Below are 1131876 nucleotides of genomic sequence, written 5' to 3'. Positions count from 1 at the left end.
AAGCTGCCTTGGTGTGGGCAGTTTTGAGGAGGGAGGCAGGAGACCAAGTGATGGTGCCGGGGTTTTACCCCAGCTGGCAGCTCAGCACGATGTGATGAGACCAAGTGATGGGTTTATCCAGAGAAGGGGAGTCTCCTATGAGCCCTGCCCCAGCCATCCTCCTCTTTCAGGACTGCTGCCAAGGTCTCACACAGCCCATCCTTGGCAAGTGGCCTTGATGACAATCCTTGCTAAAAGAAGGTGATCATGAACAGGTGATACTTGTTTGAAAGGGTTTTGCCCCCAAATGGTTATGTTAAAGAGGAAGATGACCATCAGCTGGATTAAATAGTGACCAGAGAATTACAAAAGGGACTTGTAAATGAAGGAGTCAGCATGAAAGGAATCATCAATGCTCCCAGCATGAGGGAGAGACCTTGGAGGGGCCATGGTGAGTCAAAACCTGTTGGACACTGCTGAAAGCAGACCTGTCAGCATCCCAACCTCTATCTGGGCCTGGTCAAGAATCCTCCCTGTCAGATGCCATGAGCAGCCTGCTTCCAGCTCCTGGGCTGACAGCATGAGGGGCACCAGGCTGGGGCAGAGCGAGAGCCTTGGAGAGGCTGGAAGGCACCTCTGGAGATGATCTAGTCCAAACTCTGCTCAAGCGAGGTCAGTGACAGGACTGTGTCCAGTTGGGTTTTGGACGTGTCCAAGGATGGAGACTCCACCACTGCTCTGGGCAGCCTGTGACAACATTTGACCACCCTCAGTTTTAGGGAAAAAGAACAATTTAAAGGTTTTTCTTATGTTCAGGTGGGATTTCCTGTACTTGAGTTCATGCCTATCGGCTCTTGTCCTGTCACTGAGCACCACTGGGAAGAACCTGGCTCCATCTTCTCCACGCCCCTTCTGTTAGGTCTTTATACACATTGATAAGATCCCCCTGAGCCTTCTCTTCTCCAGGCTGAAGAGTCCCAGGTCAAACAGCCTCTCTCCCCTCAACTGGAAGAGGCTCCAGTCCCTTCAGCACCTTCATGGACCTTCACTGGACTTTCTCCAGTATGTCCATGTCTCTTTTGTGCTGGGGAGCCCAGATGGGACCCAACACCCGAATGTGTCCCACCAGAGCTGGGTTGAGAGGAAGGATCCCCTCCCTCCACTTCCTCCCGGGAGGCTAGTGGCCATCTTTGCCCTGAGGACACCTTGATGGCTGACAGCCACCTTGGCCAACCAGGGAGGCAGACCTGGGGTGTGCAGGTGTGAGTTTGTGGGGTGCTTTCCCCCTGGCACCTGCACAAGTGGGCGACAGCCAGCAGCAGGGGTACAGCTGAGGCCAGAACACCCCCAAATCCAAAGGTGGGGTGTGCAGGCAGGGAACCTGCCCTCCGGGAAGGGTGGGAGTGCTGGCAGCCCACCCATCCCTGGTGGTGGTGGGGTTGGGTGATTAGGACTTCTTGGGACTGGTTAGAGAAGGGTGTTGGGAATTTCTTATTTAGTTAACATTTTGGGTTGATACTGTGCTTTATCTCTTGTCTTCCTGATACTGAGCCCGTGTGCTCAGGTCATTGCTTTCTGATTAATTAGATGTCGTTAAACAGATATAAATAAACCTGCAATCCTGATTCGCTTCAATGATGTGAAGGGAAAAGTTTATTTCCCCGTGGTGGCTGGCAGCAGTGCCGGTGCCCTGGGAGCCTTTCTGGGGCAGCGTGGAACCAGCATCGCCTTGCCATGCCGGAGAGGGCCTGATCTGCCCCGTCTGCCAGCGACTGGCGGTGGGTTTTTCGAGGACAAAGACCTTTTCTGTCACCATCGCATGTCTCTTATCAGCCATGTCCAAGAGTGGTGGCCAGCAGCAGGGCATCGCTGGGGCTTGATACATCCCCAGGGGCAGCGTGATGCAACACCCTGCAATCAGAACTTGCAGGCGCAAGTTCCCCATGAGACAGTGGGGTTGGGGCCGGCTGGCCAGACAGCAGCTCATGGAGTGGAGCCTGGGCAGCCTAGGGGATTGCAAGTGGCCCAAATGCCGTCAGCATGACCTCTCAGCTGTCTGGTGTCACAGACCTTTCCTAGGAACTTCTTGCATCTCTTATCAGTCATGTTCAACAGCGGTGGTGAGCACTTCCCTGAATGTCCCACTACAATACTTCCCTGGGGCACCACCAGCCTCTCCAGCTGTCCAGCACACAGCCCAAGCCAAAAGCCATTGATGGAGGTGACCACAGGCCTTCCTTGCTGTGACCACCATCTTCTCCAGGTGGCATAAGTCCCATCCCTGAGATCCAGCCAGGTAGACCACCAGAGGGACATCACCTCCTCTGTGGTCCTCACCTCACTGGGAGCTGACATTCCTCTGTTCTTCATGGCTCAAGGGAGGCAGAGGATCTCCAAAGGAGGGTTGGAGACCCCATGTCCATCTTCCAGCTCCAATTCTCCCCTAGCCTATGCCATCACACCCCATCTTGAGATATCATTGCAATGGGGACAGCTTAGGTGTCTCCCAGTACCCCCTCATATTTCCCTGTTTCTGGATAAGACAGAAGGCTGCAGCATTGCCAGGGATGGGGAGTGACACAAGGGCAGATCTGCTCTGAACTCCTCACACTGGTTTTTGGGAACATGGTGCTCAGCAGCTGCTTTCATAGATGCCATGGCTGTCCTTCCCAGAATTTGAGAGATTTGAGGACTGTTGTCCAAGACACAGGATGAGTGCTGGGTCCTGTCTGCCCAAAACTGGGCTGAACACCATGGGACCCCCCCACACCTCCACTGGGCAGCAGCTGGTTGTCAGCCCTATGAGGACATGCAAGTGACATCACCCAGAGCAGTGCAGAGCGGGGTTGGTGCTGAGCCCCTGGGGAGTGCAATGAGCGTCTCTGTGGCTGCAGACCTGGCATTTGGGAAAGCCTCACCCTGACTCCATCCTCCTGGGGAGCGCATCCTTAGCCACAGCTCAGGAAGGGGGAAAATACCACCAACACGTGTCCCCGAGTGTCCCCATGTCATCCCCAGCACCTCCTGCTGTCACATCCCCCATGTCTCTGCTTCCCCTGACATCTCCAGTACTGTCCTTGTCCTTGCCCAAACCCAGCCAGACCCCTTTCAGGTGTGGGACAGTGCTGGATCTGGCCACCAGCTCCCCCTCCAGAGCCCCTGTCCCCCCATGTTCTGGGTACTTGGCCACAGGTGGCCAGGGACCGTGTCCCCAGGGCCTGCAAACAGGGAGGACAAGCTGAAGCCAATGTGGTCTTGACAGCCAGGCCTGAACAAGCAAGAGGAGATGGCAGTCACCATCATAACCCAAACCTGGACACGGGGCTGGGGTCCTGGGGGTGATTGCTTTCTAGAGGGGCTGAGACCTGCAGCTCCGCTGCTCCTCAGGGATGATCCTCAGGTTCAGCCATGCTTGGAGCAGCTCTGGGGCAGAAACCCTGATGGGCAGGAGAAAGGTGTGGGGAGCTGTGGGGCGCAGGGCAGCACCAGAAGTGCGGAGATACCCCTGGGGAGACCTTGGAAGAGAACCCTGAACCTGGTGACTGTGTTGTGCCTGGGCTGATGTCTGTCTCCCTCCCTGCTCCCTCCCTTCTGGGTGCACGGTAGCAGGGCTCAGGAAGAAAACCCTTACGATGAGGATTGTTATGGTGAGGCACTGGCACAGGTTACCCAGAGCAATTGTGGATGCCCCATCACTGGAAGTGTTCAAGATCAGGTTGGACGGAGCTTCCACTGATCTAGTGGAAGATGTCCCAGCACACAGCAGGGGATTGGACTGGATGGTCTCTGAAGGTCCTTTCCAACCCATACCACCCCGTGACTCTGTAATTCTCTGTCCCTTCAAATCCCCCATCGTTGCATGGGACGGTCCCCTCCCAGCAGAGCCGGTGTCCCTCTGCCCCACGCCGGGGCACTCCCCAAGGGCTCCAGCCAGGGGAAGCACCACACCGACAGCGGTTTGAAGGGCTCATTTTATTAGCAAAGAGTGGGGAAAACACCCCTCGGAGTCCAGGTTCCAGCTGGAAAAGGGCTCGGCAGTCGCAGGGGACCGTCGGAGGTCGGGGCCACCGTGCGCCGCTGCCGCCTTTGTGCTGCTCTTTGAAAATAAAGAGGAGGGCACGAGCCGTGCGGCTCTTTGATGGACCTCCCAGCACGACCAGATGCTTCTTCCTATGAGGATAAGGCACCATCTGGTTCTCCGGTGGTCACGACCATCACCGGCGTGTGGTCCCAGCGCTGGGAGATGAGCTGCCGCCGTGCGGGGAGGGTGAGGGGGCTGGGGCAGAGCCCGTGATGGTCAGCGATGGGGATGTCCTCTCCTTCGTGCCACCAGCACTCATCCTGCAACGACAGCTGTCCTTAACCCCGAAGGCCGTCCCAGGGAGAGACCTGGCCCACCAGCCCCGGCTCCGTAGACCCTGAACCCCTGGGGTCTCTGCCCAGAGGGACGGGATGAGTCCCCTCCTGCAGCATGGAGGTGGAGATCTGCAGCAGTTGAGGGGACACCCCCCATTTCAAGGCGCTTCCCAGGAGCTCCCCACCCCTGCAGTGCGGGGGACCTCCCGGGGACATCGGCCACCCCTTGTCCTGGTGCCCCTGTGCTCCGTGTCCCCCCCAGCTCTTACCTGGCAGCCGGGGCAGGGTCACCAGCTGGGCTGCCCCTCGCTGGGGCTGATCTGCTCCAGGATCTGGCTGTACCTCCGGGTGAGCGCGTTGGTGTCCCTGGTGAGGTGGGTGAGGACCTGCTGCAAGCCGGCCAGGTGGTGGGACAGGCGCTCCTCCAGCTGGGTGTCCATGGTGTCGTCGTCATCCGAGGATGTGTCGGCATCAGCGCCCGTCGGGCTCTGGTCAGTGACAGAGGCCAGGCCTTTCTCCACCACGGGCTTGATGGCCTTGAGGAGCTGGTAGCGCTCGTAGAGGTCCGTGTGGCCGCCCGCGGCCGGGGCTGCCCCCTCCTGCTGCGGGAAGACCCCTCGGAGCAGGCTGGGGAACATCACCTCCTGCTCCATCTTCTGGGTGGCCGAGAAGTACTGCTCCATGGCCCCGCTCCCACGGCTCGGACAGCGCTGGGCTGGGCTGGGCTCTTCTCAGGGGGCTGCCTGCTCCCCATCCCTGCCCAGGGCTTTTTATGCCGTGCCGGGGCACGTCCCTCCTCTGCTCTCCTCTGCTGTCGTCTCCTGCAGCCCCGGGCCGGGACGAGTGGCCATGGGGCCGGGCTTGGCTCCAGCCCAGCTGGGGCTCGGCCACGCCGTGTCCCTGGCTCTGTGCAATCTGTCCTGGCCCAGACTCCTGTGGCCTTCGCCCAAGCTGGCCGGGGGTCCTGCTGCGTCCCCACGCCGGGAGCGGGGCGGCGAGGAGGTGCTGGGGCTTCTGTCAACTTGTCCCATGCCCACCATCCCCACCGCTCCCAGGGCCCCAGGAGAGTGCGTCCAGCACCTGCCTGTAGGTGCGGGCAGGCTGCAGGCAGCACCGTGGGAAAGCTGCCTTGGTGTGGGCAGTTTTGAGGAGGGAGGCAGGAGACCAAGTGATGGTGCCGGGGTTTTACCCCAGCTGGCAGCTCAGCACCATGCACCGGGAGCGGGGCGGCGAGGAGGGGAGGGAGGTGCCCGGGGCCTCTGCCGCCGTGTCCCATGTCCCCCGACACCACCGCTTCTGGGGCACGGGGAGAGCGGGGCCAGCTCTTGCCCCCTGGTGCGGGCAGGTTGCAGGCAGCAGTGCTGCTGGGGGGGCCGTCACCTCTCCCCCTCCTTGCTGCCATGCGCTCGGGACGTGAACCCTCCAGGGACGTTGAGCAACCCCTTTCTGCAGAGGTATGGGAAATCCCGCTGGGGATGCGCTGCAACCTGGGGTCACACATGGGGGCCTGGGGACACAGGAGCCAGCTGGTGCCCAGCCACAGGGGCCCCCAGAAAGATCCCCTTCCCCCAGCCGGGGCGGGGTGGGACAGGGACGTGGATGGTGTGAGGACCTGACGCCATGAGGTGAAACTCCTGCAGCCACTACACGGAGCCATCGCTGCCCACGGGGGAGTGCGGATGGGTCCATCCCCCACTGTATCCTGGGGCAGAGGCCACGGCTGGGCAACGGCCAACACTGCCCGTCCCCGCGTGTCCCTGCGGCGTGTGGCAATCGGGGAAGATTGTTCTATTTGAGGAAAGGCCACGGGGTCTCTCATCCCTTTTGCAAGCCTCGGTGGTGGCAGCTTTCCCACCACCCCCACATGTCCCAGCCAGGTGCCCACGCTGCTGCCCGCCCTCTCCTCCCCAGACCTGTCCCCTCCACCCCTCTTGTCCCTTCCCGGCTGCTCTGGCGTCTCTGGGTGTTCTGCTGTGGCACCCAGCGCTGCGCCGAGGTGTGCGGGTGCTGCTGGCCCTGTGCAGATGCCAGCCGGGAGCTTGGACACATTGTGGGTCTGGGGCACTGCGGAGCTTCTGGGAGGTGCAGGGACATTGCAGGGCTCCAGGGGCGGGGGGACACAGGGGACACTCTGCCCCCCTGCCCCCTTGTTTCAGCTTTGGCATCATCCTCCCGTGCTGACCCAGCGCTCAGGGCAGAGGGTCGGGGGGGTTAGGGCGGCTCTGCAACCTCAAGTCGCTCCCCAGATCCCCGTCCTTGGGACGTGAATCATTCCCAAACCCTCCCTGTCCCTCCAGGGACCCCATCAGCCAAAGACAGGTCCCCCACATCCTGGAGCCTGGCACAGCCACCATGGGACTGTGGCACTGCTGGGGCTGGGCTGAGCTGAATTGGGACACCCAGCCCTGGGAGGGGACCCGGGGGAGGCTGCTCAGGGACGCTGGGGCCCCTGGGAGGTGCAAGGAGATCCTCGGGTCTCTGCAGCCACGAACCCCGCGTTTGGGCAAGGCTCCCCCCGACCCGCCATCCTCCTGGGGAGCCCATCCCCAGGCCTGGCTCAGAGGGGGGAAAATGCCACCACACACATGCCCCCAAGTGTCCCCACGTTGTCCCCAGCTCCTTCCACCAAGAGGCAGCGGGACCAAGGTGTTACAGCCCCGGGGCGCTGAGCACAGCCCAGCCCCTGGCTGTCCCTGGCCCAGCTGCCCTGGGGACAGGTGGAGATGCTGGCTCAGAGATGTCCCCATGAGCTGAGAACATGCCTGGGGGGGGGAAGTCATGGCATTGAGCCCCCTCCCATGGGCTGGCTGAGGTGACACCTGCCCAGGTGTCCTCAGGGGGAAGGACATCTCCCAGCACAAGTTGACAGTTGTCATTAGTGGCTGCAGACCAGCATGTCCTCCATGAACCTCATGGTGAAGCTCCAACCTCAGGGTGAATGCAGCCCACCATGCCCACCCTGGGGGGGACACTAGGATGTCCACGTACCTCCAGGAAGCTCCAAGGTGGCCCAGATGCCCCAAGAGCACAGGGCCAGCAGCACCTGACCACCTTGATGCAGCACAGGGCCACACAGCAGGACACCCAGAAATGCTGGGGATGCCTGGGAAGGGACAAGAGGGGTTGTGGAGACAGGTGTGTTGGGTTTGCATGGCAAGGTTTGGGGGGGGGGGGGGGAGGGTTACAGGGGTGGCTTTTGTGAGAAGCTGCTAGAAGCTTCCCCTGTGTCTGATAGAGCCAATGCCAGCCGGCTCCAAGACGGACCCACCACTGGCCAAGGCCAAGCCAATCAGCGCCTCTGTGATAACATATTTAAGAAAGAGAAAAACAGTTAGAGAGCGCTTTTGCAGCCAGAGAGAGGAGTGAGAAGATGTAAGAACATCTGCAGACACCAAGGTCAGTGCAGAAGGAGGGGGAGGAGGTGCTCCAGGCGCCGGAGCAAGATTCCCCTGCAGCCCGTGGTGAAGACCACGGTGAAGCAGGCTGTCCCCCTGCAGCCCATGGAGGGAGGATGAGGGGGTGTAGCGATTCCACCTGCAGCCCGTGGAGGACCCCACGCTGGAGCAGGTGGAGGCACCTGAAGGAGGCTGTGACCTGTGGGAAGCCCGCGCTGGAGCAGTTGGTGAAGAACTGTAGCCTGTGAGAGGGACCCCACGCTGGAGCAGGGGAACGATGAGAGGAGTCCTCCCCCTGAGGATGAAGAAGCGGCAGAAACACCGTGTGATGAACTGACCGTAACCCCCACTCCCCGTCCCCCTGTGCCGCTGAGGGGGGTGGAGGTTGAAGCCGGGAGTGAAGTTGGGCCCGGGAAATGGGAGGGGTGGGGGGAGGTGTTTTAAGATTTGATTTTATTTCTCATTCCTCAATTCTGTTTTGCTTAGTAATAAATAAGATGGATTTCCTCTCTCAGTTCGGTCTGTTTTGCTCGCGATGATAATTAGTGAGTGGTCTCTCCCTGTCCTTATCTCGACCCATAAGCTTTTCGTTGTACTTTTTCTCCCCTGTTTAGTGAACGAGGACAGTGATAGAGCGGCTCTGGTGGGCACCTGGCCCCCAGCCAGGGTCAACCCACCAGAACAGGTCGGAGGGCAGAGGGCGGGCAGCGGCGTGGGCACCTGGCTGAGACACGTGGGGAGGTGGGAGAGCTGCCACCTCCAAGGGTTGCAAAAGGGACAAGGGACCTTACGACCTTTCCCCAAATAGAACAATCTTCCCCGATTGCCACACACCACAGGGACACGCGAGGACAGACAGTTTTGGCCGTTACCTCAGCCGTGGCCTCTGCCCCACCACGGGGACAACGGGAGGTGGGGTGGTGGCCCCGTCCAGACTGCCCCATGAGAAGCCACGGCTCTGTGCCACAGCAGTTTCCCATTGTGGCATTTTGTCCCATCCCTGTCCCCATCGCGTGTCCCCAGGACCCCACGTGGGACTCCGTGCGGCACAGATTCCTCAGGGAGATTTTCCACGCTGGCGGCTGCAACCACCCCTGCACCAGCAGATGTGGATGGGAATTGCTCAACGTCCCTGGAGGGTCCACGTCCCGAGCGCATGGCAGCAAGGAGGGGGAGAGGTGACGGCCCCCCCAGCAGCACTGCTGCCTGCAACCTGCCCGCACCAGGGGGCAAGAGCTGGCCCCGCTCTCCCCGTGCCCCAGAAGCGGTGGTGTCGGGGGACATGGGACACAGCAGCAGAGGCCCCAGGCACCTCCCTCCCCTCCTCGCCGCCCCGCTCCCGGTGCACGGTGCTGAGCTGCCAGCTGGGGTAAAACCCCGGCACCATCACTTGGTCTCCTGCCTCCCTCCTCAAAACTGCCCACACCAAGGCAGCTTTCCCACGGTGCTGCCTGCAGCCTGCCCGCACCTACAGGCAGGTGCTGGACGCACTCTCCTGGGGCCCTGGGAGCGGTGGGGATGGTGGGCATGGGACAAGTTGACAGAAGCCCCAGCACCTCCTCGCCGCCCCGCTCCCGGCGTGGGGACGCAGCAGGACCCCCGGCCAGCTTGGGCGAAGGCCACAGGAGTCTGGGCCAGGACAGATTGCACAGAGCCAGGGACACGGCGTGGCCGAGCCCCAGCTGGGCTGGAGCCAAGCCCGGCCCCATGGCCACTCGTCCCGGCCCGGGGCTGCAGGAGACGACAGCAGAGGAGAGCAGAGGAGGGACGTGCCCCGGCACGGCATAAAAAGCCCTGGGCAGGGACGGGGAGCAGGCAGCCCCCCGAGAAGAGCCCAGCCCAGCCCAGCGCTGTCCGAGCCGTGGGAGCGGGGCCATGGAGCAGTACTTCTCGGCCACCCAGAAGATGGAGCAGGAGGTGATGTTCCCCAGCCTGCTCCGAGGGGTCTTCCCGCAGCAGGAGGGGGCGGCCCCGGCCGCGGGCGGCCACACGGACCTCTACGAGCGCTACCAGCTCCTCAAGGCCATCAAGCCCGTGGTGGAGAAAGGCCTGGCCTCTGTCACCGACCAGAGCCCGACGGGCGCTGATGCCGACACATCCTCGGATGACGACGACACCATGGACGCCCAGCTGGAGGAGCGCCTGTCCCACCACCTGGCCGGCTTGCAGCAGGTCCTCACCCACCTCACCAGGGACACCAACGCGCTCACCCGGAGGTACAGCCAGATCCTGGAGCAGATCAGCCCCAGCGAGGGGCAGCCCAGCTGGTGACCCTGCCCCGGCTGCCAGGTAAGAGCTGGGGGGACACGGAGCACAGGGGCACCAGGACAAGGGGTGGCTGATGTCCCTGGGAGGTGCCCCGCACTGCAGGGGTGGGGAGCTCCTGGGAAGCGCCTTGAAATGGGGGGTGTCCCCTCAACTGCTGCAGATCTCCACCTCCATGCTGCAGGAGGGGACTCATCCCGTCCCTCTGGGCAGAGACCCCGGGGGTTCAGGGTCTATGGAGCCGGGGCTGGTGGGCCAGGTCTCTCCCTGGGACGGCCTTCGGGGTTAAGGACAGCTGTCGTTGCAGGATGAGTGCTGGTGGCACGAAGGAGAGGACGTCCCCATCGCTGACCATCACGGGCTCTGCCCCAGCCCCCTCGCCCTCCCCGCACGGCGGCAGCTCATCTCCCAGCGCTGGGACCGCACGCCGGTGATGGTCGCGACCACCGGAGAACCAGATGGTGCCTTATCCTCATAGGAAGAAGCATCTGGTCGTGCTGGGAGGTCCATCAAAGAGCCGCACGGCTCGTGCCCTCCTCTTTATTTTCAAAGAGCGGCACAAAGGCGGCAGCGGCGCATGGTGGCCCCGACCTCCGACGGTCCCCTGCGACTGCCGAGCCCTTTTCCAGCTGGAACCTGGACTCCGAGGGGCGTTTTCCCCACTCTTTGCTAATAAAATGAGCCCTTCAAACCGCTGTCGGTGTGGTGTTTCCCCTGGCTCGAGTCCTCAGGGAGTGCCCCGGCGTGGGGCAGAGGGACACCGGCTCTGCTGGGAGGGGACCGTCCCATGCAACGATGGGGGATTTGAAGGGACAGAGAATCACAGAGTCACGGGGTGGTTTGGGTTGGAAAGGACCTTCAGAGACCATCCTATAATTGGTAATAATATGAACAATTCACAACTGAAGTAGCCTCAACTGGAAGCACTTTGAGCTCGAGAGGTGCCTAGCACTCTGCACTGAAATTCAGAAGAGCTCCAGATCCTCAGCGTGTCTGGAACACGTTTGGGTTTAGTGTACGGATTCAGGAGCCAACAACCAAGTGAGAAAGCAGAAAGGTTGGATCCTGATCCTCAACAAAGAAAAAGCAACATGAGAATGCAAAATAGGTAAAGGAATTAATTAGGGAGAGCAGCTATTTTCACTAGCGGGACAGAATTCATTTCACAGCAAGACTTTGTCTCCAGGGGCTGGTGCAGAGCATGGTCAGAGTTAGGAGAAACGCCAAGGGGAAACAAAAAGGAGGAATTTACAAACTGCTTTCCGGTTTTTTACCAGATACATACTGCATGAACAATCTTCCATTTTCACAATTAAAGTAACTGAAAAAGGGGGGAATCAAAGTTATTATCCTATTACAAATATGAGTCATCTACATATCAATAAACCATAATGTAATAGAAGAACAACTAATTAAACACTAAGTATTTAATCATAGCTTTTATTAGATGAAAGCGAGTAATGGTTCCTTTTCCAAGCCATGGACGGTTAAACGGTTACAGCCAGCCTGACGAAGTTCTCGGTGCTGAATTAGTTCAGGGACATGTTGTCGCTGGAGAAAACCTCAGCGAATTGGGTGGAAATCCTCCAAAAGCTCTCCTATTCTCTTCTTTTCTGCAAAAGGCAAGGGGAAGAGTTGTGAAAACCTAACTGGCATTTGAGATCGATTCTGAAGATTTTTCAGGTTAAGTCTTAAGGTTCCTGACATTTCTATTTAGTCTCTTTTTACCTGCTCTGCTTATTTTCTGAATATTCATCACACCAGTTTTAAATTGACACACACTGCAATTCTATAAGAGTAAGCAGTAAAATCTTGATTTTACAAGAATAAACCCTGTGATTTCTAATTTTCAATAATCTTCTTTCTCCTTCGCTGGCGCAAGTTTGTTCTGTTCTTAATATTGTTTGGCTCTGCAATTTTTATATTAAAATAAGCTTTTAGGAGGAAAAGTTGGTCACCAAGGCAGCTGATCAGCTCAATAAAAAAAAATATCTATTTGCATACCATAAAATCCTTAATAATGTTGCAATTTAGATTGTTAATAAGCAGGGAAGAGTTAGCAGTCAGTATGAATTGCTAGCAAAGAACAGATTCTGCAAGCAGCCCAGCAACATCTTTCCGTAGATTAGCACTTATTAACATTATGGCAGGCTGAGGTCTTTCTTAAAATACCAAATTATTATACCTGCTGTCTTAAAGTCTTCTGGGTGCTGCCTGACGTACTCAAACAACTCTCTGTCCACTTTGGCATGCATATACTCCGTACGTTTAGCAAGGTAATAGCCAACAAACCATCCCACGGTAGTGAACAGGATCTGGCGGTGAACACCTGCAGCAGGAAGAGAAATATCCCCCGTCTCAGCCCGTCTCCCAGCCCCAGGCGGGGGGCCCCCTGCTTTCCCCAGCCCCCCCCAGACACTTCATCCCCCCCACAGGCCCCACTTCACCCTAGGTCCCTACAGCACCCTCACCTGCAGACCTCCTGTGGCCCCTGCCAGCCCCCAGGGCACCCCTTTTTTCCTCAGAGCTCCTTCCCACCCCCCCCATATCCCTCAGAGTCACCCCAAATCCCCCCACCCCCAAATGATGCCCCTTTTCCCCCCCAACAGCCAACAGACCCCTCACCTCAGGGCTCCCTCCCCTTCACTCCTACGACCCTCACAGTCACTCCAAATCCCATGCAACAGCCCTTTTCCCCCTCTAACTCCCCCAGCCCCTCACTTCAGGGCTCCCTCCTCTTCCCTTACCCCTATATTCCTCAAGATCACCCCAAATCCCACATATGCCCTTCCCCAGCCCCCCTAATCCCCTCTAACCCCCCGTAGCCCCTCACCCCAGGGCTGTCTCCCCTTTCTCCTGCTCCTATATCCCTCATAGTCATGCCAAATCCCACATACCCCCTTCCCCAGCCCCTCTAATACTCTCTAATCCCTCCCCAGCCCCTCACCTCAGGGCCCTCTCCTCTTCCCCTACCCCTATATCCCTCAGAGTCACCCCAAGTCCCACATACACTCTTCCCTAGCCCCCTAATCCCCTCTAACCCCCTGGCCCCTCACCTCTGGGCCTCCTTCACTCCCACCCCAATATTCCGCAAGATCACCCCAAATCCCACGTCCCCCCTTCCCCAGCCCCCCTAGTCCCCTCTAACACCCCAGCCTCTCATCCCAGGGCTGTCTCCCCTTTCTCCTGCCCCTACATCCCACAGAGTCACCCCAAATCCCACATAACCCCTTCCCCAGCCTCTCACCTCAGGGCCCCCTCCTCTTCCCCTGCTCCTATATCCCTCAGAGTCACCCCAAATCCCACATAACCCCTTCCCCAGCCTCTCACCTCAGGGCCCCCTCCTCTTCCCCTGCTCCTATATCCCTCAGAGTCACCCCAAATCTCACATACCCTCTTCCCCAGCCCCCCTAGTCCCCTCTAACCCCCCTAGCCTCTCACCCCAGGGCTGTCTCCCCTTCCTCCTGCTCCTACATCCCACAGAGTCACCCCAAATCCCACATACCCCCTTTCCCAGCCTCTCATCTCAGGGCCCCAGCCTCTCACCTGAGGGCCCCCTCCTCTTCCCCTGCTCCTATATCTCTCAGAGTCACCCCAAATCCCACATACCCCCTTCCCCAGCCCCCCTAATTCCCTCTAACCCCCCAGCCCCTCATCTCAGGGCCCCCTCCCCTTCACTCCCACCCCAATATTCCTCAAGATCACCCCAAATCCCACATACCCCGAGCCCCTCACCTCAGGGTCCGCCCCCCAACCCCCCTCCCGCCGCACCGGCTCGGATGATGGGCCGGTGGTTGAAGCCGTTATCCAGCAGCGCCGCGATCCATCCGGCCAGACCCAGCCAGACCGAACCCTTGTTGACGAAGGGAGGCGGCGGCAGCGACCGCGACTCGTCCGGGAGAAACACCATGGCGGCCGCCCCGCCGAAGGTGACCGGGCGGAGCGGTGCGGCAGCGCGCTCCCTCCGTCGCCCCCGCCGCCGCGCACTCGGGTTCCGCCGGACCACTGTTCCCCTTTCCTGTTTTAATTATTTAACAAAACAAACCAAAAAACCAAAACCCAACCCCAAAATCCCAAACCCCCAGCCCACAAACTGACACCAGCACCCTGAAATCGGGCGGCTTTACCGGGGATCGGGTGGAGGTTCCTGCAGTGCTGAGCCCCCTGGGTGAAGCAGGTCAGCCTCAATGCCTGCGCAGCACCGGGGAGGCCAGTCTGTAATTAAATTAGGGTTTTAATTAAACCCTAAAATCAAAACCAATTCCTTTTCAGAGGTCTTCCTCCAAACAGATTAAAGACTAAGACCTAAAACGTTGTTAGTTTTTCTTAATATAAAAATCACACTACACCAGTTGCAACAATACCTTTAAAAAACCGCATTTGAACACAAGTCCTAAAGGATTCCCAGCTTCTTCCCTAAAAGATTATTATTTAGCTTTTCTCTGCACAGAAGGAGGTTGGCTTGGCACCACTCCTTAGCAGGAGATGCCAAAGTTGAGGCAGAAATCCTTGGAAGCTTTCAGCTTGACTTGCAAAGGTGCTGCTGGAGAAGAACACGGAGAGAGGTTTTTTTTCGGGCTGTTACCACTCCCCTCTGCAGGATGGGACCTATAAACAGGGAAACACTAAACACGAACATTGTGGATTCCTGACCCTGCCCAGAGCTTTGAGGATTAGACTGAAGATAGAATATTGAGAGCAGCCCTTAGGAGGAGGAGGACTTGGGGGTGTTGGTGGAAAAGAAGCTCAACATGAGCCGGCAGTATGTGCTTGCAGCCCAGAAAGCCAACCGTGTCCTGGGCTGCATCACCAGCAGCGTGACCAGCAGGTCGAGGGAGGGGATTCTGCCCCTCTACTCCGCTCTGGTGAGACCGCCCTGCAGTGCTGCGTCCAGCTCTGGAGATGCCTGGGACAGGAGGGACATGGAGCTGTTGGAGCGAGTCCAGAGGAGGCCACGGAGATGATGCGAGGGCTGGAGCACCTCTGCTATGGAGACAGGCTGAGAGAGTTGGGCTTGTTCAGCCTGGAGAAGAGAAGGCTGCGGGGAGACCTTAGAGCCCCTTCCAGTACCTGAAGGGGCCTACAGGAAAGCTGGAGAGGGACTGGTGACAAGGGCAGGGAGTGACAGGCCAAGGGGAATGGCCTGAAGCTGCGGGAGGGGAGATGGAGATGAGATGGGAGGCAGAAATCCTTCCCTGTGAGGGTGCTGAGGCCCTGGCCCAGGTTGCCCCGAGAAGCTGTGGCTGCCCCTGGCTCCCTGGCAGTGTTGAAGGCCAGGTTGGATGGGGCTTTGGGCAAGCTGGGCTAGTGGAGGGTGTCCCTGCCCATGGCAGGGGGTTGGAACTAGATGGGCTTTGAGGTCCCTTCCAACCCAAACCAGTCTGGGATTCTATGAATACAAGTGGAAGCAGTACCAAGGCACTGCCAGCAGTCACAACAGCTGAAAATGATATGGTAAAATAGTTAAGGGAGTAGAAAAAATAAAAACTATGAGAAAGTAAGGGAAAACCAGAATGAAAACATCTGAAAATGAGCTCACCAGCTCTGAAAAGTTTAAACATACAAGGTATTTGGTTACACAACTACTCTACTATTCACCCACTGTCCTAAAAAGCACCAAAAAACTTAACATAAAGAACATAACCACCTCATGGGCCGTCCCATACGTTCTTCAACTACCACAGAAGAAACTTCAAGAACCACTGGGGGAAAAAAAAATAATAAAATCCATCCCCTCTCTCCTCCCCTAGTTTCATGTCTCATCACTGGGCTCCAACACAGACCCCAATTTCTAGAGCAAAATCTTTTAGGGACAGTTACATAGGGTGATGAAGGGCATCAGGCTGTAGGTAACTGTTGTTGATAAGGGTATGTGATTCTACAGAGGTGGAACACAATATTCCTCTTCCTCAACTTACTAGAGGAACTCTGGACACTTGGTCTTTTGTCACAGTTGCAGAGTTTTACATTAATAACAAATAAATACAATTACCCAGCCACATTATCAGATGTTTAATGGTGTTATAACAATTCCTCCTTTCAGAAGCGTGCCTCAATTTGGTAATCTGCTCTACAAAACTAAGTATTAGAAGAATATTAAAACCTCTTTGCAAAGACTCTATGAAATAAGATCAAAGGTACATGGACATATTAAGCAACTAATTTCAAGCTTGATATTTGGGTGTTCAAGAGTCTGATAAAAGCACCTCATGACAAATTTCCAGCTAGACACCTCCAGCTAGACATCCTTACTTGTGCGGTGTCCCTCAAAATCAGGGCTTAGACATGAATAAAAACCCACATAAATGCTCAAACAAAAAAATATCAAGGTTTTAATTCACATACTCCACTCTCCTACACAGCAATGATCCCTTGTAATTGCCACAGTGATTTTTATTGAAGTACAAACAGTAATGGGAAAGCCGGGTAGGTTTTCCTCGGGACAGGAGTCTGCACCTCGTTAAACTTCAGTTTATCCATGGCAAGTGGCATCTCACCACATCCCACGTTATTGTGATGAGCACTTCTGATCAGAGGTATCCTCGCTGGGCAGTACAGAAGTGTTGGAAGAAAAACTCCCCTCGTGGCGATGGTACACGTACATTGTGTTTTATCGAGAGTTGTATGTCCTTGTGACAGCTTCACAGTGCCCAATAATCCCCTCAAACCTGGAACTGGTCCCAACGTCGACGGCTTTACTCAGCCTTTTGTCTAACAGAAATTCGTTCGGTCAAGACAGAGATGTAGAATTTCAGCCATGCGTATGTGACGCCCAGTGCACAGTATACAGAGGTCAGCAACAGAGGGACAAAAGGAAAGTGCTGTTTCCAGGGGGTCAGAGGAAATATAATTTCACAGAAGATTTCCAAAGGCACTAGTTGGACGAGGTAGATTGTTTCAAGCCAGTTAAGGAGAGGCCTCTCTCTCCTGTCAGAGGAATTAAAAAAAGATAGTGTTAAAATACATGATGTTAACTAAAATAACTATTTTGTTTTTCAGCTATCTCTGGTGACCAGTGCAAAGAATATCCCCAATTAGTTCACAATAACGCTTTAAATAACAATTGAGAGAGTTTCAGTAGGAAAACCATGTAACAGTACAGCTAATTTCCTTATCACGTGGCTTTCACATCAAGTTCCATGATGCCCTGGAATTTAGGTAGAAATCTCAGCAGCTGCTCCGCTTCACCTCACATCATTCCAATGAAGAACAGAGACCTTCATACACACATTTGTTCCACATGTAAAGACTGGAAATGTCAGGTTTATCTTAACCTCTGCCCCCTTCTCCCAAGCCTCTGTAGGACATATGAGCCAATCTCTGAGTGGTAGGGTTTTGACTGTAGGTAGTTTTCAGGGGAATTCATGTTCTTCTGGAAGAAATTTGTTTTGGCAAGTTCGGAACAACAAACTTGCAAGAGCTCCATCTCTAGACAGAAAACTAAGCTCCTACAGAGGTTTTTATTAGAGCTCTTGAGACAGAATGATTGAATTCTGGAATACTAAGTGGGGAACAAGCAGTCTGATTGAAAAAGGATCACCTACAAAAAGCAGGTGATTGAACAAGTGAATACAGGTTTATAGCATTTCTGACATCCATCATTACAGCTTGGCTTTGCCATGAAAAGTTTGGGAAACAGGGAAGTGGAGACTACAGGGGTTATAAGGATAAGCGCTATCTTTGGTCAAGTGGGTTAGAGATCATCAGCCTGTAAAAATACACAGGGTGATTTGGGCAATTTATGTTCTGAGAACCAAATGTTACAATCTCTAGCACTCACTGTACTAGTGCTCCAATAGTGAGTTAAACCCTCGCAGGCTACAGCATTGCAACTTTGTGCTTTAACAGCGCAACAACAGGTGGGGATTTACAGCCTGCTGGGACTAACTGGCTAGTTGTCACAATTCAAACTAACAAGGATGTGCTATAATAATCCTAACTTAAGCCTTGCATTCTGAGAAGAAAACAGAGGGAGCAACATCTTTGGACTAGTAACACTTGAATTCGATGCTTCAGCATCAGTTTTCTGTGCTGTTTGCCCCTTACGGGAACTCTGCTCCCAGTGACAGAAGAAAGTTGTGTTCACGGCTTTGGGAACAAATTTCTTTAATTACCTGAATAGAGATTTCAACGAAGAGAAGCTATAAACAGTAAACAGCAGCATAAGCAGTATTTTAATTGGAAGTTCTGCAACACAAGGAACATAACGTACTTTTAAAATTATTATAAAAACCTTTTGCCATATAAATTACAGTATCTTTAAATCCTACTAGTCACACTTGCATTGTCCAACTTAATTATTTTCTCCAAACAGAACTCCTAAATGTTTTACTGCTTTAGGACACCTAAAAATAAGCATAGATATTTACTAAAGCAAATGCCAAGCATTTGCAATGCACTTACTTCAATTATTGATAAACACACTGAACACACTAATTATAATTACAATATAACAGCACTGCAAATAAGATTTTCCTATTAAAAAAATTAATCAGAAGTTACTGAGCTGGGAAGCTTCCAACATAAGTATGACAGCTAAATCAATGTTTTCTAGTTCTAGGTTCTGTGGTATATAAAAATTAAGTAATAGAGAAGGCAGAAGTTTCTCATTTTTCAAGGCAGCAGCTTCACTACTGCAAATTAGCAGCAGCGAGTCATGTCTGGATTTGAACTCTCCCAGAAGGACATCAATCAATACGGAGTTATAGTGTTGTCACAGCTATGATGGCCTAGGGTTTAAGTGAGTTTCCCATCTCTATTTCAATTTAAAGCCTATGGCTCTTCCACAGCTTTTTAAATCAATGTTTCTCTTCACTAGTTGGCAAGTTTGCATTTATGGAAACAGGCTGACATACAGCCCCTTGCAACTTTCAACTTATTACATAAAATAATCCAAAACCATTACCTGCACATCATCTCTGGAAAAAAACCCCAAAGCAGTAGGATGAAAGCACAGAAAAAAGGGAAACACTTTACCTGCTGGTGTGAACAACAACGGAAAAAGTGAGAAGTGCCCAGTGGTTGTCAGAATCAAGTAAATGCCAGCATCCTTCGCTCTCTGAACAGACAACAAGCTAAAAATGACAAGAATTTGTTACACTTTTGTCTTTTAGCAAAGAAACTGAATTTCAGTGAAACACTACACAATTCACAAGAGACTGAAGAACAGGTCAAATAGTTTCACAGTACTCCAGTCCCTCCAAGCACTTGACCTGTGATGAAGTCTCCTGCTTCCAAACCACACAGCCTCAGAGATAATAATGCAGGAGAAAAAAAAACAGCCAGGAAACCTTCCCCCAGAAAGCCACACCCCCACTGAACACACATATCAGAAAGGCCTGAAGTTTTCTCCAGTCTTTCTCCTTTGCCAGTTGGCTGCCAACATTGTCATCCCTACTTTTTCTCCTTCCTTTCGTTTTTTCCGGTATCAATTCCCTCCCTCCCACAATTCTCCCTTCAAGAGGTTAAACATCACCAGATCTCTGAACAGGACAATACAGTTTGTAGCAATACTGGTCAGGCAGCTTATGAACTATAACCTGACTTCTAAACAGGCATTAAGCCCTTTTGGTAGAAACTGCGTACTGTTCTTGTCAAGCACGGTGCAGAAAGCCTCTTTCCTCAGCTGGCTCCTGAACAATCTACCCAGCATTTTAAGTGCAAACCACAGGACTCATCAAGGCTTGAACTGCCCAGGAGCTAAAAGACTACAATATTTTTTACATTTGTCCCTGCCACAGTAGATCTCTAAACTTAGCTATTCAGAGTGAAAAAGAACTTAATCAACTATGTGTGCTTGCCAAACTTGAGTATGACATCAGTGTCAAGTGCTTCAAGCCAGGCAAGGCAATTAATTTTTGTCTTCAAAACACAAAGCCACAAGACGTGCAACAAACAGGTCTAGGACTTTTTGGGTGCAATGAAAGTACTGCACAAATGCAGAAACAACAGCGGTGAGGAACAAAAGACCCTGAGAAAGCAGTCTGCTTTTGTCCACCATGTCACATGTATGAAACGTTTTATCAAGCTCGCTCCCAAGGTGTCACTAAGAAAAGAAGGCTTTGTGGGGAAGCTAACTGAATTATTTTAAGAGCCACAGGTCCACATGCAGCCTAAAGTCAGAACCCTGTTCTTTCATAAGCATGGTTTGTTTTTTTCTTGGGGATTGTTTTGTTTGTTTGGTTTTTTTTGGTTTTTTTTTTTGCATTATTCTAACAGCAATCAAGCATCTGAATCAAAATACAGAGATTTTCTGTATACCATGCATCTTAGCACAACTCAGTATTCAAAGAGACACAAAGGAGTGTATGTAGTGGGAAGGTCTGTCTGTCAGACTCCTAAACTGATTGCTTAATCATCTCAACACCCCACACTTCCGTTCTTCTGATCATCTGTAAATTGCTACAAAGCTTTGCTGTGCCCCACAGAGCTGATATGGGAATCAGCTACTACCAATAAAGGTCTACCTAAAGCTTCTGTCAATGCAAACTACTGTAAGTTATAAGCCAGTGTTAGTATGTCATCGAAGATTGTTTAACACCACACCAGTTTCCTATACATGCCATACTAACATCAGCACATTCTATTGCTAAGGCAGCCATATTTTATTGTGCCTGAAATAAATTTATTTGAAGTGCACTAAAACTTTACAGCTTAAGGCATTCTATAAACATGTTCATTTTCTGAAATAGACTAAAACCAAAGTGAAACTCTTTGAGGATTCCTCAACAAGTAGCTGCAGGTTCAGTTTGGCCAACCACTACGTACAAAAGTCACTTACCTTAAAGGCAGAATAGCGAGGAGTATCGCTTTTTCATGCACGTGCCAGCCAAACATGAAGGAGCTCAACGCACAAAGAACAAGGCACTGAAGAAAGCCTCTGGGCCCTTGAGGTTTAAACCAAAGACAGAAAACAGAGGGCTAGAAACAACAGGCAGAAACAGGACTTCAGTGAAAAGTCTGGCAATCCTGAACGCAAGCCATTGTCCAAAGAGATCTTTTCAATCTTAATCAACATTGGTTGTGCCTGTGTGGCACAAGCAGCACATTGCACTGGAGGAACCGTATCTATCTGGATGTACGAGTAGAGCGTTAAGAACTTCATCAATGTAAGAGGAGGGGAAAAGCAGACTGAAAGACTACAGCCAACTCCCTCTTATTCATGTTGCAAGAATTATCTTTGATTCCACGCCACTAAACTCATTTTATCAAAGTTACTACATAAAGGTATTGAAACAAGAAGATTTCCAGTTAAAGCCTAGTTGCTTGTTGGAGAGAAAAAGACTCTGTATCCAGATAATTACTTTCTGAACCTTCAATTATTTGCTTGTCACGTAAAGAATACTATGCTTACCTGTAGCTCATGCTGTTAGGAACACCATAAGCTGCCCAAACAGTCTATCAGTATCTCTACTCACACCTAGTTCAACTACCTTTTATCACAAAAGGTTACTTCCAGCTCAGCATGCAGAGTGGTTTTGATTCAAGACTGCTTTTAATCCCTTAACTGTTCTAGAGCTGACACAGGCCATGATTTTAGCCACACTTAAAGTAATATTGTGTATCAATTAAGATATTAATTCCACATTTATCCTAATAATTGTTTTAATAAGTTTTATTTTTGTTCTTAAAGAAAACTTATTTGTTGCCCAGGAATTAAAATGCATGTGAAGTGCATGCTAGTCAAATAAAATCTACAGGGGACAAAACAGATCAAGTTTCCAAAAAATATTACTTGTTCTTACCAATATAGATATGAAAGTACAGATTAATGTTGCCAGAGGAGTCACAGAAGGAAGAACAGTATGCTGAAATTCTTGAACCAGCCCTCCTGTCATTGAGGCTTTAGGAATTTTTGTGGGATCAAGAAAATTACACTTTAAACCTAAAAACAAAACATAAAAAAGGACAAACTGATAAGTGTTAATGAAGAAAATTAAGTAGCTGAAGTCAGTACATGGCCAAGTCTTTTCTTTTTTAAAGGATAGCAGAGAGGAATGATTGATTTGTGACCTACTACTGGAAACTTATCACGCACTGGATTATGTAGAGGATCAGGTGATTTAAGGCAATCTGAAAATATAATTTACTACCTGCATTTCAAATGGGGAAGGAAGACTAAAATTCAGAGAGTTCTGGCTGCATTTAGGCACCATATAGTAAGAATAGCATACCGTACCAAAAATTGTTAGTGCTTTATCCATGGCATTGTACAAAGCCCAGAAGTTGGGGGCCCAATAAGCATGGCAGAGACCTCGCTTGAAAGGAAAAAGCCGTGAAATGACTTGAGGCAGCTGTCCCTACAGAAAGCAAAAAAGAAGAAAGAAATGGTCTTTTTAGATGAGACATTGTTTATATTTTTATAACAGAATTTTCTAACTGTTCAGAGAATAACAGATGAAAAAGGGGTTATTACCAATACTATGAAAGGGCCCAGTGAAAGAGCAGAAACAAGACAGACAATCAATCCCAGAAGAGTTACATGAAGCAAGCTGAAACTTCTCCACTTCAGGGATCCATCTAGAAGAAGCAAACAGATTACCAAAACAGTTACTGTGTCAAGTGGAGAGGGAGACAAAACATTTCACACCAATAGTAAATTGCTAGCACCTATCCAAAAGAAACATATAACCTTCTATGTCAATACATGCAGTTGCTTCCTTCAACAGTTAGTTTGCATTTATTTTTCCACATTGCAGCTCCTCCATTACACAAACTTTCAGTATTTTCTCTTTTGAGAAGCATCTTCTCTGTTAATGTGAGGAATATCAAACATGTTTAAGAGCTAAAAAGTGGAAACTCAAAGAAGGACTTGGAAATAGTTTCTGATGCTATCTAATCGTTTCATATCCACGATAATTCTTATGGCTCCAAACTGCCATCTGCAGTTCCCTCTTTTTTTTTTCCTTAATAAAGAACACCCTAGGAACATGAATTTTACATACATAAATTTCAAAGATCTTCAAAGATTTTACAATCTCTGCTACACCCAAGCAGAATTTTCATTTGACTTGCAGCCATTTCATCCCAGTGGTATCTGCTTGTCTTGAGCCTTCCCCAGGCCTCACCAATTAACACAATCCCACAAAAGCGAGTGAGGAAAAACCCATCTTACCTGCATTATTTGCAGTAAAACAGTAGGATCGTAATAAATAAATGCCATATGCTGGGGCCACGTATATGTAGATGTGTTTGAAATGCAGAAGAACAGCAAAAAGAAGAGCACCTTCCAAGTATCTTTTCTAGATAGAAAAACAAAACTTAAGCTTTTCTACTTGTTCTTCCTCTGCACTAACTTTTCATAGTCCTGTTGTGCTCCTAAAGTGACAGGACATTTATCATAGGCATAAAAACAAATGAGTATTTACTTCATGTTACAAACGCAGTGTTATGCACAACCGGTATGGAGAAGGAAACTACACTGTCACACAATACTTGGGAAAACTGTGATCGGTCTCACCTCCTCACAGCTTCAGAAGTATGTTTTCTAAGGACTGGTAACTTAGAGGACGACAAAATGGCAGGAAACCATGCCACGTGACTCAACTGTAACACGGAATTTAGCTTTCTCACAGGAACTGCAATGCTGCAGCATCTGCAAGCAATTACGATGAGTTTTCAGTACAACTCTTCCCCCTCCATAAATAACTGGACATCCAGCGTAGTACACCTCAATTTCCAACCACATTCAATCACTTCATTTGGCTGCTTATACTGAAAGTAAATAATGCACCTAAAGTACCTATGGCCACAACAGGAAAGAGCCACTCAAGTTTACCTGACATAGTCGGGCAACAGAAAGAAGCATCAGCCCAAACAGAAAGCCATTGTACTGAAAGTGAATATCTGAACTTGAGTCAAGAAAGGAATAAAGCAAGCTTTCTTTACCACTATCAGTTTTCTGGGGAAGACTCAAACTTATAAACAATAAATTCAAATTAAAACGGAACTTAAAAGCAAGTAACATTAAATTCAATCCACAAAGATGTGAAGTCATTACTTAACCATATCTGTAAGCACAGACACAAAATGTAGTACTAGTACATTATCTTGATGAAACAAAGCATAACAACCTGACCACATACCTACCATGCAACTTATATAAATCAAAACAAATAAAAGGTTAACTCTCCACTTTTTGAATTTTTAAATATTAGTTTCTGCCTCGCATTAGTTAATGGATGGAGATGGCAGCCCTCACTTATCACCTGTACGCAGGCAACTGAGACAAGGACTGGGACAGACAAAACTAGTCCTTCCTATAAAAGAAGGACTCTTTTTCCCCTTCTGTTCCCTCCTCAGCTAGATCAATGCACGTTATGTCAAGACTGACTCACAATAACTGGACTTTCCAGAGGTGTTTTTATATCCTCTTTGAAAAAAAAACCCACCCTTGTAACATTAACCAATTGAATCCAGTTTGAACGTAAAGCACTTGTAAGATTTTGCTTGCCGTGGGACAAACTTAGAACCACACTCAGAGAAAAGAGGCTCTCTGCTAATATGGCTGGAGGCAGGCAGAAGACGAGCAGTCAGCACGAACAGGCATGCTGCTGCCAGACTGATCCTCCTGCAGTTCTGGCAAATCAGACCAAAAACTGAACAATTTCCATTTTGCCAAATAACAATTCTAACGAAAACATGAAGTTATTCAACTAACCCCAGAAACACAAACAGTAGTGTCACCTACTGTGCTAGTAATAATAGCATTTATGGGTTTGTACCACATACTGTAACAGATTAAAACAACCCACAAACAACTTGCAACGGTTTGAAAGGATACGATCCACAATTAACAACCCAAAATTCCACAAGAGCAAAACAGCAAGAATAAATGTTGGTTTTTCCAGGACATCCTTTGCAGCTCGTTTCCCATTTACACATCTACAGCATCTGAACAAGAGCAGAAGAAACAGAAGTCTTAACTGAAACAGCCAACAAAAACAGTGCTGCTTTTGAGAGTTGAGAAGTGCACTTAACCTGAAGAAAACTATTTTATTAGGATGGAAGGCAATGATAAAATTCTTGCTAAATTCATCAAGAGCAGACAGTGTCATGAATACAGTTTAGTAAAAAAAAAAAAGATTTTAAATTTCAATAGCTGTAATACATTCCACACGCTAAAGCTTATGTTAAGTAACTTAGTCTCAGGTTCGAGTCTCACATTCAGTAACAACTATAAAGTTGTCATAACCTGTGTGCTATCAACTTCTGATGAATGAACAATGTATTGCTACATCTGGAGACAACATATCAAGTTGTATTTAAGGTCCTCTGTTAGACATTAACCTCTTCCTGGCTCCCCCTCAATATTATGAGCTATTTCTCTTGGTTAAAAATATCTTATTACTTGTCAGTGTGAAGCCATATGGCCCATATTATTTCTGAAGGTAAGGTTAGATCAGATTAGCATGTGCAGCAATAGCATGTCCCAGAACAACAAAAAGTTATCTTGTGTTTAGCAGCGTGTTCCAAATTTCTCCTTGAATAGGTTAAAGCAACTTTGATATTTCTATGCATTTACAGGCTTATTTGTACAAATAAATATTTGTTGTTACTGTAGAAAAAGTCCATGTATTAAAGACTACCCACTGTCCCTAAAATTAGAACATTAAGACTTACTCACGAACTGCATATATGAAAAGGATATCTGTAAAGATGACAGAAAATCTTTGGAAGATGATGGTCGCGCGACTGGTGTAATTCAGATTTTCAATAACTAACATTTTGGGGTCAAAGTACTTGGCAACGTGTGAAAGAGCATATTCAAACCAAGCAAAAAACGGTGGATAATCCAGGGTCCATTCTGAAGTTGCCTGAAATGAGTTGACAAAATGAGATTAAATAATTTAACACAATCCATGCTGTTTCCAGCCCTTCAGATACAGTTCATCACAGCTGGTGTATTTTATCTTGGTAGCCTCTATTTAACAGAAACTACTTCACAATAAAGCAGCCAGATGTATGGTGCTGAACATGATTTGAGCTGTTCTTCCATAGTACTGGTAGAGGGATGGGACATCTCCTGATTAGTAGAAAAAGATTAAACAACATTTTGTGAATCTGCACCTAACCAATGTATAACTGTCTGCTCTTGATATATCAACTTACAGTAATAGGGCCAATATTAAAAAAACCTCAATAAAATAGCTCACAGTGAATATGTCTACATGAGACAAACTGCCAGCACAATCAGCCTTGTTACAGTCTCAAAATTATTTTTATTCATTAGTCAACAAGTCCCAACTCTAATAAAACCTTATCAAGATCAAATAGTATTATTTGATCTTTTCCCACAAAGACAGTTACTATGCCCTGACCAATGATTAACTCCTTGGCTGTGGAAACAGGAGAGAAGGAGGAATAGAGCAGGTTGGGATGGGGTATATTTGTCAGCATGCACCTTCCCAAATACCTACGTTATGCTGCCCAAAGGCATCCTATGCTTTGGCACTGGGATCACACTGACATCACAGACATTTGTTTTACAGTTTTGGATCAGCCTGTCAAAGTTCTGACCCGCACAAATCATTTACTCCTGGATATACAGTTCCCAAAAGCTTCTGTGGAGGAGTATTAAAGACTATGATATTTATCCCAAAACTCCAGGAGATACTGTAAGACAGATTAAAACCCAACTGTGCAGGCTGAGTCTATCATCAACTTAAATGTGATTCATCCAGATTAAAATCGATGTATGCTAGTAGCGCACCAGCAGAGGCTCAAAACTTTAATACAGTGATTGATTTCATAATGTATATACCCATTCATATGATTCATTCTTTATCATGATAACTGTATATCATTAATGACAAGAGCAAAGAGAACAGCAATTTAAGACTACCATGCAACTTGTTCCTGTTACATGGCCTTTCTAATAACCCTTAATTGTCTTTTCCACTTTGCCTTCATACGTACTAGCAGCTTCCCCAAACAATTCTCATTTTTTAACTAAACGCTACGCAGGGCCAACAAATTGTGATTGGTATGTTTTTGAACCACTACTATACAGCTGCCAGCCATCAGTATCCGGGACATGTACTTTCAGCAAATAAAAGCCTTTCTCCTCTAACATTCACACAGGCTGGCATACCCAATATGCCTAGAATTTATAAGCAGCTAAAAAAACCAACCCCAAACATGTACTTACTTCATAGTACCACTGAGAGAGGGGCAAGTTGTGAGTGATGGCAAGCCAGTTCCGATGTACTTCAAAATCTGTGGAATAACTACAGAAGGTTTATATGAAGAGTCAGAGACATGCACTTATAGGAGAAACATTTCCACAGGTAGATAAAAAGGAAGTCTACGTTGATCAGCTCCAGGGTAAGACTTTAATCAAATAACTCAAACAGCAACAAAGAGGCGGCAAGAACTTTGTGCCAAGGACATATACAGGTGACTATAGGGCCAAGAACTATTTATAGCTTGGCCTTTTCTGACAATTAATGCCAAAATTCCTGGTTCTTACGGGCTTTTTAACAGCAATTTGAGGTGGTTTTTTTTTTTTTGAGGGGGAAAAAGCTACAGTGTCTTTTAAGAGATAAAAAGCGTTAATGGTTCAACACATTTAAAGGCCTTCCCGACCAGCAGCCAGCCGGAATAGGCTGTAAGCGCCTTCAGACACAAAAGCAGAGCTATTTCACACGGAGGACGAAGAGGCAGCGCCATCCGGCACCACCCCGCTCCCCACGAACCCCCGAAGGAAACAAGGACCTTCAGGACATCAGGGCCCCCTCAGGAACCGCGGCACCACGCCGGCCCTTGCCCGCCTCCCCATCCCTGGCCGCCCTGAGGGGCGGTGGAAGCCAACCACCGGCCCGGGAGGCTGACAGGCCGTACCGCCCGCTCCCAGCCCCAGGGAAGCTCCTTACTACGCGGGGATGAGGAGGCACTTGAGGAAGGAGACGCCGAGCGCCAGAGCGCGGAACCAGCTCCGGCCGCCCGCCGCCATGACACGCCCGGCGCTGACAGACTGACCGCGCATGCGCTGTTACAGCGGCCGCAGCCCGCCAGCACGATTTAAAGAGCACGGTCCCGCCCACGGCGGCGGGTGCGCATGCGCTGCGCTGCCCACACTGTGGGGCCACCGCCTCGGGCGCAGCACTGCGCATGCGCGGGATGGGGTTGGTGTGGGCGGGTGTTCTGCGGGGGGGGCTTTGGGGTTGGGGTTCGGGAGCGGGTTGGTGTGGGGTCAGGGTGATGTGGGGTTGGGTGGTGTGGGACCAGGGCTGGGTGATGTGGGGTTGGGTGGTGGTAGGTCCTGGGTGACGTGGGGTTGGGTGGTGGTAGGTCCTGGGTGATGTGGGGTTGGGTGGTGGCGGGCCTGGGTGACGGGTTGGGTGGTGAGAGGTCCTGGGTGACATGGGGTTGGGTGGTGGTGGGCCTGAGTGACGTGGGGTTGGGTGGTGGTAGGTCCTGGGTGACGTGGGGTTGGGTGGTGGTGGGCCTGAGTGACGTGGGGTTGGGTGGTGGTGGGCCTGGGTGACGTGGGGTTGGGTGGTGGTAGGTCCTGGGTTATGTGGGGTTGGCTGGTGTGGGACCAGCAGTGGGGTTAGGTGGCTGTGGAACCAGGTATGGAGGTGGGTTATGTTGGGCCTGGGTGATGTGGGGTTGGATTGGTGCTGTGGGGCTGTACTTGCAGCAGCCTGGGTTTGGGCTGCTCCTGGTGGCCAGCATCTTGGTGAGGAGGGGACAGGCTGTGGTGCCAGTTCCATGTTCATCATGACTGGTCTCACACTGGGTTGGCATCACCTGAGTGCAGCCCCAGCTCCATCCCTTCATGCTCCTATTTACTAGAGATGAGAAATGCTGTTCCTACAGGGCTCAACATAGGCCATTGCTTTTTCCAGAAGACTCCCCTGTCCCTGGGATATGGTTCAAGAGATGGTGGGCTCTGTCTTACCCTGGATCTGGGTGATCTTTTAGGATCTGTCTCCGGATGCTCCTTTGCATCCCTTCTGCGATACCAGGCAGGGTGCGAGGGAGCCCACCACACCACTATTGCCATCAGCATGGGCTTAACCCTGTTGATTTGGGACAAATAGTGTCCCACCACATGCCTGGAAACAGTGTTTGTAGGTGAGTTAATGTTCAGTGAAAAGCATGGGGGAATTTATGGCACCTCCCATGCTGACAGCTGCCTGCCATCGGGCAGAAATGACTTCAAAATATACCACGGTAGCTCTGCTCCAGGGAGGTGCCATCTCCAACCAGTGTCACTGGGGTCTGAGTTGGCTTCCAGGTATAAAGTGTTCTTTCAGAGGAACAAGCTCAATTTTTTAATACCTGGAAGAAATTGCCAGCCTGGAGGGTGGATGCGTGCAAGGCTGATGCCTTTTTGTTTCCTTACAGCAAACCTTCATCCATCTAGGTACGGTACCTTGTAGGGGCTTCATGAAATCATGTAAGTTAAAATTATTTTTTCTGGTACAGCAGCAATATGTTATGGTTTATTCAAAGTTGGGGACTAGAGACAGGTTCAACGGCGGTAAAGCATTAGGGTTTAGAAGGGTTTTCATTGGAGAAATTAATCCTCTGTTTAGAAATGTTTGAAACAGAAATGTGCTAATGCATTTAAAATGGTTTTGATTATTTAAAAAGGGTTATTCATCCAAGTTTTCTACAACTGCACTTATTTTTGGGGAGCTCCCTACAATTCTCAGCCACGGAGATGTCTAGGTAAGCATTGCAATGATATGCTGTGTAAAATCCTTGGAGAGAGGAACAGCTACAGATTCAGCAAGCATTGTTGCACACTCTTTCCTCAAGAAATGTATGTTGGGCAGAGCATCTCCTGCTTCATTCAGTGGTGGGTTGACCTTGGCTGGACACCAGGTGCCCACCAAGCCTCCTCAGCAGGATGGGGGGGAGGGGGGAGAAAATAAGATGGAAAAAAAGGTAGTGGGCAAGATAAAAGCAGTTTAATAAAGCAAAAGCACAGGCTGTGTGCAAAAGCAAAGGCAAAACAAAATATTTATTCTCTACTTCCCATCAGCAGATGATGTCTGTCCACTTCCCAGGAAGCAGGGCTTCAGTACGTGTAGCAGTTGCTCCGGAAGACAAACGTTGTAAATAATGAATGTCCTCACTTCTCCTCCTTTCTCTCAGCTTTTATGGCTGAGCAGATGCCATACGGTATGGAATATCCCTTTAGTCAGTCTGGGTCAGCTGTCCTGGCTGTGTCCCCTCCCAAGATCTTGTCCACCCCCAGCTCCTGGTGAGGGGGAACGTTGGAGAGACAGCCTTGCTGTCCGCCAGCACTGCTCAGCAGTAGCCAAAACACCGGTGTGTTACCAAGACCTTGGCAGCCACCAATACACAGCACAGCACTGGGAGATCTACTATGGGGAATATTAATTCCATCTCAGCCAGTCCCAATGCAATTTTATTTACCATTTTCTAATATATATATTAGTAACAGTTCACAAAAATTGGGCCGGGGCAACTGCATGAGGTCAAGAAGGTTCAGTGCCGGGTCCTGCACTTGGGTCACACCAACCCCAGGCACTGCTACAGGCTTGGGGCAGCGTGGCTGGAAAGCTGCCCAAAGGAAAAGGACCTGGGGGTGTTGGTCGACACCTGGCTGAATATGAGCCAGCAGTGTGCCCAGGTGGCCAAGAAGGCCAACAGCATCCTGGCTTGGATCAGCAATAGTGTGGCCAGCAGGACCAGGGCAGTGACCATCCCCCTGTACTGGGCACTGGTGAGGCTGAGGGAACTGGGTTTGTTGAGCCTGGAGAAAAGGAGGCTGAGGGGAGACCTGATGGCTCCCTGAAAGGAGGTTGTAGCCAGGTGGGGGTCAGTCTCTTCTCCCAAGTAACAAGCCATAGGACAAGAGGAAATGGCCTCAAGTTGCACCAGGGGAGGTTTAGATTGGATATTAGGAAATATTTCTTCACTGCAAGGGTTGTCAGGCACTGGGACAGGCTGCCCAGGGAAGTGGTTGAGTCCCCGTCCCTGGAGGGATTTAAAAGACGCGTAGATGTGGCGCTTAGTGGTTTAGCAGTGGACTTGGCAGTATTAGGTTAATGGTTGGACTTGATGATAAAGGTCCTTTCCAACCTAAATAATTCTATGAGTCTATGAGTTACAGGCAGAGAAATGTAGCCAGATTTTTAAATGCAATAGCCCTACTGGCTATGAAAGTGGTAAGAACTAAAAAAAAAAATCTTTTCACACTTTCCAAGTAGTATTCATTCAAAAGCATGGCTTTTAGTGAATTGGGGACCAAATTCTGATCAACGGGAAAATCCTACAGTTAGGAGTGGGAGCAGGAAAATAAGGAGGGGGATGGCAAGAGGAGGAAGAGAAATGGAATTATTCCATAGAGCCCTCCTCTGTAGCTTTTTTTATTTTTCCTGAATTCATAGGGAAACCATCCCTCGTGTTATTCCCAAGTGAATCTGAGAGCATGAGCTACATATTTATGCCCGATCCAGCCCTTCTCGCACAGCCTATCTGCATGACTGCCTGTACTAATTCACACACAAGACTTTTACTAGGAGGGCCACATGTTAGCACTGCTTGTACCCTGCATGTTTGTGTCCATCAGTGTCGGGATACGGGAGTCATTACAGAACGGCAGTTAAATATTTCAAAATACATTGAAATTCTGAGCAGTGACACCAAATTCAAAGGGATGGGGTGAAAATGAAACTCCCCAAAGGATCATTTTCATAACTTCTCCATTTATCTGTGAAGTATCAGAAGATCCTAGATTTATTTTCCACAGCTGAAGGCAGTATTTATTACTCCCGTCAACCTTAAATACGGACCCCACCAGCCCTTCCTAGAGCCGTAATAATCTGATGGATTGCAGGTATTTACTGCCAGTGAACTCGAGCAGCAATTTATCCTCAGCAACCCAGTTAAAGTACGGGAACTACAGCAGTGCATATGTTTGATGATTTAAAGCACAGGCAAATTGAAGCAAGTTACTAGCATAACTCTTAGTATGACCAATATTTAAGTTGCATAATAGATTAAAACTGGAAAGGACCAGTGAGTCATTCTAATTGCAGCCTCCTTCCGTAGCAAAATCTTTGTCTCCATTGTTATCTTGCTGTTGTTTTTTTTTCCTGAACACATAAAGATTCTTTATTCTCTCCCTTCTAAATCCTGGATTTCTTGTTAACGTGAATTCTTTCAGGTCTAACTTTTTACACCTATTTCTTTTATTTTTCTATCATCTCCTGCAGCAGCAAACACTCTTCCCACCAACTCCTACCGACCCTTAACAGCTGCACGAACCAAAGATGTCTTGGTTTTTCTGTATGGTTTCAATCCCTTCATTATAACTAGACATTGTTAGATATTTAAGAGCTATCAAGCCCAAAATCACAGAGAAATGCATGAGTGATTTTTTTCTGGACTCCACTAAGATGCTTCATAATTATCTTTTTGTCATATAAGAAATCCCACTGTGCTATGCATATGCCCATATCTGAAAATGCCATTAGACTACAGCTAAAAACTTGTTTATCATCTGCCCTAACTCTGGTATTTTTCTGCTCTAACAATATTGATCGCTCTGTTCAATGGCTCTCTCAACATTTAGGCCATTTTTTTTAAAAAAAGTGCAGGATTTAGCCTCATTTTGTACCCAAAGGTGTTGAGGGAGGCAGGCATATGGCAGAATCGAAACAGGAGTTACGCACCGAGATGTGGAAGAAAAGACCCTTCAAACTTTAAAGGAAAAAAACCCTCCCTAGATCCTTTCCTTGTTCTCAGGCCCTTAGAGGGGAAAAAAAAAAAAGTTTGTGAATATTACACTCAAGAGTGAAATAATTTTTAGATGTTACTGCTAATAAATGCCAAGTGCTTTTCATGACTAGCGATGGGGTTGCGCTGTACTTAATATGGCTTCGTGCACGTTCACTTTAATTTAGGAAAACTCTTGAGAAGAAGAATTATTAGTGCTGTTGACTGGTAAACAAAAGTAAGTTACACCTCTAGGGCTCAGAAAAAGAAGGTGAACAAAAGCCAGCTATCTAGATAAAAAAGGAACAAACGTTTTGGAGAGAGAACATTCCTATAAACAGTCATTATAACGTAACTCACAGACTGCAAAATTAAGGAGCAGCTATAAATTTAGCTTAATGTGTAGTCTGAAATAGCAACTGCGTTTGTATACCATATGTTTGCAATCGCAAGTGATTCACTTACTGCTTATTTCACAGGCTCGATTAGCATGCAGAACTACTGTGGCATTATAAATAGTATCTCGTGCTTAAAGATGTTTATTCTGCTTAGCAATTTAGAGGTATCTCAAGTTTTCCTCTTCCTCCCAATGCCTGTCTTCACTCATGTCTTTATACTTCCTGGAAATTTTGCATCTTTCTGCATATAGAAGAGAGGTATTTTGCATCTTTCTGTGTATTAATAAATGACAGAGATTTGTGGCCAGCTGTACCTCGGCCTGATTTAGTCACACGAGCACAGATAAACGCGTATTCGAGTCGTCCATCTTTTGCCTAACAGGCTGATAGGTTAAAGCACTCCAGGAGAAGCCCTGGGTTCAGTTCTCTCCTCAGTCTGTGGGGACCCAAACCCATATTTCCATGTCAGCAGAATTACCCTAGTTACTGTCTAGGCCAGGTTGGGGCACTCCTCATTTCTTGTTCAGACTTTTAAGAAACTGCATTACTGCTTTTAGTGTGGGTGCTGCTACAGTCTGAAGAAAAGAAAAAGAAAAAGAAAAGAGAAAAGAGAAAAGAAAGAAAAGAAAAGAAAAGAGAAAAGAAAGAAAAGAAAAGAAAAGAGAAAAGTGAAAAGAAAAGAAAAGAAAAAAGAAAAGAAAAGAAAAAAGAAAAGAAAAGAAAAGAAAAGAAAAGAAAAGAAAAGAAAAGAAAAGAAAAGAAAAGAAAAGAAAAGAAAAGAAAAGAAAAGAAAAGAAAAGAAAAGAAAAGAAAAGAAAAGAAAAGAAAAGAAAAGAAAAGAGAAAAGGAAAAGAAAAAAAAAGAAAAGGGGGTGGAGGCAAAGGGGAAGAGTAAATGCTCTAGATTAAGCTATGCATAGTGCTTTTATGGACTCCTCTTATTTGCCTTTCACCAGAAAACGCAGTAATGATTCAACTCTCCCAGGGAATATTTTTATTTTGCTTAAATAGAATGGAACAATACTGATCCAGAGCTCTAAAGGGTGTAGATCAGACTTGTCCTTTCTAAATGAGATTTAAGCCCACTGCTTTTACCTTTGGGTAAACTCAAGCTGACAGGAAACAAATTACTACAGATAAGTATTATTTTAGTCCCGACATACAAGAACCCCTGTTACAGATCATTGAAAATCTACTCTCAAGGGCGTGGGCTAGAAAGAAATACTGCCAACAGCCCCCGAAAGCTCTGTTTGCATAAATTCAGCAAAGACATATGGGTTTCAAGGCATAGATTTGATGAAAGAGGGTTCATGTATGGAATTTTACAGATCACAATCATATTACCTGCATAGATCATCACTGGGAATGTCCAACTGAGTGGCAAACTCATGTCAGAAATAAGATTCACGCAGGAGTTGCTTTCCTTTCTCAGTGGCATGCAGCAACCCCTGGAACAGATTACTCCTGCTTTATAATTCAGGACAGGGATGGGCAAAAAAAAAAAAAGTTCTTCCTAATGCAACTAAAACTAGAACAACATGGTGACTCAGGTTGGAATTTAGCCACAAAATCCTGTTTACAGTCCTCAAAATTCACAAAACTTGCCAGGTTTGATGGCTCTGAAGGCTTCAAGCCCAGTCAGTGCTTCCCAACAACATGGTCCCACGTATATCACGCTGGTTTAGCACCCAGTCAGACAGGGGCAGTGGTTTATAACAGGCTGCCAATAGCTTCAAAACGCGCATTTTTACCGTCAGTATGCTGATTTGTGTTGTTCGTGCAATTACAGCTTGGGACAGTAGAAATACATTTATCTCACTGTATTTTACAACAGTAACAAAACGCTTTTTTATGCTTGTTTTACAGGTCAGCTTAATGACGACAGACTAGTTACTTGCGGAAACAAGAACACGAGCAATGCTGAGCTTTGCCGCCCCGTGCTGAGAGCTTTTGGAACCACTAAAATTCTACATGCAAAACTTGGTTATTGCATTTTCCCTTCTATCTCATTAGAGATAACAGGAAACGTTCTAGAGGGTCTCTCATGCACACGTAGCAATCTGGTTAGGGAAAGACAGTTAAGATACTTTTCAATATAATTAGCTGAGAATGAACCACCTTGAATGCGGCACAAATGATGTTCAGAGCTAACGTGCAGCTGGTGGATTATGATCTTCATTATGGCACAGACCGGGGGTACAGGAAAAAGCTTGACCGTTGTCATCGCCTCTGGTTTCCCACTGCCTTGCCTCTGACAACCTGATGCTAAAGTCCAGCGAGCGGGTAAAATGCTAGCTTAGTGACCTGACCATTTCACAATGATCTAAAAAAAAAAAAAGGCTCGATGTATTGGGATAAGAAAAATGAGCTGCTTTTTTTGTAATGAAAAATACTAGGTGTAACCTGATGAGAAAGTTGTCTTTTTAGATGGAATCTATCCTACCCAGAGAGCATCCCATGCACTTCAGGCACTGCTGCAGGGTGACGTGCCCAAAAGAAGGCCGTGTCCAGGCAGAAGAGGCTCAAATGTTTAGAAGATATTTGGGGGCCTCCCCAAATCTGTCTCCATTTCAGAAAGTTTCAGCAGCATCCTCCAGACAAATAAAACGTTGCAAGAGAAAGAAAAGGACTAGTTGTCTTGGATGCCTTTGGAATGTAGAAGTAAAGGTTTAAAAGCATGCAAAGCAAAGTTCCCCTACCAGCCACAGTCTTCTCAGTTCATAAGAACACCATTCTCTCTGCTATGGCTTCCTTGGTCGTTCCCCATGCCAGTCACATCAGTCAAACACGGCTTTCCTGAAAGCAGAACAGAGCAGGGGCTTCCTCACAGCGTTCAGAAAAAAATAAGTCAGCTTCAGATGGTGACAGAAATCCTTTGTTGAACCCAAACAGACAGGATCCCTTACTCATTTGCAGTTTGCACCATCCTTTACAGCTATACTTAGTGCGTGCATGCGGGGAGGCTGCTTCTCTCTGGATCCAACCAAGCTTCTTGGATGCTCTGCATGGGTGATACAGAAAGACATGGAAAATGTGTCCCCAGGGCTGTCTGCTGCACTGCAGCTCTGCGGCATCCTTCACCGCATCTGATCTCCAGATACCTTCCAAACCTTGATCGCTGAACCCTCACATCCCCTTGTGACATAGGTTAAGGATCACTCCCATTTTCCAGCCGGAAAACGTAGGAAGGACAGAAGTTAAGTGATTTTTCCCCACAATTGTACAGCAGGTCAGAGGTGGAGGCAGAGACAGAACCAATCCTTAATTCAGGCGCTAGATAATATTCCTTCCATCTAGAATATGGACATATTCTGAAAGGTCGTATTGGTAAATACATTAAAGGAAAATCATCTCCCCGTTAGTGACTCTTAATCCAGATAAGCATGATTCTGAATTAGGCTGTAAGTGTGTTTTAAAGGGAAACACTTAAGCTGTGTTACCTCCATGCTGGCACCAGAATACACACCCATTCCTACTTGTACCGGATTAGGCGAATAATCTTATTATTCATGAAATCTGAAGTATGTGGATGAGAAGAATCTATGCAGAAACCATCACTCATGGCTATTTTTAGCACTTCTTCCACAAACACCTGGAAACTATTGATTTGCTTATTATCTGGCACCACCCAGAGTCTCTTTAAGTTCTGCCTGGTGTACTCCTCTTCGGGAAGGCCTTCCACACTTGCGACCCAATCCAAGGTCAAATGGTTGGGGTCCTGCAGGTAGCTGGATATTGAAGAGAGGTTTCCGTTGAAGCAATAGTAAAGTTTGGAACCGAGAAGCTTCAGAAACAGACATGATGTGGAGAAGATATGAGCACTGAACACCTCCATGTTGGAGGAAGACAGGCTATAGATCTGGGGTGCTTCTCGGACGGTGAAGTGAACAGTCTGGGTCTTCTGATCGAGGGTGATGTTGAGCATGGCATTCTTCTCCGCTTTAGAAAGCTCCACCTCCTTCTCCTGCAAGGCCTCAATCAGTGGCTGAATTTGATAAAAATCTACCTCACGTCGAAGTAAGCCCATTTCCTGAAAGTCTTCAGGGAGGTCCAAGTGAGAAGTTCGTAAGAAGTTCAGGATATAGCGGAAGATTTTGCCGTCTCTGTCGATAAAGCAGTTGCCTTGGCTGTCCTTCTTGGTTGGGATCTTCCCACTAAACATGGCCCCCAGCATGGAGTCTGGAAAGCTAGTCAGGGTGGACAGAGAGGTGGTATAGAGTTTTCCTCCAACATTAAGCGTGATGGGTTCTGACATGATGGAAAAGTCAGGATGCTGGGACTAATTCTAAAAAAAAAAATAAAATAAAAAAATCCAAAAGCACACATTTAGCTACATTTACCTTTTTAAAAGGTTAAACTACAGAGATAAAGAGTCCTAAATACCTAAGGGTTACTACATGGCAAGAATTTCTCATAGAAATTAGAAATGGGGAATGACTTTTGGAGGTTCTATCTTGAGAACAAATGTAAGGATCTTTTTTTCTCCCGACAGACTTGAACAGGACTTTGTTTAGTTCAGTTTAGTGCCAGAAATCACGAGTCCTCCAAAACTTTACAATCATGCTAAAAGTGAAATCTCTCCCACGGAAGCCTACAGCGGAACGACTGCTAACTTCAAAGCAAGAGTTGTGTCCTGGGCTCACCTGATCCCATCTCCCTCATGAACACAGAATTTAGAGGGGAAAAAAAGGACAGGACAAGAACTGGACACATCCCAACATCTTCCACGACATCTGAAGATATAATTAAAGCAACAAAGCTGTTGCAGCAGAATCCCCTGACACACATTTGAGTTCCTAGCAGGGAGCCAGCGAGCAGTGCTGCTGTAAGCATGCGACAGTCTGCGGTTCCATTCATTAAAAAAAAAATGCCAAGCTTTCTCCTTCCAACGTGCTTTACCTTAGAAAACATTTCCTAATTAATTGGGGGCATATCCCGGTTGACATAATTTCCACGCAGCTCCTCTGCAATCAGCTGAGATGAATGGAAGATGTCATTTTATGGTGCAGTTAAGCATCACTGCCTCTGGAAGGGACATACCTCCCTTCGCCTTCCACCATACCTTCCTCCTCCCTTATGCCAGCTCTGGCACTCATCTGACCCTACAGTGAGCCAGTTTAGGGAGAAAAACCATCATTTTCTATTCAGGATATGGTTCTGCTACATCTTGGAACCAGATGAATGCCAGTGCTGGTGCAAGGGAAGAGGAAGGAACCACGTAGCCCTTTCCATTGCAGATCAGCTCAGCTGCCTTGGAAAAGTGGGCTCTCATTCCTGCTAGCTGAGGACCTGCAGATCTGTTTTTCCTTGTTTGCTGAATCCAAATCAATCAACACTTCATTCCCAGTTTTATTGGTGACTTAATCAGCAGGAAACCCATCAGTGTTTGCTTGCAGAGGTAGGAGGTAGCTCTTGCTGTAGTAACTATGGTCATTCAACAGAAAGCTGCCAAACAACTCAAAATTAAACTGCAGTGCAGGCATTTTCCTAACTAGTCACGGAATAATCATAGACACGACAACACTATTATCAGCTCCAGAGTCACAGAAAAATAGAGATAGGAAGAACGTCATCTTGTGCTGGAATATCAATTATTTTATGGCTGCTAAAACTCAAATAATAGTGTTAATATCACCCTAAAACACATCTGCCTCTAGATAGCAGGCACATTTTGTTATGAAAAACTTGCCCAACCTAGGGCAGCTAATGAACACGTCAAAGGAGAATCAGTATTTCATTTCTAGTTTAAGAATAACATTCCACTCTGCTCTTTAGCCTGCTGTAGCCCTTAGCACAGTGTGTATCTCACTGCACCATAATTAATGGAAAGAAACAGATCTCTAAATCCACTGAGCGCTTTGCCTGTGTATCCCTTAGTCCCACATATCCAACAAAATTGGCAAATAAAGGCGCACGCATAGACCAACACAACACCCCATCCACGCTCATGGCCAAAGACCATCCTTGTGACTAACCTCAGCCAAATATTCCCGAGAAAAAAAAATTTGTTCAGTGTTAAACTCCCCTTAGTCTCAGTGTACTTCCCACTCTTGAAGACTTCTCCCCAATTTAGAGTCAAGAGTTTAAACTGGTCATATAGATGCCTCAAGTGGTCTAATTCTGTAGTACAAGTGGCTGCAATGTATTTTTTCTACTAAGAGCTTTCAATATGTCTGTAAAAGCATTGCTACAAGCACAATCTGGCATTCACAAAACCAGCCTAAAATGGATTTTACTTTTTTTCAAGTTTCGTCAAACAGAAGCGTTCCCTACATGTCCCTGCAAATAACACAGCCTGTAGAAGCAGGACTGACAGTGACCCGAAAGACCATGTTCCTTGCTTCCCATCTCTGCTACCACTTAAGCTGCTTTAGACTAAACAACCCAAATATTTCTGTTCTTTCTTCATAGGTCATGTTTTCAGATTTTTAAGCCAAAACCTGCTTATCTACACCACAGAAGTAGGCTTCTCATGCTCTCTGCCACCCTTAGCCAGATGCAGAGTGAGACATTTCCCTTGATGTGTATGTGATAGGCTTCACTTGGCAGAGCCTGTTGTCAAGAGTCACGATGTAAAGACCACTGGACGGTCCAAATGTTCAATGACAAGATACAGATTTTCGTTTCAAACTCAATATTCACCCTAGGTTTAGTCTGATCCAGACTCGCTGGCTATATACCTTGAATGAGAGGCAGACATCTCGGTCCAATCTGAACAGATAACATCATTAAAAAAAAGTATCTTGTAGTTTGTTTCTTTATCAGCAGTCTCAAAAGGGAGGCTGCCAACAAAATACGGCAGTAACGTGAGCTCTTCGAAGCTGAAGACCATGTCTATGCTGCCAGCAACAGCATCAGAAATTTGATTGAGCTTTAGCTCTGGTGTTGGAAGAGTTGTGGGTGTAGTAGCACAGAGCTCGGCAGACACGGCGTTACCCACTTCCCATGTGGGCTCTGCTCCCCTCCCACCCCTGGACGCTGCTCAGACACGTGCCCTGACCAGGCTATTCTGCTTATCGCTATTCTGCAGTCTACAGACCCATACAGGCTGGATTTCAGTCTCCCAGGACATCAGCTTGCTTTTATTTTGGACCTCCCCACTCCCCCCCCACTGGATTAAATTTCAAACATTTAATGATGCAAACATCTGGCCCACAGATAAGGCTGCAGGGTAACAGTTGCACAGCTGTCATTTATAAAGTGGAATCAACATACGACAAGTTAATCATCTGGTATTGCCTAATTCATCCCAGTGCTTGCAGATTTATATCTTCATAGTGTGATGATGAATCTCATAGTCTGGCAACCTCAGAAGACCCAAAACCACAGCGCAAATGAGCACACACATGTCTACTGGATTCATCATCAACCTGGACTTAAGGCATTGACCAACCAACGTACTTCACAGTAGCTGGGGAAACCAAGTCAATCTTCGCTGCTTTTTTCTTATAAACTTGTTTATGAAAAAAAATTTTCATAAACTCATGAAAATGAAAATTAATTGGGTTGTCAGTTTTCTCTCTTTGCTCATCCAACCAGCATTTGCGGTCCCTACCCCAGTTTATCAGGTCTGGCTACTTTGCTAATGCAATATAAAGGTTCTCCAAGAATGCAGCATGGAAATCACTTCTGCTTGGTGGCATTTCCACAAAGAGAAGGTACCAAGAGAGCATCTGATCTTGGACATGGGTGGCTATAACCTGCAGTCACCAGGGACAGGTACGAATTGGGTTACGGTTCTTGGAAGCAGAGAATTACAGTAAAACCTTTTGTGTAGCTGCTCCCCAAGTTGTACTTAAAATTCACTCAAATTAGATCAGGTAGAGGTCTAATTTGAGAGTTGAAGATGCAAATTTGGTGGAAGAGCATAGGATTTATTTTGTGCTTTTAGCGTGACTTGTATTTAAATACATCTTTCTTTTTTAAAACAGATGTACTTAACGTAATGGGGGGAAGAAAAAAATCTATGGTTGATTTAAAGTCATAATCTTTTCAGGTGATGTAAGTTGAGAGAAACCAGTAGTGGTGAACTTTTCTAAAAAATCAAACTCCTGAACAGAAGTTGCTACCTGAGCATTTCAACCGACCAGGGCTTGTAAATTTAACTTGGGTTTTACTCACTGGAGCATCCTCAACAGATGCACAGAGAACATGTCAGTAACGACCTTCTACCCCCTGAGTTTAGTTCAGCAAATAATTGGTTCGAACCTGGGAGAGTGGTGAGGGTTGACAGAGCAGGAAGGTATGAAAGAGCGTGCGAAACGACAAAATCTACCTGTTTTCCCTTATCAATGCCTTCACGTATTTAGAACCATCAGCTCAGTTCCTTCATTATCATAACGCTTCCTTTGCTGAATCAGTTTGAATGTAGAACAGCTTTGGATATGCTTATTTCCCCTCTTATGTATTCATCACATTTGAGAGCATTTTAATTAGCTAATAAATAAAATCCTGTATACATAATTTAACTGAGTGCCTGTTTTGCCCAACTTGGCAAAAAACCACAAGTGTACAAGTAATCCTCCAAAAAAAAAAAAAAAGCATCGGTCACGATTTGCCATAAGTAAAATGTGAAGAAATGGCACGAATATTACAACGTATTTAACCACTCTGAAAAATGGGTACAGCTGTAGTCTATCCTTTTTAGCCCAAAAATGCAGTTTAATGGGAAGTCTAAAGTTATAAATATGTTTATATGGTTTTCAAAGAGACATGGATCTTTTCTTGATATATATGTGTGTGTGTATATATATATATACTCACACATACAGACAATTTCTAACAGGATTTTTGTGGTTACTTATTCAGATAAAAAAATGATAACTAAGATCATTCCAGTTAAAAATAATCTACCCTCAACCAGCAAGCTTATGAAACACCAAAGAGAGATGGTATGCCTGGTCCTGCTTAACAGCCTCCTTGAAGATCTGAAGAAAACTCTCTCTGCATTAACCAAGTAAAGCTAATACTAGTTTTGCTGTAACAATAAATATCTGTAGGGCACAGAAAAGTTACTAAACAGATCAGAAAACAAACCAAGAAGTTTGTATTTGGGAAAATGTGTTGCAATGCCTTGATTTCCCTGACAAGTAAACTCGAATACAAGTATTTCTTGGGAAAATGCTGCTTGGGAAAAGCAGCAGGAATCGACTGCAAACACAAATTTCACTCTACAAATGTCAAGGAAGGAAAACCAATCAAGAGTGATATGTAATTTGGTAGGAGTGGATCACAATGAGTTGTTAAAACAGGATTTCCAAAGTCCATCCCACAGGCTGCTTACAGCCTCTGAAGCCTTTACGTGTGGAGCTAAAGGCATTAGAAGTTGTAGCATCCCCTGGAAAATGAGTTAATGGATGCTGTGACAGCAACAGGGTCTTTTGCTGCCAGATGTAACGTTACGTGGCCATTACACAGTCGTTGCCCTTGGTTTTAATTTTATACATAAGATGTTGCACTGCTGGTTAATTGTTATAGTGTAGCCTTCAATAGCTCACCCGTAAAACATCCCTCCACGACCAAAACTTTGCAAACCTGTATTTAAGACGGTGAAATATGTGCAGCTTCGTTAAGAAATAGTTGAGGAGTAACAACGAACTGCAAAGTACACACACAGCAAAAAAAAACCCACCAAAAAACCCCCCAGAAATTAATTATTTATGCCGGCATGATGAAGGATGCCTAAGTGGCAATAACATTAAAGCAAGCCAGGGACCATTTCTGCCAAGCATCAGGAAGAGCAGCCATACTAAAAACCTCTCTGGCTTTTTGAGTATTGCCCAAGAGAGCTGGTGAAAGCGGCATCAGCTGGATAAATGTTATGAGAGACAGATCAGGTAATGCGTTATAGGAAGTAATTCTGCATCAGGAGGGACAGGATTGATTTCAGCTAAAAAGGAGGTATGAAAAAAATAAAATATATCTGGGCACCTGTATGGCAGCCGGAGACTTTAAATGGTGGTTCGGAGGCTGGGGCTCCAGTCTGCTTCATTAGAGTGCATTAATGGCAAACACATAATGAGGCAAAGATACTTCTTTCTGCATAATGCTCGTTCTGCTTTGGGGTTTGCCCCAGATTCCCCACGCTCAGCACCTATCACTTTGCTCCATCGCATCTTAACTAAAACCTGCCTTTTGGTTTGAGGTAAAAATTCCAGTTTCCAAGAAATACCCGAGTCCTGAGAAAAAAAAAAAACAAACAAAAAACCTTCATGAAGTTGCGAACTCCAGATTTGGGCACAGCCAGCCCTGCGGCGCTTGCTGCGACTGTACCCGCAGACCAGCGTCACGCCTCGTCCCTTCGCAGGGGGACGATTCCGCAGAAGAAATCCAGACCCTCAGCTACGAGTTTGTACCCTGCCCAGAGAAGGCAGTTTGAAGCCTAGAAGTCACCCTGTGACAGGAAAGAGGGAAAAAAAAAAAACAAACAACAAAAAACCAACAAAGGGAGGCAGAAACAAAATAAATAGTATTTAGGGGATAACAGACTCCGTTGCCCACCTACGTAGCCAGCAGAGCCAGTAGGCATCAAGTGAGAGCTGGGTTTAAGGAGGATTTGGGACAAAATGCGTCGCGAGGACGGATTCACCCTCCCTTCACGTACCCCTGATGCACATTTATTTATCTCAGCTCATCTTCAACTACAGAAGGTTAAACATTTGCAATGTGGTTTCTACACCCTATATGCTTATTTATAGTTTATCTTAGAGAGGAAAACTCTTGTCTTCCCATCGCTGCAGGACGGACATCGATCCCACCTAATATTGGACCCTCGGATAATCTCAGCCCCTCCGATAATTACAAGTGCAGCACTTTACTTAGAGGCTTGAAATTCAGTCGGCTGAAGCGGAGCGTGGCACGTCTGCCAGGAGCAATATATCCCGAAATGCAGCACCGGGAGCAGTGGGGGGGGGGGGTGGAAGCAGCTGCTTTTTGTTTCGGGACTGCTGTGAGCCACTGGAAATTTCCAGCTGGCATCTGGGAAAAGGCCGCTCACCCCCCGAGGCTGGCACGGAGGACACGGGTGACGAGCTCCGGGAAGGGACTCAAACTCCCAGCGGGCGCGAGGCAGGAAACGACGGCTCACCCTTTCCTTCTCGCTGTAAGAGAGAATCATCGGTATCGGTCTGCTGGCGGCTGCGACACCCGGCGATAGACACGCCGACTATCCACCTTCGGAGAGCAGCTGCTCAGCCACCACTTACTTATATTTAATTTTTAAACCGTGCTTTGTTAAACACAGAAACTCTCCTCTGCCGACAAGACACGCGAACGATGGGAGAGCGTAAAGGGGAGTTTCCTAACGTCCCTGGTTTGCGGTGGGTGCGATGCTGTGTGTCCATCCCTTCCCAGACCTGCACCTTGATGCTCTAGAGCATCTCCTGGGCTGCTTGCTTAGGGCTGCAGGTGAATGCAAAAGGCTGGGTGTGAGGCTCTCTGCAGAGAATTTAAGCGATAAAGAGACAGGGGGGCTAGGGAGATGGGGACAGGGAAATAGAGCTGGTGCCCAGTTAGTAAGAGGAAGGAGCGATATAAAACAAAAATCAGGTTCCTCTTGAGAGAAGAGGAATGAAAGCAGCGGTGCGCAGTGGGGAGGAGGAAAATGAAATGAAGGTTAACGGCTACTGAAGGAGAACGGCAGAAGACAAGATGGAGGGGGAGAGGGAGCGCAGAGCCAGAGATGCGGCTGCAGTGAGGTTTGGAGAATAAAGGCCAAAGTGCTGCGGTGCTCAGCGCTCTCCCGGTGTGATCTCCGATACCTTGTGGCTCAGGGGCCGCTGTGTGGGTCACACAGATTGCCAGGAGGGCACTGCCACTGGCTGCCAGGAGGGAGCCTGTTTGGGGTCTCATAGCAGAAGCATCACTTTTCCCTCCAAGCAGCTGATGTAACCCTTTTACAGTCCCATATACCAATTTAATGCCAGCCCTGGCAAAGGTTTTCACTGATTTCTAATGTCCTGTCCCAGCATCCACATGGGTATCACTTGGCACCCTTGGAGTATCTTCCAGATACTCTTATTTCTTTCCTGGGCCGCTTCATCTGCACACGTGGCAGACCACCACCTGCGTACTGCTTGATGCACGCACGGGGTGGGTTCAGCAATCCAGCATCCCGCCCCACCTCCCACTGACACCATCACTTCCAGAGCACCCCTGCAATTAAGAGGGCTGCTAATTGCCAGCATGGATGCAGCTGCACGCTAGCAAAAAGCACTCAGAAATAACACTAACGAGGTAGGTGCCGTACAGAATTAGACCCTCCACAGGGTATGGCTCATGCACATCGCCCAGCCAGGCCCATGTCACCATCCAGGGTTGGCTGCAGCTTGGCTGGACCCAGAGCCAGCCCCGGGTCTGGGCATACAAGGCTTGGATTTGCTAAATCACTGTAAATCCTTTAATTTTGGAGATGTTGGGGGGGGGGGGGGAGGGGGGGGAAGAGAAACGCAAAGCTTGCAGAGTTGTTAACCGCTTGTTAACGGTTGAACTTGATGATCTTAAAGGTCTCTTCCAACCTAAACGATTGTGTGATTCTGTGAGCGGCGCTGAGCCCTACCCTGTTAAGAGGAACCACAGGTATGGCTCCTCCCTATACAGCCAGGCGTTCACTCTTTTAAGTGAGCTTAAAATACTAAAAACCAACCCCAAATCCCCCCAGAGTGGGGGATCACCAGTCCTTCCCACATCCCAAAGAGTTTCCCCGGCCGTGCTCCCCGCTCCTCCCTCTCCCCCCGTGCCTCAGTTTCCCCATCTCAGGGGTGTGCAGTGGGGTGACCCCGACCCTTCCCACTCCCCCCAGCCCGGTCGATCCCCGCCCCCCATCCCATCCCATCCCATCCCATCCCATCCCATCCCCGCCGCGGTACCCACCTGCGCCCCCTCCAGCCGCCGAGCCCCGTCGCTCGCCGGGCGCCGCGGAAGGCGGAGGCGGCGGGAGGAGGAAGCGGAGGGGGGGGGGCGGTGTGGCTCGGCCCGGCCCGGCCGCGCTGGGATTTGTAGTTCGCCGCCTCCCTCGGCCCTGCCCCGGTGCTGCCCGCAGGACTGCGGCTCGCTGCCGGTCACGCCGCAACCTTACGGGCACGGCCCGGCCACGGAGGGAGGTAACGCGGGGCGGGTGGGGAAGGGGGGGGTGAGAGGGGTCTTGGAGGGGCAGTCAGGGGGTTGGGGTGATCGGAGGGAGGGGTGCGGGGGGGAAGGGGTGCTTGGAAGGGGTGTAGGAGGGGTGGTCGGGGAAGGGGTGCCAGCAGGGATGCTCAGGGAAGGGGACGCTGGAGAGGTGGTCTGGGGTCGGGATGCAGGAGGGATGCTCGGGGGGAGGGATGCAGGAGGGATGCTCGGGGGGAGGGATGCAGGAGGGGTGTTTGGGGGTCGGGGTGCAGGAGGGGTGGTCGGGGATCAGGGTGCTGGAGGGGTGGTCTGGGGTCGGGATGCAGGAGGGATGCTCAGGGGAAGGGATGCAGGAGGGGTGTTCGGGGAAGGGATGCAGGAAGGGTGCTCGGAAAGGGATGCAGGAGATTGTTCAGGGGTCGAGCTGCTCAGCGGAAGGGATGCTCAGGGGAAAGGGTTGCAGGAGGGGTGTTTGGGATTTGGGATGCTCAGAGGGAGGGATGCTTGGGGGTCGGGATGCAGAAGGGAAGTTTGGGGAAAGGGGTGCGGGAGGGATGCTCAAAGGGAGCGATGCTTGAGGGAAGGGGTACAGGAGAGGTGTTTGGGGGTTGGGCTGCTCAGATGGAGGGATACTCAGGGGGAGAGATGCTTGGGATCAGGAGGCTTGGGGGTCACGATGCAGTTGGGATCATCAGGGTCACAATGCAGGAGGGATGTTCAGGGGTTGGGGTGCAGGAAGGAGCTGGGAGTAAGGGGTGCTTAGGGGTTGGCATGCAGTCGGGATTCTCAGGAACTGGGATGCTCAGAGGGAGGATGCTCCAAGGAAGGGGTGCAGGAGAGATGCTTAGGAGGGAGACTCAGAGGGGTGCTCGGGGGTTGGGATGTAGTAGAGGGCTTGGAGGGAGGTATGCAGGAGAGATGGTTGGAGTAAGGGCTGCTCTGGGGATTGGGATGCAGGAAGGATGCTCAAGGGAGAGATGTTTGGAGGGCGGGGTTCAGGAGAGAGGCACAGGATTTGGGATTCGTGGAGGGATGCTCCGAGAGAGGGATGCTCTGTGGTCAGGATGCAGGAGGGAACTCTGGAAGAGGGATGCTCAAGGATTTGGATGTTTGGGGTCAAGCTACAGGATGCTTGGAGGGAGGGATACAGGAGCAACCTTGGCAAGTGTGTGTGTTCCTCCGGTGCCTGCAGGGCTTTGCAAACCTGTTTGCAAGGCAGCATCTTGCTATGAGGAACTGGCCAAGATGGGTTCAGGTTTTCCTCAAGAAAGCTGACCCAGCGAGAGAAGCCCAGGGAAGATCTCATCCCACAGGGAGCCAAAAGACCCTAAAAAGTGAGGGTCAAATTCAGAGCAGTCCAGATCCAAACCCTTTCAGGTTAAATCTGCCCTGTCTTGGACTTCATAAGTCTTAAAAGATAAAAGCAGACATTGGAATATTTGCCACTTCTAACTAAGCTATACCCTGCTGTATTTGTGTCATGGGACTCCCGGCAAAGAAATTTCAACTGTGTGCCCTACCTCAGCCTGAAGGGGTGTAGCAAGGGGGGGGGGGGTTTGTGAAAAAAACATTTGAGATGTCTGTATCTCCAAGCAGTGAGGCAGTGTCTGATGAATCCCAGCCAGCGCTGGCAGTGTCAGCCCTCAGTCCCGTATGCTTTGGTGAACAGGAGGTGGTTTTTCCTTGGGTTATATCCAGGGGTTTAATTTCTATACACAGACAAAAGCAGGCAGAAATCTGAAGAAAGAAGAGTGATGTTAATGCTATAAATACCTCCAAGAAAACAACTAGCTTTCCGGAGTAGGTATATTTACAGTCTCCAGTGATGATAATAGAAAGGACGTTGGTCTGAAGGTCAGTGCAGGATCTGGGCACTCCTGGTATCAAGCCCATGGAAGTAGAGTAGCACAGCCCTGGCTGAGAGCTCCGGCTAAGGAGGAAAGCAGAAGGCTTTTGGGGGAAGAAAAGGAAGATATGTTCATCTGGGCAATGTGAGGAGGAGTGACTATCCCGGGAAATACTTACCTAGTGCTGGCAGGACAACGCTGTTGGGAATCCAATGCCAAATATATTCAGAAAATTAAAAAGCAACTGGGGTGGGTTATTTTTGTCTGTGGTTGGTGCTGGGCTCAGCCGTAGAGCCAGTGGTTTGTCACTGCTGGTCTAGTGGTTGGAACAAGCCCTGCTTTATGTGCCTCTCTCTGCTGCTGGTTTTCAAGGCAACAGGAGACAGGAATTTAATTTCTTATGCCTTGCCTTCTGCATCCATACCAGGATGGCTGATCATATGCTAGTGATGGTTTTGAGATACTTTTATAGGAAAAGATACAGGTACGTATTAGAGATGCATGTATGTAGCTGTTGAGTGGAAGGGAGGAATGGAGCCGGGAGGAGGAGTCTGTCCGGAGATAGAGAGGATGAAATGTTAGGGCCTTGGGCTTTATTTGGGATTATTGCGCTCATCGCTTTGACATCCAGCCAAAGCCTTTTTTTATTTGATGACTGAGTGCCTAACAGCAAGAAACGCAGAGCAAGAGAAGAGACTGGGAGAGTTGTGTGCACCAAAATGATCAAAGAAGCAGCACCGGGGAAATAAAAGAGCAGGACAGCTAAGATAGCTGGCCCAGCACTGCTGTGCGGTGTTATGACCATGGGAGGTCACCTGGAGATGGCTGATGGAATTGTATGGTGTGGTCAAACGTATTTGTAACATTTTAGAGGAAAAAGGAATGATGAAATACACGGTGCTGCAGAAGAAAGGAAAAGGGTCCACGGTGGTCTGTGGATTTAAAACATGAACAGATTTTAGTAAAGATGGGGACTACTATATGGTAAATTTAGGCTGATTGCAAATAGATGTCTTTTGGTTAGTTACTTTTTAGGGACCCCTTAGAAAAGTGTGTGGCCACAGGAGAAAAACTCGCTGTTCCCAAGGTGGAGCTCCTGACGTACAGCGAAGCCATACAAAATGCCAGCAGTCTAGTTGGGTGACGATGCTCAAATAAATCTTTACTCTCTGGAGAGGACAGAAAGCTGCCGAGCAGGGTGGAAGGTCCTGTAGAGCGTGGGAACAACCTCCTGCTCCAAATCTGCTACTGCCTGTGACTGAAGGGGAATCTCCGTCGGTGCTGTACTCATGGGCGGTTCTGGTTCAGTGCAGCAGAGGACAGGAAAGCACGAAGAGCCTTGCCAGCCAAAAGTAATTAGCTCTAGTGAGTAGGAGACACACAACACAAGTGCAATCTGTCGCTGGAAAGCAGTTTGGGACAGGAAGCGAAGAATATCTGATCTCCTTGAAAAGAGAAGGTGAACGTAAAAAAGCAGATTATAATTACGTGCAAAAAATTTGGCCAGGCATCTGTGCTGGCAATTTTTCCCTGTTATGACTGCAGATGGGTAGAGTCTTATTTCTGTTTCTAAAGGGGTATTTAACTGGATTTTTCTGCAGTTATTAGCTCTGAGTTTCTGCCCAGATCTGAGAAAAATGAACCCGATGCTCTGCTCTACCATGGGACTTCACTGGGTACAACTCGGATAGCAGCTGAAGCGAGCAAAGTAAGGTGGAGCATCGCCGTTAATGTATCTGCAGGTCTGGAGAGGTTTGGCTGCTGCGTCTGCCACAACCTAGTGCATCTCCTTGAGCAAGTGGTTTGATCTGGATGTGCCTCAGTATTTTACATTGCTACAACAGCGTGAATGCTATCTGCCGTGTCGCTTGAGTGAGATGTATATTCCCCTTCCTATAGATATATAGATATATAGAGTTTGTAGAGCAGCGGGCTCTATTTCAGTTGAAGCCTCCAGGCGTTGTTACAGTGCAAGTGATATACAAGGGAGGCTGAGGCTTTAGAGAATAATGAGTAGCTGGATGTGAAATAATTAAGAAAGAAGTAAAGAGAGAAGGAGCAGTTGTGACATTGAGAGGACTCGAGATGGATAGAAACCACAGCATTAAGTCACTCTGAGTGCTTGACGTATACACAGAAGATCACTGAATTGGACTCACATCACTTACCTTAATTAAGGTTATTTAGTCAGAAAAAACTAGATGCCAGCTAAATGAAGAGTATAACCAGATGCGAAATTATCACAGGGAGGTGCAGTAGCATGGATGAGGGCCCAGCAGTGGCCTTTGTTTAATGATTTCCATCTCTGTAGGGAAAATGCAGTTTTTTCCTAGTTATTTAGAGGGCTTTTTAGCCTTTTAGAAAAATAGTCATAGGGAAGTTATGACTGTCTGTGACTGCCCGATACCTGCTGGTCAGGCTGTATCTGTTGGGTGTGGTAGTGATGAGTTGCAGATTTCCCCTCCTTGGCTGAATGAACAGGCAGGTACTTTGAACCAAAAAAATCCCCTTTGCCTGTGAATTAAGGGGACATTTGTTCCTGGGAAAAAAAAAAAAATCATTAGGACACAATTACTTTGATGTTCCTAGAAAACAGACCTAGAAGACTTAGAGAGGTGTGTGATAACAGAGGCTGCTCCTTTTAAGAAGTTGTATACCAAGTCATGGCAAACCTTGTAGAAATTTTAGAGAATACGGTATTTTTTGTGTAGTATTTTGTGCTCTAGCAAGGCGTTGTGTGTGCTCACTTCTATCCTGCAGCAGCTCAGCATGCTGCAGCATTGAGCCCTAATTGCCTAGCTGCCTGGAGGATGCAGCAAGAATAACAGTAATGTCTTGGCTGACATAAAAGAAGCCTTTTCAGCAGGAGTTAAGGACAATAAAAGGTGAGTCTTGTTTCTGTACTCCCAGACCTCTAGAGAATTCAGGGAAGTAGATCATGATTTCTTCTTCTTTGTAAGTAAGATGCAAATCACTTTATTTATCAGTCTGTGTTTGGATGGTGGGATTTTTTTTTTTTTTTCTCTTTTAGTGGTATCTATCAAACTATATATGATGCCATTGTAGGAAATGTGCTGAATTTATTACCAAGATTTCCTAAAGGTAAGGTACATCTCAGATCTATGTTTTCAGAGCTTTGTAAGATCTGGGGTGTGGGAACTGATACTGCATTCTGTAAAAAATACTAAGGAGCCTTTACTGGCAATCTGCTGCTGGCAGGGACAGGGGAATGAATTGATTTAGAGGTAATTGGATAGACTTCAATTGAAATTAATCCTAATTAAAGAAAAAACCACGGGCAGAAGAGAAATATAAGGACACCTCTGAACAGTGCAGATTATGAAGATTAGACCCAAGATGGACCCAAGCAAAGCCCAAGGTGACTTTTCGTCTTGAGGTTGGTTTTTGGGTTTGGTTTGTTTTTTGTTTTTTTTCTTTTCTTTTTTCTTTTTTCTTTTTCCCCATTTACTCAGTTTGGAGAGTGAAGCTAAGCTGGTCGATGCTGCTCTTTGCTTAAATTCCTTGTTCCTCTCTGGTTTCTAGAGCATGATTGGGTATATGTCCTTGCAGGGACACATCTCATAGTAAGCAACACCTGTTGCAAATGTTGGTGAAATATTTTATTTTATTTGTACCTTTAGATGGAATTCAAGTCTGGAGTCAAGGCTGCTGTCATTTGCAGTCTTTACAGCAGTCTCGATGGGTGGACTGCTAATTGGGTAGGAAACTGGCTAGAACTATCCTGGGACCTTTCCTTTTTACTATTTTTATTAACAACATGGAATGGGAGATGAAACTCACCTCATCAAGTTTGTGAGTGACACAAAACTTGGGGAAATAGAATAATAGAATCCCAGACTGGTTTGGGTTGGAAGGGACCTCAAAGCCCATCCAGTCCCAGCCCCCTGCCATGGGCAGGGACACCCTCCACTAGCCCAGGTTGCCCAAAGCCCCATCCAACCTGGCCTTCAACACTGCCAGGGAGCCAGGGGCTTTGGCCAGGAGCCACAGCTTCTCGGGGCAACCTGTGCCAGGGCCTCAGCACCCTCATCAGAAAAAATTTCTTCTCAAATCTCATGTCCATCTCCCCTCCTTCAGCTTCAGGCCATTCCCCTTGGTCCTATCACTCCCTGCCCTTGTCACCAGTCCCCCTCCAGCTTTCCTGTAGGCCCCTTCAGTTACTGGAAGGGGCTCTAAGGTCTCCCCGCAGCCTTCTCTTCTCCAGGCTGAACAAGCCCAACTCTCTCAGCCTGTCTCCATAGCAGAGGTGCTCCAGCCCTCGCATCATCTTTGTGGTCTCCTCTGGACTCGCTCCAACAGCTCCATGTCCTTATGTTGGGGGAATAAATATAAATAAAAAGAGTCAATATGCTTGAGGGCAGAGCTGCCATACAGGAGGACCATGCAGGCTGGGGCTGACAAGAGCCTCATGGAATTCAGCAAGGACAAACGCAAAGTCCTGTACCTGGAATGGACTCACCTGGGATGGACCAACCCCTTGCATTGGTGAAGGCTGGGACCTGACTGATAGCAGCATCCCAGTGCCTACAAGAAGGTTATCCAGGAGATGGAGCCAGGCTCTTCATAGCAGTGCATGGCAGGAGAATGAGAAAAAAACCCAGACAAATTGAAACAAGAGTTTCCAACTGGAAATAAGGAAAAACTTTCCACTATGAGCTAATTAAGCACTGGGGCAGGTTGCCCAGGATGGTTGTATGATCTCTGCCCTGGGATGTTTTCAAGACCTGAGCGGACAAAGCCCTGAGCAGCTTGGTTTGATTTCAGCTTTGTGCAGGGGTTGGACTAGAGACCTCCCAAGGTCCCTTCCCTTCTGATCCTGTGATTTTACTCGTGTTGCTCCTGCCAATTTTTCACCGGGGGAGCAGAACAGTTTTGCCATTTCATGGGATTTCTTTTTTACTGCAAAACTCATATTGTGTACTTTTTCTTTTATGTGAGCTACATAACAGATGGGAACCTCAAAGCAGCTCTTCAGATTAATAATTAACACTTTGACCTTCTACAGCATCCTCATGTGCTCCAGGAACTCGGTTCTCTTTACAAGCAGGAATCAGCCAATCCTCCCAAATTTTCTGTGAGTTGTTATTGCCAGTGAAGAAGACAAAGTGCAGAAAGGTTGTCCCACTTCAGGAGCACTCATTGTAGAAGCCTGATTATCTGAATATTTAGTCTCTTTATTTCAGTATTAAACAGAGGAGAGCCAGGGACCAGATCTCCAAGGTGGCATTTGACTGCCCAGCAATGAAACTGTCCTTCCCTCCTGCAGTTCTCTGGATTATTTATGACACACTTCCAATTCCTGCAACAAATGAGACACTGGTGTTACAGACACCAGTCTCCTTCACTGCAAACCCTGATTCATTCTCCAGGCAGGTCCTGGGGGAAAAAAACCTTAATATGAGATCCTTTAAATAATATCTCTCTGAACACCTCTGGAGCTGTGCTGGGTTTGAATTAGTCGTCATCATTCCTAACCTTTGACATGTGAATGATCTTTTAGTGCAGAATGCTCTTTTAGTGTAGTTTTAAGACTGTAATTTTTATTATTATATATTACAAAGCAACTTGATTGTTGTTTTAATGTAGCTCTAAGATTGCGATATATACTATAAATGTCTCCTTCTGAGGAGCTTGCTGGCTAGCATCCTCCATCCTGGCTTTGTCTGGCCCATGGCCAGGGAGCAGCTGGGTGTACCCTGATACACAACAGAAACACGGGTGTTTTTGTCCCCTCCTGCTGACACCGGAGTAGTTAGAGAGGTGTAGAGAGAGTGTGCTATCTAACGCCCAACCTTTCTCTGTAAAGTCCTTCATTGGTGAGGAGAGCATGGACCCTGCGTCACAATGTCAACTTAGGTGGTTCTTCCTGCACGTCTTTGAGGTCCTAATGTCAATATGTGACATTGTGATATTTCCTAATGAGGAAGATGGTTTGACTTTACAGTCCTTGGATCCTCTCCATTGGGATTTGTATGTCTATTGACTATGGAAAGAGCTTGTTTCAGCCTTGTCCTTGCCGCACTATGTCAGACCAGACCTAGCCGCACTCCAGGCAGCAAGGCTGGGGTTACCCATCCTCATGTCCACTTCTGTGCTCAGCCTGAGAAGTAACTAACAACTGAGCTGTAATTTTTCTCAAAATTCAGCTGTAAGCAAACTCTTTACATTGAAATTTTGGGTGAAGTTTGGCAATGCTAAAGTGGCTAGAAGCCCAGTCATACAGGGGACAACAGTGGGCAACCATCACCCCCAAGAAGGGCAGTGAGGCCACCCAGCACTGCATACACTGGTGGGCTGTGGACCACAGTGATTTACGGGGTTAGATCTTAAAGGTCTGTAGCCGTTTTTTGACCATTCTGCCTGTGTGGTCTTTCCACACCACTGTGCCAGGATCAGTATGGATTGCTCCAGGGTAGTAACCACGTAATGGTTATACAAAACCAGTGAGCATTGTATGTCCTCCTGTCTCATCCAGGTCGCTTCTCTGTCTTACAGATGTCTGGGGTGTCAGGGCTCAGACTGTGAAGCTGCAGAGAGGAGGTGAAGGGTGTACCAGCTTGACAACTGAGCAACAGCTAGGAAAAATGCTTCTCCTGATTTCTGGTCTGTCTGCAAGTCCAGTCTGCTCTCCAGGTTGGCTTTTCATAGAATCATAGAATGGTTTGGGTTGGAAGGGACCTTAAAGATCATCTTGTTCCAACCCCCTGCCATGGGCAGGGACACCCTCCACTAGACCATGTTGCCCAAAGCCCCATCCAACCTGGCCTTCAACACTGCCAGGGAGCCAGGGGCAGCCACAGCTTCTTGGGGCAACCTGTGCCAGGGCCTCAGCACCCTCACAGGGAAGGATTTCTGCCTCACATCTCATCTCCATCTCCCCTCCTGCAGCTTCAGGCCATTCCCCTTGGCCTGTCACTCCCTGCCCTTGTCACCAGTCCCTCTCCAGCTTTCCTGGAGCCCCTGGAGGGACTGGAAGGGGCTCTAAGGTCTCCCTGCAGCCTTCTCTTCTCCAGGCTGAACAACCCCAGCCTGTCTCCATAGCAGAGGTGCTCCAGCCCTCGTATCATCTCCGTGGCCTCATCTGGACTCGCTCCAACAGCTCCATGTCCTTCTTGTCCTGGGGACCCCAGAGCTGGACGCAGTACTGCAGGTGGGGTCTCACGAGAGCGGAGTAGAGGGGCAGGATCCCCTCCCTCGACCTGCTGGTCACACTGCTGGTGATATAGCCCAGGACATGGTTGGCTTTCTGGGCTGCAAGCGCACACTGCCGGCTCATGTTGAGCTTTTCTTCAACCAACACCCCCAAGTCCTTCTCTTCAGGGCTGCTCTCCATCCATTCTCTGCCCAGCCTGGAGTTGTGCTTGGGATTGTCCTGACCCCTGTGCAGGACCTTGCCCTTGGCCTTGTTGAACTTCATGAGGTTCACACGTCTCACCTCTCAAGCCTCTCCAGGACCCTCTGGATGGCATCCCTTCCCTCCAGTGTGTCCACTGCACCACACAGCTTGGTGTCATCGGCAAACTTGCTGAGGGTGCGCTCCCCACTGTCCATGTTGCCAACAAAGATGTTAAACAACACCGGTCCCAGTACTGACCCCTGGGGAGGGACCTGAGCGGAGACCCACTCATCAGTGTTCTCCATTTAGCGATTGAACCGTTGACCGCAGCTCTTTGAGTGCAACCATCCAGCCAATTCCTTATCCACTGAGTGGTCCATCCATCAAATCCATGTCTCCCCAATTTAGACACAAGGATGTCGTGTGGGAGTGTCAAATGCTTTGCACAGGTCCAGGTAGATGACATCAGTTGCACTTTCCTTATCCACCAACGCTGTAGCCTTTGCTGTCACTGTGGTACTTTCTGTTTGAGGTGAAAAGATGTCATTTGTGGGCTTTTATTCTCTCCTCTTACCTTTTCCTCCTCTGTAACTGGTTTAATGCAGGCTGGTACCTCAAGAGTCCTGCTTATGTCTTCTGTCCTGTGGAAACAATGCAATGAGGAGCATTAGCTCTGCCGTAGCTTGTTTCAGGGAAGGTAGCAGTGGTGCTTGATGGGGAAAAATAAATCCAGCACAATCAGATGACTGTGTGAGTCAACAGGTAGGGGATAGAAAAGCCAAGGTGGTGCCTGAAGAGCCATTTCAGCATAGGCTGCTGTCATCGCTGGATGGGGAAATGGCCATGCATATATGTATTTATTTTTTCTTTCATCCTGTGAGCTTGTGGAGGAAGCAATGATGGCAAGAGATGATAATGTTTGGTTGGTTGATTGGTTGAGTTGGAAGGCTTCCTAGTCAAGTGAGCCAGAGCTTGAGGTTTGCATCTGGCATGTTTTTTTCTTTCCTCACCAGCAAGTGACTGTCTACCAGGAGAGAAGATTCTCTCCAGCTTAGATATAGGTTTACTCCAGGGACAGGGTATCCTTGGATGGCATCCTCTGAAGTCCCTTCTGGATGTCATCTGTGAAAACCATAACTGGGGTACATGTCATCTGTGCATATATTTTTCTTTAATATAACACTACCTACTTGAAAAGCTTCAAATGCTTTGCAAATGCTAACGAAGGAAGTTTCAACCAACCCTGCTAGGAATTGCTGCGTGTTGTCCTCAGTTCATGGATTAGGGAACTGAGGAATTGAAAGGCGGTGATTATTCTTCTGGTCAGATGCACATGAACGTAGATGGATCTGTCCTGCCTTGATCCCTCATTTAGGTAATGAAGATGATACGTACACCTTCCTTCTCCCTCCCCCATGGATCGTTTCAGGCTATAGGCAGGAAGAAATGTTCTCCAAACGTGTATTTGTGCAGCACATCACACGGGGGGGACCTGCTGTGGGTGAGCCTTTATGTAGTCCCTGTGATATGTTTTAAGAAATCCTGGCTGTCTGATTTTATCACTCTGTAATGGGGTTTCTTTGCAGCAGTGTATCCAACACCTGGTTATAAGGGTGTTGGGAAATCCTTAGGGGTTTTTTTAAGCACTCTCTCCTCTAATGCTTCATAGCTGGTGAATTCAGGCCATGACAAATGGGAAACTTTGCCTGACTCTGCAGTTTCTCTCCTCTCTCGCTTTGGTCCTGCATACAAATGCGGCAGGTTCCTGGGGAGCAGCCAAGACTGCACCACTCAGCCGGGGCGGCTGGCAGCATGGGGTAAAAGTCAAACTTATACCCCTGCTATTGCACAGAGAGGCTGCAATCCCAGCTCTGCTTCTCAGGGCTTTTCTCTCTTTCCCTGAATGTGAAGACAATCATCAGGAGCTTCACTGCCTCTGGAGGACAGCTGAGCCAGCAGACTCCAGTGGAAGATCTCAGCTCCACACTCTGTCCCCTAATTCCCCGCTCAGCCCCTCTGTGGGTCTGTGGCAGGCTGTCTCCAGTGAGGACTGGATTTTGTGAAACATGGGGCACCATCTTGAGCTGCTGAACCCCTCAAGGAGAGGGAGCTCATCCATTCCTAGGGTCAAGTGTAAGGTAGTAGTCAGTTGTTTACAAGACAAAAGTCCTCAAGTGTGTGATTAGTTTGAAGAAGTTCTTTATTTATATGTATTCAGTCAGTTTTGGGGCTTTAGTCTGAGTTGAACATCACCAGAGCAGAAACTTTTCTCCATCATTTAGAATACCACCATGAAAAGGGCAAAAGAATTATCATCTTCATAGTGGTCCCAAACAGCTCTCAAGCTCTTCTTTGGCCTCCCTTGCCAACCTGTACTTGAAAGCTCAGCCGACCCCACTTGAACTAATCTGCTGCTCTGTTCCTCTCTTTCAGCAGCTGGGAGCAGAGATGGATAAGATACTGGAAGCCGTGGTGATGTCCTCATACCCCAACAATGTGAAGCAAGGGCTTGTGAGGCGCGTCATTGAAGCAGCAAAGCAGCCCATGGACAGTGAGCAATGCTGGTCCATGCTGGAGCTGTCTACCAAGCTTTACCTCCTGGGGGACACCAAGTATAAAAGAGAGATTGGGAAAGAAGTTTTGGAGGTCTATGGCCACTACCACCCGGAGGAATTTGAGGAGTTCTTCAATGTCCGCTTCCTGCTGAGTCTCCTCCAGGAAGGTTATGGACCTCTGGGGAAGAGAAGCCATTACGTACTCGATTATATCCAGTTAGGACTGCAGTTCATCTTGGAAAGCCCATCAGCAAACAGCATTTTCGGCTTATTGAGGATTGAGGTGCTCCGGAAAGTCTGCGAGAGGCCCAGCCCCAAGCAGTGTGCGAAGATCAGCAAACTCTTAATCCAGCATCCTCAGTGCATTCCCGTGGGCAAACATCAGGTCTTGTTTTGTCAGCAGCTGATCCGGTGCATCAGGCAGTTCCAGTGTGTCTCTGAGGGGGAGGAGGACATCATGGATTTTTTGGAGCAGGTAAACAAAGTGAGTGGTCTGCTGCAGAGGATCTGGAGGACTCAGACCTCAGTCATCCTGCCCTCTTTGAAGGAGCTGTTCACTATCATTTCTTCAACAGGTAAAAAAAAAAAAACAAAAACAACAAATAAACAAAAAATGGGTGGGAATGTAAATGTTTGCTTTGATAAAGAACAAAAGTTTGATGACTTGTGTGGTTCTCATCTGGTCCAGAAATGCAGCCATAGCTGAAATATAATAAGCAAGCATCCCTAAAAGTTACCCAGGGCTTTAGGCTAGGAAAACAATATCCCCTGAAACTACACAGGAGTTGTTAACTGGGTTGAAAAACTTGCAGGACAAGTTTGTGTGTTCAGCGCTTTTCAGCATCAGCTGAGCTTAATGGAAAGCACCTTATCTGCAGCTGGTTAGAGTGGGACTTGAAAGCTTTTAGAAATGTCGTTCTCTTATGGCTGACTTGATGGGACCCCACAGCCTGCTCCTTATCAGAAACTAGGGGCAAAGCTAAGGAGTTACTCCTAACTGATCTAGAGGTATGAAGCCCTACTATCTCTCTGGAAGGTGGTTGTTTCTTAAGGTGCGACAGAAGATATTTATCCAACTTCTGGGGCATTCAGGTTGTTGTAGAAGGGTCTCAGAAGATTTTTGGAGGTACCAGTGCCGTGAAAGGTTGGACTGCCTGCAGGCAGGTGAGATCCTGCTCCAGCTATTCCTAAACCCACAAGGAGATAGGTTTTTCAGGGCCCTCTGTATGAAAGCCTCATCCTTTGGAAGGTACTCCAGGCAGGCAAACCTGCAGTTGCATCCCCTTGCAATTATTTGCAGTAATTAGTATATAGAGAACACACAGAGGGAATGTGAGACCTAGGATTGGCCCAAGGATGTTCTTGTTCCTGTCATCCCTGCCTCCCTTTGGGCTGTGTATGACTTCATGCAACAGCCCATCCGCTATGACCTAACCTCGTTATGTGCTACACTGGGATTTGAGGAATTGTTCTCCTAGCACAGATAAGTGCAGACTCCACATTGCTCGTTTACACCAGGTGCATATCCTCTCCATTTTCGTAAGCAGAAATGATTTGGCTTTTAGAGACGAGAAATGACCTCATGTACCTGGTTTTCCCGGCAACTAACATCTTCATTGCTGGTGGTCATCCATGTCTTGCAGAGGAGCAGGAAGCACCATCCAACGCCTTGGCCAGTGTGGTCCAGTTTGTCCCTCTGGAGCTCATGGATGGCGTCATAAGAAACTTAACCAACGATGACAGCATCACTGATGTGCAAATGATGACGGCCATCGGCAGGTAGGAGAAGCTTTATTAGTGAATGTCATTCTCAGTTCAGAGAAAAACCAGCCCCAAAGCTACACTCAGTTCTTTTGTGTGGTTTTATCCCAACCAGTTTGGCTGGTGCTGTCTAGTGAGGAGGGTGGCGGAAAAAGGGAATTTCTGGATCCTTCCTTCCAGTCCTGAGGGCCTAGAGAACTAGAATGAAGACATTTATGATTATTATTATTATTATTAATAATATTATTTTTTTTCTTAGAAATAAGTAGTATTAAGGGATGCCCAACATAAGTTGAAGATTTTTGATTTTTTGCCAGAAGCTGCTGAGGACCTTCTCTTCACAAAACTCTGCTTTATGGAATTTCATGTTATCCCCATCTCCCTTCTTGGACCGGGAGGTATGACCAACTGCTGCAGTGATCCCACCTTGATCTTTGTCAGATGAATGTGATGCTGCTGGTCTGGATCTTGGTCCTGTACAATGTTTATCCCTGCAGGCAGAGTCAATGGAGACATCAAGGCATGATGAAGAGTAGTGGGTGAAATACTACCTGACATGCTAGACCTGGTCTTTGCAGAGCCAGTATCCTCTTTGGCACCACCAGATCTTCCTTGCACACTTGTGTCCAAGTCCTAGAGCTCCTCTATGCTCCAGTGCCTTGCTCCAGACTTGCTTAGGAGTATCTTCAACCCATGCTTGCCTTAGAAATTTCCATTTAAATGTGTGATGTTCACATGCAGGGAGCTGCTGTGACTTGATCTCGCTGGAAACGTCTCTTTTGCTCTACTTATTGCAGGATTTGTGCTCCCCAACGATAAGGTTACATGACAGAAACACATCATTCCTGATGGGAACTTTATGCATGCAGAAAGGGGTTGCTTCTTTTTAATGTGCTGGAGAAGGTCATGGTTTTTCCAGAGTCCAGAGCAACCCAAGACAAAAGATTAAGTTATCAGTTCAGTTCTTAACCCTCTTCTCCATCTTTTTCTCCTTCTGGGAACCTGCTGCTGCGAGCTCCAGGCAATAAATCCTCTAAGAGCGCCAGTGTCTAAATATAGAGGTTGCAAAATCAATTGCCTCATTCTTTAAAACATTCTTTGTCACGCAGAAGGATGAGTAAATGATTACTCAGAATTAGCCAAACATTAAGCAGAGCCTGCAAAATGTAATTAAGACCACTTAGGAGAAATGCGGAAGTTTTGGCGGCATGTTTACAGCAGAAGAGTGCCCCAGAAAACTGCGTGACCGTTGGCCTTTCGATGAGAGTGTGCTCCATGCCTAGAAAATGAAAGAAAAATGTGCGAGTTGAAAGGATCTTTCAGCTTAGGATCCCTGACAAACTGGTCCCATACAGAAGTCTCCTCCTCCAAAGTACAGGTTTGGGAATTAGTAGCAGGGGAATAAACTGGATGTGGGGTGGAGCTTCTGATGAAACATTTAAAGAACAAAAACTAAAAAAAGCAAGCCTGGCACCTGCTGATATAAGTGTACACCACAATCTCTTTTAGAGAGTTTCTTCTAGAGTTTGTCTCTTTTCAGATAAACTCTATTACTGTGCATCCATGACTTCAGAAGTACTCACTGACTTGTTTTTTTTTTTACTTTTTATTTTTCCTGGGGGTGTATCTGTTTCAAAGAGCCCAAGTCCAGGTGAAGAAGGCATCTGCTGTCACATAGCAAGGCAGGCACTTGCTACCCCTGGAAATGAAGATCTGAGCTTTTAAAAGTTTGGCATACCAAATCAATGGCTCCTTTGGAAAATTAGGGCACTGGCTTCCAAAATTTTGTGGCTCTTGCAATGTGGAAAGTGCAATGTGAATTTGAAATGTAATTTCTTCATACTGTAGCAACATAGGCAGCAGGTAAGACTCTGACCTAGCCACTAGTGCTGGTAAAAAAAAAAAAAAAAAAAGCTTAAAGAGGACAAGGTTATTTTATGCCTGTGCAAAAGAAGATAGGGTGAAGAGGGACCTTTGGATCTCTGGATCCATCTCCCTGCTTTATAAGTGTTGACATTACAGACCCCTTTCATGAATGTTCAACTATGCTTCTCAAAGCAGGAAGGGCTTTTGCTCCCACTGCTCTTCTTTCATAGCTGTTCCACCACTGGGTTGCTTTAATGGTTCAAATCTCTCTTCTAATAACCAACCTATATATATTTCTGGCCATCTTGTACTTAATTTGACCTTATGCCAATATAAATAGCTGAAATAGCTCTTTTCCCTCCCTGCTGTTTATTCCTTCAACATATGCAGAGAGAGCAGCCCCTTCCCATCTCTGCTTTCCTGCAGCTATGCTAAACAAGCCAGATCAATTTAAGCTTTTCTCACTGGAAAGGTTCTTCATTTCCCTGACCACCTTAACAAGCTTCTTCAACACCTGCTCCCACTTCAGTTCATTGATCTTGGAGAGGGATGGTGAGGTTTGTGCACCACATTCCAGGTGTGGTTCATCATGGCCTTAGATAGCAGCTTGGGAGGTCATTATTTTGTCATAGAAAACACCTTTTCCTCTGCACCACAGCATGGTCCTGGTCTTTTCCATGGCTACTCTTACACTGGGAACTTGCAGTCACCTGGTTTCTGGTTGATTGTCCTCAAGCAGGCAAGTTACCATCATGTAGCATCCATTTCTTGTGCCTTGCATGCATTTTGAATCAATAAATTTCCTTCCCATTCTACATCTCTAATCCTCAAGGTCTTCCTCATGATATCTTGATCCTCCTCTTGTGTTGATGATGCCTCTCAGCTTTGCATCATCACAAATTTCACCACCATGTTCAGGATGTTTGTGCTAATGTCATTAGATCCCAAAGAACATTGCTTGTAACCTCCTTTCAGATAGGCAGTCAGATATGATCTACTTCTGTCCTTTGACTAGAAATTTATATATCCTGACAAACCTGACTTTGGCACCTATTGTAACCCCTTGTGGCACGCTATGCCTTCTTCCCAGTCATCCCCTCATTGCCTGTCTTCATTATAGGAACTATCTTCCTATTCTTAACACATAAAGCACCATGCCAAAGTTAATAGAGTCATTAAAACTCACCAGAGTTGAATTTTACATGATGGAAATCATCAACTTGAAGTTCATGAGATGATCTTCGTGTTTCGCTTTCGTATCAGTGCTTGTTCTTGTTTCCATCCTCAAATCTTTTATCTGCCTCTTCTTTGTCACTCTGATTAATTCCTTCATCTTGCTGAAAATGGAGTGAGAGGATGTGTTTAGTTTGGAAGTCACATCTAGAGGCCATATCATATCTTTAATCACCATCACATCGTCTGTATACAGTGATTGCATGGCTTTCCTTATCTCCTCTGATACAAGTGTCTGCAGAAGCTTTTCTGGTATTTGCTTAATTATTCAACTTGCCTTCACTTTTGGTATTTCTCAACATCCCAACATATCCTGCTCTTCAAGATTTCTTTACTGGCTAGTCTTTTATTTTTCCAGTTCCCTGTAGACTTCACTTATTCCTGCTCTTTGCCTTGTGGTGGTTAGTTATCTGTGTTTCCTTCATATATTTTGCATAAGATATGGACTGATAAGCAAAAGGGACTGATTGGGTAAGATAGCTGGACTGAGGTGGGAGACTGATGATGGGATATCTTCAAATCAAATGATTTGAAATGGTTAGCAAAGTTTTACCCTTGGAGATCCCAAGCCTTAGTTACTATTTTTGTTTAACATTAAATTTAAACAGAAACAACCTGTCATCACTCAGTCTGAGGTTTTTAGTTATGACTGACTTCTGTAAAGTACTTATTACTTGCAAAAACCTGACAACATGTTGGTTGAGTGAATATAGAAGAAATCTGTTAGCTATGACATTCAAAAATATCTAGCTTCTGTTAGGATTACCAGTATTTATTTTTTCATGTGTTTTTGGAAACGAGTGTTTCCGACACAGGGAGTTTAAAGATCTGAATCTGAGTGTTTTTTTCTTACCAGTACCAATGCAGAGATCATACCAGTATCACTTGTTCTCTAATGGCAACGATGCAGAGACCTCATGCAGATACAGATATCTATCACAACCCCTTTAGATCTGCTTTGCGATTCTTTAAAAACAGATGTTGTCCTTCTATGGCCTTCTCTGGAAGTTGTGTTAGAAAATCCACAAAGCAGAGCTATGGTATACAGATGACCATATTGATGTGCAAGTGCTCGAGCCACACCGCCGAAGTGGCAGAAGGCAAAGGCGGGGACTGGGAGAATGAAAAACCACCCACTGTAGGAGAAGGTCAGGTTTGAGACCATCAAAGGAACCTGAAGGTGTATGAGTCCATGGGACCTGATGAGATGCATCCACGAGTCCTGAGGGAACTGGTGGATGAAGTTACTAAGTCACTCTCCATCATATCTGAGAAGTCATGGCAGTCCGTTGAAATTCCCACTGACTGGAAAATGAGAAACATAACCCCCATTTTTAAGAAGGGAAAAGAGGAAGACCTGGGGAACTACAGGCCGGTCAGTCTCACCTCTGTGCCTGGCAAGGTCATGGCGCAGATCCTCCTGGAAACAATGCTCAGGCACATGGAAAATAAGGAGGTGATTGGTGACAGCCAACATGGCTTAACTAAGGGCAGATCGTGCCTGACAAATTTGGTGGCCTTCTACAATGGGGTTGCAGCATTGGTGGATAAGGGATGAGTGACTGACATCTACCTGGAGTTGTGCAAAGCATTTGACACTGTTCCGCACGACATCCTTGTCTCTAAATTGGAGAGACATGGATTTGATGGATGGACCACTCAGTAGATAAGGAATTGGCTGCATGGTTGCACTCAAAGAGTTGTAGTCAATGGCTCAATGTCTAAGTAGAGACCAGTGACGAGTGGTGTTCCTCAGGGGTCAGTACTGGGACCGGCACTGTTTAGCACCTTTGTCGGTGACATGGACAGTGGGATCGAGTGCACCCTCAGCAAGTTTGCTGACGACACCAAGCTGTGTGGTGTGGTTGACACACTGGAGGGAAGGGATGCCATCCAGAGGGTCCTGGAGAGGCTTGAGAGGTGGGCTTGTACAAAATGCAGCAAAGCAAGTGCAAGGTCCTGCACAGGGGTCAGGACAATCCCAAGCACAACTCCAGGCTGGGCAGAGAATGGATGGAGAGCAGCCCTGAGGAGAAGGACTTGGGGGTGTTGGTTGAAGAAAAGCTCAACATGAGCCAGCAGTGTGCGCTTGCAGCCCAGAAAGCCAACCGTGTCCTGGGCTGCATCAAAAGAGGTATGACCAGCAGGTTGAGGGAGGGGATTCTGCCCCTCTACTCCACTCTTGTGAGACCCCACCTGTAGTACTGCGTCCAGCTCTGGGGTCCCCAGGACAAGAAGGACATGGAGCTGTTGGAGCGAGTCCAGATGAGGCCACGGAGATGATGCGAGGGCTGGAGCACCTCTGCTACGGAGACAGGCTGAGAGAGTTGGGGTGGTTCAGCCTGGAGAAGAGAAGGCTCCGGGGAGACCTTAGAGCCTCTTCCAGTCCCTCCAGGGGCTCCAGGAAAGCTGGAGAGGGACTGGTGACAAGGGCAGGGAGTGACAGGCCAAGGGGGAATGGCCTGAAGCTGCAGGAGGGGAGATGGAGATGAGATGTGAGGCAGAAATTCTTCCCTGTGAGGGTGCTGAGGCCCTGGCACAGGGTGCCCCGAGAAGCTGTGGCTGCCCCTGGCTCCCTGGCAGTGTTGAAGGCCAGGTTGGATGGGGCTTTGGGCAAGCTGGGCTAGTGGAGGGTGTCCCCACCCATGGCGGGGCATTAGAACTAGATGATCTTTAAGGTCCCTTCCAACCTAAACCATTCTGTGATTCTGTGTTAAAAACTTGAACTCAATTAGTGGAAGAAATTAGTTGAAGAAATCCTCGCTTTCTTCTATGGACTTGGGTCAGGTTCTTTGATGAGCCACAAAGTGCTGATGACATTGGGCTAATTACAATTCAGGTTCTCTTGTGCTTTGAGAAACATGTGAAATGCCTTATGTGGGACTCATCTCTTATTTGATCATCCCACTGACTGGACATGAATTTGGAACAGGTGTAACTCAGAGTGGAGCTTGGTTTTCATGATATGTGCATTAATTTTACTTTAAGGGTTTGTATTTCATTTCAGGATGATTGACTGGGTGTCCTGGCCCCTGGGGAAGAACATAGACAAGTGGATCATTGCTCTGCTGAAGGGTTTGGCTGCGGTGAAAAAGTTCAGCATCTTGATTGAAGTTACTCTTTCAAAAATTGAAAAGGTCAGTGGGCTCTTTTAAAGACGAATGTGAAAAACAGACTTCTTGCACCTGAGATATCTTCTTACTTCTCAACCGAATGAGGATGAGATGTGACCTGAGATGTACAGAAAAGAGAAAAGGGGCTTTGAAGGTACTGTTGTGCCCCCCTGCACTCTCTGTGAATGCAGTGTTCCTGTGTGTGGGGTGGTGAGCTGATGCCTTTTTTTGTGACCAGGAATGATATTCTCCAGAAAAACCAGCAGTTCTTTAGGTCTTGGTTTGCAAAGGATGTCATAAAGGTTATGAAATAAAACAGGTCAAGGTTTTTCAAGCCAACCAAACAGTTTTATTCCCAAACTGCGGAGCTCTTGTACAACCTGCCTTTGAGAATGTGACACCTCTCCTTCAAGTGTGCCTGGATCAGTGCTGGTTGGCATTGGCAAAATACATAACCAGTGAGCATGTTCACAGTCCTCACAGTCACAGGTCAGTTTTTAAGCCTGTACCCTGGCCTTAGTTCATTTACTAGCACAGATAAAGTCCCCACTGCCGTTGCTATCACCTGTTTTGGCAGTGAGTACTTGCTGCTCTCTGAAAAACGTGTGACCAAGCACTGAAATTGGTTGCCTCTACAAAACCATTTTCTGTGCTGTGGTCCTGCTGTTCCCTCCTTCATAAACTGGGGATAACACCTGGCTGAACCTTCAGTGGAAGTCACCATAGGAATTATCAATATTATAATTATCAGTATTGGAACATTATATTATTGGAACTATAGGCTGGGCGAGGAATGGATTGAAAGCAGACCTGAGGAGAAGGACTTGGGGGTATTGAGTGATGAGAAGCTCAACATGAGCCGGCAGTGTGCGCTTGCAGCCCAGAAAGCCAACTGTGTCCTGGGCTGCATCAAAAGAGGCATGACCAGCAGGTCGAGGGAGGGGATTCTGCCCCTCTACTCTGCTCTGGTGAGACCCCCCTGCAGTGCTGCATCCAGCTCTGGGGGCCCCAGTACAGGAGAGACATGGAGCTGTTGGAGCGAGTCCAGAGGAGGCCATGGAGATGATCCAAGGGCTGGAGCACCTCTGCTATGAGGACAAGCTGAGAGAGTTGGGGTTGTTCAGCCTGGAGAAAAGGCGGCTCTGGGGAGATCTAATTAGATCTCTGGGGAGATCTAATTCTACTACCAGTACCTGAAGGGGCCTACAGGAAAGATGGTGAGGGACTGTTTATCAGGGAGTGTAGTGACAGGCCAAGGGGGAATGGGTTTAAGCTGAAGGAGGGTCAATTTAGATTAGATGTTAGAAAGAAATCCTTCCCTGTGAGGGTGCTGAGGCCCTGGCACAGGTTGCCCCAAGAAGCTGTGGCTGCCCCTGGCTCCCTGGCAGTGTTGAAGGCCAGGTTGGATGGGGCTTTGGGCAACGTGGTCTAGTGGAGGGTGTCCCTGCCCATGGCAGGGGGATTGGAACAGGATAATCTTTAAGGTCCCTTCCAACTCAAACCATTCTATGATTATTAATAGCTGCATTTGTCCCTGTGAGCAGTGGGAGAGTAGCCAAGCATCTTGGGCTTTTCTTTATCTTTCATTGTTAATGCATAGGAAAGGGACACAGCCCTTAAAATAACATGTGATCCCTGGAAACTCTCAGAAATATGATCTGAAAGGGGTAGAGGGCATTGTCAACTTATACAATTTTCTGTAAAGTAGGATAAATATAATTACTTAGCCTTTGAAAAAGGCCTTTGTTTTGTATCTCTTTGCCTGAACTTTAGTGATAAAGTTCCAAATATCACAATAAAACAGAAGAGGCACATTTTAGAAAATGTAGCATTCCTCTGTGCATGCATGGCCTCGTCCATCAGGAGGTATGGGATGCAGTGGTGTTTAGCCAAGAGCTCTGCACCTCATTGTGCCAGGCATTGCACAAGTCTGAAAGTGTGAGTATAACCCACACGGTATTTTTAGGATGCCCTGAGGCCATGTTCTGGACAGGAGATGACTCCAGAGACTTGGCTGTAGGCTGCTTGCTTTGACATCCAGCATGGAGTAGGACAGACCAGCAATCATGGTAGAAGCTCAGTGCCTCTCTTCCCTGCCGGCCCCTTCTCCTGCGTGTCGCGGTGCCACCCTGCCTTCTCATTTGCTTTTTTTCTCCCCCACCAGGTCTTCTCCAAATTGCTGTATCCTATTGTGAGAGAGGGGGCTTTGTCTGTCCTGCAGTACATGCTGCTGAGCTTTCAGCACTCCCACGAGGCATTTCACTTGGTAAGGCTGTGTCTGGCACTCAGATGAGGGCATCGCCCCAAGTATAACTGTGCCATGGGGCAACATGGGTGGGAGGCAGCCTAAGGTGCTGAGATATTGGGGAATACTTCCCTCATCTGCTTTATTCCTCCGAGTGATGTAAGCTCAACCCTGTCCATCCACTTGCAGCCTGTCCTGGCAGGTGCTCACCCTCTCCTGCAGCCCAAACAGCTTTTTGGGCACCATGAAGCCAGTACTGAGATGTGGAGGCAAGTCCTGAGCCTAAATGTGCTTGGTTGCCATGGACAGAGCAACCACCCAATGTTAGAGAATGAGGTGTCAAGGAGAGTGAGGCACCGAGGAGAGTGAGGCTTTGCTTTCTCCTCTGATATTTTCTCCCATTTTTCTTGAGGCTTATCAGCTGGATAGCTTATCTCCATGGATAAATCAGTATAAAGCTGGTTGGGGCTTGGCCATTCCATTTGAAATGTTTGCAATGTGTGTATACTCCACTTTTTTTCTGCTGTGCTCTACCAGGTGGAGGAGTGGACTCCATGGGCAAGTGGATCCCCATGGTCCTCTCTCAACATCAAAGCCCACCAGCTCAGGAGGCAGTTAATGCAAATATATTGGATGGCCTGTCAAGCCACACTGAGGGTCTCAGCAGCAGTGGCTGTAGTGCTCTTGCAGTTGTTTTACCCTGGTGTTTGCCAGCCCTGCAAGTGGAAGAGGAGGTTCCCTTCTTCCCTGCTCCAGCTCTTGGACCACTTGCTTCTCGTAGCCACTCTCCCTTGTGCTGAGCCATTTGTAGGGTCATGTGCTGAACTGCGTTGTAAAAGGACCCCAAGTGAAATCTATCCTAGCAGAAAATCATGATGGTCAGTATTGCCCAGCTTGGTCTCGGTCTTCGTCAACCACAAAACTACACTATTGCATTTGCCTGGAGAAGGAAAGGGAAGAAGGTGGAGGGATGGCCCAGGGCAGGAAGATGTACAGGGCTACGCTGACCCTTTCTGGCTGAGGATGTACTTTCAGGGTCTTGTTTAGAAGATACGGTCCCATATTTGTTCCAACCCTTTCAGCTGAGATGTGGTAGATGTTGCCACTCTGGCTTTGGGATGTCTTAGGTGAAGCCTTTGCATTGGGAGTGTCTTGGAGGGCTAAGGCAGTGGAGGACAGGGAATATATTCTTCAACAGCCCTTGCTGTTCCCTAAGCAGGTGCCTGACTGTCCGTTGGACTCAATGGGCCTCACCCCACATGTGACTTCAAACTGTCACCATCATGTGGCACCCATTACCATTTCATGAAGTGATGGGTCATCTTTCAGAACATTCCACAGCATCAGTGCAACAAGACTTGAAGACTGGATCAGAACGCTTCCACTTCATGAATTCTCTGCTGTTAAAAGCAAAAGACACTTTTAGCAGCATTTGAATCTCCTCTTTTCATTTCCACAGTGATATTTTTGTATTTTATTTTGCTGTTGACACTATAGCACGGCTCTGCTTCTCGCTGGCGTTGCCCCTGGAATGCTGTAACTAAAAAGCAAGGCTGAAGCAAAGGCATGCTTGCAGTGATTGAACTGATAAAAGAAGTAACGGAAAATTACTCCTATTAATACTTGATTTTATACTTTTTCATTAAAGCCCTTACATTTGGCTTTTCACCTAAAGTTCACAGAATAAACAGATAAGGCTGGAAAAAAGCAAAGCTAGCCAGCATTTCCAACTGATGTTTTTTCATTCCTCAGCTGGAGACACTTTAAATGAGTCTGAATTTCTTGAGAAACTCTTCGGTTTCTAAAAATAGGATCATTCCAACAGATTGTTTTCAGTTGGGCGTCCAAATTTTGAAACACTCCAAAAGCTGTTGGTTGCTCTTGGCTTGAAGTTTCCATCTGCAGCCCAGCAAGCACAAATTTCCTCTCCTATTTTTAAGAAACAGGGCACAAACCTGTCTTGCTTCTTATCTTTTTGTGTTTGCCCTGGCAGTTCGGAAGAGTTTTGAGAATTGTTGCCATCATAGCTTGGCAAAATTATTGATGTATAAAACAGTGCTGGGATTCATTTGCTTCCCCAACAAAACTTTCCTGTTGGAAAGGAAATAGTTAAAATTTCCAACATTTTGAGGAGAAAGAGAGGGAAAGAAGAGAGGAAGATGAAGGGAGGAAGGGGGGATCAGGCAATGCCCGGACTGGGGGTCCTGAGACTTTACTCCAGGATTGTTCTGGGGTAAAAATCATGTGAAAAATAAATATGAAAAAGGTTGCGTAAGTGCCTAGGGTCACTGTAGCACATCTGCAGGGTTGGAAATAGGTTATTAATTCTCTGTGCAGCTGCGGGGTCAGCAGAGGGTGCCCGTGAGCAATGTATCATTTGTGTTTGTGTCTGCATGTTCATTTTTAAATTTTCTAGATGAAAGCAAAATAACAAATGTGCTGTTTACGTGCCTGTTGCTACCCATACCAATTCCAGTTTAGTTTATACAGTGTAAAATAAAATATAGCACACCAGACAGCAGTTCTTGTAGGCTAATTAATCTATCTTGTAGGTTTGAATCCCTGCACTTGGCAGTCAGCATATAAGGCTCCTTTCCACTGTGGGTGTGTGTTTTAGTAGAGATTGATCTGCAGAAAGAATGGAAATTGCAGCACAGCAAAGCAGCAGCACAAACCTGCTGGCATCATGCAACATGAAACCCTCTAAGGTCTATAGCATTTGCACTACCGAAGTCAACAGAGGAGTTGCTGTTGAGTTCATAGGGTAAAGGATTAAGTCCCGAATGGGACTGAAGTCAACTCCTGTTGACTGTCCTTTCTGCCTGGGGGTGAATTTCATTCCCCTGCATGTGTCTTAAAGCTCTGTGAATAATTTGGAGCCATTTTTGATGTGATGAACTTCCATTTTCCAGCTGCTCCCTCACATCCCCAGGCTGGTGGTCTCTCTGAAGAAGGAGGACTCCAACTCTGCCACCAGCTCCCTGGAGCAGCTGGCTGAGCTCATCCACTGCATGTTCTTCCGCTTCTCAGGATTTCCAGATCTCTACGAACCAGTCCTAGAAGCGATTAAAGTAAGACACGCACCCCTCAGCTATTTTTTCTGGTTTGCATGCAGAAATAGCATCTCAGTTTGCAGCTGTGTGCAGAGGGACTTTCCTACTGGTAGGGATGTCCTAACTTCAACATCTCAAGTTGTGGTAGAAGAAAAGGTTAGAAATTCTGAGTTTGAGCCCCATGTAGGCAAGTTGAGGGAAGAGACTTCCCTTATGGTGAGTCTGCAGAAGTCCTGATCGTAACTGTGGGTTTTAGCTATAGCTTTAGTCTTGAATGCCTCTAAAGCAGTAATACTAGCAGCTAAACAGTTCCTTGCATGGATGCATGTTCATGTGAAGAGCAGGGGAAATGAGTTGTGCTGTAAACACCTCTAGCTGAGGAGTGTTGCTATTGCCCATTACTAATTATTCACATGGAAAGATAACAATTTATAACACAGATCTCTCTTTCCAAGGCTTTTCCTATTCCAAATGAAGACCGGATTAAATATCTCTTGGGACAAAATGCTTGGACCTCCCAGAAGAACGAGCTGGCCTGCTTCTACCCACGGCTAGCATCTAAATCGGAGACGGGAAAGATTGGGTTAATAAATTTGGGAAACACCTGCTACATGAACAGCATTATACAGTCTCTTTTCATGGCTTCAGAGTGAGTTTTTGCTCCCTTGCTACCACTCAAGACTGCTCCAGGGTTGCTCATCACGCAGGCACTGCGTGTCCTGCACTGATTTTCTGTCTTACGGTTTGCATCTCCACTTTTCTTTTGCAGCTTTCGGCATTCAGTGTTGAATTTAACCGAGGGCAACTCCCAGCCCCTGATGACAAAGCTCCAGTGGCTCTTTGCGTTTTTGGAGCACAGTCAGGTAATTATTTCATGTTCTAGTTATTTGTTTGGACTGTCGGCTGCGGAAAGGCTCGTCTCCTAGTTACTTCCTGCCGACTCCAACGTGCTGATAAGGAGCTGTGGATCTTGGTGGATTTTTATAACAAGATGAATTTTGTTTATATGAAAGAGGCTAATTTTGGGGGTGGAGGAGGCAAGCTCCTATCACCCATGAAAGCGAACTGTGTTCGCACCAGGCTGCCTGTCTTCAGCCTGAGATCCTCCTGGGCTGAAATGATGTAATAACTAATAGTTTTGACAATGAAATCCATTTGGTGATAGTTTACATATGTGGCCAGCTGAGAAGCCTGTTGGTGTAAAGCAGAGATTTTTGTTTCTTGCTATGCAGCAAGGAAGAAGACTGGAGCAGCTTGCTTGTCCCCCTGCTTCACAGCAAAGCACAGGCAATTGATGAAGATGATTGCCTTACAAGTGGTTTTATTAAAAAAAACCACCATCACACACAAAAATCCTGCCTTTAGAGTCCAAATTCTCTGTATTTGAGGGAAAGTAAAAAACCGCAAACAAAACACAACACCCTTAAACAAATTAATTACAAATGCTTTCTTGACAAACCTGAAATTTAACATCCGCAAATGCTGGAGATACAGCCAGGTCATATCTAGCTCCTCTCTTGAAAATATATCTTCCTGTCCCTAGAAAGACATGAATCTGAAAGTCCAGTGAATTTCCCCTCGCTGCAAAACCAGTCATCTGGGCTTCTCTCTTTTCTAAGCCTTGACTGACAGAGCTGGCTTGTTGCATTGTGGTATTATGTCATTACAGATGGCTTTTTGGGGAAAAATATACACAACCTGTTGAATTTAATATTTGGTCATAGAGGGGCCCAGTTTTTGATGGAAGGTTAGGGTGTCTGTGATCTGTGATGAGCAAATACAGAAGCATATTTGCTACTTGTGTAGTTTATGGTTAATAGTTTCCTGCTAATTTCCTAACAGCCTTCTAGTTATTTTTCTTCTTTGGGCTGTTCTTAAAGTCGCTTCTTTGCCAAACACGAGTCTTTTTCCATATTAATTAGACAGCAGCTTCCTAACGGCAGTGATTACATTATCTGGTAATGCAGATTACCTGCCTGCAGTGATCAGAATGGCAGGTGGAAGTTTAGTGGATTTTTTGCTTTGTCTTTTTTTTTATGAAAGGATTTGGTGAGAGAGATCCTGATCAATTTAAATGAAGCATCAAATTAAATTCAGGCTGAATTAAGTAGAAGTCTCTGGGTCAGGCCAATAAACCATTTGAAAATGGAAGGAAGAAATAAACATGTGGATATTTTATAGAAGTATATGTAAAAGAATGGCTGAAATTCATCCTTATGGTCCTGGCTTGCAGCAAACCAAGAAAGTCTTCCTGTGCACTGGGATTAGCCCTTGTAGGGGAAAAAAAAGGGGACCTTATCAGGCACACAAGTGCACCCCACTCCCAGTGAAGCAGACAGAAAGACCCTCCTCTTCCCTCTCCATCCCCCTACGTGAAATGAGAACCAGATCCCCTGGGTTAAAAGCACTTCTTCTTCTGTGTTGCTGCCAGCGACCTGCCATCTCACCCGAGAGCTTCCTCTCTGCCTCCTGGCCGCCCTGGTTCACCCCCGGTGCTCAGCAGGACTGCTCGGAGTATCTCAAGTACTTGCTGGACCGGTATGTGGCAAGCGCTGCGATTTCGGAGCCTGGTGACAACGGCACCCCTAGACCTGATGCAATGTTTAACACTGACCCATGTGCAAACTGGGCAAGCAGCTGAGACATCGAAGAGTTGTGAGAGTGGAGGATTGGGGTGAAAGATGGTGAGACTGGTCTGGAGCTCCTTGATAAAACCCTGTTTGGGCTGGCTTAGGGGTAAGGTCAGAACTTAATTCAGCTTGAAAATTTCTGCCTTTGCTCTGAAGGTGAAGGGAATTGCAGCAAGTTCAGAGACTTGCCTTGACAAGCCACTCGGCCTCCTCTGTAAGATTGATTTTGCCTTTCTCTTACCTAGAAATCCCAAATCTCTGGTGTCCCAGCGATCCCCCTAGAAGCGGGGGGTCAATGGCACATGGAGACCTCAGGTTTTCAAATCCTGCCCAAATCCTCCCCACCTTCCTCCCATAGCACCAGACCCCTGAGCACAGGTGGGTTAACCTGGATTAACCCCTTTGAGTGAAGAAGAGAAACCCTACTTTAGAAACTACCTCTTGGTATCTTATTGGTGCATAATGCAGCTTTTTTTTCCCTGCCAAAGATTACACGAAGAAGAAAAAACTGGAAAAAGGATCTACCAGAAACTCAAGGAATCCAGCTTGATGTCTCAAGTGGTGGAGCATCATTACTTAAACAAGACATTGATTGAGAAGATGTTTGGGGGTAAAATGATGACAAAGATCCGCTGCTTGAAGTGTCTGAATGTCTCATCCCGAGAAGAAGCCTTCACAGACCTGTCTCTGGCTTTTCCTCCACCAGAGAGGCACATGCGTGGGAGCACATCTGTTTTACCTGTAGAAGAAATCGGCCCACAGTTTATTGAGCCTCCTGAAAACCCAAGCCAGTTTACGGGGTCTCCCTGGATCCGGAGGAAGGCCCCCGTGGCTGGAGACCCTGCAGCCCTGCCGATGCCTGTCGAAACGCTGAGTTTCCAGGAGCTGGGAGAAGCGGCAAATCCCTTAAGTGGCAATGCTGTTGGCGTGGATGCAACCAAAGACCCTCTCTCGGCTTTTGGGGAACAGGCTTGTGCTCCCAAGGACTCCAGATCCGTCCCAGATTTAATCAACTATTTTCTGTCCCCAGAGAGACTGACAGCAGAGAACAAATACCACTGTGAGAAGTGTGCGTCCTTGCAGGACGCCGAGAAAGTAGCAGAGCTGACGGAGGGTCCACACTACCTCATCCTCACGCTGCTGCGGTTCTCCTTCGACCCACGGACTATGAAGAGGAAGAAGATCTTGGACAATGTCTCCATCCCTGTGGTTCTCAAACTGCCCATCCTTGTTGCCCCAAAGGAAACCGAGGAGGTTTGCCAGCATGGGAAGGACAGGCCTGCCCCAGGAGGTGGCTTCATGTCTGTCGTGTATGACCTCTGCAGTGTGGTGGTGCATTCAGGCATCTCCTCCGAGAGCGGCCACTACTACTGCTACTCCAGGGAGTGCACCGACACTGTCCCCCACGGGCAGACCCAGGACGGGGCACCAAAACCAGCCTCTGACAAGCAGTTGGACTTTGAAATCCAGTGGTACCTCTTCAACGACACTAGGGTTTCCTTCTCCTCCTTCGAATCAGTCAGCAACGTTACCTCTTTCTTCCCCAAGGACACTGCCTACGTCCTCTTCTACAGGCAGCGGCCAGGCAGGCAAAGCTGCCCACTGCACGAGGCTCTGGCCGAGGCTGGCTGCCTGCATGGTGAACCCTCCCTCCATAAAGACTTGATGGAAGCCATTTCCAAAGATAACATCCTCTACTTGCAGGTAACTCCCACTGCCATCCACAACAGGGTGCGATCCTGCAGCTGCCCAGCTTGTGGGCCACATTCCAACCATCTGGGCATCAGCCGGGTCACGTCCTGTGGATAAATCAATGCATGCAGATACCTGCCTGCTCCCTGAAGCCAAATCCCTTTTTCTTCTTAGCATCCACATATGAACAAATTGCAGTTTCCCAGTGAAATTGGGTGTTGAGGTTGGTGCAAGACATCCCATGGCTGTGCTTGGGGTTGACTTGCTGTTGCCCAATCCAGGCAGCTCTGCCTGAAATTTTCTCATAAGTAACTGGGAAGGATGGGCGAGCTGGGAATACAAACTAGAGCAGATTTCATTCAATTGGTAAAATTCAAAGCTTTCCAAACAGCAGTGCCCCATAGGACGTGGGCAGTGCCAGGGGGGAATTGAGTGGTCCCTCCTCTCCCAGACATGGCTCTGGAAAGACTGGTTTTTGATGGCTGGAGAGACGCAATGCTTTGCTGAATCCCTCCTGCCGAGCTCTAGAGATGAGCATGTGGCCTGGTCACCCTGGTTTAATTTGGAGGATGTTCCCAGGGGTGACCAAACAGGTTCCCAGCTTCTGAGGGAAAGTAGGAGCATCCCCCCACCTGGTTCATTTAGCCACAAATATCCTTGTGTTATTTCTCCCCCTTCCTTCTCCTAGGAGCAGGAAAAAGAAGCGAGGAACAGAGCTGCCTACATTTCTGCCTTGCCGAAATCTCCGCTGTGGTGGAGAGACTTTGACAGGGACAAGGACGATGACAGCTCATCGGGGGGCTGCAGCCCAGCAGCGGGCGGGGGCGGATCCGGCACCTTTCATGGACTGGTCTTCTAGCCACCAAGGTTAAAGCAGACAATCAATGTCCACAGGGCCAACCTGAAGCCAAACGCTCCTCTTCCTCACTCTGATGACAGCGAACATCTTGGAGGAGGATTTGGGGAAAATTTCGATGGAAATGGACTCAGGGGGTGATTTGGAGGCATCCGGAAGGTCCCACCGCTTCCTATGCACTTGGTCTTCACGCCTTAATGTAACTAAGCTAACGCAGAGATGAGCAGCTGCCGACAGCTCGGAGAAGTGCCCTTTTGCTTCAGTGTAGCCGTGTCTTGCCTGCTGTGAGCCGTGCCACCAGCCTGGGGAGGGGACAGGGATGGGGATGAGAATGGACTCAGTGTGGTCCCAGGAATGGACATATCCTGTCTGCAGCCCTTTCTGTGGCACCGAGTTGATTTGGGGGGGACCTCTGGTTGGTTGTGGGCTTTTTTTAATGTGGTTTTGAGAACTCACCTTGACACACTTCTAAAGGTAGAAAAAGGCTGAAAGGGCTGAAAAAAGCCAAGCAGCCAATGTGGCAATGCTGATCTGGTGGGGCAATGAGCCTGCAAACCTACTTTGGTCACAGCAAGCAGTGGCAGGTGTACCAGAGGGGTTTTATGCAGCATTGCAAAACACCCAAAAGACACTGAGGGACACAAACCCCTCCAGCCAAGAGGACTGACCTGGCCCAGTTGGGTTTTTTTTGGTCTCCAGTAAAGCCCCATTGTGTGACCAGTGACCTCGGGACACTGCTAGTGTTCACAGCAGGCTCAGACACACAGCCGTTGTCCAGATGTGTCTTTAGGACTCAGCTTCTTTCTGCTGCTGTCATCTCATGGCTTTCTGGGCTGGGTCTGCCCTTTAAAATTCGGGCTTTCCTTTGGGATACCTTGAACTGAGCAGCACTAGCTATTATTTAAAATGCTGATTTGCAAGGAAAGCAACCCAACCAGATATATTATATCAACCCAGTATAAACATGTACTATGTAAACCAATGCATTATATAAATCGGTAGTGGGACAGGGGCTGATTTTGGTGGCAGGAGGCCATCTCAATCCCTGGGCAGCCTGTCTACAGGACCACGTGTCCTTCCTGTGTCCCTTCCCAGCTGTTGTCCCTGCCTGCTCCTCCCTTGTGCCTGTAGTAGAGATTTCTCTAGCTGAAGTGGCAGAGACTTGTGCCTTAGGTCCTGGGTGCAGGGCCTAATCCTGACCGTGGGATGTTGGGGTGGGAATATTGTGTTGCTGTGGAAGACAAGGCAAAGCACACACATTGCTACAGGTAATGCGAGCAGAAAGTCTGCTATTAGAGGACACTTGGGATCAAATCTCTGGCATATACTATCGTATTCTTTTATTGCCTTTCCTATATATTAATAAAGGAAATTAATTAATTCAACATAGAGGCTTAGTGTCTTAATGCAATACTCATAGCTATTGGGCTGATGGGTCAAAAAAGAGATGGCGAAGATGATGGGAGATGAGCATCCAACCTCATCGATGTGGGACAACCTTGCAGAGTCATAGCTTGTAAGAGGCGAGCAGGCAGAGGTGAGATGGGGACCCCCAGCCCAGAGCTGGGTGCCCTCCAAATGCAGGTCGCAATCCTGTTAGTGGGGTTTTGTAGATGAGCAGAGGAGTGTGTTCATTGTGTTTTAGTCTGCTAGACTTAAAGTGATGCTAAGAGGAAATAAATATGGACCTGAAGCTGAAGTTATGAAAAAAAAAAAGGTATTATTAATAGACTTTTATGGACCTCCTGTCCAAAGAGGGTGCCGAAAGCTTTCAGATGGCTGTCGTGCCAGCTCCCTACTTTGTGTCACCTGTAGGTATTTTCTGGGCCACGTGCTGGGACGTGCTTTTGCAGGAGACTGTCTCTGCCTTGATGAGATCCTAATCTGAGTAATCAAGGCAGATAGTCAACCCAACATGGAAAATGGAGAGCCTGTATCATAGCTACGCTCTTCCCTGAATACATCTTGTTTTTTCCCCAAGATTTTCTGAGATGAGCAGAGGCAAACTGCACACAGTGCTCAGCACGGATGGCAACCTAGATAGTTTCAGCAGTGTAACGAGGTGATCTGATTGGGTGCCTGTTCATTTCCTGTCATTCTTAGCCTTGGGCTTCCCTTTTGGACTCAGCCGTGAGCCTCTTTTCACAGTATTATCTACAGTTCCTCTACGATCGTCTCCCCAAAATAATTACTATACGTATGTGTAGAGTATAAATATGTATTTTTTATATATATATAATATCCACACACATGTAGACAACGATCTGATAAATGTAAAATATGAGTAATATGCTATTTAACATATACTAAAGTTTGCATTGGTATACTTTATTAATACTATATATAATTATTATTGTGAATACTATTAATATACCATATGTTATAAAATTATAACTATACTATTCTATTAGTAGTATACTATAAGTATACTATATGATGAGTATTAGTAATACACTATTAATATTATAGAATCATAGAACCATAGGATGGTTTGGGTTGGAAGGGACCTCAAAGCCCATCTAGTTCCAACCCCTTGCCATGGGCAGGGACACCCTCCACTAGCCCAGGCTGCCCAAAGCCCCATCCAACCTGGCCTTCAACACTGCCAGGGAGCCAGGGGCAGCCACAGCTTCTCGGGGCACCCTGTGCCAGGGCCTCAGCACCCTCACAGGGAAGAATTTCTGCCTCCCATCTCATCTCCATCTCCCCTCCCGCAGCTTCAGGCCATTCCTCTTGTCCTGTCACTCCCTGCCCTTGTCACCAGTCCCTCTCCAGCTTTCCTGGAGCCCCTGTAGGGACTGGAAGGGGCTCTAAGGTCTCCCTGCAGCCTTCTTTTCTCCAGGCTGAACAAGCCCAACTCTCTTAGCCTGTCTCCATAGCAGAGGTGCTCCAGCCCTCAGATCATCTCTGTGGACTCCTCTGGACTTGCTCCAACAGCTCCATGTCCTTCTTGTGCTGGGGATCCCAGAGCTGGACGCAGTACTGCAGGTGGGGTCTCATGAGAGTGGAGTAGAGGGGCAGAATCCCCTCCCTTGACCTGCTGGTCATGCTTCTGTTAGTAATAACTGTAATATTTGTATATGGTATACTGGTAAAGTATAGGCTGTATTATATACAGTGCTATGGCCCATAGTTTGACACATACCTCTGGCTGAGGAGAGCCCGCAGCAGAGTCCTCAGCTCCATGTTCAGGATCCCAGATGTGCTGCAGATGTGAGGTGATGCTACTCTTGTCTAAAAAAGGGGGTTACAAGGGTTGTGCTGTAGGGAGATGTCTTTCCCCAGGTGTCTTCTTTTTTTAAAGTAAGTATAAGTGTCTTGAAGGGGGGGTTTGAATTTTTAAATCTGGGGAAAAATATTTATTCTTGTGCTTAGGTTTTATGAGCTGGGGCTCACAGGTGCCGAGCTGCTGATGGGTAAGAAGGCAGCAGTTGTCCTCACCCTGCACACACCAAAGTGTATCCCTAGAGCAGATATATAGTATGAAATTCACTTTAGCAGCTGAAAAACACATGATTTGGGTTCTGGTATCAGGAAAACCCCTATCTGCATCCTAAAGGCCATCATTGCACAGACAGGAAACCTGAAGCTGTAGGAGATTCTTGGTGACAGGCTGGGAAGATGTTCTGAAAGCTTTAAAGGTGCTGCATAATTCAACTTGAGCCAGTCATTAATTCCTCCTTTCTCTCCCCACTCCAAATCCATGCTGGGAGCCACCAGTGAGAGATGTCTTTTTATTATCATTCTTTTATTTTCCCGTTGCTTTCCCGCTGCATATACAGTACTTAAAAATGAGATCACCTTCACATCAGGCATGTACCATGTTTATTAACAGCAAAAAATGTATTATCTAGGCTTCACTCAAGACCAATTTACAGGATAAATAATTGTTTCAAATTACTTAAAAAAACAAACAACAAAACCCCAAAGAATAAATTAATAACTTAAGTGATTAGCTGTCCACAGTGATTTGAAAACTTAATAACCATTCAAACAGTGACACCACAAGAAGACACATACTGTACAGTTTGCCACAGATTACTCTTGTCCTTCCTCCTACAAATGGAAAAAAAAATTAAAAATACTCCTCTTTAAGAACAGTCATAGGCTTTAAAACACACAAAACATCCCTGCGAATCGGCTGCCGACACGACGGCTTCAAAGCCGGGGCTCCGACCCCCTCTCGCAGCAGGTTAAGAAACAAATGGAGAAAACTACCCTAATTTGGCTGGATCCATTCCCACACAACAATGCCCAAAGTCAATGGGGACCTGTTGACTTCGCCAAGGGCTGGGTTGAGTGGGACGTAACTACTCTATAGGTTTGGTCCTAACCCTACGGAATTCATCGGCGGGCTCCTTGTGGAGCCCAGGGTCCTGCTCCCTTCCCCTCTCCGCGATGGTGCTTCAGCCACCATGTCCAAAGGGCTCTCAAACAAAATGTGGTATTTTCAGGGTCAATGTGGCAGCAGAATGCTGAAACTGTGCAAATGGCTTTTACCCCACTCCCCTCTCTCAGCAGAAAATCCTGCTAAGTTTTTTTCCACCTTGGTAATTAAGGATGAGTGGTTTTTAATGAATTTTGCAGAGCGGGATGTGCAGTGTCATGTGTGATGCTAGGCATGACAACAGGGTAACACTACATGCTGACCAGCCATTGCATGCAGACTCAAAACAGCTCTTTGCATTATTAGATGTCAATTAATTACACTTCACGCGGCATCTGTGAGGTGGGGAAATAAGTACTAAAAATCTTCGTTTTACAAGCCAGAGAAAAAGCGGGATACAGAGTTCAAATGAACCCACTCATCCCACCTGAAGATACAGTGTGGTGCCACCCAAAGAATGACAATAAAAATGATGGTTTCTTGCCTCCTCATCTTGGGGAAAAATTATCCCATATAGTCAACCCGCTGGCCTACAAATGAACCTGTTAACACGTTAGCAATGGGCTGCATGAAAAATGAAGAGCCTGCTGATTGCAAGCAAGGCCATTGAGAAGATCTTTTAGCTCAAGAGATGGAGCCATGTGGCCCAGCTTCTGCTCCAGATGTTGCTGGCTGGTGTTAAAATTTGGACACCATGTGCCAGGACCAGCTAGCCATGGGTTGGCAGGGTGGGGAGACCTATTTGGTGACACCTTGCTACATAACAACTTTTCTCAAGAGCAGCCAGTGAAGGAGCAACCTGATTAACAGTATAACTCTAGGAGTTGCAAACAAGGAGATAAAATTGTGACTACAAGGATGAGACACCAAGGACAAGCTGATGGAGGGATGAATTGCTCCAGGCCAGGGAGAAATCATGACCAAAAGGTGCATGTCTTTACCTGCAAGAACTTCATTAACAGTTGCAAGATCATTGTGTTCATTTGGATAGGTTGGTGCTTTCTGGGCAGAGAAGAGCGACATGCAGACTCACCAGAGGCCCTAAATTTGGTTATTTGCCCTTGTGATTTGATGCTGGACTGGTCTCTCTGATTTTCTTGATGGCTCTTTGATGGCCGTGTGTGTCCTCTGGCTGGGGTTGGGGTTAGGCTCAGCTCTTTCCCCTTCCTGTTACAAGTAGGACTTCTCCATAGGCACAGCCCCACTGCACCCATCTCATCCAGACAACATCCTTCCAATGGAACACACAGTGCAGGTGAGCATCAACTTTTGCATGGAATAGTAACATCACCAGGTGGGAAAACATCAACACAATGCAAGCATGACTTGAGAAAACCATCCTCTTATTTGTCTTCTAGGCCAGGAAGATCAGACAGGACGTGGGAGGTATTTAAACATCTTCCTACCAAAGTCCACCACTACATAAGACCTGGGCATGGCTCTACCATTCCCAAGGAGCCATGGTTAATGGGTGGCCAAAGGGAGCCAAGTCTTCTCGGTATGCTCAAGGGACAGAGATGCCAGGGTGTAGGGGCTGGCGTGGGGCTGCAGAGAGCTCTGGGTTGATGTCTACCCTAACAAATTTACAGGTTCAAGTTGTCCCGCTGTTGCTTGGACACGTCCTGAATGACTTGGTCTGGGCCAGCCAGCCCTCTCCCAGGTGCAAGGGATAGCCCCAGTGTGGATTAGGTCCCCTCTCTGGGGGTATGGCCTTAGGGGTTGATCTTTGCCTTGCCACTTGGCTTCATGGCCAGAGAAGAGGCCCTGGCCCTGCTGTAGGGCTCTAGGCAATACCTTTGGCCCCTTCCCTCACATGGAGGAGTCTCTGCTCAGCTCTAGCAGCACAGGGTCTCAGGGTAAACTGGGGGGGAAGAGATGTCTCTAGTCCCACCCCCTGCTCCGAGCAGGGTCAGCTATGGGGTTGATCCAGCCTGGTCTTGAAAAGCTCCAAGGATGGAGGTGGCACCTCATGGGACAACCCTGTGAAACCGTGGCACTGCTGCTACAGAGCAAGATCTCTCCCAGCATGTCCGGGTCCACACCCCATTTCTGGTAGCGCTTCTCCTGCCCAGCTCAGACCTGGGTGCATAGACCAGGACTCCCTGAAAGTCAGAATGTTGAGGCATCATGTTGTCGGACAGGATGACCCCCTTGAGAGGGAAGTGCCCTGGGTAAGTCTCTAGAGCAGTGGGAGCTCCCATCCCACCAGTGCATGGCTTTTACTGAGCAAAACCCCGTTCCACAACCCACAAATCTTCTCTATATATTTGACTTGGGACTCATACCAAAGGAGCACATAGTGAGGACCAAGACTCAAATCTTGCTGGCAAACTCCCCTGCCTTCTCTCCTCCCAACCTCATATTCCCCCATATACAATCCTTGTCAGTGGCTGGTGGTCTTGGGTCCAAGTCCATCCCAGTTAGCCCCTAGTCAACCCAAGCCTTAGCTACCTTTTGGTTCTGGCTCTGGATTTGGCCCTATCTGCCAGACACTCGGCTTTGCCACAGCACAATCCACACTTGTGTATTTTCTTTCTCTGACTTGAGACTAAGTCTAAGCCTGGCTTAGTCATTTTAAAGCTTGGGGAGAGCTTTGAGCCATGGCCCTGGTACTTCATAAAACTAAATATTCAGGTCATGATGTTTGTCCCACAGACAACCCTTCTCCATGAGCACACACACACACACGCAAGCACATCCCTTTTGTTAAATGGGACCGTAGCGCTGAAGAGCAGGCTCTGACGTGAAGACTCAAACCATTTTAATTGCAATTAAAATGAATCATTTGCAACTTTCTCAGCTTCTTAAAATACCTATTTCTAACAAAAGAGTCAGTCATACTTGAGCATCCAAGTATAGAGTGGATGTGATAAACTCAATGCCTTCAGGACAAAGTTCTTGGCAGTCCGTGTAATTAAACCAGCTGCTTTTCAATATGGTTTAAGACTAAATACTGCACAAACATTAATCATCAGGGACTGCTGTAATCAGCTCGGCAACCGTCAGGAATGACTATTTCCACTGCAGCCATTGATTACTTAACGGCTTTTGGGAGGGGTTGATATAGTCATGTCTATACGGCAATGCATAGAGTCTATGGACTGCTACGGAGTTTGGAGGGGCCATTTGCTTGGTGCTTAGCAGGGAACAAAATGAAGGAATATATCTGTTTCTGGGAAAACATAGGCAAAGCAGAGAGGGACCAGCAACCAGCAGCTGAAAAATAGCTACTTTTGGGCTGTTTTGGTCCTTGGTCTGCCAAATGCAAAGGGCTAGTTACTGGGGATGATCATGAAAGCAGTACCATGAAGGGCTTTTGTAATCTTAATTAATGCTTTGGGTTAAATGTGGGAGTGGGCATCGGATGCACCTAGTCCCAGTGCAGAAGTACAGGGCACCGACTCACCAGAACGCATCCCCACCCATTGCATTGTCTCTCAGGCCACTGCACCATCATAAATGACTACTGCTGTTGCCTCCCCCTCGCCTGCCCACTTTCAGGGTACTTTTGGGACTTGCTGAGCTCCCCGTCTGCCGGGTGGAGAAAAAGACTCAATCTGAGCATGGGCTATCACTTGATTTGTCCAAGCTTTTGGTCCAGTTCAAGATTTTTTTGGCCTGGAGCTGGGCTCAGTTTCACCTCGAGAATGGTCGCACTGTTTTACTGAGAGAGGCTCAAAGCAGCAAAAAGGGCTATTCCCAAAATTGCTGCTGCAATCCATCCCAGAGGTGGCTGCATTTTACTGTGAGAGGAGGCGAACAGCACAGTTTTGGCAGGGAAACACAGCCAGCATGCCCCATAACCCTTCTCCCCCATCCTCATCTTCCTTTGTGTCTGCCTAGCAGTTTAGAGGATGAAATAGGAAAAAAATCAGCTTCCCGCTTGAGTCACATTTGCTTTTCAGTGTGGATGGGGAGCTCACTCCCAGCTGGGTGAACACATACGTCAGTGGGCTCTGGATCAGGCCCAATGTTTAGTCTCCCCTGAGACGCAGTGATGAAAGGGGCTATAGAAATATGAAGCACTGTACTCTGGTCTTCATTTCATTATCTCATCATGCAAGTGTGCAAGCCTCCAATGAGAGGCAAAGGCCCTTGCAGGCTGTAACACGCTCCCCAACCTTCAGAAAGCATCTGGCTGTGCTAAATCTTCCCCTTTGGGTCTTTTTTGTTTTCTCCTAGATGATTATTATTTTTACCATGAACATTAGGATATTTGTTTCATTATTCCTGTAAAAGGCCAACACTTCAATGTCTTAAAAGGTTTGTCAGCACTTTTCCATTAATATCCTTGCCTTTCATGGCATGCAAGAAGAAAATATAAACTGGTGTTGGAAATTCAAGACTTATTTTACCCACACGCAGCCCTTAAGGGACTACTATCCCATCCTTGTGTGGGTGATGTCTGGCCCTTTCCAAACTCAGGCCAAGCTTAAACAAATGTGTTAACTCCTAAGCATCAATAACCAATACAACTTGGTGGTGGTGGCGGAACGTAGAGCCCGTGGCATTGGGAGGGGATCAGCTTGCAGAAAGAATAGCTCCAGCTATTTAATAAATATTATTACCTAATCTTTCTAACGTCTCCTTTATTTGGCTCTCGGTTTGTGGTCGGTCTGTTTATCTGTGTCAGCGCTTGCTGTCTGGCAATCAGGCTGCTCCATGGCAATCATTAGTCCTTTCTGTTTTCATGAGATCATGAATTATTATCTCTGCAATAAACTGTCTCTTCCTTCTCGGCTCTCTGCGCCTGGCAGCTGCCTAGGGAGCGATCCCAAAGCCTGGATGTGTCAAGGACGCTGGCGAGGGACAACAGCAGATTCCCATCCATAATTAGAACCTAGGGTTGTTAATGTCAACAAGCCCCATTTCTGTGTTGAAGACACATTGCTGAACATGGGGAGAAAATATCTAGTCCAGCCCTTTGCACCCACCACAAACCAACCGTAACGCTACATTAAAGCTAATATTGAAACACCTTGCCCTGACACTCCTGACCAGCCTCTTCCTAAGCCTAAAGCCTCACCATCAACCAACATTTCAATTACTCTTCTCCTTTCCTCCAGGATACACCCCACCAGACCTCCTCACCCAAGACCAACCTCTGCAGTACAACATCCACCTTCTCCCGGTCCTTGCAACAGCCTCCCACTCCCTCCTTGTCACTCATCCTCATGACAGTCCAGATATACAGTCTCCAGAGCCTCCCTGCGCTCCTCATACTCAACCACAGAGCTTCTCATGACAGCCACAGATGTAGGACTCTCACTCTATGGGCTTCTTTTGGTGCCACAAAGGGCAAATTTTGGTTCTTAAGGCCAGGTTCATACGCAATTTGTTTCAGATAGGCAGCGGGTCAGGGCTTAAATTCTGCCATTCAAAGCCAATCTCCCCAGCCCATTGACTTTGAGAGATGCTGGAGAGCATCAACAGCAGAAGACAGCCCAACAGACTTGGCTGTTTCACGCATGCATGCATGTGTGTGAGCATGTGCTGGCATATATGTGTGTGGCATACAGATGGGGCAAGTCCTGGGCTTCTAAGTCAGCTCAATGGGACAGTCTGGATGCTCTTCAAGCTCATGAAGGTTCACAACCACAACCAAAAACATAGGGACTATCCCACCAGGAGGAGAATAGCCCTCAGAGGTTTTGAACATATTATTTACAAGAGATGGGACAATGGAAATGATTTCAAAAGGAATTGTCCTTGTTCAGTCTTGGGGTTGGGAGAAGGCAGAGGAGGGCGACCATAAGGAGTGGGGAATCAGAGCTGGGGAATGATGTCCTGTGAGAGATGCTACAAACCTGCATGGCACAGTTTGGGGGTATGGTATGGAAGAAGACGGGGAGAGATGATGCAGTGTTAGCACATACAAGGTGGCTTTAATAGCTGTAAGCAAAAGATGTGTAGGGTGAAACCTGGTATTGCTAAGTCAACGTTCCTGGATAGTGCATCCAGCAGCTAAAGCACAAACCTAGCCACCAAACACAGTTGGTCTTTATCACTGGCAAACAGTTTCTGCCAAGTCTTCCCCTGAAATTGAGTTTCTTTTTGTCTTAAAAGAAAAAAAAATAATGAAGACCCCCTCCCCTCCCCAGACAAGTCTTAGAAATCCAGCCCAAGTGGAGCTGGAAGCCCAGCAGGGCCCCAGCTGGGGAAAACCACCAGAACATTTGCCTGTTTCGCTGCCCACTCTGGGCGCTACTGCTTCGTGCTCTTGGCGGGCTCCGAGGACTGCCGCACATCAGTCCACTCCTGCATGGTGCTCTGCAGTGCCTGCGTCTTCTCCTTGTCCACTTGCACGTAATCAACCTTCTCATCTGAGGCGACTGATGAAGTGGAGGGCTGTGGGGAGGAGAAACACGGCCACCGCCTGGTCACTCATCAGCTCCCTGCTCTCCCCTCTCTCTCCTTCCCGCAGCAGCACCCTTGGTGCTGTAAGTCCACCAGCACCTCCCCTGCTTTCCTGCAGACTCCATAGCTCATCAGCCTCCCTCTAACCTCCCAAAAGGTCTTGGATGAAAGATTTCAGTCTGTTCTGCATCTTGCTTGCATGAGACTGCAGTGCAATGGGAGAGTAGAAACAGCACCTGGGTCTCTACCTTCTCACCAACTCTGGGACCTGTATGTTTGGTTGCAATTGTGGTATCTAACTGCTGATATTGCAAATTCAGCATTGCATCTTGCTCACTTTCTTGTAACTCAAGAACTGTTATAGATACACATAAAAATCCCAGCTCCATCCCTCTTAGCTGTGCTGATTCTACACACCTATGGCACTAGATTATTTTCATCCCCAAAACAACAGACATGTTTGCAGGTTCACCCAGGAGACCTGTTGAGGAAGAAGGAGATACTTTTTTCCATAGTTTCTTGAGTCCTGGGATGTCGTTTGCCTCTACAAGCATTTCAGAGGACCCCACAGCTGCTTGCAACTGAAGCCAGATGATGTTTTTTAATGGTCTAAAATCACCTTTCCAGGTTGGGATATAATTTAAATTGGTAATACCTGCAGAAATATTTCTGGGCAAAAAGAAACAATCAAGAGGCAGCTGCCAATTAATAAAAAGATCTAACCACTGGGATGCTTTGCCTAGGAAACAAGGCGGTGTTTGAGAAAGTCAAGGCCAATTCACAGGTGGTTCCCACAAAGGTTTATACAACGCCTTGTCCTTCACTGCCCCCTTGCTCAGGTGCTGCTTTGCTTGAGCCAGTCTCTTCTTCCCTGTCCCAGTTTGCTCAGGGTGGCACCCAGAAGGACCTGCCTTTGGTCACTCCCCAGCCCGCTCTGTCACCTCTGGGTGTCCTCTTCATCTTGGTATGTGGCCTTGCTGGGGGTGTGTGTGAAATCTTCATCATATGAGACTTTTAAGCCTCATCTGTCACTTCAGGAGACATGGTTTCCTTTGGATGTGGGGATGCCCTGAGGACCTCCCTTGCTCTATTTTCCTATGATTCACTTTAAGATGGTGCTTGTTTCCCCATGTATGAACCTAGAGAAAAGTCACCAACATCTGCATCTTTAGGAGCTTCCCCTTCCACATTTCCATTTGGCAGAGGCATCCCATTCCTGATGCATCTTCTCCCCACGTTTCTCTCTCACCGGGCAACGGCTTGATCAGCTTAACATAATTTAGCTTTTAGACATCAGCTTCACTTTTTGAAAGTAGTTTGTACTTTTCCTGCCCAAATAGCACCCTTTAAAAGCACCTGACTGGCAGGAGAGAGGTGCCCAGCATTTCTCAGGTGGAAAACCCAAGTCTGGTTTTGGAGGACCTATTGTCCTGAAGGATGGAAAAAAGAAAATACTGCTACTTCTTGGGATACCTCCTGACAGCTTTTGAATATGCAATCTCCAGCTGAATTTCTGGTCTCATCAGCACCCCTGAACCCCTGCACATCCATGTTTCTGGTGACACTTCCAGCAAGGCTGCAGACATGCAACAGAGACCGAATCTGACCTAGAATAAACGTAGCAGTGGATCTGCAGGAAAAATCCCATCTCTGAGGTTACCATGCCACTTACCAATCCTGCCCAGGGCTTTGGATGTGCTGTTGCCAATGTGCATAAAAACCCTTAAAAATATGCATCACTTTTAATCAGAAGTTTATAAAATCCCCCATACCTTTCTGTGTGGCCCTGGAGAGCTTGGCTGGAAGTCCAGGGCCAGATAATCCACACTCCCTGAACTCTTTTTAGGCGCTGGGCTGTTGGTGCCACTAGGAACAGGAGAAGCAGAAATGGGGTTTTGCTAATGCAGGGAAGAGACAGGAGAGATAATGAGGGTTAAAATGGGAAGAAGGAAAAAAAGAAGGAATTAACAAAAATCTGGTGACAAAATGCCTCAGCAGCACTTTTAAAAGAGGTCTCAGCCTGGGTATGCGGTCACCTGCCTCTCTGGGACCAGAGTGTGCAGAACCGCTGGGGCACTATATGTATCGTATATTGTTCTAACACATATTTCAAGTGCACCCTGTTGATTTTATGTATCGGAGCAGTTCTGCTGCCTTTGTGCTGATTTTATTCACAAGCCTGACATCAGACTTAAGCTTCAGCATTTCCCAGGAACCACACCTCAGCGAGGCCAGGCCGGCTATGGGATCTTCACTAATCACAACCATGTTACACAGTGCACAGATTTCCTCTACCCCCTTAGTTACACAGCCTCAAAAATATGCTTCAAGTCAGCAGCTTTGCAAAGAGAGACAAAACCCCCTCCCCATAAGCAGTGCCGCTCCCTGCTGCTCCCCTGATAGACCCTGCCCTCCACACAAACATGATGTCAGCAGCTATTAGGGGGAAAAAAAAAACCCTGAAAAAAATCAACTTAAATTAGGAAAATAGACTGTGACAGTCCATAGACATTTTTATCCCCTCTTAATTCCTGGCAAAGTAGGTGATATATGTTCCTGCTCTCATATATAGTGAAAACCCCAATGGGACGTGTCATTTTAGGAACGAAAGCCACAGTTTCATGCGTGTAGGGATGTACGTAAGGATGTACACCACACGGTGCTATCTGAGCACTTCCACGTCATGAGCTGGGAATGTGTTTGCAGAGCCGGGGAACATATGCATCCTGCCAGAACCATATATCTTAGCTGTGGAGCCCTTACCATCGCCACATAGTTCTCCTCACTGTCTCCCGAGTCAGTGCTGGTGATGCTCTGGGAGGAGACAGGACGACAGTATTGCAAAGAGCCGGCAGTGAAGGTCTGGCTGTAAGGGCAAGGGTCAATGTGTTAATGATGGGTGCAGGTGCAGCTTGTCCATTGCCAAGGAAGGATGGGAGAGGACAGTACCTGATGCCTCCAAACATCACCACGCTCAGATCTGGGGACTGGGCATGAAAAAGAGCTGGTGGCATTGAGCTTCTCCTAACCTTACTTTCCCACGGGTCAGAAATCACTGGGTTTGACCTAGGATTTTTTAATAACACCTTGCTTGCTATGTACCCATAACTCTCCTGGTATCAGCTACATAAATCAGGCTCCATGAACTCTTTTATCTCACAGGAAATATTTAATTCTGGAGGATGCAGGGCTAGCCTCCATGGAGCTTCTCACCTCCAACCTCACCGCAGCTCCAGGATTTGTTTACTGTGCGGGGCCCTATCCGAATTTCTTGGTGGAAAACAAAACCTCCGAGGCATCATCTTGCTTTCAATTGGCCAAATCTAATTATATAGAATAACATAATGCAATCAGCATCTGGCATTAAAGCTCCTGTCTTAAAAAGCTATTTGTTGCCTTGCAGTAAAGGCAGGGTCATATGATTAGCTGATAAGGGAAAAATCCATTAGCTTCTCCGGGGTCAGACGTCTTGTCAATCAAACCCCGCTCGCTGTTTCCTGGTGCAGTGATTTCAGCACACAGCGCTCATGCCCTGCAGTCAGTCTCCACACAATCCAATTTATTAGAGGAGTCATAGCAGCCAAGCTTTGCTCCTGCCTTTCATTGGACAACATCAGACCACGAATTAGCAGCAGAACTAGAACTGTGCGAATCCTGTTATTTTTGGCTGGCAGACTTTGCTCTGAAGTGCTTTGGTTTCATTTTGCAGACTTCCTTCAGGCTAGGCTTTGCTTTCAAGGCAATCAAAACACAGCTCGGTCAGAGTCTGCGAGTGTCACCCTGCGTTTTGAGACTACAGTGGGGTTTTGGGGGAAGAGCTGGATGTGAAATTGTGCCCCGCACCCCCACTGCAGCTGAGTCAGGGTGGCTCAGCAGGCTCACGAGTCGTGGTGGACCACAGGTCCTGTGTCAGAGCCACAGCTCCCCGGGAAGTGTCAGATCCCAGAAATAGGAAATGTTTCCAAGGGATCCTAATTAGCTGCTCGGCCTCATGCTGGGCTTTCATGTGAAATCCTAACCTAAACAAATTTATCAGCCTGCCACCGGCTGTGATGTGGGGAGTACAACTCTGGCTCTTACCACTCTTGATGGAGCTCATGAGGGATCCAAGAAAGGAGCCACTCTACTTTGACAGCATCTGACCCAGGTCCTAAATCTGGCCTTGATGTGACCAAGGAAATCCCTGAGCCCCGAATTGCCATGGTGTGACAGGATGTTTTAGAAAAGAATTACTCTATAAATGCCCCTCTTCCCAGACAGCTCCCGCTGGCCCCTGATGGGGATAGAGTGTTGGGCAAGGTGGACTTTCAGCCCAGTGCAGATGTTTGCATGGCATGACCCAGGTCTGCAGCTTCTCTTTCTAAAATTGACAAAGAACACAATGAGGGCTGAAGGGATCATCCAGGTTTTGGGGAAATTCAACCCGGCATCCAAAGTCTGGGCTCACTTCTAGTTTGATTCAAGATGGCCCATGAGAAACATGCCCCTTCAACAAAAGATGGTAGGCCAGAAAATGGTGAGTGGAGGCAGAAGGGCAACGAACATCCCCCTTAAACTCAGCCAGAGATGTTTAATCCATGGCAGAGGTGACAGTGTGGCTACATGTGGACACCACCAAGAAGGAGACCAGAGATCTGCTGTCGGAACAAAGGAGGAATTCATACTCCAACCATTACTCACATTGGCCTGGACCAGGACTTTGTGACTGGCGATTTGAAGGGAAGCTCATCGATGACAGCGTTGTTCCTCAGGTCCAGTGGCGATGGCTTTGCTGGGAAGGAGGAAAAGCCTTTATTCAGAGGCAGCATGTTCCTACAATTCAGCGTCCGTGACCAGCATGAGAGGGTTCCCAACAAATTGTTTGCTTCCCATCCTGCTAATCAGTCCTCCAGACCGCCTCGCTGATGACAAATACCCCCAACCAAAATCCCTGCACTCATTTATGCCAGAACTGGGGGAAAACAGTGAATTTCTCCCTCTGACCCACAGCCCCAAAGTGGACAGGTGGCCCCAAAAGGGTAATGTGCCTCCTAGGGAATAGACATCTGCTAAAAATGCCCAAACCCCAGAGTATAGTAAACATATTCATTAAGGAGTTGTGATAACTCATTAGATGGGTACAAGACCAGGCTCTGCCAGCCCTGAGTTGCCTCTGGCCAGAGCATTTCCCCATAGGACATGGGAAAATACATCTGCAGGGTAACATGAAAGCTCTTCACATCATCAGTGGTTCATTAGGTGGAAGACTGCTGCACTCCAGCCCCAGCCCTCACCTAGCATGTTGATGGGGTTAGGTCCTGACACCCTAATGATGGGAGCCCTCCTTGGCATCTCCTTGGTGACCTGTTGGGCAATTGTTCGGGGAGGGATTTGGAGGATGTAGGCAAAGCCCTGAGGGAAGAGCTGTCTAGATCCAGCCAGTAGCAAATAGGAGAAATTTGGGTCATCTGAATACAACACAGAGATTTTGGGGTGGAGCATGGGGAGGACTGCAGGCAAAGGGGGTGAGAGCCTGCCTGTGACATGCATCTCCTACAAAGGCCAGGAAGGGTTTGAGATAGGCTGTTCAAGCACCACAAAAGCTGCATTTGCACCATAGCCCTCCTGAAAGAGGAAGGGGATGGGGAAAATCTGAAGGTCTAAATGTGCTGGAGGTAGCAAATCACACCCCACATAGGATTCTACTGAGTGTGCACAAGATGACAGATGTCCAAAGTATTACAAGAACAGAAAGGATCCCGGAAAGATTTGCCCACAAACAACTGTTCTTACCTTTCCGGTCGGGTTTGAGGTTGCGGTTGACTGGTGGGGGTTGGATTTCACTCAACCGTCTGTGGCACTGCCCCATGGCTCCTCCTTTATGCACAGGGAGGGTGGCCGAGGACAACCCCACCAGGTCAAAGTGATGCGGCCCAGGGCTCATGGGGATGTAGAGATTTTGGGCATTGTCATTGGCTTTCTCAGTGTGGATCAGGGGGGAGGAACCAGGGTTCATGGGGACGTAGTTGTCCTCGGAGTCAGTGCTGTGGGAGCGGGCCACTGCTGCCTTGGCTTGCTGGGGGACAAGCAGAAGGATGTTCTGTGAGCACCAGGCACTGCTCCACCCCATCCCATTATAAACCCCTTCATCTCATCATCACTAAACACACATCTGAGGTAGGACCAGCTCTAAAATCTCAGCACAGAGGGAAGGGATGGTCTGTCCCCTCCTTGGCCATCATTTTGTACTGAGAGGGTCTACCTTCATTGTTTCCAAGACATTGCAACATCCCGAGTTCAGGGAAAGGTCTTAATCGCCCAGGCTTGAGCTTCTTCTCATGATCAGACTGAGCTGCAGAAGCATGCTTAACCTGGAAAGTCATTTTTCCCTGGGCTCTGGCCATGACCAAAATGCAATATGAAAGTCTGCTTTAATGTCATTTCCAGCTCAGGAAGTCTTAGAAAGTGCACAAAAGAGGCTCTTCTGGCAACATGTCAAAATTCAGCTCAGCAACATCCCAGGGTTTCAGAAAGAAGCCAGACTCCTGGGTATTTTTTGGGGGGTGAAAACTCCAGGCAGATACACTCTGTGGAAGCACCCAAAGCAAAGCTCTGCATGTAGTGCTGGGTCAGGTGGCTGTCCCTCCATCTCTACCCTGCAGACCACCATGTTTTTAACTGAAATCAGTAATAAAACCCTTCTTGACTTAGCTCTGCAGGACAGGGCTGTGAGGTCCCTCTGAATCTATAAGGTGCAAACAGTACCTATATTGTGGCGGCTGATACCGAGGCCAACTCACCAGGTAGGAGTTGTACCCATCGTTCATCGACTCGACTGACTGCACAGCGCTGCTGCCCCCGTGCTGGGGGTATTCATATGTCTCGCAAGAAGAAGCTGCAACACAACCACAAATGCACAACATGTGTCAGCACAACTGCTAATAGAGGCCCCTGAAAACAAAATTCAGGTACTGAGAGGGTGGTATCTATTCTTGATGATTAAGACACTGGTGGGAAGACATGGTTTGTAGCCCATCACAGACTCCCTGCTATGCTCCCTCCCAATTAGTATCTCTCTGATGCATCAATGCAACTGCACATGCTACATGGACCTAACCTGGTTCTGTCAAAGTGCTGCAAAATCCCAGGAGTAAAGACGTCAGATAAGGTAGATCATGGTGACAAAACTGGGTTAAGGCAGAGCTCCGTTACAGCTTGCTCAGCAGATGTAAAGGCTGGCAGCCTCCAGTAAGAGGAGGATGGGGTGAGGATGGCGTGCTAAGCTCTTAGACTGGTCTGTCTACTGCTGAGCATGGGTTTGATCTCAGTCTAAATGTTGGTATTTAGGTAGAAGGAGATGGAAGAGGCATTTCAGGGAGCTGTTGGTATCATTTACTGTATGTTTTCTCTCCTACCACCTCTTCTAAGTTACTTTGCAACTATCTCATCCTAGGCACAAAGTTTGGAAAGGGCACATTCACCTGCGGCTCATCCATGGCCAATGGGAAGGGCGGCTCTGCTGCACTGGGGATGTTGGGTCTTGGAGATGTGCAAAATTACGCCCCTGTCTGGCGAGCAAAACCAAAGCAGCTCCAGGCTGAAGTACATTCTGATAAACCTTGTTTTGAATTGAGTCAAAGCAAGCTAAAAATGGCTGAAATCACCAAAATCTGGTGAAGGGTTGTGATGGGAAAGCAGGTTTGGCATTTTGGTTCAAGGTACAACACAGCCAAGAGCCAGCTGAGCAGCTCTGGTGGGCAGAGCCCTGGGGATGCATCTCCACACCTGTTGCATACAAAAACCAGGGCCAGATCCTGACCAGGGAGAGCTTCTTTGTGTTCAACCCCCGGTTGATGCCAACAGACACCCCAGCCCTACTGCAACCCAGTGGGACTGACCTGTTCAAGGCTGCTAGACAGGACAAAGCCACCCCCAAGCCCCCATGCCCAAATTCACCTCGGTGCAGCCTGCTGTTCTCCATCGCTGGCAGCGTGTTTCTCCGGGGAATGGTGGCTGCCATGGGGGTCAGCCCTAAGGTTTCATTGGGCTGGGGCTGCTGGGGCGGGCTGCCCCACCGTGGCTCTGTTTGCCCGGGTTTCGGGGGCCGCGGGGGTGGCGCGGCATGCGAGTCGCTGGCGGCCACCGCCAGAGCGTTGTGGTTCTTGTCCAGTGTAAATGTCCTGGGGATCTGGTAGATGGAGAGTGGGGTGGCAGGGATGTCATAGGAGTCCGTGGAGAGCTCCCCAAACTCCTTACATAGGGTGTTGTTGGGAGTCTTATAGGTGTAGACTTCCTCATTATCTGTTTCGGAGCTGGTGAGGCTCGACTTGGGGTGAGTGTAGGAACCAAAGGTGCGTGGGAGGTCGTACGCACTGTCCCTGAACTCTGAGTTGTGCCGGCTGGGTTTCGGCAAGCTATAAAAGCCGTGGAGCTGCCCACCAACCCCGTTCACGCAGTGCCCATTGCCCTGCGAGAGCTTCTGGACTGCTGTGTCACTCCGCATGAAGAAAGCAGACCTCGTGGCTTGGGAGAAGCTGGCGCTCCTGCAGAAGAAGGGGAGAAAGGGACTGAGATGGAGGAGAGCAGGTCCTGGGGTGCACTGAGCTCTGCTTCTCCCGTTTGTCACCTTCCCGACTCATATTGCCCAACCCCAGGGCAATGGGAACATCTCAGACCCCTCCAAACATACCCACAACCCATTTTATCCTGAAACACCTTCAAAATGCCATTGTCACGGGTGGGAGGTACGTGTACCCAACTCCACGATAGGGCTATGGGCAAGAACGAGCCTTTTATCTAGACATAAATTGCTCCAAAATTTTTGCACCAGCTGACAGCAACCCAAGACGTGGCTGCAAAGAGCCACCCCATCAGTATTGCCATCACGTGTTGGCCACCCACCCACAGTGCCGGAGTGAGGTTTACTCTCACCTCTGCGTCGCAAATGTGTTTGAGAGGAACCGCAAAAATTCCTGATGGGGATTATTTCAAAGCCTCCAGCCATGCCACCACCCTGCCCTCTTACAGGCCAAGCCCTGGGGAGGTGAGGACAGTCCCCAGCTGGGATTTGGGGTTTGCAGCCCTGATCTGCAGGGGAGGAGGAATGAACCTCAGGGATGAATTTAGAATTATAAAAGCCATCAAGTCCCCCAGGGTGAGCAGGGCAGCGTGGTCACTAGATCTGTGCCTTGCTAATGATTCCTTGATTTGTATTGCGATCATGCCCAGGGACACTACACAGGATGAAGGGTGAGCACTGGGGAGACGTCAGTCCTCTAACGACTGCTCATTAACCACGGATCCTCTGCTGATTCCCTTCAAGGTGTTTCATCTCCTGTTTTATCACTCCTACTGCTTCCTCTTTTAACACTCCAACATTGCAGAAGATGATGAGGTCCATGGGCTTGGCTTTCTGCACCCATAACCTTAGCAGATGATGTTTTCTTGAGTCAGGGGATGCTTGAATTGGCCACTTGGGACTTTTCTCTCTCCCATCCTCAACCCCTACCACCACGAAGCAGCTCCCCATCCCGCAAGGCTTGGGGAAATGCGAGCATTGCTGCAGAAGCACTGGGACATGAGGGCAAGATGTGGCAGAGCCAAGCACGGGTAATAACAAGACCTTCCCCTGAGCTGGCTGAAGCAGCATGGAAGAAGAAAATACAACAAAGGTCATTTAAAAAAGGGTTACTCTGCCATGAAGAGCTAATGCATATGCACCAGGAGAGGGTGAGCGGTAGCCAGCCAGCCAACCTTGGGCTGGGTCTTTTTGCTCACAGAGGCATAACCATGTATGTGGGTCAGGCTTTTGAGGACCACATCAGAGCCAGAAAGGGCTCAGCCAGCCCCATTTAAACACCTCCCCGTGGAAGAGAGTCCAGCCCTGTATCAATCACCGTACTGGGAAAAAGTGAAATGGTTATGGGAGGGATTTCCAGTTGCAGCAAATCACTGGGGAAGTGCCAGCCCTCTGGGAAAAGCTGGAAGATGCTGATTTACACCTCTCTGGTGGGGTTGATCCTCTGCAGGGACAACAGGGACTGTGTTTCATGGAGCCAGCACGAGATGGCGCTCAGCAATAGGGCTTATTTGGGGAAAAAACAAGTGATGCTGTGATATGACAAATGAATCCTTGCTGCCTCTGGAACTCTGTCTGCCCGTGAGACATTTGGGCTCTGGCAGGGTCCTTTCGGCCAAGGACTTGAAACATCTCATGGGTTAATTATTCAACATCGCCTGCCAATTAGCTACTATTACCCTCATTTTATGGATGAGTAAAGTAAGAGCTCTGGAGCTGAAAGGGGAGGGATTCCCAGCAGTCCTGCAGCCTGGCCCCGTGCACTGGGCATTGATCGGGGTGATTATTTCTGGCCCAGTTGCAGAAGCTGCCGCTGGACAGATTGTTTCTGCCCACCAAAGCATCAGCGCTTGCTCCCTCCTCCTCAGTGTCCCAGCCGTGCTTGGGCTCTTGGAGGGTGGCTTTTAGGTATCCTCACAGCTGGAGTGTCAGAGGGCCTTTTTTTAAACACCGTTCCATTAAGTCCATCTGAAGTTAATTTTTCTGAGCCCTTTTTCTGTTGTTGTTTTTCGGGTAGGGAAAGGCAGCTGCAGCAGGAAAGCCCAGCGGAGGCTGCAGCCTGGGTCTGCTCTCACCTCACGCCAGCTGGGCTCCGACCACCTCTCCCTCCCTCCCTCCTTGCCGCTCTCAGGAGCCAAAACTCCTCACGCCAGAAAAACTCCTCGCTATTTAAGGCAACTGGCTGGGTCTGGAGGCAGAGAGCTGCTGCTCACTCAGAAATACCACACTGTGCACCATGGGCTGCTGTGAAGCCCAGAGAGCTACAGTAGGGATGAACAGCAGAGTGGGGCAAAACCTCCCCATCCCACTGGTTCTGATTTTTCTGGTTAAAGGCAGGAATTAGGGCCCCGTCTGCAGGATCACAGAGTGGTTGAAGTTGGAAGGGACCTCTGGAGGTCATCTGGTCCAATGCCCTGTGCTCAAGCAGGGACGTCCAGTTGCCCAGGACCATGCCCAGAGAGCTTTTGAATATCTCCAAGGATGGAGACTCCACAACCTCTCTGGACAACCTGTGCCCAATGTTCAGTCTCCCTCACAGTAAAAAAGTGTTTCCTGATGTTCAGAGGGACCCTCCTGTATTTCAGTTTGTGCCTGTTGTCTCTGGTCCTGGCATTGAGCACCACTGACAAGAGCCTGGATCCATCTTCTTTGCACCCACCCTTCAGGTATTTATATACATTGAGATCCCCTGGAGCTTTCTCTTCCCCAGGATGAACAGTCCCAGATCTCTCTTTCCCCTTAGGAGAGATTGCGGTTGTTCCTGCCCAGATGCAGGACTTTATACTTCTTGTTGAATTTCATGAGGTTCCTGCTGGCCCATTTCTCCAGTCTGTTGAGGTCCCTCTGGTGTATCAGCATGACCCTCTGCTTTATCACCCACTCCTCCCAGCTCGGTGTCATCAGCAAACTGTCTAAGGCTATACTCTGCCCCATCACCCAGATCATTAATGAAGACGTTAAACAGGACTGGACCCAATATTGACCCATGGGGTACACTGCTAGTGACTGGCCTCCAACTAGACTTTGTGCCACTGATCACCACCCTCTGAGCCCAGGCATTCAGCCAGGTTTTAATCCAACCCAGAAAGCCAGGAAAGCCAGGAGCTCAGGAGGTTGTCACTCTGACCTCCTCCTCCCAGCCATGATGAGAAAAGACCATCACTCAGGGCTTTCTCCAGCTGAGTTTAGCAGACCTGCAAGGATGGAGGTGGGTTGAGGCACTCACCCTCAACTGTCCCCAAGTTTTGCTCACGGGCGGGCTACAATACCTTGTGTTTTCTGACTTTCTGCTCATACACTGGTGGAGGAAAAGGTAGTCCTGGGGGGCACTTGCAGACAGGGTGCTCTGGAGGTGGCTGGAGGGTGAGTCGAAGGTGAACAGGGTGGGCTGGCTGGAGTGGGACGGCGCTGAGGACTTGCGCTCTCGCAGCAGGTGGTGGCTGGCACCGCTAAGCTCTGCTGGGGAGGACCGCGGCGCGTGGTTCATGGAGGCAATGGTCCTCAGGGTGTCTGTGAAGGGAAAAAACACATCGGTGAGTGACCAGACGCAGCAATCCCACACCCTGTGTTCCTGGGATTTTCTTTACATAAATGCTCTGGCATTTATGGAGGATGGTGTGGTTTGCTCATGGCTCAGAATGATGCCCTCAGCAGCAGACTCCTCTACCTGGAGCATATGCAACTATAGGTATCATGTAGGGAAATAAATATTTTATCATATTTTATAACTTTATCATATTTTATCATTTTATCATATTTTATCATTTTATCATATTTTATCACAAGCTTAGTGGCTTGCAGGGATGTCTGGGGGATGTCAGCCCCATTCATGGGAAGTTCAGTGGGTTGTTAAAACCTGGTTAAAAAGCAAAAAAAAGAGAAGAGCTTTCACACCGCAGTTTCTGCTTCTGTCTTTTCTTAGAGACCTTTTGTAGGTGGCTTGAGAGATGTGATTTAAATCATCGCTGCCACCCCTTTACAGTGGGGTAAACTGGAGTGGAAATGTGGATGGACGTAATGACAGCAGAGATGAAAATTATTCCCACTTTCCCTGATTCTCTATTAATTCTGTGAACTCAAAAGAGTTTCTGCTGTTTTCTGCTAGTAAAATGGGATGCAGACCCAAGGTGTGACTCCCTTTCCCCCCACTCCCCCATTGGTCAGGCAGAAATAAACTTTAAAATATTAAATTAGTTTCAACCAGAGATCAGGTACAACCTAGCTACTCCAGCCCTCTGATAAATGTGCTCCAAGAATTTGAAGCAGGAATGAATTTTTACAGCCAAGCTTTAAATTCCTATTAAAAAAAACCCTAAAACCCTAGAAAACCAGCAAGCTGCAGAATATTTGGGGAAAGCTGATCCATCTCTGGATGCAGAAGACCATGTAGAAGACCATGCATGATCTCCCTGCCATGCATGCACTACTGGCGTGTGAAAACCACTCATCATGGTTCACTGAAGTCACCCTTTATAATAGCTGTGATTTACATTTATTTGGTGCTGATGCGAAATGCAGAAAACCCCCAAACCCTAACAAAAAGGACATATTTCCCTGGGTAAATCCACTCATTCTTTGCTCATCACTGATTTAGGGTTTGCTCCCAGGTTCCCCCCAACATGATGTCCATTTGCTCCTCAAATTCGACCTTAGACGCCAATAAGGGAATTTGCTCTGACACGGGGATGAGGGGGATTTTACAGATTTCCAATCTCTTTTTTCCATTCCTTCCCTCAGATCCCAGATTCTATCAGAAATTTTGGTCTAGACCTTCTTACGCCACAGAGAAATGAGTTCTCTGTGAAATGGTTGTCATGGCTTGGACAATGAGGTGCTCCACGTGGAGTAATTTTTCACCGACTTCTGAATCATGTCAAGATACAAAATCAATCTGTCTGCTGCTCGTTCACTGCCGCTACATTTTTTTTCCTGGCATTACTGCAAACTTCACCCGATGCAGAAAAAGTACATTAATAAAAGCCAAAGAGCGTGTCTCGACTCTCTTGTTTGGTTTGTGCTAAACACAGTAAGGATCAATATTTAACATTGACATTAATGGTGGGGGATGAAAGCTTAAAACTCTGATTCCTGTCTCCCTTGCATGGGCATTAAAGATCCCTCAGTGCTTTTCATGGGAGTAAATGGCTGTCTTGGTGTCCCTGGACAAAACAGTGCCCTGACCCTCATTCTTATTAAATATTTATCCCAGAGCAGTGCAGACAGATCCCCATTGGAAAAGGAGTATTTAGAGCTCTGTGAACCCTAAATCTTACTCCCAAATCAAGTGCTTTGAGGTCAATCAGCATGGTAGAGCCCATATCCATGTTGCTATTAAAAACAGGGGGGCTGCACCCAAAGTGCCTCTCAGAAACAGCCCCCTGGTCTTGCTGCCTCCCAAATCATGGCCAGGAATTGCCCATGACATTGGGCTTTGGCCAAGAATCTTCCAAGGATGGTGTGAAGATGGCATGTTAGTGTTCTGTCCCCATCCCAGCCTGAAGGTCACCCCCAAGGACAACTGTGAGCTGCGCTGGGTTGGGGTTCCTCTGGCCTGAGCAGTCCTCCAACACTATTTCTGCAGGCTCTGCGATTGCCATTGCATGGAAAAGCTGTGGCAGGCCAAAATACACCCAGGAGTTAGAAATTACACCGGTTTATTTGTGCCAATACAGCCTAAGGGGAGAGCTGGGGCTGCATGGAAGAGATGGTCCCCAGCATCACATTGAGGCACAGCAAATTCAAATCACAACACGTTGAGGAGCCCAGTAAATCCTGCACTTCCAGGATACCCTAATCTTTTTCCCAGAATCAGTCTGATTTTGGGAAAACAGACAGCGCAGTGCAAAAGACGCACTCATTAAAAGCAGGATAAATTACTCCGTGGCTACTCTGACCACATAAAAGAAAACAGGGGATGAAGGGGAGCAGGCGGCAACGCCTGGTAAAAAGCACACCGCTTCCCTGGGGGAAGCCGCACTATTGACGTCCACATTGATTTTCAAAATGAATTCCCAGCTCGCTTCCCACAGCGACCCGGCCACCGAGAGCATTAGTGGGAGCCAATTCAGAACTCACGTACTCCATTAGGTCTGTGAGATGAACTCCGTAATAGCAGGTGAGAGATGGATTGTTTCACAGGGCTGGGAGGGTATTGCAAGGGCTGGGAAGATAAATCCTGCGGCTGCAGAAGGGGACAGCCAAGATTGCTCTGTATTTTTTATGTTGTAAGGTTTTTTTGCACTAGAAAGAAGGGCAGATTACACGCCCAGGTCACACGCTGATGATGGGTTCTGCTGGGGGGAGGGGTTGACACAGAAGAGGAGGCAAGAAAGGAAATTGAGGCAGGAAAATAGTATTTGATTATTAGTACATGCTAAAGGGAAAAGTCAAGACATTTGTGCTCTCACGTTGGCCTGAAATAGAGAGAGATCCCCATGAGGGTAAGGCACCCAGAGTGAATTACAAGCCACAGGTCCCAAAGCCATTTCAACTTGCCATGCTGCAGTGCCCAGCTCCCAAGTGATGAGGAACAACACTCCCTTCCTGTATCCACTTAGTGAATAACCTCCAGCGGGTCCCATCCGGACGCCTCCAGGCATTGGTCCCACCAGCATCAGGACCAAAGATGCTCAACTCAATCCTGCCATGAGCCAAAAAGAATGATGCTTCGCCATCCCTCATGGCCATCCACCTTGGGGCCATGGATAAACCCGTTGCCCTCCTTTATTTAACAGTGTAGATGTAGCCTTCAAATCCCTTGGCTTTATGTTGAGATCTTGAGTTTATGTTGAGGGAATGTATCAAATACAGCCAAGGAGGGATAAGATCCCATTCCAGTTCCTATTGCCATTCCCAGGGGAGCAGAATTAAGGTTATGTAGTAGGGCCATGTGGGAAGTGTCATCTTAACCCCACGTTTCCTGGCCGGTTCTCCTCCGAGTTCGGGGAATTGGGCTCTCACGGTCTGGAAAAGGCAGCGTTGGACGCCCACAACTTAAAATTCGATGTCAGCAGCATGGCTTGCATGCATACATCTCGCTGGGCTCGTGCTACAGCTGTTGCGCCGGTCCCTGTGAAAAAGCAAGTCAGAGGCTTGGTGGGGACGAGCGAGCACAGCCCTGCAAAACCCCATGGTGCCATGTGGGCTTCGGTTGGCCAAAGGCTCGGTGCTCACTCGCCCAGATTAAGATGTGCCTTTTTCGCCATGTGTTGCAGCAAAGGGGGAAAAAACCCTCCTTCAGACTCCATCCCCAAAGCAAAAATACGCGGCTGTGAGCATGGACAGCAATGGGATGGACTAGGCTGGGAGCCAGGAATTTTTTATGAATGTTTTCAATCCCTCAAAGCAGTATTTCCCTCCTTGCTGACAGCTCTGAATTCCCTTGCTCAGAGTGCTCGACTATTGCTGTGTGCACATAGCTTCACACAATGTTCCTGGGCTTATCTGAGTGAAATAATTACTCAGACTCCTTTGGAAATTGTTGCTCAGAACGACCTTTTTCACCGGAGCCGAGATGTCAGCTTTCTCCTCCTGAAGGCAGAGGCTGGGACTACAGCTCCCTGTATCCCATGGACTTGAAATGATGCTCCTGGGAATGTGGTAATTTTGGGGTGTAGCTAAATTCCTGCCTCCCGTCGATGGTCACAGCAAAGGTGCTAGGTTTGCTTGGCATCCCTGAGCGGCACGGAATTCCCTGTCATGCCCACATCATGCTGGCAAGGGTAAGCTGGTCCAAGGGGCCTCACAGATAACGGCTCCTCAGATCTGCCCTGGCAAATACAGCCATGAAATGCCTCGGACCGCACCGCTGACTTCATGCCAGTTAAAAATTATGGCCGATGAGATTTTATTTTCAGGAGGGAATAGTAGGAATTTACTAGAAATAATCCTTAGGCAGGCACAGGGCAGAGCATACTCCTGTGCTGTTGTCTTCCCCACTCTTTGGAGCAGCTCCATCATTTATTAGCAAAAAAAAGGGGGAACTTTATTCCATGGGAATGTGCCTGGACCTCCGCTTTCACTGCCAGCTGACTCCTTGAGCACAAATACATACAAAAAAGTATTAAAAAAAGACAAACAACCCTACCAAAACAAGCCCTTCGCGTGCTTCTCCTGGCAGGGAGAGAACAAACAACGTGTCCGATGGATGAGTCACCATGTCACCGTGCTGCCAGGAGGCCCTGGGATGCCACAAGGATGAGCATGGCACCCGAGGAAGGTTTATTTACCGAGCTTTCCCTATCGCCTCCGAGTTGGATGGCATTTGGAAAAGCTGTTGTCAGTCTGAGGACACCTTGGCAGGTTGCCTGCTAAAGGTTTCCTCAGACAGGTAAGTTGGAAAGGGCATCTGATTTGGGTAATTTCCCCTCTCCCATTTCCATCAGGGTGGGGAGCTGCATGCAGGGACACAGGTACCCTAATATTTGGCATTGCCTGAATTTTGGGTGCCAAGCAGGGGGAGTGGATGTCCCCACAAGTGAGGATGGGGCAAGGTAAGACTCGCCACATCTGCATCTTCCACTGCAGAGGAGCCAAAGGGTGGGGACAAAAGTGACATTGGGCTTTTGAGCTTTTCCTTTCCAATTTCGGCTGCTTATTTCCATTTGCTCTGAGAAACCAGGCAGGATAGACTGGCCAAGGGAAAGGGGAAGCATCACCACTTTATGGGCAGGGATCTGCTGCGTAGAGGAGCTGGGGGCATGGTTTTTCTTACCCAGTTTCAGCCATCTAAATGATACTCAGCCTAAGCTGGTCTCCTTAGGTTTTCTTTACTGACAACAGTGAACCCCCTCAGTTATTCAAGCATCCAACACAGGATGGGGAGAATTACCCAAGTCAGAGTTGATGGGAGAGACAGTGAGACAAAGATGAATGGCAATAAATAGCATCATCTCAGCCCATTAGTGTCAGTGCTCTGCTTGATTTTGTATGAAACAACTAAAAAATAGTGGTAATGTAGGAGCGTTTGCCTCAGAGAAGCATGGGAACCAGGGGAAAATATCACAGTGCTGGAGAGCATGTGAGTGAGAAGAGAGGGAAAGGAGCCAAGGCAGATCATCCTGACCTCAAAGCATTATATATCTCAGTTATTTTAACAGCAATCAATTCTTTGAAGGACGAAGGGGCAGAAGGGAGAAAGACTGCAACAGAAACAGCGGAGCGATGCTTCTCCCTGGAGCTCACAGGTTTGCTGCTGCGAGATGAGGCTGTGCCTAAAATCCCATCCCTGTCCTGGGAAACACCCCTTGGCGGCAGTGATCCCACTCTGTATCACATCAGCATGCCCCGCACACAGCGGCTACCCTTTAAAGAGCAAATCTGCCGCTCGGTTGTGGAGCTCAACCTTTCGTGTCAATATTTGGAGGTCTAACATTTGGCCAGATGGGGCTGCCTGGTGTGCACCTATTTACTTTTGTTATAAAGGCTTCAGTGCTGGAGATAAAAGCAGATGAACGTGGATGCTCGCAGCCCTGGTTTATGCGCAACCTTGAGCATCCCACTTGGGACACCCATATCTGAGAGCCCTGGAGTGGGACAACAACCTACAGCCGGGGACAAAGGACAATTCCAGGGTGGCAGCATGGGCTGGGACAGACTTCATTTGCTCTGCAGAACTAACCTCGTCTCCAGCCCTCTGCTTCATGAATCATCATCTCTGACATTGCAAAACCAATCTGTTGAGGGATTAAATGATTAAAAATAAAAAAAAAAAAGAGAGAGAAAAAAAGGCTGGAACAGAGTGAAAGGGCAAAGGCAAGGCAATGTGCAGAATTATCTGCTCTCTGTCTGTGGGTGGCACATGCAATTCCCATGGATGCCGGGGGCATCCTTAGCAAATCTGGCTGGAGGTATGAGGAGTCCTCGGAGCCCAGCTGCAGGACAGGGCTGAAGCTGTTGAAAGCTAAGAGCTATCAAAAGAGATGTCATGTTTATACAAGAAAAGGTTTTTTTCCCTTTCCAAAGGCAGCCTCATGATGGGTGATCATCAAACCAGCTTGCTCACTGTGTGAAATGAAGCTCCAGCATCCTGTTTTGGGGGATGGCATTGGTTATTATTATTGCTCATTATTATTGGTTATTATTATTAGTGATTTTAGCTTTTCCTAAATGAGCTTTCCCTTGGGCATCACACCAACGCAGTCTCATCCAGTAGCATGGTCCAACATGCCACCAATGGGCAGGGTGAAAGCCCTGAAGCTGATGCGCCATCAACTTTGCATCCCCTAGCCCGGGAAAAACTTGCTTTTAGGGTCTGAACAAATTTCTTCTTGACTTCCTTATCATTCACTGTGAGCAGGATGAGAACACCTTTCCTTGCTTCAGCAAACATGGGTGCATGCTTCACTTAGCAGGGATGGAGAAGGAGAAAGGGTGAATCCCAGCCACGACTCGCTTTAAATTTTATAGCCTTTTTTATGGCGACAGGAGCGTAGGTCTTTAATGATCCAGGAGAGCAGAGGAAAAATTTCGCTAGGAGGAAATGTAAACCTATTTTACTTATGCATGATTTAGTACCATTTCTATTCAAGGGAGTGCACAAGAGGCCCAAATATTTGCACTTTGTATTATAGAAGAACTGCCATTCCTGGCTTTTTACAGAAGTAATTTATTTTGATCTCTCCTTACCTTGGGGGAGAAACATTATAACTCCTGGTTTGCCGGGGAGTCAATAAAAAAGCAGTGCTGTAAGGGTCTGCTTCGCCATCACTCAGCAAGGCAGTGATGGGGAAAGAAGAGGATCCCCAAATTTCTCCTCTCAGAGTCCCCTTCTTCCACGGTCCATTTGTCCCCATGCGTGGAACCAAACTGCAGGAGTTGATCCTGTTTTTCTCTCCTTTAGCTGGGATTAATGCAATTTTTTGCTTCCCAAGTGATATTTAAGCTGATGTGTTAAAAGGAAAGATGAGTGGGAGTAAGGGGGGGAGATGGGGAGAGGGGTTTGCAGTAGAGTCTTGAATTTCTTGCGTGGCTTCTAGTGAGCTTGGCATAGTCAGATGGGGCAATATCAGCCGCATCGACTGCAAAAGCCAAAAAAGGAGACAAAAGAAGTCATTAACCCTCATGGCTGCAATACCTCGTCCCTGAACTGGTGAGCAAAGTGGCCCAGGTCAGTGTGAGCAAGGGTCCGTTCATCCCCAGAAAACATGCCCTTAGGGATGGATACTCAAAAAAATAAAATAGTTTGGCTTGGGTTTTTTATTGTGCTGGAAGTTCAGCTCTTTTTCCATCTCTGCAGCCTTTACTCTCAAAACAAGCCTCTTTGCAAAGGTTTACCATGTAATTTTTTTTTTTCATTTAGGGGTATGAGCATACCCTATCCACATACTAGAATCATCTAAAGAAGCCTTGAAGGCAAAATCATTCCTAAGATGTTGAGGGCAAAATGCAAGAAGAAAAATCTCTGCAAGCGGTGGGAGGATTGTGCCTTCCACCACCACTCTCTAGCTGGGCTCTGCCGCACCAGTGCTCCAGCAAAAATGCAAACAGCTCAAAAAACCATCCTGGATCTCTCTACCCATCATTAAAAATCTGAGTCCTGCCCATTAGGCAGTCTATTAACAGTGCTCAGTAGAAGCAGAGAAAGACAAGGTCCCTTCCAGGGAGCTATTCTCATTTTTATGAGGTTAAAAATGACTGTGACCCCCAAAGCTTTATGCATTCAGAAATCATGAGTTCACCTGCAATAAAGGTCTTCAGTATCAGCTAAAACCTGGAGGTTTTCTTCTTTCTCTTCTTTTAAGATGCAATGATGGCAAAAAGGAGTTGGAATTTATTCCCTACACATCACCATAATCAAATAATATGCTAATGCTATTAGCATGAGACCTTGCATCGCAAATGACTTAGAATCATATTCTCTTTCAAAATACGAGAGTTTCATTTAAATTGGTCTCCACAGCAACCGGAAATGAACTGGAATAATGTCGGATGAAAATCTTCATGGTTGGGCATGGTGAATGAGGAATGAGTAGGGATTGAGGGGAGAGCCATGAACTTGGCTTGAGCCCACCATGGTTGGTGGGCTTGTGCCAGTCATCTTCCACACAATCAGATATCAGCTGTGATAATGAATGCAAGAACAAAATAAACCTGCATGTCCAGGAGGACCTCAAAACATCCTGATGGAAAAGGGGTGAGTAGACATGAGGTTCATGTGGAGGTGAAGCCTGAGGAGGCTTTCTTGGTCCTCCTCCCCACAGACACCTTCTAAGTGGCCCCAGGGGAGATGCATAGGACAACTGGTTTTGTTCACGCTAAATCAGTTCCCATCTGTTAAGCTCAAACCTGGCTATTTGCAAATGGCCTGAGGGAACATCGCTCCTGAACATGGGCCAGACTCCCATATCTTAAGATTGTACAAGCACAGACCAGAAAGAAGGTGTATGCTGTTGGCTTCCCTCCGTTTAAACAGGAGATGCTGCTCCTTCCTTCATCTGCTCTGCTCACAAGCTCACCACGATGACCACTGTCTCCCATGTGGATCTAGGATGGGAAAGACCTGCAGCTTCCTCTGGCTGGTGCCTCCACCAGCTGATCACACGGTTTCGTCCCATTGAAAAAACTCCCCAAACCCATTTGAAAATGAACTGAGCTTTGCAATGTCATGACTGGAAAGCTACTGGTTAGAAACTAGCTCTAATTTCCCATGAAAATGTTTTCCCAGCTGCTCCACTTGTCTTCCCTGCACTTGTTTCGCTCTGCGGTCACTGTTACGTCAGCAGGCATGTTGCGATCCTCATCCTGTTTGGGGCTTCTCGGCGTTCTCCTAATAAAACGAGTATTAGCAATGTGGCCCACAAAAATGTTTTTGAAAGCAATGTCAGAAAGTGGGAGGCGTCTCGCTTGAGAACGGCTGAGAGTTCAGGCAATGAAAAGAAAACAGCCCCGACCAGTCTCTCAGTTCTGTTTGTAATTATCTGGGCTCCGGTGGGTGTTAAAACATCTGTACTGGTTTGGCAGGGACTGGGGAGTGCAGCTTGTGCCAAAGGCGAGAACTGGTGTGGGTTGAAAGCAGCACAGCAATACGTTAGTGTGCTATTTGTGCTCAGAAACACGAGACTGGCAGCCTCTCCCGCAAACGCTTTTGGGTTAGGGTCAGCCCCAGCCCTGTCCCTGTCCCCATGTTCTCCCCATCCACCATGGCTTGTACCCCTCCAGGACCATCCCAAGGAAGAGCTGAAGGTGGTTAAAGGAGATGCAGGGTTGGCTGGAGTGCTAAAGCCTGCTGGTTTAACACCCCGCTGGACTTTGGTCACCATCAGTTCAGCTCCACGTTACGCTCTTGCATTTCTTATCTCTGTGCATGACGGTTTCCACCCGGACACCCTCCATCTCCCCGTCATGTCTGGCCGTAGAGAAGTAAATCTCTCCCCACTGGATATTTCTGCACTGAGCAGCGGGGCAAGCTCCCAGCATGGTTGTTGCTGTTTGAACTTTGTACACTAAAGCACAGGCTGGTTTTGTGGTTATTTTTAACACAGAGCAGCAGCAGAGCTGGGTTTAGTGGGGCAACGGAGCGTAATGTAGAGCTTGGTCCTCAGGAGACTCAGGCAAGGCAGATTTACCACAATCTCCTTGAGGATAATATTTTTGGATTTTGGCATTCCTCATCCCCTGACTCAGGAACAAAACATCCTCTGGCATCTGAGGAACAGAGCAAACCCTGTCTCCCCTGATGCTCTCTCATGGGTTGGGAACCATCCCATGGGCTTATTCAACAGCTCCTCACCCTCCTCTTCCTCACTCCAACAGGGCTCACAAAGTGCAATGAGTCCATCCTTAAAACTCAGAAGAGCCAGATTACACTACCACGCTTGTGGCTGTGTCCATCCTTGCACGCACCACAGATGGTACCAGCATCCAGACCAAAATCCGCGTCTTCTTGCCCGGCACATTGCCCGTGCTTTGCGCTTGGCTTAGAGCCAGCTGAAAATGTTCTGACATCTTCCAGCTGGAAAATGCCATTTAATCAAAATAGGAGCTTGCCAAGGTATCACTTGCAGCCAGAAATTACAGGAAAGCTTTAGAGGATAAAAGTGAATTTTAAGTAAAAGAGGAGAAGGTCAAGGTGTTTCAGTTTGTTCTCATCAGAGTGGATTGCTTTTTGGGGGTCGATTGCCCTGCTTTGACTAAAGATTATCATCATGAATTTTTTTAGATGTGAAAGTGCAATTCTGAGTGAAAATCTTGATTTTTTTTCTGAAATTCATTCAAATTCAGAATGAAAAGGTGTGAATCAAAATTGACGCTGAAGGCAGATGAAAATGGATTCCAGTGAGAGCAAAAACGAACACGCTGAATTTTTACCACCTCTGAAATGGAGTTTCTGATGGGCTTGTCACCCACTCTGCTTGCTGCAAGGGCAGCGTTCCCCCAGCATCAGCTTGCTCAGACTCCATACGTGCCACTTCTGAGAACTCTTCCTTCCTCACAGGAACGGAATTTTATTTATTTTTTTTTTAAATTACCTGAATGACTCATGTCCAAACTTGGTGCATTTGGCTGCTGAAACAGATCTGGATGAGATCCAACACTTGGTGCCCTTCTCATCACTGTCCCAGAGTCCTTCACCCACGGGATGAAAAGTGATTTGTAACAAATACGCAGTGCATTGAATCCATTTCTCTCCGCAGATGCTGGGATGAATAAGCCATGATATAATGGATTTTGGCTATGACCACAGGAATGCAGGAATTACCAGGACCAGACTGGACCAGAAACCAGCCTACTCCAGCTTTCCATCTCCAAATGCTTCGGAGACAGCTGAGAACTTCACAGGGATCACTCATGCAGCAACGTACCCGCAGGGAAAACTGATTTGTGCCTCGCTTCATCATTTATAAACCTTATTAAAGCAAATATTTTAACTTATCTAATACAACTGAGGGCATTCTTGCACTTATGGCAGTATTAAATCTTTAAGCCACTTTATCTGTAAAACGAACCCACTCTGTGTCATACGGGTCTGTGAACACCGGGTTGGTGTTCCCTTCAGACTGCATCAGGAGACCCCAGACAGTAGTGTGTGTTCTCATTACTGAGATACATGTCAGTGGATATTTTACTGCAAGAAGCACTGTTTGTCCAGGGCTAGGGCATCATGGATTTATCTGCGTAAAAGTGTTAGTGGCAGGCAGAGGACAGGATGGTTCTTCCAGCAATGTGCCAAAGAAATTAAAAGCATTTGCAAGTCTACTCTTGAGTTCTTAAAGGTAACGGAAGTGGTGGAAGTGAGTTTCTGGAGGATCACAGAAAAGCCAGCAGGATCTCAGTCCCTCAGAAGGAGTTATGTTGATGCCAAAGAACAGATATAACGGTATTCAAAACCTGTAATAAAGCTGTAAAAGTGTGAATGAGCTTCAAGTGAGAAACACAAATCCACCTCTTTTTTTAGACTCATGGAATGAAGTTTGGGGATGAGGAAAAGCCATGGGAGTCAAGAAACTGGGATTGAGATACTTTTAAAAAAAATTAATGTAAAGACTGAAGAGACACCACAGTGCTCTCCAGGAAAGACAAAATCTTCTGTTCTATCAGGAATTTTTTTCAGACAAATCTCAAGAAAGGAAGGCAGCATTTTCACCTGGAAGATCATGCGTTGACCAGGTTTTTGACCCTAATACTAATCATCAAAGCAACCATCAACTAGCAAAAAGACTCATCACAGAATTTATGGATTTCAAGTGGGTATTTGAAAGACTTCGTCATGACTCATTTGAGAGCAATGTGAACTGTTATGGCAGGCCAGCAAAAATAATTACCATCATAAAGGCTTTATATCAAGGTTGAGCCTGTGCAAAGTATATGCAGGCTCGAGGGAATGGTTTACACAGATAGCAATGTCAACCAAGGTGGTGCTTGGCAGGGCAGGTGATCTGCTGTGAGATCAAGGTGAGGATGGAGCCACGGGCAGCGCAATAGCCATTCGCTACACTTTTACACGTGATGAAGTATTTGCAATGTCCGAGTGCCCATAAGCCTGCCCAACAGTTCAAAAAGAGGATTCGTTGTCAGTTATGAATAAAAAAATAGCAAATGCAATGAGTCACTCAACTCCAGCTTACTTTCAAAAGCAACAGCATACAAGAACAGGGGCAGTTTATATATTTGGCAGTAAAATGATGGAAGGCAATCATACCAAAAATTGGCAAGGAGCAGCTGTGTTGGCCAGGATGGGATTTGGTCATGTGGAGCTGAAAGAACACATGATGAAATTTTTGAGGTGAAATGTTATTTTCCATCCTAATAAACAGATATAAAGGGTGGCAATCAATCAAAGGTGCAAACGAGTCAGACACATTCCTCGGCATGTGACAACGACCCAGTAACTATGAAAGGAAGCTGAGTCTCCAGTAAGGGCTGAAATGGGCCAGAGCTTTACCACCTGCCATGGAGGGGCTGGAGGACTATGAAGGACATCACATAGAGCAAAAAGGATAGGAAAACATGAGTCTGGACTTACCCAGAAACAAGGGGTATCAGACAATACGCTGTGATATGGACTTAAACGAGGCAATGTCTCATGTCATGGTCTGCCCTCTCACCTTCCTGATGACAGTGAGAGGGAACAACTCCAATTTTACCTGCTGGGATTGCTGAGGTATCTCAGCTCCTCACCATACTCTCTGAAGCCTGGTATTTCCCTGCAAGTGTTAGTTCACAAAAATCACAGAATCACAGAATTTTTGGGTTGGAAAGGACCTCTGGAGATGGTCTAGTCTAACCCCCTTCTCAAAGCAGGTTCCTCTTCTACAGCAGCTCAGGATTGTGTCCAGTTGGGTTTTGAGTATCTCCACGGATAGAGACTCAGGTTGGTTTTTTTTTTTTCACACTTAACTATAAGCATTTGTTTCATCCTCTGTGACTTAAAGTGATTGTAAGCATAGTGTATTGGGTTTGTGTGGCAAGGTTTTGGCAGCCAGCAGGCTACAAGGGGTGGCTTCTATGACAAGCTGCTAGAAACTTCTCCCATGTCTGACAGAGCCAATGCCAGCCAGCTCCAAGACAGACCCGCCGCTGGCCAAGACCGAGCTCATCAGTGACGGTCGTAGCACCTCTGGGATAACAGAATTAAGAAGGGAGAATAGTTGCTGTGCAACAGCAATTGCAGCTAGAGACAGGAGTGAGAAGATGTGAGAGGAACAACTCTGCAGACACCAAGGTCAGTGCAGAAGGAGGGGCAGGAGGTGCTCCAGGTGCTAGAGCAGAGATTTCCCTGCAGCCTGTGGTGAAGACCATGGTAAGGCAGGCTGTCACTCTGCAACCCATGGAGGTCCATGGTGGAGCAGATATCCACCTGCAGCCCGTGGACGACCCCACATCAGAGCAGACGGATGCCCTTGAAGGAGGCTGTGACCCGTGGGAAGCCCATGCTGGAGCAAGCTCCTGGCAGGACCTGTGGCCCCCTGGAGAGAGAAGCCCACACCGGAGCAGGTTTGCTGGCAGGACTTGTGACCCCGTGGGGGACCTACGCTGGAGCAGTCTGGTCCTGAAGGTCTGCACCCCGTGGAAGAGACCCACGCTGGAGCCGTTCGTGAAGGACTGTTGCCCGTGGGAAGGACTCACGTTGGAGAAGTTCGTGAAGGACTGTCTCCTGTGAGAGGGACCCCACGCTGGAGCAGGGGCAGAGTGTGAGGAGTCCTCCCCCTGAGGAGGAAGGAGCAGCAGAGACACCGTGTGATGAACTGACCACAACCCCCATTCCCCGTCCCCCTGTGCTGCTGGAGGGGAGGAGGGAGAGAAATGGGGAGTGAAGTTGAGCCCGGGAAGGAGGGAGGGGTGGGCGGAAGGTGTTTTTTAAGATTTGGTTTTATTTCTCATTGTCCCACTCTGATTTGATTGGCAATAAATTAAATCAATTTCCCCAAGTCAAGTCAATTTTGCCCATGACACTAATTGGTGAGTGATCTCTCCCTGTCCTTATCTTGACTCGTGAGCCTTTCGTTATTTTTTCTCCCCTGCCCAGCTGAGGAGGGCAGTGATGGAGCAGCTTTGGGGGCCATCTGCCTCCAGCCAGGGTCAACCCACCACACATGGACCAACAGTTAAGCTGCTACCTGGATGCCTTGTGGAAACTGTAACTCCCTCCTAGGTCTGAGTCCCAGAGAGAGAAGAAGTGGACTGGAGCAAGGGGGGGACAGAAGACATAAACAGGAGAGACGAGAAGGCTCCAGGAAGACCTTAGAGCCCCTTCCAGTCCCTAAAGGTGCTACAGGAAAGCTGGAGCGGGACTGTTGACAAGGGCAGGGAGTGACAGGCCAAGGGGAATGGCCTGAAGCTGAAGGAGGGGAGATGGAAATGAGATGTAAGGCAGAAATTCTTCCCTGTGAGGGTGCTGAGGCCCTGGCCCAGGTTGCCCCGAGAAGCTGTGGCTGCCCCTGGCTCCCTGGCAGTGTTGAAGGCCAGGTTGGATGGGGCTTTGGACAAGCTGGGCTAGTGGAGGGTGTCCCTGCCCATGGCAGGGGGTTGGAACTAGATGGGCTTTGAGGTCCCTTCCAACCCAAACCATTCTATGATTCTATGATTCTATGAAATGACATCTCTTTTCCTGGGCAGTCTCATTTTTCATCAAGTTTTTCAGGACCTGTGGCCAAGTGTCCCTTTTAAGACCATTCCAGCTTGGAGGGAGCATGTACCATGACCAAGCTGCCTCTGGCAGTGAATGGCTACAGGCAGAAGATGCACCAACATATCAGTGCTGTGCCTCGATGATGAATCTCTTCAAGCAGAGGCTGCCTTTATGCTCAGTACTTGTGCAGCACCTAGCATAGCAAAAGACTGGTTTCTTGGTTACCTCTACACCCTGAGGGACCCTGAGAGATGTTCTCAGCCTTCCCAGAAGGAGCCGTGATGTGGCAAGGGCACACGTGGACATGGGCATCTCTGGATCAGATGTAACCCCACAGTCCAAGTAATAATTTGCCAACATTACAGCTCTGACATTGTGCCACATTAAATAATGCAGAAGTATGTTTGAGAAGCAGGCAGTAATTATAACTGAAGCATAGAAACCATCTAGGGAAGAACTGTTATCTTTACAGATAAAATCAGTAATAAATGCTACTGCATTCATAAATAAAAATCAGTCTGGAAACAAACCCTGAGTGGTGTCATGGAAAGTTCACAGCAATCGACAGCTTCACGGCTCCTTCCTGCTCCGTGTGCCTTCACTCAGAGGCTTTAAAGGCTTTAGAAAGTTTTCCCTTCACTCAGGCTTGGTTTTAATTGGAAATATAAAGCAATACAAACCAGTAAACAAACAGGCACTGAGATCCGGGAAATCAGAGTCTAAATCTGTCCTGGCTTTTATCAGGTTTTACAAAGCAGCGCTCAAGGCTTATAAGCCATGGCACCTATCAAAGGTTTGGAGGGAACAATGTGAAATATATGGAAGGAAGAAAAGGGGAAATATGTTGGCTTGGGGGGGAGGAAAGAATCATGCTGTGAGAAACTGCCTGAAATTATCTGCTGCAAAGGTTGCTGTGATTTTCTCCCTTGTCCTCCAACTTGCTCGCACACATGTTTTGGGGTCCCACGTCCATCGTGTTTCCCAGCCCAGCCCCTCTGTGTTGGGCATCGCATGCAGATCCACATCCCGTCCTGATGCCCAAGCAGCTTTGCAGACATGGGGTACAGCTCCATGAACCCCAACACAGCATGGCTGGGGCACAGGGGCTAAAACAGTCCCAGAGCCCCTCTGGGAAATATAAATGCAGGCAGATCTGACTGCAAGTTTCCTCCCAGCTGGCCGACACTCAAAATGCCTCCCTCCCTCCCTTGGTTTTGCTCAGACAGTGCCGCTTCGCCGGTCGCTTTGCTCCAAGTCCATCAGCTGCTTTTGTTTCCAAAGGCTTTGCATGGTTTTGCTTTTTGATGTGATGCTGATACCGTCTGCTGCACTCATTTTTCCACGGTCAGTAAGTCATCCTAAAAATTCCTCAGTGCCCATTAAACTAATGGGGCTGACCTGACGCACACAGGGCTCGTAGTGATAAAAGCCAATTATAAAAAGAATTATTTTAAATGGGTTTCTGATTCTGGGTACCTGGCCCAGGAGACAGCCCTGGGCAGGGCTGAGAGGTATGAATGCAGCTTGCCAATCTCTGCTGGGAAACCTGTGCTGGAAAGGTTGGGCAATGCTTTTTGCTCTAAAACCCCCCTAAACCTCTTGAACTCATTTCTTCCTTCCCTCCCAGCTCAAATCCCAGGCTCGGCTCAGCAAACCCAATGGGACTTTGGCCAGGAAAGCACAGGATTTTCCCCAAAGGCCTCAGTCCTCCAGCTTCATATTTATCTTCAGAAGAGGCTGGTCAGATACCCTTGTCCTACACGCCTGCTGGGAAACCGTCACGAAGAACTGGAGTATTTGACTGTTGGTCTTTTTTGAAAGCTGAGCATGAATTTTCTTTTTTTTTTTCTGGTTGATGGTTTTATTATTTGCTCCAAGATAAGAACATTCTTTGCCTATAAATCTGGTGCATCCTCTGCCAGTTCCCATCAATGCTGGGTATGGTTAAAGGGGGCTCAACTAACACGTATCTCTCAGGGGTGTCTCTGGGATAGCAGAGTTATGGGTTTGCAAACACAGGGATGACGTATCTTCTGGATTTTTCCAGCCTCAACTCTGTAAAATATCCACACACACAATAAAACATATAAAATCCTAAAAATTCCTAAATTCCCAAACATCAGAATCTGAAGAAAATGTTGATCCAGCATTGCAAACCTCAGATGTTCAATTGCATCAGACCCCCTGAAGCCAGAAGGTTGGTTTTCTAAAGATGTAGATACCTTAAAGACCTTTTATCTTGCTTTCTGGTTTCTAAAGCCCTCTGTATCTCTGCTTCAGTCTTTTTCTTGGCACCTAGATGGGCTAGAAATCTGCTTTTGGTATTGACAATGACCATCACAGCAGTGCAACGTTGACCATGATCCTGTAGTGCTTCTGGTAACACAACTTGATGAAGAGCTGAGTATAGCAAGAAGAATAAACTATGGAAGAATACTAGGGGTTGATCCTCATCTGGTGTAAATGAATTGATGACAAATGACATGATTTGAAGATCTGAATATCTCAAAGGTCTTGACAGCAATCCTGAGATGGTTGGGATTCATCGCACAAGAGTTTTAGGAGTCTACACAGCGGATGTGTCCACCTGAGCTCATCAGTCCTGGTTCCCAGAAGAGCCAAGGGAAAGAAATGGGCATTTTCTCAGTGCAAACGATTCTCCTCATTTTAGACATTTTTGTCCATCTTCTTCCCAAAGTAGACAGATTATAACCACCAGCACCTATCTTGCTCTCAACAGCAACGGTTCCCTCACCAAAATGCCAGGAGAATCGCAGCAAGGAGACTCTGACCAGAAGGTAGAGATCAGCACTATTTCTCCCTGTTTCTGTCTTCTAGGAAGCAAATTCTGGGTCTTAGTGGCTCTGTGCTCTTCAGCAGACTCATTAGCACCTGAACTAGCTCATCTCCAAAGGGAAAGAGGGAAAAAAGGAGGGGAAAAAAAGGCAGCAGGCACTTAAGTGCTCTCAAGCTGCTCCTTTGTGCCAAGACCACTCCATCTCCAGTATTGTTTACACTGAAATAAAAGCTGAACAGTGTCAGATCTTAAAATAACTTGCTGTTTGTGGAGCAGGAAAACCAGGGTCAGGGAAGTCTGGAACAAATTTAAAGAGGCAGGATGACTAAGGGATGAACTGGGACTCAGGCAAGGATGCATTCGCATGCACCTGAAGTTCAACTGTGAGCCTAGTACAAAGTGAGTTGAGGTACTGGGTCTTCCCCATCCATTCTAGTGATGCTAGGTCAAGCCTGGGGCTGAGATGCGACATCTGCATTTGTCCTCCCAGAGCAAATCTGCAGCCATTGTTGTTTCTCTTGTTAGGAAAACTCGGCACATGGTAGAGAAGGATGGGTGGGACAGATCCAAATGCCCTTGAGGTATGCAACCAGTGGGTCAGATATGATGTATGGCATTTTAAAAGAAGGACCTCCATGACACTGAGTGCAAAAAGTATTGATGGGAACACTGAGAAAAAGGCTAAATCTATATGGATGGTAGGATGTTGGGTTAGAGGAAAGGGCTTAAGGCTCAGGGACCCCACATTGCTGTCCCCAGCGCAGGCCACTTCCAAGTTTCAAATGCGGCAGGGGACATTAGATCTTTGGTTAGGTGAATGAGACATGGGAAGGTGGGATACATGGAGAGAACCCAACCAGATCTGCCATATCCTCCCCATGGGTCAAGCTTAACTCAACGGTAATCTTGCTCATCACTTGTTGTAAAGTGTCATACTGTCTGCCAGGGGACAGACGGCCTCCAAGTGAGCTGATATCCAAGTATGACCCATATCAGCCCTTAAAGCTGAAGTCAAGACCAATCGACTTGTGTCGACAGAAGCTGAAGAGTCAAGTCCTGGCCCAGCTTGAGGGCACAAGGCTCCACACGGGACTGCCTGCTTGGCTGCCCTTAGGTGGCAGTGCTGCCTGCAGACACTGAAATAAAGTACATTGGGGCCTGGGTTCTTCCAGGGACACGAGGAAACCCCCACATCTCCCTCCTTGACCCTATTGCTCAGCCCCCAGCACACTCCCCGGCATGGTGCAGAGCTTGCAACTCCTCCAGAGCGCGAGCAGGGAAGGAAGGAGGCGTGTGCCGGGCACAATAGCAAGGAAGTACCTGGCCTTGCAGTGGTCATTAGTGTTTCCCCTCTGCTTTGGTTCTGCCTGGCCATGGGAGAGACCACAGCAGTGGGAAAGCGGGGGCTGCCCCAGGGCCATCACCTTGCCTGGGCTCCCCAGTGCCACACTCCTGCATGCAGGGATGGTGAACACCGGTCATTCGGGGGTGTTTAGGGGAGATGGGTGGTGTATGACATGCAAACCTATGTTTTTACTCTAGTCTCGCTACCTGCTGCCTCTGCTGAGCTTTTGGGCAGCTCCTGTCCTTTGAGCAAGTCTTCAAGGGGTAGCTTTGTGCTGTCTTTTCTCCAGCCCACCTTGAGCTCCCTTTGCTCAGCAAGCACCCATGCAAACCTGGCTGCAAGGAATCGATGGCATGAGAGGCATCACTGGCCTGATGCTAGGACCAACACATTTTTGGGAGAGAAGCAAGGAAGGAGCAAGAGAAGCCATACGGGCTGATAGCACAGACGTGCAGGCAGCCCATGCAAGGAGGCAGCTGGTTGGCAAGCAACCAGCCAGCAATTCATATGGGACCTCCAGTGAAAGCAAGTCAAGTAGGTACCAAAGCAATAAATTTGCTTTCATGGGCTGGAAGGGGACAACCAGTGGAGGGTCTGAGGCAGCATCAAGCCAAAGAGACCCTCAGTGGAGACCATGCATGTAGGGTATAGGAGCTCTCATCCATGTGAGCAGAAAGTGACTTGTGTCCGGAGGCTGATCCCACAAACTCTGTTGGAGTGAGCATGGCTGAGTTGAAGGAGGAGGGAGAGACACTCAGGTCTCCATTAAACATTAATGCTTGGCCCTGACTTGTGTGTGATGAGACAGTAAAAGCTTTGGGATTCCTGGGGATCAATCCTAGCTGTGATGCAAAATGACAGTGCTGAGTCTTGGAGATGGAGTAAGGAGTGAGCCAGAGCCCAGGACTGCCCTGGTGCAGCCCCCTGGCAGAAAGCAGAGAAATAAATACAAGAAATAAAGTCCCAGATGAAAAAAAAAAAAAAAAAGAAGACAACATGCCTAGGCTGGGTGGGAGAGGCCACTGCTGCCAGACACAACCCATTGGGGCAGAAGCCCAGCGCCATCCCTTTCCCACGCCCTGCTCACCCTCTCCGAGCGACAGGAGCCTTCAGCTCAGAGCAAGGACATTAACTCACCCACAAATATTCCCTTCCCTGCTTCCATGGCTGGATTAAACTTCTAGCACGGGGGCATTAACATGGTGCATGAATAAGCTCTTAAACTCCCCTGAGTGTTTGCTCAGCACTCACGAATCCAAGCCCCCGAGAGAGTCCCTGCCCCACAGAGGAGGCAGAAAAGGAGCTGCGGGGAGGTTAATAAAGTTGATAAAGGTATTGACCCCTCTGAAATAACTAACTTGGGCACAGGACCCCTGCAAGAACATGCTCACTGCAAGGACACACATTGGTTTATGAGAAATTAAATTATATGCTGCTGTAGCTGCACCTCTTTCATATCGGGAATGGGACAAAGCGAGGTTTTGGCTGAAGCATCAGCTCCAGAAAGGGTTAATGGCACATGAGATATGTTTAGTGGGATTTGGTATTTTTTTTAACTCCAACAAACAAAGCATATGAGAAAATCCAGTTCACAGCTGAGCCCTGGCTGCCTGCCCACTAGGGCAGGGAAAATGCAGATGGTTTGAAATACCCACGTGCCTGCGTTGCTCCCGCAGCCTGTGGCTCAGGGTCCCCAGCAGGTCTCCCCACATTGTATTCAAGCTGGCCAAGGTGGCAGCAGTGCAAATTGCAATGTAAAAACAGTGTTTGGGTGCAGTCTCGAGCAAATCTTCTTTGCTTGAGCCCTGCCGGCTTCCCTGGACTTGTGGAGGAGCTGGGATCCTGTGAGACTCTGCTTGTTCAAAAATAGTAATTAGCTCTCAAAGTAAATAGGTGTTAACAGAAACAAAAAGCTTCGCCGCAGTCTGGGTAAACACCTTAGAGTCAATTTAATTTCCCTTCTCCTGGTAGATGTAATCGCACTGCTCTGCAATTATTTTCAGGTTGGGGCGGGGAATGAAGCCACCGTGGTGGCTTTGTGGAGCAGCTACTCCTCAGCGGCGCCAGGCCAGCCGGAGGTACCCACCACTTCACTGACATTTAGGTCCCTGGGGCTAAAAAGAGCTTCCTTTTGACGAACCAGATGTGTAACACAGCCAGCAATCAGCTAAACCAGCAGCTAAACCACATCATGGCATTAAACTGCCCTAAACTCCAGCCTATTTCTTAATCCTTAGAGTCCCCCAGTCTAGACAGCACATGAAGGACTAATGTGAAAACCACGCAACAGAAAATTTACACTCTCCTGTCAAGCTGCAAACAGAAATAAGCATCAAAGGGTACAAATTCATTCGGCCTTTTAATTTTTTTGCCTTTTGGGAGTGCGGGCTGCACCCAAGCACAATCCTGCGCTGGTGCAGAGGGTTTGCAGTCAGTTTGCATCACTGCATGCGGCTACGTTCAGGTTGCCACTAAATCACAAATGAGAACCCGTGTTTTCCCTACTGTCATGAGATGCTGGTGAAAGAGGCTTTTACCCAAACTGCCCCAAAAGCTACGGGTTTTTTCCTCCACCACTGGTAGGTTAAAAGCAAACTTGTGACCAGTGGCTGGGACTCAGCTAATGTGGCGTATCCCTTAAAGCAGGATGTAACTCAGCATGTGATGGCAGCTATAGTAAACACCTTTGCTGGTTGTGGATCACTTCCCTGGCTGGGATGCGAATGTAACCCAGTTGGGAACAGCCCAGCTTTGGGGCTGGACCCAGCAAGGCTTTCAGGACAGCATAAAGCAGTCACGCACCCAGGAACAGGAACAACCAGAAAAATGTGCACAGTGGCTTCTCTGGCAGTTTCTGATCTCGTTCTGCCATGCTGTTTGTCTGCTGGGAGAGGGAGGTTTAGTTAATTAATTGCTACAATTAGCATGGAGCTATTCCTGCCCATGACGGTTACCTCTTCCTCCCCTTTTTGGTGCATTCAATTACTGAATCATTCATTCTCCAAGGCAGAGGCTACAACAAGGCACAGAGAAGCTTAAGGATGAAGGGGTGAAGACTAAGAAAGAAATGCCAGAGGTCTCAAGCTCTATTTCTACCCAGGAATTGAGTTATTCTCATGAGAACTCCTCATCCTCTCCCACCCATCAATGGCTTCATGTTGGCTTCAAGGACAACATCAAGTTGGGTGGGAGTGTTGATCTGCTTGAGGGTAGGAAAGCTCTACAGATGGATCTGGACAGGCTGCATCGATGGGCCAAGGCCAGTTGTATGAGGTTCAACAAGGCTCAGTGCCGGGTCCTGCACTTGGGTCACAACAACTCCAGGCACCGCTACAGGCTTGGGGCAGCGTGGCTGGAAAGCTGCCCAGTGGAAAAGGACCTGGAGGTGATGGTCGACACCCGGCTGAGTATGAGCCAGCAGTGTGCCCAGGTGGCCAAGAAGAGCACAAGTCTGATGAGGAGCAACTGAGGGAACTGGGGTTGTTGAGCCTGGAGAAAAGGAAGCTGAGGGGAGAACTGATCGCTCTCTACAACTCCCTGAAAGGAGGGTGTAGCCAGGTGGGGGTCGGTCTCTTCTCCCAAGTTACAAGTGATAGGACAAGAGGAAATGGCCTCAAGTTGCACCAGGGGAGGTTTAGATTGGATTTTCGGAAAAATTTCTTCACCAATTGTCAATCATTGGAACAGGCTGCCCAGGGAAGTGGTGGAGTCCCCACCAGGAGGTATTTAAAAGACATGTAGATGTGGCGCTTAGGGACATGGTTTAGTGGTGGCCTTGGCAGTGCTGAGTTAACGGTTGGACTTGGTGATCTTAAGGGTCTTTTCCAACCTAAATGATTCTATGATTCTATAAGGAGGTGATGAAGAAGAAGGAGCACAGCAGTTATAAATATTGCTAAGACTTTTATTTCTCCCTCCAGCTGACCCATCAGGAAGGATGGGTGATGGGCTTATGTATGCTAAACCAGACAAGACTCCCAATACCCATCACGCTGCAATGATCCTGCAAACTCTCCGCCCAGCCTCGGGCCGTGGGTCCTTCAAACATTGTCTACTTTGGGAAATTGATGATTTATTCGCCATTACTAAGCAGGGATGGTGAAAGAAAGGTGAGCGTGGGGTCACCACTTCGGCGAGCACCAAAGTGAAGCACCAACCCTGAATAATTCATGTTCCCTCTTTACTGCAGCATCTGGACACATCTGCTACATTTGCCGTTGCAGGCTTTTTCTCGGCTGACTCAGAAAAATCACACTTTGGCAGCTGGGTACTGTTTCAAGTGGGTACTTTCCCTACAGCATTAACAAGCTGTGATTTTGTTACAAATAGGGATTTTTTTTTTCCTCTTTTGCTGATGTCACTCTGTGATCCTGAGGGGAACAGTGGCTGGATCTCTGCAGCCTGATGAGCCCTATGTGCCCTTTGGGACAGATGTGCTTGCAAGTGGGAGATTGTTTTTCCTTTTGCTGCCCAGATTTATATTTCACTGAAGTCCAGTATTGATCCCACTGCTGTTGGGCTGGAAGCTCATTTTACTAAATGGGAAGAAAAACAGTTGCCCCAGCTGAACGCATGCAAAATGGAAAATCCTGCAACAAAACAGCTCTTAAAAAAGAGCCTGAATGATTTTGCTGAACCTCGAGGACTGCACTGCTGACATTGGAACGGGATGTAATTTATTTAGCCTGACCTTTCCTTGCAAGACCATGCTGGCGGCAATATCAAGGATCCTTTCTACCACTTGCACACCCATTGCCAAGGTGACGTCCCGTTTCATGCGTCAGTCAGTGAAGATCGCATCCGCGCTGCTCTGATGCTTTGTTTGCTGTCCTGCCTGACAAGCTCTTGGCAGGGTTTCAGCTCCTGTGGATGGCAGCTGCTCCGCGAGGGACCAAACCAGATTCAAGCTGAACTTTATTATGAGGAGTTTCATGCAGACAGAGCACGGGATTGGGGTCTCCTGCATGAGACTAGACCATGGATGAGATAAAGCAAAGATGCCCAGAGGTGCTACCGGGTGTAATGGGACCAGCAGGCAACTGCAGGACTGCGCTCCATGCTCATACCCCATACCATCTCGCTCAGGATTTATGTGAGCCCTCATGGTGCTGGAGAAGCGGAGGCAGCTCACCAGTGCTCACTGCAGAGGCTTGCCAAATGCAACCAAGTTTGGACGGTGGAACACGACTGGTGGAACAGGTCCTGCTACTGTGCAAACCACCCAGTGTTTCCCTCTCCCCTCCCAGAGCTTTCCCAGTGGGTCCCAGAAGACAGAGATGCAGGTGGGGAGGACGCATCTGTCCTTCATATGAGAGCCTGTCAGCACTGGGGTCAATCACAGTGGAAAGTGACATGGTCCTAGTAAAGCTTCTCTCCCACCACACCAAGGGATTGTAATCTCTGAACGAGGGGGATTTTCACTGCTGGTTCCCATGGTTCTCAAAGGGAGTTTGGTGATGGATGAGGACAAAGGTTGCAGCTAAAATAATCCCCAGACCCCATCAACTTCTTATAAGAGACTCAAAGGTCTACAGTTATGGGGGAAAAATGAATTAGGTGGCTCACAGAGGCAAAGCCTGCTCTGCTTCGGATGTCAAAGGTAGGAAGCCTTGTGGAGGTTTCCTACGTGTTCATCCATTTCCCACTCAAGCCCTCCCAGCCTTGTGGCGGGCTGTACCCCCTCCCACAGGTCTGATGATCTGAAAAAGGAGCTGGGCCCCTTTGGGAGGACAGGACAGGAGATGCTCTTGGCCACGGACACAGCTCTCACGGTACCTGTGTTTTCCTCAGACTGGTTGAAGCCACAGATCTGGCAGATGCTGCGAACCCACTTGTTCATGTCGTCCTCTGTCTCAGCCACCAGGTAGAAGGTCCTGTCGCTGGTCTTGATGTCAAAGATGTAGCTGTCTTGCAGCTCCTTCTTGTTGAAGGTCAGCCCCGCATCCACTTGTTCACAGAAATTGAGGTTGATCACACGCAAAGGTTTCTTGGAGTGGTCATTTTTGTAGTATTCCAGGACATCGGGGTCGCCACTCATCCGACCGCTGCGCAGGATGAACCAGCGTTTCTTCCATGCCTGAAACCAAGAAGAGAGGAAGCATGATCTCCAAGTCATGAGGGCCTAGAAACCACTGCCAGGCACAGGGTGACACAGATGAACACGACACCTCTCTGCCCCAGGACACTCTGGGATGCTGCTCAGGACATGGCTCCAAGAGGTGAACAGACTCACCTCAATTCATCAGTTCAATACTCAAATACCACTGGTTATCTGAGAGAATTAAATACTGAAATATCATTCTAGCTTAAGATGACCTCAAGAAGGGCTAGTCTTGAGGCTAAGAGCAACCTTGCTCCTACCCTACAGTCCAGCTGCAATCCCAGGACCCAAATACCCTTATCTCCTTGATGTGAGATAATCTGCAGGGCAGCATTACCAGCAACCGCAGTGTTGAAATGCCTTCCAGCAGCTCAGAGGAGCTCAGGTGCTTTGGACACAGCACCCTGTGTATCTTGCCCTTCAGAGAAACCCCGGAGAGCATCACAGCGCGTGTCTGCAGGTACCAACCACGCCAATCCCATCTCTGTTTAAATGCCAGGATAGAAAGGCTAATAAAACCAATGGGGAACTGGTTTGGTTTTTTAAATATCAGCAATAATGCCAGGAAGACCCATGGAGAATCCAAGCTTCATTTGTTTTTCAACATCTTTTGCTCCCTGGTACATAGGAAACACCTTAGCAAAGGAAACGATTCTTCTGAGCAATGATGATGGCAGCCCCTGGCCAAACCACCTGGGGAATAGACTCAGAGGGTTGCAGTGTTTGAAGAAAACTGGCAAAATAAATGTCAGCCATCAGCCCTGGTGCTGGGAGTGGCGCCCCTCTGCTCTCCCCATGCCAAATGCCATTGAGAGCCCACAGGAAGCGGAATAGCCACAACAATAATGTGCAAAATGCTACAACTTACATTACACAGACAATCATGCAGATGTAGCTCCTCATCCCATGGGTTGGAGGGGTTTTTTTTGGGGATGGGCTCTGCATGAGCATCCTGATGCCTGCAGGACGGACACCACCCCCCTTTGAGCAACTGTTCCCCATCACAGAGCTATGCTGCCTTGCAGAGGGCTCAGGTCCCACGGCATATGGAAGGAAAGGACTACGTCTAAGCATAGTCCTTAAAACATTTGAGTTTGTTCAGGCTCCCTCTGAAGGTGGTGAAGGTTCAAGAGGTGCACAAGCAACATGGCTTAGATATAGCCCACGTGGATGAGTGGAGTGATGTGGGTATTGCTGGCACTCCTGCATTACCTGACACAGACCTCAGTTTGCACCAAAGGACACCAAGGGAAGGGATGCAATCCCCACCATTCTGCCCCAGCTGTGGACATATGTTTTATGAGGTTTACGTTATTTATTTTTTAAAAAAATCACCAGATTTTGGGTTCATGTGATTATGAGAGGCTGGGCCATGAGGAAGCACATGACATCCCTAAGAAGGAAGAACCAACAGCCACAAACATCTTTAGTAACCCAAGAGAGGCAGCAAGGCGAAGGGTGTGCTGGGATCTCCATGATGCCCACCGGAAGGTGACTACAGCCCTGTGAGGCTTTGCATATTGGCAATGGGCATGTCCTGGATCTCAGCTACCTAATTGCACCAGGGTCTCAAAATTTTGGAGAATTTGGTGGCTGAAATAAGGGTAAGAAACCCTTGTGATGGTTTCTCTGAATGGTCCGATTTGCACCGTACTTCTCAAAGGCTTAAAAATAGCTTTTGTTTGTGTCTTTGAGATTTGTAACCAAATTAGTTTTGCACTAAGTCTCAAATGGGCTCCCGGTGCCAGGAAAGCAACTTTAGTGCAATCTTCCAAATGCAGTGGAGCAGCAAATTGCTTAGTAAGAGGACGTGCGAGGCTGGCAGATTTGGGTTTCATCCAGGAGACGCTCACCCACTTCTCATCAAAACGACCACTCTTAGATGAAAAAAACTGCACACAGTGGAGCTGCATCCGTCAGGGATGAAAAAAACAATTTCACCAGGCAGAAGCAATAATTTGCTAGTCCATCTTCTCAAAATGGATCACCTAAATCACTGAGAAACAAACTCATTAACATTTTTTCTAGCTCTATGCGGAAAATGTCCCATTGACTTTCTATTAACACCGAGCCATTTCTTTGCAGCCACTTGGCAGGACAAAGACATAGGCACACATCAACGAGGGGGGTCTGAAAGAAGATCAAGTTGTGCAACCACATGAACCACCACCTGAATGAAGACACATCCAACACTACTTCTTGCTACTTGGCTGGTTGCTTTCCAACTGTTCGGAGTCAAGCCTTGCAGCATCCCTTCATGGATGAGAAGTTGGATTAAAAAAACCACAAGGTACAGAAACTAGAGTCCAAAATTTAGAGCTTTCATGAAAAAAATAGGAGGAAATGCTGCAAGCAAGGCCAAGAATGCTACCACAGGTTCCTTTTTTATTGCCAATGCAAGAGCCACAACTTCTCCAATTCTCTTTAGTCTGTCTGGTAGCAATGGAAAGCCCCACACAGTCAACATTTGGCAGAGAAAACAGTGTAACACATGCAGTCTGGTGGTATTGGGTAAGTCCTAACATCAGCTGGTTGCAAAAGAGCTGCTCTTGTCAGGACAAAATTTCTTGGGAAGCTTCAGGAGCTGGAGTTTCACTTGAGGGTGGGACCCTTGGACAGAGCAACAGCTCCACCATCCTGGGACGGCCACCCTGTCCATCCCTGCCTGGTGCCCTCATGATGATAAAGAGTCACCAGTGTTTTTCTAAAACAGCTTCTGACCCAGAAAAACAGGTCACAACAGCAGCTGCTGGAATTGCCTGTCCTGGACAGGTGGCTGCAGGCAGCACAGCTGGATGCATCTCCCACTGCATGTACCCAGAGCAGGACCAGCCATTTCTGCCTCATAAGATCAGCTTCTGAGCTAGAGGAATAAGGATTGGCCATTAGAAGAGATGGAAGGAAATAACAAAAAAATAGCCAGGGACCTTCTTATTTTTGTGGAGATTTTCCACGTTTCTTTGAATTTTTGAGCACTGAGCTCAGAAAGCATATTTTAGTTCTTCCCCATGGATTTGCTGTGTCTCCATTAGGAAAAGGGCTCAGCTTGTGTTTGTCAGGCTAGGGCTGTGCTTGGAGCATCTCATGGCGCTAATGGAGCTTGCTTCAACATATGCGGCAAAGGATACGCAGCCTGCAGCATGTGGTCCCTCCTCTTGGGACATCTATTTCCCCATTCAAAGCTATCAATACCATCCAAATCTTCCATGTTCAGGCTTCCCTAGAATATCACCTTCCTGCAAGAGGGTGATTTAAGGGTCTACTGACCACCAGCTGCAATAGCATTAGGATGCATAGGACCCATATGTGCATGGCAATTGAAGCCCAAGCCAAACCAGAGGAAGATGCGACTCCACATGAACCTCCACACTCTGCTGCCATGTTTCCAAGACCTTCTCCTCCCACCATGGGGCTGTGATGGACCCTTTGAAGCCCCTGTTGTTGCCAGCCCACTCCTGCCAAAACACTGTGCCTCACAGCCACGTGGTGTGAGCCCAGGGCTGTGTTTGTTTAACAGCTTTACAATGTAGAGAGACCAACAGCTTAACAGCCATAAAATGGTGCCTTTGCAGCAAAAATTTCCAGCTGTGTGGTCTTTTGCCTGCATCAGGTTGCTTTGCAGTTAAATTACAGCTGCTAAAGCCCCCTAATATAATTGAAAAATATTTTGACGCTTGGTAAGTACTTCTTTTAAAAACATCATGCTGCCAGTGCAAAGTAAATCCTCCCAGATGCCAAGATCTGTGACTGCTGCTTGATTGCTTTCCATCTCAACAGTGCCGTGGCAAGCTAAAGTTTACAAAACTGACCCCTTTCCAACTGGATGCTACCTCAAATTGGTTGTTTATGGGTTGGAGAGTTAGGTTGGCAGAGACCAGGTGGTGCTGCTGAGTTCACAGGCTGAGTGCACTTAGCAGGGATGCTCTGGGGGCTCATGTTGCGGTTGGGACCCTTTCTGTACCCTCTTTTGGGTGAGGAACCGGGAGAACCCAACTGGAAAGGTGACTGCTTTTGAGCAACTGAGATACTGTCATGGGACATCTTCTGACCACACCATGAGTGAGATCTCTCATGTCCCCTGTGGCTGTCCTGATGGTGAAATACTGTGGCAGAGCTGGTGGCATCAGTGCAGAGGGCTCCGACTGACCCTTGTTGGAAAATCTGGGGACTCCAAGCGCATAATAACCTAAGTTCAATTTAGGGTTGGCCAAATAGAAGCTTTATTAACTATGATCTTAACAAGAGGACATTCAGACAGCATCTCCCCCTCTGCTCCTCAGTTGTCTGCCAAGTGATCGCAGACCCCCAGCCTATATACTGTTTCAGAAAATTAGAAAGAGTTGAGGAAAATAGTAAATTCAATGTTAGCAAAGCCCGGTATCCATGCCCAGGAGGGACCTTGCTAACTGCCACAATCCTGAGAAGGAATCTAACAGTAAATAACATGACAATACAGAGAGATGGCTCTTGGTGGAGCCTATAGGAGTGGCCCACCCAGTATTATCTTAGCTCAGAAGTAGGGATTTGGAAACAGTCAGAGACTGTTAGCTTTTAGTCAAAAGGAATGTTCTTTTAATTAGGATAAACCTTTGAGCCAGACCTCTCAAATTGTAAATAATAATTCTACTACCACACCGTTATAGCTTATATAGGGATAGGTGAAGAGCAGAGAAGGGAAGGGAAGAGAGGAAGAGTGGAAGAGAAATAAATGTTTCCCAGGAAACCTGTCTGCCTTGCTCCTTCTCCTGCTGTCAGCTTTGTCCCCAGGAGCACAGCACACCACCAGTGTGAAATAAACCTTCCAAAATCTGATCTGATACAAATCTCAGGATCTAATCTGAGCTGGCAGGTGAGATGAGTGACCTAGCCATGACATCAGGCAAATTTCTCACACCAGGATGAAGTCAGGGACAGAGAGATTTGAGCAGGAAACCCCACAGAGGGGCAAGTGGGCACTTGTGTCCTGCATTTGCCCTGCTTCAGGTGCAGGACAGCTCCTGCCATTGCTCCCGTGGCCACCAGCTGCTGGCGGGGATGCCACCATGCCCATGAAAGCCCCTGGTCCCAGCCCCATGTGCCCCCAGTTTTAACTCTGCAGTGCAGAGTGGTCTCACATCCCATCAAGCACGTATCACACTCCAGGAGTGTGCAAGAAGGACCATGATGTCTGCAAAGGTCTCACTGCTCTTCCTACCCACCATGTCACCTTGCGGTCCCCTCCCCGCTGCCACCACTTTTGGCAACCTGGTAAGATCATTCCTGGGGGAGGGGGATACAGACGATGGGGCTGTCCTGGGAGGACGTGCTGCTCCCATCATGGAATCATAGAATCATAGAATCATGGTATAGTTTGGGTTGAAAAGGACCTTTAAAAGTCATCTAATCCAACCCCCCTGCAGTAAGCAGGGATATCTTCAACTAGATCAGGTTGCTCAGAGCCCCGTCCAACCTGACCTTCAATGTTTCCAGGGATGAGGCATCTACAACTTCTCTGGGCAACCTGTGCCAGTGTTTCACCACCCTCAGCATAAAAAATATCTTCCTCATACCTAGTTCTTATAGCACCTTTACTGTTGTGTCATTTCGGGTGGCTTGGTGTTACTGTTTTTGCAATGCACAACAATGGTGCCAATTGTAGCCTTCGGACCGTGTTATCCCACATCCCTGCAGCTCTGCACAAGGGGCACAGTTCCCTACTGCAGCCAGTGCTACCAGCACTGGGGAGTGAAGCCCCATGCAGGAGGATTATAGAATAACCTATTGGTGACCTGTATAATAATGTTGTCTTTCTCTGTGTCCCTGGAGGCTTTTTATCTCATCTGATGGACAGGAGGATGCTGGTTGTATTATTCATGCAAGAAAGCCTCTCCTCTCCCTGTCTTAGCACTAATTCAAAGGAAGTGCAGCTTGGAAGAAGATTTGCAAGGAGTGAGAAAACCCCCCCGTGTCTGCTCAGGTAAGGGTTCTGGTAGCTGATCACCCCCACAAAGTGCCTTGACAGCCCTGCCATGGCTGTCCAACCCTGACATCCCTGAGCCCAAGAGCAAAGAGGAGTGCCCTGAGCCCCCTCCCGCACTCCCAGGTCCCCCCATGGCTCTCCAAGCACCTTCTCCTTGCCCACTGCCTGCTCTCAGCACCTTTTTGACATGATGCTGACAACAGACAGGTCCCAACCCCACTCCTCTCACCCTTCAACGGGATGGAGAGACTGATTCCCACTAATCATGCGCTTGCCATGGCCGAGTTCATGGTGAGTTCATTAGCAGCATCACTTTGGGGGAGGGTGGCTTGATTGGCAGCATTAATAATGCTGCACTGCAGCGGTGAGACCCTGCAGGGCACAGGAAACCTTGCTGGGGTACGAGACGGCTCTTCCTTGGTGTGCAAGGGGAGGGAAGCAAGGGCAATGCAAAAAAAATACAACCCAGTGCATATCTCAGGCTGTCAAACTGATTTTCCCTCCTGGGATTTTTTTTTCCCGCTGTTGGAGTTGTAATTAAGGCTTCAGAGCACACGCTGAATCTCTACGTGTGAAATCCACCCAAGGGCGGTGCGGCCGGCATGAGACTTCCCACACTGAGCATCTCTCACAGCTGGCTGAGATGGGGTTTTAAGGAGGTGAGGCTCAAACACAGATTAAAACCTATTTGCAAGATCATTTAAAACTCCATAAGCTTCAAAACCAGCTCCTGCCATCAGAGATGTTTGCTACTGGGGAAGGAAGGGGTTGGGATGGCTCGGAGCTAAAGGTTTGCTGGTGTGAGCTGGAGGACCCGCTCCCCGGCACCACACTCTGAGAATGCAACGGGCAACAAAGCAGTGACACAATGTGAAAAACATTTCTCTCTGTATTTATTTTACGTGAGTTCTCTGGTTGGAAAGATTTCAGTAGTTCAGTGCTGCATGGTCAATCTTAGGAAAATAAAGATGTCTCTCCAGGATGTGAGAGTGCTGACCACGTTTCTGCTGGGATGCTGGAGTGCCTGATTAAGGATGGGATGGAAAAACAAAATACCAAGTAGTGATGCTGTGACTATCTGAGAAAGAAGGACACAGGGCAAACCCTGGGGAGGGCCAAGAGATATAGAGAGGATGGATCCAAACTCTACTGGGAGATGCATGGGGACAGCATGAGAGACAATTGGAAGGTCCCATTAGATGTAAGGAAAAGGCTTCACAGTGGTAGGACAAAAAAACACAGATGGAGTGATGTCCATCTTTGGAGATATTCAAAACCTGCCTGGACAAGACCAGGAACAATGCAATTTACCTCCAGAGTCAGTCCTAAATTCAAGCTGGCCCTACTTTGAGCAGGAGGTTTGTCCAGAGACCTCCAAAGGTCCCTTCTAACCTCAGTTATCTCCGAATCTAAATTACTTTTCCAAAATTAGATCCAGCTCCCAACTGTTGTACAGACACCTGATGAGACTGTTCAGACCCTGAGCCCCAACATGGGACCAGGGCAACCACCCACCACACACCCATCCTCAGCATTTTGCATGAGAAAGGGCAGCATCGGCATTTTTTAACTCTCATTGAGTAAAGCAACCTTTTCGGGGTTTGAAGGACTGAGCTGGAGCCCAGGTCCTGCCCCTGGGCTGGCCGCAAATGATCCACATGCGGGGCCTCCACCGCGTCCCTGCCGCTGTGCCATGGATTTTGTTATCTGGAAGTATTTCCTGCTATTCAGCCCTGTTCTCTATTCCACTCTGTTATTCCTAGCCGAAACCTCTCCCCTGACCCGCTGTGGCACACCCTTTGTGGGGGCACCGGAGTGGCACCCGAAGGAGGTGCAGGCAGGTGGGTGTCCCTGCGTGGGGACAAGCAGAGCTGGTGGCTCCCCATGGATCTGCAGGACACCCGGCGAAGGGGTGAGATGACACCGCCATTGCCTCTGTCCCAAGACCCCATTGTCCAGCCCAAGAAAAACAGCACGGCAAAAGGGACCACGTCCTACAAAAGCAACGCTGCAGGCAGTACCCCCGGGGCCCCGAAGCGATTGCAGCGAGTCTCCAGCCGACTGTTTAGTCTGGGTCTGATCCAGAAGCCAGGGCCACTGAAGGAATTTTTCATCCTCAGCCTCGAGGTGATTTGTTTTTTACCCAAAGGGTCCCGGCCCCTTCATCTGCCCTGGCCACATCCTGACTCGATGATGGAGCAAAGTGGCGGGAGGACTGCACTGCCATATCACCTCACTGGGCACAAGCATGTGGCTCTGCCACACGAGCGATGAACTCAGCACAAAGCTGCATCGTCCTCGTGCCCCACCACCACCATTGCCAGCACAGCGCCGCGGGGGCTGGCTTGCACCTCGCTGCCTCTTCAAAGGCTGACAAAGACAAGGGGCTGCGACAACCAAACAGGATGCCCCAGCAGCTTATTATGTGATATTATATATATCATATATATTATGATACTATAGTTATATATATTTTACATGATGCACATCAAGACTAGTGCTTCTCAAGTCTGTTCGCAAAACCCCGCCACCACCATTGACTATACTCAACCCTACGGAGGTGGGCAAGAGCCGATCAACCCGCTGGGGTAAGTCAGCCCGCGCCACGTGAACACACCAACAGTGAGAGTGGAGTTTACATTGCTTTTTGAACTTTGGGTTTCTGGAAGAAAAAGAAAACTGCTCGGAGATTTTTTTCTTCCCTCCTGAGACTTTGGTATCAGGCTCTGATAAGCGCTTTCCCGGCCATTACACAAGCAGGGCTGGACATGGGAACGCGGCATGAACAAATGACTCTGAGCACAGCATTTTGATAACTGAGTTTTTCTAGCTTTCTGGCCTCTGCAAGGGCAAAATAAATCCCACAGCACTGTCAGCGATTTCCCTTCCCTCAGCCCTAGCTTTGGACTACCCCAAATTGCTGCCCTAAGAATAGGGATCTGCCCCCCCAAACCACACACTGTGCTGGCAGGCACCATAGATCATGCTCCAGACTTTCTCAGTGAATGTATGCCAGTCTCTGCTCACACAAAACTCATTTCAGGGATGCTTCACCCCATGAGCCCAGTGTTGGGCTTCACAGGGAAAAAAAAACATTGCTGCCCATCTCCCCTCTGACTTCTCCTGGAGGTTGTGGCTGCTCTCCCACCCTGTGTCACCTCTCTCCAGCCCTCTGCAACATCTAGGAAGATGCTCAGGAGAGGACAAATTTTGCTTTCACCAGGTTTGGGCTTGGCTGTGAGATATTTTCCAGGCAGGGCATTGCATTTTGTTGTTTGGGTTTTTTTTTTGTTTTGTTTTTTTTGGTCTCATATCCATGAACATCCATGAGCATCCATAAGCCCCAGAGGGAGATGGGGAAGGGGCTGCTATAAGAAACAGGTTTACCAGCCAGTGAACCCTTTCCAAACTCTGAATGCTGCTTGTGTTTCAAAGCAAAGCTGATTTAAAACAATGCTTTTCAACCAAGAAAAGAATCTGAAAAAGCCAATTTGAAGCTTAGTTTCAATCATTTGGAGATAGACACTTTTGTCAGCTCTGGGAGTGAATCCCGTAATTAAACTGCTCTGCCCTCAATCTCTCAGGTGAAGGTGGATGGAAATATGGATGGACATAGAGGTGGACAATAGGATGATCAAAAGTCTGGAATGGCTTCTCTGCAAGGTACTATTAAGTCAGACAGGACTCCTCAGTCTGGAAAAGAGTCAGGATAGGAGAGATGCTGAGGAAACCATCAACGGCAGGGAGGTGGTGGAGATGACCTGCTCACTCTTGCCTAATACAAGAATGGTGAGGCATTACAGGAAGGTAACAGGAGCCAGGCTCAGGGCACACAAAAAGAGACTTTCCTTTGGGCAACACAGAAAGAACCCATGGGACTCCTTGCTGAATGATGTTCTGGCGCCTTCAAGTTCAGCTGGCCCTAAGTGGAAACTGAACAAGATCGTGGAAACAAAATCCCCCAAAGGTTACTGAGTGCCATCATGTGTAGCAATGGAAGTCTGCACTGAAAACTGTTGACAACAGGGAAAATATTAGGAGGAGGAGGGAGTCTTCCCTAAATGCCTGCTTACTGACCACTGTGCAGCCTTCAATACTAGATGGACTTGGGTTTGATCCTCTACGGATGTTCAAATGTGCCAGGCTTGCAAGGAGCAAGGAAGGCAGCAGTGTCTACATCGACCCTCATGGCAGAGCCCGACCATCACAGCTTCACATGCTGCCCTGGCTTTGCTCTGGGAAACACGGGTGTGGTTGGTACTTTGGCAAGACAGAGAGGCAGGAGGCTTTGAGGCCAAACACAATAAATGTGGGCAAAAGAGAGAAATGGAGTCAAAAGCTTCTACGAGAAAGACGGCTCGATGGAGATCAGTACCAATGACATTCATTTACCCGTGGGCTGGTTTCTCGTGGCTTAGTTGATTTTGAGACCTGGGGTTCATTCCTGCAGCTTAAAAGGGCACCTTAACGAGTGGATTCCCTGGTGCTTCGTAATGCGAAAGCCTTTCCTCAGTTAAAAGAGGATTTCTCTCCTCTTCCAACTCACCCTTTTAAATGAAACTCATAGAGATCTAATTATCTCATCCTGCTGTCAGGCCCCTCTGAAACCTGCTGAGGGATTTACCGGTTTCCAGGAGACACTCACAGAAGGCACATGCACATCCAGACACTCCCTGAGGCTCTCCATCAACCCTGCCAAGCTCACAGCCCTGACCACTGCTCTCCTGGGAGGCACCATGCTCAGGTAGTTTGGCTGACGATCTGGAGGGCAGTGGAGGATAACTCAGGGTGTACATGGGGACAACCCCAGATCTGCACAACACAAGGGTCTGAATCTCACTTGTTGCACAGCTGGGTTGAGGGTGGCCAGCTAAAATACACAGATTTCTGGTTTGAAGCCTGCCACAGTGAGGTACATCTCTCCAGATGTCCCAGTGACAGCAGTTGGTTGGGGTTTGTGTTGAGTCCTCACAACACTTCCAGTCCCACAACCCTGTGCCTACAGAAGGAATTTTTCTCCAGGATCCTCCCTTATCTGTGTGAATCACAGATTCAGGCAGTCCAGGTCTTCTGAGGTCCCTTCCAACCTGACTTAGTCAATGATCCTATGATCATAAACTGATTTCTTCTATATCACAGTCTCTTAATTGAATAGATTTATGCCCATATAGACCCCAGTAACTGCTCATTTGTTCTTATATTTAGCCACCATCTCCAGAAAGAAAAAGCAAGGAGGGGGTTGTTTCCAATCTGTCACTTTGTGGCTTTGGCTCCTTGCAAAGGGCTTTTGTGTTGCCCTTCTCCACTAGACTGGAGCATCCTTAGCACCTCTGTGGGGAGAAAATATCACAATCATCTGTGTACTCCAACCTCTCAGTTCTTCCAAAAAACTAACCAGCTGCCAGCCTAAGCATTTGCTGTGCTAAACACCATTTCTGCAATACTTTCATGTTCCCTTTCTTTCTCTTTGGCATTGACATTAGTAGCCAGCTACTCTAACATGTTTTGCCATTGCTGTATATAAGGAAAAATAAATGCACCTCCTACCCCTTAATTTAGACATCAAAGGTCACTGTAGCTGTTTCTGCCGCAGCCTCAACTCATGTCAGGAACTGCTCGTGCAGTTTCTTTCTACTAAACACAGGAACCCTTGCATTTGGTGATTCACTGCCCCTTTCCATAGGAACAACCTTAATTTCTTCTCCTTTGATGTACAATTTTGCATTGGGCTGTCTTCTAACCTATTTTTTTTTCAAATGGGCTCTGCTTGTCAAGTGATCCAGACTGCCCCGTCTGATGAATTTGTCTTCAACATTTACCGTTTCATTACCCTTTGTGCTACTGGCAGCTTCTCCCCACAGGAGCCATTGGATCAGCTTCACTTAGAGAAATTCTGAGACCTAGTATTAATTCCTGAAAAATGGCATGAAGAAAAGCCGCATTTGAGGGTGACATCCTTCTGGGATGTGGCAGGTTTTAATTCACTTGTTATGTGCTCAGGGCTGTATGGCCTGTCCTCACTACCCTATAGCTGACCTGCCATTAACAGAGCTGTGGGCTCCACCATTTGGCCCAGGATCGATGCTGGGCATCGACCTTGTGCTGCCTAGAGAGTCTCTTCTGAATGTTTCTTCTACCTTCTGGAAAGGAAGTAACTCCCTTATTCAGGATTAACCTAATCCATTTCCCCCCATATCTGGAAAGCTGTTTTCTTATTTGCCCATGCTTCGGTGGAAAGGTGAGAAGACTGCTGCTTCCAGGACCTCCACGAGCTTCCCTGCAGAAACTTTGCATACTGCACTGCTCATCTCTTCCTCGAATGCCATATTTTCAAATCTCTCCATGGTCCCTCTTCAGTGATGAGACCCCTTCCAAAAATCAAGGGCAAGTGCCATTGAGAGTTTTGGTTGGGGCAGAAGGCTTTAGGAAAGGCAGTCTCCAGACACCATCCACACAGAATTTGGAAGAGAGCAAGGAAAGTCCTGGGCTTCCTCACAGGAACAAAGAGACTTTCTCCAGAAGGTAGCACCTCAAAGGCAGATGGCTAGGGTCTGATGAATGCTGCGAGAATGTACAACTATGCATTGGCAGAGTCTATCATGGCCTTCAGGAACAGCAGTGAAAACAATGCTGAGGCACTTTATTAACCACGTGTCTGCCCCAGCCTTTGCTTTCTGCCAGCAAGCAAAGCCTGGGGAAGATATTCCTGAGCACAAATAGTCTGTTTGGCTTTGGGAACTCAAGTGCATAATAAGTCGCTTGATAAACAACAGTATGGTTTAGCCAACATAGATGAGAAGGTCAAACAGATGAGAAGATGGCCTATTCAAAGATAACCAACTGCTAATGTCACTATTGTCTTCTGAAAATTTGAGCCTATAGAAGCCCTTGCAATACTATATTTGGGATGCTACAGGGTTTCTGGTCATTCCTATTTCCTGCCTGACCAACACCACAGTGAGAAGATCAAATATTCTGACTCTGACCTGAAGAATGCTCACAAATGTGGCTGAACAGGGCAAAAAAATAACCTGGGGTCATGGTAACAGATTGCTTTGTTTAAAGACTTCTTTGAAATCAAGGAAGCCAAAGGGGAATAAATCAGCTGAGGTGCTGAAAACCACTTTACAACAGCCGAGAAGCTACCAAATCAACAGGACTGTTTCATGTGACCTCTGGATTAGCCTTTTCTCCTTAATTTTAAATTATTCCATTAAAAGTCACTGCAGCCAGACACAACTGAGGCAGTCTACTGTTACCCCTGACTGATCACAAAAGCCTTATCTTTTTGGAAACCCAGCTAGAAGCCCAGCATGAAGCCCATGCACTTCAGGCTTCAGAGGAGGGGGCAGGAGGGTGGGTACTAATTCCACACCACCACCACCCCACCGCAGCTCCTCTGTCTGCTTGTGAATGTGTGTTGAAAAGCCATTAACACTTGTATCAGTGTGTTGAAACAGGAGTAGCTCTATTTTGGCCCGATGGCATGGATATGCTCATCAGTGGAGGACGATGCCCACCACCTCTCCCTCCACTGGAATTCCAACGGCCACCGACCCAGCTGCTGACCCTGTCAATAGCTGGAAAGCCTTTCCAAAAGTGGCGCATCTCTCTCCTTTCATGTATTATTAAAATTCTCACTGGTTAATTTATTAGGGTACTTTGCGCTGGGAAAAATGACCTCTTTGTTGACCCACTTAAACATGCTCCACTCCAACACAAAACAGTCAGAAGGGCTATGGGGAGAGCCGGGGAAGTTATGTGCAGACTGATCTCCTTTGTCTCAGCGAGACAGCTCCAGGATGGAAGTGCCGGGACTCCCTGGCACGAGAGCAAAGGGCTAGACACAAGCCTTCACAAACCAAACCACAAAGGAAACATTCAGCCCATACGCCACATGGACACAGCCAGAGAAACAAGACTCCCTGGTCCTCCTTCCTACGCAGCGCTCATCCTCCCCTCAACCTGGGGGTTTGGGGAAGAAATCTTGAGTCCTCCCCAATGTTGGCTCCTCTAAAAGTGCAAATGGAAAACGTGACGATGGGTGGTGGACAAACCCATCCACACATGCTGGGAATCACAGTGCTCATGAGACAGTAAAGGGGCATCCTGGACGTCTTCCAGCTGAAGGCGTCCGGACCTGCACCCAGACTGTCCTATTCTCTGTTCCTGAGTTTCTCCGGCAAGGGAATCACCAGATTTGCTCCACAGCAGTCCCTGATTCAAACTAACACGTGTGGGGTGTGGAGGAGCAGGGCACTGCAGAGCAAAACTGGATAAGCCAAACTGACAGCGTAAACACCACTCGGCTCCAAAAGTAGCCCTGTAAGTGAAATGAGCAGGATTAACTGTCATTAGGTCTTGTTTTTCCATTAGTGTCATAAAGATAAAGCCACTCTCCTCCCATAAAAGCAGCCTGCAAAGTGCTCAGACTCTACAGGACTCTCAGACTATTACAGAGGACACAAAAGCTCCATTTGCTTCACCACTGAGAAAGCGCTGGGAAAGTGCTGTGAGGACAAAAGGACGCTGCAAGGTGCCTTCAAACTTCGGGGGGTTGGGAGCTCCATCCAGTGTCCTGTTCATTGTCCCGACTATCGCACCAGGTTCATGCTGGTGAGTGTTTTAAAGCCCAAATGCTTTGTTGGGGCTCTTTCTCATGTGATGCTCTTTATCTCAAGCAAATAGGCTGCCAATTAACTTTGATACTAAGAGGGTATGTAAATAAAGGTTCATGAGGACACCTAAACAGTGTGCCACATTTCACCCCTTAGGAGAAGACCTGGAGGGAGACCTTGGAGACAGACATGAAACACATTAATCGCTGCTTATTCTTAGCTGCGTAAAGCTCACATATCCAGGGTGTTAGCTGAGACAGGATACACAGAACGGGACTAAACAGAATAAACTGCAGCAGAAAGCAAGATGGGAGGCAGGAGTTTGTGAGATGTGATGCTGCAGCTGCCATTAATCTGTCAAAAACCCTTGGAGAAAGGGGTTTTACCCTGTTGTGCCGCAGCTATCTAAGCACCAAATCAAGCCCCAATCTCAGATTGATGTTACAAAAAAAAAATAAATGACTGAGCTGCTATCTGCAAAAATACTTTGGGGGTGGAAAGTGTAGTTATATGATGGGTGGGGAGTAATTTTTCTGCCTGCAACATTTCTGCAAACTGAGAGGTAGAAAACAGCGCGTGGGAACCTGAACCTGCAGCAAAGAGGGGTGGAAAGAGCAGTAACTGATGAGTTTTATTGCAGCATGTGTTAATCATCCCTCTAGAAGAGGGACTGGGATGGGGGTGGAGGACTTGGCAGCTGGGGGAAATGTATTTGTAATGCTAACTCACATCTGGGATCAATCCTGGAATGGGAACACAGTGCCTGGCCCAGGCAGGCCAGAAGGAAATGTTCTTTGTGGCCAACCTGCATGAAGAACCCAATCCGCTGAGCTAAGCGTGGCCTTCGGAGGTGCCCCTCAAACGACCTGGGGTTGTGGACTACTGCAGATGCTTTCCAAAGGGAGCAGAGCGTTTCTGCAAGTGATTTGTTCAGAGGCTGTGAAGACTGCCCTGTACAGGCTGCCAGGGAAGAACTGGTCCAGCTCTCATTGGGAGCCCTTGTCCCCAAACCCTTTGGTGGGGCAGGCTGAGCTTGGTGGCCTGGTGGCTCAGGCGGGTGCACAGTGAAGTTGAAAGATGTTTTCCCCTCCGCTTTGGGATGCTGCACCTCCATCACAGCATTTCTTCATTCAGATTTTCCTGCTTATCTGACCCCACTTGCATGTCTCTCCCACCAGTATAACCCTCTGTATTTCAGTCCAGTTATCCATGGCTCACAGCAGCAAGCAGGAGACCAAGGTGTGGGCACAAGCATGCTGACGTGCCGCGATCAGGGATTGCACCTACAGGCACCCTGGTAAGAGAGTCACTGTATTCCTGCACAGGACCTCATTTGCAAACTTCTTTGGAGGCAGTTCATCTTTAGAAATCAACATTACCAAAATATGGGACCTCTCTGGCCATGCTGGAGGATGCATGAGTACGTGGCTTTCCCTCACTGACTTGCACAGGCTGTTGGGTTTGGGAAAGACGGGGAGTCTGTGCTGGGTTAAAATACCCTAGATTACTTGGCTGGGTGTTTCCAAGGGTATATATATATATACACTGTGCTAGGCAAGAGTTCGAGGGAAGCCATTCATTAGTACATTATCTCCTGATGTACAAGGGATCCTGAGCTTTGCTTTTGCTGTGAGCTTCCTAAACGGTGCATCCCTGCACTCCAAGTCCAGCCTGCTGCTGCACCACCATGCTACTGCAGCCTGCTGCAGGTGGTCTGTGTTGGCTCTATGGGTGCCCTTTGTGAGCTCAAGTGGTTTCTGCAGCTGAGTAAATAGGAACGAAGCCTGTTGTGGATTCCTGCCCTGTCTGCATGTGGCCTCCTCACCCTCCCACCAGCGAGGATGAGCAATGAGGACCCTGCTGTGTTCTCCACCCTGAGCAAACACTGGAGAATCGCTCTCTTTCCCAGGAAGAGTGGGCTCCATGTGTAGCCCAGGCACTCCTCAAGACTGCTCTTAGTGTCCTGGGATGCAGAAGAAAGAAGAAGTCCTACGCCAAGTCAAGGATGTCTCCTTGCTTCAGCCGGTAAGATCAAGTGAGAGATTATAGCAGCAGGGGCATGGAAAAATGAAGGTTGGGGAGTTGGCAGCAGGACCAGGCTGGGCTTCAAAAGCTGTAACATTATGTCTAGAGGTAGGGCTTATTAGTGGTTTTTTTCTACTGGGGAAAGCACCCCACACACAGAGATGAGTTGGGAGAGAAGATCTGAAGATCCCTTTCGGTGCTGCAGAGGAGTTTGAGCCTGGCAAAGCTCAATTCCCCTATTCACTAACGACAAGACAGGAGGGATGAGCCCCGGGAAGGGCCATCAGACAGGCACCCACTGACCTGCACGGAGAGTGGTCTAGATTAGCCGATCCCTGGGTTCAGCCAAGGAGTCACCTCCAGTCTGCACTTACTCAAACAAGGCAAAGAGGCATCTGGACCCCATGAAACCCAGCACCCCTTCTGGCTTCATATGCCACAGGCACCTGGATTTTTCTATCCATTTTTTGGTTTTCTGCAAAGACAGTGCCTCCTGTATCACCATCAGGGCCAGGTGCCACGATCCCAGGAAAATATCAGTAAACGGGGAAATTCAGAGAAGAACAAAGCAAAATATTATTACGGAGTCAGAGAGACTGACTTTCTGAGCTAATGTGTTTAGCTTGGCTTAACGGCAGCTTAGCAGGGGCTTGGCAACTCAACTGTCTGCAAATATTTGAAGGTGTAAACACCAAGGACAAGAGGGAAATCATCAAGGGGGTTTTACAGAGTAGAATGAGCAGGAATGAGGTGAAGGCACTAACCCACCATGATTGCTAACTGAGGCTTAGGTCTCTCCAGGTACAATTTGTTCAAGCTCCCCCATTTTATAGCTGCTCTGTAGGTCTCCACAGCATCTGTTGTGTCATGATGGGACTCAGAGAAGCACACACCACACTTATGTCGGGTTTCATCTCTGTGGATACCAACAAGAAGGTTTCTAGATACTGGTGCAATTTTAAGCTCAGCAGGGCATGGGCAAGTGGTATCTAACACCACACAGCACGGCTCCCAGTAGGTCTTGAGGCTGCTCAATGAGCACATTTCCCCACTTACACTCTGTTTTTTTTCTTCTATCACCGCCAGTTTCAAGTCTAAAGCATAGGGATGGGTGATGATTTTTAGCTGAAACCTTAGAAGGACAGAGGTGGCAAGAAATATTTTGCTAATCCGTATCAATTCTGCAAAATTATTTACTTGGAGAAAACATCCTTTTAAAGCCCCCTCCAAGCCCCAGAAACGATTAATTTTAGTGTTTCATAACTATGTTTAGATTTTTCAGTTCAAAGTAACACTTACTTTCAAATTGGAAGGGTTAAAACAATAGCTCCAAATCAAAATATTTAATTCACAGTCAAGGGAAATATTTCATAGAATCATAGCATCCCAGACTGGTTTGGGTTGGAAGGGACCACAAAGCCCATCCAGTTCCAACCCCCTGCCATGGGCAGGGACACCCTCCACTAGCCCAGGTTGCCCAAAGCCCCATCCAACCTGGCCTTCAACACTGCCAGGGAGCCAGGGGCAGCCACAGCTTCTCGGGGCAACCTGTGCCAGGGCCTCAGCACCCTCACAGGGAAGAATTTCTTTCTAATATCTAATCTAAATCCACCCTCTTTTAGTTTAAACCCACTACCCCTTGTCCTATCACTGCACTCCCTCATAAACAGCCCCTCTCCAGCTTTCCTGTAGGCCCCTTCAGGTACTGGAAGGGGCTCTAAGGTCTCCCTGCAGCCTTCTCTTCTCTGGGCTGAACAACCTCAACTCTCTCAGCCTGTCTCCACAGCAGAGGTGCTCCAGCCCTCAGATCATCTCTGTGGCCTCCTCTGGACTCCCTCCAACAGCTCCATGTCTCTCCTGTACTGGGTACTCCAGAGCTGGACGCAGCACTGCAGGGGGGTCTCACCAGAGTGGAGTAGAGGGGCAGAATCCCCTCCCTCGACCTGCTGGTCACGCTGCTTTTGATGCAGCCCAGGACACGGTTGGCTTTCTGGGCTGCAAGCGCGCACTGCCGGCTTATGCTGAGCTTCTTTTCCACCAACAACCCCAAGTCCTTCTCCTCAGGGCTGCTCTCCATCCATTTTCTGCCCACCCTGAAGCTGTGCTTGGGCTTGTCCTGATCCATGTGCAGGACCTTGCACATTTATTCGTCTTTCAAGCAAAGTTCTCCTCCAGCTTTGTGGAACTGCCAGAGAAACCCCCTAATACAAGCCATCATGTCTTATGGGGTGAATCCAAACTGTTTTGAGTCCCTGCAGTGACATCGCTAAACCCCATATGAGAAAGATATATTCCAGTAGGCACCAAAAAATTGCTTACGGAAGGGAAGATTCAAATTTAGAGTGGCTGCCTGTCTATAAATAGTCGCAGAACTAAAATACATTCCACTTTGGCTGGAAATGCCTTTGGCCTTGTAGTCATAAACACTCCTGCCTTTTATAGTAGAACCAAATATTTGGTTTCTATAGTTATAACAGTGAGTACCCAGTGGTCTTTATTTTTAATCTGCACAGTGTTTGCATGAAAAGCAGGGCAGCGGTTTGTGGGGACCTCGGTGGAGTCTGGACCACAGGTGCATCATTAAAAATAAACCTGTGAACAGCACAAAAAGCTCTCCCCAAAGCATCCAAACGCACCGAGGTTTGCTTGTAAACAGCATTTGGCTTTTAGATGCTGCACTAAGTGTGCTGAGAGTGAAAAAGGCCAAGGAACCGGTGATTGCTAATATAATAATGAAGCTCTGTCCTACTAATCTGATGTTCTCAAAGCACTTCGCAAGCATTAATCATCCTCCCAGCGGGATGGGTTGGGGATCATCGTTCCAAGCACGTTACACGGCACAGGGTGGCTGGGAGAGAGCCATGCATGGCCCAAAAGATCGAGGATGTCCAAGGAGGTGGGGGTCTGCACTGCTTTATATGTGTGTGTGTGTATATATATTTATAAAAAGTCGTGGCCACTTCCCAGAAACTTGCCTTCAAAGGGACCTGTTTATCTCTGACAGTTATACACATGAAAGACCTATTATTCAGTGCTTAATAAATCAAACACCCGTCCGCCAGCATTATTGATGGAAGGAAAAGGAAATTAAAGGTGACCTGCTTGGCTTGGAGATCATAGGATGTTTCCCCATCCATTTAGAATAACTCAAGGTGGTTAAATCCTGCCTGTAAGAACTAAACAGGTTTCAGTTATTTTCATGTCCCATCTTAGACAGGATCTCCAGGTGGGAGACTGAGTTTCCCAAGAGATGCCTGGAGGTGATGGTGCAGACCCAATGTCTGTGTCCTCCCAAGCAGCGAGCCTGCAAACCCAACCCTGTGCGTGGGCAGTGCTTTTCCTGGAAAACACCTAAATTCAGCTTCTTAGCAAAGCCCCAGCTATTTCACTTAACAGATCTGAATTTACTGTCATGCTGGACATGCCAAGAGGATGACAGGGCAGGAAAGGTGAAAGGTAAATCAGCTTGATCTCAGTTTTGGCAGGGCTGGACTCACACTGGCCAGACAAGGACCTGTTCCCCCTGCTTGTGCTCAGGATCAAGGGACATCCTAATGCCACATCCTTCATCGTCTTCTGGTAGGAAAAGCAACTCACGCTTGCTGATGTATGCATGGCACACTCCTGTGCCGGTTCCTGATGGGCTGATGGATGTCAACGTGACAGCCAGTTGTGTGAAGCTGTGTCCACCTGGGACAAATCCGCATTTCAGCTGCTCTACACAGCTACAGAGAGACAAGGGAAAGCTGCATCAGGCAAAAAGTACCTGGAAATCACAGGGATTTATTATGAGAGGGAGAAACTTTTGAATTGCCCCAAAGGGGCACGTTTCTGCATGATTTATGCAGTCTTGACCTCTTGCTCTCTTGGGGCAAAAGAGTCTTGAATTATCACAGGTCAGGGCTGTCTGCACAGTGCTGGATGTGAGGAATGTATAATTACAGGGGAAAAGGGCTGGTACAAGAACCAGCTTGTGGTGGGGGGGCTGAAGACATCTGAGCGGATCTGCTTGTGGCAGGAGAGGAGCCACCGTTCCCTCCCTTAAATTCATCCAGAAACAAACATAGGTGTTCCAGGTGAGATTAAAACCCTTTTCCGCAGCTGCTTCTTACTCACACAGTGCTCAGGGAAGAATTCAACCAGCCCTTTTTGCTCAGCAAAGGGAGTTTAGGCATCCCCACTGCCCTGCACTGTCCTTAGCTCTTGCTTCAAGGCAGAACTGCTGGAAGAACCTTATTGCTCTGCTGTGAGCAAGCTGCCCATTGGCCAGAGTGGGACATCTCCAAAGGAGATGTGTCAACGGTCCATGGACCTGTTGGATGCCTGGAGCCAGGCTTTCAACTCTCAGCAGTTGCTTCTGCCTTAATTTGACAAAATTAAGGTGCCACACATCTCACCCCACACATCTCAGCTCTCCTAGAAGGCAGTAGTAGCACCAGGTTCACCAGGGTCCTGTCATGCAGCCTGAAGCACTTGTGCTCCCCGAGTCGCTGCGGGGATGTGACCCCCTCCATGATGGCACAGAGCTTTAAAACCCTCTGAGTGCTGGGCATTTGCCTCAGGAGCTAATGAGGTTCCGACATGTTGCTCGTTAGTGTGTTACTACCTGCAAACAGCGTGTCTTTAGCTCCTGGCATCCCTCCCTCCTCTCTTCTGTGGCATTAAAACGCCTTGCACTTGCTGCCTCACTGATTTCCAAACCTGTGGTTGCTCCGCAATATCGATATATTTACCAGCAACCATCTCGCAGCTGCATAGAATGGCCCTACAGTAAATTGCTCCCATGATTTAATTACCCCCTTGGATTCCCGATGCATTTGCAAGTAGCGGTGGGGAAGCCCAACTTCACTGGTCTGCATCAACCCGGCGCTGCCTTTTCGAAGCCGAACCCCTTGCCCCATCCCCAGCAGGGACAACCTCAGCTTGCGTTGCCTGTAAAACCTGGTGTGTTCTGGGGTGCTTAGGGGTGTAAGATGTCTGTGTGCTTAGTCCAGTGCTAGTCCAGTCTAGGAACCCACGTTCGTGGCTTTAGGAACAATTCTTACACAGCAGTGGAAGATTTTCTCATCTGTAGGCTCAAAGAGTGGTTCTAGGATGGGACACCAATACCATTAGGGACTACAAAGCAAGACATATGCCCAGTGTTTGCTACAGGCAACGAACCCCATTGCAAACCCACTTCTTGCAAATACTGCCCCTTTTACCCCCTTCCACCTCTCGCAGCACCACTTTGGTTGTACAAAGCCATCCTCTCCAACCCCACACATCTCAGCACCCCTGTGTGCTCCCCAAGGGGGGTTCCTACAGCAGCTGGGAAGCTCCTCCAGGGAGCCCTGAAGTTTATTTGGGCAAGAATGTGAAAATACTGATGATTACAATCATTACTTCATTACATGGCACCATGCAGAGCATCCGGGAACCGTCCAAGGTTATACAAGAAGAGCATATAAGAACCGCACCCCAGGAAGGATTTGTTTGTATTTCCTATGCACAGCCTTGCAGGATGAATAAAATGTCCTTTACTTGCAACTTTGTTGATCAAGGTTGGATGAAAAGCTTGTCCAGGATGCCACACATGAGCAAGAATCTATGGGTATTTTCAGAATAAGACTCTTCTACTTGGGCTTAGCTCAGGTCGGGTCCAGCAATCTACTCCTTGCATGTCCAGGTCTCTCACATGTTCAACTGCTTTATGCAATTCAGAAAAAAACAAGGAATTTTTTTTTTTTTTTTTTCATTTTTCAAGACAGGAATCATTTAACTAAAGCAGTTGAAAGTGAAGCTAGGAGGATGCAACTGCTTTCAGGGAGCTCTGGGTCCTGGGATAGGAAGCTGGACAGCAGTTCCTTCATGGGAGGGTCCCAGCAGCAGGGAGCACCAGGGAGAAGATGTAGTCTTTATGTGGAACAAGGTGTGATTTCAACAGCTGAACCTGCTCCAGACTGTCCCAAGTCACCACTTGCAACAGAAATACAGATTTAGGGCTGGATTCTCTTCTCATACACTCAGGCTAACATCCAAATAACCTCCACTGGTTTTAAGCTCTCTGGATTTACGTCTCCCTCAAAGAGAGGTTGCAGAGACCAACATGGCCATCAAAAGCTGCAGCCCCCTGGCACTCTTCCAGATGCTGCAACAATTTCCCTGTCACTTGTCTTGGCCATAAGTGCCGCTATGAGAAAGCTGTGGCTCAACAGCAGCAATATCTCCCATATGCCAACTGGGTGATGCCCCCTGGTTTTCAAGAGGAAGATCTGAAAACCTGCTCAGATCTGGGAGGTTTTGGCTTGGGGATGCTGAACAGCCAACGCTCAGCATGTCTTCCCAAGGACCACCTGGGATCTGCTAGCCTGGGTCATGGCCAAAGGTCCCCCAGCCTCTACCTTGTCCCTGAAGTGTGGCCAGTATTGTATGTCCCAGGGAAAAGTGGACGAATCCCCAAAACAGTGAAGTTGCTTGGTTTTAGGAAAAGCATCTCCCTAAATCTAGACAGCGGAGGACATGTTCAGCACACAGGGCTTAACAACCCCTTGACTGCAGCTGCGGCTGACGCAGGGATGCAGATCAGATAACAACGCTCCCAAAGCTTTTTGTCTGTATTTTAACATCATTAAAAAGTGGATAATCTCCTCCTCCATAAAAGCATCAACTCCCTCCGGGAGCATCTTTGGCTGCCGTGTTGAGCCACAGCAATCCCGAGACTGGCTCTGTTCTGAACCAGGAGATGGCAATGAAAAGTGGCATTTTAGAAACTCAACCTGGGGTCCGCAGGGATGGGGCTGAGCTGCACCAATGGACCTGTGCCCCTAAAAAGCTGTTGGTACTTTATTTAACATGTGGTGACCCCTCCGGTGCCAGTGCCATGCAATCCCAATGGGAAGGACTAACAAGTTATTTTCTTCTCTTCTTGTTTTTCTCCTTCGTTGTGAGTGTTTTGGAAACTTAACAGCAAAATTTGTACTATTACTGTTCTTTTATTTTGCAAGAAATGCCCACTGCAGCAGCCGAAGCTGGGAATCATCTTTAGCTCTTTGCCTGGTGTTATTTTGCCTTTTGTGTTTTTTTTTTCTGCCAGCTCTCTGAGGACATGAAGAACATGGTTATAAGAAGCACTCTTTCAGATGAGCATCGGGCATGGCAGGGAGAGACGGTGAAAGGAGCTCACCTCTTGCCTTCTGCACCCAGATGTCACCTTGATCCCCTTTCCATCACTGGATAGCAGCAGGAGTAAGACGAGCAGGTAGCCAGACGCTGCCACATACTCCCACCTGTCCATGCAAAGTATCAACATCCTCAAAATCCCAATTATCACACTGTTTCACCTAACGGTTGCATTACCCGAGGCACTGCCCTATTGCTAACCCACCTTCACAGCATCAACTCCTGTGAAGTCACATTTTGCTCTCAGATATGCGACACCCTCACACTCTGCGAGACATCCCATGTCACTTTCTTTATTTCTAACCTCTTGCCCGGCACGTGCGAGCGACCCAGGATTTCTCCCAGCCCTTCCCTTCTGCAAACACCTCCCTCCCTCCCCATCACCTCTGATGATAGACCCCCAGATATTTTTGGCGCGGGGAGGAAAAAAAGCTGGGGTAAAGGAGGGGAGAGGAAAAGTCAGTTCTGCTTTGGATCAATGCATCGCCATTGAACAAGAAGGAGAGGGCTGCACTGATGTGCCGTTGGGAGCTGGCTGATCCATCCCCCCGTCAAACCTGAGTGTCGCCATGGAGGACCTGTCTAGTGAGGCCAGGCAGCTCTCAGTTATTTTTAGGAAGAGCTTCCCTCCTCTGTTGTCCCTTTTGTGCAGCAGGAAATCTTTTCTTGGACATTTTATATTAAAAAAAAAAAGAGTACAAAACAACCAAAAAACCACCTTGTTTCCTGGAGTCTTCCTCTCTGCCTCGCTTCTCTCTTCCTTTTTTCCTTGTTTTTGGGGATTTTTTTAGGGCATGACACTCAGCAGCTTTCACTTCACCTCCAGCTCCTCTCCCTGCACATCGGCATGGACATCTGTTGCATTCACAGCTGCTGCATGGGAGGAATCCCAATGCCCTGATCTCCTGTCAGCACCTGGAGAACATCCCCAAGAAGCATCTTCATGCAGGTCCTACCCCAAATGCCACTCAACACATGAAGCCATCCCGTTGACTTTGGCCAACAGTGGAGCTGGCCCCTCAGGGCACAGCCAGAGCACACGTGGGCTCTTCTTCCACGTCCATATGCTCCATCCGGAAACATCAATTCTCTTTCTATAGGAAGGCAGGTTATCCTGGGGCAGAGGAAATGTTTCCTCTTCCCGGCAGGATGTTTACAGTGATCCCAGAGCGAGGTATGTATAGAAACCTCCCGACGCCGCTGTACCTCTGTGGAGATTTCAGCAAATATCTCCCAGCAAACAGCCTGAATCAATGTTTGTTAGTGCCCTCGGAGCAGGCTAGAGCCATCCCCAGGAAAACAGCTGAAGACAAACATAAAAAAAACCCATCCTACCCTTGCCAAAATTAGGCAGAAGGTCCTCTACTGGCCACAGTGATTGAAAAAGTCAGGGGAGATCCCTACTGAGGGATCTCCACACCTGGGACATGCTCAATCGAAGGAGATGGTGCCCAGGACTGGCCAGGAAGAAGTTTTTATTCACCCATTCCACTGAATTTCCCTCTTGACTACAGGAAAGCAAAGCTTCCCTGTAAAATATATATATTTTTTTAAAGTGGAATTTTTCTGACCCCCAAAAAAGATTTATCAAAAAATTCCCACCTCAGTCTGTTAAAACAATTGAGATCTCAGCCGTTCATCTATTTTAAAGCGTAAGTCCTGATGTGCAGCTCCCTAGGGTTCAAGACAAGCCTCTCTTCTACGCTCTGGGCAAGGTACCTGACTTCAAAGTTTGCAGACAAAACTTTTAAGAAAATCAGTGCCTTAGCAGCCGGAAACTTCCCTCAGCTGCACAAAGAAGTTTCAAGAGCTCTTTGACAAGTGCTTTGATTCCTCTTCTTGTACAACATACTGAAGATTTACTGGAGGGCTCTGGAGTACAATATTTGAAATAGATAAAATAAACCCCAAAGAAATTCAGTGCTCAGGAAGGAGTTTTTCCCGTGTGGCTGCAGTTTAGGGATTTGGAAACTTCAACCCCAAATGTTGTATGAGGTCATTAGATGAATCAGAGCTTCATCCTTTCGGTCATCAAATCACAGCCTCCACCACTGCTTGCACGAATTGATGAAGTGGTGGCTGAGCAACAAGCTCTTTTGGATGCTGAAAAAAACCCACCTTTTAATTGCTCTACATGGTTGTAATTATTTCATTTCCCCCTATTTCCCTCTCAACATGAATCCAGTCCCTGTGAGATCCAGCACGGTGCAGCTCTGCCACTCTTTCTGACTTGTAATCTTTAGGGAAGAAAACCAAGGAGTCAGAGGGGTAGGATGGGGAAACACGAGCTGTCCATACACTTCAACAAGTTTTGATACTTCAGGAAAAAGGAAGTAAACTAGATATTTTAGAAATTTTCTGCAACACAAATAAAAATAAATGGGTTTGGAAAACGTCTGGTTTTTTTCCTCTTTTTTTTTTTTTTTTTTTTGGAGCAAATCATTCCAGTGTCCTGTTACTCTGCTGTGGGACATGTCTGTAGTGGTTCATAGCTGGTTTTACCACTAATGATGGGTCAGTCTGTCGAGGTTTATTTTAATTTTACGACCTTTACGAGAAACTCTTGTGTAGCAATGATTAAAATAGCAGCCGTCTCCTGTTTGTGCCGCGGTGAAACCGTCTGACACAGACACAGACACACCACCAAGATGAAAAACACTGCCCTTCCTAATTTATCACATAAACATCAACATTTGCATCAACCTAAGCAGGTGTTGCACTCACCCAGTGCTCCTGGATCTCCCAAAAAGCCCTGCCCATCATTGCAGGAGATCCAGCAAGTGTATTTTCCCATAGGGATTTGCAGAGGGCAGGGATGGGGAGGATGCCTTCGTTCCTACCAGGTGGCCAGAAGCCTCCAAGACATGATGTGCTTATTAACCGTATCTCCAATTTCTGCTGTACCCATCCTCAGGGCTGATCCTCGCATGCCCTCGTTGTCAGGGTGGGAATTCAGACCCACCAAACATCAGCCAACCCATTCGTCCCGCATGAATATTGTACCAGTCCCATGTGAAGATGGAGCGCAGCACACACAAATACAAGTGAATGGTGGGGCTGTGGGAAGGGATGGAGACTTGCTTTGCTAGCCAGAATTTTCAAAACCCTATAATAATAATAATTTTCAGGGACCTGATATTCAGAAAGGACCAACCACCTCCATAAGGAAAACCAGGGACCTCCTAGCACCAGTTTGGGACCTGCTGCTCCTTCCAGCCGTTGGTAGCTATAAGCTATAGTTGCTCGACTTGCATTTCTTCCCTTTTTTTTGGGAAACATTCACGTGAATGAAGTTCTGTTTATGGAAAATTACATCACTAGTTTGAAGGAGACTTCCTGCTTTTCTTTGTCTAATTATCTCATGACTGCTGTCTCTCTGCAACACACTTGCATTGATATTTTGGTTTTTGCTATGTTGGTGGGATCAGCAGTCAAGGGGATGTGCAGGCACGGGTCTGAGGGCATGAGGACAACGTTGCCTTCTTGGCTAAACTTTTCCCTTCTCATTGCTTCCCCTCCAGCCTACTGTTTTTGCCAAAAAGCACAAAATTAAGGGGGCAGGTTGATGGGGACATTTTAAAGAACTCAGCCCAGGTCCTACCCCAAATGCCACCCAATGCAGGAAGCCACCTCGTTAACTCTCAGGTTCTGAGAACTTCCAGAAAAATGTGGAAAATTCACATTCCTCTTAGCAAATCGAGCAACCGGCTCCTCTTGGAGCTAAAATCCCAGATTTCAAGTCCTCCCAGCTTCACACACACAACCATTGGCTCCATCATGGAGATGCCCAGGTACCTGGCTCTGAAGGCAGATGAGCTGCTGAACCAGAGGGCTTAAAAAGGTAATTGGGGACAGATTTCAACCTCAGAAAGGCTTCTGATGCTTACACAGTACTAATGATAAGATAATTCAGAAATATTTCAAACCTGACAACATAACGTACTAGCTCCGGCTGCAATTTAGTGCGTGTTATCAGGTTTTTCATTGCTTTTCCCGTGCTGTGATGGATTCCAAGCTTGCAGTTATTACAGCCATTACATGCTTGATTTTAATGGGGGGTGCTTGCAGCTGTCACAACGGGCTGAAAATATATTCTTTATGTCAAACTGCACAGGAGACATTTCCTCCTTGAGTCACTGACAGGTCACCTCCCCAAGCCAATTAGCTAATTGTCTCATATCACTCCCTGAAGAGCAAGAGAAATGAGTGACTTGCGAATGAACTCTGCCCATAGAAAACGCTTGTTCTCTCTCTCCCTCTCTAATTTATTTTTTTTTAAACCTTAATTTAATCTGTCGGCCATTCCAACAAACGAGGCAGTGTGCCTGCCCATTCCTTGCATGATGACTCTCTGCCAGGCTGTTTTATTATTTTTTTTTAAATAAAGGGGAATAAAATTAATAGTGTTTCTTTCCTAGTATATCTAGACAACTTGCTGCAGCAAAGGGGGTCATCACCAACCATTAGCTCATGCCTGGGTCCTACTCTCACATCTGCCATCAGCTTTTCCCGGCTTCAACCCGACCCTGGAGAGCTGGCGAGGCTCTTGCTTAATGTAAGGACACGCTTGTGCCGGCTTTGGCTTCCATCAGCTGGGATAGAAAGCATTACTTTACTCGGCAGAACAGCTCCTCAAGCAAGGCCCCTCTTGGCCGTTGGCTTCGTGAGCATACCAAGCTGTTGCTCTTATTTCTATGTCTCTTAGCTCTGCAAAAGCAATGCAAGGAGGCAAAAAATAAAGAAAAAGAAGATAAATTGCTCCTCTCTGCATGTCAACCAAATTGTGTGTTGTATTGCACGGAGGACAGAGGGGAGATGTGGCTTCATGTACAGCAGCATGGAGAGAGGAGACCTGTTTTCCTGGCATAGATGGGGATGTGAGAGGACCAGGAGATACGTGCTGGCCTCAGCACACCCATTATAGGGTCAGCCATGGGGGAAAATCCTGAATGGTAAACCCCTGTGTGTTGCTGAGTTCCACAAAGAAGCCCTGTGCCTGCCCAGGGACACCTGCCCTGCTGATAGGTGTTACTACAGCATGAATATCACGGCTGAAATGCTCCAATAAAACTGACATATCATTCGCAGCTATCACTATGTCACCTCACCCTTCTGCAACCCCCTCTGACCCCACTCGCCTCTGCAGTAAAAGACCCCTAAATCACCCTTGACCAAGCTGATGATAGTCCTCTATGGAGACATGACTGGCTTGGTGAGAGCAATGGGTGCTTCTTATCAGGATGTCAGTAATGCTTTCTTTCAAAATATCTCTTATAAGGTCCTCACAGACAAACTGGAGAAGTATAGGCTGGATAACTAGACAGTGAGGTGGGTCTCATTGGGGCTTGACTGGCTGGAAAGCAGCTTTACCCACCAGACTGAGGGATCCTGGTGGAGACCAAGTTGACCATGAGCCAGTAATGTGTCCTCACAGCAAAGAAAGTCACCAGATTCCTGGGCTGTGTTAGGCTGAGCATTGGCAGCAGGTTGAGGGAGGAGATCCTTCCCCTCTGCTCAGCCCTGATGGGACACTTCCAGGTGCTGGGTCCAGGACTGGGTTCCCCAGTGTGAGAGAGACATGGACATACTGGAGTGAGTCCAGCAAAGGGCCACAAAGATGAGTAAGGGATTGGAGCATCTGACATGAGGAAAGGCTGAAACAGCTGGGACCGTTCAGCCTGGAGAAAAGAAGGCTCAGGGAGAGCATATCTGTCGGCATAAATACCTGATGGGGGGAATTAAAGAAGACCAAGCCAGATTCTTCTCAGTGGTGCCCAATAACAGGATAAGAGGCAATGGGCACAAATTAAAAATACAGGAAATTCCATTTAAACATAAGAATAAACTTTTTTTTTAAACTGTGAGGATGGTCAAACACTGGCACAGGCTGCCCAAAGAGGTTGTGGAGTCTCCATCCCTGGAGATAGATACTCAAAATCCTAAGCAATCTGCACTTGGTGACCCTGCTTTAGGAAAGGGGGTTGAACTAGGTGATTGTCAGAGGTCTCTTCCATCCTCACTGATTCTGGGGTCCAGCAGATGATCTCCACCATGTCATTTCCTACATCTCCCTTCCAAGCTTCTTGTCCTTTCCCTACAGTCACGTCTCAAAAGACAACACCCTCCCACTCTCCAACCTCCCAACTCAACAGAGGAGTTGAGACCCTCGATGGAGGAGGAGCTGAATGAAAACAGCAGGTCAGGAGTGAGCATGTCCCATGTGAAAGCCGGGTACCCTGAAGGTACAATTTCAGCCTGATGCTTTGGCTCATGCTTCTCCGTAATAATAACCTGGGAAAATCATGATTCACCTGAAGCATTGCCTTACGGGGATGTGAAAAGGATAAACACAGTAAAGATCTTGATTTATTGAGGTACAGCTCTAATGGAGGTGGTAGGAATATATCTCAGATAGACAGAGATGGTTAGGACAGGAATGTGACCTGCTAATTCCTTTTTCAGGCTAGGCATTGATGGATTTGAAATAAACCCAATAGTCACCACAGCATAAACACCCTATAAAATGACATTTGTTGACTTTCATGGGTTTTTTGAAGGGGTAGGAGGGAAGATGAAATAAACTGACAGCAGACAGCAACATGTCCTAAGGTCAGGAGGAAAATTAAAGCAGTGAGAAGAAAAAATGCAAAGGCCAGTCCTCACGATCCCAGAAACACTCCTAACAGCTACAGATTTTAATCCTTATTTGAGCTCCCCCCAGATGGGCTGAACTTGGCTTCCTGCAGCACCCCGACCCTGTTGGCAGCAACCCAGCTAGCCGACGCTCGGTGGATGCTCATTAAACTGGCATCCGGAGGGTTAAGCACATCAGAAGAACCTGCCTTGACACATTACTATCCACAGTCTCTTTTTTCCTTTGGAAAATGCTAAGTCACTCTTTAGCAAGAGGCCAGGCGAGAGGTTGCTTAGGAACTAAATTACTTCTCATTCTTAGACAGTGATGCTAGCTGGCACCCAGGGAGCCGTGGAAGCATTCAGAGAGGGGTTGGAGCGCTGGGAAAGCTGTAAATGATGGGCTGTGGGGTCATCCCAAAGACTAACATCAACAGCAATCACTGCTCCCTGCTCCTCTAGACAACCACCCTGGGGTCTTGCAGGAAACTCTTGGGTTTGCTCAAAAAAAGCAACCTTAAAAGGCAAGGGAAGTCTAAATTGGAAAGGTTTTGATAATATGACAAGAGGTAATGCACGAGCTTGTGTACAGTGTCAGGGTTTCTGCTGGCACTGTGTCCAACGGGAGGAAGGAAAGACGTTTCAGGATGAGCGACCTTTTGTCCAGAATTTCAAAACACTTTAGAGACCCAGATGACACGCAGTACACAAGGCTGTCAGCTGTATCTTCAGGTCACTCACAAGAGCTTCCTTCTTTAGGTAAAAAACACCTCTGGAAAAGATTTTCCTCTAAATGCTTTTAGGAAAATTTAAAAGCCTTTTAGAGATCAGAATCACCCTGGAGGGAAGAGCTGCTATGGCATCTTCTCAAAGAGAAGTTGTGCCGATGAGGCTGCCCGGTCCTCACGCCATCTGCCCGAGGGAAGCTATTTCCAGGGAACCACATGAAGAAAGACTGATGAGTCAACACTTCGGACCTGATGAAGCAATGAAAGCTGCAGGAAGAAGCCGAATCGTCAGATTTCCACTGTGTGAGCTCTTGGAGAAAGGACTGGTTTGACTGAGCCACGCAGGAAAATTTCAGAAGTGGCAAGGTAGAGATACGAGAAGTGAAAGTCCCTTTCTCCTCTGCTGAGATAGTGCAGCAGCTCACGTTGACAGCTCTACTCAAGATTTTACACCATTAGCACTCGACTTAACACATGCCTAACTTGCAGGCTTTGTAAGAGAGGAAATCCCCCATTTCACCCAGCAGTTCTCTGGGATGTGCAGTCTCTGGAGGCATGGAGCAGGAGATGAGGCTGAGCCGAGGGACGAGCGGTTGATAACGACTTTGTCGGCAGGGAGCTGCCAGAGATAAACTCTTGTTCCTGCATAATGAGTGTAAGGGAGTTGGATGCCCATCTTCTGCTGGATTTTCCACCCATCTTCAGAGATCCATTTGAAAAGTCAGTCTAAACCCATTATACTCCAAGATGACATCTTGCAGACACTGAGATTGGACTGAACCATGTCCTGCTAGATCTTCATGCTCATGTCCAAGTCGGTCCCTTTTACCCCAGATCAGCTTTGTACTCTAACAGATGGAGTTTCCCCAAAACCACTTAAAAAACCAACCAACCAAAACAAAAAAGTCCCAAGGACAGAGTCAGACATCTAACGACACTTTTTGAGAAGCATCTTCAGAAATGGTATGTCTTGGCACCTTTAAAAGTGTGAGAGAAGATGAAAACAAAAAGAAAATCACACTACAAAACCAAATAATTAGTTTTCAAAAGATTTGGCACCCTTGCCCATGTATCCCTGAGCTCAGCAGATCAGGGCAGAGGTCTACCATCTGGAGGGGATAAATTGGAAGCTCCTCATTGCAGGGACCACATTAGCACTTTACATGGGTGCAGAGTCTATCACAAGAAGGTCAGGGCACCCAACTGGGTCCTTTCACATGTTGATCCTGTATGGGTTCATGGAGTATCATGGCTGTGTTCAGGATCCAGTGGAGTTTGGGATTAAACATGTTATGTCCTGTAGGCATCCTCTCCCATCCTGCAGAACTCACGTAGGATGAGAAGCACATGCTGAAGCAAAATTATTCCCTAATGGACAAAACCACTGCTCACCAACCCAAATGAGAAAGAGATGGGGTTGGTAAACTGGTCCTCTCTCCAGGACCTGAATTCCTGTGGGCCATGGATTCACATGGAACCATCATCTTTTACACCAGGGTAATCCAATGACCTTAGGTCAATCCCACAGTAGACACAAGAGAAACTGCAAAGTCCCCGGGACAACCAACCAGAGCTACTCGAAACCAGCTCATGGGATGTCCCATCCCAGGCACGGCTCATGCACGTAAAAGGCCACTGCTCTCCTCACCTACAAGTGGGCATCACAGCAGTCTCATGTACAGAGCTGCTCTGACGGTGATTTGACGTGTATGCCTGTAGCATGATCAAGTCAAGATGAGCCAGTTCACTATTAAATCCTCATTTAGTGTCCTTGTATCAGCTCCAGGCCAGAAAACAAAATAACTGTCTGGAGAAAGAGTCCAAGGAGAATTCAGCTGGCTACAGCAGGTGCTTGAAACTCAGTGGAATAAGCCAGCTTGCAACCCCTCATCTCTCTCTTTATCTGGGTCATGGTTTTTTTGGCCAAGGCAGCACAGATGTCAAGGACTAGCAGATGCAGCAGTGGTTCTGCATCACTACCTCTCCACCTTCCAGAGCAATACCCTCAGGCTTACTTCACTCAGGTTCATTGCACTGGCTGGAGATGCAAGCTGGAGCCCTCCAGACTCCTGGGCGGTGTGAATTTAACTTCACAAGGTGGTCTGATCAGCAAACAGTCTTCATGTTATAAGGAAAAGGATAAAGCCAAAAAGGAACTCTGTTAACCCTCTGCCCCATGCCAGATGCACCCGTATTATTCCGGTTTTCTCTCCAAAACTGCTAAAATCCTGTGGTTCCCTCTTTTTCTAACACTCCTCCTTCCTAGCAGCTCTGTCTCAGCATGCTCAGGGTTTTCATCTAATATATTTTTACATCCCCATCTTGCTACCAGCCAAGCTTCACAGCTCCTCCTTGGGATGCACCATCAGAGGGTAGACAAATCCACGTGCACCGCTCCTCATCCACATCTCCGCGAGGTTAGAGTGGATTTATTTCTCACCCTGCTGCCCCCGCACAAACCCAAGGAAGGGATTAGCACGGATTTGATTTGGACTTCAGCACCTGCAACCAGCTTCACCGAACGATGCTGCACCATCATTTTCCCTTCGAGAAAAACTCTGCTGACCCCAGCTCACAGCAAAGGGTGGAAACCATCTGCCCAGACTTCCAAACTGTTCCCCAAACAACCCCCTTTCGCCTGCCAAAGGCAGCTTACATCTGCGGGGCCGCGTTCCCTGTGCTGACAGCCGGCGTACCAACCCTGCTCCCCCCAAAGGGCATGGGAAAAGGCAGCAGGGATGGCGCACAAAAATGTGCGGATGGGAATGTGGTGGGGGAAGGAGTGGGAGAGTTTGACCTGAGATTTGTTTGCTCAGCATCTCATCTCTGGATGAAGCAATGTTTCACTTGTGGAGGGCAGGAGAGAGAGGAGATTGGGAGGAACAGCTTGCGTGCAAGAATAAATTGGGGATAGAGGGAGGGGGGCAGCTCTTTGCTCCCCAGTTTTAAAGTCCAGACGCCAACTTCTCTTGCATCTTGTCCCTTTTTTCCCCACAGTGACCAGGTCATGGGGCAAGAAAAGAAGACTCAGTGTGACACTCCAGCCCATTTCCTCATGCAGGAACTTCTGGGGCTCATGGGAAGAGGATGGGTGGTCACCCTGGGGACAATGGTAGCTTAAGGTAGGGGGTTTAGATGAAGCTTTTAAAGGCTTCCTTAGACTCTGTCATCCTCATCCTCATTCATCCAAAGAAGTAGTATGAAAAAGAGAAAAAACAGTCTAGGAGAACTTGCATCAGGCAGAAAAGATTTCCCTTCCTTTTATTTACACAGCCCTGCGTCCATCTGAAAGGCATCACCCTCACCCTCCTCACATGATTCCCAAGCTCTCAGATACGCTTTAAAAAAAAAAAAAAAGAGAAGAAAAAAAAAAAGAAAAAACCCAAACCACCACTCAGCAAGCAATATACTACAAGGACACATGTTTTTGTGCTCACTTGAGCTAAACCTCCTCCACAATTTTTCCTTCAGCCAAATGTTTCTGAGTAGGAGCGCTGGAAAAATAAACTCCCCCGGCGCAGCGGGACGCGGGCGGGCGGCCGGGCTGAGCCGAGCCCCGGGGGCTTACGGCTGCGGTCGAACCCCCGGGAGCCCCTTCCCAGTCCCCTCCGCAGCACAGGCTGTTGGCTGGGGGATGTTTACTGGGAACAAGTGCCTATTGTCCCCTGTCAAGACTGAGCATCTCAGTGGGGTAAAAATACAATAAAATGGGACTTCAGCCTTCCTTTTTGCCCCCTTGGCTTCAATTTTACCTTCCAAGTCTGCATAAAGACCCAGCTTTGGTCCTTCTGCCTGCATTGCTTTTAAAACTAGATAAGTAGCTCTGAAACGACGCCTCAAGAAAATTATTATTATTATTATCTCCAGAACAGGTCTCTCCTATTATTATTATTCCCTTTTTTGCCTTGCAGCACCGCTCCAGCCCACCGCAGGCTGGGGACATTTTGGGTGGCGCAATGGGGAAGGAGCAACGCGTGTTGCAGGATTGAAGGTGCCTTGAAAGCCGGCAGGTTTGCTGGAATAAAGACCTGGGTAGCACCTGGTTTCCAGGGCACAGCTGAAGTAGTTCAAAGCAAGCGTGTGCCAACGATTGCAAGGTCCAAACTGCCTTTTAGGAAGAAATCACGGTCAGCGCTGTCGGGGCATGCCTGCAGCTGATGCCCATCTGGTTTCTTTGGTGCCTCTGATTCCCCATGTGAGATAAATACACTGATTTCTCCAAGGCAACGGCTTCTGTGATCCCTGCATGACATTTGTTGCACATATGCCAATTAATACTAATAAATATGCTAGGACTATTGCTGAAAGGATACACAGAGCGATAAAAAACAAACAGCACTTAGGAAGGACAAGGAGAATAAAAGATGGTAAAGGAAAGCAGTAGCATGGAGTTAATGATCTGAGATCAAACTGGAGGAACTAATGGCTCCTTTTTCACGATGTAGTTCGTTAGTCTATGAATATTGAAAACCTTGTTCAGAAATCCTCCGGCAGGGAGACCCATGGCAAGTCTAACAAGTGAAGAAAAAAATTAGCAGCTGCTTCCCCTGGGGAAACAGGGACACTGTTAGAGGCTGGCTCATAAAACAGCCATGAGGATGAGAAAAATCCTATTATTTTCAATATCCTGCTGCAGGATGAAAGCCAGCCCTGAGCGGGCATGAAACCCTGGCATCCCTGGGGCAAAAGCCCCCAAAGGCCAAATTCCACCCAGGGTCAGCAGCATCCGCCCCATCCTCATCCCCCCACTCCCTCCCCAAGCGCCTGCGGAGGGCGACAGTCAAGGGCTCTGCAACGCATATCAATCACGGAGCCATTTCAAGCCAGACGAGGACCCCGAGCGCATATCGATCAATTTTATTTCCAGCAGACAAGGCCTTCCCCGATGTTAAAAATAAACCCATAAAGGCTAATTCAGCGTATCGCAACAAGTCGGATGAATCCATCCAAGCGGTCTGGTGCTGCCTGGTGTTTTATCCTCTACATTTCTCGGTCATGAATTTGGACAGGACACGCAGTTAAAGACTGGCTGCCACATGCAGCTTGTCCCCCTGACCCTGCTCCAAAGTATCTGCACTTGCGATCTGTCCTTCTTACAGCTGGTTCCTTTTATTTTTACGGCCTCTGCCATTAAACAAGACCAATTAATGCAACAGGAATATGACGTTCACCTCAATGTTGTTTAATGCTGGGTACCAGCAAATCTTAATGCGCATGGGAGGAAGAGAGATCTTTGGGAGCATCCTTGGGCAGATGCTGCCCCAAGCATGTCCTAAGCAATCCCTGGGAGCAGGCACGAACTCCAGTTCATTTGGGGGAGGATATTAAAAAGCTCATTTTGCCTTAGAGCAAGCATTACTCTGGCATCAATACTCATCTGTTGATGATATTCCTCCAGCGCTGGAGGGAAGCGCAGTGATTTCTATGCAAAATGGAAAGACGGAGCGACATGAAGGCTGGTCTCTGGGAAAGCTGATGCAGAAACCAGATTCACCGGACAGAAACATGCCCCTGCTGCTTGGCTGGAAGCAATCAGAGTCACAGGGTCTCTGAAGGGATCTCTGCTTTCCTGGGAAGGCCAACATTTAAAGAATCAAAAAGCAGACACAGCAGGTCTGAGCTCCTGGGGACTTTCTGAGGTTTTTTTGGGTAGTTTTGGCTATGTAAATGATTTTCTGTTGCAATCCCTTTCAGTTACAGACCCAAATTCTGATCCTGGTAGCAAAGAACAAAGATTTCATACACGTTGAGCAAATGACCGCGACTGTGGGTTGCATTTGTACAGGACCATGGGTGTAGGAGAGGTGTTCAGAAGCACCTTCACTTGTTCAAAGGATCCTTCACAGGTCACAGGAACCAAAGATTTGGTCCTGAAACTTTACTGAACTGCAGGCTGAACAGACCCAAAACGAATCAGCCTCATCTCTACTCCTGGCTTGTTGCTGGATTTACCCTCCCAGCTTAGGAATGCAGTTGAAATTCGGTTCAGTTTAATAAGTATAAGCCTGACAGAGATCCACAATCTGCCCCCCACATCTTCCTCACCCCTGGGCCAAGAAGATGACTTGGAGCACCTGCTCCTCATGGTGCAAGGGCTGGTGGCTCCGGTGAGGTCACCGCAAGCCCCATCCTCCCACAGCTGGATGATCACAGGATTCTCCTGTCGATTTAAAAAATGCTTTTTGGATGCAAACCACCATAAAACATCAGCACCGTGGACTCAGAGTGCAGTTTCTCACACCACTGCACGCTTCGTGGGCTGGTACGGTACAGCTGAAAGTATTTTAAAAAAAGCAACTAAGCATCTTTGAAGTCTTACAGTGGGATTTATGTCAGTCAGGAACTGAATACAGGTTTCCAAAAAGGTATAGTTTGATTTATTTCAAGGAGAATAAAGGAGCTTTTAGAGAAGGACACGTAGATTACGGAGAGCAGCACACTATGGACAGAACTGAACCACAATCTCGAGTATTGCTCTGGCATTGACATTCATTAGTTGATGATATTTGTCTAGCACTGGAGGGAAGCGCAGTGATTTCTATGCAAAATGGAACGACGGAGCAATGTGAAGGCTGGTCCAGCCACCTTCAGCTTAGAAGCAAACTCACGCTTGCATGCAACAGGCAATAAACTCAGTCTGCTAAGAAAAGCAGAGACAGGCTGGGTAAACTGAAAATGCCACCAGCAAACTCAAGCCCTGAGTCCCTTCCTCCTGGTTTTCCTTAAGCAAGCCAAAAAAAGACAACTGATATTTAAAACTTCACTTGCTTCAGCACTCTAGGATCTGGCTTTTTATTACAAAACAGTACAAAAGGACAAGAAAAAATAAAGCCTTCCGTTTTATTTAATAAGAGCCCCCAAACCACTCAAATGACTTGCAAGTGCTGAGATAACTGTCCTGATTTCAGAGAGGACGGGTGTGGGTGGCACCTCCCGGCACGGAGGGGACGTTTGTGTTGGCAGCTGAGGCAGAAAGCCTCCACACAACCTAGGGAAAAGGGAAAAAAAAAAAAAAAAAAAGAAAAAGAAAAAAGAAAGAAAAAACCCACCCAGCAAATAAACAAAAGCATTCCTAATAAACTGGAAATGTCATACTACATCAGGGATCACAAGATTGAGCCCAGAAAGGTCCAAGTGGCAAGAACACGCTGTTAAAAACAGATGGGAAAAACAAGCCGGGAAAGGTTGAGGCTGTGTTTCTGAACTTCTGTTCCCGACACGGGTTTTAGAGCTGGTGCTGGTGTGGCTGGGGAGACAGCGGGGTGAAATACCAGCCGCCCGCATCGTCCCAGTAATCCCTGTGGAAACCTTAAAGCCAGAGGATGGAGGAAAGAGTTTCACACTAAAATCCCTAATCAACCACTCTGGAAATGTAGATTTTTTCCAGCTTCCCAAGCCCAGGCTCGCCACATGTTGACTCAGGTTAATAATACTGCTTTTTGGTATCTTGGCCTTGGTTTTGAGGAGTCCTGCTTGGAACGGGGCGGGGGGGGGGGGGGGTGTTGCTTCTCGCGGCGTGGCTGTTTGTCGAGGTAGAGGTTCAGGGTGGGTTTCTGGGATGCTCAGTACCATGGGGATGGCCACGTTAGCCTTTCTGTGCTCATTCCTACTCATCTTAAGCTGGACTTGCAGAGCTGGCTCTACTCAGTGCCATAAAACCAAGTTCTCAGCGAGAAAAATACAAGTCACATGCTGGGAAAAGTGGGTTCCTGCTGACAACCCCCTAAATGTCAGGAATTACAGGAAAAGGAGAAAGGAAGTCTTAAATTAAAATGGAAAGATGAGGGTACCAAAACATGCAGCCTGCAGAGAGCTGTGGAGAGGAAATCTCCGAGCCTGACGCCTCCAGGCTCAGCCCATCGTCCCGAAGGCGAGTGGAGATAAAGCTTGTGATGACAAACTCCTAAGATACACCAGATGGTATCAGCTATTCCTTGAGACTGTCAGAGACCTTCCAACATAACAAAATAATGTTTGTTGTGGTTTTTTTTTTTTTGTTTTTTTTTTTTTTTTTTTTTTTTTATGCAATGCCTTCCCCCACTTCTGAGCACATGAAGACAGAGCTGGAGCCAACAGAGCTCTGGATGGAAGGAGCCCTGTTTGGGGTCCACACTTTCTAGGAGCTCAGACGCATTCAAGCCAAATCTATTTTGTAGAGAAAGAGGGTCTAGCCTGGAAGATCTCAAAAACTTTTTTTAGCTCCTAAACCTGGAAGATCTCAAAAATATTTGTAAATATTGGGGTTTGGCTCAGGTGCCTTTCTACGCAAGAGCAGTGTGGGGGGGAACACTTTCTGAAGCTCAAACCAAATGCTCTTCTGAAATTTAACAAGTTCAACTGATTTCCTCTATTATTTTGCATTCCTTCATGCTCTAGGTTCCAGGAGATGCCTAAATATCCAAGCGCAAAGGCTGTCAGCACAGCTTTTCCAGCCCAGCAGGAAGTAGGAGTTATCTCCAGGGAGAGCCTATTTTTGGAGACCTATCCAATTCCAAACTAAGCCTGCAAACTTTTTGTTGTTATTATTCAGATTGAGACGGCAGAGTAGGAGAGACAAGGCATTCCCACAGCAGATCCCATCGCTTCTCACACTGCCTGCGTCTCAGTGGTGGAAGACAGGTCTTTGTATGGATGCAGGAGGTGGCTGGAAATCCATGGCTAAGGTCCTGGGGGTTTCTGAGGTCCCGAGCCGATAGGTGGGCACCTTGACACCTGGATGCAGTTGTGTTTAAATGGCAAAAATTAGTTCCTAATTCTGCACAATTTATCTTGCATGAGGCCAAGATGGATAGAGAAGACTATTTTCTCCTTTACCCAAAATATTCCAAGTGAAAAACATCTATATGACAAAGAATTGCATTACAATAGCTTTGCACATCACCTGACACACCTGTAGTATCAGCAGCCAAGAGTAGGACACCCCAGAGCCCCACTGCTAAACAACTGGATTACACTAAATTAATTCCATCATCCAGTGTTGTTTTTTTCTTTTACAACTCCTATTTTATACGTTAAAAAACATTTAATAGCCATCCCTCAGCTTATTCCTTAAGATTAATAAGTCAAAACATAAACACTGGGGAGTAGGCAATAAAAAAAAATAAAATACTAAAACCCCCTTGGTTGAATTTAATATCTATTAGAATCCTTAGTCATGATGGAAATGTATTTATAACCACAAACCTCCACTAAATTACCTTAACAGCCACTAGCTGTTGCACTGATGGCCAAAACAGCACAGTAAATTACTGGCTCACCGTACAAAATTATTCACATGGCTATTATACCATGTTTTAGTCCCAGCCTCTCAAAAGCAGAGCAAGATTTACTCATTACCCATCTGAGTTCACCTACCAGCACACACGTGTGCACCGCCACGTGTTTACTCCCAAAATGGAGTAAATCCACTGATTTTTGCAATGTTGCACAAACCCACTGCCAAGCCCACAACGAACGCAGCGTCGGCAACAACCGCTCGCCTTTTCCCCCTCCTTTCCCACGTCTGAATGACTTTCCGCTCATCAGATTTTCCTGTCTGGCAGCTCGACTGAGTTTTTAAACAGGCTGAATTCACTCCTAACCTCACCCGATGGACTTCAAGGCAAGGCACACGCGAGGTGAACTTGGCTCAGAAAAGGGACTTTCTCGACACAAGACTGCAGGGACAGAGCACGGGATGCAGCTTAGAAATGGGTAAGATGAAGACGATGAGACCGAAGGATGTTGGTGTCTGGCTCCCTAGCTCTGTGACTTGTTGGAGACCCTGAAAGATTCACTTAATCCCTGTACGCTTTAATTTCCTATTTATAAAGCAGGGACAGTGAAGACTCAAGAGTCCAGCAAGCAAACTGGCAGCACAAGGGTGGAAAAGTTGGAAATCCATCAAGTGTTCAACCCCTTGCACCAACTCTTTCCTCTGTTGGGATGTGCAAGGCTAAAATAACTTGTGTTTGCAACCCAGCTTGGTGCTGCAATGCCAAGACCCTGTAATATTCAGGGTAGGTGGATAAATATAAGCAAGAGAGTCGAAAGTCCAAAGACCAAAGCTTGGGGGAAAGAAAACGATCCCAAGCCCAGCCCACAACACTTGGCTTTGGGTACAAAAGGACAAAGGTGGGAAAATGGGAAAAGCAGATATGATAATATCCAGGAATATACACCGACCAAGAATGGAGGTCTGTGGTACAATTTGAAGAGCACTGCAGCTGTGTTTCTGATCATGTTTTGGTGTCTTGTTTTCTAGCAAATCGATATTGTATATTTTTTGAAAATATACACAATTAGTCAAAACTATCCCATGCTTTGAAGGAAACAAATCCAAGGTTTTGATCAGGCCCCTCCACACTGAAAAAAAGAAGCTTAAACATTGCCTAAATTACAGCTGATTCAGCAGTAATGCACGCAGCAGAGGGGAGCATGTAAACCCCAAACACGACATTCTGGCTTCTCACCTTCCTCCACAACCAGAGCCACGGCTGGATAGTGGGAGGCTTCAGGTACAAAGAAATGCAAAGAATAGGCTTTAAAAGCTCTTCTTCTTCATTACAAATGCAAATCTTGAAGCTTCTCATCCCCAAGTGGTACTCAACAACTCGATCCTATCTGAAATGATGAGCACATCAGAGCAGCAGGTCCAAGCTTCACCCCACTTAGCCTTAATGACAGCATTTAACAGCACTGAGTGGGTCACGGCAGACTCTTCTAAGAAGCAGGATGGACAGAGAAACATCACGAAAGAATATTTTCATCAAACACCCTAGCTAACTAAAAACTCATACAAAAAGCCTCATGCACATCCTACCTGTGGCACGAGACAGAATTTGCTTTACGTCCCTTTCTCAGTTCCAACCCAGACCAATGCGTGAGGTCCAGGTTCCATCTGCCCCAAGGCAAATACTCATTTTTAGTCCCACTGTGAACATCTAACACACACTTCTGAGCAGATTTTGTGAAGCACTGTCCACGACACCGTGGATGTCACCATAAGATGTCTTGCCTTCTGCTGCACGTGAAGCACCTTCAGTATTAAAAAAACCCCTGCAGACAACCTTCTTCTCTACACATAACTCTGTCTTCAAACCTCGCTCCTTGGTACACCTCCCTGTGACAGCACATGATACATCAGCCTGTCTGCACGCCAGCTGGCTGTACTGATTTGATGCTAAAAAAGAGCATATTGATTGATTCCCAGTCGAAGCCTCAGCCAGCATGTTTTGCAAGTGTTTGAGACAATGGCCTGATCCTTTCAAGCCCTCTCTTGGGTTGACTTTGACTGCAGTGCAAGGCAGGAGCTCCAAAGGCAGCTCTGGGAGCAACTCCATGGGTGTGGTGCTGGATCTAGCTAGTCTCGGACCAAAGCACACCCCATTGCAGGTGGAAACTCTCCAGAAAGGGAGTTGGAGGGAGCCCTACCACTAAGGAAAGACCTGTCCTCAACTGTTTGACTGATTTTAAACTCAAAACACCAATTTTGTTCCTTTCCAGTGTTTTCCTCATAGTATCATCTTCTACCGTTGCCGATATTCACATTACTCATGTCTCATCTCCTTCAAAAGGTGCAAATTCAGACTCGGTAGGAGGAGGCATGTTTCTCCCCCGTCGCACATCTATAGCGGAGGCAGAACTTGCTGAAGGATGCAGAAACAAAACAATCTTACAAGCTCTAACATCTGTGACGAGCTCCCCTTCTACCTTTGATGCTCAGGGATCAGAAATGTTTGATAGCTTCTCCTGAGTGCAAATCTCACCTCTCCAAGAGCGGGTTCAGGTGGGACACCCCTCTCTTTGGTGATGTGCCAAACACTTTGGGCCACTTCCTGGGAGAAGGACCTTGGGCTGCACCCCATGAGAAGTCCCACAAGCCAAGCTAAAATGCTGACTCTCCTCTGCACAGACAGCAGCGCTGTGAGCTTTTATCAGGGCACTTTCTCATTCACTTTCTTTGGAAGGTGGCCGTCCCTCGCTGTTTCGGAGGCCTGTCGTGTAAAGCTTTCCCAGGCTCCTAATCACTCTCGTCACCCTTCTCTAAAGACTCTGGTGTCAGGGGTCCACCCACACACACATTGCTGCAGGATAAAGTCCTGATGGCTGGCAGGAAAACTCCCTGCTCCCTGTCCTGCCTCACTCCGTGCACGCAAAGGGCTCAGAGAGGGACCCATATGGTCAGGGCTGGGTCCAAACCTCAATCCCTAATTTCTAGCCTTCTACAGGGACCAACCTGTGTTATTTCTCAGCATCTCCTTCTGCTCAGCACAGTCAGAAGGACCCCACACACTCCTTGTCATTCCCAACATCCCATTTATTCTGCCTTGCTTCTTTTTTTTTTTTTTCTTTCATTTATTTTATTTATTCCCCTCCCTCAAAGGCTTTGAGCCCACCGCAATCACAGACCGCTCGCTGTCCGCACGGCTGCCACTATGGATAGTATAAAGCCAGGCTGGAGGTAGCAGCGGGGCTCAGCCGCCAGCTCCGCTCCCCTCTCTCCTGCCACCCCGTCCCTGCGCCCTGACCCCTGAAACAATGAGCCCTTCTATTCCCCGTCGCCCCGCTGGAAACTCCGGTCTGACATTATGTGCGGTGGACAGTGGGCGAGGGAGGCAGGGAAGGCGAGAGGGAGGGAGAACACAAGCCTTCAAGTCATCGATTCTTCTTGGGTGAAAGCAAATGAGGTTTTCCTGGGAGCTTCCTATCTGGAGGGAGTTATTTAGGAACAACAGAGACCCAGAATCAAAGGAGCTGTGTGCGGTGGTGGATGGCATGGAAGCAGAGCAGCTGTTTTCTGCTGTCAAGAAGCCAGAAAGGGCATTTATTGTGTTTGCCCCTTCCTGTGCTGGATGGCTCTCAAGCACAGCACCTGCGTAGAAGCAGCGTGAGAAGGAAGGAGATCTGGAGGTGCCGAGGTGGTCTCTCTAGGGGTGGTGAGCAGGACTTTGTGAGGGAGAGGCAACTAAGGTACTGAAACCCTGAGCTAAATTACATATTTAATCTTCCCTTTTCCCTGTTTCAAGACAAGAGCATCCAGGGAGCAGTCAAAAACCATATATCCCCCCTAGAAATAAAAACCAAAAACCCCAAAAGATGCTTAAATAAGTATGTGGATGAAGATCTGCAGAACAGATTAGTAGCAATGACTAATAACCCCATTTAACATGATTACTGACATTACTATGAGATAAAAAAGTGCAGACAAACATCAGTATCGCCCAGTTCAACAGCAGCACATACTGCCAGACCTACAATGTACGCGTGACACAGCTCTTTGGAGCTGAAAATTTAGAAAACGCCTCAAAGTCCCCAGAAAAGGGAAAGGAAAGTTTACTAATCAGTTTTGGAAATGAGATATAATCCCTGTTTGGGTATTACGTTAAGTGGCCAAGGAGTTTGTTTAGCAAGTCAACTTGAATCTTTTTGGCAGCCACACAAAAGTCCGCGGGGACGGTCAAGAAGGTCAGCGAGGAACCTGAACGGGCCAGGCAGCAGCTCCGATCATCAGCAAAACTTAATCGCTGAAAATCTACAACATTCAAAAGACCACAAATCTTTGACTCAAAATGTTATTTCCATCTTACCATATGGATGCAGGAGCTGGAACTCCACCAAAGAGATGTCTAAATGCCTTCCAAAGCAAACGTCTTTGGAAAATACCAGGTTTAAATGGAATAAGATGCATAACAACTACTAAGATGCTATTAGGACAGGCGACACGATGGAAATATTTTGGATGTGTCCAAAAGGTATTGGGAAGTAAAAGAAATAATAAATAATAATAAAAAACCCAACCAGAAGATATTTCTGTCAATAGATTCCAGGAAAAAGAGAGACCGAACACACAGGATTTAAAAATTCAGAGGCCATGTGAAGAAGAGTCCAGAGTAGGCAGAGACGGAAAAGCTTTCCAAGCAACGGAAAGGAAGAAGCAATCAGAACACTTAATACAGAAATGTCTAAGAGCTGTTCTCAACTTGTCCTGCCTCAAAGCCAGATTTAAACTATAAATAAAAATGTCCCATTTCTGGCCCAAGAGTGAACCTCCTGTCCTGAACAGGCATCATTTTGGGGTGAGAATATTCACATTTGGATGGAGAAGTTCATTTCTAGGTATTAGTGTAATGCAGACAACCAGACTGATGCAAGATTTCCCAGATCCCAACCTTCTCCAGGAAAACTGCGCAACAGCTCAGGGAAAAAAGAAAAAAGAAAAAAGAAAAAAAAAAAAAAAAAAGGAACCAAATACAAAAAGACAAATCCAGAGCTGAAATCGCCCCCCCAGGTTGCTGGCATCAAATTATTCCAGATTCATTGGAGAAACAGGCACCGCTGGCTATCTCACTCAGGAAGAAACACATGCTTCCAGCACTCATATTTTCCTCCCATTCTTTAAAGGCACAGCTTGCAAGCTAAAGATGACTGTGAGCTTTTTTTGGACTGAAGATTATTTTTATTTATTTATTATAAATTTATTATAAATTTTTAAAGAATTTTTTTTAAAAAAATATTTAAACAGGGCACATATTTAAATTGCTGTATGGCTAGATACGATTGATGACATATGTACGACTGCACTGTGCAGGTTTGCATGCTGACCTCGAGGAATTCCTCTCTCTACATTTTAAAACCAGGTCTGTGCAGGCATATCCTGGGTGCAAGCGTGTTTGTCTGGAGGCATGCACGGGGCCTGGATCACTTCTGGAGGTCTCAGGTCTGTCGTCTTTGATTTCACATGCTGAATATTTGCCTTTTCTGTTGCCAGTCACAAATAAGAAAGAAAAGGGATGCTCTATGCTGACCGCATCTATGGAGCCTCCTGCGTTCACTGCCAATTTGCTGCTGGTTTAACCTGTGATAACCACAAAGCTGGCTTCACTTGGCAGCAAAGTGTTCAGATGCTGATCCAATTTCTCCAGATTTAGACTGAAAAAGCCTAAGGAAAAGCAAACCCACCCATTCCTCTGCGAGAGAGAGACCTGGACCGCTTTGCACCAGCGTTTCCAGGCCAGCAACTCTGAAAGCTTTTGCCTAAAAGCATCCAACCATGGTGGGATGTTAACACAGTGGTGTGCAAGAGTGTAAACAAATCATTTCTAACAGCGATGACTTCTCAGCTGGGATGAGAGACTGGAAAAGGTAAACAAAACCCCAACCCAGCCCTTCCCGGCTCTGCTCCTCGCGAGCCCGCAGCGCTGCGTGCCTGGGAAGGACCAGAGATAAGGCACAGAGATCATCTGATGTGCAAGTGCAAATAGGGATTTTTTTTCTTTCTTTCTCAAGCTATTTTTATGATTTGAACAGAATTACAGGAGCCATTGCTAGACTGTGGAGACACCAATGAAACTTTGGAGGGTACGTCTGCTCCTAGCTTATTCAGCCGCACGAGGAGCGCTGCTGTAGATGCTGCTCGGTGACCCATAGCAGAGATCCAAGGTGCTCCAGGAGACTTTCTGCATGCTTTCAATGCATTTCATGCATTTCTCAGCAGCTTTGGGAACCTCTCTGGAGCCAGGTGCCCCAGCTGGTGGCATGGGCCAGGCTCCCAACAGCCCCGGTAGCAGGGCCAGGCTTCCCGCTCGCAGCTCCAGATGAGGAAATCACAACAGCCTGTGTTTACACGACGTCTCTCGGCCAAACGATATGCCTAGGTGTGCCGCAATTAAAATTCCATAGAATTACCCAGCCAAAGGACGGTGTGGGATAATAAACATTTGCATATTGTTGATCCTGGGTTTAACCATTTTTTTTTCCCCAAATCCTTGGCAGGATGGGACCATCCCATGGAGAAGGGCGGAGAGGTGAAGGAGAGGCCACGCAGAATGGCAGAGACAGCAGTTCAGAAACCTCTTTTAGGTCTGTTGCTGCTCTCTGCACACCCTGGAGTAAATCAAAGTCTCTCTTCCTCTTTTCTCCCATCTCCCAAGATAGGGATAAATACACTTCGTCAGCACTATCAGATGCTGTAAGATCCACCTAAGCATTACGATAGGGAAGCGAGACTTTAAAAACTTGAAAGGAGTACTGAAAGGAAGAGCGGTTTATATTAAAAGCAGTAATTTCCAAATCTTTTGGATCAACTCCTCTCAGAGAGCCCCCAGATGACCTTGGCACTCCCGCCGTCTAAATCCCCGCTGGAAGTACTACGTACTCCTGTGGACCAGTTGCAATCCCTTTCTGTGGCTTCACACATTCCCAGCAGCCCGTGAGCAGCTCGGAAACCCCTGGCTCAGGTAGAAGCAATAAAGCCAAGTTGAGTTCCCGGCTGCGGGAACGACCCCGAACACAAATGCAGCCAAACCACTGACTTGCTCCGTGCCTCGGTTTCCCCATCCGACCAGACCCTTCAGGGCAGATGTGGTCTCACCAAACATTCAGCGCATCGAGCCCCAATCCCATTTGCCTCAGCTGCTACTGTAATTCAAATAAATAATATTTGCTCTGCCTTTGAGTCATTACTATAAATTATGTGCTTTGGTCTTGTAAACACTATTACATCACCTCTTGATTCTAACACTCACCAAAAGAAAAAGAGAGGAAAAAAAAAAAAAAAAGGGTTTCAGTATCACTTCTGCTCTCTTCCAAAGAGAAATGAAGCCAGCTTCCTGTTACACTTTCCTTAAGTATTGTTTGTCTGTCTTAAGTTCAACCTGTGCTTTGCCACCATCAATCTTGTACATCCACTGTGGACTTTGCCAGGACCACCAGCCAGCTCTGAAGTCATGACAGACAGCTGAAGATTCACTCAAGCTGTCTTAGCAAAGCCAAAGCACCAGGAAAATATACCGGTTTCACTCCCCACGCAACACGCGGACTCCTTTACCTCTGCAGGCACGTCCACCTCGGCCAACGCAGTGCCTGGGGAAGACGTGCGGGTTAGCCCTCACCAAACCAGTTTGAGTTTCAGCAGCTGAAGAGCTGCCCTAGCACAGCTCTTCCCCCAGGTTGCTCACGTTGGCAGAAAACAAAACAGGGACTATCCATGTGCACGGGGAGCTGGGCTAAAGCAGCTGTGTTGCACCCTAGATTGGTGGCTCCACGTTGCACTATGCCACAGAGGTATTGAATGTTGGGTTGAAGGCATCTCGGGAGGTCTCCAGTCCAGCCTTATATTTGAGGTGTGACTAGATCAGGTCAGCTGGGATTTTCTCCAGCCAAGTCTTAAAGACCTCCCAAGACTGAGACCCTGCAGCCTCCGTGGGAACCTGTTCCTCTATACCACAATGTTCCTAGTGGAGAAGCTTTCCCAACACCCAACCTGAACCTCCAAAGCTGGGCTGCGGTTGTTGCCCCTTATTTTGTCACCTCCCACAACCAAGAGGAGTTTGACTTCATCATCCCCATAACCACCCTTCAAGTAGCTCCAAGTTATTACATCAAGAGTATCATGATGACAATATACCATCTGATCGCCCCCGGAAAATGTCACTGTGGGCAAAGAAACGCAGCCCCACACCCAAACAAAATGACTTCCAGAGAAGGTTGCAGGGAAGAGGCTGTGTATTTTGACTCATCAGCAATGATGCAGCAGAGAAACAAGTTACGGAGCCTGACCTTTGTGCAGCATTGCACAAGAGAGGTGGTGCTGCAGGAGCGCTGGCGGGCACTGCCCTTGCAAGTGAAATGCACCCCCTGACCTGCAAAACCTTCTCTGGTGGAGCAAATGTTCATCCCTCCTCTGAATCATGGGGCAGATGACAACAGCTAAAACGTCTGATGGTCTTTTTAAATCAAGCCTGGAGATTACATGGGAGGAGCAGGGTGCAGCAAGGCAGCTTGACAGCTGGAATAAGATGCAAAGTCATGATGTTCAGTGCTGTCAAAACTTTCTACAAAGAACTTGTTTGCACTGGGTCAGAGAACCTCCCTGAGCCCCATCAGCAGATCCAGGTGACACAATTTGTGCCGTAAAGCTTCTTTGCTATCCCTCCCTGAGTTCAGGCTCAAAAATCCCTAAATTCACCTAAACCAGCACTGGAAGGGACTTCTGGAGAATTTGTCAAATTTATTCCACTGCCTCAGAACAGGATCAGCTGTCCTGAAACGCTTGCTGTTTGGCCAACCTGCCCATCGAAACTTCCACCGACGGAGACTCCAAGCCCATCCCAAACCAGCTGTTCCACCGCTCCACTCCTCTGGCCATCAGAAGTTAGGAAGTTTTTCCTAACACTTGTTTCCCTTGTTGCAGTTTGAGCTCATTACTTCTTGGCCTCCCACCACCGGCCATGGAGAACAGCTTACTCCCTTCCCCTTCGCAGCTACCTTTGACATACTCAAGGACTGTTATTTCTCCTCTCAGCCCTCTCGTCCCTAGACTAAACAACCTCATTTCCTTCAGTCTTTCCATGTTTTCTAGGTTTCTGCTCAATTTTTGGTGCTTTTCTCTGAGTCTCTGCAACCGTTTCCTATTTTTCAGCAGAGGGGAGCATCCTGAATCAGGCACGGCACAGCTGATCATGAGAGCTACCCATTAAAACTCCTTAGGAAAAAAAAAAAAGGAAAAAAAAAAAAAGAGAGATAATTTTGCTTAATACCCATTTGTTTGCGTTTTGCTGCAGAGTTAAAGGGACGTCCTTTCTTCTCCCCCTGCTCTAAAATTTCATCCCGATTAGCACCATGCCAAACCTCACCTGGTACCTCCATCATTTGAGCAGCCTAAGACTGCTCTGCTCGGTGGTCCTGCTTCAGTCCACATCCTACATCCTCATTTAATGAGGACATCCTTACTGTGCATCTTCAAATGAGATATTAAGGATCTACTTCAGGGGCCAAAAGAAGCTTTTCATCAGGGAGTTACCCCTAGAAATAGGGCTGCGATCAGTAAATCAGCCTGTTATACCCCTCTTAACCTCTTCTGCTCACCCCACTGGAGCGGAGCAGGTCTTCCGATGACCTTGATAAAAATGACCATTGATGCACAAAGCCAAACTCTCCCCCCAGTTACACCAGTGGGGAGAAAAAAAAAAAAAAAAAAGCACTAAGGGATCATAAAACCAGTGCAAGAGGAGAAGCTTTTGTTTTAGTCAGAATTGTAGACATACATCTCAGCCAGACAGAAAATACTCCCGACTTCACGGTACATAAATGAACAGGCAAAGCGCGCTGATTTAATGATAGGAAGCTAAGAGCTCCTCTACAACGACAGCAGTTATTTTTTACATTGCTTTTCCGCCAGAGAGCCCACCCCCGAGCCCCGTTGTGCCAGGCAGCGGACAGACACAAAACACCACTCCAAACCCACGTCTAACTCGGGAGACAACAGACAGGCACGTCCAGCGAGAGAGCACCAGGAGACAGTGAGTCAGTACAGACCGGCACAACACGCGCTGGTCTCGGCTCATCGGTCACACAACTAAAGCCAAGGGGTTTGTTTAGGGATTGGGGTTTTTATTTTTTTTTTTTTTTAATTCTTTTTTTTCATGGGTGTTTTAAGGAGGAGCCAGGAGGAGAATTAAAGGAAAGCTCTCTGCTTTGTGGCTGCGTACAAGGAGACCCTTCAATGCGTGAAAGTCAGAAGGGGAGAAGGTGGGGACAGACTTTTTAATAGAGCCTGTAGCAATAGGACAAGGAGTAATGGTTTTAAACTAAAAGAGGGGAGGAGTAGACGAGATGTGAGGCAGAAATTCTTCCCTGTGAGGGTGCTGAGGCCCTGGCACAGGTTGCCCCGAGAAGCTGTGGCTGCCCCTGGCTCCCTGGCAGTGTTGAAGGCCAGGTTGGATGGGGCTTTGGGCAACCTGGGCTAGTGGAGGGTGTCCCTGCCCATGGCAGGGGGTTGGAACTGGATGGGCTTTGAGGTCCCTTCCAACCCAAACCAGTCTGGGATTCTATGAATGTACTAAAGTGTTTGTCTGAAAGAAAAAAAAAAAAAAAAAAATCAAGCAAGTGGATGATGGAGCTTGTTGTCCCAGGCAGAACAGGGGTGGAAGGTCATATTTTGGTATCTCTGTTACTTTTGACCTTCAATTGTTTTGTTACCTTTTATTATCAATACTACAGTAGCATCTGTTGGGCTCATCCGAGATCATGGCCAAACTGCCTAGGGTCTACATGAACCCCTGTCCCCAGTTACAAGGCAGAGAAGAGGCACAATTCGTCTCAACCTTGAAGCAGTCAACGTTTAATCAGATGAAGAGAAACTCCCGACCCCAGTATTTCCCAGACCATTGTGCAAAGAGATCCTGCATAAAATATCCCACAATTTCCCGTAAGTGAAACTCAGCAGGCACTGCTGTAAATGCAGATTAACACTGCGTGGATCACGGGTGGAGAAGAGTCCCCCCTTCCCCAACAACTGCGGATGGACGTTAGGAAGAAAATTTACCACCTTCCCCTTTTGCAAGGATCTTCTCGAAAAGTAAAACCAAAAGAAAACCAGGCTTATAAAAGCACAGCCCTTCAAGGACAATATCAGCAACACACCCATGTGCAATGTACATTTGAAATGCGCTTGTCAAAGAAAAAATAAATCTATCATCTACCCTGTGTCAATACAGCCAGAGCAGGAACTTCAAACCCAATTAGCAGCATCCTGCAGCCTGAGATTCCTCCTTTGAGGTCTCAAAGCAGAATATAAACTGACGAAATAAGGAAAGTGGCAAAGCCGGCGACTCAGTGTCTTCCCTCTGAGTCCATACAAAAGCCAGCGTAACAGCGCGGTGGCTGAAAACCCACTTTTTGTGCATGAAAACCAAAAGTCCAGCCGTGTGGGTTTGTTGCAGATGAAGGCAGGTTTTAGAGGAGCAAAGCCATCAGCCTCGGGCTCTACCACATCTACCTGCACTGAACCACTATTGAAGAGAACAACTCGATCAACACACCAACACGCTGCAGCTATATAATTATTCTTATATTAATCATAATGCATTAAAAAGCAAGGAGACGGGGGCACCACCGAGCGAAACACAGTCCAAGCTAAGGCCAACATTTTCAAATCCAGCCACCGATGCAGGAAGCCAGCGCAACCGGCATGACTGGAAGGGAAGTCCTACTGACCACAGCTCCAGGACTGCTCCGGCACAGAGATCCCCTCGAGTGACATCTGCCAAGCATCGCTTCCTGCCCCGCGGAGGCTGCGTGGGACGGCCGGGCACATCTCAGCACGGCTGCGTTTCCTCTTGGGGGAATGAGGATGTTTTGAAAACATAGGTGGCTTGCAAAGCACTTTGGGATGTATCTGGATGAAAAGCACTCTTATGCACATCGATAATTAGTGCTAACCGCCGGCGTGTCACACCCTCATGTAGAGCATTTAGCAGATTTATTCAGCTCTTGCTGGAATGCCAGAGCACAAGCTGGATATTCAGAAGGCGATGTGAGCGCCCTTTCATGGGGCAGATGCTGGGGAGCTAATGATGTTTGATGAGTTAAGGCCACTGGTGACTCAGGATCAGCAATTAGTTGATTTCTGCGGGAGGAAGGTGCTTTGCTCCATTAAGCTAAAAGCATCCTCCACAGTTCAGCATGCACAAAGTCATTCTGTCCATCTCCCACAAAGCCTGCCTACATACAGTAGGGCTTTGATATTTTCCACGTAAACACCTGGTTTTACCTTTGTCTCGGTACATTTGGGGGGACAGGGAGCGAAAGAACCAGATTCTCTTGCAGCTCCATCCCACAGCCAACCTGATCCTCCCTCGAAGAGGATCAGGCACACAAGGAAAAGATTGCTAAGAGCGACCGGGCACGCAGTCTAATGCAAAGGGATGTGGCACCAATGATGTTTACGAGGCTGCACCCATTTTGGACAAGGCTAGTAACACCGGATCACAAATCAGATATACCCCTCTGGCCCTGCCCCAGCCTGTGATACGGGGCTACAGACATCCACCTCCCTCGCAAGGGTAGGCAGCTACGCTTCCATCAGTCAATAACAGGCACTGGGGAGGCACCAGCTGCACTTGTTCCGTCTGCCGTTCCCAAAACGCACGCAGGCAAAAACCACGGGACTAAAGGACGATTTGGCTGGTGCCCCCCCCCCCCCCCGGGAAGGGAAAGCATCCAGCTCTCTCCCGGAGGCTGCGTCCCAGCCAACTGAAACCTGGTAGACGTCGGTCACCGGAGTCAGGGAGTGGGACCCCGGCTTCATCCCGGGGAGCGATGTGCCGAGTCATAGGATGGCAGCTCGATGTAGCCGTGTTTTCTGAGCTCTAACGCTCACGGAGCACGGCGAGACCATCAAGCGGAGGGCGCAGAGAACAGTTATTTCTTTCAATAAGTGGGGAATGCGACAGAACCGGCATTTGGACCCTCTTTTTACAACTTCTTTGAAGTGTTTGATCTCGGCCGCTAATGACACAAAAGGCTATCGAAGCGCTACTGGTGCTATCTTCAAAGGGTTTGACCGTTAAATGATTAATAGGAACCGTGCGCGGGGAGGGGGAAAGCGACCGTTATGGGGGTGCTGGGGGGGGGGGATCCAAGCTCTATTAGTACCTTTACTCTTTGGGACAAAGGTATTTCCCAACCTCCCCTTAAAACACACGACTTCAAAGGAGGGGGTGTGACAGTCGCAGGTCCCGGGTGAACCCGGCCACCGCGGGGCGCAGCGAGAACTGCCCCAGCCCCGGCTGCCCGGTCCAGCCGTGGCCATCACCCCGCTGGTACCGCACGGCCGGGGACGAGCCGGTGGATGGGGGGGGTGTGGGTGGTGGTGGTGGGGTGTCGGAGATGCTCCTACCTCCCCCTTCCCCAAGAAGCGGGGAGCCACGACCACCCACCCCCCGCCCGGGTGAGGGGCACCCCCCGCCCTGCAGAACCTCCGCGGCGCCGGGCGAGGCGGCGGCAGGTGCACCCGGGCGGGCGGCGGCTACCGGAGGGAGGGACGGAGGGGGGAAACCCGGTTTCCCCGGAGTTGGGGTAGAGATGAGATGGGGTGAGTTGCGACTTACGTATCTCCGTAACTTCTTCTCCGGCGGTGACTTTCGGAGCCAGCCCGAGCAAACCACCTCCCCGCCGCTCATCGCGGCAACCCGGGAGCGCCGCCGGGCGCTGCCTCCCCCGGCGTTCAGCGCCGGCAGCGCCGGCCCATGGAGGGCGGTGGGTGGGGGGATGGATGGATGGATGGATGGGTGGATGTGTGGATAGATGGATGGATGGATGGATAGATTGGGGCGGGGGGGGGGGGGGGGGGGGGGGCGGCGAGCGCCTCCCCCCGCCACCGCCGCTCGGCTGCGAGCGGGGAAGCAGGAAACTGGCTCCTTCCCCGGCTCACCACGCCTCCCGCCCGGCCCGGCGCCCCGCCAGCCTGCTTTAAAGATACAAACCCCGCGGGGAAAAGGGGCTGCCCGGCCTCCCCACCGCCCGGGAGGGGTTGCCTCTCATTCCCGCCCCCCACGCACTCATATAGGAGCTATATAGAAACTTTATACATACCGCAGCAGGTGATCTCCTGCAGCTGCATTAATCGAAGACACCCCCCCCCCCCCAAAAAAAAAAACAAAAACAACCCACCCTTCCACTGTAAGGTTAATCACCCCAGCCCCCCAGGACCCTTCCCCTTTCTTGATGGAAAAGGTCCTTCTCACCCCAGAAAGGAGAGGCTGGCTTTCGCCCCGCTGCGCTCAGGGGCTTGTGCGTGAGATGAAGGTGCCATAGGAAAACAAAGAGGGTGAGCAAGGAACAGCCACAGACCAGCGATAGCAAAAACCCTCCTGGAGGACAAAAAAAAATAAATTTGAGGGGAATCAATAAAAGCTTCGTATTTTACTATTGATTTTTAAATAATGGAGCGGTGCCCACTGAAAGGGGATTTGACTGCCACTGGAGTCTCATGCAGACAAGCCGGGTCTCGTATTACAGCGTATTATACCCTGGCTGAGATTAACTATCACCCTCCAGATCTAGCAACACTGTTCATTTAAAAGTCTGATCCTCTCCCCAGCTCAGGCAGCAATAAAACTTCCTTCCACAGCCCTACGAGTGGGCTAATGTTCTGACTCTCCTTTCGTTGCGGCCTTAAAAGCAAAAACCCGGGCACGGCACCCAAAAAAGCCGTGTTCTCCTTGCTCACGACACACTCACGCTGCCCGCTTATTAGGAAGACGGAACTGGGTGCTGTTTGCTGGGGATGGATTTGTAAGACCTGTCTCTATACGGCAGCTCTGCCCCAAACCTGCTCGGGCACATTCAGTCATCCCTGCCTCAACTTCCCTGCCTGTCCAACCTCCGTAGGCAGGGACGGTCCCTCCTTATGTGTTTGTGCCGAAGCTGGTGCAATAACAACTCCACACCGGCTGGATGCTCTACTGGATGCCAAACAACAACAATCTTTATATAAAGCCGCTCGCGCGGGGATCTTGCATCACTTTAGAGCACTAATTACAACTCGCGGTGCCGCTGGGAGGTAGGCACGACACCTCTTTTCGAGATGGGGACAGCACAGTTACGCCATATGTTGTTTATCATCTTTGTGAATACATAAAGGAGGGGAATAACCCCTTAAAGAACAAGTATGTCATTTGTTAGGAAAGCATTTTTTTGACAGCTTTGTTTTTCTTTTTCTGCCAGTGAAACGCAAAGGCTAAAAAAGAATAATTTTCTACCTTTCCACTGCCCAAAGGAAGGGTTTGATCCTATTCGAGTGCTGGGCAATCTCTGCGCAGACACCAGCTACGGTCAGATCAGCTCGCCCGTCTCTGCCAGCGCAGCGTGCGTGATGGAGCTGAGAGCAGGGGAGGACAGAGAGGCCCGTTCTGCGCTGGCATCAGCCAGCATTGCCTTATTCAGTGCACTGGAGCTGTATCAATTTACACTGCAGGGGAGCGAGAGTCTCGCCTGCAAACTCTCCCGGGTTAGAGGCACCTTGCGCGTTCGTAGGGAAAACTGCTTCCTGGTGACCTGCGCTTGAGAGATCTTCCCAAAACCCAGAGCAATTTCAGGGAGGCCGGTGACCTACTGAGGATTTAGAAAGACCTAATCGAGAGCAGTCAATCATGATTAACAAGCGGGTATCGTGCAAAGCCATTCCACAGTGAATGTTCATGATTCACAGGTTAGGAATCCACTCATACTGACACCGATGCAAAGTGGCATCAGTTTGAAAACCAGTTGCAGAGAACCCTGTCCGCATTTTTATGTTAACAACTTTCACCACGCGGAGTTGAAACACTTCATTTGGGCAATGGATGTTTAAAGAAATGCTCCATAATTGTTATCGTGTGAATTGGAATGAATTATTCTACATATTCTGTGTCAGCCTTTGGTTTATTACCCTGCTCCCTTGCTGTACTATCCTTTCTCTCCACTCATCCCCTATTTTGGATCACATTTACTGACTTGATTATATCACAAGATACATCTGAACAACGTCCAAACCATGAAGTACCCCTGTGAGTTCTTTTTTTCACCCCTTTGACGATGCCTATTGCAAAAGCCTGACACATGTACCGCAGATTGCTGGGTCTTATGGCTGGGAAATGGGTTGCATTTTCTGTATTCTTAAGTGCATTGCCATCTCCAACGTGAAATACAACCTCTGCGCAGAAAAATGCTTGAAACAAAGATGCTCCATATGAACGTGCCTCCCTAATTCCACCGTGGCTGTAATCAAGAGTGGGAACAGCAAGTTAATTCTGGCATCGGGCTGCCAGATTACATATGATCCAATGCATGTAACGTTACAATGCCTTATAATGCTGGCCCCGCTTAAAGCATTTGGCCGGGAATACAGATATTACTCCCAATGCCTCTTGGAGTTAAAGACGATGTATGTCATGAACACGGCTCTGATTTGGCAGTGCTTGCACGTTTCTAACAGTTTTACCAACTTCAAGCTGTTCCTCCAACCGGCGACGGAGACTGAACTCAGGCTGGCCCCAACTGACTGCGTAAATCTCCGGAGTCTGAGCTAACAGCCAGCAGCCTTGGTGGAAAACTGTGAAAACCACATCCCCGTGTTGGAAAAACGCAATGAGGGAGTTATACAAAGCCATCAAGAATCCGTCTCTGCCAGCAGGAGCAACTGAAGGGGGAACAGCAGAATTAGCAGGCATAGCAAGGGAGAAATTAAGAGATGCCATGTAAGAAATCATATTCCTTGCATAAGGGTAGGGCAGAAAGAAAAACATTTTTCCAAGAAAAAGCCTTTGTGACGCATGTTTAATGTGCCAGGGTGCATGAAAAAGTTACATTTTCTCCTGTAGAAACCTCTAGGCTTTTAATCATAACCTTCAGTGTGTTTCCTTGTTCTTGGCTGAAACCGAAATCTATGAAGAATCAGAACTTCTAAGAAAGCAACCACATTGTCCACCACTTCTCCTGCCTGCTCCAGATTTATTTAAATGAGCTGTGCCATCTACTGGCAGATGGGAAAGCTGCAGGCAGAGCAATTCTCCTCGCTCCGGGTCAGTGGGGTATCCAGGGATGGATGGAGACACAGGGCATTTCCTGGGGATTAGGGACCAGCTGGCTGAAATGCTTTGGGCTACTTACCCCAGCCAGGCACTAATCCCTTGGAAATGCCCTATACTGAGGTTAAGATAAACCGAAACATGCTGGGGGGGGGGATGGGGAGGGGAGGAAAGGCTTTAAAAATCTGCTGTGCTGCTTGGTGCTACATCCCTGCTTTTCAATTCTGAGCGAATGCTCGGTCTCCTGAGATCCAGCTCCACAACAATACGACCTGACTTTATCTTCACGAAACAGTTCCTGCAGCAGAGCTAGATGGAAACAGCTTCTTTTTTTTTGTATTTCATCAAGAATTTTCAAGGTTAAAAAAAATAATCATCTCTTTCAAGAACTCAAGTCTTTTCAAGCTTTCTACGCTCTGTGAAAGAGCACAGCAAGCCCCCCAGCACAACCACAATCGAAGCCAAACCACAAGACGGTCCTTTCCTTCGCGTGATAGACAGCAGCTCCAGCAGCACCGGCTGCTTTCCATGGGCGAGGGGGAATAGTAGCACGGGATGTTTTGATCAGCTAATGAGACAGTTTGGTCACCTTCAGTACAGTGTTCCGGCAAAGACGGGGCATCGGAGCTCTGATGCCTGAATAGAGACTCAAAAAAGAGAGAAGGGAAGAGATGTATCGCGGGTTGGCAGTGTTCAAGGCAAACACGCTCCCTTGGACTTGATGGTCCAGTTGCTAGTGGTGGCGATGGGAAAACAACAGATTAAACCTGTTCTGTTCCCTCTTTGTTGGAGATCCTAGCAAAAACCAGCACATCCCATCAAGAACGGATGGAGACCACCGGGCAGCACAGGGAGGGGGCTGGGGTGCTGAGCTGGACGGTGTCTGTGGATGCAGCCAGAGGACACTTGAGTCCTTGCACTTGAAGATTTTCCTATTTGGGAACCACAGCCCAAGCTGAAGCCCAGTCCTCCTCCCTCAGTAAACTCGACAGTTAGAAATAATTCTGCCCGGAGCTGAGCTGGGACAGAATGCTACTGAAGTATTTCTCAGTTTTGGGCCCAGATAGTACTTCTTCGTGCCTGGTCCTTCCTTCTAGGAGGGATGAGTTCCTCATGCAAATCCTCCTGCCTGGATGCAGATACATTGTTGGCAGCTACGTTTACCCTTTGTTTTCCCCCACTTATACTGTTTCCACCATGGAAGAGAAGGAAACTGGGAGTTTTTCTATTTTTTTTTTCTCACCTTCTCAAGACAGAAAACCATTGTAGCATTGCTTGGTGGAAAGAGCACCAGGCAGCGCTCCAGACATGGACACTATTCTCATTTAAACATAAAGGCCACTTCATCCTTGGATTGGGGTTTTTTTTTTTTTTTTTCCCTGATGAGACCAGAAGCTCTGCATGGAAAGGACTCCCTCTACGGACACTATTTGGCACAATGGGGCTTTGACCGCAGCTGGGCCCAAGGCAAGCAACCATAAAACAAATGATAATAAAACAAGCAGGGAGAAATCTTTGCCCGGCTCCCCTGCCTGTTCACCCGACCCTGGTACACTCGCACATCCTTAGGCGTTACTTCAAGAGCAGATGGTGCTCTGTGGTAAAGCAAACGAGCAATTATCCTCCTGACACCCCGCAAGGCCTCCCCGCATGCGATCGCAAGAAGTTACTTCACCCCAAGCTAAGAGCTGTTGTCTGGCTTTTCAGCATAATTGGATGTAATCAAGTTTAATTTCGTTGGTGCAGTAACTCTGAAGACTTTTGTAACTGGATTACTGCCGGCTCAACGGTCATGTGCCATTATATGTGCTGGTCAAAACAGAAGCCAGAATAAAAACAGATGCTTTCCCTCTACTCCTCCTTCCAACACCACCCCTTCAGGATATGAGCTTGGCCTGTACAGTCAATATAATGAACTAAAAATTCTATTAGAAGAAGGAAGTCATCGCTGCCATATTACGTTCAGGCCTCTCCTAGAAAGTGTAAATTATCTAGATTATGTATCTCTACGTTTGTTTACAAGCGTAGACCACGCACAGCTTAGAGCTAAAGCTACCGGAGCACAGACTTATGATGCACATGAGCTTTGAGACATATAAATCTTATTATCCTTGCTGAGCAAGTAGGGAAGCCGAGACCACAAGCAGGAGTGAATGGCTGGTGAGGAAGGAGTTCCTCAGGTCCCATTTTCTGCTGTACATCACCAGCTGAGAACAAGGCATATACAAAATGCTGTGTTTATTGCAGACTTACAGCTCTGCTTCAGGTAATCTATAGGTGAGAGAACGGCACCTGGTAAACGTTAACAAAGCCAGCAGCATAAAGACCTTATTTTCAGCCCCTCCCCGCTCCTACCAGTATTAAGTCACGAAAGCCTGTTCCCATCATACTTTAGGTCAAAGTCTGAGAATTCAAGACGCTGTGGTCTTTTTGAATGCCCGCAAAATGCTGAGAGTTAAGACATGGCATATCCTCCTGCCAGATGCTGAGGTCAAGCAAAGAGAGACTGAAACACACCACTTTTTTAACAGTGAAAATAATCATTGGAGTAATACGTGGAGGTGATACGCTCTTGTGCTTTCAAAGCATTTCAGGCCATTTGGAGGCACAGGAAGGGTATTATATTCCCGATTGAACTGTTGACTGTGTTTTAGACAGACGCCTTCTAAAATTCAGCTCCATTTTGAATAGCAGAACAACCGTAAAAAGACCAAAATGCGAAGAGACTTCCCCAAGATCAGCGGCAAAGGATGCTCTCCAGCTCCCGGTCCTGAACGCTACAGAGCAGCCACCCTCGCAGCTGAATGCTGTTAAGCCGTAGATGCAGGCATATGCATCTCTGGTTTTGGCCAGATGGCTATTTTGAGCTTCTAATGATCTGGGAAATGAACACTTCATAATGTTCTATCTCAGAGGGTTTAGCACAAACTTTCTTCCTTTTTTCCGTACCAGCACTGTTCCAGATGGTACTAGATCTCAATCAGGGACTGGAGTAATACGGTGGTAGAAACTCTGTGGTTTAGCATGTACTCCAAGGAGACAGCAATGCAATCCTGCCCTACAAGTCATCTCTCAAGTTCGTTAACAAATAGGCTCATTAAATTTGTTAAATACCTGAACCCTATACTTCCTAAATCACCATAAATGCTAATAATTTATTAATGCCATTAGTAATAATGGAGTTTGAAAGACTGTTTGAAGTCACTGTATAAACCAGGCCCTTGGATTTGATTTCCATGGTTATTTTGGTTTTGCAGGTGACAAAGTTCAGGTGTGGAGGGTGATATGGAAAAGCACCACCCAGGCATGTTTACAGAGAGGCACCGAAAGCGCACCCTTCCCAGCACTTCAGCTGCTGCGCACAGCCACTTCTATGATGCCGTGCACACGCTGTTGGGCAAGCCTGACCGCACATGACGATTTATTTATACTAAACAACTGCAGAGGTCATTTCAAGAGCTTCATGGAGATGCCATCATGTGACTCCAACCTGCCAGAACAAGGCCTCATTGGTTACAGCAATGCCAGAATCTCTGCAGTAGGTAAGTGCTTGCAGCTGGATCTGCTGGAGCTGCAAACTGGCTACTGGCTGAGCACTAATTTTTCCATAACTTCATGCAGAAATGGGAGAAATCTGTTCTCTGTCAGCAGGGGAGCCTGGAAGTCTAACCCTGATCCTAACTCTTGCTTCCCTCCATAGCCTCTGGTAAGTCCCTTCATCTGTCCCTGACTTTTCTGCACTCACCTGGGGCATTGGGTTTCTCAAAGCTGTGTGACCAGCCCTGGCAGAGAGGTCAGCAAGCCCCTTGAAGTTATCTAGGGTGGGTGTCTACCTGTCTCCTGCTTGGACGGACAGCCCGTGGCCATGCATTCATCAACAGAGCAGCAGCAAAGCGAAGGGACAAGCGGAAAACCTGAGACCCGTGTCTCAGAAAAATATGGATCACAAGCCTGCTTCACACAACTTAATCATAGAACTGAGCACTTAGAGCACAGGGCCTTCAAAGGGCGACAAAGACAGCACTGAATTACTGCTCAGAAATGATTTTGGAAGTAAAGACACCATAGAAGTATTATTGCAAAGCCACTGTGTCCATGAAATATAACTAGTATCCCCTGTGGCTGGAAATCTAGCATCTCCTGGAAGTCACGGCAGATAATACAGAATAGTCCAATATAGAAACTTAGGTGTTTACATGATTTATCAAGGCCATCTCCCAGACCACACTAAGATTTTTTTTCTGAGCAATTTGCATATTTTTTTGCCAGCAACCTGTAGTCGGTGACTCCTGAAAATTTAGACCTCCATTTTTACAGCATATACAAGTATCAGTGCATTAACCAGCTGAAGACTGTAAGATATACAGCTACTGGTGAAGAGCAAAAAAGCAAGATCAAGCTTTGCAAAGAAAATTAAAAAAAGGTACTCCTCGAATTATTCAGAAAAAATCAATTGTCAGAGTAATAAAAATAAACAGCAGGACTGCTATCTCTGAAAGGCCTTGGGACATACAGGGATAGATAAAAATCACTGAAGCACAGTCTAGGATCTTAGAAATGCCAAAAATGTGTTTGAAACCGGATCAGTTGCAAACATCCTGCCTTGCTACTGGTGAGGCAGCACACCCAAAGGCAAACAGAGAGAAGTCCTGTGGGGATGGCACTGAGCAAGAATTCGGTTCATTCGGGTCAGTTCCATGGTTCTACCACACATCTTCCATAACCTTGGGCAAGCAGCTTAATTGCTCCGTGCCTCAGTTTCCCACAGTAAAATAATGTCCGCAATAAGAGCAACAAGGATTCTGAAGTCATTTCATCCACGTTTCACCCATAATCGAGCCTACAATTTCTGATGGAGCTAGCATATGTCTCTTAAATGGCCACACAGTCTTGCCCCTCTCCTGCCCTTTATTTGAAAGCTCTCCCTTTACAGCATCTTTGCTGAACACCTTGTGCAGCAGACACCAAGACACAGGACAGATAATAATACATTTCACAGCAGCAATAAAACAACAGGAGCCATAATTTCTTTGAACTCTGGGTCAAACTTGTTGTTAGCCAAGTCTGTAAGAACTCGTATAGTAAATTACATACGTCTCTTTACCAGCAGGATCATAAAATAAAACTTTACAATCCTTCCGAAGGTCACGACTCTGCAACAAACAGTAAGACAAAACAATAAATTCACCCCCGAGACCTCCATTTTTGTGGCTTCGGCAGCTTTGGTTAGATCTGAGGAAATTAGGACTTTGACAATCTTTACACAAAGTCTTTCTTATTTCTCCTTTGGACCCATCTCCCAATTCTCCCTAAGTGTAAGGCAGAGGCTAAAACAACAGTAGTAATGACTGTTATTGGTTTCAGCAGCAGCAAAACCACATTTATCTCTATACGCACATTTAATGGAAACAATGACCAAAGTGTTTCTTGGCAAATTAGTCCCCTTTTACCCCCCGAAGAAAAACACATCTATAAGCTACTTCCAAAACAATCAATATTAGTCCAGCAAGCAAAACTGTACGTTACATTTCCCATCAAAGTCTTGGCATTCCCTCAAACAAGTGATGCTTTATAAATGACAACTACTACCAAATAAACCGGAAAGACGACTGCTGAGCTGGGCACCTTGCTGCTTTTTGCCCAGGTCTGGGGGCCTGAGTGCAGGTAAATCAGCTAAAATCCCTGCGCTGGTCTGCTGACTTTTAAACATTTGGCCCAGCAACGTATCTTTTCATCTGTGCTCGTACAGAAGCTAGTACAACAGCCCCATATAGACACTGCCATGGTATCGCAACATAAATCGTAAGGGGGAGAACGGCAATCTCTACTACTAGCTTCAGAGCATGCATTTGCTCTCCTGTGGATTTAAAACCGAAAAGACTGAGACATGGTGTTAGTTCTGCAGGTATTATTATTTTTTAAATTAAAAATAAGAGTACTTGAGGATACGTTGATCCTGCACAGAAAAATCTTAAGCAAACGGATTATCTGATATTCTTGAAGTGAAAACAAAGGTTTTCCTCTAAACACTCTTCTGAGAGGCTGGCATTTGACTATGCAAAGTTTATAGTATTGCTCTTTTATTCCCAGCAGTGTTGCTCTCCCTAATGTTGCAAAGCCACAGACGCAGTAATCAATGACACCGATTCTTTCCTCTGAAGCTCCAAGCGAGGACAAACTTGAAGCAGCGCTAGCTGCCGAGGAACTGAAACGTCAAGAAATACTTACCGAAAGGATGCTAGCAGAGACCGTGCTGGTCACCTGGGCTTGAGAGCTGCCTGCTTACCGCATTGAAAACACCCCAATGTAAGCTACTGCACTGCTGTTCAGGCTAAGAGAGGATGCCTGTGTGCAAAGAGTAACAGCTTTTTATTAGAAGAAGTGTCAGAGGTTTTGTCTGGCTTCGGCCACTGCCAGAGCGCAGACTCTAAGCAAAGGTGTAGCAAGAAAAACTGCTTAAATCTAAGAAATTCTCGGTGCGTTTCCCTGCCTGTCCAAGAGGAATGACCTTCCCTGTCCTCCTGATTAACTTCCGTTTCATTCTGGGAGAGGAGATTTGAAGGAAATACATGACATTCCACATGGAAATCCCAGGGAAAACATGTCGCATTCCTTGGCAATACCAGCCCATGTTATATATACATAGCACGAGGTGAACAATGCCAGCCTGGAGGGAAAGAACGGCTCCCACCCTGGCTGGGTACCCATAAATCAAGCTTCTCGCAAGAACACCAACCTCGTATTAACCCTAAGCAGTATCATCGTGCACCTCAGCCTCAGCCTCTACCTTCTCCTCTCCCACTGCTAGGAAAAACAACGCATCTTGAAGGCTGTTTCCAAGACCAGACAACCCTCTCTTCTTCCTTCTGAGCCTGAACGTTCATCTGGTTAGTTCTGTTGGGAACAACCCCGCTCTCCTCCTGCTTACTCTGCCAGATTACTGGGGGTAGTTTTTTGGATGAGCTTTGAGACCCAAGAGGAATGCCCGCTTAGATCAACCCTGCCCAACCTACCGAGTACCTTTGAATGAAATAGAAATACTTGTAGAAGGCTGGGGAGACTGCTCCTCTTGGACACCTAGTTGGAAATGCATGAAGAACCACTCATGGTACATCCTTGCTACAACTTTCTTACCACATACCATCATATACTTACCCATCTACAAATCAAAAGTTCAACCTTTTCCTTCTGTCCTGCAACAACCTCTTACCAAGGCAAAGAATGAAGGGTGGATCATACCAGTCCTTGGTTCTTGTAAGCTGTCACCTCCTATAAGGCCCTGACAACCACAGCCTGTTTGAAACAGTCCTGCTATCCTTCCCTGTAACTTGTGACTCATGCCACATCATCCTATGACTTTTTGGCACCTTCCATTGTCTTCTTCTCTACACCTTGTTTTTCACCTGTTGCTGTTTGGCCCCACCCTGCCCATCAGATCTGACATCTCACAGCGTAATCAACAACCTCCCGGTGACAACAGCCTGCTGATGCCAAAACCAACACAGAGCTGCTGCAGGGATGAGAGCAGAGTGGACGGGAGATGGGTTTGCCATCCACCCACTTTGTTTTCAGCAGATGGACTTCCAGTTCAAGCACTCTCATTTACAGCAACTGTGACAGAACCAGTGACTAAGGATCTCAGTAAGGACACCTGCTGATCACAAGTTATTTAGGAACATGGTATGGATGGGGCTGTTTGGCAGCTGTACTCTTTCCACATCTTTTTGCTGAGAGAAGTAATTTCATGACATAAAGGCCAGCAATAACATTTAAGACAATGCATTAAAAGGAGAGACAGTCCAAATGCAAGCAGGTACTTTGGTGTTTGATATAGGAACTTCTCAGTGGTTTCAAAAGGAAAGCAGGTGCGTGAACCGTTTCGTGAAACCAGACGTACCAACTCAGGCTGTACTGGGAAACGCAAACTAGCACGCGCACAGTTAACACCTGCCTAATCAACCGAATCAAGGCGATGTGAAAAAAATCTTGATATGCAGGGGATGTCTCAGTGCATGCAACAAACACCCCAAAACAATGACCTTGTGGTGATGATGTTTGCACGATCACAACACGTAAAAGCCACAGCCGTGGACTGAACTGAAACACGGCAGGTGCCACATGACATAAATATGTATTTTTAGATACTGCAGGTGCAATATTATACAGCCCTACCAGAGAGAACTGTGACAGCAATATTACCAGCGCAATGCTACTTGATTACTATTTTTCAATCCCTTTCATTTACTTGGAAAAGAAGTCTTCAGGGCTGTTCTGCAGCCACTTCACGTTGTATGTGCCAATTTACACAGGGTTCGTTAGCAAGAAGGCTGTTACCTTGCTTTTTTTCTTTATATATACTGTTTATACTACAGCTGTCTGGGGCTACAGAGTAGTAGGCACTACGCAAATAACCATTTGCCGGATTGTGATAATTTGGAAAGAAAGAAGGATGCTGGAAACCCTCAGTTCAAGTCCCAAATAAACCACTGCTTTCCAATTGCCTTGGGCAAGTCACTTGATCTTCCCGTAATCCCGTCTTGAAAACAGAAATTAATATTTCTTTACCTGGCAGGGAAGCTGAGAGCATAAACCCATTAAAGACTGCAAGGAGTTCAGATCCTATAGAGATAAGCAATTACTTAATACACATGCAATGCTTGGAAGCATATGTTGGTTGTTTCAAAATATAGACAAAACTGCTTGGTCCAATGAGCACATGAGATACTTTCTCAATAACAACAAAAAAAGCAAAGCAGCAGCAGAAAAACACCAATAAACTGCAAGTTGGCTCTGGAGAGATGAACAAACTCTCATCTAACTGAATATTTATTTCTGCTATGAATATGTGCTCTCTTGGAGACAGAAAAAAGTTATCTCCTGCAGAAGTTGTGCAACTAATTTGGGTATACAGAAAAGGAAACATCTACCAAAGACAGGACTGCAGGAAACAGTATGATGCCAAGTGCTACGGTTTTATAACAGAAGAAACCATATGGAGTTACAAAACAACCTAGAGTACATCTTTATTGATGATTCACAAAATCAAACATCATTCACCTAATTCACTCCAGCAGTTCCAATGTGACATTTTTCCTTGTTAGGTTTGGCTGATTTTTCCAAGGTAAACAATATTTGCTTTTAACTTGGGGTGGGGAGAATCATGCTTTACAGTAGCCATTTCGTAAGAGCCAGTGCATCACAGCCATGACAATACTTCACAATTTTATAATACTCCATCTTCAAAGCACTGTGCAGGCATTTAATTAAAGCCTATTAAAGCCTCACAGCAGTCCTGGCTCCAGGCCATTCTAGGTCACACTTCCTTATTAATATTTCACATAAAACGCCCACTACCTCCCAACAACGCTTATTCAGTACTTCCATGGCTTGTACCAGTCTCGTGAGAATCTTAACCCTTTAGTTAAGTGGGATTTATTAATACTCCTGAAGCACACTGAAGACATGAACTGCTATCAAATTAACTGCAAGTGTGCTTCCATACTCTCACCAGAACATATATTATTTTCAATAAGCCAGTATTAAATTTACCAAGAGTTTCACTGATAGAAAAATTATCTTGATTTCCTACTAAGACACACATAGTCATATCCTAATATGTTATATACATATAGTCATACCAGCAGTTTTCTACATGAGTCAACTGCTGAACTACAGGAGACAGGAGTGAGAAAACCTGGGGAAAGGAATAACATCTTTGATATTGTCAACTCCCAAGATGCACTGCAGGTAGCGTTCAAACCCCATTCCGAAGCCTCCATGAGGAACTGAGCCGAATTTTCGGAGGTCTAGATACCTGTAATTTAAACAGACAGTTACATTTGCAGCACGGTTATGCTGATGTAATTAAGAGAGCTTTTTATCTAGGGTTTTGCTTTCCATCTTAATTACTTCCCTTTGATCCTAAGCACTATGGGTTTCTGCCAACACAGCCGGCGTTGGTCAGGGGTGTGAAGAGGTGCGGCTCCCTGACAGGCAGAACTGTATTAGCAGAAACCCCAAGTGCAAACCCGTTTAAACCAGCGTAGCAATGGTTTGCCAATACACTAGAGCCCGTTTTGTTTAGGAGCAAGAACTCATTTGGGTACGAAGAACAGCTTGAACATCATAGCTCTGCTGATATTGAAAGCATCTTTGTAAATTTTAGTATCTAAAATATTCGTAGCAGAGGTACAAACCCAGGTTCCTACAGAAACACAAAACATTTCCGCTGCTGGAGATGGAGTTGCCTGCTTGGGTTTGTTTAGTCCTTGCCATGCTGGTACTGAAATCCGCCCTACAATAAATTCTTTCATTTTCTGTTTTCTTTTCAATAGTCGAAGTAATTTCATTTCCAGTAATTTCTTCAGAAGCCTAAATAGGTCTTGCTGTCTGCTGAATATTCCTTTTATTTTTCCTTTTAAGGTAATTATGATGGCTTTTTGTTACTTCTTCCCCAATCACTCTTATAGACTGATTCATTTATTTCCACAGTATGTCAGCAAAAAATCTTGGACATATCTTCTCCAAAAATGAGATCTGGAACAGGAAATTTCATTTTGGAGAACAGCACCTGTTGTGCACAGAAAACTCAGAAAATGTTTGGAAGCAGATATTCCAAATATATGGGTGTCAACAAGATTATGCTGGTTCTTTAGATTTCTCCATTTCCCAGCTGGACTGTGGCTGATGTGATACACAGGAACTATATTTGCAGCTATAAATTGTCACCTACAGTTTTATTTTAATAGGAGTGAAAAACATCTCAGTGGTTCTATTGATTTATGGGGCCACTTCTGCGCTTGCTAAGGCCACAAAGTTATTCTTTATAGGAATGCACTAGTAAGGGATTGAGTGACTCCAGATGTATGACATGCTTCTAATATTTGTGTATGAATATTTTATCATTCCAGTTTAAAAAAAAATAATAATCAAGTACACTTAAATATAAATACATATATGTTTTTCTACTTAGGCAGTAGAGTGGAGGGGGAAAAGCACCGTGAAAAAAAAATTACGATTGGATTGATTGTAATAAATGGCTTCCCAAATTTTAACTACCGTTAATGAACTGCAAGGAAAAAGTGTATTTCATAGTGTGTGTATATACATATTTATATAAATTGATATATATATTTATATGCAAAATGTACATTATATATATTTAAGTGTACTTGCTTGGACAGAATTTTGTTGGCTTGAAGACTACATTTTAACAGAGTGAAGCCAAAGTAACACCACTGATCTCCTCTTAAAATTTGGGAAGCCATTTATTACACTCAATCCAGTCTTGAGGGTTTTTTTCCCCTCCATTCCACTGCCCAAGTAGTAAAACCAGAAGCAGAACTTCATAGAGTCATATAACTTCTTACCTCCTCCTACTAGCACTGACACACGACGCGCAGTTATGCCTATACTGCATGTTGAACAGCAGGCTCAAGAGTGGGACGTATGTTTTCTGATCTCTGGGACCCACGTGCTTTCTATCTGTGCTGCTGGGTTTTTGCTTGGCTTGCTACGGCTCAGTTGTATCTACCTCACACCTTGTGACAAAGATCATGCTTAGGATATGAACATGTAGGCTGTGCAACAGCACGGTGGTCTTCATCTCTACCCACCTCATACAGACTGCATTTAGAAGAACTTGAGTTTCACTGGGAACTGCCCCCGGGGAGCTCCACTTTGCAGCTTTTCAAGGGTTTGCAAGGAAGATGATGGGCAGATCTGACGACTTGTAAAATAGGAAAGACCTCTTAAATATGAGGGATATTGGTGCTGGCCGTGGCAGATCAACCTGTACCAGCTCAAAAGTTCTGAGCAGAACTGGCAAACCAGCTGGTGACAACTGTAGCCGTAACTAGTAATATAAATAACAGCACAAATATTTCTGCTGACGTTTATGAGCATATCTCAGCCTGTGCAAAGACAGTTGAGACTAAGCCTAGCATCTTTTCTCCCCTTTTGCTGGCAACAGAGTTTATAAAGTCATTGTAAGGAGATAAAATAACTCAGCTTCTTCCAGATGAACAATAATAATAAATTCTATGGTTGCCTATCCAGGGCTTTCATCTGTAGATCTCAAAGCACTCTGAGAAGTCATTTTGGCAAAGGGAGCGAAACAAAACCCATTAAAGTTAATGGAAAAAGTCCGTTGAATTAAACGTGCTGAGGATCAAGCCTGTGAATCCTTTCTGATGACTGTGCTTAGAAGAAGCAAAGGAATTGAGAAATTTTCCATTCTTCCCAGATGAAAGAAAAAGTAACTGCCTGCAGATGAAGGGAAAATTCCCTTTAGACTGGAAAATGCTCCCTGAGGTCTTCCTACATTCAATAGTCTCCAGACACTGGATGTTTCTCACCTCAAAAACAGTCATGAAGTAGTCTAGCTATTTCTCCTAGTAGCTCATATTTAAGAGGAGAGCTGAGCCCTCCATTGGCAACTGGGAGAATGTGCAACATTGTTCCACGGGGGAAATAAGTTTCTGCGACCCCAGCTAGCCCTGGAGTTCATGTTCTGGACCTGGAGGATTGGTAGTTCTGCAGAGATTTGAATCTAACTAAAGTATGTGCTGCAACAACGTCCCCCGGCAATGAATTCCAGGAGCTTGTTATGTGCCAAGTTAGAAGAGCATTTCCTTTCATCCTTTTAAAAATCTATACCCTTTTATCATCATCACGAGCTCCTGTGTTGCACGGCAAGGCACTATGAAGATCAGTGCTCTCTCAGCGACCATTCATAAGCAGAATGTATTCTTTTCGGTCTCCTTTCAAAACAAATATAATCTTGATCTTTTATGTAACCCTCTTGCTATACTGAAGCCTCTGCAGCTAGTTTGAAAAAAGTAAGGCTGAAAGAACAAAGATATTGTAGCCCATGAAGTTGAATACTCTACTGAAAAAAAGGAAAAAAAAAAAGGAGGATAATGAAAAACTACTAGTGAAATGACATTTGAAAGGCCATTTTGTTGAATGTTTCAGGAAATAAACATGCAAAGCATCGCCAGGTTCTGATGCTGGGTAAAACACTGTCTTTGGTTTAAGACAGCTTCTGCTCTGCTACAGCTTTTTGGGAATCCACAAAAAAAGCATTCAGGGACGTCAATCTAAACCACTCCCATTGGCACGAGTGGGGTCTGGGCATGTTTTGGCTGGCATTAGCACTGACTTTCTGCCTGCTTCCGTACGGCCCAGGACAGCGCTCTTGTTTCTCCCCAAAGCAGTAGTAATAATAGGACCGGATGCCTGTGAAGGAGAGTGATGTGCTACCCGTTTTCGCTGGGCCCTGAAGAAGGTTAAAGGATGATACGAATGCCGTCACTGGCCCTGGATTGCAAGTGGGCTCACCAGTGCTGCTGTTCCTTAAGTCCAACTCCTCCTTTCTACCTCGCCACACAAGGACCCAACAGAACACTCTGGCATTCCAGCTTCAAAGAAAATGAGAAATTAAAGAGCCCAACACAGCTCAATCTTCTCCATCTAGAGCAGGAGCAAGGCCAAGATAACACAGCAGTATCCATTCTAAGATAGCAGGTAACACTTGCTCTGCCACTGTGTACTTTCACCAGCATTACACCAGAAGATCAGAAAGGTTCCTGGACTGTAGAGGGTTCAATATGAGGCCATCTTCTCCACTGATGCCATGACGATAATCAGAGTGAGGAAATGGGTGCCTTACATGGAGAAAGACTGTCTGAAATGCTGCTCAAGCTGATGGTAGTGGGGACACATTGTTCATTACAAAGTACCTGCTCTGTTATTGCTCGTGCTGAGCTGGCACCTGGAGGCTACAAACGGGATCAGGACCCCTGTTTACAAGGCCATATACTCAATACTCCCTGGTCACAGAGAAAGCAAATGAATTCTCAGAGTAAATTCTCATCGCCCAACTTTCCCACCTCACTTCCACAGACCTCTCTCAGTCTAGCCAAGATCAGCATCTACAGCACTGAGCTCCTTTCTATCTACAGTTCAAAGGAAGGAGTGTGAAAATAAGATAAAACAACTCTGCAAAATCAAGCCAAATAATTTTGCAACTCATATTCTTTACGGAAAGAAACCTGCACAGCAGCAAAGATGTAGTGAACTGAAGAAGATTTAGAGGACTTTGACCACGTCCCTTTATCTATGTTTTTAAAAAGCTTTCTAAAAGGTAGGAATGGGCAGAAGCGTAACGGTATTCCAGATCATCAGTTGGCTCTTTGCCCAGTGATTCTCCCACAAACAAGGCACTCCTGAAGCTGTCCTAGAAGTAGTCGGCCCCCACAATGTCCTCATGCTTAGTGGGAGAGGAAAACAGGTAGAAACAGAGATACGGCAATATATAAGAGATTTCAGAAGGGATCACATCTCATTGAGTTGCCCATTCTAAAGTCAGAAAATATTACATTTACAAAAGAATGACTCAAATGTTCTTCAAGGAGTTTGTGAGCCAGCTTTGAAGACTAAATTCAATCACTAAATTGGAAGGGATTAATTTCAGTCTCTCCTGCCACCTCCACTGAAAGATGGATGCTGGCAAACCATCTACCTGTTTTCTGGCAGATTCTGGACTATAGTCCAGAAGCGTCCAGGATTACTCCTATTCTGCACTTTCCCAGGACACCAGACCCTGCTACAGCAGGGGGTAACAACAGTTTTAATCTTTGCTGGGAAGTTACATCATTTGCGATGGAGTGGAGGGAACAGAGGGGGAATGAGTCTCTAAAATGAGATTACAGGAGGAAAGAATTTCCAGAATGTGATTGCTACATTTCACGTGAAAATGCAAATAGCTGACACGCAATGTCTTAATCTTCTCTCTTAAGGGAAGCATGAGGCAGGGCTGAGCTATCTTAGTAGTGATGAAAGGCTCTGCCACCAAACAACAGACTACCTCAGGCTGTATCTCAGCATGTAGCCACACAGCTGATCATCCTTGGTCGGGATAATCCTTCCCTCAGATGAAGTGATACGGTGTATTGTGGTCCATAAATACAAACAACAAAGGAAGACATTTCATTCACCCTGTTTGCAAATGGATGATGTAAGGGTCTGCCATGCACTGGGCTGTTCCTAAGTGATCTCATACTGAGGGAAGAGGAGAGTGAAGAATCCCTACACTTATTTTGCTTTTTTTCAAGGCAGCCTCCCTAATGATCATTCCAAACACTGCAGAGTATTTGAAGATACTCTTCTAAATTTAAAATTCTCTGTGCTATCACCTCTCAGTAGCTGTGACAAAGTACCTACCAAGAAACATTTGTCAAGACTAACATTAAGATCCTTCTGTCGTTTTAATAGGCTAAACCGTTAATTCAAAGGTTGTTCTGTCTCCTTAGCAGGACAGTTTTAATTGCTTCAACTGCTTTGTTAGGGAAGATTTTTCGACCCAATTGCCCTGTCAATTACAAAGGGAGTTATTCATAGAGCTGTTAAAGGTCACAAATTGCTTGTGGTTCTGTAACCTGTTTATCTCGTGTGATGGCGGACAGAATCTACTCAATATGGAACACAGCTTAATGATTTAATACCAAAAATCATTGATGGATTGTAAATTAATCTACTTCATGCAATCCTGAAAGGAATGACCTGTGCTGTGAGTGGAAAAATTGGGAAGATAAACTAAGTAGCATTAGATTAAACTTTGTTTAAATGAACTGGCTGTTCCATTTAGACTGGCAGTGACAGCAGGGCAACTGGGCCAAGAAATGTCCCCTCAAGAACAGGATCAAAAAAACAAAATAGTTGTTTAGAGTCTCAAAAGAACAAACAGAGCTTGCAGATCAAGATAGTGTCTTACCATTGATAGGCATCTGTGAGTCCTAGTCTGTGGAACAAAAAGAAAACCCCGTGTAAGTAAAGGAACAGAGGAGATCTGCACAAGCAGCACTTGCCTGGAAAAGAATGCTACAAGAAAAGGGAAGGTCTGATGACTAAACTCAGTCCAAAAACGAAAGGCAGGAAATTAAGGGAAGACATGATCAGTGCTGTCAGTTCTGGTAACTGGGAGACAATCTTGAACAGATTCCCAACATGCTTCTTAAAATGCAAAGTTTGTTTTGTCACCATCCCAGCTTCATGCAAAGACTTGTGCACATTCTTAACTATAAGCATATAGGTAAACTCTACTTGTGAATGTTCAGAGAGTACAGGCCCGAATATTAGATTTACAATAACATGCAGCCAACCTCATTTATGAGTGAGGCAAAAATCTCTTCATACATGTGGCTATGTGGCTCCCCTTCTGCAGTGCACAAACCCACAGAACTCCTGTCGCTTTACTAATGTGTGTCAACTTCTGTAAAACTACTAAATAAAATACGTCTTTTTCTAATTGCCACCAGAGCACCCTCTTCCCTTTTCAAGCCCTGGCAGAATCAGAGTGAAGTTGTTGGTTTTTTTCCCTCATTTCTCTGAACATGAACAGAAAACTCCGTAGGCGAAGAGAGACCACTTCTCTCATCTTCAGTGCATTGCAGCTATCCCTGATTGAGACTTGGAGAGCTACTGTATGAAGCGTGTATAAGGAGACAAGAATCTCCTTCTTTCTCTCTCCTAGTTGTGCTGGGTCTGCAGGAAGTAGAATTTAAAACCCTTAACAAAGTATTTGGGCTCAGCAGATCAGATCCTGAGTACTCAAAATTAAGGAAAACGTAAGACAGGTGTTTTGCTTCCAGGTCATCTTCAATGCAGAGCTGTACTTTAAGGTCACTGAAGACACACCCCATTTGTAGCTTGAAACACTTCCTATGGCTTTCCTGACAAACAAGAAAGTCTGGCATCAACCTCCACAAGGACCACTCCTGCTTCCCCACGCCTTGAGGGCTGTGGACTCCAGATCTTACCGGCAAAAATTTCACGTGAAAAAGTGCAGCTGGCAACATTGTACTTTGTTTCAGCTAAAGCATGCCTGCTTAGGGAAGAGTTCACAGGGAGAGTGACAGAAAGCACAGGGAATAATATCATCCTGCACCACAAATTAAGAACCAATGCTCTGGTGATTTTAAATTGCCCTGTGCCTTTTGGATTCATTATGCTGAAATGGATTGTGCTCTTCTCCACTGACTAGATATATCTCTGTGAGCATGTGGCTGATTTAAGCAACAAATTCATTCCCAATGTGAAAATGATGTTACTCTGGGATTAATCCTCCTACAAAATTGCTTTGCACAAGTGTACGACTGGCACAAATGGACTCATCTGAGTTATGAAAAGTTCTTTTGAACAATCAGACAGGATACAGGGAGTAATTGTCTGTGGAGAATTACCCCATCTATAAAGTCGATTATTGTTAACTAAACGGCAACTTTGATATTCTGACATTGAATTGAGCCTAAAATCACTCAAAATCACACAATCCAGAATGAAGTTGCAGGAAAAGAGCCCATATGACTCAGTACAGGTCCCAGGCACTTCCAATGAGGCTTCCCACCAAACTGTTAGCAAAGAACTGCATTCTCTTAAACGATGCCACTGAGGCCAGCTCCATCACAGCTAGCAAAGCTTCTGACCAAAACTGCAGTTCCTCAGTTATATGTGATGACAAATATATCTAAGTTCTGTCTACGTGACAACTTCCACCTTCGCAATCCACTCTCAGCCACAAAAGCTGTGAAGAAAAGGCTTGAGGATGAAGTGCCTCACACCAGACTCAGACAGTCTCAGCAGAGCCGAGGCATTCTGCTGCCCTGGCTTCCTAGTATAAAACAAACTCTCCTTCTGCGATGAGCTAAAACAGAGAGGCACTTTGCATACCTACAGCAGAAGCACAAGACCTTCTTCACCAGTTCACCTACTGGGATAAATAGATATCTCAAAGACAACTAATAGGGATTTTTAAAATAGCATTAGTTGCCCTTCTCTGTCTTGCCAACCACTGAGAGCTGCTGAACCACTCTTGGTCAGGCTAGTCTCCTGGCACCTGTGGGTTTTCCATACCTCTGTAAGCGTGACTCAAGGAAGGGCAGTCGCTCCTCTCTCAAGCTGCCTCCACACAATTCTCCTATTCCTGGTACGAGGAGATCAACAGCTGCAACCTTAAAAGAAAGAAATCTAACATAACTCATGCCATGTAGCCATACGGTCTACAGCAGTAGAGTTGATACTGGATAGCTGTTTGTAAAAAGCTGCTGTTATTGAGTCCAGGATGCTTAGGTAAGTATTTGCAAATGCTTGAAAAGTTGCTTGTTGACAGGAGAAGGCTGGGAGGGAACTTTACAATGATAAACACCAGTAAGTCTAAAGAAAACCTAAGCAAGTGCAGTGATGTTCCAGACTGAGGACATCTACAGCAGGTGGTGTGAACTGTATCACACCAGGTTACTCTGGTGACAACCTGTGCATGTCGGTAAGGCTGTGCAGGGTATGAAGAACCCAACAGTAGCTCACAAGGAGGCAAAGACACACGGGCAAGTTTCCCAAAGCCTTGATTCCCTTAGAGTTTAAGCTGCTCTGATGCTTGTAACTTGTGTTTACCCCGCCTGCCCCCATTCCTTGAGTCAGCTCTAGTGGATCAATGGCACTGATGTGCCAAGTGTTAGGATCCCAGTGGTGTCACCTATGCTGTTAGGTGTGGGCTGGTTTTCTTCTGTTTTGTTTTGTAGAGTTACTTCTCTTATCCCACAGCTGAACTGTTGCTAGATTTAAAGCCAGTGAAGTGACAGTGACACACAGTGGGGCAGTCACTCTTTTTAGTGCAAGCAATGTTTCAGGTTGTTTCACTTTAAGTGGGAAATCACACGTTCAAAGCATGAGACTTGTGGAGGAAGAGTTTACGTCTTGTGCCTATCTGCTATTCGTGGATTATATGAATAGTAGATTTGGATGACAAGAGAATCATGGACTGCTTGGAGCCATGCAATCCTAGATATTTCACCTAGTACTACAGAAGTCTATCAGAAAAAGCAATAAACTATGGCAAACCTGTCTTAAGAGATTTAAGCAAAAACTTAATGCCATCCAACTCCTGAATCTTCCTCCTCCTGTCGTTCCTTCTTTAAGGATTTCTTCTACAACAGGAAAAGACTGGATAGGATCACCAGATCATCATGTCTTATCCTGGACTTCTTGAGTGGGAAGCCCAGCAGAAGACTATCCTTATCTATCTATCTATCAGCAGACTAAGACACAAGCTTAGCCAAAAAGGAGGTGGAATTGCGACCCATGGACTCACTGTGTGTTGAGGTCCATCTTCATTGTCCCGCATGTAGAAAGGTTTGAGGTCGTATGGGTAGTTAATCACAAACACGGGAACTTCACCACAGTGCTTCACCAGGTACTTTTCATGTTCTGTTTGGAGGTCGCAGCCCCACTGTAAAGACAGCAAAAGGGACCTGGGATCCTGCTTTGGTGCATCTTGCCTGTGGCAAGAGACATGGCAAAATCCTGGTGTAGGAGAGATGTGCAGCTTTGAATAACATGAAACCAAGGACAGCATCTCCTCACACAAGCCACTCTGAAAATTTGCTAAGCAGACAGAGAGTTTCATGAGTTTTAAGGCAGAGCAAAGCAATAAAAATAACATGGTTTGACTTCCATAGAACAGGGCCAGATCATCCCTGCATCAAGCCCAAGCATCTGGTATCAAATCAGAAAAAAACCCAAACAAACAAACAAACAAAATCCCCCAAACCACACTCCACATAGCTTAAGGGAAACAGGCACCTATCCAAAATCAGCTTAGTCAACTCAGCAACCCAGTCTTATTTCTGTATTACCTTTGGTATACAGAAAAAAGCTTTGCTAGGCTGACCACTCTCTTCCCTGCTGTGTTCTGTTACATGCTACGTTAATTCTCACTTAAGAAAACCCAGCATCCTATCAACCAATTCTTTGTTATCAGAAACCCTGGACATTTGCAATTCCCCTCACTCCTCCTTTCTTCCAGTGATGTTATAATTTCTCTTGCTTTTGACTAGCCCACTATAGGATGTGCAAAGAATATCGGGGGAGTGGAAGGGGAAGAGGGGAACAGATATTCTGGAGACTCTCCTCATCTGAAAATATCCTGAGTTTGCTGTCTCAGCTCAAGGTAGTACAGATACAGGATTTGAGGTTCTACACCCACTTGTACACAGAGACAAGACAGCTACCCAACCAGCTACAAAGGAGGCTTCAGCCAGAGGGTTATTTTCCTCAAAGCATCAGAATGAGATAAAGATTAATCAGTATATACATGAGATGAGCACCACCGCATATGCTCTCCCTACTGGTGTGTGTGTTTGAAATTGGGCGAAATATGATTTTTAGAAAACCATAATCTAATAGTGTTAGAAAGACTAGCATGTGATTCTTTTGCCCAGTTAACGTCTATGCTTTGGAAAGACAAGGGACTCCCTTTACCTACGTCTAGATTACACGTATTCTGACAGGGTTTTGGCTTATTAGTCCTTGTCAAACTCTTGGTGCTATCCTATCATTCCTTTATGTGAGAACTATTGCAGCAACTCTTCTTACATGATTGCTACTAAAACCAACACATTCAGCACTACATGCATACAGGAAAGAGAAGCGCCTTTGCTAAAACCTTGGTCCTTCAACAGCAGAACCCATCACCTCCCTCCCTGCAAATGTTACATGTTCTTCTGCTACAGATCCAACTCCTTATATTGATCCCATTTCAACCCCAAAGGGCAAAAGTTATGCCTGGGTTACAACCCAGCAAACACCCCAAGTACTCTTGTGGTATCAGAAAGAGAGAAAGGAGATCTACACAGTTCAGGCTGGCTGTGCCTAGTAACTACCTACCTCTGGCTTGAAAGTGAAAGTTTGAGAAGCTTGCTTCAAAATTTCCACTGCTTCATTGTAGGAAATTCTGCAAGAGGAAAAAAAAAAAAAGTCTTTAAGATAACTATGAAAGGAATAACAAGAAAGTTTTCTGGCTAAGTGTCGCACTGGAAAATTAAGGAAGCATTTCCCCAACACCATGCCAACTTGTGCTATGATGTCAGACTTCCCAGCAATGTTTCTTTGGACAGAAACCAAAAACCATTTTATACGGCAAGAACCCTATGCTTTCCTGTGCTTCAGCTACATGCAGGGCAGGAAGTGTAAAGCTCTCAGCACACTTCTGCATTACTACAATGTTGCATTTCAGTCTGAAGTGAGCTCTGCAGAGAACTGCTTCAAAATGTGCGGATTTTTTTTTTTTTTTAAGAAAACAATGTGCCCTCATTGGCATAGCTCCAACAACATGGCTCAACTGTTTAGGACAGTGTCAGTCAAAAATAACAGCCCAGAGTGCAAAGGGCTTGTAGCTCAAACATTTTCATTTTACTTTGCAAAAACTATGAGATTTATTTGCAGCAGTGTTTCCCTACTCCTGACAGATCTGAGAGCAGATTCTCCACCAACTTCCACCAGTACAATAGAGTAGCATCATGGCAGAGCAAACAGAACAAGCGCAGTGAAAGATACTGCAGACTTGATAACTGGAAGTCAAGACTCAATGGAAGATACTTTTGCTGACAGGTTTTCTGCATACCAAGCAAATGTGGACAGAGAGAAGAAAGAATAACCTGATCACAACAATTTCATCTCTCTGTATCATTGGCTAAATCCAATTATAAACCAAATTCCCTAAAGAGCGTGAGCTCTTTACACCCAGCTACAAGGTTTCACTAATACAGGGAAGGCTTCTGGAGGAAATACCTCAAGAAGGAACATACTGCTCCATGCGTTTGGGTTATGCGAGGCCATGGTCCAAATGAGGTATATCACTGGCACAGGTTCAATGCATGGAACTGATGTGTGTAAGCCAGGAATGCTCCGGATCTGCCAGCAGAGAGAGACAGAGCGGGAGAGAGAGATGGGCTGACTCACTCTCTTTTTCCTTAGACCACAGGAGAAGCTGAGTACAACTCTGTCCTCTCAGGAATATCAGATCCAAAGAGAAGAGGACTGAAACGGGGAGAGAATGACTTCACTGAGGTCTCCCGCGGTGCTTACGCAGGCACAAGGCACCGGGAGGATCTATCCTGATCCTGTTGCCCAAGCGTGGCTGTAGCTGCTTTACAGGAAAACCAGTGCTGGGCTGAGCAGCCCTACAATGTTCTGTGGGATGAAGACAAGAGTAGGGAAGGGGAGGTATTTTTGGGGAAACCGAAACCCTTCAGTTGTTTAGCACACAGAGAACTGTGAAAAGGAGTTGCGCAAGTAATCGGGAAAAGAAAACCAATTGGGATTTGTAAATATCAAAAGAATAGTTTCATCAAAAGGGAGCCCTTAGAGTGGAAGAGTGAAGGAAGGCAGAGCACCAAAGCCAAAACCAAGCAAGACAGTGAGCAAACCACTGCACAGGTACATGCTGGAAGGAGGATACCCTTACAGAAAGAGGATCTTGTTCAGGGAAGCTAAAGCCAAAGGCCAGCAGATTCAGATGCCACTCTCACACAGAGATGAAAGGGCAACTGGTGAATAGTACAAAGGGAACTGCAATTCATGCCCTTTTGCAGGCATTATGCTAACCCAGAAGACACTGAGTTGGGAAGAAAAAAGAACATATACAAAATAGGAACTCTTTCCCCAAAAGTCCCCTTCCAGATCATTTTGAAATCAAAATACTTACGTCACAAATTTGTTCTTCAGCATTTGTTCCAACCTGTCCTTGGTCAAAACAAGAAAAAATAAAAATGTAAAGCTACTCTTAAGGGTTCAGGGTCCCAGAGAAAACTCAGAGAAGCTACTTCCCTCTCAGTTTTAATTTGTAGGTCTGCATTGTGATCTAGATATGGGTCAAAATCCACTCCTGGCCATTCAGTGCTAAAAGGGTACCCAACTATTGGAGCTGATGATTCAGAGGCTGCCAGATGATGTGACAGCTACAATTCTACCATACTTGCTACCAGCTACAGAAAGTTGTGTCTCCCCTCTCTGTTGGCCTGAACAATCACTCAAGCTCAGGCTTATTTTTAGTTTGTTAACACATGCCAAATTAAAAAAATTAAGCATCCCTATAGTCAAGAGCCCCCAAAATGCGTAACGGGATTGCAGCTCTTTCCTGTCACATTCATTACCTTCTGGGTAGGAGCTATATATTTATGAAAAAGCTCGACATCACGAGGACATTTGGAGAGAACAGTGCTTGCCGTTGTCTTGAAGAGATCTTCCATAACCTAAAAGAGAAAACAGGAGAGCATGAAAAATTAACACTGCTTAGATGTCCCAGACTATAAATAAAACACGGTACACATCAGCCAAAGGAGCTTCAGTCCTTCTGCATGGTCAGACTGCATAAGAGGGTACCAGCTCGCTAATGCTCCTAATTAGCAGGCCTGCTCAGTAGCTGGAGAGGACTGGAACCTGTATTTCTGCTGTGGGTTTAGGGCTTCAGCGTCTGCTGATCGCCTCAGTATCAGTCAGGTATCTCCAGTGAAAAAAGCACAGCTAAAATATTCGAGCAGCAGCCCTGGTCAGCCACAGACACACACGTTACAACCACTTGTAGTGACTGGTCTCAGATTAATTATTAGTGAGGCGTCTGTCCCGTAATGAGCAATTGTGGTTTTCTGCTTTGTTGTTAGAAGAGGCAGAACTAAAGGAGAGGAGAATAAACGTGTGCTGTGTAGAGACAGTCCATCAAACAGATCCCAGCTACAGAGACTCTGCACAGTAAGAGCAAAGCAAAGAGAACAGGTACAGAGATGAACAGTTAAGAACTAAAGCGGAGGACACATCAATTAAGGGATGTTTGAGAAACTAAAAAAAGATGTGGTTTTATTTCCGTAAACTAATGTGGATTAACTAAATGACATTATCATCCCATTTGGATATACTTATCCAGTAAAATGGGCTTCACCCATGAAGAAATCAAAATGCCATTTTGGTTCTAAACAAAAAAAGCCCCCACGTGGAATGCCACTGCATTTTGATCAACCTGTTTTAAGAGTAATTTTCTCTTTTGGTTAAGCAAAGCAGACCATCCAAGATGCTTGCTGTTGTGCAGATTAAGAGTTCCCATGACTCCTCGTAGACTCACGCCTACACAAAGCAGGTAGTTGATATCTGTGCAGTACTGATGATTTTCCAGTCCTGGAAAATGCCTTTTTTTTTTTTTTTTCTGCAACCATAACAACTGCTTCATTAATTGCAGAGTTGAGAGAAGTGAAGTATCCACTGATGATATCTAGGTGAGCACCAGTCCCTAGACACCGCAAAGCCCAGGGGAGACTAACTGTGAAAAGATGAACCTGATGTTCAGTCAGCAGTTCTGAGGAAGAAGCAAGTCTCTGCCTTTCAAGGAACCAGATCTCACAGTGTAAGAGGAACAAAAGGCAAAGAAAAGAAGAAGCTGGGCTACTGACATAGCCAAGATGAGATTTCAGGCACATTGTTAAACTCTCATGTTTACAAGAACATCCTTCATCACCCGTCCCAAACTGCTGAAACACTGCTCTGTGCTGATAAACCACCTCTGCATCTCACCAGCCTCCAGAAGCTGGTAAATCAGCCCATTTTGACTCCTCCGGAGCCAAACTCAGCCTCCAGACTCCTGCATCAATCTGGGCCCTCTTTTTAAAAAGGGAAGATCCAAATAAAGGAACAGCATTATCATATGCAGATGAACAGTTTTACCCCTACTGGTACTCAAACACAGAGGAAATGAAAAGCTAGCATTCCTGCTACTCAGTGGCAAATAACCAGTCAGCTTTGAACTTTCTTCAAAGTAGCTAGAAAAAGGCTTATGCAAATGAAATTAGAAAACTTCTTGGCAATTCATCTGGTTTCACCAGGCAGAGACGAAGGGATTTTACATTAAGCTTCCTCTTTCTAGAAAATGAAAGTATCATCTGTTTTCAGAAAAGCATGTTGTTTAATTAGCACTTTTTTCCCTCACTGTGCGATAAAGTAACAATTAGGTTCCCACAGCATTCAACACAAGCAGCTTCCTCTTGTGGAAAAAAAGATGTGGGTGGTATGGGAAAAACAATCTGAGAAATATTTCCAGGTTTGAGACTGAGGTTTTACCCTGGCAAAAAAGACAGACACATGGGTCATGCATTGGCCTCCCCACTGCTCTTACCCTTACTTATGCCAAATGGGTACTAGGCACAAGAAGTGGATGGAAAAAGGAAAAGGGGGAAAAAAAAAAAAAAAGCTCTTGAATTGAGAAGTTATGGCTTTAAGCAGATAATATAATGAAGGACTGCAAAGTAGGCTGTATGAAAAACGAGTGGAGAAGCATAACAACTGGTTTGAGGGAACACGTGAGCTGGAGATACAGGCGAAGTGATTGGTTTGAACGTATCCTGAAAGAAACATGTCCGATAGGAGATTTATACAGGGAAAAAGCCATGAGAATCACAGCAAGTAGCTCATCTCAGAGGTAGGACTCCTGGTGTCCAAAACCACGTTAATTTGGTTGCTTCATAATGGAAATGCAGAAATTGTGCTGGTAGGAGGGCAGTTGAAGAGGACAGAGGCAAAAGTTTTCCTTTCTCCCTCATCCCTCCCAGCCTTTATCTCTTGATTTTCACCTTTCAAAGAAGTTCAGCGATATCAGTCCTGGCCGTCCCCAGTGCTCCTGTGGAACCGAATGGTTAACTCGCCGCTTTTGATTAGGAGCAGCTCTCAACTTATTGTCTAATTTTAACTTGGATGTTCTGATACTGCAACTTATCCTCTTCCCAAATGAAATTATGACCAGAGTTGAAACAGAGCAAATCATCAACAAAACAGTGGTAAATGTCAGCAGCAGCAATTGAAGGTGCTGCACGCTACAAGAAGGGTTCAAATCATCACCTTTATTATGTAAGACACACCCAGAAAAATTGTAAGAACTGCCAGTAGGATTTCTGTTTATGCATTTACCTGGGGCATGCATATGGATGCAGTGTAGATCACAGGCTATTTACATATGAAATATTCATCAAGTGGACCATTATTTCTTGCCTTCATGCTTGCTCACACACACTGTATGTGTATGCACATATGCACACATACATGGGGGAGATCCACATCTGAACTTGGTCACGAAGTCTCCTCTCTCAGCTATATAACCAAGAGCTCAGGACCCACTCTGGAGAGATGCTGTTGTTATAAAAGGAAGGAGACTCTTGTCTGTCAGATCACTGCTTCACTGACTATCAAAGCTGAAAAATAAATGCTGATGGAAGTTAGGAAATTTAAAGAACCTCAGCTATGGCAGCTGGGTGCTGCTTCACAGAAGGAACTTATAGCCCTGCAGATAGCCCAATGTCCCTACAGAGCTCTGGGGGCATGGCACTTGGAACAAACCTTTCCCATGTGACTACCAGTGTTTGTTTCCTTGAGGCTGCAGTCAGGTTTGTCCAACGGTCTTAGCCTTGGCACCAAAGACAGAAAGTACTCGGAGTGCAAACTATTCTGGAAATCAAACCGCACCCACGTTTCAGTTCTAAGGTTCCTGAAACTGGCAGCCAACATCAGTGCTACTGTTGATTTCATTTCATGCCAGAATTCCCTTCTGTAAAACAGAGGTAATAATGCTCCATGTCACTGGGCTGTAATGACAGCAAATTAATTTTGATGAAGTACATAACCAGTGGAAGACAATACTTCTGCCCTCAGGACAGAGCTCAAATACTGTGTGTTAAATTGTATTCTCCATCTTAAAGAGATGGATTCTCCATCTCTTAAAGAGACAGCAGTGCTAGGATGCGATCTTGTTAAGGATGACTAACACTATGCATGAACTCCCAAAAATGCCCCCGGGAAAACTTCCTTCTGACTCTTCCTACCTTTACAGACTAAATAATGGTTTTTTTAGCATTGTTTTGTATGTGTGTTTGATGAAATTCAGTAATGACTGCATCACACGGCCTCTTTGAGACCCCATTAGTGTCATGAGTGAGGTAGGATCCTTTAAATCCACTGCACTGCCCAGACTGTGGAACGAAAAATAGAAGGTAATGTCCTACAAATATGGCTACATGACAGACATCTCAGAGGACAGATGAGACTGGAGACCTAGGACCTCCAATTCAGGGACTGTTGAGTCAATGGCCCTAGTGAGTCCAGACACTTCCATACAAATTGGTCCCCTTCCACTGTCTTACCCGACCTTCTTCTAACTCCCTTCTCATCCAGTTTGGAGGAAGAGTGCCTTGGGGAAACTTGACTCAACTTCTTGACTAGACTCCTCTGGCCACAGAGGCCTCTCCTTTGAAACATTTACAGACACCTTGTGCACTAAAGTGGTAATACTATCACCCAGCCACACAGTATAGAGTGCACTGACTACGTGGGACTTTCAACAGAAAGTATTGTGAGAGTTTAAGCTTCTTTGTAGCACTAAAACAGGTTTTGGAACAGAAAAGAAATTTAGATTGCATGATTAAGACACATGAGACTTCACAGGAACTGTGCTAATTTAGGAATAACTGACCGTTCCTCTGTGCAATTACAGTGGGGAAAAAGGCTGTTGCTCTAAAGGCTCTGCTCCTGAATACATGTAACTGTTATTAAACCTTATTTTTCCTTTTCTTTTGTGAGGAAAGCTATGTTTCTTTTGGAGCTTTGGCTGAGAGAAACATCTCAAGCCTCATCAATGAATGGTAAACGTGCACATCTTTGTAGCAAGGCTCTTCTTTAATGGTGTATAAGCAAATACTTCAAGATGTCCCTGAAGATGCCGCACACTCCCAGCACACTAACTGGCTGAAGTTAGAGGTATTCAGTCCAAATGTTGAATACCGATTTTAAAAATAAATTTTAAACAATCCAGCTCTTTATGTGAGGACAAAGTTCAGATGCGCTAACCCTGGCCAAGAGCCCCCAAGGCTTTCAACTGGGCGTTTTGCACCAAACAAAGAACTTGCAGATGACGACAAACAGACAAATTGCCCAACGGGCAGATACATAACAGAACACTGAATTTAGGTCAGTTATGCGGGGAAAAAGAAACTTAACTTACTTAACTTAGGTTTTAGAGCAGCTGTCAGTTTTTGGTTTGTTTTTTTTTTTTTGTTGGGTTTTTTTTTTTTTTAAAGAGAGATTGCCCAAGGATTTAAAAATAAACAAAACGGGAACTCCACTTCTGCAAAAGACAACATCACAAAAGCAAGCATGTTGCAATGTAGACTGCTATGAGGAATGCAAAACGATAGCTGCTAGGAGACTTTCTGTTAGAGGGAAAGATGCTTGTCAAAGACTAGGGACAGAGGGAAGAAGTGAAAGAGCAGAGTGCAAGCTGAGACTTCATAAGACGTTTAGCAACAACAAAAGCCAAGTCAAGGGTGGAAGTTCCTCCAGTTCCTCCTTTCCCTACAAATAAAAGCCCTACGCATTCCAAAATAGTTCTCAAATCTAATTCTTTGAACTGGCTGTGTATACTTCGAAAGCCAAGAAATTAGGATTCTCAGCACAAGAGCACAGATACATTTGTGCTGCGTTCAAGGGCTTGAACACCCGAAGACCCTGCTTATTATACTAGATAAAAGCAGTGAAGATTTCCACCAGCTCCTGATACCTAAACAGGGGTCTCAGAAATAAGGTGTAAACATATACACATGCTATACTCTTAAGAATACACACAAAGTTGTTCTGGAGAAAAAGAGAGACAAAAGAAAGAGTAGGGTGCTATTAATGACGGAGCACAGAGATTCCCAATGGATCAGTCCACACAGCCCAGTGTCATCCAGACATCCAAGACGCAGAAGCAGCGCACACAAGAGACAGAGTATGTCAGCTCTGCTGTCAGGCCATGCTGACTCAGCAGACTGTATGTGATCCAGGCTGAAGAAACCATCACCTGGATGTTATTTTATACATCTGTGGCCAGTGCCTCAGGTCTTTTTCTTTTTAAGGCTATTTCTCCAATAGCTTTTCAAGTTCCTTATCAGATATATGAGAGTGCATGTGGATGTTTACTCACAAGTCCTACTGGGCATAAGCTGGTTTATGCTGAGACTAGTAAAACGCATTAGCATCCATCATGCAGTTAAACTGCAACCAAGAGGTCAAACCTGAAAAATCAAAAGCTAGCTGACTAAGGATTTCCATCTTCTGCTAAAGCCACAGTGAATAGTGTATGCCAGGAACTGTTGTTTCTACTTGAGATTTCAATGCAGGTTTCAAGGAGCTCTTTACAGACACACCAAGGGACACACTGCATAAATACTGCTCAGATTCACTGGAAAGATGCTGAAGGTTTTGAAGGGGAGACTGCCACTTCCATTAGTGCCAGTCAAGCACATGTACACATTTCCTGGCAATACAGCAACCGTGCAGCCTCCCATTCAGATGTGGGCTGAGTTCATCTGCCCTTCCAAATCCCCTCTGTGGCCTCATCTCTGCTGAGCAAACCCTGATCCTTGGGAAGTCCCTGTGCTCTTACCAGGCTCACACAGGGCGAGAGGAGCTGCAACCTCCGTTGAGGGCAGGGAGCACAGCTCATGGAGGAGGAAGTTTTGGTACTAGTCCTGCATAAACACTTGGAGTGCCCACCTGCATGATGTCTTGGAGGCTTTCGGTGAAGGACAGCTCAGCCTCTACCATATAGAACTCTGCCAGGTGCCGGCGACTCTGCGAGTTTTCTGCTCGAAAGGTCGGGCCGAAGGTGAACACATGGGTAAAAGCCCTGCAAGGCAGCAAGAAACAGGTAGGTCAGGCCCACCACACCAGCGAGTCTATAATATTGAAAGTTCCGTCCACGAGCTCACTTTTCTCCCAGGATCTAGGGGCACTCATGTTTCCATTTCATCTTAACCAGTTTAATGGCACTGTTAGGTATGTTGCCATTACATTGCTTCAGCTGGGCTTTAAGAGGAGTTATTCACACCTCTCCATGCCTCAGCGAAGTTGCACAAACCCTATTCAGCTTTCACTAAACACTACTCACACTCAGGACACTTTTTTGAAGCTGTGTGGGACTAAAAAATGACATGCTGCAGAACTAGATCACTGGAGAAGCACCCGGACATCGCACCAGTCAGCCTCCCCTCATCCACATCCCTTCACGTTTGTTTGGCTGCAGGGTCTGACCTTTATGGGTGCTGTGACACTGCAGAGCCCAACAGAGCAGAGAGGGTCTTGCTGCTGGAGTTGCTGGGCCAGCATTAGCACTGTGAGGTGGCAGGATGGATGTATGGTGTACGGCTTGCAGTCCCCCTCTAGTGGCAAGATCAAAGGTTATTGCTGATAGAGCCTTCAAACTAGACTGGGCTCCTTCCACACAGCTAAAAATGGTTCAGCTCAAAGGGATCCCTACTGCAGAGAACGCATCTGGGATATCATTTTATGCTGAAGCAACCAATGCATTGCCTATTATGAAGCTACTTCGCCAGCAACCTTCTGGGGAGTCTATTTAAATACATCCTCTCTTACTCTGCCGTCATGTCATGCTGTGTTACACAGGATACAAAAGTCTTCTTGATTCTCCACTTCCTTTGTAAGAATCCTTCCTATCAAACAGCAACACACCTTTAGAAGTTTTATTTTTACTGTGGGGAAGCTGCATTCTAAGCAATACCTTTCACACTATGGGCTATAAGCACTTGGGCTCCTGGACATCCTCAAGCCACTGAGAGCTTCCAGAACAGATGCCATGATAGCTGTGTTTCCTCCCGTACTGCATGGGAAGCAAACCATGATTGAGGAGAGAGTGAGCTACTTCAGAAAAGTCATGGACTCGGCAGCTGCTATCTCTGGTACATCTTTAAGTTGACATTATTTTTAGCTCTAGACAGTGTGTAGGAGAAAAAGAACAGCATCGGTAGAGATTAACCACAGTTTAACACTCATGAAAGGATGCGTGCTAATTGCTGGCGTTGGCATTTGACTTGCATATTGCTCTGTAAGCTTTCAACTTAAAGAGGATGTTCGCTGAAGTTTCTGTACAGGCTAATTTTGTGAAACTGAAGTTTAAATAAACAAGGCTACAAAAAGCAGTGTTTTTCCTTTGCCCCTTATTGAGGCATCTGCACTGCAAATAAAGGAACACACACATTCTGCTTCACTCATCTGTTCCCTCACACCACATGACGGTTAAAGGTTATGAGCTAAAGAAACAGCACTTTCTTTTTCCTTGAGTTCCTAGTAGTAAACACACCAGAAGAAAGTTCCAGGTCAAGATTCTGAATACGTAGCCTGCCTATAGGTTTCTTATCCCCACCGGCTCTGCTTTCCCTGTTCCAACAATACACTTTCTGGCTCTACTTTGCTCCTGTAACTGCACTCTCTCATATGTGACCACACCATCTATGATGTTAACCAGATTTTGCAGCAAACATCGTTCCTGAAGCATCATTTTCAGCATGTCTCTTTTTCCCTCTGTTGCCCTTCTTGCTTGCTGAGCTATTACTGTAAATTTCTGCCGTCACTTGATATTCCTCCTTCAAACTGCCCTTTGCTATAGTGTCTATAAAACCTCAGCAATGTTTAGATAAGTGATGTACCAAGACTGTTACTCACTGCACAGGTCAGTATTATCTCATCGGTTATTTGTGCTCCCTCATCTGTAGCCATCTGTTGTCTTGGGTTATAGAGAAATGCGTGTTCTTCCTCACAAGACCTTTTTGGGTTTTTTTCCCATGTTCCTACAGCACCTGGTACAACAAGGTCTTGGATCCAAAGCTTAAGAGCCTCAACTGCTATAGCAATACAAACAACAAATATGAAACAATGAGTCACTCGGCCAAAATTGTTCAATGTTTAAGGCAGAACTGGTCAAAAACTGTTGCTGGCCAGGCTACAGAGGTTGGCCTGCAGTGGGAAACAGGAGATGCAGGTTCTTGTGCTATCTGTGCCCATGTTTCAGGCTTTTGCTAAAATATCAGAGAAAGAATTTTCCCTAAATAAATCAGTTTAGTCACAAATTCAGATTGTGACTGGGCCAGGACTGGACACAAGACAAAAATATTTTGAAAAGCTTGCAACTGCTGAAGTACCCACCCAGGACTGCTGGGTTTTGATGTACAGGTCTCTAATTTCTCCCTGCATGAATTCTTCAAAAAGTAACACTTGAAACTAAAGTGTGATAACCAGGTGGCTAGCAGGAGATCCTGTCCCACAGAGCAGCAGTCTGGCTTCAGTGAGACACACATTTCTCAGCTGCTGTCCAGGCATGGGCACCGACCGACACTTCACTCAGCGTGGCAGATGACAGTCTCCAGCAACGCAGGCTACTATGAGCACTTTGAACTGTACTTATTTTCCTCTGAATAGCAGCCCAAGCATGATGACTAGATACTTATCTTCCAAGGGGCTCGCTGGCTGCAAGATACCTAATATAATAATAATAACAATAATAATAAATCCTTATTGCTCCAAGATGTCAACTGTGGTCAAACACTTCACAGACATAGATTGATTCTGTGATGGCAAGAATAAAGGCTCCCTGTGCCTGCGATGGAGCTTTTGGGTAGGACAAGTGCAGAACAACTCCCACAGGAACCGATTTCAGTCTTTTCTCAGCTCTAGGCATCCTGACGGGACCAATCTTCTCTAACTAGTACATCGAGCACCACCTACATTTACAAAATGAACCACTAGCACTGCAACTTCATAGACTAAGGGCTTTGTGATAGCCTGTAGAGAACACAACATCACTCGTGTAGGACTCAATTTGCCTGCCTGCCCCTTGGAGGAAAATAAATAAATACCAAACCCAAAATAAATCCACATCTGCAGGGAGGGGAGGAATCATTCATTTCTCAGGCTAATTGTAAAAGGAAAAGATAGATACAAATAACTGTGAGAATTTCACCACGATCCTGGGACCCTGGCAAAGGGAAACTAGCCAGATGTCATGCTGGCAATGTGATCAAAGGAGCGCAGTAAATGCAAGTCATCTGGTAATGGCAATGCAGCACTGACCAGAGGCCTGGACTAACAGAGAAACACAGCTAAAAATACATATAGTCACTGTTATCAACTCCAAGTGCAAACAATTATTTTTCATCCAGGCATTCTGATACTCTTTACTGTGCTCCACCATTCAAGACATTAAGCAAACGCACGCTACACGAATCCGACCTTTATTTGTACTTCATCTGCTATTAAAAAAACGTATCTGTGATTTGATACACTGCTATATCACACTGAGTGTGTATAAATATATTAGAAAAGAGGGATGGGAGCTGACTCTGCTCCAATTTCACCGTACCGAGGGCAAAACCAGTCATTTTGTTCTGTGTGCATTCAGCACCTAGCACAATGGAGTCTCAGTCCAGGACTGTGACTCCTATGATCTACGATGCAAATAATCAATCATTTAACATTCCCAGACCTCTGCAAGACTTCCAGCATTTAAAAATAACTTGAAAATTCTGGCTAAGTCTCCAAAAGTGCCTAGGTCAGCTGGGGTTGTGGGCACTCAAGTCTTTAAAAAAAAAAAATCAGTAGTGCTAATTCCTCATCTCCAACAAAAGCACACACACAGGAGGGGGGGTGGGGAAAGCAAGCCCAATAATCTGTCGAGCCCTTTTCCTTAGCCATTACAGGCAGAGCAGTAATGTCTGTAACACTGTCCTTGTACGTGCTACCAAAGAACACAACAGAGGCTTTGAAACGAGTCCCTTTGCAGTCAGCTTCGCCCAGATCAGAGCTCTGGACAGCAAACCCGAGCGCATTTATGCAGTTCACAGGCGCTGCCGGGGTCGACACCAGAAGAAGGCACAGAGCTGCTTAATTAATTGCTCCCTTTCTGGGACTGTATTTTGCTCTGCCCAGTTCTCTGGGAAAATTTGAGAGCTTAATGTGGAGGCCAAGAGAATACCCACAGCGTTCCTCCGACACACTGAAACGCTGCAAAAGCCAGAGCCCCATCCTGCAAAACACTGAGCTTGCTTGCCCCAGACCAGCGAAGGGTTTAACCACCTTTTTAGGCACAGGCTCACAAAAGTCCCTGTGGAAGCAGACAGTAGCACTTGGATGTGTTGCTGGAGCACAGGTGTCATCTGCACAGACAATCGCTTGGTGGAGGCTCATTCTTACACAGGCTGCATTTGTGATCTCCAAGCTATGAACACCCAGGAAGGGAAAAACTTTCCCCTTTTCACCCTTATTTTACACACTACTAAATCCCTCTTCAGAAGCAGCTACCTCTTCCCCCTTGGAGAGCTTTACGCCACGCAGAATGAAAGCTCATTTCATTTGAACTCGTTGACAATTCATTATTGAGGCAGTGATAGAAACCAAGAGAGAAGTATAAAGTATCTGTGCCCAAAGCTGCTTAAAATCATCCCTTTAATTAAACTCACACAATGTTTGTAGGTCTGAGCATCTCTGCCTTACTGGCAATTTTTACACTGCAATCCAAATATAATTAATTGTGCCGATGGTTCCCAAGCCAGGAATGGATTGTGCTCCTTTTCTGAGCCAGGACTCCATGCTGCTACCAGGGTAATAAAGACTTATTTGTGCTGTCGAACCAAGGGGATATAACTCTGAGCAAGGCTATTAATCAAGAACATGCAATCCCTGCACAGTCAGCTTACAGCCTATGCCAAGGTCACACCACATGGCAGTGACACAGCTGGAGGCAGAAGCTGGTTGTTGTGAGACTCAGGGCTAAGCACTAAACCACATAGCCCCTCATTGGTAGGGTGCCCTTGTTCTCACCCCAAAATACTACAGGTGACTGCATAAACACAAATACAGTGATTGCTCTGACAAGATCTGCAGTGAAGAGTTGAGCTGAAAGGTGATTTGTGCCAAATCTTAGCTTTGGCCATGCTAAATGAACACAGCATGTGACCCTTCAACACAGTATGTTCCCCTGCGCCATCAGCCACCAACACACCCACACCCTCCCCATACAAACTAAAATCTAGATTGCAAGAAAATCTAATAATGATAGCTTCTAACCCAAGGACAAAACAACACATGATGTCAGCAGAGGAGGAAAGGAGAGCAAGGTGACCCTAAAGACCAAAAGCTTAACTTTGTCACCCACATTGTCCTTTCCCTTAGGAAGGGAAGAAATTAATAAATCGAGCCATCCAATTTAATTCCACTCTGTTCCAGCATGACTATATTCATTTTGAGCATGGAGGACCTGCCTGCTCCATCAAAATAAGCAGATGACTTTGCTCGGCTGCCAGAAGACACCAGTTGGCTGCAGTGCTTGACCTAAGAGTGACTGGGATTGTTCAGTGATGCCAAAATTTGTACGCTGAAAGATGTTCTGGCCCGACTCAAGAAACCACATGCGTGTAGACAACCATTCAATCATACCGATCCAATGCCTTCAGGGTCTAGTTTTTAAAGGAGATGGAAACCCAGGGCTTCTAATGATGCTAGTGAGGTATGGGTGCACAGCAGTTTGGGGAAGAGGAAGAATGTTTTACATCTTTGAGTTGTGTAAACTGTGTTAAAATGAAACCTCAGAGTTGGACAGAAATACCTAGTTTTTAACCTCAATGTAAAAATAATATTCCCATTAGTATTGTTTGGGGGTTTGGATTTTGCACAATGAAAATGCACGTGTTTCTGCTGAAAAGGCAGTGGGGGGGACTGAATTTTTTCCAGAAAAAAAGCAGAAAAAGGGGTTTTAAAAGATTCTTCATAGAAAGTGCCACTTCTGTCTGCCCTCCGAGGAAGTACAGATGAAAAAAGTTGCACCTTGACAAGGGCTTTTATAGCAGTGCATGATGCTTAGGCCTGGGCAGTGAAGCTGGTGTGCTGAGTGCTAAGGTTTCAATTCATGCTGCGATGCGATGGGACTGTACTTCCTTTTGTAAGCAGCCAAAAATAAATACATAAATTAAAAAAAAAAATGCTGTCTAAGTTCCCAGACAGGGACTGGGAAATGCCAAACCTCCCTCCCCCAGCCAGTCAGACTGAAGCAATGCAGTAGTTTCCCTCTCTGCAACCTCCAAAGGGCAGAGTCCTACCATGCCCGCAGGGTCGCGGGCGCAGCAGCACCCTCCTGCCAGGCCCCGGGACCAGCTCTCCCCCTGCCACATCCTCTGCTCTGGCTTCAGCAGCAAGAAAAGGAGAAGATGGGACAAGGATCCTCCCCAGGTCATCCACCTCCCCTTGAAAACGATCCAGGCACACTTGAGTAATTAACAATGTGACCCATATACCCTAATTATCTGGCAAAGCAACCTGCATTTTGTTTATTAAACTTCACAGCACACCTAGGCACCGTATTGTTAGTTTACGGATGGCAGGAGAGTAGGGGGAAAAAAAATTGAGACACAAAGGGAAAAGAGTTACTCAGAGCCATACAATGTCTTCTGCTCCAGGCTCAAAGATCTCATCAGCGTGGGTCCTCCACCCTTTTACGTGACACTGTTGTTCTTTATTCTTAGTGGAGTCTTGTTTTGTCCTAGTTTTGTTATTGCTATTTCTAATTAAAGTCAATAAAATGACTGATTAGCAATGATAACTCAAGCTGGGCTGATGAAAGCCATCAGAGTAGTCAAGCATTTATTCAAATAATCATTTTCCCTGCTCTAAGAGAGATCCTCGACAAAGGAGTGACATAAAATGTTTCAAAGACTTAAATAAAAGAGGGAGCAAAGATCTCTTTCAAAACTTGATCATCCCAGCGACTGCTACTCTAAGCCATAGAAATACATTACCAACATGGGGGCGGGGGAACAATTGTGTTAAATCTTTTTCCTTTCAGAGTAAAAACCCCACATGTTCTCCAGAAACTCCATTTTAATAGCTATGAAGAGGATTTTTTTTTTCTTTTTTCAGATGGACACTGGTTGTATGAACTCCACAAATATGAATCACAGTAAGAAACTGCATCAGTGGGTGCCTTACTGCACAAAGGGAGTCATGGTTCAGGCCACGTTTCAAAGTCTGGGTGCAGCTATTTAAAATCTCCAAGGCCTCAAATTCTACAGTAACTAAAGAAAGTAAATAATTGTACTAAAAAAAAAAATATTACTAAAAGTTCTATTAAATGCAACACTATGATATGTATCTATATCTGTATTCTACTTCAGAGCAATGACAGCAAACCCTTGAAGAAATTCAGGGCACACACTGATGGATTTGTGCATGTATTTTAAGGAAAGCTGTGGGAGCAAACAGGAATGGAGCCGCCTGCCTTAACATCTCATACTGGAGCCAATGCTTAGAGCATGGAGCCTTCCCGAGAAGCAGGAGCTGTAGCCTGAACACAGGGCATGTTCACACTCTCGTAAGCAATCAAGTTTGCCATGGCGTCGTAAGCCGCTGACGGTCAGCTGAGCTGCACTGACAGATTGCCCAAAGGCTCCTTGCTTGCCTCGGTCGTAAAGTAGAACAAGTTCACAGAAACCACCATGAATGTGGCTACTATGGCATGGGGAACACGCGGGCAGAGGATTATAACAGCCCCTTGTAACTCACAAAGCCACAGTTTCTTAACCCCCCACAGCTCTCACGGTCTTCTCTGGGCACACGCATGAAGCTGAGCTGCAAGGTCTTACGCAAATCTGGATGCTGGGATCTGACGCGGATCCTACGGCACCTACTACTGCTTCACACAGGCATGACCGTGTTCAGAGAAGGAAAAAGGGTCATGCAGTGTTTTCAAGACAGAAACAGAATGGGTTATCTTAGCTTACTTGTAAAAGGAGTAACCAAGAATTTCAGCTGATGACACCTTTCACCAGGTAAGTGTAAAACCTGTTCTGTTGCTGTCTGCACCCAGGGACACGGCTGACCTGCAGCTACTCTCAACATGCTCATCATGCTTCTTGCAACGCAATTACCTGCTTCCCCTCCCAAAATAGTGGAGAGGGAGAAAGGACCAACAGCATATCCATGCAGACCGTACAGCTCCAATCAGCCAAGCGACCCTAGGCTCACTGCTGTGCTTACAAAGTTCATGCATTCGGCCTCCCAGTAATACAAAGTCATTAACAATCACTGCAGCAGTCATGAACCAGACTGAAGCATGTGGTAATTGATTAAAAACAGACATGTCAGGGTTGCTTTTTATAGCGCCAATTAAGTGTCAACCTAATTAATGGAAGTTAGCGTGCTAATTATAAGAGTCTGCGTTGTGATTCAGACTCATACAAATGTTGTGCAAGAAATGTCAGAGATTTTTTTCAGGCATCCAAGATAAATAATTACACTTATTTTTGTTAATTCTAAGCAACAGGAATGTTATACAACTGGACATCATTCCTGCAGCTGCATTCAAAAGTATTTAAAATTGTACAATGTGGAGCAAATATTTGCTCAAAGACAATGCAATCTGTTTCACCATTAGCAAGTCATTTTGGAATCAAATTTTAAGGCTGCATTTGCCAGACTGCTGAAAACGAAGCCTTTTTTATGGTAGGTGGCCTCAAACACATCTCTCATCAGCTCAGCAGTGTTTTCTTGAATACCAACCCGAAATGACAGCTGTATCTCTGCATCTCTTCAATGCTTTGAAAAGCAATGATGTACGGGCATTTTAAAAGTGAAAACAGTGTGATTTCAGTATCTTCTGAAACCAGCAGGAAATTCACTGCATTCAGCTCTGTACAAACTGAGGCAGACCCAGCTAAAATGGTCTGGACGACTGAGATTTTTTTAGAGATTCTCTGCAACCAGAAAAACAGTTGCAGGATTACGGAGAATATCTGGAATAGGCAGGACAGTAGCAAAATCCGTGATGATTTAAGAAATCAAGGGGACGTACTTGAGAAGAGGGGAGTGGGATTAATTATGTTTCAGCTAAACCATGTTTAATAGACATGAACAGGCAGATGTCAGTATGAAAGGCTGAGATTTTAAGTTAGGCAGAAAAAACAGGTCCTGGGGAGAGACGTTGAACTGAAAGTGAACTAGAGACAGAATTCACCAAGATGGTCTTGTGGATTAGATTGGTAGAGCGGCAAATGAGAATGAAGCCAAGAATAAACTTAGAAGGATAGAATAATTCAGGCTGGAAGGGACCTCAGGAGGTTGCTGGTCTGGTCTTCTGCTCAAAGCAGGGTCAGGAGAAGGCCAGACTAGGCTGCTCAAGGCTTTATCTAGCTAGGTCTTGAAAACCTTTAGGGATGAAGAATGCACGGTCTCTCTCAGCAATCTTTTCCAATGCTCAACTGATCTCTTAGTGATTTTTTCCCCACTATATCCAGTCAGAACTTCTCTTGTTTCAACTTATCTCCATAGTCTTTACTCCTCTGGTCATTCACCATTGCAGAGTGGGTTTGTCTTCTTGACAACCTCCTTGCAGGTCCTAGCAGGTTGCTATAGGTTGCCCTGGAGCCTTTTACCCATTTGCAGGGAACGTGAGATGAATAAGAGAGAAGAAACCTACTGAAGGCCTGATAAAAGAAACAGAGCTAGGGAGAGCAAGGAACGAGGAGAGAACTTATTCTGCAATTTAAGGAGGGGATAGCACTCAGAGCTTTTAGGAAAAGCAGTTTTATTTAAGCTCATTATGCAAAAGGCAGAACAGACAGTGCCTGGGATGAAACGTGGTGCAAGGAAAATCAATGCAAAACAATGATGTATTAGCAAGAGGGGCTGAAAAGACAGGAGCAGGTAGAGCTTGTGGGAAATGCAGTGGGTGAAAGGAGAGAGAAAACCAAAGTAAATAGAGCCAGTGAGCTGTACTTCTTGGCAAAAGCTGTTTTTGCCTGTCTCCAGTATGCCTCTGAATCATCTTCAGCTGTCACAGACCCTCCAGCCTAGTTCAAGTCCCCAAAGGGGCCTTTATCTTCACTGGAGGATCACGGGGTGAGGAAATACCACCAGGACTTCACAGCAAACCAATGACATTTAAAACTAGTTATCGGGACACACAGTCCTACAAACTTCTACCACATACATTGGTTACTGACTCATCTGAGATGGAGAAGACTAAAGGGAAGAGCTGTATTACTGGACAAAGACTTTTCTGGAGACATTAAAGAGCCTATAGATTTATAGCAGCTGACAATGATTCAGCCACCCTGAGCAGTCAACCTAGATGCCATCACTGCAAAGATGAACTACAACGAAGTGAGAGGTTGTGCCAACTAGGCCATTTGTGTCATACTGAGAGACAAGGTGAACTTTTCTGACCTTGCATTCAATAACAAGCATACGCAGCACAGCAGACAGTCAATAAACGCAGGAACACCTCTCTTCCCGCTTTTCCTCAAAAAAAAAGGTTAAAACCTCACAAATTATAACTGGTTCGCTGTTCTCTCCTCTAACCAGAAATAGCCGCAAGCAGCCCTGCTGTAAAGTGGAGCCTTGAGCCCTAGACAACACGCAGGCATGAATACTCAGATGAAACCCTGCGGGCTGCAGATGAACCCTCTCAGCAAGGACAGTAGAAGACTTGGTTCCAGACACATCTGGTAAGTCTTCTCCATACCTCCCCTGCCCAGACTTTTTGAGCCACAGCTTGGAAGTTGCTCGTGAGCTCTGTAAAGCTAAAAGCTGACTCCAAGCAGACATGACTGCCTAGCTGACTTTCTGTTCTGTACTACATAAACCCCATGCACAATTTCCTCCCTGCCTCTTAGTCCTACCATGTGCCACCCCTGGTTTCCAATGGACTTCTGTAGGATCCGTCTCTGCACTCCCACATCAAGTCACAACAGGATATGGGCCAAGACTCGATGGGGAAGGATCTCCAGGCATTTCTACCTTGGTTTCCTCCCACAAATTCTCAGGGACCAGTTGTTCCTGAAAGCCTTAAGACTGCAGCAAGTCAACACTTTATTTAAGCTAAAGAGAATTTCTGAAGAATAGTTCCTTTTCTGGGCATGAAAAATTTAGTCTGGCTAAAACAAAGGGTAAATTTCACAGGATCAAATCCAAAACACATAAATCTTTACTGTTTTGGCTGCATTGTTTATTGGGAAGACTAGAACATCTCCATTTTGGGGAGAGAAGGACTCCCAACTTTTACTACTCTGAGAGCATCATCACAACACATTCGTTTGCCAAGCAGCTCCAGTTACTATTATGCACTTCAGTTCTTTGATCAGGTAGGAGTCCCATTCACAGAGTAAGACTCAACTTGATAACCACAAATAAAACTTTCCGAGTATCTAAAGGGTTTCACAGTATCTAGAGGGTGAATACTATGATGCATCACTACGGTGCTTCTGCATCTAAAAGAGTTTAACCTATTCTTGAAGACTGAAGGGATTCAGTACCACTTGAGCTGCAGGCCTCAAAAATTCAGTGTGCTTAAATAAAACAAAAATAAAAGGAGCAGGTTGACAGAACAGCTATGCCCCATTATGAATAAACCCAGCTTATCTAAATTTAGATGGCGCTGGACTTATTTAAAATGCCTGTAAGAACAACCTGCTACTGTAAAATAGGAACATGAAGCTGTAATGTAATGTACTGCATGCTGAAGAGAACTGATTTTTTTTTTTTTACCCATCCTTAGAGAGCAAGGTGCACCTGGGTGGTATCAATGGAAAAAATATTTAGCAGACAGGTCTCACATCTGTCCAGTTTAGCCTTCTGCTCAATCCCACAGCAGGCTGTGTACTATTTAAAGGGAACACACTGATGTAAGAGAGCGAGATTGTATTTCAAGTTAATCGTTACAATCCATACTTTTTCTTTGGACTTATTTGATTTGTGGAATTACGTATTTCAATAAAGGTCACAACGCATGACAGTCAATTAAGTCTAACGTACAAATGCATGTCATGACATCTTCTTTCAGGGATGCAAAAACTCCAACACCCCTACAGTTAAACAAACCTCTTCCTCATTAACTTTCCCCAGCTAATGTCTGGGATGACGCATCAGCCTTTGGCTGCCAAGTGACCTGTGCTTCTGTCACAGCAGCCAGTGCACCACATGAGAAACATCCTGTCCATCGAGAACCTTTAGCTTGAGTATTTCAGCAGACCACAGCCATCTAGGTGGTCTGAGACACTCACAGAGAACAAGCCAGGCAGGAAACAGCTTTCTGAAGAAATTTATACCTTTTGATTTGTATGTAAAACATGCCCTTTGAACAATTCCACTGCAGCTATTTACCAGCAGCCAGTTAAACTGTGCAACAGCGATTAAATAAAAACAGCTAAACATTTATTATTTGGTTCACAACACTGGATATGAGGCATGGACACCAAACATTAAGACTATTAGAAATCCTCATTAGCACCTCCACATGAAAAGGCAGATCTTCCAAGTTCACATTTTCTAACGCAAGGGTTTTATCCCTCTCGTCTTCAGCAGATTTGCACTGGACAGTAATCAATCACTTTAAAAGTGATCTTAAAGTCACTGTAAGTGCATGATGAACCCCCTTGGGAAACAACTGCAGTGCTACCCGCCTGACACCTGGTCTCTGACAGGCTTTATCAGCCCTTCAGCTGGTGCGCGGTGACTTGGCTGAAGTACCACGACTGAGGAGAACTCACGCTGCAAGCGCTCAGAAAACTATGCCTTCAAATACGGGATTGTGCTGATTTGACTCCATCTGTTTAATGTACTAATTTAGTTAATTTATTGGGAAAATTCAGTGTAGATGAGGACCAAAACTCCTAATCAAAGGGAACTGTCTCTCTAGCAGACTGACACTTTCACCCCCCACAGTCTCAGTGAAATATTAACATTAAAAGCTTAAGGATAGTTTTTTTAAATCAAAGACAGTATTAACTATTTGACTTTGGCAACTAGAATGAACAAAACATCAAGTGTGAAAGTCATGAAACAGGAGTAATGAGAACTGGCAGAAGAAATAAACACAACAGGAAGATTGAAGAAGACAGAAAAAGGAAGCTTGGAAAAAAAGGAGAAAAGAGGAAGGGAATGTGATAGCTAAAATGAAAAAGATTTTCTTGCTGAGACATGCCAGCTGTGAACACGACACTGAAGGTGCTACAATTATTAGCAACAATCCTGCAGTGATTCCCATAAAGATTATGTCTCCATCCAACGTTCCCAATTCATGGCAAGGAGACGCCTAGTATTTAAAACTAGGTCATGGACCAGAACTAAAAAGCAGTCTTATTTTCGTCTGCCTAGGCTGGCCTCTCACACTATCATCCAGCTACTGCTGCTCAATTTGTTTCTGGCACACATGTGGCAGGTATCTAATGGATACCAATGGGGCAAAATCACCAACCGAGAAGATCAAGCCAAAACCAACTCATTTTGCTCACCCCGCCATCACTTCCAAATGGAGCTGGCCAGAAACTGTCAGGAAGGCAGGCACACTGAAGAAATGGGTCTTTTCCGCAGATTCCCTTGCCTCATTTGATGTCTGTAAGTCAAAAAAAAAAAAAAAAAAAAAGAGCAAGAAGTCAGACTATCAGTGTTTAAATAAAAAGCACAGCTTCTAGCTTATTTTCCCTTTTTTTGTCTTAGGAAATTCTATGAGATTCAACCCAAATGCTGCTGAGATGGAATCTAACAGCATGGTAAGTCATAATACAGCACTCCCCATCTTTTCTTCAGACTGCTGATGGGCTCTAAAACCTATTCAAGCAAAACAGACTAAAAAAAACACCCCACAAGATAAAGCATTCTTGGGGACTTCTCTTTCTAGAGGTCCAATGCAAATAATGTGTCTGTGTAGTGCAAAGCCATACTTTAAGTGGGAAACATCACAGCTCCCACCTCCACTTTCAGTAGCTTATGAGGTTATGGGTTGTAGGCATCACAACAATTTGCAGAACAAGTTTGTGGACTGTGACACCAGCAAAGCTTGGACATGTCAGCATGGAGGAAGGATATGCAGTTCTTTCATACATCTCTCAAACTAAAGGGATTGTAAATTGGATCCCCAGCAATTAGTTCTATGAGTTTGGCTGAGCGGGAAGTAACTTCTTAAGATGAGACAGCTTCAGAGAGTTTAATGCTTTGTCCAAAACTATGCAGGCAGCACAGAGTTTGTACAAAGCTAAAAGAATATGTGGCTCTTCACTTCTCACTTCTTGCCTTTGTATGTGGGTATGTCAGGAGCTCTAAATTTTACTCAAAGAACTGTGTAACTTATATGTTTAAATATCCATGAGCTGAATGAAGAATAACACTGTAGAAAGGAAGAAGGTAATAAAAAGTAAAATAAAATCTAAAATAAAATGTCATGAAGGACATTTTCACCATTTTACAAGTGCATTGGGTTTGCACAGCAAGGTTTTGGTAGCGGGGAGGCTACAGGGATAGCTTTGCGAGAAGCTGCTAGAAGCTCCCCCCATGTCTGATAGAGCCAATGCCAGCCGGCGCCAAGACAGACCTGCTGCAGGCCAAGGCCAAGCCCACCAGTGACTGTGGTAGCACCTCTGGGGTAACAGAGTTAAGAAGGAAAAAACAACTCTAGCAGAAGCTTTTGCAGACAGAGAGAGGAGTGAGAAAATGTGAGAAACTCTGCAGACACCAAGGTCAGTGCAGAAGGAGGGGGAGGAGGTGCTCCAGGCGCCGGAGCAAGATTCCCCTGCAGCCCGTGGCGAAGACCATGGTGAAGCAGGCTGTCCCCCTGCAGCCCATGGAGGGAGGATGAGGGGGTGTAGAGATTCCACCTGCAGCCCGTGGAGGACCCCACGCCGGAGCAGGTGGAGACACCTGAAGGAGGCTGTGACCCTGTGGGAAGCCCGCGCTGGAGCAGGCTCCTGGCAGGACCTGTGGCCCCGTGGAGAGAGGAGCCCACGCCAGAGCAGGTTTGCTGACAGGACTTGTGACCCCGTGGGGGACCCACGCTAGAGCAGTCTGGTCCTGAAGGTCTGCTTGCCATGGAAGAGACCGACGCTGGAGCAGTTTGTGAAGGACTGTAGCCTGTGAGAAGGGCTCACGTTGGAGAGGTTCATGGAGGACTGTCTCCCATGGGAGGGCCCCCAGGCTGGAGCAGGGGCAGAGTGTGAGGAGTCCTCCCCCTGAGGAGGAAGGAGCAGCAGAGACACCGTGTGATGAACTGACCACAACCCCCATTCCCCATCCCCCTGTGCCGCTGGGGGCAAGGAGGGAGAGAAATGGGGAGTGAAGCTGAGCACGGGAAGGAGGGAGGGGGTGGGGGGAGATGTTTTAAGATTTGGTTTATATTTCTCATTGCTGTACTCTGTTTTGCTTGGTAATAAATTAGATGAATTTTTTCTAAGTTGAGTCTGTTTTGCCCATGACAGTAATTGTTGAATGATCTCTCCCTGTCCTCATCTCAACCCACAAGCCTTTTGTTACACTTTTTCTCCCCTGTCTAGTTAAGGAGGGCGAATGATAGAGCAACCTTGGTGGGCACCTGGTGTCCACCCACAGTCAATCCACCACAACAAGCAAGTCTGAGAACAAGAGTGGTAGAAATGCCGATTTTCTAGAGTAGCCTCTGATTTTTGGCTTCCCAGTAAAGTAACACGTATATAGCTAAGGGCTTGTCTACCTAGGAGTTTGGGAGCATGTGGAGAAGTAACACCCTGTGTTTCTGGGAAATGCAGACATACAAAATGAAAAGCCCTCTGGAACATTTGTTGAGGAACATTTTGCCCAGCAACATATAAAAGAAAGATGCTGGCCTATCAACCCTGTCTCCAAATATAAGTATTGATTTTTCACTCTTTCCTACCAAGATGAACAGTGAGGGAGAGAAAGGAAGAATCTCTGTCGTTTGGAAGTTTGAAGCTTCATGCAGCATTGCCTTCAAAATTCAATTTCAAGTCTGATGAGAAAATGGAGGAGTATTTTCCATGTCAGATGCACTGACTTTTAGCAAAGACTTAAAACCAGTGCTATTTCCTTTTCGTGCGCAAATGAGTTTGTTTCCATTGCAAAAAGACCAACAGTAATCAGAAGAAAAAAAAGGAATGCAATATCCTCTTAAGACTTGTTATTCAGTCTTCAAAAAAGCAGAACTGAAACAACATGGAGTTGGAAACATCACAGCTTACACATTATATAGGCACTGAAAAAACAAACTGTTTCATTTCAGCTTTTGCATATTTTTACAGGTCACCAGATATTTCAAGCACAAAAAACTATGAGTAACGGAAAATTTAGCAAGTTCAGCGTTTCATTATGAAAAACGGTCTTTAAAAAAGTCCCATTAAAGTGATGGCATATTTTTGGGTTTTTAATTTACAGGCACAAAAGAAAAGTTAGAAGACCTCTGCGTCAAGCACTTTTAAAGTCATTTCAGCATAAGGACTGTGCTTCACCACTTCCCCGGCAGACACCAAGGAGCCCTCGCGGCAAAGTCGGTCACCAACCTCCTGGGCTGCATCAGGCAGAGCACCGCCAGCAGGTTGAGGGAGGGGATCCCTCCCCTCTGCACAGCACTGCTGACTTACCAAGATCTCTGGGTGAAGTGCTCCATTCCCCAGTACAAGAGAGACATGGACATACTGGGGAGTCCAGCAAAGGGCCACAAAGATGATTAATGGACTGCAACATCTTTCATATGAGGAAAGGCTGAAAGAGCTGGGACTGTTCAGTGTGGAGAAGGCTCAGGGGGGGATCTTATCCTTGTGTATAAATACCTGATGGAAGGGAATGAAGAAGGAAGCAGACACATCTCAGTTCTGCTCATTGAGAGGAGAAGAGACAATGGGCACAGATTTTAAAAGACACATGCAATTTCATCTGAAAACAAGAATAAACTTTTTATTTACTGTGAGGTTGGTCAAACACTAGAACAGGTTGCCCAGAGAGGTTGTGGAGTCTCCATCTGGGGAGATATTCAAAACTGTGCAGGACAGAGTCCTGGGCAACTTGCTGTAGCTGACCCTGTTTGAGCGTGGTGAGTTGGATCAGATGATCTCTAGAGGTCACAATTCTGTGACTTTTAAAAAAACATGAAGATAAATGAGATGTTTGTTTCAGCATTTTCTGTATTTCAATGTCATCCCTAAGCTTTGGAACAGTCAAAGGTTCAGAAGAAATACACAAAGAAACTTCTAAGCTATTCTGAGGTCTGGCTGATCTACACTGACTTCCAAATGCATACTTCCTTCTGAGGTAAGGTTGAAATACCCACTTTTCAAAGCGTAGTTCCTAAGAGTTATGCTAAGTGTTGCTAGCTCAGCTAAGTATGCCACTGCCCCCAGCCACGCTACCCCCCAACTTGCTTTGTCACAGGGAGGTTGCTTGGCTCAGGCTTGTTTGCCAGTCTTTGATATCCTACAACCTGCCATTTTTCTCAATGAGTTGGAAGGTGTTGCTTTTGTTCTCAAAAAGCTCTGCTGCTTATCACAACGATAAAACAGAGACTGCCAAAGACCTCAGATCACAAGGTAGTTTTATCTCTTCACAGCATCACACTAAAGAAAAGAGCAAGCTTGCCTTGCTCCACTGAGATCAATGGAAATATGACAATTTGTGGCTGTAACCCCAGGACTGCTTCCTTTGCTTCATGGGTTTTGCAGTTCTAAAAAAAAAAAAAAAATCAAACACCACCACTCAAGGATGCAGAAGCAGGCCCCTATTGTTTTCTTCAAATAAACCCAGAGTATTTGCTCAAAAACAATAAGGATATTAATAAACATACAAACATCCACATACCACAGCCCCAGGGCCATGGCCAGAATGCTAAAGAGAAGAGCCACGTACCACTCCAGTTTCTCCTATTGCAAGTTTAGTTCAGCTACATTCCTTGTTCCACCAGTGAAAAAAATCCCACCTAATCCTGTAGGATGCAACTTCTAAACAACGAGAAAGAGACAGACGGGAAGCAGGAAAAGAATAGAAGAAATCAGCCATGAAATCTCAACATGTCCCCCCAAATCCACAAACAGGATACAGCTGTCTCCAGGAGCTGGGGTTTGGTTTATTTATAATGACTTTGTGTCATTTTTCATTCTCCAAATCAGATGTAATCTCAGAGAGGCAAAGGGAAAATAGACACAACAGTAAGTGACTGCAGGAAGAGTGTGAGAAAGTCTACAGCTCAACTGGAGTTACAAAAACCTGCAGCCAGTTTGAGAGGCCACTGAGAGATCCCAAAATGCATATCTGCATTGTGAGCAGCTCCTGGATGGCTTCCAACAGAGGGTGAAGAGTGAACGTAGCAATATTTAGATAAAATTTTACTCCTCCATCATCTGATCGCCTCGCCTTTCCACAGCTGCCCACTTCTCCCTCATTTTGAGACACAAAGCTTGATGAACGGGTGTTGTGAGTTATGAAAGTCAATCCACTTGCTATGCAGGGAAAATTAAACGCCTCCCTTTTCCTTCAGAAAAGGGTATCTTCAGCAAGGAGGTATCTTGTAATTAGCAACTTCACATTTCACACGTACAAATATCGACTAACTCACTAGAGGTGGTTCCTCCACTTTACACGTTCAAGCACAGGATCAGGCCAATGTTTTCAAGTGCCCCAGATTTATGCTCAGCCTTTTAGATCAAGCTTGCTTCTTTATTATAAACAACAACAGTCACTGGTAGAAGACAAATAATAAATAGTAGGTGATGCTATCCTGTCACTGCTGACACCAAGTGAGAGTGTTTTTCATGTCCATGACTGGCAAAACGAAGCGACAACATTGTGGTGCTTTTATTTCAATTAGATGGATTTTGCTTCCACTTCCCCATCCCAAAATACCTACTTGATAAAAGATTAGGGGGGAATAATATGTTTGCTTTCAAGTTCTCTCCATTCCCTGGTCAAAAACTACCCAAATTACAATGGGGAAAGAGAGAGGGGGAATCTGTATAAAACATCTTGCTGTCTCAGAGTAAATGTTCTATAAACATACTAGGAATTGACATCAACATCAAAGGCTTTTTATTCTCATTCTAAATACAAGAACAACTGGATTTAGTACTTGTTTTGTTCTCCATCTCCTCAAATGTCTAATGATTTAATTTAAAATTATTCCCTTTGATGTCAGTCTTGTATTAAGTTTTACCTGAGGCAATTAGCTTCAGGAGAGTATAAACCGTTTGATTCTGTCTTTCACTCTATGCAAGGCAAATGCATGAAGGCATCAGAGACAACTTGAAAATCTCATAGACATCACTGCTGTAGCCCTAGCCCAGGCCCACAAGACCATGCTGCACCGCATCTTTAATCCGGACCTATCCTCTGAGATGTCCTATTATAAACACAATTGGGTTTTCCTTTTTAGACAACCACTGCAAAATTCCTAACTTCCAAGAAGTCCTCCTTGCAATTCCAGTCCTAATTCTGATCAGCTGGACTCACATGGGGCAATAGCAGCTGGTTCTGCTGAGACAAACATCTCATAAATATGGACTGGAATTACAGGCGGAGATGAATCAGGTGGAAACAAGCAGAAACTGGGAGAGCCAGAAAAGGCAAGAGCAAGCCCTCCCTCAGCTCAGTTCCAGCTTACCCCAATCCCTTAAGTCCCAGTCTGCCAGAGACTGGCTGCCTCCCAGACCATGAGCATCTCTAAAGCGGAAACACCTGACAGACACTAATATCGTTGCGTTTAACTGTGATTCTCTCCAGCAGACCCCAGCCTGCCTTGGTGCTAGCAATGCTATTTTCACAGCAGTACTGAAGGAACGGCAGGACTAAGTTTCTGCATCTTCAGCAGCAGGCACATATTCCTGGCTCCATGGTAGACACAGCCACACACTTGCGCCCTTCAGGGATCTGGAAACTTTTACATTCACTCCTGTGAGCAGGTGGCAAAAAACCAAACGCCATACCATCTCTGATCTCTGGATATGTTTTAGGTAAGAAAAACATCTGGATGGTTCTTAGGGTTTACAGTGAAGTAAGTATCCTTTCAAACAACAAAATAGTCTGATCCAGACCCTGGGTTCAGTCAAACACCACCCAAATGCAATGAGGTAGGGGTGTGTGTGGGAAGAGATAAGCCTGGTACAGAACAAGTATTACCTCCACTGGAGCCATCAGATAGAGCGTAGCACTCCTTACATGTCCTGTCCCCAGGAAGGAGTAAGGCCACAGGCAATACAAAACACATGTGAGATCTACTTTAAAGAGCTGCAAATGCCAATACAGCTGTTGTGCTTTGTACCTCACTGCATGCTGAGTTCTTTTAAAAGGCTGTGGCTAGGCAGCAGGGAAAGGGGTTGTCCAGGGCCTCATCATACCAGCTGGAGTGTCCTGGGTCAGAAAGACCCTTCCAGAGCATAGAGGAGGCTACACCTTGCTCGCAGCAGCTGAGGACAGTCAAATAAGGAAACTTTCCAGGGAACAAAGTGAAAAAGACAGAGCAAGAGACCCAGAAAGCAGGCAGCCTTCAACACTGTAGACAGAGTGTGAGGCTACTGAAAATAGCAGGGAACAGACATGCAACCGGGTCACAAAAACAAAAGAAAGGCAGATTTCCTAGGAAGCAGCCCCAGAAGGGGACTGGGTAAAGTTTCTTGCCACATAGAAAGCTGCTAAGAACTTTAGACTTCAGAAGAAAAAAAAAAAAAAAAAGGAAAAAAAGCAAGGAAAGGATCTGCCCAGATGAGCTAAGACTGCTGGTACAGAAGTCTAAATTAAAATAAACGATTACAGAAGATTAAATTAAAATAAAAAGGGATTTCTCACCCTGCTGATCTGTGTTCCTCCTATTTCAAGAATTACCTCGTCCTGCTTTGCATTCTACTAAAACCCAGCTTTCAATATCCAAAACTCTTTTGGCGTTTTCAGTAAGTTTACTTTAAAGAAGGCGGCACAAGCAAGAGGCTTCCCCCCTCACAGGGCTCCACTAAAGGCAGACACCATCAAAGGTACAGAAATCCACACATTGGTGTTGCTCATGTTCCCCATGAGGGTTAGGTTCTGCCTGGCTGTTATCACACTTCTGGCAGTTTCCCCTCAAACTTCTCCTCAAATCTACACTTTTCAGGTGTAGAAAGTCTCATGTGCAAAGGATTTCTCTGGAGTTCTTACCACCTTGTGATTTATTTTTTAAAATCTCCTCTGCTTACTGCCCTCTTTTCATTGTTACAGTACTTAACTTTAAAAGTATTTACCTGAATTGATTTGCCCAGCAGAAAGGAAAGAGATTCCTCCTCATCCCAAGTCCTAGCATGAGAACATCCCAACCAAAGCTATGTACTGACTAATCAGTACTCCCAAAACCAAACAAAGATAATGAGGAAGCTGAACATATAAACAAACAGAAATCCTACCGTGTTAAGAGGTCTAGGAATCAAAGATCATGTCTTCAAAAAAGCTTTTTTTCCCCCCATCTCTTCAAGTCTCATGTAAAAATAGATTCCTACTCTCTTCACTTTCCACTGTTCCACAGAACGCACAGGCCCGAGCAGCCACCAGACATTAGTCAGAGGATTAAAATTGTGCCAGTCGGGAGAAGACAGCTATTAAAAGGCAATGGTTCACAGTGGGTGCAAAAGCAGCCTCTACTTGGGTCCTAAAGGGTACTCAACCAAAGTTTTCAACTTATTCTAACCACAGCAGGACAGCTAAACTGGTGAGATTATCAGTCTTACACACAGCTCAAGGGAGCTAAAGAAAAAAAAGGCATAAAAATCGACCTGTAAGCAGCAGGCCTATTGTAACTACTACAAATTCAGGAGCAATAGGACACCAATTTATGTTCTGGTACAATTGGAGGATAGGTCTTAAAACTTTAAATACAGATTTAAACTTTTTTTTTTTTTTTAAATTGAAGAAACTAATTTACAGGTTGCTTTTGCTGATTACCATCACCACAATTCTTGTCTACTGCTCAAATATAAGAGGAACAGGAATTTATTTACTCCCTCAGCCTGTGCAAGTAGTGAATTAAAGGCCATTTTAAAAGTGACTGAATACAGCAGATGGAGAACATGTTCATGCATGGTTTGATTAAAAGCATATAGAGATTCTGGGTTTGCTGCAAATACCACACCCTTATTTTTATGTCTGATACCCTTATGTCACTCTTAGGTCTGACAGCCTCACATGCATGAGGCAAGGAAGACTTAATCTTCCCCAGATTTCTAATGTCAAGAGTGTCACTGCTCCGGTGGAGTGGTCACAGTGGGATAGCCTGGTCTTAGATTTCTGCTACCCAAGACCAATTCTGCACAGAGCATTACAGAAACAAAACCAAGTCCTAAATTAGGCCAGACAATGAAGCAGTGCTCAAAGAAGAAACAGGAAATCAGGGAGAACTTCCCATTTCCCAGCAGCAAGTGGGTTTCTGAAGCCCTTTCTTTGTGGCACAGGCCATTTAATGGGATCCAACTAAGCACTTACTCTACACCCTTCAAGCACAGCTGTCACTACATTTCTCCAAGACAGGTATTATTTACACCTTAGCAATTACACCAGACAGAGAGCAAGCGAGAGATTTGCCTTGAACTATGCATTTAGTTAAGATCCAGTTTATACAAGTTTCAGACTCACAGTTTAGCACCTCAATCAACATTTGCATCAGTGCTTCTGTTACTACCAGCCACCTACGCTGTAGTCCTGCATCCTTTACAGCTTTCAAGTGGATACAATTTGTACCAAAGACGTAATACACTGTACAGCTGCAAACTGTATAATGTTCTCGTCATTAAGTGTCACTTGTTTTCACATCTTAATTTGCATGCAACAGCCTGGAACGAACCTTTGGTAGCATTAAAGGATCTCAATTAAACAGGAACAATTTAGTTTAGCTAATCAACTCTATTGTCCCAGCAAGCAAAAAGCTGAGCCACATGTACTGGTCTGCAAGGGAATCACTAGTAGCACAGGTTAGACCTCGAGATCCTGAAGAACCAGTACACGGGAGGCTTTTTGTCATGAGGCTGTGCAGAGAGTGGGAGACGCAATCCTGCAGCAAGCAACTGCTACCTCAACAATTTTTATTTTGCTTACAGATGATTCACCAGCAAGGCTGGAGCCAATAAGCATAAGTGGCAATGGATGTAATTGTTTGAGACAGAAGAGTGAATTACAAATATAGAAGTATAAAAGGCGGATGGAATTTCTCATGATTCATGGATGTGGGGTTAGGAAGCATGAGAAATCTGTGGGGAAGATCTTAGTGGACATAGCTGTATTTAAGTTTCATAGGAGGTTTTGACCCAAGAGGTGAAGTACTTGAATAATGATAGATTGTGGCAGTAATTTGGTGATGGATGGGGAGACTTGGCAATATCGGGGGAGAATTCTGATATACAACAGGAACAGCTTGTAGGGAGGAATATATACACTGGTGAAAAGGCGTTTTAGGTGTTGCTGACTTTCTTTTAAAGAGTTATCTCACGGTGAATTATATTCTTCACTTCAAAGCTAAGAAATATTTGCATGTAGTAAGCTGTCCTGAATGTCCTATCCCTTGTCTAGGGCTCTTATCATCACATCTGTTTACCAAAATGTTCCACCTCCCTCTGTTATTCTTTGTAAACTCTTCCACAGCACCAGGGATAGAAAAACCTCATCAGTACAGAAGATGCTGATTAACGCACAAAACAGCAATAAAGAAAAAAAAAAAAAAAAAAGAGTAATGCATCTGTTTAACTCTGCCTAGATTATTAATGCAAAGGACTGCTATATTAAAAAAATAATCACAGAAGTACATAAAGGAAGAGTTTTGTAAAAGACAAACATTTCTTCTAACCTTCAATGACTCCAGAATTGCTCTGCAAGCAAAAAATCAAAACCAAACTTTATCCACCTCTGCTTACCTCAATTCGAAAGAGTTCCCCAGCACCTTCACAGTCATTTGATGTAATTATGGGGGTATGAATATGCACGTAGCCATTATCCTGGAACAAACAAGAACACTAACAGTTAATTAGCTAAAGATACCAAACGTCAACTTCAAGAATGACATCAACCAGCACGCATCATAACTCAGCTATTAGCCCCCAACCAGGACAGAGGATGTAATCTTTTAGGCAACTCTGCCTTACACGGACAGGGGACTAACTAAATGCTAGCATGATTTACAAATCAATGTTTACTACTTGGTTCATGAAGAAATGAGATTTATTCCATTATTATGGGTTTTTGCAACCGCCCATCTCCATATCATTCCCCTTTCTTCTCACCTCCTCCAATACTTTTATATTTTTGGGCAGTTTCAAGCAAATTCACCCATAGAGCCTCAACGCTTCAGTTTCTTCCAGCTTTTTGGAAGTTGGTGGTTGGGCAACAGGACATTCTCTGAGTGTTCTCTCTACTAAGAGAGAGGATTAAGCATGTTAGATGACAGAAATCACACACTGCATGAGAGAGAGGCCCTAAAAACACCCAACCATTATAAAAATGTCAGTCCATCTCACATCATCCGAGATATCGGACTCAAATTGATTTTTTTAAGACAGAGTACACCCTGGCTTGGTCATGTTCTAGGTACCTGGAGAATTAATTACTCATTCATATAATAGTTCACAGATCCAGCAGAGACCTCTGAAACCAGGAAGGCTGTATGAAGAAAGAGCTCCTATTCTCTGGGTTTCTCTGTAGTGCAGCCATAGGCTTTTAAACCAGCTGCAGACCAATTTTCAGTGGACGGGTACATCAAGCAGACCGCAGACAATCACATACAGCATGTTAGAGGCAAACCCAGGAACAGAACTCTACTAACCGTCAGGTTCCTAACTTAGTCTCACTAGAGATCACTGGTGGAGCACAGAGATCACACTCATGCGTGTCAAGGCAAAGAAGAACCCGGAACTAGCTAACTTCAGCTGTGAACAACGGATTTGTTTTCTCTTGCATCACTGTAATGTCTAGTACAAAGGGAACCTCTTTAAAATCAGGGCGTGCCAGCGTTACCATGATACAAGTAATGATGTAACATAATCCACTGCCTATTTACACAAAACAGAAATTAAAAAAAAAAGATGAAAAAGCAAATGTTTCTAAAAACTTAATTTCACAGCTTTTACCAGAATAAAACAAATCAACCATTCACATGACAGGTCCTGGTCCTTATCACCAGCTAGTTAAAAGGCTAAGACGATAGGAGCAGTATTTACTGCCCATCCTGAGAATCAAACTAAAATTAATTTGGATCAAAGAGCTCACATGGACATGCTGTGCATTTTGCGGAAGTACTCTGACATGACCAAGAGGGAGCAAAGTCCCTGCGGTCAGCTTTAGGCTACCTTGGTTACAGGTGCAAAGACCTCGGCTTGCCGAGTGCCTGGCAGGAGCTCCTTGCTGAGATCCAGCTACTATCCAGGAAGAAGTTCTGGAGCCAGAAACACTTGATTTGCCCAGGGAGGGCAGTTTTAACCTACCAATACAAAATGCAGGTCTCTGTCACAATCTCATGCGTACTTGGGAGACCTGCTGGTCATGCGGTCTCCAAACCCTACAGGAGATTTTGGAAAATTGCCTAAACTACAGCAACTACTACCACTGTATGAAGAAAGAAGCACATTTCACACAGAAGACCCCTTACATGCTTTCAAAAGGAATGTGAATCGCACAGGTCTGAAAGATGAGAATCCCATAAAACCCTCTGGCATAGTTCCCCTTATAAAAGATCCTAAAATACTTCAAGTCACATTACTGGCTCTGACAAACCTGGAAGTTAGTCAGTTAGTGTGCAAAGTGGAAGTTGCCATTCACATTGCAACTATTTTACTGTGCCTAGGAACAATGTTCCTATCCCACATGGACCACAATACTCAGGAGAAGATTTCAAGATGACATTTCAGCCTTCAATATCCAAACCAAATGCATTTGATATTAATCATTCACCGCTGGAAATGAATAGGCTGGAAAAAGAAGTTTTTAAAGTTACAGAGAGTCTAGATAACTTCAAGTGTGTATTAAAAAAAACTCACTTATTTTCTTTTACCATTAAGCTTTTTACAGCTTTGCACAGTAAAAACACTCTGATTATACTTTCTAGTTATTGTATGTTCTGACACTGTCAAGCTGGAAATTGCAACATTCTTGGGTTGATGTAGGTGGCAATTTAAAAAGACTGCTTTCCTTCCACCAAAAATGGAGCAAACCACAGACATTCCTGGTGAGAGTCGTGACATAAGCATTCACAAATACCAGGTCTGGGACCAAATCCTCGTTATCCATTTAAAAATAACTTCAGTGTTTTTGCTAAATTAATGATACTTTATATTTTTTAATGCTGCTCAGCTCTTGAATATTTTAAACAGGAAGATGTGTCAGAGTCTGAGCTGGAGCTAATTTGGAGAAGTAAAGCCTTTGTCAGGATAAGATGCTTTTTTGTATCTCGGCTGGCTTCCTCGTGCATGTTTGAAATCACAAATTCTTGCAGGCAATGCCATCTAGTGGCACGACACAAGCAAAGCTGGTTCCCAACAGAGCTGAGTTCTGCCTTGCAAACTGGCACAATGCTGACACCACCAGCAGCTTTAACTGACATGGTATTTCTATTAGGCTCAAAAAAAACATAATCTTCTAAATACCATGCAATTCCATACAGATAACTCTTGGAGCAAGCAAGCCTTCTTTGCCGCTGCAGGCTACCAATACCAGTGTACTCAGGACCAGCAATTCAATCTCAACAATTCTGACCTGTTCTTTGGGCCATGCTCATTACTACACATTAATTTTCTAACCAGAATGCTCTGAATAATTCTACTCAGTCAGTTTATTTCAATGAACAGCTTTAGAAGAAAGGGCTCAGGTGCGCTAAAGGACTTGCTACCTCGTCTACTCACGCAAAGAATCGCACGGTCTCTTATCTGGAATCAGAGTTAATTCACTGAAGCTCTGAGTCAGTTTGTTGGTAGCCTTCCTGCACCACAGATTTTTCCGTGTGGGAGGAGGCTTCTGTCCAAAGACCGTAAGGTCACTGCTGAGGATGGGTTAAACAAGTCCGTATTATCTTGTGTTCCACAGACCACACGCACTCGCAGGCAATTATATTGCAACTGAGTGAAAGGAATAAAATAACTAACAGGAAATGCGTGGAAAGACACTAACAAGACCACAGATGTGCTAACCTGATCACAAGCAACAGTCTGGCCAAGGCCTTGGTCAGGCCCAGGACCGGAAAAAAAAACCCCACAGTGTCCAAAATCCATACCCTGAAGTCAGGACATCACACTCCCTCCCTTCCAACACACTCCTGCAAAGCCAAACTGGGGGAGCTGACGATACTAAACTGGGAGGAGCGGCCGACACACCAGAAGGCTGTGCTGCCATTCAGCGAGATCTTGACAGACTAGAGAACTGGGCAGAGGGGAACCATATGAAATTCAGTAAGGGGAAATGCAGGGTCCTGCACCCAGGAAGAACAACCCCAAGCACCAGTACAGGTCAGGGGTTGACCTGCTGGGAAGCAGCACTGCAGAGAAGGACCTGGGAGTCCTGGTGGACAAGCAGCTCTCCATGACCAGCAGTGTGCCCTCGTGGCCAAGAAGGCCAATGGTGTCCTGGGGGACATGAAGAAGAGTGTGGCCAGCAGGTCGAGGGAGGTTCTCCTCCCCCTCTGCTCTGCCCTGGTGAGGACACATCTGGAATATTGTGTCCAGTTCTGGGCTCCCCAGTTCAAGACAGACAGGGAACTACTGGGGAGAGTCCAGCGGAGGGCTGCAAGGATGATGAGAGGCCTGGAGCATCTTTGGTATGAAGAAAGGCTGAGAGAGCTGGGGCTGGTTAGCCTGGGGAAGACTGAGAGGGGATCTGATCAACATTTATCAATATCTAAAGGGTGGATGTCTACAGGACGGGGCCAGACTCTTCTCTATGGTGCCCAGTGACAGGACAAGGGGCAACGGGCACAAACTGGAGCACAGGAAGTTTCATCTGAACATGAGAAAAAAACTTCTTCTGAGGGTGACTGAGGTTGTGGAGTCTCCTTCTCTGGAGACATTCAACGCCCATCTGGATGCGGTCCTGTGCGACCTGCTCTAGGTGATCCTGCTTTAGTAGGGGGGTTGGACTTAGATGATCTCCAGAGGTCCCTTCCAACCCCTACCAATCTGTGAATCTGCAAGTGTTTTACACGTAAAGCTTGGTACAGAAGGGACTACCTGGAAGAAGGAGTGGATGGCTGCAGTGGCTTCACTGCGGATTCTCAAGAGGGAGCCAAGTGCGTTGTTTCTGCATCGCAGGTGAGGGAACTGTCGGACATACTCCAGCGGGTGCCTCTCCTTTGTTTTCAGGGGAAACAACTGAAAACAAGGAAAGAAAAATAAGAGGATAAGAACTTGGGAGTCAATGTAGTTTTATTGCTACTCATGGAATATTATCTCTGCCTACTATAACTCAATCATCATCACAGAGCAGAGAAGAACTAGATGATTTTGCCAATGTTGTCTAGTTATTTTGTGGATTTTATAATGCTTAAGGCACAGGAAGAGCCATGAACACAAGAGAAGGTGGTGGCACCCCAAAATGCTCCACCTTTTGGAAACAGAGCCCCCTTGAAAGGCAGCTGTTCACCTCACTGCTGCAAGAGCAAGCCAGTTCCAAACGTGCTTCTGGCAGAGATGGTTTCCACCTGCACAATCTGGAGCATTTTGCCAGCCCCACTGCTTCACCAAATTGTATCCCAGCCAGATTTGCCAGGTAAATCACCTGGCACGGGTAACTGCTTCAGGGTGGGACAAATGCACACTCTTAGCTGCCAGCATGTGCACCAGTTTCCACATAAAAACAGCTCTGCACCTGAAGACAGCTTTCATGGTGATCCCATGTTTCTCCTTTGACATACACCATAGACACTGATGAAAAAATCAAAGCCTGCAGGAGCAATCAGACTTAAAATACAGTTTGAAGCATGCTTTGCTGGATACTTGGGACCTTTTGAAATTAATTCCCAAAGTGGTCCTACCACGTGGACTCCTGCTGCAGTGACATACCCAAGTATCACAAGGTCCCACCACACGGATGGTTTTGGCTTTCAGCTCCACGTTTTGCATCCTGTGAGGACTTTTGACCAGTTTTCCTTGCACTTCCACTGCGCTTCCAAAAGTCAGGTCTCTGAGTAACCAAGAAAAAACAACAACTAACTAGGTGCTGATACAAAGTCAACTACATTCAGAAGACAGATTCCTGTTAATTTAGCTGGATTACTTGAGATCACAAGGGCTTAACTGATGACATGAAAAGTTATTAAATGCATAGGTGGGAATGTGAATATATTCACAAAGCTATAGAATAATTTATGACAAGGTAGGAGTGTTGGACAAATGAGGGGAAAAGAGACAGACTTTTTATTAGAAAGGGCTGTTGGTGGGGATGAGCCAGGCTTATAGAAAAAAATGTAACTAATTAAAAAAAAAAAAAATCAAGTTATGCGCAGAAGGTTCCAGGATCATCCTGAACCCCCCAAACCTAGCCCAAAGAACAATCAAGAGTGACAAACAAAATAATGAAGCTATAAACCAAGTGCATTATTTTATTATCTCATTATAACAGAACAGGCATGCCTATCTAGGGGGTATGCCTAACAAGCCAGCCCTCAAGTTGTTATGCGAATAGCAACAGAGCTCTGCAAAAACCTGGGGGACAGTTATCCCTGGCTACGTTGTGTGATTTCCAAGCAAGTCCAACAAGCAAGTCCAGAATGCCTAGGTTCCTACAGCTGTTAAGAAAACATGGTCCAAATTTACCTCGCAAGACAAGCGGCTGAAGCACAAGGCCTCAGCTAAGTGGAGACAGTGTAGTCAGACATTCTCCATCCTAAAAACCACATCCAGAGACCTCAGACTGCAGCAGTGCCTTTCCTGGGGTCAGGTGCCAGCTGCTGGAGGCTCAACCAGTGAGTCACCGGGACAAGAAAGGAGGCCTGAACACACGGATTATTTCTCCAGGTATTTCAAATTGACCAACCTATTTTCCAGGCTGGGATCAGCAACCACCTGGAGGTTTTCCAGAGAACTCCCATCATTTATATGCAGGAACAAAACTTCCTTCTGGGATCGGACAGAGCGGACCCAGCCCTAGAGGGAAACAAAAAAGAAATTTGTTATTTGTTGGCATAGACTCTGTGTAGTCCTGCTCTTCTTCCAGTTGAGCTGAACATGCTACTTCAGGCCTATTTCAACTTCTTATTGAAATCAAAGGAAATATTTCACAGAATCATAGAATCTTTAGGTGCAACAAAAATAAGAAGTAATTTTAAAAAAAAAAGAAAAGAAAGAAGTTGGCATCAATTTTTCTGTTGACTTCAAATCAAAAGAGGAACAAATCCTTAGGCAGACACATCAACTCTCCTCCTGAGTACAGCAGGGATAACTAAAAATCTACCTGCGTCTCTGGGGAGCTGAAAATACAGAAAGCAGCAAAGTGCTCTGAAGATGAAAAGCATTTTAGCAAAGTACATATGATTAGTGATGTCCCTTCAAAATACTTCTTACCGCAACAGGAGAGACCAGTAATGCCCAGTTCTTTATGATAACACGCTCAAGACTGTTTTGATAATTTTTAGTACCAATTTTTGTTGCTGCATCACCTGTAGGAAGGTTCCAACTGAAATTTGTTCACTAGTTGTTTACATGCCCTAAGCCATTGGACTGCTACAACAATGATGTTGCAGCCAACAGAATTAGGTGAAAAATTACATATTCATGCAAAACAAAAATCAAAATTAATGCCCTGACAGTTTTGGATGTTTGTCATTATAAGCAGTCAAAATCAACGTTGATTTCTTGATTCTCAAAATCAAGATTGCTACACTGTCCCCACAGAAAAAAAAAATATTCAGAAAAAGTACAGAGAATCATAGAATGGTTTGGGTCAGAAGGGACCTCAAAGATCATCTAGTTCCAATTGCCAAATCTAGAAGCATTCTCATCCAGTTTGACTAAAAGAATTAAAACAGTAGCACAGCAGTTCTTTGTAACAGCAAAACAGTAGAACTGTCCATGTACATGTCAGGCTAGTGTCTTAATTTGAGTTTTTCAATAGGAAACAACATTTCCCTTAAAAAGAAATAAAAATTTAAGTCAGTACCAAGGCACCAAGTAATAGCATGCAAAATACAACTCCCTTAGGTGCTCCCTCGCCCACAAGAGTTGAGAAAAACCTGCCCTGAAAAGTAAAACTATCCACTGGGGAGCTTCCACCTCATCTCACAATACTACTGTAGAGAACAACCGAAAACAGTGCTGATTAAACAACCAAATTGCCTCTTTTCCAATCAGTTCTGTCTGTTGCTTAACTGTAAGTGCCCAAGTAGTTTTGACGACTTCAAACTGTGCTTTAGGGATTTTATACCAGGCAAGCCAATGCGAATCCATCTACTTCTGTTGCTTAGACTGAACAAAGTTCAATACAGTACCAAAAGTAAAGCAATCTTAAAATTATGACATGACTACTGACACAAACAAGGCATTAGACAGGCTGGTGTAATGGGGGGAGGACAACTGCATACAAGAACCATGGAAGATTTTAAAGCCATAAACCTAATGATTAACAGAACTTCAGCTTTTGCTCCAGCCTCACAATTTCAGACAGGCGTTTACCTAAATCACCTCTGCAGGGTGGTCCACCTAAGGCAAAAACTAATGCAAGAAACAAGAGTCTAAAACTAAAATCTGATCATTTGGGCATCCTCATACTCTTATGGCTAAAGCAACAGGTGTTTAAAAGGTATTTCAAACAATAACATGCCTAAAGCTGTTGTGCTTATCCTCTGTATTACAGTAAATTCCCAGAACATGTCACATACATTATACTTGCTGCATGATGTTTAATACGTATAACAGCACGTTTTTCTTAGTTTCCTTCCTTGTAATTAAAGAAACGCACAAAAGCCCTGAACAAAGAAACATTCTCAAGAGCTTTTTTTTTCCACCTCATCAGGCTGTTCTGGGATCTGTTAAATATGCAGATGAGTCTTACATCCTGCAACAGGAAATAAGAGAATATCCACAGGCTTGTACTGGAGCAATAGAGGCTGTGGCAGCAATGTTTTGACCACTTCACACCTTGCAGGAAGCACTGTGTAGCGAGGATCCCAACTCGGACCACACTGCATATTGCAGTAACTAAACCTGGCCATAATAAGGTTGGTTTTAAGCCAGACCAGTTCCCCAATCCAGTTTAATACAAAAAATATTTTTGCCAGCAAAGGGGAAGAGCAACAAAGCAGCAAGGACCTGGGGTGAAAAAAAAAGGCAGTATTGCCAATTTTAGCATCAGTTTATTACAGCTTGTATTATTCATCAAACTACAGCTGAAAAGCACCTATACTGGAGAATATTCTTCCTACCATATTGGGTTTCATTTATGCATGTGCAGGAATACGAGCGTGCTACAAACTGTTTTTTCGGTCAGTAGAATCCCAGACTGGTTTGGGTTGGAAGGGACCTCAAAGCCCATCTAGTTCCAAGCCCCCTTCCATGGGCAGGGACACCCTCCACTAGCCCAGCTTGCCCAAAGCCCCATCCATCCTGGCCTTCAACACTGCCAGGGAGCCAGGGGCAGCCACAGCTTCTCGGGGCAACCTGTGCCAGGGCCTCAGCACCCTCACAGGGAAGAATTTCTTCCTTATAAACCTAAATCTACTCTCTTTCAGTTTAGTTTCAAACTGTTACCAAGTACTCCAGTCCTTTACAGATTCAACCAGAAATACTGACAACTGCACATTTCTAGCCAAGGGCCTTAAACTAAAACAGGGACTACGCATCTGCAACCACTGCTCTGTCAGCTGGGAAAACCAGAAAACAGGGACACACAACCACGTGCATTGCTGAAAGGGAAAGAGCTCCATTGCTAAAAAGTCCGTTTATCTCAGTCTACCTTGGTTCAGAAGAGGGGCTGCACATGAACATCAATGAAACTCTTATCGCTGGCTCTACCCGACACTGCTATAAACCTAGATACAGAACAAGACCTAAAGTAAACCATTAAAACACCAGCATAGAGGCAACGGTTCCCTCTTCCAAACCAAACAGGTGATAAAACCACAACTGGACAGAGCATGTTTCAGTATAGCCCATCACTGTAACAGCCTTTCCTTGCAACTGCCCTGAGTAATTTCAAAGCTTCATATCTGATCCAGCAACGGCAAACTGAACACACACAGCACGAACTGCTCTACAGACTGTAAAGGAAATCTGTAAGTTTAGTAAAACACGCTGCGGAGGCTCTAGCTTTTCCCCCCGAAGCACAGGCAGTGAAACCGGCGTGGGGCACGACACCCCCGGCTCCCCCCCTGCCGCGAAGGCTCTGGGCCGGGTCATTACCAAGCACACCCCGATCTCCCGGTCACACACCTGCACTTTAACCTCGTCAGCCGGCTCCCGGGCTCCCAGCGCCTCACGGACCCGCAGCCGCACCGCTCGCTGCGCCTGAGGCAGGGAAGAGCAGCGGCGGAGGACCTGCCACCCGCCCCAGGCTCCCAGCATGGCGGAGGCCTACCGGGCCCGCTGCCTCCGGCCGCCCGGCCTCAGCCCGCCGCGACCGACCCGCTCCCACACGGCTCCCGTGAGGCGCTGCGCCTCCCGCCGCCTCACGTGACCGCCTTATCCAATGGCCGTTGGGCGCCGCCTCAGCGAGCCAATCGAAACGGAAGAGCGGCGAGACCGAAGGATCGCCTTGTCTGCCGCGTCGGCGCAAGGGCCTCTGGGAAATGTAGTTCATGGTGTGGGGTGCGGAGGGAGGCGGTGGCGGGGTGGGGTTATGGCGCCAAGCCCGGCACGGGGGGATGGGGTCCTCATGTGGGGAGACGAGGGGTCCCATGGCGGGGGTAAGGGATCCTGCTGCTTTCTGCTGCCTCCTCTGACTCAGGAGCCCCAGCTGGTCTCCCACTGCCTCCATTGCACAAGGGGGCTGGGGACGGGCCTGGCCGAAGCCTGTGGGGAGGAAACCAATGTCATCCAGGCCGGGCTGCAGCCCTGCTCCTCACCCAGCCCTGCGAGCGCTTATGGGAGCAGGCTGAAGGGAGAGGCCAGCCTTCTCAGTGGCAGCATGGTGGGACAGCATGCTGTGGACTTCAGGGACCACCTGCCACTCTCCTGTCCTCCTGGGTCCCTCTCTGGAGGGGTGAGCCCCATGTCGGCCCATGCTTTTCCTAATCAGGGACACAGGACTCTCTTCTGCTCTGCAAGCCCTGCTGGGGGACAAGGCCCTTCTCCTGTCCCTTTTTCTGCACCCTGATCCTCTGCCTCGTCCAGCTCCTCTGAGTGGTGGGTGAAAAGCAGCTGTCAAGAAGGCGAGTGTCTCCAGCCCTGCAGAGAAGGACTTGGGGATGCTGGTAGGCAAAAAATTGGACATGACCCAGCAATGTGCACTGGCAGCCCGGAAAGCCAACCGTGTCCTGGGCTGCATCAAAAGCAGCGTGACTGGCAGGTCGAGGGAGGGGATTCTGCCCCTCTACTCCGCTCTCGTGAGACGACCCCCCCCCCCCCGCAGTACTGCATCCAGCTCTGGAGACCCCAGGACAAGAAGGACATGGAGCTGTTGGAGAGAGTCCAGAGGAGGCCACAGAGATGATCCAAGGGCTGGAGCACCTCTGCTATGGAGACAGGCTGAGAGAGTTGGGCTTGTTCAGCCTGGAGAAGAGAAGGCTGCGGGGAGACCTTAGAGCAGCATTTCAATACCTAAAGGGGGCTTATAAGAAAGACAGAGAGGGAGTTTTTACTACGGGCCTGTTGTGACAGGACGAGGAGTAATGGTTTAAAACTGTAAGAAGGTAGATTTAGATTGAACATAAGGAAAAAAAAATTTATGATGAGGGTGGTGAGGCCCTGGCACAGGTTGCCCCAAGAAGCTGTGGCTGCCCCTGGCTCCCTGGCGGTGTTGAAGGCCAGGTTGGATGGGGCTTTGGGCAACCTGGGCTAGTGGAAGGTGTCCCTGCCCATGACGGGGGTGTTGGAACTAGATGGGCTTGAAGGTTCCTTCCAACCCAAACCAGTGTGGGATTCTATGAAAAAGGGGTAAACTCAGCATCACTTCCCCATGCAGCCCAGACTTTGCCGCTCTGTTCTGCACTTTGGCTGCGCATCCCTCTCCTGCACAGCCACACTGCAGGAGGGCAGCGGCTGAACATAATCTGCTGTGCTTGTCGTCAGAGGTTGTGCCATTGCTGTGCATCGATCTTTGGAGTATGGTGGGTGAAATGAGACAGCAACAGTGTGATGCCCCAGGGCCAGGAGGTGCTGGGAGGCAGCTTTGGCAGTGACACTGCTTGTAGGGAGACAAATCCCTGCCTCGCTGCAAAGTCTCAGGTAAGAAAAGAATTGCTGGCCAGAGACCTCATTTAAAAGAATCAAACTGGGCTCATGGGAAAGAGAAGAGGAAAGCTTTGTAGATGTCTGGTTTCAGCTTTCACCCACGGTGCTTTTTATCTGTGCATGAAAAGCTTCTTGTCCTCAAAGTCCCCATGCTGCTTGCCAAGGCCTTCCTTCACCTCTGCCTTTGCTCGCAGTAAGCCGATGTCCCCACCCGCGGCTCTCAGTCTAGACCTGAGCTCCGAGCTGCTTTGAAAGGCCGTCCCGAGGAATTAGAGCTGCAGAGCAGGGGCACGGGCATAGCAGGGTAAATGAGAAAGACACTCAGAGGAAGAACAGGACACTGCAGGGAAGGGTGCAGGGAGGGTAGGTGAGAACTAGGCTAGAAGTGCGTCCTCAGCCAACGAAGACAACTTGTCCAACATCTGTCCTCCGTGCCACTGCAAGGAATCTGGCAGACTGCCTGGATGCGTGCGGGTTGCTGCCTCAGTGCTGGATGGAAACACACAGACACACGTGTCTTGGTGCTCCTGAGTGAGCAAAATTAGTTGTGTTTTAATGCCAATCGCCATCCCCTCCTGTAAGGGCCAGCATTGAACTTTGATGTATGTTGGTACAGTGTTGTGCTGTGGTTCCTTACAGAATCACAGCACAGGGAGGAGCTGGTACTGTGTGCAAGCCAGATAATTAATTTGGGGAATAATTAGGGAGTAACACCAATGACAATGTCTAAATACACCAGGATAAGCGTAAGGTCCTTCCCCTCAGACCCATCTGCCCCAGGGCCAGCTGTGTGTCTTCTGAGGGAAAGGGGAAACACAGGAAAGTCTGGCCTTAAATTTCTAGGGCTGGAATCAAACTTTTCCCAACCAGCTGAATATCCTTCCTTCCAAAGACCAAATGGTATCACTGGAGAGGGCAGGAATTTGGTCCATCAGTCCCCAAAAGAAAATGAGGATGAAGCACTAGCAGAGTACGAAGCTGATGGTCTCCCGGGTGCCTTTGCTGCCCTCAGAACTCAGCTGTACACCTGCTGCTGCTCCATACACCCTGATTTGTTCCATACTCCCTTTTGCTGGGTTCTTCACCTGGGGCCGGCGCTGGCAGGACTTACGTTGCTGTGAGCCGTTCTGGGCTCCTGGACTGCAGACAGCATTCATGTGCTGACGGGCATAGTTTCCAGCCATTTTTCGCAAGAGGGCAGGGGGGCAGACAGGGGTTACGGTGTTCCCAGAGCTCTCCAACAAACATCGATTTGTTCCCAACAGAGCTGACCATCCTTTTGTCACTGCTGGGTGCTGTCCTCACTAGCCAGCAGTTTGGCAATGTCAATACCATGAACCGTAGCCCCAGTGATGACCCCAGGTCTCAGGTTGTTTTAATAGGTTCATATGGGTCCATACAGTGCTGGAGTTAAGTCATAGCTCTGTTCCCTCTCTGGTACATGAACTGGGTGTTTTGGAGCCGGTGTGGGTGTCTGCGAAGGACGCAGTGGTGTCTGAATGTATATTTTGTTTCTTTCCCTGCAGAGCAGAGCTTTTCTAAAAGCTCTCCAGAGGGCACTGGTGGTGTTTGTGGATCGGATTAGTAACATAAGTCTGGGCTGGGAGGCAGGAAGCTGGTTGTCAGAGTGTCTGCCGGGAGGTAGGTTTAGAGTTTGGTGACAAATAATGATTCTCCTGTACTTGCAGCTGGGCATGGGAGCTGTGAAGAAAGCATGGAGCAGTGGTGGGAAAGAGCTTCCAAACAGGTAGTGTGAGTTTTTGGGTGGGAGTGGAGAATCAGCCTTATGCTCTGAAATGCCTCCTCTGTAGATGTTTCATCCTGGTGCTTTAGCTTCAAACTGTCTCCACATGGAGCTTCCTCACCCATGCCCTCTACACCTTTCTGTTCCTTCACTTCGTCCTTTCTAGTGGGTGGAGGAAGAAGACCTCCACACAGTTCTGCTTTTGAAGTGAACCTGTCCTTGTTCCCTTCTGATTTTGAAGCTTTTAGCCTCAGATCCTCCAGATCTGGCCAGGGAGTGGGACTCCTAAGAAAGGCAAGGAACAGGGTGTGAGTGGTACGAAGCAAGAAATCAAATCTTGCCTCCTGTGAGATGACTCTTCTCTGTCTGGTGTCTGATGACACAAACCGGGTCTGTCCACATAGATTGGAATTGGAGATACTGTTACAGAAAAACTCTCCCCTCGGGGCTGGGCACGTGGAAATCTTTTCCTTCTCTCTTTCTGAGTGCCCTGAAGATGTATTTCCCAGCAGTGGCATCTCTTTCTGATTTCAAGGGCTCTTTCAGTGAGGGCTTTTATCAGCAGTGGTTTCCACTGTTCATGGAGCTCTGATCTGGAGTCCTGAGCATCCCCAGAAAGTCCAGCATCCTTTTGACTACGTTGCCAGGAGATCAACTTGTACCTTCTACTTGAAACTCAACATAGTGCCTTCTGGGCAGATAAAGGACTATGCATGCAGGGCATAAGCATGTTCTCCCAAGAGGAAGAAGAATAAGGCAGATAAATCCTTGTTAACCTCTGGATAATATGCAGTTCTTCAATCTGACAGACTCCCCAAAGTTAGGAAGTCTTCTCATTGTATCGGTTGATGCCCTTTGGTGTCCTTAAAGGTCCTAGTTTGAAAATTAGACGCACAAGATGATAGACAACATCCTGCTGTGTAGGATGTTGAATGGGGGCACTGTGATTAGAAAATGCTGGCCTTTTTTTCAGTGATAACCTGAAATGAAATGCATTTGTCTTTATTCTAAAGTAAAGAATTTGTATTTCTTTGTTTCACAGCAGTAATTTTCCAGTGAAATGAGATACAACATTCCTTCCAATAAAGTAAGTTGTTTTTGCTAAGCAAACCACTAGTTTTGATATTTTATTCTTTCCGTCTCAACTTCCAGGTTTTTTTTCTGAACCTTTTGCTGAAAACAAAACCCAAGCAGATGCAAAAAATGCTTCTTACCCTGTCCTTCAATTTTTTTCTTTATGTTTCCCAGCAGATGAAGAAAAGAGGAGACCCTGTCCTTCTGTCAGAGGGTAACACATGATTTGGCCTGGCTGACTTCAGCTTTCAGGACATGGCCAGCTTTGCCGAGGTTGGCAGACGAGTACACACAATGCTCAGAGATGGTATATGCTTGCTGTGCTGGGGCTAGGCTGTATTCGCAGTCCTCTCTGAGAGCACGCCTGCATCCCAGGAAGGAGCCAGCCCAGAGATAACACCCCAAGGATGGAGCCTCAGGAGTTGCACAGCAGTATCTGAGCTGCTTTGTTGACTGTTCTGCTCTGATAGTGCTCGTTTGTGCTGTCTACTGATGAAACCCTTATTCTGCCTTCCTCCGGAAAAGATTCTAGTGAAAGACAGAAATTGAACCCTTTCCTGCCTGGTTACCAGTGATGTTGACCAATACTGGTACTGAGTAGACCTGTAGCAAGGGCCAGCCCAATCCCCTCAGTGTTCAGGAACTTCCTCAGGTTCCTCCACTCAGAGTGTTGCTGAGAAGTTCCTAGTTTTACCTGAGATGTGGTTGTTAGCTCTCTCTTAAAACTTTTTTTCCCCCCCCATCTGAGTAACAATGACCTCTCTGAGGATTCCTGAGTTCAAAACCTCCTGGTTTGTGGCTCTTGCCATGATGATAGGGATGAGAAGCAACATGGCTCTTCATGCAGGCCGTCCAGGTGAGCAGAGATCCTGGATACTCAGGGACAAGGGAAAGCAGCAGCAAAATGTCCATCCTGACTTTGTCCCATGTGTCTCTTCCCAGAGCATTTCCTGCTGCAGCGAAAACAGGAGCGTCACTACATGAATGGCACTCAGCAGGTGGAGTACCTGGCCAGGTTCATCTGGGAGATCTGTTCTTATGACAGAGAGGTGGGTTTCTACGTGGCCTGCACAGGGCTGGGATGGGCAATTGCTGAGTATTGGAACAGGCTGCAGTGACTTAGCTACCTGTGGGCTTCAGGGGAGAAATACTGCAGCTATAACTGGAGGAGGACTCGGAGTGTGATGGACAGGAGAAGTGAGTCTTTGGAGGGGAGGAGGAGAGTGGCATGGTGAAACTTGGCTTCCCCAGCCTGGGACCACATTTACCCGCCCACCCCATCATCTCCCTGTTTGGCAGCCACTGGATATCAGAGGAGCTTAGTGGATGGTGGGAGACAGGTCTGAGTTCAGTGGGGCAGGAGGAGGAAGAGTGTCATGGACTGGAGCAGTTAGCATCTTTATTATGAGTCTGAGACTGAAGGAAATGACTTGCAGGAACCCTGCAGAAAAGCATGGGACAGGACTCCCAAGCCTAACAAATGCACCTCTCCTCCTGGCAATTCCTGGAGCAATGGACCCACCTGAGAGGTGGGAGAAGATGTGAAATGCTCCTACTAGATGTTTCTGGTAGCAGCAGAATTCTTCTTCTGTGATGGTCCTTCACTGAGGGAAGAAGGAGGATTAAAAGTGAATTCAAAGGAGGATGGGCCAGCACTCTCCTTGTTCTGCAACAAGGTTTTATCCTTCTGAAATGAAGAGCAAGCGGTTCAAAAATAGGAAGGAGGAGATGGACAAAGTTGTGTACAAGAACCTCCTCCTAAATGGAGATTAGTCCTTCCAGATCCTGGTCACTTTGGAAGTCATGCCTAAGCAAGGGGATATCTGTGCTTCCCAGAGGGAGCATGTCAGTGCCCATCACCACGGCCTGGGGTAAGTGACTGGAAATGGGGAGATCATAAAGTCTTGAGGAGAGTCGCTTCTAGCTCTATGGGGACAGCAGGAAACTAGAACAGATATTTTGGGGGAAAGCAATGTCTAGTCTGGGCATTTACTCTCTGGACTGCTCTTCCAACAGAAACGTGCTCTGGATGTGCTGTGAGCAAGGAAGTGACTGGAACCCTGCGCTTTGTGCTGGGCTTAGGCTTCATTGTGGTGGGACTCGTCATCTATCAGAAGAAAAAGAAAGGTGAATTATTCATAAGCTAAGTAGAAACTCGCTTTTAATGTGGCTGCAGAGAGATGTTTTAAAGCCTGTAAAGCTTCACTAGAATTTAGATTTACCATGATAATTTCCTTGGGTTCCCAGCATTCAAGTGGGTTTTATATGGTCTAATCCAATATCCGCAGAAGCCAGTGATAGCTTTTAATTTATTTTAACTGATGTTAGATTGGGCTTTCAGTGATGAGAAGCCATTTTAGAACTATCATCAGCTGCTGAAAGGTCAGCCCAGTCCTCTGAGATATAGTCCTAGGCTATGGTTATGGTTTCTTATGAGTATCAAATTAGCTACTTCATTCCCAAATGTCTCCACATTGCTTTGTTGCAGACATATTTTGTAGGCTCTAGAAGCAAATACATTCATACTTATTTATAGAAGGATTAAATACCTTTCTTCTGAAACTGCGCAGGGGAAAAAGGAGAGAACATTATCTTCCAGAAAGCTGTATTCTTGTTCTCAAAATGTTGGTTTGCTGAGTAACAGCATCTTATCCCAGCCTTTGCTTTTTCCTTTCTAATAATTTAAGATTATTAGAATCACAAACAAGTACTGGATAAGTCATTGTTGTGTGATACCTTTCATAGTGCAACGAGGACTATCCCTCAGCTTAATCCTATACTGTTATTTTTCCTAAGCAAACTCCCTTAAGCAACCCACATCCAGTGTAGCCCTTTGCTCCCATTAATTCTCAGCCTATGGGTTTAGGTCACCAGCATCAGGAGGACCTGAATTCCCTGCCCACCATCACAGCTGTTATTTACTAGGGAGGAGAAAGCTTGGTGCTGAAAATGCTGAAATTCCCTTCCTTAGACCCAAACAGTTTCCCGGTGAACTATTAGGAGAACGGCATACAGATTTGACTCTATAGGAATCAATCTTCCAGCGTGCCCAGAGCCTGAGCTCGTTGCACCTGTGTTGTTCAGGGCCCCATGTTATCCAAGTTATAAATGCTTTGGGTAGGTCTCCAAGGTCATCTCAGGAACTGGATTCCCCACCACAAATAAATCCTCTACCAGCACAGCCTCTGTCAGGGCTGCCATGGGCTCTCTGAAGCTTAGCTGACCCCGTGGATCTTAGCAGCTCTGTGTGGTGGGTTAGCATGGGACTACTGTGCACTTGGAGATGACAGGGAGCTGGACCAGGCTGGCAGCTGCTCCAGGACTTCAGAGCAGAGATGCATCAACAGACTATGAGGATGAATGTAGAAACCACAGGAAAGTTATTCGGGGGGGTGAATGTGGGAGACTCTGCAAGCAGGAGCCTGGAAGAGTTTTTCCCTGTCCCTCGATCTAGCTGGCACAGTGACTGGCAATGCTCCAAAGTTCCTCCACCCATTTCTTTCTGCTCTTTTTCCCCACAGGGCTGCCACGCCTGTCTGCTGCAGCCACAGGGGAAGGCCACACAGAAAGGGACACGCTGCTGGGTGCCTTAAATCCACAGCAAACCTCTGTGAATCTGTTTCTGTCTCTCTGAGTTAAGAGGAGCTGTATCTCCCTGCTCTCCTCAACACCATTCCCTTTCCTCCTGGTGTTGCCCACATTAGCAGGGTGCTGCCTCTTCTCTCAGAAGAACTATGAATTTCCAAATTGTCAGACTTGGAAATTCAAGAGCAATTTCGGGGACTGGTGTTGGGGCATCGAGGCTTGGGCGGACTCTGCTCCTGCATGAAGCTGCAGGAGGAAAGCTAGAGCTCCCCTGCCCTGCACACACCTGGGGAGAGAAGAGGGGAATAAATAATAGTGTTTCTAAGGAATGTTTTGTACTTTGAGCGATTTATCTAAGGGTCTGAAAGGATTTAATAACTGAGAGCTAATTAAATGTACTAATTAACCCGGTGTTTAATCTCAGCTCTTTGCTAGCTTTCTGTGCTGCTGAAGCAGAGATGTAGACCCATATATCATGACATCCAGCTACTTTGCTTAATTGTGATTCCTCTGCACATGGTGCAGGCACTCAGCCGCTAAGGTGATGAGAGGAACACGAAAGCCCACGTACAGGAGAAAATTAGAGGGGCGAAGCCAGCCCTGTGTGACTAACAACCTGTGAGATTATTTCTGTGAAGAGGATATTGACAGTCTAATTTGTTTCCCCTCCCCATTATCACTGGTTCGTTCTCATTAGCGCCACTGTTTTGCTAAGGGGGATGGGAACAATCTGCTTCTGGGCGCATGGTGACAAAATGGCCATGTTATTCCTTGGTCCCATCCCATGGAGGTCAACGGTGGAGCATATATCCACCTGCAGCCTGTGCAGAAGACCATGGTGGGGCAGGCTGTCCCCCTGCAGACCATGGAGGAAGATGGTGGAGCAGATATCCACCTGTAGCCTGTGGAGGACCCCATGCCAGAGCAGGTGGGTGCCTGAAAGAGGCTGTGACCCTGTTGGAAGCCCACGGTGGAGCAGGGTCCTGGCAGAACCTATGGCCCCATGGAGAGAGGAGCCCATGCTGGAACAGGTTTGCTGGCAGGACTTGTGACCCCGTGGGGGACCCACGCTGGAGCAGTCTGCTCCTGAAGGACTGCAGCCCATGGGAAGGACTCACGTTGGAGAAGTTCATGGAGGACTGTCTCCCATGGGAGGGCCCCCAGGCTGGAGCAGGGGCAGAGTGTGAGGAGTCCTCCCCCTGAGGAGGAAGGAGCAGCAGAGACACCGTGTGATGAACTGACCACAACCCCCATTCCCCGTCCCCCTGAGCTGCTGTGGGGGGAGGAGGGAGAGAAATGGGGAGTGAAGTTGAGCCCGGGAAGGAGGGAGGGGTGAGGGGAGGTGTTTTAAGATTTGGTTTTATTTCTCATTATCCCACTCTGATTTGATTGGCAATAAATTAAATTAATTTTCCCCAAGTTGACTCTGTTTTGCCCATGATGGTAATTGATGAGTAATCTCTCCCTATCCTTATCTCGACCCCCGAGCCTTTCATTATATTTTTTTTCTCCCTTGCCCAGCTGAGGAGGGCAGTGATGGAGCAGCTTTGGGGGGCACCTTACTCCAGCCAGGGTTAACCCACCACATAACCAGAGCCAGCTCAATCCAGCAGTAAATCAGGAGCAATGTGGCTTTCCTGCTTCCATGACTAAATAATTCCTCCTGGCTCTGGAGCTGTGGGAGACCCTGGAGCAGGTTGGTGGGTTGGTGGATCACGGTGGGCCCAGGAGAAGGTGTGCTCCTCTGGAGAAACAGCGGACTCACAAGATCCAAAATCCTGGCACATCACAAAGCCATCGTCCTGGGACAGAGTCCTTGTGAGTGCAGTATTTAGTCTGAAATCTTGTCATTGCTTCTTCTCACAGCTGGCATGGAACCAGTGCCTGGACAGCTACCAAGAACCACAGACTACCCAACCTGGAGCAGAATAATTGCCCAACAGCAATTATTTAAGTCAGCGGCTTCAGTTTGCTCCCGGCAGTAACTGCATCTACACACTGTTCATTTATTGCTACTAATATAAAAATGGGATGGAGGTGAGCTTCTCTTGGGCCCATGACCTCACCTTGGGGTCACAAGTCCTTCTATAGGAGTTACTGATTTAAATGTGGTTGGAAATGAGTCTGTGTGAGCATGCGGTCATTAAATTAGTTGGGAAACAGGCTGCAGTGAGGGGATGCTGCAGTCACATTCATTGGAAATCTCCGAGGAAAGCCAGGCACGGATTTCTCCAGGATATCTTAGGAGAATGAATCAGACCTGCCAGGATGTGGGGAGAGGGGGGAGATGACCCACCGGGGGCTTTTTTTCCAAACTGAACGAGCAAATGATTTTACGAAACCGGCAATCCCCCAGTGCTTCCTTGTGCAGCCCTATGCAGCCAGTGGAGGAAATTGGTAACTGTACCCAGCAAGCCTGTTTTTAATTAACAAATAATTATCTACAAATTGCTGTAATTATTGCCTTGGATTCCAGAGGACGGGGACGTTAACGCGAAATGAGCACGGTTTCCTTGCAAGTGAAATATTTTCCCCTGCCTTATCTCCAGCACCCTGCTGCTGTGAGGTTTGGGGACTCGGCAGCGCTTTCCTTTTGAGAAAGTGATAAAACAGCTCAGGCCGCCTGGAAGGGGAAGCGTGGTGAGAAAGGCACCGAAGGGACGGCAGGTTCTTGTGTTTATCGGGTTGTCTGCCCTCATGCTGGAGTAGTTTGGGGGATGTCAATTAAGACATAAACCCCGGCACTGAATGCCAGGAGGAGGGTGCTTGTATGGCAGTGAGCTGGTGGAGCAAACCGAGCATCCCTGTCTGTGATCTTTCAGTGAGGAGGGTATAAAACCAGGTTTGGGAAAAGGGGATTAGTGTTCATTCTGATGAAATGGAAGAACATGGAGCTGCCCTGAGCCTTCAGTACTGGTAGATGCTGGTCTGGAGAGGGTGCAGCACCAGCCATGACCTTCTGGACCATGTTTAGGAGGAATGGTGGTGCACACAGAGCCCTTCTACCACTTTTACTTCATGCTCTGCTGCCAAACCTCATGGTGGATATCCAGAACAACCACCTTTTCTGCTTACAAAGAGTCTCCCCCATGCTAGCCTAAGTGCTAACACACAGGGTTGGCTGTTGTCCTGAAGGGTTTATACCCTGTCAACAGGTCTAACAGGGGAAAATCCACCCCAGTTTGCAGGGAAGGCACCGAAAGACTGTGACATGTCCCGGGCTGGATGGACAACCTGCTGAAGAGTTCCTGAGCACAAACTTCAGCCTTGCTCGGCATGTTTAATCTCCGAATCCTGCCACCTCCCAAGAAATGATGCCTTTTTTTCTGTCACTCCTAAGCGATTCCCCTAAACGATGCCGCTCGCTGCCAGGGTTTCCATGACAGCCTCCGCTTCAAGCAACCAGGGCGCTTTTTATTATTCATCCATGGCATATTTACCTGAGGTGAGCTGGCTGCGCCATGCACCGCTGTGAAATGTTGCCCTTTATTTACTGCGTGCTACGTCTTTCCACTTCTCCGTGCAGACATCAACCATTTTGGGTTGGGGGGCTCTGCAGCCCCTTCCAAGTTGATGTGGGGTGCGTTGCTGACTCTCGCAGCATCCCTTCTACTGTAAGAAGACCCCTTCTCGGTGAAGAGATGTTGTGGCTACTTGCTGCGGAGGAGCATAAAGGACGAGGCAAACTGAGACCTTGGCCCTGCCCTCATCCTCAGCTTGCCTTTACCGGCAGGACAACATAAGAGCCCTTAATCCTGCTCAGAAATAGCCCACTTGTCCTGGAAATATAGAGGTGGCAGCTAATTTTCTGCTACTGTCTGGGGCAGCAGGAGAAATTTATTTGGATGCATGAACCTGTGTCACGGCTGATACCCAACATGGTCTCCAGCATTGGCCAGTCTCAAGGAGCTTCATGCTCTTCAGACCCCCTGAGGTTTAAGCTCCCAGCATGAACTCATCCTTTCAGAGCTTGTGTCGGGACCTCGGCAGGTGGAGGAAGGTGTTCTCAACTGTTTTGGGGCTTGTTGCAAGCTTCACTTGCTGATTGTGCGAGCGAAAAATTACCCACTGTGAAAGCCGAGTCTTTGCCCTTAGTGTGGTGCCCTAGATCTTGTTGAGCATCCGTAACGCTCCTGCCTTATTTCAAGGCATGTCTGAGCCTCAAATATGTGACTAGCAGGAAAACAAAGAAAATTAGACCATGCTTCAGCATTAGGATCAAGAAGTTGCTTTTTTTTTTTTTTTTTTTTTTTTTTTTAATACCTACCCCTCTCCCACACACTGTGGCCTTTAAATAGATGGTTTCTAATGAATGGAAAGAGTTCATCGACAAGGAAGCTGTCATGAGAAATGATTTATTGTGCTTAATATTTTATTTTCAAGACTTAAAAGGAAATCTCAGAAATATCCTTTGGCAGGCCTGTGAACCTAATGAAGTGATTCACAGACATACAGAAGGAAGTGAGGGCCAGCAGAGCAGGACAGCATTGGTAGTGTTTCGTACCTGCTTTTGCAGCACGGCTGAAGAATACTGTGGAGGAAAGGCAAACAAAGGCAAAATTCAGATTCAGTTGCTTCATCCCTGCTGACGAGGAAAACTAAGCCTTTCTAACCACTGTGCACCCATAGCACTTAAAAAGTGGGGAGAGGAAACCAGCTCTTTGTTGGTGAAGTTTCTTTGAAATTGGACTATCATGTTGGTCTTTTATGCCACCAAGCTTTAATGTCTTTGGAGATGTCCCATGGGAAACCAGTATCCTGTTGTGCTACTGGGCTACACTGGTGAAAGAACTTGCTCTAAATCACACAAAAGGTCAAGGTCACACATGGGATTTGAACTCCAACCTTCTGATGTCTCGTTCTGTGCACGCACCGTCAGCTGTTGTTTTTCTCCTGCCTCATTTCACTCCAGATGATAGTTTCTGCTGCCTTCAGCCTCTCCCAGCTGCCAGCGATGCTGTTTGCTGCCTCCAGCATGTCCCCATAGGGAACATGTCCCCATAGAGGACATTTTCCTGAAAGGCTGGAGGAGCTCCTTGCTCTGTGTGAAGGAAGAAGCTGCCTCATGGTCACCTGCCCTACGGGATGGCCAGTTTGAGTTTTTCCTCTGCAAAATCAGCAAAAATGAGGGTAGGGATAACAAGGTTTCAGGAGAAATTGTGACCTATTCTCCAGGTGAGTGTCACCTTCCAGTTAAGTAGCCATCTCACTTAACTCTAGAGGGCTGCTATGCAGATGTCTACGTCTGAGCTGTTACTCACACTCCCTTTGTAGCTGATGGAGACAAATAAGCTCCTCTAGGGGGCAAGATGCCCCATCCTGAAGTAGACATCTAAAATAGCCTAGGTGCATGCTCACAGGAGTGCCTGTGATGGCAATCTCAGATGGAGCAGCCTCCACAGTTAGGAGAGATGTACCCATTTGAGATATGTTGGCCGTAGGCAACGCTCGAGGACTTAGAGCAATCCTGCAATGCAAGGGGGAATATCTTAAAAACCATCTCAACTGGATCTGCATGTACAGGTGAGACCTCACTGCTGCTAGTGAGCTCCAGGTGTTCAAAATATACTGTTTTCTGCTTCCCCATCACAACCTGTGCTGACATTTCTTTCATCCCAATATGTACCTTTTTTTCCCCGCTACTTCTACCCTTCTGTCACTAGATGACAGCAGAGGTCTCATAACATCACACCAAGGAAGGCTATGAACCCAGGGTGGGTACTGCTTCTGTACCAGGCAGTTCATGGCTGGGACAGCCTGCCGGGTGCCCCAAATCATCCTGACGACTTTTAACAACTCTTTATCTACTTATTTGTCTGGCAGATTATGTACAAATACAATATTTAAGTCAAAATTTCCACCTTTTCTGTCGAGCTACTTGTGTGCATTTTGCTGCTTCATCACCTCCATCGTCCCCATCCTGTTTTTAAGAATTTCTGTCACACCTACTCAATGCATTTTGTTTTAAACTAGGTTTGTGCTCTCCAAAGATGGACGCTATCCACTCATTTAATTCAACAGGAGCGCTCGCAGATACGGGCAACTGGAACACCCTCCAGCCCTGTACAACCTGCTCCTGTACAACACCTGCAGACACAGAGCTGAGCTCCCAAGGAATAGGTGGCTCCTGGGGGGAGGATTTCTGTGATAATTGGGAATTGGCACCTAAATATGAGCATAAATACTTTAGACAGGATGGATGGATGGATGGATAGATTTTAGTGTGTGTAGTAATTACTTCTTCTCGATGGAATATAGGCCAGATAATTGAGAGAGTTAGATAAGGAGTGGGATGGGGGATTTTTTAAAAAGAATTACTTAGTTATAAATGATTCTGTTATCAGGAATACCTTTACCAGGTGCAGATACAAGGAAGAAAAGGCTAGGGGTTTTGACACGAGTCAATCAAATAGGTGATTTCTGTACCTGGGATGCTTTGAGGGGGTCTGATTCAGGCCGTGGTGTAGCAGAGAGCTCTGCGTGAGCGCGTGGACCTTGTCTGATGATTAACTGAGCCAGGTCTCCAATCTGTACAAAGGTATTCTGTGGGGAGGATATGATCTATGCTCTTAGGAGAGGCCAGGACACTTTAGGAGACATTCTGTGTGATTTATTCGTTGTTTCATAGGAGATTCTGGGACAATATTTCACAAGGAGGATTTTCATTACAAAATTCTCAAACCTAAATCCCCAACAGCAATCTTCAGTGTCTGCAACTCTTGGGCATGGTCCAGGATTTTGTCCTTGTCAAAACCAGTGCAGAGGAGATACTGAGACCGTTTGATACTTTCAGATATTGTGAAACTAGAAAATGTATTTCAAGCTTCTTGTCAGTGACTAGAAGAACCTTCCACATTGTTTTCTATAGAGATTGTGGTTGTTGCCTTTGTTTTCCCTGCAGTATAATTTTTACTGTCAAAACCAGTGATAACCTACGGATGCTGGTAGCCCTTCATGATCAGTCCTTGGCCCTCTACTCCTATTGGCTTGAACCGTGCAGGATGACAGCCCTAAAAACCTGTTGTGGTGCATTATGATGGAAAACTAAAACAGTCAGCATTTTCATTTCTGATCACTCGGTCTCCAGCCCACAGCTGGATGAAGGACAGAAGATGATACTGCTTGGATGATATTGTTTAGATGGAGGTTTCTAGGGAATGATGCCTCCCAGTTCATTGTAGCCATCTAAATATTAGGCAGTCAAACTAAGCTGCCAATATAGGATGCCCATATGACCAAACAGCCAGGTAGATAACTTCCCAAAATAGTTCTGCTCATCCCAAGCTGAATATCTAAAACAGGAGTTAGGAGGTGTCAAGAGAAGCTTGTGTCTCTCAGTTGGCCATGAAGGGAAAGCTTAGATGAGTTACTTAGACTGCTGACACTCGGGTGAGATGAATCCCATCCCTGGGAAAGAAGATCTCTCAGATCATTTAAGCCCTAAATCGGAATGCAGTCAGTGGTTGCAGAGCCCCTGGTTCTGCCCAGACCCCCGGAGAGCAGGAGCTGCTCCTAGCAAGCACTGAGTGATCGGGCAGACCCTCTGGCTTCCCTCAGTTTTACAAGCCGGGTTAAGCCATTGCAGGCTTTTTTTTTGCTGGAGACCGGCCATGCTGAAAGGGACTTGGGGGTCTTGGTTGACAGCAAGTTGAACATGAGTCAACAGTGTGCCCAGGCTGCCAGGAAGGCCAACCGTATCCTAGGGTGCATCAAGCACAGCATTGCTAGCTGGTCTAGGGAAGGGATTGTCCCACTCTGTGCTGGTGCGGCCTCACCTCGAGTACTGCATGCAGTTTTGGGCGCCACAGTACAAAAAGGACATAAAACTATTGGGGAGTGTCCAAAGGAGAACAACAAAGATGGTGAAGGGTCTAGAGGGGAAGACGTATGAGGAGAGACTGAAGTCCCTTGGTTTGTTCAGCCTAGAGAAGAGGAGACTGAGGGGAGACCTCATTGCGGCCTACAGCTTCCTCACGAGGGGGAGCGAAGGGGCAGGCGCTGATCTCCTCCCTCTGGTGACCAGTGACAGAACCCGAGGGAGCGGCATGAAGCTGCGATGGGGGAGGTTTAGTTTGGATATCAGGACAAGGTTCTTCACTGAGAGGGTGGTCGGGCATTGGAACAGGCTCCCCAGGGAGGTGGTCACAGCACCGAGCTTGACTGAGTTCAAGAAGTGTCTGGCTAACACTCTCAGTCATATGCTCTGATTCGGCTCGTCCTGTGTGAGGCCAGGAGTTGGACTTGATGATCCTTATGGGTCCCTTCCAACTCAGGGTATTCTATGATTCTATGATTTGCTGTGTGTCCTGAGCCCGCCCAGTGTGTGTCCACCTGAATCCCATGGAATAGGTCAGGGTAGGGTAGGATGGGCTAGGGTACGGGAGGAGAGGAGAGGGGATGGTATAGACAAACTGAGAAAGATATTGAAGCTCCTGGAGCTATAGGTAGGCAGAATGTTCATAATCACGCAGATACCTCATTCACGCTGAAGCCACTGATTAGGCTTTTTCTTTGATGCCACATGCTTCATCATCAGGTTTGGGAGCTGCCCTGTTGTGCTGGTTTTGGCTGGGACAGAGTTAATTTTCTTCACAGTAGCTAGTACGGGGCTGTGTTTTGGGTTTGTGCTGAAAACAGTGCTGATAACGCTGGGATGTTTTCATTTCTGCTGAGCAGTGCTTACACGGAGCCAAGGTCTTTTCTGCTCCTCGCACCACCCCACCAGTGAGTGGGCTGGGGGTGCACAGGGAGTTGGAGGAGACACAGACCGGACAGCTGACCCCAGTGACCAAAGGGATATTCCATACCATATGATGTCATGCTCAGCATATAAAGCTGGGGGAAGAAGAAGGAAGGGGAGGACGTTCAGAGTGATGGCGTTTGTCTTCCCAAGTCACCGTTACGCGTGATGGAGCCCTGTTTTCCTGGAGATGGCTGAACACCTGCCTGTGATGGGAAGTGGAGAATGAATTCCTAGTTTTGCTTCAATTGCACGTGTGGCTTTCGCTTTACCTGTTAAACTGTCTTTATCTCAGCCCATGAGTTTTCTCACTTTTACCCTTTCGATTCTCTCCCCTGTCCCACAGGGGGGAGTCACCAAGTGGCTGCGTGGTGTTTGGTTGCCAGCTGGGGTTAAACCACGACACCTGTCCCTAGGACACATGGCTCAGGTGTGGCTGATGGATCACAGGGAGAGCCTGGCTGTGTTTGAGAGCTGGCCCATCACCAGCAGAGGACCTCAAACATTGCTTGACATGTCCCAGAGCATGAAGCAGTTCCTATGTGAACCAGGTAGGATCTGTCCATCTGTTTCACGTCTTGTTTTAGAAACTACGGATCAAGGTAAAATCCAGCCTGGAGGTGAGAAGTATCTAGGCCACCCTGGCCATGTCCACAGCTGGCAGAGTGGTGAAGGGAGGGGAGAAGGGTGATGCTTGCTGAATCAGAGCTGAAACCAGACCTTTTGAGACACTGGTACAGCCTAAATGTTATAGATCAGCTACTGCTGACCTAAAATATTCACCTTGACGTTCAAAGGATGACTTGTAAGCCTTGTTACTGCAGTTTTGGGACTAAAAGTGGTCCTGAGAAGTCCCCACAGGCTGAGTCTCAGGCGAAACAGCCTGCAGTTAGGCAGCTACGTGTCTGTGGTACCAATCAAGCTTTTAAATCTGGAAGCATCTGCCCCAGCAGTGATTTGATTTTATGCAATGTGTCTCATGCTACCGTATTGCTAAGCATGTCACTAAATCCTTGCACATCAAAGGAACAAAGTAAATCAAGCAAAACTGCATAAGCCACATTACAATTCAGTTTTGGCAAAAGGTGCTTAGACAACCCTGGAGGCTCCGATCCTCTAGCTAGCAGCAAAACTCACATAAGCCCAGAAGCAGTGCAGTTTTTCCTGTACCACCAGGCAAAAGGCCTGCAGGTAAGGTTGAATTAGGAACTGGCCTGGAGTCAGGTGGTCCAGAGATCTGTTCCTGAGTCTGGTCATAATTGTCCATGTGGATTGAAACATTATACTCAACCTTTTTGTGCTCCCATTTCCCGGTCCATAATTTACCCCTCCCCATCTTCTATGGAGGAGATGAGGATTAATTAGATAAGGCTGTTTAGTGGAGACTAAAAAGTTATGTAATTGTTAAAGGGTCAGGTTTACCCTTTGCTAGGGCAGCTCACTTGAGTTCCTGGGAATCAGTATTGCAGGGCAGAGTTTGACCATATTACTGTTAATATTCACTATTTGTACTCCTGATCATACGGGGACTGATGCCTTTTGCTACTTTGCAGGTGTTGGTAGGAGAAGGAAATGGTACGCCAGAAACCCAGCAGCTATCTCATTCCCTGGGGCCGAGTTCCAACAGCAGAGCTGTCATTCATTGGCACACACTGAGATACAAGTTCTGGGACAGGTCTGATGGGTCACAAGTGTGGACGGACTGTGAAGGCTGGGTAGAGGCCACCATGGGCCATAGTGGAGAGGTTACTGTGGTGACTGTGGTGGAGAAGATGCAGTGCAGAAGGTGGTGTGACTGAATGATGGGGTGAACATCTCACCACCCCCTTCACTGATGTCGGAGGAAGCCCAGGGGGCTGGATTAGACTAGGTGCCCACTTCTAGATGGTTTGCATTAATCAATGAAGGTCTAAGCCTCATTGCATTACATGAGTGGAAGCACTTAATGCAGTGCAGAGGCCACAGAGTACCTGGGACATCTGAAAGGGGGCAGATAGGTCTGACACTGAATCTATGGGACACTTGTGTGCTCTTGGATGAGCAACTGGAGGCCAGGTAGGACACATCTCAAATGCACTGAATACCTATGCATGTCAATATACCCCATGGAGACTGGGGAGCAATTCAGCCTGTACGGAAGCAAACACCTACATCTGCACGGCTCAGTTGCTCTCCTGACTCCATGAGCCCTGTCTAGCCCTTCACTTACTTCAGCAGGAACTCATACATGCGGCTAATGTAGACACCTGCATGTAGACACGTATGTGCGGAGCTGAAACCAACCTTTGGGTTCCTTCTAATTCAGAACCTCCAGCAGCAATGCTGAGATCCTCCATGGAAGAAAGGGGAGATTGACTCTGGAGGGTGATCATACTTCCCTTAGCAAAAGGAGGTAGGAGTGGGGTTCTCAGGGGGTTTGTTCATGCCCCCATATAGGTTCCCATTTGGGGCTTTCCAGGTCAGGAGGGTTAGGGAATGCCCAGTCCCTCTTGCCCAGAGCCCTCCATATTGTATTTCCCTAGATTTCTTCTCTTCCTGCCTGAAGTCTTCTCCATCCCAAATCTAACAGAAACTCAAGCCCTCTATTCCAGATATCCCAAGACCTTTTGTTCCATACAAACTCTCTACTCTTCTTTTTGCCATAACACACTGATAACCATGTCTGTCCCACAATAAATGGACTACAGTCATCAATGTCATTTAACATGGGTAAAATCAAACCCAGTTACAATGACTTTTGGTCACTCCTGGACGAGAATACGTTGACATTTACAGACCACCATCGCCATACAGAACATTACACAAGAAACAAATGCAACGCGTCTCCCAGGGATCTTTTTCTCTAGAGAATCCAGATGCTTTCCAGGCGCCTGGTAACAGTACAAAATAGTCTGCTATTAAAATTCAAAAGCAAGTAAAATAGCCCTTCCCTGCAGGCTTTCTTTCTATGAGGCATTTCTGATGAGAATCCAGAGTCTCTGCAGAGGTCTGGCATACGAAATCCAAATTATATAGCTAGCATTCCTCTCTTTAGAACTGGCCGTGTGAAGCACAAAATCCCTTTGCAATTCCCTCTGGTGATGAGAGGCAGCTCCTTATGTTCAGACCGCTCCTCTCAGCATGCCTTGGGCTGAAGGCCTGCAAGGCTTGTAGCCCGGGAGCTATCTCCCCTTCCCGTGGTCCTCCCAGCTCAGGAGAGAACCCATCTCCTACGTTCTTCAGGAGACGGTGGAGGGTCCACAGGCAGAACCACCCTCTTGCTTTCTCCAGACCCCTGGGACCGCATCCGTCTTTCTATCTCCATCTCTGGAGCCTTCCCGCTGACATCTGAAAGGGCATGTCTACAACTACACATTTTGGGCTATTTTGTCGTGGGGATAGGTTAAAAATGAGTCATGGTCATTTTCATGAATTACTCACACAGCAGAGTTTTTCCACGCAGTGAGCCATTATGAACCCATGGGGGGGGAAGATAATTATGACTGGTGTAAAGCTGTGCCTAATTTCCCACTCTGTAAAGGGGAGACAATAAGCCCCTTTTCTCATGGAGGTGTGTGACGATTTAATCACAAGGGGAGCTCTGTATTTATAGATTTTAAAGACACCACTATGATTACATAGTCCCACCTTCTGCATAACAAAGCACAAAGAACATCAGCCATTAATGTCTGTGTCAGGTTCAGAATTTTTGCTTGAGTTTGTAGCACATCTCTTAGAAAGATATTCATGTGATTAATCTGAATATATGTGTGTCAAGTTATGAACCCCATTTTCTATGTTGACTTACACACAGCATTGTAATTTCCATTTATAAATTCAGCTTGGGAGTAAAATATCCATTTTGTGTTATCTGTTGATTTTATGCTTACACCGTGTTCACTGCGAGGTCAGACTAATGTCACCTAGTCAGTGCCTTGATCAAAGAACGAGTCTGCCACATCCCTGGGAGATCATCACAGAGAAATGGTGGGTATAACCATGTATGGCCCTGGCACCAGCTGAACGATATGGGAGAAGATGTTCTTCCTTGGGCTGTGAATGACGTCAGGGACTATTACTCTTTGCAATTGGATGGGTCTATGGGTTTAGCCCATCTGATTCATCATTTGCTTTACCTTATGTACCAAATTAAAAAGGACAAAGGTTTTACTTTGTGTTGTTCCCAAGAAAGTGAAGATAATCTTTATGTGATGACCTCATGAATGAGGTAATACTGACTGGGATCTCTTTGTAGGTATGTATAGGGATGGGCCAAAAGCAAATTTATAGGAAAGGTATGCCCATGCGGCTGTGAGTCCAGTTTAACAGACAGTAAGAATATACTAGGTGAAAGAACTGTCTCTTGAATTAAAACGGTTTGCATATGATGAAAACTTTGTTATTGTGAGAAATCAGTTTAACCTCCTTTCAAAGGAGTTTCAGTTTTGTTGCTTGACGATGTGACAGGTGTTGTCCCCCAACACAGGATTTTGCTCTTGCAAAAGCTCTGCCTAGCAAGAACTACTGTAGCCTAAAGTTATTTTTCTTATTCTGTTGGATGTGAGATCACCTTCATAAATTTGAGGACTTTTTGCTCCCCTACTCTATGTGGGAGGAAGGGATGTGCTTCCTGATGGGACACATGGAGAAAATGAACCTGTGACTAGGTGTGAGAGCATGTAGGGCTCTGAAAATAAGTTTATCCTTTGTCACATGCAAGAAAGCTAATCTGAAGACACAAACACTGGTTGACCTCTGAAATGCCGATGAGGTCTGGCTCAGGGGGACACATCCTACAAAGCCTTCAGTTATTTTGTGAAGATTATAGATCTCTAGTGCTTTCTAAAAGTGACATGTCACAATCAAAAAAAAATCCCATGCCAAGTGTGGGGTTGTTTTTCTTTCGCTTACTGATTGTTGTGTCCTCTAAGGAGTAAAAGTAGGAGCAAATAGACTCAGTGGGGTGGGAGTCAGGGGGAAGGTGTGGAGGCTGAATGCAGAGTGTTACCCCTGGAGGAAAGGCTGAGATGAAAGGGCTGTGCTTGACCACCTGCCCTGGGGACGCAGATCCAGGAGGACCAACTCGAATCCAGACCAAAGGTGTCACGAGGGGATTCATGATCATTTTTGCAGCATTTCATTTTTGCATGTACTTTTGGTGACCTTCCTCAAGTCACCGACACACACCAACTCATGATTTAAAGACTCCAAGTTATGGAGAAGCTGTCATATTCCTAGGTAGGTCATTTTCCAGGAAACACCTAGGAATATCACTCCATATTTCCATCTGAACTTTCTTTCTGGCTTGACTTCAGCGTCTAACCACCAGATGTCATTGCTCCTTTGTCCCAGGCACAAAAGCTGACTTTAGTGTAGTCAAACAGGAGCACTCTGCTAACACTAATCACAAAATGCACACTCAGTAGCTGTTCGTGGTCCCCAGCTATTTTCCACTGGTTGTCAATTAGAGGACAATATTACCTGCAGGACATCCCAAGCCTGATAACAGCAAGGTCTACACCTGGAAGAAAAAGGACCTACTCCTTAGAGGACCAGCATGTGGTAATAAGTGTAGTGATAAAACCAGTAAGGCTACTGAAGCAAAAAGCAAAGATGGGTTTATGAGACAGCTGGACATTTTTATGGAGAAAAAATGGAATTAAGGGACATGGTGACAAATCAGGGAGGTGGGGCTGAGGCCCACAAAACCCAGAGAGGCAGAGGAGATGGGAAATAGCTTTTTCTTGTTCAGTAGTTTCCTACGTCCCTTTTAATGCCCAGGAGAAAATGTTCCTCATGGGAAAGTGTTTTACACAACTTCATGGAGGAGCCTGAGGTGGCTGCAGCTTCAGCTTGTAGATGTGGGTGTGGATGCTGCTAGAAATGCCTTGGTCTGCTGTCCTGTCTCTTGGCCAAGAGCGCAGCACCAGTACTGTGCCTCTAGGCTGTGGGATGGTCACTTGGCAATCAAAAAGTCATCTTTCTGCTTTTTCCTTCACTCATTATCATCCTTAAGTGACCCAGGCTTCCTTCCTCAACTCCAGCCCCTTCACGTACCTTAATGTCTTCTTGTCAACACACGGCATCAATTTGAAAGAAATGTTGAAAATCAAGAGCGATGCTTTTAGCTTTTTGTAAGGATCTAGAACGTTTGACCTATTTTTCTCCCACTCGGTTACTTCTCTCTTTTTAATAAATCAAATAAAACTATAAGAGCACTGCATTTCATCTTGTCTGGACTGTTATATTTCATCTCCTGAGTGGGTGGAGGTAGGTGTGTGTGGAGGGGAATGGCTCAGAAACCTGAAAGCATGAGAGATGACTCTCTTAAGCTCTTCTGATTTCATGGAAAGTTGCCAGATAGGACTTTAATTAGGGCCTATCAAAACCAATCAGGAAAAGAAAAAGGTTTGTCAAGTTGTTAGCTGCCGCTAAGATTTTTAGAGTTTGTAGGTTTCTTTTTTTGCGTTGTGCACAAATTTATTCATCCTAACGATTTTACAGCCATACTCCCTTGCTTACAGCGCATCTCCCTGCATGAGAAACCTCTTCTATCATCTGTGCCGCTTGCTCAATTGGTAATTTTCCTGCTGGGATGGGCAGGAGCAGTCAGGCGTTGCCAGGGTGGAGATTAGATTTTCACTTTGCACTTTTTTTCTGGTGCTAAGAACATTTTACTCGTGTGCTGATAATGCCATTATTTCTGTTTCATCTGCGAAGCAAGTTTGGAAGTCAACAGTCCTCGGTATTCACTTAGCGACGTAAAACACAAGCATCATAAATAATCGTATTATAAAGCCTGTTAGGGAAAAAAAGGAGAAACCAATACAATTTTAAAAGGAAAGTTAGAACTTTTTCTTTACCAAATTTTAGTGGAAAAGGTTTTTTTCCTCCATTTTTAATTCCACAATGTGGTTCACATTATCTGTGGAATTCTTTGCACTGTTTGTTGGGTTTTTAGAGATTTCAGTCAGTAGGGAGTGATTCAAAGTTTGAAAGTTAGGATCATCTTGAAGTGCTTTGCTGGATCAGGGCTTTAATTATTAAGACACTGGTCACACCAGCCCTGACATCCGGGAATATTTCTTATTAAAAAAACACTATTTAAAATAAAATTGTTAACTTTCGTGTCTAATACTGCTGCCGAAGGAAAACATATGACAACTGGAGGCTGTAAAAACAAAGTAGGATCACTGAACACATCTGGAAATACTTTAATTACTGCACGTTCAACTTTGAACTACTTGGTTCCTATGTAAACATAAGACTAGTAATTAAAGTACAAGATTTAGCTCATGTGGATTGCCATCTTTTAACTACTGATTTGGAGAAGGGATGGGAAAGAGAAGGGATAATTTTATATTTGTAGATTTTAAGGCCAAAAGGACCGTTAAATGTGACCAGATGCATAGCAGACTGGTGAATTCCATCCTGTTACTCCTCCTTTGAGCACCCAAACTGGTGTTGACTAAAGCATATTTTCCTGAAAGACACTTAATCTTGGTAGGAGAGCATCAAGTAATGACGTTGCACCATGGAGAGTGGAGGGAACACTTATTTAATGAGTTTTAAGAAAGTATAAAGATAATTAAAAGCTTTTTAAGCCCTTTTTTAAAACAGTCTAAGGATGTATGACATTTTAATTTGATTTGCAATAAACCAGTTACAAAGAGCCATGGTTTTATCTGTAATTAATTATATATTTAATTTAAGATGTGTTAATAAAAAAATAATGGAGGTCTAAAGGATATATGATCAAAAATCAGTTGACTTGGTAAATTATTCTGAGGAATTGCTTCAAATAAGTTTGAATTTGCTGACTGTGCTGTGAAACCTTGCACAGTTGGCTCAAGATGATAAATTAACTGCGCTGTTAAAGTAAAACGTCTTTAAATATCTTTTTGTAACATTAAGGGAACTGCACAAAGATATGAGTATTTTTTTGCCCAGTATTAGGGAGCGCCCCATCTGCTGGCCACCATTTGGGGTCAACAACTCCTTTCTGTCTGCTGGTGGCTGGTCAGTCTGTGTGAAGGCAGCCCCAGACCTCTCCATGTTGCACGCTTCAGCTTTGAGCAGACCACTGCTGGGCTGCGTGAAACCAGTGTCAAACTGCAGATGATGTTACTACACAGCATTGCCTAGCTCATCTTGAGCTACCTGCATGTTTTGGCTCTTCTGGATTTGCTTCTGTACTCAAAGGATATCTCTGTGCTGTGCTGGTGGAAGCTACATGAGATGCCTTCAACTGGTTCGCCAGGAAACTCATGATCTAGCTTGGGAGAGGAGAGCTCTGTGAGTATTTAAGACTGGGCCAATCCCTCCTCTAAATGTTTCCTCTTTGCTTGCTTTGGAATTTGCCCAAGTAGCTAATTATGACCAAATGTCTGATTTTTTTTGATGGTGAAATCATCACATGAAAACATATTCCTTATTGCTGACATTACCTAAACGGATATGCCCTATGTGTGTACCAAAGCACAGCCAGTACATCTGTGGCTAAAACCAAGGCAAACTCAGGGTGGGCAAAGCCAAATGGGCATTCTAGGCATGAAAGCAGCAAGACTTTTATGAGTCAGATTGTCCTAGGAAAGCCAGGACTGAACAAGCCAAGGAGCCTGGACTGATGTCCCAGCACTGTACTGTATTCCCAGTAGAGATGGAAAAACCTGTAAAACACCTGACTTCTGCAGTTTCTCCTCTTTTTCTGCCTTTTTTTCCCTTCTGGAGTCTAATGTAGAAAACATGAAAATTTGGGGAAATGCAGAAAAAAACACTATATGTGAAATATAATCTTCAGAATAAAACCTGGAAATTTTTAGAGTAACTATTATGATATTACTGCTACTGCACTTCTACCTTTTACTAATAAATATTCCCAATGATGTCAATGTATATCAAAATGTATAATATTAATAGTAATGATTTCCACAGATTTTAGACTTTACTACTGGTACTTCACAGTGCTTTGTTAACTACATTATACTGAATATATATAACTATGCCATTTTCCCCAAGCTTTCCTCCTGAATGATGAAGATTTTCTTCTCCATTTGCATGACAATATGAGAGGATGTAACCTTTCTTTTTTTGCAAGTCAACAATATTGATGCTTTTTATTTTCAAGTTTGTAATTTCCCTACCTATTTTATCAGTATTTATAAAGATAAAACACATAGAAGCATTTTAGTATGCAGCACTATTGTATGTGTGGGGTATATTAGTCATTATTGGGAAGTAAAGAATGGAATTGAAGAACTCCATTGATATATAATGTGATATATAATGATAAAGGGTATATTGTTTATTACAAAAGAAATATTAAAGATTGGTTTCGATAAGGTAAGTATCACTGCAGATTTATTTATTTGAATTTCCAAGGGAATGTTTAAAAAATAAATGAATTGATATTTGGAATTTAAATTTTGGCTCAAATTTCCTGCTGCAATCATGAGCTAAAAAAACTGAACAGTGATTTGTCACAAGGTGATGGAAAGTATCAGGAGCTAAGTGTAGGTTACAGCAAGGAGAAGAAGGGGCATTAGAGAAAGGACTAAAGTACAAGCAGCAGTGAGCTGCGAAAGAAGCAAACAGGGAAGGTGGGAGGTGGGATAGAAGGGGCTTGGTGCCCATTTCTTCAGACACTTTTTGCAGAAGACACAAACAACAGGAGGCATTTGGTGACATTGATGGGTAGATCTCCCTCTGCAGCTGCTGAGACTTTACCTTTCAGAGCATAATCTCACTCTACAGGATTTCTCAAAGTAAAAACACGGAACTGCTCAGGAGTACCAGCCTCTCCCCCGTGATCCCAGTGATGGCAGATCAAGCTGAACATCGGTGTTACCAGGAAAGGGTTTTCATATTGCAAACTGGAGCAGGCTCTCCAGAAAAGCCTCCCTCCAAGATCCATCCATTGGCTGGAGAACAGAGAAGTTTTTGCAGCTCCTCTTGTACTGTGTCTTGAGGAGGTATTGCACGGTACGATATCGTTGCAAAAATGAGACTGTAAAGTGATGCACTCAGAAAAAACAATCCTAATTGTACGTATACAGTGATAGGCTCTGAGCCGACTGTCACCTCTCAGGGCTGAAATGGTAATAAAAATTTCTAGAGAAAGCACCACCTCAATGCACAAGAGTTGTCAAAAAAAAACCCAACAACAAATTGAATCTTCGGAACTGTTAGGAAAACAATACAGATCAAACCAGAAGATATCATCGTGCTGTTGTGCAAAATCCTCTGAAATACCGTGTGCATTTCTGCTTCCCTTGTCTCAAAACCTATTTAATAGAAGTGGAAAAGGCAGAGAGAAGAGCAGCGAGGATAATGAAAGATATGGCATGGTTTCTGTATGAACAACTGTGAAGGAGACAGGAGTCTATAAAATCATGAGTGGCAAGGCGAAGCTAGATAGCGAGTAGCTAATTGTGGTTTCCAATGCAAGAATTGTTACATTGGAATAATGGGAATATTTCATCATTTAAAATGAAATTACAAGGAGCCAGGTTCCCAACACATACAAGGATTTACTTCTTCCCGCAGCAAAAAGGTGAAGTGCTGAAGTGCTCGCTGCAAAACATTGGTGGTGCAAGAAGTTTGGAGTTAAAAAGGTATGGTCCAGCTAGACCTTCGGTCTGCCCTGATAAGGTGTTTCTTATGCTAAGGCTGGAATTTGGTGAAAAGTTCTTATGTATTTGTACTTACTGGACTGGAATGTCACTGTGTACGTGTGTCTGGTACTGGGGCTTCAGATGACAAATTTTATGTATTAATTCACAGGTGAAAGGTTGTGGCAAAACCCTGACTGTGGATACTGTATATCCACAGCACCAAAGGGACCGACTGATATCTCTCAGATAATACGGAGGCTGCAGTGTCAAAGTCACTTCTAGAAATTGAAGTAGAGAATAAACTAAGAAAATAACTATTGATAGTAGATATATTCCTGAGAGTATTTGATGTGGCTGTACTTGAAATTGATACAGGGAACAGTATAATACATGCACATTTCATCAAAAAGAATTATCCAATTTCAAAACCAACATGGAATAAATTTACAGAAGCTGCAGCAGCAGGTGAGACGTCGCTGGAAGCCATCAGGGTTGTGATTGTGCACTGGCCAGGGAATTACACACCTAACTGGTATTTACAATTCCATCAGAAGCGTGGTGGCAATTCATGGCAAACTGTCTGAAGATAACCACATTGGTTTCAGAGGTTCTGTATTCTTTGAAATGCTTCAGAAAAATACCGGAAAGCTAAGTGGATATACCTAGAAAAGTCTAAAAAGAATAGAATGGAATGGAATGGAATGGAATGGAATGGAATGGAATGGAATGGAATGGAATGGAATGGAATAAACCAGACCAGACCAGACCAGACCAGACCAATTTCAGCTGGAAGAGACCTACAATGATCATCTAGTCCAACTGCCTGACCAATTCAGGGCTGACCAACTTAAAACCTGTTGTTAAAGGCATCGTCCAAATCCCTGTTAAACACTGACAGGCTTGGGGCATCGACCACCTCTCTAGGAAGCCTGTTCCAGTGTTTGACCACCCTCTCAGTAAAGAAATGCTTCCTCACGTCCAGTCTGAACCTCCCCTGGCGCAGCTTTGAACCGTTCCCACATGTCCTGTCACTGGATCCCAGGGAGAAGAGCTCAGCACCTCCCTCCCCACGTCCCCTCCTCAGGAAGCTGTAGGGAGCAATGAGGTCACCCCTCAGCCTCCTTTGCTCCAAACTAGACAACCCCAAAGTCCTTAGCCGCTCCACACAGGACATGCCTTCCAGCCCTGTCACCAGCTTTGTTGCCCTCCTCCAGACACATTCAAGGACCTTCACATCCTTCTTAAACTGAGGGCCCCAGAACTGCACACAGTACTCCAGGTGAGGCCACACCAAGGCTGAACACAGCGGGATAATCACCACTTTGACCATCTGGTCATACTGCGTTTGATGCCCCCAGGATGTGGTTTGCCCTCTTGGCTGCCAGGACACACTGCTGACTCGTACTGAGCCTGCTGTCGACCAGCACCCCCAGGTCCCTTTCTGCAGGGATGCTCTCCAGCCACTCCTCTCCCAATTTCTACTTGTACCTGGTGTTACTCCTTCCTAGGTGCAGAATCTGGCATTTGGACTTGTTAAATTTCATCCCATTAATCACAGCCCAATGCTCCAATCTATCTAGATCCCTCTGCAAAGCCTCCTGTCTCTCACAAGAATCAACAGCACCCTAAAATGAACTATTCAGACCCAAAAATGCAAAGTGGATGTAGAGAAAATCATGAAATCTGCTGAAAACTGCAGTGCAGACAAGAACTTGTGCTAATAAATCAGGACTTGTGGAAGTCATGGTCCACATGTGCATGATACAACAGTGGCTATTTCTTAGTTTTAGCTTATTCACTCTCTCCTAGGATTACTTTAATGGAAAATACAAAACCAAACTCATCATCACTCATGTTAGTCTGATATTTGCCAGACATAGGATCCCGGTAATAATTACAAATGATAACAACCTGCTGGTTCAGTGGACAAGACTTCAAACAATTCGCAGTTGCTCATGGATTTGAGTTCCAATCTGACCAAAACCATGCATGAAACCTGGTGGAGGACATCTGTAAAGGTAGATGTCTACACTGCAGACCCCAAAATCAGGTGAGAAGAACCCAGGCATTCAAGACACTGCAGTTGATGTACACATTGGTACTGCAGAGGCTCAGATGGTTGCAGAGGATTAGGAAGATACAAACTCCTGAGGAAGATTTGTGGAAGAATCAGAGTGCACTTGCAATCTATTCTGAGTAAGAGGAATAGGGTTATGAAACCTGCAGAAATAGCCCTAAAACTAAAGAAAAAAATGAGAACGTTGCAGAGCTGTAAAGGAATGAGCAGAGGGACAGAGATGGATGGGCCTCTTAGAAGAGCAGCCAGCACACACAGTGCTTCTGGGAGCTCCTGAGAGACTTACTGAGTGCTGTTAAAACAGTTAAAGTGGAGCTGAATGTGTTTTTTTTTTTTTCTAAGTGCTGTAATACAAATTGCAATGTGAGCTAATTTGCTGCTGGAAAACAGGGAGTTGTGTTATGAGGATATTGACTATTTCCAGAACAAGAAACAAGGTGATTCTGGCCCAAAAAACAGCCAGGAGGCTTTGGAGTTAGGTAAATTTTTAACTGTAACTTGACATTTCTACTGCAAGTTTGGCATCAGGCTGCCTTCCTGATGGGACCTTTAATCAATACCTCAGTTCTTCCTCCATCAACACTGCTGTCCAAAACTTTCCCTTGGAGCATCCCAGGCTGGTGACAGAGCAGGACATGGCATCCTGTCTTCTGGCTGCAAGTCAGAAGGTTGCCCAGAGTTACCCAAGTCACAGGTTGCCCAGAGAAGCTGTGGCTGCCCCTGGCTCCCTGGCAGTGTTGAAGGCCAGGTTGGATGGGGCTTTGGGCAACCTGGGCTAGTGGAGGGTGTCCCTGCCCATGGCAGGGGGTTGGAACTAGATGATCTTTGAGGTCTCTTCCAACCCAAACCATTCTATGATTCTATGATTCATGTAACCCAACTTCAGGTGTCTGGAGTAGATGTGTTACTAGTTTTTTTTAGCTTGCCTTTACAATCAGAGGACAGAACTATGCTGCTCTGGTGGTGTGCCCTTGCACATCTTGCTGCCATGGCTTGATGCTGAGCTGCATGGTGACAAGATTTCCCAAGGATTTGTGCTGAACCCAGTCATAACATGGGGGAAGGAGCACTGGTATAGACAAGATCAGACCCACAAGGCACAAAATGAAATAAGGTAATATTTTTTTAACTGTGCAAAGTCCTCTTCAGTCCAGCTGGGTGAGCTCAGCCTATCTGAGATTTGCCATTTGTGGATCTTCACTTATCTACAGCCATAGGTGGTAAGATGCTCAGATGTCATTCACCTCTTTGTTATTCACCTCTTGGCAATGGGCTCTTCAACTGCAAAAACACACATATCACTCAGGGAAGAAGCCCAGGTATCCTCATCTATTGGCCTTCCTACCCCAAATTACTGTTGGGCAGTTTAGCACACTCTGTGCGCCATTGTATATGCATTGATTATCTGGCTTTAGCGCCATCATTATTCAGTCCATCAATGTGCAAATGTGACTTTGGGAAATAAATATCCATAAATCATTTTGCTAAAACTTCCAACTAAAAAAAGAGCAGATGATGCTACTAACTGAACTGTACAACTGATTGGAAGTAAGGGCTTCTGAAATATCTTCTTGATTGAGAATATATGTCTCATTAATTTTTTTAAACAGAACAGCATGAGCTGAGCACAAAAAGATAATAGAGCCCCTAGCAGTATCCTTGGCCCTGCCCTTAGAACAAGAGCTGCAGTGCTTGGACCTGATTAAACAAGTCACTTAGGTGGAGGCATCATTTTCTGGAGGTGCTTAAAATACCACAGGCTATGTTCACTGAAGGGCATTACTGCCCTGCAGGCAACTGGATGCACAGTGGAGATCCTCTGCCTGTCCTGCTCGGTTGCTTCTCTTTCTGCAGGTGGCCATGTTCTTTACAAACTTCTTTTTGCTATTTAACCTCCCTTAACACCCCAAATCTGTCCCTGGCCTAAAGCTCCCCATTATTAGAGGTCGTGAGCATGAGCAGAGGTTGAGTGATGATGTGGACCTTGTATATCTGGCTTGTGCTGTTTTGCTCCTCACTGAGCAGGGCTAGAGGAGTAGAGGATCCCTACCTCCACCATGCAGTGGTTGGGGCACCTCTCCAGAAAGAGAGACGCACATCTGCTTCCTCTTCCCATGGGTGTTGCATTTGGATTCATGGTTGTCATTGTCCATTGTCCCAGGGTTAGTGATCTCATCACCTCTCACTGAGGTTGTCCCATGAGATGTGAGGGTATCGTATCATCTGGCCTGAGCGAAAATGTGGATCATTCTGCAGCTCTGCACTGAGGGAGCTCCTGGCAAGAGAAGAAATCCAGAGCCTGGGGTCTGCTTCAGCAAACATTTCTCTTTTGCGTATTGTTGTCTTTACAGCAGAGACCATAACCAAGTCATTCCTCTCAAGGTGATTCTGGATTCTTGCGAACTCCTGGCTTTCTGTGTTTCAGCTGATGCAGTCATTCTTCACCAGGTGAAATCAGGACAAGTAAAATTAGCTCCAGCTGCAAAACATGCAAAAAACAGGTGTCTAGAAAAGCCATTGAGGCACTCGGATTTGGACTGAGGCAGAGCAGAAGCTGTGTTAACCACAGCATGGATGAACATTCCTACTGCTGTGTCAAGGCCACGGCATCCTCCCAGACTGTAAATACAAGCGGGGCTTGGTGACTGTCCTGGGAGTGTTTAATTCCTTGGTGTAGGTAAAGCCTTGGAGGTGTTTGGTACTTCCATGCTCCCTTCTCATCCGCCTACAAGCCAGGAGCATTTCTGAACCACTTGGTCATCTCGTGAATACGTAGCACTCTCCTTTGGCTGTAACCTCCAGTGGAGACACTGCCAATAGCTCACAGGAGTCTTGGCAAACCAGTAGACTTGCCTTTCATTTCCATTTGCACCAGTGAGTCATGTTATCTTTGGCTGGTTAGATCACTTTGACGTTACTCCATTTCCTCAGGTCCTTGAACTCTATAGTCCAAGTGTGGTATATACATGAAATTATTATCTTCTGTGGTTCCTTGTTCTTAACATGAACTCAGACAAAAACACTTTACAAATTAGTAGAGAGCAAACAAAACCAGATTAAAAGAAAAGCTGAAGCTTTTCCTCTCTTATTTTTTTGAAGTGTGGTTTAGCAAAATCAATTCTAATCTCTTTTTAAAAAATGATGCCAATAGCAAAGTCCTTCTGAATTTAATGAATATTTCCCAAATATTACAGGGAAACTCCTGCTATTTCCACTTGAATAGGGAATTTGGCAGAAGGTTTTTGTGAAAATAAATGAAATATTCTGATTATAAACAGTAATGGATAAAATAAGGATCTTTCAAAACAGACTGAAAACGGACTGCTCTGCAGTGCAGCCAAGAGGCTAATGTTTGATGAAGGTTGCCTGCAGTGCAAGTCTGTTGGGCTATCATTTCTTAAATCATAGTGGTTTGCTCGATTTTCTTTTGAGGGAAGAGAAGGGAATGCGTAAAATTAATGTCAGCAGACCCCTAGTCTCTACCAGCAGAATGGGTTGTAAAGTGCATCTTTGCCATTCTCCATCTTCCCTCTGGAAATGGAGGATATTCTTCTCCTTTTATTGGGTTGCTGGAAAGCCAGTTTATTTTGCAGTTCATCACCAGATTTTTTTTTCTCCCTTTCCTTTTATTTTTATCGTCCTGTGATGTCACGTTGCAAAACCGTAACATTGTCTTTTCCAGTCACTGTGGGGAAAATCTAAGCGACCCATGGGTATTCGTACACATAGACATGTTTGCTATTCTGCAGGGCTCTGCTTGTTACCACCATAAAGCATTTGACCCAACACTCTTTCTTTCTTAAAATGTCCTCTTACAGTATTTCAGTCCCAAACGCGGCTCTGAATTTGCTGATGGCATGAATAACAGTTACAGATTGGGCCACACTTCCAGTTCATCGTCCCTTTGTGAGCCCTTAAAGAACCCAGGAGCGACTGGACAGAGTGATGTGCCCAGTAGATAAATTTAAGTGTGATGGAGGACCTGTGTTCAGTCCTACTGCAGCACAGGGCAATGAGCTTGAATAGAAAGGAAGAAAGAGGACACCAGACAGAAATGCTTGGATCAAATCATGCAGGTGATGAGGATTTGCACCCATGGAGGGTCTGACCCGTTGTGTGCCCAGCTTAACTCAAGCAGAGGAGTATGTGGCTCTGCATCAGAGTCAAGACCTCATCTGGGGTCCGTGGGGGTTTCTCCGTTGATTTCAGTGGATTTTAGATCATCATGGGATTAAAATTGCATCCTCTCCACTTCTGATGGAGCTCACTTGTAGCCTCCTAACATGATCCTTGGGGAAGATGTCTTCCCTCTCCTTTCATTTTCACTCATGCCCTTTCCAGCTTTCTGCCTTACTCCTCTTCCCCAGGCTGGGGATGTCAGCGTGCAGGGGAAGGGAACCTCAGGACGCTTCAGCCTGCCATAAATTCACCAGATTCAGAAAGAATGTTCATGGACATTTGTCACTCAAGCCACAATCAGTGAACCAATCAAAAAAAACCCCAAACAACCAAAACCCTGCAGATGTCTCACGTTTTATTGTTTTGTCACCAGTTGTGAAGCCACTTACGCTTTGGAAATTCTCTTAAAAAATTCCAAATGCAATGAAAAAAGGCAAAAGAAAAAAAGGGGGGGGGGGGCTGTGACTTTTGGGGGATGTTCTTCTCCTCTGTACCTCCTGTTTTCTTGAGATCTTTGTTCCCCTCTCTATCTTGAGGGGAGATCTCAACCCCAGCTCAATGACATCAGAAAGACCCTGACGCTGGAGGAAAGCCACACTCAGGAAAGAGTCATAAAGGCAAGGAGAGGGACTGAAAATTGGTCGTCTTACAGTTCATCCCCTCCCTTGTAAAAGCCTCATTTCTACTGATTTCATTATTTTTTAAATCTTGTGGTTTACTGGGTGTACAGGTATTGCAGGACAGGGTCTGATGAGGACCTGCAGACTCCACCTGATGTTGTCCTCGACCTTCTGTGAGACGTCCTGCTGCACGCCCCATCCTCCTCCTCCTCGCCCAAGCTGGTTAGACAGTAATACGCAGCACAACAGGGTTTGAAAGGCCACTGTAATAACAACAACAACATAATTGCCTTTGTTTGTCATAAATTTCCTTTTAGCTAGTTTTATTAAGACTCTTGGGCTTAGGTGCTGATAAATTAACATAAATTGCCATCTTATTAATTGTTCCCGCTCTAATCTTCCTTGTGATGAGAAAGATTGGGGTGAAAATTCTCAACAGAAGTTGCGTTTTGGCAGGTTGTTTTATTATTATTATTGTGTGGTTGTGGGTTTTGTTTTGTTTTTTTTCTTCTGTCTAATTGTAATTAACTAACAGTTGAGAAAGTCAGCCTTGCTGTGTCACCTGCAATTGCTAGGGGTCCAAGCTGCAGCTGTAATTTAGAGTGCTGGAATAATCACATAATTACTCTGCAGTGATTACGGGAGACTTGCATGGTCAGTGGATAAGAGAGATTAAATGGCAGTGGGAAAAAAGATGCAGACATATGTTGCTAGTTAAGTTAACCGCTTTATATTAATCCTGGCCCACACAGGGAAAGTGCCATACTTCTGCCAGAGGACTGGATGCACAAAATCCTTGCCCAAACTGCGGGGAGCATAAAGCCCTGGTGCCCCGGTTCCAGCGAGTGGGAAGATTATTTTTAAAAGAGGAAAATAGGAAATAGGAAGATTAAGTCCTGGAGGTAATCTGCTTTTCTTTGCTCGGGCATTGCTAAGGTAGCCTTGTTCGCATTTTCCTTGGGGTGGTGATCCAAACCTAGCTGGCTGCAGGAGGGGTTGAGTCACACCTGTCTGGAGCAAGGGCTGGTGCAGCATTTGTCCCAACAGGGCTTCAAGGTGCCCCTAGGAGACAAGTAGTCTCATGACCAAATCCTGTTGCTCTTCTTTGTTGTAATAAGATATTTTAAATCAGTTCTGAATGCTTGACAAGGCAGGTTGGAAGGACTTGAGTCATGTGGGATTTTCCCAAATTGTTCCCCGTGCAAAGGAAGAAACATGATTTTATGGCTGTTACTGATTCTCTGCTAAAAGAAAGCCTGAAAATTGCAGTCGTTCATGTTAACAAGAGTGGTAGGAATGTAAAGGGATACTGCAGTCCTCCTTTTCATATGAGAAACTGTTAGGGGCACGTCTGTTCCCACCCAGCTGGGCAAACAGGACCAGCAAAGCAAGGAGTGGTGTGGGCTCACCATTCCCCTTTACTTGCCCCGGAGCTCACCCACAGGTCTGATCCTGCACAGAATATGTCTGAGCTGAATGAATCCGTGGCAAGTTTAGGTTCAAGGTGGTCTTGGGCTTCAGAAGGGGTTTATGGGCACAACCTTGGAGCAGTATTCTCCAGGCACCCTTGGGTGCTGCAGGGTGACATTAGAATAGAATAGAATAGAATAGAATAGAATAGAATAGAATAGAATAGAATAGAATAGAATAGAATAGAATAGAATAATTCAGTTGGAAGGGACCGACAATGATCATCTAGTCCAACTGCCTGACCAATTCAGGGCTGACCAAAAGTTAAAGCATGTTATTAAGGGCATTGTCCAAATGCCTCTTAAACACTGACAGCCTTGGGGCACCACTCTAGGAAGCCTGAAGACATGAGGCATCCCCTCCCTGCTCCCAGCCCTGTCCTGGCTCATCGGCTCGTGAGAGCCTTTTCAGGAGGGTAAATCGACTTGTGGAAGGGTCCATCTGGAGCTGCTATCAAGGATGACCTGGGGAAGCTGATTTGGGTGACCGCTGTGCACAAGGACAGGGCTGGGCTGAGAGTGGGACATTCCAGCCGCTGCACAGAGGTGACCGCTGGAGATGTTGGCAAAGACCGCATTTCCCCGGGGGGTGTCTTGCTTTATTTCCCTAAAAGTGTAGGGCAAAAAAACTTCCAATGAGATACAAAACCTGCTTTAAAACGTTGCTGCTTGGGCTCCCTTGATGGGGAAGGGGGGGTTGTCTGAAATCTGCTGCCCAAACACTGCTGTTTTATCAGTTGCACAGGTACAGTGTACACGAGGTTAATGAAGACAGGATAGGAGGGGATTAGTAGTGCATTGCAAACAAGTTTGTGCTAAGTGGCTTAGGGTTCATCCCGTCCCACTTTTAAATACTGATTTCTGCTGTTTTCACCTTCCAAAACACATAAACTGTTGATTTTGATTAGTAAATTAATTTATACAGATAAGCTTTAGCCATCTGCTAACAAGCAAGATGTGCTCCACGACCTCGTCCTTTGACATTCAGAACTGAACTGGTGTGGTTTTGGTGCAGGGTGTCCACGCTGACGTGCATCCAAACCACCAAACACAGCCCCAACCCTCAGCACCCCATCTGTGGCATGAGAATGTGTAGCACGTTCTGCCCGCCCCCCCCCCCCCCAATCTGTCCCAAGTCCTATAACTCGTTCTCGTAAGCCTTGGCAACCCACGTAGGACTACTATGCAGAAAAGGATGAAGAGAACTGAAGAGCCTCTTAGTTCCCATCGCCTTGTGTCTCTTTCTGGAGATCCTCTGCAACCATTTAGGTCTGGAGTAACTAATAATAGAAGAATAACTATATATAACTATTCTAGAAGAATAGAAGAAGTAACTAATAACAGAAATCAATTAATGCTGTGCTGGCAGTTTATATGGGGGAAACAACATTTCTTCAGGCTGAGTCTGGTTCTTGTCTATGGCTTTGAGTGAGTTTCTTACTACTGTTTTCAATGAGAAAGGGCAGTTGCATCACCTCTAATACTCAATGGGAAGCTTGAAAATATTCTTAAACTTCGTATCACCCTTCTGCATGCCCTGGGCCCTGCTTGATTTGATTATCCAAATCCACCAGAACTCTCAGCCACACAGTGGATTCAGAAGCAATTTAAGAGCTCATTACCTCTAATTTGTTTTTAATTCTTGTCTGTGAAACCCAGAGAGCTGCTAGCAGTCTCAGAGTGATTATGGGGGTCTGCTCCTAGTAAGTAAAACTCCTTGGAAGGAGGCAGAAACTTATTTGCAGGATGTGGGGGCATTTCATGCTACTGCTTCCAGGTTGACATCTTGCAGCATCCCATTCAGGTTGTGGCTGTGCAAGGCAGACTGGCAGCAGCCAACAGCCTACAAGTGAGCACGTCAGACATTTCCCCACTTTATTAGGACATTTGGGGCCTATGAGCTTTTCTTTCCTTTGTAGCAAGGGATCTGGTTGCTTTTGACTTCCTAACAGAAGCTTTCAGTACCTTCATTTAGCCTGTCCTCCATCTGTAGCACACGGTAGGACTAAATGCTTTGCTCTAATTAAAGTCATCCAATTTAATATAGGTGATGTGTGGGAAGGAGATGCGCCTGCGACATATGGGAGGGGAACCTAGCTGACCAAATGTTCCTCTTATGGTCTTGAGTTTGGATATCCTCCACTCCCAAGGTGAAGGGAAGATCTTAACCCTTTAACGCCTGTCGTGTGCAGAGCAGGGGGGCTCTGCTCCTGCACTAAACTGATATGCTCACTAAACTTTATGCTCCTAAAACAGATCAGCATCCAGGTTGTCCCCCTGCCAAGGGTAACCCACCTTGCCCACTGCACAAGACCATGGTCCCATCCCTCTGAGCAACGGCTGCACCCAACCTCCTCCTATGGCACAGAGATGTTCTGACCCACATAGATGGAACCAAGGTGCCCAGAGGACACCACGAGCTATGTAGTCATGGCAGGAATGGGCATCACCTCTCATCTCTTCCCTCTCATACAGCATTGCTCACCCAGCAAAACCTGCCGTACTCTCAATATCCGCCTCTGCGGTGCCATCGGGAAACTGGTGGAAGGGACAAAGCAGATGTCACTGAAAATGGGCTGGTGGAGCTGTAATGGGGGTAAATGCCATCACAATAAATGAGCAGCAGCTGCAATATATGAGGAAACGTGTAGCTTGCCTGATGACATGCAGCATGCCCTGGTTCCCCGCATCACTTCACGTGCTAACGGGCACGTCGACCCTCTCCGCTGCCCACCTGCACGTTTAAACTCCAAACCCACTTCTTAGAAAACCTCTCCACTCTCCGTAAAAGCTGGAGATGGATGCGACAATTCACCTTCCCTGCGAGGTGATTGTTTCTGGGGGTAAAATATCAAATCCAACCCAATCTCTGGTGGATGTCCTGGCATCGGGGCTGCCCACCCCAGGAGGTGGCAGCCTCGCACAGCGCAGGGCTCCCAGGTGCTCGGCATCTCCCACCCAGCTATTCAGAAAGAGTGTAAAATATTTATCTGCAGATATATTTGGATCTGATTTTTTTTTCCCCTCTTTGTATCTGAACGATCTCTTTCTAGCCTTGCCGGCACAGCAGTTTTCTAGAAAAATGAGACCTTGCAATCTTATCTACTTTCTGACTTAAAGCCTGCAGGGTTGTGGGGTTTTTTGTTGTTTCACAGTGGGAAAAAAAAAAAAAGAAAATAAATTACTGCTAAATGCTTTAAAGCTAATCTGAGGTTCCTGGTAAATAGAAATCATTAAAATCCAGCATGTTTTACAACAGAAAAGGTGAAGTGAATTTGCAGAGTGCGTATTTTCCCTTCCCTGTTCTCATATTAAGGCTTGCTCATAATATTGAACGAGCCTTTTGGCCAGAGACATGCTGAGCCTTGCCCCTGTTGATCAACAGGGATTAAAAAAGACGCCTGGGACTGCTCACGCCGAGGTAATGAAACAGGAATCTGAGGGCTCCAGAGAGCAATTTGGGAAGTTTCCTTTCTTATTGCTAACGCCGGGGCAGGCTTTTCCCCAAATTTAGTATTCTGTCTGGTAGAATATAAAATAATGAGACTCCTGCTGCTTCCCAGGGGAGACTCTTGAATTGCCTTAGAGATATCACTGTCAGCCTGAGGTCTTTTCCTGTCTAAATCTGACCCCAAAAAGGGGCGAAGAAGAAAGCAGAGGGAACATGTGCCTGTTTTGATGCTTTCTGGTGGGCAAAAATGACTTTCATTGTTCCTGTATTGTGTGGGGGGGGAGGGAGTTGTTTGTAGGTTCGTTTTGCGTAAGAAACACCAAGACTATGGAGTTCAGTATTGAAAACCTCTCTCTTGGAAAGAGAGAAGAGAATTTCCCCTTGGAAAATGAGAGAAGAGGAACAGGGGATTGCTCACAGCCTGCTCTGAAGGCCTCTGAAATCGATGGGGAAGGGATGCTAGAGGCTGGAAAAGCGCAGGGTGTTTCACAGTTGTGCATCGAAGGGAACAAAAGCTGGCATGATAAAAAAAAAAGAGAGCAGCTGCTGGAGCACTTAGGGGAGGCGAGGCTGGCTGCGAGATGCTGGGGTTTGTGACAGGGTGGCTGTAGGGCATGAGGAATGCAAACGCCAAGGAGGTGCTAGTAAAAGTCCCACGGACATGTTCCTTGCAAGTCAGGAGGAGGAAAACCAAAGCGCCCCGTGCAGACGGCTGGAAAAAGCTGCTCAGAAGGAAAGCGGGTGCTGGTAGGCTCTGGCTAGGATTTTCCAGGATAAGTTATTGCTGCTAGCTGGGGAGAGGAGACAACTGAGCATAAAGAGCAGAAGTCAATAAGGAGAGATCCAACGCTGTATCAGCTTGCTTGCCTCCAAAGCTGCCCTGATGCTGAACATGGACCTGTTGTGTCTCCAGCATTGCACCTTGGGCTTGTACCACTGGCTGCAATCACCGACGGTCCCCCAGGAAAGCCCTTATTTCACACATTTATGGCACATGGGGGGCCGTTCTGCAGAGCAGAGTTCTTCCTGGCTGCAGCTGGGCTTGCAGACAAGGTGGGAAGGGCAGATGTGCCTCCACGGTGGCCTTTTCATGGGGCCCTGTGCACAAATTAACTCTGCCACACAACCACCGACCCCCCAGCCATGAAGAAGAAATGTGAGAGGTTTAGCAACCATCTCTGTTGACAAGTTAAGCAAAATAGGGAGCTGGACAAATCACAGAATCAAAGAATGGGTTGGGTTGGAAAGGACCTTTAAAGGTCATCTAGTCCAACCTCCCTGCAATGAGGAGGGACATCTGCAATTATACCAGGTTGCTCAGAGCCCCGTCCAGCCTGACCTTGGAGAGATGGGCATCTACCACCTCTCTAGGCAACCTGTGCCAGTGTTTCACCATTCTCAGCATAAAAAATTTCTTCCTTAAAATAATGGCCCAACTTGTTGCATGAATTGCTGCTGGTCCTTTGGGTGGTGGTGCCTGGATATTGCTCACTTTTCACCATGGATGGACCTGGATGTTCAGTCACTTGCAGCTGCAGCTGTAGGAAATGCCACCCAAACTTGGCTGCTTTTGGGAAGCTGGTGCCTGAGATTTGGGGTAGGAGAAAGTGTGCTGGGGGCACTGGTCAGCTGTGGGACACCAGAATTAAGTGGTGGCTTCAAAGTAGGTTAGGAGGTTGGATGACAGCAGCCCCAGGGATGATGGGAAAAGTTAAGAACAGAGTTTGCAAACAGTGCTGGGGACTCAGTGAAGGAAAATCTGAGGATAAAGCCCCAGTGAGAGCAGCTTCCTGGTCTCTGTATCCCTCTGGATAAAGGTCACCCTGGTGGACTTTCATCTCATGGGGATGCTCTTAGGAGCAAAACCTGCTACGCGGCTTGTGGAGGATGTGCCTGCTTTCTGCTGGGTATCCATCTTTGTTAGGGCCGGCACAGAGCTGGCACATCTCTCTCATCACCCTGGACCTTTTCTGAGCTGCTCTTTCGTTCACTGAAGCACAAAAAACAGGTCTTATGTGAGGGGCAGGGCAGCTGGGGCCACCATCTGAAAATAAAAGGCCCCAGGGATAAAGGAAAGCTTGTGCAGCCCTGTTTCACACAAAGGGGAATAAACATATGGAACAGGTTAACAAGTGAGGTGGCTGAAGCCGCGCTATAAATAAGACTATAAATAAGTTCAAGAGGCATGTCGACAGGCTGCTGGGGAAAAAAAAAAGCCAGTGGGGAGGAAGGGATTGAAGATTTTAGGATGGTGGTGGAGGAACCTAAAAGGCAAGCTTATGATAAAGGGAAGAGAAGATGGAGAAGCAATCTGGTCTCTTCTTGTTCCAGCTGTGCTGTGAGTCAGAGTAGAGCTGTTTCTGACCGACGTGCCTGAACCCGCAGTGATGGTCCATTCAGCATAAGGCAGGTTTTTCTCATAAAATTGGAGGGTGTTGAAGAGAGTTGTCAGCGTGGTGTAAGAAATTGGGTGTTATATGCCAATGTTTAGGTTTTAGAGCTGCTCTGAGGGGTGGATGTGTGGGTTTGGAGGATTGTATGATCAGAAATACCTCTGCAGGGTGGGGAGGTCTCCTGCATGACATCTTGCTGAGAGGGGAGAGGATGAGGGTACACGGGTAAGGACCTCGGCTCTGGGGATCGCCTTGGTGAGGAGCAGTGGCAAAGCACAGAGAGGCCTCCATAAAACCCTCCTCTGCAATGAAGCGTGAAGAAGTCAGGTCAGGATGGAGCAAGGTCTCGTGTTGGGAGAGGAGCTGCACTGTGATGGTGCCTGGGAGCTGGTGGAGACAAGGAGGCGCAACACTGGTGTGAGAAAGATGAGAGCCGACTCCTGCCTCAACCCCCAATAACATCCATTTCTCTCTCTGTTCACAGGGATACATGGTCAACAAACTTGGGGAGAAGGAAGTGGTGAATTCAAGTAAATCACTTGGGTGTAACAGATGTTTTTTGGTTGCCTTGGCCAACTAGGTCTTAAGAAACTGAAGTGTGATCAAAGTCCACCAAAGCTACCAGAATCCAAGATTTCAAGTAATCTTTTTTTGCTGTATAACAGACTAATCACTCTGCACTGGAAAATCCTAGCACTTAAATCAAACAGGAGATGCATCCTGAGCTTTGAAAAGGAAGATGTTTCTAAAATCCTCACATGGAAAAGCATCCCCTGGCCAAATGGAGAAAACATCCCATGCTGTGATACTTGCTGATCCAGCCAATTCGATTTTATCAGCTATAGCAGCCACTATTTTGACTGCCATGGTGGGAAATGAGCTGGGAATCTCCAAAGTGAGAAGCCGAGGTTTGTTAAACCATCATTTTAAGTCATGTTAGTGGTGGGTCGCACTTACAGGGAATGCACCCGACAGGATTTAGGGAGTTTCTCATGCTTGTTCTGACAACAAACTGTGTCTGCTCTGACTGCCTGGAGCCTGTCATCTTTCACAACAGAAAGGAGACATTAGATCCCCTGCATTGCTTGCTTTGAAAATGAAGCTCTCTTGCTAGCCAAGTGAACACTATAGAGATCTGTCTATCTTGCAAAGGTGACAGTGCGTCTTTTATTCAGCTGGGTTGGGACTTCTTTACCCATCTTGGCCTTAACAGGCTTTTCTGAGATTTTACAGATTCACAGACTGGTGGGGGTTGGAAGGGACCTCTGGAGATCATCTAAGTCCAACCCCCTGCCAGAGCAGAATCACCTAGAGCAGGTTGCACAGGACTGCGTCCAGGCGGGTTTGGAATCTCTCCAGAGAAAGAGACTCCACAACCTCTGTGGACAGCCTGTCCCAGTGCTCGGTCACCCTCAGAGTGAAGAAGTTTTTCCTCATGTTCAGATGGAACTTCCTGTGTTCCAGTTTGTGCCCGTTGCCCCTTGTCCTGTCACTGGGCACCATAGAGAAGAGTCTGGCCCCATCCTCTAGACATCCACCCTTTAGATATTGATAAATGTTGATCAGATCCCCTCTCAGTCTTCTCTTCTCCAGGCTAAACAGCCCCAGCTCTCTCAGCCTCTCCTCACACCAGAGATGCTCCAGGCCCCTCATCATCCTTGCAGCCCTCCGCTGGACTCTCCCCAGTAGTTCCCTGTCTGTCTGGAACTGGGGAGCCCAGAACTGGACACAATATTCCAGTTGTGGCCTCACCAGGGCAGAGCAGAGGGGGAGGAGAACCTCCCTCGACCTGCTGGCCACTCCCTTCTTCATGCGCCCCAGGACACCATTGGCCTTCTTGGCCACGAGGGCACACTGCTGGTCATGGAGAGCTTGTTGTCTACCAGGACTCCCAGCAGGTCACACTGCTCAAACTGTAGCTACTGGCATTGGCAATAGCATCCCAAAACTGGGCTTTCTTTTACCTGAGTTACAGTTTGAGCAGCATGACCTAAAGGGCAACATGTCTCTGGTGACACTTGCTCATGAAAATTGAGACATTGAAGGAACGTTTATGGCAATGACGCTGGTGCCTGTGGATACTGAGATGCCTGGGCATGTAGGTGTGGTTCTTGTGAGTAGCTGTATTTTGTGACTTCTGAAATTCCAGCTCAACTGAAATGCAGGCATGTAAGTCCCTTTGCATGTGTGGGTCTTGGTGCAAATGTTTCAGTTCAGAGTTTTCCTTGTACATATCCCGAAAGTAACCTAATGTGATGTTAGCCTGTAGACATCACAGTCCAGTGAAAGCATCATCGGATGGTTCCTCAGAGTTAATTCATCCATTCATTATTAATGTGTGCCTGGAATTTCAATTTACTCTCATTAAAATGTGATTGATGCTAAAGATGCAGCAGATTACAGTCACACCGCACTGGCTCTTTCCTTGCACTCAGCAGAACAAGCCAAGCGCTGCTTCATGGGCAAAACCAGGCCTTTTGCTTTGCTTCCCGTGCAAAAGTGGGAGTTTGCTGGTCTCTCTATAGTAACTGCTTTTCTTTTGCCTCTTTCAAAACAAAAGTTGGTGCTACACCATTGCCATGCCATAAATTGATAAAAATGCAGGGAAATGCAGAGAAAACATATGAAATGTCACTACTGGGCTTGCAGTTTTAATGCAGGCACAGTAAAGAGATGCTCAAGCAGGTGACACTGATGCCCCGACGCCTGAAGCTGGCGATGAGGACTTTGCCGCCGTTAAATGGAGCAGTCTCGCCATGCCGTGCGGTCACTACCACCCTCCTCCTCCTCCAAATGCGGGTGGTGATTTCCCGCGTAGCCTGGCCAGGCTCCAAGCTATGCTCTGAGCCAAACCCTGGCCTGTAGTTATACGGGAGTTAAGGCCTCATTAGTTTCTTATTCCCATGTCAGCAGGCTGTTAGCAGGCTCTGAATTGGCCGACCGGTTTCTGGAGGCGAGCCAGCCGGCAGCAGCACGGGGCTCGGTGCCCCGCAGCAGACCCTGGTGCTGTTGGAGAGATGCGTTTCACACGCATCCCATGATACCGGTCCCAGCTCTTCTTCTCCCAGGGGATCCCTCTGGAGTTAAGTTGTGTAGTGAATGGTCCCAGGAGCTCCATGCTAGACTCCACTGTTGATCCAGGCTCCTGAGGAGATGTTTCTCCACCAGCTACTTCGTCTGTCCTCTGCCCTCCAAATTCCCAGGTGTTCTCATGCAGAAGAAGCTGTTCTTGATTGCTTTGTTCCCTGGAGAGCTATCTATAATCCTGTGTGTTGTGTTGGATGGTGCTTTCCTCTGTGAAGCAAACATCTAAAGAGTTGGCTACCCTTTCATCTCTCAAGCCAAATTTTCAATGCTAAGTCGGAGTCAGCAGGGTCTAACCTGGTCTTCAGATCTTCTTCTGGGCGGCTTCAGCCTCAGACTACAAAAACCCACTCTTTTCATTTGGCACTAGACGCAAAATCCACTGGCAAGGGTTTTTCTTCCCTTACATGCGAATGGGGAAAGCACCGTTGCAAATCATGCTTAAAATTCAAGCTGGCAGGAAAGCTCTGAAATGCCTTTGAAAGGCTGAGCAAAACATTTACGTAAGGCTGTGCAGCCCATCCCTGGAGAAAGGAGAGCTGCTGGTGTCCCAACATGGTTGGGTTTTTTCACCTGTTCCCTCTTGATCTCATTCATGCCTTTTTTTCCTTCTTCTTTTTTTTTTTTTTCTGTGCTTAGATCTCGTTGGTAATATGGTCCATATGTTTAATACCCTTCCACTGAAAGCGACACCAGTGTTCACATCTCACGCTTCTACTTTGCAATGTTTACCCAGCGTGCAGCAGTTTGCTAGGAGGAATTTCAAGCCTTTTCATAATTTCCAAAGGTGACCATTAGATCACTGCCTCCCAACTGCCTCTTGCAGTGAAAATAAACTCCCATTTCCTTTACGGTCCCTCACACCAATACCCAGGAATTTCTGAATGCTTCGTGTCATTCTCCAAAGCTCTGTCCCTCCAGAGTAATTGCAGAGTGTCTGAGACAAGGTCACGGATCACATCTATAGTTTTCTAGGTGGGATGTAGCCATTCCTTTGCAAAGCACAACCTCTCGTTGCCCCTGATTTACACGCTATTTCCCTTGCAGCTAGATACCATCTCTATTGCTTACTTTTCTACAGCATTACAGGTGGGGAAGGTTTTCTGCCCTGGGAAATGAACTGGTTTGGATGCCACATGAAGAACATGGGTGTCTCATTCCTTTACTGCCCTCTTTCTCTGTTGTCTTTCTCTTTCCCTGTGCATAAGCAGGAAACATGATTGCTCAGCATTATCTGGTCCTCTGTGTACTTCTTGTGTGGCGAGGTGGTGATGGGTTTGTTAGGGATGGGCAATTACAGATTCAGAAATGGAGGGGCATTTTACAGGCTGAATTTGGTGTCGTCGAGGACCATTTCCTGAATTGCACCAAGTCACTTTGCCAATTCAGGCTCAGGATGGCAAGCTTTAACACACATAAATTTTACTGTGTCCCACTTATTTTTAAGAGATGGACTTTGCAATGGTGTGAGCTTACAAGGGTGTTTCTAGGTGTCTCAAGGCACTCAGTGCCACTTTCTGAAAAGCTACGAACTCAGCAGAGATTACATCAAGCTTACCTCCAGGAAAATAAAAAATACAGACTGTAGGAGCTAAGTAGTTAAACAGGAAGACAGAATCCAAAGAGCGTGTTTATGAAGAGGTTTTGCAAATCCCAGTTAGAAAAGCCCAGAAATATTTTGGGGTAGGTGAAACACAGACTTGATAGGAAGAAAATATCCCACATACTGTGGAGGAACTATTCCTACGCAGAAGACTTGAGCAGAGAGGATCAAGTACAGCGTTTCTTTCAGAGTCAGAAGAAATTGCTGCTGAAAGCGAAGGTATCAACAGCCTGTCTGAGTAGCCCTTCGGATTGCTGTTCATTCGTGCTAATAACTTCGAACAAAGAGAATGCAACAGATATTTCACCAGCAAGTGGCACTTCTTGCAGACCTGTGCTGTCAGGCAGGAAGCTCAATATAGATTTGAGATGTTTGGGATCTGAAACTTGAGTAATACAGAAGACCTAATGGCCTTCCTGTCAGATTCTCTAAATTACAAAATTCAAATCTTCTCACTACTGACTGTGGCTTCAGGTATGGCAAAATTTCATTAACTGTTTCTTTAGGCTTTTTTTCATGAGTTATCACAGCCTGAGATGGGAGCATTATCCCAATGCCTTCATTTTGAAGAGTTGACACTTCTTTCTTTAACAAAAGAAGAGGATGCAAAGCTGGGAACATGATGAGCCCTGTGTTTAGGGGACAATTTCTGTCCTGATTCAGGAGGCATTTAGTGGTCGCATTGTGGTCTCAAATTTTTTACAGGTGGATAGTAAATGTACGGTTTTCTGTTTCCGTGTTGAGTGTAGGAGCTCTGAAATCAGGATAAACTGCTTTCAATTTTTTGAAAAGATGGGTTTTTTAATGTGTGATAATGAACTTTTGCCTCATACAAAGGGAGGCCACACGACCAAAAATTTGTGATGGATTTCCTTCTCCTCAAGTTATGACAGTCCGTGAACAAAACTTGCATTGGGTATAGCACAATACTGAAAAATGACATGCAATGGCATTGACTAGTTTGCTATTTCAATAGCAATTCTGGTTTAGGCCCTTAGAAGGTCTCCACCTTTTCTCTCATGTCCATGCTGTCCAACAGTAACGTTTCTCTACCACTTCCATGGTAAGGAAATTTCTACTACTACATGTTAAGGAAACCTCTACTACTTGGAGAGGGACTGTTTATCAGGGAGTGTTGTGATAGGACAGGGGGTAATGGGTTTATACTAAAAGAGGGTAGATTTAGATTAGACATTAGGAAGAAATTCTTCCATGTGAGGGTGGTGAGGCCCTGGCACAAGTTGCCCCGAGAAGCTGTGGCTGCCCCTGGCTCCCTGGCAGTGTTGAAGGCCAGGTTGGATGGGGCTTTGGGCAAGCTGGTCTAGTGGAGGGTGTCCCTGCCCATGGCAGGGGGGTTGGAACTAGATCATTCTAGTTTAAGATCCCTTCCAACCCAAACCATTCTATGATTCTATGATTCTGTACTAAAGTAGAGCCTAACTCTTTGGGCAATGAGATAGTGAGGAATCCCACTTAGCATTTATTTCACACTGTACCACTCTTGAGCATTTGTTTAAGCCATTGTGCAAAAGGGAACTTGCCTAACTTGAAGAAAGTGTCTAGAGAAAGGCCAGGTTTTGTGTTTCAGGTGGATTCTGCAGTTGATTTAAGAATATTTACTGACCTCAAGAAAATGGAGCTCTTTTGCATTGCAATGACTCTGAGAGCCAAGCAGCAGAGGAAGTGGGGAGATGTGGCTAGTGCTGTCATGAAGGAACCACAGCACAGCCACCAGATTCAGGTTAAGCCCCTAGGTCACCTATTTACTGGAACGGATTTCCTCAAGAGTTGGATCTTCTCTAAATTACACAAATAGATATTTTCTGAGCTTGCAGGGAAGGAAACAAAACCTTCACTTCCCAAAGGAGTCTGGAAAGATCCCATTTTCCAAAGGTACTAGTAGAAGCTCTGGATGATCAGCCCTGCACCTGGTTTTATGTTCAAGGAATATTTTATATACCTCATGGACATTTTATATTCATGGAGTGTGAGTTTTCTGTGATATGGCTCTAGATGACTATTGATTTTGTAGTGCTCTTCAGAAAGTTGTATTTTTCCTGCACTTTGGAGGGGAAAAGTCCCAGGTTAAAGTTGCTACAAGAAACTTCAGCTGTGCTGCTCATGAGGATATGAACTTGCATAGGTTATGACCATGCTTTATCTCCTGGATTAAAGCCTTCTTCCTTGGCATGTGAGATGGCTGCAAAGGAGAAACACAGAAGCATGTGTGAATGCACACTCACAGTCAACTTGTTTTGTTGCTGTCTCACCACAGTTCATTCTGCCTTCACACACAAGGCTGTGTCTGTGTGTAGAAAAAAATCATCTGGCACGGGAAGGAAAATCTAACCCAGCATAAAGACTTAAATGCTTCCTTGGAGCATGCCAGCTCCAAGCAAGCTGGCAAGACTGCCCTCTAATTTTGGACTTTGGCATGCAAAGAGACATCTCATTCCCGGCAAGTGAAGAAGCTCTCCTTAGGTCTAGGTGTTAGTGGCACGGGAATGAGTACATTGGATTTCTGTTTCCATTTGCCTGGGGACGTGGATGCAAATCTGAAACAACACCTGCTGACTGTCAAATCTGAGTGAACTTGCTGGGGGTGGGAAAAAGTGGGGGAGAAGAAATCTCCTGCTGCGTTTGCCCATATTTTACCTTTGGCACTCATCTATTTGGTAAAATCATCAGCTGTCTGGGAGTCTGCCTGTTGCTTAGCAGCAGAACAGCTCTCCTGATGCTCTGGAGGACGCTATCTAGGGACATCTCAGAGGAAAGGATGAGGCCATTATTGCTCTCAAACAGTGTATGTTTTTTTCTTTATCCGTGAATTATAGCAGCAAGTAATTTACAGAGAAAATACCTTGTTCCTCAGTAATTCAGTTTAAGAATGTATAGAAAAAGTCTTGATGTCTTATTTAGAGTATTGTGTTATTCACAAAATTTATCTGGGTCTTCTTGCTGCCAATGCTATCATGGGCAAATGTTTGCACATTGAATAAGACTTATGTATCATTCTGGTTTGTTGATAGCCTCATGGATCAATAGCTGTCAGTGGATTATAGATAATCTGTGCCTTGCATTATTGCTTGTGTGGGGGTGTGTGTGTTCAGAAATTCAGATAACACACTAAATATGTAGGCTTGTGGGTATTTGTTTTATTCTGCATTGACATCCAGCTAAGCCAGAGGTACCACTTTATGGTTTTCTGTGCAGCACTGGATGATGGGCTATGAGGATGGCACAGAAGAAACAGTACAGAGGTACGTGCTGGCTCTCCGCACAGTGCTCCAAAGTCACCTACACCATCATCCTATTCCTGAGCACCCCAGAACAGACATGTGTGCTTAGCTAATCATAAGTCACTTTCGGTCTTTTCATAGTCCTGGTTGTCCAAGCCCCATTTTGGAAGGTATAGAGGCTTTCAGCCAGGACAGATGGATCCAGCAGTGCAGCAGCTGAAATAGCTGATCTTGAGCAGATGATGTACGGGTGAATAGTTCAGAGAAGTCCCAGCATGGGGCTAGACAGGAACAGAAATTCAGCCTCTGCACAAGTGGCCAAGTCCTTACGAACAGCACTGAAATCACGTCCTGTGTGCTCTACTCTACTCTACCACCCCGTCTTGGAAAACATTATCCATCTTCATCCTGTTGTCCAGTCCAGTGCAGTCGCTGCACCATCTGCATGCAAATTCCTGTTGGCTGATCTCAACGTAAGAGATGCTCTTCCATAAGGTCCTGTGCCTGGTGGCAGGACATGCAGAGAGCCACCACAGCTCTGAGCACACCACCTCTGACTCCTGTTGGGGCTGAGCATCACAGTGGCCCATGGTGTCTTCTTGCCGCTCGACTTCCTCCTGCTGCAGTTCAGTGCCAGAAGAATTAGAAAACCCAGTGACTTCGCAACAGGCCTTCAACCCTGTCACACAGCTTGGCTGGGGAGGTTGTTAACCATATTTCCTTCAGGGACCAAAGGCTGCAGAGAGTCCTGGCCCAGGCCCAGCCCCTCCTCTGTGCTGCACACCCATTGCAAGCAGCCAAAATCTTCCTCTCAGGTTCCCTCCTGTCTCCTCTGCCTGTTTCCTATCTACTCTCTGCGTGTGATGTTCCTCACTTGGAGCAGACCTTCACGAGCTGCCTCCCTGCGATCCCACCACTAGTCCAGGAGCAAGTGCCAGCCCTGTTTTCCAACTCACATTGGTGCCAAAGTACCTCCTGTTGCCTTTTCTTGGAAGAAGGGCCCACAACCTTCTTTCTTCCACTTGACTTTTTGAATGCGTGCCCCAAACTCATATTTTTTTTTGGCTCTAGTGGGCAGCACACACCTTCATGTTGGCCTCAGCATGGCAGGGCAGACGGTACATGAATTTAGAGCTGGCACACAGCACCAGGGGTGGATGGACGTTGGCTTTCTTACCCAGTTACTCTGGGATGTGTTGGCATCTGTTCAAGCAATTTCTTGCTCAACCTGGAAATTCCTCTCTATTGCTGTAAAGGTAATGGGTAATGTTATGCAGCACCGAGGATAAATCCAAGGCCCAAATGATTCCGGTGTCGTGAAGATGTATTTTGAACTTCTGGTGTTAGATTTGACTGATGGCACCCGTTGGAATCGAGCATGTTGCTATACACCAAAGCTCACCTCTTCCAGCTGGCACGGGGAGATCTGGCTGTGTTGCATCTGCTTTGCACCTCATCAGCAGCGAGGATGATGCTGGAACCAATTTAGGTGGTGATGTGGTAGACAGTGCGTGCGGCAGAGCAGGATGTTGGGAGTGGCTCCGCATCTGTCTCCCATCACGGGGTCTGGCTGGGATTTTTTTTGGCCGGCTGTGAGAAAAGCAAGCTTAGCAAGTAAGGAGCACGTGCGCCCGTAGTGCACAGTCGCACCTGGGTTTGCAAGCAGGGAGGGAACAGCATTTAATGAGCGAGGTTATGGCGTGGAGTTGGGTGTTGCAAGACTTGAGCTCTTCTGCTGGGTCTGTGTCGCTCACTTGTGAGGTTTGGATTTGCCGCTTCAGCCCAGCAGAGCCTTAAGCTCTTTCTCTGGTTGTTAAAGTGCACGGAACGATCTAATGGGGCGTGGTGCAGCTTAGCATTTGGAAAGAAGTGCAAGGCTAGTTTATTGGTGAAAGGAGCCTTAGAAAAGCCAAACCATAATTATAACCCTAATTCATAGAGTAATTGAGGTGGGAAAACACCTCTGGAAGTCACCTGTCCACCCCTTGACACTCAAAGCAGGGTAATGCTTGCTAGTTGTACTGCTAGCTTGCAGCACTTTCTTTACTGGTTGTGCATGGTTAAGTGAATGTTGAATTTTTTAATACTGTTTCCTTGCAAAATTCTTTCCATTGCTTGTCTGGTCTGCATATCTTCTAAATTTGAGAGAGCTGTTTGGGTTGAATTGTGCCAAACTGCAGAGTGAAGCCTTTCCTCTGTGCACCCTCTGCTCCATGGACAAATGCCTGGAAAACAGTCTGATTCAGAGCAGATTTCATGTCTGTGGACCCTCAGAGAGGGACACAGTTTATATCTGGGGCTCTGATGCATGCACAGAGGTGGCTGAGCCACACAAGAGCCAGCTCCTAAGCCGGAGCAGATGCCACCCATTTGGCTTTGCCATGAAACCTTGTGCTACCAACAGCCCTTGGTTGGGCAGATGGACCCTGAGACGTTCTGTTGTCCTGGCAGGCAGGCAGGCAGAGGTGAGCAGCTGGAAGAAGTAACACCAACACCATAAGTGTGCCCACCACAACCAGGCCTCCAACGCAACTCCAGCCTGATCTCGCAATGAGACCCGTTGAGGAGCACCCTTGATTTGAGAGGGACCTCTTGGACAGCGTAGGCTGAGAGGGTTGGGGCAGGTCTTTGCCCTCTTCTTCAGATCTGCATTCCCATGGCTTTTGAAACTTTTCTCCAGCCCACACCCTTCTTAAAAGCCCTCAGCCATTCCTTCAGCCCCAGTCTAAATACTAATGCAACCTTTTTTGGTAGTTATTCGTCTCCTACCCAGCGCCTCATCAACAGGGCATAGAGCTTATGTCTGCTTCACGTGGGCAGGCACCCTTTTTTCTTGCAATCTATGAAAGGCTAACAGAAGAGAACTGGTTGCTATCTGTGCTGTTGCTTAATCCTCAGTCTCCAATTCCCGCTATCAGCACTATCAGCAAGACTTTTCTCTCTGCCACCATGTTGCAGAACAGCAGATAACGTAATCCTAAATCCCAGGTACGATTTTGACCCTTCTGCTGTACCAAGCTTATTTTTGAAAGCAAAGTCTCTTGCATCAGATGAATCACAGCTGGTAATATTCTCCTTCAGCCTATATTTCCTTAGTATCAAACCAAACCCCATGTGCTTTCTGCTGTCTTATTTTCTGAAACTATTTTCAGTTTTCATTTGAAAACATCTTTTAATGTGGCCATGCATGTAAGACTTTCTGGTAAGAGGAATAAAAAAAATTCCATGATGCATCTTTCCCTCTTAAAGGTCTTTGATTTATGACTACAAAGAATTATTCTTGCGGCCCATAAAGTAATTTTTCCAGCATGTTGGTTACACACAGGGTAAGATTAGTTCCAAATCCAGATAGCTGTGGATTTATCAAGCCATCTAAAATGTACATACACACACACACACACACACACATGCTTAAAAAAGATTTGGTAGGCCAATTTTTTCTGTTACATAGAGTAAATTCAATCAAATTCATTAAGTTGCCTTGGCTTGCTACCAACAGAATTGAGACTGGGATATGGCCCAGGGGCTGCATCTGCATAGGTATTACCATGATCACCTGTGCTTGTCTTAGACCAGATTTTTTCTCCGTGCGCCAATTACCAAACAATAGTAATATTATATGGTTTCTTTTATATTAACATATATGGTTTATTTTATATTAACATACTTTCACAACCATAATGTCTGCTTTACTTACTTACAAACAATAATGTCTTATAGGAATATACTTTCATCCTTAACTGCATTAGAGTAAAAGCACATGATTGATGATGGCATTTTTTGGAGAAGCCCAAGTGGTTTTGGTTTAAGGTGTATGGAACTCCCATGGACGCTCATGGCATGTCATTTCAGGGAAAGACTGTGGCTGAACTTTGTGGGTTAATGCATTAAGTAGAAAGGGTATGAGGAGGTCTTTTTCCAGGGAAGGAGCAGCTGAGCTGGGTTTTCATGCAAGCAGTTGTGACCCTGCCATCTCCAGTCATGTAGGCTGGCTTGAAAATCACAAACATTATTGGCTTGTGTGTGCATGTGGGTGTAAAACCCTTTCGCCACATCCTTAGAGTATGTTTAATTCTCCCCTAAAATTAGGAAATTCTCTTTTTTTCCCCCAACATCTCCAAGCTGTGATGCTCACTTGACAGTGTGACTCCAGAGGCAGGAGCTGGAGGAAAATCCCCACGCATCACAGGCTTGGAATTAGGGATCCCGCAGCCACGCTGTCACCTCTGAACCTACCTGGTCCCAGGCTGCTGCTCCTTAAACAGCTCACATCGCCTGTGCTTGTGCCATCCTGTGGGTTGCAAGGAGCTCAGCAGATCCTGGCTGTCGTGGTTAACCCTGGAAGAACCAATGGCACCTTCAGTTCAGGACCTGACCCATGTGGTATCTGTTGCACCTAAAAAAACAAAGGAAAAACCTCCTGAGCAGCCAAGACCTTTCCTAAATTATCCTGCATTGCCGTGCTGAAGGGTTTGACCTGCAAATTAGACAGTAATTTAGAGAAAAACTTGGCCCTTTATTCCTTAATGTGGTCACATGCTGCTCACGGGGTGTTGTGTCCTGTGCACGCCGTGGTGCCTGATGGCACCTCCTGCTCCTGCAGCTGCCCAGCATCAGCAGCTACTGGAAACCTTTTCTGAGCCCTGAGCCAGCTCCATAAAATGGAAACAAGATTTGGCTGCTTTAGAAAAGCCACCCAAAATGGCTTCTGCACCCCTAGTATCTCCCCTTTTTAATGAGAAATGATTATTTACACGGTTTGAAGGCATCTTTTGAGTCAAGTCAAATAAAGCACCAGAAGTAACAATAGCCAGGATTTTCCAAAGTTGTTTTGGGTATTTCTAGTTTTGAGTACCTGAATTGCTATCTCCTCATGGGGCAAAATCCTATGCTGGTCTTATCAGGTTGCTCACACAAAGACCTCTAAAATTTTCCAGTGACTGGAAGATCTTGCTGCCTGCTTCTCTTTGTAAAAAGAATTTGTTGGCAAATGCATAACACATGATTGTAACACCACCCCCCCACCTCCCCCATCTTCTGTTTGGGGTCTTTTATGGTGGAATTAAAACAAGCCACACACAACATTGTCTCTTTGGGACTTCATATTTAAACATTATTATATTCCCCTGTGGACAGCAGGAGAGGAAGAGGCAGCAACAACTGATGGCAGAGGAATTTAAGCAGCTGGAACAGGGTAAAATCCAAGAAAACAGTGAAGCTCTGGTAGATTTGCTCCCCGCCCTGGAGTCTGAATAGTTTTTCCATCCCACAAAAACACTCATGGAACGGAGGTGCTTTTCTCTTCTCCCTGTTTAACTGTAACAAGGAGCATGCTGTGAATAAAAGGTGCTTCCAAGACCATCTGGAAATATTTCCCACTCCAAGCAGAGATTGGTGACTCTCACTGTGAATGCTTTGCAGCATCCAAAAAAAAAAAAAAAAGAGAGAGAAACGTGGGGGAAAAGAAACTCAGCTTGAACATTTTCATGGGTGGGGTAGCAGCAGGTGAAGAAAACAAAGGCTGGATGTTGGGGAGCAGTGGGTGCCCCGAGTGATGCTGGTGTATTCTGGTGTGAATGCAAGGCCACGGACTTGGTGGTGGGTCATATAGGGTTTGTTTCCAGCTGTCCTGGTGCCTTTTGCAATGGGAACAACCTGGTTAAGAGCTATGCTTGGTCTATCAAACCTCTGGCAATGGGGGATGATTCCCACTGGGGTGGCAGGTTGGCAGTGGAGGGAACCCCCCAAGATTTTAGTTACTAATTGAATCCATTTTGCTGGGGTCCCATTTCTGTGATGCTCATTTTTTGGTGACACCTGACCATGGCCAGTTCCCGAAGTGGACAACACGCTGCTGAAACGATGGCGAGAATCACTTTGGCATGTCTGACAGATGGAGTCATCCCCTTCTATACCCAAACCATCTCTGCCACGGCCAAGTGCCCCTTAAAACTGGCGATGCAGTGAGATCCTGGGACTGTGCTGCTTCTCCCAGGGAGTTCAGGAGGGGCTCTATCTCTCACCTGACCCCCTCTTATTTTGAGAGGTGGAAAGTTTTGTAGTCAGTGTGTGAAATTGCAAGAACTTGGTGTTCAGTTGCCATGCATGTATTTGCTGTATGACCTTGGTCCAGTTACTCAATCTCTCAGTGTTTCAGTTTTCTATGGGAATATTAAGGCTCCTTACCTTGAGGACATGCTCCTTATTGTCTGTGAGGGACTAGGGGATCATGGGAGAGGTGGATGCGATCTGACTTGGCACCTATGTGTGCTATAAACAGCTCTCAGCAAGATGCTTCTCCCTTTCCTTTCTGCAAGCATTTACCTCGCTAGTGAAGCTTGCTGTTCAGCCAGTCCTGCTTGCAATATTTTTTTAAGAGCTGGTAAATATGGCCATCTAATGATGCCCCTTTAACAGAACAAGATTGCCTTCAGAAGATGCATAACCTGACCGCAGGCTCATCCGTGGGTCACAAATCTTGTCCATGAGGGCACGGTTAATTCACCCCAGCTGCTAGAGGTGCTCCAATCTCATTTTGTGCTCCAATCCTTTCACTCGCTGCCCCTCTAACCAGGTGTGTTGGGTATATTACTCTTTCCTGGACAATGTCAACTGAAGATCAGAGATTTTTTTTTTTTTTTTTTTTATGACTTGTTTCATGAAAGCCTGAGATTTTCTGAGAGGAAGACAGAATAGCTTCTGTAACCTAACAGAGGCTGTTCACTTTTGCCGGCTTCCCAGTGTCAAACTCCCAGCAAGAGCCTCGGAGAGTGATATGTGGAGAATAGATAAAAGACATAATATGGCAGAGAAGAAAATCTGAAAGTTTTCTCATGCGTGTGTCTGTCTGTTGAGATGTATTTATTATCAGTTCCATATAATTTTATATTTTCCAACGTATTTCAGATATATGGTATGATATAAAAATATGGACTCTCACGACAGTGTTATAAATGATTGGAAATTACCAGCTGGGAAGTTTGTCATCTGCAATATATAACACAATGGAAGCATGTTGTATTAAAAAAAATCTATATTTCAAAAATAAAATAATAAAAAAGAAACCCTTGTCAGAAGCAATCTGTTTTCCAGGAATATTCTGGATGTAAAGTGGAGATTTATAAACCCTGCAGTGTGTGCACAGAAAATGGATGAAAACATGAGCTGCTGGTTGGCGTTAAACTGCAGCGACATTCCTGCAACTCTCTGCATCCAAGCCACGTGTACAACATGCACCGCTTCCAACTGGGGATCTAGCAGTGCTGCCTTCCTCCTTTCCAAAACTTCAGAAGACTGCACTTCCCTGGTGGGGTTTACGTGGGTACGGGACAGATGTTTGCTAGTCAGCAATTGGCCTTGCTAAGCTTTGGACATGATTCTGGACCTATTTTTTTGCTCTTTCTTTTTTTTTTCCCCAAAGACTAGGAAATGAATGGACTGAATTCAGATGAGGATGGGAAGAACTGCTGTTCATCACGAAAGAAGCAGACGTTTGCATTTATGTGAAGGTAACTAGATTTTTGACTAACATATATTTCAACACAATTGTGCATCCATGGGAATACAGCTCATGTTTTTCTGCCAGATAACCAGACATCTGTCAATTGAAATAAAACTGAGTGCCTTTGACTTAATAAATAGCAGGCAGTTGCTGCTAGGATTTGCCACCCAGAGAAGCTGTGGCAAATGCTATGAAATTGGCTATTGGTAACCGTCAATTTATGTGACAATAGCAATAGTAAAGCTAACCAAACTGGCTCACCGAAAGATAAAAAAAATCCCCCGATTTACAACTCATGTTTGGAAACAGGCGGTATCTACAGTTCTCATGTTAGCTAACACACAGAGGGATGTGGAATGAGCATATAAAGGGCCAGAAGTGATGAAAAACATACTTCACATTGCATTTCTGTGAAAAATCACCTATGGGAGCATGGTGGTGGGAGAAACGGGCCCACTGACCGGTAAAGACTTACATGAGTAGCAGCCAGGGGCTTGACTGGGGCAGGGATATAAACCTGCTTGTCTTGGCCTGAGCAGGTCAGTGCTGGTGAATCCCATTCACAAAAAAAGGAATACCTAATAATTTAATTCAATGCGTAGCCTGATGTAGGAGTCCTGCCATTTCATGGCATCCTTGAAATATCCATTTTTTCTAGTCTCTTAACCATCTGCTAGTCATTAATATCCCCTTGGAAAGCCAGGAATTTCTTTTCCCCTCCAAAGATGCATAAGTTTCCATGCTTCCTTGACTCTTCACAGAGCATCCAAAAAAATCTCTCCCAGCTACTTGCTAAAAACTATTTTTAGGGAATAGATTTACTGCTGAAGAATAATTCAAGTTTTTCCTTCCATGCAGACATCTTCTGTGAGGCTGCGGCACCAGTCTGTTCACTTGGGTGGGATAAGTGCCCATGGCCAAGGTTCACCTCCAGGAGATGTCATTGAGGGTGAGACTCATGGCAACCAACAACAACCACCATCTGAGCTCAACTTCACCTCCCTTTATAGCCAGAGAAGAGAAACAGTCACTTCTAGAGTGTGAGGCATCTGCCCTAATGTAGCCATCTGTCTTATGATGAGACAGATCATCGGCTGATTGCTCTTGATTGACTATAACGGGAGAGTAGCACAATTAGTTCAACGGATGGTGATACTTCAGGAGCCTAACGGTGGACAGGATGGACACGTCCTTTGATCACTTCTGCTGGAGAACAAACTACGTCTACTATATGTGACAGGTCTGAAAAGGATCAGCACGAGCTTTGACTTCAAGTGTGCATGAAACTTAATCTACGCTCCTGGATGGCTGGTGGCACAGTGACCTCAAGGCTGGAAGAAAATCCTGATGCAAAATAAATACCTGAAAATGGACAGAGAGATACTTATGGAGCTGAGAGTGGATTCATTCAGTCCTTTTCAAGTATACTAAAAAGAAGCAAAAACACTAATGGCCTCTTCAATGGTTGGAGAGATGTTGTCGTTAATGGACTTCTATCCTCACTGTCCACTCTCTGTCTAAAATTTGTTTGGTGTCATTGGCCAAACTCAGAGAATATTGGTCGGGCTAATCCTGAGCTAATGGGCAATATGGGCACTCCTCTAGGGATTTCAGGTGGCAGAGCTGTAAAATATTTATTGAGATAAGGACTGATACTGTTTCAAAATAGTCCAAAGCAACACATCAAAACCAATTTTTGAAATGCCAGGACTATGTTCCCTGCATACTGGTCTATTTTCTGCCCTTCCCCCACTCCCCCAGTTTTTTTTTACAGAAATAGCCCTGGGGAAAAAAAAAAAAGGGAAAAAAACCCACAACCCACTAAAGTCAAAGGCAGGAGGATTTGATGGATCTATGTAAATGCAGCATTTGTTCTATTTCAGCTCCTCTTTTTTTTTTTTTTTTTTTATGGAGGTGGAAAATTTTGTTCTTGCAATTTATAATCTTGCAATATTACCTTTGCACAAAACTGGGGAAGGTGGGGAATGCATTTCTGGTAATATCTAGCTGCTTTTATTAGATCATAGGCTGATTTCCAATCTTAGCAGCCTTATTTACACTACATTATCATTTCATTTATGGGCCTCTTGGAGCTCTCAATCACTTTGGGGAGCTCTCTAAATTTGCCTTTCATCACGTATTAATGAAGTGTTAATAGCTCACCCGAGCCATTTTTGAGCAAATACCACGTGATGTGTTTGTTTTGTGCAAACAGCCCATGTGCTTTGCTAATATATGACCAGTGGGGACAAGGCATATGCCACCTTACTGCTAATTTCTTCTTCCATTGCTTGCTTTGCTTGCACATGATGTCCTGGCCCTTCGGGGGCCAGCAAGGACCTCTCTGCAGCAAACTGGACTCCTGAAGTTCTGTGCACCATGTCTGGTGGTGGAGGGCAGGAAAATCAGGCAGAGTGATTGAAAATTGGGCAATTTCTGGAGGCTGGTCCAAGGCAGGAGATCTGCTAGATTTGCACACGTCTGGCAGCTGGCTTGCTGGGTCCAGAAATGGGGTAGAACGTTGCCTGGAGGAGCAAGGGTGGTAGATGACCTCTTGCTGCCCAAGTCAGTAGGGCTGGAGGTCTGACTCTGTGGCACGCTCTTCAGCGTGTTCAGGGATTTGGGGATTTTTATTCACCTGTTACAGCTTGTCCTCTGGCAGTTAATTCTGTCAGTGTGTTTGCTTCTGCTTATTGATTTCTGGTGTGTTTGTCCATCCAGACTGAGAGCAAAATTTCCTGGATTTTTTTTTTTCTAAATGATCCCAGTGAATGAATTGAGCTGGGTAAAAAAGGGAGATTTGCATTCATGGGAAATTTCATTCACCTTTGCTAATTTTTTTTTTTCTTTTTTTTTTTTTTTCACAACAAGCTAGTTCCAAATGCAGGGGGAGAAATCCACCCCTTTTTTGCCAATTCTAACTATGAGGGAGTGTTTCATCACCTTTTTTTCCCCATTAGTCAGGAAACATATATTTTCCAACCTCCCTTACACATTCCTTCTTGTGAGGTCCCCAGTTCAGGTGGGTTTCCTGAAAAGGAGCAAGAAGGTGAGGAAGTGTCGTGGTTTTGCCCCAGCCGGCAGCTCAGCCCCACACAGCCGCTCGCTCACTCCCCCTTTGGAGGGATGAGGGAGAGAATCAGAAGGGTAAAAGTGAGAAAACTCATGGGCTGAGATAAAGACAGTTTAACAGGTAAAGCCAAAGACATGTGCGCAAGCAAAGCAAGACAAGGAATTCATTCCCCACTTCCCATCACAGGCAGGTGTTCAGCCATCTCCAGGAAAACAGGGCTCCATCACATGTAACGGTGACTTGGGAAGACAAACGCCATCACTCTGAACGTCCTCCCCTGCCTTCTTCTTCCCCCAGCTTTATATGCTGAGCACGACGTCACATGGTATGGAATATCCCTTTGGTCACTGGGGTCAGCTGTCCCGGCTGTGTCCCCTCCCAACTCCTTGTGCACCCCCAGCCCACTCACTGGTGGGGTGGGGTGAGGAGCAGAAAAGACCTTGGCTCCGTGTAAGCACTGCTCAGCAGGAACGAAAACATCCCTGTGTCATCAACACTGTTTTCAGCACAAACTCAAAACACAGCCCCGTACTAGCTACTGTGAAGAAAATTAACTCTGTCCCAGCCAAAACCAGCACAGGAAGGAATAAGAAATTACGCAAAATGTGTTGCATTTTCTTACCTTTCCTCTTTTTTTGTCTTCAGCTGCTGCCTGACGCCTTCTGCCCTGACATGGCAGAGCTTTGGATTAGTGTTCCTGCAATACGCAGAAGAGTAAAATCTGAAAGGCCAGGGGATCTGCTCCTGGGCAACACACTAACCAAGTAAGCTGTTGCAGAATCAGGCTGTTGCACTCATGCAAGTGATGGGAAAAGGCGCGGTGATGTATCTTAAAAACACTTTCAGGAAGAGCTTATCGACAGGTTGTTAATAAATGCTCTGAGCAAATTTCAGACATCAGTGCCGTGTGAGAGAGAGGGTGATAAGGCTTCTGCAGAAGATTTTATTGTCCCTAAAACAACCCTCCCTGAGCAATCCCCAGCATCCCCTGGCTGCCAAGGCAGTGGGACAGGGCAGCAGGCAGCTGTAGTGGGGATAATGGAGCCTCTTGTTCTGCATAATGGACCCTGATCACTGTGAAGGACTTGGAGAGAAAATGTCTTCCTGATGAGAAGACCTCGTTACTAATTCAGCGTTCCCATTAGCATGGAATGACTTTTGCAGCCCCGTGCAAAGGACAGGGATGTGTTTCCCGCAGCCTTTGCAGCCCTGCCTGGACCACTCTGTGTTGCAAGATCCATCGTGGAGCTCAGCTGAAGGGATGTTGTAGCGTTTAAACATATTCAGAAGAACGTATTCGAGAAGCACGGTGCCTCCTTTTTTTAATGTACCTCCCATGAATTCTCTAGGATATGTGACAGGATGCGACCCTCTTACAGCTGACCTTTTAATAACAATAAAGTCACTCAGTGCTGCACTTTATTTTGATTTATCGTTGCACAACATAAAGGGATTATATATCAAAGGAGGCACTAAAATGATAAGACTAATAAGAAGAGACCAAAGGAAGATGGGGAATAGTCCTGGAAGAAGTTTCATTGGTATTTTTAGTCAAAAGAGATAGGAAGCCATGGCTTATCTTAAATGGCCCTGGGAAGGATTTTTTTTTCCCCTTCCCGACAGCTGAAAATGCAGAGATCATGTCAAAATAAACTCATATTTTGAAAAAAATGTACAGGCTATGTAGAATCTATCTCCAATAATTGGAGCACTGGACATTTTGTGCAGGCTTCAGCTATGTTATTGTTTGCATTTAAATTATTTTCAGAAAGGAGATTTATCCAGAGCCTTCATACATTTTGATTTTATTTCTTTTTTATTATCAGGGCACTTTGATCCATTGGCATAGCAAATACCAAAAGTCAGACTGAGAAACACTTAAAGATTTTCTTTTAAAAGAAGAAGTTATGAAAGGTGCAATCATTGCTTCAGAGCTGATATTTTATGCCCCTTCCAAGCACTGGGACTAACTGTTGAGGGTGGTGTTTTCATGCCCCCACAAGTGAATTCTATAGAATTTGCTGCTGGGGAGAGATTCCCAGATGAGGTGGAGCAATTCCCATTGTCTTTGGTGTTACAACAGGGTCTGAGGATCCCAGTTGTGGCTGGATGCTGCACAGTGGTACATGGTCTTTTCAGTGGATCTTGCCATGGAGCACAACTCACCAGTGCTGGTGTGGGTAGATGTCCATCTCTTAGCTTCAACACATCCACTGTTGAATCTTTGGGCATGGTATGGAGAGGCTACAGAGCGCCAAGGGAGTGATGCTAGAAGAAAACATCAAGGTAAACCCTTCAGTTTGGACTGAACTGAAGCCTGCTGGTGTTCAACGCTTGTTCTGCGCTCTCAAAGCACGTGCCATTGCGTACAGAGAGTGCAGACACCGAGCCAGACGTGGCAATCAGAAATACCCCAGCAAGTCCCCCAGCTTCAGTGTGTGTGGGGTGAACCAAGGCCAGGAGCAGAGCTGGTCCTAATGGTGGACCCACAAGAGCCAGTGTACTCTGCCAGCCTCCTTTTGCAGGCAAGAGGCTGAAGCAGACAGATAGCAACCATGGTGTTTGGACCAAGAATATGCTTGTCAAAGTGATGTGCATGGCAAGCAAAATGATATGTGAATTTGAGTTATGTTTGAATAGATTCAGTAAAAGATCCCAGGAAATCTTTGGAAATTTCAAAACATGACTTTTTGTCTCCTTTATGGATTGCTGAAAGTGAATGTTTTGCATTTTTAAGTGATATTTAAAGAAATCCTCATTCCATAACAGCCTTTTCATTACGGAGATTGACATATAGTAAGAGAAGAAAATTTTTTAAAACACACCCCAATAATTTTGTACAAAACTAAAGGTTCGGAGTGAGCTTTTTGTCATTTTTCAGCCAAGAAACAGTCCAAATTCAGCCTTCCAGTTCTTCCTGACCTCCTTTCTCCTCTACTTTTTTTCAGCAGAGCAACAACTGCATCAGGAAAGGTCTGCTATGAGGAGGCTAAAATTCAGCTCATCAACAGGAGGTCATCTAGTCCAGCCTCTTTCTTCTACTATAAGCCTTAGAAATTACCAAACATTAACATTCCACCAGTTAAGGGATTTGGATGGCAGCTTGCACAGTAGCCATCTAAAAGCAACACTGGCAAATCAGCCTTTCCGAGGGTATTTGGAACACAGCTGTTATGGTTGTGCTGGTTGTGACTGTAAGACCACGTAGCCTGACCAGTTCCCTAATGCCACAGCTGGACTCCAGTCCGCTGTGTGCCCAGAAAGATGTGAATTCACTGGAGACTGTGAAAAGAAGCAAAACAAGCAGGAACGAGGTCTGAAAACACAAGGAAGAAAGTCTTGTAAGGAATGAAAAGAAATAAATATTTCTAAATAAGGGGGTGGCATGCTATTTCGTGGGCTCCTGTCTTTGAGAAATCCACATATACGTGCAAAATGAGTGTTAATGGGGCACTGGAAGATCACTGGGATGAGGGGGAGGAGGTAGACAAAGCCAGAGCTGGAGAAAAGACCCAGGTAAGAGCAAGTGAGATAAAAGCATCTGAGCAAGTAATAGTGGAGCTCTGATGCTCGTTGCAGTCCCAGCTGAAATGAGTACTTCAGTCCATTCCTGAATAAGGACCTTTATGAAAGATGTTTTTGGCTTTGCAGATTTATACTGTTGGCTAGTTTAGGAGCTGAGCTCCTCACTGCATGTTTCTTACTATGATGCTGGGGAGCATTTAACTTCTTATTCCAGGTGGGGGAAATAAATGATGAAGAGGAAGTGGCTGAGTTCAAAAGGTTGGGTTGGGTTTTCTCCACCAAGTTTAGCTGACTTCGTCTTACCATAGAGCCAGGTCATACACTTATCTGAGGTGCCTGCCCAAGTAGGATGGTGAGATGGCCAGAAGATGCAACCAGCCACCATCCCACCAAAGACCTCAATCACTTGTTCTCTGTTGGTTGTAGAGGAGTGTGTGGGAGTGGGCTCTACCTCTACACATTTCATCTGGAAGTTTAAATTAAGGAGGATGAATTTGGCCATTTCTAAGTAATTTTATGTTGCAAAATGTAAAACCAGGACTGCTTTTCATGCCTTCCCAAGGATTTTCATTGAGGAGTCTGCTTTACCCTGCTTGATCATAGAAAATATTAAAAACATCCTTGGACCTGGATCACTCTCTTGCACAGGTTCATGGCCAGAGCCAGAGCTTGTGCCAGCACAGATGGTGGTGTTAAACATCTGAGGGGAATAAATAAAAAAAAGACAAGAAGAAAAGTGCATTTCAAGAGTCATCAGCCCTCCAACTTTGAAATGCCAGGGCATGTTTGCTGCAGTCGTTTCTCAAGGTCCCCACAGAATTGCTGAGAGGAAGAAAGCCGTGTTTAGAAAAGCTGCCAGATGACGAGACCTGGGGATGTAGGGCACCGAGCAATCACACGGTGCTTTGCTTGCTCAAAGTGCCCCTGCAGGGAGGGGAGCGGGGATGTGTGTGTGTCTTTGCGAGCCTGGTGGGAGAGCAGGAAGGGATGGAACAGTCTCCGAACTGATAATAAATACCTGAAAATCCATCTTGTGGCTGTTCCTCTTAAACTACCCATGGTTTTTTGTGTATATATATATATACACACACACACATATACTTCTATGTGAATATACAACTCCTTTCCAGTTGTGGGCTCTGAGCAGCCCACCAAGCTCATGCAGCTTGGCATGCCTGTGTGCTGTGCAGGCGTGAAGCCCTGAGCTTCCCAAAGCCATGGGCATGCAGGTGACCTTCCTTGGCGCTGTCTTACCAAATGCTGGAGGTGGCTTTTCCTGGTGTGACTTCCAGAGGTATGTGAGCACTGGGGGGCAGCTTGAGGGTGTGGAAGAGAGGCAGCATGATGCCGGTGTGCAGTATCCTCTTGCCCAAACTCTTTGTCCCAAAGCAGCTGGCACAAGCAAGGACTTACGCTATGAACAGAAGACCCTAGTGCAGAACATGTCCAGAATGACAGAAAATATACTCTCAAGGGATCTAGCCTCTTACAGCTGCTATTTTAGGCCCCTAGACCAAAACCCAGACTTTACTGAAATCCACCAGCTAACATTAAAATCTAGGGTTTGTAGCTACACAGATGAAAAAAATCCTTCTGTATCTTGGTGCCACCCAACTGCTAGGCCCTGAAGGTCTCAGAGGCAAGTTGGTGAGATCCTCAGGGTAGGTGAACCCTTGGGCCACCCTTGAGACCTGCTCCTTGACTGTTGTCAAGGTTTGGTGTACTTTGTTTCTGCCCCAGGAATGCTTGTCCTGGGCAGTATAAATACAGAAGCTTTTTAGGTACAGAAATAGGTAACTCCTGACTGACCCTTACTGATGTCTTTGCTCCAGTGCATTCTGCCATGAGCTGGTTCATGGCTACATGCTGATGTAGACTGCCATGTGCTGGGTTTGGACATATAGTAAGGAAGTACCCGAAGGGGCTTACAGGAAAGACGGTGAGGGACTGTTTATCAAGGAGTGTAGTGACAGGACAAGGGGGAATGGGTTTAAGCTGAAGGAGGGTCGATTTAGATTAGACGTTAGAAAGAAATTCTTCCCTGTGACGTAGTGAGGCCCTGGCACAGGTTGCCCTGAGAAGCTGTGGCTGCCCCTGGCTCCCTGGCAGTGTTGAAGGCCAGGTTGGATGGGGCTTTGGGCAACGTGGTCTAGTGGAGGGTGTCCCTGCCCATGGCAGGGGAGTTGGAACTAGATGATCTTTGAGGTCCCTTCCAACCCAAGCCATTCTGTGATTCTGTGAAGTCAGTCAAGCATCTTCTGAAGTTTCTGAAAATCAGATTATTGCTGCTGCTGAACCTTTTGCTCCCATTTATAAACAAACTCCATCCTACAGGGAAGGTTACACACAGGAAACCAAAACCAGCCAGCTCTTCCCCAAAGACTAGAGGCAATTCAATTCTGAACCCTGGGTTTCAGTCCCGCGCTGGTGTGAAGAGGAGCCTGGGATCACCTCCAGTGATGAGAGACCTGGCCAGCCCAATGTCGGGCAGCAGTGCCGTTCCCAAATGCTCTTTGATCCTTGCAGCCTGAAATCAGCCCCTTTGAAATGCTACTTCATTATGGAGGTGTGGGAGCAGCTCTAATTAAAAATGGCATGACTCAGATAGCAAAGTAATGAGATACAATAAGAAGAAAACTCAGCCCAGATGAAGTCATGCCAGCGAGCGAGTGGCACAGGGCCTCTGAGTCATGGCTTTTTCATTATTTATCCCCCAACTGTGTGATCTCAGGCCAAACATTTAACCTCAGTGCCTTGCTTGTCCTGCTGGTAAAATGGAGGTAATATTTTCTGTAGCTTGAAGGAGAGTTCTAATAGGAAACACAGCACAGGTATGAAGCGCAGCTATTGCAAACGACTGTAAAGTCCTTATTTCTTTATATGCTTCATTTGCAAATCAGTTTTAGTCCATTTTTTCCTTAAAATCTGGGACCACAGATTACATGAAGGAAGATTTGTAGAAGCGATTTCATGAACGCCTTTCTGGCTGCATCGTGGAGTGTATTTGCACAATCTTCTACCAGCCTGTGACCTGCCGTGGCTTATTAACCCGCTGCCTTGATTATCTCCATACCGCTGATGAGCAGTCCTGCTTGTTAAGGATGCTTTTCTGCCAGGCTTGTCACACTCCGGCTTCAAGTTTAGGCCTTGAGGGTTTTGGAGCTCAGATTGATGGTGGATGATGAGGTCTGGTTATGTAAAACTCCTGGAGGACATGAGTGTATCCTGGATGGAAGATAACAGCATAACGATGAGCTAATGGAGCCCTCTCATCTCCTGCTCTTGGAGGCAGAAATCAAAGCCATCACACGGTCCCGCTGGCTTGCAGCATCTCACTTGCGGGACTGGCTTTGCTGAACAAGTTCACTCTAATGATCTGGCCGCTGACTTCCCCTGCCCAAGAAACCCCGGGGAAAGAAAATGTTTTCTGAACTTGAGGTTATAAGACTCCACTCCCTGACTCCAGAGGTGGACTCGGAGCTGCTCAAGCAGCCTGAGTAACGTGGCAGGCCGAAGTCCAAACTCAGAGCTGTGTTTTGGCTGTGGTTCTGTTTTATTTAATTCAGAGAGTGGGAGATGAGCTGGTTTTAAGCCCGAGCATGCTGGGTGGTTAACTGTAAGGACACAGTGCTTGCCCAGTTCCTGTATTCCTCCCCATCCTTCACTGTGTAAACCCTGACAAGGATGTCTTGACAGGGCTTAGGAAGGCTCACGTTTTTACAAACACCACGCTGGAAGTATTAGGGCTCGTAGTGGTCTGGTGGTTGGAGCAGTTTTCCATGCAGAACCCAAGAAATGCTTTTAAAACATCCAAAATCATAATAATTCACACAATTCTCTTGCCAGGATTGTCACCATTTCAGTAGACTGCATTTAATGGAGCTTCTCTCATCCTGGAAATTTCTCTACAAACCATCACCATGTAAAAACAACTGGTCCAAACCAGAACTGTCATGTTTTGACACAGACTGAGCTCAGTTGCTTCAAAGGGACACACTAACAACCAGATAATTTTTTTAAAGCTGGTCACTCTTTGCAAAAGAGTCTCTGTCCCTGATCTCAGCAGCAGCTCAACTTTTCTCTGTTTTGAACCTACCTCTTTCTGGAGGAGAGCTGAAGGCATTGGGAGCATTAGATTGCAACTCTGGACTTTCCCCAGCCTGCAGGTGCAGGGAATGGGTAGAGGGATGGGAGGGTGTTGCAGCTGGTGTTTACGTACCTATCCTGTTGCGTCACATCACTGCATGAACACATACACCATCTCAAGACACATATCAACCAAGCTAAAAAGTCTTAGAATTATAGAATCATAGAATGGTTTGGGTTGGAAGGGACCTTAAAGATCATCTAGTTCCAACCCCCCTGCCATGAGCAGGGACACCCTCCACTAGCCCAGGTTGCCCAAAGCCCCATCCAACCTGGCCTTCAACACTTCCAGGGAGCCAGGGGCAGCCACAGCTTCTCAGGGCAACCTGTGCCAGGGCCTCACTACGTCACAGGGAAGAATTTTTTTCTAACGTCTAATCTAAATCGACCCTCCTTCAGCTTAAACCCATTCCCCCCTGTCCTGTCACTACACTCCCTGATAAACAGTCCCTCACCATCTTTCCTGTAGCCCCTTCAGGTACTGGAAGGCTGCAACTAGATCTCCCCAGAGCCTTCTTTTCTCCAGCCTGATCAAGCCCGACTCTCTCAGCCTGTCTCCATAGCAGAGGTGCTCCAGCCCTCGCATCATCTCCGTGGCCTCCTCTGGACTCACTCCAACAGCTTGATGTCTTTCTTATACTGGGGCCACCAATCTTGGGGGACCATATTTCACCTGGGCTATGTAATTGTGCCACTCCAGGCAGTGGCCCTGGTTTTGGCCCTGGGAAGGGCTACCAGTCTCACCAGCACCAAGCTGGAGCACTTGTACCCACAGGGATGACCCACCTGAAGGGACATTACTTGTGTTCTCTGTGGTCCATTTCTCCCATCCAAATATAATCACCATAGTTTGTTTTCGGTGCTTTCCAACTATATACGAGATGTCATCCGTGGTTGAGGCTTTAGTTGCTTTCTATGAGGAATGCACAACAGGACAAATTTTTCTGTGCTCCTAACTTCAAAGCAAGGAGAGTCTCCTTGCAGTCTCCTGCAAGATAAGCCAGAGGCCTTTGGCGCTGACTCCTGTTAAAACGACAGTGTGATAAGTTTACTCTGGCCTATTGAACTGGCATGGCAGGGAGGCTCTCCTGAAAGCACTTGATTTACTACTCATAATATTTTGATTAAAACATTGGTCTTATCTGGCACGACCACACGAGGCAGAGCCAAACCTGGTTCACCAACAACTTAAATGTTGCTGTTTCCTTGGCTACCCTCGGTGATTAATCCTTGGTCCAATGCATTTCAATATAGTTATCAATGATTTAAAGCAGTATCTTTCCCGATGATAAACCGCAGATGGCATGACGAGCGATGGACGACGGGTACAGGTGAGGGCAGGTCACAGTCACAGGGTCATCTGAATCCTCTGGCTAAGCACAGCTCAAGAAAATGCATGCGAATAACAGCCCGATGCAAACTAATGCATCTGCCTTGGAGCAAAGGCTGCAAATCAGACCCACAGGAAACCAGAGGCTCAGGGGCAGACTTCAAAGTCACCGTGTAATTGTCTCAATAGGCACTTTCTACGGCAAGAAAGAAGGGATCAAGGCCTGCCTTGGAGATAAAAATCCCCCACAAGCATGGCAGTGAGACCCTGCTGTTCTGCACAAGGTAAGTGAAACCCTCATGCTGAAAGAAAGGTGGCCAAACATGCCAGAGGATGGAAAAATTAAAAATATTCAGCAGACTTTATGCCATGAGGTTGAAGGAGTTTATCCTGCTTGGGGTAGCAAAGGTACAGCAAAGAGGGGACTTGGTTAGTGTCAGGGGGACATTTGCTTTGCAGGATGGCTGGAGAAACTGCACCAGGTCTGGTGGCTGAAAACTGAACTTGAGACACTTGGCCCTGAAAAAAAACACATGTTGCTGGTGGAGAGGATAACATCCCCAAAATGGGTGGAAACCTTAGGGAAAACTGTGGGATGCCGGACTTGTCCAGGCTTGTTGGTGCCGAATACAGGGCCATTATGACCCAGCAGAAGGGGCCCTGGGGGAGTCCAGCTTGGGCGAGAGCAGGGATTGAGCAACTTGCTTATCTTGCACTGATAAGCACTGGACCTGAACAGGGGCAGGAGATGAGCAATTTGTTCATCTTAAGATGCAGCGCCTGATGGGTCTGCTCCTTAATCAACTAAGTGACACTTGGGATGAGGGGGAGCCTTCACAGCTTGATGTTTCTTTGGTAAAACTAAACAGACCACCCCTCCTCTGCACTGAACGCCTTTGTTCTCCGCCACTTCCCCCCCCCTGCCCCGATCAACTGCACAACAAGCCTTGTTAAGGGCCAATCGACACATAATACCTGACTTAGTCCCACCTCGCCAAAAGTATAAATCTGGCATTTAGAATCCTCCTTTTCTGAGGACGAGAACTCCAACTATCCAGATGGGTCGACGGGCCTGGACCTCTCTCCTCCCCAAGCAGGGACGCCTCTTTGGTAAGACTTGCGCCTCCAATTATGTCGGATGTTACCCCGGGAAAACTATCATTAACAAAAGCGCTGAACTATTAACTTGAGCTCAAAATTGTCGCAGTTAGTGCATTTATCAATGGCAATTCCGAACTTTTATATCTGTTGCTCCAATAAATTATTTTTTTTTTCAACTTTGTGAACCTGTTTCAGCGAAAGTCCTTAGTGGGGCTCTGACAGGCAAACGTTGACTCTGATAAGTGGCTACACACATAACCCTTTAGACATAAACCGTTGACCAAGTCTGGGACTAAGACTGGACCTAGCTGCACCTAGGCTCCTCTCTGAGAAGGAGTTTAGAAAGCAAGGGGGTCCTTTCTGAACCTCGTGACTCAACGGGAGGGCCTCCCCCAGCCACATATCAGACTTGTACCCTTTCACGCGACAAAACCTCACACACACTAACATCCACCAGCAGCTGGACTCCTCTCACCTAACTCAAGACGCACACAGAAAGGTCTGAACTGGTCCCTCTGGCTCTGCTTAGGGCCAAAGGAGAAAGAGGGGTGCCAATTACTCGCCCTATTACAGACATCCACCTCCAGAGGAGGGGAATTACACCCAGCAATGCTTGACTCTACTTTTTGCCCTAAAAGACCCAATTTCACCTGGTTTTGGAGAGGAGAGCCATGCCCAGGCAATAAATCCAAATGGCCATGGAGGGACTCCCTGCTCTTCCTCCAGTGACTCCCACCTGGCCCTGTGCTCCACTTTCTCATTAGGTTGTCCCCAAGGACCATGCAAGAATATTTTACTCAATACACATAGAGGGTCAGATGCACACGTCTCCACTGGACATACCACAAAATCTATTGATATCTTGCTTTTAAAACGGTTTTTTTTTGGGGGGGGGTTGATAACTTGATTTTTCTTGTGCACAATGTGGTTTACCCCATTTGCTTACCTTTCTGCCAGGATGGGGACTTCCTGGTGCTTCAGGGATGCTCCGAATCCCTGGCATTGCCTGCTGGATCGGCAAAGCCCCAGGGGCACCTGCGATCCTGCACCCCGTGCACAGGTGGGGGATGCTCCCGAAGGTGGGTAGCGGGGAGACAATTTGGTCAACTCCTGCACCAGGTCATGGAATCGTAGAATCATAGAATGGTTTGGGTTGGAAGGCACCTCAAAGATCCTCTAAAAAAGGTCCATCCCCCATGTAAGGACCAAACAGCTGAAGTGAAGAAAGTCAACATTTTCACAGAAAAAAAAGTGCGCTATTTAAACACAAAATATTCTTTTATTTGTCACCGAAGGCTACACACGGTCACTTCTGTCTGTTTGCTTTTTTTTTTCTAGAAGGTATCTACATCTGCACTTATTTACAGCCTGGTTGTATTTACACAGTCCAGAATACAGTATTAGAAACACAAAGTGTCGAGAAAAAAAATTTCTCAAAAAATTAGTTCCAGACTTCAGGAAAATTATTACACAGGGTAATGACAAGAGTCTCCAGTGCTGGGCTTACAGATGCAGCTTTGATACAAAGTCCTCTTCTCGGCTGGAGCTGCATTAGAAGTCCTCACACAAAATAAACATATGTTTTTTTAATAGAAAAGTGAGATTATTTGATTGGTTCTTTCAACAACATCCGTAAACTGTCCAAAAATTTTAATTTTCTTTTTTGGAAAGTTGTATTGTTTGCTTGAACAGTTTCCAGCTCTGAGGAAAAAAAAATAATATATATATATGTATATATATTTTTAGTTAATTTTCACTTGTGGTTTTCTATGCTCCCCTGCCCAGAAAGCATTGACCTCTGGGACGGGAGTTAACAGTTGAGCCATGTAATACTTTGTCAGGAACATGAAGTTTTACGGTAGTTAAAGGAAAGCAGGCAAGAGACACAAAAGGTTTCCCTCGGGTGGGCTGGGTTGTTTTCGGTTCGGGTAGCAGAGGGTGGAAAAGCACGGCGGGGAATGGCCCCCGGGACACGCAACGGCCCTTCATCCAGGAGCGAGACGGGGCTCCTGGACAGGGCGCTACATGTCCCCGCAGTGTCTGTTTAAAGTTTGCTCTACAGTCACAAGTAATTTTGTTTAAATACACCCTAGAGATGAAAAAAAAAAAACCCTCACAAAAAAGCTGGGTGTTTTTTTTTTTTTATTACAAAACTCATGAAAATTCTTCAGCATAACTGGGGGATACCTAACTATAAATACCTAACTATTTAGTGATCATAATAAAAAGATTGATTATAATAAAATGAGATGCTGAATAACTTGCTGTCCTGCGGAGGACTGTAACAACAAAAATGCCCCAGGCCACACTCGCCGTGGGATGGAGGATGCTGCCGGCCAAACGGGAGCCAGATTTTATCCCACCAAACCCCAGCCCCGGCACGGAGGTGCGGCATCTGTATTTCCCAGGTTCGGCAGTGACACCAGAGCGAGGAGACAAAGCAAATAAGATTTAACCAGCAAAGCAATCTTTTTAGCTCTGTTATTAATGTGATAGGCTCTTACTTCTCCTCCCCATTTAAAAAGTGGCCATAGGACTAACCGAGATCCCTGGCCCTGGTTTCAATTACGTGGAGATTGAATCAAAACAGACTGCTGTGCCGTAAATACGAGGGGGGCCCTCTCTGTAAATCGTAAAATTGAATTCTAAAATTTCATGTTAAGAGCCTTGTCTTTGCATAATGGATTGCACTGCCATCTATCACAGTGACACTTACAAGTCACAGCTGAAAAAGTACTTTATTAGAATTTTTTTTTAAACAATTTTGATTTATTCTGGTTATGCTGCCTGTATAATAGACTGAGTAGAATCTCACGCCGATCCCTACACTCAATAAAGCATCTACAGATATATTACAGAAATCCCTCACTGTTTCTAAGTTACAGCCAAATTGTGTCTCAGGGACTGCTCCCAATCATCTGTGTCTTTTAAACCCAAATCAAGCACTGGGGCTCTTAACGACCTTTGTCTCATCGGCTCTCGCCTGGCGTTGTTTAGAGCTGTTGGCCCATTTTCATCGTGGCTCTGATCAATAGCTGTGATGACAAAGATATGATGAGCTGCGTGATTCCCTCCGGTCACCGCTGCTTAATGATTTTTCCAAGTTCCAATCTTCAGTTGAAAGGGAAAAAAATAAAATAAAATAAAGAGCTCAGAGGAAACAAACATTGCAGCATTTCTCGCGATGCCAAATTAGTCTTGCTCCTCTCCCCTCCGGCTGAGCATGCAGGATGTTCCTCAGCTGCAGAGCCCTCATGGCACTGACTCATGTCTGGATGCCACAGCTAGTTGGTCCCATCACTGTTGTTCCTTCAAACGGAGAATGTTTTGGTACCAGCAACTGAGGGCTTGAGCTGTTGGTCCTTACCCATCGCTCACACTGGGAGCTGTAGCCCCTGCTCCAGACTGTTGGACTTTTTCCTCCAAGCTGTGAGCCTTGACCACGATCCTTCCCATCACCCTTTGGACTGGAGACAAGCCCAGAAGTTCAAAGTAATTTAAGCTATGCCTTTGCATTTTGAAGGGAAACTCCTTGAGGTGGAGGAGCGAGTCCTCTTTTTGGGAGTGAAGACAATACTGACTTCTCAAAGTCAAGCCATAAAAGCACATGAGGCTACAGTGACATTTTCCCTTGGAGACGGTCTGGCACACAGCTGACCTTTGAAAGACCACCTAGAGCAATGGGACATCAAGGGTAGTGCCATGGGATTTGCACCCAGGACCTCCCAGTCTTACAGAAGCAAGGATCTGCTACCCCGCTGCCCACAAACGAAGCAAGAAGGGTCAGGCAGCCACGGCCGGGCCCCATGGGGACGCAAATGGGGCAACGCAAAGGCTGGCTATGGGGCCATCAGTCGAGTGGACGTGCTTGTGGATAGCAGAGTGCAGTTCCTTGAGGAGGGCACAGCTCTTCGTGTTCACAGCCCCTTCCTGCAACTTCCACGGGAACGCACCTAAAATCCTGTTGAAAAAGCATTTTTCACTAACGAAGGGAAAAATGTAGGGCTTCAGGACTGAAAATGTTTGTTTCTAGTTTTGCCATCTAGGTAAAGTGGAAAGGGTGAAGATTTCACAGAGGCCGAGGATTCAGGAACACAGTAGCTGTCTTTGGACAGGTTTGTCCTCCACACTAGACAGCCATCCCTTTTCATTTTTTTTGGTTAAAGGCTTTGATAAAGAGAAGAGCAACACACACATATATATACTATTACATATATATTTTTTTTCCCTTTTTTGACTTAATGTCCATAGTTCCCACGCCAGGTGCAGGTCCAGGAGAAGACCCCTAAGGACCCAGCAGGCAGACAGGCACAGTCACATCCCACCGCTGCTTGAGGATGCTGAGAAATGCAACACGAGCTGCCTTTGCCATGGCGCAGAGAGGGATGGCTCCCAGGTCTAGGCATGCTGTACATGTGCGGCAGGACCGTAAGACTCTTGAAAAATGGGTGAACTCCTCAAAGTCATTAGCTCGTGTAATAACCTGAAGAGTCTGTGTAAGGCTGTCGAGGTGCCATCTCAGGCTGGCAGGGTTCCAGTAGGAATATTTCACACTCACATTCCTTTCCTTGGCTGCGTGGAAAGGTGGCCCATTTGCTCTTGCACTACTCCTCTTAGCATTGTAACACATGGACAAGGATGGATTTAGAAGCATCGCTTCTCCTCGAAGCTGCTTGGACGGGAGCAGTGTAAATGGGATGTACATCGAGCCCTCTCTGCACTGCAAATCTTCACCGGGGATTTATGCTTTTCGACCCAGCTTCCCATAGGTCTTTTTTGCATGCTGTTTTAGACACTCAAAGCCATGAAAGACATCAAAGCCATCAAAGGTTGAGGTTCTGGGAGGGATTTGTCCCTGGTGTGACTCAGGGAGGGGGAAGCGTGGAGCTGGGTAGCCCTGGGAAGAGGGTGCTGCCTCCTTCGAGTAGGTGGCAACTGCTGGTTTGGCTAACACTGCCCCTAATCCCCACCAGCACATCCTCAGGGCAACCGAGGCTTGCCAAGAGTTTGATACCAGGAACACAGGCGGTAATGCCATGGCCTTTTAACCATCCCTGGCAGGCAGCAGCTGCTCCCTTGCCAAAGCCTAGAGCTGGCCCCGGCCAACGCATCTCCTCCCAGCCGGCGCTGACGGAGCCCGATACCCTTTCTAGCCCAGCTGCCTGCGATTCGCTCCTGCCAAAGTAATAGAGGTTGTGAGCTGCAAGGGGTGGTTCAGAGTGCAGCACCGGGACACAGCACCAGCATCGTCACCCTTCCTGCAAGTAGGAGGGACCACCAGAAAATCAGGACTCTGCCGGTGAGCCGCCCCAATGTGGGTCAGGCCCGGGGTTCTGCAGTTGCCAGAACTCCGGCCACGCAGCCAACGGTATCAGGGATTGGGGATTGGAGGAGGAACAGTCTGTTGGGGGAATTTCCGTCCCATCACCTTCCTCCTGGCAAGCACCCGGGAACAGACAGGCAAGGCAGACGGAGCTGGCAGCTGGCATCTACGGGGAAACCGTGATAGCACTGGGGCTGCCAACGTTTTGCTGCTCGAGGAGTGCGTGCCCAACATACACCCCTGCTTTATCTTGGGGGCTGGAGCCTGCAGAGGAGTATCGGGCTGTGTTGGAGGATGTCAGTGGTGGTGGCACGAGTGCAGGACTGGCTCTGGGAACACAGGTACATTGTAGGGCTCCAAGTAAGGAAATAGCCTTGGCATGGATTTGCACATCTCGGGTTATCTCTCTGCAGAACCAGGAAGCAAAAATCAAAGTGGATGGAAAAAAAAAGAAAAAGGAAATCAGGACTGAGATGTTCTCAGAGAGACATGGTGAGAGCTCTTAGAGTCAGGACACGTGCAGGTGTCAGCGTGATAGAGACGTCTGTTTGGGACCAAGGTTGGCCATCTCCAGCCGGAGCTCCAGCTGGGGTAACATCTCTGCCTGCAGGAATGGCCCTGGCTACCACAGGGCTGTTTCAGGCAGGGAAGAGGATGCTAAGCTCATCTCCTTGGTCCGTTGATTTTCAAGGACTCTTGCAAATACCAGAGCACAGAGGTTATGTGAATACAGATTACATTAGCATGCCGAGTAACTTTGTCAGCAGTTTCTTATTAAAACACTCGGTCCCCTCTGTAGTGGGCATTTCCATACAACCTCCCCCTTCTTCACCGCTAACAGTCAACTGGGCTCTCTGTTTAATTCGAGCTCGTGTAAGAAACAGTGAGAGGGTTGATTCCAATATTCCCCTTCTTGTCCCACAACGCACAAGCTGTTGCTACTTATTAAACATTTTAAAATCCCTGCTGCCAAAGTCCCCGGGAGACATTTATCTGCCATAGTCATAAACGACTTGCCAGCATGCTACTCAAAACTGCATTTCCCAGCCAATAAATACAAGCTCCAGAATCAGGAAAAGCAGGGTTTGGCTTGCTCTAATTTTCAGTGGTATGTCACTGGGATACTATAACTACTTTTAAATTCAAATCAGCTTCCTAATAATTAACTGGTTTTATCAGATACAGCACAGTGGACTGTTAAACACGTAGCCTCGTGTACTGAAACACTATACATTTAATGAAGTTATGCCATTAGCAAATGTACAACATGGGTGCATTAAGTCCACCTATAGAACAGCTCTACATATGAGAGAGAGGATTTATTTTAGCTTTTCTCAATAGAGCAGGAGTCCCTTTCTTGGCTTTTGCTAGGTTTTTTAAACTAAAACCAGGATTTGCGCACACACAAAAAAAACCCAAAAAGTATCTACTCTCATAATGAAAAAAAGACTGTTTTTTTTTTCTTTTTTTATTCCAGTTCAGGAAGGAAGAGAATCATCTTGCAAGTTAATATAATCAGCTCCTTTGCCTCTATAATCTACTTCTGCTCAGCAGGAGCCCCCAAAAAAACCACTTTATGTCCCAAGTGAAACATGAAAACTACTTGTAAGGTCTCTTTTGAGGCACATGATTCGGACGGTCGCTTTCGGAGTATCGGAATCAGCGTCGTCTTCCATCTCCTTTCTTCCCGGGAAGAGCTCTCTGGCACGCCGCAGACTCCCCATTTCGGGTGGAAGGCTATCTGTCCCTGCCCCAAATCAGAAAGGGTTAGGATGACACAAGTTAGCACAGACACCCATTTCGCATTTCACACCTAATGATGACGTACGTTGACGACTCCCCACTTCAAATTCCTCACAAAGGGGGGTGGGGGTGGGGGGGGAAGAGGACAAGAGACAGTAAATTTCACTGTGATCACACTACGGCAAAATATACCTTCTGTTCATTGCAAAAAACGCGTGAAGGCCAAATTAAAGAGGGGAAAAAAAAAAAGTATGTTGCATGAGTTACAGTGCAACCGTATTATTCCTTCTCTTTCTGTTTTCCTCCCCCCCTCCTTGTTCAGTTTAGAAAAAAGGATTGAGTACAACACAGTCAGGTAAGTGGCCACAAAAGAGTAGCTGTCTTTGGCAAGAAGTCACCGCATCGACCCTCTCTGTCACCTTCTGCCCATTTCGCTCTGTCTCATGAAGTGGATGTTGTTGGCGCTGTCTGAGAGTTCGGGGTACTGCTCCACTGAGATCACAAAATAGCCGTCGTAGCCCTGTACCCGGCCCGTGTTTAGCACTTGTTGCTTCTCCCCTTCTGTCCATGAGCGAATACCCTCCTCCCCATCCCGCAGTCTCTGCTGTTCCCGGGACCAAGCTTGGGCGACAGCTCGCTGTCGGGCCAGCTCCAGGACACGGGCCTTCTCCTCGTCCAAGGTGGTCCCGTAGCGAGTGTTTAGACACAGCGCACCATACTGGAGCTGGATGTCCGTGTAACGTCTAGTCCTTCCACTTAGCACTGTGTTGATCTGGGACACCGTCACGTTCACGCCGTTCTCCAGGGTCCTCCGTCCTCCGCTGAGGCCCAAGATGGACAGGTCACCCTCCGACGGCCCTTGCTTAATGAAATAGTGCGTGTCCACCCCATCAATGGTGAAATGCAAGTTCTCCAGGTAATGGGCATTGTTCAGGATGGCCGCGATCCTCCGTCCATCCTCGTTGGCCACACTGATAATGTCGGTGGCCACACGCCCGTCCTTCATGGCGAACTTGACGCCTTTGCCGAAGATAGAGCCTCCCGAAGCAAAATTCTTGTTCTTCTTGACCTGCCGGCACCCGGCGATGCTGGAGCTGTAGATCCGTTCAAAGCGCTCAAGGGTGACAAAGGCCTTCAGCTGCTTCTGTACTTCACACTGGACCCCCAGAATTGACTGAGCAGGGAGAGAAAGAAGAGAAAGATGTGTTAGAAAGAGAAGCCTGATGAGCCAAAGGCATTCACGTTCAAAAAACATGTAGACATGGCACTTCAGGACATGGTTTAGTAGACGTGGTGGTGTTGGGTTGACAGTTGGACTTGATGATCTCAGAGGTCCTTTCCAACCTTAAAGATTCTATGATTCTATGATTCTATTATTATTAGCATGCTGGAGACCAGCAGAACATCCCGGAAACATCTAATGAGGAGCTCTTTTTTTTCCCCCTTATCAGCTTTTTTCAGATTTTTAATTCTTTTTAATGGAAGAGATGTGTTGTCAGGTTATTCCCCCTAATGCTCATTGTTTCAATAAACTGAACTGTATTTAATCTCACAGACTGAAGGATGTAGAGGTAGAAAAGGATTTTTTGCCTCAGCAGTGTGAGGGTCTAGTTTGGACATGCAATTGTTTCGTGCTTCAGTGTTCTTCATCTGCACATAACAAATCATTCATCTTGTGGCCATGATGTTTTATAAAATGTTTTCAGATGTTCTGTGAAAAAGCGTGGAAGTATTTGTAAAAGTTCCCTCTATTTTAACTTCACTTTGTAACTCCTTGTGCTACCTTCAAAAGCCCTGCATCACAGGTATGACCCTCAAAGTGGCCATAACCCCTCTATATCCCGTATCAACCTGGCCAAAGCAGGTTGTTCAAAACTCAAGGAAGGCCCTAAATCCTGCTCCTATTTCCTGCAAACTCTCTACAATGTGCCAGGCTCCCTGAGCTAAGGCCACCCACACCTGATGCTCAAGTTTTGGCTTATACTGAAGCAAAACTGCTGAGAGACAACAACGCGGATCATTTACAATCAGGTACAATACAAAGTCACTTTTGCTGTTAGCATATAATGGAGCAAGCACGCAGCGAGTCAGCAGCTCATCATTACTGCAAAATGTCTTTGGAAATGCTCTCATCAATTCATGGCAGCACAGGCTTCTTACAGACCCCTGTTCACGAACAATTATTTGCTCAAATTTCACAAAAGCAAGAGGATGCTATGACAAAACTCTCCTGGCACTGCCAACGGCTGCATTCAATAATGTAATAACATCCAGGATTAAAAATAGGCTACAAAGAAGTTTGCTGCACTCCAATTATTTTGAGGAAATTTAACATCCATGAAGGATATTGCCTTAAACTGTCCACAAGTTAAAGGCTCACATCCTTCCTTGGGTGGGAGAAGACAATTCAGATGATGCAGGCATTTCAGGGTGGACCTCTCAACTCTGACATGTAACATAGCAAGGGAAAGAAAAGAAATGCTCATTTTCATGGTGGCCATTTCCAGGGAAGGGTCTCAAAGCATGAAAGGAATAAAATAAAGGATTTAGCATTGCAACTCACTCAGAGGTTATGAGCGGTTTTGATCTATAAAGGAGAAAACTAGAAGGGAACAGAAGTATGCAAGTTAAAGAGAATGTTTTGGGTTGCAAAGCATTAAAATACCCAGGACTGACTCTTATCAAAGTGCCAAGCAGGCTGGTGTTTCTCCTCCTTTTCCCCTTTTGATGAACAGCATAGTAGTTGGAGCAGGAACCAGTCACCTATGAAAGAGGAGCTCTCCCCATACTGCCTGTGGTTCTCCCCATACTGTCTGTGGGGGATCTTGCACACAGCCTGGAGAGTGATATAATTAACAGATCGATAGGGAGCCAAACCCAGCTCCCCTGCAAACTGCACAAGTGCTCTAATTATGCAAAAGATGGATGTAATTAATGTAAATGTCACTGATGATGGACATGGAGCAATTAGGTTTCTAGGCTCCATGAAACACTTACTGTTCTAAATAAGTGTATACTGCACAGCCTTGGTTAGCTATTTCCTCTTCAAAGAGGTTTAAATGGGGAGGTGTTCTTCTCAGGTACATCTCATATGGATTGACTCTAAGTGGTCCCACTACCCAATGCCACATTGCTCTCCCAACTCGCCTCAGTAACTTTTGCAAGTGATGGGAAAAGGCATTTCTCATTACTCACGCTGAATCACCGTTTGGTCTGAGCTCCTTCCCTCAAGGATGTAAATCAGGTCTTCTGCACTATATTGCTATGAGCTGTGGTCATTTATATATCACCATCTATATATACATCACCGTGTTTACCAGCAGTTGAGTGATAAGGAGTCCCTGGAATTACTCACACCATCTACTGATTATCACCTTGGGGAAGGGAGCCCTGGCAGGTCAGACAGCACTGGGCATGGGAGAATTATTCCTATCAGAAATATCCCCCACTCCCCTTCTATTTTGTCTTCATGACCTTATTCTTGATGAGCTGCAGGAACTGTAGCGCCTTTTCTATTCTAAGCAAATTATTAGGTATAGATCCCCTGTGAGTGCCTCCAAATTAGGTTGCGCCAACAAACCAGTGGATTTGGGCACCACTTCCTTGTCTTTTCTTCTGATTCCAAATGAAAAGTGTGTTTGCAATGAGCTCTGAAAACCTGCTGATGCTGCGAGGTAGACACTGATGTGACAATCTACTGTGCTTTGGACAAGCAGGACATATGGTTCATAACCATATGTTTATACTGTTAAATATAAAATAGTATAATTTCGTTCAATTTTAAAAGTAAATACTGCTAAAGAGAATGAGACATTGTATTGCATGTCTTATGATTCACACTGGATATTTTTTATTTTAACTCCTGGTTTGATTTTGGACTTGCTCCTCCAACTGCTTTCTCCAAGACATGTTTCCTAACTCTCCAGGTCATTTCTACCCAGCCTCAGGGCCAGGAATTGGTCTTGGACTTCTTTTACTTAGCGGTAGAGACATACTCTAAAATGGGGTCAGGGACCCTTGGGAGGACAACAGTTGTACAACAAAGTTGAAGGGTGGATGGTGTCCTTGGGTTTGTCATTAATTTGGGAAGGATTGTAGCCTGGTTGGCACATGCTGTGATACAACAGGTATCACATTCAACAGCTGGGCCATGATCTACCTTCCTCAAGCTCCATAGCTTGTCTGGGGACATTCTGGCCTGAGGTAATTTTCAATTTTCCATGTTATGGTCAAATTCTCCATAGCTTTGAATTTCAGATGAGTACCTGCCCATTATAAAAGGAAACCCTGATTTATTTTTTTTTTTTACAATTTATGACCCAATAATAGAATACCAGATCTTTCCTTGATCTAGTTACATACTGCCATTGTGATATTATATGAAGTCATACAATTTCCACAGCTCCATTGTTCATCTGGATGCCATTCAGAAAGAAAATAAGCAGCACCCACCCCACTACTGGCAGGACTTGGAGGTTTAAAGGATTACACATGATCTAACAGCAATGGCACTGTCACTTCCTGCCTAAGGACACCCACATAGGATACCAGGCCAACTGGCTTGTTGGTGTCCTCTTGGTTGCCATTCAGGACATCTCCTCCTCTACACTGGGAAAGCATGTTTTGTGTTGCATGTGCAACTGTAGGACTATTACTGGCACTACTCCTGGTGGTTAAACCAGAGGTTAAATGGCTGACCAAAGACACATGACTGGGAGTGTCTTGACCTCCAGTCATGTGCCCGCTTAGAGGTGGGAAGTTTGTGAAGTTGAGGGCTGGAACCACCTTCATTGACAAAACCCCCTGTCAATCTGTGGCTGTCCCAGCCTTCTGTGCAGCCACTTCTCATGCATACTGTAGTCAGTGTTAACTTCAAGACTGTTTTGGTTGCCCGTACACTATTACATGGATGTCTAGTGTGATCTGAGACTCCCAAGGGTGCCTGCAGTATCTGCCCGGGACTGTGAGAAACAGAAGCATCTCTGGGAAATCTTTGCCCTTCTGGAGTAGCACCTGGAGGCCACTGTGGCAATTGAGGTCCCTTGATTGACAAATGAATTGAGACCCTACTTTGCACAGTCAGTGGAGCACAGAGTGTGCTTCATCTTGGTCTAAAGTTAATGCATAGCGGGTGGTCAGCTCTTTAAGTGAGCTCCACTGCCTGTACGAACCAGATGTTGACAGACTACAGTGGGTGCACACACCTAGCACACACGGAAACATCTACATCTACATGTCTTACTCTTGAATTCAATCCTAGCCCCTAGCAGCTGGTTATCTGAACTGTCCTTAGGGCTCCACTGATGAATCATTCACATGGGTAATGTCAAACATAATTTTTAGCACTACAGGGAGCCCTGCTGGGCCACCAAGTGCTGTTCCAGAAGAGTGTAGGTAATCCATGCTGCAGGCATGAGGAAGTCCAGGAAACTCTAGAGTATCTCAAATGGCACCAGCAACCGAGTTCATTTTAGATCTCTACTGGCTATAGTGGAAGCTTGAATACCAAGTTCACAGGCAGAGACCTAGATTTAGGTGTCTGAATCAAGAACAAAATCACATCCAAAGGGTTTTCCACTGGGGACTGGTTACAGGGCTCTCCCCATCTTTTGTCACATAGGGAAGTAGGAGATCAGACACATGCAATGCTGTAATGCTGAACATCGTTATCACTTAACCATTATAATAATAACTAAACCCATCTTTGTTATCTTGAAAATGAGCCCTGGATGACTTTGAAATGACTTTTTGAGTGCATTTCTTTGATAAAAGAGTGTATTTGGGAACAGCACTTTTTAAAAAGAAAAGCAAATGCATCCAACAAGAAAAAACTCCAACAAATTCAGGCAAACCAGAGTACACTAGCTTGTATGCTCTGCTCTGAATATAAAGGGGGTGGAGGCAAACAGATTATATGTAGTTCAAAGAGGCGGTGTATCCCTGACTTTGAAATTACCATTTCTGTTTCATCTTAGAACTCATTTTAATCAACTGGCAAGGAAGAGAAACAGAAAATTTCCATCCAAGGCTGCAGTGGCATGTGGTATTCTCTAAAAAATGCTACAACAGTAAACCAGGGTATCTACAAAACCAATTGTATGGCAGAAAGAAGGGAATTCATAGTTATTTTATTTCAATATTTGTTGCTAGATGTGAGTGACAAATATGCTGGGTTTGTTTTTCCTCACAGTCTTTTTTAATCAGATGTCCTTAGGTGACATTTCACTTTATCTAGTAACAACCCATTGGAGAGAAGAGAACGACCTTCATCATTTGTTCGCTGCTGCACAGAGCTCAAGAGAACGGTACATTACACAGATCTCTGAATAGCCTCTTGCATTTTGCCGGCACCTCTTGAGGATTCAAAATACCATAGCCAGATACTATCATCTGTTGTTTTTAAATACCGCCTTCCAGTGTGAGACTGAAAGCTTTAATTTCCCATCAAGGATCCAAGATGTGAAATACGTGAACATGTTTCCAAGTTTTTCTATATCCTTGTGCCATTATACACAGCTAGGTGTTTCTCTCACCACCATATGGCTTACAACACAGAAAGCCACTTCTTCCAAAAGGCTTGGAAGTTATGATTTCTCTGAAATATTCATTAATTCCTTCCTATTTACCCCCCTAGCTCTCTGTTAACAAAACCATTCTTCAGAAGTGAGTCTTTTCCCTCCATTCCATCTGGCCATCACCTGAAGATGAGCCCCCATTCGGATGTCCCCCACCAACTCCCAGATGGTGGAGGAGCAGGAGGAGCCCATCAACCACAACAGCCTATTAGGTCCCTACCCATCAGCACAGCTGCACCGCACGCTGGCTGGCTGAGAGGCAATGTCCCTGCTCGGCAACGTGTCAACCACGAATGCAAGTGGCACAACGGAGGTGAGCGATTGGCCAGCAAGGCCAGTGTTGTAGATGCTGATTGGTTAGCAATGAGCAAAACACAAGTGGTAACTCTTGGGCATAGAGGACAGGTCTCCTCCACTCTGCCAGTGTACACAGCTGCAGGGGGATAACGAGGTTGAGCTCATCAAGCAGATTTCCATCTGTGGGGAAATAAGAGGATTTGCCTCCTTCTCTTGCTCATCTGTTTTCATAAAGCTTCAGGAGATTAACGTCTTTGAGACTTCAACTCCTTTCCTCGCATCAGATCCAGTGAAAACTGGCCACTACTTTTGCAAAACATAACTAGGGGCTGATGGACAGACGTGAAGACAGCATGATGGCCCAAGCCCAGGACAAAGCACCCGCAACGTGAGGATGCCCTCCCTGAATGATGAACACTGGCAGAGCCGATCCCTCAAACAGATTGTCCTTGGGAGAAGCTCTGCCAGAAAGCACAGCCCTACAGCTCACTCCCTGGCTGAGCACCCCTTGCCTCCAAAACGCTGCCTCATAAGGGATGCCAAAAGCTGCTCCTCCAGCACAGCAGAAACGGGCACTGCAGAAAACAGGACCTTTCCTGGAGGCACCGTGCTCGTGGGATGGAGAGAAGGGTAGTTAATAACATGATGCAGTTAATGATATAAGCACCGACTCCAAAACACCCTTCCCTGCAAATAGAGTTGTTCTGGCTCCAGCAATTACCTGACAGTTCAACAAGACAAAAGGGAAGGAAAAAAAAAAAAATTAAAAAAAGAAGAGAAATTGGATTCAGGTGCAGCAAGCTCCACAATATGCCAGAGGTCACCCAGAGTCCCCTGGTGGCCAATAACACTGAACTTGTTCAACAAACAATTTAGTGACAGCCTCACAGTCGCAGGGAGGAAGAGGGGGAGAAAGTGCTGCACAACGGAGTATTGGATTGTAAATGTCACTGCAGAGCTGCAGGGGGTTAGTGCAAGGTTTATGACATGATGGCTGTTTCTGAGCTGGTGGATGCTCAAAGTCAGAATTATCTCTCCCATCTTCCAGTGCTGCAAGGCAAGTACCAACAATGTTTTGGAAGGAGATGCTAGGGCCCTCTGGTTATGCACTCTGAAGAGATACAAAGCAGCCATTTATGTGGAGTTAGCTGCTTTGCTGTTGTGCTCCTGTTATTCATTCCTCTCTGATAAAAGAACTGACTCAATCTGCTGGGCCACAGCTTTGATCAGCAAAGCCAGTGGAGTAACTCAAATTTACTTTGGTCTAGCACAAGGAGGTGTGTGACCCAGAGAAACCAGGGATCGGAAAACATGGAGATGAGAAAGCTGTGGTACATCGTTCAGTGAATATCCCTGGATTGCAAGCAGGATAGGCATTGTCCAGTGCCTTGTCCAGGCTACTTTTAAATGACAAAAGATCTGGAGCTTCCTCCGTATGCTCTGGAAGACCATTTCACAGTTTGAGCAATCTTGCTATCTGAAAATATTTCCTGTACTTCCACTTAACTTTGTTTATTTTTGTCATTTGCTACATGAAACTTCCAAAAAGCTTCTATTTTCTTCCATGTGCTTTATCAAATACAGAGACAACCAGCAGGAAGGAGAGCTGGATTGTGTCTGGGAGCGTGTATGTGTGGCTGGACGGGTTCGGAGCGAACAGAACTACATGTGAAACATCAGTGTTGGATGCACGGATAGGCTTAGGAGAAAAAGGATCACGTGTTCAGGTATCATATGTGAATGAATTTATTTTATGCAAATCTATGCCTACAATATGCTGGATGTGACAGAAAGGAAGGGAATCCTGCTCTGTAGCATTTGAGAGCCACTCGCTATCACAGCGTGATCCTGCAACTGTAGACTAAAATACAAATGCTCATGTTTTGTTGCTGTCATAACACAGGGGAAGAATACGAAACAACCTGCGATGGTTAAATTCCTCTTTCAACACTTGAGTGTAAAGTGACTCATGTGGAAGCACGGTGGCTGCATAAACCCCCCTTTCACCAAGCAGATCCCTGCACAGTCCTCACTGCAGCTTCTTGCTTTAAAAACCTGAAGAGGACACGGAGATTTTTCTTCTTATCTTTTCTTCTTATTGCTCATTCAAGCAGATTCACCTAAAATGGGTGGATGGAAGGGAGGGCTCCTTGGTTTTACTTCCAGTTCAGCTGCCCGTATGAGCAAATGTCAGTCTTCATCTCAAGCTGTCACTCAAGTTACTTGGCTATTCAATAAGCCTAATAATAATGAACTAATGAAATAATAATAATAACACCACTAAAAATAATAACTTCTGTTGCAATTCTGAGACAGTTGTTATCTACTGCACAAAACAATTTAGAGACAATCTTTTGTGCGATCTCTGAATGAGCCTCCCCTGTTCGCCTTCTCCTGTATAGCTTTGCCTGGGGAGACTGTGTCACATCGGAGAGGAGGAAAAATCCTGAGGCTATTTCTCCATACAGAAATCATCTCTATTAGCATCTTATTGTTTAATCCAAGGAAGAGCGAAACAAAAAAGGAGTCTTTGAGCTCCAAAACACAACCGAGTAACTGTAGCGTAATGGTTTTCAAGCATCAACTCAGCCATGGTAGCAAAAGGCGTAGTTCTTTTGGTCCCTCTCTGTTATAGTGATATGTCTTAACGTAAATCTCTTGTCGAAGTTGAAGCTGGTACATTTTACCTTGTTTTCACCATAGCTATGAGGCTGTGTACGAAGGATGGGCTGACACATGACTGTTTTATTAATCCACAGTATCTTGTTCATACCTCTGAGTGATACCTTTTGTGGCTGGGGAAACGTGACACTGTATTGTACCTCCTGGTTTAATATGTGTACAGGACCTCAAGAGTCTGCTGCAGGACAGTGAGATTTCAGTGAATTTATAGATAAAGAGGCTAGGAGAGCAGCTGGGATCAATTCCACTTCCTGCTGTTATCATTTTATTAGCAGAAACGTTAAGAGCATATCCTGATTGCTAAACACATTGGTGCCTCGCCGCTCTCGCAATGCTCAAATACACAGCAATAGCAAGCAGGAATTCAGACTAAAGAGGATTCGGACTAAACAGATGAAAGCAACCTCAGAATAAAATCAGGCTAGGAGATGAAAGAGTATCCTGAGAGGTAAATGAGTTTTTCAAGGTCATACAACCGATAAGCAGTAGGGCTGGGAGTAACCCAGGGCTCTTGGATCCTGACCCAGTGTGCTAGCCTTTAACAGCGCTGCCTCCATCTTTCAGCTGAATAATTCCCCACAGGAAGAGAGGGGGAAATGATTGGGCTGTAAAAGCTTTTTTCTTGCCAATTTCATCATTGAATTTTGTGCTGGCATCTACCAAAATGGCTTGTGATGCAAGCCTGTTTTTAAAAGCAGGACACAGTGACTTGGGATTAAACCCAGCCAGGTAAAATGAAAGTTAACTCTCAGCTAAAACTTCTTTCTGGTGAGACCTGCTGCAGTGCAGAACAGTTTCCTAGGGAAGTACTGGGATTTGTTGTTTAAGACATTTTAAACCAGACTTAATAAGTTTCTAGAAAAAAAAATCTGTAAAAAATGATTCTGTATAAAGATTTACTTTTTTTCCACTTCCAAGAATCCTTGGTGCAAAGGCCTTGAACTTAGCCTGCAATATGTTGTAACATGGCCTCCTGAGGGAGAAAGAAACAGTAACACACCACTTCATCGAGCAACCACCAGAAAACATCAGAGGAAAAAGCACCATGGAAGTAAGGAACTTAAGATGTGATTATTCAGTCAGATTTCATTACTGTAATGGGGACTGGCTCACTCTTAATCTCCCAGAGTATCTGGGAAAACAGGCTGATCAAAGGGTTTTTAATAAAGACTGCAACTGGATCATATGCTGAGAAGGTTGTGAGATACAGTATGGAGTTTCATGGATCACCTTGCTATTGTCCCATTCTTGGGTTTTCATCTGTGTGTGGATTAGCTCATAGGACGGCTCCATTGCATCCATGTCTGGCTTGGGGTAGCCGGGGATGACGTTGTGTAGCTGGAACCCAAAAGTGAGCAGCCAACTGTTGACATCTGGAACGGAAGAAAAGCATAAATCAGATTTCTCAAGCAGGGTTGCTCAGGAGAATGGCACAGAGGAAGACCCTATGGTGCCTGGCACCGTAGCAGTCTGGCCAAAATTATGAGCGTCTACTTCATGTGAAGAGCGCAAATCTTAATGGTCCTTGAAAGAACCGTGTGCCAAAGCTGGGCTTTCCACCTCCAACCACAGTCCAGTTCTGCACTTTCCCAGCTCTGAAACAGAAGCTTTGGCAGTGACCAAATGGCTCAAACCAAAGCCAACTCAATGTCTGGCCTTTGTCAGCTGGCACCAGGTACTGCTCTCAGGTAACACAGGAGAAGCACAGGAAAAACAATACACTAATGGAGGCTGAGATGCTCCAGCTGAACAGGAGGTGTTGTCCAGTCCTACAGTCAGCTCTGAACACCTCAGCCACAGTACTTCTCTTCTTGAGGACTCTCAAAGGGCCTGCGGGTTGACGACTAAATTTAGAGCTATGTGAGCCAGAATACCAGGATATCCAGGACGAACAGCACAGTTATTTGGCAGGTGCTCATGGAAGAGGCTCTGGACATATCCTCTGATTTTTCCATGGCATGTCCACCTCAGTCCTCAGTGTCTTGGCATTTTTCACAAGAAGGTGTAGCTTGAGTATTAAACCAGTGCAAAATCATACATCATCTATTGTCCTACGCAAAAGGGGGACCACTGGCACTTAAGGGGACATGATGGAAACCCCAGCCATTTGGGATATCATTCCTGCATTCACTTGACAGTACAGACTGGAAAGTCTTCCCTGATTTTGACTGCACAGCTATTAGGAATAACAGCTGAATGTTAATCTGCTGGAGGAAATAATGATGAGGCTGGCTAACTCCTAGATCTGCTTGGGATCAGCATCACTTTCCCCCTTAACTTCAGAGCATTTGATGTTCTCACCTTGTTTGCCTTCACTGAACTCTAAAGAAGGACACACCTGCTACAATCCTCAAGCAATATGGTGTGTACTTGGCACACAAGCAGCAATTGCAAGAAAAAGAAAGGTATGAAGGTAAAGTTTAACTAATATCAGCTCCCAGGGGTCTTAACTGTTTTGCACGTAACCGGGATTGTGTTGGTGATTGCTCTGCTTCAAGCCGGCCGTGCAAGGGGCTTGATTTTCATTTTGCTAAACTCAATAAACGTTGTTGAAGCAATCTGAAGAAGAGATCAATTTAAATAATCAAATATGCATCTTTGAATATTTTTTCTCTATTCCCCATGAGACTAAATGAGTGTTTTGAAGAGCTGGTTGGAAAAGAAATTATGGATGCAAGAGGCAAAGAAGGCACTTCCAGATGACTGGAGAGCCAGGAGCCAAACAAACACACTATCTGTTGCTTGTTTTCTTACAGGCCAAAATGTTGAGATTGGGCAGATGTCCAAAAAGCCCTTGCGACAATCCATGTGGAAGGGGGAGGATTTCTGTAATAAAAACACTTCTGTTCACTCAATGTACAGATTGTTTTTGGAGTGTCTTTGAAACAGAGAAGTTGGGGGGAGGGAAAGAAATTAAAAGGCTCATTCGATTATTTTTTCACTTAGTGCTAAGCCAGCCTGCTTCCAAATCCTTCTCATGTGAAATGAAGACCTTTGATGTACATATTGTGGTCCAGGTGGTCAGGAGAACAAAGTAAAACAGCGAAGGTCGGCATTGGTGCAGGAACCATTTTCCAAGCACTTCACAAATGTTAAAAAGGATACAGAGAAGGGATGCTGAACATCAGAAAAATATGTAACATGCCTGGAAAGATTCAAGACAGGCTTTTTTAGCTACTTCTCAGAAAACTGACTTTCAAAACATTTGCAAACAGGAGCTTGTTCTTTTTGGGAAGAGGTGTTGGAATACCCAGAACAAAAAAAAAAAAAAAAGCCAAAACCAAAAAAACCCAACCCACAAAAAAACCATGGGAGGAAGGTGTGGAGCTGAGAAAACAGAGGGGAAAATATTAATTTGCCAAGAGGCAGTGACAACTTTTTTGACAGAAAAGTACATTTCACATCACACAGGTTTTTTTCAGCTACAGTAACCCTGCCAACACATTTCACAGTAAATTCATTTGAGGGCAAAGAAAAAGAGTGCTTAATGCAGACACATGTAATGGAAATGTCAGTTCAATCCATCAGGATTGCTGAAGCTGGCAGCAAAGCTCTGCGACATGAAGTGCACAATCGCTAAAATATTCATGTTTAACAATGGGCCTCTCAAAACGTAAATACCTGCTTCTCCTGCTCTCCCCTCTGCGTGCCTCCAATTTGTACCCACAAGCTCAGAAACCTCATCGTTGGAGACCAAAGCGTGTCGTTCGCCCGTGTCCTGGGTGCTGAGCTCCCCTAAGGACAGCGGGTCCCAGGCTGGGGATGGAGGGACAGAGAGTGGTTCCCTGTGCCCAAATCTGGGCAGATTTGGTTGTGATGACAAGGACACTTTCATCGCTGGTCCTGTCCACGAGGTGCCGGAAAGCTTCAGCAGAAAGAAATGCCAGAGCAGCAGCCTAGCATCACGGCACTCATCCCATTACATGACCTGTTTCTTCCACACACTGGGAGAGGAGAAACTTAAATAAATGTACTTGGGCTTTGTATTCTTGAAAGAATAAATATAGAACTTTTATGACCATGGAAAAAGTTATTTGGGGCATATAAAATATTGAAGTATCAGATTTGGACATCTTGATGTTATCATCAGGGCTGGGTGGGAAGCTGTTCACCTGTTCCAAGACAGGGTTGGAAATTTTGTCCTGTGTTGACTTGAGCAGTAAAATAAAAATCTGTTGATATGTCACAAAGCAACTGTTCAAAAACTAGATCAGTTCAAGAAAACAATTTCAAGTGAAGATCTTTCATTTTGGTTTTGACTCCTTAATTTTTCTTTTCCAGTTTTCAATCATTAGTTTACACTTAACTTGGACCAGTTGTAAACCAAAAAAGAATTTTTCTTGTAGGCTATTTTGGATTTGCCATTTAGACAATTTTGAGAGCTGTTTACAACATTTCTGCTGAGAAATCTCTCAAGCTCAACCCTCTCCCATAAACAAATTCAGTTTTGACAAATGAGCATTTTCTGATAGGAAAAGTTATCTCAAAATATTCCCTGCCAGCCTTAATTATCAGAATGAGGCCAACACACAGGATCTTAGCCTGGATCTTTTGGCATATTTTACTTCCCTCATGGCATCATCTTCTCAGCTCTGGAGAAAACAGCTTTTCATTAAAAAAAATACAATCTAATCCTTCTCATTATTGCAGAAGAACCTGAAAGCGTGCATCCTAATGGCTAGAAAAACAAGCAGAATAGAACAATGCAAGATTTTTATTGTATAACTGTTTTTTGCTATTAAGCCAATCTCGTAACTTAGGGGGAGGCAAATATTGTTGCATATGGGAAAGTTGTGATAGACTGAGCAACACCATTTAAAAATTAATTGTATCTCCTTAAGAAATGTGTACATTTGATTTGTGATTGTGTCACCTGGTTTTCCAATGGGAAGTATATAGAGAAAAGAGTCCCAGCAAAACAGTCCCCTCAAACATTACTACCAGTGTTGCACAAAATATGAATAAAGGAAGGACATTTAACCTGCAGAATGATTTTCTGTATATAAAACATACACAGAGCTTATGTTATTGCCATTTTACAAAGTCCCAGGAGAGGCAGTTCAGAGGTTATGTCAAGCTGTGGGGCAGGTGTGCCCTAAAATCTGGCCTTTAAGTCTAATGCACCTGCTTTTATCGACTTTTAGTAGAATCTGTTAATTCTGTGGGGCAGATGATTAACTTTGAACTACATGGTTACTGTGGTGTGCTCTGAAATGTCTGACTGTAATAAAAGGTTTAAGTTGCTGTTGCCATTCTGCTAGAACAAATCTGCATGTCATTTGTTTAGTTGCAAATAAATCTCTAGGCAAAACTGTGTAAACAGAGCTGCCCCTCTACAAAAAGAAAGGTTATCGGGACATTAATTAGTAGCTAAACTTGGGATATCTGAGGGAACGAAAAACTGGAAGCAAAATAAAGAGAATAAAACACCAAGGAAAAGAAAAGGAAACAGGTCTGGGAATCACAATCTCCATCTATGCTAATGAATTAAACATGCCCTGCACATAGAGGTCAACAGGCAAAGAAAAGCTTGTGTCCATTATATTAAACACTGGAGAACCTCATGGTGACCAGGATATTGAGAGAGAAGAAACCTATTCACTAATAGCAAGTTTGTGAATATGTTAATTCATAGAAATGTCTTACCTGTCATGTAACATTTGATATCCTGAGAGTTGCTAATGGGATTGTTGTTTTTGAACATATATAGGTTGAAAGGCATTATGTTATTGCTACTCAGATGTTTCCACATATCATGGTCTGGACTTGTCCACCGACCCGCTAGCACGTCATAGTCTCTCCGTCCCATGTGGATAAGCTTTGTGAGGGGGTCATACAGTCCTCCGTGGTAGCCGATGATGATCTGGAAGTTGGGATTGGTGTCCATATAGATCTCTCCATATGCTGTGTATAGTATCTGCTTAATCATTAAGCCAGTCCCACTGAAGACAGCCAAAGGAGTGCCAATGTTATCGCAGGCTATGTAGAATTCATCACCGCTGCTGAGCTCCATTGCAAAGAGGTGGCCTTGGAGGTCATAGTAGAGGGAGGTGATCTCGGAGCTCGAGTGGTTGTATAAATGGGTGACCTTGGTTGGGTTGGTCAGGTCTGCATAGAAGAACTGCAAGTGATGGCCGTGGCTGGTTTTGCTAGAGACTCTCCTTCCAAGGCCATCATAGCGGTATTTCACACTCCACCCGCTAGCTTTATTGTAGGCTTTGATGAGCAGGCCAGCTGAATTGTACTCAAAAATATCATTGCCTCTTTGCTTCAGGAAGCCATCTTCATCCATTTTGTACTGCACATCCCCCAGTCTAGTAATCCTATCCCTGAGGTCATACCTGAGCGGTGTAAGGCGGGCACTGTTCCCCGGACTCAACAAATGGAGGTTTCCATTTAGGTCGTAGCTGTAACGCCAGAGTGGTTTGTCATTGATTGACACTGTCTGCAACTGGCCATCAGCGTCATACTCATATGAGTACCTAGTTGTGTTTGCATAAGGGCCAACCTTCAGCTCTTTCTTAACCACTCTTCCCATGTTGTCATACTGCACAGTCATCCAGTACATTAGCGACCGGAATATCTCATACTGGACCTCCTTCATCCTGCCATAGGCATCAAAATGTTTAGTGTGGGTCATGACAGCAGTGGTGATAATCTGGTTGATATCGTAGTAAATGACTCCAAATTTACCAAATTGCTCAGTTTTGCCTGACACATCATCGTACCGGTAGAGATCAATGGGTAGAGGTGTCTCATTGATGACTGCTTGCATGCTGGTCACCCGAAAGCTGTTGTCATAATTATAGTCAAAGCGTGCATTCACCATGCCTTCCTCAGTGAAGCGGAAAATCTGTCGATCAATGAGGGGTCCTATCTGTCTGTATCTGATCGTACATGTGAACCCTTCATTCTGCAAATTTATTGTCTTCAGCATGCCAGCGGTTTCATCATAGGTGAAACTGATCTTTGTGGTGTCATAGAGCATTTCGGCTAACTTGGACAACTTTCCATACTTGTAGATGACACGTCTCCCTGTCCCCAAGTACAAAGTATGGAGGAGCTGCTCATCCTCTGTGAAATCCTGAATTACCGAGGCATTGCCTTCTGGTGGCCGGTAGATGTTCCTGTAGTAACCAATGGAACGAATGGTTTCTAAAGTCTGACGGGCAACGTTGGGCATGGTCACCGATGACAACCGGTCATTCTTATCAAACTCAAAGATGTACTGTCTCTGGCTGTGAAGGAGCAGCACCATGGACTGGATAGGAAGGAGAAAAGTATAGATTATATTTCCGGTTTTCAGGCAAAATCATACTCAACTCTCACAAAACCTGCAAGATTCTCCAATCCAAAGAGCAGGGCAAGTGAGATAAATCTCTGGAACCACAGGGTTAAATGGTGAGAGGTATGCAGCTACATCGAGTATCCCCAAGTAGGAGTAGGTCAGATGAAGAAGCAGTTAGTGCATTGAGGAAGGTCTAAGTTCAGAATGCTCAGTTGTTCCAATCAATACTCTAGCTAGCTGCCTTTACCCAAATTCCCTGTGCCAATAGCTTTTACAGACTAAATAAATAAAATTGGTAGACCGACTTAAACAATGCTTGAAAAAGTAGTCCCTGACACCACCCTGGTTTTGGCTGGAACAGAGTTAATTTTCTTTCTAGTAGGTGTATAGTGCTGTACTTTTCATTTTAGTATGAGAATAATATTGATAACACACTGATGTTTTATAGTTGTGGCTAGGTAGTTGTAGTGTTCACACTAAGTCAAGGACTTTTCAGCTTCTCATGCCCTGCCAGGTGCACAAGAAGCTGGGAGAGCCCAGCCAGGACAGCTGGCCCAGACTGGCCAAAGGAATATTCCATACCATATAACGTCTTGCTCTGTATGTAACTGGGGAGGCTAGCCAGGATCACTGCTCAGAAACGGACTGAGCATTGGGTTGTTTTTCACAGGTGGTGAGCAATTGCATTTGTGTATCGCTTGGTGGTATTATTATTATTATTATTATTATTATTATTATCATCCTTCTTCTCCTCCTCCTCCTCCTTTGTTATCCTGTTAAATTTTCTGGGGAAATAGAGGTGAGTGAGTGGCTGTGTGGTGCTCAGTTACTGGCTGGGGTTAAACCATGACAGACACCTTCCAATGGCCAATTAATTCACTGTGTCTCTGTATTTTCCATTAGTCTCTTACTGCAAACTTCTGCCTGCACGCTTATTTGTTCTGAGATTTTTTTTGCATATAACAAACAACTCACCCTGATTGTATATTACAAAGAGCAAGTCAATAACTTTTGCTTTTTAAAAGCTATGTTACTGTAGTTTCCTTAAATTGTTGTAGGGATAGGGTCTGTGCAAAACTCAGGAATAAAAAAATTCCACCCCCAGGTATGCAGCATATGGATCTATAGGACACTGGGCAGTGTAATGATGAGTGGTAATACCGAGAAGAATTTAAGTTCCATGCCAACCTACAGAGTGCAGACTACAGAAAACACTGCAAAGTGTGCTACAACAGTTTGGCTGGATTCATGCCTCGCACTTTTTAATTACATGTAGCTCCTACGAAGCAGGAATGGGCCACTTGAAGAAGGCACGATGTCAGACTGTATGGGTTTTCACATGGAAAATCCTAGTGGAAATTCCTACTGTTCACTCCTCTCTGACTTTACTTGAAGATATTTTATATAGCAGCTAGCTCAGCATAGGAATACTGTGCTTAAAAAATCAAATGTCAAAGCTTCACACAATCAAGACATGCTCTCAGTGTGACTGGGAAGACACTTCTTAGGCTATTTTCAACTGCTCTTTGGTGATCTGGCACCAAAGTTACTATATGCACCTTAGTGTAGGCAGAAGAGGAGTCCTGGACCATAAGGACCATTTATCAGCTGATGTGAAGGAGCATGGCTGTACTGAAGTCAAAGGAGTAAATCCCATTTGCACCAAATGCACCATCTCTGAGTGATTAGAGGATTCTTACCTTCTCCAAGTAAGTGTAGCTCCATGATTTGCCATCGGCAAAGATCCTGGATGTAATTCTGCCAGACTGGTCATACTCCATCCTTTCTGACATCGTGCCCCTCTGAATCCCTGCAATGTGTCCACCTGGAGAATAGGTGACGTTGACCCCGTTCAGTCTGCTGCTGGGCGACCAGAGACTGGGTCTCCCTGCCTGGTCATAGAGGATGCGGAGCGTGAACTTGCGGTGGTCATCATAGATTTTCTCTGTCCTTGTCACACGATCAAAGTCGAGGGACAGCAGGTTTCTGTTGTGAACCTAAAGGAAAGAGATGGAGAATTAGGAAGTTAAAAACCGTTTAAATTACAAAGACTAGCCTTGTTTCACCAAACACTTCTTTAGAGCACACCGGAGAGTACCCAGCTGTTCATTGCCTCTGGATAAGAGGCAATTTTCAAAGCAAAGAGTTGTCCTAACGTTGCTTCTTTTGGCTTCACTGAGGAGAGAGGCAGAAAAACAGGGTACCTCTGAAGCACCACCGTGAAGGAACATTGCTCATATTCCAAACCTAGGCTTAGGACTACTACAGCAGATGTGATTATAGACCTACAGAAGATGTAATGACAACTTGTTGAAAGGAATATGTGCAATGTACTCTACTTATCAAACCTAGGATATATAGCCTTTTGCTTTCATGCACATCAAAAAATAATACTTGTAGAAAAAAGACAGATGTTGTGTCAACATATTGGAAAATAGAGTTTTTCTCTGAGTTATATACTGCAGGCACTGGAGGTTAAGCCTTTCCCCTGAGATGAAATATGGAGGCCTTGACCACTGTAGATGTTACAAAGAGCAAGAACTTTTCTGTGAGAGCTGGAGTTTTAGCTTCATTGTCCTGGGGTTATTCAGTGTTGCATAATTACACTCCTGTTACCTCCACTGCCTCAGCATTTCCAAAGATCAAAGGTATCTACATCAAAGGTAGGAGCAGGAATTCATTTTGATTCAGGGATTGTAGTGCACAGCAATACAAAAAAGGAGCTGATAATACAACTCATGTTTAGCCGCGTGTGCGAGGAGACTTACAAAGCCACATCATCACAGTAGCAAAGTACTCAGCAAGGATGAAAAACCCACACTCCCAGCATGAGCTTGCTGGTGACAGCTCTTTCTCTGTCTCACAAGTTCTGACCCTCTTTCAGCTGGTGAACCCATCTTTTCTAGAAAGATGCAGATTCTTCTCGGATGAATTTCAAACTCCAAGCAGCTGGATTGGTTTTCAGTTCCCTTGGCAGCCCTTCAGCTGCAGTCAATAAACCAGGGTTTGCAGGTTGCTGCAATGTCTTCAGATTGCAAGTTAAACATCTTGCCTTATCCTGCTCTGGGTAAAGTGGACACTCCTGACCTGAGTACTGTTCTCAGCCCTGGTCCAACTTTGATCTTGGTCATTACTTTAGGGTGCATGACTGAATTCCTGCTATATTTTGAGGGATGTGGGATTATAGAAGGGGGTCCTCAGCCCTGGAGGGATGGGAGAGGGAAAGGCAGGACCCCTGCCGTGCTTTTGTGCTGCGTGGGCAGATGTCTGCACTGGAACCTGGAGAATGGGGACTCTGCAAAGTCAGAATTCAAAAGAAGGCATTTCAAAAGAAAGCTGGGGGTTGGAAGCGGCAAAGGCACAGCTGAGAAAATGTGGAAGCGAGCTGAGGGTGCATGTGGCCAGCTGAGAGAGAAGGAATCAGTGCCATGATGTAAGTGTGAAGATGATGTAAGAGGATGCAAGTGCAAAAATTATTTTCAACTTACGAATAACAATGCTAAAAGACAGGAATGACTCGAGGAAAGAAATGGCTTGGAAGGGTAGATAATGCTCCAATTAAGTGTGTGTAAAATAGAATGGAAATGGGCAATGGGAGAAAGAGGGAATCAGCCAACAGCCCACTGTAACAGGCAAGCTGGGAAATAATTAAAAAGGTATCAAAACTCTAAGTACAGATGCACACATGTAACTAACAGAGCAATTTGATATCTCATAGGTACTTGGTGCTATAAATAGAGAAACAGAAGTGGCAATTGCTTTAAAAAAAACAAAACCAAAGTAGGAAGGAATAGAATCTCTGCCTTCCATCTATTCACAGAACAGCTCCAGCCTGGCAGCTGCAGCTTCTTCTGCTACTGGTCTCTGCCAAGAGAGCTGGAAAGAGCTCTTCCAGGGCTGGGACAGTAATCCAGGCTGAAAGTGGCCTCCCTGATCCGTACGCCAGCAGCAGTGCCATTCACTGTGCTGGAAGGACCAAATAACAGGTCCCAGGATAGCTCTTAAGTTCAGCCTAAATCTCTGCATCCCATTACCTATGCCCTAAGTCATTCCACCCTCCCCGCGCTCTGGCAAGCCATTTCTGCATGACTAGTTGGAACCAGTCTCCCTTTTCATGATTTTTTATTTGTTTTATGATTTGTTTTCTGCTGCTCTCTCGGTGTAATCTCTCTTCTCTCCGAGAAGTGCTGCAGTGCCAACAGCTACCCCGCAAGGTGATGGGGAAAGTGAACCCTGCCCTGCCAGATAGCCTCTGAACAGGGGCTAAATCTTTTTTTCATCCTTGTTCAAGGGCATGCCTTGAATAGAAGTGAATTTTCTGCAGAAGCACTGACAGGGCTGCAGGCTTCAGTCCAATAACTGTGTTTTATGGTGAGCAGCTAAATAAGGTGCCATCCTACATCCCGGTGTCCTTATCCTGGAATGGGGTCTGAAAAGCTCCTGCAAAAGGTTTTGCCCCTCAGAGTGTTTGAAAAGGCTTGTGATCAGCACAGGACTGAGACAGGGTAAATTTAAATCCACAGTTCACAGTGTATTTGACCTCCCCTCTATATGCGAGAGACTAAATTTAGCCCCAAACTCACGTTCCACAGCAAGTTCCCTTAGCTTGCTCTGGAAAAGCAAGAACATAAACGCACCACCATCTCTGATTTCTCCAATGCTTCCTATAGAGCTCCTTTAGCTTAAATTGTAATTAAACAACATTCAGTAATCTGCCTGTGCACAAAAAGGGAAAATTTCTCATTAAAACACTCTGGCAACCTTCAGCAGAGGAAGGCAAACTATACTTCTGCAATGAAAACTCCAGGAGCCAACAATATCCATGTGATAAACGGCTGCCTAAAAAGCCATTTCCCCAGTGGATTGCTGAAACCGTTGGGGTGGCCATATCCAGACCTCAACACCTTGCAGAAATGGTGGAGATGATGCTGGACTGTCCTCGTTGGTCAACACACCAGGAGTGGTTAGGAGCATATCCCAGGAGACCTCTTCGGTCACACTGGTTCTGGGGACTGTCTGGGACACCAAGTCTTGATGCCACCATTAACCTGCTGCCAAGGTCTTGGGAAAAACAAAGTGAATTACAACGGGAGTTTCCATGTTTAAATAAATAAAAGAGCTAAGCCAGCAGCTCTGTCTCTTTTGGCTGTCTATTTGCTCCACTGTCAGAGATTATTTTACATCGTTCATTATTGAAAAACTCAAGTTTGTTTTAAAAAAAAAGGAAGGAGTTCTGTTCCTTGGAGCAGAGTTTACCTAACGCTCTCACTGCAGATGGAGTCTGTGTTGCTGTTGGCCAGTGATGGGTTGAATTTGTAGGCAGCCAATTTGCAGAGATATCTCACTGCTGGGTGGTTGGATAAGAGCATCACAACTTGCCATGGAGCGTGTGGGACAGGAGAAGGGAAAGTGGCTGCTTTAATATATTTGTGCAGCTTTACCGCTGCCTGGCCAAGCGCAGAGCGAGGTCAGCGTTGATGGGACTGGGAAAAGGCATCAGGGCTGGCCCCTTTCCCCTCACCCATGCAGAAGTTCCTGCCCCCTGCCTTATCCCTGCAACAGAAACACATGCATTGTATTATTTCCTACGGAGGCGCAAGGAGGTAGCTGTGAAACTGGCCTCATCATGCTGGGAGCTGGTCGAGCTCATGGCAACAGGTCGTCAGTCCCCCAGGAACACCCTGCAACCATGGGAGGAAGGGCCACAACTCATAAAACGCGGATCCATGTGATGGCAGCAGAAAGGATGCTAGTTTCAGGGGAACTCCCTCTTTTACAGTGGTCAGATCCTGTTCTCCTCATCTCAAAGGCTTCATGGAGTGATGCTGTAGCCTCTCTGGGCATGCTCTTTCTCCATGGAGCACCATGTCTTTGCTGCTGTCTCATGTGAGCGGTGGGGTGAGGGGAGAAGGAAGTAGTAATTTACTCATGGCAGAAAATGATAACATTTCCCCAAATGAACAAAAAAATGTTGAACTTCCCTAAGCTTCTCCCTTGCCAGGGAAAGCAGCAATTACTGGTACAAGGGAAGCGAGGAACATGACACACGGAATATGTTAAATGCCGGGCAATCCCCAGGGAGGCAATTAGCACCTTGCAGGTTTATGTCTTAGGGGTGCAGATGCTGCCATGCAGGTACAAACAGGCAGCTTAAAACTTCTTGTACACCCTTCGTTACTTTGAATCCCTAAGTAGAGCCACAACTGAGTCCTTCAACCGTGTAAGATGCTCTTCTGCTTCACTAGAAGGGCCCCGATAGGCTCAAAATGGGAATAAATGCTGACAGATTTATGGGGACACAAGTAACCAGCCTGAAAATTCATTTTGCAAGTGTTTTTCCAAATGGAGTACAATATAAAACAAAGATACATTCTGCATTTGAATCTGCTGTGAAAATTTTGGAAGATAAAACTGACACGGGCAGCTGAGCTGCGGCTAAATGAGTGGAAACTGCTTTGAACACCAAATAGCTGTGACACAGCTGCAGATTTCAGAAGGCGCTCTCCTTTCAGACAAAAAGACCTGTCTGATAATTTTGTTGGTTATTAAAATAAAATAAACCCCCCCAAGACAAACCAAACAAGAGGGGTGATGCCAACTGATCTGTGGATATACAGCAGTTCCCACTGAAGGAGGAGCTTCAGCTTTCACTACTGTTTGCAGTTTTTTTCCTGATAACAGAATACGAGGCTATCGACGCCAGGGGAAAAGAGCAGAGGCTGGGTTGCGGAGGGTGAAGAGCAATACTTGACAAGCGTGAGTGAGGAGAGACGGGAGAAATCACCCCAGGGTGGCAGAGGTCACGCTGCGGGGAATAGGGAGAGGTGAAGAGCAAGGACTGGGAAACACTTATTCTGAAACCAGAGCATTAATACGTGCTGTAAAACTGAAGTGCAAATAAATAGCTGCAATCCTTTTGCTGTGGTGGCACTACACAGCACTAAGCATTTTTCTCAGAGGGTCTGAATTTGCCAGGTGCTGAGCAGCTTCCCAGGAACCGCTCATCAGCCCGTGACTCTGAGACTAGCAAGGTACAGGGTGATTGCGCAGGACTTGCTATTACAAGTTACCAGCCTCGCCAGCAGTTAGCGGAGGAATTACAGGCTTATTGGGCAAGATCTTTAAACAGCCCTGACAAGTCTGCGGTGCATTGTGCGGAACAGTGTTTTCAAAACACATCAGTCCCGAGCACAGAAAGGACAGCGCGCTCCTGGAGGAGAGAGTACCATCAGGCTGGAGCTGTTAATAACACTTCACTTTGGGGAAAAACGGCAATTGCAATGCAATGCCCCGTGAGCCCAGCTCTTCGACAGGTTTGACAGATTAGCGAGTTTCAGGAATCTAGAGATTTTCCTGAGGCTAACCAGTGAATGAGAATCATAGAATCTCAGACTGGTTTGGGTTGGAAGGGACCTCAAAGCCCATCTAGTCCCAACCCCCTGCCATGGGCAGGGACACCCTCCACTAGCCCAGCTTGCCCAAAGCCCCATCCAACCTGGCCTTCAACACTGCCAGGGAGCCAGGGGCAGCCACAGCTTCTCGGGGCAACCTGTGCCAAGGCCTCAGCACCCTCACAGGGAAGGATTTCTGCCTCACATCTCATCTCCATCTCCCCTCCTGCAGCTTCAGGCCATTCCCCTTGGCCTGTCACTCCCTGCCCTTGTCACCAGCCCCTCTCCAGCTTTCCTGGAGCCCCTGGAGGGACTGGAAGGGGCTCTAAGGTCTCCCCGGAGCCTTCTCTTCTCCAGGCTGAACAACCCCAACTCTCTCAGCCTGTCTCATGCTTACAAAGCTTTCAGTGCTCAGGTCTATTACTGCCAGCAGCACAGGTAGAAAATACCTATACTAATTGGTGCAGTATTTTATAGTTATGATCATCCCCTGCTTTTTTAAACAGCCTGACACGATGGTTAAACCTGCAGTGTCTGATGGGAAGTCACACGTTCCCAGTGATGCAGAGGACATGTAGGCAAATCAGCCTGTGATGGCCAAGAGAATGTCAGCACGTAAGGAGACGCAAGGATATATTCAAGTCATAAAGGTCGTGTCAGTGAGGATGAACAGCTAGTTCTCTGTCCTGCAGCCTCATCCCTACTGCAGACGACACAAATCAGTCCTGTCCCTTTCTGTCATGAGATTGGGGCCTGATGAGATGGGAAGTGGCGTCCAAACCTGCTCACACTTCTCACTTACCCTCAGCCGACGTCCAAAGACGGTGACCTGCCCTCTTGCTTGCTCCTTCCTCTGCCTCCACTCCACGAGATTGAGGCCGTTGTCAATGGGCAAGGTGACATTCCTCTTCCCCACTGTGGGGTTGACGGTGCCAGCCAGCAGATGCGGCTCGGTTTGCAGGGCCACCTCCATGCCGTTAGCGAGCATCAGTCTGAGAGAGCCATCAGCACCAATGTAGTAGCTGTTTCGGACTTGGTCTGAAAAGAGAAAAGAGATCTTTTCAAAAGGCTGACCATACAGCTCCAGCTTTTCACTTTCTCCCTCACCTGGGCTTCATCAGCATTTCTGATGGTTGTAACAGTGAGCAAAACATCGGTTTCATCAGTGAAAGTAAAGATGGACCATCTCTTTATCATTCCAATGAGGTTCTGCACCTCAAACTCTTGCAGAAAAGTCTTACACAGGTTAAAAAATGCACCAGTAGATGAGCCGTGTAATACCCTAGCAAAGGATGCAGGTTCAAACCTTTTCCTCTAGGGTAAAACAGTGGGTGGTGAGCTTTTTGTTTTAAATCACAGGCCGGCTGAAAACTTTCCATGCTTTTATATCCTAAAGATCCCAATTTCACCACAATATATGAAAAAGTGGGGCCACCTACTTTCCTCAGCTTATTCACCATCTCACAAGTGACAGGAAATTGCACAGCAAGTTAATGCTAACCAGTTCCCCCAACAACAGCCAAACCCTTTCACTTGGGAACGCTTTCAGGAGGCAACCAAAGTCCTCATGTTTGGAGAGAAAGCAGAGGCACTAAGCTCCCACACATCTCCGTACATCTGGCCTCTACTAGCTCCTGAAAGTTCAGCAGATTTTGAGGCCAGGATTTGGGAGTTCAGGAGTGGAAGAGAAGAACAATATCCCCTTCCACATCCTTCAGGAATAGGCAGGCTGAAACCCATCCTTTGAATCTCCAGCTGGCATTGCTCTCTGCAGAGAGGAGCTCATGAAGGGTATGAAAGCATGAGATTTGCTCAGTGCAGAATGGCTTTAAAAGCACATTATACAAAGACTGCCTTATCTGAAGCTTCTCAAAAGCTGGAAAATATTACAATTTCTGTCTCCCAGGCTGCCATAAATACCTAATTGTGAATAAAAACACCCATTAAAAATTCATGTCAATTGTTTTTCCGTTCTGAGGCAAGTTGGGTTTTGTTCACTAGTTGCTCTGCCATAGCTCAGCAGGAAACGAGGTCACAGCAAAATTATCATCTCTCGTCTGGATGAAATAGATCAGCGAAGAGCATGGCTTGGTATAATTAGGAAAGAAACCTGACACTAGTTGGTCTTTTTTATTGCGAGTCTGATCCTGCTCCTGTTGTAGCCAGCTGGAGTCTTGCCACACTGATCTCAGCAGGACCACAACTCAACTTACTGTACACAGTAGTGGTGGTGTGAAACTGCTGCGGCACTGGATTTTGTCATTATAAACATACAGCAGTGATCCACAGTGTAGATCCAAGTGTTTTAGCTCTACCACTGAGTACTTAAGTTGATGGTCTTTTGACATAGACTCCAGCAGGATCAAACCCAGTCCACACCTGATTCTGCAAATGGAGAGAAGGGGGACAGTCAGCTCTTTGTCATACTTTTGTTCTTAGATGCTTGATTTGGTGACAAAGTGGTAGGAGATGCGCTTTAAATCAAATCAGTGAAAAATCTCTGCACAGCTAATACATTCCTCCCTCCTTCATCCTTCACCAGGAAGCAGGGAAAAGCTTGAAGATCTCTGAAATTCATTGGTGTATTGGGTTTGTGTGACAAAGTTTTGGTAGTGGGGAGGCTACAGGAGTAGCTTCTGTGAGAAGCTGCTAGAAGCTTCCCCTGTGTCTATAGAGCCAATGCCAGCCGGTTCTAAGACGGACCCGCCGCTGGCCAAGGCCAAGGCCAAGCCCATCAGTGATGGTGGTAGCACCTCTGGGATAACAGAGTTAAGAAGGGGAAAAAAACCACCAAGAGCAACTGTAGAGACAAGTGAGATGTGAGAGGAACAGCTCTGCAGACAGCCAGGTCAGTGCAGAAGGAGGGGCAGGAGGTGCTCCAGGCACCAGAGCAGAGATTCCCCTGCAGTCCATGGAGGATGATGGTGGAGGAGATACCCACCTGCAGCCCATGGAGGACCCCACGTCAAAGCAGGTGGATGCCCAAAGGCATGAAATCCAGGGGCCATTGGATGCTGTATTTTATGCTGCTTCGGCTCTAGGGGCACTAGTGCCCTATTTTGGCTTTGAACAAATGCTCACTTTGTCATTAATCCAGAGGACAAAATCCCACAGAGGTCCTGAGGTGCCTGTTAGCTGCAGAGGCTCCTAAACCCATCCTACAGGAATCTGCAACCTTCTGAAAATGCCTTCTCAGACCTCACCTGTTCACAGAGTGACCCACGTTTCTTGAAAGGTTCACCAAGGATTTGTGAAAGCTGGCCAGAGCTGTGAGTCTAGAGGGAAAATGCGCGAGCGCCTCTCGTGCGAAGGGGATCTGCAATTTGCATTTTTCCCTGCAGAACAACGGAACGAGCAAGACAGTCATAGACCTTGAGAACTGCTCCAGCTCCATCCGCTGGAGAGGCATTTGGAAAGCAAATTACATTTCATCTGTGCTCAATACATCCCCGGGCAACTCCAGGGGCCCTTGTTTCAGTTTCTATGACGCTGCCATGAACAAACAGCTACCTCAGTTTGGGAACTCACAGTCCCTAACGCCTGTGGGAAAGCCACCCTCAGCAGATAGCAGGCCACCTCTGCTGCAATGTTATCCAGATCTCTATTTCAAGATAAGGGTGTGTCTTCAAATCCAAACAGTTTCCATAATTTTATACTTCTGGAGATGGTTAAGCTGTTTGTAATACTGCATGTCCTAATGGCAAGAGTGCCCGTGTGCTGGAGGGCAGTACAATGAGATAAACGACCGTGGCACCATTATGTAACTGTGCCTTCAGCTCTGGGTGTATAAATCACATCACAGTCAATTATCTCACTAAAGGACCCCCAACAGCGGGTTCTATTGCTTAATTAGGCTCTTGAGGTGAAGCCAACCTCATGTCTGTGCAGTTGCCAGACGTCTTAATGCGAGTGGATGGGATGGGGCGGGGTAGGTTGGGTCTTTACTTGCACGCTGAAGTAAAGCATAAGAAAGTCATTGTGTTCCCCAGAGGAACTGTGAGTATGGCTGGAAGGGGCTGGCACCCTCTCAGCCACGCTCCCCAGAGGCAGGAAGGGCAGTGTTCAGGCATAGCAGGCACTTTCTTTATAGGGAGGGGGAGCGAAATGTGTGTCCCAGAGATACGAGAACAAATGTGACTCTGGAACATGATCTCACTTGGAGCACTTTGTTCCTCACAAGGGGAGATGACTTTTGACACCCCATTGCCATCAGGCACAGACTAAGAGTGAACGAGAGCTGGGAAGTGGAGAAAGCAAAGAGTCTGAAAGTCCCTTCCCTTTCTGCAAGCCCCTGGGAGCAGGAGTGATGGCTCACCGTGACCCTAAGGAGGCTTCAGCCTTCAGAACTTGGAGATCCAGGTTGGCATGGTTTGTGCAATACAGCTTCTGCCCCTATCAGTATGTCAGCACAGTGCTCCCCTGCTATTTATTCCTCTTTTCTTTCCCACTTCATCACCTTTTCCTTCACCTCATCAATCCTCCACTTCCACACCATACCATCACCAGCAGAACTATGCTCATTTCCAACAGCCTCAAACCAGTTCCACCAGTCCCACCCTGGCCGACCACCTCCCCGTCCTCTTTTGTGCCTCTCCACACCAGTCCTTTAGCTCAAACGCAGCCCTTTTGGGGACAGGGATGGTCATTTTTGTGGATGCTGCCTTGTGAATGTTTGAACAGCCAGTGAACAAAGAATCAGGGAGATCTCCAGCAACCAGCTGGAAGCCTGTTCCAGGAGAGTAACTGTTAAGTTAGAAGCCATTAAGAGAACGAAGCAAAGGGGTCAGCTGGAAGCGCAGCTAGATTTATGCAACCTTTTTTTGTTGTAACAATAATAGTAATGATGATGGAGGACTGGACTGCACGAGGGCTGCACAGCAAGGGGACTGGCTGAGAATGAAGCAGAAAACAGCTGCGGAGCAACCATGGCGCTGGGGAATGTGGCTAAGTAGGTGTAAGTGTGCGTCTGTACCAGCATGTGGGGAGCTCTGCGGTGCTGAGGATGCAGCTGATTTTTGGTGCTGGGATTATCAAGACGATGCCTGTTTCCTGATGGATAATCCATTGTATGCAGCTCGGCCGGGGAGAAGGACAGTGGCCCAACTCACCTTGGAGCAGAGTGTAGAAGGCTCCCGATGCCGACAAATTGGTTGTTATCGTAACATCATCCTTGCTGGAGGTTTCCACCTGGACATGCACGGAGCTGTCGGTGTCACTGCGGAAGCTGCTCACTTGGCCAGTAGGGAAGGTCACGTTGGTCAGGCGCCCAAAGCTGTCGTACCTGAAAGGAAGTGAAGTCAACAGCTTCAGCAGAGGAGTGGGATGCAGGAATCATCCTATAAAGCAGAGACCAAGTCTTGAAGTCTTCACCTAGATTTTTCCCAGAGAAAAATGCATTGTCAATTTGTCAGACTGTCCTGACTTTTTTGGCTTCATGAGAAGAAAATCACAGCTTTTAGCTGAAGAAAATCAAGTAAAGAACAGAAAATAACTAAATAAGTATTAGCCTGTATTTTAACAACATTTTTCCAATACTTACCACCTGCTCTATGCTCCTTGTTTACAACAGAGTAACTTTATTTCCCATTCACTGTGCTGTGACTTATGGAAAAACACCGGCCCATGCATCCTGTCCAGCAGAACTAGGAGCTACTAAAAGCCACCAACTGTTTTGTCTGGTTGTGTCCTGAGCTCTTTGGCAATTACTTTCTTCTTCTTCTTTTTTTTTTTTTTTTTTTTTTTTTTTTTTTTATCTCTATCTTATTTTAAAAGCTCATGTTAAGGTAGCAGTAAGGACTTGCCAGATTGGCTACATCAGGCAGAGAACTGTCCTTTGTGAACATGGTGTAGAGCCCAGAGCACAGCTGAGACCCCTGCGTCTACCTTTTACTGTTCCTAGGACCATCTGGAAGGGCTGATTTAAAAGTGTAAAAAAGCAGTTCGGTTTTCACCCCTACTGAGTCCTTGGCTTTTCCAATGAGGGAGTCAACATAAGCACCATCTGGGAAGGTTTCTGTGATGTGGACACCTGCCTAACCAGGACCCAGATGAAATAAGCTACATACACACAGGTCCCACAGCAGTTAACAAGCTGGGGGGTTATTTTTCAATAAAAAGGAGAAGCAGACACCTGTGCCTAGAGGCCTCCTGAGTCGACGGAGCGAACACACCAACCTGCCTCCCATTTGTGGCACTGCAAAAAGGGTGCCCCTGGGTCACAGGCTGAGCTGAGAGCAGGGGGTTGGTGAGGGAGCTTTGCGGTGAGGCTATCGTAGACTCAAATGGAGAGCAGCAGGAAGCTCTACTGGCTTACCTCTGGAGAGGTGTTGGACCTTCTGTTGAGATGGACCTTCAGAGAAAGGGATACTTAACTAGTGAGGGAGAAACAGTAGAAAAATTCCAGCAAAAGCAATCACTGATAAAGATTTGATTTTTTTCAAGTCCTGCCCACATGTCATTTAAGAATGATTTATATGATATAAAAGAAGGTCATATCAAGAAAACATATCACATGAGGATGCAAAGTGAATGGTGGGTGAGCAGAGAGGACTCGTTCTCCTGCAGTACCCACTAGTGAGCCTTTGATGGAACACAGTGTCCAGTGAAGGACATCATTCCTCAGAATGATAAAACAATGAAAATGATACATTAAGGATAACGAGCTTAGAAAACATGACCTAAGAGGCAAAGCCAAAAGAAATTAGTTGATTTAGAAGAGAGGAAACAAGGAAATGGGCAGATGCCACCCTGAAAACAGATTATAATTAATTGTTTGTCATGTCTACTGAGGATGTGACAAAAAGTAATCAGCTTGAATGGTAACAAGGAAGATTCAGGTCAAAAGCTGGAGAACATTTCCCAGGCCCATGGTTGCTCCAAGTGGAGGAACACATGGAGCACTGGAAACCCCATTGCCCAACGCTTTTAAGAATAGGTGAGAAAAATGTGTTAGAGACGGTCTGGATGCAGTTGATCAGACCTTGGAGAGAGCAGATGGTTGAGGAGCTCTTGATCCTCCTCTTCGAGATTACTCTGAGCTGGAGAATAAGACAACAGACCCCATCTAATATATATAAAAAATACAAACTAAACAAAAAGAAAAGAAAACAGAGGAGAGGAGAGGAGAGGAGAGGAGAGGAGAGGAGAGGAGAGAAGAGAAGAGAAGAGAAGAGAAGAGAAGAGAAGAGAAGAGAAGAGAAGAGAAGAGAAGAGAAGAGAAGAGAAGAGAAGAGAAGAGAAGAGAAGAGAAAACAAGAGAAGGTAAAAGTACTCTTGAACTGCAACCCATGAGAGACCAAGGAGCAGCCATTGGACTGGCTCTGCACTATACAGAAAAAGAAATTTGTCTCCTCTTCCATTCTCTTTTGTCTGGTTTGTACACAGTGCTGGTACTTTTGACAATATGCTGGCAGTGACTTAGCATGAGGAAGGGCTGGCTGAAAAGGTGATTTTTGCCCAAGTTTAACATTTAGTGTATAGTGACTAAGTGGGTGAGCTCATTGCAAGTCTCTCCAGCCCTTGGGTCTGGAGACACCACGTGAGGCTTTTCTTGCCCACTGGGCAGAGGGGGAGGTAGGAAGGCAGAAGAAAGCATTTGGCCCTCCACAGTGTCAGCCTATCAGTCATGAGATTATCCATGCATGGAGGACGAAGCAGCCTTGCCCTTTCCCTCCAAGATCTTGGTGATCAATCAGCCACTTGTGAAATGGAAAAGAAGGAAGAAAAAAAAAAAAAAAAGAAAAAAGAAAGGGTTGAATTCAGGACTGCATTGCAGGACTTTGGCAGAGACCAGTTAAAGCTTTTCCACGAGGCTAGCAACGCACAGCTTGGATCTAAACTGAATCTCCTTGCAAGAGCCAGAACTAAAGTGCTCTCAGTTCCAAACGCTTTGCTCCATGTTTGTGGCTGTGCTGTTTGCGCTGAGACAGTATGCATCTGCACATCTCCTAAAACAGTATGTGGGTCTTAAACTGAAAATGTCACAGGCAATACCTTTACTCCATCTGCTAAGACAGGACTCAAGCGACATGATTTAGTCTCTACCCTGAGCAGAGAAAACCTTGTTATCACTAAAGGTGTTTTGTGTAACATTGCAAGTTCTTTCTACCTCGACATTAATAGCCCTATAGATAAAACAGCCTGAACCATAAGGGTAGACTCAGATCATAGAATCATAGAATCACATAATGGTTTGGGTTGGAAGGGACCTCAAAGCCCATCTAGTTCCAACCCCCTGCCATGGGCAGGGACACCCTCCACTAGCCCAGCTTGCCCAAAGCCCCATCCAACCTGGCCTTCAACACTGCCAGGGAGCCAGGGGCAGCCACAGCTTCTCGGGGCAACCTGTGCCAGGGCCTCACCACCCTCACAGGGAAGGATTTCTGCCTCACATCTCATCTAAATCTATCCTCTTTTACTTTAAAGCCATTCCCCCTTGTCCTGTCACTCCATGCCCTTGTAAACAGTCCCTCTCCAAATGCTTCGAAATTTAAGGAAGATGGATCTGAATTTAACACCTCTGACTTGGTGGTATTAGCAACTGCAGGAGATTTATTTATATTGATCTATTTAAATGTTTTAAAATGAGCTGCTCCTGAAATTGAGCCTGATTCGCCTCCTAAAAATAATAGCACAAATCTAGGTGTGCTGCACTAAAGCTAAAGGGTGAGTTTGGTGTAATACAGGCATGAGTGTGAAAGGAAGCAGGTCCATGGATTAGGGAGAGAAGGAGAGTAAAAGCCAGGATGGGGGCAGAGAGCTTGTTCATGTGACGGACGTGGCTGCTATTTCCTTTAAGTGCTGAGTCTTATGGTTTATCCTAATTCAACGACACTCGGCACCACGGTGAAAGTAAGCACAAAAACTATATTCTATGCAAGCTCTACTTACATGCTCAAACAAAGCCTCAAAAACCGGCAGATGCTGTTTAACAGCCCCAAGCAGGAGCAGACACCCAGCTCCTTAAACTCTATTCCTGGACATCCAGGTCCAAGCATCCTCACAAATGGTCCTCCAGCTCTCTGCTAGGCAAATATGCAATATTTGCAAAAGTGCAAATGCGCAAATATGCCAGTAACCTCTGCCTGTGCAAAATGGGTTAGAACAGGATGAAAAAAGAGCATGAAAGAGTATGATGGTGCCTAGATCTCTATGCACGCATTTTTCTTTTTAAGTCAAAATGAGTAAGTACAATACGCATAATTTACACGGTTACATTTTTACACCTATAGAAAACTCACACTACAGGGGAGAACCTCACCGAGAGCAATGACTTCCTTTTGGGACTTTGGGTCCTGAGAAGCAAGGCTCGTTTTGGGACAGAACAGTCTGGAATGATGTGCTGGAATTGGTTTAAGATGTCTGCACGTGTACATTAGACTTTTGGCACCTCCTTAGTCACCCCATTAGCCTCCGTCAGAAGTAACCTGGACCATCTGTGTTTTCTACATTTGCAAGAGCTGCTGCACCTCTGCCCAGGAGCGAGGCAGGGACCTTCCAAGCACTCGCTTTGGGGGTGACAGCTCACCTATTTGCAGCTGCAAGGAGGTTATGTCTTACAAAGGGAGAAATGCGAGAAGGTTCTACAATTCGACTGTTCCCATTTTTATTATTATTTTTAATTGGTGGCAGATGAAGTGTAAAACGCTCACGTCCAGACAAAAATGCCTTTTAGCACTGTGGTGACAATGCGAAAGGAGGGGCTGGAGGCTAGTTAGCATGGACACACACACAGCACTTTCCTCTTGGCAAGCTGTTCCTTTTCTCTTTTCTGTTTTGCTCAGGACTGGAGCATTTTCCCCTTTTTCCCTTGCTTTAGATCACACAGCACATACCTGATATCATCTATCACATACCCACAGGCTCCCAGGGCACATTACCTTGACGGCTTTAATATCCCAAATAGATAACGCGCTTAAAAAAAATTAAATGAGTTAAATGAGTCAGGTCCTTCTACCTCTGCTTTCAGCCCTATAAAGGCACCTATAGGGCACATCCTCAGCTTGGAGAGTAAGGCCGAGCGACTGGCTCTTGTGTAGCTGCAGGTGTGCCCTGGTATTTGCAGTAAGATAAATCTCTCCTAGTCACCTCATTTTGCAGCTAAGCTGTCTCGGCTTGTTTCCACAGTCTTGGGATTTAGGGGTGGGCCAGTTTTCATCACAGCCTAAGACTTCTCTGTTCTCCAAATGCTCCGAAAACACAAGAATTAAGGAAATACTGAAACACGGGAGCGCACACAGCAGCCACTCCGAGCGATGAATCCATCACCTGCTAACACAGCTGCTGCCTCCCGTTCAAACCTGCTGCAAAGACTCAGCGCTTACAATTACAGTGACAATTATTAGGCCAGCAAAGGAAGCCGTTGCCATCCGTTCCCAATTGGAAACGTATTTAGCTAAGGTTCAATGCACAGAATTAAAATGGTATTTGGTGCTTATGAGGCCTAATTGTTAGCTTGTAAACATTCAGAGCTTTCATTTATCACATTACTATTGTGTAGAGACCTAGGCCTTGGGAATTAAAGAGAGCATCCTAAGTACCGTCTATTCAGAAATCAATTCCTTGCCTGAGTCTCTGGGTTTCCTCATTTTAGCTTTTTCACATTTCATCAGCCTTTTAAAACTACTAAAAGTCAAATAGATTGGAAAAAAAATCACTATAATAATATTGCATTTAGTGCCAAAGTGTCCTAATGTACTTTGCAAACTATATTTTGCGTGCGATTATACAGACATGCACCCGCCGCCTCTGAACAAGCTCGCCTCTTCACAATTTTTCAAACAACATTAAACACAACATTAAAAATAAATCTGTAACAGACAAACCGATACTACTCAAATATGTATGAAGGCAAGTCCTCTCCCTAATGACACCAGGCCAGGTTGCAGCCACTCTCTGCAGAATTTTCTGACTGCCCAAACGAGAAGAGGAGGATTTCTCTCTCTCTAGCTTTTATGATACTCATAATTCCCTTGGTTCTCAACTAAACTCTGACACCAGGCATTCATTTCAGGCCAGGCCGATGGCTCAAAACATGACCTCACAACTTAGTGAGAGTACTGGAGAAGTACTATTTTATCATGGCACTTACTGGAGTTTCACTGTAACTTCTTCAGAGGAACAATGATGAAAAAGCTAATTATTTTATCATGAAGAAATTGTGGAGCAAAGAAATCTTGCTAAAACAGGAGGGAGAGCAAAAGCCAGAGGTGTTTCTCATACTCCAGTCTGCTGCAGGAGCAGAAAGAGACCCTTACTTGAACTACTCTAACCAAGGACGCCACCAAATCCCATAAAACTCAGTGTATGACTTGAGATATCATCAGGCAATAAAGGGATGTTATTAATGCAGTAAGCTAGCTTTTCTCTGAGTCAAGAGGTGGCTGCTCCTCTAAAGGTAATAAGTGTTATTTATCTTTGTTTTTGACTAAGAGAGAAAAAAATTGCAAAGCCTTTATGCCAACCACAAGGCAGAGTGAGTCTGCATCTCACCGTGGGGTAGATGCTGACCACGATGCCCAGTTCTGGTACCCCAGTCGTCCACACCAGGGCATCAAACACTGCCCCAGAGCTGGGGTGGGACCTCTGCTGAATCCTGGGGGTCATTGGGAAGCCATTCAAGGTCCTCCTGCATGCTCAGTCCAGCTGGCTCCTGCCTTCCACCCATTGCAGTGTGTGAGGTTTGGCAGAGTTTGGTTCTCTACGAAACAGCATCCTACGTTACGGGTCAACGCTCCCCTTACTGCCCATCTGAAGATCTGGCTCCATGAGACCCTTCGCCCTCCAGGCAGCCATGAGCGACTTCTTGGTCAGTCCATGAAAAGATTTTGAATTTCTGGGCTTGGCTGCAGTGATGTGTAAGTATTTAATTCTTTATGGGAGGAGGTGACCTTCGAAACTAATTGGGCACACAAAGGACCTAAGTGAAAGAGCCTCATCTGGGCTAAATAATGCATAGAAGGTTTGACTTTGGCTCAGAGGGAAATTGAATTAATGTACAGTGATACCATCTCAATGAGCTAATCAAGATAATTGCCGTATTCTTGATTTAAACAAATACATTAATAAGAATTTCCGGATTCGGAAGTAGACAAACAGCAACTGTTAAAAAACTTTGTAAAGGCTGGTAGCAATTTTTTTCAGGTCAAGTGAAAAAACAGCAATAACAAAGCAGCAAGTAGTCACACAGCATCCTTTGTCTTTGACTTGAGGAGCTGAACAATGAGAAGCCCTTCCCCTGGCAGTTTCCAGATCAACTTCCTTTGCTGCTGATTATCACTGCCACAGGTTCAACGGGAAGGCAAGTCTTTAATCCAGTTGCTGGACAAGCTGAGCTGCATTGCATTAATTGACAGCGAATGTCAAGCCCTCTGCAGAGGCAGAGAAGGTCTATATAATGCTAAAACCCTCAAAGAAGCCCTAGATAGGCCTTTGGGGACAGGCTAATTACTGCAGGGAGCTAGTTTCACTCTCAAAAGAAAGAGAAACTACACACCATTATATACTGAACCTTACTCAGCGCTAAACCCAATAAAGCAGGATTGTTACAGCAGGCTTTGGTGTAGGATGTGTGAACGGAAGAGCTGTAAGTGCTGTGAGCAAGTCTGCCGCCACCTGAGGACAGCCCCTGTCTCCTTCCGCCACAGAAATGAAGGGACGATCTACCAGCCCAGCCTGAAGCCTTGCCGGACCTGGTGGCCTTGGAGGACCTCCTGATGTGCCCAGGAGCTAGACCTGCATCAACGTATCCCATCTCCTTCTCTCCTCTCCAGAGTCACACCAACGTGCCCATATGTCACAGCTCTTTGCAGCCTTGTGATAAAGGCTGAGAAATGCCCTGGTAAGAGCAAGAACTGAAGGACAACCAGAGATGTTGGACATCAACACACGTAGTGTTGCCACTCTTGCAACACCATTACTCTTTCATGTTGGGTGTCTGGTTTATGGTCCTCTGTAGACAGTCAGGTAAAGGTAAATGTTATAAGGCTGTTCTTCATGGGCCCACTGGTGCAGTGTAAACTTGCCAGTTGGATTTACGTTTACTCTTAACTTTTTAAACACTGGTGTCCAGCCTGCCCTAGCTCATAAACAACTATTATGTGCTGTGAGAAACATGAAGCTTTTCCTCAGAGTCAGATTTGATGTCTTTATTTCCTTAGTCATGAGCAAAACAGGAATATGAGCTTCACCTTTTCCCTCAGCCAGAACTGAAAACTGCTCGGAGCACCTTCTAGTCGCTTGTGATTGCACAATTTCTCTAAATCGCATAAGCTTCCTCAGTGTAAATTTCCTGATGTTCTGATACAGAAACCAATAACCTGAAGGAATTGAATGCTGATTTGGTTTGCACCATCCTCTTTGGCTTACTGGGTATCAAAGAACTTAGATTTCATCCTGCCATGCCTGCACTTATCCCTGAAGTTTGTGTTTGACTCATGCAAATCTTCTGTCTGGTGAGAATATATCTTAAGAAAGTTATCCAGAGTCGTGATCTAACATACCAAGAGATGGAGAATATACTGCTTCTCAGGGTTGGTTGCTCTACTGGTTAGGCAATCTCAGCCTTAAAAAATCACACCTTCCTGTCAACTCGAATGTCTCTAGGTTTGCTTTCCAGCCCCTTACCCTTCTCAATCCTTTTTCTGCTAGATTAAGAGTCTCTTTGTAGGTCATAGTTTTGTGCTGACATGCTATGATCTAGACACTTCCCAGTCTTCTTCATGTTAAGATAAATAGATCAAATCTTCTTAGTTCTCCAGCATAAAGCACTGTCTCCCCACGAATGCATTTTTGTAATGTTTTTCTGTACAGCCTTCAATTTTCACTGTCCTTCATAAACTGCAGGCATCAGAACTGACAGTATTAGTCTCATCAATGCTGTACAGGGATAAAATCAGCTTACTACTACCCACTACAAATAGAGTGGGATGAGTAAATGTATTCATTTTGTTTGTCCATCCAAGTGACAAGTTAGACAGATTTGCCATGGAATTATGCTGAGGATCACATGGAATGACTTTGCTCACTACAACCTCTGAGAGTCAATGCTCAGCCTAGTTCTTTAGATGTGGCCTGTTATATGTGTACCCTGGCATTTGGCTGTGTAAGAATGCATTTTGTTTAAACAAAACCTACTTTATCAAGCAATCTAAGTATCTCACCTTTATTTACTGATCTTCTAATATTATTCAAATTTTATATTTTTTTCCTAGATAATGCATGCAAAACCTGGGTAGAATTAATTCTTGCCAACTCAACTGAAACAACCCCATTGGATGATTCTCCATTGTCGATTACCTTTCAAGTGCTATCACAGAGCAAGTTCTTGAGCTATTTGATATGTACTTTTCACAGCCTGGAAGAAGATCAGATGATCTGCTTTCCAAGTCCCTCATGGACAGTTTAGGATAGAATCGGGTAGGGTAGGGTAGGGTAGGGTAGAGTAGAGTAGGATAGGATAGGATAGGACAGGACAGGACAGGTTGAAGAGTGACAGTCTCCGATTCAAGCAAGGAAGATTTAGACTGAGCATATAAAAAGCTTTCTAACAATAAGATAGGTAAATACATTGTGATCACCAGCAATATTTATAACTTAGATGACTTTGATAAGATCCATTTGACTAGACATGTGCAATGTAAACATCTGTACTTGAACTTATCATTCTGGACTACCTCTACAGAGAGAAACTTTCAGAATACAATTCATCTCTTCTCACCCTAAAGCAGATACCGGACATAACTCATAACTCATAACTCACCTTGAAAGTGCCTGTTTCTCTCCATTGCCTATAAAGGGAGGCTGAGGTAACTAATTCAGGTATAGACTTTTACCCTGTAGTTCTATAAAGTTGCATCAGAATCTGTCAGGAACAGTTAAATAGAGATAACTGATCACAGGTTTGGATGAGGTATCTCTGAAGACACATTCCCAATTCTATTTTCAGTGATGCTGTGCTATCATATAGTGCTGACTTGCTCTAGTCAAGATTTCCATAGTCTAACCACTGGAGAATACTGTCTTCCATTTAGCTCTAAAAAGCTTTCTTATGACTCTTCTGAAGTGCATAAAAGGACCAGAATGATGACTTTCACAAATGCTCTGTTTTGTTGGATAGCAAGAAATAATGGATCACTGTTATAAATATATCCACAGAGTAAGTTGGATTTTAGCTTCTGTCTCATTTTATCTCCTTTATATTTTCAGTCACACTTTTAAATAAAAGAATATGTTTGAGGTATAAATCTGACCATTATTAGCTGTAATGTTTAGTTTGCTTCACTGTCCATGGCTACATCTGTTTTCAAGCACAGGAACTATTGGGTTCTTTGCAAAAAGAAAATATCTCCTTGATTTAGCACAATGGTCCTGACAATATAGCGGGCTTCCACTCCTATAGCGAAAAACACCCTATCTTTCCTCCCTAAAGCCTCCCTCAAGCAAATTCAATGTAAGAGATGGAAGGGTATTAACTTTGATTCACTGAGGAATATTGCTGTAGTAATTGCAAGCAGAACATGGATGGAATGCAAATAACCTTTCAAAAGATTCATCACAGAGTTTCTATCAGCTCTTTTCGAGGCAGGAGCAGTAATAGTGAGTATGAAGCAAAGAAATTTGAAACTGGGCCTGGAACACTTTAAAGAAAGAACCAAAGCATGTCTAACACATGAATATGTGGGTTTAGCCAGCTTTCCTTCTCTGAGACCTTTTTTTTTTTTTTCCCCAGTTTTTTTCTTTGTAATCTCGGGAACTGTCTATTCTAGCCAAATTGGACTCTTACAATGGGTCTATTATTATGGTAGCTGAATACTTCCATGTAACCATTCAAACCATATGGGAAATTATGCACTAAAAGGAGCATTTCAGAGAGGCTAGACTTGAAAATAAAAAATAAAACTAAGGAAGAGGGAGGGGAAAGGATTCTCAACAGCAAGATGAATTTGCAGACCATCCTTCTAGATGCCCTTCATTCAGTTATCTGTCTTTTTCCTATTTGATAGCAGAAGCGTGTTGTCTTCATGGTGTTTATAAGCAGGGAATTGCCAACAGTAATAAAAAAAAAAGCACAAATCTTCAAGCCACTGCCATCTCTGGGTTTTTCAATGCATTCTGTCTGCTCAGAAAAAGACTTTGGGGCAGGGATGGTCTTGAACAGTTCTGAGACTATTTTTAAAGCTTAGTGAGGCCAATTGCAACAATAGAAACTGAGCAGTCCATTAATTACAGAATCGTTTTCTGAGCAAGCTGTCATTAGTCATTGCCAGTTGTCCTTCCACATCAGCCATTTCAGACAAGCTCTAAAAAGACTTTGCAGCATAGGAAGTAGGTGAAAAGCTGCGAAAAGGAGGATCTGATGGAACATTCACACTTCCAAGGCTTTCAAAGCCAAGCAAAATTCTCTAACATGCAGCCTAAATCCCCAGTCCTGGCTATAGTTAAGGAGAACCAGGTGTCCAAATTGCTTAGCTGGTTTAGAAAAACTCAGCAGAAACTCTGTCTGACTGTTGACTTGGTAGAGGGAGCTTATTCACTTCTAGTATAAGTGTTTGTGTGAGAGCTAATATTATCTATCCTGGCCATTTTATTTGGATAATAATTCTGTCCAGGGAATTAAATTCTATCAACCTTGCATGGTTCAGAGAATACAGAATGAAGCCAGCAGCACAATATTCATAATATACTTACTCATAAAACGTTGTCCAACCATTTTCATTGCTTTTGGTGGCAAGGAGACCGGAGTTGCCGTGGTACGTCATCATGGCCACTTCATGCCCTTGTGTTGTTACACTCTTGAGTGCACTGTTGGTACCAATTGTCACCCAGTAGACTTGGCCATCGGGCACTACCAGCCAGAGGGGCATGCCCGTGGAATCTCTTCGGATATTCACTAAGTTGCCATTATTGTCAGTGATCAGGGTTATATCTCCATCTCCGGAATAAGTAAAATTGTAAAGATAATCTCCAGTGGTAAGACTCTGAGTATAAAGGTGCTTACCACTGGTGTCAAACAAGTAGAGTTCCTGGTCTATGGGTGAGGATAACTCATATAAGTTTTGTGTGTTGAGGAATGGTTTGTTTTTCCGAATAAAGCGGATTCGGATATTTCCAAGATCAGCGACATACAGCTCCCCATCTGCACACACTGCAAGGGAGGACGGTGCGTTGAGTTTGGCATCCTTGGCATAGCCATCATCCCCTGAGAAGCAGTCACAGTTAGCATCGTTCTTGCAGTCACAGCTGCTTGGTGCACCGGCAACGAGAGAAATCTCTCCATTGGTGGTGACCTGCCTGATGCGGTTGATCTTTTTCTCATCGGTCTCAGCAATATACAGGACCCCGTTATGTGAGACGGCCAGGGCGGTAGCAGACTCCAGGGTGGCGTGGATTGCCACCTTGCTAAGGAGAAAGTGATCCATGCCCGGCACCTGGCAATGCATGGGCCTCCCTGCCACGATGCGCACTTGGTGGTTCTCAGATATCTGTAACACAACGTTATTGTCGAGCACATACAGCGAATTATCCATCGGATTGACCGCCAGGTCCGTGGGCCATTCTAGACGAACCTTAATGGTAAAACAACACAAGGAAATTATTATAGCAAGACCTTTTTTCACTGCATGATTGCTACAGATCAACTGCAATGAGGATGTTTCAACATGGATTAAAGGGAGAAAGGGTAAAAGAAACACAACTAATTATTACCACCTGGTATGGTGGTCATAGAGGACACAACCCTGGTGTGAGCGAGGGGGCTTAGCTCCCTGTCACACGGAGTAGACACACGTGGACACCCACACTTGGCGTTGCAGCAGTGGTGGAAGCAGGGCGATGGGCAGAGGGATCCCTGAGATCCTCAGTTCTTGCTCTGCACCATGGCTTCTCTCTGCCTCCCCACCTTTATGTGAGGTCTCAGGGGCTCTGGGAAGGGCCATCGGCACCCAGAGAACGCAGGACTAAACAAGAAGATCCAAAGATTCAAGTGGGATTTCATCTCTCCAAACCATCCCATGCTCTTTGAATTGATAGAGCCTAGGCCTGATGGTAGCAGAGACCCGGGACTGGGAATTTTGTTGTGTGAAGCACTGTGAAATCAGCCAAACAAAACAACGATCCTTGTACTAAAGGATTTTCCAGACAAGTTGCCCAGCTCCTCTGGGTAAATGACAAGGAGGGATAGACTCAAAACTGGCAGCTGTGTCAGCATGTGTGTGTGTCTAAGTTATAACCACCTATTTTCTGCTTGATGCTGCAAAAATGCAAAACAGCAATTCACAAGAAATTCAGGCAATTTCAATTCATGGAATAAAATACTTGTGTCCACAGCAGTTTTCACAATTTATTTTTTTTAGCATAATGGAAGAATGGGTTCAAGTAATAGTGGCACATCACAGTTCTACGCTGATAATCTGTGTACACAAATAAACTGAAAAAGTGACTGGTAACACCTCAAGTGAGTGATCACTAGAAGATCTCCATTTCTAGCTCTACTTCTGCAATACACTGCCTTTTCAAACGAGTCTCTCTTAGTTACCAAACCAAAGAAACCTTTACCACAGAATTCAGAGTAATTTAATATTTTTTATAAAGAACTGTAAGGTGTGCATTTCTTTTTAAATTTTATTTCAGGTTTATATATTAAAAAAGAAAGGTCAATGTTGTGCTGATAGGAACTAACCAACGCTTAAATGCTTTCCAAAGCATTTAAAACCAAGAACAAGAAGAAACCAGGTAAGAGGAACACAGGAAATTCATATTTTTAAAGCCTGTAGTTGAACATGTCTGCCACAGCCATGCTTTACTTCTGATGCTTCTATTCATGTTTAAATCCCTTTTCAACTTTTTTTTTTTTTTTTTCCTAAGAGCATCAGATGCAAGGTATTTAGTTCATTGTGCTTTCTAATGGCTGGGCTTGTGAAGCTCATTTTCATGGCTAAGCAGTGCGCTGAGCTCTGCCTAGTCTGATTCTCTCTCTGGAAAATTGCCTTCCTTTTCTCAGCTCCTGGCCTATTTTAACCCTTCCTGTAGTAAAACATTATAGCCTGTGGTTTTCTCTTTAATAATGCATGCCTCCATCCCTTCCAGTGGTCTTTAAGCTCCACAGCCTTGAGTTAGCATCATGAACGGAGTTTATTCTGAACTGACAAGGGAATTTTCAATTTCTTAAAAACCATTCCTTGTCAACATTGGCAGCTAAATATTTCATGTCCTCATGTCCCAGGGAGCCTCAGGGACCTGACAGAAAAGACCCTTCTCACCACTGTAAATGATGAAAAGCTACTTCCCAAGCTGGGTTTTCTTTGCCTGGTTTGGGTTGGGTTTATTTTTAAATTAAACTTGTCTTCAGTGCGTCTGTCCAGAACAGGACCGGTTAATCTGTCCATCACAGTACAAGTTAATCTAAGAATGGCGCCTGTCATTTTATGAAAGGAAAGACAGAGTCTTCAGCTGATGCATTTCAGCTCATCTCAGAAGTGTTTAAATATGATGTATTATACCTATATACCTATAAGCTTATACCTATAAGCCACATAAACTGTGACAAAATAATTTTTAAGGCCTGAATCCACAATGGTCTTGTGGTAACTGCCCCTGAAATTCAGATAAAGAAAAAAATGATGGCTGTAAGATGAGAAACATACTACAATATGGCCTTTAACCAGCAAAATTTGCTTCTATAGAAGGCATGAGAGCTTTTAAACTCGTAATTTCAGCTTGTTCACAAATTGCGGACAGTGGGAACCAGTTGCAAAGGAGCAAGAATAATCTTTTCAAATTAGAGGGAAAAACAAGAAGAACAAATTCCATATGGGAGCATGGAAATTATCTAGGTAGTTACAAAAAGGAAACCCTGTTGACATCTATTGTGGCTGAATAACAGTACTTAGCCCTCCAGCTATGATCTATATTTTCATAGGAGAGGGCGACATTCCTGTAGCCAGGCAAACAACAAGTGGCGCAGGGGTTTCAAAGGACACTGTCTCTAAACTGGCACAATTCGACAGGTTGGCCAGTGCGCCATGAAATCGAGTGCTGGGCTGTAACAGATGTCTCTTCTGCGCCACCCAGAAGTAAAGCAATCATCAAACTGAGATTTCTTTTTTTCTCTTTTTTTTTTTCTTTTTTTTTTCTTTTTTTTCTCTCCACCTTTAAGCAGCAGGACTTAAAAGCCCAGCATGATGGTAGCTGCAACCAATTTGCAATCTGATGCAATTCAAGATTCTTGTTTTCCTGCTGTTGCTAATTTTGGCACCACAGCCTCCAATCAGTATTTCCTAGATGTTAATTTGATTCAGGTCTAAAATTGTGCTGGGCCAAATTAGGATGGGGGGGGGAAGCAAACAAAAAAACCCCTATGGCTATCTAAGTTGTTATAACAGAGCATGGCATATAGCCTTACTAAAATGAGTACTGCTGCCTGGTCTTTTTAGTTTAAAGCAACTGGTTTCTTGAGAATTGTGCCTAATGAAACCTGCCTTCCCAGGAATCTGTGTCTCCCAGCTGATCTGGAGCTCTGAAAGAAGTCTCTTCTGTGGCTGGGACAGAAACAGTGTGGCCAGCAGGACCAGGGCAGTGACCGTCCCCCTGTACTGGGCACTGGTGAGGCTGAGGGAACTGGGGTTGTTGAGCCTGGAGAAAAGGAGGCTGAGGGGAGACCTGATGGCTCCCTGAAAGGAGGTTGTAGCCAGGTGGGGGTCGGTCTCTGCTCCCAAGCAAGAAGCGATAGGACAAGAGGAAAGGGCCTCAAGTTGCGCCAGGGGAGGTTTAGATTGGATATTAGGAAATATTTCTTCACTGCAAGGGTTGTCAGGCACTGGGACAGGCTGCCCAGGGAAGTGGTTGAGTTGCCATCCCTGGAGGGATTTAAAAGACATGTAGATGTGGTGCTTAGGGACATGGTTGAATAGTGGACTTGGCAGTGCTAGGTTAATGGCTGAACTTGATGATCTTAAAGGTCTTTTCCAACCAAAATGATTCTATCTTTAAAAACTCTCTCCCCAGAGATCTCTGAGTTAGGTCAGTTCGGTCTTTTCTTCAGTCTTTATTTTTGACCCAGTCATTTTCATACCATAAAATATGTAGAGAAGTAATTCTCCTTGAGCCCTTACTTCTTTGTCAAACCTGAGGAGGCACACAGACATGCAGATAGGGTGAAGTCATAGGCTTCTATTCTGTAGAAATCCAACCAAAACATTGTCTTACCTGAGAAATGTCCATGACAGAGTCACAGCTGAGCGGTCGAGCAGATGTTAAGTCATTGGAACCCAACACAGTTGAAATGATCCCATTTTGGTCAATCCGCCTGATCATAGTGCCATCCACAAAGTAAATCAGCCCAAACTTGTCCACAGTGATGCCTGGGGAGGAAAAAAAGGAAGAGAGTCAGAAGTAACAGCAACCTGACAGTTACGAGATGGATAGAAGACGGTGTCTGGTCTGACGCTCGTGAAAGAGTAAGACCGCTGGTTTGATTGGGAGCAATGTATTTATGGCATCCAAAAGGGATGAGATGAGAGTGGACACGCGAGATCCCTGGTTATGAGGAGCTTTGAACTGGCACCATTCCACGGAAGGCACTTCCAACTGGCACATGATGCAATTTAGAAATCCCTGCTCACTTCTGGAAAAGGGCATGGCATTCTGTGAACCGCTGAAAGGAAAAGGTTTTCTAATAACTACGTGTCTTGCATGCTCAGAAACATGGTGTTCTTGCTCATGGTATGAATATTAAGCCATGTGCATGAAAATGTTACTTTGGTGAATCTTTCAGAAATGGTGATGAAAAAGGCTGTGAAAGATCCATCAGGTCAATCAAATTCCAGATGGATAAAAGTGCAAGGGTTTTTCCTAGGAGAATCCTACTAATCTATAGTAATCTACTAATCTATAGTATTTCATCTGTTTCTAAACTCTGCTTGGTGATTCACTTCATTGTCCAAACCTCCTTCGTAGATGTACTCCTGTCAGTGGATTTGAGGTTTGCTGACAAGTTACAGACTGCCGATTCTCCTTTCCGCACCTGCAGATACGGGCCATTTCACTTCCCCCGAAGCATCATTTCTCAAGTATTTGTTATGTTAGCACAACCTCCTTTAATCCTCTTTATCCCAGGCTAGCTATACTCTGCATCTTCCATCAGAGGTTTTCATAGTGCTTTACACTTAATTATTAGACCTCATAGCAGTCTGCGAGTGTGATCATCCTAATTTTACATATCGGCAAAATAACAGATAAAGCAATTTTCACAAGGTCACAGAGAAAGTCCGTGACTAAGGGAGGAATAAGAAGTTAAGGGCCCCATTCACCTCTCTTTTATGTTAGTATAAATTAAAAATAACTCCACAGATACTAATAGAATCATCCATCTCATCTACCCTACGGTGGCAGAATGCTACTCAGCATAATATTTGAGTGTCTTAAAGACACTAAAAGAATGTAAAGGAACAGTAAAAGAATGTAGAAACCTGTAACACCCTTATCTATGCAAGTGAAAATTCTGTTTGGAATATATGAATACATGAATATTAGGATCTGCCTGTTTGGTTTCTTTCGCTAGCAGGGTAGCAATCACTTGGCAAAAAGCAGACATCTGCATTGTGCATCCAAGCAAGTATCTGGAGCTTTTCCAATCAGTGGAGAGAAATACCTACTTCTGGGGTGCAATTCACGGCACCCTGAAGCAGATATCTGTACGAGATTACATGAATCCTGCTAGAAACACGTTTTCCTCCCCATTGACTATAAAAGGAGACTACAGCAAATATCTCCAAAGGAAACATTTACACTGTAGACAGATTAAATTAGTGAGATGAATCCTCACTATAATGTTTTTTTGGCTGTCATCACGGTGACAGAAATGATGGAAAATCTGTTTCAGATAGAAAGCTTTGAGAACGGTTCGGAGAAGTGATCAGGTCTTGTGTTTCTCCAAAACGCTGTTTTACAGCCAGATCCCCTTGTTCGAAACATTTACCCTCAGTCTTCATCCACTGTGAGCTATGCTGTGAAGCACAGATGCAGCAGTTCACAGATCAAAAATGTGAGATTTTCATATAGCAGGGACTAATCCCCTGATTGCTCTGGCAATTAAAATCACGGCCTTTGGCCAGCACTGTAACTATTGCATGGGCTGAAAGCCATGGAGGTGGATGACACGTGGGAAAACATATATTTGGTCACACAGAAATCCACAGAAGATAATCTACCTTGCAAGTAATGGCAGGAAAAGTTCAGGACTAAGACATTGCTTGAGACAAAGAACAAACTTCTCCGCTGAGCTGAGGTAAAGGAAGGGATTCAGACAGGGTTGCAAAACTGTTGATTCAAAGTCAGTTAGGAGTCAGGGAACTGATGTTTCAGTTGAATGGGAGCTGTGTATTTTTGCCAGGAGGTAAAACCAGCATTTTCCTTAGTTCTTCGCAGCATCTCCCTGTCTGAAGGGCATCATTTTGACCTGGATTGGGTATTTGACCATCAGAGCAGTAAGGTTTCAGAATAGCCTCTAGGGCAGTGAGGAAAAAAATTACTTGCTGCTTTTATGATGAAGTTCATTAATTTTGGAGGGGATTATATGACAGGATTGCTGAGATAATGGATGGAAGGACTAAATGACCCAAAAGATTGCTTCTAGTCCTACATTCCAATACCTGTGTTTAATTCATGCCAAGACAGGACTGATCTTTGCAGGACCATGAAACAAGAACCTTGAAGAGGAGCGGAAGGTACCTGTTGCACATCTAAATTCAACGGGAGAAGCCACAGCAGTGGTGGCCATTTATTCTCACTATACAACATGAACACATCAGTTGTATCTTAGCACTTTGTCAAAAGCTACGGAGGGATCTGGCGGTATAAGCATCAATATCTCACTGGCATCCATGGCTCTCTGGAAGTTGTCTTCACCTGCCATGAGATCTGTCAGCATCGTGCCCCAGTTGGTGCCCTGCTCAATGAGTCATCCAGGATACTGGCACATGTCACCTGTCACTGGCGTCTGCTGTTGAAGGTTACTGCTCCTCTAATTATTTTGCCCGCCAAATGGCAAGTTCTTCAATGTTTGTTGGTGTTTGCTTGACAACCAGGAGTACAATTGAGCTCTTTATGTAATATGGTAGATGTGCTTTTTTTCAGAAGAGGCATAATAGAAGGTTTAGTTGATCTTAATTGGCTTTTGTCAAACACAAGAGGCTCTTACCCATTCCTAGGTTCATGACGAGTATTTTCCAGGGCATCTGTCCATTAGTTTGTGTGACAGGCCAAAAGCCAGTGAAGGGTGGCAGGCTGGATAATGTGATTTTAAATGAGGCAGAATTTTCTCTCTTAGCTAGTTCCATATGTATTGGATTGGATTTATCAGCAGTGTATGCTGACAGTTGCTCACAGTGTTCAATGCTGAGGTCTGATGGCTGGTCTGATTAACCAGTTACAGTAATAATAACCTGTACGTACTTTGGCTCTGAAGCCAGCTCTGATCAGTCGATAGAGCACAACTTTATTTTGCATTCCAGCTTAGACAAAGAGCTTGCACACCCGAGTAAGTTAAAGTGGGATATCAAAGTTTACCACTTATCATCCTGCTCCAGGGCAATGGCATGTGCATATGTTCTTATCACAGAGCACTTCTCTGCTTATCCCTCTTTCACAGAGGCTAAGCAATCTCAATTGCCTTGAATTTCCTAGGATGTTCTGCAGGGTAACAGAATTTTCAGTCTGTCAAAGCCCTAAATTCCCATTTGCACATGCCAAAGCCGTAAATTCCCATTTGCCCATGCCCCTCACACAGAAACTGCTCCAATTCCGTCCTGCCTTTAGCTCATTGTCTTGGAATCAAATCTAATTACGAAAAGGAGCCCTGCTCTTCTCTCACAAAGCGTCTTTGGATGGATGACTTCTGCAGAAAGGGAAAGAAGTATCTCACGGTTTCTTTGCAGCAGATTGTAGAGGTTAGATTGGACCTTTCTGTGTTTCCTTTCTGATAGTGGCACAGGTCCAGTGCTGGGAGCTGGCTCCTGCAAATGGGCACAGAAATGGGTAATTCACATGTTACGCATGTAAAGCCGAAGGCCTCAGCTTGCTTTGGCAGAAGGCTCCACTCATGTTTCCATAGGAACATAAGGGAATTAAAGATTTTCAGCATACAGCTCGAAGTTCAATCTCACAGTTATGGAGAGAAAACATCTGCTGCCGCTACCCAGGTAGCATTGCAGATCCAAACTTTAAGCTCCGAGATATGAAATCCACACGTTACGAAATCATGCTGGCTCCTCTTGGATAGTCAGAGATCCCATAAGAAACAAGGGCTCGTAGCACCGTGTGCGTCACACTAGTGAGTTGTGCTGATAGAAAGTTGTGACGCGATGACATTTGCTTGAAATGTCAGGACCTTGTAGCCTGAGGAGGTGACAGCACAATGTTACGCTGCAAATAGCTACTGGGACGTGGTGGGTTTGTTCTAGAAGACGAGCCGCTAAAAGTGATTGCATTGCATTGCACATGTAGCTCTACTTAGGAAAAAAAAAAGGGGAAAAAACCCTTTTAAGTAAAAAAGTAGGTGCTAAAGGAATCCAAATTTGGAGCTCTCTTGTCTGGCTGGATGCTGAATGACTGAGTGATAAAATGGCAGATGAAAATCAATGTCAATAAGTACAGAGGAATTCACAGGGGAAGGAGTAAGCCTAACTACCCATATGCAATGACAAGCTGTAAAATAGCTCACAGGAGAAAAGATTTTGGAATTCCTGTGAAAAGTTTTCTGCAAAGATCAGCTTTGTGCTCTGCAGTGGTCAAGGAGGGAGCTAGAAAACAGAAATGGACTAGGAAAAGCACAGAGAGAACAGAAAACAGTGTTCCGGCCTCAAAAAGACCACGCTTTTTCATGATATGGCTAAATAAATTGTGGAAATTATTAGCACAGGATGTCTGGAAGAACAAAACTAGGTGTTCAGGGAGGTTTCTAGATCAATTGATGGTGGCATCTAAGCACAGGTCCAGGTGTAACCTCTTCAGAAAGTGCCCCGAATGTCGATGACTTGAATCTGGAGTGTTAGCAGGGAAAGACTGCTCTGTCGTTGCCCCTTTCCCTACGTGTCTTTTCTGGCCACAGTAAGGGACAAGATATTTTGTTCAGTCAGCCTCTGGTCTTCCCTGAAATGGCCCTTACATTATTATTTGACAATAAAAATGTTAACAGATTGTGGAAGGTTGCATTTCTTCTTCTGTCAAACTCATGAATACTTAGTGAACAACTGAGATTTTGTTTACACATTCAGCAGGACACAGTGAAGGAAGCAATCTGTCCCCAAATTAATTACTTCATTTTGCATAGTTTTTGTGGTGCTAAATGAATGAGATGCCCCCTCCCCTCCATGTCCCTTCTGAAACCTTCTTCCTATTGTGTCAGACTTGTCACTGCAATCTCTTTTAATTGCAGGCTCCTTGGTAATTTCTCTGCCACAACATTTTCCCGAGGAGAACCACTGGTGAGTACTCAGATGAAAACAAATGCTCTGACAAGCTGGAGTTTTAATTTTTCTTTAGATTGCTTGTAGAAGAGGATCATTATTAGCAGATGATAATTAGAGAGTGGTAACACTTTAATTTGCAAGGATATATTGAAATTCATTAGCATCTGAAAGCTTTGCTGTGCTTTGTGGCAAATGAATTGGAAGTATCAGACTGGTTCCTAATAGCTGTGATAAATACCCTGACCAAACAACTGCCACCACTATTGCAACTGTTGATCTACCTGTCCTCTATTTGTACAGACTACCTTTATCAGAGAAGGCAAAGACAGGGGAAGGGTCAAATTCCTGGGGTGGGTTTTATCCCTCCTAATGTCTTGTCTAAGCTGATCATCTAAAAGGAGTTCTCTCTCCTTCAATGGAGAGAGACAAGAACTTCTATCCAGAAGGTACTTCAGAGAAATGTATTGATAGGACAAAGGATAATGGTTTTGAACTGAAAGAGGGTAGATTTAGATTGGATATAAGGAAGAAATTTTTTTTGTGACAAGGGTGGTGAGACACTGGAACAAGTTGCCCAGAGAAGTTGCGGATGTCCCATTACTGGAAGTGTTCAAGGCCAGGTTGGATGGGACTTTGGGCAACCTAGTCTAGTAAAGATATCCCTGCTCATGGCAGGGGGGTTGGACTAGATAATCTTTGAAGTTCACTTCCAACCCAAATCTTCCTATGATTCTATGATTCTATGAAATCATCCACTCTGAACTCATGGGAGGTGAGGTGGGAACTGGAAGAAGTAATCAAAACTGTGGGGAAAAGGCTGCTGCTCATAAAGTGGAGAAAGTGAATGGTGTTAGCTGGGGTGGGGACCTCATTCTTCAGGCTATCATCTCCAGGAGGAGATCAGCACTCTCAGAACCAGATAATGGTTCATCCTACCTTGGACACATGCACTGGCATGGAACGAATGACCTTCAGGGTACCAGTTTCTTTCCATTGAGAAGAAAGCCAAAAAGTCTGCTTAGACCAGATCCTTGACTGGTCCAAGAAGCTAAAGGTAGATGCAAAAATACGTGTTGACACCTCATGACCGATTCTCCAGTCTTTATGAATTGCCATTTTTCATCTAGCAGGGGTGTATTCCCTGTGTATTTTCCAGCAAGCTGCAAATATCAACTAATTAAAACATCATGAAAGTGGAGACAAGACCTTGCTTCCTTACAATTTTTGAACAAGTGCTGAGTTGTCCTTAAAATACACAAATCCTACTTTGCATGAAGCAATTATCTTCAGTCAAAAAAAAAAAAAAAAAAAAAAGCTTTAGGCTTAAAAAGTAGACTCCCATGAAGAGTGGTGATTCTTGAAGAACTGAACTTTCCAAGTTCTTCCCTGGCTAGCTGATTTCTCTATAGCTATAGAATCGATTTCTAATTTCCTCTGACCCTTCACTTATGAGTGTTTATTCCCCTGCCAAGACAAGGAAGCAGAGGGTTCTGTTTCCTGCAACCTGAGGACTACTGGTTACCTGTACAACAAATCATTTTTATTTTGAACTATTATGAAATACAATCACATGAAGGAAGAGCATTTGCTGGATTTTTCTGCTAGGATGAACTGCTGTGAAGGTATAAACAATGCTGACATTACATTGTCGGTGTGAGTTTTCACTGTTAATCATTTATTGAGGTGAATGGGAAGTGAGTCACACCTACCAAAGACATTGTCTCAGCAGACTTTGCAAACTCAGGCTAGAACCAGATCAGGGAACACCATTTAGGAACTTTCCATTGGCAGTGTGGGCTTTCTGGATTATTATTTTCTTGTTGCCATTTTGCTTCGTGTCATTTCCTCTTTCACCCTCAATTTACTTCTATTTTGTGAAATTTCAGAGCTGTAAGGAATGAATGCATGCATTTTGCCGTTATATGATTGAGGTGGAAGAACGGCCTCCCGAGAGCTTGAATTGCCAAGAAGAAGGATTTCAGTGCTGAAAGCTTTGAACTCCAGAGCTCTTTTTCCCATAGCAAACAGAAACATAAGTCATCTAAACCTTGCAACATCCACCCATGTAGGGAAATGAATAATATTCCTCTCATCTTGTACAAGGGAGAATGGAAGTCCAACAAAAGTTGTGGGTTGTGGGGTTTTTTTTTTGCACTGGTTGAACATCAAAGTGGTGCAGAAAATTGGATTACAGATTTCTGGATTCCCTGATCTCATGACTCATCTGCTGGACTGCCTGAATCTCTCTGCCCAAGTCACTTAATTTTCTTTTCCTTCAGCCCTCTCATTTCAGTGAGATAATTTCTACACTGCAACCTGACCACAGGTAGCCGTTCCCTTTCTATATCTATGCCTCTGGCAATACTTTATCCCGATATACTGGTCACCTCACGGGTCTCTGGAGTGCTTGGAAACCATGCTGGGCCCTTTGAATATTACAAGGGTAGCAGTTTGGCTTGCAGTGCTTTTTGGCAAAAAACAGGTCTCCCAAGGTATATTTTTCTGCATCCTGCCAGGAAACAGCTAGCTGGCATGTAAAAAAAAAAAAATAAATCACAAGAGCTGACACAAAAGGTCACTAAATCAGTTTGGGTTTCTTGGATCCAGTAACAATAATGTCATCTCTATGTCGAGAAAATAACTTCCTGAGAAGTCTAGCCAAGAAGAGAAACAACAGCTCAGCTGTCTTCATCTTGCCTACTCTTTGTGAAATAACATGTTAAAGGATCCCCAGGTTTTGCTGAGAGGTGGCTTTACAAAGAAGTTGAGATAGGCTTGGAAATTGCTGTGGTGAGTAAGGGGAGAGCTACCACTCCCAAATGCAAGGAAAAAGGAAACCTGCAGCACAGTGATGGTGAAGCCAAGAACCTATAAATAACTCCTCGCAATCCTAACAGCTGGGCAAGAAGACATACAACAGGCAAAAATGCCACATTTCTAAAAGCATTCCTGCATGGGCGTCCTTCTCGCCCCTCTTCACAAACACTGCAGAAAGTGCGTATACCAACAGGATCTTCCACCTCATCTCTATATCCTCCATGTGTTTTTTTCCGAGGAGCTGTGGACAGCTGGGAGGAGCGACATCCTCCATATGCAGAGCTTCTTACCTTGAGACTGCCAGACTGAAGTCTTGGCTACACACAGGACTGCATATGTTTGGCTAAACCTGTTTTGAACAATTTAGTTCACAGTCATGCAGGCTGTGTGATGCTTTTATTCTGATTTGACTGTGCTTTTATCACATTTAAGTAAGCTAATCAGGAACCAGGTGAAATCACGCTGAATTAGATCATTCCCATATCGAAATTAGTATCCCCCCCCCCATAGGATTTAAGCTGGACGCCATGATATATAACGTCAATGTATAAACCTCAATTTACGTATCTCTGAGCTGTATGCTGGTCTTGTTGTTATTTTATATATATAGCAATGCTTAAAGAGCTTTTAAATTTTTTTTTAATGCCAAGAAAGCCTCAGTGAACTGAACACAAATGAACCCAGTCCAGATTGGGAAGGACCAAACACTGTTATTTGGTAAGGAGGAGTAGTAGCTAAGTGCGTACAAAATTGACAGGTGGATTTATTCTATTGCCCTTTGGACATGTGCCCATCACTACACCCCTCTGGTGCGGCACTCCTCCCAGCCACCTTGATAAGAAGAACCAGGACTGGCTGAGGGTGAGACATACCCACTTATTTCCAGAGGCAAGCCCTTAGGATGTGTTTGTGGGTTGACTGGGGAAAGCTTGCAAAATCCGAGGGCATTTTCTGAATTGGAAAGGAGAGCAGTGTCCAGCATGACTAAACAAGCCCCTTTCAAAAAAAACCAAACCCCTTTAAAAAAGTCTGTGGAGAAGAAGCAGTCTCACCCCTGGGATTTGTAAGGGTAGCATCAGTGCCTTTGCCTCCATCTCCGCAGCGGGTATCATCGAACGGGAGGCACTGATCCCCAGTTCCAGCCAAGACCTCTGAATTCTTCACAATGTCTTTCACTGATGTGGTTGACTTGATTTTATAGATACGTCGGCTGTTGGTGTCGGAGAGGTAGATGGAGCCGGTGATTGGATCTGTGGTCAAGTAATACTTATGAGCTGGGCTGTGGCTGAAAAACAAGGGTATGAAGTTATTATTTTTTGGATGATTTGTTTCCTTCAGTCAACAGGCAATGCAAGCACTTTAGAGAATAAAAATGCGCAAGGCAGACAGACTGGGAAAGTGAAGCAGTGCTGTATTTGACAATGTTAGTACAGGGTGTGTTACAGCACGGGATGCTGAGCTACATCTGTTACCAGTCGCTGTGCTGGGGGTGCTCTCTGGCATGGAGGGCAGCTACAAAAGGAAAAGACTCACTGGCCTGAGCCAAAATCATGCCAGGAACTACTATAGGTTGAGTCCCAGTGCCTGAGTTTGCTTAATTAATATAAACATTGTCCTGAAACTGGTGTTAGTGCAGTGCCAGAAAGTGAAGGGAAAGCACAGTACACTAGGGGCAGAAAACAAAAAAAAACACCCTAAAAAAATAAATAAATCTGCCCTCCCAAGAAAGACCCCAATACAAAAAGCCAAAAGCAGACTCCCAAGCATAAAGCACTTGAAGATACACTCTTCAAGATCACTGTGTCAAGGCTTATCTGGTGCTCATGCTGACTCCAGCAAAGACTCTAGAGTCCTGTCCTGCCCTCGTGGAGATTAGGGGAAGTCCTGCCACTGAATTCAGCTGGACCTCAGGAAGAGAGAAACACAATGGTCCTTGGAGTGCCGCATTTTGCCCTAAGTAAAGCACGAACTAGGAGGAGGGCTGAGGAACCTAAACATCAGTCCCCTGTTAAATACCATTCACTCACTGCTTCCTTGCAAACAAGAAAGGCTGGCTGAGAAAGCAGGGTGAGTGGACAGAAAGATAATGTTTTTACCTCCACGAGTACAACACTAAATAAGCCCAAGACTGGAGAAATGAATAAACCAGCATCCACTTTCTGGAAAGCATTCAATGGGACTGGCCAGAAAAAACAACCAGATGAGTTTAGACACAATTTAAAAAAATTGTCTTTCAAGGATTCTATCTATAGTTTAAGATAGATTCTAAACTTATTAACTTCTTCTATTAGAATTAAGTGTTTACTACCAGTGTGTATTGAGCTGCATCTCTTCTAAGCCTGAAACCAACAGATTAACCTTGTAGCATCTGCTGCCTGAACACAGGTCTCCTTCCTTCTAAAAAAGGCGAAGCAGTAATCAGAACAAGTACAAAAAAGTCTCTACTTTTCTCCAGAACACCTTCAAGCTGTACAAACTCATCAGGTCCCAAGAATTCATAATAAATGGATAGGCCAGAGCTCACAATTTTGCACTTAGTGGCATTGTTCTAGGAGAAGCTGGTTAGAAACCTGAGTGTCGATCACAGTTGACTCTATCCCTCATGATAAGAAATTTCCTCTCTCCTTCAACCTTTAGGTTAGGAAAATTAACCCCTCTTCAGACACATAAAACCTACCAAATTATTCTCTGTTTTAAAAAGCCGTAAGTTGGTTCTTTATTCAAATTACTTAATACTTTTTGGGAAAAAAAAAGCACCTTTCTGATTTATTCTGGAATATCCCTTGTGATTTATCCTATTAAAGTCTGAACAGATTTAATCTCCACAAATGACACTGATTCTTGCTAAAGAAAATGCTCTGACCTTCAAGACAGCTCCAGCCTGACAGTTCAGTCTCCATCTGTATTCCTTTCCAATGACAGCAGGCTGGTAGGGTATTATTTCATTTACCTGCATGTCACTCACACTAAGCAAGTGGCTTCAACCCTGGTGGAAGAAGTTCCCTGTGGGAATCCATCATCCATTTTGATCAGGGCCTTGCATTTTCCTCTGACTGTCCTAACAAAGCCCAGCTGAATGTCAGTCAGCTTTTGAGCTGTTCATAATCTTTGTTTTGCACGAGAGGTGGACAAGAGGAGGACATTTTTACTGGCACTTTGCAATTCTTTAGCATCTCTGCCTGGAAAGCACAGATAGCTTTCACCAAGTCTTACAGCAGGCCGTTTGCAGACGGGCAAAGGAAAATGACTTTCCCAAAGGTGGAGAAAAATGGTGGCAGAACTGGAAGTTCCTGCTCCCCTATCCCAGCACTATCATTGTAATTTGTTTTTGGATTTCACAGCCTCACTCTGGTGGATTTTATTGTTGATTACAACCTCCTGTGGAAGAGAGAGATCTTAAAACTATTTTCCAATCCCAGCTCCTGTGTAGAATGGACACTGAAACAAATGCTGGTTACTTCTAACCACAGAGCAATGAACCAAGTAAAAGCAAAACATTCAAGCAGCAGAAAAGCCGAATGGTACTTCCCACCTAAATTTACCAAGTAAAAAATTGTCATATTAAGGTAATACTTTGAGTAGCTGCTGGTAACCCAAGTTCAGTTTCATTAATGAGGTCCTGAATATGGATGCTGCAAAAAAGTTGAGGTGAGTTCAAAGTTGAAACTCATTAAAAAATTAGCTCTGACTGATTAAACTTTTAATCCTCTGCATAGCTGGATGCCACAGAAGCGCACACACACCTTTACTAGCAAATGTGCTTTGGAAGAGGTAGAGGTAGAAACTTACGTTGGTTAAACTACCCCTGGGACAGTAATAATCTTGGGTTACCTGGGTCTGGGTTTCACCTGGTGAGCTGAAACTCCCGAGACATACAACTGCCTTTCTGAATCTAATGTTATTAATGGTATGGGCACCCCCAACACAAACTACATCTTTTCTGCTGCGTGGCTCTGTGTGAGCGATATGAAGTGCTGGTTCATTTTTATCGGCTAGACTTCTTATTTTTGCAAGCATGGCTCATCGTGGTCTCCTACAGCCCGTTCCATGCATAGGGCTTTTGTGAGTGGAAAGCCCCTTGGAGTGGCTTAGGCAGTGGAGTACTTAACCTGGGATGCTTTGGAGCAGGGAAGGTAAAATACAAACTGTTCAAAATGGTCAAGCCAGAATTTACCCCCCTGGCCTCTGCTGCCATATGGGGAAGACGTCACGCTCTGCGTGAATGTTGCACAAATTGCATAGCATTATACACTGGCGCTTGTTTTTAACGCTTTGAGATCCTGCAGGATTACAGATGCTAAATAAACATATGTCAGTAATGTAAAAGTTCCCAAACTGCTTCCCTTCGTCTGTGATAATGCATGAGCACTGGAGCCGGGAACACCGAGGCTTTGCTTTTTATTTAAAGCGACAATCAATAGGCAAATCCAACTGGTAAATTGGACTGAACTGAACAACAACTGAAATAAATCTGCTTTGGACAAAGCAGAGAAGATTATTTTTTTTTTTATTTCATCCTCTCTCATTGCTCAGTTAGATAACGGACCAAAAGAAAAGACAGGACTTTTTACTACTCAGAAGACTTAATCAGTTACAGTATTTGTAGTCTTAGAATATTTATCCCCCATATTGACACTGCAACCACTAGAAAAGGACTGTGGATGAAGAGCTGATTTCTCATTCAGATTGTTCCTTTAGTTATTAAGTTTTTTTAGAAGAAACCCTGGGCATTGCATTGATATTTTAAGCCCCTGAAGCAACAAACCAAAGTTGCAGGGATGGGGTGGGCTGATCCCTAGCCAAGCACAGACACTTTAGTGGGCATTGGTGGAGGTGATGGTGTAGTCACTAGGAATGAGGATGGTTTCACAAGCAGAAGTTCTGCAGACCAAAGGGAAATACTTCCTCGTATGCTTGTGATACAGTGATGAACTGGGAAAGCACAAGAAAATCTTCCAAGTCCACCGTGACCCCAGTTGTTTGGGGTTGCATATAGGCTGTCCCATACATCTGCCTGGTCCCTTTCCTATTTTCATTCTCATTATTTGGACAGGATAGTGCCAGCACCCTTTGGGGAGCTCTGCAGATATATTAAGTGATTCAAACTCCATTTTAAAGTGCTTATGCTTTACGTGACTCCTTACACACAGGAAGGAAAGTGATAAAAAGTTGGGTGAATAGGCAGACAGATGGCATTCACGTGGATTGCGCCTGTAGCACTATAACAGAGGTACAGACTTTAAGCAAAGGTTGAGATTGTCCCCTTGGGCCCAGAACCCCCGTTTTGGAGGAATCTGAGGAAGGAACCTCCTCCTCCAGAGTGGGAAGCCAGTCCCTAAGGAATAACGATGAGGAAATGGAGATGGTCCTTGGTTTCAGCAGGTTACCTATAACGCGTTAGCACAGCAGAGTGCACCTTGTCATCGGCTTCTGTTCAAAGGCAGGGGATTCATCTCACCAAGCTTTAGACGGTTACATCTGAACCGCCTGCCTTAACTCCCTTTATAGGCAGTGGAGAGAAATAGCATCTTTTGGGGTGTGATTTGCCTGACTTATTTTCAATGTTTATCTTACAAGACGAACTGCATCCTAGTTTCACAAATGCAAGGGCATCTACCACCCCCTCTAAAGGACAACTGCTGCTGATGGTAACGGTACGGCTCTGGCTCCCACTGTGATCAACAGACAGGAGCAGTCGCAACACCAAAGTTACTTACCCATAACAGATCTGAATAAACCCCTGGGGCTTCTTTGGATCTGATGTCTCCGTTTAAGGACATGAAACCACCTCCGTAAAACTTTCTATGCTAGCTGCCCTCTTCCCCTCTCAGCCTTGCTGGCCACAGGCATTTGCCGGTGACTAAAGAACTACCAAATTCCTGCAGCCAAGCGTTTTTTGTTCGTCGGGGCTGTGTTTCCATGGCTCCATGCTAAGCACCCTGCAGCTCACAAACAGAGGATTTTATTATAGCTTGTGTGAGGTACTGGTCTTTTTTTTCCCTGGGTGACATTCAATAGATTAATACATAAGGAGGCCACACAGTGCAGTGAGCTGAATTTACACTTGGCCTTTTAGTGTTTTCAGTTTGTGTGCGATGCCCAAAGCTCTCCTAGTGTCACAGGCTGGATAATAAAACTTCATAGCAATGCCATAAGCCAACCCAGGGACTGCAACGGACTTTTGATCTGATCCTAGGGCAGTTTTCTGAGATACCTCTCTTTGCCACTAATTGTAGATTTCTCTCTCCCAGGTATGAATGAGAACAAGAGAGAAATAATGTATTTAAGTGTGGCAACTTTTTGCATATTTGCAAGACAGAAATACCTCACTGCCCTCCATGTTCCTGCAGAGAAAAGATAATGATAATTAACTGCAGATTGTTATTGCCATGCTTGGAAAAAGTCATTAGCCCACCAAGACAGATCCATACACAGAGATACTGGAGTAAGTTCCTATTAATCTATTACTGATTAACAGATGGGTGTAAACTTGGGAGGCATCACAGTTCAGTGATGCTATTTGGCTTAGCTAACATCCCCCGTGTTGACACACAGCCATTTTGGCTGTTGCAGCCTTAGACCTTGGCTACCTACGCTGTGCTGTAGAGTCAAGACTTAGTTGGTAGCTCCAGAACCTCTGGATCAAGCTCACCACAGGCTACGTAGTGGGGAGGAATCCTTTCCCCTGAAGTGAGGAAGGTTTTGCATATGGGTTGCAGCTTTTCCAAATCACTAAGATTCATCCCTGTGTTGACTGTCAACAGTGTCAAGCTTAGGACCTTCTGGAACATAAAGCACTGGTGCTTTAGCTAAGACTACACCCACTCATCTCCCTGTGGCTCAGGAACGAAGAGGCTTCCTAAGAAGAAGTATTATGGCAAATGACACAGAACAGCTGCTAACTAACTCACGTGGATGACTCCCTTAATGTAGTCACAGACGGGAATAGTTGATCTGGAGCTCCTCACCTCCTTCCTCCCTCACTGGTCCCCTTTGAACTGCACTGAAGCAGGCATGCCTTGGCTTGCTTTCATTTCATTTCTTAGATTTTAGGAACTGCGTAAAGGCTGAAGCCCTGCCAACTTTGTAAGGCTCTGGTGGCATCTGCAGCATTTGTGGCCAGTCCATATATCTTCACTCAGTTATTGCCTTCATATATAAAAACTCATCTTGTAACAGGTATTCAGCTGCTGCCCTTCGCTGTCAAAGCCGGTGCACTTTAGTGGCTGTGTATTTCTAGAGCATTAAGGATACAACCTGGCTATTCCAAAGAGAAATGAGTTTTTCTATTGCCTTCAAATGATGTGAAAGAGGAGCTCGGGGGCTGGAACTCAGCCTGATGAAGACAGTCAGTGCAGAGGTCTTGTGTACCAACCCCCCAGCCCTGCTGGGCCAGTCCATTATGCCGTGGAAGCCCAGCCCTTCATTAATGTTCTGGCAATAACACAAAAAAACAGTTTCTACTCCATTGCATTTCCAGGCATGCAGTTAAAATGAAAATTTCTAGGTTTGTGAAGCCTCTATGAAGTAAAAAACCCAGTAAATAAAAAGCATGTAGCAAGAAAAATCCCCAATCCCAAATGCAAAAAGAAAACCAAAGAAAAAAAAGAAAAGTCCCAACTCCATAGTCTAAGCGGCTAATTTAGAAAGCAACCGGGGAGAAGGATGGGGAACTTGTCAGCGCCAGAGAAGTCCTTGCAAACACAGACAGTGACAGGAGGTTGACATCTTCCAGAATGCAACTGATTGGATCAAACTCACTGAAACTCCAGTGAACCCAAATGACAAATATTCTTAGTGACAAAGCTCCAATTTAGGAGTCTCTCCTTCATCTTGTTTTCTTGTCATTACTTTTTCTCTTTTTTATTGCATTTCCTGGCTAAGGTTCTGAGTCGCCACTGCCTCCTCTCTGAGCCTGACATACTTTCACATAATGTGAAGGCTCTCTATGAAGAGCTCAGACTGGCAAAGAGTTACAAAAACTTACGGGGTGATGCTGGGGTACCTCTGGCCCTTCATCACGCCTGTTACACTCCCCAAAACTCAGAAGCAAGACATTTCACCATGTGAGAATTATTTTCCCGTCATAGATATTCCAGTATCCCAATAGTTTCTTGGTTAATTCCCACCCATTTTTCCTTCCACCCTCCTCCTCTTGTTACCCTGCCTCTTGTGTCTCTACTTCCCCTGCCTACAGCTGTAACAGCTCATGCAGAAGTCTGCGCGACTCCGCTCTGTGATTAATGGCTCCCAGTTCTGATGACTGATTGCCTACGCCAGTTTTAATCACGCCAGCTTCATTTGCTATTGAATCATCTGGAAATGGCACTTGTGGCTCACTGTGTAACAACATGCAACAAGACAGGGAGCGGCATAAGAATTCTCCACTGGTTGGCTTACCTATGTCTGAAATCTTTATTTCTGACAGAAGACAGGAAAGCAGGGAATAGAAGAAAGAATGAGGTGTTAGAAGCTCAGTTCGATGCATTATTAGCAGATTGAAAACTTGACAGTAACTGTATCATACAATGCAATAATAAATAAAGACTTAGCTGGAATGACACTGATATATTTTATATTGGATATTACTTGGCAGCAAGCTCACTTATGTACCGCTGCATATCACAAAGGAAGTGTGATCTCACCTGCATGGAGTTATTCACTTATGTAAGATAGGACCAGGCAGACTTTATCATTCAGAGCAGTACTGAGCTAAATATATGTAGACGCAGGTATCTTTACAGGTTTTTTCACTCTCAGCCAAAGCAATACCTTGTGATTTACAAAGGTAACTGAGCAGTTGCACCGTTACGGGTGGCAGTTCACTGCCGTAACCTCGTGAACTCTCGAGCCCAGAGGACTGAAATTATGCCGAGCTGGATGTTCTTCATGGGTCTAGTTAACATACCCGGCTGCAGTTATCTGCGACCCACAATGCATTTGCTTTTCTCTCCGCAACAGAACGCTACACTCAAAAGATGCCCCCCGCCCCCCGCCAAGCAAAACCCAAAAGCCAAATAGTGAGGGTGTTAATCTCCAAGGAGATGCTGATTTGAGAAGACACAAGCAAACTCCATTTAGTCCAAAAGCAACGGCTTTCCTCCATAGCTTTTAGTCAGCCTGCATCTGAACCCACTTACTTTATAGCACACCAGAGTGAAGAAATGTTTATTAGATCCAGCAACCTAAGTGTTTGCACAGATGAAGCAGCAATCGTTCCAGCAGATTTAACTTTGGAGTAAATTTAACTCTGTGGCTCCACACAAAAGGCAGCAAGGCCACTCTGTCAAGGCTTCCAATTTTCTCTTTTCCAATCAGGAAATACTCTGCAAAACCTCCGCTGGGTCTGGTATTTCCACTGACAATGAAACAGGGATCGGGTTTTCAAAATTGTACTTCTGGGAATGAGATATTAATCCCACTCCGTTGCAGTGGGATTTGGGCCCCAAATCACCTAGGCTCTTCTGGAAATCTCACCTTTGGCTCTTCAGATAACTTTCTGGCACTGGAAGAATATTACATTCTTTAATGTAGACCAGGTCTGAAGATTTATCCCAGCTTCCCACCTTACAAACATGAGAGAGATTATGTTCTCATATATCACGTAACAGAATAGCAAGAATCAGGTTCTTGCTTATTTACTCAAAAGGTGCCCCAGCCCTCGGGGATGTGACTGTAAACATCTCATTGTGGGCTTCCTAATTCAACGATTCCTCCCAATTTCCTTGTTGCCCTGCAAGCACACCGAGACAGCTATTCTTTAAGTGCCAGCCTTGCGAAGGCTGGCTGTATTTTTTTCCTCAAACACCATGAACTACGACGATGGTTCTGCACGACAAGACCTTCAGCAAGGTCTAAGGACTGTGGCATGTTTGCAAATGAGGGGCTGATGGGATCTTGCACCAGATTTTGCGGCAGATCAGCTCTTTCATTTTCACCCGTGGCCTTGTGGAGCAAATGGGAATGCAAAGCAATGCTGTATGGGGGACCCTGCTCTCCACTAAGCTGTCTGGTAAGCTTCCACATGGCAGTCCTTGCAGAAACGGGACCTTACTTTTGTTCTCAGCAGCCAGGACATTAAAACTGAGTAGAGCAAGGAAGATTTACTTTCTGGAAGATTCTCACTTTCAGGCCAGATCTTGAGAGGCAAATGGGAATGTGAACCTTCCCACCATGCTAACCTCATATTGACCTCTCAGATCCTTCAAGCAGAGAAGCCTCATTCACAAACACTGGTTCAACTCGATTGACTTTCCTGGAGTGAGTCTTGTCTGGTCACAGAGTTCAGAATCAGGCCCTGGTGCTTTGAAGTGGGTAATTGTATTTGTTGTGGAAATTTTAGATAGGAGAAATATCTCCAGTGAGGTCAATTTGAAATTTTGATTCAGTCACAATCTATTCCACTTCCTCAGAACTTGTGACAAATTGATACTTTTCGCACTCCTCCCTTGTTTTTAATTGATATTCCTTCCCCATCCTCCCTATTTCTCCTAATATATAATTTTCTTCCCTTTGTTATTTGGGGTAAACGGAAACACCTCACTTACTTTGAGATGATCCATCTGTATGTTCACCCTGACACTGATGTTCAGTTGGGAACCGAGGGGAGCTGATATGGGTTTTCCCCCCCAAAAAAAAACAACTAGAAAAACCCAGTCTGTGACTCCCTAAGTCATCATTCTATCTTAATTCTGAATGATGATCTATCCTGATTAACCTCTACATATCACCATCAGTGCTGTGTCCTTCCAAGTTCAGGTTCTCTCAGAAGCTGATTGTTAACTCTGAGAATTCCCACTGATCTCTAACTACACCGAAAGGGAAACATCAACACAGTTTGATTTAACAGCACAGAAATGTGTCAATATTTTTGGTGTGATTCAACTCTGGAAGAACTTGTTAGGCTTGTGTTTCTCTGGTGTAAATCAAAGTCAGCAGAGTTGCAGAAGAGGCAAATCTGGACAGCTTTTTTTCTGTTTTTCTGTAATTTTTTTTAAGAGTTTTGCTCATTTTCCTTTTGGGTACCTAACATTTCTGCAGAACTTAAGGGTATAGTTATAATGGCCACATTCAGCATGGTGTACCTCAGCTCCAGTATGTTGGTGACGTTGCCAGAGGGAAAGATCCTTCGGATGTAGTTGAAATCTCCAACATAAAGACTTCCATCAGACCCACATGTCAGGGCAACGGGAGCCAGGAGTTTGTTCCCATCTGCAAGACCATTGCAGCTTGGACAAGAAATGCTGCGTCTGCGGCCGTTGCCCATAATGCTTCCGATTACAGGCGGCTGCTGGGAAATAAACTGGTTTTCCCCATTTCCTTTATGCAAGATGCCTAGAGGGAGAAAACAGTAATAAGGAAATTAAAGAGAAACAGGGAAACTGAGACCAAAGGGAGCACAAACTGGCAAGGATGGATGGCAACTGGGGAATTTGTCAAGTGGCGAGGACATGGTTTAGTGGTGGACTTGGCAGTGTTAGGTTTATGGTTGGACTTGAGGAACTGAAAGATCTTCTCCAACCTAAATGATTCCATGATTCTAAGGAGATTTTGTGATGGTTTCAAATGAGGAGCCCCTTATCTGAAGTAAGTATTTTTTATAGACCCATTACATTTCCTGCAGAACAAATGGTGAGAGAACAAGACTGTCTCTACCATTGAATGAAATAATCTTTTCAGCATCTCATGAATTTTCACCTGCCTTTTCTGTCCCTCCTTGCCCTGTAATTTGCAGCCTACCAGGTAAAAAAAAAAAATTACATAGCTCGTGGAAAGATAAGGGACAGGAAGACCATGGTGCATTCTCTAGAGAAGTGTTTCATCTGCAAAGCTTCAGAGGAGCTCTACTTCTATCTATCTATCTATCTATCTATCTATCTATCTATCTATCTATCTATCTATCTAAGTATATATACCTATATACCCTATATGTGTAGTGTTCCCAGCAGTGGTGTGGGCTGTATTAGATGTTTGCTCCCATCCCACTGCTATCACCCAGAAGGACACAGGGCTTCCATCTTTTGAACATGTTCTGATCAGCTTTCAAGCCTCCCTGCTGCAGTCCTGAGCAACCTTCGAGGACTCTTGCACCTTCCATTCTCCCTTATGACCCACGAAGCCTCTGATCTCTGCAAGTACACTTGCACATTGGAGGATGTGTCTGGGTGGGCTTATGGTCAGTGGTAGGTCCAATCTGAATAGATTCCCTTTTGTTATTTTAGTAATATTTTCCTTGTTAATCCCCTTCTTTTAAGACACTATTAAGTCAGACATGCTGACATTCAACTACTTCTTTTGGATTTATACACACCATATTGCTTCTAAATGTAGGTTACTAGAAATAACTTGTTAGTAAAATACATGAGAGGGTACATGTGTTAGTCAGGTTTCTTTCCTTTCCTTTTCTGGAATTTTTAATGACAAGAAGCAACTGGGCCTTGCAACACTGCATTATTCCTCTGTTATGTGTTACAGACAACCTACCACTTTGTATGTTGAGGGCATGATGTTTGTCCAGGGACCATCCTCCAAGTTTGGAAGCATCAATTTCATAACCCTGAAGCACAGCTGTCCTCTTCTCCCACAGGATCAAGTCAGGACAAGATTCATACTCATAACCTACCGAAACTATGAAAAAGAGAGAAACAAAAGACACCCCCCCCCCCCCAGATTAGCAACCCAGAAATGCACAGTCAGCACACAAAGAGTTTCAACTGAGCAGGGGTACGAACATTTCTATAGGCAAGTGCCCATTTAAAATGTCATCATCATAATGCAGAGTCCTAATATTTTTCTCTTTAAAGGCCATCCTGCATTTAAAAAGGTCAACGGAGTTGTAGATGTTGGACACATGTGCTAAATATTTAAAAAGCACTGTTTTAAAGACATATTTTAAAACAATGGGTATTCGAGAGTGTAAACCACTGCTGGGCTCCTAAATGGGAGCATTTTACTCCTATCTACTAGCTTTGATCAAAGACTGCATGTCAGGAACTTGCTAGAAATCATGGCCCTTCTTGGAAAGTAAAGACTTATACAAATGAAGGATAGGGCAGCAGGTCTCTCAGAGACAGCAGTCTTAGACCAGGTTGACTTGTGGTCATTGTTAATGTCAAAAGGGTTTGCTTGCCATAATGTCTAATCAGAGCTTCCAGGAGTAACTCTACTGAACACACTGGAGTTGCTTAAGAGTAAAATGATGTCAGTAGAAGGAAAAACATGTTTTTGTCAGAATAATGACTCCTTTATGATTTTCTCCGTAGAAGCAAGACCAGTTTCATTGGTCTACTTTTCTTCTGCCCTACCAGATCCTTTCAGCGCTAACAGCTGAAGCAGAGCAGACCTGCAAGTTCTACACAAATGAAAAGCAATTACATAGCTCATTTTTTTTTTACTAGATAAAAATAAAGGTCTGATCTTACAAGTTTCCCAGCATCCTTACAAATGCTGAGCACTGAGTGAACTCAAGATCTCCCATCAAATATAGCCTTTTGCAGAATCAGACAGTATCAGAGGAAGATGTAATTTAAGAAATGAAGGCTTGATATTTTCCACTGTTCTAGAGGTGGGAATCATTGAAAGCCTGAATACTGATGTTCTCACACTGCTCGCGTACTCTGGGGCTGCAGAGCTGCATCATGGAGCAATCCAGGACCCACTGCTGATCTAAAGCATCTTAAAGATGTAAACATAGTCTTTCAGGATATGCTGCCAGGACATGTTTCTCAGTGTGGACTCCTGGGTAAGGCTCCGCAGGTTGTATCACCCAGTCTGCTCAAAACAGCTGAGCCTGAGTGAGAGGAAGGCACCCATTTGTCCTTCTAGAAACCACGGCACCCTACAGGTCTTCTAAAAAGACTTCAGTTGGGCTATGAGGCATCATTGAACCACCCTTCTGTCAACAAGAGCTCTATTTGCTAATTTGGGATCTCTCCCATTTTGCTGGTATCATTTCCCTTGAGCCTGAAAGGTCTAGACTCCATCAAAGACCTGTAACTGCATGTCCTTGGGTTGTTGATCAGATGGGAAGCAATCACTGCAGAGCTGCATCATCTCCGCTCACTATACACTCAAAGTACCCCCTTCCCTCCAGCACCATCACACAGGGCTCGCTGGGTGAGGTCTGAGATGGCAGCAGGAGGAGGAATGAAGTGGTGTCTCTGCATACATCCACAGCACAGCTTCCTGCCCCAACAAGGACTTCAGCTTCTGCCCCTGGAGAGTGGGTGCTTGGTGCTGGGGATGTGGCACGCTGAGTATGCAGAGCCTTCCTATTCTCTGCCTTGCAGCCTCTGACATCGTTTGCAGATGTAAAGGAAGGCACAAAGTACAAGAGAGAAGACCATCATGCCCCAGTTTGGGATGGCATTCTTGAGTGGGTAACGAAGGGGAAACTAAAATTAAAGTGATCCTGAAGGCCAGGCACAAGGAGGAGTGGGGATCAGGGTTCAGTTCTAGGCATTTCTTTCAAAGCAGTGCTGACAGCTTTTGGCTATAGGTGAGAGGCAGCCAAACGCCTCTAGTCCCAGGTCATCCCTTCTGTGTGAATATGATGGTAGCAGCTCAGGATGTACGTGCTGGGCCATGAGCCAGAGAACAGATAAGTATTCATCTGCTGGGGAAATGTGTGCCGTCTGAACAGCTGGGCCCAATCCTCTCCAAGGAAACAGCAGTGTCCCAGCAGGGACCATTTTATGTGTTGGCAGTTGGACCGTACCGATCTAGGACAAGGTCTGTGTATTGCCACTTAGCTGCTTCTAAAAAGAGACGCAAGCCCTGGGATCACTTACCGAAGGCTTCTGAGAGCCCATACACCTTCTGGCTGTAGACGTCTGTCTTATCCCAGATGAAATAATAGGACAGATCTGGAGCAGCTGCAAACCACTTTCTGAAGAGGCGTCCCTCGACAGCCACCATGAGGTGGACTTTCATGAGGTTGAAGGGGATGGTGGGGTGGGTCATGCTGATCCTCAGGACTGATTTGTAGCCAGCTGTGCGACTGCTCAGGTAACTCACTTTTATTTTACTACCGGAAACATTAATCTCCTCCTGTAGAGCCTGTGGAAAAGCAATCCAGGAGGTGTTAAATCAGCAGCGAGCCGACAGGAAAAGGCAGTGAAGCTGTAATTTATCAAACACACCTTTATAAAAGCTCTGTCTAAAAAAGCACACCTAGTAGGCATCGAGTATGAAATCATATGTAATTGATAGGGTTAGTTGTTGTCCTGGTTTCAGCAGGGATAGAGTTCATTTTCTTCCTAGCAGCTGGTGCAGTGCTGTGTTTTGGATTTAGGATGAGAATAATGTGGATAACAAACTGATATTTTAGTTGTTGCCAAGCAGTCAAGGACTTTTCAGCTTCTCATACTGCCCTGCCAACAAGGTGGTGGGGGGGTGCCCAACAAGCTGGGAGGGGACACAGCCAGGACAGCTGACCCAAACTGCCCAACACGATATTCCATACCATATGATGTCAGGCTCAGTGCATAACTGGGGGTTGGCCTGGTGGTGGCACAGCTTGGGAACTAGCTGAGCATCGGCTTCAGGTGGTGAAGAAATTGTGCTCTGCATCACTTGTTTTGTATATATTATTGTTGTTGTTCTTGTTGTTATTATTATTATTATTATTATTATCCTTTTCTGTCCTATTAAACTGTCTTTATCTCAACCCACGAGTTTTACTTTCTTTTTTTCCTTTTCGATTCTCTCCCCCATCCCACTGGGGTGGGGGTAAGTGAATGTCTCTGGTTGTTCTAGCTGCCAGCCAGGTTAAACCATGACTGTTGTGGAAGCCAAGGAATGCCCCTCTTTCCATCTCTGTTACATGGGAGAACAGGAGGCCAAAGTATCTGTGTTCACAATGGAACTCACTGGTAAAAGGAGTCTCAGGACTCATGGCGAAAGGAGCCTGGGGTCTGAGATTATCCCAGCTCATCAGTTTAGCTTCCATTTTCTGTGTTCTATTTTGTTAGGTTTCTTTGGCTCCTAATTTTTGTCTCCTGGCTTCTTTTTCCCAGTAAAATATCAAGCCCTACTTGGCCTGTACCCTTATGGAAGTTCCCCGGCCCCGATCGTAACCTGCCATTCTCTCCGTGCCATTAATGAATCCTCCTTCCACTCTCCCTCCCCTGACTTACCCATCTCTCCTTCTTTGAAACTGCTCCTCTCCTAGCTCACCCCTGATCCTCTTTGCCTGATCTACCTCTAGCCTTTTTTTTTTCCTGTGTCCTGGTCCTTATGTTCTGACCTCACATTTGTTCCTACTTACCCTGGTCATTGCTTAAAATTCCCTCCCCTCTTACCTGTGTGATGAAACTCTTGGCCTGACCTATCACCATCAACCCCTTTCTCTTCCCTTGCATCCTTCGTTCCCTTCCTTTTCCCAATTCCTCTCTAGTCTAGGTGAGTTGCTTCATTTTCTCCTCCAGCCACGCAGTGCAGGTATTTCTGACTGACTGGGACAGTTATCTCACAGGTCTCAATTCCAGTACAATATTTCACAAAAGACTGGAGAAACAGCAGGGAAAGTTTTGTCTGCCCCTCTTCTGCTTTGAGAATAGAGAAGACTCAGTAAAAATGGAATTTTCATCTAATTTACCTGCTAAAGTACAACCAGATCTTAAAATTCTTCTTTTTTTTTTTCAGTTGGAGAAATGCAGGGACATTTTCTGGAAGAGGATACAATGTAGATCCCTGACACTATGCTGATTCTCCCATGCAAAATACTGATAAAAAAAAGGCATTTCTTTCTTAATTCTTGGGGAGGAAAAAATTAGTTATAGCTTTCCAGAAAATTTCTCTCTTAGGTAAGCACCCAACATGGACATTTTCGGCACAAGCCAGCAACCTTTGGCAAAGTTTGAAAGATGAAGGTAGAAGCTTAGCAGTGAGCTGGAAAACTTGGTCTGATAATGGGATGTGTCAGAAGGTCACAGCTGGCACCGCTCTCTCCTGCATCACTTCTGAAATACTTTGGGGTGCTGGACCCTAAATGAGCTGTGAAAATACTTCCCCAGCAATAATCAGCTTTCATAAAATTAAGGGCACGGAGGCTCAAAGGCAGGTGGGTCAAGAGATCCACCCGTCAGGAAGAAATCACAGCCGTCCTGGTGTCCTCCAAGCTACGTGGCTCCTACACTCAACTCCTCCTGTGTGGGAGCAGCAAACTTTCCTGGCGTGACAAGCTGCTCATCTCTTACAGGTTTTCTGGTTAGCGTTATAAATAACGACAAATCTTATGATCTGCCCCCTAAAAAAAACCCTCTTCTAAGTTATTTTCCAAGGCCCAATGCTTTTTCAAGTGATAACTTACAGCCTCCGAACATTGCAGCACTTGACAAACGGACACATCCAGAAGTTAAAGCGCTGTTACACTGTGCTCATAAATATTTACTTTCTCTAATGCAGCCTTTTCAATTTACATATCTCAGTGCTTAGACGGCTGAAAAATGACAGAACTGGGAAAACCCAGGAATTTTAAAATATATTTTATGAGCTCAGCAACAAGCTGGGCTGGGACCAGGCTCAACCAGAGACAAGCTGAGCCAAGCTGCAGTAAAGGTGGTCCCTTGTATCAAATCTGTCTTCATATGTAACCCCTCTAGGAAAAAGCCAGGCAGAAATAATTGTCACGGAGGTACTATTTGCAATGTCTGGTTCAGATCCCTGTCAGAAATAATTATTTCTCTCTGTCACGATCTGTCTGTGCTGTCTACCATTCCAGAGAAAGGGTCAGCACAGCCGTACCAAGGCACTGAGCAGCACAAGGGGTTGTTTTTCCAGGCGCCTGCTTGGAAAACCGGGTTCAAATGGTAATTTAGATCATCCGAAACGCATTTGTAGTTCGTAAGTAGTGCTGAAGTAGCAACAAAGCAGGGCATTGGTGGGGGGAGTATAATGCAGTAGGACATTGGTGGGAGAAGAGGGGAAAAATAAGCTTTAAAATACTCCGAACGCACCAAAAGTAACAACAAATGAATAGTGCCCTTATTTCTATTTGATAATTGCTGTTTGGCCCAGATAAATTCATATGCTGTGTCTGGGGTCCTTGTGAAAGACTAAGGCTCTTAGAGTTTATCACAGCCTAACCAACGTCATCTGCTCTTTAAAAGTGGTCCAGCCACCCGGCTGGTCAGGCAGAAGAGCTGGTTCTTCAGGCTTACTAGGGATTTTCACAATCTAGCAATTATCACTGCCGTCTTCCCTTCACTCCTGGGTGTCGATCTTGGCTCGTGCTAGTAGCAATTATTCCACTCTTTGCATGAGACAATGTAGAAAATCTTGTTGCTGTGTGCTGGGTTCCACATTTCTTTTACAGCTACTCTTCACTCTGACAGCAGGCAAGGTGAGGAACAATCTTTTTTTTAAAATATATGATTCTCAGAAGGAATTTTGAGAAAGACAGACATTTAGGGCCTGATTCAGGGGCCTTAACATAGGCATCTAGATGCTTTTGAGATGTTCTATGGTATCTAAAACCTCTGCAAGGGGATGACAGATCTGACATGGACCTCCTTGAGATCTCCACCTCTCTGAAGCTACAGCTCGAGGCCTGAAGAGACACTTCAGGGCATCTTAATTGGCACCAAATCTGTCTTTAGGCACCTGAATCAAATACTTAACGTGTATTATTTAGTCTTTTGAATGCATCCCCAGGTAGAGGACACTGCATTTATTTGCTGGAGCTCATGAGTTTCCTATCTGCCCACTTGTCAAAATCTCTTTCCCAGCCCTGCCATCCGCTTGTCACCTCCTCCCTGCTATGTGCTCACACCTTTTATATTTAACATTTCTCTACTGTGAACTGCGTATTATAAAATGCAGCTGCAGAAACTGCCAGCTAGGTTTTTTTTTATTGTATGTTCATCCAGTACAGGAATGAAAAATAGTTCATTTATGAACTGAAGTACAGTCAGGACTCTGCCATAAAATCAGATTGTCTTGTATACTCCTGCACCACAGACGCCATTAACCTTCAGCTGTCAATATTTGAGGAGGAATACAGTTTTACAGGTTCTAGCTGAATCATTTGGCACATCAGAAAAGTACTGCTCATCATGTATGGGATTCATCTTATTGAAACTTAGGAACCTAAAAGTTAGGAGTCTCCTCTGACCTACTCTTCTAGGTCTCTCCATGGCCAATGGGCAGAGATAGGTTCTTCAGAAGGTTGGTTTTGCCACGTAGTCTTATGAGTGGGATACAATTCCAGTTTAAGGCATCTAAATCCAGATGTTGACATATAAGTGTGAGCATGTGAGGTAGACATGTAAGCATCAATTATAACCAATACTGTCAGTGGGAACTAGATACCTTCAAGATGGTCAGCATAATTGATTTGTAGGCTCCGCTGATGGTATTGATTAGATTTCTGTCAGCTTTAATGGGAGCCTGAACATCTAGCACACTTCCTGATGACTGTGTGTGAACACCTTATTTAAATGCCATAGTCTCAACATGAATCCCGCTTAGGTCTTAATTAGATTCCATAACTACAGGTGTCTAGTGAGATTTGGGATGTCCAAGTTATCTGTGACATTCACAAGGGGTTAGCAGATAGAATGCAGGATGCTGATAGGGGAATCTTTCTGGATCACCAGTTGGAGGCCGTGCAGGTTATCTGCAGGACATTTCAAATGGCACCAAACATCTACAATGAGGGTGGTGAAACAGGTTGCCCAGAGAGGTGGTAGATGCCCCATCCCTATAAACATTCAAGGTCAGGTTGGACGGGGCTCTGAGCAACCTGATCTAGTTGAAGATGCTCCCTGCAGGGGGGTTGGACTAGATGACCTTTAAAGGTCACTTCCAACCCATTCTATGATTCCGTGATCTATAGTCAAGAAACTGTATCAAACTATTGCGTCTGATCTATGTCCCTCGCTGCTTTAACAGTCGATAGACAGACACGCACTCTTATTGAAGAGGAGTTTTAGAATGTTTTAGTTCAATAGATATAATTAACACAATCTAACGAGTATCCTATCAAATAATGAGTGAGGTTATGATTACAGTTGTACTGTATCAGATACTTGCTTCTCTCCCAGGAAGCGCTGAACATTACCTTTCATTGTGTTTGTTGGTTTAGGAAAAAATAGATGTGAAAACTGAACCACGAATTTGCAATCTGATGGACTTTACAAGATATGGGACTTAATTAGTAATTATGCTGGGACAAACCTGGTGACTGTAATTGGAAATTAGTGTGAGAAAGGATCACAGGATTTGGTCCAGAGGGAAAGGTAAAGAGACCACTCGCTTTGTTTGTTGCTGGGTTCAGTACCTGGTGTATTAAAATTAGAAGATATAAAGTGACTTCTTTGCTCATTAATGCTACCGCAACCCCGATGGAGTCAAGCAGGAAGCACACAATTTGTCGCTACACTTGCTATTATTTATACCTTGGCAGACTACTATTTGTCACTAAAAGCAATACCCAGGACATGCCGAACACTGGCATTTAAAACTCAGGGAATAACATGCCCAAGAAAGGAAAGCGTGAATGCTGCTACATCCATATATCGCAACACAGGGAGTATTTTTAAGGAAGATGGATAATTCACTTGTTTGGACTATTCAGTTTAAAACCCAACTTTCCGTTCAGCAAAATACTTTGAATCCACAGCAGGTTGTTAAACTACTTTATCATCTGACTCACGCTTCCTTCAAAAAGGAAATCGGGGACGAGAAATTAAAAGTAATCCTCTCGCTTCGCTCATCTGTCCCAAATGTCATGAAATGCAATACCATCCAGGTGGTCTGCAGGCGGGCCATGTGCCAGCCGTCTGCTGGCTGACCGCACATCTCAGCAGCTTTGTAGAGAGAGGGGTTATGCCTTCAAACCCTGAGAAAGTTCACACCCCACTCTCCTCCACTGAGGTCCGTAATGCCCAGTGGGTAAAATTTGCTGCCGAACAGAAGGCAGGCATCAGTCAGAGTGTAAGTGGTCCATCACCCTCGCGCTGGGCATGTTGAATGCCAAAGGGCTGCCCAAAGGCTTGTGGTGGGTCACACAAGGGTCCCAGCTCACCTCCTGCGGATGAGAGGTGAAAGCAAAGCAGAGCCAACGTCAGTTTTTGCTGTCAGCCACAAGCGTTTTGCCTCCATCTCTCAGGGATAAGGGGAAAGAAACCTTCTGGCTAAGCGTGTGCTCGTGAGTGAGTGCTCCTGGCAAGCGTCTGAAAAATGGGGCAACAAACGGGGAATGCTGCTTTTTAGCTAAGCAGGGGAATAGAGAAAGACACAGAATAGATGCGTTCGTGTTGCTCAAAGCAGGAAAAAGAAGCACTGCGAGGAGATGGATTATTTTCTCCTCGTCTCAGGCGATTCGTACCTGGATTTCAGGAACGATAGGACCCTTCTCCGAGCAGGAACTTGCAAAAGCTGTCAGAGGAGATGGGGAGACCACAGGGTTGGGCCGAGCGAAGTTACTGAGGTCACAGCTTGGGATCTCGTTCTCTTCGTGCCTCATGACTATGGTTTCCATCACAAAGAAGCGATCCCACGGCAGCCACAGCGTATGTTCCTGGGTGATGAAGGGAGCCCGCTCAAAGTGCAGGATAATGGAGATCCCACCAATGGTAACGAGATCGAAGCTGTTTTAAGAGATGAAATGCAAAGTTAGCGCAAGCACCACCCCGTCTGTAACAATTCACTAGCAAGGACCCCCCAAAAAATAATTGCAAGAAATATCATCAGCCACATTTTACAAGAATAAAACCTACAGTCCAAAGAGGCTTCAGTTGAGTAAGAGCAAGTGGCAGAGGCAGGAGTACAAACTCAGCTTCTTTGCATGTTGTCCTCATGTATATAAAGAACATACTCATCACTTTTTTCGAGACAAATGTTTATCTTTGTTAGTGTTTTTCTAGTGTTATTTGACCATACAAACTATTTTCTTTTTTTTTTTTTTTTTGCAGAAGTATTTATCATCCGAACACAGTCACAGATTGGATCAATTCACATGATGACATAAACTATTTGGAAAGTGGTTTCTCCGACACACCACCACACAAATTGTCTTGGCATCACTGCTAACCTGACTAATACTTAATGCAACCCAGGCAACATGTGGAGTCCAGTCACGGACCTACTGCAGTGGGCAGAAATGAACACCACGCGGGCAGTCTCTGTACCACAGCACTCAGCACTCAGTCTTTTTTGACTCTTCATCATTTACAGCAGATAACTTACTGCCTGTGGTCTGCAACTTCACCCTGTGCTACCTCCAGCCAAGTGGCTTTTCTGCCTGCATTAGTGTTGGGTAATATTATGTTGGGCTAACAGAACACTCCAGAGCTGTTTGAAAGGACGTTATCTCGATAAGGAAAATATTCCACCTGTTAATGTAAAGATGTTGGGATAAGGTTTTGGGGTTTTAATTAGTTTTGTATTTAAACTTCACATCTTGTCAGAGATGGAGATTTTATGAAGTACCACAGGATGTATCTACTATGTATAGACTCAAAAAAGAGGCATTAACTGAGAAAGGAAGGGATTTCGGCACAACTTGAAAACCTCTTGGTTTTGTTGCTTTGTTTTCTTCTCAGTATCTATTCAGTTGGAATGCCAAATGTGTGTTTCGGGCAAAGAAAATTTTCTCATCCCTGCTTCTCACTTTGGATGCTTGGCGCTAGTGTATGACAGTTTCACACGGAATTTAAACATGTGAATAGGCTCGCTGCCTTCTGCGGAGCTGCTCACATGCATAAGAGCCATGTGCTTAAGTACTTCTCTGCGCGCCCTGAGAACTAGGATCTGAAAGCTCTCTGACAGCCCAAAGCCAGCCTTGATGCACCTTGCAACTACAAGGTAAGAAAGCAGCTGAAAAAAGTATTTTAAATTATCTTTTAAATTAATTACGAGGCTTTCAGATCACCTGCAAAAATCCCAGAGGAGCAACAATGGGTATGAGCTATTTCTAAAAAAAAAATAAATCTTTGGCAAGTCATCATTCAGAAGACTTTTTTTTTTTTTTTATGGCTGGTAGACTGAGGTGCCATTTAGCAAATATAATTATGAAAAGAAAGTTATTCAGGAAAGAATGTTAAATTGAGTCCATGGGAGGGAGTGGAAAGCATTGAAAAATGCTAAAGACATGTTTATTCTAGCACTCAAGTGGGGGCATCGGCTTCCCAGACCTATGGAGCTTGGCTTGCAACAGCCTGACGAGTAACTTGCTGGTCCTTGCCAGCAAAGCTGTGCAGCATTTGTACTTTGATGAGAACATTTTTAACAGTCAATTAGCATTTGGCAAGCCCTTCAGCTCGGAGGGAGAAGCTTGCTCTGCATGAATCCGGGCACTGAAAGGGGCAACGGGAGGAAAGAAACAAACATTACAAATGACGCTTAACAAGATTTTAGGCGAGTGGGAGAGAGGTTTTATTTGGAAACACCTCCGTATCGCTCCTTTGTGAACGGTCCTTGGCTTCATTGAGCCTGGGTCAGGGATGGTAACCTGCTGGGGAGAAACATCCTCGCCTCTCCTGCATCCCCAAAGCAGGATGCAGAAGGCAAAGCATCACCTCCACGTCAGGCTCCAGCAGCTCTGAAAACACACAGAGACAGGCAGTATTTTTTTAGCAGGCGCTGTTGCTCACAAAGTTCTTCCCAGAGTCACAGGCTGCAGCTTTGAAGTTACCTTGATGAATTGAACGAAAGCTAAAACCAAACAGAAAAACCCAAACTGAAAACACCTTTCTCCCAGCTTCCCTTAGTGAAATTAAATTTAACAAAAGCAAAACCATCTTGGGAATGAAGGAACGAGATAATTTTATTTCTGGTTTTGCTGCTGATCTCTGATGTCTTTTTTATCACTCCAAAAAATCATACTTGTTGTACAGTCATATTGTTCTGTTTTTCTTAAAGGGCTCTGGAGAGACAGGCCAAAGGATTAAATTCTCTATTTATCCACAAAACAGGCTTAAAAAAAAACCCCAAAAAAACATAACATAGAAAAATGTAACCCTTTCTCATTGCTTTGCTCTGGAAATCCACATATTTGGTCTTTCTGAGACAGCCATGCCAAAGCTGCTCAATGTGATGGCAAATATACGATACTGCAAAAGTCTGGAGACTTTCCTGCTGTTTTATTAACACTGTGCCTACAACAACGGGATACTGAGGACTTGGAGCCTTTACAAACTACCAGATTAATCAAACTTAAAGCTTTATTTTAAAATGGGGTTTATAATCCAGTACCAATACTTCAATTCACCTTCGAGTCACCAAAGACTTTACAGAGAAATCATGCGTACAATAGAGTAGTCTGAGATCTGTCATTTTATCTTCATGCCTTATTATCCGAAAAAAGTCTGTGTCCCAATAATTAGGCTAAAAACACATGGAAGCCTTGAAGTTATCAAAGTTTTGCTCAGACTAAAAGTAATGTGACTTAAATAGGACCAGGATTTCACTATTAGAGGCTGTATCTGAGTACTGGAATAGGAGTGGAACCTATTTGCGGAGACTTGGAATACAGTGAACCCACTTACAGGGGTGAAAAATTCAGTTCACTGTAATTCCAGAACTGAAATTGTACTTATGATACTCATTCTGAAACTCGGTCATGCCAAAAAAACCCCAAACCCAACCCAAAAACCCAAACCCGAAGCAACAAAATCAGCTTAGGAACCAATCTAGCTAAACTGATGCAATTCTGTCTTTAAACTCCCTTACTTTTAAAACACAGTTATTGCCCTGCTCTCAGTAAACTGATTTGCTAAATCAATTTAAGGCAACTCAGTGCACATTTTCAAGAACAGATATTCCTGTGGTGAATATGTCAAATAATAAAGCTGGTGAGTTCTATGCAGTTATCTCATAACCCCTGGAAGAAGGTAACTGCTTGCATGCGCGCTCCCATTTTTCCTCCAAACCAGGGTGACACCAGAGATGGTCCAGATGACCTCATATGACTGTGTACTGCTATGGACTGGGAACGCACGCAGTCTGCTACTGTAGTTCAGGAGAAACTACTTTTTGCTTAAGAGCATCCAGTTCTTAAAACATGAAAACTGCACTGGGGAAAAGCTGATGAGAAACGAGTCGTGCTCTATTCAGAAAATTACTGAAAACCATGAAAACACAGAACAGAAATTGTAATAGCACTAATTCTTTATGTGTTTTTGAAAGTGCTTTACACATAGTATTTAATAAATGCTGTAACAATCAGTGAGGAAGGCAAGTAAATATTATCTCCCTTTCACAGGTCAGTTGGCTGGCATAGGAACGTTAAGAGATGCACCTGATGGTACCCGCTAGATCAGCAGCGAAACTAGGATTAGAAATAAGGGATGTCTGGCATCATTTTATGTCCTGATCATTGTAGTCTGAATGCTCCTAAAGACTTCAAGGGAATTTTTAGAAGACCTCACCACTGAGGAAGTCGCTGGATTTTGGTGTTCTTTAAGAGAAAGGCTTTCACTTCTCCATTTATTACCTCCAGAGTGCACAGATGCACTGCTGTGCCCGTTCGTTTGAGAAAATATCTGCATGTATGCCTCTAGACAATTTTGGAAGGTATTTTTATGCTTCAAGAGACTCAGCACTGCAACGGGACAATTTACTGAATGTCACTTGTGCACCAGACTTGCAGGAGGTTTCTGCAGAAGCAGACTGCAGAAGCAGATTGGTTTGAGGGGAAGGCGAAGAAAATGAAATCAGAAGAGCTGACACCACGCAGTCTGGGGTTACGCTGACCGCCAGCAGCTGCCGACAGAAATCCCAGCTTCAGGACGAATCCCACTTGGTCACAGATTCCCTTGTCTGATACAGCTGATTTCTGTCATTTTTATTATTTGGAGCGGAGTATCTGCCGGGGGGGCTGAGTCAGCAAACTGCAGCACTGAGCTCCTTGAAACTAATTTAATTTCTGGAGGCTGGCAGCCAGCCCTGAGGAACCAGCAGCCCACTGAAGATTGGTGGAGCATATTGATGCTCCAGCTGCATTGGATTCTGCCCTGGGTCCCCTGCTCAGCTGGAGGTTGGGCAGGACGTGGTGTGAAAGCAACATCCCTGGCTTGAACTGCCAGCAGAAGAAGGCTTATAGCAGAGAGGAGTTCCTTTTCACCACCCAGGAATTGGAAAGAAATAGTTACTCAAATATTGAAAAGGTCTGGAGCTTGGATAGCAACGCTCACCGCCGTGCTCTGGTCCTGTTTGGGTTACTGGTAACGTTTGCTGCCTAGAGGTGCAGTTTAAGACAAGGCCCCCTGTGTTAGGTACAGCACAATTGTAAAGCAAAGAGATGGTCCCTTCCTCGAAGGACTTGTAATCTAAATGAAAGATTACACACAGTAGTTTGGTATTGTATACAGGACAAGGAAACATGAAAGAAAGGGTTATAGCAGGCATTATTGCCCAGGAATTTTGCAGGTGTATTTATCTGTTCTAATAGACACAGATTTTGTGCTGGTCTATACCCAGCAATCTGATCTTGAGAGCGCAGTTCGGATCTCACTGTCAGGCAAAGTAGGTTCAGTAAGGCTGACAGAGATACTCATAGCATAAATGTGCAAGACTTCCCCCTTTTTGCAGTAGCCGAAGCTACGGGCATCCTTTTCCAAAGGAGACCACTAGTTTTCCCGGGATGCCTCTTTATTATCCAGATTTTATTGTCATGTTGTCCAAGAGGTAGAACATCACTCAGAGAGCCTCGTAGTCACCATCAGTGTTCGAGCAGGTGCAAACCCCCCTGAGCACGAACGAGGCAGCGTTAAGCACATGTTGCTAGCACATGTTCCTCTCTTTCATTATAATTCGATCAGCTTCTCTGGCCAAGTCAAACCTTTCATGAAAGTCGTGGATTGGAGAGGTGCTAAATCTACAAATCCTCTCCCAAGTGCTAGCGGTTAGTAGTCAATACATAGAGCATGTGCAGCTGGAACCTCTTATGTTTCATTTTTGTTCTTAAAAGAACGGGAGCCAATTAGCACTAACAGACAAAAGATAAGATGAAAGAGTTTCCCAATTTGCAATGCTTTTGTTTTGGTTGAACATGACTGCTCAGATTTTAAGCACTTGCCTCTAACACAACCATAATCTTAATGACTTCTTCCTAATCATTCCAACGTGAATTAGCCAGACTAGAGCTGTTGGGAGCAAGAGACATCTTTCCTTCAGGTGCATGAGCAGTGCATTGCCCAACTGTTGGCTAAAGATTCCAGGTGATATCACAAAGTTAATAATAATAAATAATAAGAATAGAATAGAATAGAATAGTTCAGTTGGAAGGGACCTACAATGATCATCTAGTCCAACTGCCTGACCAATTCAGGGCTGACCAATTTAAAACCTGTTGTTAAAGGCATCGTCCAAATGCCTGTTAAACACTGACAGGCTTGGGGCATCGACCACCTCTCTAGGAAGCCTGTTCCAGTGTTTGACCACCCCCTCGGTAAAGAAATGCTTCCTCACGTCCAGTCTGAACCTCCCCTGGCGCAGCTTTGAACCGTTCCCACATGTCCTGTCACTGGATCCCAGGGAGAAGAGCTCAGCACCTCCCTCCCCACGTCCCCTCCTCAGGAAGCTGTAGGGAGCAATGAGGTCACCCCTCAGCCTCCTTTGCTCCAAACTAGACAACCCCAAAGTCCTTAGCCGCTCCTCACATGACATGCCTTCCAGCCCTGTCACCAGCTTTGTTGCCCTCCTCCAGACACACTCAAGGACCTTCACATCCTTCTTAAACTGAGGGCCCCAGAACTGCACACAGTACTCCAGGTGAGGCCGCACCAACGCTGAACACAGCGGGATAATCACCACTTTGACCATCTGGTCATACTGCGTTTGATGCCCCCAGGATCTGGTTTGCCCTCTTGGCTGCCAGGACACACTGCTGACTCGTACTGAGCCTGCTGTCGACCAGCACCCCCAGGTCCCTTTCTGCAGGGATGCTCTCCAGCCACTCCTCTCCCACTTTATACTTGTACCTGGTGTTACTCCTTCCTAGGTGCAGAATCTGGCATTTGGACTTGTTAAATTTCATCCCATTAATCATAGCCCAATGCTCCAATCTATCTAGATCCCTCTGCGAGGCCTCCTGTCCTTCAAGAGAGTCAACAGCACCTCCCAGTTTGGTATCATCACCAGCGAACTTGCTAATGGTGCATTCAACTCCTGCATCCAGATTGTTGATAAATATATTGAACAGGACTGGCCCTAGAATTGGATCCTGAGGAACACTGCTGGTGACCGGTCGCCAGCCAGATGTAGCCCCAAAACAACAAACAATAACGCATCAGCTTCTTCAAAATGCATCAACAATAATCGTGCTCTTGGAAGGCGTTTCTCTTTAGTGTTGATGGTAATAATGCTGTAACTGCTGCTTGAACAGTGTAAATGCTACAAAGGCATCCTACCTGCCGTCTTGTCTGCTGATTGTGTATCCAAAAAGAGGATTGTTGACAAAGCTGATGTTCACTCCAACTAGAGGGGTCCCATCTGCTGTCATCACCTGGCCTCGAATCACACATGCATGTCTGCAAGAAGGAGAAAAATGATAAGAATTAGTACGTCTTTTGACAAATTCAGGTTTTTCCTCTACTTCTGTGGCTGGGAATCCCATGGATTAGAAAGCCCAGGTCCTCATGTCCTGGAAAGCTGGAGGACATGCCGTGTGTCTTGATGGTGGGATGCTGCTCTTGAAGACCTTCTCAGGAGTAGCGTAAGAACATTTGATACCTAAAATGAGGTTTACCTTTATCCTATTTTTGAAAAGCAACTGCTTCATTAACTATGGACTTCTGTAGGGTTTGCATCATCACATTGGGATTCGCTATAACCCAGTTTCACAGTGTCTTGACAATATTGCCCTAATTAAGGGCAAAGCACATTTTAGAATCAAAGACGACAGAAACCTACCAAGCACTTCATGGACGTATTTAAGGCACAAAAGCCACAGAAGTACCCTGAGCAAAGCTTGATGGCTCATTTCTTCCATGCTTGGGAAACCATGACAGATAATTTGCGAGGTTCAGATAGCTTCCCTACAAAGTGCTTGGGAAACTGAGCACGATAACAGGACGGGCTTTTTCTTCCCAAGTTTGGTAGATTGCACTATTTTATAGGCTACTTCTATTCCAATTACTCTATGCTCTGTAATGTGCTCTTTTATCTAAGGATTTCAAGGGTCTTTACAAACATTGATTAATACTGCAAGATAGGTATTTTACAGAGAAAGGAAATAAAGCACAGAGTGATTTTCAGTTGTCCAAGGTCAGTCAGCAAATCTGCAGGAAAGCCAAAGACAGATTTTCTAGGTTCTTATTCCAAAGTCTTTTTCCAGACCTCTAAGTCATTACTACATTGCTACCTTAGGAGCTTCCTACAAAGACAAAGCATCACATGTCCGTGAGAGTGTCTGAACCCAATTTTTGGCTGAAGGTAACTATTTTTCTGAGCAGCAACAGCAAATTGTGGTGTCAGTGTGCTTACGTGACCCAGTGAGTGATTTTCCTAACTGCTGTCCTGCTGGAGAGCAGAGATTGAAAGCCAAGGTTTCTACAGGTGCAGGACCAGATCTCAGCTAGAGTAAATCATCCCAGCTGCACTTGCTATCTACCCACTTCAACTGAGAAATGTCGCTTTACCGGTTCACTGAGACAAAGGATGATATCTGCAATGTTTTGTAAAGATGATTTCATAAACACGGATCATCAGGGAAAGATCAAGTTATTTTCTTACAGTCCACCTAAAAATCTGATATTGTATAATGCAAGGAGATAAAGTATATTTTCTATTTAATAAGGGCTGCACCAGTTGTATATTCCACAGTATGGAAAACAGACTATTTGTCAGGGAGTCTTAAACAAACTACTACTGATGTAAATGGAGAGCTCCAATATTAACAGAAATTCTCGAAGCGTTACCAGAATGTGTCGGCAATCTAAAACGTAACCGGATTCATATACAATTTTGGAATAGGCCACAGGAAAATGAGATAATGGAAATGATTTTTCTGTCACTGAGTTTCCTCTGATATATCATCACTGACTTGTTAGGAGTAATATTGGGAAAGACTTGGAGCTAATAATATTCTTCATGCTTCTATTGCTTCTCCCATAGAAGGCTCTAACTCAGTTTCCTATATAAAACAAATTCAAAATAATATTCCAATACAGGAATATGTGTGTCACTCTCTAACAGGCAGGCAAAGCATAACTTAAAGGATCACAATGCCATGGAATATGCTTGGAAAAATGTCAATGCTTGGAATAACCTCACTAAAGCCAACAGGTCACCAACTATAGTGCGTTTTTGCACAAAGGGAGTATGCCTAATCACATCCATGAGCTAAGAGCAGAAGCTAGGCCTCCTCTTCCCAGATTTTTCCATGATCCCCTCCGTCCTGCCCCATCTCCTTTTCCAGCCTTCAGAGAGATCTGAGGAAGGGTTTGAAACTGTATTCTCTCAGCTTCTCATCAAATGACTGCACATTTTGTGAAAAGCAAGACTACAGACCGTTGCTTGAAGACTAAGACATAAGCATGAGGGACTCGATATTCTGAATTAATGATAACATACTCAAGCCAACACTGGGACTATGAATGTTTTAAAATACTTGAGAGACAAGATCATACATTTTTGTGAAACCAAAAAGAACACTTCCACCTGTTGTTTCTTCCGTCCAAGAGTTAAAAGCAAGCAAAGGAAAAAATACAACATGTTGCAGGTGTCTCTCTTGCTGTCCTACACAAAACACATGTCCAAGCAGTTGCAAACTTCTAAGTAATATTGCGAGCACATTGGCCTAGGTCCTCAGCTCATGTTAACGGGGGGATGTGCTTTACATCAGCAAGCATCTGGTCCATTACATATCACTGACAACTATTTCTTCAAAAACAAGCACCAGCACAACATGGACAAACAAAGAGCTTCCTCTTGCCTTGGCAGCCCTAGCAAATGCATTTGAACTCCCACCTTCCAAGAAGAGAATCGCTTCCCATTCTCGACAATGCTTGACAGCACGGCACTCCAACTCCGTTAGCACATCTTACGTGCTGACTAACTCGGACGACGTTGGCATCTCTTCTCGGAGAAGCAACTCGTCAGCAAGCCCAGCTGCATCCACCATCCTCCCGAGGACTATAACAATCGCTTTATTTGCATGCTATACGGAAAGATGTTCCCACAAAGGGGACATCTTTCCCAAACCACAGTGATAAAAAGAAGCTGGAGCAACACGCACAAATCTGAATTCAGTTAAAAGCAGGAGGGATAGAAACTGGAGGAAAACCAAAGCCCAGACTCTGCCTGATTAGAGCCTCAAATCTTCTCTTTCCCTGGGTGACAAAACTTGCCCCGCGTGGGAAAAACAGTTAATACAGTAGGTTGGAAGCAGCTGGCTTCTCTAGTGTCAACGTGTCCTTTCTGGAGGCAAGATCGACTACCCACAACACACCGAGCCCCCCAGGAACATGGTTAATGCTAATTTAGTCAGCCATTTCCTTCAGAAGACCTTGGTCTAAATGCAATTACACTACAAACAAGTTAAGTGGTACTGCTAAGACGCTCAGCTCCGCTAGAAGGTCTCCCAATATATTTACATAAAATTATCTCTCATGTTAATAGAAGAGATTTATTCCATTAGTCTAGGCCTGCCAGTTCAGAGTTTTTTCTGCAGTTGAACGAAATTGAATTTCTCGTAGCTGGAGCCTCATCTTCACATTGAATTACTAACAGATTCCACCTATTGCTTCTGTTTTCTGGTGGATTTTTTTTGTTGTTTCTTTCATAATTTTTATATCAAGCTGTATAGATTCTTGTTTTACAATGAACAGCAGTCTGCTTTTTCTCTTCTTCTTTAATTAGATTTTTCCTTTCTTTCTTTTTTTTTTTTTTTAATTTGTCCATAAAATCTTCCCTGAAACACCAAATCATTGTCGAAATGCTATCTAGAATGCCAGATAGCGTATCAGACAATTTTACACCATCGCTTTGTGAAGTCATTCTTTATTCCCTAGAAAATTAAATTAAGTCTTCCTGGTAAGATCTGGGCCACAGTGGCAAAACAAACAGGGGTGCACCGATGTTTTTACTTTCCCATTGCTCATATAGAAATAAAATTTGACAGGCTGTCAACAAAATTCAAGCAGACAAAACCAGCTTTAGAACAGAAGTCAGAAAAGTACATTCCCAAAAAGCCATTTCGCATTATGGGAGCACATTTAAGATTTGTCTTTAATACTGACTCTGATCCAATGTCTTGTAACTTAGACATTGGCCCTTCCAATATTTCTTATTCATAGATGTTTTCTGCTGACACTGTGCTTGGCACTGGCAAATAGACAAAAATACTGCTTCTGCTAAACATTTTTCATTGGGAAAAGAAAATTCCATGCATCCTAAACCCCTTTTTGCTGCAAGAAATGTATATTCTTTTCTTGACTGCAGATAGGTGCCATGGGAAATCTCGCCCCAAAGAATTTCTGTAGCTCCTCAAAATATTTCCACTGTAACTCATTGTGCCTGTGCTTTTAAAGGTTTCAGATGTGTGGAGATGGCTATCATAACTGCTTAGCCATCTTCAGCCAAGTTATTCATAATAAATGTTTTAATTTGTTGCTATAAATCTCTTCATCTCTTTGAACTTACCAGTTCCACATTTTATTGGTATACATATATAGATATATATGGGATTTATCCTTCTGCTCTGGATGAAACTTCAACAGAACACCATAGAGTGAAAATCTAGAAAGTTTCTACTCATTGTGAAGAGCTTTATTAATGAAATTAGGTGATCCCAGTTCTATTTCTTCCTCTGCTACAGACTTTCTGTGTGACACTGGTCACGTCAGCTAGTCTGTACATCTTTGTGCTCCACCTGCAAAATAACAATCAAGGCACATCTCCTGCTTACAGAGACATTAGAAGGATAATTGTGGTAATCTGCTAATCCCTCGCATAGGGGTTTTTACATACTCATGGCACTTCATCTGTGACACGCTCAGACACCTTGCTGATAAGTGCCTATAAATACAGTTATTTGTTACAAACGCAATCTTGCGGCTTTAGCCGCTGCGATCTTTTTGCTTGATAATAACACAGGATGCAGCAAAATGTACCTCATCCATTTTGGGTTGAAGGCACCTGTCTCACATTGAACAACTTCAGGGCAGTCTGGTACTAGGATAGATAGGAAAATTGGTAGAATGCCGGGTAAAAGCTAAGGGCATCATGATTGAACACACGGACACAGAGAAAATGCCTGAGCTGGCAGATGAAGGACAAAGGGAGAAGAGGAAGCCGCAGAACATACAGACTTTCAAGTTCATTGCTTGTGGTGGTATTTCCCTCAAAAGCTGTCTGTAAAAAAGCCCTGCCCACCTGCCTCTTAACTGTGCAGAAGAAACTCCTGGCAGTCTTTTCTTGAACTGAGTCAATCCCTGCCTGGCTTCTTCAGTTCAGTTTAGCTGGAGAAGAAGCTTAAACCTGAAACCTCCCTACTGATCTTAGCTGCCGTCTGAATTAAGGAATTAAGGTTAGGAAAAAGAATGGAAAAGATCAAGAAGTTGTTAAACAAGAAAGGCACACTTATATGAAAAAATGAAAATTAAAGAGTAGTCATCCAGAAAGACCCCCACACCACCATGGATAGCACAAGTGAGTTTCTGAAAGGGTTTGGCACATCTTGGGCAGCTGGGATACAAACCACTAATTAAGATGAGCCAAAAAGCTTGCCAATAAAGGGAGCACCAGAATGCCAGTGTCAATCTGACAAAGGGACTAAACACACTGACATTTGACCAAGTCCCAAACAGGGACTTGCTAAAGTGGCACTGACAGACGTGGTTTGCAACAGATCCTGCCACTCAACTTCCTGAGCAGCTGATGGAGTGGGAGACCCAGGAGAAAAAGAGTGGATGATGAAGAGCAAAATTTATAAGAGCTATAGACCAGGCTCAATAAAAAAAGCCAATTTGAAGTTGTTTGCAGCAAGAAACAGTATCTGCTCTGCTTGTTTAACCTATTCGGTGAAACTGTTTATAAGGTCCCACCACTGACGGGTCAGGAGATGCTGATGATTCTTTATGTGGGTATGGTCCTTAGCTGTTAACCTTTTGCAAGAAGCCTTCTACAGTCTTTTAGAAATTCTACAAAACATACAGTAAAGCCAATTGAATGAAATACCTCGATGAAAACCCATTGCTTAAATTGTCTTATGAAGGACAGGGGGAAAAGCAACACATTTACAAAGGTGGCTAATGAAGTTGGTATTTGAAGTACAGAGGAAAGCGCTTATTAATCAAGATTTACAATAATACCTCTAGATGCAGGTTTATATTACTGTTGTCTCTTTAGAGTCTAACCTTACAGTATCAAAACAGTGGGTTGTCTTCATCTGATATTTTTAGTATTCATGAGCAGGACTGGTTTTGTGACCAGCTGTTGTCCAGTTTCTCAAGCTCCACATGTGTCTGCCTGCATTCTGCTCCTTGAAGACTTACAAACCGATAGTTCTTAAAAATCTCCTTTGGCATCACCTTTGTTAGCACTATTAGTGACTGTTAGTTGTAGCTTCTCCAAAAGGAAAAGAAGGAATCTTTATTGCATGATAGTTCAGGAACAAAATGTAGCATCATTCGAGGACTACCTACCACTTCTAGAAAATCCATGATTGAATGATCATTCCTCCTAAAACAATTCCCTGCTGGCTCCATTCCTGAAAGACTCAGGTCCTTATTCTTTGAAAACTTCTCCCGACTTTTGAACCCTACTCACCTACTCCATGCATGTCTTTTCTCTTTATGAAAGCACAATCTTCCTCTCTGATCTGCCAAGCAATCTGGCCACTGTTGGAAAGAGATGCCACTACTGCCATCCAAAACATCTTGGGTCTCTATGCCTCATTGACTCACTATTTTTACATCCCAAGATTTCTCAGCTGAGTTAAAATGGGAAGGTGGAGGATAAGGGATACAGGAAGGCTGTTCAGTAAATAGGAAATACAGAGGAAAAGACACTGATGCTGGTCTCTGAAATCATAAAACTGGCTCCAACTACACTATTTAAGTGAAAGCATTTTAGAACAGAGTTTTATAGGAAATGCAGCACATAATAAAGTTGGGCTCTGCTTTACGGTGAAGTTTCAGTAAAGAATCCTTTTATTCACAACGTGGTTGACTAAGTAATGCTTTAAAAGTTGATGATTCTCTCCTTTACTCCAGTACAACCAATGAAACACTCTCTTGTTTTGCATGAGATCTCAAAGAAACAGAATCGAACTCCTATTTTTTTATGTCTGTAAAATCCAAGTGAAGCGTTCAGTAGCTCATAAGGTACAAGATAATTTTTCCACCTAATACTGAATTATGTTCATTTCATAATTTTTCAGAAGTGATCCTAGAACCATTATTTCTATGGGAGGTAAAGACTTTATGGTGCAGTAACTTTCAGAGATGAATAATGTATTCATGTCAAGTCTTCACAAAAAATGTATGCAGAACTTACCAGTTCTGGATTATAATAGTATTTTACGTCTGATATTTATTTTGTAAGCTGTGGCCACATATTCAGCTCTGCAGAAGACCCAAAATAAAAGAAATTCCTTCCATTGAATTTGAGGCACCATGAAAGCAAAACTGAGCAGGACAGAAGAAAAAATACATTATTACCAGGTCAATTATAAAATGAGTTGTCTTTCTGATGATCACGGGGGAAGTTCTTTAACTACATGTAAGCTGTCTGATAGCTTTGTAATGATCCAAAGGAATTAGGAAAAAAAATGGTTCAATAAAATATATAAGATTTTATGACTGGGATTTTAAAACTGCTTTTTTATGTAGGAGGTTTTAACCAATTTAGCAAGTAAATGTCACACTCAAAGGACAGACTCTTCCAGATACATTGAAATTGTTCAAAACTGTACTTGGACTCAGCTGTTAGCATCCAACAGCTAGAGGCGACTGTCCCGAACATCATCTGGCAAAGCAGAACTTCACCCCGTCAGTGCAAAGCCAACAGGATCAGCTCACACCAGTTACCCCTGCAGTTTAAAGTGGGAAAGGAGATTTTACACTAAGCTGGCTGAGGGGTGCTCAAGCTCCCCAGTCTGGCCTGGGGTCAACAAATCTCCACAGAGGTGAGGCAGCAAAGAGATTGGGGCAGAAAGCTCCAGCTTTTTGCAGGATGAAGGTGTCAGGGTCCCACATGAGAATCATTGCACCAGTCAGCTGGTATATTCTTTGAAGAAGCCTTATGCAGTACTGAAATAATCAAATTACCTGGACTTGTGCAAGGCATTTGACACTGTTCCGCACAACATCCTTGTCTCTAAACTGGAGAGACGTGGATTTGATGGATGGACCACTTGGTGGATAAGGAATTGGCTGGATGGTCACACTCAGAGTTGTGATCAATGACCCAATGTCCAAGTGGAGACCAGTGACAAGTGGCGTTCCTCAGGGATCAGTACTGGGACCGGCGCTGTTTAACATCTTTGTCGGCGACATGGACAGTGGGATCGAGTGCACCCTCAGCAAGTTTGCCGATGACACCAAGCTGTGTGGTGTGGTCGACACACTGGAGGGAAGGGATGCCGTCCAGGGGGACCTGGACAGGCGGAAGAGGTGGGACCGTGCAAACTGCATGAAGTTCAACAAAGCCAAGTACAAGGTCCTGCACATGGGTTGGGGCAATCCCAAGCACGACTATAGGCTGGGCAGAGAATGGATTGAGTGCAGCCCTGAGGAGAAGGACTTGAGGGTGTTGGTGGGCGAGAAGCTCAACATGACCCAGCAATGTGCACTTGCAGCCCAGAAAGCCAACTGTGTCCTGGGCTGCATCAAAAGCAGAGTGACCAGCAAGTCAAGGCGGGGGATTCTCCCCCTCTACTCCACTCTGGTGAGACCCCACCTGCAGTACTGCGTCCAGCTTTGAGGTCCCCAGAACAAGAAGGACATGGACCTGTTGGAGCGAGTCCAGAGGAGGCCATGATGTTGATCCAACGGCTGGAGCACCTCTGTTATGGAGACAGGCTGAGAGAGTTGGGCTTGTTCAGCCTGGAGAAGAGAAGGCTCCAGGGAGACCTTATTGTAGTCTTCCAGTACCTAAAGGGCCTCCAACGCTGGAGAGGGACTGTTGACAAGGGCATGAAGTGACAAGACAAGGGGGAATGGCCTGAAGCTGCAGGAGGGGAGATGGAGATGAGATGTGAGGCAGAAATCCTTCCCTGTGAGGGTGCTGAGGCCCTGGCACAGGTTGCCCCAAGAAGCTGTGGCTGCCCCTGGCTCCCTGGCAGTGTTGAAGGCCAGGTTGGATGGGGCTTTGGGCACCCTGGTCTAGTGGAGGGTGTCCCTGCCCATGGCAGGGGGTTGGAACTAGATGGGCTTTGAGGTCCCTTCCAACCCAAACCATCCTGTGACTCTATGAAATCTCTTTATTGAATGGGCTATGCAGCTTCTAGTGATGATGTTACATTCAATAGAGCTACTGACTCAGCTCATAGTTATCATGCCAGACGTGTCCATCAATAAGTAATGTAAAACAATGGGCATGTGGGATGCTCTTTTTTCAGACGAATGTACCTTGAATATTGAATAAATATTAATCAAATATCTACACGCCAGATCCAAGAGAATACATCAGCACCTCTACTGTTGTTCAGACTCCTAAAACCAAATGTGCACATCAGCACCTGTGTAATCCAGGAGGTACTTAACTCATTAGGAGTTTTGTTTTTCTGATTGGGGAGTTTTGAAGGCTTGTGTTTTGCTTTCTGCACACTCCAAGAGCTCTAAGGTACACAGGTATCACCTGAGACCTTCTGATCCCAGGTACAGGATGGTGCAGCACTTATACCAACTGCCTTGCCTGATCCTGGAAGCATGCCCAAATCCCACTAGGGAGATCCTACTCAAGAGTTTGTGCTTGGTAATAAATATCCAATGTTTTTTAATATCTGTTAAAAACTGCACCCCAGTTTCTCTAATGACTGCACAAAGGACATTCTTCTACTGCCCCTGGTGAAAGGGGAATATAATTACATTACGCTTACACTATCTATGTTATGGTAAGAAACATAAAAATGGATTGGAACTGTGCTTTCATAGAGTCTTGTGGGTACAAATTCCACAAAGTGGAAGTAAGTAGCTGCATATATTCCGTTAATTATATGGAAATAATGCCATGCTCAACTCAAAATCACTTTAAGCTGAAATAATGCCATACTATATAATTTTAAATCAAAAGAAAAAGGCAAACATTGAAAAGACATATATATATATAAGCCCTGTCCACTGAAAAGGTAAGTTTTAAAAGTATGCTTTCATATGCTTAAAAGGAATAATTACCAAAATAAAAAACACTAAGTCTTTGAAAATTCCTCCTTATGCTCCTATATTTCAAAAAGCTATGATTTGTAGCTAGTAACTACTTCATTTAAGCAGAAAGCAACAAAAGCAGAACGATGCCTTTGGAAGACAGTAATGCTGGGCAGGAGAGAGTTTGAAGAGGTGCTGTGTTAGCTTGGTTTAAAACATCGAAAAATATGACCCTATTCTCATCAGCGTAGGTAGCGTGCTGTGCCAAGAGTGCTCAATCTCAGGAACGCTGGATGGTGTCTAATATTATGATACAGTCTTAAACAGATGCAGTGTTTATCTCTCAAGGCTGTCCTAACCCACGGAGCTGCTGTGCTCCATGAACTCCTGCATCCCCTCCGGGGTGCCTACAGTTCAGTGGGTGCATCCAACCCACGGCATTTCACTGCCAGCCCAACAGAGCCGCATCCTGCTGGAGCTGGGCCAAAGCCATGGGCTGGACCAGCCAACTCGGGAGAAATCATCAGCAGAAAGGCATACCTGATGAGTTTGGGTTTTTTTGACTTCTAACTTTGTCTTTGGCTAGGAAAAAAGCACCTTGTTTACTTCGCTGTATCAAAATCACACTTTTCTTGAGGGAAAAGTACAGAAAAGACATAGCACTTTGGTTTCCTGGTGAAGGAAGCTCAGGAAGATCTGCTGGGGTGAACTTGCAGCCCTCCAGATGTGGGAAGAAATGGGTCAAAGGAAAAGAGAAGGTGCTTTGAATGTCTTCCTTCAAGGACACTATGATATCATTGCAATATTCTTCAAAATCACTCAGAACTGAACCAGAGGGGCAACTGAAACGTTTTGAAAGCTATTTTGATCCTCCCCCATTCTCTCACTTCTTCTTTGGCCATCATCAATACTGAGTTTTGGTTTTGATAAGGTTTGGGATTGATGCAGTTTAACTGACAATAAACCCATCCATTTACCTATTTATAGTAAAATAGTGCACACACGCATTTATAGCACGCCTGTCTATCTTAACATCTAACAGTGCTTGTGCAACCCTCCCCAGCTGGATCAGTAAGGTGCGTTGTACAGCCTGGCACACAGAGGGGACACAGGGAGGTGGAGTGACGTTTACAGGTACCTTGTCACTCAGTAGTGGGAAAAAAATGTGCAAATTTAATTCTGATCAGAATTTTGAACCGTGAAAACTTACTACTTTTTGTACTTAGACTACTGACCTGAGGGCAATAAAGGACTACTTTTGCAGCTGATACTAGATCCTGCTCTTTGATGTGTCTTTATAACTCAGCTGGTTATTTCTAGCTGCCCATGTAATTGAGATGGGTTAATAATGCTGGCAACAAATATATATATATACATAACCTATCCCAAAAAGAAGGGGTATAAAACACACCTACTTAAAAACCACCTGATTTCTTTTCAAATATTCTTTACAAAAAATGCTAATTCTGCACATGGCTTTCTGAGGTACTTTAATCTGATGCCAACACTTAACATAAAAGATTCTGTGGATCAGGGCTTTAGCCTGTTCTTGCAATTTTCTGACACTGTCCCTCAAGAGAGAACAAATATATCAGGTGTCCTACTTGAAAGTCAACAACTTGACACCACTGCATCTTTTGCTGCTCCTTATGGTGATGGACAACTAAGAATGGCTTAAAAATACAAAGCAAACAGCAAGAGTAAGTGGTTTCAAAATCAATACAAGAACGATCAAGTAGCAGAAGAGTACTTGTTATCTGTTCATCAAAATGATGTGAAAAGACATTCTGTGCATTCAGAATTTAATTTAGCTACTTGCTTTATCATCATAAACACTCATTTCAATATGAGCAATGATTATTTTTTCTTCCCAAACATGAATAATATATAATTGCTGGTATTCTGGTAGAGACAAGGTCTTTACCTTTATCCATCATGGTAATTTATCATTGTCTTTCTTTTTCTTCTGCAGTGGTGAGAGAGCTTGTCAGCTCAGCTTGTTCTTAAAAAGCTGGAGTGTAATTCAATAATAAATTCACTCAAAGGCTGTCACGAGGCATTCATTTATTTGTATCCATTAGGTGATCTGCACTGCTCTCCTCTCCGCTCTTAAGGGGTAGCTAAGCTGTGTTTCTGAAGCCCAGGAAATACGTTGCATAGATATTCAGTCATCTCCTTCACCCTGCTACCACATCTGCATAGGCCATACAGGAATGCGAACGTGCTGCCGTTCCCCCACGGATGATAATGATCTAGCCAGGACCTGGTAAAGTCCTGAGGAGTAGGTCGGTTCCTGACTGTCCTGGTTTCAGCTGAGAGGATTGATTTTCTTCATAGTAGCTAGTGTGGGGATATGTTTTGGATTTGTGCTGGAGACAGCGTTGATAATATAGAGATGTTTTTGTTCTATGGACCTATGGTTGAGCAGTGTTTACACAGAGCCAAGGCCTTTTCTGCTTCTCGTGCTGCCCTGCCAGCGGGATGGCTGGGGGGGGCACGAGAAGTTGGGAGGAGACACAGACAGGACAGGTGACCCAAACTGACCAAAGGGATATTCCACACCATATGACATCAAGCTCAGTTTATAAGGAGCTTGGGGGAAGAGAGAGGGGGGCGGCGGCGGTGTTTGGAGTGATGGCGTTTGTCTTCCCAAGTAACTGTTATGCGTGACAGACCCCTGCTTTCCTGGAGATGGCTGAACACCTGCCTGCCATGGGAAGTGGGGAATGAATTCCTTGCTTTGCTTTGCTTGTGCACGTGGCTTTTGCTTTACCTATTAAACTGTCTTTATCTCAACCCACGAGTTTTCTCACTTTAACTCTTCCAATTCTCTCCCCCATACTGATGGGGGGGAGTGAGTGAGCGGCTGCGTGGTGCTCAGCTGCCAGCTGGGGTAAAACCATGACAGTCCTATTTGGCGCCCAACATGGGGCTCGAAGGGTTCAAGATAATGACAGATTTGATTGGAATGTGCTGTTTAAAGGTTCAGCTTTCTAGGTGATGAAAACAGAGAATTCAAACTACAAACAGAAGCCAAGTAAGCAGAAAACATTTGCAACGGTTGAGTTTATCCAGATGTATAGGTTCTTTAAGAACTCACAGGAATGTACGATGTCTTTTAACATCCCCAAAGAGTAATAAGCACGGACTGTATGCTGTGGTGCTGTCTCAGGGGAAAATATACCTTCTGTTGAGGTCCTTCACTGTTACTTGCACCTGCTTTTGTGATGAGTCAAGATATTTAACTTGAGAGATACAATACAATCACAGCTTGAGGTGACGTATCTCTAGACCATATTTAGTGATACATACCCTATGCAGATATTTTAAGACTGGAAACCTCTTAAATCATCTCTCTCTCTGTACAATTCTTCGTGTTAACTTCAATGGAACAAGGAGCCCCATTTATTAGTTCCACTGTAGTTAATGAAAAGCAATCATTAAAATCCTTCCTATTGATTTGAATCTTTGCATTCCCTCACTCTAGTAATCTATATGCCAGATAAACATTTCTGCTAGCAGGTGTTCCTTTTGAATGCTGAATCTTTCTTTAGCAGGATGTATACAGATGGTTAGTAATTCCTTCCTACACAGAGATCTGCCATCAGATCTATGTAACTCCTGTAGGAGTTTATGTGGCCCTAAATGACACAGTCTTTCTACTGGTCTTCTGCTGGCACTCCCAGAAACAAATTCACTGTATAAATAAGAAATTCCCATTATTTCCCCCCACCTCTGTGTGCTGCTGAATGCAAACAGCCTCTAAAGAGAAGTTGCAATTTTATTTTTTTTTTTATCACACATGTATGAAGACTCCTATAGTCCTTTAGTTGTATGGAAAAGTTCATTAAACACGGACATGTGTCTACAAAACTCCGTCCCTATCAGAACAGATACACATGGACCTGATACCAGCGTCCTCTGAGGAAAGGCTTCTGACTGTGAGCTCAGCTGAGGAATTGCAACCCTAAATATATCAGAAAAATGAAATAGTGAGTATAATCTATTTTATATTCTGAGTCCTGATTTTACAGTAACAAATCACAACAACTGACAGCAGAGGACTCACTGTGCTAACACTTAGTGCAGAGCCTGGACCGTTCAGTATCCAGAACCTGCAATCTTCACAATGCTGACGAAGTACAACGGTTTGCAACATAATGAGAGTTCGGCCTTAATCTGAATCACTGTCGTCAGCTTTCTTGGACTCAGAAGTGCTTGGCAGCAAGACAAATCAGAGAAACTATCACATCAGGCCAAGTCCCTGACACTGGTGTGCGTCTAAGTGGTTCATGTCTGAGGTCAGCCTGTAGACCACCGGAGATGGCAATGCATGGGTGTCCTGGTTCTGGCAAGGATAGAGTTAATTTCCCAAGGAGCCAGGACAGGTGAGCCAAGCTGGCCGGGGGCTATTCCATACCATGTGACGTCATGCTCACCATAAAAGGGGGCTAGTCGGGCAGGGGCGGGTTCGGCATGTCAGCGTGGCTCCGGGACGGGTGGAGCATCCAGTCCTCGGATCGGTAAGTTGTTCTCTGTTATCACCCATTGTGAATATCTGTTATCAGCACTGTTGTTGATTGTTTCCCTCTCTCTTGCTGTCCCAGTAAACTGCCCTTATCCCAACCCTCGAGGCTTTGCCGTTGTTTTTCCGTTCTCCTCCACGTCCCGCCGGGGGAGGAGTGAGCGAGCGGCGCGTGGCACTTAGCTACCGGCTGGGGCTAAACCACGTCAATGGGTGATGGTACCCAAGGGACGCTGGCCATGTCCCTGCATGGAAGAGCATTAGGTCAGACCCAGAAGGGCCTGAGAGGCCTGCTAGGATGCAAGTGCTGAAATAAATACCTACATAAACACGAGGGTTGCATATTTTCAGTGCCAATCTATTCGCTGCTATGTGTGGGAAGGCTGAAATTAAGCAGTTAATGACCAGGTGGAATTCAACGGAGTCCAAACCTAAGTGCTGAGAACCACCTCCCGGATCAGGGTCATCACTTCTGAAAGGCAACGTTCAGGGCAGACACTGAATGATCTAAGATTCTGACACCCCAGGGTATGTGCTATGGTGTCCTGCTGTAAGAAGACAATGTTAAAGGGATGACCGCCCCGACAGCCAGGCATGTACTTAAACAGGTGGCTGAGATGCAGTTACAGAAGTGAACTGCATTAAGATTTCTTTGCCAGATCCTGATTCTTGCTAATGATTGCAGTGATAAAGAATGTCTCAGTACTAAAACCAATCTATGATCAGCTTGATTGTTTACATTGGAAATCACTCCAGTCCTCCTTCCTAGACTGCAAGATTTTCTTCAGCTCTTTTGAGGTCTGTAACAGTCATAGTATAGATTGTAAATATCATTTTAGTTTCCCTCTCTTTTGGCTCTGTCAATGGAAGTTCTGCCATCGTTGTTTGGTAGATACTTCTGGAAAATGTCCTGATGAATGGATGGCTTTCACTCCTTGAAATAAGAGAAGGCAGGGAAGATGCAACTGCCCACGTGCATTGGGAGAGAAGCATCTTGTCTTGCTGGCTGGCAGGACATTGCAGATGAGGAGACAGTCAGCAAAATTACATCAGCCACAACATTCTTTATATACCTCCTCCCTTAGATAGATTCCATGTTCTGCACCTTGCTGCCAATCCACATCTTACCATGGCCAAGTGGCTCACACTTTACCTCTTACTGCATCAAAACCAAAATTCACTCACCCTCCTTCGAAGGGATTGTCTCCTGGGATGACGTGAGTGCTGTCCTTGCCGATCAGGAACTTGATCCGATCGTAGAACGAATGCAAGCTCTGCTGGGAGATGGGGGCTTGCGTCTCCTGGATGATATCCAGGGGGTCCGGGGAGCCCAGGCACAGCGCATTGATGTGGCACAGTGGCTGCAAGCAGCAGTCTGGGTCCATGCAATCCACCAGGCCATCTGCAGAAGGGTAAGGAAGATTTTAGAGCTATGGTAACACGGAGTGTTGCAGACTTCAGAGTGCAAGAACTCTTTCCAATGTACACAACAGAGAAATGTGAATTTACGCCTGCATAGACTAAGGCATGTACCCTTAAAGCACCAATAAAGAACCTCAAATATGCATTAATATGTAACATTAATATGCATTAATATGTAACATATGAAAACACACACAAACACATGAGATTGAACCCTAAAAAATCCATCTTTAAGATTAATTCTGGGATATGCCATTTCACATCTCAGCCACTCAGATAACTCCAGAGCCTCAAAAGGTGTTTTTTTCCCTGTCAATAAACAAATGACTTTTGTCCATTGGTTCTGTTCCCTGTGCAAATCACAGGCACGTTGCTTCATACCAAAGCTACCAAGGTCACTTTCAGCAGGACAAAATAGCGAAGAAAGCCATGGTACCTACCATGACTACAGAGAGATCTATACATGCAACCCACTAAAGATTCTGGCTAGATAGATGAGAAGGGAGATTTTGCTGGGAAGGTTTGGTCTCTTTTGGACTTTGTCACATTTATTCCATGCAGACATAGAGTACCAGATGACCTTACACTCTCAGGATATGAAACATGTACTTTCAGCACCACTAAATTAGTAATAACAACAATAATAGCAGTGGGCACACATGAGAAAAGCTGGCCAAGCGTACTCCAGTAAAATGAGGGTTTGCATATCTGTCAAATAATCAAATGCACAGACAGTGCTACCCCTCCCACCGCCACCGCAGCCTTCCCCAGTTCATTTGGAGATGCCACTGTTCATTGCAAACAGCTTAGTAAAAAGCGGTGACAGGAAAGGAAATACAAAAAAAGCTCAGAAGAGGTTTGATGAAGCATCACATTTAGAAACATAAGTTGTTAGCATGTAGTAGAGATGGATCCTTAAATCAGATAAGGGAACTGGATGTTTTTGTTCTGGGGTAATGGGATATGGAGCCCTTCACTTCCAACTCATCAGTTCAAGCAAGACAGTTTGATAGTGAATGAAAATTGTTACCATGTGATGGCTGTTCAAAGGCCTATGTAAAATGAGTAGTTGGTCTCAGTGTGGTTGCTGGAAGCTCTATATATGAGAGAAACCAGCTTTACAGCTAGCATCCTACTGACGATTTCAACAAAGAGGCAAGAAATGAATGTATTTGGAGAGCAAAACTGTCCTGAGAGGTAGGTCTCTCCTGAAGTGGGATGAGATTTGGAGTTGTCAGGATAATGTATTTTTTATTTCAAAGAAGCAGTAAATTATAACAAGATAGTTTGTCATTACAGACTGCAAGCTTCAGTTTCATCCCAGTTATACCAGTATGAATTAGAAGTCCTTTCCTTAATGTTATTGGCATTACTTTGAATTTACTGTAATATAAATAGGATGAGAATCTGATCTGTTATTATTGCCACAGTGCTTACGATGGCTTACATGTCATGGACTAGGATTCTGTTGAGATACACCTGTGCTGTCCTTGGAAGATTTTAGTGCCATAAAACATCACTGGCAACATGATTTCATGTGGTTACTCCTACACAGAGACTGAACAAAAAGCCCGTTCAGCGTTCCCAGAGCTCGCAGTCTACGCGTGGGTCAAAGTGCAATGAATACCTGCTCCATGTAGACATGCACACACACAGAGTGAGGCATTCTCACAAGTGCTCTGCACCTGCCATTAATGATAACAGGAGCAGCGTTAGATTAGCAAAAGTGCTTTTGAAAATCCCATCCATTATCCTCACCTCTGTCTGTTCTGATATCTCTACATCTTTATAACTCCTTGCAAAATTACCACAAAAATTTATCAGCTCGGGCACAAAACCTACCCATCTGCCTTTTGTCTTGATGACTAGTGATAATGAAAAAGAACTAATTACGTTTTATTTGCCCATTAAAAAAAATGACTTGCTGCAGACGATTAGGCCAGTAGGATTCTGGAAGGTCAAATCTCAGATGGAGTTTGAGAGACCGCTCACAGAATAAAGACCTGCATAGATGCAATATGCTTATCCATAGCTACCTAATAGTAAAAAAAGAGTCGGAAAAGAAACAACAAACCAGCCCTGTTACTATATCGACTACAATTTCAAGCAAGATAAAATGTTGTCATTTTCTCCCACACATTAATAATGTTTTCTAAGGCTACAGACACTCTGCTGAGAGGATGGCAAACCAGCTGTACCATACCTCTTCATTACCCTGTCTTTATTCCAGGCATCAGAAATGTGTTTTGGGACCTGAAGCTGCAAGACAGCAAGGAAATGTTGTCTTTGCAGGAAACAGCAGATAAATGTTTGAAGAACAGATGCACAGGACAATATTTTGTACAGGTGGGAATGCCGAGGACTCAACTGCAGATAAGCCTTTCAACTAATGTGTTTCAGGTCTATATGGAGTAAGTTGGGGGTAATTACACCAGAGAGGTTTGTCACGACATCTTAAAGCCATTAAGGTCAAGAGCTGAAATGGGGTTTAGCTACTCAATTCCCTCTGATGTCAACAGCAGTCTCAGGGCAAAGCATTTCTTTCGCTTAGAAAATGTAAAGGCCATTTTTGTCCAAGACATGTAAAACAACAAGAGTTAAGCTACAAACCAGATCACAAATACTGATGTCTCCACCTGAATATTGTTTTCTCATGTTTTTTTATTGCATGGTCCACAAGAGATCCAGTGGTGTCCTACAGTGAATTGTAAGGAGATATAATGAAATTGTACACAGCTATGACTTCTCATGCCCTGAGACCTCTCACTGGCTCCATCAGAAGGGAGGATCAAGTGGTGTTTGCAAGAAGTTCCTTACCATAGAGAGCAAGGTGTTTGGGGTTTACATGGATTAATAAAAAATAAAATCAGAGCAAAATAAAACAAATGTGGGAAGCCAGCGCCAGCAGCAATGGAAAATACAGCAAGATATGATCTCACAAAACAATATGAAGTCATAATACAAAACACTTTTGAAATTTATAAAACATAAAGGTTAATTTCCCTTAGAACTAACTCACTGCAAAATTTTCAGAGAGGTAACAGAAGGAGGTGAACATGGGACCAGTGGCTTCTGCACCCCAAGTTGTGCGGCAGCAAAGCCACAGAGACCCATGATCCGTGCGCGGATTCCTAACTCCAGTAGCTCCCAGAGCACAGATGTGCAGCACAGTAGGTTCTCAGCTATGTCCATGTTTATAAAGCTCTTGGTTTTAAAAAGTTGCAGCTCCTTTATTCTACATATAGCCATAATATGACCACGGCACTTCAGACCAGAGAACAAATGCGTTGCTGAATTATCTCCATGCAAGGTTGAAAGTCCTGCGTAGAGGGATTCCAGTAATTCATATGCTTTAAGGTCAAAGAGGCTGTTATGATCAGCTTGTCTGACCTCTTATATACACAGGCTGTTCATGTTTTTCCCTCAGAACTGGATTAAAGCCTGTCTTTTAGAAAGATATCTCATATATCAAAGACAGCTGATTATAGTGAGTCCACCACTTCCTCTGGTAAGCTATTCAAATGCTTAATTACTGCTAGGAAATTGCATTCTATTTCAAGGTTGAACTTGCCTAACTACAATATCCCGCCACTGGAACTCGTTCTGCCTTTGTCTACACGGTTACCAATATTCCCTTCTGCCCTGCATGCTCAGATGTCTTTTCCAAGTGCAAGTATCTCCACACAGAGCAACAATTCATTGCAAACCTTTTCTCTGAACAGCTGAGGAAGACTGAACTTCCCATTGTAAGGTTTGCTTCTCAGCCGTTGGTTTTTTTGTTTGTTTGTGGGTTTTTTTGGTTTGGGATTATTTTTTTTTTTTTTTAATGTGTGGAATCCTTTGATCTTTTTCCAGTAATTTCACATCTTTTGTTCTGTGTGGGCACCAACACTGGACACAGAACTGTAGCAGCAATATTGGGTACAGAAGAGAGACCACTTCCCAGCTTTTGGGTTTTTATACTTCCAGGGTTCAGCCTTTCTGCAATAGCCTTGCACTGAGAGCTCATGTTGAGACAATTATCTCCAGTGACCTCTAAATCCTGCTCTGAGTCACTGCTTTTCAAGAGTCTCCCAACCCGTAAGTATAACATGCTTTCTCTGTTCCCAGGGGTATTATCTTGCATTTTGCTGCATTAAGACACATTTTGTTTGATTGTGACCTTGTAGCGATGTGAGTCAGATCACTCCATATCAAAATGATCTGGGTACGCTATTTACCACCATACCAAGCTTTAGGTGACCTGAAGATTTTACCAGGAGAGATTTAAACTACATTCTAAGACAATGATGAAAATGCTGAATAGGGTTGGATATAAAAATCAGTTCCAAGGGATCCCTTCAGAAACAGCTTCATTCGTGGATCCCTTTCAATTAACAAATTAATTCAGAGATCTGTTACTGAGCCAGATTTTAAGCCATCTCTTGTGTTGCTGATTATTTGCACATAATAAGAGTTTTTACATCTTTGAGACATTTAATTCATCCTATATAGACACACGTATCCTTAACACCCAGGCTGGCAGTCCTGCCAAAAATAAAAATCTTTTGTCACACCTCCTTTGTATAAAGCCATGAAATAAATATCTTTTGCTATCTCAGAGTTATCACACGGTGAATCAAATCACTGTCTTTGTGAAAACCGAGCCTTTGGCAAGACATTGCCACCTCTGGTAAATAATGCAATCGAGGGGTTGCATCTTTCACTAAGATTCATGTAATCATAGAATAAGTAAGACTGGATGGAACCTCTGGAGGTCATCTTGTGAGCCCTGCCTCATTCCCTTCAGAGAGGGACAGACATGAAGGAGAATGAATAGGATCAGCAGAAAATGTTCCTTTTTGGCCATTTAGGATAAAGCAGATCCAATTTATTCAGTTAACAGTATTTCTTAGGGGACCAAGTGCATTTTGATCAGATAATCTGCACTCTGTATATTACCAGACAGCCAGTTTTACTTTGGGATTACTGCATCTAGCTCATTTCTTGTAGTAGGAGTTGGAATACTGTTTTCAGAAAGATGCTCTATCTCATTTTAAAGATTGCAAATCCACCAATCCCATTAGTGAGCTCTTCCAAACACTACCTTAGACTGTAAACTCTTTGGGAGCAGAGATTGTCTTTTTATTTTCTGTTCACAAAACATCTGTTCCAGTCCCAAAGGGCTCTGAAGTGCCAGCACAACCCAATGAAATAATAACCACAATTCTCATTAAAGATCTGTATCTGTAATGCATTTTCAGCCCGTTCTCCATGCAAGTATTGCTTCATGGCAGAGACTAGACTCTGAAGCTATCTGTGCCTTCTTGGAGAAGGACCTTGGCCTAGCAAGCATGATGCTTGCTTAATACCAACTGTAAAACAACTCGTATTAACTGTCTTTAAACCGTCTCACTGTAGAAACTCAGACAGCTACCTTAGACAATGGCAATAGATCTGAATGTTGACCTTGTTCAGAAGGAGTTTCACAAGACAGTCCATATTATAACAGTCTTCCATAGTCACTTGGATACCAAACTTAAGATGACCTAAAGTTACTTGGCTTGCAAACACTCCTTATGACTCACCACGTTCTGAAAATCGCACCCTTCATGAGGTTTAAATAGCATGCAAAAAATACAGCAACCCACACCAACCAGAAGTTTTGAAAGTATGGAGCTACTGGGCTCAGTGTGGAGGAATCAGGGCTGTGTCTTCCTTACTCTGCCCACTGGAGCTGCAGGTGGGCTGGAGGATCACCGTATCTCATGTTCTCTGGTATTTACCACACAGACTTGCAGGATCCAAGCCAAAAGCAATTTTATTAAAAAACCCAACAAACAGAGTGTACCTATTCCAGGTGGGTTATGATAGAAACAAGGTTGATATGGTCTCTCCAAGAAAGCTGGAGAGGGACTGTTGACAAGGGCAGGGAGTGACAGGCCAAGGGGGAATGGCCTGAAGCTGCAGGAGGGGAGATGGAGATGAGATGTGAGGCAGAAATTCTTCCCTGTGAGGGTGGTGAGGCCCTGGCACAGGTTGGCCCGAGAAGCTGTGGCTGCCCCTGGCTCCCTGGCAGTGTTGAAGGCCAGGTTGGATGGGGCTTTGGGCAACCTGGGCTAGTGGAGGGTGTCCCTGCCTATGGCAGGGGGTTGGACCTAGATGGGCTTTGAGGTCCCTTCCAACCCAAACCAGTCTGGGATTCTGTGATTCTATGGTAAGCACCACATCTGCCAGGTGGATGGCGAAATGGGACATGCTCCTTCCCTCCCAAGCATGTAGGAAGTGGCTGGCATTGAGTAACTAAAGGGGTTTTGTGGCCGTCTTCCCTGCCTGTGAGCCTTCACGTCCGGACTCTCTGGCTTCCCTGAAAGCCTCCTTTGCTAGGAATGGATTCAGATCCTAAGGCACAAACCCAGCCATTAACTGATAGGAAAGAACACTGCCGAACACCGCTGCTTACTAGGAGAGGCAGATCTTTTGGCTTACTTCTAAACTACGATGAGATGAGTATGACATATTCCCTCGCCAGAACAAAACCTAATTGTCACACACGCAGCCACTACTATCCTGCAAAATAATTACTCTCCAACAGCTATGAGGCTACTGCCCCTGCATTCCTCGGGTTGCTGCTGCACTTGTTGGCTGCAAAGTACTCACAAATCCCACAGCAGTCTCATTCCTCTTTCAAGCCTCATACCGTGTAGCTTCCAAGTCCCTCACCCACCACCATGCAGCGCCAACAAGGTGTCAAGGATTAGAGTTTTGTACAGAACCAAAGGGCTGGTTTTGAGAGACTGCTTCTGCAGTAAACAAGATCAGCCGAGAGCTAATAAAATTTCAAATTAGCTGTGACTTTTCACGGCCCCACAATTGTGTTGGCTGATTTAACGGGCAGCGTCTTAGCTCGCTGAGATTGAATAATTGAGCATTTCTACAGAGTTATGGATGCTGCAACAAAAATCCGTCATGCTAACATCAACAACAGAATGCAAATAACCTTCAGCCAGAGGTGTTATTATGTGTTTAAGCAGACTCTGACAGGTGCTGCATGTCAAATGTCAGGCTGGAACAGGGAGGCCACAGGTAGGGATGGACCTGTTTGTTGGCAGAGAGCATCCTGTGGACCGTGATGCACATCGGGACACACAGGCAGTCAGGAAGAGGTGAGCCTAAGGAGATTATTAGGGTAAATCTGGGAGAGCATACATGACAAACTCAAGGATTTCTCCTGCTGAAGATCATGAGACTTTCTGCCACTGACTGCAGCGGGAAGAGCCTCCGTGAGAAACTGTACTAGGCAAAGCAAAACCAGAAAGAAAAAAAACAATAAAAACTCATTGCCTTTCAGGTGTATTTTCATTGCCAGTGAAAGCATAAAATGCACTGATTATACAAATAATTGCATCTCTCACCTCATCCAGTTCTTTCACTTTCCTTTCTGCGCCACTCACCAGGCAACATTATCCCTTTTTGTGGGGACACTGTCTGTCTTGTATTACTGGGAGAGTTTGGGTGGGAGGGTTTAAAATGCAGGTGCTCAAAGGTTAAACCTATCGAAGTGTTAGTCTTATCCTTGAGCAAATCAGATTTTACTCTTCCAGTTCTAGTCGAAACTCTGGTGAAACAGAGACTAAAGGAATGGCTCAGTACTTCTGCACAAAACACAAGTTATTGTTCATGTGGATGCTTGTGCTGCTGCAGGTTTACAGCAGTAATGTTTTTCTGCCCTGAGCTGAGGACCGACACTCAATTCACTTCAATTGGATTTGGGGAATAAATAGGTTTTACTCCAGTGCTTTTCAGAGAACAATTTTACCTATTCAACAAAAGAGACGTAGCTTTTCACCCCACGGTAAGGAATCAAAGGGAAACAAAACACAAATGTAAGGAACAATAGCGACGTGACTGTCAACACCCTGTGATCACGTTAGCTAGTAATGTTCTTTTCGCTCTTTCTATCCCACTTGCTCTGTTTTGATTTTGCCTGAATAAGGTTCTCACTGGTTGTATCCTGGTTAAAGAACATTGCTGGCTGTCTGGGAAAGGAATTGCCCTCACATCTTTCTCTAAGTGTTCAGCACATGTTTGCAAGTTCAAAATAATATAGTCATATGTAATAGTAATCATGTATTTGAATTACAGGACTCCTTGGGCTCTAGTGCAGAAACAGAGCTCTGCAGCACTGGTCACTGCAGAAATACTCTGCGAAAAGTTCATCCTAATCCAGAGCTACATTCTTGTTTAAAAAAAATCTGAAAAGAAAAAGAAGGGAAGTGGAAGGAGGAAATGAGAGAAAACACATGATAATCACCACTAGCTGGGCATAAACCAGAGCTATAACAACCTGTTTAGAGTCTACAAGTTCACAGCATCCCCCAACTCATCATTGCTCTGGAGGATACAGTTGATGCAGCTGGCTTCACGGGACTCTTCCTTTGTCCAGGCAGGCTTTTAACAAAGGGATTTACACATTGCACAACCAGCAGAGCAGCATAGAAACCAGGCAATCTATGTTTGGAGTGAAATTCATGAAGCTGAGCAAGGCATGTGAGGGCCCTTCCCAGCTGAGGAGAGACTGGCGTTCAGACAGGGCAGTCAGAACAGATTGCTTAACCTGATCACGCAATACCGTACCTGAAACCGCCTTCTTCAGGAGCCAAAGCACCTCTCAAAAGCGATTCCTCTGAGAAAAAGGGACTCAGAGCTTAGAAATGTTTTGTGGGAGCAATGGGTTCACACCCTGAGCAGCTGAGATACCCTTGTCACCAAGGTCTCTCGCTTTCCTGGCAAGTGCTGCAAGTGTTAAGCTATTGCTGAAAAGTTCACCCTAATGCATTCTGTTGACTGAATCCAAGGCAATCATCCGAGCACAGCTTGGAAAGTGGTCTCCAGATAACTCAGACGTAAGCGTGTTTCTCAAATCCTGGTCAAGAGGAAAGTGACCATGCACTCTATGCACCCTAAGCACACAATCTGGGGGCAAAACTGCAAGTTTCTAAGGGGACTTTCTGCCCCAAAGAGGAGGCAAGAGTTTGCCTCAGGTGCTAAAGCAAGTCTGACAGAGCTTTCTCGAATTTAGCATTGGTGCCCAAATTCTGTTTAAGCATCTTTTCGGGTGCAGAAATAGTTTGTGAAACACGTGTCCAAGCCTGTCTTTTCTGAAGATGGTTCATGTCACCTTTTGTCGCACCTTATACACCAGCACTGCCTCCTTCCCATCAGTGACTTCCCTCATTTCAACAGACAACGCTGTTTCTTTCGACACAGAGGACACTTTCATGGTTTATTTCTGAATCTATTAATCAAAGACATTTCATTAAAGCCTAGTCAAAAGCACTAGGAACCCTCCCAAGCTGTTGAGACAACTCACAACCACTGCTACACCCTCAGTCCACAACACATCATCCTCAGTAATGGCACAACCAACATCTGCTTCTGGATGCTGTAATGCATAGGTTCACATCGCACCCCCAGTGCTAACAACCAGCGCCGGGTGATAACCCAAGTGTTACCGTCCAACACAGGATTCGGCAAAGAGCTGAAAACTGAAAATGGGAACCGGTCATTTTGTTCTCTTACTCGAGGAAAGGTTGATTAACAGTCATCATAAAACAGAGGAAGAGGAGCTGGGTGATTTATAACAAATTATCCCAGCTATCCAATGTTTTCAGGTACAGCAGACTTTCTCATCTTTTTAGCAGCGCTTTGTGGTTCCTCCAAGATGACCCTGTTGTTTGACTGGATCTATCTGTGACGGTAAATGCTAATTTATGACGGCTGTTTTCCCAGGTGCGTTCAGATCTCAACACTTCCCTTCATAAACGTAGCAAGCACATTAATGCATCATTTTTTATGGTTTCGAGGAAGCAGACAGCTCCCACACCATGCCCAGGAGACAATCTTCTCATGCTATAAAAGCCTTGCAGTCATGAAGTAAAGGTTCATAACAGTGTGCAAAAAGAAAAAGAAAATATCTTAAAGCATCCCACCACCTTGTCTGCAGCTGAAGCATTTGCAAAGACAAAAGTTTGCGTTCTGAGTTTCTCCTGGATGCTTTACAATTCCCTTTACAACCCTGACGCTACCTTCAGGTGTAACCCTACGTACTGGCAAAGAGCAATGCAGACTCCTGCCAGCTCTCCAACGCATTATTTGGCATGTGGTGGACAGATGGTGGACACATGGGTGTTAAGAAGGCCAGTGTGCCGTGCCAAAATTTCTCTTGCCAAACAATTTGAAATGCTGCTGTTTCAAAGCATTATGCAAGTCTCCACCTTACTACAAGCCCTACCTGATCCTTGAATTGGGCAAGCAAGACACGAAGCATTACTCTGTGGAGTTGTACCAGTGGGCTATGGTACAGTTAAACAAACAGCATTGATTTGCCTCAGGGAACCCATTCCTGAATTATTACATCGTTCTTGAAGTGAGAGTTTGCTTCTAATGGCAGCAATAACTAATACAGCAAGAATCCCATGTGCAGTGGCTTGGTGGCTCTGACCTGCTCACTGCTCCAGGGCTTGGAGACTAAGGCAACTTTTAGTTGTTCTGGCACAGGAGGATAGAGGGAAGGAAAACATAAGGATTGCTCCACCCGGGAGCTATTGTGTAGCATCTGGTGGAGTACAGACTGAACTTGCAAAGGCAAAACGAGGCCACGTGTACATTGCAACCCTGTGTTGGTGCTCAGCTAAATGCACGGCATGTAACTGTCATGAAGGAGACATAAACTGAGGGACAGAAGCTTTGCTGCTACAATTCTTGCAGAAGAAAACACGATGGTTTCATTTCTTCACTCCCAGAGGAAGATGACTGAGCAGGTGACGTCTGAGAAAAATGAAGTTGGTATATTCCTGTGTAATGGTGGGCAATACACCTCAGGAGAGGTCAGCATTATTTGAATGGGAAGATTATCTATCTATCTATCTATCTATCTACCTACCTACCTACCTACCTTCTATCTATCCATCTATTTATTTAAATTAACCTGCAGGAAACACTAACACAAGCCTTTGGAAGTGTTTAAATTGGGAAGAGGCAGCAGAGACCAGCAGACAACTCACCATCAACCTCTAATTAATATGAAGGCTTAGATAATATTAGGAACATTTATGTTTTATTTTTTCATCTGAGAAAGACTCTTGCCTTTCACAATTAAAGTAGATTCACTTTGTCAGAGCAGAGTTCAGCACCTGTTTATCAATTGGAATTGTTCAAAGCAGAAAATGAAGAAAGTGGTCAGTTCCACTTCAAGAGAACCAGCAAGCTTTACCCTGTCTGGAAGACTTGGCTACTCTGGAAAAGGCCAAAACAGTAACAAAGGACCTCAGGTGAAGTTATTGTGTTGATGAGACAGAACTTTTAGACCGAAAATCCAATTTATTTTAGTATCTGTAACTCTCTCATGGTTTCAGGACAGTGGAATGTATCTATACAATGAAATGGTGAATTGGCCAACTCCCTGGCTCTCAATATGGAGAGAGTCATAAGTTAGATGATTTCATAGAATGGTTTTGATGGGAAGGGACCTCAAAGCCCATCTAGTTCCAACCCCCTGCCATGGGCAGGGACACCCTCCACTAGCCCAGGTTGCCCAAAGCCCCATCCAACCTGGCCTTCAACACTGCCAGGGAGCCAGGGGCAGCCACAGCTTCTTGGGGCAACCTGTGCCAGGGCCTCACCACCCTCACAGGGAAGAATTTCTTCCTTGTATGTAACCTAAATTTCCCCTTCTTCAGCTTAAGGCCATTCCCCTTGGCCTGTCACTCCCTGCCCTTGTCACCAGTCCCTCTCCAGCTTTCCTGGAGCCCCTGCAGGGACTGGAAGGGGCTCTAAGGTCTCCCTGGAGCCTTCTCTTCTCCAGGCTGAACCAGCCCAACTCTCTCAGCCTGTCTCCATAGCAGAGGTGCTCCAGCCCTCGGATCATTTTTGTGGCACCTTCTCTGGACTCACTCCAACAGGTCCATGTTTCTTCTGCTTCCTTTCTCTGGAGCAAAGACGGTTAACACAGCTTTGATGCCCAACAGCTTATCTGTGACACTGTGAAGAATATCCTCTCCTCTTCCTCTCCATTTTCCCTGTACGCTCTGTTCCTAACAGAGGAGTCTATAAATGCAACAGAGACCATATTTAGCCTATGGAGTATCAGCCTCTTCTCAAGGCTTTGTCAAATGCCATTAACTCCACTTCTATGATTTGTCACAGAAGATAATTTCCTTGGTCTTTTAAAACCTTCAAACTTCTTATTCTTCAAGCACATGACAGAGCACTCGGTGTGGGGTGAGACAGGACTACTCTCAGGTAGTGAGTGTTTGCAGCCATGAATGAGAGAGGTTATTTTCTGCCAGAGAGGCAAGAACCACTTTTCTCAGCTTCTTTTAAGAAAACGCTTCCCATTTGTTGTAATACAGGTGGCCTCTTAGGTCAAATGTGCAAAATCCTAGCCTTTTACCCAGACTGTTAAAGCTCTGTCACTGCACTGTTTTCCTTTTACTGATACTGGATGATCGCCTGCTCTCAGTTACTTGCTACAACTCCTTTCAAGTTGATGGGCTTTGTGTTTAAAAGTGTAAATAAAGTGGACCTGGGTGTGAAACCTAAGTGCTAGCTTTGACAAATGACACTTGTGCATGGAGAGGGGACTGCTCTCCGAGACACCTTTTTTCTAACCTGAACCGAGATTATATTTCACCGAGTCTCTCTCTGAGTGACTTCTGCTTAGCTTGTTATTGTTTATCTGAAAAGCCTCCAGATTTAAGAGGCAAACAAGCCCTGTAATTTGGTACCCATCTCCCTCAGGGTATGATTAGGCTGGAATCTGATGAAAAAGATTCTGACTTCAGCTCCCATTATCCCGAGGAATTTCCGGCAGCGGGGATCTTGATTAGCAGACACAGGATACCACAGTGTGGGAACCAGTTTCTGATGAGCTCAGGCAGGGTGAAGAGCCTCCGTAGCGTGAACAGCCCCATCGTGGTTTCTCAGCTTCAAGAGATGCTGCTCTGAGCAGAAAGTGACTTGATGGGCAGGGGTCACCAACCAAAAGTAGGCATCTACGAGGTGTTATCTGAAGAAGCTCAGAAAGATGATGCCTTAAATCTGTTTCTCACTGTTGATGGTACCCACAGTGAACTAGCTCAGATGTTTGATTTCTAAAGTGTCATGGAAGGACTCCCATCTCCATTGCCTACATCCATGTACATATGAAGACAAATTCAGCAATATTCCTGAAATCCTTTGCGGTGAACAGTCAAATAAACCACCTTTCTCCATCCCTGAGCAATGCATCACTCTTGACACTGTGATGGGACACCAAAAGAGGCAGAAGCCATAGTGTCCATACACTTACTACATGCTCTTTCAAGAGGCTGTTCAGGCCTACATCTCATCAGTGCTCTTCGAAGCACAACAATTTGCAAGGTATAAGGTTTGTGGTGAAAAAGCGAATGCATTGAATATGGGTTCAATTCTGTTTCCTAAACACAGGTGCCTAGTGACATTTGACTTGCCTTTGTATATCTGAGAAATCCAAAGGCAGCTGTCACATATGAAACATATACATATATGGTGTACTAGAGATCCACGTAATTGTGAAGGGGAAGCCAGAAGCCAGCTGCGGTACTCTAGGATGTCTCAGATGGTGCTGAACAAAAGGCAACAGACAATAAGTTGGAACATGTAAAATTATAATTAGATATTAGGAGAAAAACATTTATAAGGATGGTCATATACTGCAGCAGGCTGCCCAGAAAGGTGGAATCTCCATCCTTGGAGGTGTTCAAGAGTTGACTGGACACAGTCCTGAGCAACCTGATGTAATCAGACCTGCTGTGAGCAGGGGGTTGAACTAGACAACTGCTGGAGATCCCTTCCAACCTAAATTACTCTGTGGATGTTCTTCAAGTGTCTCCAGCTGTCCTGCTGTAGGGATCAGCATAAAAACTAAGAAACAGGTCCAGAGTCAGCCTTTCATTAGCAGTCCATGTAAAGATATTCAAATCCCTGTGCTAAACAAGGAACTCAGGCTTCAAAGTCAAAGTGTCTCACCACTGCTGATGCCCCTACATCTCAGAGGTTGAAATTCTAGATTTGAGCACACAAATACAGCACAAATGATCCATAAACATGTATAAAAATCACCTTGAGAAGGTAAACATATACCTGTTCCACTTTCCAGCAGATGAGAGTCCTTAGCAGTAATGTAGCAAAAGCAAAGGAAGAGCACAGAGCATGACATGGATTATGTCTAACCTGTAACGCACACCATGTACATGGATATTTTTTTTTTAGTATACCAAGAGTAAAGTAAGCACTCATTTGTGGGCTCTGAGACATGAATAAGCTGTCACAAGGCAATATTTACAACCAATCAGTTGCTCCGCTCTAGTTGTGTACACCACTGCTCCACACAAGTTCACCAAATGCAAGTTAGCAAGTTAGCAGCTGATGTGCACTAACTTGTAAACATGTCGATGCCTTTTGTCTCTCCCATCTACATCTGCTGTCCTGCAGGCTAGCAAGGCGACAAACGGCTCGTTTCAAGGTGAGGGTAACCCAGTTACAAGGTTAGAACCTTCAGCCAGGATATATGAGGAGATGGTGTTCCACCAACCTGCTCAGGGTCTGGTCATGCTCTTTTTGATGTGGTCTACCTTGTATGTTAGGTTGGATTACTCCTTCTCCTCTCTCTCTCTCTTTCTAAAAACTTCACGGGGTTTTTGTTGGTTATTTTTTTCCATGGAAACTGGGATTAGCCTTGGCTCTATTTAACATATTTTTACGCATCTGATGTGATGAACTTAATTGCTGCCCTGTGTCAGCTGTAAATAGGAGAGACAAGTACAGTGATATTCAGTTTCATGTGAGGCAAAAAGCGACCTTTGTTTTATAGTGTGTACTCTTTGTACAGTTCTCCAATTTTTTCCATCTTTTCTAAAGGGATAATTTGGTTCATTGGCCGTACCAGATGTGCAGAAGTATTTTAAATATTCAATCAGAATCCCAGTTGCTGTGAAGCAGATAATCACAGTCTTGGCTTGGCTATTTTTATATTTTTTTTAACTGTACTGTTCTTGTGAATATGATAAAACAGAGGCTTGCAAAATGCAGTCTCCACTTCACAGCCTGGGTCCTGGCCCAGACTTGTGGTTTACAAAGCCTTTTGCTGAGTGACAACAAAACAAATTATGCAGTCTCCCTTATGCCTTAAATTTAATATCTCATCTCCTGCCCTCTAATTCAAACCTTCACACTGCACCAGGGTTTCCTTTGTAATGAGATAAGTCTGAATATTAAGTTTGCCGTACGCAGGGCTATTATTCACATGCCTGACATCATTACATATGGAACTGTAATCAATAAAACATGGTTCGAGAGGGATTGGATGGCTTGTGGGCATGGGGATCAGTCACCGAAGCCTTTAAGTTTCTGCAAAACATCCATCCCAAGTCAGTAGTGACCTACCAGAGAGCCTTGATGAAAACCTGAGGCGGTGAGGCCAAAGATGGAACAGTCAGGGGCGTCTGCTGTTAGAGGTGGTCCCATCGTGTCACTGCTGAGCCACCCGCCTGGGGCAGAGTGATAGGAGGAGTGCATTGCCTCTGCCTGCTCTCTGGTATATGGACTTGATTTGAGGATAAACAAACCTCCCTCTTCAGCCCTGGCACCTCTAGTCCAAATCCATTTCATTTGAATTCAAATCCACTCTGGCTGAGTCAGCCTGGCAGATTTCGCTGTCTGTTCTCCACCAGCTGTCAAAAACCAATCTGCCCTGCAGAATCATGCCCAGCTGACTGTTCACTGTGCAAGGTTTATCGGCTCTGCGAAGCCTGACATATCACATGTGCTCATGTCCTACCTCCGTCGTTGTCTTTCCCATCGCCGCATGCCGTCTCCATGGAAGTATCGCAGCCCGCTCCTCTCCAGCCCAGCTGGCAGACACAGTGCCAGCCGTTCATGTCCAGAGTGCATCTGCCGTTGCCGTTACACAAGCCAGGGCATCCCTCTGCAAGGCAAACAGCCACACGTTCAAATGCACTGCAAAGACAAAGCAACGCAGCCTCGAAAGAGGCTAATTAAACAGCTTTTTCCATTTGCCTTCAGTTTATTTCTCCACTCTCACATGGTGTCTTCCCACCTGGAGTGAAGTGTCCCAGTTAGGTGTCGGAACGGTGGTGACCATTCAGTGGGCTGCTGTCTCCCAGGAGCTCCTCACTAATTGGATGGAGGGAACGGTGAGCTTCAGGGAGGCAATGAGATTTTCCTGCTTCTTTGGATGTAAACCCCACCCTGCCCTCTGAGTCTTTCAAAGAATTTGCTTTGGAAGACCAAGGTTTGGGGTTACCTACATTGCATGTGGGGTTAAAGTTCCCAACACCCAGTGGGATAAAGCAGCTGGCTTTCAGCAATACTGAGACCTCAGACTGGTGAGCAGCCAAAGCTGGTGGAAAGTGAAGGCACTTCCTATGTTGGAAAATACCTGGAGAACACCCAATTTCGCTACTGTAGTCATTTTAGGTGGGATTCATCTCATCCGGTTACAATTCGGCTATAACAGAGATAGATACCTTCAGCTCTCTCTGTAGTCAGCAGAGAAAAAGACCGTCCCATGACATAAGTCCCTTTGTGTGGTAGATGCCGTACTGATGAGCTGCAGCACGCTCTGGAAACACCCCTTTCCCCTCAATGACTAGAGAGAGAGCCCAGCATGGAAGCAGGCGTTTCTTTTGTAGGCGATAAAACTTAGGGAGGATGAACACCGGCTCCCAGTCTGCTCACCAGGGTTTGATTTTCTCATCTGATGACCTCTCATTGAGATTCCCATTGCGGTTTTTTTCCTCCCCCAAGAAAACAGCAGAGTAATTTCCAGCGTAAGCAGCGGTGTGACGGAGACTGCTTAGCTTACACAGTTCTGGGGGCTTTTTACCTGCAGAGCTCAAAAATCTTTACCGAGAAGCAGTCAGAAATGTGAGGCACATTATACAGCTTAGGAAACTGAAGTACGAGGGACTGAAGTGACTGTCAAGGTCACTCAGCAGGACTGATTGTACCGGGAATAGAATTCAGCCTTCCTGAGCCCTGTTTTAAGGCCCTCTCTATTTATACGTGTGTTGTGCAATCCTGCCACATAGTTTGAGTTTCTTCAGGCCCTCAGCGTTGCAAGACAGGTTTGTTGTACGTGAAACAGTGCAAACAACACAGACTGATCCTGTCTTAAAGGGTTACAACATGACGGCGAAGAGTACTGAAAGGTACGTGTCGTTGCGGCATCGGGCTGACAGCATGATGCACGAGGGTCTGCCCAGAAAGTGCTGAGACAGCATGTAGAGCACATCGCGTCATCGCGTGTCCTGCGCTGGGGACACGTCGCTCAGAAATGCCTTTTTAACTAAAGAATTGTTTCCTGTGAGCTTAACATCTTTGCCAGGATTGTTTTTCTAACAAGGGACAGGGACCAAATGGAAAAAGGAACAAAGGTGGTACGGAAAAGTCCTTTAAAAGGATCTTAAATTTGTCATTTGAAAACATATTTGTGGTTTTTCAGTCTTTTAAAATGTGTATTCTGGGGGAGGGCGTATAATGTGTGTGTTTTTGTGTGAGCATGCGTGTGTGTGTGCAATTTAGTATTTATACACTCTATTAGTATTTATATACTACAGAAGAGCTATTTTTAGACAAGGCTATTTGAAATTCTGCATTTTAATATCCTGCCTTCAGTTACTTACAAGAGTGCCAAACTTTTAACCATTTATTCTGATTTTTTTCCATGCTAGAGCTAATTTATGTGTTTGTTCCCTTTACTTACGTTCAGTACGAGCTGAAAGCATTCAGCTGTTTTGGAGAACAAGGGAGGAAGAAGCGTATTACTTGTTAAAATAACCTGCTAATATTACTTAGCTAGGTAGGTAATCCCGCTTTGCAGTAGATATAGATAAATTCAGTTTTGGTGGGACCGTCCTGATGTTAGACATATGATTGTTTTCCCCTCCATAAATCTGCCTCAATTTGTCTAGGTGAAAAACCCTCTGAAGAAATCTCACTTTATGTGTATTCTGCATGGCTGCATTAGGGCTTGGCTGGTGCGTCACCACTGAGCACACTTCATGTTTTTATTGCTTGGACTCTTTATAACCCATGCTAAAACCTATAACTCAACCCTGCAGCTGAAGAGGCTGAGCAGGATAGTCCTTGAAAAGGTGTGGTGGTGTTGACCTGGACAGGAGTGCAGTGAGAATCAAAGAATTGGGGGATGAGAAGTTGAAGACACCACTGTAGAAGGATGAGAGAAGAAGGGTTGTATACCACTCGATATTTAATCTAACAAGAAGCATGTAATTCCTGAAGCAGACTCTTATTTTCTAGTACTGGGAAAGAAGACAGGTTTTAGAAGTTTCTGATGGGAGCTAAAGACAAAAAGTCTCCTGGGTTTGGGTCCAAGCCATGTAGGAACAGGTTTGAATCCTGGAAACAGTTTAAGTTAGGCCTATGAGGTTTCACATGATAAAAATTCAGAGGGAAAAGAGAGATTTCATTTTATTGGTTTTGTTTTAATTATATTTTATATTTCATAATCTTTGGAACAAAGATCTCAAAAGCAAAGATCTAACATTATTAGATAGAAAAGATACTGTAGTGATTGATCACTTGCTCTGAGACTGAAAAAAGCAAATGATCTTCAAATGTCTCATGGGAGGAGTGTGCAGCAGGTATAAGGAAAAACTAATATAACTGTAAAAATTAGGAGCTCATGTGGAACTGCATGTGCTCTTTTCTCCCAGGCTTAGGAAAGGGGGAATTTGGAGTGGCAGAAAATAGCTGATATAATTAGGATGGGAGCACCTTCTGCATCTGAGGAAATGAAGAGCTTTATTTGTCTACTCTAGCACAGCAAAGGCTGAAAAGACTATGATTGTTTCCCACAAATTCATGACACAGATAAACAGTGAGAAGCGAAAACAGCTATTTAAGCTAAAGAGAATAATGCTGGCATAAGAACAAATGGACATAAACCAAGCATGAATAAATTCTGGCTGGAAATTAGAAAGAAAAAAAAAAAAAAATTTGCCAGGATCAAAGGAATAAAGTTTTGGAATAGCCTCCCAGTAGGGGTATTAAGGAGAAGCCTCACTGATCTATCCATAGAGCTTGGTAAATTTATATAAAGTTTTACACAATGTGGTTGCCCTTGACAGCAGAAGACTGGACTGTAACTGAGGAGACCTCTTTCAGTCCTATGTCTTTGAATTTTGTGTGCAATTCATTGTCCGTATGAAATGTCTTTGAGATTATCTTTCATGATTTCCTCTGAATCTTATTGACCTGGACTCAGAGAAACTAAGTCAAGCATCTCAGAAGGCAGACAGACAGAGCATCAGTCAGGAGAGGGGAGACAGAATAGAGAATCTCATGAGATTATGCCTTCCCAAAGCATTTGTTCCTCTTCTTGACTATTAAGGCAATCCAGAGTGACTAGATGAGATACAAGCATCTACGCTGTAGATACCTAAAGTGAGATAACTCTCACCTGTAATGTCATACACCACTGTCTTGGCATCTTTCAAGTCTAGGAAGGAAATTTACTCCCTCCCACCAAGGACAGAACCATCTCTGGTTCCTAATGAGATAAATCTTTTCTAAGGAGTCAGAGAACTGTTTCCTAATGAAATAAACTTTTCTTCACAGATCCATGAACACAAAAGTTTTCAGGTATTAACCATTACATTACAAGGTACAGCAAAGTATCAGTGCTGTGAGGATTAAATTGTACCTCTCCTGTGTCATGGGTTTGGTCGGAACAGATCGTTTTCAGATGTAATGAGAAAGGAAACCATTAATAGAACACAACACAATTAAACAGCAGCTGTCAGAGGCTCCTAGCTTCAGAAAGTTAGAAGGTAACAGGGATGTGTAGGCCAATGTATCAAGGAGAGCGGACCTATAAGTACTACCATTTCTAAACTGGTTCACTGCATAAAGACTTGGCCATCACTAATACTATAGAGACAGGAACGTACAGCACTCCCCATTCCACAACCAGTGCACTTCAAAGCACTTGACGAAAAAGATGATACCGATAAACTTCATCCCTTCCTTTCCTCCATGCTGGGGAATAAAGCAAAAAGATCATCTTTTCTCCAAAGTGCTTCTGAATATCAACACAGCAGGGTGGCTTAATCCTCACAGATTTACACCACCATAATCTTGCAGCTCTGATTTCTCATAGCTAGAGTCACTAATGATCCATTACTCCTGTGTTTATTAACTGCACTTGGGTGACTAAGAGAACTAAATATATGAATAGGGCTTTTTTTGGGGGCGGGGTGGGGGGGGATGGAGCCCCTATATGTGAATTTCCAGCTGAAGCACATGGAAGCACTGCTGAAAGATGATGCTACTGTGGGACATTTACGAAGATCTCAGGTCTGCCATGCAAGAGACAGTACAGACCAGGGAAGCAATATAAAAAAAGTGGACTAATTTTGAACTAGACAAGAAAAGAGTATCAGAGTCAAAGGAGACTGTCACCAGAGTAAGAAATTATCCTGCCATTTTAAGATTGTTGGTAAAATAGTCTGCTCTTAATGATCTGTACAGTTAAGGCCTTCTCTAATTAGTCCAATTATAAACAATGCTCAATGGGATTTTTCTTCAAGCCAAGCCTCATTGCCACTTGAAATTGGACTTAAAAGATAAGGCTATTATCTTTCCTCCATTGTCAGTAGGAAAGCACTGACGGATGTTCTAGCAAGTCCCAACAGACAGTGGCTGAGCTCCGAAACGAGTAAGACATGGCTGAATGCAACATGTGAGGATACAAACACCTGGAGCCCGACAGAACAACAATCAGTAAGTGACCTGCAGAAGTTCTGTAGGACTGAAAGGGAGGAGCAAAGCATCAACTCAAATTATGAGAAACCCGGTAAAGTGTCCTGAAAAACATTCAACTCTCAAACTACCACCATGATATTTTGTGATGGTAGGAATCCAGAAACTCTTAATCACATGCATCCTGTAAAACAAAGATTTAAAACTTACTTGCTAGAGCTCCTATTGCTTGTAACTGTACAAATGAGGGAATTGGCTGTGGTCAGACCTTGGGTCCTCACTGCTTCTCAGACTTCAGGAGCAGCCCAAAGAAGTCACCTTGCAGCCATCCCTGAATTCAAATGTTGTTCAGCATCTTTACATTTCAGACTAGCTGTTTATATGCCTCACTACAGTGCTAATGTGGTTATTTTTTAAGTGCGAGAATTGATAACCAACAATAAATTAATTACGTTGATGTATCAGCAGCTCCAATGGTATTCTGGATGGAGAAGCTCTCTCTAAAATCAGCATCTCTTTAATAGTAGGCAACTCTTTTCATTTTAAGCATTATCAGTGTTAATTAGGCCTTAGTTTAGAAGACTCCAATTCTAGTTAGAGCTTCTTGGTTTAATCATGCTGATGTTTGCTCTTGAAACTTGCCCTCCAATTTAGAAACGATTCTACATCTTCTCTGACTTACTGGTAAAGTAAAGCTGTAGGAAAGATTCAGCAGTAAATCAGGCTCACCCTTGACAACACCAGATTACTGGGAAGGGATTTCAACCAGAAAGATGTTAATAATTAAGAAAGTCAAAAGGGCATGAGTAATTTAGTTTTGAAAAATGCACACCATGCAGTTAGCCAAGTAAAAAACATGTACTTTTAATGTTTCAGCTATTGCTAATCCTTCCAAAAGAGGCCATGCATGGTAGGAGACAATCTTTTATTCTTGGTATGTTGCTTAACCAGTTCCCCACTGAAATAATACTCACTAAATATAATGTGTCTTTATTCTTGGGCATAAAGGTGACTCAAAAGGCTATCCATAGGGAAAATGACAGCTACAGAAGACTTAGTAGAAAAAACCTGGGCCACTGAATGGGCAAACCTGTACTGAAGGTCCCTGGACCCAGGCTCTGCAGGTTGATTTCTCATCTTTTTTATCCCCTTGGTGCTTATCTGCTACCTTTCCATCCAACTGTTTCCAATATGTGTTGAGAAGAAAAGGAGGAGTCCTGGGATTTTGAAATGCAAAACACTGAGATGTGGACCATTGACAGGAGGTTCTGATCACACTCCCTGGTGATGGCCCATATCTTCCTCTAAGGGTGCCACCACTATTACGTCATGAGGGCACAAGTGACCCTCTTTCCTTGATCTAAGAAGAAGAATATACTTTTTCCTAATTTAAATAAAGTCAAGCATATTTTACTGATGCTAAGCAATGAGAGAAACTAACTACCACTGAACAATCCACTGATCCGTAAACAGGGGCCCAAGGACAGCAACCAGCTGCTGCATTACACTAAAGATGAAAGACTCCTTATTTAAACTGTGGGCATTTCTTTATCATTAACATTTGTTTTATTTGTTCAACATTTTTCCCCATTTGCGATTGTACCTGAACCTGCCTTTAAGTCTCAATGGAAACAAGAGAGAAACACTAGATCGTAAATTCATCCAGAGAAGTGAAGTCAGCAGGGCAACCGTGTTTCTTGTCACACCACAAGAGCCCTATATGGCAGAGACATCATTTTATCTGTTCACCGGACAAATATTTTGGCGTATCTGTCCTTCTTCATCAGCCTCTCACAGCTGCTATTTCTGATTGCTCACAACCTGAAAAGGAGGGTAATGCTACGGAAGAAACTGATTTGTTCAACCTGATTTTTGGATTTGTTTAACCAGCAAACATATGATGCTGTGCGGTGTCAGCACTGTGTTGCTGTTAAGGGTCAAATCAGCCATGTAGAAAGATATTTGTGTCCGACTCAATCATATTTATTGTCAGATTGTTGTATTTAACTAGATGTGTGTTATTTCAATATTTTTAGAAGGCTAAGTGCATTGTGGAACTGTCTATTTCTATTTAATTAATTTAAAATTTAAATTAATAAATTAATTTAGCTATTTGCTCTGATTAATAATTGAGATATTTATTTTTTTTAAGATAGCAGATAACCTCTATTCTGTAACAGTTCAATTCCTTTTCTTCGTTGAAGAAAGACCTGGGCCCTAGACTTGCTTTACATTTACAACAGGAACATAGGGTTGGATTTTGTTGTAGTGTACATTAATGCAACGTCACTAATTTCAATAGATTTTGTGGATTTATACAACCAGAGCCTTTAAGGTCATAAAATTTTTGTATTAAGAAAATAATAATAATAATAATAATAATAATAACAACAACAACAACAACGTATCATTACTTGAAGTTCCCATGTAAGACTTTGCAGTCATGGATCAAAAACATGAAGACTCCACACAGAAAGTGCACTCACCTGCTCGTTACAAAATGGATCATAGACATTTAATTAAAACACACCACTGTACAGGGCTCCTGCTGTACTCACAGATACTTTTTTTCCTCCTGACTTGCCTTACCTGAGTAGGAGGGGTGCAGATGAGAGATGATTTGGAGGGGAGGGCAGGGACAAAGGGACGGGTAGGAACACTGATACGATGTTGACACAGGGTCACAGCACTTACGGAGGTATTTCCTACCTAAATGACTGGAAAGTTCACCCTTCCAGACATTAGGGAGCACTTTGGTGACAATGAGGAAGAGATGCAACCTCCACACAGCATGTTCACGGGTGCATTTTTTTAAAAGAAACACAAAGACAATAGGAAAAATAGGAAGGAAGAGCATACCTTTCACTACCTTATCCAGATAGTGAGCTTGGGAGATAAAAGACAGGACATTTAAGGTAGGATTGAATAAGTGCATTGCGGCTTACTACGAGACTGTGCAGGTGCTAGAAAGGCAAAGGAGAGTTTGCTGTGATATGAAAAGAAAAACCTTGATTATGAGGAGAGAAAAAAGGAAGAAGGGTGGAGCACAGCCCTCCTCAGTCAAAGAGCTCAAGAAGGCTGTGTTAGGCATCCAGTCATCTTTGCTCATTAAGATCAGGAAGAGAAACAGGAAAGTTTTATATATATATTTATGTCTTTTTATATATATATAGGCATATATATATGTATAAATATATATATATGGCAGAATATTGTAATGCTCTGCTCATTTGCAACAGTCTACCTCTGTTTTACTGACTGCTTTTTTTTTTTCATCAGGAAAAACAGAGTCATTTAAAGTGCTCCACCTCACCTGATTGTCTTATATTTTTCTGCACAAGAGGCACAGTTCTGTGACCTTACCAGACTGGGAGAGGCTTTTCCCTGGATCTTCTTAATGGTAATACATTGCATTTATACAGCATCCTCTAGCCCCAGATCAAATTACTTTACAAATATTAAATTAACCTCATGGCAGGTCTACCAGATAGGTAAGTATTATTATACTCATTCCAAGAAGGGCTAAAGGGGAAAAAAAAAAGAAAGTTATAGATGTAGTGGGAGCAGTCATGTGCCCAATTCCCATGGAACATTAATTTGGAAAACCACCTTCCAATTGATTTTCTGGGGTCAAACAGAAAGTTGGTGGCAAAGACACAAGGAGAAGCCAGGAGTCCTGCCTCGGACAGCCCTTGCGCATGCCAGCAGACGGCACTCTCTCTCCTAACAGCAGCTGGTCTTTATTAATAAATAAGAGGCTCTGAGTCTTGAATTTCTCTCTTTCATTACCTGCTTAAACGTTATTCCCTTGTTCTCTTGTCCGCTCCCTGCAATCTGTCTCTCAGTTGTGTCCTGGTACCCTTTTGAAGAGGTTTTTGTTTCAGGTTCGTTCATGCAGACTGCCCACCTGGGAGGTCACAGCCCTTGCAGGAATTATTTTTCCATCCTGTCAATCTAATGCATCCGTTGAAGCACTATTGTAAGTAAGTGGAGAGAGCTGGGAGGATCAGAGCTAACCTAGTGTGGGCAAATATGAGGCTTGGGAAGGAGATTAACTAATCATCCCGGTGTAGTGGTAGCGATGTGGGAAGCACGGCATCACCAGCTGCTTGGATGGTGGCTGAAGCTTGGGAACATGTCTCTTGGATTTTGATATCCAGAGCAGTCCAGCCTATAAAGTTGGGCAGCAGTCATTGTGCAGATGATGGCAGTGGAGGCAGTTGCCAATGCCAACCATATGTCAATTATCTGTCAGTGTTTTTCTGTAATTTGAAAAATAATGGGGGTCTTCTGTGGGGGAATATTCCATCTTTCTTCTCTAAACCTGTGTAGTCTCATTCCCCTGCTATACTTCTGGCATTAAAATATCATCTTATTATCTACAGACACTCCTTTGGAAACCCTGTGGACATGTGGGACATGCTGAGGAACTGAGTAGGAGCTCAGAAGAAAAGCTACTTTCCTAAGGTGTCCTCCTCTGCACCCAAAGGCACTGAACTCCATGAGCTCCATGTCCCCACTCGCCTCCTGGAAGCCACTGTCCCTTCAGATCTGCTATGAAGGGAGCTCCTGTGAGCATTTTTCGGTCTGAAAGCCCTCTCATTTCACCAGCCTGAGCTAACTTGGTTTGTTTTGTCTGAACCACATTGGGAAGGATCACATGAGCATTTCTCTTGGCTCATGGAGAGGGAGGGAGGGAAGAGAGAAGTCAGAGATGCTAGGGGCAGGTCTTCAGGTAGGACTTCTTCCCCAGCACACTCTCCTTCTTCATTTTCCAAATATTCTTTTTCCCTTCATCCTCCCCATGGGGTGAAGTGGGCAGAGCCTCGGTGGAACCACTGGAGTTAAACTGAAATCACACAAATTTGAAGGAAAGGAGAAAGTAGCCCTTCATTGCTGAACCAGTGACGGCACAAGAAGTTTATGCCACAGGGGCAGGGAAAAAGCCTGGCTTTGAAGTTCATCTGTGCTTAATATTTACTGTCAAATACGCTGCCGAACGACTTAAGGCCTGATTACCTTTGGCTTGATGCAAAATCATGTCGGAACAAAGCAGCAAGCAAATATTTTCCATTGACTGCTATAACCATGGCCTTCTCTTGCCCAAAGGTACCCATCCCACCCAGGCAGCGTGGGTGCCAGAGGGTCAAACACAACTCAGCTTCTGCTGTGGATACACCTGAGCGCTGCAGAGAACTGACTATCATCTGCTCTGTTGGGTAGCAAGAACCTTCACCAGATACCGGTTGACTTATTTTATGTTGGGCTGCACATAGACCGAGCTGCTTTATGGATTTAAGTGGCACAAGTGATGTGTTAGAAAGCCAAGGAAAAGAGACCAGGATCCACCTGTAATGTGCCTCGACTGGATTCCAGCTGCTCCAGCAGAAACCGAGAAGCACTGATTACAACCCCGGCTATTCAGAATCTGTGTGATTATTTATGCAAGAAGGCTGATGAAAGGCAAACTTAAAGGGGCAGATTTCTCAAAAATCAGTTTTGCTAACAAAAACCAGCCCGATGGTGCCATAAGCAGAAGCCCGTGTGGGACGGGTAGTCTGCTGTCTGCCTAGGCACTTGTTAGTGCATGCATCACCAGTGCGTGCCAGGACCAGATTTTCAAAAGGAGTTAAACACATAGCTTTTGTAGAGATCAATGGGAATTAGGCACTGAGGTGCTTTGAAAATCCTGCTAGGCAGATCGTTGTGTGTTTGGAGACCTATCTCCTGGTCCCTCAGCGCTCAGGAGACCCTGTCGTATTCAGGTGTGGCAACTGAGCTTCAAGTGATGGCTTTGGTCTTGTGTCCAGGCTGTTCAAGGATGATGAACATCCCAACAACTGCACCACACCGGGAAGCCCTCTCTGCCACTATTTTTCTAACCCTAATACGAATCAAAGGATTAAGGCTTGTTGGTAGTAAAATATCATAGAGAGAGATTCACCTGTCAGAGTCTCAGTGCGAGGCCCATGCAGGAAGAGAGTGAAGTCTCCTTTGGCATCTCTGCGGTGGGATGCACAGCACCTGGGGCACTATCCGGGCCATATCATCAGCTGTATCAAATTTGAGGCCAGGCTGTTACGGCCCTGGGAAATTTCTGGAGTTTTTTATTAAACCCAGGAAATTTTCTATGGTGCCACCTCTGAATCAATCCCACAGAGCAGCCTACCATAGAGCTGACTTGTAATTTGGCCTTTCAGAGCCCTCAGTAAGAGGGTTTATTTCACCACCGTGCTCCCTGGATGTGGTTTGGGCCAGAACAGAAGAAAGTTGAATTCTTACAATGTTTCTAACTGGGGGCAAATTTGGAACATGCTGGAGAGCCCATCATAGGAGTCTTGCATTGTGGCTGTTGTCATGTTGTGCTTTTTCCTTTAAGAAATTGGAGTAAATGGATTGAACTGTTCTGCTGGCTTTCAGGATTCCTGCAGTTATATAATCAACTTTCTGTTGTACTCTTTCGGCTCGATGCGCTAAGTTTGCTGAATTAGGATGATGAATGCAAGCTTCTGCATCAATTTCCTGGTTGGGAATTAACTGGGGTTCCTCTAATGAAATCTCTGAATGTGAGCAATCAAGCTAGTATATTTGGTAACACGACTCTTTGTATGAGCAAAATTAATCCACTGGGATCAGAGTTCCCTTGAACACCGTAAGAAAGAGCCTCCTATGACCTACAAAACAAAAGGATTTCTTACTCTCAAACATGCTCAACAGGAAATGGAAGAAGTGTCCTTTACTTGTGTCATCCATTTCTACCATGTCACCTGCACACATGGCAATATCGTTAAAGCATCACTTCAGCAATGGGGTTTTATGCTTGTCGGTGCTAAAGCAAACCGGGCCATGACACAGACATATAAGGAATTACTGTCAACAGAACAAGTTGCCATGCAGGGAAATTACACAAGGACAAGGGGAATGCTTTCCACATACTTAATGTAATTCCAAGTCAATGTCCTTTCATCTGTGCCAATATAACTTGCTTATTACTCCTTCTAAAGCTATTCAATTTTCTTGGATATTTATGACTTTGCCAAATCTCCTTTACATTCTACACATTTATCAATGAAATATTCTGTAGGAAATACGGTTTACAGCTTCAGAGGCATGAGACTATGTACAAATTTGTTGCTAAATCACCATGCAAGAAGATGGGGGGTGGGGGGGGGAAGTGAAAAGAAACAGAATTCCTCCAGCACTCGAAGTATTAAAGAATGATTCCTAAACCAAGGCAGCACTGCAATAGAAAGGTAGCACCACACAAAATGATAGTGTGCACCAGTAAAATCTCGATGCTGACTGCATTGCGGTGCTGGCCTTTCCCATGATAACGCGGATTCTTTATACTCAGAGTGAGGAATACCACAAATAATGGGGTAAATTTAATTACCATGAAAGAGAAAAGCTTGTTGTTCAAAGACAATCCGGGCATATCAGCTGTGTGGAGAAATATCATATACCAAACTAGTGGCATTTTGGTTTTGCAGCAGAACTAATAAAATGGCAGTGAGGGTATGAATCAGGCTTTTTTGTGCATAAATAACTTTCATATAAAATTGTCCCCTGGATTTGGGGCCTTTTGCTGAACATTTTTTTTTTTCTTTTAAAATCCTTTCATGAATCTGTGGTGCTTTCCAAATCAAAGTGCTCGAACACAAGGCTATAAAATAATATTACAGAAACACAGGATTCCAATTAACACAGGACTGCTCTCTTTTCATTTTAAAGTCATTTAAGAGAGGGGTTTTTTTATCCCTTCATCATGAAAAGAAATGAAAGCTGCTAGGGACACAGAAAAGAAAGCAGAATGTAATGTCTAATGAGACAGAGGAAGTTTTAAGAGCTAGATATTTTTCATTAGGGGATGCATGTGGAGACCATAATGTGGTAGGGTGACATTAGCATAAATAAATGATAAGTAGAATTGAGCCACAGATATGGTTTGTACCATTACCCTAATGCTGGAATTAAAATATTGTGATCAGGCTTCATTTCCTGCCCGTGTGTGCAAACTTACCTGGTGTTCATGCAAAAAAAGTGTTGTCTACATATAACTAAGTTGATAATCCACATTGATAACTATGCTGACATTTGCCCAGGTATTGCTGGTGGTTAATTTTGATGTAGTGTGATTTATATGTAACATGGCATAATGAAAGCAACAAAGAGGTACATTTTCTTATCTATAAAAGAAGCTGATTAAAACAAAATGACGGGAGAAGAATTCTCACTCTGGAATAAATTTTCTAAACTGAACTGATTTTTTTTCAGGTCCACACAGGCATTATCGAGAGCAGAACTGGATTCACTAATTTAGTTTTCCATCAATGCAAAATAAATGGTATCTGGGGAGTTTAAATGCTACTGATTTTATAGGATGACTGTGGAATGGGGACTAAAATGGCATGACAGTCAGAAAAAAGGAAGAAGGGAGAATGTATCAAGGAGTTCAGTGAGATGAAGGAGGAAGGTAAAACCAAGCCAGTTCATTAATGATGCTGCAAATTGCTTAACATGAGAACTGCACCTCTTTGCATGATTTCAGCATATTGGTGGCACCTTAATAATAATAATAATAATAATAATAATAATAATAATAATAGACATGACACCAAGAGCTCAAGATAAGTGCCAGGTGTGTGAGGAATACAGAACCAAAGAGAGAGGGAAATGAAATGGTTAGAAAGGCAGCAGAGCAGACAAGGGATAAGCAAGACAGAGTTAAATACCAGCCAGAAGTCATCTGACTGCAATTCTCCTCTTTTATAGCAGCAATGCAAATAATGGAGCAAATAAAAGGGAAGAAAACTTTAAATCAGATGCATGTTTCTGCGAATGCTGTTGCTAGAGTAGAGAGAAGTCTTGGAGGCCACAGAAAGACCTTTTGAGAGAGGCAAAGTGGGATGTTTTTAAAAGCATCCAGCTGACATTTGATGGCTTGTCTCTATGAGATCAAACACCACATAGGTGTACTTCTCGTCTGATAATAAAAAATATGTATAGCCATGTCATCAACAAATGAAAGGACATTTTGTCTTGTTCCCACATGAAAATGTATGATGTCAGAACTTGAAATCCAAGAACAAAGGTGCTCATGCTACACTAAGTCACACATATTCAATTAAGCATGCGCCTTTTCTCCTCCCTGATCATCAATTATTCTTTTTAAAGTAGTAGGGTTTTCTTTCTCCCTACCAATAGTGCAGTGCTCTCCGTTCCAGCCTGGGCTGCATTCACACTTGCCATCCCGGCATGTCCCGTGCTCGTTGCAGCGTGGGTGACACGCTCGCTGATCACAGGCTGTGCCCATCCATCCCTCCTCGCAGCGGCAGGTGCCTCCGACACAAATGCCATGTCCTCCGCAGTCCGCTGCACAAATCTCTGTGGGAGAGGAGAGAAGAGAGAGGAGGGGACATGGGTGGAGAGAAGGGAGAAGGGGAAAATCCAGAGCGTTATTGTTAAGAAAAGCAGCCACACTTCACTACCTCGCCTTACGGGGCAATGAAAGGAATTCCTGGAGCTCATAACACTAATCCTTCCCGACAATAAGAATCTAATAAGTATATTACAAAAAAAGAGACGGACATGGATTGCAGAGGTCTGCTGTGATTGATCCTCCTATTCGCTTTCTAATTCTCTTGCACTCCTTGAGCTTTTGTGACCACCAAATCCGAAGGGGAAAGCTCTTCTAATAATCAGAACAAAAGTCACATTTAATTAAAATCTGGTTAAGTGTGGAAACAATGTGCTGATAAACTACTGATGCTAAAGTTAAGTGCTGGCAAAGCCTCTTTATGGCTTGTTAACCCATGGTTCTGGGCATGGGATTCAATCAAACCCTTCTTCTCTCTTTAAAATTAATATTGAATACTCGTTTCTAGGGAGTCTGTGCATCTGCATGTCTCTCTTCTCCTACCACCCCATTAAAAACCCTCTCTCAGGCATTCGGAGGCACCACCATGCTCTTTTTGTGAGCTGCATGAGCTGGAGTTTATAGGATGGTGCTTGTTCCCAAGTCTTATTGGAGTGAACGGAAGCATGGAGTCACAGCTGGGTATTTTGGTACTTACCTCCAAAAAAAGAGCTAAAGGACATTGGCTTTGCAGGGCTGCTGGCCTTCCCACCCTCCGTGGACATGAGGGCACAGACACATATAATATTTTCACCCAGCACTAAGCTTTTGGCTAAAACCTGGCATGCTCTTGGCATGAATTTGGGAGGCTTCATGTTTTCATCCGCACTGTATTTCTCTGGAAAAATTGAGATTTGGTGGAGAACAGGTACCCATGAGTCAGGTGTTAAAGGCCTGTTACCACCATTACTATACAGGACTGATTTCAAGGCGAACAAACCAAACGCACATGCTGATGTGGTGTTATACTGAAGATGAAATGAAATGAACCTATTTCTTCTTCTCCAGGCTCATCACCTGACTGCTCTCTTTTGATCTCCCATAAGCCATGACTGCACTCTCCTCAGCGGGAGGAGAGGCAATTTGGACTGTATTGCAGGCTATCAGGTCTTCTTCCTTCTCTCCAGCTTCTGCCTGATTCTTCTAAATTGGATCGAACTCTCCCAAATGTTTTGGACTCAAGCCGTCCACTTGACTGAGCCATTTTATAGATTTTATGGGGTAGGGACACAGTTCCTTTTGCGGAGAGTGGAGAGAAGATGTGAGCAGATGAAATGCTGAGCAGGGCTGGAAGCCCAGAACGGGATACCAGGGTATCTCTGCAGAGCACATTTTTTCTCTGTTCCCCCAGCCGTGCACCCCAGAATGAGCATCTCGGACACCAGCCCATCTCCAGTGCCTCTTGCTGTACCTCTGAGCACATTAAGCACAGGATTCCGGGCTCGAGGCTTGTGGTGGAGGGGTGACTGGTATTATACAAGACATTTACTTCGGGTCACGGGCTGCACATAAAATATTCAAAACTACTCAGCCTGCATTAACGTCACACCTGACTGAAATTCAACCTTACTTAAGTTGCCTTTAGTCTTTTGCTAATTAATACCACCAGTAACGGGAAGCTTAGGCTGTTGGGGGACTTTTGACACGCTCCTGAAGCAGGGCTGGAACATCCACCTCAACTCCAGGAGGAAAGTTTTGTCCCACTGGAGAGAGCTGCTAGGTCTTCAGCCCCTCACGCTGAAATGGACGCTTGTCTCCAAGGATCAGCGGGCTCTTTAGACAGTGGTAACTATGATAGCAATAGCAGTAATGCTTTGCATGTCTAGAAAACACCTCGTTTTCCAAATGCGACATGATCACAATATCTAGCTCCTGCTTACTATACAGCTCAGAGTGGTGGAACAGTTTCCAGTTGGACTGCTTTTGCTGCAGTGTCTTGCATGTCTCCAAACCCTCTCAAACATTTAGTCCTACATATTTAAATCTCTAATGAAAGAACTTTGGAGTTCAAATGTGTTTAAGACACTCGGGAACTTGTCTGTCCTATATAGAGTCAGGCTTGCAAAAGTATTTGGGCACCTTGGGTGCTTAAACCGAGGATGCGCACATACCACTTGCTGCCTAAATGTAACAGAATGTAATGCAAGCTTTATTGGAAGTCAGTAGAAATTACACTATCAAACACTTAAGACGTGGCTGAGGAAGAACTCTTGAGTTGCCGTCAGAAGTTTTTATTTTGCATCTGGCATTGAGACAGATTTTCACAGCTTCTAGATGTGAGGGAGGTAATATCATACTACAGTGCCCGTTATGAGCATAACGGATGGGCAGCTACCGACTTGCTAAAGGGCTGGAGCCCAGCCGTGTCTGTTTTCTACCCCTTCCCCCAACTGCCAGACAGCACTGCAATGAGCGTGGGCAGCTCAGGATGGTATGTGAACACCCAGGACTTGCAAGTTAGCTAATGTAGCAATAAAGCTGCGCTAAAAAAAAAAAAAAAAATTAAAAAAAAAATTGGCTCTCCTTAGCTGACCTGATGAACAAAGTCTGGGGGAGGATAAAGGAAACAGCAGATAAAAAATAAAAAGTTAGATTTATGGCACTGAAATTTCAGCAAGCTGAGAAGAAATGCATTGAGAAAGTACAAAGCCTGAGACTGCTGGTATTTAAGCCTAAACTAGAAAAGTATTGTTGTAGCCTCTGGTGCTTCCCAGCAGTCTTTCACCATAGGGCTGCTCTAGCGTTGGACTGAAACCACTCTTCTGGTTATTGGTTTACACTCTTTATTCATGCATGTTGAACTTTGCACCTCAGAATGCTAAATAATAGATTTTTTCTTGCTCCTAGTTCAACAAGTAATCCAGAGAACGTCAGCTCGGTTACTTCATGTCTTCATTATGGCCCATTCCCCAGCCTTCAGGGTCCCATCTCTAAAATGGGGATAGCACTGGTACCCTCAAGCCCAGTGACGTGCACTGCGAATAACCTTCACTGCTGACTGTCAAGCTCTGAAATTCCAAAGACACAAATATTGCCTGCAATGGAGAGGAAAATTGGCATGTTGAGGACTCGGCCCTTCATGACTCCAAAGTCCATGTGAACATCTTAAGGACTTTACTATTATTTACTTAATATTTTATCTTTGGTTTGAGAATATTAATGAGTCTGAGTATTAGTGGGGTTTTTTTGATGTTATGATGTTATTTCTCTTTCCACGGATAAAGTAAACAAGGCATAAAGAAGTAAAGTGATGGGTCTACAGGTATGTGTGAACTCTGTGACAGGCACAGGACCTCCTAGATGTCCTGATATCATCTTGTGTCCTGTGGATAAGCCAGGGAAATGACAGTAGGTCAGATACCTACCGGTTGGTGGTGCAGGGAAAAAAAAGCAGGGACAAAAGGAAGCTATATTTTGAGTGATAGCCAGAAGCCTTCTGGAGTTATTTAAAGGTGTGAAACTGGGATAATGGAATGACATTCAAAAATGGTGAAGAGAGAAAAAAAAAAAGCACTTTCTGAAAGGAAGATTCTCTGTGGAGTCATTCCTATGAAAAGGGATGGAAAACCCACTGGGACACATCTCAACTGAAATATTTCCCAGACAACACGCTGCCAAGGAACAGTTTTGCACACATGGGCCAGGCATGATCTAAACCAAACAGATCTTAGGCTAACCTGGAACAGGAACGCTGGGAGCACTTTGGGTTTCCATCACCCATCCAGCTAAGACCACAGCCATACCACCACCCACGCACACAAGAGAGTGCAGGCTCCAGGTTATGAATATATAATTAATATATAACGGATATATAAGGTGGTTTGGATTCTCTAGGCCCCAAGAGCTTTAAGAAAGACCCTCAGCTGTGAAAAACACTTGTGAAGCAAACTACTTACGACAGTCTCCCTAAAACATAGTTTAATTATTTCTGACAGGGAACCAGGAGCCAGGAACTCTCAAATCTAAATCTTCCATTTAGCTGCCAGTTTAAAGATAGATGGGAACCATACAATTTAAATAGCCTTACAACACACATCCTGCTGTATGCCCTGGCCGTTTATAACATGGCACTCTTAAATGCTCACAGGTTTCTAATGGGTGATTAAATAGTCAGCGTAGCTTTTACTTTTCTGGTGGCACTCAAAGAAATGATTAAAATGGAGTTCAGATTAAGTTTTCACTTAAATACAGGTCTTTTTGGGCAGCTCAAGACGACTAAGGCTGCTTTACAGAAGAAGGCAGGTGAATAGTTTCTTCATCATTCAGTCTCAGGGACAGAATTTACCACCTCTGTTCTTATTACAAGCAGCATTTTTTTTTGGTACATTTCCCAATTCTGTTGTTAAAATTAGAGGACATGATTAGCTACCATCTGAGCTGCATGAGCAAATGAGAAGGAAAGCTTTTAATTCTGCTATTACAGTATTCACAGACTGGCCAGCTGCACTGTATTGCTCCTGCCTATTTAAGCTTAGTTAGAACGCTGTGCTTGTGCATAAAAGACCTGCCTGTTAAATATTTTCACACCAGCTGTTCCCAAAAGGTGACTAAATATTTCCTTTCATCTTTAATCTCTTCCACAGTTTGTATGAACAGCTTAGCCGTTCCTTATCCTTTCCTAGAGGTGCATTGTGTTTTACTTCATCGTGCCGTGCAGCTCTCAAAGCTGCCTGCGGTTCCTTGAAGGAAGGGGATCTTCTGAGCCAATCTGGTGCCCAGATTCTAAGAGCAAATATGAGGCTTACTGTCCTCAAAAGGTACAATTAGCCCATGCACCTCTGCGGGAAATACCTGGACTTTGGGTAATAGCCTGTATTTCAGTCCCTGACACTTGCACTTACCAGAGGGCACTGATGGACGTTAATTGATTCATGGATGCAGGGTTTTATCTAGGGAATCAAGTTCATTTCTACTCTACCATCTGGGTTTTCACCATGTTGCTGTCTTCTGTTGCCTGGATTTCAGCTCAGCTTATGTCACACTCTTACCTGAAGAACTGAACTGAGCCTAGTTGCCCTCTACGGATCAAGGAGGAAAGGTAGCTCAAGAGGACAATGCACCTGAAACTTCTTTCATGGAAAACTTCTGGAGCAGACTGTGCTCAAGGCACCATTGAGTTTTGGGTGGTTCACCCTTAGAAAAGGATAATGCCATTCCAATGCGATTCTGGTTATTTTTCATGCAAATAATCAAAAAGAAATGGCTCGTCTTCAGTTTCAGGACCTGCTCTATTCCACCACTGCTTATCGCCTCTGGGTACCAGCCCATGAGGCCAGCCTCAACTGCCCGCTGGCTGGTTTTCAGACAAATACCTTTTTTATCTCACTATCCTCTCATGACTGGGGGAGAGCTTTCCCTCTGGTCAGTAAAGGCTGCCTCAGAATTCCTCAAGGCTCTCTTAAAAATCCTAATCCACCTTGAAACCTACCTTAAATCTTGACAGTGGCCACTGACGTGCCTTAACTTCTGCATATTGCATTCTGTGTTGTAATTTTATTCTACCTCCACCAGCATGTCTCTGTCGTTAACTCAATGCTTAAGAATCTCAGCTATCTAAGGCCAAGATTATCCTTTTTGTTCTGCGTTTGCACTGTGCCAGGTGTAATGAGGTCACAGTCCATTAACAGAACTTCAGAAATAAGAATACTAAAGCAATTACTCATACAAATAAAAACCTTGTACCTGATTCTTTTTTTTTTTTTTGCAGATCCTGCTAAAAACTGACCCAAATCTGTCCCCTTAAGAATAAAAAGTCTGCTATGTTGCCTTTGATATTTCAGAAGAAAAGTGGGAAAAGAAACCTATCAAACATGAGCCATCAGTGTAATACTTTGTTCATGGCCTTTTTTAATTGATATAACAGACACGGTGGCTTCCCTGCCACAAGAAGTGGCATAATCGAGAATTTCATATTATTTTCACATTACATTAAAGAATTGAGTTGGGAAAGGGATAATGATGTCAATTTGTGCTTCATTTATGGCAAATCCATTTTTACATGTTTACCCCATCCCCTCAAAATCCTAAAATTGGCCTGACAACAGTTGAAAGCTTTCCAGCTTAGAGAAGAGCAATGCACATGAAAATTTTTCTTTAGCATTCATGTGATGCACAATCAGAGATTTAGCTGCTTCTGACCCACCTGCTAAATCCTTTAATAAATATGGATTTAGCGATAAAATATAAGATCAGGTGAAATTGCTCAGAGCTTCCTGGAAACTGGGGCAGTTCCACTGACCTTCAACATATTAATAGAAAATTTAATAATTAAAAATCTGTCTTAACTGGGATTTTCCCATTTCGAGTTGGATCATCTGAGGCAATATCCAGCCTCAGACAGATTTTTTCCAGAAATGCAGTACAGGAGAGAGGTGCTGCACAGAGCTAAAGGCTGAGTTTGGTGAGGAGCTAAGCCTTGTTTTCACAACCTGCATTTGCATCAGAAGGCAAGTTATGGGGAATATCTGGGAAAAGCATCTACTATAAAGATATGGATGGAAAAACCAGAAGGTTCATGATTTAGATAGCAGTGAAGTGCTAAATACATTCTTCACAATGAAATGCATTTTGCAGTGTTATGAAACTCTCATTTATGTGATTTGATAACTCTGTAGTGACATATGAACTCCTCTCTGGAAGTGAAGAAGACAAAAAGCTCATTAGCTTTTAAATCCACAAATGTTATAAGGCAAGGTTCAAACCACGGAGCAAGACAAAACCTGAAAGGAGAGATGTGAATTTTCTGTCCTTGCCAGAAACAAATCTGTAGCATGAAATCCTCTGAAAACCATCCCGTTTCAGTAGCACCTCGGGATGGGTTGTGCAACTTGTGTCAATGTCACTAATTGAAGATCGTGTGTTTTTTCCTTCAGACATCATGTCTGATGCATAATTTAATACCTTTATACAAATAATCTGTTTACCTATTTTTAAAACATACATCAATTAGATAAATATTACTAATGTAGAAATAATAATTATTATTTATCTCAGTAAACATAAAACCTGTTTGCTTTTATGAGTGTAATTAAACTTCTGGTACTGAGGTGACTGTCCACTCCACTCGAGGATCTCAATGCATTTCACACAGCTCAGCAAACTGAATATATCTGGAAGATAACAGTTATTTCTTCTCTTTCCATGCATGAGGAAATCAAAATTAAAGGACGCTCTGCAGAGACTAGAAATTAATCCATCAGCTTCTCTATCCCTCATCAGAAAGAGAACATTGACCTTCAGTGATGGTTTTGAAATGTGAATCAGGACACCTGAGTTTTCACCAACTGAACCTGAAGCCCTGAGGGACATCCTGGAGTGCCTGCACTGGGGAACGCATATCCTGCATTATAGTGTGACCCTAACCTGGATACCTGAGTTGGCCTAAACGCTGGTTCTTGCCTGGCCCTGCAGAAGGAGGACTGAGTACAGGTCTTCAATACATGTGTGGAAGGGACAACTCTGCCCTTGCAGAATCATAGAATGGCTTGGGTTGGAAGGGACCTCAAAGCCCATCTAGTTCCAACCCCCTGCCATGGGCAGGGACACCCTCCACTAGCCCAGGTTGCCCAAAGCCCCATCCAACCTGGCCTTCAACACTGCCAGGGAGCCAGGGGCAGCCACAGCTTCTCTGGGCAACCTATGCCAGGGCCTCAGCACCCTCACAGGGAAGAATTTCTTCCTTATATCTAATCTAAATCCACCCTCTTTTAGTTTAAACCCATTACCCCCTGTCCTATCACTGCACTCCCTGATAAACAGTCCCTCCTCATGTTTCCTGTAGCCCCTTTAGATACTGGAAGGCTGCAATTAGATCTCCTCGGAGCCTTCTCTTCTCCAGGCTGAACAACCCCAACTCTCTCAGTCTGTCCTCACAGGAGAGGTGCTCCAGCCTCCTCTGGACTTGCTCCAACAACTCCATGTCTTTCTTGTAAAAGACTGAGTATGCAGAAAGGAGGTGTAAAAATGTGTGCATGACAAAAAAGGAGAGAGTTTTTAAGCGGTTGAGCTGGCTTAGCTGTCTGTCTCTAGGAGAAGGGTTGGTGGAAATCCCTAATAAAAGAAAGCACCCATCTCTGGCCCTTAGGGACACACAAAAGATTACCCTCACTTCAGCCCTTTCCCCCATTTTACTCCTGGTATTTAGTTCTTTGCTTGCATAAGCAGCTTTGTGTCTAACTGAAAGGCTTCTGCAAATCCTTTTCTAGGTCTCATCTCTGGAGATTCAAATCAGGAATCTAGGTGGCTCTGAGCTGCCTAACTTGGGAGATGAAGAGTCCACAGAGTAGCTGCTCACCTAGTGCTCAGCAGGTCCAGGAGATCTATCCCGTAACTGCTCTGTAACCCACCTTCCATCTCTAAAATGAGTAATGAATCAGTTTGGTACAGCAATATACTTCAGCTGCTGTATGTCTGTCCTCGACGACTGAGCCTCTTAATCTGTAAACTTATAGCACCTAGCACAATGGGACTCCTGGGAGTTGTTGCTAGAAATAGTAACAGTAAGAACAGGAACACTCATTAGCAACCCACATGCTAATGGATCACAGCTCGTACCCAGTCTGTGCAGCTGCACAATGTACAGTGGTACAGTTGGGATGTCTGTTAAAAAAAAAAAAATCTCACTTCTAAGTGCCATTTCAGCTTGCTTCATATTTGCATAAAGGTTTTCCAGCTCCTGTCTGAAAAGGTATAACTCTGTGAGATGAAATTCCATTAAACTGGTCTGCTGCCTTTTATCAGCCTCTAGTTTCTGCAATATTTATACCCTATTTTCATCCTTGCCTTAAATGCTAGGTTCTGACCATCACATTGTGTCTGAAGCATCTCCTCTATAGCTGTGATTTACTTTTGTACTCATGTCAATCTTCCCTTTATTTATTATTCTGAACTTTATTTTAAACTGTCTCTTGCTGTTGAATAGCAGGACATGAAATGCCAGGTATTGATGGACTTCAGTCTTGGAGCTGAGATTTGTTGAATAAAAATAAATATCTCAAAGTGCAGGATTACATTTTTCTCTTTGATGCTTAATTGGATCTCTATGCTTTCTGGGATGTGAGTTAAAGCTTCCCAGAGAAGAAATAATTCCTAATATATTAAATGAAGTTCCTAACAAGGATTCTTCTCTGGGCTAATTTTAATTTCCTCTCTGTGTCCATAAGGAGGAGATAATTTGACAGGAGAAAAGCCTTTTCCTCATGCTTATAGTCATTAAAAAGAACTTACTTCTTTTCCAATTCTGTACAATTTGGTTTTGTGTGAAATAAATTCAACAGAGCATTTACCAATGTGTGTGCTGAAGTAATCACAAGCTAAATTTGCTTGGGATTCCCTTATTCAGAGCTCGGCACTACTCTACAGACAGTTCCAACACGGTTTCCTTTTTTTTCAGATAACATTTCACCCAGGAACTTAGAAATTTTATTGTTATTAATCCTTTTCAAAAGGAGACACAGACCATGTAAGAACCGTGCTGGGCTGCCATACCCAGAAGTTAGATGCCTGTCTATCCACACAAATGGGATGCACCAGCAGCTGCTCCAAAACCTTTGTGTCTGTGCTGTCCATATGCCTCAGCACTGGTCTGGAAGGATCACCTTTACGGAAAAGAAGTAAAGCTCTTTCCAAAGCCCTTTCAAACTTTCATCTGTCAAGATCATTAGAAAGGTGCTCATTAGTGCAAATTGTGATGATAGTTTTTAGAGTATGAACACCTTGCAACTTGGAAGGGGGCAGAGAGGTTATACTAAATCCAGTGCATCCACTTCGGACAGCTGATTAAATCATGGATTTCTGGCCTTTAATAGACAGCGATCCACTACACGACAATCACTGCTCTTACGTAATTTTTACTTGCTCATTTTTTATGTTATTCTGGTTTACAGACTCCTCGATTATTTTCACTATTATTTAATCATCTCAGCCATTCTAAATTAAACATGATTTGATGAACCTGAAAACATCCTATCAACCTTTGCAGAAACCCTGATCGTGATGAGCTCCAGCTGGGTCGGAGTCGCAGGAGCTATCCACCAAGAACAGCGTGGAACTGACTGAGTGTAAGTGGAGAAGCCATGACATGGAACCTACGACCATCCTTGCTGAGCTAAATGAGTGAGGTATGAGAGGACAGTCTTGATCCAGCTGAACATACACCGATTCATGACCTATTCCATGCAGTGACTATAACGTTTCAGATTCTCAGCTGATCAACTGGTTTTATCTCCAAAAGAACTTGAACAACCAGTTCACATCACTCTTGCAGGACAGTAGTTTTGTCCTCAGTGACAGCTGGATTACACTTACTGTGTCAAAGAAGTGACTTAATACTGTTTAAAAAAGCAGCAACTTCATAACAGATATTCTATTGTAGAGAAGGGGCTAAACTATGACCAGCCCCCATGTTGGCGTAATGTAAGTCCAGAAACTGTAAGGACTTTAAGGCTCCTCCTTTCAAAAGCAAAGTCAGAGAATAAGTCAAAATTCGGTCATCTGAGACTCCTAAGTTTTCAGTGATACAAGCAAACATGCTAATAATTGCTTAGCCAGCCTCAAAACACACTATTTTAATGGTAGCCGGTTTTAACCAAGGAATTTAACAGCTTGTTGTGATGCTGTGAAACATCTATACTTCAAATTAGCCAAGTTAACATGAACCCCACAGAGACCAGAACATCACTGCTGGTTTCAGTCAGAAAAGTCCACAACACAAAGCATAATTGATCCAAACAAAGAAAAAGAACTTTTGCGCTCATGGTGTGACTGCTGAGGTCACATTTAGAGATAGGAAAGAATGCTGAACTAAAATTGGCATGCTGGAAATTAGCCCGAATTGTTGTAGAAAACAAAAAGGGGATGGAATAGTCTCCCCATTGCCCTTTGAAGGGGTCTGTAAATTTGCAGCGATGCTGGAACAGCTGATATGAGAGAAAGAAGCTTTACTCATCACAGTATGCCTAAGGTCAGTGAAGACCAGGGATTGCTTGTTACACCACTGGACATGCTGTATTCTCAGCCTGAGACATGACCTAATCAGACCAAATGTTTTGTGATCTAATGGTCAGACCCAGACTGATGATATCACCATTTCCACTGGTTTTGGCCAAGTTTGAAATGACAGCTAGAACACGAGTTTTCATTTCCTTCAATCTCTCCCTCGGTCATTGTACCTGACCAAGACCGAATGGATTGCTGCAAACAGAGAAGTGGCTAAAAGTAAGATCCTAAACACACCCTGAAGGTGATAGAAGTTTGATGGATCTCTGGTTAGCCAGGGAAATGTGCTAAGACAATTTCTCAACTATCAGGTAGTAAGTGGGAATCTACATTTGAAACATAAGTTGTATTTTCTAATTTATTGGAGTTTTCTTCCTCCCTTTAGTAGTATGTCCTTTTCAGTTACAAACTGAAGGAAGATCATTCAAAGTGGCATTTGATTACGCAGCTGTGCCCGACAGACTTTTTTTAAGTCATTAAGATCTAAAATATATGGATGTTTATGGAGGTTTAGTTCTCTTGTTCTTCCCCATGTGTTTTAATGCTAAGAAAAAGACAAATCAGCGAATTCTTAGGCTTTAAAGGGGGCCCCGGTCGTAGTAAGGTACAAGCCTGTATCATGTAACAGCTGATGTAATACCCATCTTTTACAGAGACATTTTTACCCCTTAATGAAGAAAATGATGATTTAAAGGAGGAATTATATGAACATTTTCCAAGGATGGATTTTTATCTTGCTGGCCTTGGGCATGACATGAATTTAACATGAGATTTTGTTTTGTAAGGTTGACACCAATAAGCCCAAGGAAATCAATTTTTATCACACACGTTGTGTTAACCCTGGTGCTGTTTGACCAATGGGATATGACGTTGTCTGGTAAGATATACGAGAACTGTGTTTCCGGGTGTTGGTCTGTGTGTGTGCGTGCGCAATAATCTCCTACACAATTCCTGATGAAAAAAGACATTGGAAGGTAAAGGTGCATTTGCTCTACCTTTCCTCTTGAAAAGTTCATTCTTCTTGGTCTCCTTATCTCCTAATTGGAATACAGAATTGACCTATACTCCTGCAAAGTAAACAGGAGCTTTTCCATTGACTTCAATGTGCTGTGCAACCATTTATAAGAATATGACTTCCCTGCAATCAGAGACATGGCTACACACACCATGCTAGTTCTATTTTAAATCCAGCTTCTCAGCCTACCAAAAGCAGTAAAGCCATGGAGGACTGTTTAACAACTGGTGGGTAAATACCTGGTCTTCTGTTAGCCCTATGGATACCCATGCTGCTTCCCCACCGTGCTTGGAAGCCAGGTTTATCAAGGCATATCAACAAGTATCGTGATCACTACATGGCAGTCTGAAGTGTTTTTTAACCGATCACACAGGATAAGAAGGAATTTCCTATTTTTTATGTTAAATGCCACAGTTCCGTAATTGCCTCTCTCCTGAGGAATCTGCGATCATGATGCCTGCTGAGCCTTCTACAGTTATTTGGCAGAACTGAGGATCTCTCAAAAGCTGAAGCCCAGACTGCTCTACAGTAACATGAAGTACCCAAATAGGAAGGCAGCTGAATCGATGAGGAATCAATTAAGATCTCTTTCAAGGATTTCCACTTAACTAAAATCTGGACAGCCCTCTGCAGAGGTTTCTCTTCTCCAGGACAACTATCCCACTAAACTGGTAATGTCATGGGAAGCCTAAAAGCAGGAGGGGATGGCATGGAACTGGGCATGAATCCAAACCCATTTTTTTTTCCTGTCCACTAAAGACATTTATAACATTTCTAGCCAGACCACGTGTGGTCAGGATGAGTGCTGCAGTGCTGGAAATCCTGACTAGATGGATGATCTGAAACTCTGTTCTTGTCCCAAATGCCAGGCACTCTGTGCTTTAGAACGATGCTCAGCTGACATTAATGTTCAGCGCATGAAACCCCTGTCCTCAACTTTGTCATCCCTTTGGATCAGCCCAGCCACTTCATTCTTTTCTTTGAGATGGCTGCTTGTAGCATCTGCATTGACCTGGTAGTTGGAATGCTCTCCCAAAAAAGTGAGAGAGCACGTCCAATGCTTTCTGAGACTGAGGAAACACCTGCTGTATGTGCCACAGAAGAAATTTAGGAACTTAAGGTAGCTTTTCAATAGACAGCTCTAGACAGTGGGATGTCTCAGAAGTTGAGAAGAGGTTCTCCGCAACATTGTAGTAAAGATAGATAATCTGCATTTGCTTAAGGTAAATTGTAAATGCCAAAATAACTTTCTCATCATCGACCTTAGAAACAAAGTTTGGCAACAAGTCACTGGGAAGCAGTATTTCCTCCCTGCTACAGAGGGGGAAAAGGGCAGTCATAAAGTCAAATGACATATCCTCAGAAAACACCGTTAGCAGCAGAAGTGGTGAGAGAAGCTATGAATAAGACCAAACTACTAGATTTCATGAGATGTGGTCATGCAAGATGAGCCTTAGTCTCTGGCCAGGCATGCTCTCTTAGCCTTTTCAAAATGTGAAGAAAAACATCGTAACTTCTAACTTCTTTACTGAGTCCCAGCTTCCAGTTCCCACATCTCATCATTAAATGTACAGCCCATGATTTTATATCTATCATCTCCACTGCCAATTTAGGACCACCATATAGAAAATACTATTCCTATTACTGTTCTTCTCCAGTGTACTTTTAAAGGTCTGAACTATTGCATTGGATGTCAACCACGCATAAAGTGAGTCATTATGAATGAATGATTGAGAAGGGATCCTTATCTGTATGCAGGTCAATGTATAACCACTGTCAACTGCCCAGAAAGTCAGTACACTTATTACACAGAGAACATAATTTCTCCTGCTGCTCTGTATAATCTACTTTCTGATGGTTCTAGTGAATATCATGCATGTCGAGATGTCAACTACCAAGCAGAGAACAGTGTGAAAATCACTGATTTAAATTTCAGGAGAGTGAAGGACAACCCCAGATAACTTCAGGAGAGCAGCTGAAGGACAGCACAAAGGAATCCCAGCCACTCCAGCCAGTCAGTCAGCCTCATCGGAGGCCCAACTGAAATGCCTCTACACGAATGCATGTAGCATGGGGAATAATCAAGAGGAGTTAGAGATGTGTGTACGCCTGCAGGGCTATGATCTCATTGGCATCATGGAGGTGTGGTGGAATGGCTCCTATGACTGGAGTGTTGGAATGGAAGGGTACAGGCCTTTTAGGAAGGACAGGCAGGGGAGACGAGGAGGGGGTGTCACCCTCTATGTCAATGACCAGCTGGAGGGCATGGAGCTCCACCTGGGGATGGATGAGGAGCCCACCGAGAGCCTATGGGTCAGGATTAAAGGGAGGGCGGGGACAGGGAACACTATAGTGGGGGTCTGCTACAGGCCACCTGACCAGGAAGACCATAGACAGATAGAAGCAGCTTCACGTTCACAAGCTCTGGACTTCAACCACCCTGCTATCTGTTGGAGGGACAACACAGCAGGACATAAGTAATCCAGGAGGTCCTGGAATGCATCAATGATAACTTCCTTCTCCAAGTGATAGAGGAGCCGACAAGGAGAGGTGCCATGTTGGATCTTGTTCTCACCAACAAGGGGGGGCTGGTGGGGAATGTGAAACTCAAGGGCAGCCTTGGCTGCAGTGACCATGAAATGGTGGAGATCAGGATCCTCAGGGCAGCAAGGAGGGCGCACATCAAGCTCAGTACTCTAGACCTCAGGAGAGCAGACTTTGGCCTCTTCAGGAACCTGCTTGGTAGAGTACCATGGTACAAAGCCCTGGAGGGAAGAGGGGCCCAAGACAGCTGGTTAGTATTCAGGGATCACGTCCTCCGAGCTCAGGAGTGATGCACCCCTACAAAGAGGAAGGCAGGCAAAAAAACCCAAAGGCCTGCATGAATGAACAAGGAGCTCCTGGGCAAACTCAAATGCAAAAAGGAAGCCTATAGAGGGCCGAAGCAAGGACAGGTAGCCTGGGAGGAATGCAGAGAAATTGTCCCAGCAGCCAGGCATCAGGTTAGGAAAGCTAAAGTCTTGATATAATTAAATCTGTCCAGGGATGTCAAGGACTCAATGACTTTTTTGCCTCAGTTTTCATTGACAAGGGCTCTAGCCACACCACTCAAGTTGCAGAAGGCAAAGGCAGGGACTGAGAGAATGAAGAACTGCCCACTGTAGGAGAAGATCAAGTTTGAGACCATTGAAGGAACCTGAAGGTGCAGAAGTCCATGGGACCTGATGAGATGCATCTGTGGGTCCTGAGGGACCTGGTGGATGATGTTACTATGCCACTCTCCATCATACTTGAGAAGTCATGGCAGTCCAGTGAAGTTCCCACTGACTGGAAAAGGGGAAACATAACCCCCATTTTTAAACAGGGAAATAAAGGAAGACCCAGGGAACTAAAGGCTGGTCAGTCTCACCACTGTGCCCAGCAAGATCATGGAGCAGACTGTCCTGGAAACTATGCTCAGGTACACAGAAAATAAGGAGGTGATTGGTGACAGCCAACATGGATTCACTAAGGGCAAATCATGTTTGAAAAAATTGGTGGCCTTCTATAACAGGATTAGAGCGTTGGTGGATAACGGAAAAGTGACTGATGTCATCTACTTGGACTTGTGCAAGGCATTTGACACTGTCCCGCATAACACCCTTGTCTCTAAATTGGAAAGACGTGAATTTGATGGATAGACCACTCGGTGGATAAGAAATTGGCTGGATGGTCACAATCAAAGAGTTGTGGTCAAGGGCTGGATATCCACATGTAGACCAGTGATGAGTGGCGTTCCTCAGGGGTCGGTGCTGGGACTGGCACTGTTTATCATCTTTGTCAGCAACATGGAGAGCGGGATCGAGTGCACTCTCAGCAAGTTTGCCGATGACACCAAGCTGTGTGGTGGGGTCAACACGCTGGAGGGAAGGGATGCCATCCAGAAGGACATTGACAGGCTGGAGAGGTGGGCTTGTGCAAAACGTGGTAAGGCCAAGTGCAAGGTCCTGCACGTGAGTCGGGACAATCCCAAGTACAACTACACGCTGGGTGGAGAATGGATTGAAAGCAGCCCCGAGGAGAAGGACTTGGGGGTATTGATTGATGAGAAGCTCAACATGAGCTGGAAGTGTGCACTTGCAGCCCAGAAAGCCAACCATGTCCTGGGCTATATCACCAGCAGTGTGACCAGCAGGTCAAGGGAGGGGATTCTGCCCCTCTACTCCACTCTTGTGAGATCCCACCTGCAGTACTGCGTCCAGCTCTGAGGTCCCCAGGACAAGAAGACCATGGAGCTCTTGGAGCGAGTCCAGAGGAGACCACAAAGCTAATCCAAGGGCTGGAGCACCTCTGCTATGGAGACAGGCTGAGACAGTTGGGCTTGTTCAGCCTGGAGAAGAGAAGGCTGCGGGGAGACCTTAGAGCCCCTTCCAGTCCCTCCAGGGGCTCCAGGAGAAATGGGGAGGGACTGTTGACAAGGGCAGGGATTGACAGGACAAGGGAGAATGGCCTGAAGCTGCAGGAGGGGAGATGGAGATGAGATGGGAGGCAGAAATTCTTCCTTGTGAGGGTGCTGAGGCCCTGGCACAGGTTGCCCCGAGAAGCTGTGGCTGCCCCTGGCTCCCTGGCAGTGTTGAAGGCCAGGTTGGATGGGGCTTTGGGCAACCTGGTCTCGTGGAGGGTGTCCCTGCCCATGGCAGGGGGGTTGGAACTAGATCGGCTTTAAAATCCGTTCTAACTCAAACCATTCTCTGATTCTATGAACTTAATTCCTTCAAGAATGATTTTGGATCCTAGGATAATACTGTTTTGATGGCCCTGGGATTGTACTGATGTGTCAGTGATATCCCTCTGGGTAACGGTGCGTTCCTCAAATGCAGATAACCTGACTCACCTAGTTATTTCACTGCACTCAGCAAATGTCTTATGGTATGTGTTTTGCTGTGTCTTGATTATACAGAAACACTTGGTCCAGTTTAAATAGGTCAGAAGTGAGACTATATCACATATTAAGTTCTGTTTCATGTTGTAGCACAGGCCATTGTCTTCTTCCTGCTATATTCCGACAATTAGAGGTTAGGAGAGCTGCCCTTTAATGGCTTCATTAGTTGCCATGCTTGGAGCATGAAGTCCTTCGCTAGGGCTCATTAAGAGGTGAAGAGAGATAGCGTGCCAAAAGCCTGGGATACAGAGGATCTGTGATGGCAGACCCTGGAGAAAAGGGGTTAGGATGAGTGGTTCCTTAATTGTCTTTCTTGTCCTAAGCATTACCTTGGACTTTTTAGCTGAACTGTGTTATAAAGGACCTTTTTGTATTTGATTTTGCAACAGTACTAAGATGCAAAAGGGAAGGGATTTAATTCTTCCATGGGGAAATCAAAATGCCCCTTTTGCTGCTCAGTACAGGTTACCTCTGGACTTACCTCTGCACGTTTCTCTAGAAGACTTTTTTTATAGTTGGGAATCAACCAAAAAAGAAGTGCAGACTGAGGGAAAGGGGATCCTAAGAAACTGTCCCTGGCATGAAAGAGTGAAGCATGTTTAAGAAGCATTTTTGCAGAGTGAAAAATCTGAGGTAGTATGGCAGCAGCCATATCTGAAGATATACCGGCAGTGGGCACACACATAAAGCAAAAAAAAGAGCCCAATATCATTACTTCTTCCTACAACACAGTGCATAATAGAATTCACAAGAAATTGAATTTCACAGCTTCCCTATGAAGACACAGGCTAAGAGGAATGAAAAAATATAATATAAACAGGAAACAGAAATCTCTGCAATATTATCTTGTGAAAAACTAAGGGTGTTATCCAGCAATCTGTGCTCCTCTAAGATTCCCGCTAAAGGCAGGTGGAATCTGCCTACTTAGCTGAAAGACTGAGTCTAAGGTTCAGAGATAGTCTAGTCTTGCTTTCTATGACAATCTACAGACTTTCACCTAGCTGTTTCCATAATGACTGATACCTTCGAAATGAATACAGCCTACAGCACTTCAGATAGGTATAAGTCTTGACGTCAAGGTGTTAGGAGCTAGAAAACCTGCCGTGTCTCCTAATTATTTATTCTGTATTTCCAGACGATTACGCTGTTCTCAGGGTCTGCTTCTCAACATGCTTTAGGAAAGGGGCTGTCCAATGTAGACACAGTCCTATAGATTTCACTGGCACTGAACACAGTCCTAACTGCTTTGCTGAGCTGAGGTTGATTTATGCAAGTACTTAAGTCTTTCACTTAATAATTCTTTTGTTCTGTTTGGTCCTGTTTTATAAGACAATAAAATTCTGGCCCTTTCAATGCCTTCTACAGAACTTCCACCCCACCGGGTTGGGCAGTGCATTGTTACGTGTATTAACATGCTTGCTCACTCTATTTTAATCATGCAAGAAGAGTATCACACATACTGTGAGTAACTCTGTCTTTCAAATCAAGTCATCAACTCAGTGGAAAGGTCTGGGTTAGACATGGAAGTTTACAAATCACCTTAGCTTAGATTTTAGCTGTGAGGCACAATAACCTGAATGTTACAAGCAGCTCGGTGAGGAAAAAGGTCTTGGAATGATGCTCAAGTTTGTCTCAAATAACCTCACGCTGCCAAAGAAAGTTTGCACTAGATGGATTTGTAAAAGCAGCGTAAGGAAAGCTTATAAATCATCTGTACCTGACCCTGCACGTTAACAAAGGGAAAGTGAATTCTGTTTGTGTGTAGAAATGAACATTTTTCCAAATCCATCCCTGCAATCCCCAAACCTCTGTATAAACTCAGAATAATGACTCAATTATGAACTATGCTACAAAAATCACTAGAAATACACTGTTACCTTTCCCCTTACAGTGGTCTTACAACTGAACTCAGAGAGTATGGTACTGAAGATGTCAGTATGGGGAAATGAAAAACCTGACACCAAATTTACCCTCCTATCAATGCAGGATAGCTTCCCTCCCTACATCTGCAAAAGTTTTGATCAAGCTAGTTTTAGCTCCAGGTGAATAGGACTCCTCTTTTGCTTATTCTTCAACCCAGCCAATTTTACTTTATGACAAGCTTCCTAACATCTAACCGAAATGCCAATTGTCGAAAAGGTTTTTATGTCCCTTGTATCAGTTTATTCAGTTTGCCCAATCCTTGGAGGTTACTCTCTTAGAATACTTGCAAGCAGTTAACTTGATTTTCTTTACACATGATAGTAATTCCTCAGGGAAAACGTTGTTTACGTAATTTTTCTACTATATCCATTCTCCTAATAGTGGGGTTTTTGTCGCTTTGCTGAAAATTCATTTCATTTCATTGCCTAGACTGAGCTGCCCTGGATTTTTGGCCTAGTTCCACCCCAGCTGTGCAAGGTAAAGAAGCTGTTATTGCTGTGGTCTCTTGTTTGTTAGCACAATATACAGCACAAAAGCCAAAAGACTAATGTTCCACAGGTTCTGACTATTTAATGTACTATGGCATTTCTATAGCATCTAAAAGCTAACTGTATTTGAAAGAAAAGAAAAAGCTCCTGAATAGTTTTGCTTTGGCCTTGATTTCAGATACCTGATGCAGATTTTGAGCAAGATGCCCATTCAGCTGAGGAATGAAGGAAGGTCACAGTCCCAGACCTTTACACAAAACTGCCCATAAAATTTGGTCTTCTTGGTAGGTGCTTGTACCATTAAATACTTCCACTCAGTTAATTTATTTGTCACTTGATAGAGGACAGCGCTTACAGTCTTTTAATATGAACCTCATGTGACACTCATCTTCCTTTAGCTGAGCCGAGAAAAGCACAGCCTTTAAATTCAGAATAGAAATGAGATCTGAAGGATTGCCACCTCTTCCTTCTTGTTTACAGCTGCCTAAAGAATATTTAGTCATCTCCTAAAAATCAACACAGACCCTTTGGTGGCTACTGGGATTCATCAAGAACTAACACCAGAACAAGCAGTTATATGTAGACCATCAGTTACGTTCATCGCAATATAATGAACAATAGCAAGCCTAGGTGGCTTTAATGGGGTTATTTATTATATTACTCTATGCTCAGCAATGGAAGCAGAATTATTTATGTAGTTGAGCTATGGCATTTCTGCTTCCAGTCATGCCCTACACGTGCTTTACTGGAACACAACTGTAGCACTCTCTTTTGCAGATCTAAGTGTGAATATTTTACAAAGTTTAAATAAAATAAAAACCAACAGTAAGTCACCGCTGATGTTACCGATTGAGCAATCGTGTCCAGTCCAGTTGGGATCGCAGCTGCAGAGGCCGGTATCTGGGAGGAAGGTCCCGTGACCAGAGCATTGGTCCAGGCAAGTAGCTCTTGGAGTCTCACAATTTGTTCCTCCCCAGCCAACTGAACAGTGACATTCTCCTCGCACGCACACGCCTCGCCCCGAGCAGGTAGGATCCATGCAGTCCACTACACGTGAGAAGGAAAAGGAAGCAGACAGGGAAACCAAATGGGAATTTCAGAAAAAAAAAAAGCAAAAAAAAAAAAGCTATCAGATTGCCATCTACACAAACTTATTTATATAGTATGTCAAGGCTCCAACCAGAAAGCAAAGCACAAAACAGATGCTTCATGCAAGAAGATAGTGTCCCAAAAAGGCAGTGAGACATAAAACACTTACATGAAAACCAGAGAAAAATTTAATTATTAAATCCATCCTTTTATGCAGGCCTACACTCATAAATGATCTTTGTAGTAAGAACAGGCTAATATCAATTAAGAATAGAATAAGAATAATATTCTCTTGCACACACATTGTGCCTCCATTTATTCTGTCAGAATAGCCTAAATTACTATTACTAATGAATTCAAAGCTGAGCTCTAGTTTTCTGAGAGAGAATTTTACATAAAGATTCAGCAGAAGTTGACGTCCTTATTCAGCAAAATACATGCTTAAATTGAAGAATGTGCTGAAATCTACACAGGTTTCACAGACACTTACATAAATTTCACGTTAAACATATCCTTAGACTGTTTTGAAGCGTAAGGTTCAAACCAAAATCATATATTTTTGGATATTGGTGCTCTTCTGGTTTTATTTTTAATCAATTAATTTGATCATTCTTTTTTAAAATGACTTTCCCCTCCCCCCCGCCCCCCAACAGAGGCGCTTTCCTAACAAGATTGAAGACCATTCAGTTAGGCGCACGGTATAGCAATGTGCACCAAAAGACCGAATGTACTGCTGCCCTGTTCCTGAGTTATGTGTTTTGTAGGCAACTGTCAGCTCTTCTGCCCACGGGGGAATTTCACCCAGCAATCAAAAAATATGAAACACACCAGACACCCTCTCAAAAAAGGACTGGAGGAGTTGATCATCTATTTATATATAAAAGCATATAGGACAGCCTAGAGAAATTCTTCCCATCTCTTGAAACGGTGTGTGGCAGTGCCCTGGGGATCAGTGACAAGTGTCAGTCTGGCGAAGCAGCAAGAGAAAAGCTGTCCAGCTCCTGGCTCTGATACAGAAGAGCAGAACACGGCCACCGCACACACAGCAGGTTTGCGGTTCGTTTCTTTTCCCCCCTGTAAAAGCTAATAAGAATCCCAATGACCTGTTTAAGATCCAGAAACCTTAAAAGGAAACACAACAGCTGCTCTGATAATTCCCTGGATTCTTAAAACCTTCTCAGTCTGACAAGTAATGGCTCAGCAATTACTATCCCAAGGCATGTGAGAGCATTTTCTGTTTTGTTTGATTCCTGAAGCCCTGCTCATAGCTGGAACAATCCTCGAAAATTGTAAGAGGCTGGAAAGGATGAGTCTATAAATCTCCTTCACTGTTAGCGAGCTGGGAGCTAGGGTGCCAATTTTAGCATGAGACCCTTGGAGCCCTGGCCCTGTTCTTTCTCAGCAGTAATAAGTACGAAAAGGACTAAGAAACGGACTAGCAGCCTCGTACGTTCTCAGCAGATGGTTTGAACGTAGAGAACAAAGATCACAGGCTAACTGACAAGAGGCTACCTCCAGGCAATTAATCATCCCCTCTGAAGGTCAATTGGGAAAAAGGTGAGTTTTACAGGGGGCTCCATCACAGGAGGCAGACAATCTGCTATCTCAGCTCCAACACAGACGATTATAGGAGGGGAATGTGCATGTCAGAACCCCCCATTTATCATAATCCCAAGGCCATTTTTCATGTTGAAATGAGCCCTTTCAGAAAATGTCACACACAATGGCTACTTTAATCTCAGCCTCGCTAGCTGTATCTCTTTAGGCTTTCTGCACCATCGGAAGGGCCCTGGGACAGGATTACGGGCTTCTGCTTTCTTCTTAATCAATTGCTTAGTGGATTTGGAGTACAATGGTATATTTTTAGGGAGTTCTGCTTGACAAATTTAGCTGCTCAGCTCTGGGAACAGCAGAGATGGGGAGCGGGGCAGGAGGGCAGAGCTGACAAAACCTAGTATACTTGAAAAAAAGAGGAGAAAAAAAAAAAAAAGATTTCACATGTATCTGTTTTGCTGCTTGAAAACTGTCCCAAGTGGTCTAATTCCTGGTTGGAAAATGCCCCATTTATAGTTCAGCCTTGTGCAGAACTTTTGCCAGGGAGATAAATCATGCAGCAAGCAAGGCTAGTGCCTCTTCTACACTTTTCCCCAATATGCTTCATGCTTCATTGGTCACACAAGTTATTAGGCTTATTCGGTACCCAAAGAGTAACTTCTCATTTTTCACTGCTTAAATTTGCTCCCCTCCCTTTAATGTCTCGCTGGCTTAGCCCATGCCTTATAAAATATGGGCCAATAAACTGAGGAAGGAGAAAAGAAAACCTCATGTAAGATTGTTGGCTGATGTTTTATAAACATTGCTGAACTTCTATGAGGGAAAAAGAAAAGACAGAAGAAACTCTGGAATGAAAACCCATTATAAACATGGACTAAGCAGTGAAGCTATGAGAACTGAGAAATAATAGAAAGTAATCAATACCAGATGGTCCTTCTTAGAAGAGAAATTAAAAAGTAAAAGCAATTTAAAAAATAGTATAAATCAACTTTTTTACTAGATCTAAATATATATATATATATCCCCCAAAGATTTCCCACATGGCGCATTTCTGAGTTACTTCCTCCCACCCCAACACAATACAAATTAAGCCTTGAATATGAAAAACAAATGCACACTTGGAGAAATAGCCCATAAGAAAAATGATGTTCTCTTTGTTCTTCATTCTTTTTCATGTTTTTACCTAGTGGGACTGACACTGTCCCCTGTTACAGTGATAACATAAAATAACTGAGTAGTGTCTGGCTTTTCTGCTTTCAATGTGACCAGGGAAAAAAGGTTCCTGCTAGAAAAAGGGCAAATCTTACTCTGATTTACACACAATAAACACATCTGGCTGGAGGCAAAATCAGAATCTTTTCATTTCTGTTTAATCCAGTGAGGATATGATCTAGTAAATATGAGGTCTACGGAGATGCTTTAAAGCTACTTCAGTAGTTACCATCTTTGGGTTTTGCATGCCCCACAGCTTCATTGAATTGCGCTTTCTTAAGCCAAAACGAAGCTTTCTCAAGAGATGCCTTATTGTTATAGAGCTGATACTGTCTTCATCTCTAACATTTACTGACGCTGAAGCCATGTTACATCAGAGATGTCCCACTCCAATACATTTAACGCATCAAAAGAATTGCTAGATGAGATGCCATTTGAATGTCTGAATCCAATTCAGCCTATTTACGTTGTCCATAAAATAAAGACATTTCAGATAAATCTTTATCCCACATACATGAAGACAACCGTAAATTAATACAAGCCCTTGTGATTCTTATACGTGTATCAAACGGATGTCTTAAGTCTATCAGGTGGTGCAGAGGCCTTATATATGCATTTGTGGAAGCAGAATTTAAACCTAATTATTTTCCAGACCATCTGCATAGGATTTTGAGAATAATTTTCAAAAGTGCTGAACATTATTCTGTAAATGAGGCACTTTGGATGTCTTTTTATAACTGTCCAAATGATTTGCACACTTACGAAACTGTCCACTTTTTCATTTAGCAATAAAAAGCAGTCACAGACTTGGGAAGATAAAGGTTTATGGTGGCAGGTGACTTCCTACACAAAAAGATTAAAGATAAGTGCTAGAAGACATCGTATTTCTGAGCCTCAAATCTAAATGTAGATGAAAAATGTTTGGGGCTAATGTGAGGAAAAAGCTATGGAAGAGCCATTAAAATCATATCTGAATTTGAAGCAGAATTTAATTTGAATCCTGAGCATTTCTAAGCTTTTAAAGCTGACAAGAATCAGGGACTTTCTCTCACACGCCACCATTTTGTGTATGTAAGCAACTGAAATCACTTGGCATAGCACAGAAGAGAAGAAAGCACTGTAAAAGTAATTATACGTTTAGATGTGCAAATGGAAATGATGCTTTAATAAGAACATTTGAACATATGATTAGATGTTCTGGTCTTTCAACTAGATTTGTCTATCTGAAGCATTTGATGGCTTTTCATCCAATTATTGAACAAATATGATAGCTAATGACAAGTTATTTTTATGTTGCATCCATCTATTGTATCTGTAAGGTGCCTATTACTGTTCTGTTTAAGTGCCAGTCCTATTCTGAATTGCCTCCATCCATGTAATTATGTAACGACAATCAAAGCAAAAGGCTAATTGAATGTATCTTGCAAATACCTTCTTCACAGCTCTCGCCTTTGTATCCTGGGTTGCAGATACAGGTCCCCATGATGCACGTGCCATGGTTATTGCAGGAGACGTCAATGCACTGATTCGTCGGGACGTCACATTCTGCTCCCTTCCAGCCGCTGTGGCACAAGCATCTCCCCTTCATGTACTGCCCGTTTCCACTGCACAGCACGGGGCAGGACGCTGGGGAAAGATAACAGAAATCACATTAAAATGCAACTGTACACGGCTCTCACTTCAAAACAGAGCACAAGAGTCCAGCACGGGTTTTATATTCTTCATACACGGTTCTTTTCTTTGCCAAAAACAATTTTACGTGGATGACACCCAGCTGTTGACTGTATTCTCCTACAACTATTTAAAACAAACAAACAGTGCTCTTGAGTTAGAGTATCTCCTTGCTTTGTGCCTCTGATACTTTTTTTCACTAACTAAACTCAGAATCTTATTGCATTCTGCCTTTTCAATGTACTGGTGTCTTCTTTCAGCAGCACCGCTGACCTTAGATTGTTTATCACAATCCCTGACCCGCTGCCAGACTTCATACTTTCCTTGACATTGCCTCTGCTGTGGACCTTCGCTGTACACAAATCACTGTTTTTCCGTTGTAATTCTCAGCTTTACGGGTTTCAGTTGCTTTGCTCAGAGTCCAGAATGCCATGCTGAAACTATTTCCCTGATTTAGCTCATGTCATACCATCAACTGAATTTCCAGCCCCTGTTTTGTGGTTATCACCTCTGCTGGACTTCATTCGTCGTCAGACACAAAGACAAACTGGCCACTGGTCTTTCCAAGCTCCCTGTAAAAGTTCTCTGAATCTATCCTCTGATCTTCATATTGGTTTAAAAAGGATTTTTTAATTGTCCTTGTTTCTGGCAAAGTCCTCTGATTCTCAAGGCCAACCAGCTACAGGATTTCTTCCCTGTGATAAAGGGGAGAAGAGGAAGATGACAAGATCAAGCTGTGGCATGATGGAACCCAGGATTAAGTGTTTTCTCAGCTAAATTTGGAAAATGTCAGGCAGAGGGGGATGGGATGAACTGAAGGATACAGAGCAGGCTCCCCAAGGAAGGAGAGGGCATCAAGCACCAGACCCCAGCCCCCATAACCAAAGCTTTGTAATCGCTGTTCGCTGGAGCTTCCTTCTGCTCCTCTCTGATGATGCCTTCTCTCTTTTCCATTCTCCACACCTGGTACCTTATGCTCATTTTATCCTCTGTTCTGATTTTTCCAAAGAAGCTGCTGATTTCTGTCCCTCAGAAACAATACCCTTCCCCTGTTCACCATCCCTTGAAATTTCTTCTTGCTTAAGCCCTGTTCTCTTCCATTTCATTTCGCTGAAACTCAGCTGCAAGTACATATATTCAACGCAGACTTCTCTCATTCACTGTTGCACATCATCCTTAGGTGAGAGCAGTTGGGCTTCTCATCTGCCCCTCAGAGAGGCAATTTATGAACATTTTTACGGAGGGCAAATGGAAAAGGGATATTCCAGTCTGCTGCTTAATGCAACTGCATTAGGTGTGCGATGAATACAGTGTGCCTCTTTTGCTTCCCTTCCTGACTCTGAGTATTAACATGGTTAAGGGCAACATTTCTCTCCTTCTCTTCCTACCTTCTCAGACAGTAATCGCACGGTCCCCATCCTGCGTTGCTTCCCTGTGTCCTTACAGGCAAGTCTGAGCGTTACGGAATTATAGCAACCTCTGTAAAATACAAAGCTTTGCCAGCTCTGACTGTTAAGCCAATTTGATATGCAGTGAACTATGTTTGCCTGACCAAGATAAACGAGGTTTAGAAAAGAAAGGAATTTCACAACTGTTATTTACTAAGGAGCCCTCTGTTCACTGTAAAGGAAGCACATTGCAGTGGTGCGTTTCAAGTGCATCATTTGCAAGGAGATATCTACCTATACAATACGAGACATAAATTGTTTAAGATACACTTTGTTGTGTACATGGTTCACAGCAAACTCCCTCTGTAATTTCACTTTTCAGCTAGGCTGATGGAATTTTCCGCCCCTCTGTCTCAAATTTCAAATGCTCAGTAATGGACCCTGTTCTTTCAAGGCACTGGAAGAGGACAGTCTGCAGCTCTTTTTACCAGAGGAAAGAATAATTGCCTTTAACCAGTGAGAGGTTGCTGAGGAAGACTTACATGTTTTCTGACAAGACAGCTGATCACTCAGTACAAGATCAGCTAAATGACTGGCCATGTGCAATAAGGCTGGCACTCTACAGAGCCCTCTACGGAGAACACCTCCAGCATAACCTGCACAGTGCTGCTGCAAATGTTGAGGCGATGGCAGGAACAAGACCTCCTTTGTAGCATACCAGAATGAATAAAGACAAAAGAGGTTTCAGGATTTTTTTCACTGCTACTTGGGTAACTCTTTTCCATGTATAAAGATATATAATTATTATTTCATCATTCAGATTCCAACAAATAATATCTAAGATGCCAAAATTATAGTAGATCTCTAGTATGGTTATGGTAGCAACAACCCAAATTGCTCATGACTTTTCTTGTAAAGTTTAGCATCAGAGAGTAAGATCATTCATTTGTTTGTTGACTTTATACAGGACTTTAAAACACCATCTCCCATGTTCAAGTAGGCCTTCAAAAGGCCTGTGAATACACCTCTGGTGATTTGTTCTCATTTACTTGGTTTAAAATAATTGGTTAATAATACATTAATAATTAACCATTATTAAAACCAGAAAGGCTTTCTGCTCCACAGTTTCCCACTCATTTGCATGGTGAATTACAAGGTTGAATTGAAACAAAGGAACACCCAGGAAATCTATGACCTAGAAATCTTCACGTGGGCAAAGACCTGCATCATTACGGATTACTTCTCAGTACAGGGACCGATGTACGGCTGCAGACACATACTGTAGCAGCCTTACACATGCCGCAGTTGCTGCCCTCTGAGGGATTTGTAGGTCAAAAGCAGCATCTTAGATTCACCTGAAAACCAACGGGAAGCCAACACTGGGCCCCTCGTATCTCACGCTCATGGCACGATGATCCATTTAACAAGCCCACTGGGTGGAAATGCATACATAAATAGAATTTTGTTACTTCAGGTATTAATCTGTTCTCCTAAAGGCAGAGACTAATCCGTGATCTGAACCCAGATGATTCTGAACCAAAAGACAGACTTGAGTAACACTCTCAGTCATATGCTCTGATTCGGCTGGTCCTGTGTGGAGCCAGGAGTTGGACTCGATGATCTTTATGGGTCCCTTACAACTCAGGATGTTCTATGATTCTATGATTCTATGAATAAAAGGTGTTCATATCAGACAGAGTAAGCACCCTAGTGAAATGGGAAACACTCACATGGCTCAACTGAAGTGCCTGAGAAAGCTAGGTCTGTAACCCATGAAGGGAGGTAAGCTCCTCTGAAAGTGGAATCAGAACAAAAGTTTAAATATTCTGACTCGCAGTGAAGGAGCTTCTCCTTCTCCACTGACTCTGCAGGGAGCCTTGGGGGGAACAAAGCCTGAACTCCTGCTCCTACCAAAAGTTAGGAGGTGCGAGTAGGAATACGCTGTGGGAGAGGGAAGAAACCTCTCCTTTTGTCTCTAGCTCTACGGGTTTGAAAAGGAGCTTGGAAATGCAAACCAAGTGTAAGGAAATGCAAACCAAGTGTAACCTGAGTCAGCAAGAAGTTTGACTGAACGGCTCTCAGGGATGCAGAATGCCACATCCATCTTACTTGGGCTGTGAACTCTGAAACACCTCTGGGGTTTTAGCCTGGACCACACTGCCTCAGCAGAGAGCTCCCTGCCTGCGGGGTGTGCGGCCATCCTTATCTCTTGGCTGGGCTACAGTGATGTGACCCAAGCTCAGCGGGAGGGGAGAGCACGTGGGGTTGGACGGAGTTTAGCTCTCTCTCTTGGGAAGGAGCCAGCCAGCTTTCCAAAGAAGCAACGGGCTGAGGTGAAGGCCTGAGCCGTTGCCTTAGCAAAGCTCCTTGTGTGGGCACTAACTTTTTACACTACCTCCCTCCCCAAATTTATAAATCTGCACTTAGTTTGTTGGACTCTTTGAGCCAAAAAAGGCCTTGAAAAGGTTGATGCACGGCATTCTGACATTTCCCACATGCAACGATTTGATTTCTCAGTCCGAAATGCGTTCTTACTAAAAGAAGTACTTCATTTGGTTTTTAAATGTTTAAATAACCTGAAAATTTCAGGTCAAATGAAAATCCTTCCAAAACCATTTATTAAAAATACTTTTCACTTGAGCAGAAAAATGTATTATATTGTTTGCTGGGGTAAACCTCCTTCCTAATCGTCCCAGAGTTCTCACTTTTGGCCAAAGTATTCAGTTCTTCCCGCCATTACTCCACTCCCAGCCTTACTCTAACCCTGCCCCGCTCCCCACAGCCAGGCTGTCAGCGACTGCTCATACCTCAGGCAGACTCGCAAGGCCTGCAGCAATGACAAAAGTACATTTTCTTTATAATCAGTATCTTAAAGGAAAGTATCATTACAGGGTTGCACCACACAATGATAGAGCGCTCCGCTAAACAAACAATAATCCCGCATTTTCAAGTTGTGTTTTCTAAAGTCGTTCCCAGAGAGAAAATCCCCAAGGCGACATTTTGCCTGTCCGTACATGGCTGGGGCCTTGTGTTGTTGCTAAGGCCACAGCAATCGTGACTAGCAGCAAACAGATCCACAGATCCAACTCATTTCCATTCCACCTCAGCATCGCCACGCTGGGTGAGGTGTACTTTGTGAAAAGCACAGGCATGAATATAATTTCCACATGAAAAATGTTAACCCAAGGAAAGAGGGGAAGAATTAACCAAGTATAAATTCCTACCTCTGCCACAGTCAGGGCCCAGAAAGCCGAGGAAGCAATGGCAAGTCCCAGACACGCAGTCTCCGTTCCCATAGCAATTACTGGGACAATTATCCACTGATTCTGGAAAACAAAAGAGAATTATCATTCTTTAGGCAGGAAAAACACCTCTGAGTTTGGGAGGGCTCTGGATGGCAGGACAGCTGGAACCTCAAAGCAATCGGGACTGGAAGCATTAGTCTGAGCTGCACTAAACAGTGCTCATCCGTTTACACCAATGGACGGCTCCACCGTAACACACCAGTGCGGAGCGACTGCAAACCCTACGATTAAATTGCAGCTGCTCAGCACCCACTTGGCTTTGTCCTCACATGGTACCTGAAAACTTCCAAAACTCTTTTCTTCCTGCTTATTTTTCTGACCATTTTCCTGCTTTGAATTTATTGGAGAGAAGCAATACATGCCGTTCTCATGGCAGAACATGTGTCTTTGGTCCAGTTTTGTCGACCCGGGTAAGTGACCTTGGGGCATTTATTGGTGCCAAACAGAGCTGATCTATGACAGAAATGTTCCCCTCTGAACTTCACCGGACACAGACCCTCAGTTCATCCTGTCTGCCTGTTGAAGGATTATTTCTAACTGTACGTCTTCTGGCTTCTTCTGCGATAACATACAACCAGCCCAAAGCACTGGGGCTTCTGTCTTGGTGGAACAGGAATGGGACTATTCCACACTTTCTTCTGTTTCTAGTTATCATCTTAAATTCCCTGACTTTGGCAAAAACACTGGCTATTCATCTTTCAAGGCGAGTTAACAGGTAAGCAAAATGTTATCTAGCATTTTTATTTTGAGGACAGTTCAGAATATCGGGGCTAAAAATTATCTTTCATAAAAGAACACAAGCTGGTAAATATTACATATCAAAAGGAGAATGAAAATCATTTTATTTTCTTGACTGGACTGTGAGTGAAGATTGAGTAAATGTGAGTGGGGCTTGGAATGATGATGGAATACCCTGGTTCATTCCACGCTATTATTTCACATTTTCTCTGAGGGAGATGCTTATCAGATTAAAACTGGATTCAGTCATACAGGAGGGGCACCAGTGGTGCATCTGTCATGGAGTGGGGTGGAGATCTCAGCCATGTGAATAATGACTGTGCTTCATAGGCGTACTTCACGAGGCCTTGTGGTAGCAAAGATATTTGTAAACTTCCTGTCGGTGCAAATGAAGAGAAACAGCTGCAGCAGAGATGTGCAGATTAGTTTCTAATCACAAATGAAAGGAAGCCTGGTTCTGGATGGGTGTTCTCCAAACAACAGAGGTTTCTGAAGGACGTTTTAAAGGACACGATGTAATTTAATCATTCATAAAGGGCAACGGCAGTTTTAAATAATAAAAACAGTTTCAAGCATTTATGTTTTAAGTCTCGGCATCAGACATCTCGTAATCAGATAGCTCCATACAACAAGGAAGGTACAAGAAGTGCTGTCAGTTCTATAGTTAAGCAGACATTCACTTTACGGTGTATGGAAATACAAACACAGCATGCAGTCAACGCTTTGGGCTTGAGTTGCCATCTTTATTCCAATCAACGAGCAGCCGTGCTTCCTAGAATAAAGAAATAGCAACTCAGGCCTTGGGCTTTTATACTGGTATTTAGGTATAGTAACTCGCATTTAATAGCAGGTACAAACACAAATTTATCCTGTAAATGAAAAGTAAATGTTAGCTCGTATATATACAAACTTCAGATTTTTGTGATGTTTTAATTTCACTGCTGAAAAAGAAAGTAAGTTTGCTTTATGTGTTTTCGCTATGATTTTTTTTACAATATTTATATCCTTCTTGTCCTCAACAAATAATCGCAGAAACTTAGAAAAAAAATTATTTATCTATGCACATACACATATGAAGAAGGCACAGAGTGTGAGTATTGTGAAACAAGCTAATGAGATGTGCAGGGAGTTTTGACAGCTCCTGTTGCTGAAAGGGTCCGTCCTTTTCCTCTATCCTCTCATCCTAGGTACAAGTCTAAGCTCCCTCTTCTTGTGCTGGTCCTGGCACTTGTCAGACCTTTCGATGAGTTAGTTAAGCTCAAAAGGTGGCAAACAAATTAAAGCAGCGGAGAAAAAACCTAAAAGTGAACTGTTTTTTACTGCCTGAAAACTGGGAGCAGGAGTAGGGTCACGCTGTTCAGCATCAGCGCAGTACTTTTAGACATGTCATGAAACCTCACACACTCGTTCTGGGTTGGGGACTGCAAGCTGTAGTAACACTGCGTAGAGGTTACATATGCATGACCTTTGAAGTCAATGGGAATACCTATGTCAGTGCTTGAGGAAGGACAGGCTTCCAGTGTTATGACAACACCTATAGTATATTAAAAACTTTTTTTTTCAAAAGCTTTTTTCAAGCTTTTGCTTTAAAGGACTAAATTGAGTTCTTGAAAAGGAGTTAAATATCTATACAACTTTCTTGATATGTTTATGTAATATAATAAATAATATTTATGCAAAATAATAAAAAAATCAAAGCAACATCTAAAAAGCAACGTAGCATCAGGCATGGCAGCTGTTCCAAAGTGTAACAATGCACCGCATCAGCTAAAGGAAATAATATTTTGCATTTATAGTGTGGTTCAGCCGATGTACTTGTGATGCCTAGGACAAGACAGACAACACTCAGTACACCAATTTGATGTCTACTGTAGGTTAAACTGAACGACTCTTGCCCACTATACTGACCATGTATAATGGGATCTAGAAGTTCAGAGTACCACAGAAATGCAGTGTACCTGTGTTTAGGTAACCTCACTTTCCTGAATCTTAGGGTGAATCCATTTAATGAACTTTATTCCAGTAGTGCTTCCGTTCCTCCTCTGACTAGTTCAGATGTAGATATTGTCATCAAAGACATCTATAATCAGTCAGATCCCACCACAGTGACCGACACTAACGCATGTCAAAAAAGTATTCACATATATTTTGTGGTTCATCTACAGATCTGGCATTTTACTTGGTAAAAATGCAGTGATATGCACACATATCACTTCATATATCACTACCTATATCTCCTGAATCCTTGATTTCCCATACTTTTCTTTACAAGTGTGCCCTAACTGCATCATACCATATTGTGGCCAACACAGGAGGAGTTAAAAAACTAGGTGAATGAAATCCACTGTACCTTCTTCACTGAAGCACCTCAGTAACTCTTAATTGCGTCCTGCAGACCCTATACTATTAATAATAGAGCAAGCCCTTAAAAATCACTTCATCCTACTTCATTGCTTCATCTAATGCTCCCGTTTTTCTAATATAGCCAAAGTAACATTTCTAATATGTTCTCATCTTACCCTAGCTCACTTTGCCCTGGAATAACCTGCCTGATAGAGACGAGATGAAGTGAAGAGGAAAAGAAACTCTTCCCCCTGCAGTGGCTGGTGCCACTTACCATTTTTTAGCAGTTAAGGATACAAACCTGCCTGGTGTGACTCAGGGCAATTAAGGTCTCTGCACACTCCCCAAAGTTCTTCACTACTGAGAATGAACTCTGAAAAGCGATGAAGATTCATGCAGCACATCTTTGTCTCAAAGCTGCTCCCAAACAGCTCGAAAAGTATTTCCATAAAGGAAGCGTTAGATGAACCTGCTTTTTTCTCATGAACTCCAGAGCTAATGAGAACAAGGCTCGCGACTCAGGCTTGTGAGCAACGAGTCTGAGAGTGACTGAGCATGGTCCTATTTATATTCTTAGATACAATCACAAACTGGAATTTTGTTTTACTTTGAAGATTGCAGGCATTAGCAAGTCATACTCACTTAGACTTCCCATTAAAAACCTCTGTCTTCATCCCGAGCCTGAATTTTGTTTCAGTGGTTACAGACTGTGCCAGTCGGACAGCTGAGTCAATTTTCTGGCCCTTCTGAAATGTACACGCAACGTGTACACACACCCGTGCACACTGCTCGAATACCTACATTTCAAACTAAATGGGAGAAGGTGGGTGACTCGGCATAAGAAATTAGGGAATCACAATGGGGGAACCCTAGAAAGAATGAAGAATCAAATGGACAAATTTTCAGAAGCTAGGAGTTAGCCAAATTATTATCCAACGGGGCTTAGATGATAGAAGAGAGCAAACTCTTCTATCCCTGAAAAGATTCAGGGAGCCCCTAAATTTGTGGCAGAAAGCAAATGTCTGTCTTTGAAGTATGTCCACAGTCAACGTTGCTACAGAGGTGACAAACTCTCAGTCAATAAATAAAAACAGGTCACTGCAGTTATGGCTAGGTTCTAGTCTCCGTTCTACAGCTTATTCTGTAAGTTGTTCATGTAATTATGAGGATATTTCCCAATATATACAGAATTCCATATGGTGTATTATGAATTATGCCATGGGAACTGCTTTAGAGAATCATGTCAGTGTTTTGTTTTGTTTTATTTAGTTGGTAAAGTTCATGGCGCACAATTCTTTTTTAGAAGGAGATAGATGTATGTTCTCTGTTTTCAGTCTGACTCCCACAGCTTTCTCTTGACTTCCAAACCTCTGAAGTGATCTGATTGACACCAGCTGGTAAGGGTAAAGATTATTAATTGGAGGGTCAGCCAATGGAGGATGCGTGATGCTTTCATATGGTTTTGCTATCATGTCCAAAGAGAACATTGAAAATGCAGCTCCCATGCCACTTTCTAACAACCAAGGGCAGCAGGAGTCAGCTTCCTGAAAGCAAATCACTCACGCTGGGAACAGGCCTGAAAAGCTTAAGGTGGTGCAGCTTCAAATGGGGATTGAAGAAGCTTGTGTATGGAAGTAATTGTCCCACCAGCCTCAAAATCTAATTAGCAACTCAAAACCCAAGCCATTTCCTGAATACATATTGTAAACATCCAGCGCTCCTCAGAGAGAAGGAGTAAATGACATAACGAGGCACACGGTCTTCAGATTCACACTGTCTCATTTTGGAAAGCGGTACGGAAATGCCTTGTCCGAGGCACCAAGTATTCCCTACCCTCGTCCAGCCACCTCCCTCAGGAAAAGGAGGATGTACAAAAGTTCATAAAAATGAGAGATAGAAAACATTCATTAAGTGTGAAAGCCTAGACTTCTCCAAGAGCAAAACTCTTCTTCTGAAGCACTCTTTAAGGTCCTTCCCACTCAAGAGCTTTAATTATCAAAGCACAGAAAGAAACAGATCATAGTATGGAGCAAACCAGCTTTATTTCAAGCACCACGTGGACTTGCAGCTGCTGAGGATACTTTGGGATTTTTGCCATTTGTCTCAGGGGACTTTTTTCAGTACAAGCAATCTCACAGCTGGTACACTTTGAGGCAAACTTGGCCAAAACCTTTATCTCATTGCTTGTTTTCCCACTGCAATCACTCCTTATCCTGAGAGAAGCTATAAACTGGCATGATCCTGTCCATACCCATAAGACAACTTCATACTACACCATCTTACATTTGAGGATATCCCTAACTTCAGTAGGAAATGGCTAATTGTTACCATTCTAATTTTTTTTAGGCTGGTAATCTGAGGCATAGACAAATACATCATTTGCTTCGTAGCATAAACTGACTCATAGGACAGCGACAAAGCTCCCAGGCTAATGGTCTGCTCAGGGGACCACTTTGCTGCTGACAAAAAGCCCCTTGAAAGCCAAGTCTACTGTGGTGAGCTCTATAAAGATCTGTCAGCCTGGTTTACAATTTCCTACATGAATTACCTTTACCCAGATGAAATACAATAAACATATTAAGGAGGCAGACAAATTGTTAGACTCTTGATTGACTTCTCTTTTATATACTCACCATGTTTGTTGGTCAGCGGTATAGCTACTTTAACAGTATTTCCGCCTTATTTATTTACTATGCAACATTCAACTTAATAGCTTGTTTCTATATCTTTGGGCCAGAGGCCAAGGCAGATGTTTGCCTGACACCAAATCCTATTAAAGGCGGCAGTAACACAATTGTGTGTTAAAGATAAATATTTTATAGCCTACACTTGCCACCAAGCATCATCATTCCCTAGGCATTTAGAAGATATTGGCAAAGAAAAAATAGTTATCCAGCCAGCAATTGAAGGCAGTAGCTTTGCTGGGAGTTAATAAGTACCAGGACTGCTTTCTAAGAACTGATTAAATGCCATTCAGTGTAGTGTGGTTGTATGAATTCAAATGTAACTATTTCATTCGATAACCTCAAAGTTGTTCTGGAACTGGCAGTGTTTGGTGTCAGAAATGTGTAGGAATAGCGTTACAGTAGAAGAATTATACTTTAATGAATGCTAATCTCAGTTTCTGGAATGAAGGTTCAAAGAAAATGAAACTTGTTTTACCACTAAGAATATTAAACACTAGAAGCGAGAGCAAAGAAAAAGGGTTTTTTAGATATCCTCCCTGTTTGGCCTCTTCAGCTAGTGGTCTACCCCACTGCTACACAAGAAATGACCTCAAAATTTTTTACTCTGTGCTAGTGAGAAGATATATTGAGGTGCTGAACCTGAAGTAAATTGCTACATCTACCAATCTACCAACCCAGGGAGACACAGCATATATACTGATTGGTGTAATAAAATGTTCTACCCTTCCCTTATAAACATCAACCCTCTGTATACACAGATGCATTAATTTAAAAAAAAAAAAAAGTAAGTAAATAAAAAAAAATATCTAGAGGTAAAACAAATACTTAGAGGAGAATTGTTCACTGTATCAAATAAATACATACATTTATTGTCACACAGAAACAGATTGTTCCTGCTTGTCCACTGGCCTATTCTCTGCCTAGTCATGTTCCCCTGACTAAAGATGCTTTGCTGGGAAGAAGGGAGCACACATGGAACAGGGCATGGTTCATATCTAACTTTGAAATCCTCTCTGTGAGCCACATCAATGCAAAAAGGCCACGAGGATTGCACAGCATCCCTCTCGCCCTACAATGAATTACATCCCATGGGAGAGTCAAGGGACACCACATTATTTCACCTTATTCTCTGCTGCTGCACCAGAGCAACCTTAGCAAGCCACATACTCCTTCTCCGAGACCTGCTGGTCCAGGATAAAGCTGTCACCTACAAGCTCATTGCAATAACATCTCTCTTTCACAAAACTGCTCCCTGTCACTGCCCCTACTGCATTAGCAATAATTTTCATAGGAAGTCAGGCAGTATAAAATGAAAGGCAAAGAAGATTCTGAAGCTCTGTGAAGACTTTAATTTACTTCCCAGTTGCAGAGCTTGCAGTCTTGTTTATTTTTCAAAGAAGTGATGCTACTCGATTGAATTTCACTGCAGGATAGGTTGGATTCTAAGCCTAGAGAACTGTCACCTACCTGCCCTTGTAATTGTGATAACAATGCCAAGGGAGACGTGGAGGTGAGAGGGGATAAACCAGGTTTCAGATATCTTGAAACATCAGATTTGACATTATGAGCCAAGAAAAAGAAAGGGGGGGAAAAATGCCCTGGAAACAAAGGAAACGTGGACATGCTGGGTCTGGTATTCTCTTGCTCCTCCTCTTCCTTCCCTACCTGAAGTCTGAAAGGACTGGTTCCTTCTTATGCTACATCCTCACCTGCTGAGATTTCGATTTTGCTGCTTCATTTGTGTTTTATAAGGGTTTTACATTTCTAGCTCAAGTAATCCACACCTGGCAGCCAGAGATGTGAAGGTCTTGACAGCATCATGGAAACCCAGTCATTATTTCTGAGTGCTCTTTCACAGTTTCCTCTTCTGCAGGGCACCTAGTGTGATGCTGATACTGCTAATGCCACTTGATGTTGTGCCAGATTTTGATTTTTTCTTTCTTTTTCTGAAGGCTGGGAGGTCTGTTTTAATTAAAGATCCATGCATATAACCCCATTTTGCTCTCACATCCCAGTGGAACTCTAACCTTCACATGCAAGTATAAGGATGCTAAATTAGGAAAAGGGTAACAGGCAGGCAGTCCTTCAAACAACTCCTTAAATCGCTCCTGATTCTGGAAAGTCAGAGTGAAGTACAGTAATCACAGGTATCCAACTGCATGTTATTATTCCCCCACTCTTTTTCTGCAAGAACTCTTTTTAGAAAAAAGCCATCTGCAACGGCAGATACCCCACATCTCCATCAGTGTACTGACAGCAAATACCTGCTCCAGCCAGCAGTGACTCTGGAGGCTGGATCGTTTTAAAAGGGGATGGTGAAGCACAAGAGGTTTGGCGTTCAGGATCAGTTTGAGTTGCTTACTGAAACCATCAAGAGTCGCTGAGTTTGCCAAATTTGACGGTATATCACGTGAGCACATTTTCCCTTGAGATGTCTGTACTTTTGCTTCTTGGTCTGGCTTGAGATATCTATCCAGGTACTCGAATGGCTCTCATCACAATAATGTCAGTCTTTCTCACACTATTTCAAGCACATTTGACCCCAGGCCCAGCTGGAAATACTACAAAACCAGCGTTTTTGTGCACTGGGTTTGAACTTCTGTTCTACAGAAACAGGGACCAAGTGGGAATAGTTTGGGGAGTAAATAAAGAATAAGCCCGACCACTTCAGAAGCCCATGCCACATTTGGTCTGAATTTGGTTTGCCCTTTGAGAGCAAGCTTTATCGCACTGATTCATTCCTTTCTCTTACTGCTTCCTTTTTAAGAAGAAATCTTTCCAGTGCAGAATGCCTTACAATCTAAAGCTATCAGATGGTTGAAAGCATAAGGTGTAATGGGAATTCAAAAGCACTTGGGCACTGGTCTATGTATACTACCACTTAAGTTAATGGTAAAATCTCTTTTGACTTCACCAACTTTTAGAAAATCCTGCTAATGTGTTTCTGCTGTTCATAGGGATGGATATACAGGGAACGCTGTTTTCTTCCCAGAGAACGTGAGCAATGCTAAAAGCATAAAGGGTCTACGAAATAGTTCTTAAGGAATTGTACATTGACCATCTGAAAAAACCCTCTGTTCTAAATTACTTGAAATGTGATCATAGGTTAGAAGTTAGCTGGGGAAAAAAAAAAACAAAAACAGTGAATGATTTTAAACAAAAAGTAGCTGTTAGGCTGAAGCCTTCTTCTTCCTTCTACAATGCAGCTTTTAAGCACAATAACACTTTTATCCCATACTTGTAACATACACATGACAAAGCTGTGGAGATCTAGAAGAACACCTTGCAAACATTTCTTTTCGTCCTAGATTTCCTTTTTTGCAGCTGGAATATTTTTAAACCTGAATTTTGCTCCACTAAATGAAACTCTCATATCCCCAATTTGCCCAAGGGATTGCAAAGATTTTTTTTTTTTGTTCTTTCCTACTCTCATAAATTGTTACAAACCAATACAGGAAACAACAATTATTCAGCCTTCAGGGTTCAACTTCTGGAGCTGCACTAGCAAGTGAAAAGTTACTTCATGTTGTGAACATTACGATTTCTGCTCTTGTAGCTCAGGGCAAGGCTAAAGCTGGCCTTGAGTTTCATTTTAAATGATGCTGTAAGTTGGTGTATTCTAGGGGAAAAAAAGCAAATCATTCTTGCATACATACATACACAGAGAGGACCTCAAATGTGATCTCGTTTGGTCAAACAAATGCCATGAAACCTTGGCAATGTTCAAATTTTGGGTGCATTAAAGTTTAAGTTTCATTTTACATAAATTCTTTAGCAAATACATCTTGCCTGACAAATAAGGATGTACCAGCTGGCATGACTGATGTCAGAGGTTCACTTAGGTCGGTGCTGGTGCTACAGACATGCTCTCACGTATGATGCCTGGTCTCCAGTCACTGCTACAGAAGGGCTTGAGTCTCCTCAAGGTTTTGTGTCAGATCTGCTCCCCTGCAGAGATGCCCTCCGTTCCCCGGCACATCGTGGGTGCCGCTCGATGTCTGTGTTCAGGCAACTGCATTGAGCTGTCAGTGGTCTTTGATCAGGGCCAGAGAAGAAGCAGAACTCATGGCTCTGTTTCCACCTCCAGCGGACTCGCTGGACAAATTTGGTCAAATCGTGTTTCTTCTCTGAGCCTCCAGCAAACCAGCTAGAAATCAGTTTAACATAATTTATGTAATTATTTCTGAGACTGTTGTAGCATTTAGATAAAGAAAGCAGTCACACATCTAATACACAGACCAATTGTTATCATTTAAAAAATCAACATATGCCAGGAGGTACCATGCAGACTATGTCCTTCTCTTCCCCCTCAGCCCCCCTGCAAAGAGAGAGACGCTGCTCCGGTATCTCCCGAGGTGCCAATGCTGTTGACTTCTGCTCTCATTTGTGGTCTTGCATGCAAGTACATACACTTTAATACAGCCTTTGGAAAATGAAATCTTTGAAAAGTCTGTTGTTCTAGTACTGAAAGGGCTCTCTTTTGTTTGCCAAAGTGGACGAGTAACTCCCACAACCTTATTTCTGTGCTTTAGCAGGGGAGCATTCATGGAAAGAAGTCTGCACAGAGCTGTTCTAGCAGCTCGGTAATACGACACAGGAATAAAACAAGCTGTGCTTACATTAGCCTGCAGTCTGGGGTGCATGGAAAGAGCTATATACAAAAGTGTAAAAACGAAAACCATATGCACTGTTTTACACATTTCTCCAGAAACCCTCAGATAGCACTATATGCCGTGTTATTAAGGCAGAATTCTGCTGTTCTGAAAAAAGCGAACTAAAAAAAATTATAAAAATGAGACAGAAATAACAGAAAGAAAAAGGCTTTAACTTCAGTATTAAATAAACCTTTTCTTGACCCTAAAACTAAAGTAATTACCCCAATCAATAAACCTTTTGTACAAGCTCTGTCAGATCAAGAGAACTTGCCTGCCTGCAAACAGCACACTGACAAGCAAGTTCAAGGCTACCAGCCCATGTAAGTACAGATGTAGGCAAAGCTTTTCAAAAAGACAAATCTACCTTCGTTTTTCTTCCACATTAAATCATGATCAAAACCAGACAAAATCTGGATCATTAAAGACATTCATACGTCTAACGTCTATTGAGATGAATACTTACTAGCATCCAAGCGGTCTTTACAAACATGGCTTAATTTCTTTTGTACAATAATATAAATGAAAATATGTGTCTGCTTGTCTATACTTCCCACCCAAATCATCACTTGTAATCATAAGATCTATTGAAAGAGGAGTGTACAAATAAAAATCAAACTAAAAATCAAGAAAAAGCTCAAGTGTAACGTTAAATAAATTATTCCATCTCTGCTTTAAAGCTAAGCTGGCTTTACACATTGTAATTTTCTACTGCTAGCTTTTACTCACAGAGCATCAATGAAGAGATACACTCTATACGGAAAGAGCAGCTGCGGAAGTTTTTACAGCCAAGCATCTGACCTTTACAGGCTTCTTATTATTTAATTATCTTTGAGATGTGTCCCTAATTTCGCCTTTATTAGAGATGCCTTACATCTTCAAAAGAAAAATCCTGAAATAATAATTTTGCCTGCCATTATGGCTTGGGAAGCAGGGTTATTATGTAAGAATTGTTTCAGACACTTGCAGGGAGAAAAAAGGTCATCACAAATAACATCTAGATTTGAAACAATTGGTCTGACTTCAGGTTTCTTGGAAGTGTTGCAGCTCTAGCAGAAGCAGGCAGAAAGCTGCAGGTAAGGTTTAGGGAACAATGTGCCATAGGATCATGTACCAACATTACTGACTGAAGCTGAAGGGGGTTTAAGAACCGGGAGCAATGCTTGATCTGTTAGATGTCTGAAAAGGCAGACAGGGAGATAGACTCTAACACTGGGACATGCTCATCCCCTTGGTTCACTTCACTGGGAAATGAGATTGCTCATGAATTTTGAGGAAAAAGGTGAAAAGATTAAGAAGGGACTGCTAAAGCTATTGTTGACTCCTAGGAGCTGAAGTTTTAAGCTGTATCACTGTCCATCTAAAAACATCATAGGTGTCTTACCAAGAAAAGCAAACAAAAAACCTCTACAGTGGGGTCACAGCGTTGGTGGATAAGGGAACAGCAACTGATGTCATCTACCTGCACTTGTGCAAAGCATTTGACACTGTCCTGCTCAACATCCTTGTCTCTAAACTGGAGAGACATGGATTTGATGGATGGACCACTTGGTGGATAAGGAATTGGCTGGATGGTCGCACTCAAAGAGTTGTGGTCAAGGGCAGGATATCCACATGTAGACCAGTGATGAGTGGAGTTCCTCAGGGATCAGTACTGGGACCGGCGCCGTTCAACATCTTCGTCAGCAACATGGACAGTGGGATCGAGTGCACCCTCAGCAAGCTTGCCGATGACACCAAGCTGTGTGGTGGGGTCAACACGCTGGAGGGAAGGGATGCCATCCAGGGGGACCTTGACAGCCTTGAGAGGTGGGACTGTGTGAACTGCATGAAGTTCAACAAGGCCAAGGGCAAGGTCCTGCACATGGATCAGGGCAATCCCAAGCACAACTACAGACTGGGCGGAGAATGGATGGAGAACAGCCCTGAGGAGAAGGACTTGGGAATGTTGGTGGGCGAGAAGCTCAACGTGAGCTGGCAATGTGTGCTTGTGGCCCAGAAACTAATGAACTTATTCAATTATCACCGAAGGACCTTATGTCCTCTGGCCAGCTGGATGTTTAGTGGAAGACACCTTGCAGTGACGCAGCATAACCTGAACCTACTCTGTGAATAAGTGTAAGTTTTCAATCCAGCAGACATCTCAACCTAACATCATTCATGAGAACAAATTCACAAGGGAAAAAAAAACCCTAACACTGCCTGGCAGGGACTCAAAAATGCCCTTTTTGCTTCATACCTGAATGAAGTGACTGTATCTTTTCTAAATACTACCTGACTGAGACCTACAAGCTTTACCATACTCAGAGAACCTGGGTAAGAGCTAAATGCAGGAAACAAAGCATCAAAAAAGAGGTGGCAGCAACAAGAAGTTAATCAAAAAAGGCACTGACCATCTGACAGAGTGTCTGTCAAGCAAGGGCTTGTAATGGGACACAGAGAGCTGGAGGCAAAAAACTATTTGCAGAGCATGCAAAGCTCTGCTGTTATTTTGCAGGAGAGAGATCAATAACATCAAAAGCAAAGTTGTGATTTTCCTCCCTGCCATGGTTCTCATATGCTGCTATATATCTTCTTCTGTGGAGAGCAAGCATAAGAGGAGTTGTGAGTCTGGGAAGGAACAGGCTACTAATTAATTATCTGTAGAGGGTTACCACAAGGTGGAAGCGCTCAGAAGTCCCTCTGTGAAACAGGGGAAGGACTAAGATGACCATACTCATACGCAGTAGGGGAGAACAACACTTGTAGTAACTGAGCACTTCCATGGAGCAGCTGGAGTCCCATTAACAGTTAAAGGGTCCTGATTCAGCAAAGTACTTGCCAAAATTTCAGCCTCTTTTGCTGGATATAGCCTAAGGAGAAGTTCAGAAAAGGGTAGCTGGGATATTAAAACCACTTTTCCTTATTCAGAGTCCTGAAGATCTTATCGTACATGGGGGAGTTTTAAGTCAAGTAACTCAGGCATTAAGGACCTAAAAGAAAGTGTAAGCCAGAACAGATCACACCCCATGTTAGCCTGCACAGTCTCTTGACTCCTCAATATTTATATGAAACCAATTTAGACTTCTCCAGACATTAGCAAAGCAAGTGTAGATAACATGAATGGCTTTGAGACTGTAAGTGGATCACACTTATGCATCCCCTCTGAATTAGAAGTTGAGTTTAAGTTAGCCTACACACGGGCAGCAAAAGTAAGGGAAGCAAATCTGAGCTACTCGGGCTCTTCCTTTTCCCTTTGCTAAGACCAAGCTAAACACAAAAGCATTTTCACCCAGAGCTAAGGAAGAGTCGTTATTGTCACCTCTCACACAAGGAGGGTTCCCAGTCCCACGCTTGCCTCTGTGCCCTGTAATTTCTTCTCTCCTCTCTAAGCTCAGTCCTACTGCGAAGTGCTCCTCCGCTGGCATCCTTTCCATGTGTGAACTGATGTCCTAGGGACGGTATGGGGGTGGGTTATATTTTAGGCTATTGCAGGAAGGGAGCTTGCCTTTTGATGTATATTGCAATGTGCTGTATGTGCCGGCAGCCCCTTATAAAGAACACCCTCAGCTCGCTTTGCACTTTGATGGAGGAAAGTACTTACGGTAGTTTATGGGTAGTGGAGGGGGCAGGAGGAACAAGGGTCCTTTTCTTGAACTTAAGCCTTGTCTCTTGCAGAAGATAAAAGCGAGATAAACCTTGCATCCTATCACGGGTGTTCTACATGTGTTTCCTATTACTTGTTGGGTGCCATGCTGGTAAACAGAGATGCTCTGCTCTCACAGACAGCTGGTTTTGCTTTTCCTTTTGATTTCTCAGTGGCCCTGCACAGCCAAGCTTGCCTGAGCTCAGCAGTAACAGCTGCTGGAAGACACTTTCTCTCTGACTCCATCGATGCTGTTTTCAGGCTCTCAGATGTTTCTTGCTTCTCCTGAGCCGATTTTTGGCCAACATCTCTGTCTCAGATGTGCTGATTCCAGCTGATTCCTCAGCCTACTATTTTGCTCCACTTACACAAGATTGCTCTGAATAAATCACCGCTATCAGGCAGAGGTGAATGCACAAGGCGCTTTTCAGAGAAGCGTTTCTATTAGAAATTTCAGAAAGTGCCGCCAATGTCATTTACAAAAAGGTTAATTTATTATTGAGAGACCTTGATTGTCCGTTCCTTTATAATGTCTTGCATTGTAATTCAGAGGAATGGGATATAAAAATGCTATTAAAAGATGAAAACTTTCCCAGAATAATCTTTTTTTTTCCTCTCCACCTGAATTGCCTGTATTATGCAGAAGCGTAAGCTCTGACAGGCATTACGATGCCGTACTCTCCCCAGGTTTACGTGCAGTGGCATGTAACAGGCACGCATTTTGATACCACCTACCTTTTTAGTGATGATAGTTCCACATCCTCTCAGAAAACAGGCTAAACTGCCATCTCCTGCCCTCAAAATCAGTGCTAATGTTCCTGAGTGGATTCAGTTACAGCTATATCAGATTCCAAAACTGTATGATGCACAGCCTCACAATTTATGAAATTAACTGTGTGTTATCAAACTGCAAATACAGATGCTTTTTTCCATTTTTCTCCAGTTTTCTCTAGAATAATGGAGGCCAAATCATTCCAGACAAGCACTGGACAGTAATTGCAGTTTATATTGTCATATAGAGCCTGCAATGATTTTACTGACTCTGAAAAATTCAGTCTGTTGGAACATAGCAGATATACTTGGAAAATCAGCACGCTTTCCACTCAACATTTTTATTGCTGAAGTAAAAGCTATGGTCCTTTACTCAGGTGAGTCCTTACTCACAGGGGAGGTTTGCCTGAGGAATGACTGCACAGTTTGGCTTTATGAACTTATCATTATGATCACCATTATCAATTTTGTGCTTTCTACTATTATGCCTGATTATTAATTAATGCTTAATGCATTTTCCCAGCAGTTCTATCAGCCTCGCAGCATCTCTGGGGAAATGTCACTCTCCTCAGTTTTACATGGTGAGCAGCTGAAGCATGAGCCTGGGCTGGGTCAGAATTAGCACATCAATCAGAATTCAGGAGTTCCGAGCTGCTGGTCCTCTTCTCAGATCACCAGATCCTACTTCTTCCTTCATCACAGCTATACCTTTCAAACACACTCTCACTGTAAACCCTATGTCAGTGCAATAATAAAGGGAGATTTTTCTACGTGCTCCGGTCACAGAAATCAAATTAAATGGCAGCTTGCCTCTGACAGTCAACACAACTCCTCTGCAGGTTCTTCACCCCACACAGAAAGATCTGAGGCTCCCATCAGGTGTGACTCGATTTATTTGTTTGGCACTGCAATTTTACACCCTAGTTCATAAACACTGTGTCAGGTTGCTGTATCCTCTTTACTCTGGCACTGACAAAAATTATAACACTACAGTATTATGGTATTTATAGACTTAAAATGTAGCAACCATGTCTTGCCAGACCTCATGAATACACTAGAGAGGTTCTGAAGCATTACAGTACATTTACACAAAACACCTGCCTTGATTTTTTTTAAACAAGAAGTTGTCGAAATCTAGTCTAGAGAAGAAAGGTTCCAACTTGTTAAGGTTATTACATTTTTTTATGGCACGTATAAAAATGCTGCACTTCTCTGGCCACATTCTAGCCAAGAAGCCACCTCCTCCCATCTAAAATTTTTACTTATTTCAAGTGAGTTTCAAAGTGCAGAGCTTGTACCTAAACAGTTTTTCCTGTACACTGTAGCTTTGTGTTGCTATACAGCTGCCAGTGGGCAAAATGATTCCCACATACAGGGCAAAGCTCTTTCTTGTGGTACAGCAAAAGAAAACTTCCTTGTACTGAAAGACAGAATGATTCGAGGTAAGCAGGGAGGATATACTGTGAACCGTTCTACTTATCACATGGTCATGAAGGTATAGTATAAACAAAAAAAATAGGATTGCCTTAAAGACAGTCTGACATGCTTCTCACCTGTACCACTCCCCTCCTGTTCAAAGAAAAATTCAGAACGGTTTGGCTTTTTGTTTTTTTCCCCCCTTATGACAGTGCAGTGAGGCAAAGAGAAAAGTCTGGCTAGAATACTTAGCAGCACTGTGAAAACGAGAACAACTAGTGACTGTGCTTTAAAAGTGTTTTCTGCTGTGAGAGCCTTACTGATTTTCCTGTGATGAAGAAATTCTTAGACAAGGAAAAAGAAGTCACTCAGAAGATTACCTGGAGCTTCTTCTGGGCAGAAGGTGGTCGGTGTAAGTAAAAACTCAAATTGCTAAAGCAAACTAAATGAAAGTAAATCCGCATTCCATAGAGCAGGACTTCAATTTCAGAAGCTAACACGCAACTATTTCTAGCGTTGCTTAACTGTGAACAGGATTGAACATGTGCATTTACAGCTTCTAAATTTAACAGAGTATTAAGGAGTGTTTCTACTTCTGCATTAGATAAACTTTAGCGCTAAAATGGAATATTGGGATCTTAATGACTTTGCTTTAATAAGACCTAAACTTTTAATTAACCTGCCAAGACAAATTACAGCCCATAGCTCTTAGGTAACTATTGCAGACAGCTGAGACTCAACGCCAATGCCTCTTCTGGGAGAGGGATTAATGGCAGCTTTGGAATGAGTCTGCTTTTTTCAGCAAAGAAAAAAAGTCCATTAAACAATCACTGTGGCTCAAAGAAAGCTGAGTGCTAGCTTTATGGAGCAATCTTTAAATTACAACCAAATTAATTTGGGTATATGAGCAGTTTCAGGAGGTCAGTCTAATTTAAAATTAAATATTATTGAATCAGAAACAGATTCTGATATCTACAGGGTGGAAGAAGAACACCCAGTGTGCTAGGCTGTCAGGCAGCCCAGAGGCAGCATCCTTTTCTCCTTGGACAGCAACAAATCGGTGCCTTTGCGCTGAACTGGCAGGGCACTTTACTGCCAGAGAAACTGAGATCTGTTTAGTTAATTCGTTCTTAAGGAATCTCAGCTTCTTTCTGTTAGCAAGGAGAAACAAAGATTCGTGTTATTGTGGGTCCTACTATCAAGCCTTGTAGTGCTCTTTATTGGAATTTTAACCCCAGTACTCTGCCTGAACTCCAGCTTGAGTAATTTTGATGGTGCTCAAAGTCAGGACTGTGTGTCACACGAAAATGTTGCATGGTGCTGCTGTGTGCTCTTTAATCATTCCTATACCTCTACTCCAGAAAGAGAAAAAACCCAACCAACCAACCAACCAACCAACCAACCTAAATAAAAAGAAGATTAAAGGAAGAAAACGAAGCAGGGAATTTCAAGCTTGTAATCCATCTTTGGCACTGGGTAGAATCTCGTTACGGATATAGTTACTTAAAAGACCTACAAAATGCTTATGAGATATTTAGGGCCTAAGAGTATTCAGCCTGTTGCTAAACACATCCCCTACAAGCATCCTCTCTGAAACCACACAAAGCTACCATGCAATTTGAGTATGTGCGTTAATACCTGGCCTCGAGGCATATTTAGGAGTGTAGGAATAATACAGGAAATCCTTACCAATAGCAGTAGTAAGAAAAGAAACCACTTCCGATTCCTTGCCATCATTGTAGAAGGCTAAATGCCATATTCCTGAATCTAAATACTGGATAAATCCTGTCTCATGGCTGGACAAGGGCACAAAAGCTCTGTGCTGCCGCTGAGGTCCTTCTAAGCTTCTCTCCTCCTGCGTCAGTAGACGTCTTCCATCAAGGAGCTCGACAAAGTCAAACTGAAACATAAAAAAAGAGTGATGTTTGTGTTTATTTCAGGTTTCCTCTAGCTTAAGTCTCTTGCTTGGGGTCTGTCTTATGAGGGAGACATACTTCGCATTGAGTATTAGAAACGTGCATCTACAGAAGTATCATAAACAGGATTTTCTCTGGTAAATCAAGTACATTCCTGGACTACCTGCAAATAACCATTTTGGAAATAGCTAGTATATGAATGTATTTTCCTGTAATTACATGAATCAAGAAATCATCTTTATTTAGAATGTGATTTGGGGCATACTGACCCTACTGATGTGTTCTCATTCTGTAGAAACACAGGCAGGGAAACACGAGGTCCAGGGACCGTGCCGAAATGGCACTGTACGTATGATGTAAGAACCTTATTTGTTAGTTTCTTTGTGTCTTGGCTAATAAAGGAAAATAGATAGCAAAATGTATCTGGCCTAACTGGGTTGTTTGCCAGAATTGCTATGGGTCACCAAGAAAAAGGTAAGAGGTATTTGTAGGGAAATTCTGGTAGAGGTTTTGCAGAAGTATTTTCCTTAGCCAGCAAGGGTTTTATCTTAAAGCAATAGCAAAAGTGGTTAAAAGATCATAGAAGATGAAGATGGAAAAGAGGAAAAAGTAATATGTAAAAGTCTCATTTAAAGGGTAGCTTTTGGAAATTTTCCTCAAAAGGACATACTTATTTTTTGCCAGGGTAACTTCAGCTGAATAACTGCTTTGATTTTGCTACTAGTATTGCAACTACCTTTAGTTCCCAATTCAAATAACTTTCTACTGACTTTCTGCAATAATTGTATTCTGTCTGGTAATATATTAATAGGACGAGTCAGATACAAGCCTAGCCGACATCACTAATGTTAAGTGAACCTTATCTAATCTGACTTTTAGCATGTGTTTAGGTGAACGGGACATCTTGTGAGCAGAACCCCGCAGCTGAGGCACAGCGTAGTTTTTCTATTCCTTGACTTCACTTGGTTTCGCCTCTCTCATCCAGTTGGTCAAATAAGCTTTTAGTTTTTGGCAGGAAGGAGGAAGACAGGCAGAAAGAAACACCACCACTTATTTTGGTACTAGTAAATGTTGCTGCACTGAATGGCTGCTGAGTGTTGGCTGAGTGTGGCAACAATATTTAGGCTTTTGATTCATTATCCCTTTTGACTTTACTGTAGCAAAATTTGGTGCTTCTGTTATATTATTAAGTTGTCTGGTATGGTCTTCAACGTCAAGCAAGGTAAGGACTTTTGATGACATTGATCTTAAAGGTCTTTTCCAACCAAAATGATTCTACAATTCTATGACATGTTCTTTCCTCTGCACTCATTGCTAAGAAAAAAAAAATTAAAAGTGTTTCTTTCCAACAACATTTTGAGAAATAGCTATATATGACATAGCTTACACATGAAATGACCAAATTTGTCCCTAGAGTATTTTTATTACGGTATTCTAAAACATTTATTTACATGAAATAACGTTTTGAGCCTTGCTTTAATTTTTTGCTGTATTTCAGTATATAGATCTCTCAAATTTGGTGCTGAAGTGTCTTTCAAGAACATAAAAGCTGGCACACCTTCAAAAGGCATTCCTTTTGGGTGTCTACCCAAGTTAGCTTTGTCAGAGACAGAGTCTCTATTTTCAAAAAAAATATCATGTAAATAGAAATTATACAATATACAACATAAAAATACAAAATCTTAAACAACAATTAAAAATGTAAGTTTCTATTTAAAAAAAAATAAATCATGATTTAGTGATTTTAAGTTTAGGAGGATACCAGTGAGAGGTTTGAATGGCACTTCGTGAGCCAGATATTTGTAGCCACCTCGAGGATGAGGTATCGCCTAGGCTGATTCCTCATCTGGTCTCAGCGTGGCCTCAGTGACACAGCTGAGAAGGGCAGTGACAGAGGACATCGCGGCGCTGTCTGGTTGCTGGAAGTGTCTCAATGGAGTTGAGTTGGACTGAGGAAAACATTGGCCAGGTGTACTGAAGAACTTAAAACCAGTAAGAGAAAAGCCAACATAGTTCCACTTCCATTTTGGAGCATGATGGAACAGACTGACTAGGTTTTTAAACGGTAACTGCAGACACCATAGGTAAAGTTCGTCTCATGAAGTGCTGACATCTCTGTGGCAGCTTGAATTAGTTTTCTAGAACCACAGTATTGCAGTCAAAGAAAGAAATACTTCTAGAATGCAATTTGCCTCATCCTAAAGTTGACATCTAAGAAATGTCCATGGATTGTGCCTTAGGAGCAGCTCTTTCTCGCTACATACTAGATGAGGATGCTTTAAGCTTAGTGAGATTAAAATAATTTCAAGGCATTCAGCTACGGTGAGCTGCTGTTGTTACGGTCCAATCTGGGTTATGCTTACTTGGGGCTTCCTGCCAAAAGTTTATTTTTATAAATATTTGCAAGATGCTGCTGTGGATGTTGATGACTTTGCAAAGTTACTAGTTACTAGTTGTATATATTAATTGTACCACAAATGGATCGTGCTTTATTGCATTTTAATACATTCAGAAATTTTTAATATGCAAGTAGAGTTATTGCAAGCAAGGAAATCGTAGATAAAATACCATGTTAATCAATTCAAATTGTACCAATAGAAAAATGCCTCCCACAAGCTGTGATGGCCAATCCTTAAAATTTATGATTTAACAAAATTTAGCCTAGGTTAAAAAGAGTTTAAAAAATGATTTGATCTAGGAAGATTAAATCTAATAGACCATAATAAAATTATGTAACTTTTATTATGATTTGTTGAGAAGAATGAGAAGAAATGCCTTTAGTTAACAGTAAACTATTTCAGGCTTATTCAGGCTCCATTTCTATGACTACAGAAATCTGGAGCTTGCATTTTCTTCTTACTTATTAGTGTCCATGGTTGTTGGCAACCTTGACTAGAAGACAGATCACCACAGGCAGAGAAAGTTTCCCAAAGAGAATCTGGAATAGTTTATTGTTCTAGCATGGATATATGTGACTTTTAACATTTTACCAAATTCAGGAATATATATGCTAAGGGTCTACAGCCTTGGGATCAATTCAAAGATCCTGAAAGAGAAAAGACTATGTTAAGGCCCATGCTACAGAAGACAGATTATCTAAACAGAAGAAATATCTACTTATCTAACACAGAAGAAAACCTGACGATCAGCCAGAATTTTACTACTGCCAGCAACTAGATAAACTGGGGAAAAAAATTTGACCTTTTATTAAACTCTTCCAGGGGAGATTGTATCACTGCTCTAAGCTTACATTTTGTCAAAGTCTTGTTTATGAAATTCCTTACAAAATTTGGAAATATAAAACTCATTTCGCAGATTTATGGGGTGCAGCAGATACTCTGGATTATGCAAGAGAAAAGATGAGATTTGTGTAATATGTATTAACTATGAGAGATGTGTACAATTCAAACACAGAAAACAGGTTACCTATTTAATGATTCCTCAAGCTATTAAGCTATGGTGAGATTAAATGTTAAGGATTAAACTTCATATCAAAATATACAGAAGGAGAACAATGTTTTAATTGACAGCAAGTTTATAAAATGATAAATCTAGGAAAAGGGATCATTTCAAAAGTAAATTAACTATTAACAAGTAATACATCAATATTGTTTCAGTATCTCCAGTTTCATTAAGTTATTTCTTCAGAACAGGGTGGGTTTTGGGATCTATTTGTGTACCATGACTTTTATTGTTTGAATAAAAATGTCCCTCAAGTCATTTTTTGGTGATGCTTTGGTCCAAATAATGATTGGCAGCTCTCAATCAGTGGCTACACAAAAAGCAGCACTTACAAGGACTCTGAGCAAGTGCATCGCCTCCTCCAGCACGTAATATTGACAAACACATGCCACATCCCACATTTAACATCTCATTGTCAGCTGAGGCTTCAACTGATACACAATCACACTGTTTTAAATGGGAAAGGTCCTAACACTGACAAATCACTCAGAATATCCCAGGAAAAAAATGAGGTTGAAGAAAAAACAGCAGCAATGGTGAAGTCAGTCTGGGCTTCTTAGTTGCTTAAAACATTACTATGGTTGGGTGTAGCGCCCTGCTACGTTTAAAGATTTTGCTTTAAGTTAAATAGACTTGAGGTTTAGGTGTTAAATTTTACATTTCGTTATTTAAACAATTGAAACCATTCATGAAATAACTCCTGTTCCATAACAGAAATTAATAATGATAATAAACAAGAAAAATCAGAGTTAATACAGACTTCTGATCTACTGTTAGTATTATGTAACCATGACTAGAGTTTTCTTTAAATAATACGGGAGTTTTAAGTTTTAAATGTTTGAAATTCCCCATAAAAAGAGACTGATTAAAAATGGGCAATAACAGCACTATTGTGTCACTAAATTTATGTCCTGCTGATCTTATTGAAATATTTTCATTCTGCAGAAAAGCAGGCAGAGAAAGTGTAGATTTATGACACCTCTTTGATATAAATAAGTTGCAGGTGTGCTAATATGTAGAAAATCCCACACTAGCCAGAAAGATTGTAATAAATGTATTTGTTTGTTCAAAAAGAAAATAAAAGCAGGGTATTTCTATAGATCTCAAATAGTTGGTTGCTTACTAGGCTTCTCAATAGTGGAGAGCAGGGGTAAGTTAGAAAATTAATAAAAACCTGGTAATACTTTGATAACTTGCTGAGGCAAGTGGGAGTAAGATGCTTTGCATTGCCAATGAGAGTTACACCCCAATGTATTAATCAATCTGGTTAAGAGCAGCTTAGAAACTGAAATGGAAAGCAGAGAAAATAACGTACAAATTCCTTATTTAAAGGGAAGGTTCTTCAGAGCTTGTCCCAGAAAGTGACTTCTTGACAAGGCTTTTGCCAAGGTGTGTCAAGAAAAGCAACCGCTTTCATTTTAGTCCTACAGAATAATAACTGTATCTTGATTTCTGCTGAAGTAAGCCAGTGGCTTTTTGTAAAAATTTGATTTTGTTTGGTTATACACCAATTACCGCGCTCTGACCAATCTCAGTCTAATCTGACAGTCAACATGCATAATGTGAAGAGTTGGCTCAAGGCATTTCAGCACAGAAGACAAAAGTGAATCGTGCTCCCATGAGGGTGAGCGACTGGGGTCTTGCTGCCCTTACCATGAGAGGAGAAAGGCAGAGGCTGAAAGAGGGACACAGACCTGATACACACAAGACTGTTTAAGAGATGATTCTTTTTGACGTGGGTTGAGCGTGGCTGCTGCTGCAAGGGACACTGGATGGAAAAGGTGGTATGTCACGCTGCCATGAGCAACAAGCTGATACCCTCTGTGACCACCAGCCCACAAAACCCTTCTCCTCCTCTGGCAGCATGCTGCCTTAGGCAACTGCCTGCTTTGCCTCTGCCTGCAGCCCACCAGCTTAATAAGTGTGAATTTTGCAGTTGTCACTTGATCATCTTTCTCCGGATAGATGACCTTTAACACCTTGCAAGGATGCAACAAATTCTTGAAAGGAATAGCTGAAATAAAACAGTAAGCCATACAATTTAAGACAACTATTATTTAATTGAAATGAGGTTCCATTACCTGTGTATGTGATGGTGGGAGGCCTTTTCTGCCATAGATGCCAACCAGAGCAGCCTTTCCTAAAGACACATTGAATTTCAGATGCACTGGATGGTCGATGAACACCTGAGATCTCCAAAAGGTACCAGGAGGGATCTTCTGTGTGGCTCGTCTGCCAACATCAATTTCTCCAGAGTCAATAAAACTGTCGTCTGGAAAGAAACTACTGGGTTTTCCTGCCAAAACACAGGAACAAAAATCTTGGATTAGGCTTACATCCTAAAAGTAATCCAATCATACTGATATCTCTGACATTGATCTCCAGAAACAGTCTATTAGTGTCCTGAGGTCTTCAGAGTACTTTGTCTAGCCAATCCATACGATTATGGGAGGAAAACTGGCAGGGTTATTCCTGGCTTCAGTAACTGTTTTGTTTGAAAACATGAACATGAGAAGAGCAACCTGGAGAAAAATGACCTTTTGTTTAAAGAGTAACATCAGAGAGTGCGTAATTACATTCTGAAGATAAGAATAAATCATCTGATATTATATCCTAAATGAATATAAGTTCACAGATGGAGAAGTCATCATTACATTAGCAAAGAGAAGTGTAGTAATAGTGAGGTAGACGTGTGTCACAGAATGGAATGGTAGTGTGGAGAACAGCAGCATGAACGATGCTTCAGTGGGGAAAGGAAAAGGTTTCTCTATTAAATTAATTCTTGACAGTGGTAACAGCATTTGAAATTTGTTCAACAGTCCAAAAAAAGGACTGAGAAAAATGAAGGAAATCATACCCTGCCCTTGAGTAATAATATCTACTCAGAAAAATGAGAGGTTTTAATTGGGTTTCAATACAATCTCTAAATTCATCCTCTTTCAGAAGACAAGCAAATGGAGGCAGCTGTTTCTTAAAGCGACCACCAGGATGGAGAGCAGGGACCTCGGCATTCCTGGAAAACACATCTGGGAAATTCCAGGTTAGAAATTCGTACACTGACAGTTCTCAAAACTGGTGGCTGCTTCAAAAAATCTGGCCCCAAAGGAAGCCCAGGGAATGAGGGGCAGGATGAAAAATCAAACGCCAGAATATTGCCTTTTCAGCCTTTGCTATAAGCAGTGGCCACAGCTTTATGCAGAGCATAAAGATGATGAAGGCAACTGCTTAGCAAACAGCCTTTATTGAAGGACACTTCTAGTTAAAAAGTATGCAGTAGTGTCACCTGAAAGATTTTGACTTTAGTAAGGAGAGCATCATGTCACCAACAAGGACTAACCATTAATTTTAGAAACTCAAATAAATTTGTTATCTCTGTGCCATTACACCACATTACTCTGTGTTTCACAGATCCGGCGATTCTAAAAAAACGAGAAGGAAACTTTCAGGAACATATAGTCTTTTGTAGGAAAATCACATTGTAAGGTTGTTTTTTTCTTCCAGAACCTACATTTGGGAATTGGAAAAGAAAAATACCTTTTCCCACCCATCATGAATTCAGGTCAAATTTTTCTGTCTCTTTTTTTTTTTTTTTTAAACTTATGTAAAACTTTTTAGCAGAGCTTTGGGTCCAAAGAAGACTAATCCCTGACTTAAAGTTAGCACCTGCTTAAGTACACTGTTGGAGCGGGGCTTGATGGCAAGTTTCATTTCTGTGCTTTCTTCTGGCAGAAGTTTTATGCATACTAGCACAGTCTAGAAAGCAAAGGGTATATATATGTTCATAGAAAAAAAGATATTGGTAATTTTATAAGATTCTCATTTATCTTTGTTCATCGCATTCAAATAAATACAGGGGGGGAATCTGCTGACTTTTTATCCTTTTTTTAGTCAAAGTGTATATTAATAGAGATAATCAGAAGCAGCTTAGGTAAACGGACATTTTTTTCGAATCATTTTGTGCTGATAGAGTACAAGTGTACAATGAAAATCAACTAGCTTGATTCCGAAGGGGATTACTTTAGCAACTGGATTGTTAATATTTATTTGGCATACTAAAAATTACTTTTCATGCTGTCAGGATTAAAGGAAACAGTTCCCATGTCTTCAAGCAAAGTTTCTTATTCCATTATTGTAAGATGAAAAGATTCAGGATTCTATTAAAAAAGAGCTGAAGACATCCCATGTTTTGGTTCAAATGAAGGATATATTTTTTCTGATTACTACTGACATGTTTTATAGATTCTTAGAAATTCAGATGAAAACCTAAAGTATTTGATACGCACCCTGATTGCTCATTAATTGTACATCAGAGTGAATCAGGGAAGGTGAGAATTTAATGATATACGTTGCTACGCAAGAGATAGCCTGGAGAAAATGAGCACGGCGTGTATTCTGCCTGTACAGAGAGCAGCGCTCGCTCATGCGAGCCAAACTACCTCTGCGATTGCAAAAGACAATTTCACAGAAATAAGTGTTTGTACCCACAATCAGAAAGGTTCTGTCTCCTCTTGGTGGACAGTTGCACGTCTGAGAAGCTGATATCCCAAGAGCTGCTGTATCATGTTGCGAGCAGCTGACGCTTGGCCCGACAGCGGAGCCCCAAGAAAGGCTCTCTTCCCCAGGCTGAATTCAGCCCCTGACATCCATCCCTGTTTCATCGGGTTTAACCTACAGTAGGGTCAGGGCCAATGGACTGGATACTTCATAAAGAAGGACCAATAAGAAAGCCATTTCAGCTTCTAATCAGAAATTAGGTTTTAATCAAAATATCTGACTCCTTAAAATTAACTTCAGGTCTGAATTCTTAATTGGGCTGTCAATTACTTTGCTCTTTCTACACATTACCTTGAACTTTTTGGTTGCCATAGCAACTATTTTTAATTTATTTGGATTTCAGAATGAACTATTTCATTTCAGCCCTTGCTGAATCTGCTTGTATTTTTGAGAGCAAGGTACCCTGACTCATCAAAACACTTAAGAACACACTTACATTTCTCTGACTTCAATCGCAGTTAATTACACGCTTAAATGTAAGCATGTGATTAAGTGCTTTGCTAAACAAGGATGGGCTTAAACACAGGTAAATGCTGTGCTGGAGCACAGCCACAGACGAGAAGGAATGACTATTACCGAGAATTGGCAAGACATCGGTAATGATTCATTTGGATCAGCTGTAAGGAAATTCTAACACATTCTGGACTGTTTCATTGGGATCGAGAAGACTTTCAAATATATTTAAAACCATTTTTAAAGAAATTTCAATCATCACATACATTCTGGATTAGAATAGCAGCCATGCAACGCTGCTAGTCCAGAATTAGTGGCATAGCCATCCGATGGGGACAGAGCTACATTTTAAGGCTGGACAGGACTACTCGTGCAAGAAAAATCTTGCCCTAATGTGTTTTTTAGTCAGGAGAAGATATTCAGCTCTAAAGCCCACAGATTTTCTAAGATCTGTATAAAGCACTAACTTGGCTTTAAACTGAAAGAGGGTAGATTTAGATGAGATGTGAGGCAGAAATTCTTCCCTGTGAGGGTGCTGAGGCCCTGGCACAGGTTGCCCCGAGAAGCTGTGGCTGCCCCTGGCTCCCTGGCAGTGTTGAAGGCCAGGTTGGATGGGGCTTTGGGCAACCTGGGCTAGTGGAGGGTGTCCCTACCCATGGCAGGGGGTTGGAACTAGATGGGCTTTGAGGTCTCTTCCAACCCAAACCAGTCTGGGATTCTGTGATTGAGGGGCCTTCTAATGGCATAACTAGGGCATTTCCCAGATTTGTCTTTTAGCAGAGCTTTTTGGCAGCAATTAAAACTTCTACTGATGTCGCTGTAAGCATGGCTGAAAAAAGAAATGAAGTGGAGGTCTTGGATTTAGACAGCAGCTTTGGATACATCCATTTATTTTCATTTTGACTTTTAAAAGGAAACGGACAGATCAAAACTAGATGTTTTAAAAATAAAACATATGGCAAGTAGAAGGGGAAAAAAAAGGATCTGTCATGAAGTATTTTTGACTACAACAGCAGAGATATCTGCAGCTTGCTGTACTGTCTAGTAAGGTTTGCTGAGAATAACCCACTTAGCTGATTTTTCCTTGTAGCAACTTGATGTCAGCCACCGGTTGCTAGTAAATACACTGTTTTAAGGAACACACATAATTATGGCTTTTATTTGGACTAATAAAGACAGATAAGCTCTTAAAGAAAAAAATGCTACAATTAATTAAAATTAAATATGTAAACATAGGCTCTCAGCCAAAGTCTAGGGAACTCTGTGGAAACTTTTGAGTTCACGGAGTTGCCAGAACAGTAGCATACTTTTTATCTCTTACCACCAAAACTTCCTCCTCCAAAATAACTACCAAAAATAACCAATGACTTCAATTTTACTGGGATCTGTTAACCTCGTTAAAGAAGCTTGACATACATACAAAAGAGCTTTCTGAAAATTTGAATTTCTCATTTCTCCAGCTAAGTCTTGGGAGGGATAAAACACCTCTCCTTTGCAGACCTTACAGGTACTTTTGGCAGTGCTGCATGTATACGAAGCACAGTAAGATGTAAAGCCGTTGGGTAATGCACTGCTGAATTCATGACCCAGGAGCTGCTTCTAATTTCAGTTAAAATTGCAAGCTGTTGACATCGTGATACTTTGTGGAGACTAGGCCTTTTCTCTGGCTACTTTTGCAAAGAAATATCCAACTCCAGAGTGCTGAAACTCACAGTGTAATAGCTCTTGGTAAATATTTTGGCCCCTGAAACATTTGGTACTAGGTGGCAATCAATGAGTAGGCAAACTCAAACATTTTTGTACTGTTGTAGAGAAAGCTTGATCCAATGCTTCAGGAATCATTTGATTTTCCAGACATACTTTTTCCCCATGAAAACAGCCACTTGAGGCAGGGTTTACACGATGGCCTTCTGTAGCCTGTGAGATATGGTACAGACAGTTCCACCTTGGGAATGCTTTAGAGGTGTGCTGAGAGTTGCACACAGTTTTATCACATTAGTGCACATCAGAAGGGTATGAAACTTAGAAACATATGGAAACAAGACTGACAACTACTAGTTCTAGACGTGAAAGACTGGAAGAAGCACCTGATGATGGCAGCATTGAGGGTAATGGAACATGAGATTGGATGGCTGGAGTTCAGAGCAGACAGAAGACTCACAACATGGACACACACCAACCATACCTTCACTGGTTCCTTTGCCTTTCCTGTCAGGTAACTCTAACCCTGTGCCCCCCGAAGGATATAAGGAGACGTCCGTTGGCACTGGCCAACTGCTGGCTGTGTCTTCCGTGATTTCATACATCTGCCCTTCCATCGGCTGCAGGTGCCAGTTTAGGCCAAACAGGTGCATGGCTGTGGTGAGCAATGAGAAAAGTCATCTTTTTCTGTTTGGGAGACTTTCAGAACTACAGGGCCATGTTCTAAACCCTCGCTTCACTGCCTTATTAGTGGACATGGCTTTAGGACAAGAGTGGGACTCATGTAATTAGACGACCCCTGCTACTTGTACCATACCAACTCCCTAGGTCTTTCCACCCACTTAAACTTGGTTTGGATCACCTGTACCAATCTTCTTCCAGTAGAACCACTCCTGACTCGTGGCCTGCATGAGAGAATACCCAAGCACAGTGTTTCAGAAAGCTCCCAAGGCCAGGGTGACAATGCGGTGAACACAGAAATACAAAGAGTATTCTTTATCAACACACTAATAAATCCCAGGAAACTGCATTCTGGTTTATTTTGCTGTATTCATAGAGCATTATAAAGGTTCTTTTTTTGTTGTTTTTTTTTTTACCCACCAATTATACACAGAAGGTCTTATAGACATCTCTGACAGTTTTTCCTGAATAAGATCAAGTAAAAAACTAAATTTAAGATCTATCTTGCACACACGCCTTTGTGCTCAGCACCACAAATGTGAGTCACTATGACTGAGCGCTCCTTAGAGCAACTCAGCTTCTCCTATTCAGATCAAAGATACATCCTCGAGATTCGAAAACCAGCAGCACCATTTGGATTTGTGTGATATCAGGGCATAGCTCTCTGTAGGTTTCTGGGCCACGCAAAGTCATCCAGCGCACACGTGAATCTATTTCAAGGCATTACATAAAGACAAGTTAAATTCAAGAACAAGACAGAATACTTGAAAAGCAAACACATGTATGAGGAGTATGATGGAAAATCATATGCTTATATGACTAATACTCGCTCCTTGAAAATATAAAGCAAAAGAATGTGGCTTCTGATATCAGTTCTTCCGTCTCCAACGTAAACATTTCATACTCAATCAGTATCCAGTTTAGCTTCAGGCTCTAGACAGCTAAATGATCCGATATTTGCTGCACTTGGAATGACATTTCTTTTTTAAGGGAATGCCTTGATATTTTACACTATAATTTCTCCAAGAAACTGTACAATGGCACTAGCATCACAGCCATTTAACATAAACAAAACCAGTAAAGACATAGAGCATTTCCATCACCTATAGTTCTCATTTTATTCACAAAGATACATCTGAGCTTGGCAAACACTGTCAGGGACAAGTGGTTAGTTTGTTTAAACCTGTGCATCAGGAACAATCTTTTCAAGAGGACTGAAAGGTAATCCAAGTAGTTCTCCAAAACCAGCATGCTTAGGCAATTTAGCTAAATCAGTGATTTTTTTCTACTTCAGTTTCAATTAGGTCATCTATCATTTACTAACGTGAATAAGCTTGTCTTTGCACTATTACATCACAAAACACAATAAAAGCAAAATTCTTCTTTTTACCATGTAAGCAGGGATTGGGTTTGTTAACAAAGCCTTAATCATTAAGAAAGAAAATAGTCTCCTAAAACTCCCAAGCAGCAAGGAAGCACAGCGAGGAAAGTCTCCCAAAGACCTGTTCAAAACTCAAACATTTTTATACAAGTACACATACCAAGAAGGAACGCTACCAACACAACTGGTAATTCAACCAGGAGACTTTAGGCAGAGTGACCAGAATTTTCATCTGAAATAAGTATATTTGCTTGACAGAGAAACTGCGCAAAGGAAGAGAGGAAATCAGACTGGGAGCAAGGAATTTGCATCAAGCACTTGGCATTGCTATGTTTGCATAATGTCTTTGTGTTTATACGGCCCTCATCACCAGAATGCCTGGGCTCTTCATAGCTATTAACCTCATAAAACCTCATCAGATAGGAATCTGTTATTTCTACTTCACAGAAAGGAAAAAAAGAGTTACAGCAGATTAAAGGACTGACTCAGTTCACTTGTTTGGGCATTAAAATGTGATTGTGTGTTAATTCGCTTAACTTTATGCTCACAGGTTCACAAGCCCTAGCAGGCATTTCATGCACCCTTCCGCCAGCGGTTTTTGTGCTAAGCTCAGTACCGGATGCTGCCTGATGATGCCATCCAACCTGGACCTCTCCATGGACTGGAGCTGTTACAGAGCTCGGGGGCTTAGGTGACAGGGGCATGTGCGAGTTCCCATGTTTAACCACAGGGATGTTTGTAGTTCCAAGCATGATGAAAACTGTACTGTTCACTCCTGCAAACTGAGGCAATCCCAGACAACGAGCAGTTTGGATGCTTAATCTCAACTCCATCTACCAGATGTCTTCATATCACAATGACTTGCATGAGTTTACACTGGGCATCACTGGTTCAGGCAGGAACTGAGCCAGTGGTTGGGTTTTTTTCCACCAGACCATTTGAATTGCTCTGTCCTTTGGATATCAGGGTCTAAGTGCCACACAAACTGTTAGGAACATATTGAAAGGCCATTGTTTCCCCTCCTCTCCGTAGCAGGAATTTGTTGCATGTAGATCAATATTTACTTCAAGAAAATGAAGGTGAAGAACTCAGCGTTGTTTTGAGTGTAGTGGGAAAGCTATGAGCATTTCTTCCAGGCATGTCAAATGCATTTAAAAACACCTGGGAGGAAATGTCTTATGAAGGGAACATCTTGCTTCAGTGTAATGACAGAACCAGTAGCCTGGAAGTGCTACGGCTTTTTTGCACGTTATCCGTCCCCTTGAGCAAGTGAATCAACCATTCCATGTCACCATTCACTCCTAAAGGCTTGCAAAGTTTACAATGTCCCAACATAAAAAATATGACAATTATCTAATTATCTGTAACACAGATACTGTGTTATCACACAAAGATATAAGGCTTGCATTAATATGGTAACTTTTGTCTTTGATTGATAGATTTTGTCTAAAGCAAAAAGCTTCTTGTGTACATTGATCCCATCATCACATAGATCATAGAATAAAAGAACCATAGAATGGTTTGGGTTGGAAGGGACCTCAAAGCCCATCTAGTTCCAACCCCCTGCCATGGGCAGGGACACCCTCCACTAGCCCAGCTTGCCCAAAGCCCCATCCAACCTGGCCTTCAACACTGCCAGGGAGCCAGGGGCAGCCACAGCTTCTCGGGGCAACCTGTGCCAGGGCCTCAGCACCCTTATAGCAAAGAATTCCTTGTATCAAATCTAAATCTATCCTCTTTTTGTTTAAAACTGTTACCCTTTCTCCTGTCACTACAGGCCCTAGTAAAAATCTCTCTCCGTCTTCCTCATAAGTCCCCTTTAAATACTGAAAGGCTGTAAGAAGGTCTCCAGTGATGACCCATGAGAATGAGATCTGTGCACACCATGCATACAAAAGAGCAAAAATCTGAGAAACAGAGAATTATATGAAAAGCATTTTGATTACTAAATGGCTTAAAAAGAATTCAGAAAATGAAGTGCAAAAGCTTGGAGCTAGAGCTCTATTCAGGGTTTCTGATTTGACTTTTCTAAGCGCAAAATAAAAGCCTATAAATATTCTCACCCATAAAGCAAACAGACATCATGCAATTTCTGCTGCGGATAGGTAATAACCACAAAAGCCTTCCTGAAACCAGAACAAAGAGTCTGATTTACTTTGGAAACACACTCTGGTAGCAGATATGTTGTTAGGAAATAACCTGATTAAGTGTTTATCATTACTATCTTCCAAATACCAATAGTGTCTGATTGGCAAGCTGGTAGAAGATTCATTCTTCTGCTTGCTCCCTCTCACAGCCGTACTCATGCTAAAAAAGTCAAGCAGTAACAGCAGTAGATGTTTTGGGTCTCTAAATCTCAGTGAAATGTGTAAAACTGTTGATGCACACGGTTGTTTAAAGGTTTTAGGATAGGCACAAATCAACCTTGTTCTGTGCTAACTTGATGCAAAGTTCTTTCTTGTGGAAAAAAAAAAAAAAAAAGACCATAATCAGGGAAAAACCTTGGAACCATAGACGAGAGGTGCAATCATATACTTTGAAGTGTTAATGTTCCTAAAAGCAAAGTGAAGCTGTAAAAATAGTTTGAGATTCCTGATGTTCTCAGTCTCCAGGTCAATTGAACCTACTGTTGACATTTTCTCTGGCTTTTTTTTTTCTTTTTTTTTTTCTTCTGCTCAGCTAGATGTAAGATGTGGCTCCCAAAGAGCAAATGCTCTCCTAAAAGCCCCCATGTCCTTCTCCCTCTCCTTCCCCAACATGATGCTCAGTAGATATTCAGATATTGAAGGCTCCCCATGTATTAAAAGAGCACACTGCAATTAGCAATCATTAAAGTGTACCCTTTTGTAAAATACCATGTAGCTTTCACTGCCTAGGAAGCCTCATGTCATGCTCTTTGCAGAAGCTTTGGTTATATTTCCCACGGCTAATAAAACTCTTTTGTCTGCCTTCTCTTGGAATGGAAACAATACTGAGAGGAAACCCTGCTTGTGTCCTCTCCGGGCTGTTTCAGCACCGACGACTTAGATGATATAAAGGCATCTGGGGCATCTGGCCTGTTACGCTCATGTTTTGACATCAAATCGTCGACTTGCACAACCTTTTAACTGTAGCTAATTGCTAGCAAAAAATGCCCTGAAACTTGCTGAGTAGGTAACAGAATTTTCTGTGGCAAAAAACCCCCCACCTTATCCTCAGTTCTAAGTCACCTCTACCTAAGTAGAAAAGAAGGAAGCCAAACTCCAGTCCTTTCAGGGTTTGATTACTTTGCTGAGTTCAGCATTTCAACCACGGCAGTGTGATGTGGCTATTCATCTGTTGGACTCAGATTGACTTTAGCAAAGCGAATTTACAAACAGTTTAGCATCAGCTGAGCTATTTAACCACCCAAATAAATCAAAGTTCATATTGGTGGAACCAAGTATTCAGGATCATGATTCCTTAGATTTTAATGCATTATCTCTTTCTGTATTGCATCATTCTTACTCTGTAGCTTTTTGTGGAGGCCGTAAGCAACATTAGCTGATGCTGTTAAGCCAAATAAAGACAAACCTCGTTTCCACGTTTGTTTTGAAGAGACCCAGGCTTTTGGGTATCTTTGTATTATTGCCACTTGCTTATGACACAGCAAAACACTGAAGTCAAACAACTTACTCAGCGGAGTAGAGAACAAAGAACTGGTACAGCATTTAGGATGAAAAAGGACAAACAAAGATAGTAATTCACATGGTCAACAAAATGGACATCTCTTGGGACAGGTTGATGGAGCGAAGGAGTTAGCAGAGAGAGGCAGATGATTGTGATAGATCACAGGGAGAAGAAAAGACAAGACATGCTTACTGAAGCATGTGAGACCCCCAGAAACCACATCAGTCAGCAAAAAATTGAAAACCACACTACTGGCCCTTTATTAGCTTGTTGCTTTGCCCAAAGCAGCAAGCTAAGTGTAATAAATAACCAAATCGATCAATTACAATGTTTGAAATTAAGGCTACGGCTGAAGCCACCAGCTGCTTCGATAGCGTTTGTTAAGTGCATTCTCACAGCGGCTCACAGGCTCTGCTGCTGCCTTCTCGTCTGCCCTCTCCGAGCTACGTCCTGAAGGTTCTGCTGCTGGTCTGGTGATCCCTCACCCGGGCAAAGCTTCTAGAGAAGCTAAGGAATGAATAAAATAACGACTGTTTTACAGTTAACAACTGATCTCGCTCTGAACAATGAATAAAGAGTATCTCAGAAAGGAAGCTCAACAAAACCAAGCTAATCACCACCCCCACGAGCACGGTGCAAGCCTGCATTGTAGCAAGTGCAGAGAGTAAATGACATGCAGGCAAGACAGAAAGTCTTTTGGGCTTCTTTTTTGGAAAACCTAGCCAGTCTCTTTGCATTAAGAATGCTACATATTTGGAATCCATATTTATCTAACAAAAAGTCAGTATATTTTGCATAAATAACACAGGGGAACGCCCAAGCTGTGGAAAAGCCAGGCTTGTCCACTCTACCCTCCTCAGCTCAGCTGTACAACACTGGGCTCGATCTGGAGAAGAGTTCATCTCCGCTACTCCACTGTTTCTACAAGCACCTCACCGCACTGGTGACAGCAAAGGCAAAGCCAACACAAGCCAAAGGACCACTCCTGGTAGGGAGAATGGTTTTCCGAAGCTCCCCAGTGTGGCATGGGGTGAAGGAGAAAATGGGAAAAGACAATGAGAAGGAACAGCTGAGAGGCACTGATGCTGTAACAAATAATAAAAATGAGAAAGAAAGGGGAGGAAGGTGAGAAAAACACAGAATGAGAGAAACTGAGAAAGAGAAGGAGGTTAGGAAAGAGCAAAGGAAAGCTAAAAAAAAAAAGTAAAAGGGACTTGAAATAGGAAAAACAGCTGGAGCTCAGGCAGCAGTTGAGAAGACGTGTGTATATAGCTTGCTTCCTTGCTCTCCCTTCTTTTTTGCGGAATTAAGCATAAGATATGTGGTGGTTACATACTCCTCTTTAACCTTCAGGTTTGACAATCAGACTTATAATAACACACTCTCTAAAATGAGACCTGAGGTTTGCTTTTACTCCTAATTGAGAAAAAAGCTGAATTCCACCACTGAATTACTCAGGGCTAATTTTGACTCAAGTAAAAGTATTGCTTTCACTCCTGTCTCTGGAATAAACTTGACTGTAATTATCTGGATAACTGTCTCTACACTGAAATTATATGATTTCTGCAGAAGTGGGAGAATTGACTGTTACAGAATTAATCATATTTTTGTGACATTCAATGTTATGAAAAGGAGCTTTTCTGCATGAAATAATCACTGGTTTGTCAATCTTCAGTAAATCAAGGAAGAAGCACGTAAGATTAAGGAGAATAGAAACAGTAAAACAAACATAAAAAAAAGAAATTAACTATTTTGTTTTTCTCTTACACCGCTGTTTTATTTCAGTGCTGGACAAGGTTTCTGTGTCCCAGCATGGCAGGGCATACCAGGGCAAGAGCCAAAGACTGAAGTGGCTCTGTGGCCTTACTGGTTTTGGAAGAGAGTAAAAGCATTAAGCCTTGATGCAGAATATTGTACCCACCCTCCTTGTTTGTAAGGTCAAGTCCTGGACCAGACAGATCCAAGCTGGTGTTCATCTAACGGCATGGGACATTTGAGTGTTCGAGTAATTTAATACTCAAGTACTTAACAGGTTCTCAGGTTGGGAACTGAAATCCAGGATCCCGACTAAAGATCCCAATGGTCTGTAATATCATGAATTCACACCGTTTATACGTACGAACTCGGGTGACTGAGCCAGCGGCTGTGGGGCAAGGAGAGAGGGATTCCTGCAAGGCCAGCTCTTGCATGGACTTTCGCAGTTACCTTGTGACCGAAAACTCTGCACAGCGCTCTGTGTTTCTAGCATCTAAAATGATTTCCTATGAGTAAATACTCTCCTTCCATGGCTTAAAGCTTTTAGTTGAGGAATGAAAAACCTGACTTCTGAAATCATCTTTTGCCTGAATGAATGTGAGCTTGCTCACCGGGACAGGACTGCAGCCGTGTGGGGACAGAGAATCCTGCACACAGCGCTCTCCACAACCCAGCTGGATCGGGGCTGCTGTGCAGTTAGGAATGTAAAATTAATAGGTCACAAAGGAACGGAGCCCAAAAGCAGCTTGATTACATGTTGTTTAAGTGAAGATTCTCAGCTTGTGGCTGGGAGGTCCCATGGCTCTGCTTCCTGGCCTGTTGATTTATTTGACACAACACAATAGTTAAGAAAAATAAAAAAGGCACAAGGAGGGACATTTAGGGTAATGTTCACTATTGTAAATTCCCCATCTGGCCCCCTTCCTGACTGCTCAATGATCCACCTTCAATGAGAGAAAAGGGTTTACAAGCCTTCTTCACGGGCTGGGGATAAAGGCACTCTGTTGGGCTTGGCTGCGAGTTCTTCATGCTGAGAACCAGAGAATCTGTATCCACCCATCCGTGGGTGAAGGGATTAGGATGAAGTATTTAGATGATAAAACAGAGAGACAGCTGTGTTGTGTGTGTTTGTGGATTTTTTAGGACCTCAAATGTCCTAAAGTAAGAGGTAGGTGCTTTCACAGCCAGCTCAGTATAGACACATGCTATGGGATACATCCAGTAATCCTTGGGATCCTGCCTGCTGCTTGACCATTCCTTCACGTTCAAACAGATCTTAAACTATGCAAGTACCAGAAGTGGTTCTTTCAGAGATATTTCAGGTTTCCTCCTTCCCTCAATTAGAATCACCATGTGCAAAGGAGGAATTCAAATGATGGAGAGCTTCCCACCTCTTAAAATTTTGCCACCAGAGTGGGAACTGCCTCTCAGGAAAACAAAGCATTGTGGTAATCATCTAAAATCCTGGCTGCAAATGCATTTACTTGCTTGGATTTAAAACAAACCGGTTATTCTTTGACCCCTCCTGACTGAAGAGCTCTATCAAAGATTTCCAAGATAGAAGCAGATGGTCTACCAAATAGTATTAGTTCCTTCTCAGGAGAACACCTTATATTTTAATTTAGTTCCCAATTGCTCTTAATAGGGAAGAAAAAAAGCTTCCAGCTGAAGCATCACATTTCTTTGAAACCTTCAAGGAAGTGACTAGAAAGACGTGTTATAAAATGAAGCAGTTAAACTCAATGTTTGTTCAATGCAAAGAGTCAGCACTTCCTATTCAATGTCTTCCTAATTACCCCGGGGATCAAAGACTTTCAAGCGATTGCCTGTCCATTCAAACCGCTAATAGATGATCACTGGCCCCCCCAGTACTATAGTAGCTTGCTACATGCTCGCAATTTCCTGTAGGAATGGGAAAATGCAGTTTTAAACGGGTATATTTAAATATTTTTATAGGTATTTTCAGGAGGATTTTTTAAAGTGTCAACCTATAGAAAAAAAATAGATATAAAGGTGGTATGGCTTATCGAAGGAGCTGTCTGCTTAAATACAACCTCTAATTTCCTTAACCATCTACACCACTGTGAAAGCAGAATAGGAGGTTGAAAGATGGACCTCAGCAACACTTCGCTGCTATCAAGCAGCTTACTGTGCTGAAGAAGCTCATTTCAGCCCCCACAGCTCTAGTAAATTTGGTGTTACACATGCTCAGGCCTTTCTCAGTAAAATAATATTTTCCCTTCTAGATACCCTTTCTGGCAGAGACCATATTACTATAAATATTACTGAGATATTTCTTCAAGATCAAAGTCAATTATAAGATGGTCCCACTGTACCTCTAAATGGAGTTTTAATTTGTGTATATAATATTAGAAATAATGGTTTTCCCATTGCGGTATTCACTTCAATTAGAGAAATGAGGACAGACAGCCCTACCAGAGGGCCTCCTACCTTGCTCTGCAATTACTAAAATTCTGGGCTAGCCTGTTGTGGACAGTATAATTTTACAAATGCCATTTCATTACATACGTATAAATTGTGAGACCCTAATTAAAAAGGGTGTAATTTACATAGGTAAATCAACAACCTCTCACATGCTTCCTTCCTTATTATCTCTACCAGCTATTGCCAGAAAACCTGCTTTCCCAAATGAATATAATATGTTACTTAAAGTCTAAAAAATACAGTTTGCTGTTTAAAAGTCACAAACAATACTTGTTGCCTTCTATCACCGGAGCGCAACAGAGATGGGATCAGAGTTTAAATCTAGTATCCCAGTTTAAGGGTTAAGATCTAAATGTTGTTGCAGAATTTGACGTGTGAGCTGCGCTCTCAGATGGCTGGCTGCTCATCTATCCTTCTGAACACGAACATGACTTTATTATACAGACGAGTAAATGATTTGAGAGTGCTGCTCGTGATTTAATCCTAAAATCAGCTGAAAACTGCATTAGTGTTATTAGTCACCATGCATGTTCTAATAGTACTGGAGTCCCAGCTGGGCTGTGCTGGTTGATGTAAGAAAAATTAACAAAATGACAATCTCCGAGTCCCTTGATATCCAAAGCACCGGTTTAACTTGAGCTTTACTTAGCCTGAGTAAATCTAGTGCCGTCAAGAGCATGATGGAGGTGCTTCAAATTCAGTATGAAGTTACACATTGGGTAGATCAGGGCCAGAGTGCACATCAGCATCGTCAAAACTGAACTCTGAAGAAGAATCCTATTGGCTTGGTGACTTTTTGAAGAGATTTGAAAAAAATTAACCTGCACATGTATTCAGAAGCATCTCATTGTTTTAACTGCTTCGGATGACAAATGCATGGGTATATTTAAAGCAGGTTGAGAATCTTTTAATTTATTTTCTTTTTTTTTTTTTATTTACAAAAATTTGGAAAAAAATCAGATTGTTCCAACAGTTCATCTTGAGAGGGAGAAATTCCTTTTTTTTTTTCCTGTACAAAAGCTCAGCAAATGGATACAAATGTACAGTCTGGGAAAGCTGATAAAGTGGGTGACACAGCACAATTAATGACACTAGAAATTTTTTTTCTGTCCGGAGACCATGGGCAAAATCCAGCACAGTACTTTCAGGTACTATAAATCTAAGTGAATGGTTCAAATCAGTGTGAAAAGCTCTCTCAATAACGAAACTTAACACAACCTGATGATTTGTTCCCTTGGACTTAGAACTAAATCCAGCACATAGATTAAGGCAAGTGCTGGCAAGTGCAACCCACAGCGTTCTCTTAAAAGGCCCACAGACATCTTTATATTTAATTACACCTAAAAAAAGCATTTGCTAAAGAAACTCAAAGTTCGCCAAGTCAAGCACTCAAAAGTGAGCAAAGAACAGAATTAAGATTGCTTGTGTGATTTCAGATCAGCCCTTGTATGCATATGTACTCTGTAATAGCCTTTAATTCCCTCATCACAGGCTATTTTTTTTCCATCGGCCCAACGCTGAGCAGAACAATTGCACCGAAATTGCCACTCAACCCTGGCAACTCCAGCATTGTAGCACGTTCAATTGCTTTCTAGGGATGCCATATGTGCAGCCTGGTTGGTAGCGGTAGGAGGGGGTTGGAAAGGGAAGGAATACACTCAGTGCAGACAATTTTGCTGCTGCACTCTAAATAGGTCCCTACTGAGCATGTGTGAACTCAGACTTTCTAGTTTTGTGGCAGCCAACTCGGAGTGTATCAGGGATAAGATAAAGCACACACTATTGTTTGTTCCTCCTAATAGAAAAGAGGTGTCACAATTCTCCATTACCTCCATGCTTCCGCGAGACGAATATAAATTAACAGTAGATCCAACGGCAAAGTTTTGCCTAAAAGTGAATGACGACATTGGCAGTGGGGATCCAGACCCCGACTCTCACAAGCGTATTTAAGGTATGTTCACTTGTGATTACTTAGGCCATGATAATTTTGTTTCATCATTAAATTCGAATGTACCGAAGTGCCTGCTCAGGGACACAGTACACTGCCTTGTCCCTTCATCCCCAAAGGCCACATATTTAGTAGTGCATTGAAGAGTAGCAGGCAGTGGAACTTGATAGTCTGTACCATTTGTTTGTCAGAAGGGACTCTACCATCATTTTGGCTCTGGTCAGCCAATTGCTTCTGAATTCCTGTACACAGTTCAGCTAGCAAGGACCAGAGATCATTCTCAATAGACAGTTTGGGTGTGACCATCCATAAGAGTTTAACAGTATAGAAATGCACCCGTTCTGGATCAGCTGGATGCCCAGAATGGTCCCACGTACGTGTTTCACAGCCTGGAGTAGCCCATGACCCAGCTTGACTGGAGAAGGTACACTAATATAAATAAATGATTACTGACCACTTGGATTAATACTGTTTGGAATATCATTATGCTTAGATTGTGGGATTTTTTTTTTCACCAAAAGACTCAGGAAGCCCTTTCGATGCTTGATTTCATTTCTGCCATAATTAAACAAGATTCTGCTGCTCTGATAGTGCAATTAGAGTTTCTTTTTAAATACTTAGTGTAAACATAGCCATCATCTCAACTAACTGCCTTGTTCTGCTTTGTTTTTTAAAGAGTCTCTTTGCATAATGAAGTGATGCTACAGTTGTACTAGGCAAGCAAGGTGCGATGCTGCTGCTGTGTTATGCGCTACCATATTTGAAAACAGCTAACATATGCTGTTCTCATCATCTTTCTAGGCAAAAGCTTCTGGCTGCAGTAAGGACAGGCTTGGAAGTTAAGGTATGATAAAATCAAATAAAGCAGAAGATAGGAAAAGCTGGTGATGGTGGGAGAGTTTCTTAGTTTTTCACTCAAACACAGGGATTCAACAATCTCTAAATATCTATTTATTGAGCATCAGACTCTGATATCTCGCAGTGAACTCTGTAAGTGGTCCTTTTGGAGCTTTTAAGTTTCATCATAAATAGCGGTGTTGAAATCCTGTCACAGAGGGAAGGAGTGGATTGGACATTTTGTTCTTTATTTTACAGGTCATCTAGTACGTTACCGAGGTAGTATACTTAACACCACCACTTCACTTTTAACACTATAAAGATGTATATCTAGCACATAGCTCAACTTTAACTACAGGTAAAAACCCTTAGAGAATGCATCGCTGCACATATCCAATAGAAATGTATGACCTGGCTGCAAATCAGGCTTTGAAGCCATCTTCTAATTTATGCTAGAAAAGGACCGCAGAGAAACACTAAACTATAACTGAGGAATATTTTTCATTGTCAGTGACATCCCTGTCTGAGCTTACTCTTATGACTAGTTATCCACAAAAATGTATGGTATTTAAAAACACTGAAAGCTAGCCCATTACAGGAAACATTTCTTTCTGTCTCCACTTAACTGCAATTAAATTATGTTATTTCACAGTAATTAGTATGAAATAAAAGCGTGGACTCGAGGAAAACTCCTTCCAGTAGATATTAAGATCTGTAAAATTGATTCCTTTTCAGTGTCTGTGTGCAAAGGTCAATCTAAGCTGTGAAATGAAGATTATAGCAGCACATCTGTGCCACTGTCATAAAGGCAAGGCCAGCACTTTCAGTGTCAGCATGATGTTGTTTTTTTTTTTTCTAGGGGCTTATAGCAACTATAAAAACTCACTAAAAGCCACTGATAAAAGCTGATAAAAGCTGAGAGCCCATATCTTACCATTTAATACAAATAGATGGAATTAAACTCATCTCTCCTTGTATTAAAGATTCTTAAATTTAAGAAAGGATCAGGCATCTAAAGGGCTCTGATGTCATGTGACTGATGTACGGTTTCATGGCGTGCTGATGCAAACTCCAAGATCGGATGGAGCCCTCTGGATATACAGCCTCAACCTGCTTTCCACCAGTTAAAGAATCAGTCATATTGGTCCTCTGCTTCTAAATGGGAGTCATTCTTCCAGTGATCCCACAATGATGAAAGAGGATCAGACTTTGACAAAAGGACCTCTTCATTCAGTGTCAAAATAAAACAATAAGCAGAAATAAAAAAAAGTAATAAAACCCCAGAACAATAGGGAAACAGAGAGTAATCTATATTAATCTAAGACCATGCAGAGAGTTGATAAAGGAAGCTGAGCACATGAAGGAAAACATACATGGTTCGAAAAAAACCAAAGAACAATAGAACATTTTTAAACCGTATTGAAATCTAGTAAACTGAGCAACAATATAGCTATTTACTTGATGGAGATGGGGAAATTGTTAATAATGTTGTAGTAAAGGCTAAAGTGTTCAGTAAGAATTTTTGTTCTGGTTTTTGAAAATAACTAGGATAATGCAATTATTTCGAAGGAAATAAGTTTTTTTCCAGTCCATTAATAACCAAGAATTATATTAAACTACCTCTATTCAAGGACAAACATTTTTAAATCTGCAGGCTCATTTAACTTGTAGCCAGTAAATGAGAAGAGGAATCTGACTCAGTGAATAATACTGAACCAGCTAGCAAGAGATTGGAACAGGGTTAATGCTGTGCAAATATTTAAGGAGGGAAAAGAAGAGGATGCAAGTCACTCAGATTGGGTAGCCTGACATCTATTCCAGAAAAAATAATGGAAAACAACACAGAATTCAACCAATGAAGAATACAGAAAGTGAATGTATGGTAACTCAGGCCAATCATATTGCTTTTCCGAAAAACAGATCTTAAGAAACAGTTACTCATTTTTTGAGAAGATTACACTTTGGTAAGACATTTGATTTAACTTGCTATGACGTTCAATTAAAGAAACAAGCACTTTCCAATGGTAAAAAGCAACGTATACATGTGCTTAAAAACTGACTGAAAGACCTTAAAATCATCATCGCTGGTGAATAACCATCAAATGTTAAAATTTCTTGTGAAATTCAACAACTGATAGTTGGCCTGAAATTATCCAACACTTACATCAATGTTACATAAGTAAAGATAAAATCATGGATGACTAAACATGCAGATGACTCAAAGACTATTCAAGTGACAAATACAACGATGAAGACCGAACAGATAAATAGAAGAGCTGGACAGCTACTAAATTTGAATCAAACAAAATGTGCTTAAGGTCCAAATGAAATGTTTCGAAGGTCAGCCTACACACTTGGATAACGAACCGCAATTTGTGTCCATGAAATGGGACACTGGCAACTGGAAAGCAGAGACTGAAAAGGACTTCAGGAGTAAGCACAGGAAGATGCTGTATAACAAAATCCTAATGTGATTTCTATAGCCAAAAAGAGCTGACGAGATCCTTACAGGTATAAGTTGGGAAAAAGTGAACTGAAGTAGGTATGTGACTTACCTATGTAAAAATGGGAGAGTAAGTAGCTGGAGTTTACTAGCCTTCAGTGTCCTAAGAGGTCAGCCTACATGATCTGATAATGTTTATGGCTTTTCACAATACAAATTAAGAAAAGAGATGAAAATTATGGGAATCTTCCTACTTCTTCCTGCTTCCAATAAACACTGAATTAGTTCCTAAAAGATGCAGAAGTTCATCAAGCTCTTTATGAGTGTAGACTTTGAAGAAGCGTTAACCGCTTTGCAAAGCAGGAATTTTGCCGCTGAGTTTCAGAACATGTTGCCATCAAATGGAATACCAAATTTTAATACTTCCTGGTTTGTCCAGATTAGGCAACTCTAACAAAATTAGTGGGTTTATATTATCTTTTACTATCCTTTTCCAGTAACATCTTCTGGCAGTGCCTCTCTTTCAAAAGTGTATACATCAACTTATATTTCTCCTATCCCAACACTTTTAATGTCAGGTTACAGATCTTATTTAGGTCAAAACAGTGAATGTTCTTTAATGGAGTTTCTATGGTGAGTTTTTTAACACCCACTTGAATTAACTGATCTTCACAGGAGTAGCTTTAAAGTGGGATCTTGCACCTTCATCACCTTTAATTTAAAGCTACGGTTAAATCACTTGTACTTTCTTTAAACTATAAAGCTAACAGTAGCTGCTATCCAAACATACAATGCAAAATCCAAACCCAAAAGAGATGCACACAATCCTCTAATGATACAAACAGCTCTTCCTGACTTTGCAGATGATGGACACTAAGATCTGAGTTATAATTCATTCCACTATGCACCTAAAGCTGCAACAAAAGACAACAAAGCAGGAGGAAATACAGACCAAATACAGCTCATCTTGGTTTTAATTTTGTGTCTTTCTCATTTCTCTGATGATTACTGTCTTGCGTACAGGCACGGCGCTAACAACCAAATGCCTTTTCTTGGTCATGTATACAAGATGTATACATAACATTCCTTATTGCAGCTATACTGAGCTGTATTGGGGAATCTATGTGGTTTATCCAACGCTGTGTGTGCATGCACATGGAGAGGAAGAAGGGGGAATGCCAGTAAAGTGACTGAGGATGAAACACGTGAGTGATTCACTAATTCTTTGTGGATCTGATCAGGGAAAGTTTCTTTTGCCAGATCCCTGTAGGCAGCTTTCATGAGCTCAGTGCTACTCAACCAGCCTCTTGTAAACTTTACACACCGCAGCTGCTCTCACTTGTTCCTTAACAAGAGTGAAGTGTGATTGAGGCTATCACAAAGCCCTGCAATCTTCCCATTACTCTGGTACAGAACAAATGATGCAAAAAGATTCCTGCAGCTCATCTGAAATCATGCACTTTTGAATGCAGACGGAGCTCACGTTGATGGCATCTCTCCACAGAGAGATGAGACTATTTTCATGGCTTAACTTTCCCAAGATAATTTACAGGGGCAAAATTTGGAGCTCAATATAAAAACTACAAGAAGATAATTCAAAACTGCATTGAAGGGTCAACATCTGTCTTGATGTATTTTCTGTCTTTAGTCAGTCAGATTCCAGCATCAGGAATATATAAAAATATATGCAGACTTTTCCAGGGTTGGTCCAGCTCCCGTTGCAGGCACTGGGACCAATGTTATCGACTCTGACTGCATTTGAGCCAGTGCTAAAGTAAATGGAGTTGCTCCAGTTTAAGAGGAGCGTGTGCAAGACCAGCAACCAGAAGGTTGTGTTTGCCTGTAGCTCCTTTTTAGGTAACACATTAACTTCATAACATAAAGGCTTTGCTAGAATAAGACTGTTTAACTACCTTTTCTGCAATTCATCTAAGAGAAGAGGGAAACAGAAAATATTGAAAGATCCTTGTAAATCAAAAGAACAAATGGTAACTGTAGCAAAATAGAATTTAATCTGGGGTCAGAAAAGAAATATTCAAGTAGAAAATGAAAGAAACTGGTTGGCGGATTAGTTTATATTTTAACTTGAATAAAAACCTCAATGTCAAGGTATAAATGTAGGATCAATAGATATAGTTCAAGCTTAATAATTAAGCATTTGCAACTTCTCCTATTGATCTCAAGTGGCAGGTAAACACCATGGTAATTGGTATACTATACAGCCAGAGCTAACCAGTTAGATAGCTAAGAGCTTTGGAAAGCTGCTTTAAATTGGGTTTATTACATAGCATCAAAGAATCATGGACAAACTGAGCTAAAGTTAGTTTTCAGGGTGATTTTTAGACAATAAAAAGAAAGACACCTTATAAACACATCATAGTCCTAGCACAGTTTTACCGTCAAAGCATTTTGCCTGTAGCAAGCAACACTGTTCTTAAAGTGAAGCTGCATCTGTATGGAGTTCAAACAAACACAGAGCTGAAAAGTAGAGAGCTCTGACTCCAATCAAATGAATGACTGCTTTGGCTTCATAATATGTTTTCCATCCCTAACTTTAATCTAAATCAAATGCCCATCTTTCTTGCTGTTCATGCAATGCAACCGCAGCACATGCTTAAGTATAGGAAAATTGCAAGTGCCTAACTACATCAAATTGTACTTCCATCTAGTCTGGAATCTACATCAGGCAGAGGATAATACCTTCTGTTTCAGAAGAAAGAAACTATTCTCCATCCCTAATTCATTTAGAAACCGTTCCGCAGATCTAGCCAAACAGCTGCTGGGCATGGAGATCTGGAGAATCAAACAGGTCTTTTCTGTTTCTAACCCAGAAATCTTCCTCCCAAGCAGTACAGCAATGTCAGAGATTCTTTACAGTGCTATGCTAGCAGGCCTGGCATCTACCAGATACAGAACCTCTGCTGGCAAAGTATTTGGATAGGAACATACCTCCTGGTATTATCTCTGCCATAAGAATCTTGCTATAAATTAGCCCTCCAAGGCAGAGCTCCACGGCATACAGACCCCATCACATCCCAGCAAAAGCCATGAAAATTTTCCTTGTCTAGCTGTCAATAGAATGGACAATCCTAAAATGGGAACTTCAATTTTAAAGTGGTGTCTCTTCATGATCTCCTGGAACAGCAAATTTGCAGGTCAGTTACAAGCTGCTTAAAGAGACCTTTCATTTCAGTGGTTCCTGCGGTACCATTCCTGCCATTTTAATGTTACAGCCCAGATCTGCCACTGCTTTTCTCTTTGGTGTTCTCACCCCACAAGACAAGCTTCTGCAGAGCTCACGAGATTTGCATAAGCTGTGTGTGTGCAAAACTTTGATGTGCATTGTCGCCACTGCCTTAGTGTGTGTCTCTGAATATTTGAAAAGGTGGCAACAAGTCAATCAAAGCTGGTTAATTCAAATGAAAACTAGCTGCTGCTGCTTAATACACCCTGTTATATTTTGTTTGCTATTATCTCTCCAGACCAGTGACTCAGACCTGTAAAACCTTCAGCTTGATCACAGTGTTGACACATGATACCAGCCGTTCAGCTTCCATGGATTTCTATTTATGTCCCCTCTCCTCTTCTTTGAAAAAGCCCAGCAAGATAAATGAACTTCAGACTATTAAATACCATAAAGACTTTCATAAAATAATGGAAATTCTGCCTTTTAGCCTTAAACAAATGATTTAGCAAGGGCCTCAGATGAATTTCAAAAATTAACTGGCTTCAGCAAAGAACTTCAGAAATGACCTAATGCCTCGTCGTTTCCACGCAGCTCTGCCTGCCTCAGATGGTCGCCCACCACACAAAAATTATTGCCAAGACAGAGTCCCTCGTGGATCTCCTGATGTCTCTAGCTCCACACACTTGTAGGTAAAGCCTGTGATGGATAGTTTTTAATATCTAAACAGATTACTGTGATGTGCTGGATGCTATGAAAAGCATCCTGAAGCCCTAGACGTTTCTCTGAAGTATTTCCGTTAAGCGATCAGTGTACAAAAAAACAGAGTAAATGTCAAGCCACTGCCATGGGACCCAATCCAAAGTCCATTCACTTAAATGGAAGTCTTTCCAATGACCTCAGTTTGCTTTGGAGGATGAACATGGTCATTAAAAAAGATCATTTCTATGGTTGTTTTAACTAACAAGAGCAGGTGGAAAGTAGCCAAGTTCCCAACATAGATGAGCTGTTCTATAGATTAGATCTTCTTCCTCATGATTAAGTTATACCTTACCACTCAAATAGTCCCCATGGCATCAAAAAGAGCAAGACACTGCTTAAACGAGGAAAGATACCTGTAAGAAAATTCAACTATCTAAATACAGGGAAAAAAAAACCCCAAAACTGGAGGAAAAACAGAGATTTGTTTGCAAATAAACCAGGTTATTTAAAAGAATGAACAAGTTCCTGTGCAGTTATTATCAAAATGCAAAATGTCTCAGCTTAACTTAGTGAAAGTACAAACATTTTGACTCCCCGATTCATTTTTTTTTGTTTTGGGTTAGGTGATACAATTCTTGTCTGCAACTTGACAGGATGTAGAAAATAATTACAAATGAAAAGGTTATTCATAATTTTTAAATGAGTTAATTAGTAAACCCCGCCAGAGTCACTCATTACAGTAATTAATAATTGATTATACTTGAAATTAAACACAATTTTTCATCAAAATCTAATTAAATATCTGCCTTTTTGCCTTTTGATTAGAACACTGGGTCTGGTAGAGACAATCTTTGCTAAATATGTTTATGCTGAACTGAACTATTGAATTTGATTTTTAATAATTGATAGTTCCTTTAGAAATTAGTAATTATGACCCATAATTACAGCAGTTCAACCTGATCAGCATTTCTGGCGCCTCGCCAGCCATTTGTGGAGCCAGGCAAATGCCACAGGATTCATCTGAACGAGGGAGAAACGGATGGGAGAGCACTCAATGGACCTACCTTTTAACCACATTAACCGTGATTTTAAACAGGAGCCTGATCTTTTCAGAACTCTGAAAAAGGTTTTTGAGTTGGAGAATACCGACTGCAAACCAAACTCTTCTCAATCTATCAAATGGTAAGCATCTCCTCCGTCAGAATTAATAGGCACCGCTGTTCTGAGGTATAACTGTACTCCTCTGACACACTGAGATAATGTCCAAAGGAACCATGTTCGGGGCATAAGGAGAATACCAGACAAATGAGAAAGGCGAGTCCAAATGTACGTAGCAAATGATGAAAATTGACTGCATATTTCATCAAACTGCTGCTGATTTAATGTTGGTTAATTAATCATTTCTGCTCCTCTTACAGGAGGCATAAAAGTGACCAGAGTATGATGCAAGGCAGAAGTGGAAAAGTATCAGTCATTAAAGAAGTGTACATAAAAGGAACACAGTAAAAGCAATCCTTTGTGGCAGTGCTAATTATACTCTTGTGAAATGAAAGCAGAAATCTTTCGATCCAGGCTGAGATTTGTAATTCTAACCACAACCTTTTATAGATCATTAGTGTACAGGAAGTCACAGCGAAATCAAAAAGACTCATTTGTGCCATGAGAAACGGGCTTTTTTTACCTATGATCACATCTGTAAGTGTCTGACAACTAAAGTTTGCACCACTGACAGTTTAAAATAGAAGTCTAGGAATGGACCTTTGTAAGACATTTGTAATGCAAATATCAAATCTAACTGAAGAAAAAGTAATGGTAACACCCCAACTTTACAGGCTGAAAAATATAATTTTCACTTCTAACATTTCAATTACTTTTGCAACAAATACTGAGAATGCTTTTTTGCAATGAACAATGACATCTCTTATAAACCAGAGAAATTCAGATCATGCAGAGCACAAGAAAAATCTACTGCTGCTCCACCCAAGTAGCAAATTTCCCCAACTCCCCTACTCAAAGAAAGCCCTGCTGGACCACAATCTAAACTCAGTCCTTCCCTATGCTCCAGTTCACTCTGTGAACTTCAATATCGTTGGTTGAACGGCTAGGATGTGCCACCAAAAGACAGAATAAAACCACATTTTTGTGTGTCAGGATCTTGGTTCTGACCCTGCTCCCATCAAAGCCAACGGCAGAGAATTCCCATGGACTTTGATGTGACTGTAACTGGGACATGGACCTCACCGCCTCTTTTAATGGGTAACTTTGAGACAATCTGGTGGGTTTGTCTCACTCCAGGTACACTTTCCTCTGCAGAATGTAAACAGTCCATGCCACTGAAGGGAGCACAACGTATGACTCACTCATGTTTTACTAAGCTCTTCTGGCTCTATGACATGTGTTTGGCTCCCTACCATAGCATTGCAACCACAGTTAAGTCAACAGAAGCCTTATTTCCCCGTCACTTTGTAACATGATCTTGACCATTAACATTATGGGTGAGTCTGTAGAGAAATGAAATGAAAGCAGAAAAAAGAAAAAAAAAAAAAAAACCCAAACAAAAAACAAAACAGAAACAAGCTTACCTACAAAATACGCCAGCAGGATCACCAGCGTGACTGAGATGACGATGGCACTCAGGGCAGCGCATTTCCAGTTACAGTACTTATACGGTTTCTTCAGGTTAAAGGCAGGCCTAGAGAAGGTACTTCTGGGAAGGGGCCTAGGGGGAGGTGAGTACACAGTGCTGGACGTCAAGGGATATCCTGGCGACGTCGTACAAAAAAGGGGAGAAGTGCCTCCAGGTTTGAACAGGAAGTGCCTGAGGGAAGAAAGACCAACAGCAAGTGACTCCTCACACAGATCGAAGCCGAGGAAGACGTGAGGTGGGAGGATGGCGACTGCTGCTGGGACGAGGAAAGCAGGTCCACACAATGCTGGCTACGGACATGGATGGCATGCACGAAAGAGAAGAATAAAAATCATAGGCAAGTCACACAGAGTAAAGGAAAACAAAACAAAACAAAAAAATCACAGTGCCAACAATGCCACAGAGAACCCTTCAAGGGCAGGAGTCCCCTCTGTGGAAGAGCTGGCCTTAGAGTGAGATGAATACCCCAAGCACAGCTACAACAGACTGGTGGCACGGGCAGCACCAGGGGCCTGCTCACGCTCCCACAGAAATGCCCTGCGGAGACTGAAGAGGAGCATGGGTCGGATTAAAGAGGGGAAGGTGTTTACCAATTCATTGATCACTGCATGAGAGCGTTTTTTGTATGGCATTGGTGAATGCGGATGGGGAGAGAGAGCTTAAGCCATTCCATAGCACCCAAATTGTCACGGAGGGGAATATTCACACTGTCCCCGCCCAGCAAATTTAAGCGTTGGACAATGGCACGGCTAAAAGCATCAAAGCCCAGAATCCAAGTCCTCTGTAACGCCAGTGGGGAGAGGCACCTGCTTCAAGAAAGCAGTCCAGAGCACCTTACTTTGATGCCTACGTATAAAAAGTGTGAATTACTGTCAAAGGCAACAGCGTTTCCTGCCCAGTGACACATTGGGAGGCACCGTATTTTGCCCGTTACTACAGATGCAGCCTGAGAGCCAGCCTGTGAGGACCTTGTGTGAGACTCATGTAAAGTCCGTGCAAAAAGAACCCACTGCAGACCATGAGTTCCTGAAATGAAATGTCCCAATGGGAGTTCTCTCCACGGGAATCCTAAATGAAAAACCTAATTTTGGTGGGACATCACAAAGTTACAAGGCATTCAAATGCCGGGAATGAAACTTGGGAAACAGATCTGACTTGTCTATTACCATGCCGATGTAAAACAATAATCCAGCTTGTGAGGACTGAGAAATAGCCTCAGCGCAGTTTGCACCTTCTGCCATGGTTATGGGGACGGATTTGCAGCCAGCGCAAACGCAGTCAGCATGGGGCCATGGGAGTCAGTCAAACCAGTGGATTACACCAGATGAAGACCCGACTGTTTTCCCCTTGAAGTAACTTGTGCAGTCACAGGGGGAAATGTCACATGCAGAAACCTCACCATGCAGAAAAGCCACTAATTCGTGCAGTATAAAGTAACATATAATTCTCCAAAATAGGTGTTTGTACTATTACAGCCATGGGTTTATTGGTACTCTAAGCATGACTGCTGAGCATTAGAGAAAGATTCATTATTTCTGCTAATGTTCTACATCAAAACATTCATTTTTACAAGGACTCAGATACTCTTCTGGTTTCGGAAATTGTTTAGGCACAGAGGTATCTGTTCTCAGCAAAGAGGGACCTGCAGTGTTCAAGTACACCAATTAGATCTTCAGTTAATGGTGGCTACCAAATCAGAAACTGCCAACACAAGGTCAACATTTTTGGCACTAAGTATCCATTTAAAAGTTGTTTGTAACTAAAAGTTAAGTGATAAAAAGTTAGGCAAAAAAGCCAGAATGGATTGTAAAGTCAGAATCAAAGGCTTGGCTTACATATAACACTAGTAGGCACTTGTAAGATAAGGCACGTGGAGAATATCAACTTTACAATGAAGTATCAGGTTGCCACTACAATATTGGTTTAAGATCTTTATAAAAATGAAATTAATCTTAGTTTATATGGGACTCAAATTTGCTGTAGGTACTTCTTACTAATGAAATTACTTTCCAGACAAGTGGGGAAAAAAGCAAATGGCATGCTGTGGCTCACTAGCATATTAATGAGTGTGCCATTAATATGTACAGGACACAGTGCTCCAAGCTCCAGAACCTTGGTTTTTTAAAGCCATCTCGGAAGAGGCCAGCAATGGTGTTGCCCTTAAACATCATTGATATGACCAAATGCTTTCATGCAAGGATCATAACGACTGTACAGTAAACAGGAAGACCACATAAGTGTCACATACCCATCATTGTAAGCACCGTCATGTCGGGAGGAGGTGAGAATGTCCATCTCAATGAGGTTGTCCTGCAATGTCTCTAGGAATGTCTGCTTTGCTATGTTTCTACATACATATGGAAACATGAATGAAGCCAGTGAGTCATGCATATATGAAGTGTGATCTTATAAACCACAATGGTTATAGTGCAGTTGTGCATGGAATTAGAATGATGGACCATATATTTATATGTATAAGATGCTACACATATACATATATAGCTTTTAAGAATGTTCACTTCTCTCTATATACACTATATATATGCATATACACACATATAAGCACACACGCTCATGTGCATGTATAAAAAAAAGTTGATGTCTTTGTTCATGTCACATTATTTACTGCCAGTGACACATGAAACCTTCTGAACTGCTGGATTCAAAAGATTAGATTTCAATCCAGCACAGCTGTAACCTTGTTATACTCCTGCATCTGTCTTAGTCTTACTCTGAAAAGGCACCGCACAGTATCTATATCCCACTGTGGCCAATACCTTGGTAGCACAGTTCCATCTAACGTCCTCATGGATTTCCAGTGAAAATCTGTCACTCCTTTGCTTACGTTTCAGTTTTGCATTCAAGAATTTTTTAATTACCAATTTGCTTAATTTGTTTTCCTTTGTGGAACAATAACTTGCTATTTAGAAGTTTCAAAATGCAAGTTTTGTTCAATATGAGTATTCCAAATAAAAGTCTCTCAGTGGTAAACAGAAGCTGGGAAAAGGTTGTCCTGCTACCCAAATTCCAATACAGAGTATTGGCTATAATCTGGATAATACAGGCAATAGGTGAGGTACTTGGGGCCTGTACGTGGAAAAGCCTGGTTTTGACTTTGCGCACAACAGTGACATTTTGCAATATCTGGCCTCCCCGGCATTTACTTTGATGAGTCACATTTTGACCTATATACACTAAACTGTTTTGTACTTTTTGAGGAGAATAGCAGGAACATAAAGAATTAAGTCAGAGGCACAGCTGGGAACAGACTGTGTCTTTCTCACCTTCGGGCTTGTTTCGCAAGACCTGGCAAAAGAACATTTTTCCCATTTTTTCTAGAAACAAAAAACAGTCCTGATTTTGTCCATGTCTGTTTGCAGCATCAAAACTGAATCTAAGCCTGAATGTGAATAAATTTCCTGGTCAAAACTAGCAAAAGGAACATAACAGCATTGTGACATTTTATCACTTATGCAGGATTAAGCGCTTACAGGATATAAGTGACATGATGTGAACTCAAACGAGAACTCCTCTGTCAAAGAAACTGGATTCAGGTAACATGCTAATATGCCAAGAGAAACCAGCCCTGTCACATTATACAAACCTTGATAGTCTCTTCTAAAATGTCCTCAACCTTAATTTTCATTTCTACTTCCTCCTCTTCCTGCTGCTAATGCCAGCACTTGTTTAGCTCAACTCGCTGCTTTTGGAGGCCTCTGGGCTGCTTTGACAGACAGATCTACTCCTTGATCTGAACGAAAGTAAAGTGACTCCTGTTCATAGCTTTGGAGTAAAGTGGATCGACATGCATGAGCTGTGTGTCATAGCACTTGAGGCATCAATCCATCCCCAAGCGTTAGCGGCTTCCTCACATTCCCTGGGAATGCAGGAAAGGTTGGATGTTGAAGTCGATGCAAAAAGAAGCAACGTATGTGCATGCACTGCGCATTTAATGGGTAAGAGGCAAGGCATCTAGCAACACACCAATCAATAAAAGTTCATCAGTAGTTAAAATCCATGTCAAATTGGTTCCATGAATTTCAGTTGCGGATTGTCAATAAAACAGAAGAGGGGAGGGTTATATAATCTTATAATGTATATAGTTGTAACAGCGAGGTCGCTGGGTCACCGAGGTGACTAATGCATGCCTGTCCTCCTCACTGGAGGCTGGACAGAGTCCACTCCCTTGAAGATTTCCTGTGCATAGCTGTCTAGTTACAAACCACTCTTCCTTCTCATTATGAGTTGTGGTGGCAGAATCCAACCTTACAAGATTACCACATGAAATTTCCTGGGAATGGAAGTCTTCTGAATGCTGTTGGCTTGTCAACTAAACGTCCATCTAGTTGGCATTTATTTGCTCCCCCTCAAACGTAGAAGAACAGAAAGGAGACCACAGAAGAAGGAAGAGTGAGGAATAAATATGGGGGGAACTGACTTACCTGTCAGGAGTGACTGCTGAGCAAAGATCTTCTCATCACAACCTTGATAATATATTGTTTTTAAAGCAAAAAAAAAAAAAAAGGGGGGGGGGAACGGACAGGAAAAGAAAGAGGAAGAAGGAGAAACAGAGAAAAGGGAGTAAAGGGAAACTAATGAAAAGAAGGGAGAGAAGAGGAGGGGCTCTTCCTCTTGCAACATATAAAGTTCTCAGATATAGGGTATGCTGATTGTGTCGGCTGTACACTTGTGCTACACATCTCTGCTTGCCTTTGCACTGCAGTATGGAAACTTCCAGGCAGTGATAAACCACCCTAAATTCCCAGTTCTGAATACTGCCTGGAGTCCATGGCAGTCAAAATCAGGCTTCTTCAAACTCTGGGGTGCTTAAAATCTCTAACTATAGGCACGTTTCACAGCCTGTGACAATCCCTGTTTAAAAGACGTAGCTTTTTCTTCATGTTTTCTCTCTCTGTTGACTAATATGGGATTTAAAAAAAATGGATATTCAACAGAAATACAATTCCATTTTTGACATGAGATTACTATAATCTCCGATTGCTACACTTCAAAGGCCTTAATTCTTGGATTAATGTCTCTTGGCCAGGATTTATTTTTCTACATATTGGACATTTTATTCTCTTAGGTGGAGGTCTTTTTTTGGTTCTAAAAATCTTGGCAGTGGGGAAGGTCGACTTCATGGAAGAGGAGGAATTGAGCACCCAAGTTTGCTAAACAGCTCTGAAGCCTGGTGGTTTATGTCTACAGAATTCCCACCGAAGGAAATGGAAGACCTCTGCATGTCAGAAGAGCAGACTGTTAGAGTGGAGATTTGTCACAGATTTACTGATCATCTAGGCAGCACAGCCTCTTTGCATTATGACACCATTATAACACATTTTATTTTCTTAATGTTGTTTAGTGAAGGAACAAAAGCCTGTCTGTCATGCTCTATAGATGCACTCATTTGCTGTTTGGCATAAAATTACACATTCTTTTCCAACATGTTTGTTCTCTGAAGAGACACTGGGCAAAATTACGCCATTCCAACCAGTGTGTCAAAATCCACAACATCAGTCTTGAAATGACCTGTTTTCCATCCAATGAATAAAATGGTTAAATTGAGGATCAATTACAAGTGTGACTGATCTGTGATGCAAGTGAAATCATCAAATGATGCAGAAAGATCTCTTCATGCAGGTAGGCCTCCAATTTCCAGTTTGGTTAATAGCAATGGTATGATCAACCCAACTTGCTGAAAGAACAGTCTGCTTCAGGTCTTAAAAATTTTCACCCACAATGATTTTGTGGAGAAGAAATGGGGACAGTTTTTAAGGATGTGCTCATTTGCAATTTAACATGAACAGTCCAGGACTCGCCAGATAATTGTTCTGTCTATGAACTCCTGCATTTATTAAGATGTGGTAGGGTTGTCTCTCCATCTCCCTCTGTGATCGCCACCAGAATTGGACAAATGGGGACAGGATGTTTGCAGCAAAGAGCTTTTATCTGTGACATTCCTCCACTGATCCAGCAGCAAGGACATTCTTTCTCAATTGTAAGGTTTTGAGAGACTCCAGTCAGATATGAGGATGTCTTGGCACTATTAAAACAGTATATTATGTCTTCTCCAAAGAATTTAAAACTTGGTTTAGAAAAAGGCACAGGTCTTCCTCCAGAATTATAGAACATTATTCACAAAATGACTGCAGGAATGAGGCCGATGTATTTTTTAACGTTGGTTGTTTTGGGTTTTTTTAAAGAAATAACATATAAAAGTCAATGCTTGAGTATATATGCTCAAGCATTAGTAACACAATGTAATTACTGAAACTGTTGCCAAATCACACTTGCAGTACTTGCTTATAATTTTGTCTTAATCTCTTGGATCCAGCTTCTTAGTTGGGTCTTTTTAATCAAGCAGTCGCAGAGAAATTAATTATCCTTAAATGCCATAAAATGTGATATTGAGGTCTGTTTTGGAAGTTTGAGAGGACCAGCAGACATAGCTCATTCTCAAAAAGATCGACAGATGCGCTTATATTTATAAAAACATTTTCTTAGCAGAAGCTGGCAAAACTGGGTACATTTTGTCCCAGGATGCAGACACAGCTACCACTGATCTCAGCGAGATTTCTACAGGCAGTAATGCGACAAATTTGGCCACTGTCTCAGTTTTCAGTTAGTATATGTTTTTTGCTGTCTAAAATCTTTCTTTTTGGAGAAGATGAGACAAATGAGGGGAAAAAGGCAGCTAAGTGCACCATGTTAGGCCTGGAAGACTTCTCTCCAGACTGAAAAAGATACCATGTATGGGAGCTAATGACTCCAGCATCTCCAGTGGTTTCTCCGGAGCAAAGGAAATGGTGAAGCAAAACCTCTGGAGAATGTAAAAACTGAGTTTCAAGCGGGACAGCAAGAAGTAGCTGCACTCACCATCAGATGGGAGGACTGAGGCTGAGGGAGTTTGACAACTCCCTTTTCCAGAACCTACATAGAATCTAAACAAAACTATGAACTAGAACAACTCCGTGCACCCTTGTCACACCCTCTGTGCGTTGCATAGGTGGAAAAGAATTTAAGAGCTAAATGGAAACACCATTAATTGACTGATGCCCTGCTATTCAGTGTTTCATGCTTGCTGGAGCGATGTTGTACGATAGTAAAATGCAGCAGCTGACCTCTCCTCATTAGGTAAAACAAGATCAGCCTTTCCTGAATGATGTACTACAAAAGTATATCTGCTTGATGAGGCACAGCTAGAAGGCTAAATCTTTTCAATATATTGACTGATTTCAGTTTCTTAAATAGGATATTGATTTATCCTACCACATAGGAAGAAAAGACATTAAAGGAAAATAAAAGAAAGAAAACCAAGAACATTTTAATCTATGATCCTGATTCCAATTTTAAATTAGGAAAATAACCTTATGAGCAGCTGTTAAAGACAATATTTTTAGTTTATGAAAGAAGAGCAATTTCCTCTTCTCCTAGTCCAAATAAAAAACCACAGGGAATAATAAATACAACTTAAAATGCATAAGCCAAACAATAGTTCACAAACTGAACAGCTAGCTATACAGATGTGTGTATTTTCCATAACATCCTTCGCACACACAATCAGCACATTGTAAAGTACTAAAGAAAATGACGTACCTAGTCTCCAGTGGGATGTTACTGTTAAGTAACCAGTTGTCCTGAGCATGGGCTGGCTCTTGAGTGCTGGCTGGTTGTTCTCCAGAAAGAGAGTGGTCCGTAGGAGCTGGGCTGGGGTTGCTGCGTGGAGTGAAGTTCCCTCTGTTTAGGGAATTGATGGAGGCCGCGTGATGTTGATTTGGGGTGTGAGCATGTGATATTGGAGGTGGTGGAGTTCTAAGTCTTGAATGATTTTGAAGATTTGGAGGATGGTCTAAAACAGAAGTAAAATATTTTTTAAGGTTCGTGATTTGAGCTGCTCTGCATTCGTTTCTGTGCAGGCACTCCTGAAAAATATGAAGACTGGGATGCCACATCTCCTAAACCAAACCCAAAAGGGTAACACAGCCTTGTTCCATATGGTCTAATAACACATGCATTGATCCCCCAGCCGGCTAGAAAAATAGTTTGGTTTCATGCACAAAAGTTATGAAAGCTTAAAGCACTGCAAGAAGGCTGTCCTGACAACCAAGTTAACTCCGATGAACAACTGCAGGTTGCAAACTGCAATCTATCTGTGACACTGATTTGTGATAAAGCATGAAAAATACAACCAGCCCAGATAGATAACACTTTAGAGAAATTTTATGATGGATATACAGCTCCCAGTGAAGTTTGTTCTGCTTGTTTTGCCAGAGAACTTTCAATAGTTAGGTCAACAAGAAGACTGAGAATACATTTAATCATAGACTGAGTTTAGGGAAAGCCATAAAACTGTGTCAGGGTTACACAATTTAACAAAATCCAATAGTTTGTATTGTTAGAGACGTACTCAAACTGAGTAAAGAATGTATGTGGCATAAAAACTGAGGTGTCAGGAAAATGAAACAACATATAGTGCAGAAAGATGCAAAGATGAGTGATATGCCTGCTGTGGGTTAAAACTCAAAACTATTAGCCAAGAGTCCAAAGAAGGTAGATTGAGGAATGCAAACATTTAAGAAAGACCAACCTAATGCTGATTATATTGGTGTGTTTAGTTTTTTAATTAAGTATCAAGGATTTTTTTCACATATTTTCTGGAAACCAATTAAAAGTAAAATATTTGATGGAACTGGAGGGAGACTGACAGTTCAGCATACAGGAAACTTATTTCTCTCTGATTTTAGTAGGTTTATGCTTGTAAGTCATTAATGCACAACACTTATCTGATGCCTTATCTGACAAAAAATGTAAATTATATCAATCTAATACTTACCGGACAGACTTCTGTATCATGAAAAACTGACACGAATGTGCTCTGTAATTAGAGAGCTCAGAACTGAATGAACTGCACACAGTCCTAAATTACAATGAATGGTATCAGCAATTGCCATGACATCTAATGACACTTTTGAAATCTGGATTAGGACTTGGATTCAGGAGAGGAAGAGGGAAAGCATTTACAGTATTTCTGTTACCTCTTGGATATTTAGATGCATAAGATAAAATGTAATGGTTGGTGAGATACAGCCCATCCCTTCCCTCCTCACCCTGTATTGACTCACAATACCTTACCATTCACTACGGTTGATTATACCAAAACCTTAGGGTGGTGGAGGTGATCTACCAAAAAAAAATTAGAAGGTTTTAATTACTAAGGTGCCATTATTGTGTTTGAATGTGTATCTACCTCTGGCTTTGTTAGGTTAGACATGGGACCGGGGTGTACATTCTATGGGGAGAACTGAGTGCTTTTAGGGTCTCAATCCATTTACCTTATACTCTGAGCAAGGTCAGAGGAACACCTTAAAAGTGCTGTTCTCTCTGTTGTATATCAGTACAATACAAGCTCAAAAAAAAGAGGTCCATACTGGTCATCTACACGTGGACTATGAATGGAATATTCAGAAGTCCGACTTAGCTCATCTAAAATTAATAATGCCATACTGGACTGATCTAACACTAGTTAGCCCTGAAAAAGTCTGTACATCAGCCAGTAAACTAAAGGGAAAGACAGAGCAATGACCATGGACTGTAGGAACGAGGAATATCAGAACCAAACCAGGTCTGACCTCAGCTCTACAGTGCCATGTGAATCAAAGCATCCAACCATCCTTGGCCTGGATATTATTGGGGATTGTCGCTTAACTGAAGCCCTGACCATGGAGGTAATAAAAACGACAGTGGAAGAATCCTACTGCTGGATTAATTAAATTAGTGACTCATTCTCCCACTCAACAGACAGCAGCCATGATTGCTAGAGGCAGAAAGAAGACGGGAAGGCAGGCAGAGAACGCACCAAAACCTGCGGTCTACAGGAACATGTCTGCTTTGCAGACAAAGGGAAATAGGAACAGCATATTAATTCCAGGCTGAGGGAGTTGGCCATAAATAGAGGATTTCCAGTTTTTAGGGCTGTCAATCTATCACGGTTCACAAGAACTTAATTCATCCCAGAGAAAATGACTTGTCTAATCAGGAGCAACATACCAAAGGTTTCCAAGATCAATTACTTGAGTTTTTATTACAACTGATGCCTGAGATGAATACTCTGCACAAACAGGAAAGGGGGGCAAGTGGGTAAATCCTGGAATATGTAATAGGTGTTTTGTGAAGTTCTCCCGCTATCGGTTGACTTTCCCTACCGGAGACACCATTTTCAGACTCTGAGTCAGAGCCTGTTTCCAAAGATCTGTTATGTAAATTCTAATTTACACCCTATTATTGCAGACACATTGCAGATGCTATTATGGATAACGCTTTCGAATCAAGTAAAAAAGTGTCATTTTCATTCTCTATTTGCATACCCTCTGTGATTTCTTTGCTAAGTAAAGACAGCACATCTATCTTACTCTGGTCTATGGGATTTTTCACAGGATTTTATAGCTTGTATTTCTTTTTCTGACATTTAGGTAGCTTTTCCTCCCAGAATATTTTTAATTTTATTCATATACAAATTCTGAACACTTATGTCATGTCTGAGCATTACTGAATTTAATATACCTTGACTAGGATTAGCAACTATTTCCCTTGCCACCTTATCTTTTTTTTTTTTCCTTCTTCTTCTAAGTTAAGGAACATTAGAAAAAAGGTGTAGATGAAAGCACAAACTACGAAATCTTCCTACTGAAAATTACTGCAGCTGTGCAGGATTTTCTTGATGTGAGAAAACTATTGAGGTTCTTACCCTCTGCGGTTGCCAAAGATCCTATGGATTTGCAAAGGATAAGGGAATCCCACAAAGAGAATTCTTTCATGATTTTCTAAAATTGCAATTGTCCCCTTATTTGAACACGCTCTTTTTAACTTGTTCCGCAATGGTTGAGAGATATAAAGTCTGTGGTTATATTTCCGTGCAGGAAGGAGAACCTTAATGCTGGCTGTGGGGCCTCTCTTACATCATGTATGTGCATGTATCTTACACAGCGGGAAGATGCTCTGATTATCCTGCTATATATATTATATATAAACACTGTACAGTTAGAGTTGCTTAGGCAGCACTGAATTTTTGCAGATCCTACCACTCGGGTGGGATACCGGGGAAGTAAGGTAGAGCTTTCTGCATCTAACAGCAAGCTGTTATTGGGACAACAGCACCACAGGAATTCATCATGCTTTATAGAGAAGCAGGACATTGTGGCCTCTGCACAAATTGTACTAGGTTCCCCAGACTTTTCTTAAGGAACTAACTGTGACTATTTGGAGTACTCAGAGAGAGTAATTACCTGGCTTACTCAAAAAGAGGTAATTTTCAAAATTTTCCTCCTTGCAGTTTTCCTCCTTGGTTTCCAAAAAGAAACTGAGTTTATCATTCCCTTTCTACTTGTTGCTGGCATGAAAAACCTGACATATGCTATTCAGAAAGACCAGCTAAGCTAACAAAGTACTGAGGAATAAAACAAACACCTTGTAAAACAACACTCCTCCCTCCAAATTTCTAATAATCTCCAGAATCAAGCAACACAGCCTATAGGATGATTTTTGCCTTGAAGGGACAGCACAAGAGATCTGTCAACAGCAAAGGAGTCCTCCCAGCCTTAGATGCCAGGGGACAATGAAAGAGGGTCCGGTGATAAAGTTCAACATTTCTAGAAGATAGGGTGGCACTGTGGAAGTCAAAATAGCTCAGAACTTAACAAACACCTCTGTAAGCCTTATTTTATCTAATGGGTCTCCAAAGTGTGTCAAACATGAAATACATCAGTATTCAAGTGTAATGAAACACTGGTAATCTGATTGCATAAAACATCAATAGAAATCAAGTTGGTTTTGTGTTGCTTTTTTGTTTGTTTTTTTTTAACATTAAAATGTCATTGGCTAACACTGGCTTGGTAACCACAGATAAAGCAGAGCTGAAAGATAACTCAGTTAATGAAGCTTGCACTTGGCACACATTAGAGAGCCTTGACAGAATCCCGTGAATGAAGAATTGAATAAATGTGAACCATACAAAGATTACCAATGAGGAGCTAATATGACAAAATTTAAATAAAAGGTCTGAACCTCATGTTCCTTTTCTTTCCCTTAATCTTTAATAAGTAGCACTGTTTTGAAATTAGTCTATGTAACAATTACACTTTCTGATTCATTAGGTTTTGGGATTGTGTTCAGGGCAAATGTGTTAACCTCAGATACATTCTCATCTTTTTTTTTCCCAGCTTCTCCTGTTCCTCCACACATTTGTCATTTGTATGTCTGCTCATATTCAGACAGCCTGATGCCTGACTGGTGTCTGGGTTAGCTACAGGAAATATTTCTCTTTACTCACTGTATATAGTGCCAGGTGGAATGAATCACTCGTTGCTCCTTTGAACTTAAACTCCACAGTAGCTGTGATGACTAACTTGGTAGTGTGACTTTGGGCAATCGTGCTTATACCCACACGCAGAGAAATCCCTGCCATTGCAGAGGAAACAATTTTTTTCATAATAATGAACTCTGCATTCAACCGACAGAGCAGCTAAGAGCCTTACTTTGGCTCCAGGACCATGTTTCAATCTTCTGCAGATGTACACTCACACCACCAGCCAGCTGAAATGACCTTCACAGGCTCCCTGTCCCTTTGGGTGCCACTGGGTATGGAAGCTGGGGTGCCTTCACTCGTTAATCTGATGAGCCTCTTTAGGTCAGGTGAACTGTGAAAGACTGAACTGGGTCTTCCCCAGCACCCTTCTAGGGGGCACAGAGAGTTTGCTGTTAAAATTGAGACAGCTTGCCAGAAACAGGTTCCCTACTGGACACATGGCAAGCCAACGACAGCATCTGCAAAATGAAAAGCAAGCAGAATATTTCACCCCCAGGTTGGCAGATAATGGAAAAATAGGAGGAGAGAAATCAGAATGGGAGACGCTATCTGCTCAAAGGGTAACTCGGTGGCTTCTGGTGACAGCCCGGATCAACTGCAGACCAAGCTTTTCTCTCATTTGCATAGAATCAAGCTAAATGTGCAACATCTGGACCGAGCTGAAGCAATGTGCAAAGATGGCACCTCTGTCGTATCAAGTAGGTCCATCTCAGGGCTGTTATTGATATTCTGCAATCTAGAGGAGAATTTCCTCCTTCAAGGAATGTCGTACAACAGAATCTGTCTACATGGGACAGTCAGGTAGTCTAATGAGGAAGCCACCCCACAGGATGGTGATAGAGATGGAGTGAAACAAGTCACTCAGTATTCAGATGATTTATCTCCACAGAGATGTCCGTCTTCCCTCACTAACACTTAAAAACTGGAATTAGTGCTACAATTTGAGCAACTGAGTCTCTCCTTCAGAAGAATATCCACTGAATTTGATTTAAGACTAGCTTCTCCTACCGTCCAGAGGAGTGTTTGTACCATGCTGTGAAATACATGTTTTTTTTCTGTAGCAACATCTTATGCTGCTGGTTTTCAAAATGCTAAGCCACAAAATGACACTGCATCATAAATGAAAACAGAAAACTGATGTATAATCTCCATTAGATAACAAAACAAAAATAGGAAGCTACCTTGATGTTTTTTCTCTATTTTATTTTAAGTAACAGCATAATAGGAAGCTGCTGTTCCATCAAGGACTCTCACCAGAAAAGAGCGTAGTCCTCACCATGCAGTTAAAAGCAGCACTGTGGATGTCCTGATTCTGGAGTGTATTCTGGTTCAGAGTCTTCTCAAAGTTGAGCTCCTTGAATCCCAATCTTTACAGCCTTCTATCTCACTGATTCTTTATCATGCTATATGGATAGACATGCAACCGTCTGTGTTATATGGATGATTGAGAAAAACCTGAGAAAAACCTAAGAAAAACCTTCCTGTGCTCACCTGTATTGTAAATTTGGTGTAGTCTTTTGTCCAGAAAAGTCCTACAAGCATTGGAAACTATTTAATAGAAGAAAATTGCTATACAAATGTAAATAGTTTTGAGTGTTCATCTAAATGTGCAACTTGGACATTGAATTTGCAATAGCCTTTGCAAATTTTTTTTTAGTGGATACCAAAAAGAAGTTGCAGAACATAAAAACTGTAGAAAAATTTCATGACAACACTTCCTACAGCGTCCCTGTGAATATCTCCAGTCATCAACTGTAGCTATTTTATACATTGTGGGTAAAGCTACCTATAGCAGGACCAGTGAAAAAAGACTATAACTATCAAAATCTAAACTTGACCTCCTTTTTGTACACTGTGCAAAAATTGCAATCATTCTTCATCTTGCAAATAAACTGAAACCAGTAGCAAGTGGAAATGGAGGGCCTAGAAACCACACAGCAGATAAAATGGCACTGATTGACAAGTCTAGGCTTTATAAACTATGAGGACTTCATTCTGAAACATACTTAAGTAAGCTCATTTGTTTAGATGAATGACAGCAAAAATCAGGCCCACCTGCATGGTACAGGTGCACACATAAAACTAGTTGAAGCTCCTCTCTAGCTGCACAGATTAACACTTCATTGTTTTTACTGTCTATAGGAAAAAACAGGTACACCAAATCAAGTCCAAACAAGCCATCTCCGCTGTATTTTTCTCATCAGATGTGTACATTACATGCAAGCTTTCCTCTCAAGTGCCAAAGTGCCTTTGCAAAAGCAAAATATTGACTTTTGGGTTTGAAATCAATGTTTTTGTTTGATGCTAGGCTGTCAGGCTTTGGCTGTAGATAGTCAACGAGAGCTCTGGGTGGTTGTTTTTTCACCAGTATGTACCTGATAGAATTGAACGCCCGAAAAGTAATGCTTTCAAAAAGGTCCGTGTCACTGTCAAAGGATGGTTGAATCACCATCCCTGGAGGTATTTAAAAGACGTGTAGATTCGGTGCTTAGGGGCATGGTTTAGTGGTGGACTTGGCAGTGCTGGGTTAATGGTTGGACTTGATGATCTTAAAGGTCTTTACCAACCTAAATGATTCTATGATGATATGCAGACTTTTAACCCATGGTGTTCATTATTTAACTTAATAAAAAGGAATCACGAACTAACAAAATCAAGGCAGATGATTACTATTTAGACTCTGACAGTTTATGAAGAATCATTGCCTTAAACATGGAGGAAAGAGGAAAAACCCCAGAATATCCGGCAGAGTGTAAATGAGTTACTTAAATTTAAATAACATATTTAAGTTCTTAAATAAGTTACTGGAAATATGCGAAAGCAGCCTCTACAGTGCCCAACGAAGCGAATTTTCTTGCAGTCCTGGAGACTCCAGATCTTCTGCTGGACTTACTGAAAAGGAACACCTTTAACTACGCTGACAGTATACACTGGTGGCAATAGTAGCCATGGAAGGCTCAAGCTGTTGAACTGCTGCCCGTTCTGGTCAAGGAATATAAACAAACAAACATATATTTCTATATATAACAATGCATCATTATAGCTCCTTACCTCTTAGAAAGGCCCCAAACATCAAACCTGACTGTGAGCCTCGCCACTCTGGTGACATGCTGCCGTCACGCCTCAAGTCTGGGTTCTCATGTCTGGAAACCCGTAATTACAACTCTCTTAATTTTCAGGAGGGTGCTCAGATCACTTTGCTGTGCCATTTTGACAGCACTGACGGCTTCCATGAGCTCCCTTCCAGCTAAGTGACTGAGGACAACCCACCTCCACTGCATCTTACTGGGGGACAACACCCTAATGTGAGGGAAGAAAATCCACTGACGTGAGCAAAGGATGGCATATCCGTGCTCTGATTTTGAGTTGCTACACATCACACTCATTGAATGTTTCTAAACATGTGTGCCTAAAATTGCAACCTACCTGGTGAAGAACTGGGAGCCCGCAGCTCTCTCTTTTCTAAGAGATGTAGGAAGCCGGTACTTCTGAAAATGTCTGCCTTTTTTTAAGTGTCAAAAGCTATATTCAGTTGCCCATGGTTTATATATTGCAACGTATGCTATATAAACCCTAAAACTCATCTGCAGTCAGCCAGGATATCCCAGTGGCTGGGGATTAGGTAATGCCTGTGTCACTGGAACGATCACCCCTCACAAGCCTCCTTCCAGTGGTGTCCAACTTGCACAGGCTCAGCACAAGCAGCTGGGTGCCATCCCTCATGCATAAAAGGCCCAGAGAAATGGAAATAACTCTCAGATTCGCTGCCGCCACGCCACTGCACATTTAAGAAAGACAACTTTTATTACACCTAAGGTTATCCTTCATGAAAGAAATGTGGCGCATTTCTCTGAAGTCTGCAGTTTATTGACTTGAGGCACTGAGGAACTCTTTCGTACAGAGAGAGTTTAACTGGTTTCCCTGCGTATGCTGTCTCCTGTGTCTGTTGTGTGGTTCTTTCATACAGTAACATATGGAGACAAATATATACACAAACAGAAAACCACACAGTTCAGCCTTGTCCAAACCAGACATGATTAGCTGGTATAGTTACACCGGCAAATTTCTGAATTGTTTGTGTAAAGCAGTTCCCCAGACTAAAGTACATCCAAAAAGGTGCCTTTGGCTGCTGTAATAGCAAATAAACTCAGGATTTTGCCAGCACAGCTCTCTCAAATATTGTTGGCTTTCTTTTTCATATACCTATATTGGCAAAGCTTTGAAATATAGACCTGATCTTTGCCTGTTTCTCCCTAAAAATAAAATGAACAGTCTCTATTTTGCTTATGCCCTTCAAAAATCTTCTCTAAACTGAAGTGCTGTTGTGCCTTAGCTGTACACAAACAAACAGGACTGACAGATCCCCAGCTCCATCAGCCAAGCTGACTATTTATAGCAGCTGAGGAAATAGTCTGTTTTATATAATTTTTACAATGTTGTTAGCAGTGACGATCCAGAAACCGTCCTTTTGCAAGTACGAAGCGATGCAACTTCCACGCAGTTCGACTGCATGACAGGACAAGGTATGCGCTCGCAGTGGTCAGGGTGAAAGATTAACATGCTGCAAAAACATTTTAAAAATTTACTGTATTCAGTGTTAACTCGCAAGCTTTGGGTCTGGATTCCGACCTCTGAGGAGCATGTAATTCCCAGAGCCACCAGGGAGCTGCACAGCACAGCCATCCGAGGGAGGGGTTTGTCCCTTTCTTTTTCATTTGTACGTGTCCCGGGCTTGTGAATGAATCAGTCTCTGGAAACGCACAATTCCATTATTTCACAGCAAAGCGCTTATGGAATGTGACATGATGTGGTGTAGCACAATGCCAACAAGCACTAATGATTTTAATTATTTACTCTAGAGAAAGAAATGGGGAAATTTCATGTTGGCAGCAACTGAAATAAACTATTTCAAGTCTTTGCTGGCAAATGCAGATTTTTTTCATGACTTTGGATCAACTTCTGTACATGCTGCCACCCAGGTGCCACCAAACAGAGGCCCTGCACAGTACACAACTAGTTTGCCAGTTTTTCCTTTGTTACCCGCTCCTTACCCCCATCCTCTTAATTTTTTTTTTTTTTTTTTTGCTGCCTTTAAAGTTTTAACAAAGCCACTTCTGTTAAATACCTCCAAAGCCCAACATAAACCGGTGACAATTCTATCTGACAGCTGTGACTGACATGATGTCTGTCACAGTGATTAATACCTACATCCCCCGCCCCATCCACTGCGTATACAAAAGCTGACCGATTTCCTTTGGTGAAAACCATGGGAGCAGTTAAGTGTAAAATCTCTCTGCACAGGTGGAAAACCTTATTCCCTTTGGCACGGGAATGTGATTTGTGAGAGCTGGGCTCCATGACCTTTCCCTTCAGGTTCTATTTGACATTCTCGGAAGCATGATGGCAGAAGGCTGCACTCCACATAATTCTGAAACAGACATAAAACTTTTATATTTTTATTAACACTTGAAGAGGCCACTAAAAGAAAATCAAAACTATGAATCTGTCAAGACACCACTCAGCAATGCTGCACTTTGTTCACAAAAGTACCACGACGGAGGGCAACGTTGATCCGGTGTGTATGTTTGTCTGTCTATTCATAACACCTCCACCCCTAAATATCTCAGCGCTAATTAATACAGTCCCTCTGGCAACACACTTCTGAGAGGAAATATGCATGATGAGTCTCATTTATGGTTAGTCTCAGTTATCACATACTTTTTTTTTGCTTCTATGTTTTATGATATAAATCTCTAGAATGTAACAAATATCAACAAAATTATAAATACACATACTCCAAAATATAAATAGATCATAAAGACATTTCTAGATGTTCTGATGTTAATTTTTTACCCTATTATTCTGAATGTAGGTTTGTATAGCGCTGCCTTGTTACAGACAGATAGATGTATACAAATGTATGCAGTGTTATAAGGACAGAAAAAACATGTTACAGTTAAAAGATTTTGATCTTTTCTTAATTCCTGCTCTTAACTTTTTTGTTTCCCTACCAGGAGGTATTGCCTTTTCTGGCATCACACATTCAAGTGACGCTTGCTGCCCACCAACTTTCATCTTGGAAAAAGGGCTAAACTAAAATGAATAAATAAAACAGTGGATGAGGGAAAAACTGTGGATGTTATCTACCTGGACTTTAGTAAAGCCTTTCACACCATTTCCACAGCATTCTTCTGCAGAAACTGGCTGCTCATGGCTTGGATGGATGTACACTTCTCTAGGTAAAGAACTGGCTGGATGGCCAGGCCCAAGGAGCTGTGGTGAACGGAGGTAAATCCAGTCAGTAGCCGGTCACAGGTGGTGTTCCCCAGGGCTCAGTACTGGGGCCAGTTATCTTTAACATCTTTATCAATGATCTGGACGAGGGGATTGAGTGCACCCTCAGTAAGTTTGCAGATGACACCAAGTTGGGCAGGAGTGTTGATCTGCCTGAGTGCAGGAAGGCTCTACAGAGGGATCTGGACAGGCTGGATTGATGGGCCAAGGCCAACTGTATGAGTTTCAACAAGGCTCAGTGCTGGGTCCTGCACTTGGGTCACAACAACCCCAGGCAACGCTACAGGCTTGGGGCAGAGTGGATGGAGAGGGCAGTGTGCCCAGGTGGTCAAAGCGGCTAACAGCATCCTGACTTGGATCAGCAATAGTGTGGCCAGCAGGACCAGGGCAGTGACCATCCCCCTGTACTGGGCACTGGTGAGGCTGAGGGAACTGGGGTTGTTGAGCCTGGAGAAAAGGAGGCTGAGGGGAGACCTGATCACTCTCTACAGCTCCCTGAAAGGAGGTTGTAGCCAGGTGGGGGTTGGTCTCTTCTCCCAAGTAACAAGCGATAGGACAAGAGGAAATGGCCTCAAGTTGCACCAGGGGAGGTTTAGATTGGATATCAGGAAATATTTCTTCACCAAAAGGGTTGTCAATCATTGGAACAGGCTGCCCAGGGAAGTGGTTCAGTTGCCATCCCTGGAGATATTTAAAAGACGTGTAGATGTGGTGCTTAGGGACACGGTTTAGTGGTGGACTTGGCAGTGTTAGGTTTACAGTTGGACTTGATGATCTTAAAAGGTCTTTTCCAACCTCAATGATTCTATGCTACTATAATTCTATGAAAAAGGTTTCTGGTAGAACAAAAAGACTGCCCTAGCTTTTCTGAAAAAACTGCAAAAAAAAGTTGTACCAGAATTATTCTTTATTATCCTAGTGTCTTTTGTGGTTTTCTTTAGTTCAGGAGAAACTGAGAAAAAACACTGTACCAGGCTATACAGCAGTTATTGTCAAGCCCACAAGATAGGAAATAGTTAGAAAGAGGTATATCTATTTCTGCAAGTCATACTTCATAGGCACAAGTCTACAAACTGCCCATGTGTGAAACTGCCACTGGATTGCTGATAGCTCTAAGTATGCCAATAGGGAGATTTTCACATGCACAAACAGAACTTACGTACCATCTCCCATTTAGTCCGTGGCACTATGCCACTCAGTGACCTCTGTGACCCGGAAAAATTCACCACGAAAATTTTAAAATCAAACCTTGAATTAATGATATTAGTGCCAACCCCTGAAGCCAGGCATTCAGATTGTTTAATAATGTACTTTGGAGATACATAGTCCTAGCACTAACTGAAGTCCAATATTAGCTGAAGATTCCCATAGCATGTGGCTGTTCAAGAGAGTGACAGTGCACGCAGATAACACTTTGGCATGAAGTCTGCGACTTTAAAGCTCAGTCAGATTATCATGAAAGATGAATTTTCTAAGGTTCTTTTCATTACTTTCTGTAAGTGCTCTTGACATTCTCCAAAGCAGTTTAGGAGAGCTTCCTAGGAAAAATGTCAAAATAAAGTAATAATTTCTTATAATATTGTTCAACAAAATGTGAGCATGGCATGATTTAGAAATGAAGATCAGCAACTTATGAAGACAGTGCACACATGCACACACCTATATATTATCAAGGGCTTCAGTGTGATCAAAACAATAAACAATAATTTCATATGTGCATTGTCAACGAACTAGAGTTAAAACAACTGGTTAGTGTAGAAAGGGGATTTCATATGACCTTCAAGTATCCTGACAATATACATTTCAACTATATATGAAACTTCTTTTTCAAACATTGGTAGTTATTCACTGAGCAAAACAATTTATACTGGCTTCATACTGGAAGCATTTGCTATACAATTTATACTCCTTTCTAACTCTTTTTAAACAGAACAAATCAAGTTCAGTATGGAGTCGTATTAAAACACTGCCTTGCTTTTTTAGGGACAATCTTGTTAAAACTAGTTTACTATCTGCTACGAGTAGCAATTGGCACAACTCTATGAGGGTGACAAAATTTTTTTAATTAAAGAGATTATCATAAAGATATATTTTATTATCTGTAACTCAAGAACTACGAGTGATAAAGGTTTGGGGTTTTTTTTGTTCTCTTCATAGTCCAGAGCCTCCCCTACCCCCTAGCTGAATGATGTACGGTCTGGAATGGACCCACCATAAACCACAGGCTGTAAATTAAACAGTAGGATGAATAACTGGCTGGAGGGTTTTAGGAATGTTAACATAACACGTTACTCAGTCTACTGTGAGGGAACTTCTTTCAAAAACTACATTTCTGAAGTAGAAGCACAATTACTTAATAACATGATTTAAATGAATAATGACTAGGTATTTTTAGCTACAAGGCTTAAGTTTCACAGAATATGTTTATGCATAGAACTTTGGATTACTTATTTTTATCCTAAAGGTTCCTAAAGCACTTCACATATTTACCAAATTGATATCCAAACTACAGGAAAGAATCATTTAACTCATCCCTGAAAGGCCATCATGCCTGCCAAAGAACAAGACAGTTGCTGCATGAAGGATGAAGGCCTCACTCTGCTGAAGAGAACTGCAAAACTCGGAAAGACTTTAGTAAGGTTGGAATTTTAAAACTCATGTTCTGCAAAATAATACCTTAATACTTGAGGGTAACTTTAATAGTGGAAACCAGGCAGGACTTTCTTTATTCTTCAGTTCCAGTGATCAAAGCATGACAGGGACAGATTGGTATTTGCTGTTACGAATCTAGCAGCCTACCTCCCTGTCAGTGTAACCATTTGGAAAGAAATGTGCAGAAACTCCCACAGAGATACACTGCCCTTGATATGCAGCAAAACTCCTGTATTGTCAATACTTGCCTTGATCTGCAAGGTAACTCTTGATGTCAGCGGCAGTTTTGTGCACAGTGCGGGCAGTATATGGTTCCTAAGGAAAGTTTTAGAAGCTGGGGATGCAGTGAGATTAATCAGTATTTGATGCTTCACTGGAGAAAAACAAATGAGCAGGGTTTGCGGATACAGTCAGTAAGGAACATTCAAGTGCAGCCAGAAAAAAACATATCACACTGAAAAATTACAAATGAAGACAGAGAAAAGGAGCAAGAGTGAGGCAGGGGAAGGTTAGCCTTGAAGAAAGGATCATTGACAGAAGGACCAGACTCTCTTCAACTCTTCCACAGTTGTTCTTCTGAACTATAAATTCTCTTCTGGACCATCCCTGATTTCCCCCCATCAGCCAAATCTGAACTCCTCAAGCCCTGCCAAACTGTCCTTAAAGCTATCCTATCTTGTAAGCCATATAAACCAGGGGAGGGTGGAAGTAGATGCCCAAATTTCTCTGCACCTCTCTCCTATGGAAGATTCATGGGCAAAGCACCAAACTGCTCCCTGAAGTGAAGCCATGGACTCAACTCTGATGGGATCTTCTGGGCCAAGAGATGGCCTGACCTCATGGAAAAACTCTGGGCAGCAGGGAATTTACACTCAATTTCTTTAAATTCATAGCAGTAAAGTTGCCAGTTACAAACCTCAAAAGCTTCTGTGTAATTGCACAGTGTCTAGTGGAGGAGTAAAGTGATACTCTCCCTATTTGGGACATGATGCTTTTAAAATAATCTATCTGGTATACACTGAGAGCCAGAAACATAAATAATATTTTTTATTGCATAGCAACTTTCACCCTACATTCTCCAAGTAATTTACAGCATTAATTAGTTAAGAGCATCTGATAACAGGACTCCATATTAAGATGATTATGACTATAATTAAAGGTAATGAAATGATGAAAGGACCTGTGCTTGATTTGTACATTAAAATACTGAACTCTGAAGTAACAAAAACAAAATTGAGCACAAAGATTTGTGACTAAGTACACACGAACTTCATTTCTCTAGGCCAATCCTGCCTCTAGCTAGGAATATGTGTGTGTGAGATCTGAAAGATTTGGTAAAAGCGTTGCTGTGGTACAGAGATTAACACAAGAGCAGCAAAAAAGAAGACCAGTAAGGCACACAGGGTTTTGTGGTGGCAATTAAAATGGATGGCTGAGCTTAAATGTTTTAGCTTCTAAAAGAAAATGGTTTGGATGACAGTAACAAGAATTCTTCAAGATTTGTTGTCCATTTTGGTTCTGTTCTTGATGGACACATATTGCATGCATTCAGGATCATTATCATTTGGAGAGATATATTTGCTGAGACCGAGGATGCACCTTGAATAACCTTTTATTCCCATGAGCGAGGCATGATGGGCAGTGTGTACCAGCAGTTGTGTAGTCTCTCTGCAACTGCCAAATCCAAACAGAACACAATGCTGCTGTGGCAGGGTAGGATGGCTGGCCAAGAGACAGCTTTCTAAAAAGATCAAGATTTGACTCCTTCAAATGGAGTGAGGAGAGAAAGCACGGAACTACAGAGAATACCTGACCAAGATTATGGCTGGAACCCAGCCTTCTAGAGATAATTTTTTCGTGACTCTTGCAAACAAGCTATTTCCAAAGCAGCAGAAGTAATAATGTGTGGCTTTCTGATGGCTGCTTGGTAGCACACATGTTTTGGCTGACCTGCAGGCTACTGACAAAAAGAACGGGCATCAGTGTAATCCTCCTTGTCCTTTCTTCCACAAAGGCACTAATTTAGATCATGCTCCTCTACCCAGTTTCCAATTCCTTCAAAACTTGTAGAAATTTGGTATCTTTGAGACCTCTGATCTCCCCCATTAAGCAGCTGAAACTGGCCACCAGCTAAAAAAAATATGTACAGGGTGTCAGGCAGATAGGCAACACAGTTATTTCAGCCTTATTTCCTTAGGAAACACAGATGAAAAATTAAGGTTATTGCATTGGGAGGATAAATACAGATTATTAGATCTATGAAACATTTTTTAACAAACCTGCCCAAAGTATTGCTTTTCTTTAGTCACTACATAGGCAGACAGTGTATCGTTGTCTTCAGGTAAAATGCTGCCTCCATCTTAAAGAGTTCAAGATTTAATGTGGAGAAAAAGTGGTGACAATCATCTTTCTGTCTTGGACGAAACTCCATTTTTTTTTTAGGAATCAGTATTAAAAACTCCAGTGAAGTGACATAACACCTAAGTGTCCTTCAGTGCAAAAAGAACCTTCTTTTTCTTCTTCCCTCTAAAAGACTTAGGATCTCCATGAGATCATCCACAGAAGACAGAGTACAGCTTGTGATGAGGGACTTGTCTAGTCAAACGGCCTCCCCATAATGATGAAAGGTGTCAAAATTGTGGATGAAACACAAAACTGCATGGAGGGGATTTATTATCTATATACATAGTACAGTCACCAAAGTTTGTAGTAACTCTAAACTTCACTCTGCAGCCCAATGGGAACCAACGGATTCTGAGAATTTGCGTTAATTAAAAGTTTGTATCACACCACTGATGTCTGATAATTAGCCATTCAGAATTGAAGGCTGGTAGATTAATAACATTTGTATCCAAATAAATCAAGAAACTCTGATTCGTCCTCTCCAGAAGCTGTCTTTGGCTGTTGCTACAGACATCCTTCATTAGAGACCACTACCTCTAGCAAATCAAACAAGGATCCATGCACAAGTATCAATAGTATTTCTATTTCTTAGCTAACTTGGAGTTACTGATAAATATTCTGCTGATTCCAAAAGGGTTTCTACCTACAAAGCATGCCAAACGATCATTTAGTTCTGAGCCAGGGTCAGAGTTATCCCAACATTGATTCCTCACAGCTCTAGGGAAACACAGCTTGAGTCATGGGGACCTTAGCAGCAGCAAGAAGGAGAATTGTGCCTCTTTATATGGAAAAATGCAAGGGGGGCACCTTCCTCATTTTTGGTTTTTTTTTTCTTGTAGCTGTGAAGGCTACTCTATACATGCACATAGAATCATAGAATCATAGAATGGTTTGAGTTGGAAGGGACCTCAAAGCCCATCTAGTTCCAACCCCCAGCCATGGGCAGGGACACCCTCCACTAGCCCAGGTTGCCCAAAGCCCCATCCAACCTGGCCTTCAACACTGCCAGGGAGCCAGGGGCCTCCACAACCTCTCTGGGCAACCTGTTCCAGTGCCTCACCACCCTCACAGGGAAGAATTTCTTTCTAACATCTAATCTAAATCGACCCTCCTGCAGCTTAAACCCATTCCCCCTTGTCCTGTCACTACACTCCCTGATAAACAGTCCCTCACCATCTTTCCTGTAGGCCCCTTCAGGTACTGGTAAGCCGCAATCAGATCTCCCCAGAGCCTTCCCTTCTCCAGGCTGAACAATCCCATACCAGGTTCCTACGCTTTTCCCTAAGCATTTGATGCTGGGCATTTCTGAAAACCTGCCCAGATACTGCTCTGATGCAATTATAGAGGCAATAATCAAGGCTGGACAAGTTAAGGTAAGACTGGAAAGAGGATTCCAGCAAGACGTAAAAGGGGAGGAAAAGGAAGTGGGTGGAGTACTCCAAAACTGCCAGGCATCCAGAGCAAAGCATTCTGAACTAATGAGAGTATTTAAAATCGTCAGACAAAATCTGTGCAAGATTGTGTTAAGATATTATTGTTCAAACATCTGCTTCTACATCAACATCCAGAAAAGATGAAGCTTAGGAACACTCCAAAAAGAATTGTGGGTTGTTTGGTTGTTGGGTTTTTTTTGTTTTTTTTTTTTTTTTTTTTTTTTATTTCAGATGCTTATGTATGCTACGCCAACTCCCACTAGATCAAGTTTATGAAACCAATAACCTGGCTGGTGGAGAAACTGAAACACATGGAGTAGTCATGTTCTCATCTTTTGGCTACTACTATTTCCTTTTTCTAATTTATGTTACTAAACTTGTCAAGAAAAGACTAGTCTCTTGGCAAATCAGAATGAATGTAAAGGAGCAATCGACAGCACATATAGCACACAAATCTTTGTACCTAGCCTCCCAGGGACTGGAAGCAAGTTCAGATTTAGACAGAATATCCCCAAGGATTTACACCTATAAATACATGTAATAAACTTAGTAAAAACATGAAGTGTGAAATAAGTACTTCATCAAAGGCTTATTTTGGTTTTCAACAAATAAGAAAATTAAAACTCCTGCTGCCCACATGAGTCTGTGTGTCTGGATCTTTCTTGATAGACAAAATTAGTCATGGCATATTATAGCCTGTCAGTATGTTTAACCAGAGAAAAGACGTATCATTCCTAGAAGAGATCTAAACAACTTCATTATAAAAGCTGTGAGGGAGTCACAATACATTAGGAAGAACAATGTAGTCTGCAATGGTTTTTCAGTTCTTTCTACACCATTGACTTACCAGAGGAAAGTACTACTAATTACACCTACTTGTATTGATTATTTTTTTTCTTCAGGATGGATTACCTTGTCCTCCCTTGAATTTAATGATTTAAATTAGAATGAAACCACAGTCTGATGGAGGTTGGAAGTCACCCTTGAAAGAAAGACATCAAACATTACATTAAAAAATTTCCTCTTTCCCTATTAACTGCCCTTCCAAAACAGGCTGAGTAAGTTTCAAGATAGGTGATTTAGAAAAATACTACAGCGACATAATATACCCCACATTACAGGAAATACCATATATATTTCTCATGGCTAAATAAGGTTCAGTGATCCAGATGTGGATCAGATATGATCCTGTTTACACCAATGTAAATCCAAAATAAATTCCACTGAAGCCAAGGTATTAGGTAGATCAGAATCTAGTTCACTAAATTGTAAATGATTATATTCTTAGGAATATTCTTCTTATCTGTCTCCTCCTTTTCCCCTTAGAGACTCTCCAGTTTGCTGCCAGGACCATGAGGATCATCTAAATGAAAATCATATGCTATGGGTCATATAATATCTCCCAATCATTTCTATATCAAAACCAGTCATTTGCAGTTGTGGTAGAAAAGATCAAACATTTCTGCTGATTTTTTTGTTTGTTTTTCATTGTACTGTCCCTGTGAGAACTCAGTAATTAAGAGACAATTGCCTTGGTAACGTATTATGCCCAAACCTGATCATAATTAAATCAGTGGCAAAATGTCTATCAGGTTCTTCTTAACAGTCAACCTCTCCCTCTACTCCTACAAGATTGTATCTTACCCGCCAGTCTGGGACTTTTGTCTGACCTGGTTGTTGTGAGGTCAAGCTGAGAGATGGATCTTAAAAGAAAATTTCCTGACTATTAGTCAGATGATGTGCTTCATAATTTACAGGCTACTATACCAATTACAACTCTCTTTTTTATTTTTCACCCCCCTCCTCTTCATACTCTCTTTCTAGGTATTCACAGATCATTCTGTGCCACCCTTGCCATTTTGTAATCAGTGACGAAATACTTCTTAATTCCTAGCTCTATATTCTTTGCACACACAGCTACAGTACATCTCTTCCCATGTAATAGCTACTATTAATCTGTTAAAATTTGAAAACTTTACAACTTCTCATTCGATTATAATGCAGGTGCACACACAATCAAAAATCCCACGAAAAACAAGGACACTACAAGAAATAGTCCAATATGGATTTAAAGCAACTGATTCAGTGGGTCACATTTTGTTACCTGACACAAACCAAGCAGTGTCAGAGGTACTGGCAGCATATTGAAGGATTTTGGGGAGCTCGAGGCGGGGAGACAGTACAAACGCTTATCTGGATATTGCATAGAACATATATGAAATGACAAGCAAGAGATATGAGAGTCAATACATAGCACAGGAATCAATATATGCCAAGGAAACAAATAATTGTAACTCTGAGATGCCAAAGTGAGCTGAATCCTACGTGCAGTTAGACAAGTGCATACATTAACCTCAGGCTGGTGTGGAGCTAATGTCACTGCCTGGACAAACACGCATTCAAGCACCTTTTTTTTCAGTGTTATCATAGAATCACAGAATGTGTTTCTAGATTTGTTCTTATTTCCCGTTATCCTACTGTGTTAAATTGGCAATAAATTAAATTAATTTCCCCAAGCTGAGCCTGTTTTGCCTGTGATGGCAATTGCTGAGAGATCTCCCTGTCCTTATCTCGACCCACAAGATTTCATTGTATTTTCTCTCTCTGTCCTGTTGAGGATGGGGAGCAATAGGGTGGCTTGGTGGACACCTGACAGCCAGCCAAGGTCAACCCACCATGCCATCAAACCCATATCTTTCCAGTTTAGCGACAAAGATGTTGTGTGGGACCATGTCAAAGGACTTACAGAAGTCAAGATAGATGACATCAGTTGCTCTTTCCTTATCCACCAACGCAGTCACTCCATTGTAGAAGGCCACCAGATTAGTCAGGCACGATTTGCCTTTTGTGAAGCCATGTTGGCTGTCACCAATCACCTCCCTGTAGTCCCTATGCCTTGACACAGCTTCCAGGAGGATCTGTTACATGACCTTACCAGGTTTTATGTAACTACCTGACTGGTCAATTGTCCCCAGGGTCCTCCTTTTCACCCTTTTTAAAAATGAGTGTGATGTTTCCCTCTTCTAGTCACTGGGGACTTTGCCTGACTGCCATGACTTTCAAATATGATGGAGAGAGGCTCAGCAGCTCCATCTGCCAGTTCCCTGTTATGTGTCATTGTCATATGAATAATAATGCTGAATGTTGTCCTATTGGATGAAGGAAATCGTGAGAAAGTCCGAGCACTGAAGACCAGGGACAGCCTTGACCTTACAACACAAGTGCTATTAGCCTCGGCTGACCTCATACATAATTTTTGCTTTCTTTTTCATATATTTCTATTTTCTGCAGCCCTCACTAGCTTAGGCATTATATAATCAGTGCTTTGAAAGCTAGGAGAATTACAAGCTCCTGAAATCTCTTTCCCTGTAGATTATTTTCTTCATCTGCATGATCTTAGTGACATGTGTAAAACTCATGCCCTAGATTTTAATGATGGTGACCTTTGGGGCTTACGGTTGAGTCAATGCCATTTTAAACATGAGCCTGCTACTGTATTATATCTTTGCAGCTGTAGCCAAGTGAGAGGATGACAAGTGTAATTACCAGTTTTTTCTGTGAAGACTCCTAGTCTGAGAAAATGCGAGAACTTTTACAAAATAGTGCATGGATGTGCCATGACTTTATGTCATTAGCACACGTGGAAGTATTTTATTTTTCACCAGTTTCAGTCACATGCATATGGTGTAGAAAACAAAAGTATATAATATATACTTAGTATACAATATTAAATAAATGAAAATATAAACCATTATACTCTATTCCATATGTTTATGTTCTCTTGGAATTGGAAATGCTTTCACAGAATTGCTTTAAATTGCTATTTGGGAATACTTGCAACAGTGTTCAGGTCGAAAGTAACACTGTGTTTAAAGTTTCACATCAAGCATGCCCAATTTACAAGTTTAACTTTACAGACCAGCTGACATAACCTGGACAGAGAGAGCTAAACTGGCTTGTTTGAACCTCAGATATTATCACCAATAAAACATCTGAAGCCAAATTGATGTAAAGACAATTTATTCATTTTACTGGGTCTACCTAAGTGTACGTGATCGGAATGCGGTTAATTATTCTACCGAGGAAGCCCAAGCCAGAATAGAGTCTGCAGAAGCCTCGAGATGCCATCCCTTCCTTCTGGATCTTCTCCTTCACCTTTTCTTCCATCAGCTGGCGGTACCCCTGAGGCACCTACATCATAGCAATGAAGCTGCTCTCAGAATCAAAAAATCCTACTCCTGTCTCTGTGGGAGGTACCTGATTGCACAGGAATAAATGAAAAGAAAATTTAGATTTCCATCTAAACTAAGACAAAGTGTTTGAGAATGTATCAAGGTTCAAAAAGTTTCAATAATGAGGCCTGCTACGTATATCAGCAATTTTAGAACGTAGAAAATTATCTCTACAGTGCTAAATATTTTAATCAACTTTTGATCCAGCACTCCAAGTCTCTAACAACAATGACAGAATTATTTTTAGCATTCACTGAAAGACATTTTAAAAGGTAAGCCCTTGAGCAACAGTGTTCCTTAAAAAAACTAGTACAGCATCCATGCACAGGGGAAACTACAGCTGAAAAGGAATTTGACAAGTGCTGCTGCAAGGTATTTCTCAGAGATGTTAAATGTCTCTGTTCCTGAAGAGTTTGGATTTTGTTTCAACATTCTTTTGCTATTCAGTGTCAATGCACAGACTAATTGTATGTTACCGTAGCAATTTTCACTGTGGAGCTATTTCACATACTGCACCATATTTTATAGTAACTTGCATAGTTATCACCGGGTCTGACCAGAGGAGAACTTGATGGTATAATGAATTCTGTATGACAGAGAATCTGATCTGCAGTACACGTAACGTTAGTCTAGAATAAATCTGTTAACTTCAGCAGACTCGCGCTGGTATAATTCCGATGTGAGTTAGATCCACACTGTGTATTCATAAAACCGCTTGCTGCTGGAGGGAATCAGACCTGCTCATTTTGTGTCGCAGAGCCTACACCGGTACCAGTCCGATTGCCAGCACTGTCCTGTCTCAGCCAGGTAGTGGGAGGATAAACGTATTCACGTGAAGTGCTCAGATATGACTTCTTTGACAGGGACCACAGAACTACCCATGTAGCCAACAAAAGGCTCAGCCATGATGGTGACACTGAGCTATACTCACTTGGTATCTCAAGTGCATAGTGGCTACAGTTAATCACAGTTCCTCAGACCCTAAAGACTGCACCAATGACATGCTCTTTAGTGAGCTCGTTTCCCCCTGCTTGCAAAGCACTGAGAAGGTACGTAGGCTGGACTTCCTCAAGGGCTACTGCAAGTCCAAAAAAAATCAGATCTGAGGTCCTACAGAACTTGTAGTTAATTTTAAGTAAAAGCTAGGATTGCTAATGGAAAAGGCATGGAACAGCCATGGTGACACTCAGGCTAGTCCTCTAGCCTCAGCCAGTTCTCTAGGCTCCACCTACAAATGGTGGAGGCACCCAAACACTATTAGATGCTATTATAAAATGACATGAACCACCTTGACTTGTGCTTTTTGACTACATAAATGACTTCCAACCCATAAATTTGTTGTTTATGAGGGTTTTTTTTACTTGGACAAGGGGATAAACTAGCTTCTTGTGGACAAATGGCTGAAATGTTTTTTTCAGCAAGGATGTGGAGGAGGTGGGTTAGCAAACATGGCAAACCTGGGCATCACAAACTTGAAGCCATCAGGACAGGAGTGCCTGCAGGGGAAGGTGGCACTGCAACTGGCATTACTGGCAAACTGGAAGGCTTACAGGGAACAAGGTAAAGGACAAAGGTCTGAGCGATACTTTGGGGCTTGAAAAGCAAGAAATGGAAAGCCAGTGGAAGGAGCTAATGAAGAGTCAGCAATAAAGCATCAGCCACAAAGGTCCGAGCAGGCAGAAAGGAATTCTCTGTGGGTTGAGGAGCCCAAACAAAAGAAGGCTAAAAGAAAACAGAAAAGGAAAAAAGGGATGTGAGTAAAGCAAAGCAGCATAGACTGGAAAACCCAGATGCTGCATTTGGTCACAGGCACTGAAGAGTTCATGAAAGCTGTGCATGTGTAACCGCAGGCAACCATCAGCTCTGACATCTGCATTGCCAGATTCCCACAGAATATGGAAGATGAATAACTTATTTTGAAGGGAACACTTCAAATAATAGTATAGATATTGCTGTAAATCATGGTCTTATTCCTCAGCTGTATTTCATCAACTTTACCTTACGTACTATCTTTCTATCATACGCCAGATACAATGTTCCTCTATCCTATTACCTGCTAACAACCACTCTTAGATTCAGTATTTCGTAGTCCTCTAATTCTGCTGTCTTTTAACCCATCTATAAATGTCCAGTTCTACAGGCTAGTGGTAATATTTCTATAATTGTATAGTGCATCTTGAGCAGGCTTTCAATGCTCTGTAGACACCAAACTAAATCACCATTCTTATTTCATGGTTTTGATATAGGTAACTCTCTTAATGCTTCAAGAATAACTAGAACTAGAAGAGTGTCATCAAACCATTTTTTGTGAGCACCTGTATAGTTTTATTCTGAGTGAAGGAAATATTTATTCTATTTATTAAAGTTCAGTGGCACAAGATCACAAATTCACATACAACCCAAGTTCAATTACATGACCGAGCCTCTCACAGGCTGGGTCCCCTATACTGAAACACAGGACAAGTCAGGCTCTGTTGAAAATTTTGAGAAACAGGAGTGTTTATCAACTCTGCCAGTCAGGCTCTTCTGTGTCAAAAAATCTTGATGTAACAGGACTTGGGTTCAAGTACAAAACAGAAAAAAGATATCAAGCATGCATTTTTAATAGCACTTCTTGACCTAAAATGCCGTTTCCATACTCCTCATTTACTGCTTACTCAATATCTGTATAGGAAATACAGATAAGCAATCCTGAAATGCATTCTAGCTGGTCTTAAATGTAGTCTTCTTTTTTCCATACTGCTTTCAAAACTGCAAGACTGGCATCAACTCGGCTTGAATTTTAGAAAACTTTGGTCCTTGAGCAATCCACCTTCTTACCATGTAAATCCGTTATAGTATTTGGACTAATCCTTTGTCAAAAGGATTCCTGGGAATACCAAGAGGCAGCTACTTTTACTATGTTCTTATTCTAGGCCGTTTCTGAAAACTGGATGTGTGGCTATTAAGAAAGTAAAATTCACTCAGGGAGAGCTCCAAATAAAGAATAATCTCCCACATAATCATTGCTGCAAGTCTGCAGGAGCAGGTCTAAGGTTCAGTAGGTATCCTAGAGCTTACAACCATGCCTCTTTGTTTCCCTTGCTTGAATAAACATTTGATAAAGGAAAGATGAAGAGAAACGTTAATCCTGAATTTGTATCTCAAGACATGCAGGGGTAAAAGAGAGGGAGAGATCTGGCTAGATTTTCTTACAAGTTTATAAGAAAAATAAATCCAAAGATACTAATCAGGGGAATTATCTCTTCTCTTATCTAAACAGCTACGTTAATGCAAAGTCAAGAAATAATTGGCCTTCCAGAAAGACTTATGTTTGCATAGAAAGGGAGATATATAAGCCTACTCAGCTGAAAAAAAAACAACAGCAGTGAAGAAATGTATAGAGTTTGGGGAAAAATCAAGGAAGAGGCTGAATGGTTCCAGAGATTCCTCCACCAATTTGCCAGTCTAAAAAGGTCTAAGCATAAAAAAGGGCAGCACGAGTCCTCATCTCACCACTGACTGTGACGGCCCTTGCAGCCCAAAGCAAGCTATTTAACCTATATAAATCTTTCCATCTGTGCAATAGGTTAATAATATTTACCTACGCACGTCTTTGGGATTAAAACATTATTATTTTTAAAGTACTTTGAAGATGAATCATGCTATGTGATTGCTAAATATTATTATTACTAAAAATGTTACATATTGTTTGAGTTAAAGAAAATAGTATATCTTTATCTTAAGAAGCTTGTCAGAGCATAATGAACTGGAATTGTGATTGCTTAATATAGTTACTGCAATTTCTAGTCTGAATGTTCGGTATTTATTGTTTGCATTGCACTGACGTATATTAAATTAACAAGATTATACTCTATGATTGCTCTCCCCTTGAGACCCTTAGGAAATGAGGCTGTCCTAGGGAGCACAGTGTTTAAATAAATATTATTTTATGTATTCGCTTATAAGCATGGACTGTCGTTTTTCTGCATCTTCGAATGTGTTTTTAACGTTATCTAATTCCACATTATGTTAAAAGGAAACTTCATCACTTTGAACATTAAAAACAAGAGTACAAAGTACATAAAAATGGACTGCAGGAAGCAATCCTGCAATGGGGGCTGAAGGGACCAATTGTTCTATTTCATCTTTTCTTTCGTGAATGTCTATTCTCAGCTGTACCATTCCTATCTTATATGCAAATAATACACAGCAGGGAAAACAATGTTCTCGCTCACTTGTGCATTCTAAAAAGCATTTCCTGTTCTTTCGATAGCACTGAAAGAAGCCCTTTAGGAACCCATCACCCGGTCCAGCTTTAACCAATTTGATGTCCAATTCTGCTTGCCCACTGGCTCCTGTTAGTGGGGTGGACAATATCACGAACATTTTCTGCCATAGTTTTGGCCACACGTGATTCAAGAGCTATCATAGTCCAGAAGCAGTGCCTAACGCCTGTGCACATGCAGCACCCTCTTTTCTAGCCTAGCGGATTTACTTGCATGGATGCAGGTTGTTCCTCGACACTCAGCCTCAGTGCCCAGGAAAGTTTCAGTTCCAAATACAGACATGACCAGACTGGAACCACTGCATGAACACACTGATGGCAGCTGCAGCTCTCTGAACACAGACAGGGCTATTTAGGCACAGCCAGAACTAAGTTAAATAGTTGGAGTCAAATGCTCAATTTCCTGGCTTAAACAACACTTACCATATCCCTGAATTTGTCAGAGTATGGAATCATTATTCAGAGTGTCAGTGGTTTCCATACACCTTCTGGGGCATATTCCACAGCTTTTTAGTCTTGTTGAATAGAATTTACTTATCCATGTACTCCCAAATGAGTACCACATATGCTTTACTCAAAGTAAAGGTTAGTGGAGCTAGTCCTCAGTATATAAATACGGAAGTCTTGCACCTCCACTCTTCTATGAACTTCGAACTATGTTTTGCTCTTGCTTTAGAAGCTTTTAAGGTTACAAAGAAATCTAGACCACCCTGATACGGCTCCCACTGCACAAGCCATTCATCTAGAATAGATTCAGCTGTCATTTAAAGTTGAACTAGATCGGACAAAGAAGCAGCAATCAAGCCATTTCCATGTGAGGCAGGTAATTACAGAATCTGTTAAATTATAGTGATTTGATGCTCCTAAGACGAAGCCACAAGAAATCTCAAGCAACTTTTGAGGAGGAAAAAAGTTTAATTAAACAGCTGCAGGCCTGTTGCAATTGATTTGATTTTTCCTTCTCCCCCTCCGCTCCCCTTATAAAAAGCAAGCAGGTTAACAAGAGACAAAAGGCAGATAAGGGAGTTTAAGTGGATCAAGGGGAGCCTTGGGAAATCCTCCAACAATACGTCTGAATGTGGCATTAAATGGTTCATTTGGTGGTAAGTGATTAAATGGGAGAGGACTTTCTTTATCATGGAAATTGGTCCTCTATACTGTTGGACCTATGCTAATGATCTGAAACGCAGAGAAAAGGATGACTGTGTTATAACGGTTTATAATACACTACTTCATGTTGGGCTATGAGGAACATTTGCATGAATACAGTCATACAAGGAATCTGAACAGCAATAGATTTTTGTTTGGCAGGAATTATACTCATTGGTGTCAAAAGTTCACAACCTAGAAAACGCTGGCTGGCTGTACATCACCTTAGAGCAAAATGTGCCACTTTTAATCACAACACTGAGAAAACAAAGACCCTTCATGGGATACTGTTTTACCAAGAAGTCTCCAGTTCCAAGTCTAATTAAAATTAGCCTGGCAATGGGAAAAAACTATACTGGAATCATTGGGGGAATTTCAAACCTGTATTTAAACCATTTAAATCCTTTAGAGCCCTAATTTATATTTTACAATGTAAGCTATGTCAACAGTGATATTCCTTTAAAGAAGGAAGGCCCACTTGTTGAGCACATCAGCTAAGAGTTTCAGAGCGATCAGAGGTCTGGTTTCCAAATTCATTTACTAATTCCCTTGCCACTACGAGTGACTTTAATTTAAGCTCTCACCATATTACTTCGAATGACTTGATATATTCATGCAAAATCCGTGAAGGAGGGCTGAAATGCCTTTAAGATCTCACTGGTGCAATACTAAAAATACTTCAAACTTTCAAGTGAAGAAAAGGCAGTTTCATATAGTTGTATGACCAGAACCTTGGATGGAACCAAAAATAGCAACACATTCAAACCCTTAAAAAGCCGGAAAGCATCATTAAAAGGTCATCCCTTTCTGCCTCAGCTTCCTAGACGCCAGTGGAAGAATAACAAATGGTTATGGTTTCATTTTACAGTGTAGCAAGGAGGATTTGAGAATCCGCAGGGCCTCATCTGCTGTTTCTTAAGCAAACATCTAATGTAATTTTAAATTTCACTTCATCATTGTGATAGCTTCAAGCAAGCCTCTCCTGTGGGCTAACCTTCCCTCTCAATGGCATACAGTCGGTGTTACAGAACTGACAGAAACAGCTCCCTCTAAATTATCAGCTCCCCTATGGCTGTGATTTGTGACACAAGGTACACTTGTAGGGACATAGCTCCTCATTCTTCTTCATTTGCTTTTAAGCGGCGCTTTGTAGTTTGTGTCTACAAAGTGCTGAACCTAGTTATTGTCACAGTGGTGAATTATCAGGTTTAATGGGGTGCAGGACTGAGTTTACAAAGATATTTAGGTGTGTGAAAGGGCAAGAGATAAATGATGAGGTTAATACTTTAGAAAGCATTGGAGATGTATTTTCTAGAAAGCCTTGGGCCCAAGTTAAGCTTCATTTTCAAAAGTGGTCCATGCATTTTAGAGTCTAAGTGTTCCCAAAAGTTACTGTAACTTAGGCTCGTACATCACTCAGGCACTTCTGAAAAGCATACCTTTAGTAAAATGTATAAACGTGTCTGTACCAGCAAAGTACCTCTCTTTAAGTGTCAGGAGAGTGAGGCTGCTTGCCTGCTAGGCACTTTTTATAAATCCCCTGGGAATCTTTCTGCATTTTTATGTGTGTAAATAAATCTCACCTAGTCCTCTGTTGTCCTTTAAAAGCAACAGGACAACTCATTCAAGGCCACTGTGTGAGTATCGATAAACCTCTGATAATCAAATCTCCTAGTGATTACTGATACGGACTCGCTGCTACGGCTGGAGCAATGCCAACTCGAACGCAGCCTACCAGCCTCGACAGCCCGATTCGACCTACAAGTGTTAAAGCACAGGACACAGACATCTAGAAGGTGATCTGCAAAGATGAGAAGAGCTCTGCTAACAGGCACACACGTGGCCAGCCTGATGGCTCTCGCCACTGCAACGAGCATATTCCTCTTGAAGTTCAGTGAATGCACAGTGAATTAGACCATAAGCACTAAGTGTTGCTCTTGGTGCCCAACAAGGTTTTAAGAGGTACTTTCTTGGGCATTGAGCTGGAGAAGTTCAGGCACCACGAGGACAGCATTTCTCTGGTACTGACATCCCTTCCACAAAAAAAAAAAATCCCATGCCACTCAGTCTTCCTGAGATTTCCATTCCTCCTCAGCCACAATGAATTGGCCAGAAACCTCCTCCCTCTTCAACTCAAACTGGAACTGATGGCAGTTATTTGAACACAGGACTATTGCCTCTATACTAAATCTTACTAAAGAGAAAGAAATGAAGTTCTGAACACTGAAAATGAAATGTTAAGATTCAAGAACCCACGAAAAATCTTTGCTTACTACTTGCCAACTACATACAAGCAGGCCATGCTTGCTATTTCTTCAGCAAACGAAGATTTGCAGTCTCTGCACAGTCTAGGGAGCATGGAGTAGATAAAAGCGGGCGGGAACCCCACACATTCTACATCAGTTCTCCCTTAAAAGAAATAGTACCCAGCTAAGGCCTATTTGGCTCCTGGGTCTTTTTCTGGGTTATCTGATACCTAAGTATGTGGCTTCAAGCAGCAAATGTGGAGGTCGAGAAAACTCCCCTGAGATGAGTTGCAGTCTAAAATTGCAGCATGATGTTTGCTCAAAACTGACAAGTGAAGTCTCAGCCTCCTCTCTGTTTGCCTGGTACTCACTGGAACAAACAGATAATGTACATGAATGTGCTGGGCAAAGCCAGTGTTGGCCGTGCCCGGGAAGCGCCATCCAGTCATCAGAGGTTCCCCTTTGCTTAGAGTAGGGAGCAAGAAACAGAGAATTACAGGGGCAGACAAATGATTATTGAAAATAATCACCATGGTTTTGTATGGAATAGTTGGTGCTGGCTCCAGTTCTGGGGCTGGAGGGGGAAGGATCTCTAAATTAAATTCACATGATCCACTCTTGTTCATTCACATGGTTATATGAGCTGCCCACTGGCAGAAAGCAGGGCATTTGTAAATTAAAAGGAGAAAATCATGCCATCTCAGTGCAAATATGATTTGCTGATGAAGACTATTTACGGTAAAGATAAATAAATAATAAAGTAGATAATGTGGTGGGGCAGGACTTCAACTAAACATCTGTGGAATTTAATCTCTGGTTCCACTGGAGTTTCCAGTGCTTTAAGAACATAGCTGGGGCATATTGTCCTGCACAAAGGAGAATGAAAACAGAATGTAATGAGTAACTTCTTAATTACATGGTCTATCAGATGCAATGTTCTCCCCAGCAGCAAAATGTCCATTGACTTTTACAAGGTATGACTGGACAGAATTACAGACAAAATTATAGCAATAACTCCTCCCTAACTCACTGAGGGAAATGTTTTCCTTCTCTGATTATCCAAACTTTGGGCCTTGTCCATCATTAATGAAGACAATAGGAATTCTGCTTTTGACGTAAACTTGAGTAGATCAGACCCTCCAGAACAGCAAGTACTGGACAGATTTTGATGTAGTCACATACAGATCTTAGACAAGAGCAGGTCTCATGGGTGGGTATCCTGGGCTGAGTTCAGCCTTAGGAGTACTACCCAAATCCTCACAATTTTCTAGCAACAAGGTTCAAACCCTTCATACCTCAAAAGATATGAAATACAGCAAAAAAAAAAAAAAAAATTAAAAAATCACAAAATAGGAGCTAAGTCTAAATGTTGAATGCTATTTTCCACGTAATGTTGGTAGGCTATAGGTTACCCTGTTAACTGTGAGAGGAAGCATTTGGGGCATAGCACATATAAACATAAATACCCAAAACACATGCGCTGTGATGATAAGTGGGAGCCTATTATGGAGAATTTGCGATTCACTAACTCAGGCTCCATATGACCGCTGCAGGATATGCACTACAATCTGATCTCAGTGTTTGTCACTTGTCAAAAAATTGAGAACAAAGAGCCAATTAGCTGTGGTTTGTTTTCTTTTATTTTGCTGGAAATAAAAGCTGAGCTATGATACAAAAAGAATTCCTGGTGTGTGTACAAGGCAGGGAAAGGGAAAAAAACAATAAACAAACATTTTTACAAAAACTCAAATCATTGGACTTACAAAACAAGGACAGCTGGGATGCATAATCAAGAGCATTAGAAAGATTTTATTTTATACAACAGAAACTTTCCTATTCTGGCATTCGCTCTCTCAATGTACAGTACAACCACTAACTTCTACTGAAAATCTACAAAGATTTTAAAGGCAGCCTAGCTGCACTAAGCGAGAAAGGTTTTCGAGGCTATGTGAAAGGCAGTGACAGGCATAGAGTGGCCAGGTGCTTTTCAACCATTAAGATAACACTGCTTTGCGTTTGGTTCAAGATGATGATCTCAGACTGTTTTGTGACAATTTAATTAACTGCTCCTCCTCACGCTGTTCTGTAGCAGGTAAAGAGACACTGGAGACACATCACTAGCATTCGCGTGCCTCTGCAGTGAAACACATCGCAGCTAAGACCATGAAACAGCACTGCATAGATTCGTAGGTTTTAAGATAAAAAAGGACCACCTGATTTTCTAGTCTCATCTCCTGGGTAACCCAGTCCACTATGTTTCACTCCACTGAACAGTAAACCAAAAGTTTCAAATACAAATTGGGGGAAAAAAAAAAAGAAAAAAAGAAAAAAGACTACTTGAACCAATTGCAAAGACAGGGAAAATCTGGAGGGGTGGACTAGAATTACGGAAATTAGAATGTAACTAGGACAGAGGAGTCGATACCCTTGTATTACAGAGATGACAAGTGATCTTTAAGGAACCACAAAGAAGTGGTCAAGATTTTGGTTTCATGTCTCAGTTAAAGAGCACACCCGATACTGTCCCGGAGCATTGGCTCAGCGCTGACTGGTAACGAAAACTGATAGTTCAGGAAGTACCAGCAACAATTCAAGCAAGATCGGCAAGCATTCCTGGGAGGTTTCCCATTCAAGGATGGATCCAGTCCAACATCTGATAGCATCACAGAAGATAATACACGACTAGCTTATTAGGACAACCTGATGTAACTCCAAAACTATATAACCAGTGCTGCCTATGGTGGAGGAGGTAGCATGTAATTTGCTAAACATTCTACACACAGAAAAAAACAATTACCAAATTAACTTTCATCCCAATCTGGACTCCAGCAATAATAAGAAATATATTTTAGTATTAATATCTTGGTTTATTTGTGTAAGGAATTGGCCAGTAACTGCTTTTACAACAATATGACGTTCCCCATTCCTACCGATAGCGATGGGACTCTTTTATGACTGACAATTGCAGTGAATCTTTTCATTCTTTATTTAGGCTCTATATTGAATGAGGAAAACCTGCTGCTTTTCCTACTATCACAGCTCTTTGTCTTTCACTGTGCTGTTCATGAACGACTGAAGCTTATTATGTTTAAATAATAAAATAATGCAAACCAAGAGAGTGATTCTGTACAAACACAGATTAAAGTTCTTTACCGAGAGCTGTGCTTAGGTCACTCCTCAGGGAGGCTGAAGGGAACAGTCTGTGTGCATAGGGGAAAACACACTTCATGTTTAAGGACAACTGCCTTTCACACTGCTGCCTTTTAAGCAGCAATGGGAATCAAGCAATGCTGATTTCTAAGAAAAAAAAAATATCCAAATTTGCTTTCGAGCACAAACAGAGATAATTAAAGTACTTGCTCTAACAGGAAGCTGCATTAGAAAACAACTTTGCACTTTTGAGGACGCACACTGTGTTTCTTGTTATGCCAATTTATTTTAATTAATCGGAAAAACATTTGTTTGAGGTATTAGCAATGCTAGCGCTTAGCCTGTCATTTTGCCTCCCCTCTAAATGCCCAGAATAGCAATTCTAAAGCAGAGCACATCTGGCGCAAGGAGGAATCTCTCCTTCTGGCACATCACTAAAAAGGCACAGTATAAATTCAATGGGCCAAATCTCTGTCCTTCCACTCACCTGACGTAGAGCTAAGCTATGCTTCATAACATGATGGAGTTCCTCACTGCACAGCAACAGGATTTAACCCTTAATGAAGCGTTAAGTGGTGCTCACGACATTGCAGGAGCAAGTTCCTGCTTTCCAGGGAAAAAGACGGTGCAGCTGACAAACCACAGCACCTCCCGATAGGCAATTTGTGACTCCAATTTACTTGGAGTGTCATGTATGGTGGTAGTTGGCCCCAAGTCCCACTGGGAGACAGAAGAAAAGCTGGCAGTAATGAGGAGGCTGGAAGGACCAAACAAGTTAGACTGCACTCAGGTGATAGGCCTGGAATAGAGAAGGAAGGCAAAGATCTTCCAAGGTATTTAAAGTCAATAAAAACCCTACAGGATGACTTATTCTCCTTTCTTGCTTCCCTACCCTATCTTCCATTTCTGAAATCACCACTAAGTTTTATAGTATCTGCATAAGCTGCTGCTCCTCTCCAACAGCATCTGAAAAATGGAAATGAAAAATACCATCTTCCATGTTCCTCTTTGTGTGCTTCATTCAAATAATAAGACTAATTGACTTCCCCTCGCCAGCTGTTGTCCCTTACCTTGTCTACCCAACCCAAAAGAGTTGGGTAAACCTTCTCCAAAAAGATGTGGGGCCCCCAAAAAACATGTGATTGACATGACTTCTTAAAAATGTCTATTTCTGAAGTTTTAAAATGTAACTAAATATGTTAATATCTCAATATTTTTTCATTATTAAACTTATTATTGAAGTGTGTTTTAATAACATATTTTGGATTTGTTTATTCCTCTTCAGTTTGAATGTCTGTAGCTAAGTCCCATATTTAAACCTATTTTCCACAATAAAGAGCACTAGTAACTTTATTTTACTCTTCCTTTAGTTGGACTGAAGTTATTGGTTAATTTGAAAATTCCAAGGGTTGGCATACCAAAAAAAAGCACCAAACTTCTCTAGGGATAGCGAAATCAAATGCAGGATTCACACTGACACATGCAGAAAAAAATGCTACTAATATCACGAGTAATATCGCCTAACTGGAACCGTTTGTCTTACCAGAAACACTAACAGGCTGGGGAAAAAAAAGCAGTTTTGACAGTTGCATAGCAACCAGAAAAAGGCAAGGTGGACATTCCCTGAGGATAACCATGGCACAAACAGGGGGCAGACAGTAACTTGGCTCCAGCGGAGGTTGTTGGGTGGTGCCAGCCTGACCTTAGACCAGCTACTATCCAGCAGGCAACGATTCCCGTGGTGCGACTCTGCCAGCTCTCTGCCAGTGCCTCCTGCGTGCGATCAGGCCAGCTATTAGCATCCAAATGGTATGAAAGCTCTCAGAATAAATAAGCAAGAGGACTAAGTCAAACAGTATGGGTGAAATGGCAGCATCGAGCAAGAAGTTGTCCAGCCAAGGCGGTTTCGGCACTCGAATGGCACTGCAGAATGGCATGTAAGGAACTTCTGTATGCTACAGACTGAGAGCAAGGGGTGATTCACCCCAAACTCACCACAAAGTCATCAGGAGAAAGCCAGCCTTTCCATGTTACTTAAAAAAAGACCTGCAAATACCTGTGCTTGCATATTTTGCTCACCTTAAACTCCTGCTAAAGTCATTGAGATCAAGTCCTAAGTCATATTCAACTGCTGATTTACTCAGTAAAGTATTCTGTTAACACATGAAAACCTATGACTTGTAACCTCCACTACTATCACATGCAGCTGTGACAGTATCTACACTGCCCACTGGGTTTGGTACATTATAACCATTATCAGTAAGGGCAATTTATCCTACAGAAGAATTTACCATATTTTAGCAGAAGAAGGAAGAATCCTGTATGTTAAAACTAATGCAGAGCAAGCTTTTAATTACAAACCAGTGAAGACCAAGCAACCAGAGAAGTGTAACCAAGGAGAAAAATTTGCCCTTAACCTTTCATGCTCTTGCACAATAATCTTATTTTTTTCTCTTCGATTTTTAACCTTCTCTGTCACCACCAGCGCTAAAAGCTGCTTTTTTCCCCCCTTTTGCTGGAAGAACAAACAAACAGTTGCCATTTCAGTCAAAGCAATGTTATTCTGCGGCTGGCTGGCACTGGTTTCAGCTCACAGGGCGGTCAGTTCCTTTGGCTCCCATCCAGCAAGCTGAATAAACCATTCTGGCAGTAAGTGCAACTCTGGGCTCAGAAATCAGTGCCTCAGACCTGTTTCCAACCTGAGCGCTTCCAATTTACAGCACTCCAACGCCACAGGAAGTACACCGGGCCAATCTGAAACTCAAATATATTTGAAACAAAGCTTTCTTCAATGCTTTTAGGTCTTTTTCTACCCTCTTCTTCCTCCTCTCTTTACTGTTTGCAGGTTGGAATTTAATGCTCTTTTTTCTGCCAGAAGTTTGGCTTTTCAAATAAGTACTTCATCCAGGTGAGCCACTTCCTCCAAAATGCACAGCAGTGGCAGAAATCACAGACAGATCCTTATAATCTTTTCCCTTTTTCTCACTTCCCACCTTTTATATGGAGCGCTCTGAGAGTCTTGAAGAATTTTCCTGAAATTACAAAACTCATGTTTTTATAGACATGCAGTCACCCAGAGCAAGAGTTTGGACTCTCACAGTGCAAAATGGAAAACACAAGGAAACTTGTAATACAAGAGAAAATGTGGTTCAGTTAGTGCAAAGGCTAGCTGGATGGATTAAAACTGCCAGACTAGGCACTTAAGACTCCCCTTATGCTCTGTTTTCTGGCAGAGTAACGCTAACAGCAGAATTCCACTTTACTGGGATAAGGGACAGGGTGAGGAGCTGTTTGTGAAAAGCACAGCAGATGTGAATGCAAATTTTGAGAAATCGTATTGAGCGCTGTGTTTCAGTGCTCAGGTTATTATTTTCTCTTTCCTCCCCTCATTTTTCACACCATTAAAATTCCACCTCAGACACCAGACTCAAAATGAACGCACAAACATGCATTGTTTGGTATCAAAATCCACCCGCACTCACGCGGCTGCTGCTGAAGCTACAGTGACACTTGAGCTGGGCCAGCAGAAACCACTCAGGCAGTTCACGGAGGGAATGCCAGAGTGACAGATTAAGTACAAAACTAATCCACACGTCGTGTTTCTGCTGCACAGGTGTGTGCAGGGATTATCCTTCTGCCACGCAAGTCACTTATGTCAATCTCTAAAGATCCTTTCTCTTTCCTTCAGTTCCTCAGTCTATCTGAAATAAGCTTTCCATGGCTACTGCACTGAAAAACTTCCAAGAAAATTAATTCTGTAAAACTTCAAACATCATCATTACCTCTTGTACACAGAATTTATCCGTCATTGTAGCACGCAAATATCCTACTCTCTTAGCATCTGAGCAGATGAAAGTTACCCACATTCTTTATAGGGAACCTTAAATATTACCCCCTCCCAGTGCCCTGTAAAGAACAATTGGGGAAAAAAAAAAAGCAAAAAAAGCTTTAAGAACACCTCTAAATCCTGTACATAAATATTACGCTAAGCCAAGATGGAGACAAACAGTAAAAAAGATGCAAGAGCCCTGAGATGTGTTTGAAGTTGTCAGATAAAAGTTAGCACATACAAACTCCCATTTAGAAGCAGAAGTAATTTGAAGAGGTTCTACGTAATGGATGGCACAGCAAATATGGGTTCTGGTTTCCAACAAAAAGTGACATGCAGTAAAATATTTAGGCAATCTTTTGAGGAGTACATAGCATTTCATAAATTAAAGGGCTTTAGTCAGCTTTCCACGTGACAGCAACCAACCCGCAGTTCAGTCAGAAGAGAACTGTTTGTGTTTTATCCCAAGATGGATTGGAGGAACTTCTGGCATGGACTGACACTGATATAAACCGCTCAAGAGTTTTTACAGAGAAGAAATGGCAGACAAAGCAAACTGTTTTAAATAGAAGCTACCACAACATTCAGCTCAAGCCTAAATTCCCTGTTCAGAAATTCACGTGACTAAAAACTAAGACACAATTTTCAAACAGGTATTTAAGGTGCCTTTGCAAATTTCACAACTATGTTTGAAAATCATTTATTCCTCATTCCATTAGCAAACAGGATATTTTATGCAGATCTAGCTAGATGTATTACTTGGATGTCTGTCCATATCTGTGTATTTTATATGAATTCTATCCATTGTGGTTGTCTGTAAACTGGGGAAAACTCCTGATCATACTAAGCCATTTTCAGCAGGTGAAATCAGGTCTAGGAAGTGGCTCACAGACTGTCAGAAATCAATTGCACCAAAATGCTCAATTGTGTTAAGTGTCTCTGTGTAGCTTTTGGGAGAGAACATAGTGTAGAGGTTGTAACAGAAACGGGAGAATAAGGGGAGATGAATTCCGTCGTGATGGTATCACAGAATGCCAGGGTGACCTCAGGCTAGTAACTCGTGACCTCTGTAAAATGGAGATAATCACACTTATCTGATTCAAGGAGGTACCAGGAGACCTACTGTTTCCTAATTGCTTAGAGATATACACAGGAAAGGCACAATATAACTACTTCTGCTATTAAAAACAGTTACATGGGTTTGATTTCTGGAAATATCTACAGGTGACACAATAGATTTTACCCATCTGTGTAAAAGTGTCAAGCACTGCTATTATTTTGACCTCACTGATAAAGAAAGGATGGGTGGTCTGGTAGACTGAAGCACATTTTTGGCTGGAAGTTATTACCCTTCGAGATGACCTCTTGTTTCAAGTTTCATTGGTGTATCAGAAAAGTTACAGGCAGCAGCAGTAAGGATTTCTGTAACTCATTCCACAATAAAACTAAAATCTGCTTTGTCTCCTCTGACTTGTTACTCCTCTGTACTAATCCTAATGATATTTTTCCTAATCAAGCATACATTCATAGCAAGAAGTAATGTCACTCCCTTCTGTTTTTACCTGACCTTTCTTTCCTTGGGTACCCATTGCCTATGTGAAGCCATACCAACCTCAGTTGTCCCACACTATTAGAGAGGTGTAGAAAAACTGATTGCAATACAAAGAAGGGCAGCAAAAATGATGGTAATTACAGAGGAAGAATGAATTTAAAAACAAGATGCCTGAATGAGGAACTATATGGCTTGAGGTGGAACAGAGATCCTTGCGATAGTCTCATGTAGCCATTCCGTTTTAGGGAGATGAGTTGTTTAAGGTGCTTTGGGCAGGATTTATGTAAACTGAGTATAAAGGAAAAGAGCTGATTTACATTAAAACATAGCACAAGCAATCATCAAGTGGTAATAGTTTTACTGTTGAAATGTGACTCTGGAGAATTTTTACAAAATCTCTGCATTTGGCCAGGCAGGGTAGGGCAAGGAAGGGGTCAGTGCGTAAGCATTAGTTTTAACCTGGAGTAATCCATGTCGATTTTCATTTCACCACAACAATTTTATACCAGAAATACCTATGCAGAATCCAAATATCAGCACTTCTGTCTAAAGTGCTCATTTACTACCAAGTATCCTTGTTTTACCAGCTCAGTGTGTTTGCCAGGATGAACCACTCTGTCATTTATATCAGGAATGCAACCCCCACCCACACGTGCTTCAACAGCAGACTTGACTAATGCATGAATCTTTATGCCGCGCTCCTTATGAAATGCTGTGTCCTATCACGTTGCCACGATACTGCCACTAGATTTATAGCTATAACTAAATCATCCGATCATACCACTTCTGTGCTGTGCTTCTTCCATTACCACCTAATGTATCAAAAGCATCGATTTTACACTTCTGAGCTTTCCTACTGAAGCACACGAAGGTCTTGCAGAACTTTATTATACCCCAAGCCCACTCCCACAGCTGTCATGCTAATGAGGCATGCGTCGCTACTTTAATTTTTCTGAAACAGGTCACAAAGCTCAATTCTCCCCTGATGTGGGAGAACCTGGAGTCCAATTCCTGAGCTGTCATGGCTGGCTAATTTTGAATAGTGCACATGATGAGACAGACTCTTTATTACTGGCCTGGCCACCACAACACCCCCTGCCCCCAAATGCTGAAAAGAAATATGGCCACTTAGGGTTTCTGAATGCTTTTCCCTATTTGCAGCACATCATACTTATCAAACTGCTATTATCCTGGGTTGTCCAAAATGCTGAAATTATAACCTGCTTAACCTCAATAATTCTGAGAGGCAGATTTTTGTCTCTGCAATACAGGTATTATTTAGACAGAAAGAAAATGAAACACATTGAGATTAAGAGACTAAATTGGTGGGACACCTAGAAATACCTTGAAAACCTACAGAATTTTAACATACCATAAAAAAAGCTCAGATCATCCAGAAAGGAGCAATGTATTTTAAGACAGTAGGTGAAAACTGCCTGTAATTTACTGCCCTGCCAGGGCATCTTCAGTTAGGACAGGTAAGAAAGACAAGAAGTGACAACAGTAATTTTTAGGGTACTCTGAAAGGCATCACAAACAATCTTGCTATATTTTGCTGGGGTCAATTTCCAAGTAATGGTGATGTCCTAGGGAGTGAAAGGTTAGGAACAATTAGGAGACAATTAATGAGGGCCAGTCTGGCCTTTTGACCACTCTTACCAATAAGACTACTTGCTGTTTGAGACAGTTGATGAGTAAAGGGGGCAGATTTGGGCTTCAGTAGTTCAAGTAACATGGAGTCACTGGTCTTTAGCAAAAGGTTGTACATTTTCACGCTACTTTGACATGTCAATATCAGCTAACCTCTTGTAAGCAGAAATGTGATATAATAAATGCCTGAATTTTATTAATTTCTGTTATACCATCTTATGATTTGAACCATTTTGTCTTTTTGCTATGCTTTATCTGCTTTCTATGGAAAAGGCTTTAATTAAGTAGGCTTCCATTAGTAGGCCTAATTATTACACAGAAAGAGAAAAAAAATCTATTAAATCTTCCCTGTTAAAAGTCAGGGCAGACTTTGAAGACAGGTTACTAAAAGGTGCCTAAACTTTGTGGCATCACCATCCCTTACCTATGGAGATGTGAGTACATGTTAAAAGCCAGCAATAAAGCCCTGCAAAGATGTGGATGTAGCAGCAGAATAGAGTGGGAGCATGACAGCAGCATTTTTCATTTTCAATCAAGAATCTAAACATCTCCAAAGCTTGTAGGAATCAAACAATTATCATTATCCCCCATTTTATTAATGGAAGAGTCAGGTACCAACATTTAGGTTCCTTGGCCAAAGTCACAAATTGTCATCAGTCTTCCGACTCCCATTTCCAGGCGTTACTTACTACAAAACACTGACCTCGTAGTCATAGATTTTGAGCTAATGCCAATCACACATTTCAAACACTGTACCAGCTATTCCATCTGCATTTGGGGGTTTTGTCTCAATTCACATGGTGGGAATTAAAAACAAACAAAACTTTTAACCCTTCAAATTGTGGTGTTTTCCAAACTGCCAGCAAAATTAATTCTTACGTGGGATGCGTACACTGGGGCTTGTAGTCCTCAAAGGCTTAACCCAATTGACTCTTAAGGAACTGTGACAGTCTTTCATATAATCCCTCCAAGATCAAAGGCTTCTTCTGTGCCATAACTGTCTATCACATCAGCTCTACCATCAAGCATGGGCACTAAGGGCTTGGTCCTGCTGTTAGACACACAGTTAAGAATCGCCCTCTCCTGAACAAAACAACCCTACTGCTTTGCAACCAGGTACACATGGGACGTAACTTCAAAGGATACACCGTGGTTCATACACACACAGCAAGAAGCTACACTATCCCCTCAGGTCATGTTCCAAATGTCACTTTTCAGAAAACTTGTACTGTATCCACAGAAGGCACTTTCTTCTCTGAGTTACTGCCTCAAACATTTTAACCTGATCCTTTCCCTTCTACTTGGAGCCTCAAAGCTTCCACCCAGAACACCTAAAGCTATCACTGCTTTAGTTGAAGAATTTGTTGGGGTCACATGATGGTTTGAAAGCTCTGGTTGAGATTAATAGTGTGTTACAATAAACACAGTGAATAATGCAAAGCACAGAAACGATGGAGGAGGAAGTGGGGGGAGACATCTTCTGACGCTACGCAGTCATTGGATGTTTAGTTTGAACGAACACACGGGTCAGAGCGAGACTTCTGGCATCTTCTCCCTTACAAATTAATCACTGGCTCACAGTGGCCAGCAAATTTCAGCTTATAAATAAAGTTCAAAGCCCCCAGGTCCTCATTTTAAAATGGAGACATATGGCTTGAAAACAGCTAATGGAACAAGCCTTCCCAAAGTTTGAGCTCATTCCCAACTGAGAGATCCATTTCACAGTCATAACACAACGCAGCCACGAGTACACGAACATCAGACTTCCTTCCTGTATTTTATAATACTCTGCACTTCCACACCAGCTTTTATCTGGTGAATGGAAAAAGTTCTGATGAACATCAGCTATGACTTTTCAAAGTGTAGAAGACACACAACCCTGCACTGCCTCCTACGAGATCCTCAGCTGTACAGGCATCAGCTCAGAGATGATACATACCCAGAAATAACAAGTTCGATGCTGTGCACCCAGAAATCTGAAAAGATTTAGAAAAGAGATTAGCTTACTCTCTGAAACCTGATGTCTGCAAGCATGGAGCCGTGGGTCCCTTTTCGCCTACTCGTTCACCATAGTGTAAACCATGGCTAGCTCCACTAATATCACGGAGATGAGGAAATAGTTTGTAAGGATACTGAAGCCCACGGCTTGCTATATCCTCCATTTGCAACAGAGAAGACTGAGGTTAAGTTTTTTAGCTGAGAAGCCTGTGGCAGAAACCAGTACTCGCTCCAATCTCTGGACAACTCTGCCTTCAATGTTTTGTTCTTCTAAAGCTGCCCAGAAGCATTTTTTTTCCACACAGAATCTGCTCCTTTGGGGGCTTTGTTTCATGTTAGTCACAAATCTCTCAGTATAACCTGAGGTAGACCAAAACACTGGCAGTCCTGCAGTGAAAAAGCATCTAATGGGCCATAAATTAATGTTTCATTTCCTTTAATAGTGTAATGATTAATTCCTTCTTCAGAGCAAGATTTTGTTGCACATTTGATAGTTACACTATAAAGAAAGAAGCGGGGTTTTTTAACATTGGAAAGGATCAAAGCCAGAATGCTGCTATTTTTGTTTGTGCTCTTGTAGCTTGACTCTTCAAACAGATTTTTCTCCCCAATTTTGTAAAGAAGAAGGTTAAAAAAAAAAAATCCATCTCAGATGAGACCTTGCACAGCTTGTCAAGTTTCAACCCACAGTGAATTTTTACTGCAGATATAAACCTCTGAAAATAGGGGTTTAAGAATTATCATTAAAATATACATTCAACACAAAACTTCACAAACACTAATCACATCAACAAAGGAAAAGAAAAAGAATTCCACACACCAACATCAAAACAACACTATCACAACACCAAACAGGAGTGGACAATCTACACACAAAATCTACCTCTAATCCCTTCACCACTGTATCACTCTCAAGTTACGTTCAGCTTGTCAAGTTTCAACCCACAGTGAATTTTTACTGCAGATATAAACCTCTGAAAATAGGGGTTTCTAATGGAAATGCTGACATAACCTTAACTATACCAATGCTGCTGTAATGCTCAGGTTACCAGGAATATTTCTGCTGCCAATTCAGTTTAACAAGTCTGAATGCATATAATTTGTTCCAGTTGTCTTTCCTCAGAGTGGGGCTCCTTTGTGCACACTTTCCAATGTGGCTTGCATTAAAAGAAAGAAAAAAAATCCCTACTCCTATGTAAATTCATATACACGCTGATACGGTTTTATCACAGCTAAAAAGCTATAAATCTGCTTTAACTGATTCAGTGTGTTCCCTACTGGCCTGGAAAGGTGACTCATTTCATTGCTGCCCTTCACTGAATGTGACAATCAGAACTTTGCTTTGTTCTCTTTGGGACATTTATTCTTTGAAAAAAACAAAACAAAACAAAACAACACTAAACCCCTGACTTTCTGTGTATTCATACTATCCACTCCTGAGTAAACCTCCCCCTGTTTGAGCCAAAAGGATTTTAGCTGGGTCAGGATTTGACCCTCGTTATGCTAGGAATCTAATCCAAATGCCTCCCACCGATATCAGCGATAAGAATCTAGTCCTATGGCAAATGATTTGCTTCTCACCTTTGGCTCATCCTGAAGCCAAACAACTGCCAGGTTAAACAAATACTCTCAGGATGCAAAGTGAATTCATGGAGCAAGAGCTTAAGTGACAGCAAGGTAAGTGGGCACTTCTGGAGCTTCATGTCCTCCGAAAGATCTGCAGCTTGCACACTGAAATCTTTCTGATCTTTCCTCCTGGTAGGAAGAGTGAAACAGGAGGAACAAAAACTCAACAGGACAGCTCCACTGCTCAGTGAATAGCAGCAGGAATAATTCATGATCTGATCGTCCTCACATCTGCCAGTTTAGAACTTCTTACTTTGTCTTCCAGGGTTTAAGAGGCAATGGCTGATGCTTGGCAATTCAAAACCTGAATCTTGTTGTCATCTGTACAACAGAGATACATTTGGGGAAATGATTTGAGGACAAATTTTCAAACATGCCAGTGAATTTCTGGATGGTTTCAATGAGTTCACGTAGATGACAAATACAAGAATCAAGCCAAATGACCAGATTGAGGTTCCTAACTTCCTTCTCAGGCTTCTATGGACTCAGTCAGCCACAGCTCTTTCTGGAATGAGTGGAAAAAAGGGGAATCTCCTCAGGATGATTCAGACCCTGATGGTCTGAAATGTCTCTAGATAAATTGAAGGCTTATGATTAATATGTCTCTTGTTTAGTTTTCTGACTAAAATTAAAAGGGAGGAATTTAGGTCACGGTTTCTCAGGCTGAACTCTGAACATGTTCCCAAATTAGAGGATAAATTCAGTGAAAAATTATGTAAAACTGTTTTTCAAAAGACTTTTTTCCAAGAACCTCTCCTAGCACCTTTTTTTTTTTTTCAATCATCATCATTGTTCTAAAAAAATGTTCTTTTATTACAGAATATTTTAAAACTATTGCAAAACTAAACATCTTTTTAAACCTTTCCTCTCCTTAAGATGTTTTTTCCTGAAATTCTGAAATATTGGGGAGGGTGGTGGTGTTAAAGAAGTTTTAATAGGGAACAGAATAATCGAAAGAATATTTTTAGTTTTTTAAAAGATACTTGGAAAATGATTGGCTGTATCTTCCTATTCCTCAGTTTCCCTTCTGTAATTATGAATTACCATTATGAGTAACACTGACTGATAATGGACTCTGCAAATCTCTGATAAATGATTCAGAGATTAATTGTTATTTTTACTTAACACGCTTACTCGAGTAGTAAAGAAAGAAGCAACAGAAAGCACTGTGCAAGGACAAAAACACAGCAAGAGAATAGACCCTCTGTCCACAAGCCTTTTTAGAAAGAAAAAAGAAAAGTCTTACATAAAAGAAAATGGAATTTAATTGGGATTTATTATTAATTATTAGATGAGCGAAATATCAATTATTAAGATTACATTATCAAAGGTTCTTTTGCTCTCCTCAGTCAGATCCCTGAAAATTCTCCACTTCTAAGCAGCCTTATACAATACCATTCTTTCTCGGAAACGTTTATATTCCGTGTCTTTTGGGCTCACTGCTGCAGTTTGATTTCTCTGTGACTGTCTCTTCCATCCCAGTGTTGTAAACACCTAACCCTGTGCTTGAGCAGGGCTCCTACAGGACAACTCACGTGTCTAAAGTTGGACCTGAAGGTCAGAGGAGTGATGCCTGATGCAAAGCAGAGCTGATGGGAAGTTCAGCCTTTCAGCTGGTCACACTGGGCTGCAGAGTGAGTCTGAAAACAGCAGTCTCTGTGTGGCAGACTATTCAGCACCAAACACATCAAGGATACTAAAGAAATAAACACTGAGCACACGCATAGATAGATTAAAAACTTTCAGCAGAAAGAGCCCTGTATTTCTGGAAGATGACTTCCTTTTAGGTGCTGAAGAAATCCAGCCATAGCAGCAGTGGCAGCAGATGATCTGGTTGGTTACTCACTGTAAAGTGCCAGAAATGCACAATTTATATCAAACTATTTGACAAAACACAGATAAGGCTATAGTAGTCCTCATTGGCCTTTTTGTGAAGGATTTATCTTCATAAATCTGGAACAAATCATTTAATAAAAAGGTGGAAAGTTCTTTCTGAAGGATGGAAAGGGAGGTAAATTACAAGTGGTGATTTTCTTCAACAGCTCAAGGCTGATCATTAAAGATAAAAAAAAATCCTAAACAGAAAATAGGACACATCCTTTAGGTTACAAATCAGGAGGTCTAGATTGGTCCAATGTAGTGAGAAATAAGCAGGAAGATCTTAGGGGAACTTACTGCTTCAAATTATCCAGCACTCCAAACAAAGAAAAAGTGGCAAAGGCAGTACACGAATCTGTGTTAACTCTCTGACTGTGGATTTTGTTGGCCAAGTGGCTTGTTCATGCAGATCCCACTAAGTAAAAGCAGCACACTGTGGGGTTTTTTTGGCTTCTGGGGTCAAACTGATCCTGATTTGGCCTATTTTCCACTGAAATCAAGGATCCTATGGAAGTTGCACTCATCTCCTAGGCTCTGACCGTGGAATATTTATGTACATAACTCAACATGGTTTTCCCTCCTCTCCTCCACTGACATCGCTATCTGTGCCTGAGGTGAGGGCTGCATTGTCCATGCTTCACACAACGCTGAACACTCCTCTTGGAATTCAAAGTCTAATAACACAGTGAATCATGCCTACCTCCCCTCTCTCTCTCTCCAGCAACAATGTCACTTCGGGTGACTGGCAGCATGACCCTCCACTGCTGCTTTTTTTGTGAGTAAATGCCCTTAGTGGTAGGAAAGGAACATGACTGGTTAATCAGTAGAGAGCAACAAGAGTTGTTGGAATAGGGATGTATTTGAGAGAGAAGCCAAAGAAATTGGGGTACACATATTCAGAAGTGGATGATAAGACTCCAAACTGTATTAGTTCCTTCCTACAGAGACTTAGTAGATGTTACCTCCAGTGTCACCTAAGTAAAGTAATTTCTAGGACCAGAGTCAGTTTTAGATATTCTTACAACATTCTGGTATCTCCTCACTTCTGTTAGAATTAAATAAAATCCATGCCCTGGTCTGTGAAATTGTGTTTGAGAATATTAAAACGCCCAAAATGAGAAGTGATTTGGGATTTTGCGGCTCCCATCTGCAGAGGTTGTTTCAAATGTCAACATCCAGTATTCCTGTTGCCTGATATGAGCAACTTAAACACATCAGACCCCACAAAATTACAAAAGCATACTTCACCTTGAATGCCTGCTCACCAATGAAAGAGCTGGACGAAGTCATGCACTTCAGCGTTGAATACAAGGCAACACGGTCAGTGTTCACAAAGGAATTCAGATGTCAGCTTTCCATAGATTTCATAAATTTTTCAAAATCTGTTGTCACTCTGCACATCAGCTACCCAGGGAGATAACAGCCATTTCCCTACCTTGCAGCTATGCTAAGCAGAGATATACTTGCTAACGCCCCCGGTGCCACAGCTGGGGATGCTGAGGGAAGTAGACAGCAAAGGTCAGGGTGATGTGCTCTTTCTAAACACCATTACCTAAAGACACTCAATTTTTTTTTTTTTAATTTATTTTTCATGTTATTTACTGGTTCAAATGGAAGAGAGCTACTGCCGCTGAGCCAATCACCAACCACCAACCTCTACTTCCGTCTCTTTGGCTGGGGCTTGACCTTTCCCAGCCAGTCAGAATCCCCCCTACAACCCCACTGGCTTGTGCTTCTCATCCAATACCACTAGCAGAAACTACACGGACCAATGTTCTGAGCGAACACAGCTTTTGGTAGTTTCTTAAAACAATCAGATTAAAGACTGGATGCCTTCAGAAGTTCTGGCTTCTCATCAGTCATATACATATATACCTACACACCAGTATATATGTATCCTGACTGATGAGAAACCTGAAGAAGTAATTAGTGTTTCTGAACATCCACCAAGATACCTCAAGGCAGCCTACTTTTCAAATAGTGCTGAAATCCTCAAATCATGAAATTTTAAGGTTTCTGTAAGGAAACTTCCCGAGATGTTTGAGAGAGTTGAGGTTGTTTAGCCTGGAGAAGGGAAGGCTCTGTGTGGCCTTTCAATACTTAAAGGGAGCTTACAAGGAAGATGGAGAGAAACTTTTTACCAGGGTCTGTAGTGATAGAACAAGGGGTAATGGTTTTAAACTAAAAGAGGAGAGATTTAGATTTGATATAAGGAAGAAATTATTTACTGTGACAGTGGTGAGACACTGCAACAGGTTGCCCAGAGAAGTTGGGCTGCCTCATCCCTGAAGTGTTCAAGGCCAGGTTGGATGGAGCTTTGGGCAACCTGGTCTAGCTGAAAATATCCCTGCCCATGGCAGGAGGGTCGGAACTAGATGATCTTTAAAGGTCACTTCCAATTCAAACCATTCTATGATTCTATAAAATGGAGACATTCACATCCTAGTTACTTCGGGTAATTTTAGGTAAAATAAAAAGTCTTCTGGAGTTGACATATATAAAAACAAAAGCAAAAAGGTCCAAGTCTGAAAAGTCTCTTTTTTACCTTAAGTACCTGCTGATAGTATAGGTACAATAAGAGTCATGGATTTTTAATGTTCTAAATTACTCTTACAAGTAAAAAACCCCCAAACAATGGTTTGTAACACATCGAATAAAAAATTAAAAGCCCTAAAATATGCCTGCATATTTATATACTTATTAGTTTGTTCCAGCCTTCATTTGAAAATTTAGTCGGACATTTTCCTGGAAGTGTGGAAATAATATTTTGTACATTATTCCCTTTCTGGAATGAAAGGAACTTAGATAAAGAATAGCCTAGTGTATCTTCAAAAAGTAGCATGTTTTTAAGTTCCATGTGTATTCTATTTGCAATTTACATGGGGATTTGTAACAGCGGTGCTGCTCCCTGGGTGTTACTTACTTTGGATGGACTTCTCTAAGGCTGAGTTTACACAGCTGTGGAAGGAAAACCTAGCCACAATCAATTAAAAAGTGCAACACAAATCCTTTGGACAGCATTCTCAGCCTGTCCTGCTGTTGAGACAGCTACTATTCTCTGAGAATGAGTGCTCTAACTGTATTAAACTTAGTCCTAACCAAAATAAGCTTTTACTAATTTTCACCATTTAAGGAACATACAGACCTGCCTTTGTCATTTAAAGTTTAAGCTGACTAAGCCTCATAGAAACAGAACATTAAGGAACTAAAGCAATTAAATCCATTTACAGAGGTCAGAAGAGTCTCTGGGTTTTAGACATGATGGGCTTGTATGGTCTGTACTTCTTATTCATGCGAACTCTCAGATTATGGGTTGATAGGTGACATAATAAGTCACCTTTGTTTTCCTCCTGATAGCAGAGTGACGCTGAGCTGATTCTAACAGGTCACCAGTGTGCTGGCATTACCTGCACTTCTGATTACTGAACAACTAGAATAAGCACGCAAATGAGACCCCCGACGCCCTGTCTTTGTGTGGGACATATTTATTACCAACCTGCTGAATCCTACACACAAAGGCGGCCTCAGGGAATGTAGTATGTCTACAAGCCGATGCAAAAAGCACTGAGAAAAAAGAGGATAAATAAGCAGGCAGCTGAAAAGCCTAAAGTCTAACTAACTCACCAGCACATCAATAATACAATAATGTCGTCAACCCACTGTGGACTCTGAACAATGCTTTTTCTGTTGTTCAGCTAATTAGTAAAAAAAGAGATTAAGGTCTTTAATCTCACTTGCTTTCTCTTTCTTCCCTCTTTTTACCTGGAGGGTGTGCAAGTATGTATACATATATATCCCCTAAATGAACAAAGAGAAAGTACATACATTCTGATGTCGAAAACATGAGATGGAGTGTGAGTTTGGCTTTATTTCCAACAAGAGGGTCGTCTACATGATTTCAGATTTCAGTGTACTGTGACTGCAAGGAATTGGGGGGGGGTAGGGGTGTGGGGGGGGGCGTGTGTTTTACAGAGTGGGAGGGGAGGGGGGAATCTGAACAGAGGATATGAATTTTAAGCAGTTTCCTGAATGAATACAACAGGGTATTTCCCCCTACTCTCCTTAGGATGACAATTCAGAGGAGATAACCTTCTCCTTTGAAAAACCCTAGAGGGAAAGTTTGTTTTTACCATAACAAATGCTACAAAAGAAAAGAAGAGGGAAGCTAGGAAAGGGGGACGCGCACACGACACAAACGTCAAACTTTCTCCCCTTACTTGGGGATAACGGCATACTAGGAAACCTTCTTAGAAGCGCTTAACATAAATGCAGTTAAGCTGTTGCCAGCTGCAGTAAACCTCTCTCTCACCTTTCTTTCTCTCTTTCAAGATATCTTTGAATGCCTTCTCCTTCATCATAAATCAGACCTGTGAGCAATTATCACTCAAGCTGGATGGCAGCAGCCTGAGTGGTCACTGCTATTCCACTGCTGTAATCTGCACTTCATCAGGTTACACTACCCTTGATGAAATTTCACATTTCTTTGCCAACGAGCGTTACCTCTCTGTTTATGACTCATTGTCTTTGCAGCAGAGAGCTGTGAATCTCAGTCCTCTTCTGGAAATTTGTTTAAGCAGCCTGGTCCATCCAGCAGTGCTGAGCACCCTCAGCTCCCATTTGGGGAGTCTCAGAGCATCCCAGAAGCACGGGATTGTGCTGCTGCCTCAAATACTTACCCTGAGGGCATCTCTCAGCACCTCTGAGGGAGATGTGGACGCAGACACCCTCCTCTGGCCTCTGAGACTGAGCACACAGTGCTGATGCCACTGTCACAACCCACAAGGAAACTCCAGGGTTTCAGCATTCCCCTTCCATCCACGCTCCTCTTCGGTGACAGGTTTCTGACAGCGGTGGGAGCCTACGGGCCGCTCTCAGCTGTGGGGGCCCATGGCACTTCGAGCCCACCTGGCTGCCCCCCCTCAGCCCTGTGCCCACCAGCTGCACCTTGCTGCCCTCACAGAGAAGGGGGATTTTTTGGTGAGGTTTTTTTCAGCCAGGAGAACAAAAAATAGCCCCAAACAAAACCAAAATCCACCCCTGCCCCCCCCCCGAAAAAAAAAAAAAAAGAAAAAAAAAGGGAAGAGGCTCCAAACTTCAACTCACACGAAGTGTCTGAGCTCTGCCCAGGTACCAGCATGGGTGGCTCATCCCTTACCACAGCCACCACAAACCCTTCCTGCAGTTTTCAGCCTTTATGAGGTATTCCCCCCCCCCATCTTTTATCCCCCTCCCCAATTTATTTATTTTTAATCAAAACTCCCAAACCAACCCAAAGGACACATCCGCACCCCCCAGCGAAACTCCATCCCCGCGCACAGCTATCAGACGAGCAAGAAAAGTAGGTAGAGAGAGAGTCACTCACCGTTGGCGGCGACACAGAGGTTTCCAGAGCCACTTTTAACTAAGAATGAATTAGGGACAAACTCTTCCTCAGAGTCAGAGTCCGCGGCCGGCTGGGCCGCGCCGTTGCCCAGCAACCGCCCCGGGCCCTCATTGGCCGGCGGCGAGAGGGGAGGGGAGGGGGACTGCTCGGGGGGGGTGGAGGAGGCGGACGAACAACGCAGGGGAGGACCTGCGGGCCACAAACAGACACGCACACACAGAAAAGGGAAAAAAGAAGAAGAAAAAGACATAAAATAAACAAAAAATGACAAAAGACAGACAGAGAGACAAAAAAGTTGAGCTGGGGCACGAGGGAAGGCCGCCCCCCCCCCCCCCCTTCCCGTCCTCGTCCCCAAAAGGGTGGCCCTGCCTGAGGGGCGGCCGACTGCACGTATCTGCCCGCCGGCTGCTCTGAGGGGCTCCCGGCCGTTGTCCCTCGGGTGGTAACTGTACCTTAAAACCCTTATCCACCCAGGTTTTTTTTAAGGTTTTGGCATCGGAGGGAGCCCCTGGTGCGAGAGATGCTTCGTGCAACAAAGCGGGCGCAAACTGTCACCGAGGCCAAGCGTCGACGCTGGGCTGCGTTGTACTAAAGGAAAAGGTTTTTTTCCTGATGTACTGTGAGGTAAATTATTTCAGATTTCATCTGAAAAGGGTAGAGTCCATTTGGGGGTTGGGTTTAATCATTCCCTTACCAAGTTTATAAGGCAACCGGCCTGAAACCTGCCTCACGCGGGCAGAAGGTGGAGGAGAGAGCTGGGCATTGCTCTGTGGTGGTGAAGCATGTCAGCAAACTAACGCACCAATATAGGGCAGAAGTAAAGCTCCGTGCAGGCAGTGTCATTTCATTGATTAAACCATGATAAATGCAGCAAATTAGGTTCTTAGATAATATTTTTTACATCAAGCTGCGCCCAGTCAAGGAAGAGCTACTGACTGCAAGGAAATCAGATCAAGTACGTGGAGGTTAAGGAGATCCAATTCAAAAAGCATACTGTAGGTAATTAATGGTTATCATCAGGGTCGATTCCAATCAGATTTTTGAACAAAACGGGGAAATCAGAAACCCCAAACTGGTGAAAAAACTATCAGGCAAAAGTGGAGGTCAGATACGTGCAGTACATCAATAAAAACAGGGTGAACATATATACACAGACATATAATAGGTTAAAATACAGGACAATGCATTTAAACATGAACTTTTCCCCTTGATACATTTGATCTGAAAGTCATAATGATTAATCATCTCCCACATTTTCCCAAATTCTGAACTGTTTGAAAAATCCATCAACATAAAATAGTAACAGCATAAGAAAACTAGCAAACTTCTTCAAAACTGATCTGTTTCCAAAAAAACCCACATTTTGAACATAACATAGCACACAACATAGCTGTACAATATTTCTTACTAAACACAACGTGAACGCTTTAGGAAAGGACACAAACCCAAAACAATAAAGTGGGTTTAACATTTAAATCCCCCAAAGGTGTTTCTGCTAAGTCTCTTTCCACCTTGGTCGTCAGTTGTTCTCATGATAAGCCCTTGGATGTCACCTCCCTGGCACATGCAGATCTTATAAATTGCACATTATAGGCAGAGCAGAAATGGTGGCGTCGGAGGCAAAGCCTGGGAACCAGGGAGAATACAGGAGTGTGCCTGTGCTCAGAGACAGGCCGGTGACTGTGGTCACCCAAAGGAAAAGCCAGCCTTGGTAGAGAGCCTGCGCTTTCTGGTATGAGCTGCAGTCTGTGCAGCGTGCAGAGTGAGTGCAGAAGTTGAGAGCCCTGCGCGTTTTGTTATGAGCGGCAGTGGAGTTGTCTGGGTCTCGTTCTTTCTGACAACCCTCCAGACAGAGAAGTTCCTCCTTTAGGAATGCAGCTTTTAAGGAATCTGCAGCCCACTTCACACTCCCTGACCCTTTTTACGGTGCCAAGGCTATAACCTTCCCATTGTGTTAACTACCTGTAGGAGCTGGAGAGAGACAGCAAGAAAGGGAGCATGTGCAAGTGGATGAGTGCTGCTTTCCCTCTTACAGACCCTGACATGCAAATGGAGATTCAGCTCTGATGTTCTCTTGAAGGAGCAAAGTCTACTCTGTGTCATACTCTTTGTTGCAGTGGAGGTTTGATGAGCCTTGACATGTAGTAAAGTTTAAATCATGACTTTGATTTGTTATGCATTTGTTACAAAACAGAATGATACGGATTTCCAATGCTGTGTAGTCAGAGCCTAAATTCTGGCGTGATGGATGAGTGAAATGGAAAAAAAAGTGTTAAACCTATGTCTTCCTGTAGTTTTTCAGTGTACTTTGTAACTGGAGGACACATTTTTCCAGCCATTGAGAGAGACAAACTAGATTAAAGAAATTATTTCAAACCTCTGACTCATTGACTGAAAGACTAGGAAAAATGCATAAAACGGTTAATGGTGTGACTACTCTGACAAAAAAAAATTGTGTGGTAAATGACGGTAGACCTGTCACACACTCTCTGTGTTTTGGTCACACAGCACACTTGGCATATCTATAACATGAAATCTGTAGTCCGGACATAAAGACCAGGAGCAGAATGAGCTGAATTTGGAATTGTAATCCTAAAAGCAAAATGTCAGCTCTTTTGTCAGCCCACATCAGAAACTTTCTGCCATTTCCATATGGCTGCAGGTTTGGTTTTTTGGTATGGGCTTTCCCTATCTCACAGTATTGCACTTTTAGCAAGGATAAAAGAAAAACTATGAATAACACCTAAAACCTCTTTAATGAAAACTTTGATTTTTAATCAACTGCACGGTTGCAGAGTGCACACAAGAATTTCCCGTGGACTTTCACGGTCGTTACATGCACGTCCAGCCGTGCATGAGCTGACCTTTACCAGGGCAGGTTCCCTAGGAATCATGCAGAGTAACCGCCCTACTGAGGGCTGTGCTGCTGTGAGGGGCACTGCCACATACCACTGTGTTCCCCGGGAAATTCCCTTTTGGGCATGCTCTATTGGGGTGGACGCAACAGGAGATTCTCCAAGCTAATGGGTGCAAGGTGTGCACTAATCAGCTGTGCTGACAACATCGACTTAAAATGCGTGGGGAGCAAAGCGGTACCTTCCTTTTCAACCTGTCAGCAACTCTGTAGGACAAGGGTGTCTTTAGTTGTGGATCCTTTAAGAGAATTGCCTGCTTTTCTCTGGACACAAAACCAAAAATTGTCTGACCTTTTCATAAAAAAATAAACCGAGAGATGAAAGATACGAGTCCGTATCCTTCTCAGACAAGTATATCATCAAATTTACTGCAACTGCAGGTCCAAGTAAAACAAGCAGGATTCGGCCCATAAACTTTCATTCCAGCTGCCAGAGCAAAATTTCTAATTGATTAGTACAAAATGAATTTGCAGCAATACTGGGTTGCTATGGAACCTGAGCAAGTAGGCCAAGTCACTTTGCGCTATGTGCTGTTTCTCCTTCAAAAATACAAAACAGAAGGACTAGATAACACATTCATTATGCACACTCTTGCAATTTGAAAGCTAACTCAAAGAAAAACAAAACAGATTCCAAGTATGGGCCCCTTGGCATCAATTTGTAACAATCTCATATATCCGCTTGCAGAGAACAGTCAAAATTATGTTCTTTGGACTTGAGGCAGGAATAATATACGTTGAATGTCTCTCTATGAATGATACGTTACTTGCACATATTCAGAGGAAAACAGAACATAAACTTCTATTTTATCTATGTGCCAGTATTTCAGATTAAGATTAAAAAAATCAGGGGAAGATATGTCACAGTCTCTGGTAGATTTATGAAAGTACTTAGGAAACACAAACTTTGGAAATAGGTTAACACAAAGAATCTGTTTCCCAACTTAGCTAAGGAACTCTGAAAAATTCAGGCAACCGTTTTAAATTTAGGGAAGAGACAGACCAGAGCAGACTCTAAATAGTTAGGGGAAAGTAAGAAAAACAATAAACATGCCTTCAGTTTATGCTACACATTTGGCTGTAATATTTCAAAATACTATGTGTTTCTAGAGTTACTCTGTCTCTAGCAGGATTTGGCCTTCAGAGATCAAGAGCTGATTTAAAATGGGTGTATTCGTGCTGGTGTGAATAGAAGGAGTGCCAGGAATACAGAACACTCGAGGAGATACTTTGAAATGAAGGACAGTAAATTGTTTCATAGACTGTATTCAGTGGGTTATACTCATATGTTTACAGTTTGTCCTAAAAGAGGTGAAAAAGAGTGGATATACAAATGCTGACTTTTCACAGAACCGATACCACAAGGCAGCGGGATTTAATAGTGTTCGATATACCCAGAATGGTATTATCTGCAATCAATAAATCATTAATATCAGCTTTTTTCCCCATAGTACTTTCTTCTATGAAGCTTCAGCCAAGAATCTTTAAGAGCTTTACAAGCATTGAGTATGTAAGCTTTGAAATACTGTTGTCGGGATCTGTTATCAGATTGGCTAATAAAATTAGATTTATACAACCTTAAAATATGCAAGTTTCTAGCAGTGGTACTGGTGCACCAGTAATGGTAAGCACCATTGCAAACAGAGGACATCACAATACAGCTTTAAAATGTTGGACACAGGTATGTATTGTGCATTCATAGGAAGGCTGTGTAAATGATAGTGGAGTGTATTCTGTAGTGTGCTGGCTAGGTTTATTATCCTGTCAAAAGAAAGGGAGTGTAAACAGATGCACTTCCTTTTTTTGTCTTTCCCTCACTTTGCACAGTGGTTTTGAGTGATTTTTATTGACATCGAAACTAAATCTTATTGATCTATATTAAAACTGTAGCTAGTCTTGCACTGGAGAAAACCATGACCTGCTTACACAATGGAAACATTTAGGCACCTCTGTCTGATAAAAGAAAATTAATAAATAAATCTAAAACTCAGGCAATTTCATCCCACGCCGTATCTGATTGACTAAAACCCCACAAGCATGAAGCAGTACTGCAGGGCTGAGATCTTTTTATGTGAAAGATCCATATTTGAAAGGTGACAGAGTGGGCATCAGGCCATCCCCATGCAGCACCTCTGAGACGGATTGCTGACACACGGGACAAGATGGGAAGGGCAGTGCCCTGCCTGCCTGGCAGCGTTCGATTCCCCGCGGAATGTAAAAGGCAGTGATTTGCTCCACTAGTATTTCAGGGCATCAGAGATCCTGCTGGGTTGAGGAGGAGAGTGGGAGAATATCTGGCATTTTGCTTTTCGAGGTGAAGGGGAACATATTATTTGAAGACAAGCCTTGATTATCACATGGTAAAAGACTGCTTTCTTAGCATCCAGGAGCCTTGCTCCCTCAGAGATGGAGGAAGAAGGATTTTTCCTAAGGGATAAACAGCATTCATGCCTTTCTTATGGCAGCATATCGTGCCTTTCCTGTGGATAGCGTAAAACACCTCTGGAAAAAGAGCAAGCTGAACTAGCTGTCTGGCAAAACATGTCCGTGAATCATAGGACTAAGGAATTGCACAGATTTATTGCTGTTCTTTAACAATAGGTGGTCACAACATTCTTAGTTCAACAGGGAATATATATCTTGTGTTTAGAATTGATTAAAAAAGCAGTCTTGGAAAACTACTCTTAGTTATTTATATTTCCTGAATTTCCACCTGCACTTATGTTTATTTTATTTAATTTAATTTAGTGTGTTTGATTTATAGCTATGGAGCCAGAGGGGAGAATAAATGAAATAAAGGGGACAAATGAATATCATCTTAACAAGAAAAACCTGGGCAGCTGCCATGTCACCAAAATTAAGAAATGAATAGTTGGGCCTCGAAAATGAGAAATAATCGCATGCCCTGTATGAAGACTGGCATATTGGGAAAAAAGGGCCATGCAAGGTTAAGGAGGAATGAATAAATTCTCTTGGACTGAAATGGAGTATGAAGAACATATGTTACGTGGACTTCACCAGGCTTGGGGGTGATTGTATTACTCTTCCAAATTGTGTTTTTTCCCTCCTCTGTGCTGTGAAAAGATGCAATGATTTTCTTTATCCATTTGCCAGGATGGTGTATTTCTATCAGAGAAGTCACAAAGTTGCTGTCGGCAGGAATTCGGGAGCATTCTTGTTTGTACAGGTCAGACCTTCCTCTGAGTGGAGAATGTCTAGAACGGCTGTGGCTCTGGGAGAGACGATGTAAAACCACCCCAACTCTATGCCCATTATCTGCCTCTGTCCCAGCACGAATCATGTACTGAGCATTCGGGCCTTATGCATTTGTTCCCCAAATGAAGCAGAAGGTAGAAAGGGACAAGAAATAACCCAGACCTCAGATCTCCTTTCCCCCAGCTCCTGAGGTTACCAACCTGACCCAAAACAGCAGAAAACAATTATCCATTGAGCAAGATGGAGAGGAGCAGGGAGGAAATTGTTCCCTTCTGAAATGCAGTTCCTCTGGGGCTTGGGGTACTCTGGAGCAGCACAGCCGCACTTACAATTTTTTGCCAACACAAGAAAATAATACGGCAGATTTTCAGAAAATTACACGGGCAATTGCCTGAGCCGGATACTCAGCTTGCTCATTTGTAGGCACAACAGTAGAAACAGATTGTGCAAGTTAGCTACATGATTTTCTGAAACATCAGTCTTCAAGACTGAGATTGTGCTGTTATTCAAAAGCACAAACAGGTAATGTAATTTCAAAATATATGGGAGATTGCTTATATCTCTTTCAAAATCAAAGAAGTAAGGATCAAGAAAGAAAGAGTCTCTTCTGATAGAGGCAATATAAACAGTCCTAATCACCACAGAATATTTATATCGTTCCTTGTGAAATATTTACACAAGTAATTCACATTATCTAAAATTTTAAGGAAAATACAAGCCCCTAATTATGGATCAGCATTACAAAAGCTTGTGCAGCTTTACTCAAACCAAACTTGTAAAAGAATAATGTAATCAGTAGGAAGGCTGATGAGCTGCCCGTGAAATGGCCTCTCTCGATCTGACACTAATGCTCTATCTGATCCAAAACACCCAATATAAAGTATGAAGTTCCCTGCAAATGATTACATGCAAATCTTCTAAAAGGTCCATTTTCCTTTATTTGAACACCAAACTTCAGGCTTTGTAGAAATTGCTTTCTCTAAGCTTAATGCTAACAAAAAGGTTTACACTAGCCTTGTAAAACTTTTCCTGATACGCTTGGCCAAGGCAAAGCACCCTTCCATATTCCTGTTACCCTAGCAGGGGAGAGTTACTGTAGACAAGCCATTGCAAGGCTTTTTCACCTGCTCCACCAAATAACATTTACACAAATATCTTGCAGGGTGGTTGACACTAATTTTCTAAAATTGACTTCTGAAGTAATGCCAGAGGAGTCAAAACTGCAGAACGCTAGAAACCAACCAAAATTACACAATATTAGAGCCTGCTTACCAGGGAGCAAAACTAATTCATCCTACAACCAAAGCACAAAAAAATCCACAAGTTTAGCTCATGATCAGTGATACATTTTGGGACCTTCGTGGCCGGTGGGGATGGGTTTTACATACACTGTATGTAAAACAATACATGGTGAGGCAAACTGTGCTGTTAAGGAATAGAGTATATATTCCCCTCTGTTAGCCTTATCTTCCAGGGGCCACTTATCCTGTCTCCAATTTAAGTTGGAGTGTCTTATTTCTCTTTATGGATTATATGGAGCCTTGGGTGATCCTAACTCATGTTCAGAAGTGAAAGTGGCACAAACCCTGGGCTTAATGTCTAGAACCTGCCTGAAGAGAAGGCAATCTCATTGAGATGTTCTTGGCAGTGATATTTCAGTTTGCTCTGTAATACCTAAGGCCCCGTTGTATGTGCAGAGTTAAGACTTCCCTTCCAAGCTCATAGACAAAGGTGCTGTATAGTAGCGATGGAAGCGGAGAATAAATGCGTAGGCAGCTGGAGATAAAAGTTGCAGTGAAGGAGAACTTTGAAGCAATGATATTTTATGCTTCTCTTGGGAAGAAACAGTCTGCCTATGTAAGTACAGTCCAAGGAAAACATACGGCTGCAGATCTCTGGAGCGTGACAAAGGGGTATCAAAGTTATACTGCAGTGAGAATCCAACCCGTCTATCTGTAAGCTCTCTGGGGAGGAAATTTGGGGTGAGAAGAATGTTGCCTGAATACAGAGAGTGTATCTATTCCTATTTTTGTTAAAATTACTGTTGGCTTTGGATTTCTGCGCTGCATAAAGGTAATGAATTTACTTGTTTAGCCTCTTACTGGGACAATTTCCTCCTGATCCCACTCTTTATCCCCATTAGGGTTGAATGCTTGCATCCCTAAAATTGTATGGAAGTAATTTTCCAGTGACTGTTATTTCTTATATTCTAGCCAATCTCCCTTAATTTTGAGACCTTTTTTCCAGTGCAGGATTTCAAATAAAGCAGACAGCCTCCCTTCAACATTTAAGAGATGGTTCAGAAGATCATTCTTTTTCTTCAGCTGAGAAAAGAGATCAAGGCAATCTAGTGCTAAAAGACTCTTCTTAGATGGACTTCTGAAGGGATCTGATTAAGAAGAAAGGTTATTTTCCATAGCAGTTTCTTTCAGCTAGCCCTGGGGCCCTGGACTTGGAAACAATCGAAAGTGTAAGACTTCTGCAGACGGGGAGCAGGATGGCTGCACCGGGATGATGCTGAGCCTGAGTTAATGTGCTCTAGACACAAGCAGCAGGGCACGGTGCCATGCCAAAGGGACTGCACCCCACACTAGCACCTCTGTGCAGCGCTGTGCTGCAGATGTGCCTGCCTGCAGGACCCCCAGTCTGTCTCTGCACCAGGTTGATGGTGGGTGTAATTCCTTTCCCTTTGACTGAGACACACCTGCCTTGTAACCTGAGGAAGAACTCTTCAGACCTATATCTGGTTTGATCCTTGTGTGTTGGACTCTCGTTTGACATCCACCTCATGCTCCCCCGGGAATGCATTTGAATCTTGCACATACCCTGTGTCTGGCACAGCTCATTAAAAAATCAGACCTATCCTGCATCTTCCAGTAATTTTCATCTTTTTTTGTCTATTTATTCTAGAGGCTTTTCGAGACACAGGCTGCTTCTCCTTGTGTGCATGTGAAGCTAGCAAAACAGCTGGACCTTGATGTTCTGTTTGGCCATTAGGTGTTCTTGCAGTGCAAGAGTAGGAAGGTTGTTTGTGCTCAAGTAGCTGTAATTATTGTGGAGCAGAGCTGTTCACAATGTTCTGCAGGCAGTGAGAGGCTGAGAGTGTCCCTTTACTACAATCTGAAGGCAGGACAAGTGCTATGTTTCCAGGGAGGTCAAAGTTAAGACTGCACACTTACTGAAAAACCTGCAAAGAAGATGTGCAGTCCTCACTGCTCTAATCCAAAGTTTCGCCTTATAAACTTGCACTTCAGCTTCATTTTCCCAGAGAACTTCCTGAATTCTTGCTAAGGCAAAGAGCCAAAATGTAGCTATGCTTCTGTAGGTGATGCTCTTCTCTCCTGGGAAGGATTGCCAGTCAATGATATTGCCCAAGAAGGTAATGCAGGAATATGACATTATTATGCTAGAAAAAAGATAGTGTTTGACAAAATATTCTGATTTTCTTTATATTTGTTTCAGACCTAGAGCAACATTAGCAAGTAAAGAGCAATGGTTATCTGCAGGATAAAAGAAAATCAGTAGAGACAAAGTTTCAGGTTATTGAATGGCATTTCCAGTCCTAAAATGGGAATAATTCTTTTTCCTCCAAAATGACTGTATGTCTTTCAACAGACTACAAGCCTACTTCCAAATGCAATAGCAAGACTTGAGAGAATTTCAGAGACGTAACTGATGTTACTGTTTATTTCTCCAAAGCTTTGATTAAGATCTTTAAAGCTGCAATTCAAATACCTTAATCATTGCTGACTTCTGCCCTATAAGAAAAAAATCTTTACCTTGACTTTTATTCAGTTCCCCACTCAGTCAAAAATCTGAAAATTTTCAAGTCACTATACAAAGAAAGGTCCAAAATAAGAGGGGGTTTTCCGGATAAAGGGAAGGTAATGATAATTCAAAACACATAAGAGGCACATGAGGATTATTTGTAAAAAAAAATAAAATCCTCATAGTTTGGAGAAGGATTCACAGTAGCGTGGGCTGTAAGTAGTAGAGCTAAATACAGGGAGAAGTATACCCACAGTCTCGTTCGCTTAACAGTCTCTCTGTGTCTTGTTCCCCCAGCCTCTGTCTGTTTTTCTGAGGGATAAAGGAATTGGTTATCTTCAAGAAAAAGCCAGTTTAGAAAGATGAGAGCAGAATTAGAAAAGAATTCAATGCTTGGAAATACAGCACCTGAACCCATGTGAAAATGTGCTACAGGTTTTGCCAGAGCAGAACAAACTACTAGTCGACCTGATTTACCATACTTTCCCCATCACTGGCTAATTCTGGCCATGCAGTGCTCCCATAAAACAGTTAATTACATCCTATGGTATAGGGAGAAATCTCTTCCTGATGCTACATGGTAATCAAAGTTATCCAATAAAGTGAGATGACGAGTAGCCTTTTTTTTTGTCTGTTGAAAGAGTATGTGCTATGTGTACAACTAATAGGTAATTATTTTTCTCAGTCTAAGGGGTTTGCTCCAAAACTAACATGTAACAGGTAGTTTCACATGCTAGTGATGAAATATTCCCTGCTTTCCTTTTCTAAATGCAATGGTTTTGATGGCGATACAATGCTAACACGGGAGCAGAGCATCCTTAGGTTTTGACAAACTGCCCTTATTGGTTATCTTGTCCATCTCTGAGGGTATTATTCACTATAACATAGAAGTCCCTTCTGTAACGAGTCTAATTTTAAATTCCCCATCAGTTAGGCTGGGCAGCCTGATCCAAACTCTTAGAGGTCTAACAACGCCCATTCTCAGATGTGCTGATGTTGTACTGCACTGACCACTCTTCAGTAGGCTGGTGAACAGACTAAGTACATAGTGGTCTCTTTTATCTCTAATTTTGATGATTACCTGCCTGACCTGTTTGACAAGCTTGACCTTCTGTACACTATTCAATACTTTATATGGCTATTTTCTTTCTTACAGTTCTTTTCGAACTGAAGGCCCTGATCTGCAAGCACCATGCAGACCCAGCTGCCTTTCATCAGGTTGCTATAAAGTCTGCATGTGTGTCGGCCAAATGACTAGAGTGGAGAAGCTCTTACTAAACAGCCCTCGAGGCACTTCTGCAGACGTTACAGCAGTTCCACCATGCTTTAATGAGCAACTCTGGCTTCAGTTTTGCCCTAATTTTTACCTTTTGGCTATCTGCACACATTCATATGAGTTACGTTTTCCCCATACTCTTTTAAAGATTGCGCAGCACCTGCGTGCACAGAGAACAGGCTCTTTTTTCTTTCCTGGACAATTTTTCGAGTGATGCTTGTAATTTAAAAAAACAAAACAAAAAACCCCAAACACAACAAAAAAACATGTTAATCTAAAACCCAGTTTTCCACAATGCTGTATTATAACTTTCGTGGGAGAACTACATGGAAACAATCTTGTACACATGAAACTTCCCAGCAGTATTACAGTGTTTTCTTGTCCTACATACAGAAAAATACAGTAGCCATGTTATTTCTCTGGGCTGTTTCTTCAGCTTACAGTGTACTTGCTTTGTGATGTCACATCCTGTATAGTGATCATTTTAGTGAAGATAATAGTAAGAACTTAGCTCCTACTTGAACTCCTAAAGTGTCCCGTTATCACAACCTTATAAAAACGCTTGGAAAATTTATTTACCAATAAGTTCTGAAGGATTTCACTGGATTACCTGGAAAAATTCAAAGGCCGACTTGAAAGAAGTGCTAAAAATTATTTGGACGACTTTAAACAAGCGTTAACATCTACTGCTTGTCAGCGAGAAGTAAGAGAAAATAAGCAAGGATTTTTGTGTTAGGGTAATTACCCAGGCCTTCCATTTCTTCACTTAGTGTATTTATTTAGGCACTGTGATTAAGCCATTTAATTGTTCAGTATCCTTTAAGAACTGACCTTGATGTGTAAGGTAAAATTCTATTAGAACAAGATAGGAAAGAATAACTAAAATGAACTTGAAAAGTCTAGAAGTAGAAAAAGCTTTTCAAAATGTGTGACTTTTTCGTTCTATATATGTTCATAAATTGTTAAAAATCGCAGGAGACAGCAAAATGAATGTAAATGATGCTGGGGGGATTGCTGAAGTCCCAGATGGACAACAGACTTCATCACTTCTAGAGGATACCCAGTCGTCTACGTTTCTCTGCTCACTAAGTGTCTTGCTACTTAACCTGCTAGTTCCCTGATTTTTTAACACTAAAAAGAATATTATCAGAGGGAGAAACCTGTCTCTCGCCCAACCTTGCTGGAGTATACATTGAGATGAAGAGCTCTCTTAAATGTTCAGAAGGCCTAAAAGCAGCTAATCCCACCCAAACTGAATACAGCCTAGAATAGAGGTTTCCCGCTTCTTGGGGAAAGGCTCCAATTCCTAAATTATTTCAGAAGGGATGGGTGTTGTCATCACACACCCATCCTCAGAAGATGGCTAGAAGGACTGACACTCGAAGGCTTCCTATTGGGTTCACTGGAAGAGTTAAGATATTCATGTAGGAGAACACATGGGAGACACCCAAGCTTCCTGAGCCATCAAGGTGGGAAGGGATTCCATGTGGTAGGTTGAGTAGAACTTCCTCTGCTCATCTTCAGGGCCATCTGCCTCCTTTCACTTCCACTTCCACACACAAAGCATGAAAAACAAAATTTAGGTGGCTTTTCTGTATAGACTGGATTTCTCCCAATATGTTTGGGACCATATGTCCCAACTTTCACAAGGTTATGTGTGATGTCATAATTTGCAGACCTCAGTCCTTAGAGCAAAGAACCAATATTCACCTTTCTCTACTTAAAGTGAAATGCTGAAGTCACTGAGTGTTGAGGCCCTGACAGCAAGCAGATCAGGATATTTTGGTTATGTTGGAGCTTGATTTTTTCATAGGTGCAGAGAACCCAGAGCTCATGGTGACGACAGTAAGTGGATTTTGGTGTATGTCTGTTTATATAGTCAAAGCAAACAAATAAAATTATGCTTAAGAGACAATGCTCAAAATTGCTAACACACATCGCCATAAATGTGGGTTATTTCGAAATGTATCTTAAATGGTCAAGAGTCACCTGCACACAGACTTTATACAGAAAGAATGAGTTGTGTTTTTAGTGTTATTGGCTGAAAAAAGCTGCTGTCTATCCCTGTGCCTTTGGGCACAAACTAACCCACCACATGCCCATGGGAAAACAACACACATTTGGAGATGCTTGAAGAAAAACAAAAGCTCATTGCTCTCTGCCATAGGCTCAGCATATACAGAAGCTACAGTAAAACTCTTTGACGTTTGGGATTCTAGCACCGGAGAGGTAAAGGTGCTGTTTACAAACTGGTTTGGATCTGAAGGTTCCTGAAGGCGTTCCTTATCTAAGACTCTTTCAAAGGCAGTTCTGGTTGGACCTGTCTGCTGTTCCACAATAACTGTGCTGTCTCTTGGGGTTTTTTTTCTTTTTTTTTTCTTTCCTTTTTTTTCCTTTTCATTTTCTTTTATGCTGAAGCTGATGCAAAGATGTGAAAAGGCATGACATTTCCTTTTTGGTACATGCTTGTGATTTTTATTATGCATGTCCCCGAGGTAGCTAAACCAGCACCTGGCACTATTTGAATATTCTGGCCTTCCAGTCAATGAAAGCAGAGGCTCTGGAATCTGGGAGCAATAGACCTACTTCATAATCAAAGTGGTCGTTTTGGTGTGAACATTAAAAGTCCTGACACACACACACAAAAAAAGGGTTCTGGTAGCCATTATTCCATGCCATTTACCCTGCAAAAATGTATACACTCATACAAGCTCTGTTATAAATGCTGAGCAATTTCTCTGAACTTGCACTTAGCTGTGAAGTCTGCTGCTTCTATTTCAGATTTGAAGAAAGCTTGTCTACATTTTCGGAGTATATCACTTCTAATAAAAGATACTACCTGTGCCTATAAGCATTTTCTTGACTAACTCCTCAGATTATCACACCTACAAAAATACGCCACTAGGCTGATATTTCAAGGTCTCAAATGGCATACAGATGCTTGCTGGCTCATTTTGAGAAATAGTTTTCTACTACAATATCGGTTTTATAACTGTATTGGTAACAGTTATAATCATTTAAAGCTCTTCAGGTAGTAAAGCACCAAACGGATTTCTCTACATCCTCCCACTTTTGGTGGGGGAAACATTCACATCAAGTAATAAAAGGATGTGAAAACCTGATGCGAATGACATCAGATAACCCTATTATTTAAAATACAAGAAAATCTGCCACAAAGTTTCAAACAGCACAGATAAAAAGAGAAGGTCAGCAACCTGAATGTGTCCATTTATGGAACAATCTGTACTTTGTACACAGATTTAATTTTTGACCTTTGTTGTACTGTAAGACTGATGTCATCCATGTGACCATAGGCGACAGAAGCAAAGGCCGTTTGGACTTCTTTGAACAAATGGAGAACCGAAGGCTGAAAACACAAAAAGCACAGCAGCGCTGGAAGTTAAATCTGCTGTGAACAGAGTCAGGGAGACTACCAAGAGCAGCTAGAGAAAGCTTACAGGATATGGGGAAGAGACAAAAAGTTGGGAGAGTTTTGTATGGCACTGCAAAATATGATGTACAGAAAGGGAATTGATGAAATAATGGTGGTCAACTTGGCCATTGGACTCACAGGATGGGAAGGAATAGCATCTGCAAATGATTTTCCCTTTGGTTTACTTAGTAAAACATACGTATGCTCAGAAGATATATCATGGGGGAAAAAATGTTCAGCTGCTGTAACTTGTGAGCTAAGTCAGGTAGGAGAATAGAGATTGGTCTGTGGCTCAAAATCTCCACAGCAACAGGCATATCTGCTGCTTTTGTTAATGCTAGTTGGAAAATGGAAGGGGCAACGTTTTATTCAGAGAAAGCAGTTGTGTCTGATTATACAGTAATACTAGTTGAAAGCTCAAACAGGCATGGATTTTCCCTAACTGTGAAAACAACTCTTTAAGTCATTAAGTTCTGCAGTTCCTCAAGAAATAGGTATATTTAAAATAATTTCAGACCTGCATGGCCAGCCATTGTAAAAATTATTGCTGATTGTTGTAAAATACAAATAATTCAAGGTCTGCTTTTGCTGTGGGCAAAGGCCAGTTGGAGGAACAGGAAAGGTTTTAAGAGGTATTCCATTCTTCCTTCTTACTTGCTGTTGCTGTGATGCTGTGGCATCAGCCAAGAGATGGAACAATGAATATCTTCTTTACACTTCCCATTTTATCCCTCCCAATGGTACAGAGTGGCTGTTAAACCGTGTAATGGAAAACTGGACTGGAAGAGTGATTTCTGTAGCCATCACTGGTGGAACTGGAATTACAGTTCTTGGAGCAGTACTTCTCAAACCATTACATTTTCCCAATCTCATTTGATCATTAATTCAGTAGTCCCTTTCACCCCGGCCAGTACTAAAATCCATACAGAAATGATCCATCTAGCAACTTGCACATTGCTGTATGGGCAGGAATTACTCCCTTCAGATCCCTGGCAGGTGATAAGCACATGCCCTTGAGCATGAGGTTTTTTTGCAAATCCCTGTTGCATTATGCAAATCTCTAGAACTGTTTAGAACGTTTTCTGAAAAACAGCATCTTCTTCTGCCACCTGTTCGCCAAGGCCTTAGGAGTCACTGGAAAGAAACCTCAAATTCCAAACTCAATTTCCAAAGCTATCCCAGCAGAGCAATGCTTAGTGTTCACACATCATGTTTTATCTGACAAACGGTTTGACAAAAGCAAGTTTGCTTCTTAGAGGAGAAAACAGATGGACAGTAAAGCTACCAGGCCAGAATCTTCTAGTGGATCAGATAAAAGCACGACACATCCCTCAATTCCCACCACAGGGTTCTATCCACTTGATCATCCCATTTGCTTAAGAAACTTCAGTATTATTAGAAAGAGTGGCATCGAGACTGAAAAGAAAGCAAATGAAACCAATCTACCTCTCACACCTTGGGGTTTAATGGGAATCTGTAATGAATAGATGTGTTTTGTGAGCGGTCTGTTCTAGTAACACCTGCCTTCATCTCAAAAGGGGCTAGAACTAGGGTGAAATGAACACTAATAATACCAGCTTATCGGCTATTCTGTAAAATCCTATTTATAAGCCTATGGATGCTAATTAACTGTCTTGCAATGTCAAACAGAATTGTACATTATTCCCAAATGAAAGAGCATGGAAAGTGTTAAAGAAGACGCCACACTGATTAATGTCTAAGCCAGGTGTTTTGTATACCCAGACTCTTCCTGTGTGACAACTTTTTCCCATTATTTTGCCTTTTTATGTAAGGCTCCTGTGAACTCTCTCAACAGCCATTTTTGTCCTTTCTTAAAAGACCGCAACTCAGTGAGACTCTAAGATTGTCCCAGAGTCTGAACTTGGCAGAAATCAAGCAGAAGCCACTATGAAAAATAAAGTGGAATGAGTGCATATATGACTGACCTTTGAAAAAATATATTATCTGGTAACAGTGGTAAAAAAAAATCTGGCCTTTATGAAAAGACTTGCAGGTAGAAAAGTTTGCTATAAGAAATACATATGTATTTATAAGCAGCCTGACAGAAATGTGTAGCTACGATGTAAGATTGATGGAATAGGCTTAGAAATGGTCTGTGAGACACTCCGAAGGAGATGGAGACACAGACAGCTGGCTTCAGGCAGGTCAGCTCTGGAAACGAAAAAGCCACGTGGATACAAGTGGGATGCTGCCTCATAGCCACCTTCCCGTGGTGTGTCCCCGAGCTAAAAAAGCAATCCTTGGCTCTTTAGAATTGCCAGCGACTAAAGAGATTCACCAGCGCAGAGTAGTGCCATCACAAACCCCTGATGCACTGTTGCATGATGCATATAAGCCCTCAGGCTTTTCAGGTCTCTAGAGAAGTATAGATCAAGCTGAGATTCAGATCCTTCAAGGTCTTCCTACGCACTTTGCTGGGTAAGGGCTCGGCAAGGAGGTGGATTTCTGAAATTGTCAGTTTGAGGTCCACCAGTGACAAGTGTGAGCATCTCAGCTTTGCTTGCCGTGTGCAAAATGTGTATCACACCTCCTCAGAGCTGATTACCTAGGGTCATTTTCCACATGGACCAATCTTACTGATTTTAATTGAATTACTAATAGCATAAGGCACTGTTTAATAAGACTGAAAGAGGGAGTGGAAATCACTGTGTCCCAGATCCCATTGGTGTGTTCATGCAGAGGTACGTTTATTCTGTGAACAAGCCCACTGAAATCAATGTGCATCCCTGTAGAATAACTTTTTGCCCAGTCTGATTAAGAGGAAAAAAAATGCAAACGGCTTCTTTGGATGAGAAAAGTTGCATAGAAGTATGGCATTATTTTATACCCTTTCTTATTACTATATTAAACCCCACATTATTCTTCAGGGGAGATGAAGCACACCAGTGCTCAACATGACTGTAGGTTACAATCACCCATGTCATTCTCTCAGACAGATGGCTTTTCCGTGGTATATTCTAGATGGCCGAAATATCAGGAGGGTAATTTATCTCTAAATTATGGCTGTTAGTAATTAATCCTCTTTTGCTCTGGACTTGAATGACCTTTATAAAGAAGCAGTTTAAATTAAAAAAAAAAAAAAGAAAAAAAGAAAAAAAGAAGCGAAGAAATGAACCATCCCTCCACAAACAAATACACTTTTGTCTTAAACTTGCAGCAAGAACTACGAAAAGACTCAAAAACCCCACAGCAGACTCAAAATATAACCCAGAAGATGTATGCTAACTGACTTCTGCTGTATTTAAGGATAAAAAACTTTCCCGTAGTGGCAGTGGGAAGCCTGTGACCTATCCAAGGCTTGCCAAAGCCAGGTCATCTCTGTGATAAACTGCTCAGTCCTGCATTTCCATCTTGAAAAGTTTCCTGATGAAGTGAGAAAGAAAATGTCCGGCCTCTGTAGATATGGTGTTTCTTAAAACCTTGATCAAAATCAAATGTCTCCCTCCCTTTATTAGGAACGTTAAACAGAAGCAGCTGTGCTAGGGACATGGACGCTGTCAGTGTGACCTTCAGAACTGGTACCTGCTCACTGGTAATTACATAGCGATAGCTGTTGATCATATAGAAAGTGAATCCAACACCTTGTAGGAAATACCTTTGAGGAAACAGTCATGATGAAATGCTGCCCTGCTTTATTTTTGTGAGTGAATGCTAGCATTCATAAAAATAAACGACTACCATGACAGATAAGAAACAGACATCGTTTTCGCGCAAATTTTGTGCAGACTATTTCGGGTGAGACATCTCTGCCTGTTTGTGTGATTGTCTTGCGCATTTTTGGCTTGGACCTTTCCTTTTGTTAAAAAAGAGAGGAGAGACCTGTCTGAAACTGTCCCAAATGTGTGGAGAAGGGCAACCTGCTAACTTTTCTTTTTAAGAAAAGATGTAGGAGAATAAGTAGAATGGTTTGTGATGAAACCATCCCTGTGTTTGAGCTGCAATGTTTTTTGGTGGTAGGCAATTTGGGTAAGTGAACAAGGCCAAGAACAAGGGCCTAGTGAGTCTAGCTGGGAAGGTTAAGTAGGGAAAAACCTTCTTTGCAATATTATTTTTTTTCTCATCTGAAAATCTGGGAGCTTATCTAAAGAACAGTGGCAACTTCTTGTTCAGATACAGCAATCTCTTCTGTCTCAGATTCGTTATATGTGATTTTAAGCTCTAATTGACACTGCCTTATCTATGTTATTCTTAGAAACCAGAAGTTAATCCATAAGAGCTACAAGTTTATCTTTCTCCTTTCTAGCCACATCTCAACTCAAAAAAGCCCATGCCATCACCCTGCGTTACCTCATTTATCAAAATAATATGGCAGCTAATCCTTCTGGAAGAACATAATGTGAGATATGCAGGGCAGGACACCCACATTCCTAGGGCTCTTTATGGGAGGGGGCACTGGGTGCCCATACTGTGTCCCTGTGGTTCCTAGGAGGTTTGGTTGGGTGGTTGGGACAACCAAATGCTAACGCAGCATGAAGTAACAGCCTGGTAGACCTGAATTCCCTCCAGATCCCCATCTGAAAGCCTGTGCCTCGGGAGGATGACCTGTCCATGGGGACTCAGAAGACTAAGATGTCCTCCCCTAGTCCATCACTGTCTCATCATACCCTGTCCTGTTGTGTGAATTAACGCAAATCGTCAGTTGTCAGAGTTGTCAGCTCAGCACCCGTTGCACGTACTGCACATAGAAAGCCCATCCTGCTTCTCTCCCATCACCCAGCATATTCAAACCCGAGTCAAATGTCCATATGGTAAATGATTCTATTAGGTGTAAAGGTTCCCTTGGAGAACTGAGACCTGTGTTTATTTGCAGAACAGGTGAGGTCTGCTAGTGGGGTTAAATGAGGGAATGGGATGTTTGCAGGAAAATGTTTAAATAGTTCTGGTTCAGAGAGTCCTAGTAAGCACTGTAACAGAGGGGAAAAAAGAGTACTGGAAAGTTAAGTGCTTGGCCAGGTTTAGGCATGAATTTAACCCCCTGTAACAATTGCTTTCTTAAGGAGTTGTTTGGCTTTCTAAGCATAAATACGGAGTGAAATGAGTTTCCCACTTACTTGAAGAGAATGGTCACTTCTGAATTTTCTCAAAACTCTTTGGGTTTTTTTTTTTATCATGATGAAGCAACAAAACCAAACAGCTCACAGAGAGGTTGTGGATGCCCCATCCCTGGTAGTGTTTAAGACCAGGTTGGATGAGGCTTTGGGCAACCTGGGCTAGTGGAGGGTGTCCCTGCCCATGGCAGGGGGTTTGGAACTAGATGATCTTTGAGGTCCCTTCCAACCCAAACCAGTCTGGGATTCTATGATTCTATGATGTGAATATATACACCTAATGCATTCAAAGCTTAGAACAAGTCTCCACATATGAAAGGACCAATTCAAATATCTCAAACCAATTTTTTCCCAACACTCAGGGGTTTCCAATTCAGTTACGTCACAGAATGTGATGTTTTAGTCTTCAGACAAACCTATCGAAATACTCTGGTGACCCACTGAAGAAGTGGAGTCATCTAGAGAAATGGTTAAAAAGCATGTGTGGGGAAAACTGCTGTATTGGCATGGTGGGGAATATGTGAACTTCAGCATAAGCCAAGTCCTGAAGCACAAAAAGTGCTTTAAGATCAGTGAGTTGGACAATGTTGTTGATCCCTGGAGCAAAGAGGAAGGGTTTGAAAGAGCAACAACTATATGAATGGCCCAAACATGAATACTTAGTTGATGGTTCAGAGAATCAGAGGCATTAGGAATGGAAAAGACCTACAGGGTGAACCGTGATTATTCTGCTTCGATGCTCTGTCCTGTGTTTCAAACTGGACCCAGACTTCTCTGACCTAAATGTAGATTTTAATATGTGCCTTGTAAAATCAGTTTGATTTAGGGTACTGAGTCAATCTCTTGTAGAGGGAATATTAAACTGCAAAGCATGAACAAGGATTTCAATAACAAAATGGGATTTTTGGTCTGGTTTTTTTGTTTGTTTCCCCATGCCTTGCCTTGCCTACCCTTCCCTGTTTTCGTTTTTCTCTTTAATGGGTTTTGAACACCAGCATGTTTTAAACTACCTACAAAGCCAAAAAAAAAAATTCTGTTCCGGAAGGGAAACATTTTCTTTTCACGGTGTTTGAAAGAGGTACATACATTGCAGGGATTTACACCAAACAAATATCTGCTAAACAAAACTAGCTGTTTCACCAACTGAATGCAGAACCCAGGTCCTTTCCCCCAGGAAATGGGGTTTAGTGGTAGAAATAGTGAGGTATGTAAAAAAAAGGTGAGATCTTACAAGAACAGGAAATTGCTCCAAGTCATCCTTATGGAATCACAGACAGAGGGGAGGAAAAAGTACAGGAGCATGTGAAGAAAATTTCTGAGAAATTTCAGCTTGTGGCCACATGCGGCACTCATAAGCTCAATATGTGGCTATATTATGCGTGCTGATTTACACAACCCGCAGGAGAACTTATATCTGAAACAGAGCAGGAAAACAACGCTTATCCCAGCATTTTCTTGTATGGCATTTCAAGACAACCAACTTGCACAATTAGAAATTTCAAGAGAAGTCACGAGAGTCATCGCTATGCATGAAACAGTGCTAGCGATTTATTCACAAGAGGTCCAGCGTTGTTTCTGTTGCCTTTCAGAAATCCCATGAAGCTAGCTGTCATTCTGATTATGGAGACCAACCTCTGATCAAAGTTTCCCTCAGCTTTTCTCCTTTTTTGACAAGCGCCCAGGCTCCGCGTGCTGGGCTTCAACCTTTCTTCCAACTCTATTACTTTATGTCAAGGTTTGCAGGCAGCATGAAGAAGACAAGCCACAGCCTTCTTGACTGGCCGCAGTTCAACATGCTCGGAAATGAAGGCACAAGATAAAAGCAAAAGTACAATGCTGGAGAGTCAGACGAATGAATGGCCATCCTAGCTGCACACTTGAACGAGAAAGAAATGAAATAAAATCCTAAAACAGAACACAGAAATTTTTTATGCTGAGGGTGATGAAACACTGGCACTGGTTGCCCAGAGAGCTGGTAGATGCCCCATCCCTGGAAACATTCCAGGTCAGGCTGGACGGGGCTCTGAGCAACCTGATCTAGTTGAAGATGTCCCTGCTCATTGCAGGGGGGTTGCACTAGATGGTCTTTAAAGGTCCCTTCCAACCCAAACCATTCTATGATTTCCATGTTTCTCAAGATCCTGATTGTGTTACAGTAGCTGCATTCTTCCTGCCAGGTGAGCTCTCTTTCCTTCCTAGCCTGGCTTAGCATTCCTTCCTAAACAGACTGATTCCACCTGTGGATCCTAAGGCTGAGTACTCTCCCCATTCTTCTCGGAGTCTCAGGCTAAATATGTCAGTAAATATACTGACGTACTCTTTGCAATAAGACCTAGGCTTGGTCTGCATGTGCACCAAACCCATCAGAAGCAGTTTAGTCATGGACCTCTGTTTTACTGTGGTGTAACTGGTTAGCCTCAGCATCACAGGACGTGGCTGCGTGGCTTTGAAGTTTCCCACAGACGTGCATGGGGCTGGTGAAGAGCTGGGGTTGCATGAGCTTGTGCAGCAGCCCAGTGGAATGTATTTACTATCTCTGAACCTGTTTAGATTTTCTTTGGATGGGAGCCCTTTGAGTGGGAAGGAGACTTGGAAAAGATACTAATTAGAAACTTGCTAAACAACCTAACAGATGACAAATGTCTCCAGCATTGAAAACTAGAGGTGAAAAAGACCATTTGCATCTTGTTTACCTTTTCCTACCTGAGATCAGCTGTGACTCTATCCTCATATATTTTCATGTACTTTACTCTGATAGGCTTTAAATTACTCAAGTGATAAGGTCTGTACATCGTGCAATATGCTGTACAGTAATTGCGGTATTTTTTGCATGAACATTTATATTCTAGATAGACTGATAATAAGACTATTAGTGATGTAGCTGAGGGGGTAGAACACTACTCACTTTTTATCAGGCTAGCCTTTAGTCAGATGGAACTGTAATTCTCATTAACAAAAGCAACAGAATGCTGTACACAAGGTAGTTAAATACTGCCATAAAAGAAAGCATCTATCTGGATGCTCCTGCAATGTACACCAAAAGATGTTTCTGCCACCGTGGTTAATTTCTAACAAAGGCTGGACTGATTGCTGAAGAAGTTCACCTTGCCTTGAAAATCATCTGCATAAAAAGTCAAGCTTCAGGGGAGCAGCAGGCGAGATTGCATCAAAAGTATTCAAAAATAGGAATAAGGTCTATCCAAGTATTTTATTTTGTATGCTAAAGATATTTCAGTAGTGTTCGCACTTCAGCCATACTGGCCATCCGGTAGAGATTTTTGCAAAAAGTTGCTGTTCTTTGATACTCTGATGAGAATCATAAAAATGTCTTTAACATAATTCAGGCTTCAAACCTTTTCTGAGAACTTGCTCTAATTCTGGCGACCAAGTGCTGCAGGCTAATGCCATCCATGAAGTAGGCAGTTATATCTGAGGGGGAATCAACTCAAAAAAAAAAAAAAAAAGAGAAATCCAAGTTATGCTGTGTCTTCAGGCAAGCTGCATAATATTCAATCCAAAGCACTGAAAGTGCTCTTCCAGCTTTCTAATTCCAGGTATTTGACACTCAGCCTGAACTCATGCCAGTGATTATTTGCATCACCTTCCAACCTGCAGCACTCTGTTATCTGAGTTACTGTCACTACCTCTGTGAACAGCACCGGGACCCATATGGCTTGATGGAATTAAATAAGCAGCACAACAAAATTGCTGTTTTTTCAGAAAGATCCTAATGATTCTCGTGCATTTCGTATCCAGTCCAACTGATCCAGACTTCCCTCCCTGGTAAGGAGTTTTCCCATTGCTGAATATATTCTGCACGTACTGAGAATTTTCCTTGGCACATCTCGGAGCTGATCCCCTTGCAGCCTAACCCCTAGAATACGTCCTGTGTGCTTACTGAATTTTTCATGAATCCCACATTAAATCTGCAGGCTTTGAGGTGCACGGGGGAGCTGACATATTTACCCTTCCAGATCAGCACCACCATTATCTTTCCTAAGGAAGCACAGGAGCACCTTTGTTTTCCAAAATACGTGTGGGCAAAGGAAAGACCATGGTCCTCACCAGTCACTCAGCTGCCACATCATCATTCTCCCCAAGTGCATTCTTTATGCCATTTATTAGCATTGCTAATACCAAGCACCTCATTTTTATGCCGCTAGCAGCGATTGTGAAAGCCATACTGAACTTTCTAATCCATTTATCTATTAATTTATTATCTAATTAAGGCTCACAATGACAGTGCTATTTGTTTAAAAATGCCCTCAAACTAAACCAATACAAAACACACATGCATTCAAATCAATTAAAATGGGACTTGCTAATGTTTTCCTTAATCAGTTGGTAACTGTTCCAGTACCCTTTAAAGGAAGGCAAAATTCATTTTAACTTCATCATAATCGTGTGACCTACTTGCATGGTGCCAAACTGATACAAATGGATGTTACTGTCATGTCATAAGGGCATGGAATAGTACCGGCCATGAATTTTGCAAGAGCCATCCTAGGAATAAGGCTTTTTTGCATAAAAGGGACCTAGAACATTAGTTTAAATGCCATCACTGAAAGGCAGGCAGGCAAAATGGAGATTTCTGAAGAGTTTATTAAAGTTTACATCGTACCTTGTGCTGCACCTTTGTGATTTTTTCTCCCAGGAGTTGTATCTTTTGCACAACGGCAGCAGAGTCTAGTCCCACATGCCTAACGCTTCGTGTTCATTACAGGAAAAAAAATACACCGGTCTTCCTGTGTTGCTTAAACAAAGCCTGACCTCATTCTTTAGCTACTGAACTGTCTCAGAGAGACTTGCCACCGTGGCATCCACCCAGAGAAACCCGGCATAATACCTTAATGCCATTTGGTTTGGCCACTGACTTCAAAAGCTGTTGTCCCTATTGCAAAACGTGCGGGCAGTGTACGTCCAAACTGGGTGCCGAAGTTACGCCGTGATCTACCTTCCCGACACCGTGAAAGATCAAACCGGATGGTAGTTGCTGACTGTTGCAAAGGATTTCTGGGGCACAGCTGGAAGAGAGCTCTGCTCCCTTACCTCTTTCCCCGCTCCCAGAGCTTGCGATAGTAACAGCACAGATTATCACGCTGGAGAGAGTTGCTCCATTTGGTTATTTAGAAACATTTTAAGAGCATCTTTCAAAGCCCACGATAATGCACACTGACACCAAGGTCTGAAACGCAAATCCCTGTGGACTCGGTCTGTGCTGTTCAGCCTGGAAATGCATGGAGGGACATTCATTCGGTCTCGAGGTTTGTGTTTGAACATGATTAAGGACAACGACTGCTGGTTTTCCCCTCCTGCATGAAGCATCACTTTCCCTTTTGCTTGTTATTTATGGTGCTGCATAAGATATTTTTAAGATAAGGAAAGGCAGAAAAAGCCAGATTGAAGATACATATAGCTGTAGTTTCTTTAACTGAGAATGACTAAATAACATTTCTCAAGCAATTTACTTCTTGAAAGTAGGGGGGGGTTTCTCTTTTCTTTTTAATACGAAGCAGGTAGCCAAAAGAAAATTAAATGTAATAAACAGGATATTTGTACATACTACAAGTCAACGCTTGTATTAGCAGAGTTTTAAAACTGCAGCTCTGCACTGACTGAAATGACACAGTGATACCTGGGATGGAAATCACTCCCTTTGCCTGAATTTTACGCAACCCTTTTTAAAAGTGAAGCAATAAACCTTCTTTTCCTTTGCAAGGGAAAACAAGGGAGCGGGAGAGAGCTCTCAGGATCTGACCTTGCTCCTTCGGAAGCCCAGAGGAGACTGTATCTGTGAGCTTCAAACCCTCGCTGCCTTCCAGCACAAGTGTCAGCCCACAGGCTTGCAAGCCGGTTTTCAAGCGACAGCTAAGCCACCTGAAGAGTCACTCTGCTTTATCAGTTCAGCGGGGATTTGTTTGATCAGGTTTACTGGATGATGTCTTCCTGAGTGACAGCCGTGGCTCTGAGTAGCAGATGTGTGTTCAATAAAGCACGTTCCACTCCCAGAGCTTATTTCTTTCCTTTTGTGCCTTATTTACCTTGGCTGATGTTATGACACTCAATTAGTCTTAATATTGGAAATGTTTTCTGGATTAGAGATTTCTGTTTAATAAAGCCTGGGAGGAAGTGCTAGGTCTGATTAGTGATGCCTGACTCAAAGGAAAATAAACTCCCCCAACAGCCTACTGCCAGCTAACCCCCAATCCTGAATAATGCTGCAGTGGGGGCGGGCTGGGAGAGGAAACCACCGCCACGAAGGATGGGGACCTATCGCCGTCAAATACCAGGGACCATGTAGGAAACCTCTTACTCATGTGATGACTGATGGCTCACGGGAGCAGCCTGAGGGTGAAGCTGCACCATACGGTTTCGGTAGCAGAAGAGGCTGTGGTCCTGTTTTCTGCGTCACGGTTCACTGTCTCTTGTTGGCTGCAGCGGGGATGGTCTCTGTGGGATGGTGCTGCTGACTGCATTACTGAAATAGGTCAGCTCAAAATCAGGCAAAAAATAATAATTTAACTCTTATTCTGCTCTTTTGGATCTTTTATACCAAAGGGAACTCAGCAGCAGCATTGCTGCCCTCCGCAGAGAGAAGATCTCTGCTAAAGCTCCTCACCAGAGGAAGAGGAGGAATTGCTGCTGGCCCGGGAGGCAGGGCCAGGCAACACCACCCTGAACAGAAAGGGCAGGACGAAGTGCAAGGACAGCAGTTCATGAAGAGGGCAGTGGCTGGAACCTTGTCTGAAGGGATGGCTGAAGAAAAGCCTGCGTAAATGATAATGGAGAGCCCATGCTAGAAAGAGAAGGGTCTCCCCATGAAAGGAAGGCTCTTCAGGAGGTCACACACCAGGACCTGACCTTTTTTGGGAACTGGGCAGTCCAAGGACCACTTAAAGTGGACCTTGTGGGCGCTGTTACAACTCGGTCATGCTGTGGTGCTGTCAATAGCATTGGCCTTGTCTCTCTCGCTATCACAGCTGAAATTCAGAAGGCGGTGGGTGGGTGCAGACAGCAATCCTCTCCCCCATGTAGCCGCACCATTCCCTTGGATCACGCTGCTCTGATCCCATGATTACCAACCGTATCCTGGGGTGTATCAAGCACGGCATTGCTAGCCAGTCTAGGGAAGGGATTGTCCCACTCTGTGCTGGTGCGGCCTCACCTCGAGTACTGCGTGCAGTTTTGGGCACCACAGTACAAAAAGGACATAAAACTATTGGGGAGTGTCCAAAGGAGGGCAACAAAGATGGTGAAGGGTCTAGAGGGGAAGACGTATGAGGAGAGGCTGAAGTCCCTTGGTTTGTTCAGCCTAGAGAAGAGGAGACTGAGGGGAGACCTCATTGCGGCCTACAGCTCCCTCACGAGGGGGAACGAAGGGGCAGGCGCTGATCTCCTCCCTCTGGTGACCAGTGACAGAACCCGAGGGAGCGGCATGAAGCTGCGATGGGGGAGGTTTAGTTTGGATATCAGGACAAGGTTCTTCACCGAGAGGGTGGTCGGGCACTGGAACAGGCTCCCCAGGGAGGTGGTCACAGCACCGAGCTTGACTGAGTTCAAGAAGTGTCTGGCTAACACTCTCAGTCATATGCTCTGATTTGGCTGGTCCTGTGTGGAGCCAGGAGTTGGACTTGATGATCCTTACGGGTCCCTTCCAACTCAGGACATTCTATGATTCTATGATTCTATGATGACGCTCTACGGGGAGGTTCCTCACGCGCACCAAGCTCAAACGTGTGTGTGTATGCTGGCGAATGAAAGGCAGAGGCCACCCAGGCATCCTGCAAACCCAAAGACGAGACTGTGGCCAGATGCAACGTGCAGGTTGACTCTTGAGGGCAGCCTTGGGGATTAGAGGCATTTCACGTCCAGCTCTGAATGTGTTTGTGCAGAAACTTAGCGATAGCAGAATGCGAACTTTCTTGGGGAAGAGGAATATGGAGGGTCATGTTCTGCTCTCCAATGTAGTAAACCAAGTTTACATCAGTATTTAAATAACAATATATTAATACTTTTATTAATTTAATAAGATGCTGGGGAAAGGATTGGTTGAAGAATTGCAAATAAATAATTGCAGCGGCATCTCCTGCCTATATTATGATCGTTCAGAAAATGTATCGATATGCAATAACACATCTGTCAATACACAGTTGCCACATCTATATCAATATCTTCCTATATTATTATATGGGGTGAGGGAAGTGTGGGAGAATCCTTTTCTAATATTGCTGTGGGGTAATTGCTGACAAAGAAATCACTGACATTTAAATGGATTTTCTATACTGCAGATAATTCCAGGAATGTGCTATAAGAAAAGTAAAGATCTCCTGTTGTTCAGTTTTCGATTTTCAATTAATTTTATAGTACAAGTGATGCTGTGCTCTCGAGAAGCTGACATAAAAACAGGTTATTATGGAAAGTTTCTACAAAATGTTCAGCTAGTATTGTTAATTCTGTTTTAAAACAACTATCTCCCTATGCAATTATATTTCAATAAGCAAAAGGTTATCTCTGTTGTAAAGACACATAATGGAGAAAACACTCAAACTGTTGCAATGTTATCGCTGGAATTTATCCTCCAGCGTGACTATGTTCTCAATTACAGCAGAACAAATGTATTAAATATCCTTCAGATAGGAACATCATCCGGTAGCTAGCTATTTCTGAAAAGTTTTTAGATCCCAAGGAAAGAAGAGCTTTTTCACCTACGTTATGCTCAGTTTAAGAAAATAAAATAGAAACCAAATAGAAACAGCTGAGAAAGGATAGGAAAAATCTCCACGCTATGACCCAGAAGGGGAACCCAGGATTTCTATTTGCTAGAATTATTATTGGTATTGTTACAGGATCATCCACAGTGCGCCAAAACCCTTTTAGTGTGAACTTGTGCGAGTCACCAGTCACCTATGATTCACTTGCCTCATCTATAAAGTGGAAATAAATGTCCTTCCCACAGCTGGGTCTTGTAAAGACACATTTGCAGGATTGCAACGCCAGTATGAACCGGTTTCTTATTCAGGGCTTCATAAACTGTAATGAAAAAAGGCTGAGTAATCACCAACCATGCTGATGTCTTATCTGAGATTCCCCCTGAGATCCTTCTAGTCACGGGAAAGTGACAAATTATTTTTCTTGTGTTTCTAATAGAGTCAAAATGAGCATGGCTCTTTGTAATGTCAGTTCCTTAACAAGCTCTTAAACTTTCATTATGTCTTGCTCTGCCGAAATATTTTTGCTGCAGAACCAGACATCAAAGATATAATGTAGCTCTGGACACTGGGGCTACTTCACCAACTGCTGCTCTTAGATTATCTATAAGAGAGCAACATATTGTTTTGTTTTTATGAGATCCTGTAAAAGGAAAGCTGGTACTTAGAAAAAATGAAATGCTGCAAGCAATATATTGGCTGGATTAAGTTCACCTCCAATACTTATAATTTCAAGGAATCTCTACCAAGTTTCAGTATAAACACATTGTGGCAGTGCTCATGTGGAAAGTAAAAGAGGCTGCAAGCTCCAGTTCACATAAATTTCCTGCTTAATGTCGCTGTGGTTTAGGCTCAGAGTGGTTGTGGTTTGACCCCACTGCGTCTGCCCAGCTCCCAAGGCTGTGTCTGGGGCCAAATCCATCCTCCTTCATCCATGTGCAGCTTTCCGGGAGAAGTTTCCTTACTTTTTTTCTTGATCCCCAGAGTACGCCCACTTGTTTACAACAAAGTATGGATGGGGCTTTGGGCAACGTGGTCTAGTGGAGGGTGTCCGTGCCCATGGCAGGGGGTTGGAACTAGATGATCTTTGAGGTCCCTTCCAACCCAAACCAGTCTGTGATTCTGTGATTCTATGATTTGTTGGTTCTGACCCATCTCGCTGAAAAAATACCTGCTGATAGGCAACATTTTTTGAAAGTTGGTAGCCACTGCCTTGTTAACAAAAGGCAAGCGTACACCAGCCCTAAAGCAATTTTCACCAAACTGCTTGATTGCCCTTGTGCCAAGGAACAGCGTACGCTACTCAGTTTTGCTTAGTTTAGAAGCAGAGGAAAAATTAAAACCTTCCGGCTGTTGCCTTTGGTGAGGATGCATTCAGAAATGCTGTTCTGTCAAACAAGTGTCTCCCTGAGAAGGAAGGAAAGTGGATTGATAAATATCTCATCTCACACCCCACTAACACTACAGATGGTCACTGACCAGCAGTGAAAGAGGAGGACTTGGAAGCAACAGACACATGCATTTCCTTGGAGCAGAGAATCAATAATAGGTGGAAAACAAGGCAGCAAAGAAAGAAAGGAAGAAAAATAAAATGAAAGAAAACCACAGTTGTTGCAATTCAATTTCTGGGAGGACAGGCTGATTTGAGAAGTTATGAGATTAATAGGAAGTAGGTCTGTACTTTGATAATTAATCTCAGTTACGAAGTTTTGCTCCATGCACCCAATATTTATTTTTTTTGTTTTGGTACATTTTGAGGGGGTGGAGGGAGGCAGAAGATTATGGGATCTTCAACACAGAATGAGACAAAGTGTTAATGGGAAAGATTACTGCCGTATAATCCTTAGCAAATGGCATAAAAAGCGTTAGATACCTGCACTGCTAGTACGCCTGCCTGCAGAGATATGTCATTGCCAGAAATGTAGTCGCTCTTTCTATGGCCTCTGTAGCAGTAAGAAAAATTCAAACTGAAGCTGTTACTTTGTAAGGTCTCCTTGCAAATCCATTGGATTTTGCTCACAGAACCATAAAAATTGCCATGCTGGGTCAGATCAATGGTCCATATAATCCAGTATTCTTTCTCTGGCAGTGACTAATACTGTATGTATTGGTACATCACAGGAAAATGTGAGAAACCTTTCATGACCAATTACGGATCAACCTTCCCATAGAGGGAGGCTCATCCTAACCTCTGGCAGAAAATAGGGCGGTTTTGCTTAAAGGCTGAAGGATTTCTCTTAGCTCCTGTCTAACCTGACCCAGGTTATATTCGCTATTCATAGGAATACCTGGTCCTTTTTCAAATCTGATTAAGTTTTAGCTTAGCCATATTGTGTTGCAGTGAATTTTACAGGTTAAATTGTCTTTAGAAGTATGCCTTTTATCACTTCTAATCTTCCTGCCCTTCAGTTGCACTGGATGGTTCTTGTTTTGATTTTATGAGTGGGAGTAAATAAGGCTGCCAATTTCCCTTCTCTGTAGTACTCAAGATGTAATATACTTCCATGAAACACCTTTTTATTCACCTTTTCTTTAAACTAACTGATTCTGCCCTTTTCTCTCTCTCGCCTTTGCATTCTTCCTAACATTTTCTGTGCTATGGGAGACTTCTTCCACCCTGAAGAAGGTTTCTTTAAATATAAAATGAGTTATTTATTTAGATGTTTTATTCTGCTGTATTTTATTTAAAAATTGTAATATCTTTGGCAGTGAAATCTGATTTCTGAAGATCTGATTCAAAATGCCCTGAACCAGTCGCTGTGTTCCTACCAAGCGCCTGCCACCGTGTGCTATCAGCCCATTTGTGGTATTATTCTTAAAATCCCGTTTTAATATTCTAGCAATGTGTTTTCATAAATGCAGTTCTGCACTAGGCACAGGATTTCCCTGAACTATTGGTTCATAGTGACCAACCAATTCTCCCCTAAACCCCTCCAGAATCTGGCAATGTGCCTTGACCCTCCAACCTGTGTATTTTCACCTCGGATTTTCCCATCCACGTTTCCCCAGACAAAGGTTCCGTTGTTCCGTTGCGTTGGGACATGGCTCTGGGTTTCGTCCTTAGCCTCCTCTAGTCCTGTCACTGCTTTCGTGCCATCTGCCAGCGTCGTCCCTTCCCTCTTTGCTGCTTTTCCAAGCCAGTAAATGCCATATCGAGTCCATTCGTACTCCTTTTTCTTAATATCTTCTGTCAAAGACTTTTTTTTAACTCCGCATTAAATACAATCAACTGTCTCTTTATCCACTGTTTTAAGTTCAAAGTAGACTGAAAAAGAGTAGCGGACTGGAAAAGGATGTTTACATCTGTTCCATCATGTATATATGACTGATTTGTAATCTTTTATAAGTTATAATGCTATTTCCCCTTCTAGCAAACTGAATAAGGTTCATTGGTCCTTCATTCAGAGATCCCAGAGTTTTTCTAAAGACGTAAGCAGATGTTCAGCCCTCCAGTCCCCTAAGCTCAAGTAAGGACCTTCTCTCTCTGTGACCGGCATCAGCTCCATTTCCAATAGCAGCCGGAGAATAAGCAACTCTCTGTTAGGAGAGACATCCAGTGCACTTGATTTTAGCTGTCACTGTCTGTAATAATAATTGTAATAGAAACACTGCAGCACCTTTGGAGTGTGAGTTGTTGCCCGAGGCACCTGTTTTGGTGCCATAATTCACCCTCTAGAGACACAGATCTCTTTTTTGCTCAGTACCAGGACTGCCCCGAGGACCAGCTTGGATCTAATTACTCTGTTCCGCCTGACTAAAGTTACCTGAGATGGATCCTAGTCTAAGTGACTTGAGACTTTTTAATGCAATGCCTTTTTTATGGTCTTCCCTGGCATTCAAATGCAACTCTGATATTATTTTAAAATGCGTGAGGAACTGCAGGGCTCAGAAGATTGACAATAGGCTATGGAAACCGTTTAGAAAGCTAAGGATTTTTTACTGGGAGGTTGACTGAGTGCTGGAACAGGTTGCCCAGAGAGTTTGTGGAGTCTCCATCCTTGGAGATACTCAAAAGTCCTCTGGACATGGTCCTGGGCAACTGGGTCTGGGTGTCCCAGCTGGAGCAGAGGTCTTGGAGCAGATGATCTGCAGAGGTCCCTTCCAATCTCCACCACTCTGTAATTCTGTGATTTTGAATTAAACTCTGTTTGGGATGGCCTGAGCGCATTCAGTTGGTTTGTGGACTAGTTTGTCAATCCCACAATAGGAAGACAGGAGTTAAGAACCTGCCAGCTTAACTCCAGATCTCAAAGCCTTGTTGGTAAAGGTTGTTTGAGTCCTGAGATCTGCAGTCATCCTCTCAGAAATGCTGTCCAGCTTGCTATGGAAGGACAAATGTGTTAAAAGTACTGTGTTCTCCTGTATGAAATATATAGTCAATCAGAGAACTTCACTCCAGGAGTTTCTGTTGGATGCTTCTCAGGAGAACATTTAGGACCTATTTTCTTTAAAAAAACAATAATCGAGTAAGGCTGTGTTGGTTTTATATATATGTGTGTGTGTGTATGACGGCTATACATCATCATATGAGCTGTATATATATATGTGAATATTTTAAAGGCATTTGCTTTCATTTCTCTATTAAAAAAAATAAATAAATAAGGATCTTAGTAAGCTGTTTCATTGTCTGTGGATATTAAGTCCCAGTAGTTAGAAACATAGCAAGGAAACTGTGTTATGGGATGGGATGAGGAAAAAAACCCTAAGCTGTATGTCTCATGAGAAATCAATGCACTGTGTCTTTTAATGTCATAAAAAATAGCTCCCAACAAGATGTATTCAGAGTAGTATTAGCAGAAAAGAGAGCTTCTAATGGCCTTTATTGATTAAGGCAGAAACAGCAGACAATGCTGAGGATACTGCTGTTGTACGATACAATTGAAGTACCATCTCCTTACTGTACTCTAAGTACATTTAATGAGGATGCCCCAAACTCAATATCCACGGAGCTGCCATCGGAGTAACCACAGCCCTTTGCGTCAGTGAGAAAGTGGTTTGCTGAGCTTGAAAGAAGCTTCTTAATCACCTGCTCTGAAATACACCTTCTTTTTTTCCAAATTTTGTTTTTTTCTGAGTGCAAACCCTCCTTTGTCCTTCTCAAAGACTTCCTTAACCATCTCATTCCCCTCCTTAGCATCCGTCAGAAGTTTGCACGGGGGAACGAGGACAAGAGTCCCTTTGAGGGACAGCAGCCCTAATGACTGATGCCATTCATAAAGAAAAAATGACTGCTTTGGGGGATGAATCCACAGTGACTGTAGGACTGTCTCTAGGAAAGGACACACAGTCAAATGCAGCTGAGTTATGGATGCCATCAGCTGAGCCGTTGTAACTCAAAAGGGTGGGTGCAGGTCCCGTGTGTCTGGAGGGGACAATGTTGTACGATGCAGAAGCGCACTGCACGTTGCCTGATGCTGAGAGGGACAGAAATGCACTCGGGATATCCGCCTCCCTGGTAAATCTGCTCCTGTCTAGAGGCACGCTCCTAATTTTGAGTTGGAAAATGTTGCTTTGCAATTATTTCCTTGTGCTAAATTCCTCTATTTTACAGGGAGTGAGCTAATATAACGGTGCCCCAGCTGCACGGTGGCAACTTGTCAAACTACAGCGATTCAGTGAGGTTTGACTGTGTGCCCGCGTCCTCCAAAAAAACCTCATGATCGGCACAGACCGTGTCGGCGGCCTCTTGACTCGCCGCTCTGCTGCATTATTGAGATGAGAGCTGCTGAGAGCCGTGGCCAACGGCATTAAGGGCCCTGCAGCGCGTCTGAACGCCGGCCGCACAATGCTGTAAACGGGCCAGGACGGACATTTTGGATAGGGGCCAGATCACCGTAAACTCCAGCCAAGGAAACCGGTTTGTAACTTGCCCCTTGGTGAATGCACATTTATTCGGTGCAAGATTAATATACCTAAAGTAAACAGAGAGACAAACAGACAGACTCTGGAGCGATGTGAAGAGGTGACAATAAATAGAGATGATAAAGAGCATCAAAAAAAATCTGCAGCCAGCCGTAAAAATTCCCACTCCCCAATGGCTATTTTACAGAGAGCTGTTTTTCTCTTGCAAACAGTAAATAATGAAGACAGGTTCTGTAGCAGGGTGAAGGGCGCTGAAGCAGTGTCGGGGGGCTGACGGGAAGGAGTAAGGTGCTAAGCATCGTGCGGGGCATGCAGACTGGAAGCGGAGAGCATCGCCGCTCTTCTGCTCTTAAAAACACTGGAATCACCCCAAGCGATTGAGCCCTTGCCAAGTAATTCACCGCTGTGTGGACAGACTCTGCTTCTTGTTCGTGTTTGCTGATCTGATGCAGTTCCCGGTGCTTAGCGGTTTAACAGAACTCTTCGGGAGACACTCGATTTATCACTGATAAATCACTGATGAAATCTAAAGTTGAGTTATAAAGCGAGGGCTCAGCCACAGCTGTATAAAAGGCTTTCCCCTGGCTTAGAAATACACTGGTGAAGATACTTAATATGATAACTCTGCACAACCTTTGCACCATTCAATCCTTGTTTCAGGCATTTGTTCTTAAGGCATAATTATTGTTTCTGGCTAATGATTGAAAAGATCTGTACATTCATACCGCGCACGACCAGCCTCACCCTGTCCTCCACCAGCTCTCAGCCCCTTTATGTGTGCAGCAAAGCAGCTCTGCTCAGCAAAGAGCTTCTCCATTTTGATGGGAGTATTTTGTGTTTTCCATGCTGCTGGTGCCACTGCCACCTTTACATAAAATAGATCAGTGGCTGGATGCTGGATCTGTGGCTGTCTTAGGATGTTTCAGGGTTCCTTTCTATTTATTGTTCAAGCAATGCCCCCAAAGCAGTGAATTTTCACCCTTTTCTGTGCAAAACCTTGGCAAGTCCCCTCATCTCACTCTACAGTATGCTTCAGATACGGAGATGGTGAAGACTTCCTTTCCTTGGAGGTGCGGGTTGAGGATAAAGCCCATGAAAGATTTTAAAGCATTCAAAAGAATTCTGGATCTGTGTTTGAACCAGGATCTCCACCTATTTGCTTTTCAGCTGGTCAATTAACAGATGACGCAACAACAACTCTGCAAGCTCTTTTGTTTGAGCTGCACTAGATGCACTTAGAACGTGGAAACATTGCAGAATAGAGAAGAGAACCACACTGCAAATCTTTTCTTTTCCCCACACCCGCAGTGGTCATCATGCAGGCTATTGAAATCTGCCTTCGACACCTCACTGCGCATCAGGCCCAAATCTCTAATCCAACACGTTTACCAGCACACCACATGGAAAGCAGGTTTTGCCCTTTGATCCAAATCTGCACTGAAACCAGTAAGAGATCTGCAGGGCAAAGCACTGCCTGATTATTCCTTTGTGTGTATCTGTTATTTCCCAATAATAGATACAGCGCTGCTGCTCTGGATCCTGACCTCCATTACACTGAAACAATGCGGCAACTCTACCAACTTTCTCATTTGTGTTATCCAGAAAGGTGCTGCAGTACCAAACGTGGCCCCGCTATGCATTTCTCTTTCATTTCCATGCATTTCTTGCCTGATACCCAAGTGGAAATAACACCAGCGCAGTTCAGCCTTCACCTCTTGGCATGATTTATGTGCCTCATACAGCAGTTCTAGGAGAGATTATTCTTATTTGTACTCTGCTCCAGTGTAGTTTCTCCTCAAACTATAGAAGAGAGAGCAGAGAAGTGAAATGAAATGAGAGCTGAAACAGTGGGAAACCAAGGGCCTGGGCACCGCTGCGTTGAAAGAAAATCCCACACTAACCCCGTTTCCACTGTGATCTCTGTAAAGGGTACAGACGCGATGCCGGGGGGTTCACGTTGCACCGTATACATGGTTTGTGATTAAAAACTGGAGACGTATGGATGTTGTTTATGGTTTGTGTAATGGTGCTGGGAATCTGGTTGGGTTGAAGGTTGGTTTGAAATGGGACATAAACCTGAACCTGATCTTCTTTAGTCAGCTATGTGCTAAAAATGGAAGAGATGTGCCAGTCTGTCTTCCTCCCTAGCCTTTTAACACTTGCTAGACTGCCTGTTGTTATAGGAAAGGGGTCTTTTAATTACAATTAGTTTAAGAATATTTCAATGGCAACATAGTGGGGAGCACTAAGTCTAAGATGATACAGTTTCATCGATGTGACGTCACTTGAATGACAAGCCATGATGGGTGGCTTACTCTGATTTAGGTAAGTTTGCTCCTAAACAAATCAGGTTAAAGGACAATAGGGCGCTTCTAAACAAATAAAACAAACAAAAAACCCAGGGAAAAGAATGACCTGTTAAGCTAACTCGCTTTGCCTAATACAGGAAAACGAAGGCTGAGAAGGAATATGCAATATTTCAAGTGGGTAAACACTGGCAAGAGAGAAAAACAACTGAGCTAAAAGAGATTTTTGGCACTGGAGTGTATTAGTATAAAACGGTATGAATAATTTGAGGCTGAAAATGAGATGAAAGTTTGTAAGTGTCTGAAGAATGAAGCAACTGTTTCCAGTAAAAGCGATGGGAGTGAGGCACCCATTTGGGTTCAAGACAAAGAGTTTATTCCTGTCTCTAGAGTGAGTCTGGACTCGGTGAATGGCAGGGCTGGGCTCTCAAAGATTCGGCCCATTTCCTTTCTGCAGTGCCATCATCAAGATAATTTTCAAAGGGAAAAAAAAAAAGAGTGCAAGGAGGGAGGGGAGAAAAGAGGAGTAGGGAAGGAAGGAAGAAAGGAAGGAAGGGAGGAAGGAAGGGAGGGAGGGGAGGGAAAGGAAGGGAAGGGGAAGAGAAAGAAAGAAAGAAAGAAAGAAAGAAAGAAAGAAAGAAAGAAAGAAAGAAAGAAAGAAAAAGAAAGAAAGAGAAAGAAAGAAAAAGAAAGAAAAAAGAAAGAAAGAGAAAGAAAGAAAGAAAGAAAGAAAGAAAGAAAAAAGAAAAGAAAGAAAGAAAAAAGAAAAGAAAGAAAGAAAAAGCAAATGAAAAAGAAAAGGCAAAAGAAAAAGAAAGAAAAAAGGAAGAGAAAGTAAAAGAGAAAGTAAAAGAAAATAAATGAAAATGAAAGTAAAAGAGAGGAAAGAAAGAAAAACAAAGAGACAAGAGGGAAAGAGCAAGAAAAAGAAGGAAAGAAGGCAAGAAGAAAAAGAAAAAGAAAGAAAGAAAGAAAAGAAAGAAAAGAAAGAAAGAGAAAGAAAGAAAAGAAAGAAAGAAAGAAAGAAAGAAAGAAAGAAAGAAAGAAAGAAAGAAAGAAAGAGAAAAGAAAGAAAGAAAGAAAGGAAAGAAAGTACAACCTTTTAAACCAAAACCAGCTACACCTAAAGCCCAGATGACTTCAGAGAAGCTGATTTACTAAAGCTTTCTAACGTTTCACATAATCAATTGCATCTCACCATTGCTTGACTATTGTTTAACATACAAGAGCAATATAGTTCCAGACCTTGCTTGGGGCAGGTAATGATGGTGTGTTTGTGTGGGATGGAGTAGTAATTCATTTCAGACACGGAGGTAATTCATTGCAGACACTCTTTAAGAGACTTGGGGGAGAAAATAAAATGACAGATGATTTTACAATAGTTCAGGATATTTTTTTTTTAACTGCTGACCCTGGAATTGGTAATAGCAGGAAATGGAAAGATTAGCATAAAGAATGGTCATTGATACTTGGGGTCTGATAGCCATTTTTTGCTGAGCCTCTATACTTATTTTGAAAGGAATGAAGCATTAAAAACTGCCAGGGTTTTCTTTCTTGCACATATACAGTATTACAGCTCTTATGGAAAGTGTAAAATGGGTGAACAGGAATTATGCCAAAGGGTTTCACAGGAATAACTCTGAACTCACATAAAACATGACAGAGAATTAGATCTTTCTTTGTTCTAAATTCAGTAAGTCTTCTCAGAAAACTAGAGAAGCCATCATTTTCCATTAAATTCTTTATTTTTCCATATGAGAAGAAAGGTTGGGTTTTGTTTACTGTCTGCTTAGTAGTACAAAGTGGTTCTGTGCAGTAAATGAGAAGAGTGGATATTCATATCCAGACAAATAGTCTAAATATTAAGAATAAAGAAAAGAGGTTATTCTAGGGAAGTCTGAGATGGAGGTAATGTGAGGGTACAGGGAATTCCCCTTAAACATAATAAGAATCGAGTTGACCCCCTTTAAGATGTGCCCTCAGAACTTGTTTATTTTATGGACAAGTGACCATTAAAGGATACTGTAGAGATCGTGATTTATTAAGTCAGGTTCAGCTCTGCAGTGCAAAGCTGTCTGCCCGGGCAACAGCAATTCCACCTGAATTACTCTGTATTAAAGATGAACAGAAGTGGATTAGACTCATTCACACCTGATCTGCTCAATTCAGCCAGCAGATTTACCTCCCACCTCAACGGATGCTCCTACAGCTTAACCTCGAGTCTGCAAATCTAGCTGTGATTTTCCCTTTTCCTTATCACCATTCTGAATTTATTGGGCAATTTTAGTGATGCAACAGGTAATCTACTGCCCTTCTACATAGCATTGCAGGTTAAATGTACAAAATGGGTGATGTGACTTGAAAGATGTCCTAAATAACCTTGTATTCGTTCACTTTTTCTAACCACAGGAGCCTGGTGTGAAAAATACTCAGGGAAGGATGGATGCACCTTAATTTGGGGGGAATAACATCACTGGATGACACAAGCTAGAAAAGCCTGAACAGTTACACTGAACCAAGCAGTTAGCAAAATTAATGCGACTCATAATAACAATAGACAACTATTTGTGTGACTTTGGATCTTTAGTGCCCCGAGTTCCTAGAGGAACCGAGTCAAGGAGATAAGGATAAGGAAGTGGGAACTGCTGAAACTGGCCATTTTTCTTTTCCTGATGTCGAGTCTAGGAAAACCCTGCAGCATTCTCACCATAATGTGAAAAATAAAGCAGTTAGATGCCATCCTGCTGTCTTAATTGTGGTAATCATGCATTTTTTCCAGGCACAAAGAAGGAGGATGCTGCTGCCACTACATTAAAGGGAGAGTGAGTTTTATGAGTCATAAAAGAGGAGGAAACATGCTAACGATAGCTCACCGGCTGTAAAAAAAAAAGAGATGTGAAGACTTTTAGGGCTTATCCTGAATAACATGGAAGCTGAAGGTGTTCAGCAGTTCTCTGGACCAGGCTTTTTGTCAGGGAGTAGCAGTGATGACAAAGCGCTTTGAGCTGAGGCTTCATCCCAACATCCCTCGATGCGAGGAACAGAGGAGTTACCGCAGCAGGGCTAGCGAGGACACCACTTAGGAAGGGACCGTGCCTCTGCAGCAGCCGAGGCATGACACATCTCGCAAGAAATGTGCAAAAACATGCGTGCGCAGGAAATTTCTTCCTTTTCTCATACGCTGTTCACTTTAAAGCCTGTTTCTACAAACACTTGCTGCTTGACTTGCTTCCTGACACCACGAGGAGTCCCATTTAATTAACTTGGCAGCCTACGGTGGTGAAAATAGATTGGGGCTTGTAAGTGTGGAGATTGACAGTCTCTGCAAGCTGCCTTGCTTTGCTTAGCTACAGAAGTTATTGTTTCTCAATTATTTTGATCTTATGATTCCAGGTTGTACATCCAGTGGCTGGCTGCAGCTGCAACAGTAGTTGAGGACGGGGAGGGAGGGGGAATGGGGCTGTTTGACGTGGAGCATCAGCAGTTCACTCCCCCACGTCTGTATTATATTGGGTATTGAATTGCCTCTGGCTAATCACAAGCCTTCTTAACGTTTTCCTCTGAGAAAACAGATGATCAAATGCAAGAAAGCCTACTCATTAAAACAAGTACTGGGAAGGTTTTGTTCTTTTCAGACCCATCCCTGTGTTTGAGTACCTCGAGAACCCAGCGCTATTAGCTGAATAGCATCTGCTTACCATCAGCTTTGTCTGAAACTTTTCTTTTCTTTTTTTTTTTTTTTTTTTTTCAAGTTAATAAAAATGGGGTTTGAAAACTGGTTCTGATTAGGCAGGTCAAATAGTGAAAATGCTCTCTAAGGCTAGAATATTCCTGAGGATCCCATCGCGGAGCGAAACAGCACGTAGAACTCGCCAGAAGAGTAGCAGATCAAGGCAGACAGAAGTGGCCTACTGGGTGCTACTGGGTTTGGTGCTGCAAATGGAGCTGCAAAAACTGTGGGTGAGATTCAGCCACTTGAATTTCTGCATTAGGTGCCAAGGCAAACAGAAAAGAAGATAAAAAAGCCCCCTCACTCTTTTTTTTTTTAAATAGAAATATTGTATAGTGCACAAGAGTCATGGTGGCCTCAGCAAAAGTTTATTTTCTGCATTGCTTTCTGCTTGCTTCTCTTGTTGGGGCTGCCTCGTGGTCCCGTCTCCTCAAATGAATGCGACATTGCTGTTTTAAATGATACAGCAATCAAATCCTCTTGCTAACCTTATCAACAGCTGAGACAGAGTGATGGGGACACAGTCAATTCCTATACACCACTTCCACTGGAGTATTTTCTTTCACACTGTTATTAAGAGAAATTGCCTATTACCAAAGTAGCTCTAAGGAAGGGGAAAAAAAAAAAAAAAAAGTGTATTTTCCATCACCATGCAGTTAGGTTATGCTGTAATTGGCAGCACCGTGGGTATGTCGCTCCCACCAGGTCCCTCGCCCGGCTGATTGAGTCTGTTCTTTGTGTGAGATGCTGCTATTTGTGTTGGTTCGTGTGACTTTCTCTGCCTTTCCTTTCGTTGTAGGAGACGGGCAGCCAGCGGGAGGAAAGGCAGTTGTCTCCATTTACCAAAGTTAGTACTGCTGCAGTAAACGTGATTCCTTCTTAGATGTTTGTGCGCTTTTGTGGGTGCCGTAGGGTGAAACTGTAAATTCTAGTTATAAAAATAAAACATGATGCACAGGCAAAGCAGGTGAGACAGAGAGAGCTGGTAAATGCTGGTATTTGGATGGTTGGGTGGGTGCCCATGTTACACAAGCTTGTCAGAAACATGGACAGCTTGAAGCTCCTGTTCTGGGGAACAGGGGCATCATCCAGAATTTCTGATGTCTGGACCATGCATGGTTCACCAGGAGCCTACCCACACTTTTGAGCCTCCTTGCCATGACATCCACATTACCAGCTGAGTCTTGTCATAATTTTCTCTCACTTTTACTACTCTTAACATCTTAAAGATGATCGGCAGAACTGCTAGGGAATGTGCTTGAATCCCTCACGTAGGTAGCCAGGAGTGTGAATTTCTCTCTTCTCCGTACATCTGGGATAGCCCACGGTACATTGCTACAAGGGTCCACATTTCCTCCTAGCTCCTTGTGGTCTTTCCTTGGACCTTGGACAGTTAAACAGCTTTTTTCAAGTTATTAAAAAATTAATATCTCTTTATAGCTTGCCCAAGAGGGCTGCCCCATAGTCAGTGTATCACTGATGATGGAGATATGGACTGTACTATCCATATTCCTACTGGAGCCATCCTTGAACCAATCTAGCCATCAAAATCGTTGGATGTTCTACTCCAGATGGTCTCCTGTGTGCTGTCAGTGCAGACCTTGCTGTGAAACAGTCCTCAGACCAATGCCATAGACCCACGCTGTGAGCCATTTTTAGAGACAACAAGGATACCCAGCTCTCCTGGCTCCCAGATTCACATTAAATCCACAGGCTGCCCCTTTTACGTGAAGTGGTCTAGAAGAGCTTCTCTCTCCAGCATGCAGAAAGTTGCTTTCAAAGAGGTATTTGAAATAAAAGCTCCTTTTTTGGTATCTAATATAGTGCAGATTTCTTCACCGAGTTTGTCTTCAAGGAGCCCGGGGTCCCAGAATCTTTAATCCCCATCCGACCGGAGCCAGAATTTGGAAATGCTGTGACTAGATTAAAACATGGCTTTGAGAAATCATACAATGTCTGTGCCAAGTTATACGGAGAAATGTAATTCTCAGATTTAAGTATGAAAACTGGGTTTAATCCATTACTGACATAAACTTAAAAACAGTGCAACACTTTCTATATTGCCGTACCTCCAAGACGCGGGCATGGATTACTCCACTTTATAAGTACAGTATATTTGAGACTTACTGGAAGCTACAGAAAAATGCAGATGTTTATCTATCACAAAAATGTGATCAGCATCTCCACACATCTTTTGGGATTTAAAAGGAATCATAGAATTGTAGCATGGTTTGGGTTGGAAGGGACCTCAAAGCCCATCTAGTTCCAACCCCCTGCCATGGGCAGGGACACCCTCCACTAGCCCAGGTTGCCCAAAGCCCCATCCAACCTGGCCTTCAACACTTCCAGGGAGCCAGGGGCAGCCACAGCTTCTCGGGGCAACCTGTGCCAGGGCCTCAGCACCCTCACAGGGAAGGATTTCTGCCTCCCATCTCATCTCCATCTCCCCTCCTGCAGCTTCAGGCCATTCCCCTTGGCCTGTCACTCCCTGCCCTTGTCACCAGTCCCTCTCCAGCTTTCCTGGAGCCCCTGGAGGGACTGGAAGGGGCTCTAAGGTCTCCCCTCAGCCTTCTCTTCTCCAGGCTGAACAACCCCAACTCTCTCAGCCCTCAGATCATCATTAAGAATTTCTTCTTAAAATTAGTGTTGCTACTTAGGAACTAGTTTTCATTTGCATCCATACAGAAATTTAGAGTCATCAGGAAGGATTAACTTCTTGTAACCTGCAAGGCAAGATGTACAGTGGCTGTAAGGTTGGATTATGTAATTTATACTTTCTAGTGTAAGTGCTCGCACAAGATGGGAATACATATGGGCAAATCAAGTCCAATATAAAGCGTATAATAGTACCAGAGAAGAGAGCTGCAGGACTCATGCAATGTAAGGACTTTCTTCAACAATAATAATGTTAACCAGTTCATTAAGTAAATAGAAGTGAATGGAGTATTTGATGTAATATATTAAATAGGATTGGAAAGAAATCTCATCAAGTGGATTGAAATAACCACAAGCTAAAAGCAAGGATAGTTCAGTATACTGCATGCACAGATTTCTGTTTAGAGAGAGCTCTTGCTTGTGTCCAACACAAAGTAGGTTAAAAAAAATAATTAACCTTTATTGTAGAGTTATTTCTATATACAGAGGCGTGGAAGCTGGTGTCATTCTCTGATCCATGTCTATATTTATGTCTAGATGATCAGGTGTATGTATGCCCTTTATTATAACTCAGAAATATGATTTTTTTTTAAATTAAGCCTGCTACTCACCAGAGTAAAGAGCCAAAATCCCAAGGGAAAAAGGACAATCTTTGTAAAATGTCACAATATAGGAAAATACACTTGTTTTCATTCCAGAGAGATGTCATGAGCCCACACAAAAATTAAAAAGTCATCCATGGGAGAGAGCGAGCCTTCACTGCAATGGCTATGAAATCTTATAGGGCCACAAAAAAATACAAAATCTCCTTTCTCCCTTCTCCAACCACTTCAAATATATTTAATATATTTTTCTAACGTGCTAGCAAAACTTAATAACCTTATCTCATGTGGAAAAATAAAAGGCATAAACACCACTATACCTGTGGGTAAAAGTGCTCTCTCAATCCGCTTGCCAGCGCCTGCACCCCATGCTGGCAAGAAAACAGCTACGGGAGAGAAATCCCTTATGCACAGAGGGAGAGTGTGCTGAAGGGTCTCCATCTCCCTCTCTGCAAAGTGAAAATCATCGTAGGAGGCTCTAATTATCCTGCGGCAAATTAAATGGCAAAAACAGCATGACCCTCTAAGACTGTCTGTTGTAGAGCAGAGTTTCTGGTGGGGTTTTTGTTGGTTTGTTTTTACGTTCTGGCTTAATGCACAAATCATCGTTACCAGGCACTTGGGTTTAGCTTGTGCCTTGCAGTCCAGGTCAGGAATCACATGGATCTGATCGATATATCTCACCTTGAAGGCATGGGAAAAGCAGTGTCTTTTCCTAGGCAAAACAAACAAGTAATGGAGAGAAAAGTTCCTGAAAACAGTAAGAATTAAGCTGAATTATCCTCTCTCAGCATCCTTGCTTTGAGATTGGCCAAGGAGTAAAATGTCATGCAGCAAACTGATGGACTGCAATGATAAGCTGGGAGTTTACCGAACCATCTAGCGCACACTTGCAATTTGCTTCTTTTCATTGTTTGCAAAATCCGCACAAAGTCAGACTCAAATACAAAAGCGAGTTATTTGATCAGGAGAAACAAAACATCAGCAGTTTGACTCTGCGCTTGGCAGTTGGGTTGTCTTCTCTTCAAGGCTTCGCAATCCCTTCAGTGTACGAGCTACCTGCGTTGCCTGAACTGCTAATGCAAACTGTCAAGGATCGAATAAATACCTTGTCTGCGAGACTGAACTTTTTGTAATAACAGAACATGCTCCAAACAGTGAGCCTCAAAACTAACAGGACCAGAAAGGTTTTCACGTATATGTCAAAGTACAATTTCCTATCTATCTTTAGCTGTAAATATAAATATAGTGTGATGCTCTGGCAGCTTGAGCTGCACAGCAGAAAGACAGCAGCCCCATGCAAGGTCCTGCTCTGAGCCTCCTGGCATCAGAAGGTTTCATCTTGTAGGAAGCAGGATTGAACTCTGGTATGTAAGAACAAGAAAATGATACTGGTCAATTTGGCTTCAGTAATGTTGAGGAACAGGTAATTCCAAATATGAAACACCATCGATAAGAGCAGTTGGGATTCAGGGGGTCTGACAGGGAGGAGAGATGGGCATGTGTAACCTTAGCCACTGAGCCAAACCTCCACTTGGTGTAAATCAATATATACCTTTTCCAATCACACACTTAATAAAAAGTGTGTGTTTGCATGTGTACACACCAACACATATAACCATGTTTTTTTCCTACTAAGGGATTTTGGGCTTTTTAACCTTATTCAGTATTTTATACCCAACACTGGCTTTAGCTCCTGCTTTCAGGGTAGGCAGGCATTGGAACAGGCTGCCAGAGAGGTGGTGGAGTCACCGTCCCTGGAGGTGTTCAAAAAATGTGTAGATGTGGCATTTTGGGACATGGTTTAGTAGACATGGTGGTGTCGGGTCAATGGTTGGACTTGATGGTCTTAGAGGTCTTTTCCAACCTTAAGATTCTGTGATTCTATGATTCTATGAAACTTTCTCCTTTCCTCCCCCATCAGTTTCTTAATGGTCCAGTATTAAAAGGATTAATTTCTCCACTTTTTCTGGGTGCCATATAACTAGCACCATGCCAATATTTGCCAGCTGTAACACAGGAGAGTCACTTCTGGCAGCTAATGCCGCTCTCCTCTCCTATACGCCCCCGTCACTCTCCTGCTCCTATGCACGAGATAAGACAGTGCTGTAAACTTCACAGTGGTGCTGAAAATCTTGGTCTAGGTAATGATTTCTTAAAACTTTGGCACTTCCCTCAGTTGCCTGGCTTTGTAGGGGGGTTTTGTTGGTTTACAGGAGAAAACCAGAAAATACATGCTTGGCAAATCAAAAGGTAGAGAGGCATTCTGTATTCTCATTGTGTTAAAGTCTCATGATCATAAAGTGAATTTCATGACTTTTTAAAGGAGATCCAAGGTCTTTGAGTGCTGGTCTTGACAATGAAGACAACAGTCATTGTAACCACTTGTTTGTGAAACAAAAGCAAGTTTCCCACCAGAATTTTCAACCTGTGGGTGGCCAAATTTCCTCTGAGGAGTTACGAGCTTCTAAGTTACTTCGAATCTATACAATAGGCAATAAAATAAATCCAATAACACCTACCACTGTCTTCAGTGCTCTGATCCTCTTCCCTTGTGGCGCATAACTTAACATAAAACTCCATCGCCTATTCGATGTAATCTGGCACGCCAGGAAAGTGCACTGGAGGATGGCAGTTATATCATATGGTGAAGGTTGAGGGAAGTATATTTCTCCCCCCCTGCAGGGTTCATGACACTGTTTTTATTTATTTTTCTGCAATGCTTCAAGAAGTTTTGTTCTGTGGAATGAGGCTGCAGTTTGTCTTCCCTGAGAGCCAAAGGCTGCACTCCTCAGGATGCCATATGTACTGTCTGGGGTGGAGGGAGAAGAATGACTCCGTTAGTTCTCCTCACCTACCTCTGGTCAGCTGGCAATGACTCTTGGAAACAAAGCACAGATCAGAAATGATACAATGTGCCTTTTCCTTAGAGTGGCCAATTTGTTTTTGCAAAGACATAGGACCAGATTTTCCGATGGCACAAACTGTTCTCATCTCACTAAAAGCGATGCCACAGAGACCAGCATCAGGTGAGGACACAGCCACTTCTCCTACTATCCTTGATATCGCTTAGGTCTCACCTTCCTCCCCTTTTCATCCTTAAATGGGACTTTCATCAAAAATTTCTTTATCTTGATTATCTTAAAATTCTCTGCAACATGGTGACTGCTCAGAGTAATTGCTCACGGGATTTGGGAAGTGTAATCTCTAACAGGGGGTTCAGCTGCCGGACAGGTCGGTGGGTCAGGACAGAACTATTAAATACCCAATTTCTAGTGATGATTTCTGGCTTTTCACTCTCTTTTCTCTTTTGTGGTGTTGCAACAATCATGACTGAATGACAAACATCCATTTAAAAACTGATTTTGGTGTTGACAGAGCAGATTTCCTTTTAAAAAGCAAACCAGAATGGAAACATCCTCTCGATCTGGAATCCATAGAAAAAAGAGAAAGCCATGTGGGCAGGCAATGATGAAATCTGAATTTCGGCTGGTGAGGATGTAAAGGCCACTGGGATGGGAGGGAGGAGGAGGGAAAACGCAATGGGAAAACCTGCATGAGAAGGTGGCTCAAAATCCCAGGACAGGGTGGAAAATGGTGAGAAAGTCTCCTTGTTGTGATTTTCCTGGTCTCAGGAGGAGGTGAATGTATTTTATGCCACCATGTGTTCGTGTGCTTCCCCCCCACTCCAACTTGCTGCAACCTTTTTACAGTGAGATGTTCTCAACTGTGTGTATATATATATGTATACGTATATATGTATACGTATATATGTATACATATGAGCATTGATCTACAGATTCTGACGTAATTTGGGAAGCGCAATAAATATTCCTAAACGGAATATAAATCGATTCTTCTGACTCAGAAAAGTTAGTAACATATGGTTTGAAAAAGACTGCACACCATTAAGAAAAGTAAGTTATCTGCGCCAAACCTCCCACATATCTTGGATGTACAAATAGCGAAGGAGATGTAGGGACCCAAAGAACCTAACCCGGTCCCTCTGAAGTCAATGTCAAAACTTCTCTTCATGTTCATGCAGAACTCAAATATAGTATAGTTTAATATATATTTAAAGCAAGACCTATTTTTTTTATTTGTTTCTGCATTTGTTGGCACCACCAGGATGCCTGGACTCAGCTCGCATGATGTTGGCACTTATTAAAATACACACGTTAAAGCAAGGTGGCTGAATAGCGTTATAAATAAAATGCTAGGCTGGCATCATTGAAATACGATATGTGGACAAGAAAAGTACATGAAGCCCCAGAGTAGATAGGATCAAATCATAGACAGCATATTGTCCCTGTTTTCAAGTGTTTTGAAAGGGGCAAACCAACCAGGATGCTGGGATAAGACTTTGATCCTCTCTTTGTAACAGCACTGTGCTTTTAAGTCTTTTTTTTTTTTGAGTGGCAAACCACTCATGAGTTAAGAAAACGCCACAGTGCAGTCCAGCATGAAAAAAAAAACCAAAACCCCACACCCCATAACAAGATATAAATAATTCACTGCTGCGGAGAAAGGCTGCAGCGTTACAGGGTAAAGTTGATTAGAGAATTCAGTGATAGCCTTTATAAATGTGGGCACGAAGGTTTTATACGATAGTAATAGCGGTGCTAACAAGAGGGAGTGCCTCTGCGTGTGTTTCACGAGGCTAGAAAAGACTGTAAAAGGCTCTGCAGAGACCCACATGTTTTATTTAGAAATCCCAGAATACAGCCCAGGAAATCTGGCGACTTGGAATAAAGACGCGTTAGATGAGAAGAGCTCCTGAGCCGCGCACGAGACAAAGGGGAACACATTCCAGCGGCGTTTTTTCAAGGTATAGCGAGGACCTTGAAAGGCTGATGAGTAAACAAAGAAAATATGATGAAGGCCAGCGGCGTCAGACTTGACCGAAAGGGAGGAAGAAGTTCTAACGCAGAAGGATCTCTAAGAACTCATCCCCACAGTATCCGATGAGGTTTGTCTGGATAATTGTGCTTGCGCAGCATCTCCTGCAGCAGGCAAGCGCCTGCACGCTGGCTTTGCAAACCAGGTAGGAAACCGAGGCACAGTGCAACTTAAAAGTCTTCGGCGAGGGACAACTGTGAAGTTAATGGCAGAACTGGGAACAAATTTCGCTTGTCTTGGGTTTTTGTCGCAAGGCCCTGTTTTCTTTCCTCTTGCACGGACAAGGGTAGAGACCACATTTTTACTTAATCACATTGATAACTAAAGACAAAAAAAAACCCAAACCAAACCAAAACACCACCCCAAAAACAACAGCAAGGCTAAGGTGAGCTTCATGGATCTTAAACGCTGTATAGCCCAGATTGATCTTCCCTGCTCCCAGAAATTCTGCGAGCTGGAGCATCAGGTAAGGGCAGCATCCTTATTGGCCACAACACGTGGAGCGATATGGGCATTTCTGGAAACTGGCCTCTGTGGCACACAACAGCGAGCACTTCTCTGCCAGCCCAGCAATGCAACTCTTTTAATCAGAAGCAGCAGATCATGGCTAATGAACTCGACGCACAGAAATAAAAGAATCTCGCTATTTTTTTTTGTTTGTTTAATGATACTTTCTCTGAAGGCAGGAGTTTGTAACTAGAGAGAAAACTCTCTGGGATATGGATTGCCCTTTCTAACTGAGTGTATCACACTCCGCACAGCGGGACCCTGACAATTGCTTGAGGGCTTGAGGCGTTACTGAAGTAAAAGCCATCACTGAAGTGCCAAGCACAACAATTAACATTTGAATTATTTACAGACTACAGGTGGGCTATCCGTATACATCCGTCCATACACTTACAATCTGCTTGGTATGAAATTCTTAAAGATAGCTTTTTTGAAAATGGAAACGCTGCATCCATGGGATAGGTTCCCATGTGAGCCGAAATGGGGATTCAAATTTGAAATGGAATTAGCACTCAAGGAAATTAGGGACTGGCATTTAGGGTCACATCACCACTGTTAAGGCAGGAAATGATACAGCCTTTCCCTGCAGTGAGAGCAGAGAGCATCCCTCTATCCCACGGGCTGAAAGCCTTGATCCAGCATCTCTGTCCGCAGCCTCTGATTTCTGAGCAAGAAGACAAAACCGCACGCAAAAGGGCAAAGGCGGGAATGGAAGGAAGGTCCAACAAATTTGTAATGAAAACGGTGTGTTGCCATTTTTAAAACCCTAACAAACAAAATGTAGTGTGGCAAAAAAAGTAATTGCGGTTCAGGGTAATTGTGGGGTGAGAAGCATTCAGCTGTTTACATTTCAAGGGCTGTTAATCTGGGGGAGCAGCACAAGTGGTATTTTCTCCCTAATTGATAGTCTAGCCATATCACAATCTTTTGAGTATTAAATGTATATAGAGAAGCAAGGTCTATATGTCTGTGTTTGCAACACACGTCCATCATCCATCTGTGGTCTTATCGGGCACCAATCACCATAGTAACCCCAGAAAATCCCCTAACACTCCCTTGAAACCGCCCAGATCTGAAAAAAATAACCAACAAAGAGCACAACCATCGCTTCCTAGCTCAGCTCATAGAGCCCTGCATCATTAACCATCAGGTAATGACCAAGCCGTAACTGCTTCCCCTCTTTAAGTATATGAAGGTTGTTTCAAACAGCTAAATACAGTGCTTGGAAACAACCGCCTCACTGAAATGGACTGTTAATGGATGATTTATTAGAGTGGCGGCAGCAGCTTTCACTGGGATAATTTCTTAATTAACAACCACTAACTAGTTGATGTCTGTGTAAAAAAATAAAAATAATGATAAAAAAAAATTCCAAGTGTGTTGCCTTTTTGGTTTTTGTTTGCTTGTTTGTTTTTCGAGTGTTTTAGAAGTCTGTCGATGTTCCCGTTGTGCTTCCATACTAGAGTCATCCCAACCCTGACCTGCCTGAGCAGCGTGAGAAGTGATCTGTCTTACTTTTTCTGTCCCCATTTTGTTCATCCCCCATCCCTGTCCAGCCACAGGGCAGGAAATCACAGCTGGATTTCTGGTAAAGAGGCAGGACCCAGGCTTTACCTAGCAAGTTTTGCCTATGTCAGCAGCATTGGCTCTTAAGTTGTCACTGAATAAAGAAGAGGAGGGAGAAGGGTAGCTGGAAAGATGCCGCACTATCTCAGGTTCAAGGCCTGGATCACTGCAGCAAGAGCTGGAAATGTAAACAAGGTTGCAGAAGGGGTTAAATAGTCCCTGCAGAGACAAATCCAGCTTCAAACCAGACTATCTTCTTAAGGACGGGGCTTGGTATTAAGGTGTCTGATTCAGCACTTAGATACCTTACGGGCTACCTCGGATGACAGGCTTGGCTGCTTAATGTAAAGTTCCATAATTTGAATATGCAGCAATAATAATCCCTGTCTGGAGCAGCTGAGAGAAGCTTTGAAGCACAGAAAAGTTAGTCCTAGGTAAGGAGTTACTACGTGTCAGCTGCTCCCCGGGAATCCTCTGAAATGTATGCAGCCCATTTTAAAAACTGAGATATCATCAGAAACCTCATGTAGCCAGTTGTGAAACAAGAATAAACTACCTCGCATTTACCCAGAGATGGAAAGGGGTGCATCAATCAAATGGCTGCTTGGCCAGCCTTCCATGAAAATGTTGTTGGCACAAGAAAGTTATTACACCAAGCATCCTCTACCAGCTTGCCATCCGGCCGTGTTATCGCTGTCAGAAATGCAATCGTAGGTATTTCTGACCTGACTGATATTTGTTTACTTGTTTCTGATGGTGCCTGCAGTGTGCCAGACCCACCAAGCTGAGAGGGGAAAGAGGGGAGGTCTTTGCATTGCCAAGGTAGAACCTCCTTTTTCACGGCTCCCCTTCTTCCAGAGGTTCTTGCTCTGACACAGAATGTGTTGGACCCACCAACCTCATTTCAAGAGGAAGTGGTGGGCTGATCCATCATGCCATAAGCCCCAAATCTTTGCTGAGTTCCAGTGGGAGCTCTGGGAGGCATCTTTCTAGGGTTGCCTCTGATCGATGTTGTTGGAGCCCCAGAAGATGCAGCCTAATTTGAAGGGAGAGGGGACGTTGGTCTCTGCACAGTGCTGTAAGAGGGAGCAGAGCTTTCCTGTGCGTTTGCAGAAAGCCGGGGTGCTCTGTTTCCTATACCACGGACCAGCAGGCTTCATTATGAGCATAAAAAGCCCAGAAGTTTGCATGATGTCTGCTTACTCGTGTATCTACTAATCTATCCCTACCAATACTGACTTACTCTTGTCACCCACTCCTCCTTCCCACCATAAATCCCATTCAGGAAAACTGAAGATAAGACTGGGTGATGGATATTGCACAGGCACAGATTTAAGCCTAGAAATGACTCTCACAAATAAATGAGAGGAAATATAAAGCAAGCCCATAGAGGACAACAGTTTGTCCATGGTTCCTTTATGAGAATTGTGCATGAAAGCAGGTCCAGACACAATATTCTGTATTTGCCCCACGTTTTTTTTGGGTTTTTTTGGTTTTTTTTTTTTTTTTTTTTTTTTAATGGGAATAACACAATCAATGCATTAATTCTTCTAATGTTTCCTTGCCTTTTAGTCAACTTCCCAGTCAAGAGCAATCAGCATTTCCCTATTGCCAACTAGGGGCTGGACTCCACCAAGTTACCTCAAAGGCTTTTGAGTCTTAGCATCCCAAATGAAACTGGTTTGATGCTGGTATGCAAGTGGAGTCTCATGTAGTGCTCCCATCTTTGGGCTGACCTGGAGAGCCTTTTTCTGCCCAAGTTACTTTCTCCTGTCCTAACCAAACCAGCCCTGCAAAAAAACCCCTCAACAACTAGTGGTTTGCAACACAACAGCAACAACAAAAAGAGCTGCTGTGAGTTTGGAAGAGGAAAGTGGTAACTGAAATGTGAACCCAATCTGCTCTCAGTGGGACTGGGGAGAAAACCTGATTGCCTCCCAGACGTACAAATGAACTCTCGGTAGGATGAAATGGGAAAGCAGAACGATGGGAAGTGGAGCCCTTGTGCGGTTGCTGGGACAGCCACGAGTTTGCCGCTAAGGCGTGGTAATTGCCATTAATTCTGTGCCTTGGGTTGCATTGTCAGAGACAGACAAAACACCAAAGCCTGTGTTCAGTCCCTCCATCATCCACCTGCAATCCCTCTGCCACGGTTTCCTAAGGGGACCTGCCTTGCATGCCCATCACCCAGCCGCCTGCCTCATCTTGTGTGGGCACAGGGAAAACCAATTTATTTATTTTCTCTCCTCTCAATTGCATTTTGGCCTTTTTTCCTTTTTTTTCCTCTGGAATTTATTGAGCAAAGGAGTCATAGCAGAGCAATATTCCTATGCGGGGGCCACTAACAACCACATCAATTTGCATGGCTGAACATATTTCAAAGCACACTGCTGATGTTCATGTGTGGTATCTTCTACCAACCCTGGAGAGATGTGCAGGGAGAGACATGCTCCAGAAAGAGAAATTTAAGAGTTCCTTTTGCTTCATTCCTCTCCTTTTCCTATTGCTGCACGGGTCATGTCAGGTTGGAGCAGCTCTACAGCCCCTCACCCACACTGTAGGGAGCTTTAGTGCATTTAAATGTGGATGCAAATGATTTTTCCAGGGTCATGCTGTGACTCAGGGGCAAAGCAAGGAAATAACCAAGAATTCCTTATACGTCTTTCATGACCTAGCTGGAAATAAATCCCGTCACTGCCTGGGAAAGGGCAAAAGGGGAGCTGAATTCCTCTTTATACCTAGGGAGAAGGAAAGATATTGCACAAGACAGGGTTGTTGAACGATGGGCTAATGAGGAATAAGGGGGCTAACCCTACAAACACCAGTGCAGTCCTATGTACCCAGTAAGGAGGAGGAAGGATGTTGGAGCTGGGACAGCAATGTAAGATTTCCCTACCCAAAGGACAGCAAGGTTTAATGTAGTCTGGGGAACCTGGAAGCTGGAGGTGGAGAAAAATGTTGTCAAGCACTGGAACAGGGTGCCCAGGGAAGTGGTTGAGTCACCATCCCTGGAGGTATTTAAAAGACGTGTAGATGGTGCTTAGGTACATGGTTTAGGGGTGGACTTGGCAGTGCTGGGTTAACGGTTGAGCTTGATGATCTTAAAGGTCTTTTGCAACCTCAATGATTCTAGGATTCCATGACTGTAGCAGTGAAGGAGGTTTGTGTGTGAGCATGGGTCTTCAGAGGTGACTCAGCTCTGCAGCATCAGCAGAGGGCTGAGAACGGCATGTTTCTCTGCTCTCCTTCAGACACATCTGCTCAGCAGAAAACATTGATCTTGCTGCAACTGTGACAGTTCTTGACTTAAAATAATGCCTCATTTTGTTTCGTCTTGGGGTGTGAAACTAACTTCTTTTCTTGCCTGGACCTAGCTCCAGCACACCAGAAAAATACCTGGCAAACTTATCAGTTTTCATATGCTAATTGGATGAATTCTCAATATGGTCTAGATGAGGCGAGTTTTGTAGTACAAAAAAAAAAAAAAAAATCAAAAAAATCCACTTTCAATGACATAGCAAAATCACTTTCCCTGTAATAATGAAAAAAGGCCATAAATAAATTCTACTTTTCTATTCTTATCTGTCATGTTCCATAGAGTTATGCAAATGCCGGGACACTTGAAGCACAGCACTTACTAATTGTGTGAAACCAGTATAGACCCGCAGTTAATTTTTTCTCTGTATTTCTTCATCATCCTCACAATGGCTTTTGGATGTGGGGTTTTCTTGGCCATGTCAAATAACTTAGAAAATGTAATTTTTAATAGTTTTGGAAGTGCCTTCAACTTTCCAAAGCCTCGGATGTTAGACAACTTCATAGTGAATGCTTTCAACAAGCCTCAACTTACTCTGGCAGTGATGAGATAATGAACAATTTAAACAAAATGAATGAGAAAATTAAAATTAACAGTCTAGAAAACTCTAAACAATGAGGCAAGAAGCTCTGATGAGTTAGGAATATTCAAGCTTTTTGAAGGATTTTGGGTATTTGCCCGTGAGTATGTGTGTGTATAAAAATTCGTAACCTCGTTTGTAATAACCATTATTACTTGATAATATGGAGAGTATACAGACCCTATGCCACATATTGGCAATAATCTCTCTTCTGTTTATGGTTGCACACTGGAATTACATTCATGCAGACACAAGAAAATTATTTACATTAACTGAATGAATCCAACAATCTTTTACATCTTTTGTAGAACTAATTTTTTTTCATTCCTTGTCATATACTGACTCATGTTGCAGCCTGAGCAGGTTGAAGACAGAGTCATTAAATCCCTTCACATATGAGTGAATGCTCTGAAAGAACCTCTTTAAAGAGGCACAAGAGCATCTAAGAGACAAATCGTTATCTATTAAAATGTAGCTACTTCTGGAGTTGGAGACAGTGTCTGGAACAAACAGTACTTGAGATTAGGGTAAAAAGTCAAGAACAATATATGGTCACTGGAAAAAAAATGAAGAAACACTGAAACAATATAGGGAAATGCCATCTACATTCTCACTTAACTTATTTCATCTATTGTCATCTGGACCTTACTGGAGAACACAAAAATATCCAGCATTTTTGTTTCTGAATTGTATCTAGGAAAGTCAGATGCAGAGGGTCACAGAATGTGGATATAATAAGCCTAGTTTACAGCTCCCCTATCAACGTAATAACAGCATGAATCAGGATGATGTCCAAGACTCAAATGCTCCTTGCAATTAAGCAATAAGAGTTACCAGCTCCTATATATGATGCTGTGGCTTGAAAGCTATTGTTCTGAAGCTTTTAAAATAGATTTCTGATTCTAAAAACCTCACACACATTAAAAAAAAAAAAAAAAAAGGTGATTATCAGGCAGCCCTAGCAGATGTTTGTGAAAATGTTTAGTTGCAATCCCAGCACTCAGATGGGGTTTGCCAACAATTGCTCAGAGGTTTAAGAATGCAGACTGAATCTGGACTAAGTCACAGTATCTATGACTATGGAGGCAAATAATTCAAACGTGGTGTTTTTGTCTTGTTTCAACAAAAGGTAGTTTGACCTCATGGGAGCTGAATGACTGCAAATCTGCTACATGCTTTTTCCTTCCCCACCACCCTGGGTCTGCAAAACAAGTCTGAATTTATGAATCCTTCTTTTTTCCCCCTGTAATCTGCACTCCTCAGGCCAGATCCTCAGCTAATTTGGCAGAGCACAAGGTATCCCAAGAGCTGTTGACTTAAAAAAAGTTCAGAGTTGATTCTCTGTTTCTTTGCAACATGAGAAATCATTTAGATCAGTGCAATGTGAGTTAAAGTTGTACTAAAATGCTCCTATATCAAACTGAACTTTTTATACCCACTCTGAACCTGATTTTTACTAATATACAGCTAGTTAAAGTAAAAGGCAATGAAAAGTCTGCTCCTACATGGGCTTTTTAGTTTCCAGCTGGTAGCACCAGAAGAATCCTTCAGAAGCTAGGCAGCTTCCTATTCAGTATTAACTTTACACGTGGGAAGGCTGATCATGTGCTGTTAAAGTCAATAGGATTTTTATCATTGACTGTAATGAGCAACCCATCAAACTGTATGCTTTCTTCTGTCCCCTCCACTCTGCTTCTGTTTCCCATCATCTTTCTTCAAATGACTTTTCCCTAATTTTCTGTAATTCCTTTCCCTTCAAGTTTTCTGCCATCAATGCCCCACATGCAAAACCAGTGGCTGAATAGGAACCGTTGCAATTCTGTACTTTAAAATTGCAGTTAATGGTTTTTTTTCCACATTTCCAGGCAGAACTGGGTAGATTGTGAAGCTCTCAGCAGAGCGCCTTTGGAGGTTTGGTTTTCGTTCAAATCAAATTGAAACGGGGCATGAACATGAGTGAAGTAAAAGCAATCAAAACCAATATAACACAGCTGGAGAGGCCAGCTTGGCAAAATGCTGAATATCCTACGCTCTTGATGATTAAATGAACCATAAAGGTTTTTGGCATCTTATAGCATTATGCTCTGAGGTCCTGATCTTGCAGAGGACTTCAGCTATGCCTAATTTTAAGCTCTTGCTTATATCCCAACGAGATCAAGAGGGTTTTGTTCCAGATTCATGCCGTCTAACTACAGGCACTTAACTGAAGGAGAAGAGAGGAGCAGTGGTCCTCGGCTTCACTGGAGAAGGACAGACAGCACCAGGATGATTTCTGTGTTTTGCATTAAAGCTGTTGAAGTGCTTTACATGGTGTGAATACTCATGAAAAATGATGACATGAAAAGGACAAACCTAGATGATCTCAAACAACATCTCTGGGGCCTTGAACTGAACTTTCTTCCCTCTACTGTTGTACAAGCATTAGATCCCAAGGTATATAGAGACACTGTCGTGTCAAGTACTCAGAAAGCTGCATCAGCATTACAGAATAAAACACTGCAATATCAGGTAGCTACATACAAATAGATAGTATAATTCAGGCATAAACCTGGTCAAAATTCTTTATAATTAAGGAATAGAAATGTTTTGGCACAGAAGCAGGAAAACTAGAAAACCAAGCACAACTTGCAATCTCATTTTCTTGCAGGCTGTTCGTATCAGTGGAAGGAAATTATCTAATTAGTTTATGGGCAGTGTTTGTCCCTGAAGATCATAGCTTGGACTTTGGGGAAAAAAAGGTCCACCTTAAGCTGCTCATGTTTTTCATATGCTGAGTTCTGGTATCTGTGAAATGAGTTATGCAAAGTAAAAATAATGCTTACAAAGTCTGATATCCACCCAAAACCTGGCTACAGCAGAGGAAATGAGGACAATTGGTTCCAAAGAGTCTAAAAATAGTTTTCTTTCCAGGTTTGCATAGGGACTTGTATGGATGAAAAAGTAACTCCTTCCTTAAAGTCCCCCCCCCCTCTTTTTTTTTGTATCCAGCAAATGATAAGACATATCTCTTTTTGGATGTGTATTCTTGGGGGGACCCAGCAACTCGGTTCTGCATTTTTAAATGGCCTCCATGTGCTCAAAAAGGGCAGCCAGAGGCCACATTTTTCTAGTTGTGTTGGAAAAAGCAGACTTGAATTTTGACAAGAACACGAGAATGCAACATAAGGGGAGGACTTGTCTCTGGCTGCTTCTACCTCTTGCTCTCTTTCATATTTCTCAATAGATTTATCTTTTTCACTCAATTAATGTGTCTAAATCTTCATTTCCTTATTTGCGCTCATCAGCGCTTCCAAAACAGTTCTAGGAATGGAGCTGACTAATGGAGTAAGAACCACTGTGTCTCATCCTCTCTTAGCCTTGAAGGATAAGGCAACAGAATAATTTTCAAAGGTGTGTAAAAACATTAGATTTTTTTTTTTCCTTTCTTGAAGTTTTCTTTTTGATTGTTCTAACTGGAATTTGAAAATTGTTGTGGTGCAATTCCTGGGCAATCACAAATCATGGATGGTTCTTGTTCTGATTTTGGCTTTCTAGGACACTTAGCAAGATTGCTCTGTCTTAGGAACTTGTGTGCGTCCCTCTTCTGTGCTTTCTGCTCTCTGGTTCTGCCTGCACCCTGACAGATCATGTTAGCAAAGGAAAAATTGGAATTTGTGGGGTGCGGAGGGCATGGGATTACATTAAACAGATTTAGGTTGTAGGGCCGAAGCTGGCATTATGGAAATCACTGGAAGTGAGATGAGGCTTCACTAAATTCTCCAAGAACTGAAATTAACGATGATTTTTCTTTGATAAAATTAAGCAGCTGATCTCTGACCTGTAGATGAGAGGAGTTTGCCTAGTCCATTATCACTTGTGCTAGCAATCGTCAGACTAAAATACCATCCACATTTTCCAGCCATTCGTACTTTGTATTTATAATGACTTCTTTGATCCTAACTTTCAAAGCCTTGACAAACACTTGCATACTTAGTTTCACATCAATTATTTGGGTATTATTAGACCCAATTTAACACTGAATAAAACGAAATGTGGAACTCCAGAGCATCTAGTACATCAGCTTCACAGCTTGGATGAGATGGCGGGAGTCCTGACTACTAGGCTGTTATTCTAACCACTAAACCATATTCCCTTCTTTTGCCTTATGTCTTCTGGGAATCATCCATCAAATAAGTTCCCTGCATTTCCTTTTATTGCTTCCCAGGTAATGTTTATTGCTTTGAAAGTAACTAATCGTTGGTTGGGCTGTGCTCAGATGCAATTAAAAGAATAGTCCACCCCCCCTCTTAAAATGCAGAGCATCTCTGAGATTCCTAATCATCTGAGTTTTATAACTCTGTTTTATTACTTTCCAAATATACAATGCTCATAAAAAAGGTAATTGGGTCTTTACAATAATGCCATTTCCTAATGTTCACCAATGAGGGAAAATTATCATCATGTAGCAGAATATTATGTTTTAATTGTTTTGCTCTCTTATCCCGTGTCAAAAGTTTTGAGGGCAAATGCTAGGTATAAATACTAAGCCATCACTACTGAACAAAATAGTTGTCGGGGGGGATGATAATTCTGTTAAGCAGGGAGCATCAGTGATGAAGGGAGGAAAATAGAAATATAGAGACTGGATAGCTTGAAATAGTAGAGGAAAAATATGAAATAGTAAGTGTTCAGATTGAAGTCTTATTAGATAGGAAAACTAAAAGCCATGTTTTTGCCTCCGTTCTTAAACTACATAGCGAATGGCCAGGCAGCTCTCCCTAATGGAGTTACGTTAAAATCCTTCACTTTGCTCAGTCCCGGAGTAGGTTGAAAGTGGCTTTGACAGCCACCAAACACGGGGAGAAACACACTGCAGCAGGGGTGATAGGTTGGGTCCAGGAGTCAAAAGGTGTAAGAAGCAGAACAGCAACGTGTTTACTGAAAAAAAAAAATTGCCTTTTTTGGTGTCAGGCTTCATACTCTATTGCCCTTATTTTCAGAGAAACTGAAAGTAAGATCGAGCCAGTAAGGGCCCAAGCTGAGGCCATTTTTAGAAATATAAAGCTCTAACGAAGCCCCTGTTGCAGTTCCCCGTGTGCGAGGTGGGGACAATAACCTCTTTCTCTGGCAAGCTTTGTAATTCCTTTAGGACGAGGATTGTTCCTTAACGTGAAATGAGCAGCGCTTTGCCCAGCAGGGTTCTGACTTTTCATTGAATGGCTCAAATTTGCAGTAAGGCAAAAATACATAAACCAAAAGGATAACAGTACTTGGGTAGATGAATTTCAAGCTGCTTTTGAATTTGCCGTGTTGCTGTGTTTCTGTGCTGAATGCAGAAACATTCTTTCTGTCTGGGATAGTTTGCAATTAAAAAAAGCCCTCTGCTTCTCCTTTGAAGAAAGCCTTCAAATATGGCTTGTCTTTGATCCGTTCCCACCGCCGTGGCTCTCAGCCCTGTGAACTGGCAGTGTATTAAAACAGGGGCTGCCAGTGTGAAGAAGTGACCTGTCTGACACAGCTGTCCCTGGCATCTTATACAGGACACTGCAGGCGTTGGATGACACAGAAATGAAAGAGGAGCGTGGGATTAAGAGGGATGTTCAAGGTCACCAACTCTATCCCTCAAATATAAGAAGCATCGTCCCATACAAGCCTGCTCACACCTGTCTTAAAACTAGTTATTTTCTTGTCTAATCTGACTGGGAAGGAATTCCAGAACTCATTCTCTAAACAGTTAGAAAATTTCTAGTTTCCTGTCTAAATTTATTTTTGGTCTATTTATAGTCATCTGTTCTTGTGCCAATATCATCTTTTAGCTTAAAGACCTCTGCTCCCTCCCTGGTGTTTACCTGGCTGATATATTTAGAGTCTGCAAGCATATCCTTTCCCTGCTTTCCTCCTCCAGTCCTCTCTGTGACAGATGAAACCCAGATAGGCTTTGCAGTAATGCCAGGCTCACCGTGCCATGACCATCCAAATTGCCATTCTTTTGCAATGGTTTCAGTATAAATTCAGTATTGCTGTGAAGGAAGTGAAAGTCCAGAGAGACGAAGAGATTTGTGCAAGTTGGCACGAGAAGCGGCTGAAGCAAGAGGAGAATTTGAGTCCCCTGATGTCAAGTCCACTACCTTTAAACACTTTTATTCATGGCATACCTCCATCATAGCAAAGGGTTATTAAGGTGTGAGGCACTTGGATCTCAAAACCAGCATTTCACCTTGTGATCTTCTACGTCTCATCCAATTTGCTCATGAAATGAAAATCTAGCAGGAAGTGTTTGATGGCTGTGCATATTAATATGCACTAAAACAAGAGCTTTCATTATCATCTTCAATGCTTGCTTTTCCCTTTTGCCACTGAGGTAGTGTGAAGGTTACAGTTAAGGTCAACCACAGTCCATGTTTATTGGTTTATTTCCAGATTTTGAGTTATTGATATTGAGCTTGTCCGGGAAATCAGTGCAGTGCAACATAAGGCTAATCGATAGCCTGCTGCTCTTTTTGCATATTAAAAAGATAACCTCATAGAGTAAAATAAATTTTTAAAAGAGAGCTTCAGTGTCTTTTCACTACCAAGTCAAAGCTTTACAAACTCTTGGGCAGCTGTTTTCATTTATTTCTACACTAACTTTTCCCTAAAGCTGTCTCTAACAGTCAAAGCAGGTTGCGTTCTTTTATCTTTTTTTTTCTTTTCTTTTTTTTCTTTTTTCTTTTTTTCTTCTTCTTTTTTTTTTTTCATTTCTCCTGAATATGAAACAAATGCCCACCACACATATAATTGCTCTCCCACTTGGATTTGTTCTATGCATATTGCTAGACTATCTTCCAACTTGCTGGGTCCTAAGTACGGAAACAGCATCGTGGGCTGATGGTATCAGCAGGGTTGTGACCTCTGGCTGAATGCTGCTTCCCCCAACCATCCCACTGGTGGTCTCTGCTACTTGCCCTTTGCATAAGATTCATCTCAGCCCGCTATATCACTGTCCTTGTTTTTTAGAATACCCACAATTTCACCAAGACCTTGCTTTTTATGCTTCTACCTGCCCATATTGCCTCCTGTTGCCATGCAGCTCCTCTCCTCTTCCTGTCCTAATGTTGTTATAAGCTATTGCTGTTTGCTCAGAAATGAAAGATGATATTTAAAAGGATGCTAGTACTAGGTTGACTCCTGTGGAATTTCAGAGTCGCTGGTACAAATACTGAATTGTATTACTTTCATGGTAACAGTCTCCCCAAAGGATTCTCCTCTTGCCTCAGATGCTCAGTCCCCGGTCAGTTCAGATCTGATTGCTCATCTGTTAGATGTAATAATAGTATCGTGCTGTACCTCTACGGTGCCTTTCATCTGATGTGTTTTACAGAGTCTGGGCAGCTGTTGTAGAGAAGCAGGTGGGAAGCCGAGCGCTGAGGCTCTTTCTAAAGTAATTTCAGTTGACACACATTTAGTGAACCCCTCCTGCGGATAAAGAGGTACAGTGTGTATTATATATGCGTATATATACACACAGCTAATTAAAATGACAGCGCTGGCACCAGTGGCCAGCTGGGACAGATTTCTCTCCATGGCACCTTTCTTCATCAGCCCCCCACCCCAGCTGGTTGCCAGTCCCTGAGGTGCATCCACCATCGCTGCTGTTTCAGGATGTGTTTTTTGTAGTCTTGTGATGACTGAGGGCATCTGTCTAGACATGACTTGGGAATTTGGCTGTGTTTTATGAAGTTGCCATTTCTCTGTCGGCTTTGATGTACTGTCAGGGAATCAAGACCATGCCATGAGAAGAAGGATCCTGTTTGCCTAGAAATAAGTCATAAACGTGACGACTGCAATAGCCATTTTCCTGGAAGTGTAAAAGATGGTAACTGCAGCAAATAGGAGTGTTCTGCAAAAGAGCTGTGCTTCTGGAGGGTAGAAAGTTTTCTCAGAGAAGTGTCTAGAGACTCTCTGGATGTATCTGCTTTGCTGAACATGGGCCACCTTGGGCCAACTTACACATACATGATGTAGCAGTGTCCTCCCAGGATATTATCTGAGATCTTCAAAGCAAAACTAACTGGTCTGGGCAATAGTTCTGACTGTTATTCTGCTGAACAGCTCTGGTCGCACCAGAGTCATCTCATGGGCACTGGGTGCCACAGCTCTCACTAGCCCAAGACCAAAGGCCCAAGCAGGTCTTTGGTTTTCTTAACCCCAAAAAACAAATTGTTGAAATCCTGAAACCTGATGAGCAAGAAGGGGAAATCAGGTGAAACTGTGACAACTGTGACTAACTACACTAGGAAGAGGTTTAGCTTTATTCAGTGCTGATGTACCAGCGCAATTCCTGGTATAGATGCAACGGACTCCATGATTTCCCCTTCACGTACAGGAATAGGCTATATCTGACTGCTTTGTGATCCCTTAGTAGGAGCTGATTCTTGGAGAGCCTTTTCCTGTTATGATTTTGCAGTAATGCAGGTGTGAGTGGCTGAGATGTGCAGGCCAGAGGGAAAAAGCAAGAGAAAGTGAGAATGGTGGTGACCTTGTCAGACACTGAATGGCAAATTCATGTTTTCTAAAAATAGTATCTTGTCTTTCCTACGACACTAACCTGCGCTGCAGCTTCAGATTTGCTTGTAAATCTCCTCTTGGTCACACATGAAACCACTTGATTCAAACAAAGCAATGCAATAAATTTGAAGTGACCTGCTCAGAAGTATATACAGAATGAAACTCAGAGCAGCATTACATAGCAACTGCTAAAATTGACCGTTGTCTAGTGTGCCTCTCAAGTAATGCCTGTCCTCCCACACCTTCCCACAATTTTCTCCACATCCCCAGAAAGGACAAACAATTTCTTTTACCATTTCTTTAAGAATTTATGGTAAAGAGCAGTTTTGATTGTCTAGAGCTTGATGATGGTGACGATAGGGTTGAGTGCTGATGGGTAAGAATCAGGGGGAAGGCCAACAAGGCAAATGTCATAGTGGGATGCTGTTACCAACCACCCAACCAGGATGAAGAGGCAGATGAAATATTCTATAAGCAGCTCTGAGAAGTCTCACAGTCACTAGGCATTGTTTTCGTGGGTGACTTAAACTTTCCAGATGTCTGCTGGAAATACAGTACAGTAGAAAGGAAACAATCTAGGAGGTTCCTGGAGTGTGTGGAAGAGAACTTCCTGATACAGCTGGTGAGTGAGCCAGCTAGGGAAGGTGCCCCACTGGACCTGCTGTTTGCGAACAGAGAAGGACTTGCGGGTGATGTGATGGTTGGAGGCCGTCTTGGGCATAGTGGTCATGAAATGGTAGTTTTCCATTCTTGGAGAAGTAAGTGTGGGTCAGCAGAACTGCTGCCTTGGACTTCAGAGGGCAGACTTTGGCCTGTTGAGGAGCCTGGTGGACAGAGTCCCTTGGGAGGCAGTCCTGAAGGGCAAAGGGGTCCAGGAAGGCTGGACATGCTTCAAGAAGGAAGTCTTAAAGGCACAGGATCAGGACGTCCCCATGTGCCAAAAGATGAGCTGGTGGGGAAGAAACCTGCCTGGCTGAACAGAGAGCTTTGACTGGAAATCAGGAAAAAAAGGAGAGTGTGTGGCCTTTCAAAGGGGCAGGAAACTCAGGAGGAATAGAGGGATGTCATGAGGTGATGCAGGAGAAAATTAGAAGGGTCAAAGCCCAGCTAGAACGTAATCTTGCTACTGCTGTAAAAGACAGTAAAAAATGTTTCTGTAAATACATTAACAACAATAGGAGGGCTAAGGATAATCTCCATCCTTTATTGGATGTGGAGTGAAACACAGTGACAAAGGATGAGGAAAAGGCTGAGATACTTAATGCCTTTTTTGCCTCAGTCCTTAGCAGCAAGACCAGTTGTTTTTGGGGTGCCCAGTTCCCTGAGCTGGAAGACAGGAATGGGGAGCAGAATGAAGTCCCCATAATCCAAGGGGAAATGTTTAGCAACCTGCTACACCACTTAGACACACTCAAGTCTATAGGGCTGGATGGAATCCATGCAAGGGTACTGAGGGAGCTGGCGGAAGTGCTCACCAAGCCACTTTCCATCATTTATCAGCAGTCCTGGCTAACTGGGGAGGTCCTGGTTGACTGGAGGTTAGCCAATGTGGTGCACATCCACAAGAAGGGCGGGAAGGAGGATCCAGGAAACTACAGGCCTGTCAGTCTGATGTCAGTGCTGGGGAAGGTTATGGAGCAGATCATCTTGAGTGCCATCAGGACAACCAGATCATCAGGCCCAGTCAGCATGGGTTCACAAAAGGCAGGTTCTGCTTCACTAACCTGATCTCCTATGACAAGGTGACCCAATTAGTGGATGAAGGAACAGCTGTGGATGTTGTCTACCTGCACTTTAGTAAAGCATTTTACACCATTTCCCACAGCATTCTTCTGCAGAAACTGGCTGCTCATGGCTTGGATGGGCGTACACTTCTGTGGGTAAAGAACTGGCTGGATGGCCAGGCCCAAGGAGCTGTGGTGAATGGAGGTAAATCCAGTCAGTAGCTGGTCACAAGTGGTGTTCCCCAGGGCTCAGTACTGGGGCCAGTTATCTTTAATATCTTTATCAATGACCTGGACGAGGGGATTGAGTGCACCCTCAGTAAGTTTCCAGATGACACCAAGTTGGGCAGGAGTGTTGATCTACTTGAGGGTAGAGAAGCTCTGCAGAGGGATCTAGACAGGCTGCATCGATGGGCCAAGGCCAAGTGTATGAGGTTCAACAGGGCTCAGTGCCAGGTCCTGTACTTGGGTCACAACAACCCCAGGCAACACTACAGGCTTGGGGCAGAGTGGCTGGGAAGCTGGCCAGCGGAAAAGGACCTGGGGGTGATGGTCAACAGCCAGCTGAATATGAGCCAACAGTGTGCCCAGGTGGCCAAGGCCAACAGCATCCTGGCTTGGATCAGCAATAGTGTGGCCAGCAGGACCAGGGCAGCGATCCTCCCCCTGTACTCAACACTAGTGAGGCTGCACCTCGAGTGCTGTGTTCTGTTTTGGGCCCCTCACTACAAGAAGGACATTGAGGTGCTGGAGCATGTCCAGAGAAGGGCAATGAAGCTGGTAAAGGGTCTGGAGCACAAGTCCTATGAGGATCGGCTGAGGGAACTGGGGTTGTTTAGCCCGGAGAAAAGGAGGCTGAGGGGAGACCTGATGGCTCCCTGAAAGGAGGTTGTAGCCAGGTGGGGGTCGGTCTCTGCTCCCAAGTAAGAAGCGATAGGACAAGAGGAAATGGCCTCAAGTTGCGCCAGGGGAGGTTTAGATTGGATATTAGGAAAAATTTCTTCACTGCAAGGGTTGTCAGGCACTGGGACAGGCTGCCCAGGGAAGTGGTGGAGTCCCCATCCCTGGAGGTATTTAATAGACCTATAGGTGTGGCACTTAAGGACATGGTTTAGTGGTGGACTTGGCAGTGCTAGGTTAGCGGTTGGACTTGATGATCTTAAAGGTCTTTTCCACCCTAACCATTTCTATGATTTATGGCAGTGCTAAAAACCAAAAGATTTTCCCCCAGTAATCCTAAAACCATGCACATATGATGACCATGGCAGCATGGGCACCAGGACTCAAGTTATTTTACAGTAGTGCTGCTCTTACTCCAGCTTGGTTACTCCCAGTTGAAATGCAGTTCTTCAGTGAAGACAGATGCTAAGAGCAAAAGACCCTTCTGTTGTATGTGTGTGTGTGGGTGACCAGCATGACTATATATTCATGGAAACAGATGGAACAGTTTATACTACAGTACTCATGCATATTTGGTTTGTATTTGAATGAAGACTAACAGATGCAATGTGCTATTTTATTTTTTAGGAAATATATGATTAGATATGGTTAATTTGCAGAGGGTAATGAGCTACATGCCCTTATTAAAAAATCATATATTTATGTACATTTCTAGCAGAAACATCTTTCTCTTGAAAAAGGAATCTCTGTGTTAAAAACAGAAAAGTTGACCTATTTGGATTTGTCTGTTTTATACCTGCGCCTTCTTTTCAGCCATTGCACTCTGATGTTTATTAAGAAATCCAGACAGAGGGATACTGAAAAATGAATTATGGTCCTCCAGAAATTTGCTCTCTGCAGCTGGTTAGATTTTTTTTCATATGTATATACCTAAATAATTTTATGTAGTTTTTGAGAACATCTCTGGGAAAACTGCATTTCATTCTCACCATGTTGAAAATTTATTCAGCACTTTAACTTGACTGACCTTGATATTTCAATCACCAAATAACGAGACATTAGGTGAAATATTACTAGGTGGACACCTTCTTTAAGGCTATCACTTACTTGGGCCTTAAGCAACTAACCTGGTACTTTTATTTTCATTAACAGCTACTTTGGAGTACTTTTTCAATCTGTGAAAAAGCCAACTGATATACAGATACTTTTCCCCTGAATTTAATAAATTAGATTGACCATCTACCAAAAACAGAGACCTTTTTTTTCAGTCTCATAAATTCAGTGGACTGACCACGTCAGAGATGTACACCGTCATTTCTTGAAGTGTTTCAGAGGGCTGTAGTGCCAGATCAGTTCCTATTCACTGAGGATCTCGGTAGCGTTTTTGGTAGACTCAGGGGACTGGGTGTCAGAGCCCTGGGCTCTAGTCCCAGTCTTGCCAATGACAGAGCATGCAACATCAAACAGATATAATTAACAGGGCTGGAAATACATCCCAGCAAACCACCTCGACTTGCGGCTGCCCATGCACACACACACTTTTGCAAGCTTGCACATTGCCACTTTGCAACGGTTTCCTGAGGTTTACTTTTCTTGACTTTTAGCAACAGGTAATTACGACTCTAGGATGTGGATGTCTGTAATGTTGAGGATGGTAGCCTTCTGGTTCAGTGCTAACTATACATCGCCGATGAGAAAGATACTTTAGCACAAAACACCTGGGTCACCCTTCCCATTAAAGCACTGTGAGAATTTTTACATCCATGCAGAGCAGATGAAATCAAAGTCTCCTTCAAAGCAGCGACTGACAGTGCCATGTAGCTGTGTTTTCCTGTCCTGGTGGGATGAAAAGCTGAGCGGACTCCGCCGACGAGTTCAGTCCAGTGAAAGTGTGAGTCCTCCCGACATCTGGCCCAGGCTTCATCGATTCTGCCCTGTTGCAGGAACAGCCCCTGTGCCGATTCATTGAGCAGAAGCGACCTGGCTTTTTTTGTGGTGTGTATTATCAGATCGTGTCTATCTCAAATAAATCGTATCGGCCCATGCCATCATCATCTTCGATCCATTTTTTGGGTGAAACCTCCATCAGCCAAGCTTACATGCACTGAATTTGTGCAATGGGTAGTTTGCCAGGGAAAAAAAAAAAAAAAAAAGCACAGGAGTCAGCCTGTATATGAGAGATAGCTTCCTTTGTAGGATTGGGAAAGGAGGAAGGATTGTGATAAACATCATTACTAGCAAGTAATTTTTCCCTTTCTGATGCAGCTCTGCAGTGAGTTTGTTATCTGCCTGCATGAAAGATCTTTTCAAGATGTTTCTAGTCCCCAAGGAAGTGAGAGACTAACAGAGTCTTCCCAATAACAATAAAGGGGGGATGTCAGGGGGGAGAAGATGTCTCTCTTGTTCCTCTAACACTTGACAAAGCACTTTCCTCCTCCTTCCCAGCACTACTCTCCTAAGCAGTTCGGAAGGGAAATGAGTTTGCTTGCAGATATTTTTGTTCTCTAGCTAGAGAAACAAATGCGTTCACTGAATATAGCTCTGCCAAGAAAATAAGAACATGGGCAGGACTTTGAATGGAGTCACTGATGGGAATGAAGGAGAGGAACAGTTTGCTGTCTGAATTGCTCATCAGGAAGAAATAAAGGTGAAGAAAGGGAGGGAGGAAATAGAGTTGTTTGAGTAAGGATACTGAATGCAAAATCTGAGTGGAAGAAACAGTAAATGCTGAGAAGAAGCTGGATGAGTCTGAGTCATGCAACAGATTTTTTTTTCCCTGAAGCTGTGTAAAACAGACGCTGCAACAACCCGCCTCAGAAATCCTTCATGCAATCACTGTCGGAAAAATGACCCTGGGGCAAGGTCATGCCTTTTTTTGCAGGGCCAGGCATCAGGGCTAGTGTGGAAGAACTTGTGATGCCATTTTCATGGGGGCAAAAGGTATCCAGCTACCAACAAACTACCCTTCAGTGACAGATGAGCAAAGCCAAGCTCTTCTGTTCTCTCTCTTGGCCAAGTGGGTTGGGATCTCAATGGTTTCAAGTGGCATCTCAGAGGTTTTATGGCATGTCATGATGAAGAGGATTACTGGCTGCTTCCTAACTCCCTGCAGGGCTGCATAGGAACTCAACAAATGCTAACTCCTGGTGTTCCCATGCCAGCTTTCCTAACATAATGATATTTTCGAAATAATCCCTGCTAGTAACCTTCTGAGTTCCCTGTAACTCCTAACGGTCTTACTTAAAAATATTAGAAAATAGAGTCACTAACCAGTTTTCAGACAGTATTTTTGAAAGTGGAAGGTATGTCTGCATACTTCAGAAAACATGCAAGTAAAGAATCTGTTAAATTTTAATTTATTTTTTTTTCATCCTATTCTGGAATCCTATTCATAGGCTTATCTAGACTTGGAAATGTACCAATGTAATTATTCCTGGAAAATTATTTGGAAATATTCATTTCAAAGTAACTCTACATGGAATCAGAATGATCAGACAGTTACTTGTGCCAAAAGAAACGATGCTGAAATAATTATTTCATAACAGCCATATCAGTAAATTTCCAATTGGAGAGGAGCTCATATACACAGGAAGGAAGCAAACCCTATTGTCTCCTTCCTTCCTTACAGCCCTTGTTTTACAGCCAAATAAGCAATAATGAGGCTGTAGATCTATGTCTTCTTCTTAGAATCCAAAAGGCTTTACAGAGTCTGTTGGATGAATTTCAACACCCTGTTCAAGTCCAAGGAGGAAATAAGCTCTTCCAGAAATTCACCAATCTTCCTTTTTCTTCTTTGAGTCTGGCTGTAACTCAAAAGAACCTTATGGACCATCTGTCCCTCCTATCCTCTCAACCCCCACATGCCACCATCGATAAGACATCAATCTGTGAAGCAGCTCTGGGAGAGATTTTTTTAGTAGTTTCTCCAGGAAAACATCCGAACAATTCCTCTGCAGCATCTATCTGCTCTCTGTGTCTGCTGGGGAAAAGGGGTGTTGACCTCTCCCCATCTCTACCATGGTCTGGACATTCTTCTCTTGAAGGACGCAAATGCAAGAACTTTAGACAAAGCCAAGAATGAATTAACCAAAACCAATTCAGGGAGGACAGTGATAAACAGGGCATGGCTCATGAGATCATTAGAGGTTTGGAAAACATTACTTACAGTGAGACACTCCAGAAGAAAAGAACTAAAAGAAGGTTAAGGACTCAGTTCATCACTCTCTACGGGGACATGAATCTATTGGGGTACTGCTCAGGGGCAATAATAGATGCTAGGGTCTAGGGTGTCTTTGGGAACACTTCATGAATATCTTCTCTTACCTTTTGTGCTCACATAGGGCCAATCATAATCTGATGCTGAGAATGCAAACCTCCGGTGCCACTGACTGAGATAAAAACAATTGGGGGCTGCATTTGCTTCAGAGTCCAGACTGTGGGTCTTCCTAAAAGTTTCCCAAAAAAATCTTCTTTTCTGAGCTGGTAAAGTATCTCCCTAGGAAAAAGCACTATTCCCTTCTCAAATATACTTTTGGAAACTGATCTTTTCCATAGTCATGCAGCTTACAAAGAGAAGTTAGTATGAACTCTTCTATATCACAGCTGCTTTCACCCGGTTGTTCTGTTGATTTTTTTTTGCCTTCCAGCAAGACATCCAGGCCTGAGTTGAAAGATACCAAGAGCATCTCACAGAGAAGCTGCTGGGAGGCTGCTTACCCTGACCCCACGACTCTTTACAGAGCCAAGACCTCCAGGCTGTCACCCTGCTGCATTCAATAGCTTTCCACTCCCGTACAGCTGTAGATCATTGCATCTGCCTGCACTGTGCTGTGCCTGTTCAAGCTCTGTCCTTACAGCTTTTTATTTGTATTGTTTTGCTACTCTATCTAGTTTTAATGTCCATGCATTTTACCAGCCATGAGTTTAAGTTTTCCACTTGCTAACCACTAAAATGTTGAAAAGCATCATATTGAGTTCCAATACCTACAGCCTCAATACCTATCCTTTCAGGCCCAGAAACTCTCTATCCAACAATTAATGTAGCAATATTTTTTTTCCTTTTTTTTTTTTTTTTTTTTTTTTTGAGGTCACAATGTTGTTAGTTTTTGACCAAATAAGGATTTGGTTCATCCATTTATGCTAAAGGGGGAGGACTGTCCACTGATGTTTCACCAGGGCTCTGCTTCAATTCACACAAATCCCAAGGTCTAACAGGAGCAGGAAGAGGATTAATAATCCAAAATTCATATGGGAACCAGCCTATTTGCTAACAGCTCACATGAAAGAAGATACCCCTCCACAAACCAGCGTGGCCCCCACCAAAGGGAGTTATGAAAATACCCCATTCAGCTTTAATAGGAGCCATGGAGTTTTTGTGAGTTGATCTCTGCTTTCTGTTTTCTCCATTCACAGCTCCAACAGAAGGAAAATGACCAAAAAAAAAGGCAAATATGTCATGATTTGAGAGTAGACAGCATACCAGTGGAAGGGGTCCTATGCAGGTGGAATGGCAAGGAACCACACTTGATGGACAGTCAGCAGCCAAAAATATTCAGGTGGGGCTGAGGAACACTGCGACTTGGGAGGGGACAAGGAGAGCACTTTGTCCCCGCTGCTGTGTATCACAACAAGCCTGGTTTAGGCATATAATTTAAATTGTATACATCTATATTCTGTTGCAGAAATGTCTATGTCAACCTTTATCTAGATTCCTGAGCCAATGCCATGCAGAACTCAGCACTTTGCAAACATATGAGTAACCCTCTCTGTATCAACCAAACTCCTAACATGCTTGAAGACTGAAGCCTGATTGCCCTGAAAAGACCTGTTTCCCTATAGCTCCATCAGGTGGCATTCCTCTCAGCCCTTTCCCTATTCTTGTTTGTAGACTGATCCCATGCCGAGTTTTCCACTCTCCTGACACAAAGGTAGGTGCTTGCAGTGCCCAAGTTCATCACCTTCCTCTTCCTGAGAAGTGGCCCAAGATTACCAGTCTTTCAAACTTCTACAAACACAGCGCTCGTTTCATGGGAGTCACCTAATGTATGATGGGCCACATCATTGGACTGAGAAACAGGCTTCTTTAAGGAAAGCTGAAGAATGCATCCAGCAAACTGCACACGTGCTGCCTTTACGTGCCGTCTCTTATGGGAACACGTCATATTAAATGCCGAGGAGGAGCAGAATCAGCTACAGCAAAAGTTTGCTTTGTTGAGCATTAATAAAACTGATGGGGTATGTTTATGTAGCACCTTTCATTCCAAATGATCAAGTGCCTTGCTAGCCTTAATCATTTCACCCATCACTGAACTGCAGACACCTCTGGGGTGGAACATTAACAGCTGCTCCATAGAGCACAGCAGCAAAACAGAGAAATTTAATGGAGGAGAAACACCCCGTCCAACTGCAGGTGCAAAGGGAATTTTGTTAAATGGAATGTAATTATCCAAAGCAGTGGTACCTAGGAGAGAGGGAGACATTTCCCTTAATACTTTAATATTGGGCTATGGCTGCTTTTCCAGCCCCCACGTTACTGGGGAATCAGCATCGCAGCCTGGCTCTGGGGTTGCAGTTGAATCTCAATTTAATTTCCATCCTAAGGCTCCCAAAAGAAAAAGCATCTTTGAGATTTTTTTTTTTGTGGGTTTCCAGTTTCCCACCCTTTCAGCCAACAATTTCCATTTGCCTATTTCAAACACCTAAGCCAAACTAGAATGAAATGAGGAATGTGGCTGGAGATGGAGGTTCGGTACATCCACATTCCTTGCAAAGCAGCACGAGGCTCTGTCGGCTATAAAATCCGCACATTATATGAGGGAGAAATCATTGTCCTTAAACTATTCGTGGCAGGGTGGCTTGATTTAAATTGTAATCATGGTTTGAACCAGCAAACAGAGAATCTTGATTTAAATAATCAGTTTTAATCTTGTTTTGCATGTGTGCTTTTCAGTTATTTTCTTTTAAAAGTGGTTGATTCTCACTGATTGGTATAATTTGCTGCTTCTTTATGCTAAATCAAAGAATACCCTATATCTATACATATTTATTTCAGCAATTATATAGTTTAACATGCATTTATTCAGATTCCTACTTTTTACATTTTTTATGAAGGGAAAATGGTGAACAACAGATTTCTTATTCAGTAGATGATTGCCGTATTTTTGGTTGGTTTTTTTGTTTTGTTTTGTTTTTCATTTATTTAGAATTCACGTCAAGCTGCATTTAAATGGAAACTGGAATTCAGTCGTAATTTCACCCCCCTCCTCCCAAACCGAGTGTAATAAAAGTACTTGAACTTGCTGGAGATACGAGAAGAAAATAAGTCTTGCACAGAAAATGAGTTGGCATTAACAAAGACAGCGCTAGCTGTCGCTGGGGAACTAGAACAGAGGTGCATTTCCAAGAGAGCTCGGCAATGCTTCTTCCTCGCTGACAGCACTGGCTTAAATAGCTCCCAGGTGTTTTTGCTACCCCACCCTCAGCCACTGGCCCGTATTTAACCCAAATCGGGAAGGTTTTCTGTTGGGTGGTATTTCTGCTGCTCTACCCTGGGTTGAATTGATTTCTCTATCTGGGATGGCAGTGATCCCGTGGGAGTTGTGCGATCGCACGTCAGTGCAGTGACACCCAGCGAAAAGGTTTAAATCACATCTGTTGGGGGTAGGTCAGAGTTGGACGGTGTAAGCAGTGGCGATGGAGACCCCCGGCAAGGGAATGGGGCCCCGCGGTGGCAACTGGGGGACCTCTTAAACCAGTTGTCTCCCCAGTTATAATGTGTCCTGGAATTCACTATGATACATCTTGTCTCTGGTTTTATTTGTGCAAATCTTCCTCTTCCCTCCTTTTCAACTCTTGATGGATTTCTGACTTCTGTACGCGCTCATTGAGCTGACCTACTTGAATGACTTGATGTGAAAAACATGTCCCTTTCCACCTGCAGAAGAAGCAGTTGCTGTCAGGAGCTGATCTGGCACCTCCACAGAATGGCTCTAGGTGCTCGCCCCGAAACTGCAGCCAATTCACTACTTTGACTTTCCTTTAAACTTTGGCAGTTAAGATGGAGTTCCTTGGAAATTGTCTAAGAATTATTTACAAGTCTTTAACAGATTATTCTGAATTCAAGCCTTAGCTGAGCCTGCCATAATTTCCCATTTTGTTTAAACAGTTTATCTATTAAAAGAAGAAACGTGTATTTAACTTAAGTTAAAAAAAAAAAAAAAAAAAAAAGGTTTCTCTACCAAACCAGGGCAGAAATCAAAGTGCCTGTTTCTGAGTGCGGCAGAAAGCTGTCACTTTGAGGAAGTAGTTTGTTCCTGAGTTTGCCACCACTGAAGTTGGTTGTGGAAGCTCTGTAGCGCTTTGGGGAGGGTCATTAAACACAGCAGCGATAAAAGGGCTGTGCTGGCTGCCAGTTCCTGCTGCTTGGCCTGAAAAGGTCTCGCCTACGGAGAGAGTTGCAAGGGGATAAGACAGCCACTGCCTGGGTGCTGCGGCAGGGAAGCGACGGCACATTTTGGAGCCTTTAGCAAGTGCCCTGGGCACCTGTGACCAGTATAGGACCCAGGAAGCTCTTGTGATCTCCAGGAGAGCTTTTGGTGCGATGGCTCATGCTGCACGGTTTGTTTGACGCTCTCTGTCTCTCACTCACTCAACCCAGTTCCACGTTTTGTAAATGAATGCAGCAATATCAACAACAAAAAGCAGGGTTTTTTCACCCCACCCCCCAAAAAAATACTTGGTGCATGTTTGAGGGGCTGCGTAAGCCAATATTTTAAACACTTCAGTGCGGAAAAATCACTTAGTGCATTACCGGATAGAACTGGAGTACAGTTGCTTTATTTGCTGTTATCCATGTCTTTGATTAGAAAATATTTGGGTTCACAACTTAAAAGAAGGTGGAGAAAAAAAGGAAAGAACACCTTATTTGCTAACAGGGTAATGAGATAAAGAGAAATGAAGTGATACAGCCAAGGTTAACTCTTTGTAGCAGAGCCATGCATTAAATCTCTTGAACTGCAGTCCAGCGCCCACCCAAAAGCAGCCCTTCTCTGAGTGTCATAACATGTTTTGCTCCCCAAATGTCTTTGTTTAATTTAGACATGTGGCAAAGACTTATTTTTGATTGAGCCATAACAAAGTTAGATTTCTAGAATGTTTACTGTATGTGACCACCAGATAAGAACTATTATTTTCTCTTTATATACATGTTTCAAAATGATCTGTGCTGGGATGAACAAAACAACAACCTGCCTTAGAGCATATAATTAAGGTTTGTGGGGGCAGTTCAAAGAAACACTGAAAACTTTGCAGAATTAGGGCAGTGCTACATTTTCAATCACTGCCCTCAATTGAATAAAATGGCATTTTTGCCCAAGAGTTAATCAAAAGCCTCTGAGAAATAAGGCAATGAGATTTTAATGAACAAATTCTCATGGCAGAAGCTGTGCTTTCTTTTATTTGGAGCTCAGTGCGCACCTCTCAGCATGGATAAAACAAAAATAACGTGCTCTTTCCTCTCACGTTGTTCTGCTTACAGGTGGAGGCACATCTCACTGGAAAAAAAGGCAAAGCCAGATACCTCCAGGGGCACTGGAGAAGACTGGACCAGAAGTGGACTAACACTCCGTGTGCTGGATCTAGAAGTAGATGCAGTGTTCCAAATGGGAATTCAGAAATGCAGACGTGAGTACCTGGAAATGCCAGACTAGGGAGAAAGTCTGGTACAGCTTCCCCCCGCACAGGAAATCGTGCTGCACCTCTTTGAAAGGCTGGGATGGTGTATTGACATGTCCTGCCCGTTGCAGCTTGGTGTGACCCCTATATGTCCAGGATGAAGCAGAAAAGGGGGAGAAAGCAAAGGTAAAACAAGCTCTGTCTCCCTGGTCCACACTTAACCAGCAGGCTTTACTCTGCAGGGCAGGGGTCCTCAGCCACAGAGATGGACATCAGACCATTTTGAACATTAAGCCATCACCCCTACCTTATTTGGATTTATTGTTCCCTATAATTCTTTGCTTTTCTCCACACTGCTTCTCTTTCATCTACTCCAGGAAGATTTGATCCTTTGCTTAGGATGGAACTGGTGTCTGGCCCTAAAATCAAAATCCTGCTCCAAATGCCCATTGAGCTGCAGGTCCATTGTGACCAAATGCTGATGTCCACACCAGCTCTGATGACCCTTGATGTCCTGACCATAACCCTCACTCCATGGCATTAGCTGTTCCCCATTGGTATTGCACACAAATCCTGCCCTAAAAACAAGCTGGAAGCAAAGTTTTGCTATAAAAAGAGCAACAGATCTTTTGCCGCTGAACCCACCTGTATTCCCCCAGGGTGTTTCACACCAAAAGAACTTATTTATAGCACTCAGAAATAGTGTACAAAATGCACAGATTTAGAAACATAGAATGGTTTGGGTTGGAAGGGACCTCAAAGCCCATCTAGTTCCAACCCCCTGCCATGGGCAGGGACAACCTCCACTAGCCCAGGTTGCCCAAAGCCCCATCCAACCTGGCCTTCAACACTGCCAGGGAGCCAGGGGCAGCCACAGCTTCTCGGGGCAACCTGTGCCAGGGCCTCAGCACCCTCACAGGGAAGGATTTCTGCCTCCCATCTCATCTCCATCTCCCCTCCTGCAGCTTCAGGCCATTCCCCTTGGCCTGTCACTCCCTGCCCTTGTCACCAGTCCCTCTCCAGCTTTCCTGGAGCCCCTGGAGGGACTGGAAGGGGCTCTAAGGTCTCCCCTCAGCCTTCTCTTCTCCAGGCTGAACAAGCCCAACTCTCTCAGCCTGTCTCCATAGGAGAGGTGCTCCAGCCCTCGCATCATCTCCGTGGCCTCCTCTGGACTCTCTCCAACAGCTCCATGTCCTTCTTGTCCTGGGGACCCCAGAGCTGGATGCAGTACTGCAGGGGGGTGTCACCAGAGCAGAGGGGCAGAATCACCTCCCTTGACCTGCTGGTCATGCTGCTTTTGATGCAGCCCAGGACACGGTTGGCTTTCTGGGCTGCAAGCGCACATTGCCAGCTCATGTTGAGCTTTTCATCCCCCAACACCCCCAAGTCCTTCTCCTCGGGGCTGCTCTCAATCCATTCTCCACCCACCCTGTAGTTGTGCTTGGGATTGCCCCGACCCATGTGCAGGGCCTTGCCCTTGGCCTTGTTGAACTTCATGCGGTTCACATAGGCCCACCTCTCCAGCCTGTCAAGAATTACTTCCAGAATACTTAGCAGCTTGCCAACAATAGTACTAAATGCACTTATTTTCCTTGAGAACAGTCTCCATGACAAGGCAGTTTAAAGTGGCAAAGAAAAGGACAAAAATTAACAGCATAGTTGAAAAGAACAGTAAATTCTTACCCGTTAATGTTGTTTCTACATGCCCTCTCCCCCAATATTCAGGCTAATGAGTTTCTAGAGTTTGGGCCTTTTTTTCCTGCTTAATGGCTTCACCATCATCACAATAATAACAACAACGTGAAACCTACACACTAACCTATATTGAACTGTAGTTCATTACAGCAGAGTAACATTGTGAAGCGTTTTAATGTCAGCATCCTTTCAGACACAGATTACAGTAATACAGAAAATGCATTCTCTGTGGGATTAACCATATGGGAATAAAAATAATAAAACAAGAAAATGGAAAGACTTCTTTTCCTCTGGAGGCAAACAGGCCAGTGATGAGATAGATTAGCCCTAAAAATCAGTGGGAATTCCTTCACTGTGGAACAAAATTGAGATACTGATCACTAATGCAGCAATTGAATTATTAAATTCAGATTAATCCCGTGTACCTTCACCTCCTAAATTGGGAGCATGGATAGTGCTGGCTCCCTCTGTGGTCCCTGGGGTAGGCCATGTGCCACCAATGGGACAATCAGCTCTTGGGTGGTTTGAATCCTGCTTGAGAGATGGTGACATCCAGTCACTTGAAAGGCTGTTTTACACCAGGTGGACAGGGGGTTGGTTGAATGTGGAGGGACATTAAGGGTCTGTTGCACCGAACACCATCAATTTACTGTCCCATCAAGGGGGACTTTCTCTGAGATTCTTGTGAAGAAGTGAGGTGGTGCCTCACCTTTTCACTTTCAAGAAGTGTCTCAGGGCTAATATCTAAAAAGGACAAAAAAGATAAGAGGACAGAAAATACGAGGCATTAGGAATCCATCATCAAGAATGTCAGTGGTTAAAAAGTTGGATTGTAAGTAAGGAAGATGTAACAGCCTTCAAGGGAGCCATTTTTCAGTGGAGAAAGTAGCATTTGGGATGGTCATGTAGCTAAAGTCTCTTTTTTAGGACTAATATTCTTTATAGGAATATTAGTATCTTTACGGTCGGAGAGCCCAAAGGCACATTCCTTCCCCTGACCTTCACTTTTCAAGTGATCACCAAGTCTCTGAATATCTCTGTAAGGCAGCTTCAGTAGGTTGCAATATCCAAGCAATCCCCATGTACTTTTAAAATTTGGAATTTCTTGCAAATCCTACCTGGAAAGGAGCAGTGTAAGAGTTTTGAGGAGCTGAAACAGGGAAGAGGAATAGTGAAAATTCCCTTCTGGATCTGCTACTCATTTTTGTAGTTCTTCACTATCTTCTGCAATTGATGATGGATCTTTAGTGGTAAGGGTTCTGGCTAATTTTTATTTCAAGCTGAAACATCTTGATAATATTAAGGTTACAACTGATGGTAGGCATGTGAAAGATGACAGCCAGCAGATGCCTGATCTTGACCGGGTAATTCTAATTTATTCTTGTCTTCCTCTACTCAAAAGGCATAAGGGAAGCTTAATAAAGTATAGCTCATAGCACATTCCCTTTTTTTATTTATTATGAATAAATTTTTATTTTTTTTTTAAAAATCTCCTTTCTGAAGTCTCCAGAGTCTGAGTATCACATTTTTGCCTACATGGTTTGCAGAAGAAGCATGTCTGAAGCACACACTCATTTACTGGAAGTACTTTGTAATGCACTATTTAATTCAAACGAGAGAAAAAAAAGGAAAAAAAAAGAAAGATGATGTTGCTGCAACCACGGTAACAATATTAACAATAGAGTGTATGAAGCCTGAAAGGAAGTTACTCAGCAAAACATGGTAATAAAAAGAAAAGTCACCATGGATTATCAACTGGGGTATTAACAAATAATTTGTAATGCTAAGATTACACAGTAATTCTGGCACTGCTAATTGCACTGATGTATTGAATTGTATTTTGGGCCAGTGATTCGGGTCAACATGATTTGGTAAACAGGAAGGTGAATGTAAAGAAGACTGAGTAAAAATCCTTCCTCTGCAGAAGTTCAGAGCTATTCAGGAGAACCTTGCAAGGCCTCTGTTAGCAAGTACAGACAACATTAGGAGATGAGCTCTCGGCAACCAAAGGGAACAAGGAAAGAACACGGAAATAATTACCATTTGCATAGAGGTCCTGTAGCTATTGTAAAACAGCTCTGAGGAGAAAATATTTGGAAAAAGCTGATGAAATTCTGGAACATGAGTCTTGATCATCAGAACAGCTTTCTGCTTTGATAAGAAGCCAAAGTGGATAGAAGAAATCTAGTGGTGAACAACATGTTGCAGTGTATTTAACCAAGAGCACTGGGATTTATACTGCTCTGGCATGCTGGCTGTTTTGCAGAACTGGATAGTTAGCACCACACACCTAGGACCTGATCTAACGCTGCTTATGGCGATGGGAGTATTCAAAGGCATCAGTGAGGTCTGTATCAGACACCACTGAATAAGTGAAAGCATTGGTTAGATTTCTTAACTACCCAAGAGAAATAAAATTATATAATTTCTTTGGTGTTCCTTTTTTGAATGACTTGTCTTTAATTATTTCCTGCTGTAACGTACGCCTGTGTTTCTAAATATCTTCTATAAGCATTCAATTCTATCGAGTCCTAATTTTCTATGTAGTTTCTTAAGCACTCTTTCCAGCAGCAGTAATGGTTTAAGCAGTGTAGAAGGAGAACATGTGGCAGTTACTGCAAGAAATGCTCTTTAAATCATGTATTATGTCAATTAAAATGGCCAAGAGTTGGGTCTGTGATGGTAGAGCATCCTGATTGCCAGTACATTTCAATTTTACAAAAACCTATGAGAATTTTCTAGATAGACAATTTATTTGATGGGAAAGCAATCATTAACCATAACATATTCACTACCTCTCTGGTCAAGTTGGTAAGGCTTGAAGAACAGGTTTGGATATTGGGCTGGTAGTTTGTCTGACAGTTTTAAAGCTCATTTAAATGTATCCCAGAACAGTAGTGACTAAAAGAAAAATTGTTCTTCTCTGTAGGATGTGAGTCCAGCAATGTAAGATGAATTTGTGTTCTTAATCTTGTCACTGGTAAGTGTCTGTAGAGCTGTAGTCACCACACCACCTTTGGCACTGACTGGTGATTTCAGAGGTAAAGCTAAAGACAAATGGATCCTGAGATTAAACTGCTCTTCCTAAAAAGAGGTGAACAGCAGATGCATGGTGGAAGTGTTGGGGCTGATCATACCTGCGTCCAGTTCATTGTTAGGCTGGAGATTTGAGTCCAGCAGTGCCATTCTCACCCCTTTTGCACACATGAACTGCATGCAGAATTGTTTGCAGGATAACATTTCCTACATATTTTGGAATTGTGAAGATGGAAAGAAGCAGCACAGAGCAATTTGACAGCAATGGTCGTGCAGCCTGAATTTTGGCTTCCAGGGTGGTTAGATCTGGAATTTTAGTTCATGCCTACTAATCTTTCAGTCCACTAGATAAGAAAATGCCTCACTTCAGCAACACTTCTGCTGCAATAATTTCTTTACACAATATATCACAACTGAGCATCTCCAGCTCGGTTGAACTGTCTCGAGCCATCTGATGTTACTCATCCTGCCTGTGAGATCCTTCTGGCCTCTTGGTACTGCCCACATTCTTCCCAAGAGGAGATGACGACAGAGAGAAACATCAGCTCCACTCTGCACATGTACGCAGCATTAATCACCGCTGACTTGTCCTGTTAATGAAGAAAACCACTCCCTCTCTCTCCTGCTCCCTCTCATTTAACCAACTGCGTGCCTTGGTGGATATTCACACTAAACCCAGATTAAAACTAAAGTGAATCTTTAGTTTGCCTCAGCTTGTTTGGATCAGCCAAAAAGTAAACTTGTTGGGGTTGTTTGGGGTTTTTTTTAGAAAAACTCCACTTTTTTTAGAACTACATTTTCATAAAGACAAATTTTAAAAATGCAGTTGGCCCAGGTCTAAAGGAATTCTGCAGCAATTACACTGAATAAACCAGTAAGATCTTTATCGCATTGAAGGCAGAGAAAAAAGTGGTTGTGGTTTGTTTGTTGCGGTTGGGTTTTTTTTGTTGGTTTTTTTGGGGGGTTTTGGTTTGGTTTTTTTTTTGCGGGGAGGGATTCTGTACGGGAATATCTACATGTTCTGCCCATCTCTCATGTTCATATCTATCTGGGGACTACCAGCATGATACATAACCGTTTGGGTGGATCTGGGATAAGATCTCCCTTACAGACCCAAAGGAAATATTCACAGCCTGTTTCATGGGTGCCTACACACAAGCACTGTCCATCCCTACGTCTGTCAGGAGTGCCCTAAGCAGTACAGAAGCCTGAGGTGCTCAAAGCTCTCTCCAAACAGTCCTGTGTGCCCCTGAGGTCAAAGAGACCTCAGCGATGCTACAAACTATTGAAGTTGGAGAAAGAGGGATGCTCAAGAGGCCAGCATGCACAGCCACTCTGACTAAAGCAGCATCCAATCTAGACCATTCTCAGCAGCTATTTGTCTAGTTTACACTTAAAAACTTTTAGCACTGAGTTCCTCAGACTCCTGTATCTCCTCCAGTGCCCAAAAACTAAAGGAGGATCTAGGTGGTTTTGCTCAGCTCGGAGAAGAGATGGCTAAAGGGAGATCTAGCTGCTGTCTTTTAAATATTATAGGTGTGAGGATATACAGAAGATGGACCCAGACTGTTCTTGGAGATGCTCAGTGAGGGGATGAGAAGCAATGGACACGAGTCGCGGTAGTGGAAATTCTGACTAGCTGTCGTGGTTTAGGCCCAGCCAGCAGCTGAGCGCCACGCAGCCGCTCACTCACTCCTTCCCCAGCATGATGTGGAGGAGAAGTTAACAAAAGACTCGGGTCGAGATAAGGACAGGGAGAGCTAATTATCATCACGAGCAAAACAAACTGAACTTAGAAAGAGGGATTCATCTAATTTATTACTAAACAGAATAGAGCAATGAAAAAAAACCACAAGTAACATCAAGCCTTAAAAGACCTCCCCCACCCCTCCCCCCTTCCCGGGCTCAACTTCACTCCCGGCTTCAAACCTCCCCCCCCCCCTCAGTGGCGGGGGGGGGGAAGGGAATGGGGGGAGGGGGATGGGGGTTGCGGTCAGTGCAGCGCACGTTGTTTCTGCCGCTTCGTTGTCCTCGGGGGGAGGACTCCTCTCATCCTTCCCCTGCTCCAAAATGGAGTCTCTCCCACGGGCTACAGTCCTTCCCGAACTGCTCTGGCGTGGTCTCTTCCATGGGGTGCAGACCTTTAGGAGAAAACTGTTCCAGTATGGGTCTCCCACGGGGTCACAAGTCCTGCCACCAAAACCTGCCCTGGCGTGGGCTCCCCTCTTCACGGGTCTACCGGTCCGGCCAGGGACTTGCTTCAGCCCAGGCTTCCCACAGGCCACAGCCTCCCTCGGGTACCTCCACCTGCTCCAGCGTAGGGTCCTCCACGGGCTGCAGGTGGAATCTCTACACCCCCTCATCGGTCCTCCATGGGCTGCAGGGGAACAGCCTGCTTCACCATGGTTTTCACCACGGGCTGCAGGGGGATCTCTGCTCCGGTGTCTGGAGCGCCTCCTCCTCCCCCCTCCTCCTGCACTGACCTTGATGTTACATCTCCGCACTTCCCCCTCCAGATGTAAAAAAAACTTCCCACCTTCTTAAATATGTTATCACAGAGGCGCTGATTGGCTTGGCCTTGGCCAGGGGCGGGCCCATCTTGGGGCTGGCTGGCATTGGCTCTGTCAGACACTGTGGAAGCTTCTAGAAGCTCCTCACAGGAGCCACCCCTATAGCCCATGCCCCCACCCACTACCAAAACCTTGCCACACAAACCCAACACACTAGCTCTTAGGAGAAGTTGTTCACAAGAAGGGTGGTCAGCGCCAGAACCAGGACATAGAGGCTGTGGCCTCTCCATCCTGGGAGATACTCAAAGTACAACTGAACAAGGCACTGAGCAACCTGATCTGACCTCAAAGTTAGCAGGAGACTTCACCAAAGACCTCCAGTGGTGCCTTCCAACATAAATCATGCTGAGGTTCTGTATTTTTATGATGATGTCTTTATGATTAGAAATATTTTGCTTTTAGTATGAGACTGAATTGCTGCAAAATAAGTCAATTTCTAGGAGACTATTACCTTGTTCTCCTTCATTGTGCTCTTCTCTATATTAAACAATTGCTGGCTCAGTACAAAGCCTGTTCAGGGTTACCTAAGGTAACACATGCCAGTTAACTCCAGGCTCAGATCCAAATGACCACTTCAGGAAATTCTTTTGCTTGAATCAGTCTTGCTGAGAAACAGTGCGAACTAGTATAGGAAAGAGGTTCTCCTAACTTTGTCACTAGACTTCCAGGAACCAAACTCTTCCCTGTGCATGAGTCTGAACTGTTAATGGGAGTTCACAATTTCAGGTTAGCCTACATGGTCATGCTGCAGAATAATCCTTGAGCTATATGAAGTGCCTGCTACATTAGCAGCACAGAGTGATTGCATTATCCCCAGACAAGGTGTAATAACTTGAGCTGTCCCCTCTGTCCCTGTGCTCTGCAAAATGACGGTCCAGGTCGAGCGAAAAGCATTGCCCAACAGAGGGGAAGGCACCAGGGTTGTTTGGGTGTGCAGGATCTGAGCTCAGGGCAATGCCAGAGTTAGAACTCAAACTAACTCTTCAGTGAAAACAAACTCTTAACCTAGTAAAAGTATTCAACCTCCAGGAAAGCCTAGGAACAGTTTAGATAAAGCAACACATGGCTTTTCATGCCAGCTGCCAGTGCAAGTGATTTATGAACTGTGATATGCCATGGAACCAGACCACTTCATCGGTTTCCTTAAAGACAGAGGGGTGGATTGTGGCTGCGCTTACAGAGCAGTGTATCTGTTCCTTCAAGGCATCACCACTCCTCAAATAAAAGCAAACCTGCTTTTGGGGGGAGCAAGACCTCTCATTTTCTAAGAACACAATAAATGTCTCAGTAGAATCACCCTGTGACAGCTTTGGATTTACAAACATCAGAAGTAAATTCTGATTATTTATTTTGGATAAATAATGAACAGCACAAAAATTGCTGACATTAACCTTAGTTGGAAAAGTTGGTTTAATGGGCCCCATAAAATCTTCTATTGATGGCAGGTTCATAAAGCTCCATATTGACTTCAGCTAAAGGCTATAACTTCTATCAATACTGTCAACAATTAATATTGACTAATAAAGGTATCCTGTAAACTGAGTCATAGCATTATGTTACTTTATGCTGCCATTAGCAAAATTTCATGTCTTGAAAACAGTTCTCCTATAAATCTGGGATTTCTCAAAATAGCCCGTGTGATAGCTAGCAGCGGAGGGCCAAGAGTCACACTGCTTCTGTGCAGATGGAGGAAACACAGAGAAACCTTTGCATTTGCTAGACAAAGATTCTGTGAGGATCTCAGGCTTTATTTGCTCTGACAGCTGGTTTCAGGCTGTGACAGGTTTGTGTGCAAAAGTTTCTCACGCTCTTATCTGTGCCAAGCAATTACAAAATTAAAATGTCCAAATTTTGTGTACATTTAAGACTTTTCCTTAGTCCTTCTTCTCTTCCTCCCTTGTAACCTTTTTTTTTGATCCATTTATACCACCAATTCAACTGCAATCCCTATACTGAAATTATATGTCTTTGTCCCAGCTCGGTACCCGTTTTTCTGACCTGAACCTGGCTGATGTTGCTCCTATCTTCCAAGAGAACTCTAAACATCAGCTGAAGCTCCCCAACAGCACAGTTTGGATCCTAATATTTTCCCTCAAGTTCCACCACCTCTTTTTTGTCAATACAAGCAATACAATTACATACTGGACACCACCGCTCTCTAGATTTTATTTATGCTACAGACTTTGTATTTTTGAGTATGATATAGCCTTTCTCATTCATAACACTCAACACCTAAGATTACAAATACCTAGGGCCCAAAGAAACTCCTTCTACATTTGTACAGCACTTAAAATAACCTGCAGTATGTTCTTCACCTTTCCGTCTTCCCTTTTCCAATCGCTATGAAATGGTGGTTCAACAAATGGTTAGTGTGTCATTAAATTTAAGGGAAGAGGAATTGGAGGTTGTCTCAGTCCTGACATGAGTACTACTGCCTCTGTTATTAGTTTCAGTAAAGCCTTTCAAGGCATGTGCTATTGCTAATGTGTTGTTGCTAATATAATTTCATTTGTAAGTGATCTGTAGGTACAAAGTTACATTTGCACATGTAGAGATAGCATTACGGAAACCAGTGAAAAAGACTCCCGCAGCTAATGTAATTCTTCTCTCTTAAGGGAAAAAAAAAAAAAAAGAAAAAAAGGACTAAAATACTGTACTTTTCTTAGTAGTTGTGGAAAGAAAAATGTATGGGATAGGATCCCAGCTGCTTGTACACCACCATGAAAAGCACAAGAGAGAGCTTTGGATACAGAAGACAGTGATGGAAGTGCAAGGTGTTTGCTTTTGGTTGTTTTCTAGTGATTTCTTGGGGGTGTGCAACACTCTGATTGACCCTGATGATCCCTCTGATTTTTCATCAAAACACAAGGCTTGGAAGAAAAAACAATATAATCTGGCAGTGCGTGTCTGCCTGTCCTAATGGGTGCAACCCTGTAAGATACTACACAAAGAGACTTAAAAAAAATATTGTAAAGACAAATTAGAAAGATTCTTCTGTACATGCTTTAAACAGAAGGCTGTTTATCTTTGAACTTCGCCTAATATATCATTATCTCTGAGCAGAAACTTAATAAGCTTCTACTGTAATTTTGTTGGAGTTAAACATAAAATCATGTGGGTGGTGTATGTCTCACCGTGTCATGGCTTCCCAGGGAAAAGTTATCATCATTTGTCACTATAATACTGTGGCAAAAAGCATAAAGAGAACAAGCAATACAGTCATTTCACATCAGCTTTCTGCACGGAGCTCGAGCTCCCGATGACTTGTACGCAGTGGCTATATTAAGAAGCAGACTGTGCCATAATTGAATTAAAGGTGCAAAGGCATATAGGGCTTTGTGAACTCCTGGGTCAAGCTGCAATTGAATCAAAATCCTCTCTCCTTCCTACACTGCTTAGCAGAACTGCTGACCAAAACATTCACAGACCTACAAAACACATGCAGGAGTCCCCGCAGCTGGGGACACAAAGTTACAGAGATAAAAAAATCTGTGACCTTCAGCTTTTATTTCACATGAAGAAAAAGGCTTCTAAAAATATTTCACCATCGTTTTCCTTCAAAGAGCAGTCAGCCGATTTACATAAATGAAACGGCTCCTGTCAAGGAACTGGCAAGGAAAAGAAGGAAATTATCTGCCCCGAAAATCTGTAGCAAAGATAAGAGCAGCATTGGCCAGAGGAGGGGAGATTTAAATGCTTTTTGTCTGAAAGGTCACTACGGAAAGCAGAGAGAGTATTACAGCCACTTAATGATCTCTGTCGCTGTGATAAATAAGTAGGAGCTTCTCCAGCAGTTTATTAACAAACACTCTGTAGGACAGTACAAAAGGCCATGACATGGGGCTATTAGAAGAGTGTTTTCACTGAGTCTGAAAAAAACCCAAAACCCCACAACACAAAACCTAAAATTAAGGTGGAGCGATAAGAAGAGGCATTCCTGATAGAGCTCAAGGCTGAACATCGCATGCACTGTCATCACTTACCAGTTTCGGTATTCTCGTGCTCCGTGTCGGTGAGGGTGAGGTTGGAGTTGGCCCGGCTTGACAAGCAGGAGCTGCGTCCGGACTTGGTGTTGCGTCCCCAGAGCCTCACGGGGTGCTCGGGTGACATGACCACATCTGCCTCCGTGTCAGCATCCGAGCCGGCGCTGATGGAGTAGCCACAGTGAGGCAGCCCGATATCAGTCCGGTACAAAGTCCCATGTGTGGGTGTCACATCTTCAAGACCCAGCTCTCGCAAAGAGAAGTTGGCTCCTGGGAGAAAACACAGCAGCCTGGTTACTCTTTAATAGGGGGTAATTTAATCTAGCACAAGTCATTGGCAGAACCATTCATCCTCTGTCTTCAAGTGGGGCACAGCAGCTCCTGAGTCCTAGCGTCATACCAAAGATTCCCCTGTTTTGTGGTCTTGCTTAGTGTGAGACCAAGTGACCATGCCAAGATGAAAAAGCAGCTGGATTCCTGCTTCTGGAGCCTGACAAAAACTCAAGAGTGTATTTAATTAAATCAACCAATTTGAGAGCAAAGACAGATGGAGAAATGGTGAAATTCTTTAGGAGAGGTAAAAAGTAATTGTCTTGGGAGAAAAGCAAAATGAGTCATGCAATGATCAAAAGTCCTTCCATATACCTGGCAAGAGTGAGTTCTGCTCATTGAAATCCTTGAAATTATATACTGGTGATTTAAATTTCCTTTGGCGATCTCACTTTCCCCTTGCTGACCACTCACACCTTGACTGAGTTTAGCTATTCGCTCAGTGGCAGGAGAGGTTATTTGGCTGCAAATAGATGCAATTGTTTAGCTGAATAAAAATACAACTGGAAAATGACTCCTGAGTTCATGTCTAGTTACTTGCAGAGCTTCAAAATCTGACCGAATCGATGTGAATGAGGCTTTAAATATTAGCACACTTTGTCTGGAAAGTTGCACGAGAAAGCTGGGGAGAGCAATTCGTGGCTCCATTTTAATCCACATTTATTTATTAATGCGTGCTTCTATTTTTCCACCCTAAATGTCTTTCTTTAAAAGATTTTGGCCACCCATGAATGCCTTTAGCTGCACCCTGCATTTATACGGCACAATGCACCCCTGCTCCTGTTACGCTACGCCTTGATCGGGTGGATTAAGGAACTTTATCTATAACCGGTCATGGCCAAATACCAACACTGGTGATCACATTCGGTCTAGCTGGCTTCTTCCCATTATTTCAATATGTAAATCCCCTGCCATAAAAAGAGAGGTGGAACCTGCCAAAGCTATGCACAGGCCACAGACTCAGTTTTAGAGCAGTGTTTGCAGCTCAGGCATGTTTTGACAAGATAAATCTGAAAGCACGGTCTCCAGGAAAGTTCAGGCCCAAACCTACCTTTGAACAGTGAAGTTCACATCTACTTATTGAAATTTGTTCATCAGGTCTGAACCTCAAGTTTGTATCCAAAACTGAGTTATGATTCTCTCCCTGCTGAAAACCACGCAAGCATGCGGCTATCCTCACATTTCCATTTGTTGATGTTAAATATCATGTGGTGGAAAAAGTGTGTTGAATAGAAACAGTCTGATTTCTACTTTTTCAGAATCTGGTTTCATGCTTGTCCCTGAGCCCTGCTGCATGGGGAAGGTCTCGTATGCATCGAATGATCGGCTGGACCCAAGTAGGTGCTATTGCACTATACTTTTTCATCACTTGACTTTGCAGCTCATAGTGGACAGAGAGAAGATATTTGAATGCAAGGTGAATAATGGGACTGGGCAAAATTTCCATGTAAAGCTTAGAGAAGGACCTGTTTGACATCAAGAGGAAATAACCATGGTTCGTCTGGTTACGGATCTACAGCTGATAGCACTCAAACTATATAAAGTATTCATGAACTTTACACCTTTTTGATTGACCAGACAAGCTTTCAGACAGAGTGGACAGAGAAGGTTGCTTGATGCTCACACCTCAGTCAAACCCTAGGGCCTTGCTCAGGGAGCACAACACAAGCTTGCGGCAAATTAATCCATTTAACTTGATTGCAGAGTGGCCTGAGAAAGCATTCTCTTAGTCCACGGCATGAGGTAGCAAATGAACTTGACCCAAGTTATAAACGCAAGGAAGCAGTATCTCCCCAGAGACTTCGCTCATCTCTTCCAGTTTTGATATTTTACAAGGCCAGATAGTTTTTAAACCATCCTCCATGGAATACTGGAAAACGTCATCTTTTGGTTTTGCTTGCACATTTGACTCACTGATGGCAAGTTCCACCTTCCCCTGAAACAAGCCACACTCAACATCATCAGACACATCAATGTGCAGCATGACTGATGCTCTCCAGTAACAGCAGCTCATAAATTATGAAAAATGACTGCTACAATTAACTGAAAATCAAATTTATTTGCAATAAACAGCAGGAGATGCATCGATTTTCATATTCTATGCTCACTGTTGCCTTTTAAGCTGGAAGAACTCAAGTCAATAAAAGGAAGATAATAAATATCTGAGACTTTTTAATTCAGATCTGGTCTATTTTTTCCTGTGCTGACTTGCACATTTGCTGGCACTCTCACTCTAGGTAAAACCATTTAAATGCTGACTTGTTTATTTACTGAATTTATTTGATCAATTTGAAATGTTTCCCTCCTCTGCCTTCCAAACCAATGCAGGAGAGAAATTCACTTTGCCTTGATGTTGAGCAGGCTAATAAGGCTTGGTTTCAGTTGTCATAAGCCCAGGCAGCACCACCAAGTGAGGTCCACTCATGGCTTTGTGCCAGTGGAAAATGTGGCACAGAATGTCTGGGGTAATTGTTAACACACTTCAGATCACTCTTGGGCCTCTCAGGATAAACTGGGAGAAAATTATAAATTGAAAAATCTGTGGGTGATATATCAGAACTGGTGCCCTGACATGGTTAATCTTAACTTCTCAATTAATTTTGGCCACTTAGACCAGTGTTTTTTACTGTTTTTCAGTACCCTACAAAATTTTCCTAGAGAAGTATGAACTTGTGTGTAGCAAATTTATACTCCCTGTCAATAGACTGGCTTTTCTTATTTATCTTTTGTGGGCTTCTTAGGAGAAGTCTGTGGACCTGCATGGCCTCGTAGACCCTCAGGTTGAAAACCGCTGACCTGTACTAATTCAAATCTATCCTGCATGGTGAATATATTGTACGAAGTAAGCAAACTCACTGACCTAAAAGGTTTCCTTTTCTTTATAACTTCATAGATTCCTTAGAGAGGATGAAGTACTTCAGAGTTGCTAAGAGGGAAACTCCTTTTATGATTTCAAAGTATTACTTACAACACCTATTGGCCCTTTTGTTAATTATTGCCTGTTGCAGTTATCCTGAAATACAAACACGAAAGCCATGTGCACCAAGATACTTCTGCAAGTCATTTTGCTTGTGCATGCCTTAAAGATGAGTCTTGCAGCAAAACCACAAGTGCATGGTGTTTGAAGAGTGAAATTAAGCAGCCCCCAAGTTAAACGAGTGCAATTATACGTATTCGCTTTGGGCAGTCAGCTTCTCCAAACTGCAGAGGGTGGGAGCAGCCTGGGTCAGCTATTTTACGTTCATTGTCTGGAATGCTGCCTACTCTATTTGTCTTGCTTTGCCATTTTATGCTTTTCTTGATGGACTTCTAAAAATAATTTATGTGAAGCCCTGCTTGGTTTCTGAACTAAGTCACTCGTGTCTCTACAGAAAAATGAAGATGAGACTGTAGCAGGGGCCAGAAACCTACCGCACATAGGCAACATCAGCAGTGGAAATGTAGCTGCACTGACTTATGGCTAGCGATAAAAAGGAGAATATCTGGAATATCTATTAGGACTGTGGAGCCCATGCTGGCCCTTGAACCTTCACATCTTCACAGCTACAGTGACCTACATTGACTAAACGGACTCCTATAAGTGGTTCTTCACCACTCCTCTAATATTGGAGCATGTCACCATCTCAAACCTACAGCCTGCAAGCCATATATAATGCCAAGGGTGGTTCATCCCATCTGCAGCTCAGTTGCCTCCCTTCTTCCAGGCTTCTTGGGTTTTGCTGTGGCCTAGATGGGCAATGTGGACAGTGGCACTCTCCCCTTGATTTCTTCTACCTCAGCATCCTTGTTGACTTCCTTCATGACAAAGCAGGCATGTGACATAGTGAAAAGGTCTCCTGAGCAGGCAGGAACTTTCCACACTATGTCAATATTGTGCAGCACATACACAGGAGGTCTGATCTCATGGTGAAAAGTGGCAAAGGACTGTTGGAAACAGAAAGACTAAGACACCGAAAATGTGTCTTACTAGATGCTAATGAACATGGGCTAGTGATGTCCCACTTAAGGACATTGGTTCGCACACATCCCATGTCTGTGAGATGCAATGAAGATGTTCCTTGCTGCTCTCTTTCCTTAAATCTTGCTTTTGGCCTCAGAGTCCTTCAAAGGTAGCCTGCCACCCAGCCCCAGCTCTTCAGCTGATAAACTCTTGCTGCTTGCAGGAGCATCCTCTGAAATGTACTCACCTGCTCGGCAGAATTCATCGGCCTCCTGGTGCACCATGTCTTTGACCCGATTGCTATAGGTCAACCTAGAGTCTTGATCATAAGCCTTCAGCGTCTCGCTGGAGCTGTAGGACTTCTGGGGTACCTTGCTGTCCTCACTCTCGGCTGAAGAGCTGGTGTAGCGGCGTTCAGTGTCGCGGCGCCGAGTCAGAGATCGATACGGTTTCCTTTCTTTTACATCCATGGCACCCTTGTCTGAGTATTCAACATTAAAATAATAACGTCTGTGTGGTGGTCAGATTGGAATAACCTGAAAGAGAATAAAAGAAATAGGATGTAGGTTCACGCCTTTGGGCACCTGCAGGCTAATTTGCCTTCTATATACATTCTTGCACTGAACAAAAGAGATGTTACTTAATGGACTGCAGGAAAACCCTCTTAGAACAATTACTGATGGAAAGGAAGTCTCAATTATGTGTGACTCATTTAATAATTGCCACAGCTAGCGGGACACATACACGCAGCAACCCGCGTCTGTCTGAGCTGGGCACGCACTTGGGGATTTGAAACTGATGGTGATTTTCTGTGTCTTCTTTCCACAAAGTGATTCGGACACCTCCAGGAGACATGTATTTGGTACATCAGTCACCTAATCTCTGGGAAATCAGGCCATGCTGAAATGTCTCTATTTGGGGAGCCAGAGGACTTTGCGAAAAATGCTGTCCTATAGTTTTAAAAGTGTTTTGATAGATCGTGAGGTTAGAAGGAATGAACAAGAGAAATAGAGAGTGTGAGGAGGCATGTGGGAAGGGAGAGGGAGAAAAGAATGAAGGGGTGAGATATGGATGGAAATAGAATGAAAATGTCTTTTTATTCAGAGGGCTCATCTTTACTCAGCTGGAAATATATTAGAACTTAAGCAGAGTTGAGAAAGTGTAAATAAATGATAGTGCTCTGCTTCATGTAACAGCATGGCCTGGGATTTCTGCCCATGGGAAAACCAATGTATATATGCACCAGTATGCAAACATACGTATCTGCACACAGAGAAAATTGATATCAGAAATAAAACACATGTTAAAAGTATTTTTGTCAAAATAATTAATAAATTGTCTTTTCACTTTAAGCTTATTAAATGCAACAGAAGCCATAGGAAAAAAAAGTCAATGACTTTCAGCAAGATGGTAAAATATGTTTTTGAATACCTAAACTGGTTTATGAGGAAAAATACTGATAAAACCCACAAACCAGACACTGAAATCTGTAATTACAGGCTGAGTTTCTTAGGAACTGAGTCCTCCTGACTGCTAAAGAACAGAAACTGAATGTCTAAATGCCACACCAGGATGTTGTTGTTTACTAGTACTTAAAAACAGAAAGGAAGAGGATTGGAAAACACCTATCAGTTCTCGGTCTTTTTCATAGCAAATACGTATGGAAGTCCATTGGCAAGTACTGAATCACATTCCGTTGGCATTTCTCTCTTGAAAGGCTACATCCCAAACATACTAATGAAATCTTACTCCTCCATGACTCTCAGACCCCAGCCTCGCGTCGGATACTGCGCCCCAGATTTGTGTTGCAGCACACCACGACGGTGCTGCAGTAGTCGAGGATGAACACGCTGGGAGCTTGTGAAGGGATGTGGTGTAACATAGCGTTTGTGGCTCTCAAAACTATGAGCCTGTGAAGGATGGAGGACTCTTAGCACAGGTTCTGATAACCAACAAATCATAATACTCATGCAGAAGCTTGAAGACAACATTTCATTATGAATTCTTCGCTTGCCAAGCTGTCTGGCACAAGCATAACTAAGCAAATTCTCGAGTTGAAGAGAGACTGCAGGAGACAGCAAGACCTGCAGGATGGCTGTGAGACACACCTGCAGTTGGGCAAAGAAAAAGAGGGTCCTACTCCTATTTCTGCAGTTCTGACTTTGCTAAAACTGCTCTCTGGGTTTTGTCCCTTCAGCCTCCAAAATGAACTTTGCAATGACAGAACCCAGTTCTGACGGCTTGTTCGGTTTCTGTGGCACTCTTCCCGGCAGTTAAGACACTACTTTAAAAAAAAAAAAAATTCCACTTAATTCTCTCCCAGTGTATTCCAGTGGTGGCAGGAGACCAAGTTCACACTTCCTATTTGTCAGCAAAACACGTAGAAACTATTGAACACAAATGGAAGGATGGGGAGGAAGGGGAGCGGGTCTTATAATTGAGCTTTACTTAAGTCATCTGCAGAGATTTGAGCACCACTTTGATTTTAAACATGTGTTTAAAGCCACCAAACTCACTGACTTAAATTCATTCATGAACTGTGTAAGTTCAATATAGTGAATGCAAATGGCATTACTCACCAGCCAAAATTTACACACATTAAATGATTTACAGAATAAGGGTCTGACAGGTGCAAAAGCTAAGGCCTGAATGTAGAAGCAACAGGGAAGGAAATGGTGTTATGCTAAAGGGCCGATTTAACATAGTAATAGTGTGTAAGAGATCTACCAAATATTGGTAGATATTTTGCTGCATCGAATCAAACATATTGGTACTTTCACACTTGAGAGAGGTAAAAGGAATAGAACATCTGATTGCTTCCTCCCTTGGAAAAAACCCAACTTTTTTTTGCTTGAAAAATTGTGACTTTTTTTTTTTGCAACTGTTATTGAATTTGTTTATCTCCTTTATACCATCTCTGTTTATGTGAAATCCTCAAAAGGAGCAGGTTTGTTATACCTTTTAATAAAACACCTTAAAACAGGCTCCTTCGCAACGTCGCTGTACTAAGAGCTGTTATAATGAACACTGAAATTGTGCTTTATTGTCATGGGGGATGGAGATAGCAAAATGTGAGCGAGAAGCGGTTGCTATATTCTATAAGAAATAAATAAGGAGGCTTCTACCTGCTCATGAGTATTGCAGCAACTCCTACCAAGGGCCAGTCATTTAAAAACCCGCTAGCGGGGAAAGGCGCACGTGCCAAGAAAACCTTTCTGCACAGTTAGAGCCACACGGTACAAACAGAGTCTGTAATTACCATTAGTAACCTTGCAACTTAGGAAATGGCCAAAAAACCATCAGGAAATTGATTGAATTCCCACCAGATGAAGGTTTTTCTTTGCGTAAAGAAAGGTGCTGAAAAACTGACATTCCTCCTACAGTTCATCAAAAATAGCCCTGTAAATTTGCACCATTCGCATACACATTTCTCTATAACAGTGCTTCAATTCCCAATTCATTCACGTCTTTATAAATTTAACTCTCCTCAGCCCTTTCTTTCTCTCTGTCTCCCCACTTGTAAGGAGACACTTTTCACTAGAAAGGTCACCCCCAAAACACATAATGAAGATTTTTTAATTTTTTTTTTTTTTTTTAAGAAGGAACTGTTGCATTAACTGACTTAAGTAAGTTTCCAGCACCTCTCCATGGACACGCAGTTCTTGTCATCTCATTTTTATGGCCCAGTTCCCAGATGGTTTAGATACTTTGCCTTCGCTGTAGTTGTTTCGTCAGGGAACTTGCCTCATAGTGTTTCTGTGATAGATTATTATTTTTTATCTGCTACTCCTTGTGTCTTGATTTCACTTCTGCTCCAGTTTCACCCGTGCCATCAACACCTCACATTTTTCCTGACTTCTCTGGCACAGGGCGAATACAAAGGATCACACTCGTCTCAGTTACATACTCAAACACCAGTTTCTTTCCACCTCTAGCTCGTGATTGTTCCTCATAATTTTAAAAGCTTACATAAACTTGCTGGACCTGATATAAAAAAACAAGGCTTCTAATATTGTCCTTTCCATCCCTTCACTCTTTCTCCCTCCATAAAAGTACAAAAGCCTTCTGCTCTGAGCTGTTTCTATTTGGAAAGGACTTTCTTGCTCTATAATGCAGTGTTTCTGGCTCAGTTTGATTCTTTCATCACACTGCTGACTGTATAACATATCAAATTTCATCTTTTTTTTTTTTTTTTTTCCTTTTCTCCAGGCCAATTAATGGCAATAGCCATTCTTATTTTTGTCAGTCCTCAGAGTGTACAATCCCAGCTGGACCACAAGCTGGTTTGGAGTACAATTCGCAGCAGAAGCATCCTTCAGGCTTTACTTACTCAAATCAGAAAAATCCCACTGACCCCAGAAAGGGTTACTCACATGCTAAAGCCTATAAAATCAGACTCCTTGACATAGTTACATTTTTCAGAGGTGTGGGACTTTTCTCACATCCTTGCATATATGTCAAGAAGCAGAACAAAAACATCAGCTTTCTAGTTCTGGTGCAGTAGTGCAGTAAACGCAATGCTTATTTGTAGCTCTTTTTATTTTGCTTTTGCTTTGGTTTGCTCCCAAATAATCCTTTTTATTATGTTTTATCCTTTATATCTATCCTCCTCATTCTCGGTTCTGTTGCTTTTTTGTTGCTCTTTGGAGCTTTGATTAACCACACTGGCTTTGTGCTGCAGAATCGCACTCAATGAATGGCAAGGGGAATGATTTATTTTCTGAGTCACCGCTCAAAAGACAAACTTCCATCAATCAAAATCCAGACAAGAGAGTGTGACACCACAAAGCGATATGCTAGGAGGTGCTTACAGCAAAAGGGACAGGTGGTCTTTGATAGCTGACTTACATTGCAGGTCACTAATCACAGAGATTAGCAGCAAGGTGATAGACAGCGCCTGTTCTGGAAGGCAGCATGTCATATCATCCAATTTTCTGTCAAAATGTGAGGGTTTAAATGGTAGAGATAGCTTTATATGTTTCCTATATAGTTATGGTAACTGGGTGATGAGAAGGCTGGAGGAGTGAAATATCTTGTCTCCGCGAAAACATGACCATGAATCCTGGTGGGTTGATTCAGTCCACCTTTGTGCCGGCGGAAGCAAAGCGCCTTCCCAGAGTCGTCTGTTTTCCTCCACAAAACTGCCTATGCAAAAAATGGCATCATCTTACTTGGCAGGGCCTGCTTTTTGTCTTCTTAAAGTAGATCTTCTCATTCTACTGCTTAAGGCAATTTTTCTCCTGATTTTTTATTGCTACTGCCCTTTGTAGAATGAGCACAGCCACAGAATACCGAGCAGCAAGCTGGATTTTATTTTCCCTCCTTTGGGCTCCACAAATCTAATCGTTAACTAAGACCTAATGCTGATAAGTAGTGAGCAAGTATCCTTTTCTTCATTTTATGGGGGAAGAGATGAGGCATGGGAAGTTAAAGTGACTTGCTTAAGGTGGTACAAGAAGAAAGCAACAGAACTGAGAGCAGACTCATGATCTCCTGGGCAGTCTGACACTGAGCCCTGGATTTTTTGAGAATCAAGTCACATAAGCACAGCAGAATACTTAATTTAAAAAATCTTGGCCAATGCACGTCTGAAATCTTTGTGTGAGAAGAGTAGTATGAACCTCAGGTATTATTAACAAGATGCTCTTTGATGTTTGGATAGTGCCCTTCAGTCAGAAAGACTGTGAAGCATGTACAATTGCAGTTGTGTCTGACCAGTGAAATCCCATGGTGAAGGATGAAAACCCCACTCAGAGTCAGAAGAGAGACAGTTTTTCACCACATTGTACATTAATCTTCTCCAAAATACCAACAGATACTGTTTGTGAAGTTAGCTCCAACCAAAGATGTTGTGAGTTCAGATGCTTAAATGACTTTGTGGCTGTGGTTATTAACATCCTACACCAAATTAATTCATCCCTTGATATTTAACATCTTAATTGAAACAAGGCAGTCCACTGTGACAGTCCCACCACACTTCCATGGGGATGCAAATGACTGGTGTGAGGCTCCATATTCTGGTCTCGTGACACAAAATGTTGAACCTGGGAAATCTTATTTGATCATTTCCATTGCTATTGCCTGCCATTCCACACCTGGTCTAAGGCACAAAGCCAGCATAAGTGTAGTGTTGAATATTCAGCAGATATTTAGGCATGTGTTTAGGAGTGGTTCAAATCAAATTTGTATCGCCAGGTGATCAGAGGCTGCAATGATCTGATTGTAGCAAATACACAACCATGGATTAAACAGTGTGATGCTATTTACCAAGTTTCTGGGATATTCTTCTATAACATAAAAGACTCCTGTGTTTTTTTATTAAACTTTAAGCTTCAGATTTATAACAGAGGTTCAAATCCCAGGAGTTCTTTGTAGGAAATAAATTAAGCTGTAGGTATAACATCCTCTCACATTTTTGGCAAAGGCTTTGGAAAGAAGCGAGCACAAGAGAGAAGAATGAAAAGTTGAGTTAACACTGCTTGGCTTCAACCCAGTGCTCGAAGAAAGTAACAAAAACTCCCTTTTCTGGTCTCAACCACTAAGCCTTTCTTCTATTGGTAAGAGACTTGCTAGGCAATCCTGCCCAAAAGATGTGGTTTGTGACCTTTTCATGAATAAATCTAAAACTGCAATGAGCTGGAGGCCCAGAAAAGCTTGAAACAGTAGTTGAGATTTGAAGTAGGGTGGGAAAGCATAAAGGGGGCTGGAATGCAATTATCTCAATTATTTCTGGATTGCAAACCCCTAAGTCTTCCCTCATGGGCTGCAGCCCTTAGCCTGTGCTAGGGGAAGATTTTTGGGGCCAGAAGTTAAAAAAGCTTTCAAATAGTTTTTGACTAATGTAAGCAGTTTGCAGCTGCAGTCATCAGAACCCTACTCTGATTTTCCCCAGCATGGAAATTACTTTGGAAACAATTTTATTTTTATATTGAAATACCCTTTATTAGTCTATTTAGCCATTCTTGGAAGAAGCAGGTTTTCTTCGGAACCTCAATTTAATAGATAATGCATAAAGGTATTTAAATCATAAATGCCAGAAGAGCCAGCCTGAAAATGTAGACGGATTTAGGTTCAGCCTGCAAATTTTTCCTGTCTCATGACGTCAGACTCAAGGTTTGGGTGTGTGATGTGCCAGTGAAACCAGCTTGTGTATCAGTGTGTCCCAGAGTGAGAAAGAGCCATGGCATCAAATGCAGAAGTGGCATCTCCACTGCATGTAGTCACTGAATGAATTCCACTAAAGCATTCCCATTCTTCCTCCATCACACACCATCTGCTGATTTGGGCTTTTACCTGGGATACAGAAGGCCAAGATTTAAATCCTTAATCTGAATTAGACTCGACAAAGTCTTGAATGGGATCTCAAACATCCCAGGTGAAAGCCCTAGGCACAGGCTTCCTCAGACTGCTTGGAGGAGTCTTTTTCCTCCAGAAAAGAAAAACAGAGTCTGTTTTGTCTTCTGAAAAACAACAAAATGTATTTGATAAATCTCTAGTCATCTTCCAGACAGTAAGACAAGACTGGTACAAGGCTCACTCAGGGTGGTAAGCTTTGCCCCCACTCTTGGGTAAGCTTTGTATCTAATCCTTAGTGGTTTGCTGTGGCCTACAAGGAACTTTTACTATAAAATAGTGGCCCATATGAAAATGGAGCAAGAATCCCAGGGCAACTTCCATGCACACCTTGTGTCATTCAACCTCTTCATCCCACCATTTGGTAAGGGAATACCCACCCTTAGACACACTCCCTCTGTATCCCTGCTTTTATGCCAAGTAAACTGAACAAGAAAATTATATATCTTTATTAGCCCTGTATGGACTCAATGCAGTCATGGGCAACGTTTGCATTGCTGCGAGCTTCTAGGAAAAATAGGAAGAAACAAAGGCTCTTATCTGCATATAGATATACAAAGTAGTACTAGCAATCTTTCTGAGGCATTAGAGGCCAGCTGAATTCTCTTTTACACAGAAGAACTTTTGACAGGATTGCTCATTAATTACTCAAGTAGCTGATTATACTCAACAACTTCATGCCTGTTGTGTGCCATGCAGTTGTGTCTAATAGTTGACCACCCTGTGAAGAGCTCCTGAAATCATGCACAGGAGAATGATTAGACTGGGTACAGAACAAAGGACCATCAAGCCCTGCATCCTGTCTCCCAGTGGTGGGTCCTTTGGAAGAGCAGAAGGGGAAGGTGGTTGGGAACAGCTATTTAAGGAGTATGGTTGGTTCTTCTCCTCAGTACATTTCCAGAAGACTGGGGTTCGGCAAAATTTTTAGCTGGACCACTGAGTTTGACAGTACATCATGGACCTGTCCTCTGAGAGTTTGTTTAATCCCGTTTAACATTTAAATACTTTTGGCCTTTGCAACATGTTGTCGTAGTCCCACAATGTGATTTTGTGTTGTGTGAAAAAGTATTTGTCTCCTTTAAACTCACTGCCTGGTGAGTGTACGTGTCTCTTCCATGGGGATACTGATGAGCTCACAACCTTTTCCATAAGAACAAGGCTTTGAACTCATACCCACTCTCAGTCATACCTTATTTTTCACTATTGTTCATTATTTCTGCTCTCACAGAGGCGAACTGAATAAGGGCTGAGACTCTTTTATGAAAGAAGGCATAGCTGCCTCTCTGCAGTCACCACTGCAGGATCTAATCCTGCCTCTAAAAACATTGACACTATCAGGAGTGGCTGTGTTTGCTGCAGAAAAACTAAGAAAGAGAAAACTGTTGGTAGATAAAATTTACAGCATAAACCTTGTCATGTGTCTGTATGCTTTTGTAAAATTATCATGTGTGAAATGGAGTTCAGAGTGCATCTCCTGCTCTATACCCTTTGGACGCAGCCCAGCGTATGAGCTGCTCACAGGCTGACAGCTTGAATTGAAGGGGAGAGGTGTAATGTAAAACGTGCAATATTGAATTTTTTTTTTTTTTTATTTTTTTTTTTTTGTGTGTGTGTGGCTTGGCTTGGCTGTGAAAAATAGTAGAATAATAGTTTAAGTTTGCGTTGGCTTTCACTGCTGCAGTGGAACGGCCAGGGATGCCGTAGGCTCAACTGAATTTGGAGCAATATACTCAAAGGTATGCTAAAAAAGCATTGCTAAGAACAGATTCATTTTGTACCTGCCTATTTATTAACACTGTTTATAGAGACACTCTGCAGAACAATATGACAGAGAACTTCCTGCAGCAGAGGGAAACTCTCACCTAAGCAGGCAGGACAAACAACATAGGGAAAAGTGACTATTACCGTCCCTCTTCTGCCGACAAAGACAAGTATCTTGTCCAGGTCACAGGATTCAAGTAACTAACACCTAAAACTCCTGCAAGATTAGTCACAAGGCCAGCCTGTCCTTGTCTTCCTACAGTATCTTGTGTAAAATTGTCACTGCTTTTGTCACAGATGCTTGGTACTGGGTAATCTGTCCTTGCTTTCCTTCAGCAGGGAAAGGAACTAGCCTGTTTTCTTGTTCTGATAAAATTCCCCAAAGAGTCCGACTTCAAACTAAGTTTATTAAAATATGAATTATCTGTAAAAAGACTGCAAAGGCCCATGAATTGATTTCTGATTTTCTATGGACTTATTTTAGGACTTCTCTGTGAGATAATCAGAGTGCATTGAGAGATGCTAGGGATTGATTAATCAGAATAACCCCTACTGTGTCCAAAGCTTAACTTTCAATTACACATCAAGCTTATGCAGTAGGCAGTATGTTTTTCTTAGGTAAAATGCCTATGGGGGAAAAATAGAGAGATAAAAATAGCAAATTAGGAATAGAAAATAATTGTTATTTGTTGTTTCTTTTTTTCTTAAACAAAGGGCTCCCTCATTGGAATAACAAGGAGAGATATCTAAGAAAGGATTTTAAGCAGATGCAATCCTTCTTACAAAGACAACTCCATCCAACATCCCCACAATTCTCAGTCTGTTTGACACTGACTACACTCTGGCAAGAAGACTTACACCAGATTGCTGGGTTGCAGCTCAGTGCTGACGACTACGGGGTATGAACCTCCAAAATAGACCTCAATGCACTCTTCCAGATGCACAAATGCTGCAGGACTGCAAGATGTATTAAGGAGGGGGCTTAATAAGGTAATGTGAAGTGATACTGTAGATGAGGTGAAAATAGAAAACATTGCATTTTTATTATCCTTGCAAATTTCTGCGTTCCTACTTGCCCAAAGATATCAGAATAACAGCAGGATTTATTTTTATTTACTTCTGGGGTTTTTTTACCACCATAGTAAAAACTCAGAAGGTAAAATTTAGATTCTGGTTTTGTGCTTCAGTTGTAAATCTACATGGTGGGGTGAACAGGCTAACCATATAAGTAGAATTTGTCTCACCTAACTTTTAATATCAGTCCTGCAAACTCCTGCAGCCAAACTAGTCACACTTGATTCCTTCTGCAATCAGTGAAGAAAAAAAGTCATTTCTGGGGCAACATTCTTTAAAAGAAAATATTTTATACATCTATTACAGACATAGATAAATTATTACCTAGAAGTGACTCTTTATTGACTCCAAGGAAATCCTAGGTTGACTCGTTCAAGAGTAGGAATCTGAATTTTGCTGGATTAACCACACCGTAGAGTTCTTCATTGCTGTTGTTGCATGATTGTGATTTTGTAACGATTTAGCCATTCAAGGAGGTACATTTGCATCTCTCCCATGTTACAGGCAGAACAGACAGGCAGAAGAGAGGTGACCCGAACAAGGTCATGTAGGAAGTCACTTGCAGAGACTGCACAAACCCTCAGCTCCTCTTTGCATTTCAGAAGCCTCTTTGCTGGAATTCTTGGATTCTGTGCCAGTATTCATGAAAGCTAGATATTTTTCATCTTTTTCAATAGATAAAATGCTAGGTAAGAGATTAAGTGGTTCATCCAAGCCCAAACTGGAAACTAAATTCTGGATTATTGTACTAAGATCCCTAATTTAGTGACAAAGTAATAAGTCATTTGGTTTTCTGTATGACTTTCTGTGGCAAAACAGAATGACTTATTAAGTCATTCTTATAATGAAGAGGAAATTTTTGTATCATTTAACAAAACAAGTGGAAAGGGTCACTGGTCTGCTGAAGGAGAGCATTGCTACTATGCTCAGGAATCCAGCTGGAGGAATATTCAGCAAAAAAGACTTTGAGGGAAGAAAAGGGAAAAGGAAATGAAGGGGTTGGGGAGGGGAGAAGGCAACTGAAGACGTAAATGACTCCTCTTAGCCATACCTTTAATGACTAGTTAGACCAAAGATTAGAAGTAATTGAACTAGCTCTCAGTCAACAAAAGATGCAAATAGATTGTAAAGCAGAGTAGGATTACATTAATTTACACTAAACCAAGAGTAATGAGTTAGTGTTTGTGCAGCGCTTAGAAAGCAGAAAGTGCTGTATAAATGTTAATTATTACTATTTGTTTCAAATAGATGCAACAAACACAATCTTTTATATATCTTACAAGATAAACGACAAAAAAGCAAAACTCAGTAACAGGCTCCCCACCATTTAACGGAGAAGTAGCAGAGTGCGTTCTGGAAAACAGAATCTTATTCAGTGGCTATCTCTGAATCGCGAACTTTTCAGTTGAAGTCATAAGGTAACTTTCTGTCTCTAGAAAGTCTATCTTCTGGAAAACGAAATTAAAAAAACCCCACCCAAACCACCAAGGCTAGGTGCTTATCATGAGGCCACTATGCCTGCAGTGTACTGTGTGCATTTCTGACCTTGCACAAGGTCAGAAGTCAAGAGAATTTAAGAGATCAAGGTTTAAGTAGCAAGTAAACCATCTTCCTTTTGGACCATGCAATCATTCCTGAGATGGAGAGATAGTTATGTCTACTGCTGAGAAGCAAGAGTCTGGGAAACAGCACTAGTTTCTCTTACACCTAGCTGTACCACTAATTTATTGTGTGATCCTGGACAAGGCATTTAACCTTTTGGACCCATTTTATGAAAAACAGATATAACCATTCTCAGCTGTTTCACAGCCAAGTAAAGGCTCTTGTTTGATGCTTTTAAGCATGCCATTTCAATAAATAATCTATGAGACATGTATCACTATTAAGAAGATGACCGAGAGAGTCTAGAAGTCTAACAAGAAACTTATTAGGTGAGATCATACAGTTTCAGGATGGATTCTGGGCCATGACATGCTAATGATTTGCAAAGATTATTAGGCTTGTCAGAATCATGGACATAAAAGAATCCTAAAGCAAAATGCTTATCTGCTTTTTTGCAATAAATTCTTGACCCAATTTCCTTCCTACCTTGGCAAACTCTTGCAGAGAAGAATGATAAATAGCAGAGGTCCAACCATTTTGTATGTTTTAAAAATCGCAAAGGATAATTCAATTAAAAAAAAGTAATTTATATGAAAGAAATATTTTTCCAGGATATGAGCTAATAAAAACTTATATTTAGTGCTCATGATTTTTAAAGCGGTATACAAATGTTAATTTATTAGCTAATAATTATATCTCTAAAGAAGGAAGTGGTACAGATGGAGACAGAGGAGACAGCAACATCCTCAGTCATAAGTTCCTGAAGCCAAATGTCTCATTGTACATATCCTTGCCCAAGTGAAGCTGGATCAATGCTTACATCTGTTGGATGCAGAAATCCACAGGAAATCCAATTGCCAAGAATCCTTTAAACACAAGTTTGTTTTTACCAAAGTTCAGGCTCCTGGGTTTGAAAATGTCAACCTCGGTGGAGGAATGGTTCCACGTTTCAACATTTCTCATGACAAACCCAGCTTCTGATGTTCCCTCCTGCTAGGGCTCAGCCACCCTGCTGCTTGCTGCCTCCCTGGGGATACTGATGCAGCTGTTTGTAAAACCACACCATAAGCAGAAGCAGATCAGGGAAATGGTCTGGAAATAAAAAGAAAAAGAGCCCTTATCTGCCAAACCCTTACCTTTTTATTTTTTTAACCTACTCCAACTTTAATTGGGCTAGATTAAAATCAATCTGGTTTTAAAGTGTGGTTTCACAAGTAGTTGCACTGGCTCAGGCAAGAGGTCAATACTGGGGTGAGAAGGAAAACAGACTGGGAAAATCTTTTCCACCATCTACACTGGAAGATGGAACCCTATCCATTTTAGGTCATGGCATGCAATATCTCTCCTGATCTAAAAAATCTGTATTTCTAGCCAATTTTCAAGAATAGAACGGGGGTGTGTGTGTGTGTGTGTGTGTGTGTGTTCTAATAACCCTTCTAATACATCTTCTCCAGCTCTAGCCTCTACCACCCATGATCAGATGTATATTTTGTAACTCTGAGAGATAATATCGCTCCATTTCTGCCAAAAGAGTTGCTACTGCTTCGTGGAAGCTGCCTTGCTGAAACCCCTCTGCTTCATGTCCACACCTCATCCATTTCTCCTTGCTTACAGACTGAAATTTCTCTGTCTTTAAATGGAATTTCTGTTAATACTTTATTGTCTCTGCCATGTCTTTGCCACACTGTTTTCAAGAAAAGTTGAAAACTGTTGAAAGCAAAACAGTCAAATGCAGTCAGCATTTTCTTCCTCTTCTTCTTCCCTTTTATTTCAGTAGCAATTACTGGTATCCCATATAGAAGAAATGAATGTAAAAAAAGCAAATAAAAAAAGATTAGATCTTCCCTACTGCCTTGGAGATTTTTGTTTTGTAAATCATACTGCATGTAAGCTATATTTTAAGAAAAACAAAACACTTTTTTTCTCCCCATATTTCTGACTGGTGAGGAGCAAATTTGTTGTGTCATCTCCTGACTGGCATTGGCTTTTACACCAGCAATGGCTTCTGTGAACTGTGCAGCTGATCCAAAGCCCATTAAATTACATGGAAGTATTTTCCATTCATTTTACGTGGGGAGTAAAATGGGCCTTTATAAGCTCAGCTCCCTGTACAAAACTTTCAACGTTCACGTTTATGGTATGGGCTGCACTGCGTCATATTTCAGCCTTCAAAACTGTCAGTGCTGAGGATGAAAAGGAATAAAATTAAGAAATTGGAGTCTTTTGGAAATCTCCTTCCCAGAGTGAGCCAAAATGAACCTAGGAAGAGACATATAAGAAAGCACATAATTGGCATTTTTTTTCAGATGTAGCCTGTGACCTTGGGAGCCTCTGATTTGCAAGGATCCCCCCAAGGACCTTCGAGGGGGCCTGGGTTTGATGGAGCAGGTATTTCTCCAAAATTAGGCTCCTTTCTGGCATTATAAGCATAGTGCCTACTATAATTAAGGCATTTTTGAAGTTTTCATTCCATAATTATATTTAGCTGGGTTCTGGGCGAGCCTCACGTTGAAGCTGTCATTAAACACGTCCAATGCCGCGTTGGGTCATTAGGCTTATAAACAGGTTGAACCTAAACACTCTGCCCTGTGCATTTAAGCTGATTTCTTGGGTAGGTAAAGAGATATTTATATTTTCATTTAGCTTGAGTGATACCAGCACCTGCCACTTGCTCTGAACAGAGCAGTTAACCCATAACTCCCTCTGTCAACTCCTGTTGACGGAAAGCAAAGCAGATAAATTAATGGTTCCCCTGAGAGGAGCGAACGGAGAAGACTCATGTAAACAAATACCTCACAAAATACAACTGTATTAATGGGAATGGAAATGAAAGATGAAACGCTTCTCCCCATCCTTGATAGGCACAGCAGGCTGGAGGCAAACACCACAATGATGCTAAAGGTGGGAAACACACACCAGACGCTGCGCAGCTCGTGCAACGGCAATTAGTGCATCCCCAAAGCAGATGAAAATATTTCAGCCCCACCAGCACCACTGACTGGGATGTCTTTGCAGCTTCCTTGAAGCGTGTGGATGTGTAAGTACTACCCTTGCCCCTCTGTGCGGGTACACGCACAACGTCTTGCTGCTGGCAGATGCGCCCCGCAAACGGTGGTCAAAAGGAAAAGGAAGGAGGATAGGTGATTCTTTTAAAAATCTGGTTTGCTCTCAGGGAAACACAGATGCTGATCCGTCCTCCTTGGCTTCTGCCCCCATCTGAGGGGAGATTCAGTATCTTCAGTCGTTCTGTCCCAGACATACCGGGGACGTGGTGCTGTGACATAAACTGAAGAGCATTCAGTTATTTCCTCTGTCAAAGGACAAGATCGAGACATTTAGATATCCTGGCAATCTAATCAAAAGCCAAATCAGTAGCTCAGTTGATCAGGCCCCAGTCTGGGAATGAATCTAATTAAGAGATTTGCCCCCCCCCCCATCTCAATGATGTTCCTTCTCAAATCTGTTTCTCCCCTTTTCCCTGTGATGGGAAACTCTGAATTTTACTTGCTTTTCCTGTGACTGCTTATTTAAACTTTTGAGTGCCCCTGGGCACCAGAGGATTTGTGCACCTTGCAGCCTTCCAAGGCAGAGAAATATTTGCATAGACAAAAAAATAAAGCAAAGACCCTTCCCTATCTCAACCTGACCGGTCATTTTTACCCATGCATGTCTCCTTCCTTGAGATAATACAAGCATCTCTGTGACTCTCATCTGGTATAAAATTATTTCAGAAATGAAATAAATCAAATGAATTTTTGCAGACCAGACGTCCAATCTGGTTCACTGCTGCACGGTGGGACTGGGCGTAGGGCAGCCAATCTGCTCTTGGCCAAAGCTATGGGCTGAAGGAGGATTTATGGGAGACCATAATTCTGTGTTTAGGCTAAAGGCAGGTCCCACATCCTTGTCACCTTGCTGTCCTGGTCAGGATTGCACCATAACTCTAGTCTGCTTTATATCCCCAGATATTGCAACATCTGGATGAGAGGGTGTGAAGAATTTAGCCAGACTAGACGATCTTAAGCATCTTTTTGCCTCCCTCGCATGCCGGCTCATCCAGGAATGTGGAGGAGAAGCCTGTAGCTCAGCTTTCTCTTGGGCGTTGGGCTGCAAATTGTAATTCAGGGAAGGATGTGTGTAAGGGGGGACAAGTGCAGCATCAAAGCAAGGAGCTGTAAATGGAAATCTTATTCACATGTGTTTTACCTCCTACCCTGGCATTGTTTAGTGTCTGTGCGTTGGCTTGGACTGGAGCCAATCAGTCAAACAACATCCTACGTGTAATTATATGCTTAATGGAAACAAGCGGAGGTCTCCATGGCCTAGATTTGGAGAGGATTGTTTCTTAAGTAGTTGCCCCTGGGAAGGGGGAGGGGAAGAACATGCAGAAGCCAAGGAGCTAAAGTGACTTTGGAAAGGCACCAGTCGTGGTGGGAGTGCACGGTCTAGGGGCTCTGCTGTTCTCCGCAGCCTGCACTAACAGCAGTCAGTGGGTGCTGCGGCACCTCCTCGGTCAGTAAATAACGAGCAAGAAGTTGTACCAAGTGGTCATCCTGCCCTGCTGAGGGCCTGCCAGCTGCAGCTCTGAAAGCACGTGCTGGTGTTGATGCCAAAAGCAGAGACCAGGGTGTGACAGGTGATCTGGCCAGACCTGCAGTGACACGGAGTATTTCCCTCCCAGCCCAGTTTTCCACATTACCCTTTCTTTTAGAGGTTAATGGTCCTATAAGGGCAGCAGCAATAAATAAATGTGCCTACCCTGGAGCCTCATTAGTGTAAAGCCCAGTGTTATAATTCAATTTATTAACCCTGCATAAGCTGGGTTGGCACGAGGATGGCAGGCATGAGCCTCCTTCCACCTTCCCTTCCACCACCTCTGCTGCGGCAACAGCAGGAGAGCAAGCAGAGCTGGGATCGGTAATATTTTAAGCCCTTAATTTTATGCTGCTGTGCAAAGCTGCTCTCAACAGGAAGGCTCTGCATAAATATATGGGGAAGGGGTGTTAGGATCACAGACAGACACCGTCAAGATCCTGGCCTAAGGCGAACATGCCCGTGGTTCTCTTGCTTCACGCTTTTCAGTTTGCATTAGCTGATCTGTATCGGAGTGGGCAGCTGTTTCATGGGGGAAGGAGGAGAGAAGGTGTAGACCATGTGTCTAACTCCAGGATTTTGGAAACAAGGTAAATGCAATAGGGAAGGGGCAGAGGCAACGGCTGGGACCCCAGCGTTGGGCTCAGGGTCTGTCCAACACTTTCTCCTGTAGGACTGCAGAGGGACAAATGCTCCAGGAGAGCGCTTAAGCAGTATATTAATTATGTCACTAAGAGTAGCTAGCCTCTCTGTGTCCCTTTCTTGGCTGACACCTCCAACCCCTTTTCTGGCCTGTGTTTGCATTTTATAAACTGGTACGAGAACTATAGCAGCTTTCCAGTTGGCCCAGGGTGTTATATAGGCTAAGGATGAAATTAAAGCATCTCACTGAGACATGAGAAATGGCCTCAGTAATTTGTAAGTTTGGAAACAAATGTTTGGGTTTTTTTTTTTTTTAAACAAGCAAACAAACAAGCAAGCAAGCAAACAGGAACAAAAGCTGTAAATGGCTTTGATGGTTACATTTATTGCTAAAGAGGAATACTAATAACATATTGGTCCTCAAACAGATTTTTCACCAATCTAATCTGGGAACAGCTCTGCTGAAATTGAAGACACAAAGGAGGTATCTACACTAGTAAATTAAATATTTTATTACAGTAAATAACAGTCTGGGACTGTTCCCTGGTACTGAGGCCAACTGGCATGGAGAAACCTTCATCTATATAATAAACTCTCATAGTATCCAAAACAGGGTGGCTGTAGGCTTCTGCCTTGTGGAACTGGTTCCTGGCCCATTCTGATACCTGAACAATGATCAGAAATTGTTTGGCCCAGGTCAAAACATTACCAGGAACCTCTATTAATTATTGTTTAGCTTTTATTTAACAATATAAACAATAACTCCCTGGTATTGCTTACTTTACTAGCATAGACAGAGCCAAAACTGCAGCTGGCCAAACTGTAAGGAAATAGGTACCTCCATATTTACAGTAGTCTTTGAATTCTTTTGTAAAAGAAAATGTGCTCCTTGTTTTGATTGTAAGTTAATTACACAAGCCATGAAATCAGTGTGATATCCTGCTCTTTAACCTGTGCTAGCATTGCCTTATGTGCATTGCAGAGACCTTGGAAGAGCTAGGCAGTGGTAGTCGCACAGCTGGCAGGCTCGAATGTAACAATAATTGGGACCTTGGATTTGTTTTTTAAGGAAATCCCTGCTCCTTCCCTTTCCTCCCAAGATTGTTGAGCAATGTAATTTTTCTCAGTATTCAAGTTAATTTTCTTTCTTCCTCTTTTTCTTTTTTTTCTTTAAGACTGAAAAAGCAAATGAAATAGGACTGATCTTTCATTAGAAGTCCGTCGATGGAACAGATATCATTTAGAGCAGGTTGTCTAGGAGTGAAGGCAATACCAGCCAGAGAGGAAATGTTGCCAGGTTGCCCTCCTGACTCTAATCTCTGATTTCAAGCTATTACATGAAGCCCTGCAAATCAACAAACAATGCGAACAATAATGAAGGGGTGTTTAAGAAAGAAAGATGCCATTTGGGGGGATTACTGGACGTGAATCCTATCTCTCCTGGCTCTTGGCAAAGAGCGAATTGGAATCGCGTTGTTGTCAAATCAAATATTTCTAAAGCACCCCTAGGGATTGTTTTGCAATTTTGTTAATATTTTAAAAGCATCCCTTGATCTCACCCATGCCCGCATGCAGCTATGATGTCATTATGCATTGGAACAAATGTTTTCTCTCTCTCTCTCTCTCCCTTCTCCCCTCTCTACCTTCAACTTCAAGTTATCACCTTAATAAGGTGCATTATGAACAATTGATTTTGAAGCCCCATGAGCACATGGAATCCACCAGGAGATGGGGCACTTTAATCCCTCCATGTTTGCAGAATTGGCCTTTTCACCAACTCTGGCCAGCCATGAATATAAGAAACTTCCCAGAGAAAAAAAAAAAAAAAAAAAAAAAAAAAAAAAAACCACACCAGAGCCATGATTGTTCAGAGCAGCTTGGTGGCCTGATTCTGAAAGCCTGTCTCCAAGCCAAATTCCCAACGTTATCCTAAGTTACCTATACATTACCCATAACTCTCTTTTTTTGAATGAAAGCTGAATAAGCAAGTACTGGAGGGGTGTACCAAGGAATGAATGAAAGCCTGGCTTCTTTGTACATTTTTCTATGAAAAAACACTTAGCAGAGACCTAACAGGATCAAGGCTATCTACCTCAGCAGTATTTATGCTGCTGTTTATCTTCAGGATGGTTGACGTAGACGTGGGCTTTCCCTGAAGGCCAGGGCTGTGACTTTGCTTGACATCTGTGAAGTGCCATCCATCAAGTGAATTCATCATGAATCACAAGGTGATAGAAAGTGTGGGCAAGGCAGGTCAAATGCCCTGGCCTTGGCCAAAGAGCAGGCAGCTAAGCAGTGCTATTCCTAGCAACGACCCATGGTCCTGCTTATCCATTGCCATAAAAAGAACTAGCTTGTTTTCTGGCTAAACCCTTTCTGCTTATGAGGTTCTGCTTGTTTTTTATCAATTTTATGATTCTGAAATAAGCATATCACACTGAGGTAAACAGAAAGATAGAATAATTAAAGCACTGTGCACTCAGTAGTAGTAGAAGTTTCCTTGTCAAGCTGTCCGTGTTATAAATAAAAATGTCTTGTCAGTAAAGAAGTCTATGAAATGACCACAGATGGTGTGTTGGAAATGAGAGCTACAGCTACAGCTGGGGAAGCAGAGGCAAAGATGGAGAAAATTGAGGGACAAATCCGTGTGGTGAATCACTCAATGCCTCAGCTGGCAGCAGAATCAGGAACTGAATGGATGTCTTCTGTTTCCCAGTCCAGATCTAGTCTAAGACTTACAGTTAGGCCAGTCTCAACTTTGAGGTGTTTATGCTTTTCTGTCACTGCAGGGGAAGCATTATCTGCTGGAGAGCACATTTTCATCCCAAGCTCGTAGGCTTAACAGCTAAAATCCCTTCCTCCCTCCCCTTGCCACATGTCTTGGCTTTTTTCCTTCCTAGTTAAGTGTATTCAAATATGCAGATGCTTCAATGAATTCAAGAGTGGATATTTCAGTGGTGACTTCACATGCTCCTTCTAAATTTGACTATTAAGCCATTTTCTTTCTTTAACTGTCTTTTAAATAAAACAGAGCTGGATTGTTGGACATTTCTTTTCATCTGTATTGCTTTTAAGGCCTCATTTAATATGTAGACTCCAGACAGCAATTGTCAGACATATGTTTTACCTCTCTGGAAAGACACCAGTTTGACAGCAGAGGACTGGGCAACTTCCTACGTCGGAAGCAGCCTAATTCACAGAGTGAAATAACTGCTGCTATTTCAGATCCGATTAGCTCTAAAGACCATTCGAAGACAAACTGTCTCTGGGAAGCACCTGCACACGGTGACTTGGTTGTAGGGATCCTCTAGGCATGGTCATGTTCTACAGTTCTCTTGGGGAGAAGATCAAACATTGTGGTCCCAGGACAATGTCTGAAGGTCCTGTCTTCAGGGCGCAAACCTCAGCAGGAAACATTTTCACATCATCTAAGGAGAGAAGTTTATGCAGAGGCTGGAGGAGCCTGCTCATTTGGCAGGCACAGGGAGATAGTAAGACACGTCCTAACCAAGGGAAGCTAAGGAGAAACCTTCAATAGGTGTAGACTCCTTACAGCAACCATGGACTTCACCTTCCCAAATCAAGGGAATCAGCCTCCAGAACAATGAAAGGAGCAAATAGGGCTTGCAGGTGCATAGGAACTTAAAAAAAAATTGGGCTTGCTCCAGGATCTGAAATGTAAACAGGAGAAAAAGTTGATGTTGGATCTGTAAGAGTGAGTAAAAGTTGCCCAAATGAAGGAAGAGACTGGTATGATGGAAGAAATACACAGCAGAACTGTGAGATGTGTATCAGGAGCATTTTGTTCTTTAAGGCTGAACCAGCTTGAGGCTGGCAAGCCCTGATAACCACTTGTGAGCTGGCTGATAAATGGGTCAGATGCGTTCTGTCATGCTTGGCTGGAGATGCTGGCCATGAAACAGAGAGGGGGATTTGTGTGGAGTAGAAGGTCCATGTAGCCCATGCTGTTTGTGTCACTGATTTGTGAGTCATTGCTGGAGAAAAGAAATAGGACCTGGAAGAGGAGCCTGGAAAAGACTGCGCAGTGGAGATAATCCATCTATGCCTGCTGCAGTATGATGTTCTTCAAACTTGCCTTACATTATGACCTGAGCCACTGAAATGCATGTTAAAGAGTGATAGCAGGGTACTAATGTAATGATCATATCTTCTTAATTATAACAAATATTACAGATGCTGTCTTATTGTCATGAAACAACAGCAACAACAAACCCCAGGTTTTATCTGTTAGCTTAAGATGGGGAGAGGGGTGCACACATCGCAGAATTTGTTTGGGGAATAGAAGAACCAAGTGAAGGAGACTGTCCGAGCTTGTCATGGCATATTAGAAGGTCTGAGGTCAGAGGAAGTTGGCTTAATCCATCCAGAAATGTTTATTGCCTTGTCCCAGATCAGTAAATGTTGACCTAGCACAGTTCAACTGAGTCTCAGTGCTTCCAGTACAGAGCATGTAAATCCAGGCCCTGTTACAAATACAATTAAAATGGTTTCATTTTCTCTCTATAGGCCAATACCTGCAAAGAGCTGCCTGAAATTCTGCTTTTACCTTCCTTACCTGTAAAAGAGGACATAATCTTAAAAGCAGACCAGAAGCAAGGACTGCTTATTCCTGTATATGTGCTCCATAGCGCAGAGCACATGGTTATTCTTTTTCTCCATGAATTGTTCCCTGTCTTTCTCTCTCCCAAAGAAAATCCCACCTCCACACTTCTTGCACTATTTCTTCTTGATGGGTATGATTTCTGTTATGAGAGATGTGAGTTTTAGTCCCTTTAGGCTGAAGGAGAGAGTGCACCAAGGTCTCCTGGTTCTCAGCAGATGTCTCAGCTGCTGCCCAGCATTTTAAAAATAAACTGTCATAAGGGTCATTCCCTGCATGACAGTCCTGCATCCCAGTAAAGCTACAGGACATGAGCAATTGTAGCAGTGGTAGTGTTGCTTCCTACATTTGATGTAAGGTGTTCCTGGGAGGGCAGGTGGGGAAGGCGGAGTGTCCTCTTCTATTTAATTCACAGGCCTGGTGTCATCACTAACTCTTTACAGTTTCATTAGTACCTCCTACAGCAGGGAAGTGTGTGTCTCTCTATAGATGACTCTGCTACGAGCAGGCTTAGAGTGTGTCATATATTCCTAGGTGGTTACCAAAAATATATCAATATGCTGAAGAGAGTGTGTGTGGAGCAAAGCATAAAGGGAATGGGTAAGAAGAACTGATCTGTTAAACATCTGCAAAAAAATGAACACAGATTGGCAAGCCGTAGAGACAAAGGGGCTATAAAAATCCACAGAAATCTAAAGGATTCAAGCATCAAGGCAAAAAAGCAGTGGATATCAGTGCTACTATTTAATTCAGAAGAAGAAGATCTGATTAAGAAAAAGGAAATATGTGATTAATAACTCTATCTCAGCTGAAACCAGGCCAAATATAATGAAATAATTTCCTTATGATCAAATCCCTTAGAGAAGCAGAATAAAATAAATAATAATATTTTTTTAAAAATCAAACATCTGAAACTGGACTTCCCAAAGAGCTATAGAAACATGGTGTTGTATAGAAATCAGCAGCCTCATGTTGGGTTGGGAATGGAATAGCCTTCTACTTCCTAGGTTTACTATACTGGATAATTCACAGTGGAGGGAGGTAAATCTGTACCAATGACTGCAAAAACCTGTCTCACTACCCCAAACCAGGCAGATATGGGTCAAGCTCCTCACCACTTCGCCACCACCCAGTACTGTAAGGGAAAAATCTCTCCGCTCTCGTGAGACCCCCCTGCAGTGCTGCGTCCAGCTCGGGGGTCCCCAGGACAGGAGAGACATGGAGCTGTTGGAGCGAGTCCAGAGGAGGCCACAGAGATGGTCCCAGGGCTGGAGCACCTCTGCTCTGGAGACAGGCTGAGAGAGTTGGGCTTGTTCAGCCTGGAGAAGAGAAGGCTGCGGGGAGACCTTAGAGCCCCTTCCAGTCCCTCCAGGGGATCCAGGAAAGCTGGAGAGGGACTGGTGACAAGGGCAGGGAGTGACAGGCCAAGGGGAATGGCCTGAAGCTGCAGGAGGGGAGATGGAGATGAGATGGGAGGCAGAAATTCTTCCCTGTGAGGGTGGTGGGGCCCTGGCACAGGTTGCCCCGAGAAGCTGTGGCTGCCCCTGGCTCCCTGGCAGTGTTGAAGGCCAGGTTGGATGGGGCTTTGGGCAACCTGGGCTAGTGGAGGGTGTCCCTGCCCATGGCAGGGGGTTGGAACTAGATGGGCTTTGAGGTCCCTTCCAACCCAAACCATTCTATGATTCTATGAAAAAGCAAGCAAGCTGTTTCTGTTTAATGGAGATCCATATCCACATCACAATGCTGTGGTACCTTCCATACAACCAGAACACAATTCATTGACCCTGTATTCATGGTCTTGGCATTAGAAGGATCGATCCTCTGTAAGGAAAACCTCTGGAGCTGCAGAACTGCTGCACAAGCCTCCTCCCCCCTCAAACATCTGCTTGTTATTTCTGTGGAGCGTGGGCTAGATTCCTTACTCAATGGCAATCCCCAGCAGTTTGTAATGGGCCCTAAATAATCCTTAACTTATCGCAACAGCTGTTGGAAGACGGCCCAGGAGGGCGGTTGAAATGATAGCTTGACTGAAGGCAGGAGATGCTTCTCATAGCAGCTTTGACGGAGAGGAGAATCAGAGCCACCAAGTAACATCACTAAGCTTCAAAATATCCCAGTGTTCTTGCTTTTGTGAGGCATATTCATTGGAGATCTGGAAACTGTCAGCTTGTTCCAGCTTTGTAGTACCCTCAGGGAGGAAGCAAATACTCTGCTGACTATGAAGATGTGCAGCTATAACTGCAGTAATTCAATAGCAACAGTGAGTCAGGGCGAACAGACCTACCACTACAGAGAGGACACCAGAATGGAGAGACTTTTAATTGGCAGATGTGCACTGCTTAGCATTAGTGAAGACGATGAAAGTTCACATTTGTAAGCATTAATGCAGATTTTATCTGATCTACACTATGTCAGTGCCTTAAATTTTCTCTAGAGCACAGCTGGGTGTTAATCCCCTTTTCAAGTTATACCCCTCTCTGGCAACAAATACACTTGTCAATTAAAATATGTTCTTTGAAGTTATTTCAAGCTTTCCAGAGTAAAGAACTGCGAAGTCTCACTATGACCTAGGATTAATTAAGAAGGGCCAAATTTGATCTCATTTATGGGAGTGTAAATGTGTTGTAACTCTATTCCCAGCCTAGCAAGAGAAGGCATTTACTCTTGGTTGTTAAATTTTTTTATAATCTTCGGCCATGAAAAGAGGAGGCAGTTTTATCCTTCAACTGATGCTCTGTGGACTCCATCTTTCCATGGGTTTCAGTGCTGCACAGCTACAAATACTTTCTTTTAAATAAACCCACCTCTGAGACAAGTTATCCAGATGACCACAACATGTAATCTGCTGAAATATTTAAAAAAAAATGAAAATTTATCTTGTTTACCCTCTATCTTTTGAAGTGTTTCATCTCTACAAATCTGTGGACTGCATCTGCACTAAAATCCTTCCGCTGATTGGTGTGAGCGAGATGGACACAGAGTTGAAAATCACATGTCCTCTTATTCTGATTTGTGCTTTTATTACATATGCCATGCCAAAATGGGATGCAATCTGTTGTTCATATCTGGTAACTATTTGATGTATGATGAGATATAATTTTAAAATGCTCATGACTATGTTGTGTCTCCCGGAGAAGAATGCAAAATCCAATATTCAAAGTGATTCTGCAGCTGCATGAAAGCTCTCATGGCAGACTGGAGACAGTCATAGACAAGCCCAGTTCAGCATCAGATGTATCACCCTCTGCCACATGAATTGAAGACACAATTCCTCAGATGCAAGCCAGCCACTGAAAAGATTCACGAGAATTTCCAGTTAAGTAGTGACGGCAACCAGATCCTCCACACTTGGCCACGGATGGGGTTTGCATGTGGAAAGCATTCTGCGTACACAAAATCTAAATGTGGCATGGAAATTTTGCATGAGCAGATTTGCGGGAGCAATTAAAGACACCCCTTGACAAGCTTGCTAGACCTGGAGAGCATTGGAAGAAAAGAAGGATGTAAGAGAGACTACCTTCTAAACTGGTAAAAAGAGAGGACAAAAAAGGTCAGTCTGATGATCAAACTAGTTTCATTATGTATTTGAGATGTCTCCCGTCATCGGAAAGGGCTGAGAAGGAGCTGTCCAGGAACAGGGAGACCAGGGAGGAGAGCAAAGCCATGCAGCTGGTGATGGCAAATGCAAATGGGAAGTCGTTGCCTACCATTCCACAGGAGAGGGAAAGTGGTAAAAAAGTATAGCATTTTACAGTAGAAGTTCAATAGTACAGCACTGATCTTTCAACAACGTAGAAAGAAAAACACTGAAAAAAGTTATCACCAGCTGAGTGTTTGGACATAGTCCTTGACTATTTCATTAATCCACCTTCATTTATTTTTAGCTTGATAGTGTGATCCATAGCAGTTGATGAAACTGCAGAGAGTGGTAATTTGTTCAGCTAATGTGAAGTAAATGAAAGATAAGCAGACATGTTACATGAGTCTTGCGAAATTTGATACAATAATCCCTAACTCTGTGTGCTTTCTTCAAAACATTAACTAAGTATCATCACACTTCCGTATTGAACTACCACCAGGTATTATTGCCAAGACATGGAAATGAATAGAAGGATTAGAGGATTGGTGATCTCCTCAGGAATATATTTGAAAAACAAAGTATGCAAAGCACTCTCATTCACCTTTGTATTAGTCCTGTGTTTATGCAATTAAATTTTCCTGCTTTAGGAAGGTTGTGAATGTAAATAATTTCATTTACTGTTCACGTTGCTTTCATCATTGTGTTTTACTGCAATGAAACAGTAAGTTAAAAAATCTGAACATGTACAAGAAAAAAGAAAAGTAATAAACTTTTTACTCTCTAGTTTTCTGAATGACACTCTTGAATATTTTAATACTATTTACTGATAGAACCATGTGGCATTCATTCCACCAGTGTAAGTGGAAACAGGATCTAGCCCCATGTTATAGGATGTTTGTGTATGTTATTTTTTAAGTGGAAGGTGGTGGAAGAAAAAATCAGTCCACTGTGTTACTTCAGATTTATTTCCAACAGGTTTCAGCACTTTAAAGTACTTCTAAAATTATATTGACTGAAACTCAAGTAGAACCCTGTTGAGTACACTCATGGTGCAGCAGCTACAATTGTGAGGTTTAGAGAACTGTGTTTCACAGACGTACACAGCCTTGATGTCTCTAGTGCCCATGTAACATTCTCCCTATTTCTTTCCCCACGTGGTTTCTTCTCTTCACTAATTTTTCTTTTTTTTTTTTTTTTTTTATTACAAGGGAGAGGGGAGGGAAAACACAGCAGTTGAGTCTCACAGAGCTGCAACGTGGCGAGACAAATCTCAGAGGTGGTCTAGTCTCAAAGGCAGTACTGCACTTGCTGGGAAGCCTGTCTCTTTTGGCTTCTGCTCACTGTTATTTCTTGATGAGCACTCGTAAGTATTGCCTTTGGGAAAAGAAAAGAAGACGGAATGGGAAATGAGGGTCTGATCTTTGTGTTGTCCATTGGGCTGTCTCACTGTACGATATCTTAAATAGCAAGTCCCGTAGTAGTGGCAATGCAATAACTTCTTTGTGGTATTTCTTTATGTAAAGAAGCAATTTGTTATCATCACCAGTCTTTTGTAAAGTAACAAACCCCCTTCTGGAACCCAAGAACTGCTTCATGGTCCTTCTTAAGACCTTGTCTCTATTCTTTCCCTACAGCAGGTGTCTGTCATCGGTTTTTCCTAAAGACAGTCCTCTTTAAATCCTTTCCCTGACCCTACACTCACTGTGTGCTCTCTATATCCATTCAGTACCTGACTTAGCTTTAAGGAAGGGTTTCAAAGACAGGGCATCCCAGGTAACTGACTGTTATTCTGCCTGTACCCTGATGTTTAACCTTGGACAAGTCAATAGCAAATTGATAACACTAAAAAGTTGAATTTGCCAATATTTAATAGTGCATTTTCTAGAAATTTCACTGTAACTGCTGCTCACTGGCATGGGAGTAGTCTGTTTAAACTATAACCAGGTAGCAGTAGTGAAGTGGACAAGAACTTTCCCAAGTTTGAAGAACAGCACAAAGAGAAAGATAGAAAAAAAAAAGAAAAAAAGAAAAAAAAAGGAATCTCTCAATCCTGAGAGATTGAGGTCAGGAATTAGTCTCAAAAAGTTGCAACAGAGGTTAAATGGTTCCATTTTAATGAAAGGCAACCTCCAAAAGTTTGAGATACAGTAAGTCAGGCCAGAAGCTTTTATTTGGAAATACAACTGAGAGACTTCAAATGTCAAACTACCATGCAGAGTACTAAAACACAGTCAACAAAGTGAAGAGCTAGAAAGCACTGTCCTCTGGAAATGTGTGCGGTTTTTAGTGTAGCAAACTCCCGAGATATGAGACTGCAAAATATCTTCTTAGCTGCTGGATCTCCACTGAGGATTCTTTAAAACTGGCCATGAGACATCAAGCTGTGAAAGATGCTGAGGCTGTCTCCAGTTCCCATCCATCTGAGATACTGTTTCCCTGGCCACAGAATATGATCTGAGCACTGGCCTTAGTGGAAGCCAGATTCCCAAAGCAAAAGGCAGGGGAAATGGTGAAATATGAAGGAGTTGGAATACAAATTCACTTACAAACTCTGGGCACAGATCTGATCACTCACGGAATCAGGCAGGGCTCCTTTGCAGAAAAAGGACAGCATCCTGGCAAAACAAACTGCAGGGTTTGCAAAGCATTTGTTCTGTTACATACAACTTAATTGTTGGGTTCTTCTCTAACTTGCATTTCTGAGTCACTTGTTTTTAATTAAGCCTCTAATTGCCACATTTTCTTGGATCTTGCTATTGTGTCCCTGAAAGCACCATCTATGTTCAGAGTTTACTTCCTACTGTTCTGATCCTGAAGAAAAAGCCATGTTGTGGATGTATCCAACTCCACCTCTTTCTACCTTGATTAGGGGAACTGACTGTTTAGTGTGAACTGAGCACAACCCATTTTGTCTCCTTTTGTCGTTATATATCACCCTTTCTAAAGGTATCTGTTGGCCAGATCCCAACCTCTTAGAGTCCAATATAGTAGCAGCACAGACATTTATAGCAATTTTGAATCACGGGAAGATATGGGAAAGCAGAGGCTTTATTTGTCAAAAGAGCCAGGTGCACTGGAGCTAATTCCCTACTAGTACACTACCATATTTTATGGTTTCTGCCTGGGATAGGCAGTTTTCATTCCCCTTGGGAGCTAAGTGGAAGCTTTACCATCAAATGCTGGAAAAACAACACACTAAACCCACCAAAGATGTGCACTTTGGGAGCAATCCTGCCTCCTTTCCCACTATCCCGCAGCAACTCAGAGCCGCGCATCCTCCCCTGGAGAATGACTGTCCATTGCTCGCACCCTGCGCAATCTTATCACAACATCCCAGCCCTTTACACTGACCATTCCGGTCCAAACACAGCCTTGGGTTCCTGTCTAACAGGACAAAGAGCAGCTCTGAAAGGGAAAAACAAACATAAAAAAAAAAAAAAACCCTGCTGAAAAAAAACAGAATTTGTGATTTTGTCTCTTCTATGTATAGAAGTAGGCAGGTTTGGATTTACACACTGGCAAAACCAGCAGCAACGCATAGGTCAGGGGAGCGAACGTGCTATAAGGGAACACAGAAATAGGTTCATTGTTTTCCTCTGGCAGCACTTCGCAGCCACATCGCTGTAGAATACGTGATCCTGTGGAGTAGAGAGCAGTAGAGATTTGTGTCCCTGGAGCCCAGGGCTGGGAAAGGACCTTTATCTGGTCTATAGATAGATGGATGAAACACAGCATGGAAGAATATAAAATACAGCAAAGCATGAGAACAAACTTAACCGTGCTTAGACAAAGGACTTGCGGTTGCTTCTTCCTCACCTTCTTTCTCATGACTGCATGGAAAATAAAAACAGTCATGGCTATAAATAGAGCCGCCGAGGAAGGAGGACAAATCCTGCATCATTCATGAACACAAGTCTCAGACGTTCTGCCAGAGCATAACTTAAACATTTGCTTACATCAAAGTAGAGCACGATCAAAAACTGTGGGCTTCCCTCAAGGCTTTCATTCAAAAGAGAAATAGAAAAAGAAATGCACTCTACCTCTGTTACTAGATGCATTGTATAAATGAAAATTAGTGTAAACAGTCTGGAGATAACTAAATATTAAATGCACACAATTTATATAGCTTGAAGGAAAACAGTAATTGGTTAAACTCATGGGAGAGCTGAAACTCCACACTCTATTGTTTTATTCTTTAGCAAACACTGAAAGAATTGGGTAAAAAAGAGCTACAGCACCATTCACAGGTCATCATTATCACCCTGAGTACCAGAAGCGACTGCCTTCATGTCTAGGCCCCTACAGTCACAGACAATTATATCAAACGGTAAAACCCGCCTAAATTAAGGCGCTCAGTTGATGTATCCGTCTTTCCCCCAGGGATTAATGTAGCCCACATCAGATGCAGAAACCCCACCCCGAAGATGCCTGATTTGGCAGGAAGGGTCCTAATGCAAACATCGAGTTACTCAGCAACAAAGCCAAGCCCTTGCCCACACAACATCCACTCGCACTGAAAAAGCACAAGTCGTAAATCACTTCTCTAGACAGTATAACAATGCTGAGACCTTCAGCACCTGCAACCATGAGAGGTAAAATCTACACTGGCCCACACATAAAAACCAGAGCAGACTAAGGGCATGGCCAGTGTTGTAAATCCCCTGTAAGGGCGGGAAATATCTTGTGACAATGTCACAATGGACCAAGTGCCTTTTTTTTTCAGAAAAACTTTGTCATCCCTGCTAACATCACTCAGGTACAATTATTTCCCCACTCTGAATCCGGGGGAGTCTTGGTGTCCCTGGCACATCAGCCTGCTCTGCCAAAGATGCAACCTCCAGTCAATCAGTTAATCCAGTTAATGAGCGATGCACTGCACATAGGATGTTAAGATGGGATGTTACCAGAGAGCCCAGAGGACTTGCTTTTCTCCCTGAGGTGCTACTGTCTACAGCCTCGCACAGCCTTCATGTCTGAATTCAAACCTTTTCCTGTTTATCTTACATATTCTTCAAGGCCAGATATGTCTTACTATAAGTTTGTAAAGCGCTGAGCACAACCAGGCTTTAGTTCAATTGTAATGCATATCTGCTAGGTTTTCAGTAAAAATTCCCACTGACTTCAGCAGGGAACTGTGCAGCAAAATTGCTCCTTAAGATCCCCTAGTTCCTATTAAAATCTGAAGGAGGAAGAAAGGATGTTGAGGAATACCTCAGATCCACAGCAGGTCACCAAATACTGAGCTAAGAATATTTCTAAAGTGTAATTCCCATCATGGATAAGTCAGAAAATGACTTAAAATTCCTGAGCGTACCTCATCTCCAGGGTAGTTGGGTGTGATTCATATCCCCCAATTTACATGTTAAGGAGTTGTGTGTTTATATTTGAGATATGCTCAGACTCGGGACTCTGTTTAGAGTGGAACAGGAACTTTCAGCAGATGAATAATTTCGTCATGAAATAAGCAGCTAAAGTCAAACTTAAACAAGTCGTAGGTGTTTATAATTAGAGGAGCTGAATTTTTGGGTATGATGGGTGAAGATACTGGCAGATCTCTGTTTCCTGAGTCAGCTCTCTATCTTTCTGATACAAACTCAGTTGCATGCAGTTCCTTGGATGTGTTTTTTTGTTCTTTTCCAGATGAGGATTAAAGTGTCACTAAATTTGTCTGGGTTTTGTGGTCTTTAAAGAACCATATGCATTCTTCTGTTAAGAATATTTTTTCCTATGTTTGGTAAAAATTCCTGTCTCTAACCATTTCTTTTTTACTTGTAAACCTGCTCAGCCCCAAACGATGGCAGGTCAACAACATGTGAGCAGCTCATATGAAAAATCTCTAAGGATCTTTCTAAATGAAAATCCATATAGTAAATATAGGATAACAGCCCTTATGGCCATAGGTCTAGCCAACAATATCAGCTTCTTCAAAGGGACAGGATTCAGCCTTATTGTAAATCCTTCTTGCGGGTGATCAGTCTATTGATGTTTGCATTGTGCTATGAAGTCACTGTGCAATCAGATGCTCTTCACGTATTTGCAAATCCCTGATGGACTTTGCCACCATCCCCATTTAAATGGCTCAGTCTAGCAGGTTATAACCACCAGAATTTGCTGTGATGGCGGAGATGGAAAGCAATGCAATTTATAAGCTAGTATAGTAAAAGTTTTCTCCCACCATAGGCCACAAAATAACAAGTACTATAATGATCTCTGCATCATGTATGAGGCCCAGAGAAATAAATTAGGTTGTCTGTCAAGTAAGGAGTAATGCTTCCAATACCATTCTTTATTGGATTCCGCCCCCCCCCCCCCGCCCCTTTTAGTCTGTATATTTTATACCTATCTATACAAAGATAAATATTATTTTTAATATTAAAACAACTAGTCAGTAACCTCAAGCTAGTCCTATTCAACAATTTAAAACTAAATCAGAATATGAATTCCTTGCATGTGTTAAATTGAAATATATCTGATTTATATTTTGGTTTTAAAGCAGGTCTCTCAAGGTTTCTAAGCTCCACCATTGTTATTACGTGGGAAAACATAATATGATAGTCTAGTTCCCCAGTTTAAGAATATTGAGGGGTTTCTTGCCTTTTAGAGATCTATTATTAATGTCTCCTCACAAACCTATAGCTCCATATACACATGTAAGTACCAAGGAAGAAAAGGTATCTATCTGCCCAATTTAAAGGAGATCTAAATTTAGAGTAAGTCAGTACTGGAAATGAAGGTTGGGGAATAGGAAAAAGACAGGAATTGTACAGGGAAAGAGAAATGAAAGGAATGAATTATGAAGGACAAGGAAGCTGCAAAGTTGTGCAGAGTTTTGAAGGTGAGGACAACAGGGCTGGACTTAAATCACGAGGAGGACTTCCGTATCTACTCACAGAATCATAGAATCACAGAATCTTAAGGTTGGAAAAGACCTCTAAGATCATCAAGTCCAACCGTCAACCCAACACCACCATGTCTACTAAACCATGTCCTGAAGTGCCATGTCTACACGTTTTTTGAACACCTCCAGGGACGGTGACTCCACCACCTCTCTAGGCAGCCTGTTCCAATGCCTGACTACTGATGAGAAGCAATTAAAAAAAACCCAACTAGTATTTATGTAAAGCCCATTCTGTAAAGGCAGAATAGATGAGAGGAAATAACAGGAGTGACAGAGAAATCCAAGACTCAATCTAGTCAAGAGTCCAAGGATTATTCAAATAAAATCTATTTATCACTGGTAGCTGAAGTAGCAGTTGAAAGTGATTATGGTGATAATTGGCTTCTTCCCTCCCCTGTCTCCCACCCTGCCCATACTCACACATACCTCTGGTCCAGCCAGTGCAATGGTGCCGTGTAGAATTTTCTAACTCCTGCTCATTGGAGCAGTTCTCCATTGTGGGTGGAAATAACATCTTTACACCTCTGGGATAGAATAGATGAAAAAATGCAGGTCCCAGGACCTTGCTAACCATGACTGATGAGCATGCAAGGAAGCTATACTAGAAGTTACTATTCAGTTTTAAGAAATTCTTTCTCTTATCCAAAAAAAAAAAAAAAAAAAAAAAAAAAATCACAAATAACCTACTACACTGCAAATTTCAGATTTCTTTTAATGACAAGAAGGTAACTGCAGGTGGACTTTGTCTTTCTTCCTCATTGAAATCCGACTGAGAGGGGGATTCCCCAAGATACCTGGTTTGGATGCCAATGCTGTATGCAGACTGTGCAATATTCAAGGCAATTCTGCATCCCTCTTTGAATGAACTCCTGTGAGACCTTCAGCTGCAATAACTGCCCAGTTTCCTGCTCCGTGCCCTGGCTGAGCACTAAGGATGAAGAGAGAGTTTCCATCGTTTCCCAAGCTGACAAACAGAGAACAAAAGATTCAGGAGTCCTGACCTATGTGCTTATCATTTGTAGCTGATTTCTTGGCCAATGTAGGAAAGATTCAGAACAGAAGAGGAAACAGAGAGTGTGACCTCAGAAAAGTCCTGTAGTATGATTACTTTTCATTTTTCATTAGCCTCGTTCAGAAGCAAAAGTGCATCACGGCAAGAAAGATGTGCATTTAAAGCACAATGGAAGTCATTATATGTTATTTCATGGAGGAGGAGGAAGATTGCACTAAAGTCAACCTCACTAACCAAACAACTTCCTCTGAAAGAATTTTGCTCTTGGTCCTATCTTCTCTAATGAATCTCTGCCTGAAGTTTCATCATGCCATATCACGATTACTCATTCTATATCAGTAACACTCAGAGAGTTAGACCATGTTTGTTCAAACCTAAACTTTTTTTTTTTTCTTATCTCATCTGGCTCAAAAAACATTTAACTCAACAGCAAGTGAGCCAACTCTATATTTTCTGCGCCATATAATTATTATTCCACAATCAATTTTAATTCCTTATTACAGATGTATTTTACAACATGTATAATTATATAAAAATAAAAATCCAATTGGATCAATACCAAAAACATATTTTCCAGTAAATCATACCAATAATTCTCCTTTGCTTTCTCTACCTATGTCAGTGGATACCTGAAAAAACAATTAATGCAATGTCACTGTGCAACTAAAGAAGTAGGTTGACTTCCAAATCTGGGGAATTTCAGTGAAAATGAGATCTTTGGAACTACTAAATAAATAAACCATTGTTATTTAAAAATTAAGCTTACTTATATGAACCTTGACAAAGCCCTGTCAATAACCTCTCCTAATAACTACCTATTTCTGCAAGAATATGATGATCTTAGAAAGGCAGTGATAAATAATAGCCTGTTTTCTTTTCCACCACAATGCCGTTAGTCACCCATATTTATAACATGCCATTTGCTGAAGTGTGCATGTTTATAGGCTCTCTGGAAAAGTCTGATAAGGGCAATGATTGGTGGCGGGCTACGCTCCAAACGACCGGTGCTCAAACTTCCTTTCCCCATTGATGCCGGCTTTCAGCGAAGCCGGAGCAGAGCGCTCTGCATCCTTCGGCAGTTCATTTTCTGCGCTCTCCTTCAGCAACATGGCAGCAGGCGCGAAAGGAATGCAAAGTCACGCTCTTGTGCGCTGCCCTTCGGCTTCATTATTTACTTTACACTCTTCTACCTGAATGCATCAGAAAAGGCTCTTTTTAAGACTCTTCCCTCCCTGCTTGTTTTTAGCAGGAGCCTGCTGCGTTGCAGTGTTCCTCTAATTTAAGCTGGTGGGAGGGCATACTCGATGGTTTCACCAGGTGCTGGGCTGGAGGGGTGTCCTCATTGCCATGTTCTGAAAAGCTTCATTATTTTTTCTCCTTTCTCCAATGCCCGCCCCCCCGCCTTCGGCATGGCGATTCTTTAATTGCAGCCCAGGCTTAACTCAAATTCTTCCTGAAAGCATTTTTAGCCAGATCCAGAGTTGCTTTTCAGTTAAGAGGGCTGAATGGTAGCTTCAACAGCATATGTATCTCCAGCTTAGCAAAACGGGTGCATAAAGGAGGTGAGAAAGGGATTTGTTGTGCTTTCAAAGCTTCGCTATAAAACTTCAGCTTCTGCCAGTGCCATGGGAATTTTTCCAGAGTAAGAAATAGCTTAAATAGCTATTCCACTGATGGCTGATATGGAGAACAAGAATTAATTGTCGGGAATTAACTCATTATAACTTCAGCATGAGGATATTGTGGAGGGTCTACTGAAAGCGAACAGCAGAAAACCAGCCTAAAACTTATGTCAAAGCTGCCAAACTTTGGAAAGCTGGACCAAGAGCTGAAACAAAAGCCATGCTGGTATTACACTCTGCTGATAATGTCCTTCCATCAGTTGTGTGGCCCTGAAACAACCTCATCAGACGGTCGTTTGTCAAAAACAAATTTAGAGCAATCTACCATATGTAATTTACAGCCGTGGCTTGACAACATACTGCAGTTATCCCCAGCAGACACAACTGTTTACATTTTATACACATAATTGGGTCTGGTTCAGTAACATTTTTCACTGGTGTGTCTGCCAAAATTATTAAGCTATTAGTACGTGCTGAATCGGTGCCAAGCAAAATATTTGCCAATAAAAATGGCCTGATCTGTATAAATGCCAAAAAGGTTTGTGTTTTTTGGTGTGTGTCTGTATTTTTAAGACTCTTCTCCATATAGATATATGTATATGTAAATGTTTAACAAAGCTATGATTTGACATCGGTGCAGCATATTAGGTCAAGCTAGCCCAGCGTCTGAATGTGGCCCATGGGATCGTGTCTCGAATGCCACATTTTCTGCTGTTGCTGCAGAGAAAACTTACGGTGTCCAGTTGTAAAGCCCATGGGCGAATCTTCTTCCTAAACCACTTCCTAGCAAGGTGTGGAGGACTAGCCATCATATCCATATTGATCTTGGCGGGGAGAGGGACCCTCAAGCTGGCATTCAGTCCCCAGCATGCCACGCTCAGCCCACCCTTTAAACATGAACCCGAAACACTATGAGTTCAGATCATCGCATCCACTCTGGCATCCATCCTTCTGTCTAACTCCCCAAAACGGGCATTTAAATTCACATCCAATCTTCACCACCTACAAGGAATTACGGAAGCTCAGCTAGCTGCATTTTCTTTTTAACACACAGTTTTGGAAGTCTTAATGTGTGTTGGTTTTGTGACTGGTCACAGGGATCAACAGAAAAAGAGCAATTTTGTTACTGGGAGTTAGACTTTTTTTCAGTACCGTCTGCAGCTTCAACACCAATTCAGGAAAATGCTTTCTCAAAATCACTTACCCACACTGCGTCTCAACTTCCCAACTGAAGAGGAGGTGTGCTATGTTATTTAAAAATGCCCCTTTTTAAATCTTGTGGAGAGGAAAATAGTTTGTAAGTGGCAACTCTTCAGGAAAATTTTCTCCCACCTCCTCAGGAAATAGGTTGTTTGCTGTAATATTCTCAGCTCTTCTTATTCAGACCATCAAAATGTGAGTCCCTCAAACTCTCCAACTCCTCAAGCTCTCTCCTTCCCCATAGCTCATCCACGGGAAGCAAAGAATGACCTGAACTACCACAAACTTAAAGAGGAGTTAATGTGGCTTAAATTTATGGGGCACTGGACTGATTATTAGTATTGAGCCTCCTGTGAGGTTAAAGAGCAATGCTGAGATGAAGAACAAAGCACAAGCTGTACTTCTCAATGTAAGTGGACATCAAAGATGGATACTTGTATTTATTTTGTTTAGAAGATACGTAATCAACATAAGAAAGGTAGACTACAAAGCCCGCAAATCTTTGTGACACAATGATAACATCAGAACTCAGTTCAAATAATGAAAAGGGTGTAAATTTTCTACCCCCAATTAAAATGTCTACGTTATAGCTATCTACATGTGTTTTACAGGTACAATTCATCTTATCCTAATGTATACATATAAAATATGTCATCTAAAGAGTTCTGCAGAAGTTTCTTTCCCTTCATTGACTGTAGATGAAGGCCAGGGTGACTAGCCAAAATGTGGATGTCTGCACTGCAGAGAGCTAAACAATAAGGCAAGGCAAATTCTACCTCTATGAATTGCCAAGTGTTTTTTGAAATCTGCTGAATTCCTCAGGTCCCAAAACTTTGAAGGGTCTTGTAAGCATTCAACAAGCCCACAGAAGTTATTTAAAGTCTGGAAAGATTGATGTGGCAGTATTTTATTATTTGATTAAACTGAAAAAATATATTCAGTTTAACACTGGCACATCATGTGTTTCCCTGGGATGAACATAGAAATGTATGAAATACAACACTTCAAAATCAAGTTTAATTACTCCGTATTTTTAAAGAGCATACTGAGAAAAGCACGGGTTTTCATATCATCACATTCTGGTATTTTTACTGCTTTTTGTTTGTTTTTAGTCTGCTTTTTAAGATAATCTATGCTGAGTTGTGCCAGTTCTCCACTCTTTGGATGACATCCCCTTAAAACCATCAGGCATGAAAGGACAAAAAGTCAGCTTTGATCTCACCTTCTCTATATTTGAAATATGGCCTTTATCTTAATGTTCTCAAGTTGTGTGTCCTGCTATGATTAATACACCCATTAGCCATCACTTACTTGTAGTTTTTTCAATCAATCAACGTGTAACACTCATCAAGAAGCCTTGAGGTTAATTTTAAATGATTTTTCCATATGGTAACCAAGAATATGCAAACATTCTTGCAGTGCTGGCTGTGGGGCTACACCATGTAAGGCGGAGAACTTTGTTTTGAACAGTTCGACTCAATGATCTTGAGGGTCTTCTTCAGCCTAAATGATTCTATGACGACACCAAGGTGGTGTTCACACCTGCATTGCCTTTGGGCAATGTAGGGTTCAGCTTCATCTCACCCAACCTGGCTGATGTGTTTAGGTAAGAAGACAGTTTGGCCTGGATTTTCCCCCATTAATCGGTGCAGACGGAACAGAAGTTCCTGAGGGTGGTTTCCTCATTAAGAACTGTGAATCTCCTCTGGAGGTGTCTATGTCTGGAGGAAGCCCAGGGGATATAGGAAATAGAATTCGTCTCACAAGACAGCTGCCCCTTGCTCATTTTCTAGACTCTCCATATGTACAGAAAATAGACAAAAAAGTTACACTTTTGTGCTCAATTTAGCCACCCTGTTTTATATGTTCACTGCAGGTGAGAGGAACAGGCCATTTAAAATGTCTTTTTCTTTCTGAAGTTTATAATAGACACTTAGGGATTTTTAGGTGAGATAAATACTGCCTCAAATAGGATTAAGCGGGGTGATTCCAGGCTGTAACTCTTCTATTCATTATTTTACTGTATTGTGAAAATGGAAATTCATTGTTTCTTCTAATCAGAAAAGGGTTATTAAACTCCTATGGAAAAAAGTGGTTATAAAAATTCTATTAAAAAAAAGAAACAGAGGACAATGTTGCTGGGCGGGACTGCTCTGCTATGCGTTCCATCCCTACTCCTGAACACATCCCTCTCTTGCTCAGTTCCCAAGGGCTACGCAGCTGCTCTGCAAAAGAAGACACCACCCTCCGTGCAAGGGATGACAATCTCTTATCACTTCCACCTTTTCACCCTGACAAGTGCTCTCCATGAAGGGAGCAACACTCAGAAATGATCTGCTTTGATTTTTTTTTTTTTAATTTTATTTTTTTTTAAGCATCAGTAAAGAATAAAGCCCTCCACCTGCTATTGTGCAGCTGAGTTTCTAATCTCTGGTGCCAGTGCGGCTGCTTGGGAGCAGACCTTCAAGCAAGAGAAAGTGGGGTCAGGCACGCACGGGCCGACGGCTGTGCTGATGTGATGCAACACACACACGTCTCTACAGCACCAGCAGCGATACCCCCAGCTGTTAATTGCTGTGCAAAATTTGGCTCTTCACCACTGAGGAGCATCTCTTCACTGTGTTCAGCATGCTGGTATAGAAACTGAAGTCAAAATTATTTCACTTGATTTTCCTATGGAAATACATGGTTGGGGGGGGGGTTATTTTTATTTTTTATGATCAGCCATAAGGAGGTGGCAACTATTCCTGAGGGATAACTCCACGTCAGTGTTGGCTCCAGCTATTGGGACTGATAAAGGAAACAGAATACGATCCTGCCCCGCAGGCTCTGGAGCCAGTGATAATCTGATAATGAGTGCTACTTATTAGGTCCTTCTCCATGTATTTTCTTTGATTTAGAGTCCAGGCCCTAAATACCAATTTGTTCACATTATCAGCAAAACAGTTTGCAAGGCCTTTCAGAGACCAAGCAAACAAATGCTCCCAGACCCCTCTGCAATTCTTACTTTTCTGTCCGGAGCTCATTTGTCTGCAGCACATTCGGGTGACAACCCTGAGAAAAGTCACCTTCAGCTTACGCACAAAGCCAGGCATTAAATGGACATGGAAGGTGCTGCACATCCGCCGTGTTTGATGATTACCAGGGGCCTCTGCTCTCCTGACAATTAAGCATGAAATATTGTGAGAGCCGCCACTGGGGACTGAGCGAGAGGCAGCGGGAGCTGAACATTAGAGCATCAAAAGTGAAGATAAAGAGCCAGCACTGTGGGGCCGTCAGTGGTTAGATCATTTTACAGTTAACAGCAGTGAGATAGATAGGTGCTTAACTTCAGACATCAGCTGGAAGATGACCTCAGTTTTCTTATCTGTAAAATAGGTCTAATTTTATTTGCCTTCCTTGAGAGAAGCATGATGCATTTGGTTTACTAATGGTTTTGGGTGCTTCAGACTCCTTAGAAAACGTGAAATACTCAAGCAGTGACAGAAGGGCTGTAAGCACAGGTGCACCCTGCAGTATACAATATGCATCTGAACCATATAGGATGCTAATGCCAGCTTAGAGAGGAAAAGCAAGTCCTGAACAGATATTTTTCTGAATTAGGAAAAACTATAAGGCTGTAGTGGAGTTTGAAAGAATTTCAACTGAGGCATCAAACCAAAGTTTATTTGGTTTGCTTACAAAAATACCAAGGAATCTTTAATGGGAATTAAAGTGTTGAGGCTATTGACTTAATCACAAATTTGTTCATTATTTATGTAATATTCTGACTTACCTAAAGTATTCATTTGCACATTTGGTTCTTCACTTAAAAGGATGATTTTGTTCAGTGTGTGCTGTACAGGACTCCCAACACAGGTCCATTTTAATAATGGGTGCAACCACACATGTTGAGATATTGGGATGGACTCAGAGGATCACCTAACACATCTCTTTGTAAAGCACTCTCAGGCTGGTTAAACTGTTATGGATGAGGATAGATGTTTCATATTCTAGGACATGCCTCATGAAGCCAAGTCTAGCTCAGAAAAAATAAAACTAGCCAGTGATGGGTGTACTGGTTTTGGCTGGGTCAGAGTTGAATTTCTCCATAGTAGCTGCTACGATGCTATGCTTGTCTTTCCAAGAAACTGCTGTGTGTGATGGAGCCCTGACTTCATGGGGATGGCTAAACATCTGCATACTGATGGGAAGTAGTGAATGAGTTTCTTATTTCACTTTGCTTGTGCACATGGCTTTTGCTTTGCCTGTTAAACTGGTTTTATCTCAACCCACTGAGCTTTTGCAGTTTTACCCTTCCAATTCTCTCCTCTATCCCACCTGGAGGGACTGAGCGAGCGGTTGTGTAAGGGTTAGCTGCCTACAAGGGCTAACCCATGACAATGGGTTAACCTTGAAAATGCCATGCTTCAAAATAACAGTAATTGCAATCTTGAAAAACCATACGGACACAGAACTTTGTCTTATGGTCAAGCACATAGTCACTGGGAGAGTGAAGGGATTTTAGCTCTTTCCTCCAGTTAGCATAATCCACGACACTTGTCATCTGATGTCCTTATCAGCATCTACCTACAAACCTGTTCCCATTATTGTTTACTAAGATATGCCTTCCTTTGGGTTTTTATTATATGTATATGCTCATACACATCTGCTGAGAGGGAGGGAAACTTCCAAAGTTCAGAGTATCACAGAGTAATTTAGGTTGGAGGGAACCTTTGGAGGCCATCTAGTCCAACCTGCTGCTCACAGCAGGGCCAGGTTTGAAGTTGGAGTTAATTGGGGAATTAGATCAAGTGGCTCAGGGCCTTGCCTAAACCAGTTTTCAAAGTCTCAAGAATGGAGTTTCCTCCTGTGCCAGTGTTTGAAGAAATTAATTGTGAAAATTATTTTCTTAATCTCTAAACAAAATTTTCGTGTTGCAATGTGGACTGGAATGAACCTTGGGATGTCTCAATTTATTTCCTTAAAAGGCTTCCTCTATGACACTGTGAGAGTACACATCTCCCTCAGATGACATTCCCCACTTGCAAAATAGAAATAAGATTCCTTAACAGACACACTTTTCTGTCCATTTCCTATATATAGAACAAAACTATTTGGGGATGGATACTCCAGCATTTAGTGCAGTGGGACTCTGATATAATACACTGACAGATAATTCTATACTAAAAATGCATAAAGTGATCATGGTGATGAGAAATACATGAGAGAAACATCTTTAGGTGCTTCTGTTTCCAGGAAATTTGACTGTTAGAAACTTCCAGAAATTTAAAAGTACATTCAAATCTGTAAGGGCAATGCTCAATTTGAGTTTGGAGACAAGGTTTTAGGTACATTTTTAGTAAAATCTAGTTTCCATATCAGATGAAAGCCTCTCAGAAATCACACTCATGTCTCCACGCTGATACAACTTCACAATGCCACACATGAAGCACTCCAGCATCATTAACTGGTGTGGCAATGTTGATTTTCACACTGCAAATTTGATTGAAAACAGGAGTTTATCAGTGAAATGCTGAAATAGCCTTGAATATGGGGAAGTGAATGAGTATAATTGCTGATGGGTTCTTTTTATTATCAAGGAGTCTTGATTATAGCTTCATAGACTTAAATTATGGCAAATCTAGGACAAGATCAATTTAGCATCTAAGCAAATATTTATATGAAGCTGGAGATTGGCGTATATTGATCCGTTTATAAGTAGCATAATTCTGTGTACAAAATGCATTGGCATTGAACAGTGCTCTTTCCACTATGCACTTCCTCAACAGCAAGGAGCTGCAAATCATGAAGAAAAAAGAAAACGTAATTTGGGAAGTCAGAGGGCTCATCCAGTGAAATGGAGTTGTGAACCCAAGCCAGTGGTTAAGGACCACCCTTTAGAGGGACACTGATTAATGCCAGGGTATGTATTGTAGATAAATTGATAACCAGCTCATGTAGTAAGTTAGACATCCTGCTTGAAGGAAAAGAAAGTATTCAGAGTATCTATCAGAGCCTAATTTGTCAAGCTGGCAATTGTCCATGGGTAACATCACCCAGGGCAGAGCATCAGCTGCAACATCCCAAGTGTCCCAACATTCATGAGAGGTCGCCTTGATATAAAGTAGAAGAGCGTTTCTAACTTGTGGGATGAAGAAGGATCCTTGTGAAATGATGACCCTCCCCAACAAAGGCTGCTCTGTTGGAGGAAAAAGCGGGTGTGGGGGCAGGGAAGAGAAAAGGCCGGATTACCTTTTGTTGCATTTGACAGTTGAAAAGGCCCTGGTGAATAATTACCCTTAAAACTAACAAACAAGGAGAAAGAAAAAAAATGTAGAAAAAGAGAAGAAAAAAACCCCTTGACCCCTCCCCGTATACAATAGTTCCCTTTGAAATAAAAACAAAATAAAAATAACTTGTATGGGAAAAAAATAACTTAATTTGACTTTCTTTTCTGCTTTTGACAAGTGTAACACACACACACACACACACACTCTCACACACACATGTACAATTGGAAGGCTCCCACTGTCGCATTCATCTGAAACTTTTCCAGGCTTGATCCATTCGGCAGCAAATCTTATGCAAAATGCAATAATATATCAAGGGAAACTACAGCAGCAAAAAGCGCACCCTTGGTTGAAGGCCCCATTGTTTTAGTCACAAAAGAATGATTCCTGGTGAGCAGCAGTTGTCATCTGTTTTGCATACTCTTTATTTTGCTCTTAATTGGCATTATGTGGAAACTTATCTAGAAGGCCATGGGAACCAAAAGGCATCCCTTGCCCCCTCCTTCTTTGAACAAGCAGAACCCAATTAAAGCACAATTATCTCTCTTTTGCTATTAGCATCCTCATCTAACAGACAGACACAGAGAGGAGAAGCTTTATTAGTCCAAGAACAGCTACCTTTTCTAATGAAAATTCTTGTAAAGATCATAAAGAAAGTAAAGGAGGCACAAGTGGTCCAGGCTTTGGTGAGCTGAAGTGCAGTGTTTTTTTTAAGATATTTGATCTGAGTCTCTGGATGATTTTCTAAATACATTTCTTTTCATCAGGGAGTAACTAACCTAAGATTCAGAACACACTCATGCTGTTTGGATGTAAGCCTGGAAAAATAAAAGAGATAGCCAAAGAAGAAGAGGAGAAAAAGACACAGGTGTCTTCCCAGAAAGCCCAAGCTGTCTCAGAAAGCCACGAACTTGACATTTCCACTATGGTTCCTCTGGCATGACTATGGAAAAATATCTCAGGGGAAACAAAAAGACCCTTTTTCAAAGTGGGGCCCAGAGTCACCTTCCAAATGCATATCCTGCTGCTGAGTACTGTAAACCTACAGCCAACACACGAGTTCCTGCAACCCCTGCATCCATATGGACCTTCAGACCTCCAAGATGGCCATGTCTCAGAGAGGGTTCCAGTGGCATTGCCCTTAGGGTTGTGAGTTTTTCTGATGCATTCTTTGAGGTATCCTTGGGGAATGAACACCCACTGCTGATCCCAGTTACATATGTGCCTGGCTATTGCAGACTTCAAAGATAGCTCTGCATACCTTCTGTATCAGAAGCTATCCCCAAGTTAGCAAACATTTGCACTACCACTCATCCTGGCTCATCAGCAGCTACTAAGAATATGCATGTGTCAAGAAACGTCATGCATTTTATCACTTCAGCAAGTCATGCCATCACGAAGCAGTACGTGTCCCAGTTGTATCCCTTGATTTTCCCCCTGGATGTAACTATGGGCTTTAAAAAAATGAGCAAGGAAACAAGCAAATTGCCTTTTTTTTTTTGGGGGGGGGAGGGGGAGGGGAGGAGGGGATATTCCACTGCTTTGTTTTCAACATGTGGCAGGTCCAGCTTACATCCTTTGGTGAAGAGGAATCCAGTGTGCCAACCCAGAGAGCTGAATGCTCCTTTTAGAGGTGCCCCAGAGGTACCTGTCTGCTGCCCCAAGGTATTGTCAGCAAATATCAATGTTAACATTTTTAGGATGTTCAGTTTTATACTCATTGCACGGGCTTGCAAACTGAGTTCATTTCCAAAACAAGTTAACAGAACAATGCCTAGTAGGATTGTTTTTAGGATGCCATCAACTCTTTGACCTCCAACAGCAGATCTGCCTGCTGTCTTCCCTGGAGAGCTCAGTGCTGCAGCTACACAATTCTCCTGCCCGAACAGAAAACGATGCCACTGTGGATGTGCTTTTTGTTTTTGTCATTGCACACGTGCTTTTTGCTTTTACCGTAGCTGGCCAGTGCAATGGGAGGGAGAAAGACAACGTCCTCTCTCCAAGAGCCACTTGGAACAGAGGTGGCTGCTGCAGACTTTCTAAATAAGCAGGGAAAACAGCAAACAGGGAAAACAGCCCCACTTGTACACCTGTCCATGGATTTATTTTCAGACTGTTTTGAGCTTCTGAGAGTTGGGTAAGAGTGCTAACAGATCGACAAGGTAAGGAATTGGTTAAAGAGATCAGAGAGGTTCAAACAAGGGGAAACAACGTGGAAATTATGCCACTGCCTTTAACTACAAAAAAAAATTTCCTCTGTGCCCTCCCATCATGTAACACTCAGAGGCTGCTCTGTGAGCAATGGAGTAGGATGAGCAAATCCCTGTCTCCCAGCACAAAGATGAAACCTGCAGGGAGACAGCTGCGGTGGAAAGGATCAAAATTAATGTCAAGCAATAGATGAGATTTTGGTTGAGATTTTGATGAGATTTATTGCTGCAAATGTTTTCCCTGGCAAATGTCACACCGTTGAAATGCAAAAAAAAAAATATAATAGAATTAAGGAAATAAAGTGAAACTCAGAAACACTGTCCAGAAAAATGACAGCTTGAAACTCAATCCTCAGACTCTCGGGGTCATGGATGGCTGCCTTTGTAAGCAAGGGTGTAGAAGAGTGCTAAAAAGTCCTTTCACCTCATCAAGGCCACCACCTATGACTGCAGAGCACATGTTTTACAGAGAGCAAGGACATTTCGCCAGCATCCTTTGCAGTGTGGCTGACTCTAACTGGGAACACCACTTGGAGCAAATTCTGCGGCTGAGCACTGCCCAGCACAGCTGCAAATTTTTTACAGATGGTCTAATACGGGTAAATTAAGATCCTGTGCAAAAATAAGCAGAATATTCTGCATTTGCCTGTTGAAGAAGCATCTCAGGGAGCCTCTCCATCCTTGATGGGACTGCCAGAAGAACGACTCCTTAGTGCCTGGTAATTACATTTAAAAGCTCCAGTTCCCCAGCACAGACAGTGAAAATTGAGGATCGCAGGTGAATTGTGTCTTTGCCTTGAACAGCGGACCAATTCCACACGAGGCTGGCCAAGCTAATTTTTATTTTCCCAAAAGGACTGAATGCTCCGTAGATGTGAGTGCATGCCTTAGGCATGCATTCGCCTTCCCCTCCCCACAAGCACCTTCTATTTAGCAATCTTTGGAGAAAACAAATTGTTTCCATCATGCAGGGATGAACAAACCTCCTTGAGCCAGATGTCCATCTCAGAAAAAACATTTCTCCAGCCTTCAAATTCTCTATACCTGCACTGCTGTTCTCACAGACACTTGTATTTCTTGTTTCAGCTAGGTTTGGAAGATCTTTGTGAAGGCTGCGGTGTACTGTTACTTGTCTTTTCTGAGCTGAGCTGTAATTCAGAGGTGCTGATCTCTGTATTGAAATCTAATATACTTATCTCTCCCCAAAAGGCCACATTAGGTTAATACACTGCTAATAGTAAGTGTTCAGGATGGTACTTTCAGCTGAGTCAGACTGTCCATTCCTGATAACAGGTTAAATGTGTTAAAATAAAGAACTTGCTTCTTTGCCTAGACCAGATAAGAGTCATACCTGCTCGGCATCACTTGCAGAAAACTAAACTAGCCTTAACGTAGCAATACAGTGAAAAAAGGTGACTGCTCCACTTCAAAGGCACATAAACCTTACCAAATTTATGATTGTCCATTATTATCACTGGTGATACTACGACGCTATTACAAAATGGAGCCAGGGGAAGGATGTCACCTGTTGAAGTATATTTTAAATTGCCTGCCTTATTTAAGCCTGTCCTTCATGTTAGGACTTAATAGGACTCCTCACAGGAGCTAAACACAAGCTGAACAGTTTTGCAGCAGCAGTACTCAAGAGTGCTTTCCTGTACCAGGTGAAGACAGATCCTATAACTCACTTTCATTTATCTTTCCATACTTCCGTGTTTTGGATCATCCTGTTGCATGAAAGATGAACGTCCCTACTCACCTTCCTGTTTGTGTTGCCTTACGATATGCAGTGGTTTCTTAATCCCAGTGAGAAAGCATGCAAAAAAATCAAACTTCCCCAGCAGCAGAGTCAAGGATAGAGTCATACATAGTTGGAAAATTAGCGTTAAAATTAGATGAAAAAGCAGCTTTTTTTTTGTGCTCTTCTGCAGAATGGAAACCGATGCTTACATGCCCCAAAGCAAATATTACTCCTTATTCGCACTGTCCTCCCCACCCTATCAATCAACGTCTGATTGGAATCTGTAAATTAAAACAAGTCTAGCCTGGGACAGCCAGAGCGTTTGAAAGCTTTACCACAAACAAAACGTGTTTACCTCGGCCAACATGGATGAGCAAAAGCAAACTGGGATGAAAATCCTTGGATGCGTAGCTCCCACTGGCACCCACAGTGAAGTCGTCCGTCTGTACCATGGCTGTGGGTGACAAGCCAGGGCTCGCACGGAGTCTTGCACAAGGCAAGGGGGAAAGATAAGCAGCGATGGAGAGGGAACAGAGGATGCAACAGCAGCCACTGCCGCATCTGTACAGTCCGGCGTCACAGGCTGTGACTGGAGCACTTTGGATGTACCGGCTGTGTCAGCCTCGTGTGTGGCACTGTTCGATCTGGCTATAATGCACATTGCGAGATCATGCAGAGATACATAAGGAAACCCTGAAAGCATCTCGTAAACCGTCTGGGCGAATCAGCCTGTTGGTGGAGGTGGGTGGTATGTGTACATGGTGCTGCACGGTGCAGGCTGTGTTTAAACAGATGTCATTAATGCTCGCCAAATAGCACGTGGTTTTCAGAAGGAAGATGCTATGATATTTTGGTGTGTTATTAAACTACAAGGAGACGAGCAATATGTACCCCCCAGGGGAAGATTTCTCCGAGATACTCCATATGTGCAGCTAAAGGCAGTTCCATTGCTATGGAGTTACCTCTTTTACCAAACAGTGTCATGACAGGATCTTTGTTATGGCATTGCTGTTGTGTATCAGTTCTTCTGAGGGTGTGAGATCATATCTCCTGCGTGTCACAACAGGAGGAACAAAACCTAAGCTGAAAATAGCTTTCTGTGGCAAAGCAAAAGAAAAACAAAATCTGACGTGTCCAAGAAATACATCTGCAATTCAGTCGCAAATCTAAACAGGGAGAAAACGATTGACTGACAACGTACAAACAAACTCGTATTAAACTTCTGATTTCTTACTGGTTTCTATGCCCACCCATCCGCACACCCCACAGCCAAGCTGTTAATTACATCCTTCCTATTGTTTTGCCAATTCCTCCTCTGGCAAATAAGGGGGGTGGGGGGGTGGGAATGGCGGGGGGGGGGGGGGGGAAGAGGATTATGGAGACTGATGCACTTGACAGCAAAAATAAATAAGCAAATGAATAAATAAATAATGCCTCTAGTAGTCACAAAGACGAGCCTGTTTCATCCTTCCTCCAGTATCTTGAGCCAAACTACAGGGGTTATTCAAGAAAAATGATGATCTGGTGCCTCAGAGAAATAAGTATCAATTAATGCTTAATTAACATTGCATGACAGATTGATTTGACTAAATAGAACCTTTTAAATTAATGTCTCTATATTGTGGGTTGAAACAAGATGCCTTGTGGGAGAACGAGCAGCTCCCTGTTATTATATAACATCTCTATAGCTGTAGCACCTGGAGGCTTTAAGTGCATCACCAGCCCAATGTATTAGATGCTGTATAAATATACAGATGGTAAAGACACTTTTCTTGGATTTGTAGAGTAAATGAGAAGATATGCCATGTAGATCCTGTGACAGGTAGATCAAGGCTAAGAAAACTTAGGGGACTTGAGGAAATTTGAAAAGATGTACACATTCTCTATCTAGCAGTTTCTAATTAGCTGGACAAAGGGGGTTATTTACAAAAACTTCATATAAAGTGATTGTAATTATCCGAAAATAAATAGGAGTTTCCTTATGGGGTAATAACAAGAGAATAGATAGGAAAAGAGTGCACGGGATGCAGCAGAATGGCATGAAAGCCAACAACAGCCAGTGTTTTCAAGCTGAGGAACTTCATGCCAGCCAGCTTATGCTATCTTTTCTCACCTGAGTAAAAATAGTCTGATCAGCAATGAGCCACAGTTTCCATTAAGAAAGTGCAAGTGAGCAACAATGCTGAAATTCAGCCCATTTCTGGATGAATGCTGGCTGCTCCAAAGCAAAGATGTTGGCTGAAAAGCACCCTGAGAAATACTCTACCTACCCTGAGGCATTTTATTCCTTTTAACAAGACAGTAAAATAACACCCTCTATTCTTTGTACTGTTGGTACTCCTCTGTGCACATTGTCCATTGCCAGCTCCGTTCAGCAGACAGCATTGGACCAACCAGTCCAAGCAACCTGGGAGGTGGCTGTGGACCGGCCCCTCGAGGTGGAGATGTGAGTGCCACACGGCTGGCATGGCTAACTCCATTGCCCAGTTGGACATAACTGGGGAAAATTTGCATGATTCTACAGAAAATAATTGATTTGGGGTCTATTATTGACCCCCTGACCTTTTGTCACTAATCAGATCTGCTGGCAGCAAAAAAGGTTATTAAATTCATCAAAGTAAAGAAAAACTGAGTAGTAATTTTATTTAAAAAACAAAACAAAACAAAACAACTTCTTCAGATTAGTTTGATAAATAAGAATTCACCTTCAGTAAAAAGCCATCTAGATATGTCCTGTGAACTCACCCATCTTTTAGTAAACAGAGCTTGTCATGTTTGGTGACTCCCAGCAAGTTGGGGAATTCTATTTTAGAGTTTTTCTCTCCTTTTCCTCACTCCACTCAGTTTGCTGTAGGCTGTCACCTCATTATACTGTTACCACTTACCATGAAACCCTGACTTTGAAAACACTTATTTTTCTGACAGTTTTTCACCTCTATATTTCTTTTTTTCTTTTTCTTTGATGCATAGTCTTTATCTTGCAGTGAGATCTTTCTCAAGGCTCAACTTTTTGAATCCTGGCTACAGACACAACATTTCAGCTCACACCAGCCCTAATACTTCCAAGCAACCCAAACCCCAACACACTGCATATTTCATTTGACTAGGCTAGATATGCATATTTATATGTCCTCTACATATATATGTATAGGAGACAGGTTCTGAGTTCCCAATGAATTCATAATGTTCGTTGTTATTATGGAGAAAAACAATTTAATTCCTTATAGCAGCTAGAGGTTCCTCCACAAAGAGTAAAGAACAAATTCCTGGACATAACCTGCAGGCAGAGTTATCGTGCTTTGGGAACTGGCTCCCATTATTTATGTCAGTGTCTGTACAGCACTGGTGATTAAAGCACTGGTGTTCGCTAACCACTTCCACTCTATCTTGCAAGTCAACATAATTCTGCATCAATTTCATTTAAATATCACTTTATATTCAGGCCTGTGAGTTTTAGAACTGCCCCTACCATACTTGTAGGATTTTTTCATTAACAGCCATTTCATTCTCTCCCTTCATCATTCATGTCAAGACTTTCCAGGTTGAGGGGAACATTTCCTGCTTCTTTGTATGGCAGGAGCCTTTAGATGCCCCAGCCCTCATCTGGAGTGCCAGGTGCTGTATGCACACCTTCCAGGTGAAAAGCTCTTAAAATCTAAATAGAGAAGATAAGTATCAAAGGGGAACTTTGACCCCACGTCACAGATAAGAAATAAGGGCTTAGGAACATTAATTCCTACAATCATCCTATCTAGCTTTGGGCAATGGCCATGCATAATTCAGGTGTCTAGTTGCCCTAGACAGTAGTCTACAAGGAAAGAGAGAGCAAGAGAGAATGACTTCTCTGCAAGCCCTTCATGTGCTGCATGGACTAGATGTTTTAGAGTGATCCAACATTGTCCCACTGCCTGAACAGGAAGACTTAATTTAGGTCTCAGTATCCATTTTCAAAATATCCGCATACCCAGCACCTCGCAGGGAAATCTGATCAGATCATCTTTCCTCACTGCTAATTCATTCTTTTCTTCAGTTCTGCCTATTATCCACTGAAAATCCACCCTAGCTTTCTAGCCTAAATGGAAATTTCTGAACACTTTGTACCATTTTGACTCTGTCCTTGTGGGCTCCTGTTCCTGCTGTGTTCACCTCCTTCTACGAACAGAATCTTACCAGTTTCCTTCATGAGAAAACTTTCTAATATAACAAGACTCCCATTATAAGTCACTTTCCAATCCTTTTCTCTGACTATCTAATCTTTACCTTTGCATCTGAGATGCAACATCTTTTTCTTAGTCCCTTCCATTTGCCCCATTTTGTCCTATCCACTCCAAATCTTCTCATTCTCTGCTTGTCATTTCAAAATAGAAATCTGCCAGACTTTCCAGTTAAAGACAGTAATTCCAAAAACACCAGTTAACAATCCTCCTCTCCTCCCCTCTCCTCTCCTCTCCTCTCCTCTCCTCTCCTCTCCTCTCCTCTCCTCTCCTCTCCTCTCCTCTCCTCTCCTCTCCTCTCCTCTCCTCTCCTCTCCTCTCCTCTCCTCTCCTCTCCTCTCCTCTCCTCTCCTCTCCTCTCCTCTCCTCTCCTCTCCTCTCCTCTCCTCTCCTCTCCTCTCCTCTCCTCTCCTCTCCTCTCCTCTCCTCTCCTCTCCTCTCCTCTCCTCTCCTCTCCTCTCCTCTCCTCTCCTCTCCTCTCCTCTCCTCTCCTCTCCTCTCCTCTCCTCTCCTCTCCTCTCCTCTCCTCTCCTCTCCCCTCCCCTCCCCTCCTCTCCTCTCCTCTCCTCTCCTCTCCTCTCCTCTCCTCTCCTCTCCTCTCCTCTCCTCTCCTCTCCTCTCCTCTCCTCTCCTCTCCTCTCCTCTCCTCTCCTCTCCTCTCCTCTCCTCTCCAACTAAAACTAGCACACTCTTTACAATCACTACAGACCTCAGCCTCCAGCTCCATTTTAGACCTTTTCCATGTGCCTTCCATGTCTTGTATCTCACTGAAACCACTCCTGCCAACATCTCCAATAACTCAATCTCCTTTGCCAGATCTTAAGAACTTGCTTTTCATACATTTTGTCCCTATTTTGTCAGCTGCCTGAAACAGTCAACTCTTCAGTCTCTCATTTCTGATGTTTTGTCCTACTTTGGCTACCTCAGTTCCTCTCCAGGTTATCTTGTTTGTCTTTTTCCCCTTTGATAAATCTGCATTATTCCTTCTTCCAACTCCGAATGCTTTTATTCCTTTCTCTTCTCTCACTACTAGCTAAAAATCTATTCTACTCTTCACTGGGTAAAAAACTGGCTGGATGGCCAGGCCCAAAGAGTTGTGGTGAATGGAGTTAAATCTCTGGTCACAAGTGGTGTTCCCCAGGGCTCAGTACTGGGGCCAGTTCTCTTTAATATCTTTGTCAATGATCTGGATGAGGGGATTGAGTGCACCCTCAATAAGTTTGCAGATGACACCAAATTGGGCAGCAGTGTTGATCTGCCTGAGGGCAGGAAGGCTCTACAGAGGGATCTGGACAGGCTGGATTGATGGGTCAAGGCCACTGTATGAGTTTCAACAAGGCTCGGTGCCGGGTCCTGTACTTGGGTCACAACAACCCCAGGCAACGCTACAGGCTTGGGGCAGAGTGGCTGGAAAGCTGCCCAAAGGAAAAGGACCTGGGGGTGATGGTCAACAGCCAGCTGAATATGAGCCAGCAGTGTGCCCAGGTGGCCAAGAAGGCCAACAGCATCCTAGCTTGTATCAGAAACTGTGGCCAGCAGGACCAGGGCAGTGATCGTCCCCCTGTACTCAGCACTGGTGAGGCTGCACCTTGAGTGCTGTGTTCAGTTTTAGGTCCCTCACTACAAGAAGAACATTGAGGTGCTGGAGTGTGTCCAAAGAAGTGCAATGAAGCTGGTGAAGGGTCTGATCTGGTAAGACTTGCCCTCAGCAATCCCAGGTGGCTAAGTCTGGAGCAATGAAGACGTATTGTTGGTGGAGGAGGATCAGGTTAGGGAACAAACTGGATATGCGTGACTCCATGGGACCTGATCAAATATACCCATGAGTGCTAGGACAGATGGATTATGTCCTTGTGAGGCCATTCTCAATTATCTTTGAAAGCCCGTAGCAATTGAGGACTGGAAGAACGCAAACATCACTCCTATCTTCAGGCAGTGCAAAAAGGAGGATTCAGGGAACTATAGGCCAGTCAGCCTTGATCCCTGGGAAGGTGATAGAGCAAATAATCCTGGAAATAATTTCTAAATATATGAAGGACAAGAAGTTGATTGGGAGTAGTCAGCATGGATTTATGAAGGAGAAATGCTTAACTATTCTGATCAGTGTCTGCAGGGAGGTGAGTGGCTCAGTGGATGAAGGGTAAGCAGTAAATGTTGCTTATCTTGACTTTATTAATGCATTGACAGTCTCCCATAACATCCTTATTGATAAACTGAAGAAATACGGCCTAGATAAATGGACAGTGAGGTTGACTGAAAACTGCCTGAACTTCCAGGCTCAAAGTATCAGTGGCACAAAGTCCAGCCAGAGGCCAGTCACTGGTGAGGTACCCCAGGGGTTGATACTAGGTTACTATTAAGCCTTTCATTAATGACCTGGATGAGGCAGAGTGCACCTTCAGAAAGTTTCCAGGCGATACAAAACTGGAAGGAGTGGCTCATACACCAGAGGGCTGCACTGCTATTCAGAGGGATCTGGACAGGCTGGAGAAATGAGCCCACAGAAACCTCCCAAAATTCAGCAATGAAAATGCCAAATCCTGCCCTTGGGAAGGAATAACCCCAGGCACCACCAGGCTGAAGACAACTGTCTGGAAAGCAGCTTGGCAGAAAAGGGCCTGGTATGGGTCCTGGTAGACACCAAGCTGACCGTGAGCCAGCAATGTGCTCTTGAGGCAAAGAAGGTCAACAGTTTCCTGGGCTACATTAGGCAGAGCATTGCCAGCAGGTTGAGGGAGATGATTATTCCCCTTTGCTCAGCCCTGGTGGGACATATCCAGGTGCTGGGTCCCTTTCTGGGCTGCCCAGTACAAGAGAGACATGGACAGACTGGAGCAAGTTGCGTGAAGGGCTATCATGATTTTTAAGGCACTGGAGAATCTCTAATATGAGAAGAGGATGAGAGAGCTGGGGTTTTTATTAATGTGCATAAAACCTGATGGGTGGGTTAAAGAAGATGGAGACAGACGTTTCTCAGTTGTACATAGTGACAGGACAAGAGGCAATGGGCACAAACCGAAATATGGGAAATTCCATTTGAACATTAGTAAAACCTTATTTGCATTGCGAGTGGTCAAACACTGGAACAGGTTGCCCGGAGAGGTTGTGGCATCCTCACTCTTCAAGATATTAAACACCCAACTGGGCAAAGTCCTGAGCAACCTTCTCTAGGAAAACCTGCTTTGAGCAGGTGGTTGGATTAGATGAGCTCCAAAGGTCCCTGCCAATTCTGTGATTCTTTGATTCATGATTCTACTTCTCTACCCTCTTCTTGTCTTTTTCTGTGTACTCAACAGTCTCAACTTTGCTTGCTTTCCATTTGAGGAGTCCCAGCAATGCTCTCCAAGCAACCTTCCTTCTCTGTCAGTATGGACATTGCCACCATCCTGTCACATGCCCATAACTTTGATATTAGCTTCAACTCACACTCCTTTTCCAGATGCCACTTCCCAGTTACATGGAAGTGTTGCAGATCTGTTCTGTGTAACATACTTTCCTCTCTATCTACCCATCCAGGTAAATCTCTTATCTCAGCCTTTTATTGTTGAACATCTTAATTACTGCAGAATCCCTTTCTCTGATTTTTCACAGATGTAAATTTGCCCTGATGATATACCCTGTATGCAAAGGCGATTTTCCCAGATATAGTATTGATTTCCCTTCCTTATTTGTATCAAAACCAGACTGTCTGCACCCAATCAACCCACACAACCATTTTCCATAGTCCATGTGCTGGATTTTGAAATGAGTGCTATTTTCTTCCATGCTGCTCCCCATAAAAATCTATAAAATAATATTTTTATTCTCTTTCTTTCTCTGCAATAATATCTAGAAAGCACTGAAAAGGGCTAAGCTGCAGATGCGCTATTAGCATTGCCTGTCATGCTGACCAGCACTTTCTTATTTCATCCATGGGTCTCCATCTGTGTCACTATCCATAGCTTCTTGATTTGTACTTAGATCTGAGTCATTTCATACAGACAATGTCCATGTTTCTAGAGTGCCTGGCACAGTAAAAATGAGTTCTTGACTGGGACTATAAAGCAAATCATCATTGTTGGATAATAAAAATAAACACAAATCAATAATAGACATGTTCTAAATAAATAAGTGAAATTCCTCACAGCTCCAATGAGAGAGAACTGCACAACAAACATTAAAACTAACATAATTTGATTTTAAATAACAAAACATAATTAAAACATCCCATGTACTGGAATTCATACTCACTTTTTGTATTTACGTGTTAGAAATACCTAGGAATAATCCATCAAATACTTCCTGTAGGATACAGTTTTAACCTGGACATGTGTTATTCTCAGTCTACCTGTAAAAAGATACAGACAAAAAAATAGTGTTCCGTTTAGTGTTTTTTAACTTATTTGCTATCCTAAACGAATTAAAACCATCTGCTAAGAGTTAGATAGGGCACATAAAACAGTCATCTATGCATACATGGTTCCTAGAGTAATGTCACATCAGCACTCTATTAGGGTATGCTGAGGGAAAGAAATGTATTTGTTAAATACAAACTAAGGCTTTCTGTACAGGACTTAGAATTAAATGCCTGTCCTTGGCTACCTGTGCAAACATCCATCCCTTTGCCAAAAGGGTATTTTACCAGTTCCTCTGTTGTATTTTCAAGGGTTTCTGATTAACATGGTAGCTGTTGTGTGATTTTACAGTCCCCAGAAGGTGAAAGAACTTTTTATTTATGTGGTTATCCCAAATATTTCCTTTCTTAAAACTTCTACCTTTCTTAGAGTGAAATGACTAAGATCTTACACAGATGCTTGCTGTTTCCACTCACATCAGAAAATTTTGTCTTATCTGGGTTGCTTGTGATATTGAACAGCCTCAGTTTAAAAGTAACGATGCATGTGCATCAAACCTGTCACACCACAAGCAGGACGTTCAACGAAAGTATAGCACAGCACTGGGGCTCCTCTTCTTTTACACCTCTCATTACCTGATTAGACTCGAGCCCCTTCTCTTAGCTCCTTTCCTTCTCTTAGGGAAACAAAGTCCCACAGGGACCGTGGAGGTGGAGAAACAACCTCCTTTTGTTGAAAGCCATATTTGCCAAAGCCAGCAACTCTCCCAGGCTGCCCATTTTGCTTGATATGCATCTAATTTACATACACTCTAGTGCACAGGGTCTTGCAGAATTGAAAAAAAAAAAAAAATTAAGTCTGAATGAAGTGGTAGCAGGCTATCATAGAGGTGGGCTTCCACGTCTTTCCTTGGCAACCTGTTTCTGCATATATGGTCCAAAGCTACACTGACCTTTTAATCTTGCCAATTGGAAATTAATTTTGAATCCAAGCTATCCAGTGAAAAGGTACAAAGGTCACCTTTAAATAACTGCACTGCTACCTTGCCCTTTACTCCATGGTCCACTTGGCTTCCTCCCACTAATTCTGCTTCTTGAACAGCCCTCTTTTCTGCTGATTGTGTCCTCGTGCAGATTATTTCTGCCCCACATGCATTTTTTGAAGCTGCATCTGATTTTGTCATTTCCTGCCTAAGGTTTCTAATCTCTCTATCTTCACTGATTTATGCAGTGCTTCCCAATTTGGATCATCTGTGATTTTAATTAACATGTACTCTTTTCCTGTCTTTTGGCTAATGAATGAAGATGTTTAAAGAAGACTGGACTCAAGACTGCTCCCTGATGTTCCCCCACACGAAAACTCATGCAATTCAACGCATCTTCATTTATTATCTCACTTTGCTAATGGCTCTGTGGATGGTTTTTAATCAACATCACAGGGTCCTTATCTAAGCCAATCTGAATTAATTTAGCGAGTCTCCTCTCTCACTGGTGTTCACTTCAACGAGAAGGAAAACAAAAGCTGAAGAGGCCATTGCTCACCAGAATGCTTTTCTGGGAGATCTGGAAATGAGGAGTAGTTGAGAATTAATCGTTCATTCTCCTCTCTCAGGACTCTGGTACATTTATGGTCCCCTACCGCCATAATACCTATACTTCCCCTAATTTTTAATATATATATTTTTAAAGTACTTGTCAAGGTAGGGAAGTGCTATTACTCCCACTTTTGTGAATAAGCTCCAGCACAGAGAGAATAAGGAGGTGGTCGGCTCAGCTTCTTTAGCAGTCACGGTTACAGATTGAGAGGTTACGATTGCTTTTGCATTTGCACCTCTCATCTGGAAGTTACTGTGCTGTGCCTGTCTGTGTATCTCTGGGATGACCCATCAAATGCACCATCAAAGTGACTTCATCTCTTCTTTTTAAAAAAAAATAAAACCAATCTATGTTTATATGTCTGTATATACGTATCTATATGACGATCTGAATGCCACTTCAAAAGACTGAACCCAACTAGATGTGAAGCGATGCCAGAAAAAGTGAACATCAGGTACCCAGAGCACATAGCTGCTTAATGCAGACCACAGGATACAGAATGTGACATACAGTAATATTGGTTGGATCTGGCCCTGAAAGGTATTTGGGTACCTCCTTCTCACTCAGCTGGCTGTGGAGGTATTTCTGAAGACCTGGACCAAATTGCTTTCCTTGACGTTATACAGGAAGTTTGTACTGGATTTGAACCCAGATCTGCAAAGTTTAAAATGTGTTCTCCACTTAAGGACATCTCTCCTTTCCCATCAAGAGGATAACAATGCCATGTGATGGACATCTCAGCTCCAGTCACCGCTCTATAATTGCACTTTTCTGTTCCCCACAAAGTAGGGTCTCACCCTGTCCACAGGAACAACTTCCTCCACTGTCACCTCCTGATAAACAGTTTTCATGTGATAGTTACGTTCCTTTTGGATGAAAAGAAAAAGCACCTTTCTGCTACAGAAAAGAAGGTTTAGGAAAGGCATTTGTAGTATGAACTTACTTTACATGTGCTGTTTTCTGAAATATTAATTGATTTTTCTGAATCAGCTCTGAAATATTCTCAGAAACTTCATGTATTTTTCAATAAAAATCATCAGGATTTAAAAAATTGCAGTTATATTCTCTTCCCTCCCATCCTCCTCACCAATCAAAACTCATGGAGGAAAAAAAAAAAAAAAAAAGAAAAAGAAAAAGAAAACTAAAGGAAAGAGAAAGGAAAAGGACCAAATATTTCCAGGAGCATCAGCAGTCATAAAGAACCTAATCATGAGCTAAGAAATGATCTAAAGGAGCACAGAGGGAGGTAAAAACATGAAGAAGACAATTTAGAAAATATTTGCAGGAGCAAAATTTATAAACGCTCATTATATTTTTTAAACACGTCAAAACTGATATGTGTTCTTGCTTCTGCCTTTCTCATTAATATATTTAGTGCCAAAAGACATGTAGGACAAAATGTTTGTCACCAATATTCTCCTCATATTAAGAAATAATTACACCTTTTTTTTCCACTCTAAACTTTTAAACACGGCCTAGTTGGAAATGAATTGCCTTTGACTTGCTAAAAATAAGCATAAGAAACTTAATCTGAGTCCATCGCTGGTGCAATTTATACTACACACAACTTCAGTGTGGTGTAATTAGCAGTGCATTGCAATAGTTTATTATTGGTTTAAAAAGCCTGAACAATCAGGACCTTACAGCAAAATGGGAAAATGGGAAGCTATGTGCCAGACATACTATTCTGGTTTATATTAAGTCAGTTATTTTACCTTTGGTGCACATTCATCTATCCATACAATGTGAATGCTCCATTGAGAAGGATGCTGAATATTGAACCTTTGGCTCAATATGAAATATGAACTCTGAGGCACAGCTACAATAATACTCCCATTTGCGTTATTATGATTAACATTGCCCTGAATAGGAAGCATCCAGCAATATTAATTGCAGAAATAGTGAGATTCCAATTGTCATAAATCACTGTGCAGTGTAAAGCAAGTTCCCCGAAAACCTTAAAGAAAAACTCTTTTTTTGTGTGTTTTTTGGAGTTAATTTCAACCTCATTTTCACCAGGCTTTCCCATTTGTGTCTGTTGACAAGACAGTAATTACGCTTTTCTCTTGATTAACACATTCTTTTCAGTAAAGTCCCAAACAGCTTTCACATGAAAGGCTGAATTCAACAGAGCATGGTTTTTTCTCATTAAAGACTTAGCATTCACCCATAGTTAATTTATCACACAGATACTTCCTGTCTCATAGGGAGAAGGGTGGCCTTGAAGCTAATGCTCCTGATTTGATCAGAAGTTTTTTCCACAGCAGTTGAAATGAATGCCTTTTCAAATATGATGATTATTGAATTCATTTACTAAGTGAAAATAGAGGGGAAAATGATATACAGTTTCTCTACTAAAGCACAGATTTCTCCTTGCTTGAAACAATATCATCTCTAAATCTATACAAACTTATTGAGTCTTTATATATATCTCTAAATCTATGCAAACTTATTGGATCTTTACATATATAATTATATCTTTGTATCAAGTCAACATTTCCCCCTTCACTACCATTTCTCTCCTCAACACTGTTAGTAAAATTGGTGATATTCACTGAATAATCAAAGTGAGCAACCTTGACATTTGGTGCATCAGCTTTCATTTGTAACAGGCGTACGATGCAATGATTTATTTTGATGTATTACATTGTACCCTAAAGAGCATCCAAAATTAAAAATGCTTTCATTCTCAGTGTTGTTAAAACAAGGCATCTGCATCAGGGACCACACACAAAGAGAGAACAATTTCTTGCCACCTGTGCTCTTTAATCCAGACTTTTGATGGTTGGATTGTTTTGGGGTTTGCTTGCTTGGGGGCTTTTTGAATATGTTATTTCCAAATGTATCATATATTCAAAAAGCAGTTGGGGGGGAGGGGTCTAAGCAGTGTTCGGCACTGGAAATAGTAGAGCTTTTCCTGGCTAGCCTGCTGCTTTGGTCCATCCTTGGTTAACTCACAGTAGGTGTGATGTCCCTGATGTCCCTGAATTACCGTGGTACCAGTAGAATTCCTAATGACAGTGTCCACTTTACAAGAAAACACCCCCGGAGATGGCAGTAATTAGTGCCATCCTCAACAGAACATGAAATGGCTGTAGATAGCCTGGCTGCTGCTGGGAGGCTGAGGGAAGGAGGTCGTGGACGTGCCCTCACCAAGGATGTACAGACTAACTACGCATTTCTGGAAAGGGTTAGTCCCCATCACTAGGCCTGTTGCATTGGCGCTAGAGGATCCTGCAAAGCAGTTAGACATATTCTGTAGTCCACTCCATCCCCAAATAATGCTTTTAGCAGACATTTACCGTTAAGCATGTGCTTAAGCCTCACTGAAGTCAGCAGAGCTTCAATATGTGCCTGAAGTCAAGTGTTCCCTCAGAGCGCCGTGGCTGAACAGGGACAGACTGATGAGTTGGAGGCACTTCTCACGACCACGATTAAATAATTACATATATACATAAACTGGTCACTGCTGCTTCTGGTTGCCTCTGTGCTGCACATTTCTCTCCATCTCTTTTTCCATTATCACCCTGTGCTGTAAGTAATGGCTGGGGGTTTGCTGTCTAACACGGAAGCTAAGAGGAGTGAAGCTGGAAGCAGAGGCAGTGTGTGCAGAAATGAGCTGAAAATCATCCTCCCAAACGAAGCCCTGCTCACAGGACAACCTCTCATTATTTTGTTCCCCTGTGGAGAATGCAGAGGGATGGCTGATGTATTCAGAGATCATAGGCATGTTCCAAAAGGCAGCAAATGAAAGTAGAAAAGAGTCTTGTTGGGTTCAGCAGTGTCAAAGGATATCTTTCTGTAAGGCAGCGTATTCCTTTGCAATGACTGAAGCCCAACCACCACCACAACCTTGTCGCTCTCTACAACTCCCTGAAAGGAGGTTGTAGCCAGGTGGGGGTCAGTCTCTTCTCCCAAGTAACAAGAGGAAATGGCCTCAAGTTGTGCCAGGGGAGGTTTAGCTTAGAAATTTAGGAAAAAATTCTTCACTGCAAGGGTTGTCAGGCACTGGGACAGGCTGCCCAGGTAAGTGGTGGAGTACCCATCCCTGGAGGTGTTTAAAAGATGTGTAGATGGAGCTTAGAGACACGGTTTAGTGGTGGACTTGGCAGTGCTAGGTTGACGGTTGGACTCAATGATCTCAAAGGCCTTTTCCAACCTAAATGATTCTATGATTCTACTATTTTACAAACATGCTCCAGACCTGCACATCCTCTCTTTTCACACCGAATCAACACCACAAGTAGAAATATTTATTAGCTTTGGCCTGATGTTTCATTGCCATATACTGACAGCTTGTCATCAGAAAAACCAAATTATTATAATTATCATCTTGATCATCATCCAGACAATCAGCCCTTGGCGGGAAATACATGGGGAAGGCAGAGCTTAGAACTCGAGCAGGAGGTCCTTCATAACCAACCCATAGCAGGTGACAAGATTTTCCCAGAGGGACCATCATCCCCAGACATCGATTCAGTTGGGAAAGAGTTAAGGCTTGTTATCCACCTCTCTTTGGGATAAAAAGGAAACAAGGGAGGACAATTAAAGGGAGGATGGAGAGTGCAGGCTGCACCATCCTGGGGGAGGAACTGCAGAGGCAGTTAAGCCTGGAGAGCTGCTCTTTCCAGAAGCACCTCTTCTTTTTAGCCCACACATCAAGACAATTTTGAACCTCATCAACCAGGATGGCTCCCAGTGGAGTAAGTGTTTTGCACATCCCAATCTGTTCCAATTGTGTCGTAGGGGCCATTTCACAGTATTTTATCTCTGCTGTTATGTTTTTTTTAGGAAGGGTGATGCTGATTTTTAAGCAGTTGGAGGACTACATTTATAGAGCAAGTTGGAAAAGGCTACACAGTGGAGGCTTCTCAGAATTAAGATAATTTTCTCAGTGTGTAATAATTTCAGGTGAAAAATTGGATTTCTGGGAAAGCAGAAGTAAAGGATGTGATGTGTTCTGTTGAGGTTTGGCAGAATTACATTTTAATGTTTATCAAAGAATTACTGCTCTGTGCCTTTTGTGTACCAAACTCTTCTTCCTCATCTGTGTTCTCACAAGAACACCAGATACGCTTTGTGCAAAAAGTTGGCTTTCATGTTTTACTTTTAATCGTGCTATATCTAAGTCTCCATTGCCTGAATATGCTTTGGTCATCACAGGTTTATCTCAGCTAACTTCAGACATCTACATATTAGATGTTGAAGAGCTATCAACTTAGACTCACTCGGATGTCTAATATTTAGTTGCATAAGTTAATGGCCAATGAGTCTCACCCAAAGCTGTGCTTTGACACTGCAAATGAGTACGTGCTCCTTCAGCCCACAATTGTAATGTTACCGTGACAAAGACTAAGCAGCATTTCAGTAATGACACTATTCAAAACATTATTGTTGACCACGATAATAAATCCAATGAAAAACTTATTTTATCAAGCCACGAGAACTTGAGAACAGAATATCCAGTTTTGGCCAACTGAAACAAAGAAACTGGGCGTTTTCATCTGTCTGAAGTGTAGCAACATTAATTGAGTTGCTTCTGCTGTGGGAATTTGATGCATTGATTTAAGATTTCAGGTGGGCAAAGCAACTGTACCAAAAAGCAACAGCTTCTTTCTCATAGTGAAATTGGTCCTATACTCACAGATTTTAAAATTAACATACCCATCTGATCAAGGCTTGAGAAGCAATTTAAAAAGCCAGCTTTCCCGCACATGTAAAACGTTTCTTCAGAGCTTACCGCAAAATTTGCTTTGAAATGCTCATAAGCCATATCGCTAAATTCGAAGCATTAAAATACGTCTTTTGTGCAATGGGATCTCCAAAATAAATATTTTCCTGGTCTACTGTGAAAACAAAAATGTCATCTTTGGCTTCTGGATAATTTTTTCAGCTACTACTTTTTCTGTGGGAAAAAATATTTTTTCTGTTGGGTTCATTTCATAACTAAAAACATTTCTCCTGGCCTATTTCAACTGTATATTAAAAATGTCCTTGTAGAAGAAAGAGATTTCTGTATTGCCTCGAAAAGTATCACAGTATGTTTCCCAGTTCACAACAGATGTTTCTATAATTGTTGCTCAATTGTTGTCCTGTAACGGCTTCAGGTCTTTCAGCATAGACTCCACCAACAATAAAACGTAATCTCACCATCAATACACTTTTCGTTAAAGCTGTTAAATGGAAGCCGTAATCTTTCCCTTTATCCAATGCTGATCTATAATCCAAACCCCTTCAAACACTTTGCAATGAAGGGTAATTGCTGCCCCTATTTTTTTGCCAGTGGGTAGGTAAGCTGACATTGAGAAGTTTACAGGAGCACAGCTATTGAGCTCAAGGATGGAAAACTTGACCCTAATAAAGGCTGGCTATTGTGGGCTAAGCTATGTGGAGCCCACATTTCCTATAGACTATAAACTCTCCTGCATATCACCTTACACATGTTATCTGGTCATTTTGTAGGTTATTTGTACATCTGAACTTTGACATACTCCGGCTTGAAAATGCTTGATTTGAGGAAAATTGCAACTTCCTTGCAATGTTTTTATCCCACTTGCCACAGATAACACATTCTCCACAAAACTCCACTGAAACATTTGTGTTTGCAAATTTCTTAAGAGTAGAATAAGCATAAAAAATGCCAGACACCAATGATTAACAAGATGTACAAAGCAAAAGCTCCCAGCATAACCATTGTAACAAATTAATGGTACATGAAATGGATAATAAATAATCTTTTAACATATTTTTAGAAGCTGTTTTCTCAGAAATTAAAACATTATGTAGCTACTGGAGTGGACCAACAGGTAGACTGGGTTAGATAGTTCTGCACTGCTTGGGGTCACATTGTGCCTGAAATGTGTTGCTGAACCTGCTCCTTAATTTGTGATTGATTTACTGCTGTAAATCAACTGGTTGTTGCATTTGTGAGACCAGAACAATGTGAACAGAGGGCAAGGACACTGTTCCTGAAACTCAGTGCTTCTGGGTTGGGAGGATGTGCTCCTCACTGTTACCTCCTTGTGCTTCTGCTGGGGAGGGTGTCAAGAAAGGGGTGCACTCAAGGCAGACCTCGTAGGGACTTCTTCACATACCATCCCCTGGGCCTCTGCCACAGCCTCTCTCCTCCAGCTCAATGTCATCATACCACAACATGTGACAGATCCAAAGAGGAACGGGCAGTGGTTCTCCTGGGACTAGCCAAGGGTGCTTTTGACCCTGAGAGACACCACCACCTATCTGATGCATCTCCTGGGCTCCAGGTCTGACACAATACTTGAGAAAGGCCTGCACCTTTCCAAAACCGCAGAGGCCAGGTCAGATATCCTAGGACATCCCAAATGGTGCAAAGTGCAATAAATCAAACCTTTAATCCATCAAAAAATACATTCGTAACTGTATTCTTTCTCTACAGCCCATCATGTGCTGTGTCTACCTCATTGCTGCTTAGTAGCCTGTTCTGCTGGCCATCATGCTGAGGCAAAAGTAGGCATGCTGCGATGCCCTCTCTGGAAGCCATGGGAGAATTTACCTCCTGCATTTAGGTGGTGTATTGACATTTGAATGGCTTTAACGAGAGTCCCCACTGCAAAGGAGCAATCAAGGACAGAGCTATGAAAAGGTTTTCATTTGTGGTGACAGGAGAGGTCTGTGGCCTCCAAATGCCGTTTTCTTCCTCCGTTGCCTATGCTGGAAGCCCAGGGTGAATAATGTAAATAGTTCTGGAAATTCCCAAGAATGAGGTGGTATTAAAAAGTGTCAAAGCATATTTATACATGGCTGGCCATACACACACAAATGTATCTACATATATATACATACACATATATACACACACATATATACACACATGCAGTGAAATTCGCTGTTATCAAAAAAACCTACAAATACCAAATGAGGGCTGAACAGCTGGAGCTAGATTGTCATATTGTACTGTACTGTAATGACTCAGCACAGTATTTCATTTCCTCCCAGAGTCAAAATGTCTCTCCTTCTCAACTGGAAAGCCTGGGGTGGCTGAGCTGCCTTCTCTTTTTACTAAGTACGTCCGATGGTATTAAGGGCTATATTTTCATGAGGAAGATGCTGTGGGTCAGAATTGCAGCGTGTTTCTTAATTTCCCTTAGAATAAGAAAAAATGGGTGTTCAGGTATTAGCTACACAGAAGAACTCAAACCTCTCCGTATTCACACCCAAATGCAAAAATCCCATTCAGTTCCTGCCTCTGCCAGAAACAACTTCTGTGTCATGGGAAAAGCCCCATCACTAACCCTTGCTTCAGACCTTCTTTCTACACAGTTCCTTAATAAAACAGGAACACACCTTCTGTCAAGTGCCGGGACTGCAAGAAAGAACCTGTTTCATGAGATGCCGTAACAGCCTCTCCACCAGACTTGTCATAAGTATCTTTACAGCTGTGATTGTACCAGGAATAGTTCACTGGATTATTTTTGTAAAGTATAACCAGCCTCATTATTCTCCACCCTCTGCGCAATTAATAATTTGTATAAAAAGAACATTTCAGTTTTTAATAGAAAATTTGGAATTTTCTGATGGCAGTAGCCCCCCGCTCCAGACTACCCCCAGGACAATAAGTTGTGCAAATAGCATTAAGGTTTGACTTTGAGCTACTCTTCCTCGTTTTATTATTTAATACACCTCAAGGAGGGCTTGAAGCTAATACTATAATCTTGAGCAAATTGATGGGATCTTTTTCTGCACAATAGCAGTTGAATAAATGCAGAGGGTCCTCATGCACCCCCCTTGCCCACACTGCAGCTCTGCTCCCAGCGGCTCCGTCCCTCCTGACGATGCTGCATACTGTAGATCGGCATTTTACCCCTTATCAATAGATCTCCATCACTGGAGAATGAGATGAATGGGAATGACGTTCCTTCAGACCTGTTTTTGTAAAGCAAACGTATGTCCATAGGAGCAATTAGTCCCCTGCTGTGAGTTTAGACATGCCAGCTATACTGCAGCTGCTTTCTGTTGCCGGCACTAAATTTTCCTCAGTACTGGATCAACGTGTTTAAACACTTTGATCTTCTTTATCTCAGCGAGGAGATTTGAAAGCCTCCTGGATGAACAAGCTTGCTTTCGGGTGCAACTTCATCTCATCCACCATTTCAGTGCTGACCTGAAACTTTTGTGCTTTATTTACTGGAGTGGCATCGTCTTTTGAAATGGCTTCTCACATCCTCTCAGAAAGACTTTTTTTTTTTTTCCTCCCCCCCTAACACTGAGCTTAAGTAACGGTACTTCAAACAGCAGATAAGAGGCACAAAGGCGACTCAGTCTTATACACAGTGATTCAGAATCATCTTAATCTCCGTCATGCACTTTCCAATTTTCTTTTTAATCTCCCACGGCACAGTGTGCACCAAACACAGCTGAGAACTTGCTATTTAAGCTGCCTTATTACTGTAACGCTATGAAAGCTTAACTAATGTTTACAATATATGAGCACAAATAAACTGAAGCGAGGGAACATGCACCTCGGATGTGGGCACAGTTAGGTAGATGATGGGAGATAAAAATTAGTGTCAGCATCTTCTTTCTGATGGGTTGAAGCTGACTCCCCCCTCTCCAGGAACCAGGAGTGAACTATTCGTGATGTGAAACTACCGAGCAGGAAAAAGCATGGGGTGACTGTCAGGCTTATTCCTCCAACCGCTGCAGCATTCCTGAGTTTCCTAACCCAAACTCTCTGCCCCTTTTTTTCACTTGTGAATGGAGAATCCAGCTCATATCTCATTAGTGAAATTACCAATCTGGGGTTTGGACTGTAGATCGGTTTAACCCCAATCATCTGACCTAATTTACTCTCGTGTAAAATGTTATCGCCTGTGATAAAGGCGAGCGGGCTACGCTGCTCGTAAAATAGATGGGAGGAGATGAAGGAGCCCAGAGGGTTTAATTGATATTACAACTTTTTGAATGTTAGGACCAAATTACAGAGGGCTGCGCTCTTATCAAAATACTTGCTCAGAAATGCAGAGAAGGCATTTTCCCTCACTCCAGTCTTTTGGTGCTGGCAGGGACACAGCTCTAGAATAAAGAGCATAACTAGACACTTTTTCTTGATGAAGGTTTGCTCCTTAGGCATGATTTTAATACCACAGACAATCAGAAGAGCTGATGGAGAGACAGATAACTGAGTCAAAACTTAGGTGAAGATTATTTCTGCTGTGGTTTGAGTGCTCCCACCCTGCACTGGCTGGTTTTATTACGCAGGTGGATGGAATGTGCTCCGCTCCATTTCCAAGGGAGCCACACAAGCCCGGCGTAAATCAGTCAGCAAGTGCCTTGAACCGCACATATTAGGAATGCAAGTGAGAGGAATTCCAAAATGAAGCATGTTTAGACAAAGAGGCGATTATATCATGGAGAGAAAAGGAGTGCAAAAATTTCAGCTGGAACCAGGGAAGGAGTACAGTAGCTCAAGAAGGTGGAAAGTCTGATACTGTACTTATGCAGCCTCATAAATGGGGTGATTTTAATCTCCTGAATATGCTATAGCAATATCTATTGGAAGTGAGTATCACAGAATGGTTCCCAAAGAGGATTTTGGAGACTGGTCTTCTAATATCCATGCAGTCCAGAGAGCCAGATTCTGGTCTCATTTACAAAGGGTTTGCCCAGGTGTGCTTTTATGGACGTCGATGGAGTTACGCAGTGCAATGCAGAATGGAGTCAAATGATACCTAAGTGTCTTGTGTTTGCATTGCAGAAAAAGGAGGGGAGAACAGTGGTTAGTATCACCGCATGCTGCACGTTTGACCATAAAAATGCATTCCCAGTGGTCGGCACCTGTTTAGATAAATGGTTTACTTGAAATACACAACGCAGTAGAGCTCATACATTTATCCATACGGCACTAACACGAACTGCCAGCTGTGGCCAGTCGTCCAATATGTTCTCTCTCCATCTATGACATATGAAACCATATGGAATCATCTATCCATTAGGAAGAGATCATTTTCAGACAGGAAGGTTTTCTGACACAATTATTAGCTGTGGCGTTCTTGACCAGGAACAGGCTGAAACAGGCAGGAAACAAAAAGGGGCTTATGTTGTCTTAAAGAGTCATGTGAAGAATTTTCTGTTTTTAAATCATCTTTCAAGCTAGTCTTTTTTTTTTTTTTTAGAGAGTGCCTTTTATCTCTCAGCTTAATGTCATTCTGCTGCACAGGTTGCTTTTCTCTCCACCCATTTCTGCGATGAGTGATCATAGTGCATGAGGGCTACTGGTTTCCCCTGAGTTTAGGTTTGATTAGGGCCAGCAGACAGGTACGTGACTTGCTATGTGGTTTAGGACCAACTGCTGCAAACCCTGTTTGCAAAGTAGCGGTCCCAGAACTGGGACTCAACCGTATTTCCTCCCTAAGTGACCTTCTCTTTGCACACGCTGTGAGCTTTGCTCTGAACCAAAGCTAAACACCTCGTATCAGCATAAAATCAAAGGAAAACAGTGACAAAACAGAGTCACTGGCTGAATTCAATAATATCTTTATTGAGACAGAAAATCCTATTAGGGCAGTTCGCCTGCTCTCAATCTGGAATAACTCAATTACTCTTGATTTGCACCAATGCAAATGAGATGAGAATCTGCCCCCAGAACACTTGCTAGCTATGCTCATTGACATGATCAGAAGTACACTGTTCCCTATAATCAGCCCTGGTTTACCTCTAATGGATATAAGCAGAGACAAGAGCCCGAGGCATTTCAGGCTCTGTAGTGAATAGCTGATCCCTGTCTGCCTGTAGAGTATGCAGATTATGTACGGAGAATCCGAGAAGCTTGTTTTTGTAATGATGTGGCCCCCAATTGAGTCTGAAATCAGGAAATATTTCTGAACTGTAGCACTCAGAGATACTGGACCTCTCCCCCCCTCCGGCATTGTGCCTCACCTCATCCAGCAGAAAAACTTCTGGGTTAAATCAGCATGAGATTAAAATCGGCTCTGACCTATGATACAGCACGGAGTATCCAAGGAAGAGAAAGGTGGCATAATTACTGCTAATATTAAAAATAAATTTGATCTAGCCTCCTGATACTTGATTTCGGCTCTTATACACTCTAATGATTCTAGACAGACACTAGGCAGTAGACATCAGTTCAAAATTCAGTTGTGCAAAGCGCAGACTCGATAGACGACATTAAAGACAGGTGAAATTTTGTGATCAGTTACTGTCTTCTATTTCACACAGCAATGACCCATCTCCAGTCCTTTTCCTCCCCTTCTCTTTTTGTAGGAGCTGGTCACCAGTGAAAGGATCTGGACCTGGGTAACAACTTTTGTGCTGTCCTGCCGACATTCTCATATTCCGTGCTCTGGAAAAAAGAAAGCAACAACTGCTCGTGGTCCCATCACAGCCCACAGTTAGGGCAGTACCTGGGGAGCCAGGAAAAATACTTTTTTTTGGTTTTTTTTTTTTTAAAAAAAGTAATCTTGCACAACAGTAGGTGGGTGTCTGCAAATGTCCAGCTGTTTGGGTGGGTTTTCCATAGGCAAGTAATGGTTTTCACAGTGTTTCCTTTCTTGCCAACTGTGCCAGTTTGTGCAGAGTTGTAGACCTGAAAGCTTCTAGTGTCCTCCACAGTGATGGTTATCAGAGCACTGGTGAGAAAACACCAACCAAGGACCTTTGCAAGCAGACTTGGAGTTACTCACACCGTAACTGAACAATTTAATGTGTAGTAAGTGGAGGTTTCAGACAACTTTTTCCTGGCTAGATGGCCATATGCATCATAACAGATGCAGTAAGCAGGAATTCATATAACACATATAACAGAATATCTTAGGCATCTAATTACATGCAACACAAAACACCTGAAGTGGGGAACGTAAATCCTCTGCCTAGTCAGTGGAGGTATTTCCACATAAACTAACATTTGAAACTAACATTTAACTAACATTTAAAATCAGATGGCGTGAATGCACCAGTAATTGTCCTTTTTGTTGACAAAATCAAGAAGGAGGTAATAAGAGTCAGTCTTGCCTAGAGACAGAGCACTAACTGGGAAGCAGGGTACGTGGACTTGTTTCCTATCTGTATCAAATAACTGCCATATGTTAATCTTTCCAGGGACATTAGCCCACAGTTTTCCAGTCCTACTTTGCTGGCATTTCAGCTAATAAAGGATGCTGTTGTCCATCTGCTAGTCACAAGCAGTTGTTCCAGCGCTTCTCTCTTTTTCCCATGATCAGGGACACTTTCGTGATGAATCTGATGCTCAGATGTTTCTAAAAAAGTTACTTTCCTGAGCTATAACACTGAGCAATACTGAGCAGCACTGGCATACTGGAGTCTCACGAGGTTTCTGGTACTTCAACAGTTCAGCCTGAAGATTATGAACCTGGTTCCTTTAGCAATCATTTGTTTATTTTTATGACATTGTGACAATCGTTCTCCCACTGATGATTTGCCTTTCTTTTGTCCTGTAACTGCTTATATTTCAGTAGCATGTCTTTATTATGCATACCTGACATATTTTGAAACACCACATGCAAGCATCTCACCACACGAGTTTAGCTCAATGCCATGTCATACCATGCGTTGATAGTTCAACCCATTGCTTTCCCAGCTTTAAATCCATAGCAGAAATTTCCTCACTCATATTTGTCACCCACTGCCAGCTACCAAGTCAACATATCACTTTAGCTCTGACATGTATATCTCTGCTTTAGACTACAATCTGGATCAGATAGCTTCCTAAATCTACAGGGTTTATTGATTAGGAATATAGAGATCATAATCAATCAGGAAGTGATAAAACAAGGTAATCCATATGCTTCGATACATTTAAATGTACAGACGGGTTGTTGAAAACACACAGATCCATAAAAACATTTCACATAGCCGCCAAAATTTTATAAATCAGTGTTTGCTACTTTCATAACTGTATTTCAGCAAAACATCCCAGAAATTCAGCAAAACTTAGATATCACTGGTCCAACCTGGCATTTTTGCTTTATTCAATCTTTCCCTATGCTTTGACATCTACTGCAAACAAATGCTATGCCATCGGTGCCAGCCTAAAAGAGAGTATCCTGAGAACACGGTTGATAGTAACAGCGTTTATCTCAAGCAGAAGCTTTGTAGAGATATGAAGGACTAAAAAAGCCCATATGCTGCGCAGATCAGGCTACCAGTCTTGAGTAAGTAATCTACTCTACAAAAAACTTTGCCAGCCCACTTGCAGGAGCAGCCAGCTCCAGAGCTGCCCATCAGCCAATCTCAGAGCCATTGCCTTAAAACCCTGGAAAAAATGTTGACAGAAGTTGACTGTTTTATTTGTCACACTGAGTCTTGACGGAAATTCTGCAGGAGTGTTTATTCTCACATCTTCTCGAGCACCTCTTGTCAGAAGTTGAAGCCAACTAGCCTGTTGGCAGAATGTGGCAGAATCTATACCAAACTTTAACAGGACCAGGATTCCTTCTTATTTCTGTTTTAGTTAGTGATGGGGAAGAAAATGCCCAAGACACTCTTCAAGATGGATCAGGCTACAAGTGCTCTTTCAGGCTGCAAAACTAAGGTGCCAGCCAGCTACTTTTCGAGAAGCCCCAAGCACATTAACTCCCCAGTGCTGAAAACAACAATATGGACCTTTATACAGGTGTGAGCTAATTAGAATTACCCTGGCTCCTCATTAACTTCAGTAGAGCTACATTGACACTGATGTGGAATTAGAGTGAAGACTAGTTTTTCTCTTCCTGTAGCAGGCAAATGCCAGCACAGATCCAGGGAGAAGACATGCATCTTGTTCCGTGCTACCATTCAACAGATTTATGACTCATTTATGCCTCTGATTCCTTTCCCACTTGTTGCCTACTGAGACATGATGCCTTCTGGGGCAGTGTCTGTCTTACATGTGTTTACTTGTGGACTGGTATTGCCTGAAACTACAGCAGCATTAAACCGCTGCAGCTGCATTCGAATATAAATACTCAAAACGACAGAAAAATGTTTACACCTGCATCATATCTTTCCTGTGTGGGAAGGGGAATAAGCTGGAAAAGTAGAAGGCAAGTCTGCTGTGATGCAATACTATGGCTTGTAATAATATAGTTATTTTAGTAGGACATTTATATTCTCAGCTGGCATTGTTATACCGCTAAAAACTTCCAGGGCTCACCCAGTCAGTGCCGGAGCAGAATCTCTCAAAATGCGGCTGCAATCCTGACTGGTACCTGTGGATGTTACTGTAATGCAAATAATGAATAATAAAAAGTAATAATTGGACATGAACTGCATGTACTCTGCTGTCATGGGTAGGCAATACAAATTACTTACAGAAATTTTTCCTACTCCCCTGTATTCTGCTCTAGGTGACAAGCTCTTTGTTAACTTTTCCTGCACTGTTAGCAATGAAAATGTGCATATGTGGCAGCTGGTAACTCAAGCTTCCCACGGGGACAGTTAATCCTCTGCTCCTTGGTCCTGTGCTTAGTTCCCTCAGTCACTTTCCCCCTACGGATCCAGTAACAGAGCAGGAGAAGACATGCCGGAAAGAGAAGGAGAGCAATAATTAACCACAAGGAATGGAGAAACAGGACTGGTTAGAAAGAGCAAGAAACAACGGCATGTCAAACAGCAAAACATCAGTGCTTAATGGTTTAAACAAGTAACGTGAAAGCCTTGTTCTTTCTTGTCCAGTGACACAGGAGTCTCCCTATCCACAGAAATATCTCTCCGTTGAAGGATAACATTAAACAATCCAATCTTTAATAAGCCACTGGAAACCCAGAGGCACAATACAGACCCCCTTTGTTTATCACAGACCTTATGTGCTCAGAGGTCTTCTGATGAATGAGGTGCCAGACAGCAGTCTGGGAAGGCTGGGGGTGTTAACTCAACACCCTCCATCAGCTTCACAAGACCATCACTGCACACACTCAGACTCCACTCCTGTCTTTCCCACAGTGGCTGAGGATAATGAGGAAATTATTCCAAAACTATTAAAAAATCTGAAATAATTCTGCTTCTTTCTGAAAGTCAGGTTTTGTGCCATAAGTTTACATGATTGACATGCAGAGAAAAAAAAAATCTTAGCTTTGATGAGTTCAACAGTAAGACTCCGGAAGTCACACACTTGCCTAAGTAGGTGCATCTAGTCCTGTTTGAGATCACCTGGGGTATCCCACAGCTTCTTGCCCATCTCATGCACATCTTCTGGAATACCTTGTGGCATGTCCTATAGCAGTGAATGCCCATGTCTAGGTACCTGATTTGCTCTTCAGTCTGTGTTGGGCTACAATTTCACCCTAAGGCTAGTTAGTGATGAGATAGCAGAGTTTGCAGGAAACTTCCTTTTCTTGCTTGGATTACAGTAGCAGCCAGTCCTTGGAGAATGAAACACTGCAGAGGCAGGATGAAAATGTGTGACCAGAGTAGAGCTTGTTTACCTTCTCTGGCTTGCAGCATGGGGAGCAGGTTAGGCGTTTCAACCCACAGCAAGCATTAGAAGAAAAAACTTAGGTCTGGATGTCAGGTCTTTAAAATTTTTCTTATCTGTAGACTGAAGATTCAAAACTGTAACCTCTTAAATAGGGATTTACCTAATGCTTCATATAAAGCACACTGAGTTCTGCTCTAATACCAGTTCTAGACCTGCATGACAGAGTCAACTTCCACTGGGACACCAACTCTACATTCATTTCATTGCAAGCATTAGACCTAGCTGCAGAGAGGCAGTTTCAAGACTGGGAACTTTTGAAGATCCATCCAAATCCTTGATTAAGACAAGAAAACCCCAAGATACCTGTTTAATATTTCTCTTTCAACAGCAAACTAACATGGGGTGGGGGTGAAATGGGGCTTCTGTGCTTTGCACGCAGGCTGGGCTGGCAGGTTCTGCTCAGGGCTTTCTTCACGTCGAGCTCTGAGCCCAGCCACCTGGGAGTCACTTGACTCCCAGACTTGGCCGGACTCATGGCAACTTCCCAAGCACTCATGTGCCTGTTCTAAGAAAAGAGATGCAGTGCTATCTTTAAAACTGAAGGAACCCAGAGCTCTGTCCCATTAGCTCCGCAGGACAGATAAGTTCCAACGCACTTTGGCAGGGAACGCGTATCTGACACCTTTCCCTTCCGTGATGCCTCTCCAAGTAGACTCCTAAGCTAAACCACAGTCTTTGATAGGACGCTTGGTAAAACAAAAGGGGATTCGGGAAGGTATCTGGCAAAAATGGCCTGCTGAAGAACTGGTTGATAATGCGCGTTATGCCCAGAAAACTCCTTCGAGCTTAGACTTCATCAAGCTAGACAATTCCCTACGTGAAGGGTAATCTAAAAAGGTGGTGAAGTGCATGCAAATAGGTAAGCGACTCCCTGCATAAAGTGCAACCTTTCTCTGAAAAGTGTTATGAAGAATTAAATGCATGTGGGCTGGGTGAAAATTCCTCATTTTCACCAGGACAGGAGTGTATAACGGCCTCCTTTGCTCTTCCTCACTCCTCACGCTTGCAGAATAAAGACCTGTAAAGCTGCCAGCATGGTGTTTACACCTTGCTACAAAGAGCAGCGAGCAGCAGGGTTTTGATCATGAAAACCTTCTTCAGGGTGAAATAATCACATGAAGGGGGAGAGAGAAAACAGGTTGACTGTAGATATGACAGAAAGAGATACTATGATTTTTCTTGAACTTATGGAGTTAATCTGTGAGAATTTACAAAACTGCCAAGCCTCTAAGAAAATCCCTGGTGTAGGATGAGCTTACACACACTAAATATGCCCTTTCTTCTATTTTCCCCTTCTGACAGACCACTTAGATGGATTTGCCAGGCAGGTGGATCTGGGTGGTTTTTGGAAGGAGGTGTCTTGGGCAGGGAATGGTTACAACCACAGATGCCCCACATTTGCAGCGCTTCTCTAAGCTTCCTGTGCACAAAAACAAGAGATGCTGCTGTGCCTCTCCATGTTAAGAAAGATAAAATCAGGTCACTTAAGACAGGGAGAAAAAAGAATGAAATGAAAACAGAGCTCAGAAATCACCACTAAGGGAACATCCTGTACATGTAAGAGTAACGCAAAGGGAGAAATGAAATTCCTGCAGTGAGACTCCAGTTTTTGCACCGATTCCCTCTGTTGCCATGAGCATGTGGGGTTTTTTCTGTCTTTGTTTCCCCACCTACAAAACGGGGACAGTACTTACATAATCACTTTGCAAAGTGCATAGGAGGATTAGCCGGCTATTATTTGTCCTATAAACAGGGCTATGAAAGCGCAAAGGAGTATTTTTAATAAATAACTCATTACTTAGTTATATTTTTTACTTCAGTTCCTCCCAGTAAGGCCAATCAAATTTTATTCTTCTGCCATCCCCCTCCCAAAAAGTGCAGACCCTTTACCCGTCTTGTCCCTGATGGGCTGTCTTTACCTAGAGGGACTTGCGCACAACACCTGCTTTTATACGATGCGCTTCTCTTGGTAAGTCATGTGTGCGAGTCACAGGGAGCAGCACATTAAACAATAACAGATTGATTTGTATTTTAATAATCTGACCTTGTTTTAGCTGGACAGGCAATGGTGTTTTACATCCCGTCATGCTGCAGACATGACAGGTTATGGATCCTTGTTACACTGCTGTGAATATTGAGTAACTCCAGTGAAGGCTTCAGACTTCTACCACACAAACGGAGATCAAAATAACTTTAAATACTTTGGGGTATTTTAATAACCTGGATGTGGCTGCAGCCTCGCTCTTCAGGCTTTAATCTGCACAAGCTTGAGAGATTTTGTGCCCTTTGCAACTAAGGGCTGGGGCAAATTTCTTTTCCAGACCCAAAGACTATTTTATTTGTTCCAATCAGATTGACCTGATTCAGTTGCCTTCCTCCAAGCAAAATTCACTGTACTGCTGAAATAAAAAAAGAATAAAAAAGCCTTCACAATATCTGCCAGATATAGTGACCCTCAGCTAAAAAAAAAAAAAAAAAAAAAGATTTTCATCAGCATATTATTTTATTTCTTCAGCTGATTTGCTTTTGTCTCTTAAAAGCCTGTGGGACACAAAGACAGCACTAACTTTCCTCCCCGTCACAATGTTCAGCGATAACATTAGCTGACCCACTTCAGCACTGCAATGAGTTATGCTGTTAAATGACTGAAGGCAAATTGACTCTCCTGTCTTTTCACAACACAGGTCTCAATGCATATGAAAAAAACTTACTTTTTTTTTTTTTTTTTTTTTAAATCATTATGAGGGCTTACCACTTACCGAAGAGTGCTTTCTAGAGAGAAGGAAGCTGACATATGACCAAGGTAAAGATGGTAAAGAGTAATTTAGACTGTTTATTTTGCACATTGCACAAGAGGATGGCTATAACAGCCCTGGATTAACAGTGGAGGGTTACTTGACACTGTTTTCCTGTCTTTGGCCAACTCTTAGCACAGAAGAACAGGTGTGACAGATGTGGCACCTGGGCTGTGCTGCAGAAGTACGAAATGACAGCCTCAGAAAGCAGCCAGGAAAATGGCAAAGGATTCAGTCAAAGCCTGATCCAGGTCTTTCCATGGGATTTTCCTAGAGGTGGCCCAACTGCTTGCATAGCAGCAGGTTATAGCACAACTTCTGTTCCTATTTTCTGATGCCATCTCCATGCCAGAACAGGGCGAAGCCCATGGCAGACTTTGCTCATACCAGAATACAGTTCTCTGGCCTCTTTTCTTCCTTAGATGTTTAAGTCACTCTACCAGATGACTGAATCCACTCCTTTTCCTGAAGTGACCGAAAGCCCTCTTCTCATTTCTGTCATTCTTGAGTGGAAGCCTCACTCATCTTCATTCATCAGGCTGTGGTAGATGATCTTCTTCCTTCCTCTCTTGTGCATGAGGGATACCGAAACAGAAATAACTGTTTGCTTTTGAACCCTTGTGAGCACACACAGATCTCGGTTGCTGCTCATGGCTGTCTCCAGCCTCGACTCCTCCTCCACTTTTCTCTAACACTGCCCAGGTAGGAGGTGGAGTTTCCTCCTCCTTGGAGGGAAGCACTAACCTAAGCTAATCTTGTCATCAAATCTTATTGGGCTTGGAAGTAAATGGTTGCAAATGTGCTGCTTTGAGAAAATAAAGACACAGTTGGATAGACCTATCTCTTCCCCCTTGAAGTCTAGAGAGATCCTTGTCTGATATGATATGAAGAGAAAAATTGGGATGAAAGGCAACTGGGTTCCGGCTCATTTTAAAGAAGCTTCCTCATTCAGTCATAAAATATTCTGATTATTCACTACGGGGTTGGTTCAGAGCTGGATGTGTCTTCCAGGGCTAAGGAAGGGATGGTCGCCATCCACCACTTACTTGTAACCAGAGGGTCCACTGAATGCTGGCATTTAGTTAGGCAAAATGGAAGGGAGGGAAGGGAAGGCCATCAGTTTGGATAAATTAATTATCAATCCATTGTTAATATTCTTAATTGATAATGATGTCTTTTTTTCCGCATCAGAAGGCAGTTCCCACCAACAGAGCATTATAAGGAGGAGAGCAACATTTCCCAGATCAAAGTAGATGGGCACATATTTTGAATACCAAGCTGGGGGGGAAAGGAAGATACCTTCACAGGTTGGGAACTCTAACTAGCAGGACGGGGTTTTCAACGATTGCACTATAAGCTACGTGCTGGGCATATATTACAGTAATCTTAACCACTAGGGACTCATTAATTGGACATTTAAGAGCAGGCATATAAATAAAATACCTCCAGATTGTAGACAGATTACATGCATGCGTTCAATTCTGTTATGGCTACACTTTCTTCATTATTCCTGTTATATGGCCCATTGATAGGATTTTAAAATTTAATCCCCTATGCCGGTGAGTCCAGAAAGTACTTCCTAAATAACATATTGCCAATACTGATCTGAATTAAGACCACCTTGTAAATGCTGTGCCATGCAATTAATTTGGCTTTGCACTGTTTGGATTTTGTCTTTTCTTTCCATTCTTCCCAGATGATATAAAACAATAACTGCATTTCAGAAAAAAACAAAACAAAACAAAACAAACAAACAAAAAAAAAAAACAAAAACCAAAAACCCAAATAAAAAAGACAAGGAGATCATTCTTATTTTGGTACTCAGTCGAGGAACAGGAGTAATACCTCTGAGGGATTAAAAGAACACCCTTAAGCAGTTTAAGAACACAATTTTAGTTTTGTGAAAGCAATGATAGTAACAGTTTACATAGCTGGAGTGCCTTTCATTTCAGAAAATCCTGAAGATCTTTACAAATTGAAATTTGTGGAGAAGTGTCATACAGCAATCTGACTAGCTTTGGCAATTCTGTACGAACACTTAGCAACAAGGCAGTAAATTCTGTGAAAAAGGCGCTGTTAATGTGCACTGTGAGTGAAATATACCCACTATCTCAAAATTATTTCATTTTTTTAATGCACATATGATAGATGAAATATTCAGTTTGTCCAATGAAGCAATTTTCAGTTCTCCAGTAGATAAAAAAATGATTGCTCTTTTGTTGAATTGCCAAATCTTGATGATTTGGTTATTTTTCTTCAAAAGTCCAGTTTCAGTTGTGATCCATAAGCTTACAACTGATAATCAAATAAAACAACAGCAAATAAAGCTGGTGATATATGGTCACCAGGTCTATGAGTTGGTTATTCTTATTTCTAAACAAACACATTTCAAACTTTCCTTGCAAAGAAAGTCTTAGATTATAAATTTGCTCTAGGTTATCCATAATATTCTGTTTTTAAATGTTTGAAAGCTCTAAAAGAGTCAAGGCATTTTACTCGCCCCCAAAATACATGTGTTTGGGGTTTTTTTTTCCCTAAGCAGTCTTTTATACATCTGCTTTAGGTCTGCTTGACACAATATTTCTGCCCTCTATTTTTGGAACATTAGGTGGATCCCAGACTTATTACACAGCTGCACCGCTTCATTCCTTCTTGCTTCAGGCTGGGGAGAGCATGCCTGAACAGAGCCTGAGCTCTCCTTCAACACTTCTTGGTACGTACAGGTGGCACATGAAATGTTGTTTATTTGTTGCTTTAGCTGTAGAAAAGAGCCAGGAGTGGAGGAAATTGTGACTCAGAGATGAACACTTTGTAGTACTTCTTGGCTTCTTCAGGGCTGGTGTAACTGACTCATGATGTGCAGCCCTCGCTGAGGGCTGTGCATTTAATTCGATGACTCTTTCACACTTGGTGGATGTCAGTACAAATCCCCTGAGTCAGTGAGTCAATAGGGTGATGCTGACTTGCACCAAGACGGAGGGTGGCCCGGGCTCTAACCCTGATCTCCAGATGAATGCAAGTCTTGTCCCGGGTATCACAGGGCACATCTACGCTCTCACACTGACAGGCACCCCGACTGCTGGCACTGCTTGGCTGCTGGTGCTCCATAGCCATGTTTTGGACCATTATAGCTGGATCTTACTGTGACGAATCTGCTCCGGGGCTCCAGGGGTAGCAATGAGTATGTGACATTTTTGCCACTTGTCCTTTAGGCTATAGCTAAGTCCCTAGCCTTTTTTTTTTTTTTTTTTTTTTTTTTTTTTTTTTTTTTTTTTTTTTTTTTAACAGCATAGAAACTGCTGTAGAGATCACAGACAAGCCATATTCTTCCAGGGGAGATTTCCCCAAGCATGAATTTCTCAGTATCTTTGTTTTTTATGATTGTATTTATTTTTTCTTTACCTTTTTTTAAATGCATATCTTACAGAGGCTGCACCACTGACCTACTTTTTAAAATGCATCATAGAAATTCCTGGTTCTCTGAATGTTTTAATACGGAATTTATACTGCAAAGGTTAGTCCGAGCAGGTAATGGATCAAAGCAAACATTTACTATGGTGTGTGTAAAATGAAAAAAATAAAAATAATACATAGATTTTGCCAGGCCCGTGAATAATGCAAACAGTGAGCTGCACTGTGTCAAAACATAAACCAAGCAATTCTTTTTAGCCATGCAAATCTTCTGAAGCCAGTCTGAAGTCTCAATCGCAAAGCTTTTTCTGCAATATTAAAGAGAAGACCTTCCTTTCACTGTAGAGTGATAAAGAGGCACTAAGCCCTGCTCTGTCGTTAGTCACAAGTCATTTTAATGTGGGTCTGCAACACTGTGAAAGATGACCTGCAAAAGGCAAGTGGCAGGCTATAATTCTGTGCCTTGGAAGGTAACACCAGGATCTACTAGCTGATAATTGACTTTCCTGTTATACACTTATCATCTGTAACACTTTTAGCCCCTCGATGGGTCCTTGCCAGCAGTGTGTGTGTTAATCCCCGCAATAGGGACGGAGCAGTAAACTGTCCATAGTGTGGAAATGACTGTCCTGTCCTGTCTGAAAACAGCAACAGCAAACACGTAGCTAGGAATCCAATTCCAGTTGTCAGTCACAGGCCACTAATTATCATTTTTTATATGATACGAGCACTACCTGGCCTCAAAATTGACTGAGATCCTGTTGTGGAAGCATGGTGTAAGATATTCACAGAATCCCAGAATCCCAGAGTGGTTTGGGTTGGAAGGGACCTCAAAGCCCATCTAGTTCCAACCCCCCTGCCATGGGCAGGGACACCCTCCACTAGCCCAGGTTGCCCAAAGCCCCATCCAACCTGGCCTTCAACACTGCCAGGGAGCCAGGGGCAGCCACAGCTTCTTGGGGCAACCTGTGCCAGGGCCTCAGCACCCTCACAGGGAAGAATTTCTGCCTCACATCTCATCTCCATCTCCCCTCCTGCAGCTTCAGGCCATTCCCCCTTGTCCTGTCACTACACTCCCTGATAAACAGTCCTTCTCCAGCTTTGCTGTAGGCCCCTTCAGGTACTGGAAGGCTGCAATTAGATCTCCCCGGAGCTTTCTTTTCTCCAGGCTGAGAATTATTGACTGAGAATATTGTCTCTGCTCTGAAGAATTTATAATCTGACCAGGCAAAGGGCTGAATGAGTATTTGGGACATACCACGACATTTGTGCCCTATTTTCAAACATGTCCCTAAGTCCTGACAAGTGGCCACTGTCAGAGACAGACAGGAGGCTAGATGGACCTTTGATTTGGTCTGAGTGTTACGAGCAGTGAGAGGAGATCCATGCACTGAGGACTCAAGTGATTTGGCCAGAGCCAGGTCAACAGCTGAAGAGGGCAGAGAGCCCAGGGGTTGCAACCTGGAGCCCAGCCTGGGAAATGCTGAACAATTTTTTTCTCATTCTTCTTTGGTTTCTTTAACATGAATGATGAACTAACACTGATTTTTATCTGATAACTCATTTGGGATGTTGAATATGTGATGAATCCCAGAGCAATAAGTTTTATTATTCTAATTTGCTGTTACTAAACTGAATTTCACCAAACTGGTGGATGTAGGAAAATGTCTCCAGTCAGTTTCAGTTCTGAACTAGACCATGAAATTATAAATAATAGTCATGTCTTCTTTAAGTCTGTGAAAATATGTCTGTAAAATAGTTCACTTTTGGGACACAGCTAAACTTTAGCATCTGAATATAGTTTAGAGGGACTCCATGTGAATGGCTGTATATGAAGGAGAAAAAAAGAAATTGAAAAGTATCCAGAAGTGGGCTATGATCTGTGGGCAGCCAATGTAAAGCTGCAATTGGCTTCAAGTTCTCCTTTATTTAACTCCATCACATCTGTCTTCTTGGAATTAGGTACTCCTAAATGCTTGTGAAGAACTGCAGCTATTTGAAATCATGATGCCAAACAGAAAAACATCCTTTCACCTTGAACGCAAGAATCAAGATGGATCTCCTTTACCGTGTGGTAACAGATTTCAAGGTCAATCTCCCACTGACAATGTGGACCCAGGATACACGCAGCAGTGCAGGCCTTTTTTTTCCATTTTTCCTTACTTATCTATGTATGAGCAATTCTTGGCAATTCCCTTCTTCCCAATCAACTCAGATACCACAGTCCTGAAACTCAACCACTTTCTCCCTTGATGTCTTCCCTCTTGAAAATGTCCTCTCCTTTTATCTATTTCTTTTCCCAGTCTCTCCTCTCTTAAACTCAGAAATTCCCTCACCCAAAACACAGCCCCTGGTAACATTTCTGCCACAACTATTCAAGTTTTTGAAATTCAGCTTCAATTCACAAGTGGGAAAGATTACTTGTCACTGCTGCAGTCCAAAATTAGGAAAAATTTACTTTAACCCACTGAATCCAGAACAGAGCCATATTTGTATTAGCTACTATACATACCTACCTTAATCTTTTCAGCCACTGATGTGGTTTAGTATTGAGAAATAGCAGCATAAGTTAGGGTTTCTGAAGAGAGGTTCCTCAATAAGTCATTAAGAGGAGGAGTCACAAAACCTAATTTGGGCTGCCTTGTAAGATATAGAGCTCACAGGGAAAAAATGAGAAGTTTCATGGACCATCATGATTTTTTTGCCCTGCTTACTTGTACTCCCCAAAAATTTCACAGGAAGCTTAAATAACATATTACACCTATGCAATTCTTTAAAACAATATCTGTTTAATTTAAATGTTGTTGTTTGGTTTTTTTTTAATTTACTTAGGAAAAAATATTTCTTTAGACAGGATGTCACTTGTTGCAGGGAAATAGTTACAATTCACCTGTTTTCATGTGTCCTTTTTCTTCTAGAGTAACCTGGTGTGAGAAGGTCTATTTTGTTTAGGGGAACCAAACTGTGACAATCATTTTGTTCTGGGACACAGTGCTACTGCCTGGTGCTTTTGAAGATCTGGCAGCCTAAATTCAAGCACAGCTGAAGGACATTTCTGGATGTATGAGTGAAAAAGCTACTTTCTTTCTAACTGGGGTTTATTATAAAACATGGATATTGAGCAATGGCAAGGGAAGGCACCGAACACTGGGTATGTCATTGTCTAATGCATGTTGGCACAGATTTATATAAATATGTATTCACACATATAAAATGATACATCTATTAAGCTTTATATATAATGCTGTATGTACAGCAGTTGTCTATGTATAGAAATATGCACAGAAATATGTATTTATTTATATATAAATGGGTCTTGATTTGATGTTATTAATCTATATCACCAAGACCTGTTGCCATGATGTAGTTACAACACCTCAAATCACTTTTGTCACTAGTATAAAAAAAAAGCATCGAGGGAGCTAGTGCTAAACTGAATGGTCAAAATCACTTGCCAGTATAAACATATGTTGTCATAAAACAGGTTTGTAGGTACAGCTACACTAGCAAATCTGTCCTTATGTGGATCATGCTTATGGTCTCCAAGGCAAAACAAGCCCCATGGATATCTCCAAATTTGTGTCATGTACAAGTGTATTTTCTTTCCCTACCATGTGAGGAGCTACATGGAAAAAAAATGAGTCACAGTTTTTCAGAGCTACTTAAGAGGGTGAAATACCCAATTCCCTTTCACTTTATCATAGAACCATAGACTGGTTTGGGTTGGAAGGGACCTCAAAGCCCATCTAGTTCCAACCCCCCTGCCATGGGTAGGGACACCCTCCACTAGCCCAGGTTGCCCAAAGCCCCATCCAACCTGGCCTTCAACACTGCCAGGGAGCCAGGGGCAGCCACAGCTTCTCGGGGCAACCTGTGCCAGGGCCTCAGCACCCTCACAGGGAAGAATTTCTGCCTCACATCTAATCTAAATCTACTCTCCTTCAGTTTAAAACCATTTCCCCTTGTCCCGACACTCCATGCCCTCGTAAACAGTCCCTCTCCAGTTCCACTGTGAGTTTGTGACAAAGTAAATCAGCCTTAGCCCTTAGAATAAATGGTAAACCTAAGGAGAGGCATTTGAAGACCTTTGGAAATGTAGCCAAACAATCTGTGGGTAAGAGGTACTACACCTTAGGGGGAACACTTCTTTCTCTTGACCAGGATGTCTTTGTCTATCAAGAGGTGAAGCTCACTAGGAGAATACCATAAGTTTTTGAGCAACTCTCTCCAGCTAGCCCAGGAGAGGGCACTTACATGTCATTCATTGTACTCAATGTCATGTATTGCCCTTGACTACAATTCTGGGTGGAGGGTTCTCCTGCAATCTGCACAGAAGAGCAAGCAAAAGTAGAGAGACAAAGTACTTTGCCCAAGGTCACTCTGCAGGATGAGACTCAAAATTAGAGTGTTAAAACTACATGTGCTGTACCCTGGAGAAAAATAGCATTCAAATTTCACTGAAGCCTCTGGCTTAGCAAGACAACAGAAGAACAGCCCAGTTTCCAGTTAAAATCTCAACCTGGCCAATGTGTAGCAGTTAAGTTCAAAGATGCAGCAAGCTCTGAGGTTTCCCACTGATTAATGCATGATTAACAGGTCGTCAGTGAATGCTTCATCAAACTTTTCATTAATCCTGAAATTAATTTCCACTTTGATCTCTCTCTTTTTTCTGAGAACGTCTCCATACTTGAGACATCTAAACATATCCTTATTTCCAATGGAGCCACTAAGAGAAAAGCTTATTAGCTACTTTGTAATTTGGAGCAATGAACCTGTTAGAGTTCTCAACGAAGGTTAGCATTTCCTGATGTTTTTTTGCTTTAAGCAGAACATCTTGCTCACAAGAAAAAACAAAGCGGTAACAAAACATAAAGAAGTGAAAGGATTTGTCTAGGATCCCCTACTTTGCAACAGTAGAGACAGAGACACCCCCCTAAATCTCCTGACTTTCACATCACTGAGATCTCTAATAACCCGCATACCCTGCCTTCCTCTTGTGATGAGGACCAAGCAGGACATGTCCCTAGATGAACAGGAAAGAGCGAGCTGTGGGTTCCTGTAAGGTCTCCTTCTGTGCTCAGGCAGTCTCACCAAGTCTAAGCCAACCTCTGAGGTCCCTTGCTAGGCTCTGCAATCCCACTTGGGCTCCCCAGCTGACTCACCCTCTTCCACAAAGCCCTTTCTGTCCTGCTCCCATCCTTTATACAACAGAATTCATTTTCCCATTTGGTATTTTATTTTGATGTTCCAGGCATAAAAAAGCAAATGGTTCCCTCAAGCCATTTCCTCTCTATGAAACTGTGAAATAGCTTTGCAATTTTGGAGCAGTTTAAAATGCATTGTTATATTGAGAAAGAAAAGGGGAGGAGGGGGGAAGCTTCTTTTCTAACTTCGAGTACTGAATGCTATAGGAAAACCAGATTGAAATTCTTCAAATAAGGATTTCATAGCTTCTGCAGTTATCAAGGCGGATGGCTCCCTATTTGCATACTGACATCTATACAAAAGAAATGAGACTCAACGGTTTTATTATAATTATATAGCTCGGGTTTTAGTATTAATAAGCCTATTGTTATCACCGCTGCCTTTCGTAAAAACCTCCACGTTTCTGTCATACAAACTGAAATATTGGATTTTATTTTTAACGCACCTACTAAAAAAGTAAATCCTTTCCAAAGACTCTCCTTGGTTTGTTGCTCAGCACTGAGCTAGTTTGCTGGAGATTATCACCAAAGACTGTGTTTGATCATTGGTCTTTTCGATATTCCCTTGCTTGCTGAGTGCTGCTCAGGATGCACAGTGATTTATTTAAAATTCACAGCAGAAGGGAGATGCATACTTTAAAGATGGTATCAGTGCCATTTTCTGTGGGACTTCAGGCAGTTCCTAGATGCCTGGGATGATGTTCTATTAAAATGGAGCATCCTTCATTGAACCACAAAAGAAGGTGACTGATAATTAAGGTGAAAGCGCTGCTCTCCTGTCTACTCTGCAGAACTCTTATCAGACGTGTGGACTCTTATCAGGCGCCCTCTTATCTCTCCTCCTGTTCATCCTGTGCTGGAATCCCACACCGAACTTCCATCGAGATCAATGGGAGTTCCACTCCGAATGTAAAAGCACAATAGCTGTTGGAGTCTCCAAGTGTGGCTCTGCAAGCACAATGTGGTCTTAGGGACATGGTAGGCAGAGAGGAAATGTAAAAGGAAAAATCAATGGCTTTTGAGGCTGATACAATATATATGTTGTTCATATATAGCCAAGTTGTTCATTTGGTGTCACAGCCAGAAGAAGCAGCTAAGGCTCAAGGCTGAAATGCTTCAGCTTCAGATATTCACAGGGACACATTCTGGTGGGGTGAAAAAAAAAGGTTTTTCTCCCAGGGCAGAAAAATGTAGAGAGACCTGTAGCTCAGTTTCAGAGACTTTTTGCATAGGAAAAACAGAAGCATAACTTTTTCAAGCAGATAATACAAGGGAGCTTTGTGGAGAAGGTCACCGTCATAAAAGCAGGGGTTTATCTAAGCTAAATCTCTGCATGTCAGTCACTTCAACTTCAGAAATATCAGCAGGTCCTATTTGCTATCTCTGTGGCTGATCTCAATCCATTTCTTATGGGCACAGTGATAGAAGTGGGTCTTCAGAGACACGTTGGAGAAGGACAGATATTTGAGGTATTTGGGGGACGTGAGCAGAGACTTTGAACACCACAAGAGGTTTGAACATCAGGTGGTGTGAAAGGGAGCTGTCAAAAGAGATAAAAGGTGGATGAAGGAGAATGGGAGAGAGGTGTTTTACAGCCTAATAACAGTAAAGAGAAATTTCTAGAGCAAGCAGAAAACACAGCTATATGATATGGCAGGGAGGAGGTTACTGTAATCAAGAAAGGAAATACTGAAGCTTCATGGCAACTTTCTTAAAAGTATCCAGCCTGCAAAAAGCTAATTCTGACCATATGGTTGAATGAAACTCTGATAATACCCTTTTGTTAGGATTTTACCCTAAGACCTCACTTGCATGCTTCTGGATGCTCTGAATTCCCCTCAAGCCCTGCAATTAGGTGCAAGTATAGGAAACGCAGGCCCTAACCCTTTTCAGTTAACATGAACCCATATCTTCAAAGCACTGAACCACAGGTGCATTTTTTAAGAACTGTAGTGTAGTAGTTATTAGGCATGTGACTCTCTCATACTGGTTTTTTTATGGCAACCACATCACTACAACTACTACAACACTGCCTGATGCTTGAAAAAATGACCACTGAGATTTAATCCTCTCCACGAAAACAGTTCTAGCTCATTCTTCACCTACCATGAAAAAGACCTCAAGTCTAGATTTATCATCTCCCTGCATACTTGTCAACTTGCATTATCCTGACAGAATACAAAAAACCTCAAACACATGCCCTCTAGTAAAGACTTCATAGACTCCCAGTGTGGGAAGGATTAAGCATCATAATAGCCAAACCAAATAATTTCTTAGGGGGTTCATATAAAGTCTGTCAAACATGTTCCATAACTCTGAGAAGAAAAACAAATGCAAAGTTAAATCACCTCTAGGAAAGGCAACTTCTTCTAGGTGTCCAAATGCACTAAATAAATCTATTTATTTTCATTTGGGAAGAGTCCAAAAGCTTTCACCATCTACAGAAATACGAGATGAGGGAAAGTACTGACTGTGTTTGGCATGTTTGTATCAAAGGTTCCCAAGACAGTTTACTAAACTGAAGGTACTTTAATAAAAATCAACTCAGCTGAAAGAACTTGAGCAAGAAAGGAAAAAAATAGCATTAATGGTTTAAGCACTGCTGAAGAAACTCCATCTTCTGCGTCTTCCATAATCACACTTTGAGCATCATGTCTTTGACTTAACGTGGTCACTTGGACTAAAACTAGCATCCGACATAATAAATTTATATTAGCTATATGCTCTGGAAGACTTAGCCAAAATAAACACCAGACACAGAAGCTTAATTGCAAGTTAGTTTGGAAGAATCTCACTCTACAAAATTGTTGACTCTTTCAGGAAACAACAGGCATGGCAATCTGAATTGCTGAAGAAACTGCACACAACAGACTGAAGAACACCTTATTCTTTGCCATATTGCTCAGACCCAGTTAAATCAACAAATTCCTTCCAGTATCAAAGAAAAGAGCTGATCACTGGAAGAGTTCTTGATAAGCAGTTCCTGTTTCCATGTCAACTTCAAAGGTCTGTTCCTTCATTACAGGGTTAACTTGTATCACAAAGAAATATCCATGGTATGGAGTAACATACCTCTGCTAGCAGAGGAATTACCAAAAGAAGAAATGGCAAAAATTACTGTCTGAAAGCAGAAGCTAGATAAATTCAGACTAAAATTATTTAAACTCACAGAACAATGAGAATAGTTAAGAACTTGCCAAAAGTTCCAGTGGAGTAACCAACAATGGCAATTTTTTGCATTGGGTGAGAAATTCTCCACCACACAAATACATGATATGTTGTAGTTCAGAAAGGACGCTGTTCAGGGAAATGCTGTTGTCCGTGTGACAAAATAGATGCCAGTAGTGCACTCTTATGCCTGTCTTGACTGTGAGACCTTTAGCTGGAGCAAGTCTACGAGGCAGAGAGCTCCTGTTCACACTCACTATTTGTTAGACCTTAAGACAACCTTCATGTGTCTGCTCCCTTCCGTCTCTTAACCTGTCTTAGACTGAGACCTCTTTTGGGAACACTATGTCTGTATATGTGTCTACACCTCAGAGATGTGTTCCGTGCGGGGTGGTGTTTCTAAGCATTGCTGTAATTTCAGTGGAATTCATTCATAACACCTCTTTTTTTTCTTTTTTCTTTTTTTTTCCCCTGTTCCTCTTCTCAGTGGTATCTCTCAGCAACTTTCCCTATGTTAGTTAATGCAGCAAATGAGATTACACTATCTGCTACTCTTGATATGTTCAGACAGCATGCTGCCCATGTTATCAGTGTCACTCTCCACCATCCTCCCTCTTTCCTGCTAACTTAAACCTTTCAAAACCACTAGCCAACATGGACTGATCTATTACTAATCTCTGACAAATCCTTTGTTAATCCTTCCTCACTTGTGGCCTGATCAGTTCCTACCAAAGCCAATGGGAATTTGACTCAAAAAGGCCATGAACTTACGGTTGCCATGCACAGGCAGTGTTCGAATACGGAGTAAAAAAAAGATCTGATTCCTGCCAAATTGAATTTCAGAGAAATGGACAGACCAAGTTGCTCGTTAACTTCTAGAGGAATGAAACAATTGTGCATGGTGGGTGTATGCTCTGTTATATACTGTGGTATGCAACAGTGCTTTCCTGGAGAAGGTGGATAGATTCTTTTAAAAAATTGTCTTATACTGTCAGGTTGGTATAGCTGGTACATGAGACATGTGGGTATAGTAAAAGATTTATATGTTTTGTTATAAGAATGATAAAGCTGGCCCTCAAATACACCATATCTTTTGTTAGAGAACAATAGGAATTCTATGAGAATTCATAATTTGGTAAGTTTAATTTCTTTTTCTAACCTGTTTTTCTCCCTGGGCTGTTAGCAAATATTTTCTGATATGAAATTTTAAAAATCCTCCTCTCACTTTAAAAAAAATAAAAAAAATCTATTTGTAGTTATTTTTTATTCTTCATTTTCTAGTAGCTACCAACAAGAGCAATCTGGAATCAAGGTTTTCTTACTCTATATGCTGGGCAGACAAATTTTTCAAAAAAATGTTCTACAAACAGCATGTACTGTCTGGATTGGAGAGGAGATTAAATAAACACAGGAAGAAGAAGGGTGAAAATGAGGGAGTGAGATCACAAGATGAGAAAATTATCTGGCACAATGAGTTTCAATTTACTTTTCAGTGCATTAATGTGAAAAGATGTTATTAACAATCACAAAAATCTCTGTGCTCTGATAGTTGTCACATTGCTTTATTCGAGAGTGCAGTTGGTACCTTAAATCTGAAAAGCCAAAAATGTCAGTGAAACTCCACGTGTAAGGACACGCCTCATTTCTTTGTCTTTGGATTTAATGTTTTTGTTACATGTAAATTGCATCAGTGTGCCTAAAGACTACTGTTTTTTTTATTATATAGGAAGAAAAAGCAAAGATTGAGTGATGTAGTCAGGGTCACACAGGGAACTTGGTGGCGAAAGTAGAATCCAAGTGCCTTACCCTCAAGCTTGTTCTTTATATTATGAGATCCCCTTTCCTTAAAAAATACCAGAGAAAATATACAAACAGCCAGTGGGGAATTACCCTAAACAATTAAAAGTCAGCCATGCTTGCCAAAACAATTGACACTACATTTTGCAGAGCAGAGGGACTCTTTTAGGCATATGTGCTCACTTGCTAACTTGCAGAATTTGTAAGATGCAAATAAAGATTCGCTGTAATCTGCTGTGGTATTTCTCACTCAAAGGTTTTTGCTTCAACAAAACAAAATTTCATCTGAATCACTGCAGAAGTAATTAAATGTGACTTAGAATTCGTCTCTGTGGTGTGGTTAAGTGTTATCTTCATTTTACAGATGGGGAAACTGAGGAATAGAAAAATTAACTGTTAACTCTTATTTAAGAAAAAAAATTTGAGATATTCAAATCTAGAAACAAAACCTACTTATCTCTTGAGTTTTGTGCCATTTTTAGTAGAGTGTGTTACTGTAGTGTGTCCGACAAAAGATTCCTAATTATAAGGACCAATGATAGCACTTTTGTCTTGATTAAAAGTCTAATGCTCCCTTATTGAATGTCTACTGAAGTGTAATTTGGTTTCTATAGAAATTATGTTAACCACTATTTTAATAAAGAAATCCTTACTGCAAGACTTTTTAAAACACCCTATAAGATTCCACATAGGAGTTATGACTACATCCTCCAGAAAAGCATTTATTAAAAACTACAAAAGTAAAAGGACAGAAAGCAAGTAACATCCTATTAAATTCAGTGGAAATTTCCTACACGTGATGGATTGCCAAAAAATACAGGCAACGTCTTTCCTAAACTCTCCCATGAGAAGGGATCTCGACATGAAACATCTCTTCCCTGTTGCATACGTTCCCAATGAATTAACATTAAGATTACCAAAGCCCTTTTCTGTCCTTCCCCGTACCGCTGGGTTCGTCTCATGGAAATGGCACCTTGTTCTTGCCTCCTTATGTTGTAATGATCGGTCTTGACAAGGGTTTTCGAGGCGGGGGGGAGCAGTCATGGCTACAGGCAAAATCACAGCTTCTGAACTTCATGCTTGTCAATAGCTGTTTTAGTTTGCATTGCCATACTAATGTGCCTTATAAATATTCCCTGGGGCTCTACACACCACCACGTTACTGTTGTCTTATTCATCAATACAGTCAAAACAGAAGCAGATGCTGTCAGTTAAGGTCAAGACGTGCTTCTTCCAGATCTCTGGAGAGAAAAAGCCTCTGTCCCATCTTATAAAAGAAGGAAATATTCTGTATTCATTTAATATGTAGCTCTCCGGGCTCAGAGTTCTCCCATGATGACCCCAATAATTAACCTTCGCTGCCGTACAGAGATTTACCCTTCATGCCGTCCTCTCCACTCTCCCCATTTTATTTGCTCTTTTCTCCCGGAGCGTTTTTAGAGCTTGGCACCCATGCCGCCGCACTGTCCGAGGGCCACGCTGTGCAAGGTGGCATCTAGCAGGATAGGAAATGACAGCCCAGCCTTCACCCCAAATGAATGAAAAATCGAGTGAAAGACTGAAGAGTGAGGGACGGCCCCTACTTATCTACAGGATGCATGAGAATGGAGGTGCTGCCGGCTAGAGCTTTCCCAGCATTTCCTGCCTTTAAATCTCCAGCACTAGAGACATTTCTGAAGGTACTTACACAATTTAGCAGATCAGTTTTTACTTTTTTTTTTTTCCTTTTTTCATTTTTGAAAATTTCATTTGAAAGCAGTGCACCCACTTGGGACTGGATTTTAAAACAAACTTGATTTCCATTAAACTTGAAAATAAATGCTACTATATACCAACAAATGCAGGCCAAAAATTCCCACTGCTCTTTAACTCCTTTGAAAATCTTGCTATGAGCTTCACACTGGAAATCAGTGACTTTGAACATTATGGTCAGTGTGTTTCTATTTAGGCACTGATGTGGGATTGATTTGGAAACCAAGGGGAGCCGAACACTTCAAAATATAGCTCCAGGGAAGAGTCATTTTTCACAAAGTCCTTGGCTTTTCTGCTAAGACTAGTGACAACGCAGACATCTGGTGTGCGCATGGATTTCTGTGTTATGTGCACTTGTGTTTGTGCAGACCTGATGGCATTGCCCAGGGACATTGTCTTCTCCAAGCTTGCCCTTGCATATCTTCATAAGGAAGCTTGCTTCATGAGTAATCCCTCCTTGCTCTCCCTATCACCACCAAACTTATTCCTGGGCAAATCATGATGTTTAATGGAGAAATTCTACTGCAGTGGATTATTACCTGTCTTTAAATATACTACAGCAGTTGTAAATAAGCAGTTTACTAACACATCGTATCAGTAACTCACACAGCACAGTTTGATGACCTCTGTCTCAAAGCACAGTGAGCCCATTTATGGTCCCCTAATTGCTATGTGCACATACCTAACAGAGAGGTTTGCTCTTATTTTAATACTAGTCCTCTTCTGCAAAAGACATGGCATGTCGGAGAAGTAAGACAGCTGCCTACGCAGCCAGAGACACTGTGATTGTCTGAAGACTTTAATAAAAGTGGCAGCAATGAGAGAGAAGTAAAATATAGCCTCCGTTTCTCATGCAAACCTTGTTTGATAAAATCTGTTGTCATTCAGTGAGCATACAAATTACAACGACAACATGCTGAGCATGCAGAGCGGGCAGATTTGTCTGGGGAGCAATAGGGGCTGCAGACCTCTGATAGCATTGCCTGGTTCTCTTTTCATAAGGGAAGACCTGTCCTGCCCCTCTCTTCCCTCTGCTGCTCTGCAGTCATGTAACTGATTTGATAAACTGTCCTCTTCAAGATAGTCATTTCTGGAGGGAAGTGCTTCCTCAAAATTTTCCCTGCAAACTCTGATTTCCTTGGAGCTATTTGTCTGGCACGACCCTGCTTTGGTGGGGATTGTTGGGCCATGCGAAGATGTTTGGTACTCGTCTGGCTGAAAGTTTTCTCATTGTGCAAGGATAAGATACTGTTCGTTCTTATTTGAGAACAAACTCCTGCCGAGTATTGATACATGAAAAATATTAAAGTAACGTCCACTCCCTTTACGTCAGGTACTAAAACGTATCACTTTTATAAACCAAGCTCGGCTTCCTAAAACTCTCTGGATGACTGACTGTCAGGCTGCTTAACACAAGTGTTCAGAAAAAAAGAGCCACCAAAGCCACATCTTACATGGACAGTGCACACCACGCTGTGAGCAGGGGGAATGGCAACATCTGGAATTGTGTTATGACAAAGGACTGTCTGAAAGCCAACTCATGCAGATGTGTTTGGCTCCAAGGAAGCTTACAATGCTCATCCTTAACCTAAAGAAATGCAACATGCTCCAGAAAGCAAAATGGAATAAAAATACATATTAGATTTAGTATGGGAGGGTGGGAGGGGTGTAGGAAGAAGAATGTTAAACTTTCCATTGGCTTATTAAACTTGCCTTTTTAAAGTTGTTTCTGTTCAAATGAGAGACTTGCCAGTTTAACTAAGCCAATAACTTCAGTCAAATGTGTTCAGTTCCAGTGCCATCAAGAAGGATAGATTATAGAGCTGCTGCTCATTTATGTGTTTGTTCTGATGAAATACAGACATTTATCTTTGTGGAACTAGTAAAACAATTGCATCATTTTCCACTGTAAATTGAATCAATGCACCCAGCGGCTGCTGAGCTATGAGCAGAGCTGAAAACTGTATCTTCTGCTATGTAGCCGCTGTGGATGGTAGGATCTGCTTAGCATTCATCTGCAGTGCCTTCACCTTTCCTGTCCATTCTCAAGCCTATTGTTGAAAACCCACACAAACAACAAAAAACCCTGAGCTCGGGTGTTTTTTTTCTGTCCACAAACCCCCCACTTGTGAGCCTGAGGGCCTTAATACTGGTGGTCCTTTGTCCAAGTACGAATTGCCAGGGAGGCTACCATGCCCCTATGCAAAATCCAGATCCCACCTGCAATTCCTCCCAACATTCAGAGCTTTTTGCCTCTGGGATTTTCACTGAGGTCGTCTCTCCTTACCGAGCATCAAACAGTGCTCCATTCTCTTGTCAGACCCCACACGGAGCAAGCCATTTGGTAAAAAATCATAGCCATTTATTCAAACAAAGAAGACAAGGACACTTCCTTTGAGAGCTCATGCCCCCTGGGCAAGTCTAGCTGTCTAGAATCGCCTATCAGAGTAAAATCTCTACCATAAACAAAAAAGACTGCTCCAGACAGAACAACTTTGTGTGAGGAAGCCAGTGCTATGATACATATGGCAGAACTGCCAAAAAGCCGTGAAGAAATACAACAAATGCTAATTACTAATTATAAATAGGTCCTTACCAATATTCCCATGATATGATTAACTGTTACTCATATCGCTAATATTCTTGGGGTCCTGAACTAAGGTGGATTTTAGTCAGCCTCAGTGGGTATTATCCTACTTGGTTTCCATCTGCCAATCCAGAGGGTGGTGGGTGTCTTACAGATCCTACATCATAGCTGTCATTCCAAGGTGGAAATCTCCAATACTGCTGGACGTCCAACAAAGGCAGGAGATGATACTCATGTTTATGCACCTGAATCCCACCTGGTACACCTGCAAAACCAGGAGATCCCTTCCAGTGAGGAACCCTGCCACTGGAAAATTATAAATCAAGAGGTAGGAGATGAAAACAGGCAGGCAGAAGGGTGAGCACGAGGAAACAATGAAACTCTAGCACAGTGCTCATGTCACAGCTGGCTGATGGTTGGGACTTTAACATCCAGTGATGGACAGCTTCAAAAGCTATCTCAGGTAGGACTGTGATGTAGCTGTACTTGCGATTTAAGGGGTAAAGTCTCCCCTAAGCATGGATGTGCTTGCTTCACTGCTATGAGGACATTCACAAATTAGGCAGAACACATTGCAAATGCTTTTTTTTTTTTTTTTTTTTTTTTAACGTAGGTCTGTCAACTTCTATTTCTATAAATCTGGAGGGAGAAAAAAACAGTCCTGTAAAGAAGCAACAGTGAAGTGTCTAACTACAAAAGTAAGCAGTGCTGAACCTTAGAAATGACCTTAGAAAAGACCTTAGAAATGCACTTTTTTATGTTATAACAGATTATTTTAAAAAACCTCCAGCTGGATTAGGTAGCTATACCTCTTTCCACAACTTGTCCCATTCCTGAAATGGTTTTGTTTTGTAGTTCCAATTCCTCCTAATTTTATTTACGCACATTCCAACAGTGTCTAGAGACTCTAAGGAGCATTATTGGTGCCTACCATACAAAACCTAGATAAAAGACAGTATTTTCCCCGAAGGCGAATGGAAATAGGGAGAAGACGCATCTGTGATATAGAATACAGCAGAAAGGAAAAGGCTGTCACAAGGAAGGATCCAAAGGAAAGCCAAGATGTGCAAAAGTGTTTGTTTGTTTATAGGGCCTCAGGGTTTAGCTGCTCCAGCTGAGATGCTTCCAAAGGGGGTTGATAATGCGAAGCATTCGTTGCCATAAACCAGGATTTGAGCCTGCCTCAATTTAGTCGCTTATAACACCAGGAACTGAAGATCTCACACTTATATGAAGTATCCTCAGCTCAGACTTCCACAAATTAATCTTCATCCGGTGCTAATGCTGCCCGGTTACTGAGTCTTAAAACTGCACACATGAATAGTTCACAATCCTGTTGCCTTCAGGTTTTAGTAGTTATTACGAGAAAAACAACAAACACTGAAATAAAGGGAAAATATGCTTTGAAAGAGGCAATATTTGTGGGGAGAGGTTTTACCTTTTATTAGTCCAAGAGGTAAACTTGGAGAAAATGAATGAGCTCAGGCACATGCTCAGGCTTGAAGCAAAAGCAGGAAAAGTCAAGCTAAATCAAAACTAAGAATAATTGCTCCAAAGTTGTCATTCTACAATACTTTGTCTGGCAGAAAAGTTGACGTAAAACTTTGGACTCCAAGGCACTTGGTCCTGCTGGATCCTCACTACTCTCTGTTCCCTGAATTGGGGCAATACCACCATCTGCATGACCGTGATTTAAAGAAGTATATTAAATGATATTTTTCTTTTTATCTGAATTATTTGAATGACCACACAACATGGCCTACAATCAGCATAACAAAATGGGGCAGCAGACTCTGCAGAACTAAAAAGAAGACGGGGATAAGAATTTCTTAACTGTCTTTAGTGCCAAAGGCAACATACCAGGTTATTACATGCTTAACTTTAATTAATCTGTGTTACTCAGTTAGAAAATCTGAGAGACAAAAAATGTGCTAGTGCCTTTGTATTAGAGGGAGCTGCTGGCCAAAAGAGAGATGCTTTGCCTCGATAGAAGAGAAACAGGGATTCATTTAGCTATCCTAGGCACTAATCTGAGGATTGTATTGCACTTCACTGAAAACATTCATACAGCTCACCTGTGTCCTGTATTGAAATATCCTTCAGAAGATAGTTCCAGGTCATTCACCAGTGCATCAGCAGGGCTCCGCTGCTCACTTCTACATATGGGCAACAGCATGAACCCTGCACTGTCTGCCAAACAGCCCATATATCAGAATTTACCTGGCTCGGCTGCTGCTGCTTTTTCTCCCCCTGTAGAACGCCACAGGCTACAGACAGATGACACGGGAAATATTATAGCCTTTCAAAAGACCGGTGTAACTCTTAAGGGGAAATTATCCTTTGATTGTACAACAGAGATTCCTGAACACAGCTGATATTAGGAAACACCCATGTAACACTACCTTCAATAAAGAGGCACAACAAAACGTAAGTGTTTCTCAAGTCAAAAGAATGAAACCTGGCAGCTTTGCATGGCTGCTTGGCAAGGAATATGAGTGCTCTAAAGTGGCTGGTTAAATGCTAGCATTATAATGGGAACTGGAAATGGAAAAGTCTGGAAACCTTCTAACTTTGGAGGTTGAGAGCTATTTTCTGTTTCTCCTGGCCGGTGTATAATGAGACACTACGGCTGCTCTCCCTTGCTGTTCTTTTGCATAAATACGTGCCAGAAATAGGAGCAGACAGCTGCAGAAAAATCCATCAAGGACTATTAAACACAAAGATACCACCTCTGGCTCAAGTAGTCCCAGAATAGCAGATTGCTGGGAGCTGGGAGCCGGTCCAGGGGAATTGCACCGCGTGTCCGTCCTGCACCGGTGTCTCCGTACGACAGAGATCGGGTACCACGCTGGCAGCTTCTGCCCGTACCCAGTACGGCTCTTTGTATGCTCTGGTGTTAAATAAGCACTTTGCAATATTGCATTCACTAGGTGGATTTTGAAACAGATGTTTTAAAATGATGATTGGGGCCAGTTAAAGTGGCTTTTAGAAAAAGGCACCTCAGCATTTAGCGAAATCTACCCTTTGCAAAGCCTTACAGGCTCTTGTCTCTTGTACCACGCTAAATCCTCATCAAACATGGTTATACAGCCAGAGGCTGGATCCCACTGAAAAACCCAGATCCTAAAATAATGTCTTTTAAAGTGCAAAGGTATTTAGATGTCAGGAAGATAAAGCTCTTTCAGGTCAGCCCCTTCATACAAGTTACCCATCTTTTTTGCTGTGAGGATTCAGGGCTCTGTTCTCATCTCAAACCCCACACTTAACCACGCATTTAGCCAAGTCCCCATAGTTTCTTCAGAAAAGAAAAGAAAATAAAGCAGATCTAGCTTATTTAGACAACATGATTTTCTTTCCTTGGTCTTCCACTTGTGAGCAAAAAGCCTGAAAAGAATTTGCTCTCCAACCTGGGAGTGAAAAAACACCTTTGAGCAGAAGCCAACCTCGGAAAGTTTCATTTGATGCAATGATCTTTTCAGAAACTCTATCAGCAGGAAAAAATAAGGAATTATAAAGAAGAATCATCTGTAACCTGAAATGTAACAGTGGGTTCTGACAGAAAAATGTGGCTTATACATTTGCACAGGCACACACACACATGCATGTAATAACGTGCCAAAGTTATTCAGAAAATAAAAAGATCAACACATAAAGATAAGAAGGAGGAAATTTAGAGTAAAGTTGTGTGTGTGGGGGGGGAAATCAGAAATATTTATCAAGCCACCATCTAACGATCATCTTTTAAAACTTGCATCATGTACCAATCACACTTGGTGGACCTCGTCAGGTCAGCAATCCCAAACGACAGAATTTTGGGAAGTTCATAACCTGACAGGAGCCCAGTTGGTGTTATGCACCCCAACCCTGTTGAGTTGGGGCTGGATGTGAGACGCTCAAGAGCTACAAGCTCTTTTAATGTCCAACTGCAGGTTTCAGGTCCTAAAAGTTCTGGCCATTTACCGCTCTTTTAGAAAGTTGTGTGACCTTTTTGTCAAACTCAGTGACATTTTCAAAGCTGAATGGAGTCAGAACAACAGACTTTTGGAGTCCATAAAGAGGCTGCCATATGGGAAAAGGTAAAAAAGAAATAGGCACATATATAAGACAGCATGAGAAATGATGGCTTTGCTTGGCCTGGGCAGTGCTTGTCCTCTCCTCAAAGGATTTTCAGCTTCCTGAGCAATCAATCCAAGCACTAAATTTGCTGCTTCTTGTCTTTGTTAAAGAAAATCTACCAATAAATCCCCGTAAGAGTTTGTGTAACCCAGATCAGTCAGTTATTTCTCTCTCCCTCAGCATTCACAGCTTAACCAGCTGGCTCTCGCGCTGCCCAGGCACGGACCTTGTTAGGCACCGACGGCCGATGGAGACAGCCTGCAAGTTGCTTTCATGTTGCACTTGTAGGAAGCAGACGCACTGTAAAAGCTCCCAGAATATACTTTTTGTGTAACAACAAATAAGCAAGAAAGCCCCAAAGTAATTTGTTTTCTTTTATGCTAAACAGGAAGATGTATGGGAAGAGGAACACTGCTTATTAATCCCAACCAAACAGTCAACTCCAGCTGAGCAAACTCTACCATTTGGTGGACTGAATTTCTTAATCAGGAAAACATATGGGGAGGCAGTTTTCAGCAACTGAGACAGGAGCATTTGCAAATGCTTTCCAATTGGTGCAGACCAGAAAGACAGCACAGTTTGCATAGAAAAAGAGGATTTTTTTTTAATATATTTTTCCTTGCATGAGCAAATTAATGTTAAGGGAATACAACAGCTTCCCTGTAGTGTCGTGAGAGCAGCAGAACCGGTAAAGATGGCTCAATTACAAAAATAAGAAAGTTGTATACAAGCTGAAAACCGACTGAAGCAAAACTAACCCAAGCTTCTGTTCTGCTCATCCACCCACCCCAGGAATGTATGTCAAGAAAACAGCTCAAAATCTGGAATCTATCACCAGGGAAAAGAGGCAGAAAACTTCTCAAAGTAGCCCAATAAATGGCAAAAGCAAAGCCCTGAGAGGAAACCTGCTGCATTTTCATAGAATCATTAAATGGTTTGGGTTGGAAGGGACCTTAAAGATCATCTAGGTCCAACTACCCTGTGATGAGCAGGGACATCTTCCACTAGATCAGGTTGCTCAGAACCCCATCTAACCTGACCTTGAATGTTTCCAGAGATGGGGCACCTACAACCTCTCTGGGCAACCTGTTCCAGTGTTTCACCACCCTCATCATAAAAAAAAATTTCTTCCTTGTATGTTGTCTAAATTTACCCTCTTTTAGTTTAAAACCATTACCCCTTGTCCTATTGCTACAGGCCCTACTAAACGGTCTGTCCCCAGGTTTTTTCCAGCAGCTTTATCTAGCCAGTAGCATCTTTCCTCCCTAGTGAAGAAGCAGCACATGTCCAAGCACAATGTTTCTGACCACTGTGCTGGTGAAGACACAGTCTCTTAGAAAACTTCAAACCCCAATATCTTCACTATTTCTGACCATGTATGGGACCAGCATTAAGGCCATCAGCTCCTACCTGTGATCAAAGAGGTTACAGGTAGATGGAGTAGATGCTTTGTTGCAGGTGCATTTTGGTAGAACAATTTCTCTGTGCTCTGTGTAGCTTAAAATGCATTGTAAGTGCCCTGGAACTTAAAGTCAGAGAAACAGGTAAACCCTCCAGGTCAATAAATATATCCAGAAATAATCTCCCTGTTAGGTTGCAAAGGCAAATCAACATAGTCCCATAGTACATTAGACTGGTTGAATATATTTAAATACATGACATTGCTGGGATTTAAAGTAGGCAGAGAGTGAGAAATTAACTCTGAAATTTCAGCATGATCTGGTCAATGGCTTTTTTTGTTATTACCTATCAATATTCAGCAATTCACCAAAATGTGTATATAAAAAGAAAATCTCATGCAAAGCCTTGATTAGAAGAGAAGACGTACAGATGTAAGGCTGCTTGGGAAGATATGTGGAAACTAAGGGTTAGCACCCCAAGAGATTTCTGTAGTGAAGGGACATGCATCATTAATCTGTTCACAACCAGCAAACCCTGGAGGTGAGACTGAGTGACTAACTGGAATATGTCCTTGGCCAGGCAATGGTAACAGGCAGGTACCTGCAATCTGCAGAGGGGCCCTGACTCTCAGCCTTATAGATAGTAAAACTCTATATGCAGCACTAATTAAAATCCAAAGTATGAATTGTAATTAATTCATAAGCTGCTCTGTAAAAGCAGCTGAATTGCTCTTTTTTTACCCCAGCAAGTGAAGTTGTGTGATCTGATCTTCCCACAACGATCTCTTTCTCTTTAGACGCTTGCTTACCGGTAAAAAAACATATTATGCTGTAAGCAAGCCCCATCCTGCCTTCCTTTCACAACAGTGTAGGATCAAGAGTAACCCCCCCGCTGAGAAGAAATGGCCTGACCCCACTGTGAAAGAGAGACGAAGGAGGCCAGATGGATACCCAACACCACATCAAGCACCAAGGGCCGGAGGGAGCAGGATGACACCAGAAGAAAGAGGGCTTTGCTGATCTCGCCATGAAGTAACTGCAGGGAATTTTTCACCTTCTCGAAGCACTGCACCAACATCTGTTTGTCACTGATATTAATACAACAGCTTTGCAGTCATGGCTGAATTAGATGGCCCCATCAGGAGTCAGCGTGAAAGCAGCCAGAAGCAGTAGCTAGCATTGCGAAGTGAGGAGGAGGGGGATGGGAAGGGTAAGAAATGTCCCTAGCCATTGACAAGACAAATGATCTTCAACAAAGTGGGAGCTGTCTTTAGACAAGGGTCACAAAAGCAGGACCACGGACCCTGAGAAGAGCCCTCCTGGCAAGTTCAGAAATTGGGGGGAAAAAAAGCACAATGACAAACTTGCTACCTGCCAAGATGTCACTCCAGCTTGCAAAATCACAGCCCAGGTGAGAGAATGTCATCCAGCAGCGAAGCTGTTTTGCTTTCATTTACTACAGGAACTCACAGCACCCTCCTCAGAGGGGGTTTCTGACCATTTTAAAGCATAGGTTTTAAGGGACATTATCCATCTCAATTTAGTCATAATACTCAGAAGACTACAAGTTTTGTGAATTTGTACAAGATTCATCTCTTCTATCTTTAGACATCTACAAAGTACATCTCCACGTCTGAGCTGGTCCTTTGATATTCACTTTAGAGCAAAGGAAGGTGCTTCTGGGGCACCATTCATCCCATCCCAAGGTAGACATCTAAAACAGGTCAGAGAAATCACACCTGAAAAGTGTCTCTTTTGCCCCTCCATTGACTGCAGGAGTTTAGTTTAGGAGCTCACATGCAGAAAGCTACTCTGAAACATCTGAAGCTGGAGGAGGCAAATCCCACCCTAGAATTAATCTCTCCCAAGAGCTGCCAAAGCACTTCACTGAAACTCTTTGAGGCTGGGAATTATTTAGACTGTAAAGCTTTAGGGGGTCTCTTACTGCGGGCTTGAAAAGTTATTGACATATTGGAAGCAGTTTCAATGAAGTCTTTGCACACTGTAGTGATACTACCTGGTGGGAGTTTCACATGGTTCCTGTTTAAAAGAAACAGGAATACGATCTGTTCCTTGTTGCTAAACATGGTCCCACTCTCCAATATGCAAAATCCCATAGCTAATGACTCTGCTACTCATCTAAATTACCCCGATGCAACGAGAAGCGGTACAACCAAAATCTATACAATTATATTGGTCCAAACCTGAGAGAAAGTAAACTCAGAATCAGGCCTATTCCTTTCCACATTGATTTTTAAGTTTTCCCCATCTTCAGCTCTCAAAATGGCTCAAATATTGATGGCACACAGGCACAGAATCCTATGAAATGTCATCTTTGATGTTCTTTTAATTCTGCTAATTGTGACTTGGTACCCTCTGCCTCTCATTTGTACTTTTAAAACATATTCAATTCCCCTCTAGTGAAATTCCCTGGCCAAATGAGATTCACTTGAAAGATTCAATCGTTGTTACCTTGGGCTCACAACCTTATTTCAGGAAAAGATAAATAAAATTATTTAGATAATGCAGTGAGAGAATTTAATAAAACCTATAGTGAATGCAAATATTGAAAAATTTAAAATACTTTTAATAAAAACTTTTTGTTTTGCTAGTTTGAGGTGGTTTTATCCTTTCAGTGGGGGTAAACTTTTTGTCCTAATGACGTAAGTCTATTAAGCATTTCAAAAGGTAAAAAAATATGAATCTGTTTATAAGAATTCTTAAAAGTAATTTCTCAGAATAATATTACTAAGGTTTTTTACATGTTAACAGCTGCATTGCCTGCAGTTTGTAAACGACAATGGTGTCATCACCATTTCCTTGCTCTTCCATGATGCAAGTCAATATGAGCATTTCCAAGCTCTCTGGTTCTGCATTTTAGTCCTTAAATTAGGGTTTCTTTGTCTACAATGGGTAACCAGAAAAGCAATGCTGAGCACAGCCTGTTTGTCGGCCCACCCAACTTCCCAATGTGTGGCTTCATCATGATGGTGAGTGGACTTCTTGTGGGAAGCTCAAAGAGCAGCTGCTCTCACATGTTGGGTGGCATGTGGGGACATGGCATCTCGACTGCTTTGGTGAGAAGCCAGTGGCAGTGGTGGGGCCATGCCTGCGGGGCTGCATGTCCCACAGGGAGAGAGCTTGATCTCTTGGGTGGCTTCAGAGCAATCCCCAAGAACAGGGAACTTTTGGGAAGAGGGGACCACGGGAGTGTGGCGATGCAGCACCTCTCCATGCTGGTCAAACACAGGAGGTGGTTTCCCTGCTGTTTGTGGGATGATAAATCTTCCACGCATTGATGAAGAATAAAACCAGGTGCGATAGCAGTCACGGCCAGATAGAAACTGGAGATCTGCTGTGCCCTAATATTAATATACATTACTTTCCATCCAGATGGCATATTACCACAGTGTTACAAAAGGGAGGATGTTCACACGCCCTGAGAATGTCAGAGGAACAAGAATCTAAGGCAGAAGATGAAGCAAACTTCTTTACTTCAGAGTCCCAAGCTCGACAAAGCTTGTGCCTGTGCATGTGTGTGCACACGAATACCCAAAGAGGCTGGATGGGGGAAATGATATTTTCAAGAATATAAAAAGTTAGCAGCTTCTAACCCTCCAGAGCACTAAATATAGCACAGAGAAGGCTCATATTTAACAACTCTGACTCAAAACGGACTGAGCTCTGGGAAAGACACCTGTTGATTTCACACTGGTTATAGATCAAGCCCTCTGTACAAGAATGCAATTTCTCTCATTAGAGGATGTTTACATTTAATTAGGTGACTGTATTTTTATTGTGTGTTAATTCTCCCTGTTCTTGTCATTAGGATTTTTGCTTACAATAGCGGTGAACACTTCAATAATAAAAAAAAAAATGTTGAATACAAGTTTATTAGAAGTATCTTCCTTAAGCAAAATTAAACCAAAACCAACAAAGTAATTCCAAAGCCATTAATTACACATGCTGTTCTTCTTGAGAGGTGTTTCCAAATGCAATGTCTCTAACAACTTTGTTCTACTGTTGTGACTTACGTTCACAGATTCTGTGGGGTCTAAATGAAGCAGAAGGATTAATTGCATACAGATGCTTTCCTATTTTTGCTTGCCACCGTTTTTATTATTCCTTTGTGGTTTTTTTAAAAAACAAAGTCAATAAAAGGAATTTACATTATACTAAGAAAGTTAAACGCAACCTGTAAGAAGTAATTACAGGCACAAAACATATGGAAATGCCATCTCTTGTTTTGGTTATATTTGCACATAATGTATGCAGAGCAAGTCATGATTAGCAGACAGGAAGCACACTCTGTGATTATGCAGGATTTGGTAATTGAATCCACCAAGGATAATGATGCTGACCTTCCCATTTGAAAATAAACTAGGCATTCAAGTTTTAAGTGGTTTGCGTTAATTCTAATTGCACAGACATGTCTACCCAGAGCTGCTGCTGGGAGGACACGGGACAGGTAAATAATGATTACATTAGAGTGTTTTATTAACAACAACTAAAGTAATACTGTTTACAGCAATGCTGTTCGGGCCATATAAAACTGAAATTTGAATATCTAGGAGCCATCATTTTCTCTGAGGTATGTACGCTCGTGCCATATCAACCACAACAAAAAGTTACCCATCAGGTCTATGATTACAGAATCTACCACTTGCAAACCCACACAGAAGAAACTAGTAGCTAGTTAATTCATGAGAGATCTTATTTCTTTCATCATCTATTATTATTCCATCTTTCAAGGAAGAAAGGGTTCCACAAGGTTGGAAATGCAATGGAATTTGGGTGGATATATGCGGTATTTCTCCTGGAGACACGGCATGGTTTGAACTATCTACCGAACCACAAGTTGTAGGGGATATTTTTATTTTCTTTTGAGGTGGTTCTCTTTTGCAGAGTTAATAACTTGGTTCTACTAGTGCAGTTCAAGAGCAGAGGCTATTTGTCATGCAGAAACAGACCACTGGTGTGTTAAATCTGATATCTTGCCTCAACTGCAAGGTGACCCAGTTCTCAGTTAGTCCAGTGAACCCGCCCCCAAGTCCACCTGTGATGCTCTTTCCTAAACCTTGAAGACAAAGTTGCCTCAATTCAAAGCCTGCAGCATGATTTTATTTACTATACCAACAAGTCTATGTTTCCCAGTCTGCAGTGTGACAAATTTGTCAGAGAACAGAGGAGAAAAACAAGGACGAGTAGCTTAGAGAAACCTGTATTGGCCCCTATTCCCAGGACCACAGCAGAACTGTGTTGCTGATAGGGAGCGTTGTAATGGCCATGGCCTCTTAACTGTTGACCCTGCTGGAACTATAGTCTGTCCAGAATAATTTGTTTTTTCTTCTGGGAAAAAAAAAAAAAAAAAAAAAAGGTTAAGGATTTTTACAGTTCTCCTAGATTTCTGATGTGTGTCAGCCCCAGTCAGATGTGGGATCCAGTCGCCTGGCTCAGGGCTGGAAATTACAGACGTTTCCATGTTGCTTGAACAGATCAGGTCTGTGGCGCAGGCATGGAAAAAAATATTTCCCCCTGGAAATGCCAAACTTACACATGCTCCATAGTCTCAAGCTGCAAAAGCAGTACACCCAATTCTTGCAGCAAACACCAGACACACACGGGACTCACCTGGGAAGGTATCCAGTATGTGCACTGCAAATCCAATGTGTTCTGTAAGCATTAGACTTATTGCATGTATGCTTTTCAGCTATACGCAGACATTTATGCCTGGAAAATAGCAGGAAGAAATACTGAAGCTTAAGTTCTGCTTTCCTTTACCCCCTGATCCAAATAAACCTAAGCCATTGACTGATTTCCACCTGGCCCTTAAAGCTGATGGCTGATGTCTGTAGGCATAACTCAGGGAGTCAAGCGCTGCAAACTCTGGGAGTTTGGCCTCAGTCAGGGTATGTGTGCTCCAGATCTACAGAAACTTCTCTGAAGTGTCCAACTGCCAGGGCAGACCAACTGCACATTCAAGTGGGAATGACTGTTCATCAGTGATTACAGAAGAAAAAATCCCAGCAATAGTAAGAAACACGGATGGCTGTTCTATGGCAGACCACCAAGCTGAAAGGGGAGTACTTAAAACTAAATTACTGAAAAACAGACTAGAGGAATCACACTGAAGCTCTATAACTGCACTGGAATTAAGTTATATACTTAAATTTTGCGTGTGTAATGAATTGGTGATATGGAATGCAAAGGCTTTCACCTCTGGGTCACTGGCTTACTGCTCCATTATTTTTTATGCACAAACAAGAAAACATTATGTAGTCCTCACCCAGAGTGTATTTATGTCTCAACAACACTCTGAAAGCATGTCCAAAACCATTTTTTCAGTTCATTAGAATAACTGCAGGAGGGAACCATGATAGTCTTGGGTTTGTAAGGTGATGCAGAGGTCAAATCCATCCCAGGATCACTGTAACCAGAAGTTTTTGAGTTACTTGCCACTCTCTGCTGTCTACAATGTGGATTGATGGTCTCAATCCAAGTCCAAGTGGTTAGGCATGTCTATCATTACCCTCACATGGGCAGTAGGTAAAGAAAATATAAAGATCACTTGCTTGTCCAGAAAAAAACAACATCCTGTATCTTTGAGCACAGAAGTCCAGCCTTCAGTATAGACGATGGCCCTTTAGCCTCCCAGAGAATGCAAGAGTCCTTTATCAACTGCTTTTTCACTCTTACCCCATCTCCCAGCTCCTGAATACAAGATGATTTAAGAACAACAACTCCACTTAAAGCCCAAAAACTATAAGAGCTTGTGAAACTGTATGGACACACAATGAGCTTGTCGCGGGCTGTGTAATTCTGCCCCTCCTCTCTCACCCTTCCACACCAGGCTCTGTTTCCAAGGAAATTTAACAGCAACGTGGGAGGGACAGGAGCTTGAACCCTGGGGATAAAAGCAGTGATGACAACACCGAGAGCTCAGCACTAAGGCATTGAACTGCCTCACTTCGTGCAGTGTTGGTAAAGGTAAAGAGATGTGGCAGAGGCAGTGGGACAGCTCTTCTCATCCACCATTGCAGGAAACAGGCAAGCAGGCTCCATCAGCCCACGTCGCTTGCTATCAGCCTCGGCTTCTCTTTCATGAAAAAGGTCATTGAATCTGCTATACCATCTCTAGCAACAGGAAAGAGACACAAGGCCCAGGATTAGAAATGTTCCTCTCCCTTTCCCAGACTTCTCTGTCTACAGAAAGATAGGCTAAGAGGAAATTTGAGTCATGACCTTCTTGCTTAGTGAAAGACCTCTGGGATAAGCCAAGTACCTTTCTGACAGAGGCAGCTTTGCTCTTTTCAAGGGTGACTAGCACCCAAAATGAGTGCTTGTGATAGTCAAACCAGAAATGAAGAGAAATATCCACATGGAATCCCCTTCTGCCGCAGATGGGCAGCACGGTGCACACAGACAGCCCTGGATCAAGCTGATAATAGTCTGCTCCTGTTCACAGACGAAAGAAAATGAGTCTCAAATTACTAGACCTGTCCCTGGATTTCGATACTATCATGCACACTGCTGCTATCCAGCCTCAAAGTCATAGCAGGGGCAAGCAGTGTGGCACCAAGGAGGAGCAACATGGTTTGTGAGAGCACATGCAGACAAAAAAAAAACAACAAAAAAAGAAAGAAAAGCACATCCTTTCTTATGTACACTGTCCAGCTTATTTAGTATCAAGATCCTTATTTTCTTATGATATCTAATCACATGGGGCTGAAACTATTCCCCAAGTTAATAATGGTGAAGTCAGACACCAAAGCTACAACTACTCCACTAAATAAAACATGGTTTGGGCTTGAGAAGTTGAGCATGACTACCTACACTGTTTAATTTCAGCACCCTCTCTCTTTTGGGTTTGGTCCATAATAACAAGCAATGTCCTAGCCAAAGCCCAGACATATTTTGGGGGATATATGAAGCAGGCAAATAAAGCCAGTGATAATGTGAGGAGATGACAAAATGCATAGCAGTCATACAGAGAGCTTGACTTCACTCTCTCATCATCAGCTAACTACCTTGTTCCTTCCAAACCTCTTTTTCTAAATGACACTATTGAGACATTAAAGGATCTGAGCAAAGGACAGTGAACTGGAACCCACAATATTAATTATGGCTCTGACACTGGTTACTGAGGAGACCCTTGGCAAATCACAACCTTTCTGTGTCTGCTAAGCAAGGAGACGACTATCGCAATTCCCTACCACATGTCAGGAAGGAGACGCTTAATTAATTAATGCTCACAAAGTGCTTTGGAGATAAAGTGTGCAACACTTGATGTCATGAGAGCTAAATATTATTACTGAACATTCATACATAAGGGCAGAGGTTCCCAGAAAGAGAAGCATCAAGGGCAGGAAGCAAAGAATGCTCTTGTAGAAAAATACCCGATGTAACTTGTCCTGAAGCTCTTTCCCAACAACCACATGATTGCTTTCCTCTAGGTACAAGGTTAAAAGCTTTTCTGCTAAAGCCCAAGAATGTATCAGGGTTTAGGGATATGATACGAGCAGCAATTTTCTCCAAAACAGCTCTCGTTATTAGTAGGAGTATATGTGTAGTTAACTGATTCATTAAGTGTAGGCATCACTGTGCAGAGTTAGAGTTTTCTCTCTTTGTATCCTCTGAAGAGCAGCCTTTGGTAGACAGTTAAAGCAACACTGTTAAATATGGACATGTGCTGGTTTTGGCTGGCGTAGAGTTAATTTTCTTCACAGTAGTGAGTACGGGGCTGTGTTTTGGATTTGTGCTGAAAACAGTGTTGATAACACAGGGATGTTCTTGTTCCTGCTGAGCAGTGCTTACACAGAGCCAAGGACTTTTCTGCTCCTCACACCACCCCACCAGCGAGTAGGCTGGGGGTGCACAAGGAGTTGGGAGGGGACACAGCTGGGACAGCTGACCCCAGTGACCAAAGGGATATTCCATACCATGTGACGTCATGCTCAGTATATAAAGCTGGGGGAAGAAGAAGGAAGAGGGGCAACATTCAGAGTGATGGCATTTGTCTTCCCAAGACCCAAGTGATGGAGCCCTGTTTTCCTGGAGATGGCTGAACACCTGCCTGTGATGGGAAGTGGGGAATGAATTCCTTGTCTTGCTTTGCTTGCATGCGCGGCTTTTGCTTTACCTATTAAACTGTCTTTATCTCAACCCATGAGTTTTCTCACTTTCACTCTTCTGATTCTCTCCCTCATCCCACCTGAGTGAGTAGTTTTGTGGTGCTTAGCTGTCAGCTGGGGTTAAACCACGACAGGGCAATAGACAGCAGCTCTGATCACTTCGATTCTCTTGCTTTTCTGTATGGTACAGTCAGAAGACTGGGAATTCAGCTCAAATGTGATGGAAGTTGGGCCATGAAGGAGGGAATAAGTAAGGGTCCAAAAGGAGAGCTACCAGAGGCTAAAATGAAGCTCCAGCAAAGGCAAGGCTCTTGCCCAGAGCAAAAAACATCTAACAGTGCTTTTATTTAGTGCTTTATATTTTTCAGTCTTTCTGTAAAATGGGCAACTTCAAAGGTCTACCTTCTCCAACAGGTCAATTTTTCCCCTAGTAGAAAAGGATGCAGTGATGTGTTACTGCATAGGTGGCCATGGAAAAGGTCTTAGTGTGAGGAATAGGACGAGCTAACACAACAACATATATAGGAAGGCATGGATCTTTCATCAGTGAAGCTAATCTGAATTTTGCCACAGGCTCTGACAAGAATACACAGAATTACTCCGATACTCAGAGAATCATAGATTTTAAAGGACCTTTACAATTGCCATTCTGCATTCCTGCATAATGTCCTTGAACTAGATCCTATCTTTTAAGAAGATATCCTATCTTAAGATCCCACTTATTTGCAGGATTAAATACAACCCTTGATAAATTGGTTCCTAATTTCAAGGATGAGGTTGTCTAGGTTCAGGCTGCATCAAGATCTTCTCAGCTCTTTTCAACAGATTGAAGAGCCGTTCGCGATGTTTATTTTCTGCAAAAGTATGTGTAAGGACCTAACCAAGTCTCTTTCTACTTCTTTAACTCAAACCTTATTTATAGCATTCTGAAATCTTCCACTATGTGCATGTTTCCTAATTGCTTAATCATTCTTGGGAATTTTGCCTGAACCATCTCCATTTTTTAAACATCCCTGTTGATACCACATACAATATTCTGATAGCAGTCTCTTCAGCACAAAACACAAAGGTGATACAGTTAGTTTTACTCAAGATCCCCCAAAGGCTAAATTACTTATTTCTGGCACTAATGTTCAGTGAGTGATAAACCAGGACCCCTCAAACATAACTCTGAATCACTGCATCTGAAAATAGAATCAATCTGTGGCCTTTGTTCCTACACATTTGACTTTACTTTTGTCTCATACCCTGCTATCAAGCAGTCCAGATTGTTCTGTATCAGTGATCAGTCCTATTCATGATTTATCACTCCTTCAAACTGTGAAATCTGAAATCTTTATCAGTAATGAGTACATCTTCTTCCATGTTGTTCCTAGAAATATCAAACAGCAGAGACTTAGCAAATCATATGTACTTGGCCCACTAGAAACAGCTCTGTTTGATGTTCCCATTCACAAACACATTTTAAGACCTAATATTCAGCCAGGTTTTATCCTTTTAATATGTTCTGGTTTGAGCTTGTATCATTCTGGTTTCTTAATCAACATGTCACGCAGCACAAAGTCAAGCCTTATAGAAGTCCAAGTCTATTACATCAAAACTATTACCTTTCTCTACCAAACTTGTAATCTCATAAAAAAGACATCAGGATGATTTGACAAGATATATAGTTTTTTCAGAAAACTACATTGATTGGCATTAATTACATTACCCTCCTGTATGTCTTTACTATTTGAGCCCTGCATCAGCCATTCCATTATTTTGCCTGGAATCAATGTCAATCTGACAAGACTATAATTACCTGGGTTGTTTCATTTACCCTTTTAAAACACTGGTACAATGTTAGGTTTCTTTAAGCTTTGTTAAGGACGGAGGGTTTCAGAGGAGTTTTCACATCATCCGTGCCCATTTTGACATCTCGAGAGACTGATGCGTCTATGGGTGAAGTTCCCGTTACAGTAATTATTACTTCAGATCTTCTGTGCTTGCAAAGATTAAAAGGCCAGCATTACTCTCCAGAACCCCACGCTAAGAAAGTCTGTACGAGAAGTGCATGTCCAAAGAAAGACATGGACCTGTTGGAGCAAGTCCAGAGGAGGCCACAGAGATGATCCGAGGGCTGGAGCACCTCTGCTATGAGGACAGGCTGAGAGAGTTGGGGTTGTTCAGCCTGGAGAAGGGAAGGCTCCGGGGAAATCTAATTGCGGCTAACCAGTACCTGAAGGGGCCTACAGGAAAGATGGTGAGGGACTGTTTATCAGGGAGTGTAGTGACAGTACAAGGGGGAATGGGTTTAAGCTGAAGGAGGGGAGATGGAGATGAGATGTGAGGCAGAAATCCTTCCCTGTGAGGGTGCTGAGGCCCTGGCACAGGTTGCCCCGAGAAGCTGTGGCTGCCCCTGGCTCCCTGGCAGTGTTGAAGGCCAGGTTGGATGGGGCTTTGGGCAACCTGGGCTAGGGGAGGGTGTCCCTGCCCATGGCAGGGGGGTTGGAACTAGATGGGCTTTGAGGTCCCTTCCAACCCAAACCATTCTATGGTTCTATGAAGTGCAGGAGCATATGAAATCTCATGCACTGAGAATGATGTTGACCTAATACCTCCTAACGTGCTCCCATCATTGCGCACCCCAACAGTTTTACTGTACGTACCCACAGCTCACAGTGCAGTCCTCTATCCCACTCCCTGCCCCACACCTGCCTGGCTGGGCCATGAGCCATGAGCCACAAGCTAGTCGTGTGTGAAATCACCAGAGAAGAGAGCCCTCCAGCCCTGCACTTTTGGGGATGTCTTCAAGCCATAACAGGTCAAGCCAAGCCCCAGCATGGGAGAGGTTAGCTGGAGAGAAGCCAGGGCTGAGATAGCACAGAGAAGGACCAATTCATCATATTTCCCAGACCACTCTGCTGGAAGGGCTTCTAAGAAGCCCTCTGAGCAACAAAGTTCTATTTTCAGTGAAGAATGGAGGTTTTTTGTTTATCTTTTCCATCCCTCCAAAGAGGGATTAGATATTAGGAAAAGAGATTTGACTGGATATTAGGAAACATGTCTTCACCAAAAGGGTTATCAATTATTGGAACAGGCTGCCCAGGGAACTGGTTGAGTCCCCATCCCTGGAGGTATTTAAAATACACGTAGAAGTGGTGCTTAGGGACATGGTTTAGTGGTGGACTTGGCAGTGCTAGGTTAAAGGGCTGGACCTGATGGTCTTAAAGGTCTTTTCAAAGCAAAATGATTCCATGATTCTATTAATCTAAAGCAACTAAGATGCTGCTGCAAACACAAGGCTGAGGTACAGACTACTATATCCCCGTTGGGAGGAACCAGCCTTGGCAGCAAAGGAAAAGTTTCTCTGTAGAACAAAGAGAAAATCTGGTTAAAACCAGTGTTACCAAATCCAGCTCTATTAGGGCTCAATTTTAAGACTGTGGCCAAATTTGATCTTGACAGAAACAGGCACTACTGCAACACCTCAGTTTACCCAAAGTTCACATCAGCATTTCTCCCATTCAGTGCACTGACCCGAAGGAGGGTGGCTGTGCTGCCTCTCTCTGGCACACAGCAGCTCACTCACAGTGATTCACAGTCACATAAAGCTGTGGTTCCAACACACAAAGGTCAAGATGCTTCCTTAAAACCTGCAGAAACAGGTCCTTTTTCACAGCTTTTGTAGCTGGATGTTTTGCAGCACATCAGCTGTGCTCCCTAGGAGAACAGAGATTATGTCTGGCCATGACATCTGCTCCGGGCTGTAACCAAGGTCTCAGCCTTCCACATCAGTTCTTTTTATTCTCCTCTATTATTAGGGCAAACTTTGAAATATCTGTTTTATTAATATCTGTTTTATCCACAGTGTTTATTTCAGTGGTCCATTCCAGCACTACTAATTTAAAAATTATGTGCTTAACTATTAGAAACCAATCAGACTGTATAGAGCTACAAAAGAACTGGTTATCAGCCACATGTCCATAAGCATTGCATATATCCATGTATAAAATTATTTCCTAGACCAAGATGACAATGCAGAGAGCCGTATTTGATGCATGATATGCAGCATAAATTTCAAGAGAGGATGGTCTCAAGTGAGGATTCATTCATGCTGCTCACTGTGATTCTCCTTACATCTGTATGCTCACCCTGCACCATGCTTAGAGAAACAAAACACCATGATAAATTTTATCCGAGACCACAATATGTGGGAAAAAACTCTGTATTTTCTTGTGAATAAAATGTACCTTGAAAGTACTCCATCTACTTGATGATGTAGAAAGAAAGACATGTAGGAATAAAAACAAGGAGAAAGCATGTCCTGTGTACAATTAAATATGGCCATACTGCATATAATTTAATTAAGACACTTTAATGTGCTCCTGTGTTCTGGTTGCCTAGTACCTGCACTCAGGCAGTGGTTAATTAAACATGCAGCTTAGCAATGGTGACTGCATCACACATTTCACAATGCCTTGTATTAAAATTTTATTTGTGACTCAAAACAAAAAAATTTGTTCAGTTTTCTCATCTCGTGTAAGTGTGCAGAACTATAATCAATCCAAGCAGGTGCAATGTTTATGATTTTTAATACTGGATAAGACCAAGAAGAAATAAGCGTATGCAGAAAATACAAGACAGCTCTTTGCGGATCAACCATGTAGGGAGAGAATAGATTCTGGTGCTATATCTCATTTTTGTATTTAATGCAAAATAATAAAAAAAAAAATGTTGAAATATGCCTAGGTAATTCATAAATGATGAACAAAATACTTTTTTTCTTTGTCTGCTGAGGATATTTTAAATACTGCTTAGGTTATCTGCTGTGGGTTGTGGGGTTTTTTGTATGGGCATGGCACATGCCACCTGGAATAACTGAATACATGTAGCTGAACTCACAATGTAAATAAGACCCATCACTTCTGGCAGATCCAGAAGCTCCCAATTTTCCTCTTTGCTTCTGCCTCATGAGCAAAAGCAGATTCAGGCCGGGTGTGTGTGAATAAATGGACTTTAATATTCTGTAGCTAGCTTACCCAGTGTTGAGCTTGTCATCACACCGTGCACAACTATACCTAGCAGCATCTTCACAAGCTTGCATATAAAGTCCTCTAGGACACTTATTGACACAATACCGTCAAGAAGACTCTTTGGAATGCATCTCATTATAATGTATAGAAAAAATATTGTGAAATGATTCACTCTGTCAGTACATTAAGTGGCCACATATTCAATCCCAGGCAATTAACTGCCCAACACAGTCAATTATCTAATAATAAAACTGGACCCTTCAAGTCTTCCAACTAAATTAAAGGGTCTCCTGCAGAAGAAACGGAGTGGCCATAAAACTCTCTGTGACTTAACACTGTTAGAGGAGTCTAAACATTTCCTGAGTCCATTTGGAATATAGATTTTTTATTTTCTTCCCAAATGACCACAGGAAACAGGTTATATCATTTTAATTATTGCTGATGCTGCTCAGAGGTTCTGAGGGCAAGCCAATAATTCCGAAAACAGGTCTCTTCTAATATGCAGTTCCTCTTCAGCAGACCTTTTACTCCCACACTCAAACTCTCCATCCACCTTATATGCTGCCTTTTTTAAGGAAGCCTTGAATACTGTGCCTAAAACACTTTCATTCTTCCCCTTTTCCCTTCTCTGTTAGTCCTCCTCCCATCGTTAACTACAAAGTCCAGATTGTGAGACTCACAGGCTAATGGAATGTCTAATGCAGAGCAGCTGTACATTTTTAATGCAAAAGGGGAAAAATAAAGGCAGCATATGGTTTTATGTAATCTTCCTATGAATTTTTAACTGAGCGTCCTAATTCATGTCGGACAGAAAGAGCTTTTTTACTGGTCCTTTGTGGTTAGAGCCTGCTAGTGTGAAGCATGCAGTACTTTAAAGCCACAGTGAGTGCAGGTAAGATTGCTCTGCAGTAGATGCTGGTGTGGATGGCACTTGGTTTGTATTGATGACTTTAAACATCACAATTCAGTGGCTGGAAAAACAACGCGATGCATGAGCAGGATGGATGAATCAGTCTCCACTGGACATGCTTGTTCTTGGGGGTTCTGTGCAGTCCTGCATAAGCATCATAGAAGTAGAAAGTACCTCAACAGCTTCCTGCACTTCTTTTCTTGTAAAGTGCTCACAAAGTCTGGAAAGGAAGAAAGGAAGAAAGGAAGAAAGGAAGAAAGGAAGAAAGGAAGAAAGGAAAAGAAAGGAAGAAAGGAAGGAAGGAAGAAAGAAAGAAAGAAAGAAAGAAAGAAAGAAAGAAAGAAAGAAAGAAAGAAAGATAGAAAGAAAGAAAGGAAGGAAGCCAGGAAGCGTGGTTTATGGTTTCGTTGTTTTGTTTCCCCCCTCCACTACCCCAAAAGTCCACCTTTAAGGATGATATATGTTGACTCTACTCCCTGACCTATCAATATGCAGGGCACCAGAGGTTTAAATTCCTTCAGCCCTGAGTGACATTCATTTTCTGCCTTCATGGCTAGTTCTGGTAACGTCAATATACATTACACATTGCATTTTGAACAACCAATGCTTGCACAGGAGAAGGTCATCCTAGGACTCTTCTGGTGGACTCGGTTCTTGTCTATCCAAACAGCAGTAGGTAGGAGAACCTGGGCCCAACTACAGAAGATGTTGATATATTCAAGATGTCCTCCTAAACCACTGACCCCAAAATACTATTTAAGAATCTTCTGGTATATAAGTAAATTGGATGGTAGACAAGTCTCAACATGGGAGCAAGCTTGAAATAACCCTTGACCAGTTTCGAGCCTTCTGTTTTAAATAACATGTGGATCACCTGGAAAGATTCCAGAAGTTAGCATTTTGAGGAAAGGCTCAGAAAATTGCCAGAAGTGGTGAATGTAATGCATCTGTGGTGAAACGCATACAAGGCTGCCACAAAGAGGAAAAGAATAATTTCGCCTTCACGTACACTGAGGCCAAGAGAATAAGTAACTACTTTAAAATAAAACAGGGAAGATTCAGATGTGACATTAAGAGGAACTTTCTAAGGGTAAGGAAAACACTGAGATAGATTGTCTAGGGAGGCTGTGGAGTCTCCATCAAAGGAAGTCTTCAAAACAAATTATGGAAACACGTGCCAGAAATGACAGATATGCCTGATTCTGCCTTGGGGTCTTTTGAGTCCCTTCCAGACTTATGATCCTATGATTCCTTTATTATTAACTGCCAGCAAGGATGTACCCTCTGTAGCCTCAGAGCTGATCAATACAGATTCCTCTGTTACTTAGCTACCATCCTCTAAATGTCCTCACATTAAACTGATCTCTCACATTCATCCATTTTCTTTGCTTTCAACTTCCTTCCTTTCCTAGTTTGTTGCACGCTCAAGTTTTCTAATGCTGCATTTAAGAAATCCCTGCTTCCCCTTTTCTTCTTGCCAAAGTGACTGCCCTCCCTCTCTAACATGTCAGCTCCACTCTTCATAATCAGCTTTTTCAGCAGTCAGTGGAACTCAAAAGTGTTTTAGGAAGGAGGACATTTTACAGATGAAAAAACTGAATCAGAAAGAGGGAAGTAACTTGCGAAATGGCCAGCAAAGAAGCCATGCTGCCATGTCAGTTTGAAATCCAGCAGGCAATACTTCTTCATTGTTATTCATTAAGGATGACCTGCTGTAATTTTCTTCTCAGGCAGTCAGGAGAGTTGAGAAGACAAGGTGAGAAAACGTAAGGAGGGGAAGAAGAGACGATTTGTGCTGGTGTTGCCATCCAATAGGGTTGGCAGATTCTGTGATTCTATAGAGGTTGTGGATGCCCCATCCCTGGAAGTGTTTAAGACCAGGTTGGATGAGGCTTTGGGCAACGTGGTCTAGCGGAGGGTGTCCCTGCCCACAGCAGGGGGGTTGGAACTAGATGATCTTTAAGGTCCCTTCCAACCCAAACCATTCTGTGATTCTATGATTCTTTGATTCCGTAATCACAATTATGGGTCAAATGCCATCTTTTCTTACACACCACAGTTTTCCTAAGTCCATACATCTTCATGTGCCATTAGCAGTTTCATTAAAAGGGAGGGAGGGGGGGAACAACAAAGAAAAAGTGTAGAAGTGTTTCCTCTGGATCTTAACAATTTGTTCCAGAATTAGGGCATGTTTTCAAGCTAGTTCTTTGTAACTAGAAAATCTGAGGACCTTTTCCTTTTTAAATGAAGGGTGAGGTCTTTGTCTAATTATCTGATTGCAAGACTTGAAGAGTGCCAAATATAGCTGGACTTGCAATAAAATCGCTAGCATTTTCAACACTAAAACCATTATTCTGAAAAGAGCATGACATCACATTTCTACCCTCAACTGCTCCTACTTCATAATTAGTCTCATGTCAGACTTACTATCTTGCGCTATGTAAATGCCTATGGAAAAAACCAATTAACATTAGAGATATTTGTTCCTAATTTTCATCCAAAAGTAGGTTATCTGGAGCTCTGTTTTCTAGTGCTACCTGCAGATCCCTGAATCACATACGGAGAGGTCTCCTGTGAGAGAGCAGCACTATACTATACACCCCAACCACCTTGATTTTCTCCTTCATGGGGCTTTATTTGCTTTTACCGTTAGAATGAATCGTAAGCAAATATCAAGGTCTACACATGAATGCTTAAATTATAAATGTGTATGAGGATGCAGCCCCATGCAATTGTGCCAGAAGAGAAAGATAGTTATTACTGACTTAGATCTAAGAGTTGGATGGCATTGTAAAGACGTTGCTGCTCTTACTGATATCTTGTCATGGAGCTTACTCAGTTCTTCGCTACAGTGGTGTAAGACTGGCACTAATGCAGTAAAACCAAATAATTCTGAAGTTATTCTGCCCTTACAGGAGGATGACATTTGCCATGTAGTCATGGGCCTCATTCAGCCAGAGGATGTCAAGAATTTACAGAGATGAGAAGCAAAAGGAAGAAATTAAAAGTTAGGGTGCAGTGGTTGGAAGTAATCAGCAGGGTTGTTCAGAGAAAGAAACGTATAACAATCCAGTATGACTGATTCAAAGACAGTGCAGATAAAACCAACCAGAACACATCCTTTCTTGCCTTACACATTTAGCAACACTTGCTTTATCACAGAATCACAGAATGGTAAGGATTGGAAGGGACCTCTGGAGATCATCTAGTCCAACCCCTTGCTAAAGTAGGATCACCGAAAACAGATATGTCTGACTTTTAAGGTCCTATGAACAAACCATAATGAAACTCACTTTTTTTAGGGCTTTTATTTTAAAGGGAGTAAAGAGTTGGATTGATTTTGTCCTCCCTTTATGAGGAAAATGAAGACTTCCCTTTCGTGGCCAGTGTAGCCAGTAAGAGAAAAGAATTCAATCTCAAATATCATGCAAACGCGTGAAAGTATTCACCATTACAAAGTCAACCTTTTGCCTACCATAAATGCAGTGGTATTGAAACAAAACCACCCAAATTTTCTATGAAAAGGGACAGAGCTTTATTTCTCCTCCTAAACCACCTTTACATGGTCCAAAAATATATTTAAAGTACTGGAGGACAAGGTTGTATGTTAAACTCAGCTGTGCATTCTCTGCCACTCACTTTTCTACTTATTTTAGCTTACCATCACCTCCTTCCCATCATATGAAATGGACTAGTCCTCCTTATTTATATATAAAGCACTTTGAGACCCTTTTCTTAGTTACTATGAGTGTAAGAGATGCATGTAGCAGCATTAACAGCTGAGTCACAACAGTAGGCAAGTAAAGGTCTTTATATTATTTTTAGGTTTGATGCAATATTATTTCTTGTGAAATATGTTTTCATTACACACCTCTCCCCACCCCATCCCCCCACCCCCCCTTTCTGCAGCATGCCTTTGTGTTGCAAATATTCTTTTCCGCTGATGGCTTTTCCAGTGCTGGCCATGCCAGCACACAACGGTGTTCCACAGAGATCTGAGAACTGCAGGATGCAGAGCAGATCATGGTGGAAAACTTTGCCAATAAGACACTAACAAAAAACCAATAATAAAAAAAGGATTATTTGGAAAACCCTAATGATGTTGAAAGTTGCCATTATTATTTAATTGGAATGATAAACATGTTGGGATTACCCTGGAAATGCTTCTTGACTAAGATTAAAGTGCAATCATTTCACATACTACCAGTATGATAGTTTACTGATTGTGCATCTTAATCTTCTGGATCAGTGAATAACTGGTTCAAGCTATGGCAGGAATTCATTCATCCTTGACATCTGAATGAGTAAGAGATGAAAATCTCCAAAGATTTTCTGCAAGAAGGGAGCCTCTTCTCCCAAGACTATATTTGTCAAAGTTTCATTGTCCATTTTCAATCCTGCTCTGATGATCCACAGAAAATTGTGAGGAGCAACAGCCTTCTGGGACTATTGCTGTGTTCACAACCACAAGTCTCGTGAAGCCTAAGATATGTCAAAACAGCAGGGGTTCATTAAATGTGGTCACTGTCATGGCATTTTATTTGCAGGAATGTATAAGAATTCACTAATGAGGAATGACTTCCGAAGGTAAATATACAGTATATAGTTATATGATTACAAAGAAGGTGTCTAAAGAGCACACAGACTTTGGGAGATGTCAGCAGCTTTGAGACAAGGGAGCTACTTAAAATAGTGCAAAACACTTGGAGCATGAGGATGTACATGAGAAATGGAAATGCTAACATTATTAGAGGAGGAAGCCATCACAATACTGATGATAAAACGGTTCATCTAAAATAGGTGCCTTGTCAGTAGATTCACCTGCTTGGGATACATTGACAGCGAATAGAAAGTTATTGTCTTTGTTAGGGAAGCCTGCCTTTCTGTCTTTAAATCACAGAGAATGTCATTCAGCTACAGCATCCAACTGGCTTTACAAGGATTTCCTTCCCCCCACACCCTTTGTTTATATTTATTTGCTGTCTGTGCTCGCAGCAGCAGTGCAGAGAGCTGGATGCACACCCACATGGCAGTAAACACTCCCTTGCTCGTGCTAAAGATATGTCACAGACTCCATAAACAACATTCCTACTCTTCCCATCCTGTTAGCGTTAATGGTCCTTAGGGATTTTAGAAAGATATGACCTAGCAGCCAAGGAAAGAGCATCAGACTAATTTCCAGTGCTCATCTCAAATGTCATTTGAACCCAGGACCCTTGAATCACTGGTGGAACTCACTGCTGCAGGAATCCAGAAGATTTGAAATGGAGTATTTTGAAACTCTTGCAATTTTGTTGACTCTACATGCAACTGGTTGCCAAAAAAACCACTATCATCTTCCTAAGTCCAACTGTCTAAAAAGCATGAACTAGGTCCTCAAATATCCTGAGTGGCTTAAAAATCTTTGTCATCAATCTGGATTTTTAATCATTTCATCTGAACTCAGGCCATATTTCCACGACCCAGTAGCATAATCTGTCTGTTAGAACTGATAGTGACAACGAATTTGTGGCTGTGTAAGTCACGCCAGCTGACTGGCGCGGGTTTCCTTGAAGCATCTTGTGCTTTTCACTTTTAGAGTCAGAATAGTTAAAGGGATTAACTTTGGGAATTGGGAATTGCTCCTTGATATTCTCCAATAGCATGTTTTTTGTGGGGTTTTTTGTGGGTTTTTTGGTGGGGATTGGGTTTTCTTTTCTTTTCTTTTCTTTTCTTTTCTTTTCTTTTCTTTTCTTTTCTTTTCTTTTCTTTTCTTTTCTTTTCTTTTCTTTTCTTTTCTTTTCTTTTCTTTTCTTTTCTTTTCTTTTCTTTTCTTTTCTTTTCTTTTCTTTTCTTTTCTTTTCTTTTCTTTTCTTCTTTTCTTTTCTTTTCTTTTCTTTTTTTTAAATTTTTGCGCATACATATATGTTGGGAAAAGGGAGAATCCAGGTAAAAGGGGATCCTTTTTCACCCTTCAGTCACTAACTTCCATAGTGTTTATAGGTCTGGGCAATATCTTGTGAGCAGACAGGATATTTCTCTGTCTACAGGACTCAGCTCGGCTCCAGGTCAAAAAGTGTGACTGTGTTGGCCAGGTTACAACTCTGAGCTAATATATCCCATTAATACCTATTAGTATGGGTTTGGCCACATGCTACATGGGGACACAGCTCCTGCTTGGCTTGGAAATGTAGATCCCAGAAGCACACATCAACCCACAGCATACCATAATGCAAAGAGAATTACAGCCTTCTCCACCTGCGAGTGGAACTGGCACCACAGCATATAGAGGCTTTATGCTTCCCAGATGGCAGTAAAGGAGAAGTCATCTCTTCTCCGTACAGAGAACACCAGGAGGTACATGATAACACACAGCAATGGGGACTCATCCCTTTGGAAAAGAGAATAAGAATTGTTTCCAAAATCAAGAGATACCCAAGAAAAACCATTAAGAGAAGAGCAAGAGCAAAGAGGAACTTACAGATTCACAGTCCAGGTGAATATGTTCGTGTTTATGCAGTCACTGTGGGGTTTAAATGACCTGCTACACTTCAGTACGTCCAACTGGCACGTCTCTAAACGCTGAGCACGTGCATTGGCTGCAGGACGCATAGATTTCATTGCAAGATTTTTATCCATGCAGTTGGAAGGCTGTTTATGTGCATATTTCAAGTAACCCAAACTTTTTCAAACATCAGATAGTAAATCATACAGATAACCATTTCAAGCTTGAGGAGAAGGCTAGAGGCAATTTTTGGCTTTTTCTGGGCTGCCGGGAGAGAACAAACATGACTTGCTCTGAACTGGCGTACATCCCCATAACGAGTCCTGGTGGTTTTTCTTGACTAACTGGACTGTGACCCTTGGAGCCAGTACTTTGTGCTTAGAAACGCACAGAAAATGATCTGCATAATGTTGCAAAGAGTTGGGAAATTACAGATTGTTATCAATAATTAGTATGATTTTTTGCCATTTACTTAACAAAAAGACAGAAAGAGGCTGGGTCAGTGGCAGTGGTTCAGGCTTGTCACTTCTCATCAGCTTAAGTGCTGAGAGCAGATGTGAATCAGGTTACAGCTAAAAGCTTTATACACCAGTATTCACAGCCAAGAGTGCATCAGCCGCGAGCATTTGGTTAACTTTTATATGTTATGATTCCTAAAAGGGGAAGGTTCTTGATGACTAAGAATCCATTTGAGGTAATGAGAGCTCACTTGCAGCTAACAGGCTCAACTTCGTTAAGTAGTGCATGCAAATAACCTGGATCCTGCTGCAAGCTGTGCTGACAACTCAATACCACCCAATACAGACATCCACAGCCTACAGCAAACTGCAACCCACAGCACTGTGCGGCTCATACGAGCATTTCCATCCCCTTGTTGGGCAGATAAGTCACGTTTGTTGATATTAATATCCAATAGATGACTATCTAATATATATAACGCTCAGAAAAAGCTGTATATACTTGGGGAAGGAGGCCTACGCCATGGAATAGATCTTAAAATAAACTCCTCACTTCTCTTTCCAAGCAGGATCTTTGAAATTTCCTGTCTCCATCTAACTGCTCAGTTAGCAGAAAACAAGCAATCATGTTAAGAAGATAAAGCCTTTTTGTGGTTTCTGGGATGCAAGCTCCCATTTTGCATTTGCAATTGTTCGGACAGGGGCTGCATGAACATCAATCTGCTAGCTTGCCAGAGCAAAAGAAGCTGAATATCCTGTATTAAAAGTCTTCTGTGTCATTTCCTTGAGTTTGTCGCACTGCATTGGGGTGACAGAGAGGCACTAATCAAAATCTTCTGAGTTTCAGTTAATTAGATGACCTAATTTTTAAACATGTTGTGGCACGGGGAGATATGGATACATAAATCACGAGTCCAACATGGCAATGCTAAACTTGTCAAATAAACTAGTCAAATACCTGTCTGAAAAGTATCATCGTGTTTTAAGGTGGTTCAAGACCAGTGAGGTGAATTTGGATCTTGATTCGGGGAAGATGTTATGGGAGTGGACCTAGGTTAGCCCAGTAGATACTTTTTTCTTGGCTGGTATATCGTTGCCACCATAACATAAGAAATCATCCAATCTGTGCACAGGCATGCAGAGGGTACAAACCAAATAGGAGTTGGTTTTGGTTGTTGTTTTTTTTTTTTTGGTAAAACAATATGCAGCCTGTATTAGCAGCCACATTTTAGAAAGTTCCTGACTGCAGCTGTCAAGCAAGAAATGCAAATAACAACTCTACGCTGGTTTAAAAGTAACAGCTTTCTAAAATCCTGTTGTCTGTATAGTTTCCGTGTTTCTTGTCTTTTAGTAACTCTATCCTGCCATAAGAAAAATGTCAATTGTCTTCCTGTGCAAATCTAGGATTAATGATGTATTGAACAGATGCACTGCAGAAGCAACAGACAGTAACATTTTTTGCTTAACATAATAAGTTGTAGGTAGGGCTTGAGACAGCAAGTAAAAAGTATAGGAGAAAGAGATGAGGTTTTAAGAAACAACCTAATAGTTCTAAGCATGATTCATAATCTGTTCTCCTCACCCTGTAAAAACAGGTAATGGTGAAGACACATACAGATGTGCAAAAATGCACGTACAAATGCAAAGAAATGAAGCAAAATAATTGGGTTTATTGTAAAACTGCCACTGAAAGAGCTAACAATGGCAATCATCATCAATGATCAAAGCTTGATCACATATTTTAGCGGCTAGTTGCTGGAGCAGTCCCCGCTGGTACTCTAATCCTATTGCCAAATCTGCTGATGCTGTAGAGAAGCCTGGTACATCTCAGGTAAACTGAATGTCAGCAAAGGCAATAAGGAAAGGTTAACAGCATCAAAGGCTAATTTTCAGACAAATCAGCAACTAGAATAGTGCTAAAAATTACTGTTCTTCATGATTTGGGTGGTACACTGACCACCAGGTGGAGTCAGAAAAAACTAGTGGGGCCGTCATGAAGTATAAATCATTATATTTTGTTCTGAAGCGTGCAGCTTTCGTTGTTTCAGCTCTGGTAGAGCAAAGGTGGGTTAAGGTCCACATTCAGACACCTGAAATTAGACCTCTACACGAGAGGCAGGTGTCTGTCTACACTTCAATTACAGTCAGAGGAGACCTAATCAGCACAGTCAGTGGAGTCTAGAAAGCCATTTGGCTGGTCAAATGCAGGTGTCTACCTCAGGGTCAGATAAATAGCTGTCTAGACTCCATTGCCTGCATCAAATGGATCAACTTTAAAGGGAGATTTGCCATCTAGCTCACAAATCGATTCACAAGACATGAAAATTCATGTGGTTGAACATGCAGATGAATCCAGCCCAACGCTTATTTTTTATATCTGTATTTATTTTGATGTGGCAATTCCCAGGTCATTTGCGTGCATGTGTACATTAAGATGAAGCAATGAAACAGCTCAGGCACGGCACGTCTGAGACATTTACCTAAAGCAGCATTCTCACTGTGATATTACAGGTGCCTCTGTCGATACTACAAGGCAGTCAAAAACTGCACACTGCCTTGATTGCTGTGCAACTGCAGGTTTTCAGGGAGATAATAAGTAACACATTTTTCCCAAACTGAAAAACATTTCCCCCATTTCTACATTCCCCTCATTCTGATAATGCTTCAAACTCATCTTCCAGCTTATCACACTTTAATGAAATTCCTCCCATGCATACTTACAAATACATAGATCTGAGATATAGCAAACCAAGGATAGTGCATTCATAGTGGAGTACTGAAATACAAGTACCTCTCCAAAACTTGTAGCAAACATGTAACACAATCAATAAACCCCACGTTACAACAATCTAAACACTTTCTATTGTACGTTAAGGGTTATTTTATTCGGTTGCCTTTTTTTTTCCCAGAGAAATCTCTTTGTAAAGGACAAAAAGCAGCAACTGCTGCCAAACAAATGTTATTCAAAATAACCTGCACTCACAGCTTTTCATCTTTCCTCACCTTGAATCAGAAAAATCTCAAGTGAGAGCATATGATGTCCAAACAGATTGCTTGACCTCCTCTAGAAGAGTACACCAGGAGGAAATGAATGGAAATTGTCTTTTAGTTTTCATAAAAGCTTATGCTGTCCTTGAACAAAATACTAGCAAGTAAGCATTATGCTCAATGAAATTGTTTATTTCTGTAAAGTCTCCAGGCCAATGCATTTTGTCACTGATTATATGGAATCAAAGGCAGCATTTTTACCAAAGTCAAAAGGGGCCAAAACTTGGGCCAAAACTGGTCATTGTTTTGACATTTAAAATCATGAAGTATTCCAAACTCTTTGCAGCTATCAAATATTAATAATAAATCCTCACATCACCCTGTTCTGATAGAAGTAGCTCCTATGAGCCCCATCCTATCACTGGGAACCTATATAGTAATTAAGAAAGAGATATGAAACTTCAGGAACTCCTTCATCCAAAACTGCATTCAAATCAGTAAAAAAAAAAAAAAAAAGCCTTCCCCAGCAGATAATTTTTGTGTCCTATTTTTTCCAAGGTGCTTTCATAAAGGAGGTCAAATAAACCCCTTTTTGTCTGAGATGGAGCCCATTAAACCTGGCGAGCTGTAAAACAACAGTAATGACATTGTTAGCTCTAGTAATCAACTTGCAAAACCCAACTTTCTTCATGGCATCAGTTCCAATGGCTTTAACAATCTTGTTGTTTTTCTGCTGACATCAGTGTATGCTGGGGTGGGGGGGCAAAAAAGAGCATAAGTCAGTGAAGTTAGGTCTGTTTTGCAGAACAGTACTACAGAGTATAAGATACTGCACACGTCTGTAGGACTAAGTAATTTCCCACCTGTCACAAGAGAGAGTCAAATCCAATGCTTAAATCTTTGATATACCCTGAGGTTCTATCACTTCATCTTTCCTGAAACACCAAATTGTTCATTTCTCATTAATTGTCCTTTATGCAGAGAGTTTTCAATTAAATTGGGAGTAGTGTTACACTCCTTACTTTGTGATATTAGCCCCCAAAGATTAATAGATTGCTTGTAATTTCTGAATTGCCATCTGTGTTCTATTACACTCTCGTCGTTTGTTCTGGTTATGAAACCAAAGCAGAAAGTGTCTCATGGAGAGTGGCAGTAGCCATCTGGATCCCTAGGGGAGCTGTTTTGGTAGAAAGAATGGCCAACTCAGTTTGAATGCAGTGACAAATGCAAGTGCTTGCATGGAAGCCTACAGCTCCATGGAGGATGCCATCCAAATTTTCATTCAATTTACTATCATCTCCTGAACAATGCAATCCAGGTGTCTTTCTGCACTATCAACTTTGTGTGCTTCTGAGTTAGTAAGGGGTTTTTGTGGTGTTAAAAAAAGACACTGGAAAGAAAAAAAGGAATAATGTGAGGGAAAAAAGGAAATAGATAGAACTTGTATCAGCAATAGTGTGGCCAGCAGGACCAAGGCAGCGATCGTCCCCCTGTACTCAGCACTAGTGAGGCTGCACCTCGAGTGCTGGTTTCAGTTTTGGGCCCCTCATTGCAAGAAGGACATTGAGGTGCTGGAGCGTGTCCAGAGAAGGGCAACGAAGCTGGTGCAGGGTCTGAAGCACAAGTCTGATGAGGATCAGCTGAGGGAACTGGGGTTGTTCAGTCTGGAGAAAAGGAGGCTGAGGGGAGACCTTACTGCTCTTTACAACTACCTGAAAGGAGGTTGTAGCCAGGTGGGTGTTGCTCTCTTCTCCCAAGTGACTAGTGATAGGATGAGAGGAAATGGCCTCAAGTTGCACCAGGGGAGGTTTAGATTGGATATTAGGAAAAATTTCTTCACTGAAAGAATGGTCAGGCATTGGAACAGGCTGCCCAGAGAGGTGGTGGAATCACCATCTGTGGAGGTGTTCAAAAATATGTAGATGTAGCACTTCGGGACATGGTTCAGTAGGCATGGTGGTATTGGGTTGATGGTTGGACTTGAAGATCTTAGAGGTCTTTTCCAACCTTAATAATTCTATGAAAAACAACTTAGAATTTTAGGAAAATCTGCTTTTCAAATCTGTCTTCTGAAGAGTCTATAGTAAACAAATTAATTGGAATATATTTTCTTAAAGAAGGCATATTGTGTCTTTAACCTGTGAACCTTACTACTGTGCTTTATCATTCTTATTTCGTATTTGCACTTGATAAGTACTATAACTACTATGCAGATGTCCTAACAACTAACAGCTCTTAAATTTTGCTGTTTTCAGAAAAAAAAAAAAAAATTAATAGTCACAGTTTTGTCACCAAAAAAACCCCTTACTTGGGATGTTACTGAAGGTAATTCATCCTTTAACAGCCTCAGGTTTGAAAATAATTCCCCCTATATGGAAGTTAATCTATAATCATCTACATTAAAAATGCTGGAATTTCCAAAGAAGCATTTGGTAATGGTGTGTACCCCAAGATGTGAAATAAGGTGGTTTTAGCCTGACCTAGCAATTCCCATCACTTGAAAGGGGACTAAACAACTATGAGCATGGAAGAGGTAAACAGCCAAACATCTGAAAGCTTACCAAAATTAAATGGGTCCTGCTCTTCACTCATCAGCACTTTCTACAACAAATACGTAGAAAGTACAAGAAGTCATAAATTGCCTGAAAGAGAACATTTAACATCCAGCTGTTATCTATAGCTTTAGCTGAAGCTCAGACCAGTGATAGCCAAGCTAGATGGACAGTTACTGGCAGGTAGCTCTCCTGCTGGGATCACATCAGCTCTTGTAGCCCCAACAATGTCTAACGTGGCCAGTGGTCACCTTCAAGGCTCTGCAAGACCATTGTTATCTGTCACAGTTCATGATCACTGATGTTCTTCATAGAATCTCTGTAATTTTTTTCTAACAAGACAAGGGTTTGTTTTTGGGAAGTAGACTACTTTTTGATTTTTTTTTTTGTTCTGTAAGCTCTAGGGCCCCTGGTACAAGAAAGACATGGACCTGATAGAGCTGGTGCAGAGAGGGCCCACAGAAATTGTCAGAGGGATGGAACAACTCTCCTATGAAGACAGGCTGAGAGAGTTGGGGTTACTCAGCCTGGAGAAGAGAAGGGTCCTGTGAGACATTATTGTGGCCTTTCAAAGCTTAAAGGGGGCTTATAAGAAAGATGGAGAGATACTTTTTACCAGGACCTGCTGTGACAGGACAAGGGGCAATGGTTTTAAACTGAAAGATAACAGGTTTAGATTGGAAGAAATGTTTTATGATGACGGTGGTGAGACACTAGCACAGGTTACCCAAAAACATTGTAGATACCCTATCCCTGGAAATCTTCAAGGTCAGCTTGGAAAGGGCTTCAAGCAACCTGATCTAGTGAAAGATGTCCCTGTCCATGGCAGGGGCATTGGACTAGATGATCTTTGAAGGTCTCTTCCAACCCCAAACTTTCTATGATTCTATATAATTGAGGGACTGATTTAATTTCCAGCTTGAATATCTGGTAGGTGAGGGAGGAACAGACAAGGAAAACTATGTATGCTATGTGACCATTTTTAAAATTTTTGGGTGGTCAGGTATTTCAAGAACTCTTTGTTGGGATGTGGCACTTCCAAACAGGCAGACAAAAATAAATAAGTAAACAATGCAGAATTCAGATGAGAAGAAAAACATATCTTGATATAAAGCTATATATAATGCAGCCAGAATGTTTCTGAAGTTCAGTACAGTTTGAAGATGTCCGAAGTACTACTTCATAACAAAATGCACGTCCTGGAAGAAATAGGTGTACAGTAAATGATATAAAGAAATTCACACATCAGCTAGGGGAATAAGCATGCAGACTTTTTATTTCTGATATTTTAAGTTTTGGCCCATCTCAATTAAAATCGGTTAGAAGTCAATTTCACAGCTGTTGGTTTTTAAGATCTCACAAAAATGATAATTCACTGCTAGGCAATAATTTACTTCAGTGCAGCCATTCCCAGGATAAAGCTGACACATTTTAAGTCTCTGTGTCTCTCTCTCCCCCTCACATCCATCCTTCTGCAAGCCAGAGCTGGGGAAAGGACAATGATCCTTCTTCTTGAAAAGTATGGGGAGGAAGAAGGAGATTACAGATCTGTTCAACTCACCCACAGCCACATCTCACTGACATTATTTCCTAGGTATAAGGTGAACAGGAGCTGTCCTTGCCTTGTCTGCTGAGATCTGAACCTTCCTTGCGCTTCCCTTTGCTTACACTCAATATTGCCAGTAATGGCATCCCATGGGAAGATGAACCTGAATGCAAGTCATTCCTAGATTAGAGCTTGAGAGGGTTTTTTTTAATATGAAATCTTCTTTTTTCTTGGTTAAAATATTTGGACTATATTTACCTTTTGAAACCTATCCTAAGCACTCTCCTAAGGGATCAGAACAAGATCAGTCCTTTGGTGGAATTTGTTTTTTCAAGTAAAGGTTTAAAAAATTGAGCTGGAAACCTTAGACACGTTTTCAAGTGGATAATTAAACCAGACTTTCCCCAAGGGGGGTGGCCTTTACTGCAAGTTGGTTGCCAGTACATGTCTATTTAATAGATTGCATGTTATTTCTTTCAGGTTTATTTGGCTTGTATTTGAGTGCATGGAATTGAAAGTAAATTGGGTAATAGGCAATACCTAAAGTTATATGGACTTGGATTATTCATATGGGGCAAAGATGGGGCAGAGGATCCTCAAATCGAGCCAGAGGCTGCACCTAGACGTTAGGTTCAGTAGTGTGATGCAGAGCACTTCTGAAATGCAGCCAAGAGAAGGATGACAAGGGATACAATAGGGATTGGTTCACTTCTGTGAGGAATGTGGGAAGTTTTGCCCAGATCTAATGGGATTCATACATCTTTTCAGAGCAAATCTAAGTCCAGCATTGCAAAATTTGAGCATTGAATCACTTAGCCCAGAAGATATTACTGACTTCTGGTAAATCTTAAGCCTATCTTCCTTTGGGACAAAATTCACTCTATTTGTATAGCAAGTAGCAAAATGATGCCTTGATCTCAATTAGTGGCTAATGTTATATCAATGCTTGTCTTTAATAACCATAGTCTACAGAGGCCTGACAAAGGGTCAGGTAAAAGAGAATTTGTATTTAGTTCAATCCTGATAAAACTGTGTTTCCAATACCAGGTCTAAATATTATCCAAGTTTACCTTTCCTCTCCTAAAGACCATGATTTCAAGAGTAATGAATTAACACAGCTCCCACAAAGCCAGTGGGATTATGCATGTAAGGAACTAACTGATAATATTTGAAGCACATCCATTTTCTTCAACATTATTTCCACATATTTTCCCCAATGACTGACTTCCACTCATTTTTACTTAAGTTATTAAAGTAGATCATATGCCATCTGCCTTCAACCTTACCCTTCATTACCTACGTTTGACATGGTTAGGATTGAAGAGGTCTACAACTGTAATTAACGTATTCCCAGTAATCTACCCAACATGGAGACAGCCTTTGTTTTATTATGTAGAGCATTCTGTGCATCAAAGTATGTTTTGATGCAAATTATCAATTACTGTATCCCAGTGTACCACTTGTAAAGTACTTTTAGATGGTGAGACATGAATGCCACTACAGAAACGTTTCTCATTTATTCCTGATGTGGATGAACATGCCTTAACTGTAGACCACTGCTAAATTAAAAAAAAAAAAAAAAAAAAAAGCCATTTCAAAGAGTCAAACATCTGCCCAATTCCAAAGGGCAGCATCAGAGCACTTAAACAAAAACACAGCAGGGAATTTAATCATGAGAAAACTGAAGCGAAAGAAGATTTTGTATGGGCACAGCTAGTTTTAGTTCTTTCATGGTAAAAATAAAGGGGTCAGAGAGATCAAGAGGTCACCCATTCATGGGTTAAAAAAAAAAAGAACAAAAAGGACTTTTCTGTAGTCTCCTATGCAGTGTTAGGAAATGTCCAGATCAGGGTTTCCCCACCCTGTATTCTACCCACCTTGAAGAATAAAGAAAACAAAATCCTTGGGCTTCAACCTCCCAGCTGGCTTTTATCATAATCCATATTATTCGCAAAATAGACTGGAGGTGACTTATGTGGTGACCTCTCACCACAATTCAAAACGAGTCTTAATGAACTAGGGTAATTCATTCCTCCAGCAGAGCTTATGAGATAAGGCAAGACCGCACTGGTGGGCTCAGCAGACTGAAATGTTAATCTTTTGTAGTCTCTGCTCCAAAGGACCCCCAGGTCAAATCCTGGTGCTGCCGAGAAGTAGCAGCGCCTTTGTTTGGAGTTGGAGAAGCATGGTTCTTGATTTCAGTGTTGCCATTCACTTTGCAGAATGTAGTGTGTGTGTAAGTAAAAACAGCCTGTAAAGTTATTTATAACCGTACAACAGAACTATCTGTTGAAAGGCAGAGAACAAAGGCTTAAAAAAACCCAGAGAGTTTAAGGAGGCTAAAATAAAATTAAAAAAAAAGACAATAATGCTGTGCTCCCAACCTGCATTTGTGGTCATTGTCCTCTCTGGGTCATTAAAAATCCACTGTTGCTTCAAGAGTTAGCTGGAACGAACCCCAAGTGAACTGGCTTTGATTACTCATTACAAAATAGGAATGCATCTCTTTTCATCCTCCAGTAGCAGCAGAAAAGTATGATTTACTTTATCAAATACGATAGCATGTAAACATCTCTCATTTTTTTCCCTTCCTGCTCCTAGACAGGCTAGCTGCCTCTCAACTCTGGTGTACAGAGGAATCACTGGTATTCCTTGCTTAGAATCAGTAAGAAAAGGTGTTGAGAAAGAAAAGGAGGCGTTTAAAGTTGCAGTGGAAAAGTATGGAGAGGGGAATCGAACTAAAGTTCCCAGATGCCCTCATCTTCCTGCCTGTGCCTTTTTTTCCCTTGGCTCTGGCAGTGCTTGCCAGGCAGCAAAACCAGTGAGAAGGTCCTTGGACATCTCATCAAAAAACAAGACTGAAAAAGGAAAGTTAGAAACTGTGGGCTTGGCTGTAAATAAACTAATGGAGAAGAGTTAGCAAGGGAAAGTTTAGGAGACTTCCTGGGAAAAAGAGAGTGGACATAGAGTTAAAAAAAAAAAAGTTTTAAAGCTGATTAAATGTTTGCCATTCTTAGCTCTTTTTCAAGAGGGTAGCAACATAGATGTACACAGGAGACAGAGCTTCCCTAATAGAGGAATGGCTCTAGAGCAGACTCCCGACTGGTGGAAAATTGTATTTGGGTGGGGAAAATATACCTGGGAACTGCTCGTAGTCATCCTGAACTCAGCAAGCTCATCCTCAATGTGGCATGTTTGTGGCCAGCAGAGCCCAAACTCCTGGTCAGGTCCAGGGCTGGAGTTGGAAGAGCAGAGAGAAATCTTAGTTTCCCTTAAGTCACAGAGAAAACTCTGCTTGACTTCAGTGGAGTTGGGATGTGGGGCTGTAGATTGTCCCCAATGAGATCAGTATGTGTGGCAGGAGATGCTTCAAACTACTGACACATTTCTGAATTTATTGGAAAATTATACTGGTATTGACTGGACTTCTGCTTCTGTGGTCAGGGCTGTTGCAGAAGGACCACTTCTGAGATCCTCTCAGTATTCACTGTCTTAAAGCCTTCCTGATTTTTCTCGTTGCTCCTCTTCCTGTGTTGAACCTGAGACTGGATGATGAGCCACACTAAACACCATTAACTGCCATGGAAACTACCCAGTTTTCAGCTGACTGTGATCAACTCACTTGCACATTATTATTTTTGTTGTTATTATTACTGTTAATTTTTAGAAGTAGACTCTGACTAATGCACCTATGTGTGTGGATGTTACGCAGAATGGAAAGACCAATTTTCTCCTTGACTTCAGTTATAATGTGACCTTTTCCCCCTTGAATTAATTTCTGCAAAGAGGAAAGGAGAGAAAAGTTGTTGTTTACAGCCAGGAGAGGATTCTGGGATGGGGTTTGGGCAGAGTTAAGTACCACATCACACCAGAGAGTCCACAGGGCTCTTCCTTTCAGTGTAAACCTCAGTAAATAACCGTGATTCCCCACACAGATGCTTGGATTGGATAACTAGGGCAGTGGGTATAAGGACCATAACAGAGACCAAAGGGCACTGGCCTCCAGAAAAAATCCCTCCAAATTTAATGTCAATCATCTAAAGTCAGTACATCCTGCAGACACTGTTCCCTTATACACAACTGTGAGAGCTGTGTGTGCCAGTGGCAAATAGGACCAAGACTCTTTTTTATCACCTTTCTTGGTCTTTTTTCCCCTCTTATATTATTTCTGTTTGCACTCAGCTGCACAGCTCACAAGCTTATTCTCAAGCCTGATCCTACAACCAGCTCATGAATGGAAACCCACGCAGAACTGGAAGATCCATTCGAGTGCCTGTATTAAGAAGTTTCCTCCCTTTACTTCTGCGTAATTAAAGCTACTCATGGTTAGAATTTCTGCAGCAACAAGAAGGTATGGTTTCAACAAGTTGATGGTTATTTTATTTTGCAGCCAAGCATTTGAAGAATATTTCCACTGTGAAAGCAACTCGTGTCAATGCAAGCTAGTCATCTGAGTTTGAAGAATACTGCTGTTCCAAAGGCCTCATTCCTATAAAATTGTAGGGAAAGAATTTTCTTCTTCTTCATTTTTATTACCTTCTTTAAATTGGATCTGTAATGACTTTTACCAAAAAAAAAAAAAAAAAAAAGAGAGGAAGAAAGAAGAATTTGTACTGTGGAGCAATATACTTGGAGAGCTCAAATAAAATATACAGCTATGTTATCTCAGAGTAATGCCCTATAATTATATCCATTCCTTTATTTCCTACAAGTTTGTATATTACAATCCACTAAACCAAAAGGCCAGATCACTCAGCTACCTAGATCCCTTGCAGTCTACTTAGCCAAGGGTGAAATTAATTGAAATTCAATGGTGATATGCTGATTTACAAGCGGAGGATCTTTCTCAGAATACCATAAAAGTCTCTTTTGCTTTTGAATGGATGAGTGGTTAGATTTAGATTAGAGAACTTATATAAACACAAAAAGATAAACAGTTCCCATAGCCTTTTCTCAGATCATAAAAAATAATCGGATGCAGGGTTAGCTTTCTAAAAAGAACAATCTACAGAAGGAAAAATAAAGGAGCATCTTAAGCTGCTGTCACTGCACTCTAAAGTGCCCACACAATAGGTTCACTTCAGAGTGAAACCAGTTCTCCTTTTGGTTCATTTGCTGACATTGTCTGATGGGCAGCTTTGCTCTTTGCAAATAACGGTTCAGAAATCCTGAGTGAAAGGTTCAGAGCTGGACGGAGAAGACAATCGTTCATCTGTTCCGCGATCACAAAATTCAGGCTCCTGTATGGCTTGTGAGCAACTACGCTGAAAGTCAGGATGTGAGAAGGGCTGCTTGCTCCCAGAACAAGTGCCTGAACTTGGGCCCCCAGAAGTATTTAACCAGAAATTTGCCTAGAGGGTCTTGTTGCCATTTGTCTTTTCTGCTTCCCTCTGCCTCTGAAAGGGATTCTTTTTGATGAATGATTGCTATCTGCCACCATTCCCCTTAAGGTGAACCTTTATGCCCTTTAAACAACATTGACTAAAGACCAGAAAGAAAAATAAAAGAAAAAAGAGGGAAAACACCTCTGGCAGGAAGTGTTGCATGTCCGGGAGAGAAAACCTGTGTCTCATTCATTGATTAGTTACAGAAAACACAAGACTGTGCACTTAAACACCCCTGAAGCATCACATTTAACCTCTTCCTGACTAACATGTGGAGGCAGGTGCCAGAGTAGTTGCTTCTGTATTTGTGACCTGAGAAGCAGCTATCTCCAGATAACAGGTCTTTGTGCGAGCAGAGACCTCAAACCACATCTGCGTATCCTGGCTGTTGACCCAAAAAGTCAGATGCTCTCTGTGACCCTGTGCCCACCTTGCTACTCTCCCTTGCTCAAGAACCTTTATAGGAAATGCTACCCCTGGTAGAAGTGTAGCATGGATGTTTGGGGCTCAGAGCACAGGGGTCCTGAACTGAGGTCAGGTCAAAATGTTGTTGCTAAAGATATGAGTGGCAAAAAATCCCACCTTTGAGCACTAAATCTGCTTTGCTATTCTTACCTGAGGTCCTTTCTCAGTCAAAAAAAAAAAAACCCCGAAAAACCAAGAAAACCCCAATTAGATTTCCTTTGACTGAAGGTTAATAAAGAAACAAGTAAAGTGAGCAAGACTTGGCCTAACATGTTCAATTGACTGACCTCACTAGCAAAATCATGTTTTGTCCACTGTCAGCATTGCAGGGATCCACTAAGAATGATGATCTAAGTACTATACATTTCATGAAGAGCCAATATTTATGTAAAACCATATTTTCATTATGAAACCTCTATAAGAATGAGTTGGACCTTTCTGCTTGATATTGTGATCCCAGATCGACTTCTTAGCATTAGCGTTTCTAATTCACAGTCCCAGCCAAACTATGAGCTGGAGTAATTGAAAAGCTCTTCTATCACTGTGCTCCTTAGAGCCAAGACAACTAGCACAAAATGTTCCCTTCCTCCCTCAGGTCCCCCCCACCAGATTGAGGATCCAGTCCAGTGTGTTTCCTCGCACACTAAATTGCCACTTAGAGGAGGACACTGTTAAACTTGGTCACCTCTGGTGACCTGCCTTCTGCCCAGTGATGAAGTCGCCAGGGGGCCACTAGATAAGCGAGCTAAAGAGGGTCAAGAAGGCTATCCTCTACTTGATAGCAGCATCTTAATAGCTTTCTAAAAACAGTGGGCCATCAAGTACCCAGACAATTTAATTTCACTTCTCAGCTGGAAAATAAGTACAGTAGTTGCTTTCATTCAGAAAAGAGAGGGAAAAGGAGAACTCATCTGCCCATTGATTCATTTGTGCGCTCGTTTCCTGTGTTTACTTTGACATACTGCAAGCTGCAAACTTTCAGAAAACTTCCTAAGCTGATACACGATGACACTTTTCTCTACCACCAGTACTTTCCTTTACACTTTCGTAAGCTCTCAAGGTGCTCGGTTATCTTGTGATGCTACAGAAATGTCTAGATAATATGCAGAGATGATGGTCGTTGCACAATTGTATTTCTGCTACTCTACCTAGTAGTGATAGAGTTAATAATGTCAAGATATGGAGTTGGGCACCCGTGTCTCCTAAAGCTTTTGAAAAAGTCCCATGCTGAACTAGTTTTCAAATTTGGCATACATTGCAATAAACTGAAAGAAACTCATAGGCTTTCAGAGTTTCTTGGAGACTTGGGCAGACACTGACAGACTCATTGCTAAAACATATTCTGTAGTGAACAGTTAAATAAAAATCTGTCAATGGTCCAACTTTTCCCAGCTTCTTCATAAATGGTTCAGGCCAGACATGCTTTCATTTTGTTGTTAACTGAATCAAAATTATATTTCATTATCCAAACAGCAGTGTTGTATAAGGGGTTTTTTGTGCAGCTTTTAGAAAGTTGCCAAATGACTTAGATGAAGCAGAGATGTGCTTTGCTTAGTGTTCATCACAGCGGGTCTGCAGTCCCAGAGTACAACCACAGTGAAGATCCCAACCACAGGACTCCTCACAGCAAAGCCACTGATCGCTGTGAGATTAATGTGGATTGGCACCAGAGCAACAGACGGTCTGGAATGACAAGAGCAAACCTGTGGTTTATCTGCCAAATTTGGGATATTTTGTATAGAGTGACTTATGCTAGTATTTGAAACTTCTTTTGCTTCAGTGATGTGCTTTATCCAGTGCTTTGGTAGACCCACAGCTCTTCAGCCCTGCATGCTAGACTTGATAAACTAAACACATGCCTGTAAGCCTACAGCTTCGTGAAGAGGACTCCATCAGTGCTGGGATGTATGGCATTTAACCCCAAGAAGTAATGGTTCTTATTTGCCTTGATGGCAATGTTTTGACTAGTCAATAAATGTTTGTGTAGTAATCAAAAAACTTAAATAATATTATTAATTATTAGAGTGATTAGAATTGTCCCTCCCGGTTTTCTAAACTACAGTACATGCTTTTTTAAATCACTGAGTGTGAATGCTTTCACATAGGTAAAGACAGTCTGGGAATCCCTTAAAGTGCTCCCCCCAATGTCGTACCGATGGAGTTTTTTATATTCTGTGCAACTTTGCAGGCAGAAATCTCATCAGGGCACCAAATTAAACTGTCATGCTGCTCTGTGACTCCTGAACTACTGGCACGCCCCAGCTGTAGTGCATGTTATTAGTAACACCAAGTTGTCGGGAAAACAGTTTCCAGGTCATATTGTAAAGGCATCTAATTGGTAACAATGAATGACAGATTCCCTTTAAAGTTCAGGAAATAACTGGATGTGCCACACAATGATGCAAAATACAGAGACAGCCAAGATGAAGATCTAGTTTTGGCACAGTTTTACCTCACTAAGACCCTTCTCAAAAGCCAAACCAAAGTATTTGCAGAGAATCTTAAGCATCCAAATGCTTCATTTTCCAGGCAGGAATCAGTTGCAGGCAGCATAGCAGGAGAATGAATAAATAATGTGGGTCACAGTTGATTATTATCGTTAATCTATAATAACTAGCTAACCAAACATAAAATAAAGGTTAAATTTCCAGAGGTGTTGAGATATTTTTCATAGGTTCACATGACCAAATTAAGACCATGAAGTTTCTACCTTAGATTCCCTCTTTAACCTTCGGAGAAACAGAGGCACTGCTAGGGCATGATTCATCACACCTTAAAGGTGACACCTGCAACAGATGTGACCCATCACTCCTTTAATACTGCCTCTGCCTTAGCAGAGCACAAATAGAGCCCAAGGTGCCCAGCTTAGGTGGAGACATCTAAGCTTATGCAAGATGAATCCCAGCCTTTGAGAATGAAGGTCAGGTAAGACAGAAAGATGGGTGGAAGGATGCACTACATATGTACCAGGTGGATCAGTTTGATAGCCAAACTGTCCCACTCTATGACCTCTCCATCAGTGGTCACAGCTTCACGTGCAGGGATAACCAAAAAACACATAAATTGAATTGCCTCTGTTTATTGCTCAGCTTATTAAACCAACCTGCTACCAGTTTTGCATCCTAAGGTGTGACCTGTAGCCATTTGGGACTTGCCTTTCAGACAGTCTCCAGGGAGAGGGCAGACACTTGGGATTTGAACATCTCCTGGGATAAGCACCGAACAGGGTGTCTACATCCCATGAGTGCAACATCACTTCTAGTTTGAGGACAGAAAGGGATTTAAGCGGTACACAAATGTAGCCATATCACTCTGCAGCAGGGTGAATTTCACCCTCGGTGCCTCAGCTCATCATCTGCAAAATGATTCAGAGATGCACAGGTTCTAAAGCCAGAGGGATCTCTCACCAGCCCTTCTCAACACACAGGCAAAACAGCTATTCCCAGGAGGTGGATTAAGCCTTTTTGAAAGGTAGCTAATCTTGTTTTAAAGATCCAGAATGATGATGAGTCTGCCGCCTCTCCTGGTAAGGTGTTGCGATGCTTAATTACCGTCTCTGCTAGAAAATTGCACATTCCTTCAAGGTTGAATTTGTTTAACTTCGTCTTCCAGCCAATGAATCTTGTTGTGCCTTAGTTTGCAAGACCAAAAAGACCTCCCTGTCTAAAAGTTTATCTAGGCATTGGTGTTTGCATACTGAAGCCAAGTCCCTGTCAATCTGCACTTTGATAAACAGCAGACGGTGAACTCCTTAACCTCCACATCGCATCGTCTGTCTCCCTGGATCTTGTTTTTGAGCTTCCTCTCAATTCTCTGAAGGTGTCCCCTGTTGCTCTCCAACTCGATAGAGGAGAGACAAGACAGGATGACTCCAGGGAACTCTGGGCCTGGGACACACGTGAGGGATCATGTGCGTCTGGTAACGTTTGACCCCCAACATGCAGAATGGGAGCTAAGGTTGGTTGTTGGCTTTCACTTGTTGCCTTAACAACTCTCCTCTGTCTCCACCCAAGCCATCATGCCCTGCCCTTCTCTAATAAAATCACACAATTCTGCCTATTTTAGGGTAGATAAAATGCTTTGTACGTAAATCTCAGATTTTTCACTGCCTCTTTCTCAGATTTTAACTGCACTTACTTCTCCCTCCCCCAAGATCCAGAGGTTAATTGTTATATTGTATGGATTTTTTAAAAAAATCTATTTATCAGGCTTAAATTTACTGCCACACACATTCAGTGGCTAATTTATTTGTCTGATTTTGTTAATATGGTTCATGCCAGGTTAAATGGAAAAAAAAACCCCTGATTCATTTTCTAAGTGCAAAACTTGTTCTATACAACTCTAGCTAATCACACGCCTTTTCTCTCTGAATTACCGCTTCAATCTTCTTCCTCTTACGCAGAAAGTCTCTCTTCAACTATAGCCGATTTCATAATTTCTCTGCTCCTTCTGCTGCATCTGTCTGAAGTTAATACAGAACACATGCAAAACTATACCATTATTTCACAATATTTTAAATATTATTTTCATTGCCGGCAAACATAAAACGTAATATTTTGCCTGCCTTTTGGACTGCCATTGATCTATTTTGTATAGAAGTTTTCACTCTGTGCAACCAGAATCAACTTTTTTTACTGGGGGTGCAGGTTTGTAGGCACTCAGCAATCAGGTAATATATCAGGAAAACTCAGAAAAAAACTGCAATCAGCTTTCTCAGATGCAGGTTGTTTACAAGCTTTGAAGTTTAGCCTTGGTTGCAACTAAAATTATGAAACTCAGAAATAATACATCCCAGGATGAATACCGGTATGTGCTGAATTTTGCATAAGAAGGGGGTACCCGTTCTAGTATTTTTGCCACTCACCTGAGAAAACGGAAGAAAAAAAAAATAGGAAAAGAAAAAAAAAATATATCCAACTTTAAAGAATTATTCATCAGCTCAGGTGAGATTGCATCTGCAAAATCTGCACAGTAGCAATTCCCGGGAAGCACTGGCAGCAGCACAAACCTTACTGGGCCCTGCTAGTCTAATCAGCTTCACGATGCTGTGGGCAGCGCCGCGAAAGCCGTGCCTTGCAGGAGCAAAGCCGCGGTCGCAGTGATGGATGATTCCCCGACTGCTGCTAGCAGCACTGCAAGAAGGGTTTCGGAAAGGCAGGAAACAGGTTCTGGGGAGGGGACGGATGGAAAAAGGAGACAGTGGATAAATATATAAATAAAATCTGAAGAAGACAGGCTGAGGGACTGATAACCAAGTGGGGTTACAGGTTGAAAGTGGCAAAAGAATGATTCCAAGCCACGACGTGAATATGTGCAAAAGAGGAAAGGAGGTAAGGGGAAAGAGGGAAAAGATTAAGACAGCAGTGGAAATAGGAAAAAAAAAAAAAAAAACAAAAAAAAAACCTGGACAGCAGAAAGAGTGGCGGTTGTCAAAAAAAAAATACCACTGCAGAAAGGCCATGGGTAAACAGTAAAAATGGTAAATGCCAATTCTGGATATCTAGATTTGGTAAGAAGAGTCTCCTTCCTGTCGGACAAATGAGAAACTAAGGACTGTTGTAAAAGGGGTACTTAAGAAAAAAATCTAGGTTCTTGCTTTACTCTGACAATGCCTTTGCCAATACGCAGCCATGGGCAAGCTATTTTAATACTGTGAGTCTCATTTCTGTTTTGCATAAAAGATAAGCATATCAAGCACACCAAGCTGTTTATAGACATTGCTTATGTCCATACAATATCATTTTGAAAGTACCTTACAGTTATGGGATAATTAAGCATCACAATAGCACAGTAAATAAATTGTATTTTTGTTTTTACAAATGGGGAAAGTAAGGCACAAGAAATGTAAGATAAGAAATATGGCATCCATACACATATTAAAATCAATAGTGCAAGGCTGCTAACTTAGACTGGGTGCCTGATTGTTCAGCAGTTCATTGCAACAACGTGGAAACAGGATTTCCCTAAAGTGGGATTCCTGCTCTGCTTAAAAAAATGCCAAGAATATAAAATAGGAATTTCTGTAGTTCTAATGCAAGTGAACATAGTCTGACACTGCATCTTTCCTAGCGCCGTCAATACCATCACCTTCTGCAGAAGCTAAACCAGCTTGGATTTCAGCTGCAAGCCTCTCCCCGGTATTCCCAAAGCTGCTGGCCTCAGTGACCCCAAAAGCCGGCACTTCATGTCCACATTTCCCAGCCAGCCAGCATGACCTGGCTGCAGCCAGCATCCCGGCCCTCCTATGAGCAGCTCTGGGTTCTCTCATCTGCTCAGAGTCTTTTTGCAGATTTTTCTTGCTGGGGTGGACTGAATAGCACAGGCAGAATAGCAAAATGTACCTAAGGCAGGAGGTAAGTGCCCCTTTGCATGTGCTTCAAAGCAAGGGCACTCCTGTGGTTTTCTGCCTCCCGTCACCCCCCACAGCTCTAGAGCTGGTTCAGGCCCAAACTTGGCCTAAAACCCCTGTCCTCAACTTCTTTCTTGCTCATGGGCGTAAAAATTGCCTATGAGAACTAGCACAGGTGAACTCAGGTCACGTGTATTTATGGCATCACCTCTCCCTGACAATTTCCCCACCCAGACTTCCAGGTTGCTAAAACATGGCGTGTGATTGAGCTCACTCTACGTGCAAAGACACTGAGCAGGCTGTTAAACAAAGATCCCAATTATGAGCACCGGGATATCATCTCTAATAAGGCAGGAAGCAAATGGCCTTCCTTCGCCTTGCCACTCGCTTCAGGCCAAAGTACCCGCTTCTGTCTACACACACACTGGGCACCATTCGTCTTCATCACACAGACGATGAAAACTTACGCTGCACTCAGGTAATGTGCATTAAAAAGGTTTTATCTGCTGCAAGTAAATGGCATTTTACCATCTTTCTAGTATTTTTAAAAGTTCTTACATAAAAAACATGGGCTTCATTTACTGGTATTAAATAAAGAAAAGATCTGGAGAGGCATCTATCTATCCCTCCATCCATCTATCATTAGATGTAATTTAATACTTAATGACATTTGTGATCATCATGCCATGCTTGTAATTGAAAATGAATAATTGAAATTCCAATTACCACAGGGGTCAACGTAAGGGGAATTCGTATAGTAACTTGCTAGGCAATAGCCTAAATTTGCAGTCATGTTAGGACTGCAAACAATGTGTCTCATTCTTCAATTATTTATTGGGAAATGTCGTCTTAATTTCTCGTAGCTATTTCTGCGAACAGTCAGGACATTGTCCTGAAAGACAGAAAATCTACACTTCCTCATGCTCATTCAGCATCTAGCTGGAGACCCCTGAATCAGGACTCCTGTGGGGCTCCCCACTGACATCTATCCTTACCAGAGCAAGGGAAGGTACCACCAGCAGACCAAATGTATTTCAATACCGACCATACATCTTTCAGCATGGGGGAAATGGCAAGAAAGTATAGAGACACAAGACCAAGAATAGATGATAGGAGTGGAACTAGCCCTAAATGATCGATCCTGGGCTTCAAACAACATCCAGTGGCAAATCATCAACATAACAAAAGAGACTCATTTTCAGGCCATTAGCTGCTTGCAGTACAAGGAACTTTTCTGGCTTTCTCAGAAATTTGATCCCCTAATGACTGCAGAAAGGGCATCAGGACAGAAAATAATTACAGTCTGTCAGACAGTCTGGCATTCAACCTTCCACATGGTCCAGCAGACGGTGTCAAAGATTTGACCTCAAGGGGGTTTAAAGCACATTGTCAGAAAATACTCATCTAAATGGTCTACAGAGCATCCTACAGCTGATCAATGTCTTAAGTGAGCAATACTTAGCAGCTGGAATGTGTTTGATTAGTACATCTAACCCCTGATTGATTGGTATTCTAAATAATTAATTGTCTTGTTCGTGGGGGAACAAAATAAAACTTTAATAAGTGACAAGGATCTCAGTGTCTCTGTAGCAGGCTACAAGGATGTTAGCTCTGCTTTTCACTGGTTGGCTTAAAATTCACATATGAAACCACCTGTATTTCCATCCAGAGTTGCAGAATTTCACTGCTTTCCTAATACCCAAGAATTTGGCTCAGTGGCCATTTCCCTTAAAATTGCTTCATGTCCAGGAATTTTACATTTTACTTTCACTTATCTTTTAATCCAGCTGATCTTTTTTAGAAAGGTGCAATGGTTTCAGACATTAAACCCTGAACCCATGTCTTTTAAAAAAAGCTATGAATACAACATATATTCATATTGGGGTTTTTTAATAGGCTGCTGATCATCCCACATCTGAGTATAAGCTAGTCTCCCTGGGATTTTCTTTGCAACTAGTAGAAACAGGCACCTCCAAAAGGCAACTGAGCTATCTTAAGATGGATCTCTTTTAAGTGCCTGGGTTTGTGCAGTGACTCCTACCACACGTGTGAGGCTCTACGTGCCCAAATGAATCAGGTGGTGTCTTCAGTCAAGAAACTGTGGAGTGACCCTCACAACCCTCTGCAGATCCAGGCTCTCAGGTAAGAGACATGCAGCCTGTGTTAACCAGCTCCAGGAGGAGGTTGGTATTCAGTCCTTCGTTAGTAAAATCTGGAGGGACTGATTATTTCTGCAAGCATTGAAGTGTATGCACAGCCTGGCCTGAAATGCAAACGTGATGGACTGGGAGGATTTACATCCCTTCTACAGAGATACCAGGCTGAGTGGCAAGAGAGAATCAGGCCAAGGTCTAGCCCTCACCCATCCCATAATGCCCTTCTGGCCTTGTCTGATGAAAGCAAGTGCCACTTCTTTATAGAGGGAAAAGGGAACTGGGAAAGGGTCCTCTGAGCACAGAAATCACTCTCTGTGAGGAAGGGTCTCCCTCCTCCCCTCCCTTTGCCAGCAGTGTCAGGTGCCCCCAAGTCTAACCTCAGCCCGTTGCACACTCTCTCACCAAGATCTAGATTCATCTTTGCAACAAATATATAAATAAATCCTAAATATTCCTGCAGCCCAGGACATCCATTAGTGTTCTTCCCCATGTGGCACACAGTTATTCTGGTCTGGGTCTCTTGGTGGGACTGGATCTCAGGCATCAAAGGGCCAGTCACTCCACCGGAGCACACAGGTCTTGAATATTTTAGAGGAAAAGAAACAGTTCCTTCAAAATTCAGCCATCATCCTTTTATCTTTGGCACACCAATGCCATCACAGGAGACACGACATGGTCAAGCTAAGTGCTGGTTCTCCATACTAAGCCAGCCCCTTCCACTGCACGTCCATGGCATGGAAGAAGTTTTTCTGTATTGCAATCTCAACTTTAAAATCTCTTGGTGTATAAATGGTAATGTGTTAAAATGAATTTCGTGTTGTTTGAGCCTGTGCTTTTTCGGTCAGCACTACCACGATTGCTGGGCAGGTCACCATGTTGTTATTAGTGTCAGATTTATAAGGACCATCAGTGGGTGAAGTGTCCTTGGAGAGGCTTTTTAAACAAACCTGATTTCAGCTTATGGAACCAGACCATCATTATGTCTCTCACCAGCCAAAGAATGTGTGTTTACACAAGGGGAGGCCACGGGTCAGAGACAGAGAGCAGAAGCACAGACAGTGCAAATCAATATTTTTAGATAGTTTACTGTTAAATAAACTGTAAGACCTGGCCCAGCTGGTTTGCATCAGCTTCACTGCTCTTGGTATCAATGAAAGAAGGACCGTTTACTTGTATCAGAGTTACGGATCTCAGCATAGTTATCTGGATAAACTGGAAAACCTCACAGCTTCTCTAATTAGTTACTCATTGACAATATGGGGGAGGTATTCAGCTTCTTGCCTTACAAATAAAGCAATTAAATAGTAATTTAGAAATCAAGGTAAGTTCAAATATTTAAATTCTCAGAGCCTTTGAGTAATCAGGGATTGGTGGATGTCAAACAGGTTACAGGATTGGAAAGCCCTGTATTACGATCAAGAAAAGCAGTTCCTCCATCTCCTGACCCTCAGCCCAGGATCCTGTCCTCTGGATGGAGAGTTCCATCCCTCCTGTGTGCAGCAAAAGCCAAAAAGGCAAAAAGCTTGATAGCAGAGAAGCAGAACCAGATGCCATCCCATTAGCTGACAAATTTAGGCAACCTTTTCTTACGTTGCTGCAAGGTTGGCTGTAATGGCGTGGTGGGGTAGAAGAGTTGCCTTCGCTCTGCTGCAGAGGGCAAAAGGAGTTTGAGTCCTGCCACGAGAAATGTCGTGCAGAATAAAGTTCCTGCCAGGCTTGGCAGCGATAGCGTCGGGATTGTTCACCTGTTTCCTTGTGAGTCATGTCCAACTTTTGGACATTCATTTCCACGTGTATCCAACACAGCCTGAGGTGGGAACTAACGAGAGGCCTGGTTTTGACATGTGTTGATGTACACGGCGCAGTTGCCTAGCGCAGATGCTGCTTTGCATGTATTTCTGCACACTGGGTTTGTAAGTCAACGGGGGCCCTGGCTCAGCAACGCTCACTGGGGAACTCCCCACTCCAGGCTCTGAATTCTGCCAATACCCTGCACAACTTTCATGAATACATTAAATACCTATAGATCATCTACCTTCTGGGAGGATTACTATAAGCCTTGTCTGATAACATAACCAAAGAATTACAAAAATTCAATTTTTTTAACCAGTGGAGCTTACAATGAGGCTTTTTTTTACCTCCGAGCTATCATGTCTTCTTCCTCCCTTCTTAGCTTTCACATACTGCTTTTTAAAGTTTAACCTTTCATTTACTTTTTTCCTCATTGAAATAGAATTGATTTTGTTTACTAATTAAGACACAAACACTCAAAGAAACAATCAAGTTACCTGAAAGCTAAATATTAGAAATAGTTCTACTCTCCTTTCCTTTGAAAGTCAAATCATTTTTTTTTAAGTCTCTTTTAAATCGTACTGGTAAATGTTGATTCAAAAGCTCAATTACACATCATTCCAATGGGAAATTGACTAAATCATCTCACTTCACAAATATCTAGCCAGGATATATGTCTGATGGCTGCATTTTTAATTATTATTACTATTAGGAGAAAATACTTATGCTGTACTAGAATACAAAATTCCTGGTGGGAATTACTGTTATTACTACTTCAGCTCCTGCAACAAGCATTCTCCATATCCATGTGTACTAAGATATAGTCTTACTCCACTTACTTGAACTTAATAATCAAACTTTATTCCACAGCGAACACCTTACTGACTTCTGCTCTGCCGGCTTTTTGTCATTGCTGTCCATTTTCTTTACATCTCCCAGTTTTCCATATATATATTTGGGGCAGCATTCCCATACAGAGGACCTCATTCAAGCAACCACTCCACCTTCTGCAAGTTTGTGCATGAGGATACACTTTGGCTCAAGTTTAAAATAAATTAGTAACATATTTCACTGCAAAATTAAAACAAATACCAAGCACTATCATTAACGTTTGATCTTATCTCAGTCGTCCATGCTATGGCCATTGGTTTATGCTACTGAAGGAGTTTTGCAAGACTCTGGCTTCATTTCACTTTTTGATTCACAAGCTGAACCCCCAAAAAATAAAAAAATCAAAAAGGAGTAACTGTATCTTGGGCTGACCTGAATAAGCTTTCTTACTGTTTTTCTTTTTACTAACAAAGCAGCTGCAAAATTGCACAGAATGAAAAGAAAAAAAAAAAAAAAAAAAAAAAAAGTGTGGGATCAACTGGAACATTTTACTTGGACTGAAATACCATGTTTTCCTTTGTGGAGGTTGGAGTTTGCACTCTTTCTTTTACATTTTCATTTCTTTAGGCCAACAAGTTTAAACCAACAGTTTCTACCAAGCCACTGAAATCTTTCATGTCAATGTTTTTCTAATTTTCATTTTTTCTTCTCTGGGGGACAGACCTGCTAAAATATATGGATGTCCCATCACACTGTATAGCAAACAAACTATTCCGAAATATTATACCCAATTCTATTTCTATAGCCATTTAACCAGAAGATCAGGACAGACCAGCAGCAGCAGCAAGGAATTAAGACTCACACAGACTCAGTACAAATTCATCCTGTCTATCTTTTGGCAGAGAAAAGATGAACTTACGGTAAGAGACTCGCCTCCTTACGCTCTCTCTCCAACAGTCATTTGCAACCTTTATTCTTCTACGACCTCCTATGGATTTTCCACTGCAGCAAGGACCTCTGTGTCATGTCTAAAAGTCCACTAAAAATGTATTTATATTTTTTCTTTGTTACCTTTCAAGTTCTCAAGATTTATAGAGTCACAGTTGTCTCTCGAAAGAGAGCAGAGGATGTCTCTAAAGAGACTATGCCACTTAGGGTCTGCCCACATCCATGGCTTAAGAACCAAAATTACTTAGTTCATCTCAACTTGTGGTTCATAGGTTGGCCAACCCTCCCTCAACCTGAGTATCTATAACCTTTCACAAACTCTCTCTTTGTTCTTCCAAGACATGGACAATGGTGCATCACTGTGCTCCCTGCTCTTTTATACAGTAACATATTGACCTGAACTTTCACAAAAGAAATAGAAGATCTAGGTTCAAAACTTGCTTCTGCAAGCAGAGGTGAGAAAGGGTTTCTGCTAACATGGGACCTAACCTCCTCACTATTGAGTGATCTCAGAACCAGTTTAAATAAAGACTTTGTAGAAGGGGATGCTCGTTTTTCCTCTTGTTAATTTTTTTCACCTTTGCAGGCAAGAAAGCAAAGCAGCCAAGCTACCTGAATGAATGGGATTATCACTTTGTAGCCTACTAGTTAGAAGACTAATCTGCAGCCCTGATTTCTCACCCAAGGAAAAGTATCTTTCCTGCACAGTCGAGCAATGCCAGCATGAGTGATAGAGATCCCATGCAGATAGGAAGGAAACTCATGGAACTTTAGTCATCTCCAGCCTTTTAAAATGAAAAGTTTGCACCCTGGATGTGCTCATTTCTCTGCACTGACTAAAAAAACCCATCTGTGGTGACCTTCTCAGCTGTGAATATTTACATTTGATCAGATGCACCTAATCCAGGCTGTTTTTCTGTATACTTTATCATCTTCTTTTCCAAATAAAACTTGCATTTCATTAAGAAAACTCTTTTATACTATCTCAAAACAAAACTTCTATAAAATCCAGGATGAAAAAAAAAAAATCAAATTAAAACCTCCTGGTTTTAGACATTCATGTCCCAGAATAGACCCTGAAATCTAACCACCGCTATTTGGGCAGCCAGAGGGAGAAACAGTCTATAAACAAAACTGAAACAGATTTTATTGATTTTTCCCCATGCAGACTGAGCTGCATGCAAAATCAAACACAGAATATCAATAACTAACAACAAGTCAAGTGCATTTTCAAATGAATTCCCTCTCCATGGTCTAAGGCATTCCCGCGATAAATCAGATTAAGAAAGATACCTGCAAGTTATGATTTGAAGTGGATTACATCCCTTTCAGGATTCTTTTCAATGTTTTCAGGCTGATGACCTCAATGGAATAAAGAAAGTTATATCACCCGAAAGCTGTTAGCCAGGTACAGCTCTCTATTGCCTGCTTATTGTAATGTTAAAATGTTTTTTCTCACAGCACAAGAGCTACCATGAGGCTCTTGTTCTTGCACCGACAGCTGACCCCTTTTCCATCAGCTGTGTCTAGACATTTTCAGCTTACTGAGCTATGGTACCCCACCACATCAGGGCTCAGACTCCAAGAGGTGACTCACGAATAGGGTTTAACATAGCAAGTTTTGGCAAAAACTGAGGGCAGGCCAGGAATGTACAAGCAGACACTATGAACTACGCCACAGATAGGGTAAGATTCATCTCTCATTAAACTTTGGATGTTGAGAACATCTTCACATGAGCTAGCCACCCTCAACTTCTTTTATTGTTGATGGAAAGAAACTACTGCTACAGGCTCCTTCCAGCTGGGATGAACCCCAGCCTAGGAGTGCATCTTAGGATAGAGCCAAGCTAATATAGCTCATGAGCTGCTGCAACATGACTATCTCGTCCTCCTAATATATCCTCTCTGTGCGAGAAGATGCTTGTACTGGGGCGACTCCTTTCTCATGAATTGGCTTGCTGAAGAACGGCTAATTCTGAATAACTCAAGTTGCCATGAAGACACAGCCTACATCTGTGTATTACAGATCCCTCCAAAACTGCTTGGATGGAAAACTTCTAAAGTATTTTATTACAGTCCCAGACTCTGTATACAGTCTGGACTGCCTATGAATCTTGCATTTTAAATTCCCTGGAATTTTTCATACAAATAAATATCATAAAGAAAGGACAATTCAATTTACATTTGCTGGGGTTCAAAAGTCACTGTAATTGAATGAGAATTTGCCGTGAAGCATGGATGTGAGTCCTTATGTTTGCCTCTTGACCTGAAAGGATACGGCGAGTGAAAACATCTAGCAGATAATTACTGCTCGGCTAACCCTGAGGCTTGGCTATTATTCGCAGGTCAATCTCTCTAAGAAAATTCCCAGGATAACATTACTGAGGAACACACTCCCCCTGCATAATGCAACACCTGCCTCTGTCGTGAGAGCCCGAGGATGGGGAGTTGAGCTTTACCTCTTCTTTGGTTTCTTCATTAACCTTTCTTGTAGGACAGAGGGTGGAAGTAGCAAAAGGGAAGATGACCAAGTAACCTTGCGATAGAGACCCTGGGGCGATTTTCTTTTCAGTCTTATCAGTGCTATGACTGCATGTGTAGAGATGAGGAGGACACAAATTCTCATGTCATGCAACAGGATCAGCTGTTGCTGTTTGAGAAAGGAAGGGGACTGGTTTGAATACACAGAACATTTGCTTGCCCAAAAGCACTAATGAATGGGCCTTGTTTTAGCATGCCATCCTCTTCTGTGCATACGATTATGCACATCTTTCACCATTAAAAGGAACATATCTTTTACAACACTTTTTAAAACATTGTGAGGAGTTTGATGTGTTTCCATTTGCATTCTCCAATCTAGTGGAGAGTGTCCCTGCCCATGGCAGGGAAGTTGGAACTAGATGATCTTTAAGGTCCCTTCCAACCCAAACCAGTCTGGGATTCTATGATGATTCTATGAATGCCAGCAAACCATTTCTCTTTATAAATTCTATTGCAGATGACCAAGAGGAAAAATAAATATGTTGAAAAGTGATCTCAGAAGATTACTTAAATTTATTGTTTAGTCTTCTTTTTGTCAAGATGAATATACTTCCAGGACCCAGGGGCAGCAGTCAGATATGTGCTGTAGTTTAGGCAGGGTCAGCATGCTCCCTGGGCTTCTACAGCAGTGCAAGGCACGTGAGCACGTGTACGGGATGGACCAGGTCGTAACCATGCATGGGAGTGAGCCCAGCCTGCTTTATTCCCCTCAAAGAAACTTAGGGCCATAAAAGATCTCCAGAGGTCATCTAGTCCATCCCCTTGCCCCGAGGCAGGCTTAACTACAGGGAGGTCATGTCTGACAGATGTTTGTTTAACTTGCTCTCATAATGATGGAAACTCCGTAACCACTGCAGATAATCTGTGCCTGGTCTTTAGTGTCCTCATCGCTAGAAATCTTTCCTTCCCAGTGTTATAAATCCACCTTTGCTGTTGTAAGACAAGAAGCAGGACAGATCAACAGCAGGAAAATGTACAAGGGGGAAAAAAATTAATACCCAAGGGGGAAAAAGTGGAATAAAAGAAAAAACCTACAAGGGTCTATAGGTTGATCTGCAATAGATCAAAATTTTGCAACTTTGAAAGCAGCACCGAAAGGGAAAGTTTAATGGGCCCAATGCCAGCAGTAAGAATAATAATTAATAATAATTACACATCTGGTCAAAGGTCAATGCTATAGTAAGGTTACATGATTAGTCTGGACAGCAACATAGAGAGCGGATGGGAAAAGGTATGTAAGGGTCTTAATTAATGCCACTTATAATGTTATTAATAATGTATGATTAACTATTTAAATATTAATATCTTTTATTACTTTCTCTTATTTTGCCATATTGCATAGAAGGCAAAAACATCATCGCTACCTATAATAGCTTATATATAAAAGTTACTGGTAGATTTTCAACCCTGTATTGAAAGAAACATAGGTCTTCATGTTCTGATTCAAATTTTTATAAATCTCTTTAACTCCACTTGTGTTAATTATGTCTTCCAGCTCTTTACCTAAAAGATCTGGAAGTATCATACCTACTTACTATACTAATTAGTGTTTTTTTGTATTGTTTCTTGTTTTGCTTCCAGTTTTTAAAGAAAATACAATTGAATGAACTGGTTTGTTCTAGAGTAACAACGTAGTGTGGAACAATTCCAAAAGATACCAGTTTAAATTGGAAACAGTTGGGAAAGGGGAAATCAGCTATCAGTCTTGAATTACTACTACTGTAACTGGAAACAACTTTACAAGTACATTTGGATAATTCATATTAGTTTGCCAACACTTTGAAGTTACACTTTCCTCCCTCATTTCTTAAGTCAGCAAGAAATGGTTATTAAAGACATCTCTTAAAAAAAATGAAACTGTCAAGATGTGGCTTTGAAATCTTTGAAAAGACGCCTGTAACATATAACGTGCTATAAGCACGTCTATTAAATCGTGGCTCTTGTGGTTCTAACACAGAAATATCAGAAAAAAATTCTTTTCACATAGGATCAGTAGCTAGACAATAATGGGAAACACTTGGTCTGAAGGTAAAAGTTGGCTAAAGTAAGCTCCTTCCCATCTGCTTGTTATCAGCAGTTATAGGGCCAAGGCAGGTGACCCATAAATATATTTTTTTAAAATGACAGGCTTTTGTTTGTGACTGTGCCATGATGAAGGGTCTCGGTTTAACTTTATGGAGATATTGTCCAGGAGTTCAAAATTAAATAACAGCTGTTAGTAAAGAAAAGAGCGGTGCTGGGAGAAACTGAAATGATTTTCCCATGTTAGAAAAAAGAAAAATGCTAAAAAAATAAAGTCCTTAGAATTTTCCAGACATTGTTGTGCTAGAAAATGAGAAGCAGACTGAAATCAATAGCGGAATTGATCAATTAACTTCCCCTGTCCCAGGTAAATGAAATGCAAAGAAAAGTAAAAGCACTTGGGAAAGACAGTGAAGAGAAGAATTTATTCAGGTGCACAAATAAATCCAAGAGGAGGAGACAGACACCAGAGCACCGTCTATTTAGTATTGAAAGGCACAAACTAAGGATCGAAAGGTAAAGCTAAACAAATTCACACCAGAAGAAAAGGTACAGATGCTTAACAGTGAATGCACTTAACCACTTAAACACGCTTGTGATAGGCATGGTGGGATCTCTATCTCTGAATGTGCTCAGTGCTTCAGTCTCTGGAAGATAAGAGTTGTCCACACAGAAGTTGCTAGGCTCCAACTGGGAATGAATGAAATTCCATCACCCCTATTAAATGAGAGGTCAAGGTGGAAGAGCTAATGGTTTCTCTGACCTTAAAAATCTTTGAAATTATGAAACTGTTAGATTAGGTTGCTGATCTAATTGTCTGAGTGACTTAGAGTTGTGGGGGTTTTTATATAGGCTTTTTAATTTAATAGATTGCTTATGACTTACTATCGTTGGGATAGATACAATAATTAACCTTTAGTTATTTTTGAAGACATAGCTTCTCTAAAAACAAGGAGGTTTTGTAGGTCATAAGTGCTGGTTGGCATTCAGTAACTACAGTGTGAAAAAACCCCTTTGAAATCCCTTAAAGTCATTCTCTACACTGCATCTTCTTTAAATATATTGTCATCAAGAACATTAGTGAATTTCTAAATCAATTAAATGTTTGTTAATTAACAGCAATAAAGAAAAAATCAGTTATGTAATTATAAGTGAATTAAAAACAATGGAATTATTATTAATACTAAAGATTGGCATTCTTCCCAGAGCTCTAAGTTTAATTTTACTTGCCTTTTTAAAGCTAAATTCCTTCTCTAAAATCCATCCAGCAAAATTATTGATGCTTGTTTTGTTGCCAATGGTTTTGCAGATGCAGGAAAAGTGGAGTACTCTTGCAGAGGTATGCCTTGTGGCCTAACCAAGTGAATACAATAATTTGAAATTCTTTAATGATCAGGTTCTGAGATAGAAGATTCATAGCAACAAAAGAAAATCTAAACTAAAACAATTTTTTAAGGCATCTTGGACAGACTTGACCTGAGATTATATTCATAGATGATCTATTCAACCTGTAGAGCAAATCCGGTTTTACCTAAGCTTTTCCATTGAAATTAAAAATGAGACCAATTTATGAAATTAAGACTTAGATCTCGAGTTCAGGGTTGCTCAGTTACAGGATTTTAGTCTGTCCCATCAAACGGCTCTTTAAGTCAGACAACAATCCAAACCACCCTGATTTTCATGATTGTCAAGGCTGGTTCACCTTTGAGAATTGATTTATCAGTGTGAAATGAAGGGAAAATTGGAATAATAAGATCAAGTAGGGTCTGCTTCGTTCTGCTCCATGATGGAGCAGCATCTGATTTGTCGATATTCTCTTCTTGTGCTGGCCTGTTGCTCATTTTAGTACACACGTAAAACAGAAAGTTAAAGAAGATCAACAAAATTGCCTTCACTTGAGAACGAAGAGGCAGTAAGAGAAACCAAGAATGCCCAGGCTTCATGCGTGTGCATCTGCAAGTCCAGCCATCAGCCTGAACACCTCTCCCACAGCATTAATAATATTTCCTCAGGGAACAGTTTCTGTCGCTAGTGCTGCAGTACTGGTTCCACACCTCCCTAAGGGAAGGGCTGCAGGCAACTGAAGAGGAAGGTGTTGGCTCCGAAGAGCAGTGATTACACAGTGGCTGGGAGAAAAGGTGGACGACGTGAACTGCCAGGCTTAACGCAGGTTTAACCAACCAGATCCTGTTATACAGAAGGTGAAAGTCAAGTGTTCATTTCTTTCTTTTGGCATAATCTGTGTATTTATTAATTAAAAAGCAGCTGCAGAATATGAGAAGAAATTCAGCTGCTCTATTCCTTTGTCCCCCACAATCAGGCTCTCACAGTACCTACCATCTCCTTATGATCTCTCTCATTTCAGCGCTGGTCTTGCCCTCCTTGCTCTTTCCTTCTCTTTTGTTTGCTCACTGCCTTTGCTTTTACCCTTCTTTTCTGTGCTGTTCCTCCTGTTCAAATGAATTTTTTCATCATTTATTTTATAAATTCAGCTCTCTCAGGTCTCCCTTCTTCATTTTCTGGTGGCCAGCAGTGCTGGGGATCTGGTGCCTTTCACTTTGTTCCCTGCCTGTCATCAGTACTAATGTATGAAACTTGGTGAAATAAAAACAAACCTGCTGATAGGTCTTGCCAGCAGTGGTTTGATGCAATTAAATACTAATTCAGATTCAGATTTGTGATGGTTTACAACCAATCAAATCCCAAGGCCATTTTGTCCTTTAGACATAGTTATGTAGTGCTCTCCTTAACAACAGCAGAAAAGGCACGTGGATATATGTACTACTGTGATGAAAGATATGCTGCCTTGCTAAAAGCATCTTAGTCTCTTATGGGATCTGCTAGGAGACCTCCAGAGACCGTGGTGATCCACTGCAGCCCAGATATCCATCCTGAATCCTGAAAGACTTAGCACTTTATTTTTTTTTATTTTTTTTTACTTTTTTTTAAAACTTCCCCCCCCCAAAAAAAAAAAAAAAAACAATTAGAGAGCTGTGGGTTTAAATTATTATAAAATGGATGTGGGGCTGAAGTTCCCTGGTGAGATGACAGGGCTGTGTCTTCCCATCATTGCTTTCCTGCACCATGCAGAACCATTGTTTCAGGCTTTTACAATCCAAGATCATATTTCTTTACTTAGATACCTTGGTCAATTTTGAGGGCAGTTAGTTACTTGTATAGCTATACATATACAGAACCCAATTTTCAGTTAAACCTATTTAAAAGTGTCACAACTCTTTGTACCTTATTCTCTTTACAACAGGGGAAGAACAGCAACAGCAGCATAAGGCGTGTTTATGGTAGTAGCCAATTATTCCCACTAGGAAGAGATGCGTGTCTTCACCTACAGCGGTACAACAAAAGCACCACCTTTGAAGTGCAGAGCATGCCTCAGTCAAGATGCAATAGCCTTGGTTACACCTAGAAGTTTTCCTGCTCAAACCATAAAGGAGTAGTCCATTTCTTTTACAACAAAGTCTAAAAATCAGCAGAAATTTTTAGGGCCGCTGTGAACACAGTAGTCTCAAATCCATCTTGATATCAAGAAGTTGAACATGCGAGCAAGTGTTAGAAAAAAGGTATTCTAGTTTTCACCCTGAAATATTTTTTTTTTAATATTTTGTCACAAACTTTGACTCAAGCCAGTTATTTTCCCCCAGAAATTTCTACTTTCTTAACCCTCTTGAGCAAACTAAAGATCGATGACACCTAGTTATCCGTCCCTGCTTATGCCTAAACCTGATGAACTTTTAAGCTTTTCTGTGTTCTTGATTTTCATGCACTTGTGTATTTGTGTTTTTGGAGACCTCTTATAGACCTTCTGAAGACTTCACATTCATTCACATCTCAGCTCACAAAAAAAGAGAAGAGAAAATATGGATCTAAGAACCTGAGAATATCTCAGCAAAATATCTGTCCATGCTGTGATACGCAACTGTGCCTTGCGGTAGAAACATGCAGGCTTTACGTGTACCGACCCCATCCTTCCGTCTGGCTCCCTGTACATCAATAGCACAGCAAACAGCCTGCCATATATCACTGCGCAGATCCTGAAGACAGACACCTGTTCAATATTGGTGTTCAATCTCCTGAGTTAAAAAACACATTCAGGGAGTTATTATGATTTCATAAATATGGTTTATTAATCTGGCAGGCTCTAGTGTTTGAATTTAAAATGAATCCTTCTATCTCACATGACTATTGAAAGAAAATGCCATCATAAAAGATACCATTGCATGAGCTGGTAAAAAAATTATTTTCTTGTGCATAATAATTATCTGCTAGAGAAGATACTCAGCAATCCTTTGGACACATGCACAGTTTTACCTATTGTTACAACAGCCTGCTTGATTTATTTAAGCTGAATCTTTACGAACTCTTATTTACGTACCAATGGTTTCAAATAGTGGCTGAAGCCAGGTCTGTAGTAGTGTGAGGTTAACTGAGTATGATGAAGTATAAGAAGTCCCAGATAATTAAACCATAAATGCAGCTCACCTGTTACAGGAACATCAACAAATGTAAAATAGCTTAGTATTTCACAATACAATGAAATGGAAATGAATGGCAAAGTTGGTAGAAAATATTGCTACAGACTTTTATACATGTTCTAAGTCTGATTTTTGAGAAGTAATAAACATATAACTAAAACATCTCTACCAAACCTTGGAAACTATTAGTAATACTATAGCTATTTGACAGAAAAGGAACATAAAATGTCCAAAGGTTAAATATCTGCTTATTTTGAGTTTGACTTATTGTAGAGAAAAGCCAAATTGATTGTCTGATGATTTTAAAGTTTGCAGAATCTTGCATATATTTTGACAACTTATTAGTAATAAGGTAAATATGATTTCAAAAAGCATCCTCTCAATGTACTCAAAGATTTTTTTTTTTGCATATGCTTTTTGAAGATTTTCTCATGCTTTTGCCCCTTGCACCTATTAATATAGACTTTGCAATTTATTTATCTTTATCAGCAGAGAAATTCAAGGATTGAAAGAGAACAGTTCCACAATATCCTAGTTAAGACACCAGCTTGGGATTTGTTTGTGTCCTTGCAGACAGATGGCAATTAAAAAAAAGGGGGGGGGGGAAGTAACAATAGCAAAGGATTGATTGACCAGTGCTATCGAACAAGACTTCCTTCAAATATTTTATGAAAAGGACACTGGATTTCATTAAATTCTGTTTTGAAAAGCTCTCTATTGAAAAGAATGCATTCAGAGGAATTAACTGTTTCTGTCCTGCAGATCACGTACCAAATTCAGAGTTCACCTTCTCGTGGCAGGAGGCCTCTTTCCCTCTTGCCCTATCTGCAACAGGAAGATAAGAGGCAGGTGGAAAGGTCTTGCATCCTTATTATATGCAAAGAGTAAAGGTATTTGTACAGGGCTGGATGCATTTTTAAGGACCAGCTTAAAATACATAATTGCTTTATCTGCTGATAGACTGAGGATTGTGCTATCTAGGGCACACAGGTTGGGAAAAAGAGTGCTCAGAAAACTGCTTAAAAAATCTGTTTTGTAAGCTCCACAGTGAGTCTGCTCACTCTGGAAACTTCCTTAACTATTTCTAGAGGCATGAAACTCCAAATCATTCCTACAAGCTGAAGGCCACCAAAGTGCAATGGAAGTTGACACAGCAGAAGATTGTGGCTTAGGCAATCTTTTGCCACAAACACCATTCACCCCAAGTTTGTGGCTGTTTTACTAAAATACAGTCACCTGGGACTCATGCAGCAGGCATGGATTTGCAAAGGCAGAATAAAACTTTTCAAGAAGCATCCATTGTGGTTGGAGCCACCAAAAATGGCACAGATCTAGATACAGAAAGGACAACACAATGTGCAATCCTCTTCAGAGCAGTGGCCAGGAGAAGACCAGTCTGGCTACCTACATACACCTTCAGTAAAACCTGAGGAGAAAATACAATATAGGAATCCTACTGTTGTGAGGATTAAAGAGCCTGAAATTGCTGTTCTGGCTCAATGCAGAGTTACCTGAGAAGACAGGATAGATATAATGGATATTATGGAGCCTTCTCCTCAAACCTCAGCCATGATACACTCACTGTTGATTTCCTATCTAAAATCCTGCGTTCTTGTACTACAGAAACAAGGAGACAAGAAGAAAAAATTTCCTTCCCCCACTCATGCCACAGGTAGGAAAAGCAATCAAGGAAAAAGGAATGGGGCTGAGTGGAGATGAGAAAGGTAGGAGTGGATGGTAGGAGAATCCCAATGAGCATGTCAGTGTTGTCAGTATGGCCTATCTGTTGGCTGGCAGTCTGACTTCAGGTGGCAGCAAATCACAGTGCACTTTGCGTAGGAAAACTCAAGAATAGGAGAAGTCACTTGGCCCATATCTTGACCCCTCAGGCAGTTCGGATTTGGCTATGGTGTCTGTCATATTGTTGTTATGAGTAACCTGGGTTGAAGACCCAGAAGGATTAACCTTGTCCTTAGCAGGGATATTCTGAAGTGGCTGATAACAGTTCACTTAAATGTTCACATATAGCAACTGCAATGGCGTTACATATGAAGGGAACTTACAAGGATGGAAAAGCCTCCAGCCAGGAATCTCATCCTACTTCTTTGCATGGGGATATCTAGTGCAGAATAGACAGCGCTAAATCCCCACTATAAAAGTGATGACATGGAGAAAGGAAACTTCAGCTGACATTTAGCTGGAGCTAAATGTGGGTGTCAGCAAATTCAACCAACCTCTCCTCACACTGTTTCCAAGAGCTGTCAGAGAAGGTGGACTTGTCCTTTCCTCTGAGAAGTAGATAAACAGAAACAATCCTTGTCCCTCTAAGACATCTGTAGCTACAGAGATGCCTTTGGATAATGACAAAGATGAACTTCCCAGATTTTTGAACGGCAATTTGAATTTTCTTCTTTAATGGCTTCCTTCCTTAGAATCACAAAATAATTCAGGTTTGACCAGGTTCTCTGGAGATCTATAATCAAACCTCCATCTCAAAAGCAAATTCAGTTATATTAGGTAGCTCAAGAATTTGTCCCACTATTTTAAAATCACCAAGGATGGCGATAACACAATTTCCCTGGGCAACCTGTTCAAACATCTGATTATTTTCATATTGAAAAAGTTTTTAAAAAATTATTTGGCAATTTTTATTTTTTAACCACCTTACACCGATGGTACACTTTATACGCTCATAGACTGGCAATGATAGTCACTTCAAACCTGAGGCTACCACAGTGGCTATCTTGTTAATTCCACTATAAATATTCAATTTCTAAAGTTATTTTTGGTTTCTAGTAGAGCTCTATGCCTCACTCCACATAATGTAGTTATCTCAACAGGTTTATATCTGAGGAAAATAATTACTATGTACATCAGCAAATATGTTTTTTCTTGTCCCATCTCTAAAAACAGAATCAGCTTTATTTGCCAGTTTTGTGGCGTTCTATGCCTTTCCCAAAGCATTCTGACAAATGATCGCAGCAATGCCAACCATAGAAATGATCCATGTCTAATGAAACAGGTAGCATACTTTAATATTTTCAACTACAGAACAGGGTACTGGAAATCAATTTATATAGTGGAGGCTGCAAAGGTCTGAATATATCACGTATTTCCATCCTGGGCTCTTTTTCTGGAAAGAATGTATCACTAAGGAAAAAAAAACAAAAAACCAAAACAAAACCCAAACATGCAACTACTAAGGGGTATTTTTATTCTCTTTCTGTCAACATCCTTTACAAATATTGGTCAATCTCATTAAATTCATTGTACAAATGGGCAAGATAGACTGATATAATCTTTCAAACCCTTGTAAATCCAGAGTAGATGTAAAGTTACTTCACCATATCTCAGCCCTGTGGTCTCCACACTAGACCACACCACCAGCCTTAATTTTCTGCTGCAGAGCAGGATCCAAAACTGAAATGTGATCTTAGAGAGAACAAACCACATGGAATACAATGAGTCAGCTAAAGGCATGGTCCGATGATCACTTCTGATCATTGTCTGTGTCCCTTTTCCATAACAATAGTGGTAAATCCTAACAGGCAGCAATTAGTGACATTATTTTGCAGTGCATTAATCTGGCAGTCAGGGTACCTTGAAGCACCATGTCTCAGGGTAGAGGATGGTAACTGTCAGCAGAAGAAGAAACTGTTGATTGCTTAGTAGGAACCAATAAAAATGTGCTCCTTAACAGAAGGAACCACAACACTTCCTACGAGCATCACTTGTACTGACTCGGGGAAACTATTCCTACCTAGATATACTCTGTCTCCTCACTAAAATTCAGCCATGTCAAGTGCTCCAACAGCTTGAGAAACACCGTTAATAAAAATGATCAATTACTGCTGCTGTTTCATGTCTTCATCAACCCCCTACTTGTGGTAAGCAAAACAGGTTTCATTTTTATAGAAGGTCTTTCAACCTCAGGGTCTTTGAGGACATGGCACCAGCAAAACAACAGCCTTGATTCAGTAGATGCCCTACAGGGGTTCCCTGTGTGTTTATTATGGAAGCTCAATGTGCCCAGTGTGCAACCAAAGATTATTTTTCTTCCAAAGGCCAGGCTTGCGTGGAATTCTGTTAATTAAATGCACTGTGGAAATGTCAGCCTTTACCCCTTACTATATATATAGCGTTCTTTGTCCTTCACATAATGATTTTAAAGTGTTCTGCAGACATCATGTGATAGAATAATAAGATATTATTATTGAATCTTTATGTCTCCAATTGTCCCAGGATCACTGACCTTGCTTCCCCAATACAGAGGTCTGTCTACCCGGCTAATCACACTGATATCCGAGTACTTCAGAGGAGATCGTTATGTGGCAACATTTCTGCACGAACTCAAAACTGGCTAGATGTACTGATAAGTTCCATTTATTAATCGTCTTGTGTGTTTCTGCAAGGTTATAAACCAATTCTCATTTCAAATGTAAATCCCTATCCTGGTGGCATGTGGGAAGATGCATGGTTCCGATAACTGAAATTCCCTCTAAGTTGTCAGGGTTGCCCATAGAGGTAGCGATGGCTACAATTTACTATCAGATAGTAACCATGGGGAACCAGGAGGAATGGATCCCACATTCACTCTTTTCCAGCAGGTATGTAGTACTGATTAATGTCTTTGAAATACTGAATCACTAGGGGAATAACCCTTCATCTATGTCTTTCACTTTCATTTGCCAGGATAATGTATTAACACTGTATGTTTTAGCCATGGACAACCAGATATTAGCACACCTTCCCATAAATATATTTTTTTTTCCTTGACTGGATATGTAGTATAGACATATCCATAAATATCCATGTACACAGCTGGGTATATGCAATACATCTGACAGGGAATGGTTACCCCCAGCACAATACCAATTTTTAATATAATCTTGGCTTGTTTCCATAGCTGTCAAAAAGTCTAGGTTAGGTTGATAGGTCTCTTAAAAAGTACAGTTTGTGGCAATTGAGTTTTTGCTCCTTTTTTTAAGAAAGTTCTGATACTTATGAGGGCTTTTTTATTCCAAGAATGAGATATTTTAATAGCTGCTAAACAAATTATGGTACAAAAGCTCGTATCTGGAGATAGACAGATATTTCACGGTGTCATCAACATCCTTCGCATACCTGCATGTCTAAGAAAATGTCCAACTGCTCTACTTTACCACTCAGAGGCTTTTAGTTTCTTTTCTTTTCTGAAAGGAAATCTGAGTGCTCCACTATTGCCTCACCACATTTTTCATTTGTCCTGAAAAACCTTGTTTTCTCCCTCTAACTCAGTGGAGATGCCTAGGCTATAGTTTCTTTTATTGAAATATCTCTGGGAATCCCCAAAAGAAAAAGAAAAGAGGCTTGATATAATGACATTATTGCTATACCAATCTCTACCAAATCAGTCAGCTACAGTCAGAAATCTAAACATTCCTTAAAACAGATTTATTTTAATAAAGACATACCAAGAACAATCTGCCTGTCACTGTTACAAAGTGTATTTTCAAGAACTTGCCCAAAGCTGCAAGAATTCAGGCTAGTCTCATTACTACATAAACACTATAATCTGAAATATGTAATTATAGCCCGGACCAAGGGAAGAATACAAGTATATGCTTACTGTTTAACACCATAGGAGAATCAGTACATCTTTGAAACGTAAAGCTATCCTTTGAACCCTATCCAAATAAAGACATTCTGCTGTGCAGGATTTCAAAACCAGAAATGTCATAGGACTCATCCACATCCTTACAAGTCAGGGCATTACAGCTCGTGTTGATTTGTTTCTGTACATTGAAGTACAGAGTTCCTGACTAGAAGCTGTAGAAATAAACTTAATTGTGTTTCTAAATCTTTTTCTGTGGCTGGTTAAAACCTTGGTATATGGAGCACTTTAAAAATATGTCAAATTTCTATTGATTTTCTTTTGTCCTCTTCAAAATACTTTGGGATGTGCACTCATTTGGAAAACTAACTTACAGTTTTCTGTGGCTGACGAGTTCTAGTTATTATTTGTTAAGCACAAATAATGTGTTTTGGGGATAATACAGTTCTGAAAGGCATCTTATGCAGCATGATTAGACGAGCCAGAAGTAGTAGATGCACATGATATTGTAACATCAGTGGTGGTTATGCTCATTCAGCAAAAAGTGTTGGAAGTCAAGATAAAGTTGCCAATTTGGAAGTCAACACACAGTTTGTGTTTGTAGGGGAAAAAAAGCATTATCTTTGCTTGTACTGGGAGTGTGGAAGAGTAAAAAGTTGAGTGTTGGTGGGTATTTGGTGAGTTGGAAATGCTGGTGAAACATAGAGAACAGAGGGTCCGTAGTAAAGAATAAATTATGCTAAGTAGTATACGAGCTGCCAGGAAATTACATTTAGGTTATTTCTTATACTTCAAATGAACTTCCAGAACAGCACATTAACATTGGCAATGTCATTCATTCAAGCTTCAGGAACCTGAGATCATTTCTCATCTTGATTCAATCACTTTGGTTAAATCTCTTGTTAACAATACAGAAAAAAATTGATTTTTCCAAGTGATCACTATTTATTAGACAATAAATTTAAAATGACATTGTAAATATAATTTCATGATTTTTTCTCTTTTCATTTAATAAAGAAAAAGAAGGATGAAATCGAGACAAATAAAGATGCTTTAAAATATCACAAGAATTAGCTTGATTTATCAACTCCACTTAAGTATAGACACATATCGAAAGAAAATGATAAATGTATAAATCCCATACCCACGATAGATTAAGAGTTTTACTTCTTTCTCTCATTTTTACAAATAAATCTAAAAAATAATGATAGTGTACTTACATATTTCAGATCCTCATTTGTCTAAGAATAGAAAGCACTCAAGTCACGTGTCAGAATAACTCGGGTGGTCTCTTCTCAATCCCCTTTCTGTGTTCACCATCCACAAAAATCAGTGCGCCACTGCAATGGTCCAGCCATCCTCACTACAGAAAAGGAGCCAGGTGTTGGGTGTCAGAAAAGACTGGGATGGATTTGTAAAGGTTGTTTGCATGGCAGCTGTCAGGATTGTCCACGTAGAATCCTTCATAAGTTCAAAGACCCAGATTCCCCTTATCTGTGAGCACTTAACTGGAGTATCTACACCAGAAGTATGTTCTCCCCAGGCTACCACCTCATCGGACAGCAACTGGATCTGTCTTTATGTCTGTATTGACAGGGAGAAATGGAGATCTACCTTCATATCTACAGCACAGCCATGCCCAAGCTGCCTTCCCATGCTCTGATTTCCTCAGGAAAGCAGAGTCATGGCATGTTCCAGCCTGGTTCCTTACCCAGGATAGACAAGGCATGCCACCATCCATGGGTGGCTTCACAGTTTAGATGTGGTCTCAAAGGCTGGGTAAGGAGCAACTGTACACCAAATGTGAGATGCTTCAAGCTGAGTGGAATGAAATTGGACTGAAGTTAATATGCACACATATTTAAATCTGGAGAAAAAGAAAACATGGTTTTCATGGGACAAACCTAACAACATTTTCTTTCCTTCTTTTCTAGATTTCATGCTTATTACTAGTAACAATGTATATTTACTTATTTTAAGAGATCACTAAAATATTGTAGTTTTTACTGACTTACATGGTCTTTTTTTAAGAAATTAAAGAAGGGAGATTCCTGTGTCTGACACCTGGATAAGCCCAACTGTTTCAGCATATATCAAAAATCACTGTCTCCGTCTAATGGTCCAAATTATTCAGACGCTTTAAATTTAATATGGTTATGTCCTGAGCATTTGTTTTAGCAGCTCAATATTTGATGGGGACTTGAATACAAGTCCTAACTTGGTAGGCACTGAAATCTATATATACATTTACTGTGAGGCATATTTGGTAATGATGTCACTCAGTTTAGCGACAACACTCACAGGTATAATCTATGGCACAGCAGTGAAAATGAGCCAGTATATGATCTTGCTAAAGGCCAACAGCTTCTGATAGGTCACAATTAGCATGCCCCTCAGCATTATCAAAAAATAACTTGAAAAATTGTGACTGCAGATGTAAACTCAGCCCAGCTCAGCCGTCCACAGAAAACTGTGTCCTTTGCCACTAAAGATGCTCTACTTATACTGATTGTCCTTCAGCTGCCATCCAGAACGACATGGCTTTCCTGCAGTTCCTGCATCTTCTCTGCCAGTCTCTTAAATAAGTTTGGGCATCTCAAATGGATCTAGGCATCTCAAATGTCTCTAAGTATATTATAAAACTAAATCATGCACTGAATCACAGGTTATGCATTGACAATATGACTCTGAGATCCCCCCACCTCACTATTGCTATTCCCCATATGTAACACCAGCACACCACCCCTTTCCACAAGTACCGCTTCACAGAATGGGTTGCATACCAGGATGCCAACACTTTCTTGTCATATGCTGTTTATACACATGCAAGCATGCTGTATCAGGGCTCACTTTTTTTTTTTTTTTTATTTTTAATTAAAATCCTTGCTTTTTTGTAAAAATTAAAGCAGTGGCAATTGCAAAGAGCCATTATGTTTTGATTGTTAGGAGCTGACATAAATGGATTCCAGTAGCGATAATGCTGTAAATGTTGATCATGTTACAAGTTGGCCCACCTACTGTCACTTCAGGAAGCCAAGGTTTAAATATAAATCTCCTATTTTTAACTGAGTTAATATTAGAACTGAAGGAGGAGATGTTCAGCTGGGGTAAATAGTAGCTTCACTGATGTAAATGGCACTATGCTGATTTACAGCAGCAAAGGAACTGAAACAGTATATCTTCTCTCCACCGACAGCTCCGTTAATGTATTTATAATATTAATTCAATAAGGAAAAGAAAAATCACAGTGCAAAGAAAAGTTGAGATTATTCAAATGTATCTGGTGAGTCCTGACAAACTTCTATGAGTAAATGAATGGAAATAAACAGTACGTGTCTTAGCCCACTAGACTGCTTCAAATCCCTGAGCTAAAATCTGCATGTTAAATAACTATGTGTTTTGTTTACAATGAGTAGTATATTCCAGACATAATTAAAATAAAGAAAATTGGTTTTGGATATGTCTTGATGAAAAAAAAAAAATTAAAACAAAAAATCCAAAAGGTATTAAATGAAAGTACTTTTCTATACTCCAAGCATCCATTTATGTTTTCTTCTTGAATCTGTAGCTCCTGGAGTACTGTGAGTTAGATTATTACCAAAAATAAGAGCAGAACTGTCAGATTTTGTTAATAGATTGGAAATAGGAGTTCCATATTTAGAAGAAAAATAAAAAGAACAAAAATGTTGTAATGTTTAAAACTCACAATTCTAAATACCTACATTTATCTTGAGTTATTAAATATTCTAGAGTTGAGTATTAATTTTCGGTGTCTACTCCATAGCACTTGGACTTTGTAATGCTATAGAAACAAAATTTTAAAAATCTAGTAAGTTTAACCCAAGAGGAACCTTACTTCTCTAAAAATCCAACTATAAGGAGCCTAAGTTGTGGGTTTTTTTTAAATTACTTTCTCTGTCTTTAGCTTAGGTGTTTAAAGACTGCATAATGAAGCACAGCACAGAGTAAAGCACAGGAGGGCTGAGACTATGGGCTTTAGGGAGATTAAGGGCTGCAGAGCTGCTCACTTTTTGTTACATTAACCTGCCCAGAAAAGCAATTCCCTCCACAGCCCCCATGCCCAATCCCCATAAGTGGAGACATATGGCAAGTCTGTGATACAGAGAGCTTTATTGATACTGGGACTGCTCCTTAGCCAGTATAAGTCTTCTCTGCTCGGCTACGAATTGATCCTATTGAGTCTTGGCAAAGTGAGAAGAGTCATAAAGGTTAATGCTGCCCTTGCAGTCAGATTCCTGCTCTGAATTGCCCTCCAAAGGTGCCTCTCTCCACTGACTCCAGGGAGATTTGCTGATTAAACTCAGGCCAGAGTTAACTTTTGTGCCTCTGAGGGTTTGGTGGGATTGATTTGTAATGGTGCGCTTTGGTCTTTATGAACAGCTGGTCCGTAACTCTCAGATGTGAGTGTACGGACGGAAAACCATCAGAAGTAGCAACAAGAGTGGTGCAAGCTGGGCATGGCCATCACTGTCTTCTCATCTGGTCGAATCTCAGGATGACCACAGCCTCTCCCTACCTCCCTCTTCTGCCTGTCCATTATCTAAATGAGGATGATAACCATTAAAACAATTTAAAGCCCAAACCTCATTTTTTCCATGTTGAATTAACATGAATTTGTTATTTAACATGAACTACCCTGAATGGGAGAGCAGCTATGCATCTTGCAAAAGGGGTTTTCAGCTCAGATTCCTGGCTAAAGGACAAAAGGCGTTGGCTATGTGGCCCAACATTGCATGCACACAGACACAGAGAGATTGTTTCATATTTTCTGCTTCCCTCCTCAGATTTCTTTCCTCCAGCCACCAGCTTCTCTGCTAACCTTGAAACTGTGGGGAATTTCATTCTGTGGCTTGTGTTTCCTCCAAAGCAGAACTGCAGGACCTCGGTTCCTCCCTAGAAATTATGTCTCCTTGAGTCGTTATTCCCTCTCAGCCTCAGACCACTTCCTGCAATTTCAGAACCACTGAAAATGTCTGTTCCAAATGAGCTATTAACCCATGAAGGCTAAACCAGCCTGGATCCACCAGTGCTCCCTAGATACATTTTCCTTTTCTCTTCTCCCTGAGCTATGGTTGAAGTAGAACCAAAAAAGATTCTTCTTCAGAGAGGTTTTTGGCCCATTTTACAGATCTTATCTTCACGCGAACATTTTTTTTTTTTCACCTCCATTTTTTTGCTGCAGACTACTATTTACCAAATCCATCTTTCTTGAAGAATTCTGATGACCTGTAAAAGGTGAAATGTTAGCTATCAAAACCCTTGGGTATATCCACAAACGATTATGTAAGGCTGGAGGCACAATGCCAGATTAACTGATGGCAGACCCATTTATCATTAGCAGGAACAGGCACATTAATTGGCTATGATACCAGTACTGTCCTCCAGCATTAACAAAACTCTTCTTGATCTTCTTGTACCACCAGAACATCCTTTATTAAATAAGATGAATAAGACTGAGGCCAAGGGTTGCCCTGCTTCAGCTGAGAAAGCTCAATTATTTATGGATACTTCACTCATTAAGGCACCAACAGGTTACCAAGCCTTGTAAAGAGAGCTTTTTGGTCTACTGAATAAAAGTTATTATTCCTCACATACACATCTTCTGTGTCAGGGAAACAACAGCAGAGAAATGAAAACATTTGAGTCCTGTAACGCTTCTGGACTGTGGGAGGGTGATCAAACATTGGAAGAGCCTGCCCAGAGAGGCTGTGAAGTCTCCATCCTTGGTGATATTCAAACCTGACTGAACATAACCCTGAGCTGTTGTAGCTGACCCTGCTTTGAGCAGCATGGGTTGGACTAGATGATCTCCAAGGTCTCTTCTAGCCTCTGTGATATTCTGTGGTTCTGAGTCTATAAGATGAAGTCACATAAGTGGATTCCCAGGTTTCTGTCCCTGGCTCTTCCATGGACTCACACAAAAGTCAGTATACTCATAATTAGCCACTTTTGCCAGCTACCTCACCATGGCAAGAGAAATCTCACATTGAGAAGCTTTTATGCCAATTTTCTTGCATACTCACCACTTTGGCACGCGAAAAAGGAACCAATGGCCTTTTCTTAATATTTTACCTGCAGAATTCCCTGCAGTTGCATGAAGTTGTCTGTAAAATGGGAACTAACTGACCCTATTGGGCACAGCTGCTATGGAAACACCATGTATTATTCCAGGCAGATTGTGTGTCATCTTTGTCACCTTGGTTAATCCAGATGCAGTGATACAATTCAGTTAGCAATAAATGGTTATGACCTATTTCATTGGAGGGAGAGTTCAAAAGTACTACTCTAATATTTCCTGAGCCTCTGGAAGGACCAACTGGGTCAGGTCCATTTTGCCAACACCAATGAAATTTTGCATCAGCACACAATTTCTGCCTGGTGGCCATGTGTTGCTACCATGGCTGCACTTGATATACATAGATTTTATATTATGAATCCCCTTCCATGTAGCTTGTTGACTAACCTTGCAGTGATCCTATCATAAATGGCATTTCCCCCCTCCCTTTATCACCTGATCTTTTGATATTGGCAAGAAAGTGAATGACTAATTTTCTCTCACCCCAGGGGACTCGGGGACTTTTTTTCTCAGAATGTTAGAAAATTTCCTCCACACTTGGAATGAAGCATTTTGTTTGCAAACAACACACGCCACTGGGGAATTTTCAGTGGTGACACTATGTCAGGCTGGCACGCATGCTTTATACCTGCGCAGCCAAAGGAACTGGCAGATGGTTGGTGACAAAAGGAGCATCCCATGGAGCTGCAGGAGAACCGTCTCAACAGATCCAGGATTTCAGAGCCTGAAAGACACTGTGCAACAGCCCAACCATAGCACTGCTCAGCATTCAGCCAGAAGCAAGGCAGGTGCTTGAAACATTTGCCAGGATTCACTGACTCAAAAGGGCTTAGTCTCCAAGCCAGAAGTAAATCCGGCAAATGAGTGTGAGACGCTCTTACAAAGAGATCTAAGGGCAACTGCCTGGTGTAAGACAGCATCTCCAACCTTGGCTCTGTGACTTTTTGATAGCAAGAGGACAGACTTCTCCCGCATTGTCCCTTCCAGGACTCAAAGCAGGACAGCCTGTGAGAACAAGAGAGAGCAGTGAGAATGCACAATGTCAAATAAAGCGGTAGTTCAAAGAGGAGGAGATGTGCTTCCCAGCAGGTTTCCTTTGAGCATGGGTCCCCAGCACCACAGCATCTGCCACCCCACTGTATTTGGTGCCAGGGACTGTTTTATAGGAGAGGTGTGGCTGTTTATGGTTTACTGCTGCAAAAACACTTGAGATGTCACCCTTGCTGATGGCTTTGGAGAGGAGGGAGTCAAGATTGTTGAGCTTGGTATGTTAGACTTGTCAGATTTGGATCAGTCTTGGTTGACAGCTTCATATTTCATGTCATCCTACCTGTAGTAGGCAAGTGACATACTTGGAGTTCTGTCTCCCATCTGAACTTGTTAAAGAAAAATGTTGTTTTCTGTATCTTTCCTTCTTCAAGTGAGTGGAAGACAGAAGAGGAAGGATACAGGTCTTTGCACCACACTGCTGATTTTTTTTCTTATATCCTCTTCCAGTGAACTCTTCCAGTACCTGCCCCTGCCTCTGCTCAAAATTTCCCATGCTGCAACTGCAACATATTGACATGATTCACAGTTCTTGTTAAGCAACAGTGAACCCATCCAGAATATGTTGAGCCTTCTGCTTCTACAGAAGAAATGAACTGTAGCAAAGATCACTGCAGCTAATCTGTCTTCAGACTCAGGAAGATCCCTCTGCACCTCTGCATTTCAGAAGACGACCTTTATCAGATGTAAAGTCTACAAATATGTTTTGACTGTGTAGGGTAGACTACAGATATAGGATTTGATGTACAAATGTAACAGCCCTTCTCCTGTCATATATCAGCCAGTACAGCACAGATGCAATGCCACAGAAAGAAAAGCATAAAGTAGAGGGAACAAACATAAAAACTAACTTACAACTTGCAAATGGGGAAGAGAAGCCCAAGTAAAACAATGTATCCTGAAGATCCAACAGAGTACTGTGGAGTTAGTCTCCCTAGAGGAGGCAAGGAAAGCCAGGGACAATATTATCTCTCTAAACGCAAACATTGTTTGAGAGAGTTGGTGCTTCTGTGATCAGGCCAGCAAAGAACAAGAGAGCTCTTTGCTGAGCAAGTGACTGGGCTTGCTGGTGTAGGAAGCATTGTGCACACTGATGCCCTAGGGCATCAATTTCATGATCGGGAGACCCTGAGACCTTCTTCAACTTTCCCATAATGAGTGAATTGAGTGCATTCATCAAACTTGAGATTTTAGGGCTCAAAGTTCAAAATGCTACTGGAGGTGAAATCATTCCCCTACTTCCTCCTTTCCTTGTCCCTTCAAAAAACAATCCTACTATATCTTTTTTCTTCCCATTTGACTGAAATCACCCGGGTGTCAATTATCTTTCTGGGATGGAAACCATATGCCATTTCATGTTCTTGCATAAGGTTAAGCTGCATATGATGAAACCGATGAATTAAATCTTGTGGGAAGAGAAGGGAGGGTGAAGCCTGGCCAGGAGTTAACGTTCTTATTTACTGACAGCCTAATCCAAGGTATCAGACACATACAGAAATTCGCTTGCCCGCGAGGAACACAAGAGAGAAAGTGCTGCCTGCGTTGTTGTAAAATGAAGGTGGGGATTGTTAAAGTGGGGAACATAATCTAAACAAGATGGGGACATGTACTGCTTAAGACTGGTAAGAATTGAACTATGGAAAAGTTGAATTATTTAAAAAACAAGTTTTCTGTGTTTGTTTTGTTTGTTTGCAGCTTGCAGACTGCTTAGAATGCAGCAGATACCCTGCTGACATATGTTCATAAAATCCAGCCTGCCACGTGGGTCTATGCTTGTCACTTCACTTTAAACCAGGAACAGTAACCTAAAATGTTGGTCTGAGTTTCCAATCTATATCTGGCATGTGAGGTGGTTTCTTATTGTGGATGATTTTCCTTCAAGCTAGAATATGGATTTTTTTTTGTGTTGGTATGGCAGGGATAAAAGAGAGGAGACGAAAACAGACATAGAAGTGCTCCGTTGAGTCTCACACTGGTAAAATTCCTTTCACACAAAAACTGCAAGTGGAAATAAGAGCTACAGCCACATGCAAGCAACTAGGGAAACAGTGCAACTCAAGCTAAGGCTTGTTCACAAATACGTTCTTGATACCGCCTAAACCAATAACTTTTGTTGCCTGTATCACTTAATTTCCTTTTCAGAGAGCAACTTTCTTTTTTCCAGTGAAAAAGAATAACTCTGAGAACCACTCAGTCCACAGCCCTGAAGAGCTGAGGTTGTACCTAGGGTAACGTTTCAGTGCAGTTACACTTCCCCAGCACCTAGCATTTGAAAAGTGTGTTACTGAAAAGAAATAGGCACAAACACACACAGATGTCTACTGTTCTGGCTTCAAATAGCCCTAGTGGAAAAAGAGGGGTATATATATATATATATGTAAGTGTGCACGTGTGTGGGCATGCATGGGAAAGCAAAGTGAGCTTTATTTTTGCTCTGAATCCCACCTAAACAAAGATCCTAATGTTATCCCCTGGAATGAGGTAAGAAACATGATCATTTAGTTCCAAGACCTGCCTGAAACTACAGATTTTGTAGCCCTGAATGAGCAGCAGCCAAAGTAGGAGAGATCAGATGAACTGCATTTAGAAGTGATGCAGTGAACTGGTACAAGGGGAAAGTGCTTTTAGTGATCAATATGAAAACAGGGGGCTTTCATCTAACCACAGTGAGGATGGCAAAGAGGAATTTGGGCAACATAATATGGGATAAAAGGGTAGATAGCCTCTTATTTCAATCTAAAGACTTAATGATGCTTATTAAAAGGTTGTTACTTGGTTTCATTGAAGAATTATGGCCCTCTACTTCTTTCCTTAAAATGAATGGCCTGAGAGAGAAAGGCAAGTTTTTTTAAAGTCCTTGATCCTTGTTATGGAGGTGCTCTTCTCGTTTCTCTGTAACTTTTTGCCAAGAGATCAGCTCATGCAAACAAACAATTCACATGCATGGTTCTCATTTGAAGGCCACTGCCTCTTGCCATACACAATTAAATTCATCAGGCAGCACACATGATACAACAGCACTTGGGTAATAAGTTATTACGATTTGATTCACGTAACAGTTGTTAAGATTTAGGTCAACTTTACCAATGGGTGAGAGCTCTGAAATAGCAAACTGGCCTTATGGTTAAGAAAATGCATTGGGCCAATGTCAAGTTTGGAGGAGACACATTGAAGTCAATGAACTTTCAGCAGGTGAGCTGGGCTGCACATTTCTGCTGGGGAAACCTTTCCACCACTGCAGCACTTCATTATAGCTGTCATTTTCTATATGAATTATTGCTTTCTTGTCAGATTTACCTCCCCTTCCACTTGAAAACAGTCATCTGGGGAACAGGCCAGCAACAAAACAAACCTCTTGGAGGTTAATGTAGCAACGACAAAAAAAAAAAAAAAAAAAAAGGAGCTGGTCTACCTCCTAAACAAGGGGGCTGAGCCACATGGTACTTGTTCAGCTACAAGACTCCAATCTGTCTGTATCTGAATATAACAGGCAGCACTGCTTTTCTGGTACTGGCTATCAACAAAGTGTTTTGCACTCACTGTTACTAGATTTTTTTTAGACTACTTAGTGTGCTTCAAAGCTGTATAGTTCTTCAGCAGTGACTAGTAAAGACAATTTAGACAAATTAGTGTATCATAAAATAAATAATAAATCTATTAATTAGCTTTTAAACTTATGTTAGGAAATGCCATATGGCATTTGAATATAAGTACACAAGGTGCTGGCACTCCTACAGTTCTACAGCAAAGAGACATGAGGCAGAGATATGCCCAGGGAAACAGGTGTCCAGAGCACAAAACCACCCTTCTTCTCAGGTGAATTCATCCCATCAGCATAAAGTCACCTTTTGTGGGTTAAAGAACTATCCTCCCACTTATTGTAGAACGAACCATGGGGGATTAGTTTAAATATAGTTGCTTAAAATTAGATAAACTGGGTCAAACCTGTGAAAAGGCGTGTTGCTCCTGTATTCCACATGAAGGTGTTTGTCTTACATGTGAAATTTAATTTCTGAGCTAAACCTAACTAGTATCCAGAGGGAGCCTAGCAGTCCAAGATGTAGATTCAAATACCTTTCAAATCGTAAAAGTAGGGAAATATTTTAAAGTTAAATATTTTCAGACATGTAGAACATGTGAGAATGTTCCTTTAGAAATTAACATGGCATTGAATCAAGCGATGATCAAACAAATGAAATTAAAGAGCCTTTCCTCTGTTGCCTTCCTTGAATAGACATTTATGAACCAGAAAGTAAATGCATAAAGAATCTTAAATCATGACCAATCAATCAGCCCAGCAAAACTTTTACACTCACTTCACACTACTAAATGGGTTTAAAGCCAGAACAACTGCAACAGGAAATCAAGTCCAACTTTACTGGAACAAATTGTGCTTTGAATTATGCTGGTGCAGTGCCACAGAAGTCAATGAGATATGACCTTCACAACTAATGAAAGAGGTCCACTAAATTTGTCCTAGTCGGCTTGGCTGCAGAGCCACTTTTCATATTCTATGCACAGCCTCTTGCTCCCTCTCTTAGGAGAAGCAGAAAATTTTCGGTTAAAAAATATACGCTAAGGAATGTGGGAGACACCCTTTTACAGTAAATTCTCTTGGTAATAAAGACAATACACTGGAAACTGTAGACCAGATTTACATGAAAACTGATATAACTTGATGAACTCAAAGTCCTTTCACAGTGAGATCTCATTGTAAAGGAGCAGATTTAATACAAGGTGTGGGAGGTGAGCAAGTATTTTAGAGCACTGACTAGTGTAGCCCTCGTTACTGCTTGTATGACTGCAGAGCAACTATGGAATAGATCCTCATCCTTTTCCTCCTTCCCATCCAGCTCAGATCTGATCCCAGCCATGCACGTGATGGTGGGGTAAAGAAATTCCTGAGATGCTCACACATAAAATTTATGGTGTGGCAGACATTCACCTGATGATACTGTCAAACACACATTTGGGAAGTGCCTACAGAAACTAGTTTGTTTATTCTTTAAGAAACAGATTCACTTAACAAAGGGAAGGAGGGGGAAGGAGGGAGGCAGTGAAAATAATGAGAAATTAATATAACTATCATTACCCATAAATATTAAAGCAGATTAACAGATTATGAGATAAAAAAGCAAATGGAGCTTCCATAGTTTAAGGTTCTAATAGCATTAAGGTTCTATTTCCTGTCAGCTCGTTATAAGTTAATTGCCATTAATTTTTCATAGCTAAATAGCGGAAGAAATTAGATTCCTGTATTATTGGCCATACACTCTAGCTGTGAAGGATTAATCCATACCCTTGCCGCTGCAAATTCTTCTCTACTATGAAGCATCCGATGAAGTATCCCACTCAAACAAGGTTTAAAAGTGACTCAGTGATTTAGAATTTTTTGCTGTTGACTAAATTATTTTTTTAGTGAAACCTCTCAGCAAGTAGTCTTTAAGTACTGCATGCTATATATGCATACACAATTAGAAATATATTATATATTAGAAAGGCATTTGAGCTCAGTGCAAGTGACAGAGCTTATCCTTTCTTTTGAATGCAAACAACTAACTGCTTCCTTCACATTTTTTTTTTAGCATTGATCCTGTTTTATTCAGTAAATACTGAGAAGCTTGTTCAAACCACCTTCTTTAGACATCTGATTTAGACATCTTAAATACTTTTCTCCATTGGCTGTTTATGGAGTTTTGGGGTGTGACAGACCCATAGAGGACAGCAGTCTAAATTGGTAATTTCTACACTGATCTTGATGTCACCAGAAATGTATTATGAATTCTGGTATTCACAAAGTGGTTTACATATCCAAAGCTTTGTTTTTTTTGGGGGGTGGGGTGGGGGTGTGGGTGTGGGAAGACTGTATCACCGCTACATCATCAACATGACAACAAGGATACTGGGCTTCCAACAGTGTGAGCACCAGCAAAAAAGCCTATACAGTGGCAGGATAAATAGGAACCTTTGCTGCTGAATACAAAAGTGTATACATGCACTGCATCAGCTAAAAGGAGCCAATTCATAAACCTCTGTATTGAACTACCAGGAGAAGGTGGCGGAAGATCACAAGGAGTTAATGTTAATGTTTATTCCCCAGAGTAATTCAGAAAAATAACTTCATGCAAGGTCATCGTGATATGTGTAATACAACTAGCAATAAACTAGTGACATTTGCAGGATACCGCATGTCATCAAATGCACAAAATGCACAATCTGAAAACATAGGTTACTGAATCTCATTTAATTTAATTTTAATAATGACAAAAGTTACTTGTAACAAATGCCAGAACAAATTAAGTTCTGATTAAGTTTTCCATGCTGACATCCCCTTTTAATTACGTAAATGTCTTCCACCATATACTTGAGAAAATTCTTTAAGTCACACGCAGCAGGAATTTCTTCCTGCTTTGCAGCTCAAATTTTCTTTTGTTTAACATAATCCCATCATGCCTGTCTTTGTCACCTTGGGATAACAGAAACAATCTTTTCCCTTTATCCTCTGAGTGCATGACTTTCTTTTTCCTACCAAGTCAGGTTGCTCAGCCCCTTAATGATTTTTGCTGCTGTTCTCGGAATTCCCTTCAATTTGTCAACATCCATCACTAGATTCAAGGTGCAATCTCATCACTGCCGTATAGCAAGAAAATCACCTCCCTGTGGACAAAGGAATGAAGACTCTGCACGTACAGACCCAAATCACACCATCCCTTTTTGTCATCCTCTAGCATTCCAGCATGCATATATATTATTTGCTGTCTGCTAAAACCCCAAGGTCTCCTTTGACATTTCTGCTTTCCAGGTATCTTTGTCTGACTTAATAACTGTGCTTTAGATTATTTCCCTCTCAGATTTATTAGCCTACATTTTTCTAGGTCAAATCTCATTTTGTTACATGAAGCACATATTTCTGACATCTCCCATTCTCCTTGCACTATTTCCTGGTAATTAAACATAGCTTATTATTTTGAGACAGAAGTCGGGAGGCCCTTATTAAGATTTGGATAGGGATTGATCAGAGTAATGCAGTCCTTTTATCCTTCTATGTCTTGCTCTGATGCTACTGAGTGCTACACTCTTGTTCACTGCTAGGACACTAATTTTCTTATCAGTGTGACTGACTGTGCAGGTGCCAGAAGGCAGCCCTGGAACTCACTCTTATCCTTGCATGATGGCCAGAAAGAAAAATGCAACCATCCTACCTAACTTTTGGTATCTACAGTCTAGACAATCCACACCTGAACCAGTCTAAGCTCTCCTATAGTCATGGAATTCAAAAAAACCCACAACAAAACCCCCACATGTTCAGTTTACAACTACTCTCCTGCTGAAATAAACATCTGTCATGGTATAACCTGGCTGGCAGCTAAAACAACGCCACAGTTGGTTGGTTACTTCCCCCAACCAGTGAGATGGGTGAGAGAATTGGGGGAAAGAAAGTAAAACACATGGGTTGAGATAAGGATAGTTTAATATGACAGAAAAGGAAGATGATGATGATGATGATGATGATGATAATAATAATAATAATAATATACAAATGATGTACAGCAAAACTGCTCACCACCCGCAGACCACTGATGCCCAGCTAGTTCCCGAGCCATGGTCTAAACCCCCAGCTAGCTTCCATGAAGTTATATACTGAGCACGATGTCATGTGGTATGGAATATCCCTTTGGCCAGTTTGGGTCAGCTGTCCTGGCCGTGTCCCCTTCCAGTTTCTTGTGCACCTCCAGCCTGCTCTCTGGCAGGGCAATGTGAGAAGCCGAAAAGTCCTTGACTTGGTGTAAACTTTGCCTAGCAACAACCAGAACATCAATGTGTTATCAACATTATTCTCATCCTAAATCTAAACCACTGCACTATACCTGCTGCTAGGAAGAAAATTAGCTCTGTCCCTGCCGAAACCAGGACAGCCTCAAAATCAAGTTTAACAAGTTACATCTTGGAAGTGTTTATTTCTTTTCAATGGCCATGGAGAGAGCCCAGTAGACCTAGCTGTAGATATGTAAACAACTATAGACAACTGTAGACCATGGTAGATATCTTTTTTGACTGGCTTCATGATTTACACTTTCTTTTTTCCCTAACTACTAAAATGTAAAAGTGTTACAGCTTCTTTAGATTCAGTTTTTTCCTCCATGTAACTTAGGAGCAGTTGTGATGGTCCATGTTTAACATTGGGTTTTACCCAGCAGATGCTTAAGAAGTTAAAGTACTAAACTGATGTTATATCCCTTACCCAGCTTTTGAAAAACTGGTTTAACTAATTTGTATTTTCTTTCATTTCCAGGCCTGCAACAGATGCCTACTGATGTCTTTCATCCTTTGTAATTTAATCCAAAGTATCCCACTATTCATAGAATCATAGAATCATTTAGGTTGGAAAAGACCTTTAAGATCATTAACGTGGCACTACCAAGTCCACCACTAAACCATATCCCTAAGCACCATGTCTATACATCTTTTAAATATCTCCAGGGATGGTCACTCAACCACTTCCCTAGGCAGCCTGTTCCAATGATTGACAACCCTTTTGGTGAAGAAATTTTTCCTAATATCTCATCTAAACCTCCCCTGGTGCAACTTGAGGCCATTTCCTCTCATCCTATCACTAGTCACTTGGGAGAAGAGAGCAACACCCACCTGGCTACAACCTCCTTTCAGGTAGTTGTAAAGAGCAGTAAGGTCTCCCCTCAGCCTCCTTTTCTCCAGACTGAACAACCCCAGTTCCCTCAGCTGATCCTCATCAGACTTGTGCTTCAGACCCTGCACCAGCTCCGTTGCCCTTCTCTGGACACGCTCCAGCACCTCAATGTCCTTCTTGCAATGAGGGGCCCAAAACTGAAACCAGCACTCGAGGTGCGGCCTCACTAGTGCTGAGTACAGGGGGACGATCGCTGCCTTGGTCCTGCTGGCCACACTATTTCTGATCCAAGCCAGGATGCTGTTGGCCTTCTTGGCCACCTGGGCACACTTCTGGCTCATGTTCAGCTGGCTGTTGACCAACACCCCCAGGTCCTTTTCCTTTGGGCAGCTTTCCAGCCACTCTGCCCCAAACTTGTAGCGTTGCCTGGGGTTGTTGTGACCCAAGTGCAGGACCCAGCACTGAGCCTTGTTGAAACTCATACAGTGGCCTCGGCCCATCGATGCAGCCTGTCCAGATCCCTCTGTAGAGCCTTCCTACACTCAGGCAGATCAACACTGCTGCCCAACTTGGTGTCATCTGCAAACTTACTGAGGGTGCACTCAATCCCCTTGTCCAGATCATTGATAAAGATATGATAAAGATATTCTGCTATTCATTATCAAATTGTATCTCAGTGGCACTGCAAATACATAAAACTACTAATTATTTCAATTAATAGTGGTAATGAAAAAAAATAGAAGCAACACAAATAAATAAACCAGTCCTCTCATATATCTTCTGCCTTAAAAACTCTGTTATGTAGGACTTATTTCTCTCTGTGGTGTGTGCAAGGGTTTCCAAGTGTTTCCTGCATTACTTTGTTAAGAAAAGTTCAGATAGGTTACCACAACTATAACTGCAGCAGCCACCAGTTCCACAAATTTTCAACTTTATTAATCTATTACAAGCTTAAGAGTTGAAGGTGAAATTCTGATTACAACCTCGTTTCTTGAACACTGCCATGGCATAATCCCTGAATCCCATTAAACCTGCCAAATATGAAGATACTTGCCCACCATATGATACTGTACATTAAGTTTATTTCAACAAGAGAAATCTCTTTAAGTTTTATTATAGGAATAACTATGAATTTTATTATTTGTTTAACAACATGGAACATTCCATAAAGATCAGAAACCTTAATTACACTCCTGTACCTAATCCTTCAGGGTATTCATTGGAATGACATTTTAAACCTTTTTTTTTTTTTTTTTTTTTTTTTTTTTCTGGTTCTAGACTTGGGTCTTCTGTTGTCCATTGCCATTTCCCACCTATACTTTTTAGAAGAAATCAAATCCCATGTATTAAGTAGCTCTACAAGCCAGTGGGATCCTGTTTTCTCATTAGTCTCAAAATTTTATGTTTACAAGGTAAGTTGTTACATATTTTTTAAACACCTGAAATGTTTCTGGTGAAGTTGCAGTGACAGCCACAAATAGCTTACTACTATGTGGTGCTAAAACGAACAATGACTACGCAGAAACAAAGTGTTATTCAGCGGGTTTGTTCCCTCCTCTTTCCCCATGTTTCTATTGATTTCAGTGATATTTTTTACCGTATAGCTGTCTTTGCAGTTCCAAGATGGATGCAAACTAAACACCGTTCCTGTGCATGACTCCTCAAAATAACTGTTAATTACGCTCCAAATAATTGTACTGATATAAACCAGTCTGCAGTGCAGGGGGTTGAATATCTATCAATGGGTGCATCATTTCAAGAGGAAGTATTTACTCAGGGATAATCAGTGGAAAATTATCCTTTTAAAGCATCTTTCATTCAGAAAGGTTGGAAGAATCTTGTTTGACTGTGAGACACCCTGTCATGTCTGAAAAAAAATCTCTGATATAGACCAGTCTGAGTCTGTACTAGACTGACCTTCAAAATGAAAAGTATAAAAGCAAGTGATGTTCATTTTGTATTCAATTGTAACTGCAAAACAATATTAATGACAGAGCAAGGCATCCAAAGGCAGGTCAGAACATCTCCTTGAATTAATTAAGAGTAGAACTACTGATAGTATCTTAGAAGCAATGATTGTATTACTGGAAGTGACCACTCTGTAGGAAACTACTTTAATAGTTCAAAATTTTCTGTGTGAGAGCGAATCCCAGAACCTCTCCTTCAAAGTGTACTTTGGGTGGTGTCGGCAATCAGCCTTGTGGGAATTTTATTAAAGGGACAAGTTTTTCCAGACTTTGGCTTTTTCTCAAGGACTGAACATCATTGGAGACCAGAGGAAAGGCCATGATGTCCTCCAGGACTAAGACACAAGCAGGATCCATGGGAAGGATCCACGTGTGGGAGTGTGTTTACATCCTGGCCTTGTGCGACTGAAATACCCAACAACATCAGTCTGAAACACGAGAGATCGTCCCACAGAAAAATGCAATTTGGATTAAATTTCTGATACAAGCAGCCAACAGTTTTCAAGTGTGTGTTTCAGAAGAAAACATAAAAGATGGGGCTGTTTCAGTGCTTTTAAAACTAGAATAATTAAGCCAACTAATGCACTTGCATTCTTGTATTGGACAGCAGGACATGCTCATTATTTGTAAATTGTGGTTAAAAAATGCATATGTCAGTAGACAATATTTTTCTGTTAGGTACAAAATCTAAACAGAGTTGATCTTGAATATTCAAGATTAGAGAAAATTCCCATGACTGTATAGTCCTTAATTTGGATTAATTTGGATCTTAATTTCATCATGTACTAACAAGAAACTTCCTGTTCCAAGAAATGGTTTCTCAGCTTTTGGATGATGAATTGAAAAAAAATACTTATTTTCCCAAAAGAAAATGGCAAAGTGGCAAAGCATAAGTGGTTCTGGGTGGAGCACAACATCTGGTGAAGAGTGCCTAACGGTGTGGGACAATAAATACAGAATACTATACCCAACTGAAAGGGGGCATGAAAGCATAATGATAGTTTTTGCTTGCATTTGAATGTTTCCACCTTGCAGGTTAAAAATAGAATTGGATTAAATCTGATTTCTGTTTTCCAAATATATTTTGTAAAATGGAATAATTTTTCAATATTTATTGCAATTTTTCTATGGCTTTTTTTCAAGCAAACCAAAAAGGAAAGAGAAAAAAAAAATAACTAACCAGCAACACAGATTTTTGGACGTCCTGCAGCTAACTGAAAAAAAAAAATAAATAAATTGGGATGCCAAGCAATAAAACCAATAATGTCAGTAATTATTTTAACAGACATGATGAAGCAGACTTGTAAGTGGGTGTCTGTTGCCATTTCAAAACCACAAAAAAGTGGGCTGCCAATACTGTTAACTGAGAGGAAACAAATACACATGCAACTTCTCAGCACTGAATAGTAACTGGTATTTATTTCATTTAAGCTCATTTTATCTGACTTTTCATTTAATTTTACTTTGCTCCTCATAGAGTGCATTATATTAAATATTTACTATCTTCGTTAGGATGTCAAGGCACACTTTACTGTCTTATTAGATTACTGAACAGTAGTTCATGCAGGAATTATTTAGGGTTGCTCGAGGGTGGAGAATTAAATATGATGGGGTGAAATTAGAAAAGGAAGAAGTATAGACAGTTAATCCAGTCATATCCAGAAAACTGTAAACCATTCCCCGGGGAAGAACTAGATTTTGCCTTCCTTCAGACTTTTTTTTCAAATAGACTGGGTGGACTGACAACAGCTGTTCAATAACAAATATTTCTGCACAGAAGGAATAATTCACGACCTTTGTTGACTCAGTAGCACAATGGTCTCCTGCCCTGAGCAGTGGCCTGGGAGTCGGAAGACATTTTCCCAGCTCTGCCACTGACTTCTTTCGTAACCTTGGTTGGCTCACCTCAGCAACTGCACTTTCTCTTGAGTCTCTTGCAGTGTCTTAAGTTTAACTCTAACTTTGGCTTGTCATTACTGCAATGCAAATAATAATTGTGGCAGGATCCAAAAGAAGCCAATCACTTTATATCCCTGGAAAACCATCAATGTTAAGAGGAGTTTACCATCTACGGGTTAAAGGATTGCAACTCTCAGAATGCCCTAGTCCTCCATCATCTACCAGCATCCAACATCTGAAGAGCTCTGCCACTTAACAACTTTTTTTCATGATACATGGCTAGTAATAGGCATAACTTTCTCAGCGATAGGTGTTCCTGCTGTGTTAGTCACTTGGCTTCTTCTAAAATTGAGCACTGAGAACCACCTCCAGAAAATTATTTTCTTTCTTTCTATTAATGATACAGGAGGCTCAAGTGATTCCCTTAGGAATGACTGTACTGGGTTGGATCAGTGACTCATCAAGTCAAGTGACCAGCACGGACTTCTAGAAAAACAGTACAAGAACAGACAGGCACAATGAGAGTTAACTCTGCCAAATATTCTCCCAGATCCCAAGAAGTTGTGACTCAGGGACCTCTTCAGTCAGAGAAAGAGGTGCTGTGATTAATAGCTTTCAAAGGATGTTTCTCCATGAAGTTGTTTAAAACATCCACAACCAGTTAGATAACCGATCTTTAGATGGCTAAAGGTAGCAAGAAGCAGCTCAGTCTGTAACCCCTGTATTTTATTGCTGTTCTACAGTAATTTTGCTTATTTACTCCTGTTGGCATTGGATGGTGCTGACTTTTTCTGCAGGAGAAGCAAGCCACGATGTCACGAGAACTGTCAGGCTGAATACTATTTCAATGCCCTCTGGAAGGCAGGAGGGTGGGATATCTCCCTGGGAGAGACTGGATCAGTGGTCAGATTACATGCAGGGGGAACAGAGCAACTGAAGATTAAAGGTTGGAGGAGGAACTGAGGAATATGGTGAATGAAAAAAAGATGTGATTACTTTCTACCCAGCAAACAACCATACTTTCCAGCTGTGGCTTGGAGCCAGGACTCTGTTCCAAGTGCACCTCTGAACTTGGTCCATGACACTTCCCAGGAGGTTAATGTCATTAAACTACCACTAATATTTTATTGAAAATTGATAGCTTGTTCTGCTGATCTATAAACTCCTACTCCGTGCAGTAGCTATCTTTCAAATCATGGGTTGGAGGCTTTCCCAATTTTCAACTTCTAAAATCTACCCAGTTGTCATATAACTACTATTTTCTCCCACACTTGCTTACAATAGGCCTGTTTTATGCTTGTTTATTTTGCTGCTGTGGATTTATTTTGATCCCAATGGATCACTGTCATGGTATGAATAATATCTTCAAAACAATAACCACAATCCCATCTATCATCACAAAAACTCTTGGAAAACAGCAGTACAGCTCTCCTGTTCTTCTGTGAACTACTGGACCAATTCTCATTGTATTTTCTCTGAAATTCATCAATATTTTCCCTGTGATCATAGGAAAACAATAGGAAAGTCCCGTTGGAGACTGAGAGAATGGCTGGATTTTTAGTGCCAATAAGCAATCAAAATTTCATCATGAAGATCACCACTGTGTAACTGCCCCATGCACTTCCTACAGTTATTCTGGGGTGAGAGAGATGGAACGGGATTTTCTTTAAGAAGCTTTTTTTTCCCTTTTCTATTTCACATCAAATTCAATATAAATAAATTGAAAATATGTCCTTTTTGCTTGTAACAGAAGATACCTCCACTGTATATTCTTCACCAGGATGCTTGTTCAGCGATCAGTTTTCAGAGAATCATAGAATGGTTTCAGTTGGAAGCGACATTTACAAGACATCTAGTGCAACCCCCCTGCAATGATCAGGGACACCTTCAACTAGATCAGGTTGCTCAGAGCCCCGTCCAGCCTGACCTTGACTGTTTCCAGGGATGGGGCATCTACCACCTCTCTGGGCAACCAGTGTTTCACCATCCTCAGCATAAAAAATTTCTTCCTTATATTTAGCCTGAATCGACCCTCTTTTAGTTTAAAACCATTACCTCTTTTCCTATCTTATCCTATCCTAAATGTTTTCTCATTTGTAAGTATATGCAAGGGGATAGTCAACACCATGTTCTTGGGTGGACCAACACCTGCAGTCTTTAAATAAAAGCCATCTAGAAGGATCTTGTGATGAAACACCCATCGATGTTGATCTTGTGATCTTGGTGCACAAATTTATGATCCCTTTGGCCAAACGCCTGCTTGATGGAATGAATTCTGAGCAGGGCATGGCAAGGCTCTTAGCGCCGAAGACCAAGAATATCTGGTACAAAATACTTCTGGGGGGAGCTGGTGACAGGGTAAGGCATACCGTGGGATAGCAATAGATGGGAATAGTGAGGGGAAAAAAAGAGATGCCAAAGGCAAGAAAAAGAAAGAGAAGCAATAGTTTTAAACTGCCAAAATGCCCAATCAGCTGTAGTTTGCAGCTCTGTCAGATACTTTAAATCCACTTCCTAGTGTCAAAGCTGAAGTGGAATCTGCTCAGTGCTCAGCATTACTTTTCATTAAAGAAAGTGGCTGCTGGGAGTACAAGTTGCAAGCAGGCTTTAGAGGAGAAGATGAGCAGGGAGAGGATCAAGGAAATCTCTCAGAGGAGGAGAGAGAGAGAGGGCTAGAAAAAAACAGACTTGATTTTCCTCTCACTTAAAGCAGTTTTACTTGTTACAACTCAGCTGATTTCAGAAGAACTGCCCATATGTACAGCAGTATGAGACCACAAGACCAAGCATGTTCCAAGGGAATATATTTTATAATATGCATCATCCTTGTACCCTTTTTTCTGTTTGTTTTTTTTTTTAGCCATTTACATAATTGCCAGAAAAATTACGAGTATAGCAAATACATTGCTTTATAAAAAAAAAAAAAAAAAAAAGGAGAAGAAAATGAAACAAATAACGTGTTTCCCCAGAGTTCACACTCAAAGATCACTTATGATGGTATAATACAGACTTCTGAATTTGGACCAGTGTTATGTATGGGTGATGACATATGGCAACAAGTATGTCTATTAACATCCCCCCCCAACCCACTAATTCTCACCATAATGTACAGAGAGTGACTGTCAAATTTCTCATTTTGGCTTATCTAACAAGAAATCTCTCTGTATTTTGCAATAGAGAGGCCCAGGGAACACCACAAATTTTGAGGTAAATGTTATGAGGTCAGATAACCCAGCTGAACCAGTTTTAAGGGCAAACATTTTGCAAGATGCTTGCTTACTGAGTAGCCAAGTACAAAGGAGGTTCTGTTTACATGTGAAAGCATGAAAAGACTATCAGGAAAAAATATATATAAACATTGTGTTGCCTGGCCCTTGACAGTTGAGGCTATGGACAATATATTACACACAGATGTACATTTTGTAATGCTTTCATTTAAAAGGTTTAAGCTGTTTCCAAGGGGACTGCTCCAGCTCCCAGACAAACGGCCGCTTGACAGCTCTCCTAGTGCTCAAAGCTCTCATGCAATTTTGTTCAATACACAAAGTGCCAGACTGAAGGAAATTGCTGTTCCTCATCTGATGTTAAGTGATTGGCTTTCTATCTTCATTAAATGTGTGCTACTCGATGCCTCAAAGACATTTTACCTTGTCCTAGAACGTGAACTTTAGCAGCTTTGTGAAATACCCAGAAGGGCTCCGTGGAAATAAGAAGAAAAATCCTAAGTCCTGCCTGTCTATGCCCTTGCCCCTATTAAATCGATTAGAGATTGGACAGATCAGATGTTGTCTCACTAGATGTACTGAGTTACTCTTAAAAGTTGGTTTCTGAATTCAAATGAGATTTTATTCCCAAAGACCCTGATCTCATCTGCAAAGGTGAATTAGGAATGGAGGAAAAGGAAAGGGTGCAAAAGAAAGATTTTGGCTTGGGGGAGGGGGGCGGGGATTTATATATGATTGATTACAAAATTAAGGTGGTAGCAGGGAAGCATTGGTGGTGTTTGTGACTGTAGCCTTCTCTGTGCTAGCTAAAGTGCCAGGTGCCCTCCCTTGTCATTAATTCTGATCAGAATTCGGGTACTTAGTTTCATGAAAAATAGGGTTCAGCCAGAATATCTGAAACCACCCACTGATCTCCTGGAGCATGGTGGGATATGAGGCATCTTTCTGGATCAATCTTTGACCAGGCATGACAAAGAAAGGGAGATTTGTCTCTCAACAACCATTAAAGAAATGAGCATCCTTTTTTTTTTTTTTTTTTTCTTTTTTTCCTTTCTTCCCCCATTTTGGTAATAATGAAGAGCTGCTGCACCTCTCAAAACCTGAAAACACAACTGTGCTGTTGAAAGCCACTGTAATGAGATCTCTGTTTGAGAGTCAGGTCTGATCAAATAATAGACCCTCCCTGTTTGTGTTTAAGGGTGGGTAAACAACCTCAAAGTGAATCCTAACCAGAAGAAATTGCATGAGCTTCTCACATTTGTGCAGCTGGATTGTTCCAGTGCTATTCAAAGCTTTACTGGTCTTTGGCTGGACCTAGGTCTGATACAAAACCACTACTTATTTTCGAAGAAAGGTGAATATTTACCCTGCCGACAATTCAGCACACTAGAGAAAAAGTGAAAAAGGCAAGAGCATTATGCCTTGTGGAAAACATAATCACCTTTGAAAGACTGGATGGATGGTGGCATTATGAGTGTTCATCCACTCCTTCCCGTACTCCCCGAATAGCAAATGCCTGTGTGTAAAAGGGATGTAAACAGTGGAAGCAGCATTACTGGGAAACTGGTACTTTGGGCAGAATGTGGAATAGCCTACTTACTCAAGTATGAGGGGACAAATTTGTGTTGAAAAATCCTAGGAACAGAGTGGTGCCAGCATCCTAGTGGAAACAACAGAGCGGCTTCCAGGTGGGAATAGACCCCATAACGTTTCATGACCCATTAGGGAAAGGAAGATTCACATATATGTTGGTATGCAAACATCCTCTTCCATCCCCTGAAAATGTTCCAGATGGCACAGTCTATGTCAGTTGAGCAGGAAAATCATAATAAACTCAAAAGCTGTGGAGCTCTTCCAGCCCAGAGATGAGGTTAATGTTCTCCGGAGGCCTTCTGCACATTTGAAGACCATTCCAGGTGGTTCCACATGATTTACTGAAATGAATAACTCAACATCCAACTAAAACTTGGCATTTGAGGATTTTAGGGGACAGATTCCTCTCACCCTGACCTTAAACTGAGCTGCTAAATTAAAAGCGTAATCCTTTCAGGGAATGGAAATAACCCATTGCCAGCTGAAGGTTCTTCTGGCCACTGGCTGAAAAGGCATTACAGAACAACTGAACTTTTAACATAATTGACAGTTAGAAGCCAAAAATTAGACAGAATGAATCCAAATTCTTGCTCTTGCAAGACAGGATTTCCTCTAAGGCATCAACCATTGTACTTCTGAAACCTTGTCCTATAAACATTTAGTACCCTCACCGGGTCTACCTTATGCCATAATAATGAAAACAGAAAAACAGATGCAAAATATCTTACTTTTTTGAAAAATGAAAATACTCAGGAGTAAAAATTAACTGAATGTTCAGATTAATCACTTCCCAGTTCAGCAAAAGCCATATGATCTAGGGGAGCAGATAACAGTATCAAAGAAATTTTCTCAACAAGGGTCCAAGAGTTATTTGGGAAGGGGACAACAGACTTTTCTTTCTTCCTTTTTTATTAAGAAATGATAAATCAAATAAAGAGTTGAAAGCTTTTTATTTAAATTTCAGATCTTTATTAAAATAAATATGAAAAATGAGATTTAGCGGTTTAAGTTTTCTGTGTTAGGTGCTGCATAGGGATTGGCTACAGGAGAACCTACAGGAAAAAGAATGATATTTTCCCAACACAAGTTGCACAGGAACCGGGATAAACAATCTGCTTGGAAACACAATTCCAGCAGCAGTTGTTTGCAGTTATGAACGTACAATCCTATCTTTATATTCCACATGTGGATATAAATTGCCAGCCTTGCTCTGCATTTACCAATATGTCATACCTTTGAAATATTTTATTGTATAAACAAAACAATGTTTCACTTTATATGGGTCGGTATTTCTATGTAGATCTGACATCAAAAGGGGTGCTGTGCTACACCGTTATATCGTCTGTCAAGCTCAACCAGTGTCTTTCAGCATGCAGAACTGGGAGGCAGCCTCTTCCACTCCAATCTTGAGACAAAGAGCAAGGCATATATTTTCTTTCCCCATTTCCCTTCTATTAAATGAGGAAAACAGCTGTTTCTTCCACGGGGTGGCGAATGTTTGTAAAGTTTGCAAAAAAGTACGTGAAATTATTCATGAAGAACATAAATATTAATGGCTTGATTCAACATAGCAATAATCTGTCTTTCTTTAACGCATTATACTATTCTCCATCATCACAGGATCTGGGGAAAAAAAAAAAATCCCGCATAATATTTCATGAGCAACCAAGAGCAATAGAAAAGTTCTGGGACTTCATGGTGCTGCTGCGGCTTCTCTCTTTGGCAATAATTCTTAGGTTTTAGAAGGGAGAATTTTCCATTTTTGCTTTTGCTTTGATTTGTGGTTTTGATGGTTGATTGATTTTACTGTGTAACTGATTTTATTTTGCCATTATTTGATTTACTGGAGTCACAGTTGTGAGGGGTAGAGGGCATGTCCGTGTTCTGAACAAACTTCATGTTACGTTGGAAGGATTTTTTTCCCCAGTGAGCGCTAGACATTTATAACACCCATGTAACTGCAGTTTTCCATCAGTCAAGACTTTGCATTGGTACAGTGGGGAAATTGTTACAGTTATCAATAGCAGTGCAAAACCCCACGATGGAGACATTATTTATCAAATAAATTAGATGGAACAGATTACAAAGAATTCCACTAGCAACAATGCTGTAAACCAGGTGTAAAGTAGTGCTGAATCTAACCCCTATTTGTTCACTTGCTCAGTGCTAAGCTATGCTATGAGGTTGGGAAGATACGCCCAAGGTTTTTCCCTGTCTATGCTGATGGAGAAGGGCGACATCTGAACTCTGCTTATCACAGTTGTGGCCCCAAGGAATGTGTTCTCACAGGGGCTGTGCTACATTAGGCTGCACCTGCGGAGGTAATTTAAATGCACAAAACCCATTCATGAGCACAGAGGCCAACAGGCACGGAGCAGTAAGTGTCTGAGCTAGTAACCTCCCTTAGCTTCCGAAACAACACAAATGCATAAAAGGAGCCTGGTGGGAATGATCTCTGGTTTTCTCTAGTTCCTGATCTACACTTGGGAATTAATTGGGAGAGCACTAGTTGCGACAGGCAAACGGCATGTCACAGATGCTTCTAACAGTGCAGCAGAAGAGATGATTGTATCCTAGTGCCTGGGACTGTTCCCAGGCGCTGTTTAATTTACTTGTTGGAGATATCTTAATGTTCCCATCAGTGAGATGAGCTTTAACGTCTACTATAGAACAAAAAAATTATTCAATACATACCCTGACTATGCCAGTGCAGGATGGCCTGGGAATATTAAATTAAAGTAGTTGCCAACCAGTAATGCACTATTTTTTAATTATTCAGAACAACTCTGCCATTGTCACAGATGAGAGACAAGGGCTTGGCAGAGAAAATTGAGATTAAAAACCCACCAACACCACCATCAGGAAAACCAACAGGGAATTTGAAATCACCAGGTGTTTCTTTCCAGATGTAGGCTCTGATGATGCTGTTGGGTGGATTTAACTCTTGAGCCAGAGGATAAATGTGAAAGTTACTGTCCTGTACCCATGCTTATCTGCAACTTTTAATACAAACAACACAATTCAAGTAGAGGAGGTTAATGATTTCCCACACAATGTAATCTAGTTTATAGATCTGTATAAAGGTTTTATGGCAACACTTGATTATGTGATGTCCCAAATGATTTATTAAAGAAGCTGATGTAAAAGACCAGCAAGAAATGCTGGGGAATTAACTACCTAATTCTTTCTGGGAAATAAACAAACACTCAGAGCCCTCAGGAAACTTGAAACCCGTCTGGTGCAGAAAACAACTTGTAATTTGTTTGCCTTTGATGACTCTCCTTAGTCGCAGGTAACAGTGATAAATTCACAACTTGTGACAAGTAAAAAGAGGAGCGGGAAAAGCGCAGTGCACATTAAAGTCGTTTAATCACCTACAGAATACGGTGTCTACAAAGCAGGTTTCCCTCACAGTGCTTTACTTGCTTGACATCAGCCTTTACTGCTTCTTAACTTTCAGCAAGCAGTTCACATGGGCAAATGAACAAAAAGTCCCAGAGACTGAAGTCTGTAGGACTTTGGGATAAGAGATCTTCCTGGCAGAATGGCAAGAAGGTGACCTAAGGCTATTCAGCCCACCCTGGTAGGACAGCAGTGTCACATTGTTTATCAAAAGCCTGCTGGAAAGAAGGGAAAAACACTGCTTTTGCCCTCACATGAACGTAACTAATTCCTGTACCATAGCAAGAGCTACTGTAAAAACTGCGTAGAACTGTGACAAAGCCACCATAATCATAGAATCATAGAATGGTTTGAGCTGGAAGGGACCTTTAAAGCCCATCTAGTTCCAACCCCCCCTGCCATGGGCAGGGACACCCTCCACTAGCCCAGGTTGCCCAAAGCCCCATCCAACCTGGCCTTCAACACTGCCAGGGAGCCAGGGGCAGCCACAGCTTCTTGGGGCAACCTGTGCCAGGGCCTCACTACGTCACAGGGAAGAATTTCTGCCTCACATCTCATCTCCATCTCCCCTCCTGCAGCTTCAGGCCATTCCCCTTGGCCTGTCACTCCCTGCCCTTGTCACCAGTCCCTCTCCAGCTTTCCTGGAGCCCCTGGAGGGACTGGAAGGGGCTCTAAGGTCTCCCCGCAGCCTTCTCTTCTCCAGGCTGAACCAGCCCAACTCTCTCAGCCTGTCTCCAGAGCAGAGGTGCTCCAGCCCTTGGATCAACATCGTGGCCTCCTCTGGACTCGCTCCAACAGCTCCATGTCTTTCTTAAATGAAAACCATTTCTGCATTATGTCTACAGCTGATGCAATATTATATTTTTAGTTGTGAACCGTGATGCCACAGCTGTAGTTCTAGAAAAGGTATGAGCTGCTGTGGCTCTGCAACAGGAGTGGAAAAAATAGAAGACGTGATAAAAAAAAGTATTCTGTCACTCCTTAACAAGAAAATATTTGCTCAGAAGCTACTCAAAGAAATACATTTTAAAAACTGTTAAACAGTTTGTTGGAGATCGCAAACTGTATATCTGCAAAACAGAATTCCAAAAAATCACTTTGAATTTATGTGCATATGTATGTGTTGATGTACACATATGCACATATGTATACTGATATGTGTAGACACAAATATATATTAAGAAAAGGCTGCTTTACTTAATATAATGAATGATACTTAATGTTTACAAAAGACAAGAATCCGTGGCTCAAACTTGGAATAAAGCCATACTGGTTCAGTGTAAATTAGTAGTTGCAGGCCAAGAGATAGCTGGTCTGCTAAGATGTTTGCAGTGTTTTATTGCCTGGATTAATTAATGATAATGGTGAAGAGAATGATAATCTATTGGCTTCCAAGAGGGAATCGGGCAGTCTTCCCTGCTCAATGGAGTGTTAGAAGATTTGAAATATTTGAGGCACCAGAGGCTACTAGGAAGATTTATATAACTTAATGCTCAAGCTGCCCAGTCCTGGAAATTTGCTGTTAGAAGGTTTCCTGGAGCTTAAGTGGCTATTATTGCTTCATAACGTACTTTTTCCCTTCTGTAATTTCTAGAAGTTTAAGGTTCTTCAAAAAAATCTATACAATTGATTTTTGATTTTTTTAATCTTTTACTTTTTATTTGATTATATATATGTTTGAGGTTTACCTGTCATTTTCTGGTTTGATCATTTATGTACAGAACCAGTCATTTCAAGTGTTTGTCTAAAGTACCACTACATAACAACCGTTTGCATTGTCCTAATATCTTTTTTTTTTTTTTTTTTTTTAAATCAAGGTGATAATCTTTAATTTCAAAACAGCACTGGATATATTCTATGAAAGAGCAATTTTTTTATTATTTTTTTATCATTTTTATATGACAGCTAACTCTTCACTAAGATTTCTAGTTCTTGGAAACATACCTGCATATCATAGATGGTCTGAGGAAAGCAATCATTCATGAATGCAAATACTTCATGAGTCTTTGAGCCACAGATAAAAAACAAGCATATTATGAAAGAGGAATAAAAAATTTTGGAGTGGGATAGTAAAGACTCCTACCATTCAGTTCTTATGTCTTCTGTACATCAACAGATACTTCTATATTGTATAATTTTCACAATTATTATTTATATGAATATTGGAGGGATTTTTCTGATTATCTTTTTAAAAGAGGACTAAAGGCACCCTAATAATAAAGAACTTGTTGGTAAATAACTGAAGTAGAAACCGAAGAGTTTTATGCCATTAGTATATAAAATGTTCCTCAAGGATTTTTTTTTTTTTACTGAAAGGTTATAGAAAATGTTCTTTGTTAACTAGATGTAATCATTAAAGCTGTACAGATGCATATGTCTAATAAGAAAAAAAATGAAATATTTCCATTTCTCATATTTTCCAAAGAGTACTACTGTTTCTATTTTGTAACAATGTTAACTTTTAGGAAAATAACCTTCCTTTAAATATTTCTTAGAAGGAAAGTTTTCTGCTCTTGAGGTTTGATCCCCTTCATGACAACAACTCAACACAGCTCTGCATCTTTAATCTGAGAAGTATGAGACAGGTGTGGATACTATTTCTTGGCATGGACTTTCATGTTGATAGGCTCCCTCTATTTTTAATTTATTTCCTCCTAGCAGCTGATGCAGTAGATTTGTGAACCATTCCTGTAATTTTCTTGGATGAAAATTTTATAGCCCTTCAAGGAGACCCACAAGTCATGTATTGACTTGACAGGGGATGGCTGTCAGCTTCTCAATAGTATTTTCAGTCCCTTTAGTTTTATCCTCTGAGAAACAGTCTTTGTTATCCAAGAGTAGCTGTTCAGTGTATGTTTTGGCTGGCACTGATTCAGGTACTGCTCTTCTTTTCACTGACGCTAGCTGGTTTAGATATCTGCCTACCCTTTCAGAAGCAGGGTCTGAAAACACAGTCTAAAAATTACCGTGGTAATCACATATACACATAATTTAAAGCCGAAAGAGATTGCTAGATCATTTTGTCTGCATGTAAATCACAAGTCATTATGTTTAAGCATTACACCATATGAATTTCAAAAATTCAGTTTGGCTAAACTGTGTAGTTCTGAATTAATCCTATATAACAGAAGGCACCTAATGAAATGCTCATCTTTGATCCTTTGTGGACTAGAGTCTGTGGAAAGAAGTAACCCTTCAGGAGGGCAAATCAGGCCAGGATATCAGCTGTCCTGTGAAGAAATCCTCTCTGTGTACGAGAAGGATGGCCTTGGACTTGTAAAAAAGGCCTGGGAGTTTTAATAACTATGACCCTGTGGCTGCTCACATGGCAAGAGCAAAAGAACATCAGAGAAATTAGGAAATAATAGAAAACAAAATGAAAAGCATCTTCACGTCATTGAATAAAGTGGCAATGTGTCCAATCCTCACATATAAAATGCAGATTGACAAAGAGCACAACTTTCCATGCCAAAAAGATGTGGCAACCAGAAATCACAAGGGAAATGCAGATGATCGAAGATATAGGTAGGCTTGCACATTAGGAACAACTAAACGTACTGAGGTTCTTCAGCTTGCCAGAGACAGCTGAGAGAGAATATGACTGAGACCTGTGAAACCAGGAGACACGTTCTAGGTATTTTCATGGTCCCTTTCAATGCTAGAGTTAGCAAATAGCAAATGCAAACAGGTGGCAGGTTGAAAGCAAAGGGAGGGGATTTGTGTGCACTTAGTTATGCCACACAGCATGTTGTTATGCCGTGGAACTCAGAAGTCTATTAAAATAAAAAAAAAAAAAAAAAGAAGCATTTATTATCTAAGGCTTCAGTCGTCCTCAGAAGTTTTTAAACAAATCTCATAATTTAACTACTGTGCTTCCTAACTAGGAAACCATTTGGTTATTCGAATTGTGCAGGAAGTATAAATGACAAAAAGAGAGAGAAAAAAAAAAATCATTGACTTGCAGCTTCTGCAGCTCCCGGAACAGACGTTATGTACACACAAAATAGCAGCTCAGGAGCAATGATGCCTGGTGTTGGGCAAAGCAACATCTGTCTGAGAAAAAACATCTGGACTACCGCAGCATGCAGTAGGAAGCAAAATTTATCTTGAAGATTTTCCCCGGGGACTGGCAAAAATGCTGGTTTACATGGAGTTGTTTTTTTAGCAGCCCAATATAACTATACCAGAAATTTTAAGGGTACTCTAAAGTGGCTATAACAGATGGCCTTTTAGGGAGATCTGCCATTAGCATCACATCGATGATATTCAAAAAACATCCAAAAGCCATTTAGGAGCCAGACCACACCTCGCATTGGAGATCTATACAGAGAGACCCTCACATTTTCTCAGTATCCGAGGGTTTGGATTCAGAGTTTCAGATACACTCTGCTCCACTCGGGACACATTAAAACATTAAAGAAAGATGTGAGCCTACCCTCCCAGGTGTTCATCAGCAGCCTGGTTGAGCTAGCTCATAAATTCAGAGTGGGGGGTGGCTGGAAAATGCTGTCTTCAGCTGGCAGATCTGAATGTCACGATGAATGGACATATGTTAAAGAAGACCACAGGCTGTTCTAACCTGTACCTGTAACTGGATCCAGGAGAAAATATGCCTCTCTGCTTTTAGAGAACTATTTGTGTGCCAAAAGGCATATCCCAGAATTACAGCAGTTGTAATTGATTTCATATAAGCGAATTCTGCCTTGATTTAAAAGAATACAGTTGCTCCACAGTTGTGAAACACAACCTTTATATATTCAATCAACATGTTTTTAAACATTTAGTGCCATTAAAAAGAAGGCAACTGGCTTTAGGGTAGATAAAGCATTGCAACCCCATAAAGTTTAAGCACAGGCAGGGAAGAAGAGTAATAGCTAAAGCGAACTGATCAGCAGCTGGCTTATTTGTGTTCATCAGCTAGTGGTAATGGATATGATCCTTCCCTGCATCCTTGCAGCTGGAAGAAGAGAAGAAGCCTATAACATAAAGGGAGCTGGAACCACAAGATGATCAGAGCTTGTATCCTGATACGTGCTGCAATTGTTCCAACACCACATTGCATCAGTAAAGAGAGACGTTGGATTGCAGTGAGACATCTCTCTGCAATAATTCTGTAGCTCTCCGCAACTACACTTGGTGACTGAGCAGCTCTCCTGCTTTTGATCATCAAATGATGACTGCTGCCTGCCTAAGTGGGGACACCGTGCTTTTCAGATCGACGATGTATCTGCTGAGATCAAACAGCAGAGTCACCTTTCAGATCTAACATCATGTATCCAGGATCACTCTTGGTACGACAAGAACAACTTGTGTCTCTGGAGATGAGGGATTTAAATTTATCCAGCAGGAAGGGAAAGACGACACCGCCACACTATGTACCAACATTGCTGTTATACAGCCCATGGGGAACCCACTCCTACTCCACATTCCACAAATGCCCACCAAGACACAAGCTGTGCGTTGATGAGCCTACATCCTCCAGCAGAGAGAAGGACAGTTTCATGATGTGTAAAACTGAGGCCAAAGTCCATATGCGCAGCCACTACTCTAAATCCCTCTTTTCCATGTTGTAGCTACTACGATGCCTCAGCAGTAAGCAATTCAGATCATCACTACTCAAGGTATCCAGATCCTGACCTATCCTATCCACTGAGAGAAGAAAAGAAATCATAACACCCAAATTAAACACGGATAGTAAGCAGTCTGATCTCATCTAAATGAGTAAGGTTTACGTGATTTAAAACACCCTGCTGATTTGTAAGCAAGAATTAGCATACTCTTGTTTAAGTTACAACAGAAAAAAATAAATAACAAGCACCTAACCACAAAGCTCTGTCAAAAGGTTCATAGGGGTCACCTTTAACTCTAAAAATTGAGCCCATTTGCACTTATATATTAGACTCAATATATATTAGACTCAAAAATGTACTAGACTCAAGTGTTTAACCTAGAGACTCACAGGAAATCGGTAGCAAATCAGTGTCTTAGACACAGGGACAATCTTCCCACCTACCTACAAACAGTAATTAAGATGTCCAGACACGTGAAGAAATGTTTTTTCTTAATCCTATTAAAATTCACCCATTACTGGGAACGTATTCTGTTAAATGCATGGTTTGCTCTAAGTGTTATGCTATTGCGTTTTACCTGGAATACTTAATTGTTTCTGAAGAATACCGAATGGTTAACAGCTCTCCAAACAGGGGCTGCAGAGCTAGCTCCTGTAAATCACTGCAGTTCCACTGACTGCATTTACACAGACTGAAGATTTGGCTTTTAAAAAAAAAAAAAAACCACACAAAAAACAAACAAACAAACAAACAAACAAACAAAATTCATGCACAGGGGAAGCAGATAAGCTTTACACATCCTAAAATGCAAATGTGGAACCAGTGTGTGGAGCGGCTACTAAGCTACAAAGAGGAAACTGTCTGCTGCGAGAGAGAGTGCCAAGTAACTCAGAGGTGTCAAAATACGCAGGTATAGCGATACAGCTTACTCAGGTTAATGGTCTGATAATATCACTGCTGAGGCCTGGAATGCCATTGCCTCGACATCCTTTGCTGGTGATGTTGATACAAAACTCCACAGGGTTGGGACTAGGGGCAAAGTTTGGGGCTTCACATGCCAGGCTGATGAAAGAAGGGAAATCTATTTCAGCGCTTAAAGGACGGAGTGGCTTTTGGTGCAGAAGGTCAGACAGATACACCGGTAAGTTGCTCTATAGGAGTAGACTCAAAAAGGAGTTCTGAAATGAAAACCAGATAAGGCTCTGGAACAAGATCCTACAGTCTATCAATGCCCTGGGATAGTGTAAGAGAGACACATGGGAACTCAGACATAAGGAAAGCAAGGTTTTCTTGCAGTGTTGACAATAAATATGTTTGTTCTACGGGAGGAAAAAAACCCTTGGAACAAAAAGCCCTTGCAGGCTGATACGGGAAGAAAAGCCTGTTTGTGGTGAATACAATGGAGAATTTGTTCACAGTGATGCGGACAAACCCATCACTTGAAAGCTGAAGTCGTTTTTTTGACCCTGTTTGCTCCACATTATCAAGTCAACCCAACTGGCATTTAATCCCCCCGGAGATGGGGAAATCCATTTCTCTCCCCTCTTGCAAAAAAAAAAAAAAAAAAAAAGGAAAACTGACTCTTGTGGGTGTATTTCCAGAAGACTTAGGCCTGGCAGGTGCTGGATGTGTGCGGCATCCCGCCAATGGCCAGATGCGTCTTGCGAGCCTTGCTGGCACCCTGCACAGGAAAGCTGCTCTGTACCTGGTCCTCCACCAGTGTTTTCTTCATTTCAGTCTAAATCCCTAGCTAGCAATAGAATTTATAAGTTCCTCTTACAAATAAAAACATATTTTAGGACTTGCTCATTTCTATAGAGATTTCTTGCATGAAAAGCCTTTCATGACATAGGACACAGTGAAGCACCAGTACCTAGAAGCAAAATTAATAAAAAAATTACAGTCTGGAGAAAGAAGAATGACCAGTCTGTTCTGAGTTTCAGTAAACACTGCTTCCATGCAAATTTTGGGGGAAGATTCAGGGAATAAGAAGAGGAAAAGGATGCGGTTTTATTCTGATCAGACCCCAGGCCAGCACAGGGATCAACAGCAACACATCTTCAAGCATGAGAGACGTCTGGCTGAACTCACTACTCAGGCTGCAATTGCATGCAGGCTGTAGTTTGTTGCTGGGCTTTTCTGGGTTGCAAGGACAGGAAAGATGGTCTTTGGATTGAGAAAATGTTCTCAGACAAGTACCCAAGATCCTATTCCCAATTTACTACCAGCTTAATACTTGCTCCCTTTGCTATCATTTGAGCATCCTCAATTCTCCATCTTTGAAGGAGTTATTGCCTACTTTTCAGGACATGAGTTGGGGCTTAAATAATTCTCCAGGTTAAATAGTTTAGGTTTCGAGAAGGAAGGCTCAGTGCCCAAGTGTTATTTTAAATTAATAAAACAGTGCAGGTATTGAAGGAGAGGCAGAAGTAGTATCCCTGTTCAGAGGCCTTATGGTTTTGAACTGCTGTAGCAAAGGAATTCACAAATTTCAAGGCTGGAAAGGACTTGATCTCCCAAATAACAAACTCTGAGTAAAAACTGTCACGTAGCTTTAGGTACGAGCGCATTACAAACACATTTTTAAAACTTGACTTGTGCCTGCAAGTCTTACTCCGAGTAATTAAAAAAAAAATAGGTGGGTTTGTAATCACATTAGTTTTGGTTTTGTAATTTATGCCTGAACAAGTAGGACTTTGGCTGGAAGCTAATTGTGTGCATTTCTTATGTACATACGTTCATGATGACACTCAGGTACATGCATGAGGCTGGAAAGCATTAAATAACATAAATAAAATTAATGTTAAATAAATAGAAGAGACATTCAACAAACAGTTACATAGGATTTCCAAAGACTTCTCACTAATGCCTCGACTAACACCCATGAGTGAATATGATCCTGCTTAAGCAGAGCTGAAATGAGAAATTTGCTTTTGTTGTAAACTCTATTTGCTGTGCGATGATTTATCGGTCTCTCCATTTCATCCACTGGTTGCACTCTATCCAGGTCACAGATTATGAGCAAACTAGGAGGAAAAACGACTCACTTTTTTATCCCCTCTAGCCTGGTGCATCTTTGCTGAGAGTCCTTGATGCTACAACAGAGAGGTGCAGAAGCCATGCCACTGCGAGGAGTTTCTGACCAAGAAGTCATAAGAGACTTATCAGGGTAGACAACCACAAGCAAAGTCACAATTATGACCATATAAAGACCAGGGAAGCTTTTATTTTTTTCCCCAAATTACACAGCACATGTAGCAAACCACTGTTATTTGGCCATAGCAGCCAAGCAAAACACTCTCTGTAGCATCTCTGTGGAGTTGGAACCCCGAGTGAGCACTCCCGTCTGGGTTGGGTTCCTCACATCTTGTCTCACCCACCCGCAGGGTAGCTGTCTGCATCCACGGTAGTCACCCGGCTCTTTTTATAGTCACTGCAGAGAAAAGGAAGCTCCTGGGGCACCACTGATCCCACCCCAGCCTAGACATTTCCAGCAAGTGAGATGGATGGTGCTCTACTTTCACAGGATCTGGTGAGCTGCATTGTGCTGCACTGTGTTGGATGCTCTCAGCTCAGCCCTCCACTTCTGTGATTTCATTGCATTTTCCATCCAGCCCTATGTGACTTGCCAATATCCAAAAGCGGTTGCCGTAGATTTGCACCTAATTCTCATTAAACACAACCTTAATCTGTTCTACCGTCCCTGTTTGCCAGTCCCCAGGTTGGCATTGAGGCTCAAGGATGGGGAGCAAAGGGAAGATGTCTTAATCACCTTGTACCTGCTCAGTGCACAAAGGACTCCAGTCACAGCAGCTGTCTAACTAATATCTTTCATCATCAGTAAATTCACCCAATTTTCCTATTATCATTTCTAAGAATGTCGACTGGCGGGTGGTGGGTAATCCTAGATGTGACTGCAGCTGAAATCACACGGAGATGAAAGCTTCAAAGCCAGGTTTAAGCATTAGAGAACGTTATTTAAAGATTAATCATCTGTTGTGGGAGGTGGCATTTTGAAGGAAAATACAAACACCTTCACCTGCACAGTCAAAACGGCAGCAGGGTCTGAGTGAGCCTGAAGAAGTAGGAAATGATTCACCAGGAAAATGAATGAGATTTTCTTCACCTCTCTTTTCTCATAAGACTCACCCCCTCCTCGCCCCCCTTGTTTTGAAAAGCAATCCTCTGCCTTTCCTTTTGGTCATGGCAACTGCTGCCTTGATTGAGGATATGAGGCAAACATACTCAGAAGTTTCTGCAAAGCACTTGACTTCCCTGGCAGCGTGATAATACAATTACACACTGTAATGGTGTACCACAGCATACCTCTGACGGTAGTGTGAATACAGCTGTTCCTACCTCCTTTTCCTCTGCCACAGCTACAATTATAACATCAAGGTGCAGTCTGTCGGGCTGCTGAATTCTTCCCTTCCCCTAATTTCTGCTTGGTGAGTTCTGGACTTTTTTTTTTTTTTTTTTTTCCAGTAATAACAGTGGAGGTTTTGTTCTCAAAAGTGTCGTACCAAGCTTTACTACCATATTTGCTGTTGCAAAATCATGCATTTTTTTTAAGAAATGTATGGTTTCTTGCTATTCCTCCATTGTCCCATCCTGTCCCAACCGGCATTTAACAATAACATCAAACAAATAGAACATGTAGCTACAGTCACCACCTGATTTCCAAGTGTTGTACCTGCCATCAGTGTTAGTATCCATCGTTTACGGATGGGAAATCAAGATCAAAGAAAACAACTGAGTTGCCCAAAAACCTGAACAGGGGATACAGATGAAGGCTCTCAGTATAAGTTCATGGTTTCTCCACGGGAACACAAGTTTGAAAAGTATTTTTAATTTCAGCAGGTTGTGTTGCAGGCAGTCTTTCAGACTAGTAAGAAATTACCTTGTTAGCTGAGACATGTCCCAATATTTGATTGGAAGTCCACTTTACTAGAACAAGAAATAATCTGGATTTCTTGATATTTTCTGTTACATCTGATGTATGTGTCTTGGGTTTATTAGAGCTGAAATCTCTTCCTTTCAGCGAGTACCATATTGAGAGAGATGGAGAAAAAAAAAAACCAAACCAACACAAGGTGTGTCACAAGATGAGCAATCCCCAGAATACTTCAGATCATTGCTACCAAACATTTTCTCTTTTTTGTCCAAAGTTTCAAAGTCTTCTTTCCTTGTTCCCTGATGAGGGGAAGTATTGTTATTTCACAAATAAAGAAAATAATTTTTGGCAAAATACTTCAGAATTGGAGGTCTTGCCATGGTATCCAGCAGACCTAGTTCCAAATCTGATAGTACTCCATGCCCAAGACCATTACCCATTGCACCTGCTCTGCATGGGTGCTGTATGGCACTGTTCAACACTGCCAGGGAGCCAGGGGCAGCCACAGCTTCTCGGGGCAACCTGGGCCAGGGCCTCAGCACCCTCACAGGGAAGGATTTTTTCCTCATATCTAATCAAAAACTCCCCTCTTTTAGTTTAAAGCCATTACCCTTGTCCTATCACTCCCTGCCCTTGTTAACAGTCCCTCTCCAGCTTTCCTGGAGCCCCAGGAGGGACTGGAAGGGGCTTTAAGGTCCCCCCAGAACCTTCTCTTCTCCAGGCTGAACAATCCCAACTCTCTCAGCCTGTCTCCATAGCAGAGGTGCTCCAGCCCTCGGATCATCTCCGTGGCCTCCTCTGGACTCTCTCCAACAGCTCCATGTCCTTCTTGTGCTGGGGTCCCCAGAGCTGGACACGGTACTGCAGATGGGGTCTCACAATAGTGGAGTAGAGGGGCAGAATCCTCTCCCTTGACCTGCTGGTCATGCTGCTTTTGATGCAGCCCGGGACATGGTTGGCATCTTCCCTAATGAGCCATCCAGGAAAAAGATGGGTATCAGAGACAAGCTGAGAGGTAAGTGATACTGGTTGCAGGGCAGCAGGAATCAGAAGCCCAAGTCAGAGAGGGATTTCGGGGCAAACAGGAGTTCAGGACGTGGGTGCCTGGGTGATGGGCTAGGAATAGAAGATTAAAGAGGTAACATGGTTGTGGAAGATCAGAGACATGGAAGAGGACCTTTTCAGAGGAAGGCAGCTGCTTAATGAAGGGTAAGTGATCTCAGAGGATGGACTAATGGGAATTAATAGGAGCGTTTCAGGGATAAAAAGTGGTGCTAGATCCTCCTGAACTGACATGGTGGGAAAACAAGAGATGGATGTAGAGGTAGAAATAGGAGTGAGAAGGATAGAGGAAGAAAACAGAGGCCTTTAAGAAGGAAAGGTGTGGGAATAAATTTTAAGCCAATGTGCAAATAGTAATGGATAATAATAGTACTAAGATCTTATGTAAGAGGTTGTGTTTTTGCTGAGGGAATGAGAAACTTTAGGCTCAGTAGAAGAGGATGGGCTGGTTTATGACAGGAAAATCCTTGTGTAAAGCATCAGTAGGCTTTTTTCAGTACGGGTTTGATTTACATCCTATATAAACATATATCTCAAAATAATGCCTAGCTAGGAGTATCAATCCATCATGCATTTTAGGTTGTGACAAACTCTGTAAGACACAAGCCCAGGGACAAGGGCAGCTCCTGCCTACATCAGTGCTGCCACTCTTCTCACGGGTCCTGGTGAAGGGCCAGACCTCTGAAGAAGCTGCTTAAGGTGGAGTACATCAAGGACACAGCATTATCCCTTCTTGTCTGTTTGCCCAGAACCACACTCATCCTTCATAATCAGCAAGACGGCAGCAAAACTGTCTGGCATAACACCACGTTTTCATTTTTCTTCATTTAATTGTGCTCCGTCCCACGGCATGGATCAACAAGGCAAACAACAACATGCAGAAAAGAAACCAAGAGCTAGTCAGCAGGCCTGGCTGGGGAGATTTACTTCTCGAGATTTGGGAGCAGAGCCAGATCCACCTGATGGTGGGACTTGCTAAGGGAGGTGGGGGCAGTGCTGTTTTTCCTAAATAAGCCCGAGAGAAGAGGCCAGAAAACTGAAATCTGAAAGAAATGATATTTCAATTTCACATAGCGGGACATAAAAGTCCACATGGAGGAATTGATTCAGCTCTGAGCCGGCACTGCACAGCACTTCATCCTCCACCACGGCCTCCACAGCCAGAGATTTACAAGAGCAGAGCAAGGCTTTGTTTCATATTTTTCCATCCAGGTAAAGGAATTCAGTGGTTTAACTGAAAAGGTCTTTCTGACTTGTCATTTCTTAATTCTAGCTTGTACCTGCCCTCCATCCCTCCCATCATCTCTTCTCCCACCCCCCTAAAGCAGACTGTTTCAATGAACAGCTTGCACATTTCAATGTGATCTTAATTTGATTTCCCAAAAGATGTGGAGTCTCCTTTTCTCTCTCTCACCGGCATGTGCGCGCTCTACAGCAGCGATGACAGTGAACCTGTTTTCCTGCGTGCAGGCTGTTGATGCCTACTCAACCGTTTTCTAACGAGGCACTCACTTCTCACACATCAGCGAGATGCAAGGAGGAAAACATTGTGCCCTGTGGTTAAACTCACGCAGTGGGCAAGACAGCAGGAAGGAGAGAGAAAGATGCATCCTTGTCATACATTTCTCCAAAAGCTCTGATAACCCTTCAGCAAAACCCTATGACGACAGAAACAACTCTATTGACTCCAGGAAGATGCCAGAGGCCAGACCCCAGTGCTGACCATGCACACCTCATTTACAACAGGGAACAGAGGCAAACAGGAGCTATAGCATGCTTCATCCATACAGCATCGTGAGATAAGCAGCTGTAAGACCATAACTTAGTAATATCCAGCTTGCCTGTTGCATTTGTCCTCCATGAATGTCAGGAAACTTAAACAGGCTTTTAAGTATGGTTATCCCCTTATTACATGTTGACCAGCTGATGCATGCTGAAGTCAAGTGAGTTGACCAAGGTCATGCAGCAATGGCAAAGCTGGGAATAGCCAACACCTTGAAGAAAAACTTCCCACTCAGCAACATTCAGGTAGCCTTACTGACATCAACAGCTGGATGTTTTTGTAGCGCTGTTGTTCACGACATAGCTGTGACACAGATGGGACACTTTGAGGTTCCCTTGCTCTTCCCAATATGGGTAGAGAGTTATTTAAAGCTATGAGATGTGATGCAATAAGACACCGTTGCTTATTTCACTAGGCCTAGGTGGGGCGATCATTCCTCAGGCTGAGAATGGAGAATGGAGAGAGGGGATGAGATGCCCACCTGGCTGAAGAAGCTCAAGTCAAGTAAGAAGCAAGCAAACTGGATGATCTGCAAAAGCACAGACGTTTTTATCTAACACAGCAAAGCCTATATACTGCTCTCCAGTTTTATCGAACTGCCAGCTGAGTCTAATGTATGTGTGTTGGTGGTGTTATTCTTTCTGTGAAGAAGATATTTATCCTATCTGGCCTTCAGACTAAATTCCTGCATTGCACTCCATTTAGGTCTAAAGCCAAAGTTTGCCCAGAAACATCATGTGATCATGAAGTCTAATGATCACCTTCCTTAGCAGTATTTCATGTATCTTTCAAGATAAACCACTGCCCCATAGACAGGTTTCGATGCATTTTTTCCATGTTGCTTACAATTATGGTTTGTGCTCCAGTGACAGACAAGATCACTTGCCTACTTTTATCATTGCTCAAAAGTTACGATCTGCTGATAACTTCTAGATTAACGTATTATAAGGCAGGGCACTCTCCGATGAGTAAGTCTCTTTTCCATGCAACAAGTCCTTATTATCCATCAGGGTGTACTTCAGGATCTGCCAGTGTATTTAGACATACTCTGTTGTTTGGCACGGTAGGGGATAAAAACACTATTTCAGGATTGTTGACACTTTGTCAATGTAACTGATTTCAGTAGGAGGCTTTGTTCTATATTTTTGGTAAGGCTCAAGTTATAAATTTTTAAAAAAAAGAACAGCAAGAGACATTTGGTGAACAGGGACTTGATACTCTAAAAAGAGCAGCATCAGGAAGGAACAGGGTCCCAGCCTTCTAGGGACTCCATGTCTTCTGCTATGAAATCTGGCTTCTTGCGTCTTCCCTTGAACTTCTTCATCTAGATAGTGATAAGCTTGTGCTACTACCTCCTGACACAAGGAGAAAGATAGCAGCTCTGTCCAGACGAGATGGCAGTGCCGCAGTAAACGACTGTCTGATGCTCTTGTGCAGGAGTAGCCTAGCAGAAGGCTTTCATCTGATTTTCCCTGCTAGAAAAAGCACAACAAATGCAAACTCCATCCATTTTGCAACTTTATAATTGCAAGTCATGATTCTGTGAAATTCCCCAAGAAAACAATGGTAGGTTTAACAAAGGATTTGTCTAAGAAGAACAGGGATACTGCGGGGGATACACAAGAGTTAATCCCTTGGTTCACACCAAGTGAGCAAAACAGAGAGAAGGTAAAGTAAGAAATTGAAGATCTGTCCTCTGTCATTGCTGGTTCCTTCTGATGGAGATGATTTCATACTGTAAAGAAACTCCATTTGAAAGAAAAGATAATGGGAAACTAAAGAGTTGGCTTATTTATTCTCTCACTCTGTGTAATGATATTCATTTAGTTGTCCCGATCCCATGTTACATTAGGCGATTACAGCTGACCTAGGGAAGTTCTCCCTGTATTGTCATTTGGCAGGAGAATTTCTCATTGTGTCTCCAAATTTCTCAGGTAATGAGGTAGGATGCTGTCAAGTCAGTTGCTGAGTTTCACCCATAGGGTGACTGCACTATAGAGCATGGCACATTATACATTCATAGCCAACGACATCTGTAAAACACGACAAGTTCCAGACAGGGTTGTACAGATGCAAGATCACAGTCATCATAACCAGGGTGTGATCATTCAGTTCTCCATCCCACTTAGCATTTGCCAGCTGATGGCTCCACGAGTTGTCATTTTAAAAACAAGTGAAGGACCCTCATCAAACTCTTCCTCTGCTCCCTTCTATCCAGGGGCACAAACGTGTCTATAAAAATCCCCTGATCTGCAAAGAGCAATTTAGACCTGATGCTCTGATATTAAACTAGCTGGTCTCTATTACAAGCAGTCATTTAGTTTGAGGAGGTGAATGTGTGGTCAAGTAAGGCTGAATAATGCCTGCTTGATTTATGTCAAAAAGTTACTCTGTTAATTTTTCTGTTTGATCCTGACTCTTTTCCTGCAAATGACAACACTATTATTAATGTTAATTATTCTGGGCTAGGTAATACGATCATCGTGGAAGGAACAGCTTTGATGTATGCAAGTGACATCCAATATGTGGTGCAAAATTGCTCTGTTACAACTCAATAAAATTATATTTCTGATGATTAAATACAGGAACTGTAACCTCAGTCCCATTAACTTAATGGCAAAACTCCCAGTAACTAGAATGGGATGCGTATTGCTCACTTTCATAAAAAACCAGTAATTTCACAATTTTTTACATTTGAGTAAGCAAAAGGAAATGAGGTTGTGCCACTGCCAAAGAGTTTATTTCCCCTTTTCTGCAATTCCTGTCTTCTTTGGCCTCAATTTTAACACTCAGATCTTTGTCTTTTCACCTCATTTTACCAGTGCCCACAGCGCTGCCCACAACATGAGTGCACAATGTTACTTAAGTGACACAAACTCTGCTTCAGGTTCTTACACTGGCTCAGAAATTGCTCCTGCTTCTTTGACTTTATTCTGTTCTTAAATATCATAAATAAATTAAGCCAACACTGTCCCAGACAATGATGCACACTTCCTTTTATATCAGTTTAAATAAATCTGTTTAATTTAACCTCAAAAATTTTTCCACACATGCCTTCTTTTTCTAATAAGAAATTTTTTTAAATAGATATAATTTGAAGACTTGTTCACTTTGGGTCACTATCGTGACTGGAAAAACAGGTCTGACTAGAAATAAAGGTTGGATAAAATCACCTCCACAGGTCCCTTTTAACCCAAGACGTTCTATGCCTACAAAATATCTGGAAATCCCAATTGAATGTCTTCTGCACAAGTGCAAGTCAACTCTTTGGTGGATGCACAAAGAACGTAACTCAACCGGGATGCCCATATCACTCTTTATGTACCTTGGATAATGTGGTCACATGTAAGCAGTAAGTCTAATGCATACAGTAGATATCAAACTTACTGGATATATCTACACATCAGTGGTACAGCACAAGTGTGGTAGATCTCAGCGTTCCCAAATACTTCAGTCCTATGACACACGGAGTTCCCATGTCTGCCTGGCAGGACCAGTGTGAAATTGATGGGATGCGCTGGGTCTCCACATCATGTGCAGGCCATCTGTACAGACTAGAAATATCCCAGAGAGAAAGTTTAGCCTTGAGCAAACTTTTGCATTAACCAGCATAGCTCTAAACACAGCCACATCTTTGTTCTGCCTATAAAGCTTGCCTGATGCTTTCTGTGGCGTAGTGTATAAATAATGTTGTGCTTCTACTCCCTGTCTGCAGTGATCCGTGCTGGCCTTTACAACTTCATCTTGGATGACCCTGTACTGGAAGGTAAGACCTGTCTGCAGAAGAGCTAAGGACCCAGAGCGTAAAGCAATATTTTCTAAGTTGTGACTGTCACCATAACCTGCCTGGGCGCTTTCAGTGAGATATTCACAGCTCAGGTAGGTTTTTCTTACCTGAGAGGTCACAACTGAACAGGAATCACTTCATGCAGAGTTGTCTTAATCTTCCTTCCTACATCAATTCCTCCAAATCCTTTATCTTCTCTGAAATGAAATTATTGTCTTACAAAAGAAAAAAAAAAAAAAAATAGAGCACTTCATCTAGTATATCTTAATTACTATAACATTTAAAGAAGACACATGATTCCCTTAATCCAAAAGGCTAATGAATCATTTTTAATCATACAAAAAAATGCCATGTCCTATAGTGGTAAGCAGCCTAAAGGAAACAGTAGGAGTTGGTAGGCATATGCTGGCTTGCTCTTTCCGTAGCATGAAAAAAAATGCATCAGCCTGCTGCTGGCTCCTGACTGCACATGCCTTACTTAACTTCGGAGAAGTAATCACTTTCTCCTCAGCTCGTTCTCTCTTTGTCCTTTGATTGCAGATTCCAGATGGGTTTGGTAGCCAGTAATTAGTTTTATAACTGGAACTCACTTGCGATGCATCAGGTTAATGTTAATGGCATTCTGTACAGACACTCATAATCTTCTCTCTGTTTTCTAACTTCTCTCCCATCCCAATGTAATTGTATTTCCTTAATACTAACCAAACAGTGATGTCTTATCTTCTTTTCTTTTTTTGACGGCAGGTATGCGGGGAGGAACAATTTCCATTTTTCCAGGCTCTCTCCCCCTCCTTCACTATGTTTATTAAATCTGTATCTGTTATTTTTATGTCTTAATGCCAATGGATTTTCCTTTTAATTACAGCAATCTGATTTCAGTTTGTTTAAATGCTGATTTATGTTTATGCTATCCCCTGGTATCAATTTCATTCCAACTAGATCCCAGTGTAACTTAATTACTTGTAGTCTTGTCATTCCAAGCTAATGCTAATTAAAACAGTTTTATTACTGCAAGGTATTAAAGATTAACCCCTCCACTGGTCTATGGGAAAGAAAATAGTAAAGTCAAGGTGAGGAAATAGAAGGCTTACCAAATCAGAGAAGAGAGCGCACAGGAATGACCACTACCTCTGTTTCTTTCCATCACGCAACGTGCTGTAAGTGCCCAAGGTTCACAGTCTGGTTCTATCGCTTGGTCTGGAGATGTCTGTCTGTGTTCATCCCACATTGTACCCACTGCTTTTTTAACCCTGTCTGTGGGCAAGAACTGCCCAGGCTGAAGTTGCACACCTACCAGTGGGCAGCCTCTCCTCTTTTCATGTCTCTCCATACCCACTCTCAGTCATATCTCACCTGCTCTCCGTCCTCCTCTTCATCACACATCCCACTCTGCCATTCCCTCAAACAGCACACTTATCCGCATTCAAGAAAACCGGTGTTTTAATCCAATCCTCTTCCTTCTACATTTACATTGGATGGAGATCTTTGTCTGTGCCTTTCCCACTCTTGTTATCTCTTGTTTCCAGGAGAAGATGGAGCGGAAGGACTGACCAACCTAAGCTTTTCACAACAAGTTCTTTGCAACCAAAGAGAGATCAATCCGAGACCATATGTACCGAGCAATAACACAATATATTGCTACGAGTCTTCAAGCAAACTAGAGAAGTTAGTAGGACTGTAAAGCACCAGCTGAGTGCAATTATCTCCTGCGCAATGCTTGTAAACTTACCTGTCACTTCAATGCTCCCCATGAATCCCTCGGACTGCAGTACACCACTGCGGCGGCTGCGCACACCCCGCGGCTTCCCAAAATCCCTCCCCACCTCATACACAGCTTTATTTTCCCCTGCCTTACTCCTAAGTTCACGTTTGCAGAAATGGTAATGAACTATCTATCTCAGTTCGTTTCAGAAATTTCCCAAGTCCTTCTTCTTTAATATGAAAATAACTCTCGTCAGGCATATGTATGCACATATATGCAAATGGGTTCAGTATTGTACTCAGGTGTTTGGTTTTCCAGCATAGTTTTTCGGTTGGTTGCCAGGTAACTGGAACACTTTTGATACACATGTGCAGAAGACATACTTAATTGTTTTTCACGTGCACCCAAATTAGGAGACAGCAAAGGCTAGTGGTTTTTTTTTCTGCTGATGAGTAAGTGACATCTGTGGGAACACAGAAAGCTACAGAGTGTGTCTGTCTGGGGCTAATTGATTTATAAAACTTGCCGACAGACAGATGTGAACAAACACTCCCGACAAACAACATGATTATAAATTAGCTTCTTCTTTTTATAGGAGGTAGGCTAAAAACACACAGCAAGGATAAGTAATGGGTGCAGGAGACAAGTTATTTATTTTCTGCATCCAATGAAGCACAGCAATTGTACTCTGGTTCTGTGGGCTGGTTTTCTGTCGGAGTCTGGGAGTAAGGGAAAAGAAGCTGAAGAATGAGGATGATTTCTACAAAATGGGAAGCATATTGCCGTATCCCAGGAAAAGCAAGCTGCTAGGCAAGATGTAAATATGACCTCTCTGAGCTCTCCATCTGAATTTGTGTTTTTTAGCTGAAGGAAATAGATATGTCCTACTATTATTGAGGAACTTCTGTGCTGAATGAAATTCACTCCTACGCAGCCTGAGCAACTCAATTTCAGAATTTGTGCATTAGAGGCGAAGGGAGTGTGAACTTCATCACATTTCTTTGATAAGTGAATAATGTTGTGCAATTCCTTTGAATTGTCTTTTAAGTCAGTGGACACTACTGGTTTCCCCAGGAGAAGAAAGGAGGGGTGAATGGGGGTGACCCCATGAGATAACTGAAGTCCTCTCATGTGGTTATGTGGATGCTGAGAGCACTATCCAAATGAATTAAGTGCTTTCCTCAGCGTCCCAGAAAAAAAATAACAGGGAAAAAAAAGGAAAGAAAAAAAAGCTCCTGACTCTCCAGACCTATATTATTTCTGAAAATCAGTTTCACATACTCTTGTTTAGAGCAGAATTTAACTTTCATTTTCCCACATATAAGCAGGAGGCAACAAGAAATAGAATTGAAATTAACTGGGCTCAAAGCTATGGTGAAAACTGGATGAAATGAAATGAAAAAAAAAAATCACAACAAATGACAGAATTTTGAAACTTATCTTACATTATCTAAAGTCATTGGTAAAGAAAGTGGAAAAAATTAAAGTAAAGGTAAGTAAAAATCTTTTTATCATCCCTGAAACTCCCAGCATCCCCATCTGCACCCCATCTGGGTTCTGCTGGTCCCGTTGCCGAGCGCGTGGCAGCAGCAACGGGGCAGAGTAGGGAGGAGTATGCTGTGCATGCCCTGATTTTACACAGAGGGAAGGCTCGCTGTCCATCATCACAGCTCCAGAGGGAAAGGAGATCCTAAATCTTTCCTCTCCGATGCTTTCCACCACAACATAAAGAAATCTCAGACAGAGAGAGAGAACGAGTGCTAAGTGCACTGGTGCAAGCATAGAAATGGAAAAAAAAAGAGAAAAAAAAATCATTACTCGTCAGTCTTAGGATTTACAGCCTTGAAGGTCTGCAGTGAGGGTGGGAGCTGAGCACAAGGCAGCAGCAGACTCTGCTGCTTCTCAGCTAAGGTGTGACCTTCCCTGGCTGCCTGGCCCTGGGCAGGCAGATGATGGGGAGAAGGGCAGGGTGAGCTCCTGCTACTCATTTCTTGGGGTGCTGCCCTTGCACGTACCTGTGTTCAAGGGAATTAGAGCAGCAATATTCAGCCCCGGAGCTAGATAGGGCAGTGAGCGGCCAGCAGCAATTTTGGTGGTCAGTGAGGGATTTTCAGGACAAGAGAGTTGAGTGCAATCAAGAAGATGTAGCTGGAGCATTGCCCAGAGCTGTGGGTTCTGGGAGCAGAAGGTGGTGGATGTAGAGGCAGACCCTTGCATGCTGGATGGGGGTTCATGGGGTTTACCCTGCTGAAGGTCAGTAGTGCAATGAGGTTTAGCGCTGGGGGTCCTCTTACCCCCGGTGGCATTCGGCAGAAGCTGGTATCAGGAAGAGCAAGTGCGAGTAAGTTCCTCCTCGAGGTCCCAAAGTTCATGCAGATGCTCGGAATCTAGGCTGAAGTCCTAGCAGACACGACATGCCAGTGGGACACAGGACACCAAGTAGTCCTGGAAAGATGATGTTCCAGGACTTGATGGAACATCATCTTTCTTGATGTTCTTGATGACAATTATTCTTGTCATTAAGAAGAGCAGGAAATGAGTCTCTGAGAGCAGCTTGTCTCACACACACACATGAAGGCACTCACGCACAAGCCAAGGCAGGCTTTAGCAGACAAGGCTGTTGCTCAGTGTAAAGGAAACTAAGTCAATATTATCTTTTAATAACAAATCCAAAAGGAGGCAAGCTGTCCCAAAGAACGAGCCAACAGAAAACATTATTCACAGGAATATGACAGATCAAGGGGCCTCAGCTGAACAAATTAGCATGTGCAAATATTTGGGTTGATGAGCTTGATGGAGATTTAAATTGTAGAGACCATATTAGCAAGTGACATCCCAAACTTGAGCTCCATCAAAAAGAACCTCCCCTGAACTCAGGAATTGTTTCTCCCACCTTGTTTTCTTTCACTTAGCAGAAAACATTTTTCCTTCACGCTGTGAGAAACAACCTTTTTTCTTTTTTTTTTTTTTTCATCCACATGCTTGCTCTTGCTTTTCTGATGACTGCACCAAGTTTAATAAGCTGCTGTCAGACATATGCAGTTAAAGCTCGGGGTTGTGTTTTTGTTTTCCCTTGTACTTGCACAGCACAATTCCAGCGGTGTCACTTTTACAAGGCATGATGCAACCCCTCACAGGAACAATGCAAGACAAAAGCAAGGTGCTTATGGAGCACTGAAGCATTCCTCCCCTGCTGTGGGACATATGTGCAAGGAGAAAAGAGAAAAAAGATCTCTTGTAGTCCCTCTCCTTCTCAAACTCATCTGGGTTTTCCAAAAGTGCTCCCTGAATAAACAGAAAAGAAAGGACTAAATGCATGGAAAATGTACAATTTACCTTTTTTTTTTTTTTTTTTTCCCTTCCACCTTCATATGTTTTCATTTTCCATGCTTTTATGTGTTTAATGGAATAAATGCTAGGATCATTTAAATGGAAACCGAATTTTCCATCTGAGGAGGAAACGGGAGACAGTGAGAGAAATGAATTGTCTGCTTCTGTTCTGCTTTGATTTTGGTTCTTGATCCCAAGGAGGGAGAAGATGAAGCGCAAACCAAGTTCTTATATGGCCACCTTGATTTTTCTTTTCCTCTTTACTGCCACCAGAGCAAGGAATGGAAAAAAAAAAATAATGCTGGTAAATCCTGTGCTCCAGTGTAGAGTTAATGCATAACTTTCTGAACTGGAAATCATGTCATTAGCGTGCTACACATGAATTAGAGAGAGGCACTTGCTTTTGTATTTATTATGCTTATCTCAATTGCTATTCACAGTCTTAAGCCTTACTCCGGCTGCCATTTTGTGCTGATCACTGTGCTAGACGAAAGAAAAGCTTATGAGCATATGGTAGCATTTGGCTGCTCACCCATTCTCAGGATTTCACCCAGTTCTCATTGACTTTCAATGGCATCTGGACAACTAATTGCCACAGGCATCTTTCAAAGCCTCAGCTACAGTACCCCAAAGCATGCAGGCTACTTTACAGTCTAACCACACAAAACAACAGGTTCCTTGCCTCCAGGCGGTTGCACCTACTGTTAGATGCATATCCTTAAGCATGGCAAAGATAAGTCAAGCGAGGTGAGCAGTAATGGCAAGTCTAAGGCCATGTGTGGGTGCAACGCTTTGGGAAGAGCTGGGCTAGTCCCATGACCTCTGTCATCCACCTTGCAGTGATCATCACCAGGCGTAGCAGGAAAGGTGCTGAGCAGCCCATGTTTTGAGACACAGGATGTATTTCATGCTCTGACACTGATGTCCAATAGAGCCTCTGTCATGTCACTTTAGCTGTGTGTCATTTTTCTCTCTTGGCTCGCAAAGTGTTGGGGACAGCAAACAGCTCCCGTTACTCATGTGCAAAGGAACTCATCTTGGAGGCTCTGGCATTGGCTGGAATCTGAACTGGAATAAGTCTATGAGAAATAACAGCAGCAAGTAACCCTGTGTCCTCGAAGAAGTGTATGGACTCATCTGTGCTCTGTGAACTGATGGTATACACTTAATTGACCTGGGAAAGTGGTTGACCTTGATTTTGGCAAGCTTGTTTCCTTCATAGCCCCATGGTTTCTGCAGGCCAGAGGAAATGCTTTTGAACAAGATGATCCAGAACAGAGGAAAACAGCATGTCGCATAAACAACTTTCTGAAACGGAAAAAAAAAGAAACCTCCTCTATCCTAAACAACGGCAAGACCACTGCAGAGGTCAGAATAGCCAGGGCTGTAAAAAGCTTCTAAAAATGTATGTGCCGCTGTTGAATTGCTTTGCCCTTGTCTCCTGAGCTTCCCAGGGAATTGCATTCAATCTTGAGTTTTATGAAGATGAGCCCAATGAAGCTTTGGTCTGCAGCATTTCTGGCTGTAGTCTGAAACACTGCTCAGGATGTCTTTAAAGATTTAAAAGGAATTTAGCTTTAGCCTTGTTTGTGTGTGATTATTTTTTTTCCAAACCACAGAATTGCTGAGAGGTTTTATACCTTTTCTATTTTCTCCCTTCAAAGATTATAGATAGACTCATCACCTAATTATTTTGTTTCCATCTTGTAAACAAGATCTGGAGAATAAGATAGCAAAGAACATATCTCTACTTGCATCTTACAACATACCTACATGGAAAAAAATTATACATAATAAAATTTCATTATGATTTCCTGTAACAGGGCACTCCGTGAAAAGGGGAAACAGAAAAGAGGAGACACTGTTAGATACCATCTGCACGATATAGTTGTACATTGCTGTGAAGATCTGCTAAATGGAAACTTTCAGTTTCAATAAACCCTTATTGACATTTTTAATAGAATCACAGAATAGTTTGGACGGAAGAGACCTTAAAGATCATCTAGTTCCAACCCCTGCCATGGGCAGGGACACCCTCCACTAGCCCAGGTTGCCCAAAGCCCCATCCAACCTGGCCTTGAATACTTGAATGTCTCTGGGCAACCTGTGCTGGGGCCTCACCACCCTCACAGGGAAGGATTTCTGCCTCACATCTCATCTCCATCTCCCCTCCTGCAGCTTCAGGCCATTCCCCTTGTCCTGTCACTCCCTGCCCTTGTCAACAGTCCCTCTCCAGCTTTCCTGGAGCCCCTGGAGGGACTGGAAGGGGCTCTAAGGTCTCCCTGGAGCCTTCTCGTCTTCAGGCTGAACAAGCCCAACTCTCTCAGCCTGTCTCCATAGCAGAGGTGCTCCAGCCCTTGGATCAACATCGTGGCCTCCTCTGGACTCGCTCCAACAGCTCCATGTCCTTCTTGTGCTGGGGACCCCAGAGCTGGACACAGTACTGCAGGTGGGGTCTCATGAGAGCGGGGTAGAGAGGCAGAATCCCCTCCCTCGACCTGATGGTCATGCTGCTGGTGATGCAGCCCAGGACAAGATTGGCTTTAACCATCATGGTTACTTTTAAAGAAAGTTGAGAAGAATACTTGCTTAGAGTACAATTTTAGTTGGCTGTGCTCCTTCAAAAGCAGCTGGAATAATGGCCTATCTGCATTCATGTTCAGAAAATAACTTTCTGCATAATCACTGGAATATTTTTTCCCATCATTTCATAGTCTGGAAGCCATCTCATCAGCTTGTGAGAACCTCTGTGGTGCTCATGGGTTTAAGGTAGACATTTATTTTTGAGGTAAATATTGTGCTCTTAAGATATTTGGTTCCCAGACTGTCTAAGGAGATCGGTGATAACACCCTGTCATTGGCAGCAGAAAGACGGAAGTATCCTAAATGGAACAAAATGCTTCCTGTATTCAAATATTAAATAAGGCAATTACCACATCCAAAGTTATATTTTCTACTACAGCAGGTTGCATATATAAAGAAAAGTGTGTGTGGGGAACCACCCTGCAGCCTGAGGACAAAGTGGTACAAGCACCACCACGTGATCCCCAGGTTTGCAAAACCAGAAAATGCATGAGGAAGCCAAATGACAAGCAAGTCTACTAAGCACTTTAGAGTCTACTTAATATTTTGGTTTACCTTAGTAAATATTCTCCCTTAAATATCTGGCTTCTAACAGGAAAGTGTATATGGCCGTATTTGACCTTGCGGCTTTAGACTTGCACTGAGGAAAGCATCTGAGTCATGATTTGGGAAGCTATAAGCAGTCATGCCGATTTCAAAGGAAATCTCTCGATGTTAGGGCATCTTTAAAGCCTGAAAGATATCAGTGGGATTTCAGCACACATTTAAAGTTAATCATATCCTTACGTATCCTTTCTGAAGTGGGCCCAACAGCCCAATTGAGTCTTTCAGAAAGTCTTCGATCCTTACAGACCTCAGGATCTGCTTTCCCATTTTATTCTTTCCTCCCTGTCTTTCCCTGAGATTTAGGCAGCGATGTGTCTGTTACTACTGAATTAGTGCAGGAACCACTTTGGAAACCCCATGAGTTCGTGATGCTCGGCTGTGTTGGGAACTGGGGCTTTCAGCTCTCCATATTGTCCCTCTATACGGGGGAAGGATGCCTCTGAAGCCCTCCATGGGCATCTCCACCTGCGTGGAACTCAAATCCATGCAGCACCCAACTGCCTTTGCCTTTTCTTTATATAAGGTCTCTACAATGGCAAGGATTTCTGAATCAATGGAGTTCCTGCAGCTTTTTCTCCAACTATTTTTTTTTTGCTCATGAATTTTAAGTTCTTAAGATCTTTGAGGTCCATTCCAACCCAGGCCATTGTGTGATTCCATGATTCTATCATTTTGATGGTGCAATACACAACACTAATCAGAAAGATGAACTCTTTGGTGCTCAGAACACACCACCAAAAGGCAAAGCCTTCCTTTTACTGCCAAAAATGTACGTGAGCGATGTTCATGCAATGACAAATCTTACAAAACCTCAGCTGTGCACAAGGGAACCGACCCTTCCAGATCTTTCCCACCAGTGCTGGGTAATTTCTGTCCCATGGTGGGATCTGAGTAGATACAGCACCTTCATAAACAATACCACTCGCTGCAGGTTTAATTAATAATGAAGTACTTGCTGCCAAGGCTACCAACCTAAGCCCACCCAGATCCCAAGGCCGCAATTAATATTGTCCTTGCTGCTCTGGGGACTCCCTCCTTGGCTTAGAAGACAGTTCCCCTGCTCCTCAAGGCAAGCTTCCGTGCTTGCTTAATATCCCTTGTTCACCAGCAAAGGACTTCAGTGCTAAAGTAAAATTAATAGTAGAAGCATTAGCAATAACCCTGATCATCCGTAAATGCAGTAAAGGAGTGTTTTAGAGGAAGGTGCACTTCACTCCCAAAGAAGCAAGGAAGCATGTATTTATGCTTTAAAATCAAGGGAAATAAGGATAGAAGGTTAAAATGAAAAATAAGGTAGCAAAGCTAAAAGAAATGATTTATTTTTTTCCCCAGGAAATGACTACTTGAAAATTTCAAGGACAACATAGCCACTCGAATAATGAATAAAGTAGACTGGTTTAAATGCAGTGAAATTGCCCTCTCCTCAGCTTTCTTTTAATCTTTTGTGGCCCTACAAGGGGCCTTAGAAGAGGAGGCCCTGTGACATGCTAATCCAGTGGTCCTCCAGCAGCTAAGCTTAATCAGTCAGTAAGAGCTGAAGCCACTATGCAGATTTTCAAGCAGGAACCTCAAATTCCCTTTTTGATGGCTAAACACTTGTTGTTTTTACATCTGCTGAACTAGCCATAGGAAAAAAAAATATAACTAACCACAAACAACTTAAATGACTGTATCCTCATTACTAATAATTCCCTAATTGCTAACCTGAAAGTCCGTAACAGCCCTGATTGCCGACTGTCACTCAGGTTATTTTATAAATGCATGTTGATTTTGAAATTATAATGATGCTGAATTAGTAAATGGATGGGGCATAATGGTTTTCTGAGTCAGGGGCTCTACATTATGAAAGAAAAGGTTTCCCATCTGTGTAGCTCCTGGGATCTCAAAACACTTAAACAAAAATTAATTCGCCATCACTCAGAACACCCTGGGAAGTAATCAGATGTTTGTGTTTCACAGAAGTTAAAACCACAGCATTAACACAAACCTGACAGCTTGTATCCTGCCACCAGGTCCACTGCAGCACAAGGCAGAATTGAGGCCAGAAAAGCTGATTTCAATAGAAACTGATAGAAACCCATTTTTCTATGGAGTTGTGTCTTGTAATGAATTACTGGTGTGCCTAGAAAGGTGTAGACTCAAGCTGGAGTCACAGTTTCAGCTCTCCTTTGAGATTACACACTGCTGTCTTGCAAGTGGGGAGCTCTTCCTGAGCCCCCCTGGCTTAGGTTCTCCAGAGGGTCACCTTCACCGCAGGACGTGGACAGCCTTTGGGACTGTTGTTTGACTGAGAAGTGGTAGCAGGGGCACAGACAAGAAGAGAAACAGAACCCATATGAGAAGAGCAGTGGGATTGCATGAACCTGATTTCTTAAGAAATGAAGCTAAAAATATAATTTTTGCTTTCTATTTTGTGCATTTCACAAACTTTGGCATTTTTTATTTTTCTGTTTTCTCTGGCTGTAACCAGATAGACTGAAAGACCAGAGCATGGTCCTTGCCAATGGACTTTTGTGACTGGAAAAGCCTATAGCTGGTTAGACTTCACTGCAGCAACAGAGAGTTAATGTATTTCTCCCTTGCTGTACAGAGCTTTCAAAAGAATTGAAAAAAGCTTTAAACATTTTCTTTTTTCATTTTTTTTTTTTTAATCAAATGGTACTAAAGAAATCAGAACAAAGTGTGCACAGTCCAAAATTGATTTTCCTTTAATGAATAAAAAAATAAACAAGTCCAGAGTGCACCTTCAAGGAGCCAGCTTGACATTACCTAAAATGATGCAGAGAGTAGAAACGAATTCTGGCTTTAATTTGCTTATCTACACATTGACCATTTCATCATCCTCTTCTTCAGGTCTTATAGAGGTGTAGGAACTGCAGTGGGACAAAAACAACTATATTCACCAGAAATGCATCCAAGCAGTCGTGTTATTATAAAACCATCCATTTTTAGAGCACATTGTCCCACTGCCCAGGTGTGCTTTTGGCCAACCTATTATAGGTGGAAAAATGGATTTCCATATGTGAAGGGTTGACCTCAAGCTCCTCAGAAGAAGATATTTATGGGGTTAAAAGTCTCTTTCTTGGGAGAAGCTAACAGCTGATGAATATATTAGCTCAACTCAACTCCATTTCCCTCCTGACTATGCAAAGAGGAGCTACATCAGCGCGCCCAAGACAGGAATCAATTACCCCTAGTTCCCATGCTGCTAAATATTCAGATCCCGTTGGTGCATCTCCTACTGTTTGGCTCCAGTTCTCTTGCAGGTTAGCACGGAAATCAGATGCAAATCACATAGGTGATTCCTCTGCGGGAGGACAGAGCGGTGGCTGCCAAGGAGGAAGCAGGCTGCCTTTGTGTTTTTCCGAATCACATGGCACTCAGCCACACGGTTCCCATTGACTTTCAAATGGGAAATATGTAGATGCGAGTCAGAGTTATGGAAATGTAGCCTTTCACTGTATCATTAGTTTTTTGTTTCCACATGACAGAAACTCATGATTTATTTTGAATATTTAAACTGTGTCAGTGCAGCTTTTTTGGGGGGGCTTGTTTTGGCGACTCTGAAATAAGCAATCCCTACAGTATTGGCAGTGCAGCATGAAGAAGCTAACATAGCTGAAGAACGTTATAAAGGGGCCTATTTTGCATATCATCTAATCTAATTGCATCTAATCTAATGTAGTGTCCTTATAATTATGGCACAGGAATATGGAGATGGTCACCTGGGTTATGCTCCTCCCTGCTGGAAAATCAATTAGTCTATATGCTACATGTGTAAGGTAGAAATAATACCTTAATCACACGGAAGTTTTAAACCTTTGTCAAGGCTTGTGTAGTGCTCCGATTTTTTTTTTTTGATTCAGTACAACATACTATCTAGGCCGTATACAGTTATAAGCAAGCTTGAGACTATTATAGTTCCTTCGCTCACACCATCCCACTAAGCATCTTTTATTGGTACCTTGGCTGCCACTTATGTCTGTGGTTTAAGACTGGGCTACATGGGACAAAGTCAGCAGGATTTTCTGTCCTCTCGTTAACACTAAAGAAAACCAGAAATTAACTCCACTGAAAGCAAGGCTACAGCCAGTTTCAAACTGAGCTGCAGAGATGCAAAGAGATGGAGGCTGCTGCTATGTCTTTTTTTTTTTTTTTTATCTCCCCAAAGTCTTATGCAATCCTGAACATTTAGATTTAGCAGAATCCCTCACCTGATGGTTTGATTTATCTTGCTGAAGCCTGCAAAGCAATTGAGCTACTTAGCAATTCAGTTGAGATTGTGGCTGAAAAACACATGCTGGTGTGTCTCATGTCCTTACTTCAAGAACTTCAGGGGCCATCAGATGATCTCGTCAATGAGCTAAGAGGGACCATTTCTCTTTGCTAAGCTTTTCTCAGACGGAAATGGATATTTGCATATTTTACCAGTAGTATTAGACTTTGAATAGTTACAAGGAAGGCTTAAGGGTATCTGCCTATAAATTATCTACCCACAGGTGCCTATCTATACGTTGTTTTACTATTCAGGGCACTTTAATGGAGTCCCTGCCTTATGCAGAACCAGGGAGAAATTACTGACCCCATCCTTCTCTCAATTAAATAGCATAAATCATGAACAGTTTCACTGAAAACAGTGAAATTTCAGTGATGTAAAACTGATGGGGTAAGAAAAGAGCCCTTGAATTTCATAGCTCTGTCTTTAATATCCTCAGTCCAGGGGCCTCCAGCACACAGCCCTACTCTACTACAGACTGCATCCCAACTGATGTCTGATGCAGAGTGAGTATTTACAGAGAACAGGGCTAAACTAGATTTTCTCCATGCAGCAGAGCTAGATACTAATAAATGCAGCACATAACACACTCTTCCCAATGTGCACCTATTAAGCAAAGACCAAAGGATGATCAGCTGCTGCATGACTAGGACAACTTGAAAATGGAGAAGTGGTCCCACTAATTTACGCATACTGTACAAGTTTACAGAAGAACTTAGGTTGGGATCAATTTTTTGGCAGTAAGAAGTCAGTTGTGCTAAAACTTTGGAACAAGAGCTGGGTGAAACAGTTTGCAAAGAAAATAGATAATTTTTTAAAAATCTGAACTATTATCTATGCTGTCTGGTCAAAAGATTTGGTCAAAAGACTATAAAAAGAGAGTGAGATTACAGAAGAGGGATGAAATTAATACATTTTGCTTGTAATGAGGATCCCTCTTCCTCCCTGAAGCCTTTATAAAAGCAACAATTTGTGATGACATTGAGCTGCCTTTTGGGGGGATCTTGTGTTTCTTAGCGTCACAGATTCCCAGTTGCTTTTGTGTAGCTTTAATATCTGTGATGACTGAGTCTCTTTCCCTAATAAGATGTAATGGAGGTGGAAAAGAATTTCTATTGCTGCTGCAAGAAACAAGCACCACGTTCAGATCCTGGAAATTCATCTCTCTCTTATCCACCTGCAGCAATAGGGGAAGATCGAATATGTGTGTGCAGGAGGCTGGACAGGTGGAGAGGAAGAGGGTCTGGAAGAAATGAATGCACAGACCCTGCTCCCACATGTGCCTAAGCCTCAAGGTGTTTATTGCCCTTACTATCACTAAAATGCTTTTCAAAACATTTTTTCCAGAACACGATTTCCACCAAATTTTTTCACTTCTCTGTCTTCATTTTTTGTAATCATCTCTGCCAAGCTCGTTTCCTAAGGATACAACAGGGAAGTTCCTCATAGGCTTGCTTTTTTTTTTTTTTTTTCTTTGAAAAGTAAAATACAGGCATGTTGGCAGCAGTTTTGGTCACCGAGAACCAAAGGTTCTGAAACAGCAGGAGGGAAAGGGAAGAAACAGTTTTCAGGCTAGGAAATGCTAGAAACTCAATCAAAGCGTTTGCAGACACATAACTTGACTCCATCTTGGTGGATGTGTTTTGTTATCCCAAACTGGAGAGGAAGATGAAACCAGTGTTTACAATCCAGTCCTGCAGGTGCAGTCTGAAAGTGTCATCCTTGTGATTGCCCATTGCTTTTCATCCTTTCTTTCAGTCTTTATCCTCCCTTTCCGTGGTGATGACAAATGGGGGCACAAAGAAATAAGGAGAACAGAGTGAAGTGCTTCTCTCCAGCAGCCACTCGAACTTCGAGCAGAATACTGAAAGAATTGGTACCAAAGAAGGGAGGCATTTTTTTTCCCCCCACTTGTTCCTTGTTAAGCTTCACAGCTCAACAAGTGTCCTACTTTGAAAGAGAAAAAGGAATAAAAATATCCACTCACTTCTCCAACTGCCTAATTAACCTTTTTTTTCTTTCCCTGTGTACATTTCCCTTTAGTGCTCTCTTTCCCAATTCTGTCTTTTGTGAGACAAAATGGTGGAAGAAGAGATGAAATGGCAGAGAGGTAAACTACCAGGAATTGGGTATCTTTTGAAGAAAAACATGCTCAGAACATATGCAAAAGTGCTGCCCGTCTAATTAGATCATTCCCTTGGCAACAGAATAGGATAGGCAAAAATTAACCCAATATTCAGAGATTTTCAGCTGCAGATCTCAAGTTTTGGCAAGCTTCTTTATCATTGTTTTCCAAATGGGAAAGCAAAGGGACAGGGAATTTGACAACATATGGTGATAGAATAATAAACGGGTAAACAGAATCCTTCCAGGCTGTGTCCTTCATTGAACCCAAAAGGCAACTAACAATAATAGATTAAATCTGATAATAACAGATATAGGACATGATTTCAGAGAAAGATAGCCAGTGAAAGTGTCTTCAGCCTCCCTCTGTCAGAGCTGAACCCATGTACAACAGCAAAGTTCACTGAGAAAACATAAACCGAAACTCAGCATTGAGCTTTGCCATTTTGCTGCCTGCTGTGTTCCCACTGACTCCTGTTGAGCTAAGCTTCTGGAGATCAAACAAATCATGGAAAAGACAGGTCAAAACTCAGTTTTACCACCAAAATACATCTCTTATCTGCAGATGTTTCTTTCACTAAGATGATGCAATTCCAAAAATGTATCTATAAAGATGATAACAAATACAAGAATCTCCTTGTTTACTGCAATATTCTCCTGACCCTGAGGCCATTACTACAATCATGTTCATCTAAACTTTGGAAATATATTATGCTTTTAATTTAGCAAAGAACAAAATAATGAGCACTATCCCAGCAAGTATTTGGTTACCTCCTCATCTGTATACCATGAGGGGACACATGGAAGAAGATCTGTTGCTGAACAAGTTACTTTCTTTTATTACACAGGATGCCAGCACCCCTGAAGTTCAGAAAAATTAAAAAATGGAAAAAGTAATTAAAGCATGCTAGGCCTAATTACTTTCCTGCCTGCTTCGGCAGTGTTTTGGGGGAGAGAAATCATAGTACTTCAAATCCCCATGTCTGCTTAGGAACTGCAATCCCCAAGCCTTCTGCTGAGTAGAAAGCTGGAATTGTCTCTTCTCAACTGGACAGCCTCCTGCCTTCATCAAGAAACTTGACATTTTCCATAGCCAGCTCCACATGGAACTCCTTCCACAAGATACCATTGAGACCCAGGGATTTGAAGAGGAAAATACAAATGAGTATTTATATTCTCGACATATTGAGAATGTTGTGAATTGGATGCTGGTTTTTGAAGGATGCTGAGAATATTTAAACTTGGAGGGTAAATACTCAGAAATAAACAAGATTGTTGGAAGGCAGAGGACAGTTCATGCTTTAACAATTTCTGTAGCTACTCTGAAGATGGCTATTTTAGAGGTACAAAGGTTGATACAGAAAGGCCCGGGAAACATAACAAAAAAAACAGAAAAAATATCTGACAAACAGTGGAAGAAAACAAGGGGAAATCCAAATGGGAAGAAAAATAGTGGCAAGAGAAATCACAGAAAATGAATGTAAAATGCGAATAAGGTAAATAGCAAACAAGAAGAGTAGAAATGCCTACTAGATCATATTTTGTTTTCTAACAAAAAAAAAGAGATTTGAAGCCAGAAATAAAAGGTGATTGGAATAAAGGAAAATGAATATTTCAGGAGAAGTGTTTTTTTCCTATTACTTGGCACTCATCCGGCCACATCTGGAATACTGCATCCAGCTGGGCCCTCAACAAAAGAAGGCTGTTGACAAACTTCAGGGAGTCTGGCATAGGCCACCAAGGTGGTCAGGAGGTTGGAGCACATGATGTACAAGGACAGGCTGAGAGAGCTGGGTTTGTTCAGCCTGGATTCTCAGCAGGGACTCCATAGCAGCCTTATAGCACCTCTGAGCAAGTTATTAAGAAGATGGAGCCAAGCTGAGGTGCATGACAGGGAAAGATCCATCTGGATAAAAGGAAGAAAAAAATGCAGTATGAGATATTCAAGCCCAGATGAATTGTGGAACCTCCATCCTTTAGGGTTTTGAAGGTCCAACTGGAGAAAGCCCTGAGCGATCTGGTCTGAATTCAGTGCTGACCCAGGTGTGAGCAGGAGGTTGGGCTAGAGACCCCCTGAGGTTCCTTCCAACCTGCATGACCCTCTGATTGTGTGATAACTTCAGCGAGACATTTCAGATAGAGTAATTTGGGAGATGGCAGGGCTAAAAGGCAGAGAGAAAAGCTGTAGTTACTGAAATATGGGACAATCTGAGCACAGGTCAAAATATTTCAGCAGTTAAGATGGACTTTGGAAAAGAAATAAAAAGATTTTGAAGACTGCGAAGGATGGAGAAGGATGTCTGACTAATCAGAATTATAATCTGCGAATCTACCTATTCTAGAGTAAAGAATAAAGTGTGAAAAGTGGACAAGCTCATACCCATGTTTTCCCTTTGGTTCTAATTTTTGAATAAACACGGAGGAATAGATTCTCCAGAATGTAATTCAATGCTTTCTTGTACCACCCTTTCTATCCTACACAAATAATTTGGATTTATACTTGGTTTTGAAACAAGTTAGCATACTTTGCACATAGATTTTGATGGGAATAGTTTGTGCAGGGGAAAACTTTTTTTGTTGTCATCCTTCTAACAGTCAAGAACACATATGCTACACTGATGCATGACGGGGTCTTGTGTCTTCAGTTCTGCTGTTAGTCTTCATTCTATGTGAAACAGGTAACAAGAGAAGCTACAAGATGTACAAGAATTTGAAATGGAAATGTTTGGATGGGTGGTAAGCAACGTTTAGACAATACTTGTTTAGCACAGACCAGAGTTGCTAGAGGTGTTGCCACACTACTGTAAACATTTGCTTGATAACAGCCAACAATTATTGTCCATTTTGCACTGGGGCCACATTCGGATTCCTTTATCGATGTTTGCACTCGACGCTTCATCAAGTCTCACTGCTCATGGGGAACTCCTGTAAATCAAGGTTCTGGATAAGTAAAATCTTGGCATTCCTGAGGGCAAAGGGAGCTTTGGTCTGACTCTCTACTGAGGCCAGGATTTTAACAAATTGTAGTATGCTCGATATTTATGGCTCACACATATCACCAAATGGTAGCAGCCTACAAAATAAAATTGTTATGATGCTTTGTTTTGCATTTCCTACTGTGTATGTTCAGCTGGTTAGTGACATTCTGGAGTTTCATTGCTTGGAATGGAAACACAATCATTAAATTTGATGCCAAGGCTGTTTTGCAAGACTTTTCATCACAGTTGCTTTGCTACACAACTAAGAAGTGCAATCAGGAACAAAAGATGTTACTTCCCACTCTTTGCTGCCACCTCCTCAGACCACACCATAGATCCTGCTTCATCTTAGTCCTTCTTTCATTTGGCATTGATTTGTTACAATGAATGTATTCAAAAGATTGCACTCACACAGAGAGCTTGTGAACCTTTAAGGGTACCCATTGATTGGCTTGAATAAAACATCCATATGTTCAGATGCCTCAGTTCTACGCAGCTGATTTGATGTTTCCAAGATCCACAATGTCCTGACAATGATTTTGAGACATATTCTTGGATGAAGAATCACAGTGTTGTAGTTGTCAACTTAATATGCAATGACAAATTGTAATTCTAATGGTAGAGAACTTATCACCTTCCCTAATACTTCTGAATTTTATGTAGTCTTACAGGACCTCAAATATTCTTCCCAAGAAAATAAGGGCACCTCCCATACACGCTAAAAAATTCTCACACATTCACTGACAAGGTCCCAATAATGTATTAATTATGAGCAAACGGGACCACAGGGAACTGTGAAGGTGCATCCACATCCCTATCACCAGTCTGTAAGGCTTTACCTAATTTGCTTTGCAGGATGGTGAGATGAAGAGTCTAGTCTAGGTGACGTGTTTTCCCACCAAATGTAAGAACATGCTCCCAAGCAATGGTAGAAGTATTTGCCTCTGAGTTGTCACTCAGGGGCAAATGATCAGAGACTGAAGGTATCAAGCAATATTTGTACAACAATTGAATAGCACTCATACCGCTAAGACAGGAGATGCCCTAAGAAAAATTTGCCACACTAAGACATAGATCCACCATATTTTTGATACCTTTCAATTCAAGATCTCTCCACAAGGTAGGACCTAGAGGCCACCTCCTGCATTTTTGGAGACTCTCCCATGTCAGTCATTTCTAGGGATGCAGGTAACCTGGAAAGGAACATAGAACCTTCAGTGCAGTGGAGAAAACCTTTTCCTGGGACTGCCTCCACTTATATTTTACAGTACCTGGTTATTATAGAGTTTTAGTCACTCTACAGAATCCAAATTTTGCCCAAATGTGGATTATGCTGACAGTTTGCCGGAAGCCAGGTAGTGACAGAAAAAGCGGGACAGAGTATTCCGTGCTTCTAAAACATCCAGGGGTGATTTGCTGGAGACATTGAATTGCGGTAACCCATTTGACAGGCACCTTCATCTTTAACTTGTGAAGTTGAATAAAGTGGAAATGTTGCCTCCTGGGGTACATAGTCTACATGAATTGCTCGAACACCACTGAAAGCTCCAGGGCCCAGAATTTCTTGTGATGGGCTGGACAGTACATGCATCCACAACTGCCATTCTCATCCACATGTTCATTCAGGAAACCTTTGCTGTTACAGGATCGAAACCAGCCATAGTTAACATTTCTGAGAAGACCAAAAGAAAAAAATCTCGCAAGAAAAGTATATGGGGAATTAAAATTAACTCAGCTGCTTCATTTGGCACGTGATATTCCAAGGGATCAAGAGGAATTATATGAGAAAAATGCACAGAAGACATACTGTGGATTGCTGTTCATTATCAAATTAGCACCTTTTATATCATGTTTCAATCTCCTTTCAGGCTTTGCCTTGTAATACATGTGATTAGAAGTGAATTAATAATAGCAATAATGTGCCAGAGAGTCCATTTTTTAGTGAGTACTTTAAAACAAAAATGAAAAAAGGCACCTTTACAATATTTTAAAAGAATACGTCATTAAATAGAGGAAGGTGTACTAGAGACACAAAACTCCATGGCCATGAAAACACGGTACAAGCACACAGTTTCCAGGCTTCTGCCTTTAATTGCATGCGAAAGTCATTGTTCCCCAAACAAAAGAAGCTGTGGGGTGAGTGTTTTATGTTTCTTTGTGTCTTTATCAACTTCCATCACTCAATATGAAAGAGACACCGAAGTCAGTGGTGCCAAAGATCTGCCAGTTTCTCACTGGTCTAGCTGCTAAGGTATTCTTTTTCCCCACTAATTTTAGCCATTCATGAATATTCCCCGCCTCACAATATGACACACTCACATGATGCTTTTTCTCTGGTGACCTCAAATTCTTTTAGCAAACAGTTTATTTAACATCACCGTGCTGCAGAGAAGATGCTTTGCAGAAGGCAAAGAGACTAGTGGATTGCTCAAAGTCTGAAGTCTACATAAGTCAGGGATTTTTTCTTTTTTTTTTTTTTTTTTGAAGAGTGGAGAGCATAACTATGCACATTTTATTTCTATCCTTTCTTGTGCAGAAACACAAGGCAAGTGCCCGCACAACATTTGACAAAGCTATCCTCACCCTTAAAAAAGGGCATTCTGGGTTGTTTTGTTTTAACCAAAATCAGTCAGACAAAAGGTCTTATAGAAGACATGCTAGCAGACTGAGGGAGAGCAACACCTATCATCTCAGCGCTGTCTGAAAAGTATTGGGAACTACAGGGAACAGTGCTTCTTCCTACAAACGAGAAAACAGAAGGTACCAGATAGACAAAGTTATGTATGAATGAATTTAAGCATATTAAGTGTGATTTGATTTCCACCATGGCTTCAATTGAAGAAATACACTAATTTTCCTCTTCTTTTCAAGTTCTTTCCTCAGCCCTCATTTTTTAACAAAGAGAAAGAAGTTTCTGGTGTTGTCCCCACACAAACATGAATACAGAGCTTGGAAAGGAAGGTGAGAAAAAGAACTACCTTGATACCCTTGCACATAGGTAAGCGTTTCGGAGAAAGATTAGTAGATCTCCAGCTTAGCAGATCTCTGGGTTTAGCAGAGCTGAGTGATGAAGGGAAGCACTAGGAGTTACAATAAACATGAAGTACACACAAAACATTCACAGTTAAATCCCATCTGTCCCCTACGGAAATGCAGATGATACCATTTTCTTTCAAGCAGGCTGGTGACATTGCCCAGTATTGCCCCCCTGCCCCAGTCCCTTTGGCTTTCAGCATCATTCCCCATGGGAAATTTGTGAAGAGAACTGATCAGGAGAAACAGGCAGGGACTCCAGATATTCTGTGGGCAGCATACACCAATAAGGATTACCTTCCTCCTTTGTTTCACAGAAATAAGACATTATAACTCTTAATGAGTAAGCCAATTGATAGATCCATCCTTTTTGGTTTGGGTTCCTCTATTTGCTTTCTGGTTAAAAGCCACCCAGCACTTCTAGAATATCACTGTGGATCATAAATACATGACACTGCTAGTGTTATCCCTTGACTTTCTAGGAAAGTTCAACCAGAAAAAAAGAGGTGCCTGGGCAGGCAAATTGGATCTTTGAAACATCTAATTAAGGCTACGTTTGCATACTGATTTCAAGGTTGACTACCTTTGCCCATTCACTCAATATGGACCATATGTAAGCAACAGCAGGATATTAATCACAATGAAAGAACACATTCTCCCCCTACTTAGGCTTGCTGTACTTGTTATTTTTCCTAAATGTTTTATATGCAGAGAGTTGAGGCATTACTATCAGAAACTATTAAAACAGAAACAATACCTTGCAACTTCTCTTTTGCAGTGGCGAGGCAACATGCATTTACTCCATCTTGGAAAATAAAGAACCATAAAGTATTATAGATGGTTTTGTGCTGGCTTTTCTCCCTGCTTAGCAATACCCTTACTGCCTTTTAGATAACACCTCTTCTCTCCATGATTCCCAGAAAAAAACTGAAGGTGCTTTTAATTTGGTCCTTCTCATTTTCCAGGCTTCTCATTGCTCGAACTAACATTGTCCTCTCCAGTCCTCGTGTTTTAAAGAGCTGCCATCTCATGGAAAACTTTGAGAAACATTTGAAAAAAATCCTTCTATCTCCCATGGACATTCATGGACCAAAAAAAAAAAAAAAAATCTTTCTTCCTTTCTTTTTTCTTTTCCAGGCTTCATTGCTTATTCTTTAATCACACAGACAGTGAACACGATTGTCAATTCTGGACTACGGGATGTCAGACTACAGAGAACAGCTTAAAGCAGAATTTTTCTACATGATACTGTTTTCATTTCCTGAAGTCTCCTAAGTGCAAATCTATTGAATTTACCATTTTAAACACTATTCTTCATATGTGCAAATAGAAAAAAGAAAGTACACACAGAACTATCCGTACTAAATGTTTAAATGCAAACCAGATGATCACTACCATAAGCATAGCATATATATAACTCAAATAACACTGCGCCTTGAAAAAAACATTTAAAAATAAAACAAAAAAAAATGCATTTCAATTAGAAACCTGCTCTCATACTGCTCTGAATCCAAAATACTTCACGATACTTTATGGAATCATCCCCACATGTAGCAATGAAAGAGAAAAAATTCTCTTCACTTGTTCATTCTCTTTCCTAAGCCTCCTCCCTGGAGCTGTAAAAAAGAAAGGCAGCATGTAAAAAACCCTATAGTTCTGCTTTCCACATGTACGCCTTGTGAGAGCACAGTTCTGGGTCCATAAACAATTCTGTATTTAAGCACTTAACTAACAAAACCGCAGCGATGGGTGGGCATGGCTCCTGGCGCTGTAGGCTTTCATGTGCTGGGAATGGAGGAGGTGGCTGTCGCAGGGCCACAGCCACCACATCACTGGCACCCAATTTGGCATCATTCCCACTGAAAAATTTCTTTGCCTTCTAGGGAAAGAAAAGTTTTATCTCCTTCTAATTAGAAGATCATCTCCAAGATGAGCCCTGGAGTTTTTTCATTTTTCTTTAGGTCTCCAGACATGAGGAGCACATGAAAGTTTGTCAAAGGGGGTCCAAGGAACAGACCAAGAGGAAGCAAAACTTTAATGTCTCCCAAAACACTCTATTTTTTTTTCCTTCCTCCTTAGAGACAAGAAGCACAAAAGAAAGATAAAGATCTGATTTTCCTGGCATTACAGACACAGATGGTGGCTCGTACCTACCAGTTCATTTCTCATTGCCTATGCTCCTCAGCAGCTCTGTCCCATGCATGTAGGGTCTGACTATTCTTCCTTGTCTTTTATGTACAAATTCTATTTTACAAAGGCAATGAGATTCCCCAGGCAGCTCATTTCAGGGAATTATTGCATTTTTTTCAAGCAGTTAGTCACTTGGCCTTCAAGGTCTAACACTGTGACACACCATGTAAAGGCTCTCAGTAAAAGCTGGAAATAGTGCCATGTCCTAGCACTTGCATGCTGAAGAATGAAGACTTTGAGGCTCCTCTGCCCACCAGCTTCCTTAAAAGTGCAATCTTCAGTCCCTCCCCACTGGTTTTGGATCCCTATCATTCTTCTCAGCTGTCTTTCTGTCACCTTCCCTGAGTGCTCAGTGTGTTCCTTGCTGCCTCCTGGAACCTCTCTTCTCCTCCTCCTCCTCTTTCACTCACCATCTTCTTACCTCTTCTCCCTCAGCTTCTGCTGCTAATTAAGGAAATAATCCTCCCATCCTGGACATCTTCCAATTTGTTCCCTGCTTATGGAAGCATGTCTTCTACTCTCTTTTCTTTGGTCCTGTTACCTATTTTTCTACATCTACTCTCTTCCTTTTCCCCAATAAACCTGTATTAATTACCTTCTCTTCTCTTGTTCTCACCTCTATCCCTCTTTCAAAAGGTTTCCAGAATTCATGCTGGGAATCTGATAGGTAATTATTTATTGCCAAGCCTGCAGACAAAGTGGAAGTGGCCTGAATGAGCAGACACTGGGGAAGTCCTGATGGTAAACCATGAGACAACTGCACGACTCATTTAGGAAAATCACAGGAGATGCTTTCTAATGAGACGAGATCCTCAGCTGATATAAAAATGTATCATTTCTTTCAGAAGATAGTCAAGGATCTGCCACTCCAGGATCTGCCACTCCAGGATCGGTCCCTGAGATAGAAATGCTGAATGTAACTGAAAAAGTCAACATCATCCCACATATTTTCAAAATTCCCTGATTTGCATTTTACATCTTTAATTTAGATGTAAAGAAGACTAAACTCTGGATATTTTAGTACCAGGGAATTAAACACTCAGTTTGGATTTTTATCTTTTTTTTTTCTTTTTTTTTTCCTTTTTCTTTTTTTTTTTCCCCCCCGAAGATTATATGCAGCACTTAAACTGTACTGCGAGATAATCAGACTTTTTGGTATTATTATTATTTATATTTAACTCTTATCTGAAATTAGGAAGCACAGAGGAGCTGCTCTGCTGGCTCAGCAAGCTGAGAGGCTACCATATAGATCATTCTGTACTCAAGGGACTGGAGTCTGATCTCCTTCCCACACATCCTATTTGGGTAGAAAAATCACAACCGCTATAATGAGTAGTATCTTTATCTCCGTGTGTCAGCTCAGAGGGTGCTCTTCTGGGAGAAAATTAAATGTGACCTTCCACTGTTGATGTGACACAAACAAACATATATTGCACAAGCTTCTGGATCAATGGCTGTTGCTTACAGCTCTCTGATGTGCCATGCTCCTTAGGAAGAATACGAGCCCCAGCACTTCTCTTTGTTGTTCCAATATTTGAGAGATTTTGGAAGTGAGTTGAATATGACAAACGTTTTGGGATATATTCTGCTTGGCATGAACTAGGTGAAACAGTGCTAACTTCAGTGTTGCCTCTGGGCTTAAGATGTCGTGATAGCAGAATTCCATTCCCACTTTCTGAGGTAATTAAGTCGTTTGGTTACTTTACAACATCATGTGCTGTGGGACTGTGCTGCTCTACACCTCAAACTACCATGTAATGGAAGTTCACAGATGTCCTAATAACTAGACTAATCAAACTAAGAACAGTATTCATTTCTGGCCAGATTTTAGCTGGTCACAAATCAGATAACTCTTCTAAAGTCAAAGTTTGTAGAAATGTGTAATAATAATAGTCTAGACCACTTTAGACCCAGGTTTTAGTATAGAACCTACTCCTGACTCCATTCCCTTATCCTTTCATTTAATCTTCAGACTTATGTGCTGGTTTTGGCTGGGGTAGAGTTAATTTTCTTCACAGTAGCGAGTACGGGGCTGTGTTTTGGATTTGTGCTGAAAACAGTGCTGATGATAACACAGGGATGTTCTTGTTCCTGCTGAGCAGTGCTTACACAGAGCCAAGGACTTTTCTGCTCCTCACACCACCCCACCAGTGAGCAGGCTGGGGGTGCACAAGGAGTTGGGAGGGGACACAGCCAGGACAGCTGACCCCAGTGCCCAAAGGGATATTCCATACCATATGATGTCATGCTCAGCATATAAAGCTGGGGGAAGAAGAAGGAAGGGGAGGACGTTCAGAGTGATAGTGTTTGTCTTTCCAAGTCACCGTTACGTGTGATAGAGGCCTGTTTTCCTGGTGATGGCTGAACACCTGCCTGTGGTGGGAAGTGGGGAATGAATTCCTTATCTTGCTTTGCTTGTGTGTGTGGCTTTTGCTTTACCTATTAAACTGTCTTTATCTCAGCCCATGAGTTTTCTCACTTTTACCCTTCCGATTCTCTCCCCTATACCACTGGGGGGGGAGTCGCCAAGCGGCTGCATGGTGTTTGGTTGCCAGCTGGGCAAACATTTCTTCATAGCCTTAACCCTTATGATCATTATAGTACAAACATTGAACTAATCTAAGAACTCCCTTTCACCAAACATCAATACCAGGTCCACCAAATGATCTTCTGTTTTCATGAGGCAGAGTCACTCTGCAAGGAAATTGTGGTACATTTCTTTTTCTCACAAATCTGCCCAGAAATAGAGGATAGAGACTGCAGAGGACAGTGATGGTCAGTGATTTGATAACACGTGCTCAATGAAACTCCCTTTTCAATCATCTTTGAGAAATGAAAAGAGCATCTATGAATCTGAAGCCTGTTTCTCATTTGCTGTAGCAGACTCATATGTAACTGCATGAGAGACTATATTGCATTGTTTAACATGGATGGGTCTGTATGGATCGAAGTTAAATTTCCAAGGTATAGGAATTCACCACTCGATAATACCACTGCTGGTGAGCACATAATTCCAGTGATGCCAGTGGAGTCACACTCAGCTACAACTGGAGTAATGGGAATGAAAACCCATCCCATGTGTACAGATAAAAAGATATATAGCATTAAATAAAAATAGACAGTCAGAATAACTACCTCAGCCTTGGGTAATATGTTGGGTAATAGCCTTTACTATTAGTTTTACTCATGGGAAATTTTACACGGGGAGGAGAGGCTAAATTTCATGTGGAAGAATCAATTCTTGGGACAAAGGAAAATGACAAAGATAAAAGCAATGATAAATATGGCTGAAGGTATCAGAGAGAAACAATTGCTTTTCAGATTAACCATCTTCTTTTAAAATTGCCAGTGGAACTCTGTTACAAAAATAGGGTGTTTCTCAAATCAATATACTAGGCATTTCGGGTCCCAATTTGTGAGAGAGTCCCTTAAAAAGGGAGGAAACTTCTGTATCATTGTTCATTAATTCTCCACTTCCTTAAGTGATTTGGGAATTATCTATTAAAACAGGAATGCAGTGAAGAAAAACTAAAAGAATGTGTGTAAGTACATAAAGTTGGCTCCATGTCAGCAAAGCATGGATTGTGATAAGGAAAGCTTTGTGCAAGGAGAAGGTATTTTACGATGCTACAATTATTGGTTCAATAATCAATTGTCAGGGGTTTCAAGCTGCAATGAAAGCTATCGCTTGCCAAACCAAACACTAAAAAAAAAGAAAAAGGAATAAGGCCTTGAACTCTGATGTACTTATAAGTTACCATTACCTGTAGTCCTGCTCGTGAAGCAATGGGCTGCTAAATTTTCCAACAATTTTCTGGAAGTGAAATAACATGGTCTCATAACACTGAGTTTCTCCCTGCCACCTCGGTTTCCAAAACGCCCATCCATTCCCATTCATTCCCATAAAGCCAAAGCCCTTGTCCCACTCCCTCCCCGCTTCTCATACTTCTTCTGACAGAAGATGAAATGTTGCTGATCTCTGCCCTAATTGGGAGGACTGAAATGAGAACAGCTGGAAATACAAACTGGGCAGGAATATTTCATTCTCTGTGTTCCAGCTTATTAGGGTTTTCTTTTCTTCCTGTTTGACCTTAAAGTATGAAAATCATCAAGGGACAAATAGATGCAAATTCATTGCTACAATTCACAAACTTTCTTCCCATTTGGCTTACACTTCAGAAAGCTATTAAACCTTAGGTACACAAAGGTAGCTGACTCCATATAGTCCAGAGCTTTATGAAGTGACTTTGACTGAGTATTCTCTCTTAGAATTTATTTTGCGCTGTTGCAACTGGCTGAGAAAGGCAAGACCAATGAAGAATCAGGATTTCCATCCAGAGGCCACATTAATCAGGTTGTCATCTGTTTTAAATAATTTGACTTAGTGAAGCACTTTGGTGGATCAAATAATTTGTTTATTGTTGCCTTATTTTGGTTGTAGTTTAAGGGAATCAGTTATTATTTAATGAGAAAATTCTATCAAGACACCGTAGTTTTAAGAAGCCAGAACCCATCTCTGCCTCCAGACCTGTCCACATGTTTGCTTGCAGCCTTTCCCAAGTGCTTATATCTCGGTGATCCTTGTTTTAACTTTGATGTAATCATAAAGAGTTACACTAAGAAATACATAGACCATATGGACTGATGCTAGGAACAGATCAGAGGCTTAGCTTCCACTTCAGTAACATGAAAGAAAAGAAGGAACATAGTTTTCCTTTTCCTTACTTCTTCCTTTGCTTGATAATAAGATCAAGAGATTTGTTACCTTGTTCGTCTTAAAACACATCTCTGGATGACGTGAAAGTAGTGTTGCAGGCTGGGCCAAGTCAGAAAACTAAGCGGCAACTAGAGACTGCAAAATACAAATCTGGTGCATAATGGGACCCAGCTGCTTGTACTGAGATTTATCTGGATTAGCAACATAACAAATTTCAGATTAAATAAATGCTATGTGTTCATATCCACGCTTTCTCCACTTGAAACCTCTCAAAACTAGAAAAGAACCATTTTTTATTTCCACAGCTGATAATTTTTAGAAGATTTGTTCAATTTGTATCTGTTAATAAATTGCAGTTTGATATAGGTCCAGTAGCAGACACTTGAATCTCTGCTGATTTGCATTCTCTATCCCTCATCACATATGGAGTATATAGGGATGTAAACCGCTATCAAATTATAAGTGATTTGCATTCATTTTGTACAGATGCAGATTAGTACAAAAGGTGAAGAATGGCAAACAATCCAGATGATTATAAGCAAACCGGCTTTCTTATGTATTCAGTTTCATTATATTCAGATTTAGGATGTGTGAGTACCTCTGATCAAGCCCTTGATAAGCAAATAAAGAATAAAAAAAGCCCTGAATGGATTCGGAAATCAAAGCTCGGTCTAAAACAGGCACAAGGCAAAGACAACCAGCACTATCCACATGGGAGATTGTAAGAATGAGGTGCTGAATGTCAAAATATATGTATATTGTCTACTCAGAAGTCACACAGGTAAGAGGGACCACTAGTCAGACCCTTTGTGTAACACAGAGTGGAAGGTGTAGCTGAATTAATTCCAGCTTGAACAAAAACATTTACTAAAAATATAACAAAGCAAAATATATTCCATGTCTAGAGAATCACTTTATTCCTCCTCAAGTTGTTCCCTTCGTAGCAAATAATACGTAGCTTGCTTCAGGTCTCTTTGACTAGCTTCAGCTTCCTGCCATTTCTTCCTGCTGCATCTTTGTCACGTATATTCAGAAGAGCCCTCTGGCAGTGAATTTCTGTTGCCTCGGTAGGTAGTCAAAGTGATCGCATCGGTCCTAAACTTGCACTTTGAGGAGATAAACAATTGGGAGTTTTTCCCGTAGTTCACTGTATGATCTCTTACCAAGCATTTAATCATTCTCCTATCTGTTTCCTAAATTTTCTCTGATTTATCAAAATCCTTTCTCTATCACTGGTACCAAACTGGAGAAGCATTTGAAAAGCAGTTAACCCATGTCAAATACTGAGGTGATTTCACTATGCCTACATGAGACTCCCTTGTTCATGTACACAAGTAAAGATTCATATTAAACTGAAAGCTCCTTTTTTGCCTAATTATCCATCATGCTAGAGAAGTGTTTTGAAGTCTCAGAATATCTGGATAGAGCATCCCCAATACAGTATGCCTTGCTTTTTGTTTTCTTTGAAATATGGGTTTATGTTTCACTACATTAGAGATTGCCTCTCTGTATGTAGCTTACCAAGATACTTAGATCTCTGTCAGTATCTCCTACTCTTTCATTACTAACTCCCCCAACTTTTAGATCACCTGCAAACTAGTGGCAATGGCCATATTTTTTATCCCAGGTCATTGATAAACATGGGCAGCAACATAAGTCTAGGAAATGATATCTCATAATCTTGTAAAAAGTTAGTTGGAAAGACACATAAGAGATTAAAAATGTCAGTAATAATTTATGGAGAGAGACTTACACACTGTACCGGAACAATTCCCTTTATGAATAAAATTTTAGTGAGAAATAGCCCTTCTTACAGAGATAGGGATTAGTTAATCCATGTTGCTATATCCAATATACTTTATGAAGGATAAAAAATATTTTGAATTAATGTGTTGGGGTTATTAAGAGTCAGCTGACACCTGCAGATAACTAAAGACAAGTAACAGGAATACTGAAACTATTATACACTTACTCATCTCACAGAGGGGTCTTTAACTTCCTAGTTTTCTTCTTACACAATTTGATTACTAAAGCAGTTTTCCTGTCATCATAAGTCCTTGGCAACTCTGAAAACTACACCCTTTACTGTAAAACATTTTTGTGGACTTTTTTTTTTTAGTTGAAATATACTCAATGTCCTCCTGCAAAATATTTTTTGGCAGTGCCTCTGCCTTTATCTCTGACTTTCAGTCACTGTTTCTCAAGTGGGAAATAATATGCCTGGGAGTTATTAATAATCATATGGAACCTTTTCAAAGAGTAGTTGGGGTGTGAAGAATGTAAACCAAGGACATCCATGTCATTCTTATACCTTCCTTCCTAGATATTAGCTATCTTATCAGTCATAAAGTATTTCTAATTAGGACCATCAAGATACAGAGCCAATAACAAGAAATGACAGGGAGCTACTGGTATTCACTTTTACTCCAAAGAGACTTTGAAAACCTAGATTTGACATTGGTTTCCTTACAAACTATGGCTCTGTCTTATTTTGCAAATAAGAAAAAAACTACAACATGTGGTCCCACCTGCCTGTCCTACATTAATGTCAAGAATATAAACTGACCTGAATTGCTGGTAAGAACCTAATTAGCATGGCTACAGGGTGAGCAGTCCCTCCAACATAATAATTTATTAGCTAGAAATCCCTGGGCCTTGGCCAATGCAAGCTTCCTGCCAAGGAGATCTCAAGAAGAAAGGAACCCACAGAATTTTTTGTCTCTTAGCATGATGAATTTTGTCAAGGAACCTTCCCTCACCATGTTCACCCTAAGTTAAATAAGAGGAGGAGAAAGGGGATTTGATATCCACTGGGCTGCAGCAGTTACTTTAGTTTCTATTAGTAAGCAGCTCCCTGGTGACCACAAGGTAACAGTCCCCATCAAGAGCTCCTGCGCTGTCCTTTATCAAAGAGAAAAGCAGCATCTGCTTTGGATAGGTTCACTAAATAGATGCTTTAAACCGGACAGATACTGAAAAATATTTTGGCATGTTTGCCTCAGGGGGGTTTCGTAATCTGTCTTCATCATATCTCCATATCTTGTGCAGCTTGTAAGAAAAGATGGAGGTTTCTTGAGTTAACCTTTTTAAAAAATATTTTCCTACTCTTTTCCTCTCTTCTGGATGGCTCCCCAAAAGAATGTCTAAACTAACAGTTTATTATGATGAACAAGATTTGAAAATATTTAGGCTTTTTTGGCTTATTTTGGGATCCTTCCTTCCCTATGCTTCCCTCTGTTTCAGTTTGAAGAGCTGATCTTCTCTTCATATGAACAAATCAGAGTCATCCTGTATGACCCTTCTATATGATACCTGATTTGTGTGACTGTAGTACATCAGTTGCTCCAATCTGAAGCTAAAGAAAACTTCTAGACTTGGGGAATCTTTCTCCACCTCCCAGTCACATGCTTGTCCCAACACCTTCATTCAGAAAGACAGAAAGCAGTCTGGGCATGAGTGGTACTTGACCAAATAGTTTTGATTTTGTCCTTTGCATGGTCCTTTTGTCAAACCAATGAGGATGAATTAAGGCAACAAAGGGATTTGCTTTCATCTAGAAATGCAGATCTTTTCTCTGTTTGCACTCTAACTAGTCTGCTTCATTTGGCATTTTCTGTCTCCATCCCCGTTTTCATTTGTGGAAAACACTGAGTCATTGCTGATAAAACAAGCTGGAAAGTTAACTGTATTGTTACCAACTATCAACATCCTACATGAGGAGACTATATCTAAACTGTTTTAATGGGGTAGACACCTAACACTCTACTAATGTTGGGTCTGGGATAGCTTTGAAACGTCATTCCTCTTTTGAGACTGTACTTGGGATGAGAAAGTGGAAAATGCAATAGCCAAGTGCAGTAGCATGGGGTGATTTTGTGCCCAAAGCTGCTTTGCTTTTTTTGAACACCTCTCCTATGAGGACAGGCTGAGAGAGTTGAGGTTGTTCAGCCTGGAGAAGAGAAGGCTCCGGGGAGACCTAGCAGCCTTCCAGTACTTAAAGGTGGCTTATAAGAAACATGGGGACAGACTTTTAGCAGGGCACGGAGTGATAGGACATGGGGTAATGGTTTTAAACTAGAAGAGGGTAGATTCAGATTTGATATTAGCATGAAATTCTTTACGATGACGGTGGTGAAACACTGGAACAGGTTGCCCAGAGAGGTGGTAGATGCCTTATCCCTGGAATTAGCTGACCTTTAAAGGTCCCTTCCAACCCAAACCATTCCATGATTCTATGATTCTAATCTCCTTTTTTCTCTTTCCTAAAAGACAGGACACTCTCCAGCCAAGAAAGGGCCTCCCCACAGTATATTGGAGCTCTGAAATTATCAATCTCTGATGAATATGGGATCTGCAGAAAGGAAATATACGTGTATTGTCCAAATGTCCCAGGATTCAGCTCTGTTGGTGTAACATAGAACTCAGTTCGTTTCTAAATCTGACATGAAATTGTCCTCAAAAATGTGTAGATTTGGGAATGCATCTATACCAAACACAGGATGTTATAGTCAGGGTTGGATCCTGAGAGCTCCTGACAGCTAAATGGCTAACCTTTTCCAAGTGGAAGTAACAATTGTCTGCCTCATACAGAACAATGGATTTGTAATTGAGAAGATCTGACAAATTTAGAAAGGATTTTGTGCACATGTTTGTAGAAGCTGAGATTTTTACAATCTGGCCTGGAATCATCTTCTAGGAGAGCACTGAAGAGATCAAAGTAAACACATGTAGAAACCTAATAAAATGAAATGTGCCGAAAGACAGGTCAACTAGCTTTCTACTTCCCAGCTTGACTGCAAATGTGATTCCCTTTCAATAATTTTGTATGAAGAACGATGGACTGAATTTCTGTAGCCTAAAATAAGTGCTGTCAGGACACTGCAGTAATATATTAACGGAAGGGAGAACGAGAGACAGAGCTGTCAGGATACCAACATGATTTGGCAAAGAAGAAACATAAAGTTATTAGAAATAAGAAGTTATTAGAAAACTTTTACTATGGACAGATAAATTAAGAGACAAAAATTTCTTCTCCTGGATCACAAAACAAGAGCTGCAAATACATCAGAAGTCCCCATGTCCCCTCCTTTAACCTACTTATTAAGGCCAAAGTGTCTCCTTAATGACTAATTAGTGTAACTACAGCTGTATGCAGCTTAACCAGGACATTCCGACTTGCGTTATATTTATGTTTCAAACTTAAGGTCCACCCAGCACTAAAGCACAAGGAACTGGAAAAGGAGGGCTGGGGAGCAAGTCCTTTAATGAAGCAGCGGAGAAGAGATGTCTCTACAACAACCAAGAAACAGTGACAGAAAAGGGATCAGCTAACTTGCCCTGTGGGACACAATCTGCAGGCTGGGGGTTGTCCAGCTCCTGCCCAAGCTGTCTAGCACATATGCTGCAAAAACAAGTGTCAGCTAATGGAGCATGCCCTCGTGCTCGAGGAGAGAGCAAAGTGCATCGTGCCGCGTGTTCCCGGTGGAATTGGGCTCTGGACAGTCGGCGACTGACAACCCAAGACAGGCTGTGCTGAGAGTGGCCATCAGGACTTAACTTTCATTCCCCCTTGTTTTCCCGTAAAGGTTGAGGGTTGTCATTCTGAAATGATACTTGCTTGGGTATTCTCACTTATTAGAGAAAAGGATAATGTCTACTCTCCTTCTGAGTAGGATCACGGCTGTATCAAAGTTGATCGCAATCAAATTTTTTGCCTATATTATAGACAGAAGAACAGTAACCCTGCATGGAATGAATGGGCTTAATAACAGATATTTTTAAAAGCCTTCTTTCAAGAAATTAGCCTGAAACCTACACCAGAGGCATAGGGTTAAAATCAGAGATGAATGACATTAAACTTCCCTTGTTCTTTGTCCCAGCTGTGGGAGTCTCATGGTGAGTTACCTAGCGAGACAGGAATTACTGGACCTGGTCCAACTCCACCATGCAAAGAAGTCTAACAAGCAAAAGAATGGTTTGTGGCAATTTTGCTGAAGTTCCAGGATGACCTCTATGAAATCTCAAAGGTGAAATGATCTAACAGAAATGGGGAACTGTTTTGAAAAACACCACATGTCACACTAAGTGTGATTAGAAAATATGCCCCCAAATGCCCCATCTCCTTCTGCTCTGACAGAGAAGTGGTTAATTGCCATATTTGGTGAAAAGTGTATTTAAATCATAAAATTGGAGGTTTAATTATATTTGGTATGTGTTACTGGCAGAGCTTCATGAAATGATCAACAATTATCTTTCTCATCCATCAAGTGCTCAGGGATCACACAAGGACAGGGAGTAGGAATATGAAACACACTGTGCCAAAAACATGAAACGTGTTGTTTCTCTTGTAGCTTTCTTCATTTTTTCCCACATTTTCCATGCACATCATTCAAATTAAAGTTTGGGTTTTTTTCAGCATAGCTACTTTCCCACTTATCTGGAAGCAATCAACCCTACAAAACCTTTTCAACATCAAACTCACTACAGGAAGGCACAAGTTTTTCAGGACATAGCGGAGTTTCATTTTAAACCAAGAACAAATTAACACATTACGATTTAACTTTAGCGCTTGATTAACCCAAAATGAATCAAAAATGCTGCTCATTGACATGCAAAACCATCTTTATTATATTGCTACTCATAAAACTTCATATGCAATGGCACAACTGTGCCAAAACATTCAGACAACAAAAACCAGCTTAATTTCAGAGATTTACACATGTTCCTGAAAGACTGAGATATTTCATGCCTACAACCAAACTTTAATTAGAGCTAAAATTACAATACAATGCATCCCATCAAAGTAGGCATGGTATTTATAGCTGCATATTTAACTCTTGGGTTGTCAGGTGCTCTGTACATTGGGATCACTAACACCCTGTTTAGCTAAGAAATTCATTGTTCAGTGCTTAAAACACAGCTGGAGGGAGATGCACAATATGCCATGCTGTAAATGCCGCTGGAAAGATGTGTAGCTCAGGAACGGTGGTTTCATGAATACAACTTGCACGCTTATCTATTTACTTTCTGATGATTTCTTTTTGAGATTCTCTGCCTATTTGTGAAGGAGAAAGAGTAGAAAGCCGGATGCTGCACACAGATGTGGATGCACTTAATGGCGAAATCCATTACTTCAAGGAAGGGCCAAGATTTCTGTGGGACTCTACACAAGACTGAGCATTTGGCACTTATATAAAAGGCTCAGCAGAGCAGTTATTTGCTGTTTATTATGGAGGGATATCTGGAGTGTTAGCCTGAGGTCTGAGAGTGCTCTAAATTCATCATGTAGCATGCACAATTTTAGTTAACAGGGGATCACAACTTGAACACTAGTATTTGGCGTCACAGCCTGACCATCGTAACTGAAGCACAACTCTCCCTGCTATCGCCATCCAAAATTGGACTTCTGAGAAGAAGGCAATGTAATGGAAATGTTCCCTGCCACTACACAGCGCACGGTCTCAACAAGCACAGAGAGAAAGTCAGTGCTTGCCAAGCCACGTGGGAATTCAGCTTTGTCCAGATTTTATTGAAGACTCTTCTCTAGAGGAGCAGGTGACACGGGTGAAGGAATAAGGAGCTCCTTTAACTTCTGTGCTCGAAGTCTGGAGGTACAACTGTTTGCGACCAATTACCCTCTCTCAAAGCAATTCACTCAGGTGCTTATGTTTAGCTGGGATGAATCAGGGCTTGAGTACACAGGGACACGGCAAAGTATGTTGCACTGAACGTAGAGGTGACGCAGAGCACTTCCCCCCCACATAATGAGGGATCTATAGCAGATATTTTGGCCTGAGGGTTCTGTGGATCCAACTTCCACCAGCTGTGTCAGATATGCTATTAGCACTGTTTAGGTTTAAGGATCTCAGGATTATGCCAGTTAGTACTGGTCAGATAATAATGATGGGATGCTTTGAAAACAAAACTTTATCTTCTATTTTTAAGGACAAAAGAATCCAATGGGAATTCCACAAAGTAAAAATTAGATGCTCTGACTGCCCAAAAGAGATGTTTTCAAAGGTCACATTAATTGTTAATGGAAAGCTGAGAAAACTGTGAAATATCCAATATCTTAGATGATAGAAAAACAAATATCAGGTTATAGACAACAGAGGCATGAGGCATGATCCCAATCTATAGAAGGTTTCCTTTCAAAGCTGGATCCAGTAAAAGCCCACACATTAATTACAAAGGGAAGAAGATAAGAGTTCAATTCATTTAGTTCTTTTATTCCAGGCATTTTATGGCTGTCAGTCTGAAATTTTGAAAGAGGCCCACATTGAAGATAACCCTATCAACAGGATAACTTGGGACATAAAAAAAAAAAGGAAAAAAAAAAAAAAGGTATACTTCCCCCACATATGGTTCTAACAGATGTGGTTTTAAATTACCGTTGGGACATAATAATGTTTTTTGAGTGAACTGAATGTTAAATAGTTGGCTCCTCCTATGTGACAGACATTAGCGCTCAGTGGTTTAAGCAGAAAATTCCCCATTTGTGTCTTTAGCTGGCACGTACTTCATTTTCAGCCCACACTGGTCAGTATGATTTAATACCTTGGCCTGATGTCCCTCTCACCAGCGCGAGCAAGGATAAAATAGGATTAAAGAAATGAAACAACCCAAAACCAAGGAACATCTCCCCCCAGCAGACAACACCAGGCTGCTGCATTGTTCCTTACACAGCTCCTGCAGCCCTGCAATGGAAACTCACTGGAGAGGACAGCTGAGGAAGAAAAACGTTAAATAATTCAAAGCCACTAACATCAAGTCTGTTGTAGGTATAAAAATAGTTACAAAACACCACTCTCCATGTTTTTGTTATAGGAACTTTGACTCACTTGGAAACATCAAGAAAACCCGAAACCTATCACCCTCCCAGCCTCGTACGCTCAATTAGTCCAGCAGTCGAAATGACATCCATTTCCAAACCAGCCTTCAATTTTCATGGCCATTTCATGTTTCTGCACTGGGGGAGCCAGCACAGTTCCACAGCAGGAGTAAAAAGGTCTGATCCAGAGCCCACTAAAACCAACGGGAGCCTCCAAATTAACAGTAACGATCCTTGGATCTGGCCCTGGTTTAGGTTAAAGTTCTGCGGTGCTTTGGGGATTCAAGCAAGATTGGACGTGACCAGTTTTTGTTATCTCCAAAAATCTCTGTCGCTGGGAACGTCCACTTCCAAACATTCAGTCTGTGAGAGCAGTGCACATTTTAAAGAAAAGGCCTTCATGAAATATTCAAGGAAACATGGAAACATGACGCAAGGTGAGCTACCATATAGTCTGTGTAAAGTTAACTCGAGGTATTTTCATTTGAACACAGGGAAGGAGAGAGAAACAAACAGGAGTATTCACAGGTGAAGAATGTGTACCCACACACACGCATTCGATAAGCACCTTTGCTGGGGCTGGGTGTGGTGAAATGAAATACTAACTGACAAGGAAAAGTATCTTGACTTTTTTTATTTTATTTTTTTTTTTGTGCACAGCAGAGATGTCACAGAATTTTTAGCCTTCCATACTCTGAAAGGGGGAAAAATTCCAAAAGAAGAAAAAAAATCAAACCATCTCCACTGCACAGAGCACAGCAGAGCACCAGCTGCAGCAATACAGCTCTAGCACCAAAAGAGCTGGCATGGGTCCCTCCATTCCCACTATCCCCCCATTTCCTCATCCCCCAACGCTGCTTCCCAAAGAGATCCACTTTTCTTCCCTAGTATCAGCTTCTAACATCCCCTTCTTTCCTGTTACCATCTTCTCAACTGGACACTTGCTGTCTGACAATCTCAGAAGACATAAAAAGCCAAAATGAATAAATACATAAAATTCAACAAAACATTAATTATGCAGAAGGCATAAAATAATACAAACTAAGTGATGCAGGTGTACAATAACGTTGTTCTCCAGAGCCTGTGATCAGCAGTGGTTGGCACAGAGAGCCACAAACAGATGACATTTTAAAGTGTATGGGGGGTATGCGGGGATGTAGGCGATGCTTTGTAGCTTCTATATGAGTCATTTGTGCATCCCTCCAAACCCAAGTTATATGGTGAACGGCACGAGCAATAATAAGCTATAAAATCCCAGCCCTAAAGCAAGCACTGTTCAGGTAGACCCAAATGCCTGTCAACAAACAGAGCTTTAAGTGACAGACAGGTGGCTTTGTCTGCTCACACTTTCTTGGGAGATAAAAGCAAAAAACAGGAGAGTATTGAAAGTTTCCAAATCCTAGGCAGGGCATCATGAATGCAACATGGATTTTAGGATAGGAAGGAGTGAAATTTAGGAGATCGAGGTGCAGGGGAAACACGTCAGGCTGTGAGAAGATGGTCATTAAGTTGTCCCTTGGTTCAGGACTCAGGTGCTCCGGCCTGGATGAAGCAAGGGGTATAATTTACTGTTTGAGGGAAGAGCAAATGCTTGCTGGAATGAAGCCTAAGAAAAAAGACTCAGCTAGATGCTGTTGATGAGAAACAAAAACATTTGAGCCACAGAAAACTTCATAGTCAGAAGTCACAAGACAGGCAGGCTGGTTGTTCTTACTTGATACTAAGCGTATTTTGTTGGTTATGTTTTTGTTCAAATTATCCCCAGGATAAGAATAAAAGTCAAAATAAGAGCCTTTTTCATTGCTGGGCTTTCTGATCCTGTCCCGAAGCCTCCAATCATTACAGCACAACCTGCTCTCACAATACTGAGTAACTAGCTGGGTGATAAAAACATCGGATGAAATTCAGTGTCAATAAAAGCAAAGTAATGCATAAAGGGGAAAACGATTCTAACAATACATACACAATGTGGGCTTTAAATTAAGTGTTACCACACAGGAAGGTGGCTGGGGAATCACCATCGCGTGTCCTCTACAAATATTGGCTCTCTGATTGTGCCGGTTAAATATGCAGGGAAAATCTTGGGATATGTTAGGAAAAAAACAGACAACAAAAGGAGAATAATGTATCAGGATGGTAACGATGCATTCCTATCTTAACGTATGCATTTTTGGTCAACCCATCTCTAAAATATATAGTAAATATATAGTAGAATTAACGAAGACAGAGAAAAAGTCTGCAAAGATCATTGGGAATATAGAAAGACTTTTGCAGTAGAGATGAAGCAGAGTAGGGATTTTCAGCTTGAAAAAGTGGGAGGAAAAAACCTGTATTAAATCATGATGCCTATAACCCACAAGGTAGGAGTCACTGAATGAAATTACCAAATTGTGTGTTTAAAGCAGAACAAAAGGAAGACTTTTTCAGTCACCGCATTTTAAATTTTGAACCTTTTTTTTACAGGATATTGTGTCCGTTGCAACTATACATTGGGTTCAAAAAGAATCCAGCAAATTGATGGAGGACAACTATCTCAGTGTCTACTGAGCAGGAACGGTCCAAAAGACTGTCCTGAAGATAGAAAAGTGTAATGAAAAGGTGCAATATGTATTTTAATATGATTAAAATTAGGCTTCATATCAGCACGATACAACTACTGTAAACAGTTGGCAACCCAGGGTCATAAGACTAGCCTAAAAACTCATCATCTCCAAAAAGCTGTTTGTACCCCCTTCTTTCTCCCTTCTTCTCAGCACATGCTCCCACCATGGTGACTCAATGGAAATCACTAACTCAGTAGGAAAAAAACCCCAAAACCAGAACAAACCAAAACAAAACAGCAAAACACCTAGCAAAAGATGGACCTATTTTTCTCCTGGGTTAATGAATTAAATCATCAGACATATTCTGAAGGAGTGGAAGGACAGGAGCTGGGGAGAGAGGACACTGGAAGGGGAGGAAAGGGGGAGAGCAGGACCCCTCTCCTTCCATGGCAAAGGGTCCTGAGGTTGGCTCTGATGTGAAACTACAACCTCAGCCATCACCTGTGACGATGGTGAAAAAAAAAGGAGAGAGATGATCACACAAAAATACATTTATCTGCTCTTTCAGTTTTAGGGGTTTCCTTTTTTGCCCCCCTTGTTTTTTGGCTGTGATTTGCAATAACAGTTGCTGTTACAAGAGAATGTTACATTAAATTAGAATTCTTCTGTCAAAAGGACCATGAACCCAAAGGTGGGATACACGGGAATTTGTGTGATTGCTCTGTCAATGCAACATCTCCTGAGATTTCTTTGGTTTTAATCCCATTCTACAAATCCTGCAATGTTGTATCACTTTGATGCAGCTTTGTGGGATTCTCATTAATTGTATTCACTTTTGTTTCCAGGAAGCTTGAGATTTCATCATCTGCTAACATATGCTGAAATGCATGTGTCAGTTTTATAATAAATTTCCAATATATAAAAATATCTATAAACCACAGAAACACAAAATTAGTTTGCAACAAAATCTCTAGTTATCTGTTTATTTGGAAAAGCAAAGTTGGTAGTGCTGTCAATTATGGGCAGAGTGAGGCAGCTTTAATAATAAAACAGCATTTGCAGTTTCTCATAACTATACTAAGCAAATTGTTTGGGCTGAAAATTTCCATGCCAGCTGTCTGCCTCAGGCTGAAGTTTTTTGGAAAATTTCAGTCAAAACAGTTCAGCAGATTCTGAGAACAAGGCTAGGGAAAAATATGTTGTTTTACCCATGTTAAAAAAATGCCTTTAGCCTTCTCTCTAAAACCTCCTCTGGGATCTCTAGGACTTTAGAGGAAGGACTTCAAATTTGCCTGGGAGAGAATTGTTTTCCTTTTAATGAATATTGTGCGAATCTGTGTGAATTTGGCCAAGTTTCGACATCTGTGATAAAACCACTGTTGCTACATGCTCCTGGGTGCATTTGTGCACATTTGCCACCTTCCGTCACTTAAATTTCTACCTGTGTGGGACTAAACGAGATGCTTTGTGCTGTGGGACGTGCCAGGTCTGCATCCAAGCATCAGAACTGAAATCGGAGACGCTCTCCGGTGCTCGGCATGATCCCCAGCTGGGAGGAGCTGAATGAGGTTGGGGTGAGAGACCTGCAGGGCAGGGATTAGAGGGATGAAAATGGGATTGCAGAACAGGGCTGGAAGAGGCAGGAGAGGAGGCGAGGACCAGACTGAGCGGGGTGGACCGGGAAGGATGTGTTTAGGGGAGCAGAGTACTCTGTTAAACCAAGCAATGATGATCTGTTGAGTGACTTTGACACGAATACCAAAAATGATGAAACGTGACAAAGCTACTAGTTTTCGCAAGACTTAAAAAAAAAAATTCTAACAAAGACTAGACTAACAGACCAAGAATAATATTTAAAAGTATATATTGCAGACCCAGAATTTAAGAAAAAACAGAATGAAAGTTGCCTTAATCAAGCTCCCTGTCTGCCTTCATTACAATGCAGTCGTTATTCGCAAGACCGTGTTTTATCCAAGCCAGCCCGGAGATGAAGCAGTGAGAACGAGGAGTAGAAGATGAAGTTTACGATCCCTGTCTCACCCGTTGCAGAGCTGGAAGGTTTGTAGTGACTAAGCAGAGGACAGAGGAACGAGAACAAATGTGTTTCAGATTAAGGCAGCCAAACGATGCCCCAAGACTGTGGGCAATATTGGGCAAGTCACTTCAACCCAACATTTCATAACTGTGTTGACGCTAAGTGTGTTGCAACCCCTGGATGATCATCCTGATAGCTCGAAGTCTGATCTGCTTACGTGTCAAACGCCCACAACAGCAATTAAAGTCTGTGTGAACTTTGCTTTGCTTTAGCACCGCAAGTAACCCCCGATCGCGGCTCTGTCAGCAGGAACACATCGTGAGATCGGTTCTTGAGATTGTTCTCTGCTTTCTAGCACAAAAATCTGTGCCAATGCCAAAAGCTGATCACACCTTAAACCCAGCCGCACAAAGGGCAATTTTCTAGAAATAGCAGCATTTGCTTGTTCCCGGCTGACGGGATCTGTGCTGCACCAAGCCCAACCAGCCAATACTCTGTGTATCAACAAGCAGAAAGCAAATTCCAGCATCTCTCATGCTCCATCGGTTTTTCCAACCACTTCTGGCAGTTACTTCTGAAGGCTTTTTGATTAACCACGCTCTCCCTTCCTATTCTTCATTACATTACGTAGGTGACGATGAAATTATTTTCAGCATCCAAAGACACAGAGGCAGTTCAAAAGGAATTAGCAGAATATTAAAAACTTTCCCTTATAAAATTTGGGAGTTCAGTTTGTTTATAAGATTGGGCCATTTAAGTCCAGGGGCCCAGCAGAAGAGATGGTTTATGACTTAGTGGCCTCTGGGACTTTGCTTTGATGTGGACAGATAGTACTTGAAGACACTCCTGCTCGGGAGCTGAATCCTGGCTTCCTCTTTCCCTCCATACAGCACGATACAGAAGACCAAGACTAATTTTATGCGTGGACCCCATATTCCCCAGAAGGCACAGCCCTAGACTGAAAGTTTTGAACAATCTTAAGATTTTCAGTGCACTTCATGGAATTTGAGGGGGAGAAGACAAACTGTGAGCCCTTATTATATATGTAACATAGGGTTGAATTAAAACATTAAAAACAAATTTAATCCTACTGGTTTCTAACTTTTGAATGTTTAACTGAGCAATCTCCAGAATATTTTGAAGACTTGGTGCGTGCAAACACATGAATCCGCAAGCGATACAACTTCTACTCAGCATTTAAAAAGAAACCTGCGCTGAATAATTACCGAAAACCTAAATCAATGGGTAGCAAGACATCTCCTACCTTCACGTTTGCTACTGCTGCCTGGGTAGCACCTCTGCCACTGGTCCCTTGGCAGTAGTTACGACGGTGAAGCAGGATTTTGGGCTGCGGTGGTTTTCCTAGGCTGAAGCAAATACTACTCCACTAAAGCCCGAGGAGATATCAGCGAAATCTAATTGAATCATCCCCATTTAAATGGAGTGATAAATGTGATTCAGCAAACTCCTCCATCTAAATAGACCATCAGCAACTCCTCTCTTTCTCTTTCCTGCCCCTTTTAAAAAAAACACAAAGATGTCACATCCTAGAAAGCAAGTCTTCCTTGGAATAGGAAATTTAACTGCCAGCTCTATTCCATTCCATAATGCATTTCCCTCCTTCTGGCTGCAAACACACTGGAAGAACACAGATTTCTGCCTCTGCTGCTTTCACGGACATCTTTACATGGAAAAAATCACCTCCGCTGATACCCAGCAGGCCAACGTGCGATAAAGTTTGAATCCCCTTACAGAATAAACAGCTTCCTTCAGAGCAATTTGATATGAAGGCATAAAGTTTTCAGTGAGTAAGGCTCAAACTTCCCCAGAAATTTGCACTTTCTGGAAGAAGTGTTTGTCATTTCACATAGCCAAGCAAACGTGCTCTCCTGTTCAGATTTCAACTCTGCCTTGAAAGATGCTCCAGGAAGAGTGATTCAGGACAGCTGGCAAAAAAATACATATTTCTAAGAAAATTATTTGACTATCGGTGTAACGACAGTGAAATGGCACAGAGGAATGCAAATCATACGTTTATTTCTAAGTAGAAGTCCTATAGTCGTACTACAGCACCAGTCCTCAAGCTATACTGATATAGTTGAGATATAAAATTTCTTCATGATTTTTTTTCCTTTTAATCTACAGCAAAGAGGAAATATATATTTATAATTTTAAAAATATTTTGTTACAAGACTTGTCCTCCAAAACATATTGGTCAGGGATCCACAAATACCCGATTCACTGGCAAGTGGTGCACGTTACTCCATCGAAGTGCCCAGCAATGCCACTCTGTCAGTTCAAAGCAGAAACAGAAGATTTTACCTTTTTAGTTACAATAAGCTGTGCTGATAGACCTTGTACCAGGGCAGGTAACAGCCAGTCTTTAAATCTGAATTGACATCGATTTACAGAGTTTCATCTTTTTGAATTAAACCTGAGAGAGAGAGAGTTTCAAGCTGCTTCACTTTTTGATATTACAATTACATATTTCTTAAGCACAGAAGAGTTTGCTTTAAAAAAATTAAAAATAAAGTCTCAAGTGCCTAGGGAGATAAGATAAAAAGAGAAAGTGATGTTAAAGATGATATCAAACGAGCAAGTTTTTGTTTATTCATCTTTTTAAATTCTTCTTCCCCCCCCCCCATAAATTTTTAAAAACACCTTGATTTGAAATCCTACTAAGAAATCACAAATGTCATGCAACATTCATCCTGCCAAATCTCTCTCATCGTGCTATTACTGCAATATTTGTAACTTTTGATCTGGAAACATCAAGTTACGTAAGATCATAGTTGCAAGGATGTGATTCTGTCAGAAAATGAACCAGTGAAGCGGGAACTCGAACAGAACTGGCAATGACTTTCCAAGGGAAAAGAGAGTTTTGCTTAAGCATCTCTGCTGTTTTAAAGTGCAAGAACTCAACGTTTTATTCTCCGGAGCGGAGAAATGGTAAACTACCAGGTTAAAAATAATCAGAGCGGGCTCTTAATTGGAATAGTGTACATGTTGTAGAGGGAATGAAATAACATTTTAGTTATTATGCACTCCAGGAAAACAATCAAATCAAATAAAAGCAAAAAAATTCCTCACTTTATAAAACAAAAGAGAACAACATTTTCCTTTGCCAGCGTACTATCTGCTCACCAAAACAAAAGGAAAGCATCTAATTTAAATAGTCAAGGAAAATAATTAAGCAACAAGGACTTCAAAACCCCTGCCTTCTCTATGCAAATCTCACTCCTTCCCCAGACCCACCGAAAGCAGAGCGGTATCTCCCTTTTGCTACCCATATAATAAAATAAATCATCGGGGGGGGGTGGGGGGGTGGGGGTATCTCCCCTCCCTCCCAACCAAAACCAGACAAGCAGTTTTACTCTCTTCTCTCGATGATTTTTCCCTGTCCTTTAAAATCAGAGAAATCAAATTCTCCCCAGAAAAGCCTTTCTAGACCAGGACCCCTTGCTAATGAAAAAGGACACTGTGAAGTTAACTTGTGCACCTCCTTTTGCCTTTTCCCCCTTCCCCTGCCAAAGACCAGCCCGAGAAACTCTTTCCACACCAAAGACTTTCTTTCTCCACCAAAACATGTTTTTGTTTTTTTTTTTCCCCCTCCAGATCACACAAATAGATGACAGACAAATTGAAAATCTCCCCTTGTAAAGATGTGCACACATGCCCGCACATATGAACGGGAAGGGAGGGTGAGGCACAGAGGCAGGAGTCCCTGCAGAAATACCGTACATCTCAGTGCAGTGGCAGTAATTCCTAATTCTGGGGATTTTTTGGTGGGGGTAAAAACTGAAACAGGTTATCATCTGCAAAGGCACCTCCCCTCCTCTCCCCGCCCCAGCTATGGGTGCAGCCCCCTTTCAAGGGTGGTCCGGTGCCGAGCAGTGGTCCCGCTCTCCGGGGAAGCACAAGCCAGGTAACATTTTCACGTGTCTGGGAAAAGCCTGGCCACACACCGAGACCCCACGCTCCCCTCCCCGTCCCAAAACCTGCTGGAAACCAGCACAGACCCTGATTTATCTTGCCCATGCGCTGGCTTGGGAGTCACATTCTTAAGGGATCATGGCAGCGAGGAACCCACAAAACAGCCCGCACCAGCAGGGACTGATCCGGCAGCGTGGCAGAGGCTGGGAGCTGGGAATTTAGCAGGGAAGGGCAGCTCGCTATGGCCACAGACCAGCAAATTCCTACAGCCTTCTAACACAGGCAGAGCCAAGCGAGCTGCTTTGAAGGCTTGTCTCACTGCAAAACCGTGCAACAGAGATGCGTCTTCCTACCTTTATGCCCCTCACCACACACACCCCGTACTAAATATATATATACACACATATATATACACACACACTCCCTGTTTTTCCGCCCAAGCCTATAAAAGTGCTACAGGCTGAGACACCGAGGGGGAGGCGCCTGGCTCTGAAGAGGCCAATGAAATAAATTAAATACAAATCAGTGGCTCAGCCCCAGCCTGCCTCCCCCCACCAGCGAACAGGGGGGATGTTGGGGTGCGCCATGGCCGATAGCCTGCCCTCGCCGGACCCAGCGTGCGGCTGGCACGTGCGGGTTGCTGGCATAGTACGGCGCAGGGTAAACCTTGGGCATTGCAGGCACATATGGTGCACATGTTGGGAGCAGAACGCTTTCCATAGGAGGGGAGGGACCACCCTACCAGCAAGGAATTTTATTGGGGTCAGCGAAACAGAAAGCAATCGGGTTGGGATAGGCTGGGATTTGCCAAGTTCCCCTGCCCAGCTCCCGCGCCCCGGAGCAGGGAGCAGCACACTAACAACTTGGCAGGCTACAGCAGAAGTTTACCTATAAAAAGTGCACAGACAACTTCCAACTTTAAAGCTTTGCTCTCATTTTCTTATTTTATGTCCCTCCCTTCACACGGGACTTTTCTCAGGAAAAAAAATAAAAACAAAAATGCAGCTATAAATTTAAGATGAGACTTCACTGCAAAAAGTTAAGGAAGATGGAGTGGAGGTGGAGACATTATTTTATAGTTTTATTCAGGGTTTTGGTGTTTTGGCTTTGCTGGTTTTTTTAATCATAAAGAAGTGAACTTTCCTGGAAGAGTCATAAGCAAATGCAGTCAAGACGCAGAAAGGTCTTGTCTATCTCGTCAATAAGTATTTAGCCAGCTCTGTTTTGGCTGTATGAAAACTGTATTTCAGACTGTGTATCCCATGAGACAAGGAAGACTGTGGCATAAATATGTTTGGGCTTTTTTCTTTTTTTTGCGCCCCCCCCCCCCCCCCCCCAGTCATGTGCTTACATGGTTGTAACCACTGCGAATTTCTAAGCATGGTCATGGCAAGAAAGAGTAAATACATACTGCTTCATGAATACTTTAAGGGGTTTTAAAACTATTTTTTAAAGATTTGGCATGCCTTAGCTACTACTTATTTAAAAGTGAAAGATATTTTAGACCAGGAAAAAAAAAAACAAACAAACAAAAAAATCAGAACAACTACCAAGAAATAAATGCCCTTTGGTAGCAGCCTGCTTTTATGTTCAACAGCCAAAATTTGTATTTCAAAATGCAAATTGCTGAGAATGTGAGCACAAGTCTGAACCACTGCATTTCTCCCAGGCACTCTAGCATCTTTTCTCAAACGCCACACTGTTTGGGGGAGCTTCTAGTACTGGCAGGGCATGGCTGGAAGCAGGGCTTTAACATTTCATGCCTAAGAAACAGAATTGTCACTCAAGTTGCAGTCAAGCGCATTTTTCTTATTTTTCTTGGAGGCAAACCAACCCTCCCCTGGAAAATGGGAGACCCCTTCCCCATCCCCATCCCCGAGTCTATCACAGAGCCGAATGTAAACATACACACACACACTCCCACCACGCACCACCCTGCAGCAGGACATGGGGACGGGGCGGAGGGTTCAGACAGAGCAAAAGGAGCTTTGTGCAGCTCAGAAATACCGAGGCACTTCTTTTCTTTTTTCTTTTTTTTTTTTTTTCCTTCTTTCTCCCCCCTCTCCTCCCCGCTTTTACTATTACATAAATAACACCGATTGATCTTAAAGCTGCATCCTTGCTCCAGTGCCTCCAAATCTGCACTGCTGCCTTCCCCCCCACCCCAGCACAGCCGCACCGCTCGGGGTGCAGAGGGAAGGGCTGGGGATGTGGGGGGGGTGTTGGATGGGAGAAGCAACCCCAAATACACCCTGGAGCAAGGTCTTGCCAGGCTGAGGGTGCCTGGTCCCCACCGCCCCAGCCAGGAGCCTCCAGCAGCATCTTTGCCTCCTGCTGAATTGCTGCAAACTGTGTGCGGAGGGAGCAGCAGGGCTGGGATGCGAGGGGAGAAAAGCAAGCTGGGCAAAGGGAGGGATGGTGGGGAGGAAGAAAAAAAACAAACCAGGGATTCAGGGAGCTTCTCCGCAACCCTAACCCGTGTGCCTGTCTGTTTAGTGGGAAGAGGAAAGGGGGAAGGGAAAACTGGAGGGAGGTGATCGCACAAATACACTTTTCAAAGCAAAACGCAAAAGCTTACCATGTCTGCAGGCTTCCCCCCACCGAAATGCCACTTATGTGTCCAGCGATCCCAAAGTGGGCAACTACAGCCAGGCACCGGAGCTCATGTCAGCAGGCAGCTCGGCAATACACCACCGCCACCCCCAAAAATCAAAATCAAAATAAATAAATAATAAGAATAATAATTAAAAAAAACAAAACAAAAAAAAAAAAAAAAAAAAGGACCGGTCCAGCTTCTTTCCTGGCAGGAATCGTCCCTGGTAGGACTGCCCAAAATAAGCAGCTGCAATCCAAAGGCTTTATTTAAAGCTTCCCCCCTCCTCCTCCTCCTCTCCTTGCCTCGCTCTCTCTCTCCCTCTCTCTGTTACACACAGAGAGAAAGAGAGACACACACAGGTTACATGAATGGGAGGCAGGAGCCGGCGCTCCCGGGCTGGGAATGACAGGCACACATGCGGCCGGCTGCTGCGCACCGCCGGGCGGCTCGCCACGCCACGCCACGGCTCGCCACGCCACGCCACGCCACGGCACGCCACGGCACGGCGCGGCTGGCCACGGCACGGCGCGGTGTGGGCACGGGGATGGTGAGGGAATGGCTCGGGCACGGGCACGGGCATGGCATGTGGAGGTGATGGGCATGGCGTGGATACGGGGATTGGGTGAGAATATGGGGGGGCACAGGGAGGAGATGGGCATCCGTATGAGATGGGCATGGACAGGGGCACAGTACGGTCGTGGCACAGGCATGGCACGGGAGGACAGAGCCATGGGCATGCCATAGTCATGGCACAGGCATAGGACAGGGGGGACATCATAGGCATGGGCATGCCATAGTCATGGCACAGGCATGGGGCATGGGCATGGCACACAGATGTGGGCATGGGCATGGACGTGGCATAGGCATGGAGCAGGGGGAAGTAGGCGTGGGCATGCTCTAGTCATAGCACAGGCATGAGGCAGGGGTGGACATAGACATGGGCAAGGCATGGACATAGGGACGAGGTGGGCATGGCAAAGGCACGGCATGGGCATGGGACGGGGGGGAGGACACAGGCATGGGCACGGCATGGCATGGGGCAGAGTTGGGCATGCACATGGGCATGGGCATGGCATGGGCGTGGGGAGAGGATGGGCATGGGGAAGGCATGGGTATAACATGGGCATGGGGAAGGGACGGGCATGGCCTAGGCAGGGGGAAGGGACGGATATAGGCATGGACATGGACATGGCATGGAGAGGAGGTGGATGTGGACATGGCGTGGGGAGGGGATGAGCATGGCATCTAGAGGAGATGGACAGGGACATGGGGAGGGGATGGGCATGGACATAGTTGTGGGCATGGTGATGAAATATGCTGGGTGTGTGGACATAAGCATTAGAAGGTAATAGAGAAGGGAGAGGATGTGCTTGGACATGCGATAGGCATGGGCTGGGCTTGGGCATGGGTTGAGCATAGGCATGGAATAGGCATGGGGATGGGATGGGATGGCATTGGCTTCAGAATGTGAACGGGATGGAGATCAGGATGGGGATGAGGATGGGATGGAGAGCTGCCTCAGGTGGTGCCTTCGTGTCCTGGCCCTGGTGAGTCTCTCTCTCTCTCTTCCTAGGGTCAGGTGGGCTCCAGCTTCTGCACATCTGATGAGGAGGGCAAAACCTCTGTTCCTTCCTTGCCCCTAAATTGGCAACTTGCATAATATCTTGCTTTTGGGGTCAGGGAACATCACCCACAGTGATGTCAGAAGATTTCTTCATTGTTGTTGTGGTTATTATTTTTGTTGTTGTTAATATTATCATCATCATCATATAATTGTGTTGTTTAATAATTAAAATAAAATTCTCAGGAAGAAGGCCTGCAAGATTTCAATTTCATAATTTAAGATTACTTCTTTGGGAGGAAGATCAATGTTAGCAGTTTCTGCCTTTTAAATATGGGGATTTTGTTTTGTTTTGTTTTTCAGCTGTAGTGACAGGAAATTGGGGCTATTTAGTGCTGCTAAATACAACATGGTCCGAAGGGAGAAAGGGTTGTGTTGCCGCTAAGTGTCACGTCCTGCTGCTGCTTCACTGCCTCACCTTGGGCAAGTCCCTGGAAACTTCCCCCTGCCAGGATTCATCCCCTGTTGCCATTTACACTCAGCCTATCATTTTCTCATTCACCAAATAATCACACTTTCCTGTTTCAAGTTCCTCCTCAAAACTGACTCTTACAAAACTTTTCAGCAACAGTCTCTGTATGACTTATGTTGGCATCACAAATCTCTGAGCGATCCTGGATTAGGCCCTAAAACTGCATTGTAAGAAGAGTGCGGAACATAATGGACTGCAGTACTTCATGCAGTGCTTTGAGCTACATGGGAATTGTCCTCTTCATGGCATACCTTTAAATCAGCCAGGTGTAAGTCTGCTGTGTTCTACCTTTTTTGTTGGGTTTTGGGTTTGGTTTTTTTTTTTTTTTTGCCTTGTCCTAAAATTTTCAGCCTTTGTGGAAAGCAAGAGGTAAGATTGTGTTTTATTCCAAAACCAGAAATCAGGGTAAAAAGGCACACAGCAAATCAGAACATTATCTTAAACAGCAGAGTTCTCGACATAAAGGTCTGCTTTGCAAAATAGCTGCTGCTGTTCACTGGTTTTTTGCAGTCATACATATTAAAAATGAAATACATTTGCATTGGCCTTATTGCCTCTGGAATATATTCCACATCAGGAATCTAGACTCTAGACAAAGGTAATTTAGGTCTCTGGAAGGGCGAAGTTTAATTGAGAAATATATATATTGTTAGGAATAGACCTCATCCAAATTCAATGGTAATTGTATAAGACTTTCAAAAATCATACAGTATGCAAGCTTCCAAAATTTCTGAACAAGAAACATTTCCATTTAAATGCCAAGAGGCAATTTTCCCTCTCTTGTTCAATACTAAATCAGTCACATGAGCAGTTTGCATTTGATTTTAGAAAGGAAATGGAACATCTTCACTTCCAATTGCATATAACTTCTGCTTTTTCTTGTTCTTACTGCTCTTACTTGTTTGTGGTGCTTTCCTGCAGTTTTGAAATTCTTCCATTTGATCCTCCTGTTCACTCCAGCCATTTATTTATTTATTTTTTAAACTCCAGCAACATTATTAAAAGAAAACCAGTAAACCCAAGTGTGAAGAAGAATACCGTTTGTTTGAATTCTGGTTGGTAAATCCAAGTTTAACAGATCAGCACTGTTTGTGTAATTGGCCTTTCCCTGTTAACTGAACTAGACAACGATGCTCTTGGAATAAGAAAAAAAAAAGAAAAAAAAAAAGAACAATAATAATTTAATGGAAAAAAAATGACTCCGCTGCAGAAGTGTGCCGCATGCCAATTTGGAGCGTATTTTATGAAGTAGTATGTTTCAAAATAGCAATGTTCACCAGCCTGCTATATTGTACCTGTGTCCTGCACCACGTTAGCTTTGCATAGCTGAAACGCTCCTTGTGAACAGAGACTATTAAGTCAAACTCTCTTCCAAATAGTGTTTTTGCAGAATTTGTAAAGAAGCTACATCTGTGGAACGAGAAGGTGATTGAAAAGACTAATGCATGAGGCTATTAGACCTTGTGTGCTGGGAGACAAGGAGAGCAAGTCCTGGAGCTGCCGCTCAAATTAGCCCTTAATAGTCCTGATGTCGGGTTGTGTTTCCATATTGACATTTGCTCCAACAAAACAATGAAAACTCCTACCGTAAAGTCCTCATTCATCAAGCGAAAAAGTAGCAACACCTGCTGTGGTCAAAGGTTTCTTGCTGAAGAAGTTCAGCAGCAGAAGTGTCTTCGGTTGGGTAGGTAAGCCCTTTGCCAAGAGGTGCTGCGCTAGTTGACAGCCACTGCTAAAGATATTTTTTTTTTCCTACTTCCAGGAGAGTAATCCAGAGGGAAAAACTCATATATTTTAATCAATGGAAGTGAAACCATTTGCCTTTCAGAGACTATAAAATAATACACACCCCAGGGTTCAATGCTCTTTTCTACTCCTCCAGAACATTCTTAAGGGGAAATCACTCTTTTCTTGATGAATGTGCAATTCAAATGTGGAAATATGCCATTCTTCATGCTTTCTCCATAGGGAGCAAAATGATTTCTGTAATTAAACCCTTTTTGCCAACATTTCCTGATGAGAATAGCTTTTTTTTTTTTTTTTTTTTTTCTTAGACAAGGGGAAAAGCCATGTACAAAAGGGTTTGCAAAACCAGGTCTGGAGGGTTTGACCTTTAAGCCTCTATTTGAATTACTCATTTTGGTTTAAAGGCACATGAGGATGAGGCATGCGAGTAAGGGCTGCAGCTTAAGTTTCCAATCAGGCACTGCTGAAAGGATATGGCTGCAGGACAAAGGAAGATATGGGTACCACTGCTAACATTAATCTAGCTATTAGGGATGACATTAGTACTGAAAACACATGGCCCAGTCTTCAGCACACTTTAGCAGCCCCAGGTGTGCACCCAGGGTCCCTGTTGGGCCCGTGCTGAAATCTGTACTACGGCGTCATTGGTGCTCTGGTTCCCATGGTAGCTAGATCGAAGAAAACCAGCTTTTCCGATATATATCAGGCTGTCATGGGCAGTGTAGACAAAACTGGAGTTAAAGAAGAAGTTAAGCATATGTGTTAGGTTTTGTAGGACTCGGACCTGAAGTCCACAACATGTTGTCACCATAGAATGGACCGTGTGATACACAGAGGTTGGGATATGGGACAGAGCTTTTAGCCACCTGCACAGTTGAGGGTGGAAACCTCATTCCTGTATGATGGATAGTAGGGTTCAACCAGAGCTAGATGCAGAGCTGAATCCTGAAGTACCTGCTCTGAGTTATGTTATGTATCTCTGCCAAAGCTCTTGAGCAGGGTGGTGGAGCAGAAATCACAGGTGCTTGTTATAAAGAGCAGGATTTCCCTTCTCTTTCTCCTCACTCCAAGGATGTCCGCAGCTTAAGTCAGTCTGCATTGACTCAGAGAGACATCTCCATTGCTGGTATCCTGAGGTGGACTCCAAAGTGGGGTTGCAGAAATATTATCACTTATAAGGGTCTTTCCTTTTTTTTAGCTGATTTTTATCAGGATGCTCAAGGCCGGAGGGGGTCATTCTATCTTGTCTGTGCCTTTCGTAGCATTTCAGTGGACCTCAGGGCTAAGGAGGACAGAACTGAGCATCCACCCCCAGTACTGGGTCTTATACCCTTCCTTTCCTTGTTTGCAAAGTACCAATGTCTGTTGTCATACCTGAGAAATCAGGGGAGGCTTACGATGGAGCTGAGAGTCTGCTCCTACTGCTTACTCAGGAAAAGTTCCCATCAAGTGAATTGGACATTTGCCTGAGTAAGTGTTGCAGGATTCGGCCCATATGCTTCTCAGCTCTTATATTTGCATAGTGCAGAATATGCTTACAGTACAGTGCCAATAAAACAAAACTATATACAGTAAGCACAGAAAAATGAAGAGCACAGTTAAGACCATTTACAAACAGCAGCTGAGCTCTGCAGCTGACATCCAGGCTTATAATGCTGTCAGAGACCACGCTCTGTTGTGGGTAATATGTACAAGACAATTATTTATAGGCAATTAGATAGAAGGTCCTGTAAGTGTATAGGTCTCTATTCTCCCTTCCCTAAGACTATATTTTCATTTTCCCTATGAATTATTTATATTTTACTCTGCAAATGTGTCCTTTTTAAAAAAAAAAAAAAAAAAACAAAACCAAAAAACAACTATGGAAAGCATTTCAAGAGGCCATTTTCGTGAAAGACACTTGTTCTTCAAGTAAGTGCTCTGGTATTGCGTAAACATGTTGCATATACCATATGTGGCCAACTTCAAATGAGATATTGGTTTATTCATTGTAATGAAGTAGAACGAGGACTCTTTTGTCTCCGGAAATTCCACTGATGTCTTATGAAGGAGAAAGAAGATGTGCATTAAGAAGGCGCAGATCATGTCAAGAAGAGTATAAATTTCCCAGAGGATCAAATTACGTTTTTTCATAGACATATTTTCCCCTCTAAAAATTTAAAGCATAGGGTTTTTTAATCCATGGGATAGGGTAGAATATTTCTTAATCCACAGTACATGATAAACCAGCCACGAACAACTGTAATATAATACATCTTCAATACAACTGGCCATAGGTATATTAGAATCTCCAAACAATAATTACCCTATTACTGCACTGTGACTTCACATCCAATTTTGCTCACCTCACCGTAAAAAAATGGATGGAATAGATGACTTTTATATTTTTAATAATAATGAAATGTTCAGGTTTTGATATAGAAACCTGGCTACCAAGGTAATAGGTACATATAAGAACCTATTTAGAATAGCTGTGTGAATGGGAATTGCCATTAAATTGCAGTGAAATACTGTAGCACATCAAACAATATTTGAAATCAAATAAAACTTCGAAGGCCAATCTGCACTCATATTCAAGCCATAATGTCATTGTGAAGGAGACTTTTTCTGATGAAATCTGCTGGTTTAGACAACTGTGTAATATCTCCTTATTCTCCGGTAAGGCCACGTATCTCGACTAACTTTAAATGACTCAAGATTTATGCTTGTGCAATAGCAAAATTCATATGAATAGTCCCATTCACATGCTAGATGCTCTTGGGAAATGTAAAGCCAGTCATTTCACTCATAGACAGCCCTGGTCTTACAAAAAGAACAGGTCTCAACTGCAGACACCTCCTCTCCCCTTTAAAGAACGACCTCTGAGACAGCAGAATAAAGCCCCCACTTCCCCAACACCTTCACTTCAGGCATCTCCTTTCCATGCATTGAACCAATCGTTGACCTTTGAGATGGCAAAGCAAGAACATTATCGTATTAGAGAGAAAAGGTGAGCTTGTGGTAACGGCACAGCAGATCTGAGTATGATCACTGACTCTGATGCACATTTTCACCACTTGTTAATCTCTTAGGGCTCAATCAAGAGGCTGCCTCAGTGAATCCTCACCATACAAGTAAATAGCATCAACATTTCCTCCTTCCCCTGCCTAGACCTCCTCCATCAGCAGACACACCACCGCACACGAACAGGGAGCCATCCAGCTCTGCTCCTGCTTTCTGCTCTGTCCTCCAGATAAATTGTGTTAGTTTACTGGCAAAAGCTAGTTTGTATTATTGTTTGCATTTCAGAGTCAATATGGATATGGAAGAATAAGCTGAAATATATGCCTTGTGCATCATTAATAATAGCGTAGCCTCTCCGTAGCTACGTGACAATTCCCAAACACTTTATTTAACAGTAAGCAATTTATCATGTCTGCTGTATCACAAACAAGTAGTCCAGTATCCCAAATTTACAAGAAGCGCTATTCTCTGTGCCTATTTGTACTGCTTATGTCAGGACAGGCCAACAGTCTGAGTGCTAGCTTTCAACTCGGAAAATCCAGGTTCAGTTCCCTGGTGTAGCAAAAAATGATCTAGGGTTCAGTTTCCTCTATATAATATAGAGATAAAAATACTTCCTCTCTTTATCAGATGTTGTGAGGATAAATGCATTAAAGACTGTAAGTCCCACCAGTCCTACAAAAGCCATAATTATCTCAAATAGATACACGTAGTGCAAGTACAGCGATATTTAATACATACCCTTTGTATATAAACCATGAGTCAGGGCTGATACAAACACAAACTATGCTAAGGAGTTAAAAACGGTGCTTACTTGCATGCTCTTCCCCGGCTCACGCTCCATTAAAGTTTGTGTATCACAGACCAGCTTCGGCTCTCAGTCACGCCGGAGCACGTCCGCTAAAGCCAGTGGTTTTACCCCAGTCGTACACTCGTGTAGGCAGGAGCCCATTGTCTGGGCTGAGACACTCAATCTGGAAGAGAAAGAATAAAAGGTCTCCAGTGTGTAAAGTCATTCGTTATAATTTGGAATGAACAAGGAAATCAGTGGGGTTGCTGGAGGTTAAGCAAGGGCAGAAATTGGTCTTTTATCATTAAAATGCCATAGGAAAAAAAAAAATATAAAAAGCAACAGATCTAATCCCGCACATCTTTACTCACATCTCTTGCCTTTATTCATTGCAAGGGGTCACAAAGAAACCATCATGTACATTTGCAGGACCAGATGCAAAATTCATTTATAAAAGAATTTCATAAGCAAGCAACTTCTTTTTCCTAGGTTGGAGCTCCAATGAAATTTTGATATGACCTTTATATACTTTCAGAGAAAATAAGATTATTTGGATTGCCATCCTATGTAAGTAAATTTTCTACACTAACTTCGAACTCAGAGACATGAGAACATCCCTCATAAGTCAGTGAATATTTTTGAAGATTGGACCTGATGCTTTTTTAAGAAGAACTTTTGCAGTGAAAGAAAAGAAAGAGGGATGATTACAAAGCTTTTGATAATGAAGGCGCATCGGATTACTGGAAAATACGGAGTGAAAGTTGTTCCAAAATGCTCCAGCAGCATCTGTACTTATTTTATTGTACTGGATACCCTTGGCTGTGATGACTTTATACATAGCATTAAGAGGATGAGATATTTTCATGGCTATACTCCGAATTTAAAAAAAAATCATAAGTAACACCATTTCTTTCAAAAATGCAGCGAGTGACATTATTTTCTGAAAGTTTTTACTCTCTCCATTTCAGGACTGTCCCGAACTGCAGTCAGCACCTGCAGACAAGCATCCAGACTTCAGATAAACACAGCAAGGAGGACAACTCAAAGCATCCTCACTGATCAACAGTTCTTCAAACAGGAAATTGGGCTCAACCAAGGGTTCCCCCCACTTTCCTGGGGGGAATCTGATAACCACTGGAGCCTGATTTTGCTCTCATATCAACTCTGCACATGATAATCCTCCCAACTATGGCATTTTGCCTTTTGCTTCCTTTACATCCCTGCCTTACATGCCAGCTCACAAGGGGCCGGAGGATGCTACAAAAATTGCCGTCTGTATCTAAGAGGCTAAATAAAATGAGTGGTTGATCCTATAGACTCTTACTCAATCAGGAGTCTAACAGGGACCAACCAGTCCACAACCTGAACTTCTACTGTACTACCAAACCCCAGAGAGGGGCTGCAGAGGTGGAATTTTTGCTGTAGCATTTTCACTTTTAGTGACTACAGATGTAGAGAGTGATGTTTAAGTGGTGGGTTTAGGATTCAGTAGACAGTAGATTTTAAACCGGTCTTTTTTCTTGTTTGAAATCCCCAGATATGTTGCCTGTTAGGCTTGATCATGCCTGATCCAGCCATTTTCAGAGTGCAACTGGGTCAGCGGATGGGTTCAGTCATTCACAGGATGAGAGACTACAGTCTTAATATGCTATTTAATTTATCCTATTGGCCTGGGTAAAGAAAACCATCAGAAAAGGTTTTATGAGCCTATTGGGTCGGATTAAGAAAAGTCACATGAATGCCTTTAAATGACAATACACGAAGGAGTAATGGAGCTAGTGACAAATCTGCCTTCCTTTTCTGTTCTTCCCCTTTTGAAGGAGTAGCTACCCCAGCTTGCTGTGAATCTACCGGAGACAGAACAGGACTTCAACTCACCTGCAAAACAAAATAAGGTACCCCACTTACTTTGCTGCTACATCCCTCTGCAGAAGCGCCTGACACATGACATCTGTTAATGAGGGTCATAATCCCCCCATTCGATAACCCCACACTAGCAGTGCTTAGGCACAACGGCCTCTTTTCCTAGGGAAATAAGGCTTTCATAGGAGTCCGTCTGTCCATCTGGCTCCCCATCTGTCAATCCTGCACCCAGCAATGTATTCTGGTGGCTAATTTCAGCCCATTCTCTAGAGGGGCAAAAGCTTAAAAGATATAAATATCCCACATGTTTTATGAAAATCAGTCGTGCGGGAGAGAACGACAAAGCACAGCTCGTTTGAGTGAAAGGCGGCGGTATAAGCTCGTTAGCTAATTGCTTGGCTGGGGCTGCCAGCTGGCCAGTCAGCTCGTGCAAAGTGGCCAGCTCGGCTACCTGTAAGTGACTTCTTGGATCTTCCACAACACATCTGGCCAGCGAAGGAGGAGAGGGGACCTTTGCAGAGGGAATATGTGTGTACGAGGGTAGACAAAAAATGGAAATGAAGACATGTCGAGGGCTGAGGTCAAAGAGAAAACTGTGTTATTCAAGTGGAGAAGCAAAGAAAGGATGGGGGTATGATTTTGTGGGGGAGGAATTTATGATTTAAATTGCTAGCAGAACAACTTTGTTCCTCCTGTGATGGAGGACAGGGTTGGACTTGGCTTCTCCAGTGCAGACTTTCCTTCTCTTTTATTCAGAGCCTAAGAACAACCACTCTGGTTAAAAGCAAAAGTCCCCATAATCCTAGATCTTGTCTCAGATGCTTAGCAATAGAGATCGGTTAAGGAAAGAGCAGAAAAACAGGACATAAGCAGAGAACAACCTATGGAAGGAGCCCTGTCATTCCCTCTCCACTGCCAATAAACTGAGGCACCAGAAGACAAGTTGGATTACATTTCAAAAGTTCAATTTAAAACTCTCTTAGTAAAGGCATGCAGTAAATTTGCCACGGTGTCAAAGTCAGAGCATCCAGTCTCCAAACCTCTGGTGTCGGACTTTCCCTGGCACGGTGGTGTAAGCGGCAGCGGAGCTGCTCTTCTCAGCTCCACACTCAGCACACGTTCCGGCCGTGGTGTTTGGGAGTGAATTATTACCCGTGGTCCGACAGTGGAGAATGAAAACCTACTTCTGGCTCGGTCCTACCATCGGTTCAGCAGATCCCACTGCCATTCCTCTTTCAAATACATTTTGCCACTATTTAGTACCATTCCATTCCCAGAACACCTTTTTTTTCCCCGTTCCCTCCAATCCGTTATCCCTTACGTTCCCTTCTGTGTTCGATGCACATTCACCCATAGCACAAAACATTAAGCACAAACATCGAGGACAGACAGACACCTAAAAAAAGCAGCTGAATTCAGGAGTTCCGGTGTCAGATGATAAGGCGCCCAAGCTAACCTACTGATAAAATATGTGGTAAGCAAACCCTGTGATCTACACAGCTGGCTTAAGCTTCTGCAGTGCTAATTGCTATTACAACCTTAAGCTAATATTTGAGCCTTTCTTTTGAGCAAGGATGTGTAACAATTAGATTACAGGATTTGGGGCATTACAAAGAGAGATAAAAGCAGCAGTTTCGTCATGGTATGTGGTATTTTGTTTGCATAGAGATAATAGCAGTGATGATAATAATAATATTAATAATAACTATTCTATTTAGGTCCAAAATCTGATTTCAGGTGCGTCAGACCAGATCAGGAATAAACCTCTTGCCTGCAACAGAGCTATCCCAAATTTATGTGGGATGAAGTTTGCAGATCTCTAGTCAGGGACCATTTTGTAGTTGCTGAAGAGCCCAGTGTGGTGTACTACTCACAGTAGTAAATAGTGAGCTAACATTCCTGAAGCAGGGCCTGAGCTTGGACATTTCTCTGTATTTCTGTCCTGAGCATCGCTGAGAGCTGTGCTGGCATCTACAGCACCCTGGTCCTGATGAACGCTTGACAACTCCAGCAATGAAAAGGACCTCTGTTTTTTTGCTCTCTACGATCCTTATGCTTTCCTCTCTCCGCCCTACAAATGTATGTGCATATGTAAAAACACAGTATGTTTGAATACAGTGCTAATGCACAGGATGGAGAAAAAAAACAGAAAACGCTAAACTACAGAGAAAAAACAGTTCACTGTAGCAGCATGTCAGATATAATATGTAATGGTTTAGTGTGCCTGGGTCAACAACTTTAAAACTCTCTACAGTGTATTAAAAAGGCATCTTCTTACACATATTTTTAGTGAATGTTTTTCTGTTTCACGCTGTTCTTTTTAAATTTTTTCTCCTAGGCACCCAACGTTAAAATATCACCCCATGTCCCTAACAACAGCCAGCTATTCTGATGAACTCTAGGTTTCCTTGCATCAGAGATAAGTCGGCTTACACAGCTGAGCATTTGGCACCTGAAATTTTGCTGTTGCTGAGATCCTGGAAAATAAATTACAAACAACCCCCCCCTCCAGAAAAAAAACCCAAACCCAAACAAACCCAAAACACCCAAAACAAACAGAAATTGAGATTTTACTCTGCTTTAGATACTAAAGTTAAACCTCCTAACTTTATAGTTAGGAGTTTCAGGTATTTGCCAGAAATATCCTGGAAGACAGAATCAGTCCCGCAAAGCAAAGCAAATGTGTGTACCCACTCAGGAATATTAAAAGTACTTTTACAGCATTAAAAAATAAACACATCTGCTAGGCGCGGATTTAAAGTAACTCCCAGCAGCTGAAAATCTGGTCCCATAGTCACACACAGCAAACAGGCAAAGCAACTTAGCAAAAAAAAATAAAGTTTCCTTGTTTTAGCAAGCCCTCATTCCACTTTTAGCCATAGGAAACCTAAAAGCAGGCAAGGTAGCCAGATAGGATGATATTTCTTCTTACCCATAGGCACCAAGGTCCTTTAAGAGAATTGCATCCTGCAGACTGTCGATACTTGGTTGAAAACTTGAAAAACAGGTTTTAAGCAAAAAAAACCCTCTTTTGAGAATTAGATCCAGACTCAAGAGGCTAAAAGCATCACTTGAAAGAGCCGGTTTAATTTATTCAAATAAAAACCACAGAGCTCAAGGACAGGTAAGTAGGTAAATAAGCCATCCCCAGCCCCTTCTTGGTAAAGAAAGGTTCCGTGAAAAGCCTGTATTAAAGTAGATCTCTGCGTAGGAAATGAAGGAGCCTCAGGTATAGACATTTGATTTATTTTTTCTGAGTGTGGCACAGGGGAGCGTGCACTGGCTCAACCTGTTGTAATCGAACATGTGGGTTGCTAGTTGTTGCGATGATATTGCAGCAGCCTCTTCATTAAAGAGGCTGTGTCTTTAGCAGCAATGATTAATTTCCTATGTATAAAACCAAGGCATCGCCAGCGCTGCTATTGCTCTCTGTTGCTCTGTTCTCCCCCTTCACCCCCTTTTTCCCCCCTTCTTTCTTTCTGTAGTGAGCAGGAAGGAATGCAGCGAAGGAAGAATAGGTACTATATGCTTCTGATTTGCTGAGCTGACAATCCTTTTGCTACTTGATTTCACTTTAATAGGATCTTCTTGTTACCCACCTACTGTAGCTCGACGTGGAAAACCCGTGCATCAAAAGGTTGAAAGCTTGAGGCAAAACTTGCCTCCCTGCAGCTCTAGATGGGGTGAGGGAGGGACAAAGTCGTCTGGTTGCTTTGCAAACAGTATTAAGGCAGTTCAGGGAAGTGTAGGTTAAGGGCATTATCTTCCCCATAAATTAATCTCCAGCAGGCTTCTACTTTTTTTTTTTTTTTTTTAAAGGCAGAGAAACCAAGAGAAGAGTCAAATGTATTTTAAAAGTGTATAAGTGTCAAGGAGAAGTGGTCAAAGGATTTCTTGCATGTGCAGTGTGAGTGCATCTTTGTTCACTTTGCGTAGGCGTGTTTGTGTGTGTGCGTACACCCAAAAGGGACCCCGTGACAGAAAGATGTGACAAGCAAAAGGAGAGGAAAAAAAACGTGCAACTGTGTGTCTGGGCAGCCTTCAGGTGCGTGTGGGTGTGCAGGAATATGAGTGTGCATCTGCACGCGGATTCGCCTGTAGGCAGCGCTGGGGACCACCTGTACAAGACCTTTTAAAGGTGCCCCTCTGTCATCCCTGGTGATGAGTTTCAGAGAAAGGGCAGCCCCGGTTTAAAGTAGCCTCTGGAATATAATATTAAAACCTTAGACTTCAAACTAAATCTGTGTCTGGAGCCCTGGCTGTACCTGTATTTCCCAGCACTTACTCTGGGATCTAAAACCCAACCTAAGTCTTAGCGCAGGGGGGGATGTACGTGAGCGTTAGCTCGGAGACACCTCGTTTCTTGGTCTGGGGGAAACAGAGGGTAAGACTACTGCGGCGAGGAACCAAAGGGGATTAAATTAGGCATTTGTGTTGTCGGGAGGGGGGGATTGAAATTTTAGCTCTGCAAACACAAGACCTGACATTTCTCCCGGCTGCTCTGCACAGCGGCAGGAGGGAGCACGCTGGGAAGTGCGTGTGTACCACTTCCCTCTGCTGGAGGCAGCCCAGACTGTTACCTGCCTCCCTCCAGCCACGATATTTCTATAGGTACCGAAAACGCTCCAACCCCTAACATCCAGCACAGCAGCCATAATGAAGTGGAAGTAACTTTTCATTTATATAAAAATCTCGGCGGTGACTGCGGGGTGGAACAGAACAGCTCTTACAGCACGTGGAAAAAATAGGACTAGAGGAAAGGGATGTGTGCTGCAGAGATTGTTTAAGCTGACACGTTTCAAAAGGAGCCAGAATATCACAGCCTGGACATGTAACACTTCTTAAATGAGGAATGAACTGTCTGATTGCTCACAGCTTTGCACAGCCACGCACATCCCCTCCACCACCAGCACCCTTTGCAGCATCAGTCAGGGAGTGCTTTGGGGTTTTTTAATATACTGATGTCCATATAACCATCACCATTCAGGCTTGTTTTGGGACTTGTGTAAGATCACAGGCCAAGAGAATGTGGGGGACAGAATAAATTGGTGGCGAGAAGACGACTCTGTCTGTAAGCCATCTTCCCTGCTCCCCTCTTGCATCATCTTCAGGCATTAAAATGCCTAGTGTGATACTGTATAACCGATAGGGTTTTTTCCCCATCTAATCCCTTACTTATAGATTGTAAACATCAGTGGGTTTATGACCAATGCCAGATATAGACTGTATATAATAATAATATAATTAATAATATTAATAATAATATAATTCCAGATGGAATTTGATTTTTGTTTTGTATCTCAAGTATGCAGAACTTTTCCTAATGGTCAAGGTGTTGTATTTCCCTTCAGATACTCATGACTTGCTCTATTAACCCTGTGGGACCAGCCCCAAGTGGACCACCACCCTTGCAAGCCCATTGACAGCCACAGGCTTTCAGAGGACAGGTAGTGGGAAAGTCCTGGTGAGCCACGGCTGGCCAGCAGCCTCTGCATCTCCCGTGGGTGACCTCCTCATACTCTGCCATTTTGCTGCTATTGTCCTTGTCATCACCCTCTCATGAGTGTTCTTGTAAGAGGAGTTGTAATCTGGTAGCACTTTACCATCAACACACCAAAACCTATAAAGATTTTTTTTAAGAGGCAGAGAGCCATTGCAAGGAGCCACATGCACGTTTCCCACCAGGGTACACAGTCAGAGGGAAAAGTTCTACATTTATTACAAAGATATTATCCATTAGAAAATGCAAAAAGAAAGTCAAATTTATGTTTTGTGCACAAACCTCCCTTGTTTACCTACCAGTTTCCTCAAATAACCTGATTTTGTAAAGGATGTGTATTCTCCCTAGCTTTTCTGCAATCTCGGTGGCTGTAGACTAGCAGAGCACGCTGTCACATTTACCCACACTGCTGTGAAAAAAGACTTGCTCTGTGCTTCAATTGTAAATTCGGCTTCAGTAAAACGTCACCAAATACTCCTTTTGTATGAAAAATGGAGAGTGAGGAAATATGTGGAGAGATTCCATCATGTCACTACTTATTTATTTATTCTTAAGGGGACAGGGGTGTTTTTTGCCTCACAAACTGAATTATGACACTGATCTAAACTAGCAGAGATACTTGTTGCAAACAGGAGGAACAAAGCTGGCCCGCTTCTTCGTTAAATAAGCAGCCCAATTAAGTTGGAAATAAAAAGGAAACAAGTTTTCTGAGCCTCACATGTATGCACCTGCATTGGCATCTTACTTTGCACCAGGAGGATGCCATTTGGGCAAATCTGTTGATGGTCCCCACTTGCTGTTATTTGGTTTGGATCTCAGAGTTGCCTTGGAGCAAACTGGATCCCTTTCAGGTAGAAGTGAAGATGGGCTTCAGAAGTCCACTTAACACGTTCCAGCCACCAATGAGCATTTACTGTATGGGACTAGACTAGAGCTAGCTCAAAGCAGCACACCAAAAACATTATATTGGGGATGTCAGGTCTTCAGTCTATGAATCTGCTTCTGTCATGCTGTACTATGTTGCTGTAGCTCAGAAGGCCAGAAGTCAAAGCATTCTTCTGCACCCAAGTACAAATATCAAGAAAGCCATGTGATAAAACCCAAAACTACAGCCTGAGGGACATTTGAAAGATGACCCAGCCGAGGTCAGCCCAAGGCATCCTAGGTTACGTCCACACTCGCATTTCTACAGAGATTAGAGGGCTAAACTAGTAGGATAGATCTTGTTAGGATGATGGAAGACGACAGCTGAAAGAGACTAAACTCATGATACATCAAGATATTCCTAGATATTGAGGTAGAATTCCTCCTGATGATCTACGCCACAGACAGAAGTTGTCATAGAAAAGCTATCAAATGGAAGTGGAAAAATTTGGGAAAGAAGATGATGAGCTATCTAAGCACTGTCCCTCCAGTTAAATGCCTTGCACCTGAATTTCAAGAAATCACACAATGGCAGTTGTGCAAAAGAGAAAATATGGGTTATTAGCTCACATTTGAAAATAATGACTAAATTTATCACATGTACAACTGCACTGAAGCCAAACAAATTACAGAAATGAGCTTAGTCTGCAATGGCCATTCATGCCTTTGGGATAGATTTAAGTCTCACTGGTAGTGTGGAAAGTTAGGCTTCCACTTATTGTGTCAAAATGATGACAACCTCCATAGGCACTTCTGTATTCATATTAAAAAGGAAAAGAAATAAAGAAGAAGGAGAAGAAGGAAAAGGAAAATGTAAAAGAGAAAAAAAAAAAGAAAAAAAAAAGAGAAAATGGTAACCAGAATGTTTGAAGATGTGTATTAAAGGGACTGCACTCTGAATGAATAGGAAATAACAGATTTTCTTCTTTCTTCCTTCTTCCTGATAAAGGAATTCTGATTTTCTTACTTCAAGCAAGGAATGATAACTAAATGATAGTACATACCAGCCACAGTACAGACACTATTTGCAACAGCATTTGGTCCATGTCTGATATCCCTGATTATTTTCCACTGTATGCATTAATCTGGCAATGAATGTCCCTGTAGTTAGGGTATGGTACTGGAAATTTACTAACATTTAAACCCCTTTAACTAACTTTTAAAATGGTTTCCATCCTATTTTCCAAACATTCTTTGTCATTACTACTCTCCCTTGACCAGGAAAAATAACAGGCATATAAATAAAATTGGAAAGGGAATATAGTTCAGTGGTGACTTCTCTTGCAGAGGCAATGAAAAATAAAATATTCTTTGTCTTATTAGAATAAGTGCCTGTAACAGGGTGAGCTCAAGGAGGGACAGTGATGGAGGGAGAGACCTGAGGCAAGGCAAGAACTGGACCAGGAACTTCCCAGGGGTTGTCACATTTGGCTGGGACAGAGAAGTTTGGCAGAGCTACAACCAGTCCATCACCCTGCTGGAGAACAAATGAGTCTGGGAGGCTGATTAGGGAGGAAACATTGACCTTAATTTTGTTTCCAAAGATGCTATTCCTTCCTTAAGTTGATTTGAAAATAAAATAAAATAAATAAATAAAAAATGACACAATGTTTTTTGTAGACCTGCAATACAAAATAATATAGCATATGTTTACCAGGTGGGAACTATGTTGGTCTGTCTTTGTTAATGCAGAGCAGGGGTGCAACCAGAGAGGTACTGTAACCTCCATGGCCCCCAAGACAAGTCGTGATGCTCACAGGGGTCTGAACAGAGGGTGCCACAGAGAAGTTTCAGTCCTTAGACAAGGCATTTCCGAACGTCAGTTTCCCTCATCCAGAAAAGTTAAATAATACATACTTTCTGAACCTTTCACAGTTCTTCGCTATCCTCTGCGAGAAAGAAGTCTAATTCTGAAAAAATATTTAATACCAAATGTTTTCCCATCCACAGGAGAAGACAGTTTTCGGAAGAGCTGCAGCATTTGACCATCAGCTTTGTAAAGATCTACCAGACCTGCAAACTGCAATAACTATTATGGAACCAAATATGACTTCACCACTCTTGTCTATTTTAACTGTACATAGTATGATGTGTAAGGGCTTCTCCAGAGGTCTCTCTGCTCAGGACTGGGCTTATCCTGCAGCTTTTTTCCTATTCGTCTGTGTCTTGTGCTTTGCTCTGTACAAATGTTTGCAATGATTTGTCAGCAATCTATGCAGAGGTAGGCCCAGCTGAGAATTATTATTACATTCAGACAGTTTTATGCATTGACAGAAGATAAAATACACCCATCTCCTTAATACTATGTATACACTTTCTCTATATATAGTATTTAAGTGTCCTTACTGACATTCTAACCATAGGATCAGTATGGTCATATTTATACTTTTTTTTTTTTTTTTTTTTTTTTGACCTACCACAGCAGTGTTCAAACTGAATCAAGATAGCTTTGTTTAGTTTTGTTCCAGACTATATAGTTTCTAACATTGCAGGGACACTGTGGTTCAGAACATAACTCTTCAGACCAGGAGTCTGGACAACTGCTACTGAGCAACTGTGTGCTCAAGTCATCTTAACTTCCTTGTAAACTGAGGAGAGCAGTGATTTGTAAAACTGCCTGGAGATCTGTGGCTGGGAAGAGTCAGGTAGGTGCCAAGTGTGACTATAAATATAATTTGGGCAGCTAAAGGGGCTGGAGCCAAGCTCTTTCAGAAGCACATTTTTAAACTAAGGATGCTGAAAATCCCAGGCTCCCTATCTAAGCCGGAATGCTTTCAAAGCGTGCCAGATCATCTGCATCGAACTCAGTGAGACAATTCAAGGAGGAAGGGACTACTGCAAGAACGCAGGTGGCCTTGGCCAAGCCCTCTTTGGCCACTAAAATTAGCAGGATCAATATTAAGTACTATATCCAAGTTAAGATTGTAAGAAGACTACATTCTTCATCTAGTAGAGATCTAGAATTTCAACAAGTATTTTAGGCTACTAATAAAATTCAGAGTAAATATATGTTCCTACAAAAGAAAAACAGTCCAGTAATTTTCCTTTGTCTCCATCACTACTGACTTCCAGTTGAAAAGTCCATAATGGATGACAGCTGCCAAGTTTTGTTAGGATTTCTAAAGCAAAGCCACTGCAGCCCATTCTTAAGGTTCGATGACCAGTGGATCAGTGCTGTTAATATGAATTTCTATGCTGATGCAGCCATAGTGTTAAATGACAAGGATGACAGTATTGCTAATTTATACAGGCACTGAAAAGAGAGCTAACCCATAATTTTGTTATGTTTCCAGGGCTTGACTTTTGTTCTAAATGTCAACAGGGTGTACAAATGCCACGCAAGTCTCCCTTAGGACTTGTCTCAAGTTCATATGCAGATACTTCTGAAGAGGCTTTGGATTCACGAACTTAGGAAACTCAGTTTAAATATAGGAAGGGAAAACCAGCCTTGATAGATAATGTAAAAATGCTGTATAAACTCCTGAGGATTCCTATGTATTTGTACTTATGTACCCCCCCACACACATATATACACATGCATACTATGCACATAGGATTTCAAGATAAACTTATTGGATGATTTTAAATAGTCCTAAAGTATAAAGTATCATTTTCCAATTTGCCTCCTTGGATTATATTTCTAGATGGTTTACCTGGTTTTCACCATTTCCCTTTTAATCAAAATTTAAAATAAAAGTTGATGTTGAAAACTTCTTAGAATGATATTTCTGAATGTCGTCTCTTCAAAAGAAATAATATATAAACACCTGGAGAGACTACTCCAATAGTACACCTCAGCCCTTTTCTACATGGAAATGCTTATAGATGTGAAAGACCCGATGACCCAAAAGTTCCTATGTAGATCCCTCTGGGGCAGGGCAGTGCTGAATTGCTTGGCAGGGCTGAATGGAAAAATCTGTGCAAAAAGCTGCCCTTGCACTTGCTCATGCAAATAGAGGGCTTCTGTAGAACTTCCTTGTGTGAAGATCTAGAAGGCAGAGCCTGTTCTTGACCAAGATATAGGGTATTTTAAAAGTCATTGTTTCCTGAACTTGTAGAGGCTGTAGAAAGGTCTGAAGAAGAGAGATTCTTGAAAGATGACCTCTCTGAAGGTCTCTGTTCTTTTGGTAACATTTTCAGATGAATGTCCTTGGTAGGGAGAACCCGGGAAATACTGTGTGAAAGGGTAAAAGAAACTGAGAAATAGTAGAAATAGTCTAAAAGTCAGGCAAACATAAGGATAAAGAACCTTAAAGAGGTGGGAAAGTCTGTGAACTTCACAGGAAGAGGCAAATGGAGCAGTAGAAGCATTTTGCCTTTTATGAAACCCGAAGGCATTTGGTAGGCTACAACAAAAAACGCAACAAAACCAAACGCAAAAAAGTTTTAGTGGAAGGCTAAAGGGGACAATGCTTTGTACCTCTACCCTCATTAGATCCCACCTGGAGTAGTGACCAGTTCTGGTGTCCCCAGTACAAGAAAGACATGGACCTGTTGAAGCTAGTTGAGAAAAGGGCTGCAAAGATGATCAGAGGGCTGGAGCACCTCTCTTAAGAAGACAGGCTGAGAGATTTGGAGTTGTTCAGCCTGGAGAAGAGAAGGCTCCAGGGAGATCTTAGAGCCCCTTCCAGTCCCTAAAGCGGCCTACAAGAAATCTGGAAGGGGACTGTTGACAAGGGCAGGGAGTGATAGGACAAGGGGTAATGGTTTTAAGATGAAAGAGAGTAGTTTTAGATGAGATCTGAGGCAGAAATTCTTCCCTGTGAGGGTGGTGAGGCCCTGGCACAGGTTGCCCCGAGAAGCTGTGGCTGCCCCTGGCTCCCTGGCAGTGTTGAAAGCCAGGTTGGATGGGGCTTTGGGCAACCTGGTCTAGTGGAGGGTGTCCCTGCCCATGGCAGGGGGGTTGGAACTAGATGGGCTTTGAGGTCCCTTCCAACCCAAACCATTCTATGATTCTATGATTCTATGAAATTATATGGATCAGGCACCTTGCTTCATAGAAATCAAGCAGCTTACCAGCATTTCGGAATCTGCTAGTCTGTCTGCTTGACAGTGTAAAATAAGTGACATGTACACACATGTCCTCACAGAAGTAGTAAGTTGGTTGATTTACTTCATTAAGGGGAAAAAAAAAAAAAAAAGGGAAATGTGTTTTGGCCAAACCTGAATTCCTGATACTAGGAGTGGTCTTTATCCTGGAAATAAATATTTACTCTCTGCACAAGTAGCAGTCAATGACATGACATTACGCTAAACAAGCACAAAGTGCATATTTCGGAGGACAGTTTCCCCACATTGTCAAAGTGAAACCAAGGGTGGACAGATAGCGTTTCTGCTACTGCCTGTCTTCCTCCCCTTCCTCTTTGCTTAGAGGTGTACAAAAGATAAGGTTATCTTGGATTTGCACCTGCATCTGAATTTAGAATAGATGTGTATGAACAAAGCATAGGAGACCCAGTTTTTCATACAGGTTGAGATTATTCAAATTCAGTTTAATCTGTGATATCTGACCCTAGCAAACTTCCTAGTAGCTCAGTTGGTTTGGCAGTTTTGACTTGTCATCACAAGTCAACTTGTCATCACTTGTCTCTGCCAGGTAGGGTATATGACTATTACAGACATTAAGAAATCAGTTATACATTTATTAAAAAAAAAAAAAAAAAAAAAAAAAAAAAGACCAAAAAAGACCAAACAACACTAAAAAAAATCCTTTTCCAATTGTGATCTTAGACATAAAACATCATTTCTGTTAATGAAAACTAAGCCTTACCATCCAACCACCACCACCATCACCATCTAGCTTCATCCCTTCTACTGTTCAGTTTTCATGCCAAACACTTCTTACCCCCTTATCATAAAGTAGTGAGCATTTAGATTTATTTGAAGGCAACATCAATGCTGATCTTTTTTGGCACTGTACAGAGGGAGGTATAGAGTTATAAAGCTGCTGGCAATTATCTTTCCTTACTGACTGAACGTCACTTGAATATATGATATGAGTTGCAACATGCAGAATGTTTGACATCCCAAATCTTTCCTTGTCAAAGCAGGAGCAGTACCTGATCCCACAGCTACAATGGCTTCATTCCTTGAAAAACTGCTGGCAGCTATTGTGTTTTTCAGATTTATTCTATAACAGGGTTTTAAAGATGTCTGTTGAATGTCAGTATCAAAGATGAAGCTGATTTTATTCTCATATTTTGGGCTTTTGAGTTAAATATACATTTTTGAAATGTCTTTCTGAGGCTTCCCTTACTAATGAGTATTTTCAGAAATAAATGTTGGGTGTCACAAATTTTTTTTTCACATTTCTGTTTCATTTTGTAAACTGTTGAAATCAGCCATTCAAAATAGTAAACAGATGTTCTAATAATTATTAACAAGTATTTCTGCAAGCAGGGGAACTAAGAGAGCCTTCACACCTACAGCGTTCTGTTCTACTCTATCTACAGCCCCCCTCACTTCAACAGCCCCAGTTTTTTTTCCTTCCTTCCTGATTTCCCTATGATCTCAGCTCCCACTTCCAAAGCCTGCAGATATCCTGTAGATAATCATTTCCCCTCGGTACCCTCCATGCCTTCAGGCTCTCTTCTAAGTCTAGCAATTACCAGCTGGCAAAAGGCATTTCATGCTGTGGCTGGTTCCAAAATATACATGTGATAACTGGCTGGTCACTACGTACAGGCTGATTGTGCAGTGTCAGACCAAGCAGAAAAAAGTTCAGTCACAGCCTTTCTAATCTGAGGGTCATTCCCAGATTTGGAGGGTATTAATTTCAGTCTTTTCCTCCTATTGTCCCATTAATTTTCATGAAATTTATTGGTATCTCATTATATTTTCCTGGAGATTTCTAGCTCTTATCCAACATGATTAATTCATCAGTAATTACAGTTGTTTAGTAAGGGGACTGGTAAACAGATGGACAGACAGAACAACTGCATAAGGCTTCAGGAACCCAGATAAAAATTAGACTGTCACAAAGTTTGTACTCTAAGGAGCTCAGGAAACTTTGTATCTATTCATGAATTCTACTTCATGACATCACCTCAAGAGAGAGATAAATATTATTGCCCTTAATTTATAAATGGGTCAACAGAAGCATGAAAAGATTAAGAGACTTCTTAAGGTCCTAGACCAAGTCTGTGGCAGGGCCAGGGATATTTTTTTGACTGGTGTGCACTGTAACCTCAAAGCCACTGTACTTAAATGGAACTTAAGTAAAGGCGAGGCTTTGCCTTCAAGTAGGATGAAAAATAAAGGTGCAAACCATAGACAACCTTTTGGGATGGCTGGCGTGTCCTCACTTAGAATCATAGAATGGTTTGGGTTGGAAGGGACCTTAAAGATCATCTAGTTCCAACCCCTTGCCATGGGCAGGGACACCCTCCACTAGACCAGGTTGCCCAAAGCCCCATCCAACCTGGCCTTCAACACTGCCAGGGAGCCAGGGGCAGCCACAGCTTCTCGGGGCAACCTGTGCCAGGGCCTCACCACCCTCACAGGGAAGAATTTCTGCCTCACATCTCATCTAAAACTACCCTCTTTCATCTTAAAACCATTACCCCTTTTCCTATCACTCCCTGCCCTTGTCAACAGTCCCCCTCCAGATTTCTTGTAGGCCCCTTTAGGGACTGGAAGGGGCTCTAAGATCTCCCTGGAGCCTTCTCTTCTCCAGGCTGAACAACCCCAACTCTCTCAGCCTGTCTTATTGGATCCTTGACCCATCCCTCTTACAGGCAGTGCATACTGTCACCTAAGCTGCAGTCCCTGAGTGGGGAGAGGGGCAAAAAGGGATAAGGGACACAGATGACACTTGAAGACTCACTAGGTTTCTGAACGTTATTTTTTTTTATTCCTGACACCTACACTTTGAGCCCTTGGCTCCTCACATTTGTCTTGTTCTCAGCAGCCCATCCTCAGACCCTGCCACAGGCCCATGGCTCAATTCCCTTCTTTCCTCAGGGCTCCTCCTGCATTGATACTGGCCATGCCCAACTTTCTCCTGTGACTGGGTTTCCTGTTGAAACTGCCTTTGCACCACCTCTTCTCACTTTCAGATCCTCTCAATAAAGCTTCCTCTGTTAGCCCTTTATTCTCCTTGAAGCAGATCACAGCTCCCTGTTGCAGGATACCCCCAAGGGACATGCGACTTGGCTGAAAAAAGAATAAACCTCAGGAACCTTAATATGAAGTTCTGCACCTCAGCAAAGTCAACAGCAAAAATTTTATTCCTCAGCTCTTTCTCCCATAACCTCATGATTCTCTTTGTCTGGAGTTGCACCACTTTTTGTTCTGAAAGGCTTAGGTCTCAGCTGAGTTTTCCTGGATTTATTGCACATTTTCTTCAAAACAGCCATCTTACAATTCCTTAAACTCTTTGGCTATGACCCTCTCTCCTGGTCTCTGTTTCCTGATTTGGTTTGGTGACCTCCTCACACACCTCATAAAGAGAGGTTAGGGACGTTTACTGGAGAAATCTCTGTCCTTCAGACTTAGCTTTGTTTCCCCAGACTGAATGGCTCTTAAAACCCTGGGAGTTTGTATGATTAAGGACTCAATGAACCCCATGAAAGACTCTGTGATTTGCACAGCCATTGGTATTTTAAACCACAGTGCTTAGATCTTCCTACACCTCATGCTATGAAACGTGTTTACACTTATGACTCTAATTATTTTTAATCAATTTAAGTGGCTGCTAGGTTTTCCCTATTAACATGTCCTGAGAAAAGATAGCCTTGGGACCATCTCAGATAATTTTAATAAGCCACAAACATTTTGAATGTGTCTTTTCTTCATTCCTCAAATGTAGGTTTGCCCAATGGGTGGGGTGGAAAAAAAAGAAAAAAAAAAAAGAAGGAAAGGAAAGGAAAGGAAAGGAAAGGAAAGGAAAGGAAAGGAAAGGAAAGGAAAGGAAAGGAAAGGAAAGGAAAGGAAAGGAAAGGAAAGGAAAGGAAAGGAAAGGAAAGGAAAGGAAAGGAAAGGAAAGGAAAGGAAAGGAAAGGAAAGGAAAGGAAAGGAAAGGAAAGGAAAGGAAAGGAAAGGAAAGGAAAGGAAAGGAAAGGAAAGGAAAGGAAAGGAAAGGAAAGGAAAGGAAAGGAAAGGAAAAGTTATTTCCTCTCTGCCTTTCTATCTAACTGCTTTGCTGCTCATTGAAGAATCAGATGAAAACAATAATAATCTCATAAATTAGATACAGGAACCTGGATTCAATTTCTGTCTATCATGGTGGCTTTCTGTGTGACCTTGGGCTAGCTGTTTCCTCATCTAAAAAAGTAATATCAAAACATATTCCTGATTTTTTGGCTGAAATAAATCATTAGCTCATCAGACAAGCCTTGCCTGTCACTATAGCCATGTATGCACATACGGTCCTGATCTCAACTGATGTCTCTAGGTGCTAATGCAATGCAAAGACTCTGCAATCAAAACTTTGCAGTCAACTATGCTAAGTCAATCATTTTGTGCAAAATAAAAGCTTTCAGAATCTTACGACAAGTAAATAAATAGATAAATAATGAACAACCCCACCACATTTCAGATCACATTGTTTTGGACAGGAACAAAAATTTACTAATGGTGTGAATAACAGCCCTCAGCTCTCCTTTCTACATGCTCCCCTCGAAATTGCTGCTTTCCTGCACTTTGCATTTTATTACTGGAGCACAGCAACAATGTACTAAAAATAAAACATATTTTCACCCGACCATTTTGCCACTTGAGTATTCTAGCCATTTGTGGAATGTGATAATCTCCTAACTACTTTTCTCAGTTGAAGAGCAAGCGATCTACTCCTCTGTAAACAGGATTTAGCTCACAGAGGTGGCTGAGGCTGACCCAGGAACCTGCCACATCCAACCCACTTCAGGTTTTTCTAGAACAGAAATTCTCAAATGCCTCAGGGCAGCTAGATTTGGCTATTGGGAGCTTTGTGTATGTCCACTGTACTTCCAGATAATCCACATGATAACGCTTTTAGAATCTAAACCATGGTTGCCATGGATTTGCATGGGACCTGCTGCTGAACACAACTGCTGGCCTGAAATTTTTGATGAAATCTCCTTTTCTATCCCCCATGTGAAAATATTAATTTGCTGAAATTGGCGCTAGTCACAAAACCCACACCACCTTCAGCCTAAACTTTTGTCAGACAAAAGTTTTCTGGCTGCAGCTATGTGGTTGTGAAGCAGAAAGTCACTCACCCCAAAAGACCTGGCTCCATGGTGACCAGTGAGGTCCTCTTACAGCTGTACAAACAATGAAATATTCATTTGACCAGAAAAGACACAAGCTCTTTAGTCCCGTGGTTAAAAACTAATTTGGGATGTGAGAAATCTACACACTGAAGTCCTTGCTCCAGTAAACGTGTATTTATTCACATAAAGAACTTGGGCACCAGAAGGCGAGGGAGAGAGACTTGCCTTAGGGAGACCCAGGAGGATCTTGATATCCAAAGTGGTTTTCCTGAAAATCAAATCACTACTAACAGCACAATGCCTACACACTCCTTTGTCCCCTTCTTCTTAAGAGGGCTTGGTTTGACTTCAGTAGGCACATTTTTTTAAATCCTGAAGATTTTTGTGGGGACAGGAAAACCATTTCCCACCCAACACTACATGGCATCCATCACCACAGAAGCAGACACTCAAATACTAATGGTGCCTGTAAAGCATAAATTGAACTTTGCTAAGTAAAATTAAACCAATTAATCATAGGCCAAAACTTCAGAAAAAAACTCCTAGAATTCTTGCAGCGTTCTGCGAAAGCTTCTAACTTCTGGGATTTGCAGGAGTCCCACAGGACCAGCTTGTTACTCTGCTTCTGCAACAGCTATGTCAAAACCAGAGCTTTAAACAGGGACATTGAGTTATTGTTTAGAGGGTCATACCTGTCTCAAATACATGCAAATTAACTCAGACTCAAGGTTTTTTTGCTCTGTGGAAGCCTTTTGGTAAAGGACTAGAAATTCCCTGAGGATGGATTGTTTTGCAGTTTGCCAGGTCTTTCTGTCCCTAGTCTTCTACTGAAGATAGATATGTTAATGGGCATCTCCCACTTTCTCCTCCTCCTTTCCTCATGACGAGAACTATCACACATGCACACACAAATATACAAAGATATGGCAGGTATACACCTTGAAAAAGTCTTGGCTTTTTCAGACTGGACAGATGGATTATGTACGGACCCAGAGAAGCAATGTCCTTTCAGCTGCACTGTTTGTATAGGTGGTGGCAAGCCAGTTTGGCACGGGGAAGGTGGAGTTCACACGGTTGCTCTCGTGATAGGTAGCACTTGTGGATGCCTGCCTGCTAACACGCTGTGAATGGTTGCATATGTGCTTTCTGACAAAAAGACTCCATGCCATAATGCATTTGCCAGGAGAGTTCCTTACTGCCTAGCTCAAATGATTCTTGATTTCAACGCAGCTTTGCTGTTGTGCAACGCGGAGGTATTCACCTTTACAATCCCTCCCTCCCCTCCCCCCAAAACCCCCTCCTTATACTGCTACTTCCGGATAGGCAAAATTTATCATCAAAAACCAGATCAAGTGACTTGGCTCAAATCAGGAGAGTACAACTTGTTAAAAAAAAAAAAAAAAAAGGAAAAAAAAAAAAACTTCATTTATGAGATTTTTTGGCTCCTTGCCAGGTTTAGGACCACAATTGCCAAGTATCTCATAAAGGATGGTTTGGGCATTATTCAGGGATCCTCATGAAAGCAACATGTACCAAAACACACATTCCACATCCTAGCCAGTTTTGCAGACTGAGGATGTATTAGATGAGCCTTTCCTCTCTGAGATAAATCCAACAAGCAATTATTCTGAGATATATTTTATCCTGTCAGAAGCAGTGGTGGCGTCAAGTACCTGAGGATTTAAGGGACTTGCATTTTGGTCCAGACTTTAATCCAGTTTTACATGTTTAGGAGAGTACTGCTTCCCTGTTCAGTCCATACCCTGTAATGCTTGTCTCTTTTGTAAAGGATTTAGAGATGAACAAGTGAAAAATACAGTGTAACATAGAGTGTTGGGGTCTTTTGGGGGTTTTTTGTTTTGTTTTGTTGTTGTTGTTGTTGTTGTTTTTCCAGGGATAGGACATCTACCACCTCTCTTCCAATGTTTCACCACCAAAATTTCTTCCTAATACCTAGTCTAAATCTACCCTCTTTCAGTTTAAAATCATTACCCCTTGTCCTATCACAATAGACCCTACTAAAAAGTTTGTCTCCATCTTTCTTAATAGATCCCCTTTAAGTACTGAAAGGCCAAAGTAAGATCTCCCTGGAGCCTTCTCTTCTCCAGGCTGAACAAGCCCAACTCTCTCAGCCTGTCTCCATAGCAGAGGTGCTCCAGCCCTCGCATCATCTCTGTGGCCTCCTCTGGACTCGCTCCAACAGCTCCATGTCCTTCTTGTGCTGGGGACCCCAGAGCTGGACACAGCACTGCAGGGGGGTCTCACCAGAGCGGAGTAGAGGAGCAGAATCCCCTCTCTTGACCTGCTGGTCACGCTGCTTTTGATGTAGCCCAGGACACAGTTGGCTTTCTGGGCTGTGAGCCCACATTGCCAGGTCATGTCCAGGTTTCTGCCTACCAGTACCGCCAAGTCCTTCTCCTCAGGGCTGCTCTCAATCAATTCATCCCCCATCATGTAGTGATACTGGGGATTTCCCCGACCCATGTGCAGGACCTTGCACTGGGCCTTGTTGAACTTCATGAGGTTCACATGGATCCACTTCTTGAACTTGTCCAGGTCGTCTGTATGGCATCCCTTCCCTCAGGTGTGTCAACTGCACCACTCAGCTTGGTGTTGTCTGTGAAGTTGCTGAGTGTGTGCTCCATCCCACTGTCTGGTGGGGTGTAACCTTTCATAATTCTTTTGAACTTTTTGGGGTTGAAAACTTTTTCTAAACTCAGATGATACAAATTATGGTGTGATAGAGCATTGAAGTGGAAGGAACCTTGAGATGCCATCTAATCCATCCCCTGTCTGAGCCATGCCTATGCCATTCCACACAAATGCTTTCTTAGCCTGTTCTTAGAAGCATACTTTACATCTTTATGAAAATTTCCCACTGTTTATCTACACTTAGCTTTAGAAAATTTTACTAAACTAGACCTTTTCATCTGGCTATTTGTTTTCTTGTATTCAAGTCCTCTTTGCAACAATATTTTCATAAAACAGTTCTAAGACTGTCCCTCAGCCCTCACTTCTCTTGGCTGAACAAATCCCACTTCCTCAACCTTCCTTCCATAGACACATTTTTGTGATCTCTGATCATTTTCATTTCCTTTCACTTTACATTTTTTGCTGCTCATAAAAATATAAGGTGCACCAAGCTGGCCGTGTTACCTCTGTTAAGATATTAATCAGGAGTAATTCATGCACCTGACGTGCCCATCTCTCTGGTTCACATGTTAACATGATATTTTTTCACTGTAGGATGTTGTTACAAGTTTAGGCCCAAAACAGGCTATGATCTTCAGATACAGATAAACAGAACCGTTTCCTGTAATAGTGCAGGGATTGCTCCCCAGTGGGCTGTTCCCACTTGTCTGTCTTATTTCAGAGTGTCTAAGAAGATCAGTTTCAATTCTACAAATCTATCACTTTTTCTATATGTTTTCAAGCTCTTCTTGCTTGGTGTGATCTGCAGTACTAGGAAATGGTGTTTATTCCATCATCGGAGAAGTATTGAAGAGAATCAGACCAAGAACTGACCACTGCCAATCCTCATGTGGAATCTTTTTTCACTAATTCTAAATTCTTCTAGCATACCCACTTCTATTGCAGCTTCATCTAAGCCTAGCTTTGTTAAAAGGTTGATGTCTCAGAACCTTTCAAAAGCCTTGCTGAAGTCAAGGAAGAAGGTTTACACTGGGAATTGATCATGGTCCCAGAATTATCGAAGATAAATATTAACAGAGCACTTTTACTGATTTCTTAAATATTCTGTGAGGAACACTTCTGGGTGTTGGTTGATGAAAAGCTCAACATGAGCCAGAAGTGTGCGCTGGCAGCCCAGCAGTACTGTGTCCAGCTCTGGGGTCCCCAGGACAAGAAGGACATGGAGCTGTTGGAGGGAGTCCAGAGGAGGCCACGGAGATGATCCGGTGGCTGGAGCACCTCTGCTATGGAGACAGGCTGAGAGAGTTGGGCTTGTTCAGCCTGGAGAAGAGAAGGCTTCGGGGAGACCTTAGAGCAGCCTTCCAGTACCTGAAGGGGCCTACAGGAAAGCTGGAGAGGGACTGTTTATAAGGGTATGGAGTGATAGGACAATAGATAATGTCCTTAAGATGAAGGAGGGTCAGTTTAGATAAGATGTTAGGAAGAAATTCTTCCCTGTGAGGGTGCTGAGGCCCTGGCACAGGTTGCCCCGAGAAGCTGTTGCTGCCCCTGGCTCCCTGGCAGTGTTGAAGGCCAGGTTGGATGGGGCTTTGGGCAAGCTGGGCTAGTGGAGGGTGTCCCTGCCCATGGCAGGGGGTTGGAACTAGATGATCTTTAAGGTCCCTTCCAGCCCAAACCATTCTATGTTTCTATGATTTTATGATTCTATGACTCCATGATTCTATGATTTTATGATGCTATGATTCTCTGATGCTATGAACTACATCAGACTCTGCTGATATGAAAACATCTAACTGATTCAAAAATTTCCTTACTATACCTTCCTTGTTTCACTTTTTCAAGCCTGGTATTAGTTTTGTTAGTCACCCAATCACAGTTAATCTTTCTAAGGAAGACTAAAGCAAAAACGCATTAAATGCTCCAGCCCCATCATCAGTTATTTTCTTTCTTTGTCCATTGAGTAATGGTCCTGCACTTACATTTCTTTTAGTGACAGAACTGCTTTAGGCGGCTTCCAGCCCCTCCTCCTCCTTTCCCCTTGCCATCCCTCTTTCTCTTGCATTACCGCTCATTTGTGCCAGTATGACAGTTTGCAGGACCGCATGGTGAACAAATTAACTGATTCAAGTTAAAAATAAACATGTTTTGCTGGGTTATTTCTTCATGCTCTTTCCTTTCTCTTCTAATGGACCTACCCAATATGCTTTTATATTGCTGCGAATCCTTTGCATAACATTTTATCCATTCTGATATTCTCCCCATGTGCTTGTGCTTATATTATTTCCCACTGATTTGACCTATCTTCCATTTTCCCTGTATTTTTTTCCTAAATTTCATAGAAGGGAGAAGATCAGGCATCAGACAAGCCCTTATTAACCTTCCTACACCTTCCATATAATAATTCGAGCCCCAGAGTTGTCTCAGTCTGCTTTTTGCAACTCTTTCCCCCTAGATTTTCTTCCAGTGAGATCTCTGCTACCAAATAGCTGAATTTATTGATGTCTCCTTTCTTAAATCCTCTTTTTTACTTTCTGGTTCTCTCTCTCTTCCCAGGAATCAGGGTATTCACACTCTTCCTAGTTTATTTTCTCAATGAATTCATATCTATTGGTCAGAAGAGAACCTACAAGAGCTTTTTCTCACATCAACCATCCCAATTTTTCAGGATAAAAGTCAGGTCTCAGAGCAACCCAGGAATTTGCTATTCTTGCTGTGTTTCTGTCCTGGCTGATGTTTGGTGTCAGTGTCCCCCACTGAGAACAGCCCCTGGGATTTAAAATATTCCAGTAGTTGTTCAAGGCATTGATCTCATTACCCGCTTTGAGGGTCACCGTCAACCCATCCCACCACTCTGCTGGCTTCATTCTATCTCAGCAAGACAGTTTCAGCAAGTCTGAATTCTGGCTGTCGGAGCAAATGATATGTCCTTGATCTATAAACCACATCTTCTCTCTTTTCTGCTGTCCTCTCTGAACGAGCCATACCTTTTTACATCTATATTCCAGTCATGTGAATTAGCCTAGCAAACCTCTGTTAAGCCAATTAAGACATAATTCTAATTAAGTATTAAGATTCCCGGTTCCTATGGCTTATTCCCCATACATCTTACATCAGTGTACAACCATTTTAAATGTTCAGAAGATTGACCCAGTGGTTTTCCTTTCATCTCCCCTTCGTCCCTTTATGTTTACACTCTCCTGTTTCTGACAAATTTAAGTTCATCCATATCACCCACATTTATAACTGGTAAGCAAAGTACTGGGGTCATAAGTATCGGTATTGAGGTAAATAATAGCATTCAAATATTGCACTAGTAAAATATTAAAACATTCTTAAGCTCCTGAATTTTGCAAAGGAAGATATTTTCTGTGAAATAGCAGCAGACCTGCTGGGTGTGTTAATAATGCTAAAACAAGAATGAGTTAGATGGATAGGTATTAGTCAGTGGAAAAAAATAATCCACAAATAAAAATCAGACAGACTAGGAATGAGTCATCTATATGATTTCTCATTAATAGAGAAATTTTCCAAATCATGTTAGACCATCCCCACACCTTATCCCCACCCCAGGCTACTACAACAGTAGGTGTTACTTTATTTGGGAATAGTTTGGTTTTGTGGTTTTTTTGTCTTGGAGAATATGTTTATAAATCGTCTTGAATAGATAAATTCCAAAGGATTTCAAACTGCTGACAAAGCAGCCTCTACCTATATTTCCTACATTAAATATAAAAGACTTCCATTGCTTTCTTTCATGCAAATCAGTACCTGTTCTTATGCATTTACATACTCAGGCACAGAGATACACAGCCAGCAGATCAGCTAGAGCTTCCTGAAAGTTGCAGTGAGACAAATGAAGAAAAAAAGATGACATGTTCAGCTATAAAAAATGGCTATATTACACTGCAGCTGTAATAACAAATGATAATATTTTACTTAGTATTTCCATAGCACTTTCCATCCATCACGGACTTGTATTTTGGCGATAGCTTTCTGTGCATCCATGCTTTTTCTTGCTGGTATTCTCCAATGTAGGAAACTACTTTCCCTTTATTCCTAAACACTTTAAGTGCCCTTTGGTTTCCTGGAGCATGTGGTATTGGTCATTATTAAATAAGCTACTACTGATCCCACTGTTATCCTACAGAAATGCTGTTAATATGAATCGGGCTATAAAATCTGCATTAAACCAAATATGTCAGTAATGCAGGCTTCAGTTCCTCTGTGCTGCAGGTCTCCACTGAATTAGACAGAATGTCATGATACCCATTTTACATATGCAAAACACAGAGGAAATCTCAAAGAAATAAAGTCCAAGTGACCTCAGTTTGTGAGTATTCAGTTTGTGAAACTTTGAGGCTGATGATCCTTACATTTAATGAAAGAGACCTAGTAATCTTGCAGTATGCTGTCAAAAAATACAACATTGTAGACTGGAATTGCACAAAATCAATTAGTTCTTAAGGAACAGACTAACTATGAGTGCACAGGCTTTTTTTAATCAGCCAATATAGACAGGCAGCTCCAATGGGAGACTTACATCTTATGGATCCATCAACTACAGAAGAGCCCTGAGACTAAAATCAGGTTGCTCAGTGAACCACCTGAATTTAAGCAGGGTGGATCCCACCTTACATGACTCATGCAGACATGGTAGCAAAGCCAGGACTAGAAACAGCCTCTCGGCTCCCTGCCCACTGTTGTAATGATCATACCGTGTCTCCTGCAGAGCAAAGCCTGCATGAAGGACTCGTGCGCCAGGTAGTTGCAGCACCTCCCAAATCACTGCCAAACCCAGACACCCGATTTACTATGCACCATCCCTACCGATGAGCATCCTCCTTAGAGTCTTAATTGCAAATGTCATTTAAAAATGGTTTCAAATGTAGAGTAGAGAAATAAGCAGCCTCAGGGGGTGGGAGCCCTTAAATCATGGTCACCGTCATGCAAAAGTGGATGGCGCGTGTCCCATACAAATAGTGAAGTACCGCAGTGCTAGTAAAATAAGGCCTGCTTGCAGCAGACGCAGGCATATCTTTCAGCCCACTCTCTGTGATAATAGATGTAGTAACGTTTTGACTACCGCCTCGTGTTTACTGTGGGTGTTAGCCGAGACATTTCCATGTAAATAAAACATTTATCAAGCTCACAAAAATGTCTGCGGAGCAATTATTGCACAAGAATGGTGAGCACTGGAGAAGCAGGCTCATTCATTCATTCCATGTACCTGCTTAGGCTTGTTGCAAAGAAGGATGCCGCTTTCACGGATGTTGGAATTAGGTCAGGTCTCCTGTGTAGGAGCTGTGTGGGCCAAGGAATAAGGCTTGGCATCAGGAGACCTGGTTTCTATTTGCATAGCTTCTGCTGAGTTACTACATGGCCTTGAGCAACTCACTTTGCTGCTGCATGATGCTGTTTCCCACCCATCTGTAAAATGGGGTTAATGGTACTTATCAGCCTTCGTAAAGTACTTTTGTGATGTGGGGATGAAAATTATGGTGACTGCTAATTGTTTTCACTCTCTCCATGCAGAGAAGCTCCTTCCCTTCCAGGAGTGTAAACCCAAGCACATTTGTCTGCTGGTTGCAGTGTTTAAATTTTCATTTGCATTGATGGTAGCAACCTTTCCTATAATTTTTCATAAATACAATGTGCAACATCTGAGATTGAGACTGTCTGGAACTGAGTACTATACAGCCTCATAGCAACGATGGGCAGCTTACAGAGCTTACAGTACAGAGATGTCTAAACAGAGTAATGGAAAACAAATGCTATTCACAGGAACTGAGGGCAATAAGAGGTTGAGTTGCACCACCAGGGTCAGAAGTATATGTTTAAGAAGCTGTGATGAAGCCCACGTCTCCTGCTGTCCAGGTTAGCGAATTAGCCACAAGAACTTCCTTCCTGTCTGCCATAACGTCCTTCTGGATTAATAATAGACATTGCCAGGAAACTTTTCTTTGTGGTTTAGTTTTCATTTTCAGAGTATTCACGCTCCCCAAATAACTGTTTTTCCTACAGAATGATCACTGACAATATGCAGTAGTGTGGTAAGTATCGGAAATTTCTTAGTTACCGGAAAAGAAGGGCTTCAGAAATCTTACCTTATTAGCACATTAATTGCAGCTGTCACAGACAGCAATTATTTGCTCAATTTTCCTCAAATTCATCATTTTCTTAAAAAACAAAACCAAACCCAAAACCGCAGTGATGAATATTCAGAGTATCCTGGCACTTGAAATCCTGTTCTCATTTCATAGCTGGCTGTGGCTTCCTCCTACCTGAATACCATGTGCACCTTTCAGGCACGTATGATTGACAGCTGTCCTGCATGCACAGCAAAACAAAGTTTAATCCCCCATATCACAGACAAATGTACTTTGACAGCTTCAGTGCTGAGCAGCACACACTGTACCATCCACCTAAAACAGGTACCCTCTACAGCAAACACCAACTTGTCTCAACTCCAGTGGACTTTTCATGTTCATCTGCAGCCACCTGGGCAATGAAAACCATCTATAGCTATCGGCCTTGCAGCAGTGGAAGAGGGGGAAATATTGCAAGTAATTCCTGTGATTATGCTTCTCCTTTAGCTATATCAACTAAAAAAGCTCAGGAAACCATGTTCCTCACCTTTAGTGTTTCACTAACTTCAGCTCTCTAAGTTGCTTGCCCTCATACACTCCATCAAGGGGGGAGAGTGCAGTCCAGGAAAATTAAAGCATCTCCGAGAAACAGGCAATTCCTTCAGACCAGAGGGACCTCAGTTCTGAAAACTATTCTCAGGAGCCTAAATGTGGTTCTTAACAAACTCCATAAGGCACTCTTGGTGTATGTATGTGTGTGTATATATATATACATATATATGAATGAGCAATAGTAGAGCCTTTACACTGAGAAATGGTGAGCTGGAGAGATGATGGATTAAGCTGTGAGCAGTCTATAGGAAGGGTGAATATATTCCTGGTGTTGGGGTGCCAAGGAAGCCGTGTACTTTGTCCACTTGCATCATGACCTAAAAGTGCAGGAAATTTTAACTGAGTAACACTGAGTTGGTACAGTATATGCAAAATCAATGTGTTATGATGGAACATTTAGTACCATTATTTAGATTAGTGCATTCTATCACTAGACGGTGCTTTTATGACCATCTAATGTAACCTTCTACATATCACCTAGCAATTTCTGTAGCTTCATAACTAATGGCTAAGCTGCAGCATATCTTTCAGAGAGACATCACATCTTGATTTAGAGCCTTCAAGTCATGGAAAATCTAACACCTCCATTGTAAATTGTTCCCAAGGTTCATTACTCTTGCTGCTAAAATTTGCACCTTATCTTTAGTTTGAATCTGTCTGGCTTCGACTTCCAGTCACTGGATCTTGTTATACCTTTGTCTGAGAGATGAAAGAGCCCCATCCTATTGAAAACCCTCTTCCTGTGTAGGTACTTACACAGTGTCAGCAAGTCTCCTCTTAACCTTCTTTTCAACAAACTAAATACACTCAGTGTTAAAATCATTCTTTTTTTTTGGGGTGGGAAGATTGATGGTACCAAACTCAGGCAACTGCCTGTGCCTACTTGCCTGAGCATCCCTCTGTAATCAGTGGAGGCTCCTCCAGAAGGCAGTTCAACTAACCTCAAATGTGAATATCCCCTGAAGGTGTCTGTCTCTCTCCAGTAACTATCTAACTATTTTAGGGCAACTATGACCTTCACTTGGACGCCTCATTTAAGTGACTGAAGTTTGGTGAGATTTCCAGCCCTTAAATCATCTTTTCTCTCTGTCTGAAATCCATTCTATTTTCTCAACAACTTTTTGAAAGGATAGACATGAGAAATGGAGGCACACGTCAGCCCCAGCTTCCCTCAATATCCTAATACATGGTTAGCGATGCCTCCATCGTCCCGTTCAACTTGCCTGCATTTGACCAAGAGCAAAATTAGGCTTGTCTCTTAGCGATTAGTTCCACGTTCACAGTTCATATTCAGTACATTGTCTGCAATGACCTTTCAGTATTTTTTCAGAGCTTCTGTTTTCCTGAATACAGTCCCACATCCCCTAAGGCTCAGAGATACAGAATTTTCAATTTGGGGTTATATTAAAATAGATTTGTAGTGTACTCGGAACTGCCAATCAGGATCATGGCCTCACCACGCAAACACGCAGTGAGAGACAGTCCCTGCCCTGAAGAATTTACACTCTAAATTAGATAAGACAGACAGTAGTAGTGTGTGGGGGTGGTTAAATGGAGACACTGAAAGTGAAGACCACAAAGACATTTGAGGTTTCCCAGACCTTCCCACCCCCACTAGCTTATCAAAGTGATGTATGAGACTTGTTTTGCTGATACCCACTGTACAACTCCATCTCAGCATCCTTCTTGCTGCAACCCCACGTGGCTGCAGGTGCAGGGCTGCTATCCCTTGACCAGCTCTGTCTGACCCATATCCAACAGGAGGTTAAACATATTTCAGCAGAAGCATGCGTTGGATGGGCTCTGTGCTGAAGGACACTCCAGGGGCAGAGCACAGCTGAAAATAAAGCTTCCTGCCAATCTTCTCCCAGGCACAGGCATAGCTCATGGTTGTGGCCAAGACCAAACTAGGGTTCAGCAATCCCCAGTAACAATGTCTAGCTCTCCAGTGGCTGGGTTTCTTTGCTGTTAGTGTTCGACAGGACCAGAAACAAGGCAAGGGTAAATTTATTTCTGAGGAGCAAAGCAAATGTACAATTTGAAGTTCTGCACATCTCCTTGCAAGAGCTACAGCTGGTGCACCTTTCTTCTCACACTCTCCAGGGTGGCCACCCAGGTTTTCTTAAGACTCTTTCACTCCAACTGTTTGCGATAGGAAGAAGGACTTTGAAATGCATTTTAGAGATCTAATTGAACTTTAAAGGTTTTTGAGTATATTTAAGCTATCTCTGTCAGCACAGACTTTCTAGCTGAATGGTTTGCAGCCCTACAGCAAGAGGTGCAGACACAGGATAACTGCTGGGAAGGGGTGGGTGTCATGTGGAGCACGTGATTTCCTGAATTTTCGAGCCATCCTCTTGCTTTGGATCCAGCTTGTGGATATATGAACAAGCTGGAGGTAGGATTTGCATGGCATAGTTTTCCATAGATTCATTCTGTTTCAGTTAAAGTCCATGAAACTTTTTTTGCCCTTACAAGGAAAAGGAAGATCTGGCCCTTATTTTAATCTTACTCTTTCTGTCATTGCCTAGTTTTTATTCCTCTGTTGAGCTACTAAGAAAACAAACTGAAACAAAACAAAACAAAACTGGTTTGGCAATCAATTCCAGCCACTGAATGAGATGTAAGTACTTTCTTGGGAAGAAAATAATTTAATAGAGGTGTTTAAACGCACTGTAAAATCATTTCTAGAAAATAACATATAGCATTGGGAAATGGATTCTCTATGGTGAGAGCCTGCAAGATGCTGAGCAAATTCACTTCTCACGCATGTCCGTGGGAGCTGAAGACAATCAGAGCTTAATGCTGCATTAACTGAAGTCAAGAGCAGTAGCCCAAGGCATTCAGCATCTTCTAGCAGGCATTCAACTCCAGTGCTGCTGGTCTCTGCATCTCGCTCTAGTTTATACCAAACCACATCCTGCTCAAAAAAATCCACCTCTGCCAAGTGAGTCTTTTCCTTTCACAGCTCCTAGCACTGACTAGATTTTCAGCAGTACCTTGGGGTGAATTGGGCAAGTATTTTCAAAACAGGCTTATAGGGTAAAGCCAGAACTTCCATTGGAATGATTATACGCAGTTGCTCCAGGTTGGGGTCAGGAGCAATGTTGATCTTGACCCCAAGCCACCATCAAAGTTGCAAGGCTGAAGTGCAGAATGGAAAAAAAGCCAAAGCAGAAGGAATTAAAGCAGAAAACAGTAACTGGGATTGGTTTTGGGAAAACAAACAGGGTCTGGCAAGGGTGAATTTGGGCCATATTATACGGCATCATGCTTTGAGACACCAGGCACTGGAAGGGAAAATGGGAGCTAACACCTCTCCCTTACCTTACAGAAAGATATAAATATCAGTTAATTAACTTTCCTCAAGGACAAGGGAACAAAACTGCTGAACACCTCAGAAAAGAACACACGCAAATTAATTTCTTTGCTTCTAGTCAATAAGCCACAAAAAAGTGAAAATTATATATATGTGTATAATATGTTTATTATAGTTATTTATACATATAAAAATAAAATCATAAAGAGAAAAACTTCCTAGCACTCTCCATCTATGGTACTCCATGAAATAAGGAGTCAAAAAAATAAATCCCCTACCAACAAAACCTGTGTATTTAATGAATACTAAATAAAAGAGACAATAAATGTCTCACAGGCAATCTTCATTTTGGATTTTTCAATGTTTTTCAGTGTTTGACTTTGAAGCATTAACAACATTCTGCTAGGCTGGCTTGGGATGTATTCTGGTTTTTGTTAGCAATGTCATCGTTCTGAGTAAAGTGCCTCTTTGCCCTGTCCTACTCTTGGGGAGAAAAAGAGAAAAGAGAGATAAAACCAGATGTGCTGGGTACTAATCTGATTGCTTAACGTGTTTTTTGGAAGATGCTCTGATACTGTGATGATTCAAGCTAAATGAGAACTTGCAGATAAGTGGAACTGAGCCCCAGGTTGTCAGTAATGAACTTCAACTAACTCACACTGGGCCCAAGCCCAATAGCACTGGGCACTTTTACCTACCACAGAAGGCAATGATAAGACATGGGTATGCTGATCTCCCTGCGGATCCGAGATATGATACCACTCGCAGGCAAAATTACATTAGCTGCTTACTGTGCTGCAAATTTTAATGGTTTATAAGCAACTAGAAATTGCCACATTGTAAATTTGGGATAGATGACATAGAAATCAGACAGACTTACAGGGAATATTCCCTTCGCTCTCAGCTGAGTTATACTTTATTAATATCCTGCTTTCTCTTTGTTTACAGCACCAATTGGTTTTATGAGTGGGTAAAGTGCATTTTGCTCATTTGTTTTGGTTTAATATAAGCAAAACAAGAAAAAAAAAAAAAACAAACACAAAAGAAACACAAGGAAAAAAGGGAATCACTCCTTGCCGCTTTTTTCTTCTTCCTTCCCAGACCTCATATCTGCACCAGGAGAAGAGTTATATTAGTGACAGTGTAAGTGTCACTAAACATAGTTGTTGCTAGAAAGGTCCTAACATTGTTTCCTTGACGACATGCCTAGGTACCATGGTGATGAGCATGGTGGTGTCCTGAATGGGGACATCTATCCTTTGTTTTTTGCATCAGATTTCCTCTTGCTGCTGTGACAAGTTCTCCTCCTGTAGCAGGAACGTATCTGTCCTCACCGTACACACACGCCCTTAAGGAAAATAATTCCCTGTTAGTAGGGCACTGCACATCCTGCCCTCCCTCCATCACCTCTTTGTAGTAAGTCTGCCAGCTAGGCAGTGTAAGAGTGAACCTGTGCACACTACAATAGTGTGTGGATCCTTCCCTGGTACCCTGCAGATGATGAAAAGACACCAAAAACTCTATGACATGAGCATAGAGTTCATCAGACCCTGTTCACTAGAGAGGTTAAGTTGCATGTATAAAGTCTTGGGGAAATTACTTCAGCTATTTGGGTGAGCAGTCAGGAAGTCTGATGAGTATGGTTAAGCCCTGGGGTGCATATTTACCACTCAGCCTTTAATGCTGTAAAAGAAGATCTGAGATTTCCCTCTGAGTCCTGGGAACTCACATTTACACCACCCACACTAACATATGGAGCCAGTAGTGCGGGCAAAAAGTGAGGATGCTTATGCACAAGACTGTTTCTCAAGTACATGCACCTCTGAATGAACGGAGTGAAAGTGTGATGAATTACATCCAGAGCAATACATTTTCCTCTGTCTTACTGCTAAACTCCATGCTCAGAGACATAGTAATATTATACGCACGGCTTACGAGATGCGCACACTAATATTACAGCTGCCACTTAGAAGGGTAGTCAGGAGGGAGTAACAAATGCTGCATTGTCAGTCTGCAACAATAAAGAATAATTTTCATTCCTTGTGCACAAGAGCTCCAATTATAATCCAATTCAATTCAGATTAACTATGCTTTGATGGCATTTCCATTACATAAAAAATAAATTTATTAGCCAAGTATAATGTGTTTTGACTATAGTTCTAATGCTAATAAGGAGGCTGTTTAACTGCTTTAATGCTGCATTTTAACCACAGTTTTAAGCTATTTCTTCGAAATTTATAATCAGGGTGTGCAAATATTATACTGGAAATTCACAGAAAGGAAAATTATCAGGATTTACAGATGAGCTGTTAATAAAGGATTATAATCCATTGGGTGTAAATCTCATCCATTAAGAATTTTCATAACATGCTTTCATCAAATTCTCTTTCCAGGTGTTTTGTCCCAGGCTAATCTCATGGTCTGGTGAAAGGTGGCAGACGTGATGGGATCAAATTAATGTTGCTTTAGCTAAAGATTTTTAATGAGTCGTTGCAGGTATATCTACATCACAGACACCTAATCTAATTATAGCGCAAGAGCTGTGATTTTTATGCTCGGTGAATGATCTCGATACCTTTTGTACCACCAGCCTCTCCAGCAATCCTCATCCTCTCCCCGAGTTCCTCATGAGTTTGTCTTCTGCTTGTTGCTCATATTTTAATGTCTGCTGTGGGCTCTTAAGGACAGGCTGCTTACCATTGCCCCCTTTGCCCAGTGCACAAATGGAAGGAAGCTCATAACTAATTAGCCATTCTGATTAGTGGAGCAGATATTTACGTTTCAACCCAGGCCTTCAGGGCATGTGTTTGAGCGATTACAAATGAGAACCCAAAGCAATTTTTCCCTCTTGCCCAAAGGAATCACGAAGTTGGATCAGCTCTGCATCACTTTGCTGGTCTTCAAGCCATCATTTGCCTTTTGGCAGGCTGTGCACAGGATGTTGGCATGGAGTTTGGAGGCTGACGGCTCTGCTGTTTGCCAAAGTACGAGGGGCTCTGTAGAGCCAGAGCAAACTACGAAACTCTAAACTGTGAGGAAACACACTCAGCACACACTCACCCCATTTATTGCAGAAAAGACCTATCTTGACAAGCCGTCTCAAGGTAAATGATAATTTTTGTGTTGCTTGCAATTGAATTGAAATAGCCACTGGTTGGGCATCTTGCTTTAGTCAAGAAACAGTTGTCTTGGAAGAAGCTAGATCCGCCAGCTCTGGAACCACTCAGAAATGGATGCAGTAACAGATGGAATATTCTGATTACTCCAAATTTATATCTATGGAAGCTCCATTTTAATTACATTCCACGGTGACAGAAGACCAGACCCCTGCTGTACTTATGAATTACTTTCTATTCAAATTTACTTCTCATTGATGCCATTAGTTGATGTGAACAGAAATCAACATTTGATTTCCTTTGCTCTTTCACAATTTCTTTTCAGAACAAACCCACTTTCATTGGGAAGTCATCACTGAATCAAATTATATCTGGGGGCGAAATAAAAAAATAACACCACCAAACAACAGCCCCCCCCCCCCCCCGGTTTTGAAGTAATATCTTCCGAGAGGAGGGGGAAAACAGAAACGCCAAAGGAAATTTGGGACGTTAGTCAGCCTTCTCCAATTATTTATGATGAGCAATTTATCCACTCTTTTTAATAGTCTTATGGGGAAAATGCATTTTCCACTAACAGATCAACAATTTAATATTTATTTTTTCCTCAGCTTAAATCTTCTTTTTATTGCTTAACACACATCTGTAGGCAATATATCTAAGCTCCCGAGTTCGTCATTTTCTTTGCAAGTGCAGTTTCTTACATGGGTAGAAGATTTATTTTAGCAATCTAAAAGATCAAGAAACAAGAAGATCTAATGACTGGACTCTAAAGCTGGATTAATTGACTCTGGATATGCTGCATAATTTTTTTTTTTTTTTTTTTTTTTTTTTTTTTTTTTTTTGTACAGTTAGGGCAATTAGTCATTGGAATAACTTATCTGGAGATAAGGCAGGCTGCCTATCACTGGAAATCTCTGAGACAAGACTTTCTAAAATACATATTTCAGCTAAGCCAGGAGATGGGAGCTACCTGTCAAACTCCATGCCCTTTTGCTTGTAGAATGTCAGATCAGATGAGCATAATGTTCCCTTCTGGCCTTAAAATTTACAAAGTATTTATTTCAGAGTTGATCTGTACTAGTCACCTAGGTCATATAATAGGTCAAGCATTTGTGAAAAACCAGACAAGCATCACCACGGGGCAGAAAATGGCAATCTTCACCCTGTTAAGTGCTTCAGCCAGATCCTCAAAATGATGACCAGAAAGCTGAGGGCAACCTGCAGTTCTAAAACAGCAGCTCAAGTGACAATTTGAAGGGAAACAACCAACATTGGAATGAAATATAATCACCTCAGATGTCAGGTTGCAGCTGCTGAAAATGTGCTCAAGTCATTTGCTCATTTCTAACCTGTAAATTAGACATAAATTTGCAATTGATACATAACAGGGAAAAAAAAAAAAAAAGATCAAACAAACCCCAACCCCCCAAAAAAACCCTATTAAAACTTTATTCCAGAGTGCATAAACAGAATCACCACCATGTTTCTGTGTAAGGTGGTAACAACCTCTTCTTTGTGCCTAGTGCCAGTGACACAACATCTGGAAAGGTGTTCAGTTGAAACACCTCATTATCAGAAAGAGCTGGAGGCACTTCAGAGGCATCCACTCAAACAATTAAAGAAGTAGGAGGACTGATCTGGGAGGAAACAGCCTCTGAATAACTTGGGAAAGTGATGACTAAGGCACTGTGTTGGCTCCTTGTGACTTTTATGGGAGGTTTTTCAGAGATTTCAATGGGATCTTGATGAAGGACAAAGATATGCTAATCAATGCCAAATGTTCAAAATGTGTGAAAAAGAAGAGAAAAAAGGAATATTTAGCCACCTCACAGAGTAGAAATGAGGTGGAATTAGAAGGGGAAAAAATAGCTGCAAACTTTCCTAAACTGTTGGAATTTATAACAGGTAAATGATGAAAAGAAAATGGGTGGAACAATCCCATAGAACAAGATACCTTTTTTCATGATTTTAAGATAACTTCACTCATGGAGAAAGTATTAGGAGTTGACACAACATAGCTTAGAAATTGAGATTTCTGAGTCCTGGGAGATAAGCCTGGATAAGACTCTGAGAAATTTTCAGTTGAATGTGGGAGTCCAAGTCCAGATTCCAGTTTGTTATCTCTGTTGTAAGTCAAAGCCCTTTGACCTGAGTATAACCAAAACAAGAGGTCTTCACAACCGTGAGGTAGGTCCTCTTTTCCAATTCTTTGCCTATCAAAGTTTCTGAGCAAATCCCGAAAGGTGAAAATATTTTCACCTCAAAAACATGTAGCTAGGTGCTACCATGGAATACACTCTGCTACTATATTCAGCAGAAAAAGGGAGTGACTTTTTGATAAGATCCCTGAATATATATATATACACACACACATGTATAAAAAAATAGTTGCAGATCAGGTTTAAGAGGCCTGTGTCTTACTGCCCATTATGGGAAAGGCTGTCTTCTACCTATGGAGATGAACTCAGCATCTGATGAACAGTGAGCTGCACATTACCTGAACTTCTGACCTGTTCAGTGAAATAGTGCCATGCCAGTTCTCATCTTTTGCCCCCTTATCATCCACTGTTTATGTACTCCTATCCAAAACACTCCAAATATTTAAATTATGAATAAAGAGGAGTCACAGGAAGGAAATCTAGTCCAATACTTCTTTCCATTGAGATTAATTACCCTTATTTTGCTCTGTTTTTTTGGGGGGTTGGGTTGGGGTTTTTTATAGGTTTTTCATTTGGGGTTTGTGGTTGTTGTTGTTTGTTTTGTTTCTTTTTGTCTGGAGGGTCAGCACTGCAAGAAAAATGACCAACTCTAAGAAGTGGCAGTTGTTATCAGCTTAATGATCAGTGAGTAACTGGAACCTGCAAGGACCAAGGGCTCTCAGTTCAACAAGAGTCAATGACTACTGAACATACATAGCCTTTTTCAGCATTGATCCTTATTTATACAATTCAGAAAAAAACCTTAGGGCAGGAGAAACCATGTTGATGGCAATAATGCATTTGTGGCCTTGAGAAGGTGCTGTTCCCTGGAGGCCTATAAGTAAAGTCTCAAGTTTTCTTCTGACTCTGCAGCTGCTGCAAATGATACAGAATGTGAGTGTTGGATAAGGAAATATTTTAATAGATATAATTTTAATATAGAAATATGTTGAGCTCCTTTTGTATGCACCCTCCTTCTTTTAGCACTTAGCCTTCCTTTTGTTCTTTGTGGAGGTGCTGGATAATGTGTGTTATGTATTAAAGTGGTTCTTCCAAAGAAAGACATGAAGGAGAATGCATGAGGAAGGAAAGAGAAAATGGTGAGGGATGGAAAAGTAGTAAGTGACAATGGAAAAATATATTGCAGGAGTCTTCTAAAAATATTTTATTTGAGAAAATAATAGTCATCTCCACACTGATATCATAGAATCATAGAATCATAGAGTGGTTTGGGTTGGAAGGGACCTTAAAGATCATCTAGTTGCAACCCCCCTGCCATGGTCAGGGACACCCTTCACTAGCCCAGGTTCCCCAAAGCCTCATCCAACCTGGCCTTGAGCACTTCCAGGGATGGGGCATCCACAACCTCTCTGGGCAACCTGATATATCATATCAAGCAGTCCATCTGTTTGGGTTGCATGGAAGTGGCCTCTAAGCAAGGGGTAATGATTAAGCAATTAGAGTCTGGTAAGGTAACAGCCCCCATGCCAAGTTAGCAGAGCTGCTGTAGACCTCTCTCTGTTTCATGTCAGCCAAACAGTACAGACTTGTTGGCACGCTTAACCAGTGACACACCAGCCTCTCTGTAGTAGTCTTCTCTATGTTTGATTCTCTAAAACCAGCAATCCCTTAACCCTACTGTATGCTTCCTATATGTCCTACTGGATCCATCACAGCATCTAACACTCTCTCCAATCACCCCCCAGAAAAAAAGCCTGAATGTGCTGGTGAAAACTTCTGCCACACGATAACTAAGGGAAGACTTTGTAAGTGATGACCAGCCATGGTGTCTATCCTGGTCTTGAAAATCTGGTACATCACCCTAAGCACTTTCCTCTGTGCCTTAGGACAAGGACTGACTGCAGAGTGAGCAAAGATGGGATTTTGTTCTGAAAACACTAGCTGTGCAGAAACTGGATGCACTGAGGAGGAAAAAGAAAGACCTACGTCCCCCTAGACTCAGGTGCCAGCATGGGCAGTCACTTCCTACCGAGCACATGGCCGGTGGCAGGCTTTACGTTGCCTGAAACGGGAGCTCACGCACAGACCAACAGCATGAGGAATGGGCTGCAGAGACAGCAGAAGGAAGAATGGACTGGAGTGTGCTGAACAAGGAGGAAATCATATAATCAGGGAGAAAAGGTATGGCCCTTAGCAAGACCTCTGGTAGTAAAATCTATGTTAACAATATCACCTTGTAAATTTGTTGAATGCATGTAACTCTGCTTCCTCGGGATAATATTTTTATTATGAAAAAAAGCCTTCCTCAAAAGATAAACATGTTTCAAAGGAAGTTTCAGCGGAGTTTTAATAGATCACACTTACACTTTTATGAAGAGAAAAGAAACGCAACATTCAAACATTGCTTGGGGTACAAATGAGAAATTTGTGGCCAGCTGCAAGTCTTTTTGTTTTCCAAATTAACAATGAGGAGGCCAGCTTGGTTTACTTTCCTGATATTATAGCCAAGGAACATTTCTTTCCATGCAGGTTGGTTGTGGCTCGAGGGGATATTAAATCGTTCGCATTAATAATAATCAAGGACTATCTACCATCAAAACAAGTCGTAGACTCGATAGTCTGATTACATCATTTTAGGGAGAGGAAATGAAGTTTAGCGCTTGTTTAAACACAGTGAAATGAATTTAAGAAGTCACTAAAAAACATTAAAGCTGATCTCCCACTCATTCAGTTTCATTATGGATAAAAATCAGCAGACTGGGAGAGAAGGAGGGTCTTAGATACCCTGACCCTTGTGAGTATTTTGTTAAGAGAGACTCATTTAATAAAAAGTGTATTTTAATTCAGGCAAATGCAAGGCCCTCCATCTAGGAACCAGAGATACAGACCATACTTAGTAGGTGGGAATATGCTATGCTTCTTCCTGGATTACCAACTGATAAAAAGAGTAAAACATGTTATGCTGTAACAAAGAATGCAAATAAAACCTTTGAGTGCTTAAGAATCAAGTTAGAGTATAGAAACGCTGTTAGTGATAGGACTTGTGAGGTTTATCCTGGACCGTTTCCAGACATCACCCTACGAAAAAAGATATAATTAAGAAAGATTTTGGAAATTATCTTAAAAAGATAATCTAGGATAGGGAAACATGCCTGTAAGGGGAAATCATAGTTTCCCAATCTATTTAGTATACTTGTAGATGACCGAGAGTTGACCTGGTCACGGGTTATATGCACTCAGAGAAGAAAGAGCTTACTGACTGTAAACTGATCTTTAATTTAGAAGAAGTAAAAACAAAGTGTACCAGCCAGTGTTTAGAAGATGAAACTAGATAAATTCAGGCTAAACCATTAGTGTGATTAGCTCCTAAAAGAGTGTGCCTAGATTTCATGTTAGTTCTTCATCAGTTAAACTGTTTAACTTAAGATTGGGCTACAGAACAGCCATTTGAAAAACAAAAGACATGCAGACAGAGGATGTAGAATTGGCACAGAAATTACTGAGTAAGTGCTATGTTATGGGAGAGCACGAAACTGGAGGAGATCTACCAGAGCATCAAGTCCCCTGTGGAGAACTATATCACTGAACAACATAACAGGGAGAAACTGAGGGTGTCCTTACTGCTGCTGAAGCTCTGGCAGCCCATCCTTTCACCCAGCACAAGACTGTGGATTGCCTCCATGTCCTTGACCCAGAGCTCTAGACACAGCTTATCATCCAAGAAAATAGCTGACCCCAACCCGCTGGTTCCTTCAGCGGGTGGGAGCCTTCTGCACCATGCAAAACGCAAGGCATTTGTGCCTCTTTCCACCCCCATCTTTGCTGGCTGAGTGCGTGCAGTGGCAGTTGTCTGTCCCAGCGCCGTGCCCGTGGCCCTTCCATGTCACACAAGGCTTAGGGAGGAGATGCCCAGCTCTCCCACCACTCACATGGTGGATGACTGCCCCTTGTACTCACATTTCCTTGTTGGAAAGTCAGAACAGAGGATCATACTGATTCTCATTCATAACTATTTTGCATCTTTAAACATTACAGTTCAGCTCCTTTTTCTTTTACTCAGATACGGAGTGGTTTATACTTAATGATTCAGCCCAGATTAGAAAAACACATCTATTCAGAAAACTACCTGATGTGTTGATGCTCACTTTTTTCATCATCATCCATTTAGCATTGACAGGGATTAGTACATCTTGAAAATGTATTGTTTAACCATAGCAGATAACACATTTTCAAATAATACAATTTTCACCTTTAGTCAGTAAAAAGTGGTGATTAGAAATATGTTAATTATCTGCTACACTCAGCTTGTTTTTGTAGTCTGGAAGAAAGCCCATCTCCAGCTACATTTACAGAATGAACTTTAGAGAAACATAGAGATTATGTCAGAATTTACGCTGCCATTATTCTTACAGACTGAGGTATCCAAAGCAAGTCCCGTTGTAGCTAAAATTTTCTTTGAAGAACATAGATATGCTCAACAATGTTGGATGTTTGTAGTTATGGAGTTTTCAGTCTTATCAGAAATATCTCAAATGTAAACATATCTTTTCTCTGATATTTGTTTGGAAGACGAAAAAGAAAATAAAAAAATATCTGATGTGTGCATATGTGTGTGTGTGCATGTGTATGAATATATATGGGTACACATATATAATTTCATTTTTTACTTCTCCTATGTCCTAAAATGATCTCTCTCCTACACAGGTCTTTTTTTCAGGCTTGTAACTGACTATTAGTAATGTTAAAATAATCCATTTCTCTATCCATTCATCCATTGTGACAAAAACAAATTTTAGTGAGTAGTAATGAGTGATCCTTTTTTCTTATTGGATAGAAAGAAAATGCTCAGACAAAAGCCTATACAACTCTAAGTATGAATAAATTATTTTACTAATAATATATACTAATAGGTATATTATGCAACTAGAAGTGATTATGAACCCACAGAAAGGTCCTTATCCACTTTAGTTAATCCTCAGTAATCCACTTGATTAGATTTGGTTTTTCTTGTATTGATGTGTTAAAAACAGATCCAACAATGACGGGTATGTTTTAAAAACAGAATAGCAAAACAGGACTGACATTGTATATATAGAACCTGCTGTAGGAATTTCAAATACTGCAAACAGGCTTGGAGTTGGAAACACTTTTAAGAATGAACAAATACGTTAACACTTTTTGTTTCAGACATAAGCCACCACGTTAAAATGAAATACTGTATTATTTTACAAGATGAAAATAACACAAAAGATTTTGACCTTCCAGGGGACACACAGAATCGCCCTGGGATTTCCAGGTCAGCTGCAACCGGACTCCCTTTCAGAGACTCAAGATGATACAATCTTTATCTTTATAACTTTTACCTACATCTGCACTTCATAGAAATGGTGATCTATCAGCTTTCTGCTCAGTCACAGTCACTGAATGGGTTTTGCATTCTTTCACGGCTGACTCTGAATGGAAAAGCTGTTCTGCTTCTATACTTGTTATATATTTTACAAGTAATTACTACATTTTTTTCCTTTTTGTAGAGCATGCATATACAGACGTGCCATGGGACTGTGAGTAGACATGCACATTAGTGCACCATCCCATTCAGGTATTTTGTAGGTATCCAAAGGATTCCTCTGCTGACTCTTTGAAAGGACCCTGTGCAGTTCAAAGAAATCTGGACAATCACAAAAGGAGGATGGCGAAGGATCCCAGGTTGTAAACCACCGCGTGTTCCTCACCAAGGACATGAAACTTGGTAGATTCAGGTGGAAAACTTCACTCTAACAAACATCTTGCATAAAGGAAGAATCGTATCGATAGAGGGCAATGTAAGATGAAAGCCTCGGGGCAGATTGGCTGTTCTCAGGCCAGCTGATGTCTGAACTTCACTGAGTAGCTACTGCTGCTGTGTCAGAGCCTAAGGGCAGCGCCTGACGGGATTGCAAATGGTAAAAATTGGTGTCTTTGCTACTACTTGGTTCTCTTGTTGATTCCACTCACCACTTGTTCGTTAACTTCATACACTGACACCGCTGCTTCCATAAATTATCACATTTTATGGTTTTATTGCTAGCAAAATAAACTTTGATGGCATATTTAAAAGATGTCAAGGCTATGAAAATGAGTTTGTATTTGCAGAATATTTTTTAAGTTGTAGTATTTTCAATATATTACATCCAAAGGAAAAAAAAAAGTGTTTAAATAAAAGTGACACAGTGAAGGTTATTCTGGCCACATATACCCACAGACACATGCAAAAATGACCTTGAAGAATGTCCCATCTGCCAGGTCTCTCCATCTGACTGAAGCAGGGAGTTGCTTTGCAGCCAACCCATGCTAAATAGAATGAATTCAACACAAAATGTGGCAGGCAGCTTCTTGTCAGTCTAACTAATTAAAAAAAAAAAAAAAAAAAGCAAACAGATGGACAAGCAATGACTCTTATTCAACAGGATTTTGGGCACTCTGAGTGAGAAGAGACTGTCATAATTTTCTTAGGATGTAAAAAGGAGTGTCCTTATAGATTGGTTTCCAGGTTCTAGATCTCAGGCTTTGATGCTGTGTCTCTGATTATCTCCCTGCAACACCCCCCCCATCCCTATTGTTCTCATACTGAAAAACAAGAGATCACAGGTTTGATTTAATTATGCTGCTGTTCTTAATCTTTTTAAATCCTCAATTTATATATTCAGCTTTTGCACTAGTGAATTATTTCCCCATCACCAGTGACTGAGGGAGGATTGCTAAGAGGGAGGGTGATCACTTCTCAGGAGCAGTGAGCCTGAAAGGAGAATGAAAGAGGAGAGGGAGACGCAATGCTTGAAGCTTGCTCTGAGATGAAACTAGGAGCAAGAGGCAGCGCACATGAAATAAGATGAGCTGAAATGAGATGCTGCCAGGGAGGGCTTTGTGGGCTCCTGAACAATGTGCTTCAAATTGGTGCAAAGCAACAGGATCTTGCAGATGATTTTAAGGATGAAAAGAGCAGGGAGAAGAAAGAGGATAGTCTATACCAGGAAGCAATGATGACTGCTTTATTTGCAGCAGTTTGGATGGACTTAAGGGGGCTTAAAGTGAAATGGAAGTTACAGGAGCTGAACTGGAAAGGTGGTAGTTGAGCGTTAACCACACAGACAATGAAGCTCGGTAACTACTTTTTCAAAGGAGGATAAGCCCTTATTCCACCACATTGACATGACAAGAATCAGACACAACCATGGATAGAAAAATTCTACATAAGAAACAATAATTCAAATAATGGAAACATGTTTTACAATGCTTTTTTTTTTAATATTCTGTCTGAATAAACATATAAATAAATTATCTCATTTGAACTTTTGGCACCTCTGTTAAAGACTTTATAGTGTAACACAGTAGTTCTGCAAAGAGTCACAGACATGTTTAAGTGTATACGTGGCATAATGTTTGTGGGGCTTTATTCATTGTGTAGCAGCAAGCATGTGTTTAAGCCTTTCCAGAGCAGGAAGACTAGCGATCCCAGGAACTCCAGAACTTATGAGCTGAACCACCAAAGTCATGAGATTTGGCCTGAAAGTCATTAAAATTTTCTGTGTGAGCCTCCAAAATTTTGCTTTTTGAACAGCCTCTTCTGACTTTGAGCATACGAGCCAACTCACAACAGTTTCTAGCGAACAAGGCCAGCTTTCTAGTCTCTTTGGGAGCCCTCACTAGAAGAACCAGCTGGGACTAAATAACAAAAAAGCTGCCAGATGGTGTAGCCACCTTTTCCCCTCCAACCAAAATGCCCAATGAGAAATAATTATGTGTTTCTCTAACCAACTATCTGCCAGACCCTTAATATTGCAGCAGCTCACTGTATATCCCTCTTCCCTCTACCATTTCGGTTTGAGTCTTCATCATTCCCTATGTCAATCAATTTTCCATTCTTTACCTTAACACATTCCCAGTTTCAAGCCCAATATCAGTAATAATGAGGAATTAACTTACATAGCCAGGGAGGAGTTGGAAGACCAGAACCATAGGATATACCCTGGATGCTTCCAACTCATGCCTCTTTTTCTGTGCCAATACCATCACCTACTCTTTCTGCCTTACTCATCCCAAACCTTCCTGGTAGTCCTAGAAAGGGAGAGTGGAAGCTGCATCGTTCTCCTTATCACTGCTCCGAATGTTGCATACTGCAGCATGGTTAACCCTGAATATTCCAAAATCATGAATTACTCCCCTGAAAATATCAACAAGTTAACAAAAGGCTGCACTTGGGTCATATTTTTAAATTTTCCTTTTATACATAACTGAAAGCTCAGGTCTTCACATGAGGTCGTGATTTCTGAAGGTGCAAATTACAAAAAAAAAGGTCAAATAAAGCTAAATTTTCAGTAGAATCATGAGGGTTAAAGTGAATCTCTTGCCTGTGAAATCTCTACAGAAGTCTTAATTTAGACAGATCAATGATTTTCAACACCGGTCCACAGACCGCAATGGGATCTGCAGACATGTTCTAACAGATCTGCAAAAGAAAACTGAGAAAAAGTGAGTGAAATGCAAATAGGTGACATCTCGTAGAGAGAAATATCTCCAACTGAAGATGTTAATGATTCTTAAATTAAAAAAAAGTTTAAAAATCACTGGAATGGATCATTTTGTCTTTTACAGTCTGGTTGAATATATTTTGTTCTCTTTAAAAATCAACTACACAAATCCCAGAAACCACATTTCAGGGAAAATCTGAAACCCAGATGTCCTGGTCTTGCTTCCAGTTATCTGAGTGTTAAAATGAGAAATAACTTCATGAATGCCAATGCAGTCCAAATCAGCATCAGCACTATCATCTGTGGAGAACAGAATATAACAGAATCAATATCTACAAACCTTGGAGTTTTATCAGTGTTATCATTAGCAAGGCCAAATTTTGAAATTCTCAGTCTGTTCCTCCTGCAGCAAAACTCTTCCTGACTTGTATGGGACTTAAGGGCTGAGTTGGAACCTCAAGGTTTGACCCATCTCCCCAAAGTCTTTGCCCAACCCTGCCGATGGGATTTGCAGGTTTGTAACACTCCTGTGAATCTCCCTTTAGGAACTGCTGAGTATGTGAGAGGTTAACAAACCTCTGCAGGACTACTGCAGACCTTATCATCTTTATTTCAAATGTGACTCCACTGCACCCGCCAACCTAAACAGAGAGCTGTCTGCGCATTAAAAAAAAAAAAAAAAAAAAAAAAAAAAGTTGAAACCCACCCTCCCTAAAACCTACCAAAATGAAACTGTCTCCTGCACATCAAATGCTCCCACTTTTCAAGGGGAGTGGTGGTGATGGAAAAAGTGACAGGGAGAACAGATCTTGATGTGACAGATGTTAGTCATACTGCTTAATGCGCTACTGGAAAGCACTCAGATCGTGCAGTGATAAAGACTGGGTATGAAGCGGAGCAGAACATAATTCTTTCTTTTTCCCTCATGTTTTGCAGTCTACATCCTTTGCTCTCTCTCGAGCATGATGATCAGCTTTCTCTCTCATTAGGTCCAAATGTAATTTGACAAACATTCACACTTATTGATTTCATTCATTCGCTCAGCTGAATACACAGGACTAGGGAAATCATCCTTGGTAGCCCAAATCAAACATTTACACTTTAGTTTGCATATATGAAAACCCTAAAAGCTCACAATTCCCACAAGACTATAAATGCGACTGAATAACAAAAAAAAAAAAAACAAACCCAAAAAACAAAAAAACTCACCTTTACTTTCCTCACTCTTTCTGTTCTCCTTCATGTTTTAGACACTCACTGTTCTTAAATATTTTATTATTTATTCAGCACAGTCAAGGTACTCAGCTTAACAAGACACAAATATAATAACAATCCCTAATCCCTAAAGAGCTTATGTTGGTAAAAAGGAGGATTACACATTGCTCCAGCTCTCCTTCTGACTTATGACAGTTGCCTGTTTTTCTGTCTCTTGCCACGTCCTGAATAATTAATGGAGTCAAGGTGCCACTTGTAACATGATTTGCATCACTACATGGTTTAACAAAGACTTTTTGTCCAGTGCTGCACATTTTACAGGGCCGACCATAGAATCGCTGTGATAAAAAACCCCAATACTCTCATTCAGACATAACCATTTTTGATAAGGTTGAATTTTCAACTCAGTGATTTAAATTTCTTTCACACTGCATTTATTTCCTGAAGGATTTGTTGTAAGGCAATCAATGGCAATATTTTTTCTTCTTTTCTGAATTTCTTTAAATTTAAGAAGTCCTATGCTTTGTTCCTATTGTACCTTTCTTATTAGTGCCTTTCATCACTAAATCTCCAAGTACTTCACACACAAAAAAAAAAAAAAAAAAAAAAAGTAAGGGTCATTAGACAGTTTTTACGGATGGGGAAGATGAGGCAAAGGGTGTGAACCAAGTTAAATCTAGGATCATTACACTACATGCTCTTTCAGAAAAAATAGCTATGGAAATACCTCTGGTAATAATACCATTATGCTATGATTAGTTTTGAATAAATAAATGTATCAGCTTATTCTCAACTTACTTTTCTGTTGCCTGACAATGAAGGTAATGATTATACTCAGTGTTAGCATCACTAAAAGGAAGAAAATCTTTAGTTATTACCAGGCTTTATGTATAAATTTGTGTTGTGCTGGCAAAATAAAAAGACATTCATTTCAGTATCACTAGTGGGACAGTCTGATTTGAGATGGAAGAGAAGGGTGGTAACTCCTGCTCCAAGTGTTGCGTAGCAATAGTAAGCTGTTCTGGATTTATTTTTATTTTATTTTATATTTTATATTTTATATTTTATATTTTATATTTTATATTTTATATTTTATTTTATTCTTTTTTTCCATTTTATTTATGTTATTTTAATCTGGTTTGGTGGATCTTTTTTTTTAAATTTTTTTGGGTGTTATTGTATTTAAACAACTACTTCAGATGCATAGGCTTTTATTTAGCAAGTGTAACATTAACATAGCCATACTACAGTGCCATCCTGAAGACAAAACTGAATAATAACTGAAGCCCAGTTCCCCTTTTCCATTAACCATTATGAATTTGTGTCTTAAAATAACTCCATGGGTTTCAGCCTGCCGTCCAAACCCTGAATCAACTGAGAACGGACAATAGAATATACCCACGAACAAACAAAAGGAAGGCAGATTCAACAAAGACTGAGCAAAAATGAGAAGTACCGGCGTTGTAAACCTACCATGACATGTGAAAACATTCCTCTTTCTGCTCATTTCTGCAGGACTTCCTTCTACCTCTTCTGCCTTTTATTTATTCCCCTGCCAAGATTTTTTTTTTTTTTCCAGGCCAAGGACTGTGTTTTATTCTCGTTGCTTGACATAAGAGGGACCCGATTCAGGGTATTTTTCTAGTGTAAAGGAAACGATAAACACTGTGGATTTTAAGAGAAGCTTATTTTCAGGAGGAAGCTCTGGCAGTTGACAGAGCTGCTCCATTATCTGTACTTTTGATTAAACTATCAGCAACTCTTTCTGCTGCTGCACGCCCGTGCAAACATGCTACTTTGAGAAAATTGGGAGACCCGAGCAGCGGTTCCTGGGAAGGGGTGACTATATTTCATCACAAGAGACAAATCTCTAAAAAACCAACCAAATTCCCAAGCCTACACCTCCTGTTAGCCAGCACGGACCCGCAGAAGACGATCCAGCGCCAGCCCAGGGACACCAAACGTCGCTATCTCGCCTCTGCGTCGCGGTTGACAAATCTCCCCGTGTCACATAACCGCATCGGCTCGTCTGGGAGCAGCTACATTAAGACACATCCTGCAGCCTTATCACCTCACAGTTAAATGAAGAGGACAAAACCCAAGACGGAGAACAGAAAATGAGACAACCCGGATTGTTCAGCGGCAAGAAAGGCTGATGCAGACATCACCTGCGGCATGCGTTGCTGAAAGCGAGAGCCGCTGCCGAAGGTTAAACTGCACGAGGCAACAAGGACAAGATAGGTTTGGGATTGCTCCAGAAATTCTGATTAAAACCTGTGCAGCACAATGCGAGGGAAACCAGAAAGTAGGAGGCAAGTCAGACTCCTGTCATGGGTTAAAAAAAGCAGCAAAGGAAAGGAGAAGCAATTAGAGAACAGAGGGAAAAGATGTGTGAGCAAAGAGATAAGATAGCTTTGTGTACATCAAGGGTTAAGCTAAACTGTTTTTTGCTTTAGTGACTGAGTTTAGTGGGAGCAGAGAATTCCTAAGCCTTTGTTTTGTTGTTCTTTCCACGGTGAAAAAAAAAAAAAAAAAAGAGAAAGTGAGAGAGACTTCTTGCTCAGGATTAATTATTGAGTGTTTCAGGGCTTTATAATATATTTATATACTCCCTAGAGCTTGGCACACTGTCTCTCTCTCCCTCTTTTTGTTTTACCGTGTCATCTCCATCCCAGTACTTTTCACTCAAATACCTCACAAGATCCTACATGGTATCAAAAGAGATTGAGGTGCTGGGGGAAATGCTGGCACGCCGTCCAGCTCCCGCTAGCATTGCTCCAGCGAAGGGTTTCCTGAGCACCTCCCTCAAACGGTTTTGTTCTCAGGAGTTCAGGATCACGGCTGCAGAGGCGTACGCTCATGCCAAAGCCTAATATTTACATTTGCAGTTCATCTAGAAATACGTTTTACTACCATAATTATTACACGCCACTGCAGAATTTGATTTGCTTGTGCCCCTTTTCTGCAGTTTGTTTTGGTTTGCTTTTTTTTTAAATTTAATCTTATCCCTCCCTCCCACTACAGCATAAGAAGCAAAACCAGATTAAAATGCATTTGAAGTTTAAAATGAGGGTGGCAGGATGATTTTGATTAATATCTACCAGAGCAGAAATAATTTTATTTGATGGAAGTGCTGCTGCTGGACAACTCAGATGACCCAGAGGACGGTGCAGAGATTGCAGTCAACGGACAAAAAGTGAGAGCGGCTGTGCTTCCCGTGACGAGGAGCGAGGACACAAGCTCTGATGTTTGCCACTGTTAATGAGCACTTTGGTGGAACATGGCCTCTCCAAAGCCCTAAGCAAACATTAATTAACACATTCATTAATAGTCCTCCACTTGCAGAGACAGGGAAAGAAAGGAAGAAGTTGAAGTCTTGGCCCCGTTGTTGACCTCAGTAATGGTTAGATCACTTTTGTGATGCCAGAGCTCCACCCCAAAGTGGTTTTCTATAGACTACACTAAAAGCAGCTCATCTAAAAAGCATTCTTATGGTTTTCCACCACTGTTACATTGGTGATAGTGAGTGCCCTGGTTCACATGGTCACTTTGTCAAGCAGAACATCTAGCGATATTTTTTTTATAAATGTTCTAGATATTTGATATTTGGTACAGCAGTAGGAAAAATTAAGAAAAATAATTTTGTATGATGATGTAGTCGACTCTGTTTCCCTGTTCTATACTTGGTGCTGCATACAAGAAATACCATAACTCTACTTCATTCCTATTGACATGAAAACAGCGAAGAAATATCTCTGAGACTCTGGCCACAGTTGGTTGTTTGGAATATTTCTCATTATTAAAAAAAAATGTCCTGATTAAATCACGTTTTACAAAATGGTGACATACAGAATTCATATTGTTTCCATGTTAAATGAGAACTGGGCCTGTATGTTGGGAATTGTGTACTTACACACACTTCAACATAGAGACAGGTTGTAAAGACAGTACAAGGTTATGATACAATCTACTGAACAAATGGCATGAATTTAAAAATTACATGATAAAGCATTTACACAAGGGATAACAGCTTTATTGATCTAGCAAAACAAGCACAGTTTACAGTTACAGTTTATTTAACTTTTGCATTTAAAGGTAGGGAAGCTATTGTACTCTGTTATCTAAAGAATACAGAGGCGGTTGTGGAAGAGGAATATTTGGCAAAACACAAACTTCTGCAATGCGTAGATGTCTTCATCTCAGTTAGCCAACCTGGGCTTCCTTTGTACTTCTCTGACTTCATGTAGAGGAAATATGCCTCCAGAAGCAGAATCACTTCATCTTAAAACAAACTTCTGAAATAAGTTAGATGAATCTTATCTTGTTTTTCTTGACTCACTCTGGAGGGAGACCAGTCAACCGGCTTACATACAGTCACCTACACTGCAGCTATCTAAAGTCAGGGGTGGTGAATCTTGTGCCTGGTAGCTTATGATACTTCCCCAGCAGCATCTCAAGGCAACAAACCCAAAGTTTTTGAAAATACTTAACAGAGAAATAATCTAATCAAAACTGGCCAATGGAGAGAGATAGCTACATACAGACAAGCACTCAGTCCAACCTGAGATGCCATCCTGTGGAGTTACATTTCTCTCTATCTCCTCTGACTAGATAAGATACTTAAATTTCATGTGGCTACAGACAGGGGGGAAAAAAAAAATCCCCCAAGGCTGAATGTCTTCCTATGGTTCAGCGAACCAACAACTGATTTCAGTTTAATTCTATCCCACAATGTTTTGAGGAGTGTGGAACAGTTTAGCTTTATCCTTGCTACACCCTGCCTCTCTCACAAATGATGTGTCTCGATGGGTGATAAAAAAGCGGGACTTTAAAAGTAGGACTGCATCACTTGAGATTCCATTTTCAAAACACTGATGAACTTGGATGGCTCGATTTTCAGGAGTCAAATTTGCCCCCAGAGGAGGGTGATTCCTTTTTGGTCCTGATAAAAAGTAGTGGCATTTATGAAGTATTTTGGTCTAAGCACTCAAAATATTTAGTTGTTTTGGAAATGCAGTAGTGCTTACAGATACCTGGAACACCATTAAAACCCACAACCCCATGTAAACATATTAACACTTCGGTTATAGCTGTTATATGTCAATGTTTTTTAATCATTCAATTTTCAGACTAATGGTTGTAACCTGACTTAATTAAGGACACAGTTCTTTCTAAATGTATTTAATTTCTCTAAAAATATTCTCAGAACAGGCAGGAGAGGGAAATATTTTCAGTTATCCCAAAATCAGCATAAGAAATCTGGTATCCCACATGGGACCAAATCCACGTGAACATGTAAGGGCAAATGGGTTAAAATAGGACCACACTCCAAAAAATACTCCTGAGAGGCCATCGCTAGCTGTAATAAGAAGCATTAATCTTTATAGTAAGTTTGCACACAGCGCTTCAGAAGATTCCCTGCTGCCCTTACTCTTCCTTCTCAGCCCGCTTTCACTTTCTGCCAGCTGGATCTTGATGCAAGACAGAATTCAGACCTTTGGTCTCTTAGTTTTGTCAACCTCAGACCCCTCTCTTGTCAACATAAATCCCTCGCAAATCAATCAAAGGAAGGTGCATTTCTCTTGCCACAGGTAAGCAACGAAAAGCATTTTACAATGAACCAAGAGGGGCTGGTCCCCACTCCGGTTTAACGTGTCCGTTAACAGCACAACAGATTAACGCTGCACACTCCAGTCCAGCTCAGAGCAAATCTTTACCATGTGTTCCTTTATATACCATGCTCTTTTAAGGGCACTATCACGAAGAATTTTTTTTCTCATTCGAGTAATAACAAGCCTGCTGCCATTTCAGTTTAACTTCCAGGAGTCTGCACGTTTATGTTAGAGGACAAGACTATATTCAGCTACAGGTCACAATGGTAATCCCTTTTAATACTTTTGATATATGAGGAAAACATCTCCTATCTCCCTTTCCGATCCAGCTTCGAAGAGCAATGTAATGGCAGTATTTCATTCCAGATAATCGTTTTCTTAATCACTGGATTTTTCTAAGATGACCTCCCGGGGCTTTGCTTTGTTTCTGTGTTTGCTCAGTTTCCGTACAACACAGCTTGCCACATAACCGTGTTTAGTCAGGCACTTCTCTAGTTCCATTGTCAGTAGGCTTAATGGAAGTGACCCATTCTCCTTCCAATGATAATTCTGGAGTGCATCCAACACATGGAAGGAACATGACTCCCTTTTTCCTCCCCTGTTTAATATACTCTTTTTTCCATCAGGATTCCTTTGGTTTTCTGTTTCATTCAGTACTTCAGCTCAGGGACTACTGGGACTGAAGTAAAAAATAATCAGTGTAAGAAGCAGTATTAAAACACAAGTACCACTAATAACGTAAGTTTTCTAAGAAGAATTAACAACTAACTGCTATTTTTCAGCTATTCACTTTTCAAAGCTTCTATCTATCTTGAAAGTCTTACAGAAAAAAAAAAACTCTTAAACAACGCCAGGCAGAGTTTAACCTATAACAACACGATTCACGACTTTGAGCCAGAATGGGCTTGCATGAGCCAAAAAAGAAAGCCTGATGGAAGATTTCAAATCCTGCCTCTTAGGCATGTCACTGCTGGCCTGAGCCAATATGAGACTGAGATCTGGTGCCAAAATTGTCTCCAACGCTTTAACACCTCAGTTATTTCTTTAGCTGTGGACAAGCGGGTGAGCAAGGGTGATGGCCAACTTTGGCCTGGTTCGGTAAGTGGGAAACTTGGGTTAAAATGACCTTCTCAGCTTGTGGGAAATACAGTTCAGGGATCTGCAGAGTGCCTTGAGTACAGACAAGGCTGTTGAAGGTGTGCTACATCTCCCTGCTGAAGGTAGACAAACAGGTAGGAAGAAGGCAAGTTTTGGATGGCCAGAGGTAAAGCAAGAAGGGTTTGATTGTCACTTGGTGGCATGAATACCCTGTAGGAGAGAGAAGCCCTCAGTTCCAGTTTCTCTTCTGGTTTTATGAGTCACATCGATGTATTTCTGGCTGTACTATATGTGTAAAATGGACTTATTACTGTGGGTGTGGCATGGTGCTGAAACCGCTAGAGAAATCTCAGATTTGGTGCAGTTTCCCAAATCAGGTTTCCCTGTGCCACTGTCCTTTGTGGAGCGTAGACAGCTTGTCATTTGATTTGATTTCTGGATGACTCACAGGGATGTCAGCACTAAAATTCAGTGTAAAGTAGGTATTAGGTGCCTGAATCTTTTCTGGATGTAATCCTCCAGGCTTCGCCTCTGATCATCCAATGTATTATAACATACTGAAAGAGAGATTGAGTAAATTTTCCAGTGTCTAACAAGGAGGCAGCTGGAGGAAGAGATTTAGGAATTGCTGTCTGTCATTTCCATGAGCAGACTACTGAGCTCTACCTCTTCATGAAGATGAAAACAACATGATAGCCACCTGGGTGGTATGCAAACAGGGCAAACCGGAAAATTCAGAAAGGAGAAAAAGCTATTTTTTGCTTCCAAACAGAAATTGTAATAAAAATGTGCCTACTGTGCTACAAAATACAAATTATTTGATTTGTTCTGTTGCTTATATAAATATGGAGAAAAGATTAACAAGATATTGTAAATATAAGGAACAGATTAGTATATATTCAGATGCATTTCCCTGATTTGTGGGTAATTTGGTTCTCAACCTAGGCTGATGACTTTTTTATCATTCAAAAACTTTCACAGTGGAGATTTTTTTCCCAATCATAGCATTCAAAATATTATTTTAATCAGGAATGTTTGACTCCATCCTTCCAAAGTGGAAACAGCGGTGGAATTCATTGGTTCATGGAACTTATTATTCTTTGTCAGCAATTTTAAACTGATTGTTAGGGAAGGCTGAATAATATTTCTGTACTGGGGTTCTGTGAACCAAAACGACATAGCATTAACGCTAACCATACTGACGCTGAGGGTCAGTCGTCCCCTGCTGCCAAGGAAGGGCTGTGTAAAGACCAAGAATAAAGCATTATCCAAATAAATAACAAATGTATCTTAACAATTATCTCAATTTTTGAAAGCATTTTCACCTTTACAATCACAGCTTTTACATTCTTCATCTTTCTTTTTGTACCTTTCTTCTCCTCCTCTTTATTCATCTCTCTCCCTGTTTTGTCCTCTCACATTTCTTTATTAGAGCAACTCCTAGTTTCCCATCTTGGGCTTTACTTTTATCTCATAAAAGATCAATAATTTCATAGTGAATGATTACATGAGAAAATCTTAGACTCTAGCACAGCATCCCAAAGAAAACAGAGGTGAGAAATATGCATACCCCAAAGACATGGCTTTAAGCTGTTGATTCAGTTAAATAAACACTGAGTCAGTGGCTCTGTACATTTGGGAAGTTTTTCTTCCCAACTAAAGAATACACTTCAGATATTTAAGAACACTACCCCCCCACACACCCCCCCCTTAGATTCTGCCAGATTTGAATGTGCCATAAACATACGAAGCAGAATGGAATCAGGAAGGATGTTTAACACCTCTGTTCTTCATATCATCTTGTCTCTCCTCGATTCAAGCAAACTGCAAAAAGCTCCCTGCCAACCTTACAGGACTCTTATGCATCTGCGTTTACCCAAGCATTTTGCAGAAATGATCTTCACAACAGCTGGGTGCTGTAGGCACACAACTACTCCTTGTTTTACAACTGGGAAACTGAGTCATGGTGAAACTAAAAGGCTTGGACAGAAGTCACTCAGAGAAAACAGTGGCAGAGCCAAGTGTAAACCTGATGGTCTCAACTCTGTCTCTATCATGAATCAATTGATTATATTTTCTCTCTCTCTGTCATTCTACAAGGACATTCTAAACATGTTGAATTATGTTTTGACACTTTTGAAACATGACTTTTTTTACTAAGTTCTTATATATTCCATTTGTACCATCTGCAGAAATTCTCAAAGCTGCAGTTTAACTTGGCTTTTGTTGTATTGCACTGAAATAGAGAAGATTTAATGAAACTCATATTCCATCCCATTCATAGTGAAGAATGAATCTTACTTTACAGTACAACAATTAATATTGATTATATTACTTGAAAATGAAAGAGACTGTACATATATATATTTTCTGTGAATCAGAGTTCTAGCAAGGACCTGTATTTATTGTAGCTGCTGAATATGATCAAAGAAGTGAATCTTTAAAGTAAATAGTTCAAAGTATGAAATTAAATATTAGGATTCATTCTTCCTAGAGGAATGGCATTTCTATCTATACAGCAAAGAGTGGAGAGAAAATCTTTGGTAAGAATAGCTCACAGTTAAGGGGACAGTTTGGAATATGGCACAGAGGATTTAATTCTTTGCTAATTGTGTGAGTCCGGGCAAATTATAGACTCTTTCTGCTTCTCAAATTAGTCAAATGCAAGTAATGTCTCACAGTACATCTTTACTTCAGAGGAAAGCAGTGACAATTTACTCAATAAATTTATGCTAAAGGTATAGGCATGCAGCATACCCATTCTCACACTGGGGAGGTTGCCTCTGGTGGGACATGGGACAAAGCTGAAGGTTCGGGAGGATGGGACACAGTGCACAAGCAGGAGCAGAAGGTCCTGTGGGTGTCAGAAGCTGATGAGTTGAGTCAGTATCATTTTCCATTTTCCACCTCAGCATCTATGTTGAAAGTCACCAGCTCAGTTCTTTTGGTGCTGTCACAGATTTTCTATGCTACTTTTCTTCTCCCACAAGTTTTTGTGCTACTTTTTCTCCCCTCCCTATTACTCCATCTTCTTGACCTTATCATCCTGCTGTATGTATTGTGAACTGTGCATTTCAAAAAAGCAGAATCAGGTGCATGATCCCTTGAAAGAAGCTCTTAGTCCCTCAGAAATCAGTGAAGGATACTACCTGCAGGGATTATATGGCATAGATGCACATATGATGAGGTCGTTTGTTTGGTTTGGTTTTTTTGGGGGTTTTTTTTGGTTTTTTTGTTTTTTTGTTTGTTTGTTTGTTTTTTTAAACTAGCCATCCAATTTAACTGTATTTTGGTTGTGTCAATAATCCACACCCAATTCACAACAGCATAATGACCGTATCTCAGAGTGCCAACAGTGTTTGAAATCCTGTGATTTAATTTCACAGTGCTTTCATATCATACATTTACAAAATACAGACCAGCAAACAATTTTAATTTTGCTCCAAGGAAGCCATGCTAGATGGTGTAGTAATCTACAAAAGATTAAATAATAAAACCTCATAATCAATCATGATCTTTTTCCCCTCCCCCCCTTTTTTCTGGTTAGAAATAGAACCAGCTTGATGAAATTAATAAGGTACTCATACAACATGGTCCTTCTGAACCTCTCAGTGCCCTCTACACCGATGCAGCATGTCACTGCCTGCGCCAAAGCCCATTTGGATTGATGTAACCCAAACAGGACTTCTATCCTCTTTCAGGAGGACAATGCTTTTGTCAGAGCCAAGTTGATGGAGGTGACCCTACCAAACAAAGCAGTTCAGATACCATCCAGCAGAGATCAGTAGCGAATAGACGCCTGTTCATCAACAGAACCACCTTTCTGCAGCAGTGGCAGACCACATTTGCCAAGGGCCATGCACCAAATTCAGACTGCTGAAACTCCAGCGCGGTGACTTAGCCACAAAGCCATCCCATTTCTCTGTAAATCGAGTCGGAGAGGGCTAGGAGACAGGTTTAAAAGAAGGGGGGAGGGCATTCCTCCCGACAACTCAGATTTCATAGATCAGAGCCAAAAGAAGCAGGAGGTTTCTGGCTACGCTGCATTTAGATCAAAGACTCTGTTATAGCTTATATGATTAATGAAAGATGAACAGCATTCCAAAGATTAACAAATTTAATTCCTGAGAGTGTAGCAGTTATCTGTGTGGGCAGACTGACCCCTAATCTCTGACTTGGTGCTGGACCGTGCCACTCTCATGTTTCCTCTCTCCCCCCCCCGCTCCACCGCCACCTTCACGCTGGCAACTGAAAGATGACATTGAGTAGATGGGTTCAGCACAGGAAGATAAAAACAATGTGAAAGGATGGAGATTGGGAGCTTATCAGCCAAACAGGACACAGGATATAAAAAGTAATCAACTTAAAGCTCTTATCAAAATGTCTCCTGGGAACAGTTTTTCTTTTTTAAAAATCTGTCATTGCTAGGAAAAAATATAGGATTATTTTAAAGCAATTTCATCTGATATACTCCGTGTGTGGGGGTGTATGTGTTTCCCAAAGAATGCACATGCTTTGTAATTTGAGGTGTTTTAAGCCAAGGGAATCAAGTTATCATGTACAAAAGGAGTATATTTAAAAGAGGAACCCAGACATGACATTTTCTGTCTTATTTAAAAAGTGAACAGGAAAGCACTGAAAAGGAATGCACACACTGCAGTATGTTAAGAACTTAAACAATTAACAAAATATTTAGACAAATTACATATAATTATGTGCTAAAGCAAAATAGCTGCCTGTAAGATCCTCCCTACCAGGATTCTATGGAGCTTCATTTGCAGAAGTGCTTCTTTACAAAGGTTTTGAAATCTCACAGAGAATCCTGTAATCTGATTACAGCAAACAACTCTTAAAGTGGAATATTTTTGGATTTCTGTTGTTGCTGGATTCAGCTTTAATCAGGATTAACCATTTTCAGTTTACATGCCTACTCTAGTGTGCATCCAACCTCTTCTCCACTGCTCAGAACCTACGTTTCCTATCTATAGAATATCATTGCACTCATTTAAATCGTCTCCTGCTCACCAGAGGAGAAAAAAAACAAAAAACGAAACCAAACAACAAACTAGGTGATATTATTTCATGTATTTTTTCCAACTATCCAAGAAAATAAAGACTTTTCATTACTTTTTTTTTTTTTTAAATGAAAAAGCTACTGGACATGTGAGTGCTGGTTTTACAATGAAGGAAAAACACTTCTTAAGCAGATAGATAATATGAGAGAACTAAACGAGTGATAATAAGAAAACATAGTAGAGAAATACTATCACATGGAAAATGTTGCGATAAAGCCAGAGAGAGATTTTCAACAGTGAGACCTTGATCCCATCCTGATTTCATCACGGCATTTGGCGTAGCTTGCTTGGGGATAGGTTGAAGGCAAATTAGGCTTTATGCCACATTTGTACTCCAGAAATTCATTTGGTTGCCAGCATAAATTAGAGCGGCCTCAGGGCTGCTCCAGTTTATACTTAGCTTCATATGCCAAGATTCCAGACTATGTCGTGGTTTAGGTTCTGTGCTGGCCAAAAGACCCCTGTGCATTGGAAATCCAACAACAACGTAACAAGGTATGTCATGGTTTTAGTAGTATTTAAATGAACTCCTTAGATCAGAGATGATATCACAAGACAATCTCGTTAGGGAAGGACAGAACTCTACTTGTCCCTTCAGCTCTTCCAGAAGAGGAGAAGTCCATTTCTTTCATTCACAGAAAGGATTTGCATGACACATACCAGCTCTGCCTGGTGCTCATGCCTTGGCTTTCACATCCACACAACAAGAGGTTCAGTCAGGCTTGAATTCTGCAGTAGGTGTGTCCTTAGTATTCAATTGCTTATGAATATTTAAAGGTACTAAATGTCAAATTAAATGTTTAACAATCTTGTTTACACTTAAAAGACCTTGAGAAGGATCAGGAAGAAACCACGCTATCTAAATTGGCCAGTTGCTGAGCTCAGAGGAATATCTCCTACAGCTTCTGTTGCTCTGGAGCAGGTACCCAGTGATAGCAATGACAGATGAATTAAGAGACAAGCACACTGATGGAGGATGTGCTTACACTAACAGGCAACAAAAATATCTGTGCTTTGGGCTATCCCAACAGGCCTAGTCTAGGTGGACTCTGAAGTAATGATGCAACAACTGGATAACACCTTCTATGGTTCCTTTTCTTACTTATTTTTTCATAGTGGTTCCAGGATTTCCTTATGACTTCTTGACATATTGAGGTGCATGTAGTAGATTTTAAGTAATTTTAAGTAAATTCACCTACTTGAACTACCCATTTCTATGATGCTTCATCATGATCAGCTTGGATATAGTCTGCAGAGCATAGCTGTGGAGAAGAAATCCTCCCACATCCACTGCAAGGTGGAATTTTCTGCAGAGACACAGACATCTAGAAGAAAGTACTTTTTTTTTACAAACCATCTAGCAGCTGCCTTATTATACCCTATTTTTTTAAAAGAAAGTGAGAGTTCAGGCCTCATTACTGCAAACTGTGGAAACAATATCCATAATTTCAACTATTAAGGAACAGGAAAAAAAAAAGTTAATTATGTACAATTACAGTTACCTTCACCTTGGTGTGCTTTAATGAACTACGAGAGTTTAATTCTGTACACATGACTTTTACAGAGGTGAACAGACTTCAGACAAACTTAAGAGTGACCTGTGAGTCTCCAGAGCAAGAGGTGGGACCGGGGAGAGCAGAGGTGGCAGCTGAAATCTTGGTGAGGGAGCACATTGTTTCTCAGCCTCTTCACATTTGGTCCCTTCTCCACTCAGCTCTGCATTGGCTTCAATTATTGTTTTCTTGCATTAACTTGAAAACAGGCCAAGCTTTTTAAATTGTGCCAGAGAAATATTCTTTTCATTTTTTGCTCTTTCTTATGGCTTTGGATTTTTAGGTTTGAATGAAGCCAAAAAAATATGAACAAACATTCAACTCAAAGCCACTCATCCTATTCACACACCCCAGTGTGGCATTTGCCTCTGAACTAATCGAGTTAGTCCTGCTTCGTCAATCGAAGCTGAAAGCAAACAAAAGTCTCACTTCATTTAATTGAACCCCACTTATGCTGTCCAACAAGAATGCAGATACTTGATTTCTTATCACATTTTTTCCTATATTGCAATTACCTAAAAGTTCATGTGTGGGTTGGGGATCCAGAATCCTAGGCATTTCCCACACACACAATAAAAAGATAGTTTCTAACTTCAACAGCTTATTTTACAAGTGAGATCTCTGGAGGACAGCAATGCTGATCTTTCTGGACTTGTCTCTGTGGCGAGTTTGCTGGTGGAACAGTCTGTAGCTACTTTTTTTTTGTTTTTTTGCTTGGTTTATCTAAAGTAAGTGCAAGTTTTTCTTTGTGCCTCTAGGAAACCTTTCATTGACCCATTTCCTGTACCAAGCAAACAGTCATCAGCTTATAATTGGGTGAATTAGGCACAGGAGAGAAAGGAAACTTAAAAATAATTGCTCTTTTTCCTCCTTTATATCGACACTTTTTTTCTGCAACAAGCCACCTGGCTCCAAATATTTGTTTTCAAATCACCGAAATACAAAACTTACCAGACAGCAGACCCTGAACGGTCCTATAGTGAAAATCTGCTAAAAATTGCATCATCAGTTTTCAGAACCCGTTCAAAAGGAAAAGATCGGCAAAGCATACCCCCATACTGTGCATCCTTTGGCTGGGAAAGTGAGCCCCCCTGCAGCTCAGAGCTAAGGAAGCAGGAATTTTACTCTTTAAATCACATGAAGTATACAGAGAGAGGGAGGGAGGGAGTGCGGGGAAACTAGTGCTGATCAGAGGAGCTACTAATGGAACAGAAGAGTTTGAAGATGTCTGATCTCTTCTCTGCCTTGACTGCAGACAAACTCTCAGATGAATTATGAAACGCACAGCCCTATCATGCCCCCCTGAAAGTTCAAGGAATAGCACAGTTGTGTACTCTTCACTGGGTACTCTGCCAATCCGCTACTTATTCTCCACCTACTTTACAGAAAGAAGTATTTTACATATTTTCCTTAGACAATACTTACCTATTTTTAACCGTTTTCCTCCAATGTGCTCAGGGCAAGAATGGCTATAAAATATTCCTTGACTTTTTGCACCTGTGTAGGGAGGCCATCAGCAATTGCTATTCTGCAAACTCTGCTCTGATTTAAACATTTTCGGTCCCGAGAAGGTTTACCTCCACCCTGCTGACTGCCCAACTACAGCTGTAGGAGTCATCTCACCCCACTTCATCTGCAGGGTAGATATCTGCATGCAAGTTAGTTTCCACCTTCTCCTCCTTACAGTCACAGGAAAGACATAAGTCCTCCTAGGGAATGATTCATTTGACTGATTTCAAATAGCTACCGTATGGTGAGATAATTAGGCCTTAAAAAAGCCTAATTATTTCTGTTGACTATAAAGGGAACCTTGAAGATTGCTAGACATACAGAAACTGCCTCTGGCTCAGGTATTTCCTGAGCTGCAGATCACTGGTAGCTGGAGGAAAGACAGCTCTATGCTTGCCTTGTCCTTTTGCTTTTCCCTCAGCACCCGGCATCTACTGCTGGTTATGGGCCAAATGGTCTTTCAGTGAAATTCAAATTCCACCAAATTGTGCATCCCTTCTGGAGCGCGCTCAGCCTTGCCTCTATCCACGACAACTGCTACAGAGCAGGAGCTGCAAAAAAAGTCTTCAAACATGCTCAGATTGTTCCCCTTTGGGGAACTCCAGAAGTCCAGTTAAGGCAGGAAGCAGTAACCCTTCCAGGGCAGTAGGGAGGGTTGCAAGTCTGCTCTTAGGACGTAACCTTGATGTATAGCAGTGCAGACGTCCTCTGTGATTGCTTTGTGTACGTGGGAAGCGGAGTCTCAGTGAGTGCCTGTCTTCATGAAGGCTGTCTTCAGAGAGGCAGGAAGGTTGGTGCTTCCTACCTGCCTGGCTTTTCCTGTGGGCTAACTCAAACAGACAATTTATCCTTCAGATTGTTTCTTCTCCAGCCACCAAGACCAGGCCTCTGAGAATTAAATAGCAAGATTTTTACTGACTTTGCGTGGTGGATTGACCTTGGTTTGCCACCAGGTGCCCATCAAACTGCTCTCTCACTCCCCCTTCTCGGCAAGGCAGGGGGAGAAAATACAATAAATAGCTCATGGGTCGAGATAAAGACAGGGAAATCACTCCTCATTCACCTTCACAATCCACTTGGGGAAATTAATTTAATTTCTTGGTAATTAATAATAGTGAGAAATTAAAAAAAAAAAAGCCTAAAACCACCTTCCCCCCACTCCTCCCTTCTTTCCAGGCTCAATTTCCTTCATGACTTTTCCATCTCCTCCCCACTGAGCAGTGCAGGGGGATGGGAGTTGCGATCGTCCACAACATCTCTGCCGCTCCTTCTTCCTCATGCTGTCCCCCTGCTCCAGCGTGGGGTCCCTCCGGCAGGATACAGTCCTTCATGAACTTCTCCAGTGTAGGTCTTTCCCATGGGCTGCAGTTCTTCAAGGACTGCTCCAGCGCGGGTCCCTTCCATGGGGTGTAGTCCTTCAGGAACAGACTGCTCCTGCATGGGCTGGTTCCTCATGAGCCAGAGGTCCTGCCAGGAGCCTGCTCCAGCGTGGCCTCTCTACAGGCTGCAGTGCAGTGGATATCTGCTCCAGTGTGGTCCTCCATGGGCTGCAGGGGGACAACCTGCTTCACCATGGCATTCTCCATGGGATGCAAGGGAAACTGCTCTGGCACCTGGAACACTTCCTCCCACTTCTTCACTGATGTTGGCGTCTGCAGAGATGTTTCTCACTCCCCTCTCTCACAGCTACTGAGTAGCATTTTTTACCCCTTCTTCCCTGTGTTATCACAGAGGCACCACCAGCGTTGTTCATTTGCTCAGCTTTGGAGAGCGGTGAGTTTGCCTCGGAGCCAGCTGAAACTGGCTTTGTCCAACATGGCGACAGCTCCTGGTGTCTTCCAACAGAAGCCACCCCTGCAGCCCTCCCCGCTATCAGAAGCTTGCCATTTAAGCCCAATACACTTCGTTAGGTCCAGGATTTCCATCCATGTCTTCCCCCAGATTTGGCATTCAAGCAGTCTATTTCTCTATCTGCCCATCCTCTCTTTTCTGCAGTCCAGACTCTCCTCTTGGGCACATTTTTCCTTATTCCTTGTAACCTCAATTTAGGGCTATAGTAATTATCCACAGGTGCAAAGAGAGCAGCTTCACACTTCCTGCTGCAAAGAATAAAGTGATAAATTCCGTTTCCAGGTCTCTCCACAGCATGCCTTTTAAGCTCCTTATCAGGGCAGTACTTCATCAGTGCTGGTCCCTTTGCTCCTGTCAGTTATTTCAGGAATGCTATGAAATTAATGAGGCTAATGGTTTTTGTTTCTTTGGGTTTTTTTCTTTGGTGTTTTTTTTTTTTTTTTAAGTTCTAATTTGTTTAGAGGTGCTTTATAGCCCTCATAACTCCCATTACACAACTCCCATTATATGCTCTGACTGCCCATGGCCTTCTTATAAAAATGAGTAATTTGGGAAGCAGATAGATGCCATCAACCTCCCCTCTGAGGAAGCTAAATGGAAAAAATCTAAATGATGCTGTTTTGGAAGCACTTCCATACAGAAATCTTAAAATGTCAATTAACAGGCTAGATGAACATGCATTTCAGGGTGGCTATAAGAAAGTCACAGATATAACTTAGTGTCTTTAACCCCATTCCTGTCATTCTTGATGTATCATGAAATAACTTTGCAGCTTTAACTGTGTTGCGGAATTAGGCCTTTCATGCCTCCATCTTATAAATATGCATCAGATTGCATATACATATAAATTAATATATGTGTGTATATATATAAATTAATAGAACATTGAAAATATGAATGCCACTAACCAACATCATCCCAAGAAGAAAAGACACATGGTGTTACTGCTGACTTCTTCACTTTTCTTTCTCTATTATCTCCTATGCTGTTAGCACTTTCATCCATACTATAATTTCAGTATATTGTGAATTTTAAGCAGATGAGACTGTATGGATTTTGGAGAGCATGGACTGCCTATTCTATTGTGGATTAGTGATGCTAAGGGAGCAGTGTGAGAAGTCAGGATTTTCCTTGTCTGTACATCTATCCTTAGGATTAGTGACAGGTTTTATTTTGGAAGGTTGTTATCTTGAAATCTTTTTGTAGTGTTGAAGTTGTCATCTCCAATAAAAATTTGCCTAGAACCCACTAAAACTACTTTTCCAGTAGAAAGAAGGAAGGGTTTTTGTTGGTTTTTTTTGAGCTGGAAGAAGGAAAGTTTCATTTGTGTATTCAGAGCTCACAGCAGGGTCCTTGCTCTGCACTCAGGAGTATATGGGATGCATTGAAGTCTGTATGATGCACAGATTACACAAAAAAATTTAGTAATTTGAAGGCTGACTGATCTGGTCATGATGTTTCTCCCACTGGTAGAAAAGCTTCTGTGAAAGCTACCCTCATTCTCTAAGGAGGCCAGGAGCAAGGAAACTGCAGCAGTGTAGGCTCAGATATTGCTACAGCCCATTCCAGGATAACAGGAAAGAGATAAAACTTTCTGGATAGCCGACGGGATTCCAGTCTCAGTGAAGAACTCAGAAATGGGTAATTATAGAACAGCACATCCCCTGTTTGTCATTCAGGCAGTATGCCAATGGAGCCAAGTGCCTGGAGACAATGACAATTTTTAATTTTTGCCTCTTCTTAAACACAAATCCAGAGAAGAATCTGTTCTAGGAGACTTACACTAAAACAGCCATGACCACTCCTGTGTACAATTATGCACACACACATGCGCATGCACATACACCTGCAAAATTTTTCAGAAAAGGGAGATAATTATATCCGATCCTCTAGCCTGGATCTCTCAGCTTGTATTCTCTTTTTCTTTGTACAGAAAAATGTCTATTGTTCTTGTAGAAGGTAGCACTCGGCTATGGAGGCTCATTACATTATTAAAAACACAATAATACAAAACAAAGAACTGTTCCTTCCACTTCAATACACAATGAAATACCTCCTGGTAGACACACAAATAGATATACAATACCTCATAAAAATCAGATACAGACTTCAAGGAAGTAATGAAGAAGTTGGGGAACATTCCCACCAACAGTGGGTAGTGAGGGACAGGCTCCTGCATCATCATCATGTAGGGACTATGTAGTTACAGAGCCATCTTATTTAGTTTTGAGCTACATTTACCACCGGAGAGAATGAACAAGCCATGTTCTAAAGTCAATGCCTGCTCCTCTAGCAAGACCTGCCATGAATCATAGAATCATAGAATCATAGAATGGCTTGGGTTGGAATGGACCTCAAAGATCATCTAGTTCCAACCCTCCTGCTGTGGGCAGGGACACCCTCCACTAGCCCAGGTTGCCCAAAGCCCCATCCAACCTGGTCTTAAACACTTCCAGGGATGGGGCCTCCACCACCTCTCTGGGCAACCTGTTCCAGTGCCTCACCACTCTAACAGTAAAGAATTTCTTTCTAACATCTAATCTAAATCGACCCTCCTTCAGCTTAAGATCTTTCTACTCATAGACAGGTGAGCCTCCAGGATATGTGCTTTGGCTGATATGTCAGTAAATCACACAGTAAGCTCTCATCTGACCAAGCATTTAGACTCTATAGAGCTCAGCTGATATTTTCCAAATTACCATTTTATTCAAGCTTTGTGTTGTCTTTCTAGGTGCAAGATACAATTACAGTTGTAAGAGTAGTAGTACTGTGCAGACAAATCCACATTTTAACCATTGGACTGTCTAGATCTGCTCTGAGTAGATGAGATACCAACTCTCCTGCCAAAACAGGCTTGCCATGGTGGCTAAAAACAGAGCTGCACTGAGGAAAGTCTAAAGGAAAACAATGCTAATCTGGGCATGTAGGTTCATGTAAATGCACGTCTAGTGTAGCAAAAGAAATTCCCTAGTTTATTGCTGTGGATTTTATTTAAGGGATAACAGAAGATAAAGAACAGGTAAAAAAAAAACAAAAAACCAAAAAACCCAAGCAGGACATCAAGAAATACTGACAATAAGGACAGCTTGGAGATTCTGAGATATTCAGAGGAATGTGAAAAATACTACGAGAGGCTGTTTTTTGCAAGTCTTCCAGACCAAGATATTTTTATTTTATCTTCACTACTTTGAGCTGACTGCTAATCTGGGATGCAGCCAGAATTTTATTTTCCTTCTCTTGTGCCTAGCAAACACTTGCTTATTTAGTTAAAATGCAAATATTGTTAAGAACATTTTACCAGATGCTTCCCTGGGTTCAAAACACAATTGCCTTCAGAGCTTGGGTAATTTAGACAACCTATGTGATAGCAGTTAAATGCTCAAAACTTCACTTCTAAGTGATATGCTCTAGGTCAAGTGTATCCTAAGAGATCATGCCTAGGAAATCAAGACTATAAATATAAATACTGTAATCTAAAATAATATAAAGAGAACCTTAATGAGAACACAGTGTAAATGCCAGTCTGAAACAATATAAAAAAAAAAAATATTCTTGTGTTATTTGTGCTTTTACACCCATAAAAACAAATGAAAGGAGATGACTGCACAGACCTTTGGTCTGATCTAAGAACTGTTGCAAATTTTCTCAGAAATTTAAGGAACTCTGCCTAAAACTGGTGTGTCTGTGTCACTCCTATCAGCCTGTTCCACTACACCGATCCCTGAACAGAAAGCATTGCTCTGGAGAATATTTGTGCCAAAGGGTGACTAATTGCAATTCTAATGAAACGTCTTCATACTTCATCAAGTTAGGAGAAGGGAACCACAGAAATGTCACTGTCAAGAATTATCTTTCTCTTTACATGATGGGGCCTCCACCACCTCTCTGGGCAACCTGTTCCAGTGCCTCACCACTCTAACAGTAAAGAATTTCTTTCTAACATCTATGCTGAATTTTTAAGGGTCAGGGGGAGGACTGCCAGTTCAGCTGCTGAATTACTGAGATCTGATGTGTCTATCAACGTGCTTTCATTTCAGTTGTGGACCAACAAGACAATGAGATGTCCTATCTTTTACTAGAGAGTGAACAACTTTGCAAATGAAGTGGGTTGAGACAACATCTTCTCTTGAATTTTAGAGCTCTAATCGTGTTGCCTCTGTCAGTTTTACAGAAGTGAATTTTGATGTGAAAAGTGCTTGTATGACCAGTCTGAATGACCTTATGCACTATCAAGATAGCTGAGAAATTTTCCATGACTGTATGAACAAACCTCCAAGGCAAGGAAGTTATTTCCCTTCTACAGAGAAGAGGGCTATATGACAGAGAAATCCAGTGATCAGCTAAAAAACGCACAAGAGAAGATCTGGACCTCTATTTCCTATGTCACTAGAAGATTTTCTCAATCTCTGCGTGTACGTCAGTTATTCTAAGGGAATTCAGCAAGAGTTTAATTTTTGTAATTCCTTTAAGGCTTGTAGCCCACTATGAGATAAGAAGCAGACTAGATCCCCATCCTTGAAATTTAGGTAAGTGATGGTAGGTTTTAGTCCTTATTTTCAGAAATGTATCTAATGGAAATATGCAGAACAGTAATGACTGTCCCCTCCACCTCTTTGTCTTGCACACACATTTCACACCTCTGTATCTCAACCTGGAAGATAATCATATGCATCTACACAGTTTAAGTATTGAAGTTTTATTTTGTGACTATCCTTCTTCAAGGAACTGGCCTGACAATGTGAATCTTTTTTATACAGTTCAACAAAATAGCCCGAAGTTGACATTGCATGTTCGGTAATGATGTCTTAATGATGAAGACTCTCTACCCTGCACCAAAACTTTGGATTTAACATAGGCTTTTCCTTTATTTGAAGTAATGAGACCAAAGCAAACCCAATTTGCAGTCCCTATTACTGGTTTTATCCAGGAATCAAGGGATTAAAACCAAACACTATTCCTTAGAAGCAAGGCAGCAACAATGCTGACCATGACGCCCTAAAGCTGGAGGCCTTGGTATTAGTAATCTACAGCTGTGCTCCCAGTGGATGCTTCCACCCTGGTCCAGCAAGATCCCAAAGGGCACGTCTACACTTCAGCTGCTGAGGCACCATTAGATTTATTGTCATAACCAGAAGCAGGTGCTCTGCAATGAATAAACATTGCTGTGGCTCTGTCACTTTCTGATTGCACCAGTTAACAGATGGACATACAAATTTGGGTTGGCACCAGCTACCGCACCATTTCCCCCCTTGTTTTCCCAAAGAGAACAGAGTTTTGCTTGATCTACACCAGCGGGTGTGTAAGAGCAGGATCAGACTCCCAAAACTCTTAAGTAAGGAAACACAAGCACATGCAAAGATAATGGTTTGCACAGCCCTGGAAAATATCAACTGAGATTGTTTTAAATACAAATAAACTCAAGCAAGCTCAAGCAATTAGCTTGGCACAACTCTGAAATGTGTTTAATGGCTGAGTGATCAAAAGGTTTTCCATCAACTTTAGCTGAATCAAACTGGCAAGTAAATCTTTCCTTACACATAATTTTCCAAAGTTTGAAGTGACAAATTGGACTGAACTCAATTAAAGCAGCAGGTCCTATGCATTTAATTGCAAGCAGTATCTACGATTGTGAAGGAATCCAATTCAGAATGAAAACACAGATGTGGCTGTGGCATAGCTCTGTAAAACACAAAGAGGCAAAACCAAGTTCAATCAGGAAAAAGTTACAGGCAATGTAAAATTATGTATTCTGCCATACTTCTGGAGCACTAGCTGTAGGCAAGTATTAAAATATGAAATTGGGAAATGTTCACCTAGCTGCACCACTGTAGTCCAAAAAATGCTGTGAGAAAAAGTAAGCAAATATTTGTAAAGCAGTTTGACTGTGGAAAGTGCCTGAAAATACTAATGGTATTTCCAATTACTATGCAATGACACTTACTTCAGAGAATTAATTGTATCATCAGTTAGAATATATTAAAAGAAAAAGTTTGTGCTAAAAATGGTAATTAAAGAATGACTTTGTAATAGTACACTCAGTCATTATGGGGGAAGTGCTTAGGGGGTAAATTTAGTATTTAGTCCTTCAGTGCACACACATGGCTCCCATTGATATTAATGGGAGCCATACACACTTTCAAGGGCAGGTTTCAACCTACGCTAGGAAAGCCAAACTAAAAAGGAAGCAAATATAGCAGATCAAGTTATTCTTAAAATTGACCCAGGCGAACGCGGCATGTGCTAACATTTTAAGCCCTGCACTCAGTGAAAATTAAAGTTGTTAAATAAGCAATGGAATCAATTTTAAGCAATTGCGGTGTGTATTTATAGAAACAGCACCTCAGTCAAATATCTAAACAACTGAAAAGAGAACCTATTACTGTTTAATTTTGGTCCTTGGAAGAAGATGATTTCCATAGTAAGGAAAGTGTGAGAATCATTTTAAAAGCTCAGCAGGGAATTTCTGTACAGCCTATGAGTTCTGTTTGAAATTGGGGGCTTTTTATATGTATCTGTGTCAGCCTGCAGACACTATTTTGGATGTAGGATTTTTTGTCCTTTCACATCGTGGTTGGGGGTGAATTGTAGAGACTGTTGTGAAAGGGCTAACCCATCAAAAAGACTAGAAAGATTAAAAAAAAAAAAAGGGGGAAAAAAAAAAGAAAAAAGAAAAAAAAGAGCAAAACCCCAAAGATTATATGGTTAAACAAGCAAGGTGAAAAAACCTATTTGAACTGAAAAGATATGCCTCAGAAAGCTGAATTAAAACTTCCAAAAGACGGAAACAGAAGAGAACTAGTTAAATATAAAAGCAGGACAAAAGAGAAAAAAAAATCATTTTGAAGAACGTATTGCTAAAATCATAAAAATGAAAACTTTTTTCCCCAGCACTAGAATAAGGAAATCTGCCAGAGACTTTGTAGGACTGAAAGATGATCAAGAAGTAAAAAGATCATACGGAGAAGACAGGGCAAAAATATTCTCCATGATCAATGTTGATATGTTTAGGGAGATTCTTACACCAGAAATTTTCCTTAAAAAGAGGTGAATTTGAAGATCTGTTTCAAATTGGAGTATCAGTAGAAAAGTTTTAAGAGTGAATCAATAAAATTAACAGTATCACATCACCAGAGCCAGATAGTATTCACCCAACAGTTCCACAGGAACTCAAGTATGAAATTGCTAAACAATTAATTATGCTGAGTAATCTTTTGCCTAAAACAGAGTGCCCACCACAAGAATGGGATGTGAAGGGGGGCGGGGGGGAAGAAAAAGAAAAAGAAAATGAATTTTTCTTTCAGAGGAGGTATTGGAAACCACAGATCAATAAAATCATACCGGTCAATTTGTTAGAAATTATAACAAGGAATGGAAACAGGAGACACATAAACAAATGGGAGACAATTGAAAAAGAAAAATTTTTTTTTTCAGGGGAACTTGTGCCTCCCAAACCTGTTAGAGCTCTTGTTGTTTGCTAAGGGTTTTTAGACACATTTTTTATTATATTTCCCCTCCTGCTAACTATCTTAATAAGGGTAGAGGACAGTGAGAGAAGAGTAATCTATTGCTGAGGAGGATATACATCCATGGGAAAGAGGACGTTGTTGGAGGCTTTCCAGGGTAGGAAGAAGCAGGAAATGACAGAGTGAGGTTTTGTTATTGTCCACACTTGTAGGTAGCTGTGCGATCTCCAAGAAGACCTTGGTAACTTGCCTGAGAGGTGCAAAGGCAATGGACTTCAGGAGGTATCTAGGCAGGTAATGTGCTGGTCCAGGTGGGGAGTACAAGTGTACAAGTATGTACTCTATAGGCATAAAATTTTACTTACTGCTTTTAATACCCTGAAGATTTCATTTTTTAAAGGTTTTTGACAAGGAAACGATGAGTGACAGGTGATACTGAATAAAGAGAGCACACAAACTTGGCCTGTCATGGCAGTTCATTTCCCCTATGCTTACCAGGCACCTGCAATCTCTGTACTAGGGAAGTTGGAAGGTATATCTATGCTTATTCCCCTTAATGTCTGTTCATGGACTTCATGTCAATTTGTCCAGTCCCTTTTTGATATTGCTGCTGCTAGCTGCCTCCACGACGTCCCATGAAGAAAGTTGCAGTAATTTGCTGCCCAGGGCCTCAACAAAGGCTTTTATCTGTGCTAAACCCATCTCCTGCATGCCTTGGATAAGTGTCCTCCCGTTCATGCATTGTTAGATTTCAACACTTCTAGATTCACTTTACCCAGTCTCTTCATGACTTCAAGAAATCACTTGATCCCCGTGATCATTTTAGTCGCCCTTTTCTGTTTCTAGTCCACATTCCCTCTTGACCTGGGGAAATGAGACCTGCGCATAGTATTCACAATGTGGGCACACACCAGCTTTGTAAAGCAGCAAAATTATGCCCTCTGTCTTCTCTTCTGTCCCCTTCCTGATGACACAGAAAATTTTATTGACTTTTTTGGATGTCATTACATGTTGAAATGATTTTTTCAGGGAAATGTCAATAGTGACTCCAAGATTTCCTTCTTTCAACGGTCTTTTCTGAGTTCAGCATCATGTCTGTGCTTCAGACTATTTTCTCTAGATTCATTCATTACCTTGTATTTTTTACATAGGAGTTCATCTGCCAACTTTCTGCCCCTTTGCTCAGTTTTGTTAGGTTCTTCTGCAGTTCCTCATTAAAGCTGCAGCATTTGACTTCCTGACAGAGCTTAATATAATTTGTAAACATAAAGATTTCACTGTTCTTTGGTTTCTCAAGGGCATTGATGACAACATCAAATCAAACTGATGTTTAGACCAGTCCCAAGGGCATCCCAGTGCTGACTTCTGAAAAATGGCTAATAACCCTTTGCTTCTTATCCTTTACTTAGGTTGAGAATTTTGTTCTCCATTCCTATAGCAACTGACTTTATTTAATAATATTTGGCACAAAGACTTACCAAAGGTGGGCTTTTTTTTTCTCAAAATCTGAGTACATTATGACCACTCCATCCTTTTTATTGAGGTGCTTACAAATTTTTGGTAAAACTCCAGCATGTAGTAAAACAGAATTTCTCTTTCATAAGCCATGCTAATTCTTTTCCAACAGGTGATGTTTATCTGTATGCTCACTGATTTTATTCCTTATTACAAATTAGCATCTTACTAGGGACAGTAACCAGTTTATCAGCCTGTAGTTTTCAGGATGTCTGCTACTCCAAGAAGATGTACTGGTCTAAGATGTCTCCCTTTTCCTCTTTGATTCAATGCATGTGTTTGCTTCTTTATGTAGGTGACAGTGGGAACACTCTCAGTGAGGCAGAGATATATGGAATAGAGGAAAGAGAAAGAAAAAAAAAAGTAAAAGAAGGGTGAAAAGCTTCTGTTTCCCTCCCTTTTCTCAGAGAATCATTGTGAGTTGCTGCACTAGGCAGGAAATCTGCACCATAAAAGCATCCCTGGGACTCCATCCCAGGGACAACGCTGAGACTCCAGGCTAAAAGTTTATGGTTACCAGCAAATGTGCAATCTAGAGAGCGTTCGAACCAAAGTACACAAAAAGATCCACCTCAGGTGTTTATGACATGAGGAAACAACGGAATTGGTTATAAACTAGTCAGCCTGCTAGACTATGATATGAAAGAAACAACAGTTGCACTGAAATGATGGTGGTATTATTATTTGCTTATTATAGTTTTGGATCTTTTAGTAATTTAGATGGAAAACCTCCAAACTTGCTACTGAAAATCAAATGATTTTGGGTTTGTTAGATACAAAACATAGCTTTGCTATTTCAAACCATTTCAGATTAAAAGTATGACCATTAGTGAGTCATAAAACATGACCTTTATTTTATCTCCCTTGGAATAGCTGAAAACTCCTTGATTGGATAAAGCCTGAGATGTTTTTTATGACTTTATGGCAACCAAACCAGTCCTAAATCTGAAGTAGTTTGTTTATCACTTATTTGGTGCACCTGTGAAATTTCCTTGTCAACAGTTTCTGCTTTAAAAGGCGATACTAGATCTTAGTTGTGAATTTAGATATAGCTCATCTCGGAGGAAGATTATATTCAGAACTGAGGACACTTTACATCTGAATAAGAGTTTCCACATGGGGTTTTAAGATACTTGAACTGCGATGCTCTAAGTTCACACCTCCAATTAATTTGAATTAATTTTCCTAAGTGTGTAGATGTCAGCTGGCTCCAGAACTTTAGATATAAACAACTTCACACTCTGGCAAAGCCTAGATGTAAACTTGACAGCTTGGATGCTTTTCTATTGACTTGAAGCCAGGACTTGAAGCAGACAGAAGAAATTAATGTGTGAAATACCCTTAACCAGTATTTCAGAATTCTGAGAAACAAATTTTACCAAAAACTGCTTGAGAAAGTCTGAACCCTATTTCAACACTTATCATGTTTTAATAAGGTTTATCTAAGCTCAGCCTCTGGAAACTTTGAAGTTTGCTGTCTCTTGATAAAACTTGTTTCATTCCATATCTACACATTCTGCGCTTAAATGGGCTTGGCACACTTCACATCAGCTAATGCTGCATTAAAGAGCTGTATATGGCACAAAAATGTCAAAGGCAGCTTTAAAATGTAATGAAAATGCTCTGAATGGAGACTTGGAAAAAGATTCTTTTGCTGTTACATATTGGTACACGTATTACTGCACCAAGAGATATCAGAGCTTTGATCTTACACGCACCTAAAAATATCCGACTTCAATAGAGCGCTCAAACAATTCTTCTCCCTCACAATGAACCCATATGTTCTTTAAGCACAAAAGAAAATTAACTTTTACTGCTCAAAATTAAATGCTGGAGAACAAACCAAATATAGGTCATTCCTAACAGGGTTGTGATCCTGTTAGATAACATACAGCTAAGAAGGCTCAGGTCCGGGCAGTATATGCATGGAAGACAGCCAGAGGGTTAAAGAAAGCTGTAATTTGGTAAATAAATTGGAAATGAACCAGTATTGAACTGGGCCCTTCTAGTTGTGAAAGACAACTTCTCAGTATGGAGGCAGGAGAGGCTGTCATGACAATTCATGGTCATTAATGATGCCATAGCACTTGTCCGAGAAGAGTTTTGTTAGCCCTAGTGTCCCAGATAAATTTCAATTTCAGTAATGATATTCCACTGACCTACATTTCACTTGCAGTGCGAGCTGAATGAGGCTTTTCTTTCCGTTCTTTTCTCTGCGACAGTTCATTATTGCTGTGTGTTGACAAACAGAAGTTATGCTCTACCCAGGAGACGAGCATGCACTGCACATACCGTACAATAGCTGTGATAACTGTACAATAAACCCCAGAACATCGTGGGCTGAACGTGTGACTCTGCACCTTTCTCAGTCACAACGTCTCTTGTTACCTTTGTACAGCACAATGTGGCCAAAATCCATGTGAGGGTCTTGGGGTCCTGCTGGGACATTGCCCTGTGGGGACAATCCTATTATTCATACATTTAAAATGACAGTAGGAAGAACCTGTATTGTTTGCTATAATTTATTTTGCATAAGAATTCCTCCACATATGTTGAAAAAACCCAAAATGCAGGGCAACAATTTTGTTTATAAAAACAGTACTTTCACTCACATTTTCTACACAGGTAAACAAAGGCACAAACATCTTCCAACATCAGCTCACTGTTATTCTCTGCTACCTTTCAAGCAAGACCAGCAGTTAACGTTTGACATGACAGACCACAGCCCCCAGTGGTCATTGCTTGTGAAAGTGGGTTGAAATGGGCAACAAACCGATTGCCACGACAAAAGTGAAGTGGTCACAGTGGCTTGAGAGCAATGAAGCATTGCCAGGCAGGAATAAATGAGAATATAAACGAGAAAGGGAAGGCAGGAGACAAGAAAGATGAAAAAGAGGGCAAGGCAGTCTAATGAAAACTTAATGGGTTTGTGCTGGTGAGTGGTGTTTCTCTGTCACAGCAATCCTTGGTGTGAAGCAGCAAGACTTTTCTCGCTGTATGTAATCGCGCCAGGGAGAGCATATAATAAACAGGAAGAGACAAGACTGTATTTGTTCACAATAAAGTCTCATTATTTAATTTCCCCTTCATGTAAAATATCAACTCAGAAGCTAATCTCAACTTTTGCTAGGGCTGAGTTCAAATGCCAGGCATAGTCCCTGGCAATGTGGAGCACGGAGCCAAGGGGGCTTGGATGGCTCAGCAATGTGATTCAGAAACTTTTACCTTTCTGTCAAGAGTTAAATGTCTTTCCTATGCTGGTTGAGGTGGTCCCAGGTGATTACTGTTAACGGGCTGTTTGGAGGCTGACATGAAATTAATTTGTCATCCTAAACCAACAGCAGGTCAATCGAATATCTCCCTCCCATGGTGAATGATGCAAGACATTAGAGAAAGAAAAAATAAAAGGAATGTGGAGCACCTGTCTCCACTGCAGAAACGATGTCTCTTGTGGGACATTTTCAGTGCCAAATGACTACATTTTCCATACACACATACTTGGAAAGAGGCTTCAGTTTACAGTGCTGCCACAGCCGAGTAACTTCTAAAAGTATGGGGAGAGAAGGGAGGAAGAAATAACATAGGGTAAAAAATAAATGTAGAGGTAACTCAGGAGTATGTGGCAAATTCAGCCTGCTTTTCTATCACCAGTCTCTCGGTTTAGTCGAGGTATGTTTTCACTTGGGCTGCACTCCGGAGTATGACCTGCCTGCTCTTATTACATCGCTCTCTTCTAGGGAAATGAAATATTAGCCTATTTTCTTAACTTCTGTATTAAGAAGACAAGTTAATTTTTCACCCCTCTGGTGAATTATTGTATGATCGGTTTATATGAGAGATGTCCCAGGAGTGAGAAAATGAGTCATAACTCATGGGAGGTGAAGCTACAAGTGAGTAATGAAGAATATGAAGATCATTCTTTCCCCTCAGTGCCTGCACAGGCTTGTTCTGCAATTAGAAGGGCAGGGGAATAGGTAAATACACAGCCGAGCCACGAGTCATCTCTGTATGCTGTGATCTTTGGGAAAAAATCTTACAAAGTTTATTTTTGCTGGAAATGAGCATGGGCAGCCATAAAATACATTAAAAGCCCTTCACTTCCTACGTAAGAGCTTCATTAAAGTGCCAGGCTATGGAGCAGCTCCTACAGGAGAGTTTCCTGAGGACATGACAGTGACTCAGTCCAGAGCTCTGTTCCTCCCCGTCGCTGCATGCCCAACGCTTCTTCCTTGCAAGGTTCAGAAAAAGTTTTACACTGCAAAACCAGCTTACAATAGGCGGACCAAAAAAAGGTCTCTAAGCCCTTGCTATCACAGGTGTGATCTGTGTGATACACGAGGAAACTGTAGACTGAATGAAAATATGTTTTTAAATGCCCTGACCTGCCTTAGTTCTCCATCACCTGCCCGCAGGCTGCCTATTTTCACTGCCTCAAATACCTTCCTTACTGATTTAGTTCCTCGCAGCACATAGCAGCCAGGATTTGACCAGTTCTCACCGAAGGTTTAAATCCACAAGATGCAAAGAGCCCTTTTCAAGGTCCTCACACTTCCGATGGTTATTCCAGCCCCGCTATTAGTTGCAATGCTGTAAACAAGAGTCCTCCTCATCGTCTCAGCGTGTCGTTTTTTAGGCATGGATAGAGGTGTGCCAGCTTATGCACCAAACCTGGTCTCTGATGAAAACACAGTGTAAGTCTCATGAATCTGCTTTTAGTGGAAAATGCATCTAAGGTGAATTTTGGCACCTGGGCATGAAGTCCCTCTGTAGACAATAACTCTTGCTGCTGAGCGGAAAGTAGTGGAAACCCTCAAAGTCTCAGGAACTGCATCTCTAAGGTGTATTCCCTCGGTCATCAGGAGTCTGCAAGTTTTGCTTTTTGGTGTATCAAAACTGATGGCTTTTGCAGTTATGATGCTTCCTGGTGAAATTATCTTCTGACCAGGCCAAGGCAACCTGAAGGGCATCTAGTTTTCTTGCTGTTACAGAGTTTGGGATCAAAAATCTCTGCTCTCTGAAATTCAAATATTTCTCAGCCCTTGGGGAAATATGCCTCCAGTTATCTTCAGTTTCCACTTTGCTGAAGCAGTGTTTCTTAATAGACTTCTTGCTACCTGCATTGTTGTACCTGGCTATAAAGTTTAACATAAATATCAAGGAAAGGTGCAGATGCAAATGGCCACTGAAAACCGTGATCTGCAGACTTAGATCATCTTCAAAACTGAATCCAGTTCACTGAAAATTCAGTATAAGCCCATTTGCTCAGCCCATTTGATGACCTTTTATGTACCATGACACAGTATGACTATTGGGGCAGGAGAAGAAAAAGGACCAGTAATAAGACCTGCTGAAAGACAAGACCCAAATTGGGAGCAAATCTCAAGAAAGCTAGAAACCTCACATCTGCTAACATCACCATCTAAATACATGGTTTTGTCCTTCGTGCTGTGAAAGCCAGCAGCAGCTACCCCCCTGCTGTGAATACGGAATGAAACAATTTATTACAAAAGGGACCTCTCTAAATCAATCTAAAAATCACTACCACAGGCCTGGAAGCAGATGTGACATGCAAAACTTGACACCACCAAGTGTACAAGGGTTTGTTCGTTCTAACGATGCCTGGCGGATTCTTCCTCACCATTTGAAACGGTGCCTGCACACGCTCTAGATGGCAACATTTCAAAATCACCAATTACACAAGTTGGTCTCCTTCTCCTCCTTTAATAGACTGGACACTTGGTACATTTTGGAGACAGAAGCAAGTAATACATGAAAGTTGTTTTTCCCTTGATCTACAGACTTGGACTGAATCTATGCTAAAACATCTACATGCGCACTGGGATGTTTTATCTTCTACCCGCTCACACAGAGGATGCCTGAAGGTCATATATAGACCCTTTGATTCCTCAGATACATACTGTTTGCTAAACATATTTTACCTATTATATGCTATATGATTTCAGTTGTATTCCACAACACTTGCCCCTTGAGGTTAACACATACAATAAGAAACACCTACTTAAAGTAACTTGAATTTTGAAGGCTCCTAGCAGCAGTTTCTACCTGACCTTATGCTCCTATCTGTACTATCAGTTCTTCTCAAAGCCATGCTTTTCCCTTCCAAACTGTCATATTTGAACTCTGCATCTGAAAATAATACAAACAAAATGTAAGGAATGAGCAACCCTTCAGCTCTTTAGTAGGGTCATCATACCCATCTCAGAGGTCACATGCAGTGACATTTGTAGTTCTAGTTCATGATGGGGGGGAGGACCATAATAAAATATTAAACAACACAAATAAGAATATTCCAATTATTCAAAATAAAAGATAGCATAGAGAATTCCAATGTATCAATCTTTCAAAATGAATACATGCATCAGGAAATACATAGGTATTTCATTGAGGGAAAATTTAAGTTCCTCAAAGACCACTATATGTACAGAGTTTTTTTAGGATACAATCCAGCCAAAATCGAATGCCTACTCATATTTCATGGAGTACCCTGTAATTATGGAGGCTGGTTGTTTTATCGAGGGATGTTTCTGGCATCTGTGATGAATGACAAATTCCTCCCTGAGCAGTAGCCTGGAAGTGGAGCCTTGCAAAGTCAGAGCAAAACAGGGCACTCTCTGTCTGGGGAACAACTCATCCAGCTTTAGGAGCCGGGTGCAGGCATGGCTATGATGCACCAGAGCTGTAGCTCAGGTTAGATAGTGTCACTGATACCAGAACAATTTTCCCAGAAAATCTGGAAAATCTGTTTGAACTCATGAATCAAGACTATGCTCCCAGTGACACAGGCATTTCAGACTTTGCCATTGGCATGCACAACATGGTCAAAGTGTTGCTTACACAGTCCCTGCTGTTGATGCTACTGTGACATCAAAGTCAGGCCAGGGAGAGCCAGCAAACCACACCAAGACACTATGAGATACCACCCATCATATTAGTTATTAAACAATCTAAACGGGAGAAAAAACATTGTGAAGGTCTGACTACTACAAAAGTTTCGCTCATATTTTTGTACTATATCTCAAGCATGAGATAAGATTCTGTATATTCACTGAGAAGTAATAAGATGCAAATTCTGCTAAGTCTTTCCCCATCAGATAATTTGTAACATATTCTCCCAAGTGGATTTTCTAGTTTCTAATATGGAGTTGACCTAAAAGCTTAGCCTTCCTCTCAGCAGGGGGATTTTTAGGGCATTACTCCATTATATAGCTCTTTATTTGCATGAATCTGATAAAAAAATAAGGTTTATCCTTTATCTCTGTGTCAAACTTGTCTCAGCTAAACCAATAGGTTCAGAGGCTACAAGAAAGCAGACTGACGGATGGACTTGACGTGCAGTGTGACTACAGCAGGCTCTTCCCTGAAAAAAACAAGCTAAAGATTGCCCCTAACTTGCAGACACTGTCTGGTTTACATCATGATGCTCTGAATTAGCTCATTAATGTGTGGGATGCAATGACACTCAGCTGCAGCTGAGATGGTGCTTCCTGCCCCAGGGAGATTACCGGGGGCCCAGTACAAGAGCGACTAGTTGAAATTTTATGGCTGATACTATAAAGGAGACAAGACTTACGGCTTCAGCACATGAAGGAGTTACGGGAGCCTAACAGGTTGCTGTCTCTTAGATGAGATGTGTTCTTCGATGGTAACTGCCCGTGCGCACGCCCCTAATCTGTCCCATTTGCCAGGTTTCAATGAAGTTTAAGCTTCAGTGCATTACATCACTTTTAGGGTGGGCCAAGAGCATGGCCCGCCACTCTTCTGTGGCTCACAGTCAGGGATAATTTGTCAAACCGTGGTAAAGCAGCTGCGGAGCTGGAGTCCACAGCCTGTGTCTAACAGTTCCTTCCAGCAGCAAAGCCCATGAATCAAGTCCCCAAAGAGACAACGTAAAGGGAAAGGGATAATAGAACAACAGGGTGAACAGCAATGGTTTGCCAGTGTTGTAGCTCTACTCTTTTATTTATTTATTTATTTATTATGGATGATTGAGGTAGTTTTTGCAGCAGGGGTCAGTTTTTAAAACGTTCTTGCATAAACAGCACAAGCTCCTAATGTAGATGCACTTCCACTGATTTAACTACCATTAGGATCGGTTTTGCTTAGTCGAGGCTTTTGCTTACCTCCACCAAAGCAATTCAAGTGAGGGTTAAGACGTACCTAAATGCATCTGGTCCGTACTACCGGTCTAGCTCAGTTTCAAATTGATTTAGTTAAACTGAAGCAAGTTTTCTGATCTTCACAAGTTCTTAACTAATTGAATATACATGTTACTGAGACTATACAGTCTTGCTCCTACCTAACCTTTTTGCAGATTAGAGCCACGCTATCTATAGCCAAAGGACTCTATATAGTGTAAGATGATATTTAACTCTTTTTTTTTTTTTTTTTCCCAAAAGGAAAGTCACCTGGGGACATGAAGGAGGCAAATATCCTCTGAATGCTAATAGACCTTAATTCAGTCCCTTTTCCATTCATTTTTTAAAGCACTCCAAGCATCTATACTGGATTCACAGGGTTGCAGGCACAGCTAAAATCTCCATGGGAGGATAGGTATTGTCTAGGTGGACTGTCAAGAGATTCAGCTTCAACATGGGAATAGCTTAAATGTGCTCAGATGAATTGTTCTTGGAGTTAATCTTCCCCCACACCTTTCCCCCCCCTTATATACACCCCTTTTTATTAAATGAGTAGGTTTTTTCATAACCACTATTGATGATTCAAAGGATGCTTTACTGGCTAAGAGGAGGCCACATTAGGAGTTCCTAACCCATATAGACCAGGTACAGTCAAAAGCTTTAAAGTTTGCAGTGTTTTATTAAAAAAAAAGTTATAATAAAAAAAATCAAATCCAGATGTGTGGAAGAATTTACTGAGGACACTGCAAAGATATTTCACTGTAAAACATAATGACCATAACATGATCATCCTCTGTATTTTATTTGGAACTTAGAATCTACAAATGCTCATCAAAAGATAAGGTAACTGTCTTCTACCCAATTATATGAACCATATATAGAGAAAAAAAAGAGAAAGAAATAAAAAAGAAAGTGCATTACTAGACATTTCCAAACCAGTGAAGACAAAGTTAATCAGCATTCATTAATCCTGCGGTTCTGTGCCTCACTCCTGTGATGGATAAGAGAAAGACAATGTATCTGACTGATGATGCAAATTTGGATGTGAGCGACCATGCAGAGAGGAGAAGAATGGGAAATGTTTGGTGAACCTTACTAATGTGGTGCTTTTTTGGGGAACAATGTGAAATTAAAGGAACAGATAGAATCTGGAAAGTGGTATCCTACCGAGCAACATTTCAACAGAAGAAAATTTGCACAACGAGCAGCTGTCTGTCTATACAGCTCATTCTGCCATGAAAAAAGAGTCCCATAAAATTTAATAGGGCTAGAACGAATAGAAATCTCTGGAAGAGATTAAGACAAAATTAAGACAGAAGTCTTTAAGACAAAAAGATGGAATAATCCCCTTTACACAAAATACTTACTGAGTGAGACCCTTTCTGTGCAATTTTGAGTTAGGTGAAGGAATTTAATAAAGATTACATATTTCAAAAAAAGATTGTTGTAAGGAAGCTTAACTTTCTACAAGAAAGTTAACATTCTCTTGTTATAGTCCATACTGTATTTCCAGAGGGGTTAACTAAACATGATTGTGAAAATAACTGAACATGCAATTGTTTGGCTTTGTAAAGTGATTGGATATAGCTCATGTATATGCACGATGTAGTTACATTGTGTAAGCAAAGCCTTGCATATACAGCTTTTACAGAACAGAGAGAAACCAAAATTGCATTCTATGCCTTTAACACCCTATCAGGCAAACGTAGATAACTACAGTAAACAGGGCAAAGTCAAAAGTTTGCCTGGTGAGGAAATTAGACAGGGAAGGTTGAAAGCTTAAGTAGGATGAATATTGCTGCAGTCTCCTATTTCGTTAAGCAGGCTAAATCAACTCCCCTGAATCTCTTCTGGAGCTCATCAGCTGGATATTTGGTAATCTTTCTTTTTTATTTTTTTTTTTGGCATCATGTGTGTTGGCTTCCTAAACTTTTTGCCCAGCTGGAGGAAGGATGTGGAAAATAAGCCCACCACTTTTATGATAACAAAAACTATTCTTAGGGAAACTGTTCTTATTCTCTGTTTTGTTGCAATCATACTTAGAGTGTAGAATTATTGAATTAGGAAAGCAAAATAATTCAGGAGATATTGAGTCTCTTACACTGTAGCTAGTGTCTTTATTTCCCTTGATATAATATGAGTAACTTCTCTGTTCTAGTTGAAATCACATTCGTTATTTTCAGGATCATCTATTTTCTACAAGTTGAACAACCCACAATCAACACAAATTATGAAATGTCTTCTGCTTTAATTTCTCAGAGTCTAGAAAGGAGCTTGGTTAGCTCTAGAAGTACTGTTGATTGTTATACTAGAGTCACCCATAAGGAGAAAAAGCAGCAAATGAAAACGAGTGGGTATCAATAATCTACAATCTTTGTGGTTATAATTCCCAAGAAAAATAGTAGGAGTTTAGACACACCGATAGAAATATTAGCAGAAGTAACAATTACCATGGATATGGCTTTTTTTCCTGCATGGACTTCATACCAACTCATGGCAATCGGACTTATCAGCTGTGTAAGTCAAAATATCTACAATATTAGTCTCCAGCTGAGACGACAGAAGAGACAGGTGCAAAATTAGTAAGGCCTGATAATATGAGCAGTGCCAGAAATGAATGACAGTCTGCATACTTTGTGTGATTTGCCCAGCTAATTATATTGGCATTCAATAGCACTATGTAGTTAAGGACCTGTCAACATTTCTTCCAGAAAAAAACCCTTATCTGTAGGTTTTTATAACATAGCTGTAAGGAAATCAATTCTAGGCTGAATCTTGACACACACAGCTAAGTACTTAAGAGGTATTGGTTTCTATCAAAGAGCAGACAAATCATACTCAGCATTTAAAGAGTCAACACTGGCCAGCACAGCAAGATGAGAATAATGGAGCATTTCTTTCTATTTACAGCAGGAGATAACTGCATTAACTCAGCTATCCTATTGTGATTTTTAATGGGGGAAAGCATCAGGTAAATAAAATAGTTTTCATAGGCCATTTTTCATTTATATGATAAGTAAATATATTTCCCCCACCCCCTCTTTTTTTTTTTTTTTCCCCCTGGATGCAGGTAAATGAATTAATCTAGATCATTCTTCATTCTTCTGCCCTTTCCCTTCTCCCCATCTCCTCCCTTATCACGGCTTTAATTTTCCAAATCTAATAACAAAACACGCTACGTAAAGTGCTGGCAAAATGATATTGAAGTTAGGCTCACAAAGTTAAATTTCAAAATTCACGCCTGCTGATAAAAAAGCCTTAGCCTGGAAGAAAACACCAAGCGCAGACCGTACCATCCTCTTGTTGCTGCCAATCTGTTCAAATCTACATCTATAAGCACTTAAGGCAAATGCCAAGCATAGGAAAAAGCAAGTGAAAACAGCAATGTTTCGAGCACGTGATAATGAAGAGCTACGAAAGAAAATGTTAGCTAGTTTAGTAACAGGTGCTGTCCCTGTGCTGCTTTACATTTCAGAAGCTTAACTCTTAATTTGTCTCTCACTGGTACTTATGCTATTTATTGAACAAATTCGTATTTCTGTACACTTAGGAAATATATTAGTTGCATTATTCATGGCAAGCAAAGCAAGAGAGCCTTGTTACTCTGGTGTTCAGTATCAATCACCAGGAGAAAAAAGATAACATTTTTTACATGATTTTGAAGTGACAGTCAGTGATGTCTGCTTATCTATATTCATGCTTGCTCCTAACAATGTATTTTTCAGTGATTTCCATTATTTACTTTCATCATTTTTTTGAGTTTAAGTGCATTCCTTTTTAATTTTCCGAGGCAGTAATTTCCAGTGCCATGAATTTATTTACTTCACTAGGAAATGAATTTAAGATATCATGCTTTGAACTCTTACTTTGGAGAGACAGCAAGACCCCTTTCCATCTGGACTACTTGTAGTTTGTGGAACACATTCTTATTGTGGCAAAGAAAAAACAGGGTTAATTTTTTACATACAGCTTCATGCAATGGCAGAAATGGAAACACACCCCAGGTATTAATTCTCAGAACAGCATTTACAAGTTACCTTTCTCAGTAGATGGTAATTGTAAGAGTTGGATGAAAGTATTACATGTTTTTGACAAATCACATTTGAAATATTTCTTTTTCACAGACTCACTGACTTTTCAATGACAGGAAATCCAAAACAGACTTCACTTTTCACAGCTGAAAAAGTATTTCCTTATTTATCTTTTTTCTTCCCCTTGCTTGTTCTCTTATAAAGGAAGTATATGGAAGGATCCACAGACACAACCAAGGAGTCAAAACTTTGACATTGAATAGAGTCGCCTTTAAGCAAGCAACACTACCAGCCTAAATTAATAAAATGTTCATTCTGGGATCTGAATGTAACCTTTTCTCTTAGTTTCTAAAAATGGAAGCAACAACATAAATGTCTCATTCTTGCAAATTTCCTTAAGGTTTTTGAATGATTTTATCTCTTCAGGAAGCATTTCTCAGATGTTCCATCAGTTTTACCCCCTGGCTCCCTGGAGATTGAAGAGCTAATTGTTATTTGCACTTTCAGCAAGACTTGTACTGTTCTCCTGGCATCATAGTCATGAAGTCTTATTACAATTCTTGTTCTTGTTTTCTCTGAGACGATCCCATTTGTCCCCAATGGGCGGGTAATGAATGATAATTCACTCAGGTTGCAGCCAGCCTGTGCATGTATATATACATATTTAGAAGACTGCTTGCAGTACAGAAGATTTAATAACGTTCACATTGCTCTGGCTTCTTCTTTGACCCATGACCTTGAGAAGAAGTTACCTTCAACGTTGTATTCCTAACTCTTCCTGTCTCCATGCTTCCACAACTTCTACTCTAACATGTAGAAACATGAAACATTCAAAGTCAAAGTTGATGAAAAATGTTACAGATTTTCAAAGTGGCTGTAATGTCTCAAAGAATGATATAATTCCCACTACAAAGGTCTTTAACACTTTTTTTCAAGGAGCAAAGCACATTTGCATAAAAAATTGAAGGAATTTTTGCTAGATTTTCTGCAGAATAGGTATGATTTAATGTCTAGGCTCTAGTCTAGCTGAAGAGAAAGTCATGTGGATGCCTTTAATTTTCATAATCCCTGATATTTATAAATAAAATATTTTTACAAATAAGAACATAATCTGGAATAAAAGCTAGAAATAATAGTTTACAAGAGTGTTTTCTTTGAGTTAGGTGTGTCCAAAATTACCAAATAGCTAAAGCTATGATACAGAGATTGATGTTTTTGCCACCCTCTTTCTGCATGGTCCTGTTTCCATCTATGAACTGTGTTTTACCATTCCCACAGCTGCGCTTAAAGGGCTCTTAGGGGGAATGAACACTATTTTTGCTTAGGCAGGAGTTTCCTGAGCTGTTGCCTACTGTCTTTTGCCAGGGCTAAAGGGACAGGTGGTTTGAACCCATATTGCCATTCTTATAATGACATAACTTGGCTGGAAACTTACTCAGTAAACCATTCCGGGAAAAGGAGGCTTACTTTTAACCTGGGTCATGTGAGGGATGTAGTTTATAGTGCTCTTCTGATGCAGCTGTATCAGCAGAAGCAGCAGGGTGGGGGGTGGATAAGCAGTGATGAAGAGGAGGAAGCTGTATGGGTGTGAGGGTATAGAAATATCATAACGTATTTGTGGTCCTGATGACAATATTTCATGTACCTACAACTTTAAGTCATGGTTTCATCATAAAAAATGGCTCAGGGCAAACAAATTATAGTCTTTCTCCATCCCAGTTCTGCTACACCTTCATTGCTATAGCAAGGTGAAACACTTCTCTCCCATACACCACCAGCTGTGATGGTAATTGGGATGGATGACTGATTCAGCTTTTAGAAAACCAAGCAATGAAAAGCATTTTTGCTGTTTTGTTGTGGGTTTTTTGTTTGGGGTTTGGTTTTGGTTTTGTCTTTTTTTCTTTCTTTCTTTCTTTCTTTTTTTTTTCCCCTCCACTAAATAAGAAGCATGGTTGTGTTCCCACCTAGAGCAGCCCCACAGTGGTTCTGGCGCAGCTGAGGGCATGACACTGTGTGCATGGGCAATATTTTAAGGTCATATTGAGACAAAACCTTTTGCAAGGTGAGACCATGGCTCCTGCCATGGATATCTGCCCTTGAACAACCCCATTTACTTCTGTAACCAAAACCACATTCACCAGCTGCTTCACAAGTTGTCAGAAGATTTCTGATTCACAGAAGTAGCCCAAGAATTTAAGTTTTAATTGGGAAATACTATGTTTCTGATTTCTGATTTTGATTATATTGAATTTGTCTCAGAAGTTTTCTGAGTTTGGTAGACTTGTGACTATTTTTATATTTTTATGTGTCAGAAACAGATCAAAATCCTTCCTCTGCAAGAAGGGTGAAAGCTATTTGCTGGACACAGAGCCAGAAAAAGGCCTGTGCACTACTATCTCATCCCACTAAAAACTTTGAATTGGGGATTTCAAATGTGACTAAATATTGCCTGGGTTTTGTTCTGGTGCTGGTACAGAGTCAAGCAGTCAAACAGGAAGGAGGAAAGCTCAGCCAGTGAAGAGCTCATTCTTAAGCACTAAGATTCTTGGCTATTCCTAGACAATAAAAAATGACTTAAAATCCTTTCCTAACGGATGTCTTGTTTGTTCACTGCTCCCGTGAAACAGTAACTCCTTAAAAGCAGTTCACAGCCATTCTCTTTCACACAGTCATATTCCATTCCACTAAGATCAATGACACCATTTCTGCAGCTTTTAGAAGTGGAATTAGTACAATCTAAAGATATCTCCTCTCCTTTCTATCTGGTCCAGCAACCCAAATCTTTTACAAAGCTTTTTCAAAACATTTTTCATTCTGATCTAAATACTTTAGCCATGATATCACATCTCTTAAAACAGAACAAGCTCAACATTACTCCCTCTTCACACATAAAAGCTCTAGTGTATTCATCATTGCACTTGAGTCATTTCTTGGTACCTATTATTTAAACATTCTGTTCTTTGGCCACTCTATTCTTCATGCAATCAGGAAACCTTTTGCTAGCACAATATCCATGGTTTTATATAACCAAGCCCTATTCAGACAAGCCAACATATTAGACCTCTTTTACTGCAGCTGCAGTAAACTGGATGCAGAATGTAAAACACTGGCCAAGGCATTGAAAAAATGGCTATTTTGAGTGTCCAACTTGACACACTTACAAAGATCCAAAATCGAGAGGATGGGTGGATGCTTTATTGTTCTGTGAAAAATGGACAGTCTTTAAGATATCCAGCCTGAATGTCAGATGTGACTTGTCAGATCCTTTTTCTACTTCATGATAGTTATCATGCTCTGTGAACTCTGGAGCTTTTGGATAATATCTGAACATCTCATATGTTCAAGTGCATTTCAACTGATAAAGCATTTTGCAAAAGCACACCAGGTGCTTCATTTAGTAAGACATGGCCTTACTAAAACTGAGTCTAATTTCAGACATTGCACAAAATGAAGGGCTCATATAGAAGAAGATGGGGCCGAGCAGAGGTGGGAAAAAGAAGAGGATGAATCATATACAAAGGATCCAGCATAATCTTTCTGGTTGTGTAAGAGTTAACCACCTGCTTGTTTACGTTGAATTCTGTTTTGGGGGAACTGACCGAATTACCCTCCTTAAGCACAGACCTCTTGTTGTGCATGTGAAAATGGGAACAGGAACTGATTCAGTCACGGTGGGACACATCTAGGTTTCTGATAGCTTTGTTTATACATTTTGTATGTGATTCTGCCTTTTCCTACATGGGTGGGGAGCACTTGTAAAGGATGAACAAACTCCTAACATGAGCACTTGACGGATTACATATGGTGACGTTGAAAAATGTAGTTTGTATTTTCCCTACTATCTTTCTAATCTTTTCAGGAAAATCCCAGGAAAATGGTTGCTCCAGGGGTGATATGAAGGCATCAATTCTCAAATTACTGTTTCGGATCAAAGGGATATAGCAGATTCCTTGTGGTTTGTGGGTTTGATTTATTGTCTTGAGGACTGTGATCTAGGACTTTTTCACATCTTACTGGTTCAAACAGCAGTTTTTACTAGTCACACAATCCTTAAAAAGCTAGATGGCTAGTTTTCTCCTAAGATAAATGTGGCGGGTGAATAAGTTTAGTTTTCCATTGTGTCCAAAATATAAGTTATGGTAGTGAATGCAGCTAATTAAAACAGCGCCAGACCATGCATGACCAAGCTGACTAAAAGCCAGGATATTAGGCTGGAAAACAAATCAGAGAAATAGGGAAAGACAGTCTCTATGACATAGGAAGAAAAAATGTTCTTGTTTTGTGCAGCGCAAGCTATGTTTGACCATGAGTTGTACTGTATCTCACTGCTCCTACCTTGATGCAATGTTGGAAGATCTGCTGTGCAGGAATCGCTCTTGTTAATAGCTGTGTCTCAGCACTGCCCCAACGGATGAGATGCTGTACACAAAGACTCAACTCCTGCCTCAAAATGTAATTAAAGAGAGAATGAACAAGGGGTACAAGAGGTGAGCAGCACAAGCAGATTTTGCTGCCCTGTTCCCTGATCCATTTCTCTCCCCTGCTCATGTTAGGAGCCCAGCATCATCTGTTTGGATAGTTACTGCACTAATAGCTGTCTTTACGCATCACATGAGAAACAGGAGAGGTCAAGTCATGAGTTTCCCTTGACTTTCTGCCCCAGAGTTCGAAGCCTGTCTGTGAAGAGGGTGTGAGAGGCCATCATGCATTCTCACAGACAATCAAGCTGCCAGGAGATGGCACTTTGTTCCTGGCCACAACATGCCCACCCAGCTGCTCCCCTCCAGTAGAAAGCTGACAGCATGCTGCAGAGGAACTGGGAGCTGTATTCAGGAACTACTCTGAGACAAGCTCTGAGTGACTCAACTGGACTCATTCTTTTGGTCTTTTAGTTAGAAAGTAATAAAATATGGTTTCCTCCAGTATCTCTCCTTCATCTCCTCACCAAAGAAACGAAGTCAGGTCAAAACAGAGTTTCCAGATCTTAACTCTGATTTTATCTCAATGCACAGTGATTTGCACAATATTTGCTCGTATTGACACATAGGATTTGTGACTTTCTGTAATGAAAAAAACATGCTAACAACTGCATCTTAAGAAGATTATCTTTGCAGGTGTTCATGGGCAGCTCAGTTTGGTATCATGTCAGCACCTCATGGCTTGTGTATCTTTAATTTGGGGCTTTTGTAAAAATCTAAGATGGTATCCAGTGGAATGAATAGACACACATACTAGTCTGTTGACCAAAAGCTTTCGGATTAGCTGTGAATGTCTATTATAATGTCCACTACTTCAAGGAACAAGTGTGTTCTATTTTTGTCTATAGGGATGACATAGAAGTGGTGGCCACAAATGTAGGAAGATATGTTGCTTATCCTTTCTATTCATGTGTCTGACTCATGCCAAAGCACCTTGGAGCCCTTGGTGATAAAGTACAATTTTTCAGGAGATCACGTTTCATTTAAAAAAAAAAAAAAGCCTTGAGTACCTGAGAAAACCCAGAAGGCATTTTGGGGAAAAGTATGTGTCCCACAGAGAGTGTTGAATTTACACAGATATGAAGTCTCTTTATCTGAGAGCACCTGCCAAGAGTCCTACTAAACATAACATGTCAAACATAGGAATAATATTTTAAATATCCATTTCATCCTTTTAGAGAGACACGGGTTTTCCTCCCTCTATAATAACAGGTGCACTTTTCCTTTTTAACTTTGCCCTGCCATTCTTGGTGCGAACAAGCCTATGTATCTCCTTTTTTAAGTCTCATATTTTATATAAGGACAAGTCTCCACACAGCACAAAGATTAGGCTCTTTTAGCTACATTTATCATGCTAACAGCCCACCTATTCCCAGGAATACATGTTTTAAAACTCTTCTCAGTTCTCATATTCAGCAAAGGTAGTTTTATTGAGAACATCAGTAAGATGCACTTTCAACCCAAAATTATTTTCCTCCATGCAAGTACTATTACAGATTGCATCTTTTCTGGTTTTATTTACACATACAGCTGAGACACATATGCCTTTAAGGAATATAAGCTTTCACTCACATTTAACTTATTTACCCTTCTAATATCTGTAGGTCTTCTATTAAAGTTTGCAGAATGCTTCTATCAACAGAATGGCTTCTATATTAACATCCATCTTAAAAGTTTAAGTGTCCTATTTAATTTGCGGTAGTTGATTCAACTTGTGTCACAGCTCTGTCTGCCTCCTTACAGGGCACTGCCTTAACATTGTGCTATCCACAGTCAAATACAATGATGGTGCTTGAAATTTTTAAAAAGTGGCAAAACCTATTGTGGCTTATTCCATTTTCCCAATACACCTGATATTGTCTTGCTTGTGCTGGTCCTCAGCATTTGCTTCATGTGCTGTTCTTGTTTGTCTCTAAATTTTCCAAGATTTTCCAGCTCTCGGCAATGCAGATTTTCATCCACGTTTATGTTACTATTGTCAGTAACCTCCATATGCTTCCTTCTGAATTGAGTCACTTCTTTTTTCTTGGAAAATTAACTCTGTCTCTTGTAGCAGTTTCTGAGTGGTTTTGTTCCATCCATAATCCAATCTCTTATCAGAGACCAATCAAAAAACTGCAAGACAGGCTATTCATCTTTAACAGGTTTATTTAAGTAAGCTCACACTCCTTTTTAAATCCTTTGAAAATATTTCTTGCTTACACAGGGTACAATGCATCCTTTTCACTTTTGAAGCACATTTCCATAGTTAATAGTTGACTCAGAAGGATGCCAGAAAACTCAGTTTGGAAAAACAAAACCTTTTGAATTGCTTTTACTGTAGCCAGTGATTGCTTGCAGCCAATGTTTGCAGACTGAAAGTTTCACGTATTTCTATCAGTTTCCATATTTTTAGACAGTTTCAGTTCAAGTTCATGCAATTATAGAAGACTTTGAAGTTAGGTCAGGTTGCTCAGATCTTACTGAGCTTTAAATATCTCAAAGGTTGGAGATTCCATAACAGCTCTTGGACCTTTTCCAATATTTCACAATGTTCATGGTGCAAAACTTTTTCCTTATATCTAATCATAATTTCCCATGTTGCAACTTGCTTCCATAGGCTCTGATCTTATTGCTGTACATCTCCGAGAAGTCTCTCTCTGTCTCCTATACACCTTTCTATTAAGTACTTCTAGATATCTATAGGATGTCCCTTTTGCCTTCTCTTTTTAAGGGTGAACAAACTCAGTTCTCTCAATATCTTCTTGTATCTCATGTCTTATAGCCCTCTAAATAACCATGACACCACCACTGGAATCACTTCAGCATATTCGTGTCTGTCTTGTACTGCTGAGCCCCAAATTGGGGCGTTCTGTGACAGTTGAATAGAGGGAACCTTCCTCAACTTGCTGACAACATTATTGTTAATACAGCTCAATATGCTGTTGATTTCCTTCACTACAAGAAAACACCATTGACTCCCACTCAATGTGTTGTCCACCAGGTCCTTTTCTGCAAAATTCCTTTCTATTCAGTCAGCCCCCAGTGTATGCTGTTGTCCTGGTACCTTCTGAAATTCAAGACAGTCTCCCATGGGATCCTGTCAACTACTTCCCCAAACAAACTCAAATCCGTTCTCCCAAAGTCCAGAGCTGTAATTTTGCCATTTGTCTTGTTCACTTATCTGAATATGATTGTTTTAGCAAAAGTTGATGCCATCTTTCATACCCTGCATAAATTCTTCCCTTTTGGTGAAAAGCACGCCCAGTGGAGTGTGCCCCCTAGTCAGAACACCGATCTCCCATGCCAAAAAATTGTTCTTAAGGCTCTCTGAAAACTTCTTAAGTTGCAAATGGCCTCAATGTCAGGATGGTTAACTAGGACCAGTGATGCTTCTTCCATCCGTCTAAAGAAAGCTTTATCTACACCCTCTTCTTCACCTTCAGGTGATCTGGAGCAGGTATCCTCCATGATATTACCCTTGTTGATCTCTCCTCTGATCCTTACCCATAAGCTCACAATCATCTTGTCATAAATTCTAAGGCAAAACCCCATGCATTCAAGCTGAGTTTCACATTGAAGGGGTTGTGACACCCTTTTCTTGCCTTTCTGCCTGTCCTTTTAGGAAGGTGTTAGCCATCCATTTCAGTTCTCCAGCCATAAGACCTATCCTCCATATTTTGATATCATAGCTCTACAGCCTGCAGACTATTAATTCCTGTTATTTCCCATGCTGCATGTGTTCATGGACAGACATTTGAGATAGATCCATCATCTGTCTATTTCAAGCAAAATGTGAGACCCATGACCCCTGCCATCATGCTGGTCCCTTTAGCTTCCTTATACCTCTACTTCTCATTGGCCTGTGGTCATCATCACCTGATACATTTCTCTTGAAGCCTGCCTCACTGGGTCAGCAAGCTGGCTTGCAAAGATACTTTTGCCTGACTTTGTCAGATGGATCCCATCTCTCCTCAGATGTCCTTTTTCCTCAGGGAGGATCTCACGGTAATTAGAGCTAAGGTCCTGCCCGAAACACCAGCTGTGCAACCAGGTATTGTCCTGAAATACAACACCCACTCCTATCAAAGTCTTTCCTCTTGACTGATGTGACTACAGAGAACAGCCCTCGGTCCCCGTGCTCCCACATAGAGGCTTGAAGTTACTCTTTATATGTTCAAGGTCACTTGATACTTGGCAGTATCAGCCCAAGTGGATGAGCATCAATGGGTAATCCTCTAAAGTCTGGATGGATTTCAGCAGTCTATGCAACATCCCAGATTCAAGTCTCAACAAGTGATGAGCCTCCTGAAACAAGAAGTCTGGTTGGCAGATGAATGTTTCTGTCTTCTGCAGAAGTCTGTAGCCATGACCATCCACCCTTTCCTCTGAATGGTGGATCAGCGTCTGCTGGCTCAGATGCCTCCCCTGAGGGAATTTACTCCTCCTCACTTGTTACAGGCATACCTGTAAGTGTACATCTGACATCTGCAGGCAGAGAAAAAGCCACTTTTCCATTATTAAAAGCCACAAACTTCCATCCTTCAACCTGACCGTTTCAATCCTCCTCTTATTTAGACGTAGCCTCTAACTGTCCCTCCTTCCAAGCAATATGGGATTTGGATCCTGTCTCTCTAAGGTCTTTGCAAACAAACGGTTATTCTTTTTTTTTTTTTTTTTTTTTTTGTCCACTGCACAGTCTGCTCTGCTCACCTCCTCCAGCAGCCCTTTTACCTGGTAGCTCAGTGTCTCAACCAGAACTCACCTTCCACCTGCAAGACTGAGACCCTGCAAAGTGTTGGGGCAGTTGGATCATTCCCTGTGACATCTCATGTCTTTGTCTACATAAACTGCTGGGTCATTTCCATACCTAAATCTACATATTTTTGGCAGTTTCAGGGCTGGTGGCACAGGAGACGCCTCCTTGGCAGTCATATTATGTTCTCGTATAGAAAGGAGTTTGGTTTGACTTTTCTTATTTAGTGATATCCAGGAAGCCACAACACTTCTCCTGGGGTATGGATATTGTTCACATTTTATAGCTTGTTAGCAGTAGTCCAGAAGAAAGTGATGTGATCTGTCTGGGGGTAACTCTCAGAAATGTCAAAAGAGTGAAGAATACATCGGATCGCCCCTTGCAATTACTTGGTACCAGTGTGCCGCTCTCTGTTTTGATGATAAAACCAAGTGATAGTTACAGTCCTTTAAAAGTAAAATGGTCTGGGCTCCAACCAGCTCAGGTTCACCCTACTCCTGCTGTGTCTTGGGAGAGCATTTAAGATCTTCTCTTTTGCTTTTCCTTTGATGACTAAAATTTCACGCAACAATAGGAGTAGATGAAAATTCCCACAGCCCACAATTGTCCATATTTGCAAGACTTTAAGCACAATGCAGAGCATACATGATGAATTGTCTGATACTGACAGTGTTAGATAGCATCTTATATTTTGGATTATGAGTTGATGAGCTATGACTCATCAGCTTATCTCACTGATTATAATTTCGCTACTACCTTCTGCTTCCCCAGCTGTTGTATTCACTGGTAGCTGCTTACCTTGGACTGTAAGCTCTTTGGGGCATGAAGTACCTTTCAGGTACTGCTGTATAATGTGGAAATAATCTGTGTTGCAAGTTACCATCTCTGCTAACGTAGTAGAAGATAAGTAATGGTATTAGCACCTAACGTTTCATGTTAGTTGTCCTCAAAATCTAAATTTATTTTTTTGCTTACTGAAGGAGTTTTCTCCTGAAAACACGTTTTAAAATGACCTTCAATCTTGCAGAAAGACCCTGATCTTATGAAGTCCCTCAGAAGTTCCCGACCGCAAGTATAACAGGTTGAACAGCACAAGAGCCCAACACAGCTGCCAGCAAGTTTAAAGACAGGAGAAGCCCAAGGAATTCAGAGAATCCCAAAAAGATTCTTTCTGATGAGGTGAAACACTGCATAACACACAAAAATCTCAAGTTCATTCATGTATAGACCAGTTTCAAAAGTCAGGATTTCAAAACACCACAAGTATTTCTGTAATACATCTTTGACATCATTTTTCTAAATATTCAGTTTACATATCCATTTTCCTTTCATCATTTCAGGAATGAACTTCTTTTCCTCTCCTCTTCCTTTCCCTTACCCAGACATACTTAAAGTTCTTTAAAATTTTCTGGGCATTGTTTTGGATCCCTACTTCAGAAACTTTACATGTCATTTTTCTAAAATTGTCTTTTTCTCTGTCTGATTTAAAGCTCCATTGCTACTCTCATCTCTTGTAAGAATCCATAATGTACAATAACTTTCTATGCCTCAAGGCTTTTAAGATTTCTATTTAAATAACTTTCTGGTGATGGACTTGGTTACTGGAACTTCTGGAATTAAAAAGATGCACTTTCCTGTCAGAGCAGCAAGGTTGGGTATGGCTAGCTGAAGCTCTTAGCGCTATAGCACTGGTCTCACTAATTGATGACCTAATATACCATCAGATTTTCCAGAGCATGTTTCCATTTGAATTTCAGACACAGTCGAAGTTCATTTTAGGCTTATCAAGCTGAAATATGCCCTACTAGGACCAAATTATGCATGCAAGGAAATTGCTTACCGAACTTCTCATCAGCCCATGTTGCACATATCTACAGGGTCATCAGTAATATAAATAAAGATTATATGGAATATGCTCAATGGCTACAAACATTCATATACCAGTTATATTACACTCTTTATGATAATATTCACAGTTACATTAGAGATATTTAACCTAGAAAAGGGTTATATACTAAATATAAATCAACAGCTAACTGGTGGGATTAGGATTAAATTTGCTTAATAGTTTATTCCATGATTGTAGATTATACATTGTTGATCTTTTAATGTCTAGTATGGCTATGAAAACAGCTGAAACTAGCCACTGCTGCAGAAATATAAAAAATATTGGGTTAAATAGATTAATGATCTGATCCAATGTGTATATCCTTGTATCTTCTGAGAGAAATTGTGGCACTCTTCTGAGTCGTGTTTAAAAAGGCACAGGGGTGCCTAGTCTTATAATGATAGACTTACAGTGATATATTTTGTCATGGACAAAATCTTGTTGCTATCTAACATTTTACATAACATTATGACAGAGTAAAAGCATTGCAGGAGTTACTGGGGTTTGGGGTTTTTTTTGTTAAAATTGTAACACTGGCTTGGAATGACAATCTGCCTTCCTAAATTCCATCTGGAATTTCCCCTGAATAAATATTCCTTTCTTCTCAAATTTGTGATCTAAATTATTCAATGATATTGCTTTGTGATGTTAAACAGCTGTTGTGTTTCACCCCTAAAAGCTCATTTCATTGATGGGTGAAGCAATTCTTTCATTTAAGTTTTATTTAAAAAATGTCTTAGGTACCTTGAATTAAATGCAATATATGCATGCAAGAAAATGCTATATATTTTATCACCTGTAATGAAAGTAAGGTCTTTGTAGATGACAGATATTATTAATCCCATAGATGCTGCTGAAAAGGTTTTTAATATAACAGTGTTCCGGAAAAGATTAAACCAAAAATGACTATACTAGGATCCCAGAGATATAAATGAAGTTGTTTTTCTGGGAAAGCACCTGCTTTTATATATCGATGAGAAATTTTGCAGGGGCATATTTTGCCCTCAGACACTCATGCATAAATCAAATTGATTTCAATAGAAATTGTGAGTGCATATTGGTTGCTTTTACTGGAGCAGCAATATTGCAGCGGCTTCTGTAGAGATTCCCACAGCTAGATTTGCCTTTAACCTTAAAATCCCCATTTTACACTTGAATTGGCAATTTTAGCTTCCAGATCTGACAAAATCATCCAGAGGGAAATAAAATCTCCCATGAAGAGCTGGAGCCTGGCAAAGTGTCCTAGAAAGCTTGCTCTGTTCCAACACCCTTCCCCAGGGATCTGCTCCAGGCCACTTTCAGAGCCAGGATGCTGGGACAGACGGACCTTCGCTCTAACCTGATACAAACATTCTAATTTCAGCAGGCAATGAAGATTATGTGTATATATATATATTCTTTTAAACTTTTATGGATAAAACATAACACATAACTTCTCATCTCAGCATACTCTTCAACTTGCCCTCTCCAAGCTTACAACTGAGGACATCGGAGTGAAGTCACGTACAGGACAGCAGTCTTAATTATAGTAATTGTATAAAAAAGAAAAAAAATTGGCTGAAAATAACCCAAAACCTAACTTCACATATCTCAATTTAAACTCCTCTTAAAGAAATTTTGGCTTAGTACAGAGATGAAAAGGAAAACTGCAAGAAATACTTCTCTGTTCTTGCTGTTTGATGATCTCTTAGTTACATTTTCTTTGAACAAGACCAGTTAAAACCACCTAGTCTGACTTTCTTCACACACCCCGGCCTTGGATACTATCCCCTAGAACCCGCTCATCTCCCAGTGTATTTTTTAGAATAGTTCCTGCTTTTAGCATATTCAAAATCTTGTCCAAAAGCTGAACAGAGTAATGGTTCACTTAGTGAGACCACACCACCTGAGTATTTCTTTGACAGCACTCTTCTCAACAGAATCAAACTATCCACCGTGGCCCCCATCCCCTTACAATTGCACCTGAAATTCAATGCATTCCAGAACACACCAGGTCATTTGAGATGAAATATTGGCAGCCCATGGCCTAATGGCTTCATTTGGCTCTACAAAAATGAAGACAAAGACTACGATAATAACACTTTGTTTATATGAGCTCTCTATATTAAACAATTCAGAATGCTTTGAGAATGTTGCTTGTCCCCCACTTCATGCCTCTTGATAGTGCAACTAGCATGTGTTTTAGCATTTTAATTTTTATCAGTGACTGACCCCTGGAGAAACCTTACCTGTCTGAAACATCCCACTGAAGGCTATCACCATATTAAAAAAAATATTTCAAATTCATTAATTAGCTAGATTTAAACTCACTTTTATGTGTTGTATTGTGCAATGTGGAGTTAGACCTTTGGAAAAATCTGAGTAAGTTCACCAATTCAAATTCATTAATTTGTGTGATTTTTGTAGTGGTCACAGACGTCTCACCTACTGAAGTGTCATCTTAGATAGTAAAAAGTGTTTAAAGACTGTAATCATCTCTTTATTGTGTGCATCTAGACATTTTGCTTCAAAACCTGTCCTTACAAGACCATTTTTTCTATCAACCACTGGAGAGCCGTGTCTCAGCTGACTCTATGTTTGGACTCAATGATCTTAAAGGTCTTTTCCAACCTAAATGATTCTATGATTCTATCCATTCACCTTCTTAACTTTAAGCAATTATTGGTTGACTTTCAAATTAGGTTACATTTTAACCTATTTCAAGCTCTACTGTAGTTTGTACACTCCCTTCTGGTAACAATGGTGGATGGAATCTGTCAGTCAGTTTGTGCATGGAGTATTCTCCCTACCTGACTTCCATAACAGCATCATCAGACATGCGGGAACTTTATTGCCAAAGGTCAAATATCTTGTTACAGCAGATACAACTACTATATTTTGGCTCTCATGGGCTACTTTGATGGAATTTGAACAGAAAAAAAGTTCTAGCCTGAAATATATCCATGGTCATAGTGAATTACTGAGATCTACTATAATTGATCTTAGCTTCAGGATTAGTGTGGGTCAGAGAACAATGAAGGGAACCATCACAGTTTTCTCATTTTGCTTATATTTATTATTCCTCATAAAATACTGACACTATAGCATTAGAAGTCCTAGCATTAGATCTGACTCCTCCTAAATACAATCACTTCAGTGACGAAAAGGACAAGGCCAGTGTTAGGATCTGTCCATATAAAACTTTCAGTCAGTGATCATACCAGCTGATTTGGCCTCCAAGTGATCCACTAATAGATACTTGATGGCTTCTGGTTAGGAAAAATAAGCTAGATATGAAGCATGACTACTGTATTCTCCTATTCTCCATGAGCTTTTGTTTTGCTTGAACTGTTTCTGCTTTAAGAAAGGAGATTAACCTGTGCTCTTTCTTGGATTTTTCTTCAGCATTCTGGTACTGTTCCAGTGGCAGTAATTACCTTTTAGCTAAAACTATATTCTCTTGGACTCACAATATCCTTTCGTACTTCTCCCGAACTTTTATGTCAGCATCATTACATGCCTGTACCAAGTTGCCATCTTTGGAGCTGAGTACCACCGATGTGAGTAGGACCCCAGAATTATTCAAGACAGGAAATGAGACTCCTTGTTATATCAAAATGGAAAGGGAAGGAAATGAAGTAGTCTACAGTTCTGCATCTAGACACCATTACATTACATTCAAGAAGTATCACAGAGTGAATATAATGCACTATCTAGCAGATGAGTAAAAGGAATGGAAATCAGATTTACTCTGTTCTCTGCTGTTTCCAATAGCACTGATGTTGAAGATATTGATGTTAAGACTGTCTGTGCACTACTCTATCCATTTGTATAATAATACTAGTGTTTGCAAATATCTCTGAAAATTTCATACGCAAGCCCCAGGATTGTAACCTGGGGACTATTATTAACGGTGACTGTTGCTTAGACACATCACTCTGGTCCCCAAGCAGCTCCAACCTGAATTCCCCTTCACATCCTAGTGAGTCTTTCTTTTCAACTTCTAATGACTCTGAAAGAGTCATGCATAATAAATACATGATTCACAGACAGCTACTTAGCCTGCTGTCTAACAAATCTCTAATTTGTTATCTCGTAAATATAGTAACACTTAAAATACAGAGACTCAATCAATGAAACTCTCTCCCTGTCTCACGTATCTGGAAAACACAAAATGCAATATACTGCTGCTATGCATGGACCGGCTGCCTCTGATTACAGTAAATATACATGAACCATCACTACAAAAAAAAAAAAAAAATTAACAAAGAGCATTAAAATGTCATTTAAACATGTTATTAGCTTTCCTCTTCCTGTCTCCTCTCCTGTGATGTCCTCCTGTGACTGCCCCCCAAAAGAGAAAGAAAAGGAGTCAATTACCTACAACAAAAACCTGGATCTAGACCAGATTTCAGTGTGTGATCCTACAATAGGACCAGGTAACCCTGCTTCGGATTGGCAGGACAGAGTGCCATGCAGCATGTATAAATATTATAATTCTCTGTGAGAAACATTGTGGGTTACAAGGTAAAAGTGGGAGCTATAAAAGTTAATAATCTCAAATTTGAATATTATCCGGTCTGTGTATGCCATTCAACAGAAACATTCTTCTGTATTCCTGAAAGAGTACTAGAAAACCCAAAATATGTTTCATTTTGGGGATTGGACAAAACAACCTCTAGTGGTCCCTTTCAACCTCAACCATACTGCGATCTGGGTGGTACTATCTTCCTTGAGTTCCCAGTGATAGGCTGAGGCTTTGTGAGTCAACAGTAAATTTTTATGTAATTGGGATACCAAAATAAAGAAATCTGAATCCTGCAGATTCTAACTACACCTACCAATGAGTTTCTTCAGTAGGAATTGTGCTGTTCTCTGCTTGTGGTAAAGAAGACACTGTACGGTACCTGATAAAACACATTAAAGTTAGAACATGCTGCCTTAAGTGCATAGTAGAGATGTTCTTAGGGTTGATAGTTTTATCTCTCTATTTGGTTTCATTACATTGAATCAATTATCTCCAGGGGGTTGGTTTTAGACAGCTCAGAAATTTCTGTTTTCAGGAGTACATGTGAATATTTTGCAGGGTTTTAATCTGCATGGGTCTGTGATCCTTTCCCTCTGTTTTGTTTGAGTTTTGGAACTGAAAATAAGAAAGCTTGTCAAAGCCTTTGTTTTGCCTGGCTTCACATCAAATCCGTGTAGAATTCTGCATTCAGCATGTATTTTCATAAGATGACCTGGGTTTCATGAAATTAAAAAGATTTGTCAGCTTTCAGAAGATGTGCAGCTGAGATATCAGTTTGTAATTATATCTGAAACGTGGTAGTCAGTTGAGCTCACATTTCATTGAAAACATTATTCTCAGCATTGTGTTTCTAAAACAGTATGTTTTGCCAAAGAATGCTGCAAATGGTCTGTTTGAGATTAAAAAGCAAACCAAAACAAATTAAACGAAAAATCCAACACAACTACCCAGCCTAATCAAACTCTTTTCTCAGTGCTGTTTTTGCTGTGACTCTCGAAATATTCAACAGTTTACTGCAATGACACCAGTCAACTCATCAGCGGTCAGTTCTTCACCATTGTCTTTCAAATCACTGGCAAACGATGCCTATTGGGAGGAAGAATGCCATTGAGAATAATAGTTAAAAGAATCCCAACAAACCGAGCATGCCTTTCCAGTGCTTGGTTGTTGGGTATTGGCATAAAGAATAATTATTATAGATTAGGGAGACAACTAGAAAACACTGTGATCACTTGCTCTGAACTCTCAGAGAGGAGATTTCTTTTTTTTCAAAAGGACATGAATCTTACTGATAATGAATCAAGTTCAGTTCTAAAATCCTTCAGGTGTTTTTGGTTTTTTTTTCTTCTATTTTTTTTTTTTTTTAAGCTCTTCAGAGAAGCTAGGGAGAGAAATCTTCTTTTTTGCTATAAATAAATCATTAAATGATAAAAGCATGATTTCATAGAAATATTTAAGATAGCAATGAGATACAGAGAGAGGATGGTGGCTAAAATATTTCTGAAGTTCTGAAGTGAGAGCGTGAAATTTTGAGGCATTGAGGAGAAGCTTCATGTTTATTGTACGCTACCAAAGAGCAAAGGGCTGTTCGCCTGGCTGCAATAGTTTTTCCAGGGTTTATGTAAGTGTCTTTGCATCAAATCCAAGTCCATCTATAATTGATATAACCCAGAATTTCCACATTTGGAGAAGTTCATTAGTTATATTTAACAGGAAGCAAAGCTTAATGGGATTGTTGATTACATGGACACTAAGGATTTTGTCTGAAGCAGAGTACAGCTATAAACAATGAAGTATTTTAATGCTGATGTGGTGAAATTAGAGAGCTGTTAGTGAAATCCCCGTTTCAGAGTACTTTGTGCATGAATTCTGTGTGGTGGGAATCTCCATGCTCCAGGGAAAACCTATACCATAGTTCTGCTTCAGATTGCCCCAAAACATGTGCAGGACCTTTCACTTGGCCTTCTTGAATTTCATGAGGTTCACATGGGCCCACCTCTCAAGCCTGTCAAGGTCCCTCTGGATGGCATACATACATACATACATACATATATATATAGCATATATATATGTATATATCAGTTTCCTGATAGAAAAAAAGGAAGCCAAACTAGAATGTAAATGTAACTTTTGGCACAGAGACCATGTTAACCCAAACAGACTAAAATTAGTTGATGATGTTCCAAGTACAAATTTACATATAAAAAGAACAATGCAGTTCAGTTCTGCATTTGCTGACTGGAAACCAGTTTACCCCAGAGGGAAGAGAAATTATTGAGTATGGCTGTTGTCCAAATTATTATGATTAGGAGAAACTAAATGAGATTTTACTTTGGTCGTGCAAAAAGAGCTCTTTTTCTTTTTGGCTTCTACCTGATGAGTAGGGTGCAAATTTTGTATCCAGTCAACTTAAAATAGTAAGAAACCATTAACAAGATTTAAAGTGACAAAGCAATGCTGTTTCTTATCAGGAAACTTGTTTGAGGTTGCTTTAAATTCTGTTTTAGCCATTAGGTTTATGCTGGCTAGCAACTGTGATAAAGAGAGCTATGTTTGACATCTTATCGCGCAGTTTTGTATTGCCACTAAAGAGACCTTTCTTCATCAATGGATGTGTTATACAACCCTGAATGTTGTATGCTTTGGTCAGATATATAGCAAGGTATAGTTTATATACTCTTCTTCTTTTTGCGAAAAAAGAGTTTAAAGGAAAAAAAAAAACAACAACAAAACACCAAAACTCAAAAAAACCACTTCTCCTGGCATAGACAAAAGCAAAATAGAGAGTGAGAGAAAGGGTTATATTCATTTTTATTTGAAGTGATTTCACATGGTTTCAAGCAATTCCTTCTCACTGTAGAAATGGATCATGACATTCTAAGATAAGGTTAAGGATAAGGAATTGTCTGGATGGTCGCACTCAAAGAGTTGCTGTCAATGGTTCGATGCCCAAGTCGAGATCAGTGACGAGTGGTGTTCCTCAGGTGTCACTATTGGGACCGGCACTGTTTAACATCATTGTTGGTGACACGGACAGTGGGATCAAGTGCACCCTCCGCAAGTTTGCTGTTGACACCAAGCTGTGTCGTGCGGTCAACGTACTGGAGGGAAGAGTTGCCATCCCAAGGGACCTGGACAGGCTTGTGAGGTGGAGCCATGAGAACTGCATGAAATTCAACAAAACCAAGGGCAAGGTCCAGCACATGGGTCAGGGCAATACCAAGCAGAACTACAGGCTGTGTGGGGAATGGATGGAGAGCAGCCCTAAGGAGAAGACTTGGGGGTGTTGGTGGGCGAGAAGCTCAACATGACCCAGCAATGCACACTTGCAGCCCAGAAAGCCAACTGTGTCCCTGGCTGCATCAAAAGCAGCATGACCAGCAGGTCGAGGGAGGGGATCTTCCACCTCTACTCTACTCTTGTGAGACCCTGCCTGGAGTACTGTGTCCAGCTCTGGGGGCCCCAGGACAAGAAGGACATGGAGCTCTTGGAGCGAGTCCAGAGGAGGTCACAAAGATGACCAGAGGGCTGGAGCATCTCTGCTATGAGAACAGACTGAGAGAGTTAGGCTTGTTCAGCCTGGAGAAGAGAAGGCTCTGAGGAGATCTAATTGTGGCCTTCCAGTACCTGAAGGGGCCTACAGGAAAGATGGTGAGGGACTGTTTATCAGGAAGTATAGTGACAGGACAAGGGGTAATGGGTTTAAGCTGAAGGAGGGCAGATTGAGATTAGATATAAGGAAGAAATTCTTCCCTGTGAGGGTGGCAAGGCACTGGCAGAGGTTGCTGAGAGAGGTTGTGGATGCCCCATCCCTGGAAGTGTTCAAGGCCAGGTTGATGGGGCTTTGGGCAACCTGGGCTAGTGGAGGGTGTCCCTGCCCATGGAAGGGGGCTTGGAACTAGATGGGCTTTGAGGTCCCTTCCAACCCAAACCAGTCTGGGATTCTATGGTTCTATGAAGTTAGGAGAGATTTTTTAAAGACCAGCCTGCTTTCTTCAGCACCCTTGTATCAAAAGATGAAAACAACAAATGACTTACAATGAGAAGGACTGATTGTGGATATGGATGTTCCACTTTATCCACACTAGACATTAATTGTAAATCTTCTCTTTGATAGCAAGTGTCTGATCTAGCATTGACTGAAGTCTAGGAAAGTGCTGCCATTGACTTCAGTAGTTATTAAACCAACATACAGTTGCAGCACATGGCAAGGAAAGAGTATACTTCAGATACCAATTTTTTTTTTTTTTATTAACCTTGAGAAGATAATTAGTCGTCTCACTCCCATGCCTGCAATGACAAAAAACAAAGGATTTGAATCAATCTTCCCGTGTTTGAAATGACATTTCTTCTATTCCTAATCACAGTCAGGAGTGGAAACACACTCTCCTATACCCAGCTTTTGTCGCTGATTTACTATATTTTCTCATGAAAGTACTTTAGTGTGTTTCACCTTGGTTTGTTATATAAGAAACGAGGCACCATACTCTTACACACGTTATGTGTAAGTGTCACGAAATCTTTTGCTGAAAATCCTAATTAAATGTAAAACAAGAAAACAAGCCTCCTTGGAATCGTCCCAGCAATATGTCAAAAGCAGAGGACAGCTGAGGAGAAGGGTGCTGTGTATGTGAAGGAGAAGCTACAGTTTTGTTTTTTTTCCTCTATATTACTTAGGCACACAAAAACACACATGCACAAGCACAGACTTGGGAGGGCATCACAGAGGAAGTGGGAGAACTTATGTTTGATATGACTGTCTCAGCAAAATCTAACTAACAGTGATTGGCCAATTCAGAGTAATTTAAAACGACAAAAAGAAACCAAAACCAAACACACCCACACCCACACCCACACACACCCCCACCCAAACCATGACATAGTCAATAACTCCTTTGATAGGTGCATTCTAGACCAAAAGTAAAATTAACTCAAGGGAAAAATTGTTAGGCAGTAAACCCCTAAATGCAAATAGGATGATATTGAGTTACTTGAATAGAGTAACTTTTACTCTATTTAATGCTTTTAAAGTATTTCCTTTTTCTCTTTAATAAAAATGTCACTTAGAAGCACTGTACATATAGAGAATTCTTCCTGACCTCAGTGTTATGAATAAAGCAAATTATTTTACTGCAGACAGTAATTAGTCAGAGAATCATTAGTAAAATCCTGCTATAAACTTTATGTTTGCTGGAGGAACAGTCAAAGAGTCTCTACAGTTCTTTCAGAATTGCTATTTCCTGTCCCTTTTGAATACGCATTACCCGTTTTCTTCATCCATCTATCAAAAAGATTCCCATGTACATACTGAGTGGATGTTTACTATAGTCTGTCAAAGCTCAGCGCTCAGCTCATGGGAAGTGCACATCTGCTTGCTGAATATGAGGATGCTCAAGCGATGATGGGGGTTCTTGACATAGGGAAATAAAATAGTGATCTGCTTAGTCAAAGCATCCCATAAATATCGTGTTACAAGCAAGTGAGCACTGCCTTAATGAGAATTAAGAAATGACCCTACACAAGTTTTCCCTGATTCCAGACTTTGAGTGCAAGTATGTAATTTTGGCTGTATCACACCATAAAAATACATTGATTTATGCAAACTTTTACTTTCCAAACCCCAAAGCACTTTATGAGCTGTGCAATGTATACAGGAGCAGTTCCACTTATGACTAAATGCAGCAATCTCTGCAGTGAAGCTCTGCATCTGTTAATTAAGGTACATGTGTAGCCCAAATTTCTTTTTATAATACCCTCGTGTGCCATCTCCATATCTCAGGCTGGGAACTAAGGCAGTGAGTTTGCCATTAATCTCCACAGGCTCAGGATTTCTCCCAGAGAGATTACGAAACTAGATCAGATCTCTATCGCGATCTCATGGCAGTGCAAATAGTAGACACGGGTCGAAGTCCTGCGTTGAGAAGACTCCCCTTCCCTATCAGGACACCAGAAATGGTGCTGGTGAGTGGTATTAAACTTCCAACCTGCAACAAGGATTTTCTTTATTCTGCTAGGAGATAAGAGTGGCATTTGGCCTCTGAAAATGTTCATTGAGTACTAGGGAGGTAGGGCTTTTCAAGCATCATAATTGATAGATTTGTAATTAACAAGCTATGCAGCAGGAAGAAAATCATTGCATGATGACTAGATTACAAACCCAGTCCTTTCATCCTGCTGCTTGTGATTTTGCAATGGCTCTGATTGTAGCTTCTCTGCCATTTGCATATCTTCCTAAGCATTTGAGGTGCATGCTGATTTCACGTTTTATCTCATTTTGATGTGTTGCAGGTGCTTGTCAGTGACTACCAGAATTTCTATTACAGTCAGCTTTTATTTTATTGAAATATTTGCGCAGAATAATACAACGCAAAAGCATGACATGATTCCATCTTAATCCTACTATGTGGAAAGACTCCCAGAAGGCACTGAATGCACTATATAAGAGAGGAATTTTTGTCTGATGGTTCCCCACAGGTAGAGGGGTGGGGAGATTTTCTGACTGCAGATAGCGTATGGGGGAGAATTTAAGAGTGGATTTACATCCATTTGTATTCAGCAGGCTATCTATGCATATGATTAATGTTGCCTCCCCTTCTCCCTCGGTTGCTGCCTTTGCTTCATGATTAACACCAATCTAGTATCTTGTCACCACTGAGGCATCAGTGGGACTTCAGTATGACAGATGCCCTCATGGCACACACGCTCAAGACTGATTGGAGCTAAAAGCCCAGTCTGCAAAGTTGTTGACAGCTGTGGAAAGGTATCGTAGGGTACCATGTGCTATTAGGTTATTTGATCTTGTGCTTCGAGGTGAAATTTTGGGCTGACAACTCAGGACTATTACTCCGACTCATTATTTGTCAGGTTTCTTCACTTTCTAGAACCTGGGTTTCTTCACCAACACTGACAATAAGATCAAAATATCCAATCATTTGACGTTTGAAGCTTTATTAATTCAGGTGTGTGTAGAAATTCAGGATCTTTTCATGATGATACTTGTAGAAAATGACTAGCAGGTGTGTAAGAGTATTTTCATATAACTGTAAGTACAGCAAGCATCACATACTAATTTTTAATGGTCCTTTCAGCTTGTGATTCCGTTCACTCCTTTCTATTTGTTATTTTAGGGCTCATTTCTGCAATGACAAATAGATAGGCAAATGGATCAGACAAAAATCATACAGAATGACCTATTTAGATCTTCTTTTGGGACAGAACAACTTGACACAGAGTGATGATAACTGGACATTGATGTAGTATAAAAGAATCTGTATAAAAGAAATGCTACACTATGACTGAAAAAAAGTTTAAGAAAAGTGTGCTCAAAAATTTGACTGCTCAGCTTGTAGTTTTCCTCAGTCCTGGAAGGGTCTTTAGATAGCAACAAGACTGTGACTTCAGGAAAGAATGAGATTAAAATCATCTTTAGCCATCTCAAACTCTAGTATGTGGTTGGTGCATAGAGGGGGATCACAATAATTAATTAGACATGGATTATGCTACTCTATGCAGTAGACAATGATACATTATCACTATCTTTTTTTTTACTTTTTCACTATTTTTTGAGGCTAGGAGAGGGTTGTACTTATTTTTTCCATATATGTTGGCTACCTACAAAGCCACTGGTGTTACACATGGGTATAGCTGGAAATTTGATGGGCTTTTTAAAAAAAAAAAATAAAAAATTAAATATCAGATCAGTTTGGTTACTCCAGTGAGGACACTTGCTTAACAAAGACTGGCATTACATGTTTTAGGGTTTTTTTCAGGATTTTTAAAGATTTTTCTTGTGCATCAATAACAAGTTACATTCAAATCAGCAGTTCAAATCAGCCATGACTTTTAGGAATATTAGTCTTTTATTATTTTTTATCTTTTATTGTGTTTCCTGGCCACAATGAAGAGTGAATTTAGTTATAGTTATGTCATTTTTATAATTAACCAAGTAGAATACATTGAATATTCATATTTCAAATGTAAAAGCAGCCTCTGGAAATGATAAATAATACTTAAAACTTTCTTATTTCAGTAATGATAACAAATATATTAGAAATGTGGCTTCTTTATAAGAAATGGCTAAATTTGAAAGAAAAGGGTTATACATTTTTTCCTGAAGAAACTCTCTGTGATATAAAAATAAAACCTTGCTTTTTTATGCTCTGCATTAATAACTGCACCTAGAAATAAAACCGACAGTTGTGGTAGAATATACATCATGCAAACTCATTTATAAAAAAATCTAAATTTATATATGGGAATTATGTCAAAAGGGAGGTCTTTTGCGAGATAACTCATTTTTATAGAGGAAATGGTTCAGATGAACTTGACAGTTTTTTGAAAACAACAGAATCAGACTTTGTCCACCAGCTCAACAGGGATTTTTGGCAAGCCTGGTTTTCTAATTTGCCAGGGCCAGCTACTCCCTCTGCCACATGCACTGCACAAGTAACACTAAATGAGTTGGAGAGGGCTTTTATTTGCAAGGAGCAATGACAGTGCCAGAACCACTGAATTTTTAAGAAGAAGAAGAAGAAAATAAGCGTGCTTTCTTTGCCCCTTCTCTAATGTGCTGACGTGCCAGAGTCACTTTCACAGATTAACAAAATACTGTTCACAGATATGAACCTGCCTTCTACATACTCAGTGATACGTTTTCAACCACCCACTCCTAGCATTCCCCTTCATTTGCCTGCAGAATTTCATCTCACAAACATACAGTAAATTTGATGGACAACCTATGCTGGATTCTCTCCCTAACAGGGTGTTGCATCAGCCAGTGAGATTTGGAGTATTCTGATTTGTTGCCCTGCATCTCACAAGGGATCGTTATACACACAGAGATGCTTTCACAGACTCCGCTATCCATAACATCTTAGTGTGACCTTTCTGTCCATCCTCCTCATTTGGCTGACCCATACGCATAATTTCCTTGCTGTTTTCCTTCTGAAATTTTTCATTCCTTTTTGTTTCCCTGTAGGTACTTTCCTCTGGAGCTAATATTCCTTTGAAAATATTCCTGTCTTTGTATTTTGAGTCTAAAATGGTGCTTATGAGGTGGTTCACTGTTATCTTCAAGTGTGCATTCATAGACTGCCTTATTGTTGACAACCACAATACATCATTTTTCCCCTTCCTATTGTTCTTATTATTTGTCTGTTTTTTTGCAGGAGGATCATCCTTATTAGGTACTCAAAATGATTTCTATTACTAATAAGGTTTAACTCAGAGATATTGTCACTCATCTCAGTGCTTTGGGCTCAGTCCTCTGAGGCAGAAAATCATCATAGTACTATTGAATGATGAACTTTGGGCACAGAGTTTGAGCATCTTGTTGAATGCCACAGGAATCCCTGCAAGAACATGGTTAATATTCAGAGGTGTGTGACCTCTGGTTTTGCAGTCAGAAAAAGCTTGACTACTTTTTTTCCTGTTTAAGACTACAAAGGTAAGGAAAGAAGAAGATGAGGTAAATTGCATATTTATGCTCATTTCCATCTCCCACAAGGAATCTGAGAGGTACTTAAAATGCAATTATTTGGTTCAGATATTCTGTCCAGGAAAATGTTTCCACAAGCGGTTTACAGACTTACTGTAAATAATACAATCACACGCTTCAATCATAAATAAGCAAGGAGGAGCAGGGGAGAGAGAGCTGAGGCATAAGCAGAGATTTGAAACCTGCTGCCGAATCTATGAGACAGCAGAAGGCAGAGTGGCTGCTCCAGGTGACAGAGCAGAAACCAGGTCTACCAGGGATGACAAGGCTGGGTGAACAAGGGAGTGGAGAAGCTGTAAGTGTGAGACAAAGCCTGTGCAGGAGCCTCTGGGAGCTTGAAGTATTTTGTTTTATTTTGAATTATTTTGTTGGGCTTTTTTTTTTTTTTTTTTTTTTTTTTTGGTGGTGGTGGTAATTTTGCAGGTTGTATCCTACTTTTTAGCAATGTTTCAAAGGAATATGCAAGACAACAAGGTTTTTTGGTTTTTTGTTTTTGTTTTTTTTTTTTTTGTCGTTGATTGCATGGTGAAGTGAAGCAGGGTCATTTCCTAGCAACAAAAAGAACTTATCTTGAGTACCCTCTAGTGCCATGAACATGTTTCTTGTTATACAGAAAGACAACAGGGATCAGTAAATCACAGTTGGAGAAATAGGGACAAATGGGTATGTTCGTGACTTTGTTAGAGCTGGAGGATCCTGCATGGTGGTCTCCAGGGAGCTGCCTCTTTCTGTGGTCCTAGTGATGGAGGTGGGTGAAAAATCTCTGTAGAACAAGATGGAGAAAATGGGTGGCTGCTGTAGGGTGAGACCTAAGGGAAGCACACAAGCTTGTTTAGGCAAAGGTGTGCAAGAATATACAGCAGTAAATCCTGACGAAACTACGCACTTTGAAGAAGAGATAAAAGCTATTCTGTGATTATCCTCTTTGTGCTGACTCAAACCTAATGGTCATTGTGAAAAAAAAAAAAAAAAAAAACAACAAAAAACCCAAAAAAACCCAAAAAAACCCCAAAACAGTGGAGATACATGCATTGCCACAGTTGGACATCAAGATTCCAGAAGGGAATAGCCATATGCAAACTGCCTGTGGTCCCAGATGCATAATAAATCTGAACCATGCACAGAAACAGTTTGGGGTAACAACAGTGTGCTTAGATCTCAATCTAACTGTTGTATAAGAGGACAGATGAAGCCCAGTGCCTGGCAATGTTTCTCCTTTACAGTTTATTGGTATACACGTGGCTGTCATGATCACCCCTGGTGCAAGGCAACTCTTGAGCATTAGATGACTTTTGAAAGCATCTACTGTATAGTTCCAAACCAGCCATCTACATGGATTTTCATATCCTCATAGGATTTTCTACATCACATCTGAGCAAGGTATTACCTACTGATCTCAGACTGAGACACCGAGAATTATAAACTTCAATCCTATGTGTGACACCAATACTTTTCTAACCTCTGACTACTCTCTGACTCAGTTTCTTTCTTCATGGAGCTTTGTAAAGATTAAATCGTTACAGGAAAGCTCTTTGAAGATAAGAATTCTTTGTAAGGGTTATGTACAATTATCCTTTTTTATTTTAAGCAGTGGATGACACCCTGTCTATAACTCTGCTAAGTGAACCTGGTTATGGCAAGAAATGTCTTGGCCAAGTGTCAGCCTTTTGCCTAACTGTAAAATATGCCCCAAAAAATGTGCCAAAATGAATTCTGGTGACTATTATATGTAATGACTTTGAGACTTCTGTCATATTTAAGCCTTCATAAAAATGTGAAATATTAAGATCTAGGTTTAGTATTTGATTGAACTATTGAAAAGGCTCCAGATAATATATCCTGAAATTTTCATAAAAGTATCTTACAGGCTTCTGGCCACAGATGGCTTATATAGGCCATCACTTTTCCTCAGATGACACACATTTCTATATCTCCCTTGACTTACTCTTCTGTCTTTTGGTTTCCCATTTATCTGCCTGTCTCAGCTCTGTCATCTCTTGGCTACACCATAACTTTTTCCTACTGAATCCTTCAAAGCCTGAAGGCATAATATGGATAAAGAGTTATTGCTGTCTGATGTTTCTAGCTCTGTGATTGTCATTCTTCACTTTGCTTTCAGGAGTGGAAATTCCAAGATTTGCCCTTGACTCTGAGGTTATTTTTTCCTCTCACAGCTTTTCATCCTGTTTCCATGCACAGAGCTTTGTCTGGAGTGCTGCCAGAAGTTATCTTTATCCCATCACCCTCCTGCTGTTGCCAAAACCCTTACTCATATGCCAATTGCAATTCAATCATTTATAATCTCCCTTAATTTCTGCTACATGCATTTTACAGAGTGATGCCAAGCTACTGTCAAAGAACATCCATTTCCAATCCGTAAGTGCCATCAGTGCTATCCCCATGATCTTATAGCCACCCTCTTGCTGTCATATAATAATCAGACTGTCCATTGACTGGAATGCTGGACCCAGACACAAGTGTTAAATAGAGGAAATGAAAGGAACTTGTTGATCATCAAATATTAGACTAGTGGACTTTCAGACTTCAGGCTTCGTGATAGCTTCATAACTAAAAGTTTCTATCTTATCCACAAGCCAACTGTCTTGGAGAACACCAGGTCTTAACCAGTTTGGGTGCCTATGTCCTTCTAAAAGCCATTTTCAGTTTGAATGTATATACCGCAGTTTAAAATCACAACAAAAGTCTTCCACAAGTTGAAATTGTGAATTAAAAATAACCATGCTTGATGCTGAAGTCATCCCAGTGTCTGATACTTCCTGCCACCTGGTGGAAAAGTTTCTTAGTTGCAGTTTTCTCTTCCTTGAGTTCATTGAAGTGAGGATTTCTGGGAGAAGTCACAGGGGTTTTTTAAAGTGTAATGAAGCCCAGAAAGCCTAGACTAACCCAACTAACTAGCTGAGTTACCTTCCAGACCACAGCAGTGGGACCGCAGGACAGCCCAGACTGGGAAATCTGCCCAGGGTCCAGGGTTTCTGATGGTTACTCACAGTAGGCTCCATGCTGCCACAGCTACCCTGAAGCCTGGATTGGCTTAAAGCTGGCTTGAGTCTGTTTCCATGAGTCAGTCACTGCATTTTGGTCTCACTATAAGATCTGTCATGTGCTAATTTAAAACAGATTGTCCTGTGGCTGTTTAAATTGTGACAACAGTGGGTGTTATGTCCTTATTGATTTTAGCACTGTTGTTAACCCTGTTTCTGCTCTGTTCCATAAAATGGGCAAGATGATGGTAATGCGAGTGAAGGTCCTTTTCAGTGTGCAATGTATATTCCCTTCTGTGCTTGCTCCACAGTGAATATCCTGGTGAATAATTGCTACTGCTATGTAAAGTTGCGACGTAAAGATGAACGTCCATTGAGAATGAAGGTCACGCTCCATCTTGAAAAGTTGACTTCAAGCCTTCAGGCAGGTGAGGGGCTTAGAGATTTCAGGCTCTAGTTACTATGTTCCATTATGTCTAAAAAAAGGTTTTATAGCTGATTGTGAGCCATACAGATATGAGAGAGATACAGCTTGAGGCAAGGGCATTTTTAGTTTCTGGATTGTGGTAAGGACATTTTTAGCAACATGCTAAATATACAGATTCTGCGTTTAATCCAGTGACTCCTGAAGGTAAAACATAGAAGCTGTTCTGAGAGCGGATACCAAAACTCAAGACTAACATTCCCCAGGCAAGTATTTCCTATCTTTGGGGTGTAAAGTTATCTTGTCTTCTCTTATTTGACCTATTGCATTCTTGATTGCACTGTGGTACAAATTAAACAGCAGAGATAGAAGACGTTCGTCTTTTCCCACCTCAGTCCCAAGCTGTCCCAGTTTTATCTCTAACCTAAAATTAATGTTCCCTTTCAGACTGTAAGGACCTGAGATTTATTTTGGAAAGGAACTAGTTAAGCCATGATGAAAAAGATGAGAAACACTTCTTCTTGATGTCACCTTACTACTACTACTGATACCAATGACAGTGACAGTAACAACTACTTCTACTAAAAGTTGCTTGTTCATGGGTCTACATCACTAGAAAACCTGGTGCTATTGATTTGGAGTGGCTGAAGAAAGCTGATGTACTGCCTAAACTTCAGCTATTTAGGCAAATCTGTTGTCCTGTGACTTCTTACAGAGAAACTTGAGGTAGCAACTAATCTTCATTGAATTCCAGAATTTCACTTCAGAAGACATCATGGGCACTCCAAATCACCTTGCTGGAGCCAGTAGCCAAGTTTTCAGGCATTAAAACAATTGATAGACCTAGGAATCTTCAGAAAATCTGTTTCTACTAAGACCTATGAATCCAAATGAAAATTATGCACCTAAATCTCATGGAAGATCTTTTGAAAGTGGTGGGAATGTTGTGCTGAAGAGCAGAATTGGATCTTGGCCTGAGTTTCAGGCCAGAGACATAACAAGATACCTCTCTCCCCAGATACTTTCTGAGGTGAAGACATCCAACGTCTGTCATAACACTGCAACCCATAAGTTAAAAGCAAGGCTTTTTTTATGTTGCACCCACTCAAATGTCAATCAGGAAGCCTCTTGTGAAACAGCTCTATCATCCTACACTGAAAAGAGATGTCGTGCAGCAGTGCCTTGCTCCAAAGAGTTGTTCATTTTTTCAGCAAGTTTCCTTGATTGTGAACAAAACCCCTGTTTTTAACTTCCTGATTTGTTGCAACTCTACTACAACTAAAATAAAAAATGTCCTCTTCAGCCGATGAATGTTGAAATATTTGTGAGATTATTCATGGTACAAAGTGAAACTCTCCAGCCTTGACTGTTCTTCAGCTGAGATGCATGCCATCTATGGATTCTTTCTATTTTAATTTTTTTTGGGGGAAAAAAAAAAAAAACGGAGAAAAAAGGGATCCATAGTTCCTTTTCAGTGTTATCTCTAAACTGTCCCTATAATTTAAATTATAATTTTTATTGATGTTTAAGATTCTTATCAGGAAAAAAACTAAAAGGAAAGCAGGAGCACTCAAATAAATTTGTCCTGATACAAGTTCCATTAAGCTTTTCTTATTGGTGAATCTGACCATCTGTTTGCTTCCCTCTTTAACTTAGCCTTACTTAGGAGATGCCTAAATTGCTCCTCTTAAAAGATGGTTTAAATGTATCAGTTACATGCTTTTTTTTTTTTTTTTTTTTTTTTTTTTTTTAATAGATTGGGAAGTTTTAGGGAAAGGGAAGTAGGAAACTCTTCATACCTGAAAATGTTTTGTGAATGGCAAGATTTATAGATCAATAACTGTAGATAATTCAAATTGTGTCCAACTGGACCTCTCAGTCACTGACAACAGGAAAGTGCACTGCTTCCTTGTGTTCTCTCGAAATAAGATTCTTCTAAAGCTGGGACAATTTAGTGTTATTTCTCCATGTTAATTATATATTGAAGAAAACACCTCATGCAGCATGGGCATTTCTCTGTCATGGATGCAAACTGAGGTTTTAGGAATGCAAGTTTTCATCTTTATTCTCTCTGGATGGACAGTTTCCCCACAGAAAGAGCTGTGTGTACCATCACTGGAAAAATCAAAAGCTTCAGGTAAACACAGATAGATTTTCCCTCATCTTTATCATGCTTGTGCAGGTACACATTTACAGCAAGATTTTCACAGCAGTGTACCTTCAGTACAGAAATGGAAAACTCTTCAGAAAATGAAATGAGGGAGATGCCTAGTGCAAATGGACATTTTCAGAGGTATGGATTAATTTCCATTTACTTTACAAAGTAGTTATCCTCTGCGGGAAGACTGGGTTGCTACTTCCTTTGCGTAAAGTTCAGTTGAACCTCTGAATCTTTACATGATAAAGGAAAAGAGGAGAGATGACAGAAGCAGAATTATAGAGAATGTGTCTTGCAACTACCTTAAACAGGAAAGAGCAGTAAATAAATTTTAAAATTTCTTGGCAGATGGCTGCTCTACTTACCCAGGAAGCCACTAACTGTAGAACCAGGCTGGTTATTAAGCTGTATCTAAGACTGTTCAGCTGAAGTCAAAGCAAAGCTCAGTGTGACTTAGATCTTTGTGTATGGGATGACAGAAATCAAGAAACAAAAGATCACAGAAGAGACAAGTGCTTGATCTTCAGGAATGATGAATAACAACAAAACAGACACATGGACTTATGTATTTGAGTCAATGGGACTACCTGCACCTTGAAAAATTAAGTCAAGTAAAAGAGTAGCTCTGGGGGAAATCTGCAGATGTTGACCTCCTAAAGAAGGAGAAAACAGAAGAGGTGAAGAACAGACAAAATGAGAACAGAGGAGAGTGCAGAACTGAAGACAAGATCCAAGTTAATTTTATTAAAGTTGCCTTGGCAATCCATTTTTATCTCAACCACTTATTAGGCAGTAGGCTCAAGAAAAGTGTTTTTGACTTTTTAAAAATTAGCCAAGCCTCTTGTGACATCCTACCCTTGGTTACATCTGAAGTTATACAATAAATATATTAGCTTAAAAGTAAATTTTATAATCTACTCTCTCTGTTCTCCTCTCTACAATATCTTGGATAAGAACTGTCTACACTCATTTCTGTACCATCTATCAAACACATAGACAATTCTGTCACTTCAGACGGAAGCTACAAAATGCAGTTTGATATAATTTTGACAAAGTCTAAGAACTGTCCTACCTCTTGCCTGATGCCCTTCAAGAAAAGCCTCTGCCAGTGTGCATCTGTTATAGCCAACCTCCTACTGTCCACCATCAGCCAAACAAATGTCTGGTAAAGCTTTGGGTATACATGTATTGGAAAATACATTATCTGTCTTGCAGTGATAAGCAACAGAATCTTTTTCACATCTGGGTCTTATGGAAGTCCAAATTTGTGTGTTTGGCTGATGTGACTGATGTGTTTTTTCATGCTGTGTACTGAATTGGACACCTCTTAGAGTCAGCAGGTCCTCTGATCTTCAGTACATTGACTGAAATAATCTTTGTTTATATACCCATGGACATATAGAAAAGGAGGAGAAAAAGCTTATTTGTGTTATGCAAAACCAGACAAAGTCAGTCCTGCCTGAACACTCCCCAGTGTTTACTCAGGAAGAGCAGTATTATTCTTAAGACCTGAGTATTTTGAACAAGCATTCTTTCCCGTAACTACAGAACACAAAGACCCAATAACCTTGCACAACCCATAATACTGATGTTTCTGAGATTGTGCTCTTCCTGCCTTGGTCTTACACAGACAGCCTGAAGTGGTACTGAAATACAGTCAAATCATGGTTGTGGCAAGTCAATTCCTCTTTGTATTGTTCCCAGCCACTGAAAAATGCAGTCCAAGCAATGAAGAATCACAACCATTTTCTTTATGAAAACCGCAACAGCTTAAAGCCCAGGAGTAACCTTAACAAAAGTTGACCATGTTTGCTAGTGCTAAGTTAAATTTCACCTATTGTCACGAAGCTGCTCTTTTTTTGGGACACAACTACTTGGTGAAACCCCTGTATTTCCGTTGCATTGCATAGGATCTAACTCAGCAAGGTAACAATAGTGAAGGCTACCGCAGTATAGATGATGAGTGTTAATGCATTTATATTTCTAAGGGCACCATACAATTCTCTTCATCCATAGGTACTTTTTACTAATAAAGATAGCCTAGTGTCATAGGCTCATTTTTCACTCTCAGTTTTGTTCCATCTTCACACCACCTGGACCTATGAAAGTGATCAGGGTGACTGAAACACAAGAATCCTTCTCTTCACAGTCATTCATTATGTTTTATTTCATTTAAGCGACTTTTAATCCACTGCAAGACTATGCTCCTTACCCTGTGGAGATTTATTCTCTCTGAGAGTTCCTTATAAAAAAGTATCAAGGTAAGTTATGTCCATTAAGTCACCTTTATGTACTGTTTTATTAACTTTTTCAAGGAATCTGAACAGGTCAGAGGTGTGCTATTTTTCTTTGAAAAGCTTATGACCCTATTCTCCAAATACTGTACTACTCCCTCCTTAATTAAGCCCCTACCATTTCCTTGTCCTTTTTATTTCCAATTTGCACCTTAGCTGAGGTAGTTTATGTTCCAATATATTCACAGGTAGAATTTCCAAATCTTTAAAACAATCTTTGTGGTTTGTTTTAATTTCCTCACCCAAAGATATGACATAATTTATATGCATTAACAATGGAAAAGATCTAATTTCACAGCAGGAAAATTTCTGCTTAAAAGGAATTACTGGCTTGGCTAATTTTTCTCCTTAGATTCACTGTATTTGGTGGAGATTTCAATAGATTCATAGAAAGAGTGCCTGGAGGACACTTCTGGAGTTCTCTGGTTTACATTCCTGCTTGAAGCAGTGTCAATGTCCTCATCACTAGGTGTGGCCCACCTGGTGACTTCATCTAGGAGAGTCTTGAAGCTCTCCACGGATGGAGATTCTACAGCCTCTGCGGGTAACCTGTTCCAGTGCTGTAATACCTTCACAGTGATTTCATTATATTTTAACTAAAATGGTTTTTACTAACCAACATGGAATCTCACCAGTGCTGGGAAGAGAAAGATAGTTTACTTTGATCTGCTGGCCTTTCTTTTTACTAGCCCAATGTACAATCTACCTAATTTCTAGTGAGAGCATATTCAGTGGCTCATATTCCACCTTGCAGACCATTGTAATCACCAGACCTTTCTCAGTAGGACTGTTACTCCACTAGACTCTTCCCATCCCCTGTTGATGCTTAAGAATTGTTCTGCCATAGGTGCAGAACTTTCCGGTTTTCCTTGCTGAATCTAATAATGGTTTTGTAATATCATTCCTGAAGTTTGTCTAGGCCACTCTGGATAGAAACTCTGCCATTTTTTGTAAGCCACTCTCTGAGTTTATAATCAACTGCAAATTTGTTGAAGGTACACTCAAACATTGTCTAGGTCTTTGATGAAGATGTTGAACAGTATGGTTCCCAGCACTGGACTTTGGGATACTCTACTCTTTACTGTCAGCCAGCTGGATGGTGAGCCATCGATCAACACTCATTGAATCTGGTGATCCAGCCAATTTTCTCCCCACCTTTCAAAAGCTTTCAGTTTGCCTATGTGAAATAAAGCCAAGTTCAGAATGAGGTACAATTCCCTTGCACCACTTCCTCTAAACCTCAATAGCTGACATTTCCTTTTGTTATGCTTTCTCAGGAGACTGTTAGCTATTTTTCTCAGTTTAATATCCTGAAGATTACTAAAATAAATCTGCATCTATTTTTTATGAAAATCAAATCCCAGCCACAAAAGTTCTTGCACTCTTCTCATGCGCTAACTCCCGTGTGATGATTTACACAAGTTGCTCCATGAAGAATGGGAGTAATGAAGCTTGTATCCCTACAGATGTGTGCCCACTAAGTCTCAGTATGGCAACTCCTCAGCTGCCTTCCCTATTCTTTCAGAGAAGTACTGCAGGATGTAGAGTTTCAGTTCCCCGCAGAATGCTTGGTATCTTCTCACCATGATCGAAGCTCTCTTCCCCTTCCATGGCTGTGTTTGTGGATGGGTCTCCACGTTGGACATGTAACAGACATTCATTGAAGGCATCCCAGGGCCTTTCTTTGGTAAGGACCTTTTAAAAGTTTCCTTTCTATACAGTGCCACCAGTTTCTGCTAGAGCTTAGGACTTGGCATCTATTTCTCCCTCTCACAGATCCTGTTTAGACTGATCATTCTGTTTGGAATTAGCCTGGGGATGTTGGGGGTGATGGGAGATACAAGTGGGAGGACACAATAAAATGTATTCTTCTATGTAACCACAGTAAAATGCTTTTAAGCTACGTCTCCCCTAGAAAAATAAAATCAGCAAGTGAAAAAAATTGTGTCCATTTTGGGTTTGGGTTTTTTGTTTGTTTGTTTGTTTGTTTGTTTCCTCCTAATACAAACCATTTAAACTTCTGCTCAAGTCCTATCCATTAATCTAGACAAAACATGTTTGCATCATGCTCTGCTTGCTCTCTCTCTCCTATCTCTGACCTTGAAAGTGTAAGCTCATCATGGGAGGCAGGCAGACACCGTTTCTGATTTTCTGCAATAGTGGACAAAGTACTACTTACGCTGAACACCAAATCCTCCCTTCAGATGTTAGGCCACATTGCTCCTAAATGATATCAAAGTTCCTGCAAAGGATGTCTCAGTCATGGCCATTGTGTTATCCCTGCTTCGAGAGATTGTGCAGTTTTCTCAGGGTGAAGGTGATTTCACAGGGAAAAAATACCAAGACCAAATATCTGAGACCAAAACTAGATTTCTCCAGGAGCATTTATCCAAGCGCAAAAGTTGGTAGATGTCACACCCATTTTGATAAGCTGCCTAGCATGTAATAGCTGACAAACTCAGGGTTTCACTCATCCTCCACCAAACTGCAAGCATATAGTCCCTGTACAATGCAATCTCTTCACCTTCTTCTGTCTGTGTGGGTAAAGGGAAGTAAAGGCATGTAAAGAACAAAAGACTCTTGTCTCCTTACTAACTTGAATAAGGATTTTAGAGGAAGAAAATCTTGTTCCTGGCATACATGGTCCTCATAGCCTAGCGTTCAAAACTTGTTTCAGTTCCTAAACATATATTTTTCTTACATGGCTTCACTATTTCTGCACACAGAAACCCAGTCCAACCCAGTGGTATCGTTATCTCTGTGGGCTGGAGCACAGAGATTTCAGTATTTGCAAGTGAAAAGTAGGGAGTGGAATTAGTAGGAATAATACTTAGCAAATGCCCTGTACATTTATAATCCTATGCAAACACCAAGATGACTGCATCCCCACAGAAACTCTGATGACTTTCGTATACTTGGAATGGATTTAGCTCATCAAGAGAAATGCTAGACATGTCTCACTCTTTAAATATATTCATTTCCCTTTGAAATTGATTTAATGAGGAGGCTGATTTGGCCTATACAATCAACAGAATCAGACTTTAAAAATGCATATTATATTACATTATATATATGTATATATATGCATGCACAAGCACATACACAGCTATATTTGTGTATAAATGTATATATAGACAAACAGTCTGCTTCTGCTCTTCTGGCTCTTCTGATTATCTTTCTGTAGAAGTTAGTTAAGACAACAAGTCAAGAAGCCTTCATTCTCTAAAAAAAGCACAGAATATGGCATCCCTATGAATGGTTTATGGCATCTGAGGCCATGAACATTAGCAGGGATTTCTTTAGAAAAAAAGAAACTAAAAGCCTTTTATAAGAGGACAGTTGTAAAAGACAGCAATAGGTATTGTCTGTTTATCAGATATTATATTTATATTATATTATATTTATTATACTATATGATATTATAAATTCACTCTCACCACACAATCAGAATAAACACTCTCCCATTGATTTCACCCATTGATACATCCCATTCTGTATTTGAAAGAAAAGAAGGCTGGGATTTAATCCAATGTGTCTGCAGAGTATTTAGAAACTCTACATTTTAGGGCAAATTGTAGCAGTTTGTTTTCTCCCCTTGCTCACTTTTGAATTTTACTTACTAAGACTGAGTAATTTTTATTTCTTTCCAGGGGAATAGGAAATTTGTGACAGCTGTAGATTTTTGAAGCAAAGCAATTTAAATGCTATAATTACTAGGTAGTAAGAGGGAGGGGCAAAAGTTCAGGGAGTCTCCATTTCAGGCAAAGTGTGCAGATTAAGCCAGGACACAATCAGAAGAAAATGCTGAGAGGCATTAGATGATTTCTATGGAACATGTGCAATTTTTATGCAGAAGATGTGCAAAATGCAGTTTTTCATATTGTTACCATATAAATCACCTTTGTAAGCAATTCATTATCGCTATTCTCACAGTTTGCACAAGTGATCTCTTGTTTGCAACAGTAGTTTACATGTAGTAACCTAAAAAAAAAATAAAAAAAAATCAGATACCCAAGATCTATAGTCACCAAATGACTGGTTTCCATTCCTGTTCTATTCATTGTTTTTAAGAATAGCAACATGCCTAGAGATGTGGAGAGGAAAATGATAATGACTTACAGCTATTTGAAAGGTTTTAGTTTAAAAAAAGGGTAAGAATTAATTTAGTGTAATAATGGGTATGGCTATGAGTTACGGGATAAAATTGAGGAATGGAAAATAATGGCTGAGTGTTGAGAGAAGTGGGAAAAGAAGAGGAAGAAAGAGAGTGAGACCTATTAATCTGTAGAGTAATCTCCAAAGGGGAATAATATAACCCCCATTTCTTGACATTTAAAAGTAGACTGAACAAAAGGTGAATAAAAGTACATCAGGGAGCAATACTGCATTATCAAAGAGATTAACAAAGTGATCTAATAGAGCTTTGCTGCCTGAGTGACTGTCCGCTGATATATGCCAATAAACTCATAAAGATCTCTTTCAGTGCAAATATAGGACAGTTAGGACTTTTCTTGGCTCTGATCAGAGGTATAGACCTGTCATTTTAACAAGAAATATTCTCACGTCTCCCCCAGTTCCCTTCTCCGACCCCTCCCTTTCTTCTACTACATCAGTGCCTGTTGTGTGACGAGCGACGTCACAAAGCATCAGGGGTAGAAAAAGGAGCCCACACCCTGGGATTCAACAGCATCAACCATCTCTCTGGTGGATCTCAAAATCATACCCAGAGCTCAGCACTATAAGAGATCCCCCGGTTGGTAAATCAGCCTTGATGACTGTACTACTAAAGTCTTTCTAAACATATTTATCTCACAAGGATTATCACATGAGTTTAGCGAATGGTCCATTTGTGCTATATTCCTTAGATCAATTGACAGGACATCTTACAAGAAGGATGCCAAACTCTTCATTGAACTGTTAAAAGTAACATTATCTTCAATGAAGTATTTGATCTATTTTCCTCAAAAGTATAAGAAATGGGACTAGATTTTTTTTTTTTTTTTCTGCTCTATCAGGCTGCTGTACAATTCCTTTTGCAAACCTCTCAAACCCTTAGATAAAACAGTTCATAGAATCATAAAATAGTTTGGTTTGGAGGGGACCTTTGAAGGTCCTGCAATGAGCAGGGACTTCTTAAACTAGACCGAGTTGCTCAGAGCCCTGTCCAACCTGACTGTAAACATTTCCAGGGATGGGGCATCTACAACGACTCTGGGCAACCTGTGACCGTGCCTCAGCACCCTCACTGTAAAAAATTTCTTCCTTATACCTAGTCTGAATCTACCCTTGTTTAGTTTAAAACCATTACGGCTTGTCTTACTGCTACAGGTCCCATCTTTCTTATAAGCTCCCTTTAAGTAGTGAAAGGCTGCAATAAGATCTTCCCAGAGCTTTCTCTTCTCCAGCTGAACAACACCAACTCTCTCAGCCTGTCTCCATAGCTGAGGTGTTCACATCATTTTTGTGGCCCTCCTCTGGACTCACTCCAACAGGTCCACTTTTTTCTTGTGCTGGGGACCCCAGAGCTGGATGCATGTCCTGGTTTCAGCTGAGAGGGTTAATTTTCTTCATAGTAACTAGTATGGGGATATGTTTTGGATTTGAGCTGGAAGCAGTGTTGATAATATAGAGATGTTTTTGTTCTATGGACCTATCGTTGAGCGGTGCTTACACAGAGCCAAGGCCTTTTCTGCTTCTCGTGCTGCCCTGCCAGCGGGATGGCTGGGGGGGGCACAAGAAGTTGGGAGGAGACACAGACAGGACAGGTGACCCAAACTGACCAAAAGGATATTCCACACCATATGATGTCATGCTCAGTTTATAAGGAGCTTGGGAGAAGGGGGGGGAGGGGGGGCAGCAGTGTTGGAAGTGATGCCATTTGTCTTCCCAAGTAATGGTTACACGTGATGGAGCCCTGCTTTCTTGGGGATGGCTGGCATCTGCTCTCCCATGGCAAGTGGAGAATGAATTCCTTGCTTTGCTTTGCTTGTGCATGCGGCTTTTGCTTTACCTATTAAACTGTCTTTATCTCAACCCACTTTAACTTTTCCAATTCTCTCCCCATCCTGATGGGGCAGAGTGAGTGAGCGGCTGCGTGGTGCTCAGCTGCCAGCTGGGGTAAAACCATGACAATGCAGTACTCCAGGTGGGGTCTCACGAGAGCAGAGCAGAGGGGGAGAATCACCTCCCTTGACCTGCTGGTCATGCTGGTTTTGATGCAGCCCAGGACGCGGTTGGCTTTCTGGGTTGTGAGCCCACGTTGCCAGGTCATGTCCAGGTTTCTGTCTACCAGTACTGCCAAGTCCTTTTCCTCAGGGCTGCTCTCAATCAATTCATCCCCCAGCATGTAGTGATACTGGGGATTTCGGGGGTTTCCCAGACCCAAGTGCAGGACCTTGCACTTGGCCTTGTTGAACCTCACGAGGTTCATATTGTCCCACTTCTCAAGCTTGTTCAGGTCCCTCTGGATGGCATCCCATCCCTTGGGTGTGTCAGTTGCATCACTCATCTTGATGTTGTCTGTAAACTTGCTGAGGGTGTGCTTGACCCCACTGTCTATGTCATTGATGAAGATGTTAAACAGTACTGGTCACAGTACGGACCCCTGAAAGACACCACCTGTCACTGATCTCCATCTGGACATTGAGCAGTTGACCACTACCCTATGCATGTGACAATCCATCCAATTCCTCATCCACAAAACAGTCCATCCATCAAATCTATCTCTCTCTAATTTAGAGAGAAGGATGTGGGTGATTATGTCAAAGGCCTTACAGAAATCCAGATAGACGACATCCGTAGCTCTTCCCTTATCCACTCACGTAGTCACTCCATCATAGAAGGCCACTAGGTTGGTGAGGCAGGACTTGCCCTTGAAGAAGCCATGCTGGCTGTCTCAAAGAACCTCCCCGTCATCCACGTGCCTTAGCATAGCTTCCAGGAGGATCTGTTCCATGATCTTCCCAGGCACAGAGGTGAGGCTGACAGGTCAGTAGTTCCCAGGGTTCCCCTTTCTACCTTTTTAGAAATAGGTGCAATGTTTTCCTTTTTCCAGTCACTGGGGCTGTCACCTGACTGCCATGACTTTTCATATGTCATGGAGAGTGGCTTGGCAACTACATCAGCCAATTCCCTCAGGACTCTGGGATGCATCTCTTCAGGTCCCATAGACTTAGGTGTGTTCAAGTTCCTCAGGTGATGATGAACCTGAACTTCTCTTACAGTGGGAGGGACTTTGCTCCCCCAGTCTGTGCCTTGCAGTCCATCCACTTGAGACATGTGGGAAGAGAGGTTGCCAGTGGAGACTGAGTTAAGTATTTTCGTTTTGCTAGTCTGACCAGAAGCTCTTCAAAGAGCTATTTTTTTCCTAAAGTTTAGTCAAAGTTGATTCATAAGCAGAAGATATTTATCTTCTCTTATCTTTCCCTGGTACTTTTGACATATTTGTAGGTAGAAACCATGCCTTCTGTCAGCTTTCATTTTGGCAGACCTAATGAATCAAACTAATGTTTTCTCTGTTCCTCACATTGCTTGCATAGCCGTTTCTGCATCAATTCGTATTTGCATTGAAAATTATTAAATATGAATATTCTAACCGGGAACTATGCACAATATTCTAGTAGAGGAATACCTGTTGCAAACATGTTCATCTTTTCAAGTGAAGGTAATGTAAATACTTTCCTTCATGAAATATGATCATAGAATCATATTTCATATTTTTCATGGTCATATTACACGTCTTACTGATGGGTGTCCTGTGATTGGCAGAAACAAGACTCTCCCTATCCCTATCAGATAAAAATGTCCAGTTTAAAGTGATACTCCATGTTCCACATTCCTAAAGGCTTAAATCTCATTTTTTTTACTATTAAATGTCCTCCCACTTCTGTTTTTCCCATCCTGAAAATGATCCAATTTGCATTGCACAATATTCTGTCCATCCGCTGAATTGATAATGTCACTTCATCACCTGACTGTTCTTGCCATCAAATTTATTCATTAAATGAAAACCACCCCCTAAATCCTACCCACTCCATGAATATCTTCCCTCTAGGTCTGTAGTCCCTTTTGCAACACACCTTTTGTAACTGTCCCAGCAGCCAGTTCCTTACCCACCTCAGTACTTACACTAACCTCATCTTCACTGCTTTAAGCAATGATTTCCCATGTGGTATTACATCCAATCCTTCACAAAAATCTTGATAAATTAAATCCTCCTATGAGTGATGAAGTTTTTTAATCTCAATCCAAATTAGCTAAATATTAATAAAATATTAATATTTTCTTTTTCCCTCAAGAGAAAACACCATTTCCAGGATAAGAAGGAGATCAGGGTTAGTCTACATGAATTTATGAAAGGGAAATCCTGCTTAACCAGCTTGATTGTTGTTCATGAGGAGATGATTGGTTCAGTGGATAAGGGGAGACCAGTGGTCGTTGTTTCTCTTGACTTTAGTAAGGGTTTTTGGCACTATATCCTGTAAAAACCTCATGGAAAAGCCAATGAAGTATAGGCTAGGTAAGTGGACACAGGGGTGGATCAAAAACTGACTGAATGGCCAGGCTCAGAGGGTTGTGATCAGTGGCACAAAGTCTAGCTGGAGGCCAGTCACTAGTGGTGTATCCTAGGGGTAGATACTGGCATCAACACTGTTCAACATCTTAATTAATGACCTGGATGAGACAGAGTGCACCCTCAGCAAGTTTTCAGGTGATACAAAACTAGGAAGAGTAGCTGGTACACCAGAAAATTCTCCTGCCATGCAGAGGGACCTGGACAGGCTGGAGAAATGGGCTGACAGGAACCCCATGAAGTTCAACAGAGTGAAATGCCTAATCAGGCCCCTGAAGATGACTAACCCTATGCACCAGGACAAATTGGGGCCAACCATCTGGAAAGTAGGTCTGCAGAAAAGGATCTGGATGTCATAGTGGACATTAAGTTGAACATGAGCTAGCAATGTGCCCTTTCAACCTCCCTTTCCAACCTCCTACACTGCATTAGAAGTGTCACTAGCAGGTTGAGGTGATCCTTCACCTCTGCTCAGCGCTGGTGAAGCCACATCTTGAGTACTCCTGCTACAAGAGACACACAGACATACTGGAGAGAGTCCAGCAAAGAACAGTGAAGATAATTAAGGAATTGGACAGTTTGACTTACAAGGAGAAGCTGAAAGAGCTGAGACTCTTCAGCCTGGAGTAGACATGGCTCAGGAGAATCTTAGTAATGTGTAAAAATACCTGACCAGAGTGAGGAGGGGAGTAGCGAACACGGAGCCAGGGTCTTCTCATTAGCTTCTAGTGACAGGAGGAGAGGCAAAAACTGAAATACACACAGTTCCAGCTAAACACAATAAACCACTGTTTTTATAGTGATAGTGGTTGCCACTGGAAAGGGTTGCACAGAGAAGTTGTGGAGTGTCCATACTTGGAAATATTCAAATCTGGACTGGACACAGCCCTTGAGCAACCTACCATGGCTGCCCCTGCTTTGAGCAGAAGGGTTGAACTATATCATCTCCAGAGGTTCCTCTGAAACTCAGCAGTTCTGTGATTCATGATTTTGTGGTTCAAACAGTTAATACTTGAGTTGCTGAGAAAGGAAGCTTCCTGGCAGAATGTTATTCACCAGAGGAACTGTTCTCCCTTTCACTTTTCACTGCAAGTGGCTCTAACTTACTAGCTATAAGACATTTATAGAGTATTGTCATTTTCAGCAACTGTTTGTGGAAGTTTGAAATTTGTATGAGATTGATATGTAAAATATGATTTCTTCTCCTGAATAAATTCAGTATTCTAGACATGCTTTCTTCTATGGAAAGATAGAAACAGCCTTTCTGCCCCACTTTTGGATGGTATTGTTGGTAGAATCTAAGACAATTTGAACAACAACAAAAGGTAATAAAATATAGATTTCTTGTTAGCATCCTTTGTTTAAGTAGAAATGATTTTGTGTGCAGCTTTTGCAGCCACTGGCCCGTAGCTACGGTTTGGCCCTTGCCCCTTCCTAAGGCAGCATCCATGGACATATAACTTCATATTAAAGGGTGGTATGATTGTGGAGATGGTAGTACAGGGGGCTGACTTTGGGAATTGGTACTGCTACCACAGTTAGAGGCAGTTACTGCAGTGAATTGAATACAATTGATTTAATTTTAGCCACATGGTCTTAGGTTCATGTCCTTCATGAACCTTCAGGTTTTTTTTCCTTCAGTTCAAGGAAATACGCAGAGCGAATAGCCTTTCCGCATTGTCCATGTTGGATTTTTTTTGTTGAGGTTTTTTGGTTGTTTTGTTTTGTTTTTTAAATTATTACTATTATTTAAGAAATATTTTCTTGAGTTATCGAGGGTTTTCAAAGATCTTTTTCCTTATTGCATCCATCGTCTGGAATAAATAAAATGTATAGCCAATCACCTTATAATTCTGATTCAATGGCAAGTTTTTGGTAGAATTTGTTTCATGCCTAGGACTGGCTTAATTGGTTTAGAGGGCTGCCTTCCCAACTACATTTTAAGGGAGGAAAGAAATGTGGATACAGAAACAGACAGACAGGCATGCGTGCACACACACACACAAATTAGCATCAGAAGAGAAAACAGCCCCCTTTCCCCCCCAATAATAATAATAATAATAACAACTATGTATATTTTGGTAAAGAAATAGGTCTCTTAAAGAGAGGTCTGCAGCAGGATAATGACTTTACAAAACGTGACTGACAGTTACTGCACTACCTCTTTAATCATGTTTTTATTTCTATCAGGGATGCCTTATACTTTCATCACATTTCAAACACACGTTAGAGCTGAAAGTGCTACTAAATCTTCAAAGGAATGAATAAAAAGAGTTTGTGTAGAGCTAAATGGGTTGGTATGTTTAGTGAACACATGAAAAAAAGGGCCATGCTATATGATACAGTCACACCATTAGAAAGTGCTGCTTTATCTTCTGTATCTGGTGTTCCCGGAAACAGCCTGCATTATAAGTGATATTTTAGATTGAATTTGTTACTTATGTGTTTCTGTGCTGAATATCTGCTGTAATTATTTACCCAACTGATGTATTTGACCACGGTTTTGCCGCAGCTAGTGTGATATTTTTTGCTTTGGACAAGAGTCTCAGATTTCAGGAGATCTTTCTATTATGATCAAGGAAAGAAGAAACAAATTATGACTAAGACTGATTGGAACCTGTGACTACTACTGTCCAGGAGAGAAGTACGTGGCTATCATATGTTTGGTAGCAAAATCTGAATATTTTCCAAGCATTACCAAGCATTACAGTAACCCAGCTCCAGTCCTCAGGAGATTCCCATCCCGTCATATTTCTATTTCTTTACTATTGCTTGTACATATATACAGCAGAGGTGCATCAGGCTCATGTGCACTGCACTAGTTGCTCCCTAACAGTCCATTCCAACTTGTATAGCAGACAGAGGAACCTTGACCCTCATTAGCTCTAATTTCCTACAATGGAATTGGTTTTAGCCCACCACTTCTGTCACTTGTGCCTGATCTACAACCCATGATTTCTTTTCCTGCTTTGAAGGGACTACAGAGCCCTCTCTGGAATATGGATTTCAAGTCCTTCAGTTGGAACTGGGAACCTAAATATCTTTGTGGGTTTGGCTTAATAGAAGTTCTGAAGTTTGGTGTCCAAAATTAGAGCAAAGCCAAATCCCATTATTTTAAAAACATGGAAATGTACATATAAGTCATCTAAACAACTGCTGCTCCTGGTTTTTTGGGGTGTGTGTGAATACTTAAACTGATACTAGAAATGTTGCCTCTTCACAACAATGTAAAGTGTTAATGATTACCCAATGACAGATTTAATTGAAGATTCACCAAGAATTTGAAAGAGATTAGAACTTGTCAAAATTGGCTTTGATGATCACAGTGAAACAAGAACAGTCCAAATTGGAAGATTGCATTGAATTTTAGGACTTTCACATTTTAAAAAATAATTTTAATTGGGCAGTGGTCATCTTGAAGGTGGGCTCTTTTGTTCAATTATATTAGCTTCATTGACGCTATGATTTGCAGTCCTGGTCCCCATGCTCTCCAGCCTATAGATCACACTCAAATAAATTCCCTAGCTGTACACTCGTATTTTCTTCCAAAGCAAGGCAGGAATATGGATAGAAGTTTTTGTATCCAGGTACCATCCCTACAGGGAGTTAGGCTATGAACAGTGATGCAGCCATTAAAGATAAGAAAAAATAACAGAAATTCTGAAGAGGTCATTCATCATGAAATTCTCTTTCAGAATGTTATTCATCACCTTCTGTCAAAGGACCTAGAGTAATGGCAAAAAATACCATCAACCTTAAAACAATTTATTCAAATGCAATCATCGCACAAAGTAGTGTATTTTAGCTACCTGAGAAATTTAACAGGCCCACATTATTACTATGATAGAAGACAAAATATGAAACATGGTTGTGCTTTGTAAAGATTAACTTGCAGAGTTTCAGAAGGCTTATTGCGTGTATGAAATAAGATATGTAATTTTGGGAAGACGCACTATATTTTTCATATCTAACACAGTGTTTGAATTTCAAAGTGTTAAATTCAAATCAAGTTTAGTTATGGAATTCTGACCTATGCTTATGATGATAGAAAATATTTGTCCCTCTGAAATTTATTTATAAATAGAAAGCTTTGGGGAATGTCATCTTTACCAACATGTTCTAATGCAACAGGAAGAGAAGAAAATGCTGAGCATTTCAAAAGGAAGGTAATCTTAATTTCTGCATTGGAGAATGAGTGTCTGTCATACTATGGTTATAGCAGAGGTATAAAAATAGGGTAGATCCATCATGATATTTCCAACTCAACCCCCAATAAGTTCCTAATCTCTAGCAATTTGCAGTTCAGAGACTTCTGAGACCTTTCTGCCCCTGCAACATGGCCAAGGATATCTCAGAAAAATTAGGACAATCAAGTAGTGTCTTTGGAGGTTATCAAAAGACAAATGTAATTTTCTCCTTGCGCTCCAAATTTTGAAAGAGAAAAACCTGTCTTAGCAGGTTCATTTTCTAGTAATTTTTAAAAAATGTTCATTTTTATAATTCATCCCATAAAACATAATAAAGCCTAGTTCCCAAGCATTGGTACATCTTCAATACTTTTCATACTAAAGAAGAATGGTTCATATATGATCTTGAAGGTATCATTTTCTCTCACCAGTTCATTCCTTATTTAGCATGTTTTTGAATGTAACCAGACCAGCTGACCAAATATAATAAGTATTCTCTTTCTTCCTGATAATTTCTTTCATCTTTCCATTTTTGCCTGCCAGTAGCTTATAGATTTATTAAATAATTTTCAGCTAATGATATTCACAAAAAAATAGAGTAAATAAAACTTATATTACTATGTTGATTATATTATTCATTCATTCAGCAACCAGCTCAAACAGCATGCACCTGTTCACCAGTGGGATGTATCTTTATTGTTTTCCAGATAAATACAATATTTCATGCTACATATGAAAATACTGTAATAAACTGTTTTCTGAAATGTTCACTTTAAATTGGCATATTATATAGAACTCAACAGCTTTGTTTTGTTTTTTTCTGAAGGACAGATAAGCTTGATGAGTGGATCAGAGACACAGTGTAGAAGATAGTAGGCACACACAATTGTATGAAAATCTCTTGTAAACTTTGTTGGTTTAGCACATGCTGAAATCCTCCCTTTCCTCCTCATTCTTGATTGTCTTGACACAAACTTGATTTTTGAACAAAGTTATTTTAGTCTTCCTTAAAGGCATGCAAAATTATGGGTAAAATAATGATTATTTTGTACACAATTCCTACCATCTAACTACACAACCATAGTTCAGTATGAAGCAGATTGGTCTTTTTCTATGTGATTAGATTCCTTTTTCAGTTCTTAAGTGTTGGCTGTAATTTGCAGGCATGTAAATGTGTAGAAGTGCATCATGTATAAATTAGTAAAGCCAGAAAATAGAAGGCCATTTTGGAACTCTTTTGCTCTTACAAATCAGCAATCTAAAATCTTGAGTCTAGGAGACATACAGGAGTTCAAGCAGCATATTACTCTGTATAAACACCTTTTTACTACATTCTGACAGCTTTTGACAAATGTAACACCGAGCAAAATCATTTGCAATGGCTGCATCTGCCTTTTTAGAATCCATGATGAGAATCGCAAAGACTAGTTATTTATTTAAAAGTCAAGTCTACGTTCAGCAGATTTTGTGAAGTGTGAACAGTGAAATCACGTCGGTGCCATCTTTTTCTGTGTCTAAGTGGAATGTAAGCAGTTTCTAATTTCCTAACCCGTACCTTTGGTATTTCAGCTCATTCCTGAAGAACATTAGGTAAGTAACTTTTGGTAACAAATCCTTGTGAATTAATTCGCAGCATCACCTCTGAAATGAGAATGTGCTGACTTGTTTTGCCTGGGTAATGCTGTTACACCCTGACTGTATAACAGTGCTCAGGATCACCTGGATGGTGAACACTTCAATCAATGCAAGTGTTTCAATATTTATTCCTAACTCACTATTTGATGGAACATTTCTTCCTGTTTTTCTTATGTTCTCCTGGTGCTGAAAAATTGTAAAAAATATTTGTACAGATTGGCCAGCGCTAGCACTCAGTGTGGGTGATTATGGTGAAATTAGTGAGAATGAGTTACAGGGAGAAAAACAATGGATTCACACTTCCAGGCTTTGGCATAAAGCTAAGGATAGAGATGTCTCTGGCAAGGCAAATGAATCAAGATTTCATGAACCACCTGGTTTTCTCTGTGTGACGTCTGACCTGGGTTCTCTCTTGACAATAACCATTTTCAGCATCCGACGAGCAACCAGTTCTAGAAAGAAAAACTCCAGGCTCTTTGAAATTCAGTTGCTGAAAGATGGAACCAACACAGCTTTTATTCAAGCTATTAGTATTAACCTAGTTCTTTTGCTTATTTTCCTTTTCCTACCATTTTCAAAACATACCTTAAAGTACAAGAAACAAATCATATTATCTGATCCAATATCCTCAGTCAAATTGCTATTAGACACAACAATAGAATTATCTCCATTATCTGCTAATTTAATCATATTGACCTCCTTTTCCCCTGCTTCTTTCCAAGGACTCTAACATTTAAGAGTTTGCATGAGTAGATAGATGCCCGTGTCTCTTATGCAGCACTTCCCAGCTTCAGGGCTTATACCTGGATGAAATGATTCCCTGTTGTCTTTTGCCAGGAGACTATCTATCTCCCTCACAGCTTTAAGATTTTTTTTTTGGTGAGGTTGAATTCCTGAGCATACTGCAGGCAACATTCCTCACATTTTATACTATCTGCAAAAAAACCCCAAAACTATTCTTCCTGGTGGGCAAAACCACAAACCCTTATTCATTATCTCCAAAGTCAGCATGTAGGTACTCTAAAGTCTGCTCTTCTCTATCTTTCACAGCTCTCACTGCAGTAAATAGGAACAGTTCTTCCTCCACCTGAGAGCAGAAAGTGGTCTTTTACTGATTTGCTTCAATTTTTTTATTTTTTTTTTTTTTTCTTTCTGGAAAGGATGAAAGTCTAATTGCCTGGGTTTTGATCCTGTAATCAAAATCACACCTGTTACAGGACAGATAAGAAAAAGCCTTGAGTTTAATGCAGAGGAAAGAATTTTGGCTAGTGGATAGAACATGGGACTGGAAGGCCAGAGGTCTGGAATTTATTCCTACCATTACTATTTGATTTTACATGATCATTGTCAAGTCATTTAACCTCTGTGTCTCAAGTTCCTCTATATACAGAAGAAAAAAATATCATTCTTCTATTCCAGGTGGATATTGCATGGAGTGAGGCCTAATTAAAGCCAGTAAAGAGTTTTGAGATCCTTGGATAAAAGGTGCTATAAAAAGTTCCAACTATTAATTGCTTCGTGCTCCCTAGTAGATTTTAAGTCACATATCTCTTCGAATCACAGATCACTATTAAGCAAAGATTGCTAACAGTGTGGAATCCTGCAGTTGCTGGGTTTTTAATTTCAGAAACAGATGTCTTGTGAGATTGAGCCATCCTTGCTTGTGAACTAACCTAAGATCTCAGCTAATATCTTCAGACTTCTGAAATAATGCAGAAAAACAACATACCTCTAACCTACTTCCTTTTCTTTCATATTTTTCTGCACATTCCTCTGTTTTTTTATTTTTTTCCCAGGAGGATTAGATCTAATCTAAAGTAGGTTTTTTTTCTCCCCACTCCATTCCAGTTAGAGAATTTTCAGGAGGAGCTGGGGAAGGAGCGTGTATTGTATAAAATCTTCTGCTTCTCAGGTTACCAAGCTAAATGGTGGTACTTGCATCACCACAGTCTTACATGAATCCTGAGCAGTCAAATTGTTTCTTCTAAGGAGGTACCTGGGTGTAAACCACTGTGTAACACAATCACCTCTCCTTTGGTTACGTTTTCTTCCTGCAGGTTTACAACTGGCAAAACACTCAGCAGACAATGACCCGAAACTAGGTTATTACACTTCTCCTTAAAGAAATGCTCCAATTTCTTGAAACTCTGGCAAAACCTGACCTATTTTATTTTTCAGACAGCCAGGAAATCTAAAGACTATCACTAGCTAGACTCCGTTGGGACGTATTTGGTTAATCACTGTATCGCTTTGAGCTGAACAAACTATTGCTTTTCAAGAAGACCCAAACACAAATCCAAACACACCTTTAAAAAAATGAGCATTCTGGCATTGTACCACACACCCATCATCTTTGACAACAGTTGGGGTTTTTTTATACATAACACATGTCCAAGAACAGTTAGCTTCACTATCACTTGGCAAAAAATTTCCAAAGAAGTATATAAAAGTCCAATTTTCTTCAAGCTGAATTAAAACTGATGATCTGGATTTCTGTGATTAAACATGAAGCTGGTAAAAGGTAGAAGGTACAAGAAACTTTTATTTGACAAATAGGCAAAATCATACTGCTGCTCGGTTTTGAACTCAGCATCGATAATATCAGCCCTCTTGGTCTAACTGAAGACAATTTATATTCACGTTTGTGCTGAAATATACCATAAGGTCATGCAGTGTTACTTTAACCGGTATCTGTTATGTTCCCCACTAATCCCAACTAAAGAAACACAACTTGCACTTAGTGTAGATGTACAGCAAGCAGAACACTTCACCATTTGGCAGTACGAGGATGTGCAATGCCAAAGCCAGAAAGAGTTTCCCAGCTTGATCTAAACAACTGCAATGGTACTGCAAGGCAGCTGCAAAGAGTCCAATTCCAAGCAAATTTTCATGTAAGATGGACTTCTACAGGTGATTCTGGACCAGAGAAAGAGACTGTTCATCACCAGGCAGCAAATGTCCATACAGCCACATCAGAAAAGCAGCAATGATGATGAATGTAACTTTTCTGAAGTAAAACTGTATTTTTAAACATTTCCGGGGAAAACTATACCTTTGTTCCAGTAAAAGCAGGATTAATCAGTTTCTCTTGACCTGGGGTCTGCTATAAAATAGGAACCAGCACGTAGTATTCAAGTCTTGGTGAGAGCTCCCAGCCTCTGCCCTGGGTTTTATTTAACTCTTTATTTATTGAAAATGCTCCAGCTGTATCTGTTCAATATTTATTATTGTTTAACCCATAAGGAAATGGGAATGCTAAAAGCATTTTTGATCAATGGATTCAATCCTGAAAGGCTTTCAGGTGTGGCTGACTGTGATTTCTGCAGAGTGAATCTCTACTTTTAACTCAACTCTCAAATCATTTGCAACTCAAGAAAATGTTTTCTGGAAGGGTATTTGAATTTTTATTTTCTTTGTCAGTACTACTACTACATTTTCAGTCATCAGGCAGTGAAACACCAGAACATGATACATATGCAATCTTGTAATTGCCATTACCTAATGTAAAGGTAATATTTTCAAGGTTAGCAATGTTTTATTTCAGTGTTTTATTTCAAGCTGTTTCCAGTAATTACATAGTAGAGCACCTGTGCTGGATAAGCATCAAGGGTATTAAGGCCAGAAATTTCTCAGACAAAAAACCCACTTATTTTTATCTTAAATTGATATTTTTTTTAATTCAAATAATCCAGCAGAACAGTCAACACCCAAATTTGTGAGTAAGTTAAGGCATGAGAAGCAGAAAATTAAAAGGTGACTGTACAGCAGCAGCTCTAATTGGCATTATTCAAGCTGGTGAAGTACAGATAAAGAGCACAAAAATGAAAAACTGGAGCTCAGTTCTAAAGACCCCTTTTCAAAGAGGTTTCATATTCTACAGTAACACAGAAAAGGACTATTAAAACTACTTATATTTCTATACAATTGACATATAGAGAAGCGTGCCATCTGTCAATGCATACACCTAGCAGTAAGGCATATAAACAACATGATTATTTTCTAAAGAGATTATGATTGCTAGAGTTTGGAAACAGACCTGCTACTTCTGGTAATTGATCTACTGAGTTATTCATAATTTTGTTTCCAATCACAAAACTAATTCCTTGTACGTCCCAAACAATATTGTGCCCACATATGTAGTACAGTTGCTGTGTTTGTACATCACAGCTATTTTGTGGTGTGTTCAGAAGTCTTGAAATCCCCAATATGACAGTGGTGTGTTGCTAAAAGCATCAATCTACAACTTAATTCAGTAGATATGTCAAGTCTGATAAAGTATGGAATATAGGGGTTGTTGATTTCAGATGGGGTATCTAAGCCACATAATTTTAAAGTAAACAGGGTAACCAGATGTTGTCTTTATATTTTCAACACATTGAGATGCAGTTTGGAAATCTTTATGATAGCCTCTCTCTTTATGAGAGAGTCCTGTCAGGGATTCGGCTTCCACTGATCACAAGTCGATATTGTTTACTCCTAATTTAAGCTATACAGATTTTACCTGGTGCAAATTGCACTGGTTGCCCACTATAATGTACATTATACAGGTGAGTTTATCCACAGCTTCCCTTCCTCCCCTTCCACCCCTCTTTCTACACAACTGTTTCCTTTAAGAACAGCAATTTTGCATCTGATAATTTGTGGTCCAGAACCAGGGCAGCCAATTAGAGACAAGCAGGGCTGGGAGAAACCCCAGGAGATAGCTTAATCCACACCTTTATCCCAAAGATGAGTTATAGCTGACTGAAGTTTCTTCAACCTATTCTGAAAGTTCTCCAGTGACCATCTCCACAACACATCCAAGCAGTTTATTCCAGCACTTTGTTCTCCCAGCCTATCCAAGCTTTCTGCTGCTACCTGCCTTGACTTAGCTTCAGTTTAAATTCCCTACCTTTTGCTCTCTCCAGTATGAATACAGTGCAGAGAAGAAAGTACCTATTTCTTTTTCTAACAACCTGTCACGTATTTGAAGCTGATCAAGCTCTTTTCACCATAAATCATCCTTCCACCTTTCTTTTAGGTCTCACTCATGAACTTCTCCTAGCTCACCCTTGTTTCTCCACTGAGGTCTATGTCCAGCTGGTCCATAGCTTTCTTGAAATGTCCTAGGATGGACATTCCCTGAAGTTGTAACAATACTAAGCAGAGCAGAACAGAGCAGAAGGATTATTTTGCATTTTGCAGGCTGTACTTTTTTTTTCACACTATAAAATGACATTTGTCCTTTTTACAGCAACATAGTGTTCTTCACTCATATTCACCTGTGGTGATTTATAACCCCCTGCTAGGGAGACTGGACATAGAGTTCTCTCTGTAAAATCAGTCATGATTCCCCAAGTGAGCTTAAGTTTTACCCAGCATGTAAAAATCTGTGCCCTGCAGCCATCAAGGCAGTCAGTGATCACACAGACTTCTGAGAGCATCATACTCTAAAACAAAAGGATTTAAAAGAAAATCTGAAAACCACAGGACAAATTATATGCACACCTATGGTATTAGGTACCTAATTATCTCCCACAGTTGGATCCTAACCTTACTAAAGAAATCCCTCTTCCTTTTTTTCTGGCTCTCCATCTTCCCTCAGTGTCTTTAGAATTGAGTTGGTCTCTTCCATTGGAAATTAAATCGTGTAATTTCTCTTGAAGATTAAGGAAAGACCTTGGTGTGTGTAAGTAATATAACAGTTTTCTGATCATCATACATATCACCTAATTACACAGACTCACAGACCCATAGAGTAAGCTAGGTCGGAAGGGACATCTCTGGATGTCTACTCCACCCCTGCTCAAAAACAAATCCCAAGTTGCTGTGGGATTTGTTCGGTTGAGTTTTGAACATTATCTGTGGAAATACCCTTCTGCCAAGTAAAGATTTTCATCCCTTCCTCCTGGTACATATCCAGGTAATATGTGAAAATACAGTGCAAGTACATTTTCCAGATATTTTGTTTCTTCCTCGTAAAGACTTAACAGAGAAGACCCATTTGTTTTTAATTAGTGACATTTCAAAGTGGCAAGTATTTCAGCCACCGTGGCTAACATCAAATAAAACGCCCTGTGTGTTTCATCCATCTCTAGAACATGTATCTCCTTATACGGCAATCTGGTAAGTCAAATCTGGTGATTTCACTTTGGGCTTCTTTACTTTAAATCCATAAATTTTTGCCTCATTGTCAGATACAAAATCTCTAACAACATTTCAAGTGCAGATTTTACACCCCATTGATGGAAGTGGCAATCATCAGCAGTGAGGACAGTATTGGAAATGCAAGAGTTAAAGCAGCTCCACTAGAAACTAAAGTTATATTTGATATTATTTCATTTTTGTTAAGTTTTTTGGAAGAAATAAGTCTTATCAGGCTTAATGGGTTTTAGTCATTCTTAACAGCTACCTAATGAGCTCTCCAATTATGTAAAGAAGAGTAATTCAATTCATACATTACTGCATCCCCTCATAGAAACGCAGTTCTCCCTCTTCAGAAATGACTCACCCAAGGTCATAGAATAAACCAGAGGTAGTAACAGGAGTAGAGCTCAGGTGTTCTTGGCTAGTGACCTTATAACTAATCTTTTAAATGATGTGTGATTTTCTTGATACTCTCTATTTAAATACTTTTAATATCTGACATACATTAAGCAGCTACAAATAAAAACTACACTGACATTTATAGCCCCACAAGCTCTCCTTAGCATCAACAACAAACCGAAATCACATCGCTTACAATGCATACAACCAGAACACTCCAAAAATAATAATAAAAATAATAAAACAAAACAGAAAGAGGGTGAAAAAAATTAAAGAGAAGCTTTCTGACTCTTGCACAAGCCTATGAAACCGAACTTCGCACATTTCTTATGAGGGAGCACCTGTAGATAAAACAGCCTACAAAGCCTCATGATGCACAATGGCACAAAATGGAAACTGAAAAATGTTTCTCTCAAGGGAGGGTGGAAATATAATTTAGACGTTCTGAAATTATTTGGTAAAGGGAAAGGCAACTGTATATATTTAAAATATCCTTTGTTTTTAGCAAACATCTAACTGAACATGCTATAAGCCTTCCTTTGCATAGCTCAACACGAAATATTGCAAAAGAGGAGAAAGAATATACAAACTGCTTACCAGAAAGGTTGCTTGCTAGGTAGATATTTCATCTCCAACAGAATCCATATACTATAACCAGGGTCCTGTAAAATGATGAAGACAAAACAAGCTATAATTTTTTGAAGAATATTATAAATAAGAAATACAAGTACAGTATTAGTAAGAAATACTACATGTTATCAAATTTTCATATCATAATTATTGCAAGGCATTTTAACTAAGATAACTATTGGGGGAAATCATGTTTGAAAATAACACAGCAAATTACTGTCAGGTGGGTAGGTTTTGATTCATCAAAAAAGATTGATTAATCTATATTATTAAAAAACCCCAAAACATATTCATGATATGAAATAGATAAAATCTTCATTGTCTCCATCTACTTGAATGCAGAGATTTTTCTGGTATTGCTTGAAAAACCAACGGCAATATCACTAAACTCAAATGGTATGATTTCTGTTGCTCTGCTTTACATCCTTAAAGCTTTATCTAAGCTGGTTATTAGACAGTCCTCTGAAGCTGGTGGAGAAAGAGAAGCACCTCTGAGAGCAAATCAGGTCGCCTGTGGGGGTGCTTCTCTCTCTCTTCACACGGGTTGTTTAGATGGTCTATTCAGACTGGACTGCCAGCCAGTTAACTTGGACAACATGAGTCCCACCCAGAAAGTGTACGGGAAGCAGGAGAACAAAGACAAATTAAAATGTCCATTTTATGTCAACTGTGTTTAGTTGTCTCCCATTCCTGCAATCAATGACATGGCAGTGGTTCAGAGGGTAAACTCCTGCGTAGTTGTGAAGTTCTCTCAGATGAGTTCAGGCTTTAAGACAATTAACTGTTCCTGAAGAAAAACATGGGTTTAGGATCAGAAAATTACTGCAGATTAGACTTCAGGCACCTTTCTCTAGGTCTCCACTGAGATGAGGAGAGATGTAAACGGACCAGCCTTAAGGCTGCTGTTTCAGACTGAGGGATCAGAGTGCACAAATTCCAGACCCCTATTCCAGACCCCTATTTGGATACACTTTTCATATCTTAAGCATTAGTAGGACACATAAATCTCAATGTTTACAAAGAAACTGCCATATATGTAGGCTACAATGTAAATATTTTACAAGTGTGCAGAATCTGCTAAAAAAGATCTTCTTTCACTTTTACTAATGCATCCTTCATACCAATAACAACCCTAGCACGTGTAACTACTTTATGCAAAAGGAATAATCTTGCCAAACACAAGACGGTTGCTGAGATACGGTCTGGTCTGCCCAACAAAGAACAAATATTATATTTCAATCTGCTTTTAGTGAGTCCAGGAGCATCCTCAGCCTAAATGCTCTTTAAGAATATTCTCCCTCTTAACATGCACCAATTAGAAGTAGGAAAAGCAGATGGTCAAAATAAATTAGAGACAGCATACCAGCCCTGCCTCAGATCATCACCATTGGCAGATCTAAGCAGCAGCACCAGCCAGTCAGTAGTTAGGAAGAGAAGTATATGTATTTTTTCCCTCCATCCCTTTCCGGAACAAATTTGGAGAAGCATTGCAGCTGTCAGAATACTCAGTTTGCAGAAGAAAACAGAAATCTGGCCAGAGATACATAAAGGCCAGAAGACTTGGAGATAGTATTTTGATTCCTTGATACTGCAAACAATACCAACACTTCAAACTTCCAGTGAAGAGAAGGGCTTTCATGTCCTACAGTAATTGTAGTTGCATAGTATGGAGACATTACACATATATTTTCCCCATATACGTTTCTGAAAAGATCCAGTCATCACCAGGCACTAGAAGACCTAAAGTTACCAGGGTTCTTAGGTCTGATAAAGGTAAGCAAAACGTCTTGTATAGTTGCTAGGCAGAAATTGGTACAATGGCTTGCAGGAAAACAGAAACCACCACACAGCAAGAGCAACTGCTACACAACACCTTATTGCATCAACAGGATCAGGATAGTCATACCTTGTAGTTGTCCATCTCTGAACACCCTGTACCAGGTAAACTGGCAATCTAGCTTTCAGCATTTGGGTTGATGTCTAACATGACATCTGTGCTACTCATCAGAATGTGTCCTAATCATAGTAATTTGGGGTTTGTTTGCTTGTTGTGGGGTTTTTTTTGTGTGTTTGGTTGGTTGGTTGGTTTTTGTTTGCTTGTTTGTTTGTTTTTTTAATGGTGATGGATCCAGCTCCTCCATGGTGTTGTCACTAATGGACAGTAATCTTAGACTGGGATTGGACTAGATGACCTTTAAAGGTCCCTTCCAACCCAAACTAGTCTATGATTCTATGATCGTAACACAGTGTCATGGACTGCATACCTGGTGACACTGGGGCATAGGAGTTGGGTGGGTAACTGGAGAGGGGGAAAATTTCTTATACAACAGGAATAAAAGGCTCAAACCTTAAAATCACACTCAGTCCCAATAAATCCTCTACAAGATTATCTCACCAGAATGAGGGAGACTGCCTGGAGGAACCTAGAACAAGCAGAGCAAACCAGTATGTGAAATCACGTCCAAGAAAACCAGTTCAGGACCCTTGAACCAAGGAGTAGAGTAATATTTAGGTCTTGTCCACAACTGAATTCAAATGAATGACTAGATGGATGTAATCTTTGAAAGTACATATTGATCCAGCTTCCTGAACTGAGAAAAGAGTTTAACACTGCCTTCCCTTGATTACACCTTAGACATGACACTTACTCCCTTACCTAAGAAAATGCGAAAGATTATAAAGAATAAATTGTAGGTACTAAGAAATTTGAGGGATTTATTCCAGATGAAAGAAGAAGTTCCCTCCTGTGCTGACTGGAAAGTGCAAAAAGTCTCACAATCCTTGCTTAAAACAGGTATGCCTCACTTCAGCCATAAGAGCTTGATGAAACATATACACAGATGGGAATGTAGGAGACGATAGATAAAAAAGGAAGGAAGGAAAAGAGTGATATCCGCGAGTGATGAAGCAGACTCACTGCAATGGTGCAGGCTGAATTGCTGTCTGTGCCCAAGCCAGAAAGGACTTCAAGAGGCAAGGAGTAATGGCAGTCAGCTTTAGATGGAGGAGGAGAAAGGAAGATAAAAAGAAAACAAAGCAAGACAGATTTCAAATGAATAAGAATAGCTCATTCCTCTCTCCTCCCTGAGACTCTTGGGTAAGACGTGCATCAAGCACAACCCCAGAGGAATAAGACACACTAAGGCCTTTTTAGGATGTGCTTTTATCAGGCAGTCTGTGACAGTCATTACGGAATAAAATGGGACATTAGGGATATACCTCATTCTGTACATTAGAACATCTCAAGCTCAGCTGAGGCAGCTGAGCTAATTGACCTGCCTCTGTGTTTCCAGAAATTAATCACAACAAGCACAAATTTCAGCAACCTAAAATTACTTATTGAAAGCCTTTTGTCTTTCTGGTGAGAAAGTAAGAGTTTGAACAAAGATCTAAATGCATTTTTTCAGTACTAGACCAAAAGAACAGATCCACATCTACTAACCTCCAAATGTTATGGTTTGCTTTATCCATTTAAAAATGAGCTAAACAGACTATGAAGAGAAATAAGTCATCTGAAAGCTGAGCGAAACAAGAAAGTGATCTCTGCCATTGTAGAGCAGTTAAACATGCAAGTATGTCTGTAAGGTTTGTTTTGTTGGTTTTGGGTTTTGGATTTATTTATTTTTTTTATTCTACCTTTTAAATTGAAGACAAATTGCAGGCCACAAATCCGCAAATGTGCACAAGTTTTCTATCAATTGGTTTACGTTTTCATACAATCTTTTTTATTGCAGTTGGATTTTTTTTTTCTCCAGTTGTACTACTAAAAAGCATAAATACTCTATGCTGCATCTAATTGACACAGCTGCATTTCAAATTTAAAAAGTCAGGCATTTTGCAGTTCAGAATTAAGTATCTAACATGTCATGAGCATTATAAGATACCATTAGTTTTCAACCTGAATTGCACGATTGGGTAGTCCAGTCCCTGCACAACTAGCTGATATTGTGCTTTGACATGTCATCTTGAATGTCTTTTATTTATGATAAATAATTCTTGTTAGTGTTTCCACTGCTGCTGAAGGGTTTGCTATCTCTTTATCCTCTACTTTTCTTGCCACTCTAACAGCTTTATTCAAGAGAATTAACTTCTGAATGAATTATTTTTGTCCCTTAGACCTTGCTTTGGTGACTGTATTTTATAGTTGGACCAGTCTTAAAATAGATAGATTTTTACTTGGGGTAAAGATGTGTGAAAAACATGTTTGCCAGAGCTTTGGGAAAGCCTTGTATGTGGGAACCTGCGCCACATATCGCGAAAGAATAGATTAATGCAATCCAAACATTCCCAGATATCCATTTTGGTTACAAATAACTTTTTATAGCTTTTCAGATTTTTCAGGCTTGCTCAAATCTGGGAATTACAAAACTGTGGAAATATCATATCATTGCATATAACACCATTTGAATTAGAGTCCTGCTGTGTTAGGCATTGCACACAAATTACATCCAGATTGCCCTTTAGCCCTAATTGCTCTCAGTTTTTATTTATAGGTTTAAAAGAAGAGACAATCAGCCATACCAAGTTCTAAGTCTCCCTTAATAATTACTTACAGATATATCCCACTGAGAACAAAACCAGCTGCCATTTTCCATTATCTGTGACGATCATTCACAAAATACAAAGCCACTGTCCTAAAATAGTACCTCTGACCTTCAGAGAAAGTGGCGATTTGTACCAACAGCTTCAAGTAAAAACTAATGTAGCCAACTGGAGTCCAAGAAGGGGTGAAAGTAAGTTTTGAGTCACAACTAAGCAATAAAATCATAACTTTTGTCATTAATTTCAATAGTTACAGTAGCATAACTACAAGAAACCTTAAGATTTGTTGTATGGAACATGTTTATCGATTATTTTGCTCTGAATTCTCAGGACTTACAGACAGTGGTCAACTGAAGATGTCTTGTTTTGCCATGTGGACAAGAACAGAAGGTAAAGCAGGGTTGGGAAGATGGATAGATAACTCTATATCATGGCATCATTGTTAAAAGAAACATTTTCCTTGATAAGTTGTTGCTTGGAAATGTATTTTCAACTGGAACTTTAAACTGAGGTAGGCGATATAAATTCTACAGAGATTTTTCTTAAGTTAAAAAGTCAACAACATGTGACTTCAGATGGTCTAAAAAGCAGTTCAGTTGACTGGGCAGTAAAGACTCAGCCCAGTTGCCTTAGTAACCCGCTTGGCCTTCAGCTGCAGTTCCTAAAGAGCATGTCTCTCAGAGATCCTGTGTCATACCTCCCATCATGTAAATGGCCTGGACGTACCTACAGAATGGCTGTACACTCCCTTCTTCAGGTCTCTATATCATGCCTTAAATGTCTGTTTTAGGGAGATCTGAATAGCTGTGTAGAATCACATGCCTGATTGATTAGAGGTGGGATCAAGATGCCCACCCATAGGTAGCTATGAGATGTCCAAGCTACTCTGCTTGGCTTCCAGATGCTGTTCCAGAAGGCTGTAGGCCTTCTAAGAATGTCCTGAATAAAGTTAGGTGAGTCAAATGGTACTAGAAAACAGATTTAGGCAACTGAGCTGAACCACTGATCTCTGTGTTGGGAGCTTAGACATGTAGCTCACAAGTAGATACAAGTAGGCACATGCATCTAATATATAAGTATCTAAACATGAAACCAAATCCCACTTGGAGAGCTTGGTTCAATTTTGTCTGAATAAAAAAACCTACAATCAGTTGAGATATTTTAGACATACAGACGATACAACAGAGGATCTATAGAAAAACATCCTTTTGGCAAGGCAGCCGAAGGCCAAGGTATCTCACGCGGTTGGGGCATCCTTAGACAACTGCAATGAACTTTCACATCTACATCAAAGGTGTACCTTAAACCAAAAGAGATCATTTCCACAGTTTGAAACAATCTTTATTTTAAAAAAAAGCCAAGCTGAAAAGACAAATAGAAGCAACATATTTACTTTCCCATAAGGAGTCAATGACAATGCTTGCTTAAAAGGCATAATTTTGCAGATTATAAGCATTTATTGAGCAGGGATTGGCCTGCTTTTCATTGTGATGGGCATACTGTATTTCTCCTTCCTGAGCCAAGGAAAAAAAGAAAAACCAACCAACAAATGACTTGCTGGAAGAAACTGAGTAGGATGTTGAAGATGCTGCATTTCAAACAAATAAGATGATGCTGATCAGCAATATATTGCCTCAAAGTATGGAGAAACTCCTGGTTATGCTGAGATCTCAACTTGGTGAAAGGCATTCCCAGAGAGTCTAGTTTGGAGGAGCATGCTGGATTTGCTGTCTATGCTGTCTTTCAGACCTTTACTGTAATATATTATCAGTTTTTGAGACATATCAGGCCTTTATAGTGTTTATCTAGGATGGGGTTTACAATCTCAGGCATCAAGAAGACTCAGGATTTACAGGTAATGTTGCAATGTGTAACATTTAAATAGTCACAGTGACTGATTAGAGAAGTACAATTGGTAATCAGAACGATATTGCAAGCAGAACAGAGAAAGGCAAAGTGTGTGGTCACTGCCCCTCAGCAAGAAAGAGCTCTTCTATGACAAAAGCCAAGCTAAAGTAGCTTTGAGCAACATTGGAGATACAGCTGATACTGGATAAATCAGGCCTGCTTGCAGAAGATGTCAGTTCTCATTTTCCTTCCTGTAACCTTTAAATAAAAGTAAGTGACATTCTGACTTGTACCAGAATCTCTAATGAAACTGAAAGGCTGTTGAAATAATTACCTGGCAAATCAACATGTGTATATATATAGATCATTCTCCTGCACCTTCTCACTTAGGCACCTAATTTCTCCTATCCATTTTGTTATTAAATCACACACACAGAAGAGGGGAAAAAAAAAAGAAGATAGACTAGGAGCACAGCATGAAAGACATTAGAGCTTTAAAGTAGATGGGAAGAAATTAAAATCTGGCCTTGAATTCTCTTCATCCACTCAACTATCTATTGTCATTCAAATTACAGTGGGGACCCAGGTCACCTGCACTTTGATTCCTCTTCAGATTTTTTGGCTGACGAAGGAATATTAGAACTCTGCACTTCAAAATGAATTTATGTTTACATCTGTTTTGCCTGTGTATTACATTAAGTGTGATATGAAGGAACAGTCACTGTTTAAAGACCCTAACAATAGGTATTTACACATATTACTTTGATATATCTCACAGAGGGATATTCACAAAGGCTAACTTAAGACTTGGACAAGTAATTTCCTCAGGCTTCCATTACAGTCAGTTCAGGGAAGGGATTCTCCAGAGAGTGATCCAGATTAGGAGACTAACTTTTGTTATTTTTTTCTGACTGTCCCCCAAAGAGCATCATTTTATGACTAATTGACATCCTCAGTCAATTCTCTTGCAAACAAACACCTACCTCAAACATGCAGACCGCATAAAATTGGTTTCCTGCTGGCATTCTCAGCGCTCTTTCACAGTAGCATCCATTCCTTTCAAGTTATTACAATTATATTGCAAAATACCACTTTAACAGCAGGGTTGCTGTATTAAGCAGCACTCAGCACTTGAATCATCACTGCATCATTTTTTTCAGCATCATTACATTGAAACGTCAACCCATGCTCCACCTACTTCTCTAGGTGGCCCACATTTGGAGATGTCTATGTCTGATCAAAGACCACATTGAGGATGATGCTTCCTGAGCTAACAGGACATGAAAGACAAGAGTTTAAAAAAGCTATAGAAAAAAGGGGACTGGACAACTCTAAAAAATAAGCACTTCCGTGTATTCACACATCCACATGGAGATCCAGAGAGGTGTGATCCTTGTGAGGGTAAAGAACAACGCATCTGTACTCTGTGAAACCCCTTCAACCTTGCTGTTGCTGTTCCTTTATGTGAAAAAGTTTTCTCCTTGGAGTTCCATATCGGATGGTAAAATGCTCATGAAGCCATGTCTGCTAAGACAGCTCAAAACTTGTTATCTGGTAACGTGAAGGACCATATATTCATTTCCAGGATTCATCTGTGCAACAGAAAATCTTGTCAGCAGCTCAGATCTTCTCATGAATGCTGTATAGATGTTATGGGAAAAGAGGGACTGACAAACTGCATGTGGTGATGTATCTGGTCAGTGTAAGGATTCAGTTATATATTACTGACTGGCACTGCTAGCGTCAGTTAACACCAATCCCTTCATACAATATATTTACTGGCAGCTAGTCTCTGCTTTACAATAGTTAGAAATCCGTCACTCATGCTGCAAAGAGAAGGAAAGCAAGCTTCTCGTCCTGTGTGCTTCATGTTTATAAAATTAAATCCAAAGTCCTACATTTATTAAGTTCATATTCATATTTTTGTTGTTTTCTCTATTATTTTCCTGTAAATTGACTAAAGCTCTGTATTTTATGTTTGTATCAAAATTGGTCCAACAGGCCAAGTTTTAACTTGGAAAAAATGCCAACATAAAGACTTTAAGTATTTGAAAATATTAGTAGAAGGAGAAGGATGCCAATGGACACAATGAAAACTAAACTGAAGCTTTTCGTGCTTTGAGAAAACCTCAGCACTTTTACATCCTTCGCTGAGCATCTTTGTATTTTATAGCATCCCAAATATTGAAAGTGGGAAAAGAACAAATGAGTGTTATTACAAAATGAGATTATATCTAACTCATGAAAAAGAGCTCAGGATTCCTGAGTAGGGCAACGGTGCAAAAGTTTACAGCAGTGTGGTTTCCAGCTCAAAAGTTCTTTCATCACTGCTCACAAATTCTTGAAATAGTAAAATTTTTATAATGGTTTAAAGTCATAAATATATCAGGCTCCCTTCAAGGCTTATTTCCAAAAGTTTTCAATCTGAAGAAGGCTTATTTCCACAGTTAACAAGGAGGGACACCAGAGACCCTAGGGAGAGATTCATCACACCTAAGTTAGACATCTGCATCTGAGCTAGTCACCCTAGGCTCCCTTTCCAGTCAACAAGAGCGAATAGCAGTGTTACAGTACGAGACATCTGTCTCTTTTAGACCTCTTCTTTAAGATGACATGTGTTTCACCCTAAAATCCACTGTTTCTCTTTGATTATAACTGGAGTTTGGATAACTAGCTCAGATAGTAGATGTTTAAGATCAAATATGGAAATCCTACTGCTGCTATGTCCAAACCCTTCCAGAGTGGGCATGGTGTACATGTGTGCATGGGCTACACTCCTCAGCATCAGCTGCCATGCTGAGGGTATCATAACGTATCACTAAAGTCAAACTTTCTCACAGCGTCTGAGAACATCACAGAGTTCAATGCAACTGACTGCTTAATAATAATATTTAGCTAAATAAATGAAATTCATTTTTCTTGTCACATTTACTAATGGTTCTGGTGAATAGATGCTTAGAGGGCTTGATCTTTTACAGGTTTTTTTTGAGAGTTCACATAATGGACCAGAAAAATATCTACTGCTAAGTAGGACATATATGTCAAGACTCCTAACATTGATTCCTCAGTGACTTCCTTCGTATCTCAGCTCACAGTGGGGAGATTTTCCCTTTCCCTGTTTTACATGACCTGAGTGGTTCAACCCTTTTGAACATATATGAGTTCTTAATATATGTCTTCTTATTACCCCTTATGCATACTGTTATTCTCCAGCTAGACTGCTCACAACTATATTGATTTTTAAGAAATGATATTTTACATCCAAACCTACATAAAATAAAAAAAGATTGCATCTTCTGCACATAGCTTCAAGAAACAAGAAAAATGGTCCTTGAAGAAACATTTGGAAAAAGGATCTTTTGTGATCAACTAGATATAACTAAACTAAACAGATTCAGGAAATCCTCTCAGCTGGAGATCGATAGAGGCTGGGAAAGTATTAGGTGGAAGCATCAAAGATGCATGTTCAGTTTATCCTTTTCTCCTGCAGCCTGCTTGCAGCCACTGCTGGAGAAGGGACACTGTGCTGGGCACTGTGCTAGATGGGCCCAGGTTTTCCACCAGCCTAACCCTTCTTAACATAAATTGAAAAGCTGAGGATGTACTATGTGAAATGGTGACCAAATAACACAGAGCACTCTTGTCAGCTCTAATCCAACTCACTTCCGTAGCTGGAAAACATCAGTGTTATTCATTGCTCTCTAACATTGCTTCAGATGCTCTTCAGGTGCATACGTAAATAGCAATGAAATAAGAATATTGGAAGTTCTATATATTTCTACATAGCCTAGTTCAAGTCTGACCTTTTTAAAAATGTTTGTGACTCATTAAGTGGAATCAATAAAGTTAATTAACATTTGATTGTTAAGAAAGGCTAAGTCTTTGAACATTTTATATAACATCTCTAAAAAGTGAGTTCGATCCATCCGTTCCTGTATCTACAAAATGGACCTCAGGAAGATTGCTTGTTTCTACATACAGGTAGAAACTCTTTATCCTTTCTGAGAGAAATCAGAAGCCAGTAAATTAAGTGGGCAGAATGTTTGTGTACTGATTGAGCTAAACTAAAAAATATTGTACTATGTTCTTAAACAGAAAGATTAAGACAGATTCCGATGGGTATTCTTGTAGGAAGAAAAGACCTACCATCTCTTGTACTTTTTTACCCAGACACTGTAAATAAAAAGCAAGGAAAACTTCTGATTTCTAATTCCATTGATTCAATCTTCAGTATGAGAGTGTGTATTCATCCAACAATTCCAACACTACCCTCAGGAGTATTTTAATTTATTATTTTATTTTATTTTATTTATTTTATTTTATTTTATTTTATTTTATTTTTAAATTAGATTAGAAAAAAGGAAGAACAAAAAATACAGACTTACTGATACTGTCTTTCTAATAAAAAACCTCAGTCATAACTTTCTATGTCAAATTTACAGTTTCTGATCACAACAGGTTTTTTTCAATTGGAAAAAAGGAAAACATGGTAGGGATTACAGTCTAAGATACAGCAACAGTGTCCAGAGCTAAATTCAGCAATGAATCAAGTGGCAGCGGGAAATGAATGTTGACGGTTTCCTCCATTCATCCTCGTATTGTGAAGACTCGTTTATCTATCTTACACTCTGGAGAGTCATTACAAGAACAGGCTTAATTCTTGTGTTCCAGATAACCGTCTTGAAACCCGTGTTAGAAAGCAAGCTTAGAAGGGCAGAAATGTGTTACCTCTTTTGTCTGGTACACTTTGTCTTACATTGGTGATTTTGCACAAAACTATTGCTGCAATCTCATGATGTGCAAAAATCTGGGAAGATTCTGTATAATGTAAAGGAATGTATTCAACATTTGCCTAGTCTTTGTAGATTTACAGTCAGAACAAACCATTAAAATACCTGCCTGATGTCTGGGCAAGCACATGACAAAGAACTTCACTCGCTAATTCCCGTATCAAATTTACTTCTGTTTGAAGTATCGCAAACTTATTTGAAGGATATTCAGTCTCAATTTTTAGACATCAGGCGGTGAGGAATCCATCATACACCTAGGAAAGCTTTTCCAATTAGCTTTACTTAGTATATGTATCTTGTTTCTAGTCTGGTTTTATCTAGCATCAGCTTCTACCCACTGAAACTCATTATGACTTTCCAGTAAATTAAAAAGCCATTACCATCAGATGGCTTTCCTCACTTAAGTGCTTGTAGACCATGATGAAATCACCTCTTAAACTTCATTATAAAATAAATTGATTGAGAATTTTTACTATATCTACTTAAAATACATTAACTGCTTGTTGAAGTTATTAGGTAGCAAATATACCGGTATGTTCTCTAAAGAGTTTCATAACCTCTCTAGTGCATCATAAACCAAATATTCATGAATGGTAGTTCTTTCTTGAAACATGGGATAACAGAGAGTAAAAACAGAAATATGCACTGAAATACTTTCTCACACACCTTGTCAGTGTACACAGGGACTTTCTCAGCCTGCAGTTCATTTGAGAAAAGAGAGGCATGGTTTTACATTCTGTAGTTGTAAAATTCTTCCACTCTTTCTGCCTCTTGAGTCTAACAGGTTGTTTTCCAAAAGCTCCCAAATGCACTAGTTCTTGTCTTATGAGAATGGAAGCAGTTAGAGTCTCTCAAAGAGTTTTGAAAATCCTGCTCACAAAATCCTTTCTGTGGCTCTGTTCCAGCTAATAATGTTCAATCTTCTGTTAATAAGGGAATTTCCCCTTCTAGTTTTATAGATAGGAAACTTATAATCTAAATACTGAAGGTTTGACACATCTATGTATGAAAAGAATCTGACTTCCTCACTCTGCAAATTGTTATCCTCTCTTGTTATCAAGTCAGATATATAAACCTTTGCTGTTCTTTTCTCTTATGAACTTAAGGAGAACCTCAGTGTTACACAACTAGCTAAGAGCTACAGTTAGCTTCGATAAGCCCTATAGACTCTTTCAGCTCTTTCTCAATCCATAAATTGTTGTAAAACTTGTTATTCTGGAATATCTCCTCCAGCAAGAACATGCTTCAAGAATGAAAAATAGTTGTCACTAGTTTTGAGATCAATTCATGGCAGCAACAACATATTCCAGCTTTGAATGGTGTTCAGCTCAGGCTACCCCTTGTTTCCAATGCTTCCTACTAAAAGTGTTTGCTATACACCTGATTTGGATCAATCTGGCTTGGACCGTAAAATTCTTTTTTATATATATAGAGCAGTATTTCGTGTCACTTTCCATAAGAAATGAGGGGATCAATATATCTTTCTCCTTTGTGTTGGTATAGCACAATGACAGCTAACTTACAACAGTCACGGTTTGACTGATGTTAGCTGTTGCTGAAGATTATAAACCTATAACTCTGTGGTTAATGCTGTACATCTGGGCAAGAAAATTCTGGGTAATTCTGGCTAACTTCTGTGGGCAGTGTTGAGAATGTCAGGTCTGAAAAAAAAAGGAAAAATTCCATAATCTGGAAGGTATTTTCATTTTAGCACTTTATTATCCTTCAATACGTTTTAAGATGGCTCTAAAATATGTAGCCGGAATTGCACCAGCCCCTGCCATGTTCCAGAATGGAGGTGGCACAATGCAGGTTTCAGATGTTTAGTGCAGTGATATCAGGGAATGAGGTTTCAAGGTTCACATGTAGAAAAAAACTTGCCTCTCAATGCATCGTGCTTTCCTGGCATTTTAATATACATCTAGTTCCTATCCCATAGGTATGGATAGGTAACAGCATCAATTTCTCCTTCAAACTCGATGCAAATTTCAAAAGTTGTGTCATTATGTCATAGGTTGACAATATCTCACAGTTAAATGGAATTAATTATATTTGTATAGGGATATCCAAATATTTAGGATGTTCACCTTGCCCCTCATCCTTGCTTTAGATTTGTTTGCTAGGTTATTACGTGAGTAATACATCTATTCATGCAGACATGAGAATGGTAGCAGAAACAGTTACTTATGCCAAGTTGACTTGACGATCTCTCTTGCTTCCTTTTTTCTAGTACTTTTTTTTAACTATTTCTCTTGACACAGCTCCAGCTACTTCTCTCGGCTTATAAGTCCCAAAGCTACCATCTGGCCTGTATCTTGGAAAAGCTGTTCTCAGTGTAGAATCTCCCTTATTTGACACTCCAGTTAAGACTTCTTATACTCTCTACTCCCACTATCTTAGGCATGCTAATAAAAAAATATTGCTAAATGAAACTGAAGTGAAACTTTTATGGCAGGAAAATAATTCATGCCAGAGATGCTGAACAAATTTGAATTTACTTCAAATACTAACAATCTGCTTACTTGGAATTAAAAAACAACAACAATGAAAAAAAAACCCAAACAGCAACAACAATAAAAAGTCCCCCCCAAAAAAACAAAAAAAGAAACTCCAAACACCAAAAATCCCACCTCACAAGATTCTGCAGCAGATGCTATGGGAAGAAATACCCACTCCATCATGACACTATAATACTTGAGCTGACATCCTACTTCCTGCTGTTATACTACTAGAGAGTATGACAAAATGACCAAGCAGTCTTTCCATTTCTTACATGAAACAGTAAAGGTCATTAATTTTTCTTTAGAATGTTTGTGTTTTTATTGTAGTATATCAAAATATCACCTTTAGCTTCATCTTTTTTTCTCATTATTTTAAGAACACTGAATGAGTCATAATTACTTAGAATGAGGTAATGTAATATACAATACTAATTGTACAAATTGTCCACAAGTTAACACTTTCAAATCTTATTTGCAATACTCATAACCTGATCTTTGATTTGCCAAAAGCTAACTGCACAACAGTACAACAGCAAGCAGGGGCAGAGCAGCAAATAATACTAATTCAATTTTGACAGAGACTGGTTGTAATATTAAAAAAAAACCAACAAAAAAAGACTCTCACAAATTGAAACTTTGTGGTGAAAATAAGTTTCATAGAATTCTGCAAGAAGAAACCAATTCTGAACACTAACTGTGGCTTGAGAAAACAAATGAGAGCTGTATGCTTTTTAATCTAACACTTTACTCAATTTTTTTAAGTAGTTCTGCATGTGTTCTATGGGTTAGAAAACACATGGTTCCAGAGATCAAAGTCGATTGAATAATCCACTAAATCATGACACAGATACAAGAATTTCTTAGAAGATTATACTGGATCACTGGTTAATGCTCTTATGTTCAGAGACTTCTGTAGACTTGGTCAACAGCAGATAAAATAGAAATATGTAAACCTCACATTAATGGGTGTTGCAGGGTCAGGGTTGTGATCAACAGCATGAAGTCCAACAAACTGCTGATTGCTAGTGGTCTTCCTCAGGAATCAGTCCTCAAGCCAATTCTATTTAAAGTTAATCATGTGGGCAGTGGGACAGAATGCACCTCAGCAAGGTTTAGGATGAAACCAAATTAGTGAGGGGAGCCCTCAATAAGCTCAAGGGCAGGGCTTTCATTCACAGGAAAGTCAAATGGCTGGAGATACGGACTCAAAGGAACTTCATGATGTTCACCAAAAAAAGTAAATGGACAGTCCTGGAACTGAGACGGAATAATCTCATGCAATAAAACAGGCTGGGATCTGGTTGTGTAGAGAGCAACTTTGCAGAAAAGGACCTGGGAAACCTGGTGGACAAGTTGAATGTGAGCACTTATGTTGAAGAAAGCCAATCACATCACGTCACATACCAGGCTGCATTAACAAGAGTGCAGCTAGAAGGCCAAGGGAAGTGAATCTTCCCCTCTATTCAGCATATGCGGGACCAGATCTGGAGAATCATGTCCCGTTCTGGGCTCTCCTGTACAAGACTGACATTTACAGTATCTAGGCCACCAAAGAGCAATCAAGATGGAAAGGAGGCTGGCCCACATAAGAGAAGATGTTCCCAAATGATCAAACTGGATTTCCTCAATCTGGAGAATAGAAAGATAAAGGGAGACCTAACTGTTGTTTATAATTATCCAATCAAAGAGAATAAAGTGGATGAAACCAGGCACTTCTTAGTGCTACAGAGCAGAACAACAAATGGCAAAGGACAAGCTGCAGTGTAGGAAATTCTGATTATATATTAGGAGAAACATTCATAAGAAAGATAATAAAACATTGGAGACAGTGGCATGAAGAGGTTGTGCATTCTCCATTCTTGATACATTAAAAATCCAACTGGAAAAGACTCCAAGAAATCTGATTTAAGTTGGCCCTGCTTTGAGGTACAGACTGGACAAAATGGTCTTCAGAGATCCCTTCCAACTTAAATTACTCTATGACATCATGTCTTAGTGATTTAAAGACTAAAAAAAATGCTGTAATTTTATTTTCTTATAAATTCTTCTTCTACTTTAGCTATCAATTCCTCTTGTCTCCAATCACTTGATAACAGAATTCTACTTATGTCAAGAACAAGTTTTCACTTGGATCTTTAATCTGATTAATCTGATATCCCATTACACATTCAAATGGCTATTTGTTTTGTTTGATTTTACTGCCCAGTGGTATTTTTTTTTTTTTTTAATGGTAGAAATTCTACTTTTTGTTTGAGTTTTTCCATGTTGCTCATTTCCTCTAAATCTCTAGTTCTGCAATATTCAGTGTGAGACTAGTAGTGTCCTCTACATTTAAGATGGGACAGCACTGGTACGTAGAATGGCATAATCTATTCCATGCTGTTGTCCATTCCCATCCTTATTTATTCAAAATTCTTTCGCTTTCTAACAGCAGCTGCATCTTAAGGAAAAGGTGCTATGCATAAATATGCTATGCATAAATAAAATATATTAAGGCTGAATTTCTAAGAGTAGAGACTTCCATTAGGGATAACAGGCAATAAGAGGGGGGTGGGGGAAGGTAAAAAAAAAAAAAAAAAAAATCTGAATTGCAAGGTCCATCTGTTACCTACAGGAAAAATAACACTACTTTCCTGTGGAAATAATTCCTGGCTGAGAAACAGTGTGCGAAGCCACAGCATAGTCTGCTAACTGAAGGTTCATTCTGCTTGGTATGAAGATGTATGAATGTAAATCTGACCTTGCTTGGCTTTAGTGGTGATCTTGTTTCCAGGCTAGATGGGAAGTGTTATTTTGTGGCTATTCTGTTCTTGTCTCCAGTATGTTAATTGCTCCTGGACTACAGTCCTTATGTTTCTAGTAATCCTATAGGAATCCATTTCATGAAGAAAGGGACATGGTATAAGTCTTAATATCTTACACACTAGTTTGTGTAAAGAGACTTTGAGTCCTGATCAACATCAGGTAAAATACATTTGCTTTATGTGAGCTCCTTAGGGCTGGCCACACCTACAGCTAGAACATGATTGATATGTGCCTTATATTGCATAGATTTTGACACCCCAACAACTCTATCAATTGATTCAAATCACATTTATCTTAATGGTTTGAGCTCCACAGTTCATAGATTTGTATGAGAGTCTTTGGGAGACTGTCAAGTAAGATAATCACATTTACTTGACCCTGGAGTTGGTAACTACCACTATCTTTGCTGCATTAATACCCACAGGTCCAGCATTCCTGTTGGACCAGCTCTGTGAGCTCCACAACATGCAAGGCTCACCAAAGAAAGGAATGCAATGCATATATCCAGAAACTAGAGCCACCTGAGCTGTTGTGCCCATATAGCATGATGCAGTGTGAAGAGGGTTTAGCCTGAGTTTTGAGACTCATATTACCATACTCAGACCGCTACTATATCAGAGAAAAAAAATCCATTGAGAGCAGAAGGCAAGAAGCCCTGTTATCTTGCTCCCCTCTGAAACTGCTCATGGGTTAAAAAATAAGGCTAAAATTGCTCATTGGGTCTATTTTAAAGGCAGATTGGAGGCTGTTATTGCAAACTTTGTATGTTTGTATGTATATGTACATATGTACATATTAATTTATGCTTCTTAAATTCATTTTTTTCTACAGGTTACACAAAATAGTACACAACTGTTTTGCATGAGGGCAGAATATTACATAGGCTTCAATTTAAAAGGAAGAGACTATTAGTACGATGTCATATTTCTTTGACAAGCACACACTTTCGCAATGTATTAAAGCGAGATCAACTCAAACTTTACATTGCTTTTCCCAGAAAATGCCAAGAGGCAAGAAAGTGTAACATAACATCTCTGTTGATTTTATATCCAGGCTCTTATAGAAGGAAAGGGAATTAAGCACTCAGTGCAAAATTTTACCATAAATATGTATGTAGAAATTCTATTCATTGAGAACTACCTAAGGAAGACTTGATTCCCAAGCTGTTAACTTACACTTGCCTTTTAATTAGGTGTTCATGTCCACATAGTTGTATTGGGTTTGCATGGCAAGGTTTTGGTAGCGGGGGGGGGCTACAGGGGTGGCTTCTGTGAAAAGCTGCTAGAAGCTTCCCCCATGTGCAATAGACCCAATGCCAGCTGGCTCCAAGATGGACGCACTGCCAGCCAAGGCCAAGCCCATCAGCAATGATGGTAGCGCCTCTGGGATAACATAGTTAAGAAGAGGAAAAAACACCAAGAGCAATTATAGAGAGGAGTGACAAGATGTGAGACGAACAGCTCTGTGGACACCAAGGTCAGTGCAGAAGGAAGGGGAGGAGGTGCTCCAGGTGCCAGAGCAGATATCTACCTGCAGCCCATGTAGAAGACCATGGTGAGGCCAGCTGCTCCCTTGCCGCTCATGGAGGTCCATGGTGAAGCAGATATCCATCTGCAGTCCATGGAGGACCCCACGCCGGAGCCGATGGAGACACCTGAAGGAGGCTGTGACCCCGTGGAAGCCCATGCTGGAGCAAGCTCCTGGCAGGACCTGTGGCCCCACGGAGAGAGGAGCCCACGCCAGAGCAGGTTTGCTGACAGGACTTGTGACCCCATGGAAGGGACCCACACTGGAGCATTTGGTGAACTGCAGCCTGTGGGAAGGACTCATGTTGGAGAAGTTGGTGGAGGACTGTCTCCAGGCTGTAGCAGGGGAAGAGTGTGAGGAGTCCTCCCCCTGAGGAGAAAGGAGCAGCAGAGACACCGTGTGATGAACTGACCACAACCCCCATTCCCCGTCCCCCTGTGCCGGGGCGGGGGGGGGGGGGAAGTAAAGAAATCAGGAGTGAAGTTGAGCCTGGGAAGAATGGAGGGGTGGAGGGAAGGTGTTTTAAGATTTGGTTTTATTTCTCATTGTCCCACTCTGATTTGATTGGCAATAAATTAAATTAATTTCCCTGAGTCGAGTCTATTTTGCCCATGACGGTAATTGGTGAGTGATCTCTCCCTGTCCTTATCTTGACTCATGAGTCTTTCATTATATTTTCTCTCCCCTGCCCAGCTGAGGAGGGCAGTGATAAAGTGGATTCGGTAGGGACCTGGTGCCCAGCCAGGGTCAACTCTCCACAGCACACAGCATTTTAGCATCAATGCACCTGAAATTATTTATGGAAGAAAATATTGCCTTGTTCCACTGAAACTCACATGAATTACAAACAATCAAAGCTACAAAAAAATAGAGGTGTCCTTTGCCTTTCCACTTCTCCTTTTCAGTAATGTTATTTCATCATTTGGGTCACACTGAGGTTAGCTACTCCAGACCACTATCTTGATTTGTTTCAGAAGTCTGCTGTGTATATGTTGGTTTATTAAATTATCCAGTTGGCGTAGTCGTGTAGTTGGTAATGAGAAGTATGCAGAGTTACTTCGGTAATCTCCAGCAGTCATGAAAGGAGCTATGAAGACAGCTTTTGGGGACATATGGAGAACCCTGCTCTAGTCATGTTGATCTTGAAGTGTCCACTATAGACACAACCACAGGACAAGCTGGTGGGATTTTATTTGGACAACAGGCAGAAGTCTGAGTCTGTCATTTCTCAGCACAGTGGGAAGCAAATTTATATTTAATGACATTCCTCAGAAGAAAGTGTCAGAGAAAAGCAGAGATGAGAAATAGAACCTTGCTGATGACTAGAAGGAAAAAAAAAAGAAAAAGTTGGGAATCAAAACGAAAGCTCAGTGATGTGGAGATAACAGCTAAAGACTAAGCAAGTGAATGAGTAGTTCAGTGAGAGGGGAATTAAAACTGAACATCAAAACAAGAGAAGAAACAAGTATGTGGTGGCATATCACAATACAGAAGCTAAACATATTGCAATTAAACATTAAGTACAAAAAGTGGGATTCTGAGGAGAAACTCTTTCACCTAAATAATAGTTCATATGTGCGTTCATAGATGAAACAGTTTTAGTGAGAATTTCCTTCAATTCCTTTCATTAGGAAATGACAAGTTTCATTAGAGAAGTATTTGGTGATATTTTTTCTTCTCTCCATTCCTTTGGTAATTCAGCCCCACTCATGTCACATTCCATTTTTGTCTTTGGTGAATTTTCCTGTTTATCACAAAACGAGCAAGATGTCAGGTCTCACTAACAGAAGAAAGTTGATGGGATGGAAGTGGAGGAAGAGAACATTTCTAATATGGAGGGAAAGACCAAGAAAGTGTTAATGAAACTTCACTCAACAGAAGAGAAAGTCCAGGAGGGGGAAAACAGCTAGGATTAGAAACCTATCATGTTTGAGTGCTAATATCATAGAATCATAGAATCTTAAAGTTGGAAAAGACATCTAGGATCATCAAGTCCAACTGTCAACCCAGCACCACCATGTCTACTAAACCATGTCCCGAAGTGCCACATCCACAAGTTTTTTGAACACCTCCAGGGATGGTGACTCCACCTGTTCCAATGCCTGACCACTCTTTCACTGAAGAAATTTTTCCTAATATCTAATCTAAATCTTCCCCTGACGCAACTTGAGGCCATTTCCTCTTGTCCTATCACTTGTTACTTGGGAGAAGAGACCAACACCCACCTGGCTACAACCTCCTTTGAGGTAGTTGTAGAGAGTGATCAGGTCTCCCCTCAGCCTCCTCTTCTCCAGGCTCAACAACCCCAGTTCCCTCATGCAAGAATTCTACTCAGTTTGGTTTTGGATTTTTTTTGTTTGTTATTTTGGCTGGGGTTTTTGTTGTTGTTGTTGTTGTGGTGGTGGTTTTTTTTGCAAAGGTTCCTGTTTGCAGAGGACATATATGCTAAAACATATTTTTTAAAGGTCATTGTTTGATATTTTTTACAGACAAAATGTAAAAGAAGTGAAAACATAATTTTTGAGCTGGAAAGGGCCACTGGGGTCAGTGATCAGAGAGTGAACATATGATAATACTGCAAATAAGCCAAGAAGTCAGAGCTAGACTACTATTTCTACATTAAAGACTTAGATATGTGGCAAGCCACATTTGTATCAAAGCAGTATATTGAAATGCAATACAGACTGTGGGGTGTGATGAAATCCTGGGGAGTTGTTTGGGGTTTTTTTTTTGGGGGGTGGGTGGGTTATTTGTTGTTGTGGGATTTTTTTTTTTAATTATTATTTTTTTTTTAATCTCTCTTCTCTCCACAGTCTTTATCTTACACATTTCCAGGTACAAGAGAGAAGTAACCCACAGAGAATCCCATGAGAAAGCCATCTGATGCTAGCATGGGCACAGTGACTCTGATCACACTGGGATTGTAACTCAGCAGCTAATGTAAAGGTTAGGAGGAAAAGGTAGTAGCACTTGTCAAAGGGGTGGTAGGGCTAGAATAAAATTAAAATCAACTTATATGTGGTATTTTGAATTAATCTTTATAAACTGAGCACAGAATGATAAATCCAGGCTGAAAGAAAAAAGGAAAACTCCACAAACATCAGAGGAAAAAGACACTAAGAGTGATTTGAAGCTATGTTAATCTGTTTATGATTTTTCATGAAATATTATTTGTAAGGCAAGAGTACCTAGTGACCACATTTTTTCTGTGGAATGTGTTGAACTACACAAGACAAAAAGAGTGCCTGCCTGGTTAGCCAGATGCAAATTCAGATGATTTCTCTGTTCCCGGTCTAATCCTGATCAACAATAACTCACTAAATTCCTACAGCATCTGCGTAGGAAAAAGTGAAGATATGAAGAGTACTACTGTGTCTTATGAGGAAAAAAGTCTGGATGAGCAATCATTGCAACTAATATTATTATATTGTCTAGTCAATTAGAAATCCTATTTCTTATATTTTACAAGTTGTTTGGTTTTTTTTTTTTCCCTTAAAAAATAAAGTCACAATACTTAAGTGAATATTCCAGAATAATTAAAAAAAAAAAATAACCAAACACATTATCGGAGCTATCTTTCAAACTCCAAATTCCCAACTCTTCATCTACCCACTGGAACTGTAACAGCCCTAACTCGCTAAGTGGCATAGCTTTCACTAATATAGCAGCATTTGAACAGTATTTCAAAAACATCTACACAGCTTTTTGGGGGAAACAAATGAATTATGCATCTTAAATATCAACAAATATTTATACAGCTAACAATCTGCAGCTTAAGTGGTCTCTAGAAATTTCAAGACAGGGCATATTGTAGTACTCCATGATAAACTCAATAATAATTAGAATTCCTACCAGGCTGTTAACTAATGCAGACATATTAAAGCATATTTTTAGCTGAGCTTGTTATGTTCTAATAAAATTTAAGGAAGCATAGCTGAAGGGTAAGAAGTAGTAGCATCTGGTCTATTTACCAGCTCTACACTGTGCCGTATCATTTAGACACCGAAAGTGTGTGTTTTTGAAACGCTGAAACAAAATCCTAGATTGATGCGCCAATACTGCTTTAAAGATAGTCTCTGTATAAACCTCTGCTTTTAAATTCTGTAGTACAGCTTTTCTGGAGGGATACGGTCCCAAAAGTAGCAGCCTAAATTACGGACTCAGCTCAACAGAAGTCATGGTACTTGATCCTTATGGCAGCCTGCTCAGAAACCAGCTTCAAACCAGCTTCCACCGTGCATACTCCTGAACGTAGCTGTGGCACTCTCTTTGATGTTCAGGTTCATTAAAAGTAGATTTATTTAGTTTTTACCCATGTTTTTACCTCTAACTGCTGAATGACTGATGTCCATTTCATGACCGGGAATCTCCACTGCTAAATGGAGATGGCACAAACATTAAATGGAAGATGATTAGTTTTGCAGTTACTGATGTTTCTCAAGTAGTATGAAAGGAAGGACAAAAAAATTTCAAGGCAAAGAAGAATATGGGCCTTTACATATAAATTGAGGGAATTATTGTTGCATGGAAAAACAATTCTTGAACTCTTTGCAAACATAGAAGCGATTTGCATGCTTTCACCTGTGCCTTTATATCTGCTCGCAGTCTGATAGAGTCAGGGAGTCGGCACACTAACGGCACACCTAAATTATGATGGGCTTATTCTCGTCAACCTGGGCATCACTGGTGCTTGACAAGGTGCGAGATCTAAAGGCACATCAGCAGCGTGGAACATGTTGAACACCTTGGACAGTGTCTGTCAGACACCTCGAGGAATGTCTCCCCTGGGCTATTTCACAGAAATGATGTTATAATCTGAGAAGTTGTTCCAATAGATTTTATTTCCTTTAGGAATCAGGAAGGAACAGAATCTAGTTGACTTCAGACAACAGGGCAAAATTCTTCAAAGAGTTTTCACGTCAGGAAGGCAGAAAGAAACAGCAGTCCTAGTCCTATTTACTGAGTATTGCTTGATGTAGCGAGCAAGATAACTTGAGAAGGGGTCTAGTGACTTTTGGGAAGGTGGATGCACAAGAATCTGTTAATAATTTGTGAAGCATTAAAAATAAATAATTTCCATTTTTTTCTTTTATAATAGCAATTATATTTAATCTATGATCTAGCCCTGTTAATGCAGCCCTTTTTCCTGAAATATGTTCTCTAGGTATTTCAATACATGAACATCCTTTATTACCGTGTCATTTGCATACAAGAGCAAAAGGGATGGGAAGGGAAGGACAGATGAACCAGTGCAACAATCATCAAACAAGTTACGACCAGGAACTGAACAGGGCACCTCTGAACCAAAGCTGGGAATCCTGTTAGTTATGAGAATTAGACTGCTCAGGAGGATGTAAAACACACACACAAATGTAGATTAGTAGGGGAGCCACTTGTCAGTGCAGGGTTAGGATAAAACTTGTTAAGCTGTCTTTGTAAGACTGTTTTGAAAGCCTGACCAAGCAGAGCATCCTAAGCCATCATTAATACAAATAAATAAGAGCCTAGCAGGAATGTGATCCATGTCGTAATGCAACTAACTGGTGCCTAGAGACAAGAGAGTGTTTAAGTCAGAAAATAAATGAGAAGGTTATTGATGACTCCCTTCTCTCCAGAGAAATGATATTCAACATCTTTCAGTTTTCAGCACCTTGCTCGTTTTTCCTGCAGGGATATGGGTCGCCTTATAGTAAAGTTAAGTCTAGTGCCAATAGGCTTGCTTTTTAATTGCCTTTCACAGGCACTGTAATAGGAGTGCAGAGATCCCGGGAGACGCCCAAGAGCATGGAATGAAGAGCATTGAGGTAGTGCTGTCTGCCCACAGATAACACTAAGAGAGCAAATATCCCATATAAGAAATCCAAGAAAGATTACACCCCACTTACAGTTTCTTAATACCATTACACTGCTACTCAATGCAAGAAAGTAATTCCACAACTGTCAGCTCTGAAGTAAGAGTACTTTTCCCAAAGAGCTCTATCTTCCCTTCACTCTTCCTCCTCCTGTGCTGATTTCTCCCCACACCCACTACCCACTTTCAGTGGTGCATCCTTTCTCAACAGGCACAGCTGCTAACTGCATAAACCAATAAACTATTTTTCAGTTTTATTTATTTTCAGTTTACATATCAATGCAGAAAATGATTGCAGTTGGTTTTTTGTTTGGTTTTTTTTTTGTTTGTTTAGTTGAAAAATTGAACTTAGTTTCTATGTGGCTACACAAAGTGACAAGTAATATATAGGTGCAATAAATTATTGCGTATTTCTCAAACAAATATTTATGTAGAGTATTCAGAGATTACAGCACAATTTAAACAAGTTTTCTTTTTATACTCATATCTTTTTATCTATTCTAGGTATTTACCCAATTTCTATAATACCTCAGGGCCTCAAAACCCTTTGAAATTCTTATCTTGGTAAGACCGGAGGAGAAAACAATAGTGCTATTATACTTAGCTAACAAAGGAAGATCAGTAGCCCAAGATCCTCGGACATAGATAGCTACTTCTCAGTTGCAATTCTGTGCATCTACATCCATAAGGATCTAGAAGAGCAAGTGGGGGCTGATGTTTTCAGGGTACCTGAACAGCAGACTATGCATCTCTGAGCTTGAAGGAATTTTCAGAAACTACTGTGCTAGTTTAAATCAGTGATGACCATCGATTTTGGAGAACAGAGCTGCTTAAAAAATGCCCACCAAGGGTCTCTCTGCAGGTCTGATTTCTTAGCAACTTTAGAAAAAAATTGAGCCCTTTCTGGCTTTTCTAAACGCTGTTGCAAAAATCTTAGGTCAAGCAGTTAACACTGTTTTTCTGCTTTCTAGACTACTGGACTGTGCCTCCTAGTACAATATTCATTATTATTTGAATGTCCTTCTTTCTTTTTTTCTGCCTAAGAGAATTTTAATCACTCTCAGAACTTCAGAGATTTAAAGAACATCATTTTCCCCTGAATGCTAATTAGTTGGATAACTTTGTTTATTTAAAGCTTATTAAGGAACCCCATAAATTAATACATAGCATCATAATACATCTTTCAGGTTTCCTGCAGCTGATTACTTGGAAGGTTGTTTAACAGAGCAGCCGTGGCTGGCAGAATGATGGTCTTGTGGGATTTGCAAATTACTGAAGAAGCAGGGTTTTTTGCACAAGTTGTATCTGTGGCTCACTGAATTGTGTTAGAAGGAAGGTGTTAATTGTGTCAATAAACATAACCATTGTGCCTTTCACAGGCCCCACGATAGCCACTTTTGCCTCAGCTGGGGTTCTTAAAATGTTCTTAGACTGTATTTTTCCACAGGTGACTTGTACCACACAGCTAGTATTTTTCCCTGAGTCATGCACCAGGAAAATTGGAACTGCTGGTGGAACATCCACAAGGCCCGCTCTGCACCAGGCATATAAGGAGTTTCAAAAGAAAACCAATAAATTATTCCCACAGACCACCAATCAGTAACAAAATGGCATTTTCATCAGTAATAACATGACATTTTTGCATTCATGCAAAACCCACCTTCATTACAAATTCATTTGGCTCTGCTATTCTTTGTTAAAATATTTTTTAAATTGTAAAACTGGATTCCAACTTGCACAGCCTCAGATTTATGACTGGGGTGGGGGGAAAGCAAAGGGATACAGGCAGTTCTGCATATATGTAAGGTTTTATGAGGAGTTCCTCTTGAAATGAACTCTGAAATACTGTATTTTGCATTATGCTCTTTAGCACTCCATTACAGTTTCAACCACTTCCAAGATCTCCCATAATCAGTTATATTGAATCAAGGATATATTTCAGAAGACCTTAACGTTATGTCTTGGATTTTAGGGAAAGCAGTCTAATAAGTGTGTTCTGAACGGAAATACTGTTGGATATTGTAGAGAACACTCTAAATACTTAGAAAGGCAATTTTTCAGTATCTTATTACACCGTAATTAACACAAAATTGGAATAGATTCTATGCAGTACATGGCATCATTTTATAGCTGGTTAGATGACACTAACTTAAAATACCTACATAGCAACAAAGTTTATAAATCATTATGCAGAAAAAAATTCAATCATTACTAATGGTGTGCTGAATAAGAGCTGAATTCTCCCAGTCACCAGCATAATGCAGAGATTAATAAAACAGATGAATCAGATATCAGATGAAGCAGCCGCTACAATCCTTTCTATTACTGAATTTCTACCTAGAAATTCAGTAGTTCTTTCTTCTTTTTTTCTTTTTTTTTTTTCTTCTCCTACATTAAGAAAGTGTATTGATACTTAGCACAAGCTAGTATGTGTCACTCACAATGCCTTTTATTTTTTTTTTTTTTTAATTGACATTTGATCAGCCAGAGTAAAGAAGGCAGTGTGGCCATCCTGGAGTCTAGAATATTTGCCCACATCTGAACCTGGGATGAAGTAAGATGGTCAAGCAAAGCCCTGGCTTCCCTGGTCTAGTCCTGGCCACAGTCCTCTCTGAGCCTGGAGATGGCTTCCACAGGTCCCTTCCAACTGTCCCTCCTATGACTTTCTGATGCTATGATGGGAGTGGGAGTGACATACTTTTAAAATCTTGGCTTTTATGCAACTGGTTTTGCATTGGTTTATCTTTTAATTTATTTTATAATCCCTCTTCAGTCTCTTTGCTGATATTACCCATCAGTTATCACCTACCAGAGAAGCCTGTGTCAGCCCTCCCAGGGTGCAAATGCAATAGCTTTTCTGCATGGCTTCTCCCATGTCAGAACAAAAAGGAATTAACCTGTTAAAAATACAGTCAATTGAAAAGCAGGTTGGCTATTCTGAGTGGTGTATTTTTTTATCTTAATGCTACACAAGTCAAGGTAGGAGTCATGGTTTAATTCTTTCTGGATTACAGTCCAATCAGGACTTGTTTAAATTGCTCCCATGTGGAAAAATAATCCATAAACAAAGAAAAAGAGGAGTTGAGCCTGCATTTCAAGGACACCCCCCACTACTTTGAAAACCAAGGTAAAAAAAATAATTTTGTTTTTCTTTTCATCAGTAGGAAAGCTTCCAACATACGTAAGCGATGAACAACTTGGAGAAAGTCTGTTCAAATGGCATCATGAATACTACACTTAACCAAAAAGAGAACTGTTGTGGAGTTTCTTTCTCCCTTCCTCCCCCTTCCCCCATAAGGAAGGCTTGCAATATATGGTATAATGGAGAACTTTTAGAAATTTCTAAGTCTGTTCAAATGGTATTATGAATACTGCGCTAATAGAGATTCCACCATCCATGCCTATACAGAAATAAACCAGCTGCCTTCACTAGAAACGGATGGAGCTCATTGTTATTCTATCTTAATTCAGAAAATCCTGACATTTCCCTTATGTTAGAATTTGAAATATATATACTAGGGAAAAAAAAAGAAAAAAGAAAGAAATAAAAAGAAAAAAGGAAAAAAGAAAAAGAAAGAAAAGAAAAAAGAAAAAGAGAGAGAGAAAGGAGAGAAAAACTATTTTTTTTTTTTTCAAAAAAACTTACATAAAGAAAGTAGAAATTCCTTTATTTTTCTTCCAAAACCTGTTCCTCACAGACAGATATAAAACTGACTATTCAGTGCAGCCCTGGACACCTGATGATATTTAATATAACAGAAAACATTTGTGTTTTGCTCAAAAAGAGAAGCCATCTCCATGTGGGCTTGAAGACAAATACCAATCAAAATGACAGGCAGAAACAAACACATGTTATGCTGTATGCTAATGTGTCCTAATTCCCTCTTCATCTAAAATGATGGATATTCAAAAAAATCACAGAAATCTATACTATTTTTTTAATTATGACCGTAGGTTTTAGGTTATTCCAAAAGTGTGCACTTCAGTGACTTGGGCATTCAGTAAAGGGACAGAAAATTAAACGATGAATTTTAATTGGCTCAGATTCTATGCAGTCTGTTCCATTTTATAAAATATTGTAAATTTACTGAATGTAATGAGCAGTGTATACTGCTCAGTATTTCCTATTTTTTTCCTTCAACCAAGTTTCTGTGATATTAGTGGTTTCTATGAATTCATATTCTAGCACCCTCTCCAGGTATCAGCGTACAAAATTAGCTCAAAAATATAAAATGAATCCATCTATAAACGATACACATCCTGGAAAACCTCACATAGGCTGAGAAACCAGATATTATGAGACATTTAGGTACAGCATAATAGAGACTAACACTGCAATCTGCTCCTAACAAACACTATGGGCGTTCTGTCAATGACTTCTGTAAGAATAGGACTTTGCATAAGAAAGACACCATTGTATGGTCACCCACTATAATCTGCATAAACACGCCATAGAAATCAATCTAGTAACATCTTCATTGAGTTGCTTCTCATTATACTGGATTATAACCTTTAAATCCAATTTGAGCCTAACATTGTTAAAATAATAAATTCAATTCCATGTTAAATGTATTTTATTTGTTTCTACTTCGAATTTGCATACTTTCGACTTGCAGGCATTTGATCCACCTGTAATACTCTTCTGCCATGAGAAACCTTCCACAGTCTTACACCACAATTACTGTCTTTTAATCCTCTAGGATATATTTTCTAAAAGGAGATGGCTTGGTGTAAATCAGCTTCTTTTCCACCTTAAGTCTGATTCTTAATCGCATTATATCTCCTTTTCAACAATTGGGCAACACAAAGGGATCTTAATGACAATGAGCATCCTTATCTTACCTCCTTATCTCCTCCACCCGAAGAATATGTTTATTATCTAGGGATACTTAGAGAAAATTAACAAGAAATAACAAGAGCTTACCTACTGAAATTCGCTAAAACTTTGCCACGAAAACCCCAAACACATGCTAATTAAACCTTTAGCAAATTTCAGTAGGTAAGCTCTTCCTTCCTTCTCCCACATGCCAGAGCGACATTCCCAAGCTACCGAGATCCAGAAAAATAGCACTGCGTATAGTCGTAAGTCTCAATATAAGCCACCCTGAAAAAAACCTTGCCTAATGTGAGACGTGCAGTGGACACAGCTGCATTTGAGGCAGTAACCCCAGACTGCCTTTCCCATCAGGGAGAAAACCAGACCCTGCTAAAGTGCAATTCATCTCTCCTAAAATAGACATCTGAACTCAGATGAATTGTGCCCTAAAAGCACCTCCATTGACTATAAATGGAAGCCAGGGCAATAATCTCAGATGGAGATTTCTATAGAGGGGATGCATAGTTATGTCAAATTAATTCCACCCTCGCTTTACTGCTTTTCAAGAGAAAGATTGGTTTGGGGGGGGGGGGGGGGGGGGGGGAATCCTGAACGCATTTCTTGTGTGAAGAACAGGATATTTAACCAAGAGTCCCAGGTACTTGAGGAAAGAAATGAAACTCCTGGTTTCTCAACAGATCTTGTTGGAGGGAATGGGGCATCTCAGTGTTTGGATAAGGAATTCATAATGATATAAAGGGCCAAGACGCTAATGTGACTAGACATTCTGAAAAATATTTATTCTAGGTGAAAATGTACAGAATTATCAGAATTATTAAAAATGTGATCAACTCACTAATAAGTTTTTTTTTTTTTTAATTTGGGATTCCTTTAGCATTAGCAATAATTAGATTCAGTTAATAGGGTATGAATATTGATGAAATACCTAGGTATTTAGGATTCTGGAAGTAATTTGCTTTAATCGCTGTTTTCTTGCAGAAAATCTGTTTTCAAAGGTACAAACATTTTCCTAGATACAAACATCTCATATCAAAATCTTACAGAATTTATTGTTTGTTTTGGTTTGGTTTTTTTAGTTCTTTCAATATTTCATTTTCATTTTAGGACTTATTTTTCAGAGTTAATTTATGCAGCTAGTTTTTAAGGTATTTTTTCCAAGACAAAGCAATGAACAAATGAAAGAAAATACTTTTTCTCACAGGACCAGTAGAATACCTGGGTTAGGTATAGTTAGAGTTATTGAAGATTTATTTAAAAACAATAGCAAAAAAGGGAAGCAAAATATCACTTGGAATGGAACAGATCTTCTAATTACAGCTCTTTTTTATAAAATGGAAAGATTTAAATCTGAATCAGAAAACTACTATATTGCAGTGAACCTATACAAAGTAATTGAATGACAGATATAGAACTGAACTAATAAATAGAGTGTAAAAACTCCCCACAACCCCAAACAAACAACTAATCATCATGTGTTAACAGAATGGATTTTGTCATCATACTTAGATGCTGGTTTTTTTAATTATTTTTATTGATATAGAAATAGTGTTAATGTAAGATTTGGACTTCTACAAGACATTTGACCTGGTACCATGAGAGATCCTGTTTCATAAATTCAAATGACAAAACCTCTGAAAACAATAAAACCCCCACGACATATAATATGCACATTATATTAAAAACTGCTTAAACTATAAGTCTGAAAGCATCATTATTAATATGGAATTGTATCTGAGTACCTGTGTTTCCCCTGGGTTCATCAGAGAACCATCTTGCTCTGTGTTATTTGGATTTTTTTAAGAATGACTGGGAAAATTATATTATCACTGAGAAAAATCTGTTGGTGACATGAGAAGAGGGAGAGTGGTTAATGAGAAACAGTACAGAGAGTTTGGTTTCCATGAAACAGTATCTATTTCAATATGACCAAGGGCCATGTATATAGGACTAGAGAACGTAAGCTACAATAATGGTAACCTGGGAAAAAGTCACTCTGAAAAGTACTTAGGGCCGTGGTGGATAATCATCTAATAATGAGATCCCAGGTGAGACTGCAGTCAAAAGGAATAATGGATAGAAATATGGAATAGTGAGTAGGAGTTGGGAGATTATAATACATCTGCATTTGACAATAACGAAACCATTCCCGGCACAATTTGTCCATTTCAGGTATTAAGAGAAATTTCAGGTGCATTAAGAGAAATGATTGAGAGGGGGGCAGGGGGAGTAACTAAAACCTGGGTAGCAGTGCGGTGTCCTGGGGCCAGGAGGTACTCTATCTTTTCGAGGAGAAAACTACAGAGTGAGTTGATGGTGTCTCTAAGCATTCGTGCCGACCATAGAAATTCAATAAAGTCCTTTCAATCTACAATACTAAAGCAAAACAAAACCAATACTGGAAAACTGTGTTGGGTTTGCATGGCAAGGTTTTGGTAGCGGGGGGGGCTACAGGGGTGGCTTCTGTGAGAAGCTGCTAGAAGCTTCCCCTGTGTCTGACAGAGCCAATGCCAGCCGGCTCCAAGATGGACCCACCGCTGGCCAAGGCCAAGCCAATCAGCGCCTCTGAGATAACAGATTTAAGAAGGAGAAAAACAGTTAGAGAGAGCTTTTGCAGCCAGAGAGAGGAGTGAGAAGATGTCAGAAACTCTGCAGACAGCAAGGTCAGTGCAGAAGGAGGGGCAGGAGGTGCTCCAGGCGCTGGAGCAGAGATCCCCCTGCAGCCCGTGGTGAAGACCATGGTGAAGCAGGCTGTCCCCCTGCAGCCCATGGAGGGAGGATGAGGGGGTGTAGAGATTCCACCTGCAGCCCGTGGAGGACCCCAGACCGGAGCAGGTGGAGGCACCTGAAGGAGGCTGTGACCCCGTGGGAAGCCCATGCTGGAGCAAGCTCCTGGCAGGACCTGTGGATCCGTGGAGAGAGGAGCCCACGCCAGAGCAGGTTTGCTGACAGGACTTGTGACCCCGTGGGGGACCCCACGCTGGAGCAGTTTGCTCCTGAAGGTCTGCACCCCATGGGAGAGACCCACGCTGGAGCAGTTCGTCAAGAACTGTAGCCCATGGGAGAGACTCACGTTGGAAAAGGCCGTGAAGGACTGTCTCCCATGAGAGGGACCCTACGCTGGAGCGGGGGAACGATGAGAGGAGTCCTCCCCCTGAGGATGAAGAAGCGGCAGAAACACCGTGTGATGAACTGACCGTAACCCCCACTCCCCGTCCCCCTGTGCCGCTGGGGGGGGGGGGCGGAGGTTGAAGCCGGGAGTGAAGTTGAGCCCGGGAAGATGGGAGGGGTGGGGGGAGGTGTTTTAAGATTTGATTTTATTTCTCATTCCTCTATTCGGTTTTGCTTAGTAATAAATTAGATGAGTTTCCTCTCTAAGTTAGTCTGTTTTGCTCGTGATGATAATTAGTGAATGATCTCTCCCTGTCCTTATCTCGACCCATAAGCTTTTTTTTTTCGCTGTATTTTTTCTCCCCTGTTTCGTGAACAAGGGGAGTGATAGAGCGGCTCTGGTGGGCACCTGGCCCCCAGCCAGGGTCAACCCACCACAAAAACCAAGGTGGCTTAAATTCAGCAGTAAAAGGGCAAAACTGACAACGAAGAGGATTAATCAGTGGAATCGCTTTCTGACTTTCGTGGTGAAGTTTCCCTCATTAGAAACTGCAAAGCCAGGACTGGATGTTTGTTTCATAAGATACCACAGGCTTTACTTCAACTCTGGCTGTTGCAATTTAGGCAGGAATTAACGCATGCCACTCCTATGGTTTGTACTTATAAAATCAGAGTGTTCCCTCAAGCCCACCAAAATCCATGAGTGGTGTTTATTGATACAGAGAAAATTAGCTGGCACTTCCACGTTTAATTTGGAAGATTGCCTCTCATCGTGAACAAAAAAATCCTTTGAACTTTTATTAAAGACTCCAGTTTACAGCTTATGTATGCCTAACTTAAGATATTATGATTACCTGGAGGTCAAAGTCTCTCAGCTGCAGGCAGTAGATCCCAGGCATGACTTGATTTACAGATGGTGCACATGTGGAAAGCACACATCAAATTGAAAGCGTGGTAGATCCCCACATGCTCTCAGCTTGGAGGTTGCAAAATTTGAGCAGCTCTGGCCCTGATGCCCTATGCTCACACTGCAAGGAAACTCTGCCTAAGCCTAGGACTTTTTAAATGAGGACATTAATATGGAAACTGCTGTGTTTAGCTGTGCATAACCAATGGGCAGTTTTTTGGCAGAGACTTAAACAGTTTAGGAAGACACTGAGGCTGGTGACTTTACTTAACTATCACCTGATTCCCCTTACTCTGCAGAGATACTAAGTACCAGTACTTTTAATTAGGGCAGACTCAAACCTCTTCTGCTCTTGCCAGCTAGGGTGCAGAATATGGTCCCTTTGTGGGAGTCCACAGTCCGCAGTAAAGAAAATGATAGCAAATGCAGCTTTGAAGGAGAATACTGCTACCTTAAGCCATGGCCATTTAGAAAGACCAGTCTGATTTCATGAGATATTATTCTACTTCTTGCCTGCCATGCCAGTGGTTTGTGTCCAATGCCTTTCCCTGGGAGGCTAAGTCTGAATTGTATTCCAGGTGCAATTCAGAAACTAGAAGGCAAGCTGGGTCTTATTTTTGAAAATTAACATTTAACTTTAATTGTTCCTTCCCACACTACTTTGGAAATTATTCCTCTGTGCAAACTGAATGAGAATGGAAAATGTCATGTTCAATTGTAGATTTTAACCCACCCGAACTTTTGCTCTAGTTTACCACCTTGTCTTCATCTTAAAAATAGCAATAAAAACAAAACAAACCTTGTCTGCATGCCTGCTTTACATTAGAACCTTTCAAGGAAAGTTATAATGTTGTCTGTTGCTCTGCTGAAAAGAAAAATAACCAATTTACTCTTGTGTGGTTCAGGGGAAAATAGCCTTGAGAAAATGTTATTGATGTAGTGTATTTATGTAGGGTTGCAAGACAAATTATGCCATCAGCAAATAAGGTCAGAGTAGCAGAGTGAATTACGGGCAAAAAAAGGTTGCTTGCAAAGGACAAAGGTTGTTTTAACTGCATATAAACCTTGAAGCCAGATGAGAAGAAATAATAACAGACTCCGTGTGGAATGTTGTATTTTAAAGCTCCCCAAAACTCCAAATGATTTTGTGGATGACTGTTACCTTTTTAGGAAGGATGAAGAGGGCTGCATGACAGAGTATCTGCCTGTGATTATCGGGAGCCAGTTTAAGGGCCTCCTGTGAAGTACGGCGTGGCTGGTTCAGTCAGCAGACTTTGGACCCTGCCTTCAGAGAGGAAAATGCTGCACTTAGGGATCTGCTCCTAACGCTTTCTCATGCAGTCTTAAAGAAGTTAACGTAGTTTTCTACAGCAGGGAAGAAGGGACGTGTCAATAGATGCCGAACAACCTGCTTAACCACTAGTATATACAGGGGAACACTGCATAGAAGAGCACACCATTTAGTTTTTAACGAAGCAGGATTCTGTTTTAGAGTTCTGGATACTTTATGTAATTCCTCATCTGTCTGAAACATGTTTAACACAGGTTCTGCTTTATCCAGGGCTGACAATGACTGCCAGAAACTGCTAATTTATTCCTAGTACACTTCAAGTTTTTCAGTTGCTCATAAAAATGAGCTTTGAAGGTTTATTTCTAGGCCGGTTCTGGGCTATCCATAATTATAACATCAGTTCTTTAAGAAAAAAATTCATAATCCTATTACTTTGGTAAATAATCTTTAAATAAAACAGCATTAACATGTTAATATTGCTTTGCAGTTGTAATTGGCATTACTTGCATTTTTTAAAAGAGTAAGCACATGGCTAGGTACACCCTAGGCTTTAGTTGCTCTCATGCTATGTGTATCACACTGGTCGTTGGTGACGATGCAACTTTTTGGAGAAGAGATCAGAGTCCCTTTTTCAGGGGTGCCCGAAGTGCTGGGATACAGCAACATACAGGATGAGTGCATGGGTACAGCCAAAGCCAGGGCTTTATTCACACCACTGATGCTGCCTCAGGACCGTCTGCCTGCGGTGAGTGCCACCTTGAGAGGACTTACCCTGGAGAGGGTGAATTAGAGTGGCCCAGAGCTGAGCCTGGGAATGAGCTATCATCATCCATGCAGGTGGTGAAAGTCCCCTGGTCAAGGTCAGTCCTAAGCCTGTCCCTAACTGGCAGCAAACCCTATGGTTGCATGTGTGCAGCTGTTCCACCACACTCAGGCTTGAACCCGGGCATGAAATGAGCTCTTCTGTTCTCAGCATGGTCCCCGTGCAGTCTTCCTAGGCAACAGCTAGGTCAAGTACATGGCTCATGGTCAAGTACAGTCCAAGGACTGTTCCTGATAGGCAGTTTGGGTGTCAACAGCTTATTTTCAGGGCTTAGGAGACTTGCCTGGACATCACCGGGCTGTGTTTGAGCCTTGCTGGGGGTGATAGGATGAGCCCTGGCTGGTGAGACCCTGCTCCACTGTCCCGGTGTCTTCTGGCACCCTAGGATCCACCAACCCTGCCTCCCACTGTGGGTGGCCATAGTCTTAGGGGGCAATTTGGAAACATAAACAATTAACAACTATTCTTTCCAAATAAGAATTTTTTTTCCCTTTGAAACCTTTAAATATAACTGCTGAACTAATCTATCATGACAGTAAATCCTACAATATGATCACTGGTGTTAAACTGACAGTTACAGCTGCTTTCTCATGTTTTACACTGCTCATTTTTAGCTTTCCAAAACTTTACTTTGTAATATCACCTCTTACTTCCCGGGCACATGCAAAACATTGTCACTGTGCTTCTGCTTTCCCAAATGTTACTTGCCAAATAATACGAAGGAACATTTGTGTCCTTCGTTTGGTGGTTTAAGAAAAAAATCTGTGAAACAGGTTTCTACAACAAGAAAGTAGAAGAGGACTTTAAACAGCGTGATTGAGAAGGAATTATCTTCTTTACACAGGAGGTAGATGCTTAGATATATATACTTCATAATTATAATAAAGGAAATAGACCTGGAGAGTTCTGTTGTGGATCAGTGGTTAAAGTAATAGCCTGTGAGACTGGATTTCTTGATTGTAATCCTGATCTATCAGCAGCTTCTAGGTTAGCAGTAAGAAAACTCTTTTTGGGCCTAATTCCAACATTTTTTAAAGGTGCTTTTCCCTCATGTAACTCAATTGATTCTACTGGAGTCACTATCGCTTTACGTCAATGAAAGTGAAATTGGAATATGATTACAGTCTCAGTTAACTCACCTACCAAGTAGATTCAGTCTATTGATTAGGTCTAGAAGAGAGTTTAGAGGTAGAATTTTTATTTTCTTTTTATAAAAATATAGCTTTTTCTAATTAAAATAAAATGGTAGGAAATGTGACGTTGCTGTTACTTGAAAGGACGTGACTTAAAAAAGAATGTGTTGGACTCTTGGATTGACAAAATGTATCATTTTGAGCCCACGGGTCTTTAAACTGCGTACCATGGAATTGCCTACAGGCAACTTAATTTGGGTCCACTCGTGATGTCATGGCCCTGGTAGGGTGCATGGGTTACACCTCGAACGCAGAGCTAAATGGTGTCAGGCCACGGGGCACTGTCCTCCATCGCACTGCGTGCAGAGGAGCACTGCAATACATTGAGGAGCTGCTATGTTAATCTTGTGTGAAAGATAGAGTCAACGGGCAAGCCAAATTAAAACGTAAATGCAGCTGAAACAAAACATTTTGGATCATTTAAAACAGAAATTTAATGCTTTAATTCAGTAGTGCCAAGCTATTCCCTCTCAATGTGAATTCAGTTCTGCTGATTGCAAAAGACAGTAGAAAACAAACTGCTTATAGGACACAGAACAAACAAATCGCTCATTTTCTAGAGATTTGTTTCTCAAATCCTCTGCCTAAAAAAATCCTTAACACCTTCCTCCCTCCATAATTTCCTCAAGTGTACACACTCTCACCTTCTACCTGCGATTATTAATTTGATGTCTATGTTGCAAAAAGTACTGCCTGCCATCGCTTTTGAAACAGGCACATGCTGCTTGACCAGTGAGGACCAGTGTCTGATTAACCAGGGGATGCCAAAAAACAGATGACTGCTGAGTTCATGCTGCAGTTCATGTTCTCACTGGGACATTCATTTAAATTCTTTCCCTAAGTCTGAATTAAGCCTATAAGAACTTAAAGTCTCTGAAACCTTTGGCTCTATTAGCCAAAGGATTCAAAACTGCTTTCAGGATGAGAAAGGAAAGGTGGATGGAGGAGCAGACTGATTTTCTCACTGCACAAGACTTTTCTTCGGAAAGGAGGCAAGGAAATGTGGCAGGAAATCACACATTTACAAATTGTGATTTTTTGGAACTTCCTGTTCTTTAATTTTTTTTTTTTTTTTTTTTTTTTCCCCCAGCTCACATTTTGAGATGAGAACAAATACTGAAATATCAAAATGTTGCTCAGGGCAATTTTTTTTTATTTTATTTCCATCTCCAGTGCTCATTTACTTTACAGAGGTCTTTGGAGGCTCCATTTAGGTCTTAAAAAATTAAGAAATCTTGGGTAAAAAAGAACTTCAAAAGAGTGAAGTCTGTATTTTATGACAACCTCTGCTAAATACCAACTACCTATATTCAGCCTTTGAGCTTTCTTGACTGGTCATGGGATCTATTTCTAGCATGTTTCTATTGCTTTTTGGTTGCATGCTTGCTTCAAAAGTGTTATATATATCCTGATGGGGAATCTGGATTTTCTGGAGAAAAAGGCAGTCGAGGTAGGAGGTGGACTTGAGCCTTTCAGCGCGGCTGAGGCTGCGTCTCTCCTGTAGCAAAGTTGCTCTTAGGGCTTGGTGTCTGCTCCAGCCTCGAGCGTGCCGCAGGGCTGCAGCCTGGCCACAGCAGGAAGAACCCGCCGTCGCTGCACAGCGGAGAAACGCGCTCCTGTCAAAGGATATTTCTGCGGGGAATACAAGTTACTAGAGCGAGAAGACCTAATGCACCATGTGCTGCATGTTTGCATGGCTTGTTTGCAGATATCAAAAATTAAAATCTGCAGTTTTCTGCCTGGAATGCTCTGTGCTGATTTTTGTTCTTTTAATTTACCTAAGCAAGGTGCAAAGTTTTACAGCTCCACCCCAGCTGCAGGAAGAGTTGGAAGCAGTTCAGGTTTCTTTCTTAAAGCTGAAGAAGAAAGGACTAGCCTACACATCTTGATGTGAAAGGGGCTATCTCATTTGCATTCTTAGTTATAAGAACTTGTCATTGTGGTACATAAAAGCACTATTTACATTAAAAGCAATATATTTACTCTCTAGGGAAGCAGATAAGTACTTCATCCCCATTTTACATATGGCAATGGAAAAATAGACAGACTGTAATCTAGATATTTAAAATTTGGAATGATTAATTTTCAAAAAGCCAAGCTCAGGTGTCTGCTAAAATTAGCCTTGTTTAGGTTTATTATTATCATTATTATGATGAAAATGACTGGACACCTGCTCAAGCAGCAGGTTAAATTGTATTAGTCAGTGTCTAAATATACACAGAAAAGAAAATCAGCTTCTGACTATAGTGCTTATCATCTCAGGATGAAACAAGAAACCAAACAGATATGGAGAGACTGAGGAGCTACAGAGGAGTGAGACCCAGAGCCACACAGTATTTCCAATCCAACATCCTCAACAGGCATCACAGAAATTTTATGAGCTATTTATGCAATCGATCTGAGATTCTTATTATATTAAATATATTTTTGTCTTTATAGATGGGTGTATACACACATATAAATATACATTATACAGTTCCACAGCGGTTCGAAAGAATCTCTTTCCACTTATAAAAAAACAGCAGATGAGAAGCACAAAAGTGTCTTTTTGAAAATATGTCATGTAACTGCTATGGGTGGACATTTCTAGCTGGTAAATAAGAGACAGTGGGTAGGTGATAGGTCACGAAGATCCTTGAATCTGAAGACTGATGGCTTTGTTTAATGCTATGCAGGACCAAATGAAGGAGTGTCTATAAGGATACTGAGACTTTCAGAAATAAAACATTTCAGGAGAAGGCTAGTGGAAGCAACATCCTCAATGAAAGCAAAAGTTATCAGATTGTACTTCACAAGACCAAAAAGGCGACTATCAAATAATTGAACTGTGGCATGACCATAGCAGGCAGAATTGAACTGATGTGAATAGAAGATGCTGAAAAAGGCCTAGGGGTTGTGGTAGACACCAGGCTGAGCATGAGTCAGTGTATTTGCATCAGGAATACAGTAAAACTGCATAATGGGCTCCATTAGGACAGCAAATTAAAAGAAATTAATATCTTCCTTTACTCAACCCCAGTGAGGCCGTATCCAGGATTATGGGTTCAGTTTCTGACTTCCCTAGTTCAAGGGGAGAAATTGGAGAGGATGCTGCAGAGAGCTGCTGAGATCATTACTGTCTAGGACAAGTGACTTATGAGTAGAGTTTGAGAGAACTGGGCTTGCTTAGTCTGATGGAGAGGAGGCAAAAGAGAGATTTAATTGCTACCTACAGCTTTTTGAAAGGAACAAGGGAAGAAAAAGTATTTACCCAGGGGGGTTACAGAATCCCAACCCTTGGAGATTTTTCTAGACTTCCCTAAAGTCATGGCTGACCTGACCTAGTGTTGGTGGTAGTTCCAATCTGTGTGAGAAGTTCAACCAATGACCTCTGGAGGTCTCCTTCAACCAGCATTCCTAGGAAGACAGAGCAGTAGCTGTTTTGCTGCCAGTAGTTCATCTTTCCCAGGGAGCCAGAGAAAGCTGCCAGACCTGGACATCTACACGTAATAACAGTTCTGATTAAGGGCTACAAATGATGAAAACCGTAGGACTGGTATTTATTAAAAGATTCTAAAACATCACTACATCACATAGCATTCCTGTGTTGAAACGGTACATAACTGCTGTGCCACGAAGTCCCACAGTAATATTACTAATGAATTGTCCATCAGATATGGTTGGAAATAAGTTCAAGTCAACAGAGAAAGTGCATGGGCTTTTAAGGACAATGGTAGCCACCCAATTACTAAGAATTCCTGACCAGTTCTCTTAGGAGAACCATCTACCAGTAAAATGTGAAGAGAAGACCATATGTGTTCCTACACAACTTTAAAATACTAGAAAACTGCAAAACATCGGTGCAGAGAACTTAAATCTGCATGGACTCAAAGTGGAAGTTTGGGACATAGAGTCAATCCCACTCAGCGACAAACAACACACTCAGAAAGTGACAAGGTGGAGCATGGAACTTGAAAATGAAACCTCAAAAATGTGAGAACAATCCTCTGACATAAAGAAAGCCGAGGTTCAGCTTCCCGCATTACCCAAGGAGCACAATGGCCTCTCAGAGATCTTTTTCCCCAGAGTCACAGGTTTCAATTTACACTAAGCTTCCAGAAACAATTCAGTAAAATATCACAAAGGTACTAAATCCTCGGGGGGCTGAACGAGGCCCTAGTTTAACTCCCATTGGGTATGGGGAGAAAGAAAGTGATAACTACAAGAGAATGTGGGAAAGCTATGGACATGTATTTGAAATGTTACCTGGTGTTAGGAAAAGACGTATGTTCGTGGCCAAAAATATATGAAATTATACCAATGGTAATAATTGTCTTCACTTCACCAGAAGGTACTCCTAAAGGACAGCTCTCATCCAGAATCGAATGGAATGATTTACCTCTAATGCCAATTGCCATCATTAATTAGCACAGTCCTTAAAAATCTGTTCCTTGGAGAAGTCCTTTACATGATGTAACATGCCAATGTGATTAAAAGCCCTTACTTTTTCATGCTGCAGATTTTTAAAGCATCCACACTCTGTTCAGTCCTGGCATTGCCAGGAAGAATTGGAGCACCAGCTCATGTACGTGCAATCTCTCTGTAGCAATTAATCAAAGGTTGGTAAGAGGTGAGGAACAGCCATTTGAAATACTAATAGTAACAACAATAATAATAACAACCACCATGCTGGTGATGAAAGATGTACTAAATGACATAAAAAAGTTGAAGCAATGAAATCTGCCAAAGCAATAATAAAGAAACTGAAGAAAACTATAGGAACTGATTGAGGTAGCAAAAACATTTAGGCAACAAACTTATTTGCCCAGTTTAGACTTCAGGAATGGCTTTTCAGTCTTGAACCATTTCTTCATACAGACAACTGCTGTCTTCAGTGGAAAGTTTATGTATTCGTGTGGGCATGTTCCTTGCCAGTGTCTATAGATGCTGTATTTGTGTTCAGAGAACTGATGGTTATGTTTGGTAAATTTGATGCTTTAGGGATGAGTCAGATTTACAGTACTTGTGCTACTCAACTGTGCATGCAGGAAAAAAACTTCTCCTACGCTTCTTGGATGTGGCAAACTAACTTTGCTAAAACCCGCATGATAAGTGGGATGCCTCCAGGAAGCACCACACTCGCTGTGTGCACATAAACTGTACGCTTGATCTCTACGCAGTAAGAGCAGATAAACTTTTAGCTGTCTGGCAGCTTAGCCAGAAATTCAGTGGGTTGCCAGACACCTGCAAACCCTCAACACATGTAGAAAGTGCGATGTTCTTTCAGGTTTGAAATATGTCTCAGTGGTAGAAGAGGACTTGCCCACTGACACATGAACATTTGCAGTCTATATCTGTGTTTTTGAGCCCTCAACTTCTGCACATTTATTATTTAAACTTAAAACCAGGAAAATTACATAACAGCCAACTACCGTAAGGCTACAAGTGCTCAGCTACTAGTAACCTATGGCTACAGAAATACCTGCAGAGGTAGATAATAGTAGGTTTAGTGGCTGAAATCTTGTATTTCCTTAAAGGTAGGCACAAGTGCAAAGAAAAGCAACACAGATAGCCAGAGAACAGAGAACATATTTCATGAGAAGGGACTAAAATAGTTTATTTGCTTAACAACATGAAGGTAGATATGGGATATGATTGCTGCTTATACAAAATATACTTCCCGTTCTTGTTTTTTATAATTATTTAAGCAAATTACAATCTTAACACAAATAAACTGGTCATCAACATCTTTGGAGTGGATATTAATCAGATATTTATCAGTTCAGGAGCAAGGTGACATAATAGCTCTTCAATAAAAAGAGTAAGGAAGGGAACAGAGTCTAGCAAGGAAACTAAGATCTCTAGGAGTGAGCATACTGCAAAATCCAAGGCATCTTTGGGCTAGAACTTGAACATTGTGACAGGACATCCATTTCTGGATTCTGCCAAAATATTGTTAAATCCTAAGATCTCCAAGGAATTAGCTTTTCTGGCTTGACATGTTCTGGTTCAAGTTTGAGCTACAGCACGGAGAGGATCTAGGTTTAAACATAACTGTCCTGGTTTTGGTTGAGATAGAGCTAATATTCTTTCTAGTAGCTGGTATAATCCTGTGCTTTGGATTTAGTATGAGAATAATGCTGATAACACACCGATGTTTTTAGTTGTCCCTAGGTGTCAATGTCTACAATAAGTCAAAGACTTTTCAGCTTCTCATGCCCTGCCAGGTGCACAAGAAGCTGGGAGAGCACAGCCAGGACAGCTGGCCCAGACTGGCCAAAGGGAGATTCCTGACCATGCAATGTCATGCTCTGGATATAACTGGGGAAGCTAGCTGGGAGGTGGGATCGCTGCTTGGAAACAGACTGGGCATCCATGGGTTTTTTTCCTTCTATGTCTGGTGAGCAATTGCATTTGTTCATCATATTATTAGTTTTAGTACTAGTATTAGTATTATTCTTTTCCATTGTTATCCTATTAAACTGTCTTTATCTCAACTCATGAGTTTTTCCATTCTCTGCCCCATCCCCTTGCCAGGTAGGGATGACCAAGCGGCTCTATGGTGCTCAGTTACTGGTGAGGGTTAAACCACAACAATAACATCAGAGAGCAGCAAATAGACTATAGGAACCTGCAGAACCTGGGTAGGCTTAGCTCTGCTATCGTGTTTTCTTCTGTCCCTTGGATGGCTGTTGGATGACCTTACCGGTGTTCTTTCCAAGCCAGTGCCATTCCAAAGTGACTACACATCTCTTCACAAGCTCTTCTAGTTCATTCATAAAATATATTTTCCAAGTCGCAATGCTTATTATTACTGAACTATCCAAGTGCTTCCCCTTTGCTCTCTTTTGGTTCTGCTGCCTTTTTCCTGTTTTTAACATGATACCCAGAACCTCACACTATCAGGACTTGTTTTTCAGATAAACTTCATATAGCAGTGCCTAAAGCCTGGAAGCTCTTCAGATCTCACCAGCTGAGATTTCTCTTGGCATTATAACATCCCTCACTGGCATGCAGTCAATGAACCCTGCTAATATACCATCAATCCTGTCTGGCCCTGGAGAAAGGAGAGTGCCGGGACTTGGCCAGAGTACTACTGTGTTTGGCTTATTCCCAATTGGAGTTGTTTAAAACAGTCCCCAGGCTGCTTTAACGCATGCCAAAGACAGCTTGAAAATCAGTGAGCTGACTCCCTGAGCCACCCCATTTCCTGCACCTTCTGTGCCCGATGGTCTCTGGGCATATCAGGCAACAGAGGCCAGGCAGCTCCTCTGATCCATTGCCACTGACAAACTTCAATATCATCAAAGCTTCCCAGCATAGCTATCGCTCTGACAAGTAGCTAAGCATTACTGTGCGTAAGTAGACTGAATTCTACAGAAACTGTGAGAGAACCTGAGTTTAAACTCTCAGATATGTAAAACACTGTCTTTGTACCACTATGCTTTAGAGCACTGAAATAAAATTATATCCTGGACTCCACGCACTGCTGGTGCACGAGTGTATATAAGCCACAAACTCCCCTTTCTTCAGATGCATTAATTATCACTCAGTAATTTCTCTCTTCCTGCAATAAAACAGAGCTGTGTTCATTAGCAGAAACATTGGCTATTATCTTCTCTAAGTCCCTTGGCTATTTTTTCAAAGATGAGTTATCATGGAATTGGTGGAAAAATTCAGCCTGTGGATTTTGAACCTTGTTCCTTGTACCTTGGCTTTGTAGAGATATTTTTAAAAGCTGCAAAACAAGTGTAAAAATCTGTTGTTGCTATATGTGAGCATTTTACACTCCTTGTGCCCTCTCCACATGGACGTAAGCGTTGACATAAGGCAACAAGGTGTCTTGGCTGAAACTTAACAACAGATATATTCAAAAGTCACTCATTCCTCTCAACTAAGCTCATCTGATTTATTCCTTAGATCTGCTGAAATCAATATGAAAAGGCTATCTTTTAAATGGAAAAAGTTCTTTTTTCAGACATCGAGCCATCACCATGACAGTGTCCATTTTCCATGCTCAGCTGAATCCGTACATGCCTGCCTGGCATCCTCACCAACTTAGCATGGGCAGGGAACGTGCACTCAGCATTGCTGGGAATGTTTATTCTGAACATCATTGCAGGGTTTTTTTTGCCAAAGAACACAGGAGAGCTTGTTTTTCCTGAAATTCAACCTGCCACTCTTTGAACTCACAGATTAACCTTATTTTGCCAGTCGTTTTTGGCAGCTGTAGCTGGTAATTCTGTAGCTTTTGTGGTTTGTTTTGTTGTTGGGGCTGGTTTTGGTTGGTTTCTTTTTTCTTCTTCTTCTTTCTTCTTCTTTTTTCTTTTTTTTTTTTTCATATAAAACCACAAGTGTCTGTCTTGGTACTCTAATTCAGGCCTTAACCTATGAATAAATCTAATTAAAGACAGAACTATCTAGTTCTGTGATGCGTTCTCTGTACTCTGTGGACCCTGAGACCATAAACTCTTCAGGGCATGGACCTTGTCTACTATTTGTTTTTTCAAATTCCATACACACCTATAATGTTAGGAATAAACAATGGCTTTGGGCAAATACCATTCAATATTCAACAAAATGTTAAACTCGAATATCAAGCAATATATACAAATCTGCTTCTACCGGCCTAATCAGCATTGAAAATACCAAATCCCTTGAATAAGCTATTTGTACTATTCATTGAAACTGCAGGAGTCTTTTTAAAAACTATTTAAAAAAAAATCTTTATCAAATTGTCTACCATTACCTATCCCTGTCTTTATTATGGTTACATCTTTTTTCTATTAGCCTTCCTTCGTTTTCGTCATTTCATTGCTCTACCTGCAAGAAACACCCTTGAGCTCTGACCGCAGTTTGGTTTTGTATCCTTGGGTAATGCATTTGCCCTGCCCACACCTTCGACAGAAATATACACTGAATGCTCTGACGTAATACCACTTTCGAGAAGGTCAAATAAGCTAACAAACAAAAATTTAAAGAGGGTTAATCAAACACATGGGCATTTGCCTCTTAATGACCTAAGCCCTAATTCAGTGTTGGCAGACCATCATATATTTATATACCACAATCTGCACAAAAAAAGAATAATAATTTTACAACAAATGGTCACCTGAATTACAAGAGCGTCAACATTTGGAGGTGAGTGTAATACTTTAGAGCCAATTACTAAATAAAATAATGAAAAGGAATGTTGCCAGAAGACTCTTCCTCTTGTTTGCAGTGAGTGAGAAGCCCAGCACAAACTTTTAAGACGGAACATAACCGGTCTGATGAGACTTGACAAGCCTCCCCAGTGATTTGAGCCTGTGGTCCCGAACAGGCAGTAGTGGACTTCTCAGGTGCCATCTACTTTCTGTGACAGACAGAAGCCTAATTTAGATTGCAAAAGACACAGCTAACGATTGGAGATTAGTCTGAGAGGAGTCTTGAACCGGCTATACATGTGCATATACATTACAGTCCTTTTGTTATCTGTGCAGTCCTGAAATTCCTCATGTTATCTGGTGAGAGGAGCCACAAGTCAGGATAAGGCTGGCTGTATGCATACCTTTACAGACACAGTCAAAACAAAGGCAGGAGCTGCAGGGCCAGCAAGAGGAATAATTATGAAATCATACATAAATACATCGCTTTTGGTACAAAGGAATTTCTGCTCTGGGTCAGACCAGTGACTCATTATATCCAGAATGCAGTTTCTGGCAATAGCTGCCACACACTGCTTTTGAGGAAAGCATAAAAAGTCTCTGTCAGTATAAGTCCCATTATTCTAACAGCTAATGCATAAGCTTATGCCGTAGAGCAGAAGTTTTGTATCCAAAAAGAAGGGAGGCGTGCAGGCAGCTTGGTCCCAGCACACACTCAGAAGGTGGCCAAGGCATGCACCCAGCCAGGAAGCCAGGCTTTATACCCCATCCCAAAGGTGATTTTTCTGGCAATGTGTTTCACAGGCTACATATGCTCCGTATACCACATGCTCTGCCTCTTCTTCAGCTCATGGTTTGCTTCCTTTTTTTTTTTTTTTTCATGTGATAAGATACTTTGAAATGTGTTTTACCTTCCCCGTTTTGTGCCTGCAGTCTGTATTGTACATCTCTGAAAACATATCCTACCAAGCCTTGCCATTTCATGAGTCTTACAGTTTTCACATCCAAGTCAAAAAGTTAAAATTTGCTTATACTGTGCTTTTAAATCACAAACCAGGTGGGGTGGGTGAAAGTTTCCATGTAGCATAGGACATAATAAGAAATTCCCTTTTGCAAACAATTAAACATAGCCATGCAGTGTGGCTCTGCTTCCTTTCAAAGAAAAAAAGCCATAGAGAAATGTGTCTTTGTGGGAGGTAGAGTCACACTGTCTATGTCTGGCTTTTGATGGATTATCTATTATGCTTATTTGAGTAAAAATGATAAGCTGTGTTTAAGTAATCCTTCCAAAACTACTTCTATATGAAGTAGACAATGGGAAGAGATAGCAACCAAAAACTGAAACTATTCTGGTTTTTGACAGCCATGAGGCCAGAAAACTTGTGAGCAGAACCCAACGGACAAGGAACACAAAACATGGAAAGACAGCGATCATCTTACAAAGCTGCTGTTGTGCATGGGAATATCTTGTATGGTCAGCTGTGGACTGCACATGCAGCAGTGCCTTTAGGCACTGCTGGCAGGGGTACGGGCAAGACACGGGCAGCACTGTGGAATACTATACTGGAAAAAATAAATTCAGGCTTCAAAGCGAGTCTTGTAAGGGAGACAGAAAGAATGGTTTAACAGAAATCACAAATGCACAACTTCTTATTCAGCAGAGTCTTTTAAAATAAGTAAATAAATACATATATAAATAAATAGTATAGAAGGAAACAAAGCAGGCACTCTGCTTTAACTCTCTGTTTTATCACACACAACCTGCATGTGAGTAGGTCAGTAACTGAAATCTTGGACAAAAGTATGTTTCATATTATAAGAAAAGCACTTCCATATCAAAAGCCTTGTAAAGACAGGCTACCAGGAATGCTTCCTTGGTGGAATGCAGGCTAAAGCTGACTTGCTTTCAAATACTGCCTTCTGGGTTTTAGCTATGGATCCTAAGGTTATTGCTTTGTCTGGAAAAGGGGAAACATAATCCCCATTTTTACACAGGGAATAAAGGAAGACCCAGGGAACTACAGGCCGGTCAGTCTCACCTCCGTGCCTGGCAAGATCATGGAGCAGACCCTCCTGGAAACTACACTAAGGCACATGGAAAATGAGGAGGTGACTGGTGACAGCCAACACGGCTTCACTAAGGGCAAATCATGCCTGAAAAAAATTGATGGCCTTCTGTGGTGGGGTTACAGTATTGGTGAATAAGGGAAGAGCAACTGATGTCATCTACCTGGACTTGTGCAAGGCATTTGACACTGTCTCACACAACATTGTTGTCTCTAAATTGGAGAGACATGGATTTGATGTATGGACCACTCGGTGGATAATTGGTTGGATGGTCACATTCATAGACTTGCGGTCAAGGGCTTGATGTCCAAGTGGAGACCAGTGACAACTTGATGCCAGTACTGTTTAACATCATTGTTGGCAACATGGACAGTGGGATTGAGTGCACCCTCAGGAAGTTTGCCAACGACACCAAGCTGTGTGGTGTGGTTAACATACTGGAGAGAAGGGATGCCATCCAGAGGGACGTTGACAGGCTTGTGAGGTGTGACTGCGTGAACCTCATGAAGTTCAACAAGGCAAGGTCAAGGTCCTGTACGTGGGTCAGGGAAATCCCAAGCACAACTCCAGGCTAGGCGGAGAATGGATTGAGAGCAGCCCTGAGGAGAAGGACTTGGGGGTATTGATTGATGAGAAGCTCAACATGAGTTCAACAAGAGCAGTGTGCGCGTGCAGCCCAGAAAGCCAACAGTGTCCTGGGCTGCATCAAAAGAGGTGTGACCAGCAGGTCGAGGGACGTGATCCTGCCCCTCTACTCCGCTCTTGTGAGACCCCACCTGCAGTACTGCATCCAGCTCTGGGGTCCCCAGGACAAGGACATGGAGCTGTTGGAGAAAGTCCAGAGAAGGCCACGAGGTTGATCAGAGGGCTGAAGCACCTCTGCTATGAGGACAGGCTGAGAGAGTTGGGGTTGTTCAGCCTGGAGAAGAGAAGGCTCCGGGGAGATCTAATTGTGGCTTACCCGTACCTGAAGGGGCCTACAGGAAAGATGGTGAGGGACTGTTTATCAGGGAGTGTAGTGACAGGACAAGGGGTAATGGGTTTAAGCTGAAGGAGGGTTGATTTAGATTAGAAGTTAGAAAGAAATCCTTTCCTGTTAGAGTGCTGAGGCCCTGGCACAGGTTGCCCTGAGAAGCTGTGGCTGCCCCTGGCTCCCTGGTACTGTTGACGGCCAGGTTGGATGGGGCTTTGGGCAACCTGGGCTAGTGGAGGGTGTCCCTGCCCATGGCAGGGGGGTTGGAACTAGATGATCTTTAAGGTCCCTTCCAACCCAAACCATTCTATGATTTCTATGATTCTATGACCCTCCAAAGCCTTTTGGCACTGGCTTATAGCCTGTCAGAGCAGGATCCCTCAGTCTCATTTCCAGCCTCCCTCGTGGGGACATTGGTTATCACTCCCCTGTTCTCCAATGGAGCTTTGGAGTGGTGGTCTCTGGGACCCTCTCTGCATCTCTTGCACTATCACCTCTATTATGAAAATGTTTGGTGCTCGACAGTGATACAAATCCAGGCTGCAAGGAGGGTCTCAATTGGTTTGCATTTTAAGGAGAGAAAAAGGTAAAATAGGTCCTAAAAAACAAGTCTTATCTGAACACAAAGATTGCTTTCTGGATAGCTGCAATGTAGTTTAAGGATGGTAACAATGAAACTACCATCAAGTGCCTCAGAGGCAGGGTTTGTTTGCTAACTACCAAGAGTTTGGAGATAATGAAGTGAATACAAGTGCCTTTTAGACCAGAAATTTCAGCTCTGCTGCTGTCAGCTAGCCTGTCACCCATGGAGACTGGACAGTTATAATACCAATAACACATGCTTTAGATCAGATGTATCACATGTGAAATCTAAGAATAACACCAATACACTCTAGATCAGATATTCTTTCACAACAAAATAAGTAACCTATGTTTCACATGGCACTCATTGCAGTTTCCAATTTACTGAATTTTAATGTCCCTCCTGCACTTTTCTTATGACTAAGTCCTAAATTCTGCCTGAATCTGTATGGTTTGGTACTTTACTTCTATAGATTTTCTGCCAGCCTTCCTTTTTCATTTTACATGATATTCATTTGATGAAGTTTCCCATGTTTTAGCCACTATCTGCAAGCCAGGAACATCAAAAACCACCTTGATTCTTTACAGTGTAACAGAACCTTGAAGAGAAAATAGTGAGATATCTCCAAGTGAAAGAGAGAGGGAAAGAAGTAAAAATTCCCTTATTTATTCAGAAGCCTCTGAGCCACCCTGTCCAAACAGAATTGCTGGCCAAAGCTCACAAGAAAAAGAAAGACAGCTAAGAAATCTCTCAAGGGTTTTCCAAGGTGGACAGGAATCGGGCAGTTTCCCTGAGGCTTTGGGGTTCATATGTTTTTCTAAAGGGTTAGTCAAGACCTTGCATGAATTGTCACTGCCTGTTGCCTGTTGTGTCCCTGGATGATTAAATCACCTCACTGCTCCAGTTGCCCAGGCAGTTTTATAGTTGCAGCTGTCAACCCCAATACAGGAAAGGTACCAGCACGCTCTCTTAAGCCAAACGTAAAGTATATGCTATGGGCCCCAAAGTGCTGAAATGCATACTCAAACACCATCCTGCAGATGCTCAGCGGATGGTTGAAGAGCTCATTCCTGTGGTCAGACCCCTCAGCTGGGGCTTTATTAGCAAGCAGTAAGCAGGGTGAGGGGTATCCTCGGTGGAAGACTCACCTCATCCATCTCCTGTCACAGCGTGTTCATTTTTCTTCAAAAAGAAAAGTAAAATCAAGTTTCAGAGAGTCTTTATATCACATTGCTTATTGGACTAGCCTTTACCAGGGTGCACAAATGAGCTCTGTGTCTGTTGCTCCCGTTCAGACTGAAGGCAAAGATACTCATGCTAGTATCTTTTACACACCAGTCCATATTCATGCCAAGCACCATAGCTAAAGATTTTCCTGTGCCAAATTGACATGGAAGCGTGCATTAGCAGTTAGGGGCATCAGACATCTTCCAGATAGTTATTGTCACTTGTTTCTCTCTGCTCAGTGAGATTCTCATACCAATGGTCTGTTTGTAGCCTCAGATGTTGCCCAGTTTTCCAGGAATAAGGCATCTTTCATCCTGAATTTCCCTTATCGCTGCTGCTCATTCAGCTGCATAATCCTCTCCTGTTTTGCCTTGTACTCAGAACCAGCAACCGACAATCTGCAGCTGGTCCCAGACTAAGCCTTTCTCAAGTATTATCAGGATATTTCTTCTGGCAGCTTGCAGGCCTGGGGAAGGGAGGCAACACAGCTTTGCAAATGCTGTAGAACACAGCGTCTCAGGTCCAAGCACAGCGCCAGTGCCGCAGCAGTGCTCCATGCCACTGCTCGCTGGCGGCAGGAGAAGTCAGGGAAGTTCCATGTGGTTGCAAGGAATCAAATACATTTTAAAAAAATATAAACGTGTTATGTTGACATGTGTAGCAAGCTGGGGAAATTTAGGGAGAAGTAGCTTCCCGATAATGGGATAAAGACGATGCTCTGAGAGCTTGTGGGGAGTGAGTCCTATAAAGTGGAGCTGGAGCCTTCTGGGATTGGAAGAAGATGCCCATAGTGCGTGAAACATTGCTCTTAATAGTATTTCTCAAAAGGCACTGGCATAATGATGCCTTTTTTTTTCTCCTTTCCTTTGACCTGTTGAAATATGTTGCAAGAAGTACTGGCACACTGTTACACTGATGACAGCTGAGCGTTGGTCAGCTGCTTCGTCTGTGGCTGTCACGCTGCAGTTTGGTACCGTAGGAATAGTTTTGTCTGTTTGTAGGATGTTTTAATAGTATATTAACAATAAAATGGATTATCCCTGTTCCGCAGTGGTTGATACATGTGAGAATAAATGGACGACAGTATCTCTGGAGTAACGTTATCACCTATAATCACATCTCTAAAAGGAGACTTTAAGGTTAGTGTAATTCACAAAAGGTTCCCCACTGCTCACACCCTCCCTGAGGCATGTGCTGCCAAGATTTACCTTCACATGCAGCCATTTTAACCTTTTCCCTGTGTAAAGACATGAGAAACCCATGTTGGGAATAACTGCCAATTTGCCAGAAACCAGATAGTGCCCTTGCACCCTGTTACAGGTAGCCTGAACCCTTAGCAACACCTCCTCTCTCTCATGGAGAGGTCAAAGGATGCACACAGCTGTTGCTTCTCCATCTTCCCCTGCAAATACTGGCCAGGGAGTGATCCTGGAGTCAATAAAAATAACAGTGGAAATGTTAAGTATTTTGGAAGTTATTCATAACACAAAGACCTTTTCTTGCAACAGCCTGTCAAAATTTCAGACTCTCAGTTTTAAATCTTATCCAAAAGATAAGGTAAGTCCTTCCCAGAGCAGAGTAATACAGGTCGGAGACTCAGCTCAAAAAAACTGAGACATGATTCTGGATTTTCGGTATCATTTGAATTTCAGTTTCTTCTCATTTCTAACCCCCTCCTAACTGTTTTTTATAAGTTTGTGCACTGATTTTTTGTTCTTTTCCACTCTACCCATCTCCCCTTCCATTCAACAAGTAGAGTTAATCACTAAGATTTAGAGTTTTATGGGTTTATGACTTCCTGGCAGAGGGGAAGTCTTGCAGCAATAAATTTCACAAAAAGATCCAAACATGGCTAGTCTTGGTTTCCAGTTGGAAACTGGTCATTACTTTATGATTAGGGTTTTTTTCTCCTTAGCCATTCCATGTTAATCACTCCTTTTCCTACTTTCCCCGTACCCAGTTAACACAATTTGACCTGCAGGCAGATCTCCTTCACAGCATCTTTTCCTCTCTTTATATGTTTATTTTTTGCCTTTCTTGATTGCCCATAATTTCTAAATAAGTACATGTTTTCATTTAAAAATATCTCCCTGATAAATCCTTCCCATCTTAGCCCAGGAAAAAGAGAGGGCATTTTTCTCTTGGCCCCTTACCCAACCACACATGATGTCTCTTACCTCTGGGAAAGTGCAAGAGCCAAGATTTGGGGAAACACATTGGAGAAGGTGGTTTGAGCACGTCTCAGGGGAGGTAACACATAAGGAAGCTCTTCCAAGTGCTTCTGGCTGTGTGCTAGCCATGAAAGCACAGGTTATCCCATCAGGGGTTTAATGCAGAAGAAACCTCCAGTCTGGTAACAGCAAAAGTGCTTTACATTGTTAACCATTGTCTTGCGCAAAAAACCCCACCAAAATACCAACAGTAAAGGAGATATTTTATCTCCCTGTGCTAAATAATTGAAAAGGGGTTGTTTTTTTTTTGTTTGTTTGGTTTTTTTTTTTAATGTAAACGTCAATAACAAGATTAAAAATGACATCATCTGCACCTAGGACCATCCACTAGCTTACACAGAGCATGTTGGGAGGTGGAAGCAAATATTTTCTTGTAAATTAACCAGCAGTTGGTGCCCACACAGTCTCATGAATTTAATGGAAACATATTATGGATGTTCCAAAAGAGGTTAATTAAGCATTTTATTCCAGGATTATAGAGTTCAAACAAAACACATACCAAGCTTTAAATGTACACAGAACTTCATGGAAATCAAACTTAATTTACTGTAGGTTTTGTTTCTTTGCCAGACCAAAAAAAAAAAAAATCAACAAAACCTGAAATGTTCAAGTCAGATACAGCTTGTTTATAGGCAATAAAGATAATTATGTGGTGTGAATGGAGCCATCCATATTACACTGAGAGGAAAACAGACACACAGAATGTTTAATAATGAAAACCTTCTAAGGTTTCAACTCACAGCCTCCTAAACCTAAGGCAGACAATTTATCTCCCAGGATACACATTCTGCTTACGCTCTGTGGGATCTGAAACTAAGTACTGCAAGTGTTAAACTCACTAAAAACAGGACAGAGGAAAATTTTCTCCATGTAAAAAGACATATGAGCTACCAGAACATATTAAGAATTGTAAAATGGAGTCACATATGAAGGGATTTGAGTGACTCAAACTAATAATTTCACAGTTTGTATCAACAACTCTATGGCAATATAAGCTATGATCAGTTATTTTAATCTTTCAATATTAATTATAAAAGCTGTTCACAAAAGAAAGTGGTAATGTATTCTGTATTTTTTTCATGTTGAGATTAAATGTTCAAATAATTAACCATGAGATGTTATGGTCAATTACATTCATGGAGCGAAGGGGGGAAGTCTTAGCACTTGTTCTCGTCATGAGTAAAACTTATTAAGCCAGAAGGTTTGGTACTGCTCCTTTTCACTAATTTGGCTTGATCTGCTGAGGTGACACTACTCTGTTATGTAAATTCTGCACGGGGTAATTAACTGTGTACATTTTTTAATAAGGTAGGATACAGTTTTCTAAATCAGATTTTGAGTCGCTAGAAGATTGAGAAAGTAATTTCTTTTCAAATAATGGTGGGACAAGGAAATACCATAAGTTCTGAGACTTACAGGCTGTTTGCACAGTATTATTATTGTACTGTACACATTATGGCTTCTATAGCACTGTCTATATGTGAGACTATAAAAGAGGAAAACTGCCAGCTATTATACACATACCCTGAAAGCATTCTGTTCGAAATCACCTTGTTAACTTACTAAATGAAAACAAATTAAACTTCTAAGATTTGCTTCTTTCTGGATTCTTGCAATAATAAA

General features: G+C 42.8%; 9 protein-coding genes and 3 long non-coding RNA genes across 25 annotated transcripts; 5 read left to right on the top strand and 7 right to left on the bottom strand.

The window, feature by feature from the left end:
- Window positions 1-3933: 3933 nt before the first annotated feature.
- On the bottom strand, window positions 3934-5062 carry LOC142600189 (thyroid hormone-inducible hepatic protein-like). The gene is made up of 2 exons (XM_075742976.1): window positions 4605-5062; window positions 3934-4320 (listed from the first exon to the last, which is right to left on the bottom strand). Exon 1 carries the CDS (start codon window positions 5016-5018, stop codon window positions 4623-4625), a length of 396 nt encoding a protein of 131 aa, XP_075599091.1. The 5' UTR covers window positions 5019-5062; the 3' UTR covers window positions 3934-4320; window positions 4605-4622.
- A 4447-nt stretch (window positions 5063-9509) lies between these two features.
- LOC142599949 (mid1-interacting protein 1-B-like) lies at window positions 9510-10688 on the top strand. 2 transcript variants are annotated; one of them, XM_075742529.1, is made up of 2 exons: window positions 9510-10019; window positions 10291-10688. In XM_075742529.1, exon 1 carries the CDS (start codon window positions 9606-9608, stop codon window positions 9999-10001), a length of 396 nt encoding a protein of 131 aa, XP_075598644.1. In that variant the 5' UTR covers window positions 9510-9605; the 3' UTR covers window positions 10002-10019; window positions 10291-10688. The 2 variants fall into 2 exon arrangements, with proteins under 2 accessions (XP_075598644.1, XP_075598643.1); XM_075742528.1 differs by having other exon boundaries at window positions 9515-10019; window positions 10303-10688.
- A 731-nt stretch (window positions 10689-11419) lies between these two features.
- NDUFC2 (NADH:ubiquinone oxidoreductase subunit C2) lies at window positions 11420-13956 on the bottom strand. Its single transcript, XM_075742530.1, has 3 exons — window positions 13767-13956; window positions 12181-12324; window positions 11420-11608 (listed from the first exon to the last, which is right to left on the bottom strand). The coding sequence occupies exons 1-3, from the start codon at window positions 13903-13905 to the stop codon at window positions 11559-11561; spliced, it is 333 nt and encodes a 110-aa protein (XP_075598645.1). The 5' UTR covers window positions 13906-13956; the 3' UTR covers window positions 11420-11558.
- A 2595-nt stretch (window positions 13957-16551) lies between these two features.
- On the bottom strand, window positions 16552-28017 carry ALG8 (ALG8 alpha-1,3-glucosyltransferase). Of its 2 annotated transcripts, none has more exons than XM_075742527.1 (13): window positions 27869-28017; window positions 27145-27223; window positions 25617-25810; window positions 24778-24887; window positions 23773-23840; window positions 23110-23236; window positions 22411-22514; window positions 22174-22294; window positions 21740-21838; window positions 20776-20881; window positions 18972-19069; window positions 18110-18182; window positions 16552-16922 (listed from the first exon to the last, which is right to left on the bottom strand). In XM_075742527.1, exons 1-13 carry the CDS (start codon window positions 27979-27981, stop codon window positions 16691-16693), a joined length of 1524 nt encoding a protein of 507 aa, XP_075598642.1. In that variant the 5' UTR covers window positions 27982-28017; the 3' UTR covers window positions 16552-16690. The 2 variants fall into 2 exon arrangements, with proteins under 2 accessions (XP_075598642.1, XP_075598641.1); XM_075742526.1 differs by having other exon boundaries at window positions 20776-20915; window positions 21740-21879; window positions 27869-28016.
- Window positions 28018-33955: 5938 nt separating this feature from the next.
- On the bottom strand, window positions 33956-46021 carry KCTD21 (potassium channel tetramerization domain containing 21). Its single transcript, XM_075742552.1, has 2 exons — window positions 45964-46021; window positions 33956-37378 (listed from the first exon to the last, which is right to left on the bottom strand). Exon 2 carries the CDS (start codon window positions 37346-37348, stop codon window positions 36566-36568), a length of 783 nt encoding a protein of 260 aa, XP_075598667.1. The 5' UTR covers window positions 37349-37378; window positions 45964-46021; the 3' UTR covers window positions 33956-36565.
- Window positions 46022-46051: 30 nt separating this feature from the next.
- USP35 (ubiquitin specific peptidase 35) lies at window positions 46052-77804 on the top strand. The gene is made up of 11 exons (XM_075742543.1): window positions 46052-46193; window positions 57838-58534; window positions 59603-59738; window positions 65827-65956; window positions 68097-68198; window positions 71090-71248; window positions 71686-71879; window positions 72000-72093; window positions 73662-73768; window positions 74349-75564; window positions 76241-77804. The coding sequence occupies exons 2-11, from the start codon at window positions 57853-57855 to the stop codon at window positions 76409-76411; spliced, it is 2991 nt and encodes a 996-aa protein (XP_075598658.1). The 5' UTR covers window positions 46052-46193; window positions 57838-57852; the 3' UTR covers window positions 76412-77804.
- A 2412-nt stretch (window positions 77805-80216) lies between these two features.
- On the bottom strand, window positions 80217-178789 carry GAB2 (GRB2 associated binding protein 2). The gene is made up of 10 exons (XM_075742524.1): window positions 178515-178789; window positions 124195-124495; window positions 98979-99219; window positions 95088-95674; window positions 93932-94026; window positions 92925-93207; window positions 91833-91923; window positions 89916-90018; window positions 88925-89050; window positions 80217-87143 (listed from the first exon to the last, which is right to left on the bottom strand). Exons 1-10 carry the CDS (start codon window positions 178584-178586, stop codon window positions 87000-87002), a joined length of 2043 nt encoding a protein of 680 aa, XP_075598639.1. The 5' UTR covers window positions 178587-178789; the 3' UTR covers window positions 80217-86999.
- Window positions 178790-190971: 12182 nt separating this feature from the next.
- On the bottom strand, window positions 190972-245020 carry NARS2 (asparaginyl-tRNA synthetase 2, mitochondrial). 6 transcript variants are annotated; one of them, XM_075742519.1, is made up of 14 exons: window positions 244808-245020; window positions 241419-241528; window positions 240446-240566; window positions 239615-239755; window positions 235322-235402; window positions 224945-225045; window positions 211371-211503; window positions 204962-205060; window positions 204514-204551; window positions 202695-202761; window positions 201121-201258; window positions 199887-199984; window positions 197749-197775; window positions 190972-191787 (listed from the first exon to the last, which is right to left on the bottom strand). In XM_075742519.1, exons 1-14 carry the CDS (start codon window positions 244937-244939, stop codon window positions 191643-191645), a joined length of 1431 nt encoding a protein of 476 aa, XP_075598634.1. In that variant the 5' UTR covers window positions 244940-245020; the 3' UTR covers window positions 190972-191642. The 6 variants fall into 6 exon arrangements, with proteins under 6 accessions (XP_075598634.1, XP_075598633.1, XP_075598637.1 ...); XM_075742518.1 differs by having other exon boundaries at window positions 204514-204558; window positions 204963-205060; XM_075742522.1 differs by lacking the exon at window positions 197749-197775.
- Window positions 222056-227944, top strand: LOC142599947 (uncharacterized). The gene is made up of 3 exons (XR_012833446.1): window positions 222056-222160; window positions 225150-225202; window positions 227850-227944. It is a non-coding gene; the product is annotated as an uncharacterized LOC142599947 (long non-coding RNA).
- Window positions 245021-248441: 3421 nt separating the features above from the next.
- Window positions 248442-250049, top strand: LOC142600188 (uncharacterized). The gene is made up of 3 exons (XR_012833637.1): window positions 248442-248513; window positions 249553-249597; window positions 249759-250049. It is a non-coding gene; the product is annotated as an uncharacterized LOC142600188 (long non-coding RNA).
- Window positions 250050-321831: 71782 nt separating this feature from the next.
- Window positions 321832-932161, bottom strand: TENM4 (teneurin transmembrane protein 4). Of its 7 annotated transcripts, none has more exons than XM_075742510.1 (32): window positions 931835-932161; window positions 840625-840767; window positions 733354-733450; window positions 678976-679264; window positions 674459-674728; window positions 587925-588134; window positions 537439-537691; window positions 532091-532189; window positions 529778-530013; window positions 508656-508826; window positions 503545-503759; window positions 497775-497985; window positions 479773-479874; window positions 474921-475115; window positions 470481-470681; window positions 450076-450261; window positions 435911-436057; window positions 419836-420052; window positions 404226-404345; window positions 397202-397463; window positions 390660-390927; window positions 388354-388497; window positions 386955-387204; window positions 376923-377155; window positions 367793-367947; window positions 363278-364155; window positions 351700-351872; window positions 347394-347629; window positions 340901-341197; window positions 337559-339173; window positions 333143-333285; window positions 321832-323532 (listed from the first exon to the last, which is right to left on the bottom strand). In XM_075742510.1, the coding sequence occupies exons 4-32, from the start codon at window positions 679196-679198 to the stop codon at window positions 322774-322776; spliced, it is 8469 nt and encodes a 2822-aa protein (XP_075598625.1). In that variant the 5' UTR covers window positions 679199-679264; window positions 733354-733450; window positions 840625-840767; window positions 931835-932161; the 3' UTR covers window positions 321832-322773. The 7 variants fall into 7 exon arrangements, with proteins under 7 accessions (XP_075598625.1, XP_075598626.1, XP_075598627.1 ...); XM_075742511.1 differs by lacking the exon at window positions 931835-932161 and adding an exon at window positions 903070-903136; XM_075742512.1 differs by lacking the exon at window positions 931835-932161 and adding an exon at window positions 884484-884499.
- LOC142599948 (uncharacterized) lies at window positions 444117-445478 on the top strand. Its single transcript, XR_012833447.1, has 3 exons — window positions 444117-444277; window positions 444762-444856; window positions 445263-445478. It is a non-coding gene; the product is annotated as an uncharacterized LOC142599948 (long non-coding RNA).
- Window positions 932162-1131876: the final 199715 nt, after the last annotated feature.

Source organism: Balearica regulorum, chromosome 1 (genome assembly GCF_011004875.1).
Source record: "Balearica regulorum gibbericeps isolate bBalReg1 chromosome 1, bBalReg1.pri, whole genome shotgun sequence".
In the NCBI taxonomy this organism is placed as follows: domain Eukaryota; kingdom Metazoa; phylum Chordata; class Aves; order Gruiformes; family Gruidae; genus Balearica; species Balearica regulorum.
This window is presented reverse-complemented; position numbering and strand designations above follow the sequence as displayed.

Coding starts and splice junctions, on each gene's coding strand:
- LOC142600189 (XM_075742976.1), bottom strand. CDS start 5,018: ATGGAGCAGTACTTCTCGGCCACCCAGAAGATGGAGCAGGAGGTGATG.
- LOC142599949 (XM_075742529.1), top strand. CDS start 9,606: ATGGAGCAGTACTTCTCGGCCACCCAGAAGATGGAGCAGGAGGTGATG.
- NDUFC2 (XM_075742530.1), bottom strand. CDS start 13,905: ATGGTGTTTCTCCCGGACGAGTCGCGGTCGCTGCCGCCGCCTCCCTTC. Junction 12,325..13,766: donor CCGGCCCATCATCCGAGCCG/GTGCGGCGGGAG, acceptor TTCCTGCTGCAG/GTGTTCACCGCCAGATCCTG. Junction 11,609..12,180: donor AGAAGACTTTAAGACAGCAG/GTATAATAATTT, acceptor TGCCTTTTGCAG/AAAAGAAGAGAATAGGAGAG.
- ALG8 (XM_075742526.1), bottom strand. CDS start 27,981: ATGCGCGGTCAGTCTGTCAGCGCCGGGCGTGTCATGGCGGCGGGCGGC. Junction 23,841..24,777: donor TGGGTTGTTAATTGTGGATC/GTATCCTTTCAA, acceptor ACTCAAGTTCAG/ATATTCACTTTCAGTACAAT. Junction 23,237..23,772: donor CTGTTGCCCGACTATGTCAG/GTAAACTTGAGT, acceptor TTTTCTATCTAG/AAAAGATACTTGGAAGGTGC.
- KCTD21 (XM_075742552.1), bottom strand. CDS start 37,348: ATGTCAGAACCCATCACGCTTAATGTTGGAGGAAAACTCTATACCACC.
- USP35 (XM_075742543.1), top strand. CDS start 57,853: ATGGATAAGATACTGGAAGCCGTGGTGATGTCCTCATACCCCAACAAT. Junction 58,535..59,602: donor CACTATCATTTCTTCAACAG/GTAAAAAAAAAA, acceptor CATGTCTTGCAG/AGGAGCAGGAAGCACCATCC. Junction 71,880..71,999: donor TCTCTTTTCATGGCTTCAGA/GTGAGTTTTTGC, acceptor TTTCTTTTGCAG/CTTTCGGCATTCAGTGTTGA.
- GAB2 (XM_075742524.1), bottom strand. CDS start 178,586: ATGAGCGGCGGGGAGGTGGTTTGCTCGGGCTGGCTCCGAAAGTCACCG. Junction 91,924..92,924: donor CCTCAAACCCGACCGGAAAG/GTAAGAACAGTT, acceptor CCTCCTTCCCAG/CAAAGCCATCGCCACTGGAC. Junction 89,051..89,915: donor AGGAGAACTATGTGGCGATG/GTAAGGGCTCCA, acceptor TCCCTGCATTAG/CAAAACCCCATTTCTGCTTC.
- NARS2 (XM_075742518.1), bottom strand. CDS start 244,939: ATGCTGGGAGCCTGGGGCGGGTGGCAGGTCCTCCGCCGCTGCTCTTCC. Junction 241,529..244,807: donor CTGACGAGGTTAAAGTGCAG/GTGTGTGACCGG, acceptor GTTTCCCTCTAG/GGCTGGGTCCGCTCTGTCCG. Junction 235,403..239,614: donor CCATCCACTCCTTCTTCCAG/GTAGTCCCTTCT, acceptor TGTTTGTTCCAG/GATAATGGCTACGTGCATAT.
- TENM4 (XM_075742510.1), bottom strand. CDS start 679,198: ATGGATGTAAAAGAAAGGAAACCGTATCGATCTCTGACTCGGCGCCGC. Junction 497,986..503,544: donor TCCCACCATCACATACACAG/GTAATGGAACCT, acceptor TTTATGTTTCAG/TTTGACTTTGTCGAGCTCCT. Junction 351,873..363,277: donor GGTTGGACAACGTTTTATGA/GTAAGTATATTA, acceptor ACTTCCTTTCAG/GTACGACAGCTTTGGGCGCC.